Raw genomic sequence first — 1,153,433 nt, 5'->3', positions numbered from 1 at the left:
ACTCATGACTCCTGATGTCTAAGGGTCTTCTAAGGAAGGGCATATTAAGACTGAAGTGTTCTCTTTCCCATTGCTGGGTTATATACTCTTGCACTCAACATATATTTGCTGTAAATTATTTGCTCTAACCTAAGAAGAAAAAAATAGTATAAATATTTAAGCTGTCAATATTAATGAGAATTCAGTTTCATTCTAGATCAATAATGAGGTCTCACCATACTGTCCACAAATACATATAATTTTGAATATTAACAAAATTCATTGCAGCAAATGTTGGCCAGAAGAAATTTTATTTCCTGTTTCAAATCTGACAAAATTGCCTTTAAAATCATCAATTTTCATCTATTGCCAATGTGTGGCAAGGTTGAGTATGTTGCCTGGAGCCATAGCTTATTTATTTGGGTCTGTACTCTAGTTATAGAGTTATTAAAAATGAAAAATGTCAGGGCTGGGAAGATGGCTAAGCAGTTAAAGGTGCTTGCTTACAAAAAATGAAAAAGTGTCTAGAAATGTTTTCATACACACAATTTGTTTATGTTTTTCTAAAATGCTACATAACCATTGATCCCAACACCTTTTGACATTGGCATATGAAATTGTTTGCTTGTGGAGATCATACAGGAAAGAAAGCCTTGCTTTTAGCAACACAAGCCATCTAGATTTTCTTAAAGCTGAGATGTTTACTTTCGGGTCTCTGGACCCTGTATCTGCTAGTGTTTATTTCAGGAAGTTGCAAATAAACGAGTACTGCTTTAGAGGGTCTCCAGGTCTATTTCTCCATTCCTACAAGTCTAGTTGCATTGTTTTAAGGGCAGTTCTTCTGTGTGATAGCAATTGTGTAGGGATGGGACTATTCTGAGCTGTGAGCATTGGGGTTGTGAAAGAACCTACCTGCAAGGGTTCCTGAATAGGTGACTTACCAAGTCAGATTCTCCTTGCATTCACTCTCTGACATAGGCTAGGTGACTAAACTCAGCAGCAGACAAACAACTGAAAAGCTCCTCATTTGCTTCTGAAGATTTTATTATTTTCCATGCTCAGCTTTCTGTGTCCCAGCTCGCTTGCCTGCTTGAAGCAACAGTGTGCTGATGGTGATGAGAGGCCTTTCGAAGCCTCAAGGGAGTTTTTCTTCCACTTGTTTAAATTTTCCTGTCAGAAGCTTTTGGTGTGATGCCGAGAAAGGGTGGGTAAGAGAGTGAAAGAGGCCAGTGTGGACGTTTTGAGTAAAGAAATGCAACAGTGCTGTAAATCATAGAGCCTTGAACTCGGGACTCACTCATGGAGGAGACAGCCTCGTATGTCTTCTGCTTCTGGTGCACTGGTCCACATAAACATTAGTGTAATAAAATCACAGGCCGGGTGTGGTGGCACACACCTTTGATCCCAGCATTTGGGAGGCAGATGTAGAAGGGTCGCCATGAATTCAAGGCCACCCTGAGACTATATAGTGAATTCCGGGTCAGGCTGGGCGAAAGTGAGACCCTACCTTGAAAAAAGAAAAGACTAAAGATGACTAAAACACAGTGTAGAGAGAGATTTCCAAGGAACTCTAGTTTATTTCCATATCCTAATGTATTTTTAAAATTCTTTTTGTTTATTTGTGATGAGAGAGAGAGAGAATGAGAATGGGCACAACCAGGGCCTCTTGCCCCTGCAAACTCCAGACTCATGTGCCACGTTGTGCGTCTGACTTTTTATGTCAGTCACCTTTAACTGCTGAGTCATCTTCCCAGCCCCTCCTGCTGGAGTTTATTTATTTGTGTGCATTATGAATGTGTGTGGGGGGGGTGGGGCGGTCGGGTGAGTGCCACACGCATATGTAGAGGTCAGAGGACAACATCAAGGTGTCTGTCCACTCCTTCCACTTTGTCTGAGACTGAGTGTCTCTTGTCGTGGTCTTGCTTATGTGTGCCACCAGACTGGCCCATGAGCTTCTGCATTCTGCCCCCAATGCCATAGATGCATGGAGATCATAGATGCCTCTTGATACTTTGCTTCACACTTTACCTGGGTGCCAGGGAAGATTGTATTTCAGCTGGCAGGCTTGAACCATAAACCATCTCCCCAGCCTCGTGTGTCTTTTTTTTTTTTTTCCTGATAAATATCATATTAATTTGCTCGGCACTGTCAGGTTTTCCTGTTCGAACCAGGAGATACCTGGGAAAGTGAGACAGTTGCTTAACTGAATTCCGCAAACATGTTTAAAAAGTACAGGGGAGAGTAATTGCTAACATTTTCCAAACAATCTCTTGTAGTCAACAGAAAAGAGAGAGATAGTTTTTGGAATATAAAAGTGTTACTCGAACATTCTATGAATAATAATCACTCTGGAGATATTACAAAATCTGGACTCACTGTCCTTTGCTGGTGGAACTGCAGTATTTTTTATTTATGTACTTATACTTAGTTATAATTTACTCCTTGAATGTCTTAAAAATGATTTGAGATGGTTTACACCAAAACCACAGATAAAAATATCAATTTATTTTGTGTGTGTTTACATGTGTGTAGTATGCATGTTTGTCTGTATGTAGGTATATATGTGTATATGGGTGTGTGTACATGTTATCCCATTTTCACATCAGTTTAATAAAAACATAATAGGTAGATTTTGGAGCTTAGCTAAAATGATTACACTACTAAAATTAAGGTTTATTTTATTCTTTTTGTTAAAAAAAAGATTTTATGGGCTAGAGAGATGGCTTAGCAATTAAATGCTTGCCTGTGAAGCCTAAGGACTCCAGTTTGAGGCTCGATTCCCAAGGACCCATGTTAGCCAGATGCACAAGGGGGCGTATGCATCTGGAGTTCGTTTGCAGTGGCTAGAGGCCCTGGCACACCCATTCTCTCTCTCTCTCTCTCTCTCTCTCTCTCTCTGTCACTCTCAAATAAATAAATAAAACTTTTAAAAAATTAGAAAAAAGATTTTATTTATCTACAAGGAAAGATGGAGACAGAGAATAAGAATGGGCATGCCAGGCAGGCCCTCCATCCACTACAAACTCCAGATGCAGGTGCCACCTTGGGCATCAGGCTTTACATGGGTACTGGGGATTTACCTGAGTTGCTAGGCTCTGCAGCTAAGCACCTTAACCAGTGAGTCATCTCTCCAGCCCCCTAAAATTAAGTTTTCTAATATGAATCATAGCAGTGTATTATGAATTTTTCTCCAGGTAGAAAGATATGTTGGGTCATTCAGAATCACTCCTTAGATTCTCATGATTTTGAGGGGAAAAGGTAGAAATTAACCTAGCAATTATTTGATGTTTTACATTTTCACTAGGCAATCTAATTGAATTTTTGAGGAGGAGCATGGTATGGAAGAGCCCTTGGGTTAATTCAAACCAAAATAGCAGCTTTCTTTCACTCATTTAAAAAATGTTTTTTGTCTATTTGTATTTATCTATTTGAGAACAACAGAGAGAGAGAGAGAGAGAGAGAGAGAGAGAGAGAGAGAGAGAGAGAGAGAGAGAGGCGTACCAGGGCTTCCAGCCACTGCAAACAACTCCAGATATGTGTGCCCTCTTATGCATCTGGCTAACCTGAGTCCTGGGGAACCAAACCTCGAACCAGAGTCCTTAGACTTCACAGGTAAGTGCTTAACTGCTAAACCATCTCTTCAGCCCCACTTGTGTGTTTTTGATTTTGGCACACATTTTAGCATTAGACACAGTGATGTTATCTATAGCAGATTCTCAGGTTTGTGAAATGTCCTGAACTGAGCTTTGGTTCTTCAAGTCATTGGATTCCACCTGGGTCTTTATTTTAGTCAGCTTTCAATTACTGTAACAAAGTAACTGAGAAAATAAAATTAAGAAGAGGAAGGGTATGCTTTGTCTTTGTGCTTTTAGGCCTATTGCAAGTGAGAACATCATGACAGGAGCACTTGGCAGAAGAAACTACTTACCTCACAATAGCCTGGAAATGAGGCTAGGAGAGAGGCAGATGTCCCCTAATCCCCTTCTGGTGAATGTCCCTAGTGACCTGAAATGGAACTCTCAATAGGCTTCTCTTCTTCTGGTACATTCCAAGTACCAATGCCAGGCAGAGGATAAAAAAATAAAAAAGAGCCCTGTCATATGCAATGTATTCAACTGGGCACAGAGCCCAGGTGATTAATTGAACACACTTCCTTTCCATCCTCAAGGTGTTTACAGTTGAGATGAAGAGAGCATACCAACCAAATAAAAATTCCAAGTAAGGAAAAATACAAAATAAACTCGTATATATACCTCATTCACTCACATAATCAAAAGTGTTAACTGGGGGCTGGGGAGATAGCCACGTTGGTAAAGCATGGATAATGCATGTATGAGGGCCTGAGTTCAGCTTCTCAACAGCCATGTACAAAACTGCCAGGCACTGTGGCCAGTGCCTGTTACATCAAATGTACCAGGGGTGACTACAGGCTTCCATGAGACACTGTCTATAAATAAAGTGAAAAGTGATTTAGGAAGTCACCCCACATCAACCTCTGGCCTCCATGCACACTTACACACACATGGGTACCCACACACATGTTTAAGTGCATATACATACGTACACATGAAAAAAAATTAACCATAGATATAGTAGATTGAAGATTTCCTATTCATTGAAGACTTATATGTTTGAATAATGTGCATTTTGTCTCTTTTATTATAAACACAACTTTTTTTTGCAAGGTACCACAGAACCTGTGGCTTAAGACCCATTAGGATGGACTCTGAATTGTTGCTTAAAAAAGTTTGGTTTTACCAACAGATAATCCCTTGATAAGTGAATGAACAACAGAGTGGGATTTGTTTTATCTAAGGGGGGGGGCATTGTTTTATTGGCCAATTGGCAGGTGTTAAATGAAGTCTGGAAAAGACACTAAAGATATAATAATAAAACGTCTAAAAATGCTGCATTTTTATGGAGGTTTCGAAGAACGTTGATTTGTTTGTGAAGTTGTTATGTTAGGGGAGAATCTTCTATCAGAAAGATCACAGCCTGTGGGCATGCACACGTGCCTGCATGCATGTGAGTTTATGGGTGCTGGAGCGGGGAAAATGACAGAAATGGGAAGGCTGTGCCAGCTCTTGAGGAACGCTTGCCATGTGTCAGGCACCCGTCAGACAGATTGTTTTGAATATGGTGGACATTTTTCCTAGAGGATTTTTATTGTGCCAGCATCAGAGCCTGTTCACATAGGACCAGTCAAAATCTTATCCCAGTTTGGTAAAGTGGAAAGCTTTACAAACTATGTGTATAATGGTGGTGGGGGGGACAACTTTTTTTTTTTCCTTTTGAGGATGAGTAATTTGTTCTTTACTATCCTTTTCTTATTAATCAGAACCAGAAATAGAAAATCGAGATATGTGGAGAAAAATAATATTTTCATGGGAACTCATATAATAGAGAGGTTTATTAATGATTTATTTATTTATGAGAGAGGAGAGAGAGAGAGAGAGAGAGAGAGAGAGAGAGAGACTATGAGCACAGGGCCTCCTGCCATTGCAAATGAACTCCAGATGCATGCACCCCCTATGCGTCTGGCTTATGTGGGTACTGGGCAATCAAACCTGGGTCCTTAGGCTTTGCAGGCAAACGCCTTAACCACTAAGCCATCTCTCCAGCCCAAGAGGTCTAGTTTGATCAAAATAACAAAAAATAACAGCTAATGTTTGCTTTATATCCCGAGAGCTTTAATCTTAATGGATTCCTCTCCACACATTGTGTGGAGGTCTGTGACCTCCACTTCACGGACAGGGAGTTGAAGAGGTGGATCTTGGCTTCTGTGCAACTTCCTGAAGCATGCAGGACTCTGAGCCCAGGCACTGCAGTCTGTCTCTCAGAACATCAGCACAGAGGTGATAGTCAGTCTCCTGTTCTTTTTTTTTTTTTTTGAGTTATTTGTTTATTTATTCATTTGAGAGCGATAGACAGAGAAAGAGTGAGTGAGAGAGAGAATGGACACACCAGAGCCTCCAGCCACTGCAAATGAACTCCAGACACATGTGCCACCTTGTTCATCTGGCTTACGTGCTTCCTGGGCAATTGAGCCTCGAACCCGGGTCCTTAGGCTTCCCAAGCAAGTGCTTAACCACTAAGCCATGCCTACAGCCCTTCCTGTTCTTTTTGACTGTTCAAAGTTCAGTCTTCTTTACTTGAACCTCAGTGGATGGGGAGGAAAATCATTGTACCCCAGGTGCTTACAACCAGGGAGTCTGAAGCAGGAAGACTGTGGCTTCTGAAGCACAAGTGTAGGCAGGAATCTACCTAAAATCAGAATCTATAGGGGTCTTCTCTTTACCATTGGTCTCTTCTTTAAGTGGTAAAAAATAACTATCTCTGACTGGGTCCAACCTGTTGAGCATATACGTAATATCTGGAGGTACTGTGATGACTTTCAGTACAAAATCTGCCAGCAGTTGGAAACCTTAACCATACACATTGAACATTTTAGCCAAAATTTGGTTTCATGGCTCAGAAAATGCATCATTGTTGCAAGGGAACGTCTGCAGTATTGTTCATGAGAGTTTTAGAAAATGAATAGACTAATAGGCTTCATTTACACGGTCTTTCTTTTCTTCTTGGTTTTTCGAGGTAGGGTCTCACTCTAGCCCAGGCTGACCTAGAAACTAACTGTCTCAGGGTGGCCTCGAACTCACAGTGATCCTCCTACCTCTGCCTCCCGAGTGCTGGGATTAAAGGCGTGCACCACCACACCTGGCTTACATGGTTGCTTTATGTGCATTGGACACACTTAAAATAAAACAAAAACTTTACTCATTGCTGAATTTTCTACTCAGAACTTTCCACATAAGTAGACATAAATGTTAACTTCCATGAAACGCACCAGCTAAAGCTGTCTAAAGAAGTTGGTAGCTAAATGTAGAACAACCATTGTACATATTGGATTGTTTTTCCCTCCTGCTGTCTTAAAAGATGTGTTTTGAGCACGAAATGTATTTTTATTTTTAAGAAGGATTTGTTTACCCCATATGGTGCCAATGTTACTAAGGTTTATGTGTACCATGGTTACTTATAGTACAGATATCTTGGGAATTCACTTCTATAGAGAACAATGTGTCTGGAGAAAAAAGAAATGAGTGCACTTTGAGTGACGAGTCTTCATTAAGATAAGCCTGGGCTAAATTTTACTCTATGAAGGTAACAGAAGGCTGCTGTGAACAAGCATTGTGTGACCGCTGCAGACTTGTTTGCTAGTCTTAATCTCTCTGGCGAGGATCATTTGCAGCTCACTCAATGCAGAAGCCTGATCTTGGGAAGAGGCAAGCTCACTCTCTGGAACACATCTGAGGAATTTCGTGTTTCCAGCTAGATCATCATTCACTGAAAGCGCAAGGGGGATCTGTGCGTGCACGTTCTTTAGATTAATGGGTAGTGAGGAATCTTTCTTCACCCTTGTGAATCCTTGTAGGAGACATTTGCAGAGAAATGACTGGAGCTGCTCCCCTGTGGGGAGATTAATGTTTTAATATGCAAAAGCAGACAACTTACAATTCCTTTGCTGGCTGGTACTCTGAGCTGCAGTATGAAGGCTTCATTTTCCCCTTAGAGCTCGTCTTCTTGAAAACTTTCATAGAGTTAAACAGAGCCACTACTCCAAAATCATGTGTAGCCTAGACTTGAGGATGCTGATGTGCAGTCACCAAGCAACATGGCTTATATCTTGTGGAGTCAGTATCTACGTGAAGATGTTGAGAGGTTCTGCTCATCCCCAGGGTATTTGAATTTACTGCTTGATTTATGTGGATTAAAGTTGGGAACAGCAAAATGGTGTGAGGCGAGGGAAAGGTATATCCTTAGAACTGCTCAGTTCCTCTCCCAAAATGCCTAGAAGCCAATAACGACAGTAACTTACCGCACAGCCAGCTCTACGAGGTACTGTCTTCTCTCCGGCTGGCCGGGCTGAACCCTACGCAGCTGCAGCCTGAGGGGCTCCTACTGGCCATGGTTCCTTATTTCCTCTGCCTCCTATAAATATATTCAACATTTTCAGTCATTCAAAAGAATCTAACTCTGGACTGGAGGGATGTCTTGGCAATTAACATGCTCGCTTATGAAGCCAAAGGACCCAGGTTTGATTACCCACCCATGTAAGCCAGATGCATGAGGTGGCACATGCTTCTGGGAGTTAGTTTTCAGTGGCTGAAGGTCCTGGCATGCCCATTCTCTCTCTCTCTCTCTGCCTCTTTCTCTCACTGTCAAGTCAATAAAATAAACATTAACGAAAAATAATTAAACTCCCTCTGGTCCATATTTCTCTCCAGCTAGACTCTTTTTCTTCTATGGAAAAACCAAGCATCAAGGCAGAGGTGGTTAACCTTCCTTTATTTCCATTTCATTGAAGTCTAGACTCTATCTCTCCAGATCCAATGAAATGGTTTGTCAAGATCATTGAAAAGGAGACTTTGTATCACATTTCACAATCATTTTTTTTTTTTTTTTTTTTTTTGAGGTAGGGTCTCATTCTAGCCCAGGCTGACCTGGAATTCACTATGGTGTCTCAGGGTGGCCTTGAACTCACTGCAATCCTCCTACCTCTGCCTCCTGAGTGCTGGGATTAAAGGCGTGCGCCACCACGCCTGGCTTCAAGCATTTGTTTTTAATCTTCTCTGTCTGGTACTGTCAGACTGTGTGAGCCATTCCTTTAAAAACTATTTCTTTATGCTAGAAAGATGCCTCAATTGCAAAGCTTAATGACCCAAGTTTAATTCCCTGGTACCCACGTAAAGTCAGGGGTGCATTGATCTGTAGTTTGCAGCATCTGGAGGCCCTGGTTCACCCATTCTCCCTCTCTCCCCCTACCCCCATGTCTCTTTTTGTCTCTCTGTCTCTGCTTGCAAATAACTAAATAAAAATATTTTTAAAATTATTCCTTTGCTTTTCTTTGTAATGAATTCACCTTTTCTTTATTGAGGTGGGATTTCACTCTATTCACTATGTGGTATCATGGTGGCCTCGAACTCACAGTGATCCTTCTACCTCTGCTCCCGAATGCTGGAATTAAAGGCACATGCCACCAAGCCTGGCCCAAATTCTCATTTTCTTAAATTTAATTTTCAAATCTAAAATATAATGCTTCTATATGCCTATCCTATATAAAAAAATTACCCAAACATACCTTTGCCTGTCCCTCCCATTACATTCTTCTTTTTGATCAAATTATGCAGTTTTAGGAACAATTTGGGTAGATTTGACATCTTAGGATGTCAAATATATCTTTGTTTCCATGAATATAATGTGTCTTTCTCTTCTGTAGGATCTTTCAGCAGCCCAGACATTAGTTTCTGTTAAGGTCTTCTATATACCATGTTAGTTCTATTAGACGTCTCTGTCTTACTATATTATTTAAAATGGTGTCTCTTTTAACACCACATGTTCTTATTTCTTAATGGTGTGTGTAAATAGTATTTATTGTGTTGATCTGTTTATCAAGCAGTTTGCTAGATTCATTTATTCTGATACATTTTTTTTTCCCCCTATGGTTTTGCTGTCTCTCTGTGTAATGTTTCCTGGAATGGGAATCTCTTGGTAGGAAGTCCTCTTGGTTTCTGTTTAGTTCAGGCTGCTGGCTGTGGACCTGCTGTTGAGTGACGGAGCAGTGCAGTGCTATCTTGACAGTTTCCTCAGCATTGTGACGATATTACTCCACAATTTTCCACCTTCTGTTGTTCGCCTGGAGAGTTTTGCTGAGAGTCTAGTTGCCATTCCTTTCTAGAGTTCTATCTTTCCTCCCTGGCTATCCACAGGAAGAGGGCCATATCCAGGGCAGCAGAAACAGAGGGGCACAGAGTGCAGGCACGTGGGGAGCAGTGACTTTCTGTCATTTAAAGGTACAGCCAGTCCTGGGCACGTCGCAGGGCATTAGCATCTGCATACTTTTTCTCCTCCCATTGGTCCTTGCTTATGGTCCACATTAGCCTAACCCCATCACAAAGGTCCTATGTCATGACTGATCTGATGGCCCATAGAGACCTGTTGTCCAGGGGAAGAGAGGCTGGTAGAAAAGGAGGAAGAATGAATTTAGAAGATACCTAGAGCATTCTGATTTCTTTTCTTTCCAGGTCTGCCTAATATTTTTTCACTATGCCGGGCTTCTTCAGTTTCGGTCCTAGGGCTCATTTCTGTAGGGCTGATATCTCAGGTGTCACTGTCCTATAGTTTTTGGTGTTTTTTTCCCCCTGATTTTTGCTAACACTGGCTTGGTTTTTCAAGTTTATATGATTTATTTGTAAAAAAAAATTATTTATTTATTTATTTGCAAGGAGAGAGAGAGAGAAAGAGAGAGAGAGAGAGAGAGAGGGAGAGAGGGTAGAGAAGAGAAGAGAAGAGAAGAGAAGAGAAGAGAAGAGAAGAGAAGAGAAAAAGACAGGGAGAATAGGCATACCAGGGCCTCTTGCCACTGTAAATAAATGCCAGATGTATGTGCCATTTTGTGCATCTGGCTTGAAGTGGGCACTGGGGAATTGAACCCAGGCAGTCAGGCTTTGCAGTTAAGCACATTAACCTCTGAGCCATCTCTCCAGTCTCTTTTGTTCCTTAAACATGAGCACATTTTAAGATAAAGTTAGTCTTAAAATTAATTCTTTTTTTAAAAAAATATTTATTTACTTGAGGGAGAAGAGGGAAGGAAGGAGGGAGGGAGAGAGGGATGGGAGAGGCAGATAAAGAATGAGCACGGGCTGGAGAGATGGCTTAGCATTTAAGCGCTTGCCTATGAAGCCTAAGGACCCCGGTTCGAGGCTCGGTTCCCCAGGTCCCACGTTAGCCAGATGCACAAGGGGGCGCACGCGTCTGGAGTTCGTTTGCAGAGGCTGGAAGCCCTGGTGCGCCCATTCTCTCTCTCCCTCTACCTGTCTTTCTCTCTGTATCTGTCTCTCTCAAATAAATAAATAAAAAATTAAAAAAAAAAAAAAAGAATGAGCACGCCTGGGCCTCCAGCCACTGCAAAGGAACTCCAGATGCATGTGCCCCTTGTGTACCTGGCTTATCCACGTTCTGGGGAATCAAACCTGGGTCCTTAGGCTTTGCAGGCAAGTGCCTTAACTGCTAAGCTATCTCTCCAGTTCATTAAAATTAATTCTTTTTATTTATTTATTTATTTATTTATTTATTTAAGAGTGACAGACACAGAGAGAAAGACAGATAGAAGGAGAGAGAGAATGGGCGCGCCAGGGCTTCCAGCCTCTGCAAACGAACTCCAGACGTGTGTGACCCCTTGTGCATCTGGCTAATGTGGGACCTGGGGAACCGAGCCTCGAACCGGGGTCCTTAGGCTTCACAGGCAAGCGCTCAACCGCTAAGCCATCTCTCCAGCCCTAAAGTTAATTCTTAAGGGAGCTGAGGATCCTTTCCTCCATAGAGGATTTATTTTTGGTTTGTACAAGGCATGACCACCTTTGACAGGAAATAGCACTTACACCCCAGACTTATGTACAAGGATTATCATATATACAATTTTTCAGAGACACTTATCAATACTGTTTCCAGCTCAGATAAGTGATGGATGTGAACAGTTTTCCTCATCTGCTTCGGTTGTTGGTAAGTAGACATTTTCCAGCCCACCCTTAATATATTTATCTCTACTGAGTTTCACAGTTCTGTCACCTCTGCACGAGGTCCTAGGGTCTAACAGCTATCCTGCTATGCCTGGACCTGTGCTCCCCATCATCTGACTTGATCGTTTTTGACATTTGTTCTCTCCTCTTTGATTTGTTGTTCATTTTCATTTGCAATTGAGTGATTTTCTTTAGCTACTTGTAATCTCAGCATTGTATATGCTATGGTAATTCTTCTGAAATCTGGGACCTCAGATCACTAGCTCACCTCCTTTTTGACCTCTCCCCCCCACTTCACACCTTCCTTTCTTCTCAGGGTCATTTCTCTGACTGTCCTTCATATCCTTAGTACTTCAGGGTTCTGTCCAGTTCACTTTCCTTACATTGTAAAGTGTTACCTTACAATTGTTCTTATTCCTCAATTAATGGCCTTCAGTAATCTCTGAGTAGGTGTGGGTGTGGATTGTGTTGGGATTTCTTAGTAATATCTCTCTCGTGGTTAGCATAGTATCTAGCTATCAGGGAGAGGTGTGTTTGTATTGAATGAATGAACATCCTATATCTTGATAAAGATGGATTTATTTCACTGTGGATGTGAGAATTTGGAAGTCATGGAATGGTTTGGAACAAAATGCTCCCATTTTATGTCAGTGTCCTGATATTATTGACGCTTTGCTTTAGTAAATCTAGCTTTGGCCTTGCATCTGTCTCTGTTGTTATTCTGTAGAAAAGATTACGTATTTTTACCTTTTCCTTCAAAAATATGTATTTACATATATCTACATGCATCTGTAATTAATGTGGACATGTTGAATTTTAAGCAGCACAGCTAGTGATGGGATTTCTCTCTCTCTCTGTCAATAGGGATGCTATTGAATTTCTTTTGGTGAATTTAAACCAATTATTATTGGCCCTTTTCCAATGAACATTAGGACCTTCTACCTTGTGAGTGACTTTATTAAACTGGACTGTTGGGCTAGAAGACTTAGCTTCAAGTGGAGCAGAAAAAATAAAATTAACTTGCGTTAATATTCGGAGCATGAACCAGCATGAACCAGCAGGATACATGAAAGAGTAGTTTAAGTGTGCAAAGGGAGGGGACTAGGGTGGAATCTGACGTTATTAACACTTCATGACTTGGAGGCTAATGGCACAGGACTGGCTGCAAGGTTCATCCTACAAAGGACAGTTTTGGAGAACAAGCTATGGTTGTGCAGAGGGAGAAAAAAAAAAAATGACATTAAGAATGCTTGGCTTTTCCAAACAGGAGGTGACAGGCCTGGAAGGCAAGTGACTTGGATGAAGTCTGGCAGGGTCTGATCTGTCTTCTGTGAAGAGGCCCGGGAGACAATCGGGGGTAAGGATGACTCTAGGAGAGACAGGGCCTGCAGAAAGACACCAGTCGGCCTGCAGAGAAAGACAGGCTGCTGCCAATTTCAGGATGTGCAACAACAACAACAAAAAGAGCTATTTCCACAACAGTGACAAGCTTCCGAGAGCTTTTTAGAGTGAAAACAGTTATTGTACTTTATCTGGGCCATTTTAAGGAGCTTGCTGGGCCATTCTTTCTTCCTGTATGTTTGAAGCTGGAGAGCTGGGCTTTTGAAGGTAGAAGTGGAGAGGGCGCCCATCAATGTGAATAGAGACAGGCTCATCTGTCTGTGAGTTTCCACCAGGAAGCAATAGTTGAAAAGAACGGTCCCATGGCTAGCTGAGGACACTGCAACCAAACACGAGAATGGTAGCGCTCTCCAGGAGCCCTGACATGTGCAATTTCAAATGCATTGAATGGGAAAGCTTACTTACTGTTTTTTTTTTCTTGTTGGCATTTGACTTTTTTTTTTCCCCCTGTTGAACTACTTACACTTAAAATTAACACAATAGTCATTTTTCCCTTGCTGTAGAACTCCAGAAATGTTTTCTCCTACTTAACTACTTTCGTATTCCTCTGGCCAACTTCTCTCCATCCCTCAGTCTTCCCTGCTCACACTGGTTTTGGGTAAATGCCATTGGTTTCTCAATTTCTGTGATTCAATTTTTTCAGCTTTGTTATCTTAGTGACATCACGGAGTACTTTGTTTTTCTGTGCCTGGCTTACTTCACTGAATATAGCGATGTCTAGTTTTGTCCATATTGCTGCAAATGGGAACATTTCATTCTTCTTTTTTATGGCAGAAAAGTATTCCACTGTGCCTGGATAACCACTGTCACTAATAGAGACTTGGGTCATCTCTGTTTCTTGGCTATTGTGCATTACTGCTACAGTGAACTCGGGGGTGCAGCTGTCTCCTCACTGCAATGATTTACTTTCCTTTGGCTAAACACTCAGTAGTGAAATTACTGGATTATACAATAGCTCTGTCTGTTTTCAAAAAACCACCATTCTAATTACTTAATGGCTGAATTTACACTCTTAAAATTTATTTATTTTTATTCATTTCCAAAGAGAGAGAGAGAGAGAGAGGACAGACACAGAGATAATGGGTGTGCCAGGACCTCCAACCACTGTCAATGAACTCCAGACACATGCCCTACCATGTGCATCTGGCTTATGTGAGTCCTGGGGAATTGAACCTGGGTCCTTTGGCTTTGCAGGCAAATGCCTTAACTGCTAAGCCCTCTCTCTAGCCTTGAATTTATATGTTTAGCCTTAGTGTGCAAGAGTTCTCTTTTCTCTGCTTCCTCACCAGCACCTCTTTATTCTTTGATAACTATTTTGACTGGGATGAAATGTCATCACACTGTGGCTTTGATTTGTGTTTCCTCAATGAGTAATGACAGAAAACACTTTTTTTTTTTTTCATATGCCTGTTGTCCATTTGTATGTCTTCCAATGACAAATGTCTATTTAGGTCTACTGTCAACTTTTCTTTGATTTTTTCAAGATAATTTATTTATTTAGTTGAGAGAAAGAGAGAGGTAGGTAGAGATAGAAAGAGAAAGAGAGAAGGAGGTAGAGGGAGAGAGAATGGGCATGTCAGGGCCTCCAGCCACTGCAAATGAGCTCCAGACACATGTGCCTCTTTGTGTATCTGGCTTATGTGGGTATTGGGGAATTGAACCTGGGTCCTAAGACTTTGCAGGCAAGTGTCTTAACCACTAAGCTATCCCTCCAGCCCCTACTGTCAACTCTTAAAAATGTTGTTATTTATTTATTGAAAGAAAGAGAGCAAGAGGCAGTAACATACACTGAGAAAGGGAAAGAGAGAGTGAGCGAGAGAGAGAGAGATAGAGAGAGAGAATATAGGTATTCCAGGGCCTCTTGCTGCCACAAGTGAACTCCAGATGAAGGTGCTACTTGTGTATCTGGTTTTACACGGGTACTGGGGAATTGAACCTGGGGCCATCAAGCTCTATAAGCATCTCTAAATACTGAACAATATCTCCAGTCACTACTGCCAACTTTTTAATTGGATATTTTTCCTTTACTATTGAGTAATTTGAGTTCCTTATATATTCTGGATATTAATTCCTTGGCAAGAAATATAATTTGTGACAATTTTCTTCCATTCTGTAAATTGTCCCTTCATTCTATTGATTCCTCTGCTGCTCCAAAGTGTGTCGGTTGGATGGAGTCTTTTTATCTATTTTTCTTTCTGTTTCCTGTGCTTTTGAGCTGTTGTCCTTGACAACTCCAATGTCCTGAGGAATATGTTTTATGTTTTGATCTAGTAGTTTCATATTTCAAGGTCTTACACTTAGGTTTTTAATAATTTTAAGTTGATTTTATAATAGTGAGAGGTAGGAGTCTAGTTTTATTATCCCACATGTGGATATCTGATCTTCATGGAATAATTTATTGATAATGCTACCCTTTCTCCAGTGAGGATTCTTAACACCTTTTACAAATATTATTTTGCTATAGATGGCTTGGTCTTTTTCTATCCCAACTCTGTGTCAGAAATTCCATTTGTGTTTGAAGGCCCAACCCAGCTCCATGTGCAAATTTTTCCAACGAACTCTCTCCCAGCTTGCTAGGTGGGTGTACCCTCTAGGTAGTTGTGCAAAGCACTTGTGGTCCTGTTAGAGCGCTCCTTGCATGCTTACTTGCAGTGTAGGTATCAATATATACACCTAACCTTCCCTAATTTTACCAGATTTGCAAGTTTCTTGACTTCAGAGATTCCACTGTAAGATACTTGATAACATATTGTACAGTGTTTAGTATATGATAGGTGTATTTTATTTATATACTCTATTGAAAGTCGGATACAGAAAGGAAATAGGCTTGAAATTCAACTCAACCAAGTAAAATTACAGCAAAATCTTTCACCTATGTGATATGTGTAGTACAAATATTCAGATTTTCTTATTTGAAGTCTGAGGCATAAGTTAGCAACAACATTGGGAGCTATCTCTACTTCCTGGTGATGACAGTTAGACTCAGAACTCATATTAAAGTAATTCTGAGAACCAAATCTCTCTAGCAGTCTGAGGGCCTCTGGAAGTCAAAAGAAAGAAAATAACATATTATATTCATAAAATGCAAATAGCTTGCCCTTTAGAATATGTCAATAGGAATGTGGTTACTAGAAAAGTCTGACATGTACTTTAGCTCATCAAAGGAATGAACACACATGCCCCTGTTGCAGAACAGTTACAGAAAATTGCCCTAGTTCTGCTCCCAGCCCTGGGATGTTTCCTAGTTTATATTGTCTGGCACTAAAATGGAAGTGACTTTAAAGAAAGTTTGCAACACTTTATGAGGAATAAGAGCTCCACATCCAACAAGTCCCATTTTGAACAATTTCCAATTTATGTTATAAAAAATAAGATCGCTTTTCTCTCATTCTAGACATTTTATTAAAGTGTTTTAAAAATCACTTGTGTAAATAATAATGATGTTGAATTCATTGATCAACTATCTTTTGGAGAATGAAGGACTAAACAATGAAAACCCTGTATCTAAATAAAACACTGGGGTAAATGAATCAGATTTACAATTGCTGTGAAAGCTCATAACCAAAGAGACCCAGTCCACTGGGGCCATAGAGAACAAACTCTAGGAGGGGATGACTCATTAAAAACAGACAACAGCTCTTGTAGTTACAATTATGCTTAATTCTCATTTCAGAAGTATTTGTTTATAAAACTTAATAGGTTCATGGAAATATTTAGCAGCTACTCTTAGCCTGCTCTAGAATGTTCTAAAGCCAAGATTGCAGGGCGTGATGGCTCATTCCATACTCTTAACACTTTGGAGGCTGATGCCAGAAGGATCTTGAGTTTGTGGTCAGCTTGGTTTATATAGCAAAACCCTATCTCAAATAAATAAAATAATAACAACAACATTACCAAGAGAGTTTACAAAGAAGAGTGGGTTAGGAAACACAACTAATGATCTGGGCATCTGTGTTAGCCAGGATTCTCTAGGAAATAGCATCACTAGGATCTGTATAGAGATATGAAGAGACTGATTGCAATCAATTAGCTCCCCTGATTAAGGAAGCATAGAGGCTCTGTAACCTGCCATCTGTAAGCTGGAGACTCAGGAAAGACAGGAGTCCAGAGGCCTGAGGCCATGGAGGGCGCCCAGTGTTACCCTCAGAGTTGGAAGGCCAAGGAACCAGGAACTCTGATGTCCTAGCAAAGCTCAATGAGAGAAATGACGACTTTGTCTGTCTCTGCCCCCATGTTCTATATTTGGTCCCCAGTGTGGAATGAAGCCCACCTTTATGTGGGGGGAAGAGTGTGTGCGACCCTACTTTACACACGCTATGGATTCAAATGTGAATCCCTTCAGAAACACTCTTATAAACACCTACACATATGTTTTGTAGCTATCAGGGTATCTCTTGGCCCAGTCTAGTTAACACCAAAATTAACTGCAATGGTTGATTGTCTTTGGGTGATAACGTCTTTGCTTTCTCATGATACACTTCCAGAGCTGGAGGATGGCTTTTCTCTTCATATTCTCTCATTACAAATGGAGCAGCTAAAATTCACCATGTCCCAAAGATAGCATAGACTTCTGTAAGCTAGTTTTGAAAACATTTAGTGACTTACATGATCTGTAAGCAAGCACAAAACACTTTCATAAAATGAATCTATTTCATTTAACTTCATCAAAATTAGTGGAAATTCAGTGTATGCTTTTAAGTTGGTTGTACATTAAAACTGTATCATTGCCTCTAAACCATAGACATATTTAAAGCTGAATAGAGATATTATCCCTTAATTGTTTTTGTTCATGTTTAAAAAAGCCCTACAATATTTGGAAGAAGCATAAATATGTGAAAGAGAAAAAAGGGCACAATGCCATCTCTGTATTGGGCTAGTACAAATTAATCATTAATACTTGGAGGAATAATTTTGAGAAGCTGAGATATGTGTTGCTTTTTGTTTGTTTGTTTTATTTTGAGGTAGGGTCTCTCAGTAGCCCAGAATGACCTGAAATTCACTATGTAGTCTCAAGGTGGCCTCAAACTCACAGCATTCCTTCTGCCTCTGCCTCCTGAGTGCTGGGATTAAAAGTGTACACTGCTACACCTGGCTGTTTGTAGCTGTTTTAAAAAATATTTTATTTATTTATTTATGAGAGAGAAAGAGACAGATAGAAAGAGGGAATGGGCACGCCAGGGGCTCTAGCCACTACATACAAACCCCAGATACATGAGCCCCCTTGTGCATCTGTGAACTAAAGCTACAGAGTTGGTGGAAATTTGGAATACTGCAATAACAATATCTTAATGATAATCAAGTAACCAATAATATCATGTAGGGAATGCGTTTTATGTCTTGCTTATTTTTTTTGTATTATAGTAAGCAACAAAGAAAAAAAATTATTGTCTTCTTAAAAAAGTATAGCCACCTTGCAGTGTCATTTAATTAAAGCAGTGCATGTTTCTAGCATAATGTGTGAAAATAGAAACCTGACTAAAATATAAATCTACCTGCTTCGTGTGAAAGTAGCACATAAATCAAGTAAATAAATTCACTCAAGAGAATTTAGGCTCAAGGGAATATAATAAATGCTATATCTTCAGTGAAGTTTTAAAAATAATATTATTACTTTTAAAAAGTGAACCAAAAATAAGAAAGCAATTGAGCAAGTTCTCAAGTGGCATTACAATTCCTAAGAGAAATAACTGCCCAGACAGAAGCAAGCCTGCATATTGGCAAAATAAATTCACCCCGTTGGCTAATAAAATGCAGGAGACAGATTAAATTCTTAACTGACTATAACCAATATAAAGTTGTGATAGAAAGCACTAGAAGAAGTCTTCTTAAACCCATCACATATGCAAGGCCAACCACATATGACAAACAAGAAATTAAAATTAGAATAAAAGGCGTCCCCTTTAGGTAGATGTGTTGTTGCTTTAAGCTCCCAGAGTCAACCTTTCCATATTAGATGATCAAAAACAAAGAAAAGCAAACCTGCTAAGTACATGCGGTGCACAGGAGCACCGAAGGAGAAGGAAAATTTACGGTGCACTGGCCACTGGCCTCCATTCATTTGAATACAGCCTGCCTGGTTCTTCATTTTCATCCCATCAAAGTAGACAATGAACTTGTCAACTGAAGTAGGAAAGTTCCTATATCTATGCATACGACCTCTTTGTACTTCTAAGAACTTGCTCAAAATCAATTAAATTCTTGTGATTGGAAAGTGAGCCCGTGTTTATTCTAATTTAACCTAATTAAGGCCTTCCATTATTTGTACTTTGAGTTCATAGTCTCACCTGGAAATCAACTCTTTCTTTCTCTTGGTATGTGTAAATGTGCTTAGTGTGCGTGCATATATGTGTGAGTGCAAATGTATGTGTGTGTGCATGTATGTGGAGACCAGCTGTTCTTCTGGGTATCTTTTTTGTTCACTCTCTACCTGATTTCTTGACTTTTACTTGAACCCAAAGTTTGCTGATTCAGCTAGCCTAGCTAGCCAGCTTGTCCTGGAAATCCCATCCCTGCCTTCCAGGTGCTGGAGTTATAGGTAGGCTGCCACACCTGTCTGGCATTTACATGTGTGTAGGTATCCAAGCTTAGGTCATTACATTTGTGTGGCAAGTGTTTTGCCCACTCAGCCATGTCCCGAGCTGTCTTTCTTGTTGAGTTTGTAGGAACAGAGGTGGAATCAGAGCAATGACTTATTAAGGAATGCCCTCCAGGAAGAGGCTACGTGAAGCAGGCAAAGGTTGGGAGAAGAGTCAAGAATGTAGTTTCAGGCAAATTTTACCTATTTGGAAATGTGAGTCTTAGTTTGATCTAGATTCATAGCAGGATGAGAGTCCTGCATAAGCCACACCGTAAACCACAGTACTCTGAAGAGTGTCGGCCAAGGGTACGGCCAGACTGTCGGTCATTGGCAGTGAGGTGTGAGTGTGTGTGCGTGCGTGTGTGCGTGTGCTGGGGTAGCTTTCCTGGTGAGGTGACCCTTAATGGAAGTGGTATCTAGACAAAGTATTGACAAAGCCTCTGCCAACTATTCATTGAATTTTAGTTTTGCCTAATCACTGTGGCCTTCAGAAGTAACATTTCCATACACTTTGCAGGAAAGGGCAAGGATGCAGATGAACTTTTCAACCTAAAAATTAATATTTCACCCAGATTGATGGTTCACTGTAGATTTGGATGGAGTAGTTAAAGAAATCCTCTGGTGGAATTCTTATTTCTTCATCTTCTTAAGTTTCCCTTTGAATCTCCTAGTTCCCATTTCAAACACTCCTGGCTTGTGGGCCATTTCTTGCCCTGTTGCTTGGTGACTCAAATGAGAGCCAGACTCTGTGGTGCTCTCAGTGGGGAACCCGCCTTTACAAGTCAGCTTGAATGAAATAGCTCCAACCTTCTGCAGGCCATTTGATAAGGACAGGATGGGAATGATGAGAGCCCAAAGTGCAGCCCTTTAGGACTCAAAGAGACTCTTGATTTTTCAAAGTGGCATCTTTAACCCGCTAAAGCTAACTGTGACTTTAATCAGTATACGCTCTTTAAACAATTGTTCAACTGCCATCCACCTCAAAGCATATTCCAGGAAGGGGACTCTCTAAATGTTTGAGTTTTACATGTTTTGTATAGAATAGACCACAGAGAAGTGCTAATACATAAAGCAGAATGAAGAACTCTTCACTGGGCAAGACTCGTATTGAGTCTAGGGGAGGCAGGACTCTGAGGTATTGAGCCTATGGTAAGAAGCCAAACTGTCAGTCTTTGCAAGCAAGGGCCTTAACTGTTCAGCCATCTCTCCAGCCCCTCATTCTTTTTTTTTATAGCTGAATAAAATCTGTATACATGTATGTATGATTGTATGTATGTATGTATGTATGTATGCATGCATGTCTATGTATGTGTATTCACACTTCTTATATCTATTCATCTGCTAATAAATATTTGCATTTGTATACTATGGGGCCAGAATCTCATGAACAAATACATTACCAAGAGGGCTAAAATACCTGTGACACTGATGAGTTAAGGAATGTGGAATGGCTGCAGGGCTGGGGAAGTGGCCCAGTGGTTGAGGGCATTTGTTTGTGAAACTGTCAGCCTGGGTTCAAGTCCTCAGTACCCACATAAAGCCAGACACACAAAATGGCACATGTGTTTGGAGTTCACTTACAGCTACAAGAGGCCCCAGTGTGCCCATTCTCTCTCTGCAATGAGTAAATAAAGTGTTTTTAAAAAAGAACATTGTGGGCAGGAGAGAGTGGTTAAGGCAAGTGCCTGAGAAGCCTACGGACCCCTGTTTGACTCTCCAGATCCCATGCAAGCCAGACACACAAAGATGTGAGGCAAGTGCAAGGTCGCACATGCCCACTAGGAGGTGCAGGCATCTGGTGTTTGATTTCAGTGGCTGAGGCCCTGGCATGCCAATTCTCTCTCTCTCCCTCACTCTTTCTAAAACTAAAAACAAAAGACAAAAGGACATTAGTTGCTATTTTGTGTAGACTAGTGATGGGAGGAGACTCTGGTACAGGACCAACTGATCAGTCAGGTGACAGAGCCATGGCTGAGAGATACTCAAAACTGTGTAGGGGCCTAGAAAGATGGGTTTGTGATTAAAGCATTTGCTTGCAAAGCCTAAGGATCCAGGTTCTATTCCCCAGTACCCATGTAAGCCAGATGCACAAAGTGGCACATGCATCTGGAGTACATTGGCAGTGGCTAGAGGCCCTGTTGTGCCCATTCTCTCTTCCTCTATCTGCTTCTTTTTTTTTTATCTCTCAAATAGATAAATAAATAAATATAATATTTGAAATAAACTGTGTAGGAACCCTTATACACTACTGGTGGGGATGCAAATTAGTCCAGTCACCATGGAAAGCAGTATGAATGTTCCTCAACAGCCAAAAATAGATCTGTCATATGATAGAGCTATATCATTTCTGGAATCTAAGTCAACATCCCACAGAAATCCCTGTGCATCCATGTTCATTGGGGTGTCATTTACAGTGGTTGATGTTCTTTAGCAGATGAATAGATATAAGAAGTGTGACTATACATATATAGACAGACAGACAGACAGACATACAGCTTTTATTCAGCTACAAAAAAAATAATGAGGGGCTGGAGAGATGGCTTAGTGGTTAAGGCACTTGCCTGCAAAGCCTAAGAACCCAGATTTGATTCCCTGGTACCCACGTAATCCAGATGCACAAGGTGGCACATGTGTCTGGAGTTTGTTTGCAGTGGCTAGAGGAACTGGTACATTCATTCTCTCTCTGCCTCCCTCTCTCTCTTTCTCAAATAAATAAAAAAGAATGAATTTATGTCATTTTTCAGGGAAATCGATAAAGCTGGAAATCATCATGTTACATGAGATAAACAAGACTCAGAGAGACAAGTAGTGCATCTTTTCCCCTCATATATGAAATCTAGATTTTTTTTTTAAAAGAATGAACTATTTGGAAAGAGAAAGGAGACCAGTGGTTAGTGGAGAGATTTGAGAGAGGGAAGGAAGGATGGATAAGAGAGGGTACTGGAGAGGAATATAACTAAACCTCATGATATACATGTATGAACATGTCATAATCCTTTATCTTGCACCATTAATATATGCTAATTAAGAAGCAAACAAAAAACAAGTATAGGGAGGCTGTGCTCAGTAATAACAGTAATAGCAGAAGTGGGGTGAGGGGGAGGCCCCAGGCAATCATTGAATCATAAAGCCTTTATATGCCAATGAAGAGTTAATAAATTTCTCTTAATTTTGTTGTTGCTGGGAATTGAACTCAGGTTCTGAGCATGTTAAGCATGTCCACTATGCCCCAAGGCCTTGGATTTCTAGTTCAAGACGATACCACACCTGTGCCACCTGAGTGCTTGGATTAAAGACATGTGTCACCAAGCCCGGCTCTCCTTATTCTTTAACATTACCAAGCTTTGGTAACCTTACTATTTTTGACTTCATTTCCCCCCCCTCTCCTGTTTCTTTCCTGTTACTTAAACCTCCCTCAGATCCATTTCGCCCTCCATTTATGAAAAGCTGGGTGGTTCACTTTCTAATTGTAGTGAAAGGAAACCTCAAACCCACCCACGTCAGTGTATCGATGGAGTCCTAATTTCCAGGTACTTTTGTTGTTATGTTTTTGTTTCCTTATGTCCTAGTAGTCATGAAGTGATTTCGATGCTTTTGTTTTCTTAGTCCAAATACATTCAGAATATTCAGTAGCATAATATAATGAAGGGTGAGCTGAGAAATATTAATGTTTAGCACTTAAAACTCTTAGTTCTCCTTGAAAGTGTTTTGTTGCAGGGTCCTGGTTCTAGCTCCATGGTTGATGTGGGTAGGCAAGCCTAGTTTTTGTTTGTTTGTTTGTTTACTTTTGGCCTTTCGAGGTAGGGTCTCACTCTAGCCCAGGCTGACCTGGAACTCACTATGTAGTCTCAGGGTGGCCTTGAATTCATGGCAATCTTTTCCCTACCTTAGCCTCCCAAGTGCAGGGATTAAAGGCGTGAGCTACCACACCCCGCCAAGCCCATTTATTTTTCTTTTTTAGTTTTGTACTCAGTGAATACAGTTGTGTTGGTACCATCGTTAACCTCCTCCACGGGCAGCGTCCTCGTTGGGGATTGTGGGTGGTTCATTGTGGGGTTAGCCATCAATTATGGGGAAGAGACAATGTCTCTGTGCATAATGACTGACATTCTTTCTGCCCACTTTTCCACACATTTCCCTGAGCCATGTTGGGTTCATTTTAGGTCTGCTTCAGTGATGAGGTCTTGGGAGCCTCTGTGTCTCTGGATATCTGGTTTGGTAGGAGTTGTGTGTTCTCTGTGTTGATCTCCTTCACCATCGTGCTGGCCCAGTTTTTAATCAGTTAGTCTTCATTTTGTCCTAGGGACTTGTTTGCCTGAGGCATTTTCATTAGCCTATCACTTACCTGGATTTGCCCCATGGAGAATAGAAGCACTGGATCCATGCAGAGGGGAAAGTCCTGTGCAAGGTCTGATGTCCCTGGATTTCATGGGTAATTTTGCCTTTGCAAATGCCAGAGGAATGGAAAAGGCTGTAGGGCCACTGCTCTCTGGTGTTTTGGGGGCTCATCAGGTCCGTGACTGATAATTTCGTTTCACACATCTTTAGTTTTATGTTCCTTTTTAGCCATGGCTGGCAACCTCAGTAAAAAACAAACAAACATACATTCAAACAAACTTTCACCCTGCAATCAGAATGTCCAACCACCTTGTTAAATGAATGAAGAAAGTGCAAGGTGCAGGATCAGGCTTATAAACAGCACCATCAACAACGAAATAATGAAGTTCCATTGCCACCTTGGTTCTCATCTTAATTGCTTTGAAATTTTTCATCTGAGGCATCGATCTTGATAAGCAGGTCTGGTGAGCTGCGTCTTACAAAGTTCTAGTCAATTGACTCCATTCTTATGGGATCCCTACTTGGTGTCTCGCTCTCTCACTCTCCGTATAGGTTCTGTTTGCGTTGCGTTTCCTGCTGTCATCCTGATGGGCTTGCCTTCATAGGTGACTAGGTTCTTTCCTCTTACTGTTTTTAATCTATTTTCTTTGGTCTGTGTGTTTAGGAGTTTAATTATAATATGCCAAGGAGAGGCCTTTTTTTCTGGTATTGACTCTTTGGTTTTCTAAATGCCTCCTGTATCCGTATTGGCACCTTGTTTTGCTATTTGGTGAAATTGTCTTCTATGATTTTGTTAAAAAAGTATTTGCTAGCCAGGCGTGGTGGTGCATGCCTTTAATCCCAGCACTTGGGAGGCAGAGGTAGGAGGATTATCATGAGTTTGAGGCCACCTTGAGACTATATTGTGAATTCCAGGTCAGCCTGGGCTATAGTGAGATCCTACCTTGAAAAAAAAAAAAAATACTTGCTATGCCTTTAGATTAGAATTATTCTACTTTTTCTATACCCTGAATTCTTATTTATTCTCTTCATAGTGTCCTGAATATCTTGAAATTTCCACTCATACCTTCCTATTAGTTTGTCTTTCTCCTTGTTCAAATGTTCTAGATCTGCTACTACCTTGTCTTCAAGAACTATCTCTAAATGCTACAACAGTAAAAATGGCTAGTGGCCCCATCTCCCCTTTACAAGCTATGTATGGCTGAAACCTCACTCCTGGGCATAAAGACTGAGACATTTTCCCAAGAGGGATACAGCTAGGAAAACAAAGAGAAGATGTGTCTTTCTTTTCTGTCTTAGAGTCAGACTGATCACTTTTCTGACAATGGTTTGTTGCCACAGAAACACTGGTGGTGACACAAATTTAGCAATGTGACTGCATAATAGAAACCTGACCTTTATTTTCTTTACACAGTAGGTAGATGAGATGTACAGTGAAAGGAAAAGGCATTTTGTTTGAGAACAAAGCGAACAAAGTACAAAAGAGGAGATAAATTTGATAACTGTCTATGGAAGAAAACAGGGTTTGTCAGCTGTAGATTTTCATTTAATTTTTAAAGCAGGTCATCTTACATTTTGAATATGCTTCCAAACCCCGTACATGATTCGTATTAAATACAATATATAGGGGAAAAAGCTCATGACATGTAAAGGTGTTTATGGAATTAAGCTAGTGTTTATCAAGCCTCACATATGTAACTTGTCTACATAGATTAAAAATCTAGTGACGGCTGGAGCCTTGCCTGAGACACAGCTTGATGAGGATGTCAGATTGAGTTTTACCACCATGGCTTACACTCAATAGAAACAGTAACCCCAAAGGTAATTGCTTTGTTGAATGGATGACATAATACAATTCTATTTTCATAACACCTGTTAACATATGCTTTTGTTTTAGAATAATTTTGGATTTATAGTAAAACTAAGATAACAGCTTTGATGCAGTCCACCTGATTTCCCTATTAAGAACATCTCATGGTAGAATGGTGTGTTTGCTCGAGGCAGTGAACCAGTGAACCAGTTAAGGTTTTATCTAATTTTCTTTCTCTTTTCCACAATTCATGTCCTACACCACATTATATTTAAGTTGTCATATCTCTGAGGTCTTCATTTGTTTGTGACAGTTTCTCAGACTTTCCTTGCTTTTGACGGGAACTATCTTGAAAAATACTAATAAGATATATTGTTTCTCTATTGGAATGTGATGTTTTCATTTGATTCTTCAGAGATTAGGTGGATTTTTTTTTTTTTTGATGGAGTGAAACTTCAGAAGTAAAAGGCCATTCCCATCACATATTGTGAGTACATTATTAATCCATATGACATAATCCTTAAGCTTAACCTTGGTCACTTGTTGAAGTACTGTTATCAGGCCTTTTATTTATAACAATATAGGCTCAGGGACATTTATCTTATGGGTTACAAGCCAGTACTACTTTATGAAGACATTTTACTCAAATGGTTCCAGACTTTGTCATTGAATAGCTATGTATAGTATTTAGGTTAGCCAAGGTAAATTTAAATAGTTTTATTTTCTTATGAAGATGTTGCGCTTAACATTCAGTCTCTTCTCTAAAAGAAGGGAATTGTATTCTCTCACGTACCCTCCTTCCCTCCCTCCCTCCCTCCCTCCCTTTCTTCCTTCCTTCCTTCCCTTCCTTCCTTCCTTCTTTCCTTCACAAGTCAAGAGATATATAGAAGAGAGACAGGCAGAGGGAATGGGTGCACCAGGGCCTCCAGCCAGTGTAAACGAAGTCTAGATGCATGCATGTGGGCACTGGGGAATCAAACTGGTCATTGGGCTTTGCAGACAAGCACCTTAACTGCTGATCCATCTGTTTAGCCCTCTCCTATACTTTTCAATACTTCTCATCTACTTTTTGTTCTTTTCTTTTTGCATGTGCATTGGTGTAGATGCATTTTTCATATGCATCTTTGTGTGTGTGTGTGGGGGGGATTCAGATATTGCGTGTGACTGGGTGTGCATGTGGAGGCCAAAGGCTGGTGTCAGGTGTTTTCCCCAATCACTCTCCACTTTACTGTGACTGAGTCTCTCATTGAACCAATAGCTTACCACTTCCACTAGCCTAGCTAGCCAGCAAGCTCTAGAGATCCTCATCTTCATCTCTGGAGGACTGGGATTATAGATGCACATAGCCACGTGTGGAATTTCATGTGGGTTCTGGGGATCCAAACTCAGGTTCTCAAACTTGTGTGGCAAGTGCTTTATGTAAGGAACCATCTTCCCAGCCACTCATCCACTTAAAAAATTGTGTGTGTTTGTCAGTGGCCATATCCAATGACCTAAAATCTTTCTACTAATCCCTTGTCCTAAAGATTCCTCTGCCTTGCAGTCATACTACCCTGCTGAGCATGCTCCTGGAGCTCTGCAGGAAACTTGAGTTTCAAACCATCTTATTGTCTCTATCTTTTGCACAATAGTGGGGCAATGCCCTCACAGGGCAAAGATGGCTGTCTGCTCTACCCACTTTACCAGCACTTCTTAAGTCTGCAAACCAATGTGCTTTACGTTTTGCCATACCTAGGGAAAAGTGACTCTTTCTTCCTCCCAGTTTGATGATTTGGAATAGTGTCTTCAGAGTTTGTCTCAAAAAACTGGCATCACCATTTTTAAGGTAGTTATTTTACTGTGTACTAGAGTTTCTATTTAGAATGTAAACACTGCCCAGAGATGCAAAATGTGGCACAATAAAAGGAAGTGAGAGATAAGAGGTGAGTTTTTTCCGTCATTTTGCCTGGTAGTCTATAAGACACAGATATGTTGTAAACCATTGATTTAGTATGCATTTGTTTTGTTGGTGGCACACTGATCTTTTAAAATGAAACTTTAAAATATTTTTGTTTTATTTATTTATTTGAGAGTGACAGACAGAGAGATAGAGATAGAGATAGAGAGAGAGAGAGGCAGAGAAAGAGAGAGAGAGAGAGAGAGAGAGAATGGGCATGCCAGGGCTTCCAGCCACTGCAAACGAACTCCAGACACATGTGCCCCCTTGTGCATCTGGCTAATGTGAGTCCTGCAGAATTGAACCAGGGTCCTTAGGCTTCACAGGCAAGCGCTTAACTGCTAAACCATCTCTCTCCAGCCCAAAATGAAACTTTTTATTAGCTTGGCTCTATAATCTGTGTCACTAGGAAACTTTGCCAACTTATTTTATGTTATACTGTTTATTTCGTTTATTTCTTTATCATTTTATTGCTACAGACAAGGCATAGGGCAGAACCCAATGGCATAACACAAAACACCATTGTATTGCTTAGTATAACAGGGATTAAGAATATGGAGAGTAGAGAAGCATTGTTACACTTGTTAGTGTTTGGCTGTAATGATGTCTACAGGTAAATTGGGCTCTGTTCATCCAAGGATCTTCCCTCCCACCACCCTCCCACCTGTGATGATCTGGAGACACTATCCTGAAATTCATTGGTTTTTCTTCTTTCTTTTATCAGATGAATGGTGAGAGATTACAGAAAAAGTTATTCCAAGAATGTCTAGAATAAAATTAGTATCCATTCTGAAATGATGTGTGTGCATGAAGGGGTTGCAAGGTTAAAAGAGAGATGCTTTTTACCCATCATTGGCCTGGCACGTGACGGGTACTTGCAAGCATCTCCTTCTTGGGTTTAGGCAGGGTTTCTCGAGAACTGGGATGGAGTATGAGAAAAGTAGTCTTTTCAGTGAGAGCCTTTTTAACTTTCACTTTCAGCATTTTTAGGACCCTGAGCACCAGCACGAGGTCTGAGGGGGAGTTGAGGCAAAGCATGTGCCATCAAATACTCGGATTATCATGTTATGAATATAAATTTGATACTGATCGTGGAAAAGTCTCTATTTATTTTTTTCACATTAAAATTGACATGAGATCCTCTACCCCTAACTTGTGACTGTCATGGTATTCCAGGAAAGTATTCTGTACAATTCGTAAGAGGTTGTCTGGTTCATACTACATGTACAAACTGTCCAGTCTGCATCACTGAAGGCGGGATTTCTATGTATTTTGATTCTCTGTGGTCTGAGAGTCTTTACTGCTCAAAATGTATCTTTTTACCCCATTTTGTTATGAATAACTCTGAACAAGACATCAACGAAATAATAAAGGCAACTCTAAGTTTTCCCCCTATGGTAGCCCACATTTTGTTTCTGCTTCTGAAAATGAAGTGGGTATATTCACATCTGCTATTGCATATTTTGTAAGCAAGGCTAACATGCTTGCAAGGGTGAAATCAAGCAGAATTTACTGGAACTTATGAAACATCTATGCTTACTATAAATGTGCAATATTAGTTTTTGACACTTAAAAATGTTGGGTAGGGGTCAAAACAAAGGGCAACATGGCAAAGATCCAGTCCTGAAATCCCAAGCCAGTTACTCGCTGTCATGTATAAAATATCACAGGTGTGTGGGGTTATGCAAACACATAGGTAAAATGCTTCCTGCAGGGTTTGCTGTTGCTGGAATGCAGAATTCACCACAGAACAGTGTAACAAATTATCTTCCTGCCATTAGGTTTTGTACTATCTGAGAGGAGGCAGCACTACATGCTTTTTCCTCATGTATCCAAAGATTTCCTATATTGCCTTATGCTTAGTAGGTTCTCATTAACTTTTGTGGATTGAACTATTGACCAAGGATTCAGGACTGGAAAACCACTTCTGGTTGACCCTGTATTTATCCAATTATTTAATCATTCAGTGGATAATAGTGTGAGTCTACTATGTGCTGGCACTGTGTCCTTTATTTAGGGATACATTGGTAAAAGGGAAAACATAGGACTTAATCCTCATGGAGGAGAAATTAATGGAAGTTAAATGAAAAAAATTGTATGTTAATGACCATATAGCAACATGAATTAATATATGCAGTTTTTGAACAGGGAGATAGCTCAATTGGTAAAGTGCTTGCTTTAGGATCTTGAGGACTTGAGTTTGACTCCCAGAATCGGGTGAAGTGACGAACGTTTGTAACCCCAGCACTGGGGAGGTGGAGACAGGGGATCCCTGGGGCTCACAGGCAGCCAGTCCAGCCTAGCGGTGAGCTTCAGGCCAGTGAGAGACTTCGTTTCAAAAAAGGTGGGTGACATGCTTAAAGATGATGCTCAGTTGTCCTTTTACCTCCACGCGCACTGACAAACAGTTTACCTATATACATGTGAGTTTATCACACACACACACACACACACACACACACACACACACACACTGCAGCACACACATATAAAATGTCTAAATCTTATATATTCCAAAATTAAAAAGTAAGCATCGGACTCAGTATTTGGTTATCTAGGTGACACATATCCTAAGCTTACTTACCAAGTGCTATGAATGATAAATGCACATTATTAACCAGATCCCTCCCAAATTTCCAAATCATTGGTTAATTTTGCATTTTAGGTAGTGCCAGTGTGATAGATTGATGATATATAAATAACTATGACACCCTTTTCTGAGTCATGATATAATCACACTAAACTTGTCAATGACCTCCTAATCAAGTCTTCCCACTGTCAGTATACCCATGCAGTTGTAAGATGGATGTTATGATGCTCTTGGGTCAGGCCAGGAATGCACTTGAGGGTCAGTAATTCCCTCATGGCTAGGACCTAGGAAGATGCTGACTCAGTCTCCTGTAAGCATTAGCTGCACTGGGGATACTGCCCTGAAACCCACACCTCCCCTGCTTGAGCCACATCACTTTCAGGTAGCGACAGCCACTGCCCATGACTCCACTGCATGGTGCCTTCTTGGTGGACTAGGCAGGCAAAAGAGCAACACTGTGCCCAGCTCCATTCTCAAACTTCTGCTCTAGCAATAGCTTTAAGGGGCTCCTATAAGGTGACCAATATAAAATGTCACAATTACATTGAAAGTAGACTGGTATTTTAACAACCAATGCAGAGCATGTCAGTATTGTTTGTATAAAATATTTTTACTTTCCCCCTCTTCATGGGGCTAGTCATTATTTTTATGGTCATACAGAATCCATAGAAACCTTCAGTGTTGTGTAAGAATGACTGATGTGACTACAGTGATGTGCCTCACTCTTGCAGCATTTAAAATCCTGCCTCATTTCCTGTATTGTTATTTTCATTTATTTATTTTGGGGGGAGAGAGAGAGAGAGAGAGAGGAAGAGGGAAAGAGAGAATGGGTGTATCAGGGCCTTCAGCCATTGCAAATGAACTCCAGATGCATGTGTCACTTTGTGCATATAACTAATGTGGGTCCTGGGGGATTGAACTTGAGTCCTTTGGCTTTGCAGGCAAGTGCCTTAACCATCAATCCATCTCTCCAGCCCTCATTTCCTCTCCTTGATCAATATCTTTCTGTAGAAAGCATTGATACTCGATTATTGGCCATCAAGGGTTAAGAGCTGAAGGTCCTAATGCTAGACAGGCTGATTCCTTGGTAGTCATGCATCAATGGTAAGGTGCAAGGCTATACTTATGAGGGTAGAGTCAAACCGTATATAGCTTCACGGGATCTCATGAATGCCAGAGGCTTCAGTCATATAAGTGTGGCCAATTTTTAAATCATGCCCAATCATTGGACTACCACAAGTTTAGTATTTTTTTATAGTTTTGAAATATTAGGTTTCATAACAGGCAAGTGACTATAAGCAAAACCAAACCAGGAGCACAATAAATGATGATCAGAAAAGAACAATTTGAAATCTTGGTCTCAGTAGTGTCTCTACTCCTGAAGATGCTATATTACATTTTGCACTGGAGCTTAGAAACTGAACGTGTTTGGATACATGGGTTTGGTAGAGGGCTTAAGGCAGAACAGGGGGCAATGTAGGACCATGTAAATGTTAGGTCAATTTTGGGTAAATTTTGCTCTTAAAGAATGTAAGTGATAAAAGGAAGCAGCTTCTCTGTTGAAAGTCCCCTCAGATTTTTTCTTCAGGAATGAGTGAATGAGTTTAGTGTGGAAAAAAAAAAAAACTTCACAGAAACCAATAATTCCTCCCTCTGTGAGAAACTTGGTTCATATTTCACTTAGTCTCACGTGGTTGTCATGTTCACTGGCAGCTTTATAAACCTGTTGTTTCTTCGTTAGTGCTCTAGAAGTTCTCATATAACCCAATGAAAGGATCTCACAGTTAAATCTTCTTGCAGACACCTGCTAATGTTACAGTTGTTTGCAGAAACTTTCCAGAAAGTCAAAAAGGAAACAATAAAATAGTAAAATAGCCATAAAGAACCCATGACTATTCACCACTGAAATAGAATTTGCTTATTTTTGTACAATACAATAATTTCATCATCAACATAATGACTAATAGCATATAGCAGGACAGATCTTTAAGGAATCTCATGCTATTTTGGAACATATATTAATTTAACTAAATTTAAGTAATTTAAATAAAGTTAAATAAATATGTCTAATGTGTGTCTTTTGGATTTCCTGGGGAACTTTATGCATCCCAGTGTTAGTTTAAGATTGAAAGAACTTTGATTCTAGAGTTTGAGTTTGAGAAATTTGTTAAAAATATCAAAAGGTTTAGGACACCAGCTGTAATATGAACTTGGTTATTTATTTAATTAATATGACAATGCATTATGAAGGTGTTGCTTTTAAAAAACAGCACTTTTCTAAATTGAGATACTTTTCATGTTGAGAGCTAAAATGAAAGACCAATACACATCTAACTTACTGATTGAAAAAGTAGAATGTAACTTTGGCCAGTTAGTATTATGGAAATCTACAAAATTGATGGCAATATGACTAGGTACCAGTTCATTTTCCGTTATGTGGAGGACACCAAAAGCTTGAAACCTTTTGTTTACATTAGATAAATTATTGAACCAAATGTTTGCATTTCAGTCTTGGCTGCAGATCTCAGTAGAATGAAAAGCAATTATTTTTCTTTCTGTGAACATTAGTCATAAAATGGCACTTTTAAAATTGAGGAGGCTCACTCTGCTTTCATAATAAACACCTGATAAAAGACTGCACAAAGTACAAGTAATTATCTTGTTAAAACACAGAATTATTACTTCTTTAGGCCAGCTACCTAAACAATGAATAAAACCTTCCAGCATTTCCTATTAAGAGCAAATCAATACTAAAAACAACAACAAAAAAACTGTTATAGCACCATTTTTGGCTTTGCATGTGTGCTTTTGCAAGAGCTTAATCTATAAATAATTCCCTTTTTAATTTGACCCTATTTGCTTACACATAAAATGCTTTTAAAGATTTATATTTTCGTGAACCTTTCATGGCTTGCTTAGAGCTTTTGTGACTTGTTTGGATCTTTAATTTTGACCTATTGTTTTTCTTATCATTGTCACCACAGAAGTTTCTCTTCAAGTAAATAAAATTACTTTCTTTTTGCAATTCGCTTTACTAAAAAATATTCTTTACTTATAACTTTCTTTAGAAAACATCTCACTTTCCCCATTATAGTTTCCTTTTTTATTTTTAGTTACCATGTATTAATCCTTAGCAGCTGTGAGAGAGTATCCTGTACATTTACCTACCTACATTTATAATTTCCAGAAATCCATGTGTTTTTGTGCTATAACCCTTGAAAGTTGAAATAGACTTGAAATAGACTCAAGTATACTTAGCCTCTTAAAAATCATGCCAATCAGTATATTAAAGTATATATAAATCATAGATATACTTAAAATTGATGCCTTAGAATGTAACTCATTTAGAAATGACCTAGACATATGATTTATATTTCTTAATTTAGTACAGCTCATCCCTAAAATTTTACCAAGGAGAATGGAGAGATGGCTTAGCAGATGGTTTGATTCTCTGGTACCCGTATAGAGCCAGATACCCAAAGTGGTATATATATCTGGAGTTTGTTTGCATTGGCTAGAAGCCCTGGTGTGTCCATTTTCTCCCTCTCTCTCTCTCTCTCTCTCTCTCTCTCTCTCTCTCTCTCTCTCTCTCCATCCAAATAGATAAATGCAATTATTTTTTATCAAGTGATGGGGCTAGGGTTGTGACTCAGCATAAAGTACATGCCATTCCAGCATTAGGAATAAAACCTGTGCATGGGGGTACACCCCTGTAATTCCAGTGCTGGGGAGGTAGAGGTGGGGAACCTTTTAGGCTTGCTGGTCAGTTAGGCTTGGGGAATTACCAGTTTCTGGTTCAGTGAGAGAGATCTTCTCTCAAAGAACAAGGTAGAGGTTAACTGAGGAAGATACTTGGACTTGACTTTGTGCGTCCATATGCATGGCATGAACATGCGTGCAACTGTACACCTGCACACATGGTGCCCATATGAACATGCTTATATACACATTGTACACATATTCATATGCATGACACATTTTTCCTAGGTCACATAAACTTTGAAAATAATTTAGATTTATTTTACTTAATGTGAACGCTTATATGTGTAAGGTTTGGGAGTGACCAAGACCACGGAGACCACTCCAAGGCAAACATGGAAGCTTTTATTCTGGAAAAACATGAGCTTCTAGGACTGACTCTCAAGAGTGGATTACAGGCAACTTTGAGATTTCAGATAGTGGGCTATATAGAGCTTTTCAGTTGGGAAATGAATCCCTTTGTTCTTCACATTAGCCATTTCACATAGCTAGGGTGTGAGACCAGAACAGTGACCAGGTGGGAGATAAAGGGACAGGAAACCTAGACCTGGGGCATTGTTAGGCAAGGAAGGGATAATGGCTGGTTGGTTTCTTGAGGAATGTGGATGGCCACTTCCTTGTGTCTGTCACCATCCTGCTGTCTTTGGTGACTCCATTTTGTCCTAACAATATGTTCATACCACAGTTTTATACCAAACAGATAATATGAAAACAAATGCCTACCCATAATCATACATGTAGCTGTCATGTACAGTTCACACATACACCCATGTATATGTAATCCTATGGACAAAAAGGCTGATAGCTTTCATATGGTCTTTTAATTTGCTGAATTATAGCTTTTTCCCCCTTAGATATATTCTTATGATTACTACTTTATTTACTTATTTTTCTGTTGCCCCAAATGATCCAGAGAGGTAAGCACTCCCTAAATTTACATTATCAATGCAATACTCTTTGGTGAAACAAGATAAATCATTCACACTTTGAAGAAATGGAACTAAGAACATAGAAAGCACAGGAAAATGGTCACAGGGGAGGCTTATTATGAAATTTTAAGTTGATGTCGTCTCTTCCAGTAAGACTGCCAGGAGAGGGAAACATCCTAGCAAAAGGAAATTTCTTTCATAAGCAGAAATTTCTTTTATTCAAAAAACTTTAAAATAGCCATGTAAAAAAAATATCAGAAAGTCATATTTAAGTCTTTCAGATGAAGCTTGTTTTCTAATTGGTTACTGACTGTAGGGCACAGCCTTTGAAGGAATAGGATGAAATGCCTCATCTCAGCCTGCTTGACTGCAGAGAGTTCTCAGGAAAAGCTTGTCAAGCTTTTCAAAGCTTTTCTTGTTTTACTGTATAAGAGTTTTCAGTCATTTTGGAGGAGAGTCTTGTGAGGAAGATTTCACAGTTCACAGAACTCCATGTCACACTATATTGCCCGCCGTGCAGTCTGAGGAGTTCTCCTCAGAGAAGTGCACTCAGGTGCAGCCTGTGGAAAGAATTTCAGGGCCAGTGAGTATGAAACAACATTAGGTTATATGAATGTAGCAGTCAAATTCATTGCTGGGACAAAACACCTTTTCATAAGCAGCTTATGGGGAAGAAAGTGTTCATTTCAGGCTTACAGTTTTTTAAATATATTTTTATTTATTTATTTGAGAGAGAGAGAGAGAGAGAGAGAGAGGGAGAGAGAGAGGGAGAAAATAGGCACACTAAGACCTCTAGCCACTGCAAATGAACTTCAGACACATATGCAACCATTGCATCTGGCTTACATGGGTTCTGGGGAATTGAACATAGGTCCTTAGGCCTCACAGGAAAATGCCTTAACTGCTTAGCCACCTCTCTAGCCCAGGCTTACAACTTTGAGGAGAAGTTTTATCAATGTGAAGAAAGCATGGCAGCTGGCTCACATCTTCATACACTAGAGAACAGCAAGTGTGAGCTGGTTCTGAACATCCAGGGACTAGACTAAAAAAAACAAAAACAAAACAACACCTCAGGGTCCACCCCCAGTGATGTAACTCCTCCAGCAAGGCTCCATCTCCCAAAGGGTCCATCAGCCGAGAACTAAGTATAAGCTTAATCACAAACACTTGATGCTATAGGAGGACATTTTATATTCAAACTACCAAAATTAAGTAAAGCAAAGCATCCATCCTAAGAGATAGATTTGAATGTGGGTGTTCAAATAGATGTGCTTAACAATAGCTGCATTTGCACACAGAGAGAGATAGAGAGAAGAGACACAGAGAGAGAGGGGGAGAGAGAGAGAGAATGGGTGCACCAGGGCCTCCAGATGCTGCAAATGAACTCCAGGTGCATGCACCATTGTGCATCTGATGTCTTTACACTGGTCCACTGTAGGCAAGTGCCAAAACTTTTCAGCCATCTCTCCAGCCCCTATAGCTAATTTTGAAAGATTAAGTTGTCTACACAAAACACAGCTCTCTTCTCAAAGGACTTTGCTCTGAGTCAAATACAAGTCACCATAGTCTGGTAACATGGATTCAGATTGCCCTGAATGATGTGTTCCAAGATGGGAGCAGTTACATTATCTACTTATAGTCCCAGAATGAAATAAACTAATAAATCAAGACACTTAACAAATACACTGGTGGGGATATCAGGTAGACTATTATAGCAAAACAGGAGAATCGCTCAAGTTTTAGATGCTACTTGGTGACTTTCTTAGTACTTGGAGAAAGCTCTGTTAAAGTTTTACCTACTAATCAGAAGCATGTTAGCTCTGACACACAGGTGGGCAAGGAATGTCAGTTAATGGGGCTAAAGATAGCCCAAGATAATTTTACCAGGCAAACAACCTTGTAGAATTCCCAACACAACTGTGGCATTTGTTTTTAAATTGCAGTTCAGAAAGTAAAAATGCTTTGCTATACTTTTATATTTATCTAAATAATTTTTCTTCCAAAAAATAAGAGTGGCTTATGGAATTCATTGTAAAGGTTTACAGATATGAAAGCAGTGAGGATAAGATAAAGATGTAATTCAAAAAGGTCAAAGGAATTCTTACTACACACAGGTCACAAGGGGATCAAGATGTATTTTAACTATAAGCATAGTTTGTCATCTTGTAACTGAGATTTTTGGAGCAAAGGGAGTATTGTCTTTTGTGTGTGATTTGGTAAGCTGTTTACTCTTAGCCAGCAAGAGACTTAAACCAGATTCCAAGGAGTGATGGTCTCCTTTCCTTTCATGTCCCTTTATTTTAATTAATTAATTAATTAATTAATTAATATTGTTTTGAGGTAGGGTCTCACTCTAGCCCAGGCTGACCTGGAATTCACTCTGTAGTCTTGTGGTGGCCTCGAACTCTTAGTGATCCTCCTACCTCTGCCTCCTGAGTGCTAAGATTAAAGGCATGTGCTCATGTCCCTTTAATGTTCTGTCTTTACATCCTACCTCAATCCTGGTTGTTTTGGTTGTCCTGATGGCCCTCCCTATTCCAGATATGAAATTATTTTCCCCATAAAAAAGGAAATGTATTGTGAGTGTTTTGGAAATCTCTACCAGGAAGATGTATTGCTACACAAGCATAAGGAGGCACAAACCTACTTGGAACAGAATGCTTTGGGACTTGTAAGGGTCATAGGACCATTTGAATGGATTCATTATGATGAGGAGGTGGGTAACTACCAACGATGGGGTTGAGTTCAGAAGTGGCTCTAGCTAGTGTTTGTTAGAGTTGGGTTTGTTCTACATTAATGGACCTTTCAGTTTCTCCTGAAGTCTTGGGAAGGAGAAAAGGAATGACTTTCTGGGAATCCTTGGAGAACCTGCATGGGAGGTAAAGAGATTGTGTTGATGAGGCTGAGGACAGAGAAGAGCAGCCACAGCTTGCTGTCTGGGTCGCCCAAGAATGTCTTGGTTCTATGAGTGGAGTCAAGCCCAGGCCACTGTGGTGAGATGACCACTGGAAAGCATCGAACTGCAGCAGCAGAGGATAGATTGGGAAGAAGTTGGTCTGGAAGTGTTTTAGTCCAGATGTTCCTGCAATCCGAGTTCTGCACTTTTGCACAAGAACAGAAAGGGGAGATGGTGCAGCGAGGCAAGGTGATGGAGGGGGGCGGCGTGAGGGCTTCATGACACAGGTCTATTTTCTTTCCTCCTTTCCGGCAGAACCTCACAGTGCACTTTGCTTGCCTGTAGTTACTGAGCTAGGATCTGAGAAAGAATGCACTTCAGCAGAAAGAACTGGAAGACACAATGGATGGAGATGAGACGAGGGGACAGTTTTAGTGAGCCTATGTAACACAGGGACAGTGTCCTAATTTTTGATCCATTCTTTGGAGGGAGCTGATCTTTTTATTTATTTATTTATTTATTTATTTATTTATTTATTTTGAGTTGTTCTTAAAAGCTTAGAAGTACCATAGAAAATAAATCTTCCACTCTTTGGTTTTAAAACAGCAAACACACAAATTGGAACCAATTTTAGAGTTTCTAAAGATTTCCTCCTTTTGACACATGGGATTTTAAGGTTGTTTTTAGGCAGAGGGTACTGTTTGGCTTGGTACCTGTTGTCAGAGGCATTTACTGCGTTAGGCATGTTGGTGGAGTTTTTATGGGAAGGCTCAGGCTTGGATGAACAATTTTCTGTAATTTAGATGTGACCAAGCCAGGTCAAGTGTGCTGTTTGTGAGGTTTGTTTTTTGTTTTTTTTTTTTTCCCCTCAAAGTATCACCCTTGAGTTGATGTTAGTCTTTTATGGGTTATGGAAATCTAAGTCCTTACAGTAAGTGGGGTGCCGAGGAGACAGGTAGCCAGCGTCCCTGTGTACCTTCTGGCTGAACAAGTGTCCCTAAAATGTTCTTTGATCATAGTCCGCGTGAGCCCTCTGAGCATCAAGACAATCCTCCTGACATTTCCTGATATTTCTTCCGTCAGGCTGTGGTTGCCTAGAGCATCCTATTGGGATAGAAGAAACAATGCCTTTGCTTTTCTTTGAAGTGAGATTTGCTCTCACAGGTTTTTATATATATATATATATATATATAGAGAGAGAGAGAGAGAGAGAGATCAGACTGAAAAGCTTGGTCACAGGCAAAGGTAGATCTAAATCACAAAGAAATAAAAGATAGAGAACAGCAGTGGTAGTTTACAAAAACCCTTACACTAAATCAACAGAAACAAAACCCAGAAGAGTCTTACTGGTAAATATACCTGCCTGCATCAGATACTTGACTGTCTGCAAAGGAAGGAGAAAGCAGTCCCTAGAAGGAATGCAAACAACCTGTTCCCATCCCAGACCCAGATCTTCTCTGAGGGATGGTGGGAAGCAGCACCTGTCTTTTAGATATGGAATTCTACTCCTGTTCATGCTGGAGAAGAGTGAGAAGACAGCTGGCATGAAGTTAAGTCGCCTGCAAAGCACTGGGAGATATGAGATCCTAGAACATAACGGGTTCAGTCTTTGATACGAAAAGCTGAATCTGAGAAGCGTGTCCAGGGATGCAATGAGAACCACTTTGTTGTTATTCATAGCCTCCCAGTCTCTCTCAGAGTCATTCATGGTCATTAAAAACACACCAGCAGGGCTGGAGAGATGGCTTAGCGGTTAAGCGCTTGCCTGTGAAGCCTAAGGACCCCGGTTCGAGGCTCGGTTCCCCAGGTCCCACGTTAGCCAGATGCACAAGGGGGCGCACGCGTCTGGAGTTCGTTTGCAGAGGCTGGAAGCCCTGGCGCGCCCATTCTCTCTCTCCCCCTCTATCTGTCTTTCTCTCTGTGTCTGTCGCTCTCAAATAAATAAATAAATAATTAAAAAAAAAACACACACACCAGCAACCCTACTGAGGAGGGCCCTCAGCAAAATGGGGGCAGGGAGGAGGGAAATAAGGGTACCAAAATATGATCCATACAAAGTACATTCTTAATTCATAAAAACAGCTCAACCGGGCTGGAGAGATGGCTTAGCAGTTAAGCACTTGCCTGTGAAGCCTAAGGACCCCAGTTAGAGGCTCAATTCTCCAGGACCCACGTTAGCCAGATGCACAAGGGGGCGCTCGCATCTGGAGTTCGTTTGTAGTGGCTGGAGGCCCTGGTGCGCCCATTCTCTCTCTCTCTGTGTCTCTCTAACACTTTCCCTGTCTGTCACTCTCAAATAAATAAATAAAAATTAAAAAAAAAAAAAACCCAGCTCAACCTAGAAGACAAATTGAGGCACATCAGGTGTGACTAACAAAGGGTTTATTAGAGTCAAAGTAAGAATAGTCCCTCAAGAAGAAAACATGAGGAAAGTCCAGAATATATTTTTAAGTCACTAGCATAGCCTTCATCTCTTTGGATACACATCATTAGTAAAATCAATGAGAAATGCTTGTCAATCAGTTTATCTTGGTTGAGTGACAATTTGTGTTCAAGCTACTTTTCTTTCTTTTTTAAAAAAATATTTTTATTTATTTATTTGACAGAGAGAAAGAGGGAGGGAAGGAGAGGGAGAGCGAGCGATCCAGGGCCTCTAGCCACTGCAAACGACCTCCAGATGCATGCCCCTTCTTTGTGCATCTGGGTAATGTGGGTCCTGGGAATCGAACCTGGGTCCTTTGGCCTTGCAGGCCAATCAATGCCTCAATTGCTAAGCCATTCCTGCAGCCCCAGGTTACTTTTCCTTATCCTAAGAGAATTAGATGTGAATTAGATGGTGTAAGTAGAGGATATGTATGAAAGCAGCAAGATTTTGGTCTTGGGAAAATTTTTTTAACTTGTTTCTGGGGATTACAGTATGAAGCTGATGGCCTTGCATATGACCAGTCTGCAGGTTAGTCAGTTGTCTGGTAAGATGATAATAAAAGTATCATGAGAATCCTCTTTGTTCCAAAGGAATTGAGTAGGGGTGAGCTGAGATGTACAGTGTTATGATTTGATTGTCTGTATATGGGGGTGGCCCCATAGCTAAAATGGTAATCTCGGTAGATTATAACCATTTTTTATGGTAGTGAGTTATGTGAGTCTATAAATAAATAATGCTGATGGATCAAAGTGTGTTAATTTGGGCATGTGTGTGCCCTGGAGGTGGACGCCAGGGGACAACCTCAAGTGTCAATCCTTGCCTACCTCTTTGTTTGAGACAGGTGTCTTATTAACTGCTGTGGTCTCCAGCCTAGCTGGCCCAGGAGCTCCCAGGGATTCTCTTGTTTCTGCTTCCCATTATGTCATGGGAGTGCTGGCATTACAGATACTCACTACTGCACCTGGCTTTTGTTGGGTTCTGGGGATCCAAGCGCAAATCTTCATGCTTGCATGGCAAGCTTTTTACCCACTGAACCATCTCCCCAGCCCGCTGATGAATTTTCAGTTGATCAAATTTATTTCTTATTTGTAGCCAAATGTATAATTTTAATCACTTATTAATTGTGTAGTTCAGTGACAATAGGTATACAGGCACATTGTTATACAAGTCAGTGATAAATTCTTCAGACCAGGTTCATATTATATCCTATAGCTGTTTAAAAATTTAAAAAAGTATGTATTTATTTGAGAGAGAGTAAAAGACAGAGAGAGAGAGAGAGAGAGAGACAGAGAGAGACAGAGAGAGAATGAGCATTCTAGGGCCTTCCACCACTGCAAACAAACTTGAGACACATGTGCCACCCTGTGCATCTGGCTTATGTGGGTCTTGGGGAATTGAACCTTGGTCCTTAGGCTTCACAGGCAAATGCCTTTACTGCTAAACCATCTCTGCAGCCCTCCTGTAGCTGTTAGATTACTTTCAACATGGAAAAAACCAAACTTTTTCCAGAGTGTCTGGGTATAGCTTGACTGAGTACAGTTAAACCCAGGAAGGTCCAGGTAGGTCAGTGATCAGTCTTATGGAAGACAGGAGAAAAGGAGAAATCTGGATAACTTATGAACACTTCACCACTTTGAAGTAAGTCCTAGTACATAATGTAGGATGCCTGGATAATTCTGCCTTTACATTTGAGCCAGTATTGTAGTCATATGATGACAGGACATTTGTAGTAGTTTATAAATCAAATCTCAGACTATGAATGCCTTTTTAGTAATCCACACTTATGTCAAATGTGGAATACATGGTGTTGCCTTCAGTAGAGGCTCAAGGCAGAACAGGAGGGTTAGACTTCATGAACATATCAATGGTGCTGAATGTCATGTTGATGTGTTAGAGCCCAGAGGAATCTACAGTGCTTATTTTGTTTGCTCATAGCAAAGCATAACATGAACATTAATTACTAGGTATTAAGGCAATGCGCCTAGCCAGGATTAAAATTTAGCAAAGTTATTTAGTCCTCTTAACATCTTTTCTTAAATTACACAGACATAAATGAAGTGTAAAGGAATCTAGTTATGCTTTAGAATAACACATTTTAAATGTTTTTGTTTTAAATTAAAATGTTGACCATTTTCCTTTTGATGCATTTTTAAACATTAAATAAAATTCATTACAAAACAGTTTCATACCCAATATGGTAGCTTATGCTTTAATCACAGCACTGTGGAGGCTGAGGTAAGAGGTTTGCAATGATTTCGAGGCCAGTAAGAACTACACAGGTTGTAACGTGAGATCAGTCTATAGTGAAACCCTGCCTCAACTCCCCCTCCCCAAATGCATCATATTCTGGACTGCAGCACATAATTTATTGATAAAAAGCTTATCTTCTTATAAGATTAAACTTTCCTTCTTTAGGCAAGATTGGGCATATTCAGGGTGGTATGGCCATAGATACTTTCCTTCTTTACTGATTATACTTTAATCCAGGATGACTAATAAAATCACTCATACACAAATAGCTATGAACACAAAACTATTGATAATTCCTTGTTTACTAAGTCATATGAATATTTGATCATTAATTCTTGAATTTTGTATTTTAATACTAACCACCACTAACAGTAAGATAATAAGATCAGCTGCTTAGGTATACTGAATGTTCTTTTATTCTAAAGTCTGTTGAACTTTCAAAATCTTGACTACTTTAAATAATGAGGTTACATAAATAAATATAAAAATATAGAGATTTTTATAAGATATATTATTTATTTATTTTTGAGATAGGCACAGAGGTTGGGAGACAGAGATTGTGTGTGTGTGTGTGTGTGTGTGTGTATGTGTGTGTGTATGAATACATCAAGACTTTTCTATTAGGGAAGTTTCTGCAATAGAGAGCTGACTCTAATTTAGGTGGTAATGGGAGATGATGGGACTCAGTCAGTTAAATATTTGTTGCAAAATATTTTAAGACACCCCCTTGTAATTAATACCTATACATACCCAAGTAAATGTTGACAATCTAAGATAAAACACACCTTATCTTTCACACAATTCTTTCATAAATCTTAGCATACTTAGATAAAATATTATTCCAAGATGATAGGGCATCTTCAGGTAGACTCATTCCTGTAACATTTAATTTTAAGAGAAGAAGTATTATTAGGAAAAGCTTAAATGATAGTATGGACCCTCAGTGGTTATGCAATGTCACTGTGGGCAATTCAGTGTACATGTGGGTGAGTGGATGTATACATGAGCCTTAAGGAAATACAACTCTCATATCTCTGTGGTGACTTTCCAGGGTAGCATCTTCACTGCTAACCAGACGAGCAGTGAATCTGGCCATGTGTTATCCCTGAAGAGAGCAATTTTGACTTCACATTGCTTCAGAATGAAGCCTAGCTTCCGCAGCATGAGCTGCCACCCCATGTTCTCATTCTGATTTTTCTTTCTTGTCAGATGAACTATAGTTTAGCATCAGACTCATCTCCCAACTCCCTCTTGCTTCACACATTTGACACTTTCTTCCTCCTGGAACATTCTTTCCCTTTCTTTTTTCCTTCCTTCCTTCCTTCCTTCCTTCCTTCCTTCTTTATTATTATTATTATTATTATTATTATTATTATTATTATTATTATTACTATTCTAGGTAGGGTCTCACTCTACCCTAGGCTCACCTGGAATTCACTTTGTATTCTCAGGATGGCCTAGAACTCATGGTGATCCTCCTACCTGTGCCTCCCAAGTGCTGGGATTAAAGGCATGTGCCACCACACCCGGCACTTCCTTCCTTCCTTTCTTCCTTCCTTCCTTCCTCTCTCTCTCCTTCTTTCTCCTTTTTTGGTTGTTTTTTCCTTTTTTATAATTGACAACTTCCATAACTACAGACAATAACCCCTGGTAATTCCCTTCCTACCTCCAGTTCCCCCTTTGCAACTCCACTCTCCATCATTTGTTTTTCCCTCTCAATCAGTCTCTGTTTTATTTTGATGTCAGTATCTTTTCTGTTTCTACATTAACAAAACATGCCTTCAAGCTCGATGTGAGAACCACATCATTGGAGAACTTTTTTGAAGACTTTGTTTCATAGGTACTTTTTTACGTGTGTCACATATCTCATGCTAATCCTTGTATTTGGCATCATTGAAGGCGGGCAACCATCTAGCAACCACACAGTACTCAGAGGGTGTTGGATCATGTTAGATCATCTTAGATTGAACTGGCGCTTGCATTCTAACATGTATGTGTGTGCATGTATGTACACAAAGTGCATAATAGCTTAAAACCACATCATGGTCATGTATTAGTGACTGCCATGCATGATTGTTTGTCAGATGTCCATGAAGAGAAGCAAGCACCCTTAGGGAATGACAGGCAAGACAGTACTGGAAAGAAAGGCCATTGGCCCTATTCAAGCTCTGGGCAAACTTCACGTTTGGTTTTTCTTCTTCTAATCACTACCCAACTTTCTCTTAATATATTTCATTCACACATGTTTCAGAGATAAGCATATATGTTTTAATGATGTATTTGGAGAAATAACACATACACATTATGAAATTATGAAAATAAATGTGCATCAAGAAGTCACATTCTCAACCTCACCTCCAATTTTTCCACTTCCCATTGGTCCTAGAGATAAAACAGAGGTTTGTATGCATATATAAGCAATTATATACATGTATCCATATACTCACTTTTACATAGGACATTACACTAGTCCTAACGGGCATTGGGTTCTCATTAGTGTAAGAAGCTGGACAAGGCAAGGGAATTGCTTCCCTCTAGAGGCACTAGAAAGGCCACAGTGCAGGGGCATCTTCATTCTACCCTTGTGAAACTCACTCATACCTCGGCCTCCAGAAAGGTAAAGATAAGAAATTTGTTTTAAGCCACCAATATCCCTTTCATTTGTTATAGCAGCAACAAGAAACCAACACACTGGCTTTTCTGCTTTGCTCTTTAGTCTAGTTGATTCATGTGCTTGTGTTGACACATTATGGTAGGTTTGAAAATATAGATAATAAATACTCCTGCCCTAAATTCATAGAAATTTCAGTTTATATGAATGCATTTCTTACAAATTAACTTTGAGATCACCCTGTTCATTTCCAGGGTAAAAATCTGTTGATACCTGATGGCTATAAGTGAAATTTGTAAATTAACTTAAGGGAAAATGGCCATTTTGTGATAGTTATTTCAGGAATTTTCAATTGCCAGGTTAACTCATGCTCAGATTGCACTTGTAAAGTCATGGTCATTTATTGGAAAAATATTTTCCACATAATTACTATGAGGGTTTAACTGTTATAACTTGGATCTTCATTATATTTTTAGCTATTAATACACATAAACATTGTTTCCATAATTGATTTTATATTCTCCTGCCTCTGTAAATCTCATATTCACTTTGGAAGCTTTTCATTGTAATTTTCACTCGCCTCATCAGAAGTACCGCAGTGTGCGGGGGAGGGGAATACATAAGACTGTATGAAGGGTCGTCTGCATGTCTCATTGTGATGTGGCATTGAGCAGACCCTTGAAGAAGAAGATGGGTTTACTTTGCAACTATTCAGGGAAAATGTCCCAGACAAAGAGCACAATAGTGTAAGTACCACAAGGAAGGAGTGTCGGTGGGTTATTTGAGGATCAGTGGAGGGCCAGTGTGACCTAGCAGAGAATATAGAAGAATAGAAGAAATGCAGCAGCTGCTGGATGACTGAGACCATTGAGGTATAGGTACATAATATGAGTATTTTGGGTTTTAACTGAGTGAAATGACTGGTTTACAGGGTTTCGAGTAGAACAATGACATGATGTGTCCTCAACATTGAATAGACACAATTATTATACTATATGCTATATATTAAATATGTGATATATATATAATGTAGTATTAATAACATTGCAGCATTAAATGGCTTTAGGATAAATATGTTTGTTTACAATACATGACGTGGGCTGGAGAGATGATTTAGCAGTTAAGGCACTTGCCTGCAAAGCCAAAGGACCAAGGTTCGATTCCCCAGGACCCACATAAGCCAGATGCACAAGGGGGCGCATGCAACTGGAGTTCGTTTGCAGTGGCTGGAGGCCATGGCACACCCATTCTCTCTCTCTGTCTCAAATAAATGAATAAAAATATTAAAACATATATACATGGCATAAATTACTGGATTATTTCTAAATTATATTGGCTACTAGTTTTCTCATTGCTAGTCAAACTAAGTTGGACTAGAAGGTTTATGATGGTGTCTTTGTCTGAGTTATCTATATTGAGGATTAATTGCAAGTGTTTTGCTTACTTCATGAAAATAATTGAGAGTTTTTCCTCTTTTTCTGTTTGGCAGTGTTCAAAGAGAATTGACATTTATATACTCTTTATGTTCTTTTTAAAAATGTTTCATTGGAATTCCTCTGAGAAACTAGAGACATATTTCTTATCTCTATTTCAGGGTTAGACCACAAAAGGGAAGTCACTTTAGTGGTATTCTGTGTAGTAAAATTCAAATGTAAAGCAGTAAACAAATTGTTTTCCCTCTTATATGGAAAAATTTCCAAAGAGGGTCCTTGTAGAATTTTTATTTTTATATTAGAAAGAAGGAAACTGAGTGAAAGTGTCTTTACTGACATTTTTATTGAAATCCAACCGATAAAAATTATTTAATGGACACATGTCAACTAATTATTACATGAATATATTATTAAACTGATACTGAATGATTAATTAACTGTTGTCTCATTTTATTGGATAAGACGCTGTAAAGAAGTAGCTTTTGTGTATTCTGTCTTGTATCCTAGTGGCCACTTTCAGTAGCAATACTGTATTCAGGGGTAGTCAAAACTCTTTCTTTCTTATTAGTATTTTCTTTCTTTTTTCTCTTTTCCTTTTAGATTAGGGCTGGAGAGATTGCTTAGTGGTTAAGATACTTGCCTGGGAAGCCAAGGGACCCAGATTCAACTCCTTAGAATCTACATATACCAGGTGCACGTGGTGGCACATATGTCTGGAGTTTGTTTGCAGCAGCTAGAGGCCCTGGTGTGTCCGTTCTCTCTCTCTTTCACATAAATAAATACATATTTAAAAAATTATTTATTTGCATCTATGTGGGAATGCAGATTCTAGGGACCTCTGCCTTGTCAACCAACACCAGAACCTGGGCCGACAGGCTTTGCAAGCAATTGCTTCTAACCACTGAGTGATATGCCCAGCCTAAGCAACAACCTAAAGAGGAGAAGAGAGGGAGGGATAATCTGGGGACCACTAGGCTGTGAGCCCCACACTCAGTGAGACAACTTCATAGCTCTTCAGTGATTTCTGTGCCATTTTGGTCAGTCAGCTGTTTGAAGGAAATGCCAGACACAAGGATCTATTCCTACAGCCTGCCAGTCTTTTCTGAGCTCACCATCTCTAACGGTGATGTGTGTTGCACTTGGCTATTTTAAAATTGCAGAACACCTTAAAAGATCCATGACAGAGGGTATCTTTCAGTCTACCCTGCTCCTTCCTTTAGATTTTTTTTTTTTTTTGCTCTCAGATCATGTGTAGTTTCATAATTACTTAAATAAAAAAAAATTCTGAGAATCCTTTTGCCTCCTGATTTTCTATCAATACTTATACTCAGTTGCTAACTTTGTGATATTTACCTTCTAAATATTAGATCCATTATTTATATCTATCTTGACTAATTTGCTCACACGGTCATTGCAATATCAAAATAGCCCCCAGAATATGAAGCCTAAACAACAGAAATATATATTTTTCACAGCTGGAATTTGGAAGTTCAAGAGTGAGTGAGAGATTTACTTTCTTCTAAGGCTTCTCTCTTTGGATTGTAAATCGCTTTGGGGGAGGCCTTCCTTCAACCTTGTTTTCTGCACTCATAGCCCTAGTGTGACAATTTTGCCTCTTTTTTGTTTTTTATAAGAATACAGATTGGATTAGGGTACAATCTAATGGTCACATGTTAACTAAGTCACTTCCTTAAGGACCCATCTATAAAACCAGGAACCTCTGGAGGTGCTCTGTATGAAGGTTCACTATGTGGATTTGGATAGAGGCCACTCAACTCAGAAAACTGCTACCATTTTGCTTTCTTTTTATTTTATTTTTATTTGAGAGAGACACAGAAGAAGAAAGAGGAGGAGGAAGAGGACATGGAGAAGAGGAGGAAGAGAAGGTGAACAGGAGGAGGAGGAGAGGAGTAGGAGGAAGACGGGGAGGGGAAAAGGAGGGAGAGAAGGAGGAGAAGAAGGAGGAGGCAGAGGAGGAGGAAGAAGAGGAGGAGGAGGAAAATAGAGCATGAGAATGGGTATACCAATACCAATTTTGCCACAGCCAACAAACTACAGATGCATGAACCATGTTGTACATATGCCTTTCCATAGGTACCAGGGAATCAAACCCAGGCTGGTAGGCTTTGCAAGCAAATGCCTTTAATCTCTGAGCCATCTCCGCAGCTCTGCATTCTAGTGTCTTAACTTTGATGCTTATCATCTCCTGTTTTGTCACTCTTTTTAAGTTTAGAAGGATTTTATTATAAAGTTTATAGATAGAATTTAAGAGAGGGAAGTACTGCACAGATATTGCCAAAGTGGAGACAAAAGGGGTTTCTGAAAAATGAAAAAGACCCCCTTTTCCCACTCTTGATCCTATTCTTAGTTCTCTCCTTGTTTTCCAATTGTAGTGTGTGTGTGTGTGTGTGTGTGTGTGTGTGTGTGTGTGTGTGTGTATGTGTGTGTATAATCATGGCACACGGTGTTTAATCTCCAAAGATTTTTTTACTACTTTAATCTGATATGCAAGGTTCTTCATGGTATGTCTCTGGTCGACTTTTCTAGTTCTGTGCAATTTCTCCTCTATTTAATTCCATCCAATCCACTCTCAAGACATACTTGTTTACTTCCAGATCTTCCAGGTGAGCTTCTCTATAGTCTTTGGGTGCTCAGACACCCACTTTCCTTTGTAACTTCCACTGTCTGCTGCTTACAGTGTCCTCCTGGGTCATCACTGCCATTCTGTTACCTTTATTCACTTATTGGAAATGTAGGAAGTTCCACGTGACCTGAAGCAACCATTAGCATTTAACACAAATGTGTGATGCAACAGTCAATATCACCCTACTGATATCCTACTGTGTTTCTAGGGATACGCTAATGGAGATGATACAGCAAGTTCATGCTTTGTTTTCAGAACCTAAAATGTGGATTAAGCTACAGAAATCTTCAGGTTCTTTGCTTTTAGAAACTTGTAAAGGAACAAATCTCTCAGTAAACCTTAAGAAAATCCCATTTTTTTTTCATTTATTTTTTATTTATTTATTTGAGAGCAACAGACAGAGAGAGAAAGAGGGAGAGAGAGAGGGAGAGAGAGAGAGAGAGAGAGGGAGAGAAATGGGCACACCAGGGCCTCCAGCCACTGCAAACGAACTCCAGACGTGTGCGCCCCCTTGTGCATCTGGCTAATGTGGGTCCTGGGGAATCGAGCCTCGAACTGCTGTCCTTAGACTTCATAGGCAAGCATTCAACTGCTAATCCATTTCTCCAGCCCAGAAAATCCCATTTTTTAAACATATCTTTAAAAAACAAGTGTCTGTAATATTTCTAGTGAATCCATCTCTGTTTGATCAGATATGCACCATTACCTGATCTGGACTTCACACGAGCATCATTCAGATGGCAGAAGAGGCATGGCTGCTAAGGGGACCCCTGGAGCAGCCTTGTAAACTAGGGCCTCTGCATCACGGTTGACTCAGAGCCTTGGCTGGCTCCGGCGACTCCACAGTGTTTCACTCGCCATGAGAAGCGAGAACCTGCCTGCGTGTTTGGTGCACACGATGACTCACTTTGAGAAGGTGGTGTTTGCGTTTTCTAAGGTTGCTATATATACATTCAACCTACGTTTTTTTTTCCTGGTTTTCTCACTGGTTTATAAATCAGTTGAATGAAAGTTTACATCAGAAAGCTTGCAGAAGTCAAAGAATCACCCTCTTTTTATTTAAGTTAGAATGCTTTTCCAATTATTGTATTCAAGATGATTTTTTTCCCTATAGTTCAAACTTATTGGATATCTCTCAGGGCCAATATTTTAGTTCTGTAAAGCCAAGCTTTGAAAATAAAAAGAGGCAGGAATTTTTATGCATAAATATTTTATTGTGCCATTATTTACCATTAGAATAATGGAAATACTAAAATACAGTAAGTATTTAATGTAGGATAGACTTAATTAATTCAATAAATAAAACATGTAATGATATTTATGAGGAGGCTTACATGTAGCAGGAATTCTTTTGTTGTAACACTTTCTTTAAAAAAGCTGTGAGCCAATAGATAAGAAATGGAATCAGCCTAGATGCTCATTAACTGATGACTTCATGATGAAGATATGGTATATATACGGAATGGAATTTCATTCAGATGTAAAGAAAAATAAAAATTTCAGGAAAATGGATGGAAGGGGAAAAGATTATTCTGAGTGAGGTTACCCAGGCTCAGAAGAACAAAAATCGCCTATTTCCTCTCTCTTTCATATGCATATCTCAAATTGTAATATTTGAGGATAAGTTAATGAGAGGATGTCAGAAAGTATAGATTCAAGATAGCAGGCCATGAGACAGAAACAAGAAGTGATGAGAAGGGAGGAGGGGGAGTGGGGGACAATAGGAAGCATGTACTATGACAGTGGAAAGGAGGAAAAGGTAGAGGGAGGTCACAAGAGGTGAGGGGCAGATAGAAAAGGGAACAAAATCAAAATTTATTTGAAATCCATCATGATGACGTACACTAATGCAAATACATTTCAAAACCCGTGGATGAACTTGCATATCAAATAGGTCAATGCCTCAAAAATTATGTGTCTACACAGAGTACATTGTAGGATATGTGATGATGTTAAAACTGAATACCTCTGCATTATAGAATTGAAGACTATCAATTCCCCCAGTATACTTTTTCCTATTTTCTGACTTTCCTAACTTTGTTATATGCTATTTTTATCACTCCTAAATTAAAAAAAAATATTATTTATCTGAGAGAGAAAGAAATTCAGAAATAGGCAGATAGAGAGTGAATGAGTGTGCCAGGGCCTCCAGCCACTGCAAACGAACTCCAGACACGTGCACCCCCTTGTGCATCTGGCTTAAGTGGGTTCTGGGGAGTCAAACCTGGGTCCTTTGGCTTTGCAGGCAAACACCTTAACCGCTAAGCCATCCCTACAGCCCAACTCTTAGTTTTAAACAGTGATATGTGAAGAGTTCCTTAAAGAGTAAGAAAATCTATTTCATGTTCATTGTGAAAACAGAATGTAACATATTAGGTGTAGCAGGACTTCAGATTGGCTGTACATGAAAGCTAACAAGGATAAGCAGATGTCTCCTTTCAGAGATGAATTTTATTTTGTGTCTGCGTGTGCATGTGTGCACGGTGTGCATTTGTGTCCATAAGCATAGGAGCACCTGTGTGCAGGTATGCATGCATGCATGCATGTGGTTAGAGCAGAGGTCAATGTCAGATGTCTTCCTTATTCTTTCTTGACCTTGTTATTGAGATAGGTCTTTCCCTGAATGTAGCACTTACTTATCTGGTTAGTTTTGCTAACCAGCTAGCCCTGGATATCTGCCGGTTTCTACCTGTATATTGTTAGGATTACAGGTACCACACCTGGCTTTTACATCGGTACTGGAGATCCGAACAATAACAGATGCTTTACTGACTAAGCCATCTCCCCCAGTCTTCAAACAGTAGATTTTAATCATTTGTAGAATATATTTACCAGAGTTGACCATTTCTTTCCCATAGGTGTGCATTTTTTGTATATGGATAATTAAAAATAGGTGGAAAATTTACCTGACTGTTCAAAATAGATTGAGTTAAATGAGCTTTAGAAAGCAATGTGGATAAAGTAATTCTGAAATTTGTGTGAGAAAACAGACAAGAGATAATAGTCATCACATTTGTAAATGTCAGTTATAAAGCATTATTAATAGGAATTCCTGTGTGTCTTATCTTTCATGATTATTTTCCCAGTGGTATTAGCCATAGTTTTTGAAACTTATCTGTTTGTTTTTTATTTCATTAATCAATTTTTCATTTGAACTACTCATGTTCCACGGGCACATTAGTGAAGTTGAGCAATATTAGCTCATCAAACAACCTGATCCCCACAGTTCCCATTTCATTGTTTTTCAAGACACTTTCACTATTCAGACCATTTCTGAAATTTGGTTCTTCTAGTAGTTTAGGGCTATGATTTTCTCATTTTTACATCCAAATTGTTTCACCAACCTCAACATGATCTCTGCTTGTCATTGTAAAACATGGTAATTTTTTAATTAAAATATTGTATTTATTTACTTGAGAGAGATAGAGAAAGAAGTATATATATGGAGAGAGAAAGAGAGAGAGAGAGATCTCCTAATTGTTCACTTAGTTGAAGGAACACATTAGAGCCTCTCCTCTCCCCTACATGTTTAACAAACTCCACCTTCCAACCTGTGTGTACTGAAATCTGTATATTATCAAGGCAGATGCAATCCACCTTCGGCTTTGAAACCATAACAAATCCTTTCATGCTTTCTCTCTAGGAACATGCTAAAGGTAATGAGCTAGGATTATTTCCTTCTTCCTGGGGCCTAATTACCCCCTTCCCATGCCTCTTCCATCTGTCATTCCAGTCAGATGTGTACTGTTGTTTGGGTATACGCCACTAACTACCTGAACACCTCACCATCTCCGGGGCTGTTCTGTGATATAACATTGCCTTTATGTCTTTATGTTTCTTCTCCCCTTTTTTTTTTTCTTTAGGTTTTTCGAGGTAGGGTCTCACTCTAGTCCAAGTTGACCTGTAATTCACTATGTGGTCTCAGGCTGGCCTCGAACTCCTTGTTATCCTTGTACCTCTGCCTCCCGAGTGCTGGGATTAAAGTCATGTGCAAACACACCTTGGATATGTTTTTGCTTTTTCTTAGTGTTTCTGTTTTTCTCTCCCCTTGTCCCCTTTGGTATTTGTAAAGGAATACATTCCTTTTTGTATATCATTAATCTCATTTGACTTATTTTATAATATTGATGAGAAAATCTGTCATTTTATTTCGTTTTTGAGATTGCTTACTGGCCCAGTGCCTTTCTGCCTTAAGTGAAACCAGTGACTTTGTAGCTAAGATTTCTTTTCACCCTATTCAAGCTTGCCTGTGAAATTCCTTATGTCTTTTCCTTTCTTGATTTTCATGGGTATTTGGATGAGGGCGCCCCAAAACAACTTCCTCAGGGATGTGCTTGTGACATGCCTCTTCCCTGTATATATGAAAATTAATTTATTTGCAAACAGATAATGTAGGTTTAAAATTTTTACCTGTATACTCTGAAGACATTACTCTAATTTTATTTCCCAGCATTCAGTGATGTTAGTAGCAGAATGAGTGTCTTGGCTTTGTTGGTTTTGAACCATTTATGATAATCTCATTTGACATGAAAGTATGAATTTATTTATTTATTTATATTTATTTAGTTAGTTTTTGTTGCCTTGGCTGGAAAATGTACTTGTCTCTCCATTCATGAAAATGTCTGTCCTTACTTTGTGAACTCGATCACACAGAACTTTTATGTGTCTTCCCATTTACCTCAGTTTCTCTTTTCTGGTTTTCTTTGTTCAAGTTCTGGGAAAGTTGCTTTACTAGCTTCTGGATTTCTTCTTGGTGACCATGACCAACACTTATCAAAGCTTTTTATGTCCTCTGGTAGTAGCCTGGACTCTTTTTCTGTTTTAGAGGTGCTATGTTGCAGCAGGAAGGGTTTTGCAGGGCTAAGAGAACAGACATTGGAAGCAAAAAGTCGTGGTGCAAATCACAGCTCAGCCAGTAACTGTGTGGCATCAGCAATGTGGTTTTTTTTGGGGGGGGGCGCGGTGGCAGGGTGTAGCTCAGTGATAGAATGCAATGTCCTACACTGAAAAAGAAGAGAATCTTCCAAGTTTTCAAATTTCGTTTTCTATTGACTCAAATAGGAATATTAGAGAGATTAAAGTAGACTCAGTTTGCAACATTCCCAGGACAGAGAAAATTTTGGGGTCAGGTCTTCACAGGATACATTAGTGCTCCCTCTGTGTGTTCTTAGACATCACTGATAATGAGAATCTCAATTTTGTGAGTTGTTTTCTTCTAAAGTCAGTGAAAATATTTTCACTACTTTTGCCTTTTGTTGTCTAACTTCTAGAAATAGTCATATCTGATAGGTCAGAACTGGACTGGTCATCCAGGTAGGTGGCATGATTCCTTTCTGTTTGTGTACACATTTACCCACTCATACACACAGGCACACGCATATATACATCTACACAAAACACATATAAACCATACATATATATACACATACGCATATACATACATATAAATAAAGTTATACACATACTCACATACGAGCACATACATACATGCACACACATATGTACACTCACACACCTGTTTTCCTCAGCAGGTGTCTCCTGAGCAGAGAGCTTTATGGGAAGCTCCCTGTGCATCAGTGGGTTTTGCACACTGTCCAGCTGTGCTCCAGGGTGAATTAACAGCAAACTTCTGAATCGGATGCCTTATCATTAGCAGAACAGACAGGTGCTGACTTTGTCATCTTTATTTCTGTAAGAATCATCCAGATCTTCAGAGTGAGTATATATAAATACATATACATACACACACATACATGTATGTATATTCTGAATGTAAGAAACTGCTGAGCATAGCCATGTTCCGGAGGGAGCGGGGATCTCCTTGGGCAGTGCTGCTGGGGGAGCCCTCACTTGCCCTCCCTGCTCAGTCTCTGTCTTCTCCCCTCAGCAGTTCTACAGTTTTGCACAAGGCACCTTGGGCTTGTTCCCTCACCGCAGCCTCTCATATTCCATCTCATCCTTACCACATCTCCCAGTGACTTTGCTCTTCTCAGGATTCAAACCATTTGACAGCAGCTCCCATTGATTCCTTTTGATGTCACTCCAGTCGCAGGGCTTTGTGCTGAGTTTTGTCATTTTAATGGTGTTCTTGTCTTTGAACAAATGAGACGCAAACATTTTGTTCTCTCCTTTAACTCAAAGGAGAATCATCTGAGCCTACTTCTTACTCCTTGTTAATTCATTCACTTTACAGCCCATCACTCATGGTACAAGCTCCTCTTGAGTGCATACTAATGTACTTGTCACACAGGGCAAGGTGGCAGGGTAGAGCAATGAGGAGTGCTCCTCTTCTCTGAGCTGCTCACATTGGCGGCACATCAATATTATAATAAGGAACTCTTATGTCTTTACTGTTTCTTCTGTTTCCTCCACTGCTGGGAATTGAACCCAGGGCCTTGCACAGGCCAAGCACACATTGCCGCTGAGCAACACTCCCCGTCTGATCGTTCAGTGATGAGGTGTTTTGCTTTTGGAGGAATGGGCATGAAAGTGGAAACACTGAAAAAAAAAAATTGGAAGCACTGCACATTTCCTTCAAGTAATATTCCGAAGTTGACAATAGTAACATACACTTTGTGAGTTCTTGGGGCAACTATAGGTGTTTTAGAAAGAAAATTTCTAAGGATGGCAGCAATAGGCTATGCAGGGTTTAAGAAATCAGAGACGTGGGACCGAGCGTGGTGGCGCATGCCTTTAATCCCAGCACTCGGGAGGCGGAGGTAGGAGGATTGCTGTGAGTTCGAGGCCACCCTGAGACTCCATAATGAATTCTTGGCCAGCCTGGGTCAGAGTGAGACCCTACCTTGAAAACCCTCGTCAGTAGGGTGCTTGTCTAGCCTGTGTAATTCCTCAGGTTTGATCCCCAGTATGAACCAGACTGTGGCAAGTGCCTGTAATCTAGGTTTTGGGAGGTGGAAGCTTAAAAATTATCCTTGGCAACATAGAATGTTCCAGGCCAGCCTGGGATGCATGAGACCCTATCTCAATAAAAACTGAGTGAAAGCATAATTCATCTACTGATCTAGAATTTCTTGGTTTTGGAGAGCAGTAACAAAGAGCCTGTATATTGGTTTTGGCTACATTGATGGTTACATTGGCCATAACAGATCTGAAATGAACATTTAAAAAGATAACGGTGAAGTATTGTTAGGCACTTACTATGTGCTGTTCTAAGCTCTGTCATATTTTTACTTAGTCCTGTACAGATGCTTCAAACTTATTGAACAAACTGCAGACACAAACATAAAAGGTTACTAGCTCAGGGATATTAAGAGAAACATAAGACAGCATTGTAGTTTTGGTTGAATGTATTACCAAAACAAACAAACAAAAAAAACCCTACCAAAAATTTCTAAAACATATGTGAGGTACGGAGGATAAAAACATGGGAGTGTTTCCCATAGCTCCCACTTGGGAAGAAAGAGAATCTTGGCTGGGATGCTCTGTGGATGCACAGCCCATGACTGTAAGGTTCAGGAGTGACCAAGACCATGGAGACCACTCTGAGGCAAAAATGGAAGTTTCTGTTTGGGGAGGGTGGGCATGAGCTGCCTGGACTGACTCTCAGGAGCGGAACAGTCAATTTGGAATTACAGATAGTGGGCTTTATAGAGCTCTTTATTTGGGGGAAGGTGAGGAAAGGAAATAGCTAGGGTGTGAGAACAGAACAGTGACCAGGTGGGAGGTAAGGGGGCAGGAAACCTAGACCTGGGGCATTGTTAGGCAAGGAAGGGATGATGGCTGGGCAGTTCCCTGAGGAATGTGGATGACCACTTCCTTATGTCTCTGTCGCCCTCCTGCTGTCCTCGGTGACTCCATTTTGTCTTAACCTACCAATGACCATCTCTATCTGTGTGTCCTAGGAGGTAAATAGGTAAATACTATTCTGGAATCATGGTCACCTTCCTTTGCTGTTTCTTCATAGCTGTTGTTGAACAATATTCTGTTTGGGGTTTTATGCATTTGAAGTCATATGAAGGAAGTTGTATGCTTCGGTAATTTGCTCTTTCCCTCAATGTTCTTTCCTGACATTCAACTGTGTTGTTGCATGCAATTGTGGTTCAATTATTTCCATTGTGACACAATGTTCCATACAATGACCATATTGCAATTTGCTTGTCCATTCCACTATTGTATTACATTTCACCATTATGAAGAATAATGAATGAGTTCTCTTGTGAACATTTCTATAATGCATACATATACATGAGTGTGTATTAGTTGAATTATTAGTTACATATATATATATATGTATATATATGTATGTATGTATGTGTATATATATATATATATATATATATATATATATATATATATATATATGTGCTTACACATTACTATACCATGCTAACTGTTTTCCAAATTACACTCCCTGAATCTTTGAGCCTTTTCATTGCTTGTTTGGTAGAAAGGTACCATTTTTCTTATGGGAAAGTTTGCAATTTTCTGATTGAATTGTGTATGTACTTTACATGTTTTCTGTGATATTTTAATATGTGATAAATATCATCTTCCCATTTGTGGTTTAAATTTCCATTTTACATGACACCATCCTGCATGTGTATGCAGTGTATGTGAGGTATGCAATGTGATGTGTGTATGTAGGGTGTATGGGTATGTGTGAGCATATGCATGTGGCCTATACACACATGACGCATGAGGAGGCCATAGGAGAATGCTGGTTCTCCTCTTCTGTCCCTCACCAATATATTTTCTAGAGACAGAGTCTCTCACTGAACCTGGACCTTTCATTTGTGGCGTTCTCTATTTTCCACTATCCACAAGACTGTAGTTATATGCATGCATTATTATGTTTTTTTGTTTAATGGGGCTGCTTTGGAATTGAACTCAGGGTGAATCAAGCCCTCTAAGGTCCTCATGCTTATGTGGCAAGCACTGTTCCCTGCTGATTCATCTCCCTGGTCTCTATAAAAAAATCTCTTGACAGAGAGAACTTTGCGATTTTGATATAATCTACTGTGTTAAGATCTTATTTTACGATTTGTGCTTTTTATATTCAAACTATTGTTCCCCTCCTAGGGAACTTTTTTCCAGTCTTTAAAAAAACTAATTTTATAATTTTACCTATCCCACTTAATTATTTAATCTGCATAGGATTTTATGTGGGATCAGTAGATATCTAACACAATTTTACCCCCATTTTGTCTCAGCTCTTGTTGTAGTCTGCTTTATGTTGCTGGGTTGAACCTCCAGACCAGACGCAGTTTATGGGAGGAAGGGACTTATTTGAAGTTTACAGATCCAGGGGAAGTTCTATAACGGCAGAAGAAGCTGGCCCCCGTTCACAGGTCCCCGCAGAGAGAAAAGCCACCAGCAGCACCACATACAATCCCAGGCCAGGCACCCCAAGCAGAGATCAGTCATTCTGCATATCTTAGGCTGGAATTACAGATCTGCCCCCAGTAACACCTTCTGTAGCCAGGAGGATGGAAATTTCACATTACAACCTTGAATAAGACTCCTGAATCTATTGGGGGACATCCATTCAAACTACCACAGCTTCTTTTACTGAAAAGACAATTTTCTTGTTCTACTGACCTTTGGGTCAAGTCTGTATAAATCTCATTCCCTTATGTCTGGGATTCCTGGTCTAATATACTGTTTCTGTTTGGTTTGTTTATCTACACCATCATTAACCAGAACCTTTTATACTCTATTGATTACTTAAGCATTTATGTGTTGCTGTCTGGCTAGACACATCACTTCTTCATTTTCTTTATTTTTGGTCCTTTAGAAGTTCCTCAGCTATTCTTTGTCATATTAAGGGAATCATGGCTATTCTTGGCCATTTGTTCTGCCAGTAGATACATTTTACAGTGGATGGTGTCAAAAACAAAGGCAGGTAGGTAGATACATATGTAAATAGATAGCAATGGTTGTCTCCACCACTGAAATCAGCGTTTTTTTTTTTTTTTTTTTTTTTTTTTTTTTTGCTATTATTGCATTGATTCTACATATCAATTTGGGTAGAACTTGTATCTATAAAATATATATAATCTCCTAATTCATAAACATGTAATATCTACCTATTTTAGCTTTCATCATTATTTTTGCCATTTTTTTGCATGTGTGGTATGTATGTGTGTGTATGTATGTTCATTTATGTGCAGGCATGCACATGTGGAGACAAGAGGTTGATGTTGGGTGTGTGCCTCAACAGCTGTACACAGCGTCTTTAAAGCAGGATCTTGCAGTGAACCTGAAGCTCGTCAGTTTGGTGAGGCTAGTTAACCAGTAAGCGCCAGGCTTACTCCTGTCTCCAACTCCAGAGCTGGGCTGCGCGGTCGTGTCCAGCATTTTAAAAAAATATTTTATTTTTCTTTATTTGAGAGAGAGGCAGGGAGACAGAGAGGGGGATTGAGAGAGGGAGAGAGAGAGAATGTGCATGTGTGTATGCCAGGGCCTCCAACCACTGCAAATGAACTCTAGACGCATGTGCCCCCTTGTGCATCTGGCTTATGTGGGTACTGGGGAGTTGGACCTAGGTCATTTGGCTTTGCAGGCAAGCACTTTAACCACTAAACCATCTATCTCTCCAGCTCCCCAGCTTCTACATGGCTACTGGGGATTCAAACTTGGGTTTTCATGTTTGTGTGGCGAGCACTTTATCCATTGAGCCATCCCTGTGTCCATCAGTGCTTAATTTAAAAAAAATTTTTTTGTTAATTTTTATTTATTTATTTGAAAGCGACGGACACACACAGAGAGAGGCAGATAGAGAGACAGAGAGAATGGGCGCACCAGGGCCGCCAGCCATTGCAAACAAACTCCAGATGCGTGCCACCCCCTGTGCATCTGGCTAACGTGAGTCCTGGAGAATCAAGCCTCAAACCGGGGTCCTTAGGCTTCACAGGCAAGCGCTTAACTGTTAAGCCATTTCTCCAGCCCAGTGCTTAATGTTTTGAGTGAGGTTTTAACATGTTCAAAAATAAAAGTGTTGCAAATATCTCATTGGATTTATTGCCATGTGTGTATTTTCATGCTTTTTAAAAGTATCTTCTTAATCACCTCTGATGACTCTTTGTGGTGGGTGTTTCGAGATGCAATTGATTTTCATATATTGATTTTGTTTTCAACAACCTTTTAAGAGCACTTTGTTAGTCCTAACAGCAAACACAATGTGCTTAGCTTTGCACTTTCTTTCCTGACTTTGCTCTGGTGGATGTTTGGAATTACAGTTCTCTAGGTGGTTAGCCAGTAGTAATCTTGCCATCCTTTGAGGGCTTGGAAGAAAAGTCTCACAGATATATGCATAGTTGCAGGGCCTTAGCAAGCAGGTATGCTGGGAGCAGCATGTAATTTTGCAACAAATTCTTTTGTTCTCCTGATGCTGGCATAAAAATGTGGCTTGTGCTCACAGTTTTCCTCTGCTGTCCACTCTCTCATTTAGCAACTTTCTATTGCACCTGGGTGCTGGGGACTCAGGACCGGTCCAGTCACTTTCCCTGTCTTCTTGTGATTTCAAGTTTGGTGGGCTTTTTGTTTTGTTTTGTTTTTCAGGTAGGGTCTCGCTCTAGCTTAGGCTGACCTGGAATTCACTATGTAGTCTCGGGGTGGCCTTGAACTCATGGCGCTCCTCCTACCTCTGCCTCCCCAGTGTTGGGATTAAAGACGTGTGCCACCACACCCAGCTTGGTGGGCTTTTTAAGCAGTTTTGTTCCTAGTTAATTTCTTCCATGTGTATGTGTGCATGGCGTATATGTCTCCAACTCCAGAGCTGGGCTGAGGGGTGGTGTCCAGCTTTTTAAAAAAATACTTTATTTTTCTTTATTTAAGAGAGAGAAATTGGCAGGGAGAGAAAGAGAGGGATTGAGAGAGGGAGAGAGAGAGAATGCGCATGTGTGTATGCCAGGGCCTCCAACCACTGCTAACGAAGTCTAGATGCATGTGCCCTTGGAGACATCTGTGTATGTGCTCTTCCATGTGTGGGCTTACTTGTGTACACGTGCCTATAGATGCCAGAGATTGACATCTAGTGTTTCTCTTGAGCACTCTGCATTTTATTTTATTTTTTTCTTAACTGGAGTCTCTAACTTGAACTCAGAGCTCACCAGCTTGGCTAGGCTAGCAATGAGCTTCTCCAGAAATTCCCCTGTATCGACCTCTTAAGTGTGGGGATGATAGACAGCCCCCAAGCACACCTGACTCCTACATGAGTGCTGGGGATCAGAACTCTGGTCCTCACTCCTGATGGCAGTTGCATTGTTCACTAAGTCATCGACCCAGCCTCTGATTACATTTTCAATGCTGCTAAGCATAGTTTATTTTTCTACATGGAATTCTATCTTTCGTAGGCAGTTATATAGCAAAGCATTCTGGGTGGGTGTTTATTATTAGTAGTATTATTATTTTTGGTGTTGAGTATGTTTTACTCTTTGGGCATAAATAAATAAACATGATTATTATCATCCCATCACAGATTATGAGACATATTTTTCCATTTATTTTTTACTTCAGGGCATCTCAGAATGGTCAGAGTTAGAATATTTGCTACTTTTCCAACTCTTGGGTTGAGTTACGAGCGTCTGTTTGGTCACTGGGACGTGAGGGTTAAGATAGGGAACAGACATAGTGCAAGACGTGTCAGTGCACTGAGACTGACCCACACTGACTTTTCCTCTTGTGTGCCTGCAGTATAATGCCTGTCTCATTTTCAGTTCTGAACCCGAGATATACTTGAATTCCACTATGTGTTATTTCCACATTAGCCCTTTGTCTGCAACACGGGTCTCCTCTGGGCGGCTGGAAGGGCCGTTGTGCTGAGGGCGCATCTGTGTTCTCTGCTGAGACCCCTCTCAGAGACTGCCCTGCTCTCATGGCAGTGAGGATGTGCCAAGGATCTGTTAGGTCTTCTGAGCCCATGGTAATGCTTTTTCATTTCCAAAGCAGTGTCTCTGCATGACTTCATCTTCGAGCAGTTTCCACAAGCTTAGAGGAAAAGACCTTAGGGCAATGATTAAATAAATGACCATGAACTCATATGACAGAGACTCATGCAGCACTAACAAACAGGTTCAACAAAATTTTATTATCAGGAGCAAAAATTCATGGCAGAAATACTGAATGAATCAGCAAAACAAACGGGTGCAGTTAGATCTATACTGTCGGTATTCAGTGAGAAGTTAATTGAGAAATAGTTATGTCTTATATTTCTTGTTGTCTCTCTTTAAGTTCTCTAAAGTTCATATGTATTATTCTTCCCATTGTGGGAAATTTTTATTTTATTATTATTTGAGTGCATATGGTATACGTGGTATAGACACGTGTGTGTGTGTGTGTGTGTGTGTGTGTGTGTGTGTGTAGGCTGGGATTGATGCCAATGTCTTCCTCTATCACTCTCCACCTTATTTGTTGATATGGTCTCTCCCTAAACCCAGAGTTACCAAATTTGTTAGTTTAGTCAACTTGACCTGGGGCAGATCTTCTGTCTGGGTACCAGGATTATCGGCATGGAGCAATGAATGTGAACTCACATCCTAATGCTTGTGTGGCAAGCACTTCATTGACTGAGCCATCTCCTGGAGGGAAGTTTTCTTTAAAAATAACTTAAAGTGAGTTTTAATAAAGAAAATGTCATATATTAATGGGGAGAGTGAGTTGTGAGACATGTTAGGGTTAAATAACTTTGATGGTTAAAACGTTAAAATCAACTTTATTCTTTCAAATTTATTTTGTATTTTCTTTGAAGTAGGGTCTCATTCTATCCTTTACTATACAGTCCAGAATGGCCTTGAACTTATGACGATCCTCCTACTTCAGCCTTCTGCCACGTGCTGGGATTAAAGACATGAGCTGCCATATCTAACTTGAAAACAACTTTAACCAATTCTTTCTTGGCCACTGCCCTTGGAAGTTTTTTTTTTTTTTTTCCTGTCAACTATTTTTGGGTGCAGTCGTTGTTGGACGCACCTGGCTGTAATTGGGAGGACAGGGTAGAATGGGAACAGCTAGGTAGGAAATCAGTGTTTGGAAGATGAGCTGAGAGTGGATGGTTTAAAAACAAGTCACTGGATGGGTTAGCAGAGCCTGTGGCACAGCACCTGATTGGAGGGTCATATCTCTGTCAGTAATCATTGATGATCAGATGGATGAAAGGAAGGTTGTTCTCGATCTGTGGGCATGTGGCCCAGGGAGCTGAAGGCTCACAGAACTCTGGCTCTGGAACAGTCACCGAAGGCTGGAAATGAGGCTCAGTGGGAGAGTTTGCTTAGCAGGCATGAGACCTTGGGTTCATCACCAACACTAGGTATGTGTGATGGTGTTGGGAGGGAGGGTAATGGGTGTGGTGGTTTGAATCACATGTAAACCTGTGTTTTGAATGCTTGGTCTCCAGCTGATGGCAAGTTGGGAGGTGGAGTCTTGTTGGAGGAGGAGTGTTGTTGAGGACAGATTTAAGGGTGTTACAGCCGGCTCCCCCTTGCTAGTGTTGGATTCACTCTCTTGCCGCTATTTTTTTACCTGTGGGGAAGAGGTGATGTCCAGCCTCTGCTCATACCATGCCTTCCCTTGCTATCATGAAGCTTCCCCTCAAGACTGGAAGCAAAACTAAAAACTTTTCCTACCATCAGTCTGCTTTTGGTCAGATGTTTTGTCTCAGCAATTTGAAGGTAACTATAACAGCCAACTGAACTGTGGCTCAAGAATGACGAGGAAATTGGAAACCTTGATATAGGCTAATCTGGGGGCTGATGCCTTGGAAGGAAACCCCCCCAACAGTATTGATACAATCCATCCTGAAGTGGGTGGATGCTGGAAGCTGAATCCCACTGTAATTGCTGCTATTTTGATTTCTGACCCTTCAGTGTGAAACCATTTCCTATTTCTGGCAAATCGCCCGTGGAGGATCTTTGCTGAATTGCTGAAATCAAATGACATGAAACAAGCCTTTGAGAACAGCACTATTTAATAGTCCTTTTTATACAATGGCAAATTTCTGAAATGAAGTCGTTAATGCTTTGAAATTAGGCTTTGGTGATAAAACTAGTAAGTCCTGCCCTTTCTTGGGCAATCCGATATTGATTGGATGGCTTCAGTGTTCTGAGTCTCTATTTCTTGTGTATAAAATCACGTTATGTTTTACACTCCCTCCCACACCCCAAAGTCCAGAGTCAAAAGACTATGCCAAAGCAGTTGGTAAGTAGTTTAGAACATTCTCACTTGTGGGCAGGCTTCTAGAGAAGTCCACTGCAGGTTGTGTTGGGCGTTAGGTTTGAACAGGATAAAGCAGTGCCTCACTTTGGATCCTGGACTCCGTATTTCTTCCTTTAAGGTTTCTATGGAGACAGGAAAGTAGAATGCCACCAGAGGCTCATTTGTTTATAACATAAGGAAAAAAAAATTATCTCAACTTAGATAACATGGAAATGTTAGTTTAATATTCAGTCACATTAATTATATCAGGTTTTGTTTCCTAGTTTGTTTATTTTCCCTGTATAAGCTCACTAGTTTTGGAAATATAGCTATTGGAACTTTAGTACCTCTAAATCTACCATTCTCTCTTCCTTCAAAGGTTTCCTCTTTCTCTCTCTCTTCCCATCTCAAGGTCTCACTATATAGCCCAGGTAGCCTCAGGCTTTCTATTTCTATGTGGCCCTGGATGGCCTCAAACTCATGATCCTCCTGCCCTAGTATTAATGCTGCTGTTATAGGTGGGAGCCAGTTTTCTATAATATTTAAGAAATATTCAGCCTTATTATCAGAGAATGCCACTCAACCAGAAACAAAAAACACTCTTATATCAATATGGAAACAGATTTTTGTCTCAGCTTTATCTTTCATAAAAATCTACTTTCTGTTCTTTTATATGGAAAAATTTTAGCTAATGCTTATCCCCACAAAAGACATGCCTCTATAGCACTATGGGCATACCTTGTCTGGCCAGTTGTGTAGTTTGTTGGGTCCACTGGTATTTAAAGTTTTTGAAAATAAAACTCCCTGCATTTGAGAAATATCTTAAGGTCCTTGAAATAAAGGTGAACTATTAAGCCAGCCATGGTGGCACATGCCTTTAATCCCAGTACTCAGGAGGCAGGGGTAGGAGGATTGCCATGAGTTCGAGGCCACCTTGAGATTACATAGTGCATTCCGGGTCAGCCTGAGCTAGAGTGAAACCCTAACTGAAACACACACACACATACACACACACACACACAAGGATGAGCTATTAAAATTCACAGCTTTGGGTATACACGTGTATATGGTGTGTGTTTGTATGGACATATGCTGGTCCATGAAGTTGAGGATTCTCCTGACTCTGTTCCCCATTGTTGGATGTGTGTTGGGATTACAGACACATGTCCTACTATCCGGCATTTTTTGGTGCTGAACTCTGATTGTCAGGTTTGCACAGCAAGACTTTTTAACTGCTGAGCCATATTTACAGCCCTCAAATTAACATTAATTTTTATTTTTAAAAATACTTTTATTTATTTATTTGAGAGGGAGATAAAGGAAGAGGCAGATATATAGAGAGAATGGGCATACCAGGGTGTCCAGCTACTGCAAAAGAACTCCAGAAATATTCACACTCCAGGGCTGGAGAGATAGCATAGCAGTTAAGCGCTTGCCTGTGAAGCCTAAGGACCCCGGTTCGAGGCTTGATTCCCCAGGACCCATGTTAGCCAGATGCACAAGGGGCGCATGAATCTGTAGTTCGTTTGCAGTGGCTGGAGGCCCTGGCAGGCCCATTCTCTCTCTGTCTCTATCTGCCTCTTTCTCTCTCTGTCTGTCACTCTCAAATAAATAAATTTTAAAAAAATAGAAATATTCACACCCCACATTACATTTTGTCGTCATGGCTTCTTAGGTGTCTCTTGACTGTGACATTTTCTTCCTCTCATTTTCAATAACCCTGACAGTTTTTAGGATAACTGGGTGGCTGTTTTGTAGAATGTCCCTCAATTTGGATTTGTCTGAAGTGCTCTCATGATTACATGGGAATGGTGTGGTTTTGGCAGGGAGAAGGAAGAAAACACAGACAAGGTGACATTTTTATCACGTTACGTTCAGGGTGAATGCCATCTCCATGACTGATCGTCACTGACACTGACCTTCGGTCATCAGGCTGAAGTCTTGATTGCCAGCAGTCCTCTCTGTGAAGCTGCACTTTCTCTCTCTCTATCAACATTTTCACTTCTGTTCTTTTGGAAGAAAGTCACTGTGTTCAAGCCATGCTTAGGGGGTAGCGAGGTGGGCTTCACTATGTGTTGTTCCCCTATATTCTTTATTTGGAACATGTCTCTTTTCCCTGATTTATTATTCAACATTACATCACCATAGACTCATAAATACTGTCTTGGGGCAATGTCTGTATGCTGTGTGTATCCTGTGTTTGTATGTGTGTGGCCATGTGTGATGTGTGTGCGCAAGAGTGCATGAAGGCCAGAGGATTGTCTTAGGTGTTCTTAAGGTAAGGCATTGACATTTTTTGGAGACAAGGTCTCTCATTGGCCTGAACCTCACTGATCTAGATTGGCTGGCCAGCATGCTTCATATATCTGCCTGTCCTTCTCAATGCTGGGATTACATGTATGTACCACTATTCCCAGAATTTTGCGTGGGACTTGGGGATTGAACACATGCCCTCATGTTGTCAACCATGCTACCCACTAACAATCCCAGTCTTGTGAATACTTATTTAATGCTCTTGAAGAATTATATATATCTCATAAGATGTATTTTTTTTTATTAAGTAGAGACTTTATATGGACACGTCATGTGTTGGTGCCATCATTTCCCTGCTCCCTGCCCTCACTCCACTGAGGGCCCTCCTTAGTGGGATTGCTGATATTCACCATATAGTTGTAGGTTATGAGTTGTGAGAGCAGCTGTCAGCATCGTGGGGAGGGCTATGTCTCTGGATATTCCTTCACACCCTGTGGCTCTTACAATCTTTCTGCCCCCCTCTTCTGCAAAGTGCATGAGCCATGGTGGGTACGTTTTAGGTCTGTTTCAGTGCTGAGCTCTCAGCAGCTTGTGGATTTCTGCTTTGGTGCATTTTGAGTGTCCTCAGGGTCTGTCTGCATCACCCTGGCCCATGTTGTCAGGCTTGCCTTGGAAGCAGCACATTTGCTCATTGTTTCACCTGGGTCCCGACTGCCGTGTGAGTGGTGGTTCATCTCCTGCTAGGGAGTCAGCTATTTATCCTTATCTTGTTGGTAGGTTATGGTTATCCTAGGTTCTTGCTGTTTTCTGAAAAAGCAAACCAGATTCGCCAATGGACAGTGAGATCAGCATATGTTAAAGGGCATGAGTATGGTTAATTTCGAGTGATTTTGGTGGGCGTAGCCTCATTTTTGGACTAAGGCTAGTGGAGCTTCTCACTGGAGTCCATTATGTTGCCCTCCATAGGGTTCTGACTTGGTTCTTCCTTCCAATTATGTGTTCCTTCCCACTCAGTGGATCTCATAGCCAATCACAGGAGCCATTGGTTGCCTGCCTAGGCTGTGTACCACTATTGCACAGGTGTGTACATCTTGTCAGGTTGGCTGTTTTCATATAGCGCTGCCCCCTGCTAGCTTGAGGTGTTGTTGGCCATTTTCCTTCAGCAGCTCATGTAGTACTTGTCAGCACTATGTGGGCTAACCATCTGAGAACTGGCTTCCTTTCAGATTCAGCTGGATCTCTCAATGTTCTGCATTGGCAGTGTGCATTGTTTTCAGAAAAAGGGTCTTACCTTTCAATGCAAGTGAGTAATCAAGTGCTCGGATAGTCTTCTTTGGGGGACCTCATGGTTTCTCCAATCAATAATTGCTCAGTGTGGATTGTAACCAATTTCTGGAATTGGAAGTTGCAACCCAGAGCCAAATGTTTTAGGGTTAGGCTTTACCTCCCCTTCTCCAGGGCCCTTCTTATCAGACAATCCCTCCATGCCTCTATCGAGGGTTATATCTTTTAGTCCACTGTACAGGAGGAAGGTTTAAATAAACCAATTAATTTTGTATTTGGTTTTATGTGTATCTCCCCACTCCCTCCTGTCCCCCCTGCCCCCCGAGACCCTCTCATCCTTTTTGTCTGTCCTTGAGTTGTCTGACAGGTAAGCCTTCAACTCAAGATGTTCCATTTTAGGAGCCACAGACGAGGGAGTACATGTGGCATTTTTTCTTTCTGTGATTGTGAGTTTACTTAGTATGATCCGTTACAAGTCTGTCATTTTACTACAAATTTCATAATATTTTTGCTTACTGCTAAGTAGAATTCTATTGTGTATATGTAACACATTTTAATTATGCATTTGTCAAGTGTTTGATGAATAGGATATATATATATTTTTAATGTGTGGCTTAATATATAATTCTACCTTTGGCCCAAAGGAGATCTTTTCTTTGGTTCCTGTGCCTTTGGTTTTAGTTTCTGGACATTTTCTTATGTTCTGCTACTATAAGGTGCTTGAGATAGGAAATCTTTTATAGTTGTTGCTCATAGTCACAGAATCTGTCATTTTCTCAGAGCCCAGCTTCCTTTTATTGGAGAAGGATGCGATCATGAATATTGGGTATGTTTGTTTTCATTGAAGTATCATTTTGTTAAACCCTCTCAGTTGACAGACCAAAACAGTGTGTGAACACACTAGCTGTCAGTCTGCCACACACTCACATTTATACCCCTAACAATTTTCATGAACATTAAGCTCCCTTGAGTACTTACTAATGACTCCAGCTTAATCCAATGCTCCCTGAATCCTTCTAGCCCTCTCCTTTTGATTTTCTGTGAATTCCCATTCAAACAGTGAGCATTTTGACTGGCTCCCACCATTTTCCACCTATTTGCTTAATTGCTCATTTCTAATATATTATTATGACTGTGTCAGAGCAGTTCACTTGTTCTCCTGAGAGTGAAACTGTGTCATTTAGATATAGTTCCTATAAGTGACTTCTTTTTGCATTTAGTTTTATAATCACTATTTGGTTTCAAAACCATTTAGGCCAATACCTTTTCTCTATTTCAGTAAGGTTGCATTAGTGATATATTTAGATTTTCTAATGACCATTTACATTACTGTCTTCGATAACCTGAGCCTCTGTAATAATTTATTTAAAAATTTACATACTTGGAAATTCCTTCTTTTAACTGTATGCTACATGGCTTTTAAATACATGCTATTGGTGCTTCAAGCATCTGGAGTTTGTTTGCAGTGGCAAGAGGCCCTGGCATACTCATCTCCCCTATTTCTTATTCCCTCTCTCTTTCCCCTCCCCCAGCTTACAAAATAAATATATCAGTAAATCGACATTTAAAGTGCATGCCATAAATATCATTATGGCATCATAGAGAGTAGTTTAATTGCCAAAAAACCTGCTATGTCTTACCTGTTCCTTTCTCTCTTCCTTCTTAGCTGTAGGCAAACACTGAATTTTAAATGCCTCTGTAATTTTGCCTTTTCCAGAAGGACACATGCTTGGAATCACAGTATGTGACCTTTCAGAATGTCTTCTTTTACTTAGCTAGTTGCAGTTACATATCTGATCACAGCTTGCTTAATGTTTTTTTAAGCAAATATTACTTTGTATGAGTATCCTTTTGTTTAAGTGATTAATTTTAGGATTTTTCTTTTGTTTTCCTAACCAGTACTTTAAATACTATTCATTTGTCGCTAAGTGTGGAGTTATTTATATCTCATACAATTTGATGACTTACTCTCATTTGAATATTTTAATTATTTGTCTTAATTAAACCATGTCAAATTTTATTTAGGAATGTGTTACTTAATTTCCAAATAGTTTGGGATTTTGTATTCCCTTTTCCAAGTTTTTTTTAAAATTATATTTTATTTTATTTTTTATCTTTTCACAATTTTTATTAACATTTTCCATGATTATAAAAAATATCCCATGGTAATACCTTCCCCCCCACATTTTCCCCTTTGAAATTCCATTCTCCATAATATTACCTCCCCATCTTAATCATTCTACTTACATATATACAATACCAACCTATTAAGTACCTTCCTTCCTTCCTTTCTCTTCCCTTTATATCTCCTTTTTAACCTACTACGCAGAAGCCCAATCATCTGTAGCTAGGATCCACATATGAGAGAGGACATGTGGCTCTTGGCTTTCTGGGCCTTGGTTACCTCACTTAGTATAATCCTTTCCAGATCCATCCATTTTTCTGCAAATTTCATAACTTCATTTTTCTTTACTGCTGAGTAGAACTCCATTGTATAAATGTGCCACATCTTCATTATCCACTCATAAGTTGAGGGCCATCTGGGCTGGTTCCATTTCCCAGCTATTATAAATTGAGCAGCAATAAACATGGTTGAGCACGTACTTCTAAGGAAATGAGATGAGTCCTTCGGATATATGCCTAGGAGTGCTATAGCTGGGTCATATGGTAGATCAATCTTCAGCTGTTTTAGGAACCTCCACAGTGATTTCCACAATGGCTGGACAAGATTGCATTCCCACCAGCAGTGTAGAAGGGTTCTTCTTATTCCACATCCAGGCCAACATTTATGACCATTTGTTTTCATGATGGTGGTCAATCTGACAGGAGTGAGATGGAATCTCAATGTAGTTTTAATCTGCATTTCCCTGATGACTAGTGATGTAGAACATTTTTTTAGATGCTTATATGCCATTCGTATTTCTTCCTTTGAGAACTCTCTATTTAGTCCCATAGCCCATTTTTTTGATTGGCTTGTTTGATTCCATATTATTTAACTTTTTGAGTTCTTTGCATATCCTAGATATTAATCCTCTATCAGATATATAGCTGGCGAAGATTTTTTCCCATTCTGTAGGTTGCCTCTTTGCTTTTTTCACTGTGTCCTTTGCAGTGCAAAATCTTTGTAGAAATCAGTAGCCTTCATATATGCTAACAACAAACACACAGAGGATGAAATCAGAGAATCACTCCCATTCACAATTGCATCAAAAAAAAAAAAAAAGTACCTTGGAATAAACCTAACCAAGGAAGTAAAGAATCTCTACAATGAGAACTTTAGAACACTCAAGCGAGAAATTGCAGAAGATGCTAGAAAGTGGAGAAACGTCCCCTGTTCCTGGATTGGAAGAATCAATATTGTGAAAATGGCAATCTTACCAAAAGCAATCTACACATTTAATGCAATCCCTATCAAAATTCCAAAAGCATTCTTCATGGAAATAGAAAAAACAATCCAAAAATTCATTTGGAATCACAAAAAACCTAGAATATCTAAAATAATACTGAGCAACAAAAATAAGACTGGTGGTATCACCATACCTGATTTTAACCTATACTACAGAGCCATAGTAACAAAAACAGCATGGTACTGGCACAAAAACAGACATGTAGATCAGTGGAACAGAATATAGGACCCAGATGTAAGCCCACATAGCTATAGCCACCTGATATTCGATAAAAATGCCCAAAATACTCATAGGAGAAAAGACAGCCTCTTTAGCAAATGGTGTTGGGAAAACTGGATATGTATCTGCAGAAGGATGGAAATGATTCTTCTCTCTCTGCATGCACAAGAATTAAGTCCAAATGGATTAAAGACCTTAACATCAGACCTGAAACTCTGAAACTGCTAGAGGAAAAAGTAGGGGAAACCCTTCAATGTATTGGTCTTGGCAAAGACTTTCTGAATACAACCCCAATTGCTCAGGCAATAAAACCACAGATTAATCACTGGGACCTCTTTTTACTTACTTTGCTATTCTGTTCTTACATGTTGTATGCTTTCCTCATTAAGGTCCTTAATATATGACTCATAATTGTTTTACATTCTCAATTTTATAATTCTAATATCTGGGTCATAAATGAGTCTCATTTTGAAAACTGCTTCATTTACTGGCTGTGTGTTACCTTGTCCTTTTTCATACTGTGGGACCTCTTGTTGGAAGCTGGACATGGTGCACTAGATTGTAGTAGATCAGGTTAACAACCTTTAGTGAGGTGTGTTGTGTTTTTATGATAAAGAACGAGGTTGTATTTACTGTTGGCTACAGCTGTGGGTGCCAGGATGTTACGGTTTCCTTCCTTTTTCTTTTTTTTTCAAGATAGGGTCTTGCTCTAGCCCAGGATGACCTGGAATTCACTATGTAGTCTCATGCTGGCTTGAACTCATGGTCATGCTCCTACCTCTGCCTCCCAAGTAATGGGATTAAAGACCTGGGCTATCATGCCTGGCCTTTCCTTGTTTTCTTTGTTTTGTCTCTTCTGTTGTTATTGGGTTTTCCTGAAAACTCCTGATAAGTACAGCCTGTATATTGTTTCATTTTCAGATATGTCACTATTATACTTTTAAAAATTGTAGAGTTTGAGAACAGGAATGTATCTACTTTGTGCATCTGACTTTACATGGATACTGGGGAATCCAACCGGGCTTATTAGGGTTTGCAGGCAAACATTTTAACCACTGTACAATCTCTTGACTGTGGTCCTGGCATTTTATTAGCTTTAAGTCTTAACATTTATTTCTTCGTTGTTTTGAAATGCCCATATTATTATTATTACTATTAAGGATATTCACCCTCTTGTGCACATAAGAACTATCATATCTAACTCTCTACCCACTGATCAGTGTCTCCTACCTCCCCTTCCATTCTTCCTGCCTGTGATAACTCCAGTCATCATTTCTAAGGGTTCTGCTTTCTTAGATTTCACACATAAGTGAGATGATGTAAGATTTGTTTTCCTGTGTCAAAATATCACATTGTCCTGCACAAATTTGTGCAATTGTTTGTCATTTAAAGATTAAAAAATTCTTATAATTTGTCTCTTGTTCTTTTAAAAAATATTTTATTTATTTATTTAATTACTTATGAGAGAGAGAGAGAGAGGGAGAGAATGGGAGCACCAGGGCCTTAGCCACTGCAAAAGAACTGCAGATTCATGTGCCACCTTGTGCAGCTTTATGTTGGTACTGGGGAATCAAACCTGGGTCCTTTGACTTTGCAGGCAAGTGCCTTAAGTACTGAGATATTTCTCTAGCTTTTTTCTGTTATTCTTTATAGTCCAGTGATTACCTGTCCTTAGCTGTCCTGCACTGCTTCACTGTTTGTTTCTTGGACCCCTCCTTCTAACTGGGGCGAAAGAGGTGGGGGGGATTGGGGAAACATTATTAAACCTTCTTTCCTCTCTAATGCATATTTCTGTCATTTTAATGTTTCGCAGAGCTCACAGAGGATTCTAAATTTCTGTTTACCATAATCCCAGTATGGCAGAATGCAGTCTTAAAAAAATTAATCTTCCAGTAGGGGATACATAAAAATGAAAGTAGGAACTGAAAACTGAGAGGAAAGGGGAAAAGAGGCCAGGCCAATAAACATGGTGTATGTGCAATGCTGTGATACTCTCTATAAGTCCTACCAAAATGGAAGACACCCAGTTGAATTTGAAATGAGGTTACTTTAAAAAAAAAAAAAAAAAAAGGTTAACAAGACAAAAAGAGGGAATACATAATTTCAGCAGAACTAGGGACCAGCAAGTAAAGCAGAGGCCTTCAATTAGTGATTTATTCAATTTAATTTTATTTATTTACTTACATGAGAGAGAGAGATAGAAAGAGGGAGAGAGAAGGACAAAGAGACAAAGAGAAAGAGAGAGAGAGAAGAATATGGGTGTGCCAGGGCCTTCAGCCACTGCAAACGAACTCCAGATGCATGTGCATCTGGCTTACATGGGTCCTGGAGAACTGAACTTGGGTCCTTTGGCTTCACAGGCCTTACCTGCGAAGCTGTCTCTCCAGGCCAAGTAGTGATTTTTTTTTTTTAATTTACAAGATAGTAATTCAGTTTTCATTGTTTGAAGTTTATTTATTCAAGGAAAGTCCATTTTAATGGGGTTTTATTTTATAGTTCTAGCCAACATGTTTGATCTCACAATGGTAATGAGGCACACACCTTAATGAAAGTATACACCCAATTACCAGCATGTACTTCATACTTGCACTTTATTTGGACTAATGACTATCTTAAATGTTTCTGGTGCCATAGACTGTCACTATCTCCTAAGTAGTCTATTCCAGATTGTCCAACCCTGCCCTTATGAGTGGTTTTCCTAGAGCAACTGAAAGCTATCCCCACCTGCTTCTGCCTATGAGGAGTGAAGTCTAGAGGTACAGACAGTGGGTGATGAGGGGGTGACTGCTGCCCATGGGAATGAGCCCAGCACTGGGAAGATGACTCAGCAGCCAAGGAAGGCAGAGTTCATGTTTCCTTCTGATTTGAAGGAAGAAACTCCCCTAGTCCCTAGTCCTCTCTGTGGGAGGAAAGACACACTCCATCAGACTCTCACTTCCTAACAGCTATATGTAAACTGACAAGCAGCTTCACCATGGTCTTGTTGAAAACAGGCCAAGTTTTAAGACTATATTTAAAGAGATGATGCTATGCATGGCTATGGTGCTTTTTTCTTCTTTCTTTCTTTCTTTCTTTCTTTCTTTCTTTCTTTCTTTCTTTCTTTCTTTCTTTCTTTTCTCACAGAATCAGTAATTCGGGATTGATTGCTCCAACCCTCTAAGATCTTGAGATATTCTCTATATTCTCATTAATTTTATACTCACAACCCAAAAAGAAGCAGTCACACGGCTTCTGACACCTTTATGAGAAGTACATTAAGATCAGATGCAGTCTAGACAGAATTGAATTTTGTTTTAAATTGGAAATTCTTTTCCTAGAGTTTATCAATGCCTTGAGTTATTTGTGCTAAATGTATGTGTCCTCAGCAGGTCTGAGCTTCAGCATAGCTGTGTTTTTTTTTTTTTTTCTTTCCTGTTTCCCTTATCCTACTGTAATTTGATTATGTCTTGTTGACATAATCATGTAAGTCTGTCCCTTATCACAATTTCCTGTGACATTAAACATTATATAAACTCTCATTACCACTCTCCTGGGATTTTCTTAAAGGTCAGAGATGAGGGACCTTACTTGATTTTTATCATACGTGAAGGTACATAGATACTTAGCTTTATGGATCTGACATTAATAAACTGTGAAAATAATGTTCGCGATCAAGAAAGATGTGATTCTCTTTAGATTGAACCTGAACTTATTCAAACTGTCACTGGGGTGCCCGGATATGCCAGGCCCTAGTCTTCCTTTGCTGTGAATACAACAAATGGTGGTATTTACTTAATACATATGAGCTCTTTCCGGGGAAGAGCACTGTGGGGTTTGAGCATCTTTTCTCAGACACACTGCAGGTAATTTCTCTGGCTCAACTCCCTTGAAGTTCAGTCTTTTATTCTCTCTGACTAGCCTTTGTGCTTCCTGCCACGTTGACCCTTATCTATTGTGTGCTGTTAACTATCTTCTTGTGGCTTCTTTGAAACCTTACTTTCCTTCTTTTATTCCATCACTTCCCATGTTCATTTGTATCTCATTACTTTCAAAAGTCTAGTTTATTGTCTCTTGGAAGCAAAATGCAGCCTCATGAAATCTTAGATAAAGGATGGACTAACATCTCATGGCTTCAGCTACCATATTTTTTGTTTTACTTTTTTATTTTTTATTTTTTAAGACAGAGAGAGGGAGAGAGAGAGAGAGAGCCTCAGCCACTGCAACTGAACTCTAGACACTTACGGCACCTAGTGGGCCTTGAACTTGCCTCAACTTTGTGCATCTGGCTAATGTGGGATCTGGACAGTGGAACATGGGTCCTTGGGCTTTGCAGGCAAGTGGCTTAACTACTAAGCCATCTCTCTAGCTTGGTCACCATCTCTTATTCTGAGAACATGGAATGTAGGAAAAGAGGGGAAGCATGCCATTCCTATTTTGGTTGGCCTCAGTGGTGACATGTGAGTTCCAACTAATGAATAATGATAGTGAGGATTGATAGAAAACATGGAGGTCCATTTTTGTGATAAATAAAAATATTTAAAAAATCATACCACTAGCATGCCTGTCTCTAACTTTAAAGCCCTCTTTGCCTGTGCTCTTGATGGTTATAAATGCTATAGATTCATATAAGTTCCAAATTCTGTCTAATCTTTAGTCCAGGTTTTTTGTAAAAAATTAATGTCTAGGGACCTTATGCAACTAAAACATTCCACTAGCATTGTCTAGGGTCTTATGGTAGCTTACAAAATACCATTCAACTCACTATAATGAATTCAAGTACAAATTGACATTTAAAAATTGTCTCAGGAAATACAACCCCTGCATTTTATCTCAAAATACCAGGAGCTTTTGGCTATGGTTACATTAGTGACTGAGTTGGAAGGTCTGTAGCAGTCGGCCACATAAAATCAGGGCCCCTGGGTTGAAGAGATGGCTCAGCATTAAAGGTGCTTGCTTACAAAGCCTGAAGGCCTGGATTCAATTCCTCAGTACACATATAAAGCCAGATGCACAAAGTGGGACATGTGTCTGGGGTTTGTTTGCAGTGGCAAGAAGCTCTGGCATACCTACTCTTTTCTTTTCTCTCTCTCCCCTTGCATATAGCTAAATAAAAATACTATGAAAAATATGGCCTGTCTAACTCTACTTGTGCCTATGCAGAGTGATCCCTCTACGTTACATAAAAATATGTGGGCTGCGGAGACGCTGGGCAAGCATCGGGGATCTGTAATTCTCTAGAACCTAACAGAGTTAAGGTTAGGGTTCTCTCTCTCCCCTTGCATACATCCACACTAGTAGCCTATCCACATATGCTACGGATGTTGTGGCATGATCATCTGTAGTCCAAGCATGTCTAAAACAGGATGGGGAGCAAAGTAAGGAGAATCCCTGAAATCTCACAGGCCAGCTAGCCTGGGGTATGAAGCAGTGAATGGCAGCAGATCCTTCTGGGAACAAGGTGGAAAGTGAAGACTAACAGGCATGGTTTCCTCGGACCTTCATGCATGTGCCATATCATGTTCAGCCTTTCTCTTTCTCTCTCTTTCTCTCTCTCTCTCTCTCTCACACACACACACACATAATAAGTTAGTACTTCAGTTTACTTCCTAGCAATTGCATTGTATCTTAAGCTCACTCATGGGAGTAAGCGAGTGTAACATTCTGAATTCATTTTCTATATACATGAACCATTCTCATCCCCCAACCTAGGTCCTATGTTGCCTGCACAAAATTTTACATGCTGGAGTGACCAGCAAGAATCAAATTATAAAAAAGCTACAGATATGAGACAAAAGAAGAAAATAAACATAAGCTTATAATCCTTAGACACTAAGCCTTATGGAATTTGTTTTAAAGTAATGCCACCCAACATGGCAGTGACAGTGTGTCAGACACTTGCCTTGTCAGTGACTAAAGAGACATTTTTCCATCAACTCACCTGCTTTAATTCTTAGGGTCTCCCTACCATCTCCGAAGGTGACATATTATACGAGGAAGTTGTATGATGAGTCACTTCTCTGGATGAGAGTCTGCCATAAGGCTCAGTTTTATTTGGTGGAGGAAATTCTCTGACTGTGGGTAGGTTTATAGGAATATGTTGATAATGTGGCAGGGGTCTACCTATGTTGAATAACCTTGAAATGTTTCACATTTGTGGTACAAACCTTCGTATAACTTGCTTGTATATTTGTTTTTATTATTATTTATTTATTTGAAAGTCAAGGAGAGTGAAAGAGGCAGATAGAGACAGAGAGAATGGGCACACCAGGGCCTCCAGCCACTGCAAACGAACTCCAGACATGTGCGCCCCCTTGTGCATCTGGCTAACGCTAACGTGGGTCCTAGGGAATTGAGCCTTGAACCAGGTCTTTAGGCTTCACAGGCAAGCGCTTAACCACTAAGCCATCTCTCCAGCCTTGCTTGTATTTTAATAAGCAATACAGCAGAAATAAGATCTGAAGACAAGCAACAAGACTCAAATGAAATGATAATTTTTAGCTTTAAATGTAACTAGTATGACTTTAGGGAACTTAAAATGTAATATTGGCTTTGCTGTGTTTCAGGAAGAACAAAAAATAATGAATAAGGGAAGTTGGGTGTCTTGTTATTGCACTATATGCACAAGGTGGTGTATATGTCTAGAGTTTGTTTGCAGTGGCTAGAGGCCCTGGTGTGCCCATTCTCCCCCCCCCCACTCCAATAAATAAATGAAATAAACACCACTTTGTGCATCTGCCTTACATGGGTACTGGGGAATCAAACCTGGGCCCTTAGGCCTCACAGATAAGTGCTTTAATGGCTAAGCTGTCTCTCTAGCCCAGATTAGTTCATTTACTTGGTGGATTCATTTGGATAGTTATGCCCATAGTCCATGAATTAAAGGCTTGGTCCCAGCTTGGCACTGCTGAAAAGTGGCAGAAACTTTAACGGGTGGACCCTGGTGAGAGGTCTTCATTCACTGGGGCTGTGACTTGAAGGGGATCCACTGGGCCTTTCACTTTCTTCCTTCCTTCTTCCTGGCATGTAACTGGGGCTTCTCCCACACGCTCCTGTCTTCTTCCCACAATACTAAAAACCATCAGACAGCTAATTATGGAGTGAAACTTCCAAAACTGTGTGCCCAGATAAGACTTTGTTCTTTTAAAATTAATAGTCTCAGGTACTGAGTTGCTGTATTGGACAGCCGGCTGATACACGTGGTTCTATATACATAAATATGGCCAGACTGGCTAGGAAGCTATGCCAGAGGCATGCCCCAAATAGCACTAAGCTCTTTAAGCCTGACCAAGAGAAAAAGAAATCACTCCAGGATTTACACAGCAATGACTTTCTGCTCTGGAATCAATATATTATTCATGGTGATGCGGCACCTAAAGAGGAAGAATCTTTGCTTGCTGTAATTGCATAAGTCTTTTCTGTGTACCCACCTAGCTAAGAGGCATTGTATTCGTTGCTATTGATGAAGTACCATAACTTTGGTGGCTTAAAACAACACCTACACACTACTTCACGCTTTCTGTTGGCTGGCAACCTGGAACCCAGTGTACCGTGATTGTATGCTGAGGGTGTATTCAAGGCATTCTTTGGCCTCTGTCTTCTCCCTGGAGCTCAGGCTTCTTTCTACCTGTGCTTGAGACTTGGTTGTTGGCAGGACCTGGAGTCTTGGAACTGTCAGGCTGAGTGAGGCCTTCAGTCCCTACAGGTCACCTGCATTTCCTGCATACATGGCTGACTTCATGGGAAGTTCACACACAATTGCTTCCTTAATGCCGGCAGGAGAGTCTGTGAGAATGTTTTCCTCGATTCCTCCCCCATTCCACCAGTCTGCTATTGTTGACTCATAGGAGTGAGCTCACTATTGCTCCATTCTTTAGTTTAAAAGCCAGTCATTGGAAGGAAGGAGTTTGCAAATAATACCTTAACACTAGGCTGGGTGAAGAGTATTGGGGAATCAGTCATTTAGGGTCCGTTTGCTACCTGTAAAGATCTCCTGCTGTAGAAAGTTCTTCCTAATTTACAATATTAGATGCAGCTATGTTATTTGGAATGAGAGGGTCACAATGTGTTATGCAAAACTCAGAGATCTCTAAGCATGTTGCCTGGAAGGCTTCTTGGCATTTTTCTAGCATATTCCACAGTATCTTGAATCTCTCACTACCCAAGAGAGCCAGTGCAAGGGATGGGTCTTGAGGACTGATCACATTCCCAGGAAACGTGTCTCTTTTTCCCAAACTGTTCTCACTATCCTACAAGTACCCATGCACCAAAGACACTGCAGCTTCTGGGGGTAGGATCCAAGACCCCAGTTACCCTGGCTGCAAAAATCTTTCCATTTCAGGAAGGTTGTGGGTGATTATATGCACATTGGGGTTGGGGAAGCCCCACATTATACCACACACATAGAAGCACCGTTTCCTTGGGGTCTGCACCCAACTGGTAATTTTCTTGGTCAGAGTGAGCGGGTAATAGACCTTAGCTCACAGCTGGTAACAGTCTTGACAAGAAACAGTAAGAGCACATCAAACTGCTTTGAATTAATATAACTCTCCAGGGTCAGACAAATTACATCCTTGGGGTACAGAAAGAATTTATAGCTGTGATTAGAGAGGCACTGCCAGTAATCTGAAGAATCACAGGGAGCCAGAGAGGTCCCCCCACCCTGTTTTTTTCAAAGAAAGGAAAGATGAATTCTGAAAATTGCTGGGTAGTGAGGCTGACAGCAATTTCCTACAAAATTCGGTGAGGAATTACTAAACAGGTAACTTGTCAGCTCTAGGAAACAGAAATGGTAATCACCAGGAATCATGCCAAATTAACCTCATTTGTTTTCTTTGTGATACTTTCCCCGGACTTCCAGGCCCAGCGAAAGTAATAGGTATGATAGTTTTGATTTTAGGCATGTCCTTTCATATCTGCTCATGGTATCCCTATAGATCACATGAAGGAATGCAGTGCAGATAACAACGCCCAACCAATTCATGGTTGGGTGCATAACTATCTCCTAAGGGGTGAATCAGAAATATTTGTAGGAAAGATTGAGGAATCGAGGCTCCCTGTGTCGGCCATGAGTTAATAATAGAGGTTGGAGCACTTGGGAATAGTAGGGAAGAAAGGAAGTAAGTTGATCTTGTGCTCTATGGGAACTGATCACAGGATAAATCAGGAAGAAAAGGTAGTTGTGAAGGGAGGGAGAGGCAAGGACAGACTAGAAGGTGTGAAGCTGGGCAGGATCCTGTTCACCTTCTAAGTTTCCAGTTCCAATGAAGCAGTTATCTGACAGAAGAAAGGGGAGTTGAGGGACCTTGACAGCTGCTATGTGCCAGTGAAATCAGTAAGCAGATGCAGAACTCTGGTGGTCAATCTTCTCCCAAAAAACCATGAAGTAAAGGGATTGTGGGAAATGTAGCTCATGTTCCCTCAGATGAGTTGTACACAGTTCAAAGGTAACACAGCCATTAGAACTCCATCCTGGGCCTTGCTCTGCTGACTGGCTTGGTAATACAAATTGTGAATAAGAAACAGGATAAACATCAGGATTCAAAGGAAAATGTCAATAAGCTGACTTCTCATTCCTCAAAAATTGCATTAAATGTGAAAGGTTATTCTTGGCTATAGTCAACCAATTAGCATTTTGGTTTGCAATAGCTCCGTGTCTCCTTTTTTATTTAAAAAAAATATTTTCATAACACTTCTTAAGAACTGCATTACAAAGCTAGATTTTGACTTATTTATATCACCTGCACCAGAATGCACAGTCCACATGGGTAAGGTCATCGCTTGATTTGTTTGCTGCTCAATCCCCAGCTAGAATTGGACAGCACTTGGAAGGTACTCTATAAATATTTATTGGATGGCTATATAGCTAAATTTAGTGAGAGTAAGTGTAACACCATTTATTGTCGCATAAAATATCAACTTTAGAAGTGGAGAATGGAAGCTACCTAAATTAAGAATAATTCATGAGGGAAAATAGATTTGGGGCTTTTGTGAACAGTAAGCACAGAGTGGAAATCAGGGTATTGGAAATTCATGCATATTTTACTCATATTAGTGGGAACAGAGGAAGTGATGTTCATATCAGAAACTGTAAGGAAAGACAAGGATACCACATTTTAATGGATAAAGCACCATTATGTCAACAGGCTAGGAAGAAACATTGCATGATTGTATTAGCTGATGCAGAAAAAGCATCGACAAAATTCAATATTTACATATGATAAAATTTCTCATCATGTTATGAACAGAGGATAACTTGCTCAACTTTGTAGAGAGCATCTATTAAAAAATCCTATAGTTACCATGAAACCTTATCCTGAGAAATGAGGTACATTCTTTTTAAATAATATCAGATAAAAGTCTTCTATCTAAAACACTTACATAAAGAGCTCTTAATATTTAATCTGATCTTTTAGATTTTTGTTAGTACCTTTGCTTGTGTGTTTGTGTTGGAATGAACCTGCAATAATGTGTGTGGAGGTCAGAGGACAACACTGAGGATTGACACTTACTTTCCTGTTTGATTGAGATGGGACCTCTGATTACATATTGCTCAGTCTACCAGGTTATCTGGACCATGAGCTTCTGTAATGCTCTTGTCTTTGCCTCCCATCTCACTGTAGTAAGCCTGGGGTTACACCCACTACTGCATCTGACTGTGGGTCTGAACTTAGGTTATCATGCTCGTAAAACACTGTGCTATTTTCCTAGCCTTTTAATCTGACTTCTCTCTCTCTCTCTCTCTTTCTCTTTGGTTTGGTTTTTCAAGGTAGGGTCTCGTTCTAGCCCAGGCAGACCTGGAACTCAATATGTAGTCTCAGGATGGCCTTGAACTCACAGTGATCTTCCTACCTTTCCCTCCCAAGTGCTGGGATTAAAGGCATGAACCATCATGCCCAGCACTTTTTTTTTTTTAACAGGCCTCACTCCAGCCCAGATTGTACATGACTATAGCCATGACTGGCCTCAAACTCATGGTGACCCTTCCATCTCAGCCTTTTGGATATTGGAATTAAAGGCATGCTATACCATGTCTATCTCTAATCTGACTTTTTGAAAAATGGGTAAAGTCTATGACTAGGCATCTCATTAAAGAAGAATGCATATGGTAAGCAACATAGGATGGTATGCTAAATATATTTTTATTAGAGAATTGCATATTCAAACAGGAATGTGATACTGTCGAGATTCTTATTCAAATGACTAGTATCCAGAATATTCACAACACTAATTGCTGGAAAGGATGCAGAGAACAGTGAGCATCATCAGTGGGCATCATTCACTGCTGGTAGAAATGTAAACATGATATAGCCTTGTTGAAATCCATCGGGAAGTTTCCTACATGGCAAGACATAGTTATAGCATATGACTTAGTGATTTCTCTTGAAGTTATTTATGCAATTGAGTCAAATCATATCCTGCCTTTGGATTTTAAAGCACTTCTCCTCATAATGACTAAAATATTAGAATCAATCTAGATGTCCTTCAATAGGAGAATGGGTAAACAGACTGTGGAAGGACTATATAATGCAACAAAAATAAATAAGTTCTCATTATACTAAAAAACATGGCTAAATTTTAAAGGTAAATCATTGCTAAGTATAGCCAATCTCAAGTGACTATGTATTATTTGTTTCCAATGACATGACATTCTGGAAATGCAAAACTGTAGTGATAATGTTTGTCTGTATGAATCATTGCCAGGTGTCCTGGAGAAGCAGATTAGGGTTGAGTAAGTAGAGCAGAGGAGACATTTTAGGGTGTTGATCAGTTCTATATGTATTCTCCTATAAAGATGGAGACATGGAAAATGTACTGTGAGATACACAGTTGGTCAAAATCCCAGAACTTTGTAATAGCAGTTCATTATAATATATGCAAGCTTAAAATTCACTAGTATGCTTGAAGATTTCTAGGGTAAAATGTAGAATTCTGTTTAGCAATATGATTAAGTTGTATTACTACTGTATTAAACAATGTGAGGTGGAGGGGGTAGATACTAGCTTAAATAATTGTGGAGATGCATTGAGGATGAAACTTCACATGAGCATGAGGCTCACCTGATAAAGCCAGAGGTTGCATGATGAGTTTACCACGAATGTATCCTGGAACTGAACAGTTCAGTCAATGGCTGGTGGATGGTCAAAGAAAGAGTCCTCAGTGTTGGAGTGAGAATTTATAGATAAACAAGAGAGAAGGCTTGAATGAAAGATTCATGTAGTAATGTACTCATGTTTAGTCTAATATGAATGCAGATATTTACCTATGGAAATAATTTCTTTTTGTTTTTAAAAATATTTATTTATTTGTGAGGGGATATATGTATATATATATATATATACATATGTGTGTGTATGTATGTGTATATATATATGACAACACTTCACCAGCTGTGCTAGCTTCCCACATACCAATGTGAGGATGTTTCAAAGAAGTGCAGGAGATAACTAAAAGAAAGTCCAATAACCAAAGATGGAATGAGTTCAGAGACGAAGTCAAGCTATATTAAGTTGTTCCATGTATACCTTGAGCATGTATGGTACGTACATACATGGTAAACACACATATATTCATGGGTATACAGGGATACAATAAGTGATGGAACAAATAAGTGTATGAATGGAGAAAGGCAAATAGCTCCACATAAATGACTTCCAACAATATATACTGGCTGTCCATTGTGAAGGATGGTAGTCATAGCTACCCATTCTTTACACATGGGCTCCGCACAATGACATTCTTCCAGAGAACAGAAAGGAAGGAGGCGGGGATGGGCAGAGTAACTTCACAGTGAGCAACCTGATAAGCGCCATCTCACCAGAACACAGGATGTCATGCTCCTAGTATGCCCTGCTGGTGAGATGTGGTGACAGAGACCCTTTACTCGTGGGTCCCCGCCAACAACTCCAGGCTAATCACAGGAAAACGTTTCAGGGCTATTCTACTTGAAGAACATTCTACAAAATATTTGGCAAGTGTTGCTTGAAGTGTGAAGGCCACCAGAAATAAGGAGAGTCTGAGAAGCTGTCAGAGTGGTCTAGATGGGATCCTGGAGATGAGGTAAGAATGGAAGAAGCCTGATTACAGCATGGACTTTCATTACTAATGATGCATTTCTATAGTAATGTAAGGCATTGACAATAAGGATTACAGCATGGATTTTCGTTACTAATGATGCATTTCTATAGTAATGTAAGGCATTGACAATAAGGCAAACCATGCGTGCACTGAATAAAAATTCTGTATTGTCTTTGGAAATCTTCAAAGCCTGAAATGGTTTTATAATACAGAAAACTTGACTTTATTTTGAAATGACAAACAGTGTTCTGAAGAAAAAACCCATGAGTAACTCTTACAACCAAATTATAAGCACAGGGTTGATTAACAAAAACCTAAACAGATCTTTAAGAGGTGCTTATTGTGAAGCAGTGGTAACTGAAGTGCTCATAATTGCTGCCTTCAAACACCTAGAGGCTGAACGTGAAGGCGTCATGCTCAGGGGGCTGCTTCCAAGCACTGACAGATCTTAACTACGGAGTGGCAGATTTCAACACAGACTAAACAGACCTTTATGGTTACTAGAACTGTCTCACTATGCTTAACCTGCCTTTGGATGGAGGTGGAATGCCTCCTCTCACAGAGCCTTTAGGAAAGGCCAAAGGAATGTCACAGTGAGGAACAGAGGGATGAGAATGAGCCGGAAGGTTTCTTCTCAGATGCTTTGATTGCATGCCTAGAGCCAACTCCACCGTGATTACATTGTACAGGTGGCTCCAGGCAGGCCTCAAAAGTGACTTTCTTTCTTACAACTTCCAGATGGCAAGTTTTTTTTTTTTTTTTTTTCCTGATCATCTTGGAATTACACACTCTGGATTGAAATGGAGAATTAATTATGGAACGTGGTGAGGGATAGATTCAAGAGGAACCTCTGAGAATATATTTATGCATGCACACTCGCCTCCTAAAAAGAGAATGAACACAAAGTTGAAGACTGCAAAGTTAAACACATAAAAATGAACCCCCACTGTGCTTTTAATATTGGATATTATCATGTTGGTTTTAAATGCTATCTGGTATCATGATGCTCAAGGCCAGCTCCAGCAAACAGGAATAATTCTTAGAGGGTAGCAGTGCTATTGTTATCTGTAGGACCAGATGGCTCTAACCCTCTAGAAAATTGGACCCATTTCATTCTCTTCTGGGGAAGCAGAAATAGTAGGGATTTTGGTCACTGCTCTTCTGATGTTCCTGGCAATGTAATGGGTTCTTAGTGATGTGTTTCTATTCTCTCTTTCTCTTAATTTTTAAAAAATATTTTATTTATTTGAGAGAGAGAGAAAGAGAATGAGAATGGGCTTGCCAGGGCCTCAGCCACTACAAATGAATTCTAGATGCATGAGTCACTTTGGGCTTCCATGGCTTATGTGAGTACTGGGGAATCAAACCTAGCTCCTTGGGCTTTGAAGGCAAGTGCATTAACCACTAAGCCATCTCTACATTCCATTTTCTTAATTTTTATTTATTTTATTTTATTTTGTCTTTTGAGGCAAGCCCAACAGACTGGTCTCTTCTTTTTAATGAGAGAGTGGGGGGGAGGGAGGGAGGGAGGAAGAGAGAGGTTGAGAATTGGCATGCCAGGGCCTCCAGCCACTGCAGTTGAACTCTAGACATTTGTGCCACTTTGCATGAATACCTTGCACGCTTTTGTCACATGGTAACTGTGGCTTATGTGGGACCTGGAGAATCAAACATGAGTCCTTAGGGTTTGCAGACAAGCACCTTAGCCACTAAGTCATCTCTCCCGCCCTTATTTATTTATTTTTACATGAATGTACTTTGTATGGACATATCATGTGTTGGTATCATCATTTCCCTTCCTCTCTTCCCCTATTTCACTGAGTGTTCTCTTCAGTGGGATTGCTAGTGTTCCCCATGGGGTTGTGGGTTATGCATTATGAGAGCAGCAGTCATTGGTGGCAAGTGTAGCAGACAGCTTCAGGTTTATTGCGATGAACTTTCAGACCAGGCACAGTTATGTAGGAAGGGACTTATTGAAGCTTACAGATCCAGGGGATGTTCTATAATGATAGAAGAATTTGGCCCCTCTTAAAGGACCAGGCAAAGATAGAAAAAGCCAAAAGCCAAAAGCCACACAGCCCAGCACACTCCAGGAACTCCTGCTAGGCACACTTTGCATATGTTTAGATTGAAATCTCAAACCCACCACCACAATTTAAGATCCACCCAGTGACACTGCCTCTAGGCAGGTGGCTGCAGATCCAAACTACAAGTTAATACAGCACTGAATATATTGGGGGACATATATTCTAACTACCACATTCTGCCCCTGGCCCCCAATAGATTTAAAACAATCACACATTGTAAATTTTATTCAGTCCAATTTTAAAGGTCCCCACAGTCTTGACCAACTTAAGATAGTGAGTCCTGTTAAATCAAACAAGTTAAATAATTTTAACATATAAAGGCATAGAATAAACATTTTCAACTGGCATAAGGCATAGCAAGGAGAGACTAAAACAATGCAAGCTCAACTAACATCAAACTTCTGCAGTTGAGGTCCAATATAACCAGAGCCTGACAGTCTCCAGGTTTTTCAATTTCACCAGTCCAGCTGGGCAGAGTAGCTAGGGAAATCTTCCATCCCAGGCTAACAGCCTCCATGGTAGCCCTTACATAGTCCTGGTATATCCAAAATAACTTCAGGTCTTCATGTAAATCATGGTCCATCTTCAAAAGACTCTTTCAGCCTATTGCCTATCAGAGCCCCAGGACCTGCCTCACGCTGCATCTCAGCAGTGGCTCCTGAAGCTGTGTGCATTTCATGACCACTCCACACCTTTTTCATACTTTCAAAGTCAATACCAGGTGTGTAGGACATAGTCATTTTCTTAAGTCAGGGACCAAATAACTTGTAACCTTGAAAAGCAGGGTCCTTTTCTATTTAACTCATTCCAAAAGAGTCTGTATTTTTTTATGATTTTTTGCTTATTTTTATTTATTTATTTGAGAGGTACAGACATAGAGAGAGAGAGGCAGATAGAGAGAGAGAGAGAGAGAGAGAGAGAATGGGCATGCCAGGGTCTCCAGCCATTGCAAATGAACTTCAGACACATGCACCTCCTTGTGCACCTGGCTAACATGGATCCTGGGAAATTGAGCTTCAAACTGGGGTCCTTAGGCTTCACAGGCAAATGCTTAACCACCAAACCATCTCTCCAGCCCAAGAGTTTGTATTTTTATCATAGTCTTTCCTTAGGCATCTTCTCAATTATTTTAATGTAAAGCAGTTGGGCCATCCTTTTTAAGATTGCTAATGTGTTGGAAATAGCAGATTCAGTAACATAAAACCAGTCTTAGTGTATATAATTTTAACTTGTTTGAGGTTTTCCAACTTCAAATCTTAAATCTCTCACTCCATCATCATTGGCCAAGCACATCAGTCCATTAAAAATTTAACCTTGATTAAATACTCTGGGCCTGGGCAGCAGGGCACAGCCAGCCCTTATGCCAGTAGCCCAGTTCCAACAAAATCCTCTGCAAGTCTTTCCTTTCTCTTATAAAGCTCATAGGCCAAGCCTTGAAGTTCAATACTGTTTGCACTTAGCATTCTCAAACTGTCATCAGAAAAGTCCTAAAACTTGGCTTACCACTCCAGAAGGCATCTTCAGTTGCAAGCACGGAGTCCATGCCTGTACTTCCAAAACAAAGGTTCCAAAACACCAAAATCCACATGGTCAGGTTCATCTAACCCCACTGCTTGTACCAACTTCTGCAGCAGACAGCTTCAGGTTCACTGATATGAACTTTCAGACCAGGTAGAGTTGTGGAGGAAGGGATTTATTGAAGCTTACAGATCCAGGAGAAGTTCTATAATTGTAGACAAAGTTGGCCTCCTCTTAAAGGACCAGGCAAGGAGAGAAAAAGGTAAAAGCCAAAAGCCACATAGTATAGCACACTTCAGGAGCTCCAGTTAGGCACACTTTTCATATCTTTAGATTGAAATCTCAAACCAACCACCACATCTTAAGATCCACCCAGTGACACTGCCTCCAGCCAGGTGGCTGCAGATTCAAACTACAAGTGAATAAAACATTGAATATATTAGGGGCCACATATTCAAACTACTACAGTATGTAATGCCTCTGGGTATGCCCTCCCAGCTTGTGGCTCTTACAATCTTTCTGTCTCCTCTCCCACAAAATTCCCTGAGCCATGGTGGGTGTATTTGAAGTCTACTTCAGTGTCAAGCTCTCAGGAGCTTCTGGATCTCTGCTTTGGGATATATTGAGTATCCTCAGTGGCTCTTTTCTTCACTCTGGAGCAGATTGTCAGGCTCACCAGGGAAGCAGCTTTTATTTCTCCCATACTTATTTCTACTTTGTGATTCCCCTTCTAAAATGTTGAACCTCAGAAGTACAGATAGAAATATAAAATTATTGGATCTTCAGTCATGTCTAGTTCCTAACAAATATATTACACTGACATTGAGATTTTTTTTTCCCTCAAATTATAGCTCTCCCAGTAAAAAGAAACAGTCTTGCCAATATATCTCAGGTCAAGAGTATCCTAGTATACCTAATGTAAGAGAACAGTGTGTGTGTGTGTGTGTGTGTGTGTGTGTGTGTGTGTGTGTGTGTGTACATTAGCATGGCTATATGAGGGTATGATTTAAAACTAATAAGCTGTCTGATTAGAAAGTTCTTCTGTTTTGAAATGTCAGTACTCAAGTATATGGTAAGTAGGAAAATGAATTATTTGGCAATGGTTTGTTTTGTTTCCAAAGGTAACCTTTACTCTGTCTTTTTAGTCTCATGTAGTCACCTGATGGCCATGATTTCACTTATAGATGATGGCGACACTGGATCCAGCATCATCTTGCTTGTACATCCAGAGGTCTGGGATTACAAGTGTGCAATACACTTGTTCCCAGTAATTAGAAATATATTTTTTTAATTACATGACCCCTACCTTTAGATTTTATGTCTACTCTAATGCCATGCTAGCTCTTGGATTTCTTGGCTGATGTTAAATAGGTTCTATTTAACACTGTGGAATATGACAAAGGGGCAGAGCTGTACACAGGTCTGCTGATTTTTTGTTTTCTTGAGAATTTTACACACAGATGTCTCATCTCTTTGATCCATGTCTTTCTTTCCTCTAGTGTAAAAGGAAGCCCTTTCTTTTGACTCTCCAGCATCAGTTTCTAAAAACACTCATGCTGTAGCTTAAAGGTAAAATTTCCGCACATTCTCATGTGGGTCCCCAGCTAGCAGCACAGTTCTGTGAAGTGGTGGAAGCTTCAGAGGGTAGAATCCACTCGGAGGAAGTAGGCCTCCGAGGGCGGGTTCTTAGGGATATCTTGGCCCTGGAAGCTTCCTGTCCTTCTACCTCTTGTCCTCTAAGAACTAAAGTCGCCCCTTTACACACCCCTGCTGACATTATGTTCTGTCCAAGCACGTGGGACCAAACAATCTCCCTGAAACTAGGGGCTGAAATAAATCTCTCCTGTCTTGTTTGTCATTCATTTTGGTCACTAAGACAAGAGAAGTAACAAATTTAGCCTATGTTCTGGATTCGTCACTGACAGCAGTTTCACTGCTGCTTTATGTCTTTAAAATCGTTTTAAAATTTTTTTTACAAACTTTCCTAATTCCGTGTTGCGTTAGACTATCACAAACAATCCACCCGATTCCCCTTGGAGATGTTTAACTTGTGTATGTATTAGTCTCTTTACACAGACTGAAAGCTCCTTTACTGTTGAGGACCAGACTATATTTATTTGTTCATTCATTCCTGGTCCATGATGGTGTTTTGTATTCATGTCTTCATCTCTCTGCTGTGGCCGACACTGGCCTTTTTTAGCACTTTCTGCCTTTATCCACCTGTTATATAAGGGTCACCAGAAATGTTACAGCTTATGTGAAATAGTTTGTTCAGTTGGAATTAATCACATCTTCATTTCCACTTTGCATCACTCTCCTGTGCAGCTCTTATGTTCTTCTGAAATGTATTTCACTACCTTATGCCTCACTCATGGCCCAGAGACACATGCATCTACACTCTTTTTTATCAATTCCTCAAGGACAATCATCTTGTTTCTCCTAGCACTTGACAAGAGGATCTGCTTTACATATTTGCAGAAGCCTCATGAGTGAGAGCTGAATCACACATCCCAGGGCATTCTTAACATACCTTCAAAACCATGAATTTATATCCCCACCGGTACTCTCTCTTATATCTCTCTTGTAGTCATAGATCCAACTGTCCACAAAATCTAGTTGACTTTGTAATTAGAATCTCACACTTAACATGGCCAGAAAACTGTTGATTCTTGATTTTTTTCTCTCCCTTATTAAGCTCTTTACATCTTGGTGAGAGTTGGTGTCAGTTATAACGCTGCATAGGCTGTATCTTAAGATCTTGATTTTTCGTTTCTTCATAGTACACACTAAATTCTTGATCGCACTTTTTAGTTCATTACCTTGAGCCTTGTACATTTTTGCTTTCTCTTTCTGAACACTGGTCCTAACCATTATCATCTCTCACTGGATTCATGTCACCATATTCTTACCTGAGTCATAGAGCCTCCTAATCTAATTGTCCTACCCATGTCATTTTTTCTTTCTTTGTCTTTTTTTTTTGGTTTTTGGAGGCAGAGTCTCATTCTAGTCCAGGCTGACCTGGAATTCACTATGTAGTCTCAGGGTGGCCTTGAACTCACAGTGATCTTCCTACCTTTGCCTCCCGAGTGCTGGGATTAAAGGTGTGCACCACCACACCAGGCTCTCACCTCCTTTCTTGATTCCCTAAATCAGTTCTCCACACAGCAGCCAGAGAAGAAAAAGTTTCTCCAGTGGCCTCTACTGAGAATGAATTCTAAAATATGAGCCACATCAACTAAGGTACGTATAACCTGACCTCTGAATAGTTTTGGGCTGTTTTCCTTTCTCTTTCTGCCATGCTGTACTGATAAGGGTGTAGTCCTGTCCCTCAGAAATCACAAACTAATTTGTTTATTCTGGGGAATGCTGTCCTTGTTGTACTTTCAGGCTGAAATGCCCTTCTTTCAAAGCTTCACGTGACCATCCCTCTGAGTGCTCAGACAGGCTTTCCCTACCACTCTGCTGATGAGCATCTGTATCGGCCACTTAACTTGTTGCTACAACAAAACACTTGCTGCAGACAACTTAAGGAAGGGAGTTTGGCAGTTTGAGGGTACAGTCAGCCCATCACAACAGGGAAGCTACTGCAGCAGGGATGTGAGGCAGCTGTCCGCATTGCACCCATAGTCGAGAAGCAGAGAGAGATGAATCCTGTTACTCAGTTTGCTTGCTCCTTTTTATTTCATCTTGAACCCCAGACTATGGGATGGTGCTACTTACATTCAAGGTGAGTCTGTCTTCTTCATTTAAATTTTAATGAAAACATCCTCATAGACACACCCAGAGATGTGTTTCCATGGTGATTCTAAATGTAGTCAAACTGACAATGAAGATTAGCCATCACAGTATCTTTTGATTCCGTCTTCTTTGTGGCTCTTACTAGGTGTCAGTTGCCTCTGTTAGCTGCATCCTAAGTAGAGGAAACTCTTTGGGGTCTAACACACGGTTTGCCTTAATCTATGCTGCTCTGACTGCACCACTGGCCATTGCCCTCTTATTGTGGGTCAGCCTAGACTCTTAAGTCAGCTGTTTCTTCGCTCATCTCTGACTGCCACAACTGTTTCTTGTGCTTGAATAGGAGCTCCTGGGAAGGAGGAACCACTACCTCTCAGACATCTTGGTACTGAGTAGCACTACCCAGGAGTGAGTTCGTGTGTTTCCCCTTTAATTCATCAACCCTGCTTTCCTCCCTCAGTATTTTTTTTTGAATGGAATTGCTTATTAGTTATAGGAAATTTAAATCCCTATTACAGCCTTTTAAAGCTGAGATTGGAGAATTGATGAAGCCTGTAATTGGTAAAAGAAATTCTGACCTAAGGTACTTGCCTAATGAAAGAACGTGGTAGGAGGGCAGGGGGAATAGTCTCACTTAATAGAGGAGATGAAGATTTGATGCTCAGGGTACCAGTTTATTAGGCAGGGAAATCAAGTATTAATTCACTGAAAAAATGATCTGTCAGAAAAGTTCATCCTCTGTATAAGCTAAGGGACTGGCTTGGGTCTTCTTATGAATTATGGCCCTTTTACTTTTATTAACATCATTAAATCAAGATTTATCTTTATTATAAAATTTTAAGTTATATAACAGTATTATAAACTCAACATTGATATCGGATGAAGGTTGTTGGCTTTATTCCCAACCAAGAAACTATTCCAGGTTCCTTGGCAAACTCTAGTGACAGGGAATGATCTGGAATATGGGCTTGCGGTTATTAGAGTTGGGGAAGGCAGAGGATGAAAAGAGTGGTGGAGTTTGATCAGTGTACTTTGCATGCATGTTTTAAAACATCACCCTGAACCCATTAATGAAGGTAATTAACACACATTTATCAAAAATAAGACAAAGTATAGATAAGCAGTTGTCATTGTTAATCAGCCAAGATGACTTAGTTTATTTTCAATACCCCATTTTCATCTTATAACTCAGGGCATCTTAAACTTTTTCCCACTGAAACCCCTTTTGGCCTAAAAAGTGTTCACATATCTGTATGTATGTAGGTATATAAGTATATAAATCATCATTTATTGGTAATAAATCATAAAGAATTTTGTTTCAAAAAAATTCTATGGCATATGTATAATTTTAACATTTATGGAACATATATTTGCATACTAATGAAATAGATGTCCTTGCTTACTATTCATAAAGAATTAAATCTTGGATGAATATTTAATACTGCAGGGCATAGAGCAGATTCAATATTTTTCAGAGTTGACTGATACTTTGATTTTATCATTGTCAATGCTGAGAGCAGCACTTTCCATAAATACATAGGACAAAATGGTAAAAAAATGTACATCTAGGGCCATCTCAGAAATTGCTTGAAATTCTTTCCTTATCTTAAGCCAGAATTCACTGAAATTTTTTTTAGTGGAATTAGTTAGCAACTCACTCACCAGTCTTTAAAATGAAGCATTATAACGTGACACAGTTCGAAGATATATTAATTTGATACGCGATGATGGAGTGATGTTGAGAAAATATTAAACTAATTTCTATAATTAAATGATTATGCCTCTGTAAGAGCAGAACACTTTGCATGTATAGTTAAGCAGACTGGCATGCAGGGCATACAGTTATCTTGAATCTGAGGTGAAGTGTTTCAGGAAGTGTCTGTTGGTGTGAGGCACGACGGTGTGTGTGGCACCGAGTGTGCATGTTGTGCATTCAGACGAGATTGGGTGTGTTCAGAGTGTATGACTGTAGTCAGTTGTGTGTTCAGAACTCAGGCTGCAGTGCAGTCACGTGACATACACAGGCGCGCAGTGCCAGAAGCACTCCAGATTCATTCATGTGTTGGATTTTTTACAATCATTTTTGGTTATGATGCATTCAGAACCTCTTCAGTGTTGCCAATTTTCTTTTTGGTGACCCTCATATTTAGTCTTGTGACCCTACATGGATTTAAGACTCAGTGCTTGAGAAGCTGAACCACAAATCTCATACCAGATGGAAGGGTAGAGACCAAAGAGCTAAGTTGGTTTTTAATGATTTTCCACTTCTTTTAACTCTCTCGTTCTTCTGGTTTCCTTTTTCTCTGGACAGGTGCTGAGTCCATTGGTGATAACTTCTGATCTCAGAGAAAAATTAGTCTCTTTCTGTTTTGTCCTTCCTCTCAGCACTTAAATGACCTCATTCCTTGGCCCCACACCCATGCTCTCTCACTTTCTTAGTGCCTTTCAGCTAGATTAGTGAAGAAAATCGTAGATTTGTTAAAAGGAATAACGATTCAATGTTGGATTCGGTACTATCTACATGTTCAAAACAAAATTTCCTGGTGAAAAGAGTATCTCAAGAGTAATAAATCGAGACTAGTAGAATTTCAGACATAGCATTTGTATTGTCCCCTTTGTTTTATCAAGCACTCACATGCCATGGCCCCAATGTCTGCCTCAAAGATGACATAATAAATTAGTGGAGTAAGGAATAAAACATATTAGATAACATGTTATATTCTAGCAAAATGCCTCAAGTGTATTTATTATGGCTTATTTTCAGGTTCAGGGCAAGGCGTAGTCCAAGGTTAAACCCTCTCCCCCTCCCCCATGACCTATTCCCTTCTGTGAGGCTGTTTCTTAAAATTTTCAGAACTTCTCAAAATAATGCCACCAACTGAGATCTAAAATGTTCACAACAGCCTATGGGAGACACTTCATATTCATTTTATTTTATTTTTGGTTTTTGAGGCAGGGTATAAGCTAACCTAGAAATCATTCTGTAGCCTAGGCTGGCCTTGAACTCAAGATGATCACCCTACCTCAGCCTCCTGAGCGCTGTGATTAAAGGTGCGTACTACCACACCTGGCTGACACTTCACATTCAAACATAACAGCTCGCCATTGAATTATTTCTGCAAACTGTGTGTTTCCCATCCGTAGCAAAACAGGAATCCTTCTATTATTTCTGTTGCCTGCCAGATGTTGAATTCATTCCAAACAAATGCAAATACTGCTCTTTATCTTTCATGACTATGGCCTGGACCCCTCCTGATGGATCTTTACTTTCTTCTTTTTGCAGGTGTATCTGTGTGTGGCCTGCATGCATATGCAAATGTGTGTTTGTATGTTTGTGGGTAGATATGCTTGTGTGTGTGTGTGTGTGTGTGCCAGATGAGTGTCTTCCTCAGTTTCCCTGTACTTTGTTTGATTTGTCTGTCTGATTTATTTATTTATTTAGTGTGTTTCTGTATGTGCATGTGTTCATGTGTGAGAGAGAGAAGATGCATACATGTCATTGTGTAGGTATAGCAGTCTTTCCATCTTGTTAGATGCAGAATCTTGCTATGTATGTATGTATGTATTTATAAGAGATAAAGAGAGAGAATGGGTGTACCAGGGCACGTAGCCACTGCAAAGGAACTCCGTATGCATGTACCACCATGTGTATCTGGCTTATGTGGGTCCCAAGGAATCGAACCTGAGTCCTTAGGCTTCTCAGGCAAGCACCTTAACTGTTAAAACCATCTCTCCAGCCCAAGAGGCAGGTTCTCTACCACTCTGTTTACCAGGCTAGCTTTCAGGCATCTCCTGTCTCTACCTCCTATTTCAACATAGGCATGCAGGGATTATAGATGCTCATGCTATAAGATTCAGCTTTTATTTGGATTCTGGGGTTTCAAATTCAGCTACTCATATATATTGTATAGCAAGCATGTTACCTACTGAGCTATCTCCCAAGGTCCCTAATTATTCTGTGAGATTTCAGAGCCCTCTGTTGTTGTCTAAAAGCCTTTTCTTGCTTCTCTGACTTCTCTGTGTGTTGCACTTATGTCTTGGAAGGCTCCCCTACATGGAGCCATTCCTATGCCCGTGCCGAGGATGTACAGACATCGTGTCCACTGAGGAACTGGATGGCACAGTGGGTTGCTCCATACTTGGAATATCAAACCAATGTACAACTTTATCATGACCCTTGCTACTTCAATTGACAAATGTTATCTCTGGAAGATTGAAGAGGTTGAAAGCAGAGACCACTCTTCTTTTATTCATTTATTCATTCTATTTTTATGTCACATGGTACCACACTTGACATCTGGTAGATAGAAGATATTAAGAAAATAATAATCAGGGCCTGCATACAATGATCTGTCTCACTCAGGTTTGTTCTGATCCCTTTCCATGAGTTTATTCTGTCTCTATATCGCTTTTACGTACATCACATAGCCAGTAGCCAGTGCTTTCACTGACCTGTGTTACTGTCCTTTCGCTTGACTTTGATTTCAGTCCTTGCTCTGGCAGACAGTTTTGTGGGAGCTCAGTCTCATGCTGAGCAACTCCATTCATTTAAACCATGTGTCAATCTCTTCCTGTCCCTTGCTGTCCCTAAAACTGCAGGAAGTCACTCTGTTTGTGATCCTATCACAAAGTGAAAGGGATTTAGCCGGCTTAGAGAAATCCTCAAGTGTGGGTGGACAAGAGCCGGTGAGTAAATCCTCTGCCTTTCTCCTTTTGGATGGATAATTTTGGGTGCATGTCCCATTTTGCTTAAGACTTTTGTTGTTGTTGTTTTATGTGAAAAGTCTATACACTTTACTAACTACCAGGCTAGCTGTGAATAAATTACCTGGTAAGAGTCCAGGTAGGCTTAAAGTAAATGTTAGAGAGAATAAGTATTTATATTTTATTTGCATCTTAATCTTTTATTATTCTCTATTTGAATATACCATAAGACCTGGGGGTGTCCAAGCTTTTGACACTGCAGCATGACATTGTCATCTCTAAGTGAGTTGGGCCACATTCACAGTGATTTTGGAATGCATGTGACCTGCTTGCCAAATGGTGGGCATGTGTGCTTGGTAAGCTGTAATGGTGAGAGATGTCCACAACTCACTGACGGGCTATGTGCCAGAAAGAGTTTGCCATGAAAATATAAATAAAATTAAAAGTAATAATAAGATGGTGTCATAAGCAATAGGTTTTTATATTATTTCTATCACTGATCTCAGTGTGTATGATTAGGGTGTTTATGTAAAGGTTCTAGGATTCTGGAGTTTTCTGTGAGAGGTCACATTGATTCAACATCTTTATTTCTCTTTCACACGAATGTTCACTTTATTCGCAATAGCCTCTAACTGAAAAGAACCCAAGTGCCCATTATCATATGACCAAATTTTGGAGTATTTATACAATGGAATAGTGCTTAGCAATAAGAGGAAACTATTGTTTATTGTTACATGTTACAGCATAGATTAAATCTCAAGATAATTATGTTGAGTGAAAGAGGCTAAAGAAAAAAAATACTACATGACTATTATTTCATTCTAGAATTCTTTCTTTCTCTCTCTCTCTCTCTCCCTCTTTCACTCTCTCTCTCTCTCTCTCTGTGTGTGTATGTGTGTGTGTGTGTCTCCATGGAAGGTCCCATGCAGTTGGCTGCTACATGAGGCCCTCACCTGTGGTGGCAAGACTGGAACATTAGGTATCCCACTTAATCCCTCTTCCACCTATTCTTTCCCTCCACCCCCCAGGATAGGCTCTCACTCTAGCCCAGGCTGACCTAGAATTCGCTATATAGTCTCAGGTTGGGCTTTGAACTCACAGCAATCCTCCTAACTGCCTTCCAAGTGCTGTGACTTATTTTTATTTATTTATTTATTTTTCTTTTGATTTTACCTCATTTTATTATTATTTTTTATTAAGAACATACTTCATATGGATTCATCTTGTGTTGGTACCATTTTCCCTCCTCGCTGTCCCTGTTCTGCTGGGGGCCCTCCTCAGTGGGGTTGCTATTCCCCACGGGGTTTTGGGCTATACCTTGTGAGAGCAGCATTCAATTATTGGAGGGAGGCAGTGCCCTTGGGTATGTCGTTCTAACCTGTGGCTCTTATAATCTTTCCGCCTCCTCTTCTGCAAAATTCTTTTGAGCCTTGGTGGGTGTGTTTTAAGTCTGTCTCAGTGATGAGCTCCCAGGAGCCTCTAGATGTGTTTGGTGTGTGTTGAGGCTCCTCAGCATCTGTCTTGTTCACCTTCAAGCTGATTGTCAGGCTCACCATGGCAGCAGCACTTTGCTCATCTCTCCACTTCCTCTCTGTTTTCCTTGGGCTTTCACTGAGATGTGAGGGGTGGTTTATCTCCTTGGTTCTCGCTACCTTCTGAAAAAGACAAACAGATTCTCCAAAGGAAAGTGAAGTCAGCATAGGTTAAATTGGATAAGCATTATTAATTTAGGAAGATTTTGATGGGTGTAGCCCCTCTTTTAACCAAAGACTAGTGAGAGTTTGAGATTGGAGACCTTTGGCTCCATAGGATTCTTACATGGTTCCCAGTTCCAGATATGGGTTCCTTTCCAATGAGTAGATCTGTACAAAGGCTGTGTACCGCCATTGCACTGGTAAGTACTTCTTGCCTGCCAGGATGGTCACTTCTGAGTAGCTGAGACCCCTGCTTGCTCACACCATTGTTGGCCACTTTGTCCAGTAGCTCATGCAGTACTTTCCAGCACTAGACAGGCTAACTATGTGGGGATTGGCTCCTTTTTGGATTCTGGCAGGGTCTCTCTCTGTGCTATGTGGGCAGCATATGGTATCTTCCAAAGTAGGGTCTTAACTTTTACCCCAGGTGGGTAATCAAGTGCTTTAACAGGAGCCTATCTTGTTTTGGACTCTGATCCAAGAGCTCAATATAGGTAGCAATGATTTCTGGTACTGGGAGTTACAGGCCAAAGTCAAAAAGTTTTCATCCCACCCTCTACCAGACCCTTCTTTTCAGATGATCCCCCTATAGTATTATTGGGAGTTAAATATTTTAGTCTGCCTTCAAGGAGATAGGTGTCTATGGTACCAGCTCATTTCGGGTTCAGTTTGTGTTTACTTTCTCCAAACCTCCCTTCCCCCTCCCCCAATACCCTTCCATCCTTATTGTCTGGGCCCCAAGTTTCCTAACTGTTATGCCAGTAATTCAAGCTGATCCAGTTTAGGAACCACAGATGAGGGAGACCATGAGGCGCTTGTCTTTCTGTAATTGTGTGTGTTCACTGAGTATGATCTCTTCCCTATTTTCCTACAAATTCCATTGTATCATTTTTACTTACTGTGGAGTAGAATTCCACTGTGTAAATGTACCACAAATTCATTATCTGTATGTTCAGCCCCGGAGGTGTTTCTTTGGTTGAGGATATGTTTAAATATCCAAGGCCTGCTATCATTCTATATGAATTTTGAGATAATATTTTTTATATCTCTGTGAAGAATGATGGTGGAGTTTTTATTAGAATCGCATTAAATCTGCATATTGCTTTTGGTAGAACTGCCATTTTTACAATATTAATTCTGTCTATACATGAGCATGGGAGATTTTTCCATATTCTCATGTCCTCCCCAATTTCTTTCTTTAGTGTTTTAATTTTCATTACATAGGCTGGTTAGTGTTATTCCAAGGTATTTCATTTTCTTTGTGGCTATGGAGAATGGGACAGCTCCACTGATTTCTTTTTCTGTATCTTTGTTCTTTGCATATAGAAAAGCTACTGATTTTAGTGTGTTGATTTTGTATCCTGCCACTTTGCTGAAGGAATTCATCACTTTTAGATGTTTTGAGGTGGAGACTTTCTGGTCACTTATGTATAAGATAATGTCATATGCAAATAGGGCTAACTTGACTTCTCCCTTTCCAATTTGTATCCCTTTTATTTCTGTCTCCTGTCTTATTGGTTGGGCTAGTACTTCTAGTACTATGTTAAAGAGCAGAGGTGAGAGTGGGCATGACTGTGTTGCTCCTGATCTCACTGGGAATTCCTTGAGTCTTTCCTCATTAAGTATTATTTGGGCTTTAGATGCTTTACAAATAGCATTTATTATGTTCAGATATAAGCCCTTCATGCCAGTTTTCACCAGAATTTTGTCAAAGGCCTTTTTTTACATCTATTGAGATGATCATGTAGTTCTTGTGATTAAGTTTATTTATGTGGTTTATATGTTTCTGATTTCCATTTGTTGACCCATCCCTGCATCCCTGGGAGCAATCCTGCTTGATGAAGGTGGATAATGCTTTTGATGTGTTGTTGAATTCAGTTTGCCAGGATTTTGTTCAGGACTTTTGCATGTATGTTCATCAGGGATATAGGCCTATAGTTTTCTTTGCTTGTTATATGTCTGTCTGGCTTTACTATTAAGGTGATGCTAATTTCATAAAAGGAGTGGAGGGGGATTCTTTGTTCTCCATTATCTGAAACAGTTTAATAAAATTGATTTCAGTTCTTCAGTAAATATTTGATAGAATTTGGCTGTGAAGCCATCTGGTCCTGCATTGTTCTTTTGGGGGAGGTTTTTGATTACTATTTCAATCCAGGTAGATATGATAAGTTTGTTTAGGAGATTAATATACTCTGAGTTTAGTTTTAGTAGGTGGTATGTGTGTCGGAATTCATCCATTTCTTCCAGATTATCCAATTATGTGGAGTACAGGCTTTGGAAATATGTCCTGATAATACTTCTAATTTCACTGATGTCAGCTGTGACCTCTCCCTTTTCATTTCTGATTTTGTTAATTTGTGACTTCTCTCTTTTTTTATTTGATCAAATTGGCCAAGTGTTTATCAATCTTGTTTACTTTTTTTCAATGAGCCAGCTGTTTGTTTCATCAATTTTCTTAGTTTCTAATTCATTAATTTCTGCTCTGATCTTGATTATTTCTTTCCATTTGGAGCTCTTAAGGCTGGATTTTCTTATTTTTCCAATGCCTTTAGGTAGATGATTAGCTTATTATTTTGAAGTCTCCATCTTTGTTATGAAGGCACTTATTGCAATGAATTTTCCCTTGAGGACTGCCATCATTGTGTTCCATCAGTTTTAGTAAGTTGTGTTTTACTTATCATTCAATTCTAGAAATTTTGTAATTTCTGTTTTGATTTCTTCCACAATCAATTCATTGGTTAAAAGTGTGTTTTGTTGTTAATTTCTAGCTTTAAAGCATTGGGATCTGGGGCTGGAGAGATGGCTTAGCGGTTAAGCGCTTGCCTGTGAAGCCTAAGGACCCCGGTTCGATGCTCGGTTCCCCAGGTCCCACGTTAGCCAGATGCACAAGGGGGCGCACGCGTCTGGAGTTCGTTTGCAGAGGCTGGAAGCCCTGGCACGCCCATTCTCTCTCTCTCCCTCTATCTGTCTTTCTCTCTGTGTCTGTTGCTCTCAAATAAATAAATAAAAATTAAAAAAAAAAGCATTGGGATCTGATATAATGCAAGAAGTTATGTCAATTTTCCTGAATTTATAGAAGCATGCTTTATAGCATAATGTATGATCTATTTTGGAGAATGTTCCATGGGCTTCTGAGAAGAATGCGTATTCTTTAGAATTGGGGTAAAATGTTCTATAGGTGTCTGTTAGGTCTAGTTGATCTGTGGTGTTGTTGAGCTCTATTATTTCCCTGTTGATTTTCTGCTTGTATGATTTGTCTATTGATGATAGTGGAGTATTGAAGTTTCCAACTATGATGGTGTTGGTATTTATTTATGTTTTGTTATCAAGTAGGTTTTGTTTTATAAACTGTGGTACACCTGTGTTTGGTTCATATAGATTTATGATTGTGATGTCCTCTTATGGGTTCATTCCCTTGTTGGGTAACAAGTGGCCTCCTTTATTCTTTATGATGACTTTTGGTTTGAAGTCTATTTTATCAGGTATTAATATAGCAACACCTTTTTGTTTATTCTTTCTATTTGTTTAGAAAATCATTTTCCATTCTTTCACCCTGAAGAGGTATATGTCTTTACTGGTGAGGTGAGTTTCTTGAAGACAGCAGATAGAAGGGTCCATTTTTCTGCTCCACCCTATTAACTTATGTCTTTTGATGGTAAGCTCAGATCAGCAATATGGAAGTTTATAACTGTGAGGTTCAATTTAATCCCTGCCATGATGGGGTGATTTATGGAGTTTGGTGCTTTATTGGGCATTTTGCTTTTTTGAGTCTTCTCGAGGTTTTTTTTTTTTGTTGTTGTTACTGTGATCTTCTTGTAGGCTATTGAAATTGTTTGTTTGACTCTTTTATGTGGAATGTTCCTTGAAGTATTCTCTGTAGGTTTGGCTTTGTGTTCATATAATCATAGGGCTGACTTTTATCATGGAACGTCTGTCTTTCACTGTCTATTATGAGGGATACTTTCATGAGGTACAGTAGTTTGAGTTGGAGGCCATAGATTTTCAGTCTTTGAAGTCTTCTATTCTGGACCCTTCTGGGTTTCAATGTTTTTATCCAGAAATCTTATGTAATTCTGATGGGATTGTCTTTGTATGCAATGAGTTGTTTCTGACTTGCTGCTTTGAGTGCATTATCTCTCTCTCTCTCTCTCTCTCTCTCTCTCTCTCTCTCTCTCTCTCTCTGTCTTTTGGTCCTGCCTGGTTGGTGTTCTGTGGGCTTCTTGTATCTGGATGGGCCTGTCTTTTACAATATTGGAACATTTTTTCTTCAATAATTTTTTTTTTAATTTTATTTATTTATTTATTTGAGAGCGACAGACACAGAGAGAAAGACAGATAGAGGGAGAGAGAGAGAATGGGCGCGCCAGGGCTTCCAGCCTCTGCAAACGAACTCCAGACGCGTGCGCCCCCTTGTGCATCTGGCTAACATGGGACCTGGGGAACCGAGCCTCGAACCGGGGTCCTTAGGCTTCACAGGCAAGCGCTCAACCACTAAGCCATCTCTCCAGCCCTTCTTCAGTAATTTTGTTGAATATGTTCTCTATGTCTCTGGCCTGGATTTCTTCTCCTTCCGGCTTAACAATGATCTGGATGTTTGATATTTTAGGGTATCCCACAGTTCTCTCTTATTCCATTTGCAGGGTTTTCTGAATTTAGCAAAGGTTTTGGACTCCTGATCAATTTCTTCTGTTTTGTGTTCTAGTTCAGATTTTCTCTCCTCCACATGAGTGACTCTGTTAGTGAGCGGTTCTAGAGAGGGTTCTTTCAAAACATTTATCTATTTATTTATTTAATGGAGAGAGAGAGAGAATGGGCACGCCAGGGCTTCCAGCCACTGCAAACAAACCCTAGATGAATGTGTCCTCTTGTGCATCTGGCTAGCGTGGGTCCTGGGGAGTCGAACCTGGGTCTTTTGGCTTTGCAGACAAATGCCTTGACCACTAAGCCTAGAGGTTTTTAAAAGCTATATTTGATTTTTGTTTTCTGTTTTTTTAAAAAAATGGTTATTCAGTATTTATTCTGCAATGCAAAGGTGACAAACTAAAATATAAAAAGGTTGGTATGGCTTCACATTTGGTTGCAGATCATGCAGCATTGAAAAATGGAAAGGTATGGCTTTATCTCTGACCAGCAGAGCCAAAAAGAAAACTCTTCATTTTCCTTCATCATGGGATACACTGCTCAGGCAATCTAAGTTAACAGACTTGCACTTTCATATAGACACAAGATTAAGTGTACCAGTTAGTTTTCACATTCACAGTATATAAGAAAATGCACATGGAAGGAAAAGTAAAGGGTTAACTTAACAAGGATTTATTCACAGGAATACATGAAAGTAGAGAAAAATAACAGAGCTAAACAAATGAAAATCTTTGCCTCTATGCTGTTAGTGTGGTGTGCTTTCTGCATGGTTATATACTACTAGTGATTTTTATAAAAATTTCAAATTACATGGTAAAAGATCTGTAAAAGACTGCATAAATGTTAGTTGGCACATAAAGACAACTGTAGAAATTGAAACATGATTGCTATATTTCAATGTTTATTCCCATTCAACATACTGCCTCTAAGCTTTCCCTTTTTATGTTCAAAGCATGATCTTAAATATATGTTTAAATTAATCAATGCAACGTAGGGTTCCTACACAGTACTGGTGCATGTTGGTGGCCCTTTCTGTCCTAAATATATTCACACAGGATGCAAATTATAAGATACAGAGTGAAAGTTGGTTTGGATCCTCTTCATTTTATTTGTTTAGCTTTCTTGTTATTTTTCTCTGCTTACATATATTCCTGTGATTTTTTTTTTTTTTTTTTTTTTTGCATCGTGTCCATCTCTTTTTTGAGGTGTGATTTCAGGTTAAGATCTGATTTTCATAATGCTTTCTGGAATTCATTTTTGCATTCAACCATGTCTTCATTTAGCTTAATCAGCTTATTGAGATCCTCTATTAGTTGACTTACCTTCAATTCATTTATCTCTCTTTTGAGGTCTTGATGGTTTTCTTCAATTAAGTTATACCTAGTAACAAAAGCTATATGCTCTAAGAGAAAATTCTGCTCAATTTTATTTAAGTGATTGTTGGTTTTTTGATGATTTGCTTACAGTTCAGTTCAGGGTTCCATAGCTTGTTGTGTTTTCATTTTGGGATTCAACTTCTATTCTTTCTTCTATGTTTTCAATGGAGGCTTCCATTTTGGGACTAGGCATCCTTAGTGGAGATGTCTGTTTTCTTTCTTTTTGGATCATAGTTTACCCATCTCAGGGGGAAAGTCTTATTTGTTAAGGTGGAAGCAAGTATTTGTCCTTGAAGGATCTTTACTGAGTGTTCTCTTTTAAATGTAAACCCAGCTGGAGTAGGATGAGGTTATAACTGCAGAGGCGTAGATTATCGGGGTTGCATGTGCAGAAGCGTATCTAGGGAACTGGAAGGTGGGGAACTAACCAGGACTTCTGGCCTGCTCACTCCTTGCACAAACCCTCCAGGCCCCTGTTAGGTGGGGACCCAGGGACTGGTTAATCAGAAAGCTCAGGGAGATGGAGCAAAATGCCTGCTTCTGCAGCACTCACACAGGTCCCAGGCATCCTATGCCTGCAGCAGTGGTACTGAGGCTGGGGCTGGGAAACTGGGAGATGGGAAAACCAATAGGTACTTCTGACCAAATTACTCTGTGGACACATCTTCTGCCTCAGGGTATCCAGGAGCCGGTCAGTCAGAAAGCCGGAGCAAATGCTTACTTCCATAGCACTCACACAGGATCCAGGCTGCCCTGTGCCAGCAGCATGTGTACCCAGCCAGGAAAATGGGAGGTGGGGAACTAACTGGCACTGGCCTAATCATTCCACACTATACCTTTCTCAATGTCTTTATATCTTTTGGAAGGGAAAACAACATTAGATGAGTTTCTAAAAGGCTGAAAATACTCAACAGACCAACTTCAGATGAACTCGTGTATTTATTAAAAAAAAAAATACAGCCTCTAGTTAACTGGGAAAGAACAGTAGGCTTGACATATCATATTGAATTTTGATCAAACCTGTAGCTTTTGGTTGACAGATTTTCTATACAATTTTTATGAGTTGAAATCTTAGCTTATGAGAGAGAATTGTTGATTGGAAAAGTAGATTTCACTTTATTCTTATTTGTGTGTGTGTGTGTGTGTGTGTGTGTGTATTATGAATAGGCATGGGTATGAGTGTTTTCTGTGTATTGGGTTCAGGTAAGCATGCATGTGTGTGCACCTGCATGTGGATGTCAGATATTAACAGGGAGTATTTTCTTCAGTCACTATACAACTTTCTTTTAAAATATTTTTAAATATTTATTTATTTTATTTATTGAGGCATGAAAGAGAAAGAGAGAGAGGTGCATGCACACACACACACACACACACACACACACACACACACCACCACCACCACCACCAGCACCACTGGCATTGCCACCACCATTCCCAGCTTTTACATGGGTTCTGAGGATCTGAACTCAGTTACTCCTGTTTGCATGGGAAGCACTTTATCCACTGATCCATCTCCTCACTTGCACATAATTCAGTTTTCATCCAGGTTGTATAAATTAAAGGAAAATATTGACACTGAATGGATGTGCTGGTATAGTCTTTCTTTGTGAAATTACCAGTACAATGCCTTAAAATTATTTAGAGTACATTCGCAGTGAATTCTTGTCATCAATTTTATCTTGAATGAATTTTCTCTCAAGTAATTGGGGATGAATTAAGAGATTAACCTATTCTATTTTGTTTGCTTTATTGAGACAAGGTTTCATATAGCCTATGCTGATCTTGAACTTGCTATGTGGTCAAGGAGAATTTGATCTTAAACTTCTGTTCCGATTGCTCGACCTCTGATGTTCTGGGATTATAGATGTGCAACACCATATCCAGTATTGGGAATTGAATTCGATGCTTCGTGCATACTAGTTTAGAACTCTTGTCAACTGAGCCCAAGCCCAAGACTTCTGTGTTTCCTTCATAAGAATTGTCTTCTCTCTGACTATTAAAAATTCCATTACTGGGCTGGAGAGATGGCTTAGCGGTTAAGCGCTTGCCTGTGAAGCCTAAGGACCCCAGTTCGAGGCTCGGTTCCCCAGGTCCCACGTTAGCCAGATGCACAAGGGGGCGCATGCGTCTGGAGTTCGTTTGCAGAGGCTGGAAGCCCTGGCGCGCCCATTCTCTCTCTCTCCCTCTATCTGTCTTTCTCTCTGTGTCTGTCGCTCTCAAATAAATAAATAAAAAATTAAAAAAAAAAATTCCATTACTGCCGGGCGTGGTGGCGCATGCCTTTAATCCCAGCACTCGGGAGGCAGAAGTAGGAGGATTGCCATGAGTTCAAGGCCACCCTAAGATAACAGAGTTAATTCCAGGTTAGCCTGGACCAGAGTGAGACCCTACCTCGAAAACAACAACAACAACAACAAAAAATTCCATTACAACTCTTTCCAAATATAACCAACTGTTTCCAAATGTAGTCCAAGTGGTTGGTCAAATATGACACTCTTGCCATATTTGGAGAAGAAGTATTGATATAATTTGCCACTTACTGTGCCTTCTGTGCCATAGGACTCAAAGGCTACTCAGGGGTGCATGGGTTTTGGGCATTCACTTATTTTATGGCATCACAAACCCAGTCAGTCCTTCAGCTTCACTTTCTCACTCCTGGCTCCCTTCTATATGAACCAGTAGATGTTGTCCCCTGCTGCTCTCTCTGGACCCATGATTAACCACTTGAGCATTGTAACACTTCCATTGCTGTGCTAATCTGCATCTGGGGCACCTGTTCATTAGCTGTGTTTGCCCTCAGAAGCCAAGCTTGGATATGGAAATTGTGCATCATGGCCTCCCCATCTAGATCTGTTCTCACTGTGGCTTGACCTCCTAAGATTCCTGAAACTTTGTATGGACACATCATGAGTTGATACCATCATTTTCCTCCTCCCTGCCCACGCTCCACTGAGGGCACTCCTTAGTGGGATTGCTGGCATTCACGATGGAGTTGTGGGTTATTGGTTGTGAGAGCAGCAGTCAGTCATTGTGGGGCTGGAGCAATGTCTCTGGATATTCTTTCTCACCCTGTGGCTCTTACATCCTTTTGGGCCCCAACTTCTGCAAAATTCCCTGAAGCGTGGTGGGTGTGCTTTAAGTAGTGCTTTAGTATGGAGCTCTCAGCAGCTTCTGGATCTCTGCTTTGGTGCATTTTGAGCGTCCTCAGTGTCTGTCTCGTCACTCTTGTTGTCAGGCTCACTGAACCCTTCAAGCATACAACATTGTTTGCCATTTTCCCCCAGAAGCTCACATAGCACTGTTCAGCACAATACAGCCGAACCATCTGGGGCTTGGCTTCCTTCCAGATTCAGCTAAGTCTCTCCACGTTCTGCACCATTAGCATGCAGTCTCTTTCACAATATGGTCTTACCTTTTGCCTCAGGCAGGTAATAAAATGTTTTGACAGAAGCCTGTTGTGTTTTGGGGACCTTTTAGGTTTCTCCAATCAATAGCTCAACCTGGGTTGCAAACAATTTCTGGTACTAGGAATTACAAGCCAAAGCCATATATTTTAGGGTTAGGTTGCATCCCACTCTTTCTTTCCAGAGCCCTTCTTCCCAGACAATTCATGCCTCCATTGCTTCTATTGAGGGTAATATCCTGGGATTTCTTACTGACATTCTAGATGACTTCAGAAAGAAGTTGCATCACATTGAAAACTTAATTGGTCTCCTGCCCCCAGAGAAGATGGCAAACTCCAAGACAGTCAATTTCATATACCTCTTAATCTCTTTATTTTATGAACTCCATGTTCCCTTTGGCTTTTCTGACCAGGCCCCAGTTCTTGGCCTCAGTTTGAGCCATGTTCTGCCCCAGCCTCTGTGCTCCATGCATTGAAAGGTCTCTGGTTCCTCCTTTCTTCAGGACGGGGCCTGGTCATCATTGATAGTGGAAGATTTGGGAGTGGGAGTGTGGGCCATAAACAGGGCCCCTGGTTAAAGCAAGCCTAAGCTGACAGATATGAAGACCCCAGGCTACTGAGAGATCGCAGCAACCTGAACTGCCAGTCCCATCACAGGGACCGCACAGGCAGGGGAACTCTTCCCCTCACTTCTCAGGGGTCTTAGTGAGCCAGGTTCCTCTCCCCAATTCTTGGAGGTCGCAGTGAGCCTGGACTCCCGGACAAAATCTTGGACCCCAAGATTGGCAGGAAGTAAGGCCACTCCCTTTCCAAGTCAGGGATACCTGGATGGTCAGATAAAACTTAGGCTTTGCCCATAACCCTGTGACCTCGACCAGTTGTCTGGGAAACTTCTTATATGATATCAGCCAGCAACCTTTGCACAGCCTATCCCCCTGGGCCCTATACCTCCCCCCTCATTGCCTAGGTGCTGGGATGTATGTCTCCATATTCTGCTTAGGCATCAGCAAGCAACCTTGTGCATCCAATCCCCTTAGGACTCAGGTCTCTTCCCACTCTCTCACAACTGCTTATAGACCCATTTCCCTGACAAACAAATGAGCTGTTCACCAAGACGGCTTCCTGAAAGTGGTTCTTTCCTCACGCACACTGCTGCTTAAGACCCTGCTCTCCATGGTTGCCTAGATGCCTTCGGGGAACCATGACCTGAGGATCCAGGGACCCACTTGGGAGTAGAGGTGTTTCATAATAATGAAGTCCTCAGAGATGTAGGACACTGTCATCCCCAAGGAACACTTCTGAAGGAATAATGGCTGTTCTGAATTCCGACATGCTCTTAGGGCAGCAGGATCCTCTTCGGTTTTTGTCAAAATAAGATGATTTGGTGTATAGGGTGGGATCTCAGCATCACCATAGTTCAAACTAAGTTGATTTTTTTTTTTTTTTTGGTTTGAAAGTAGCTATAACATCAACAACTTCTTTGATGTCAGCCCAGTATGAGGCTGTGCCAGCTATTTTCTGACAGTTGCCTTGAATTTTTTATTACTACATAAAGTGAGAAATGACCTTTGAGGGTTTCTGTATCTGTTTGATGTTTGCATTTGTTCATATACTTTTTCAAAAACCACTTTGAAAGGGTCAAGAAATGAATCCAATGATTTTAGTGAGAAAAGAACAGTAAATATTCTTTTCTTTTTTTTTTTTTTTGGTTTGTGTATTGTTTTAAAGTACTGATTAAACACAGTTTTTATTTTGGATGTAAATTATATATTTTATTTTATCTTTTTAAAAATATTTTATTTATTCATTTGACAGAGAGGGAAAGAGGGAGATAGAGAAAGGGATAATGGGCGTGCCAGGGCCTCCAGCCACTGAAAATGAACTCCAGATGTGTGCAACCCCTGTGTATCTAGTTAATGTGGGTCCTGAGGAATTGAGCCTCGAACGGGGTCCTCAGGCTTTGCAGGCAAGCACTTAACCGCTAAGCCATCCTTCCAGCCCTTTATTTTTTACCTTATTTTATTGTTTACACATATGTAGTTTTGTCTGATTCAAAAGGGGAAGAGAAAATATCTTGAAAATGTGATAAAAGATTTTTAGGAAAGAAAAACTAGGCAACTCTTATAAATCGTCATAACATCAGCAATTTCTTATAACTCTTTGAACTTAAAATAAAACATCTTAAAAATGAATAAGCTCAAAGAATTTTAAATAGCAGATAGAGCTTTTAAGAGAAGCTATCCATGAATATGTTTGATCATTAATTTAATGACATAATTTTTCTTTCTGCTTCCTTCTTATAAAAGCTTGAATAATTTCATTTGTTTTGACTGTTTACATTGCTTCTTTGCTGACTTTTGTTTTGCTGACTTTGTTTATCTGTTCAAATCTTCTTTACTACAGCAAAATTCATGCTTGTCTTTGGAAAATGCCTTAGTACCAGTAGGGATAAGCATAACAATTGAGCTTTAGTTAAATTGGGTATTGCTGTCCCTTTCAGCTTGCTAATAATGCTGGCCCAATAAGTTGTAGTTGAGCGCTTCCTCATAGTGGCCTTCATTCTTCTTTGAGAAAAGGAACAAGTCCTAAGTGAACCTATGTCCACTTGTATATTCTCATAATACGATAGCGTAAATCTCAGGCATGGCTTCCCATGGTAATCATGTGTCCGTATCTCTGGTGAAACTCTTCCTCCTCTGTCCACCAGGAGGACATGAGGTATTTTGCTATTTGTCACTTGGTGTTACATATTTTTATTCAGGGATAAATCCAATAAAGGGGAAAATAATGTTCATCTATATGGTATCTATTCTAAATCTGTCATCTTTATTTCATAAGTAAAATGTGTTAATAACCTTCATGAAATTATGAAGGCATGTTGATAGTGTTGACAAATTAATGTCATTGGAAAACTTTTTAGAAGGTACTTTATTATAAACATCGAAGGCACATTTACAACAGTACTTATGGTTCAAATAAGATAACGTGCTTGTAAGCAAATAGAAACTGATGTTTAGTGTACTAAAATAATTTCTCCATGATAATTGTTTTGGTCCTTTTTTTGCAAATATAACACAGTTCCTTAGACTGAGTAATTATTGCATTAACAGGAATTTATTTCTCACAGTTATGGGGGCTGGGAAGTCGAAGGTCAAGGTTCTAGCACTTTTGGTGTGTGTGTGGGGGGGGGCTGCTGTCTGCTTCCCAGATGATCTCTTGTTGCTAGAGCCACACCCTAGAAGCTTTTTTTGTTCATGAAGGCTCTGTGCTTCTGAATTAGTCACCTTTAGAGCATTAAATCTCATAATGCCATTCAACTGGCACTTAATTTTCCATGTATGACTTTAAAACATGGAGCACATTCAGACCAGAGCAACGACGTGGCCAGAAGCCAACATTTTATTCTTCGTGTCGCATTCTTTCCCCTGGCTCGTACAACTTCTTCAAATGCATGGCCAAAGCCCGTACTCCCCCTCCTCCGACACAAATGCATCTCATTCTACTTCACTGCTCAACGATCTGAAAGCCGCTCTCCCTGTGTCTCCGAGTAGTAGGCAGCAGTGGATTAAACAGATGTGAGCTGGACAGAGGAATACATAGAAAAATGTGATCTTTCTTTAAAGGCCTTCTTAGAATTGCTATATTCAACCCATCTTTTACTACAGGAGAAGCTCTTGAATTTTCACTCTTTTTTTTTTTAAAAAAAAACTTTATTTTTATTTGTGTATTTGAGAGGGAGAGAGAGGCTGAGAGAGGGAGAGAGAGAATGGGCATGCCAGGGCCTCCAGCCACTTCAAATGACTTATGCGTCCCCTTGTGCATCTGGCTTACGTGGGTCCTGGGGAGTTGAACTGGCATCCTTTGGCTTTGCAGGCAAATGCCTTAACTGCCAAGCCATCTCTCCAGCCTGAATTTCACTCTTGAACACATATGTTTACTTTATAGAATTATGGTGAATCTCAGAGCTATACTGAGAATTTCTCATGAAGGTAATCTATGTTGCTAACGATTAGGTTCTGAACTTTAACAAGCTTCATATGTATGTGTTTGTATGCTGTGTGTTTGGTGGGGGGTGGGCAGATGTGGCTGGAGAAGTGAGGGGGACCTGGCTGTAAGCAGTCTCTACTTCTCCACTCCAGTGTCAATGGAGTGGTCCTCAGAGCACTACAGGATCTAAAAAGCTTCCACGGTTCCAGGGGATGCAGAAGAGAGTCAGGGCACAAAGTAGATGCATATGGTGCATCTGGCTGAACAAATAAGAAAGTGTGAAGGTGCATGCGCACTTGACATAACTTCACAGATGCTCTCTCTGCTTAATAACATTGAGGGCAGTTCTCCCCTAAGCCATGGCCTCGAGTTATGTAATCTACTTTTTTTCCTTTTTTAAATGTAATTATGTTAAGTTTTCTTATTGGACATGTATCAGAAAAGATCAGTTTTGGCTAGCCATAGCGATCTACCCAGCTTGCCTCCTATATTTTGAGGTCTGAAATGGTATATGTTTCCTTCTTGGCTAGGAAGGTATTTTCATATCTTAACTGCAGCAACTGTACTGGTTCATATTTAGTAGACAGACTGGCTTAAATGCCCCAATGTTGCCTTTGAACAGGGAATTATTAATAAAATGCATCAGTGTAATTTTAGATAAACATGGTGCAATCATGATTCCTCTGTCAATGTGTGAAAAATGTAAAAGATTTTAGTCAGCTGGATGGTGACATTCAAGTGATTTTTTTCTAACATGTGTGAGGGCTTTCTTTTAAAAAATTATATATATTATATAAAATTATATATATATATATACACATATATAATATATATATTTATGTATGTATGTGTGTGTGTGTGTATATATATACATATATATACACACACACACACACATATAAAATGGTTGCTCTTTTAGCCCCTCACCCTTGACCCCATTTACTTGGGGCCCTCCTCAGAGAGGTTAAAGACTACAGTGATATCTAATATGAACTTTATAAAAACACAAACTAGAAAATGTTATGACCCAGGAATATGACAAAATATCACTAGGAATACTAATATGGACATATTTTTCACATTTTTCCACATGCAATTGATTGTTTTGTATGAACTTTTATGGTAGTAGTTTAAAGAAATTATGATACACATTTTTTTAAAAATATTTTATTTATTTATTTGAGAGTGACAGAGACAGAGAGAAAGACAGATAGAGGGAGAGAGAGAGAGAATGGGCGTGCCAGGGCTTCCAGCCTCTGCAAACGAACTCCAGATGCGTGCGCCCCCTTGTGCATCTGGCTAACGTGGGACCTGGGGAACTGAGCCTCGAACTGGTGTCCTTAGGCTTCACAGGCGAGCGCTTAACCGTTAAGCCATCTCTCTAGCCCCACATTTTTTTTGTTGTTGTTTTAAACCTGGAAATCAGTATGAAAACATGCCTAAAGGACTTGTCCAAACTCACAGCTTATTTTCTAACTTGCTAACATGGGGCACTCTTGTAGGAGCATCAGGAAGTATATGGATAATGTTGTAGAAGATCACTAGAAATGTTCTTTGGAAAGATCATTAGAAATATAATTTTATAAGATGTGGATACTTTTAAAAAATATTCATTTATTTGAGAGAGGATGGGTGTACCAGGGCCTCCAGCCACTACAAATGAGCTCCAGATGCATATGGCACCTGGTACATATGGCTTACATGGGTCCTGGGAAATCGAGCCTCAAGCTGGTTTCCTGCGGCTTCATAGGCAAGTGCCTAACCACTAAGCCATCCCAATGCGGGTACTTTTTAGTTGACAGAAAAATATATAGTTTTTATACCTTTTATATACTTTTATGTACTTAGGAATCAAAACATATGAGGTTCAAACTGTGTTCTTGAAAATATATTGGAACAGCTGATGCTTTTTGTGGGTCTGCATATACACGTATGTGATAGAAGGTAGAAAAAATAAAATTTTATAAGAAATGATAATACACTTTGGTTTGTACCTTGAGTAAAGACAGTATGCTATGACCTGTGTTCATTTTGTGGGAGACACGGGAAAAATTCTCTTTTTTAATATTTTGTATATAAATATTTTTAGCAGCTTTACTTATATTAGCCACAAGTTGGGAAAACCACACAAACCCATTAGTAGAAAGATAAGTTGTGTTATATTCACAAAATAGAACTAACAGCAATAAATTCAAGCAACCCATTGATGTAAGAAACTACATAGATACATCACAAACAAATACACCAAATAGAAGCCAGGTAAAGGAAAATGCATCATGCTTGAGTCAATTTGTATAAAGTTGTCAAAAAATGAAAGCTAGTCTACAGGGATGGATAGTGGATCAGTGGTTGTTGTGAAAAATAGAAATGAGTAAAGAGATGGATGATGAAAGATACTCTGCAAGAAATCTATGAAGTAACTCCTTCGCTTTAGGTCTTAGTTACTTACTCATTGTTGTGGCCAGATATCTGACAGGAAGTGAGGGGAGAATTCTTGCAGACAAAAACTTGTTAGCTAAATCCTAAAGAACGAGTGCAGCTGGGACAGAGAGTGAAACCTGGAGTGAAGTAAGTGTCCAGGATGTCTCTGGTTGTAGTGGTGGCACCATCCATTGGTGATGGACAAAGGAAGAGCCTTTTAAAGAGACTTTATTCAGGGAACATTTCTTCTTCCCAGATCTACTCCTCAGGGGCTTCATAACAACTTTGTTATAAGACAGTTGCAATCATTAAAATGAGCAGCTTCACTTTTATATTTTTCAATTATCCGTTCTCATTGAGATTCTCTATATGATAATCAACTCATATTTCGAGGGATGAAGCATCACTGAAAGAATTTTCAGCATAATGTGTTGCTCCTTGAGTTGTTTTTACTCCTATTCTTCCTTCTTCTCCTTTTTCTTCCCCTTCCCTACCTCCTCCATTTCCCTCCTCCTTCTTCTCCTTCTTCTCCTCCTTCTCCTCTTTTTCTTTCTTCTTCTCTCCCTCCTCCTCTCCACTCCCTCCTCCTTCTTCTTCTGAATAATTTCTAGTCTGTAATTGACAATGAACACTTTCACAAATATTAGCACCAACATCACATATATGACTGTTCATTCACGTTAACTACCAGCTTACGGTAAAATGATAACCTCTCAGAAAAAAAAAAAAATTATGTTTTCCTTTGTGTTTCTATTGAGTTCTCTGATTTCATCTTTTTCTCTCTATATCCTCTCTGCTAGTTCAAAGGTGCTTTCTTTGTCTTCTCTACCATGACACAGAGGAGATGCTGTGAAGGTGGCTCATTATTGTTTTCTGATGGGATGACATATGGAAAGCATTTCCCAGATTTATTTGTCTGCAGCGTGTTCTCGCCTCCACCTTGCTATCTACTTAATTGGAAATGTAGGTTTCTGTGTATCTGTGATCTTTGACAGCTATGTATTTAGCAACTGTACTAACTTATTTTGATGTGTGGTACTTGTGTGGCTTTAATTATGTGAGGCAAAATTTCTTTCAAAAAATGAGACAACACATAGAAATTCTTTCTTTTTTCTTTTCCCAGAGAGGGCAATTAGAGGACTTTTAATAAATACTTCACCCCTCTCCCATGTCCTGTTCATTCCTTATATGACTAATCAAAGCTAGCTCAATAGTCTTCACATTCATTTTTCTTATTATCTAGGTGTACAGAATTGCTGCAGGATAATAATTATTATCCTTATCATTTATGGTGAACTGGGAATTGAACTGTTGGTTTTGCTCATAACAGTCAAGTGTTTACCACTGATTGAGATTCCCTAGCCCTTATGATACAATTAAAAAATAAAAAACTCAATAAAATATAAAAAAAGAAGATTCAAATTTACCCTGGATAAATCAGTTAACCACATTGTGGCTTAGGTTTCTTCCCTCTATTAGCTTATTTAATCAGATTGTGTTGACTGTCTTTCAAGTGTTCAACGTTGCAGGGGAGTTTAGAAGGAAATTGTAGAATTTGGTAGGAGAAATGAGATACATAAATTGTTACTAGTCAAGCTGTGAGAAGTACTCCTGTTGCTTCCTAGCCTGCTGCGCCCTACTGTGTACTAAATAACTCTATTTTCTCCCTCAAAAAGAGAAATTATTAGGCAAAGCATACTTCACATAGGTAAGCCATAGAAAGTAGAAAATACCAGAATGGTGGTATAAAATGTTGAGACTTTGCAGAATGAAGTTAGGATCATCAGGGATTTGAGGAGGAAGGAAAGAATTAGAACAGTGCTGTAACTGACATCGTGATTAGGAAAATGAGACAAGGAGAAATGATGAGAATTAGAAGGAAAAGCTTTGATGGATGACTTATTGCCAGCAGTTGTTGAGGCTTGTAAGGAAACAATAATTCATTCACTTTAACCTGATTCTAAACTGACTTGAGGGTCACCATGGAAAATGAGGTAAAATTTAGGTAGGGAAAAATAATAAAAACCTTGAATACCAAGCATGGGCCTAATGTTTATTTTGTAGAATTCTTCTGATACATCACTAGATTTATGATGTTGATATGATGTGGTTTCAAGATTTTGTTCTCACTCTTTCTTTGGTGGTACTGCAGATTGAACTCAGGACTTCACATGTTAGGGAAGCACTTTACCACTAAACTATATTCCCAAGATGACCTTTTACTTTTTATTTTGAGAGAAGCTTTCACTGAGTTTCCAAGTCCAGTCTTGACCTACCCTGGTACCTCAGGCAGCTCTTGAATGTGCAATCCTCCTGCCTCAGCTTTTTGAGTTGCTGGGATTACAGACCTGTACCAACAAGCCTGATGTTATTTTGGTACTATTTCCCATTTACTAATTAGATTCTTAAAGTCAAGCCAACTCATAAGAAACTTGATTGTGATAAGCAGTATTGTATTTCTGGGTGGCTGTGAGAATTGGGGGTAGCCAGGGAGACATGATTAGCACACAGTATTTTCTCACTAAGCATTAGTAAGGGCATCAGCCTACAATGTGGACACTCATCGGAGATTGCCAAGATGCTTTGATCTCAGAGTCAAGGTAGCCTCAGAGGTATTCTACCCATCCTCTGTTGAAAGCATGCATTGCTATTACAATCCTTCCAATTTTATTTCATATTATCATCTGGCCTCTGGGTGAACTTGAAGTTATGAGAAAACTTACCATTTTTTTTTTAGAAACAGACATTTTCATTGCTGAACATTCAATGGTTGAAAAGTTTTTTTATATATTGCTTCAGGATGTCTTGTCAGTTCCACACACTAGTTCTCCAGCCCTCTATTTCAGAGCTGTTGAGTGCCAGCCCTTCCCTCACATGTCAGAGCTTAAGTATCCAGCAGAAACATGTGGCTTTCTTTCTGGGGCTCTTCCTCACCCCTCTTATTGTAGGCTGAATATCACCATGTGACAATATCACAAGACTCCTCATTCTCTAATGTGGCTTCCTTTGGTTGCAGCCTGGTGTCTTAATGCTGGGTAAAAGCAAAACTATGGAGACACTGAAAGCTAAGGTAGTAATTGTCAGGGGCTGCGGAGGGACAAAATAAGGGAGGGATATTGAATAGATGTTACACAGTGGACTTTAGGGCTATGAATCTATTCTGTATAACCCATCACCATGCGTATATAAAACCCATTGATTGCACAACCCCTACAGTGAATGTTAATGTAAATTATAAACTTTTGTTGAGAATCATGTGTCAGTGTGAACCTCTGTGGGAACAAAGGCACCATTCCCGTGTAGGCTAAGTGGTATGAACAGATGGTGAGTTCATAAAGACACAATAGCATAATGTTTATGGCACCCATGCAACCTGAGAAGAATTCAGCTCACCAGGGCTCCTTGGTAGATGGTTTCTAAATAGTACACTGCCTTTTCTAGGATGGATATCTGTGAGTTTTTTTTTTTTTTTTCTTAATGGTTTGTATATGTGTATGTGTTAGACATTTTTAGCTGTCATTCTTTACCACATGTGATTTCAAACTCACACGGCTTGTTCAGATAACTGTAAGGTCTCAGTCATTCTAGAGTGTTAAAGTCTGCAGCAGCCATGGGTTCCGATCTTCAGCCTCCCGCCTCTTCTCCAGCGGGTGTTGTGTCATGTTTGACACAGCTCTTCTCGTGACCGGTGCTGTGGATCATCTTTCCTTCCTCAGTTATAACACTGCGCTTGTAGAATTGGAAAGCAGGGAATGCTTCTGGGATGGAAGGCGAGGGAAGAAAGTTTCCTTCCTACCAGCAAAGTGAGCCATCTTGGGAACTCCTGCTATGAATCGATCAAGTGGTGTTGCTGCACTTTAGGGCTGATGATTTGGGGCTGCAAGCATCAGAAATCTCAAGTGAAAATGTCTCACATAAGGAGGGCTTCATTATCTCACATAGGAAGAACTCCAGAGGCAGGGCAGTTCTGAAGTTAGTCCGTTCAGCAGTTTTCTAATGTCATGGGGGTGCCCCTTTTTTCAGTCCCTTGTCCCCAGCATTTCTTGGAGGGCTCACTTCCTCCCTGGCCTCAGAGAGGTGCTGCGGTTTCCTGACGACCCGCAGACACAACCATATTTTGGAGTACAAGAGTTTTACTTCATCTCCTTTTAGAATCTTCTCATTGGATTTTTCTCTTCACCAGAGCTACATCACCTATTCCAGCAGACAGCCACCATCAGCTGGTGCCCTGACAAAAAGGTGGTTCACTCTTGGGGTTTAGAGTAGGCTTGGGATCCAGAGATGGAGGCACCTCCCATGAAGAAACTGAAGGAGGCTTAAATCTGATTAAAATGGAGCTAAAAGAGCAAGCCCTGAAGAACACTGGGAGGAGTGAAGAAAGTGTTTGGTGGGAAATAATTTCTGAGCAAGGAACTGTTCAGTGTTTGTTTTATTGCTAGAGATCAAAACCATTTCTTTGGATAGTGTATTGTTATGTAGTTGAAAATGTTCTCACAAAGCTGGGAGTAGTGTCTTGTTGCTGGAGATCAAACAAACTAACTGTATGAACTGTTCTGCTGACAACGTGTTCAAATTTTTTTATCTCTCTAAAGAAAATTAATTAAAACTTACCTAAAATATGATTTGTGCATAGTCCCAGATTAATCATATACTGATATTTTTTTTTTACTTTATATGGACAAGGACAGACTTTTGGCTCTCAGAATCAACTGTTTCTTTATTTTTCATTTTTTTCCTTCAGTCTCATAATCTTCCAATGACTCTTTTCAAAAGAGTTAAAACTTGAAATAGAAGGTAATGGAAAAATAGGATTCACTGAGAATAATGACAGAGAAAACTACTGGGAAGAGGAAATGTAAGTTTTAATGAGATTAATAATTATGCAAAACTTAAAATTCTGTTTGAAAAATGTCATGTGATGTCAATGTAGGGTCATTGGTAATTAAGCCTGGACAAACATAGAGTCAGGAAACCAAGAGTAGTCAGTGTCCATGTAGAATGTGTCTTAAGACTTTGGGGACTCTGAAATACTCAATTTCTTTCAGAAAGAAAGGCTTAGGGCTGGAGGGATGGCTTAGCGGTTAAGACACTTGCCTGCAAAGCCAAAGGACCCAGGTTCGATTTCCCAGGACCCACGTTAGCCAGATGCACAAGGGGCTGCAAGTGTCTGGAATTTGTTTGCAGTGGCTGGAAGCCCTGGTGCACCTATTCCCTCTCTCTCTCCCTCTTTCTCTGTCAAATAAATGAAAAAATATTTAAAAAATAAGAAAGAGAGGCTCAGCTGAGTGAAAGATGATGACCACTTAACTTGAATACTACCATGCAGAAAAGCCTAGCATGTTCATGAGGATGGATAGAATAGGAATGTATGTCACTCACAGACGAAACTGGAAATAAGTAATCAGAACAAAAGTGCCCATTTATTGTTCTTATAAGTGGAGAACTGACTTGCATTGTTTTTTTTTTTAATCCCTGAAACTGTTTGAGGCAGGTACAATTTCAAGCAGGTAAAATGAAGACTTAGGTAACTATAAGTTGTGGTGTGTCATGCTAACATAAGGTATTTTTAGTTCATGTTTTGTGCAGGTATCAGTCTATTGCTGGCATACTGTTTCTCTTTTCTTCCAAAGTCAGTGGATAAAATCCCATGAGCCACCTTAGCTCAGTGAGAATCACTAAGAAATTTTATCAGATCCTGTCCTCATTACTTCATATTTAATGCATTTATTAAATCAAGTATGAGTTACAAAATGAAAATCATAGCAAAACTTTCTAGAAAAACTGTTGGGGCTGGAAAGATGACTTATCAGTTAAGGAGCTTACCTGCAAAGCCTAAGGGTCTAGCTTTGATTCCCCAGTACCCACATAAGCCAGATGCGCAAGATGGCATACGCACCTGGAGTTTGTTTGCAGTGGCTACAGGCCCTGGTACATCTATTGTCTCCTTCTCTCTCTATTGCCCTTTCTTATAAATAAATAAATAAATAAATAAATAAATAAATAAATAAATTCTAGAAAAACTGTTGAGTAGAAAAAGATATCCCTCTGATACTATGAGATAATAACTTTAGTTTCTTGAAGAAAACAATTTGGTTTTGAAAAGGATACATTTTGCTAAACAAAATATCCTTGTATTTTAAGACTATACATGGCAAAACTCAGAAAAAAGATGGTTTATTATGGTGAGTATGTGTGTGGGCAGGAAGGGGCAATAAGAAAAGAAAAGCAGGTTTTGCAACCCATAGTATTCTTAGGCCATTCACATCCATGCAGTGTTTGGGTCACAAGCAATTATTCTTGTTGTTTGACGCACTCTGGGTCACCATTACTTCAGCCCAAATAAAGTAGCTCATTAGAAAAAGATGTCTTAGAGAACAGCACGACTCATTTACTTGAGAAATTGAATGTGAAAGAAACCCCCAGATAATAATATTTTGAAGTTATTTTTGATTAAAGAAGAGATGCAAGGGAATCGTTAAAGGTATAAAGGGAAATTTAGAATGAAAAATTCAACACTCCCTTTCATTCCAGATCTACTAGCTTGGAAACCAGCACCATTGGCACACATGTCATTAAACATGACCTTATTTGGAATTGTACCATTGCTATTCTTCTGGTTTTTCAGTTTCCAAAGGTGAGAATCAGTCATCAGTGTAATGTCTTGTAGGATTTCCTTCAGAGTTGGAAAGACTTGGGGTGAATATTTGTGAGAAAAGGAAGGCAAGCTGTCCTTAGGGTTTTTCTGTAAAATCACATGTAATAAACATCCTAGCTTTTTTTTTTTTTTTTTTTTTTGTAGCAGTTTGTTTAAACAGAAGTGGATGCTGGTGAAGAGTTCCTAGATATTTTGTTTGTCATAAACATATTGACATAAAGCTCACCATTTTTATCTACAAAAGAGGAAGAACCTACTTAAAATGTTTTATTTCCTTAACGGGAAGCTGGAATCGATGATCATGAAGTATCCACAGTGAAAATGCAATCATAAAAATGAGTTTATGAAAGATTGGAGGCTTATTGCTCCTTTTTGAAAAAACACACATTCCCAAGAGTATCTAGCTCAGAGCAAGCCTGGGATCTGGTCAAAAAGACATTGGGATAAAGGGAATCAAGATACAAATTTGCTCTGAGGGTTTCTCCTGCGTGGACTAGGTCGTATAGCCGCTGGACTGCCCATGACAGGATGGTGATTAGCATGCTGACGGCAAATCAATTTTGGTTTCACTCTAAAGTGAGCATGAACACACAGAAAATCCACCATCAACAAGCGGCTAGCAGGTCACATCGTGTAGGCATAAATAGTTTATGATAATGACAGTGACAGAGACACATTACCTTATGTCTGGTGACTCCCCTGCCCATGTAGAATGATGTGTTCATCCATGAAAAACGTATGGATTCAAGTAAAATTAATGTCATTTTACTAGACCAAGATATAACTGATTACTGTTAGGCCAAACCTGGTGTATGTTCTTATGAAATTATTGTCTTTACTATTCATTTTTGTGTATATTTTTTTTTAAGGCAGGGTCTCACTCTGGCTCAGGCTGACCAGGGACTCACTCTGTAGCCCTATCGTGACCTTGAATTCACCACAATCCTCCTACCTCAGCCTCCGGAGTGCTGGAATTGAAGGCTCGCACCACTATGTCCAACTGTGTAGTCTTTATCTTTCTTAACCATTACATCTCAATAAAATGTTTATTTTTATTCAAACATCCTGGTTTGAACATCTATAGATAAGTCAGAATAAAGATGCTTTTGCATGCCATGAGTCATCGAGTTCTTCTCTTCACAGAGTGTTTTGACCTAGATGATATGTTCCCAGAATCATTTATACTGTTCTGGACAAGATCTATAGATCCTAGCTTAGTTCCTGGCTCAAAAGAGATGTTTAGGAAGCGCTGTTTGGGTTACTAAATTCTGGTAACTATCTGTTAGCACATGCTGTTCTTTCCCTTATTTCTAGCAGGCAGGAAGTTTTGCCTTTCTTCAAAGACCTCTTTGAATGTGTAGGAAAATGTGGTTGACAAAGAAGACACGACTTCTTTCCCTTTTCTAGGGAATTTATAGAGGGCAAGTCTTGGCTGTCAGGCTGTGGGTAACTGATAGTGTAAAATATGATGTTACCTGAAGGATTACACAGGGACTGTAAGACTCCTGCTCCATTCTTGCTGCCTGACAGCTGCATGATCCAATTCTTTCAAGGACAAAAGAAGGGCTCATTAAGTTCAGAATTTCCCCAGCTAGTTGCTTTAAAATCAAATAGGAAAATCATGAAAGGACAAAGCTTCCTTATTCTCCTCCAGCAACCAGCAGGGTGTTCATTTCTAACACATGAAAGATGGATGCTTCTAAGGGTCCTGGGCAGGAATTCGCTGATTCTTGAGTCTTATAGAAGTTTCAGCTGAGAAGGATGTGTACATGTGAAGCCAAGGACACGGGTAGCCCATGGACTGTGCATACGACATTGAACACTGATCTTTAGGAGAATATTGTTGACATAACATCCTTGTGGATCACAATGTCACCTCCCAGGCCTGCTTCCTCCCGTATCCCTGCTCTCCCCATCGAACAGTTTTGCTTTCCTTCAGAGCTGCAAATGGTGTGATTCAGTGATCTTTATGTGACCGACTCCATCCTACAGTTCATCAAATGTCTGTGCACTTAAGCAGGACTTACTAAGAAATTTCAGCTTAGCTGATTCTTGGCTTCTAGGGTTTGTGGTGCTGTTCTTAGGTTGCAAGCCAGGCCCCCTTTGGCTAGTGAAATAGAATTCCCCGGGGCTGGAGAGATGGCTTAGCAGTTAAGCGCTTGCCTATGAAGCCTAAGGACCCCAGTTCGAGGCTCGATTCCCCAGGACCCACGTTAGCCAGATGCACAAGGGGGCGCACGCATCTGGAGTTCGTTTGCAGTGGCTGGAGGCCCTGGCATGCCCATTCTGTCTCTCCCTCTCTATCTCTGCCACTTTCTCTGTCTGTTGCTGTCAAATAAGTAAATGAAAAACAAAAATATTTAAAAAAAAAAAGAAATAGAATTCCCCATCCATAAAAGGTTAAAATACTGAAAGTGGAAACTTGATTTCAGAAACGTGGACATATTCAAGAACAAACAAGTCACTTATTATCAGCCAGTGTCTTTGTATTTTGCCTTTTTATTTTCTTTTTAAAAATATTTTGTTTTTAATTATTTGAGAGAGAAAGAGGGAGGGGAGAGAGAAAAAGAGAGAAGAGAGAGAGAGAAAATGGGCACACCAGGGCCTTCATCCACTGCAAACAGACTCCAGATGCATGTGCCACCTTGTGCATCTGGCTTACTTGGGTCCTGGGGAATTGAACCTCTGGCCTTTAACTTTGCAGACAAGCATCTTAACCACTGAGTCATCTCCCCAGTCCCCTACCTTTTCATTCTCTTATGCTATTCTTTTTTAAAAAATTTTTTTGTTCACTTTTATTTACTTATTTGAGAGTGACAGAGAGAGAGGGAGAGAGAGACAGATAGAGAGAGAATGGGCGCGCCAGGGCTTCCAGCCACTGCAAACGAACTCCAGACGCATGCGCCCCCTGGTGCATCTGGCTAACGTGGGTCCTGGGGAATTGAGCCTCGAACCAGGGTCCTTAGGCTTCACAGGCAAGCGCTTAACCGCTAAGCCATCTCTCCAGCCCTCTTATGCTATTCTTATTGATGAGTGACATAATTTCATGCAGTTCTGTGTATGTAGCATAAGCTGGCCATTTTAGATCACATCCCATCTCAGTATGTCTAGCATTATGTTATTTTTACAACTGTACTCCAAATTTGTTATGTGATCACAGAGTTCCTAAGCCTTTAAAACAATATTTGTAGTTATTTTATGTATAGCATCAACTATTGCCTTTATTTTTATTTATTTGTCAGAGAGAGGGAAGAGGGGAGACTATGCATGTCTAGCCACTGCAAGCAAACTCCAGACACATGTGCCACCAAGTCCATCTTGCTTACATGGGTACTGGGGATCCAACCTGGGTCATTATGCTTCACAGGCAGGTGCCTTTCTTTTTAAAGAATTTCCCTGCTAAGCTCTTTCGTCTAATATTTTGCATTTAGTTTCTGTTTCTGGCTTCTAACAGGATTCACATTAAATTTTCCTGAAGACAATTCTACTTTCACAACCTTCCTTCTCCACTACCTTCTGAAGTCTCCCAGTGCCAGTTGGGATGGGTTTTAAATTGTGTAAGCTGATACCCTACAGCACTCATCGTGTGACTGAATAGTGGCTCAGCATTTACTTCCACTCTGGTCAGCCCCAAATGGGCCTGACCTAAGGACCTGACTCAGTTTGGGCTTCAGCTTAGCACCCTCTTCCTGGTGAAGCCTCTACTTCTGCGTCCCCCTCAGGGCTTCTTCCTTCCTGGCACACTGTCTTAAGATGTGTGAGCCTCTCCTGCCTCCGTAGCTCTGCCCCTGTCCTCACAGCTGTGCCCATGTGGTAAATACCATAAGGTGGTACACTGTACAGATTTCATCTTTTCTCACTATATTCTTCCTGAATTGTAGCCTTAATAGACTCTTATTTGGCCCTTGCAAAGCCCTTCTAAAATGTGTTTCAGGGGCTGCAGAGATGGCTTACCTGTTAAGGCACTTGTCTGACAGTCCTAAGGACTCAGGTTTGGTTCTCCACTACCCAAATAGGCCAAAGGCCCAAAATGGTGCATGTGACTGGAGTTTGTTTGCAGTGGCTAAAAGTCCTGGTATGGCCACTCTCTCTCTCTCCCTGTCTCTCTCTTAAATAAATAAATGAATAAATTGTTTTTTTTTAAATGACTTTCACTTATGCTGGGTACATACAAATACTGTAGCAATTGTAATTTATTTTTTTCCTTTTATGCTTTTGTATTTTCCAAATGTTCCTTACCCAACAGAACATTGCAATGAGTATTCATAAGAATGACAACCATAAAAAAGACCACATCTTTCTACAGTTAGCAATATGCAAAGTACTTTACAGGGCTTTTGTCAGTTGCTTCACCAATAGCCACAGGTGTTGAATAGTATTGTCCCTACTGCACACGTCACTCATCTGAACGTGCTTGAGTGTGTGTCACTCCAAAGCAGGGACTCTTAACCATTAGGATCCCTTCAGTTAGAGTGAAAAAGAGCTGTCGTTGTTTTTTTTTTTTTTTAATATTCTTAACAGCATTAGTCATCTCTCTTAATTTAATACAATTGCAAGTTTATGTATAGTGTATGTCAGCCTTCCTCCAAGTTTTTTGGCAGAAAAGAGTTTGGTCATTCATCTATCTCTATCCATCATTCATTTTTCTGCCTACTCATTTCATCCCACACATTCTTTTAATTTTTATTTTTTAATTGATAACTTCCATAATCGTAAACAATATCCCATGGTAGTTCCCTCCCTCCCCCCACTTTCCCCTTCGAAACGCCACTCTCCATCATATCCCCTTGCCCTCTCAATCAGTCTCTCTTTTATTTTGATGTCATGATGTTTTCCTCCTATTATGATGATCTTGTGTAGGTAGTGTCAGGCACTGTGAGGTCATGGATATCCAGGCCATTTGGTGTCTGGAGGAGCATGTTATAAGGAGTCCTACCCTTCCTTTGGCTCTTAAATTCTTTCCGTCACCTCCTGTGCAACGGACCCTGAGCCTTGGAAGGTGCAATAGAGATTTTTCAGTGCTGAGCACTCCTCTGTCACTTCTTGTCAGCCCCATGGTACCTTCTGAGTCATCCCAAGGTCACTGTCATCTGCAAAGAGAAGGTTCTCTAATCAAAAGTGAGAGTAACATTAATATATGGGTATGAACATTAAGAGAAGTGCTTCCTGAGCAGTTTGGTGGGCACAGTACATACATTTAGCCAGACAGCAGCAGACATTACACCCCTAGGGCTCATGATTACCCCAGTTGTAGGTTTTCAGTATTAGGGATGTATTCCCTCCCATGGAGTGGGCCTTGTTAAATTAGAGGGTGGTTGGTTTCCCCATAATAGATGTGCTACTATTGCACCTGTTGGCTCATTTGGCCTGACTGGCCAAATTTAGGGCTTGTAGTGTCCCCTGTGGAGTATCTTCACTGGTGATTTCTCTCTCTCTCATTGGCCTGCATGCAGCGCCACACATTCTTTTCATTGACTCACATGCCTTCCACTGCTGGTGGAGCTTTTCTTTCTTTGAATCTGGGCAGGAGCATGGACAGCTCCAACTGGAGAAATATGCCAGCTGTGATCGGCAGCTTCCAAAGATATGTTACAAAAAGCACCTGGCTTCTGCTGTTCTCTCTCGGTTTCTCTGTCTCTCTTTCTCAATATGGCCACAATGATGGGAAGGTGGATAAGAGAAAGAGAGGTTTCAGTTTTGAAGTAGAGCAGAGTAAGCAAGCTTTAAAAATGTATTTTATTTATTTATTTATTTGAAGTGGGGAGGCAGAGAGTGAATAGGTGTGCCAGGGCCTCTAGCCACTACAAACAAACTCCAGATGCATGTGCCACCTTGGGCATCTGGTTTACATTGAGTACTTGGGAGTTGAACCTAACTTGGATCCTTCTGCTCTGTAGGTAAGCACTTTAACTGCTAAGCCATCTCCCTAGCCCTATGCCAGGTTTAAGAGAGAAACCAGATACATCACTTCATGAAGGAAATATATATATATATATATAATTTATTTATATTATTTTTATTATTATATATTATTATTTATATTATTTTTATATATAATTTATTTATATATAAATATATATTTATATATATATTATATATATATTCAGGAAACAAAGGAAAAATGAATAAAAATAGACAAAAAAATCAGAAAACACTAAAGGAAGAAAGAGATGGAACAAACTCCCCTTTAAAAAAGTATCCTGGGGCTGAAGTGATTAGCTCAGCCGGAATTGCTTATCCTGCAAGTATGAGGACCTGAGTTTGATGGCCAGTACCCCTGACAGAATGCTAAGTGCGGTGGTGACACTCCCCTGTTATCCCAGCACTGGGCAGGGGAGGTAAAGGTGGAAGGACCCCTGAGGCTCACTGGTCAGCTAGTCTAGCGTAATTGGTAAGTTCCAGGCCAATGAGAGACACTGTTTCACAAAAGGTGAAGGTATTCTAGAGAATTACACCTATGGCTGGCTCATGAACCTGTACACACACAGGTGCACACACATAAACATAAAAAGAAGGTATTTTTTTTTACAACATATTTATGTAGGTAGATCACACATATACTTATTTCATGCATCATAGCAAATTACCAGAGAGGTAGGCGCTGAATACTAAGTTTAAAGAAGGATGCATCCTTTGTGACACTTCATTATTAAATAATTAAAAAAATGACATTATGACAATTATTGAAACTTGTCAGTAGAAATGTTAGTGCTCTGGGGATATGCCTTAATTTCTGTATACCAAAATTAAAAAAAATAAATAGAAAGTTCAAAAATTAAAAATAAATTCTATCAATTTGATAAATATTGTTTCTTAAGCATTTCTCTTTGCTGAGCAGTTGCATTCTTTCTGATTCCCTTTCATCCCAATGCTGCTCAGTGATTTCTAACCTGCAAGGGGCGGTATTTCTTTTTCAGACTGTATGCTATTTATTTACATGCATGCATTGTTACTTAGCTAGAGAAATCTTGCCTTTTATCACTTACTAATTCTCTAAATAGTTTGCAAAGCATTTTCTTCACAAACATAATAGCCCTCTCTTGCAGGTTTATATTTACTCCATTACATTTTAGCGTCTAGTTTCAAAGTATGTTAAATTCCTCTTGTGGCTAATGATTATCCTTTATTTCTTCAATAGTAGACAGCTTCCTTTTCATTCTTAAGTAGGATACAATTTTTTATCTGTTTTGCTATTAAACTTATTTTAATTATCTGATGCTTTGAAATGCATAGCTGTCAAGTTGTGAATTTCAGACTTATATCATTCTTTCCCACACTGACATCTTTATTAACTGTAGCTAAGTAGGGATTCTTTTATCTGTCGTCGTGTGGTTGAAATTTGGAATTTGCTAAGGTTTTATAATTGATTCATTTTTCTTGACTATCTCTTCTAGGTGATTTCATTTTTCTGTGTTAAATACTTTATGACTTCAATAATTTTTAGTTTGCAAGACAGGTTAACAGCTCATAAGGTAAATACATCAGGACCTTAGTACCATTCTAATGAAAATTTGTCTTGCTTATTATTTTAAAAATAGTTGGTGAGCTCCAATGTTTTGTCATACTACCTGAGGAAATGTCTAAGATATGCTGTAAGATGTTTGTTTAAGGATCAATTATATTTCAAGGGAGGGAGAACAGCTGTGTTGAATGTGGGCAGCACTGTCTCATAGGCAAGGGCCTCTTTGGAAAGAGAGAGGAAAAGGAGACAGGCCTGTGGCGCTCTCCCTTTGCTTCCTGTCCGCTGTGAGGCAGTAATCCCATCCTCCACATGCTCCTGAGACCACATCTCTCTTTCCTTAGGCCTAAATTGATAGAGCCAACCCACCATAGACTGAATCTCTGCAATGATGATCAAATGTAAATTCATGAAAAGAAGTCTCTCTCCCTCCCTCCCTCCTTCTCTCTATCTCTCTCTCTGTATATTTCCACTGCAAACAAATGCCTACTTAAGTTTAGGTGGCTGGCTGGGGAATTGAAACTTGCACCTCAGGATTTGCAAGAAAGTGCCTTTCATCATTGAGCCATCTCTCCAGCCCCTTAAATTCAATTTATAAAAACAAACAACAGACAGACAGACATTTATTTTGTTTGCTAGGAGAGAGAGTGAGAGATAGAGAGAGAGAGTGAGAGAGAAGAGAGATGGACAGAATGAGAATGGGCACACCAGGACCCCCAGCCACTGCAAACTCCAGATGCATGTGACCAATTTGTGTCTCTGGCTTTATGCGGGTACTGGGGAATTGGACCAGGGTCATTAGGCATTACAGGCAAGCACCTTAACTGCTGAGTCACCTCTCCAGCCCTTAAATATATTTTTAATTAAAGTTTAAACCTTTTATGCCTTTCCTTTATTATTCTAAATATGTACATACAAGCTTATGTACGTTTTACTTTCTGAAAGTTTAGGAGTATGTTGCATACATTATAGCTCCTTCATTATGAGGCTATGATGATCAATACCTCAGAACAAGAATACTTTATTTGTATAGTGCCTTATCAGATTGAGAAAATTTAGCAGCATTTTGACTTTTATTTAATTTACTGGTGTAATTCTGATTCAGTTATTTATCCCAACCATGTTGTTTAATGCATATTTCCCCTTCAGGAGCAAGATACAATTTGCAATCACTTTACCTGTTTATTCTTCCTCTTGAGACTTTTATTACCCTTTTTTGTTTTATTTTAATGTCAATGACAGCTTTAAAACTAATACAGATGCTCTATTTATAGAATTTCTTGGGGTATGGCTTGTGTTGACACTTTTTTACAACTACCTTAGTTTATGAATGTTGTCTGGCGTATACAATATAAATGAATTTACTACACAAGTCATTTTCTCAGGATATCACATCTACACACATATGATGCTAGATATGTACATTTAATATCAGTATTATTTTGCTGACAGTTTTGATTGTCTGATTTTTCTACTATCAAGAAATAAAACACATTTTGATATTTTGTATTCTTATAATTGGTATCATTATTCCTTTACCTTCCAAGTCGGTGTTTTAAAATTCTCATTTAATTAAAATTCTCCAAACTAGATTTTTATTTTTATCTATATAGCAAATATAATCATAGTCATCATCTCTAGTAGCAGAAACACAAACTCTTCTAATTTCATTATTGCATAATAATAATTTTATTATCTTGAGATAATTTTATTATCTTGAAGTCCAAATATATGGTTTGTAGAATTCATTCCTCTATTTAATATGACCATGTGTCTCAATATATGATTTATTTTTCATTATTATTTTTATCAAACTTTTTTTTATTAGTTTTCTATTCAGCAAATACAGGAAGTTTGGTACCATTATTAAGCTCATCTGTGACCTACCACCTCACCATTGGCCCCTTATTGTTGAGGTGTATGGGTTGTGCATTGTGGAGTTAGCCCACAGTTATTGGTAGGATAAATGTCTCTGCATATCCTGACCCAACATGCGGCTCTGACATTCTTTCTGCCCCCTCTTCTGCAAAATTTCCCTGAGCTATGTTGAGTTCATTTTTGGTCTGCTTCAATGATGAGGTGATGGGGGCCTCTGAGGATCTGGCTCTCTGATTTGGTAGGAGTAGATTTTTCTCTGTGTTGGTCTCCTTCCCCCTTGTGCTGGTATCCGGTTCATCAGGAAGACAGTACCCTTGCTTGTTTTGCCAATTTTCCTTAGTTTCAGCTGGGGCTCTATTGAAGTATGATGGGGTGGCTTTCTCCTTAGGATCTGCATCTATCTGAAAAAGAGAAGCAGATTCTCCAACAGAGAGTAAGTTAGCCCTAGGACAAATGAAATAACCCTTACTTTTTTTTTATAGAGAGTTTAATAGGTGTAGGTCCTCTTGTAGCCCATGATTGATGGTAGCTTGATATTGGAGAGTGGGCTTATGTTTGGATATGGTTTTGACTTGTTTCCCAGCTATGGGTCCCGTACCACTGAGGGGATCAGTTAGCCAAATCAAGAGCAGTTGGCTCCCCACCATGGCTGTGTGCCACTATTGCAATTGTGTGGGCCTCACAACTGGTTACTTGTTCCTAAGTAGGTTAGACTGTGAGTTGTTTGGACAGATATTGGTTATTTCCCCCAGTCGCCCATGTAGCACCTTCTGGCACTAGATACACTGACTGTCTGGGGACTGACTGACTCCTGACTTCCAGCCATGCTGTTCCATTTTATGTGTCAGCTGCATATGGTGTCTTCAGCAATAGGGTCTTACCAGTAACCTTTGGTGGGTCATCAAGTATTCTGACAGAAATCTGTCATTCTTTTAGGAAACCTTGTAGGTTTCTCTGATCAAAAGCTCATTGTGGACGGTAGCCCCATGCTGGTACTGGGAGTTACAGGTCATTTTCCACTAAGAAAATGAAGAAAAAGATAACTAATATAGAAGAGTTAGAGAGGAGAGAGAGACAGAGAGAGAGAGAGGGAGGGAGGGAAGATGTAGAAGATTTAGGTTAGACTTGATCCTACCCTCTCCAGTGTTTTGTGGTTCAGGTCTTTCCTGTAAGGGCCTGGTGAAGGTTCAGCCATTTGGTCTGCTTTTTAAGAAATAGAATTTTATGGTACCATTGCCATTTGGGTCTAAATTAGTGTTTCCCACCCCTTTGATGCCCTTCCCTCCCTCCCTATCCATCCTAGTGTCTAGTCCATGAGATGCTTGCTGGGTATATAAGGTATCTTGGGCAGGTTACCCAACAGACAGAGGCCTAATCTCTAGAATGTACAAAGAACTCAAAAATCTAAACAGTAAGAAGTCAAACACCCCACTCAGAAAATGGGGCAAAGAGCTGAACAGGCTGTTCACAGAGGAGGAAACACAAATGGTAAACACACACTTAAGAAAATGTTCATTGTTGTTTTAATTTGCATTTTTCTGATGAATAGGGATGATGAACATTAAAACAACTATGAGATTCCACCTTACCCCAATAAGAATAGCTCATATCAAAAAATCTAATGAAAATAAATGCTGGCAAGGATGTGGAGAAGTAGGAACACTCATCCACTGTTGGTGGGAATGTAGGGTGGTACAACCACTTTGGAAAGCAATATGGAGACTCCTGAAAAAGCTGACTATAGAGATACCAACAGACCCAGTTATACCCTTACTGGGCATCTACCCTAAAACCTTCAAACCATAGGCCAGAGATATTGGCTCAATCATGTTCGTAGCGGCTCAATTCATAATAGCTAAGAGCTAGAATCAATCCAGATGTCCAACACTAGAAGAATGGATAACTAAGATGTGGTATATCTACACAATGGAATTCTATACAGCAGTAAGAAAAAAATGACACAAAGAAATTTGAGGATAAATGGTTGAACATGGAACAGATCATTCTCAGTGAATTTAGCCAATCACAGAAAAAAAAATCACCACATGGTCTCACTCATCTACAGCACCTAACCTGAATATATGATTTATTTTGAAGAAAGTTCCATAGACACTTGGAAAGATAGTATTTTTTCTACTATACTTTATTTATGCTTAATTATTAATTTAATTCCTCAGAACCCTTTTAATGATTTTTCTTAATTTTCATTGTATATACAATATAGTTTAATAAATTTACAAATAAAAATTTCAATGTTATGTCACATGGTCAAAGAATGTGTTTTAAAGTGATGGTACACAAATCATTTTATGCAAGTATTATGTCAATTTACAAAATGACCCATTTTAAATATTTAAAATTTTAGTAAAATGAAACAAGTGCTTTGAATTTCTTCCTTAATTCCTTGTATAACTTTGCAAGTTATCTTGAATATGCTTTTAGTTTGATTTAAACTGTAGTAAAATAGAATCTAATAATCTCAGGGTTGGCACATACATACTTGAGAAGAGTATGCTTGTTAAGAACAATGTTCATGCTCATTCAAATATGTAACATACTAGTTTATTTCCTGTTGCATCCAGTACTGAGAGAAATGCTTTAGATATGTTTTCCTAAAATGTTTCACAATGATGGTGTGATAAGAAATATATTATTTTGATCTTACAATTTTATCAGCTTGTGTTGTATATTCCAAGATAGTCATGACTTTAGAATTGTTTAGCATTATATTTGCAGTTGAATTGGAATTTTTATCAATGAATAAATACTTCTTTGTGCCCAATACTACTTTTAGTCTTTGTAACACTAATATATATTTTTTAAATTTTGTTTTGTATTTTTATTTATTTATTTGAGAGTGATAGACAGAGAGAGAGAAAGAGGCAGAGAGAGAGAGAGAGTGAATGGACGCACCAGGGCTTCCAGCCACTGCAAACGAACTCCAGACGCGTGCGCCCCCTTGTGCATCTGGCTAACGTGGGTCCTGGGGAATCGAGCCTCCAACCTGGGTTCTTAGGCTTCACAGGCAAGCACTTAACTACTAAGCCATCTCTCCAGCCCTGTAACAGTAATCTTGATTTATTGTCAACATGATTAGATTGAGAGATGCCTAGGATATTACTAAAGCATATGTCTGGTGTGAGGGAGTGTCCAGAGACCATTCAATCATAAGAGCTCTGTCATAGTCCATGGTTTAATCCACTGATGGACCCAAAATTTGAATAGAATACTGGGAGAGGGTAGAGGGCCTGGTCTAATTAGATATATTTGAACGGACCACTGGGAGGTAGTGGAAGGTGTGGTCTAATTAGATACGTTTGAACGGACCACTGGGAGGTAGTGGAAGGTGTGGTCTAATTAGATATATTTGAGTGGACCACTGGGAGGTAGTGGAAGGCGTGGTCTAATTAGATACATTGGGTCTTATCCTTGCCTTTTCCTGTCTAGCTATCATCCATCCAGTAAGCATCCTCATATATCTATTTTCTGGGGTTTTTTGTGTGTGTGTGTGAAAGAAATGGATGGATTTTTACTTATTCCCCTGTATCTACAAACCTATTTTGAAGTGAAATATAAGCAACACATAAAAGTTTTTATTTCTGTTATCATGTTGTACAATTCTTCCTTGTGAGTATCATAATAACGTCATTGAGAACTCTGTGCCATCTCATTTTTTAGATTTTATAATTTTTTAAATCATCAATGAAGTCTCCACACATGTAAAATTCTACAAGTGGGATAGTATATCATGCATACACAGAATTTGCTAACTCCTCCTTCCCCTATTCAATGATACAAGCAGAATTAGAAAATAAAGGTTGGGCTGGAAATATAGCTTAGCTGTTAAAGTGCTTCCTGGTAAAGCCTATGGACCTAGGTTCAATTCCCTAGTACCCATGTAAGCCAGATTCACATGGTGGTGTATGTGTCTGGAGTTCATTTGCAGTAGCTGGAGGCCCTAGTGTGCTCCTCCTCTCCTCTCCTCTCCTCTCCTCTCCTCTCCTCTCCTCTCCTCTCCTCTCCTCTCCTCTCCTCTCCTCTCCTCTCCTCTCCTCTCCTCTCCTCTCCTCTCCTCTCCTCTCCTCTCCTCTCCTCTCCTCCCCTCCCCTCCCCTCCCCTCCCCTCCCCTCCCCTCCCCGCGCTGCCCCTCTCCTCTCCTCTCCTCTCCTCTCCTCTCCCCTTCCCTCCCCTCCCCTCCCTCCCTCCCCCCCCCCCGCGCTGCCCGGCCCAGCGAGGATAACTGTTGGAAGATGCTCTCTGTGAGCTCTTTCTAATCACATGCTGAGACACTGACCTCTCGCTGACCATCAGAGAGCCAGATGGTTTCTATTAATTGTGGCAAAAGCATAGGAACTATGATAAACTAAGGCTCAGGAAAAGTTTGAGTGAAATACATATTAACTGTTCCCTCAGTAATTGATGAGAGCCATGAATAGAGGATCATTTGAATCATTTTTCAAATTGAAAAAAAGAAAAAAACCTTAAAATAAAGACAACAGCTCATGACAGACATTTTCTTCACTGAGGATGCCAAGGTGTTCTGATTAGAAATATTTACATTCCATTGGAAAATATATACCATGGGGAATGGCCTGCTTGCTGGGTGTTGTTTCTTATTTACTGATATGTCTTTTGTTTTATTACTTCTTGTGAGGTTTCCTGTACTCTTTTTTTCTTTGTTAAAATTTTTAAATGTGTATTTGTTTATTCATTTATTTATTTGAGAGAAAGAGATCCAGAATGCACCTTTCATGAACACATGACCTCTATTCATAAATATGACTCATATGCAACCAGTTTCTCAACTGATTGCCCGCAGTGCTGGGTCACGTTCACAAGAGATGCCCGCTCTCCCTGGCGTGGACTCTAATGTCGGTATTAGTAGCTGCCTCCTAATGATTCTGGTGCCCCTTTGCCTGCCAGTAGCAACAAGCTCCTAAAATGCCATATGTAAGGTTGCTCTACACGTGTATATCCCAGTCCTTGGCCAAGAGCTTATAGGGAACTTCTCCTTTGACCCTTCCGCTGGGAGTGGCAGCTTCCTTTGCAGCTTTCTCCCCTCACATATTTCATTCTCTTCGTTTTCCTTGAAACGTCATCTCTGCTTTCTAGGTGCAGCGGGTCCCCATGAAAGAAGCCCACCTCGCCTTCCTAGAGCTGCAAACTTGTCACTGAGGAAATCTCAGGACAACCTTCAGAATTTTCCTCCCATTCATAAGGCACAGTTTTCTGCTCCATTCCTAAAGTGCAGTTTTGTGTACTGGCAAGGCCTATAAGGTTTTATCTTAAACATATCGATCTCATGTATTGTTATTTATTTAGAGAGCATTATTCCAAGATACTACTCTGTGGTAGTCAAAAAATAAAAGTTCCAGGGCTGGGAGATGGCTCAGTAGTTAAAGGCCTGGGTGCAGAGTCTCAGCCACTTTCATGTAAAACTTGATGGGCACTTGTTGACTGTGGCAGAAGACTCTGGTGTGACCATACACACATACACACACACACAAACGCACACAAACACAAATAAATAAATTTTTTAAAAAAGAAATAGAAGTTCCTCAGAGTTTCTTCTTGATTGAGCACTTCATGTCTTTTCTTCTGTCTCTGCTCATGCGTAGTCAATACATTTGATTTCTGTTTTTTTTTTTTTAAGAAGGTACGTTAGTGTCTTTGCTTGCCTATTTAAAATCTAAAATTCATTTGTTTCTATTTTATTCTCAATAGTGACTACTACAGTTTAACTTGATCACCTCCATTTTGACAAGAACTTAGTTACCCTTCTTTTTATTAATTTATTTTTATATTTGAGAGAGGGAGGGAGGGGCTAGAGAAGGAGAAGGGGAGAGAGAGAGAGAGAGACAGAGAGAGAGAATGGGCCTGCCAAGACCTTCAGCCTGCTGAGAACGACTCCAGATGTGCGCTCCCCTTGTCGCACATGTGGGACATTGCGTGCTTGCATCTGGGTAAGTGGGACCTGGAGATTTGAACATGAATTCTTAGGCTTCACAGGCAAACAGCTAACTGCTGAGCCATCTCTCTAGTCCAGTTACCTTGCTTTGATATTAAGAATTGCTATTGGGGCTGGAAAGATGGTTTAAGTGGTTTAGGGTCTTGCTTGCTAAGCCTGATGATGGCCTGCATTTGAATTCCCAGTACTCACGTAAAGCCAGACGCCCAAAGTAGCGCATGCATCTGGAGTTAGTTTGTAGTGGCTAGAGGCCATATCATGTCCATACGCGTACACTATGTCCTTCTCTGTGCTCACAAATTAAAAACATATTGCTATTTTAAATTAGTAACTTGTATTGACTCATATGTTTACTCATTAGTTTTTTAAAAATATATTTTATTTATTTACATGTGAGGAGAGAGGGGTAATGAGGGAATGAGAGAATGAGAATGGGCACACAAGAACCTCTTGCTGCTGCAAATGAATTCCAGACACATGAGCCACTTTGTGCATCTGGATTTACATGGGTACTGGAGAATCAAATCCAGGCCTACAGGCTTTGCAAGCAAGCCCTTTTAACTGCTGAGCTATCTCCCCATCCCCTTATTAGTTTTTCCTTATGTTCACTCCTTTTCATATATTTTTTAAAAAATATTTATTTATTTATTTATTTGAAAGAGCAATAGAGGGAAAGAGGCTGACAGAGAGAGAGAAAGAGAGAGAGAATGGGCATGCCAGGGCCTCCAGCCACTGCAAATGAACTCCAGACGCATGTGCCACCTTGTGCATCTGGCTTACGTGGGTCCTGGGGAATTTAACCATGGTCCTTGGCTTTGCAGGCAAATGTGTTAACTGCTAAGCCATCTCTCCAGCTGCTCCTTTTCATAATTTAAGCACTCAATTCCTTAAAAAAAATTTTTTTTCTTAGGCATGAGTCTTTGCAGTAATGCATGTAAATACACTATATTCACTTTTGTTCTCAAATTATGGTTTGGGAATAGTTTCAAAATTGGTGGCTATTTTTCTCTGCTCTTAGACTGTGTAATTCCAGTCTTCTGCATCCTTTGCTGTTTTGAGAATCTACTGCTGGTCTGTGTGAAATCTGTAAGTAATTGCCTCGAGTCAAGCTCCAGATGAAGACTTGAAGACTGTTAGATTCGATAGCTGAAATCTGAAGGGAAATAAATTAGGAAGGCTGGTTAGCATAATAAAAAAGATAAGGCACTGGTCTAAGATGTGATTTAGCCAGAGAGCAGTCTGCACCCACAAACTCTGCAACTTGAGGGTCCGACAGAAATACCTTCACCCATGGATGCAAGGGCATGGGCCATTGGATCTGTTTATAAATAATATATTGGCCTCTGAATGCCAGAGGAGTATGGAATGTTTTTTACCTTTCTAGTGATTTGCAGGGGGCGGGTGGCCAATGATCAAAACAGAAGAGTGAGCATCCTCTGTCCTGGCAAAGGCACTCTGTTCACAGCCTGAATCAATATGTTCTTTCTGGATACTTTGATGAATTTCTTTATCTTTGGGGATTTGCAGTTTTTGTGGTGTAGGTAGATACAAGTTTCTTTACTCTCTTTTTGGAAAATTTGATTTTTTTGGAACCGGAGTTCAATTATGGAAATGTTTTATCCATTTTCCTCTTTGGGTATTATCTCTCATAATGGTCACACTTTACGCAAGTAAATACTTGCTCTTTTTTTTTTTTTTTTTTTTTCCTCCAGTAGCCTGCTTTACCTAGTTTGAGGACTGGCCCCTGCCTCTGCATTCCCCCTCATCTCTCCTTCAGAAAGACTGATTGCTACTTGTTAGAACTCTCTGTTATGTCCTTCATCAGACATAGGCCTCAGCACCTTGGGTCCCTTTGTTGTATTTTGTGTAACAGTTCGTGTCTGTCTTATGTTAGGGAACTTAAATATGTCCATTTTATGCTGTGTATCTGAGGGTGCAGGGTCTGACCTCCTTCCTAGTCTCATTCCACCGTGTGTTGGTTCTTTGGACTTTCTCTTTGAAAGTGATATTTCCAACATCAAAGGAGAAGTGGAACAAGTTGGAAAGAAGAGGTTCAGTGGAAAGGGGAGGGGCAAGGGTGACCAAAGAAAGTCACAGGAGAGAATTATGTTGAAAATACATTATGTGCAAGAATGACAATTGTCACCAAAAGAAGCACTAGTTCCTTTTAGCTTGTATAATGATAGAATGTGAACTCATGTTAGGGTTATGTAAATATAGGCGACCATGCAAGTTGTGAGATGAGCTTATATATTTGTTTTGAGAGAAATTAATTTTCTTGCTAGTTTTGCTACTTGATAGTTTTCAAGATGTATAATCAGTCTGAAACCAAGCCCCAAATCCAATGGGTAGGAGTTAAGTTTTAGGCATTTTAATTTCCATTTTCTGTACTACTCCAAGCCAAGACAGCATGGATAGTTTTCCCCCTTGTCACTTATCCCCATTGTGTACATTTTTTTAATTGCCCCCTGTAGGAGTTTGAATCTGAAGTATCCACTATAACCTTATGCGTCTGACTGGTCCCCACTGGTGGTGCTGTTTTGGGAATCTGTAGAACCTCTAGGAGGTGCCTGTCTGTCAGCCTTGGGCACGAGGTGTGGGCCCTTAAGAGGCGCAGCCCAAGCTCTGTTTCTGGTCCCACTCTCAGCTTTTAGCTCTAGGGCACCTTTTGGATTTTTGTGTATTCTAAACTCCTACACCTGAGACTTAGGACCTCTCAGAGACATTGATAGAGATCTTCACACAGCAGACCTAAAGCTGGTCTGCTCAACCGCATTGGGTCACGTGTCAGAGTACACAAGCTTTCCAATAGCCAATGCTTCAGACAGCGCTTTGAACCCAACATGTTTATAGGAAGTGAGTCTTTTGTAAGCCCTTGATCATGAATCTAGTAACATTTAGTAATACTGCTGGTAGCAAAGCTGATAGACTCGGTAATAATTTTAATAGACTAGACTTAAAAGACTTAGACTTAAAAAACTAGAATAGACCTAAAAGTGATAAACAGAAACTAGGGAAATAAACCCAGTGGGGGAAGAGTTAAGAAAGCCCTTTAGAAGCAGCCTTCTTAAACTTTAATATGCCTTCAGATCATTAAGTATATTTGACAAATGGAGAATTTGTCTCAGTTAATTTTCTTTTTTTCCTAAGGAGCCCTCAATGGGGGATGGTGCTGCTGCTGTTTTGTAGGCTACTCTGTATATTTTGGTCCTAAACTCTGAGATTTAATTTTTTGTAATGGATTGTAATGGAAGGTTAGAAAACATGTGTCAAATTTATTAAAAACAATTCAAATAAAAAATGTTGGATACCTGTGTTTTGTTTTTAATTTTTATTTACTTATTTGAGAAAGAGGCAGAGAGATAAAGAAAGAGAAAGGAAAAATGGGTACACAAGGGCCTCTAGCTGCTGCAAACAAACTCCAGACACATGTGCCACCTTGTGCATCTAACTTACATGGCTCCTGGGAAATTGAACCTGGGTCCTTGGCTTTGCAGGCAAGCACCTTAAATGCTAAGCCATCTCTGTAGCCCTGTGTTTTAATATAAGTCATATATATATATATATATATATATATATATATATATATATATATGCATATGTATATATATGTATGCATATGTATATGTACACGTACACGTATACGTATATGTATATGTATATATGTCAAATTTTGATAATAAGACATAAGGACAAACTATGTTTATGTTCCATAGTAATAGTTATTCACACAGAAAGAGCAATGATATGTTAGCTTAAGGGCTAGATTGGAGCTTAGCTATCTGCATATAAATGCTGTGCTGCTCATTGGCTGTATAGCTCAGGCCACTTACGATAAATACACTCTAACTCTCTAACTTCAGCTTCCTCCTTCATAGTATGTGTCTTGAAAGGAAGGTTGCTGTTTGAATTAAATGAGCAATACAGCAACTCAGAATAACCTCTGGCTTGGATCTGACATGTCAAATGTTTCTTTCTAATATAAGAATAGCAAGAAGTCACCTTCAAAATTAATCAGATTTTTTTAAATTATTAATTTATTAGAGAGAGAGCGAGAGAGAGAGAGAGAGAGAGAGAGAGAGAGAGAGAGAGAGAGAGAGAGAGAAGGAGAACATGAATGGACATACTAGGGCCTCTTGCTACTGCAAAGGACTCCAGATGCTTGAGCTCCTTGATACATCTGGCTTTACTTGGGTACTGGGAAATTGGAATTGGGCTGTCAGGCATCTCCAACTGCTGACTCACCTCCCCAGCATCCACCTTTTGTGTTCTTTTCATTGGTGGAGCTTGAGCTAGGTATGATTAGAATTCACAGGAGAAAAAGTCTTTCTGATCTGATTGCGTGTAGATAAAGACAAATGTTTAGTTACCATACTTCCTTTGTGCCTGTTTGTATTTCCTATCCAAGATTAAATCTTGAATACTTGCAACTGTAAGACTTTGTTTTGCTTGCATTTTCCTTCTTTGGAATAATTATTTCATTGGCTAATAAGTATGGGATAATTTCACAGCAATACAAATTGCAGCATGTTTAGTATTTGCAAAAAGAATTCACTTCAGAGATGATCACACTGACAACCTGATTCTGTTGCGCCACTAAAATTGTGCAAATGAAAAAAATTGGTGGCTGGAGAGATGGCTTAGTGGTTAAGGCACTTGCCTACAAAGCCAAAGGACCTCAGTTCAATTCCCCAGGACCCATGCAAGCCAATGCACAAGGTGGTGCATGCATCTGGAGTTTGTTTGCAGTGGTTGGAAGCCCTTTTTCTCTTTTCTCTTTCTCTCTCTTTCTCTCACTCTGCCTCTTTCCCTCTCTCAAATAAATAAATACATAACTTCAACATATGTACCCCTAAGTACAATATAAATGTGCTTTAAACTGAGTAGCATGCATTTCATGTTAAATTAAACCCAGAAAACAATGTACAATTAACTTGAGGAAGAATCTTTTAAGTAAAATATATGGGGGCTGGGCTGGAGAGATGGCTGAGCAGTTAAGGGGCTTGCCTGCAAAATCTCATGACCTGAGTTTGATTCCCTAGTGTCCACGAAAAGCCAGATGCACAAGGTGGCTTATGCATCTTGTTTACAGTGGCTGGAGGCCCTGGCGCACCCATTTTGTCTGTCTTCTCTCTATCTCTCTCTGCTTACAAATAAATAAATAAATATTTTAACAAATACATGGAGGGTGGATGTGTAGTTTGGCAGAGTGCTTGCCTAGCATTCACGAGGTCTTAAGTTATATCTTCAGCTACAAATGTATAGGTGAAAAGCAGCTTGTATTCTAGGTAATAGTGCTGTTTCCGGGGCTGTCTTGCATGTTTGATTCTACTGTTGTCAAGCAGGTTGATGCTAATGAAAATCACATGCAGATGGAAATCTTCACTTTTAATTCTTCTTGATGATTTTTACAGCAAGGGCTCATTAAAAATATACTCGTTCTATTTTTATTTTGCATGTATGGTATGTGTGCATGTGTGCATGCATGCTCATATGTTTGTATGTATGTGTGGGGAGCACGTGTACATGTGTGCACATACATACAGAGGTCATCAGAAGGTGTTACTTCTCAGGTATGCTATCCAACTATGTTGAGATAGGGTCACTCATGGACCTAGAATTCACCAGTTAGGCTTCACTAGCTGGCCAGCAAGCCCGAGGGATCCTTTTGTCCTCACCTCCCCAGTGATGCAATGACAGGTGTGGACCATTGCCTGCATTTATGTGGGTTCTGAGGCTCAAACTCAGGTCCTTATGCTTGTAAGGCAGACACATTACTAAATTATCTCACTAGTCCTACCTGGGCCATTTTTTAAAAGAAAGAAATCATTTATTTGATAAAGAAAGAAGGGGAGAGAGAGAGAGAGAGGGAGAGAGAGAGAATATAGGTGTGCCAGGTCCTCCAGCCATTGAAAACTCCAGACTCATGGGACACCTTTTGTATCTGGCTTAAATGGGTACTTAGGAATTGAATCTGGGTCCTTAGGCTTCACAGGCAAGTGCCTTAACCACTAAGCCATCTCTTCAACCTGACTTGTGCATGTTTAATGGCTGGCGACTGATGGGTTGAAATTCCAGTATATTGTACCTATTTTTTGAAGCATAATGGCATATGCATGCACAAAGATCTTAAGTGTACAGCTCAGTAATATGTTATTTATTTATTTGCAAGGGGAGAAAGAGAGAAAGAAAGAGAGAAAGATAAAGAAAGAGAATGGGCGTGGCAGGGCCTTTAGCCACTGCAGACGCAATCCAGATGCCTGCGCCACTTTGTGCATATGGCTTTATGTGGGCACTGGGGAATTGAACCAGGGTCATTAGGCTTTTCAGGCTGCTAAGCCATCCCGTCCCCTCCCCCCACCCGCCTTAATTTGTATTTTAAAGAAACCCAACTGGCAGATGCAGAAGAGAACCTGTTTAGCACTCCAGAAGTAGTTCCCTGGTCTCCTCTAGCTTCTGCAAACTTCACAACTTGTTTTCCATCCTATTTTATATCAGCGGGCTATGCATATACCTTGACATGTACAAGGTTATATCCCATCGACCTCTCCTAAGTTGAAAACGCCCTAAGTTGAGAATAGCTTTCGTGCATCCACCCTATGAAACCGCACAGCTTACAGGACAGTGCACTGTAGAGGATGGGTAGGTTCCTCCCCAGTCCTCATGATCATGCGGCTTACCCAGCATCAGAAGAGAGGATCAGTCATATCACATGTTCCGGAAAGACCAAAGTTCAAAGTAGGGTTTCTACTGCATGCATATTGGGTCCACACTGCTGTAAAGATATAACTTCTGAGCAGCCTCTTCTGTGAATGCCCCCAGCCTTTGCTCTGTGCTTGAAATTTTCTGGTGACCCTTCCCATAAGGACAATGGCAGTTTTATTTCCAAACAGCACCACATGATGTCATGAAGCCTTCTGTATTTTCTTAGAGATCCTTTCTCTAATACAGCCACAGTGGTGGTAATGAAACTCCCAAGGGTTTCCTTACATGAAATTTGAGAAGATATGATTTGGTCCATTACAAAATGCAATGGATTTGTCTTAATTTATTAATCTGTTTCACAAAAATTTGGATTGTTTTATTTGTCCCTATTCTGAAAAGTACTAATATCAGCATTTATGCACATAATTTTTGGCAACCATAGAATGCTTTATTATGGCTTTAAGACTGATACTGGACCTGCCCAGCTATTCAAAGTTTTTATACATACACACTTATATGTATATATGTGGGAAGTGTATAGATATATCCATTTTTTTATTATATACCATCAAACTATTTTTTAAATATTTCTGCCCTGACCAGAAGCATTGCAGTATTATTGTTCCAAAATCTTGCTTATTCTTGATGTGAGATTTCTTGTTTTATAAATTCCGGAGTAAGTTTTTTTTTTTTTTTTGGCATGTAGTGACATCTCATAATTTTAACTTGCATTTAAAAGGACTAAAACAGTTGAGGATCTTTTCACATGTTCTTTGAACATTTGAGTGCCTTCTTTTGCAGTTTCTATTTGCATATCCTGTCTGTTTTTCTACGGACTTTTGCCCTTTTCTGATTGACTTGCAGGAACTCACATTATATGTTCTGAATGTGAGTCATTTGTCTGACATGCGTATTATATTTTTTTTTCACTCTGTGGTTTACTGTTTTGTTCTCTACCTGACATCTTTTGATGAAGGGAGTTTTTAATTTAAATGGAGTCAAGCTTCTTATGGCTTTCCCTGAATGCTACCACTTAAATGGTGCTTTCAAAAATTATTGTCTAGAGGCTGGAGAGATAGCTTAGCAGTTAAGGCACTTGCTACAAAGACTAAGGACCCAGGTTTGATTTTCCAGTATTCATATAAACCAATGCACAAGGTGGGCCATGCATCTAGAATTTGTTTGCAGTGGCTGGAAGCCCTGGCACACCCATTCTCTCTCTGTCTCTCGCAAATAAATAAATAAATAACTTAAAAAATCATTGTGTGTCCCAAAGAGAAAGACATGTTCTTTTAAAGGCTTTCTTGTTTTCTCTTCCACCCCTAGATCTATCAACATCAGGGGGTAAATTTACTTTATTCACTCAAATAGATATCAATTACTGGGCATCATTTTTTAGCAAGAAAGTTTCCTGGGGGATGATACAATTGTAGTTTGTGTGTGGGTCTCTTTCTCTAGACTCTATTTTGTTTACATATACACATATGAATATATAACTTTGCATTAGTTACTCAATGTCTTAATTATAAAAACTTTACAAGAATTTCAAGTTGTTTTTCATTAACATTGACTTGGATAAGCTAACCCTTTGCCTTTCTGAATAAACTTTACCTTGTTAATTTTTATGTAAAAAAAAAGAACAAAAAAAAAAAAAAAACAACTGAGCTGGAGAGATGGTTTAGTTATTAAGGTACTTGCCTGCAAAGCCAAAGGATCCAGGTTTGACTCTCTAGTACTCATGTAAACCATATGTACAAGGTGGCACATATATCTGGAATTCATTTGCAGTGGCTAGAGGCCCTGGTGTGCCCATTCCCTCTCTCTCTCTCTCTTTCCCTCTACCTCTTTCTCTTGCTCTCAAATAAGTAAATAATAAAATTCTTGAAAATGTTTAAAAATAAAACAACTAAAACCACACCACTATGATTTTCACTGTGACTACCCTGTTTGCATCAGCATGTTTGAGGAGCATTGCCATTTTTATATTAGGCCTTTATCTGGTAGACTGTTTGGTAAATGGCTTGACTTTCAGACATTTTTCTTCTGCTGCAATTTCTTCTCCAGTCTTGTGATTTGGAGGTAACAGCCTCATTTCTGGGGCTGGTGGTAGGTGGGACTAAGCTCACTCTTCTATTTAGGGCACTTGAGAACTTAACACCTTCCCTGGATGCTTCCCTTCTTCCATGCCCCCTACCGCTCTGTTAAGTGCTGAGTGAGTGCTGAGTGAATTCTGAGTTTTCTCTATACTATGTCCTGAAAGCTGGGTTGCTAGTCCCAGTTCTCTTGGTATCTTCATGTCATTTTATGTGGGTGTTTAACTTAGAGAAGACAAAAATGAAAGCTTTATATTTGACCACCTCTGATAGCCTTCTTTTTCATCCTCTAGGCTGTGTTAGTTCTCTATCAATCTGGAAAAATACCAAGGCTTTTAAAAACTTTTTAAAAATTTTATTTGCAAGCAGAAAGCGATATAGAGAGGAGACTCAGACAGAGAGGATGGCTATGCCAAGGCCTCCAGTTCCTGAAAACAAACTCCAGATATATATGCCACTTTGTGAATCTGGCTGTATGTGCATACTGGGGAGTTGAACCCAGGTTCCTAGGCTTGCTGAACCAACTCTCCTGACTCCAAATCAGTTGTATTTCAACTTTCAGAAGTTTCAGTGTATGGTTTCTTGGTCATCTTGCTTTGGACCTGTGGCAGAATAGTACTTTATGACAAGAAACATGTTATGGTGTTATGGTGGTCTGTTCACCTCATAATGGTCAGAAAAGTGGAGAGAAAAAGAACAATAGAGTGAGGGAAAGAGAAAGACAGGGAGAGAGAGAGGAAACTGAAGAAGAGGGAGTGAATAGTATCGTCAGACCTCCTTCAAGAACATCCCTTAATAGCCTAAAGTTTCCCTTTAAAGTATTTTTTATTGATTTTCAAGGAGAGAGAAAGAGAGAGAGAGAGATTGAGAGAGAGAGAGAGAGAGAGAGAGAGAGAGAGAGAGAGAGAGAGAGAGAATATGAGTACACAAGAGCCTTTAGCTGCTGCAAACAAACTCTAGATGTATGCACCACTTTGAGCATAAGGTTTTACATGGGTACTGGGAAATCGAACCTGGGTTAGACTTTGCTGGAAAACACCTTAATTGATGAGCTGTCTTTCTAGCCCAAGTCTCCTTTTTTAAAGTTGTCACCACAACCCAGTAGTACTATACCTGGGCTTTTGAGATGCCTTCTAGAGCCAATCTGTCACTAATTCTTGAACCCAAAGAATGAAAATGATATATTTTTCATATCAGTCTTATGTACTACTTGTTTTCAGAATTGAACTTATCAATCCAGTCTTGTATCTCCTACTGTTTTTATAGAAAAGATCATAGTCAAAAATTGTTTTCTCTCTAAGGGAAGGCTGATATTCAAGACTGCTCTGGGTCTAGAATGCTGGCCAGATGTCAGATTCTCAGCTGACTTTTTCTTAGTTTATCTTCTAGCAGTTGTAATTCTCCTGAAGGCATATGCCATGCCTGCCAGAAAGGTGATGCCAAACACAGACAAATGCACAAGAATTTAAATTTCATTTGGATAGATTTCTAAGTAAAAGCTTCCCTGTTAAGTGATCTCTAACCTCTCTCATTTTCTTTTATTTTGCCTGTTTTCAGACATATGCACTTTAAAAATATTTCTATTTTTGGAGAGAGAGAACAAGAATGAGTGGGTCAGGGCCTCTTGCCACTGTTAATAAACTTTGAATCCATATATCACTTTGTGTATCTGGTTTTACATGGGGAATCAAATCTGGCCAGCAGGTTTTGCAAGAAAGCACTTTTAGCCACTGAACTGTTTCTTCAGATCCTAAACAGGAACTACCATAGCAATGTGAATTGAAAGAATTGAAGGAAAGGTCCAGTCTATTGGAGTCCTAGAGCTTTTTTGGTGTGTTAAATATATTTTATTTATTTGAGAGAGAGAAAGATGGAGGGAGGGAAGGAGAGAGAGAGAGAGAGAGAGAGAGAGAGAGAGAGAGAGAGAGAGAGAAAACAGGCATGCCAAACGAACTCCAGATGCATGCTCCCCCTTGTGCATCTGGTTTACATGGGTCCTGGAGAATTGAACCAGGATCCTTTGGCTTTGCAGGCAAGCACCTTAACCAGTGAGCCATCTCTCCAGCCCTCCCCCCCCCCCAACCTTTTTAAGACATCATCTTACTCTAGTCCATGTTGACCAGGAATTCACTCTGTTGTCCTGGGCTGGCCTCAAAATCACAGCAGTCCTCTTACCTCAGCCTCCCAAGTGCTACCTAATAGGTTTTTAAATGTTCATATTTTAAAGTGATCAGTATTTTTTTTTAAAGTGAATACATACCCACAGAAAAAGAGCAAGAGACAGCATCAGTAGACAATGCATGAAGGCAATATAAAACCATAAACACTGGTTATAATCGCTGTCCACTATTACTGAATGATAAAAACCCCAGAACCCAAAGCACCTGGGCAATCATTGTGTGGGGAAGTTGACATTAAGACTTTGACAGGTTGGTCAACTTGGAAGTTTCCAGAAAGTAAGAATTGAGCCACAAACAATGAATAAACATCAAAAGAAACAGAAACAAACAAACATGGAAAACAAAGAACAACGTGGCAGCTATTCAGTACTCCACTTGACAGAGGAGGAAGAATTTAAATTTCATGGAATGTTCACAAAATGAAATAAATTGAGCAGCCAATAGATATGTAATGCTTAGCTGTTCTCCCTGGATATAAGCTTGAATTATAAAAGCAAACTAATAACCATGAGATGTAATATTGTTAAAATTTGACCCCTTAAGGCAACAGGTTCTGAGATACGAATGTGATTTATGAAGTTGACCACCATGAAGAAATACCCTATTACAAAGAAGAGACCTGAGGAGATAACTCTTACCTTCCTAAGAGAAAAGGGTCCTCAGCTCTGGAGATTACAGGATGATTTATTTAGAAAGAACTGGGGTTATCTGTTTCAAGAAGCAGCCCCACTTGGAGGCAGGGTTTGGTTATTCCCTGCCTAGTGGTACCAAGAGGTACTTCAAGAAGATGCACAGGAGAGTTTAATTAGTATGTTGTGAAGCTTGGGGGACAGCGGACACAGTGCCCTGGCTTCTGAGATGTGATAGAGAGGTAGGTGGAGAGCTGAACTGTCTTAGCTGGTTCTTCTGGGGGTTAAGAGTTTCTTCAGGAAGAGACATGGCCATGAGTAGGAAGCTTTGTGACAGTGTATGTTTTTTAATGACTTTGTTTTTTGTTTTTTGTTTTTCGAGGTAGTGTCTCGCTCTAGCCCAGGCTGACCTGGAATTCACTCTGTAGTCTCAGGGTGGCCTTGAACTCACGGCAATCCTCCTACCTCTGCCTCCCGAGTGCTGGGATTAAAGGTGTGCACCACCATGCCCGGCTAATGATTTTTTAAAAAAAACTAGTTTCTTGATGTAATTGGCTTATAGATATGTTTTCTCAAATCATACTTTAGCATTTTTTTTTTTTTTTTTTTGTTGGCCATATGTTTTCTTCAGTGTGTGTGTGAGAGAGATCCTGGTTGGTGCCAGGTGTTTTCTAAAATGGGATTGATTGCCTACCAGGATAGATGGAGGGTTGAGTGCTGGAAGTGAATCTCAGAGCCCATCATGGTGGTTTGGAAGTCTCTTTTCAAAAGAAAAACTAAGCAAAATCAAGAAGAGTATTTGCAGTCGAGCGGTTGAGAGCTCAGAGTACCATCCTGAAATACTATCCAGTACCTTTCCCCTATTTTCCAAAATCCTATCGTGACTGTTTCCTCACTCATCCCAGTTTGATTAACAAATAGGAAAATTAGGTGATACCCAGCGTGTTATGACTAAATTATTCTACCAAGTCTCTCACTGGGATGTAGATTCTCATTGAGGCAGAGTTTTTTTTTTTTTTTTGAAGTAGAAAGTTTCTAATAATAGTAATAATGATGTTGACAATTATATTAGCTAACACTTGTTAGTACCTAGCTAGTGCTTGGCTATCCTTTATATGTTTTTTTTTTTTCTTTTCTCTCAATTTTATTAAACATTTTCCATGATTATAAAAAATATCCCATGGTAATACCCTCCCTTCCCCCCTTTTCCTCTTTGAAATTCCACTCTCCATCACATCCACTCCCCATCTCAGTAAGTCTCCTCTGTATTTGGATGCCATGATCCTTCCCTCCTCTTATGATGGTCTTGTGTAGGTAGGGTCAGGCACTATGAGGTCATGGATATCAAGGGCAAATTTTTGTCTGGAGGGAGCACGATGTAAGGAGTCCAACCCTTCCTCTGGCTCTTACATTCTTTCCGCCACCTCTTCCGCATTAGACCCTGAGCTTTGGAAGGTGTGATCGAGATGTTACTCTGTACTCTAGTTACATCTTTCCAGCACCATGATACCTTCTGAGTTGTCCCAAGGTCACTGCCATCTGAAAAGAGAAGATTCTCTATCCAAAGTGAGAGTAGCATTAATATATGGGTATGCATATGAAGAAGTGCTTACTGGGCAGTTTGATATGCATAGTATATACACGTATCCAGACATCAGCAGATGTTACAACCCTAGGGCTCATGACTATCCCTGTTTTAAGTTTTCAGTATCAGGGATGTATTCTCTCCCTTGGAGCAGGCCTCCAGTCCAACTGGAGGGCAGTTGGTGTCCACCATGACAGCCGTGCCACTATTGCACCCACTGGCTCATTTGGTCTGGCTCGGCAATGACAAGGCTTGCAGTGTCCACTGCTGAGTATCTTCACTGGTGGTATCTCTTTCTCCCATTGAACTACAGGTAGAATGGCTTCTTCCAGCTTTCTGTCAGTTGGTCTGCATGGAGGAGGTTATCAGCTTAGTTCCAGCAGGATTTCTCAGTGGCCTTGCAGACCAAGTATGTGGAGTCTTCAGCAACAGGGTCTTACCATCTATTCCTGGTGGCAAACCAAGGGCCTCGGCAATGACCTATAATGTTTTTGGGGCATCAGGGACCTCCCTGGCCAACAACTCACTGGAAGGTATCCCATCCCTGGCACTGAAAATCTTCTAGCAACAATATATGGCTCCTGAGCGTTCCATTGTCCAAAACTGAAGGATACCATTTGATTTATTTATATCCTCTCCGATTTTGACTAGCCCTTCCTCCACATTTCCTTTACTCAATCTCCTCCCCTGACCTCACTTTGGGCCTTTTCACCCCCATTAATCTATTCTTCTACTTACATATATACAATACCAACCTATTAAGTACCTCCTCCCTTCCCTTCTCTTCCCTTTGTATCTCGTATTTAGCTTACTGGCCTCTGCTACTGAGTTTTTTCCTTCTCACACAGAAGCCCAATCATCTGTAGCTAAACTGAGACCTCCTTATCTCAAAAGAAAAAAAAAAAAAAAGCTGCACTGGGGGATTGTATGGTGAACCACACATCAATAAAGCACAGGTTTTAAGAGCTCTGAGTGGAAGGTCGAAGTGCAGACATCTTGGCTTGCTGAAGAATGTGTGTCTCACTGATTTCCTGATACTGTGTCATTCTTAGTCCACTGACCGAGGAGGCTGCCTTGATGGACTTGACTGCAGCTTCAAACACTTCTTAGGTAAACGAAGGTTGGTGGTGCCACTGTCCACGATGCTCTTGTCATAGATGTACTCCTTGCAATCCATTTTTAGATCTTGTCCATTGATTTCCACACGTACAATGATCACCTCATAATACCACTCCCGCCGGATGGGTGTGTACCAGAGACTGCCTGTGTACAGTGAATGGTCGATACCCCCAATGATCTGGAGGAGACAGTTTAGCCTTTGGTCCCTGATACAGGTCCAAGAAGTAAGGGAAGATTCCTCCTTTGCATAGCAGCCTCTGGTGGTAGCCATGCAGAAAACGTGGGGGGCAGCGTCCACCGCAAAGTTACTGCTTCCTGTGTCCACCAGGACGTTAAGCTTCCGCCTTTCTCACACAGGTTCTCAATTTCAGTTTTCAGGTCCTGCTCCTTTTGCCAAAAACTCCTTCTTTTCTGTCTCTATTTTCTTCTTGGTTTCTTCCCACTTTATGGTCACATCCTGAATAGCCTTGAGTATCTCCAGGAGAAAGTCCTAATGGTCACTGTTCAAAATTGGATTGTGCCGACCGATGTTTAAGTATTGCCAATAGTACCAGGAATGGCATTCTAGCAACCGCTGGATCCAACAGATAGGATCTCGTTTTGCTATGGCTCTGCTTATTATATGGAGGGGATTAATGTTTTCTTTTTTTCTGGTGATTCTTCATTTCTTCTTCTCTCCTTTGCTGAAGTTGCTTCAATTGCGCTTGGAGTTGGTTTTCCACCTGCCTCTGCTTGTCCAGGACTTCTTGGTAACGCTCCTTCAATGGGCTTCTCTCTGTCATCATTTTGTCCTGGGCCTCGGCGCCTCCGGCTATCCGCGCAGGCCGACGCCGACCCCGGCCGCTCCCGTACCTTCCTGCTTCTTGGCGAAGTCGCTCGGCTCACGCCCGAGGGTCGCGTCCCAAGCGCCGGCTGCTTACGGGGTCCCAAAGACGCGGCTCCCAGACACTCACCCTCAACTCCGCCACAGCAGGCTATCCTTTATATGTTTTATGTCACCTAATCCTATCAACTCCATGAAGTAGGGATGATTATCACGCTTACATTACAGATGAGAAAACATACCGAGCTTAATTTTCTTGCTCAAGATTTCACAGCTGGTGAGATGCTGCAGTGATTGCAGCCATGTGATTATGCTTCTAATGTCTGCCATCGCCAATTATTCAATGTTACTTGTAGCTGTTAACATTCCTTCAATCAAATGACTATTGTTAGGGCAAAATTGAAGTTTCTTACATATGTGATAGTCTTTTCTCAAAAGCTATTGCTCAAGTTTGAATTTCTCATTCTCCAATGGGAGCAGTTAGATAATACAATAACACCTTTATAAGTTACTCCTCAAGACCGGCAGATGGGAAGGAAGGGGATAACATGTATTTTCATAACTTCTGACTTCCATAAAGTACTTCCCTCTTTGTTTTTAGCACAGAAAAGTGTTGACAATTCCATTGCATAAGGAAGGGAATCTGCAATTATTTACAGAGTCACTCCACAATAGCTCATCACTTCAGTGGGAAGACTCAGAATTTCATGAATATTTTAAAAGTCTTCTCACTAAATGGTGTGTGTGGGGGGGCGGAGGGTAAGTATAGATCATTGGAAATTCCAGGTCAGTTTGTTGCATCCCTGGTAAATGTTTGTTCCCCACATAGCTTCCATCTTGTATTTTGAAATGAAAAAATTTCTGGTCTAAGTTTTATTCCCATGTGAGAAAAGAAAGTGAAGCAAGGAAAATAGACTGGCTATTTGCCACAGTCACTCACGGTCTCAGCTGCAGGGGAGAGAGGACCTTTGGGGAAACTACTTGGCATTTAAAGCAAATGGTTTCTGAGGCAACTATTGGATGGAGCTGAATATTGTTAAATGATTTTCTTCTGTGATCCTTATTACTAATGAATCTTCTTTAAGAAACATTTAAAGAGTAAAAAGAAGGCCAGGTGTAGTGGTGCATGCTTTTAATCCTAGCAGTTGGGAGGCAGAGGTAGAAGGATTGCTATGAGTTCAAGGCCACCCTGAGACTATGTAGTCTCTAGCCTGGGCTAGAGTGGGACCCTAACTTGAAAAGAGAGAGAGATACTAAGAGAGAGAGAGAGAAAGACACAGAGAGAGAAACGACAAGCTATTTTTATTAATCTTTTCATTTTCCTCTTTGTCCACAGAACCTAAAGAAATGGTATTGCCTGCCAAGAGATCTGTGGTGTTTAATGAAAAACAAGACCAAGGTAATAATACTTAATTGTGACTGATATTGTTATAGTCTGTTAAATACTTGATGCCATTGACTTTCTTTGACAAATGGTTGGAAATATTGAGTGACTTATTAAATGAGTAAATTGTAAATTATGATATGAAAACTAGAGGAAGAATTTATGATGATCTTCATATTTGCATAGTGAACTGTGTTTTTATTTTTGAATTGTGGTTTTTAAATAGATAGTGGCTTATGAGAAAATTGTTGAGAATTGTTAATTTTTGATACTACTTTTTATTTATGCTAATATGTGAACAGGATCCTGAGAGTTTGCATTTTTTAAAAATATAACTAGTTGGCATATATTTATAACTGACAGGCAATAAGAGAATGAAGCTTGTCAGACTATAGTGATGTGAGATTTTCTCTTACTTAAGCATGAGTCAGATAGATTTACATATTATATTTTAAATATGCAAAAATATGTCATTACAAATTTTGAGAAAACCATCAAGTTTTATGAAGACAATCTCATACAAAACACATACTTTCTCTGGAAAGATTGAATTATATCATACAGTTGTTGAATAGCATGCCTGATTATGCTTAACAGATTGCATATTTAGTTGCTAAATTTTCAAATTGCCATGTGATTTATTTACATATGTTGTCCTAAGAATATGAAAACTCATGCAAATATTTTAGTGGCATATCCATGTAAACAAAGTGAGTAGAAATGCAAATGTATAGTATTTATGTATTTTATGAATAAAGCTACTATCTCAATAGATTTTTTTAAAGAAAATTTTCAAAATGGTTGGAATTATGAAAGGATATAGACACATCTATTGAGTGCTGTCCCTTTATACAGTTATACTATATTTATATATATATTTGATATATATGATACTTGATATGTATATATGAGATACTTGAACTGCATTATATGGTACACACTAGTTGGGACTATCTGATTGGATTTTATATTTTACTAATTAATGCACTGCCCAAACACAAAATAATATTGAGATAAATATAGAATTTTTAAAAAGACTTTTTGCTTAATTTTATTTACTTATTTGAGAGTGAGAGAGAGAGAGAGAGAGAGAGAGAGAGAGAGAGAGAGAGAGAATGGACATGTTAAGGTCTCCAGCCACTGCAAACAAACTCCAAATCCATGTGCCACCTTGTGAATCTGGCTAATGTGGGTCCTGGAGAATCGAGCCTCAAACCGGGGTCCTTAGGCTTCATAGGCAAGCGCTTAACCACTAAGCCATCTCTCTTGCCCTATAATTTTTAAATATACTGGAAATCACCAGAAAAATTGTTTCTGATCTTTGATGTACAGTATATCAAAAATCAATTGTTAAAATGCAGTACAAATTAGGAGGCTTCTACTTATTTCTGGCTTTCAGTTCCACCTTCAAAGGAGACATGTAAACCCTTTGAGAAAATGGCCTCTCTCTCCTCCAGGAGATATTTGAATTGTAGCTTATTTGATCCAAGTTTCATTGATAGTAAAATACTAATTCAAACTTAAAAATTTTTAAATCTTTGATGGAGTCAGCTGATGGCTGTCTTTTGATAAAACAATTAACTCTGAGTCCTCAAAGGGGAGAATGATCATAAATGATTCCTAGATGGCATGCAGGAGTGTTGCAGGTGAGCTCATGGTGCAGAGTGGGCTAAGGGAGAACGGTGGAGGGAGGTGAATAGATGAATGCTTGTTGAAGGGGAATCCATAGAAGAAGGCACAGAATAGAAAGAGAAGTGAGCGGTGTGGGAAGAGCCAGGAAGGAGGGTCATAGATTCATGTGTTTCTGGATGACACTTTCAGAGGTACATTCATGTGTACTCTTTTGCTTCTCAGAGGTCTTTACATACCAACATGGTCAATTTCTTAAGTGTTTATTAGGTATTTGCTTGATTTTAGATGTGACAAATTTATTTTGAAATTAATACATGTAAGGAAAAGTTGGGATTTCGAAAGGAAATCCCATTAACATGGCAGTTTTTTTTTTAAACTCATGTATATCATCATAACAATGGCAAGCAGAATATAAAAATTGCAGGATTGATCAGTGAAATGCCATGAATTCCAGTGAAAGTTGGGATTACTGGGCTGGAGAGATGGCTTAGTGGTTAAGGTGTTTGCCTGCAAAGCCAAAGGACCTTGGTTTGATTACCCAGGCTTCACATAATCCAGATGCACAAGGGTGCATGCGTCTGGAGTTCATTTGCAGTAGTAGTTGGAGGCCCTGGTGTGCTCACTCACTCTCCTTCTGTGTGTGTCTACCTCTTTTCCTTTTTCAAAAAAATAAATAAATTATTATTTTTTTTAAGTTATGAATACTTCTAAGGCCCATGAAGAAAAGAATAAAGCTGACTCGCGGGGCTGGAAATAAATTCCACATTTCATATGTGCAGTGCTTTGTGGGGATGTGGTTACAGCATCAGGTCAAGTCGGCTTCCAAACAGTATTTCCACTGCAAATCAGAGAATGTGACTTGAAATAGCTTCATGGGAAGTTGGGTAAAAGGCAATTTTCAAAGAAGAATTTCCATGTGGAGATTATTATAGCTGTAAGATATTTATGTGATTTTTAATGACTGTTTGACTTTCTGATTCTTCTGAGTCTCAGTTTCTGTGAGCTATCATGTTTTTGAAACTTAAAAACAACTCCCAAGACTATAAATGACATTTTCCAGAGACAAATCCTCCTGCTAGTATTGACATTCATCCATCAATTTTCCTCCCATGTCTTACCTTATATATTTCTGTCCTAGCCCACTATGTACTGTAAACATTCCTGTCTTTATTTATGTAGATAACTCCACCTGAATGCCCAGCCTTTTTTCTTTTTTTTTTAGCTTAAAACCTTTCTTTAAGAAATGACCTTCTGAAATCCTCATCAAATTGTAACTCTTCCCTCCCTCACCTGGCACTCATTCACTGAAGTCACTTAGATTCAGTATTGGTCACAATGTCATTGATTTGCACAGATTTAAATATGTGTATATATGCATTTATGTGTGCATACGTAATTTTCTATCACTGTACATGAAAGGGAATAGAATTGATTTTTCTTCAATATAATTATAAGAATAAATGTCTGACATTTGTTTTCTTCACTCCTCTATGTAAATATAAACACATTTTTTAATGACTATGCTCCAGGATTTCCATTAAAGGACTTCTTAATAGGCTGAAATAGTTCTTTGTATTACAAAATGTATAATTTTGCCAGATTTTGTATTAATTAGGATTACTTTGAGAACTTACTCTATTTTTATCACTTATTTTCAATAAGAATAGAAATCCACTGATTTATAAAGACACAGTAGAAACACTCTTTTCACCACAGGGAGATGGCCTAATTCTATCACCCACTGGCTCAGTGCCACTTTGCACATGTCATTGGAGAAAAACCTAACCTGAGTTACTCAACAAAGTCACTTTGGTCTGAGAGGAAAATCATTTCCATATTCCCATATGAGAACAACTACCTATTTCTTATCTTAGGTCAAAATAAACAGAAAAATAAGTTATATAGTAGTTGCCCACTCATTTACTTTAAGAAAATTTTGTTTGTTTTTATTTATTTGAGAGTGGCAGGCAGAGAGAGAAAGAGGCAGATACAGAGCGAATGGGAACACCAGGACCTGCAGCCACTGCAAACAAATTCCAGATGCGTGTGCCACCTTGTGCATCTGGCTTACGTGGGTCCTGGGGAATTGAGCCTCAAACTGGGGTCCTTAGGCTTCACAGGCAAGCACCTAACCACTAAGCCATCTCTGTAGCTCATCATTCACTTATTAATTTACCAACTTTATGTTGCCCTACTTGGTTTACAAGTGCTCGACCTGTAGTGGGGAGGTGCTTCTGGAACTAGAGTCTCCCTTTTTACACAGAAGCACGTAGGCATTTGCACACACATGTGTGCAGTGCATGCATGCATGAATACCCACACATGCAGGCAACATGATCATAGGTGGGTAGAAGTTCTCTCCGGGTGCTCTCTCTTTTTACACTAATTTCAGCCTTGTCCCCTTTCTATCATCATTCATGTGGATGACGGCTAGAGACACTTAAAATACCCCTTAATGCTAGTGTTGCCACTACTGATAGTAGAGATTTATTTATGTGGAGAGAGAGAGAGACAGAGAGAATGAGAATGGGTGTGCCAAGGCCTCTAGCCACTGTAAACAAATTCCAGATGTATGTGCCACTTTGTGAATCTGGCTTTATGTGGGACCTGGAGAATCAAACCCAGGTTGTTAGGCTTTGCAGACAAATGCCTTAACCACTGAATCAAGTCTCCGGCCCTGATGATGGAGTTTTAGGCCATTTTTACGTGTTCATATTTGTGGAGGCCCAGTCTGAAATGGCACACACCCTGCTCTACTGTATGCTCTCTCTAGGAGAGGAAGCTGGAGTGGGATTATGGATCTCTGGGAAGTTCAGATGCAGATCTGTCTGTGGTGGCTGAAGGACATCTTTATGAATTGGGTTGCCATTGCCAATACACAGGAAAGGACCGAGCATCTTGAGGTTATTGGTTCACTAAGGCTTTAGCGGGTGGACTAGTTTTTATTCTTCAGTTTTGCCGCATGAGCATCAAGGGAGTCCCATCATTGAAGATAAAATGTCTGGGCTGAATCAGATAGTTTGTAAAATGGGATTTCCACTGGACTTTACTGACACATTCATGGATATCTGCTTATATTTATATTACGTTTATGTGTATTTCTATATGTTCTCGCTTAAGTGCTTTTAGCCTTTTAAAAGGCACGCCACTAGATGTCAGTAGCAACCTCCCAGGGTGTCTGTGGGAAAAAGAAAAGGTATTATTAGCCTATCTTATCTGAAAAAAGTAAACACTTCGTTTGAAAGTTTAAGACATTTTTGATATGTAAAAAGTAGAATTATTAACATAAAATAGTGTGAAATAATTGTCACGTTAGTTTTTGTTCATATTTTCAAACTTTTATTATTCATTTATTTTTTTGTTTTGTTTTTCTGAGGTAGGGTCTCACTGTAGCCCATGCTGCCCTAGAGCTTATTCTGTTGTTCCAGGCTGGCCGCAAACTCACGGAAATTTCTGATCTCAGTCTCCCGAGTGCTGGGATTTACTGTAAGCATGAGCCACCACACTCAGCCTGTTCATATTTAACATATAACTTTAAAAAATATTTTCAATTATTTGAGAGAGAGAGAGCGAGAGAGAGAGAGAGAGAGCGCGCAGATAGGTATGCCAGGGCCTCTTGCCTGTTAACAAACTCCAGATGCACGCTCTACATTGTGCCTCCGGCTTTTCATGGTGTGGTAGTTAGAATGGATGGCCCCCAATATATTCAAGATTTTATTAAAGTTTATAATTTACATCTGCAGCCACCTGGCTGGAGGAGGTGTCACTGTGGGTGGATCCTGAGGTCCAGCCCTGAGGTGTGTAGTGGGTGGTGGTAGGGGATTTGCAATTTCAGTCTAAAGACACGCAGAGTGCTTGACTTCTGCCTGGAGTTTCCTGAAGTACGCATGCTTGCTTTTTGGTGGTAACTTGTGGATTGTGGCTTTTTCTCTCTCTGCTTGGACTTGTGAAGGGGGCCCAGCTTCTTCTGCCATTATGGAACTTCCCCTGGATCTGTAAGCTTCAATAAATATCCCTTGGTCCATAACTGTGCCTGATTTGGAAGTTCTTTTCAGTGACCTGAGCCTAACCACTACACATGGGCACTGAGGAGTTGAACTCAGGCTGGCGGGCTTTGTAAGCAAATGCCTTTAACCACTGAGCAATCTTGCCAGCCCTTGTTTTATTGTTTTTATCTCTAGTATTCCCTATAGTAATGAAATAGCCTGAAGAATTTTTTTTTGAGTTGAGTCTCTTTTTAGAAGTTGAATTGAGTGCCAGAGCTCTTCATTTCTGTTTGAAAACTCCATGATTCATTTATGTCATTACTGCATAACTACTCCGGCTTTGGTTTTTTTTTGTAATTTTGTTTTGTAGACATGACTTTTGCTGTTACAGACCATCTGAAGATTGCGTAGGATTAATTTTTCAACACTCACATCTGTGTACCCTTATTGTTTGGTAACATCTAATCTTTTTTGTATGTGTTCTTTTATTACACAATTCTCAGAACAATTTGATAAGTACAACAGAGTATTATAGATGCTTGATCACCAATTGACAGAATAATTTACAAATATGAGAAATGGTATGTTCCACAGATTTTATTATGTGCCCTTTTAGCCCTACAAAGGTATATAAAAGGGCTGCGGAAGATGGCTTAGTGGATAAGTCGCTTATTATGCAAGCATGAGGACTGGAGCTCAGATTCCAAGACTCAGCCCCCAAGTAAATGCTGGGTGGATGTGGTGGTTCTCCTGTCATCCCAGAGCTCAAGACAGAGACAGAGGATCCGCAAGACGAGCTGCCTGAATCGACTGTTCCCATCAAGGAGCTCTGGGTTCAAGTGAGAGTCTGTCACAGTAAATCAAGTGGAGAGTGATCAAGGGTATCTGATGTCAACCTCTGGCCTTCACCGCCCCTCCCCCACACGCATTACACACATCTATACACGTGTAGAAAAAGTAGGTAGAATAGCTTATGGATCATTTATAGAAATCAATAGGAAATCATAGTGCTGATAATGTTCAATAGGTACTACTTTTTAATAAATTAGTGACTATCTGGTTAGGTTATTTGCAAGAGGATTCAGTCTAATCTGTTGGCATCAGTTAGGTTTCCATCCTATGGGACTGGGGAGATTGCACAGTGGTTAAAGACACTTGTCTGCAAAGCCTGCTGGCCTGGGTCTCGTTTTCTAGTTCCCAATTGCAGCCTGATGCACAAAGTGATGGAATTTGTTTACTGGGACAGGGGGCCTGGTGCACTCCTACACACACCCTCTCTCTGTGTTTTCTCTCTTTAAATAAATAAAGGTAATTTTTTAAAATATTTTATTTATTTATGAAAGAAGGAGAGAGAGAGAGAGAGAGAGAGAGAGAGAGAGAGAGAGAGAGAAAGACATAAAATGTGCACAACCAGGGCCTCTAGCCAGTGCAAATGAACACCAGATGCATGTGACACCTTGTGCATCTGGCTTATTTGGGTTCTGGGGAATTGATTCTTGGTCCTTAGGCTTCACAGGCAAGTGCTTTAACTGCTAAGCCATCTCTCCACCCTTTAGGAAATACATTTTTTTTGTGGGAGAGCGAGGGGGAGAGAGAACTGGCTGGCCAGAGCCTCTGGCCACCGCAGTCACCCTCCCGATGCATGTGCTGCCTTGTGCGCATGTGCTGCCTTGTGCGCATGTGGGACTTGTGTGTGTGTTGCCTTGTGTGTTTGGCTTATGTGGGTGCTGGCAAGTTGAACATTGGGCCTTAGTCTTTGCAGACGAGCACCTTAACTTCTAAGCCATCTCTCCACCACAGGAAATACTTTTTAAAAAGAATTCCGTCATGGGTGATGGTCTACGTGTTGACCAAATTCCATCAGGTAAGTGAAAATAATAAAAGTAGCGCTGGGGCTGGAGAGATGGCTTAGCGGTTAAGCGCTTGCCTGTGAAGCCTAAGGACCCCGGTTCGAGGCTCGGTTCCCCAGGTCCCACGTTAGCCAGATGCACAAGGGGGCGCACGCGTCTGGAGTTCGTTTGCAGAGGCTGGAAGCCCTGGTGCGCCCATTCTCTCTCTCCCTCTATCTGTCTTTCTCTCTGTGTCTGTCACTCTCAAATAAATAAATAAATAAAAATTAAAAAAAAATAAATAAAAGTAGCGCTGGACTTCTGGTTGAGATGGCAGGGTAGGAACCATGCCCAAGCACCCTAGGGGAGAAAAAGCACCCCCCCCAAAAAATAACCCCAGCAAAATACACTCTTCTACTAAAAAGTGAGGTGTATAAGAAATTATCAACGGAAGCAGAGAAGTAGGAGAGATCCAGAGCACCCAGAGCCCATACAGGCGGGCAGAAGTGGCTCCAGCAGCTGCTGCACCAGGAATGCCAGGCCACAGCTGCCAGGCTCAGCTTGAGGAAAAGCCAGGTGATGTTTCACTCACACTGGAGCTCTTCACAAACTCAAGAAACATGAAGGGAGGATCTCAGCAATCAATGGAAGAGCAACTCCTGAGGTAGAGGATCAGTGGATCAGCAGGAGAACTAGTCAACCATCCACAGCCTCCCCTCCCCCACTGCCAGATCAAGCGCCAGGAAGCACCAGAGATCAGGGAAAGGGAGCTCACAGCACCCAGCACTGGTGGTTCAGCCAGCCTACTTGAACCCTTGCACAGCAAAGAGGGACCCAAGCAGGAGCACAGCAAAACTGAGACCCAAACCATCCCAAAAGGTAACTGGGATTACACCAGAGAACCTTCTCTTTTCAGATAGATGGCAGTGACCTTGGGATGACTCGGAAGGCAACATGGTGCTGGGAAGAAGTGACAGAGGAGTGCTCAGCACTGCAATATCTCCATCACACTTTCTAAGGCTCAGGATCTATTGCAGAGGAGGTGGCAGAAAGAATGTAAGAGCCAAAGGAAGGGTAGGACTCCTTACAATGTGCTCCTCCACACACAAAATGGCCTGGGTATCCGTGACCTCACAACGCCTGACACTACCTACACAAGACCATCATAAGAGGAGGAAAAGATGATGACATCAAAATAAAAGAGAGACTGATTGAGAGAGGGAAGGGACATGATGGAGAGTGGAGTTTCAAAGAGGAAAGTGGAGGGAGGGAGGGAATTGCCATGGGATATTGTTTACAATCATGGAAGTTGTTAATAAAGAATAAATTTTTTTTTTTTAAAGTAGCGCTGTTCCTTGACACGGTGGCTGTTTTCTGTAATTATGTTTACCGCTGATGAACTCATGCTGCAGCTACCTGAGCCATGTAATCACCCCGCCCGGAGAGAGCGTGAAGAGGAAGTGCTGTGAAGAGGAGGGAAGGGAGGCACATTACTGGCCAGATGTTCAGTTTAGGATGGGAGTGCATAGCATTGCCTGGTCCAAAATCATCCAGTTTATAGTTCCCCTACTTCACCTCCTAGAAGAGGTCAGGGCTGGGATCTGACTGGGGCATCTGTCTTCACTGTGTTCATAAGGTCTTTGGCACGGAGAGGCTGCCAATTTTAATCTAAGTCCACAATGAGACACTGACTCTTGTTTCCATATGCATCAGTGCAGTTCTTTTTGTTATAATTTTCATTGAGACAATATGTAGACATCATTATGTGGTATATTGTTGCAGTTCAACGCATGCACATGATGTATAATATTCAAATCAGGTCAACAAGCAATTTCATCTCTCCATTCATTATTTTATGCGCTAGGAATTTCAGACGGAAAGATGTCATCAGTTGTTTTAATCAGTCCTCTCCTCCAGTGCTAAGAAAGGATCAGAAGTGATTCCTTCACTCCAGTGACCACTATTTTGGTGTGTTTTCCATAATTTACTCATTAGCTTCTCCAAATGTGTGAAGACATGTATTATTTGGTTTTGCATATTTGGCCTCTTTTACATGACATAATGTCTCCAGTCCATCCATGTTGTCACAGTGATAGGGCTTTGTTATTTCTTATGACTGGAAAACCTGTGTTTTCTGAATCCATTCATCCACCGAAGGACATTTGGGTTGAGTCTATATTTTGTCTATCGTGAAGAGGGCTGCAATCAACATGGGAGTGGAAACACGCTTTTGATAGAATGACTTCATTTCCTTTGAGTATGTACTTAGTAATGGAATTGCTGGATCATATGGTGGTTCTATTTTTAGTTGTTTTGGAGTGTCTCTATACTGTTTTCCATAATGACTGTATTCATTTACATTCCCTCCTGTAGTATAGGAGTTTCCTTTTCCCTGCATCCTTGCCAGCTCGCGCTGATGTTTTGCCTTTTTTGATGAGAGCCCTTCTGAGTGGGTAAGAGGTTCTCTCGCTGCAGTTGTGATTTACATTCCTCTGCACACACACCAGCATGGCTCTTCTCAGTGTATTCATTGACCAGTGTGTTTACATGAATGAAGTCTCAATACTGAGGAACATGGGGCTCCTTTTAGTATGTTTCATAAAGTCATGTACCACAGCCTGCAGTTTTAAAAGCATTTTACTGTTGGCCACATCCCAAATTTTTCCAACTTCCTCTCCATCCAATTCTATACTCGAATGTTATCTTGTAGCTCATATAAAGGGGTTGACCCCTCCTTACTCATGACTTCTTCATTTTTACCTTGATGACTTTGCATTTCCCATGAAATCCATTTAGAAGTTGACATTTTTCTCTTCCCCAATGTCTTCATTTTGGAGAGAGCAGAATTTTGAAGGGACATGACTTGATAGACAGATATTTTAGGTTCAGCTCTCAGGTGGGTTATGTCTATATGCATTTATGCTTAAGACAGGCCTTGATATACATGCAAATACAAGCTGGCCTGGAAATCATAATCATCCTATTTCAGCCTCCATAGTAGTAGAATTCCATGTGTGAGTCATTGTGTACAGCCTCAGATTATTAGTTCATTGCTGCCTATGTTTAACCGTGTGTTCATCTACATATCTATAACAGAAAAAGCAATATTTAAATAATTGAATTAGCTAAATGTGACTACTGACACTAAGGATTCTTATATCCATACAGTAAGTGCTTAACTACAAAATATTAATTGTAAGACAGTCTTAAAACTCAATTCTATGAAATTTAACCTGCAGATTTATCATTCTTTATATTGTCACCCATTTCATTGATGAATATTTGTTTTTTTTTTAATTTTACTTATTTATTTATTTATTTGAGAGCGACAGACACAGGGAGAAAGACAGATAGAGGGAGAGAGAGAGAATGGATGCACCAGGGCTTCCAGCCTCTGCAAACGAACTCCAGACGCGTGCGCCCCCTTGTGCATCTGGCTAACGTGGGACCTGGGGAACCGAGCCTCGAACTGGGGTCCTTAGGCTTCACAGGCAAGCGCTTAACCACTAAGCCATCTCTCCAGCCCTCATTGATGAATATTTGAAACCACCTGACTATGATGCTCCATAGTTGTCATCTATGCCTTTGAGCCACTTTCTGTATCAATTTCTTCATCTATGAAATAGGACAACAGTACTTGACAGAAACATGTTTAAAGTCACCAGAGATGAGACTAGAAAATAACAACACCAATAGAACTGATCATAGATCTAACTTACATTGCTCCTGTTGTGAGTGGGGCGCTATGTTAAGGGCTTCCCTTGCATTGGCTTGTCACAGTGGCTTGCTTGCCTGTGGTCAGGGATGTGATGAAGCCATGCCCACTGAAGACAGGGATAGTGGGATATTCAAGCACACAAATCGTGTGAAAATGGAAACATAATGAAATTCAAACCAAAAATTATGGCTGGAGATGTTGCTTAGCAGTTATGTTGCTTGCCTGCAAAGCCAAAGGACCCAGGTTCAATTCTCCAGAACCCACATAAATCCAGATGCACAAGGTGGTGCATGCATCTGGAGTTGGTTTGCAGTGGCTAGAGGCCCTGGTGGGCCCATTTTTTTTTTCTCTCTCTCTTTCTCTCTGTCCTTAATAAATAAGTATATAAAAAGAAAAATTAGAATTTGTGATTTGTGGAAACCTATCAGAATTGAGCTGAAAGTTGTGTGGGTTGCTAATGATCAGAGAGAGAACTTAGAGTCAGGCTCTTCACTACTTTCTGCATATGAGCTATATATAACAATATCATTTCCAAGATAACATATTTGACCTTTTCAAATCCGTACTTGGATGTACCTTTGAACATGGAATTACTATTTCTGACAATACCAGGATGCAGAAAAGTACCACTGACCTAATTTTCAACAGATATAGATATTATTAACAACAACAATTAACCATGTCATAAAAATTTTATTATCCATTTTATAAGAAGAAAATTTGAAAACTGATTTAATTGTGATATAATGGCAAGGCATAGCTCAGATGTTAAAATCTATATAGGATATGTAAAGGACTTTGGCAATGTTCTATTAAACATTCTTTTTTTAATCTTCTATTTTCATGACATTGAAAATACAAAGTCTGTTTCTCATATTATACTTTTCTTCCTATTGATAGATTTCTTACCTTTTCTTGTTTAGGTTTTCTTGTTTTGGTTTTTCAAGGTAGGGTCTCACTCTAGCCCAGGTGGACCTGGACTGGAATTCAGTATGTAGTCTCAGGGTGGCCTTGAACTCTTGGCGATCCTTCTACCTCTGCCTCCCAACTGCTGGGATTAAAGGCGTGCACCACCACGCCCAGCTTACCTTTTCTTATAAATATATCAGAATTGCTAAATCTTCAATAAGTTCATATTCATTGTTATTAGTTCTAATGAAGCCATGGTAGGCATCTCATTTTTAATGTTTTCAGTTTTGGAGTTTAGTTTGGAAAAATTTGCTCATTTCAGAAGTACAGTCTGGAGCTGTGTGGTGGTGCATGCCTTTAATCCAAGCACTCAGGAGGCAGAGGTAAGAGGATAGATGTAAGTTTGAGGCCAGCCTAAGACTAATAATTCCAGGTTGGCCCTGGGATAAAGTGAGACACTACCACATTCTGTGTGCAACTGGCAAACCATGGATAATAATATTAATAATAATAATAATAATAATAATAATAATAATGGGAAATATTGACTGACTTACAGTAGGTCCTTTGCAACTGAGATTTCTGCTTCCACACAACCAACTAACTGAGGATCAAAAACAGTTTTTTCATGTTGAGAGAGAGAGAGAGAGGATGTGCACCAGGACCTTCAGCCACTATGAATGAACTCCAGAAACGTGTGCACTAGGGTGTATATTGTGTACTTGTGTCACTGTGCGTCTGGCTTACACGAGACCTGGAGATTCAAACATGAGTTCCTAGGCTTCACTGGCAAGCACCTTAACTGCTAAGCCATCTTCCCAGCCCCCAAAACAGTTTTTTCTTTAAAGAAAGATTGCATCTATACTGACATGGACAGACATTCTCAGTGTTTCCATACAATAGAGTATAGGGACTTTTTACATTGCATTAAGTCATCTGCCATTCAAAATCACAAGACAAAATATGTTTTTCTCTGAAATTCTGGGATATTTATTTACCTATTAGTTTATATGACATTTAAAGTTGTTTTTTGGCTTTTAATTACTTATATGCTACATTTTGATTATATGTACCCCACATTGCCCTCTCTCTTTCCTCTGAGTGTCACTGTTCTCCTTCTTCACGTAGTGGCTACGCCTTAGAAGAGACTGACTCCCCCACATCTGACAGCCTTTAAGTGCCATTAACTCATCAGAAAGGGCAGAGGCCTCCCAAGCCCCTCCCCTGTCCATAACAGAGCGGTGGCTGGCCTTACCTGCCTGGGAGTTCATGGGTGCAGTGGCCTTGTCATGTCTGAACACCAGAGTTTCACAGAACTCTCCATCTCTAGGTCTTAAATTCTTTCCATTATACCTTCTATAATACTCTCTGAGCCCTGGAGGGGATAATGTATATGTTTCATTTAGAGCCAATACTTTAAAAATATAAAATACAAATAGGAGGAAAAAAATAAAGCCAAGAAAAAGAGAGAAAGACTCAAAGAGCAAATTAGACAATGATATGACAGCATCATTTGAGCCACTGTATCTGACTATACTTGAAATTTTATGTTTATAATTTCTTAAGTTATCATAGTTTTGTGCTGTTGTTTTAAAGCTGGACTATGTTTTTTTCTCCTATCACTGGAAACGTAAACAAATTTTATAAGACATGGACTGTTTTACAGACTAAGCACAGCTTGATTTCCAGTCTCCTTGTGCTCCTCTAGAATCTTCTTGATGTCACATCAGCAGATGATAAAGATTTTACATTTCATTTAACCTGGGGGAGGGGGTTATGTCTTGCATAGCAGACATGGTGGTATATGACTTCCAAAGCTATAAGAATATGGAGCCTATCTGAATCTTCAGAAACACTTGTCCTTGAAAACTGAGTATCATTTTGTAAGAAAATTCAGGCCTCACAGAGCAGCTATTTCTAACTGTCTGGCTGACAGTTAAGTCTTTAGCCAGTGTCACCTGCCAGTCATGTGACCAGCAGTCTCCAGTAGTTCCGACTTCTAGTCTTGTGAAAGCCCTGCTAATGATGCAACGGGCAGACACAATTTGCCTTCCTGCGCCCTTTCCCAAAGAAAGATTTATGAATAAAACAAATGTCACCATTTTTAAAATTTATTTTTACTTATTGATTTGAGAAAGAGAGAGATAGAGAAGCACATAGAGAGACAGGGCCTCCAGCCACTGTAAATGAACTCTAGACACAAGAGCCATCTTGTGCATTTGGCTGACATGGATCCTGGGGAATCAGACCCGGGTCTTGGCTCTGCAGGCAACCGCCTTAACAACTGAGCCATCTCTTCAGTCCAAATGTCACTATTTTAAACCATTCACATTTTTGGATAATTTGTTAGGCGGCCATAGGGGGCTGCCACACCAGCAAGACACTCTCATTCCCCCCAGTTTCCTCTTGCTGAACACTTGACAGATCCCGTTCTACACAGTAATGGCCATGCCACTTTGCTCTAAGTTTTGATTTGAATGAAACTATGATTTATTTTGTAGCTGTGGACATTTTGAATCCATAATTGTTTTCTCCTTTGTTTTGTGAGGTTCTAGGATGGAAACGTGGTCAGGAATTCCATGTTACCCCTTCCTTCTATTTCAAACCTGGCAATCCTCTGCTCCCATGTTCCCCTCCCATTAGGGTTGTGGTGTCTAATATGGAAACCTCCAAGCATATGTAATTCTTTAAATGTGTATTGAATTGAAGTTGAATATAATGTTTAATTCCATCCTCCACAGTGGGCACATTAAAGAATTTATTATTTATATGTCATGATTGGCTAATATACTAAACAATGAAACATTTCAGATTTTCCATCATGTCTCTCTTCTACTGAGCTGGGCTTTGGATTGTTATTCACACTTGTACTTTTTTTTTTTGTGGTAGGGTCTCACTCTAGTTCAGGCTGGCCTGGAATTCACTCTGTAGTCTCAAGGTGGCCTTGAAGTAACAGGGATCCTCCTACCTCTGCCTCCTGAGTGTGCTGAGATTGAAGGCGTGCACCACCACACCTGGCTGTTGTACTCTTAAAACAAATAATTTCTTTAGATATTGAGATACGGTAATAAAAAAAGAATTATTTTGACCTTGATCAGAGCTTAAAGGATCTAGCCTCTCTCCTTGATGTGAGCTCCACAAAAGATAAAGATGAGAATCTCTGCTCCAGTGAATAGAGTTATGTTTCACTTAACTTCTCATGGAAAAATAAAATAAAATGTTTTTTGTAGCCTTTCCTAAATTCCTTTCTAGCCCCTGGACATAAGAACAGTGGTTTATTTTCTTGGCTACATTAGTACCCTTTTAAAAATCCTGTCTGACTTTTGGAATAGTGCAATTCTCAAAACTAATGCTAGTAACAAAAGACATCTCTCTGCAAATATTTGGGGGCCTATCCTCATAGCAGAAGGTTCTCCTGAGTACACAGGGCTCCTGTGAACTTGAGAGTGAACTCTGGCTGCACAATGCATATTGCTCCCTTAAAAAAGAAAAAAAAAAGATTAACTTCAAGGCAAAAAGATCTTTATTTTCCCTGGGTGTGAGTTTCCTTGAAAGCTTGTTTATTGATTTTTCATGTAACAACTGAGCTTGCAAACTATAAAATGGGGGAAAAAAGAACAGAGAAATAATATCAGGGATCAACAAGTTTATTCATCAGTGTCACCTCATTTGCAGTCAGCCATCATAGGGCTGTGAAATACAAAGTATAGCGAGCATGCCTCAACCCCAGTTTTTATGATGGAAACCATAGAATTTAAGTGATCAAAAGGGAAAGTAAACGCTTAAACTTTCAAGCAAGGGTACTTTCCCATTAAAAGTGGTTGTTCTTGGATTCATGTCAAGATGCTGAAGGAGGTGGAGCAGAAGAAGATGTGGGTGGTTTGTGCAAGGAGCATAGAAGAGGCTGCACGGGCCTCAGTCTGTCTCTGTACCCAAAAGGCTGCACAAGCACTATTTGTGTAGCCAGATTTTATTTTATTTTTTAATTTTGACCAATGCAATGAGCCTTCCAAGACCCTCAGTCTCTTCCAAATTTTTGGCCCGTATAGGCTCTTTTTTTAAAAATCAGGTAAATTTGAGTAAGGTGAATTTTATATCTTTCTGCTGTTGTTTTATAATGCACCTTAGAATGTGAGTTTTTAAGATACCCTGCTGTAGAGAAACGTACTTCACTTTGCTTAACCCAGAATTTCCAAGCATTAGTGGAACAGAAAGACATTTTGTATTTGAGTGTATATTGTCCTGTGATAGTCACACTCAATAAAGCACACTTTGGGAAACTCAGCTGTAAAGACCAAAGAACTATTTTTTCAAAGGGTTTATTTTTGTACTACAAAAGTTCCCTAGGAAGAAATACACTTAAATACATTAGTATTCACGCAGGTAGATTGACTTTCCCAAGTTAACAGCCACTGAGACCCTGAGGTTAGGAGCATGCCCTCAAGGAAGACTAGGAGATGCTCAAAGGTGGCCAGGCTTATTGGATAGGGACTTTTAGGATATAAAGCTTTGAGAGCTATTGTTGCAGCCAGATTTGCATTGCTGGTAGAAATCTCCCAACCAAGAGCAGCTTATGGGAAAAAGAGGTTTATTTTACCTTACAGGCTCAAGGGGAAGCTCCATGATGGTAGGGAAAATGATGGCATGAGCAAAGGGTGGACATCACCCCCTGACCCACATAAGGTGGACAACAGGAACAGGAGAGTGTGCCAAACACTGGCATGGGGACACTGGTTATAAGACCTATAAGGCCGCCCCCAACAATACACCACCTCCAGGAGACATTAATTCCCAAATCTCCATCAGCTGTGACCTAGCATTCAGAACACCTAAGTTTATAGGGAATACCTGAGTCAAAGCACCACATGTTTCCAGAAAGATCCTGAAAAGCATTAGATTGGAGACTAGATTAGAGATGAATTCTGTCCAGAGAGTGTCCTTCTGAGCAAAGTAGACTTCTCTTACTAATTCTAGTTCCTCATCCTCATTTAGTCTCCCTGGCAAACTTCTTTTATAATACGATCTTCTCACTCATAAAGTTTTACCCTCAGGATTTAGTCAAGTCCAAAATTTTCCACCTCTTAATACGATCAGGCTGGTGCTTAATTTTCACTGTATGAATCTCAGTGTGTACTTGCAGGAACAGCAGTGGCTAAAAGTCCCATTACATTGACAGAAATGCAAACAATTCAAACATTACCATGCATTCTCCCAGCCCTCCCATCAAAGGTGGAAAGATGCACGATTGATGATAGTCATTGGTTGTTTAATAAATGCTATTGGCCTCCTTCTATGGCCCATTAGTTCTAGATGTGAATACAGCGATCTACCAAGCAGGCAGAAATCCCTGCTCTGCTGGATTTTATGCCCTAGTAAGAAAAGAGAAATGGTAAACAAACTAAATAATTGCATAATATTCCAGAAAAGGGCTATGGAGAAAAGTAACCCTGGGAAGGAGCATGGGACCTCCTGTGGCGGAAGTGATGTTGTTCATTTAAATTCTTCACTGAGACGGGGCTGCTGCAGCAAGGTCTTGGAGAAGGTCAAGAGGGTAGTGAATGACTGTGACCAAAGGAACGAGGTGATCGGACTTTTGTTCTATGCCTGCTACCTTGGAGAGCACACACACAAGGGGGAGATGGATCACTGGGACACTGCGGTAATCCAGGCAGGTAATGGTAGTGGATGGATCTAAGGTAGTCATATTGGAGGTCACACATGGCAGAGCTCCATCTCCATGGGTGTGACATTTCAAAGGGGAAAGTTTTTTTCTGCAGAAATGCTAAGATTTCTGGTTCACAGAGTAAGGATCCACAGAACAAAACCCAGAGAGAACCACCAGAGGGACACAGAGAGATTGATTGGGAAGTGGAGCCATGGAGCAAAGGTGAGGCCAGCTATCAGGAGGCAGGAACAATGTCCAGCACTGCATAGAATTCACCTAGGAATGGAGCTGACCGAGGTGTCAAGTCAGAGGACTTGACATATAGAAGGCCATTGGTGGTGTGGTCAAGAGCAATTTCAGCCGGGTTCCTGAAGCAGAAACAGCAGAAGTGAAGAGGTGTAGAAAGAGAATATAGATTGCTCACTCACGAAGCTGATAGGTACAGACTGGTGACTGTTAAAATGTTTTTTTTTTTCTTTTTAAATTACAATTCACAGTGGGATAAACATCTTCTATAGTGATACCCGTTACCCCATATAGGTCAATAATATGTTGTAGAATAAATTATGTGCAGTATATATTGCTATCTTCATTCTCTTTCATATAAAAATAATTTTGAACTCTTCCAGAGTCTTGGCTCATGATATATAAATCATGGTCATACACAGCAATTGTCATAAAGAATCGCCACCCAGAAACACTCCTGTTCTCTCCTGTGTCTGTCACTATCATATCATGGCTCTTCTGTTCAGACATTTACAAACATAATTCCTCCTTTAAATATAGCATTTTAACTCTCTAGCCACAGATCAGTAGCAAAGAACATTTATACTTGTTTTGGTTTAAGAAGACATTGTGCACAGTGTGTGGCAGTGCAGCTCAGTGGTAGAAAGCATTCTTATCTTGCGCAAGGTCCTCTTGGGTCTAATACCCAATACCAGCAATCAAAAAGCAATTTGGTGTGCAGTTAAAGGTAATGGCTGTGTCTGTTGTGTTTGGAGGTAAGTGTTCCCTGCCAAGAAAACAATATGGGCTTTTCTTGATTTTGACTTTATTCTGTCTCTATAATTTGTTATCTGGAGACTTGTGACTTAGGTCAGATGTTTCACTGTGCTGGGAGCTTTAATCATGGTGGAAATTTACAACGATTCCTTCTTGAGTAGGGGCTGGCATATTCTGGGGCTAATAAATGTCAAATAAACAAATGGTATTAAGGAATTTTTTTAAAGTTAGAAATATTAGCCTATGCCAATAAAATTAATAATTGCTTCTCATGCCTCAAATTTGTTAATGCATTAGCAAAGCTATTACAGGATTGAAAACAATGCTAAAAGTAAACGAAGGGTTTCTGAAGCCCTTCTTGGGCAAGAGATCTCCATTTCTTCTTTCTCTTAGGTTCTTCTTCTCTGGGAATTCCATTCAAGATCCAATCAACTGTTTTCCTTCCTTCTCATAAGTCCTATAGCTAATCTAATAAAACTTGTAAACTTAAAAAAATAAATGAGAGCTGGACAGAAGACTGTAGGATTACAGATCAAAGAATGACACTCTTCTCTCTTAAAAGATGTACTGCCAAGCAAACTGAGTGAGCTATCTTTGAAAGTGTGTAGTTACAATTGCAGCACAGTTTGTAGACTTAGTAAGAAGAGGAGATTGTTGACTAAAGGATGATTTCTTTATGACTTTGGGCTTAAGCTCTTGTGCTAAGTACCCAGTGTGTTCTAGAGGATGGTAATGGAGTTTGGAGGACTCACTGAGTAGGTGTAATGAAAGCTTAGGGTGTTGGAAGACATAAGAGATTAGTAATTATCCATCTGCAGCTTCAAATGCTGTCTTTTCTCTTTGGTTTAGAGCTAAGGTCATGAATTGGTAACTCCCAGGAGCCATACAGCTCGTAGATTTTTTTCTTTGCTTCCTTTTATTTTAATAAATCGCATTTTTAAAGGATGAGCTTTCACTGTAAGTTTTAGATTTTTCAGATTTAAAGAGCCAATGAGAAGTTCAAGCAAAATTTCACTGCCACTTAGCAATGTCTTATCCCTTCAGATCACAAGTGAATTTTCTTGTAAACTCAGCCCCTACCACTATACCATACCTACCTTTCTCCCATTATACAATGCACAGTTATTCACATGTGGCTCATGCTACTCTTTAATGGCCCATGTAGGCACAGGAATATGAGATCCTTATTTTAACTTTTGACCTACATGGCTTGTCTTATGTATTCAACCTTTACCTGGAATGATTGGGTCATTGTGGTTTACTGATATCTGTTTGTGTCCCTGGTGATGGAGTCCTGAGTAGAAATTCATGATCAAAACACAGTAGACCATTTATAAACAAACACACCTAGTGAGACAGTAAAGAGAGCACCCATTCTTGTGTTTCAGGCAATTTATCTGCCCCTGTTATTTATTTTTCTTCTGATTAATGGCCCTCAAAAGTCATTAAATACCAAGTGTGGGTCAAAAATTCTGCTTTTGTAAAAAAAATACAAAGATAAACAAGATTCATATTCTTCCCTCTCTTATAGAATTTAAAATCCAGTGGGGAGGCAACAGTGGAAAAGTATGAAAGTTCTGTGCTTTGGACATCCCACAGTGCCCTGAGGACCCATAGCCATAGCAGTGTAGGAAACTTGGAAAGTGGCGTTTCTGAAGACTGGCAAGGAGGTACTGTGAAGTTTGGGGGAAAAAATGAAAGAAAAAGAAGAATGAGAATCGAGACAGAACTAAGACGGTGGCCAAGGCCCGGTCAGAAAAGGATTGTTAATTGATTTGGATTTGATCCCATAAATGACAGGAGCCATTGAATGCCTGTAGCTTGAGGACTGACCTTTGCAGGTTTGCATTCAAAGATATCACTCAGGGTGATATCACTGGGGTGATTGTATACCAAGGAGTAAGGCTGGTATCTGAAAATACTATCTACACAGTACATGGAACATGGAAATATTTGCCAGTATTATGATCAAGCCTTGTTCATATCTCACTTAATTGTTACTAATAGTCCCAGGAGATTGGACTTGATAGTTATCCCAATTTCAACAGAGAAAGCTTGGAGTCATTAATTATTTAAAGTAGCACAATGAAGAATAGATAGGATTCAGTGTTTATCTGAAAACTCAGTACACTAGGATTCAGTATGTGCCTAAAGGACCCAGTCACTACTATCATTAGGATATGTAAGTTGCACACAATAATGAGCATCACTGTGGCTCTTCACATGTGCATGTAACATGCTCAGATCATGCTGGGCTGCCCGAGCACCCCTGAACCTCCAGGTGCTGGAGAGCTTCCCCTCGCCCCAGCCTGGCTGACCTCTCCTCCCACATGAGTCTTTTCCTCCTCCTGCCCTCCACGTGGCAGCAGTTCTTTGCACTCTCTTTTCTTCCCTTTCTAAGTCTCTTATTACATTTTTCTAGACCCACTACATGGGCTGTCAGACCATGTGGGTGTATTCATATTTTTTCCCCTTGGTTCTGTAGTTCTCTCAATAAATATAATAATTTAATAATTATAGATAATATATTCTGATCATCATCACCATTATGCACTCATCCCTCCTCATACCCCCTTATCTTTTTTTTTTCCCACAAACAGAACCCCTTCTATTTTCATGACAGGTGGGTGGTGCATGCCTGTCTTGTCAGCACTTGTCAGCAGAAACAGGAAATCCCTGGGAATCATCGGCTAGCTCATCTACCCAAATCAGTGAGCTCTAGGTTCAGCATGAATCCCAAAGAATAAGGTGGAAAAGTAATTAAAGAAAACGCCCATGTTGACCCCTGGCCTCCCTCTGTGTATCCAAATACACATGCACACCTGTGTGTGTATACAAATACACACACACACCTGTGTGTGTATACAAATACACACACACACACACACACACACACACCTGTGTGTGTATACAAATACACACACACACACACACACACACACACACACACACATACTTCTGTACACATAAAAGAAAAAAACCATGAAAGTAGTAAATTTGAAGGTATTTTTCAAATACTGGGTAGGTGGGTTTTACAGCAAAGACTGGACAATTGCTACCTGTTTGAGATAACAACCTCAACCTTTGATTTGGTAGAAATTAGTGGTCTGTCAATATACTCCAAAGATTTTAGTTGAGAGAATGTTAGGTCATACACAGGGGTGGGAAATAAATGGCTATTACAGAGACAAAAAGCAGCCTAGGGTAATCTGGCTCTGGGTCTGCAACAATGCAAGTCTCCACAATCACGTAGTTCTAATAAATTAATCTGCTTTCTAGACCCTTTGACACAGATGTGTTTCTTCCTTCTCTCCAAGAACTTCAGATTAAAGACCTTACAAAGAAAGTGAGCTCCATTCCATGTCAGACTTTTACCTCACTGCCATGAGTATACGAGTTAGCTCCACGGTTTTCTGCTTGGGCTACACTGCTTCTAAAACTAGACAGGATGTGGCAGTCAGGTTTGCATTGCTAGCAGAAATCACCTGACCAAGAGCAGCTTTTGGGATGAAAAGGGTTTATTTTGGCTTACAGGCTCAAGGGGAAGCTCCATAATGGCAGGGGAAAATGACAACATGAGCAGAGGGTGGACATCAACCCCTGGCCAACATCAGGTGGACAACAGGAGAATGTGCCAACCACTGGCAAGGGAACACTGGCTATAACACCCATAAGCCTTCCACCAATAATGCACTGACTCCAGGAGGTGTTAATTCCCAAATCTCTATCAGCTGGGAGTCTAGCATTCAGAACACCTGAGTTTATGGGGGACCCCTGAATCAGTCCCCCACACAGGATGATCAAATGCTTGCTGTGAAGCTCCAGGAAAGAGAAAACAGAGGGACACAAAGCAGCAAACCCCAGCATGACCTTCTCAAGATCGCACCACATGTTTTCACTGGGAAACATAGAGCAAAAATATTGAACTAAGCCGGGCATGGTGACACACGCCTTTAATCCCAGCATTTGGGAGGCAGAGGTAGGAGGATCGCCATGAGTTTGAGGCCACCCTGAGACTACATAGTGAATTCCAGGTCAGCCTGGGCTAGAGTGAGGCTTTACCTCAAAAAACCAATATATATATATATTGAACTAGGGCATTCCCTAAGTCGCCTGCCTCCCCGAGATGTCTCCGTTTCCTTTTTTGACTCTGAGTCTCACAGAAGCTGGACAAGGCCGCTCACCGCTCCTCTGCCTCAGTTATGTTTTTTCATCCTTGTGGCAGACAAAACACCTACCAGAAGCAGTTTAGAGGAGGGAAGATTTCATTTTGGCTCACAGCTGTGTGACTGGTTACTGGGGGACAATGAGGTGCTGGTGGTGCTGAATGAATGAAGCTAGCTCACATCTCTAAACACCAGGATGCAGAGAGCCCTTGGGCTAGAACTCATGAGCACCACCACACAGTGAGGGATCAACTCTGTCCAGCCAGGTTCCCCCTGGTAGGGTCCACCTAATCCTAAAGCAGCGCCGCCATCCGGGTAGCTAGCGTTCAAACGCAGGAGCCACTGGGGTACGTTTCACCTTCAAACTGCATCTCTGCTATTTGTATGGAACCCATGCTGTTGCCATTAGGCTACCTGAGCTCCAGCAGCATTATCCAGGTGCCATAGGCAGATTAGAGGGACAGTCTGAGTAGAAGTAAGGTTTGGTCCCCGTGCATTCTGTTCTTAAACAGAGAAGCCCCTTTCCGTTTGAACGCTCACTCATTCTGAGGAATATAAACGGTGACTCTCATTCTTTCAGGGATAATGAGACAGGTTGTATGAAATTAAGCTGCCCCAGAGAAAACAAGCTATATACTTATATAGATACAACCGCGAAACCCTAAGCGCAGAACCCTGGTGTTGATTTACTTAATGGGACTCACAGGACACATCACTAAACTAGATTACCTTTGTTTTCCAGCAGCTCATGTTTTCTTTTGCCTCCTTGACAATTTGCTCAAGGCCAGTCCTTCCATCTTTGACTCATAATGACCTCTTAACAGGAAATCTGGCCACAATAGAACTATGTCCTAGCTATTTAATCTAACTAAGTGCAAATTATGTTACTGGTATTGTAAGATATTTACCTTTTTTTTTTTTAAAGAGGAAACTTTTTTTTCATTTTAATTTCATTTAGAATTCTGATACTTGAATCTCAGGTTTTTCTCTTGCAATGGAGCATCTCCGTTTAAAAGGATGAGGAATCACATGTGACACTTTCATGGCATTTCTTGCATTTAAAGTGACCAACTCAGTCTGTAGAGCTTGTGCAGTAGCTGGAGACACTACATTTTTGAAGTGGGGGACATTAAAAATATCTGAAGTGTATTAGCTTAAGAATAGAAGTGGCTTTAAGGGGCTCACAAAGGAGATAGAGATGAGTACCAGGCACAGTGCCAAGGTTTTCCATAAGATCTATGTTTCAATCACCATCGTCTCCCCTCTGTTGGCCAGGGAAACAGAGCTAAGAGGAGTCAGATAACTTGCTCAAAATAACACAGCTAACCAGGTGCTCCTGATTTGGCTTAAAGCCACATCTTGAGCAAGACAAGTGTTCTTTCCAGTTCAAGTATTCTAAATATGCTAGTCTTGCACTCGCAAACATAGACACCAGCACTTCCTCATAAAAATATATCACTGGAGCTTGGGCTGCAGGCGAATGGTGGAGTAGGTACTTAATATGCATGGGGCATTAGATTTAGTCCTCAGCAATAAATAAAATAATAAAATAACAACAACAAAAAACCAAAAGCCAAGAAGCAGACAAAACCCAAAAATCCAACACCCCCCAAATAAAAACAGAGACTTTCTTCAGGTTACCCAAGTTTCTATGGGATGCTATGGAAGTATTATTTTCAGGTATTAATCTTTATCCTAAAACACTATGCTTTAAAAATGTATTATATGGGCTGGAGAGACGGCTTAGCGGTTAAGCGCTTGCCTGTGAAGCCTAAGGACCCCGGTTCGAGGCTCGGTTCCCCAGGTCCCACGTTAGCCAGATGCACAAGGGGGCGCACGCGTCTGGAGTTCGTTTGCAGAGGCTGGAAGCCCTGGCGCACCCATTCTCTCTCTCTCCCTCTATCTGTCTTTCTCTCTCTGTCTGTCGCTCTCAAATAAATAAATAATTTAAAAAAATGTATTATATATTTATTAGCCAGGTGTGGTGGCACACGCCTTTAATCCCAGCACTCGGGAGGCAGAGGTAGCAGGATTGTGGTGAGTTTGAGTCCACCCTGAGACTACTTAATGAATTCCAGGCCAGCCTGGGCCAGAGTGAGACCCTACTTCAAAAAGAATATTTATTTGTAAACACAGACAGAAAGACATAAAGGGAGAGAGACACAGAGAGAATGGGCATGCTGGAGTCACTAGCCACTCTAAATAAACTCCAGATGCATGTGCTGCTTTGTTCAGCATCTGGCTTACGTGGGTACTAAAGAATTGTTCTCTGGCTTTGAGGCATTGCACGCAAGTGCCTTAACCACTAAGCAATCTCTCCAGCCCTACTATAGCTTTTTAGTAGAAGGTGAATCCAAATACAATATCTTTCACTCATTATGCATACAAAAATTATAATTTGGTCATTTTTGAAGTAATAATTTGGATTCACTCTAGTCCAGGCTGACCTGGAATTCACTGTATAGTCTTAGGCTGGCCTTGAACACATGGTGGTCCTCCTACCTCTGCCACCCGAGTGCTGGGATTAAAGGTGTGGACCACCATGCTGGCCCCAAATAGATATTTTTAAAGATGGTCTCAATAATAGGAATTCTGGGAACCATACTTCTGAAATAAACTCTACTTGATACCTATATGGAGACTTTCCCATCTATTAGTGACAGACATTTTGAACCTTCATGTGTAATATTATGAAGCAGCTAAAGCTCACTGAGCCCAGATTTATGAAAACATAGAAAAGACAGGAGATGGCATGTGGAGAATTACAGGTCAGGAATTTTGGGGGTGGGGTTAGGACCACTAACCATTTTCTCAGCTTTCAAGGTTGGCCTGACCTGAATGAGCATCAGTGTGGATGGGAGCCTAATCCTTACCAATAGCTTGGTTTGATTCAGTTTATTTGTTTTGAACTATCCTAATATCTGAGGTACTTTCTGTTTCCATGAAGTCTGAGTAACTGTGGTAGCCCACTGTTGATGTACTGAGGTAGATATTTCTAAGAAAAAGTTTGAAGGTTTGGTACCCACAATAGCTGATTTCCACACTCTCCATAGTGGCTTCTGCTTATCAGTGTAGAAGTGGAAAGCTCTGGTTCTCATGAACTTTAAATATGAGCAGCGATTTGGGGAAAGTCACTGCTATCCAAAATGAGGTCCACAGCATCACATCTATCCATATAAGGACCCTATGAAACAGCGCACAGCCAAGTTAATACCGGGACAAACTCTGCCTTTCTTCCCATGACACTTGTCCCTTTCCTTGACCACTTTGTGCTCGCTGTCACCTTCAAAGTGTTTCTGACAATCCTACCTGTTGGAGTGTGGCTACCTTTGATAGGATTAGATAGATATGTGTGACATTTTTAAAGGATGGCCTGTTTTTGGTTATTTCTCAAATTCTTGGGCTTTCCCACATTATTTTCTCTCTTCCCAAAAGAATGTCTCCTACTGTGCAGAGGCTATGGAAAGCTATCCTCAAACTACTGCTGAAACTGGGTGGGTGTGAGACCCTCTTCTCCTGCATTGGAACGTAGCTCTTGACTCCCTTACCTGCAAGTTTCCTGTATGGGTTCTGTCCATGGCATGCAAACCAGAGAGTGTATACAGTGTGGCCTGTTCTGCGATAATCACTACCTCTATGGAAACCCTTGAACCCAATAGTTCTTCAAAACCATCTTTCTTTCCTCGCACAGATCTGTCTTCCCAATAAAATCATTCGTGTCTTAGTAGCCAGGGCCAGACTGCACTGTTTTCCATCCAGAACACTGACTGATAGATAACCTTAACTACCATATACTGAGTGATATTCAAATCACTTGGATAAAGTGATTTAGATTGTTTCAAATAAAGGTTTCCAATCCTTTAAATATATCATTCAACTGTTTTTGAATAAGATAGTTGTTTGATTGACAACTTGCATGAAAATATAAACTCAAGGCATTTTACACAAAAACACACAATTTTGCAGAAAGGTTATGTGACCTGCTTCTAAGACAAGATTAGAATCTGAGGTAGGAAAGATCAGTAGTATAAAAATATAAAGTCTTAGTCCTATGAAAACAAGTCAGAGCAAAGGACAAAGGAGTAATATGGTGTGCAAATATATGAAGGCTGGCTGCTTTCCTCAACAGATTGTGGTGAGTTTTTTATTTTCTTATTTTTTAAAGAAAGAACTGAAAGGTTAATAAATTTTGCAACCAAAATTTAGAAGAAAGGGAGCGATTCTCTGTTACACTGTGTAAAGGCATGCATGAGTACGCTGCTAAAGAAGCCAGACTGGCTCATCTTTAAATATATGACTGGCTGTGGCATGAATTAAAGACATGGCAGATAAACTCCAAAGATTTATTAATGTAAACTCATTTTCAGCAGAAGGTTTATGGGGAAGAAAAAAACATATAAAACATGCCCAAATAGTTGTTACATTATTTAAAGTAAAATTTGATGCCTTCATTTAAAATACAAAGCTTTTATTGGTATTATACATACCCATGGAAGGATATCAATTTATTTACTGAGTTGAGTCGCCCTCTGTCTTATGATTTTAGAAGTTACTAATTTGTATTGTTACTAGACCAGGCTAAATGTATCCCTTGACCCTTGTATCCTGGGTTAGGTAGAGAGTCCAGTAATTAATAATAATAATAATAATAATAATTATAATTATTAATAACAATTATAATTATTATTAATATTATGTTACTAGAAACATTGCTGACTGGTTAGTTGTGGTCTTAGACTCATGACTACCTCTGGTTATGAATGTTACTGGTGACCATAGAAGTGATGAGTAGAGAGCTTGATCAGAGGTTTCACGAAAGGATGGAAAATAAAATTCACAGATCAGGAGGTTAAGACATATATAAAAGGATAAGTTCATAAAAAAAAGAGAAATTGAGTGATTTCTGTTGGATGAAGTATCTTATGTTTCTTTTTTAAAAAAATAATTAATTTATTATTTATTTGAGATAGAGAGGCAGAGAGAAATAGGCAGAAAAAGTGTGCTGGATATGCCAGGGCCTCCTGCCACTGCAGACACACTCCAGATGTATGTGCTACTTTGTGCATCTGGCTTTTTAGGTGGGTACTGAGGAATCGAACCCAGGAGCATTAGGCTTTGCAAGGAAGGGCCTTTAACCACTGAGCAATCTCTCCAGCCCTTTTTGTTTATTTTTTCAAAGATGGATGAAGTAGCCTTGTCTTTTTCTGGAGGGGGGTCGAGGTGGGGTCTCCCTCTAGCTCAGCTTGACCTGGAATTCATTCTGTAGTCTCAGGGTGGCCCGGAACTCACGGCAATCCTCCTACCTCCGCCTCCCAAGAGCTGGGATTAAAGGTGTGTACTCCCAAGCCCGTCTGAAATAGCCTTTTTATCGTATGAACTAACCAATGGAGAAACGGAAACATTAATAAATGTCTTTTGGAATCAGAAAGAGGGCTTGAGACTGAATGCACAGTGGAAGGGTTGGTTTGAGCTAAAAGCAGATGGAATTCTCTCACAGTTGTACAGCGGGCAGTATACAGAGGTGCTGGCAAAGTTAGAAGAGCATACCTAGGACGTCTCTTCCACAGCTTCTGATTGACGACATTTTCTTAATGGGATAGGAAGTGTACTTAACCACTGAACCATCTCTCCAGCCCTCTTATTGGAATAGGAAGGTTATCAGAGACATAGGGTGGAGAACGGGTCAGACATTTCATGCACAGAAAGGCATTTAGTAGATCTGAAGCATAAGGAAGATTGAATGGGGCAAGACTGAGCAGCATGCCAGACTTCCATGCATGCTGATGACAGAGATCCTGGTTGGACACAGCCATGGACTTTCTTTAAATATATCTTTAAATATTTTATCTAGTACAGAGAACAAAGGAGAGAGGGGGGAGAGAATGGGCGTGCCAGGGCCTCTAGCCACTGCAAACACACTCCAGATGCATGTGCCACCTTGCGCATCTGACTTACATGGGTCCTGAATCCTTTGGCTTCACAGGCAAGTGCCTTAACTGCTATGCCTTCTCTCCAGTCCTGACCTTTTATTGAGACACATTCAACACCACAGGTTGAAAAACAGAGTAGCTTGAGAGCAAGTTTTACTGTTTTACTGAATGTGTTGTTTTTCAGGTTGGGAATGATGACGTGAGTGTTAAGCTCCAAACAGTATGCTGAATCCAGTGAGCAGCCATGATATTTGAGCTGGGTGAGAAGGAAGGTGAGGCAGGAGGCAATGATGTGCGTTGACAAGTGGTGCAATTTACAATGTAGGTGTAAAGGGGTCCACGTGAACCAAAGAGAGCTGAGCTGGGCTGCCAAGAGTCAGAACTGCTGGCTAAGACAATGGCTAAAATGAAGTCAAACGCTTAAGTGCTCAGTGTTATGGTAGGAGCAGGAGGTTAGGGTGGAGAAATTGCTGGCCTACACCCAAGCCTGATTCATGCTCAGCCAATCGACAGTGTTGGCTGGGAGTCAGGTACATTAACACAGGTGTGCCGGGCATGTCACTGTCCCAGACATGGAGGGCTCAGAGAAAGGAGTCAAGTGCAGTCTAGGAGTCCAAGTGGAGACAGTGTCTTCAAGGTTCCCCTTTCCACTCCTCCAAAGAGAGGCTCAGCAGAAGGCCCTTGAGGAAGGCTTTTCTCAGAGTTCCTGACAAGACATCTCACTGCCAAGCTAAGAATGTAGGTGTGTTTAAGAGCCTGGTGGCCCCCAGATGACTGAGAACCTGAGGCCACTTACCGATGGTGTGGCATGGCTGCTGTCTCTGTTTGCCCTGTGATGCCAAGCCATTCTACCTACATACGTTTTGTTCATGTACCTGTCCAAAAGATCACAGTAGATCCACACTAGATCCTGATGCAGTCTGGTGATGGCTTAGCTGCAAGGCTGGGCTACTGAGAGTAGGAAGCGAGATGCTTGCAGTTGAGATACAGTAACAGTTCAGCACTGGTAACAACAAAGTCTAGAATCTGGTAGGAATGAACAGTACTAGGAAGTTGGAAAAAAATGATCGAGAACGGAGGTAAGGTTACGATCACTGTAAAAATCAAAATCTCTGATTTACGACAATGGGGGCAAGAGGCATAGCTCTGTGGTAGTGAACTTAGCATGTGAAAGATCCGGGGTTCACTCTTCAGAGCCAAAAAGAACAAGCAAAATCCAAACCTGAGTAAAATACTTATGGTATATTGCTATAAAGACTTATGTCTTCAGTGATAGTATACTTCAACATTTATCTCAACTATGTGTTTTTCCTATTAAAAAGTAGTTTAGGGGCTGGAGAGATGGCTTAGCAGTTAAGCGCTTGCCTGTGAAGCCTAAGGACCCCGGTTCGAAGCTCGGTTCTCCAGGTCCCTCGTTAGCCAGATGCACAAGGGGGCGCACGTGTCTGGAGTTCGTTTGCAGAGGCTGGAAGCCCTGGCGCGCCCATTCTCTCTCTCTCCCTCTATCTGTCTTTCTCCCTGTGTCTGTTGCTCTCAAATAAATAAATAAATAATGAACAAAATTATTTAAAAAAAAAAGTAGTTTAGGAAAACTTCACTGATTCATATCGATCACAACGATGGATTGCAAGCCTGGTGTGGTGGCACACACCTTTAATCCCAGCAGTTGAAAGGTGGAGGCAGGAGGATCACTATGAGTTCAAGGCCAGCCTGTGACTACATAGTGAATTCCAGGTCAACCTGGGCTAGTGTGACACCCTACCTCAAAAAAAAAAAAAAAAAAAAAAAAAAGACAGTGGAATCCTGTCAGGGACCCCTCTCCTTCCTCCATCTCTTCTTCCCTCCCTCTTTCTACTTTTTATTCCAAGGTGAAAGATCTGTAACTGCATTTTTTTTTGGGGGGGGGGTCAGGCAGGTTTTGCTATCAGTATCCTTTAAATGATGACTTGGTTGCTTCTTGTGGTTTAAATGAATTCATTCTGAATATTCTGTACACAGATTTGAATTTTCACAGCTAGTCTTTATGCCCTGCACTCTGTAATTTCAATCTTGTGTCACTTTCTGAGAAGCCAATATTAGTACAGTAGCTCATTTTGTTTAACTATTCGGTATACTGGGAGTTTGAAATTCTCAAGGAAATTTTTAAAATTCTGAATTTACCTGATAAGGATGGTATTGTTGTAATAAGCTTTCGTCACTTAATTATGTTGAACAAGCCATTACGATACCTCATCTATACCTTGGTTGGGATTGACGGTTTCACCTAATTGAACAGGATTTTTAAGAGAAGATGAACAGAGATAGCCCACTTGGCTTAAATATTCTCTAAGACTATGTTTCTCCTCTTCAATGGTCACACATGTATGCAACGTCTCTTGATCATAATCCTCTCCCATTACTCTGTTTTGTCTCCCCTTCCTCTTCCACTGAACCTTTTCACCTTTCCAACGAGTCCCTCTTCTGTTTTGATGTCCTCCTCCATCATCCATGCAAACACGCTCATGGGACCAGTGTGGTACAGGTGACTTCAGCCCGTCAACAGCAACTTTGTGTGCAGACGACAGCATTTCAAAGCACTGCTTCACACCGTTGGCTCTTACACTCTTTTTGCTCCCCTCACACCTTCTGCCATGTTCCCCAAGCCTTGGTTGGAGTGAAGGAGATGTCTTATTTAAGCACTGAGCAGACAACTGTCATGCCTCAGCACTTTAATAATTTTTGAGTTTTCCCTGGTAGTGACTGTCACCTGTAGAAAGAAGGCTTTTGATGAACAGTGAGAATCCAACTACGATGGACATAAACAGACATTTTGAGGGGGATTTGAGGGATACAGAGTAATGACTTTCCTCTTAGGGCTTATGATCTCTCTGGCCATAGACTTGTAACTAGGCTTTTGCTATCAGGCATAAATTCCCTCCCATGGAGTGTTCTGCAAATGCAGGCAGAGAGCGGTTGTTTACCACCATGTGTACGATTTACTTTCACAATTGAAGCAAGGCTTTTTGCTCATAGCAACTCTGTGAATTTAGGAAGCTTTTCTGGGAGTGAGGTTGATGGCTTTGGTGTAGGATTGACTGAGCTTAGTGAGCGCTATTGGCAGAAGCAGCACAATATTGGGTCTACTATGTGCAGTCACGAATATCTTTCCATAGGACCATCTGAATTTCTCCTTTTCCTGGAGAATATGAGTCGTTTACAAGAGATGAGTTTATGACAACCTAGCTTAGGTGACCTACGTGTGATATCAATAATATGTGAATGGATTATTGTCAGCATTTGAAAAAAAGCTTTTCATTGGGATAATGAGCTATAACTGACATACTTTAAAACTAAAAGTGAAAGTTTGCTAAGTCCCCTACTATGTTTCACTCTCTCTGACTTACATTCCAGGAATAAATGCATACAATGGGGTGTGTGGCCATGCACACTGAGCTCTTATCTACTTCCTTGCTGGGGGAGAGTACTTTTTGAAAATAAGTAAAACATGCAAGGAGAAGTAATATAATAAAGGAATTTTACCACAAAAGGGTGGAACTGTGAACCCGCGCTTTCTTACATACCCTTGGTGTTATCTAACTTGCCCCCTGGCTGGGCTCCTGCCCTGGCTGGTTGGTGAGTCTATTGGAGCAGATTGTGATGCCTGAACAGCACCTCGTTTTGAAATGTGCACAGAATCCCAAAAGTGGTAGCTGATGAAAAGGCAGACGATGGGGGGCTTCAGTGGCACTACAGATGCCAAGATAAGACAGTTTGGGGGGGCGGTCAGCCATGAGGGCAGGTACAAAGGTGGGTAGGTAGGTGGGATGTTTGAATATATGACTCCATAGACTGAGGCTTGAATTTTTGATTCGAGCCCTACTGGGAAAGAGATGTCCCTAGGGGCAGATCTTGGAATTGAGTCTTAATTTGTGTCTGGGGAAAGATCTGAACTCCAGCAGGAAGTTGTGAGAAGGGGAGTCTGAGCTGTGACGGTTCCTGTTTGCTGGCATCGATGCCTGCTCCCCGCGGTCGTTCCTCTCTGTTTGGATCTATGAATCTTTTGCCACTGATGGAACTTCCTCCGAATCCATAAGCTTGAAATAAACCCCTTTCTCTCATAAGCTGTGTCTGGCTGGATGTTTGCCCCTGCAACGTGGAAGTGAGTGCAACAGCAAGTGTTGGGGGAGGCAGATGGTGAGGCCAGGATAGGGAAGAGAAATGTTTATACCACAGAGGCAGGCACTGGCGATGTCTGGCTCTTTTAGCCTTCCTGGCGGCCTGTGGACTGGACATAGCCAGGGCCGTTGGGAAGCAGAGCAGTTGGGGGCACCCACAGGAGACGCTGATGAGATTGGCTTCATCAACCTTTCCTTCATGGAGGGAGAGCCACAAGGCCCACAAGACTCATGAGGGCTTCAGCTGATCTTCAAAAAGGCGCTCCCCTTGCCAAGAGTCCAGCCTCCACTAGATCAGAGGTAAAGAACTGACAGCTGAGTCTACGCTTCTAGGTGGTGCAGCTGTCTGTAAGGTTCCCAGAGGACTTCCTGGTGGTGTCACTGCCTCGGTCACCCAGGCTTCGCCGTTGGCTTGCCACCTGGATTTGGATAGAATCCTTTCTTTAGTCTTGTCAGGACCATCTGGGGTGGAAAAAAAAAAAAAAAAGATTTCTCCTGTCTCTCCAGAAACATCTTGCAACAGGTTAGTAGCTTGTTTTATAATTACCTCCCCTCTTCCCCCACCCCATGAGCTACTAGGCACAGTATAGAATAAGGTTGGTTTCTTCATGAGAATTTCTTACAATATTGTTCAGTGGCTTTTTTTTCTTTCTCTTTCTGGCCTCTTCAGGATGGTATAAATGCCTATCATCTTAGGTTACTCTGTGTTATAGAGGATGAGGGAAGGACAGAGAGGAAAACTTATGACTTAGGATCAGAGTGTGACTTATTTCATCCAGCAGGCTAGTCTTGTCATTGACTTTCTAGACATTAAGCATCACCAATCTGGGTTCCTGCATCTTTTTACTCTCCAAGGACTCCTGTGATGCTCAGTCTTTTCCTGCTCCACCCAAGGGTGATATCTAGTCCTCATAGCCCTTTTTCTGCATGTCTTTGTACTTGACTGTTGACCAGCTCATCAGTGACTAGGTTTGATTCCTTTTGGCCCCACCTGTGCCTGTGATCCAACATTATGATGTGACATTTTCTTCATCGTTGTGCTAGTGATAAATATGTAAGCACTGAGCCCGTGCCTGAGAACAAGGATTTGGTTCCAGATAACTTAGTGCACTGTTGAATAAAACACTGTAGCTGTCTTAACGAACATTATGTAACTGATTTAATATACACTGTGCAGTTTATTAAATCATATCTGTTGGATAGATTTCTGCCTTTGAGACATGCTGGTAGCAACATGATGCATTTTATATTTCTTTTAACCTGTTATTTCCAATCATAGATTTGCACATAGTTTACAAATAAACTACTAATTTTCAGATGATTGCATCATGAAAGTGACAGGTCTATTAGACGTGTGGTTTTTTTTTTTAATGCTTAGAAAAAACACATTAAGAACTAAACCCCATTTAGATGTTTTGACTGGGAAAGATTTTCTTCAGCATTATTCAAACTGAATTCTCTCTATTCATTTATTTGTTTTTTTTAAAAAATTTATTTTTAGGGAAATAATAGCTTTTGAGTTTGGCAGAATTGCCTGTTTGGGGACTTCTGGCTAATGGCACTTGTATTCATCTTCATAGTGCTGTCTAAAAACTGGTCCCATGTGGGTTCTGTCAGTTTCTGGGTGCTTCTTGAACTTCAATTTCAGAAGGTTTTATCTTTGTGCTGTCGTGAAGCAGGGTCATATGTTTTGATAGTCTCCAACATGGAACTTACTTTGTCAAATCGTGCTTTGTACAATGTAATTATAATTTTATAATTGTACCATGTAGGCACAGGTGCTGTTTACAATTAAAAATTTAAAAAGTGAATGTTGGGGCTTTGGGGAGGTTGTTCAGCAGTTACAGGAAGTTGCTTGAAAGCCTGTGGGTGTAGTCATCCTTTCCAACACCCGGGGGGAATTTCAGATGCAAAACAGCACCTTGCCTGTGTGATCTCAATGCACCGGAAGCGATGGCAGGTGGAGCCAGAAGGGTCTGGAGGTTGGCGGGTGAGCTAGACCTGATTGGGCAGTAGCTAAACAAGAGAAACCCTGTCTCAAGAGAAGGTGGAAGGACAGCATGAAGAGCCCAAGGTTGCCATTTCATAGGCACACACATCATAATCATGCCCACATGCCCACAAAAAGAGAGCTAATGTTTCCAGTTGCATCAGTTTGCACAGTGAATTTTACATTTATCCCTGTCTTTATTGATGCTGAAAAAACATTCTTCCCTGCACCACAAACCCTGTTGCTCAATAACATCAGAGAAACAGTGAAATGGAGTATTCTTATATAAGAAAGTAATTTTTTTTCCTAAGCTTTTATTGCTAGTAGAAAATTATTTTCCTGGAAGAATTTAGTTGGTTTTCCTCCCTGTATATATAAACAAAGCATATATATTTTTTCAGGAATTTTAAAAGAAAAAGCCAACTTGGTAAATAATTTTTTATTTATTCATATTTTATTATATTAAGATACAAAACATTCTTTTAATTTTTATGTATTTATTTATTTATTCATTATTAGAGACAGAGAGAAAGAGAGAGAGAGAGAGAGAGAGAGAGAGAAAGAATATGGGTGGATCAGGGCCTCTAACCTTTGCAAATGAACTCCAGACATATGCGCCACCTTGTGCATCTGGCTTAAGTGGGTACTGGGGAATAGAACCTGGGTCCTTAGGCTTCTTAGGAGAGTGCCTTAACTGCCTAGCTATCTCTCTAACCCACAAAAAAGATTTTTAAATGAATTATAAATCTTGTCAACAAATGCCAGGTGGAGAGTTACAAAATAATTGAAGGGAGCATTTTTTATTAGCATTATGTACATTGATCTTGAATATTTACTTCCTTAACAGCATATTCAAAGGAACTATTATGTAAATAAGACCCAATTTAATTTTTCCCATGCTGGTGTTTGAATAGAAATCCCAGGACTATAATGTCACATACTCCATCCCCCATCCCCACAAGGTGTTTTTGTTGTATGTGTGAAGATGCTGTGTTAATCTATGTTGAGAACCCTGGGTTATTTGTTATAGATTCTGAATAGCAGTAGGGGCTGCTTCGGGTCCACCCACCCCATACAAAGACCTGGAGAAGTGAAGAACTTGGCTGGCTACGGTCAGTGACAGAGCCAGACATAGAACCTCAGCCCTTTGTTTCACCTCCTCTTGGGTTTTGGATGGCTCTAATGCACTCCCTGGACAAAGACGTCTTTTTAATCCAGTCAATAACTGAAAGATTTGGGGGTTGAGAAGTAGCTACCTTGCAATCTCTGGCTTTCTGAGTTAGCCCAAGGAAGTACCACGGAGTGAAGGCAGCGGGTTCATCAGGAGGGAAATAGTACGTAGAGGTCATTGTCTGCGTTAGGCATGGCCAGGTACCTAGGACGCTGAGTTTGTATTGCTTCCAAGTCAGGACTGTGGATACATAAATAGTCTCCATTCTATTTCTTATCCCTTCTTTTTTTTGTTTTGAGATAGGGTCTCACTTTAGCTCAGGCTGACCTGAAATTCACTACGTAGTCTCAGGATGCCCTTGAACTCATGCCAATCCTCCTACCTCTGCCTCCCAAATACTGGGATTAAAGGTGTGTGCCACCACGCCTGGCCTATTGCTTATCCATTTTATCGATGTTGCTGAGACACACGAGATACCTTTTTCTTCAGTGGATTTCCTCCCCCTGTTTGATTTTTATAAATGTTTCTCACAGTTTCACCTTACTAAAAATTCAAGTTGTAGAAATTAGTATTCATCTGAGTATTGTTTTTTCCCCCTGGGAACATTCATTTTCCAAACATGGTCCTTGTGTAGTGCGTAGTATTATGAGAAAAAGAAATAAAAAATTAATGTTTGTCCTTATAGACACTTTAGACCCACTGTTATCTCTTCTCAAAATCACATGGAATTGCCCAGGAAAGAAGACATATTCCTTCCATTTCTGAATTCTTTCAGTTGACTTTTGCTAGAAAGACTGGTGGCCATTGTAGCTAACAATGTCACACTGAGCTGTGAGCAGGCTGTGATCTACCCCACAGCGCTGGGCTTGCAGGGGATGGTTCTGAGTGTACCTTCCATCAAGTTTCTAACGCTGAGTCCCACAGGTCAGCTGGGCATGGCACACAAAATCCCTGACGTTAAGGAGATGGAATTCTTTTCAGAATTGGAATGTGCAGAGTAGGAAAAGACAAGTTTCTACGGTTCCCAGGTCTGCTTATCTAAAAATGGCCTCTCGGGACAAGGTGCTTGATGCTGTGGTTTCTGAAGTCCTGGGGCCTTGGGACTCATTTCTCACCCCTCTCTGTGCTCTACAGAGCTGTCACTTTCACATTTCCAGGCATGGAAAGCTGAGTTTTGGGAGCAGGGCTGAAAGTCTAAATTGGCCCTTTTGGAGGAAGAGGAGGTAACTGGCGCTATTACTTCTCTGGTTCTTTTCGCTGGTTCTCCAACAGTTCTCTGCGGGAGAGCTTTGATTTCTTTCAGGATTGTTTCACTGTTAAATTGACACCAAATCCTGAGCACTGTAGGCCCAACATGGTCTTTTTTTTTTTTTTAATTATTTATTTATTTATTTGAGAGTGACAGACACAGGGAGAAAGACAGATAGAGGGAGAGAGAGAGAGTGGGCGCGCCAGGGCTTCCAGCCTCTGCAAACGAACTCCAGACGCGTGCGCCCCCTTGTGCATCTGGCTAACGAGGGACCTGGGGAACCGAGCCTCGAACCGGGGTCCTTAGGCTTCACAGGCAAGCGCTTAACCGCTAAGCCATCTCTCCAGCCCCAACATGGTCTTTTTAAGTGAAGGAAAACTTCTCGACATCCAGGCCTCCCATGCGTGGGTGGTGGAGGCAGAGGCAGGAGGCAGCAAATAGAACCTCCTGAGGCTGGGGAATGGGAGAAGTGGATATGAAAAGGCTTTTACATTTATTTTAAAATGTCTCATCCTTCCCCACAGATGGTTTCCTCACTCTACCTCTAGCAGCATTTTGTTTGAGGTGATTGATACTGTCCCTCGCCTAATAGAACAAATAGAACTTTTGAGACAATTTTCCCCCCCTTACGCTAGGGTCAGACCACTACTGATCACCCTAACACCCGAAGGACACCTTGCGACCTGGGCTGTCAGCAGTGTCTTCGTGCTTTGCAAGACATTCAGGACATCATATTCATGGATCAATACAAGATACCCTATTGTGTCTTGGAAGTGTGTAAAGGAGGACTAGACCCTGACTTAAAAACTTGATGCCCTTTGATGGTGACTGACTGGAACTCTTTCCTTGAAAAAAAATAAAAAAATACTGCTAATCATGCCACTTATTTGTTCAATGTAATTCCAAAACAATGTATGAGTTAGCGCATCACAGAAAAACACTGAGTGTATAAATGCAATTCATTTGGTATTGCAAATAGAAATATCAACCTGTCACAGATCTGTCACCTGTCACAGATGTCACACGTCATCTTCACCTATCATCTATCACCTATCTAACGTCTATTTTTATGAGACAAAATTTGTTTGACCTTTCAAATTGCATGAGTAACTACGTAGTTTCATAGTGAGTGGAGAGGAAAAATATTAATGTTTTAAGGCCTTTGCAGGTGCATATGAACACAAATTTATTTTTTAAAAATTTTTTTGTTTATTTTTAGTTATTTGAGAGTGACAGACAGAGAGAGAAAGAGGGCGATATATAGAGAGAATAGGTGTACAAGGGCTTCCAGCCACTGCAAATGAACTCCAGAAGCATGTGCCCCCTTGTGCATCTGGCTAACGTGGGTCCTGGGGAATTGAGCCTCAAACCGGCATTCTTAGGTTTCACAGGCAAGCACTTAATCGCTAAGCCATCTCTCCAGCCCCACAAATGACGCAGACCATGTTACCACCGCAGCACATGGAAGACAGGTAAGACAAAGATGTGGTCTCTAGTAGCTTATTAACAGGACGACCTTGCATTGTTTACACGGTTGATTCCGATGAGGAAGCGAAACTGTAGAGGGTTATGGAGATAAAATGTGAAACAAAATACTGTTGGGTTAAAAAAAAATTAAGGCATGGAAGAGACAGATGCGTGTAGAAAGGAGTCAGAGCTTCACCTTGGTGTCTGTTCATGGTCCATGAGTCATGGGAGAAAGTGTGGAGGCTGTGCAGCACATAGATGAGATATGTGTTTCTTTCCTGGCAAAGAGGGACAGAGTGGAGCTTAATCAAGATGTTATTGTAGCACAAGGCTTCCATTGGCAGAAAGAGGAACAGATGGATGGTGGAGGAGGGACAAGACTGTATATAAAGACCAGGACAGCACTATCCAGGGGAACGTCAGTGATACTGAAGGAAGATGGAAACATGTTGGTGTACCAGTTATCTTTTGTTAGGACAAAACATCTGACCAGAAGCAACTTATGGCAGAAAAGATTACTTTCAGGCTTAACAGTTTTGAGGCAAAGCTTCGTAATGGTGGAGAACATACCACAGCCATCTCACATAATGTATCAGCATCGGCAGAGAGATGTGCTGTCTAAGCAAGCTACCGCTGAACACACAGTGGGCTAGATTAATCAACCCACTGCCTGCTCCCAGCAACACACGTCCTCCAGCAAGGTTCCACCAGCTGTGACGAATTTTTATCACCAACACCTGAGGCCATAGGGGACATTTTTTGCATTCAAACCATCATAGTTGGATTTACATATGGTCTTCAAGTATCCCAAAATATCCCATGCTACTGACCAGGACCATTTCTTCTATTCCTGATAACTCTAGGAAGGTAACTATAGTGTTTTAAATCTTTTTTTAAATTTTTTGAGAGACACAGAGAGAAAGAAAGAGGCAGATAGAGAGAGTAGGGTTGGGGAGAGAGAATGAGGATGCTAGGGCCTCCAGCCATGGCAAACAAACTCTAGATACTTGTGCTACTTTGTGCATGTGGCCTATGTGGGTACTGGGGAATCAAACCTCGGTCCTTAGGCTTTGCAGGAAAGTGTCTTAGCCACTCAGTGATCTCTTCAGCCTGACTGTGGTGTTTGAAATGTGGAATGCACCGCATACCCCTAAGTGTGCGTGATTAAGCCTCCTCCTTAGTCTTCAGCTGGTGGAGCCTTTGGGAGGCAGATCCTAGCTGGAGGTGGTGTATCCCTGGACTTGGGTCTCGGGATGTTACAGTCTAGCCCACTTGCCAGTGCCGGCTGTTTCTGACAATGACACCACAGCTGTTGTGACAAGATGTGGCACAGGGCAGTCTGTGCTGCCATGTTTTTCCCACCATGATCAACATTCTCCTTAGAACTTTAAGGCAGGGACTGGAGAGATGGCTTAGTGGTTAAGCGCTTGCCTGTGAAGCCTAAGGATCCCGGTTGGAGGCTCGATTCCCCAGGACCCACGTTAGCCAGATGCACAAGGGGGCGCACGCGTCTGGAGTTCGTTAGCAGTGGCTGGAGGTCATGGCCTGCTCATTCTGTCCCTCTCTATATATCTGCCTCTTTCTCTCTCTTTGTCTGTCGCTTTCAAATAAATAAAAATAAACAAAAAAAAATTTAAAAAAAAAAAGAAAAGAACTGTAAGGCAGAACCAACCCCCTTTGTCCTATAAACTGATCTGGTCAGGTGTTTTTTCCCAGGAATGGGAAGGTACCCACTATACCGCAAAAGGGCTCTGGAGGTTTCCAGGTTTCTCATTTACACACTCTTCCTGGCTGTCGTCTTTCTGCTGGGTTTTGCTCTATAAAATTCTCACAACGTCATAGGACCTGAGCTAGATCAAGCCTTCCTTTTTTTTTTTTTTTCTTTCAAGTGTTTTTCTGAGGAGAAACAAATGCATAGGAGGGAGAATGAACAATTTTACCACCCTTGCATCCTTTGAAGTCCCGAATCCTGAAAAGATTAAAGCTGAATATGTCTCCTAACTCAACAAGTCTGGTCAAATTTTGCGTTATGGATTTTTTGTGTGTGTGTGCAAAGCTAATCAGAGTGTCACTTAATTATCTATGGTTATTTTTGCTTGTCCTTGATTTTTTTTCCTTCAATGCTTAATTTTGTGCCTTGTTATTGGAACTATTTTAAGAAACTCTCTGAACAACCCTCTTAGAAAGAATTGAAAATAAGTAAAAATAATCAGAAATCTCTCTAAGCTCACCAGTGCCTTGGAACAATCTTCTCGGTTCTCTGCTGAGTTGGAACACGTGCTTGCTCTTTTCCTGGTGTGTCATGTTCCTGTTCTTTCTGTGATGTTCATATTTAATCCTCAATGCATAGCTCAGTAAAAACATCCTCCATATTATTTATCAGTAGTAAAACCTCATACCATTTTCCATTAGTGGGAAAAATACTTTACAATTTTCCAAATTCCTTTATAACTAAGAACAAGTCTTTGTTTTCACTCCTTATCTCCGGTGATACAGCCATTTTTGCTCTTTAATTATTTTTGGTTTCGATGGCTTGTCTTCTCATCTCTAGAGAGCAGAAGCCATGGGGACACATAATTTTCTCTCGGTTGGGGCTATTTTCTCTTAGTGAAAGTTAATTTTTTTAAAATTATCAATAGCCTAGGAAAATCAAGGATTCATGATGATTATAACTGAAGCTATTTTCCAGGTTTGCTACCAGATCTTTGGAGTAAATTTTATAGTGTAGAGGCTATAAAATGTCTGAGGACAAAGCTTACTCATCAGAGAGTTCACAAAGGGCAACTTGGAGATGGGAAAATTTATGAATATATTGGGGCTTGCTGATCTTTGCTTTGCATTCAGCTGGCGTGCTGCTATTGTTGTGTGTTGAATCACTGACTGGCCTTTCTACCTCTGACCCAATCTTCACTCTAGCCTTCATGAGTAGTCCTCACGACAAGGGTCATGACAGCTCACACAGACTACAGCTGGACTATTGGCCTGGCCTCTGCTTGGGTTTAACCTCTTGGCTGTGGCTGAGTCCACTGCCATATGCCTCTTGTCTTGTTTGGCAGCAATTTTCATTTAACCTAGAATGAGCAGGTTTCTTGCTTTGCCATTTCCTGCCCAAGCTTCTCCTAACTTTAACTGTCTGTAACGATGAACTTAGCAACCGTCATGTACCATGGTAGCCTTTGCATTCTGGTATGCTAGAACATTTTACAAATCTTTAGGATTTTGAGGGTAGAAACTGCCATTCTCATGTCTTTGAAGTATTTCTATTCCTAATTCCTACCTTGTTCTAGAATCTGGACAATTTGTTCAACAGTCTACATTCCTGCTCAGGTTCTGGCCTTTGTGAACCTATCATGCTAGTTATAAAATTCATTAATCAAGTTTTTCAAATTAAAATTTCTTTATAGATCAGGTGTGCTATTTAGTCAATCTTTTGATATTTACTATGTAGCTGGTGATGACTTTCGCTTTTGAGTAGTTGCCATGTTTAGAAGTGAATGAAGAGAGTGGAATTCCAGATGAAGGAAAGTAGACTGAACTAAAAATAGCATTTAATGAAATTGACACCACAGAGATCACTAAAATATGTATTGTACCTTTTTAAAAATATGTTTTATTATTTTCAAGGAGAGAGAGAGAGAGAGAGAGAGAGAGAGAACGACAGAAACAGAAAATGAGAGAAGGAATGGGCATGCCAGGGTCTCCTGCCACTATAAACAGACTCCAGATGCATGTGCCACTTTGTGTATCTGCTTTGCATGGCTATTGGAGATTTGAACCTAAGCCGGCAGACTCTGCAAGCAAGTGCCTCTAACCACTGAGCAATCTCTCCAGCTCATATTTTTTTCACAGCACTTTCTTCATTCGTGAATAGTCTTTGAAAAATTGCTCACTGAAAGTGTCTCCCTTAAAGAAGGGTTGTTTTAAAGTGTATTGGCTTTTTCTCTCCTCTCCTTTGAAGTCAGAGAGTGCCCATAAATGGTAGATATTCAAATATTCTTCTTGAAAAGCTTATGCATTGGCCTGTTTCAGGCTAACATAGGACTGTTGGTGGAAGTCAGCTGCTGTTTATTAAAAGAATATTGCTGTGGTTGTACAACTGGGAAGAAGTGTACGTGAAGCAGTGTTGGGTCTTTCATGTATCAATAATTGTTAGGCCTGCAAATTATTGAAGACATACCCAGGTCTGAATCAGGGAATAATCTCAGAGAAAATAGATATCCATCCACTTTTTGTCAGTGGCTTAAAATACATTTAATTTTCTTTGACTTATATGCTTTTGTTAAACTATAACAGGCATGCTGTGTTCATACTGGGCTTTCAAGACTTTGATTATTATTCTGGCTATATTTTTTGCAGTCTTATGCCAATTTAGTGCAATTATAATTTTGTCAAGTAATTAGAAATGTGGGGGTGCCTTTTTTCTTACACAGGAATAATGTGAACAAGTCATACTTAATAGTTTGGCTCCTCTCTTGAATCTGAAATGGCCAAATGTCAAGATCCTTCTTAAAATGTCTGTGAGCACACAGGGAAATACAATTAAATTTTAATGGCATGTATTAAGTCATAATTAAACCTTTGGCTTTAAAAAATATTTTATTTTTATTTATTTATTTAAGAGACAAAAACAGATAGAAAGAGAGAATGGGTGTGCCAGGGCCTTTAGCCACTGCAAATGAACTCCAGATGCATGTGCCCCCTTGTGCATCTGGCTTATGTGGGTCCTGGGGAACTAAACTGGGGTCTTTAGGCTTTGCAGTCAAATGCCTTAACAGCTAAGCCCTTTCACTAGCCCCCAGCCTTTGGCTTCTCTATGTAAAGCATTTAAACTCTTTTTTTTTTTATCATTCTTTTAAATTCTCAGGCTTCTCTCAGTTTTTTTTAAAAAAATATTTTATTTATGGATTTATTTACTTACACGTAGAAAGAGGGAGAGAGAGAAAGAGAGAGAGACGGAATGAATGCATGGGTGCACTAGGGCCTCCATCTGCTGCAAATAAACTCCAGATGCATATATCACTTTTGTGCATCGGCTTTACTTGGATACTGGGGAATCCAACCTAGGTTTTTTGGCTTTACAGGCAAGCACCTCAATCACTGAGCCATCTCTCCAGCCTGGCTTTTTCCAGTTTTATGGCTGCATATTTATTTGGACTTACCAATAAGGAGTTGTTTGGTCCAAGCAAGAGATGATGTGGGGAGGCAGGAAAGAACTTTTCATGCAAGACCTTACACCATTGACATTGACTGATCTATAATCTGATAATGTTATCATCATTGCTGTCTTTCTATAAACATCTGATCATGTGATCTTAGGAAGTGCAGTCTTTTTGGATCCTGATAACTTAAGGACTTTTCCCATGCAATCTTTTCTTTTCTTTTTCTTGTTCTCTTTTCTCTTCTCTACTTTTTCCTTTTCCAGGAGAGCCATTGAAGAAAGCTGAGATTTTCTACCAAGAATGTCTCATTTTGTATTATTTCATAAATCTAACCCAAACCTTGGCATACCTGTCTGGTCAATCTCTGGGTGACAGTAATTCTTTTTTTTTTAATTTTTATGTATTTATTTGAGAAAGATAAAGAAATGGTGGTGGGGGGGAGAGAGATGCAAATGAACTCCAGATGCGTGTGCCACCTTGTGCATCTGCTTATGTGGGTCCTGGGGAGTCAAACCTGGGTCCTTTGGCTTTGCAGGCAAATGCCTCAACTGCTAAGCCATCTCTCCAGCCCCTGTGATAGCAAGTCTTGCTTCATATGCAAACATGGGTCACAATAGCCACACATTATCCTCCCCACATAATGGATCATGGGCAGTCTGACAATCTTCCCCATTCTCTGTTGCCCTTGCATTTTCCTGGAATGGCAGTCTAATCATTATGTAGTAAAGGTATATTATGCCTCCTGACTCAACCCCAATACCAGTTACTCTGCGGAGCTTTCCAAAGGGTCCCTTTTGCTCCCAAAACACAATGGTCTGTGGTACCTCCTGCTTTTATTACCCCATATTTAATAGATTATACTGACATTTGCTGCTTTGGAGTTGGTCGTTGGTTTGTGGAGATGTTTATGAACTGAGTAAGTGGTCCTCTTAGTTTACAAGTGGCAGAGAGCAATTTTCTCTTCTCTTGACATTTTTCGCTGGTGCCTTCTGTTTGCGCTTCATGTTTTCTCCTCCACGAGGGTGCCCATGGGTGCTTGTCAAGTGTTCTGCATAAATCCTAATGCTCATTCTGTGCACCAATGTCATTGCACAGTTTCATGGTGGGGAGAGTCCTTTCACTCTCTCTGGGACTGGGGTTTATGCCACTTTTACCAAAACAAAACAAACAAACAAAAAAATCTGTTTTAGGCTCTCAATGCATTGCATATAGTTTTATAAAATAACCAGGATCCACCTCTTTGCCACAGAAATACAAATAAAGGATTCTAAAAGGAAAAGGATACCTTTTACTTCCAGATCTACAGAATTTAATTGTATGTGCTTTCTTTATTAAAGATTATCTAGAAGTTCAAGACAGGATGGCTGGAGGACCAACAATAGAAATAGCTTGGATTGCGTTCATCTTCACTTATCTATATATCATCTATCACAAGTGATTAATTCTTCTGAGACCTTCCATTCATCATATATGTATGTGTGCATATGGGCATGTAACATCTAATCCCTGCAATACACTTATTGCCCAAAATGATGTTAATTTACTATAGCAAAAGCTGAATTACAGGCTGGAGAGATTGCTCAGTGGTTAAAGCACTTGCCTACAAAACCCAACAATCCAGGTTCAATTCTCCAGCACCCATGCAAAGCCAGATGCACATGGTGGTGAATGCATCTGGAGTTCGTTTGCAGTGGCTGGGAGACATGGTGCACTCATTCTCTCCCTCTGTATAAATAAATTAATAAGTAAATAAAATATTATTTTAAAAGCTCAATTACTTTTGCATCATGTATTTTTACATACCTTATTGATATTTTATAGACATCAAAGATATTTTCAATTGTTTAAAAAACCTGATATTTTATCCCTCCCTTCATTAATCTCTTCCCATATTCCCTAAGCTTAAAAATTGGTGAAATTTTGGCAGAACACATGATTTGTGAACTTTCTATGAATTAATAGAATTGATTCAATTTAGAGTCTTTTATAAATAGTTCATTAAGACATTCATTATTTCATCTGGCTAACATAAACCATTAGACACTGTCTAAGGCCTTAGGTCTGCAAAGATAGGCCTATCAGCAAAGATGTTCCAAGTGCTCATATGTTATTTTGTAGCCTGTTAAGAAATAGTCCCTTTCTTTGGAGTTTTCAGTGTGGAGCATCCTAAACCTACCAACAAACATTTTTCCAAGACTTTACTTCACAGTCACTCAAGCAAAAATGATGCATATTAGTTGTCTTTTGCTCAAGAAAGCCATCTGGTCTACCACCCAGAGAAGCTAAATTCAACAACCTCAGAAATTTGGAAATATAAAAGTGTATGAATATACCTTAAGTTAAAATTGAATGTTTAAAGAAGCAGATATTTTATCTCTCCCTTTATTAATTTCCTATATTATTTCCTAAGCCAATCTCATCTGCTAAAATGTTCCTTGATGAGGACTGGAGAGATGGCTTGGTAGTAAAGGCACTTGCCTTCAAAGCCAAAGGTCCAAGGTTCGATTCCCCAGGACCCACCTAAGCTAGATGCACAAGATGGTGCATGCATCTGGAATTTGTTTTCAGTGGCTGGAGCTGGGGGCCCTGGCATGCTCATTCTCTCTCTCTCTATCTCTTTCTCTGTCTCCAATAAATAAATAAAAATAAAGTATTCTTTAAAAAGTTCCTTGATAAGCTTAAATTTATCTTAATACTCCCACACACATGATATGAAGCACACATAAGTGGAACAGATGCAGCTATGTCATGTAATCAAGTTACTCTCAACAGCCATGAACAGAAATGCATACAACTCAGCATCGCCATTATCATCCAACATGCCACATACCAGTCAGTATCTGGTGCTCTTCTCAGAGGTTTCCTGGCTTTGGTATATAACAGAAGGGTCTGAGGAAGATCAGGATGCAAGGAAACAAATAATAGCATTCTAAAGTAGGGTACGGTGACTTTTCCCTGTGGTTCAGTAAAACAGGCCTGTCCCCACCGTGCCCTCTTTGACCCTGTTGTGATGGAGGATTTGTGTACAGACAGCAGGTCAGTGGGATCCAATATTCTCATGCCTGCACACACTTTCTTAGCACAATGGTCTACAGCTTCTCACTAAATCATGCGCATAGATGGTGGCCTTGTCAGAATTCTTGAAATTAAAGGACACTTCAGCACCATGCAATGATGTTCAACTGTCTATTGTCATGGAAGAACTGAAGGATTTGTAGGGTGTTCTCGACAGTGCCATGACATGGTGGCAAAGAATGCCAGTGAGTGAGCTGTCACTATGTCTGTGGGAGTGTCTTGTGTTTTGTTAGATCACATGCACAACCCTACCAATGAGCTACTAGGAGCTACACATTTTAGACTGTGCTGTGTTGAACTTCAAAATACCCAGAACTCCCAAATGCTCCAGGGTTAAACTTATTGAAAGTTTGTTTTGTTATGCATAATTTACCAATTTTCTCTTGCTTGCTTTGTGTTATTTTCACTGGAGACCTTTGCAAATGCCATTCTAATATTGGTAGAGGTATAAATTTGATAATGTTTTAAAAAGTCTTAAATCTGCTTTATGACAGTGTTAAGGATAAAGAGGACAGAGAAAATATTAATACTGATACTTCTTATCCCCAAGGAGAGTGGAAATATCAAGTGATGAATTATCAATTTAGCATTGATGGACTTGAGATTTACCTTGAAATGTCTACTTAGGAACAAGGAATATCTAGAACTTAACCTCTGGTTACTGCTCATGACCTGGTATGAGATGGAATGATGATGTTTCCATGAAAGATATGCTTATGCATATTACTTAATTTTTCTAACAAATATTTATTACCCTCTTGCATGGACTAATAGTACATACAATTTGAAGAGAAAACCAATATTGTTTCGGCTGAATATACACAAGAGAATGCTGCTCAAGGAACTTTGTAAAGAAGCCAAGAAAATATTAAATATCTAAACTGTACAAAATTATAAGGCTTTTTGTGATGTCTGATTACTTTCCTTCTAACCTAAAGCTGTCGTAACATACAATTATCATCTTGGACCTTTTCATATGTTATGATTTGCATGAAAATGTAAAATAATATGCATTTATATGTTTTTTACGTTGAGAATCTAGGAGAATTTTATCACCAAAATCTGACTTTTTTAAAGTACATAAGCAAGTACAGTATGATGAGGCTGGTTGGTTACTTCATTTGAAAAATGTTGTGAAAGTGAAAATGAAAATTATATGCTGTTGTACATTAGGATAAATAAAAATACTAAATCAATACTACTGACTTGGTCTTTTCATACTGTATAAAATTAGGGTTCACTTTATTTTTTTTACTATTTATTTATTTATGAGGGACAGGTAGAAAAAGAAGTAGATAGAGAGAGAGAGAGAGTGGGTGTGCCAGGTCCTCCAGCCACTACAGATGAACTCCAGACGCATGTGCCACCTTGTACATCTGGCTTACGTGGGTCCTGGGGAATTGAACCTTGGTCCCAAGGCAAGTCATCTGCCGCTAAGTCATCTCTCCAGCCCCAACTCTCTTAATTATACTGTATTATTGATCTTACCTTATATCCAGCCTAGTAAATTATTGATCCTGCTGGGTAAATTCTTGCAATGTTAACTTTTTGTCTATCACTGAATCCAAGTAAGTTAGATGATAATGAAGTTATGTTTTCTCAGAGGTGATTTGCACAGGGTTGGAGAGAGGGGTCAGCAGTTAAAGGTGCTTGCTTGCAAAGCTTGATGGCCCAGATTTGATTCTCCAGTTCCCTAGTAAAGACAGATGCACAAAGTGCCTCAGGTATCTGGACTTTGTTTGCTTTGTCAGGAGTCCCTGGCATGCCCATGCTAACTGTGTCTTCCTCTTGCTCTATCTCTTAAGTAAATACATAAATAAATTATGAAAAGAATTGATGTGCACAGAGAGTACCAGGGTCACAATGATTATGATCTTCTTGTGGGGCAACCTTTCAGTTCATCTCATTTGTATGACAGTGACATTATTTTCAGCAGGAAATGTTACTGGTGAGTTCATGAGGCTATCTTGATAAAAAACAAAATTCTGTATTTTGTCAGTGACATAATTTAATGACTTTTAATGATGATTATTGTATTTGTGATATAGAGATTCTGTGTAGTAGGTGATATTTTTAATTGATAATGATGACTGTTTTCAAAACAAGACTTTTAAAAATACTTACTTATTTACTACAGAAATGGGAGGGAGAGAGAGAGAGAATGCCCAGGTCTAGGACTTCTGCCTCTATAAATGAACATCAGATACATGCATCACTTCATGCATCTGGCTTTCATTGATACTGAAGAACTAAGCTCTAGCCATCAGGTTTTGCAAGCAAGCACATTAACCACTGAGCTATCTCTCCAGCCTCCTAAGCCAAGCTTAAAATTTGTCGTTTTATTAGAATCCCAGTACCAGGTAGCACTGAGTGTAATTATTATTAGTTTGGCAAAGAGAGGGTTGACGAGAGGCTCTTAACAAGTAACTACATTAAATATTTATTTTGTCAGGAGGAAATTTTTTTTCAAAAACCTAGAGAGCTTGTAAAACTTGATAAAATAAATTTACTTCTTGTAAAATCACTTTCCACTTCATTAAAACATTTGTTTTCAAATGTTTCTACTGTCAGAAAAAGAAGAAAAAAAATTTTTACCACAGGCACTGCTTCAAGGATGAGCTCACACTCAGTTCAAAGGCAAATATGAACCATCTTAAAGGTGTACACTGAAACAAAAGTGACACATTGAGCAGTAAAAGTGGTGGTTTTCCATGCTCTTTCTAGTTGTTTCTACATGGATTTGGGAGGAGTATACGTGATGAAACAGGAAGTGTAGACAGCAATAGCTACAGCCATGTTTCTTAAAGATGGGACATTACAGTGCCACATAATGCAATGTGTTATAATGAATTTTAACTAAATGCAAGACAGACTAAAATGCAGAACTGAAGGGAAATCATCTTTCTTTGCCTTCTGCTTACATATTCCTATTATTGTTTCTTTTTTTCTTTCATCACTAATATTTTTTAATTTCTCTGATCATTATGGATATCCACTCCAGAAAACCCTTCGCTCCTTCCCTCCTTTCCTGTCCCACCTTTCTGACTCAGGTTTCCCCTCCTTCTCTCCTTTATCTGTTTCTTTCTAAATATCTTTATTTATATATAAGAAGAGAAAGAGAGAATATGGGCATGCCAAGGCCTCTTGCTGCTTCAAGTGAACTCCAGACGCATGCACCCCTTTGTGCATCTGGCCTTATGTGGGTACCAGGGAATCAAAACCAGCACGGCAGGCTTTGCAAGCAAGTCTTCTCCTCAGCCCTCTCTCTGTTTCGTGACCTTCTATTACCCAGATGTTTGCTTCATTGTTAAAATTGATGTCACTTTAAAACTGCCTCTTGTTTTAAGCTTTGAACATCTAACTTTTTCTGCCCACTTAACTTCTTTCAGTTTCTCTTTAATTTTATACAGGATTCAAAAGTGGCTAGTTAATCAGCTTCCATTGCAGAGGAGGAGGAAGGGCTGTATTTGTTTTTGAATGTCTTTTATCTGTAGTGAATTACATTGAGAATGTGTTGAAGTCTGGTTTGGCTCAGCACACTTCCCCTGCTTGTTCATTCACCCAGTTGTTCTGGGAGCCCCAGATTTTTGAATCACTTGCTCTGAGCAGGCTACTTTTCCTTTAAGTGATAATAGGCATACCATGTTTATTGTAGGAAAGGATATTGACTTCATGCCTATGGCTCATTAAAAGACTATATAAACTGGTCATAGAGGTATATGCCTTTAATCCCAGCACTCAGGAGGCAGAGGTAGGAGGATTTCTGTGAGTTCAAGACCACCCTGAAACACATGGTGAATTCCAGGTCAGCCTGGACTAGAGTGAGACTCTACCTTGGAAAACCAAAGGGGAAAAAAAAAAAATAAATAAAAAGCCTGTATAGCTCTTGATTAAAAAAAAATGATGAAAACATCAATGTATGTTTTTAACTGCTTAAAGGGCCATAGTAGGTATATATATATATTCTTGCAATGTTAACTTTTTGTCTATCACTGAATCCAAGTAAGTTAGATGATAATGAAGTTATGTTTTCTCAGAGGTGATTTGCACAGGGTTGGATATATATATATATATATATATATATATATATATATATATATATCATATATATATGAAAATGGAGTTTATGCACAATTCCTGATACAACAATATGCTTACATATATTGTTTACATATATTGTTTATAGGCTTAACTAAAAACTAATTAGGTCCAGTTGGTGTTTGCTATATGAATGTACAGCCTTGAAGCAACATGGAGATTGTCCTCAGGAGGATATTCTGACTTTCTTGAATTGTTATCATTTTGTTTTGGGCATACAGAGCCGTCTATGCTATGAGAGCTACCAGAGTATGAAATAGACCCTGGATGAAGGAAGGCCACCATGGCCACCTCAGTTAGCTGGGTTATCTAGAAAACTTCTGAGCCTCTTGCAAGACTTGAGCCCAAATAAGATGCCTGGGGGGTTGGAAATCATAAATTTCTATGAAAATCATAGATGTGAGGACAGCATTTATAGGATTGACAGCCCAACTCTAAAACTATAGTCCATAAACTTACACATTTCTAGTTGAAATAATTAGCTCACAAGTTTTTTTTTTTTTTCTTTCCTTAATCACATCTTGAATTCTTAAGTAGTCCACTGGTAAGTAGTTGAGAAGAGAAGCTTAGATTATACACTTGCCAAGAGCTCTTTCATGCTGGCTAAGAGCCTTTGACGCTACAGGTTTTCTTTGTTTTATTTTATTTTTCATGCTTAGAGATGAATGGTCAGCTATAAATAAAGACTTATGTTATTTAGCAACTGCTATTTTACAGGGGAACTGAATGCCTTTTTAATGTGGAAGCAAACTTAAAACAAATGATCATATTAGTTGAAGCCCTTCCCATGGGGACCTTGGTAGGTAAGAATGACAATAGGATTTGGCATGGCCTAGACAATCTTGGAATGCACTGTAGCTAAGAGGTATTTTGATTTGCTTTCCTGTTGATTTCTTGGCTGAGGTTTCTGGCACAAAGGGAGGAAATCAAATTAATACGAGTATGTGAAACTTTAATATTTTATGTTAAAATGCCATTTTAAAATTAATCTGAAAAAACAAGTTTAGTTTGAATTCCCAAAGGAAAACCTGTAATTAGTTTTATGCATTGGGATGTTACGAGGTCCCAGTCAGAAATCAAAGAGATGAAGGGAGAGGTAGGCTTACATTAGCCAGCTTGCCCATTGCTGAAAAGACCATGGAATGGTTAGGATGGAAACTGCTATTTATCTCTAAACTTTATTACCCACAGCTTTAATGTTTAGATAAGAACACAAAAGCCAGGCATGGTGGTGTGTTCCTTTAATCCCAGCATTTGGGAGGCAGGGGTAGGAGGATTGATCACTGTGAGTTCAAGGCCATCCTGAGACTCCATAATGCATTCGAGGTCAGCCTGGGCTAGGAGACCCTACCTTAAAAAAAAAGAAAAGAAGAGAAAGAAAGAAAGAAAGAAAGAAAGAAAGAAAGAAAGAAAGAACCAACCAACCAACCAACCAAACAAACAAACAAAGAAGACAGTATGCAGGATGTCTGTTTGTTTAAGCATTGAAAATGGAAGGGCTGATGAAGGGTACACAACTCTCTTATTTGCTCACTGCACTGATTCAAGAAGAATTCTGTCTTAGAACAACAAGGATGTGACCATTAGTCCCCACCCGCTGCCTCAGGAAACACTAACTCCTGTGTGGATAACCCTAGGCAATCTCAAGGCCTTTGTGAAGCATTGAGCTCAACTACTCATGGCTCATGCAGGGATATTCACATTAATTAGTATTTCTCTAGCATCCTATAGCAACTATGTTATAATAGCTGCTTTATTCTCATCAAATAAGTTTCAGAAGCAATGCAATACATTGATTCTCATCATTTAAATAACATCAATTAAATTCCATAAATAAAGAGATAAAAATTTAACTTCATAGAATAATGTGTCTTGCTACAGGTAAATGCTGATGTGGTAATTTGCCACTGGATAAAAGCAGCCTCATAGTTTCCAAGATACTCTTAGGGGACTCTGCTAATCCTACCCACTAGGAGTCATGCTTCAAAGGATGTATTAAGTGCCTTGTCAAACCTTTAAATGCTAGATAGATATTTATCTGACTTGATAAAGCATCAAGACCATCCCTCCCATGGAAATTGCATTTAAGCAATAAATAAAGAGGATTAAATCTCTTCCTTACTCCCCATGAACTGCAGTAGTGTCTCTCTGTGGCGTCTTCGGTTGGGGGGCGATGGATAGCTAATTGTGTATCAGTGGTATCTTGAGAGCTAAGTTGAAGTAGATAAAAGGAAATCTATTTTTATTAGCAAGGAAATAACTTCTTCCTTAGATTCTTTTTTGTAGAACAATAGAACAATTCCCTCAGCTTTTCTACTGAAAGGAAATTTTAGGATTAGAGAAGATAAATTAATGTCTCTTGGGAAGATGACTCAGGAATGTTTTATACTATTCTCCATTGCTCAGCTAGAGAAAACAACATAGGTTGAGTGGATAAAGACATTCAACTTGCTAAGTGCTGCGAAGCTATTCTAAGTTTATATCATGGTGCATGTTTAAAATAAAGATATTTAAGAACCCTCCCACCAAAATTCTTTTCAGTTCAAAATACAGATTAAAAATGCATCTCATTTGTAAATGTGTGACATATAAAATTTCCCTTTCCTTAGTCCTTTTTTAAAAAAAAAATGTTTATTTTATTTATTCAGTTGAGAGCAACAGACAGAGAGAAAGAGGCAGAGAGAGAGAGAGAAAGAGAATGTGCGTGCCAGGGCTTCCAGCCCCTGCAAACAAACTCCAGACATGTGCACCCCCTTGTGCATCTGGCGTTAGCCCTTTTTATATCTTCTAAAGTCAAAAGGTTGGACCTCTTTTAGAACATTAGCTTTTATGGAACAACATATTGTAGCATCAATATCCTTGAGAATCAATGTCTTTGAGAGGCAGAAGGAAAGTAAGGGCTACCCAGGGCAACATGTGAAGTATATAATAAGAAAATGAAGCCCAGAGGGGTGATCTTCCAGAGATGACACACACAGTCAGTTGTGTATTGGAAAAAACACACTGTCTGCTGAGCATAAAGCATCAATCCCCACACCCCCCAGGAGGAGATCAAAGATTTGTCACCACTTGGATATTGCCAGACACTAGGAATTAAATACATAGTCTATCAAAGTGGAATTAGTTTCATTGACTGGCAGGCAATAGGCAGGTCTGGAGGCCTGATGCGGGCTGAGTCATTCATGATTACAATCCTATTGATAGGCTACGTAGCCTTGTGGGTTTCGTTTGGTCAGCCACCGTCACAGTATTCTCACATATAGCATCACATTTATTAGCCTCCATATTTATATCCTTCCTAAATAAACTCAGAGTTCCACCATTAGTCAGTGTCAACAAGAAAGAACTCTTTCTTTACATACACCCTTGATTTTAAAAGATACATAGTTTTCTGAAAAAGTAACCACAAATGTTCTGTCCCTACAGAAGGACCCAAGGTATCAACTACCCCAATGGTCTTCTCATCTTCTCCTCATTTTCAGTTATGTGAACTGTCCACTTGTAAGGCAGCCTCTACTGCTCTACCTGCACTGGGTTTACCAGGGTGGTTTGTTTAAATCTGTATGGAATCAGAGCCTTGCATCCCATGCCTTTCTCAGGCTGGGGTGTAACACTGCACTTGTCTACTTACCTTTAACATCTGGTGGAAGAGTTCAAAGTTCAAGTGACTTTTAGGGTGCAGATATGTTGTTCATGGTCCCCTAAAGTCACAGCATCTACTTTTTCAAGATGACGAGGGGCCATGAGTCTGACTTTTGTTAGTAGCCAACATCATTCCTATGGTAATACCCAATAGGATATTTTACCAAACTCTGTTAATACAATTCTACAAACTTATCACATTTTTAATCTATAAATTTTATCTTTAAGAAGCAGCATAGAGGGACTGGAGAGATGGCTTAGCAGTTAAGTTCATGCCTGCAATGTCAAAGGACCCAGGTTTGATTCCCCAGGACCTATGCAAGCCATATGCACAAAGTGGCACATGCATCTAGAGCTCCTTTGCAGGGGCTGAAGGCCTTGGCATGCCCATTTTCTCTCTCTCTCTCTCTCTCTGCATCTATCTATCTATCTGTCTATCATCTATCTATCATCGTGTTCTCTTACATAAATCAAATTAAAAAATGAAAAAAAGAAGCGGTATAGATTTAAGTCTCAAAGTCATGATGTTTACGTATTCATCTATTTATTTATTTTTTGGCATAGTTATTTACTTGAGATGGGGGTGTCTCACTATGTTGTCTGGGCTGGTCTCCATCTCCTGAGTTCAAATGATCCTCCTACTGGAAATATAGACACATGCCCATTCCACAGTACATAATTTTACACCCATGATCATGAAAGAAACCCTAATTTAGTTCAATAGGCTTAAAAAAGCATTAAAGGCTGGGCATGGTGGCACACGCCTTTAATCCCAGCACTTGGGAGGCAGAGGTAGGAGGATCACCTTGAGTTCAAGGCCACTCTGAGACTACATAGAGAATTCTAGGTCAGCCTGGGCTAGAGTGGACCTTGAAAAATTGGAAAACAACAGAACAGAGACAAACAAAAAAGCATTAAAGTAAGATGGGTTTGGGAATAAGAGTGTTAATGGAAGGGGAATAAGAGAGGGTAATTGGGGGAACAAGATTAAAGTGCATTATATACATGCATGAAAGTATCAAAACTGGAAAAAATAAAAATAAAGCAAAACCATTATGAGAAGGGATTGGGAACTTTAGACATGGGCTTTCACATATACTATCAAGAAACACAGATAAGGTGAAAGGAAAGTTCAGTGGGGAAAATAATCTTCAATAATGGATACTTGAAACAGTTAGCTATCAATTTGCAGAAAATATTGGTCTTGAGGTATTCTACATATCACATCCAATATTAACTAAATATGAATCAGAAGTCTAAATGTAAATTTTATACTATGAAAGTTCTAGAATAAAACCTAGGCAAAGTCTTTGTATCTTTGTGAATTATATAAAAGTCCTCTATGATACTGGAAGCATATCTACAAGAAATTCATCTAAAAGTACTGAGATCTTACATATTTTAATTTAGACACACATATATAATTTTATTTGTTGTCCGCGTGTGAATACGTGCATGTTACAGTGTGTGTGTAGGTTAGAGGAGAACTTTGGGCGTTAGTCCTTGCCTCCCACCTTGTTTAAAGCAGGGTCTCCCATTATTGACTGCTGCGATCACCAAAATAGCTTGCTTGTGAGCTTCCAGGAGATTCTACTGTCTCTTTGTCCAATCTCGCTATAAGCATGCTGGAATCACAGGTACCAGTGCCACAGCACCTGGCTCTATTTAAGTAGGTGCTATGTGTCTGAACTCAGGTACTCACACTTGCATGGCAAACTTTTTATTCACTGAGTCGTCCCCCTGCTTTAGAGATCTATATATCAGAAGACACTGCCAGGAAAATAAGAAGCCCAAAATTATATATATATGTATATATGACATCTAGTTGATATGTATTTAAAATTTATCAGGAAATCTCAAAACTCTACTAGGAAATATAACCAAGTACAAAGCAAATTTAAGAGACAGTTTGCCAAAGGGACAGAACATGAAGAAAATGATAATTTTTCAGTCATTAGTTATTAGAGAAAAACAAAAGTTTAAGGAGGATTTTATTTATATTAGTTAGAATATCTAATTGAAAAAAATGATTATATGTGTACTCAGGGCTGGCCCTTATCAGAGCTGCTAGATATCTCAAATATTGCTGGTAGGAGTAAACAACAGAAAGCCATGTTTAAAAACAATTAGCAGGTTTCTTGCAAAGGTAAACATAAAATTGACACAAGCCCCAGAAGTACTTCTTTTAGTTATTTACTTAAGAAAAATTAAAATGTATACTCACAAATAAAATCTGGTATGTGACTATTTGTGACATCCTTTTATAATAGCAAAACCATAACTCAAAAAAATGGTCTTCAATGGGTTGATAAATAATTCGTGGCATATTAACTAAAAACTACCTAGAAACCAAAAGACTACTCATCTATGAAAAAAACACGATATTAAGAAAGAGAACTCAGAGACAAAGCATGTTCTTGCATTTTAGAGGAAACAAATCTCTAAAGACAAAAGATATGCCAGTGGTTTCCATATACTGAGGATGGTGTTGGAGTCAGTTACGAATCAGCATGGGGTTCTGAAATTGTTCTAGGTCTTTATTTGGTGATGGCTACTTGATTATATCCACTTGCCAAAACTCAGAATTGTACACTAAGAGGGTAAGGTTGGCAGTATATAAATTACACTTCAGTAAAATAAAAGTTTTGAAAAGGCCAATGAGACTTTGGCTATGTTCCCTGGTTTGAATAGTTACCATCTGGGAATGTAACTGTTTGATACCTACCGAGTCTAAAGTGGTAACAATGTTGTACACAAATGTCCCAAGTGTCACCAACAGTCATTTATACCACCCCTGCCTCCATCTGTTCATTTCAGAGCCTGACCATTCTCCTCAACTGGAGTTGAAGCAGCATACAACAAAATTGCATCTGTGATGAACTTCAGAGAAGCCCATTGCAATGGGCTTACAGTGTGAGGAGATTTCCAGGAAGAAGATATTCCATGAGAAATACCTGAGGGCAAGAGAAAGTATCATGCCTTTCAGAGTCTGTTTTACTGTTGTGCTAAGTACACAGAGGGCTGTAGTGGGGTAGGGTATGACAAAAAAAAAAAAAAAAACTGGATCACGTGATGATGTGTTGAAAATATTGTATATAATTCTGTGATCCACATGATGGCTTTGAGAGATAAACAGGGTGATGGTTACAGCTGTTCTTTAGGGAGATTGCTAGGCCAGTGGTCCTATGGATGCATTTATATGGCTTAAGGGAAATGGTGGATCTAATGACTCCATAGCATTTGCCTTCCATTATAAAATATTTAGTGTTGGTTTTCCCCCTACATTTATATTCTTTGCTTTTGGTGGTTTTAATGTAATGTGTGTTCCCCATAGATTTGGGTATTTTTGATCAAGCTTCCTACTTAGTCTTCAGCAAATGAAGCCCTGTTAGAGGAGGTGTGTCACTGAAGGCAGATCTCGACTCTAGCCCTACTAGGTGCATGGAGAGCCAGGTGAATCTCTATGTATGCTTCTGGGCGTTGGCTTTTCTGACTCTGTTGTGGATGCTGAAGTGAGCCAGCTTCTCTGGACAGAATAGAGCTGCCCCTGGAGTCTGTAAGTCTGAAATAAACCCTTTCCTCCCATGAGGTGATTTTGGTCAGATGTTTGTCCCAGCAATGAAGAGGTGACTGTACCATTTCCCTATCTGATACTTTAGAAAGAGTAATCTTCCTTGCTGTGAGATTTAAGATGGCTTAGTTCAGCATTGTAGGTATGGCTACATTAAGAGGGCTTAGTTCAGCATTTTAAGTATGGCTACATTAAGAGGGCTTAATTCAGCATTTCAGGTATGGTTACATTAAGGCAGTCTTTCTTTTTTTCTTTCCTGGCACTGACCTTATGCCTAATTATCTAGGCTTCTGGGTTTTTAATTGCACAAGATTCAACCTTGAGTCATCATCTTGGCAGTTATTACCTGGATATTATTATTATCACCAGTCACTTCTACTCAGTCATCTGCTCTGAGCCTTGTTCTTGGACAGAGGGATCCATTGTCACCCTTCATTTTTCATGCCCTGGAAGACATATTCCTCATTACTCATGCATAACCTGCTCTTCCATCCACTTACTAAGTACTGGCCATATGCCAGACTCCTTGCACATAATTTCATAGAATTCCCAGAGCAATCCCTTGGAGGGCTTTTCTCAGATGAGCAAATGGGCTTAGACATGTGACACAACTCACTCTCCTTGACACAATTTCTAAGCTTATATCAGACTAGAAATTCATTGTTTGACCCCCCCAAATCTACTCTCCCAGCCTCTCCACTTTCCAGGTAGCATCTGTACTCAAACAGGCTAATATAGTGTGTTATAGTTATCCAATTTAGTGGTATGTACATGTGAGACCAGAAGGAGGCACAGGATGTAGAGACAGCTTCTCATGTATAGATATCAAAGTACTGTACAAATGGAGTAAGAATGGTAGGTTAAGAAATTAGAATACAGATAAAGAAACAAAGAAATAAATAAACTGGAACGTGCAGGCTGGACATGCAGCAGTCCTAAGAAGGAGGTTGGGTGCTCACAAAGGTCCTGAGATCTTTCCCTTATCATACTGTTTTAGGGACCAGTTTTACTTTTGACCCCTTTTAATGGAAGCTCTTAGTCATTCTTTATACAGACAGCCAGCATTACGACACTTTAGGTGTCCAAGTGTCAGACCAGAATGATTGATCCAGGCTAAGGAAGATAGATGTTGACAAGTGCATGTCACGTTCAATGATTTCCTTTGTTTATGAAGTCTATGCTTAGAAATACAAGTGGGCACTTTGTGTGTTTATTTATAATGTCTGAACTCCAGCAACCATTAACATCTGACAGAGTAGCATGAAGACAGCCTTGGGCAGTGTTGACCTTCCATTCATATAAAAGAGCTTGTTGATCATGCCAGGGACTATCAAGGTTATTAGTCCTCATTAAGGGATGTCAGCAAATTAAAAGGTTGATAGATCACACTTGTCTTCACCCTTTTGTCCCCAAGCCAGTGCTGATGATATCATTGGATATTATTAATGCTTTGTGGTATTCATCGCGCGCGCGCGCGTGCACACACACACACACACACACACACACACACACACACAAAATGTCAATCTCATGGCAAAATGGTTTATTTCTAACAGTTTATTCTTAGAGAAACCTCAAAATGTTAGAGAAAGGAAATTTGTGGGATTTTGTGCTTCATAGTATCACCATTCACTGTGTTTCTGTCTTCATAGTCTATTTTTTTTTGAGTTACCTTTTCACTACTTTTCCAAGTTTATATCATTTACAATACATAATTTGTTTGAATAACCAATACATATTTTATCTTTTTGTTTGAATAGAAAACAACAAAGTTATATATTAGTATCAAATGTGAACTTGAAAATGTTACTTACAATTAATTATCCATGGAAGAAATCACTATATAAATGTTTTGTTTCATTTCTATTTTTTAGATTAAAATATGATTTATTTATTTAGAAAGACAATTCCCTTTTGATTATTCCTAGAGAAGAGATCCTTGTAGTCAGTAAGACAAGAGTGCTATGGTGGACCTCAGGAGGTGAAGGTGGGCTGAAGAGAGAATGACAAACTTGAAGAAATTTTTAAAAAATAGACCAAATATTGAGGAATTGTAAAGAGCAGAAGGAAGTTTGGATGATAGGCACTTCATATTAGTTACAATCATTTCTCTTTTTTATGATGTATATGGCATAATATGGGCTACATGCAACCATGTGAAACTTTTTCCCTTTTATGTTTTGAGACAAGATCTTATCATCAAACCATGTGTGTGTGTGTGTGTGTGTGTGTGTGTGTGTGCATGCGAAGGTTGATGTCATTCACTATCCATCTTATTAAGACAAGATCTTTATTTTATTTTATTTATTTTTATTTGAGAGAGAGAGAGAGAGAAAAATAGGCAGGTAGAAAGATCGAAAATGGGTGCGCCAGGGCTTCCAGCCACTGCAAACTAACTCCAGATGTGCACCCCCTTGTGCATCTGGCTTACATGGGTCCTGGAGAATTGAACCTGGGTCCTTTGGCTTTGCAGGCAAGTGCCTTAACCTCTAAGCCATCTCTCCAGCCCCAAGACAAGATTTTTCATTCATTAGACCCAATATTCACTGATTCAGCTAGGCCAGCCTACCCAGCCTGCAGACCCCAGATATCTTCCTGTTTCTACCTCTTCAGTGCTGATATCATAGGCATGTACTACTGCACTAGGCTCTAGCTGGATACTAAAGATCTAAATGTTGGTGCAGCAGAAATTTACCCACTATTCCATGTCCCCTACCCCCTCAATCATTAGTTTTTTTAAAAAATTATATTTGTTTAAATTATCATTTGTTTAAAATGGAAGTTTATGAGACAAAAGTGATGAAATTTTCATTATTCTCATTGAAAGTAAAAAAAATTGTATTTTGTTTTTCATGATTTCTTGAGCTTTTTGGATAAATTTGTTGCTTTGCAGGTTCTGTTGTTACTTTATTTAACATTTTTATTTATTTATTTTAGAGAGAGAGAAAGAGAGAGATGGACAAAGAGAGAGAGAATAGGCACACTAGGGTCTTCAGCCACAGCAAACAAAGTCCAGAAGCATACACCACCTTATGCATCTGGCTTATGTGGACCCTGGGGAATCAAACTCGGGTCCTTAGGCTTCACAGGAAAGCACCTTATCTGCTAAACCATCTCTCTGGCCCCCTATTTCTTTATATTGATTTGAAATATTAACATCCCATTTCTACTAGTGTGTTTCTATAAAGAAATCCTTAAAAGTTAGGTTTTTGTAAGCTATACATAGCAAGTATAAAATTATTTTAATAATTATTTACTTTCTGTATTAATGTTTCTCAATGAAATGGGGATACACAATTTAACATGTTAGAAATGGCCTAATCACCCACCTTTGGCTCTTGCATTATCTAGTCCTAGCCCAGGAGGGATGGCCCAAGGTTGGGTACAGCCTTAGCAGAACACCAGCCACTTGGCTGCACTGGGAACAGAGATGATGGGGAGAACCAGGGGCCATAGAGCAAGGCAAGTAGCCTGTGTTGGAAGTAGAGACACCTGGGCAGTGTGGGGCCCACCAGCCCAATGCCATCAGATTTCTGGTGTGGATGCTGTGGATATGCTGAGGCTGGATCTCATTGCTCAGTCAAGGTCTTCTGAGCCAAGCCTCTCTTGACCCTTTGGCTTAAGCCCAAAGGGAAGGGGATCTGCAAGGCAGGTGACCCTTCACAGAGATAATCAGGTTAGAGGGCTAGGTGCATGACATTGCTAGTATAAAGCCAAGCCACACCTACTTCCTTAAAGAACACATAACCAAGGCATCTATTTGATGCAGTCAGTCATGTGGGTGTGTGTGTGTGTGCGCGTGTGCATGTGCGTGTGTGTGTGTGTGTGTCTGTGTGTGCATGTAGAGAGCAGATGTCAGTGTTTGATGTCTTTATCATTCATTCTCCACCTTATTTATTGAGATGTGATCTCTCACGGAACTCCTAGCTCACTGATTCAGTTAGTCAAAGTAGGTAGCTCGCCCCCGTGGTTAGGTTCTCTCTGCCTCCTGGGCATTGGGATTGCAGATGCACTGCCCCATGCCCAACATTTATGTGAGTTCTGGGGAACCAAGCTCAGGATCTCATGCTTGTGTAGTAAATGCTTTTCCCACCAAAGCCATCTCCCCTGGCCTTTTCCCATGTTCTTTATCAGAGTGAAAATCTTCACTTACCAAAAGCATACTCTTCAATAGATTTGTCTCAAAATTTGACATCTATGGTGATTGCTCCTATAGAAATTCTTAGAAATTGGGCTGTGGAGAGGGCTTAGTGATTAAAGGCACTTGCTTGCAAAATCTGTCAGCATGGGTTCGATTCCCCAGTACCCATGTAAAACCAGATGCACAAAGTGGTACTGTGTCTGGAATCCATTTACAGTGGCAAGAGACTCTGGCATGTTCATTCTTATTCTCTGTTTCTCTTTCTCTGCTAGAAAATAAACAAATAAAAATATTTTTTAAAGAGATTCTTAGAAACAGATAAAAATAATTAAAATAGTCTTTGTAAATCTCTATCAATTTCTATTGGTAAAATAAATGGTGATTAAAAAGTATTAAATATAGTTAGTTCAGCAAATGAGATAAATTTTTAAAACCACTCAATTAAGTGTTTAAAAAGCTTATTTTCCAAATAACCATGCATCACTTCCATTAAAATGTCAACTTGGTATGTTATTAAATATATCAACCCCTTCATTTGCACCTTTCATTCTACTTCTGGACTTTTCTTTTCTGTATTAAAATGTATTACAAATTTCCTTGTACTTCTAAACCTAATCTGAAAGACAAATGAGATTAATATTGTTTCATTATACTTTAATATAAAGGCCTTTCTGATTATTTTGATAGATTAGCAATTACACTGATTAATATTTCTTAGTGCTTGAGTTTTCAAAGAGGCATTACATCTTTTCCTCTGATTTGACCTTTTAACAGATAAACATGATAGATATTCAACATTTCAAGGAGAAGCAAACAGAGATGAAATAGTGTACCTGATTACTTCTGTTCTAGAAGAATCTGTGTCCTTTGTACCTTTCTTACTGTCACCTTCATCTATATTTCAATGTCTTACAATTTCTCATTTTCTAAGTGAAATGTTTCATTTGTCTTGATAATTTAATTCAGTAAAGGGCCTCCAAACTCACTCCAGTCACTTTTAAACCCTTACTAAGTTGATACTTCAAACATGTACTATGGATTTTGAACTAATTAAGTACCTATTGTTGTTTGAGGAAGGGTCTTGCTATGTAGCCCAGGCTTGGGTAGACTTCCAATCCTTCTGCTTCAACCTCTTGAGTGCTGAGAATATAAGCATGCATGATTGTGCCTGCCATGCTAGGAATTCAAGTAATTCTATATATCAAGTTTTCTGTTACTCTATCCTTGGGGTTATAGTTCGTTACCCACTCTAATTAATAATCACCAAAATTTTCATTTCTCACTTCCTTGAGAGTCCCATGTGTGTTCTTGATTAGTGGGGAGCTATCCTCCACACACAGTCATTTCAGGAACCCAGGGTCTTTCCAGTTTGGTTCCTGCCATCCTCGGGCACTTCTGATGCCTCTTTTCTCTACTTCAAGTCCATCAGGTTTAAAGGATTTAGCATGGAAGTAACACATCTCTTCCCATTCTCCTTACATGGGAAGCTATTTCCATGGGCCGACCTGAATCTAAGGGATGAAGGGAGGAAGTGTATGTGATTGGACAGTTGCTTTCTGGCCTTGGCACCAGGCTCTGAAAGAAAAGAAGCAAATATTTAGTGGACAGCCATCAAGGAAGGCCAAGGAGATTAAATAGATACTGCCTCATTGATAACTTACAAAATGCTCTGCAGTCATAGATCAAGCCCTGTTTAATTCCTCCCACTTTTAACTTTTATAAACTGGTTGTTTTGTTTGTTTATTTTAATTTATTTATTTGAGAGTGACAGAGAGAGAAAGAGGAAGAAAGAGAGAGAGAGAGAGAGAGAGAGAGAGAGAGAGAGAGAGGGAGAGAATGGGCACACCAGGCCCTCCAAACACTGCAAATGAACTCCAGATGCATGCACTACCTTGTGCATCTGGCTTACATGGGTCATGGGGAATTGAGCCTCGAACAGGGGTCCTTAGGCTTCACAGGCAAGTGCTTAACCACTAAGCCATCTCTTCAGCCCTAAACTGGTTATTTTTTTAAATCTAATTTATTTATTTGCAAACAGAGAGATAGAAAGAGAAGAAAGACAGAGAGAATGGGCATGCCAGGGCCTCCTGCCACTGCAAACAAATTCAAGATGCATGGGCCACTTTGTGCATCTGGCTGTACATGGGTACTGGGGAATTAAACCTGGGTTGTTAGGCTTTGCAAGCAAATGCCTAAACTGCTGAGACACCTCTCCAGCCCTTGATTGGTTATTTTTTAAAACCCTGTTTAGTCCAGTTCCTAGCTGATTTCATGGGATCTACTTACTAAGCGCTGACTCAACTCTGCATGTACTGAAAGTTTTAGATGGATTATTTCCTGTAGAGGAAGCACCTCCCTGTGTCTGTAGCTTTGGAGGAATAAACACCCAGCTCCATTTTTTTCCAGTCAGGAGCCGGTGCAAGATAGCTAACCGGGTTGAGTATTTCTGTTTGAAACAACCATCCCAAAGATCTAACAGCATAGCAGCAATATCCAGTAGTGTTTTGTGAATAATTTTTTATACTTGGCAAGAAATGCTAAATTAAGAAGTCCCCCTTGCTTGATTATCACAAAAGATATAATATCACATGTACAAAAACTAAAAATTACCTAATATTGAGATTATAACCTATTTTTTTTTCAAATTCTACCACCTCTTGCTGATAGATTTTTTTTTAACAATTCAATGGTAGGGACCCATACAGTGTTTGATGGAAATTATTTCTGCTGTACTTAAGCTCATTTTCTGTTGTGCTCTTCAGAAAGGATCTGGTTATAATATTTGGCCTGTGAAAATGTGTTTTATTATTGGCCATATGTTTCAATTTTGCTATTGGTAAATTAAAGTCCTTCCTACAATACAGACACAGTTTTACCCTCTTTCTTCAGAGCCAGCTTTGCCTACGTCTTGTGTTTTGGAATCATCCAGAATTCTCTTTATTCTGTAGTTACTGTATATATGGGGTGATATTAGCTTTCTAATGGACAATAAATCTGCTCTTGAAAACCAACAAAAATACAAGATGCTGACAAGAGTAAAGTTAAAAGAGCAGATGGAGTATTGCTTTGCAAGAGTACTCAACTCTTTCATCTGGACTTGAAAAGGAGAAGCGCAAGTAACTGAAGGAAAACCAATTTATGCTTACATTCTGCAGTATATTGCCAGTTTTTATACACATATAATTAAGTGTGTCACTCATTAACTTCACAGAATATTTTTATGTCCTGTTATTTAGCCATAACCTCGCACTGTTAATTATGGAAAATATATGGAAAGGATTCTTTTATCGTTTTAAAAGAAATACAATTCTTTCAGGTGATTTAAAAAACTGGATATAAATGGTACACAGTTAGTTGCAGTTTTCAGATAATGCTCATGTCAAATATTGAAGATGAGCATGAGGTAGTCCTCTCACTTAAATCGGGTTCAGTGAAATCACAGTGTGTTCCACCGCACAGTGTAATCGCCAAGGACAGAAAATGTTACTCTACTCCTCCCTGGAAATGAAAGCTTGCAAAATAAAATGCCAAGAAGTACACAACTGTGGAGATAATGGTGCTCGCCTACTGAGCTGGACCACCGGAAGAGATGATTACCATAAGTATCTTTTTAACCAGGAAAATTGATGCCATCCAGCCATAGTGGATGGATTCCTAGGAGGGATTGTTACTGCTGAGTTTTGAAGAGCATTCAGTTCACATCAGAAATCAGAGTTGGAAAGGAGAAAACTTGAATTCTTGATCAAGTTTTTAACTTGTTTTTACCACATATTGTTGTAAAAGTTGAATGAGACCTTGTCACTGAAATTGACCTATGTGCAAACAAGGTGCAAGAGTCCTTCCCACTATGTGTTTGGAAGCTCCATGAGATCTGTTCCCCTAATGGGACACTGTGATTCCTGATGACCCACAGGGTTATCAGCATGCCACAAAAGAGATAAAAGTTCTTTGGGTTCAGAGTCTGCTTCTATACACACACCAACACACACACCAACACACACACACACACACACACACACACACACGCGCGCGAGCGCGCGCGCGCGCGTGCGCTTTAAGAACCACAATGGCCCAGGTGAATGCTGGCCGCCATAACTTAAAATCATTCTTGTTGGCTTTGCCATGATTGTCATAGTGCCTTCCTTCTTAAAAGGGTTAATGTTAGGCATGTTATGCCAGAGGTTCAAAAGTTGAACTTAATTTTAAACTATTTTACAACATATATGCCTACTGACTAAGATATATTTCAAAGTACAGCAGCAATGATGAAAACAAATCCAGGAGGCCCTGCTCTCCACTGCACCTCTTTTAGATCATGATTTTTCTGTTGCATGAAGTCAAGCATGTTTCTTTTTGTCCCCTCCTTTTCTCTTTTTTTCTTGACTATTGTTCCTTTCCTGCGGTGGTCTTCTATCAATTTGAACACGTGAGTTTTGTCTGTGAGTCTGCATTACTTTAGTTTATATCATTTTTCCCAGTTCCATCAATTTTCCTGAAAATTTCATAACCTCATTTTTCTTTACTACTGAGTGCAGCTCCAAAGTGTGCTTACACCACGTTTTAGTTATCCAGTCATCAGTTGATGGACATCTGGGCTGATTCTTTTTTTCTGGATATTGTGACTAGAATATCAATGAACATAGTCACCACCATGAACGTGGATATTCAAGTATCTTTGGCTTAAAGTAGAGAGTCCTTTGGCTTTATTCCCAGGAATAATATATCTGGTACATATGGTAGTTCAATTTTTAGCTTTTTGAGAAACATTTGTAATGATTCCCATAGTGGCTGCACCAAATAACACCCCTGTTAAAAAGTGAATAAGGGCTCCTCTCTCCCCACATCCTCATCAACATTTGTTTCCATTTGTTTTCTTGATGATAACATTATGACTGTGGTCAGAAAGAGTCTCAAAGTGGTTTTAATTTGCTTTACCCTGATAATTAAGGGTTGTTAAACTTTTTTTTTTTAAGTATCTCTTGGCCATGTGCGTTTCTTATTTTGAGAACTGTCTGTTCTTTCATTGATTTGTTTACTGATTGGAAGTTTTAATTTGTGTAGTAAAAAAAAAGTTATTATAGATATAATTCTCTTGTCTTAGAAATAGCTGGCAATAACCAGGTGTGGTGGGACACGCCTTTAATCCTAGTACTTGGGACACAGAAGTAGGAGGATCACTGTGAGCTCGAGGCCAGTGTGAGACTAAATAGTGGATTCCAGGACAGCCTGTGCTAGCATGAGACTCTATATTGAAAAACTAAACTAAGCTAAACAAGATAAAAAACCCCAACAAACAACAACAACAAAAACTAGCTGCCAAAATTTTCAAGTGTATAGGTTTTCCATTTTCTCTGATGGTGTTTTCCTATGCTGTGAAGGAACTTTTCAGTATTATGTAGCCTTATCTGTTGATTCTTGTTTTATTTTGTTTTTTGAGGTAGGGTCTCACTCTAGTCAAGGCTGACCTGGAATTCACTATGTAGTCTCAGGGTGGCCTCGAACTCACTGTGATCGTCCTACCTCTGCCTCCCAAGTGCAGGGATTAAAGGTGTGCACCACCACACCCATCGCCTGTTGATTCTTGTGACTGTTTTCTGTGTTATTGAAGTGCTACTCAGAAAGTTCTTACCTAAATCAGCTTTAAAAAAAAAATAACTGTTTTATTTTTATTTATTTATTTGAGAGCAAGAAAGAGGGGGTGGGGGGGGGGAGAATGGGTGCGCCAGGGCCTCCAGCCACTGCAAAAGAACTCCAGATGCATGTGCCACCTTGTGCATCTGGCTTACATGGATCCTGTGGAATCAAGTCTCAAACTATGGTCCTTAAGCTTCACAGGCGAGTGCTTAACCACTAAACCATCTCTCCAGCCCAAACATCACCTTTTAATTTCTGTCCATAAAGATAAAGATTTAGTCTCAGATCTTCCTTCACACAAACCATTTCTCCTATTCACAGTGCATCAATCGTTGCAGTCCGTGATGGGATCACCATGTTTACATTGCTTGACGCTGAGTCACATGGTGTGTTACAAGTTCCCTTGCATATAAATACTTAGCTTTTCCTTGGAATTACAAATTATCCTGATTTGGTTTGTTTCTCAAGAGAACCAAAAGCCCTGTCAGTAAGATAGCATATGTAAGGAAAACCATCAGTGGCCTTTCCTCCTTTCCCCTGGAGATGGACTTCTGGAACAGTCTGGACTCTGCTTTCTGAGCTGGTTCATCTCTGCCCCTAAAGGAAGGAGGCCCTGTGTCTTCCTGTCTCATTTTTCAAGAGACCTTACTTCCTTTCTTGTTGTAACCCCTCTTTCGAGGATCTGCTGCCATCTCCTTCTTTTTCTTATTTCATTTATGTTCTCAGTTGAGAAAGCATATTCTTGTCAATGCTCCAACAGATGGACATTTGGGAAGTAAAGTTTTGAATGGTAGAATGTCTAAAAGTGCCCAATAATTTCCCTCATGGTCAATTCTCAGTTTGGCTGGGACTAAACCATTGTTCACAGAATGTTGCAGGTAACTTAGTAACTCTGAGAGGTGTTTCTTCTGGTCATCACAACACTGCCATGGAGAAGTCTGACTCCATGTTGATTTCTGATCTTTTGTCTGTAGGCTGTTTGGTGTGCTGTGTGCTCATCTTTTTGTTCCCAAAACCTTTTGGGGAGACTCTTCTGTTGCTAGCAGCCTAAGAATGTCCTAATGGTTTACTCTATATCTTTGTTAACTCATTGTGCCAGGATATAGGTGTCATCCTGTTTTTAGAGATGTGTTTTTTTGTTTGTTTATGCTTTGCTTATTTTTTAAAAATTCAACCTCACTGTTATATAATTTTCATAAATTATAGCCATACTAAGGATAAAATTCAGTGATTTGTTTTGCTAAACATATGTAACCATGACTACAGACAAATTAAGAGCCAGTTCATAATCCATTAAAGACCCTTCTGTCCCTTTGAGTCATTTGTTTCCCCATCTCTGGCAATAGACCAGCACTGATTAGGTGCCTGTCACTCTAAGATCATTAATGACATCTTTAGTTTTCTTTCTGACTAACCCTGCGACGGGATCTGGTTTTCATTTGAGTCTCAGCCCACGCAGGTGGGCTCATCTCTCTCTTCTTTAAAAAAAGTAATCTTTTCTGATTCTTTTTCCTTCTTATTTCTTTCTGTTTGTCATTAATAAACTGCTCAAGTGAGTCCTATGCCTACAATATGATTTAAAATGTATATCCTTCTTGAAAAGAAAAGCAGAGTAGAAATGGCTTATAGGTAGTGTTCACTTGTGTCTAAAGAAAAAGTTTGAGGGGCTGGAGAGATGGCTTAGGGATTAAGATATTTGCTTGTGAAGCCAAAGGACCCAGGTTCGATTCCCCAGGACCCACATAAACCAGATCCACAAGGGGCACATGAGTCTGGAGTCCATTTGCAGTGGCTGAAGGCCCTGGCACACCCATCCTCTCTCTGTTTGTCTCTCTCTTCTCTCTCTCTCTCTTTCTTTCTCTCCTTGCAAACAAATAAATAAAACTAAAAAGAAACTTTAAAAAGAAAAGAAAAAGTTTGAGAAAGCAGCCTGTGACAGATAGGATAAAGTAATATTGTGACACTAAGTTTTTTATTTTTGTCTTCAAATAAAGACAGTAAACAAAAATCTGTCCTGGATTTTCTGCTCTTAAATTTAACTAAAGATAGTTGGTAATAAAAATCACTTTAATCACCAAAATCTGGTCCCCCAAATCTTACCTTCAATATACTTTTAATTATCCTGTGATGTGATTATGAATCTAACAAGCCCATAATTTTAAATATGTTGAGGAGAAACAATATCATCTGCTGAATTCCTGAGACCAGTTATAAATAATGTTGCAGTAATCATGAAAGAAGTGTGTAAACAGCTGATGTAGCTTCTGGTCACGATTGTCTTGATGTCCTGATCACTTTGGCTCACCTGTGACTCAGATTAAGAACTTCCCTCAGAGCCACATTTACGATTTAGCATTTTCCTGCTTTTCATTTACACTTTTATTATTTTTTTATTATTTTATTTGCAAGCAGAGAGAGACAGAGAAAAGAGAGTGAGAGAAAGAATTCATAGAATGGGTGCTCCAGGGCCTTTAGCCACTGCAAACGAACTTCCTACATATGCACCACCTTGTGCATCTGGCTTGATGTGGTACTGGGTCATCAAACCTGGGTCCTTTGGCTTTGCAAGCAAGTGCTTTAACTGCTGAGCCAACTCTCCAACTCCATTTTTGCTTTCAAATTTGTGAAATTTCACAAAACCTATACACAGCTGGTCACTCAGCGCCCATATGGTGAGCTTTGGAAAGACTGTAGACAAATGAATCTGGGTTGAATGACACACAGTGCTGTGGGAACAGTGAATGCTATCTCAGTACATTTTATCTACAGAAAGTAATTACAGCAAATGCTATAAAGTACATATGAAATTACGTGTCAGCATGCATTTTTCTTTTCCCCAAATAGGATTTTAGGTCTTGGAAACACTAGCACAGTAGCCTCAGTCTCTTCCAAAGGGGACATTCTGACTGGCCAGAGCAGAGGCTAACTGTGGGTCAGGGTCAGTATATAGCAGACGAGGCTGAGAGAACAATTGGGCAAAGGAAAGCCATTATCCCTGTAAGACTTAATATAACATAAAGCCTTCTGTAAACAAGTCCCATCCCATCCTGTATCCAGGATCTTTATTTTTTTACTTCTTTATTTTTTTGAGGTAGGGTCTTGCTCTAGCCCAGGCTGGCTTGGAATTCACTATGTAGTCTCAGGCTGGCCTTAAAGTCATGGTGATTCTCCTACCCCTGTCTCCTGAGTGCTGAGATTAAAGGTGTGCATAGCCACACCTACCTTTCTTTCTTTTTCTTCTTTTTCTAAATTTTAATTATGACCTTTATTTTTGTCATAGTCAAGTTCTCCTTGTTTTGTCTGTTCATGGTTCCATATTGTTTGCTACCCAAGGGTTATGGTTTACTTCACACAATCTCTCATTGCCTAATTATTGTAAAGACTCAATTTAGGGATCAGCTTAGCATGTTGTCTCTCATTCAGACTCATGTACACACACGTGCACACACATGTGCGTATACACACATTCTGGAGTTTCCTTTCAGTCATCTAGCAATATCACTGAAGGAGAGTTTCTGGATTTATCCTTTTGACAGTCATCACTAATCTCATTATACTTATATTCTTACACAAAACTACAATTCGTTAGTTTCTTATCATATTTATCTATCTATATGAATTTATGCTTTGCCACATAAAAGTAGCCTATGAACATTTGCTGAGTGCATGAATGAAAACTGATTTCCTTCCATTTTGAACTCGACTCACCACTCAGCCAGTGTTGACTCACTGACTTTGGGTTTCATAGACAGCAGTTTTAATATATACCCAAGAAATGCCTCATTTCCTGCAGACTTGGGCTGAGGGAAGAAGAGCGAGCCACTGTGTATACTCTTTCACCACCACTACATCCACTTACTGCTTTGGCCTTAGAATAGACCAACATACTTTCAGGTGGAAGATAGTAGATGTTACTTGTCTGATTATTAATTATAGAAAAGAGGAGTAAATCCTGCTTCTGTAAAAACTAATGAGTGAAAGGGGAGAGGGATCATGTGTGTGTGAGAGAGAAGGTGAAGTTTTGCCTCTTATTGTCAGTGTGTAATGTACAGTCATGGGTTATGTCTTAGGGAATAAATGCTGGGTGTCATGTCTTCAGTGATTTATCTGGGCTCCTCCCAGGACACATGACTTGTGCACTTTCTTGTGTTTTATCCCTTGTTTGAGGGGGACTTCTTTGAAAGAATAAACCTGCCACAGAAAGGAAATATATTGTCTCTGTAAAGACACCAAGCATTAGGATTCTGAAATATAGTAGGGCAGCATCTTCTGAAATGCCTGTGACACGAAGCACAGAGAAACATAAAGAACCTGTGTTTGCACTGCATAATCACCTCAGGAAAATGGTGCTTGTAGCAGACCGCTTCAGGTTCGCTGAGATAAACTTCCAGACCAGGCACAGTTATGGAGAAAGGGATATTTATTGAAGCTTACAGATCCAGGGGAAGTTCCATAAATGGCAGAAGAAGCTGGCCTGCCTTCCCAGGACCAAACAGAGAGAGAGAGAGAGAGAGAGAGAGAGAGAGAGAAGCACAAGCCAAAAGGTCAAAAGCCCAGCACACTTGAGGAACTCCAGCTAGGCATACTTTGCATATCTTTAGATTGAAATCTGAAACCCACCACCACACCTTAAGATCCTCCCAATGACACTGCCTCCAAACAGGTGGCTGCAGATGCAAACTGCAAACAAATAAACAGCTGACTATATTGGGGGGCATCTATTCTATTCTAACCACACAGTGCTATAGGAAGTGACACTATCTCGAAGGTGGCACAGTTGGCTGGAGTGCACTGGCATACTGCAGAGGGTCAGGGCTGAAGGGCACATTCTAGCTAACGGTATAGGATTGCTGGGAAGGATCTTCTCCTAGGGGACTGTACATCAAACCATCGCATGGTGTGTAGACTCTCCATCAAACTCTTCCAAGGAAGATCCTTTAACATACCTGGCTATGTAAGGCTACTGTGCAAATGTGAAACACATTGAAGAAACAACTTTGTGGCCATTTTAGCCTAGTTAAAGAATGGAAGAGTTCTGGAGGTATGGCTTAGTAGTTAAGGCATTTGCCTGCAAAGCTAAAGGACCCAGGTTCGATTCCCCAGGGCCCACATTAGCCAGATTCAGAAGGGGGCACATGCATCTTGAGTTCGTTTGCAGTGTGGCTAGAGGCCTTGGCATACTCATTCTCTCTCTCTTTCTATCTCCTCCTCCCTCTTCTCTGTCAAATAAATAAATAAATTTTTTAAAGGATGGAAGAATATTCATCTTATAACATGAAATAATATTTGAAAAAATTCATCAAATGTTAAGACTGCTTAACTTATTTGCCATGTGAGGAACTCGGTGAAAGTCTTCAAATGGGAAAGAGAATATAAGTGAATTCTTTTAAATTGTTTGACATGAAGTTCTTAATAACCATGTCCTTTCATGTATTCATGATTCTGTGCTATGAGGATGGTGTAACTGGATTTTACCTCAGGGTCCCCAGGAGATAACATCTTGCATAGGGGTGCTGAATTCATAACTAGAGCCTAAGGGCACTTTCCAGTTTCTTGTAATTCTTGGCAGAATCAGTTATTTGTGAAGTCCCTTGATTTCTTGCTGTCTATCTCCTGGGGGTGATCTTAGCCCAAGTGCTGGCCACATGGCTCCTTCCATCTTCAGAGCTGGCACTGAAAAATCTCAGGCTAGGTCTGTCTGACTTTAGGAAGGTTCTTGTCATTTTTCAATGATTACCTAATAAAGTCAGATCCATATAGATAATCTTGTGTTTGAATAATTCAAATGTAATTAACTATTTGCCTAATCGTGGGAATGGTAGTCCATCATATTTTATCATATTCATGGTTCCACCCTCATTGAAAAGGAGGAATATAGCTGTGAGAGAAGCATTTATGTTTAAATCAACATTTCCAAGTCGAAATCCAGAGGTTACAGAGAGCTCAACATTAAAGTAGATTTACCACATACCTGTCAAGGCTTGGAGAACATTGAAAAAGAGGGGATGGAAAAATTGTAAGAGCCACAGAGTGAGAAACAGTACCTTGCATGATTGCCCCTGCCCCACAACACAGACTGGCTGATGTACTCATAACCCCGTGGTGAATACCAACAACCCACACTGATGGGGGCCTTCAGTGGGATGGGGACGGGGAGAGGGGATATAAGAGAATAACATTAGGGGAATGGGAGCAACATATGATTTGTTTATACAGTAAAGTTCATAATTAAAAAAAAGAAAAGGAAGTAAACATATAAGGTATGTAACAAAAGGGGATGGGTGTTACTGGAGGACATCCTATAAACATGCCACTTCAGTAGATCTTAGGCTTTGAAAGGAGGCTCTGACAACATGTAAAGGGTAATTCAAAAAGATACAAATAGGGCTGGATAAATGTCTTAGTGGTTAAGGTGCTCATCTGTAAAGCGTATCAACCCAGGTTCAGTTCCCTAGTAACCCACCTAAGCCAGATGCACAAGGTGGCACATGAGTCTAGAGTTTGTGTGCAATGGCTAGAGGCCCTGAAGTTCATTCTGTCTCTCTCTGTGTGTGTGTGTGTCTGCCTGCCTATCTATCTTCCTATTTTTCTCTCTTTCCTCATAAATAAATAAATAAATAAATAAATAAATAAATAAATAAAATATTTTTTAAAGTTACAAATATAGAGCTAGAAATTTCTTCCATGTCACCTCTACTCAAAGGGCTTCCTGGAGTTGGGGCTGAGGAATCACCAAACTGGCAAATCCTCACAAAGGAATGACAGTCACAGTAAGCCTATTACACGCTTACCATCTTGGAATTTGGGGTGGGGATTCAGTAGCCACAACAATGGACAATGCTAGACATCACTGAAACAGGTATAATCAATGGAGAAGGTGCAGATGATGAACTCTTAGTCTGTGACGGAGAGATCTTCAGTAAGTCTATCCGGAGGAAGTAAGGCTGATTCTTCTCAGGAGTCTGTCTGTCCATGTGATTCCAGGTGTGTCAGTCAGAGGGTGGGAAGATCTGAAAGAAGAGGACATTTAAGCACATCATCATCAGAGCCAAAGAGTCCATTTTGGAGGGAATTAACTCTCATTGTCTTAACAGAAGACTTTAAAAATTTCATTGTGGTGCAGGTTGCATTAATGCCTTTCTTTCATTTACTGAACTGGGAGAATTTTGTTGTTGTTGTTTCTTGGTTTTTCAAGGTACAGTCTCACTCTAGCCCAGGATGACCTGGAATTCACTATTTAGTCTCAGGGTGGCCTTGAACTCACGGTGATCCTCCTACCTCTGTCTCCAGAGTGCTGGGACTAAAGGCATGTGACACCATGCTTGGCTAGCCCGGATGAATTGTATAGTATACAAGTTTTATTTCAAGAAAGCTGCTGCAAAACAGAACTGTGGCACAGATACCCAAAACATGGTACACAGCAGAAAGCTCATTTAATTATTTAAATTAACTCATAAATTTGGACATATTTATGAGCTATCATGTGAGGCATGTATGCATGTATATATTGTATAATATACAAATCAATGTAAACCATAATTAGTACCTGTGGTGAAAACATTCAAGGCCTTTCTTCTAGCTTCTTTAAACATAAAACATTATTGTTATATTGGCATCCAGCAGTGCAATAGAACCAGGGATTATTTCTCCCTTCAAATAGTCAATATTTTAATTATCAAAATAAGTGTCTAACACATTGTTAAGAACTGGTGGAGACTTCAATGTTCTACAGAGGCTAAAACCTCTGGTGCCCTGCTTGTCCCTTCTCTTGTCACTGCTGATATTCCTCTTTCTAGCCTCTGGCCTAGCATCCTCTTTTGGCCCAAGGAGCATCTCTGATGGGTTCCTCTCTTCTCCACTCACAGAGTCTCAGCTCTTTTCACGGAAAAACAATTCATTAGCACAATGAGCTAATGAATCTTTGTTTTGCTACCCACACGATGCCCTCGCTTCATTCATCCAGCTGATGTCCTCCTAGAGAAATCAGGAAGCAGAGAGGCAGCTAGGTCCAGAACTCAAGAAAAACAGGGCCAGGGCTTTAAGTTTCCAATGAAAGTTTTCACTTTTCATGAACAGGAAGCGTATTGAAAAGAAATTTCTAACCAGGTATGGTGGCACACATCTTTATTCCCAGCACTTGGGAGACGGAAGTAGGAAGATCACCATGAGTTCGAGTCCACCCTGAGACTACATAGTGAATTCCAGGTCAGCCTGGGCTAGAACAAGACCTGACCTCAACATAACAAAAAGAAAAAAAGAAAAAAGAAATTTCTTGCTTTATTGCATTGTTGAAAGGAAACATTCAACAAAAGCTGACAGTAATGGAAAAAGATTTTATTTATTTCATTAACATTTATATGCCTGGTCACTATGGAGCTTCTTGGGAATTCACAAAAAGTAAAATTCTGTTATAGCAGCAACCAGGAGTGGAGCATATTGTCTGTCTAAGGTTGTTTAAATGTGAATGAGTGATGCTGGAGTTAAGTACCTGGTGGTGCAAATCTGTGATACAAGCTACAAGGGAGACTGAGGCCAAAAGAACACAAATGCAAAGCATGTTTGAGGAATTTAACACTGCACTGTCTCAAAAACACATTTAAAAATTAATGGGTGCAGTTCAATTGATAAAGCACTTGCTCTGCAAGCATGAGGATGAAAGGTCTATCCCAGAACCCACCTAAAAGAAAACAGAACTGGAAACAGGCAGGGTGCTGTGTGCTTATCATCCCTCCACTGGGACTCAGAGATAGGAGGCCTGGGCCTCACAGGCTAGCCAGTCTTACCTCCTTGGCAATTTCCATCCAGGCCATATAAGAGACCCTGTCTCAAAAGAGGTGGGCAGGGCCTGAGGATAACATCTGAGGCGGTCCTCTGGCCTCTACATGCATGCACACATACATACATATGTACTCTCTACATGCACACCCCCCATACAACCACATGCATGATGAATATACGCACACACACACAGACACTCATGCACAAAAGGGAAGGAGGTACATCTCAGTAAGAGAACATTTGCCTAGCATTAATGAAGCTCGGAGATCTATTCCCAACACCAGAAGAGAAAGACAAGAAAGTTACTTAACCTATTTTTATTTTTTTCCTGTTTTTCATATTAGGATAATAATAGCTATTGCCTCTAGTTTTTTTTTTTCCCTGCACACAATTAAGGTATAGTATTAGAGTACTTAGAACAGAGTTTCAGATATGGCGAACATTAAATGTTGTTGCTATATTTTGTGAATACTCCACATAACTCTATAGCATGGTAGGGGGGATTTTTCAATTTATCAGTGAGAAAATAGATTGAGACTTTTTTTTTTTTTAAGTATGTCAAACATCTCAGAAGTGAGAAACAGTGTGAGGTTGCAGTTTGAATTCATTGAGTAACTAGTAAGCAAATTCCTACTCTTCTATCTACTTGCTTTAATGCTTATGTCAGTATTAAATACTGATAATTGACATCTCTTTGAGGGTAATTCTAAGCTAGATATAATTCACATCTATCCTCTGCCGTGTCCAGCGCACAAAGTCTCTATAAATGGTATTATTGACCTCACAATGAACTGTTTAAGGCTGAACTAAATTGATGATTTTTCTAATCCTTAGTGCGTGCATGTAGTTTATCTGACTACTGATGAGTATTCTCACTGGGAGGGCAGTTTTGGTTATTAACAGGGAGAAAAATGCATACTCCGCTCTTACTTCCTTATTTTGCATTGATATGTGATGCCCTTGGGCTCTTGTCTATTCACCTGAGGAATGGGACGGGCACTTAGCAAGGGAAGATTTCCAACTCAGCAGCTCAAGTTCAAGCAGCACCGAGGCTCAGACACGCGCAGCTGGCTTCTGAGGCAGGGCAGGTCAATGTCTTCATTCTTAGATGGAGTCTTCACTCTTTGGAGTCTAGTAAGAGTTTATATAGACACAGGCAGGCCTTGATTGGAACCTGCAAATAAAGGACATGCGCCGGACTTGGTGGCACGTGCCTTTATTCCCAGCACTTGGGAGGCAGAGGTAGGAGGATTGCTGTGAGTTTGAGGCCACCCTGAGACTACAGAGTGAATTCTAGATAAGCTTGGGCTAGAACGAGACTCCCACCTGAAGAGACAAAACAAAATAAATAAAAATTTAAAAATCACATGCAAATAAAGTGGAAGAGTCTATCAGCATGCAAAGGACTTAAAAGGTCCTTCAAAGCAGCCTCCCTTTCCTGTTACCATGGTGACCACCAAGTTACTGAGTGTGACTTTCCAAAAGATACTAGAGCATGGGGCACCAGTGGGGAAGTCCCTTGCTCACCTCCCAGGCATTGCCAACCGCTACCTGGAAAGGGTCCTTGGTTCCCAGTCTGTTCAGGTAGCCTACTGTAGATTAAATAACAGGTGTCAAAGTGGGCATGCACAGAAAGCCATGTAGTTAGTGGTTTGTTTCCAGAGTTTTCTTTGGGGTTGCCTGCTTCTCTCACAATCAGGGCCCTTTTCTTGTCTCAGCAAGCCACCATATAAAATGGCATTAGTGAATAATGGACATGAGTTACAATGTTCCTCCTTTCATTCTTGGTTTCTTTCTGGAAACAACTAAGACGTTATAGCATAAAAAGTTCAAATATACTTGTTAAAAAATAAGATCCTCCCATAGCATTGAAGTTTCTTTTTCTAATTTGCCTTTTGTGGGGTCTATGAATTTTAAACACATGTACAAACTTGTATAACCACAGATAGAATCAGAATACAGTGCAATTTCATTATCCCTGTAAGCTCCCTGAAAGGTTATGTCTAGAGAGGATCTTTAAAAATAAAATGTAAATTTGAACTAAAAGAAATAAAAAAGGTAAAAGAAACAAGCAAATACATTTATTCAAGGTCTTTGACCACTTGTTTACAATGAGGTATTTTTTTTCTCCTTTTTCTAAAATATTTTATATATCTATGAGACAGAGAGAGAGCGAGAGCGAGAGCGAGAGCGAGAGCGAGAGCGAGAGCGAGAGAGAGAGAGAGAGAGAGAGAGAGGCAGACATATATATAGAGAGAATGGGTGTGCCAGGGTCTGTAGACACTGCAAATGAACTTCAGACACATATGCCACCTTGTGTACCTGGCTTACATGAATACTAGGGAATTGAACCTGGGCTTTAGGCTTCACAGGGAAGCACTTTAATGACTTAGCAATCTTTCTATCAGCTTTGTTTCCCTCTTACTGAGTTGAAGGAGATTCCTTATCAATTTTGAATATTAACCTCTTGTTAGGTAGGTTTCAGAACTTTTATACCCTTCCATAGAATGCCTTCTTGTTTGTTTCCTTTGTTGTGTTGACATTTGATACGTTGCTACTTGTCTCTTATGTTTTGTTTTTGTTTGCTGTGTTTTTTTTTTTTCATGATCAAACCGGGTATTTTTTTTTATTAATTAGTTTTATACTCAGCACATACAGTCAATTTGGTACCATTATTAGGTTCATCCATTACCTACCCCCTTCCCTAGGCCCCTCCTTGTTGAGGTATATGGGTCATGCATTCTGGAGTCAGCCCACAGTTATGGGTAGGATAAATGTCTATGATCCAACCTGTGGCTCTGACATTCTTTCTACCCCCTCTTCCTCAAAATTCCCCTGAGCCACGTTGGGTACATTTTTGATGCTTCAGTGATGAGGTGTTGGGGGCCTCTGGGTCTCTGGATCTCTGATTTGGTAGAAGTTGAATTTCTCTGTGTCAATTTACTTCACCCTTGTGCTGTTACCCGGTTCACCAAGAAAATAACATCCTTACTTGTTTCGCCAATTGTTCTTAGTTTTAGCCGAGGCTCTTTTGAGGTATGATGGGGTGGCTCTCTCCTTAGGATCTACATCTATATGAAAAAGAGAAGCAGATTCTCCAATGGAGAGTAAGTTACTACCAGACAAATGAGATAACCCTTACTTTTTTATAGAGAATTTAACAGGTGTAGGCCCTCTTGTAGCCCACGATTGGTGGTGTTAGCTTGATAGTAGAGAGCAGACTTATGTTTGGATATAGTTCTGATCTGTTTCCCAGCTCCAGCTATGGGCCCCGTACCACTGAGGGGATCAGTTAGCCAAATCAAGAGCACACTATTGCACTTGTGTGAGCATCACAACAGGTTATTTGCTGCTAAGTAGGTGAGACCATGAGTTGCTTGGACAGATATTGGTCATTTGACTCCAGTCACCCATCTAGAACCTTCTGTTACTAGATGCTCTGACTGTCTGGGGACTGACTCTCTTCCAGCTTCTAGCCATGCCATTCCATTTTGTATGTCAACCGCATAAAGTGTCTTCAGCAGTAGGCTCTTACCACTAACCTTTGGTGGGTCATCAAGTACTCTGACAGGAATCTGTCATCCTTTTAGGAAACCTTGTTGGTCTCTCTGATCAAAAGCTCATTGTGGATGATAGCCCCATGCTGGTACTGGGAGTTACAGGTCAGTGCCCACTAAGAAAATGAAGAAAAAGAAAACTAATATGCAAGAGATAAAGAGAAGAGAGAGGGAGAGAGTGATTGTAGAGGATTAAGGTCATTCTTCATCACACCCTCTCCAGTGTCTTGTCTTGTTTGCTGTGTTTTGATGCTACATCCAAACCCCATGAATCACAGAGTCATGAAGATTTTCTTAGTTTCGTTATTTGATTTGCATACTTTTGGATTTTATGGTCAAAATTGTGGGAATAAGCTATAAGGACAAACTGTGGAAATGAACTATGAGAATGAATGAAATATGGGAATAAACTAAGGGCCAAGTATGTGGGAATATTTCTGCTGTAACCTACAAATAACTTTTCTGAGATTATTCCTGTGAGCTATTAACTTCCTTACACATAACTTGCACTAAAATAGATCTTAACAATTATGTAATCCACCTGGTTAAAGGAATATGACTAGGTCTCCTCTGCCTCAGTGTACCTTTGGTCTGGACAGCACAGATGACCAATATTGAAAAGCAATGTTTAGTGATGCTGACTGATCTTTAGTTATCCTCTTTGCCCAATTTCTTCAGAGTCCTCGCTAGAGTTGACTCAGAGAAAACATACATGCATAAGAGACTCTGATCAAAACATTTCAAACAATGAGTATAGTAACTAGGGGCCCATAGGCCAGCTGAAGGCAGCAGATGAGTTGAGTGTGATGGCATTTGTGGTCAGAGTGTATGTGTGTTCTGGACCACGGACCACCAGAGTCCAGCAGGTCATAGCCCTAGATGCCTTCCTTTAACAAATGCTTAAGGATCATCCAGTCATAAATTGCTTACCCTTTTACTCATACACTGTACTACTTGTTCACATCTTACTGGTTTTTGGCTGTTCAATAAAAATCCAGTGAGTGCCTGTGTTCAGAAGAAACCACAGCCTCAGTAACACCAGAGCAGCAGTGACTGAAGGTGCAGCAGGATAAACTGAAACTTGTCTTCAGTTTATTTTTTTCCTCAGGCTGCTGAGAGAGGCAGCTAACCCATTCTTGGGCTAGCTATACCAGGAGTTAGCTCTCATACATCTCAGGCTCTGCTTGTAGAAGCTGATTTCCCATTTCTGGATAGGAATGTTCCAGGGGTTAATCCTTCCTAAACTCAGGGCTGTGTCTCCAAAATAGGGCAGAAAGTATTTAATCCACTCTGAGTTCACTTTCGTGTGTAGTGCACCAATGGGATCCGGCTTCACTCTTCTGCTATGCCTATTTAGTTGTGTCCAAGCTTGTAGAAAGAGTTATTCCTTCTTGATTCTTAGAAACTTTGTCTTATCACATATGTGAGCATTTATTTCTACATTGTCTCTTGTCCATGGTCTGTCTTTAGTCCAGGGATGTGTTATAATTGCAGTAGGTTTCCCACACATTTGGAAATAAGGAAATAAGATGCTGCCAACATTATTCATCTTAAGGTTATTGTGACTACTTGAAGTTCCTTTGTATATGTAGATACATATTAACTTTCAAATGGTTTTCTCTGTTCCAACAGAGATTGCCATGGGGATTTTGACAGGTTTTGCATTGAGTCTATAAATCATTTTGAGTGGTATAGACATCTTAACAATATTAATTCTTCCAATATCCATTTTTCAGTGTACCACATTGAAAATATTACTTCATTACGTAAAGTATATGAAATCAAATTTCCTTTAATTCCCTTTAGAGAGTGTGATTTGAATTACCATCCATCACTGTAATGATGCTCTGGCATGTTGCTGCTTAACTCTGATAGTTTGATGTATAAATTGAAATGATTTGGGGTAGTCCATTTCTAAAATAGGACCTACAACATAAGGCATGGCAAGTGATAGGAGAAACTCTAAATTCTGTGCTGTGTTCTCTGTTGCATTGCCTGGAAGTTGAGCTCATGTGACAAATCATGATCAGACAAGATGAGGCGTGCTAAGTGCTGCCTCAGTCCCAGTTTTCTGTAGGATTTGCACTGTAGTTGACTGATGAATAAGGTGATGTAATACGGGCTGTCTTCCCCTCTCATCTGTGCTGGTTCTTCTGAATTCCAGATGTTGTGCTTAAGTGGTAGACACGCAGCCCTTAGAATAACATGAGCTTTCCATTTATTGTTTCACAGACTAAACTTTATGCAATTAGAGACCAAGCCATCACCTCTAATTATATTTCTAAGTCCCATTTTGCCCGAGGGCCATTTAACATCCATATTTGGTATAAAGATCTGTCTGAAAGGTGTTCTTTAGCTGTTGATCATTGTCTCTTGATGCTGTGTTGGTTCTGTCACTAGGAGGGAGGGTTACTCTCTGCCCTAACTACCCCTATTTCCTAGCTGCCGTCTCTGAGGGAATGTGCCCTTCATGAAGGAGAGCATAGATCCACTACGAACATGTGCAAGGTGGCGTGAAGCCATGTCAGCAGTCTTTATCTCTTGATAATCACAGACTGAGTAGAATTTACTTCTTAGTGTCTATTTTTCCTTTTAGTGGAAATGATGGCTGTAGAATAAAGTCTTTTGCAAAGCTGGAAATTCATGACAGTCAAGAAAAGTCGCTGGGTAGGATGAATGACAAGGTCAACAAGGTGAGGCTTCTTCAGCAGAGTGCTAGGGAAACAGAAGGCTCAGCTATCACTCGGCTCTTATCCATTCTCAGTCACCATTACAACTTGGACAAAAAATGAATTTTCATTCACCAAGAGCATTTCTTTAAGTGAGATGCAGTAGAATTATGCATCACATGCCTTGGATATTTGAATACCTGGGCTTGAAATATGCCCATTTGCAAACAATTTGATGATTCATGACCTGTGAGCTTTTATAACTTTATCCAGTTACTGACTAGTATAAAAAGCTCCATGACAGTCAGCTGCGAAACTTATCTGATAGCTACAACTATAAAAAACCACTGGTAATAAAATCTCAATACCTTCTGCATCCCTCAATTATTAATATTTAGAGTTTATGAAGTGATTTGAACTTTTTTTCCCTTGCACTGTGATGAGTAGATATAATCAGAGAATATGAGACTGGTCATAATTTTTGAGACAAGGTTTTTCTCTCTCTCTTGAAGGTCAGAGATTGGGGTAGACTAGCTGGCCAGTGTGTCCCAGGAGATCTCCATTCTTTTCCTTCATATTTCTGGTAGCACAGTCATGTGCCACAGTACAAGACATTTTACATGCTTAGTGGGGATCAAACTCGTGTGTTTGTGGTGTGTGTGCATGTATGTATGCATATTCCAATGTGTGCACACTTGTGGGTGTGAGTGTATGTGTGTGTGCCCATGCATGCAAATGCCAGAAGTCATCATCAAATGTCTTTCTTGAACAATACTCACTTTACTTAATGAGAGTGTCTATAACTTGAACTCTTTAATTTTAGTTTATTTATTTATTTGCAAGCAGGGAGAGGGAGAGAGAAGACAGACAGAGAGAGAGAATGGGCATGAGCCTCTAGCCACTGCAAACAAACTCCAGAGGTATGCGCCCCCTGTGCATCTAGCTTATGTGGGTACTGGGGAATCAAGCCTGGGTCCTTTGGCTTTGCAGGCAAATGCCTTAACTGTTAAGCCATCTCTCCAGCCCTATCACTTGAACTGTTGAACTTGAACATGGATTCAGGTAGTTTAGCTAGTCATCTTGCCTTAAGAATACCCTGTCTCTATCTATCAAGTTCTGGGCTTATAGGTGGGCTCCGCTCCAACCTGGCATTTAAGTGGGTGCTGGAGATTCAAACTCAAATCCTCTTGTGCAGTAAGCACTTTGCTGACTCAGCCATCTCCCCCAGCCTAGTGCCTCTACTTTTTGAGGCTCTAGGAATGAAGCGACCTCTATAATGCCACACAGCAGTTAGGGATACAGCTCATGCGTACATCTTCTGACTCTGAGTGAATATTCTATCCAAATATTTGTAGTACTCAACCAGAGATGTCAGCTGCCAGGTTGCGAGAAATTTGAAACATATCACTTTGTCCTGAGCTTTTATCCCTTTTTTGAAGTGTCCTCCAAAGACTCATGTGTTGAAGTCTTCTTAGTATGCAGTGATGTTTACAGGGAGGGCTTTGGAGAGGTGATTGGATCATGAGAATACTGTCAATACATTAATGCATGGAGGAAATCCAAACTGAAGGGGATCTTAGAAGGTGGGGCAAAACCACAAGTCACTGAGGTCATGTGTTTTTAAGGGACGACTTTGTCACCAGTCTCTACCACTTCTCTGTTTTAGTTTCTGGGCTGTGATGAGATGAACATCCTCCCCGGCCACACACTCCCTCTATCAGTCAGGGTTCTCTAGAGGAACAGAACAAACAGAATGGATACATACTATAAAGGGGGGTTGTTAGATTGGCTTACATAATACAGGATGGGCAGTCCAACAACGGATGTCACAGGTTGGAGGGTCTAAGCACCCAGCAGCTGCCCAGTCCACAAAGCTGAGAGATGGGTATCTCAGCAGTGCCAATGGGGCACTGAAAACCTGGATCTATGCTGGGAGGTGACAAAAGCTGTGTTCTAATGTTATCAAGCAATGGCAGCGACAGGGTGGATGCACTTGCCAACTAGAGTGAAGGCAAGAAGGGGATAAGGACTGTTTTTCCTGAAATCTCTCTCTGTGTAAGCTTTGACCAGATGAGAGTCGCCTAGTCTAGGGGAAAGGTCTTCTCCCTTCAGTTAATTCTTTCTGAAAATCCTCTCACAGAGTTCTGTCTCTTTCTTGATGCCTCATCCAATCAGCTGATAATAGAAATCAACTGTCACACCTTTCATCATGTTACTCGGCCTTGCCTCAGGCCACATGCAATGGGTCCTGTCAGCCATGGTAACCCTATTAAAACTGGGAGTCAAGAGTCAAGATTATTTTTCTCTGTTTTTTTTTTTTTTTTTTTTTTTTTTTTTTAAGAAGAAAGCTGGGGCACCAGGTCTGCATCCTAGAGGTCAGGATCTCAGGATGAGGCCCCAAATTCTTCGGAGTGTCAGCTTTTTTATTTTTATTTATTTAAGAGAGAGAGAGAAAGAGAGAGAGAGAGAGGGAGAGAGAGAGAGAGAGAGAGAGAGAGAATGGGTGTGCCGGGACCTCCAGCAAATGAACTCCAGTCACGTGTGCCCCCGCCTTGTGCATCTGGCTTACATGGGTCCTGGAGAGTTGAGCTGCAAAAGACTTCGCCTGTAAGCCATCTTTCCAACCCTTTCTCTGGTATTTTATCACAGTAACAAAAAGGTTGCCATTACATTATCCTCTGTGTTCTTAGTACATATGTTTATGATATTCTAGTGAAACTGTCACATGTCCCTGAAACTCGCCACATAAAGCTCTGAATAGCCATTCAGAGTTGTATTAACTACAGTAAAAATGTCCATTTTTCCTCAGTCCCCATTAGGCACACTTTAAGTACATCATAGCATAATATGGATAGTGGTTGCTATACCTACCCCCACATATTATACATTTCCATTATGATAGCAGGCTCCTTAGACAGTGCTTTAGTGGAGGGCTATTACATTCCACACTCCTTAGTGGATTATAATTCCATTCTTCTTTTTTAAATAAATACAATTGGGCTTTTATAATTTGTTTATTTTTATTTATTTGAGAGTGACAGACAGAGGGAAAGAGACAGATAGAGAGAGAATGGGTGTGCCAGGGCCTCCAGCCACTGCAAACAAACTCCAGATGCATGTGCCCCCTTGTACATCTGGCTTATGTGGGTCTTGGAGAATTGAGCCTCGAACCGGGGTCCTTAGGTTTCACAGGCAAGCACTCAACCACTAAGCCATCTCTCTAGCTCATAATTCTATTATTGCTGCAGTTGATACTTGGGGGCTTTTGTGAGCAATGGGCAAGCAAACCAGCGATAGCATGAAAATTTAGAAAGCAAGCAGTAGACTCCTCAGGATACATTGTTTTTCCTATCCAAGAGAGAATAAGTGGGTTTGCAATTTGAATAATAAGTGCTACTAAGCAGCTAAATAATTGTGGGGAGTCATCAGCACTGTGGTGATTTATAGAAGATACTCTACATGAGCTTGTTTTTGCAGAAACATTTTGGATCATAATTTTTACAGCACAAAAAGGCTTCTGGGGAAAATGTACTAAGTTCATTTCAGAAACAGGTAGTTGAAGTTTCAAACATGTTGAGTTAACATTGTATCCAATGATGTGAAGTTGAATGCAATATTCTCTTTAGAACAAGGGCAAGAGAAGTGCCTAGAAAAGAGCAGAGGGGAATCCTGGGCATTTATTTTTTTTAGTAAAATCACAATAAGCCACATACAATCATGTATTTATTATTTTATTTTTATTTATTTATTTGAGAGAGAGGGAGATAGAGAAAGAATGGATGTGCCAGGTCCTCCAACCACTACAAACAAACTCTAGATGTGTGCACCCTCTTGTGAATCTGGTTTATGTGGGTCCTGAGGAATTGAACCTGGGTCCTTTGGCTTTGCAAGCAAGTACCTTAATGGCTAAGCCATCCCTCCAGCCCACAATCATGTATTTAAGCCCTTTGCTCTGACTGAGCCCAAAGATTCCGATTCATTAACACGCTGTCATGATGCATTCTGCAGGACGTGGCTAATGAGTTAAGTCATCCTCTCTCCAATTGATAAGCATCCTGGGTAAACTCTGACTCTTTTGGAAACAGCCCCACAGCCTTAATGTTACTTATATTAAGTCACTGCTGGAGCAACACTGGGAGCGTTGAGGGAAGTCTAATCAGAGAGGCAGCCCATGAGCCAATCAGAAAAGTAAGGCAGCAGGTAAATACTTTAAAGAGGAGAAGAACTCTCCACATGGAGTATGAAGAGCAAAAAATTCAGGAAGCAAAATTGGACTTACCCTAATGTATGAGTGTGTCTAAAAGGAGCAGCCTTGAAGACTAGGATTTCTGTGTAGCTTGATGTGGGGTGAGGGTTGGAGAATAGAACTTGAGGAGGCCTGATGGAAGAAGAAAGTATATGTTTGAAATTAGCCACAGTAACATAGGCTGGATAGGTGGGATTAAGCAAGAGAGCACCTTGGAGGCAAGAGCTGTCAGAATGGATGCATTATCAACAGTGGCCTCTGTTGATTCTTGTTTGAAGGGGCCTGCGCAAGTGGGTATCTCAAGATGAGAATTATAGTACATGGTTGGTTAGGGTGAGAATGACAGTGGGCACTTCCATGAGCCAGCACATTAAAAATATTTACTGAGGGCTAGAGAGATGGCTTAGTGGTTAAGCGCTTGCCTGTGAAGCCTAAGGACCCCGGTTCGAGGCTCAGTTCCCCAGGTCCCACGTTAGCCAGATGCACAAGGGGGCGCACGCGTCTGGAGTTCGTTTGCAGTGGCTGGTAGCCCTGGCGCGCCCATTCTCTCTCTATCTCTCTCTCTGCCTCGTTCTCTGTCTGTTGCTCTCAAATAAATAAATAAAAATAAACCAAAAAAAATTTAAAAATTAAAAAAAAATATTTACTGAGTCCTACTAACTTACAGATATTCTTCCAGGGACCAAGAATGCAATACTGAACCAAAGTTTTGCAAAAGTATTAAACATCCTGGGTAGGAGATAATAGGGTACTGAGAAAGGGAAACATAGAAAGAAGGCATAGGAAACATGAACCCAGGGTCTGGAGAGATGACTCAGTAATTAAAGGCACTTGCTTCAAAAATGTGATATCCTGGGTTCAGTTCCCAGTATCCATGTAAAGCAAGGTGCACAAAGTGGTGCATATGTCTGGAATTCATTGGCAGTGGCAGGAAGCCCCGATGCACTAATTCTCTCTCTCTCTCTCTCTCATAAACATATAATATAGAAATATAAACTCTTTGCTATCTTGAATATTGACAGTAAAGAGAGATTTTAATTTTTATTTTTAGACGACTTTATGTGAAAATCATATCTTAATGCTTATTTCTTTTCTATTAGTTTATATTAATTGGACATAGTAATGTGTTTCATCATGGAAGATCCATGCATGCATATGCTGTGATCAGAGCCACGCTTTCTGGTGTCCTTTCTTATTCTCCTCCCCTTTTTATTACATTCACATCTCTAATATTCTCCTCTTACTTCCATGTGTCCCCATAAATGCCACATATGAGAAGAAAACAAACCATCATTTATCCTTGTGAGAGTGGATTATTCTGGTTAACATGAATGTTTCCACTTCTATCTATCTTAATTATGACTGAATAAAAGCTCCGTTGGGGGGCTGGAGAGGTGGCTTAGCAGTTAAAGACTCTTGCTTGCAAAACCTTCCAGTCAGGGTTGAATGTCCCAGTGCTCACATAACGCCAGATGCACAAAGTGGCACAGGCATCTGGAGTTAGTTTGTAGAGGTAGAAGGCATATCCATACTCGTTCATTTTCTCTCTCTGGCAAACAAACAAACAAAAAAGACATTTAAAAACTCTGTTGTGTTGGTTGTTCATGTTATTGTGGTGGTTTGATTCACATGTCTCTCATAAACTTAGATGTTCTGAATGCTAGGTACCTGGCTGATGGAGATTTGGGAAATAATGACTCCTGGAGGGAGTGTATTATTGGGGGAGGGCTTATGGACATTAAAGCCAGTGTCCCCTTGCCATTGTTTGGCACCCTCTCCTGTTGTTATTTTCTAGCTAGTGTTGGCCAGGTGGTGATATACATCCTCTGCTAATGCCATAATTTTCCCCTGCCATCATGGAGCTTTGTCATGCTTGTAAGCCAAAATAACACCTTTTTTTCCCACAAGCTGTTCTTGGTAGGGTAATTTTTTCCAGCAATGTGAACCTGACTGCAATAGTAAGGTTGGTACCAGAGGAATGACATTGTTTATAGACACCTGACCATGTGGCTTTAGCCTTTTGGAGCTGGTTTTCAAGAGGAATGTGGAAGGATTTGAAACACTGGCCTAAGAGATGCCTTGCAGTGCTGTAAGTACAGCTTGCTATACTATTCTGGTTTGAGTTGAAAGACCTGAATGCAGTAAGAACTATGGACTATGAGGTTTGGCTTGTGAGGGTGAGAAAGAGCTTCACCTGGACTGGGATAGAAGCAGTTTGTGTGAGAGGCTTTCTGTTATGATCATGTCCTGAGAACTTGTCCAGGGTTGCTGTGGTGGTTTGATTCAGGTGTCCCCCATAAACCTAGGTGTTCTGAATGCTAGGTTCCCAGCTGATGGATATTTGGGAATTAATGCCTCCTGGAGGGAGTGCATTGTTGGGGGCGGGCTTATGGGCTTTATAGCCAGTTTCCCCTTGCCAGTGTTTGGCACACCCTCCTGTTGCTGTGTTCCATCTTATGTTGGCCAGGGGGTGATGCCCACCCTCTGCTCATGCCATCATTTCCCCCTGCCATCGTGAAGCTTCCCCTCAAGCCTGTAAGCCAAAATAAACCTCTTTTTCCCAGAAGTTACTCTTGGTTGGGTGATTTCTACCAGCAATGCGACCCAGACTGCAACAGTTGCTTTGTGCCGTAATAGACTGGTGTGAACAGAGGGATATGACACAGAAATGAAATCTTTGGGCTGAAACTTCTGCCCATTCAGCTGCAATTATATGAGAGAATACAACCTTTGATATTGGGCCAGCTGACCTGCACTGGGGCAACAGGAAGAATTTAGACTTTTTTGAAGGGACCTGAATGCTTAAAGAGTGTCCTGTTCTTCAAAGTCTGCTTTATTCCCCCTCCCCCAGGTTAACAAATTGATACCCTACTTGTTTTTATGGAGTATAAGAAATGCAGGAAAGAGAGGGTCATTGAATTTGCAACATGGTCTTGTATTTTGGAAATGACCATGGGCAGTGTGAAGTAGGGTTGCTGGATGCCTGCATGGAGACCCATGGGACTGGGAGGATGGATGGTGGGTTGCAGTGGAGACCCAGTGGAGATGCTAGGACCACAAGATAGCTGTTTAGGTGAGCTCCTGGCCCTGGATGAAGTTTTCTAGGACTGTGAGTAGCCTAGCTGGTGGGATGAAATTGAAACTCCAGAGACTTGTTGCTAGTTAGAATTATTGGACTCGAAGACTTGTCACTGGCTAGAGTTGTTGGACTTGGAGCTACAGAGTTTATTGTTTTCCCTGTTTAAATATTTTATTGGTTGACTATTTCTTTGCTATGCCCAATGCCATCTTTTGCAGTGTGAGTCTTTATTCTGTTCCATTATGGTTATTTATTTATTTATTTATTTATTTGAGTGTGACAGAGAGAGAAAGAGACAGAAAGAGAGAGAGAGAGAGAGAGAGAGAGAGAGAGAGTGAGAGAGAGAGGGAGGGAGCCAGGGAGGGAGAGAATGGGCACGCTAGGACTTCCAGCCACTGCAAATGAACTCCAGATGCATGTGCCCCCTTGTGCATCTGGCTGATGTGGGTCCTGGGGAATTGAGCCTTGAACTGGGGTCCTTAGGCTTCACAGGCAAGTGCTTAACCACTTAGCCATCTCTGCAGCCTCCATTATGGGTTTTTGTTTGTTTGTTTGTTTGTTTGTTTGTTTGTTTGTTTTTATTATGGCTCAGTTAAAAGATCTTGGATTATGGGGATATTTGAACAAGATTGGGATTGATAATAATTATAGTGACTTTTAAAGTTGGATGAATGTATTTTTACATCATGTACAGTCATCAATTTATGAGGGCCACTGGTGAAATGTAGTGGGTTATTTCAGTTGTTCACCATAAACTTAGGAGTTCTGAATGCTAGGTTCCTAGTGGATGGAGATTTGAGAATTAATGCCTCCTAGAGGTCTTATAGGCATTATAGCCAGTTTCTCCTTGCCAGTGTTTGGCATACTCTCCTGTTATTGTCCACCAGATGTTGGCTAGGAGGTGATGTCCACCCTCTGCTCATACCATCGATTTCCCCTGCCATTGTGCAGCTTCCGCTTGAATCTATAAGCCAAAATAAAACCATTTTTCCCCATAAGCTGCTCTTGGTCTGGTGATTTCTGCCAGCAATGTGAACCTTACTGCAATAGCTATTCGGTGTGTTTTATCCAAACCCATTATAATGCTGAAGGTGGGATAGTCTCATGGTGGCATGAGAGTCACTGCCCATATTGGCTTTTGCAATACCCAAGATGGTTAATGGAGAAAAGTGCTTGTAATTCTCTGAGAGAACTATGAAAGGATGCCTCTGCCTTCATATCTAGGAAATCGTTACCTACTGGGCAGCACAGCCATCATTTTAGTTAGAAGGTGGTGGGACCTCCACAATTAACTCATTAAAAATAAAAATACCAACTTTTTGAATGCTTGCCTGTGCTCCAAAGATGGGCCCCTAAAATATGTCTTATCGGGACCTGGTTTAATGTTGGCATTGTACCTGAGAAGCACGGGACCAAGGCTTAAGGCTGATGTCCTATGATCACCTTATCATTAGAAGGGCCTTTCACATGAATATAGCAACTCATATAACAAATCAAATTAATTTAGGAACAGGGGGAATTTTCCTTCTTCTTCCCTCAAGCCAGATGTTTGACATGAATCCTCCTTATCTTAATAGGTAATGTGTGTTCTTAAGAATCAATCTAACTCCTGTGCAAATGTGTCTATATCTTCTATGATTATCCTATAGACTAGGAACATGTCCATTAGAAAACAGCAAGAAAATCTAAAGAAAAGAGAAAACATCTTATCAACATTAAACTTGTTCCATACACTGATAACTAGAAAGATACTGAAGGACTTGCTGCTTTTTATTTGGATGAGATTAATAAAACAGAGTTCTGTTTTCTGGAGACCAACAGGTCCTTAACAAACCATTGCTGTTATGAAGCATCTCAGTAGCTAGCATTAGAACTGGAACACTTCACAAAACATCCAGTTCTCTCCACTTTCTCTGTCTCTTTCACACACACACAAATGACACACACAAGCATCACACACATGAACGTAATTTTCTATAAATGCTTTGCATCAACTAAAAAAATCCTAATATGATATCATTTAAATGTGTTCATATATCATTAGTGTGTATTTCAATAGATACTTACCAGTGTACTATATATATTTCATAACATCTGACAAGAATGATCAAGTGAATTACGGAATAACTAATAGGATAGAGATCATGTTAAAATCGGTCTGATTTATTTTTATGTTTTAGTTAAAATGTGTGGGGGAGGGCTAGGGGAAAGGTTCAGTAGATTAAGCACTTGCTGCTGAAGTCTGAGGGATGGAGTTCAGACCTCCTGGGCCCATGTCAATGGGGAAGCTATTGTATGCTTCTGACATCCCAGTACAGAGTCTGGTGGTGCCCAATTAATGAGCAACACCAGACCTTGATGCCAATGATATCAAAGGCAAAGACCAACTCCCAGAAGTTGTCCTCTAACTTGCACACATGTGCTGTGACACGTGTGCATACACTCACACATATGAATGTGCACACACACACACAGATATAAAATATAGAAACATTGCATATATGAACCAGGATATAGTATCTTTCCTTTGCAATCTCGTGTATTTAAAATTGCAAGCGTTATAAAACATAAGGGGAATTATTATTTTTTCTGTTTAAAAAACTTCTTTATTTTTTATTTATTTGAGAGAGAGAGAGAGAGAGAGAGAGAGAGGAATATAGAGAAAGAGAAAATAGGTATGCCAGGGCCTGTAGCCTTTGCAAAGGAACTTCAGATGCATGCTACACCTTGTGCAGCTGGCTTACATGGGTACTGGGGAATTGAACCAAGGTCCTTAGGCTTTGTAGGCAAACAGTAACTGCTGAGCCATATCTCCAGTCTATAAGGAATATTAATTATTAAAGAGGCAGTGTCATGCTCCATTGATTTATTGTTTATATTTTAGGTCTTCTAATTATTCTACTGTCTCTTATATAATATACAACCTCTCATAATGAGAAACAAACAAACTAAAATTAAAATATTTAATCATAACTTTTCTTTGTATCTTGGGAATTTGCCTCTGATTTCCAAGTATCTAAATGATTTATAGATGTGCAACAGATCATTGAGACTGTCACTTTTGGCAGTTCTCGCCTTTATAATTTTTTTTTTAAATTTTTATTTATTTATTTGAGAGCGACAGACACAGAGAGAAAGACAGATAGAGGGAGAGAGAGAGAATGGGCGCTCTAGGGCTTCCAGCCTCTGCAAACGAACTCCAGACGCGTGTGCCCCCTTGTGCATCTGGCTAACGTGGGACCTGGGGAATCGAGCCTCGAACCGGGGTCCTTAGGCTTCTCAGGCAAGCGCTTAACCGCTAAGCCATCTCTCCAGCCCATCTTTATAATTTGATCTGAGCCCAGAATTATCTGATTTTGGTGTCCATTCTCTAATAAACAGAAATATTGCCAGTGGCTTCCTCCTGGAATGTTAGCACTTTCAAGGCCAGAGTGCTGAATGTGAAAAGATTGAAAAATTCCTCTAGGCAAACATTCTCAAGATGTAAAGTATTTGAAGATCTGTATTTGAACAGCTGGGTTTTAATATGATATTTTAAAATTATTCAGTGCTTCTTGATACAGGTTTCAGACTGTGGCTGTATGTTTGCAGAAGGGAGTCAGCTCTCAGCATGCTGGGACTTGACTTGCTGTCATCTGTTTTGGCTCCTAGTATTTAAGGAAAAGCCACAGTGGCTTTAGACACAGATGAATGGCTATTTTGCCACAGTGAATAAAATTGCTAATGAGTTACCGGAGATTCTTAAATGACACTTATCATGGTATTCATTAACTTACCCCAGTGGAAATGAAATGGGAAGATGCTTACAGATAAGAGGGTTTATTTGGCAGTAAGTCTGCTTTTGAAACCTGCTGACAACTACCTCCCAGAGCTTAATGGTATCTCAGAGGGGATTACCTAGTTTGAGATAAAGAGGAGTGAGTACTCAGTGATTCAAGGAGTCATTCAAGTGAAAAATCAATCACCTAGGCATGGGTCATCTAAATCAGCACATTTGTCTCTATGATTTCCTCCATCATTTTCAGGAAAACACAGAACATTTATTGTGAAATATTTAGGAGAGAACTCAGTCAAACCCTATAGCCAATGAGTGGGGCGCACGTGGACTCACAGCTACTCCAGGTTCAGTGTTTGGAATCTGCAGGTCACAGACCTGAAGGCAGGATCTTTGAAGAAATAAAGAACCTCTTCTTTTGGACATTAAAGTAGATAAAACACACAGGAAATCCTGTAAGTTCTGCTCTCAAATAATCCCCAAATTGAAATTCTAGTCTTCTTAGTTGCTTCGTGAAGAACTCTGAACAGGGGATTTATTTTTCTCTGGTGTCATGACCTTTTGGTCATGTCAGGGCTGACGGATACGACACGTGTCTTCCAGCCCTATCACTTGGTTTAACCGTAATTGGTTTAATGAACCATGGCTCTGTGGCTATGGACCTCCATGAGAAAAGATTCTCCTTATGTGGGAGAAACTGTGATGGTACAGTTTTAGAGGCCAGAACAAAAAGAAGGAAACAAGGTTTTTTTGTTTTTTTTCTGTGCCTTTGTGAAGTCTGCAGAGACATGCAAGTGGCCCAGATTTGCCATAAACTCAGCTCCTATTTCACTGGTTTCCCCAAAGCCACTGGTCAGGGCACGTTGGCCATTTTAGCTAAGAGCAGAAAGGTTTATTTGTTAAGAATTGCAGTGGTTTTAAAACCAGTGCAGTTAAAAAATAATTATATCTTAAATAAATCATAAGTGGCTTTATTTATTTAAGCTGAAGTAGAAGGAAAATGGTTTGTTTTGAGCATTTCTGTCGGTCACCCTTTGTTGGATGACAAACTGAACCAACATTGTTCTTCCTCCGACTGGCTCATCATTCAGCTGGTGGTCACCAAGGCTGGCCTCTGCTGGGACCTGAACTTGTTCAAATAAACTTGGTCTCAGAGCAACATTTCAAAGGGAGCTGCTTAGTCTCTTGAGATGTCACTTCCTCCACATGGTATTGGGAACAATATATCACATGACCTGTCCAAATACAAGGGGCCAGACAGAAACTTTCCTTAATTAAATAAATAGAAGAATCACAGTGTAGACAAGCATGGGAATTGTGTATATTAAATGAATATGCATGCACGCATGCGTGTGTGCGTGCGTGCTTGAGTGTGTGTGTGCATGTGCCAGAGCCTCTTGCCATTACAGAGGAGCATTAGACAGACATTTGTGCCACTTCTTGCATCTAGACTAAGAAGTTGACTTGAGAAATGAACTGGGGCTTGCAGCGTTTGCCAGTAACCGTGTTTAACCGCTGCACCATCTTCCCAGCCAAATTGTGGACATTTTGGAAAGACAAAAAACAAAACAAACAAAAAAAAAACAACCTGTCTTAACATTTCAGAACAGGGAGTGGTACATTTATATTAATGCAGATCCTATGGAGAGAGCTGCCCCAACATATCTCAAAAGGGGCCCAACTGAAACTAAGGACAATTGGTGAAACAAGCAAGGGTGATGTTTTCCTGTGAACCAGATACCAGCACAAAGGGGAAGGAGACCAACGCAGAGAAAAATCAACTCCTACCAAATCAGAGAGCCAGAGCCTCAGAGGCCCCCAACACCTCAGCACTGAAGCAGACCAAAAATGAACCCAACATGGTTCAGGGAAATTTTGCGGAAGAGGGGGCGGAAAGAATGTCACAGTCACATGTTGGGTCATGATTTGCAGAGACATTTATCGTACCAATAACTGTGGGCTAACTCCACAATGCACGACCCATTTACATCAACAAGGAGGGTCTAATGGGAGGGGGTAGATCACAGATGAGCCTAAACAATGGTACCAAACTGCCTGTATTTGATGAAAAGAAAACTAATAAATCAAATTTTAAAAAAAAGATTAAAAAAAAGGAGAATGATGCTAATTGATCAAGGTGTAGAGGAACCTGCACATGTGAAGAGTGAGAACAAATGGTTCTCCCAGACAGCTGCTGACTTACTTATCCATTGAGTGCTTGACTCCAGCGTGACCACGCAGACAGGCAACTCTTCCGTCTGACTGCTGGCTCGTTGGCTCATCATAGTTCTGTTTATATCTGTCGGCCTACAGTAATAGTAAGAACTTCCCTGTCCTTCTTGAAATATCAAACTTTAGTGAATGCATTTTGTTTAAATGATGCAACTGCATTATTTTTTTTTTATCCATCATGCCATTACTTAAAATCAAAGGTCATGTTCACTAGCCATTACCAGTCCACATCTTAGTGAGCAGCATGCAGGAGGAGTGTATACATGGTAGACAAATGAGAAGCAGCCAACATCCAGGCCTGCTTTCCCTATCATATTAATTTGTAGCTATGAAGGTTTCTGTTGGTGAGACCCTATGAGAGGCATCAAAGGTCCTTTACCTGAGAGTGAAGTTCAGGAAGAAATAGCAGAGAAAAGAGGTACCACCAATATAACAAAGACTATATATCTAACTCCTACACAATTTAATTAATTATTGGAGAAAAATATACCTAAATATGCACTCTAGTTAAGAAAAATACAACAAAGGAAAAGAATGAAAGTAAAAATTGAGACTTCTTGTAGATTATAGGCAAAGAGAAAACAGAAAAAAAAAAAAAACTTAAGGCATCTTGAAGTAGTCCTTTCTCCATTTACTCTGCTCCCTTTGGCCCTCCATAATTACAGCCTCTCAGTGCATGATGTGACATGTCATTATTCAATGAGATGTCAGAATGAAGTGACCGTGCTCTGACCTCTGATTGCTTGACTTTTAATCTACCTTGGCCTCTCACAGGGCATGTAACTTTGGACAAATGACTTTCTCTTGGGTTGACAATAATAATAGCATCCACCTTAGACGATTTTTGTAAGAAACAGATGAGTTAGAAATAAAGTACTCACTTTTAAAAGGATAAAAGTAAACATCTATAGAGAAAGAGAGAAAATTTTCCTGGCTGTGACAGGTTTTTCTACATCTTTATGTTTCTACATCACTTAGACATGTGAGCTAGACCTTCTTTTTTTTGTGACCTAGGATTCACTATGTAGTTTCAAGCTGGCCATGAATTTATAGTAATCCTCCTACCTCCACCTCCTTAGTGCTGGGATTAAAGGTGTATGCCACCACTCATGGCTTTGTCTAGACATTTGTAAACTGTGTTTCTATTGTGATTTTTCTGGGGCTTTAAAAATATTATTTATTTATTTGAGAGAAAGAGAATGGGCGTGCCAGAGCCTCCATCCACTGTAAACGAACTCCAGATGCATGTGCCCCTTGTGCATCTGACTTACGTGGGTCCTGGAGAGTTGAACCTGGATCCTATGGCTTTGAAGTCAAATGCCTTAATGGCTAAGCCATCTCTTCAGCCCTATTCTGGGACTTTTAACTTGTTTAACATGGTTCCTGTATTCTTTTGGCATGCCTCATCATTTTGTGTGGGGTGTGTGTGTGTGTGTGTGTGTGTGTGTGTGTGTGTGTGTGTTTTAACATAGCTTCCTCTATTTTCAAGCACTTACATGTTGTCATTGAATTTTTCCTACACAGCTAGAAAATCAGCCAGATTTCAATCCTTATCTTGGAAAATGGTGTCAGGAAGCACAAATTGGCATTGCCTGTGCCTTGGTGCTGAGATGTCATTGATTCTGGACCTAGCCTATAGACACAAAATGGAGATATATGTTTTCATATGAATCCATGTTGTATGCATATCTACAAATATTTTCATATGTAACTCTATATAGTATCTATTTGTCTACCTAATAGCTAGCTAGATAATGTGATAATAAGAGTTCATACTGTTAATCCAGCTCCAATCCCTTTGCAGATATATTATTCTAACTTCCTGCTATTGGAAATGTGTCGCTTCTTACTGCCACAGCAAGACACCTGGTTTCTATTATCTGCTATTTATATATTTAAGTTTTTATTTCTAGTACATATTCATAGAAATGTCAGAATTGTTAAGATGAATCATTCTGGTAGGGGTTCTTTATTGACTTGAATGCAGTGTTTATGTGCAGACCTCTGTAGTCTTCTGTATTGTACTATTTTACAAAATTACTTGGTCACTCCTTCTCTCCACCCACTTGGGTTGCTTAACACATTATAAATAGAAATATATGTAAATATGTGTGTGTGTGTGTGTGTGTGTGTGTGATTTACTCTTTATTTGATCCTGAGACTTTTCTATGTACAATTTGATTTGTTAACAAATTTACAGGCAATAAAGTTTAACTTTTGTGCCATAAATGTCTGTGGGTTTTTTATATGTGCATAGAGTAATAATCAATCATAATGGTTTTGCAGAAAATAATTTACTCCTCTGAACATCTCTTGTGTTTTACCTGGTAAGTCTTCCCTTCTTCACTCATTAACTCCTGGTAGTTAAGCTTTGATTATCTCTAAGTTTGATTCATCTAGAATATCATTTGGTCTTTTCATATGGGTTTCTTTCATGTAGTGACAGATCTGATGAGTTATCTACATCTTTCATTTTTCATTTTTGTTGTTGAGTAATAGTTAATTTTATATAACAAATGTACCAAGTTGTTTATACATCTTCCTGCTGAAAGGTATTTTGGTTTCTTCCATCTTGGATGATTATGAATAAAGGGATAACAAACACTGTCAGTTTCTGGGTAAGCACAAGGGGCATATCTATCGGAGACATCTCACTATACATTCCTACTACAATTGGTGTTCCCTTTAGCTTGATATCTATATCTTCCTCTTTTAGCATTGCTATTGGTTTGACAGCCAACACAAATTACATATGTGGAATTAGCTAAGCCTGTAAACCTCTTGGCTAAAGATGCCCAAAAGCCTTTCAAGCCAGTAAAGAAGCAGTTTTAGCCACCTGCAGGTAGTTTTGTTTGGCCATTAGAGGAAGTCCTTTATAGCCCTTGTATATCTTTCCTGTCAGGAAGATCTTCAGAAGGCATCTCACCATTATGTTTTATGGAGTGGAAATCAAGCAGTTTCTATGTCCTCCATATTTTAGAGCCAGGTAACAAACTATTAGTTTTCTTCTCAGTCTTCCATCATCACCACTGCTCAACATAGCAAATGCTTAGGACAGGTCCAGAGCTACACTATGAACTCTCAACCATCAAAGATGGGACCACTTGAGCAAGATCAGAAAGCAATATTGGAATATCATTCAAAATTTAACACAAATATTTATGATCCATATAAAGGTGAATAAATAAATGGGAAGAATAGATAAATCTCACATATAGAAGAATTCCAAATAATTTGTATGGCTGCAATATATAATCCCTACTCCTGAAATGTGTTCTATACACAGTGTCTTCTACAACATGGGAAAGAAAAACACAAAGCGAAACAGTAGAGAAAGCTAATGATAAAGTATTGTTCGTTCATTTGGCCAAGGTCAACTTCAACAGTGATAAGATGTACTGACAATGTGTATTCTCAATGTATTTAAAGAGAATGGCACTTTATCCCACAACTTCCCCTCCAAATCCAATGAGAGACATGAGACAAATGAACTGAGTGATATTCTATGGACTACTTGACTGGTCTTCCCCCCAAATCATCAGAACCTGGGAAAGTTAAAGAAAGTGTCACAGGCAAAAGGAGCTTAGAGAGATATGTGAAATGAAGCTCAGTAGATTGGTTCCTGAATTAGATAAAGCAAAAGAGGCTAAAGACATCTCCATGAAGCCTGAGCCTTAGACAGTAATAATAATGTGTCAATCCTGATTCATTAATTCTAACAAAAGTGCTGGATTAATTGATTTAAAAGGTTAATATCTAGAAGGAACTGGGCATGAGGTATCCAAGAAGTGTTGTTTTTGCTGTTGTTACTATTTTAGAAATTTTTGTATCTATACTTGCTCTAAAATAAAAATGTCTTTAAGGGGCTGGGGAGAGCTCAGGGGTTAAAGATGCTTGCAAACAAAGCTTGCTGGCCCAGATTCAATTCCCTGGGACCTACATAAAGCCAGATGCAAAGGGACGTATGTATCTGGAGTTTGTTTGCAGAGACAAGAAGCTCTGCTTCACCCATGTACTTTCTCTCTCATCACAAATAGATAAATAATTTTATTTTTTTAAAGTTTTTAAACACTCATTGTAAGAGAAAATAAAACCAAACTCTTTTATTCTTCTTCTTCATCCTTTAATCCTGTCAGAAAAGGAGAGTTCAAAACCTCTAGAACAGGAAGGTTCAAGGACAGAATGTCACCTCTATCCTCACTGCATATTCCTGAGATGAGCCCAGGGCTGGAGCTGTGAGGCAAAGAGAAGCTTTAAATTGACTAAGAGATAAAACTTGTGACTCTGATAGGAATAGAACTGTTCAATATGAAGTGATGCTCTCTGGGTTTGAGGGCAGAAAAGGGCATGAACCTTTCTGTAACACTATTCAGAAGAGGAGTCAGGTATCTGAAAGAGTAGGTTCAAGAGCCATTTATGATAGAAACATGGTTTCTGGATTCTACTTTTACAAATATACCCACGTGTTGAACTGCTTAAGTAAGATAATCATCATCACTAAAGTCAACTGAGCTCATCCACATACAAACAGGCCTTTTAGGTCAACAAACTGAGTGAGCCGTGGGTACTGTTTCTGTATCCCACTCACATTGCAAGGACCAGCCGCTTCTGTTTCCATTTTTGTTCAAAGCCCTACAATTGAAAACTGGAAAAACTTCAGGATCATTTGGAATAAGGTGGAGGGAGGTGGCAAGTGGTTGAGTGGGATGGCAGTGTCTTGGTTCTGCATTAGCTCCTTGAAGCTATCCCCAATGGAAAGAGAAGGAAGACTGCACAAACAAGCAACTCCCCTTAGGAGACAGAAGAGTTCCAAAAGGGAGGTTAGGGCTAGGGTCATGTGTACAGTCCATCACAGAATTGAAAAGGACCACTTTTTTTGTGGTATTCCTGGGAAGCCGGCTCTGCCTGAGCTCTTGACTGGCAGCTTCATAAAGCCATGGACATTTTAGCATAGTACAAAAAAGCCTTCTACAACCACTTCCTTCATTCAGGGTGGATGGGGGCTTCCTTTATTTGCAAGCACTGGATATTAAAGTTGTAAGTGTAATCTGGGACTCAAATGCAGAGTGAGGGGCTGGAGAGATAGCTTAGTGGTTAAGTGCTTGTCTGTGACGCCTAAGGACCCTGGTTCGAGGCTTGATTCCCCAGGACCTATGTAAACCAGATGCACAAGGGGACGCATGTATATGGAGTTCATTTGTAGTGGCTGAAGGCCCTGGTGCTCCCATTCTTTCTATTGGCCTCTTTCTCTCTCTCTGTCTGTCACTCTCAAATAAATAAGTAAAAATAAACAATTTTTTTTTAAATGCAGAGTGACTAGTTAAGTCTCTTTTCCAGACTCTTGAAAATAATTGATACAGTCTTGGAGACTTAATTAGGTAGAGAAGGTCTCAAAGTCATTGTGATTTTAGCTTAAAAATAAATGTGACTTCGTTCAGGAGAAATGGACAAGAGTAGTAAGATTGAAGACATACATGCTTTACTTGATGCCTGGAAGTAAGAGGTGGAATAGTATTCCGATGTCCATTTTTGTGATAGAATGGGGCTCAGAGAAGTTCAGATGGCTAAGGTCACACAGCTAATAAACGAGAAAAATGAGATTTGGTCTTAGTAATTTATTCTCTGCATCACAGATGTGAAACCCAATATAAATAGTAATTAATCCCTGGCTAAAAAGCATTGCACATTAGCTACATGTCAGCAAAATGGGTAGTAAGCAAAATGCCAAACTCTTTGTATGTTATGACACAATCATGTGCTCTGTATTAATCAGATTAGCTTTATAGGGCACTTATGTATTGAGTTTGTTCCCTGATTTTTACTTAGCATTCACAGATGGACAAGTGTGAAAAATGCCAAATGATAAAGTTAGCCATACCTGTTGCAAGTTGGCTGGCCTGTGCCCATTTTAAGAAGAGTCTGACTTCACACACACCAAACTTATTATGAAAAGGCTTTTACAAGGGAACTCCTTTATTCTTGAGTCAGACTAAATTGTTTGTAAACTGAGTAAGATATAATAATAAACAGCAACACCCTTTCCTATGTCCTCTAGTTCCATATGACACAAACTTCAATTTGGATTTTTTCTCCTTCCCACCCTCCTCCATACCAATGGGTAGGTATTATTGGATCACATTACTTAAAGATTCTTGGACTCTTGGAGAGCTGTGTTTCTCTCCATCCACTTGAACATGACCCAGGCCAACCAAATAAAATTGCATGTGCTCTCATATATCTTTATGGCTTTGTTTGAAAGCTTTTAATAAGTATAATAGATCCAGTTCCAGGCCTTTAAAAACTAATTTATAATTTTGTTATGTCTGCTTTTTCATAGCCTGTAGCCATCTGTGAGTAGATTTATTTTCTTTGCCATTAGATGATTAGGCTTTCAGCAGATTAGGGAAATCAGTGGAAAAGGTGGATATGACCACTTGGTCTGTAAGAACAAATTGGCAGCATGAGTTGTAATGTGTTTGGGATGAGCAGTAGCCCAAGTATCATGCACACACCAAATTCTTCAATAATGTGGAGGTTGCTCGCTCCCACAGCATACCATTGTAGCATATCTTTTTATGAAGTAGTTTTTTCTTCTGGTATGGTTAGTCTTCTTTCTCTTCATTACAGTTGTGGAAAATTATGGCTCTCCCATAGCAGCCATTACCTCTAGTCATTTGTTGTTGTTGAGGTGGTGGTGGTGGTGGTGGTGGTGTGATGGTATGTGCATGTTCATGGGCTTGAATGAAGAAGGGCTGCTTTGTCACTTCTTACCTTCTACTCTTGTTGTCCACCACTGTCCCCACCAGGCTGGATATCTTAGAGCTTCCAAAGGAGGGGGATTCTCCTATCTCTGCCTTCCCTCTTGCCATAGGCACAGTAGGATTATAGATGTCTGCTACAGCATCTGGATTTGTATGGGCCCTGAGTGAGGATCCAAAGTCAACTGCTCACATTTATTCAGCTACTCATTGCTTAATGAGTCATCTCTCCAGTCCACTAATAATCATTTCTAAGTAACATCCACAGCACCTTTGTCCACCATCCACAGACTCAAGATCAGTTTATAACAATGAACTACCCAAGCGATTAGTCAGATAGGATGTACCTACTGGTGCAATAGTGACATGACTGTCATGCAGGTTAACAATTGCTGTCTGTTCCATGGGAGGGATTTCATTCTGGACACTGAAACCTAGTCAAAAGTATATGGCTGGAAAGGTCATGGTCATGTTCAAGTGGATGGAGAGAAACACAGCTCTCCAAGAGTCCAAGAATCTTTAAGCAGGGAGCTATTACTATTGTTTGGCTAAATGGCTATGTAGTGTGACCAACAAATTCCTTCTAAAAATGTGTGTCTATATCCATAGATTAAAATTGTCCTCACCTATTGTTAGAGAAGCTTAATTTTGCAGATGGTGTTAACTACTGAGGAGTTCAAATCTCACCGAAGGGCTGATAATAAGTAATTCAGGGATGCTCCATGTTAAAGAAAGCATCTATACTGCCACCTTGAAGGCTTGGGGAATGGTGCATAGGAGGGGGAGTAAAGAATGTAAGAGTCAGAGGAGAGGTGGGAGAGTGGCCATTGCATGAACTACAGTGACTGTAATTACTTTCACAAGGCCTGCCCTATACTGGGCCTATCCATATTCTGTCATTGATGATGGAGTAGGGGGTGAGGTCCTCATCCATCCATGAGAAGTTATAGGCAATTAATGATGGCTGGAGAAGCAGGGGGGGTGGATTTTATGTAGTGGTATAACTGCTGGTAGAACCAATGTGCTCTGATAAATAATGCCCCACTGTGCCCACAGAGGAAACCTCAGTGGAGCATACTCACACACAAGAAATAAAAGTGATATTAAAGGAGAAGAGATAATCTGAAGGGATTATGATCAAAATATATTACATGCCTGTATAAAATTGTCAATAAAATAGTTCTTTAAAATAATGAGGGCTTGAGAGATGGCTTAGCAGTTAAGGTGCTTGTTTGTGAAGGCTACAGATCCAGGTGAGATTCCCTAGAGCCCATGTAAACCATATTCACCAAGTGGTGCATGAGTCTGGACTTTGTAGATGCTAGAAGCCATGACACACCCATTTTCCTCACCCCCTCAAATACATAAATAAATAAGAATTTTAAAAATGAAATAAAATGGGTCTGACTATCATCAAATGTAGAACATTTTAAACAATTTACCATTAGGCCATTGAAGGATGGTGGATTATTAGAATTTACTGTTATGGAAAGAATAGGGCTCCTATCTATTTCTTAGTGACCTAAGGTTCCTAGAGAAACACTGCCTGCCAAGTTTGATTATTTTGAAGATAGCACCGTCCATCAATAACCTATTAATCTGATAGTAATGTGGGCAGTCTTTTGCTTGCCCTTGATTTCCAATAGTACTTGGGAAGCTGGCTCTGAGAGATAACTGAAGCACAGGAGTGCTTTGTTTTGTGTAGTATTAAACTTGGAGAAATAGTCCCTTTAGCTCTTTAAAGAATATAAAACACATCCCTATTTTTTTTTAATTTTTTTAAATTTATTTATTTGAGAGTGACAGACACAGAGAGAAAGACAGATAGAGGGAGAGAGAGAGAATGGGCGCGCCAGGGCTTCCAGCCTCTGCAAACGAACTCCAGACGCGTGCGCCCCCTTGTGCATCTGGCTAACGTGGGACCTGGGGAACCGAGCCTCGAACCGGGGTCCTTAGGCTTCACAGGCAAGCACTTAACTGCTAAGCCATCTCTCCAGCCCCACATCCTTATTTTTGTTCTCTCATATTTCATATCCTTTCCTTAAAGAGTCAGTAAGTAAGAGTATTTCTCAAGCCTGATGAGTTTTCACCTTCACTCTTTTCTTTGGAACTGTTCTTTACAACCAAAATAATAATATGTCATTTTTCTGTTCCTTGGAAGTTCATGGTCCAGACTTTTTTTTGAATAAATTTCTTTCAAAAATTTCACAGTTATGAAATGAGATAAGAGTCCTGAATGATTATTTGATCTAAAGATAAATCCTACAATATCATACAATTAAGAAACAGCCTGAGCCTGGTTCAGACTCCCTACAATAAGATGAAGTTTCCCATTGTAACAATTGTATATCAATCTGTCGAATTATGAAAAAGCTCTTTGAATGTAATTTTCCCCAGGAGCTGAAATTGTGTGTGATATGGATTAAGTGATTTTGACCCAGTGTCTTGGACATTGTTGTGAGGGAGAAAGAACTAACATGAGTCTATTCAGTATGTATTTTTGTCCTTATAGGCTATTTGAACACAACAATGGACCATACAAATATATTCTCTGTAACCAGAACTGACATCCTTTTGGAGAGGTGAAATTAACACCTAGGTTATATATAACCTGTAACTTTCAGTCTTCCCCACATTGGCTAGATCTCTTAATTGGAAAATCTTAATCAAGGAAAATTTTGTTAGATTCATATCTTCAGATGCTTACTTAAAGTAGGAAAGTAGCATATTGAGCCTGTTTTATGTTGATTGGTAATATTTTCTGAGCACTGACCTGATATGTACCAGAGAATAAGTGTGTAACATTATATAACTCATGTAGTCCTTGCAGTAGTTCACAAATGCCACAACCCCTTGCTGGTAGTGCAGTTAGGAAGTCCATTCTGTTGTAAACACAGTTAAGTACAGTTGTGAGATTTCAGTCCACGTGTTTCATGCACAGCCTCACCCTTCATACCTTGCACATTTCTCTAACTGCAATGCCCTGTTGGTTAATAATGAGTGTGCCCATAAGAGCTGGCCTCTTTTTAATCCACACATTCACCACTTTCTAGACTCAGTTTTTAGGACTTCAAACACACTAACATGCCTCTTTGTTTGCTTTGGGACTCGGCATATGCTCAAGTCTGTTTATTATGGCTCTCCAGAGAAACAGAACCAATAGAATTATCCCATACTATTCTATATGAAATAAGTTTCCTATTCCCAACTCATTGTCTTCATCATAACATTGATCCCCATTGTTATTGATAGTATGAATGTGTGCATATTTGCTTCTTTTAGTGCCCATCCTGTAATTCCCCAAATTTTTTTCTTCATGAAAATAGAGACCATACAGATTTTGCATTAGGTGATCAATTATATTAAATGAATGAAGGTAGCTGTTGGATGCAATATCGGACATATTAGGTTTATCAAAGTTGATGTTTCTATCTCTCTCTTTGCATGCATGTGTGTCTGTTTTTGGTAAGGACAGAAAGTAGGACATATTTATTTTTCAGTTACAAGAGACCACAGTAACTTTCTGAGAAGTTAAGACTTCTGTGATAATGTAATGGATCACAGTTAAGGTGGACAAATCACTTTAAACAGCTTACAGACAAGTGAGGCTCAAACATAACTGACTGATAAAAGATTTCTCAAAAACAGTTCTTACCAGTGGGTTAAACTATACACCATGCCACATACAAATCATATGTCGAAACATTAACAACTAAAGTCTCAAAATATGCCTGCATTTGCAGATAAGTCTCTAAAAGGAGTTATTCAGGAATGAGCTCATTAGTGAGAGTCCTAGTCTCATTTGAATGAGGTTCTTATATAAGAAGAAGTTTGGGCATGAGACCCAGGAAGTATTTATACAGAGGGATGGCTACTGGAGGGCCATCTGGGTACAAAGGAGTGAGGATTCAGGAGAAGCCAGTTTCTTGATCTTGGACTTCTAGACTCCAGAATGGGAAGAAATTAAATTTCAATTGATTAAACTAATCCATTGACAGTATTTCATCAGACAGGCATAGCAAGCTAATGCAGTGCCTAAGAATTTAGAAATGTAGATGTAGACATCCATAGAATAAGTAGCAAGATAATCACAAAGACAAATTTCATCAATTAAAAAAAAAAAGCTGGGTGTGGTAGCTTGATGGCACACGCCTTTAATTCAAGCCCTCAGGAGGCAGAGTAGGTAGATCACTGTGAGTTCAAGGCCATCCTGAGACTACATAGTGAATTCAAGGTCAGTCTTGGATAGAGCAAGACAGACCTTACCTTGAGAAACCAATATATGTGTATGTTGTATATGTGTATACATATAATGGTTTATTATATATATAAAATCTGTACCATGTTTCATCAGTATCTGCTTAAATGCTCTCTAGGAAGATGAGCCCATGCAGTTTGCTGGTAATATTTTCTATGATGGGGATGGGTGAGGTAGATTCATCAGCTTTTATTGGGTTAATACCTTCATATAATTATGTGCCATTCACAAAATAAATATATTGGGGAGCATAAAGATTTCTTAAAGTAGCTCTCATTGTCTTCAATTCCTGATGTTCACACCCTTCTCTGACCCCCTCCCTTAGAATAAACTTTTTTGAACTAGTAGACTATCGTAGAAGGAATAGGTCATATGGAATGGAATATATGTAATGTTTTGTGATATACAATTATGTTACATGAGGTTATAGCATCCATCTTGCCTGGTATCACCTTTCCTAGATTTGAGAAAGTCACGAAGTCTCCCGAGGAACCCCAAGGGGACTAAAGGCGGCTTCTGTATTCTAAGGGGAGCAACTAGAAGTGAGTGATTTCCTATTAAAGCAATGAAAATCAAACTACAACATTTATCAAGTTTAAACCACTAATCTACACTATGTTCAAAGAACACTAAATTCTAGAGGTGGTCACTAGTATGTACCCATTTTAAAGATAGGAAAAGCTAAACTAATTTGTGTTATGAAATACGAGAAAGCAGGTGTTAGAGAAGCTGACTAACTTCATAGGTTAAATGTCTTTAACAGTACAACCAGCATGATCATAATTTACAGCTCCATAGATTACTTTCTGTTGTCTCTTCCCACCTGGGTTTCCTTTAACAGACATAAAATTTCCTCTAGCCCAAGAATTATAAGGTCACATTACCGTCTGCATAGAAATCACCATGGGGCTAGACACAAGGAATCAATTAATTGCATCCTTTTGTCCTGTTATGTCATGCATATAATATTATATATAATATTATATATAATATGTTACTGAGAATCTTCCCAATGCTATCTTTGGCAATTTCATGTTGATAACGTGAAATTGGTCATTATAGAGATATTTTTTCCTCAGATATAAACCACTGCAGTCAAGGATTGACTTACTACTTTGTCAATTATCTATACCTAAGAAAGTTATGGACAATATGTTAATCATAAAGATTCACTTTGTCTTTAATAATAAAAAACAGTATCATAGTAGAAGCATAGGTATTGGTTGTCATAGGTACAAGAAGAGGCAAAAGTCAGCAGAAATTATCTGATAGATCAATGGATATGTAGACTTTAGTGAGACATTGCATATTTTATTATTTGCAAATCATGTGCCACCTTTGTATTTTGTAAAATGTGCTGTAAGTTTACGCATTAATGTACCTATGTGTAACTCTGAATATACTGTTATTAAGTCACTAGTTTATTTAAGTATGCTTAGTTAAGATGTTTACAAATATAAAGGACCTTTCAGTGGAAGATATGGAACATTCTACTGATGCCGGAAACATATGTTACATAGTTATGTTTGTATTGTTGTTAGCATTTAAAACAGTTTTGGAAAAAATATTTACATTTTAGTTTGTGAGGAGTTAAGGAATAAGAGGGCACAGTGGAAATCTTTGACTGTGACCATAAACCATAAGCTCTGTTTTTGGCTTAAGAGTTTAAATTGAGATAGATGAAGTGAGAAAGAGAAAGAGGAGAGAGAGAGAGAGACAGACATGACACAGAGAAAGAGTGAGAAATGTGAATAATGGTTATGACAGAAATTGGGAGAAAGGGCCCTAAAAGTGACTCATGTGCCTTCCTGTCTCTTAAAAATATTCTCATATACATTTCTTTGTAGGCATTAGAACTTCTGCTTTATAATAATGATCTATAATTATTCTTATTGATGGATTTATGTCATATTTTGATATATTATTCAAATTTGAACTTGTACAAATTAGGAAATTAAGAAACACATCAGGAAACTAAACAAAACAAAACAGTTGGGTATTGTACAAAACTGCTTCTAAGATCTTAGCAGATATATTTCCTGATATCAAAGAAAGAGAGTATTTATTTTTAAAAATCCCATTGAGTTAAAATATAAGGGTGGTTTCTATGCTAAGTTGATATTTCGAAAGAATAAACACTTTTCATCTTTATTATTTTTGCCATTCCTCCACAAGCATGTAGTTCTGATAAATCACACAATTTTTCCTGTTTTATTCACTTCTATATTCCAGAAACAAGTAAATGTTTGGTGCGTATCAGGAACTCAATAAATATTTGTTCAAAATAAATTAGCCCTTGCTGGATATGATAGAAATACAGCTGTGTTGTTACATGTGGACGATTGGAATATTCAGGATAGTGTAATTTGGTGTATTTGCAACAGCTGGGAAAAACCACAGACAAAAACTCAGGCTCTTAAATGTAAGACAGGGGCACACAATTTGGGGTTTTGCATGCATCACCTTCAGATGTTTGGACAATCTTGGGGCCAAGGGTGAAATTGTAGCGATCAATTATTACAAGTTCCATTCATGTGACACAGTACTGAATACGCCATAATTGTACTTGTTCTGGTTTCATGCACCTTTTTGGGAGAATATGCTTATTGAAAAACATATGAGATCAACACAATTAATAGTAGCTAGTGACAGTAATACTTACTAACGCTTCCCAGCATGCTTTCTCCATCCTCAGCACTCTGCACTCATGATGGTATGGTCAGCTAAGACCAACAAAGGCTATGTGAGTTTCCTGTTCTGCTCATATCATCTAACTAAGGAAGACTGTGAGGGTTCAGAAGTGTTCTTATTTTGTTGACATAATTTATGGTAATGGCTTTAAAGTTTCTAAGAGCAACAAATACACCCACACACACACACACACACACATACACACATGGCAGAAAGGCAGTAAGACATGCTGGAGAAAGTTGACAGTTGGTAGAAAACATTGGTTTGGCAAATTATTCTTGGATAGCTCATAGCCCACCCTGTTCTCAATATTTTCAAGTGTTTAAAAAAATAATATGCTTTTAAAATTCCCTTTAGTTTCAGAGAAAATAAGCATCTTGTTTTGATTTTCCTCCTTGAGTACATGGGTATATGTCTACAAAGACTAGGTGTTAAATACTTGGACACCAGCCTGTTGAGCTATTGGGCTAATGAGGAACCTTTCAGAGGTCATTAGGGCCATGCCTTCAAAGGGGAATCATTGGATTCTAGCTCCTCTCTCTCTTTTTCTTTGCTTCTTGGACACCACAAGATAAATCTGATGTGCTCCACCATGACAAACAGTTTCATATGAGGTCCCAAAGCAATGGGTCAACTGACCATGGACTGAAGCCTCTAAAATTGTGAGCCCAGACAAATTTTTTCTTGTTTTTAAGTTGATGATCTCAGTTATTTGTTGCAATTATAGAAACAGACTACACAACTCTTCTTATTTCTATTTTTACTTCTATTCCTTTCCACTTTTATTGGGTGGGGGGCTATTATCATGATTCTGCTACCCTATGGGCCAGCGGAGACTTGGGTCGAAAGGAGAGCCAAATACCACTTCCTCAGCAAAACCACAGTCCACAGAACATTTCTCTTATTTGGCCCTTACAAGAGTTAAAGTTGAGCAAGGGAGATGAATCAGTGGTTAGGGTACTTGTCTGTAAAGCCTAATACATTGGGTTTGATTCCCCAGTATTAATATAAGCCAGATGCACAAAGTGGCACATGCATCTGGAGTTTGTTTGCAGTGGCAAAAGGCCCTGTGTGGCTATTCTCTCTCTCTCTCTCTGTCTCTCTCTCTCTCTCTCTCTCTGACTCTTTCTCTGTATAACATTCTCTCTGTGTGTATCTCTTTCTCTTTCTCGCTCTCACTGTATCTCTTTTTATGTCCAAACAAATGATAAAAAAAGTATTTTTAACTTGAAAATTGTTTCATCCAAATTAAGGATCAATGGTGTTTTTGTTGAATAGGTTGAGAAGCTAACTGATATTTAATGGAACTGTGTTCTAGTTTTAAATAAAGTTATATTTCCTTCTTCCCTCATTCCTTCCTTCTGCTTTCATTCACTCAACCACAAAGTGAGCATTTATCGGGGCCAATACCATAGTGGATCACGATGGGTGTTACCTGCCTTGTATCCAGGGTGCTTTGCAGTTGAAGACAACTGGATACTGTTACACAAAAGGGATTAAACAGCAGGTTGTAATCAGTGCTGCATCAGAAACATGAACTAGTTATTATGAGGAAATGAGGGAACTCATGGTATTCCAAGGGAAGCCTTTATTCAGGAGCTGGTATTTGAATTGAGTCCTGATAATTCTGGAAGGTACTCTGTTGGTAAATTGGTCATTTACTCTCTCCAAAGATGGCACAACCGAAATTGACAAGACAGCAAGATATCTGAGGGGATGATTTTGTTCTCCAAAGCTCTGAGTTAACTTTCTGTGGCCAGGAAAAGGCTGAGAGTATCTGGAGAGACAGCATGCAATCTCAAGAGGGTCTATGTGTAGGGCAGATAAAAATAACTACAGAGTTCTGAAGGGTGAAAGATAATGGTGAGGCGATGCAGGTCTGTGTTGGACCTTAATCATACAGAACGACTGGCAGAATCCAAGTCAGGAAACAGCATGAGGGGGCTGGGGTGGGTTCCAGGGTCCTGTGAAACAATACAGAGGAGGAAGCCAGTTTTTCAAATGAAGTTTGGCAGCAGTTCAAAGCCTATCTTTACTAGAGCGGAAAGGTTATCTGGCAACAGCAAGATATAATGATAGAAATGTATGAGTCCATTTTTTTTTTGTCTTTAATACTATATTGAAGCATTTCATTTTGAAGAAAATACTGGCCTAAGAGTTAAGTTGTTGGGATTAGCATTTCAGATGTACCAGTTTATGACCTTAGTCTGGTCTGTGAATTTACTTGAATGCCTCTTCACTCACTTTTAACAAAAAGCCAGAACAATATAACCTATGAGCTTTCTACAAATATGATCAAGTAAGATGTCATACATGAAGGTAATCTGTGAATTCTAGAATTCTAGTCAGGTAACTGGGAACATAAATACCCAAGGCAGTTTAAGTAGAGAGACATGAGTAAGTTGCCAGTAAAAATGTGCTGAAAAAGAGATTGAAGGCAAGAACTCAGGTGACCATGGTAGTGGTCAAAGCATGGGGACATGTATTGGGGCTCTTTTGGTGCCCATGCTTAAGATAAACTTGTTCAATATGTGATTTAGCATGAGGAATCTACAGTGTACTAATAAACACCCCTCCGTCTCCTCTCTCTTACACACATCCTTTGCACTACAGTAATATTACACAAGACAAAGATAACAGATTGATGTTCATAAAGAATGGAATTTAGGGCTGCAGAAATGGCTTACAGGTTTAAGTGCTTGCCTGTGAAGCCCAAGGGTTCTGGTTCAAGGTTTGATTCCCCAGGACCCACATTAGCCAGATGCACAAGAGGGCACACACGTCTGGAGTTCATTTGCAGTGGCTGGAGGCCCTGGTGTGCCAATTCTCTCTCTTTCTCTTCCTCCCTCTTTCTCTCTGTCTGTCGCTCTCAAATAAATAAATTAAATTAACATTTTTTTTAAAGAATGGAATTTAGGGTTGGAGAAATGATTCAGTGATTAAGGTGTTTTTCTGCAAAGCCTCACAACTTAGATTTCATTTCCCCAATTCTCAAGCAAAGCCAGATGCACAAAGTGACACATGTATCTGGAGTTTACAGTGGCTAGAGCCCCTAGAGTGCCCATATTCTCTGTCTGTATCCCTCTGCTTGCAAATAAATAATCAAATATTTTAAAATTGGAATTTGAAGGCAAGAGGAGGAGAGATAGTCTTTGTTAGTACCATAAGCTTAAAACCAGGTTGAAGGAGATAAATTTTCTCCGTGCCAGTGTATGAGTGATGTGTGAATTTTCATCTGTATGTCAGGGCACTTTGATGCTTTGCCTTAGGAATAAAATTGTCTTCCTCCTACTGTGCTGTTTTGAGGCACGGATAATGACTGCCTGTCCATGACAAAGAGAAGACATAAATGGATGGATGTGAGGCTCTATTGGTTTTCTCATCACTGGGATAAACACTTGATAGGGATAATTTAAGAGTCCTTTCTTGCTTTTTTTTTGGGGGGGGGAGTTCCCAGTTTTGTGGGTCTATCCCATCATGGTAGTGTAGGCATGATCTTTAGAACAGCTTGATGCATGGCATTAGAAGGTCTTATTATTTGAACATAGCTTTCAAAAATATCACCTGAATGAAATATGGGTTTGCATTTTCTTTAAACAATTAGTGTTTCTTTTCATTTCAAGTAATCTGTCTCTGATCAACGTTTTGTCAACCCTTCCCAAAATCCTTGGGATATCATTTTGTTTAGTTCTATGGCTGTTAATAAAGCTTACTTCCTTATTTATTAAGCCAATGCCTTTAATCTGCACATAGGTATGCATGCAGCAACATTGTTTATTACAGGAGATAATTATGATATCCAGGCAGAACTTCACAGAGATATTATGTGTGATAGGAATAGAGTTTATTAATAAACAAAATTACAGAGATTCATACACATTTGTGATTACCTGTAATCATCATTGCCCTTCAAATGTAAGTGTGAATCAGTATATATGAATAATGATTAGTTGACTTCTTTCACTTAAATCCAATGAAAGGTGACAGATTAATGTGATTGTAATAATCATTTCATGATATATATGTATGCCCATACATATATAATATACATGCACATACATACATATACATGCAGGCTAGAGAGCTGGGTTAGTAGTTAAGGCACTTGCATGCGAAAGCTAAGGATCCATGTTTAATTTTCCAGGCCCCACATAAGCCAGACATACAAGATGACTCAAGTGCACAAGGTTGCACATGCATACAAGGTGGCTCACATGTCTGGAGTTTGATTGCAGTGGCTGGCTGGAGGCCCTGGCACACCAATCTCTCTCTCTGTCACTCTCTATCTCATAAAAATTTCCAAAAATTAAAATCTAAATTAAAAAAACAGAGACAGAGGATAAAATAAGCAAACTGGGAACTGAGTGTGTTAAAAAGTTTTCTGAATGTATTGTGAAGTTTCCAGCTGAAGGTCCAAGACACTTTCCCTCTCTTCCTCTCTACCTCCTGCCCCACTTAGTACTCTTCTAAATTTGTAAAATAGTGAAAGTCTGACTGAAGACACCTAGTTCATTGCAGGAGGTGATTGGGGTTAATGAAAAGAAAAGTTCTGATGGGAATCATGTAGACATCTGGAAAGTCATTCTAAGTTGTGATTTTAGGATAAGTGTGAAGGTCTGATGAGGGACTGTAGGTTGTTATTTGATAATGCCTTCCTTTGGGAACACGGAGGAGATAGTGAGCTGTATCAAAGAGAAACTGGGCCTGAGATGAAAGGATATAGGGAGTAAAATGCATTAACAGTAAGGTTGTGCATCTGTAAGTATGGCCTTGGTGGTGAAATCGATGACTAAGAGTTCATCTGAGGTGTTCATGTTTATCATCTTCCCCCTGGATTTGGTCTCCCTCCTTCACCTCCACTGTACTGAGGTCCCTCCTCAGTGGGCTTATTGGTATTCGCTGTTATTGGGTCATGAATGCACAAGTCAGTCTTTGTGGGGGATACAATGCCTGGACACACTCATTTCCACCCTGTGGCTCTCACAATCTTTCAGCCCACCTTTTCCACAGTGTTCTCTGAGCCGTCAAACTGATTATATGTAGAGATGGCAAAATGAGTTAGTCTTTAAAGTTTGCAAATATGTGTTTTATGTTTTAAGTGTGGTTTAAAATGGCTAAATTATAGTGTCTTTCAGGCACCTGTGAAGTTTAGAACTAATGGAGGCCCTCCCTTCACAGAACTGGTAGCTTACTGGGCCCTTACACTACTCAAATAAACTGAAAATTATTTTATTTCTTACATTCAGTGTCTAATTTAACCATGACCCTAAAGTTATGACCCTTTAAGAAATGCTATTCCTATTATACTTCCTAATAAAAAAGCCTGCAGTAAAATATTAATCTTTGTAATGTATTGACATTTTTTTGTGTCTCTGAGAACAAATGGAAAGATCATTCTGTGTTAATTTTCAAATGAGTGTTCAGGGATTTACAAAAGAAGAGGTTGATGTTCTTGGGAAGTGATTGTTTATCAGGAAGTAGCTGTTACTAATGCCTTTGGTAATCAGCTCATTATTTGATATGAAACAAAATACATACAGAAGTAATCTCAGCTTCTTTCTGTATTTTCATGGTCACTGACAAAAGATGGTGACTTTCAAAGTCTCTGTTAGGGTTCTCTGTAGAGACAAAAGATGTGTGCTTTTTATTTATTCTTAGCTTCCCATAATTTGTTTGAGTGAGGGGAGGTTACTTAATGCTTCTTGCTTCTAGCTACTAAACCAAAACAATGAATTCTATTTTGGAGGAGGAAGACAAGAAAAATTATGTTGATTTTATGTCATTATCTATATATTTCCTACCTATAAAAAATTTGTTTGAGAGGTAGAATGTGACTGTGTGTGTGTGTGTGTGTGTGTGTGTGTGTGTGTGTGAATTTGTGAATGTGTGTATGGATAATGGATCTAATCATTCTGTTCTTTACTTTGATATGTATGTATAGTATGTATGGTGTGTGTATGTGTGTGTGTGTGTGGCATACACACAGACAGTTTGGCATGCTGGCTAATAAACAGTGGTAAGTGTATGCCTCCTTGATGGAGAGGGACATGTATAAACATGACAACAGACTTTTTAAAAATAGTTATTTATTTATTTATTATTTGAGAGAGAGAGAGAGAGAGAGAGAGAGAGAGAGAGAGAGAGAGAGAAAGGAAGAGAGGGGGAGAGAGAGAGACAGAGAGAGAGAGAATGGGCACACCAGGGCCTCCATCCACAGCACACTCCAAAAACATATACCACTTTGTGCATCTGTCTTTATGTGGCTACTAGAGAAATGTACCTGGGTCCATAGACTTCACAGGCAAGCACTTCAACTACTAAGCCATCTCTCTAGCCCATACAACAGCCTTTTTAAGCTCCCAAATACCAGGCTTTTTGCAATAATGAATATTTTGTAAATTTATTTGCTAATCAGTTTTTTTTCTGATATCTGTCCCTCATTATGTGATATTTTATTATTCTTACAAACTTATAGTATCCCCCAAATTTCTAAATTTTATTATCTTGATTTTATTCTATATTTTGAACTATTTATTTATTTTTATTTAGTCAGAAGTAGAGAGAAAGGGAGAGGGAGAAAAAGAGAGAAATGGCTGTGTCAGGGCCTCTTGCCCCTGCAACTGAATTCTAGATGCATGTACCACTTTGTGCATCTGGTTTTACTTGGGCACTGAGGAATGGAACCTGGGACCCTGGCCTTGCAAGCAAGCACCCTTAACCTCTTACCCATCTCTCCAGCCCTTGCTCAAGAGTTTAAAAAATATTTATCTATTTATTTTTGTGATTGAGGAAGAGATAGAGAGGGAGCACCCAGGTCTCCAGCCACTGCAAATGAACTCCAGATGCATCTGCCACCATGTGTATCTGGCTTACATATTTACTGGGGAATAGAACCTAGGTCCTTATGCTTTGCAGGCAAGTGCCTTAACCTCTTAAACCATCTCTCCAGTCCCCTTGCACAATATCTTAAAACCTCAATGTGGCAGATGTATAAACTGTATTGCATAAGATGGATGTTAATATTTGCATTTCCATCAGGAAGGAGGCTCAGCTGCAATGGGTCTAAGTCATTATGGCATTGCTTAAAACTTGATACTGTCTCTCCAGAATGGTATGGAAGTGCACAAACAATGACTAGAATTACCCCACACCTTTTCCAAATATGAGTTCAAAATGGAGACAATGAAGACTTCTTCTCTTTCCATCTTGTCATCTTTGGCTATCTAGAATGTTCAAGTGAGAAAATGCATATATGTGTGTCCATTTATAGGCTAAAACACACTCTGGGCTGTGAAAATAGCAAAGTATTTTAAGTGTTTGCCTCACAGTCATGAAGACCTGAGTTCAACCCCAGAACCTCTGTACAGAAAAGCCTATGTACTTATTTTTAACTGCAGTGCTACCTGAAGAGAGACAGGTGGGTCTCTGGGCTCACTGGCCAGCCAGTTTATACTACTTGGTGCAAGTCCCATAATTGACCTTATTTAAAAAAAAAAAAAAATGAAGCCGGGTGTGGTGGCACATGCCTTTAATCCCAGCACTTACAAGGCAGAGGTAGGAGGATTGCCATCAGTTCAAGGCCACCCTGAGACTACATAGTGAATTCCAGGTCAGCCTGGGTACACTGAGACCCTACCTCAAAAAATCCTAAATAAAAAGGACTTCATCTGAGATGAAGACACCCAAGGTTGTCTTCTAATGTCTACACACACATGAATATATATCCACAGAACCCTCACTCACATTTGGCCAAATATGCAAACATACACATTCATATTCAAAAGACGCACTGGTTTATTGAAATCATTCACTATCATGTTCACTCATTTGCCTAAAAAAATTAAGATAAATATAAAATTTAATTTATTTTAAAATTCTAATCTCAGCAAGACTGTTACAATGAAGAAGTCACATTTTCTGACCTCTAAGCATTAATCATTCTTTGCAAGCACAATGCAAATTTATCCATATGCCTATAAAATATTTCCCTGAGCTACTCAATTGTCACCCAATGGAAAGTTTTTAAAAATATGTATTTGAGACTTTTCCAACTGAGAATCAATTTTGCCTCAGTCCTAAGTGCCTGATTTGTATACTGAAGTATATCCTAGCAAGTAATACCATCCACACTAGCTGTTAAATATATCTCAGATTGTCTGTCAGAGTTATTAATAAATTTCTTCTGTTCCCAAAATATCAGTGATGAGAACCTCCAGTTTTAAAAAGAAATTTACTTGTTACTTTTCCAAATTGCTAAATTTGGGGGGGGGGGGAGAAGGAAGTGCCAATGTGATAGAAAAGAAGCTAAAATTTAAACTGACTCATTACGTTAGTTACTGTAAGAGTTAATTGCTATGGAGCTAAAACTTATCTTTGTTAGAGAAGGAAAGACAGTTTAGGCTAAAGCAAAGTTAAGATGGAGGTCATTGTTAGGACGGCCTGACTACAGAAATGATTGATATGCAAATTGCCATGTTTTGTTTGTTCACTTACCCCTCCTCTTGGCTATGAAAACTATAAAATGGAAATAAAATCCCAGCGGGGGCGGGGGCAGAGCTTCTTTGGAGGGCTACCTCAACCTCTTTGCCCACCTGGGTAATAAACTCCTCTAACTTTACTGATACTGGTGTTGGAGTGATCTTTCCAGAAAATTTCTACACCTACTTTTCAGTAATTTTCGGGACTGTTTAAACTATTACATGATGTTAGGGTACAGTGAATATGGCTAATGAATAAAGTCCAATGTTCAGAGCTTTCTCTTGTTTTTCATGTAGCTATTACGTAAACCTTTTTTTTTTTTTTTTTCTTGTGACAGCATTTTGCTGTGTACACTGGCTAGCCTCCGACTCCTGGTTGCCTAGTCTCTTCTTCCTTAGTTCTGTGATCACAGGCATGAACCACCAAGCCTGCACTGCTTAGGAAAATAGGAAGAGACTCCTGCCAGAAAGGTGACTCTTACATGAGTCTTGCATTCAGGTATCTCAGACTTTGGGTGTTGGTGAGTAACAGGAAGTGTTGGAGGTTCAGACCTTAGTGTTAACTGGGAACAAGGTAGAGATGGAAAGAAAAATAACTCAAGACACATAACTTTCATGGTAAGGTCATACTGCTTTCTCTGCCTGTATTATTTTTTTTGGGGGGGGTGGTTCTGAGGTAGAGCCTCACCCTAGCTTGGGCTGATCTGGAATTCACTATGTAGTCTCAGGGTGGCCTTGAACTCATGGCGATCCTCCTACCTCTGCCTCCCAAGCTTACAGTCCCTCCCAGTGCAGCTCTGCAGTGGTCATGCTTTAATTAAGACTCTGCTCAGATCCAAAGCATACGGCTGTTAACAAATCTTCTGGTATACTAGTTTGGAAAATGTGGTTGTCAGGGGCAAGTGAATTTGGGTCATAATTGCAAGAAGGTAGCGTGTGGTTTCCAAGTATCTGAATCAGTTTTATTGTTCATATTGTTATTCCTTTTTGGAAGAATCAATAAGTCAACAGCAATAATGAAGACCCTTCCTTATAGGGCATGATGAACTGTGGATAGGAAGGATTTGAGTGTGTGATTACTTTGGCTGTGGTAACTTAAATCAGACACTATGTCTAGGTCAGACATATATCATTGTATGAGTACTTTTCCCAATATGCATATATCTACTTCACTGTTGTTACAGGATCAGAAAAACATACTTAATTGGAATAAGCTTACTTAGTTCAGTATATATTCATTAAGCTTTCATTGTATTACTAAAATGAATGAGAGTTTTCTCTTTCTATGTACCCTTTCTGTGGAGAAGCTAAGCTGCTCTGCTTTTGTCAGCACTACCACCTTTTGTAATGAAAGGCTAGAGGCTTGGGACTCTGCCCTCAAGAACAGCTTTCCTCACCACCTGCTGGCAACCAAGAATGCCCATTACAGGTAGTGATCAGCAGCTTCATCCCTGGGACCCTCAGTTCACTTCAAGGCTATTTTACCTGTGTTTTGATTAGGTGGGTAACATGGAAGGTCCTCTCCCCAGCCCCAGAGCAGACCCAGGTTATGCTACTGAGGGTGGATTCAAATTTATCCAAAAGATAATCTTTCTCAGAGAACGACTTTCCAGAACACAACATTGCCAATTTCTACAGGGAATTGAGGCGAAATCTAGCTCCTCTAGTTCTGAGATGTAGTAGAAATTAAGTTACATCAACATCTTTGTCACCTACCTGATATTTAATATTTGAATGTACAGGATCAGATACCTGATCTGTAAGATGATCAAACCTTCACATTGGTGATCCTTGAGGGTGATGGGCTCTGACAGTCAGTTGGAATGATTATTGAAATACCTAGGAGGCTTTGAAAAATTGTTCCTGTTTTTGCAAAAAAAAAAAAAAGCCCAATGGAATTTAAATATGAACCTATTCTTTTTTTTAACACATGTTATTTTGCTCAACTGAATTATTTGGTGCCCTTAGAAAATGGTAATTGAAGAGATTTACAGTTTTTTCAAACTCCCCCTTCAGAGAGCCTCAGTAAACTGAGAACTTCATAGGTACTGCAGAACCTTTTGAACTTGGAAGTATTGGGTCTAAATGCTGGTTCTTTCTCTTAATGGCTCTGTAACACCAGACAAGTTACACATCTCTTTAAACGCAGTTTCTTGTCAAATATAAGAATTCCTTTGTGTGATTCTTATTTCCCCAGCTGCTATTTTCTACTTCCTGCTAAAGGCTAGAAATTTCCTTCAAGATGTCTCAATAAGGCCTCAAAATACCTATATCAAACAGAATTCCCTCCACCCTCCTTCCTAAGTGCCCTCTGTCTAGACAGTCATGTACCCTTGTTAAAGAACAGGGATTTTCTTCCCTCTCATCTCCATCTGCTTCCCAGTCAATGAATGAAAATAATTTTGATTATTCTTTATATTATTTTTCTGCTCACCCTCCTCTGCTCCAAGGCTGTGGCCATTACCCTAGTTTAAGATTAGTGGGGCTTTGTGCCTGAAATAGTATCATAATTCCTTCAAGGCATGGTACCATTACAGCTTTCTTTGCCACACCTTTTCTCTGTGTCCCACCCTCAGCTGCCAGTTTAATCTCCTTGGGGCACAGCCCACAGGAATCTCTTTGAGAACTGTTGCAGACGGGTTCACATTGCTGGCAGAAATCACCTGACCAAGGGCAGCTTTTGTGAGAAAAGTGGTTTCTTCCTGCTTATAGACTTGAGGGGAAGCTCCACGATGGCAGGAAAATTGATGGCATGAGCAGAAGATGGAAATCACCCCCTGGCCAACATAAGGTGGACAATAGCAACAGGAGGTTGCCAAACACTGGCAAGGGGACAATGGCTATAATACTCATAAACCTGCCCCCAAGAATACATGAGGCATTAATTCCCAAATCTCTGTCAGCTGGGAACCTAGCATTCAGAACACCTAAGTTTATGGGGGACACCTGAATCAAACCACCACAAGAACTGAATTAAGACCAGACTGAAAGTGCTTCTAACACACATGACTATACCCCAGTGTGTCGAATACTAAATAGACAAGGCTCTCACATTTGCTCCAATTCCTCTGATGTCTCCTCATATTTAAATTCAGTTTTCCTTTTCTGGCAAGGATACCAAAATGTCAGGCTTTGCTTCTCTAAGTTTGGTATCGGAGAGACTTGATGTTCATTCATTCCATTACTGAAAATGCTAACATTTTTCATTCAGTGAAGGAAATGGGTTCCAAGTTTCTCAACTGAAAGTCCACTATGTTTCTTTAGATGTAATAAATATTTTGGAAAATATTTTTAGTGTGTCTAAGAATCTTTTTATTTTATCACAACTTTGCTACCACCTTACATCATTTCTATTGATGATTTTTGCCCAAAGCAATTATTACTGTGGGATTTGACAAACAGTAATTTTCTGTTTTAGTCATACCTTAAGCTATAGATAGCAATTAAAATTTTTATTTGTTTGAAAGAGGGAGAGAGCGATAGAGCGAGAGCAAGAGCGGGAGCAAGAGCAAGAGCAAGAACAAGAAAGTGCAAGAGGGGGGGAGAAATGGACACACCAGGCTTCCTAGCCACTGCAAACAAACACCAGATACATACACCACCTTGTGCATCTGGGTTTACATGGGTACTAGGAAATTGAATCTGAGTCCTTTGGCTTTTCAAACAAGCACCTTAACCATTAAGCAATCTATCTCTCCAGCCCCCAAGTTAAATTTTATAATCAAGGATTCCTCTTTTATTTATTTATCCACTTACTTATATATTCATTCATTTATGTCATTAATAATTAATTATTTATTTATTGGAGAGAAAGAGAGAAGGTGAGAGGGACAGAGAGAGTCACATAGAGAGAATGGGCACACCAGGGTCTCTGGCAACTGCAAACAAACTCCAAATGCATGTGCCACCTTGTGCATCTGGCTCAGTTGGGTCCTGGGGAATCAAACCTGGGTCCTTAGGTTTCACAGGCAAGTGTTTTAGCTGCTAAGCCATCTCCCCAGCCCTGTCTTGTGTCTAATATGCATAGCTTGATGTTTGTCTTGCAAAATCCAACTATAAACTGGATTCTAACTTTCCGCCTAAATTGATATCATTTCATTTATTCTTTAAACCACTTCATCACCAAATATTACTGCTTCTTTTTCAGCTTTGCTTCCTTAGATCTGTTCAATATCCTTGTTTGGATTAACCCCTCATATAAGTTGAAAAACAGATAAGAATAAGTTATTCACTTAATTAGTTGGATTTAGTTAAGTCTTAAAAGGACATTCCCAGATCTAGAAAACTCAGATGCAAGTAAACTAAAGGACATATTGCTAAGAAGGAAGCATTACTTCTGTTTATCTGCACTTCACCTTTCTCTTTCAGGCTTATTGCCTTCAAACTTTGAATTCCTCTCTCCAGTCTGTCGTATCAGTTGACCTATTTTCTTTTCAAAGTAATATTCATCTTCCTGCCTACTAAAGTGACTTTTCACTGCTATGCAGAGCTTTCTGCAAAAAGGGCCAGACATCTTTGGAGCCTGTGCATGGCCCCTTTCTTTCATAGTGAGATTGGAATGCTTTGATCTCAAGGTTGCGTGTTGAATTTTAGCATTCATCATTGGAGTTGGTATCTTCATTTCCTAATGTTCATGCTCAGTCTAGGACTTCAACTATATTAGCATTAAGTTTATTGTATCTCACCAGATTTCCAAAGGAAATATAATAACATCCAATAGCTATAAACAGCATGAGCAGGGAGTATTGCTTGTACATTATTACATAGACATGAGATTTCAATCCTAAGACTCGTCTCTTTCTTTTCTTTACTTTTCTTCCTTCCTTTCTTCTCCACCCTCTTTTTTTCTCCTCCTTCAGTCCTCCTTCTCTTCCTCCATTATATTGCTACTATTTTTGTTTCCTTATGGGTTCTGAATAAAAATCTCAGAAATCCACCTCCTTTATCCCTTTTTCCTTACATACAACAGGGTTTTCTGCAAGCACTGGGAACTGGAAAGCACTGTTTTCATTGAGCAACTGGACTTCTTTCTTGTGTCAGGGGTATTTTGATCACCTATCTTCCCTGCTTCTGGTCATCTTTGGGCCTGTCATTTAATCTTGCCATTCATGAAGGGGGAAAAGCCCTAGAATTCTTTTTTTCTTTTTTTTTTTGATGACCTGGGCTATATGGAACGTAAGTGTATGTTGCAGAACTCAATGCATAAAGCTGGTCCCTTTGATATAGTCTGCGGGTGGAGAGACAGGATTTAGCTGCCAGTAATGAGAATTCGATATGGCTGGAAATTGAACAGAAGCGTCTTTTTATTGAAGGTGCTGAGCCTTATAGTTATCATTCAGTGGCAGAAGTTATTGTTTTTCACATTACTTTTCAACTGCAAATCCTTTCAAAACCTCATAAGAAAATCCCTATCCTTGTACAAACACCAGAAAAAAAAAAAGCCACATAAAGCAAGATGATCTAGTGACCACTGCCCCTGAGTCTTAAGATCTGTCCCATTTTTTTTTTCCTCTGTTAGTGGTCTTGTATTCTTGTTTCTCCATCAGAACTGTTCTTTCATAAAATTGTATTTTTTTCTTTTTCCCCATGAAAAGCTTAAAATTGATGGCGGGGGATAAAAGAACTTTTGACATGTAGAAGTGGGGCTGCCTTGTGGCTGACCCTCATTGTGTCTTCACCAAGCATGGAAGAGGCCCATGGCTGTGACAGAGAATTCTTAGATGATATCTTGAAATCATAGGCTTCCAGTGGTGAGAATTAAATCTTGCCAAAACATTTCATTTTGGTATTAATCACAACAGAGACAACATTGCTTGACAGTTTTCATTTTTGCAAAATTAGAGAAGAACTATGTATTCTTATTTCCTGCTGTTTGATATGACATCATGAGATGTGATGAATCCAGTTGCTGCCACAGTGACTGTAGGCAGAGAGAGGAAGACCACACAACAGCTGATTTATTCTTGTTGGTGACTTTAGAGTATATTAAATCTATGATCATAAGTTAGATGTAAACAATTAAATTGAGACTATTTTTAATGCACGAGGAAGAAGAAGTAGCAGCAATGAAGAGAAATTCAACAGTTTTCTTTTCCTTTTATTTTAGTATGGTTTTAACAGAATGTTTAATTTATATACTGAGAATTTAATGTATTTTAATGTCAGGTTTAGTTAAACTCTGACCATAATTAAACTATATACTGGGTTGTGAGTTCATCTGAAAGTGGCTATAATTACAAATTAAATGTATGTAGAAAGATGGATGATAAATTATAACCAAGTCACAATATTGATACATTGATATAATTTTACAGCTCACATACCTGTGACCATATGAATGTACTTAAAGTTGCTTTGAGAAAGGGAATATTTTGTTATTTTAAGTTTTCAAATATTATAGGCTGTTGATGCAAACATGGGAGGACAGTGGTTCATTTTAAATTTCAATTTATTAAATGCAAGGTATATATTAAAATTAATATTAACAGTTCCCCATATTCTGCAAAAGTAAAACAAACAAAAACAGAGGAGTGAAACATTCTACTCTTTAATACCTTCCCTTCCCTCAGCTGATAACATGTTCCCTGACATTTCATCATCCTCGTATTCATCCTATGACCCTAATCTCCCGACACATGTACTGTGAAGCACTATGTATTATCAAATAAAAAGAAACTATGAATCACCATAACAACCAAGAAAGAGTACTTTAGCCCTCCTTGTTTAAAATCACAAAGGTTTGTGTATTTGAACAATTTATCCCCAGATGGTGGCACTGCTTGGGACATCCCTATGAGGTAGAGTCTTATTAAAGGAAGTGGGTCAGGGGGAGGGTCGTAAGGTTTTATAGCCCGACTTCACATCCTGTAAGGCCTCTGCTTCTTCTTTTCAATATTCTGCTCATTTATTTGGGGTTAGGGGAGAAGCAGATAGAGAATGGGTGTGCTGGGGCCTCTAGCCAATGCAAATGATCTCCAGACACATGTACCATCTTGTGCATTTGGCTTACGTTGATACTGGGGAATTGAACGTGAATGCTCTGGCTTTGCAGGCCAGCACCCTAACCGCTAAGCCACCTCTCCAGCCAGCCCTCTGCTTCCTGACTACGATGTGATGAGCTCTGCTTCATGCTCCTGCCACCAGGCTGCCCCTGCCATGAAACTTCCCCTCAAAAATCTGAGTCAGAACAAACCATTTCCTTCCCTAAGTTGCTTCCGGTGATGTGTTTGCTCATAGCAAGGAGGAAGTAATGAACACAGCACATCAGCATGTATACCAACTGCAAAACTCCAGGTGCCGTGTCACTTGCAATCAGTGTGCATCAGGCACTCTCAGCATCCCCGGTCTCCAGCTCTCCTCACCTGTGGGACACATGGAGCAGTCAGGTTTCTTGGGACCCTTACAATGGCAGGGGTCTATGCGCACGTTAGCCAGGGAACTGAGAGAAGGAGTGAAATCCTAGTGAATCTCCAGCCTCTCTTCACCTGCCAGGCCATGTCAGGGTATGTGCTACTGGCGGGGCAGCTGTAGGAATGTGAAGCTTCCTTTATCAAGGTTCCTGGTTTGTACATAGAGCAGAATTTCTACTGTCATCCAGTGCTTATTGAATATATTTCAAGAGGAGAAATAAAGTTTCTTACACTGATTTCCAGGTGAGTTCATTGGTGGCACCCCCTAGCCTATGGGTGGAACTGTGGACTGGAGTATTTCCACACCTTTATGATTCACAGTGATACATATTAGTAACGACTGCTTGAAAAAATAAGCCTTAGCTCCTCCATAATACTGAGTTTTCACCTTCTTACTTTATGCTATCATAACCAGAGTCATTGCCTTATTTGAGAGAGAGTAATGACAATCATGGTATAATGAGTAGGATACAGACAGACATTGGCTTTGATATCCCAGTGCCTATCAGTACCTTCACAAGACCCTTATAATAAGAGAAAAAGATGATGACATCAAAATAAAAGAGGAACTAATGGAGAGAGGGAGAGGATATGATGGAGAGTGGAGTTGTAAAGGGGAAAATGGGGGAGGGAAGGGAAATATTATGGCTTATTGTCTATAAGTATACCAGTTTTCAATAAAAAACTAAAAAGAAAAAATATTACTAAGAACCCAGCAAAAACTGAAGAGTTAAATGAATTATTACAGTGTCATTGGAAAATGGGTAAGTGTCCTTGAAAAGGGATCAAGGAGATTTGGGGCACCAGGATTGAGCATGGGGCTCTTGCAGGGGTTTAAAGTGACAAGCATAGAGTCTGAGGGATAAAAAGGGTGAGGATGGTTGTTCCTGTTGGCATCAGTGACTCAGACCACTGCCAAGGAAGGAGACCCTTTAATGCAGACAGAGAACTGGGAGTGAGATCTGAACCAACACAAGAGCCACCATGCTTCAGCACATGGTTACTTCCCAGATGCGGAGCTGAAGTCAGTGTTTCAAGTTACTTGTGGCTGTGGGGCCAGGCAAGAACTTAGCTGGACAGTGATAAATTAACCTGAGTGGACACCAAGAAGTCCTGCAAGACCAGCCAATAGACATTATTATGATAGAAACACTACAATTTCCAAAGCACACATGTTCTGGATCTCCATTCCATTTTGCATGGATTGTGAATCACCTCACTTCCATCTTATGTTTCACATCAGGTATTCCATCATCTTAACTGTGAAATCTATCTTACTATGCATTAAATACATACAGTTTTTTGGTGTAGAATCAGAGTTTATGCTTTCTCTACCCATAACTGCAGCCCTGAGTGCATTCACAGAACTTGCTGCTGATACCTGCCCAGGGGTCACCAGCAGGACACATGACTTCTCCAGTCTCAGTTCCCTCTTTATGGAGACCAAGTGTCTGTGTGGTAGTGATAGGTGGTGGGTGGAAGCTGTGTGGATGTCAAGGTTCTGTGTCTCTCCAACTCTTCTAAGCAATTCTCTATCATGAGCCTAATTTTTCACAAGAAGTTCAACTTGGGAACTGAAAGAGTTTTGAAACATTGTTCTCACTCTTTTATCCATATTGATCTTAACATCCAAACCTACAGCTCCAACTTTCATCCATTCTTTAGGATTTCCTCTTCACAACTTCTCAAAATATCCTGTCAGCATCCTACCTCGGAAAGCATCTGGGCTCCCTCCAAGTCTGTCAGCAATCGCATGCCCACTCTGGGAGATGCTTACTCTTGCACAAAGCCATTCTCGGAAGCCCCCTTGAAAGCTTCTGAGGCTAAGCAGCTGGGTGAAAACCTGACTCTGGGCCTGATTATGGAGGTGCTGCTGGGTGCAGGGGTGAGGACCAGTTCTGGGTTAAAACTGTCGTAGGTGATATAACATATTTTCCCCCAAATAATTCTTCAGCAGGAAATTTCTGCATACTATGGCTCTCTTTTCAAAGCAATCTCACCTTAGACTAAACTAATAATGGTCTTTCTTGCTGAGACTGGCTGCTCTTCCTTCTGGGTGACTCTGTTTTAATTATCTATGATGCCTTTGTTCCCAGTGTTCAAGTTTTAGACTTTTCTTGTATGCCTATACTCTGCCTTCATCTTTTGTACTGGCTCAGAGATTAAATTCTCTCATTTTATGGGCTGGAGAGATGGCTTAGCGGTTAAGCGCTTGCCTGTGTAGCCAAAGGACCCCGGTTCGAGGCTCGGTTCCCCAGGTCCCACGTTAGCCAGATGCACAAGGGGGCGCAAGCGTCTGGAGTTCGTTTGCAGAGGCTGGAAGCCCTGGCGCGCCCATTCTCTCTCTCTCCCTCTATCTGTCTTTCTCTCTGTGTCTGTCACTCTCAAATAAATGCATGACTCCTATAAAAATATTAAAAAAAAATTCTCTCATTTTATCCCAAAATTATCTTTAATAATGGTTTCTTTTTTCTTCATTTAAGTGACCCTAATCCCTATCCTAATTGAAAAAAAAAAATAGTAACTCCACTTAAATAAAACATGGATTCCAATCTGGAATCAGGGACCCAGTACTGTTGTGTTCTAGTTACAGGAGGGGTCCCCCCCCCCCAGACACGTGGTAGCACCAGGATAGGCCTGGACCAAGGAAGTTTCTAGGTGGGATTACTTTGGGAACAAGAGACTTGTATGGGCTTTTCTTGGGAATCACACACTGGGCCACGCGTGGTAGATTGGAGGCTGCCTCTGGCTGGCTGAAGATGTGGGTGGTGACGGTTGCTTTGGTGCTTTGGTTTCTAGTTTTGACATAAACAAAGTTCTGAGGTTTGGTTTCTCTGCTGTTTTAATTGCTCTTCTCATTGCCATGGCAAAATTCCCAACAGAAGCAACTTCAGTTAGAAAGGGAATATTTTTTGCTCACGGTTAAAGAGTGTCTATCATGGTAGGGAGGCACGTGAGGTGTCTGGGTTCATTGTATCTGAGGTCAGGAAGGAGACAAAAATGAATTTCTGGTGCTCCATTTTTTTTTCTCCTTTTATCCAGTCCAGCACCCTAGGCAATGTTGCTACCTACATTCAGGGTGCGTCTTCTCTCTTCAACCAAACCTCTCTGGAAAGCACCGTCAAGAAACATACTCAGCATTGCGTTGTCTAGGTAATTCTAAAGTCCATCAAGTTGACAATCAAGATTAAGCATCACAATTACTTACTAATTAAGAAGATAGCCTCATCACATCCTACAACTCCATCTCTATTCCAGTCACCCACAGCTAAGTGGTTTCTTTCTTGTTGAATAAGAATGTGTGTGTGTGTGTGTGTATGTGTGTGTGTGTTTATACTTCTTGTATGCAAAAAATACTTAGTGTTTCCCCCATCAACCTTGAAGTCCTTACCCTATTAAAGTTCACCATATAGTCTACATGAATAAAAATGATGACTTTCAACTATTTAGTGTCAATCAATATAAGAGACTCAGGATCCTGCAGATTCTTCCTGTGGAACCTCACTCAAGGCTGTATCTCCTCTCCACCCCATAGCTGCTGTCTTTATAAGCATCCTTAGTGTTTCTCTCCTGGACTGCTGTTGAACTAGCTGTCTAAATATGATGTCCTTGACAGAGCTTTATCGCCTCCTCACTCTCCTTCCCTGTCTGCCAGAGCACCACTGGGAAAGTCCTATTGGCCAAATGCTGATGGCGTTGGGAACTTTGGCAGGCTCAGCTTCCCTAAATCACCTCACTTATCTCCTTTGGCTTAAAATGGCTAGCAGCTATCCTCTTTCCTAATATTTGAATTCATCATGACTCTTGCTTTTAATCTTCCTCAACTGAGTATGTTAGATTCTCTTCAGCTCCTGGAGAAGTCAGTTACTTTTAGTTACGGATTCCCCACACCCTCCATGCTTTCTGACCACAACTTAGATTTAGTTTATAGGACAGAGATATGTAAAAAGTTCCAGGCAAAACGTTTAGACCATGGCTTTGCAGGAAGATGATAAAGATCTGCTAAGTCTCAGAGGCAGGAGAGAACACAGTGCACTTAGAGTGTCATGCTTCAAAGTCTTTGCTCTTTCTGGTTACTCTTTTTTTTTGTTTGTTTTTATTTTTATTTATTTATTTATTTATTTATTTATTTATTTATTTGAGGGTGACAAGACAGACAAAGTGAAAGAGGCAGAGAGAGAGGGAGAGAGAAAGAGAGAGAGAGAGAGAGAGAGAGAGAGAGAGAGAGAGAGAGAGAGAATGGGTGTGCCAGGACGTCCAGCCACTGGTAATGAACTCCAGATGCATGGGCTACCTTGTGCATCTGGCTTACATGTATCCTGAGGAATTGAGCCTTGAACCAAGATCCTTAGGCTTCACAGGCAAGCACTTACTGGTTACTCATTTTTATTATCATGATATACACATATAGTTGAAAGCAAATTTCTAATAAATAGTACTCTTAATGCATTTCTTCTTCCCCCTTCAGTTAAAATAAAATAAAATTATAACTTGACAAACAAATTCATTTGCAAACCTACTAGAACCCTTAAACATTTTTTTAAGGTTCAGAGTGCAAGGGGTAGTAAGCTATAAGATGGAACCGAAAGAGAAAGGAAGGTAGAATCCACTGGCATCTTGCGTAGTGTGGGATTGTCTGAGAGACACTGCCAGGCTTAAATAGGGGAAACTCATTGAGAGAGACAGGGTTTGCATTACTTTCTTACTAAATGAAGGGAGGAGTGAAGGGCAGGCAATCTTTACTGTCCTCAGTGAGAAATGGTGGTTAGTGGATAAGATGGAAAAGAGGACAGCATAAAGCAATTCTCTAGACAGAACATTTGTAGGATGGAGTCGAAGCTGGAGATCTGTCGGAATGATGATGAAGACACGTGGCTGATTCAATGGCCTCTAATCATTTTTCCACACCGTAGTCTTACGCCCTCTCCTCATGCAACTTGTCAGGTCTAGCAGTCACTGACATTCTCCTGGTCATTTATCAGTCAGAGTTTCTGCCTCGCTGAGTTGTTGTAGTTTATATATCACTTTGTCCATCATAGTGTGTTGCTCTCCTGGCCCACTCTACACAAAATGTCCTCAGTTTCTAGATAAATAAGCAAAAACACTCACACATTTGCACATTTGAAAAAAAAATTGTAATAGGGCTCAGAGATGGAAAGGCTCTACATTACAGAAATACGGTAGAATAGGGCTCATCCCTGACTTTGAACTTGAGATTCAGGTTCCTGCCCTGTATCCCCAACCTCCCTCAATTCTGGGCAAAATCTGAGAAAGTCACAAAAGGACAATATACTTGCTAGTTCCTTCCAATTTTTTTTTTTTAATGTGCTATAATTTGATACTTGACTTCCCCTTGTCAGCCCAGACTCAACTAATGCTTTGAGAAGTCTCTTTGTCATATTGGGTAGCCAACAATGGAGTGTCTTTTCTTAGGAAACACATGGACTAAGCAATGGGGCAGTGGCCTCATCCAGAAAAACTGGATCGTGTCACCATATTTAGGTATCACGCTTATTGAGCAGCCGTTAAACAACAAATGTCCCTTTCAACAAACAACACATGTCCTCCTCATAAAATGACACATGTTACTTCTGGGCAGAGTTGTGTTTCCATGACCTTGGGCCATTCTGTGGTTAGAACATTTGCCTGTGCAATGACATTTTAGTTTGTTTTCAGGCACCAAGCACATGGTTCACCATACCAACTGCAAGGCTACTATGATTACTGTCACTTTACACTTTAAGAGATTGGGATTATGGAACTTTAATTTTGCCCATAGCAACACAGCCAGAGAAGTCTCTGCAGAATTTTTTTTGGCGTCATTGACTCCCTACTCAGACTGTGGGCTTTTGTGAAAACAACAACCACACACACACACACAACCCCTCTTTGTTTTAATATGTGGCTTTTAGTGTCTGTGTTTGGTCCTCTGCATGCTGTAGGACCTCAATAACTGTGTAGCTGGGGTAATTCTCAAAATTAAAGACATGAGAGTAAAATCTCACTTATTGGCAGCAACATGCAACATTCACATATGCATGTAGTCTCTGTGAAAATGAGAGACCATGAGGTAAGTGAGCTAACCCTGAAAATAATTTCCATTCTAAGATAAGCTCCCCTGTGCCAGAGGTCTAACTTTCTTAACTCAAGAAGATTAAAATAAAGATTAAAATACAACTGCCCACTTGAGCCACTCCTTTGTCAGGATTTACTGAGCTCCTGGTTTGCTCATTTGGGGTTCATAGATGCTGACTAAGCACCACATCATGTGAGCCATCTTGTTTGTACCTGGAGAGAATTCCAGTCTGTCTTCTAACCTGTGCAGCCCCCGTCACTTCAGGAACGAGGAGCAAGCGGCATTAGGTAGTCTCACCTGTCCATAATGGAGGGGCGTGATGTCCTCTGAGATGACAAAATCCCGAGCAGAAACTGCTTAGAGCTCCAGGTTCTAGGATGGAGAAGAGAATCAGGACTGCTAAGTGAGCAGTCTTTGCAGGTCTGGACCCTGGTGGGTCTGGAGTAGAAGGAAGCGAGAGAAGCTTGAATCAGAGTGGTAGCCTTGCTTTTGTGGTGTTTTGCATATGTCACCCACACCTTGGAACTCTCCAGCCTCTCATATTAAACAAAGGGCAATTCTTGTGGAAATGAAAAGCTTCATCCTGCTAAAACAACTCAATGCAACCCTACTTTGCCATGCCGTTTCCGCCTGGTCCTCCAGCCTTGGGCTGGTGCCACATTTGCTTACTGACATGGGAACCAAACCATTGAGTAACAAACAGCTCATAAACTTGGAATTAACTTGTCCTGAAACCACAGAGAGTCCAGGGGCAAGTCTTGAGGAGATACTTACCAGCAAGAAGTAAATAAGATGTGTCCACTGCTCAGCCTCCCACCTCCACATTGACACATCATCCTCATTCAGCCCCTCCAGTTGCTACCCAGATCTACATGATAGCCACGTAACCCATCTGAGAAGTAATCTTTTTTCCTGAGCCAGCATATTTGAGGGGTTAGATTTTTTTTAAAAAAGCTGACAACACCCCCATTTGGTATGGTTATTTTCAACTCACAGTAACCCTAGGGTGGGGTAGAAAGAAGGCACAGCCTTTCGGTCACTCCACCTCCCATGGCTCCTTCTGAAGCTGTCCTGGAAGGAATGAAGATATTCTAAAGAGAGGTACGTGTCCCTGCCATGAATTATTAGACTTTTGAAACAATGGACTCTAAAGAACTACATTCTCCCTCGGGATCTCATGCTAGAGGAAGGGAAATGGCTGCAGCTGTTCTGGCTAAGGAAGGAACTTGCCACCAACGAGGAGATATTTCGCAGTTATAACAACCTACTGGACTACCTTGCATGGGCAGACTGGAACCAAGGCATTAACAGATGGGAACACACCTTGACAAGCACAGCTTTATATATATTGCCCTCTATTAAACCCAAGCCTCATGTTAGTGCCTTGAAGACAGTCTTGGAATTTGCTGCATGCATTAATTTGTGGCCACCCACAATAGGTCTCCTTCCCCTGGTCCTTACTGTTACTTGTCTCCTGAGTGGTCTTGTTGAGGATGCAGAGGGCCGCTTTATGGGATCTGACTGCCAGAGCCCCGAACTTGACCCCAAGGAATCCAGTAACACCTCTAGTACCGCTTGCTTCGTCCGGGTTGTTTCCTGCATCCTATGCTCCTTTGTCTTTGAATTGGAAACTCTGCTGACTTCTTCTGAAGGGGGTTGAGAGCAATGAAGCCTTATGGGGCTCTGGATGGGCTTAGAACTAAGTCCCCAAGTCAGTGGCTCTCAAGTTCTTTCTTATGGCTAGCAAAGAATTAACAAGCGTAGGGAAGGCATGGCTATGAATGACTTATATTAAGAGACAGTAGAAGCAAATTGCACAAACTCTTAAGCTGGGAAGCGTGGGAGGGTTCCTGAGCAAGTTCCTATGTGGTGGCTTAGATTGAGTTTCCTTCCTTATTAGCCTTGAAGATGTAAATTAGACACCCAGTTGGAATGAGCCTTATTTCCAAGTTTAAAATGTATGCGGAGGAGCTTGACTGATTGGTCGCCAAGGAGAACAGCACAGACTCAGAAAGAGCCCACCAAGAGGAAAAGTGTCTGGGGAATGTTTTTAAGAGGAAGAACCAGGAATCTGTTCCTGATCATCATGTTGATGAGTCAAGTCTAAGATCAGACTGGAGTTGCCTTCTGTTTTAATGAGGCCAGGTTGCTACCTGTGTCCTTTTGGCCACGAGTCCTAAACTACATACAAAAGGAGGTACCTTGCTCCTAATCTCAGTTAGACTGGGATCTTGCTCTGTAAATTTTAGTTCACTTATTTAAAATTTACATGGGTCTCCTCAGAAGCTAACTAGCAGTGTTCACTCTGTGATCATCTTGGGCTCCCCAGTTCTTCCACGGCTCATCCTGAGGGGACATGTTTATGGGGTGGGAGACAAGCATGGGACACAGCAAGGAGAGGAGGGGACAACTATAGGAAACAGGCAGATGAGCTAGTGAAGATCCTAGGCTGTGATATTGTGAAGTGGGGGGGTTAATTGAAAAGACTGTGGGTAAAAACTTGGGAGGCTTGGGGTGGGTCACTGTGTCCCCTCAATTCTCTTCTCCTTGACATTAGTGTCTTCGTTGGTAACTGAGAAGGCTGGACAAGTGCTGAAGTCTTCTTTAATTCTGACATTCTATAATTGTAAGGGCAGCAGAGAAGACACATTTTTTGACAGTCTCAGAGACATAACTTTATTACAGAAAAGTATAATAATTAATATTCACCATGATAACTTTGGGTCATCACAGAAAATTACACTATGCCCAATGTGCTTTTAAGGAAGGCTTCATAAAGTTTAATACATTTTAGAATGATTTTATGTCACAGTGTTAAATATGTGTATCTATATCTACATTTATGTGTGTGCACCTACAGAAATAGTATATTTGATACTTAAGGAATTTCTTCTGTAATTCTGAAAACATGTCATTTTGAATAACTTACATTTTAAGAATTCTGCAGAGTGGGATATTTATGCATCTAACAAGCATTTGATCAAAATGACTGCTTTATACTAAGATTTTTAACATTAGATAATGTTCCAGGTTAAAGACTTTCAAAGAGTGTTGTGGAAACAATTGTGTGTTTCCCATTTGTATTCTGTATTTTAAGATTTTTATTATCTTGGTCTATTTTTCTCTGCAAGACAGGACCCCTTGAATTAGCTTCTTCTATTAATTTCATTGTTGATCTTATTATTTACATTTTAGGAATCATACTTTTCCTTGGGTGAGCTTTATAGCTTTTAAAAAAATATTTATTTACTTATTAGAGGGGGCAGATATATGTACATATAGAGAAAATGGGTAGGCAAGGGCCTTCAGACACTGCAGAGGAACTCCAGACACATGCAACACTTTTATCTGCCTTTCATGGATACTGGGGAACTGAACATGGGTCCTTAGGATTCACAGGCAAGCACCTTAACAGCTAAACCATCTTCCCAGCCCAAGCTTTTTAGTTTCTCTACTTGGATAGTCATACTTTTTTCTATCACTGACAGAAAAGCTGAAAGCACTCTGTTCACCACTAATGAGTCTCCTACAAGTGCCTTGGAAGCACTGCTCAATAATGACTGTAAGTGAACAACTTGGGTCTTTTACAATTTCAATATTCCAAGTCATTATGATTATGCCATTGGAAGGAAGTTTCAGATATTGCTTATAGCTAACAATTATTCACTCAGGCTTGTCTCTGGCATTACTAGTGACCAGATCTGAAGTCTATTTATCACCATAATTTTGATCCATGCTATTGTAATTCTTAGCATCCAGTTCTCTCCTAGAGAAACCCAATTTTTAAGAGTTCAGAATCTCAAATAAACATTATAGCTATACTTGAATAAAGTTAGGTTGTTGTTACTTGAATATTAGTCTGACTATGGAGTCCCATGATGTTTTACATTCAAGAAAAGGTTAAGAGCCGGGCGTAGTGGCGTACTCTTTTAATCTCAGCACTCGGGGGGCAGAGGTAGGAGGATCGCCGTGAGTTCAAGGCCACCCTGAGACTATGTAGTTACTTCCAGGTCAACCTGGGCCAGGGTGAGACCCTACTTCGAAAACCAGAAACAAACAAACAAACAAAAAAAGAAAAGGTTAAGGCTGGAGTGGCTAAACACACTTGCTTGCAAAGCCTGACCATCCACATTCAACTCCCCAGTACCCAGATAAGCCCAATGCACAACGTGACACATGTATCTTTTGCAGTAGTAAGAGGTCCTAAAGTGTGTGCATACACACACACACACACACACACACACACTTACTCTATCTTTCTGTGTGTCTCTCTTTCTGTGCTTGTAATAAACAAAAATATTGAAAAAGAAAAGTTTAGTGAATTATAATGCCATCTGCAAATTCTACCTCCCAGTAAGAAAATGATGTGCTAGAAAGTGGAGGGATCTATTTTTTCCCAAACTAAATTATACAAGAGACCATCTTCCTTTCAGGCCATGTAAAAACAGTATTTCTTCTGACAGCCAGAGTTTGAGCTCCCCGCCCCCATACACCGTCCCCAGCCAAGTCACTTAACCTTCATGCTCCTTAGTTTTCCTGAGACATAAAGTGGGATATAAACTCAGTGACCTCCGATGGGCCATTTGGCTCATTTGCATTCTGGCTTGCCATAGTCACCCACAGGGTGCAGGGTATATTTCTTTTGCCAAATGTTGCTCATTGGGTTGCAGAAAATTAGTACAGTGATTTGGAATCAGTTTGAAGTATTTAATGTTCAACTGTTGCCCAGGTAATTCTGTAAGCACTTGAGGCTCAGATGCCCCAGAATCCTTCAAGTGCATCTGAGACAGCCCCAGAGCATGACCAAAGAGTAAGGACACGGGCACTATTTAGATAGATGTTTTATTATTAAGAATGGCCTGGCCGGATTCCCTGGGGTTCTCTTAGACTAAAGATATATTGCTTGCACCCAAAATACTGATGTGGGGTAACCTTTCCAAATCTGTAAAATGTAACTGTCTAGCTTTCTGAGAGCTATTTACTGGTGTTAGTTGCCTTGGGAAAGCACAAAAAGCACTGAAATCAGGAGGAAGGGAATAAATAACCATGTGCCTCTGTGTAATGGAAAATGCACGGAGTCAAAAGTATGGTTTTGAAGAACCATGAATTTGATAAATGTGCAAAATAGTAAGTTAACTAAAATTACCTAAGGAAAATGTTTATACGTGTATTTTCCTTCTTTAAAAGGACTATAAACATACTAGTAGTGTTTATAGGGATGGTAAAATACTAGATAATGTCTGAATTCTTTTATATATTTTTATATTTATCCTATGTTGTTAATATTATTCATAAAACATGTATTGCATTTGTAAATAACAATATTAGTTTCAGTGGGAATTTGGTCTCATGGATTGCTTCTTTCGTGTTCTCAGTGGTATATTTAGTTCGAGTTGCATATTTTTGGATAGCTTATCCTTTTTATTAAAATCAGGAAATATTAAGACTCTGAAATATTGTTTGATGATCTCATATTACTAAGCGGTTTTTAAACACTCCTATTTTTCAATATTCATCTTGATGTTTAGAACAGTCTTATTTGGTCTGATATTTTACTTCTCCTAAGTCATACATGGGACATCAGGACAGAGAACATGGGCTTTTGACATGTAACCCCCAGTGCTGAGTAAAGATCCTGGGATCGTGGCTGGAGAGATTGTTCAGTGGTTAAGGTACTTGCCTGCAAAACCTAATGGCCTGGGTTTAATTCCCCAGTACCCACATAAAGCCAGATGCACAAAGTGGTATGGAAGCCCCGGCACCTCTATCTCCCCGTGTCTCTTTCTCTCTCTCTCTCTCTGCTTGCAAATAAATCAATTTTAAAAAAATTCTGGGTAACTCAAAGTGGGAAATGTGCTCCATCTGTGGTATTTTATTCCCTCGTATAAACTTATGAATTAAAGTAACTTGATTTTGAAAGATGAATGGCACTGTTATTTTTCCTAAAATCCGCATCCCCAGTTATCTGAGTGTGCCATCCTCTGTGTCTGCATTATACAGTGCATCTTTTATTCTGTCCAAGACCTGGGAAAGTAGTACATGAAACTTGAATGTAAGGTAAAGAGCTCTTTGAAAGCTAGTGAGGGGTTACGCAGCAATCTACATGAGCATTTTGGATCAGAGCAGGGGCTAGGGGATGGGGTGATGCCCTCTGTTTTGCCTCCATTTCTCATAAGTTATAGTCGATTTTGATTAGAGCATTTGTTTTTGGATCTGCCACAAGCTCCATCATTTTAGTGGGTTATCAGTGACTCTGTGTCTCTCTTACCTTCCATCTGTTGGCATCACAGTGTTACCTACTTCATGGGAATGATGAGAGTGTTATACAAGCTCATAGTATAAGGTACCAGTACAGTGTTTTATATCACAGTAAGTACATAGCACAAACTATTATGGTTGTGGTCACTGTTATTGGCAAGTATAAAAGTGTTGCATAGTAAGTAGTACCACTGCATCTTTATTCATTGTGTCCAGTAGCAATATACATGCTGTTTTTTTTTTTAATTTAATTTATTAGTTTTCTTTTCAGCAAATACAGGCAGTTTGGTACCATTGTTTAGGCTCATCCATGATCTACCCCCTCCCATTGGACCCTCCTTATTGATGTAAATGGGTCATGCATTGTGGAGTTAGCCCACAGTTATTGGTACGATAAATGTCTCTGCATATCATGACCACATGCTCTTTTTCTTGATACTGTTTTGCTCTAATACTCTACATTCATTATCCTTCTCACATTAGTACAGATATGCTTATGTACACGAATGATTTGTTTGTTTAGACAAGCCCAGTGTCAAAGTCTTTCAGATTCAAAATTAGATAAACAATATAAATAACCAAACAAGTATGATTCCTGGAATATAACCAAATAATGCACATGTTTTTGTTTTCTAGTGGTCATGTAAAATAGATTTAGAAGAAGTTTTTCCTACTTACTAGATGAAAACTTCAATAGACCCATTACTCCTAAGTAGTAGGTGGTCATAAGGTCACCAAGTACACAAAACATACTGTCCTAACTCAGAAAATAGGTTGTCTAGTCCAATCTATTAGTCAACACTCAATCTTCATTCTCCTTCTGGGAGCTATTACTTCCAAGCCTACCAGACTCTAACTAGGAAGGCAGGGAAGAAATTCAAGGGCATGACATTTGTTCTTGAGTGATAACGTGTCATCGTCCATAGTTGCCGTACTGTGAGTTGTAGATTTTTTTTACAGGGTTGGAGATTGAATTCAGGACCTTGTACATGCCAGGAAAACTTTCTCCCACTATGCTACATCCTTAGCTCAAGATTCTTGAAAGTTTATTTTTTTATTATTATTCTTTCACTCTCTCTCTCTCTCTCTCACATGAATGTTTCTGCAGTGTTTTCAAAGTCTTTCCAGATGAACACTCCTTTGAGTTGAGAAAAGCATTCCCCCATTCATCCTGAGGTGACCCCTTCATATGGTCTCCTTCCTGTCTCTTTGCCTGTACTTGCTTTGGAAATGAGGTCAGATCATCTCTCTTGATAGAATTTTCAGGAAGAACACAGATCTCCATCCTCTATACTTCTTTTTCAGTTTGCGGGCCCAACTTTCTCTAAAGAAGAGTTCCAAGAAAATTTATCTCCATTAAAAAAATCTACTTCTGGGTGCTGAGCGTGATGGTACGTGCCTTTAATCCCAGCACTTGGGAGGCAGAGGTAGGAGGATTACTGTGAGTTCAAGGCCACCCTGAGACAACATAGTGAATTCCAGGTCAGCTTGGAGTAGTTAGACCCTGCCTCAAAAAAGAAAAAAAAAAATCTTACTTCTGGGCTGGAGAGATGGCTTAGTGGTTAAGCCCTTGCCTGTGAAGCCTAAGAACACTGGTTTGAGGCTCAATTCCCCAGGATCCATGTAAGCCAGTGGCACAAGGTAGTGCATGTGTCTGGAGTTCATTTGCAGGGGCTGGAGACCCTGGCATGCCCATTCTCTCTCTTTCTCTCTCTCTCTTTCTCTGCCTCTTTCTCCCCCTGTCACTCTCAAATGAATAAATAAAAATAAGCATTCTTTTAAAAATTCTACCCTTTTAATATTTATAGTTAATTATTGATTTATTTGTGTATTTATTTATTTATTTGTAAGTGGGGGAAGAAAGAGAGACAGAGAGAGAGAGAAAGAAGAGAAGAGTAGAGAAGAGAAGAGAAGAGGAGACAGAGACAAAGAGAGTATGAGCTCACCTGGCCTACAGCCACTGCAAACAAATTCCAGAGGCATGCACCACTTTGTGCATCTGTCTTTATGTGGGTGCTGGGTAACTGAACCTGGGTCCTTAGGCTTTGAAGGCAACATCCTTAACCACTGAGCAGTCGCTCCAGCCCCTACTTTTGTTTTATACCTTCATGTAGGATGGGCTAACCACAGTCACCCAGAAGGTTCTGGGATTTGTTCTGAAACTTACTTCTGGGTGAGCCTTCTTGCCTGATGTTTATTTCTGTTATCTTCATCATCCTTTATATCATAACACATCATACTTCCAGTAACAGAGAGAAATTTTCATTTCATCTTAATATTCTAGAAGCATCTCAGTGAGTATATAGACCATCTGTTCTATAGAGATTCCAAGTTAAAAAATAACTAAGGCCACATGTATCTTATGCAATTTAAACTTTGGGTAAGAGTTAAAGATTTAAAGAGGAAGAAATGTCATGTAACAAAAGAAAAAAAATGTGACTACAAATCATTAGAGTGACTTTTCCATAAATGCTGACTCTACAGTTGAATTCAATGAAGGAATAAAAATGAACACCTATGCTATAATGAAGTCTACAGACCTCTTAGCCACATGGTTTAAAGGCCTACTAACGTATTTCACTCCATCAGAAAGAAAAATTCCATTTCATTTCCTGTGTATCAGCCACAAATATAATAGATTACAATGCTAATGGGAAATTAATCATATGACAGTGGAAATGAGTTTGCATAAAATTCATTTACTTGAAAATAGAGGCAATCATATTTGTAAAATCTGCAGTTAGCTAAGAAGTGGTACCGAGACAGTACATGAAAACATAGCACAAATACATCCTAAATATAATTGGAAACAGCATTTTTTTGGTGATTGGAACTGAAAGTTTGAAAATGGGGACGGCAGTAATGTAATGTTTTCTCTCAGTATTAAATTCATTTGGATGTAAGTATATTGCAATTGAAGTTGTGAATGTAAACAAGATTCCCTCTAATTCATAAGCATACATTGATAATTTGGGAAATAGATCTATAATTCCCATTAATGTAATATTTGCACCCTAGCATTATGACATTTCCAGAGTGCTTTTTATTCTTAACCTATGATGCTGGAAAGGTATTCTTCTAAGCATGTCAATACTCATGTTTTCTTTCTCTGAGCATCTGTTACTGTTTTTTTAATTATACTACCAAACCAATAGATGCTCATTTTGAACAAGGAAGAGTTATAGTGTTTTCCCTGTATAAAAGATTAATTCATTCAATGAATTGTCATCAGTACCCCAAGCATCTTATTTAATCTTGCTGAGCTGTGTGGGTTAGAAAACAACAACATAGTTATTATTGATTTGGCAAAAAATGTCTTTATTGCTGAATAGAATGCCAAATTTGGGAGGGAAATGACATCTCACATGAAATTGGTTTTTGAGAGGAAAAAAATAGTATCAAAGACTTTTATGTCTGGAAACCAAAGTGCATTTGTATCCCAGGACTTAATTAGATTTTAATCAACAGTACTTGACTCCATCTTCCTGGGATTCTGCATAGCTTCCCAAGTTGCTTCATGTCTCTATATTAGGTAAGAGCAAGTAGGATTAGTTACTGTTTAACAAAAAAAGTGTTTTTTTTTTTTTTTGATCAGACATAAGTCAATGAATCTGCTATTTTTCTTAGATAATTTTCATAGCTTAAAATGAGATGATAAATTTCTGGGAAAGATTGCTATATTCTCCTGTAATGAGAAAGACATTAGCTTTATTATTATATCTTGTTTTATTATTATATCTGGCAGGGCCTAATCAGGAGGTAGGTGTCACATAGTAATTAGCATGGAAAATGTTTGATATACAAATGATCAACTTTAAGAAACAAGGGAGTGACACATAAAAGGATCTTAAGTAATATACGATTCATCCATAGAAAGAGGAAAACTCGAGGATGAGATACTGTGTCTCTCCCATCACCAGAACCAAAACCCCAACCTTGAGAATGCAAAGCAATAGTCTCCTTAACAGAGAAGTTTCCTTGTGCCTTCTAGCCAGAACTTGCTGAAACGTGCTTTTGAAACTTGTAAGAAATTTACCCTTTAGAATGATCTGGGAAATTACTTACAAGGCTGTGTATACTCAGAAGCATTCTTGCCTGGAAGAGCTTCCAGGGAAGCTACTGGATGGTGAGTGATATGAGTTAGTATTCCCTTCTAAAGCCAGTCACTGGAATGACAGCCAGTAACACTTGTACTGGGAATGTTCAAAATTTCCTAAGGTTTAGGATTTGGGCATTGGCAAAGTCACAAACATTGCTGAAGTTAAAGGTGGAGACACTTCATATGCCCTAGGAACTGGGTAGCTAAATCACATATGTGTTAATAGTTCAGTGAATTATGAGTCATTCTGATTTTTCATGCCTCTGAAGCCAGCTGAGAAAGTCCATAGGAATGGGATAGGGGTGGAGGGGTATTTTTACTTAGACGGTATCCTTATGGTACTGTCGACAAGCTTAGCCTCTTCTGCATTGGCAAGGAGAAAAATAAAATCATGTGTCAAGCTGTCAGCTTCTTTTGATGCCAAGCAGGCATTGAAGAGTATACTTGGAACTGTGACGCAATAGCTGATAATGTAAACAGAATTGAAAGTGAAAAAAATGGCTCATCTATGATGTTATGATCCTGAATTAAACTGACTTTGCTCATCAGTAGAAATATGTACCTTGGAACAACCCTCCTGCTCTTGGTCCCCAGTCTTTCCCGAAGTCATACCTACAACCTCTATTCAATTCTAAATTCAGTCGGAAGAGTTTGTGAGAATGCCTGCAGATATTTGGGACCACTAAACATCTTCCTTTTCTCATTATCACAAACTGTCTGGGTTTAAGACTCACAGACATGACTACTCCTACTTGCCTGAATTTCCTTATTTTTTTTTTTTAAATATTTATTTATTTATTTGAGAGAGACAGACACAGAGAGAAAGACAGATAGAGGGAGAGATAGAGAATGGGCGCGCCAGGGCTTCCAGCCTCTGCAAACGAACTCCAGACGTGTGCGCCCCCTTGTGCATCTGGCTAACGTGGGACCTGGGGAACCGAGCCTCGAACCGGGGTCCGTAGGCTTCACAGGCAAGCGCTTAACCGCTAAGCCATCTCTCCAGCCCAAATTTCCTTATTTTTAAGAGTAATGGCAATGGCACCCACCTCATTGTTGTTACTGACCTGATGATAACATGATCTAATTAAAAAGTTAAAGGTTTTTTTTTTAACCATATTTAGGACTTAATGAAAGCTACTGAAATATCTACATTAGTATGAATATTAATTCTCTCTCACTTTTTTTTTTTTTTTTTTGAGGCAGAGTCTCACTCTAACCCAGGCTTGCCTTGAAACTCATTCTGTAGTCCCAGGCTGGCTTCAACTCAGGGTGATCCTCATAACTCTGCCTCCTGAGTGCTGGAATTAAAGGCATGTACCAATATGCCTGGCCTGCATATTAATTCTTAATAGTAATTGCAGCTTTATTGCATTTGCATGAAAGAGATGCTGCTAAAACCGCCACAGGATGCCTATTCATATCATCACAAACAGTGTGATTACTATTTCTGCTTGTCCAACCTAATTCGTAAATCGTCCTTCTTACTATACATGAAATAAAGAAAATAAATGAGAAAAGTAATGAAAACACATTTGCTTGTGTTTAGAGATCAAGTATAGGCATTGTCAATTGTTACTTGTACTATTTGTCTATGTCAAGTTACTTAACACCAATTTTCTCCCTATATAAATGAATCTGTGCATATGTATGATATACCTTGCTATGTGCACACATATACACTCTTATTTAAGTGCATATAATAATGTGATATACATTCATATCTATATATTAAAGCACAATTTGTAGCTTTAGTTAATTTTAATATAAAGGAAAATTTCTTATAGACACATGGACTGCCTCAGGTTCCCCTGAATAGCAAACAAGTATTTCTATGCCTTAATTATGATTGAATTCTAAGATTAAAATGAGTGGCAAATATATGAAAGCAAACTCTAGAATAGGAGCAATGTAAGATCCAGAATCTTGAGTGCTGAGTATTTTCCTTCAACGACACTCTTCACAACTATGATGTCATAGCTGCAGAGAGATACTATTCTCTGTGCCTCCCTATCAGGTCACTGGGTTTCCACAGAATGCCTTCACTGACTCTTTGTATGACAATTTTTTTTTTCTTTTCTTAGAAATTTGATCATCCTTCTCATTAGAATTAGTTTCACCACTGTGAATGAATGGCAGATCTCATTTGTTTTGTTTGGTTTTCATTATTTTTGTGACATTTCCATCTCTGCTTGGGATATTAAAGGTGATGTAGTCATGTAATGTTTTTATTTAATTTATAATCCTCACATGATAATATTTGTGGGATTCTATTCATTCCATCCCATTTACATTAATAGTAACTGAAGGCTGAGACATTGACACATACCTGTTATTCTAGTCTTTGGGGGTGAAAGCAGGTGAATCACGAACTCAAAGCCAGCCAGGGCTACGTGGGGCCTTGCCTCAAAAAACATACAAAGGTTACACAATGGAGCGAAGACTTTCTTTGCAACAAATAATGTTGGACCAACAGCTATAGAGAGGTAAAGTGAATCTCCATGCAGGCCTTACACTTTTTCACAAGATACCTTGAGGAGCTGGGGAGACAGCTCAGTGCCTAAGAGTGCTTTCTGAAAGCATGAGTGTGTGAGAGGCCATGGGACTTCATGAGTTTGATTCCCCAGGACCAATGCACACAGCTGAGCAAGGCCCTGCACGCCTACTTCTCCCGTCTGGTGGTGATGAGAGAGTGGGAAGTTATTATGGTTTGCCAAAAAAAAAAAAAAATGCATGTCTACAATCAGAAGAGACTGCTAGAAAATACACAGATGATGGCTGGAGAGATGAGATGGCTTAGTGGTTAAGGCACTTGCCTGTGAAGCCTAAGGACCCATGTTCAATTCCCCAGCACCCACGTAAACCAGATGCACAAGGTGGCACATGTGTCTGGAGTGCATTTGCAGTGGCTGGAGACCCTGGCATGCCCTCTCTCTCCCTCTGCTCCTCTCTCTCTCTCTCTCTTACCTTCCTCTGTCTCTTTCTTACATAAATAACTAAAATATTTTTCAAAAAAGATACACAGATGAGCGATAGAAAAAGGAGACTCAATGCTCAATGTTATCCTCTGGCTTCTGCATTCCTGCAAGCATATCTCCCCATCCAATTGTGCCATACATACCACCAGCACCTCATATACTACACAAGCAAAAAAAAAAAAAAAAAAGACAACTATAAATAGATTAGAAATTTAAACATAAAGTACAAAACTATAATACTCTGAGGAGATAACATGAGAGAAAACATTTAATTTGGGATTGATGGTGACTTTTAAAAGATAAAACAACAAAGGCATGATCAAATGAAAGGAATTATTAGTAATGATTAGTAAGTTAATTTTTTTTGAAATGAGTCACTTAGGCTCTGAAAAGATAATGTCATGAAGATGAGAAGACAAGCCATAGAATAGGAGAGCATATTTGCTAAAGATAGATCAGAGACAAAAAAAAGTGCTTCCAAAAAACGCAAAGAACTCAACAACAAGAAAATGAAAACTTGACTATTAATAGGTTTAAAGATCTGAACAAGCATTCCATCAAAGAAGATATACAGGTGACAGAGAGAAAATGAGAAAAAAAGTGATTCAATTATTTGTTGTTGGAAAATGACCAACTGAAACAAAAAATAGATATCACTACATGCCTCTATAAATGGCCCAAATTCAAAATACTGGCATTACCAAATGCTGCTGAGGACATCATGAACAGAATCCTCATGTCTCATACATTTGCATATGTGTGTGTGTATGTATGTATGTATGTATATATATATGTATACATACATACATATACACACACACATATAAATGAAATGGTAACTTTCTTTAGATGAGGCATTAGTAGTTGCTTAAAAACACAACATAATATTTACTTGTATATCCACCAATAGTGTTCATCTGTCTTTGCTTGAATGGGAAACTCATATCCACACAAAGACCTACAAATGGTGTTTAGTACAGTTTTGTTAAAAATTACTGAAATGTGGATACAGAAGAATGTCCTTGCACTGGTTAATAATAGTAAAGAGCATGGTGCATCAGACACTGTGTTCTTTTTCAATGACAAAAGGAATGAGCTAGGAAGCTATTGATACGCACAGAGGGTCTCCTATTGAGATTCCCTATCCATACTCATTCTCACATCCCTTTATTTACTTACATGGAGAATACTAAAGAGGAACAGGACATGATGAGAAGTTGGGACAAAAGGTAACATCTAGTATGAAAATGGAAAGGAAGCCATGGTGGAGAGAGGGCACAAAATATGGAATGGGAGAAGGAGGCAAAAGGAAAACAAAGGAGAATAATGAAACCTAGTTCTTTGCTAATTAAAAATTTAAAAATAAGATGCAGAAACTGAAGTGCCTACTATTATATAAAAGAAGCCATGGGAGGCAAAAGTAGGAGGATCACTGAGTTTGAGGCCACTCTGAGACTACACAGTGAATTCCAGGTCAGCCTAGACCAGAGTGAGACCCTACCTAGAACCACCCCCAACCCCACCACATACACACACACACAAATAAAAATAAAAAAACAATAAAAGAAACCAACCTTAAAAGACTATTCACAAACTGTATGTATATACAGTTATATGACATTCTAGAACAAATCGAAACAAAATGATGAAAACATTGAAGAGGTCTGTGTTTTTCAGGGATGAGGATAAGAAAGGGATACACAGGCACAGAACAGAGGATATTTTAGACTTTAAGACTATCCTGGATGATGGCATATTGTGTTAAGATTTATTTATATTCTGTATCTCATTGAGTATTCCAGAGTGAGGTCTGATGTATTCTGTGGACCAAGTGACAATGATGTGTTTGTGTAAGTTCATTGATGGTAACAAATGAAACACCCTGATATAGGATGTCAATATTATGATTACAAGAGCATATATGAGCAGTCCCTTTATGTTCTTTGTTGTTTTGAAACTGAAAGTAAAGACTCTTTGAAAATAAAATTTGTTAATTAAATAACACATATGGGTTGGAGAAATGCCTTAGCAGTTAAGGTGTTTGCCTGCAAAGTCTAAGGACCCAGGTTTGATTCCCCAGAATCCATGTGATCCAGATGTACAAGGTGGCACATACCTCTGGAGTTTGTTTGCAGTGGCTAGAGGCCCTGGCACACCCATTTTCTCTCCCTAAATCTCTCTCTCTCTCTCTCTCTCTCTCTCTCTCTCTCTGTGTGTGTGTGTGTGTGTGTGTGTGTGTGTGTGTGTGTCTCAAATAACTAAATAAATTATTTAAAAATGCAAAAGGCACAGCTCTGCTTGCTTTTGAGTAGAAGGTCTTAGAGTTTTGCAGGGCATGAACATTTCTTTTTAGAATGAAGGCTTGGAGATCATGGGTACCCATTCCTCATTTAATCTCTAATTTGACCCACATAGAAGATGGCTAACGTCACATTTCTTCCTTGTCCATTGTCATGGTCCCAAAGTGCATTTTAGGTTCACATTGAGCAATTTTGACAAGGAAGTAGATCCAACAGTTACCATGAACATTGTAGTTTAGTATTCAGCAATTTTTTAAAATAGAATTTGATGCTTGTTAAAAGTCTTGTATTTTTCTTTATATATTATACGAGTATTTCTGAAAAAAATACTTTCAAATATTCTTATTCACTTTATTATCTCATACCCCATCTCTCTTTGTCACTTTCCTCTTTCTCCAAAGAACCCTGTCTGAAGTAAAAGTAAAACAACAACAGCAAACTTAGAACTATGGAAACAACCATGAGATTTGCTGCAAGACTCAGCGTGCGAAGGCATGACTTAAGGCAAAGGGAAGAGAGAAGTGGTCAGCGTCCTTCTCCTCTTCTCATTCCTCCCTTTTCCCCTCCTCCTCTTCCTCTCTCCTTCTCTTCATACTTCTTTCTTTGCTTCGTCCCCTTACTTCCTCTTTGAAGCTTTCAATATATATGCATGTGTGTATACATATACATATACATATACACATGCATATATATGCATATATATTTATATATATATGCAAATATATATATATTTCCCATGTTGTTCTCAAACTCATGACTCTCGTGAGCTGCCTCACAAGTACTAGAATACAGATATGAGAAACCACCCACAACTTAAGCTGTGTCCTTCACCAAGGCTACTGATCGAGTACTGTGATTGGAATGATGAGCCAACTTAATCATTTGATACCATTAAGGTCAATGACCATAACTTATACAGAGATGATCGGCTGTCAGAATTGAACTCATTGAAGGGTTGATTGACGTAAAACAAATAACTTTTCACTTGTTAAAATTATTCATCAAGTATACTTTACAATATGTTCTGTTTAAGTAGGGAATATTTTTGTTGTTATATTGTCATGTAATCTGCAAAATCAATGCCATCTGGCAGTTGGATGACTTCCCCAGACACTCAGGTATCTGGGTGTAAAACAGCCAGCATCTAGCAGTTGGTATGAGCAGCCTGAAGCAGCTATTTTATTTTCAACCTGGAGATTATTCAAACTTTCAAGATTGAGAAGGAGGGAATAATTCTGTCTACATTTGGTACCTGGGAGCTGTGATTAACAAATGAATGTCTTCTTGGGGTAAGTGGTGGTGGCTGTGGTGGTGTTGTGTGTGCGTGCGTGCGTGTGTGTGTGTGTATGTGAGTGTTTATGTGTGTTTTGTAATTTGTATTTTGCACATAAACCTGGAATCTCCAAAAAGGCAAGGATCCTTTTTTGTTCCTATTTTCTGTTAAATTACAATATTTTATAATTGATCAAATTTCTCATATCTACATTGTCATGAATTCTCTCCCTCCCTGTCTCATCTACTGATTCTTCCCTTCCTCCCTGTTTCTAATTTACATAATTAGTGTTTATTTTCTGGGCAAGAGAATATAAATTCACAACAGTAAAGTTCTTTCTGCAATATCTAAGTTTAAGTAAATAAAAATTAATTAGTTTGTTGAAACAAATCTGAGGTAGTTATTTTTATCTCCTTTCATCCTCTTGCAGGTAAAGTGCAACTGATAGCATTCATCTTGGAAATGCTGGTCTCAAAGTAGTTGTTTGCCAAAATACAAACAAGACAATTCTTAGTGTCCACAAAAGGAAAACTTTTCTGGTTTAACTATAAGTGCCCCATCCCCAGGCTCACATGGTGAATGCCTGATCATTGGGAGGTAGCAGAAACTTTACAGATTGGGGCTTATCTGAGGAGCTAGATTACAATGGACAGGTTGCATTTTATTGCTTTGTAAAATATTTTATTTTATTTTTTATTTGTGAGAGAGTAGAGAATGAGTGTCCAGGGCATACAGCCACGGCAAATGAACTCCAGGCATATGTGGCACCTTGCACATCCGGCTTATGTGGGGGCATGGGACACGGAACCTGGGTCCTTTCTTGAAATTATTTTGAAACAAATATTGCATTTGAAGCTATAAATCCATTTAAAATATTTGTCAATTTCTTTTAAGAAACATTTTAAATGACTTACTAGCAAGCAGAGTGAGAGAGAGGAGAGACAGAGAGAATGGGCATGCCAGGGCCTCTAGCTGCTGCAAACAAACTCCAGAGGCATGTGCTGCCTTGTGCATCTGGCTTTACATGGGCAGTAGTAGAGAATTGAATCCTAGGTCTTTAGGCTTTGTAGGCAAGCCCCTTAATGACTCAATAATCTCTTTTTCCCTATTTATCAATTGCTAAGGGGTTTGGTAAGTATTGCTTTTTTAAAAAAATATGTTTCTACTGAGAAACATCTTAGATGTTGATCTTTAGTCTGATCTCAAGATGTGTACTTTGATTTTCCTTTAAGAACCCTGCCTACCCACTCTCCCACTCTCTTTGGGACCCATTTGTTCCATTAAGTATTACTACCGACAGCAGAACTCTATCATAACCGTCTACTCAGGACTTCACAGCTTTATTTTGAATGTTTGCTGCCAAGTTCTTTATTTGCACTCTGTGCACCAAACTCATTGTCCTGGCTATTAAATACATTTACCTTTCTCGTTCCCCATTTGCTGCCATTTCAGTAAACTTTTGGAACATTATAGTCAAATTGACCAAATGTACTCAGCTAAAGGATGAAATGATGCCTGTGCTGTGTTCATTGGTTTCTTGGTTCCAAATAAGAATCTACTCAAAGAAACGGAGATGAGTCACACCAGGTCTGGGGGAATCCCTGCTTGTCATCAAAGTGTAAATCTCTCCTCATAAGTGTGCACTGGTCAGGATAACCTTGGAGTAGCTCTGGATGAAGAGTGGGAGACAAATGAAGAATTTTATAGATTTCTATAGCCACATTCTTCCCAAGGGAGCTCTACTTGGCCCACATGGATGTGTGCTGAGGGTTGACTGCATATGCTCAAGGCACATGCTGATGACATTTATCATTTCACCGTTTCTCTCTCCATTCTTTGGAAGTCAGTATAACCAAATTCTTGGAGTTGATAAAGAAGTCCAGGGTTGGCAAAGTGACCCATGATCTTAACTTTAAATCTACGTTGAAGCAGTATAATAATAAAAAAATCAAAACGTACTTGAAAATGCCAGAATGATGTATGAATGTATGGTAAATTTTTAACTTTGTTTTAATAAAAATCTATCTTTGAACAACTGAAAGTAGTAAAAGATAATCACTTAACATAAAACCTTCATAGACTTTTAAACTTTAATTTTATTTATTTGCATATTGATGTATGTGTGAGAAAATGAGATGGAGGGAGATGTGGACAGTGAGGGAGAAAGAGTGGGTAGAGGGAGAGAGAGAATATGCATGGACATGCCGGGCCTTCTTTCCACTGTAAGTGAAACTGACACTTAAACCACATTTTTCTGTCTGGTTTACTTGAGAACTAAACCTAGGCCAACAGGTTTTGATAACAAGTTACTATAAGCTACTGAGTCACCTTTTCAGACCCATCATAGGACAAGTACATTCTGTGTGTTCTATAAAATTCATCTTATAGATGTTAATTATTGACTTCTGGGATCTATAAAAGTGTGCACTTTGAACATTAGTTTCAGTTCTGACTTAGAAGTTCATTTGGGTGCCACAATGTGTTTTCTTCACATCAACAGAGGATTTAAAAGAAGATTTAAAATGCCAAGTGTGGGTAGACCCTATACTGGATACTTGAGCCAACACAGAAACCACATGAGGTAAAATGATTACACATTTTAAACTCATTAGCTAAAAGTAATGCCTGCCTATCTATCTATAGTTACTGGTAGCAAGGGAGGCAAGATCATAACAGCATATAATACTAGTATAAGATTAACTCTTCCAAACTTTCATGAAATGGCAAAGAAAATAGAAATACACAAGAACACATAGGCAGAGCTCTTGCTTTTAGAAGTATTTTCAGTATGAATAATTGTATCATTTACTACATTGTATATTAAATTTTATCTTTATGCCTAACATAGTCTCACAGGGTAGGGAGTCATGTTACAAATTATATGTTATGATTTATATGCTCAGTCATTCTTAGGCATGGTCAGCTAGACTTATAATTTAGGACAGATTTCTAGGAAGACACAGTGATTGTGTCAATAAAGGAGGAAATTCTGATGAAAAATGGAATACTTGGACAACTGTAGATGAGATAGAACATAACATATCTTGGAAAGTACATGCTGACCTACTGATATTTATACTTCTATGGAAAGAAACTAGATATTATTGACACTAGTTATGTCCCATATATCAATTCTCTTGAGTAACCTCCACCCTGTGATCAATGGATTCATGAATGGTAGTATGTGATTCAAGTCATCATGCAAGGGACTACACTTTGTTAGAAACTGTGTGGTTCTAGACAATCTTTTTTTTTAATTTTTTTTGTTCATTTTTATTTATTGAGAGTGACAGAGAGAGAGAGAGAGAGAGAGAGAGGGAGAGAGAGAGAGAGAGAGAGAGAGAGAGAAAGAGAAAGAGAAAGAGAGGGAGGGAGATAGGTAGAGAGAGAGAGAATGGGCACGCCAGGGCTTCTAGCCACTGCAAACGAACTCCAGATGTGTGCGCCCCCTTGTGCATCTGACTAACGTGGGTCCTGGGGAATCGAGCCTCGAACTGGGGTCCTTAGGCTTCACGGGCAAGCGCTTAACCGCTAAGCCATCTCTTCAGCCCTAGACATTCTTTATTATGTTTTCCAAAATCAGGGGTCCTCAATGAATCATACCATTACACACATATATGTCAATGTGGAGAAGCAGCATCATGAACATTTATTCCTAAAAATGAAATTTGTAGTGCTTTCACTTCCCATAGTGATGGGTAAACTATATAAAAGCAGAATTTTAGATATGAAAGACGAACTTTAGAGGTGGGAAAAGTGAAATCTAAAAGTAGTTTAAGTAACTTGCCCAGTTGAGCTGGCAGATCCTTACCAGTGGAAGAACAGAAAACCTGGGCTTTGCTTTCTTCTTGGTCTTGGTTATTTTTCTAGTGTGGAGTCAAGTTCATTGATAGGAGCTGGTTCATGGTAATGAGTGAAGTTACCAGACTTATGACTACTCATGCTAGACCCCTTTTGTCTTCCATGTTGCCTTAATTCCTTAAGTTCTTATGGCAGTTATCTGGTAGAGGAGCAGAAGAGCCAGCTTCAGCTCCCACAATGCCAGGGCATACCACTCTGTCTGCAGCTGCCACTTCTTTCTCTTTGCAAAAATAACAATTTTGTTCCTTGGAGTGAAATAAAATCCTAGATTGTAGAAAGGCAGAAAATGATGATGACACAGTCTTTTGTTGGTATTCAGGTGGATGATTATCTCTTGATTTAATGGCCATTTATCTCTCCTCTGAGGAGAAAATTTTCAGTTGGGATTTTTAGAGGCTAAAGCCAGAAATGCTATCTGAATTAGAAAATGGAGGAAAAGAGGACAGTCAATTATGGAGGCATGCACAGACAGGAGATTTAGCAAATCAGTCAGCATTGTTTATGAAAGCATAAAATAAAAATATTTTATGTTTGCCATGAATCAGTTATTATGTTTGGTTCATTTTCATCCTTATAAAGATAATTTGGAAGTTTGGTTTTTTACTATTATTCTATCAATAAATTTACTTCCCCTCAAAATATTGGCCAACTGTGAGAATATTATATAGTCCTGACATGGACTGGTTCTGTAAAATCCTTTCTCTAGTAAGTGCTGACAAATGGAAGGACTAGAACAGTGTCTTTTTATGTAAGGCTCTCTTAGGCCTCTCCTTATGCACCTATGTGCTAAGTTGGGGACATAATGTGTTATAAATACATAAGTACATAGATAGTTAGAAAAAAATACTGTGAAATCTAGTTGTAAATGCTTCAGAGGGAGTTGGACTTAATTTGGGAATCACGAAAGAGTAGGGGCATTTTTGTTGGTGTTGTTGTTTTTATCGATAACCAAAGATTAGAGGTTTGGTCCAAATGCCATGGAAAAAATAAGGATGGTTGATAGTAAAATTCAGAAAATACCCCACATGTATATTATTTATTGATTCCCATAGTAATTAATGTCATCATCCAGGCACTCACAGATGACAGTCAATTTGCATGCTTTGTTCATCTAGTCTTCATGATCTCTTATAATGAGTGGCCTTGTTAGTTGTATACAGATGAGAGAACTGTCATAGCTTGGCTTTCTTTCATTTCTTCTTCTTTTTTAATATATACTTTATTTATTTAAGAGAGGGACAGTGAATGGGCATACCAGATGCATGTGCCGCCATGTGCACCTTGCTTACATGGGTACTGGCAAATCAAATCTGGGTCATTAGTCTTCACAGGCAATTGCCTTAAGTGCTAAGCCATCTTTCCAGCCCCCCTCCTCCTCCTCCTTTTTCTTCTCCTTTTAAAATTATTTAGCTGTTTAGGAGATAGAGGAGTAGAGGGACAGGCAGAGAGAGAGAATGGGCATGCCAGGGCCCCCAGCATGCACTACCTTGGGCATCTGGATTATGTGTGTACTAGAGAATTGGGTCCTTAGACTTTGCAGCTAAGCACTGTAACCACTAAGCCATCTCTCTAGCCCTCTGTTGTTTCTTCTTGATAAAGAAGAACAGCCATGGCAAAGCAAGCTGCTCCCTTGTCCTGTACTACTATGTGCTTTCACAGACACACCCAGGAAGAGTGGAAAGACTTACCATGAGAGTAACACATGGTGATTGCCCAAGTGCAGGCAGAAAGCAGCCCAGAAACTTTGTTTCTATTTAAAGTTGTTGACATTTACTTTGAAAGTGAGCAAAATAGATGATGTCTCCAGTCCTGTGTAGGTGGGGGAATCTGAACTCCTTGTCAGCTATTCTTTCTCTTTGAGTTGTTATTTAACTCAAGGGACATCATCAGATAGCATGCAAAATAATGGCGGTGGGGGGCAGGGACTTCTGTTGAGGCATCAAATGACTCATGAAGTGTCCAGTGTTCGGTAATGCTGAACAAATTGTGTGTAAGCATTGTCATTTGTTCATCCCTCAAGACGATGGCACTCTTTTGGATAATGCATGATGATTGATTTTCTTTTAGGTATTGCTAGTAAAAATGCTACAAAATGAGCTTATGTTAGGAACATAACACACTGTTTCTATTAAAAAAACCATTTTGCTGAATCCTTGAGAAAAGATGTGACAAATGTTCTACTTACACTTAACCTATTATCATACATACATGCAGCTCTCCTTCCTGAGACCATGCTCTTAAAGGGAAACTTAAGTGTAATGTATGAGAAATTTCCATGAATCAAAAGCTTCTGACATTTTACAATCATCACAAACCTTAGTCTCACTGTCTTTTATCTGTCTGATACCACTCATGCTGGTAAAGCAGAACTCCACACACTGAGTAGATGGCAAAGAACAGCACTGCGGGTCTCACAGTCCAGGAAGCAGGATGTCCAACACCTGTTCACAGATGCGTATGTCTGCTGAGTCATTCTTCCTCCAAATGGAACCAGGCTGCTGTAGGAAAGAAGGTGAATAGTAGATCCTGGGCTCCCTACCTTAACCTAATGTCTTTTCAATTTTTCATTCATTTACGTATTTGAGAGAGTGTGTGAGAGAGAAAGAGGCAGATGATAGATAGATAGATAGATAGATAGATAGATAGATAGATAGATAGATGATAGATAGATAGATAGATAGATAGATAGATAGATAGATAGATAGATAGATAGATGATAGATAGAAGACATAGAGAGAGGAGAGAATGGTCAAGCCAGGGCCTCTAGCCACTGCAAAAGAACTCCAAACATTTCCACCACTTTGTGCTCTCTGTTGGTACTGGGTAGTCGAACTCTGGTTCTTAAGCTTGATAGGTAAGCACCTTAACTGTTTAGCCATCTCTCCTGGTATCCTTTTAGAAAAAGGATATTCATTGTATTCATGAATTAATTGCCTCCCAGAGTCCACACTTTAATGCTGCTGCATTTGGAACAAGCTTCAACCAAATTTTGAGTGGACACAGACATTCAAATTACAGCAGCCTTCTAATATAGAATTTAAAGTGCTGTTTAATGACTTTGAAATTTCAAATGTGTATCATTCAAGATGGATGAGGCAATGCTAAAAATAATTTCAGCTTTTTAAGGATTAGATAGCAGAGCATGTTTCCCCATAGGACGCAAGGCCACAGTGAATGGACTGGGGTTCTGGTCTGTGTATTTAAAAGTAAAGCCCCAGCATCAAGGTGCTTGTACTGTCTGCCGCAAAGCCAGTGTGGTGGCACTTGAAAAAGAGCCTTGGAAATGTGTGATAGCTGTTAGGACATTACTCAGAAGTAACAGCTGTTAATTCCGAGGAGATTTCATTAACCTCAGCAAGTTCATGGCCTTCCATTGACAGATTGCAATCCTGCCATGTGTACAGATAGAAAACAAGTATTCGGTGACTTACTACAGTGGCCTTCCTGTAGGGTCCAAAGAGGCAAATGTGTGGTTTAGATTTGGATGTTCCTGAGTATGCGTGTGTGTGTGTGTGTGTGTGTGTGTGTGTGTGTGTGTGTGTGTGTGTGTGTGTGTTGGCAAGCAGAGAGAGAGAGGGAGAGAGAGAGAGAGAGAGAGAGGATAGGCAGAGAGAATGGGTGCACAGGGCCTCCCGCTACTGCAAATAAACACACTGCAGATGTATCCACCATATGCATACACAGAAATCTTCCAAGAAGAATCTCATGGCAATTGCCCCAAGGGCAGGGAGAAAGACTCTATGAAATTTTGTTTCTGTTTAAAGGAAACAAAAAATTCACATGGGCACTGGGGAATCGAACTCAGGTCATTGGGTTTTGCAGGCAAGCTCCTTAACCACTGAGTATATTTCCAGTCCTGTGATTATATTATGTAAGCATTGTTTCATTTGTTTAAGTATTTTGCTAATCAGTAGAGTATTACTTTTTAAAAATGGTTTGTGAACATAATACCAGATAGAAACAGCATGAGGGAGGAAAGATTGCTTTGAGCCAAACAGCTTCAGGTTCCTTGAGATGAACTTCCAGACCAGGCACAGTTATGGAGGAAGGGATATTTAGTGAAGCTTACAGATTCAGGGGAAGTTCCATAATGGCAGAAGAAGCTGGCCTGCCTTCACAGGTCCAAGCAGAGAGAGAGAGAGAAGCACAAGCTAAAAGCCAAAAGCCAAAAGCCAAAAGCCACACAGCACAGCACACTTCAGGAAGTCCAGCTAGTCACACTTTGCATATCTTTAGACTGAAATATCAAACCCATAACCACACCTTAAGATCCATCAGTGACACCGCCTCCAACCAGGTGGCTGCAGATGAAAACTACAAACTAATAAAACACTAAATATTTTGGGGGCCATCTATTCAAACTACTACAGGGCCTATAGTTTTAGCCCATCATGGTGGGGAAGGCATGGTGAGAGAGCTAGTTCATAGAAGTGTGAATGTGTGGTGGCGGCTCTTTACATCATACCAGGCCAGGAAGCAGAGACAGTGTCCTGAAACCAGGAGTCAAATATAGCTTTCAAAAGCCTACCTGCTTCTCCTAGCTATGCTCCATCTTCTAAGGGTCGGCCCCCTTCCAAAAATTTGTTCCCCAGCAGCTGGGGAACAAGTACCTCAAACTTAAGCCTGTGGGAGATGTTTCAGATTCAAGCCACTGCAGATGTTAGGATGAAATTTTATCATAGTTTTGTCCTGCTTCTACTAATTTTTGCCTGAATCTCAGTCCTTTTTTCTTCTTATGGTTTTATGGAGGATGATAGGGTAATTGGAGTGGGGGATTGAGAATGCATGCACACCTCATTGGAAATGTTAGTAATTCTTATGTTCCTGAAGATAGGTCCATTTGGAGTATAAAGTTCATGTTTTTCTGACATTTGACCATTTAAAAACTACTTTAAAAAAATATTGCCAGGCATGGTGGCGTGTGCCTTTAATCCTAGCACTTGGGAGGCAGAGGTTGGGGGATTGTTGTGAGTTTGAGGCCACCCTGACATTATGTAGTGAATTCCAGGTCAGCCTGGGCTAGAGTGAGACCCTACCTTGAAAAACTAAAAAAAAAAATAATTATTATTTTATTTATTTGAGAGAGAGGGAGAGAGAGAGAGAGAGAGAGAGAGAGAGAGAGAGAGAGTGCATCAGGGCCTTCAGCCACTGCAGATGAACTCCAGATGCATGTATCACCTTGTGCATCTGGCTTATGTGGGTCCTTAGGCTTTGCAGGCAAGTACCTTAACTGCTAAGCCATCTCTGCTGTCCTTAAAAAAAAAAAAAAAAAAAACTTTTCTTTTCTTTATTTTTTTAATTTATTTGAGAGTGGGAAAGAGGCTGACAGAGAGAGAAGAAGAGAGAGAGGGAGGGAGAGAATGGGCATGCCAGGGCTTCCAGCCACTGCAAACGAACTCCAGATGCATGTGCTACCTTATGCATATGGCTTACGTGGGTCCTGGGGAGTTGAACTGAGGTCCTTTGGCTTTGGAGGCAAGTGCCTTAACTTCTAAGCCATCTCTTCAGCCCCTCTCCCCCCACCAAATACTTTTGTACAGTAAATCATGTATAACAGTGTTGATTTGCATTTATTAAAAATTATAACAAATGATTAAAGACTTAGTGTATTGACTTTTTAACCAAGTAAAGATCAAATGAACGGATGAAGAACCACACCATAATCTCTCTACAAGAGACCATGCTTATTTAAAAACTGATGTTTTTTAAGATTACTACTGAAGGTAGTATTGATACAAGTGAGAGTTAGTTAGTTCATCTCAAGGTTGAAACAGCATATCTTCAGAATGCATTTTGGACCTTGATCTCCAAACATAAAAGGGAAGATGACACAACTACTTTCCAGACCTGTAGTTTCAGGTGCCATGTTGCTATATTCTTCAATTCACTTATTTTAACTTGAGGCTGTATTCTTGGCATGTATTTCATTTGATTTCTAAGTGCATTAGTTGTTAGCATCTCCATCTCTATTTTAGCATGAATCTACAAAACTGTAATATTTACCCTTGTGGTGTACAGCTGCTAACGTAGAGCAAAATAAAGCTGTAAAGAGTTCTGAAAGCACAGGAGGGAGTCAGTCAGCAGATGAAAGGCCTTTGTGGAAAATTCAAAGACCTGAACTTACCAATGTACTTTTCCCCAAATAACCATTCCCAAATTACAATTTATTATTTAAATTTCTAGGTGTTTATGTTCATCTTTCACTTTTGTTTAAGTATTTTGACTTGTTTCATTTTAATGCTTTGTTTTATTACATATTTTTATTCAGTTTTGTGAATAATTTATATGCATACATTTGCTATTCATAGGAGAGTTACTGAGTGTTTGTGAGCTTGAACTAACAGTGGTCCTCTTGTGGAAGCCTGAGGGCCATTGAGTAATACAGACAGATGGTCATCGAATCATTACATATTAGTTTAAAGTTCCTGTGAACTAGGGAAGTGTGGGAAGATCAGAAGATGTTACAAGGAGCTCTGACCTCATTCAGGTTGAGCTGGGATGCTAGGAAAATGCTCCCTAAAGAAAAGCAGAATTATCAGTGACCTGAAGGATATGGGTTGAGAAAACTTGAAGAGGTGTCTTGGGGGAGTAGTTTGTGCAAAGGACTTGGGTTGGGAAGAACTACAGCTATTCCTGGAAAGAGTGAGGGTAAAGAGAACAGGAAATGCTGGCGGGAGACGATCATGACGCGGGCTTAAGTAGGCACTTAGGTGGTCCTTCATTATTCCATGAACAGTTGGGCACTTTTGAGTTTCTAAGCATCAGAAAAATGCTGTCTAGTGTTTTCCTTGTTTTTATTGTTATATACTTTAATTGTTTAAAGGTAGTTCATTATGATGCTTCCATATGTGCATATGATATATTTTGTTTATATTTACCTAATCCATCACTGTTTCTTTTTTATATATTTTATTTATTTACTTGAGAAAGAAAGAGAGGCTCAGATAGAGAGAAAATGGGTGGTGCATCAGGGCCTCTAGAAACTCTAGGCTCATGTGCCACCCTGCACATCTGGCTTTACATGGGTCCTGGGGAATCCAACCTGGGTGTTGTGGCTTTGCTGGCAGTTGCCTTAACAACTAAGCTATCTTCCCCAGCTCTTCTATCCCTGTTTCTTATTCCTATATCATTTTATTTTGTGCATCCCTGATCATCTCCCTTTATTTTCATATCCCTTGTAACCCCCTTTCCCAGCAGACTGTGATATGGGAGAAAACTGGAGAGAATTTTCTCTGCTAGTGTGGCTTATTTCATTTAATATGCTAATCCACAGATCTATCTGTTTTCCTGCAAATGACGTAGTTTCATTCTCCTTTACAAAACTCTATTCTGCCTACATAATATGTTTCCTCTATCTACTTGTCCATCAGTGGGCACCCTGGCTGAGTCTAAAATTTGCCTGTGATCATGAGCATGCAGGTATTTCAGTTGTATGCTGACTTTCATTCTCAGATAAAAAAATATGTAAATATAGTTAGATAGATAGATATTTTATATATTTATTTGCAAGGAGAGTGAGAATTAGTGAGAGAAAGAGAGAGAGGGAAAGAGAATGCCAGGGCCCCTTACCACTGCCAATGAACTTTCGATGCATGCACCACTTAGTGCATCTGGTGTTATGTGGGTTCTGAGCAATCAAACCTGGGTTGTTAGGCTTTTCAGGCAAATACCTTAAGCATTGATCCATCTCTCCAGATCCTGTCTTGGGTTTTTAACAGTATTTTTTCCTACTGCTCTGTACTGAAAGATGAGAGTTGGGTAGGAGTGAATAAAAATCAAGTTGGAGGGCTGGAGAGATGGTTTAGCGGTTAAGCGCTTGCCTGTGAAGCCTAAGGACCCTGGTTCGAGGTTCGGTTCCCCAGGTCCCACGTTAGCCAGATGCACAAGGGGGCGCACGCGTCTGGAGTTCATTTGCAGTGGCTGGAAGCCCTGGCGCGCCCATTCTCTCTCTCTCTCCCTCTATCTGTCTTTCTCTCTGTGTCTGTCGCTCTCAAATAAATAAATAAATAAAAATTTAAAAAAAATCAAGTTGGAGAATAATGCTGCCATCTGGGCTGGAGATGATTAGACAGACCAAAATGAGTGTTTGGAAGAATAAAGTCAAGAAATGATACTCTAAGAATGAAGAAATAAAATCAACATGGCATTGAATGGAAAATACAAATGTCTGATGTGTGCTCACTTTTTATGACTCTGTGTTTAACACATGGCTTTTAGAAGCAGTGATATTAAAAATATTATTTAAGGCTGGAGAGATGGGGTAGCAGTTAAGTCGCATGCCCGAGAAGCCTAAGGACCCTGGTTCCATTCTCCAGGTCCCACATTAGCCAGATGCACAAGGGGGCACATGTGTCTGGAGTTCGTTTGCAGTGGCTGTTGGCCCTGGCACACACAATTCTCTTTCTCTCTCTCTCTCTCTCCCTCACTCCCTGTGTCTCTAATAAATAAATAAAAATTTAAAAATCTTTTTAAAATATCATTTATAGGGCTGGAGACATGGCTTAATGGTTAAGGCATTTGCCTGCAAAGCCAAAGGACCTAGGTTTTATTTCCCAGGTCCCACATAAGCCACAGATGCACAAGGGGGCGCATGCGTATGGAGTTCGTTTGCAGTTGTTGGAAGCTCTGGCCCTCCCATTCTCTCTCTTTCTCAAATAAATAAATAAAAACTAAACTTAAATAATCATTTATATAAAATATTTTCATGCATTAAAACTAGATGAATGACATATTTATCAGTTATATGTATGTTACTAAATTCTTAAGAAACATTTTGAAAAATAACTGATTTTCAGTTGGCACTAGCAAGTTCTAGTACCTCTTTTTAGAAGCAATTCACTACTATCTGGAACATGGTTCATTTCATGGAATATTTTTCTACTTACTCTGAGACTGTAGAATTGACAGTAAATGTGACCTTCAGACATGCTTGTTAAAGAAATCTACTTGAGAAACTTTACGCCGTTCTGAAGGACGGTGCAGTTTTACTCAAGTGCACATAGATAATAGTAAACCACTTTGTAGTAATGTTGAAGGCTACATCATCAGCTTGGACTCATAAAAGAGAAATTACTTCTTATAGATGCTATACAAGTGTGCACAGGCACCTGCAAGCTCGCACCTGACACCTTCTCTAGCTCTTGATGCGAGATAAGCATGTGTTGCTTACATAAGGTCCACAGATCTTTAGAGTGATAGCCAAAGACTTCCCCAAGCCACAGTATTAATTTCCTCAAAAGATCTACTGAAGTTGATTAAAAAAAAAAAAAAATCCTTCCACAGAAAATTGGAGCAGAGAATCCCTCCCTTCTCTTCCTTTTTTCCCCCTCATTCTATCTCTGTTTCTATTCTTTCCTATACTTAAGATCAAGCATTTTCTCAGTAATAACCCTTTCACCCCCACACGATCTGTCAGTACAGGTATTGACTTGATTTTGCAAACTGTATCCAGTATACAGAAACTTTTCCCCACCTCTTTAAACTTTTAGTCCAACCCAATACTATTACTTCCTTTCTAAGATTTTCCTGTTAACACTTGACTATTTCTTTTAACCTTTTTACCCTGGAATTATATTCTATATCTGTAGCCAGTTACACTTTAAAATATAACTTATTCTAAATGGACCTCTGGCTTCTATTGCAGAGAGAAGGCTGTGTCCTCATTGTATTTGTAAAGATTATGTGACTTTCACTGGCACTCTCTCTGCTGACCTCATCTCCTCTCCCATCCCTTCTCTTGATACACATGTTGGTCTGCTTGTTGCCATTATTTTGCTTTCAGACATGCCATCATGTCCTTTTCAGTTGCAGTTTTCAGTTGTCTACTTAGTGATATTTTCCACATATCTTTGAGGGTTCCTTTACCTTATGTAGATATCATCTCAGAGTCTGATGAGACCAACTTATTTTTATTTATTTTACTTTATTGGTTTTTGTGTGGGTGCACATGTGTATGTGTGGGTAAATACATGTCACAACATGCGTGTGGAGATTAGAGACAAAACTTGGGTGTGGGTCCTTATGTCCGCCTTGTTTGAGACATGGTCTCACTTGTTTGGCCTTTGTGAACACCGTCTACCTAGCCAGTGAATCCTGACTCCTCTTGTTGCCAAAGGCATGTTGAGATTACTGGAGTCTGGATTTATGTGGGGTTTGAGAATCCAAGCTCTAGTTGTTTTGCTTGTGCAAAAAGTGCTTTTAACCACTGAGCGATTCTGAAACCTCCACTTTAAAAAAATAGAACTTTGTAGGTTTTCTTGTGTTTCTGTGTTTTCTTGCCTTATTTTGTTCACTTTCTGCTATATCAAGACAGTCTTAAGTGTAAATAGCATTTTAGTGAGAGGGGGTTGAAGTTTACAAAATCTTCTAGTATGTTTTCATTTTATTATCTTGATTGATTTATTCTCAATCATCAGTAGTTATACCCACTGCTGTAATTGTGCCATCAGAGAAAATACCATCATAGTGGATGAAGACCAAGGATGCAATATTAAATGGAAAGGCAGATGATGTAAGTGTGGAATTTACTTCACAGGATTTCCGTAAAGCATGCTCAGCTCCCACTTTCACAACTGCTGTTCTGCACCATCCCAATCATTGCCGCTGGTTAATTGTATATTGCTTTCCCTAGCATACATGTTTCAACATAGTAAAATTGCCCTTAGAACATGAACTATGTAATTCTCTTTATTTTAAAAAAGGAAAAACTAGTCTTATAAATCATGAAATTTCTCTTGCAGAGTATATTCAACTTAGCAATTCATGACTGTTGTGATCTTACTTCAATATTCTCCATTCACAGTCCAAGAGGATGCATATAAAGGGCATTTTTGACTGTGTTACTTCCCGCTGTTACGTCTTATTTATTTACTTAGTTACTTTTGCACATATATGAATGTTTGTGTGGTGGGCAGCATGCATACCATGACCTCTTGCCATGGCTAACACATTCCAGATGTACATACCGCTTTCACATCTGGATTTATGTGGGTACCAGGGAATTGAACTCAGCAGGTTGGCAGGCCTGGAAAGCAAGAGACTTTAACTGCTGAGCCATCTTCCTAACCTTGCATCATATTTCTCAATGTCAAGGAAGACATTATGAATGAGTTTTGGTGTGTGTGAGTGTGTGAAAGTATTTGTTTTTTTGTATTAATTATAAAACAATATTCTAGTGTGATTTTGAGTATGAAATATATGTTTGATATATGATATAGGTATAATATACTTAGTTATTATATATAACAACTTATTAATATATAGACATAGAAATATCCAAGCATATGCTTCACTAGTATTTTATTAGTGCTATAGTTACTAATACTTGCTTTGACAGAAGATTTATAAAAAATATACACATGAGTGTATATGTGTGCATGAAAAGATTGTATATTACTTTCACCAAGAAAAGCTTATAGCTGGTAGCTTTGTGTGTGCTTTTTTTTCAGGTACATGAAACTCCTACTTATTGTGGTAGATAAAGTAAGCAGCCAAGTGAATTGATTTCATTATATAGGAATATAATTTTTGTATCACAAAAGCAGTGATATTTATGAGAAACATTAAAAATTTCCATCTTTTCTTCACTTATCTTCTAAGTTGTTAAATATGAACCATACAGTAAGAATAAAAGAATTGTTTTACTGGTCTTCTATTTGCATGTATACATACATGCATGCGGTATAGTAATTAAAAAGTAAAAGGAAAAATCAAGAAACACATCAGAATTGTCTTCATATTTGTGATGGTTTGATTCAGGTGTTCCCCCATGAACTTAGGTGTTCTCAATGCTATGTCTCCAGCCGATGGAGATTTGGGAATTAATGCTTTCTGGAGGCAGTATATTGTTGGGGGCAGGCTTATGGGTGTTATAGCCAGTTTCCCCTTGCCAGTGTTTGGCACACACTCCTGTTGCTGTTGTCCACCCTATGTTGGGCAGGGGGTGATGTCCACCCTCTGCTCATGGCATCATTTTCCCTGCCATCATAGAGCTTCCCCTTGAGTCTGTAAGTCAAAATAAAACTCTTTTTTCCACAAGCTGCTCTTGGTTGATTTCTACCAACAACGAGAACCGGACTGCATCAATATTTATAAATAAAAGGGACCTATTTCAAGTTCTGGGAGGCTGGATTTTTCTTTATTGAATGTGGATTCACAGATGTTACAAGCTAGGCACAGCTAGTTTAAAATCCATATAGGATGTTTACAGGCGTCCTTCTACGGAACTGCCGGTCTGCATTACTCATCTCAAGTGCCTATACAGTTGATTCTGGAGATCACAGCTGAGTGGAACTTTTGCAGCTTAGCTCTGAGACTTGGGGAAAGTTTGCACACTGGTCAAGTCTCCAGTGAACACTCCTTATCATTTCATTATTTCCATTTCCATCAAAAAAAAAAACAAAAAACAAAAAACAAAAAAACAACAAAACCCCTGAAAAACATACAGTGAGCAAACAAATCTAAAAGCAGCCAACTATTTTCTGTAGCTGGCCACTGTTTTATTATTTTTTGCACACTTATTGGAAGAAAGATGGAAATTTGTGCTTAAAACCTAAGAACTCTTGCACATTAGAGACACACTATACTGTGCGTAGCGTGTTTGGTTTTGAGTTTGAAAAGGAAAGTTACTAGCTATACATACGTTGATAACTATGTTACATTTAATGGTCAGGGGATCCTATGGTTAAAAGCTGGATTCTAGGCTATCTCTACCTTCATTTATTATTTACAGTGCTCTGTATATGGACATGGTATTTACTGTTAGACAAAACTGTGCCTGACAAATTGCCTTCCTTGAAAGGTCTGTAAGCCCCAAGGAGGAGAACAAAAGAGGAGCAAGACCATGCGAGCAGCCGAGGCTGATTCAAGCTTACAAACTCGACATTGCTTGGCCCAAGTAGGAGGATGGCAATGAGAGCTTGAAAGTTGAGAAATTATTCTGAGATTAGAAAGCTGCCCAGTAAAATAAAACCAACAATTGAAAACAAGTAATGACATCCAAAAAGTAAAATGTGGACCCATCATTTATGCGATGGGCGCCCAACTTCCCTTCCAACATTTCCTTGGATATAACGTTCCCTTGGTTTCTCAAAGGTGCTTCTTACCCTACCACCCAAGGATCCAAGCCAGAGCGCCCTAGCTTGAGTGTGCCGCAGAATCACGTGGGAAGACAACTATGGATTGATGATCTGCACATGAAAACTAATTCCTCAGCAGTGCTGGGGCCTGAAATTTGCTTTTCTAGGAACTTCTTTTTTCTTTTTTCTTGGTGTTTCGAGGTAGGGTCTCCCTCTAGGCCAGGCTGACCTGGAATTCACTGTGGAGTCTCAGGGTAGCCTCAAACTCACGACAATCCTCCTACCTCTGCCTCCCAAATGCTGGGATTAAAGGCATGGGCCACCATGCCCGGGTTCTAGCAACTTCTTGAGAATCATTGCTGCCATCCATTCTGGAACCCTGTTTTGAGAACTTTAATTATTTATTTTTGTTTTCCTGAGCCAACATGTCCCATTCCTCCCACAGTTTATCCTTCAAACGACAGCCTGGAGCAAGCATAATTCCTCAACTTTATGAAGCAAAGACCCAATGCTGTCACTCTTTTCCAGGAATTTCTCTCAGGATTTGTTTGTTTGTTTGTTTCGAGGTAGGGTCTTGCTCTATCTCTATCTGGCCTGAAATTCATTGTGTAGTCTCAGGGTGGCCTCGAACTCACAGTGATTCTCCTACCGCTGCCTCCCAAGTGCTTGGATCAAAGGCATGCTACCACACCAAGCTTTTGGGATGTTTTATATCATCTCAAACTTAGGGCTGAAACCCCTAGCTAAGTAAGGGAAATTCACCACAGTTTTGTTTGCTATAGCAGAAACTGGAGGTAATACAAATATACCCATTCCATTCTTTTTACTTTTAATTTGAGAATAATTTTCTCTCTTTTCACAGTATGACGTTTTTACTGTTAGGTGTCAGTACTGGTTTATACATTGTGCTGAATATAAACGTTAAGAATACAGAGCAAGGGCTGGAGAGATGGCTTAGCGGTTAAGCGCTTGCCTATGAAGCCTAAGGACCCCGGTTCGAGGCTCAGTTCCCCAGGTCCCATGTTAGCCAGATGCACAAGGGGGCGCACGCGTCTGGAGTTCGTTTGCAGAGGCTGGAAGCCCTGGCGCGCCCATCCTCTCTCTCTCCCTCTATCTGTCTTTCTCCCTGTGTCTGTCACTCTCAAATAAATAAATAAATAAATGAACAAAAAAATATTTAAAAAAAGAATACATAGCAAAAACATGAAAACATGCTATTTGTTTAAGTCACTAATTTAATCTGTGTCTACTGTTTTTAAAGAAATGACATTTCTTAACCAGTGAGCATTGTTATAGATAAGAAAAATAAAAATCAAAAAGTGTTAACATCATAATAAGAAGTTAAAATACTGCAGAGATGCACTTCAGTGATTCCAACTACGCTTGAGGCTAATGCAGGATTGGATTACATTGTCTAAAATGAAAAGGGAAAAGGGTAGAGAGAAGGAAGGGACACATTTATTATTCCTTAATTTTGGAGGCAGAGGCAGGAAGATCACCAGTTCTTAGCTACCCTAGGATTTTTACTGAGACCCTGTCTCAAAAATAAAGACAAAAATCATGTGACAAGAGATGTATGTGGTATAAAACACTATAAAGTACAAAGAAATGCCAAATACAGTAATAACAGTGAACAAGGCAAAACAGATTTTATTTTTATTTGTTTTTTATTTTTTTAATTTTTATTTATTTATTTATTTATTTATTTGACAGCGACAGACACAGAGAGAAAGACAGATAGAGGCAGAGAGAGAGAATGGGCGTGCCAGGGCTTCCAGCCTCTGCAAATGAACTCCAGACGCATGCGCCCCCTTGTGCATCTGCCTAACGTGGGACCTGGGGAACCGAGCCTCGAACCGGGGTCCTTAGGCTTCATAGGCAAACGCTTAACCGCTAAGCCATCTCTCCAGCCCGCAAAACAGATTTATCTAGCACTTATATAGCCATGTTACATTCTCTCATTTAAATCTCAAAACAATACAAAAAAGTCTAATCAATATTTATATATGGGAATAATGAGTCCAGTAGGAAGAGTGACTTACTGCAACCACCCAGCTTGTCAGTTGGAGGACAAGATTCTAGTCTGTCATTGTTAAGTAGATAGGATGGATTGGTATTCCAGGTAATTCATCACTTTGAGAGCTTTAAAATAATTTATTTTAAGAAGCAAATGGAACCATATTAGTGTAGCTAGTTATTTTAATGATATAATTCCCCAATTAAAAACTATATCTACATACATTATCATAGTTATATTTTATTAATGTAATGTTGAATAAAGCCAGCAAGTCAAAAAGTGCATAAAATTTTATTTGTGTAAGTTTAAAACCCAAAACTCCTGTTAATTATTTGCTAGTATTTATATATGAACCAAAAAGCATAAACCCATGGACAAGAATACATACAAATTACAGAATGGTGGTAATGTTTGGGGATTGGGAGGGGGATATCCCATTGTTCTCCTCGCCCCCCACCCCCAGATTAAGAAATGTGAACCAAACAGAGTAAATGGTAATGACTGTTAAAGATGCAATTGATTGATATTTTTCTTTTCAATTTTCAGCATTTTTTAAATGATTTTGAGCTTGAAAGTGACAATGTTAACAATGGTTTTAGTGGTTAGAGAAATTTTGGATATTCTGGGTTAATCCAAAATATAGCCATTTTCTTAGCTGTAAAATTTTCAGTCATTAGCATGATAATGGAATTGTGAATTGCCAAGACACTAATATCTTATGAAATATTTCCCAAGCTTATTTGACCAAGGAAGCCTTTCATTTATTTTTTTTTAAATGAAGCATCTATTAACATCTCATAGATATTTTGGGAAATACTGTTATACATCATAGCACTTAATTTTCCCTAGTTGTTTTATGTAATCTAACTTAATTTCCCTGATTATATTTTCTATCTCCTTGATGTCAGGACCTAGGTTTTATTCCTTTTAGCTACTACTCCTTTGATGGTATGTTTGATTTTTATTCTTAGAAATTATTTTGTAGTTCATTATGGTATGTGTGGACCTGTGTTAGGAGGGCTAGTAATAACAGTCCTTCCAGAGTTTAAAGGAGACTAACAAGAACAAAGATCAACATAAGAAATATTATTATTTTTCAAACAAATATACTATGTACCAAAATATCTTTAGAAGTAGAAGATCACACACACACACACACACACACACACACACACTCAATTTTCAGTTTTCCGCATTTTTGAATGCTTTGAGCTTGAAGCTAAGAATGTTAACAATTGTTTCTATAAACACTCACTTCGTTCAAGTATTATGGCACATCTGAGAAATGAGGCATTCATAACATAAAGTCATTGGATACCATCAAGTGCATCAAGTTTCTAAAAAAGTAATTATCAGGGACTTTTTAGAGTAAAAAATAAATAAATCCTTTTGAGATTACATTAAGCATCAATGTAATTCAATTTTTTAAAGTAATCAAGTCATTTAAAGTTTTGTCTTATTATGTGTATCTTAAATTCCTTCTTAAATAAGGATATAATTTTGGCACAACAATAAAATAGAATCAATTAAGCAAAAATGTGTTCACATCATACCTTGTTTTTATTTATGCATTACTGCACATTTGAGACTCTTAGGTCACTTCATGTTAAAGGAGATTGTCCTTTTATTTGTACTCCTATAATACTTTGTAAACATTTTGCAATCCAAGTGTTTCTAGGTCTACTGAAATGCAGCATTGGAAATGGTTTTTAAGTATTTTTATTTATTTATTTGCAAGCACAGAGAGAAGAGAGAGAAAGCATGGGCACACCAGACCCTCTAGCTGCCTCAAATGCACTCCATATGCATGCACCACCCTGTGCATCTAGTTTTACATGGATACTGGGGATTTGAATCTTGGTCTTTAGGCTTTGCAGGCAAGCACCTTAACCACTTAGCAATCTCTCCAGCCAGCTTAAAATAGTTTTTAAGAGTTTTATTTTTCTATGAAAACATTCAGTGGTGCTGGGTAGATGGCTCCGCACTTTAGAACACTTGCTGCTAAAGCAAGAATGACTCCCAAGAAGACACATGAGAAATCTGGGCATGGGCACCCATGTCCTCAACCCCAGTCCATGGGGAGCAGAGGTCAGAGGATTGCTGGGGGCTGCTGATGAAGAGCCACCTTTCCCTCAAGCATTACGTGCATTAGTGATAAAAGAAGTGCGTCCGACAGTCTTCTCTGCCCTTCACACAAATGCACATGGGGCATGCTCATCTCAACACACATGCGAATACACTACACACACACACACACACACACACACATTCTGCAGCTACTCCAAAAGTTCTTAGAGATGAGTTCCATGTTTTAAAGTTTTTAGTTTGAAAATATGGCAATATTTACCATATGTTATAACCTGAAATATTGGTGATGAATCAATTTTTATGTAAAATAGAAGGTAAAATTCCGTGGACCTTTGCTAAAAGTCTTTAGCACTCTTCATATAAAATCTTCATGGCTCATAGTAAAGGTGCACTTAATAACTGCTTGAAATTTTTATCCTTTGAGCAGACTCACATTTGGCCACACACTGCTAGAATTCAGCAATATTCCAGGAACATGCCTCTTTGGTCTGCTTCACGCATGTCACTTCCACATGACAAGTCCACTCTGCCAGTTAATGGGAGTTAATGGCAGAACATTACCACGCTGCTTGTAACTACCTGAGTAATCAGACGATATCACCAAGATTCTGCTTATGTTACTGTAATAAAACAGAATAATCTGTGGTGGTACAAATAAATTAGAGTGTGGGAGTTAATGAAGTGGCATTAATGCACTAAACATGTCTCACTTAGTTTTCTGAATAATTTCTTGGATGAAGACATTTCCCTAAATGAACCTTCGTTGTGTACACAGATGCAATCTTGGGCACATACATTTAAAAAGCATCATCTCTGTAAATGTGCTGTTATCAATAAGTACATATTCTAGGCATTTTGCTGTACTTCTATATAGAGGGCTGATAAGTGGTGTATGGGGAAAGGATATATAGGCAACATAAATCTTATATAGGGTAGAAAATCAAAAAGAAGATGGTTTACAGAATCAACTTAACTATGTTAGAGTGAATTACTCCCCAACTTCGTGGCATATAGTAACAAGTGGATATTATGTCCCTCAGTTTCTGTGTCTCTGGACTTCAGGAGAGGGCTCACTGCATCATTTTTCTTGGGAGTTCTCATGAGGCTGCAGTTCCCTAGGCTGACTTGACCTGGACAGGGTAAGCTGCTACCTTAATCACATGATGATTAGTGGGCACCAGCTCTCTGTAGGAGGGCTAACTACCCAATCACACAGGTCATTCCAGTGAGCTCTCTGAGTGTCCTCTTCACATTGGAACTGGCTTCTTCAAGAATGGCACAAGAAAGCAGCAGGGGCCTCATAAATTTGTGAACTAACTTTGGAACTTGTATACTCTTGCCACAGGAAAATGGTAGATCCCTTAGTTGTCTCTGATTTCTGAGGAAGATAACTGTATGAATATATAAACAGCCAATGAAGTTCCACAGGGAAAGCCACCTTAGAGGTCTGCATTATAAATGGTAAGGAAAAGAAGTGATTAGATATAGATATAGATAGATATAGATATAGATAGATATAGATATACATGTATAATTTGGAATAACTATTATATCTTGATTTTGCTTCTGGGCAATGAATCTCTCAATCACTAAAATTCATTCTAGCCAATTTTGCTAGGTGGGGAACCACAAGTTTATTTGCAAAGAGAGAGAGAGGAAAAAAAAAAAAACAGAGAAAGAGAAAATAGGTACACCAGCCTCTCTAGCCACTGCAAACAAACTCCAGATACAATGTGTCACCTTTTGCACCTGGCTTTACATGGGTACTGGAGAAATGAACTGGAGCCATCAGGCTTTGCAAGCAACCACCTTTACCACTGAGCAATCTCTACAGCCCAAGGCTTTATTTATATTATTTTGTGTAAATGTAAGTCTCAGCTGGGCGTGGTGGTGCACGCCTTTAATCCCAGCACTCGGGAGGCAGAGGTAGGAGGATTGCTGTGAGTTCAAGGCCACCCTGAGACTACATAGTGAATTCCAGGTCAGCCTGGGCTAGAGTGAGACCCTACCTCGAAAAATCGAAAAACTAAAAATAAATAAATAAATAAATAAAATGTAAGTCTCTTTTTATGCCTATAATTTTGCCTCTGTGTCATGCTAATAGAGTTATCACTGCATAGTTGGGAGAGCTCTGTTATCATACTTGAAGATGGTGGCAGATAAGCAGTAGAAACTCAGAGCTCTGACTTTTAGCCTTTGATCATTACTTCTTGAATATCCAACAGTGCTCCCAGAGGGCCTCTAAATACTAATTGCTGAAGTATGTGAATGTAATGTATTCATCTGCAGCCATTGTGCTGTGTAATTGTAGTTCAAAGAGATTCCTGCTCATTGTGTCTATTTGGCTGGGACTTGCATGTGTTGTGACAGTTTCTGATGATGTAACTGTGAGGTTTGTAAGCAAAGAAACCAGGTCATTCACCATGACACCAATTTAGTTTGCAAATATGAAGACATGGCAAAAAGGAAACATATCCTTCCACAGCAAAAGGTAGGTGAGCTGCAGGCATAAAGCTTACATAGCATGAAATGCAGGAGCAGAAGAGAGAAGAGTTGTCCAGACTCTCAGGTAGAGAAAGGGAGAGAGGACTGTTTTTTGTTTTGTTTTGTTTTGCTTTTTTGTTTTTAATAACTCAATATGTCCTCAATATTTCACAGCTACTTCTGTGAAAATAGCCCTCCCCTTTCCTAGGCGGGATGCTACTGTAAGTACTGTGAGCATGTTTTGAAGATGATGTTGAGATTGTCTGAGAAGCCCACTGTCTTTAAGGGACAGACAGTTCTATCCACACACCCAGACAGAAAACAAGGACTGGACGGAAGTGAAAAGGAAGATGTACTCGCCATTTTCCAGAGCTGCGGGCATACAGTTTCCTGCATGTGCTGAAATAACTAGTTCTAGTAAGACAGCGGCCTAAATTGTCAGCCTCAGAACATCACATATGATACATTTGTATATTTGGTTAAGTGCCTAAAACCTCTTAGGCAAGGCTTCAGCAAGAGCATTCAAAGCCCAGAAATCAGCCCTCATCTTGAACAGCTATTACTGCCCTATGGTTTGACATACATGATGCTTTCATAAGTCCACTGACTATTCTTGGAATTTTTTTTTTTAAAAGTGCTATTCTATTTGTGGATCTCAGTTCTTGGTCTCTAACAAGAAACCCAGAAACTAGGCAAGGCGGGGGGAACAACAACAATTTTCACATAGGCAAGTCATGGCAGCTCCATTTAGGCGGAATGTATTTATTTATAGAACTTATATCCCAGACCTGATATGCAGAGGGTGAACAATGAAGAAAATGAGTGTTATGTGGTTTTATTTTCCGGGTCTAGTAGTCATATGTGAACTAGATCAAGAATTCAATGTGCTATTCAGATTCTCGAAATGGTGCATTGAAATCACTTTGACAGAAGAAAAATTTCCTACACTTGTGCTAGGGGTGGGTCATCTCCCAGTGAGAAGTCTGTCAGGGAGACCCCCTGATGCCCTCAGAATAATGCAGGCTATTGCCAAGGCTCCTGACTGTCCACCAGAACAAGATGGTATGACCCTACTGATGAAGACACCATATGCTTCAATCAGAGGACACATAGAATTCAAGCTGGGCCACAACTGGAAACCTTTTTCCCTGCTGGCTAGGCATGGTGCTAGGGAAGAAAACTCAACAGTCTTACACAAAGGTAGAGTCATCCTTCCTGCTATGCCATCATCCAGTTAGGAAAGATGTGCCCACTGGTGTGACTAGTGCAATTGCTCTCTGATCGGATCTAAGGCATGCTCACTGGGAGATTATTTATGCCTGGTTCTGAAAACCACAGTCAAAAGTCTGCGAGTGAGAAGGTCATAGACCCTAGAGGGGGGGAAGCCACTACTATTGTTGGGTGAAATGGATATGCTGTACCCATCAAATTGCCCTCTAAATATTTTTACTAGACTTATGCCCATAGATCGGTGCTGGTCTCAACTTTGGTCAGAGAAGCTTCCTTTTGTAGGTGACAGACAACTGGGGAGACTCAACACTCATTAAAATGCTGAGAATAAGTGACTGTTGAGTGCTCAGCTCTAAAGGAGACATTGCTATCACATACTCCAAGGCTCAGGGAACAATGTGGAAAGGGGGATGGAAAGAATGTGTAAGAGGATGGGGAAGGGCACTTTAGGACACCATCTTTAAGACATGAATTTACCATTACTTCATGATGTCATATTGGCTGTTGTGACTTCCACAAGACCTGCACAAAATTGAGTTCATTAACATTTCAACATGGATGATAGAGGAGGGCAGGAAAAAAAAAAATCCATCAAACTAGAACAGGAAAAGAAGGACTAGATATAAGTAAAAAAGGTCTCGTTGGGGCTGAAGGGATGGCTTAGCGGTTAAGGTGTTTGCCTACAAAGCCAAAGGGCCCAGGTTTGATTCTCCAAGACCCACGTTAGCCATAGATGCATAAGGGGGCGCATGCGTCTGGAATTTGTTTGCAATGGGTGGAGACCCTGGCATGCCCATTCTTTCTTTCTTTCTCTCTCTGCCCCCCCTTTCTCTGTCAAATAAATAAATAAAAATGAAATGAAATAGTTTTTTAGAAAAGAAAGGTCTCATTGGAAGGAGGCATAAAAAAAGTTAATACTAGTGGATCATTATCAAATTACCATATGTGTAAAAATAGTGAATTATCTTCAAAGCCGTAGTCAATAACAAATATGATACAATGTCCCAGTGAGTAAAACAGTAGAAAAATATTCTTAGGAGCAAAGGAAGAAGTTAAGTACCAGAATCTAGCATGGATTGCCATTTGACAGAACTATATGTTTAAATAGAGGGATACTGCCGATCACCAGAAACTTAACAAGGCTCAGCAACCAGGAAAATGCATACCTTGATCCCACTGTTCCCTATGCCTTTAACCTGCAGGCAGTGCCCAATTGAACTAGAAGCTCATTCATGCTATCTGGATAGGCATGAGAGCAAGGTGTAGGAAGTAGACCTGGAGAGTCCTCAAGGAGCTGACCAGAATCATGGTAAACAACTGACATGGTTTATACCAAATTATATTGTTTTTCCTTACTTCCCTGAAACTAAACTCTAAAAAACATAGTGGGGTCTACAACTAGGTCCCTCAGCTGTAATTTTCACTCTAATGTTGACCTTTGGCAACTGACTTTCTCTAGGGCACGTTTGTGTTTGTGAGAAAAGGGTCATGGGCTTACGTTCATAGGTTTGGGATGGGATGAATGGCAAATGTGTCTGGTGCACTTGAACCAGTCCTGGCCCATCTGAAGCATTATGTGGCTTTATATTGTTGGCTTAAATTTGTACTGCATCCCACGGTTTTTGCTGTTTTTTAGGGCAAATATAATGTACAAAGAATTAAATTGAATTCTAGTGGTTAGTGAATATTTTCCAATATCCTGTTGGCATTTAGTTATAACCTAGGATTAAATATACGGGTGTTAATAATTGGAGTAAGATCCTTAAGACTCTCACTTCTGACAAAGAAGACACAGAATATTTTCCTGCACACATGTACAACAACAAGGATTCTTGAGAATTTCTTTTTGTGAAGGAGATCACATACTGAGTTGATTCCATTCCATTATATTCCATCACATTAAATTTGTGATGGAAAAGTTTAGTCAACATTTTCTGCTTCTTCACTGAACAAATACATTGAGGAGCTACATTTTTAATGTGCTTATTGCACAGAAGAGAAGAAGCAGGGATGGATCTTTTACTTGGAATAATGCCTATTCTTGTGATATATTATCTAATTAAGTAATTTCCCAATTAAAAAAAAAAGCATTGAAAATTTCACAGGAACCAAGAAACAGCTATAGTGATGTTTAAAACTGGCATTAAAGGTGGGTGCAATGATGCACACCTTTAATCCCAGCACTTGGGAGACACAGGAAAGGTCACTGTGAGTTCAATGCCAGCCTAGGCTACAGAGTGAGTTCTGAGATAGCTTGGACTAGAGTGAAACCATGCCTCAAAAGAATAAATAAATGAAAGTACTGTCATTAGTACATCACTTTATAGTTTAAAGGGATGTTATGTTACTGATTCATTGGTTTTCAAACTGATTTTAGTCTTGGAACATCACCTCCATGTTTGTATGTATAATATTGCATATATTATATACTCATATGTATATTCAAATATTATACATACATGCAATGTATAAGGAGGATATATTTTTTTTTCTCAAACTCATCTACTCATACAATTTTCCCATCTGTACTAACTCCAATGGATGGGCGCTAGGTTGCATGGTGTGAAGGCTTCTTTATTCTTTCTTTCAGCTTCTTTCTAACTTCCCTCCCTTCCTTGGGTTCAGCACTCAGTTATCCCACTGTCTTTTGGAGTTGTGTTCCAATGCAAAGTTCTGGACCTTAATGTAGTATTCTTTGAACACACAGGTGTAATGTGGACAAAGTCACCTAAGAAGCTGAGCAAAGTGAGAAGTACCAAGGAGGTCCTCTAGCCTTTACTTTTCATGTCTCATGAAGACTGTGGTTGAAACTTGATGTAAAGAAGTAGGCTGTTGAGATTGCTCAGTGGTTAAGGCACTTGCTTTCAAAGCCTGGCAGCCCAAGTTCAATTCTCCCTTACCCATGTAAAACCAGTTGCACAAAGTGACACAGGCATCTGGAGTTCACTTGCAGTAGCAAGAAGCCCTGGCATGCTCATTCTCTTTCTGTCTCTTTCTCTTTCTCTCCCTCTCTCTCTGTTTCTCCTTTGAACGCTTTCTGCTTGCAAATTAAAAGCAAACAAACAAAAACAGTGCTGGCGAGATGGCTTAGCAGTTAAGGTGATTGCCTTTGAAGCCTAAGGTCCCTTGTTTTACTCTCCAAATCTCACATAAACCAGATGCACAAAGATGGTGCAAGTGTCTGGAGTTCAGTTGTGGTGGCCAAGGCCCTGGCATACCAATTCTCTATCTCTCTTTCCTTCTGCTTGGAAAAAAACAAAACAAAACAAAACAAAACTAGGTGACTAGCTATGACTAGCTTAGTGGATCAGGAAATTAGGTTCTCCAAGTCCCTCATCAGATAACTCACCAATGTAAGACTTACTGGATAGGGTTTCATAGGTGACCACAGACCTTCAGGATTATTCAAAGCTTCATGGCTTAGCGAAATTCAATCTTATTTTTTCTAATTACTAAGATCTTTATACATATATTTGAATAATCTCAAGTCATTTGTCTGTACAGGCATGCTTTTTCTGTTTTGATGATGTTTTCACCACCTATTTGTCACAGGTTTCTTACACGCTTGGTGTTCAACTGAGGGCCTATTTTTCCCCATAGGCTCCTAGGGTCTCACTGTGTAATGCAGGTTGACCTCAAAGTCACTATTCTCTTCTCCCTTCTGTACCTCCTAAGTGCTGATAGTGCAATCCTGGATCACCACATCCAGCGATACCCCTAATATGTTGAGTGTGACCTGAGAAACGTTGGTCAGATATTACATTATCATCTGCTCATGGTTCAGGTTCTTGATTATGATACTAAAACACTTGTTCTTACTTGATGATAATTAGCTCTGCTAATTATCAGGAACAATAACAAAAATCCCAAGTTGGGAACATGAAAACCCATTCATTATGCATGTGTGTAAAACTTATTAAACTAAAGTAGAGCACACAGCACAGACTTCACTCAGGTCATTGCCATTCTGGTAAGCTTCTTTGGTGAGAAGCTTAGGTGGAAGGTGATGATGTAAGTTCTCACTGTTCTGAGTGGTGATGTAACAAAGGCACTGGCCTCTACGAGGCTTCCAAGAAAGGGAGAACTCAGATTAGGTGGAGTCGTGAGTCATACAAGAGGATATTCTGATGGCTCGCTCACTCTTTGCCAGTATCTGATGAAGGCACCTGTTTCAGGTAATTGAGTATTTCCAGGAAGGTATCACTATTCTACTCTCCTTACACTCATACGTTTGAGTCTTTCACACAGCTGATCCTCGCATCTTGCTCAAGCGTTCCCAACTTGTTCTGGACCATCCTTCTGACCTTTTGGCCTCCCTAACATGTCTGATATCAAGACAGAATAATTCCTTTTCTTCATTTCTTCCAAACCACAATCATTATCTCATATTGTTTGTTTGGTCTACTAGTGTATGTCCTACTCCATTTATATGTTATCATGTTAGCCTTTAGTGTAATGGTTTTAGGAGTTCTGGTCTTTGGAAGTAGATCAGATCCTAGGGGTAGAGTTCCTGTGAGTGGATTTAGTATTCTTATGAGAAAATCTCCAATGAGAACATGCCTTAGGAAAGAACAAAATATCCTGGCATCTTCATTTTTGACTTCTACCAGCTCCACAACACAAATCATAAGAAATATATTTCTCAATAAATTGCTTAAAGCCTATCTAATTTATAATATTTTTTTATTGCAGACAAAATGGACTGAGATGTTTTCTATGTCCCCTTGTGCATCCTTACTATCTAGAATGGTGTCTAGCACATAGAAATCTGTATTTCCTCAGTAATATTATAACCATTGAAGTGTCCTGTATCATTAATTTCAGCCACATCCTATTTAAAATAGTGTTTATGAACAGTTCTTATTAACATTTTAAAATTTTTTGCATATGCTGTGTCAAAAAAGTTACATTTTCAAAACTACAGAAATATTTAAATTGAGGTGATTGTGATAGGCTATGATTGTGATATTATATGATAACAGAGAAAAGCTTGTAACAATGTTAAAAATATCACCATTGTGGTGAGTTATGAGTAACTTTTTATGTGTAGGGGGGTAGAGGTAGGGTCTCACTCTAGCCCAGGCTGACCTGGAATTCACTATGTAGTTTAGGGTAGTCTCGAACTCATGGAGATCCTCCCACCTCTGCCCCCTGAGTTCTGGGATTAAAGGTGTGCACCACCACGCACGGCTAAGTTATGAATAATGTTTCCTAATTTTCTTTCTGTTTTTTGACATAGGGTCACATTGTACAGCGGAGGTTGGCTTCTAACTTGTCTTTCTGCCTTAGCCTCCAATACTTGCAATTACAGGTGTGTGCTACCACACCTGGGTATGTCCTTTATATATATATCCTTATAGCATAATGAGTACATATTATCTCTATAAGGAAAACACAAAATAATCATGAGCTGAATAATATTCAAAATAGATCAGCAGTTTTCCAACCCACAGTGTTTTCTTTCAGATACCTTTTGAATTATACATTGGAGAATCTACCTTGGGAACTGTGTGAACATTATGATAGTGGTCACAAAGATGATGAAGATTGTAAAAGATAGAAAGAGGGAAGAGAGATAACAAGATGGCTCAGTGGATAAAACATATGACATACAAACGTGAGGACCTGAGTTCAGATCCCTAGAACCCATGCAAACCCTAATGCACTAGTACACACAAGAATGCCAGCATCCCTATGGTTACATGGGTCCTGAGACAGGAGAATCCTGGAAGGTCGTGAATTCGCCAGACAGACATTCACAGTAGTAGACAGCAAGAGATCCTGTCTCAAAATTGGGAGACAGTGGGTTGGAGAAATGGCTTAGTGGTTAAGGTGCTTGCTTGTGAAGCCTAAGGACCCAGGTTTGATTCCCCAGTACCCATATAATGCAGATGCACAAGGTAGTACATATGTGTGGAGTTCATTGGCTGGAGGCCCTAGCCTACCCATTCTCTCTCTCTCTCTCTCTCTCTCTCTCTCTCTCTGCCTCTTTTTCTCTCTCAAATAAACAATATTTTTTAAAAGGCAGAAGGTGTGAAGTGACACCGGAGATTGTCCTCTGACCTCAATATGTGCACCATGGTGTGCTCCACTCATGAACACACACATCTTACATACATGAGCACACACATCATACATACATATATGGGCACATCTTACATACATGAACACACACGTCTTACATACATGAGCACCCACATCATACATACATGAATATGCACATCTTACATACTTGAACACAGATCTTACATACATGTTACATACATAAACACACACACATCTTACATACATGAACACACACATCTTATACACACCCATTAAAAGGGAAAAGAAGAGAAAGTTTTGAGGAGTTGCAGATATAATTGTCTTTTTCTTTCTTCTTTACATTGTTATCAACCTGTAGAAGATAAAAGAGTAAGGTTGCTATTATCAGTTTTGGCCTTCTAGAAATTTAGAAAGGAGCTAGAAATGGCACAGGCCCTCTGGAATCATTAAATGGGCAAATGCTAATTCACCCAAATTTAATATATTGTTAATATTTAATAATATTGTAACCACAGTGTGCACACATTGGGAGCATAGCTGCAACCTGACACATATTAGCCACCTAGGCTTCTATACATCAACCAAAGGGGCATGACTTGGAAGTCAATCAAAGGAGATTGAATGGGGCTGGAGAGATGGCTTAGCAGTTAAGCACTTGCCTGTGAAGCCTAAGGACCCCGGTTCAAGGCTTGATTCCCCAGGACCCACGTTAGCCAGATGTACAAGGGGGTGCACGCATCTGGAGTTCGTTTGCAGTGTCTGGAAGCCCTGGCGCGCCCATTCTCTTTCTCTATCTGCCTCTTTCTCTCTGACTGTCACACTCAAATAAATTATATATATATATATATATATATATATATATATATATATATATATATGTATATATATATATGTATATATTAAAAAGGAGATTGAATGGTTTTGGAAATGGAGCAAGGGGAGGGTGGGTCTTTGTAGTTGTTAACCCAGGGCTTAACATGGCACCATATACCTAAAAGTGGCTTAAATATTTTCAGTTTAAAAAGAAAATCAGTGGAGCTTGAGAGATGGCTTAGCAGTTAAGACACTTGCCTGAGAAGCTGATTCAATTCCCCAGGATCCATGTAAGCCAGATGCACAAGGTGGCACATGTATCTTGAGTTCATTTGCGGTGGCTGGAGGCCCAGGCTCACTCTTTTTTTTCTGTCTCTCTCTCTCTCTATCTGCCCCTTTCTCTTGCTAACAAATAAAATATTTTTAAAAATTAATTAACTGACCATGATATTTGATTACAAGATAAGATGCCAAAAGAATGTTTCTTTCTACATTCTGGTATTATTCTGCTAAAGTTCATTTGGTGTCTTGTCTTGCTTTTACATACTTGTTCTCTTTCACCTATGGTCAACTGAATGGCTTAGCCATATTTTAGTCTTATAAATGATACAGCAAATAGAATTGCCCCAACTTGGACATGCATATGTAGAAAATGCCTCAAAGTTTTAGTGTAGTATTGTAAAAAGATAAAAGTAATTTATTTAAGTAGAAATGGTAAATCACTTTTAATGTTACAGTTAGGAATGAAAACTCAATTATTTTATTCTAGCCATAATTTAAGCATATAACCAACTACCAGTGTTAACTGTTTATTAATTTCCAAACAGAGAGAGATAGAGAGATGAGAGACAGACACAGGGAAAGAATGGGTGTGCTAGGGCCTCCAGCTAATGCCAATGAATTCCAGATGCATGAGTTACTTTGTACATCTGGATTTACAATGTACTGGGAAATTAAACCTGGATTCTTAGGCTTCCCAGGCAAGAGCCTTTAACCATTTAGCTATCTCTCCAGCCATTCTTTTAACTCTTATACAATGGCCTTTGTTATGACAGCTTCCATGTCTCCACTGGTATTAACAAAATACCAAAATTTAGAGCTCAGTCTAGATATTTTGATTTAATTGACAGAAGAACAGTTTGGACATTGGGCTTTTAAAGCACCAAGGATTATTCTCAGTTGTCATCAAAGCTGAAATCACTGATTTAAATTATTAACAAATTATTGACTGGGATGTTAGTACTGTTTTCCAAATAACACTGGCTTTGATTGGCCCAGGATTAACTGGGAACTGGTGCAGATTTCTAGAAAATAACATCACTAGACAGGTCTATAAAGGATTTCTGGATGATAAAAAAAAAATTCCTCTTTTACATGTACTGTCAAACTTATTTTTCCCCTTCCTTTTATGGTTATTGTAAAGATAATTCTGTGGCTTTGCCAGTCTTTCTAATTCACCAATTTTTAAAAGTCTCAGCATCATGTTCTGATCTGCTCCTCATTGAAGTGACACATAAAGTCTCCCTTTCCCAAAGTTCTCTATGGTTGACTATTGCTTTGGGAATTTTCTTGTTTAACTTGGAATTTAGGATGGCAATTGAGAAATGAATATAGAAGAATATTAAACCAGGAAGAACACACTGAGCTCACCAAAATGTACCCAGTGGATCTCATAAAGAGAGAGAAAGATTGAATTTTGTATATAATTCCTCTTTATATTGGAATAGTCAATGAAGCAAGATATTGCTCATTTCCTAGGATTTCAAAAATCCAAGTCACATTTAATGTGGATCTGGCATATCTATCTGAACAAAAATTTGTTTTAGGAAATTTGTCAGTAAGAAATTCATTGCTTTTGATCTTGGTTTAGTCATGGGTTATTGAGTGGAGACTGAATGGGCCTCACACTCTTACTTTGTATTTCCTAATATATTTTTAAAATTTATAAAAGTAGCTCTTGAGAACACTCAAGTACTCTTAGGCTTATTGCTGCCAAGGCATAAGACAAATATAAATTACAGAAGCTCTAAATGTGAGGCAAATGAAAATAAGGCATGATATTTAAGGACTATTGTTCCATATGCAGATTAAGACAAATGCGTTAGAGATCTCCATTATGATCTAAGCCAAAGTCATTTGCATCCAACCTAGATACAACTGATACAATTATCTTAAATTACTCTGTCTCAAAATGAATTGTTAAGTTGAATACAACAGGAAAGGAAAATCTTTTATACTTTGCGTTTGCCATATAAAATAAGATCTATGCACCACACGTGAATTACATTTATTTATTCTGTATTATGACTGTAATAACTGCTTTTTGAGTAAATGAAAAAAAAATAGGGTGGGCTGGAGAGATGGTTTTGCAGTTAAGGTGCTTGCCTGTGAAGCCTAAGGACCCAGGTTCGATTCCCCAGTGCCCACATAAACCCAGATGTACATGGTGGCACATGAGTCTGGAGTTCATTTACAGTGGTTAGAGGCCCTGATGTACCCATTCAATCTCTCTCTCTCTCTTTTTCTCTTGCTCCCTTTCCCTTTCTCTCTCATAAATAAATAAAAATTAAAAAATAAGATAACCTGTTTATGTTGATGTTATGTTGACTGTGGGAGCATCTGCAATTTCCATATTTCTCCCAGGAGTGAAAGAGCTAAGAACCATTACTTTGCATGGAGATACTGAGAGGTGCTGCCATTCTGGGTTGGGTTAATTGTAGTTATTATTTCATAAATAAAATAACAGAGGTGAACTTCTAAATCAGATGATGGCAGAGTGGCAGTTCATTCAACTATATACACTAATTAAGCATCTGATTAGATTCTTACTAGAAAATACCTTAATGCGGATTATGAGTATTTCATGATTCTGTAAGCTCACAAACTGGATTATCCAGTTCTTAGATTCATATAACAATCATGCTGCTGGAAACATTAACTTGGTCTCAAAATAATAAATGATAAACTTAAGAGTTTCATTAGATGCCATTTACTTTCTCATTTATTTAATAGCAACACATTTATTTAATAATATATACATTTCATTTGCTCAAAAAGCAGTTATTAGAATGAATATTTAATAATCAATTCATAGACTATTTTCAACAGATGTTGATGTTACCATGATATCAAGATGATGTGCTACACACTGGGAATAAAAGACAAGCAAGATGCCAACGTTCTAAAGAATCTCACCATGCTAGAGGAAACAGAACATACTTCAGACACCAAGCTGTATGCTAATTTATAGCAACAGGATCACAGAAAGAAAGACTAATTCATCTGGAGATATCGTGAAAGGCAATATGGAAATAGAGTCATGAAAAGTGAGAGTCAGACATTGGAAATGATTTCAAGAGCTAGCAAGATGAGCAATGACAGACAGGGTAGAGGGGAGGAGCTGTAATTGCTTAGGTGATCAGACAATAGAGAAGAGCTACAAATTAAGTTTTTAAGTTTACCCTTTCTCTCTCTCTCTCTCTCTCTGTTATATAAAATAATATAGTCTGTTGAGCTTGCCTCAAAAAGAAAAAGAGAGACAGAGAGAGAGAGAGAGAGAGAGAGAGAGAGAATTGGCATGCCTGGGCCTTCAGCCACTGTAATCAGACTCCAGACAAGTGCACCAGCTTGTGCACATGTGTGACCTTGTGCTTCTGGCTTATTTAGGATCTGGGGAGTACCATATGGGTCCTTAGGCTTTGAAGGCAAGCACCTTAACCCCTAAGCCTTCTCTCTAGTTCATGTTTACTGTTTCTTTTATCATTGTCTGTCAGTAGGTTTGCCTGGGCCATCCTTCCCAGACCCTGGAGAAAATTAGCTTTTATGGAAATAATATTAAAATAGTCTCTGAATATTAGGAATGTCAGTTTATGATATTAAAAATACATTATATAATGTATCCTTCTCCTACACTTGAGTTTAAGGTATCTACCTCCCCATCTTCCAAGCTCAGGACGGACCCAACTCCTAAGAATCCGAGGCGGAAGTTCAGGCATTGCCTCTGTGGTCACTGTTCCCTTGCACTTACATCCTTTTCCCTCCTTAGGTTTGGGATGGGGAAAGAGCACAGAAACAAAGGGGACAAATCTCCCTCAGTCTGATGTTCTTCCAACCTTGCACGTCGGCCTGTGTTTCAGATGCCTCATAGCTGGTCTTTGTGGGGTGGGATATTTCTTGAGCATGGTGTGAAATGAGGAACTGAAGAGCTTGACCCTTCTTCTTCCAGGCCAATAGCTTTTCTACAAAAGCCCCATTACCTAATCTACTTTATATTCATTACATCTATAGCTGGTGATAGGTGGTGAAGGAGGCAAGTCTTGTTTAGATTTATCTCAGCAGGTCTGGGTAGGAGTGTCTGGCACCTCTTTTTAGAATATGTGAACATTTGTCACCTGCTGTTCTCAATTTGAGGACCTCAGCCAAGACTCTTAAGGTGACAGCAGCCTCCTAGTACATCTCCTGTTCCAGTTAAGTTGTAGGATATTTACTGTCTCGAGAATACTTACGTACATTGACAGCCACTTATACTAGATCAACCCTGGATTATGGAGCCAGACACATTTAACATCAAAACAAATTTGGACACATTTAAACTACATTAGTTATTAGTTACTGTATCTTCAAAGTGAGGGAAATATAATATAGCTTTTAATGTTATTCCATATATAGCACAGTGTCTGGCATGTAGTAAATGATCATAAAATGCTAGTCAACTTCTTTCCTATTTGAGTAAGTGTTGAAGAATTGTGTAAATGTGGATTTCCCTTACATGTGGGTGCCTTTACATGGGTTTGGATGCCCAATTTGTGTGCATATATGTATGCATGCATGTAAAAGAGACCTACCTTGTATGTCTTTCCTAAAGAATGCCTTCCACCTTTTATTTTTTGCTTGTGTGTGAGTGTGTGTGTGTGTTGGAGAAGTAGTATTGTCTATTTTGTGGGGCATACATGTTCAGATAAGCATGTACCTTCTAAGCACATGACCCAAATATTAGGTGTCTTCCTGTATTGCTCATCTACATGTTTCCATGAATCTCACACTGAACCCATGTATGTTGTTTATAGTCAAAGTGGCTAACCAATGAGCCCCAGTGATTCTCCAGTCTCTGCTCCCCACTGGCCTGGAGTTACAGGCATGTGTGGCCATGCCAAAGTGTGTACATCATGCTTAAGACTTGAACTCAAGACCACTCAGGCTCTATGAGGCCCTCATGCTCTCACACTCTGAGTCATACCCTTACATTTTTATTTTAAATATTTTATTTATTTATGAGAGAGAGAGAGAGAGAGAGAGAGAGGGAGGGAGGGAGAGAGGAGAGAGACTGGGCATGCCAGGGCCTCTAGCCACTGCAAACAAACTCCAGATGTATGCACCCCCTTGTGCATCTGGCTTATGTGGGTCCTGGAGATCTAACCAGGATCCTTTGGTTTTTCAGGCAACTGCCTTAACTGCTAAGCCATCTCTCCAGGCCTGCCCCTTCCACCTTTTCTGAGGCAGTGTCTCATTGCCCTGGAGCTTGTTAGGCTAGATTGGCTGGCCAGTAAAAACCAAAGATCTACCAGTCTCCACTTCTCCAGTGCTGGGGTTACAATCAAACAGTGCTTTTACATGAACCCTGGAATCAGTCTCAGGTCCTCATGCTTGTGAACTCTAACCGCCCAGCGTGGGATCCCTGCCTATTACTTCCTGCCATTTCCTCAACTCACCAGAGAAACTTTCCTACATCACTGAGGAAACACTTAAAACAACTCACGAATAATCATTTTCTTATTTAACTTTATTATTATTATTATATTTTTTGAGAGACAGATGGAGAGGGAGAGAGATAATGGGAGCCCCTGGGCCTTCAGCTGGTGTGATCTCCAGACACATGCGCTCCTTTGTGGTGCATGTGCAACATTGCATGTTTGCATCACTGCGTCTGGCTACGTGGAACCTGAAGATTGGAACATGAGTTCTTAGGCTTTGCAGGCAAGCACCTTAAACATTAAGTCATCTCTTCAGCCCTCCTTTTTAACTTTGAATAACCTCCATTTATATAGCCAACATGCCATGATCATAATACCCTCCCACACCCTCCATTCTTACCCTTCCCAACACCCTCTGCTGAATTGCTGCTTCTTTCAATTTGTCCTTGTTCTATTTTGATGTTTTCATTTTCCCTCCTATTATGCAGGTCTTGTGTAGGTAGCACCAGCCACTAGGAGGTCATAATGCCACAACTACTTTGTTTCTGGAAGATAGTATTGCAAAGCACTCTTCCCTTCTTTTGTCTCTTGCATTCCTCTTGTTATCTCTTCTGCAATGGTTCCTGAGCCTTAGGGGCTGTGATAGAGATTTCTCATTCAGACTTGATCTTAACCAAAAGGCCAAGAAGTGATGAGATGTCTCATTTAGTGCTGAACACTCTATGGTCTCTACTCAGCACTTAGATGAGTGTCCCCATTAGTCAGTGACAGCTGAAAAGAAACATCTTCTCTAACCAAAAGTGAGAGTAGCAAATAGCATTTCTTAATGATGAAAAGCATATTTACCTATATAATTACATTACCATTTAAAACTGCACATTTTTATTTTTCATTTTTAATGGTCCCTTTTTTGTTGTTGCTCCTTGTTCTCCATCAAACTTGTCATTCTACCCACCTGCACAAGCACAGAAATTTGGTGATTTTGAAAGGTTGGCTTTTCATCTTTTATTTCACATGATACTAGATGTTTATGTATGTTTATGTTATTATAGTTACTTACATGCATGTTTGTAACCATTTGCATCGTAAATATGATGCCATTTCACACACATTTTCTATATCTGTTTGTGTTCAACATTATGGCGTTGAGGTATTTCAGCATCAACTGGTAAACCTCGAACTAGTTCCCTCTAACCGCTGAATTATCTTCTCTTGTGTGATACATCAGCTCTCCTTCAGTGATTCCTCTAAATACAGGCACTCACTCAATGAGGCTTTGTTTTTCTGCTTACTTTTTGTTAAGAACGACACAACACAATAATCATACTATGTGTAAATGCTGATGAGCTTGGACTCATGATGTATTCAAATAGATTTTTCTGACCTCAGAAAATTCATATATTTATATTCCAATACTTGAGCTTGATTCCAAATAATCTGTAGTAGTCTATGCTTCCTGAAGTGTATTAGATATCTTTTCTTCCTACATATTTGATACTGTTATTTGATGTTAAAAATTTTTGGAAGGCTAATAGGTAAAAAGTGACAGTTCATTAACATTTATTTGATGACTGACAAAGTCAAGCATTTTTCCTACTACAAGTTACGATTTCATAGCTCTTTACCTGTTTCTATTGAGTCCTTTATTTCTTATTAATTTGTTTTAAACACCATATTATATAACATGAATAAATTAACTTTTGGCCTATCATTCTCTTCAAAAATGGAGTTTTCTAACTATATCAGTTTTCTACTGACATGTTTGCCTCTAAAACAATTTTCATATAAATATAAACATATATACATTCCTATAGTGGAAATATAATTTAAGATAGTTTTGTTTATTTTAAAGAGATAGAGACTCAGTAGGGGCATGCAAGGGCCTTCTATCACTACAAACAAATTCCACAGATACATGCACCTCTTTGTGCATGAGGCTTTACAAGTGTACTGGGGACTCAAACCTAGACCATCAGGCTTTGAAAGCAAGGGCCTTTAACTATTGATTATCTCTCCAGCCTAAATGTATATATAACTTTGAGACACCTACTTTGTCTAGGTCTTCTTGACCTTAAAATTGCTATTTCTTATTTCTCTTTTATCTTGCTTTAATAAGTATGTAATTGATACAGCATTTGGCTTTTGCAAATGAAAGTAGGTGAGGATAAGCCTGTGTTTTCATCATAGGCAGCTATTTGTTTAATAATCTGTTCCTTCTTTACTAGTCATATATACTAGGGCCTCCCACACTCCTTTGTTTCGCTGACCTGTGATTTCTACAATAGTACATATCAATTTGGTAACAATATATTTGTGCCTCATTACTCTTCCACATGGTTTTATTTGCTATCATATATTTCTTGTAAATCCCAAATTGTTTTGTCAATTGATTCATACTCAAAGATCTTTCTATTTGGTTTAGATATATTTTTTTTAACAACTTTCAACCCAATTGTTTGGTCCTATAAATCCTTCCACTTGAGGCCATGGGGGACATACTACATTCAAATGACCACATACAGTAACGATCCGGACAAACCTCTCATCTCGCAAGCTCTGCAGCCTCTGCTGGCCTCAGAGCAGGGAGACTCACCTGCGTGAGGAGCTGGCTCCCAGTGTTGTTCCTGTGTTTATTAGCTTAGCTTTCTTTGGAACACAGTGGCTTCAAGGGCTAAGTTTATTTTCCAAAGGCCAGTGCACTGGGCTTCCATGAAGTTCCTTTGGCTCTTGTCTCAGTCCTTGCCTTTGGGAATAAAATTTATTGGCCTCTTTACATTGGGATGGACCGACACCACTAGCTTAATGCAGACTTTGTAAAAAAGTTGGAACTTGCTGGCCAGGGATGGGGGGAAGAGATTCTGAGTTTATTTCATTGTGTTTCCAGAATCCTTTGAGTCTCATACTTTTATATGGCAACATAAAGGCACACTGGAGCAGGCAGGGGGAAGCCTGTGGCTCAGTTTGGCATTAGGCACTCCCTGGTTCACAGTGAAAGACTTGTGATAGGCTGAGATCCTTAGATCAGATAAGGGCATGCAAAAGGAAAGTAGGAGAGCACAATAGAACTAGGACTTGAGTAATTCCTCAACACCCTGTGAAGATTAATCGCTCTCTTTGTTCTTTCTTTTTTTTTCTTTTCATTTGTGTTAAAGGGAGGGTACTTAGAGAATTATTGTATTCATAGTTGTGATCTTTCAGAAGTAATGGTCCCTGTGGGGTGAGGATGGAAGCATTCTCAGAACTCTGATTGCATGGTATGTTTCAACTGTCACATATTCCATTTGCTGGCAAAAAAGATTTTCCCATCCCTGCTCAGTGTGTCTAGACAAAAGATAGCTTGTAAATAAAGAGCACCAGATAAAGCAAATTATCTCATAACCTGAATAGCATGGTGAAATCTTAGCTGGATTTCATTCCCTGCCCACAAAGCAGACTGTAGATTGTATACACATTTAAATCAACACAGTTTTAAAATATTCAAAGTTTAACCTTAACTTTTATTTTATTCTCTTGTAAGTTTCCCATTAGATTATTTCTGTCTGCCTTTCTTTCTTCCTTCCTTCTTTCTTTCTTTTTTCTCTCTTTCTTTCTTTCTTTCTTTCTTTCTTTCTTTCTTTCTTTCTTCTTTCTATTTTTTTTCTTATTTTAGGGCTCTAATCCAGGCTGACCTGGAATTCACTATGTCATCTCAGGGTGGCCTCAAACTCTTGGCAATCCTCCTACCACTGCTGGGATTAATGGCATGTGCCACCATACCCGGTTTAGATTATCTTTTAGTCAAGTGAAATGAGATAACTGCAATGTCTTATTCTCTGGTTTTTGTTGTTTTGCATGTATGAGGCCTTTATTAAATATCTTTATATTGCTTTTTGGTAAGTCAAATAAACCAGAGACGTTCCTTCATTGCATTTACACTCCCTAGATAGACTGCACAATTATAATGGAATAGATTGCTTTGCCTTTATTCTTGCAAACCCAAGGCAGATCATAGGAATAACAAAGCACTTTCTGCCTTATCCAACTTCAAAGATCATGATAACCAGTCCTTGGGAGGTTCAGTAAAGTCCTTGCAAATGACTTCTGAAAAAAATGCTTTCAACAATTTGGGGAATTGCAATCCTTTCTGAGAGTCAGAGACTGACTATTAAGAGTTGCAGCCTCTGCATTTGAAAATTCAGGCTTATATTGTGTCTTTAATAATCAAAGAGTAAATTCTAAATGTTATGTTCCAGGCTGAACTAAAATATTTCAAATAGACTTCTCGTTAAATAGGACTTTTAAAATAGTTAGATATTGGGCAATGACATTTAGTGCTCCCACAGAATCAAAGTAATCTTCAAATTTTATGACAGACATACTTATGTTTGGTTTTTTTTTTTTCCTGTTAAATTGCTCTGTGGGAAGTACTATTTTTCATTGGAATAGTGACTCAATTGGTAGATGTTTGCAGATCTGAGCTGGAGTCCTCTGTTGCTTAGGTTGGCATTTGCAAACATTGACTTATTTTCCCTATGTAAGTCAGCCATGAAAAGTTAATATTCAGATGAAAAATAAGTTACAAGATAAAAATAAACTTGCTCTGCCATGATTTCAAGTCCCTTCAATGCCATACAAAATACTTAAATTATGTATGAATAAAATGTGCTTGGACTGCAGTTTTGTGTTTTCATTTGTAATTAAAGACTTTCTGCACCAAAAAAGGCGTATATCACACAACTACAAGAAATCATCTTCTTAAGCATTTCTGAAATGTATTTTCATTTTCCTACATGTCTCTGATCGTCAGTGGGTGGATATGTATTGACAGCAGTTAATACATGTTCATGCTTGGCCTTGTGCCAGGATTATGGAAGGTTTTCAGTACAATGACTAAAGAAGTCAAACTTGTATGGGAATATGAGCATGACTCCTGGAAAATGTACTTGTAAGATAATTTTCAAACAGTGAATGAAATTAAATACTGACTAAGAATTTCAACATCGTTCTTTTTTGAAAGCACAGTGTTCTTCACTGACTTAAATGGACACAACATTGACTATCTTGTGTTTTGGCCATCAAAAAATTTGTCTCAAATACATTTTAGGTTGGGGAAAGATTAAATGCAATTAATGAGCTTGTGGATTTATATTTCTACTTGCAACTCTTGGAACTTCTTTTCTTTTTTTGGTTTTTGGGTAGGGTCTCACTCTAGCTCAGGCTGACCTGGAATTTATTATGTAATATCAAGATGGGCTATTGCTCATGGCAATACTCCTACCTGTGCCTCCCAAGTGCTGGGGTTAAAGGTGTGCACCACCACACACAGCACTCTTGGAATAATATATTTTATTTGAGAGAGAGAAAGAGAGGGAGAAAGAATGGATGCGCCAGGGCCTTCATCCACTGCAAGCGAATTCAAGACGCATGCACTCCCTGTGCACATGGCTTATGTGGATCTTGGAGAATTGAACTGGGTTCCTTTGGTTTTGCAGGCAAATGCCTTAACCACTAAGCCATCTCTCCAGCCCCTTTATTTTTATTTTTTTGTCATTCACACATGTAACTTTAATTATCTTGCAATTTTTTGTTGTTGTTGTTGTTGAAAACACCAGCTATGTGTACATATTAGAGGGGACAATGGTTTTATTGAGTGTTGCTGTGAATATGATTTGCTCATATTGTGTTGCTGGTCACTTTGGTTTCATGTGTTTCTGCCGGTTGCAGTTAGGCTAAGAGTGTGGTGCTTGTCGTTTGTCTTTGTCTGTCACAGCTGCAGCAGTTGGGTGTAACATGAATGATAAAGTATTGGCTACAAAGGCCTGCTTCATATGAGCACGCCAGAGAAGAAGTGGTCATAGATATCCACATGTAGCATTTCACAAGTACCAAAGTAGATATACAAAGCAAGATGACAAAACCAGTCCTTCCCCACAAGTCACAAATTCCTACAAAATGTAAATCTACCACACTCTGATTTTGTAGCTTAAAACTCACTTTACATAGACTTCTTCTTCCAGTTTGCAAGACTGTCTTCCTAAAGTATGAGAGTAGGCAAAAATTGCTCCTAGTGTGTCTTATAGGTACCAGTCTTAATGATATTTCCTATCATTCCATTAAGGTAAAATTATTGATAAGGAATTCATTTTCCTTCCGAAGCTAACACAATTATCTGCTGTAATGGACCAAAGCAGACATATGAATGATTCAAATTCATACTTTGGTATGAGTCATTCGCTCATTGACACAGTTTGACAAACGTGGAGTTAAAATGCAAAGAGATGCTGGAGAGATGGCTTAGCAGTTAAGGCACTTGCTTTCAAAGCCTAAGAACTTATGTTCAAATCCCCAGGTCCTATGGAGCACAGTAACACAAGTGTGTAATGTTGCACATATGCACAAGGGGGTGCACACATCTAGAGCTCATTTGCAGCAAGCTGAAGGTCCTGGAATGCCCCTTCCCTCTCACTCTCTCTCTCTCTCTCTTTGTGTTTCAAAATAAAAATTTTTTAAAAGTTAAAAGGCATGTGCTACCATGCCCTGTCTTTTTAAAAAAAATGTAGAGAACAGAATGTACAGGAATAGACTTGCTGCAAAGACCCTATAGGCAATATATTTAATTTGAGACTTACCTAGAACAGTATCAAAACAATATTATAATAATGAAATGGAAAAATATGACTTCAAATAAAATACTATAGTTAATTATGGACATATGAATGGTAAACCTCAGAAAATGGAGGAAATGGAGATTAGAAACCTCTATCTTGGAAACCTGTTTCACAATGGCTATGGAAGCTGAGCACACAAGTGAGCCTCATGTTCCAGCCACTCTGCCAGCATACAGATCTAAGGAGCATGTATTTATATATTCACAAATATACTTGAATTTTATTTATTTATTTGCAATGCGCAGTTACACACACACACACACACACACACACACACACACACACACACACACACACACAGATTGGGTATGCCAGGTCCTGTATCTACTACAAATGAACTCCAGAAGCATGTGCCACTTTGTGCATCTGGCTTTACATGTGTATTGGGGAACTGAACCTGGGTCATTAGGCATTGCAGGCAAGTGCCTTAACTGATGAGCCATCCGTTCAGCCCAAGACAAATATATTTGCAAGCGTTTGCAAAGTGGTACTATTCATTATAACCTGAAAGTTAAAATTTTAACAAATATGCATTAACAGTTGGATGCACAAATTCATTATCGTCTGACCATGCTGTAGAACGATCCATTAGGATGAGAATGGGTATGAAAAGCTACACAGGGAGAGATAGAAAGAGCAAAAGCCTGTGAGCAGAATTGACCTGCTTAGTGGCTAAATTTAGTATAAATTGTATAAATTCATTTGTTTGAAGTTTAGGATTGGAATATCTGGACTTCTACAACAAAGGAAAATGTAGTAAGTCATCCAAGACCAACAAAACTGCTGGCAGTCTCGGAAATGCTGAATAAATTACAAAAACATCCTTTGTTTTTGTAATTTATTCATAAGGCATAATAAGGCAAACTCTTATTCTAGCCCATGCTGACTTGCAACTTAGTCTGCAGTCCTCACTGGCCTCAAATTTACATTAAACCTCCTACCAACATCTTCTAAGTGCTGGGAGGTATGCATTACTACACCCCACTAAAAATAATATTTTAAAATGATATCAGAAAAGCAGAAGCCAGGGTAGTAGATGAGCTGTTACTTCAAATGGGGTAAATTCTGGAAGTTTCTGCTGCTCACTGGCCTGGGGCTTCTTTTATTTGACATGAAGACTGAGGAACTTAAAAAGAAATCAAAACTTAGCAAAAGAAATAAATGTATGTAAATAGCAGCAATTTGAAACTCATAAACAAAGCAGTGAATGAACATGACAGATAAACTGAAAGTACTGAATTTGAAGGACAAAAGAACACTTTTTTTTTTTTACCAAAAGTATCATATCAAAGTGATATTAAAACAATTACTAGGTGAACATTCCCAGAAAAACAATGAGAGATGATTGTAGCAATAAATAACTTCTTGTCTTATAATGGCCACCCTACACATATGAAGTGCTATCTTACTGTGGTTGTAGAGCATTATGTCATATGCATTATGGGCGTCTGTATGTCATCTGAGAAATGTCTGTTCACATCTGTTTCATATTTTTAAAAATCTTTTATTTATGTATTTGCAAGGAGAGGGATAGAATGAGAAAGAATGGGTATGCCAGGGCCTCCAGCCACTGCAAATGAACTCTGGATACATGTGCCACTTTGTGTTTCTGGTGATATGTGGGTACTGGGGAGTCAAGCCTGGGTTGTTAGGATTTGCAGGCCAGTGCCTTAAATGCTAAGCCATCTCTCCAGCCCCTGTTGCCTGTTGTTAATAGGCTGTTGACTGAAATTGAGTTGTATGAGTTCCTTATCTATTTCACATATTAATTTCTTATCAAAATGCATTTTTCAGGTTTTTTTCTTCCATTCCTCAGCCTGATAATTCACTCTGTTATTTGCTTTAGTGTGCAGACTTTTTGATGTATGCATAGCATGTGTTTATTTTTGTATTTTGGGTCATTGAATGTGTTACCTTTCTCATTACTGTGACAACGTAACTGATAAAAACAACTGAAAGAAGCCAGTGTTTATTTTGGCTAACAGTCTGAGTTTATGTCTGTCATGTTGAGGTAGTCATGGCCATAGGAACACAAGGCAGCTGGTCACATTGTATCCAGTCAGGAAGCAGAGATCAGAGCAGTTGCTGGATTCAATTTTTCCTTTTTATGCACTCCAGGACCCTAGCCCATGTGATGGTGCTGCCCACATTCACAGTCTTCTGACCTCCCTGAAAATGTCTTCACAGTCAGGCCCTGAGGTTTGTCTCACAAGTGATTTTAAATCCAGTCAAATTGACAGGATTAAGCTTTTCAGTCATATCTCAAAAATCTTTGTTTAGGTCATTATCAAGAAACTCTCTTCCTGGTAACAATTCTCTTTTCTTAGGTCTCATATTTAAGGCTATGTTTCTGTGAATGAGGTTAAAGAACAATTTCATTCTTCTGTCTTATATTCTCTTGGTGGGAATATAAATTATTGCAATTATAGAAAGTACTATGGGTGCACATCCTACCCTTAACCAAAATAAATAAGAACCACTTATGATCCAACAAATCCACTTTTGAAAGAAAATGATTATAGTATCTGGTCCCCTCACACCTGAAGAATATATGCTATTTATACAAGAGGAATTCTTAGCATGGAGATACATACACACATTAAAAAATTTGAAAATAAGCCAGGTATGGTGGCTCACACCTTTAATCCCAGAACTTGGAAGGCAGAAATAGGAGGATCACTGTGAGTTTGAGGCCACCCTGAGAACAGAGTGAATTCCAGGTCAGCCTGGGCTAGAGTGAGACCCTACCTCGAAAAACCAAAAAAAAAAAAAAAAAAAAAGGGAGGGAATATATAATATACAAACAGTAATCATTATAAGAATATACTGTTGGGCTGGAGAGATGGCTAAGCAGTTAAGGCACCTTCCTGCAAAGCTTAAAGACCCAGGTTTGACTCTCCAGATCCCACAGAAGCCAGATATACAAAGATGGGGCAATGCAGGGTTGCATGTGCCCACTAGGTGGTGCAAGCCTCTGGAGTTCTATTGCAGTGGCTAACTGACAAGTCAATTCTCTCTTCCTCTTTTTCTCTCTCTTGCTCATTGTCTCTGCCTAAAAAAAAAAACAACAAAAAAAAGTGGGTGGAGAGATGGCTTAGCAGTTAAGTGCTTGCCTGTGAAGCCTAAGGACCCTGGTTTGAGCCTTCCCCAAGACCCACGTAAGCCAAAGCACTAGGTGGTACATGCATCTGGAGTTTATTTGCAATGCCTGGAGGCCCTGATGCGCCCATTCTCTTTCTCTCTGCCTCTTTCTCTCTGTGCCTGTCTGTCACTCTCAAATAAATAAATAAAAATAATAAAAAAATAAATATACTGTTACCAAACTAAAATTAAGGAAAAAAAATCTATCATCTGAAAAAGTAATATTTCATAAGAACATGACAAGAGAAAGAATATATCAAGTGAAGATATACATAATATATTATCTAATTATATATTATATATACATATTGCCTGAAAGCAAAGCTAAAATACATGAAGAAAAAATTGCCAGAACTGAAGAATGAATTCACAAATGTATGTTCAGTCATATTTAATCTTTTAATGTTTAACATCCCCTTTCAATTGGTGGAATTCCTAAGCTAAATAAGTTTATAAATTAAATATTTCAAAACTTAATCTAGAATTAGTAAAACTTAAATTTATATTCAGTATTCCCACCATTGTCACAATGCACACTTCTCAAAGATATATGTAGTATCCACTGGAATAGACCACATTCTGGGACATAGAAGTTCCAGTGGGTTCCAAACTATGGGCATGTTATTAGGTAGTTTACCTGAAAACAGTGTCTCCAGTTGAGTTAAATTAAGAAAAGCATGTCTGAAAAATCACCAATCTTAAGAAATTGTGTAGCACACTTCCTAATAAATCACAAATCAAAGAAGAAATCCCAGGGAAAAATAAAATGCTTTAAAATAACCAAAACAAAACACCGAAGGTAAAATTCAAGAAGTGGAGCAATAGTCATCTATGAGAACCAGGGAACATATTTAACTAAAACAAAGACACACACACTCAAAACTAATGAACTAAGTTTTCACATCAAAACGCTGCAGTGAGGGCTGGAGAGATAGATGGCTTAGTGGTTACAGCTTTTGCCTGTGAAGCCCAAGGACCCATGTTCGACTCTCCAAATCCAACATGAACCAGATGCACAAGGTGATGCACAAGACCAAGGTTGTACATGCACAGAAGATGGTGCACATGTCTGTAATTCAATTGCAGTAGCTTGAAGCCCTGGTATGCAAATTCTCTATCTCTTCTCTTTCTGTCTCTCAGAAAAAAAGCACAAAACAAAACAAAACAAAAAAAAGCTTCAGTGAAGAGTGACTTAAAACCGAAGTAAAAAAATAAGAAAACAATTAGTCCAAGGTAACCAATGAAGTTGAAAAAGATGAAGAAAGCCAAAACATTTTTCAAAAGGTTAATGAAATTGATATGCTTTTAGTACAAATGATCAAGAAAGGGAAAAATAAATAAAAATAGTCAACATTTATTTTGAAAGATAAGATAATGGAACATACTTTAGAAATATTAAGTGGAATAAGATGGAATATTATCAAAAGAAGCAATTAATTTAGAATACAACCCTGTAATTTAGATGAAAATTAGGATTGCCTTAATAGCCACAATTTTCAACCTTGATTAAAAAGACAAACAACATGAGCAGTCCTGTATTTGGCAATTGTCCTGCAGCTGTGATTCATAACCCTCTGGTAGAGGAAACTCCAAGCCAATGTCATTTCACTGATTAGTTTGACCAGACATTTGTTGAAGAAAAAAGCCCAGTATTATCTAAACTTGCATAAAATATGATAGGGATTGACACTTCACAACTGATGTTACCATGGTGCCATAATTTCATAATTCAAGATAAATTGCCAAAGTGCATGCTGTCCTATCTCATAAACAAAGGTCAAAAATTCTTTAAAATTATTGGTAAGTCAATTTCATTATGTATGAAGAAGTTATTGCATCATAAGCATTTGAAGTTAATTCCAGGTTTTTGAGATTTATGCTAACAGTGATATTAATCACACATCCTACCACATCAGCTAAAATAAAAGAGAAACCATATTATCAACTCAATGGATGCACAATGAGAATATGAAAAATCCACAACACCTCATGATATAACATAAAACTAACTGAATTAGAAACCAAGAAGAATTTAATTTCACAATGTACAGATACAAAATCTCAAAAACTCTATGGCTAAATTTTGCTTGTTTGCTTGTTTTTTTGAGGTAGGGTTTCACTATGGCCTAGGCTCGCCTGGAACATACAGAGATCCTCCTACCTCAGCTTCCAGAGTGCTGGGATTAAAGGCATGTGCCACCACACGAGGCCATACAGTAAACATTTTAATAGCATTTTAATGGTGTAATTTTGAATATATTCCATTTATGAATAGGATCAAATTGCCCATTTCTCATTTAACATTGTAGTAGATGTTCTATTCAATGTAAATGTCAAGAAATAAAGGGTGAATTGATTTAAAAAAATACTGAAATGTGTCTTTATTCATAGAAGATATGAGCATGTAGAAAATGTTAACACATATATTATGCAACTACTGAGATAATTGGATGTGGTGAGGTTATAAGAGACAAGACCAATTTTTACAAATCATATATCTCCATATAAGTAATATATTAGAAGATTGTATGCTTCTATGTAAAAGAAGAAATAGTAGGAAATCATTTTAGGTGCACCAATTATAAAATTATCCCATAAGTATATAAAGTTAACTGGGGGCTGCAGAGATGGCTTAGCAACTAAGGCATTTGCCTGTGAAGCTGAAGGACTCAGGTTTGATTTCCCAGTATCCATGTAAGTCAGATGCCTGAGGTGACACATGTGTCTGGAGTTTCTTTGCAGAACCTGGAGGCCCTGGCATGTCCAGTCATTCTCTCTCTGTCTCTTCTTCCTTGCAAATAAATAATGTATTAAAAAAGGAATCTGGGCTGGAGAGATGGCGTAGCGGTTAAGCGCTTGCCTGTGAAGACTAAGGACCCCGGTTCGAGGCTCAGTTCCCCAGGTCCCACGTTAGCCAGATGCACAAGGGGGTGCACGCGTCTGGAGTTCGTTTGCAGAGGCTGGAAGCCCTGACACGCCCATTCTCTCTCTCTCCCTCTACCTGTCTTTCTCTCTGTGTCTGTCGCTCTCAAATAAATAAAATTAAAATATATATATATATTTAAATATTAAAATATTAAAATTAAATAAATATTAAAATATTAAATATTAAAATATATATATATGTATATATATAAAATAAAAAATAAATTAAAAGAAGGAATCTAACTGGATGTTTTGGGTTATTGTGTATCTATGTGTGTATGTACCTGCTCATGTATATGAGGGCACAAATTCTTGTGTACGTGGAGGTCGGAGCACAACATACGATGTTGGTTCTTGTCATCCTCCTTGTGGGAAGCAGGGTCTCTCGCTGCTCAGCGCTGCATTTGCCAGGGTAGCTGTGTCGTGAACTTGTGGGAAATTTTTCTTCCGTTATACTTTGCTCCTAGCCATAAACATTCTGGGATTGCTGATGCCCACTACTGCATCAAACTTCTATCTGAGTTTTGAAGAACCAAACTTGGGTATTCAGGCTTGTAAGGCAAGAATTTTGTCCAATGAATCATCCCCCACAAGCCCCTTTTGAGATATGTTATGAGTATGTACAAAATTTCACTAGCAAAATAATACTGTTTTATTGAAAAAATAATTAAAGGAGATATTGAATCCATATATTCTATGAAAACCAACTTTATTTAAAAAATGTTCCCCTGTAACTGAGGTGTTCTCAGTTTGATATAATCTCAATAAAAACTTTACCAGATTTTTTGGGGGGTAGGAAGAAATTGACTAAAAGTTATATGTAACTGCATAGTACTTAAATAGAGTATCTAGAAAAAAGAACATAGTTGGAGAATTATCTTCACCAATTTGAAGTCATACTGTAGCTGTGTTATAATTCAGACCCTGAGTAGCACACACACACACACACACACACACACACACACACACACACACAAGTGTGTTCAGAAGTAAACATACAGCCAGTGATCCTAAATATGGCACCGAGCATTCATTTATGTCAGGTTTTCACAGTACATGCTTTTGAGGTAATTGCATAAATCTATGTGACGGAATGAATACCAGCTCTTATTCTTACTAGATGAAAGAATGCAAAAGCATGAAATTTTCTAAAGACAACAAAGGCCATTCTCATAAAAAGCCTAAGCTATAAATGAAAGGCTTGTTTTGTTAATAGTTAAAACTACTTCTACTTGAGAGATATAATTTAAAAATAAAATGCAATCCATACATTGTGAATAAAAAATATTCCTAGGAAAATTATTCTAACCAAAATATATATTTGGGGGAAGATTATATAAGCCAAATAAAATTACATGTCACACAATAATGAGATGATACACTTCCCAATAAAATAATAGGGGAAAAGCTTGAATAGCTGTTTCTCAAATGAATATGTAACAATTGAGTGATAAGAATAATTAGGATGCTTTAAATCACTTGTCATCAGCAAAAATCAAAACTACAATTACTGCTGCATGTGGACAGAATGGAACTGAGAGCAGCAGCTTGCAGTTGGGAGCGTGTGCAGTGACTGAAAAGTCTAATACTTGCTTCTGAGATGAGTTTGCATGTTTTAAAAGAGCAGCAGATTATAGAGGTAAAAGCCTCTTTCCTGCCCCTATAGGTTCCAACCTCACCATTCTGATGGATAGAAGGCCTGTATGACTACAGACAGATCTGAGACTTATTATTTTACGGATCTTCACTCCTTAGTCTCTTGCTCATTTAGCCCATGGAGATGGGAATGGGTTTTATATGCCAAGTCTGGAATAAGTGTACATGCCATCTACTTACCCTGTGCCGGGTAGCTCTCTTATACATAAACTGCACAAAAGACTGGGAAGTATCACATAGGTGTATGTGTAAATAATCAGAGAAAAAAATGGCTGGTGAATATCTACTTAGAGTCAGCCTTATCCATATTACTATTTAATAATCAATGGCGATAGTAGGTATTTGTGTCATTTACATACTAGGAAGGGTACTAGGTATATGGTGTTTAACTGCCAGTTCTAGTGATAGCAATAAACATATGTCACCTTGGTCAAGAAACTTCAAAATATAGTAGGATAGGGCACAGTGTTAGACTAAGACATAGCCACATCCCAGATTCTTAACCCAACTGTGTCTAAATGAAGCACTTTGTACAGTGAAGTTTATAAAATAGGAAGCAATTGGAGATGTAAGAGTTTGTGAAGTGCTTTCCCCCAAAGTAGGAGGGCCTGAATTCTATCTCTAGTACCCACATAAAAATGTGGTGCATGATGGTGCCAATCTGTAGTCCCAGTGCTAAGGAGGCAAAGACAGAAGGATTTCTGGAGCTTACCAGACAGACAGTGTACCCTTTCTGAGCTCTGTGCCAAAGAGAGACCCTATCTCAAAGGTTGTACATGGTGTGATAAGGATGACAGCCAAGGTTGTCTTTTGGCCATAAGCATGTGTGCATTGCATGCATGTATATCCCCACACATGCATAAGAACCAATACACATATGCACGTAGAATGGGAAGCTTATTAATATTTTTATTTATTTGTTTGAGAGAGAGGAAAGAAAGAGAGAGAGAGAGAGAAGGAGGGAGAGGGAAGAAGAGGGAGAGAGAATAAGGTGCACCAGGGCCTCCAGTCCTGCCAATGAATTCCAGATGTATGTTGCACTTTGTGTATACAGTGTTTTCTTGGGTACTGGTGAATTGAACCCAGACCAGTATGCTTTGCAATCATCTTTAATCATGAAAGCACTTCTCCAGTCCCTAGTATATTGTCTAGTTTTTAGAGATCTTCTATGAAATATAAAGTATGGTACTTGCTTATACCCATCCCCAATTTATCCTAGAGGTTAGAATGTATCTCTAAATTTTTTTGAACCATGTGAAAAAAAAGTCATTCTTTCTGTCTTGGCTCACAAAGGAGTATTGATTGATGTGATTGATGTGATAGTTGTATAAACTCAGATTTTAGCGAACAGAGTCTTTGCTAAATGAGTGTTGTTGTTTTTGTAGTTTGGAGGTGCAGCTTCTCCATGAAAAACTGAATACCTACAAGTTATTTGGTTTGTATGGGAACATTTACGCTTCCATGGCATGTCCATAAAAGCACTTGAGTGAAGACTGAGAAGCTGCTTAGACTCCCCAGCTTTGTTCTCTCTCGAGCTTCTAGCCTAAGATCAAAGACTCCTTCATCAAAGCAACTTCATATCTCCCTTGAAGTCAGGTTAAAAAATGTATTGCTGGGAAAACTGGAGGCTATGTGCATTCCCTGGAGAGGAACAGTCCAATTTCCTGAAATCTTATACACAGGGAACAAGGAATCTCTGCTTCAGTGGTCAGACATCTTCGTTTCAGTGCCTCCCATGACAAGTTAGCATCCTTATCACTTCAGTTTCTACATCCTTGCATAAATATTTCTTGAACAGAAACCAATATAAATCAAAAATTAGACATAGGATCCCTAACAGCAATTTTTCATGATATCCTAACCAAGAATCTTTACGAAAGATTCTCTCACTCATAAATGACTTATTTCATATAATTTCATGTTAACTGTTATAAATTGAAAGGGTATATTAGTGATATACCACCAGTCTTATTGTAGGGTTTTATTGCTTTAAATATGAGCAACAAGAGATGATGATTGGCCCTTGTGACTTTCAATCCCAAACATAGGCTTTGGTGATGACATAGTTGTTTATGAAATAGACAAATTTTTGCCGGTTGTATGTATATTTACAGAATGTGTTCTGAATTGATGCCAATAAAATACTGATAACTGTATTTTCTCAAAGCATGTTCCCTTGTAGTGATATTTTGAGAATTACTGGGCAAATCAGTGTTAACTGTGTAAGTTATATTGATTTTAAAGTTCATGTTTATGTTGACCTTTTCAACTTCTCATCCGAATTAGTAAAGTTATCACTTTCACTTGGCTGTGTACAGCATCCTCTGTGGTTCATTTATCTGACTAACGTTTTGAATTCTTAGCTCTGTCTGTGCCTTCTAAGGCCTGGAATTTCAGAAACAGAACCCCACACCTAGCTTTTCTGAACCTTTAAAAATTTTAACAGTTCTTCTTAAGATACAGTGGTAAGATTTGTAGGTGGTCACAGGAACATGAATGTTTCCTTATTTTTTTAAATTTCTCATGACACACACATTCCAGTCTTACTCAAACACTTCATTGCTAAGAGCCATGTTCTCAAGAAGTACTTCAAAGATACCCATGTCTCACTCACCCTTTTCCAATCAATTAGCTGTGCAGACTTCCATGGCTACATTATCCTCTTTCTAGCAGCACAGTTTTCCTGGAATATCTCAGTAGCAATAATTACCTTGGTCCTTATTCTATTCAGTGGTCAGAAATCTAAGTCACTCCCTAAAATAGTTCTGGATACCTCCAGCGAGAAGTTCTGAAGTCTACAAATCTGTTCTGATTGTCACTCATTACATTAGCTCAGGCATCTTCCCCAGTTTTTCTGTTCGTATGGCTGCGTTCATCTGTAGAGCTCCAAATTTATCCCAATAACCATACTGGCTCAGTAATGATACACAAAATATTTGGCTCATAGGTTTAAAACTGTCTAATACATAGAGAAACTAGGATGCAAAATTGGAATGCTAAAACTGAATATCAGAAGCCACTTCATCACTTCTGTTTAGGTCCACTCATAGTGTTTCCAGACCCCATGGAGGAAGGCAGTTATCAGAGCAAAAATACTAAGTATCCTGACCTGATATAAACTGATACTATTTTGACTCCATTACCATTTCTAGAATGCTTATATATTTGTGTTTGGACACAATGACAATAAATGAAGGATGCCTGTGAAACCTGAGGACCCTGGTTCGAGACTCGATTCCCCAGGACCCACGTTAGCCAGATGCACAAGGGGGCGCACGCATCTGGAGTTCATTTGTAGTGGCTGGAGGCCCTGGTGTGCCCATTCTCTCTCTCTCACTCTCTCTGACTCTTTCTCTCTCTGTCTGTTGCTCTCAAATAAATAAATAAAAATAAACAAAAAAATTCTTAAAAAGATAAATGAAGGATGCACCATGCTTATGCCCCTTGAATCACTTAGCCACCTTAGTTGTAATAACTTTTGTCATTGACCTGTAGAATGTATTAACTTAAAAACCTTTCTGTACCGCATGCCCCAAAGCCACTCACTCCATTTCTTATTCCATAATATAAATAGCCACATGGCTAATATCTTTCTTCAGAAGTTATGCACTTGTACTATTTAACAAAAATTCCCCAATGATCTAATGCTAACAATCATTTAATTGCTATAATACCTCTAACAAAGGATAAATAGAAGTCAAAGATAAAGCCCAAAGAAATTAAACTTCCAATTTTTTTCCATTGTTTTTTTTTTTTAATTTTTATTTATTTATTTGACAGAAAGGAGAAAGAGCAAGAGAGAGAGAAAGGGAGAGAACGGGCATGCCAGGGCCTCTAGCCACTGCAAATGAACTCCCGACACATGCGCCCCCTTGTGCACCTGGATAAAATGGGTCCTGGAGAATTGAACCAGGAACTTTGCAGGCAAATGCCTTAACCGCTAAGCCATCCCTCCAGCCCTCCATTGGTTTTTTAATTCCTTTCCACTCCTGGTGGAGGTGTCCCTCAAAGAAGAAAATGGAGATCCTGAGTGGAGTGGGAAGTTCCTATCATCTTCACACTCCAGTGAGGCTTGTGTTCTGCCTGATAATTTTTCTTGGGTCCCTTTTCACAGTTTTATAACCTTAGTGGCTTTCAGCACATTTTAAGCAATGGAAATATTTTTTTAAGCTTATGTTTCTCTGAAGCAGAGAATGATGCCTCCTGAAGCACTCTCTGCTGTTCTCTTACACTTTGGAGTGATTCTCAAAGCAGGATTGGACACTTTTCTCAGATTCTTCAATTGACTCATTTCTCCATGTCATGTGGCACCAGGCTATTTGTTGCATCTGAACAGCAAAACTTTTTCATTTTAGTCCAGAAAATTGTTTTCTAACATATTTCCATATTTATTTATTTGAGAGAGAGACACAGAGAGAATGAGTGTGCCAGGGCCTTTAGCCCTTACAAATAAACTCCAAATGCATGCACCACCAAGTGCACCTGGCTTTCATGGGTGAGAAATCAAACCTGGGTTTTAGGCTTCACAGGCAAGCATCTTAAGCAGTAAGCCATCTCTCCAGCCTGCCTATCTATTTATTATCTATCTATCTATGTATCTATCTATGTATCTATCTATGTATGTATGTATGTATGTATGTATGTATGTATGTATCTATCTATCTATCTATCTATCTATCTATCTATCTATCTATCTATCTATTATCATCTATCTATCTTACAGGAGCTTCTAAGGTGAAAGATAGAAAAGCACTCACTCATACATTTATTAAAAGTAACTAATATTTATGTGTTTTACTTATCTTTGACTTCTCCAATTTCATGAATTCTTAGAAGTACATTTTCATAGTCATCATCTGATCTAAGCCCAGCTCAGCTGTATTGCAGCCCCCCCACCTCATTTCCATGTGTAGTCTCCTCAAAATGGGTCATTCTTGTATACTTATGGTTCTGAAAATGTCTTGGGCATATTCCTTTATCGCAATGTTGGCCTCTAAACTGGCTGTCTACAAAACAAACAGAACATTCTCATTTGAAATATAGGCTCATTTCCCAGGTGTGAATATTTCTATTATGACTGACTGCAGGCATACAGTGGTCTGTTGCCAAGTTCAGGTTTGAAAAAAGAGGTGGTCCTTGTTGGACTGGATCAATCATCCCAGCGAAACAGAATTTTGGGAGACCAATGCCAGTCTCCTTATCTAAATATACAACTACAATATGCAATTAATTGTGAGATTTTAGCATGAATCATTAAGTCTTCTTTCCTCAAACAACAACCCAATTTCTGAAATCTCTTTCTAGAGCAATCTAGATTTTCAGGGCATCATTTTCCTGTTGCTCACAATTATGGACACTCTGAGCCTATACCGCAACAGCATTGAGCATCCATGTTGTTGAGGAGACATCGTCTGGTCCCTTCATAACTTTTGGTCCTCTTGTTTTATCCTTGGTGCTTTTAGCCACAGTCACCTTCTCTGATGTGGAAACAAATAAAGTGAAGATGGTGGATTATCCCAGTGCGGGTTTTAAAAGTACCTGAGCCACAGTAAAACTAGCTTCAAAGGTTATATTTTTATGTAATCATTATTTTTAAACATTTATTTATCAGTTGAGAGACAAAGAAGGAGGGAGAGAGAGAGAGACAAGGAGAGAGAGAGAGAGAGATAAGAGCATATGGACACACCAAGGTCTCCTGCCACTTTGGAAAAAACTCACCAGAAACATGTTCCACATTTGTTGTGTATCTGACTTTACCTGGATCCTGGGAATCAAACCCAGACCAACAGATTTTGCAAGCAAGCACCTTGAATGGCTAAGCCATCTTCCCAGTGCCTATATAATTATTTTATTCCGTACTCCTTTAGTTTTAGGTGATACATCTTGGCACACCTTAAAACCCTATTTTTTAGACAATCGGCTGTCATATGTAGGCTTTGTGGGATCATAAATCTTAAGTTCCCTTTGACCAGTGATCCCCAAGTCTTTAACTGGTTTCTTTGCTATGACCTACTGAAAAGAAAATGGCTTGTTTTCTTTAACATTCTTTTGAATGGTAATCTGGAAGATAGCTTTAGGGTAAGCGTTCATACTTACATAATTTTTTCGTTCTTCGGTCTCATTTAAAAGCTTCCTTCTCCTGTGAGTTTGACTTTTCTTGGATTAAAAGACAGATGTTAATGCTTATAACACTTTATGGCATTTGGTTGATCCTAATCACTGCTTGTTCAAGAAGCTATTTGAAAAGGTAAAACTTCAGAGCTATAGGGAATTATCCCACAACTGATATAGCTAGTTGAACTTTAAGTAGAAAAAGAAAAAAAACAAAAGAATAAAAAGAAAAAGAAAGACGTTTTCCCTTATAACAACATTTTTGTTGGCCTTTGTTAGTCATGGTATTAATTTTAATCCTCAATGTACATTTTTCCTGGGCTTATTTCATAGGCAAGCAGATACACATAGACTATGGGATTTTTCTATTTTGATTTAATTTTTTTCTCTACTAATATCTGCATATTGCTGTATGTTTCTTGCTCTAATTTTTATTTCCATTGATTCTTCACTGACATGTGAATATTAAGACCAATGTTATTATGAGGAATAATATATTATGTTCCATGCACAGTTGTCTTTTCTACAACTTTCCATATACTAGGACACACAAAATAGAATAGGTGTGTCTTTCTTTCCTTCTTTCTTTCTTTTGTCCTTTTGTTTGTTTTTCATGGTAGGGTCTTGCTTTAGCCTAGGATGACCTGGAATTCCCTAGGTAGTCTCAGAATGGCCTTTGGTGATCCTCCTACTGCAGCCACCCAAATGCTGGCACTACCACGCCAGGCAAATGTGCCTTTCTTAGTGAGTTGTATCTACTTGTTCTGGGAAATAGATCACAGTCCTACCTAAACATTCCAGTGTTAATCATATGCTTATCAGCTTATGTTTGGGGAATTAAAACAACTGACCTGGATTTTAGCCTGTAATATTTTAGCTCAGATTTGGTGGAATTACTCATCTATTTGTTTTTACCAAAGCCAATGAATCAAACCATCTGGGAGTGATTTAGAAATATAGGATATGGGTCCAAATTATACTGAATCTGTATTCCCCAACTCATCATAGTATTCCATGTTTAAATAACACTAATTTGTATAAGTCTGTAGCACAGTTCACCTATGCACTAAATAAACATTTTAATTCCCTCATATATACCAGGATATATAGTGTGAAGTATCAAAAATGTAAATTTATATGCCAATAAAATGAGCATTAACAACCATGTCATATATAATATGATTCTACATGAAGTAGAGTAGAACATTTTTGCAGAGGTGTGTGAAGGACTTTTGCTGGGAGGCTAGGCTCCAGCAGATAGCAACCTGATGAAGCTATCCGCCTCCACAGAGGAAATGTTCAAGGTCATCAGACATGGTCAACTTTGTGTAGAGAACAAGTGAAGAATTGTGGAAAGGGGAAGATTAGGTAACATCCTGGATGTGCTTCAGGATTGTTTTGTTGTCTGTCATCTATCTACGCAAACAACACCCTTACAAATAAAAAATCTTTGCTGGATCCTTGTCCTCTTTCCTCCCTGAGATGCTTGCTCTGCTCACACATTCTTCTGATGGTCCTCTTTCCTCAGTGATCTCACATGCCACTTTAACCAAGCCTTAATTTGTACTAACCATTCACTTCATGCAATTTTACTGTGCGGTCTAACATTTGGGATGGTTATAGTGGGTGCTGCCTGCCTTGTACCAGTTCAGTTTCATAATATCTTTACTGTATCACATCACCAGAGAGCTGTGTTCCCCTTCCAAGGTATAGAGTATAGGTTCTCAGATGAGCCTTGCCCTCCAGCTGAATTGTATCACACTTCCAGCTCTGGACCTTTAAACACTCACTTTGTGTCCTCTCTTCTGTCTGCTGGCTGTTCATATGATGGTTACTATGTAAACTGATTGTGCTATGTTGGGACCTCTGTCATTCTAAGTAGTTCATAAATCAGAACTACCTCCCCATTTTCTTCCTCCCTTTTTAAAGGCCAAATTAGACTTATGAGTTAATATATTATATGTCTTCATTATCTATTATCAAAAATACATACTACCATATGTTATATAAGAAGGAAATAATGCTTTTTAATGACTGAATTGGGGGAAAAGGTTTCTGGCTAATAAGAGGGCTATATGTCTTGCTCCAATTGATGTTTATATTTTTTCTGTACTTTTTATCATGTGGGAAACATATTTGTAAGTGTGGAATGAATAGATTTGTTGGGTTGCAATAGTCACATTTCTGGAATGACAATCAGAGGAAAAATAATGACAGTAATAATGACTTTTCACTGTAATTTCACTTAACACTTTCCCTGCTCACTGGTTAAAAGGAAATCATAGATAAAAATAAAATGGTATTCACCATCAGTCTACAGTCCATTGAATTTTATTTCACATATCTAATGTCTTAAGGGATCTAACATTTTATTATAAATCAAATTATCAAACTTTAAGCATCTTAATTATCCCTATGACAATTTACAGATCTGCATTTTATGGCATAGTGCTGAACAACAGAACCAGGACTTGGTATGATTATTGTTACCTGCTCCATTTTATGAAGACTTTGCCTTTTGATTCTGGCTATTTATTTCAAGAAAAACAGTAGATTTAAGAACATTTTCCTTTCTGAAATACAAATGCCATCTATATTTTGTACTGGGTTCCAACTTTATTTTTAAAGAATGGTCCAGAGAAAGTTTGTTTGCTTCTGCTGGAGTGGAATAAAAAAGACAGAAGAAACCTTGGCTCTGGTTTGCCAATTCAGTTACCATGTGTGCTTTGCAGCAGCAAGGAACCTTGAGTCCAGCTTCTTAAACTGTGGATTACAATTCCATATGGGGATACCTAACTGAGTGTGTGAGTCCTGAAGGTGCAATGACCAAAAATGAATTAAAAGCCCGGTGAGTAATGAATCCAAGCACTTGCCTGGGTTGAATCTCACAAGTTCAGTGCAGCCTCACTTCTGAACACATAACATTCACTTTACACTACACATGCTGTCAATGAACACTGTCTGAGATTCCTTGGCTCAGATTTGAGATGACTTTATGGTGTGAATTGAAGTGTTTTGCTATACATACAAAGTTGTTTTATTATGGAAATATAATAGGTTAAACTTTTAATGCTCTTCTGTTACCACTCACGTAAGGATCAAATAAGTATGTCTTCAGATTGCATTGTGTTAAGATGCTCGATTTTAAAAATTGATATTTGAGTGGGTTGGGAATAGGATTCAATTGCTTGCCTGGCATGTATAAAGCCTTTGGTTCAAGTCTCCAGGATAACCATAAAACCATCTGTGACAGCTCACACCTCTACTTTCTCCACACTGGGGAGGCAGAAACAGGAGAATGAGGAGTTAAAAGCCATCCTTGGCAACATAGCAAATTTAAGGACAGCCTTGCTACATGAGATCCTACAAAACTGCTGTTTAATGACTTCCATAAATATAATTGAATGAATTTCAGCTTAGGATTGGGACAGAATTTCCAGCAATTTCTATAATAACCTAAATATACTTCTACTCATTTGTACTACATATGTATGCAAAATGAATTTTTAATATTGATGATTATAAACTCAAAATATCAATCAACTCTGAAAACATAAAACATACTCCACATCTCAGTCACATGCAGGATTAAATATTTAGCCAAGATTTTATTTTTTATATAAAAATAAGCCCATCTATCACATAGTATCTAAACTTGCTATATTTAAAAATAAATAGTAAAATTACATGTATACCAAAGATTTTCTGACATAAATTTACAATTTATTTTCAGTAAATTATTTTCACACCCATTATATATACCTATAGACCCAGAAAAGCACAAAAATTGCTTAGGGGAGAAAGGTCACCAGTGGAAAAACTCTAAGAGGCCTTTACCTCAAGAAACCAGGGACTGACTCAAAGCAAAAGGGACAAGAATGTGATGGTCTTTTGAGCTGTGGGGTGGGGAGGCTACATAGTTATAAGGACTGGAATAAATATATAAGTTTGGGGAAAAAATATATATATATAAGTTTGGGGAATAAAGATACAACATGGAGATGTACCTGTTTGGGGGTAGGGGAGAACATTTCAGGAACATATAGTTTTTATCAGTGTTATAGAAACAATTTTTTGGCAGAGCTGGAATTCAAGGTAGTGTCCCCGACATGCCACTGAGCCAAAACCCCAGCTCATGAAGAACAGATACTTCTAAATGAAAAAAAGTGAATGCATTAAACCATTAAAAAACAATATTTGACAATAGTATTCAGCTTTTTAAGGTATGATTGATCCAGAGGGAAGAAAATTATTTTGATTTTGCTTAAAGGAAAACTTTGCCACACTTCTCTAACCTATACATATTGTAAGTGTAAAAAAAGAGAAGTTTCTTATATCTGAGAAAGACAAGCATAGGAGAACCAGCATTTAATGTCACCAAACCTTTGCCTAGTCCTGGAAAAGACACTTAGGTCCTTATTCATCCTATGCCAACTGACAATGTATGTGACCGCCTTAGCAATGTTTTACACCAAAAGCTGTGTCCAGAATTACAGTGCAGGGCTGGAGAGATGGCTTAGTGGTTGAGGTGCTTGCCGGCAATGCCAAAGGAACCAGGTTCAATTCCCCAAGGCCCACGTAGGCCAGATGCACAAGGCGGCACATGTATCTGGAGTTTGTTTGCAGTGGTTGGAAGCCCTGTTGTGCTCATTCTGTCTCTCTCTCTCTTAAGTACATAAGTAGGTCAATAAAATTTTTTTTAAAAAATTACAGTGAAGGGTTGGAGTAATAGCTCAGGGGTTGATGCTCTCGCCTGCAGAGCCTAATGACCCAAGTTCAACTCCCCAATATCCATGTAAGCCAGATGCACATAGTGGAACACGCATCTGGAGTTTGTTTGCAGTGGCTGGAGGCCCTTGTGTTCCCATTCATACTCTTTCCAATCTCTCTGCTTGGAAATAAATAAGAAAAAATATTTAAAAAATATTACCATGCAAGAGGAGAGTTGAATCTTATCGGTCAAGCCTGATTGAGTCACTAAATTCAACTCTAAGTTATACAAAACAATAAAGAAAGAAATACAGCCTAATCTAAACATTAAAAACCCTAATTGATAATATCATTGTAAGTACAATTTCTGAAAAGGAACTCTGTAGCGGTCAAAATATTAAGATATAAACAATCTAATTTGCTTCTTGACATAGTGATTTACTTTGTTCCACATCACTGTAGATGACAATTTGGTCTGCACACAGGGTAAAGGTGATTCGCTTGACAGACAAGTGATTAGACACATTGACATTTTCTCCACAGTGATCTTTGAAGGACCTTTCTAGCCTGACATTCTGAGAGATGTATTTGTTTTTTATCTAATTTTTATAACCTACTAGGAATGCAACTTTTTACCTCTTTAATTTTCCTCATAATAACTCATACATATTTTCCCAAGGATTTGAGAATTATTAAGACTTTTATATGTAAATGTACTAACTCTATGATTTTGTATTCTGTATACCTATTAATCTCAGCTTTAAGCACAGAATATACTCTAGGTTCTTTAGAGGGAAACCATATTAGTTTGAAGACATTCATCAGGTTTACTTATCTAAAGACACTTTTTTTAGAGAGAGAGAGAGAGAGGAGGAGGAGGAGAGATAGAGAATTGGAGTGCCAGGGCCTCAGCCACTGTGATCAAACTCCATATTCTTACACTACCTAGTAAGAATGTGCAACCTTGTGCTTGCCTCATTTTTGTGTGTCTGGCTAATGTGGGATCTGGATAGTAGAACATGGGTCCTTAGGCTTCACAGGCAAATACCTTAACCACAAAATCATCTCTCCAGTCCCTGAAGACACATTTTGAATAGTCAAGTGTCCTGCTGCTTTTTGGAACCCCTGAAAATGTTTTGATTTTAAATCTAGGGCGGAAAGGATTGCTTAGTGGTTAAGGAGCATGCCTGTACAGTCCAAGCTCCCCAGATCCCACAGAAACCATACACAAACACAAAGTGACACACGTGCCTGGAGTTCAGTTGCAATTACTAGAGGTCCTAATTAGCCAATTCTCTCTCTCTCTCCCTCTCTCTCTCCTAAAAAAGGGCTAGTCCATTGGGCTTACTTCAAACAGTATAATTCTAAATCAAAAAGAGTTTTAATTAAAAAATTGTGGTCTGGAGAGATGGCTTAGCGGTTAAGGGCTTGCCTGTGAAGACTAAGGATCCCGGTTCAAGGCTCGGTTCCCCAGGTCCCACATTAGCCAGATGCACAAGGGGGTGCACGCATCTGGAGTGCGTTTGCAGAGGCTGGAGGCCCTGGCGCGCCCATTCTCTCTCTCTCCCTCTATCTGTCTTTCTCTCTGTGTCTGTCACTCTCAAATAAATAAATTAAAAAAAAAAATTGTTACATCACATAATAAAGTCATAAAGCTTGATTGTGTGTGTGTGTGTGTGTGTGTGTGTGTGTGTACTACAGGAGGAGGTCTTTTACTATCATGTACTGATATTAAAAGCAGAAACTTCAGCTTGGAGGACTCCCTCTCTGTAACTCCACCCTCCACCAAACACACATTCCTGTTCCAGGAAGCCCCGCTGGCTGCTTGCTGGCCCTACGCCTACACTGTGGACACAGGCCTGGGGGTTGAACCTCTGCCCTGTTGCCTCTGAGCCCTGGCAGGAGTGTCTCTTCCCAGAATAGACATCCAGATGGCTTCTGTGAGGCATATGTTTCTGAGCTGACACTCTATATGATGACATCAGAGGAAACAAGGCCACAAATTTGCATACTAACTGCAAAAAAATGAAAAAAAAAGAGGAATTTTTGGTACTGACCTTGGTGATCTGTAAAAGATGGAACATTTCCCAGATATAGGTACAATGTTTCAATAGTTTGGTATAGGCAGGCTACCACGAGTTTCCGACCCTCAACAAGCAGATGTTTATCTAAATTTTGCGGTATACACACATTTGTTGCCACTGCAATTGCTAAATGTTTACTATATGAAATATCCTGTTAATACTTTTAAAATTTTAGTTGTTTTGTTTATTATTCAAAGTTAACAGCATTTGGGAGACTTGGGAGATAGCTTCATCAACAAAGTACTTGCATTAAAAGCATGAGGACCTGAATTTGATCCCCAGAACCATTATCAAAAATTCTGGATGTGGGCTGGAGAGACGGCTTAGCAGTTAAGTGCTTGCCTGTGAAGCCTAAGGACCCCGGTCCGAGGCTCAATTCCCCAGGGCCCACGTTAGCCAGATGCACAAGGGGGCGCACGCGTCTGGAGGTCGTTTGCAGTGGCTGGAAGCCCTGTCACGCCCATTCTGCGTCTCTCTCTATCTGCCTCTTTCTCTCTCTGTCTGTCACTCTCAAATAAATGACTAAAAATTTTAAAAATTATTTTTAAAAAATTCTGGATATGATCATGAATTCTTGTAATCTCACAATTTAGAAATTGGGGATAGGTGAATTCCTGGGGTTCACTAACCTGGTTGACAGGTTCCAGACCAGAGAGAGACCCTCAAATAAAGACAGATAGGCCAGTCATAGTGGTACACGCCTTTAATTCCAGTACTTGGGAGGCAATGGTAGGAGGATCACTGTGAGTTCAAGGCCACTGAGATGACATAGTGAATTCCAGGTCAGCCTGGGCTAGAGTGAGATCCAACTTTAAAAAAAAAACAAAAAACAAAAATGATAGTACATGAGGATAAACACCCGAGGTTGTCCTCTGGCCTCCACATACTTGTGACACATGTCACACACATGTACATGCACACATATGTACACCCATAGTCACATGAACATACATACATAAACTTACACATGCACAAAGGTAATAGCATTTTGGGACAGAAAATATTGTTTTCATTTTCTCACTTTACAGATGAGAAAACTCAGTAATTTGTAGAGGAAGGAAAAAGAGGAGCCATGATGGGAATATATGCTGATGCTTACCTGCTACAGTAAACTGTGATCATAACAGAGAAAAGGAATGTTAATACTACCTAGTGCATAATAGTCTACCAAGTTAATATTCACAATTTTTCAAGTGTTTCTACATTGAATATTTAGGCAAATTCTATATTTTCCTATTTAAACCATAGTGCAGAAATGATTTGTGCATACCTTCTCCTCTTTTTTTTGGGGGGGGGATGTTTTAAGAAACAATTTCACATTCCCACACTGTCACCCAGGCTAGCCTGGATGACTACGCATCCATGCATGTCCTGAACTCACTATAACTAACTCCCCTGCTGCTACCATCCAACCGTTAGGTTTAAGATGTGAGCGACCACAAAGGGTTAATTTCTTTTATTTTTCTGTACTTACATAACTTCGTTACATTAGAAACTTAGACTTGCTAAAGAAAAAGGTACAAGCACCATATTTTCTGAGAAACCAATATCACACTTTTGCTTCTATCATCACAAGAAAACAACTTTACTTTTCCATATTTTTGTCCTTCAACAGCACACTTATCACATTCTCCCAAATGCTGGGTGTGGTATCTAGGAGACCATGATGAATGTCTGGCAGAGAGCATCTTGTACTAACCGGATGGGGTGAGGATGCTGTACATGTTCTGGGGAACAGCACGGAGATTTCAATGTTATTATAGAGAATAGTTTTGGAAAAGTGGTGTTCAAAGCAACATCAAAAAACTTCAAGTGTGAATAATTTTTCTTTGTAAGTTCGTTAGATGAAATATGTTGTTCATTGTTTAAGTGGCTATTTCCTTGAGTACTAATGAGGTTCAGCAGATTTCCAGATGGTCAACAAATCATTTGTTGCTTTTCATTGTTGGAGTTGTTTCTGGTTACTTCTCCTTTCGTATTTAGTGTTGTGTAAAACCAGTATTGGTGTTATGCATTTGTAACAAATACTCTAAATTTACTTGTGATTGGTTTCTTTTTTTAAAAAAAATGTATTTATTTACTTGAGAGAGAGAGAAACAGGGGGAGAGAGAGAGAGAGAATGTGCACTTCAGGGCTTTTAGCAACCAACTCCAGACATAAGTACCACCTTGGGCATCTGGCTTATGTGGGTCCTGGGGAGTCTAACTGGGGTCCTTAGGCTTTTCAGGTAAGTCATCACTAAGTCATCTCTCCAGACCTATTCTTGCCTTGTTTTCTTAGTCTAGGCAAACTTTCATAGTCTAACCTGTCAACTATTTGTAGACAACTAAAGGTGTCAGTAATAAACTCGTGCTCTCCAAAATTGTATTTGAGCAACAAACTTCATTTACCTCTATTTTAGTTTGCATTTTATTTGTATATACTCTTATAATACATTTGAAATTGGCATTGATTACTAATAGGACATATTTGATTTTATTTCCAGAATCTAGGCAATTATCACAGCAAATCATAAAAAATTCCTTTTAGTTTCATTCGTTTATTGGTCTCTTTTTATTATTCACTAAATTTTGGTTCCTTTCCATATGTGTTATGGAATCCTTTGCATATTTGTATGAATTTCTACAATATTAAAAGTCCCTATTAATCTTGTGGACATCAAATTCAGTGGGGTGGGATGAGGTGGTATTGTCCCTTACTCAACAGAATAGTTGGGTTGGAAAGATGGGTCAGCAGTTAAGGTGCTTGCATGCAATGCCTAAGAACCCAGGTTCAATTCCCCAGTACCCACATAAAGCCAGATGCACACAGTGGTACAAGCATTTGGAGGTCATTAGGCTCTGGTGCACCCTATTCTCTCTCCCTTTCTCCCTCTCTCTCTCTCTCTCTCTCTCTCTCTCTCTCTCTCTCTCCTTGCAAATAAATAAATATAATACTAAAAAATAAATAAATGGCATAGTCTTTAGCACATGATCAGCATCACATATTTGCTAAATGAAAGAATACATAAAAAGAATGTTTCTGAGATACCTATATTTCCCACTATTATAGCATACTAATCAATTTTAGAGCATTTATACTGTGTTAAATGTTATGTCACAATATTATATTTTATCATAAGAGCAAAGTCTCTTATTAGTATTCATATACAGAATTTTATTTATGACCCAAAACTCATTCTTCACATGAACTTAGAAAATTTTAATGGTCTCTAAAATTATTCTCATTAGAATTTTTACGTGAATTGTGTTGAAATATAAATTAATTTTGTAAGAATAGATATTTTTACTGTAAAGAGTTTCCCACTCACGTATGTGTTAAAGGCCTGATTTCTCTTTACAGCTTTTAATAATTTTCTTTATGGAGTTATTCATAAGCATTTTATTGATTTTGTTTCTATTGCTATAGTAATTCAGGTGATTATTTCTACTGTGGGAAATTTGCATTTTTTTAAATTTTTCCTTTCTATTTAGTGCTGTTACGTAGAAAATTTATTGTTGATAATTTATCTAGAATTCTGGAAATATGCTTGAATTATTTCATGGATTCTAGTAGTAAAATTTTGTAGTTTTTTTGCTCTACAAATGAAGACTGGGCATAATGTCACTGTCAGCTGAATTTTCACTTTACTTTCACAGCATAAGACAGAAATTAGGCTACAATGTAAGATTTTAGAAATTCTCTTTTGGAAATTGAATTTGCACATCTATTTAATAGCCAAGTTATAATAAATGCTTCTATTAACTATGTAGAGATAACTTTTGAGGCAGATAGTTCACTTTGGATCTTATAGGGAAAAATTCTCAGATATCTCAGAACCCACAAGGACCTCCACATTGTAGTATGGTCTCTGCTCGATCTTTTAACTCCAGCCTTTGTTGTAATATCCCCAAACCTCTCAACAGATTGAGGTCTTTGTATGGAGTCACATGGGTGTTTCCAGTCAATGTGAAGCCTGTGATATGCAGCCTTTTATCCAGAACCATTTGAGAAACATGACAGTCTGCTGTGATGTTAGGTGTACCCTCACCATTCCAGGACTCTGGGCCAAAAGGAAGGCTGGCATGTAACTAACACCCTTTTAGGACCATGAAGGGCATGGGCACTAGAACCAAAGTTTTTCACTAATCTGTATTAAAGAAGGTGGAAGACCAAAGAGGGCCAATTCTTTTATTTTATTTGTACTCCATTCTAAGTGATAACAGTAATGTTCAATTTAGTCTCATACCCAGAAGGTATTTATAGAATTTTGCTTTACTTGTTTTAAACAAAAAGTTCATGTCCTAATTAACAAAAATGCTCAATTTGATAGTGTGTTGAAAAGGTGATGGTGAGTGTTAAATGAGGCTCATGGCTTACATTAACTCTGTGTGGTGTTTATTTAAGGGGTCCATGCTCTTCAGTAGGTTTGAGTCAACATAAGATTTTGCTGCATGATAGCAGCTAACAAGTGATGGATTACACCATAATGGGGACAAAACAATCCCCAAAGGATATGGCTCATATAACACAGTTGATCTTTCTGCGTCATAAACCTTTGCCCTTTGGATTTGCACAATTGCCCTGTTTTTATCTGATGTATTTAATAATCACCATGTGAAGAATTTCCCTTTTCTTTTAGTAGCATAAAAAAAAAAAAAACAGCCAAGGGCTTATTTTAACACTATGAACATGTGAAAATACATTAACTTCTGAGCAGCCACAGTATCTTTATAACATAGACTCATCACATTTTTGCATGTAATGAGACCTTAAAATATCCAGAGGGCATATACCCTTTGTTCTGGTAGTGACAGGATGCCGCCATGGGCGACATGTATGGGAGGAAACAAGGCTAAACTCTGGGTATATTTGAAAAAGATAAGGAAGGAATTATACTTATTTTCCAGTGTCAAAATAACACTACTATCTTAGGCATATAATGACCATGACTAACTAAACCAAAGTGTCTCACAAAGTTACCTGAGTAAAAATATAAATAAATAAAAATAAATATAGCAGACATCTGACTACAATTTTTTTTATGGGAAGGAAAGGTTTATTTTGGACTTACATATGCCAAAGAAAGCTCCATTCTGGAATGGATTTCTGGTGGAAAAAGTTGGCTCATCCCAGAATCCATGGAGGGGTGGGGGAGAAAGCACTAACAGCCAGAGCTTAGGGCTCAATACACATCTAGTAGAGCTGGACTAAATATCCAAGAAAGAGGTAAAAGGGATACAAATGGGAAAGGAAGAAGTCAAGTGATGCCTATTTGCAGATGATGTGATCCTATGCAGGAGTGACCCTAAAGTCACTAAAGATGATTAATTCGTTCTGTCAAGTGGCAGGATACAAAGCAACACATAAAAATCAGTAGTCTTGGGCTGGGAAAACGGCTTAGCGGTTAAGCACTCACCTGTGAAGCCTAAGGACCCTGTTTCGAGGCTCGATTCCCCAGGACCCACGTTAGCACAAGGGGGCGCATGCCTCTGGAGTTCCTTTGCAGTGGCTGGAAGTCCTGGCACGCCCATTCTCTCTCTCTCTCTCTCTCTCTCTCTCTCTCTCCTTCTGCCTCTTTCCCTGTCTGTCGCTCTCAAATAAATTTTAAAAAATCAGTAGTCTTTCTTTACGCAAAGGGCAAATATACAAAGAAAGAAATCAATGAGGCTGTCCCATTTTCCATAGTAACAAAAAGTGAAGTACTTTATAATGACCCTAACCAAGAATGTGAAAGACCTATATAATGAAAACATAAAGGAAAAGCTCCAGAAAGAAATTGAGGAGGTCTTGAGAAGATGGAAAGACCTCCCATGCTGCTGGATGGGTAGAATTAATATTGTGAAAATGGCAATTCTACCAAGAGCAATATAGAGATTTAATGCAATATCAATAAAAATTCCAGTATCATTCTTCACAGACATAGAAAAAAAAATGATCTCAAAATACATATGGGATGTCAGGAGGCCTCAGATATCCAAAAATATCCTCAGCAAAAGAAGCACATCTGTGGAGGGATTGCCATACCCCATCTAAAGTTATATTCCAAAGCCAGTGAGAAAAACAGCACAGCACTGGCATAAAAGCATTTCAATTCAAGCGTTCTATTAGTTTTCTATTTTGCATCTGTTTAGCAATCAATGGCCTGCGTTCTCTTTAGTTCATTCAACTAGTTTTTCAGTTGCTTTTTTTCAAAATATGCGGTCTATGGAATGGTGGGATGCCCCATATGATATGGGGAGGGTTAGTGGCCTCTGGTGGGGCCAGAATATCAGCTGTTTGCTTTATCATTCTTCTGCCTGGTCTTGTTTTGAGCTGGAGTTTCTTTACTGTTTCTAGAGCTTGTGGGGCTCAGAGAATTTTAGAATTTTCGAGTATCTGCTCCCCTGCAGGACTGGGGTGACAGAAGTGCGCTGGCATGCCCCGATGTTCATATGGGAATCCAGAGACTTTGACACTGGTGTTCCCAGTGCCCTCAGACCCTCATCCTTGCATAGGAGGTCACACTTCACTGCTGAGCCATCTCTATAACCCCACATTTTCTTTTAATATGAAACATTTCAAACACCCAGTTTTAGAGCCACACTGGATGCATCACAGTACAAAAAATGAGAAGTTGTGAAAAAAATATGGATGTTGTAACTCCAAATTAAATTAGGCCAGCTACGACTTCAAGTTTGCTCTTTGCAACCTAATCTGTCTAGTCTAAGATCCCCTTACTATTAATGCTTTTCACATTCTTGGGTTTGACAAAATGAATCTTTTTTTTTTTTTTTGCTTTTTAGAGGTAGGGTCTCACTCTGGCCCAGGGTGACCTGGAATTCACTATGTAGACTCAGGGTGGCCTTGAACTCACAGTGATCCTCCTACCTCTGCCTCCCGAGTACTCGGATTAAAGGTGTGTGCCACCACACCTGGCTGAATCTATTTTTTTTTTAATTACATCCCTTTTGAGCATAGGCTTTCTGGTCATTATTCCACAAACAATATAGCATATTATTTATAATTGATATAATTATTTATCATTATAGCATACAAACAATATAGTATATTACACAGCACTTATATTGAGTTAGGTCTGATAAATAATCTAGAGAGAATTTAACATATGTGGAGGATGTGCTTCGGTTATATACAAACATGACTATCCTATACAAGTGACTTGAGTGACTGCAAGTTTTAACATCCACAGGGTGTCCTACAACCAGTGACCATGTATATCATTTGAGAGTATTGTAGAATCTAGAGATGGATATGTGATGGAGAGAATCTTACATCTGCATCATGGTCATGGTGGGGGGAAGTTTGCCTGTGAAACAGTTAGGTGGTTAAAGAACAAGTAACTACATTTGAGTCTTTTAATTCTTTCATTAATTTATTCAGGGAGTCTTTTTTTTTTTTTTTTGCATTGTTGCAGATTAAACTCCCATCCTTAGTTCTTGCTTGTTCTTGTCCTTCTTTGACAGATAGGATGAAATCTTTGTAACTGGTAATAAAGATGGAATTCAGAAGTTATTATTCCTTGCACCCAAAATAAAGAAAAGATCCAGGTGGTGGCGTTAAATCCACTTATGGAATGACATATAATAACATAGCATAATGGTAAAATGCCCAAACTCAAATTCTTAAAGTAGCTGTGTAAAACTGACTGAGACACCTGACATTTCTTCCTGATCCTCCTTATGTGTTTAATTCCTTTGAGGGTGGTTGTGTCCCCAAGACCATCCTCATAAGTAAAGACTTGTTAGGAGTACTCCTAAGACCCAAAAGAGCTGGATAATCATAATTATGTCTTATTTTTTTTTAATTATGTCTTATTGAAGTGAAAAGATAGGTGGAAGTCAGTGAAGAGAAAAGATACATGAAGCAAAGTCAAGTGCTGACTTCTAGGTATCTCTTTCTGGGAGAGTCGAATAGGAAAATGCTTAGGGCTGTCAGAAAAAGTATGCAAGATGTGTGCAATGTGATAAACTGGGGATGATCGCTCATACTTTGGTCTGTAGAAGTTTATTCAAGGTTAGTCACGAGTATACACCCACAAATGACTGAACTTAGCTGTCCAGACCCAGCATCTTTTTCCCTCAAGCAACAACAGGTGTGGACTCTAAGTCATCTTTTTAGAATAAACTTCCCTGGGCACCTGGTGCAATGTTCACTAAGGCCTCACACATATACCAACACTTTTCAAGTGTACAAAGGTCATCTCCCAGCAGCCAGTAAAGGCTAGACCTAAAGAGAGGATTTAAGTAATGCAGACCCGTTGAGTTCGGGATCCCTTGGATTTGGGTTATGAAAAAATACATGAGTTCACCCATGCAGTGGAGAACAGTGCCTGGCATAGAACAGTGCCTAGCACATGTGAGCAGGAAATAAGGGTCAATTATCATTCTTGTGCTGAAGCCCTGTGAGCTGAAAGGGGAAGATTAATTGGTATTAGAAATACAAAACAGCTGTGTTCTATGGATGCTTTGACAATCAGGCCCCTAGTTTGTAATCGTGGGCATTAGAAGCATATTAAATAGTACGCTTATGGGTTGCTGCTGTAAGAGAAGTTTTCTGTGGAACGCCAAATTGTAACCCTTTGTTCTTTCATCCTTTGCAGAACCCTGAAGCCAGAGAAACAATAAAGGAACGGAGGTGTTGAAGAATACAGCTTAAGTCAGGTACTGGAGTCATTCTCCGTAATCAACGTGTGATATCTATGTAGACTGACAGTTCATTCAAGCTCACATTATCCCCCTTTTTATGCATTTACTTGAGAGGGAGAGAGAGAGAGAGAAAGAGAGAGAGAGAGAGAAGGAGGGAGGAAGGGAGGGAGAGAGAATGGGTATGCCAAGGCCTCCAGCCACTGCAAACAAACTCCAGACACATGCACCTCCTTATGCATCTGACTTAATTAAATGGGTACCTGATAATCAAACCCAGCTTCTTAGGCTTAGCAGGAAAGTGTCTTACCTTACTAATCCATCTCTCCAGCTCTACATTATCCTTTTTAATGGGCTATTTTACAATAGTGCCAGACTGGTTTCCCTGGATAGGTATGAGTGTATGCTGAAGAGGAATTAATCATGACCTGAAGAGAAGTGAATTGTGTATATGTTGCTTAAACCAAACTCAAGGGGTTCTGAAAGGCAGGTCTAGACAAAAGCATGCATAAATTCACAAATTATCACAATGTATTATGAAGTGACATGTGGAATGAATTTTTGTAATGGAACAATGCAGGGGTAACATGTTCCATCCTTGCCAAGGTGTGCCTTCCAGTGTAAGAAACAGTGAAAAAGGGAACACAAATGTAAGAGTAGATGCTCTAATAAATGCAAAATAAAAATAAAGAAAAACACTGCAGCTTTCTATGTGCAATGATTTGAGAAAGAGGGGAGTCTACTGTGGGATGGTAAATAGCATATATTTCCCTGGAATATATATTTTAAACTAAGATTTGAAGTATATGAATAAAGATGAAGAGGAGGACAAAGGAAGAACAGGAAGAAAGAGCAGGAACAAAAAGAGAAAGAAAAGGAAGAAAACAGAAAAATGAGAGCAAGCCTGTGTAATTTCAGCAGTCACACCGATAGGAACAGAGTCTGCATTGAATACAAAACGAAAGTAAGGATATGGCAAGGTATCTTGGGACAGGCTAAGATTGCCAGTTTCAGCCCATGATATTTCTGTGCTGTGCCCATGTGTCTCCTTCCGTTGTCCCCTAAATGCAGACGGTTTCAAATCTATCACTTCTCCCAACACTACACACTTTGTATCCTCAGGCAGTATTGTATAAATGGGCCATTACTGTGCAGAGAAGTTGTCAATGTGTCCACTGCTTTTGAAAACTAGTTTCGTGAGATGTTCAGTATAATATGGGTTGAGGTAAAAAAAAAAAAAAAAAGAAATGTTTGAAAATTTCTAAAGACTATAAAATTCTCTAGAGTGTTTTGTTTTTGTTTTTGGTTTTTTTTTTTTTTTTTTTTTTGAGAGTGACAGAGAGAGAGAAAGAGGCAGATAGATAGAGAATGGGCGTGCCAGGGCCTCCAGCCACTTTGAACGAACTCCGGATGAGTGCGCCCCCTTGTGCATCTGGCTAAACGTGGGTCCTGGGGAGTTGAGCCTCGAACCAGGGTTCTTAGGCTTCACAGGCAAGCGCTTAACTGCCAAGCCATCTCTCCAGCCCACATTTTTTTTTTTTAAGATGGAGAAATCACATTTATTTATGCAAGCAAGCCAAGAGGAGTTAGCAATCCGATTTCCGGAGCCTGAGCTCTGGTCATTTAGGGTTTATGTGGGCAATTTGAAATTATACTGAGCCCTTTACTATTTTTTCTTCTATGATTAGATAGAAACTTTGTATGGACACATCATATGTTGGTGTCATCATTTGCCAAATTCTCTAGAGTTTTAAGTTCCACTTAACACAGTCTATATCCCAAGACCATCTACGGTAAAAGAGCAGATGAGATATGGAAGAAATTGTGCGTGTGTGTGTGCGCGCGCGCGTGTGTGTGTATACAAATGTATGTATTTTGTGCCTTTATGTTACTTAATATTCCCAAATCTATTTTCATAGGTGAATTGCTTCCAAGATTCTTTTGGGAATATGCAGTTTAAAATATGTACTTTTAATTTATTTGACAGAGGGGGAGAAAGAAAAGAGATTTAGAGAGACAGACAGAGAGGTAGACATACAGAGAGTGAGGCACCAAGGCCTCTTTCTGCTGCAAACGAGTCACAGACACACACACCACTTTGTGTATCTGGATTTATGTGGCTTGTTAATGGGAAATCAAACCCTGACCTGTAGGTTTTGCAAGCAAGTGCCTTTAAGCACTGAGCTATGTCATCAGCCCCAACTATATACTCTTTTTCTCCTGAGACTGGCTTGCTTGTACATAAAGTGACCCTTGGCATGTCTATGCACATTAATCTATTTGAGGTTATAATTCAAGTTGGGAATGAGTTTCTGTTTTTCTCAATGGATTAGCTTTTTCTTCCTTATCAGACTTTTCTTGACTTGAATTACATGGCTAGTTGCTTCAAGTTTCTCATTAAGGTTTGAATATGCAGATATAGCCTTAGGCACCAAAGAGGAGCCAGGATAAGAGCTTAAAATAATTTTTAATATTAGCACTTAGTGATGTTGGTTCTCATGAGTCAACCCAACACAGGAAAGCCACCAAAAATACTTATCCATCTCATCTGAACTGACTCATTCCTTTCCATCAAAAAAATGGTATTCTTTTTACAAAGGTTTCACTGTTTAGGCTCAAAAAATACACTCTGGATGTAAGTGAAGTGATAGGAGGAAATGCCTAGTGTAACATTTTAAAGAATGCCTTATTCAATCTTGGATAAAATGTGGAGATAATGTTTGTGCAGCAATAAAAGTCTCAAGGACTTTTGGCACTATAGTTGATTTATATTTGTACCAAGAGAGATTTTAGCATGCATGCCAGAAAGTTCATTGACTTCTTAAGACAAATTCAGCATCTTTCAATTAAATTGATTATTGCTTAAGAAGAAGAAAATCATGCACAGTTCCCCAAAGTCTTGGTTCATCCCTAGAAAGACAAGACACAGTCACCTTTTAGTTTCTGCTCTCATCATTTCTTTTTCACTTAAAATTTGGAATGTAATTAGAATTATTAATTGAAAGTTAACAAAAGTGAAAAAATCAACATCGACCCATAAAAATAGAGAAAAACAAATAAAAAAATTTCAGGAGTGAGGTAACCTCTGGATAGGTCTCTGACACCCATTGGAACCTCACCATTACCTCTTTCAAAATGAGTTTTCTCAATCATACAATGCCTTTCAATCACTATCATTTTAGAGATTTACTGTACAAACAATGGTCTTAATGTGTGAGCCTGGATTAAACGCAAGGACCTTAACTTTCTGTGTGACCCTGGACACAGTTGTGCTGAATACCCTAGCTGCTTATAAACTTCCTAAAGGGATTTTTAAACCTTATGTTTCAACATCATTTCCATGTGTGTCTCTCTTGACTCATGCAATAATATGTATGTAGTAGTGGATCCAGAGGTTACTCTTGAAAGGAAAGAAAGTGGACTTTCAAAATACATGCTATATCTATAGTCATACCACCCTGAACACTCCTGATCTCATGTGCTCTTGGCAGCTAAGCAGGGCCAGGCCTGGTTAGCACTTGGATATAATCCTAGCAAAGTAGACAATTAAATACACTGAAAGCTATTTACTCGTTCTGTACAGTAGAGGCAAAGACTCAAAAGGAGATTCATCAATGCTTTTGTTCAAATTTGTTTTCTCGTAAGTTTGGATTATTCTATTCAGATTGTAAGGTCTGCTTGACAGGCAATTAACATTCCTGATCCAGCACATAGAATTTTGCATGCTACTATGTATGGCAGGTGCTCAGTTAGGGTTTGGTTCCTGGAGTGACACCTTAGGCTAATAGCACTAGGAAACAGACAACCCCTTTGCCTGGGCAAGAAGCACAAACCTCTAACATCAGAGGAAGATGGGATCGGAGCCCCCCGTCAATGACTCCATTCCATGATAGCCGAACCCTCTCCTGTCACTTTCCAATGCGCTGCCTGCATCATTTTGGCCAATTTGAGATCATTTGCATTCATTTCAATTTTTAGTCTTTTGTCATTGTTTGCATTTCCAATGTGCTCTTTTCTCTTGCCTCTCTCGAGTATTAAACGTTTTTATCATCATTTATTTTAGAGAAAGAAAAAGAGAGAGCAAGTACGTGGGCAAGCCAGGGTGTCCTGCTATTGCAAACAAATTCCAGATACATGCACCACCAACTGCCAGAATCAAGATGGTTCTTGGAAGGACTCTGTTTCTTGCTTAAGAACCAATGTTCTCTGACACCTGCTGCATGCCTTTCTCTATGGTGTAGCCTTGCCTTGAGTTTCCTGTCTGATCTGTGACTTCCATACACACATGAGGCTGAGAACTGTGCCCTCAGAAATGCCCATTCTTCCACTTCCCTGTCTGCCTTCTCAACTCCAGAAGAGCTGTCTTTCACTGATGCTTATTCAGACTGAGACTAAAATCTATCAATTACGTCTTAGGGATTTAAACCCTTGATTTCTTCCTACATGAACAAACATTTATATATAGCAAACATTATATTCTTGTTTGTTTTTCTAGGTAGAGTCTCACCCTAGCCCAGAATGACCTGGAATTCCCTATATAGTCTTAGGGCAGCCTTGAACTAATGGTGATCCTCCACCTCTGCCTCCCAAGTGCTAGGATTAAAGGTGTGTACCACCATGTCCAACATGACTCCCTTGCATTTATTTAAATTGAATTCACACTGGCTAGTATTACAATTAATGAGATAGCATTATGCACTGACCACATCTAAAATATTGTGTTTACCATTTTACCTACAGTAAATTTTACACTTCTTGTTGCAAGGTTTCTTGAGCTCTGACAATTGTACATGGTTGTTAACCACCTTCAGAATCAAGATCAAAGTTGCTTAAATTGTCTCTCAAACCTCCAACTATCCCATTATAGCCAAGCTCCGTTATGTACATACCTCAAACCCTTAGAAATTACTGTACTTATAATTCCTTATTTTTCCATCTGTGCAAATAAAAGGAATCATACAGTACTAGTGTTTTAAAAATATCAATTTGCATGTGCATGAGGGTCTCCTGTTACTGTCAACAAACACCAGATGCTTGTGCAACTTTTTGCATCCAGTTACATGGGTACTTGGTGAATTGAACCCATCCTGCAGGCTTTGCAAGCAAGTACATTTAACTACTGAGCCATCATCCCAGCCACCATATTAGCCTTTCAGTTGCAAAGCTCAATAAGAGTTTATCTTAGAAGTTTTTAGTTTTACATTTTGTGATAGGTGAGCAATATAAGAGTTAGTTGTATAATTGGATTTTGATATAAAGTATGCACCTTCTTGGTATTTTAGTTTTCACTTAGGCATTCAGTTGTAACATTTTAAAGTTATTCTTTTCATTTTTGTGAGTTTATTATTGTGTATTATCTAGTTTTCTATATTTATCATTTTTGTAAAAGTTTTTTTTTTGTTTGTTTGTTTTTGATGTATGGTCTCACCCAAGACCAGGCTGACATGGAATTCACTCTGGAGTCTCAGGGTGGCCTCAAATTCACAGCAATCTTCCCACCTCTGCCTCCCGAGTGCTGGGATTAAAGGCATGCACCACCATGACTGGCCTCCTGTAAAGTTATTTTTTTTATGTTAAATGTTAATTAGTTCGAAGTCTCTAATTTTGTTTTACTTTTTGAAAACTATGTGACTGCTCTTCTTCTTATGTCTGTCCATAGAAATTTAATTATTGTGTTACTCATATCTATAACATCTTATTTGTATATTGGTTGAAATATCATTGAATTTGTAGATCAGTTTGCAGCAACCACATTACTCACCAAGGCATCTCCCTATGCCCTGTATTCAGTAAAGTTTATTTCTAAACTGCTGAGAACTTTTTACTAGGATGAGAATTCAAATATTACACACATTGAGTTTCAACAAATCCACATTTGTACCATTGAAATGTTTGTTCATCTTTTGTTTCCATAGTCTTAACACAGCACATTGGTAGATTCTTAAATGTTGAAGTGGTTTTGCATTTCTGGAATAAATCCTCTGGATATACTTTCTTTAGCCTGTACTTACTGGGTAAATGGATTTTCTAATGGCTAATATTTGGTTATTTATCTTTCTGTGAGTCTAAGTTTATGGAAAACATTGTTTTGTTTATTGTTTTTAGTGTTTTCTACTTTGGCACCATGTTATTTTGATTTCATATAGTTGGAAATGTTATCTCTTTCCTTTTTCCCAGAAGAGTTTATTTGTTCTTGAAATTTTTGGTATGATTTATTAGAGAATTTTCTTCATTAGTTGCACTGATAAAAAATAAATTCATAACTAACAGAATTATTCATGTTATATAGAATTTTAAACAATTATATTTGGTTTATCATTTAAGAAACTGCTAACTTTATAATGTTCAATTTTTCTTCTTAATATTGCTATAGTATTTCCTTTCATTCATATTAATTGCCATGAATTATACTGATGACCTTCTTCCATTATTGATATGATAATCTTTCTTTCTTGGTCAGAGAAGGTGTTTTTAAGCACTTTTTATGGAAAAGATATTGGTTTAATTGACTTTCTCTCTTATTTTAATTTTCAATTGTATTAGTTTCTTATTTCTTATACTCTGATTCATCTATCCACTTTTAATTCAATGTACTCTCCAGTTTTCAAAGAAGGAAATTTAAATTATGTAGTTGAAACTTTTAAAATATAACTACACTTTGTATTCCTATGAATGCTACATTCTACCCAATTGACATAGGGGTATATTGCCTAGTTCTCAAATATTCATATTTTCCAGCCATTTTACTGCACTACTGAATTCTAGATTCATCCAATAATGGTTTGAGAACATACTTTATATGATTGTTGAATTCTTACTAATTTCTTTTCAGACCCATGTCAAAAATGTCAAACAATTCTTAATGCAAAAGCATGAAAAATTCAGAGAAAAATGGAGAATTCATTCTTATATTATTGACTTATCCAAAGTTTAACTTTTTCTACAAAATTATTCATAATCTCTGGGTGTCCTTTTATTTCATTTTGTCGTGGTCAGTAGAAAACATCACCTTTATTTGACTTGGTGCATCTCATTTGTCCCAAAATTTTGCATATATTAATGTGTTTAGTTCTCCCCACAGCGTATTCATTAGTAATTACTGTCTTCCCCATTTACAATGATGTAATTAAGGAATAGTATGGAGAAGAGAATTTCCCAAGGTGCTGTACTGAATGGAAGGGCCAGAACTTTCCTGAACCCATTCTTGGTTTCTTAACTACTGGCTATACTTCTCTTGTTGTACTACTACAATGATATGGGACATGAATGCATACTAAACATAGCACTTAAGGACTATAAAAGGCTTCCAGAATAACAATGGGGAATAGTCAAACAAAGGTACATTTATTACCTTGACAAAGGAACAAAAATTAGTGAAGAGATTATCAGAGTTGTTCACTTTTTATATAGTAAGAAGTGTAGGGAGGGCTGGAGAGATGGCTTAGCAGTTAAGTGCTTGCCTGTGAAGCCTAAGGACCCTGGTTCAAGGCTTGATTCCCCAGGACCCATGTTAGCCAGATGCACAAGGGCGCACATGTGTCTGGAGTTCATTTGCAGTGGCTGGAGGCCCTGGTGGCCCATTCTCTCTCTCTCTTTCTCTCTATTTGCCACTTTCTCTCTGTCAGTCTCAAATAAATAAATAAAAAATAAACATAAAAAATTAGAAATAAATAAATAAAAGGAGTGCAGGGAGGATTGGAGAGATGGCTTCCTGATTAAGACACTTGCCTGCAAAGCCAAAGGACCCAGGTTTGATTCCCCAGGGCTCACATAAAGCCACACACATAAGGTGTCATATGTGTCTAGAGTTTTGCAGGTCCTGGAGAATGTAGCACACCCATTCTTTCTCCCTCTTGCCCCCCTTCAATGCTTTCTCTGTCAAATAAATAAAAATAGAACATATATATTTATATTTAATTTGTAGGGATGAAGTTGCTAAGGAAATGGCTTAGTCAGTAAGTGCTTGCCTTGTAATCATGAGGAACAGAGTTCAATCCTCTGAATTCTCAAGGCATGTTTATAATCCCAGCTCTGAGGAGGTGGAGCTAGGCAGATCTCTGGGGCTTGCTGGCCAGCACATCTAGCCTAGTTGGTGATGGCCAATCCAAAGAGTGATCCTGTCTCAAAAACGGTGAACAGAGGCTAAGCAACAATGCTGGCAGCTGTTCTCTGGCCTCTAAATATGATCATGTACCTATTTGTGCACACACTGTAGTAGACAGCCTCATGCTGCTGGGGTGAACTTCCCAACCAGGCACAGTTATGGAAGAAGAGATTTGTTGAAGGGTACAGATAGAGGGGAAGTTCCATGATGATAAAAGGAGCTGGACACCCTTTTACAGATCCATGCAGAGAGAAAGAAAAGCAACCACCACCAGCACAAGCAAACACACTCCAACTCTGTTACCATGCTTATTTTGGGCTGGAAGTTTCAGGTCCACCTCTAAATGCCTTACGGCTGGACCCCAGGATCCACCCAGTAATACTGTCTCCACCCAGGAGGCTGGAGATCTAAGTTACAAGCTTAAAGAAACTCCAGAATGTATTGGGTGAGATCCATTCAAACTACCACAGAGAGATAGGGGATACAGGTGTGGGGAGGTTCAAAGGCAGGGGTGCAGAGTTGGGTATAATGTTGATTATGCTAATTAAGCATTGAAAACCAGTACTCTGCCTGGGACAGAGAGTGGAAGGAAACTATTCTATTTATAATAATACACTTTATACATAAGTGCTTGTTTACATATATATCATATGAAATATGATATTTCTTCTCCACCTCTTTATACCTAGAATCAAAATGATCATAAAATTGATCATACACCAGCCATCAAGAAAATAGGAAGTTGCCTACATGAGTACTACATTGGAAAAGACATGACACATTGCTTTATTCAGTATTCAGTCATAAAAGCATGATTTTTGGTGGGGGGAGTTCAAGGTAGGGTTTCACTCTAGCCTAGGCTAACCTGGAATTCAGTATGTAGTCTTGGTCTCAGGGTGACCTTGAACTCACACATGATGCTCCTACCTTTACTTCCCAAGTGCTGGGATTAAAAGTATGTGCCACCATGTCATGCAAAAATGATATATTTTCGTATGACTTTGGTACTCATTGTTCCCTGGTGTCTTCATGACAGTCCTTTTTTTCTGATCACAGAAAATCATCCTGTGTTATAGAAAGGGTTTATTAAATATAACAAAGATGTATTGTATGTGCATGACGTATGCCAGACAAATGATACATGAATTTGTTGACAGCAGACATGGAAGCCCAGTGTCACTTGTCACTCACTCATCACCTTTATTCTTTCATTTTTATTTATTTATTTGAGAGATAATAGAAAGAGAGAGAAAGAGAGAATATGGATGGCCCAGGACCTTTAGCCGCTGCAAAGAAACTCTAGACAAATGTGCCACCTTGTGCATCTGGCTTATGTAGGTACTGGGGAGTCAAGCCTGGCTCCTTAGGTTTCGTAGGCAAGTGCCTGAACTGGTAAGCCATCTCTCCTGACCAACCTTGGTTTTTTAAGTAGGTAGTTTTCTCATTGTAGTTACCAGTCAATTCCTTTTTTTGCATGGCGCATTGTTTGTTCTTCATTCTGTTGTTGTATAAATTTACTAAATAAATATTTTAAGATTTGGATTTTATGGTTGGTATGGTGGTATACACATTTGAGAGGAAAGAAACCTGGTGACAAAAAGATTTAAGATAACTTCTCTGCATGCATTAGGCAGCAAGCATAGCTATACCATATTATATTCTTTGTAGATAACCTCAGGCACACTATGAACTTCTTTGGAGAGCTGAAATAAAATTATAATAATCACATATATACATTTATTCTTGCCTGTCATAGTAAAAGGCAGAAGATAAAGTTTTAATTAAAACCATTATCTATCTTACTTTGAAATTTTAAATTTCAAAAGAAAATGAGTCATTCATCATCAGAAACTACAGATAATTTAGTCAATACTAATTTGAACCTGAATGTACCATCATAAGCAATTCAATCAGCTATGTGAATTAATAACTTTCATGATATCTATATTAGAAAGGCCCTGAGGATAGAATCAAAGCCTTGGCTTCAGCTTTGCTCTATTGCAAGAACTCTCTGGTCTCAGATATGGACGTGTGACCATGTTCCCAAGGGAGCTGAGAGACATCCAACATTGCTCAGACTGCACTTCTTCAGCCCTCGTTAATACACAAGGACTGAGAGTGGAAGTGAAGCCAAATTACAATGTTCTCTGTGTGCTTCTACTTCTGAATATAGACTGGGGTGGGCTGCTAGGGGGTCACATTTTTGAAATATGCAGTTGGTTTGGAGAAAAGTATCTGGAAATAAACCCTGTCATCTAAGTGTGGAGAACAAACTCCTATTATTACTTTAGTTTTGTCTCATTTTTATTTTGGCAGATGACAGAGGACATCATTTAAAAATCCTCAAGCATCCAGGACACTGCTATGTAACCTCCACATTCAATTTAAAATCAGCAAACACACAGAAAAAATTTCCCATGTAATAAGCAAAATCAAAAGCTACATTTCGGGTTCCAAGTTTTATGAATTTTTGCTAAAGAGCAAAACCCAGTGTGTCTTGTAAAGCATCTACAGAAGAAAAAAGTTGTCCATGAAATTTCAGACATACATGGAGCTTCCAATGGCTGTTCCTATCCTGTGAAATAACACTTAAGTCACCAAGAGTACCACTCAGTGAAGAGATGACTACAAAACTCAGACAAAGATCTGTTGTCTAATCCCACTAGAGTGCTGGGTATACTTTGGGTCCATTTCTGGGTCTTGATAGTCTCATCTACTATGAGATAATGATCTTGGCTTTCTTCAAGGCTCTTCAATTCTATGTTCCATTGAGCTATTTTATTCTAATACATAAAGATGGTTGGACAGATCACCAGTGCTCAGAGAACATAGACATTAACAGGAACAAACGAACAAAATAAGAAAGAAACATGCATACTTTCATTCTCTGTTAATTTTTCACTGTTGCTGGCAGGACAAACTAGAAATACAAAGACAACCAACTACCAATTACCCACCCCCCAGACTTAATCTCCCCAAATTCCTCAAGGGTTTAGGTTACTGTTGGATAGTATTTCAACTCTTGATTGGGTCTGAGACTCTGAGTTCCTGAGATGAAGGGTTCCTGCTAGATATTGACAGACTCCTAATTCTATTTTGTGGACAGTGGTAGAGGAAGCAACTGACATCTTGGCAGCTGGGAAGCAGAGAGAGAGAGAGAGAGGTGCAGCTTGAGAGAGATAGATTAAGAAAGAGAGGGAGAGAAAGAGAAAATATGAATCATTGTCCTTTTAATGGCATACTACCCCCCCACCCCCCGCAGGGCCTAATCTCACCCCATTGGACTCTATCCTTTAAAGGTTTCAATCACTCCTGATAGTTCAACAAAACCTTTAGCTGATGGGCTTTTGGAGTTATGAATCCAAACCATAGTTGTAAAATTCAAGAATCTGATCAGATCTTGATGAACGTGTTTTTTCTGGACTGCATTGTCCCATGGTTATTTATCCACTGCTTTTACAAGAGCCACCCTCTGCCTATTGAGGGTCTTTCATGGGATGTCCTGAGTGTCCCTAACCTTTAAATATATAATTGCAATTTTTTTTCTAGGCATAACCTAGAATATGTCAATTTATGTCAATTTTCTCAAAGTGAATCCTTTCTTGAAACTATTTTTTATATATGGAGGGAGAGAGAGAGAGAGAAAGACAGTGAAAGACACTAAGCCTCTTGTAGCCTATTCTGGCCATAGACTCACTACATAAACTGGGAATAATCTTGAATTTCTGATTTTCCTGCTTCCACCTCCATTGTTCTGGAATTATAGTTGTTCATCACCATGCGGGCTTTATAAAGTGCTTGGTAACAAACCCAAGTACTATACCAACTAAGTTATATCTTCAGTCATGATACATTTTTTTTTCATTTCATTGCCTTTGAATCAGGTCAAACTGAAAGGCATGCCTCTTATTCAGCATAGAGGTTTAGATGAATAAATTGAATATAATTGTCTACAAACATGGTCATCAGCATAGAAGCCTGCTGTGGCCCATGATAAAGAGAAGCAGGGATGATGAAGGACATACCCCATTCATTGTATTACTGTTCTTATCTTGGCATTAATTACCATTTGGCTATGTTTAGAGACCACCCCCCCAATCCACACCCTATCTAGCAAGTCAGGTGTTGAGAAGGGCTGTGAAGTATTTTAGTCTTGTGGATTATGCCTGGTTTTCTAGCATGAAGTTGGGAGACACTTTTGTGAATGGAGCACACTTAACAGCTTAGCATTAAAGGAGCGAATCGTCAGCACAACAGAGCTTGCATGTCTTCTGTGTTTCTTTTGGGTGGCAGAGGAAATATTAATTCACTCAACACTTCATATCAAAGTACTGTGGAAATAAAAACAAAAGCATAGACATGTAATATCATCTGGATCCTAACACTCCCTGTATTGACCGTAGCCTAAATCGGCCAGGAAATATCTGTAAACAGAGGTCCATTTAGTATTCAAGGGCAGGCAGTTACCCATTGGGTCACATCACTGACACCCTGGGATACCACAGAAACCAAAGACCCCTCCTGTCATTTATCCTTGCTTGCAACATTTCGCCATAGGTTTAGATGACCATGACTCTTCTTGAGCTTTCCAAATATGACATGGAGTTCATGAATCATTCTACCTTTCACTTCTTGGAGAAAGTGTCCTTTCAGTAGTGAGCAGGAGCAAGGTAGGGAGAGAGGTCCAAGGGGATGTCATCTTGCCTGCCCTGGCAGGATTAGAAATGGGTGTGTCTGACCCAGTGTCATCAAGATGGCTGCAAGCACCAGCTCCAGTGACAATTTCCCACCTCTTCAACTTTTCCTGGGCTTAGTACATTTGTTGGCTGGTCCTTCCTGCATTAGCAGCCTCTTGAGCCAACAACCAATCAGGTCTCTGCCTTACACACCAAAGCCTGATGATGAAATTCCTCCTTATTAAATGTTTGGTCCATAGTGTCTCTTGTGATTCCTCACTTGACATTATCGTGTAAGTTTGTCCTCTTCTTGCCTGATAGCCCTACGTTTGTGGCTCCTTTGATAAATTCTTGGCTCTTTCCTTATGTGAGTGAAATCTCCTCTCCCCGTTCCTAGTCATGCTGTGAAGATGAGAAATTTCTTTTTATCAAGCCACTTTTGTTCCTTGTTCTGGGGTGTCTTCCTGCTTTGCTACATGTGTAATTTCTCTGAATCCTTTATGGTTTCTTAGTCTTCTTTGATCCTCTATGTGAGGTGGAACTTTTGGCTTGGGATCTCCTGTTTTGCTTTCCACAAGTTCTACCCCACAAAGAAATTTTATCCCTCTCCCTTCACCCTTCTCTCTCTGGCTGGAAACGAAGAGAATTTGTTTTGCCTTGGGCTTCCCTGCTAGACTTTTCTCTGGAGCCTAACTCTCCCTAAAATAAATCTTATAATTCATAATTTACCCTCCTCTAAGTTTTCACTTTCAATTATTTGTTAACATGGTCAAGGAGCCAAAAGTTGGGGTTCGCATGTCAGGGATCTACTGCATTGTTGTGGAATCTAATCCCTTCCTGGACCCAAAAGATCTGACAGCATTTTATCTCTGTCATAGTGGAACCTGACTGCCTTACAAACACCTGCTACCCTGTTGCCATCTCTCATATAGCATATATCCATTCACTATAGAAATCTGAAAGTGGGCTTATCATTTTCTTAGCTCACAAAAGGTCCCTTGGACTGTGCAACCTCATTTAGGATGACAGATTTTTCCTGTTTTCTGTCTAAACTCATTGTCTTTGCAAACTACTCTACAAGGCATCTTCCTCTGGTCCCTAGGTCCTGACTTCTTTGAGATACTTTGGGATGATTTCAGTATCCATGGAAATATCTTATCAACACCCTTTCATGCATGGTTTCTTTGTCTTATGGATGCTAGTGACTAACCATTCCACTCCATTTCTGCCACCCACTTACTTCATGACTGCACCCTGAGATCCACATTCTAACCAAATATTTTTCTTATCTCCCATTATGTTAACATTTTTCCCTCTTTAACAGCTTCCAAATCTAGTCTAAAGGACCTCTAGTTACCTTATTTGTACAACATTATTGGTTTTACTCTTTTCTCAATGCATCAGCCAGCAAAATTCCAACATTGTGTGAACGACATGTCTCTCTCCAGGCTGGCTGGCACCATGGGAGAGAGTCATAGAGTCAGCCTGGTACCTCCACAATGTGTGGCCACAAACCCCCCCTCACTTGTTTCCCTCCCCAGTGTTCATAAAGACCAGCTCAACACTACTTATATATTTTCTATGGTCCCACACACTTCCTCTTCAGTTCCCCTCAGCATGTGACTTTGCCTTTATTAGTTAAATTCATAATGAATATATAAAACATAATAAAGATGATATAAAGAAAAATTAGGGGGTTGAGAGAGCACTTAGTGATTAAGGATTTTGCATGCAAAGCCAAAGAACCCAGACTTGATTACCCGATATCCACATAAACCAGATATACAAGGTGGCATATGCATCTAGAGTTTGTGTTTGCAGTGACTGGAGGCCCTGATGCAACCTTTCTCTTTCTCTTTCTCTTTCTCTTTCTCTTTCTCTTTCTCTTTCTCTTTCTCTTTCTCTTTCTCTTTCTCTTTCTCTTTCTCTTTCTCTTTCTCTTTCTCTTTCTCTTTCTCTTTCTCTTTCTCTCTCTCTCTCTCTCTTTCTCTCTTTCTCATTTGTCTCTCTCATTTGTCTCTTTCTCTCGCTCATTCAAATAAAGAAATAAAATTAAAAATAAAGAAAATTTAGTACATATTCCATTTCTCTCACTCAGTTTATGAAATCTCTCTGAATGCAGTTGCGGACAACCAAGTTTTCTTCTGATATCACATACCCAGTGCCTCTGCTTCCTCTCAGACAACACCATGATTGTAATGTTTCCCTGTAATTGTGCCTTTTGAGTATGCACCCCAGTCAAAGCAGGTGTTGTTTTATCCATTTTAAATTATGAGTGTTGTTTCACAGTTGAAATATTTCTGCAAATGCCATCTCTTGCTTTCTCTTTCTGCCATTCTCCTTCCTTTATGTCCTCAACATTTTGAAAAGTTTATTTATGTCTCTATTTGAAATGAAGACATTAGTTTTTGCTGTTACATAAAATGAATATATATATATACATATACATATATATATATACATATATTTATCTTCTTTCTATTTATAGACATTTAAAACCTGTTTCAATGTCATTTATTTATTTATTTGACAGAGAAAGAGGTAGGAAGAGAAAGAGAATGGGCATGCCAGGGCCTTGAGCCAATGCAAATGAATTCCAGACATGTGCACCCCTTTGTGCATCTGGCTAACATGGGTCCTGGGGAATCATACCTGGGTCCTTTGGCTTTGTGGGCAAATGCCTTAACTGCTAAGGCATCCCACAAGCCCGGTTTTCAACATTTTGTGATTGGAGGTTGATTAGTTATGACTGTTCTCATAATTGTCTCCCTATTTGCATTTGCCAGTTTCTCTAGAATATGTGCTTGAACATGGAGTTGATTTTCAGTTTTCCCAGATATTATGAAATTACTTCCTACTATGATTAAAGCACATCAGGGTATAAACTTGCTATTGCTCTATGTTTTCATTGCAATTTGAGGTTTGTAATCTAAAATAGTTTCTTGTTGACTATTCACTTAATATCTCATTTTGTCTTCCTGATTGCTAGTGAAATTGAAAATCTCTTATAATATGATTCTTGACAATTTACACCTTATATTTTCAAATTACTTGTTTATGTATTTTTAAACCTTTTTTATTACCCCCTGATTGAATTATTTTCCTTTCTTATACATTTGCTAGTACTATAATACATTCCAGCAACTGGATCTTTGTCAGTTATATTTATTACTTATTTTCTTTATTCTGCTCATTTTAATTTGCATTTTTCTAGTTATAAAATATATGTTTAGGTTATTGAGAGTTATTTCCAACATATACATTTCCAACTAACTATAACTTTTCCTTTAAGCACATTTTAATATGTTGTATGAAGATTTTATTTTGCTCAAATACGTAAACATTTTCCTTGTAACTTTCTTGTTGATCCATAGGCTATTTTGAAATATATTATTTAATTTCCAACTGCTTGGGGATTTTCTAAATATGAACTATCGAGGAATTTCTATTTTAATTTTAGGGTGGTCATAACTGTGCTTGTTAGCATTTCTTTTTGACTTGTTAAAGTTTGCTTCATAATCCAGGATAAAGTGAATATGCCATGTACACTTTGAAAACCAAAATGTATATTCTGCTGTTTAACTAGATTGTTTTCAAAATGCTAATTTGTGAATTTGTTGGTCAGCTTAAACTACCTATTTCCCCACTGGTTATGTGGATATACATCCCATCAGTCAGAAAGAGAAATGTTCATCTCCAGGGATGATTATGAGTCTTCCTATTTTTTCTTTTACTTTTGTCATCTTTTGCTTCATGTATTATGAAGTTCTGTTAGATTCATACACATTTAGGATTATTATGTTTCTTGATTATCAATTGTATAATTAATAATGACCCTAATAATAGGTTAATAATAATATTGGTGGACTTGAAATCCATTTTCTACTGATGATATCTATGTATTCATTCTAGACTTATTTTATAAAATATTTTATTTATCTATCTGTGAGAGAAAAACAGGAAGAGAGAAAGAGAAAGAGTAAGAGAGAGAGGACAAGCCAGGGCCTCCAGCCACTGCAAATGAAAGCTCCAGATGTATGTGCCACCTTGTGCATCTGGCTTATGTGGGTCCTGCAGTATCGAACCTGGGTCTATAAGCTTGGCAGGCAAGTGCTTAATGGCTAAGACATCTCTCCAGGCCTGTTTGTGATTATATTGGATACATTTTTCCATTCCTTAGCTGATAATATATCTATGCCATAATGTTTAGATACAATTGTAAAACATGTAGCCAGATCTTGCATTTTTAACTAAGAAATTATCACATTTTTTTTTAGGTAGGGCCTGATTCTAGTCTAGGCTGACTGCAACTCACTCTGTAACCCTAGGCTGGCCTGGAATTCACAGAGATTCTCCTACCTCAGCCTCATTAGTGCTAAGATCAAGGGCTTGTATCATCCTATCCAACTCTGTTTTTAGTTGGTATGTAGTATGTTATGTAGATTGCCTGTAATGTAATCATTGATATTTTTGAATTAAAATATTTCATTCTTTAGTTTCCATGTATGCTATTTTTATTGTTTTATTTATTTTTATTCATTTATTTGAGAGCGACAGACAGAGAGAGAAACAAGCAAATATATAGAGAGAATGGGTGTGCCAGGGCCTCCAGCCACTTCAAACAAATTCCAGACACATGCACCCCCTTGTGCATCTGGCTTACATGGGTCCTGGGGAATCGAGCCTCGAACCTGGGTCCTTAGGCTTCACAGGCAAGTGCTTAATGGCTAAGCTATCTCTCCTGCCCTTTTATTCTGTTTTCTTGCTTATAGATATTGTACTTTTATTCCATTCTATCTCCATTATTAGCTTATTATATGTTTTTAGTGGTTACCATAGGGAATACCAAATACTCTGTACTTAATCACAGTCAGCTTTCAAATATTTTAGTGATGCAACTATATAATATGCTTTTAGTATAAGAAGATATGACACAATCATTTCATCTTGCTTCCTCATATCCTTTTTTTTGCTAAAGTTACATATTTTAATTTGCTATAAACATGGATTTTCATAGTGTATTTGCTCTAATAATGTTGGCTACATCCAAAATGCCAGTGAGTTTTGTAAATAAAGTCTTTCCACATAGCCATGTGTGATATTAATATTTTATCAAGGGCTGCTTCAGCTGAGTTGAGTGCCTGTAACACAAACTGTAGAATACTCAATATCTTTCCTTTCCTTTTTTTTTTTTTTTCTTTTCTTTTCTTGGCAGTAGTGAAGATCAAACCCAGGGTATTGTACATGTACTAACTGGCCTTTAGGAGAAAATGTTTGCCAACTTCTGCCTTAGGCTATTATTGTTCATAGTCATTAAAAGTAAGAGAAGATAAAATTAACTTTTACTTTCCTTTATGCCATCTACAGAGCTGTTTGTTTCTTTTATAGATTTAAGTAGCTCTCTTATGCCATATTTGAAGAACTTCTTTTAACATTTTTAAGTGCTAATAATGAATTTGTCTTTCATTATTTCTGAATAAAGAGTATTGTTCTTCACTTTTTAGCAATTATTTTTGCTTTGTATATAATGATGGATTGACAGGATTTACTCTTTCAGAACTTTGAAAATGTCACTCCATTGTTTTCTCAATTACATAATTCCTAACAAGAAAGCCATTGCAATTCTTCCTTTGTATTTTTGTGTGGTATACCTATTTACTCTCATTGCTTCATAATTTTCTTCTGTTTAGTTTTCCATGGTTTACAAATGATATGTATAGGAGTGTGTGTGTGTGTGTGTGTGTGTGTGTGTGTGTGTGTATGTGTGTGTGTGTGTGTGTGTGTGTGTGTGTGTGTGTGTTTTGCTTATGGTTTACGGATGTGTATATGTGTCTGCTTGTAGTTTTCTGGGTTTCTTCAATCTGTGTTTGATGTATTTCAATAGTTTTGGAAGTTTCTTAGTTATTAGAGCTTCAGATATTTTCTCTACCCCGTTCTTTCCTCTGAGTCAAACCAGACATACACTTGATGCTATTGCATTATCTCAGCTTCTGGATGCACTGATAATTTTTTTTTTTTTTTTACACTTCATGTCTTAGTTTGGGTCATTTATACTGACAAACTTTCAGTTACTACTTGCTTGGTTGTGATAAATCTACAGATTAGCCTGTCAGAGGCTTCTTCATTTTGTTGCCTTGTTTTACATTTCTAGGTTTTCTATTTGTTGACTTTATTCTTTGTCCCTACTTGCATTTCTTATGAGGAACAGATTGTCAACAAGTTTTATGATTCTTGTTAGAACATTCTCCCAATTCTCTTCTTGATCATCCCAATATCTGGGAAGAAACTGAATGTGGCTTCTTTTGATGATTTCTTTTTTAACATTTTACCTTGAATGTCTTTTCTTGTAACAGCTACCCTCCTCTTCTTCCTCCTTTTCTCTCATGTGTTGTACAGGATACAAGAGACTGGCACATAACTGACATTGAACCTTCTGCTTTTCTTTGCGTGGCATTTAATTTGTGTGTTGGGAAATTGGACTCAGTCTAGTTGGCAGTTTAGCATGATTAATTTTGTTGCAATGACTACCTTCAGTAGATTACTGGCTGCACACTCCTACGCACCTAAGGACTTGGCTCTCCACACTCAACTTCAGGCTTTGCTGGGAATTTCTACTGCACAGAAGTTCACCACTCAGTGTTGTGACTCATCAGGTGGTAGGTAGCTTGATGTCACTCACATCCTGTACTTTGCTAGCCTGAGGGTGAGGGTCAAGGGCACTGTGTTATCTTCTTAGAGCCTGGATGCTCCTTAATTTTAGGTCATAGTAACAGATCAGAATATCTTTAGTCATTCTGACTCAGGAAGATTTCCCACTTGTCTATTTTTCCCATCCCCAATTCCAATGAGTCTTCGCCTATGACCTCATGGACAGAGGATGTGTCGCTTTTGCTCTTAGGGAGGAGGATTCAGGTGGTGGGTGCTGCGTGCTTTTCCTGACATGACTGCTCTCCCCTCCCACAGACATGTGTCACAGAGGGACATGTTTGCCAGACGCCCACTCTGCTCTCAGCCTTTCTCATGAGCATCTGGCTGAGGTCCAAGACAAAGAGCCTGCTGATGAGTGCAGCGTCACCTGGAACTGCGTCAATCAGAAGCCTTATGTTCTCCCACTAGCTCAGAACTGACCACTAACCATTCATTAGATATTCTGACCAAGTTCTAGTGACCAGCTTGTGTGGGCGCAACCATTTCATTTCTTCCTTTCCCTCTCTGCCCCATGGTATCTGTCTTTCCTTAGATTCAGAATCATTGGTTGCCTATTTGTTTTTCTTATTAAAGGATGTTTTTATTTTAGACATTGTTAGCTTTTTCTTGATGTAAGGGTGGGAATGATGCATTTTAAACCTTAGTATGTCTTATAGAAGCTTGAAGGCCCTTCCCTTTTTCCTGTCCCTTTGCTTTCTTGTTGTTATGATTTCTTTCACTTTCAGCTTATTTTTATTTTAAAGGTTAAAATTTACTGATATTTTTACTTATGTCCTTTGCTTTTGAAATTGGATTGAAAAGTCCCACCCCACATATATTAATTAAAAACTGCCTTTTTCTTGACAGGAAATGAGGTCTTGAGGGGATGCACCCCCTAGCTTCAATCCTTACTCTCATCAGATCATGAGTCATTTTCCAGTCATCTCATCCTATTGAGCTCAAATAGATTTTTCATTACTCACAGATCATCTCACTTTCTCCCTAATCTTTAGATTCTCTGTATTCTGGTTCCATCTCTTCATTGTTAAGGTATGCTCACCTTGCCTCATCAGAATATCTATCTATCTACCCAGTGAACCTGTTTACTTGAGACAAGCTGGTTACATGGATGATGACACTTTCCCATCAGTTCCTCTTCAGTTCCCATCGCTGGTTCTTTCATCAAGGTTTACATTTTCTTACCTCCTTAAACATCTTTGTGTCTTATGATCAATTTCTCACTTCTCTCACCACATTATACATTGTTTGACTAGAATATTAGCCGGGGATTTCTACAAATATTTCTCTAGCCTTAATCTCTTTTCTGAGAATCTATACCCAGGTGCATGCAAATGCTTCAAAATATCTTGCCAACCCACATATGAATGATATAAACTAAATATATATACTTGGAATTCACTAAAATTCTTATTCTTTTATTTTCCAGAAAAGTAAGCGATCTATGATTTACTGGGTGTCACCAAGGTTCTTGATTACCCTTACTTCAACTCTGTTATCACATCTAATTCTATCACCTAGCTCTATTGTATTTAATCGCTTCCTCTGATGACTTTAGTCTGTCAGCAGCTCATGTGTCACCTTCTGGAATAAAGAAAGCTGGCTGGAAGAAGCTTCTCATCCAGTTTCAGCTTAGTTTCTTCATGTCCAGCAACTGAAACTTCTGGTGTCTTTATCAGTAGGGACTCACTACATTGTTTTGATGGGAAGCCAAGAGCAATGCAGCAGCCTATATTATTTTAGTTAGCCTCCCTAATCAACAGGTCATTAAGAGGTATATTATCTCTGGGACTGGAATTTATGACTAATAACTTATGGTTTTTGAGAAAAGTTGATCTACCCACATAGGGAACAACTGGGAAAACACTTTTAAAATATTCATATTTTAATTTGCTTGCCAAGAAGTAGATTTCTACGTGGAATATTCATATATACTTAGTTTTACTTAATCCTCCCTTCTCTCTCATCTACATCCACGCCCCTGCCACTAATACCCACCTCCACTTTCATATCCAATGTGTTCCAATATCCCCTCCCCCACAAAAAAAATACCCCTGTCCCTCCTTTCTAGTTTCCTGGCCTTTGCAGACACTCTTACAGTTCAAAGCTAGGATCTGCATATGAGAGAGAACATGCAGCATTTGTGTGTTCTGAGCCTGGATTACCTCACTCAGTATGCCATTTTCCAGGTCTATCCATTGTTTCTTTACAGCTAAATAAAACTCAGTTGTACCACATTATTATAATCCATTCATCATTTGTTAGATATATAGGCTGATTTCATATCCTAACAATCGTGATGAGAAGCAGCAGTAAATGTGGATGAGCAGGTAACAACTCGGAAGTAGAATGCAGAACCTGTAGGGTATAAACCCAGTTGTTCTGTAGCTAGGCCACTTCCCATAGTAGCTCTCTTCCTAGTTTTTTGACCAGCCTCCTTAGTGCTCCCCATAATGGCTATACCAACTTGCATTTCCAACAACATGGATTAAGGGTCCTTCTTTCCCCATACCTTTGCCAACATTTGTTGTCATTTGTTTTTTGATACTAGCCATAGACAGTGGAAAAAATAAATCCTTATGTATATGATCAAATAAAATAATAATAATTTCTTTTGAAATTATGGTTCTATTTCCTAGTTGTCTATGTCTATTTTTGGCACCAATTAATAGCATTTTATTTTCCTGGAATATTAAATTCATCTCCATCTAGATAGTTTCCTTATCATTACCACATGTAACTTATGTAACTTTATGAAAGGAATAATAAAACTATGGCTTGAATAAAAGGGCCGGTATGACTCAGTTACAATCAGCAGATTAACTTTTTTAGATTTTCCTTTTTTTTCTTTTCTTTTCTTTTTTTTTTCTTTATTAGTTATGTACATAGTCAGTGTATAAACAGCCATGTTGGTACCATTTTTAGCTTCCCCCCTGTCCTCCCCCCTCTGCAGAGAACCACCTCATTGGGGAATGTGGATCATGCATTGAGGGGTTACCCATCAGTCATGGGTAAGAGGTGATGTCTCTGTGCATCATGACACAACTTGTGGCTCTAACATTCTTCCTGCCACCTCTTCCGTGAATTTCCCTGAGCCATGTTGAGTTCATTTTAGGTCTACTTCAGTGATGAGGTCTTAAGAGCCTCTGTGTCTCTGGATATCTAGTTTGGTAGGAGCTGAGAGTTCTCTGTGTCTATCTCCTTCACCCTTGTGCTGGTACCAGATTTACCAAGAAAGCAGCACTCTTACTCATTTCCCCAATTACTCTATGGTTTCATCTGAGGCCCTGGTGAAGTGTGATGGGCTGATTCTCTCCTCAGGTTCTGCATCCATCTGAAAAAGAGAAGCAGATTCTTCTACAGAGAATGAACTCAGCACTGGATAAATAGGGTAACTATTGTTATTTTAGAGAGAATTTAATAGGTGTATGCCCTCTTGTAACCCAAGATTGGTGGAAGTTTGATATTGGAGAGAAAACTCATTTTTTGGATATGGTTCTGACTTTGTTTCCTAGTTCCAGCTATGGTTTCCATTCAACTGAGTGGATTCATTAGCCAATTCAAGAGCTGTTGGTTACCCACCATGGCTGTGTACCACTGTTGCACTTGGGTGAGCATCATGTCAGGTTGTTAGCTTAGACCATGAGTTGCTTGGACAGATGTTGGCCATTTTCCCAAGTCACTCAAGTAGCACCTTCTGGCACTAGATGCACTGACTGGTGACTGACTCTCTTCCAGATTCCAGCCATGTCTCTTCATGTTCTGTGCCAACACCATATGATATCTTTGGCAGTAGGGTCTTAACATTAACCTTTTGTGGGTAATCAAGTGCTCTGACCAAAATCTGTCTTCTTTGGGGGAATCTTGTAGGTCTCTCTGATCAACAACTCATTGTGGGTGCTAACCACATCCTGGTACTGGGAGTTACAGGCCTGTGCCAAGGGAAAAGAAGCAAGAAAAAGTTTGGTAATATAAAAGAGGAAGAGAGAAGAGAGAGAAAAATGGGAGAAGATTAAGTTTAGTCTTCATCATACCCTCTCCAGGGCTCTTTGACTCAGGTGTTCCCTCTAAGGATCTGATGAAGGTTCAAACTTTTAGTCTGTCTTCCAGGATATAGGATTTTATGGTACCAGTTCCATTTGGTCCAGTTTTGTGTCCCCCACCACCACCCTTACCCTCCCCTCCTGTCCCACTCTATTGTCTGGTCCTTGAAATGCTTATTAGATATGTCAGCATCTCTGGCAGATTTAGGTTAGGAGCCACAGATGAGTGAAACCATGCGACTATTGTCTTTATGTGATTGGGTAAGTTTCCTGAGAATGATCTGTTCCAAGTTCAACCATTTTTCTTCAAATTTCATTGTTTCACTTTTCCTTACTGCTGTGTAGCATTCCATCATGTAGATATACCACATCTTGTTATGTCAGTTTTTAATGTTATTTCATTTTAACCATTAGATTTTTGTTAGATTTCATATGGAAAAAAAATCCATTACTAAAATTTACAAAGGGTAGGGAAGCCATATCTTATATATAATAAGAATGAATGGCCTGAAGTCCTCTGACTTGTCACATTGTTCCCCATGTTCCATTTCCCCTGCTGTGCTGGCATGCGATGACTCCACTTTACTCAGCTAGCTCCTTTACTAGACCCTTCTGTGAAGTCATTTTTGATTTATTTGAGTCCTCTGATAAATACCTGTTAACTCTTCTTCACAGCTTGAATGACGCACCTTCAAAAAAAACCCTTGTCACATTCTATTTTCATTGTTGGTTTTAAGTTCCCCTCCTCAGATTAACCTCTTTTAAATCTTAAGTCTTTTGGTTTTCCTGTTGGGAAGTCTATTGTTCTTTGACTGATCATCAGGGCTGACTATTTGCTTTTTTATTTATTTTTGAGTTTTTTTTTTATGTAGCCCAGGATGGCCTGGAACTAATTATGTAGTTTGAATTGTCCTCATACTCACGGTAATCCGCCTGCCTCCATCTGGATTACCACTCTCATTTGATTTTCTTATTTTAAATATGTTGAAATTTAAATAATATTCCAGGGATGGAGAGATGGCTTAACAGTTCATGTGCTTGTCTGTGAAACCTAAGGGCCCAGGTTTGATGATTCTCCAGTTCCCTAGGAAACCAGGTGCATAAGGTGGTACATGCATCTGGAGTTCATTTGTAGTGCCTGGAGACCCTGGTGCACCCATTCTCTCTCTCTCCTGCTCTCTTTCTCTCTCTCATTTTCTCTCTCTGCCTGCCTCTCTCAAATAAGTTAATAAATAAGGTAAAGAAAAAAAAATTAATATTTCCTGTGAAACATCTTCTTAAGGAGCGAAACATTTTGATTTTGTGGCAGAAGCAATGGCTTTGACTTTCATGGAAGGGACTTTTTCTTTTACCTCTGTGACTTCATAAGTACCCAGTAGCTAAGAGCAGAAAACAAAACAGAAGTGAAAAACCTTTAGCCTACTGCTGTTTGAAACTGCCTTTGATAAAATAGTCTGAAGCATGCTGAAAAACACTTGATGATTGTAAGAACTCTGCAGGTATCCCCCTTCTCCTGCCTTTCCTTCTGTGAGGAAATGGGTCTCACCTCACCACGTGCCTTTGAGCACATGGAACTCATTACTTCCATGTTCCACCGGCTGATGTTTGCTATTGTTTGCTGAGGCATGATTCCGTGGTGCCTTCATTGCATGGAGTCACCATAAGCTCTTACTTTTAGCCTCTTCTGTGCTTTTCCCTGAGCCTCCTCCCCCAGGCTTTGGAGGACAGGAAAAGCCTACTGAGTTTTGGACAGAACCTCTGACACTTCTTGGCTGTGAAAGCTAATAGTCCAGTATCTGCTATAGTTTTTATTTTTTTATTTTTTTCAGGAATCCTAAGGCAGCCTGTTATATGTTACCTATACTATCTTTCCTAGCCTCCTTTGAGAGCTGGGTTTGTCTATTTCTAGACTAATCCCTTCAAGAGAGGAACAGTGGGAATACTGGGTTCCCTGTGTCCATCTATATGATGGACCTCCTTTCTACTTTTATACCAATACTGTATATTGACACAGGGACAACTTGAATGTGATGTGGATCCCTAAGATTTACAATGAGAGGCAGGACATCAATATGCCATTCACCCATAAGCTTTATCTTCATTTGGAACATTCCTATCTTATCAAGGATAATAATTCTCCCTCTCTTGAAACTGGTCTCATCTCCTACACTTTGTCTACCTCTGACTATAGCTTTATAGAAGTTAAGAGAAGTCAGCCAGGTATATTTCAATGATATAAAATGAGAAATAAAACTTAACACATCTTGTGTTCTCAAATCCAATTGTTTTGTCTTTAGTGCCCTGAAATGATAAATACCAACACCTAGTCTCTATAGACAGCAGTACTATTTTTAGGAATTGCATTGCATCATTTAATATTTATAACTTGTCCTTATTACAACTGTATCTGTTCATTTCTTCTTGCCCTAACCAGAAGCAGCTTATGGAAGTTAAGTCAGTTTACAGTTGGTAGGAAGTTTCATCATGGCAGAAAAGGCATGGGAGGCTGCCTTGGAAAGCTACCATAACCTCCCACTAAAGTCAGGAATCAGAGAGTAACGAGTGCTGCTGCTGAGTTGACTCTCTTCTTTCTATGCAGTGCAGGATCCTGGCCCAAGGAATGGTGTCACCCAAGAGTTAAGGTGGGTCTTCCCACTTGAATTAAACTCATCAAATCTCTTACAGGCATGTCCAGAGGCTAAATTAATCAAAATAATCTCTAGATCCAGCTAGCAATCAATATAGACCATTACAAAAACACCTTCCAATGTAATCACTAAGAAATGTGTTTCCACTTTCCCTCATTTCCCCTTTTGTAATTTTATTACAGTCTTACTTTTTTTTAATCCCTTGTTAAAAACATTTCTCATATATAAAAGTATTATGTTCATATGACCTGTGATAGGAGAATGCTATTTAAAAGTGACATTATGGCTAAGGCCATTCTCCTTAATGCTCTCTCCTGTCTCCTCCCTTTACCTCCAATGCCCTACCTTGACCTGAAGGTGTCATTGATATGCTTGTTACTAATGAGTGACCCCATCACACTGATTGCATCTAATGTTGAACACTTCATACTTTACCCATTCTCATGCAATGCTTCTTGTGTTTTTTATATGTATAGTTAACTTATTCCTGATGGATCTTAATCTTCTTATATGACTTTATGTGCATATTAGATTTCTCATCGTAGTGTGATTTGTAGAAAATAGTAACAAATGTCTACTGCAAATGTTCCATGGGAACTATTTTTATTTTTATTTTCTGTTTATGAAGAGAAAGAGATAGAATGGATGGGCATGATAGGACCTCTTGCCAGTATGCACATCTGACTTTATGTTGGTACTGGGTAATCAAACCGATGGTGGCAGGTTTTGCAAGCAGTACTTTTAACTGCTGAGCCATCTCCTCAGACTGGAGACTATTATTCAATTGAATATAGCTTGAAATGTGGCTAGTGACCATTTTTTCCCCAAAGGAGCAGGAGATAACCAAGAGTATTTTTGGATGGTACAACAGATCCTTTTTCTAATCACCCTTTAGAGTAGGATGGTAGGTATGACATCTGGATTGACTACTCCCTACTCTTATAAGCTGTCTCTTTTAAATATCCCTATGGTATGCAAAATCAACATCTATTCTTGTGTGTTCTTTCCAAACCAGAAAATTTCCAAATGGACACAAAAACAGGAGCCTAGCAATACCATGGGTAAATGCTCTGTTTACTAGATAGAAATTCAGTATGTATTGGGAGCTTTTAACACTGGCCTATCGTGAGTTATGAGGCTTGATAATAAGGATAAAATTTTTAAATATTTTTATTTATTTGCAAGCAGAGGGAGAGAGGTGGTGGGGAGAGGATGAAAATGGGTGTTCCAGGGCCTCTAGCCACTGCAAATGCCATTTGTGCATCTGGTTTTACATGGGTACTGGGGAATCTAACCTGGGTCTTTAGGCTTTACAAGCAAGGGCCTTAAGCCCTGGGCCATCTCTCCAGCCCAATTATCAAATTTTAAATTATTCTTCAGTCCAAGCAAAGAAGAATGAAAATGAATAGAATCTCAGGAGTTGTCACTTAATCCTTTGACATACTTAGTTTCACTTTAAGCTCATGTTTTTAGTGGATAATATACTTAAAATGGGAACATGACAATAAGTATTCATGGACATCTCACTTCAGTCCTTTGTCCTCTCCCAAAATTACGCAAGCACACACACATTCACACACAGGGTCCACATTTTATTTCATTTTTTAAATTTTTTTGTTTATTTTTATTTATTTGAGAGCAACAGACAGAGAGAGAATGAGGGAGAGAGAGAGAGAGAATGGGCACACCAGGGCTTCCAGCCACCACAAATGACCTCCAGATGTATGCAACCCCTTGTGCATCTGGCTAACGTGGGTCCTTCACAGGCATGCGCGTAACCACTAAGCCATCTCTCCAACCCCACATTTTATTTTAATTACATTTATTGTGCCAAATTGCTACTTTGGAAGGTTTTGTTCATATCTCCTATAGGTTTTCTCTCACTTTTAAGATTGATCCATGGGCTGGAAATAAGGCTTATCAGGAAAGAATGCTCTGTCTGTGCAAGTATGAGGGTCAGAAAGGACCCGAGACTGCCCACCTTTGATTCCCCAACAGCATGTGTAAACAGCTGAGCATAGCCACACATATCCGTAACCCTACTGCTGTGGCAAGCAGACATGGGAGAATTGCTGGGTTTTGCAGACAAAGGAAGAAACCCTGAAAGCTCCAAGATTAGAGAGAGATTCCTCTCATGGAGAACATTTGGGCAAGTAAGTGATGGGGGCAGTCACCTGAAATTCTCTGGCATCCACACTGCATAATGGGATGGGAGGCATGTACATCTGCATACATATGTGCGTATACCACATATACACATGCCATATGTCACACATGCAAAAAATAAAAAAAGACTGATCATTATTAAGGGTTGAGTATTCAGTTGATGATATAAGGAAGCTGACAGGTGTTTTTTTGTCCAATGGACACACATGCATAGCAGTCTGCTACTGATATCCCATTTGTCATAAGTTTGGGGGAGAATGCGGTTCAGTGTGCTCATATCTATTTGTCAGAAAAGAATGACAGGGATGGAGCGATGGCTAATGCAGTTGCCTACAAAGCCTAATGACCAGGGTTCAATTTCCTAATGCCCGAGTAAAGCCAGATGCACAAAGTGCGCATAAATCTGGAGTTTGTTTGCAGTTGCTGGAAGTCGTAGCATTCCCATTCTCCCTCTCTTTATCATTTATCTCTCTCTCTCTCTCCATTTTTTCTTCTGTCTCTCTTCTGGAAGATAAAGTTAATTAATTAAAAAAGAATTATAAATATGCTAATCAAAAGGGAATTTAATGAGTACTATTTTTATCCAGAAAATAAATTTGAAATAGATGGGTACTATCAAAATAGTGGCCAAATAGCTCTTTACCTCAGAAAGCATTGCCCTTACTTATACCATTAGGAACCGATAAGTAATTATCAGCAAATTTATTGTAATATTTTCTAAAGATTCAAGATGCTTTCTGAATTTAGATTTTGCCCGATGATTTTAAGAACTTGAGCTGAATATTCAATGAAGACACTTTGTTAAGAACAACAGAAAGTGAGATTGTTGATTTGTGAGGCCCGAGACCACATCAGTATTCCACAGTGAACTCGTTTGCTGCTCTCTCATTAAATAGTGCTGGGTAGACATTTAAAGATTTTTACACATTTTAATTCAGCTGGTAACTTGATTTAGAACAACATTGATTCTTTTTCAATTCATTCTTGGTCATGTACATCATGCTAAGTATCAAAATGAATTTGTAAGTATTTGAGGCTGTCTGTGAAACAAGCTATTAAATTTTGGAGAGGTTTGCTTTCCCCGTGCTACTTTCCATCAATTTGCTCTTGCTTTCATTTCCCCTTGAGCTTTAAGCTTTTCAGAATTATTCATTATTTTCACCATATACTCCAGTTATTAAACAATTAAACCTTTGTCAGGCAGAATAGCAAGAGACTCTATGGATAACAATGAGGTTGGAAACGCCCATGTTCAACCTGTTAGCCTTTCTTTGAGGAAGTGGGGGCATGGCGAATTATCTTTATCTGGTCATGACTAATGTTCTAATAAGGATGGAGTGAGAGATGAGCTTATAGGGTTATTCTAATGGAAGGAGTGAAAGTAATAGTCACCTTCGCAAAAGAGGCAAATCTCTTGACAAGACCTCATTAGCTCTTACTACTACTATACTAGATGCATGTTAAATGAGCAGCACTTGACCTATATGCTGCCTTACAAAATTTCCTTGACAAGGAAGAACGTCCCTTTCAGGATTTAGAAGTTCCTTCTATGACTATCTCTTGATTGTTTGGAAAAACAGCATTTTAAGCTAGAGTTTCTGGTATGTTGCATGGATTGATCTTAAAATATGAGAGGCTAGACAAGGAAGGAAGCTTACTTGAACATAGCTGTAATCTCCACCTACCCATAATTCCTAGCTTTGTACCAAACTCTGAAGTAAATGTAATATTCACTCCTGATATTTCTTATGTGTAGAATTTCAGAGTGGAATACAGACCTTTGGTGTGTGGATACACCAGCATTCAACCAGAAGCCATTGGCATTTGGACAAGAAAACTTGGAAAAGAGAAGGTTGATCATGGAAATCAAAGAGGAAGGCACTTCAGAAGAAGGCCAGCACTTTCTTCCAACAGCTCAGGCAAATGAATCTGATGACACTCGGTTCACAAGTAAGTATGTGTGAGACCTGAACTTAACGCTCTGAAGTTCATGCAGGATTATATAACCTGTATGCATATGCATGCACAGACACGTGGGTTCTAACAAATAGAATACCAAATTGTTTTTCTTTTGTACTATATGCTGCTATGTGTGAGTACATGATATGCCTAAACTCTTTCATCTTAGGTGAGGTAGATGACAGTTCATGATGTGAACAGATATCAAATGGTAAATCAGTGCTTCTGAATATGCACTAAAACATCAATAAATACTTTTGAAGGATGTCTTCCAGACACTAATCCCACTTAAGAACACATTCTATTCGGCACTTGTATATTCTTGTATGGAATTATTTTTTGGAACATAGACATCTTTAAACCTGAAAAGCACTTAAGTTGAAAGCAGTAGTGAAAAATTGTTACCCACAAAGCTTAGAAAAGCATGAGGTTCAGGCACCAGGAGAATGCACTAATTCACATGAACAGAGCAGGCTTAGCGATTTGGCCAAGATTTGCATTTGAACATTAGACTCGGTCTTTGTACTACTCAAGTAATTAAATGCATTAGAACTGTTTATTTTCTCTCATTTGATATTCTAAGGTTTGGGCTTTGTTATTTTAGTACAACCGTGTCTTCTTTGAGGAGATCCCTTTGCTCAATTATTTAATACTGGCAAATATATGCCTAACCTCATTTAAATTTCAGTATAAAAATTATCTTTAGAAACTAGTGTTGGTCAGATGAATTTTCAAGAAACTTGATTATCAGAGCTTACAGTGATGTTAATTATTAGTAATATTTTTAAAAATCCATACTGTTAGGATTTCACACATTCCCACCTAATGATTGTCCTTATAATCTCTCTTGGATAGTCTAAAATTATTAACCATAGCATTGTTAAATGTCAGCAGGAGAGAAAAAAGTGACTACTATGCCAAAGACATTTTAAGTCTGAATAAACAACAGTATTTTTATGCAAAGAGATGGTTTTAAAATATATTACTGATGAAATGCTATTGTATTTACATAGTGCCTGATGAACTAAGCAGCAAAAATTTAAAGAGTATTTTTACATTAATTGTCAAATGGTTTAACTTTCTATACATTTCATGTTTTTTTTTGATTAATTCATTCACCCAATTCTCACCCCTTCCATTTTGGGAATACCTTTTTAAAATTTTTCATTTATTAACTGCAAGGAGAGAGAGAGAAAGAGAGAGAGAGAGAGAGAGAGAGACAGAGCATGCCAGGGTTTCTTGCCACTGTAAACAGACTCCAGATACATGCACTATCTTGTACATCTGGCTTTACATGGGTACTGAGGACTTGAACCTGGGCCTTTAGGGTTTGCAAATAAGTGCTTAAACCACTGAGCTATCTCTCCAGCACCTTTGACTATGTATGGTTATCTGGCACAAGCCTTCACATAAGTCCTTTTGCAACCTGAACATTCCATTCAAACCATTAGACATTTACATTTCCATACCCTTCTTCTCTGACTTACTTCCACTCTGACTTTATCCTCAGTCATTCATCCATGCTGTTTTATTTTTGAAACATCACTAACAAAAGCCATGGAAACCTGGAGCAGAATTTTGGTTTAAGTTACCAGAAGATGACCCATAAGACCGGGGCCATAATAAATTCATCCACTGGACCTTAGCTAGAGACACCCTCTCGTGAGTGATTTTAAGTAAGTTAGAGCAGCTTGAAAGAAAACCCACTTACAATAGTTCTCTGTTGAGGTAGGATCTTTTTAAAGGTTGTACTACCAGCATATTTTCAAAAGCAGACACAGATGAAAAACAGGTTTTCTTTTTGTCTTGACTTACAAAACCAGCAATTCTATTCTCTTTATGGCCATAAAACATGTTCATTTACACCTACTCTACAAAAAATACTGTGTCCTTAGTAGATAACTCACCCAAGCTTACTTATTCTGCTAAGTAATGGTTGTTCAAATTTGTGTAATTAAAACAGTCTACATAGTGTCATGTTACTGATAATGAGGACTTTTTTAAAAACCATAATTTATGCCTGCTCTTTATAGGCATTCAGAAGATTCCCAATGAGCCACAGTTGGAATTCATCCTTGGTAAGCAGTCCCATTTTATTATCAATAAGTAAAACATAAAACTTTGTATAAATCATTTGTTAAGTCATTTGTATCTATATCTATCTATATCATCATCTATATCTATATATCTATCTACCTATATCATATATTTATATCTACATCTATCTACCTAGATATATATGTATATATATATATATATATATATATATATATAGAGAGAGAGAGAGAGAGAGAGAGAGAGAGAGAGAAAGATAGAAATATATGGATCCATACTTTACTTTTATAAGCATTGTTCTATTAAAAACCTCCTTTCAAAAGGTAGATATTCTTTTCTCCAACTTATACGTAAAGAATCTGGGGTGCAGCCAGGCATGGTGGCGTATACCTTTAATCCTAGCACTCAGGAGGCAGAGGTAGGAGGATCGCCGTGAGTTCAAAGCCACCCTGAGGATACAGAGTGAATTCCCAGCCTGGGCTAGAGTCAGACCCTACCTTGAAAAACAAAACAAACAAACAAAAAAGAACCTGTGGTGCTACATAGACCTGCTGTGTCCCAAGGGTGCAGGATTCTGTGGTAATGGAATTTTACTCTCAACTCAGTGAGCTGCCTCAGGATCCCACCTGGGCACTTATGTTAATAAGTCCCTGTATTTTGTTGCAAGTTAACATTGAGGGGAATCTATTTGTCTAATTTTCTACTCTTGGACTAGACACTGGGCACATGCAGTTTCCTTTTGTTTCTTTATGATGTTTATAAAACTTTTGGTCCCTTTCTGTATTACTCAAAAATATCTACTTATTTTTCTTTAGTGAGATTCTGGACAGGTTTTTGGGACTTGAGAATTCAATGTAAACTCTAAGTTGAAAGTTGAGCAAGCTCTTCTAAAGGTCTGTACCATATAGAAGGAAGATCTGTACCAGGCATTGTATGAGCGTGAGCAAAAACTGCATATCCTGTGTGTGCACATTGTGAGATGTATGGGTTCTGAGTTCTTACCCTCTTAGGCATCTACTCAGTGAGTGGAAGGAAGTGTTTTGTACTTGATTCAGGTAGGACTGCAAAATTACAATTGAGAAATCAGTAAGAGTAAGTTGAAGTTTGTCTGAACTATTTAGAAAGGAGCCTTCTATTCTGTTCTTTCCATAATTAGAAATCTTGTAAAAGGGCATCACTATGTTTGCATTGTGTTTTAAGTAATCTTTATGGACTAATTCATATTTAAATTTACATGTAGACAAGACACATTTTTAGTATCAATATATTAATGTATCAATAGAGAAATTTTGTGAAGTTTAGAAAACAAACTTGTGCATATGCCATAATAGTGTTTAACTGGCTTGAAGTCTCAGTCATTTTAGGTACATATGTTTTTGTTAATTATACTGCAAATTTTTCCACTTATAAGTGTCACTTAGGTAGTAATTTTTTATCATTGTTATTTTGAGCATCTTTGTTGCAGGTTTTACTGAAGGTTGCTGTAAGTAAGCCTTTAGATTTTATTTTCTTAGGTACTGAGAAACAAGAATGGTGTCATTTCCTTCTCATTGCTGGGACAAAAGACCTGGGCAAAAGCAGCTGGTGGGAGGAAAGGATTCATTTGGGCTTATAGGGGAAGCTCCATGATGACAGAGGAAACATGGTGTGAGTGGAGTCTGGACATCACTTCTTCTACCGCAGGTGGAAAACAACAGCAAGAGAGTGAGCTGAATTCTCGCAAAGGGGAACTGGCTGTATCACTCCTAAGCCTGCCTCCAGCAACACACCCCCTCCAGCAAGGCTTCACCTCCCAAACTGCCATCAGCAGGAACCAAGCATTCACAACATGTGAGATTATAGGAAAACACCTAATTCAGGACCATAAAAAACCTCAAGAAACAATCATAGTACAACAATAAAACTGTACTCTATAGAGTTTTGTGATGGTGTCAGATATAGAAAGAAGTTTTCAGAAAGGATGCTGAGAACCAAAAGGAGCCCAGCGCACCTCTGACATGTGGTCTGGAACTCTTGCTGTATGATCAAGTGTCTTTTATTTTTTTTTTAATTACTTATTTATTTTGTTATTAGCATACAATGAATTAGGTTTCCTTATGGCACTTTCAAACAATTTATTTTGGTTTATTTTCTTCTTTCTTTCATTGTTTTGAAATAGTTTTTAAGTTTATTTCAGAGATAGGGGAGAAAAGCAGATACAGAGAGAGAATGGGCATACCAGGTTCTCTAGCTATTGCAAATGAACTCCAGATGCATGCACTACTTTGTACCTTTGGCTTATGTGGATCCTAGGGAATTGAACCTAGGTCCTTTGGCTTTGCAGGCAAGCACCTTAACTGCTTAGTCATCATTTCAGCCCTTCTTTTTCATTTTTTAAAAATTTGTTTATTTTTATTTATTTACTTGAGAGCAACATACAGACAGAGTGAGAAAGAAGCAGATAGATAAAGATAAAAATAGGTTTCCCAGGGCCTCCAGCCACTGCAAACAAACTCCAGATGCCTGTTCCACTTTGTGCATCTGCCTTACTTGGGTCCTGGGGAACCGAGCCTCGAACTGGGATCTTTAAACCTCACAGGCAAGCACTTAACCGCTATGCCATCTCCCTAGCCCATCTCTTTCATTTTTAAGAGGAGAAACTCTTAAGCTTTTTTTATGGGCCTTCTGAAAAGTGAAGATTCATTAGACCAATGAAGTACATGTCATGATTAAAGCAAAGCCTTCTTGTTTGCATGGTGGGGTAAGGAGAGTCTGAAGGAAGCAGAAAGCTAGGAGAGGAGGGTGCTGTGAGACATGGCAGCCAGCTCACAAGAGGGAGATGTATGAGCAGGTACTTGCCTTCTCTTTCAATTGAAATAAGTGGTGTTTTCAAAGGCTTGTCGGATATTTGCTAGGAAAGCCTAGTCAGATTCATTGTAAGTTCTGTCACTCATAGTTTTGGTTTTTGTGAGTCAATCATAATCATTCATCATGTTATATTCCCAGTTTAAGGAATTCTCATGTTATTTTTCCTATATGTATTCAAAACACACTCTAAGATGCCTAAAGGTAGAAAACATTATTGTATCAAATGGAAAGAAATGCTTGATGAATGAACACACAATTACTAAAGAGTAATCTAATCTATACAGTATCATATATTTCAGAAGATGCATGCTTCAAGTGGTTAGGCTTTTACTACTTTCCTAAAGTCTCCCACTTGTTTTTTTTTTTTAATTTTTAAAATATTTCTTATCTATTTATTTAATTGCAAGCAGAGAGAGACAGTGAGAATGGGCACTCCAGGACCTACTAGCCACTGCAAGCAAACTCCAGATGCATGTGCTACTTTGTACATCTGGTTTTACGTGGGTATTGGGAAATTGAACATGGGTCGTTTGGCTTTGTAGACAAGCACCTTAACTGCTAAGCCATAACTCCAGCCCCTATCATCCCACTTCATAAAGTCTCTAAACTGTTTTATTAAGGACATCACAGGCAAAGCCTTGTAGGTAGGCTTCAGTATGTGTTTCTGTCCTTTTAATCTCTTGTAGTTGTATTTTTCATTCTAAAATTTCATTGTTGGATATTATACAGTTAACATCTATTCATTTCATAATAAGCAATGAGAACAGTAGCATCTTAAAAAGATTTTGTAATTGTTTAAATCTCTGTGTATTTATTTAATCAGAAGTAAAATAGGCACAAACTCTATGGGGAAAAAAAAAAAAAACAAATAATTTTTGGGATTTTCCCTATCAAACTCCCCCCCCACCCCACCACCCCCGAGGTAGGGTCTCACCCTAGTCAAGGCTGACCTAGAATTCACTATGTAGTCTCAGGATGGCCTTGAACTCATGGCGATCCTCCTACCTCTGCCTCCCAAGTGCTGGGATTAAACGTGTGCACCACCATGCCTGGCTTCTTTTCCCTCTCAAACTTGATGCTTGAGCTGGAGAGATGTCTTAGTGGTTAAGTGTTTGCCTGTGAAGCCTAAGGACCCTGGTTGGAGGCTCGATTCCCCAGGACCCATGTTAGCCAGATGCACAAGGGGGTGCACACATCTGGAGTTCGTTTGCAGTGGCTGGAGGCCCTGGCGCGCCCATTCTCCCTCTCTCTCTATCTGCCTGTTTCTCTCTGTCTGTTGCTCTCAAAAAAAAAAAAAACAACTTGATGCTTAATTTGTTACTCTTTCCCAAGATATTCAAGTAAGTTGAAATGTTCAATATTCTTCCTTGCTTATTCATTTAATTTTAAAAATTATTTTATATATATAATTTTTTATTTATTTGAGAGGCATATGAGAGAGCTAGAAGAAGGAGAGAGAGAGAAATGTACACCAGGGCCTTCAGCCATTGCAAATAAACTCCAGACACATGCACCACCTCAGGCATCTGGCTTATATGGGTGCAGGAGAATCAATCCGGGGTCCTTGAGCTTTTCAGGCAAGTACCTTGACTGCTGAGTCTTCTGTCTAACCATTTTGTTCATTTTCTTTTTATTAGCATAGAAAGAACTAGGTTTCATAACGGTCTTTTCAAACAAATCTTGGGTTTTATAACTCCTTTCCCCTCTTTTCCTTCATCCTCCTCCACTCTTGGGCCCACAGCCTCCTTTCTGCTTCAGTATTACTTGTCTCACTTATTTTCATACAACATTAAAAGCTAAAATCCACATTAAGAGAGAGAATATAATGGTTGGTTTTGTGGGCCTGAGTTACCTCACAGGATATATGTATTTCCAATTCCATCCATTGCTGTGAGCTTCACAACTTCATTTTGCTTTATACCTGAGTAAAATTCCATTGTGTGGAGGTACCACAGGTACATGTATGTACCACATGTGCATCACCCAATCATGAACTGATGGCATCTAGGATGACTCCATTTCCTAGTTATTGTGACTAGAACAGCAACGAACATGGTTGCAAGGATTTCTGTGATAGTATACAGAGCTTTGAACAGGATTCCAATAGCACGGGGAATAGTCAACAAATAGAAGAATCAACAAATAAGACTAAATAAAATTACAAGATTGTTTCTTTTACAGAGAGAGAGAGAGAGAACGGGTGCACCAGGGCCTCCAGCCACTGCAAACTAACTCCAGACATGTGCGCCCCCTTGTGCATCTGGCTAATATGGGTTCTGGGGAATAGAGCCTTGAACTGGGGTCCTTAGGCTTCACAGGCAAGCGCTAAACCACTAAGCCATTTCTCCAGCCCTTTTCTTTTTAAATGAAGGAAACAACCACACTGCTTGTTTAGCCATGACATACTGCTTTGCATAAATTAATTTCCATGGGAACCTGCCTCTCTGTCATCTTCCTGTGCTGTTCTAAGAGCATTGTATCTTGCTGAAGTTTCCCTTTTACATCGTTACTCAAGTAAATACGGTAGGGGATGCTGAGCCAATTGAACAAGTTAATTGGATAAAGATATCTGGATAACCCTAGATGAGTGTGTACTGAAAAAAATGCCTCATGTCCACTGTTAACCATATTTCTAATGGGTGACTGCATCTAAATTAAGTAATTTACCCTAGCAGCTGCAACTTTGTGACCACATTTGTTTTCTTGCTACTTTGTACTGGTACTCTTTATTTCCACAAAGAAAGGCATAATTAAAAACCTAAGTGAACACTGATTTTGTTTATGTTTTAATAAACTTATTTTTATTCAGCCAAGCTGCCACCCAATAAAAGAACCAGTTCTTAAAAATACAGACATATTTCCTTTTTGGAACCATTGTAAAAATGTATAGAGAAGAGCAATTTCAAAAGGGAATGGTAGAAATATGTATAAACTATCTTAAATTTATGCTTAGATTGTTATATACGCTTATATTGTTAATTTTCATGCATCTTCATTTATCACAGCTCTCTCTGGGATGTGGTCATGTACCATCATACATGTTTAGATGTAGTTACCCCTCTTTATTTTGTCACTTGGCTTGCTCCTAATATATCAAACTTGGGAGGGATGAAGAACAACAGGCCACTGTGACTCATCATCAGCTCATGTTGACCAGTCAATAAACAGTTTGTAAGAGTATGTTTTCTTATTGCATACGCATACCATGTAAATTGTAAATAAAGCGAATAGTTAGCATGAGCATTTTTTACATGTGATAATTTTCATTCTTTCTTATGCTCTGCAAAGCCATGTTCATAAAGTTAATTTATATTGCAAAGGTGGATACACAATTGGATCCAATTGGGCAGAAGAAATAAAACATAATGAAAGGTGCATTTTGTATATATCAGCAAGATTTGGGGCTGGTGGGGACATAGAAACTAAACATTAAACCCTTAACAAGTATAGGTCATTTGTGCATCCATTGAGGGACACATAGAGAACAGAGATGTGAAATTAGTCCAGGTTGCATCAACTTCTTTTTTTAAAATATTTTTTTGTTCATTTTTTATTTATTTATTTGAGAGCGACAGACACAGAGAGAAAGACAGATAGAGGGAGAGAGAGAATGGGTGCGCCAGGGCTTCCAGCCTCTGCAAACGAACTCCAGACGCGTGCACCCCCTTGTGCATCTGGCTAACGTGGGACCTGGGGAACTGAGCCTCGAACCGGGGTCCTTAGGCTTCATAGGCAAGCGCTTAACCACTAAGCCATCTCTCCAGCCCTGCATCAACTTCTTGATAGACAGAAAAGCAAGGCAACTGGAAAGGATATGCCCAGAGGAGAGGCATTTTACTGGGGGGAGGTGAGACTGTGTTAGATTTCCACTTCAATGAAGTCTCAAGGCATCCATAGACACTTAAGGCAGGTGTAGAACCAGATGTAGAAATTGTCTCTCCTGAACCATAAGACTCAGGGGACTTTACAAGGATCACTGGATAGAGTATAATAGATCTTTAAACAGCATGTTAGTGTGGTACTTTAGTGAGATAATTGGGGCATCATGACTGTAAATCAGGTCATTGACTTGAACAGACATGAAACCGAGGGGCACATTGTTGTGATCTTGAGGTCAAAAGAGTCACAGAGGACATGGCAGGACAGTGAAGGACCATCAGCTGGGACACTGGAATGCCAAGTCAGAATGAGACACATGGTAGATAGAATCATTGCAAGTTGGTGAGATCATAGTCTCTCTCTCTCAATCTCTCTCTCTCTCTCTCTCTCTCTCTCTCTCTCTGTGTGTGTGTGTGTGTGTGTGTGTTAAGATACATATGCCCCTATGCATACACCATGTGAAGTCCAGGCGAAAATGTTAGCTGTCTGCCTGCATCACTGTCTCACCTAATTTTTCTGACATAGTCTCTCACTGTACCTGGGGATCCCTATTATTTGAGTGGATTGGCTGACCAGGCAATCTCAGGGATCCTCCTATTCTTTCCCCCTCAGTGCTGGGATTACAGGTATGTATGACCCTGTGTTCGCATCACACATGTTCTTAGGTGCTGGACCAATACTCTAGTCCTTCCCAGGTCTCTTCTATACCTCCTAACTTCCCTTCCTTTCCGACTAGCTCAACTCTGAGGAACAGGACTAGACCTGGCAACTGACTGCTTCTGGGACTCAAGAAAGTAAAGGATTTGATGGCAACTTTATTTTGTTTCTGAAACAGGCGGGCTGTGAACTTACTATTTAGCCAATGATGGTCTTGAACTTCTGATGCTTGTGCCTTTAACCCCGGGATTATGTAGAACAATAAAAGGGTGGATTTGAAGAAGTAGAATTCTGCTCTCTGCCCTCAGTCAGCTCACAGAATAGTCACAGGTCCAACTAGTACTCCTGAAACCAACAGAGATCACTCAGGGCGAAGCTGTTCCTTAGCGTCTCTGAGAATACGAAGTATTTTGGGGATAGAGAAAACTAGTATGAGAAGAGCTAGTGGGAACAAACTAAATATAATTTTGAGAGAACAAACAGGCCGGGAGTACCCAGAGGAAAGGCAGAGCCACATTCTTGACTCAGATATGGGCATTGGCAGGTGCTTGGTCCTTGGAGAAAGATGACAATGCCATATGCAGAGCACACATCAGAGACCATTAATGTTTCAGTATGCCTCACCCCATTTAAACATGTAGGTCAGTTTTCTTCCCAGCACTGGGACAAAATCCCTTAAGAAATCAACCTTAAGAAGCAAAGTTTATTTTGTGTCACAGTTGAAAAGGTTTTGGTCTGTGGTCATTTTTACATGTTGCTTTGTTCCTGTGGTAGTGTTACAGGACATCACTGCCCAAGGCTGTAAGAAAGAAACCACTCACCTTATGGTAGCCAAGAAATGAAAATGAAAGAGAAAGAGAGAGGACCAGTGTTATGATATCTCCTTCACAGATAAGCCTCCAATAATCAACTTCTTCCCAAGAAGCTTTGCTGATTACAGATCCCCACCCCCACCCCTATAGCAATACAGGTTATTAAATGGAGCATCTTTTAACACATGGGCCTTTGGTTGTGCACACTTAATCCCAACACTCAGGACACATAGGTAGAAAGATTGCTGTGTGATCCACACCAGCCCTGAGACAACATGGTAAATTCCAGGTAAACCTGGGTTAGAGGAAGACCCAGCATCAAAAACTAAATTAATAAAAAACTACAAAAAACAGGGCTGGAGAGATGGCTTAGTGGTTAAGTGCTTGCCTGTGAAGCCTAAGAAACCCGGTTCGAGGCTGGATTCCCCAGGACCCACGTTAGCCAGAATCACAAGGGGGCACATGTGTCTGGAGTTCTTTGCAGTGACTGGAGGCCCTGGCGCGCCCATTCTCTCTCTTATCTGCCTCTTTCTCTCTCTTTCTCTCTGTCACTCTCAAATAAATGAATAGATGAAAATGAACAAAAATTACAAAAACCAAACAACAACAACAAAAGATCCAAACTATTCTCAAACCTAGATAAGAAGGGGGGATACACCAGTGTTCTTTTCAAATAGGACTCCTGTTTGGTCTGCTTCCTGTTCATTTGGTCATAGAGGTATTTATGAAAAGATTAACTGATCTCATGTGGTTTATAGAAAACTCACTTTACTTTTACTACAAGCCACATCCACCTGTCAAACATAATGTAATTAGATTGACAAGGCAAACTGGGGCTGGAGACATGGCTTAGCAGTTAAGGAACTTGCCTGCAAAGCCAAAGGACCTAGGTTCAATTCCCCAGGGCACATGTAATCTAGGTGCCCATGGTGGCACATTGTCTGGAGATCATTTGCAGCTGCTAGAGGCCCTGATGAACCCATTCTCTCTCTCTCTCCATATATATATGAAATTTGCCTCTCTCTCAAATGAATAAATATAAATATAAGTATTGAGGCCAAGTGGAAGCATTGCTTTCCCTATGGAAGAGGACGACTAACAAAGGCTTGTGCAGTTGCAAAGCTGCTACATACCTGAGTCATGTAAATTAATGCTTAACTTTCAGTCTCGTCACCATCACACAAGCTCCTGGCACAATGACAAGAAGTCCTTTGCTACATTACCCCAAGTGTCATAGTCACTGTAAATCAGGGAGAGTATGCTGTCTGGCTGTCAAGACTTTGTCCGGGAAAGTTCTGGTTCCTCCGTTGGGTCATGCATTTGATTTTGGATTTTATAGAGAGAGCCACTAGATTTCTAGCTATCCAGTCAGGAAAAAAAAAAAAAAAAAGTCAAGGGTTACTCAAAAGTTACCCTGATGCTGAAAAGAAGTGACAGAGGAGTGCCCAGCACTGAAACATCTCTATCATACCCTCCAAGGCTCAGGGCCCACTGTGGAAAAGGCGGTGGACAGAAGATAAGAACCAAAGGAAGGGCACTGCTCCTGACCATGCACTCTCCCAGATACAAAATGGCCGGGGTGTTCATGCTCCCTCTGAGCCTGACGCCACCTACACAAGACCTTCGTTATAGAAGGAAAAGATGATGACACGGAACGAGAGACTCATTGGAAAGGGGTATGGAGATTTGACGGAGGGTGGGTTTGAGAGAAGCAGGATAGGGATGGGGGAGGCAATTACTATGGTTTGTTGCCTGTACTTACAGAAGCTGTCAACGTAAAGTTAAAAAAAAAATAACATTCAAAATTAATATGACTAGTTTTCAGCGCTCAGGCATAATAATATATATAATTGTGCCTAGAATGTCAAGCTACACACACACACACACACACACACACACACACACACACACACACACACAGAACAGTCTCATGGATTAAAAGCCACAGCTTTCACTGATATCAGAGACCTTCATTACTCTGCTTGTCAGGTCTATTCATACTTCTAGATATTGGTTTATATTCTCTCCAAAAACATCTTTAGAATTCCACCCCAGTTTTGTGTTACGTGTGTGAGAGTGGGTACACAGGTGCCGTGGCGGGATTATGGAGCTCAGCCCTGGCCTTTGACCTTGTTGCGAGGCAAAGTCTCTCTCATGTTCTTTGTTCTTCACTGTGCTGATCTCACCAGTTTAGCCCCTCCACAAGCTTCTGAAAACTCACCCGTCTCCACCTCCTATCTCACTGACAGTTAGACTGTGTTAAAAACAAAATAGTCATCCATGGCTTCTGGCTTTGTGTGTGTTCTGGGACCCAAGCTTATGCAGCAAGTGATCTGTGCAGTGAGCCCTCCTCCCAGACCTCATACTGCTTTTGTTTCTCACATTGACTCTTGCTGGCCTGTGCTCTATAAATGACTGTAGAGCTCAGTTATTTTTAATATTCCAACAGGAGAATGATAAATTTCATACTTCTTTCTTATTATTTTCAACTATTAATGCACAACAAGCCACCTGAAAGGCATACCAAGTACAGAAATGTATCTTTCCATTTCATCTAGTGATAAAAGTATGCCTTCACCTTGTTAGATGCAAGATGATCTTCACAATAAGAGAAGCGGCTGCTAGCTAAGCATTACACAAGGCTTGTACACGCTCCGGTCTGTTGCCTCATTATAAATCAATGGCCATTTTCTTATTGTTCTGACATGCCACAGCACAGGTGAGACATCGTCTCCCCCTGAAAGTGATGAAGCTATCATACACAGGATCAGCTGCCTTTGCTTCAACACCCACTGTGCACTTAGCTCTTTACACACAGTGGGCCTAGTATATCTTACCAAAATTCTACCAAATCATTATATAAAGAATGAATGGGCCAGGCTTAGTGGCGCACTCCTTTAATCCCAGCACTCAGGAGGCAGAGGTAGGAGGATCACCATGAGTTCAAGGCCACCCTGAGACTACATAGTGACTTCCAGGTCAGCCTGAGCTAGAGTGAGACACTACCTCAACAAAACAAAAAAGCAACAACAAATGAATGCTTATTGATTCAAATCTTGGATCCATAGCATTCACTTATATACTGTCTTTACAAATAAGGGAATCTTAGCTTTCCAATGGTGGGCTTCCAAAAGATCTTACAGAAGTGGGGTGATCGAATCATTGTCCAAGTTGAGCTTTTTGTGTCCCTGAAGCTCCCACATTTAATCATCAGAGCTCTCCCCTCCTGGTTGATTCCTGCTTACCAGGACGCCCCATTTGATGGTGCTGGTTTAACTATGATACTGTCAGGGCTTTGTAATAAGGGACACTCAGAGGAATGCACCAGTGACTATGGGCATTTGGAGCAAGTAGTGATTAAGGCATGCTGGCATGAGAAACATGGCGTCTTTGAGGAAACTTCACTAGGCTCAGGCTGTGAACAATGAGTGGGATAGCAGATGGTTTAGAAGGAACCTGTGAATTTCATACACGTGATGCAGAAAGCTGCACTGAATGTAAAATCCTAGAATTCATTTTCCAAGGTAAGACATTCAGTGACCTAGTGTTCTCTTACACTTCCTCTTCCTGCTAAGAACCTCACTCTAAAATAAAGTTCTAGAAATCCTCATGCATTAAAAAAAAAATATTTCTTGGGCTGGAGAGATGGCTTAGCAGTTAAGCACTTGCCTGTGAAGCCTAAAGACCCCGGTTTGAGGCTTGGTTCCCCAGATCCCACGTTAGCCAGATGCACAAGGGGGCGCATGCGTCTGGAGTTCGTTTGCAGAGGCTGAAAGCCCTGGCGTGCCCATTCTCTCTCTCTCCCTCTATCTGTCTTTCTCTCTGTGTCTGTTGCTCTCAAATAAATAAATAGAAAATTAAAAAAATGTATTTCTTTATTTTGTGAGAGAGATTGAGAATGGGCACACCAGAGCCCCTAGCCCCTGCAAACAAACTCCAGACATATGCACCACCTTGTGCATCTGGCTTACCTGGGTACTAGGGAATTGAACCTGGGTCCTTAGGTTTTGTAGGCAAATACCTTAATCACTAAGCCATTTCTCCAGCCCACCTCTTGCATTTTTAATAACTATGATCTGTTTATTAGGTCCTTGTTCTTAAATTCTAAATTTATAGTCTTTTGGGATAAGGCTGTGCTTTATTACATGCAAAATATGCATAATTACAAATATGTGCTAAGTGAGAATGTAAAAAGCAATGGCAACCTGTGTTTAATCCACCCAGAGTAAATTTATAGTCTTTAAAGGACTTCTTACTAGTAAATTGTATTAAGACCTCATTAAAAAATTGGATCTTCCTGGCTTTAAGCCTATGTTAGATGAAGCTCATATATGCTCTGGTCATTCTTAGATGGACAGAATGGACCATGTAAGTAAATTTTGTCCTGATAATTAACTAGTTATATAGAGCTTACAAATGTCAGAATCTTCCTAGGGAGTTTTCAAGCTATCTCAGCTTTGATGACAGTGGGTACCTAGTAATGCCAGTGAGGAGATTCCTTTCTGAATAACCATTTACTTAGAACACAATGACAAAATAAACACACCCAAGAGAAGTGGTATTTGGGGGTAAACTTTCTAAAAGTTTTGGGTGTGAATCTAACTTCCTCACATTGAAGTCCTAATCTAGTTACTTATTACCTAGCTGTGTCTTCATAGAAACCCTGCATAATGTCTCTGAATGTCATCTGTGAACGTTTTTAGTCTTAATAGTCTCTGCTTGAGTTTATCTCTCTAGGACACTGTCAATAAATACTTTTTTTCAGCAGGGAGTGCTGGGCCTGCATATTTTTGTGTATAATATTTGTTACCAGTCAGCAAATGTATCTAAATGCCATGAATAAGGCTGCATAATATTTTTGTTCATTTTTATTTATTTATTTGAGAGTGACAGAAAGAGAGAGAGAGAGAGTGAAAGAGAGGCAGATAGAGAGAGAAGGAATGGGCATGCCAGGGCCTCCAGCCACTGTAAACAAACTCCAGATGTGTGCACCCCCCTTTGTGCATCTGGCTAACTTGGGTCTTGGGGAATCAAGCCTTGAGCTGGGGTCCTTAGGCTTTACAGGCAAGTGCTTAACTGCTAAGCCATCTCTCCAGCCCAGGCTGCAAAATTTTTATGTTTTCTCTCCAGTCCTACAATGAGAGCTAAAGATGTTTGTTTGTTTGTTTGTTTTTGTCCTATTTATCAGAACAAGTTCAGGACTTTGCATAATGCTTTGAATGAGGATATAGAGGCATGTGGATTTTAATTCCAAAGTCCATGTCCTTTGTGATAGGTAATTGAAAGTAAGGAAATGAGAGGAAGAAGAGCAGTGAAAGGTTATCTAAGACCTGTATAATTGTGTTTGTGCTGCTGAAATAATTCAAGGTTAAATTGAAAGGAGTAAAGATGAACCAATTAGAGCATTTTAGCAGATCTGTAGTGTGGTGGTGATATATATGAATACCATCCTGACAGTCATATCACCCTGAATGTGCCTGATACTGTCTGATCTCAGGAGCTAAGCAGGGTCTGGTCTAGTTAGTACTTGGATGAGAGACCAGAAACCAGACTCTTATCGCCCTCTTAGCCCCTACCATGGCTGTTTCACTCACCTCAGTTGAGTTGGCATTTTATGTACATATTTTCTTGTATTTATTTCTGTGCAATATATTGTCAGAACATTTAATTAAGGGAAGTCTTTGATCAATTTTACTCCATAGACTTATATTGATTGTCCCACATGGGTTAAACAAATTATTTGTATGAGCTATTCTTGTTGTTCTTTTTCTTACCCTGTAAAATGTTCCACTTCTACCCTTTTTATTTGTGCCTTTCATTCATGGCCAGCACACTTTTTATTTCCCCTTTCTATGTGATTTACCTAATTACTTTCTTCCCTACATTGTCTAATTACTGAGAGCGCTGGTCATTGGAACGGGACTTACATTGGCAGCACCTGTTGCTACTTATGGGTAATTGAGGAATTGGAGCTACCTCAGGGCTTTGTTCATTAAGTGGTTTTGTATCAAATACAATTTAAAGTCACTGAGGTTGTGGGGCATGAGATTCCCTGATGTTGTTGTCTATGTGGTTGAAATTAGTCAGCCAACATTCTTGTTGAGCATATGTCAGCCAACTGTGTCCCAGGCCAGCTGAGAACCATATTGTGAGTCACCTAGCAGTGTGGAAGGAAAGATTAAGGAAAGAGTCTCTATATTTCTGCAATACTGAACTATCTTTCCCCAAATGCTTCTTAGTGAAGCTTTGACCTTTCTGCAATTGGAAAATGTAATACTATTTTCACTTTACAATGGAAGATACAGAGTCTCAGGGAGGTTGGGTGACTTGCCAGCAGTCATATTTGATAGAGAGAAGCCCAGAGGTTTTCATGTGCTCTTACTTTTTCTGTTCCTGCCTCCCTACCAATGTGCTGTTAAGGTGACATAAACCGTTCAAGGTATTCCTAATTCAAAACATGTTCAAACCCAGAATATCACTTTTGTTTTTCTTTGCGTTATATAAAGATCCATGCCTTTAAAAATTTATAGGTATTTTTCAAAAATTTTAACTTTTGTGTGTGTGTGTGTGTGTGTGTGTGTGTGTGTGTGTGTCATGTGGTATATATGTGTGGTGTGAGAATAGTTTATGAATGGATAGTATGTGCATATATGTGTGTGTGTTGTGTTATATGTGTGTGGTGTGAGAATAGTGTATGTATGTATACTATGTGCATGTGTGTATGTGTGTTATATGATATATATTTGTGGTGTGTGAATAGTGTATATATGCATAGTATGTGCACGTGTGTGTGTGTGTGTTTGTGTGTGTGTGTGTGTGTGTGTGTGTGTGCATGCATGCAGATGTGCACATCCCATACACGGGGAAACCAGAAAAGACTGTCTGATGTCCTCTGTTGCTATTTCTGCTTTGTTTCCTTGGAACAGAGGGGTCTTATTTTTCTTACCCCTTAAATGTTCCACTTCCACCCTTTTTATTTGTGCCTTTCATTCATGGCCAACACTTTTTATTTCTCCTTTTTATGTGATTTATCTAATTACTTTCTTCCCTGCATTGTCTAATTACTGAGAGTGCTGGCCATTGAGGAGCAGAGGAACTTGGAGCTGCTATTTTCAGTCAGACAGGCTGGCCAGAATCTTATGTTTCCTCAGTGCCCCTCAGGACTGGGTCTTGAAATCGTTTAAGACATGCATGACCACATCTGGATTTTTAATATGTTTGTTGGGGTTGAATGCAGACCCTTTTGGGCCTTCATGCTTGCTTTGAAAACATTCATATCAGCTGATTCCTCTCCTAAGCCTTACAAAATTTATAACTCATTAAAAAAATATTTTATTTATTTATTGGAGAGAGAGAGAGCTCGCATGCCAAGGCCTTGAGCCACTGCAAACAAACTCTAGAAGCATGTGCCACCTTGTGCATATGGCTTACCAGGGTACTGGGCAATTGAACCTTGCTCCTTAGGTCTTGCAAGCAAGTGCTTTTAACATTAAGCCATCTCTCCAGCCCAGAATTTATAACTCTTGTCTTCACTTTACCACAAAGTATTGCACTCATTTTCAAATGACTTCTGGATGTGTCTGCTGATTTGTGTGTGAGGAATTTCAAGCTCACGGCAGAGCAGCTTTGACATCTGACATACATTCCATTTCTCTCAGATGTTGCATTCTCCTAGCATGCTATGGTTGAGCTCCTGCCTGGACCATTCAAGAGAGCCCTGTGGAGCAGTTGTGATTTTTCTTGTCCCTACTCCTTCCCTTCCTGACACCATCAGCTATAATCTTTTAAAATATAGATGTAGCCGGGTGTAATTATGCACGCCTTTAATCCCAACACTAAGGAGGCACAGGTTGGAGGTTTACCATGAGTTCCAGGCCAGCCTGAGACTACAGAATGAATTTCAGGTCATCCTGAGCTACAGCGAGATCTTCCCTCAAAAATATACAAAGAAATAAGTGTAGAGATGATTTTTTTCATTGTCCGAATTATGTTCCTGCCGCAACATGTGTTCTCTGAGCATATCAAGTGTCTTACTGTGCTCTACCTAGGATTTTGGGAAGCAGGCCATTCTTACTTAACCTTGTACCAGTTGGTCTAATTAGCGTCATATACTTGGTTTTTGTACTGCATTTTATAAACACTGAGCATTGGCTACCTTTCTCAGTCCTACTCAGCTGGTCCCATGGCATGTTTTAGGTCACAGTTATAGGTCAGCTTCTCAGAGAAGCTTATCTTGATAAAATTTGCCCCATAGTCTCGATTTGCTAACCCTGTTTAGGATGGTTGTATTTTTTTTTAGCCTTCTCCCAGCAAACTATAAAGACTATACAATAGGAAATGTGCAATTATGTTTAGTCCCGTGAAACTGTCACTTAGAATCATTCAGGGCACATTTTTAACATATAATAAATTCCCATGAGCTGACTATATACAAGAATTCGAATGCTAAATCCTCATTTATTTCTTCAAACAATAAGGTGATATATTTACAGATGCCTTTGAAAATGTTTTATACTTCTCACTTCTAAATGTTTTGTAAAAGTAATTCACTTACATTTTTTGAGTAAGAGAGATGGCCTAGTGGTTCAGGTGCTTGCCTGCAAAGTCATACAACCCCAGTTCGATTCCTCAGGACCCACATAAGCCAGATACACAAGGTTGCACATGTGTTATGGTGTTTGTTTGCAGTGGTTGAAGGCCCTGGAATGTCCATTCTCTTTCTCTCTCTCTCTCTCTCTCCATATATATATATATGTATATATATATATATATATATATATATATATACATATACACATACATATATATATATATGTATGTATGTATGTATATATATGTATGTATGTATATATATATAGATAGATAGATAGATAGATAGATAGATAGATAGATAGATAGATAGGTGATAGAAGATATAGATAGATATAGATAGATAGATACATAGATATATCTATCTATATCTATGTATCTATATTTATATCCATGTCACCTATATCTATACCTATATATATCTGCCTCTTTCTCTCTTTCTCAAATAAATAAATAAAAATATTTAAGTAGTGCTCTTTAAAAAAATTTTAAAAATAAACATGTTGAGTGAGGGCTGTGAAGATCACCAGTGGATAAAGAACTTATCATGCAAGCATGAGTAAGTATCTAAGTCTGGATTCCCAGAACCCATTCAAAGCCAGAAACACTAGCACAAGAATCTCTGATTACAGTGTTCTTACAATGAAACGGGAGGTGGAGACAGCATGATTCCTGGAAGCGGGCAGGGCAGCTAGCCTGGTGAGGACAGCAGTGATCAATGAGAGAAGCTACCTCAAACAAGGGGGGAGATGAGGACTGACAATCAGAGTTAGCCTCTGACTTCCACACATGCACCATGGCATGCAAACCCACACATAAACACTTGTGCTATCACACAAACACACACACACACACACACACACACACACACACACACGTCATACAAACCCATCAAAAATGCTAAAGTAACAACCATTCATATGTCATTGTTTACAAATTCTATTTAGGAGGAATACATTTTTATTGGCTTTAGGGTTCTTAGAGAATTGACAAAGAGAATTAATTACAGGCTGAGCTCAACACGTTCATCCTAAAACTGAAGTATACCTGACAGAGAAGATCTGAATTAACTGTGTCAGAGTTGATGTTCAAAGGTCTTCCTGGGACTGAAGAGATGGCTCAGCAGTTAAGGCGCTTGCCTGCAAAGCCAAAGGACCTCAGGTTGACTCTCCAGGACCCACGTAGCCAGGTACACAAGGTGGTGAATGAACCTGGAATTCGTTTGCAGTGGCTGGAGGGCCTGGCGCACCTATTCGCTCTCTCCTTCTCTTTCTCTCTCTCTCAAATAAATAAAGAAAAATAAAATAAAATAAAATAAAAAGGCTTCACAGATTACCTTTGAGATCTTTTGAGATGGGGAAGAAAGCAGTCCTCTCACAGAGATACTCTTACTAATCCACATGTACAAATGGTAACAAGAAGAGACATAAGCAACTAAGATCATGAAAACGGATTAGTCAAAAGATTTAACCTTGCATTTGAGCCTGAAACGTGTCCCACTGGAGGAGGCACTAACTGGCCTGTGTTTGAGAGCTGAGTTGTCAACCTGAGAATTTTAAGATTCTAATTCTGCTACTTGCTGACCATGTGACTAAACAATGTTTGATTACTGTTGCTTTGCAGAGAAAGTGATCCAGTTTACCTAAAACGCTAAGAAAGTGGCCAAGTATATGAGGAGTAACTCCATTGGCATTATTCTAATTACCCTCTCTGAAATGATGACTTCTTGTATGTCAATTGTAAATTATACCTTCTATCTTCCCAGGATGTTTGAGCTAAGTATATGAAAGTTAAAAGTATATTTTGAATGTTAAAAATTTCGAACGTATTCCCCCCCCACACACAAACACATATTTTATTTAATTGGATGATTACAAATATTCAGTGAGAATAAGTATAATTATTCCTTTTCAGATGAGGATAATAAGGCCTCACATACATACATAAAAAATACAGTCAGGACTGAAATCTATGACCTTGAGTTGAACTTTTGGCTGTTTAGAGTGCAGAGGAAGTAAGAAATACCAAATACCACCCAACAAAAGGGAGCTCTTATTCTTTTTGGTTTGTTTGTTTTGTTTTATTTAGACAGTGTTCTGCTGTGCATCCCAGACTGGTCCTGGACTCTCAGTCCTCCTGCATAAGACACCAGAGTATTTGGATTATACAGTGCAGGTGTATAATATATAATTTATAAAGGTGTATGTGCCTGGCCCTACCAATTTATATCTCACATAATCTACTGCTTATCTTGGAATAGGCAAGAAATATCTTCCAAATTTATTTTTCTGTTGACATAAGCTATTTCTTGGCTGGGAATTAAAATAAAAAACAGTTATTTATATGAGAGTGAGAGTGAGAGGAAGAGACACTGCAAATGAATTCCAGACACATAACCACCTTGTGCATCTGGCTTACATGGGCCCTGGGGATTCAAAGCTGGGTCCTTAGGCTTTGCAGGCAAGTGCCTTAACTGCTGAACCAGCCTTGCTGGAAATTTTCTTGTGATCCTGGTCTCTCCTAAGTTACAAGTCTGAGATGTTCTCCTTGAAGATCCCAAATATTCTGAGGAAAGATCCTCTGTTTTCTTCAACAATCTCCCTTTGAAGTTGCCTGTTGTGCACTGTTTTCACACATTGGTGGAGTGGGAGTTTTGCTTCAAATAATCAGATCCTTTTCTTGCCCTAAAACTAGCCCATATTTGCCTTCTCACCTACACATCCCTGCTTGTATTTCTTTACATCCTGGATCATTAGTCATTACTGGCTTTACTGACTGTAACATATCAGTAGGAGGCCTCTTTCCTTTCCTGTGAGTCAACATCTTACCACAGGGGATCTGACACCCTCAAAGCTTCATTAGTTAACATTTTGAGATTTTCCTTCATTTGCACAAAATCACATGTGGGCTTAAAGAGTCAAGCAATACAGGGAGTTGTCTTCTTTAAGGTCTTCAGAATTTGTCCAACAAAGAAGGATTGAGATGAAGACAATTAAAATGAAAGGCTAATTATCCTCTTAAACCATCTTTTTTCGATGTTCGTTTCTCTTTCCCTTATTTCCTAATCATTTTTGCATACCTTTGATTCTGTATTTTAATTGTAAAGTACTTGGCAGTTGAATGACTGCAGTTTCATTAATTTTACACATAACTATTGAAAGATACATATATATATATACATATATATACATACATATATAGTAATACAATTCATAATATAACATTAACATTAATATATTCATAATATATATATTGTATATATAATGAAAAAATACAAAAATATTATATTTCATTTCATTTGTAAACAATCCCCCAAAATGCAATGCAAGCCTTGGGCACAATATCCACCGTGTAACTCGTTGAAAACACCTTGGTTTGAGAAGGCTGGCCTGATATAAAATGACTGTTGACTTGATGAAACCCAGACAAATGACTCAGTGTGTTGACGAGCAATCACCCAGACAGGTGCTCCCCAGGCTGCGAGCTACTTCCTGCCCAGACTGGTGGACCTCACAGTCACTGGGAGGACTGCCATCCCCTGAAGGCGGCATTCCAGACTCTGCTTTCTTTCCCCTTCCACAGGTGCCCACGTATCTCCTACACAGCCCTGTGTGGCTTCAGTCAGAACTGAGCCACTTTGTGTCCTTTGGTATTGTCACCTTTCCACCCACTATCCCAGCCTCGTCTTTTGAGTCTGATGTGGGTCAGGGACGCACTCTCTCGCAGTCACCATGGGCTCTGCTGGATCTTGCAGGCGGGGATTCCCCCTGGCTTCTGTGTGAGTGGTAACTGCTTTGGAATGAGTCAGCCCCAGCGAAGGCAAGGGAAGAGTTTTGGTAATGATTCTTCCCCACGCTGCCTTCCTCCTCTTATTTTAGTTCTAACACTGCAGATTTCCATTAACTGCCTGGCAGTATTTCTTGTAGTATTCAGGGGAACCTGCTTTCCTCCTTGGAATAACATTTTCCTCCCTTCTGAAGCAGTGCATATGTTCCTCTCGAAGCAAACATTAGAAGGCTGCGAGCCCTTGCTGTTTCTGAAGCGGAGCGTGGGCTTGGAGCACACACACACACACACACACACACACACACACACACACACACACACACACATGTACGCACACACGCACGCACGCACACGCATGCACGTGCACGCACACATACAGACACAGAGAGAGAGAGAATCTTTGTGCAGCGTTAGGCGGTTCCAGGCCAGGTTGGAGCTTAAAGCACACAATGTGATTTTTCAGAATCTGAAGTGACACGGGTACAGGCTTGTTTTGAATTCAATTGCTGGAGGATGGAATCTTAGCCAGCTAGGTAATACTTAGGAAAACATCACAAAATAGAGTTTTTCTAAGGCCTGATGTGCTCAAAGCCAAGGGAACAGGAGACCAGCTCAAGAATAGGAAGTCTTTGGGTGCTGACAAGAATGATTGGAACAAAATTTGTTCTTTTCATATGCTAATAAGCTGTCTGCTATACAGCTGGCATCTTGTGGCTCCCAGCACAGACAATCCAAGTGTGTTTCCCGAGAGCACCATTGTTCCAGTCAGAAGTTGCAGTGTTTTTTCTTTTTCTTTCCCTCCATGTTAGCCTATGATACTTACATTGAGAGCTGGTTTGAGTATAAAGTGTATTTTGGCATCACATTCCAAATATTATTCCAAATGTTATTCCCCAAATAACAAAACGAGCTTCATTTTCTTGGACATTTTTTTTCCCTCTTAAAGACCGACGCATTTCTATTTACCACACACATAAACCATGGTGACTTATTTTGATATTGTTCAGTTATGTGACAAAGTAATATATTTGATTTCTGGGCACATTTCTGAACAATCTGAATCTAGCCTTTTACACTGAGAAAATCAGTTTTATTATAAGTGAATTGGTTGTAATGGAATTTAGGCGCAGTGATGCACAAATTTCAATGTAGCAAGAATTCTAAAGCAATATTTCTGTTATAACCACTCTTAAATTCCCTCTTGTAAATTATTACCTGTATTCCTCAAGAGCTCTGTCATCTGCTTCTTTCACACCAGCCTCATCCTTTCTCCACATTTTATTTATTCATGAGAACAGGAGAAAAAAAAAATTGGCTAGGCAGCCCAGGGTACCAAGGCCCCCAAAGTGAACTATTTTTACCTTGGCTAATGGCCGGAACTGCTCTTGGGCATATAAGGGGAGTTTGGGGTTTCCTTATCTCTTTCTTGGTTGGAAGATGGTCCACTTTTAAGAAGCACCAATACACATAGCATGGGGGGCTAGACCATCCAGTTCAGCCCTCATCTAGTGAATTCTCATAAAAGACCCTGATCAGAATCAATGGGTGAATTTTCCCAGCTTGTGACCTCTCCTACTTGGGAGTTTCCTGATTTATTTTCCGTAACTGGGTCTTGCCATGTCGGGGGAATGTCCTCTTGTCATACAGGGGTTTTGCTTTCTCTCCTTCTCTTAAGCTCTATAATAAAATCGCTTGAAAACTCACATGCAGTGGTCTGTGGATTTCACTCATGGAAGTGAAGGCAAGAATCTAGAGACCACCAGCTCAGGGGAAGTTTTGTGTAACCACGATCATCTGGCAACCCAACTCTTGAATGCAGCCCAACCAAGAACAGAGAAAGGCTGTGTTGCTCTCAAAGACACTCCAAATTCTCATATTGCTAGTATTATGACATCGAGTCTTAGAACTCTGTTTGTAAAGCTGATTCTTTATTGCGATTACATAGGCATAAAATCTGACTTGCAGAATGCTCCAGAGAAAAGTTAATTCAGAATCAGTATCTTGAGTTATTGGTAAAGTAAAAATAGGGCCTTCATCTTTGTGCCAAACATCCTAATTTACAAGCGTGTATTGACTGATTCTTAAACAATGTGCATATGGATCTCTGGGCCCCAGCCTGCACACTGTTATTCTGACATGAGCTAGAATAAGCCATAGATCTGATCAAAATACTGACTGTACATGGTGGGTATTCCATAAATTATCTTCCTCTCCTCCACCTTCTCTGCATGTTTCATGTGTTGTCTTTGTTTTACTGTATTTATTTGAGACAGGGAAAAAGAGGCAGATAGATAGAGAAAGAGAGAGAAGAGGGAGGGACAGAATGGGGTGCTCCAGAGCCTCTAGCCACTGCAAATAAACTCTAGACCCATGTACCACCATGTGCATCTGGCTTATGTGAGTACTGGGGAATCAAACCTGGGTCCATTGGCTTCACAGGCCAGCATTAAAATACGTAAGTTTTATGTTTGCAATGTAGGGGCAAAAATAACTAACCACTGTTTCAATATGCCAAAGAGATGCTTGTACTCATTAGAATGGCTGGTGGATGTTTGTTTTTATTCCTCTTCCTTTCTTCATTCAGTATCAGGTATGTGTTGATATCTTTCTTTTCAACCTTAAATATTGGCTTGTTTCCCTCTGACCTTCTAGAAACCTAATATTAATATTATTCTTAAGGGTTACATGAAAATTATGCTGCTTATAAATAAGGCACTGGTTTTGAATTAGTGACACTATTTTTTCAACTCAGTGACTAAAACGGGACAATATTTTTTTAAAAAAAGAACGAGAAAAAACATATTTGAATCTCCCCAACCTCCAAACAACCACTTCTATATGCTTATTCTTATTTTTCCACCAACTATTGCTTGTGTTGGCAGCAATGCAGGGTTTACTTGCTCTTTAGAGAAGTGTCTGTTAATTAAAATCTCTATCCAACAGGTCAAGGGAAAATAATATGTTTTTTGTTAAATTTCCATGAAGACTTTGAAAATGGTTACTTAACTAAAGAGAGTAGCTGTCATTCATTAAAAACAATGTGTTCTTGACCCATAGTCTCGGGTCTTATAAATATATGAATGGTGACTTTCATGACCTTGTCTTTCAGAGGGATGAGAGAAACATGTGTTAGAGAGGAAATTTGAGATTACAAGAAGAGAACAAAAAAGGAACAGAACTACATGGGGAAAATTCCAGAAAATAAGCTAGAAGGACTAGAGAGAGAGAGAAGGATGAGAAACTACCTTCACTTAGGTGAAGATTTCAGAGACTAAAGAAGGAACTTGGAGGGATATGTCACTGCCATAAATCAGTTAGGTTGGTTTTGCGACACTTTTTTTTTTTTTTTATGAAATATCTTTAAACTTACCGACAAACGTGAGTAGAGTGTTCCCAGCTGCTTAGGTAATTCTTGTGTAGCTTTTCATATGAGGCAGGGACGTTGTACCTTATGTTATCTGAGTACACACAATTGAGCTCTCATAGAGTGATGCGGAGCCCAGGAACCTGGGAGCACTGCCTTCCAAATCTACTCAGGAGATCTGTGCTGTAGGGAAAAACAAAACCTCATGCTTCAGAAAATTGTTCTCTTCTTGATTGTTCTGAGGGGAAAGATGAACAACAATAACAACAACAACAAACCCATAAAGACAGAGAAAACCTAAAAAATGGAAAAAAAAAACTTTTATGCTAGGCAAGTAATTAGGGAAAAGGGCTATAAGGGTCTTTAAGAGTGCCATATATATTTTCATGTATGATGCAAATTGATTTAATCTAGATGTAATCATTGGTATAGAATCGTAAGTATGAAACCACATAATGGGGTCCGATACTTTATTGGTCTGGAAACATAAGCTAAATTGGCTTGTTGGTTGATTAGTGTAGTCTAATTTTCTGGAGTTCAAGAAGAAAGGATATATATGTGGTGCTTTTAAGAAAGTTGACCAAAGTATAAGAGTACTCATAGTGAATTTAAAAAAATCTGTACTCAGGCTGAAAAAGTCTTTTCTGAATCCTTGGGGACAGGGCTGAGTCTTATCACAATGGTGGTAAGATAAGAATGGCCTTCTGGGGAAGGCTGGAAACTGGTTGGTTATCCTTGTAAAGCCCTATGTACCTGAGGGAACACTTCTGATCAAAAATGCTGGGTGATCTGTCCCAGATCTGCTTCCCCCAAGTGGACATTTATTTCTTCATCTTCTGGCCAAAATAAGTAAAATTTTCACGTTATGGCTTATAGTCATTGTGGTGGTTTGAATAGATGCCCCCCAATATATTCAGTTGCTTGTTTGTAGTTTGCATCTGTAGCACTTCGCTGGAGGTGGTGTCACTGGGTGATCTTAAGGTGTGGTGGTGGGTTTCAGATTTCAATCTAAAGATATGCAAAGTGTACCTAGCTGGAGTTCCTGAAGTGTGCTGTGTGGCTTTTGACCTTTAGGCTTGTACTTCCATCTCTCTGCTTGGTCCGGTGAAGGCAAGCCAGCTGCTTCTGCCATTATGGAACTTTATGGAACTTCCCCTGGATCTGTAAGCTTCAGTAAATCCCTTCTTCCATAACTGTGCCTGGTCTGGAAGTTCATCTCAGTGAACCTGAAGCTGTCTGCTACAGTCATGCTTTCTCATAGGAAAGTGGCTCAAACTAGATTTTTTTTTGGGAAAGCAAAAACACTAAGCTTGCCTCACTAATCTTATCAATATTTTAATGAAAATGAGAACTATTGTGGTGACATAGTAAAATTTATGTGAAACTGTTTTCTTTGTAATGTGCTCTAGTGACTTGTACCTAGACAACATAGATGTGTCTTTAAAATAATAATAATAATAATAATAATAATAATAATAATAATAGCTTTTAAAAAAGAATGCCTCCTGCCTTCTGTATTGTAGCCTTTTCTTACCCTTAACAAACCTGTGTCTCTCTGTTCCATATCCCTAAGAACAGTCCAGAGAGGGTGAAGGATTACACTTTGTACAAAGGTACATCAGGCTGCACTGGAATGTAGCTAGAAGTATTCTGTTTGTGTGCACGTATGTGAGGCACATGTGTGTATGTATAGATGTGTATTTCCATGCACACATGCACAGAAGCCAGTGGAAGATGTCAGCTGTCTTCTTCTATCATGCTTCCATCTTTATATTCTTGAAAGAGTCTCTCACTGAATCTGTAGCTGTCACCATTGCTTTGATGAGACTGGCTGGCTGAGTGGTGAGTCCCAGGGATCCTGGTCTCTGCCTCCCTCAGCACTGGAGTTACAGGCATGTGCTCTTGATGTGGGGGCTGTCGATCAAATGCAGGTCCTAATTCTTGGGCAGCAAGTGCTCTTACCCACTAAGCAGTCTCCCAAGTTTCTGTTTTAATTGTAATTTTAGGACGTGTTGCTAGGTGTGGTAGCACCTACTTAAAATAATCCTAGCACTTGGGAGGTTGAGGCAAGAGGATCTTGAGGCCAGGCTGGGGTAAACAGTGTATGAGAGAGAGAGACAGAAAGAGAGAGAAGAAGGAGGAGGAGAAAAGAGAAGAGAGGAGAGGAGAGGAGAAGAGAGAGGGAGAAAGAAGAGGAGAGAAGAAGAAAAAAGAGGAGAGAAGACAAAGGGAGAGGAGAGGAGAAGAGAGGAGAAGAGAAAAGATATTTTAAGTTTTCCTTTAGTATTCATAGTCTTCTCAGACAGTTTGGAGCGTGCAGAGTGGAGGAGCAAGTCTATAACTGGCACATGTTGGTGGTTTCAGTTGTTAAGATAATGTTCCCTCTGGGCCATTATCCGCTGAATAAAGGAACACTAAACTTCCAGGCTAGATTCTACACATAGTTCCTCAGGCCTAATCCTGGTATCAAACAGTTTTATTTTCAACCAAAAATCCTTTCTTTTGGGCTGGACAGATGGCTTAGTAGTTAAGTTCTTGCCTGTGAAGCGTGAGGACCCCGGTTCAAGGCTCGATTCCCCAGGACCCACGTTAGCCAGATGCACAAGGGGGCGCACATGTCTGGAGTTCATTTGCAATGGACGGAGGCCCTGGCACTCCCATTCTCTCTCTCTCTCTCTCTCTCTCTCCCTCTCTGCCTCTTTCTCTCTGTGTCCACTGCTTTCAAATAAATAAATAAATAAAAATTTTAAAAAGTATTTAAAAATCCTCTCTTTCACCTCTATTATGCTATTCTGCAGGTTATCTACACTATGCTTCAATTTATTTTAATTATTTTTGCCTATGTCCATGGTGTGCATAGGCATATGTGTGTTCATGGGTTTTGGGGTGCATATGTGTGTGTGAGGGTGCACATGCATGTACATGTACCTGATTTTGGATACCAGAGGTTTATGTCTGGTGTCTTTGAGTAACTCTTCATAATATTTTTTCAATATTTATTTATTGATAGAGAGAAAGAGGCAGAGAGACAGAGAGAGAGAGAGAGAGAAACAGAGAGAGAATGGGCACGCCAGGGGCTCTAGCCACTGCAAATGACCTCCAGATACATGTGCCACTTTGTGCTTCTGGCTTATATTAGTTCTGGGCCCTTAAGCTTCACATGCAAGCACATTAACTGCTATGTCATCTCTCCAGCCCAATCTTTTTTTTTTTTTTTTTTTTTTTTTGAGTCAGGGTCTCTTTCTAAACCAAGAGATCACATATTAGGCTACACCAGCTAGTAAGTGAGCCGGAGGAATTTTTTGTCTTCAACTCTCCAATGCTGGGATTATAGTCACATGATAACAGGTACCACAGTTAGATTCTTACAGTGTTACTGGGGATCCAAACTCGGGTATTCAAAACTGCATGAACAAGCACTTTACCTACTAAACCGTCCACCACAGCTCTTATTTAGTTAATTTTAACTATAGAATTGTAGAGATCTGGAAAGTCGCCAAAACAAACCATATAGACACTTTCCTCTTTGTTCTGGAAGAAAGAGGACAAAGTTCAACAGCTTCCACTGATCCGGAATGACAGGAAAATGAAGGCAAGGCAAGAAGAAAAATTGACCCAACCTCAATTTATAAGAGTAAAAGAGTACAATGTTTGAGGTCTTTGCTTCTGTTTTGTCTTAAGAATTTGAAGTACTTAAGTCAAATGTGTAGCAAACAGAATACAAGAATATATCAGAAAGACCATTCACCTTGACCAAGTAGGCTTTATCCCAGAGATGACTTTTTTTTTCTCAAATTTTTATTAACATTTTCCATGATTATAAAAATATCCCATGGTAATACCCTCCTGCCCCACACTTTCCCCTTTGAAATTCCATTCTCCATCATATTCCCTCCCCATCTCAATCATTGTACTTACATACATACAATACCAACCTATTAAGTATCCTCCTCCCTTCCTTTCTCTGCCCTTTATGTCTCCTTTTTAACTTACTGGCCTCTGCTACTGAGTTTTTTCCTTCTCACACAGAAGCCTAATCATCTGTAGCTAGGATCCACATATGAGAGAGAACATGTGGGTCTTGGCTTTCTGGGCCTAGGTTACCTCACTTAGTATAATCCTTTCCAGATCCATCCATTTTTGTACAAATTTCATAACTTTATTTTTCTTTACTGCTGAGTAGAACACCATTGTATAAATGTGCCATATCCTCATTATCCACTCATAAGTTGAGGGACATCTAGGCTGGTTCCATTTCCCAGCTATTATAAATTGAGAAGCAGTAAAAAAGGTTGAGCACATTCTTCTAAGGCAATGAGATGAGTCCTTAGGATATATGTCTAGGAGTGCTATAGCTGGGTCATATGGTAGATCAATCTTTAGCTGTCTTAGGAACCTCCACACTGATTTCCACAATGGCTGGACCAGATTGCATTCCCACCAACAGTGTAGAAGGATTCCTCTTTTTCCACATCCCCGCCAACATTTATGATCATTTGTTTCCATGATGGTGGCCAATCTGACAGGAGTGAGATGGAATCTCAATGTATTTTAATCTGCATTTCCCTGATGACTAGTGACGTAGAACATATTTTTAGATGCTTATATGCCATTCGTATTTCTTCCTTTGAGAACTCTCTATTTAGCTCCATAGCCCATTTTTTTATTGGCTTGTTTGATTCCTTATTAGTTAACTTTTTAAGTTCTTCGTATATCCTAGATATTAATTCTCTATCAGATATATTGCTGGCAAAGATTTTTTCCTATTCTGTAGGTGGCCTCTTTGCTTTATTCACAGTGTCCTTTGCAGTGCAAAATCTGTGTAATTTCATGAGGTCCCAGTGATTAATTTGTGGTTTCATTGCCTGACAATTGGGGCTGTATTCAGAAAGTCTTTGCCAAGACCAATATGTTGAAGGGTTTCCCCTACTTTTTCCTCTAGCAGTTTTAGAGTTTTTGGTCTGATGTTAAGGTCTTTAATCCATTTGGACTTCATTCTTGTGCATGGAGAGATAGAAGGATCTATTTTCATCCTTCTACAGATACATATCCAGTTTTCCCAACACCATTTGCTGAAGAGGCTGCCTTTTCTCCAATGAGTATTTTTGGCATTCTTATCGAATATCAGGTGGCTATAGCTACCTGGACTTACATTTGGGTCCTCTATTCTGTTCCACTGATCTACATGTCTGCTTTTGTGCCAGTACCACACTGTTTTTGTTACTATGGCTCTGTAGTATAGGTTAAAATCAGGTATGGTGATACCACCAGCCTTATTTTGTTGCTCAGTATTATTTTAGATATTCGAGGTTTTTTGTGATTCCAAATGAACTTTTGGATTTTTTTTTCTATTTCTATGAAGAATGCCTTTGGAATTTTGATGGGGATTGCATTAAATGTGTAGGTTGCTTTTGGTAAGATTGCCATTTTCACAATATTGATTCTTCCAGTCCAGGAACAAAGGATGTTTTTCCACTTCCTAGTGTCTTTTGCAATTTCTCGCTTGAGTGTTTCAAAGTTCTCATTGTAGAGATTCTTTATTTCCTTGGTTAGGTTTTTTCCAAGGTACTTTTTTTTTTGATGCAATTGTGAAAGGGGGTGAGTCTCTGATTTCATCCTCTGTGTGTTTGTTGTTAGCATATATGAAGGCTACTGATTTCTGTGATTTATTTTGTATCCTGCTACTTGGCTGTAGGTTTTTATCAGTTCTCTTTTTTTTTTAATATTTTTTATTTATTTGTTTGAGAGTGACAGACACAGAGAGAAAGACAGATAGAGGGAGAGAGGGAGAATGGGCGCGCCAGGGCTTCCAGCCTCTGCAAACGAACTCCAGACGCGTGCGCCCCCTTGTGCATCTGGCTAACGTGGGACCTGGGGAACCGAGCCTCGAACCGGGGTCCTTAGGCTTCACAGGCAAGCGCTTAAACGCTAAGCCATCTCTCCAGCCCGGTTTTTATCAGTTCTAACAGTTTGCTGGTAGAGTCTTTAGGATCCTTTATATATAGAATCATGTCATCTACAAATAATGATAATTTGATCTCTTCCTTTCCAATTTGTATCCCTTTTATGTGTGTCTCTTGCCTTATCGCCATGGCTAAGACTTACAAAACTATATTAAATAAAAGTGGAGACAGTGGACACCTTTGTCTTGTTCCTGATTTTAGTTGAAAAGCTTCCAGCTTTTCCCCAATTAGTAATATGTTGGCTGTAGGCTTGTCATAAATAGCCTTTATTATATTGAGATATGTTCCTTCTATTCCCAGTCTCTGTACTACTTTTATCATGAAGGGATGTTGGATTTGTCAAATGCTTTCTCCATGTCTAATGAGATGATCATATGATTTTTGTCCTTCAATCCATTTATATGATGTATTACATTTATAGATTTGTATATATTGAACCATCCTTGCACCTCTGGGATAAAGCCTACTTGGTCAGGGTGAATGATCTTTCTGATATATTCTTGTATTCTGTTTGCCAATATTTTGTTGAGAATTTTTGCATCTATGTTCATGAGGGAGATTGGTCTGTAATTTTCTTTTCTTTTTTTCTATCTTTGTCTGGTTTTGGTATCAGGGTGATGCTGGCTTCACAGAAGTAGTTTGGTAGAACTCCTTCTTTTTCTATTTCATGGAAAAGGTTAAGAATCAATGGTGTTAGCTTTTCCTTGAAGGTCTGGTAAAATTCAGCATGTATCCATCTAGGCCTGGGCATTTTTTAGTTGAGAGATTTTTGATAACTATTTGAATCTCCAGGCTTGTTATAGGTCTATCTAAGTGATTAAACTCATCTTGATTTAATTTAGGTAGGTCATACAAATCAAGGAACTCATCAATTTCTTTTAGATTTTCATACTTTGTGGAGTATATGCTTTTATAGTATGTCCCTATGATTTTTTGAATTTCTCTGTCATCTGTTGTGATGTTACTTTTTCATCTCTAATTTTATTAATTTGTATCTCTTCTCTCTTTCTTTTGGTCAGATTTGCTAAGGGTTTATTGATCTTGTTTATCCTTTCAAAGAACCAACTCTGTTTCATTTATTCTTTGGATTTTTTTGTTTCTATGTATTAATTTCTGCCCTAATCTTTATTATTTTCCAGTTTACTGATTTTTGGTTTGCCTTGTTCTTCTTTTTCCAAGGCTTTAAGGTGAAGCATTAGGTTGTTTACTTGCAACCTTTCTAATTTCTTAATATAGAAGTTTATTTCATAACAGTGACAAGTATGGTTGGGTGATGGTTATAACACTTTCAGATTTTGAGAACATATTCTTCAGGATTCTTCACTGGCTATTAAATACTCCTCATTGAGATTTTTTTTTTTTTTCTCAAGGCAAGCCCAACAGACAGGTTTCTTTTTATGTATGTGAGAGAGCGAGAGTGTGAAAGGGAGGGAAAGAATTGGTGTGCCAGGGCCTCCAGCCACTGCAATTGAACTCCAGACTTGTGAGCCCTCTTGTGCACATGTACAACCTTGCACACTTGTGTCACTTTTTACATCTGGCCTATGCGGCACCTGGAGAGTTGAACATGGTTTCTTAGGCTTTGCAGGCAAGTGCCTTAACTGCTAAATCATCTCTCTAGCCCCGGATCAAACTTTATAGTGCTCAAGTGAATGGTTTCTCCACGAGGCAATGCGCTCACCTGGTGTTTCCTGCCCCTGTAGGGGTGCAGTTCAGTATGGACATATTTATGATGTTCACAGGATTCACTTTGTGAAATGCAATGTACCATGCACTGGTTTGACATTTATAAAGAAATATTGTCTGTGATAACGACTTTTAAGAGGCTATATGAGTATGACAATGTCAATAAGAAATTATCTTTCATAATAACAACCCACCAAGTTCTGGTAACTATTAGTATAATGCCATTAGTAAACAGTAGTCTTGCATGTAAAATTCCATTCAGAAAAGGCCAGATTTCTTCCTTCCTCTCTCCTGACAGATGAGGCTGTTGAGTAACAGGATTTGTGGCAGTGCCACAGAACCAGAAAGTGAGATATCTGGGGCTACATCTAAGGAATTTCATCTGATGTCAAGGTGTCTCCATACACCTTGCTGATCTAGCCCTGGGGACCAGTAAATGCTATGGACAGTTAGGAAGCCAAGATAGGAGAATGCAATGTAATGATTACTACTATTGCTTCCTGTGCCTATTTTAAACATGGACTATAACAAAGTGCAAAGTGTCCCTGTTCTTCCTTGCTCTGTGCTGGAGTATCTAAAGATCGACACAGGGTACTTAGGTTTGTGGCTGTTCTTATGGGAAGTAAGTCAGCGAGTTTATCTGCTCAAACAGAAGAGCTGCTCACTTCCGGGAACTGACCCCAGCCCACCACCAAGCCTGACAAACCTCAGAAAAGAAGTCACTTATTTAGAGCAAAGGTGTCAAGAGCTCACAAGACAGAGACAAGGCTGCCACCAGCAAGCGGTGACGTGTGTGCTTGAAACTCCAAAGACAAGGTGTGTGTCAACATCATCCAATGTTCACTGTGCGCAGGAAACTAAGAGGAGGCCTAACATCAAACACACCCATAAGACGAGCAAAGGAAGTGATTAAAAAAAAACACCCGAGAACTGTAAAATATAAGTCTAACCTTTTCTTCCAGGGCTATGCTGCCATTACTGACACCTTGCCTTGGCACTTTCTGAAAGTGTACTTCTCTTGGCTTGAACAATAAAGGGCATGGTGGTGGGATATCCAAACACAGATCCATTTTCCAAGAAAGCATGTCAGTATGCTGAGGACAGAAATGAAGCTAGTGGGTTTGATGTATTCAGAGGAATAGGCAATAAATATAATGTCTCAAAAACAACGAAGGTTAAAAACCATGGCAAGTGCCAGGGAAGTGGCTCAGCTGGAGACAGTGTTTTCCACAAGCACAAGGACCTGAGAGATGCCCCGAGTTTGATTCCTAGGAACCACATAAGCAGTTGTGTGTTCCACACATGTCTGGAAGCCCAGTCCCGTGGGGCACAGAGCCCAGAAAATTGCTGGAAGTTCTGTCTCAGGAGAATATGCGGATGACTGACAGATGAGGACTTGAGGAAGTCTCTTACTTCCACATACATGGGAGCCCATCTGTACATATGTGTGCGCACGCGTGCACACACCACCCTCCACATTCTACACACACAAAACACATTGGCTTATTCCCCCCCCCCATATGCTATTTACTAAACTATTTTGCATTGCTTGAGGCAAATGCTGTCAATAAGGATTGCATCAGCAAAAAACAGAATGCCAGAGAGGAGTAAATGGATCCCAAAGTCTAGCAAGAAGTTAAGAATTTTAAATAATTTTCCCAGCATTGCTTAGCTTTTAGATCTGGAGCCCACAGCAGACCTGTTTGATTTCAAAGCTTCTGCTTTTCCTGACTTGTTTTGCATCTATAAATAAGATGATCTGTAAGCAATTGAAAGGTGATAATTGCATGTGTAATTTGCTTGAAAATTTAAGCCTTAGTGTCTTTGTCCTAGGGGAAGAAGGACCTCAAACTGCGGTTATGCAGTTTAAATACACCATCCCGCTCAGTCGGCCTGCTGTGGTCAGGGGTGGGGTGGGATTGATATAAAACTGCACACCCTCACCATGAAACCCATGCTGCTCTTCAGTTTACCCAGCCTGTGGCAACTGCCAGCTTCAAGCATCTCTGATGTGGAGGGGCACTTTGTATCACACTTATTAACCTAACTTCAAGCAGTAAAACTACTATTTCAAACTCAGAGGGGACGGTAGTGGGGTGATCAGACGTTGGACTTGCTTTAAAGGAGTATTTTTTTTTCCTAGTTTTTTTTTTTTTTTTTTTTTTTTTCCTTTTCCTACATTAGGTGAATGATATGTGAGAGTAGAAAATGATTCAAGTAAATATTCAAGTCTGGAACAGGAACCTGGTGTCCCAAGGGAAAACTCTCAGCATCTGTCCCCCACCTCCACCCCCCGGGGGTAAGAATTACCGGGTCCTTATCCCATTTGCTCTCTCCCAGACTTGGCCTGTGGATTACAGGCAGAGGACTTTTTTAACCCATGCCCTGCTTCCTCTTCGCCTGCCTGCGTGAGCTTGCGCCCTGACAGGGTTACCTTACCAGTGCATAGGGGACTGTAGCTGGCCAGCTCTAAAGACCAGGTAGGGAAGGACCAGGAGAGAGTGTTCAGACGCTCCTGTGCTCCTGTCGACAAAGGACAGCCAGGTTCCCTGGCCGTGGCTCACATCAACTTCCTTCTTCTGGGAGCTCGCATGCAAGCCCAAGGGTTAATGACTAATTACAAGGAGGCCCTGAAGTCCCTGAGCGGCATGTGTGCCTAGCCACACGTTGGAGCTGGGATTTCAGAGCGGGCAAGACTTGCTTGGGCTGCAAATGTGGTCACTGGAAATGAACTCTCAATTCAGCTCGGCAGCACGTGACTTCCTATTTCTGTAAGGTACTTCCAAGAGACTTCCTCTGCAAAACCAGCCAGCCCCAGGAGATTTCCTTCAGTGCCCCGACAAGTTTACTTTCGACCCAAACCGCGGGACTTGAAGTTTTCCCTGGGATAGGAACTGAGTTTCTTTTCTTTCTTTTCCCTCTGCTGTTACCAGCTTGCAAGGATCTTGTGGCTCCCGTCCGTGATCGGAAACTGAACACAGTGGTACAGATCTCTGTGATCCACCCCACCGAGCAGAGCCTGACACGATACTCCTGCACCGAAATTGTGGAGGTGAGCGCTTTCTCTCCTTCTCCCCCCTCCCTCCTCTCTCTCTCTCTCTCTCTCTTTCTCTTTCTCTCTCTCTCCATCCTCTTCAGCTCCGTTGTTCACTTTGTTCTGTCATTAAGGAACACATATATGGAGTTATTAAACATATACAGAGTAGCGTAAATGTAACTGGTTCTTTTCATTCAAAGACCTTTAGTTTTCTTCCGCAGACACAAACTTTCCACTTGGAATTCCCAAATAGTGCAAAATAATATATAGGGATTTTTGAATGAAACTAAAGGAGCATATTTATTTTAGGAAAATGTTATAAAAGTACCCATGAATTTTAAGTTCTAAATGTTCAATGTTTTGTTAAGTGTTTTTTTTTCTCTTTTCATTTATTTTAAAAATTTATGTGCAATTTTATTCTGAACGTGGAAACTTTACATTCTCTGGTGTGTGTCTGTGTGTGTGTGTCTTTCAAAGCACAATTTTTTTTTCCAAAGCAAGTTAAGTGATTAAATTGAGAAACTATAATGTTTCCAGGCAAAAGGTGTAAATATTACTCATCCGATGAGAGATTTCCTATTTACATTTATTGTTACTAATATAATATTCAGAGTGTGTCGGGAGGAAATTCATTATAGTGTTGGATCAGTTTCAAAAGGGGAAGTGTTTCCCCTTGGATTATTTCATTCTAATTACACATTCCTCAACCTGCACGGATGAGAGATGCTTGTTTGAACATCTGGGGCTGAGGACAGTGGACTCAAAGCTCCTTGAGCGTCACTAGTTTTTCTTAGACTTGTGAGCTGTGTTTTGGAATAAGAGCTTCTGTGTGAGAACTTGAGCAGTCTGCCCCAGCCATGGCTGTCTTGGAGTTGCCTGCAGCTTGGAGGCAGTGGATGGAATAAATGATTCAAACCTCTCTGGAGTCACTTCTATTATGGGAATGACCCGGATCCTTCAAGTAGCCCTGGATCTGCCCTATGGAAACCTCACATTCCAGATTCCACTACTGGTAGCAAGTGAAGTTAATCCATAGGTGTATTAAAATTAGGCTTCTTTATATAGAAATAACTTGGCAAAAATTGGTTCATTTAATATGAAAAAATGTATTTTTTTTAAAGACATTGCCAAATTTTAAGATGATCTTAAGGTTATTTATAAGTTCCTCTACACCTCTCCCATTTTCCTGAGTGGTAACACATACACATTTATCATGACAGTTATCCTCACAACCATAAACATGGTATATATTGCTCCATTTCAAAAATTTATATTTGAATATGTATTGCTACTTTGGGCTGGTTTCTTCACTGCCTAACCCCAAACTGTAAAACTCATTTTGCTTTTTAAACAAACTTATGAAAGAATGTGTAAGTGAATGAATGAATGAACGAATGAATGACATGTGCTTTTAGAAACTTTCATAGACAAGTGATTTATCTAACTTTTGGAAACATTCCTATATTTGGTTTTGTGTGTGTGTGTGTGTGTGTGTGTGTGTGTGTGTGTGTGTGTATGTGTGTGTCTGTTGTGTGTACAATTCAGTGTTGGATGTATGCTGTTAAAAGAAAAGAATCATTGAAATATCCTTCATTCTGAGCTTTAATTGCATAGGCCCCAACTCATCTAAATATGATGAATATGAGTGTCTTTTATTAGCTTTCAATTTGGTCTGGGGGCAAATACTCATAGCTGAACATCTTAAACCAATCACTCACTCTCAAAGCACGGCTTTCAATTGAATTAGTGAGGGAAAAATGGACAGCATGAGGTGACCAAATGGTTCTGCTTGAGAAAATAGCTTTATTTTAATTTGTCCCCTCAGTATCTTAGATTATCTACATAAATTATAGATCACAGCTCATAAATATCTTTTAAATAGGCTGAAAAATGTCCCCCCAAGAAAGGCTTTGCATAAGGGCGCTATTAAATTGTTTTTCAGAAGTCCTTATTAGCCACTCTGACAGTGACACAAATGCTTGTCTTTCCAACAGCTGTGTCGGTCAGCACTGTGTGTCGGCAGGCCTCGTGGCTCATGACAATTGTTGCTTAGATCTCTCCTCTAATGGAAATATTTCCTAGAAAAACCGACTCGGGCACACTTTCTGCACTCTCATATGTCACGGTATTATTGCCTTTAAATCCAAGTTGTCTGCTGGTGCTTTTTCAGGGAACAAGAGACCCACTGTTTTTGACGGGTGTCACATTCCCATCTGAATACCCCATCTATGAAGAGACCAAAATAAAACTGACAGTCTATGACGTCAAGGACAAGTCTCATGACACTGTAAGTACTTACTCTTTTATTTTTTTTGAGAAAAGGAGGACTGAAATATTTCCAAACCATTGGGCTTTAGATGCCAAGGGCATGATTCTAAAGAGGGTATCTGCACCATGTAGTCTGTGTCTTATGATCATACTCTACAGCATGTTGCTTGATTTCATTTGGCTCATTATCAAGTTGCCAATTGGTCAGGAGCAAAAGCTTCCAGAGCAGATTTTCACTCACTTAGGGAAGGTTCACATGATCTCTTGGTGTATGTGTTTGCTGTTGTTTTAAGCTGAAGGGGAATTATTTTGTGGTAAAAGCAAATGGACCAGATTGAAGAATAACTCACAATTTTATAGGTGCTTTAATTATTTTAAAAGCAGGGGATTGATAAAGTGCTCTCTCTTCCACTTCATTCAGTTGTATACTGTGTAGAAACTATTTCTTTTTTCTTCCTAATGTTACCATCACAGAACCAACAAAGAAATTAAGGGAGTCATTAGGCAGAAGTTCTAACTGGCCTTTTCATACTAAGGCCATGCACAGTTTCTATGGGTGCTTGTCTTGGTTCCTCAGTCTGCCTAATGGTTTGCATTTCTTTTCAAATGAATCATCTCTCCCGATTAGTCAAAGAGGTACCTGGACACTATCTGTGGAGATGCCTCTTATAGCTGCCCTGGTGCCCTGGGCAGGTATAATGCTGCTGGGGAGAGACTGACAAGAGGGTAGCCTGACCCTCTCCCTCAGATTCTTCTTAACAGAATATTGTGTGGTTTCAAGGCACTAGAACAATGGGGAACTTAATCATGAATGGTGAGGTATGAGGGAGGATGGGTTTACATGGGCAGTAGGCCAGAAGGTTTCAGAAGGAATCTTACTGAAATGAAGGAAGTTTTCTGGACCTGAAGAACCACACAGTGTTCCAAATAGCTCTGAACTCTACGCTTACTGAGTCATTTCTGTTTTGTGACCTATGACTCTTTCCTGTATACTAAAGTTAGAAGAAACTTATTTCTACTCAGCACCCCAAAATTTCAGTGCTCTAAAACTGTAGAACAGTTTCCCAGTTGAATGTGTGCCATTTGCATGGAATATAAAAAGCTGTGGTCTTCTGGTGCAACTATTAGGAAGGAAAGTTCTACAGCCAGACTGTCTGGATTTATTTCACTTAGCAGCGTTATGTCTCTGAGAGCTTATTTTGTGTGCCTCTATTTCCCCTTTATATTTTTACCTTACAGATTTTTAAGGATTAAATAAACGGATGTATGCAAACTATATAGAGCCAGTGGCTACAGAGAAATCAGGGATTTCTGGTGGCTATTACAGCTGTTAGTTTGGTGGTTGCCTTATAGTTCCTCACAACAAATACAACTCAAATGAGAGACTGTTAAACAAAATCCTTTTTAAAATTATTTTATTTTTGAGCAAGAGAGAGAGGGAGGGGGGGAAGAGAGAGAGAGAGAGAGAGAGAGAGAGAAAGAATGGGTATGCCAGGGCCTTTCCAATGTGAATGAACTCCATATATGTGCACCCCCTTGTGTGCATGTGTGACATTGCACACTTGCCTCACTGCATCTGGCAATGTGGGACATAGAGATTTGAACATGTGTTCTCTAGGATTTGCAGGCAAGCTCCTTAACCACTAAGCCATCTCTCCAGCCCTATTAAACAAAATCTTTTAGTGTACTTAGTAACATGTTTTTTTCTCGAGTGGTCCTACATTAGTTGTTTCTATTTTGAAAAAAAGGGAGGCAAGAATCTGAGTTAAAACTGCAACTGAAAAAATATGTGAGCTGTGTGTTTTTCTTGATGCAATGTGAGGAAGAGGAGTCCTTAGTGAGTGGCATCTGGACCAGGTCTGGTGGATTATGCACAAAGCCCCTACCATGAATTTATTCTCACCCCCATCCCCCTAAAAAGCCCTTTCTGTTAGAGAAAAAGAAAAATTGAGGAAAAGGAGGGAACGATATTCAGGTGGGAAATAGTGAAATATGTGTGGCTACAGCAGAATCTGGGAAGGGGTACTAGAACTGTGCAGTTAAATAAAATAGTGAGTAGAGGGTAATCCAAATGAGAGGGAAAGCAAGCAGAGACTGCGTGCTCTAATGCTCTGTCGCACACATGGTTAGTTAAATCCTCCGACAGTCCTGAGTGGAGACAGCGCAGGGAACATGAGAAGAGCAGAGGTTCAAAACACTGGGTTGAAAATGTTGCCCCTAAGTGTTTGTAGGTATGAAGCAATTTGAAATATCAGAGTTTGAAATGTGTATTGATTATTTTGGCCATTTCAGTGTTAAAATATTTTAAGAAAAGCAACTTATGGAGAGATTTCTTTTTTAATATTATTTTACATGGAGAGAGAGATGAGAGGAGAGAGGGAGAGAGAAAGAGAGAGAGAGAGAGAATGAATGGGTGCACCAGTGCCTTAGTCACTGCAAACAAACACCAGGCATATGTGCCTTTTTGTGCATCTGGCTTCATATGAGTAAAAAGGAATCAAACTCAGGTCATCAAGTTTTGCAGGCAAGTGCCTTAATCACTGAGCCATCTCTCTAGCCCCAAGGTTTCTTTTTTTAAAAAATTATTTATTTGTTTATTAGAGAAAGAGAGGGAGAGAGACAGAGACAGGGAGAGAGAGAATAAGCATGCCAGGGCATCTAACCACTGCAAACAAACTTCAGATGCATGTGGTACCTTGTGTATTTGGCTTTTTGTAGGTACTGGAGAATCAAACCGGTGCTCTTTGGCTATATGAGTATACACCTAAACTGCTGAGCCATCTCTTCAGCCCTGAGATTTCTTTTTGACCAATTATCAGAGCATCTAATCTATCAGGGTGGGGAAAACACAGCTTTCGGAGCATGCAACATGGAACAGTCACACCTTGGCTGATCAAGAACGAAATAGAGAGAAGGGAAATAGAAGCAGGGCTGGGCTATAACTCTTAAAGACACACCTCTAGGAACTATGCATCCGAGGTACGCTCCTTGTTCAGAATGTTTCCCGAACTCCCAAAACAATGCTGCTTCCTAAGGACAAGGTGTTCAGACACACAAAGCTGTAAGAGACAAAACATGAAGCATCAAAAATATTTCTCTCCAGCTGGATAGATGGCTTAATGGTTAAGCGCTTGCCTTTGAAGCCTAAGGACCCCAGTTCGAGGCTCGCTTTCCCAGGACCCATGTGAGCCAGTTGCACATGGGGGCGTATGCGTCTGGAGTTCTGGAGTTCGTTTGCAGTGGCTGGAGGCCCTGGCGTACCCGTTCTCTCCCTCTATCTCTCTCTCTCTCTCTCTCTCTCTCTCTAACTGCCTCTTTCTTTCTCTGTCATTCTCGAATAAATAAATAAAATAAAAATAAATATTTCTCTCCCCTAGAGCCCCCTTCATTTAAAATGAGCATATGTGCACAGGTAAATATAGCTCATTGATTTTGCTCCTGCCAAGTTTAGTTTTGGAATCTTATCATTTGAAGTTTTTTCAAACTGTCTACCTTGATTATTCATGTTAACATATTAAAGAACTGGATGAACTGGAACCCTCGCTGTGAAATACAAATTTTGCAAGTTGAACATACTTAACAAATGCAATCAGCTTCTACTTACCAAATGCTGTTAATTTAAGAATAACCTCTTCCTTAAAATAGCTAACAATTAGCTCACTGACAGAAGTGTAAACAGAAACACAGCTCATGAATATGCTAATAGGCCCATCCATGCATGTGGTCTTGCATCTTTTTATTTATTTTTTATTTGTTTATATTTTCATTTCTTCCATTTGTCTTTGGGGTGGGGAGAGGAAGAAAGTAGTTCAAAGTACAGGTTGTCATTGTAAACACACAACCTTCGTACTTGAAGATCATGAGACCTTTAAGGGAATAAGGAGTGAGATTCTGAATTTGCATATGCCTTGGAGGATTAGTGAATACTACACAGTTTTCCAAGACAGGTTTAACGATTTAATTCTAGCAAGCTGTTGATCATATTAGACCAACCCCAAATAATCAGCTGTTCTTACTGGTTGAACACTACTTGAGGCAAATAGCTGCTCACTTGCTTGGGCCTTCCCATTGCATGGGGGTATGCAGTCCAGTGAATGTATCCATTTCGCATATTATGTTCGCTTACATAATGCTTGCCTTAGGTGTGTTTTAGAGAGAAGTAGCATTTCTTGTGTGTCCTTATACAGTTATTATGTTGCTAACTAGTTGTTCTTACACTCTTCTGAACAACCAAGACTGATGATCTTGGTGAGTTTAGCCGACACGCAATTAATCATCATAACAGATGAGAGAAGTCTAGAATGACTGGTGTCTCCTCCTATCATATCCTCCATCATTTCCTCCATGGCAGTGTCTCCCTGTGATAGATGCATCAATATAGGGCGCAGGATTGAGGTGCAGTACAGGATGTGTTAGGATGGTTATTAGGATTTCATAACATTTTTATTCTCTCTTATGGGAAAATCACATATTCACAATGGGCCGCCCCAGTATGCAGCTGTTTGGTGGGGATTTAAAGCCTGAAACCTAAACCCATGCCTAAGAGATTAAAGCTGACATCCTGGCAGAGCAGTCAATACACCGGGGTATGTTCTGGTTGAATGGTCAACTTTAAATCCCTGGGAGTCTGAAATATGAACACACGTGTTTTCAGAATGCTATTTACAGTTTTCTGCCTCAAGGAGTCCAGCTGACAACCAGGTTTTCATATTACAGTGGGAACTTCAGAGGGAGGAGGCACTTAGAAGGAATGAATGTCAGTGTTGGATTTGTCTCTCTTTCTCTTCTTCCCATGCATCTCAATGTATTGGAATTTGCTAAGCAAAGTCCTTTCAGCCCTGCTGAGGAAGCCCATCAAATCGGCAAACGTGTGATTGGACTACAACATTGCTTTTGCCTGTGGTTGAAATTTGAATTTCTGCTCTAGTTTGCAGAAGTGCACGTTGACCCTCATTCTTTTTGCTCTGGGGTAAATATATGTTTGCTGCATCCTCCACTGAGCCTGGTCATGGCATGAATCTGGTGTACAGAGATGCTGGATATTCCTCAGGTGAGGATGTGTAACCTAGGGTAATGTTTAAAATGACTAGCCACCCATATGAACCTTGAACCTTGCAGAAATGTGACCTTGTCAAAATTGGATGTGTACTCAGTGCAGCATGTTTCCTATGTGCAAGGTGTTATAGCAGTAGTCCACTTCCCCAGATAGCAGTGCCACATGATTTCCATGGAAAACTCAAACATCAAATACACACACACACACACACACACACACACACACATTATATATATATATCACACGTACATTAAATATGTGTGTGTGAATCTGTACAACAATTTGAAGGGCATTATTATCATGCCCACTTGAAGGATGAAAAAAGTTGTTATTAGGAATATTTCAGGCCATATAAGAAATCCTTTATTTTCTCCAGGCTCTGTTATGGGGCATGCACTATTGACAGGATTTCCTCCACTTTCACCCCCACAATATCATATTGTTGCTTCATCTGATACTGTGAGAACACTCTGCACTTGCAGTTCAAGGTTTAGAAAAAGATTACTATTCCAATATACAGAAAAATCTATACTAAAATTTAAGCAGTTAAGTTAAGGATATTTTGGTAATTACAAATGCCCATATATGTTTTATACTGAACAGGGAAGAGCTGGAGGGATGGCTTAGCAGTTAAGGCACTTACCTGCAAAGTGTAACGACCCAGGTTCGAATCCCCAGGACCCACAAGGTGACAAGGTGGTACATGCATCTGCAGTTTGTTTGCAGTGGCAAAACATCATCTTGATAAGTACATATTGTCTATGTCCATTTACCCCATAAGTGTTGTTTCCACAGTTTGATTTTTATGAGCAGTACAGTGAGCACTGAGGTTCTAGTATCTGTTGGAGATCCTGATTTCAATTCATTTTGGTAAATACCCAGAAATAGGATTGGTGCGTTGTAAACAACTTTTAGTATTTTTTTAAAGAGTGTAGAAAGCATGGTGGTATACCCCTTTAACCCCAGCACTGGGGAGGCAAGTGTAGGAGGATCACTATGAGTTCAAGTCCAGCCTGGAACTACAGAATGAGTTCCAGGTCAGTCTGTCTGGGCTAGAGTGAGACCATATCTAAAAATAAATAAATAAATAAATAAAAAATAAATAAAGTGTAGAAAGCATCTAAAAATCTCTGGATTTCATTTCATTTTGATTTATGCCATCCTCAGTTTTCTGGTGGGTTAACAAAGTTGTGATTTTACATTTGTATGACTTCTCAGTCATGTCCTTGTGACAGCCCACACCGTAACCTCTCTAACACATCTGCATTTCCTTCTCTGTCTCTTTTATTTCCTTTTCTGTACAGTGTCTCTGTCAAGTACCTTTTGCTGCAGGCTGCTCTTGGCATTATTTCCCCATCTCTCTCTCCTAGCATTCCTTTTCTCAGTACCTGTGTCAAGTGCTTGATACTCGAGGCTACTCTTGACGGTCTCACCTTCTCTCTCCTGCTCCTGTGTCCTCTGCGCCGTTCTTATCTACAGACATAGTGCTCACGTTGTCATTCCCTGCAACAATCATGTTTGTAGGGAGAAATACTGCTTCTTTCTACTAGAATGAGAAAAGAACTGTAGTTAGGAACTAAAAATGTCAGGAAAAATAAACTGGCCATGACACTGTAAAACTGCCAGAAGAGAAAGTGGGCAAACATTTATTGGTAAAGTGAGGTATTATTTGTGCATTCTCTAGTCCTAGCACTCGGAACGTAGGGGGGGCGGTCACTGTCAGTTTGGTGAGTGAGTTCAGGTATGAGGCCAGCCTGAGACTACATAATGAATTCCAGGTCAATCTGGGCGAGAAAAGATCCTACCTTGAAAAAACACAAAACAAAAATAAAAACAAAAACTAAGGGCTAACATGTTGGGTCATGATATGCAGAGACATTTATCCTACCCATAACTGTGGGCTAGCTCCACAATGCATGACCCATGTACCTCAACAAGGAGGGGCTAAGGGGAGGGGGTAGGTCACGGAGGAGCCTAATAATGGTACCAAACTCACTATATTTGCTGAATACAAAACTAATTAATAAAAAATTTAAAAAAAGATCAGTCAAAAAAAAAAAAAAAACCTAGGGGCTAGAAAGATGGCTTAGTGGCTAAGGCATTTGCTGGCAAAGCCAAAGAACCCAGGTTCGAATCCCTAGATGCACGAGGTGATACATGTGTCTGGAATTCATCTCCAGTGGCTAGAGGTCCTGGAATGCCCATTCTCTCTCTCTGTGTCTCTATCTGCCTCTTTCTCTGTCTCTCCAATAAATAAAAATAAAAGTTAAAAAATACATTTACTAACTCTCCCTCTTCCAAAGAACAGGCTGTAAGAATAAAAACAACAAACCACATGGCTTCAAACTACAAGGCAGCTTAGGGGAAAGGAGATATTAGAAGGGTAAAGCCACAGCACATGGAATTAGAAAAAGTATTTGCATTCAACATGTTAAATAAGAGAGTAGTATGCCAAATCTGTGAGAGACATAGGCATCTCAAGTAATTAAACAACCCAACATGGCTCAGGGAAATTTTGTGGAAGACAGGGAGGAAAGAATGTCAGAGCCACATGTTGGGTCATGATATGCAGAGACATTTATCCTACCCATAACTGAGGGCTAACTCCAGAATGCATGACCCATATACCTCAACAAGGAGGGGCCAAGTGGAGGGGGTAGGTCACAGATGAGCCTAATAATGGTACCAAACTGACTGTATTTGCTGAATACAAAACTAATTAATAAAAAAATTAAAAAAAGTAATTAAACAAATACCCCAAATAAAATATGGAAAAAGACATAAAATATTTCTCCAGAAATACATGCAAATATCTGAAACACATCCACTAACACTAATTACCAGGGAAATACAAATTTGAAGCACAGTGAGAAACCACTGTTCTCCTGTTAGAATGGTTATTATCGGAAATAGGTAACGTAGAATGTAGAGAAAAGGGAACTTTTCCTTTTGCGGCGATAGGGTAAAATGATACAGACATTATGGAAAACATTGTAGAGATTCCTCAAAATAAAATTTAAAAAAATGAAATTAAAGTGGGAGTGTGGGGGAGATACATGAACAGTTGAAGGTGCTTGCTTGTAGATCCTGTCTCAGTGTCCCAGTCACCCATGTAAAGCTGGATGGGCATCATTTGCAGTAGCATGAGTCCCTGTAACACCCCTCTCTCACACACAAATTAAAAATTAAAATGGAGGGCTGGAGAGATGGATTAGTGGTTAAGCGCTTCCCTGTGAAGCCTAAGGACTCCGGTTCGAGGCTCAATTCCCCAGGACCCACATTAGCCAGATGCACAAGGGGGCGCACGCCTCTGGAGTTTGTTTGCAGTGGCTGATTAGCCAGATGCACAAGGGGGCGCACACCTCTGGAGTTTGTTTGCAGTGGCTGGAGGCCCTGGTGCGCCCATTCTCTCTTTCTATGTGCCTCTTTCTCTCTCTGTCTGTTGCTCTGAAGTAAATAAATAAATATAAAAAAATTAAAATGGAATTACCATATGACGAAACAATCATATTCCTGTGTATATATCCAAAAGAGACAAAACCAGCGTGTTGAAAAGATAATTGTATCCCTTGTTCATCACAGAATTATTCCTCATAGTAAAATATAGTCACAAACTGAACACCCATACGCAGATGAAAAGTTTAAGACACGTGGAATACAACCACAATGGAATATTATTGAACTGTAGAAAAAAAAAGAAAACTCTGTCATTTGTGATAACACGATGAATCTGGAGAACACTACATAAATAAAATGAGTGAGATACAGGCCAACAAAAACACATGATCACACTCATATGTAGAAACTCAGAACAGCAGAACTTACAGTGGAACATGGTGCCAGGACATTTGTTTACAGAGGCCTGGGGCGAATGTAGAAGGGACAGATCTGGCTGAATAGTGACAAGTTTCGAGTAAACAGGAGGAGTAAGTTTTAGTGCTCTGCATATAAAAGTAACAATGCAGTATGTGTTTCAAAACTGCTGAACACGTAGCTTTTACATGTTACAGCCACAAATAATAAACCTGTGAGATTGATATGCTAATTATCTTGATTTAGACATTCCACAACATAAACATGTTTACTTTACATGGTAACCCATAAATATCTTGCTATTATTACTCAGTGAAAACCACTTTTTTTAAAATGAGAAATAATGTGCTAATTGAATAACAAATCTTCTGGCCATTGGAGAATTAGAGGGTTGACTATGAGGGAGCCACATTTTCATTTTGTGAGAACTACTGAAATTGTAACCTTGGTGGTTATTTTTTTTACTATTGATTTTTATTTATTTGAGAAAGAAAAAGAAAGAGAGGCAGATAGCTAAAGTGAGAGAAAAGGGCATACCAGGGCTTTCAGCCACTGTAAATGAACTCCAGACACATGTACCACCTTGTGCATCTGGCTTACGTGGGTCCTGAGGAACAAACCTGTATTCTTTGGCTTTGCAGGCAAACACCTTAACCTCTAAGCCATCTCCCCAGCCCTAGCCTTGGTAATTTGAACCTTGATTTTCTACCTCTGTATAAGTTATAGGAAAATGGCATAAACCAGTTTACAGTTATTATACCTGTAGTTTATCCCTCCCCCCTTTTTTTATTAAATAAAATGTTAGATAAAGTGGCATCCCATTCTGTTTTCAGTGTTAGGCACCTTTATTGCTGTTAATCAGTTGTGGAGAGAAACATTATCTAATCTGTAGTTTTTAAAAGACATATTTTATTTATTTATTTGCAAGCTGAGAGAGACAGAAGAGAGACAGATGGGGAGAATGGGTATGCCAGAGCCTCCAGCCACTGCAAGCTTGATACATGTGGGACTTTGTGCATCTGTCTTCACCTGAATACTGGGGCACTGGGCTTTGCTGGCAAGCACCTTAATCACTGAACAATCACTCCAGCCCTAATTTTTATTTTCATTCATTTATTCAGTCATTCTTTTTTTTAATTACAAAGCTGCATGCTTCCTTAGAGCATTTTCATGCATGCTTAAATTTACTTAACCCTCCATCCACCCTTGCTCTCCTCCGTCTCCCTGTCCTGCACCCCTGCTTAAACACTTCCATCCCTAGTACTCCTTCCTCCCCCACCACATGTGTTCCCTTACCCACCCCACTGCTCTCCCTTGAGGCCCCCATTATCCTCTTTCTTGGCCCCTTTCTGGTTTCCTGGTCTTTATACCTGCTTACTCCCACATAAATAAACTTTAGAAGCTAGGGCCCATATAAGAAAAGGCAGATAGAGTGTATTTCTGAGTCTGGGTTACTACATTTATTTTAATATAATATTTTTTTTTTCCTAATGGAATACTTGCCTATGTTCCTACTCAGCTCTGTCTCCATTGACCATTCAAAAATTGTTTTGGTTTTATTTTCCTCTCTTGTCTACCTTCAGGTAATGGACAGGGTCATTCCGAGGCATCAGGAGAGAATGTTTAGAACAATGGAGGATGCTTTTCTGTGGGTTTTGCATTTAGCCTGCTGTGTCCGAGGTCTGACTCGGTCACGCCTCATAATTCTAATGTGATGGGTGTCTTCCTGAGAAAATGTAGAAATCTCTTTGATCTTTCATCACACGGAATACAATCTTTAGGAGTTACTTTGACCCAGAACCCCACAGCATGCTGATGGTCAACCACATGGCTTTGGGCATGTGAGGCAAATATTGTACCACAGAGCCACATCCCTAGTAGCAGCTGCTCTTTCAAATAACCATTATTGGTTCTGCTCCAGAAATGGCTGTAAAAAACTGGCATATATATATAAAAAAAACCTTTGCCAATATATGGGGAAAAATAAAATGCAGTGTACAATGTATTTTATGAAAGCTAGATATGTTCAATACCAAAGTCTTATGAGTGTTTAAAATCCCATCATTTCAATTAAAATGTAAATACAAAAATTATAAATTAAACAATATTCAGTAGACTTAATCTGTATGGAAAAGATATATATACATGAACCAAGTAGAGTTTTATCTTAGAAAAGCAAGAGTAGCTCAGTATCACTAAATTTAACCAATGCAATTTTTTACACATATATCAAATTTTTATTTATTTATTTACATTTTAACATATTATGCTCTTTCATTGCCTCTCTCTGGTTCCCCTTTCCCTGAGACTCTCCTCTGTGGGGTTGTGGGATTCACTGTGGGGTCATGAAGGCCTCAGTCAGTCCCAATGGGATATTGGGGAGACCATGCCTCTGGGTATTCCCACCCAGTCTGTGATTCTTACAGTCTTCCCATCCCCTCTTCTGCAATGATCCCTGAGCCATGGCAGGCCTGTTGGAAGTCTTATTTAGTGTTGAATTCTTTATAGCCTCTGGATTTCTGCTTTGATAGGTTGTGATTGATCACCTTGTCTGACACCAGCATCCTGGAGCTGGTTGTCAGGTTAGCAGTAAGAACAATGCTCATGGTTCCACTCCCACTGCAAGTTCTCCTGAGTCCTGACAGATGTGGAAGAGGTGACAAGTCTCGAGGTGGGCAATTGGTTATCTTTTTGTCTTTTCGACGGAGCTCAACTCTACTCTGTTTGCTCTGCCTCATGGTGTTGGAAAGCGCTGTGGGGGTGGCTGGAAGACAATAGTCACCAACAGCGTGAATAAGCAGGGTCCCCTGGAGACTAGGAAATCAACCAGCTGGACAAGAAGTACACACTTGTCTCCAGTGGAGAACAGCCTCTGTGGGGACATTGGGCGAGAACTCACATGAGGTTCTGGAAACCAAGTCAGATTCCCATAGTTAGGGAACTCAGACTTCAGGGAGAAGCCCCCACTGTTCTCTGGAGAAGAGTGGGCTTGCACACCAAAAAATCTGTCAAACAACTTTGCGTACCCTCTTGAACCAAAGCCGCTTTGTCTTGGTTGGAGAATCAATGTAATTTTTGTTGTTAGTAACCAAAGCGGAAACCTCAATGCTAAAGAAGCTTTCAGAGGATCTGTGGAGAGAGCTCAGTCAGTAAAGTGTGTACCTTGTAATCATGAAGACCTGAATTTAATCTCCAGAATCCACTCACAATACTGGGAGTGGAGGAGTACATGTTTTTAATCTAGTGCTGGAGAGGCCGCAACAGGTGGATCTCTGGGACTCACTAGTTAGCTAATCTAGTATAATGGGTAAGCTCCAGGCCAACGAGAGACATAATTTCTAAAACCAAAGTGATGGACAACATTTCCTTAATAATAACACCCAATGTTGTTGTCTGTCCTCCATACATGCATGCACACACAAAGGTACACACATGTTCACAAGCATGAGCGTGCACACACACACACACACACACACACACACACACACACACAAAATAAGGACAGAGGCATTTGTTAGTGTGGCTACTCTAAATAGAGAAAGGTAAAAAAGAGTCTAAGAATCGAATAAAAATCTACCCTAACAAGATCAAATGAATATGCCAAACAGTAAAATGAAAAAAAATAATTTCAATGTGGCACTAAACTAACCACTATCATCATCATTATTTGACATTTCCTGGATGCTTTAGGAAATGAAATAAATAGAAAATTATATTATATGTATAAAATCTGAACATAGTAGACAGAAATTTTCTCTATTAATATGATTGAAATACCAAGAAAGTTGAAGAGACTTCAGTAAATAAACATATAATATGATATTTGGTAGGTTTGTTGCAATAAGGTGGTGAAAAAAATATTTATAAATCAATAGCGCCTTAATTTTATAGCTTTAAACATTAAAAAATAATCTCATGGGACAATATTCAATAAGATCCTTACAGATGGGAAAACTTGATTATACTGGAACAAAAGGAATTGTCCAAATTCAATTTAAGAATGTAATGTAATATAATTTTAAATAAAACCCAAATGTTCTTTTTATAATAGGTATATTGGGTATTGGATAAAATTTACTTAAACTTTATGGAGAAAAATCAATAATCAAGAATAGCCCAGGACAGTTAAAAAAAAAAAAAAGTAGTAAGGCCTATCTGCTCAGGCATAAAAGCAGCATGAAAATATTGCAATTAAATTGCTGTGTTTTTTGTCACAGGAATGGTCAAATAAAAAAGGAAGGCAGGGCTGGAGGGATGGCTTAGTGGTTAATGTGTTTGCCTGCAAAACCAAAGCACCCAGGTTTGATTCCAGGACCCAAGTTAGCCAGATGCACACGGGGGTGCACGCATCTGGAGCTTGTCTGCAGTGGTTGGAGGCCCTGGTTTTCCCATTCTCTCTCTCTCCTTCTTTCTCAGTCAAATAAATAAATCAATAAAAACAAAATATTTAAAAAAAAAAACAAGGAAGGTAGCCAGGCATGGTGGCACACACCTTTGATCCCAACCCTTGGGAGACTGAGGTAGGAGGATTGCTATGAGTTGGAGGCCACCCTGAGATTACATAGTGAATTCCAGGTCAGCCTGGGCTAGAGTGAAACCCTACTTGAAAAACAAAAATACACATCGACAACACAAAAGGAAGGCACAGCCTATCCAGAAACAGATTCCAGGATATGTGATAATTAAGTTGTGAGAGGAGCAATCCAGTACAAAGAATGAGGGATGAGGGAGGAAGTGAATGAAAAAGAAAGAGTATGAAATAATAGCACAATAACATGTGTTAATGGATATCCTGGGGGGCGGGGGGGGGGGAGGAAGAAACCTTACTTAAAATGAAGCAAAACAAAATAAGCCACTTAAAAAGATAAGTGTCATTCCCATACTTGCACACAAAGTACATTGTCCTGCAAGGACTGCCTTCTTTTACATTCTGAAGATCAAAACGTCATCTGGGAGGGAGCACTATGAGCATGTGGCAGCCAGGGAGCAGGCTGACAGGTGGGGACAGGGCAGTCAGTGACAACAGCAGCCTTGAAATACCACCAAGGCTAGCTCAGTGCGGGGAGGAACCACCTGTGAGACACCCTGAGTGTATCAAGTGCTTTCTCAATGCGGGCATGAAATACCCAACCAGCAGCAACTGAGGGTAAGAGTTCATTTCAGCTCAAAGTTGTAGAGGGGAGAGGGTATCATGGTAGGGAAACCATAGCACTAGCTGGAAGCCAGAATCATGTCCTCAAACTAACAGAGAAGATGTAGAGAGAGAAGAATGCAGCTGTTCAACCAGCAATCTCCTTTATGTGTATTCCAGGTCCCCAGCCCATAGACTGGTGCCTCCCACAGTTTAGGAGGGTTTTCCTGATTTAATTGGTGTAATTAGGATAATCCCTCATAGACATGCACAGAGGTTAACCTAATCTACATAATCTCTCTCAGGTGATTGTAGGAACTGTCAAGTTCATGAGTAATATAAGCAATCACAAAACCACCAGGACATTCCTTGAATTAAGTAGGAGGGGGTCCATACCTGACTGCAGATGCTCCAGTAGGAAACACACTATCAACATCGTGCGTTATGTCATCATCAGTAACTATAACTCATTCATGGGTCATAGTAGACTTCGGAGGGGAGGGGATATTTATCTGTTAATGCAAATTAAATAATGTGGTAATTGACCAACCTCAGAGATTTGTGAGTGGGATTGGAGCCCTGGAGTGGAACAGTTTATTTCCATTTCCAGTTATTTTCATCAACTCAGAGTTATTTGCCGCCGTCCTCCCTAGTTCTGTTTCTCTGCAGCTGTTGCCATTTGCCTAGTGGCTTAGCCCTGGAGTGTCCGTCTGCCTGGCCACTCCGCTCTCTCTTTCTGTTTCTGAATTTCAGCTCTTTCTGTCACAGTTCTCTGTAAGCTTTCTGTCTGATGGTGTTGAGCCCTTGCATACCCTGAAGCGAGCCTAGGAATGTGTGTCTTGTATTGGATTTCTGTTAACACTTGGTTTTACACAGCTAAAATCAAATGTGTTGCCAAAATGTTCCTTCGGCTTACAAAAGGATCAGCCGCTAGTTATTTTAAAAGGTCCATCTGCTTTGGGTAGGAATAGCTTTTAATTACTGTAAGTTTATATACGCTGCACAGAGGGAACAAAAGGAAATTCTAAAGAAACCTAAGCTTCCCTCAGAGTTACTTGAATGGAATGATAATAACCATGAGTTTGGGGCTGGTATTTAAATCCAGGTGAAAACCATTTCTAAACTCACGGAGGGAAGTTGTGGGCAGACCACTGCAGAAGGTGGTGTCCCATGCTGAAAAGCATTCAGGGGCATCTGTTTCCACATCACAAAGATTTCGCTCCTGCTTTGTCATGAGCCAGGTTGTTTGAATTTCATGGCAGGTAGTCAAGCTGTCTTGTAAGATGGGCTTATTTGGAACTTAATGCTGAGTCAGCTTCTTGTATCATAGTCCTGAGGAATCTGGTGTGTGAATTCACAATATTAGCTTCATACAAACCGTGGTAGTCGTTTTTTATTTTATTTTATTTTTTTAAAAATTTTTTATTTATTATTTGAGAGCGACAGACACAGAAAGACAGATAGAGGGAGAGAGAGAGAATGGGCGCGCCAGGGCTTCCAGCCTCTGCAAACGAACTCCAGACGCGTGCGCCCCCTTGTGCATCTGGCTAACGTGGGACCTGGGGAACCGAGCCTCGAACCGGGGTCCTTAGGCTTCACAGGCAAGCGCTTAACCGCTAAGCCATCTCTCCAGCCCCCGTGGTAGTCGTTTTGAACCATGCTAAAGAGAGCAGCTTTTGCAAGACACTGTAGCAATGCATTGAAGCCAAATGAGGCCTAGACTGATACATGGAATTTTAGGTAATACACTCGTATTTTATAAACTGCCACTTGAGAGTTTTAAAGCTGTGTGTGTGTGTGTGTGTGTGTGTGTGTGTGTGTGTGTGTGTGTGAGTTATGTTTGAACGAAGGTATGTGCATGCCATACAGGTCAGAGGATAACCTTGGGTGTCGTTTTTTGCCTCCTTCCTTGTTCCATCACATGTAAGAGATTACAGCTGCTCCCTGCGTGTCTGGCTGGATGTGGGTTCCACTGTTCTGAACTAAGGTCTTCAAACTTGAATCGCAAGTGCTTTTTCCCAGGTAGCCATCTCACCATTTCCACCACTTGAACATTTTAAAAAGAAGTCCTGGTAGCCCATATTTGTGCAGTGTGTAAGAGCAATCTGAGAAAATACTAATTCAGATAGGACAGACGCATAAGTAATGGTAACTCACCACAGCTCCTACCCTGCCTTCGCTCAGGGTAGTTGAAGCTCATGTTCTGGTGACCACATTTGCTTGTCATTCTCAAATTTCAGCTGAGACGCTGTGAAATGTGTACCTCAGACTGTGTGGGCAGCGGAGCAACAAGAAACCTGGGGCCTTATTTTAGAAACTCTAGTTTGGGGGCTGGAGAGATTGCCTAGTGGTTAAGGAGCTTGGCTGTGAAGACAAAGGACCCAGGTTCAAAACCTCAGTAGCCATGTAAGTCAGATGCACAAGGTGGCACATATGCCTACCATTTGTTCTCAGTGGCTAGAGCTCCTGACATGCCCATTCTTCCCACCCCCTCTCTCTGCTTCTTTCTTTTTCTCATATATATGCACACTTAAACAAAGAAACTCTAGTTTCGTGGTTGTGGATTCACACATACATATGATTTTAAATATGGATGTGTGCATTACTAGTCACAAACTTATGTGTGTTAGGTACGGATTTAAAATTTAAATCTTAAACTCAAGTTCATTTGTAGCTGAAAAAAAGCCAAATAAACAAAACAAAATCAAGATATCCTGAGGGCAATGTTACCTTTCAGCTAACGTAACCCACAGGCAAAGCTTGAAGTTCAGCTACGTTACTTCCCGCTGGTGTCTCAGCATACGTTACGGAGCTGACTCCGCTCTTTTTCAGCATCTGTTTTTTGACCTTGAACTTGAATGATGCAAGCATTAGAAAAAAACACCAAACTGAAAATGAATTATTATATTGTAAGAAGCATTTGCAGACACCTCCTACCACCACCACCAAGATACTAAAGAGCACGGTTTCTAAACACTAAATGCAATCTTCGCTCTCCTAACAGTTTCCCTGTCAACCCCGATGGCGCATTGAGAATTGAGGCTGCAACATTCTAGTTTCCAGGACACAGAGCTCTACTCTCAGATCTGTTGTGGAAAAGTTTTTATTTTTATTTTTATTTATTTATTTTTATTTATTTTTTTTAGGGTATGTGTGTCTTAGTTTGTGCTGCTTAGGATTGGAGACTCCAGTATATTCTCTGTCCTCTTCTAGAAGGAAAATGTATAAAATATATGTAAAATTTCTTTAGAAAATGAAAATTCAATAGTAATATAGCATTGGCAACTTGTACTACAGATATTAACTTTGCACTCAGAGGTTCTTTTTGAATGGCCCTGTGCATTCCCAAGGGATGGTTTGGTAGCGTCAGACTCCACAAGGTTGACTGTGTTCTCAGTAGATCTATCCGTCTGGTGTCTGTGTTCTTTCCACATAATTTGTGGCTGAGTCTATATGGATGTTCCAAGGCTGTGTCACTTGGAAATGGATTAAAAACGATGAAAACGAACCAGTGTTTTTTTTTTCCTTCTATTTTATTATTTCACTAAAACAGATAACTGTGCCTTCTGATACTCTGAGATTCACTTCCTGAGAATTTCTTAAAAAAAAAAAAAAAGAGGGGGAGGGAAACTACAAACCATGGTGATGACTGTAGCCACATGCCCACACTTTCCATTGTAACCGAGTCATCTTGATACCTTTCTCATTTCTGGCCTGTGATAGTTGGCAGTGTGTTGATGGGTCTGTGTCCCGATACCACACCTGAGAGGGAATGAGAGAGAAAAGTACCTTTTCTTTTAGATTCACTCTTCAAATCATGCTTAGACCTGATGGGCCGACCAGCAAGTCACCTTGTCCTTCTTTTCCACTCACCCGACTCTAACATGTGAGCTATCATTCCAGCAGCACCTAATGAAAGGCTTTTATAGGATTCTTCGACCTTGGACATGGCCAAAAGTAAAGAATTCTTTTCTATGTTTTGTACAACCTCCTTTTGATTTCTTTAAAGATGTTGTTTGTTAGAAAAAGAAAAAAAAAAAAGATTAACTGAATGTTTCTTCACCAGTCCAGCCTCATGAAATTCATGAATGTTTAACTAGGTTAAATTGTTTGAAAAAATAATTTCTGCATTCATCTAGGAAAAGTGCATAATTTCCCTGCCCCCACAGGAAAAAAAAAATGTTTTAACCAGTTAGACCCCCAAAAAACATCAAAGAAAAATATAAAAGTAAGATGTAAGGACCATTAGTGAATTGTGCATTCACCAAAGTACAAGTGGTGGTAATTAATGGATGATAGATGAAAGGAGAGGGTAAGCTTATTTTATAGCTATTTTACAACATTTCATCCTGTGTTTTCATTCCACATATCTAATGTTATTTGGCATACTATAAAAACAAAGATCAAATAACTGACATAGTACTTTACAAATTACAAGTAATTTGTACGCATGGGATCACATGGGATTCCTGCAGGGACCCTATTATTTCACTATGTAGAAGGAACTGGAAGCTGAATTTAAATAATTAGCTCGAGGTCATATTGAATTGTAGGTCAGCATACAGCTCTTCTCGTATGGAATCCACTGGGCAATAGGAATTTTCTGTGAACACTATGAAAATACCTAATTGTATTACTCCTTTCAATGTAATGAGGACTTTCAGTTAGCTCACTGTGGAACATAACTAATACTTGCAAATGAGGTCAGGAGTTTTATTTTTGTATACTGAACCTCCTGAGGAAAGGCAAGGGTCTCACTTTTTAAAATATTTTATTTGTTTATTTATATGACAGACAGACAGACCGAGAGAGAGAGAGAGAGAGAGAGAGAGAGAGAGAGAGAGAGAGAGAGAGAGAGAGAGAGAAAGATAATGGGCATATCAGGGCCTCTAGCCATTGCAAACAAATTCCAGACACAAGCACCACCTTGTGCATGTGGCTTATTGTGTACTGGGAAATCACCTGGGTCCTTAGGTTTCATAGGCAAGTGCCTTAACCACTGAGCCATTTCTCCAGCCCCTAGGGGGTTCAGGTTTTAAAGGCTTTGAAGATATCTAGCTTAACTGCCTTGGACAGTGCTTTACTCTGGTAGTCAGTGGATATGAGTACATATGCTAAAATGCTCTAAATAAATGCCTTTTGGCTATTCATTTTAGTCTTGCTAATCCTATATTTTGTTGCTATGTAACTGCTGGGATAATCATAAGAATTCAGTGTCATTGGTCCTGGCTTAGGTTTGAGGCAAGATCCTGTTATAGATGAGCTGACATCTTGAAGGAGATCCTCAGATCTTATCTCTGGTAATGTCAAGATAAGAATAGTGGAGACAGAAACTGCTTTACTTATCTAAATCTAAGTGTAGTTGTTTTCTCAACTGCAAGAATTTGTATTTGCTGTAACATAGTTGACCTGTGTCACAACTTATGAATTCATTTAAATAGTTTTTACTTATTCTCTAAATTACTGCTATAAAGAGTTTATACATGTATACAGGTTTCTTTGGTTTTCATTACGATAAACTTGACATGAAGAAAGAAAAATGTTTGTGTGAAAAAACATCTATGCAAGCATTAGGAAATAGATGCATGGAGTTAAAAGTGACAAGACTTTTATTGTCAAGTGACATTTGTGTAACCGTGGCATAAGTGGTAAGTTCTCCAATTTGATTTTTCTTCACACAGCAAAAATGTTAGGTGTGGTCATTGGCAATATTGGTTCAGATACCCAAAGATCTTATCACAGGGCAGGATTTCTCTCTTTCAACTTTCTTCCTCTAATATTTCGATCTTGGCCCCATTTGCAGGGGTGGGGGAGCACACACAGCCCTGAATTTATGAACTAATCTCTGGAATTTTTCTATCTAGAAGTGGGCAAACTGCTTCTAAATGCAGAGCCTCAGAGGTGAGAGAGCTTACTGGTGATAGCTCCACCACAGGAGTGGGCTAGTTGCCTCTCGCAGCAGCTAGCCTGAGGGGGAAAAAAAAAAAGATTCTGAAGAGAAGTCTGGTTTAAGCCATTAACCTGCTACATCTGCTGCCACTGCTGCTGTGATGTGTTGTTGTGGCTGTGGCTTCCTCTGCATACGGGCACTCATCAACACTTTTATTGAACAGTGAAAAATGAGTAATGTGGATAAGAGGTACGTTGTATGAGCAAAGCGAAAGGGACCTTCAACTTTGGATAAGCCTTGAGCATTTGTTAAAGGAAGGGATTCAGGGCTATGGCCCATTGGACACTGACGATCCAGAGCGCATATACACTCTGATCACAAGAGCAGTCTGGTCACTGACCTCATCTTCAACACTGTTCATTCTGAGTTGAGAGTCCAACCAGACCTCTGAAGAAAGGAGCATAACTTAAGACCAGTCAGTATCTCTAAGCACTGCTTGTTAATATTGGTCATGTTTGGGGCTGGAGAGCTGACTTAGCAGTTAAGTGCTTGCCTGTGAAGCCTAAGGACCCCAGTTCGAGGCTGGATTCCCTAGGACCCACGTTAGCCAGATGCACAAGTGGGTGCACTCACCTGGAGTTCATTTGCAGTGGCTGGAGGCCCTGGTGCGCCCATTCTCTATCTGCCTCTTTCTCTCTCTTCCGTGGCTTTCAAAAAACTAAATAAAAATTTTAAAAAAATTAAAAAAATATTGGTCATGTTTGCTGTTTAGGCCAAAGATACACCACCAAGAGAGAGGAAAGCTAGAGACATTTTTTTAAGCAAGTAAATTACACAGTTGTAAGACTAACTTTAAAGCAAGTTATGAGTAAGGAATTTAGCATCTCACAGCAATCATATCACAAAAGCTATTTGTAAGACCCATATGAAATATTCCAAGTTCTTTCCCATACTTCATCTCCCTAATTCATTCCCATAGTTCATTTCAATGCTTTGTTCTTACGGCTCATCACCACCAACCTCTAGCTCTTATGGTTCCCTCTCCCTGCATTGTTGTAAGATGGACATAACACTTGCAAGGCCTTTTTCTTTTTTGCTTTGTGATCCAGGATATCATGAGGAAAGAAGTCATACCTCACATTTCATTCCTTTTATGAAGAACAAATCCCATCCCACAGACTTTAAGAATCTAATTGGTCAGAATTGTGTACAGTGAGATTTTTCTTTTCTGACTCTGCTAGATGTCAGAAGGGAAGAAAGAAAGAATGAATGAAGAAAGAAAGAAAAGTAAGTTAGGGTTGTTTTTTTGGCTTAGGCAAGTCATCACAAGGTTAAAGATATGGAAAGCACCATTATAAAAGTAACCTTTGAAAATGAAAAATTCAAAACAGAAAAATAGAATGAGAACATAGTTCAAGGCAAGATCTTGGAAAATACCAGTGTATGGAGAATTAGAGATGATCAGTTTCCATTTAAACAAAATTTGTTTGAAATGCTACAAGGCCACCTACTTATTTGTATGCTGATATAGCATATTAAAAAGTTCTTGGAAAAAAAACATGATGAAGCACAATTAATAAAAACAATGGAATGCAGAAGATTGTGAACACTGAATCATGGGTGAGTTTTAAGGTCAAAGAAAAAGGAAGAGCTGCCTAAACCTGCAGAGATATCAGGAAGATGAGTAAATTGTTCTTAGTGATTGGAGATCATTGGCCATTCTGGAATAATGAAGTGCTGGAGAGAAGTCTAGGAGTCAAGAGAAGCCTGGCACGGCAAAGGCTGAGTATCAGAGAGACTTGAGAGGACAGGCTGCGGGTAAGGACAGTAAGGATGCATTGCCTTCATAGGAGTGTGAACACATTTGTACATGTGTTCCTGGCCAACGAATCAAACTGCGCCCAGTCTCTGGGAATCTGCAACAGTGGGCAGGTGCGGATTATAGAACAGAGAACTGGAGGTTCTTAGTCATTTTTTTTTTAGAATAGTCACCTGATTTTCATTATTCAAAGTTCACTTTACAAACTCTCTACTACAATAGTACCCTGCTAAAGTTCCTCTTTTGAATCAAGTCTCAAATGAGAAATAAAATAAGCAAATGCCTACCTTGGAACTAAATCATTTGAAGAACAGGTGGGAATGTTATTGTTTGGAGATTCCAGTGAAAAGGGAATTGTGTTGTTCAAAGATCATCAGTGATATGGCTTCCTTAAGGTACATTGGAGATGAATGCTGTTTAAGTCATGTCTTAGTATTTTTTAAAAAATTTTATTTATTTATTTGAGAGTGACAGACACAGAGAGAAAGACAGATAGAGGGAGAGAGAGAGAATGGGCATGCCAGGGCTTCCAGCCTCTGCAAACGAACTCCAGATGCGTGCGCCCCCTTGTGCATCTGGCTAACGTGGGACCTGGGGAACCGAGCCTCGAACCGGGGTCCTTAGGCTTCACAGGCAAGCACTTAACTGCTAAGCCATCTCTCCAGCCCTATGTCTTAGTATTTTTAATATGACCTGTACAAATTAATTATTTTTACTAATGTGGCCAAAAATAAACATGACAGAAAATTACAGGGAAGAATAGGAAGCTGTTCTTTGTACCAGCTCAGCAATATGGAAAATTACTTCCTTTTATTAAAACCACCTTCTTTATTTTACATCTTTCAAAGTGTTACTTGGAGTTCTTAAATTTTAAGAATAACTTCCAGCATGAAAATGCATCTTTGCTTAGAACAGTAGTCTCTGATATTGGAAAGTTTGTGACTTGATTTACATCCAAGCTCCACTTTTTAGTTCTGTGAGCATGGGCCAGTTACTTTATGTGCTTGCATGTTATTTTATGCATCAATAAAATGGGAGATAGTCAAAATATGTTTATGTAAGGCTAAATAAGATCACAGCTATAAACCTTTCAGGAGAGTGCCTGCCATACAGTTGCTGCTCAAAGCATGATGGTTGCTGTTGCTGTGGATCCTGATATTATTCTATAATCTTCACTTATACTTTGGTACTATAATTGTTCTTGTGAAAGTTTTAATTTGGGGGAGCAAGAGAGATGGCTCAGCAGTTAAGCTGGCCTAATGACCAGGGTTTGAGGTACTTGCCTGAAAGGACTAGTGACCAGGCTTTTATTCCTAAGTACCCACATAAAACCAGGCGCACAAAGTAGCACATACATCTAGAGTTTGTAGTGGCTAGAGGCCCTGGCATGCCCATATCCTCAATCTCTCTCTCTCTCCTTCTCTCTTTCTCCTTGCAAATGAATAAAATAGTTTTTTTTAAGTTTTAATTTTAGTTTAAAAGCCAGATAAAATGCTCACCAAAATTTCATCAAAATAGTTTTTTTTTTTTCTACAGAAATCTTTTAATTGCACATTTATGCTAACATAACGCTGTATATAGTCGCTTTTGAGACCGGATCTCACCATGTTGCACAGGGTGGTCTCAAACCCATGAGTTCAAGTAATGCTCACTTTGCCTTCAGCCTTTTGAGTAGCTGGCCTACAGGCATGTGCCACCATGTTCAACTATCTAGATTTTAAATATATGATCGTCTTCATCCTTATTCCACAACAGAATGTTTCTATGTTATTTTTATTGAGAATTTTAATATAACATAGTGTGGTTTGATTGTAATCCCCCTCCCATGACACTCTCTTGCTCTCTTCCTCACCCACATTTCACTGAATGCCCTCCTCTGTCCAGGTAGTCCTCCCTCTGTTTTGAAGTCTAATTCTTGTTGTCCTCCTCCACCCTGTGTGTCAGATGCTGATTGCTGCAATAGGAAGTGGATCTTGTGGAGGTGTCGTCATCCACTGTGAGGTCGTGAATGCACTGGTTAATCCACGTCCACAGGATAGTGTCCCAAAGTGTTCCTCCTCCCCACCCTTTGGCTCTTACATTCTTTCTATCTCTTCTTTTGCAATGTTCCCTGAGTCTTGAGAGTCGTGATAGAGATATCTCAATCAGTGTTGAGCTTCAGCCTCTTCCTTGTAGCACTTTGGTGAGTTTCGAGTCTGTCTACCACCATCTCCAAAAAGAAGCCTCTCTGGGCAGCAGTGAGATTACTTACGCCACCTCCTCCACAATGTTCCCACAGCAGACTTTCCGCAGTGTATTCAGCGTCATGCACTGTTCTCTAGGCGTTTTGTCTTGTTTATTCTTTACTAGCTCTAATTAGGAGATAGATACCCTTGGGATTATCCTATGTTCTCAATGAGGAGACTGAGACACAAGTAGGGAAAGGAACAGCCTCAAAATCACAAAGCCCTAAGTAGAAGTTCTCAGGTTTAAACCAGGCCACTTCACCCTGGAATCTGTGCTCTTAACCATTATGGTCTGAAATGACTAGAAATAACATGGAAACATTATTAATTGTCCACCTGCCAACTATAGTGTTCTACATGAGGTTGTTTTTTTTTTTTACTTATATATTTTAAGTTACAAAAAGTACATTATTCTGTACAGATTTGAGACTTATTATCTTGGGTTTCAAGAAGCTTAAAAGGTCAAATATCGTTCCTCCATTCATCTTCTCAAGCACTCTCTGATTCATGAAAAGGCACCAATCTATTTGATATAGATGCTGAGATGAAATTTATAACACATGTAATGCTGGCTGGTCAATCAGGTTCTGCCCACGATCCTGTATCACATAGAGTTGGACTTTCAAAATCATAATTGTCAGAGCCTGCAGCTATGTGAGACCTATGCTTGTCCTGGAACAGAGATGGGATGATTCAGTTTAAAACTTTCTATATTTCAAGTCCAGATGGGAAGTGCGCTGCGTGCCCTCATACGTGACTGTATCTGTATTGGATGGTTTAGTAGGCAGGTACAGAGGCCAAATCCTTGATTCAGAGTGTGAGCATCTCACTAAACAACTGGGTAAGATTCTGTGTGTGGTGATGCCAAGGCAGTGGGAATTAGTGTAGAAAAAACATCGGGACAGTCACTTCCAAGATCTGAGGACATTCCTCCCTCATGGAGAGGAAATACTTTGACTCATGACAGCAATGTAGAGGTCCACATCAACCTCGAATTTTGTCCTTGAGAACATGTCCCCTTCCAAGACACACATTCCAACCAGCAGTCAAAAGTGACACTGGACATGCTATCGTCATAGAAATTCATCTCTCTTCCAACCTTGTGGCTATTTCCCAGCACATAACAGATTTTGTGGCTTTTTAAATATATTATTTTTATTTATTTATTTATTTATTTGAGAGAGAGAGAGAGAGAGAGAGAGAGAGAAAGAGAGAGAGAGAGAGAGAGAGAGAGAGAATGGGCACACCAGGACCTCTACCCACTGTAAAAGAACTCCAGAAGCATGTGCCACCATGTGCATCTGGCTTATGTGGGACCCTGGAGAATCTAACCTGGGTCCTTAGGTTTCACAGGCATGCACCTTAAATGCTAAGCCATCTCTCTAGCCCATTTTCTGACGTAAAAAAAAAATATTTATGAGAAAAAGAGAGAGAGAATGAGAATACACATGCCAGTACCTCTAGTCTCTGCAAAATAACTCAAGACACATTTGTCACCTTGTGCATCTGGCTTTATGTGGGTACTGGGGAATCAAACCCAAGATCTTAGGCTTCACAGACAAGCGCCTTAACCACTAATTATCTCTCCAGCCCTGGTTTAGTTTTTCTAATATACATTTGTGTGTGTGTGAGTGTGTGTGCGCATGTGCTGGGGTCACCTGACACTGCAAATGAACGCTTGTTATAGTGGATGGGTAATTGAATCTGGGCCAGCAAGCTTTGCAAGCAAGTGCCTCTAACTACTGAGCAATCATCCAACTCCTTGATTTTCCCATTATTATCTTAATCTTGCCTGATTTCAGTACATAGCATTATATCATATAGATTGATTAAGTGATGAATCATTAAGAGTCTGAACAAGGTTTTATTTGGGTGGTTTATTTTAATTTTTAGACCTCTATACACACTCGATGGGGATTCAGGACAGGAGTTGCTGGTCTCAGTAAAGTGGGTAGCTTTTCAAAGCAAATTCCTGCCCATCGTTCCAGGATGGGAACTATCAGGTAGTCGTTCATTTACTTCTGGAAGGTAGACACTGAGGATGAACTGATTTATGTTTGAGGATTTGTTTCTGTGAACATGTGCCTCTAGTTTCTCAAAGCTTATTTTTAAGCAATTGATCTGTGCTTTACTTTTTTATTTTTATTTTTTTAGTGTGCTAAGAGTTTCCTGGCCTGTGAGAGTCTAGCTGATAGGAATGGAACTTCTTTCCTTTCTGGATCTACTGGAGGAGTAAACTTTCTTTTGGATATAAAGTGAAACTCTCAGCAAGTATTTGGAAAAAAAAAAATCTAAGCACATACACAGCAAAGAGAGAGAAGCAGTCATACAGCTGACATCTAAATGCTGAGATCTGGAGGTGACCATGCCCTGGTCACTCTGGCTACTTTAGGTGTGCTGGTAAATTCAACATTTCTCCACTTTTGCTAGCTTTCTGATTTTTATTTTACTCTTCTTCATTTGTCCAGTTCTTCCTTCTATCACTTTTTGTCACTCTCCCCTTCCTTCCTTTTGGCATCACCTCCTCTCTTTCAGGGAATGTCCTAACTCTTCAGCCTGGGACACCTGCCTCTTCCTGAAGTGGTCTTAGTTTAGCTCAGCAAAATTCCTTTTACTCTCTCCACTTAGAGTCCCATACCTCTGCCTCCCCCCCCAACAGCTTGCTTTCCCTAGATTAGACAACACCCCATCACACCTCTGTTTCTTGGAAGTTACTACGTTTTGATTGATTATCGTTTCTTTTTTTATTTGCCTTTCCTGTTTTGATCCTAGGGTGACACCATTGGAGAGCATCCCTTGGACTCCTTTTACATTCATTTAGGCATCCTTTTCTCCAGTACTATGTTGTTGTACAAGCACAATCTCAGTGACTCCCTTGGGGAACTTAGAACACTTGGTTTCCTTGCGTACAGCCATAGGTGGGTGAGTCACTGTTTTGAGTCACTGTTTATATGCTTCATTGATTCATTGATCTGTGCTCTCAAGGTCCTTCAAACAACATGGTTTTAGAAAGAACAAATCAATGGGATTCATTCTGCTGATTTTTTAAGCATATGTTTATGTCTTTATACATAGAGTTCTATGATTATTACAAAGACCATGAAGGAAAAAGGAATTCACTTTGTATTCTCAGGATGGCCTCTTACTCATGGAGATCCTCCTACTTCTGCCTCCCAAGTGCTGGGATTAAAGGTGTGCGCCACCACGCCCAGCTGTGTTTTGTTCCTTATAACTATTTTATTCATTTTGTTTTATTTTGAGAGAGAGAGAAAGAGGCAGATGAGAGAGAGAGAGAAAGAGAGAGAGAGAGAGAGAGAGAGAGAGAGAGAGAGAGCGATCCAGGGCCTCTAGCCTCTGCAAAGAGTGACTTCCAGATGCTTTTGCAACCTTGTGCAACCAGCTTTATGTCAGTTCTAAGGAATCCAGTCAGGGTCTTCAGGCTTTATAGGTAAGTGCCTTAACCACTGAGCTCTCTCTCCAGACCTTGGTTTTACTCTTTTAAGTTTCCATAGGGCATTTCATATGCTTTTTGTTCGGGTTAATCTTTCCCCAGATACTCTTCTCCCTTTAGTTCTTCCCCACTTAAACCTATTCATGCCAACTGTTTGACCCCTCTTCTGTGACATTATATGTTCTGCTATTCTGTCCTCTTGGGCCGGCCCCCCTTTCCTTCCTCTCATGATTCTTCTTCATTCCCTGACCTCTGCTAACTCTTACCCCAATGCATAGATATCTAAAAGTTTGACGCTAGGATCAACATGTGAAAGAAAACATGTTGTGTTTGACTTTCTGAGCCTGTGCCACCTCATTTATTGTAATATTTTAGAGATCCATTCATTTTCCTACAAATTTCATTTTTTATTTATAGTGTAAATAAAATTTGATTGTGTTTATGTGCCATATCTTCCTTGATATTCATGGGCAGTCTTCGGTACCTTTGGTTCTCTATCCAATATTATACTTTGTTTTCATGTTAGAAGAGGGCTTTGAGACCTTAAAGACTGAATACAAAAGGTCTGGTTTACTGTATTCTAAGTTCCATTTTAACCAACAAGGTGGCTATTTAGTTGGTCTTTCCCTTCCTCTACTCCTACCCATTTTCTCCGCATTTCTGGGTCCCCTGATCCTAGCCTCGGTGACTTTCGCTGTCAGATTTACACAGGCTCTAGCCATTGTGAGATCATGCCAGAGATCAGGTTTTGGGAGGTGAGAGAGATCCTTGAGTTTATAGCCCCACCCCAGGACAAGTGTCAGGAACTCACTGCTCTCCTCTCCTGCCTCGGCCCTCTGGGCAGCTCCACTCCTGGCTCAGTCTGTCAGCGGTTCCCTAGCAAGCCTGGCTTTCTCCCTTATCTCTTCCCAGCCGTGGGTGACGGGATACAGAAATCACTAAGGCTGCGTTCCTCTGACCTTCACCCCTACCCCGTGCCCACTTTCCTGCATCTCTTGCCCTTTCTCTCCTTTGGTAAATGTTCCTTTCCTTTACTTCTTTTTTCAGTGTAAACCATTGTGACTATGCCATGTGTTTCTTATCAGGCTCTGACTGAGAGAGAGCAAATGGGATGTGCCTTTAGCCTACAAATCTGTTGGTATATTTCATTGTATTTTGCTGATGGCGGAACCTTCAAACTTCCACCGTCCTTGTTGACTATTTTTTGTTTATCTTCACCGTTCTGAATTCTGATCAGTCCTAAGCACCTTGCATCCTTCTAGGATCGTCTAAAAAATCCTGCATTTAGTTGAACTAATTTAAGCACACAATATATTTTATTTTCATTGTATCGGGCATCTTATTAAACATTGCATAGATTATTCAGTCACAGTTTGCTTACATAAATGAAAACAGTCAATTACATAATTTGATTTTACCTTATTTTTTCTTTTTCAATGATGTGATTTACTTTAACTATCTTCATGGAAATATTTAATTAATGAATCTCTTAAATTAGAAATAACCGTATCTAATTATATTTTGTTAGAGACATTTATTTTTTGATATTTTGTGTACACTTATGGTTGTTATTTTAGAGCCATGGCAAAGCACTTTAAAAAAAATATTGTCGAATAAAGGTAATTGTAAGTTTCATTTGTATGATAAGATGGAAGGTCCAATAGAATTTAGCCCTAGTGAAGAATAGAATTTATTATTCTTACCAGCATTAATAATTCAGAGAGCAAAACCATTAAAAATTTTATTTGAAAAACAGTAATATATGATATATAATGATATTTTGTGGGATTATGCCTCAGCGAATCTTGGCTACTTTAGTAAGGTGCGTACGTTATCATCAGCTGCTGTGTGAAATGACTAATGGTTGTGCACACACATTGCATTTAATTGGTTTAGCGACATCCCTGAAATAAATGTTCCTTGTAGCGTCAAGTGTGAACCTCTCTGGATTCTCCACTATGCTCTGCTCACAACTAAGTGGAAAAGAAGGAATCTGCAAATTGCAGATGCCGCTGCCAACGATGTTCACTTCTTTGTATTTCTTCCCACCAGTGGTGCTTATGTCTTGTTTATATTGCAGTAAATCATTACTGTGGAGAGGCATAAATAACACTGTCCCTTCCCTGCTAATGCCTGCCCTTCCTCCCCCAAGCTCTTTGTTGATTTTTGCGTCTGTGTTGTATCTAGCTTATTGAGAAGGCTTGGCTCAGTGGGGAACAAACATGAAATGGTTTTATTTTTCTCTAGTCTTTCCACCCCTATGGTGTTATGTCAAATTCCTCTTCCCAGCTGGGTGGCAGATCCTTAGCAACAACCTAGGCAGATTTGACAACTTCCAGGATATTTCCCATTGCTTAAACTCAGTCCACTTAAAATTTGGATTTCCTTTCTTGTACTTAGAACTTTTCTTTCTAACACACTAGACCAGAACACGGGCTCTGTGATCCCCAAGGAGGTTGTGGCTTGTCTGGCTTACCTATTACCTCCACTTGCTAGAGGGTTGCTTGGCTGCCCTTTGGGCATCTTCCCTTGTTTTCATTGTGTGGAGGCATGGGAAGAAAGCAGAGGGAATAAGATGGTTTGCTCTGCTCTCATAGTTGTGTGTAGATCACTGCTCCTCTCCAGACTCTTGATGGCAAGTGGAATAGTTGAGTCATTCAAGAGACCATTTAAGAGTTTGATAGAGGGCCTGAGGGGGAGATGGGCTTTTCTTCTGTGGTTTCCTGAGGCAGATTCTACAAGCATACTTATAGCATCATACTACAGGACCCCTTCACCTAACCAGATTTCCATGGCTGTGGGGTCCTGGTAAAGCAAGTCCTGACCAGTTTTCTTAGCAGTCATGGCTCCCACACTGAATGGGCAAGCTTCACTATAGAGGTCACAGGTCACCACGCTCAGTATTGTCAATTTGCTTTCCCTTATGTCGACCCTGGAAAGATCAGGAATGTCCTACCCAAATGGAAACTGGTAAGATTCTGACATCCTTAAATCCACTAGGCATTCTCTTAGACCCTTTTATTTAGCATGATGGTCAGGGGCTAAGTTTATTTTCTATTAAATGAATTTATGACAAGAATACATGGTTTGGGATCATGTTTCTATGTTATTTTTTCCCACTAATTTTACATTTTTTAAAATATGGAATGCTTTACAAATTTGCATGCCATCCTTGTGCAGGGGCCATGCTAATCTTCTCTGTGTCATTCCAATTTTAGTATATATGCTGCCGAAGTGAGCATTAATTTTTAATTATTTTTAACTTTAATTTATTAGTTTGAGAGGGAGAAAGAGAGAAAGAAGAAAAAAATAGGTGTTCCAGGGTCTCTTGCTGTTGCCCATGAACACCAGACCCAGGCACCACTTTGTGCATCCCAATTTGTGTGAGTACTAAGGAATCAAACCTGAGGTAGCAGGCTTTGTCAGTGAGTACCTGCAATCACTGAGCAATCTCCCCAAACACACCTTTTTTAATTTTTGACACTTTTATAAATGTTTACATAGCATTTTGATCACAGTTCCCCCAAGTGCCCTCCCTCTTACCCCTTTTTTTCACACTAAAATTCTTTTCATTAGATCATCTTTATACTTTTAGGCATTATTTTTGTTTGTTTATTTTTATTGACCTATTGGGTGCAATTAGGGTCACTCGCATGATTATGGGTGGGAGGATATTTACTGGAGAATGTGCAACCCATCAGTGGCTACACCACTAAGGAACATGACTCCTGGCCTAGAGAGAGAGCTTTGTATTTAAGGCACTTGCCTGTGAAGCCTAAAGACCCAGGATTGGTTTCCTAGGACCCAAATAAGCCATATGCACAAGGTGACACATGTGTCTGGAGTTTGTTTGCAGTGGCTGGAGGCCCTGGCACACCCATTTTCTCTTTCTGCCTCTCTCTCTTAATAACTAAAATATTTATGTAAAAAGAACATGCCTCCTACTCACCCAGCAATCATCCCTTTCCACTCCTTATTCTTATTCTGGGAGGTGTGGTGTCTCATGAGTCCCTCCTTCCTCTGTGAAGATGTATTGAAAGGCTTAATTCTTGTGCAGGTAACAGTGTTTGCGGTAAGTTGATGAGTATGATGCCATGCCTTTATCTGACTAGGACAGCATATCAAACTACCTTAACGTATCTATATTTGTTTCCAGAGCTTGGTACTGCTCATAGCCTCGAGGATTTAAATTTCTTTATGCAAAGTACAGAGGTTAAAATGGAGGTGCATAATTATTAAAGTCACCAAAATTAAGCAAATCGTGTGTGCTCAGCTCTAAACATGACACCTAAAACCACACTCTGCCAGGCTCAGGGAACAACGTCATCAGAGAGGAGGTTAAAAGAATATAAGAGCAAGCCAGCCATGGTGGCACACGCCTTTAATCCCAGCACTTGGGACACAGAGGTAGGAAGATTGTCCTGAGTTTGAGGACACCCTGAGACTATATAGTGAATTCTAGGTAAGCCTGGACTAGAATGAACGAACTCCCCCACCAAAATAAAATAAAATAAAATAAAAGAAAAGAAAAGAAAAGAAAGGAATGTAATAGCCAAAGGTTGTGAAGCAGGACTATGGAATGCTGTATTCTAGATATGACATGACCATCACGTTTAGGAACCCACTACTTTTCAAGATAAGTAAGGGAAGTCAGGAGGCAAGAATGACTAAGTCCTTTTCTGATACCTGAGAAAAACTGGCATATAAACAGCCTCTTTTTTTTTAAATTTTTTTTTTTTTTTTAATTTGAGAGCGAGAGCGACAGACACAGAGAGAAAGACAGATCGAGGGAGAGAGAATGGGCGCGCCAGGGCTTCCAGCCTCTGCAAACGAACTCCAGACGCGTGCGCCCCCTTGTGCATTTGGCTAACATGGGACCTGGGGAACCGAGCCTCGAACCGGGGTCCTTAGGCTTCACAGGCAAGCGCTTAACTGCTAAGCCATCTCTCCAGCCCAAAACAGCCTCTTTTTGTTATAGTTCTACTTAACAAAAGCTTGTTGGCTATAACTCTTCTTCTGATCTTAGTGCCACTCTCCAATTTGTAGCAAAAAGAAAGCTACAATTTAAGTTCTGGTTCCTTGTACTTCCATGTTCTGATGGGCAGAGACACCACAGACAGTATAACAGTCAAGTAACCGAGCTGCTCTCTTTTCCTCACCAGCCCCTACCTTCCCTTGCACAGTACTGCCAGGCAGCTCAGCACTATCAGCCCAAAGAGGAAGCAAAGGCTGAGCCTCTGTTCTGGTGTCTGCCTGAGCTCAGGACTCGCTGCATGATGATCTGTCTCGAGGAATGCAGATGAACCTACCTGCTCCTACTTATCTTTCAGGGATGTTGGAAGACAAATGAGATGGTATCTGTGAGCCTTTGGTAGAAGGAATGTGATATATAAATCTAGGGTGACATTATATATGAGACACTACCTCAATCATTCCTCCATGTATTTCAAGAGATGTCTTTGTACTGCTTTAAATGCAATGGAAAGGATTGGTGCAGCCTAAAATTTTGGTTCTTTTCGGCTTTGGGCACAAACTAATGCCATTTCTTTTAAGAAATCAACATCACCTCTTTAGGTTTACTTCCATAACTTAAAAAAAAATGTTCAGCAAAGTAATAACATTTCACCCTCAGAGACATTGGCAGTCAAATAACGCAAGGGGCATGAGAGAAGTATATGCAATGTAGAGAAATTTTAACATAGATTTGAGCAAGACTGTACGTGAATATGTATGCATGTGTACATTATATTAGCTGCCTGTCATTACAGTGAAAGCATTGAGACCATTAACTAATGAAGAAGAGCATGTTACTAAGCTCATAGTTCTAGAAGTTCCAGGTTATTAACCCATTGTTTTGGGCTTCTGGTAAAGCACTTGGTGGTGACAGTGGGCAATGATAGGAAGGGACACGTTTGGAGAAAACTGTTTATAAAATAAGCCAGAGGGCTGGAGAGATGGATTACTGGTTAAGGTGCTTGCCTGCAAAGCCTGAGGACCCAGGTTTAATTCCCCAGAATCCACCTAAGTGAGATGGTGGCGCTTGTATCTAGACTTTGTTTGCAGTGGCTAGACGACCTGGCTCACCCATTTTATCTCTCTCTAATAAATAAATAAGAATGAATAAATTAAAAAAAAAACATAAGCCAGAAAGCAGAGACAGACCTGAGATACTCAGGCCAACAATGACATTTAAAGGCACACCTCTAATCTAAGTATATCCTGTAAGACCACACCTCTTAGAGCCCAACCCCCAGTGTCAGCTCCATCGAGAACAAGCCTTTTAAACATGGATCTTTCTGGGACAGTTGGCGTCCGCTATGATGTGTGCATAAGCTAGTAGAACTATTCTAGCATATAATACTTCTGATACCTTGCTTTTTATATGCATATGTGTCCCTTGTGATAAATGTGTGGCCCAGCTAGAGGGACACTCTTGCAGTTTCTTTAATTAACGTGCACATAGATGACAGCACATTCATGGAAATTCATTTGATCATTTGAAAATCTTCTGCACACACACACCGTGTGTGTAAGTGTATGACCAAACTGCCATAGGTAACTAAAAGTGAATTTTTTTTAAAAATATTTTGTTATTTACTTATTTATTTGATAGGGAAAATGAGAGAGATTGAGAATGGACATGCCAGGGCCTCCAGCCACTGCAAACAAACTCCAGACACATGCGCCTCCTTATGCATCTGGCTTACATGGGTCCTGGGGAATCGAACTTGGGTTTCTTGGCTTTGCAGGCAAATGCCTTAACTGCTAAGCCATTTCTCCAGCCTTAAAACTTAATTCTTCTCTCTGGATTTTTCTAAATCTTGTCTCTGGTGACGGTTAGAGTTAAGTGGGGCCAAAAGGCAGTTGAAATATAGATGGACAACAAGAAGATTAGATGTATTCTGTAATAAATTACTGTTACCTTTCACAAATTGGATAAGCTACATTTTCTTCCAATCTCTCTATGTCACCTCTCTTGTTAAATAGAAAATTGTGTTCTTAGCCTAACAAATGCTTTTCCTTTTTTTTTCCATGAATGCCAAGATTTAGAGAGATGTATGCTTTTAAGAACGTTAAATCTACGCATTCTGAAGATGTTGCTGGAATCTGTGCAGGGAGCACATCCCGTGTCCCTCTTCCCTTCCATCTTGTGGTGTGTGCTTCCAAGTCAGCCACAGTCAAACACAGTTACTCTAATTTCTTTGACCAAGCTGGGCCATCCTGAGGATGGCCAAGGTATGAAGTTAAAGAAGTGAGCCCGTGGGGATGGCACATTTATTTTGCGTCTTATTTATATATTAATAAAATGACTTATTTATATTCCCTCTGCCTCATCTACAACCTTAACTTTCTGGGTGTGGCTTTTGAGTTTCCTCTCTGAAATCTTTATCCCCCCCCACACACACCTCTCGCATCATTCTCTTTTTTGTAAATATTCTTATTTTATTACGCGAGAGAGTGAAAAAGGCAGAAAGAGGAAGAGAGAGGAAGAGAGGGAGAGAACGGACATGCCAGGACCTCCAGCCACTGCAAACGAACCCCAGCCGTGTGCGGCCTCGTGTGCATCTGGCTAATGTGGGTCCTGGGGAACCTAACCTGGGTCCTTTGGCTTTGCAGGCAAGTGCATTAGCTGCTGAGCCATATTTCCAGCCCCCTAGAGTTTTTTCTGTCCTTTGAACTTCTACAGTGTCTGTCTCATGCTTACAGAAGCCAACACGGTTGTTTGGGTCCATGTATTGGCCTTGTCACATTTACAGCTATGTCTCTTCTGTCAGTAACCATTAAAACCTTAAACAAAACGAATGTGTAACCAATGTTTATTGAAGTAATGGATTTATTACGAAATTTATAATATTTATGTCTTATAGGATGCATTGCCTTTTTTCACTTTCTTGCCCACAAATACTTACCTAGTGTCCATACTGTGTGTGGTTACAATAATGACCTACAAATCAAGCAGAAATAGGCATTACAGAAATTACAGAGGGGTCAGAGTGCAACAAACACATGAGAAAATTAGAATTCATAATCAGTGTCATGAGCAAACAGGATTTCTTGGCAGAGAGAATCAGGAAAGAGTCCAGTTTTACATGATGCTCAGCGAGTATCTCTGTGAACAGTGATGGCCAAGTGGAGACTTGTAAGGTGATGCACAACAGAGATGGCATTTTGTAGTGAGCCCTGACTATAAGGAAAGCAAGGGAAATCAACAATCCTGAAATAAGAACCGGTATTTTGGTAGTAGGAAAGAAGTTACAAATTGACAGTATAGACAGGCAGTGCCTCCCCTTTTACCAAAACTAGTCCGAATCCCTTAAGAGATAGTCCTCTTGTTGTGGCAGGTACAGCCCATGCAGGATTCAAAGACATGTTAAGTCAGGCTTATCTGACATGCTAAACCTTTGAATGACTTTAAGTATGGAAAGTATAAATGTGTATTTTTAAAAATATTTTATTTATTAGAGAGAAAGAAAGAGGGAGAGAGAGAGAAAGTGTGGCTTCTAGCCACAGACAACGAACTCCAGATGCATCACCACCTTTTGTGCATCTGGATTTACATTGGTACTGGATGGTTGGGCTGTGCAGGCAAATACCTTAACCACTAAGGAAGCTCTTTAGCCCTATAAATTTGTATCTTTAAGTTTTGCCCATTGGAAAATGGGCTGAATAATGCCATACTTGCATTAGCATGTGAGCAGTGGAATGGTGAACAGAGGCTGGATGTCAGAATTTTGTGGGAGACAGTGGACTAGCCGATGGAGAGAGAGAAATTGATAAGAAACCATAAAGATGACACTCAAGAAGCAAAAAAAGAAAAAAAAATCACATGCACACACACTGTATACTATAGAAGGTTAAAAAGTATCAAGCAGGGGTTAGAAAGATGGATTAGCAGCTAAGGCACCGGCCTGCAAAGACAAGGGACCCAGGTTCGATTCCCCACTTCCCATGTAAAACCAGAGGCACAAGGTGGCACACACATCTGGAGTTTATTTGCAGTGGCTAGATGCCCTGGCATGACCATTCTCACACACACACTCTCTCTTTCTCTGCTGCTTTCCCTCTTTTTCTCTCAAATATGTGAATAAACAAATAAATAAATATGTTTTAAAAAGAAAGTATCAAGCAGATATGCAAACAGTACAAATATTTGCCCTTGCTCAAACCCTGCTACACTCCTATCACGTAAGTAAATTCTTTCAACTGCTTGCATGAGTACTCGAATAGACTTTTTCCACCTTGCGCTTTAGAAAACATAATGACTTTCTCGTGAATTGACATAAGTAAATGGCATTCTATCATTGTAGTCCCCAACATCATCATTTTCAACCGTTATCTAAAATTATGCTCTCTTTCCCTGCAGTGCGCAGGTCTCTGACCTGGATCCTGTGGGATTTGCAGAATTAACATAGACATTATCCCGTCCTCGAAATGACCTAAATTCTTCACAGCTGAGAGAGGGATTTAAGCATTAATCATTTCCAACATGCCATAACTACACTTGGCTTTGCAGTATAAAATACTCCCAAGAAATATGAATTTCTGAAGTGTTTTTTTTTTTTCTTTTTCAGAGTAGTTTTCTGTGAATTTCCCTGGTCTCACATATATTTGCTACTATAGTGATGACTTTGAAACACCTTGCCCATGAAGTCTTTCTATCTGGTGCAAAAGGCCAGGTGGTTTGAGATGACCAGCTTGCTTCTCAGGGCCAAGACAAAGTCCTTAACAACACTGAGAATCACAAATGAGCAAGTGCTGTAAACTGACCCTTTTTCCACACCTGCGGGGTTGGATCCTTCCTTTCCCTTCAGGACAGTGTGCCTTGAAGTGGATGGTCATGAGTACTGGTCACGTGTGCACTCTTTTTACATGAATAATGTCAGATCTCACATAGATGTTGCCAGGAACCAGACCTCAGGAAATCCCAGACTCTCATTCTTCCTCATCAATACTGTCAGCTGTTGAGCTATCTCTCCAGCTACCATGAGCACCATTTTTAAAAATGCGCATGAAAACCAAACCTAGAAAAATGGGATTAAAATTCAGCATGACTGAATAAACTTTGACATGAAATATAATTTCCTGCCCAAAATGGTTATTTCAACTCAACAAAAAGTTATTGAAGAGCATTATGGGATATTAAGATCCTAGCAGCCTGGCAACATTGAACATAAAGCAGGGGAATTAAGCTATACTCTTTAAACTAATATCTCAACATTGTTTAGGGATGGTGGCAAAATAGAGAAAGCATTTGGTATTTTATGAACTTGAGTTTATAATTTTTTGATCAAAAGCTTAAAAATTCTCATTTTCCCTTTGCAGTAATCATTAAGAATAAAAATGTGGAATATTTTAAATTGTTTGTTATTAGCATACAAAGAATTAAGTTTCACTCTGGTGTTTTCAAACATTTTTTTTCTTGCCCCTGTTTTTGCCTACTCTTTCCATCCCCATGTCCTATTATCCACCTTAACCTATGGTCCTTACTCAACTATGAGGAAAAATAAAGTTATGAAATTTGTAGGAAAATAGAAAGAACAAGAATTAGAGTGGTAAAAATTTGAGAAATTCTGGAGAACAAAACTGCAGAAGTGCTCAGATAAGGCAAAAACTGGTAGACTGGTAGGGTTGGAAGTGTAAACTGGTATTACCAATAGTAGTAAACCAATCTTTATTAAACACTTAGATAGCAGTAATAAATAATCATATATATATATATATATATATATATATATATATATATATACACACACACACACACACACACACACACACACACACACACACGCATATTGTTCATGACACCAAAATGTGCATAGATACTATGATTGTAGGAATACCTATTTTTACAAAGGCAGTATGGCAGTGGCCATGTGTGGATATGTTCATGGTACCATTCAGTACCATTCAGGATAGCCAAAGATTGTATGGGTACTTTTTAATAAGAGCTAAGATTTCCCACACAGCCTTTTTTTCAGAGTCAGATTTTCACCAATATTGTTCTTTACTGCCTATTAAAGAAAGTTAAGATAGACTCTTGAGGCTAGTCTCTGAAAGGTTATTTCAAAGTACAATGGGTAATAACGCAAGTGTGGAAGGCATGTCAAGCCCAGCCAATGGAGCAGGATCCTTTGCTGATAGTTTCTGAACTGATGTTCCTAATTCCAGCCAGAAGGACCATTGCAATAAGCATGTCAGAATGCCCACTTAGACATGGATGCTATCTAGAAAGGCAAGATTACTTTCTCAAATTGATTGTTCCAGCAAATAAGTGCTTGCCAGTGGTTTTCAAGCAGCCCTTAAGCGCTATTCATTTGAGACATTGCAATTTTGCTCCTGTGCATATACCCGAGGCATTCCCCCCCCCCCCTCAGGTTTACAGATGCCCAGCCTGGCTACTGGCTAGTTTGATATATACTAGTTACAAGGGCTCGAGTTGGCTCTTATAGTTTGAAGTGTTGATTAGGCAACTGCTTCAACATTATTGGCTACATGTTGGAATCACCTGGGTTCTATGAAAGCACAGATATCTTCTGGTACCTTGGTCTTCACCTCTGGATATTTTTAACTGACACAGCTAGAAAATAGCATACTTCTGATAATTGCCCAAGCAAGTTTCTATGTTCAGCTAATTTGGAAAATTCTTTTCTTAAAAAAGAGGCTACAGGGCTGAAGAGATGGCTTAGCAGTTAAGCAATTGCCTATGAAGTCAAAGGATCCCAGTTCGAGGCTCAATTCTCCAGGACCCACAGTAGCCAGATGCACAAGGTGGCACACGCGTCTGGCACTCATTCTCTCTCTCTCTCTCTCTCTCTCTCTCTCTCTCTCTTTATCTATCTGCTTCTTTCTCTCTGTGTCACTCTCAAATAAATAAATAAAAATGAACAACAAAAAAATTTTTTTAAAAAGAGGCTACATGTAACATACGTACCAATTTTCTTTTTTTTATTATTATTTAGTTATTTATTTGAGAACAACAGACAGAGAGAGAAAGAGGTAGATAGATAAATAGATAGATAGAGAATGGGCACGTCAGGGCCTCCACTCACTGCAAATGAACATCAGACGCATACACCACCTTGTACATCTGGCTTACGTGGATCCTGGAGAACTTAGCCTTGAACCAGAGTCCTTAGGCTTCACAGGCCAGTGCTTAACTGCTAAGCCATCTCTCCAGCCCTGGAAAATTCTTCATGTAGAAAGAAGATCTCCATCAATATAATATTACATGTATATAATATATAATATAATAATATAATATCACATTAATGTGATAGAACTTGGAGGAAATGGCAATAGATTGAGATTGGATTCATCATAGCCTTTGGTGTGGCTGGGAGTGCTTGCTGGGGCAGCAAGGTTGGTTTCCTTTTACAATGTGTGAGTAACTTCTCTTTGCTTCAGTGAATCCTTTAGATGGAGATATGCCATAGTATAAACCCCAAACAGTTCTTGGACAGGTAATCTGGATTTAAAAGAAAAGAAGAAGAAAAGAAAAAACATGGCTGGAAAGATTTCTCAGTGGTTAAGGCACTTCCTTACAAAGCCTAAGACCCCAGGTTCGATTCTCCAGTTCCCACATAAGCCAGATGCACATGGTGGCAAATGTGTCTGGAGTTCTTTTGCAGTGGCTGGAGGCCTTGGTATGCCCATTCTCTGTGTCCATCTGCCTCTTCCTTTCTCACTTTCAAATAAATAAAATATTTAAAAACATAAATAAAAACTATGCCCAGGTAATTGCAATATTACAAATGTTGCCATCACTTTCCCTGAGATCCACTGAAACATTTTTTAAGTATTTATTTTGAGAGAGAGAGAGAGAGAGAGAGAGAGATAAAATAGGTGCATCATGGTCTCTTGCCACTGTAAACAAACTCCAGACACATGTGCCACCTTGTGCATCTGACTTTACATGGGTACTGAGGAATCAAACCCAGGCTACCAGACTTTGCAAGCCAATGCCTTTACCTGCTTAGCCATCTCTCCAGGCCCTGAAAGTGCTTTATATTAGTATAAAATTATAGAAACTCTAAACTCCCATTAAGACATAATGGATATTTGGGCTTGGGGATGTTTAATTTTTATATTTTTATATGGTCTCATTATTAATTCTTGGTCAGATAGATAGCTGGCAGAGGTTTGCCTCCCACTCTGTAGACTGTCTCTTTATGAGGTCTTGTTTCCATGTCTGTCTAAATAAAAGTCCCGTGCATGTTCCATGAAATGCTTACTGTTTTCTTATGGCAGTTTTTTGGTTTTCAGTCATACATTATATTAAGGTCTTTGATCCATTTTGAATTACTTTTCTATAGGGTGAGAAAGAGGGGTCTTATTTCATTCTGTTGAATGTGGATCTCCAGTTTTCACACACCACTTATTGAAGAGGCTGTCTTTTGTCTAATGCATGTTTTTGGCTCCATTATGAAAAAGCCGACTGTGATAGCTATATGGGTTTACTTCTGGGTCCCTGAGTTTGTCTCTTCTCTTTTTATCTCCTCTACTTCATTCCATCCCACTCTACTCTGCTCAGCCATTTTTCATGCCAGGACAATTCTATTTTTCTATTTTTGTTACCATACCTCTGAGGGATAATATGAAATAGAGTATTATAATACTTTAGCATTGTTATTTTCCTTGGATTTCTTTATTTGCTATCTTTTGTATTTTCTTGTGAACTTTAGGATCTTTTTCTTTTCTTTTTCCATGCTGTGAAGAATGTCCCTGGAATTTTGTTGCTTGAATCTATAGATTGCTTTTGGTACTATAGCTACATTTTCAATATTAGTTCTGCTAATTCATGAGCATGGGTCCATCCTCAACTCTCTCTCTCTCTCTCTGTAATATGTATTGGTTTGGTGTGTGTGTGTTTGGCATGTGCATATTTGTGTGTATAGTATACACACATGTGTATGCGAATGCATGCAAGTGTGAAAGGGCATATGTGTAGAGGCCAGGGAGAATGTCCTGTGTTCTCTTCTTTTGATCATCCATGATGTTTCCTTGAGACGGAGTCTCTTACTAAACCTGGAGCTGCTGTTTTTTGGTCACACTGGCTGACTGGTGAGCCCACGTGATTCTCCTGTCTCTGTATAGGCCTGGGCTTGCAGTTGTGCTGTAAACAGTGCTTGGGATGGAACCCAGGTGCTCTTAGGACCTCATATTTATACAGCAAGTGCTTTTCTCTCCTGAGCCATCACCCTTGCCTCTTTTTTTTTTTTTTTTCAATTTCTTTCATGTTTTAAAGTTTTCATCATAGAGCTTATTCTGCTCTACAGTTGGTTAAGGCTATTTTAAGGTTATTGTGGTGTTGTCTCATATTTTCTTTCTTACGTTTTTGTTATTAGTATTTAGAATGGCTACCAACTTTTTTTTTACATTGTTTTGTATCCTGCTTCTTTGGTGAATTTACTTATAAGATCTTGATATGTTTAGTATTTAGTGTATTTTAAGGATAAGATTATAAGATTTACACATAGTATATTTGACTATAGCTTTTTATATACATACCTTATATTTATTTCTCTTGCCTTATTGCTTTGGCTAAGAATTCAAGTGTTATGTTGACTGAGATTACAGAAAGTAGACACCCTTGTCTCTTCCCAATTTTAGAGAAAATGCTTTCAGTTTTTATAACCATTTGTTAAACTGTTGGGTATAGGACAGTATGCCATAGGTAGCTTTAATTATGTTGAGGTATAGTCCCCTGTTATGCATATCCCTTTTGTGAAAGCACTAAATATGAATGAACTCTCAATATAGACTTTAAAAAAGCATTTTAAAGTAGAAACATATAGATGCATTTTTTAAAGAAAAGATAAAACTAGCAAGATGCAGTGCTGCATGCCTTTAATCCCAGCACTTGAGAAACAGAGGCAGGAGGATCATTGTGAGTTTGGGGCCAGTCTGAGACTACACAGTGAGTTCCAGGGCAGCCTGGGCTAGAGTGAGACCCTACCTCGCACCCCCCCCCCCCACTGCGGCAAATACCAAGTCTTGATTGGCCCTGGTTTGTTGTTTGTTTATAAATTTATTTATTTATTTACTTATTTGAGAAAGCAAGAGAGGGAAAGAGGCAGACAGAAAGAGAGACAGAATGGGCACGTCAGGGCCTCCAGCCATCAGAAACGAACCCCAGACACATGTGCCACCTTGTTCATCTGGCTTACATGGGTCCTGGGGAATCGAACTTGGGTCCTTTGGCTTTGCAGGTAAACACCTTAATCGCTAAGCCATCTCTCCAGCTCTTGTTTGTTTCTCAAGGGTCTCCTGCTAACCCAGGCTACCATGGAATTTACTACATAGTCTCAGGGTTGCCTCAAACTCATGGCAATCCTTTTACATCTGTTTCCCAAGTGCTGGGATTAAAAGTACACTATACCACACCCTGTTTCTTCAATTCAATTTAATTAATTAATTAATTTATTAATTAAAATTTTTTTGTTCATTTACTTATTTATTTGAGAGTGACAGACACAGAGAGAAAGGGAGAGAGAGAGAGAGTGAGAGAGAGAGAGAGAGAGAGAGAGAGAGCAAGAATGGATGAGCCAGGGCTTCCAGCACACTGCAAACGAACTCCAGACGCATGTGCCCTGTTGTGCATCTGGCTAATGTGGGTACTAGGGAATTGAACCTGGGTCCTTAGGCTTCTCAGGCAAGCACTCAACTGCTAAGCCATCTCTCCCGCCTCAATTAATTTATTTTTTAAGGTAGTCTCATTCATAGACTGACCTGGAATTCACTCTGTAGCTCCAAGCTGACCTCAACTCACAGTGATTCTCCCACTCTGCGAATGCTAGGATTAAAGACGTGTGCCACCCCTCCAGGCTGAACCACCAGTTTTTCAAATAAAATTCCTTAACAACAACAACAACAACAAATAAGAACAAACAATGTCTACACAGACAGTTGGGGAGTTTGTACAAAATGGATAAGATACATGCTGGGTGGGTATTAAGGCCTGAGATCACATCCCTACCACCTGTGTAAAAAACAAAAAAAAGAAAGAAAGAAAAAGAAAAAGGAAAAGAAAAGAAAATCCAAGCATGGTGGTGCAAAAGGCTGGGGAAATCAAGACAGGAGGAATCCTAGCTAATCTCACCAAATTGGCTGTCTCTAAGTTCAGTTAGAGTCCTTGAGGTGGAGAGCTACTTAGGAAGATATCCAACATTGAATTCTGGCCCTCACAGGCACCTGCATTTACCTACACTCATACTTGTATATGTGTCCATGCTCATAGAAATATGAATGCCCCCACTTGCCAGAAGAAGAGGAAAGGACACACAAAGGCAGGGTGAGGACAGCAGCATTCAGGAAGATGATTCAAGGTGACCTTCAGTTTGAGGCCAGCCTGGGCTACCTTATGAGACCCTTTCTCAAATATACAACAAAGAAATAAGAACATACAAAAGGCTCCAACACCTTTATTTAAATGCTGAGATGATATTAATGTGCAAGGTGAGGTTAATTATGGGTACAGAATGATTAATGTGTTATATTTTATTCTCTGTAGTGGTCTACATGTAAGTAAATTATTCCCAGTTAGAAGATTAAGAATTTATTACAGGCAAAATAATAAGATTTATTATTTAAGAATAAATTCATAAAACATTAATGGTACAAAGGGCTGTGAAAAACAACCCCAGTCTTATTCAAAACTCATATTGTATTCATGAATATGAGAATGTTCCAGAAGAAGATGGGTCATTCTCCATTAACCCTAGATCACATTATTTTTTGTGACTTCTCTGGGGAGAAAAGTAAGGTTTGAATGCCCCTTCAACCATGATGAGATCACTGTATACATGGAGGAACACACATGTTTTTTTTTCTGGTCCTAAGAATCAGATCCATGGCTTTACCCATGCTACAACTGAACCCCATTCCCAGCCCATGATCTGTTTTTTTATTTGCTATCCTCACCCATGAAACATCAATGACAGCCATGCAGGTTTCATTCTGAGGCATGCTCTGGCTCTCAGTGGACAGTAGAGTGGGAACCTGCCACTTAGTTCTGACACTAGCTACTGCAAAGTTAGCACAGAGCAAACAGGTTGACTATTCAGTTCCATGCTCCACCCTCTGCTCCACACCCTCTCATCAGGCCTCTGAGTCCGGATGGGCCCCCAGGTTCCCTAAAACTTCTGTCCCAGTTGGCTACAAAGCAGAGGCACTCACAACCCCTTTTCACATTTGATAATTTGCTCATAGAACCCAAGGGAATTCACAGAACCCTGAAATCCAATTTACTTTCTATTGCTGTTGTATTGTGGAGCTATGAATCCTGAGGTTGACACAGGTTCTGCATTCAGGAGCTTTTGTCCATGGAGTTGAGATGCGTAGTCCCCCCACCCCCCACTGTCCCTTGGATGTATTACAACCTGGAAGCTCTCCAAACCCTGTAGTTCAGGGGTGTGATGAGGCTCTGATGCAGTAGGAAGAATGTGAGGGCTAAGGAGCTGAGAGTTTCAAGCTCTATTAAGCATGTGGTCTTTCTAATGACCATAGTGGCCAGTCCCCATGCCCAAGCCCACAGACTCACATTGTCACAACTAAATTTCAAGGGGGCACTAGAGAAACTCTGTATTGAGAACCAGTGACAAAGACCTACTATTAGGGAGTTGGGGAGGTGATTCAACAGATCAAGGGCTCACTGCACAAGAAGCATGAGGACCTGAGTTTAGAGTCGCAGTGTTCATGTAATACGTCTGATTTGGTAGTGCATGCTTGTCATCCCTGAGCCTGGAGGCAGACCCTTGGGCTGGCTGGCCAACCAGTTTGGCTAAATTGGTGAATTTTAGGTTTAGCTAAAGACCCTGTCTCAAAGAATACAGTGAAAAGTGGATGAGGTAGACCGTTGGTGTTGACCTCTGGCCTCCACAGGCATGGTTTTTCATAGCAAATTTTCGTTCCCTTCCCCCCACTTCTCTCTTCCTCTTCCTTCCTCCCTACCCCTTCCATTCTTCCTCTCCTCTTCCTTCATCCTCTTTGCATCTCTCTCCTTCCTTTCCTCTCTCCCCCCCCATATTCTGTCTTCCTATTCCCCCCTTCCTTTTTAAGCAGCCAAGGCAAACTCTTGCCCAGGCATGAACCATCATACCCTGCTCTAAATTTTCATTTATCCACATTTATAACCTTAATCTCTTCTTTAGATCCCACATTCTCACGTGATGGGATGGTTTCTGTTTTTTATAACACTGTCTACCACGTGTTTCCTCTATTATTTAAAATACCGTCTTCTATCTCTTCCTGCTTCTTTTCATCTGCCCAACATTTCACCCATATCTAGAATATAGTGCAAATATCACCACTTTATACTTTGTCATATCTGGTAATATAATTATCTTTCTTCTTTGGGAACATTGTATGACTTGTCTATACTGTCTAGCCCCTGGCCATTTTATACATTGTAAATAAAATTATTTGAGTTATACCAATTTTATTCCCTTGTCAGTATAAAAAATATATTGGAGGATAAAGCTATACAGTTCATATTTTTATATTCTTAGCATCATCTATCAGAGGATGTGGACTTAACAGACGATGCCTCATGTTGAATCATACTTTCCACTTCTGTTGAGGTTGAGAAAGGACTCAGCAGGAAGAGAGGTGATCCAAGCTCTCCTTATGTACAAAGTAATTTCTCTCCATGAAATTAATTGGCTTATCTGAGGATCAAAGCTTAGACTTCATTAGTCTCGTGCTCTGATAAGCTGAACTGCCTCACAAAGTTTGCGTGATTAAACACTGCCTGCTATATATAGAAGCTTTAGTCTTGCCAGAAACTGGTAACTTCGGAATATCCTCTGTGCTGTAGTGTAACGATTCTCTGGGCAGAAGTAATTGCTTTCCTCCAGGGAAGAAGGTCATGACTTTTTATGGTAGGTGAGGCTATGCGCTCAATAAATAAACTGACCGGATAGAGTTTAGTGTCTGCGAAAGGTTCTCAACTTCTTCCTCACGATTATTAGAGTGAATAAGTACTAAGCTCCAGTTATGGTGCCTAAACATAGCATTGTTATTGCTCCTGGTTGCTGGAATTTAAAATAGTGATGTGAAGGAAAGAAAATCAGTGACTGTTATAAATACATTCTCATTTCTGGGACAAAATACCCCACCCAAAGCAGCTGGTGGGAGGAAAGATTTCATGTTGGCTTACAATCTCGAGGGGCACCTCTTGAGGGCAGGGGAAGGCATGGCACTGAGCAGAGGCTGAACTTCAGCTTGGCCACAGAATTCAAGAACAGCAGCCAGGAGAGTGAGCTGCGCTCTGGAAAGCAGAAGTGATCTTTATTACCCTGAATCCGAAACAACACACCTACCCTGACCACATTTCACCTCCCAAAGTGAAGACCAGGCATTCCAGAACACATGAATTCATGGGGGATGTCTGATTCAAGCCATCACAATGACTTCTAGTGTATTGATTGCCACATCCATATTGTATGGAAATAAGTGTGTGTGGGGGGGGATCTGCATTGTATTAAACCACCTGACTCCTCACTCTACTTTGTATGTGTTTGATCAGATATGCCTCCAAGTACTTTACAGTGTCTCCTCCAAGGGTATGTTTCTCCACCATTAGAACCTGGTCCATCCCTGTGGTGAGCTCAAGTAGAAAGGATGCAAAAGAGATGATAGACTCTGTCTTCTGGGCCTTTAAGTTAAATTCTCCAGGTCATCTTTTTATTCTCCTGGAACACTTGCGTTACAAGTATGAAAGCTCAAAGGGAAGATTACAGGGAGAGAGTGTCCAGATGTCCCATGACTGCAACCCTCCCAGCTGGGGTTCCAGCCATGGGCATGAGGCTAACTTATAACAACGGATCCTAGCCTAGCCACTAGCTCACACAGCAAGTCCTGTGAGTGAGCCAGACAGGAGAAACAGAACTGCCCAGTCAACTCACAGAATCAATTAGGAATCATAAATCATCATTAAGTCACTAAGTATCGAGTTCCTTTTTATGTGGAAATGGAAAACTGGTTCATTAACCACATGGCATCTACCTTTTAACTGGATTTCCTAAACTCTGTAGTGGTGAAATGTGGAATTTCCCATATAGCATATGGATAGCCTCTGAGCTAAGCCCCAGGTGAAGATCCATTCTATGGGGGATTAGGCCTCTCTTATTTCAATTTCCTAATCTGACAAGTTAGGTTATTAGGTTAAACACAATTTAAGATTTTTTTTTGTTGTTGTTGTTATTCTTTTTCCAGTAATTCTGGTTCATTTAAATTGTTGAAGCCTCTGATGGAATTGGAATGTGTGATTCTGATTTTCGTTTTTGTCTTGTATTGAGTTGTTCTGGCCAGATTTTTTCCTTGAGGATTTTAGATACATAAAAGACACAGATGGGAAAGGCGGGGAGCTCCGTGGTGCAGAGGAGGCTTGACAAGACTCTTATTCTATTTTTCTAGTAAAATTCCTTCTCCTTCTACATACGGATGGGTGACACCATCCAAACCCATGCCCAAATTGCTTCTCAGCTGCGGGCAGAAATGCTGTTGGCACAGTCACGAAGATGACTTATACAAGGTGATTGCACACCCTATGTGTCTGTAGGTGTCAGAATCAGTGTGCACATTTGCTGAGCCATGTCCCCAGGCTCTGAGAAGGCTCGTCACACATGGTGCCCAATATGCTAGATTACATTTTGGGCAGATGCGACTTTGCTGTTGAGAGTGTCTATTTAGGTGGTTTGGGGCTGCTCTGTTCCAGGTCTCTGCAGCTGACTGATCATATGCATTTTTCTTGAGTTCTTATATGCTTACTGGATGTTTTAGGTTTTGCTCCGTGACCTTGAGTAGAATATGCCAATTAAATTGCACAGCAGAAAAATTACTTAGGCTGCCAAGAGTTATTGAATGCAATTTCATTTAGAAAGAAATTCCATCGGAAAGAAATTGTTGAAGATGAAAATGCTAAGAATTTTGCAGTCAGAGCCACACAGAAGCCATCTAGTGAGGAAAATGGGATTCAGAAAGCAAAGGGATATACTGAGTCACCAAGTAAGTAATGGAATTCTGTGAAGTTTTAAAATAATCTCTACGTTATTCTTGCATAGTACCAGATGTTAGATAAAGACCTCAAATGCAGAAATATTACGACTAGTCCAACAATCATGCTGGATGTCCCTCTGCATAACATTTAAGCTCAAGGACATGGGCATGGGTGGTTGACAAGATACTAACCAGGTGGCCTTGAGGAAAATTAAGGTGAAGCGCCTGGAGTGCTGCCTAGAGGCCAATAAGTGCACTCGCAACTGTCATGATGGCAATCAAAGAGTATCATGTGTTTTCTATCTTGACAAGTTTCTGATGAATATAGTATTGTGATCTCTGTTTACGATCCTCACAAACATGGACTGATAAATGTAGAATATTCATAGGGCTTGGGAGTTGGCTCCTCAGGTAAAGTCATTGCCATGCATGTGCAAAGACTTATATTCACATGTCAGGGCTTGGTGGGCATGGTCGCCCTCCTAGAAACAGAGCCAGGGGATCCTTGGGGTGAGGAGCTGAATTTGCAAGCTCTTTATTCAAATGAGATTGTCTCAATAAATAAAATATAGGGTCAGTTGAGGAAGATCTTTGACATCAATCTCTGGCCTCAACATGCATGTGTGTGTGTGTGTGTGCACAAGCACACACACACAGACTCAATGCACTTGTGTTTCTACATGCATGGACACAGCACACATGTACACATGTAACACAGATAAATAAATATATTAGTTTTATGAAGTAAAATCGTCATGGTTACTCAGACATTGTTTCTATTGTGGTGGACATTAAAAAATAAGTATTATTTAATAGCTCTTTACTTTGTGATGTGTGCTCCTGGACAACAATTGGATCTCTGTGGTCCAGAGTACAGAAAATCTCCAAAGAGGCCTTATAATATTTAGCTGGAGGACACCATCCGATGCATTTCTAAGAAACTGCATTCATACTTGAATAGTCCACTTGTCCTTGGAGATATCAAAAGTTTCATGTGACTGTTGCAGGAAGTTAATTCCTCCTGCCACAGATTGTTGTCAGCAACAGGCAGAGGCATCTCGGGAGCTGTCATATACCACTTGCTTGTTAGTGACAAATTCTGATAATATTGGAATTAGAAAATCAAGGTGCTGGCATTTTCAAAGTAGTTTAATTAACATAGAAGTAGAGAGAAGTAGAAATGTTTCTCTTTCTTTGGTTTTCTTTTTTTAAACATTTTTATTGACAGCTTCCATAATTATAGATAATATACAATGATAATTCCTCCCCTCCTCCATTTTATCCCTCAAAATTCCACCCTCTATAATATCCCCTTTCCCTCTCAATTAGCCTCTTTTCCTCCTATTATGAGGGTCTTGTGTGGGTAGTGCCAGGCACTGTGAGGTCATGGATATCCAGGCCATTTGGTGTCTGGAAATTGCACTGTAATCATTCCTAACCTTCCTTTAGCTCTTACATGCTTTCTGCCACCTTGTCTGTAATGGCCTTGGAAGGTGTGATAGAGATGTCTCATGCTGAACATTCCTCTGTCACTTCTTCTCACCACTAAACATCCAGCAAACGCAAACAGTCAGAGCTTAAAGTGGCTCTGAACACATCTGAGGGATAAATTTAAGATCAGCCTCCAATCACACCTCGTCCAGCAGGCTGCTTGAGACTTAAATAGGAAGCTTTACCTTAATCAAAAATCCCTGAGGCCATAAGGGGGCGCACGCGTCTGGAGTTTGTTTGCAGAGGCTGGAAGCCCTGGCATGCCCATTCTCTCTCTCTCCCTCTATCTGTCTTTCTCTCTGTGTCTGTTGCTCTCAAATAAATAAATGAAAAATTTAAAAAAAAATTTAAAAAAATCCCTGAGGCAATGGGGGACATGCATTCACATTGAAACCAACACAATCTGAAAATGAACCTGAGGTTTTGTACAAAATATCTGATCTTAAATGGCTATGTTTGTCTCCCTGATACATATATTCTCTATACATGTTTTTTTTTTTAATATTTGATTTATTTATTTGTTGGAGAGGGGGCAGATCGAGAAAGAGCACACAAGAGAGAGAAAGAGAGAATGGGCATGCCAGAGCCTCTAGCCATTGCAGGTGAACCTGAGATGCGTGCACCACCTTTTGCATCTGTCTTACATTGGTACTGGGGAATTGAACCTGAGGTCTTAGGCTTTTCAGGAAAGCCCCTGAACTACTAAGGCATCTCTCCAGCCCTATACATGGATTTCAATTTAACAGGTGGATGTATAAATGGTGCTTTGTTCATTTTACAAATAGAAGCATTGTCTATGGGATCTATACAGGCATTGAAATTTGAATGCTCAGGCCACATTTTAGGTTTTCATCTTATCAATCATGTGGTTCACAAAATGCCAGAGGGTTGATTGTGTTTACTCTGATTGCCCCAAGAAAGTACGTAAACTCACCAGGGCCCAATCAGGAGACTATCCACACCTGTTATTTGATTGTAGCTACATAATATTTATTAGACATAACAATATTGAAGTACCTGAAAGACTTAGAAGAACCCTGGAAATCATCACAAGGTGACAGTGACGTTTACCACATGTAGAGCTTGGGCGATGAGGGGAAATAATAGAGTTCAGACTTTTGGAGGAAAAACACAATGGGGTTGAAACTTCCTCACATCTGGTGAGTGTGGACAGTAACTCTCACTGACAGCCCAGGGCCTACTTGAGAGAGAGCATAGGGCAGGCTGATGACAGTATCTCTGGAAGGTTTGTAACAAGGCTGCAAATGTTGGAAAGCCTGCTAACTGGTTCCAGTTGCTGCCACAAAAAGTAATAGCTGCTCCTGGGGAAAGCTAGCCCTGATGGTGGTGCTTCCAGCAATCTCAGACAGACAGCCATCCCTCAGATTTTCAGCCTTCATTGATAGCTCTGTGTTAAAAAAAAAACAACAAAAAAACCCAAAAACCCAAGGCAGAGCCAGATAAGATAGCAAAGATGTGATCAGGGGAGTGCAGATCTAGCTTTTTGAGTATAGACAGTGTGTCTGAAGCTCACAGGTCTGCACTGAATGTCATCTGTCTGTAAAGTACTCAGAACACAACGAGAGAAACAAAATTTTTGCCCTTTTAAGTCTTGGAAAACAGTGGATTAGATAATCTGAAGTGACTTCCATGCTGCCAAATATATTCCCAAGAGCAGGGTAGTTAGTCAGTGGTTACATCGCACGGGGGCCTTCTCACAGTTGAGGCTCAGTGGCTTATGGGGAATATGCTTATTCTTCAAAAACCAAGTAAGAGTTAAAACATTAATGAGGAAAGAAGTAAACCTAGTAGAGGAAAGTGTGCTGAGAATTTGAATGCCACTGATATTGTTGATGTGTAAGAGAGACTGACTGAGGTTTAAGTTTCTCACATGTTTTGCCAGGGGAAAAAATCCTTGAACAAAAATCAATAGAGATGTAAGCTGGGCATGGTTGTATATACCTTTAAGCCCAGCACTTTGGGAGGATGAAGTAGGAGGATCACCAGGAGTTCAAGAGCAGCCTGGACTAAAGTGAGACCTGATCCAAAAAAAGAAAGAAAGAAAGAAAGAAAGAAAGAAAGAAAGAAAGAAAGAAAGAAAGAAAGAAAGAAAGAAAATCTCACAAACACAAAAGGAAAGATAAACTTAAGAGACATGTTGAGTGTTATATATTCTGTAAAGTGATTAATCTTTATGTCATCTTCTACAAATGGCAGCTGAAATGTGGATACCAATTATTAATCAGGTGGTGTGACAACAATGTTCTCTTCTTACGCTTCCAACATAAGGCAAGGGCATGCCCATAGTCTTTAGGCAGCAGTATACACAGCACCCCTGAAGGCTCCAAGTCTAACCAAACAGCTCACTTTCCATCGTGCAGGCAGTGCTGGGCTCCAGTTCTTCAGCACCGCCTCTCATGGTCATTTTCTTTCTATGGCTTTTTTCTCCTAAGAGCAGCGAGGTCATTTTCATTGTGGCAACATCAGTCTGTGTTCACAGCATGATGCCTTTTTAGAACAAATTGAGTATTTGATTTTCAAAAAAAACCCTTCATCCCTGTCTTATATTAAAGGGAATACAGATACTCTGTGCTCACATGATGATAATTATGGATTTTTTAAAACCTTCTGTGACATATTGATTTGTGGAAGGTCTATACTTATTTGAACACAAGAGTCTTGTTTTGCTCTTTTTTCAAAAAGAAAATACCCTATAGCTGAAAAATAATGAAATGGAGCTGAGGATATAGCTCAGGGGTTTGAGTACTTGCCTAACATGAGGTAGGTGCTGGGTTTGATTCTCAGCACTACAATAATTTTTTTATTGTTATTCATTTGAGAGAAGGAGAGGGAGAGAGAAAGAGAGAGAGAGAGGGAAATGGGATGGGCACACCGGGACCTCCAGCCACTGCAAAAACTCCAGACACATGCACCACGCGCTACTTTGTGCAACTGGTTTACATGGGTCCAGGGGAGTCAAACCTGGGTCCTTTGGCTTTCCAGACAAGCACCTTAACTGCTAAGTCATCCGTACACCCCTCAGCACTATAATTAAAAATAAAGTAATTTGTGAATTCTTAATTCCTTGAGAGGTAGGATGAACATCAGGATGTAATTTTATGGCAAACACTTCTCAATATTAAGTTAGTAGATTTATTCATATTTTCCCTTTTAAAAAAATTTGTTTATTATTTATTTATTTGAGAGTGACAGAGAAAGAGGGAGAGACAGAGAGAGAGAGAATGGGCATGCCAGGGCTTCCAGCCACTGCAAATGAACTCCAGACACATGCGCCCCCTTGTGCATCTGGCTAACATGGGTCCTGGGGAATCGAGCCTCGAACCGGGGTCCTTAGGCTTCACAGGCAAGCGTTTAACTGTTAAGCCATCTCTCCAGCCCCCCCCCTTTTTTTCTTACAAGTTTTCTTCAAAAGTATCTTGTTAATATATAAAGGATCTATGAAATAATTTATTTTTATAAATCATTGATGCTGAGAAAGACCTATGTTTCATATGTATGGAGAAACAATCTTATATCCTTATAAGAAAATGGGGAAACAGATCTATGAGACTCAATCTCTTATGCAATCATACTCTCTAGTTTTGCGCAGTTTGCTGAGAAGCCACATGCCTTTCCTTCTCTAAGAGGACCACTTGGTGCTGTTACTATGAGAAAGCCAGTCTGGCTTCCTAAGAATCTACTAAAGGAAGGTTTGGCAGGCAGTGCAAGAAATAGCATCCTTTTTACATTAGCTCTCATTTTCCCTCTTATCTGGGAAATGATTGGTCAAAGTTCCTTTGATCTCTTGTGTGTCAATTGTGCCTATTCTCCAGAGAGAGAGGCTTGACTGAGAAAGGCTTTGTTCTGTCATGTCAGAGGTTCTCTCTGAATAAAGAAACATCGCTGATAAGTGACTCCAGTTAATTTATTTATACACAGACTGTAAATAAATGGCTATCACCGTGACGATCTTGGCTACTAGACAGAGTATGCAGCTAAAGCTAATAACCAGCCAAATGTAGTGGAAATTTGGCAAAGAAACAGCAAATCTTTCTTTCTGAAGGAGTACTAAAAATCCCTAGAAGACTCACATCTGCTCCGCTGTCTGGTGCTATGAATGCCAGCTTCCTGGGCAGCCCCTTTGGCTCCCTGCACTGAGCAGTGACAAAGTGCTCTCTAGTCACTCTTACCCCTGCCCTGTGGATGTGGGGAGGAGGCTGCAGCGGCGCAGAGGACGGTCAAACTTTGCTCTGTAACCTTTCTGGCTGTAAAGTGGACTCTTTTATGAGGGACATTTTGGAAGTCATTGCTGTGAGTTAAGCCGGTTTTAGTTTGCAAGCCTGGGTGAATGCTACCAAACTCCTCTTCAGAGATTCTCTTATTCTTTATAGCCCAGATCCGTGCTAGCAAGTTGAGGGGATAAATCAAAGAGGATAGAATGTTGGCACAGTGGGTATTTGCCCTGTATGCCTGAGGTCCTAGGTTTGAACCCCGAGTGCTGCAAAGCTACGGAGGAAAGAAGGAAGAAAGGCAGGAAGGGAAAAGAAAAGGAAGAAGGAAAGGAAAAGATGATATACACACTGATTTCTTGCTTCTACTTAATCGTTCTAAGTACTGGGTCAATTGGGGCAGGGTAGCAGGGGGAGAGACTCAAGAATTTGCCTGGTACGGTCTTAATTAATGGGTGATTCATACTCTAAAGTAAACTTTTCCTGAACTGAAATTTTATTCTTAAAGAAGACCACATACACGTGGCGAGTGCCTTAAGTTCATTATGAAAGCAAATATTGTCTTATTGCTTATATTTTGCTGAGATAATTAGTAATGAAACAGTTGCCTTAGGAGCTTATGAAAGTACAGGCTGCCCTGTGACCTCAGGGGAAGAGAAGAGCTAGGGCAGACATCTCTCATACTTTCTCCTCAGAGAATCCTGCTCTCCACATAGAAGAATATTACTCCCAACATGGAGCCCACATTACCTTTGCTTCTGCTGTTCATTTTATCAAAATGTACTGACATGTTGATGCAGGATTTGGGGGTTCAAGATGGGTTCCCCAAGTTTATGAACCCAATTTTGGGTTCTGTTCTTTTTTAAATTTGTTTTTCCAGGTAAGGTCTCCCTTTAGTCCAGGCTGACTTGGAATTCAGTAGATAATTCTCAGGCTGGCCTTGAACTCACAACGATCCTCCTACCTCTGCCTCCCAAATGCTGGGATTAAAGGCGCACTCCACCATACCCACCTCCTGTTCTGTTTTTAACAAAGAATTGATAAAGTTGAACTCAAGAAGAATAAAGTGTGAATTAACAAGTTTATTTATGGGCAAATCATAATTTGTGGGGTTTATTTAAGGGAAATCAGGATCTAGGAAGAAGGCTAAAACAGAGGCATAAGCCTGATGGGACACAGGACACACACTTGTGTGGAAGGTACAGCACTGCCTGTGAGATTCATTTAAGAGAAATTGAGATTTGGAAGGGATAAACACATGGAAAAAAATTTTAGGCATGTGCGTATGGAGATTTAGAAGGAACACCCATAACATCCACCCCATGTTTCCCCATGGAAGAAAGTTAAAAGAGAAAATGGTGGCCACTTAAGGAAGAATAGCAAAGAGAAAATATTCAGATGAGAAGTCACTAGTGGAGAGTGTTATAGCCATGGTTAGAGACATTACGCAGCTAACAGGCTTAGAGTTAAAGAAAGTACCCACATGGTAGATCTGTAGTATATGGGGGAAAATAGGCATTTGGTGAATTCTGAGACTGGAGGAAAACCACCCATGCAATTAAAGTGAAAATTTACCCCAAACTATAAGACAGAGGCAAGCAGAGAATTATTCAGACTAAGAAACAATATTATGCCCCCCACCCCCACCCCTAGCCAAACTCGTGGGTTTCCAAGCAGCACAAGGTAAGGCCAGGAGAATCACAGAGAGAAGAGGGAGAAAGCTGAATGCAGCCTTTATAGTGCTCTATAATGTCTTGTTTCATCAGATTCAGGAATGCAAGGGGAAGGTCTGATCGGTTTGTAGATTTGGAGGGCTGACCCCAGAGGGCAGCACACTTTGGTGGTATGCCAAAGCCTGTGGGCAGCAGAGGGCCAGTTGCAGATGAGTCTTAGGGATGGATCTTGATTTGACACGAGATCCTTATTTGCTGAGGAGGGTTGGCAGGTGGGGTAGCATCTTCTGGTTCTCTTTGGGCCTCAATTTCTAATTAAAACTGCATAAAAGAAGGTAAATCTCTCCCATTTCCCCTTCATTGTTGCAGACACATAAGGTAACTGTGTTTTTTGTTTTGTTTTGCTTTGTTTTAGAATCACCTAGTAGGGTTAGGCTTCTTAAAACTTCAGTTTTCTGTTTACACAACTCTTTCATTCAGATTATTTGAAATTATTGTGACTTGGAATGGGAATATTGAAGCTCAGGGTAAGAATCTTGGGCCTGTTTCTCCCATGCCTTATGAGAGATTGCTTCATCTTTATACTGCCCTTGCTGTTACAGATGCACCCAAGTCTGGAAGAAAATATTCAGCTGGTACAATTATGCCCATCCTCAGACATGTTTTCATATTTCATTTTCAGTCTTCTCTACTTATAATAACAGAGAGGTGTCAAGAAAGTTCACCTGGAATATATTGGCTCAGATATTTTCAATAATGAATCATTTTAATAATGTTTTATTGAAATTTAATATTTTTAATTTTGATTGTTCAAGTTGGAAATTAAGTGAAAATAATAGTGATTTTAGGAAATTTATCTAAGAGTGAAAAGTTAATTTCATTTGACCCTCACCCTCAGGCAGATAATGTCAACATTTACTTGGTTTTCTCCAACCTTCATTTTGTGTGTAAGTCAGATTTCTGCCACCAAGACAAGATGGCTGAAGTAAGTAGTTTAAATAAAGGAAAGTTTTATACTGGTTCATGTTTTGACAGGCTTCAGTTCATGGACAGTTGACTCAGTGGTTTCTTTTCCAGTGGTGAGGGGCACGTCAGTGTGGGAACACACATCAGAACACACATGCACAACTCTTAGTGGCTTTTAAGCAAGAAGAGAGACTAAAAAAAAAAAAACTGATCTATCATAGTCCTATTTGTAGGCACGTGGTGTCTAGTGACCTAAAGACTTCACACTAAACCACACTTCTTGAAGTGCTACCTCTTCATTGCACAAAGCCGAGAAGCAAGCCTTTAACCCGTGGGGTTTTGGAGGACATTCCACATCCGAAGTACAGCAGCCTCGCTGTGCTACTTTGTGGCATAGTGATGAGGTCCAGGTTGATCCCCAGAGCACCGGTCACATCCTACTCTAATGTCTGGGATATATGTAGCACCGCCATCTGAAATAATGAAGTCAGTTTAAACCCGAGTCTTTAGGATTTGTTGTATGTTATCCTTATTAAGCAGATGACTGAAGAATTTTGGTTCCAGTGACTGAAACATGGTAGATATTTAATAGATATTTATTGAATATCTATCAAAAAGTTGAAATACAAATAATTTTTTAGGTTAGCTCTCACTGTGTTAATGTAAATAAAAAATTACTATATGAGTTTATGATGGAATGACATTCATGTGATGAACTCAAATGGAATCAAATATTATAACTACAACTTTTATTAAAATATTAAAGAAGGGGCTGGAGAGATGGCTTAGCAGTTAATAGTGCTTGCCTGTGAAGCCTAAGGACCAGGTTTGATTTCCCAGATTCCTCTCATAAACCAGATGCATGTGGTGGTGCATGTGCCTGGAGTTCACTTACAATGGCTAGAGGTCCTGCTGGCATGCCATTCTCTCTTTTTCTCTCATAAATAAACAAAATAAATAAATTTATAAATAATTCCAAAGTATATTAGAGGATAGTTGGTGCTATATGGTCCAATCTCTAAGAAAAACAACTCTGGGAATCTTTATTTGAAGTAACTATGACCAGTCAGCCATGAGAGGCCCTTGAGTTCGCTTGATGTTTCCGAGCACAGGGAGGGAGATGGGGAGAGCCCACAGAGCTGAGAGCTCAGCTGCCCCTTGCACCAGCTGTATTCAATGATGCCCAAGTTCTCATGGCCTTGAAAGGAAAGAGTATATAGGGAAGGTTAAGGGTAGAGAGAGTCCTATCGGAGGCCACCATCCATGATGAGGTGAGACTATTTAATGCCACAGCTTCTTTGCGGACTTCACATCCCTGTTTGTAACTCCTCACCAATGCTCTTTAAAGAAGCCCATGAAAACTCACTGGTTCACCAGGCAGAACTTTGGTGGAACCCGAGTGTAGTTTGCCATGGGTGCCCTGCCTATGAGGAGCAAGAGCTCAGCTTCTCCCAAGAAAGGAGTTTGACTCTACAGTTGGTTTATCAAGTCATTACCAGACTCTAGTTAACAGATAGGTGTTTGAGTGTGGTTGCAGATGAGGGCTAGGGTTTATACCCACAAAGTGAAAGGAAAATTAAAACAACTGTAGATTGTCCAAAGAAATTTGGGTATCTAATGAAGTCTGGACGAGTTGTGAAGCTGAACATGAGTAAATGGCTGGTTCCATAAGCCCTTCTCTTCTGCCATTGCAAATGCAGGGGACTCTTTACAAAGCTTTATCTGCTCCTTGGACTGTCCTAATTCAATGATTTGGAGCTGCTCTGTGTTCTCCTTTTGTGATTTAAAAATGTAGATTTTGATTGAAGCCAAATATTTTAGTTTTCTCTTGACAGTACTGCCTTGACTTACTTGACATTTGCCTAATTTTTTCTATTTAACTGAGTTTCTGGAGCTGTAATTATATTTAGCAAAATTTATTCTGTTAAAACACCTCTTTTTCATGTTTTAAAATAATCATATTCTTCTGTATTCTTAGCTTTAATATATATTTCCTGGTTATCATAGTTCTCCCAGATGGTATATCTCACCTCCAGTTTACTTGGGTGTCACTTTGGTTTATGAAAGAGATAATTATTCTTTTCTACATCATTATCTACCACTTTTGGGGGTCCCATTTCAGATTCTATCGCTTTGGTATTTTGTATTTAAGTTTTTCCGTTTGATCCTAACTTAATGTTTTCTTGTTACCTGGAATCTCCTTAAATTATGGAATGATGTAAGACAAGAGTCAAAAAGACGAAAAGTGGACAGTAGGGATGACTCAACAGTTAAAGATGCTTGGTTGTAAAGCCTTACACCCTGGGTTTGATACCCCAGTGCCAGATGCACAAAGTGGCATATGCCTCTGGAGTTCATTCATAGTGGTAAGAGGCCCTGGCTTGCTCAGTCTCTCCCTCTCCCTCCCTTTTTCTTTCTCTCTTTATGCCTGCAAATAAATATTTTTTTTTTAATATGAGAAGTGAAATGAAATACAGCTAATGGTCTAGAACACTAATGCTTGGGTTTCATAACTTGGGAGTCCATAGGACAGATCCTCTTGGAAAGGAATAAGAATGCTGTTGATGTTTTAACTCATAAATTTTGAGGCTTCAGTGACCATGACTATTTAAAGGAATTGCCCAGCTCAGCACCACATAAGATGACAAAGTTATATGGAGTAAATTAGAACTACTTTTACTGCTGTGTTTCCCACAATGCTATTTTCTGTTGTTGTACTGCATATATTCATGGCTTAATAAGAAAATATATGCCACCATAAGCAAACTGAGGTGGACTCCTGAGATGGTATCCAAATTTCCACAATCACATAAAAGAAAAAAAAGATTGAGAAGTCATCTGAAGATTACCTTAGTAGGCTAGTTATATACAGAAATGGTGAAATATTGGACAATTAGCATCCCTAAAATCCACATACATATAAATATGTATAAACATATACATATTTATTGTCATTGATTATCCTGGTTCTTTTGATCATTGTTCAAAATTATCAGATGTACATACTATTGTTGTGCTTGGGAATGTAAGATTTAAGTTTATGTAAACAAAAATATCTACCTGTGCTCAGATTCTACATTTTCTAATTAATGTGGCCATGGTTCATATTTTATATCTGCCTTAGTATGTTTTGTGTTACTATAACAAGATCCTTGTGCCTTAATACTTTATAAAGTAAATTCATATAGCTCACAGTTCTAGAAGCCCAGAGCCATGGTTCTACCTTCTGGTCAGCTTCTGGAGAAAGCTTCATGCTGGTCAGTTAGTGGCAGAAAGGGGAAATAGGTGGAGTTGGAAGCATGTGTGGAAATATGGAAGGTTGGTGCCAGGCTCACATGGCAGTCCTCCTCTGTAGAATCAATCAAGTTCCATGAGAGAAAGAATTTGCTCGCTGGAGAAAGCATTAATTCCTCCTAAAGGTCCCATTATCTTCCAGTACTGTTACTTTGGGACCAACCATGAATTTTGGTAGAATTAATTCAATACATTTTATTTCTTTACTGCTTTTTTTTCCCCTTCTATTTCCAATCTAAAAACACATACCTTCAATGATGCAATCTGCTTTTACCCACCCCTGGAAACTTGAAAGCTTCCTGCCATCTCTCTGTGAATGCATGATAGTTATTTTTTTCAAGTATCTTTTATTTTTCACCCCTATCTTTCAAATGCTTTTTGTTTCAACAAAATAACTCACTCTATTTGTGACTTTTCTAGTTGCTGCAACAAAATACCTGACAAGAATCAACTCAAGGGAGGAAGGGTTTCTTTCTGCTCACAGTTCAAGGGGTATAGTCAGTCCACTGTGGTGGAGAGGATGTGGTGGCAGGAACAGGAAGCTGCATCCACAGTCAGGAGAGATGCATGGTAGTTCTCAGCTATGTACTCAACCCCCTTCCCATGGGATGGTAACGCCTGCATTTAGGATAGATCTTCATACCTCAACTACCCAAATCTAGAAGCCCCTTCATAGATATGTCCAGGATTTAGTTTCCATGGTATCTTAAATTCCATAAAGTTTATGAGGTTAACTTTTATACCTATCCACAACTTTTTTTTTTCTAAGTCAGGAATTATTATCTGGTACATTAATATGTTTACTTTCCATCAGTGAGCGCCTCCTTTTTCTGTAGCACAGTTGCCTTTCACATGCTTTGTAATAGAATTAATTAGTTCTAAATGTATCTATTGCTTTCTAGTACCTCTTCTCTGCTAGGGATTGATGTTATATCTTGGAATCCATAAATATTTCCATCAGTGTTTTGGTGTCACACATATCTCCCCAAATATGAAGAAATGTGCTCTGTGAATTTTCATATTACATAGAAATAACAAGGAAAAATAGCTTAGAATAATTTGAGGTGAACTTGTATAGTAACTCTGTACAAATCAAATGAGATAGCAGGTAGCCAAGAGAATGCTGCATCATATTAAGGTTTTCACCTAGAGAAAATACGGCTATCTTCTAAATGAATGACACAAAATGGCAAAAATATGGAAAAGCTGATGGTTTTACACCTTTGTGTTTTATTTTTTAATATATTCATTTATTTAGTTGCAAGGAGATAGACAGAGAGGATGAATGGGTACACCAGGGCCTCTCAAACGAACTCCAGATACATGCACCTTGTGTTTTTGGCTTTATGTAGTTCGGTACTGGAGAACTGAGCCCCCAAATCATTAGCCTTTACAGAGAAGCACCTTAATGGCTGAGCCATCTATCCAGCCCACCTTTGAATTAAAAAAAAAAAAATCAGAATGCTAAGTGGTGAGCTTTTATCACACTGTACAATTTGTCTGTGTTCTTGAATGACTGATGAGTACACAACTGCAAAAGGAGTTACTTTTTTGCTGCATCTTTTCCCAATCGTGTATATTTCCACCTTATAGAAGAAACACAATTATGAACGTGTGGCAGTACTGCTATACTTGGGAACAGGTATGAAGGAAACAAGAGAGCTCACTACATAAATGTCCCATTTTTATGTTGTCCTCTCAGTTATGAACCTCAGATAATGTGGGCTATAGAGAGGGCTTAGTGGTTAAGGTGCTTACCTATGAAGCCTAAGGACCCAGGTTCAATTCCCCAGTACCCACTTTAAGCCAGATGCACAGGTGGCACACGTGTCTCGAGTTCATTTGCAGTGGCTAGAGGCCCTGACATGCCCATTCTCTTTCTGCCTCTTTCTATTTCTCTTTCAAATAAACAAATAAATAAATAAATAAATGCATTAATAAATAATATTTAACTCAGATAATTTGTGTAAGTACTTCTTAAACACTGTAGAGTTCAGTGGGTAAAGTGTATGCTATGCAGGATAAGGACCACAGTTAAGATTTTCAGTACCCACAGACAGATTTTGGGTGTAGTAGCATGTGCCTGTAATCAGAGTGCTGAGGAGGTAGGCAAGGAATCCCTAGGGCTTGCTATTCTAGATGAATCAGTAAAGTCTAGTGTGAGGCTGGAGAAATGGCTTAGCAGTTAAGGCTTTTGCTTTCAAAGCCAAAGGATCCAGGTTCAATTCCCTAGGACCCACGTAAGCCAGATGCACAAGGGGCACATGAATCTGAAGTCCATTTGAGGTGGCTAGAGGCCCTGGTGTATCCATTCTCTCTCTGTATCTCTTCTCTCTCTCTTCTTGCAAATAAATAAAATTTAAAAAATAATCATTTGAAAAAATCTAGTGTGATATGGACCCTTTCTCAAAGAACAATTTTGAAGGTGATTGAGGAAGACCTCAAAGTCCAACTCTAGCCCCATTGTACACAGGCATACCTGTAGTGGCACACACACACACATGCTCACCCACATATGAACATGCATACACACATGTGTGTATATTTTCACACAGATAGAATGAAATTTTATTTAAAATATGTATAGTTGCCACAGCTTCATTATTTACATCTTCCATCTGGCTTGGACACATAGCTGCTTAGGAATATAATGCTTTCTTCCTTTGCAAAGATTTCTCATTTCTGTGTTCATTCCCCTTTAAACATATGCTATTGTTCACAAGATGGGGGGCTATTTTTAGAGAGTATAAATGGAAGAAAACTGATTTATTACCATTATTAGAAAGATAACCAAAGTACGCTCAATACTAAAAGCTGCTAAGTGATGACATCTTGAAAGCAGGGAAACTACCATTGCAAAGAGATGCTATTAAATTTCAGTTTATGACTTAGCAAAAGTGATTATCAATGAGCTGTCTAATGGCCAGAAGTGGTAATATTAAAATCTGTAGTAATGTTAAGTTGAATTTTTGTAGTGCTTTCTCATAGTGTTGCTTCTGGATACCCCTCCTTCCAAATAAGAACACAGAAATTATTTCCATGCTTTTCTTTAAGAGTCAGAGTCAAAAATAACAGTTATGGGCTGGAGAGATGGCTTAGTGGTTAAGGCACATGCCTGTGAAGCCTAAGGACCCAGGTTTGATTCTCCAAGTCCCATATAAGCCAGATGCACATGGTGGCACATGCATCTGAGGTTTGTTTGCTGTGGCTAGAGGCCCTGGTGCACCCATTCTCTCTCTCTCCCTTTTCTCTGTCTCAAATAAATAAAGAAATAAAAATAAATCTTTAAAAAGTAACAGCTATACCAAACTTGTGAATCATTAGTGGCCAAGCTAATACAAATAGCTAACTAATGAACTTCATTATCATAACAGGATATAACTTCTATAAACCACAATATAGGGTAATTTGAAATCAGTACAAAGCCAGGTGTGGTGGTGCATGCCTTTAATCCCAGTACTCGGGAGGCAGAGGTAGGATGATTGCTGTGAGTTTGAGGCTACCCTAAGACTACATAGTGAGATCCAGGTCAGCCTGAGCTAGAGTGATACCCTACCTCTAAAAACAAGAAAACAAAACAAAACAAAAAATCAGTATAAAAAAGATTTTATGGGACTGGAGAGATGGCTCCCTGGGTAAGAGTGCTTGCCTTGTGAGCATAAGAACCTGGGAGGGCCTGGTTGTCACTGAATTCCATTCCTCAGCACCCACAACCCAGCTACATAGCTGGTATGAGCACATGTTTCTGTAATCCAAGTCCTGTGGCAAGCAGATCAGAGAATCATTGGGGCTCGCGGTCAGCCAGTCTGAAAGAAAACTGTAGCTCCGAGTTCTGGGAAAGACTCCCCATCTCAGAGCAACATGTAGATGAGTTATAAAGAGGACATCTGATGTTCCCCTTTGGCCTCTACATGTCCATCCATGGGGTGCACATCTGAACATACCTGTGCATATACCACCCACAGACACACACACACACACACCCCACATTTGGGATGGATTGGAGCTTCTGGTAATTTTTCTGTCAGATCAGCTAACAACTCTGCATATAGAATTCATTATTTTTAAAAAAGTAGGCAAAACTCCAATTTCCCAGTTTAGTGAAAGGCCAATTTATATTAGTTTGATTTATTAAAAACTTTCACGTTTTTTAAGCTTTCACAGGTGTAGGGATTTATGTGAACTCAGAAGCAAAGGATAGTCTCATAATCCATTAGATAAATATCCCGTACCTGTCTGTTCCATCATCTCCAGAACATCAATATCTTTGTCACCATAAAGTATGAAATTCACCTCTTCGAATAGGCTATAAAGTCTACTCCGCTATTGAGAACCCAGTGGAATTTTGCAGGCAGACTATCACTTGAAATGAATCTTGTTTGGGTGGATACATTGCAAAGCATCCCCTTGGCTTCAGAGGAATAAGCTGATAGCACAAAATCATTTTTTCACATCAGTTCCTAGGCCGCTGTCATTCACGTTTCCTCTCCCATGTCTGAACTGACAGGATATAAACACAGTTTTCATATTCTCACTGATAATTTTTCTAATGAAATGGAAGCACAGATGAAATTTTACACTTTTGGGCTAATGATGTTGATTTGTATTTGATATACTTCAAGTGCCAGTCATTCTTTGTTTTGTATTTCTCTACGAGTCATGGGGTTTTCATCCAAATTTTTTATGATAGCATTCACTAATAAAAATGGTTTATAAGACCTCTGGAATGAGGCCACTCACTATGCTAGCTTTAAAAACATCCACATAAGTAATAATCCATTCAGTGTTGGTACTTGCTTTTTATTGGTAATTAAAACGATCTGAAATCAAAATGAGAGTAATAAATAAAGCTCAGTTTCAGAGATTCAGAAAGTAAGCAATCCAGCTTAGCCTGCATGCAAGGAATATGAGGGATTTGGAGCAGAATTTCTCTACAAGATGTAGAGCCTATTCTGAAATTCTTTTGTATTGTGAAAGTGTTTGTATTATAAACTCTGTAATCTTAAGATTTGTTTTCTCTTTACCATGCATAGTTACTAAAGAAAAGTGAGTGCCCAAGAGATGGAAGATAGTAGGAATGCATCTGGAGTTTGTTTGCAGTGGCTAGAGGCCCCAGTGTGCACATTTTCTCTCTCTCTCTCTCTCTCTTTCTGCCTCTCTCGCTCTCTGGCCCTCTTTCTCTCTCTATCTCATAAATAAATAAATGAATAAAATATTCATGTAAAATGCTAATAAAAATTAAAATAAAGAATATAGAGTGAGGCATGGTGATGCATACCTTTAGTCCCAGTACTGGGGAGACAGAGGTAGGAGGATCACTGTGAGTTTAAGGCCAGCCTAGGACTACAGGGTGAGTTCCAGGTCAGCCTTGGCTAGTGTGAGGCTCTATCACAGGGGAAAAAAATAATATGGAGAGGTGTTGCAAGGACAAGGAAAATATACTCACAAGCCAAGCAAGTGGTTCTATTTTTAATTGTTAGGACTGTTTGAAAATCTAGTTATGATGAATTAATTTTGGTAAGTCCTTAGCTAAACAGTATTCTTCTTTGTTTTTCTAAATATTTTATTTATTTATTTATTTGGAGAGAGAGAGAGAGAGAGGGAGAGAGAGAGAGAGAGAGAGAGAGAGAAGGAGGGAGGGAGGATGGGCACACCAGGTATTTTAGCCAAGTTTATTTAGCAAATAAACTCCAGATCTTATGTGGATCTTGCTTTTATGTGGGTACTGGGTATTGAGAAATCAAACCTTGGTCATTAGGCTTTGTAAGCAAGACCTGAAACCACTGAGCCATCTCTCCATCTCTTTTCTTTGGTTTTGATCTTCACTATTAGCACAAAACTCATTTCTTCCTAAGGTGAGTATCTTGTGTTTTTCTCTTAGAGATTTAATTTTCTTGGAGAGTTGCAGTGATATTGTCACTATGAATGACTGAGACTCTTCCAGGAACAAGTTCCTAGAGAGTTTGCACTAAAAACCACGTGGCATTTAATAGTTTCACTATGCTGGGAGGCCCACCATCTCTAGTTTACACGTGAAGAATCTGAGGAATGGAGACACTTGTAATAAAGTACTCAACTCCAACAGCTTTCCATAGTGCATGTTTACTCACTTGCAGTTCCTCAGAGTCAAGACTTGGCCTTAACTGAGTGTTCTGCCCAGGCCATTGAACATGTTGGCCTCTCTGTAGGGGCTGGGAGTTTCCAGCCTTTGGGGTGCTGACTCGGTTCCCAGTGCTATTTATAAGTTCTCTCCCACTGAGCGGGGCTTTTGCCCAGTCAGAGGGCAGTTGATGACTCACAGTGGCTGTGGGCTGCTATTGCACAAGTGTGAGCTCCTTATCCAACCCACAGCACTTTCCAGCACCATGCGTGTTCGTCAGGAGAGGGCAGGCTTTCCTCTCTGCTCCCAGTTGTCTCTCAGCGTCCTGGGATTGCAGCTTGTGGTATCTTCATCAATAGGGTCTTACCTTTTAGCTCTATTGGGTAACCAAGTGCTTGGAAACACAGTACATTGCTTTGGGGACCTCACAGATTTCCTTGGCCAATTGCTCACTCTTAGGGTTAACCTAGTTCTAGTCCTGGGGTTCACAAGCCAGAGCCTATGGTTTTAGGATCAATCTTTCTCTCACCCTGTCTATTTCTGATTAGTAATTCTTTCTGCATTTGATGTGCTTATTTGTGATATAAATGACATCCTTTCACATCTATGGGTTGTAAACAATTTGATTGTCCTGAGGAAGACAATACAGTCCTATGGGTTAGAAATAATAACATCCTTACATATGATTATTCATATTGTTTAATATAATTCTTCCACATTATTAATTATAGTTTTTGGGGGGGATTAACGATTGCTTTTTGTTTTGCATGAAATACAAAATGAGATACTTCATTTTCTAATACTATATCCACACTTGAGAAAATAGGGGTGTTATAAAATGAGAAAGTAGATAAAATTGCATCAAAACCATATCTCACCTTATTTGACGGGAATGACCCCAAAAAGTACAACAAATGAGACAGTTCATTTTGTTAAATTTTTAAATATAATTATTAATAACACATTTCCTATAGATGTATCATGTGTTGGTATTCTCTTTTCCTCATCCCTGTCCCAATTCTGTTGGGGAACCCCCTCAGTGGGGTTGCAGGTATTCCCTGTGGGGTTGTGGCTTATGAGTTGTAGAAGCAGCAGACGGTTATTTTTTTGGGGGGGTAGGGAATGCCTCTGGGCCTGATGTCTCAACTTGTGGCTCTTACAATTTTTCTGCCTCCTCTTCTGAAAAATTCCCTGAGCTGTGGTGGGTGAGTTTAAGTCTACTTCAGTGACGAGCTCTTAGGAGCCTCTGGATCTCTGCTTTGGTAGGTGTTGGGTATCCTCAGGGTCTGTCTCCTTCACCCTGGTGCTGATTGTCAGATTCAGCATGGAAACAGCGCTCTTGTTGTCTCCCTATTCTTCTGTGGATTCAGCTGTGGCTTGGCTGAAGTGCGAGGGGCAGTTTATCTCCTCTGGTCTCACTGCCTTCTGAAAAAGAAGAAGAGATTCTCCAATGGAGAGGGAAACCAGCATAATTAAATGGGATAAGCATTATTAATTTAGGGAGAATCTGAGGTATGTAACCCCTCTTTTAGCCAAAGAATAATGAGAGCTTGACATTGGAAATCATAACCTTGTAAGGAGACAACTTCTGAATGAAATACATAGCTAGGATTCACAATTAACTATATATATATATATATATATATATATATATATATATATATATATATTCTCATTTTGTATTTCATGCAAAACAAAAAGCAATCGTTAATGCCCCCAAAATTATAATAATTAATTAATAATATAATAATTAATAATATAATTAATAATGTGGAAGAATTATATTGAACAATATGAATAAATTGCAAACTGAGTGTGAGAGAGAAAATGGGTACACTAGGTCCTCTTGATGGTGCAAACAAGCTGCAGATACATGTGTCACTTTGTGTGTGAACTGAGCTTGGGATAGTCCAGGCTGGCTTTACATGCCACCACCTTTCACCGTTGAGGCATCTTCTCAGCCCTTCTCAGAAGGCATCATGGTGCTGGAAAGAAGACACCAGAGTGCTCAGTACTGCAATATCTCTATCACACCTTCCAAGGCTCAGGATCGACTGCGGAAGAGGTGGCGGAAAGAATGTAAGAGCCAAAAGAAGGGTAGGGCTCCTTACAACGTGCTCCCCCCAGACACAAAATGACCTGGATATCCATGACCTCACAGTGCCTGACACTACCTGCATAAGACCATCATAAGAGGACTGATTGAGATAGGGAGAGTGGAATTTCAAAGGGGAAAGTGGAGGGAGGGAGGGTATTACCATGGGATATTTTTTATAATCATGGAACTTGTTAATAAAAAAATTAAAGAAAAAAACATAACTTATTACACGAATGTCCACTGTCAGTAGCTAGTGAATTAACAAAGGGATGCAAAGAGTGGTGTGAAGACAGTGGTTTGCACCAGTACCCTGCCTGCTGGCTAGCTGACAGAGGATGAGTTTGTCTATAATCAAGTCCTGGGAGAGCAGACCCATCCTTCTAAAGAGAAGGATCATTGTGTGTTCATTATTTATTACATTTCTAAGGCTACATAATGTGTGTGCTCCTTGCTCATTCTCTGAGCTCTACAGAAAAGAACACTTGTGCTTCTCTGTGCTTTATACATGAGCCCGGACGAGCAGCACTTATAGTAATCTACCTTAATGCTTTGTTTTGCTTTTCTCTTTTTGCACACAAGCATGGCTATTAAGTCTGTATCAGCCAGAGTCCCAATAGGAAACAGATGGCACTTGCAAATTAGAATAATTCCAGGAGGGTTTATTTAAAGGGACTATTGACAAGGTAGAAGAGCAGCGCTGTAGCCTGGTTTAATAATGGCACAGCCATTAGTACTCCTAGGTCTGAGGGAAGCAGGCTGACTTCAGGAAGCACAAAGAGAGAACTGAGCGGGGAATGTCAGTATGGTCAAGGGACACAACCAGCCAGAAGCCACCTAGCAGGAAGGGAGCCACAGGTATGCTATCCTAGCCACAGTGTTCCCTGAGGACACTCCAGTTTCCCCCTCTGGCCCTCAATTTGGGAGCCCAATGGAAAGCCAGGAGACAAGGAAATTCTTTGATGGGTCTACACCCTCCCCTGGACTCTTCCTCCAGGGAAAGAAGGCCAGAAGGAAAAGAGCAGGGTATGGGGACAGGCAGGATAAATAGGGGAGGGTTCAACCATTTGGCACTAGTATCCGTATGAGGAAATTAGAATTTAGAATTGCCAGTTCCTCATGATAGATAAAACAGGCAACACTTTGTTCTTAGGAGGAGTTCAGACCTGGAGAGACACACAAAACTAAATCCAGCCCACTCATTAATAGTAGCACTTTTGCCAAGGGCAACAAACAGATTTCCACACCCAAACTACCTTATTTTCTTTACCAGTTGCCTTTCATCTTAAGCTGGTAGGGAAATTGGGAAGTTATTTTTTCATGTGGCGTTTCATCAAATGATTATTTTTTAGTTAATGTGTTAGATATAGGTCAGGACCTAGCTGTTGAGGGTTTGTAGAAGGGAAAATTTCAGACACATGGAAAATGTTTAAGAACATTTGGAAATCAAACTATAGGAAAACCTGAATTAATATGCCCCAAGTTAAATACGTATGTAATCCAATTATGCATGCATATCTCTCATAGGATATAAAACTGGAGTTAATGATATCAGATACATTTCAAGATATAGCATTCCAAAGGCATGAGGTTATCTACACATGTTTTTCACCATGCCGAAATGTTTTTAAATATGAATGTTCCTTTCAGATGTAGAAAACAGCATAAAGTAGGGCGGAAGAGATGGCTCAGAGGTTAAGGTATTTTCTCCTAAAGCCTGACAGCCTGGGTTCCATTCCTAAGTACTCATGTAAAGCCAGATGCACAAAGTGGTGCATGTATCTAGAATTTGTTTGCAGTAGAAACCAGTGCTGATATTGACAACCATTTCTGTTTCTCTCTTTCTGCTCCCAAATAAATAAATAAAATATATAGTTTTTTTAAGGATTCATATAGAATCACAGGGAAGTTGTAGAGTAGGGAAGACATTTATAAATCATAAATTACAAGGGACTATGAGCAATTAAAAGTATATATTATTTAAAGTCCTTACACATCAACAAAAATAAAAATGAATAACTGTAGGAGGAAGAAAAAGGAGCAAGAGATTTGAACCAGCACTTCATGGAAGAGAAAACTTGAAGACTGAGAAAGTAATTCACAGTCAGCTTCATTAGCAATCAGAGAAATGCTAATTAGCACTATAATAAGAGTCAATCACTCATCAATATTTGCTCCTCCCTCTCCCACAAAAGATCTAACAACTTCAAGTGCTATTAAAGACTTGACACTTTCATATGGTTGGACGGAAAATAAAAAAAAAAAAATATTTTGAAACACAGTGGAAGCCCAAATGAAGATAGGATGGCCAAAGACCCAGTGATCATTTCTCTGGGCCTGCATCTGAGAAAGCCACTTCCATGTGGTCTCCAGGTCCATTGGAGTTCTCATGGCTGGGACAAAACACCTGACCAGAAGGACCTTTTGGGAAGGAAAGGGCTTATTTTGGGCGTATAGTTTCAAGGGGAAGTTTCATCATGGCTGGGAAAAGCTGAGCAGAGCAGGCACCTGGCTCACATCTGTAGTCTCAGAAGTGGAGTTGGACCGAGCTAATAAACCCCAAGGCCTGTCCCTAGTGACACACCTCCTCCAGCAAGGCTCCACCTCCCACACTGCCAGGAGCAGAGGATCAAGGATAAAGTTTGATCACAAACACATGAGGGTATGAGTTTACAGTCATCGCCAAAAGGCCCTTATTAACTTGTGCTGTAATAGCCACTTATTTTTATTATAGTCTAATACATAGATAATGCAGATACCCATCAAGGATAATAAGGGTAAATCCCTACATATAGTCATATAATAAAGTAATACTTGTCAATAAAATAAATGAATCTTTTTTCAATTTTCAATTTTTATTTATTTATTGAGAGCAACAGACAGAGAGAGAAAGAGGCAGATAGAGAGAGAGAGAGAGAGTATGGGCACGCCAAGGCCTCCAGCCACTGCAAACAAACTCGACAGGTGCGCCCGCTTGTGCATCTGGCTAATGTGGGTCCTGGGGAATCAAGCCTCGAACCAGGGTCCTTAGGCTTCACAGGCAAGCTCTTAACCACTAAGCCATCTCTCCAGCCCAAATAAATGAATCTCAACTGCATAAAGCTATGTGGTTTACAAAAAAGTTGGATAAACCATGGAATATATAGAGTATTTACATATTTCACATAAAGTGAAAAAATAAGCAGAAAAAAGCTTATACTTTTTGGCTTCTGGTACATTCTTTTGTGATAATATTCTTAGGAGAAGAAAACATCGCAAAGCTCAACGATTTGCTCTGGTGATGGAAGCTGTGATTGTGTGGTGAAAGGGATTAAAAAGGTTGTTGGCTGAGTTGCACCTTTTCCACAAATTTGAGTTTCATTCTGCTGTCACTTAGTACCTTGTCGTTAAACCACACCTGTGTGATGATGTATTTTCTTTTGTATAAAACTACACTGCTACACTGAACACTTTATTATTTGTTTTTGTGTTTTCTTAAAAAAAATATGTTATTTATTTATTTATTTATTTTGCAAGCAGAGAGAGGTTGAGAGAAGAGAGACAGAGAGAATGGAATGCCAAAACCTCTAGCCACTTCAAATGAACTCCAGATGCATGTTCACTTTGTGTGTATCGGTACTGGGGAATCAAACTTGGGTCCTTAGACTTTGTAGGCAAGCACCTTAATTGTGGAGCTATTTTTCCAGGTCCCTTGTTTTGTTTTATTTTTGAGGTACAGTCTCACTCTCTCACCCAAGCTGACCTGGAATTCACTCCGTGGTCTCAAGCTGGCCTTGAATTGAAAGTGATCCACCTGCCTCTGAGTGCTGGGATTAACGGCTTGTGCAACTATGCCCAGCCCATTGATTATTTTATTTTATCGATTATTTTATTTTATATTTATTTTTTGAGGAAGGGTCTCACTGTAGACCAGGCTGGTCTGGAACTCACTATTTAGCTCAGGTTAGCTCCAACTCATAGCAATACTCCTACCTCAGCTTCCTAAATGTTGGGATGCAAAGTGTGAGCCACCACACCTGGCAGAACACTTTTCAAAGTAAGTTGACCATCCTGCTGTCCATGTTCTGACGCTCCATGATTGATTCTGCCTAGCTGTTCCAAGATCACAGATTGTCTTTTAGTATTTGAGAATTTAAACAGAGGAAACATGAACCTGTAGTAAATATCTGTTAGCCCTCACCAATATTTCTTCCCTTCTGACACTTGGCAAGCAAAGCCATCCTCAAGATCTACATGGGAAGCATTGGGTCATGAGGCATGAAATCATAGCTGGCAAAGAGAAAATTCCCTGGCAGAGCCTGAAGGAACTTGGACTAGAAAAGTCCTAAGACCAGAGCAGAAGTTAGGGGACAAAGGCTCGTGTATTTCAGACAGCTGTTGGGTACCCATTGACTAGATTTTTGTTTTGTTTCTCTTGCTTAGTAAAGAAAATGGGACAAGCGAAGAAGCTCTCATGGAAATGGTCAAATGCCTTTCTTTTTATAACTTCTCCAGCTGCTTTGGGAATTTGTGGATCTTCAGAAAGATTTTTCCCTATTTATTTTCTTTTATTTTTCTCAGGAAGCCAAAGGCAAAACATTAAACCGATTGCTTGAGTGGCAGGCATTATTGCTGGGACGTGGTGGAAGGCAGAAATTCTAAAGGGCTTCAGGATATGGCTTGTCCTAGTGTTGATACACCCTAAAGGGTTGTCTATGCATTCGGTAATTAAAGGCAGGCCACTGACCTATGGAGTGGAAAAAAAAATGTAAACTACATATATAACAGAGTTAAAAAACATGTAAGAAACTTACAACATTAGCACAAAACACCAAATAATCCAACATTAAAATGGACAAAGTCTCCAAGAGGCATTTCTACAATGATGACAGATAAAAGGCCATAAAAAATGTTGGAAAAAGGGCTGGACAGATGGCTTAGCAGTTAACATGCTTGCCTGTGAAACCAAAGGACCCAGGTTTAATTCCTTAGTACCCATGTAAGCCAGAAACACAAAGGGCAGGGGTCGGGGGAGTACATGTGTCTGGAGATCATTGGCAACAGCTAGAGGTTCTGATGCCCATTCTCTCTCTGTATGTCTCCTCTCTCTCGGTGTGTAAATAAATAAATAAATAAATAAAATCAGAAAAGGAGTTCAACTTCAAATAAAGAACTACACATTATAGCCAGAAAGAGGGATCACTTCATACCTATGAGAACCTTTCTTACCAAAAGACACTAGATATCAAATGCTGATAAGGATGTGGGGGAAAAGGAAGGAACCCACTTTGTTTTTGTAATGTAATTTGAAAGCATTAAAGAGGTTCTTCTTTTTTTTTTTTTTTTTTTTTTTTCGAGGTAGGGTCTCACTGTAGCCCAGGCTGACCTGGAACTCACTATGTCGTCTCAGGGTGGCCTCAAACTTATGGTGATTCTCCTACCTCTGCCTCCCGGGTGCCAGGATTAAAGGCATGCACCACCACCATGCCTGGCTTTAAAAAGGTTCAACTCCCCAGGCCCCACATAAGCCAGATGTACAAGGGGGCACATGCATCTGGAGTTCCTTTGCAGTGGTTGGAGGCCATGGCATGCCCATTCTCTCTCTCTCTCTCCCTACCTGCTTATTTCTCTCTCTCTCTCTCTCTAATGAATGAGTAAAAAATAAAACATGTTTTTAAAACCTAGGCATGGTGGTGCATGCCTTTAATCTCAGCACTCAGGAGGTAGAGGTACGAGGATTGCTATGAGTTTGAGGCCACCCTGAGACTACATAGTGAATTCTGGGTCAGTCTGGGCTAGAGTGAAACCCCACCTTGCGGGGGTGGTGGTAGCTGGGCGTGGGGGTGCATGGCTTTAATCAGGAGGCAGAGGTCGGAGGATCTCAGTGAGTTTGAGGCCACCCTGAGACTACATATTGAATTCCAGGTCAGCTTGGGTCATAGTGAGACCCTACCTCGATAAACCAAAAAAAAAAAAAAAAAAAAGAGAGAGAGAGATTACAAAAGGAATTACCACATGATGCAGTAAGTAATCCCACTTCTGATCTGAGCATATGTCTAACAGAAACAAGATCAGTATCCCCATGAAGTATATTACATACACATTGTAATGTTAAACAACAGAGTCAAGAAGTGGAAAAAATAACCTAGATACCATTTAATGGGAGAACAGATAAATAATACACACACACACACACACACACACACACACATTTCACAAGAAAATTGTGTCATCTGCAACCCATGCATAAAGCTTGAGTATATTTTTTCTAACTGAAATAGGTCAGACAGTGAAAGATAAATACTTTTTATGGAAACTCAAAACATCAAACTCATAGAAACAGAGGGAAATGAGCACAATGGATGGCAGGAGTAGAGGAATGTGAGAAATGTTGGTCAAAGGACATACAATTGCAATTATGAGATGAATAAGTTTTGAGGATCTAATGCTTAATATGGTAAAGTTCTATATTGTATATTTGAACTTTATTAAAAGAGAAGACCTTAAATATTGAGGGAAAGATAAGGGATGACAATAGGTTAAGTTGCTTGTTCTCATGATAATTTCCTAACATAATGCATATTAAAACATCATGATGTAAACAGTGTACATTTCAGTTTATATTGTCAAGTATATGTCAGCAAATACCTATGCAAGTGCAGTAGATATAAAAAAGTAAATTTATTGTTAGTAATAAAGACAAGACCATGCAATGAAACTGCACAGTGTTTGTGGAAGGTGTTTTTCATACATATGAAAACCCTACTATGATATAACGCCATAACATTTTAATATGTATCTTCATCTTAAGCAAATATATTGTTATATTTGGCATGTTCTTTTGCGAGACAGAATGGGAAGAAAGGGGTTCTTTGTTCCTTTAGCAAACTCTCCACCATATTGAATGACTGCCTCCCATGTCAGGGTTCTTCGTCTTCTCATGTGCTTAGGGACAACCTGAGGATCTTGGGAAATGCAGATTCCAATTCAGTAATCCTCTGCAGGGCTGGACCAGATTCTGCATTTCCCTCATTTACAAATAATCCTCAAGAAGTCTGTGTTCAAGATAACTTCCACTAAGTGTAAGCCCTTTACACTTGGTACTGAACAATGCACAGTCTCCCCTGCCTCTTACTTTCTCACTTTTTATTTAATTTAATTTATTTATTTTGTTTGGGCAGAGAGAGACACACACACACACACACACACAAAGAGAGAGAGAGAGAGAGAGAGAGAGAGAGAGAGAGAGAGAGAGAGAGAGAGAGAGAATGGATGTGCTAGCGTCCCCCAGCCACTACATACTAACTCCACAAGCATGACCACCTTGTGCATCTGGCTTCCATGACTACTGGAGAATCTAACCTGGATCCTTAGGCTTTGCAGGCAAATGCTGTAACTGCTAAACCATCTGTCTAGTCCTCTTGTATTTTTATGCCCTTTGCTTTTGTCCTCTTTCAAGACAAAATATTGCTGGTTCCACTATTGTGCATGTCTTGTGCAGTTAACAGCGGTCACTGTGACCACCCCCCACCCCATTTCTTCTAAAGAAGAGCCAAGAATAAGCAATCTCATATAGGATTATAACTCCTCTTCCTTTTTTTCTCAATAAAACGGATGCAAGTCCACCTCGTGTCCAGAAGAGTGTTTCAAATCAGTCTTCCTCATCATCTGACTGTGACATTCTTTCTGCCCCCTTCCTTCTCCCTGAGTGTTGAAGGGTATGATAGAGATGTCTCATTTAGTGCGGAGCCCTCAGCAGTGACTTGTCAGCACTTTGATGAGTATCCAGTCTCCCTAGTAAGTTACCACCACCTGCCAAAAGAAGCTTCTCTGACCAAAGGTAAGAGCAGCATTAGAGAGCTGGCATTTCTGACCAGAGCCTGGGTCACTCCAGAACTGCCATCTAAGGACCCTGCTTTGATGGGAGAGACCAGAACGAGGACATATGACATCTGCTAACCAGCTCCCATATGCCCCAGCCTGGCTCTGCGTAGTACTAGGGCTTAGCATTCATTTTGACGGGCTTTTCCCTATTGCCTGCTTCTGTGTTTCTCATATTGCATTATGGTGCATTATTAATTTGTAATCAATAACTAATAATTATGACATATTCCTGTAATTTTGGGAGTTTATAAAGACAAAAGAAAACTTTGAGTCTACGCACAATTTTGTTATGGACTAATTGAGTAAACTGGAACCAGTCATGTAGCCACAAGCCTTGGTTTTCTTAACTTTACATGAAAGTTGTTGGGTTAAATTTGTTCCGAGGACTTGTCTGGCCCCTTTGCTCATAAATGTTGAACCATTTATGGCTGATCCATCCAGCTCTCATTTGCATTTTTGTGACAGAGTATATACTCCTATATTTTCTTTTTTCTTGACATTTCTCAGCAGATGTGTTTTTCTATTTCTTCCTTTCCACTTTAATAATTTTTGCTACTCATTTCCTAAAGTCTATTGAGAAATATTACACTTTGTTTGAAAAATGGAAATCAAGGACCGGAAAGATGACTCAGAGGTTTAAGGCATTTGCCTGTAAAACCTAATGACCTAAGTTTGAATCCTCAGTACCCACATAAAGCTAGATATACAAACTAGTACATGCATATAGAGTTTGCAGTGGCTAGAGACCCTGGTGCACCCATTCTCAATCTCTCTCTCCTTGCAAATAAATAAATAAAAACTGAAACAAAAATAGTATTCAATACTTTTCCATATCATTGTTCTTTTCATGACTATAGATATGTCCTTGGAGGATACTTATTTAATTATTATTATAAAACCTGTTGTAAATGTCTCCTCACAGTGAACCCCCCATTTCTTCTAAAAAAAAAAGCTAAGAATAGACTATCTCATATAGGATTATAATTTTCCTACCTTTCTTTTTCAATAAAGAATGTCCCTGAAACATGCAAATAAAACAAAAAAAACTGTTTTATTATATTACTTGAGTTGGCATAAACTGTAAAATTACAGTAATGAGAGGCAGCTGTACTAAAAGTTAGCTTTTCTTCAGTAGAGAATGTTCTCATCATGGCTAATACACTTAAAAAATCCTCTGCTAAGTTGGAATAAGTTTTCAAAATTCCCATATGGAAGGCTTTCTTAAGGGTTTAGACTCTACCCTAGAAACTCTTGGTTAGGAGCCCATTTATGGACTTGAAACTTCAGTATTTTCAAGTTTTGTGGGACGTTCAGTGTGAGTGATCTAAACACTGATGCAGAACTTGATCCCTGGCCTGCAGAGACCTCAGTCTGATGCTGCAGAGATAGAGAACTTTGAGAATCTTCCAATACTGGCTGCCAGGGCACTTGACGCTGACCCTGAGGCCCAGGGATGTCATGAGACCCATTCTGGTCAGCCAGATTCTTGGTGTGCAAGTGCATCTTTCCCATGACCAAAGTTTCCATTGGTTTTAAAAGAATTCTGCAGCAAAGAACTACTAGGAATAATATTGAATAGTGTCAGCCACCTCTCCTATGAAAATCTATGGTCAAGTGAATATTGACTTAATTGAAATAATATTTTTTTTTTTTTTTGCAGACAGGATATTATCCTCAGTAATTTAAAATGAGAGTGCCAAATGCTAACCACAAGAAACATGCGAAGTGACTTAATTACAAATCATCTTTTGAGATCTAATTACATACTGAGTTTCCCATGGGAGTAGATCCTTGTGCAGACTCCAACCAAGCTCACAGTACACCAGGACCAGCCTGTCTAGCATTCCCACCACATGTCTACAGTGAGGCCATGGTGGTATTCTGGAGCCTGTTAGTATTAGCCCTGGCGAGTTCTTCACCCATAGTTCTTCTGGTCCCAAGGATGCTGATCTTGACTCAGTAGCATAAAATGAATCCAGTAGGAATGTTTACACCACAGAAATCGGTAAACACCATCATAGTTCCTTCCACCTCATCTCCAGCCTCTGAGAGCCAACTGCCTATGATGGCCCTTGAAGGTAAAGTTCCTTTTATCAAAGTTAGACAAAATTCCTTGAATTTCCTTCCCAGTGGCTTCATCAAGTCTGAGAATATTTTTAAATTTATTCCAAGTGACATCATGGAAACATTCATTTGAAGAGGTGAAGGACAGAGCAGTAAACTTTTTGACAGGATGAATTTATGACTATTTTTCTCTTTTCTCTTAGGAATGGACATAGATTATTGAATTTAGTTCAGGGTTAATTTCTTCTAAAATCCAAGGACCCATTAGCCTCAATTTATCCAGCCTCTAAACATTGAGTCAACAGGAATATTAAGTATATAAACCCACTGTAAGCACAAAACATGCATTATACATGACACAGGCATTTTGGCTGTTAATAATTTTAATATTAAGACACTACAATATTAATGCTAATATTAATTTCACATGAATGTTAATGTTTTCACGTGCCAGACAGCGAAATCCTTAAGCATATGAGAAATATTTTCTGCATTTTTATTGTTTGGGAATAAAGGAACAGTTAATTAAATATAGTCAAATACAATGACTTCACTAGGTAAGTTTGTATGTATACACACATGGTGTTCTATGGATGTATGGATGCATCTCTGGTTCTGATTAATGGTTACTTTATTTAAAAAATGCAGGAAAACTTTGATTGGAAAGTGAGCAAAGCCAGTTATAGGCAACTGCTGCTCCAATGAAGTTGAATGCTTCATAATTTTCATTAAAAATCCCAGAGATGGGTCTCAACCTGCACCCTGTCATGCCTGCATGCTTTCCCTATGTAGTAGTAGGGCATTTTCTGGAAAGACATTTGTGTCAAACACTCAAAGGTCTGTTCTTTTCTTTCATATCTACATCACTTTTGGTCACTTGGGTCCCTGAGTCATGTCTTGCTGAGATGGTCCCAGTGCAGAGAAGTAACAATGATGATGGTTGTGATTTACCACTGCTTTGTGTGCCCACCAGAAGAGCCCAGTCCTCTCTTACTCATTAGCTTTCATTGGTCAATATAAGTGTTATTATTACTCAATATATACACTTCTTCTCCGGAATTGAGTTCCGTCGTGTGCCAGGTTAACATGCTTCTGAAGGAGCCTGTATAGTAAGGGATATGCTTTTATTTAATACAGTATAAATGAAGTGAGAATAGCATAGCATTCATTGTTTAGTACAAAAATGATCTAGATAATTATCAGCCCGCAAGTAACTTTGTGACCGGTTGAGCATATAATTACACTCACGGAATTTATGTACTCTTATTTTTTTTTTTTTTTTCTGTCAGTGTCAAAGCACTTCATGCAGGCATTTGAAAACAAATGACTCAGGGGATGTAATGATCAGCCGTCTAAAAACATGCATACCTGGCTGGATGCTGACTGTAGTAAAAGAAGGATAGTTGTAATAGAGTTCTCATTTGTACGTGGCTCCTATTGTGTCTCCTTCCAATCTGGACCTCTCATTGTCTGCTCTGCACATATGGGATGCTATTTTTGGAGCATGAAAAGGATCAGATCATTTGCTGGCTTGAAGCCTGCCAGAGGTTCCTGCTGTGATTATAATATGAACCCTATTGTTACATTAGCCCTTGTCTGTCTTTGAACCTACCTTTCACTTCCTTCATCTTATTCTCTTAGAGTTTCCCATCACTTTGGCCTCAGAACCTTTGCACTTAATGTTATCTTGGCCCCAAACACTATTCTTTATTAGTTATCTCTGAGGCGGTACTTGCTCATTATATGGGATGTAATCAAAGCCATGGGCTCAGAGGATCCCTGCCTCAACAGAGGGCAGAGTACTGTACTATTTCACTTTTTACCTACTTTCTCTATTTTTTTTTAACTTCCATCCCTTCTCGATGCTCAAATGTGGGCCATGTTTCCTTGTTCATGACTATATTCTTTATATTCAGCACTCAGTATGTAGGGCCAACCTACATGCTACAAGCAGATTCAAGGGTTTACTGTGACCCAGAGTGGCTAGAGTATTGAGTACTTGTAACAAACATCACATCTGCCTCTGACAGAGATCCTATATGAGTACCTTCTCAAAATGAGTGATATTGACCCAATACCAAGGCCCATTTGTAACAATGTTTCTCAAACATTGCGTGTCAGGATTGTTTTTGATTCGTAGAACTTACTCAGAGTTGTGAAGGACTTTTGTTTGCCTGTGCCATGTTGGCTATGGAAATTTTCTACATGAGAAAATAAAACTCAGAAAAGTACAAATTGTGAATTCATGTACAGTAACAGACATAAATCTATTATGTTTTCTGTTTTGGAAAACAAAAAGCCTTTGTATTGGGACATGGCATTGTTATATTTTTGCAAATCTCTTTAAAGTTTGATCTTGACCACATCTGCTCTGTGTATCATCTGTTGTGATAACACATGTCTTGTAACCTCTGGAAAATTCACTGTGTTCTCAGGAAAATGAGAGTCAAAAAGGAGAGTATCATATGAGCACTATTATGAAAATGGTTTTGACCTTACATATCCTCCAAGTACATCACACTTGAGCATGCACGCCTGGACCTTGAATAACATATAAATTGCAGAAAGTCAGTACCAGCTGCTATCTACCTGGACTCTTACTGCTCCGTCTGCACCTGCCCTATTATAGGTAATGGAGATTCTGGCTTAATGGATTTGTTTTCCAAAACTTCCACATCCATCTTTTTGAAAAGTTCAAATATTTTTTATGCAGTGTAAACACTGCTATGTCCTTATTGGATTGCCAGGACGAGCCCACAGCACTGAATTTATTTAACATATTCCTCAAGGCAGCATTAAATTAGCCATGGAATTGCTGATGGCCATTCTGCAAGGCTCTATCTTCAAAAAGACATCTGGTCCTATTCCTGTTTGGGATACTTCCATCACAATCCCCTGAAAGGCCAAGAACAGGGGACTTAGCTTCAGTTTCTCCTCATGACATCAGTGTAGTAGGTTTGCACTGTTATCTCAAATCCAAGTTATAGACAACACAGTATTGGGACTGAAAGCATCATCGCTTTAAGGATACAAGCAGACCCAAATTGACATGTTAAGTCCCTGTTCTTGTCACATGCTCTGAGAGAAAAAAAAAATACTTATCTTTGAGTGTTCTTAAAATTTATTTATGAGAGAGAGAGAGAGAGAGAATACCAATTCCTCTAGCCACTGATAACAAACTCAAGATGCATGTGCCACCTTGTACATCTATCTGACTTATGTGTGGGTACTGGGAAATTGAAGCTGGGCCATTAGGCTTTGCAGGCAAGTACCTTAACTGCTAAGCCATTTCTCCAGCCTGGTTTTTATTTTTGTAAGTTGAAAAATAAGTTGTTGTAAAAGAGCACAGCAAAAAAAAATAATTCTGAGTGGCTAGGGATGATCAAGTTAAAGGAATGAGAAAGACTATAGCACCAGCATATTTCAAACCTTCTCTAGGTGATTGTATGTCAATCCTGAAAATCACCAAACTATTAGATGCTCGGGTACATGCCCCACAGTGAAGTAATATAGTGTGATGGTAGAATCGAGTTACTATAATAACCATCCCCTATTCGCATGGAAATGCAGGTGCACTGTGATGGATAGCCACAATTGGTGGTGCCTACATTCCATGCGCATATTCCCCTTTCATTTTCCTGTTCATGGGAAAACAGGCTTCATAGGTGTATTACATGAATCAATCAGTTTTTATTCAAGGCTTCATAATATCATGAGTAGAATAGCTGTAGTCCCAGTTGTAAATGATCTTATAGAATACTGGAGAAATTTCACAGTCATTTTAAAGCTACCTAGAAATTATTTAGGCTTACATTTTTGAGGGGCTAATGGCTTTCAGGAAGTAATAGGTTAATAGACATGTGCTTGTGTTGATATTACTGTTCTCTATCTAATGGCTTGTTCATTAACTCATGACTGTGGTCTTAATTGGGTGCTGTTCATACATAAACAATAGTGTTTTGGTGTCTGGCAGTGTGATCAGCATCTTTTGCTATTCCCTGAGGCTAAGAGATTTTTGGTTTTTAAAACTCTCATTAAGCAACCCTAGGGAAGAGAAGACAGAGTTCTTCCTGGCTCTGAAAATGCACACCACCATGGGTTCTTTGGAAGCAGACTGTCAAAGATGCAACTTACTAATAAAATGATCCTTGACACATAACTCTGATTTTCTTTTAAAATTTATTTATTTACTTATTTGAGAAAGAGAGAGAGAAAGAGAGAGAATGGACATGCCAGGGCCTCTAACAACTGCATGCAAACATACTACAGACACATGCACCGCTTTGTCTATTTGGCTTTATGTGGATAGTGGAGAATCAAACCTGGGTTCTTAAGCTTTGAAGGCTAGTGGTTTAACCACTAAGCCATCTCTCCAGCCCATACTCTGATTTTATTAAACCTAGTTTTCTCATCTGTCTAATGGGCTATAATCATGCAACATAGAACTGAGACAATAACAAGATAAAAACTGAATCTAAGCATCCTTAAAAAAAAATGAACCAAATCCGAATTGCATGCATTGTTTCTGTGCTTTACTTGTGCCTACTATGGGCTTCCAATTTTCTCTTGCTGGGATGGAAAGTTTCCATGGTAGCATAAACTCCATTCAGGTTTAGTCCTAGTATTAATGAATTAGCCTGAATGCCTTTTCAATTTCAGAATGATAGCATAATTATTTTTGTATGCTGAGATCCTGGGCAAGGAGTGGAAGGAAGATGGAGGTAAATGTGGAAGTTTGAGTATTAATGTAGAATACATGAAGACGGGTTGGTACCTATATGTTTTTCACATGTCAGTATTTTAACTTGAGGTTTTGAAAGTTGGTTAGGTTTCTGTCACCTTAAAAATCCCCAACATATGGACTGGAGAAATGGCTCAGTGGTTAAGTCACTTGTCTGCAAAGCCTAATGACCTGGTTTTGATTCCTTAGTACTCACATGGAGCCAGATGTACAAAATAGTTCATACCTCTGGAGTTTGTTTGCAGCAGTTGAAGACCCTGAGGCACCCATTCTCTCTCCCACTCCCTCTTGCTCCATGCAAAACAAATAAAAAATATTTTTTAAACTACTCAACATAACCATTGTATAAAGAGGAAAGATTTGTTTTGGCTTCTTCTTTTAGATGTCTCGGGCCACTGTCAGCCTTTGGTGGTAAGGAAGCAGATCATGGCAGGGTCATAAGATAAAGCTAAACGGTTCTATTCATGAAGAAGAAGTAAAACCAAGAAAAACAAAGGGAGGACAAGGTCCATTATCTCAGGCATACTCTCTGTGACCTAAAAACTTCCCCCTAGGCCTCATCTCAAGTTTCTATCACATCCTGATAGAACCAAACTGTAGACCAAGCCTTTAATAGGCAGACCTGTAGGGGGACTTCAGTTTCAAACTATAAAAGTGAACCAGCAAGAACAGACAACAGTTGCTGACCAATGGATCAGCCATTGTTTTTATTGTCCATGGAGCACATTTTTAAAGTACTATTTATTTATTTGTTCATGAGAGAGAGAGAGAGAAAGAGAGAATGGTTACACCAGTGCCTCCAGTCACTACAAACAAACTCCAGACGTGTGCACCCCCTTGTACATCTGGCTCACGTGGGTCATGGGGAATCGAACCATGGTCCCGAGGCTTCACAGGCAAACGCCTTAACCACTAAGCCATTTCCCCTGCCCCCACAGAGCACATTTTTAAGACCATGTTTTCAGTGCAAAGAATGCTACTATTCCTTATTTCCACCTTTGTAAATTTCTAAACATTCCTGAACACTTAAAAGGACAGTCTTATCTTAACGTGTACAGCTCTTTAGAGTTTTGTCCTTTTTTTCCTTTAGGTAAATGCACAAGGCAGGACCTAGCTCCTGCCCATAGTGAAAGAAAGGTAAGACATTCAGGAGGTTGCTCACTTTCCTAGTTGGTGACCCATCACGATGATCTGGAAGTAAACAGAACAGGAGAATGGTCGGCTTTCATGACAGCTATAGATAGTTCTTTGATCCATGGAAATGAAATCACACATTTAGCAGCTCTTATTTTCAGTGGAACCTGTATCTTTTAGACATGCTCTGGGAAATGAAGGGGATATCTACAGACATGTGTATTGTTCTGTATTCTTTCACCTGCTTGCAATATAACCTGCGATTGTTGGAATGGGAAAGAGAATAAAACGTGGTTAACAGCAGGGAACCTCAGAGTTACGGGACTCTGGAGCCACATTGCATTCTCTATTAACCTGCAGAACCACATGGCTCCTGTGTGGCTGGTAGACTTGAGTATAATGCTGTATTCATAGACAGCAATCAGAAGTCTTAAAGAGCCACCAATTAACGATAAAGGGACCCATGTGACTGGAGAGCTGTGGTGGGAAAATCACTGCCATAGAGAAATAAATGCATGAAATTAGAGTTATCCCAACTCAAACTGTACTTACATTTCTTTTCACAAATATTGCCATCTGTGTTAGAAATCTATAGAATGTTCTTTGTGTGTGTGGTGTAGTCAGATGCAAGTATACTCGTGCACAAATGAGACAGTCAGACGTATGTCTGTCTTTCACTATCACTCTTTTGCTTTACCTTCTTTTATAAATATTTAATTTAATTTATTTATTTGACAGAGAAAAATAGGCAGAGAGAGGGAAAGAGAGAGGGAGCGAATGGGCATGTCAGGGCCTTCAGCCACTACAAACGAACTCCAGACACATGTGCACCTTGTGCATCTGGCTTACATGGGTCCTAGGGAATTGAACCTGGATCCTTTGGCTTTTCAGGTGAGAGCCTTAGTGGCTAAGCCATTTCTTCAGCTCCTTACTTTCTTAAAATAGAGTCTCTCACTAAAGAAGAGCAGGGAGCCCCAGAGATCCTTCTGCCTCTACCCCCTCGGTTCTGGGATTGTAGGTATACCCAGCTCTTCTTTATGTAAAACGTTTTATTTTACTTTTTTGAAAATTTTTAATTGTTAAATATATGTAACATAGATTTTTATCATTCATTTCCAAGCAGGGAGGGAGGGGAAGAGAGAGAGAGAAAATGAGATAGAGCTTTCTTTTTTTTTAATATATTTTTAAAAATTTATTTATTTGAGAGTGACAGACACAGAGAGAAAGACAGATAGAGGGAGAGAGAGAGAATGGGTGCGCCAGGGTTTCCAGCCTCTGCAAACGAACTCCAGACACGTGCGCCCCCTTGTGCTTCTGGCTAACGTGGACCTGGGGAGCTGAGCCTCGAACCAAAGTCCGTAGGCTTCACAGGCAAGCGCTTAACCGCTAAGCCATCTCTCCAGCCCGAGATAGAGCTTTCTTACATTGCCTTCCCTCTTATAATAACTCTTCTTAATTAAAATAAATCTCATAACTTACCCTTCTCTGAGTCCGTGTTTTCCATTCTTTGTAATGGGGATAAGAACTTGAGATTCAAGAGCTACAGGTGTGGGAGTTTTAATCCCAACTTAGCCCTCTCTCCTACATTAAAGAGAAATGAGCAAAGCTTTCGGCGGCTGTGTTGGGTGAATTGTGAAATGGACACTTTAGGGCTCTCAATTGAGTGGCCATATTATCTTTTCTCAGAAGAGATTCCCTGAATGCCACCACTTTGCAGCAGGCTAAAGAATTCGGCACGGCTCGCAAGAAGCAGAGTGGAACTTTGGCAGCTCCACGGTGCTCAGGAAACCAGGGAAGGACAGAAGGCAGGAATGGCAGGAGCAAGAGAGAGCCTGAGTGGATGCTGAAGGACTAAGGGGCATTTCTAGCCTGGCGGGTGTGCACAGAGCTTTCTGGAGCTAAACTTTTGAAAATCAAGGTCAAGGTTTCTCTGTAATTAAAAAAAAAAAAAAAAGCCTCACTTAGGAGGCAGGAAACTCTTGATACATTTGCAGACCAAAGAGGAGTCAGACTTCAGGCTGTTCTCCACTTATGAAATTTGCCCAGGGTTGAGGCTTTGTAGGGTACAATGTGAGAGAGGTACCAGAGAAAAGTTCTCACAGTGCTCTAGGGTCTGTCAAGGCTGAGTAGAAAAGGCTAACACTTAGGCAAATGTCTGGGAAAAGCCACATCACAAACAAATGAATGTCATTCATATCTGCTCAGAACAGGTACCACAGCCTACGTATGTTTACACAACAGAAACTGGCTTTCTCACAGCTCTGGAGTTGGAAGGCCAAGGTCCAGATGCTGGTAGGGTTGGTTTCCTTGAGGCTCGAGGCCTGCTCTTCTTGCCTTGCAAATAGGAGCTCGTGCTGCCCTTTCCCATACCCTTTCTTCTGTACATGAAGAAGTACATGGTCTTCTTTGTGGTAGTACCTTTATTAATATTATTCTTATTATAAGAACAGTCCTGTTGTTATGGAAGACTTGGAGATTTTTGTCAATATGCCAATTTACACAAATGCGCCAATAAATTTGGGGTATTCTGGGTCCTTGTCTTATGAATTTAAATAATTAAACACCATAGACCAGAGGATAAGAGATTTTACTGGATTAAGAGAAGGAAAGAGAAGAAAGTGCAGAGAGCTTCTGCTGTGTAGAAGGCAGGAGGGGTAGAGAGCCCATGGGGGTCTAGGGGTCCCATAGGCCCATCATACTAACACAGGCAGGTTGGGATGAGAAAGGATTATCAAAACAGGAACCTGGACGTTCAGGAGAGATGAAAAGTCATAAAGTGACTATATCCACCTGGTAATACTTTATTTATAATTTTGTGGTGAGCTTTACCGTCAGGCTTGAGTGTGTCTGAGAGAGAGAGAGAGAGAGGGAGGGAGAGAGAGAGAGAGCTGATTGGACTGGACTTAGGAGGCTGGCTCAGGAAGACGTCTATACACCTGACTGGGGCGGTGTGGAGAGCTGATTGAATAAGACTGGATCAGATGCTGAATTCCGGTTCTGATGAAGCAGCCAGGACGTGTGACATCTTTTTGGTTCCCTCTTTGGGCCCATTAACTGGCTACCTGAAAATAAAGCTACCTGACTAATTCCCATCACTATTGGCCTCAGGGGTCTCATTTGACTTTATCAGCTTATTAAAGATCTTATCTTCAAATATGGTCATTCTCTGAGGTACTGAGAGTTAGGACTCCAATGTAGGAATTTAGGAAAAACAATTCATTTAATACTAAATTCTAATAAAGTTCCAGCCTGTCTGACTGGATTGGTTAGCACAACCATCCCTACACATACTGTAAAGCCTATCTATCCAGGTTTGATTCCCCAGCATCTAAGTAAAGCCAGATACACAAAGTGGCTCCGTGCATCTGGAGTTCATTAGTAGTGGCTAGAAGCCCTGGCTCACCAATCCACACCCCTCCCCTCATCCCTCTTCCTCTTCATGCAAATAAGTAAAATAAAGAATAAGTAAATAAATATTTTGAAAATGCTAAATACCTTCATAGTAAAAAAAATCAATCATTCTTTTTTTTTTTTTTTTTTTTTTTTTGGTTTTTTGAGTTAGGGTCTCACTCTGGCTCAGGCTGACCTGGAATTCACTATGTAGTCTCAGAGTGGCCTCGAACTCTCAGCGATCCTCCTACCTCTGCCTCCCGAGTGCTGGGATTAAAGGCGTGCGCCACCACGCCCGGCTTCATCCCATTTCTTTATGTCAAGCTTCAGTATAAATGAGTATCCTCTGCTCTTGCTGGAGACCCATTTCATTCATCAGCCTTTCTCTGACCCAAAGCATCTCAAACATATATGTGAGGATGATGTGGGAAGCTTATTAAAATGCAGACTTATGTGCTATGTCTAAGATAAACATGAGATTCAGTATTTCCTTCCTTCCTCTCAGTTCTTAGGTTTAAACAGTCTAAGGTTCTACCATGGACCTACATCTTTCATGTGAGATGTTAGATTTTAGCAAACTGCTTGGGCGTGGTCTGAAAACCATTCTCTGACCAGCTGCAAGCAAATCAGGTCAGAATGAGTATACACACTCGGGTTTAAGAATAATTGCCTCTGGGGTGTGTGTGCACGTGTGTGTGTGTGTGTGTGTGTGTGTGTGTTTCAAAGGGAACCTTCTTGGTCATCACATGACATCTCTGATATCTTGCATAGGACTTGGTGCTAGCCTAGGTAATATTCCCCATATTTTAGATTAGTAGTTCTATAAAAAGTGGCTGCATATTACACTTCAATAGAGAATAAACTAAAAGATACTAACACTTGGATACTTCCAGATATCTACTTAATTATTTAATTATCTTAGGGTGTAGTTTATGAATTGACATTAAATGAACACAGAAGATATGTTCATCAATTCTAAATTGTTGTCAAGGTTACTTTGGGCATTATGTGTCTCCGAGAGACTCATATGTTAAAGTCCTGGCTGGATATAGGACCTTGTAGAAGGAAGTTAGGTCACCCGGGACGCAGCCTTAAAAGGGACATTAGGACCTTGGCAGCTTCCTTTACCTTTCTTCCATGGCACAGACTGACCTTATGTATTACTGTCGCCTCCTTGATGTCCTGTCCTGCAGCCAGCCCAAAGCAGCAGGGCCAAACAAGCATAGAATGACTCACTGAAACCATGAGCCAAAACAAACCTTTTTCTCCTTTTAAGTTAATAGTCTCTGTTATTTTATTACAGCAACCTAAAGCTAACACATACAGTTAATGACAATTACTTTAGAGTAATACTATTTTGGGTTTTCACTAAAATGACTATAGGCTTTTTTTTTTCTTTTTAATTTTTTTGTTTATTCATTTGAGAGGAACACAGAGAGAGGGAGAAAGAGGCAGAGACAGAGAGAGGGAGAATGGGTTTCCAGGGCCTCCAGCCACTGCAAACGAACTCCAGATGCTTGTGCCCCCTTGTGCATCTGTCTAACGTAGGTCCTGGGGAACTGAGCCTTGAACTGGGGTCCTTAGGCTTCACAGGCAAGTGCTTAACCGCTAAGCCATCTCTCTAGCCCTGTAGGCTTGTTTTGACTCACCTACTTTTTTTTTCTTAAAGTGGGTATGCTTCCAGTAATGAGCAATAAATACTAATAATAGCCCACCTGCAAAAACAAAAAGAAAGAAAGAAAAGAAAAGAAAAGAAAAGAAAAAAAGTAGAATTAAGCTATTCTTGATAGTTAAGTGGTTTTTCTCAGGAATTTTTGGATCATCTGGAGTTTGATAGCAGTTGTCCTTTATATACTGGGGATATGACTTTCATGTCACTACGGTCCACTCCTAATTCCTACTGGATCTTATTCCCAGAGCACTGCTTTTAGTAACAGAACCTTCCACTGTCACCTATGAGCTTGTGTGTTGTTAACAATACCTCTCTCTTCATTTCTGAAATAGTCAGCTACCCAGTTAAGTTTATATTCAAAGGCACTTTCAAATATGCCTCTCAGGGATTCTTGAAATTACATCTTTTTACTGCATAGGGTTTCTCACCCCTCATTCTGAGATCTGTGGTCTCAATTATTCATTGATTATATATATATCATTTTCTCTACCAAAAATAATTAGATGATTGCCCAACCATTATCTCAGAGTCACAGATAGCTTTTTTTTTTAATATTTATTTGAGAGACAGAGAAAGAAGGCGAGAGAGAGAATGGGTGTGCAAGGGCCTCCAATACAATATACAGACACATATGACACCTTGTGTATCTGGCTTACATAGGTACTGGGGCCCAGGTCCTTTGGCTATGCAGCAAGCACCTTAACCAGCTAGGCCATCTGCCCAGCCATCACTGATAGGTTTTTAACAACTGAAGGTTCTTAACAATTTAATGGAAAGTTTGAATTTTAATCATTCCTTCCTTATGGGGAAACACACATGCACACGTGCACGAGTAGTTTTTAGTCTTTAACTCTCTGTAACGCCCAGTGTTTAGAGTAGTGATTGGCTCACCATCAGTGCTTAGTGTCTGCTTGCTGAGCTTGAAACAGGAGAACCAGGGTTTAATATTTGCTGCTTGGCTTTAGCTCCTCCTAGTCATAAACTAAACTTTCATTTAGCATGAATGAGAGCTCTAAATTATATAGTCTGCTGCTATGAATGTAAACATCCAAGCATCTCAGCGTACTGGAAGCTCATTTCTTGATTACTGTGGGAGGGAGAATCTGGAAGTGGACCTCGAGAGTCTCCCCATCATGTACGTTCCTGCATGACTATAATAAGTCATTTTCTCTCATGGTTACAGTATGCTACATGGCCCAGTTTACTACATGAAAATAGTTATGCATCAGGCCCTTGGTACAGATCCAATCATAACACACACACACACACACACACACACACACACACACACACACACAATGCTTAATGTATACATATGCCAAAGCATTATATGATTTTAAAATTATATATATATGTATAATTTCTACATATATATATGTGTGTGTGTGTGTGTGTGTGTGTGTGTATGTATAATTTCTACATTTTATATATCAGTTAAAACAAGTTGAAGAGAAAGGATCTTTTGAGGAGAACCTGACCTACTCAAATAAGCCTGTAGGAGAGAATGCATTCTTCCTGGAGTCAAGGATCTGCACATGAGTACTTGGTACAAAAGGAATTTTCTCCATTTTGATCTTAAGATGGAAGAGGTCACATAGTAAGGAGTGCAGCCTCGTACTCTCTGACAGTTTAAGTTAGCCCTGCTGACAACTGTCTGGAAAATAAGTATCTCTGTTCTAAGCTGCAGAAAATGCAGAAAATGCAGTTCTTAGTCACAGTCTGAGGGAGGCTAGTGGCAGCTTTCTCTAGTGGACTCTCCAAATGAGGGCGTAGTCATTGCCCCCTTGACTTTAGCCTTGTGAATTCTGCAAGAAGACTGAGCCACACCATGCCTGGCATTCTCAGTACAGAGCTGTAAACAAATAAAAGAAAGAACTGGGTGTGTGGTTACTTGTTACAAACCAGCAAAAAATAACACTAATAGACTAAGGCATTATTAGTGATGGTTGGCAGATGTTCTTTCTTTCTCATGGTTATTTGTTGACCTGTTATTTGTTGATCAGTTACTGCCAGAGAGTAGGTGGCTTAACTTCTGGCCATTCAAAGAAGAAAGAGAGGGCTGGGGAGATAGCCTAGTGGTTAAAGTACCTGCCTGTGAAGCCAAAAGACCAAGGTTTGATTCCTCAGGACCCATGTAAGCCAGATACATGAGGTTGTGCATGCATCTGGAGTTCATTTGCAGTGGCTAGAGGCCCTGGCATGCCCATTCTCTGTCTATGTCTATCTGCTACTCTCTCTTTCTCCCCCTCAAATAAATAAATAAAAACATTAACAGAAGAAGATGAAAGAGATAGTGGAGAGGTTATATTAGTCCCACTTCTGGAGACTATAATATGGGATTACCAGACATCACTGATGTATATGCTGAGATGGAGGGGTCTATTTAGAGGTGTATATCTGAATGAAAGGGGTCTTGGGAGACATAATTTCAACTGAGCAGTTTCTTTCCAGAATATTCCTTCTGTAGATGAGGTCTAAATACATTCCCCCACCACAAAAGTATGTTTAAATATTAAGGTAGCTATGAGCCCTGTTCCAAATAGCATAAGTGGCTATGGTGATATTCTAAAACATGAGTTAAAGTACATAGAGAATTAGAACAATGTTTGCCTTGTAAAGTGAAGGCAATGGTCTCCATGTTGCATTCGATTTTAGAGATGTTACGAATGATGAGTACAGAGGAGCTGAGTTCTCTTCTTCTCAGTGATATTCCTCCATACGAGCCCCTGCGTTCCCCCTGTGCCCTGTGTCCAGCTGTGTCTGTATAGAGGAGACTTTTCCTTCCTCATCTACTAGTGCAGAAATATCCCCACCTGAGGTCCAGGACTGTCAGCCCATTCAACTTGACCTTCTCTGATTCTACATCCCCAGCGTAGCTTATTGCCTCATGCTCAGCTTCCCTTCAGTGAAGAGTATAGCTCTGCCCACCCTCTTGACAGCAGTGTCTGTCTCCTCTGTAACAGGGTTGAGCCCTTTAGGGAATTTTCCTCTGTGAGTGTAAGCATGGCACTGCTATGCCCATCCCCTGCAGTGGCATGTTTAGGGCTAGGGGCCATGGAGGATAGCAAGCAGACTCATGGAACCTGATGAGAAAGATAGTATAGCTATCTGCTCTCTGAGTGGGTTTATGTTTCAACATAAACTTAGAAGTATTTTGAACTGTTAGGGTTGATAGAGAAGAAAATTTTATACAAACTTAAGGAATGTTCTAGATGGCGTGTAGAACATGGGCTCCCATGGGGTCACACCTATCACCTGGTCGACCTTGCTTTATTTTGCTAGTTGTAAATGTCTGGACCGAGGAAAGCTGTGAGAACTTTGTGTCATGGGGCCCACATTCTTGGGTTTCAGGAAAAGACAGAGGGGGGCATGGTGAAGACACCCAGGGAGAAAAAGACCAAAAAAGGGAAAATAAATGCCTGAGGAAGGCCAATAGTCCCCAGGAGACGTGACATTATGGTGAACTGAAATATTCCAAATTCCTCGGGAACAGTCTTTGCTTCTCCCCTTCCCCATCCAGATCTGCTCAGACTTCAGTGATGTCAGTGCCTCTTCCCCAGCCTCCCTTATCTCTCTGCAGCTCTCCCTTCCTTCTTTCTTCCCCCATTCTTTGTCTGCCTCGTCTTCTGTCTCATTCCTTTCTCTCTGCTCCTTACTTTCTCTCTCGCTTCCTCCCTGTTAGGGCCCAGGACTATTCCAAGGGCTAAATATTATATAACACATCGACTTAGAGTTTTATTGTTAACCACCTTTTAAAGAACCAATGCAAAGATGAGACATTGGCTTGCAGAGGCTCAGAACTCCCAAGGTGACTTGAGAAGTGTCAGGGTGCTCTGATCCAAAATCTCACCCTGATTTCCTGTTGCCTAGAGTAAATAAAATAAATGGCCAATCACATGACATGACAGATAGTGTTAATATTGGGCCTGATCTATTTCTCCAAGTGTATTCAACTCCAGTCACTTCCTTGCAAGCTCCCTACAGCTCCATCTAAATACAAAATCTTTCCAAACACAGTTGGTCTTTGACAACTCTGCATTACTTGCCTGCTATCTACCAGCCTTCTTGCTTCATCATCCTCTTCCTTGCCTAAAACTACGAGCCACTTTTTAAACTTTTATTTATTTATTTATTTGAGAGAGTTAGAAAGAAAGAGGCAGAGAGAGAGATTATGGGTGCGTCAGGGTCTCCAGCCACTGCAAACAAACTCCAGACACATGTGCCACTTTGTGCATCTGGCTTATGTGGTTCTTGGGGAATCGAATCAAGGTCCTTCGGCTTTGCAGACAAACACCTTAACTGCTAGGCCATCTCTCCAGCTCTGCTAGTAATTTTTTCTTAAACCCAGACCACCTTTTCTGTGAGGTGCTTCTTGATACTCGCAGGCTTATTAGTTACTCTTCAGTCTGAATAATGTTTTACACTTGCTTCATCCTCCAGAAACTGAAGTTCCAAAGAGAAGGAAGGGGCCCTGGGTCACTGGCAAAACTAGTGCTTGCTCCTTAGCTCGTGTTCCCTGCACTGAGGCATGGATATTACCCACGTACCATGACAGCAGTGATGTCGGCTCAAACATTTTGGAAACGTCCATAAATAATATGCCAGCTTAAATATGTATTTCATATGAAAATAATGACTTTTTATTTTTGAGAATTGGCTTACAAAGCTTTACAGTTTCTCTAAATCAGGACCTTTTCTTATGTTATAAGCCTGCCTTGCTATGACATGCAGTGACCAACACACGATTGTTCTGTAAAATAAAAGTGCAAGTGAAGTTCATTATCACTGTCCCATTCCTTTTTCTTTCTCTTCCCTACGTCCTTCATTTTCACACACAAAACCACATACAAATAAGAAGAAAAACTAGTTCATGAGTATGTCTCATTTTCATATATATGACTTTGGGATGGAGAACTTTTTTTCTTCTCTATAGTTTATTAATATTTATAAGGAATAAGGAAAATAATATAAATATGGGGGTTTAATGAGCCATATTGGAAGTGTTAATATTGTAGCTTTGTCAAACATGATATATGTATATATATTCACATGAAATTCATATGAAATATACAATGTGTTAAGCCTCAGTACTTGCTGTCATCTTTTATTTGCAATTGCAAGGATAGCCCCCTTGGAAAATATCCTTTGGCAGTAAATTGAAAACAATGTGCATAAAATGTATAAATGTATTTATATATGGGTGCTGCATATATATATATATATATATATATATATATATATATATATATATATACATATATATATATATATATATACACACACACACATACACATACACACACACTTTCCAGTAAACTATAAGACCGTATTTATGCATACCCTGCATATAGGATATACCCATACCTGCAAGCAATGGCCCACACAGCCCATGATTCACATAATTTACTTATCCTCTGAGGCCAGTGATGGTTCTCATATAATAAGGGCAAACATTGCAATGGAGCCAAAGAACCTTCCTGTAGCTACTAAGTGTCAAAAGCTCTCAACCAATGAACACTCCACCATGTGATTCTGAGCTAAGGATGTTCTATAAATTGTGCTGTTTACTCTGTTGAGATCTCTCCTGTCATTTATTCTGTGCTCTGGTGAGCAATTTGGCATCATAATGATGAAGAAATTGTCTAAGAAATAAGACTGGGTCTGTCATAATGAAACAAAGAATGGGTTTCAAGCTAGAATTTGGAAAAAAAAAAAACACTTTTTGCCATGGCCCATGGCTATTTTCAGAGAAAGAAATGCTATCTTAAAGATACGCAGGCCATAGAAGATGATGGCAGTCTTTTGACGGTGTTAGGGGCATTCCAAGCATCCCTTCTTCCTGGGAGAATTGCCCTGGCATGCCCAGGCATGTCAAGACTTTGAGGGCTTGAAAGTATGACTTACAGAGCTACACTTCGCACAGGACTTTGATAAAATGACCCCCACGAATGTTGTTCCATGAAGATGGATTGGGTTGCCTGTTCCCTGTCCATCCTGCTAAGTAGCCCCTATTCTCAGGGCACAGTTTCCTGTCACTCTGGGTTCACTTAACTGGTTTATCTCATCTTAATTTCAAAGAAAGTCACACTAGAATCAAATGCTTTATTTCATTAAGCTTTAAATAATCTTCATTTTTTTTTTCATTTAAAACATTTTTCTTTTTCCTTAAACAAGCTGAACTCATTAGTTACACATGAGATTCAGACAATCTGGAACGAGGAGGAGTGCCAATTGTTTGCAAAGTCCCTGGTGATTCTCATGGACAGCAGGGTGGAGAATCATTACTCGATGGAAGACAGATTTCTCTTCATTCAAGGGATTCATATTTCCTTTGAGCGTTCACATGGGAAGCTCTCCCAGATGACTGTTTGCTCGACACCTTTGTCCCCCTCCCATGTGAGAATTAGTTTTGAAATTTCAAAATTAATTCAGATGTTAGTGTTCTGTCATTTGGCCCAGAGTGTTCATGTGGGAAGGATCTCCTATAAAGATTGTGGGCTTTGCTGCTCATTCAGAGCATATTTATTGAGCCTGCTTGGCATTACTTCACACTAACTCTATCCTTTCCCTTGAAACTTGAATGAAGGCATCTTTTTGAAGAGATTAAAGTTGATTCACCTAAATCCTGGACAGCTATCTATGATAAGGAGGTGACGGGTGAGGATTGACACTGCTTTGTCTACTTAGAAAGATCAGGAAGTTTTAAAACCGTAAAAGGAGAGTTTTATTGCCGTCCAGTGGGTATCTGGGGCGGACGCCTTCATTACTGATTAACCAAACAACTTGAATTGATACCAGATGAAGAAAGTAGACGCCCCGCTGAGAAGCCTCTGGGGAAGTTTCTCCTCCAAAGTCTCATGGGAAATGTTTGTCTTCCTTCTCCAGGTCCGAACCAGTGTCCTTCCTGAACTCAAGGATCCCCAGCCAGAAGTTGGGGTAAGTAGTTCGTAAATTTCTAAGTGGTATACATGTCATTTGTAAGTTAATCATCTCCTGTGTTCTCTGGCTTCCTGCCTGGCTGGTAGCTGACCGATATCGTGGAGTTAGCAGGGTGTGGCTGTTTGAAGAGACACCATCTCTTGTCTCTTGGAAATGGTTCACTCTCAAATAAGTTTGTGTTCCCTGCAGCTGGCTAGAGATCTCCCTGAAGGTAGATGAATTGTAACTCACAGCCAGGACTCGTGAGCCGCTAGGAAGCATGGATGGGAGATTTGTGGTAGAGGAAGAGGAAGGACAGGGAAGTAGCCAGGAGAATATGGTTTCTTCTGTTTCCTGTCTTGTCAACGGTAGATTGTAGTTCATGCAAGTGTTCAGTGCAGTGTAGAGAGAGCCCACTCAGGTCTCCCTGTTGCATTAGAAACATTGCATGGCATCTCCAGTACCCACGAATGGCAAGTGGAAGCAGGCATGTGGCAGGGTTCTGTTCTCTGCGTAGACAAGGCTGGAGCCTGTGGATAGATACAGCTCGCCAGGCTGAGTCCCCGAGATTTTTGTATTTGGAGAGGTGATGAGTCCATAAGTAAATGGAGTGTAAGTGTTCCCAGGGGTTTAAACATTCCTTCACATGCCTGCCTGGCTTCTTCCAGTGAGCAGAGCATGGTACAAGTGCCATTCATTTGTTTTCTTTGACAGCAGCCACTTCCCAATGTGCCAAGGGAACACTACAGAAACAAGTATGGAAGTGTGAATTGGGTTGACTCAGCAGCTGGCCAGCTGCAGGAGCATCCTCAGGAGAGAGAGGAGATGGCCCTCTCATGCCTCACACAGACATTCGTTTTCCACTCCCTTTAGAGGGGCGTGAGTGATTCTTCTTGGTTTCTTGCCTGCACCACGAACCACGCATGCTGTTCCCACTCCCAGCACTAACCTCTATGGGTCCTCAGACCACATGGCCAGCTGTCCTTTAGTTTCCAAAGGGTTCCCAGCTCAAGGCCTCACAAGCCATGGACACGTGATGCTCTGCTTTCTCTCCCTACTTCATTCCGCCTTGCTGCTTCAGGCTCTAATTCATGCCTCTAGTCCACTACCAGCATCTCCTGTAAACCAGGCCATTTGGCAAGTTCTCATCATACTCCTTACTCTGCCATTGTAATGCCAAAGAGCTCTTGAAATTTGTGACCATCAATATAACTAATATTTTAAAAATATTTTACTTGTTTATTTGAGAGAGGGAGAAGGAGAAGATAGATAAAGAGAGGGAGAGAAAGAGGGAGAGAGAGGCAGAGAGAGAGAGAGGGGGAGAGAGAGAAGAGAAGAGAAGAGAAGAGAAGAGAAGAGAAGAGAAGAGAAGAGAAGAGAAGAGAAGAGAAGAGGACACAGAGAGAGAATGGGCATGCCAGGACCTCCAGCCACTGCAAACGAACTTCACATGTATGTGCCCTTTAGTGCCTCTGGCTTATGTGGGTACTGGGGAATTGAACCTGGGTCCTTATGCTTCACAGGCAATCGCCTTAACTGTTAATCCATCTCTCCAGCCCAACTAACATTACTTTATCAGGGGTTCCACTTACTTATTGAGGCTCAAGGAAGATGAGCTGGCTTAATTTTTCCCCCTTAACTGCCTGCACACCCATGCTGTTCTTGTGATGGCATTCCCCCCCGCCCCCTTTGTGGGAAGCCTCTCTCATATCTTGACCTAATTGTATGAACTTCTCTCTTTCCCCCTCCTCTCACTTGAGTTCTTGGTACTCCATCTCACTTATGTCACACGTATCTTCTTTGAACTTGTCATCTTTGAGCCCCGCTGGCTTCCGGGCTGCTCATGTCTGAGGCTCCAGCCTGGGTACCAAGCCTTACATAGCGCTTTACTTCCTCTCCATGCACAGCCTATGGCAGAGAGAAAGGCATATGGGTGGGGGCGGGGAGGAGGCTGCTGTGTTTGTCGTGGTGAGGATGTGGTTCTCTCTCTGCTGGCTTTTGATGCTTCTCAGACTACCAGTGCCTGGCAGAAGCCTCACCCCGGTGTGACAGGTACTGAAATGCTGGCTGACATGTTCCGTGGAGGACGCGTCTCGCTGCCTCGTCTGGTTTTCACAGTGCTTCTTTTTCTTACCGCAGAGGATGTGGTTCTGGGTCATCTCCTCCTCTGCCTGCCTCCAACACCACACCTCGACTGCCTATTGAAAGGGTTAATAAGGCTGGAGGGTAGGGGTCCTAGAGAGCATTGAATGAGTCACAGAAGTTTCTGGGACATTCTGGCCCTGGAACAGGCTTTAACACAGAAAATTCCTCTGAGTTGTAAATAACTTTCCAGACCACAGCCTGATAAAGGTTGCCTGCTGTACAGAAACCATTGTCCCTGCTGCCTAGGAACCATTGCCCCCAAAATGCAAACAGGTCTATAATTAAGAAGCAGTCATGCCAGACCTAAAAGTCATGTCTAGGAAAGCAAGTCAGCAAGAGACGTAGCCCTGTTTCAGTTGTATTTTCTTCCATCATTCTCTGTCCTGCCTGCCCCTTACATTTAAATAACTAGCTCAGCTGCATCTGAGCAGGACAGATTCAAACCTGTGGCAGAGGCTCACTGTCCTTCATCGTTCATCTGCTTGCTCTCCAGTAAAGAGCAGCCTGCTGGGCTGGAGAGATGGCTTAGTGGTTAAGGCGTTTGCCTGCAAACCCAAAGGATCCCAGTTTGATTCTCCAGGACTCACGTAAGCCAGATGCACAAGGTGGCACATGCATCTTGGAGTTCATTTGCAGTGGCTGGAGGCCCTGGCACACCCATTCTCTCTCTCTCTCAAATAAATAAATAAATACATTAATTAATTAATGGGTTAATTAATTAATTATATTTTAAGAAAGAACGGCCTGCTATTGAGAGTGTATATTCCCTCTCTCTATTTTTACATCACCCTAGTTGGCCTCAGTCCCGACTCTGGCCCAATACCCATCCTAGACAGTCCCATGATGAGGCCCAATGCTTCAGCATATGGCTTCCAGAAACCTAACTTCCGTGCTGTTAGCTGCAACTGAAACTCCTATGAATCGGCTATGCCACATAGAGGACCTGCAGACTACCATACTGGTGTTCCTGTCTCACCGCGGCTATCACTCTCCTGAAACTCCCATAAGCCTTAATGGTATCTTGTACTAGATTTCCCATGGTTCCCGAATGAGAGACAATTTCTACCCACTCACCATACTGCCAAAAATGATATGTTCTCGATGGCAAGACTCCCCGGCCTTTGGCATAGAAGTTTCTTCCTAGGAGAGAATTGGGGAATAGTCTCATCTCTTCAGTAGCACATTTTTTGAAATTTCAATCTCCTCCTATCTTACTCATTAACTGGATGTACTGAGGTTACTAATTGGCCTATTTCTCTAAACTCACTCCTTTGTAAACATCGTAATACAATCCCTGCCTTCAAACAGAGGTATTGCTCTCTGAACTTAAAATGGGTGCATGCATAGACTCACCTATAGTTACCAGTTCAAAATAAGCCTTAGTTGGCATGCTGGGACATGACTATTATACCCATTATGAAGTCGTTCAGCAAACAGACAGACTGACTTAAAAGTAATGGGCTTACTTTTATCAGTCTTGAGCAAACTTTCCAGAGTTGTGACTGCCCTTGGATGGCTAGGTTGTCTGTTTGCCCATTCCTTGAGTCATAAGGAATCATCTATTCTGGACTTGTTACCACCAGACACCATACTCATCACTTTCCTAGCTGGAGAAGTAAGAAGCTCGAACTAGGCCACTACGCTCATCAATTATGAAAAGTATAGACTTTCGGGGGGGGGGGTCACATGGTATGCTGCCACCTCTTCCTCATCCATGGGAAGTCAAGTAGTCACCAAGAGGAGATTCCAGGTACATCCTACTTTAAGAAATTAAAAATGCAATTAAAAGTGAAAATTTTTGCAGACTGGGTATGAGGTAGGTAATTTGGGATGTCTCCATACTCCTAGATGTGATGCCTGCCTAATACTCCTGGCTTTATGGCTAGAAATTAGCATATGTGTGGTATGGGTATTCAGAGAATCAACTGAGCAACAGCACTTGCTATGCAAGCTTGAAGACCTAAGTTTTATCTCTAGCATCCATGTTAAAACAAAACTCTGACCTGGTCATGCATGGTGGTAACCCCAGGCCTGATAGCACCAGACAGGAGAGGATTGCTAGGACTTGCTGGCCAGCCAGCTTGACTGAAGAACAATAACAACAAACCAGTGAACTTCAGGCTCATTAGAAAGACTCATTATTTCAAGGAAATAAGACTGACAAGTCCATGAGGAGGACACTTAGCATCCTCTTGTGACCTCCACCCATGCACACAGGGCATGCACATACACAGACATGTACAATTCTCCTCTCTTGATCTTTCATTGCAAGAGCTGTACTATCGTGGTGTGCTGGCTACTTAAGGTTTTTGAGTCACCATAGAAGAAATGTACATGAAACAAATGGGCGCATAGAGACAATGGCAGTGATATGGGAAATAGACAGCACATTTAAGACACAACAAAACTCAAGTGACGTGGTATGTATTATCATGGAAAACATCTTACGCAGAGAAGAATGAGCCCATATGACAACTCGTCAGCATAGCTTTCTAGCACACTTGGAGTGGAGCATATGTAATTTTGGATAGAGTCAAGTTAGTACACCTTGACGCATGTGAGCTACCATGCATTAATACATGGCCTATCGATCCTCAGATTTTTTTTTTTTTAATTTCAACAGGGTCTGAAACTCAAGTATTTAGTCATGGACAGAGTGCTTACAGAGCCTCTCTCTTTACAACATGCTAAGAGCTGTGGTATGTAAACACTCCAACGTCACTGGAAAACTTTCATTGTGATTCCTTCAAACATGTTCCATGGATTTCTAAGCACATTTAAGCAGAACTCATTGGATGCACCCATGCATTTACTTGATGACTTAGTCAAATAGGTGTCAATTTGTGCTCTTACATGGTTTGATTGATTCATAGAAAATATGTAGTTCTATAAGAGACTTTATCAAAAAGTGATTTTTTTAATGTTTTATATTTTGAGGCTATTCATTAACTCTTCTTTGATTGCCTCCAAACTTTGTTTTCTTGATGATGTCTTTCTTCAATGTTCATAGTCCTTATTGTGGGTAGAAAACCGGGCAACCATATCTGCTGTGGTTGATGACGAACAACACCAAGGCTATGAAAAGGAGCCTGTCCTATAAATATGTATGAGACATCAAATATCAACTTTATGTCAGCTTTAACTCTTCAAAGTCCTTTTAAAATTTTATACAATAGATCCTGCATATAGTTTTATAAGAATGGGTCAGAAAATTACTTACATACTCATTCAACCTTTTTATTTATTTATTTTTTTTTTCCTTTTTGGTCTCAGGGTGGCCTCAATCTCACAGCAGTCCTCCTTCCTCTGCCTCCCGAGTGCTGGGATTAAAGGCTTGCACCACCACGCTCAGCTTCATTCCACCACTTACCTAGAATTTCTGATCCAGAAAAAGTTACCAAAAGGCATGCCACATAATTATTTGCAGATTTTCTAGTAGCCATGCTTTTAAATTGTGAAAGGAAATGGGTAAAATCATTAATGATGTATTTTATTTCACTTTGAATAGGCAGAATATTATTTTTTCAAAATATAATCAGAATAAGATAATGTTATAATTCACAGACACTTTCATGCTTAGTCTTTTAAATCTAGTGGTTATTTTGTTTTTTGAGAAGAACTACACTGGCAGTAGCCACATTCTAGGTGATTTCGCTAGTGGCTTCTCCAGTTGTATCGCGCAGCTCTGGACAGCATTTACGAACACTCAATGTAAGTTGTAGCATAACGGAAGTGTCCTGAGTAAAGGCTTTGAGAAACAAATGTGAGGGACACTTTGACAGTTAGTGGCAGTGTGTCAATTGCATTTTTAATCTTTTAAAGTAGGAAATGTACCCAGAATATCCTCTTGGTGACTGCTTGACTTCTCATGGATATTTTTATTTATTTATTTGAGAGTGACGGACAGAGAGAAGGAGGGAGGGAGAGAGAGAGAGAGAGAGAATGGGTGCGCCAGGGCTTCCAGCCACTGCGAACGAACAAACTCCAGATGCGTGCGCTTCCTTGTGCATTTGGCTAATGTGGGTCCTGGGGAATTGAGCCTCGAACCAGGATCCATAGGTTTCACAGGCAAGTGCTCAACCACTAAGCCATCTCTCCAGCCTGACTTCTTTTACATACATTTTCTTTTGTATTGTGGACATTTTAAGCTACAGTTTCTCTTCCTCTGAATTGGTTTGATTCTTCATCTTCAATACTCTGCCTTTTCCTAAGAATCTAAGGTGGATAGAAGATAATTCCAAGTCACCTGACATGCGAATGGGTTCTCCCAATCAATGTCCAAGGCAGCATTGATGGATTGCTTCCTGTTCCCCTGTCCCTGTCCCCAGGGCTTTGCCTAGATTACTTTTATTCTCCAAACAATGGATATGAAGAATATAGTTACATTAGACAACTGTTTAAAGGGAAAAACAAACAAAGCAATCAAGGCCTGAATAATGGAGTGACTTGTCCAGATGCGGTTAGAAACAAGACTAAACAAGGTCTGAGTAGTGGTACAATTTGTCCAGATGCTCATGGAAACAAGACTACCAGTGCCCATCGCTAGACAAGGAGTCTTCAGCCTGGAAGAAGTCATTTAATTATCCAAATTTCCATGTTTGGCCAATTTGCCCTTCCTAGAGCCACATTTTGAGCTACAACATTAAGGAAGCATTTGTGTTTCTGTTTTTATTCTCTCCCTGATATAAATGGTACCAAAAGAGATATAGAAAGGATTGTCCCATGAGTTATATTTGAAATACAGAAAAGTTCTCTTAAGTTCTGTGATTATGAACACAGTGATGGCAAAGATAAGGTAGGTCTACATAGTTATTCTTTTAGGTTAGATTGTGCGCTGGTTTACTCCCCGCTCCTCCATGAGAACGCAGATCTCAAAGAGGGAAGACTGTATCTCTGTAGCTTATTCTATTACAATATGTCCAGTGAGGAATCACACATGTGGATGAGTGTTTTTTTTAATCTGGGTTTGATGAGGGTCTGACATATACTTAGGTAAAACAATAACAACAAAAAATAAACCTAGAATCTAAGTGTTTAGGCAATTCTATTGTTTGGACTGCAGGATAAAACAATTCTGTATTCTTTTTAAATTTGGGGCTTTTATTAATCAATTTTATCCCAGATGGAATCGACAAATACAGTTAGTTCAAGAAGATGCTTGAGGTGAGATATCTCCCCTCTTGTATAGACTCTATGCTGTCATGGCATTACCAATGTTAATTTTTAACAAGTATTATTTCAATATGCTCTTTTATTATCCTGAGATTAATCCTGGAGTTGGCAGTTGAGGAGAGAATGCTTGCCTCATGGTCCTTGGCCCTGGAATTGTATACTGTCGTAGTACAGCAGTGGCAGGAGGAAGCCAGAGTGCCTGTGTTTCAGACATTGGGCTGGCTGAGCTAAGGACAAGCCAAGGGCCTGCTTCCCGAGGAGCGCCTGATCTGCTGTGCAGGAGGGACGGTCCGAGGCTGCTGTCATCATCACTTGCACTTGCAGCTGCGCCTTATGCTGTGCCGAAAGCTTATGTCCAAAAATACCCTTCCCATTTGTCTCCAGCTGCTGGATTCCAGTTGGGGGCATTTGCTACTTTTGATTTAGAAGGCCACCATAATATGATGTGTATAGTTTATTAATTCTAAAGTCATCCATACTTTCAAAATCATCAAAGTTAAGTAGAAAACAATTAGAAGTTAGGGGCCTTGTCAAATGTATGATCTGTTGAGTTTTCTTTGAGAATGGATAATGGGTAAGAGGTAGGGATTTAAGTTAAAATCCCTGGTAATTGGTGACAAACAAGGTCAGGCATCTATTTTAAGATACAAAATGCTGGGGTGAAATTTACTATTTCAGTATAATATTTATAGTACAGTATTGGTACTTTGCAGTATTGTCTTTACACTGCTGTTTAGGTATCCCACATTTCAATGAATTGCAGTCATTTGTAACTGTGGACTGAACCTAAGTCTACATTTATTAAAATAGCTTGCTTGAGTGTGGTGTGGTTGTATACACATAAAATCCCAAGACTGAGGCAGGAAGATAGTTGTGAATTTACGGCCAGCCTGCATTATTTAGCGAATTCTAGGACAACTTGGGCTACAGAGCAAGACCCTTGAACCAATAAATGAATACCTTTCTTGTCAGTTTGTCTCATATCATTCTTTCGCTCAGTGTTAGTGAATATTTTTTACATGCCTAGTGTGAGCTCAGGGGGAAGAATGCTCAAAAAAATTAAGTTCCTTGTGTAAGTTGAAATGTCAATTGTTTTTGAAGGATCAGAAAAACTTATTTCATATATAATGTGTCAGATAGTCATAAATACTAATGGAGATAAAGCAGACAGGTAAGGAATAGATCCTAGCTGAGAACTGGGAGTATGGGATAAAGAAACCTCTTAGAAAGGTAGACCCTAAGATCATGTATGGGTGGTGGTATAAAAGTGTTCATTGCCTCAGTCTCTGCTCAGCTCTCTGTCCTTTCTGAAAAGCGTTCTCAGCTCTCTGCATGCTAATAACATGGCCCCGGACTTGTTTATTTGCCTTGATTCTTTTTTCATTTCATCATTCTTCATATTCTTAATTTTGCCCAATATATTTCCATGTAATAAAATTATCTCACATTTTTCAGACTTTCATGATTGCGCGAGTGTGCAAGTGCATTGAGTTTCCAGTTAATTAATTAGGTTTATCATTAGTCCATATAGTCATCACCAACTTGAGAACTAAGTCATGTTTTCAGATGTTTGTGCTAAACCATTTTTGAACCAAAGTTAAAGTTTTACAAAGAGGTATAAAAATTCTAAATTTGAATTTTTTTTTCTTCAACAATCACTTAGTGTTTGTAACTGTCTTTTATGTACGGGATGACTTTCCCTTTTCTCCAGAAAAATTTCAATTGGTCTTTAAACTCATTTTTTCACTCACATGTAGTCCGGCATCAGAACTGTGGTGACCCTTCTGGGAGAAGCAATATTGACTTCTTTCACAGGTCATATGCTTCCAGGTAGCAGTGGTAAAGGCCATGATATTAATTTGATATAGATTTTCAAAAATATTTTTAAAATTTATTTTATATTTGCAAGCAGAGAGACAGACCATACACAGACAGACAGACAGATACACACACAGACACACTCTGTTTCTCGCTCTCTGAGAGAGAGAGAGAGAGAGAGAAATTGAGAGAGAGAGAATGAGAATGAGAATGAATACGGGTACACTCAGACCCCTAGCCAATGCAGACAAAGTCCAGATGCATGTTCCACTTTGTCTGAATTTACATGAGTTCTGGGGAATTGTACCCAGGTCATTAGGCTTCACAGTCAAGCGCCCTAATTGCTGAGCCATGTCTCAAGTCCTGATACATATATTTTTTAATTAAGTAGAAACTTTTTATGGACACATCATGTGTTGGTACCATCATTTCCTTCCTCCCTGCTCCCACTCCACTGAGGGCCCTCCTTAGTAGGATTGCTGGTATTCTCCATGGGGTTGTGGGTTATGAGCAGAAGTCAGTCGTTGTGGAGTGTTCCATGTTTTTCTTTATGTTTAATGCTTGACCTTGAGGAAAGAATTAGAAATACTATTGTTATTTGTATCTTAGTATTATGACTTTCAAATCAGAAGATGTAGTGCTATTGAGAGATGCAAGAAGTTTTTCTACATGCTTGTATGGTAGAGGCTCTGTGTATGTGGTGTGCATATGTGTGCCTCACATGCACTCACGTGTGTACCCAGAGAGCATCGAGTGTCCTCCTCTATCACTTTTCCACATCATTGCCTTGAGCCAGAGTCTCGCACTGATCCTGAAGCTGCTAATTTTTGGTCAAACTGGCTGACCAGAAAACCACTGCTGTTCTCTGGTCTCCACCCTTCATGAGGGCGGTGGGCTCTGGCCGTTGAGCTCGGCCTTTCTTAGGCCCTCTTGCTCTCTTGCTAGCAGAGCCATCTGCGAAACCCAGAGACGCAAGGTTTTTATCTTGAGAGAAAACAACCTCATCAGCAACAATGATTTAGAGCTTTTTCTTTACATAAATAAATAAAAAGATAAAGAAAACAGAAAGCAAATATTTGTCAGTAACAATACCCAGAATGAGAAGCTTCACAAGCAATTCTAGAAAATCCAATGGAGGTAATATCATCTGTTTGTATATATTAGAATGAGATTGCCCCATGCTACTTTAGAAATGACAAAGGAAACAAATGCTTTTAAATGTTTCTGTGATGGGGAGAAATATAGCCATTCTATTTATAACTTGAGCAGAGCCCGACATAAAAATAGCTCTGAGAGGCAGATTTTCTCATATCTGGAACAGAGTTCGACTGCCAGGGATTGAAGGAGGTCTAATAATCACAGCCACATCGGTAAATATTGAAATATTGTCTTCTTTTACTCTAGTTTTCTCACTGGGAGGACATTAGAATTAATAGTAAAGTCCTTGATTCTATACTTTGCATCTTGTTATTTTCCGGGCTATCAATCTGTTTTTGACAGAAATGATACATTTCCCCATCTCTCAAACCCACCCCGTTAAATGGCAATCCTGCTGATCATTGTATGCCTGTCAGTGAAATATTTCTGCGATGCCTCGATTCAATATTTTACTCTTCTAAGGACTAATTGTACATAACTGGTATGACAGCATACACATAGAAAGAATCCTAAAAGTTAATGGAAACTCTTTTCTTGTTTTCAGAGGAGCTTCTTGGGTTATGCCAGCTTTAAAGTGGGGGAACTGCTGAAGTCCAGGGAGCAACTGCTGTCACTGAGCCTCAGGTGGGTCTCTTCATTGGTAGAACCATTTTATAGTTCCTAACCTGGGATATCAGTGGATGGCTGGCTACACCCGAGACTCATGGTGCTGTCACAAGTTGAATATTATGTCTCACATGGCTTCAACTTATAGAGAATGAGCAATAATTCACATTTAAATTTGTGTTTCAGGTTGTAAAACTTTATCAGCTTTGTTGGGAGAATAATACTCCATTACAACTGAAGTCATGGCATTATTTGAAAAAAATGTAAACCCACACCATGATTATGCTATTTGCATAATTTTTCTTTTGCCCAAAATTAACTTTTTAAGTGAATAAGTTTTATGAATAAATGATTATTTTTTAATGCTTGAAATGTGTTTGAGGTGATGTGGTAGCTTTATGATAGCAGACTGAGCTAAATTTTGTTGTTATGTTAGCAAAGCCCCAAATGCTGATCATTTAAACAAGATTCACTGACACAGACAGAAGGCCGTAGCTGAGTCTGAGTTCACGTACACTTTAGATTGGTGTGGGAAGTGAGCACATAGTCTTTGGAAGTTGAAAAGTATGGTAACTCTATCAGTATTATCGAGTGGGATGTGTCTTTTTCAATTAGCAGTATGTTTGAGAGCAAGAATTTGTAACCTCAAGGTCTAATAAATCCTATAATCATCTATACATAACAAACACTGCCTTATACAAATTTTTTAGAGTGAGTAGATACAGAAATTGTATAGAAAAGTAATTGTAAAGCATACAAAACTCTCATTGTGATGAAACATAGAGAGCAGCATTTTACAGTTATTTGTCCCCCCCCCCCCAAAGAATCACTTTCAAATGAACTATTTATTTCATTAAAATTCTTTAAGATTTTCCCTTTACTTTATTTCATCAAGGATCCTGTGACTTTTGAGGGCATCTACACACATGACTTTCACTTTTTCTAACTTGGTTGGTAATCCTTACATCACTGCATGCTGATTTAGTAGTATAATATTGTTGTGTAGTTATGCTAATATAATGTTATTCATGGAGAAGAATAAATGTCAGAGAGTTTTCATATAAGAACCATGTTATCCCTAGCTGCCTTTGTGTTTCTAAACATTGTGCGATGATATACATTTTCTAGTAAGACATGTAAAAATCTTTACAGTTTTGTGATGATATCCCCACTAAACTACAATGTCATTATTATTTTCTGTTTGAATTGTAGGAAGGCCACCTATCAAGATTAGCTGTCAATGTCACTAATCCCACACATACTTGCATAACTTTAAGAGCAGACCCTTTGCCTCTCGATTCTGTGTCAAAGACAATAAACATGGAGCTTAATTAGTATTACTGCCAGTCCACATGTTTCCATCATTATGTATTTTAATTCTTTGTTATTTATCAACTATCTCTATGTATCTATTGTCTATCTTGTATTTATCTGTCATTTGTCATGTATTTATTTTATCATGTGGTGTTGACAATGTAGCCCAGGTTGGCATTAAACACCCCACTTATGCCTCAACCAAGTGCAGGATTCAGAGATTTCAGGTGTACTCCTCTGTGCTTGGTTTAGAGGAATCACTATCTTCCTCTTCTTACTGACTTGCTGTCCTTGATAGCAGCATGCTATATAAGAGACAAAGACACTGAAACATAAAGAACCAGAATTCTTGTTTGTTTGCAGACAGGGTCCCATGATTAGTGCTGGCTGTCCTGGAGCTGTCAGGTAAATAAGGATGGCCATGATCTTGCAACAATCCTCCTGTCTCTGGCTCCTGAGTGCTGAGATTTGGAGCTATGTAGTGATATAAAAATATTGAAGCTGGGCATGGTGGCATACACATTTAATCCTAGCACTTGTGAGTTTGAGGCCACCCTGAGACTACATAATGAATTCCAGGTCAGCCAGTGATAGAGCAAGACCCTACCTCAAAAAAAAAAAAAAAAAAAAGAAAGAAATAAAAAGAAAAAGAAGAAACATATTGAGCAGATAGAATATTTAGAAAGAAGAAAAAATAGGAGGGCCAAGTTTAAAAGACCACACTTTGAGTGAGAGATGTCTTAGCCGTTAAGGTGCTTGCCTGCAGTACCAATGAACTCACATTTGATTCCCAAGTACCCACATAAAGCCAGATGCACTAGGTGCTGCATATATCTATAGAGTTCTTATGCAATGGCTGGAGGACCTAATGTATTCATTCTCTCTCTCTCTCTGCCTCTCTCTAATAAATAAAGTAAAATAAATTAAAAAAATACTATGCTTAGAAGAAAAAAAAACTAAACTTTATGAGTAATTAAAACAAATTTCTACTTTTGATTTTGAATTTCTGATTCATTCATTGGATTTTGATTATATATATATAAAACCGAATTCAACAACCAATATTTCTTTTCTAGGAAAATATTAACTTTTAAATGTTCAGATTGTTATTTTCTCCCTTTGTTTGAGACAGGTCTCACTAAGCTGCTCAAGAAGCTGGCCTGTGTGCTCCCTATGTACAAAGGGCTGGCCTTGAACCCGAAGCTTCCCTCTTGTCTTTGCCTTCTAAATTCTGGGATTACACATGTGAGACACCATACCCGGGTATTTTCTCTTTTGTATGACTTGCTGTCTTTGTGGAATTCCTTCCCTATGAACCAGAGAGATTATGAATTTATCATAGTCTCAATTTCCAGCACATGATGTATAGGGCTTTGTTAGTTTTGTTCTGATGTAATTTATCTTTTTTTTTTTTTTTTTTCCCACTGACTACCTCTGCAGTACTGATTTAAAAGAACAGTTGGTCACAGAGTAAGGAACAGTTTTTCTTTTGTTTATATTTCTTTGCACTGATTATTTTGCCTTTTATTCCTTTTGAATTCCAGCTACTGTTCCAAACAATCACATTAAACGTGTTCACGGAAGTAGTGGGCATGATTGTAGGTACTATCCAAGGCTGGTGATGATCATACGTTTATGTGGTTCTTCACTTTTCCATACTCTCATGCCTTTTGGGGGAACTTCTTACTACATAATTCAAACTTCCAGACTCTCAAAGCAGCTTCACAGTGTAGCCTGTTTTAGTGTGACCACAACATCCTGTGTGCTTTGAACTGAGGATCAAATACATTAGAAACTTTTTTTCTGATAGAAAATTTAAAGACACAAGACGAGTGCATGTAACACTTATATTTACACTCAAATCTCATGAGCTATAATAGTGTGCATTGTTTTAAGCTGTAGAGTCAAATTAGTTTGCAAGTATTGGGGAAAAAAGCCTCTAATATATGTATTAGTTCCCACCTCATTATAGTCTAAATACCTTGTTGACTCTTGAGTGTTTCATTGTGCCTGATTGACTTAGTATTTTTACTTATCATTAGCTTTTTAAACATTGTAGTGTATCTACTTTGGTTTGCTACTTCTTTTTTTTTTTTTTTTTTTTTTTATTTTTTGAGGTAGGGTCTCACTCTAGCCCAGGCTGACCTGGAATTCACTATGGAGTTTCAGGATGGCCTTGAACTCACGGTGATCCTCCTACCTCTTGCCTCCCAAGTGCTGGGATTAAAGGCATGCACCACCACTCCCGGTTTATTACTTTATATTTAGTAACTCCTACTTTTTCTGACTTTTTATGTCTTAATTATATATATGTATATATTTTTGGTTAGTTGCTATGTAGTCCTGGCTTCTATACTATAATGTATTCAAGGTACTTTTCTTTTATATTATGTATTATAACTTTAGACACGAAATATTGAAAAACCTCGTTGTGGCAATGATAATAATAACAGCAGTAAGAATGACTTCATCTCTCTGCTCTGTGCTGTGAGTGTATCAGACATCAGGCTCTTTCCTAGCTAGCCGGTGAGGTTATTTCATTCCGTTTTATAAATTAAGTAGAGATTAAAAGCACTTAAGTAATCTGTTCAAAGTTATAATATGATAAGTAGCCACAGAGTTACTTTTTAGGAATAGAAAGCCTGTGATTTCCGTGACCCACCTCTTGGCTTCTTTGACAAGCCAGCTGACACGTAGGACATATGTTACATAATATAAAGGCTGGACAAGGCAGAGACATGGGTCCAGGACCATTTGTTCGTTGTGCCGTATGTGCCTGGTCTTTTCGTAAGTGATGAATAGATGATGAACACACTGTGAGGAACTTGGAAGTGAACGTGTTAGCAAGGATGGTGGAAAGCGAGAACCAGCCTGCTGGATTAAGGTGCTTGGAGATTATAGGAAATTCATGAACTTTGTTCTTATCCCAGAACCATGATACACTCAGCCCTCGAGCATTATTTGCTACAGAAGCTCTTGATAGTCGTATGCTGTACTATCCTTTTATGAAACTTTTGGGACCATACAAGCAGAAATTAGGAGCACTTCAATATTATGTAATGATTTGGTAACATAATTAAAAGTCAAATATATTACTGGGAATATTGCAATCTGTCAAAAGAAAAAAAAATACTAACATTGTTCTTAAATCAGAAGCCACAGAAACAGATCACAGGCCTCACGAAACAATATGAGAGGTAGAGCTTTCTTCCTGTGGAATTCTCAGCAGCGTGGAGTCCTGTTGTTTCAGCTTACCCTTGACTTTGTCAGTAATTCGCTGGTAGCGAGATACTGAGGAGTAAAGTGTGGGTGATGCAAATCTGATCCCTAGAACACCCAATGTCTTCTAATCTCAGTACTGGAGAGGTGAATCTCTGCTGTTCACTGGCTAATAAATCTAGCCTATTTGGTGAACTCAAGGCCAAGGAGATATCATTTAAAAAAATAAGGTGGATTGTGCCTGAGGAAGGACACCCAAGACTGTCCTCTGACATCTGCACTCACCTGCACACATGCATGTGTGTGTGTGTGTGTGTGTGTGTGTGTGTGTGTGTGCGCGCGCAACACACATCAACACACACACACACATAAACACAAACTTGCTCACACAGCAAACACACAAAAAAATTTTAAAAAGTGACAAAATCAATTACTGGCCACCAACACCTCCACCTTAGGTAAGTAACATATTTGTAATTAATTTTACAACAGAGTCATTACAATGAGTGGAAGTGTGGAGGATAAGGGTGGCATATACATAGCTAATTCATACTTTTGTATACGAAGTGCAGTTCAACACTGCGTGTTTGTCTTGGGAAATGAGCAGGTGGGACAACATGGAAACCAACCTTCCCCTCTTCCAAAAGTAATCTTCCATGAGTAATCTCCCATGGGACTCGTGTGGAAGAGAGCTTATCTTCCAGGAGCACCTCCCTCCTGTGAGTGCCGCAGGGGTGGGGGTTATTCCAGGGACTGTGGCAAAAGCCTCTTATTGGCAGCTCTAACACTGACTTGGATTTCAATATACTGAGCACTTTTGTGCTTTGTTTCCTTTAATCTACTAAGAATTTTATTTTCTAATGGGTTAGAGGCTGTTTTTCCTGTTGGTGGATAAATGGACAGAGGATCCAGAGTTTGACTTCTTAAACTCCCACAGCTGGTCCAGTGATTGAAAGAGGTCAAGATTAGGGGAGTATATATTGTCAATTAATAAACTTCCACACAATGTGTATTGATTTCTTACCACCTTAGCATTCAATTATTTTAGAGATCAGAAAGGCCCTTCAACTGATTTCTTGCACCACTTTTATGACAGAAAACGCAAACTCAACATTTCTCCCCATTTTCAGGCAGGTCTAGAATAAGAAAAGTATTCCTACTGTATTGCCATTCCCGCATCATGATCCAGCTAGTCTTCATGGAGTTAAGTACATTAATTTTTTTTGTTGTTTAGGCAAGTCCAACAGACTGCCTTTTTATTTTATATGAGAGAAAGAGAGAGAGAGAGAGAGAGAGAGAGAGAGAGAGAGAGAGAGAGAGAGAATTGGTGTACCAGTGCCTCCTGTCAATGCAATGGAACTCCAGACACGTGTTGACCCTGAGCTTGTGTTCACATTACATCTGGCTTATATGTGGGACCTGGAGAGTCAAACATGAGTCGTTGGGCTTTGCAGGCAAGCACCTTAACCGCTAAGCCTTTCCTCATTTTCCTTTCTCTGTGATACCTATGACAAGAGCTCTTGTCTAACATTGAGCCTTTTTTTTTGAGTCAGGAAGCAGTGGGAAGAATTGAGTTCAAGGTCTCATTCCAGTGCCACCCATATCCCCCAGGCGTGCATTGTGCTCTCTTTAGCACCTGTTAGTGAGGAGCAATGACTGTTCTCCTGGGGTGATTTTGTATAATTAACAAATGCAGTGAGGTTCTGCCTTATATTAGAGAAAAAACACTATTAATATTGTTCTCCTTATGCTAACATTACTAATTCTTTCCAATAGTCTTTTAATTTTTGCTTAGTTTGCTTATATAATTGCTTGAAATATTTTTTTCTTACAGTATCCATAGTTCTCCCAACCTCCTCAGTTACAGAGTTGCTGATTTCACTCTTGATACACAGTAATTTTTTATTATCCAGAAATGTATTTTTACCTGAAACTGTGTTTCTGGTGTTGGTCACTCTGAAATATTGTCTAGCTTATAGCTAGGGAAGTTTTGAACAAGAGACACATAAAGATCAGTACTTTGGTTGAATCAGACAACACACCTGGGAAAAAATAAAACTTGTTTTGAGTAAAAATTTTAGGAACATAACATTGAAATCAAGACCAAAACAAGCATAAATGACACAAAAACTATCATTGCTTCTGAAAGTGTATTGATACGTTTATTGCTGAATATACCAAATACCGAATACAGGTATAAATTCAAGTGACATTTGCCTCTGGCTTTGGCTGTGAAAAGGGGGAAAAAAAAACATTTAAAGGCGAGTAATAGGGGATTTGCTTATAAAATTATGTTCCTGTATGAACCTGTGTTGAAAACCCTGAGTGATATACTCCCTTAATATTATCAGAATGTTGCAACATGAGTCACCTTGCAGTACCTTGAAATTCTACCCATTGGTTGTAACATTAGTGGAAAGTATAACACAGACAGAAATATGAGATTATAAGAAAAAAAGAAATAGGATGGGATTGAAAGACACTCTAAAATGAGAGCTAGGGCTTAGTGGTAATAAATAATAAATAAATAAATAAATAAATAAATAAATAAATAAATAAATAAATAAAAAAAATGAGATATGGCAGAAGAACTGATGGCTCTGAGACTCAGTTTCTCTTCTGTGAGATGGTGTCTACCTCAAGGATTTCTTTGGAGAATCATGTTAATTATGAACATGGCATCTAATCCTTTGGTTTCTCTTTGGAGCTTGTAAAGGTTTCCACCTTCACTAACGTAAAATGCATTGCTGCCTGGCAGACAGTAAATGCTTCATTGGTGCCAATTATTATTTGTGTTATTTTTCTTTATTGGCAGCTTTTCTATTTCTTTTTAGGAGGGGTTTTCAACATACTCTTTACAGATATCTGAAATCATAACTGGCAGAGAGCAGGCGTTTATCTTATACACATGATTAAGAAGATTATTATCAGTGTTGTCATTTTGCATTTCATTGCGCTTTCATTTATTTTATTATCTTATTTTTTCAAGGTAGTGTCTCATTCCAGCCCAGGCTGATGTAGAATTCACTATGTCGTCTCAGGCTGGCCTGGAACTCACAGCAATCCTTCTCCCTCTGCCTCCTGGTTGGTGAAATTAAAGGCATACACCACCGCGCCCTGTAAATTTCAGCTTTCATTTATAACATCAATGTCTCTGCAGTTATACACTCTGGAGTTTGTTTACATTCCTAATTTGTTTGCATGGCTGTAGCTATGACCATGGAAAGCAATTAGCACTCTCTTATTTTGCATTATACACTCATCAGATTGCAAATTGGTTTAGGGGGTCTCAGCAACTGAAGGGACAGCACGTGCTTAGAGTACACTCCAAGAGCTCCTTGGTTTGCACAGAAAAGCCTGACATCCTTCCTCTTTTAAAACACAAATCACATGAAGTTAATATCTGCACACAGAGACCTGCCTACCTGGTAAGAAATCTGAGAGCTAATGTAGCTTTGAAGATAATTTAGGAATGATTAGGTCTGAAAAGAATTCTATTCAGCTTGAAAACTGTGGAATAGAATTTCCTGTATTTACCGAGGCACTTTCATCCTCATTGTCACGTGTGCGCCGGGTGCTTCAGGTGCATTTTCATCAGCTCCTTCCAAGTGGTGCTCCTGTATATGCGCATTCCTTGGGTTACTGGAAGTTATTACGCTGAATTTCATGGTGAAGTATGTTTGAAAAGTTTATATTAAAAAGGAAAGTAAGCCAGGTGTGGAGGTGTACGCCTTTAATACCAGCACTTGGGAGGTGGAGGTAGGAGGTTCGCCATGAGTTTGAGGGCACCCTGAGACTACGCAGTGAATTTCAGTTTAGCTTTGGCTAGAGTGAAACCCTACCTAAAAAAGAAACAAAAGAGAGAGAGAGAGAGAGAGAGAGAGAGAGAGAGAGAGGGGGAGAAAGGAAGAAAGGGAAAGTAAAGCGGGCTTTCTTTCTGTAGGATCTCTCAGAGCCTTCATCAGCCATTAAAAATGCTTTGTGCCTCTAGGAGAATGCGTGTCACAGACAACCTTCTATTGGTTTTGTGCATGTGTTCATGTGTGTGGTGTGTAGGCTATTCATGAATGGATATTCACTTTCATATTTACATATCATTGCTCCATCATGTCACCCCTCCACCCAATTCACCCATCTATTGCCTATAAGCACATAGACTCATGTCAATGAACCATGTGAATATCATACTTTATAAATTCATATAAATCATGTAGTCAAATCTTGCAAAATCAGTGAAAATGAAGGGTCTCTTTTATGACCATTGGTAGATTTTTTAAGCATGGGTAAGTAAGTATATAAATATTTTCACAATTACTTAATAGTTTAACTATCCAAAGGAATGTTACTGCTGAGGAGACCACTTCCTTCCACTTATTTTTCCTTTGTGCTTGTTTTGAGTGTTTGTGTGTGTGTAGAATGTTTGTCATGTGTCTTCATGTGGTTTATTCATGTGTATATGCAGATGTGAATACCCTCTGTGCACATGAATGGAAGCCATTGAAAGATACAAGATTTTTCCTTTATATTATTCTTTGGCTTTATTTCCCTGAGACAGGGTCCCCCAGTGAACCTAAAACTATTAGTTTTTGTCTTGTTTTGTTTTTCAGGTATGCTGACTGACCAGGTCAGGGAATTCTAGTGATACGTTTGTCTCAGTCCCTCACAGGGGTTACAGGGATGCCTGGCCATGCCTAGATTTGGTACATGGGACTGGGGATTGAAGTCCATTTCTCATGATTACACAAAAGTATTCTTGTTCACAATCATCTCCCCATCTCCCTATCCCTTCCTTCCTGCCTTCCTTCTTTCCTTTCTTTCTTCCTTCCTTTCTTCCTTCCTCTTCTCCTCCTCCTCCTCCTTCTTCTTTTGAGGTAGAATCTCTCTGTAGCTTAGGCTGATCTGGAATTCACTGTGCAATCTCACTATGAAGTCTCTGTGACCCTCCTACCTCCACCCCCTGAGTGCTGGATCAAAGGCATATGCTACCACACTCTGCTTCTTTTCTTTCTTGACTAAATGAAGGACTCTTAAATATTGTAAATGTAGCTCAAGCTAGTCTCAGTATAATTCTCAACTTTCTTTTCCTGACATTCTTTTTTGTAACATTACATATATATATATATATATATATATATACAGATATATATATATATACATATATATATATATATATATGTATGTATGTATGTATATTTGAGACAGAGAAAGAGGCAGAGGGAGAGTGATGAGAGAAAGAGAGAATGGTCACTTGGAGCCTGCAGCCATTGCAAACAAACTCCAGATGCATGTGCCCCCTTGTGCATCTGGCTTACATGGGTCCTGGAGAGTTGAACCAGGATCTTTGGTTTTGTAAGCAAACACCTTAAGCCATCTCTCCAACCATTCTGACATTCTTATATAGTTATGTTTTCTCCTTCTTAAAATTTCTAAGTGTTGCCTTCTGTGTACCACCTTTGCCTCTCAATTCATAATGCTTATGACCATGGACATATACTAATACATAAACTCTAGCCAGGAGAGATGGCTTAGTAATTAAGGCACTTGCCTGCAAAGACCAAGGATGCAGGTTCCATTCCTGAGTATCCACATAAGCCAGTTACACAAGGTGGTGCATGTGTCTTGAGTTCGTTTGCTATGGTTGGAGGCCCAGGCACACCCAACTCTTCTCTCTCTCTCTCCCTCTCAAAGAAGTAAATAAATAAATAAATAAAAATGTAAAAAGAAATCTCCAGCCAGGTACAGGAGAATCTTCACCACAGCCAAGTAGAGGCTTGTTTCCACTCTCACTTTTAGGAATGGGACTCTGGACTTTTCCATACTGTTTGCATTGGATTATGGCCATCAGCTACTTTCTTAGTGTGAGGTCAGAATTCTTATATTATTCTGGAATTCCTTTCCTCCATGCCCTGGGGGCTGTTCTAGCCTCAGAGAGCAACAGCAGAGCACAAGGATGTCTGTGCGTTGATTGCACATCTTGGGTTTTCTCTTCTCTGATGTCTACTTGTTATCCCTTACCCAAGACATGTGCTGTGTGGTGTTACTCTTGTCACGAGACTGGTTGGGAAATTGTAAGCTAAGTAGTTAATTAATAGATGCTAATTCCTTTAACTGTTCCAATCTGAGGCCCATCTTTCCATGTTCTAAGCATCTAGCCAACATCCAACTTGATCAGCCTCCATTGACTCCCCAATTCCCTATGACCAATGATCATCTTTTTCCTGTTTTGTTTTTAAGTAAGTGATGCAAGATCATCAGGTATCTTATCATTACCATTCCAGCCAACTGAAGCATAACAGTCACAAGAATGTCACCTGTTTTTTAATATGTGGTGTGTGTGTGTATGTATATATGATAACTAACACACACACACACACACACACACACATCTCTCTCTCTCTCCATATATATATATATATATATATATATATTTATATATATATATATATATATATACATATATATATATATATATATATATATATATATATATATATATACATGCATTATATCTCCTGAGACTACGCAGTGAATTTCAGTTTAGCTTTGGCTAGAGTGAAACCCTACCTAAAAAAGAAACAAAAGAGAGAGAGAGAGAGAGAGAGAGAGAGAGAGAGAGAGAAAGAGAGAAAGGAAGAAAGGGAAAGTAAAGCGGGCTTTCTTTATTCCACAGTTTTCAAGCTGAATAGAATTCTTTTCAGACCTAATCATTCCTAAATTATCTATCTATCTATCTATCTATCTATCTATCTATCTATCTATCTATCTATATATACAGACATTCTCAGGGAGTAAACAGCACATGTTGATACCATCCTTACCCTCATCCCTGACCCCTTCTCTGAAGGGACCCTCCTCATTGGGGATACCAATTATCCCCATTGGGATTGTGGGTCATGCATTGTGGGGGTAGCCATCAGTTAATGGGGAAGAGGCAAAGTTTCTATGAAAAAGTCCCAACTTGTGGCTCTAACAAGCTTTCTGCCCCCTTTTCCACAAATTTTCCTGAGCTAAGTTGGGTTCGTTTTAGGTCTATTTCAGTGTTGGGCTCTTGGGAGCCCCTGTATCTCTGAAGCTCTGATTTGGTAGGGGTTGAATGTTCTCTGTGTCTATCTCCTTCACCCTTGTGCTGATATCATATTCACCAAGAAAGCAGTAGTACTCTTGCTCATTTCCCCAATTACTCTATAGTTTCAGCTGGGGCCCTGGTGAAGTATGATGGACTGATTCTCTCCTCAGGTTCTGTGTCCATCTGAAAAAGAGAAGCAGATTCTCCAACGGAGAGTGAAGTAAGCACCAGATAAATGGAATAACCATTGGTTTAGAGATAATTTAATATATGTAGACCCTCTTGCATCCCAAGGTTGATGAGAGCTTGATATTGGACAGGGAACTCGTTATTTGGATGTGGTTCTGACTTGATTCCCAGCTCCAGCTATGGGTTCCATTCCACTGAGCAGATCTGTTAGCCAATCCAAGAGCGGCTGGTTACCTACCATGGCTGTGTGCCACTATGGCACTTGGGTGAGCATCATGTCAAGTTGTTTGCTAACGAGTGGCTTAGACCTCAAGTTGCTTGGACAGATATTGGCCATTTTTACCCAGTACTTCATGTAGCACCTTCTGGCACTAGACAAGCTAACTGTCTGGGGACTGACTCTCTTCCAGCTTCCAGCCAGGTCACTCCATGTTTCAAACCAACAGCATATAGTGTCTTTGGCAGTAGAGTGTTACCATTAACCTTTGGTGGGTAATCAAGTGCTCTGGCAGAAATCTGTTTTCTTCTGGGAAACCTTGTTGGTCTGTGATCAACAGCTCATTGTAGATGCTAACCATATCCTTGTACTGGGAGTTACAGGCCAGTGCCAAGGGAAAAGAAGGAAGAAAAATAAAGATAATATCAAAGAGAAAGAAGGAAAAGAGAGAGAGAGAGGAGAAAATTAAAGTTAGGCTTCCTCTTACCCTCTCCAGGGCCCTTCCATTCATATGTTCCTTCTAAGGTTCTGATGAGGGGTTCAACCTTTTAGTCTGTCTTCAAGGATACAGGATTTTATGGTACCATAAAGGTGGAAGGTAAGAACCAATGCTTGGTGTTGTCCATCAACCTCTATATGCATAACATAGTACACACATGCTCACACCCAAACACACACACACACACACACACACACACACACACACACACGCAAAACCTCATACATGCAGAATAAGATAATAGGAAGTGAAATGAACAAATCTAACATATTCCTGTAAACATCCTTTGTCATCTTCTTAGGAAAGGCCACGGGAAATAACCTGAATTTGGCTTTATTTTTGTCCTCCTCAATAATTTCTCTCATTGAAAGCAGGTTTAAGAGTTGCAACCTCAGTCTTCACAATGCTTTTCAGTGAGAGTTATGTTTCTCTTATGCAAAATTAAGTTGGAGATTTTCTAGGGACTCACACAGTAAACAGGAGAGGTGTTCTCTGAGGCTCTTGGGTTTGCTTGTTGGGCAAATTGCCCACTAATATGAATTGTATGGTTATAAGTCTTCTGCCAGTGCCAATACGGATGAAATGCTGTGGTGCCCTGGTGCCTTGCCTTTAACAGCACACAAGGATGGGCCTGATGTTACTACATTGGAAGAAGCTGAGGATATATTATTGCTATCAGAAGCTAATTACTTCACTTAAATTCCTCAACCTGTCTAGTCATAGGAATAATACCACTAAGAAAAACTAACATCAATTCCTATGCCAGATTTTTTTTAAAGGATCTCCTTAAACTTAAAAAAAAAATGAAGCCATTTTCTCCCCACTTTTTCTTTCATGCCATCTCCCTGAAACCCCCCCCCCCCCAATTCTTGCAGCTAATTCTATTCAGGTTAATATTGTTCTTGCCAAGTTCATTTGAAGAAATAGACCTGAGACAATGTAAGAAGTAGGAAGGCTCTAGGGAGAGGGAAAAGGTAAGATCACAGAGAACTAGACTTGTGAAATTTATAATGGAATTGTAATATTTTCTTGATGATTATTATGTCTTTGGATCTAAAAATGCTACATGGATGTGAAATGAGGCAGAAAAGATTTCTTTGAGTTTCAGAGTTACACTGAATAAGATAATGGAATATATTTCCATATTTCCTTTCTAAAGCCTTTTCCCCTTTTCACATATTACAGGTCTATTTTCAAAGGTAGATTTACAAACCTTCCGTCCAGAATCTTCCCTTGAAAGAGAGGGCATCAGAAAGGAAGTGGAGGAGTTCCCAAGTTATATTAAGTGTAGTTGATTTTAAGCACAAGCTCCTAAGTAGTGGGGAAGCTGGACGAGAGGCTGAGAGTCTCAGTGTGTTTTAATTACACATGAATACTCATTCTGGGAGAGTTTCCTGTTTAATTTTTGAGTTACACATATTCATGTTGAGCACATAGAGGTGACTCATGAGGTTTTGTGGCAGACTGTAGGATTACCATGTAGGTTAATTTAAAGAATACTTTAGAAACAGAGAACAGAAACACTGGCTGGAGTTCTCAGAACATCTCATAGTTGCTATCTATAATGGGGGATGTGTAGCAGATATTCTATATAATGATATATGCAATGAAGTAGTGCCTGGAACACAACCCATGGTGAATATTAATCACCATTAGTATCATCAGACCCCCCACACACACCGAGTATCTCATAAAACCAAGCCCTGAATTGCCTGCTCTTTATTCAAAACTGAGTATCCAAGCATTCTGGGCTGAATGATGCCTTCTTAGCTTTGGTCATATCCTTCCCTCACTTCTTGTTAGTCTGGTCCAGTGAAAGGCCACTGCCTACCCCATAGAGAAGGTGGCAGTTGAGCAAAAACATGACCAAGAAAAATCACTCTGCTGCTCTCAGCTTTGGGTCACGATGGTGGTTTTAGCGTTTGGATCAAATATCATGGCTAATGCAAACTCCTGAAGGAGTTTGGTGGTACTCAAGGAGCAGTAGAGTGCATTGTGGTAGAAGAGCTGATCAAGCATGAGGGATAAAGAAATGAGTTAAAGAAAGTGATAGGGGTGAAAGCCATTGTTCCTGCTTTCTCCTTTGCTTTCTGTAATTCTTGTGGTAGGCTCCTGAACAGAGATATGGTTCCTTCTGATGTAGGTGGAGATAGAGTGACTGTGGAAGTGTGAGAGTGGAAACAGGGAGTCTGGAATCTAGTATTCAGAGGTAATTTGGAGGAGGACAGATAGGGTATGGACTCACTTCAGAAAAATTGACCAGCAGGATATAGTGATGACATGGGTGTGAGATGAGACAACATAAGTTCAGGGGTTGAGGTCTAGGTACTGAGAATGACTGAAATACTCCTGGGGAGGGAGGGCAACGCTACCAGCCAGCTGACTGTTTCTTACCCTAGTATACAATATATGGGGTACCATTATGGCATATTTAAGCAATTTTGGGCATTTGGTTTTGAATATTATCAGCTTTACATAACCAAAGTTAGTAGGAATGAGCTAATGAAGAAAATACTGAGGCAGTACTCTGAAATATCAAAAAATATTTTACATTAGAGCCAAGAGAAGCACAGTTCTAAGTCAGGAAAAATAATCACCAAAGCTTTAAAATTCACTGATTGAAGGGTATTTTAGAAATGATTTCTTCAGTGCTATCAGTAATACCCTGGAACACATCAATTTATTAAACAATAATAGAATGGAGGTGAGTGAATATAATAAAGTTAAAATCATAGTGGCTGAAATAAAAGCATACTGGAAAAAAAATAATTTGATACTGCAGAACACTTAATCAGAGAGGCTGAAGATGATCCAAGCAATACTGTAGGATTCACACTGTTGTTACTGCTTGGATCCCTTCATTTCTACTGTACCCAGCTTCTGTGCTGTTCAGGACATAATAGCTGTGTTTGGAGGAACTATCACATTGTTTCATTTAAGGTGCATGATATCTTATAAAATAGGCAAAATTATTACATTTTATCCCCATTTTATAGCTGAAAAAGTTAAGCTTAAAATTGTTGCCAGTCACAAAACACTGTATTTTTAGTACACTCCAGTAAAAATATACACACACTACATGGGGGAGAGAGTGATTTGGCCTTAGTCTTTATCTATATCTATTTCATCTATATCTATGTCTATATCTCTATCTCTGTATCATCTATCTATAATATCTCCTGAAGCCCACTCTTATGAATAAATGCTTATCTCCATTATATGCTGCTTCTAGTTTGCAGTGAATTTCTCTGCCATTATTTTATTTATTTATTTGAAAGGAGAGAGAGAGAGTATGAACGAAGGAGACAATGGGCATGCCAGGGTATAGTACCATTGCAAATGAACTCCGGATGCATTCATCACGTTGTGCATCTATCTTTATGTGAGTACTAGGGAATTGAACCCTGGTCATTAGACTTTGAGCCATCTCCCCAACCCTCCTTGCCATTCTTTAGATTGCAAAGCATATGTAGGAGATCTCTTTAAGGTAATAATCTTCCTTATTGTTCATGATGAAGATTTTTCTTTCTGAGTAACTTTTTCACTCATATACTTTTGAGTTTTTGAAAGCAATTAGTGTGACTACATCTATCTTTTTTTTTTTTTTAACATGGTGACAATATCAGTCTCTACTGGGAACAAGTGATAATTGCTTAGTGAAGAAAATAAGTGTTTTTTTTCCACTTCATTCCTTCTTTAGCAGCATTATAATTACTGTGTAGAATTAAGAATTTTAGATAAAAGAAAGCCCCAAATCAGTGACTGTGTCAGAAATGTGGTGTCCCAGAGGTTCTAATAGAGCCATTTCTGATCCTATATTGTCTACTTTTAAGCCTATGAAAGCATGGCCTATAATGGTCATGAATGGACCTTTTGATATCAAGATTTAAGCAAAAGTAGAGCACACTAACAGCAACAAATCCTCATCACCTTCAAATCCTCTGAACGCGTATTCTGTGACTTCTTGAGAACATAACCCATTAATCATTGTGTCTACCTCTTAGGAAGATTTGCATCAATGTCATTAACAGTGAGTTTTAGGTTAGGTTATGGATTTTTTTGCTCAATATGATTGATTTTGATGCTTAATAAAGGAAATAAATGTCTTGTCATCTTCTGAAAATTAGCTCTTATATCTTCTCATGATTCTTTCATTTTATATGATGTCTGTTAATGAGATATGTAATGTCAGGGAAATTAGTATTTTGAAGGATTAAGTCCATGATGGTAGGGAGGGTTGGTGGTGAGAGTGGCTCTGGCTTTGGTGGTAGGAGGGCGAGATAGCTGGTCACATTATAGGTCGTGTATGTCAGGAGATACCGATGCTGTTGTCCTCACATTCCATTTCTATGCATCGTAAATGTAGCTAAGCATGGTTTAGAAACAGAACACAATGAGACAGTGTTTTTATAATTACCCTACTTCACATTCCTACATAACAACAGTTCCTTCATGGACAATCAAAACAAAAGACCTTCCAACCCTCTAGCCACTTAGTCACGATTTTTGTCAAGAGAAGATAATTTTTCAGTAGGGAAATTTGTTATACTGTGATAAAAGAGCTTAATGGAAGGACAGGGACCCAGATTCAGGATTCAAAGTCATAATGTGTTCAAACATACACAGCATCTGAACATGAAATTAAAAAAAAATTCTATGATGGAAGATAATGTGTAATGGCCAATACTAAGTTATATTTTATAGTTTGAGGTTTTGAAAAATTTTATTGACTAAATGGTATCCATTCCAACTCCATAGGTAAGATTTGGAGATTGAAATTTAAGGAGATGATTAGGATTGTGTTATTCGTGAGGATGGGACCTCCTGAGATTTGTGCTCTTATTAGAATGGCCACTGAACTGGCTATCTCTCAACAATGTGAGAACATAGCTAAAAGGCAGCCCTATGTGCGCCAGAAAAGGCTCACACCAGCTCCCAGTTACCCTGGTGCCCTAAACTCAGAGTACCAGCCTTGAAACCTATAAGAAAATAAATTATATAGTTTAAGCCTCAACCATCCAGTTGGTATTGTTGTGTCAACATCAGCCTAACTGAAATAAGAGGTAATAGGTTCTAGAGTTCTTTTAATGCACTTTTCAGATCTTTTTCTTATTTGTGTCACTGTATTTTCTTGTGGCAAGAATCACAATGTAGCATCATTTTATAGCTTCAGAACCAAGAGAGATAGATATAAAGATAGGTAGATTTGAGATAGACACAAACTGCATATAAATGCATACAAACATGAATGTACACACACATACACACATACATATATACACATGCATGCGTACATACATACTATGTGGTGGACTCCAATAAATTGGTTGAGTATAAGTCCTATTTCAAGAGATGCCAGTTAATTTACAGGAAGACAAAAGTTTAAAGGCAACCACACTTGAAACTGTGCAGGAATCCAGGACAAATATACACGCCATAAACCCATATATAGGTTAATGGCTGGTTTACACACACATTGCTTGTGAAGGCACAAAATGGTGCATGAGTTGCTTGTGTGGGTTGCTGTGACAAAATACCTAGCAAACACACCCTATGGATGGAAAGGTTTGTGTATGTATTTATTCTACTGGCTCACAGCTTGTGTCCATCACTACAGGGAAGGGAAGGCATCAGGCATATGAGGCAGCTGGTCACCCCATCTGCAGTCAGGAATCCCAGAGAAATGAATGCTGGGCAGTGCTGTGCCTACACTCTCCTTTTCAGTCCAAGACCCCCAACCCATGGTATGAGACCACTCTTATTCAGGGTGGGGCTTCCATGGACAGTCGAATTTTTTGGGCACACCCTGACTGACACGCCCAGACATGTATTTCCATGGGGATAATAAATCCAGTCAAGTTGACAATAGAGACTACCCCCCCCACCACCACCACAAGGGCCCATGTGTGGCAATCTCTGAAGCTTATACCCGTGAAATCAAAAAGTATGGCTTGAACGATTTTCTATTTGGATGAAACCTTTGCCAGAAATACCATGGAAAACAGAATGCTTAGGGTGGGGAGCTTTGAAGGTAGTTATGTGTGGAAACTAGCCTCACAGGAATGAGTGATTCCCCGGTTACGACTTGGAAAACAAAGAATCCACCATGGAAGTAATTTGCATGCATGCTGTGGCTAAGAACACTGCAGATCACCTGTGTGCCCAAATGTAAGATGATAAAGATGCTTATAAGAAACAGTTCCCTTAACACACAAAGAAAAACGTAACCCAGCACAGAAGAGACCCTAGGGGAAGCTCATGCTTCTGTTCAGACGCTATTGTGACTGTGTGATACTGAAGGATACCTATTCTGAGCTCTAAACATTCACTGAGGTTATACAGTACTATGGGTTTTGAAATCAGAGTATGGAGGAGTGTGTATCAGGACAGCAGGAGAAAAAAAAAAAAGATAAACATTGACTAGATCCAAGGTTAGTTAAAATGTGTGACTCTTTCTCGGAACACATTTCTTTATATTCAAAATTTACAAAAGAGTATACAGTAATGCCTTTGGAATTAAAACTTTTGGTCAAATGACTTGATTTTTGCATATCCTACCCCTTGCTAGAACTTCACTTTGCCAAGTAGCAAAACTTATTCTTTCTTATATATATATAGATTCTTTCTTAGAAATGTGCAAGAGGTGTTAAAGTACTAATATGTTCTCCTATAATCAAACTTGCAAAGGAATGTCTCAAAGGGGTAGGATTCAGAGAAAGAAGTAGAGAAGATTTCTGGGTATTTTATAGCACCTGTGATTTATTTTCACGGATCTTCAATTTCATTTAGCACGAACAAAAGAAACGTACTTTGTCTGTGTAGAAATCTTGAACTTTGTTCTTATTTCTCACTTTTAAAATGAAAAATGATGTTCTGTGGGAATCTTTCTGATTCTGTATAGTGATATCAAGCCATATGTGACCACCAAATTATTGCCACATAGTTCAGGAATAAAAATTGAGATATTGTAGCAGGACAAGTTAAAACCACAAAATAGGTCCCTTCAGCTAGTACAATACTGTGTGCCCCAGCATATTTTGTTAGCGACTTTGAGTCCCTTGATTTTTGCTACAGCATATAGTTTCATTCTCCATTGACTTAGGAGTGCATGGAAGCCTTGAATTCTCTGGCCACCCTTCATCTGCCCAGATGTTCTCTTCCATCTCTCTCTTTGTCCCCCTCCACACTGGCCCTGTAAACTCCTGCTTCCCAAACCCACCATGATGCCTAAGGTCCACCTACACACCTTACTGTCTCCCCATTCATTTCTGTCTCACTGGATACGTCTTTCCCCTGAGTATCTTTCTCCCTGGAGGCTCGCACCTGTAGACTTTCCACATTTCTCAGGTCACCTACATATACTACCCTCTCCTGTCTCAGGGAAATCTCAACTAGTAACACACCATGTATGTACAGCACAGTTTTTTTTTTTTTTTTTTGACTTTTTGGTTCGAGTAACTGGAACTGTATAGATGACATCTTCAATTCCATTGATCTCTCAAGATTTTCTTTTTTAAATTTTTTTCTCTTCTTTTTTTTCTTAATTCTTAAGGTTACTAAAATTTCTCATAGATGCCATTGTTACTCCCGTCTCTCCTATCTCTATTTTAAGCATCCTGTTTTTCAGCTTCCTGCTTTCAAGAATACTCCAATGGGGTTGCTCTCTATTGCTGAATCCCTCTGCTACTGACCTCCTCTCTCCTTCACAGCCCCTCTCCAGTATCCTCTCTCCTGACTCAACTGAGGTCCTGTGTCCATCTCTGGGTAATTTCCTCACACATACCTTCACTTCCTGTACCACTCTTTCCTGTTGAGCAAAACACAATTAACCAGTTGGTTAAAATTAAAACTGTTTGTGTTTAAAACTAATAATAAATCTGGTTAAACCCACCATTGAGCTAACCTCCCCAACATTTGCATCTCTGCATTTGAACAGGCTGTTCCTATGTTCAAAGGTTACATTGAGGAATATGGCCCTTAATTTTATGGTTGCCTTCATGAACAGTTACAGTTCTATTTTATGACCCCATTCCTTCTTTCACTGTCTGGCCCCATGGTTTTATGCTATCTCATTCCTGAAACTAAAATTTTCTCTTGCCTTCATCTTTTTTCAGCTAATTTATCTGGCTTCTGTTTCACTGAGAAGGAGAATCTAACAATTTCCCCTGGTGTACTTACCTGCCTTTTCCCATGCGCTCCTTCTCCCCGTTTAAAGGCAGCTCCTCCACTTGGGATATAGAGAGCACATCTTCACGCTTATCGAAGAACGTTGCTCCAATTATAAAGCACTCCCCCAATATGTCTATTAACATAAAATTTCCATCTATTAAAAGCCAGGCAAGGGCTGGAAGGATGGCTTAATGGTTAAGGCATTTTCCTGCAAAGCCAAAGAACCCTGATTCAATTCTCCAGGACCCATGTAAGCCAGATGCACAAAGTGGCACATGCATCTGGAGTTTGTTTGCAATAGCTGGAGGCCTCGGCGTGCTCTCTCTCTCACTCATAAATAAAAAATGTTTAAAAAAAAAAAACGCCAGGCAAGCCTACACACACATGTAACCTCAGTCCTGCTGAGGAAGGGTTGGAAAGTAGAGGATTATTGTGATACGCTGGTTATCAACTTGACCAAACAAAAACATATAAATAACAACAACAGCAACAAAATCCTGCAGCTCAGGGTTCAGTGAGTGATCATCTCCAAGAAAAATGGTGAAGAGCTAGCAATGGACAGCTAACATTCTCCTGTGGTCTCCACACACATAGAACACTGTAGACAACACACACACACACGAACAATCCAATCTCCTACATCTCCTTTACTCATGCTCCATCTCTTTGTTGCCCTATTTTATAGCAGAAACTTTTATATTTCTCTTGTCTTTCACACCATCTTTCTTGGGCATTCATCCCTGATGCTTTATGTAGGCAGCATGTGTTGTGATCGGCTGCGGCCCCATGTTGCTAAACCCAGTGGCTAATTCTCTGTTCCTCTTACTAGCGTATCTTCACAGTGTATCAATTGCTGACTGTTGAAAGCGTACTCGTCACTTGACATCTGGGATATCAGACCTTTTCCCCTTTGCTACCACTAGTGACTACTCCTTTGTTTCTTTTCCTAATCACTCCTGAAGGCCCTGACTTCTGGATGTTAATGTGTCCTGTGCATTAGTTTCGTGTAAGGAATATTCTTATTTCACTCTTCAGTTCTTCTACTCTCTGTTGTCTTTGAAGATTTCAATAGCATTGATTTTCTCTTCCTTGGGCTGGCAATAAAACCCAGAGCCTTGGGTAAGCTGCATACACATCCTTTTCCTTACCACTTGAATCTGTACTACGGCGATTTCTATATTGGCATCTCCAAAATCACCAGGGTATCTCTTCGTTCTCAACTGATCCATCTAGTTTCTGTTTCCATGAGAAGAAGACTCTGACAATTTTCCACATGCAACTGGCCTGCCTTCCTTCCTGTTGTTGTAGATGCACTTTCACTTCCTGTCAAAAGCAAGTTCCTTCACTTGCTTGGAGTGGTGGCCAGTCCCTTAAACACTTGATTGTCTCATCCACTCAATGTCTGATAACTGACTATCTCAAATTTAAGATCTGCAAAACAGAACTTTCCTTTCTGTCTGTTTTCCACTCCTTTCCCCTGTTTATCTTGACAGCTTTAAATCATTTGTGGATATGCATGCATGTATGTATGTGTATATGTATGTATACATATTCAAGGGTAGGGCATACAGATGTGTGTATGTATGCATGTACGTATGTATGTGTGTATATGTATGTGTGTGTATACATGTTCAAGTCTATGGGCACACAGGTGCATGGGGTGCATGTACACATGTGTACATATGTATGTGTATATGTGTGTATACATGTTCAAGTATAGGGCATACCTATGTGTGGAGTACATGTATGTGTGTGTGAGAGAGAATATGGAGGCTAGAGGTTAATGTCAAGTATCTCTCTCAAACACTCTCCACCTTATTTTTTGAGGTCTCTCATTGAACCTGAAGCTCATTGATTCAGCTAGATAGCTGGCCAGTGAGCCTCAGGATCTTGTCTCTTCCCTCTCATTGCCGAGATTACATGTGTGCACTGCAGTTAGGTGCCCACTGTGGATCTGAACTCGGGTCCTCATGCTTGGAGGACAAGCACTTTTCTTACAGAGCCCACTCCCTAGCCCCTCAAATCCTGTTTATCCTCACAGCTTCTGCATTTCAAGAAATTGCAATTCTCAACTTCCCACTGTTAGGTCCAAACCTCTATTATTTATGAATTCTCTTTCTCTTATGATTCCCATTAATGACAACATCTTATTGGTTCTACTTTCAAAATCAAGCTGGACTTTAACTCATGTCAATTTATCGACATTTCTACCAAGTCATTTTCAGACTCTTCACCCTTGCCCAGATTATTTTTCACATGAAAACCAAGGAGTTACTTCAAAACATATCTCAGTTCAAAATGTTCTACTTTTTTTTTTTTTTAACTTTTCCAGTAAAAAGGGACAAAGCTCCTACCATGACCCATAACTGTAATGAGAGGGAGCATGTTTGGAGGGTCCTTGATATTCCCACCCTCTAGTGGATGTGTTGTGCATCTTCAGTATGGGAGCAACTTAAGCATATAAGAGAACCACAGTGTCCACCAGGTCAGCTTCTCTGCAACAGGGTGAGATAATCTCTCCTACAGCTAATTACAGATAGCCAAGGCACCATGTATAAGACGCCATCTTAACAGACTGGACAGGAAAAGACTCCCATTGTTTCTGGAAAACCAAATGATTATGTTATGAACTGCTATGTTGAGCACCCTTTGGTAGGAATCTGAGAGTAGACTTTTAGTTGAGTATCCTCTACTGATAACTTGCTGGAAAATTGGACTATTGGACTTTGGGCTGGAGAAATGGCTCAATGATTAAAGGTGTTTGTCTGCAAAGCCTGATGGCCTGGTTTCAATTCCCAATACCCACTTAAGCCAGATGCACAGAGCGCCACATGCACGTGCATTTATGCTTGCAATGGCAGGATTCCCTGATGTGCCCATACTCTCATTTTCATATTATCTCTCTCCTTCCCTCTCTCCCTCCTTCTCTCTTTCTCCCCTTACAAATAAACAACAAGTAAAATATTTTTTTAAAAATGGACTTGAAGTCACATATCCAAGAGAATACATTCTATTGATCACACATAGGCAGTTCTTCCCCTATAGACTTCATGTGAAAATAGCATTTTTCAGTTTGTATCTGACTTTAACATTGTTAAACCACATGGTTAGAAGTAGAGGATCTTTGTGTTTCCTCATCCACAAATCCAGTGAGATCACTGAGTGATGAGTTAAGTTGGTAAGTTTGTGGGAAATTGTTAGGAACCATAGAAAATTCACACAATTCTCTCTTATGCTTATAGACCTTTCTTCCTCACCTACTGGTATCTCTGCAAGTCCATGTTTCACTTCAAGGCCCTTGGCCATTCACTTTCTGGAAATCTCTTGCTCCTAGGAAGATGTATGGCTAATTATTTTCTTTTTTTAGATCCCTCTTCAAATAGCATCTTATCAAAAACATTTTTACCAAACACAATATAATGATATAGCTCAACCTAACACCTATTCTGCTACACTGATTCATTTTTCCTCAGTACCCTGACCTTTAGAAATTCCAGGAGGACAGGAATATTTGTTTCTTTCTATATATTCTTGATCATAAAAGAGTGGTGAATAGTACTCGTAAAGTGTATTTGAAAATTCGTGAATATTTTATGTAAAATTTTACCTTCACTTTATATTTTTATGGAGTTTTGGGCATTTAGAGATAATTTTGTGAAAATGTTTCCACATAAAAGGAGAATAAAGGAAATCTCATCCTAAAAACAAGAAGGTTTTGTAATTAAGTCACAGTAGAAGTTAAAACAAATCGAGAAGCAGTTAAGTATAATATAGAAGCTATCAGAACTATCCCATTTCAGAGTACATGACTCCATAATTTAAATCTCAGTGGATTTCTGAGTACATTAAAATTGTCCTTTAATTTTTTTTATTTTATTTATTTATTTATTTATTTATTTGACAGTGACAGACAGACAGAGGAAGAGGAAGAGGCAGAGAGAGAGAGAATGGGCTCACCAGGGCCTCCAGCCACTGTAAACAAACTCCAGATGCATGCGCCCCCTTGTGCATCTGGCTAACGTGGGTCCTGGAGAATCGAGCCTCGAACTAGGGTCCTTAGGCTTCACAGGCAAGCTCTTAACCGCTATGCCATCTCTCCAGCCCAAAATTGTCCTTTAAAATTATGTTCGTTTATTGTTTAATTTTGACATTTTAGTGCTAGCATTTTTAGATATCTGCTTATTCCATCCTACTATTAAAAACTGATACAAAACCTAAAATTACACATACAAGAAAAAAATCTCTAATGAAGCAGTACTCAGCATGGGCTGGGGAGATGGCCCAGTGGGTCATATAATGCAGTCTTACAGTGCAAACGTGAGACCCTATCTTCAGGTCCCATTACTCCTGTAAAAGCCAGATGTGGCTTAATCCCAGCCTTTTGGGGGCAGAGGCAGGAGACTCTCTATGGGTGGCTGGCTAGGTAGTCTAGCTGAACCAGTGATCTCTGGGTTCAGATTGAGATGATTTCTGAAAAGATAAGGTGGAGAGCAAATGAGGAAGGCACCCAACATCAAACTCAGGCCTCCACAAGCATGTGCACACAGAAGCATGCACGCCTGCCCACACATGTGTACCCACTCACATATAAACACATATGCCATCTATGTGCAAAAATACAAACCAAAGAAAATATACAACTCAAAACCTGAATATCAAACATTATATCATAATTAGTACAAATAATTAAATTCTGTACTTCTGCATGTTTTTTACATATGTTACCAGTGTCTAAGAGTATTATGATAAGCTTTGTGACATATGAAAGCCATTCACATACAAAGTTTTGGCTTTGAAAGGGCAAAAAATTCACGTAGATGTTAAGATTATTTACGCCCACCTTAAAGTCTCTATTTTTAAATTTTATCTTTATTTGTTTATGAGAGAGAGAGAGAGAGAGAGAGAGAGAGAGAGAGAGAGAGACAGAAAGAAAATGGGTGTTCCAGGGCCTATAGCCACTGCAAACAAACTCCAGATGCATGTGCCACCTTCTGTATCTGGTGTAAATGGGTACTGGGGAATTGAATCTGGGTCATTAGGCTTCACAAGTAAGTGCCTTAACCACTAGATAATCTCCTCAGCCCTAAAATTTTAATTTCTTTAAAAATGTTCATGTTCTAAACTGGGTATGGGAGCTCACAGCTTTAATTCCAGCACTTAGGAGGCTGAGGGAAAGGATTTATGTGAGTTCAGGAACTTACTGAGGTATGGCCTGAGTTCTGAACCTGTGCTAGATTGAGATCCTACCTAAAATAAATACCCACATCTAATCAAGTTTATCTAGTTATTTGTATATAATTCCATTCTTAAAACCATATCTTTCATCTCTCAATAACCTGTGAGCAATGTGCATCAAGCTTTTGTTCACTCCCAATCTTTCCTTTTATCTAACTCAAAATTGAAAATGTGAAGCACTAAAAAACTGAAATATACCTAATGTATCAGCAGTACTTTATTTTCTATGATCTTCATGTGAGTAATACAGGCAGTGAAGGACCAATTGACTTATACCATAATCCTAGGCTTTGGGTTTGTGTAATTGCTACAGATCTGAGAGCAATTATCCTTTTGTCCATTCTGGTGACATGTTTGTTACTCATTTGAAATTTTTTTTCATTTCATATATGAGATTTCTAATATCCTCAGTTTTTTGTTTTAGAAAACATATGAGAGTAACAAGGTAAATGCCAGAAATTTGATTGGGTTGACATGGAAAAGAATAAAATTTTAAGAAAATGCTTTGTATACTCCCAAACCAGTTTCATATTTTTATTTGCTAATATTTGCTAATATTATAAAAGAATATTACTGACTTATCATATTTATTCAACATCAATATTCAGTAAAATTATTATTAGTGTACTTCTTTACAATGTCATATATTGCAGTATTCCAGTATTGAGGCATGTCTATTTAGTCTGATTTATTTCCTTGGCATGAGTAGTTTTTAGTATAAGAATCTCATGCTTTTGATAAATTTACCCTGAAGAATCTTATTCAAATTAGACTTCATATAAATACTTCTGAAAATGTGTTTTCTAAATGATCATCACCAGATATTTGTGTATTAACCCTTTGTCCTTTGAAAGGACACAGTTTCAGTCTTGCTTCTGTTTTTGGAGCCTTGGTGTGGGCTGGGTCTGTACCTCATTTCTGTCATCCAGGTGAATGTCCTGGAGCCTTTGTGATGATCCACTCAGGAGGTCCCTGACATATATTCTCCATATTAGATTTGTGTAAGGGTTGCTTGGAGTGAGGTCAGGAAGTCATGACACATTTTGATGTCTTCTAACTGAGCTTCTTTTTCTTCATAACCTCTCTGCTCTGCTTCCTGTTTTGTTTGTGTGCTTTTATAATTTCCCATCTAGAAGGGTGGGTTGTATTTGCCCACTGTGTGTGCTACTGGGACCATTTAGCTGGAGAATACAGAGACAAATGATGAAGAGTGTTCATTGCATGCCCTTGCTAGAAATTCTTCCTTTCTCTTAGTGTCCTACAAACATGGGAACGTTCACAGCAACCTGCAAGCCCTGGTTGAAGTCACTTTTATTGATGCCACCATTAGATTTCATGGAGTCTGCAGCTCAAGAGATGGGGGGAAAGAGATTTCCCTTGATTTCTTAAATGTTGAGCCAATACTATAGTCTGGGATCTGTTTACATGAAGGGTCATCTTTGGATTTGGGGCTGTGCTTAGCCTTGGTCAGCGAGGATGATGGCAAGCTCACTGGGGCTGATCAATGGTGTTTAAAATGCTGACTTTAATAAATAGATAAAATTATTTTTTAGAAAAGCGATGGAGAGATTGCTCAGTGGTAAAAATGCTTGCCTGCAAAGCCTGATGGCCTATGTTTGATAACTGAATGCCCACAAAAAGCCAGATGCACAAGGTAGCACATAAATCTGGAGCTCATTTGCAGTTGCTACAGCCCCCCCCCCCCATTCATTGTTTGTCTCTCTTTATCTCTCTCTGCTCACAAATAAATAAATGAGAATATTTATAATGCTGTCCTTCCTTCATATACCCAGTGCCCTTTGTTTTAAAAGTCCTCAAGTACCATAAAGCCCCTTGCATTCTGCCCTGACTCTGTGGCTCATTCACTGTGAAACTTGACAGGAAGATTATTATATTCTTCTAACGAGAATGTAATTTAGGTTGCTTTAAATTCCTGACAAAGGTGTTTCCAAGAAGCTAAACTTGTTTGCTTGCCTTGCTGATAGAATGTTTCTGACCCTCAGTGAAGTAGTTTATCTTTAACACTCACCATTGAAACCAACTTCAAAATATAGTTCATAATTGATCATGAGAGTTATGAGGAAGATACACTTTGCTCTTTGTTATCTGTATTTGTGGAATTTCTTTCATCCTAATTGCATTGTTTTTAGGAGGATTCTAGAAGTACAAAATGCTGATGGTCGTCTTTTCCATGATGTGCCTTTGATGTGTTGTGGGCTAGGCTATATAGCTTGCCAAATAGAAAGTAGCAACAGGAGAATGTGTGAAGTTCTGGCCAGGGTAGCTGGCTAAAATATACTTAAGCTAACCCACAACACACCTCTTCCAGCGGTGCAACCCCTCCCAGATAGCCATCAACATGAGTTTATGGGGGCACACCTGATTGAAATTACCACAAATGCTGAGCTATCTACTAAACTTCTACAGATCCTGGTATACTCCTGCAAAAGATAGGCTGTTTTATTCAGCCTCTCTAAATTGGATTGGGCAATGTCTAAGACTTTTTCATATGGGGAAATAAAATAAGAAAGCAGAAATAGTAAGAGAAACTGGCATGGATGAAATGTGAGAAAAAGATAATAAGAGAAGAGGGAGGCAGGTTATTAAATAATATAAAAGCCATGCAGAAGCTAAAAAGAATATTGTTACTGGTAAGGGATGCATGTAAAAGAAAGTAGGGAGAATGAAGTAACAGGCCTTAATAATTGGTTGGAGGATAATGATTTTAAAAATAAGTAGAAAGAGTATATGTTTGGTTTTAGAATGGTATACTATTGGCATGAATGATTTTGGGTTTGGGGACATGAAGCATTTGGGTCTCAGTTTATAGAATGTAAACTAATGAAAACATGAGAAGAACATAATTTTGAATTGTAGATGAATAAATGTAGTTACAGATGGGAATTTTAAACTGTGATCTTCAAAAAAGAAGAGCTAAGTATCCTGACCCTGGATGGAATTTCTAGAGGTGAGCTTACATAGACAAAAGAGAGTTAAAAAAAAAAAAAAGGATGAAATCTTTGAGTATTTATGTCATGAATATTAAAAATAAAAGTGAAAACTTGTATTCAATTATTATCTTGGAAGACCATGAGGCTTCTGGTGTCTGTGGCTTCCAGGTGCACTCAGTTATCCACGCTTAAACAGACCTCCTACTCACAAGTGCTCTAGGGAAATCTAACAGTGTAATCCTATGAACATCGTCCAGTGCGCTTGTTGACTCACTCCATCTGTTTACATATTCCTTTTGTTTATTCTCCTGTCCGGGGAGGTTTTCATTTCCTCCTTACACATCTAGGTGGTTTAAATGCAAGGCAGCTCTCCTAGCTGCAAATTCCTGTGTGTGGCTCAGTTATTACTGATTGTCCCGAAGACTGGCAGGGCAAATGACGGTTTCCTGCGCATGTTTAGTCATTTGTTAGCGTGCATCTCTGTGACATTTCCAAAAGAGAGGAGTTATTTACCCTTTCCTGTTTAACATTTTCAGAGGTAGTTTCCTTTCCCCCCACCCCTTTGATCTGCTGAAGATGGCTGAATAGGTAGGAGAGCAGCTTAGAGAAGTGTCATTAAATTGTTCTATGTTAAAAGGCTGTTTTGCGTTTCCTGTCCTTTAGTCTTCTGAAAATGTTTGTATGTTTCAGCGTGTGAGATTGAATATTTCATTAGGAAGCATTAGGGGAGTTATTGTAAAGTCAGATTTTTAAGGGCCTTAATCACTAATGCATTATGCATCTGAAAATCTAGGTGAGAAGCCAGTCTAGATTTGTGTTGATGAAATCCTCCCTCCCCACTTCCTCGTCTTCCACATCTTATTGGCATACTTAAATATTTAAGTCTCTCTGATGATGGAAAGAGGAACTTGACGCTGTGATGGAACGGCTGCAGTAGGTATAAACGAGTCATCATTTCTTTCTCTGATGAACCACTGACTTCAACAGTGGTAATGACCCAGTAGCGTACTACATGAAACAGCATGGGTCCTTCACATATATTGAGATAGTTATCACTTCAGCCTCATTGTATTTCCACGCATTTGCTAGGAAGGGACATGAAAATTACTTTTTTTTAAAAAAAAATTTATTTATTTATTTGAGAGCGACAGACACAGAGAGAAAGGCAGATAGAGGGAGAGAGAGAGAATGGGCACTCCAGGGCTTCCAGCCACTGCAAACGAACTCCAGACGCGTGCGCCCCTTTGTGCATCTGGCTAATGTGGGACCTGGGGAACCGAGCCTCGAACCGGGGTCCTTAGGCTTCACAGGCAAGCGCTTAACCACTAAGCCATCTCTCCAGCCCGAAAATTACTTTTTTAAAAAAACAAAATTATACGCAAGCAGAGAAATATAGAAGAGAGACAGAGAGAATGTACTACAAACAGACTCCAGATACATGCATCATGCTATGCATCTGGCTTTACGTAGGTACTGGGGAATCCAACTCAGGTCATTAGGCTCTTCACGCAAGCTCCTTAACCACTGAGCCATCTCTCCAGTCCAGAGATTACTTTCGTACTGTCCATTGTTGAGTATCTTCACTGGTGATTTCTCTCTCTCCCATTGAAGTGCATGCAGTGTGGCTTTTTCCAGCTTTCTGTCAGCTGGTCTACATGGAGGAGGTTTTCAGCTCAGCTCCAGCAGGATTTCTCAGTGAACTTGCAGCCCAAGTATGTGGATTCTTTAGCAATAGGGTCTTGCCATCTATTCCTGGTGGGAGAACAAGGGCCTCAGCAACGGCCCATAATATTTTGGTGGCATCAGGGACTTCCCTGGCCAACAACTCACTGGAAGGTATCCCATCCCTCACACTGAAAATTTTCTAGTAACAATCTATAGCTCCTGTGTGTTCCATTGTCCAAAAAAAGTGGGTTTTCATATGACTTATTTATGTCCTCTTAGATTTTGATTAGCCCTCCCTCCACCTTTCCAATACTCAATCTCGTCCCCTGACCTCACTTAGGCCTTTTCACCCCCATTAATCTGTTCTTCTACTTATGTATATGCAATACCATCCTATTAAATCTTCCCCTCCCTCCTTTTCTATTCCCTTTATATCTCCTTTCTAGCTTCCTGGCCTCTGCTACTGAGTTCTTATTTGGTTCAGTCATAGTTGCTATTCAGTTATTCCCCAGCCTAGTCATGCATTTTCGGGAGAGGAAAGAAGACAGAGAGGTGAGTAGGGGATGAGGAAGAGAGGCTACATCGTACCTGAGATTTTTTTTTCTCACATCCATATCAACCTAGGCTGGCCAAAAGGCCTATGAGTGAGTCACGCAAGTGATAGGGATTGGGATTTAAAATGCTTTTATTATAAATAGCTATGAGAAGCCTGCTCTCCTGTGCAGTAAATGGAAGTGGATAGAATCCAGAGAAAATTGAGTGGCATGTAGCTTATTAATAGCTGGGTTGGAGGTAGAAGTTGTGTTTCTTGATTCCTTATCCCAAACTCTTCAGTACATTTTTATGCAGATATGAAAAATTCCTCATAGTTAAAATCTAATAAAATTTTTGGCATGAGTGATGATTAAGCTATTGTGACTAAAGCTTCCCCAAATGGATGAGGAATAATTGAGTCATCCTTAAGCATTTAAAATGATTTGTTTTTTTCTAAATTGGTATAAAGTTTTTGTGGTGTGTGTGTGTGTGTGTGTGTGTATGTGTGTGTGCGTTTTGCTTTTATTTATTTATTTTTCTTTGAGATAGAGTCTCATTCTTGCCCAGGCTGACCTGGAGCTCACTCTGTAGTTCCAGGCTAGCCTCAAGTTCACAGAGATCCTCCTATCTCTTCCTCCTGAGTATTGGGATTAAAGGCATATGCCACCACACCCACCTAAACTGTTATTGAAAGGACCTTTGACAAATTAAATAATACCTAATTTGTGACTCTGCCAAATAAAGAGATGTGTTGATATCTGTCCTCTGTGAGCTAGACTGTTGCAAAGCATAAAGGAAATAGGAATGCATTTTATGTTTTAGTCCAATAACAGGGTGACCTCTACTTGGACTGTCGTAGGCTCAAGCTTTTAGTTTAGTTCAGGAATTTGTGTTTATGTGTCTCACAGATCTCTTGTGGGGATATGCATTTAGGGAACTCACAGCAGATACCTATCTAACATGATTTAGGTAAAAAATAATACTATCATTCTATAGTGTCACTAGATTAAGAAAGCTCTTTGTTTTGGTCCTAGTCAGGAAATAGGTAGAAGCCTATAGTAGATAAAATAGGCAAAACAAAAGGCAGAGCAAAAGGCAGATAAGTCATTAAACCAATAGGCAGATACCTTTTTATTTTTTATTTTTTTTTTAGGGAGAGTTTTGCTCTAGCCAAGACTGACCTGGAATATTCACTATGTATTTTCAGGCTGGCCTTGATCTCATAGTGATCTTCCTACCTCGGCCTCCCAAGTGCAGATGCTATGAGATCCCATATGCCCTCACTATGGTTCTTTGATATCTACTTCAGTAACAATTCTAGAGAGATTTGAATTAAATATAATTACTGGCCATACCAACTTTGTTCAGGCTGATGCTATGCCAATGCTAAGACTAGGCAGAAGGTACGGGCAAGAAGACAGTCACCTTATATAAGGTACCTTGCTAAGCATCTTACACACCTGATCGCACATGACTCAATCCTCAAACAAAGGATTGATCTGTAAGTAAGACAATCTAAGCTTCCTGGGCCTGTGTGACTTTCCCTACTCCATCCTTGAGTTCACAATCTTAATCAGCATCACCATGGCACATATCAATTTTTTTATACAACCCTGGAAGAGACTGAAAGGTCTACCTACCTCCCCCCCCCCCGAAGTCATTTTTGTTAGAGAGAGAGAGAGAGAGAGAGGGAGGGAGAATGGGTATTCCAGGACCTTCAGCCCGCTGAAAATGAACTAGATGCTTGCGCCTCCTTGTGTGCATGTGTGACATTGCATGCTTGCAACACTATGTCTGGCTACATGGGACCTGGAGATTTGAGCATAAGTTCTTAGGCTTTGAAGGCAAGTGCCTTAACATCTAATCCATCTCTCCAGGCATTTGATGCATTGCGAGCATTAGTCCTGTGACAGAAACCAGAATTCAATATATAATCTTTGCACTTCTAGAAATTAAGCTATAGTCTGCTTAGGCAAAAAGGTTCAAACTGGTATGGAGAGATGGCTTAGCAGTTAAGTCATGTCCCTATGAAGCCTAAGGACCCAGGTTTGATTCCCCAGTACCCACAGAAGCCAGATGCACAGGTGGTCCATGTGTCTGGTATTTATTTGTAGTAGCTGGAGGCCCTGGCATTCCCATTCTATCTACCTCTTTCTCTCTCTCAAAATAGATACATAAATAAAATATTTTTTTAAAGTGCTCAAAACTATTGGGTGTGGCAGCCCACACCTATAATCACAGCACGTAGGAGGCTGAGTCAGGATAATCACAGTGAGCACAAGGCCAGCCTAAACTATGTAGTGACTTCAGAACAGCCTGGACTTCATGAGATCCTGTCTCTGCCCTACCCCTCAATGTTCAAACAATTGCCTTTCAAAGAGAGGGATAACTTTATCACAGGCAATCAATTTGAGGGGGAAAATGATCAGTAAACCTTTAAAAGAAAGGTTCACAGAACCAATAGCCATCATTATCAAAGCCAGTAATTCAAAGTATTCAAGAATTTTATAGATATACACCACATTGTGACTCATAACAAGTTTTTATGACATACTGAAGTGGGGACTGATATTATAAGTGATTTTAAATCATCCCAGATTTGCAGTTAATGTGGTTTCCTACAAGAGCACAGTTCACACTGGTGCCTCTATCTGTCTGCATGTTCTTTGCTGGATGCTGCCATGCATTACTTTCAAATAATGGTGTCAAAATTATAATTTAAACTGTTTTTAAATCACAAAGAAGCATTTTCTTCATGATTTAGTAAGAAATTTTACTATATGGCATAAATTAAATCAAATTTCTTTTCCTATCTGAATCACCTTTCTTTTTGTTATGCAAATATCACTAGGAGCTTTCTAATAGGTTTCCTTTCATGCATTTTAATTTATGTCTTTTATCTTATTAGAAAATAAGCTATGTTCTAGTGACAAAATTATGCATCATCTTCACTGAATTTATTCACTATTTTATTAGTATTTTTGTAAACTATCCCAATTATCCTATTCTTTTCTGACATCTCTTATAATAAAATAGTGATATTTGAAAGTTGGTTGAAACAAGAATAATATTGCTATTGAGATTAAAATTAAAAATGAATTTCAGAAAATGACATACCAATAAAGCCATGGCATTTCATGACCACTGTTATGTAGCCTATTGGGTTTAGGTAGAAGTTGTAGGCTGGGGAGATGACTCAGCAGTTATGAGCACTTCCTGTGTAAGCATGAGTACCTGGGAAAATTACAACCACCGCCAGGCCTGTGGGATGGCACGCTGCCTATATTTCACAAGGCTCATGGAAAGAATATGATGTATCATGGTACTTCCATAATATAATGGCAACACTTTTAGTAGATTTTCCTAATCAGAAAAAAAAAACAAACAATCGGAATGTATGTGTGAAGATTTATTAATTTTACATTTCATTTCCATTATTACTGTCAACCTTAAATATTTCGTGTTGATGAAAATAATGACTGTGAAGTCTTAGGGATAGAGTTAGAATTGTTATTAGATGAAGAAGAGTTGTCTGGTGACCAGTAGACTTGACGAAGATGGGAGCCTGAGGCTGTCACTGTTGCCTTGAAGGATTCCCTTGATTTGGAGCCCCTGCTTCTATGTTTAAGAAATACAACATCCTACTAAATGGACTCTTGGGTCCTGAGTTACCAGTAGCTTCCGTGGGCTTGGCTAGGAGAGAATCTTCTTTAGCTTCTCTCTTGAGAAGGAAAGCCACATTAAGGAAAAGGCACAAAGTCACTTTTTTGAAGCCTGTGGCCCAGCCATAAAATGAATAGGTTCATGTTTAGGTGTACCTGAAAACATAGGCTCACCTTCGCAAGGGAGTCTGTCATCCTACCTCATCAATTCACACTCATTTTAATTTGGGTTAAGAATATACCAAGGATGCTAGCAACATGCTTTGCTGTATGCTAAAGATACCTGTTGTAAACATATAAGCTTCAATAGTGGTAGTTTTCTAAAGTAAAGGCTTCCTGCGTGTGTTATGAGAGAAGATTCTGACCTTGACATTTCGTCGATTTCTGATTGCAGAACGTCAGATGGTGGCAAAGTGGTTGGCACCATAGACGTCAGTGTCGTGACGATGGGGGAGATTGAGGACGGGGAAGCTGACCACATCACAACAGATGGGCAGGGACAAAAGGTAGGATCTCAGTGGGCTCGCTGCACACATAGATTACACATGCTCTCCACTGCCAGGTGTCTGTACCATCAGCACTCTGAGGGGTTTGAAATCTCATTATTCCAAAAGCTAAATGAGGAAATCAGCTCTAGGGGCTGGAGAGATGGCTTAGCAGTTAAGGCGCTTGCCTGCAAAGCCTAAGGAGACAGGTTCAACTCCCCAAAACACATGTAAGCCAGTTGCACATGGTGGTGCATGCATCTGGAGTTCCTTTGCAGTGGTTTGTAAATGTCAAGCATTGGTGAGGTTTTGCCTCAGATCCTCCAAAGGACATTTTCCCCACATTCCAGCCTGATTCCCCTTAGAGTTCACATATGGATTATCTTTTTCCCTATTGTGCAAAATTCTTGATTTTTTATGGAGGAAGCAGAGATACCTAGGAAGTTAAGCAGGACAGCAAGTGTAAGAATAGGCAGGTGTCTTAGAGGTCTTCAAGATGTTTGCTTGCAAAGCCTAAGGACCCAGGTTTGATTGCCTAGAACCCATTTAAGCCAGCTGCACAAGGTGGCTCATGTGTCTGGAGTTCCTTTGTAGTGGCTAGAGGTGCTGGTGTGCCCATTCTCTCTTTATCTATCAGCCAGTCTATCTCATAAATAAATAAATAATAACATTTATAAAAGAAAGAATAGGCAGCTGGCCATTCCTGGTCCCATATCTATACAGCACAACAGCAGAAGCAGCAGCATTTCTCACTTCAGAGTAGCACTGCTTTCCCACACTGAGCTTATTTCTGGCCACTTCTATATCCTCCTCTTGGCTCACCCAGCCCTTGACATCAGCTCATCATTATTATTAGACAGCGAATGTCAAGTGATGCTCTTTTCATGCACAGAGAACTTTCTGCTTAAGACTCCTCTTGCCACAGCCCCATATAATGTTTCTGGGTCAGTAGACTTTAAAAAAAGAAAGAAAAAAAGGATGAAATGGAGCTCTTCTAGAAATAGCAAGTGGCAGTCTCTGTTCACACCTTGCATGAGTCATAAGTTGACAGAGGAGGGAACATGCCAAATATTACTGGCATTGTTTTTTTTTTTTTTTTTTTTCCTGTCTGGAGTTTTAGGAAAGAAATGACCCTTTGCAGTCTTTCTTTGTATTAACTATCAGCTCCCTTGCTAGTCCCTGCATATTTAGGATTGATTAAAGAGCATACAGTCAGGTCCAATATATACATTATCTATAGGAATTATATGGAAATAACTTTATCTCCATGCTCTCCAAAGTGCAGGAAAAAAAATCAGCCAACATGAACATTTTTAATAATTGCATAGGCATGGAGTCTTCTATAGATGTGCTTACCCTAAACTTCGTAAGAAATGTATGCACACAATCTGTTGCTAATGGTGAGTTAGGTCTCAAATAGCTGACATAGGAGAAAAAAAAAAAAAAGGTAATTTAGACAAAGAGGTATCTTAAAATAGCATCGCTCTTCATAGTATTTCTGATTTGAGAAGTACTGTGATTATGGGCTGAGAGTTGCACATGTGTCACTCAGACATAGGTCAAAGACCGGAGCTCCCACCAGTCAACTCGGGACGCTGTAACTAAATACCACAGACTGACCAGCTTAAACAGCAGAAACTAATTTTATTTTTTAATTTTTTATCACTTAATTGTTTATTTATGGAGGCTGGGGTGGGGAGAATGGGTGCACCAGGGCCTCTCACCACTGAAAACGAACTCCAGATGCATGCGCCACCTTGTGCATCTATCTTACGTAGGTGTTGGAAAATCAAACCTGGGACCTTAGGCTTTGCAGGCAAACACCTGAACCACTAAGCCATCTCTCCTTCCCCAGAAACTTCTTTTCTTAAAATTCTGTAGGTGAGGGCTGGAGAGATGGCTTAGCGGTTAAGCGCTTGCCTGTGAAGCCTAAGGACCCCGGTTCGAGGCTCGGTTCCCCAGGTCCCACATTAACCAGATGCACAAAGGGGCACACGCGTCTGGAGTTCATTTGCAGAGGCTGGAAGCCCTGGCACGCCCATTCTCTCTCTCTCCCTCTATCTGTCTTTCTCTCTGTGTCTGTCGCTCTCCAATAAATAAATTTAAAAAAAAAATGTGTAGGTGAGGCATCCTCACTCAATATACCAGACAATTTAGTTTCTGGTGAGGAGAGAATGAACGTTAGTTCATATAATACTACTTTTTGCATATTAAGGGTTATGTGTTATGTTTATACATCTTGAGAAAAACATACATGGTAGAAAATCATAAAGTAAGTATGCTGTTAAGTTGAATTTATTCCAATGTCTTCCCATTGGGATGGAAGCTGTGAAGTAGGAAGGTCTTGCTTTGTAAAATAATAGGGACCTTCTGTTGGGAATCATAAGCTATTTTTGAGTCTAGGGTTACGTCCATGTAGGAAAGAAGTGATTTAGGATAGTGGCTTGATCTCAGTGAATTTCAGATTTGGCCAAAAAGGCTCCATGTAAACGGTCCTGGAAGTTCTGGTGATGGTGCTCTTCTTCTGGACAATAGGATGGCTTAGAGCTATGACTAGTTACTTCATGGAGGGCCATAAGCGCATTGTGAAAGCATTTCCAGACTCAGGTTATTTGATTTGACTTCTCGGTAAATAACCAACCATTAAGCATGCTAGAACAGAACATTGACATGATACATAGATTGTTTATGGAAGATGTTTTAATGGCCTTTTATAAACTGAAGGGAACAGTGAAATATGGAAAATAGGGGAAATAAATAACTTCCAGTATGTCCAGGCCTCAGTGCACACCTCTCCATTGATTTGAGCAGTGCATTTCCAAATCAGCAATGGATAAAGAGAAGAGGACTGTCTGTGATTCTACCCGGGGTGGTCAGAAAAATGATTGAGTACTTTTTCCAAATTTATAAATAATGAGATGAATGTTTTTATAGAACAATAAGTAGTGGAGTAGTAATGTCAAAAGTATCATTGAAACCAATACTTGGAATTACTTGTGGACCTTCTGAATAGGGCACATGCATTCCTTCATTAATGGTGTCCTCAGGGAAGAAATGAGGGGTTAGAAATATGAGTAAGGAGATAAATGTTAGAACAGCTCAAAAATATCCCAAAGAATTCTTAGACAACCTGCTGGTGAGGTGAGCCTGTGGATTCCTCTGAGCAGAGCCTCCAGGAACTGCAAAAGGTTAAGTGCTTCCCTTAAACTGGCCAAAGAGTATTGATAGTAGTTATCTTGTTGCTGGGGGAAAGCACTGAACAAGAACAGCTCATAGCAGGAATGTTTTTCTTTTGGCTTACAGTACAAAAGGGAAGCTTCATGATGGTAGGGGACAGAATGGCATGAACAGAGGCTGGACATCACCTCTTCAACAGCAGGTTGAAAATAGCAAGACCAGTGAGCTGAACTCTGGCGATGCAGTAACACCCCTAACCTGTCCCCAACAACACACCACCTTTAGCAAAGCTCTACCTCCCAAATTGCTATCAGCTGAGGACCAAATATTAAAAACACATGAGTTCATGGGAGACACCTGATTCAAATCAGCACAATCTTCTAGGATTTTCTTTTTAAATTTTAGAGAGAGCAAGAGCGAAAGTGAGAGCGAGAGCGAGTGAGAGAGAGAGAGAGAGAGAGAGAGAGGGAAAGAGAGAGATTTGGCATGTTAGGGCCTCAGCCACTGCAAAAAAACTCCAGATACTTGTGCCACCTAGTGGGCAAGTGCACAACATTTTGTTTATAATTACTTGTTAATATCTGCTATGCTTACTTGCAATATTCACCCTTCCCTTTGATCACAGTACCAGGAAACAGAGGCTGGATGTGTCTATGAAGATTAGTCCTTTATCAGTCTCCTGAGGCCAGTAGAATGAACACTTCCTTCTGTCAGTAGGGATAGAATATTCTGGCTTTTTCTTCAGACATATGGTGATATGCTCTTCTGGGACTTACCATTTTGTCCAGAGAATATTTCGTTTTGCAGATGTCTTGAATCTGTTCCTTCATGGCCTCCACAAGTAGTCTACTGACAACCCTCTTATTGTATGAGCATGGGTTTGTATTGTTTGGTTGGAAACGGAAACATCCTTTTGTTCTATGAAATAAAACATTCAATATACCTTGTCTTTTAATTTCAGAGCTGTCTTACTTAAAATCTAGAAAATGATTTATTGAAAGGAACCTCAGTAAAAGAAATGCAAATACTTTAGGAGGCCAACATGACTTATGGCATAAAGATGGTATCTTTTGTGTATGGGAACAGCTCTTTTTCTTTTCATGTTCTTACATAAGTAGCCTTTATCCAAAACTGAAGTGTATTCTACGCTTATGTAATCTAACATATCACATATATGTGGGAGTATATAGCAAGTTAAACAAGCTTTGTAATGAACATAAGGCTGTAAATGGTTTACAAAATGATTTCTTAAAATCTAAAAAAAAAAAAAAAAAACAACAAAAACCTTCTTGGCCTCATGTTTCTGCAAGCAAAATAAAAGCATTTCATTTCTCATTTTGATTGTTTTCAAATTTTTCACTTTTATTTTTATTCTATTCTTTCCTAGTGTGCACTGGTGTGTGAATGTGCAGCCCCAGAAAGTGTGAACGGGAAAGATAACTTACCTTTTTTGAATGCAGGTATGTAAGTTGGTTTTGGACACATATTAATGTCATTGAATATATATATTTAATGTCCTTTGAATTCAGCACTGAACTTGTACAATATTCTCATAGAATTATTTCTGAGCAGTTGGTAAGCCAGAAGGAGCAGCAGAATGGAACAGTATCTATAATTTTAAGAAAACTTTGTCTATATGATAAAGCAAGGAAATTCTTTCACTGCTGAATTTAGGATTTGGAACAAGAAACTCACAAGACAAACTAAGTAATGACATGTGGAGCTTTTGTTGTAATTCACTTTCTAATCAGGTAATTCAAAAATTAAAGTAAAATCTGTAGGAAAATAATTATAGCCACATTGTGTAGATACATATATATTTATTTATTTCTAGGTGTATATCTCTTTACTGTGTTATCCTAGTGCTATATTTGAATTTCAGCAAAGCACTGAATAATATACTAAGGGAATTTTTGAATAAAATTATGTATTATACAATTAAGATGTCTATAATAATTTTAATGTATAAAACTAGATACCTAATTTAAATGTATGAGGTATGTTGCCTTAGTCAATTTTCTAAGGTGCAAGGGAACTATCATCATCAGCATTTTAAAAATTAATTATACACTTTGTATGGACACACCATATGTTGATACCATCATTTTCCTCCTCTCTGCCCCCATGACCCTGGGGGCTCCCCTCAGTTGGATTTCTGGTATTCACCATGAAGTTGTGGGTCATGAATTGGAGAGTAGCAGTCAATCACTGTGGTGGGGGGCAATGCCTCTGAATATTCTCTCCTAACCTATGGCTTTTACAATATTTTTGCCCCCTCTTCTGCAAAACTCCCTGAGCTGTGGTGGGTATGTTTTACGTGTACTTTACTGTTGAGCTCTCGGGAGGTTCTGGATTTCTGCTTTGGTGTGTGTTGAGTATCCTCAGTGTCTGTCTCCTTCATGCTGGTGCAGGTTGTCAGTCTTACCATGGAAGCAGTGTTCTTGCTCATCTCACCAGTTCCTCTGTGGTTCACCTGGGCCCTGACTGATATGTAATGGATAGTTCATCTTCTGCCAGGGAGTCAGCTATCTGTCCTTGTCTCATTGATGGGATTTGGTTCTCCTCAGATCTTGCAGCCTTCTGAAAAACAAAAGCAGATTCTCCAATGAATAGTGGGCTTGAGTTGCTGGCATACCTGTCAGGCAACTTGAGGGACCATCAATAGGGATGGAAGAGTTCTAATTATCAAAATTTTTACAGATTAAGAAGTTGTTTCAAGTCAGGAAGGTGGCTTAGTAGGTAAGAATGCTTGCTGACCAAGCATGAGAAACTGAATTCAATCCTTGGCACATATGTCAAAAAGAGCTGAGCTTGTCCACACACACCTGGAAACTCACCCTCAGGGAGATAGAGACAGAAGGATTACTGGGGTTTGATAGTTAGCTAGTCTAGTTGATAATGGCATGCTCCAGGATCAGTGAGAGACTCAAGAAAATAACCCGAAGAAAGCAATAGAGGAGGATTCCCAACCGGTTCCTCAGGCCTTAACGCATGTACATGAGTCTGTGTATATGTACCTGAGCACACACATGCTTACCACATATCCACAGGGATATACTGAATACTACATATAGCATACCACACACACATACACAAATACATGCCACACACCAAAAAGAAAACAGAAAAGAAAAAATAAAATTTTGCTTGTCCCACAACTAGTAAATAGAACTGAAACCTGTTTGGATACTAAGACCTTTGCTCCTAAGATCTTGGCTTTTATTAAAAGCCAGTAATGATCAAGTTACTGTCAAAGAAAATAAATGTTGCTTTTTCTTGACTTGCCCTGTTGTACGTTTAAGTAATGATACAGTGGGCATGAGAATCAGATTAATGAGCAATATAGAACCTCAAAGACTTCTTAATATATGGTCTCTAAATTATTTGCAGCTTTTCTCTGTGGGAAGTAGGTCACAGCTAATAATAGAGCGTAGAACAAGGGAAGACGGCCCTCTTGGCTGTGCTTATACACACAGATAAAATCAAATCAAATTTAAGTGAGAAATATGTAAAAAAAATCAATTCTCGTTTATATAGAATGAGTGGTTACACCAAGAAAGAAGAGCTATTTCTCAGCCTGTGACCAAATGACATAGGATTTTTTGGTTGTTTTTATTGAGGATTTAATATGAAGAAGGATGAGCATTAATAGGGATGACAGATCTTCCCAGACAGCTAGACCAACTATACACTGATAAGTTATCAGTGTCCCAATGGAGAAGAGACCATGATAGAACATTTAAAAGTAAATTTGCATCCACTGATACCTGGGTCCAAGAAGTGTCTAACCTTTTCATGCTGTGGCATGATGCTGTCAACTGCAAATATGCTGGGTCTTATTCTTAACTATTTGGGTTACATGTGGCCTCTGTGAGACCTGAGTCATGAAGCCATACTACTTCATTCATACTATCTTGCTACAATTTCCTATTGGTCCATCATAATGAGACAAAGAGAAGAGCCAGAATTGGCAGAGGCATCTGCACCCTGCAGCTCATTTGGTGGAGGGAAAGATACAAAATATTGATTTTCCTCCTTTATGAAGGTGACAGTTTTGTTGTGATCTTCCACTTAGTTCTGAAGGTATTTCTAAATGCTTTTGGGCCTAATTACCTCAATGCATACTTAGGATATTTAAGAATAAAGAAACTATTTCCTTTTATTTCCCTAATATTAGGGAGTATTAGAGTCCAATCAGCAAATGTCATAAAGGTGAGTTATTTATTTATTTATTTATTTATTTATTTATTTATTTATTTATTTAATTCAATGTAAAGTCTCACTCTAGCCCAGGGTGGGTTGCAATTCACTATGTAGTCTCAGAGTGGGCTTGAACTCATAGAAATCCTCCTACCTCTGCCTCCTGAGTGCTGGAATTCAAGCCATGCATCCCCAGGCCAGGCTAAGGTTAGATTAAAAAATAATTACACATAAAATCTCCCAGTTCACTAGTGAAAGTACACTGTGCACATGACACATCTGTGTGACTTTGTTCTGATTGTACCTGTGTTTTTTTATTCTCTTTGTCTGCCTAAACACTGCAGCTTTGGTGGGAATCTTTTCAATTCTTATGTGCTTTCTTTTAATCAATCTGTAGGCAAAGGGAACTATTGACATTCTTCTCAAGGTTTGGCATTACTAATGCATTCTATGGAACATGCCAGTGTGGCATGAGTTATGGAGTCTTCACTGAGTGAGTGGGAGAGAATGTCATATCTCACAGTAGTTCTTCACTCTTCCACTTACATCTCTAGAGGTTTCATTCATAATTCAGAAAATTCACTTATCCATGACAAAAAGCAAAAACTCTTTGCCTGAAGGTCTTATCCTATTCACACGCTGTTAACTTTGCACACCTGTATGTGTTTGTTGGGAATTGAGGGTAGAAGGAATCTTCACAGCACAAGAAAGAGCAGTACGAGCAGAATTTATAGTTCCGTATGAAATATCTATAAGTACCTGAGCTCTAGGGGAAAACAAGCAGGGAACCAGAAGACCCAGCAAGTAACAGATACGTGATGCTCTCACTGTAGTTTGACTTTCTAACTGTGTAGCTCATAAAACAAAGTAGCTAAAGTTGCTGTTTAATAATTTCCTTTCTGTTGAAGCAGATTTGTAGTAAGAAAATTCTTTGCTGTCGAGGGGTGGGGAGAATGAAGAGAAATATAGTTAGTGAAATGTCTCACATGATTATAGTGTTATTCTGCTTAAGAATCCTGAAGAACAGATAGTCTTCTGGAGTGTTCAAGAATGCACACACAGAACTGGTATGGAAACCTAGTTATGCCAGCCAGATGGGTAGCTCTGACCAGCTGTTTGGTCTTTGCCCTATCAGTGGCCAAATTAAAAGGAACAGTTCTGATGTCTTTTTTGGCTATCAAATGTTTGAAGTGGATGTAGCATAGCTTAGTTTTTGTAAAACATCCCAACTTTTTCAAAAAGTTTCATAAGCATCTTCTTTTTAATCCATGGAGTCAAATAAAAACTCTGGCATCTAAAAATGTCTTTTGCAGGACTTGTCAGTTTCATTCATTTTTAAATTCAATTTTTAAATCATTGTCAACAGGCCAATTCTCTATATTTCTTCATTCTCCGTTTTTACTTGGTCAAATTGTAATTCAAATGGAGACTTCCTCCCATTAATCTTTCATATGCCAATTCAGGGGAGCAAATGATTCTGTCACAAAGATTCCTACAATTGTTCTACTTAGAGTGAGTTTCTGACTTTCAGCCAATGTAGGATCTGATGTGGAATCTTCCTGGAATGGATTCATCCTTCTTTTTCTATTTATTAATATTTTTAATTGACACAATTGTAGATATTCCCTTTGTATTGTGTGGCATTTCGGTCTATGTGTGCACACATGCATAATGATTACGTCAGGATAATTGCCACAGCTGTCACTTCAGACATACATCATTTCTTGGTGTCAGGAACATCCCAAATCCTCTCTGCTAACTGTTTTGGAATATTCAGTCACTTATTGTCATCTGTATTTCTCCTATGCAGTTGCACCCTAGATCCATTGACCATGTTCTCTGAACCTCTACGAAAATATCAATAAAGGATAGAAAATGTTGGTTCTTGGAAAAAGTTTCTAAATGCTACATGAGGCTTTTCAGTGAAATTTTCTTTATTGCATTATGTTAAGTGCAACAAATAAAGCACAGAATTCCATTCATCTTGAGCCATGAAATCTTCTTTTATATGCCTTAAAGATGGCTTTTGTGGTATATTTAAGTATATGCTGCCCTTCCTGTTCCTAGAGGACATATCTGACATTGGTGATTTCCAGTTCCATGATACAACTTGTAATCTAACTTAACATGAGGGGATGAACTGCCATCTTACATAAACAACATGCCATTCACCCCCTAGTGAAAGAATTCCTCACGCTTTTCTTCTTAATGAATCTGAGTCTTCTGCTTTGTGGAAGAGACTGAATTATGAGCTACTACAAATGGCATGATGCTTCTTTTCTTTTTTCTTTCTTCCTTTCTTTTTTTTTTTTTTTACATATTTATTTATTTTGTTTTTCTGAGGTAGGGTCTTGTTGTGATCCAGGATCACCTGGAATTCACTATGTAGTCTCAGGGTGGCCTCTAACTCATAGCGATCCTCCTACCTCTGTATCCAGAGTGCTAGGATTTAAGATGTGTGCCACCACACCTGGCCTCCTCCTCTCCTCCTCCTCCTCCTCCTTCTTTTTTGCTCTTTGAGACTATTGTATTTTTTTTTCCTAGTTTGAGTGACCTATAATTCACTCTATAGCCTCACATTTAAAAGAATCCTTCTACCTCACCCACCCCCAAAGTGCTGGGATTGAGGGTATGACCCAATATGCTGACTCTTTTCACTTTTTAACATTATTGCATATATGTTTTATTTTAACAGGCACTAGACTATTGAATATAAATTGAAGTTCATATTGTATAATATTCATCCTTTGTGACTAAACTAAAGCTTCAATCATGTAGAACTTTATCAATAACTTATTGGCAAAATAAAAAAAAATGTTATTAAGGAAATAATAGTTTCTAGTCTTGCTGAATGGATACATTTGAGATTTCAAGTGAAACAGAAAAATACCACCAATTCTCTCATATGGACCTTTTGATAAAAGTGATTCGAAGAGCAAGAGAGAAAAATAAATGCTGATACTGGCAATAATCACCAAGTGCTAAATTTTTGGGGACTTGGAGTTTGGATGTAGATCCAGTTTTGTCACTGATACCTCCTAAAATCCATGGTACCAGATACTGGAGGGTATCCAGGATCAGAATGCAATAGGAACTCACTAAATGTTGACTAATGGCTAGAGACATGTTATTATTTGATTTTATGCTTCAGGTGACATAATTGCTTTGTTATTCTTTCCACAGGAAAGATGCTAAAATTTAATTATTTAGGTTTGGAATGACATAGGTTATTTTCTTTAAAAATCTCCATAATGTCTAACTGCTGTTCTCATAAATCCCACTGAGGAGAGCCCTCAGTGAAATGGAATGGGGGCAGGGAGGAAAGAAATTAGATAGATAGATAGGTAGGTAGATAGATAGATAGATAGATAGATAGATAGATAGATAGATAGATAGATAGATAGTTTCGTGTGTGTATTTGTTTGTGTTTTGTAGAAAGTCTTTCTATGAACCCCAGGCTGGCCTTGCAAATTCTCTTCTCTCTGCCTCTCACATGTAACAATTATAAGCATGCATCACAAATGACTAGCATTTTATTTATGTGGTATTTTATATAATGTCATAGACTTTAACTGTACTTTACCATACCACACAATTGGACTAGATGTTGGGTATGTTCTCCTCACTAACACCTGTAGTCATGACACAGAATACTTTAAGAGTTTGTCAGAATCATCCCTTTCTGTACTCATATTCAGTCCCAAATAATTGTAGTCAAACACGAACTCTCAATTGGTCCTCTTTTTCCTTTTCATTCATATAATACTAAATCTACTGCCTTGTCAAATGTCAGGTGATGTCATTTTATTTTAGGAGCTCTAGTTTTCATTACTAGCCTGAGTCGTTTTTGCTTCTCTGCTTAAATCTATTTATAAAATTTGTGGTCATTTTAGTTTATAATGATGGCCCTGCCTCATGTTTCCTTTAAATGTTCTTTATTTTGAAATTGCATGGTAAATGTTGGTTTTCATTATGACATCTTCACACACATGTGTCGTGTGCTTTACACATTTCAGCCCCATTACCCTTTTGGTCCTCTCTTTCACACCCAATAATCCCAGTCCTCTCCTGAAACAATTCTCTAGTTCTAACTGTTGCTCCTTTCTCCTTACCAAACTTCTGTGTCCTTTACTTTATGTGATGCTATCTATTCCCCTAGGCTTTTTTTTTTTGGCGGGGGGATATCCATATGATTTCATGGCTATGTACTAAGACTTTAGACCGTTATTAAGCTTCAGAGAGGATAGTGAATTTCACAGGCAGTGGAGCCATCTTGCTGATGCCTTTAAGTGCTTTATTTCTGTGTTCTAGTCATGTCCTCTCATCCACTCCCAGTAAATGCAAGGGAGTTTAAGCAATATATGAAGATGATAGCATCCAAAAGTTAACATTCAGTGGAAAAGTGTGAGAAGCCCTTTCAACCACTGTGAGTGTGTCCTTCATCCTGGAACTTCCTTGATGAGGGGCCTTTAGTCAAGTCCTTCAGTGTTGGGGAGTACAGTGCCTGGTGCTCCTGTTACCCACCTCATGTGGAAAGGAATGATGAGCAGCGTCGGAGTTGCAGCATCTAAGCTCGGTTCTGTGGAAAGTTTTCCTTTCTTGACACTGTACCTAATATAGGTGTGCACTAGGAGACCCATGGCGGGGGGGTACATGCAGCTTTTCATTACTGTAACCAAAGATCTGAGGCATTGCATTCATAAAGAGTAAACTTCAGTCAGGCTTACAGTTTTGGGAGTTGTCTGAGATCGATGGTGCCATTGGCTTTGGGCAGCCTGGATAGGGTGGCACATCATGGTGGGAGAATATGGCTGCTTCATTCGCCAAGAAGAAAGAAAATGAGGGAGGAAGAGACTAGAACCAGAGGCCCCCTATTTCCCCTTGGGGGAATATCTCCACAATCCCCATTGACTTGAAAACTTTCCATGATGCTTCACTTCCTAAAATTTCTCTTATCTAGGAAGCCACCATCATAATGACTGAGTATTTAGCACATAGAAAACATTGGCTCTTTAAACTGACAGTTAAGGCACCACTGATATAGCTAGGATGATGGGAGATATGATGAGCAGTGAAGAGGAGAGAGCTGCTGGAAGGAGCCAGGACGGCTTAGCAAAGCTGCTTAGAGGACGCCGCAGCTGAGCTAACTCTAGGGCTGGACCCACTGAAGGCAGGAATAAAAGCGGGCGGATGCTTTGAGTTCCAAGAAATGCCTCAGACATGGGCATACTAGCAAACACATCTGTGAGTGCAGCAGGCTGTAGATCTTCCTTGTTTTGCAGCATGAAAGATGAGCAGACATTTAGCTGTTTTAGTTGTTTCTTTTCCTGAGTTCAGAAGGATGACAGAGGTGAAGAAATTCCTTCCTAGAATCATCCAAGATCTAAATCCAAATCCGTAGACTGTACTTGCCAAGTGTCACCCATTGGAGATGCATATTGCTTTTATGCCTTAGTATAGTGTACGTTTTATGTTTTCTTATTCTTGGCCATAAGCTGGTGGTGGGGGACGAGGATTTAGTGGGTTTGGCTGAATGAGGGAAACAGTGCTTTGTTTAGCTCAGCCTAAACCCTGTTTCCATCCTACATTTTGTTCCCAACTGGAAAGCAGAAACACATATAGGCTTGAGAAAACACCTTGAGAAACGTTACTATAAATGTCTTGGGAATTTAATTTTTGAACAGTTTATGGCGGCATACATTACACTTTTAAATTTTATTTTTTAAATATTCTTTTATTTATTTGACAGAGAGAGAGAAAGAGAGGCAGATACAGATAGATAGAGAGATAATGGGTACATCATAACCCCCTGCCACTGCAAATGAACTCCAGATGCATGCACTTACTACCTTGAGCATCTGGCTTTATGTGGGTACTGGGGAATTGAACTGGGATCCTTCGTCTTTTCAGGCAAGCACCCTAAACTTCACGCCATGTCTCCAGCGCTACCTTACCTTTTAAAAAGCTATTTCTTGGCAATTTTTGGCATTTGTTTTCTAGGATTCTCTCAGGATTTACTTATATTTTTTTCTTAGACCAATACTCAGCATGGTGTTTTTGAGATCTGTGTTTAGGGTTTTCAATTCTTGCCTATTCTTAAGAAAAAAGAAACAGATTCCCTTTCGGATGCATATAAGTCTAATATATTTTCAAGTACAAATGAAGGTGTATCAGTATCTAATTGTATTACAGGGAAATACCCTTAATATTATAATGTAGCATTTAGAGAAGAGGCAATATCTGTACACTCAGCTGAATAATTAAACCATTAAACAACTGCATAATTAAAACTACAGAGTGAATAGATTTTCTACAAGTAGGTTCGGTACATTAGAAGTGTGATTTTTGTAAAGCCCGAAACTATTAAAGTCAGATTCTGTTTAAATATGTAACTTACCACGTCCTGAAAGCAAGGGAATGTGTGAAGACAAGCACAGATGAGATTCCTCTAGGGAAGTACATCAAAGCTCCTTTTGAGGATTCCTTGGACTTAGAATCATAGTTCCAAATTCTTTCTGCAATTATCCCACTGATACCTGTGGTTGATCTTTTGCAGAAACAGAAGAGAGCAAAACATCTCTCATTATTGTGAGTTTATTTTCTCTGCCCTAGGTTGCTTAAGCAGCAGTATCATTTGTGAGATATCTGTCTCACTATTGTTGAACATTTCCTTGACATTTTTACTTTGGTTTATTCAGGATTGTCACATCTGGGTTTTGGCAACTAATGAGTCCTATGAACATGCAGTCAGCAGCTACCTTGTTGAACATTTCTGTTAAAAAAATAATATAGACATTTGAATATAGATGTGTTAAAATGACACCATCTCTCATTCCCTTTCTGCTCTTGTGTTCATAGAAGGACTGGACCTCAAGGGGAATGTATCTGTTGAGATCTGGTATAGTTTAGAATCACCCTCAGTAAGTCATCGAGGATTATGATATGGCTTTTCTCTTTATGGAAACTGTCACATATTTTTTTAAATATGTTATTTATTTACTTATTTATGAGAGAGAGAATGGATGGGTCAGGGTCTCTAGCCACTGCAACTGAACATGTGCCACCATATGCATCTGGCTTCTGTGGGTTCTGGGAAATCAAACCTGGGTCCTTAGGCTTTGTAGGCAAGTGCATTAACCACTAAGCCATCTCTCCAGCCACTGGTCACATATTTCTAGCAATTGTTTCACAAAATGTGTTATTAAAATGGAGATGAGAGTACACTTAGGAGTGTCTTTTCAAAAAAGGTTCATAAATTGTTATGTGAGTCCTGTTAAAGAGATTAGCATACTGCATTGTCCAGAAAGTACCAACAAGTGGTTCAGTGAAGAGAGCACACAGTCATTCGCATGTGTCTGGTCATGTGCACAGCTGTGGTGGCTGTGAAGGATGGTGTAAACTGTCCCTGCTACAGGGGAGAAGCACTTGAAAAGTGGTCAGGAAGAATTCATGGTCTGTGGGCCCTTGTTCAGTATTTGATGCATGGGTGCTACATCTTCTGTTTATATGAGCATGGTTAGGTCTTCCTCAGCAGTGAAAGAATTTTGAGTTAAGATCATCTTGTCTGGTATTTTTGTAATCTTTGAAGAAAAGTGGTATGGTTTTTTTTTTTTTTTTTTTTTTTTGGTTTTTCAAAGTAGGGTCTCACTCTGGTCCAGGCTGACCTGGAATTAACTCTGTTATCTCAGGGTGGCCTTGAACTCATGGCAATCCTCCTACCTCTGCCTCCTGAGTGCTGGGATTAAAGGCGTGCGCCACCACACCTGGCTGGTGTTCAAATTTTGCTCAAAGTGGATCCCATCAAGGGCAAGTCATCTTTCAGTGACAAAATGCCTAAAAAATGAACTAACAGAAAAGATTTGGTGGGGGAGGGGTTGGAGACACTGTCTTTTTTTTTTTTTAAATTTAATTTATTAGTTTTCTTTTCAGTAAATACAGGCAGTTTGGTACCATTATTTAGGCTCATCTGTGATCTACCCCCTCCCATTAGACCCTCCTTGTTATTGAAAATGGGTTGTGCATTGTGGAGTTAGCCCCCAGTTATTAGTATGATAAATGTCTCTGAAAAATGAGGCAGATTATCATGGCAGAAATAGAGTGGTTGATAATGAATGTCAGCTAGGAACAAAAAAAAAGAGGAAAAATGTGTGGAAGACAAGGAGAAATGCAGAGAGAGAGGAAGAGGGAGAGGGAGAGAAAAACAGGCAGTGGCAATGGGGGCCTTGCTATCTTCAAGGACATATCCCTAATAACCACCCTCTAGTTTAACCTACTAAAGTTTTTGCCACCTCCCCACAGTGCCATGAGCTGGCATCCTAGTCTTCAAGTTAAAAGTTTTGGGAACCATTTCATATCTACACATACCATGTATACCTTGAGAAACTTATAAGAGATACTGTTTGATTCTATTGGTGACCTATGGTCTCAGAAGTTCACAGCCTATAGCATGAATGTTAGATAGATGGCACACGAGGCCTCTTTGTGGTATGATTAGCTGGCTGGGTTGTTTTGTTTGTCGTATGATTCTTGCTGTACACATTTCCCTTTAAACCAGTAGTTTTTCTGTCAAGTCTTTAGATGAAGTGTATTTTGTGGTCCGAGGACAGAGTTCCACAGCTCATTAATCAAACTGCCCTTGTTTCCTGCTTAAGCTAATCCAACAGATTTATATTTGGAATGCATGAGAAGCATTGAAATGAAATTGAAACAAAAGGTCAAAAGGTGAAAGACTTGTTTTGGGTTCAATAAAGAAAATACAGAGTTTTAGATTTTCTGACATAATTCAAAATATAGATCATTTAAAAATAATTATTCATATTTAAAGGACAAAATATATATCCAAGGATTCTTTTTAACTATGTCATGGGAGAAACAAGTAGGTATGATTCTGAAAATTATTAAGACATAGCATGTAAAGTGAGTATATATGAAACAAGTCATGGAATATTTTCATATGTTCATCTGGAATATTTTAGACATTTCAGCTATAGAGGTTTTGTTTTTGCCATAAAATTATTCATTCAGATTCCTTATCATAGTGTGTGCTAGAGAATTCATAAGATCGTATCATATATGATTTAACCTGAGTGATACTATATTGAATTCATAATATATTTCTTTCTTTCCAAACTCTTGAGAAATGCTGACAAAAGCAGCAGTAAAATTTTTATATCTTTGAAACACTGTCACTTTAAAAAATGAATGAGATCTTAAAGTTTCATCGACTGGCTATAAGTTTTTCAGATTAAAGAAATACATTGAACTCTCTCTCTCTCTCTCTCTCTCTCTCTCTCTCTCTCTATATATATATCTATATATATATATATATATATATATATATAATGTATATATAAAATCAAATTGATAAAATTTAAGTGATCATGAATATTTTCAAAAGATAATATATATTTCATACAACTGAAGATTTTAAAATGATTACTTTCCCTCAACTTACCAGAAATACACTCATGTTTTCTTGTTACTATTTTTTTTTAATTGAGCCCTCTGTCTAATTCTTGATGGTTAAAGAATACAATATTGGGGAAATGGCTCAGTGGGTAAAGCTCTTGCCATGCAAGAATGAGAACATGAGTTTGGATCTCCTAGCATGCACCCAACGTATATTCAGGTGGGCATGAAAGCTTAGCTACTCTCACAGCACGAGGAGACAGGCACTGAGGATATCTAAGGCAAGGTGAAGAGCTATCACTAGATAAATTGGTTAGCTCTGGGTTCAAGTGAGAGATCCTGTATCATTAAATAAAGTGAGGAGTGAAAACACTTGACATCAACCTCTAGTCTCCATATACATACAAATACTTATGCATACTACACACATATACACCTGAATATAAAGTACATTTAAAAGAGTGGCATACTTGCAATGAAGGCTTCTCATGTGATTGATATATGATAGGTACTCATAACCATACTGTGCAGAGTGTTTTCTTGAGAGTTGAGATGAGAATGTGACAAAATTCAAAGTAAAAATATAATTCTTAGAAATTTAGCTTCACTAAATTGAATTTATGATCATAAAACAAGTAAGAATTCTACCCTAATTATAGGTTTTGTTAATTGAGCCTTGCTTGATGTGCATTTGCTAATTTAACTCTTCCCTTTTTATTTATTCTCCTTACCCAGTATTAAAGAATCCAGTGTATAAATTGTATAGATTCCCCACATCTGACAATAAGTGGATGCGAATCCGTGAGCAGATGTCTGAGAGCATACTCTCTTTTCATATTCCTAAGGAATTACTTTCCCTTCACATTAAGGAAGACTTGTGTAGGTAAGAAAAAAATTAATTCATATTAATCATTTATCATTAATTACATTAATTAATGCAATTTCCTTATGATTTAATTAATGTATAATATATGCTTATGTACAAATGTCTGAAGTTGGCATATTGAAAAATTACAACAGTGGTAATTAGCATAAATAATATCTTATACCCTTGCTAATTATTTATTTTTCTTCAAATATTATGCTAACACTGTCCATTCTGGGGACCTCTAAACTTATGTGGCTACTAATGACTGGTAATATAAGTAATGCAAATTGAGATGTTGAGTAGGCTTACCATGTGCGTGAATCTTGAGTTCGTGGTTTGTATATACACAGATGATTTCATAATGTCTGTGTGTTTATTTTAAGTTTTTAAGTTAAGTATGGCCAATAGAAGTTTTTCTTCCAGTTACATATGTGATTCTGTTTTGTGAGTTTAGCTAGCTACATTTCCTGTACATAGCTTTGTATTGACCCCGTAATAGGATCTTTGAACTATGTCTTTACCTCGTCTTCTTAGGATTACTATCTCTTTAATTCTTATTTGAATTGAAGAAAAGTAGTCCTGGTACATAGAATACTGCTTTGTGGCATAGCTTTTAAGTATTTATCTAAAAACCACTTAAAATGGCTGCTAAAATATGCTATACTAATGAACAGTATTGTTTTACAACAAAATTAAATCAGCTGATATAATAAAGCAAATTTTGTGAGTTTATTGCTTTGTAAGAGTATCTCTAAACCATGACTAATTAAATAATTTGTTTCTCTGCCTTTTAAACAAACATCTAATGATATTAAAAAAGCTGAATACTATATTGTATTAAATACCTTGAAGTCCCTGAATCTCAGATAACTGGCAATTTTTTTTTTCATAGTTAGCATTATAGAATTGCTATAAAGCCTAGCAGTGAGTGAAATATCCTTCACTTGGACTTCTGTTGTATACTGACAGAAATATACATTGTACTTAATGTTATTATGCCCTTCGGTAGATTCTAAAATCCCCAGGCATTCTGAATTTATCTGTGTCAATAATGGCACTAGGAAGCAGGCAGGGAAAACTGAAAAGAATTGGAAAAAATGTTTAGTGTAGGAATAACTGCATGTATACTTTGTATCAAAGCAAGGAGGAAACATCATGAAAACTGAAATTTAGGGAAAATTAGAGAATAATTGATTCATAGCAATCATTCTCTGGAGATGGTGACTGAAAGGAAGATAGAAAAATTGATATTTAGGGTCACAGAGTGGGGAACATTGATCCACAGAAATCAGATGGCAGCACTGAGGTGAACCCAGGCAAAAAGAATCTGTGTCCATGAATCTATTACACAGCTGACAAAGAGCCCCTTCAAGAGTGAGGAAATGTAAACCAAGGACGGTGGTACATATCTACAACTCAAGTGTTCAGGAAGCAGCCATAGGATGATTGTCATGAGTGTTGAGACCACCTTGAGGCAGCCTGGGTTACTTACTATATACTATGTCCAGGGCTACATTGAGAGACCCTGTCTCAATAAAGGAAATCTGGGACTGGAGAGATGGCTTAACAATTAAGGCGCTTACCTGCAAAGCCCAATGTCTGAGGTTCGATTCCCCAGTACCCACTTAAAGTTAGAGGCACAGTGGCACCTAGAGAATCGAATCTTAGGCTTCGTGGGCATATGTCTTAACCACTAAGCCATTTCTCCAGCCCCTACAAATATTTTAATGTATTTTTTAAAAAGGTAATACAAGGAATGAAAAGAAAAAAAAAGTTAATATAAATTCCACACTCTTGCGAAATGAAATTTGATGTTGCCCTCATCTGGAGCTAGTACTGAGCAAGGTAATATATAAATGAAGCAGATTCCCAGGAAGGACAAGCAGGCTTCCATCTTGGTGTTGAGAAGCATTGAGTTTGGCTCATTGTACTCAGGAAAGAGACAATTTGTCCAAATTGTCTGCATGCTAGGCCACTAAACACCAAGGAGCCAAGGAAGCACTTCTTTAGAGTCAGGTTAAAAACTCCTGGAGACAGTAGCTGGTTCCCAGAGGGGTCACAGAGAAGCAAGGGTTCCCCATAGGCAAGTAGAGATTGGAAGTACCAGGAAGAGCATCTCCATCATCACTCAGCTCTCAAACCCAGATGGAGAGTAGTCAGACAAGGCTGATTCAAGACATGATAACCAGGACTTCCTTGTAAATGGCACTGAAACCACTATATCCAACTGAGTTTCAAATTCCCATGAAAATAGGTGATGACACACAACATTTAAAAAAAAAAAAAGAGCACTTTACAAAGCACTGAAATCTATTTGCATACTAATATCCTATTATGCTGTGTACCATACTTATTCACACTAACCTTAGGTTAATAGTTTGAGGGTTAAAAATCTTGGTTGTTGTATAGTATGGACCATTTGTGCTATTTGATGTATATTATGGACCATTTGTGTTATTTCTTACAAATGAATAGCTAGCTAATGAGTGAAGCTGAGGAAGCAAAGAGGGAAAAATGTTCCAGCCCCAGTGTGCTCTAAGCATTCCCTAGGCTGAGCAGCTGTCCTGACGCGTGCCAATTTCTTTTGAAGTCACCGCAGTACTGCCTCAACTCCCATTTTCATTCCATTACTACCCGTGTGTCCCTGTCCATCCATTCATAGACTATTTTGAGAAACAATGAGGAGGGGGCCTGAAGAGATGGCTTAACAGTTCAGGTGCTTGCCTGTGAGCTGTAAGGACCCTGGTTCAATTCCCAAGTACCCAAAATGCACAAGGTAGCACATATGTCTTGGGTTCATTTGCAGTGGCTAGAGGCCCTGGCATGTCCCTCTCTTTTCTCATAAACCAATAAATAAAATATTAAAATAGAAATGATGAGTTGCAAATGGGAGACTATTCAGTACTACATTTTTTTTAATTATTTATTTATTCATTTGAGAGTGACAGACACAGAGAGAAAGACAGATAGAGGGAGAGAGAGAGAATGGGCGCGCCAGGGCTTCCAGCCTCTGCAAACGAACTCCAGACGCGTGCGCCCCCTTGTGCATCTGGCTAACGTGGGACCTGGGGAACCGAGCCTCGAACTGGGGTCCTTAGGCTTCACAGGCAAGCGCTTAACCGCTAAGCCATCTCTCCAGCCCTCAGTACTACATTTTGTTAGTCATAGACTCTTGTAATTTCTGTTGTTTTTTTTTTTCCTTTCTTGTTACATGCAAATACTATCCAGCATCCCATCCTTCCTTGTCTTTCTATATATCTCTGTTTCCATGTGTTCTTGTAGCAAATATTCACTGACATATGCAATAGGCTGTAAGGCTGGTTTGGTGGAGACAAAGGAGTGGTCTCTCCAAATCTAAAGACCAAACGCCAAAGCTTAAAGTGAGATTGTTCAGAGAAGAAAGTCACATTTCAACATTAGGGAACTGAGCTGTTCAAAAACTTGATAGACTGGAAATTGCCTAGGAACAGGGAATACCAAACTGTTCCATTGTTTTTTTCCTATGTGCATCACCCATTGTTAGAGCACATGCTAAAATATTTAACAATAAACCTTTAAATGTCATATAGATGAGAGAAAAAAAAATCATCCTGAAAACTCAAAAGAGAAATTTTAAAAGATCTAGAAATGTTGACTAGCCACCTGAGTGAGGAGATAAGACTATTATAAAAGCAATAGGACAATCCATTAGAAAAGACCCATTTGCCGAGAAAAGGACAAAAAGAAGGCGATGGAAGAGGAAATTGTGAAATTTAAAGTGTATCAGCTGTGTGAAAGCCACAGAGCCAGCAAAAAAGGCATGACACTAGGCCAGGAATGTGGAAGACCCGTATGATAAGCTGTCCCTCGATGCCAAGCCAAGGAACAGGAAGAAAAACGAGGAGGATAGCAGAGACCTTCGATGAGCAGGGCAGAGAGCTGGCAACAGAGAGGTCATTGCAAACATTCTTACAGAATGCAGAAGCTGTAAGGAGAATGTGGCCGAGTGGCCGAGCCGCAGCTTGGCTTACTCCTGCCCATGCTGGAAGCTCGAAGCCAGACAACCGTACGCCTCTCTGTAGAAGTAGATGGCAGGAGCAGTGAAAAAACACCGGCTGCTGTCCAAGAGGAGAAGGTTCTGACCTGCCATTATTATTTAGGGGTGGGTTATGAATATTTTATGGATGTGGGTAACGGAACTGACATACTTTTACATGCAGGAGCTCAGAAAATGTCACCTGCGAAACTTCCTTGAAAAGCCTGCTCGAAGATATATGCTCTCACACGAAGAAAATAATTTAAATGCGGAATTCTATTTATAATATATCATGAAATTATGTCTTAAAATTAATAGATAACAATATAAAAATGAAATTAACAATGTAAGATTAAAGGGTTCTTGAGAGGTGCTTAAAACATTTTTTTCTTTGTGAAGTGATATCCCCAGGAGATAGATATGACTTTACTCTGGAGCCCTTTTCTCAGCAGTATATCCACTACTTTTATTCAGAGCCTAGAAAAGATTTTCCTTGCTCCGTTTGTCTCCGCCCTCCCCATCCCAGAGGCAGATGGCCTCTCTTACTGAGTTGATAAAAGGCACAGGTGTCACTGAGCCTCCATTGCTGAGTGCTTACACGCTCTACAAAATGCCGCATTACCATGCTTTGAAGCCTCCCTGGGAGAATCTATAAATGAAAAGAACTGGGTTTTATCTTAAAAAAAGAAAGTTGGGTAACTTTATGGTATGGTCATTTCTATTATTAAGAAACATGTACAATTGTTTTCTGAATCTTTACAATAAATATTAATTAAATTGCATCTCTATACTTTTGGTGAAGAGTAAAGAACCAATGAGTAGCAGATGTGAACTTCTGCCGTCTCTCTTCATATTCTTTTTCCTTTATAAGACGTATGGGAGACAGATACGTGATAGATAGCAAATGAAATATTAACTCACTTATAACGTATATTGGCAGACAACAGAAACTTTGAAAGGACTAAAGTAAATATTTTCATTTTTGCCAGGCACTTACGGTCTTTGCCTTTAGTAATTAATTGGCTGTGCCGTTGAAGGAAATGACTAATTGCAATTGTGCCCCACGCTGTACTTCACCTCTTCATCACTGAGGTGTGGAAATGAAAGCACATTCATCTCTCCACAGTTATGAAACCTCAGTTTAAAAATTCTAAACCTCACAATAATTGTATTATTTTGCTCCTTATTCCTCTCAGTTTCGAAGGCTTACATAGCCACTGCTCACCGAACTTGGTTGCAGTAGTTGTGATGTCATCAGCACATAAGAGTACTCTCTCATATAAATCTTCCTACTCTGTCAAGGGCATGGATATGGAAAATCAAAAAGCCACAGTGAGCAGCAGCACTCTAATAAACTTGTAGTTCCCTGAATTAGAATCAAGAATTTAGTTGTGGAAACAGTAGTGGTTAAGGAAAATTGTCAGTTTATTGCTAGGAATATACAATCTGAACTGTTTCTGTGTTTGTATATGTGTGTGTGTGCATATGTGTGAGTGGTGTTTGTGTGTGTGTGTGTGTGTGTGTGTGTGTGTGTGTGTGTGTGTGTGTGTGCCAAAAGACAACCTTGGATGCCGTTCCTCAAGCAGCATCCATTTCTTTTGAGTCAAGGTCCCTCATTAACCTTGAACTTGCCATGTAGGCTAGACTGACTGGCCAAAGAGTCCCAGGGTCCTCCTCTTTCTACCTCCCAGTGATGAGATTACTGGCATGTGTTCCCATGGCAAGCTTTTTATGAACTTCGGCCTTTGGAATCAGACTCATGTCATCATTCTTTCATGGCAAGCATTTTTACCAGCTGAGCTATCTCCTCAGTCCTCCAAATTGCTTTTTAAAGACAATATATTAGTGGCCTCATAATATTCTCTGAGGTCAGAAGGAAATCCTGTTAATAACATTGAAGTAGGTTATTACCATTCACATATATGACTTTGCCATATATTTAAGAAAGCGTGTTGGTGAGGCAGCTATTTGCAAGGACCACATGTATCCATGAATTATATCCCATGCATCTATGGTATAAATGAACACTACCTTATTCGTTGCAGCCAATCCCAACAGTGAGTGTCACTGTTGCTGGCAGGGCCATAATGGCCTAGCAGCTGCTTCCACACAACTCACATGCAGCATCCATCCTTCCCAGTGGTGGCCATCACAAAACAGTCCTGCTTTATGTCTCACATGTTAGTGTGACCTTTAGAATCAATGTGAAGTATTTTTTTTATTAAATTTGAAATTGTACATACACAAAGTCTTATGGATATGACAGAGTCTTAAACCTTTGGGGACTCTCTCTGACTGGCCTATGCAGCAGCACAGACTAAGTTCAGAATCAGAAAAATAGCAGCAGGTTGTTTTTTTTTGCCAAGGGGAAGCAAAGCATTTTCGTACTGCTATACATTGAATGTTATATTATGGTTCAGGTTCAGAACATTCACAAGCACAAAGACCAAGACATCACTCACATTCTGTTGACTGTGGTCACAAACAGCTCATGTTATATTTGGTCATTTTCTGACTGCTTGCTTCTGGAGACACAGTTTACAAATAAGATAAAATATATATTTTGAACTTTTGCCATGAAAATAATACATGGCCAATATAAAAGCAGCCAAAATACAGAAAACATGATAAAGAAAAGTAAAATCATTGTAAATTCCCCACAAAGAGGGAATAGGCAGGGTCATTAATTTCTGTACCTACTTTTTACTTCACAATCCTAGAGCTAGAGAGATGGCTTAGCGGAAAACACACTTGCATGCAAATCCTAAGGACCAAGGTTCAATTCCTCAGAACCTACGTAAGCCAGATGCACGTGGTGGCACATGCATCTGGAGTTCATTTACAGTGGCTGAATGCCCTGTGGTGCTCATTCTCTCTCTCTCTCTCTCTCTCTCTCTCTCAAATCCATCAATCAATCAGGTAGTCAATCAATCAATTCTCACAGGGGCGAGCATACTTTATGCCTCTTCAACCATCATTTCTGAGTTGTATTTTAAGATGTAGCGTTGTGTATGTGCTGGAGGAGCGGCAGGGGTGCACTGAGGATGGAGTGATTAGAACTCACACTTGGTAGGCAAACACAACACCACCGTGTCATATTCCCAGTCCATGAGTTACATTTTTAAAATCCGTCTGCCATTATAGTTTTGACATTAAATAAAAGCATAGACTACAAATCAGTTAAAATATTTAATCTTAGTTTAGTTGGACACATTTTAGAGACCAGAAGGCATTATACCAATGTATTAGCAATGCTTGCCTCATCTGGGTTATAGAGTTAAAAATAATAATCAGTTTAACAGCAATATAAAATTAATATGCTAACACCTCTTGCAAGTAATATACACTACTTAGACTTGATAATTAATAGGGCCTTGGCTTCTTTTATTTTAAAGACTGTACTTTTGATTGAATGGAGACAAAATTTAGTTCCCTATCTAGGCGTTTCTCAAATTTTTCATATCCCTGTTTATAGGAAAATCACCATCTTTTAGATTTCCACTTTTCCTCTGCCCTACTTCATGAAAATACATAAGTAGATGATGGATTCAGTTTGTACATACAGCATTGGGGACCAAGGAATTATATTCTTGTGAGTTCTTTCACAGTATGACTTGTCAAAGTCTCTATCTGGCTCTTTAGGTAGTATCTTGGCATCATCTTGAGTATCTGTGTTTCTGACTTTGAAGGTTTCATTGCCTCCCCTGGAAGTTTCTTAGTCCTAATTACACACCTCTAAAAAATGTGAGCTTTACAGCACTTCAGCAAGCCCTTGATGTAGATGCTAGCTATGGGGAGGAAAGGTGACATTCATCCAGCTCCATCATTCCCCATCAGTTCCTCATTATGGCTTAGCATCTATATTGAATAAGGAAGACATCTTGATCAAGGATATACTTCATGCCCTCTTATACATATACCTATATGCTTTATTCAAAAGTATTCTGCACTGCACACATTTTGTAACTGCATTTCCCTACATATTATTAATATTTTCATAACTTCATGGGTGTTTTCTTAAAATATTTTTGTAATAATTTGTTACCATGTAATAAAAAATAAGCTACATTATTGAAAATTTAGCGAATTTTCACTTCTTCCTCAACCTTGTTATCACTTACCAAATTTCCATGGCTCGCCACTACCTTCACTAGGGTAATTAAAGAAATCAAACGTTCATAAGTGCAGCAAAATTAATTTAAAAACTGATATTTTAGAATATTTGCTCTTTACAGTATGGAAGATGGCACTGTCAGAACTTCATCCATATATATGTATACTTTTAGAAGTTTCTTAATATGGTTTATGCATATTTCTTAAAATAATTAATATATTTGACTTTATTATATTTTGTGATTTGTTTTTACACACACACACACACACATATGGCATGTAGATCATATGTATCCCCAAATTATCCTCCTTAATCCTCTCTACACTTGCCATGCTTTTAAAAGAATCTCTAGAGGTTTATCTCTTGCACTTGCACCAAATTATTTTTATCCTTATCTTTTTTTAAAAAAAAATAGACTTTATGTGTGTACTGAATGCTGCTTTTATTTCTATTGTAATGATCTAAATCATGGCATGATTAAAAACTGAAAGGTGGAACTGGCAAATGGCTTAGTGATTAATGTACTTGCCTGCAAAACGAAAGGGCCCAGGTTTGATTCCCCAGTAGCCATCTAATACCAAATACGCAAAGTGGTGCAAGTGTCTGGAATTTGCTAGCAGTGGCTGCATTTTCTCCTTCTCTCTCTCTCTCTCTCTCTCTCTCTCTCTCTCTCTCTCTCTCTCTCTCTCTCTCTCTCTCTCTCTCTCTCTCTCTCTCTCCCCCCACTCTCTCTTCCTCTATCTCTCCCTGTCTTTCCCAATCTATCCATCTCAAATAAATATTATTAAAACCTGAAATATGATTAGCAGATCTTGGATTTTGTACATGTTTCTACATGTATGTTAGCGTTTTTAGTATCTTTCAAATATTTTAAATCATAGTTTTGTTTCATCCTGGTCCAATTTTTATTTAGAAAACTGTTGCTTTTATCTGTTCTTTCATAGGTATTGGTATTTATTTTTTCTTGGCTTCAACATTTTAAATACGTTTTGGGTTTTATATTTACTTAGTTTTCATTGTCACTAACTGTATAACATTTTTTTCAAATATTTGTTTAAGCCCTAAAAAGCAATTGTGCACATACCCAAGTTTGAAAAGCTGTAATCATTTCCACTTAAAGTATCATCTCCATACTTTGGCTGATATTCTCAATGTTCTTCCTCTGTTTTTCTCCTTTTTGCTCCTGAATATTTCAAATATCAAAAGAGTTATATGACAGAAATCCACTGTTAAGCTCTGACAATAAAACATGATAAACAGACTTTGTATTTCTGTACCCACATGCTTCTTGGGACCAGCCTTCCATCTTCCACTGTGGCTGTACTCCCCTGGTCTGCAGTGTCTTGAATGCCACACACCTTCTGGGACTCCATAGCAGGTCTTGTGGCTTCCCCTTATAGGCTGCTTTCCTTATGGCTTGGAGCTAGATAGTATAACTCTTTCATTTTCTTAATCCTATAGCTTTTGCTCATCTTCTGTTCCTCAAATACCTCCATCCAACTACAGACTGAGTATCTCTACTTGTTTTGCTATTAAATCAGATGCATACAGAGGACCTCGCTTCCAAGATTATTCTTTGCTAATGTCTATCTCAAGAAATTAAAGCACTATCTACCCACCCAACAGTAGAGCAAATACAGAATATACCTATTTTTCTTGTCTTACTGGCCTTTATACAAATTCTACATCAAGTATCAGCTTCTAAACCTCCTGTTCCATAGTTTCTCACAAAACCTTGTGATTTTAATAACCTTGCTTGCTCCCTGATCAAATGCTACATAATTTCTTTTTTTTTTTAATGATGGTACAACAGGGTGCTAATGTCTTTTCGGCTTGAAACCTTATTTTATTTCCCATTAGAAGCCATGGGACACGTAGCAGGCTCACACATTCTGATTCAAGATATTTTGAATACAAATTTGTGTTGGGGGTTTCTAGGAAGTCACTTTGACATTTAACTCTTTGAGGAACATACAAGAATTTTATGCTGGACAGAAAAGAGGCAAACTTCTAACATAGTACACAGACTCGTATGTTTTGGAGACATTTAATAAAATTTTTATAATGATTATAGACAAGAGATTCAGTTTGGAAAGCTGAAAAAAACTTCTTTGATCTGGGCTAACTGAAGGTTTAGGGTGTAGAAACTAGGCTATTGTGGATTAATTTAATGGGCAGAAAAATAGAGCAACATGTTAGGAGCATCTAGAAATGTATGCGTATTTGTACATGCTTTCATTCATGTTTATATTGCTTCAAACTGAGTTGAGTGCAGATAAGTTATATAGGTCTTATTAAACAGCCAACATAAAAATTTTACAGTCTGTTTTAATGTTGCCACATATTTTGTTTATGTTAAATAAGTTCTTCAAATTGTGTAGCATTTCAAAATTTTCTAGGTCATAATCCATTGGAAGTATGTTAAATATTATGCAGAATGATATTTTCTATATACTGTAAGCTCTATGCTGGTTAGAGATGTTGCATTAATCTGATGTGACATGCACATGTTTAAATGAGACCCTTGTGGCCATATAGTACATGCCTTATAAAACTGTGTACATTTCCATGTCATAAATGGTGGCTGAAAACCAGCCATTGCACAAAGATATGTAATGGGAAGCCTAGGAATGTTTCACTACAAATGAATTCTATAGTCAATACATATCCCCAGCAAAAATAAAATTTATTTATATCTCTCCTTGTTTTTTTATATTTTACCTTGCTTTCTTACCTCTGTACACAATTTTAACCATTAATTTAATCAATAATAAGGTTAAAAGTTTTCTAGTGTACAGTGTTTAAAGTTTAGAATAAAGTACTTAAAGTTTTGAACAAAGAATAGTTCATAAAAATGAGAGGAAGTCCTTTCTTAAAGTTCATGTTAAGCAGACAAGTATATTTCTTGATATTATGCAGAATAAAATCCAAATAAAATATCCAAAACCAAACCTAATATTTTAGCACATAAAACTGTACTAGATAGCTGGTGAGATGGCTTAGTAGTTAAGCGCTTGCCTGTGAAGCCTAAGGACCCCAGTTTGAGGCTCAATTCCCCAAAACCCATGTTAGCCAGATGCATAAGGGGGCGTACACATCTGGAGTTCTTTTACAGTGGTTGGAGACCCTGGCATGCCCATTCTCTCTCTCTCTCTCTCTCTCTTTGCCTCTTTCTCCCTCTCTCTCTCTCTCTCTCTCTCTCTCTCTCTCTCTCTCTGTCACTCTCAATTAAATAAATAAAAGTAAACAAAAAAACTGTAGTAGAATTTGATAATTTGTAAAATGTAAATATATAGTTGAATCAGCCTCTTCTTTGAGAAAATATTTGAAATTTATCTTAGATATCTTGGACTGAAAAACTTAAAAAGAAGTATGTTTACTTATTTATTTGTGACCAAAGAGAGTGAGAAAGAAGGATTGAGAATAAACCTCCTGCCACTGCAAAAGAACTCCAGATGCATGTGCCACTTTGTGCACCTGGCTTTATGTGGGTCCTGAGGAATGAACCAGTGATAATAACAAGCAAGTACCTCTATCCACTGAGCCATCTCCTCTGCCCATCAATTTGCAAAACATCCATGTAATAGCTTCATATTAATGAAATCAGTTTGTTCATCACTATTTCAAATATCCTTTCTATTTTCACGCTATTTCAGAATAATGAAGAATATATCTATAAAGATCTACATTACACATATGTTTCTTGAACATAAATGCATTATTATAAATAAAAAGGCCAATAATATTCTTCTGTATCCAGCCTTGAAATCATAGTTGTTACACTAGAAATGTATTAGAGAGGCATACCCCACATATTTCCCTAAGTAGTTTTGCAGACTTGAATTGACTCTTAAGTAGTAAAGCTATTCTGAGAAACAGAAGATAAATTAACTCTCTGACGTTGTAACTTATCTTAAAGCATTTTGTCACTATCATTTTAAATGTCCATTTCATTTTACAATGATAGCACTTTATATTTCAAAATATGTATTAAAATTTAAATTAAATCCAGAGCTATTCAGGAAAATTTCATTGTGAAGGCATTCTCATTCATAAAAAAAAAAAAAAAAAAAACCACAGCAGGATTTTGTTACAAAATGATTTTGCCAATCCATCTACTATGATTTGACATTCTAAGATTAAATTTATTTATTTAAATTAAATTATTTTTTCCAAGATGTATTTGCCATTAGGCAAAGCTTGCCTTCTCATGGACTACAAGGAAGTTGTCAATTCCCATTCCTCATCATCTATGTGTTTTCTCTCCCATGGCTGAGACATACGTCTTTGAGGATGTCTGTTTATATTTGCATACTTGGATAAAACAAAGGCACAATGGGATTCTTACTGACTAGAAATACGGATTCATGGGATAGCAATAGGGAGCCTGCTACCCTGCTTGGAGTTCATATAAATCCAATAATCCTGAAATTGATGAATCTCATAGAAGGTGTATACTTTTCTGCCTCTCTGCATATTTGTACTCATCTCTATTTCCCTTGCTTGCTTTCATGGAGAATAATCAAGTCCTAAGAATCCCATCAGGACTCTCCTGTGGTCTCATGCCTGATCACTGTGACTCTTCTGTTCATTTTGTCATGTACTGTTGATGTGCAGCAGCCCATTATTCACGATGCAATGTCTTTGCCCTACCAACTCCTGGCATGGAGGGCAGCTGCTGAGTGCCATTAAGTTCATCATTAATGATTCTTAAAATACTTTAATGAGAGATCCCACAGAGCACTTTGTATCATCAAGCTGGCAATAGAAATATAGGCTTTATTTTACAATTGGGAACTAAAATATCCCCACAGGAAAGAATAAGACAAACCTTATTCAGAAGCATGCATTGTTCTGTTGTGCCTTGATTCTTTTTTAATGTTTATTTAAATATTTATCTGTGAGAGAAAGTGGGAGGGGGGGCATGCCAGGGACTCTAGCCACTGCAAACAGACTCCAGATGGATGAGCCACCATGTGCTCATGTGGCTTATATAGGTACTGGGAAATCTAACCTGGGTCCTTAGGCTTCGCAGGTAAGTGCCTTAACTCCTAAGCCATCTCTCCAGCTCAGTGCCTTGATTCCTATTGGTATTATTTTGTTTGGTTGTTTTTCTTTGCTAAGTGCTAGAAATCCAACCCAAAGCTTTGTACATGTCATACAAGCTCTTTACCACTAGCTACATCCCCAGTCCTATGATGCCCATATTTTTCTTCTTTAAATTATTGAGTATGGTACACAGTGCTGTATACACAATGTCACAGAATTCTAGTTATTATATGTCTGAGCTTGAAAACCATATCTACTAATTGGTATATGATTTGAGTTTGAACAAAATTAATAATTTTTTAAAATTTCCTGAATTTTGGACCATGTGGAGGCATATGTAAGTTGTGTGTGTGTGTGTGTGTGTGTGTGTTTGTGTGTGTGTGTGTGTTTTCATGTGTGGAGGCAAGTATGTTTGTAGGTGTACTTTATGTGTGTGTAGGTCAGAAAATAGCCATGAATTTTGCTCCTCAGTTATGTCATTTACTTCTTCTGAGAGAGAGTCACATTGGCCTGGAACTCACCAGTCAGGCTACCCTGACTGGCCAGCAAGTCCCCATGATACACCTGCCTCTCTCCCCTCAGTGCTGTGAATACAAGTGTGTGCTATCAAGCCTGAAATTTTATGTGAGCATTGGGGATTGAATTTATGTTCTCAATGCAAAGAAGGTAAGCACTTAATCAACTGAGCTTGTTCCACAGCCACTGATCTCTTGTTTATCGTTTAGGTTTATATGATTATTCTATGTCTAACAAGGCTATTGTGTTAAATGGGCAATCACAAGGAACTGGCATTTTACACTGTATGGTTTTGCTATGATTGGGCGTGTGTGTACGTATGCAAGCATATGTGAACAAGGAGCAATACCAGGTTTGAAACAGCTTTCCCATCCCTACTGAGTAACTGTAAACATAGCATGACATGTCTGATTTTTATTTCCTCAATCTGTAAAAAATCTGTAAATCTGTAAAAATATAACTCACATATACACTATTAAGGAAACATATTCAGTCAACACATATGCCTTTATTAACTGGAAAACTATATCAGTATTTATATAAAGAATCATATTATACCTAGCGGTCTGTATGTCTGTCTGTCTCTCTCTCCATATATTTTATTTTATATTATTTTACTTCACATCTCAGAAGAAACTTGGAACTATCTCATATAAAAACTGACTCTACATTTTTATTGAGAATTGTAATATGTGAGTATATTGTGATTTGATTGCGATCCTCTCTCATTACCCACATGATTCCCCACTCCAACACCCCAATTCCAGTGAACCTGCTGTTCATTCCATGTAGTCCCTCTTCTATTTTGATGAGTCATCCTTTATTTTTACTCCCTCTTCATGTATGTCAAAATGCTGATGACCTCGGCACTGTGTAGGGCTGAGGGATGTGGGTAACCTCCACTGTGAGGTCGTGAATACACCAGGATAGCGTTCCAAAATCCTCTAGTCCTACTTCTGGCTCTCCCTCCTCTTTCTCAGGGTTTACTGAGGGAGTGACAGAGATGAAACCTAGCACTGAACTTTCAAGGATCTCTTGTGAAGTCTCCTTTTTGCTTACTAACCTAGCACATACTGCAGACGCAGTCACCGTACTATACTGCATATACTCCAGGGAAAATAGAAGTGTTCTGAGCATGTCTTCTGTCCACAGTGCTCATTGGCTTGGAGCAAAGACTGGTTTTGGAGTAATAGATGAGCCTCTGATTCAGTAGGGCCTATGGACTTCTGTCATATGAAAAGAAGAACATATAAATCTCACTGCTGATACCCCTTTCTAACATATGATAAATACCCAATAATAATATCCTTTTTCCTAAGAAAAAATGAAATTGTTAGTGGAGGAGGCCAGTCTGATTACTTCTGGGGAATAGGATGGTAGTATAGACAGAATAAAAAAAAAATTAAAAAAAAAACATGCTAGGAGCCTGGAGAGATGGTTTAGTCATTAAGATACTTGTCAGCAAAGCTAAAGAACCCAGGTTTGATTCCTCAGTATCCATGTATGCCAGATGCACAAGGTGCAGTTGCTAGAAGCCCTGGTATGCCCATTATTTCTATCTCCTTCTCCCTCCCTTTCTCTGTCTCTCTTAAATAAACAAACAAACAAATAAATAAAATATTAAAAATCATATTAGTGATATTATAGTTGTCTAGGCTAGTGATGCTGGCTTAGACCAAGAAGTGATGGTATGGTAGCAACAGAAATTTTTATGAACTTGAGATGTCTAAGAGCTAAACGGACAGATTAAATATCAAGGATGACTGAAACATTCTTGCCTGTATACCTGCATATGTAAGTCCAAAGAATTAGCATAAGAATAAAGTGTAAGTATAAAGAATCAGTGTAATAATTGGTGAACTATCTAGTGTTACTGCTTAACTGCAGGTTCATCCTATGCTTTGTTGAGGTGGTGTAAGGTTAGAGCCATTTCTCCTAGACTAGAGCTTCTTGAATACTTTCCCTTGTCTATTTGAGAAACTTTTATGCATCTGAGATATATAGGTACATAAAATAAGTATACAAATCAAAAATTTAATGATAAAAACCAGAATCATTTCTTTTTGTAGCCAATAAATCCTCATTTTTGATGACCCACTAAGTGTAATTAGGGTTGATTGAGGCTAGGTGAAGTATTAGTTACTAGAGCATGTACAACCTACCAGTGGGTACTAGTCATTCCACAGAGACCATTAAATTCCAGTAGCTCCTCAGAGCGGGGTGGGATGGGGCCTTCTGTGACCTTCCCTCATCCATGATGCAATGTTGAAGGGCCAAGTATCTCGTAGGTCCTCAACAAATTCAAGTAAATATACCAGGGAAGATCAAGGCAAGCACACAGAGAGAGCAGAGAACCAGCTGCCTCAAGTCCTTTGTTCAAGCATTATTTGAAGAGGGCATGAAAATTATGTTCTGCCCAGGATAAGTGTGAGCCTTGGGAGCAAAGATTGTACTATACCTTCTCTGCCCAAAAGAGGAAGAAACAACCACTTTCCATTCCTGATATTTTTAACTTTTCAGTTATAAAAGACATTTCTGTGTGCCTCAAAGTATGAATATTTGAGATAAGAGATAGTTGACCACATTATTACAAGTGATTCCCTGTAAGATTTTGTTAGCTTTGGGCCAGGAAGACACAGCCTTTCCATCATAACTTTATACTACTAATAACAGGTATTTCTCACTGGAAAACTATTGGCATCTCCTTTAACTTTGTGAAGAGTTGAGGGACACAAGCTGTGCTTCTGATTTTTGTTTTTTTAATGCAAGAAAGTTAGAAAGACGACTGGTGTGCCAGGGCCTCCTGCCACTGCAATCGAGCACTAGACGTGTACATCCCCTCATGCATGTGTGACCTTGTGCACTTGCATTATTGTGTGGCTGGCTTATTTTGGGACCCGGAGAGTCTAATGTGAGCCCTTGGATTTCACAGGCAAGCGTCTTCACCACTAAGCCATTTCTTCAGCCCCCTGATTCATCATTAACCTGAGACCATCAGGAGGAGGCTGGCTGGACAAGAGCTCCTGTTCCACAGTTTGAAGCTGTCTCTTTGACAATCAGCTTCCTGTTTGCCAACTTCTGTCTTTGTCTACCCCAGCACTCAGGCTGTACTTTCAGTATTGCCCTTGCCATGAGAGGCTAGTTAATCTTGTTTAAATGCTTTATAATGAAATAAAAGTCATGAATTTGTTTTCTTAATAACCTGGTTTAGAGTTGATAATTGCCATAACTACCACTGGCTAATAGAGTATATTAGTTCACACAGATATTGAACATTTCCAAAATCATAGACAGTGTTATTAGGACTCATCCAAGAAAAGAAGTAGTTGCATCAATCACATTACAAATAGGGGTGTAATCACATAATACTCTCCTTCCTTCAGGCCTATTCAAATTTGATGTGGAAAATCAAAGGCTGACATGAAAAATTTTACTCTATGTTTGTGCAAGGTAGAAATGTAGTGTTTGGTATGTTTTCTCTCTAGGTTGGATGATTCAAGATACATGCTTGTAGTGTGAGAGGAAAGGAGAAGACAGATTTATTATGTAGATTTCTTAGGGAACAGTCTTCATGTGTGCTTCTCAGCTTCTCATTATGATAACAAAGCACCTGAGTTAAAAAATCTTAAGGCAGGCTGGAGAGATGGCTTAGCAGTTAAGCACTTGCCTGTGAAGCCTAAGGACCCCTGTTTGAAGCTCGATTCCCCTGGACCCATGTTACCCAGGTGCACAAGGGGGCACATGCATCTGGAGTTCGTTTGCAGTGGCTGGAAGCCCTGGTATGCCCATTCTGTCTCTCTCTCTCTATCTGCCTCTTTCTCTGTCTGTCACTCTTAAATAAATAAATAAAAATGGACAGAAAAATTAAAAAAAAATTCTTAAGGCAGGAAAGGGTTATTTGGCACAAAGTTTGAGGATTCAGCCTATGATCACATGACCTTGTTGCTCCAGGTCTGTAACAGCATGCTAAGCCATGTAAGGAGCACATAGCATCTGGAACTTGCTTCCTTCAGGGTGACTAGGAAGCAGAGAGAAAGGAAGGAGCCAGGCTCCTAATGTTGCCTCATAAGAGCATGTGCCCAATGACCTGACTTCCTTCCACTAGACCCCATCTTCTACACATTCCCACTATCCTTCAGTAGCATCACAGGCTGATGACCAAGCATTTAGCACACAGGGCCTGGGGCTGAGTGGGGGGCGGGGGGCGCAGAGAATCTAAGATCCAAATCATTGTAGCATAGGATAGTAGTTTAAAGCATAGGTTTTGAGTTGACTTGTCCTCCACCCCTACAATGTGCCTATGTTGGGGTTTAGGTCTCTAATTAGGGGATAATGTAAAAGAGAAGCCATGAGGTTGGGCCTGGGATCTAATCTGGCTTTCATCCAGGTAAGAAGAAGAAGAAATATAGACTCATAGAAACCAGTAACACCTGTACACAAGGGAACAATAATGAGGAGACATATCACAGTTTCTTTTTTGCAAGCCAAGGAGAGAATGAAACTAAGCAAGTGGTGCTTTGGTCTTGGACTTGGAGTCTTCAGAATTCTGTCAAAGTACATTTCCATTGATCAAACTACCCAGACTATGATAGTTTATTATGGTGAAGCTTACAAACCATTGTCATCTCCATCGGCAGACTACCTAGCATCCCTGCTCTCCCTCTCACCAGGTAGGTGGCTGAATGGTTTGAATGTGAAATGCAACCCATAGGCTTGTAGGTTTAAACACTGGGTCACCAACAAGGTGCCATGGTTTGGGAAGGTGATGGAACGTTTAAGAGTCTCTGTGGAGCTGGGGGTATGACTTAGTGGTTTAAGTGCTTGCCTGCAAAGTCAAAGAACCTACATTCAATTCCCCAGGACCCATGTAAGCCAAATGCACAAGGTGGCACATTCACCTGGAGTTTGTTTGCAGTGATTGGAGGCCCTGGCATACCTATTCTCTTCCTCTCTTTCCCTCTCCTTGCCTCTTTCTCTTGGTCACATAAATAAACATTTTTTTTTTAAAGTAAGAGTCACTATGGATAGGGTTTAATATTTTATAGCTGGATCTACTTCCTGTTCCGTTTCCTGATTGTGGGTTTAACATGACAAGTCATCTTCCCACTTCTGCTGCCATGCCATCCCCACCATAATGGACGATAGTCCTTTGTACTACATGCTATTGAAATAAACTCTTCGTTCCTTCCTTCCTTAAGCAGCTCTTGTCAGGTACTGGCCACAACAATGAGAAAACTAATACAATGGCTGTGGGTGACTACTTAACTTCTCTGGGTCTCCCTTTCCTCATTTGTAGAAGGGTGATGATAGTAATAGCAACATTTCCAACAGGTCAGGAGTGATGAAGGAATGAATATTTGTGGAGTACTCAGAGGAACACCTGGTTCCTGCACTGCATAAATATTTGTTAAACACTTGGGAAATAATATGGCTTTGCCTTACTGATTGACTTTCCAGCAGCCAAGACCACATATCAAGTGCACAAGGGATTATTGGAAGCAGCCCTCTGCAGAGCTCGGCAGGTGTTAGATTTAGAGAGTTGGGTGGGAGATCTCACTCTTCCTTCTGTTCAGGGATTCTTTCTTAGAAGTACTTGCACTCACCAAGAATTCAGATAAAAAGAACAGGACTTAGATCCCCGAGATCTGGATACTCAGCCTGATTCTGTCCTTTGTCAACAGTCACTCCACTTCCACCATCTTCTTCTCATTTGGCTGATCTGTATTGCCTATGGGAACTTCTCATTTGGCTGATCTGTATTGCCTATGGGAACTTCTCATTTGGCTGATCTGTATTGCCTATGGGAACTTTCTAAGATGAGAAAAGCTCCATTCTGATAATATGTTCTCTGTAACATCATATGACAACTATGTGGCTGATAAGTACTTTGTAAGTGCTTAGTACAACTAAATCTCTTATATTTTTTAAAATAATATTTTATTGACTTACAAATCGAGAAAGAGAGAGAGCATCAGGGTCTCTTGTCACTGCAAACGAATTCCAGATGTATGTGTCACTTTGTGCACCTGATTTTACATGGATACTGGGGAATAGAACCCAGCTCATGAGGCTTTTTGAAAGCAAGCTTCTTTAATTTCTAAACCATCCCTCCAGCCCCAAATCTCTTCTTTTTTAAAGTTCCTCCATGGAGCAATGAATTCTGAGAATTGTTTTTGTTTGATTGCTTGATTGTTTGTTGTGTGTATGGATGTGAGGTATACACATAAATGTGCAAATGTGTGTACCTTGTATTCACAAGGCCAAGGAAGATGTTAAGTTTACTCTTCTATTGCCCTTCTATCTTATTTCCTTGAGCCAAAATCTTTCACTACAACCTGGAGCTCCCTCTTTGATTTTGGTTAGACTGGCTAACCAGGGAACCCCAGTAATTCTCCAGTCCACCTGCCTCAGTATTAGGCCTACATGCATATACAGACTTATCTGGCTCTTTACATAAGTGCTGGGGATCAAACTTAGGCTCTTCCATTTTCATAGGAAGCACTTTAACCCACTGACCTATCTCCCAAACCTAGTTCTGGTGATTGTTCTAAGAATCAAATGAGGACATATGTTGTATACCAAGTAAACTCTGATTACCCCCCAAAAGATAAGAAGGAATGCCTTGAAGGGCTTTTGAGATAGATCACCAAATGTGATGTGGGATATCCAGTAAAACCTCTTGAATCTCATCTATCCATGAAACTTCACTGGGCAAAATTCTAGTTCAGATTCAGGTTAAGTGTTTGACTGGGTGGCAGAAAAATCCTTACGGTTTCTAACAGTGTAGATAAGAGCAGTAAAACGACGTTGAGTGCTTGTACATTGCCTTGTTCTACCAGCTTTCCATGACTTCACAGAATGAAGGCCCATAATGACTATATATGGTGATGAGAGAAACCTTCACACCACACAGTGTGCCGTGGCTACAACAGAACAGCAGCGAGCTCTTTAAACTGTTAAAACATAATTGCTGTTCATGTTTTATGACTTAAAAAAAAATCTATCAAGAGCAAGTAAGAAATGACTTACAAGTAAGCACCACTTCACCTTTGTCAGGAATAGCAAATGGACTCTTAGACCGGAACAAGCCATTACTGATTACTCCTCTTTTTTTTCTTTTTTCTTTTCCTAATGCAGTTACCTAAAATGAAATTATAGAACTGGGCTGTTTATCAGACACAAATAGATTCTGTGATTACAACTAAATCCTGTAATAACTGTGTTCCAGTTCTTAGTCTTTGCATATAAATTGAAACCTCATTGAAGGTAGAATAGAATAACCGCTTATTTTAATGTCAAGTAACAGTCAGAGGGAATGACCACTCAGGAGATGCTATCATTTCCAGTGAACTAGTAGCTCATCGATTGTAACATTAACTCCACTGTCACTAATAAAAATGTGTTTGTTAAAGAAATAAGCCTGTAATTTACGACTGTAATTTTTACCCCTGTATTGGGTAGAACATAAGCCTTTTGAATTGTGGGCTGAGCATATGGTTGAACTTGGCATCTAGCTGCACTTTACCCTCTTACAGTTGTCATCTGACCACTTTATAAAATTGAAGCCACCCACTTGTTATTGATGTGGTCTATTCTTCACTATATATTTAGTATTTAATTTTTTCCTACTGGGTACATTTAGATAGGTTTTTTTTAAATGATGTCTTTTGTGGTTCATTTAAGGTCTAATTTTTCTTAACAATTGAAAGCAGCTTGACTGTTAAACTTTCCACCTGTGCATACCCACATGTCATGTTGCCATGTGATAACTACCAAAAGACCCACTTAAGTTGTGTAGCTTTTTTTTTTATTCCACAAATAAAACATGACGTTTTTGGGTAAACTGTGGGAAAATATTTCTATTTATATAAGTATTAGCAATATCAAATAATGTTTTAATGTATTTCTTAATCAGTCATAATCATTGGGATATAAATTTTTATCATACAGTTTGGTCTCACTATTTTCTTATAAATGACTTAACTGGTTTACAAAAATATGTCATAACACAAAATGTTACTTTTCATAAATCTATGAATTTTTGCATACCCAGTTTTTTAAAAAAGTTTTTAAAGTTTTCTAAAGCTTACCATTACAAATTCAACCTTCTGCCAGGTGTGGTGGTGCACACCTTTAATCCCAACACTTGGGAGGCAGAGGTAGGTGGGTTGCTGTTAGTTCAAGGCCACCCTGAGACTCCATAGTGAATTCCAGGACAGCCTGGGCTAGAGTGAGACCCTATCTCACAAAGCAAACAAACAAAAAATTCAACCTTCTAATAAGCTATGTGTTCAAATGTGGAGCTTTGGCCTGCAGAAAATTTCAGTATACAAGACATCATTCTACAGAGAAATTGAACAACTTTACAGTCATTTTTACTTTGGTGATTCAAGAGAGAATTTGTGTAATGAGGAAGGAGAAATAAAAGCCCATGGAAAAGGCTAAACGTTCAATTTTTCATGTTTCCTTCCCATGCCTAGCTACTTATTCAGTTATGGTGAGAGAAATATGAAATAGAATGTCTGCTGAGTTAGTGTATTCATAACAGTTCCCCAGAGGAACAGAACAGTATATGATTATATATATATATAGATATTCTATTGTATACTATATATGATATAATTGTACTTACATAGACATATATGCATACATATATATATATATATATATATATATATATATATTCAGATGTCCTATTGATATGGATTGGGAGCAAGTTAGATTTGTTTTGTAGGTAATCAGCTAAGGATTGGCCCAGAGAAACATAGATGTCACTCGCCCTACCCTGGTGAGAGCTTCAGTCAGGCTCAGCATCATCCAAGATGGCTGGTGGCATCATTAAGCAACAACTTCCTTCTTCTTTCCCAACTTTCAGGTACTTATTCCCACAGTGTATATGGGGAAGGGGCTTCCTGAGTCAGCCATTCTCCTTGAGCCCAACAACTGACCCAGATGCCTTGTATACACTGAGACCTGGCAATGAGATACATTTCAGTTGTGTGCCTATTTCATATCAGTGGACCAGAGTCAAGATTCCATATGTGAATGGGAGAGAATTCTCCCGTCTTTCTCTCCTGGAAGCCATGTTTTGGTGTGGGAGCTTTCTGCTTTTCTTCTCTCCTGTTTCCATTCTCCCTTAATACATTCTCCATAACTTATTCTCCTCAGTGCCTGTTTATTTTTTAATTATTTGATGAATGTGGGCAAGAACTTGAGACTTGAGAGCCCTTGGCTCTAATCTTACCCATAATCCAGTTTTTCTCCTGCATCATTAGAGAAATCCAATACCTCCCAGAGTTCTAATCCTGCAACACTAAATTATACATAAATATATCCATATATATATATATATATATATATATATATATATATATATATATATATATATATATAAATATGTATATATGATTTTCTATAAAGAATTGTCTCATGGGATTATGCCAGTTGACAAGCACCAAGATTGACTTGTTGTGTTGGCCAGGTGGAAAACAGAAGTGTTAATGGTACAATTCTAGTCCCAAGTCCCAAACCTGAGGAACATGAATAGTATAGCTCTGGTGCAAGACAAACAGGCTTGAGACCCAGAAACAGCCCTTTATTTTTCAGTGTGAGTCTGAAGGCAGGAAAAAGCCAGTTTGGCTCAAAGAAAGTCAAATGGGAGAATTCTCATACTTGGAGAAAGCATCTTTCTGATTCTATCCAGGCCTTCATGATTGGATGAGACTAACTCACTCTAAGGTGGGTGATAGTTATTCAAGCTACCAATTCAAATGCTGATCTCATCCAAAAACACTGTCACAGAAACACCTAGGTTAGTGTTAGACCAAATATTTTGGCTACTGTGTCCCAGTCAAGTTGATGCATGTAAAGAACTGATACAGCAATAAATTCCATATGAAAAGATGATTTAAATATCCCCCAAAGGCTTTCCTAATTTATGAAAAGGCCTAAATCAGGTAAAATTAGAGACTTTAACAGTGTGTTACTCCTCCCCTGTATGTGGCACAGAGTTTAGCATTCTTCTTTGGCATTAATCTAGATCTGTCTTTATCTCAAGATTTAGGAAAATATAAATTTCAGTACACATTTTTATCAGTCAGCTGACAAGCCCACATTGAATATTCCACAATGCTAGGGGATTGTGGCAGGAGAGAATAATAAATGTGACCTGTCTCTGCTACTCGTAGGATCAAAGCACCTTTGACCTGTGTTAGAATAGCTTCTCACAGAAGCTGTATTCCCCTTGGTCTTACTACTTTTGTTTCCTTGGCTTTACATCTTAGCAGCAGAAACCATTTTCCACACAAACAGAATTGTGAATGTATGAAATGAAAGCTGTGCATGCAAAGGGTTGGTGGGCGTACAAAGGGGATGAATTTGATGCCTGCCCATTTGTGTAGCAACCTCCTCCTTTGTTCAGTGTCTGCCTCAGTCCTTCTAAGTACAACAGTCCTGGGGCATAAGGAGCAAAAAGTTGCGGTACCATTTATCAATGTAATACTCAGGCCAGTATTTTATACATTTATAAGTGGAGCATAGAAAACATGTCTGTCTGTTTTTCTTTCATGTTCTGAGACTTATCCTATGTTCGATTATTTATCTTCATTTTTTGTGGAGTTTTATCATTTTAATTTCTGTTCGTGCTGCCCAGTGGTCTCTGCTTCAACATGTGGCAGGGCCAGGAGGGTTTTCCGTGTTGTGGGAAGTTCAGAGAGGACCATGTGAACTCAGGAACTTGAACTTGTACTGTTACTGAATAAAAAGGTGGTGGGGACATGTTTCTCTACCATATTTAGACAAGGTAAAACAAAAACAGTCACATGGACAGAAGGTACTTGCATGCCCATTTCCAGGGTTCTGTATGAATACTTCATTGAGTATTAGGAATGATTTACTGTGTATTTGAAGTGTCAAGATCTGTAGAATATAGCCTATAACTCTCGTAGACTTAAGCCATACTTTATAGCTTGTTTGTTGTGTTTGCCTGGTAGTTTTGTTTGGTTTTTGGCAAAGGGAAATGAGAAACATAGCAGTAAGTAGCAACAAGGAATTACTGTAGAAGTGGTCTGAGCTCATTATTATTTTAGTATTTGGTCTTATCATTTTATTTAGTCTGCAGGAAAGATAGGTGGAATGGAGACAGGGTAGGATATTATTTTATTTATTTATTGGCGAGAGAAACAGAGAGAGAAATAAGCAGATACATAGAGAGAATGGAAGTATCAGGGCCTCCAGCCACGGTGAATGAACTACAGATGCATGAACCACCTTGTGCATCTGGCTTATAAGGTGAGGTCCTTAGGCTTTGCAGGCAAGTGCCTTAACCACTAAACCATCTCTCCAGCCTTAGATGATTATTTTAGATCTAACTCAAGGGAGAATGAAGCAGAGTTTGTAAGACTGCATTTAGCAAGGTGGCATATTTTCCAGTGAGGAATACCTGTTATTAGTAGTATAGAGTTATGATGGAAAGGCAGAGCTTTTAGAAGTAGGAACCATTATTAGTATTGTGAGTAAAATGGGTGTGTTTATCATTGAAGAAGGAATATTTGAAAAGTATGTGAGTAAAATGGGTGTGTTTATCATTGAAGAAGGAATATTTGAAAAGTATGTGAATTAAACATGATTGAACTTAATTCATCCTTTATCATTTACTCCAAAAGTTTAAAAAATATGTCACTACTTAATTATTTTCATATTAACAGATTGCTATTTAACATGCAACCACATGCGGAAACTAGACCATAGGCCCCATTGTGTTGGGTACTCTTATGCATTTAAAAATATTTTATCAGATTTCACTTGCCCTTCACGACTATATTCAAAAGTAAATAATCTCATATTATAACTTCTGCTTGATCATGTTTATCATTTTAAAAGTATATTAAAGGCTTGTAAGTATTGTTCTTAAGAGTTTTACAAGGGAGGGTCTATCTCTCTCTAGCTCAGGCTGACCTGGAATTCACTATGTAGTCTCAGGCAGGCCTCAGACTCACAAGTGAGCCTCCTACCTTGGCTGTTCTGAAGATTTTATGTTTGTAAATAGCACTTAATCCAAATGTGTTCATTAAGTGCACTCTATTTTGTTTGAGATTTGTTTTATTGTTTGTTTTATGTTTCTTTTATGGTTTTGAAACCTACTTTAAGACAAAAATACTATATTATAGTCTACAGACCTGTGGTTCTGTAGTTGTTTCTGAGGCTGTTAGCAGTTTGACCGACATTTCTTCATCTGTGAAAGAAACTTTCAGATTATTCTTTAAGCTCCTTTCTTCCAGTGACATTTTGCATGCTTATACATTTTTCCTTATAATAGGAGGGATTTTTTTCTGATTGACAGTATCATGAATTGTTTCATAAGATGTTTGAGAATGAAGGCAGTTACTAATAGCACATGATAGGTTACACTAACGTAGATAGTTGCCCCACCATTCTCATTTTTGGTATAATAATATAATATATTATTATATTATATATATATAATATAATATATTATATAATATAAAAATAATAACAAATAATGGGTAAAATAAGTGGTACAACAAGCACACAGACTTAAAAATAGTCTTTTCACTAATGCATATAAGTTATTATAATGCTTTAAACTGCACTTGTGTCCTACATAATCTTAAGATTTCATCTGATTTACACAGACACCTGTGTATGCGTGCATGTGTGTGTGTGTTGAACAATTAGAAAAGCAGAATGTGTGTTGTGTGAGGCACATTGAAGAGAGACCGTGTAATAGATTGGGATAGTGTTGAAAGTCCTTGGTTACATGGCCAGTGAGTCCTGTGTGGCTACAGGTATCTATGTTGAGAAATGGTGCTCCTGTGTGGGATCTGAGAAAGGCAATAGCTGTTTCAGGATAGGCCTTCAGGGTCCTACCACCTACCAGTGACTCCTGCATGAATAGCCATTGGTGTGCTACTCAGAGAGCCTGAATCCCTGATGGCAGGACATAGTGACTCTTGGACTGGAGCTGTTCTTTGGCAACTGGGTGCTGACTTGATTCTAATGTATGGTATGGGAGTAACACTGTTAAATGACATGGGTCTCAAGTATATACAAAATGTGCTGGCATATGCAATAAAGACACATCACAGTGTCTTATATCACCTACCTTCTCACACTGATGATTCCTTCTCAGCATGCACCTATACTGTCAAAAGAGGCCTATGAGCAGCTCATGGCAGAGGAAAGAACACAGATTGGTATAGGTCAATAGTGAAGGATATCTTCTCAATGACTAGACCAGAAAAAAGTGTACTTTTTCTCTTCCTTTCAAGAGAAAAATTTCTTGATGTACACATACATTTGTCACTGATAATCATTTTTTGCCATGGACCTGGAAGAAATAAGACTGGAAAAGGCTGTGGGGAAAGACATGTGATTGGAATTGTGAGAATGAATGCAATATGTCTTTTGCTTCAAAATCATGCCTATGTAACTATAATTAGTACAGAGAACTCTTAATACAGGTAGACAGTATCTCCTGTCCTGCAGATATCAGCCTGCCACCACTGTTAGCTAACATAGAGTTTATTTAATAGACCTTGAGGAGAATGACCTCAGTGACAGTGACAGGGGGAGATTTATGAAGCCAAAGACAGAGCCTCTCTGTTCAAGGCTACTGTCACTTCCATTAGTTGAATGACAGAAACAAACCATCCATAGGGCAATAGTATGATACTATTCATCTGTACTTCCATGTCCACACAACAGCTGTTTGGTAGAAGCCTAATTGGAAATCAATTAAGTTAGATACTTTCTACTTTGGCAGAGGCAACAATTTGTTTTAAGTGGATTAAAATATAATCCGAATATGTACTTATCTTTCCTCTCACAGGGCTACTGGTGCCAACATCTGACATCTACAGAATACTAACCCAGGGGAATAAGCCCTAAATAATGCTGCCCCAGCAAGTGATATTTGCTGCTGTCCAAGAGGGAATGGCCATGAGCTTTTTATCACCACATGTTCCATCACCCCAAAAAACACAAACATGAAAGATCAGAGGAGTGATACTAACCATGAATAGTTCAGCTATGGTATCAATGTGGGAAAGTGGGGAGAGAGCTTTAGAAGTGAGTGCTGCTTCTAGGGTGAAGTGTGTAAATGTTACATTTACAATGGATAGAAATGCTATCTTCTCCATATAGTTGGGATATATATAAATTTACCATTCTGGGATAAGTTGACCTTTATGTATTCAACTGCTATGACACACTTATAAATTTCTCCCTTCCCTTTATACTCTTAGATGTTGCTAGTCAGAATCCTAGCTCTTGAGGAAGAAAGGGGGGGGGGCTGAGAGGAAGTTCTCATGAAAGATATTCAACAAGAACCCCACCTAAATGGTAGCTGGATTCATTATACCTATAATCTGGTTACTTACTGAGTGTTCCTCATAAGTATAAAATAGCAAAAATGATTAGACATTACTGCAGAGCTGCAATAATATAGGACTGATCAGAGACTTATGAGTCTAATAGGCCGTGTCAAGATATGGATAGAAATCACAGCTTCCAAGGCTGATTAAGAGCAGAGAAACTAAGACTTTAATTACTTATGAGTTAGATCTTTGGAACCCCTACCAAGCAGTAGCTGGGACCAGCTGAAGTACTGATAGGGTTTGGGGAAAATCTAGAGTATGTGATGTGTAAGGCCAGTGATGAATATCTCTTGAGACACTGAGGATCAGCTTGAACAAGGGATATTGTAGTGTGGTGTGCTACCTCTTTAAGTCTTTGGGAAATTACAACTAGTTACCAATTTGAACAATTGTTCTTGTATTCTGTCTAAGAAATATGTGAAGAATTTTGCTTGGTATGCAACTGACATCTGTGAAAATAGTGTGTTTCTGAGTTGTGTGAAGGGGTTATTAGTCCTGCGCCCAGTTTGTGTGCTATGTTCTGTTCTGTCTTAGTCTAAGCACGCTTCCATATTTCCAAGTACTGCCTCATTTGTCACCATATCCTCCCATATCCCTAGTGCCCTCAGTCTCTGTTGAAATGAAGTGTTTGCCATCTCTCCAGTGATGCATACCATGGTAGGACTCTCATTAGTGCATGTACGCATTCAGGTCAGAACCACTCCTTTATATTGCTCCTGTAGTAACTCCCTAGTGGGGACTCATTATACGGCCAGGAGTTCAGAAAGATAATGCCCTATACAATGGATCTTTAATAATGGGATATGACGTATGATAGCTATCAGATAAATGTCTCTTTCTCTATCAATCAAATTCTCCCAAAGTGTAAAGCTTCCACATAACTTTTCAAGGTTGGCTCCTCATGACTAAGCACCCAACCATGTTTTCTTGTGAAGTTCTGCCCAACTCAATAGTGTGTACCTCATACATGTTTTCACATCTCACTGCAAAAGTGTTTTTTTTTTTTTCCTCTATGTGGTGGGTTTGGGACTTCTTGGTGTCAACCCCTCCTTTAAAGAAAAAAAAAAATAGGTCGAGATACAAAGTAAAATGTTATAACTCAGAGGTTATGCTCACTGTGATAAATTAAAACATCATTGAAAATCAATAGCCTGATATTGCTGATTGAAATGTTTGCTGTTAAAATGTCTTCAGTACTCTGTTTTCATGCTGCATTTGAAATTTTCTCAATACAAATCACCATAGATTGTGTTTTATCTCTTTTCATATAAGTACCTTGAGAGTATATCTGTTGGAACAAACAAATTCCATCGAAGTATTTCTCCATATACATTGTGTCATACTGGAGGAGTGTAAAAAAAAGAATTAAATAACATTCTCTACAACTCTCACAGTTTAAGTTCCTTTCCACAGAACACGCAACTTTTCTTATTTCATTTTGCAAACCTTGTCTTAGAAATGTGCATACGTATCAGTATGTACAGGCCAGAGTGAAGTCTCGGCTTCACTGTCATCATTCCTTCCTCCTCAGCATCCTTCCCTTGTAACATTTAATTTTAGTTTAGTTTTTGAACAATTTCATACATGTATATAATGTATCTTGATCTTATGGCCCACCATTAGCCTCTCCTATCTTGTGCCATGAAAACCTTTCATTTCCCCAACCTATCCTCTGCCTTGTCTGTTATTTGTTTGTCTTGTGACCTGTTTTTTCTCGTATGAGCATCTCTAGGAAGTTATGTCCTGGATTATGGGAAAACTACGAGTGACTACACCACGGAAGAACATCATTACTCCCCACCCTCCAGCAACCAGTCTGGGAGAAGTGAGATGTCAGGATTAAATCTCCATCTATGATGTAATGCTGTTAGGCTCAGTTTTGTACAAGAAATCACAACTTCTCATAGTTCATGAGTGTCATGTTGTAGCCAGAAAGCAGCACTGATAGCCCTCCTCTTCAAACTTTAGCTTTTGCATTCTTTCTGTGCCCTTTCCTACCATGTTCCTTGAGTCACGTAGGAGGGTGCTCTGGAGGTCTAGGTTAGCACACAGTAGTCATTTGTTGCCAGTACTTGCATCAGCTATGCATGTCTATGTTAACCTTGCCCACTGTAAAAAGAAACTTCTGAGGCCTCGGCTGACAGCAGTACTCATCTAGGAGCATGAACTGAAATATTTATAAGGTAGTTTGACAACCTCCTTTTTGCAATAGGCTACCTCCTAGGGACTAGGGACACTCTAGTCACGGGCTTTTAATAATGCTTACCCTATCACGCATAGATTTCTTCTTCTGGCGGTTCCATCTTCAAATCAAGCCATAAGGTAGTTACTTACTCCTATAATAGTCATGCCACAGTTGCACCAGTGGCTGATCTCATGTAGCTTGAAACATCTGTGGAACACACAACGTTCACATCTGGGTAAGACTGGTGATGACTTTTCACACCCAGAACCCTTCAGAGTATATTCTTGGACACTATGAAATCTAACAAGGGCAGAAATTTCCCGCTCAGTTCTAGCTTGATTTCTCTGTGTTCTGCCTCAAAAGCATATGGATTCTTCAGCAACAGGGACTTACCATCAAGTTATGGTGTGCAAACAAGAGCAAAGGCAATAACCCTATGTTGCTTAAGGAGCTTCTGTAGCCACTTTGGTTAACCCAGTGGGAGGAATCTCACCCCTCACAGTGGGCTTTCAGATTAATAACCTATGAATTTTAGGAACAGGTTTATATGCCCATGCAGGGGTACCTTTGTTAAAATTCATTTTCTTAATTATATTTATGATTAGGTTGTAAAGTACTAAGTTTCCATGTCTTTAGTTTTGGTTAACCATATAACCACCTCCCCACCAAATCTTCCACTCCTGCTCCTATTACTGCTTAAATCCTAGCTCCACCCATTATTCATTCCTTGAATTGATGTCTTTCATTCTCTCCCCTAAAACCTCTTTTGTCCCCTCTATCCAGAGCCCTTTATAGCTACCTGGCCTCTACAGACACATCCTCCAATTTAAATACACATATGTAAAATTTTGAAGCTAGGATTCACATATAAAAGGGAACATGTGCAATTTGCTGTTCTGAGACTCAGTTGCTCCAGTCAGCATAATATATTCCAGATAAATAGATCAGTGGAATATAATACAGTATCCAAATATAAATCTACACAATAACCACCTAATTTTTGACAAAGATGATGAAAATATTTGTTGGGAAAACATTAGCATCTTCAACATATTGTGCTGGGAATTCATGATATCTACATGGAGAAGAATGAAGCCATTGTCTTTATCCTTCACTCTGCACAAAACTAATTAGCTCCCAGCAGATCAAGGACTACAGAATATTCATTTGAGAGAGGGTGGGGGGAAGGCATAGAGAGAGAATGGGTATGCCCGAGGCTCCAGCCACTACAAATGAACTCCAGATGCATGTGCTACCATGTATATTAGGCTTATGTGGGTACTGGGGAAGTGAACCTGAGTTCTTAGGCTTCACAGACAAGTGCCTTAACTGCTAACCCCTTTCTCTAATCCTTAAAAAGCTTTTGCACAGCAAAAGAAACTGTCAGTTAAATGAGGAGTCAATCTACAGGAAGGGAAAAAAATTATCACCTATGCATCAGTTGGGGGATTAATATCTTAACTATCTAAATAACTCTAAAATCTAAACATAAAGAAAACAACCAATCCAACTATTTTTTTTTAAAAAGGACTTTTGAGCTGAATATATAATTCTTAGAAGAAGTACAAATGACAAACATTTAAAAAGTGTTCAACAACCTTAGTCATCAGGAAAATGTGAATAAATATTACTTTATGATTCCTTCTCACAGAAGAGGCTGTCTTCAAGAAAAGAAATTGTGGTGAGGATTTAGGAAAAGGGGGAACCCATATTCATTTTGGGGGGATGGGTAAAAACTCATGAGACCACTATGGACACCAGTGTGGATTACACTCAAAACACTAAAAATAGAACTACAGCGTGGCTCAGCTATACTAGTCCTGGGCATATATCTAAATACTATGCAGTGATACTTTCATACTCATTTTCATTACTGCTGTATTCATAATAGCTAGGAAATATTATCATCCTAGATGTCTATCAACTGAAGAATTGGTTAATAAAACTACGGCACCTGTACACAATGGAATTTTATTCATCTGTAATGAAGACTGGAATTATGAAGTTTTCCAGAAAGTATGTGGAACCATCACTTCTTTTAATTACTATTTATTTCTAACTAGGATGTAGAGGCGACATACAATATAAACCTGCTAGAAATAAGCAGTAATAGTTATATAATATTGCCATCAAAACTGCATATTGGAAGCAAAGCCTGAAAGTTTACTTATTAAGTTGGTATATAACAATTGTTCTCTATCTCAGAGTTGAACTGCTTGCCCTGATTATACTATTTTTAAATATCTCAAGCTTTTTAGAATCATTTATTCATTTGGTTAATCATTATTTTCTCCTTACTTTGAATACCCTGCTTTTTGATTTCAAAAGACTTGACTCCCTAATGTAACAATCTTCCCTCCACCTTTTGATCATGAACTCTTTTTACTCTCATTTTCTATTGCCTAATTACATTTCCATGAATTGTATCATGAGAGTTAATCTTCAGAAAAGTTGAGAAATGAGAAATGATTGTTGCCCTCAGAGACTTAATGGTCTCTTATGGATGATGTACTGGTACTACATCGTACCCCCCTAAAATCTAAAGCACATCAGGCAGACACACTGGAAACAAATCACATTTGTACCTGCCACTGTGCATTTAACATTCTTACATGTAGAGAAGATTCTACATGTTCTGAATTTATTAGCTTGATATTTAGCATGTTTCATGGCCAAAATGGCAAAAAAAAAAAAAAAGGTTCATTATTTCTGGGTAAATTAACCTCATGAAAATGTTGGTTGGTAAAAGGTTACTGAAATGAAGAGACCTAGCCAAGTAGCATATTAAAACATTTATCACTGTGTGATTTCAAAATGGCTTTCTGATGATCTAAATTAGCTTGGCTAGAGGCTAGAGATTTAGATACAAGTTCATAATTGAAGCCTAAATAGCAGGATTATCTTTCCCTTGATGGAGAAGGAGACAACACCTATGTATGTAGTATGCAAATTGTCTTCTTAGGAGAAGTAAATGCCAAGAAAACTATACCTGAAAATATCATCTGTGGTGGTTTGAATGTGAAATGTCACCCACAGCCTCTTGGGTTTGTAATTAAGCCTCACATTTAATCCCCAGCTGGTGGCACTTTGAGAGGTGGAGCCTTACTGGAGCTGGGGATGGGCTTGGGGGGCATTATAGCTCAGCTTCACCCTTGCCAGTTCTAGCTCACTTTCTTGGTAGATCCTGCCAGCTAATGTGGCAAAATGTGATGCCCAGCCTAATATTTGCTATGCTATGATGAAATTTCCCCTAAAAAGTGTCAGCAAAAATAAACCTTTTCCCCCTATAAACTACTTTGGGTCAGTAGTTTTGTCCCAGTGATGAGAAGGTAACTACTATACCATCTAATTATTGTTCTAAAAAGTCGCAGCTACATTTAAAAATACATTTATTTAATTATTTACATTTATTTATTTGAAAGAGAAAGATGGGGAGGGAGAGAAAGGGGGGGATGAATGAGCATGCCAGGGCCTCCAGCCACTGCAAACAAACTCCAGATGTGTGTGCCCCCTCATGCATCTGGCTAATGTGGGTCCTGGGGAGTTGAGCCTGGGTCCTTTGGGTTTGCAGGCAAATGCCTTCACTGATAATCCATCCCTCCAGGCCCACAGCTACATTTTATACAAGCTGAATTAACCCTTCCTTGTTTCCTTATATGTAGGTCATCTCTGCATGGTCTTTGATAATGAAGCCTATAATTTAGCTATTGTTTATGGTGCAATACTCGTTTTTGGCTTTCTAGCTGACTACTTTCTTTACATAATTAAAGATAGTGAGCCTGCCTGCTTTGAGATTTCAGCAAGTTTTAACTTTTTTCATTTCATGTTTTTTAAAGTTTTTTTTTAAATTTTTGTTTATTTTTATTTATTTATTTGAGAGTGACAGACAGAGAGAGAGAAAGAGGCATATATAGAGTGAGAGGGAGAATGGGCGCACCAAGGCTTCCAACCACTGCAAACGAACTCCAGATGCACGTGCCACCTTGTGCATCTGGCTAACTTGGGTCCTGGGTAATTGAGCCTCGAACTGGGGTCCTTAGGCTTCACAGGCAAGAGCTTAACTGCTAAGCCATCTCTCCAGCCCCTTTCATATGTTTTTTTATTTTGTGTGTGTTTCAAAAATGTGTTTCTTTTGTTAAAAAAAAAATTATTAGTTTTCTTTTCAGCAAATACAGGCAGTTTGGTACCACTGATTAGGCTCATCCATGACCTACCCCCTCCCAATGGCCCCTCCTTGTTGATGTAAATGGGTTGTGCATTGTGGAGTTAGCCCACAGTTAATGGTACGATAAATGTCTCTGCATATCATGATCCAACATGCAGCCTTGACATTCTTTCCGCCCCCTGTTCTGCCAAATTTCCCTGAGCCATGCTGGGTTCATTTTTGGTCTGCTTCAGTACTGAGGTGTTGAGGGCCTCTGAGGCTCTGGCTCTCTGATTTGGTAGAAGTTGACTTTTCTTTGTGTTGGTCTCCTTCCCCTTTGTGCTGGTATCCAGTTCATCAGGAAAACAGCACCCTTGTCTGTTTCGCCAATTTTCCTTAGTTTCAGTCAGGCCCCTTTGAGGTATGTTGGGGCAGCTCTCTCCTTAGGATCTGCATCTATCTGAAAAAGAGAAGCAGATTCTCCAACAGAGAGTAAGTTAGCACCCAGAAAATTGAGATAACACTTACTTTTTTGATAGAGAGTTTATTAGGTGTAGGCCCTCTTGTACCCCATGATTGATGGTAGCTTGATATTGGAGAGAGGGCTTATGTTTGGATATGGTTCTGACTTGTTTTCAAGCACCAGCTATGGGTCCCGTACCACTGAGAGGACCAGTTAGCCAAATCAAGAGTAGTTGGTTCCCCACCATGGCTGTGTGCCACTATTGCACTTGTGTGGGCATCACACCAGGTTATTTGTTGCTAAGTAGGTTGGACTGTGAGTTGCTTGGACAGATATTGGTCATTTCCCCCAGTCACCCATGGAGCACCTCCTGGCACTACACACGCTGACTGTCTGGGGGCTGACTCTCTCCTGGCTTCCAGCCATGCCGTTCTGTTTTACTTCTAGTTCCTGAAAGGCAGACCAAATGGCTGAACCTTCACTAGACCCTTACAGGAAACACCCGAACCTTCCATATGTTTTAAATGTCTTATAGTTTCAATTTTTCATTCTGCTATTTCCTGTTAATCTTGTTGTTGTTGTTATTGTATTTGTTGTTTTGTTTAATGTAAAGCTAAGTTTCCTGTAGGCTATTGGAACATTCTCTTATGAGCTTGGTAAACCTGGCTAACAACTCTGCGGCTAGAGCTTGAAGAGACTGAACAAAAGTAAATAATTTCTACTCCTTTGTATTCTTAACAGAAACCAGGAGCTAAAAGAACTTGGTGAACTTTCTCCACACTGGGACAATCTACGGAAAAATGTCCTGACTCACTGTGATCAAATGGTGAACATGTACCAAGACATTTTGAAAGAACTCAACAACGAAACAGGTATAAAAGCAGCAACTTCACTCACTCAGGCTGAACTGCATTTTGCTGATGTCCTGTGAAACTTGTAATATGCCTTGTAATTGTGATAAGAGAGTCAAAGAGTAAAAAAGGAATTCTAATTATATCATCTTGGCTTCTAAAACAAGGAAAGGAAAACATATTTTATTCATTCTATTATTATGAAAATAATTGAAATACATGTTAAAAAGAAATTGAGCTTCTGTAAAGAACACTCTAAAGATATTTTACCCCCTGAGGTTCCAACAAAAACATTTTTTCAGCACAACAAACACACTTCAAACTTATTTATTTGTTCAGTTGTTAATCATTCTTAATTTTTTTTTTTAAGGGTCCTCTTTTAAATCGAGCAGTAGCAAAGGAGAGAAAACCTTGGAATTTGTTCCAATAAACCTGCACTTGCAGAGAATGTGTGTGCACAGCCCTCATCTGAAAGGTAAAGTGGTTTCTACTTTTGCAAGTCACACATTAGACCACTCGGTGTACTTCTTTTCTTTTTTATTAAGACCATACTTTGGATACATCATATGTTGGTGCCATATTTTCCCTCTTCCCTGCCCCCATTTTGCTAGGCAACTTCCTCAGTGGGGTTGCTGATATTTCCCATGGGTTGTGGGTTATGTGTTGTAGGAACAGCATTCAGATATTGGGGGAGGCAATGCCTCTGTGTATGATGTCCCAAACTGTGGCTCTTACAATCTTTCTGGCGCCCTCTTCTGAGCCTTGGTGGGTGTGTTTTAAGTCTACTTCAATGAAGAACTATTGGGAGTCTCTGGATCTCTGCTTTGGTGTGTTTTGGGTGTCCTCACCATCTGTCTTGTTCACCCTGGTGCTGATTGTCAGGCTCATCATGAAAGCAGCATTCTTGCTCACCTCCCTATTTCCTCTGTGGCCTTGACAAAAATGCGAGGAGTGGTTTATCTCCTCTGGTCTCACTACTCTCTGAAGCAGACAAACAGATCCTCCAACAGAGAGTGAAGTCAACATAGATTAAACAACTTGACTACTGGCAGAATCCGAAAGTTTCCTACTTCCTAGAAGTAGGAAGCTGGTGCTGATTTTCAATAGAAGGAAACTGCATTAGATTTGTTGCCACCTTCTGGGAAATAGTTTGCAAATGTGGCACCTGACTTGAGTTAGAGAAGAAAAGGCTCCCCAGAATAGCATTCATAATCTGACAATACATAGGGGCTCTGGTGAAAGAGAGAGAAACAGGGTGATTATAGTCAGAGGATGTAAAGTGCCAGTTATAGCAGATGGAGAGGCCTTAGAGACATAGTAAACATTATAGGACCTGAATTTACCTTTCTGCATACTTAAAATTAATCTTACAATAGGTAGGGACTTTGGAGAGGGAGAGAAAAACAGGATTATTTTAGAAAAAGGAGGCAAAGAAGTTATACCAGATTGAGGGATTTTAGAAACCTATGAAGCAGTATAGGGCCTGGATGTACCATTTTGCACACTTTAAGTTTTGCTAAAAAGAGATTTTGTACCATGTTCTTATCATACACAAAAGCAAAATCCTCAGTAAAGACCTTGAGAGAGAACTTTTGAAGGCAATGGACAGGTTCATGGCACAACTTACAGTAATGGTGTCCAAGGTGTGTTTTTCCCTCAGACATCATCACACATGTAACAGGTTTTGTGTCCAGAGTACGGTAATGACGTGTATTTAAGAAGAATTAAATAAAACCTCTATTCTGGTTTAGAATTATCTGGGGTTTTATCCAAAAAAATAAGCTCATGGTATTAGATAGTTTTGTATAGTGATCATATATATCCAACCAGCCCATGCGCAAACTGATTTGTGGTTGCCATTATTTTGAGAAAGAAGGTTTATTTATTTGATAACACTTATCAAACACTTAAAATTTTAGTTTAGGTTCTATTCACCACATAATATAAGAAATTGGAGAAGTGAAATAAACTGTGACAGGTGGGACAGGTCATTTAAGGACCCTTACTAAATGTCAACAACTTTAACATTGATAATGCAGAATGTATCCAACAGTCACATACACTCACAATATCATATAGTAATAAAGATGGTAACACACTTAAAGAATATCAACCAATGAATGTTCCTAATAACCCACATAAAAGGCTTTTTTTATAGTACAGTAACATGTATATATGTCTTGAAGAATATTAGACTTGAGTTTGTATTGGAGCTCTACCTCTCTCTCTCTCTCTTTCACATACACACACATGCATATGCACACGTGTGTGCACACACACATATACATATATTGTCTGTTTATGTCATGTAATCCTTCTAAGCCTTAGTGCTATTTCTGATTAATTGATATAGAGTATACAAATATCTGGAATACAGAATAGCTGTTTATTATATCCATGGCCTTTATATCACTAGGATGAAATGGACATCAATTTTATTAGAAACATGAAAATTAGAGAAAAGTGGACTCATTAAAGATAATTAAGTCTAGAGGTCTAGGAAGATTATTCAGTGGTTAAAGGTGCTTGCATGTCTGCCTGGATTACATTCCCAGCCAGCCACAAGATGCCAGATAAAGATTTATTTGCAGTGACAAGGAGCCCTAGTATGCACATGTACATGCATGTGCACACACACAAATAAGTAAAAACAAAATTAAGATAATGAACTTTTAAGCTGGAAAACAGAGTTACAGAAGAGTTAATATACAGAGGAATTTTGGAGAAATTATCTTATACCAATACTTAATGACTTTTGGAAAAATTAATAAGAAAAGAGGATAATAAGAGGATAATTTGGATTACAGCCATTGACAAATGCCAGTGTCTTCACCAATATAGATTACATGTAGCCAAATTGATACAGACTCATATTTAAGTATGCATTAAAATATGTAGTGGGCTAGAGAGATGGCTTAGCAGTTAAGCACTTGCCTGTGAAGTCTAAGAACCCCAGTTTGAGGCTCAATTTCCCAGGACCTACGTAAGCCAGATGTACAAGGTGGCCCATGCATCTGGAGTTTGTTTTCAATAGTTGGAGGCCCTGGCTCTCCTATTCTCTCTCTCTCTCTCTCTTGATCTCTCTTTCTCTCCCTCTTTCATTGTCACTTTCAAATAAATAAATAAACAAAATAAAATAAATCTATCTATCTATCTATCTATCTCATACAATTGTATGAGAGAGAGTAATGATTGTCAATATACTGCCACCAATAAATGTATTGTTGAAGTGATCTACTTCATAATCCCTTCTTGGAAATTAAAAGTATGCTTTGGTATTTTCTAAAATATTATCTGCAAGTTAGGCTACAGTAAAGCCGTTGAAAATATGTTTAACTTCTTACTTGACAAAAACAGTAGGAGGCAAAAGGCAGAAAATTTTAAGTTCAAACAAGCATATCCTAACAACTTTGGTTTTGTATGGATGTCAAGATTTCTGATGGCAACAAAGCACCACAAACTAGGGTGCTTAAATAACCAAGATTTATTTTCCTCCAGTTCTGGAGGCTGTAATGTGAAATGCAGTTGTCAGCAAGGCTAGGGCCCCTGGAGCTCTCAGAAAAGTTGTTTTTTGATGCTCCCTGCTGGGTTCAGCTGCTGCTAATGCCTGGCTTTCCAACTCTGCACTGTGTCTACACCCATCTTCTCATCCCATGTGTGCCTCTCTGTTCAAATTTCTCCTTTAGGACATTGATCGCCTTGGGCCAAGACACACCCTCGAGACTCATTTTCAAATTGATTTTATCTGCCAACGTCCTGATTCCAAACAAGGTTACATTCTGGGATACTTTTCTTAAAGGACACAAGAAATCCCGTAAACAGAAAGATTCTCTCATGAAGTAATGCAGAGAGAAACAAGATTTTAGTGGTGAGATCTAGGACACACCTCATAGAGGAGAGGAGGTTTTACAAGATTATCAACACAAAGACTGGTTTATCTCTTGGAGGCTCTAAGGAGAAAATGTGAGAAAGGACTAAAGGACTGGGTGTCTTAAGAGCCAAGCTAATAGAAAAGATAGTAAATTGTCCTATGTATGGATTATTTTCTACAATGATTCATATATAGCATATATGCATGCTAAAAACATATACAAATATACATATGCATATGTTTATATATGTTGACACAAAAGACACAGCTCTGACCTCAAAAGGGGTTAAGGGATAGTTTATGCTGAGCCACATATGAGTGACCATGACCGAGGAACACAGATTTAGGTTATCCCAAATTCCATGTTCCAACTTATCAATAATTTATGAAGGTTTTATACTTACAGAACCAAAGAAAGTCGTAAGTCAATGCACTTTTCAAATACATTGGCTGAGCATTAGGTAGGCAGGTTATATCAAAGGGTGGGGGGTTCTCCACCATAGGCCCAGATGACAATATTCTTAGCCCTTGGGTGGGTAGAAGCTTGGGGTTTATTCTTGCATTCCAAACAGGAATACACCTAACCAACTGATAATCACCAGGATGTTAGTTCAGACACAGAGGTGGGCAATATATGGCTATTCAGGGGCTAAAGTTCACCCAAGGTAATTTGGCTGTGACTTGCAACATTCCATCACTCTGTGATCACAGGAGCTTTATCAGTCCATTCAGCCTTGCTGGAAATAGGTGAGCCAATTCAACCATTTTCTGGGAACTTTAGTTCATACAATACATGTTAAATGATCAACATTAATTTTTAAATATTTTTTTCTGTTCTTTCTTTTTTTTTCTCAAATTTTATTAACATCTTCCATGATTATAAAAAATATCCCATGGTAATACCCTCCCTCCCCCCACTTTCTCTTTGAAATTCCATTCTCCATCATATCCCCTCTCCATCTCAATCAGTCTCTCTCTTATTTTGATGTCATGATCTTTTCCTCCTCTTATGATGGTCCCAGTCATGGATATCCAGGCCATTTTATATCTGGAGGGAGTTTCAATATATTCTTATGCTTAAAAGTTATTTGAAAATTAAGTTCAGAAAATCTTGGTCATTATGGACTAGTTACATTAGAGGTTGAAAATTTCACCATATTCTGGAAGACTGACCCCTTATCTTCCTTGTCTTTGACCAAGTTATTTGACCTCTTAAGGATATTATTGAGTGAAAAGTTTAAAAACTGTCATAGGCAGGTGTGAACCAAACCTTTAGCTTGTCTATATTACATATGAAACTGACATTAAATTACAGTTAAATTTATTTAAGATTTGTGGCTACTGATATCAATGTTTAGGTGAATTGCAGAGAACAATTTGCAAGATAATGATGGAAGTAAATTTAACTTAGTCTTGTTATTTCATTGGTGAGTTATTTGACTACAGACTATAGTGTTTTTTATAATTCTGATCATTATGAAATTATGACTATCCACCTTTGATTAATTAACTTGCTATATTTGGAGAGTCAGCATTGCAAATAATAGTAGATAGACTCTTCTAATCCAAGGCTAATGTCTAGCTCTCAAAGCATGTGACTGAGCAGAACTAATGTTGTCATGTCACATACTGACAAATGAAATATCCTGCAGTTTAACTTCATGTGCCCTCAGACTTTTAAGTCCATTTTTCATCTTAATTCATTGCTTCAATGTGACAATTAGCATATCCATAACAATAGAGCTATTGGACAGTGATGAGATAACATCATAAATACAGACCTCAAGTATTAGAACCCTCTATGTTGTTCCTCCAGTATACTTCTGTATACTTTATTTTCAACACATATTAGCTGTAAATGCTCTAAAGTATATATTCTCACATTATAATTGTGGCCTGTTTTACTTCTTTTGTATGTTGTACATATACAATAGCAAAGTATCATAAGTTGTCATAAGAAGTAATGAAGTCAAATTGATTTTGTTCAGGGTAGTAATAGTTTAGTGCTACTTTAGGGCTAATAATGGTCTTTATCAGCAACAATATTTAATAATACCATATAGTTTACATGATTTAATTCTTCTATGGAACTGTCTTACTAATATATTACCAATTTGGAATACCAATGCTCTTAATCTTAGATATGTGGCTGTAGTTTTAAATTATGACCCCAGTTCCTTAGGTATCAATGGTTACGGAATCACAGTGCCTGACATACAACTTGTGCTATTGAAAGAGAAAATGAGGGAGAGGGACACCCATGCATGAGTGTGTGCACACACACACACAAACACAGTGGGGTGTCAGGCAGACCAACAGACATCAGGATGAATACAACATCAGCCCATTTAACTGAGTTTTTTAACTGACTTTCCCTTGTGAGTTTAGTTTTGACAATCCAGCAACAACTTTTGCTCTATTAACTGTGAATTTAGAATCAAATATTGGACATTTTGTCAATAGAAAAGAAAATCAGATATGATGATGAAGTGGGCAACAAAAGGAATCTTTTAGGGCTGGAGAGATGGTTAAGGCACTTGCCTGCAAAGCCTAAGGATCAAGGTTCTATTCCCGAGTACCCATGTAAGCCAGATGCTCAAGGTGGCACAGGTGTCTGGGGTTTGTTTTCAGTAGGTAAAGGCTCTGGTGCACCCATTCTCTCTTGTTTGCCTCTCTGTGTCTCTCAAATAAGTAAAAAAATAAAATTAAAAAGTTATTTAAAAATAATCTGTCATGATTTTTAGCTGTTAATTTGGGAATATTTAGTATAAACAAAATACAACACCCCAAACCACCACATAAGTACACACACTCAATGTTTTTTTAAATTTTATTTTTTTAGATATATCAAGCAGGAGTCTGTGAACTGCCATGAAGAGTGCTTTAACTGATGCATGTTTTAATATGTAATAAGGGGAGGTAGGGAGATGGCTCAGCAGTTAAAGGTGTTTGCAAAGCCTGCTAGCCTGGGTTTGATTCCCCACTACCCATGGAAATGACATGTGTATCTGGAATTGCTTTGCAATGGCAAGAGGCTTTGGCATGTCAATAACACATACTCTCCTCTCTCTCCTTAGAAATTAATTAATTAATTAATTAAAAAGTAAAAGGCAACAAAACAAAACTTTTCAACCTTAAAATGTTGCAGCTGGAATCAAGTTTAACACCAGCCATGTTTTGCAATGTAACTGTGCATGTCAGGTAGCCTTCACTTCGGCCCGTCGTTTAATCTGGATGTGAGAGAAGGAAGAAACAGGAGGGGATGTTAGAGTTCCTTTAATGCTTTATGGCAAGAGTTTTGATGTATTGCCCCCTCAGAGAAGCATAATTACCTTCAGATTAGTTCTATAATGATCCCGAATTGCTTGGACTATTTTGAAACAGATTTCTCTTAAAATCCCCAAAGCCTGACGATACATGTCAAATGAATTTCGCAGGCCATTTTGAAGTCTGGAATAATGTTTAACTTGTTCCTTAATATGAGATCAACATACTTACTCTTTCTTCTATGAGCATGTTTAAATAGTAGAAGGAATTTTAATAAGATGTAATATAAAAATAGATTTATCACATTTCTATTATTAGCTGAATTTTAAAAGACTACAAAAGAACTGTATTATGAAATCTCATATAAAACTGGTTTTCTTTAGCTCGATGAGACTCAGTTACTGTATTTCTACTTCCATGTGACATGGAATACTTTGCTATTTTCACAAACCAAAGATATTTTAGAGATATCATAAGAAAAAAATTAAAAAGAAGACACACTTTTTTGAGAATGACAGAAGGACTTTTAACTGTTTTTGTTTAAGTTTTTTTTTTATAAAACATTTCCACCTTGATTTTTATGATTGATTCCTGGTTCCAAAATCTAGAGACTTTTACTATACCCAGGCAACTGAGTGAGAGCTCTTCAAATCATGAAGATACATACTTTGAGAGTATTCTAAACCAGATGTAGTGATGTAGGCTTTTAATCCCAGTCTTTTGAAGGCAAGTAGAAGAATTGCTGTGAATTGGAGACTAACCTGAGGCTACATTATAAATTCCAGACCATCCTGATGTACAGTAATAAATAATAAAAAAATAATAAGGTAAAAAAAATATTAAGGTAAAATGAAAAATAAAAAGATTCTTAAAATACTAATACAAATTCTACCCACAAAATTCTTACTTAGGAGTTTGGATTTTGTGATGGTTCTCTTTATACATCTGTTCTTCCCTAAAAATACAACAACAACAACAACAACAAAAATCAATTGCAATTAATCCTCATTTTAAAGGAATACAAATTTCCCAGTTCTTTAATTGTGTATCTTTCTTCATTAACTAGAGGCTAGAAAATTAACTGTTTCCATAGATCAATCTACTGTTTTGGTAGTAATTGCAAGTGAAATTCAAGGCTGAAGGAACCAAAGCTGCTGTCACATTTATTGGTAACTGTTTATTCTCAAATGACAACTAAAGCCACCAGATGTGCCAGATGTGCAAGGTGGTGCATGTGTCTGGAATTTGTTTGCAATGGTGGGAGGCTCTGGGGTGCCCAGTCTCTCTCTCTTTCTTCCTTTGACAAGGCCTCTTTCTCTTCCTAATAAGAAATAAATTAAAATGCTAAAAAATGCAACTGAAAAATCCCATGACATTCTTAGGTAATCCAGTTTTGATTTCCATAAAACAATATTAGTTTGGAAGTGGAGAGTGGGAGGGGAATGTGGGCAGCCCAAGGTGGCCAGCTCTCGGCTCACCACCCTCCAGAGTGAATGGATCCCAAGGTTACTGTGACAATGGCAGCTTCAGGGAGCCTTCCTGGGACAGCCACCTCCTCCTGGTAATTTAAATGATGAGAATTAATGTGACTGCTGATAACTGTGTACAAATACAGCTTTAATCCCAGGTGTCCCATGCGGAGGACTGTGCTTATAGAATTCCTATGGAAAAGTCTATATTTTATAGAGCAAACATGTAAGTCCCCAGATGGAGTAAAAGTCTATTCAGTATAGTAGACATTGGTAGAAACACTTATGCCCAGCTGGCTTTAGGAATTTCAACAGGACCCTACTGATCAGAAGTCAAGACGGCACCCTGCTGTGGGACATTAAGAAGATGGATTAATGTAAGAGTACTGTGATAGTACAGTAAACAGGACTGCGTTCTTTTAACATGGACTCCATGAAATAAATGATTCTTACATAGCACAACTGGGCAGTGGATTTAACTTGAGACTTTTTATATTATGCATGTTTTTGACATTTGGAGGAGATGGCACAAGCATATTCTGCATTTCTTGCAATTTGATCTGGCCTGATGGAATGTTAATGTCAATAAAATTAATCTAACTTAAAAACAAAACAAACATATTTGTTTTAAAAATATTTAGTGACACTTCTTTTAATTTATAGAGAGTTGGGGTGGGGGTGCATGCCAGGGCCTCTAGCCACTGAAACAAACTCCAGCTGCAACACCATGTGCATCTAGCTTATGTGGGATTTGGGAAATCAAACCTGGGTCCTTTGGATTCAAAGGCAAGCACCTTCACCACTAAACAATCTGTCTATTTTATAGTAACAAATGTGGCAGAAAGTTTTTTGATGTTATTAGGTTATCTAGTTGTAGACAGTGCATTCTTATGTTAGATCATGAAGCAAGGTGACCAGACCCGTAGCTGTAGAGCAAAACTACAGGCTGGAGAGATGTCTTCACTGTTAAAGATACTTGCTTGTGAAGTATGACTACCTGAGTTTGAATCCCCAGTACCCACATAAAGCCAGACCTGCAAAGTGACACCTGCCTCTGGAGCTCATTTACAGGATGCTTGGCAATGCTCATTTTCTCTCTTCCTTTCTTTTTCACTCTTTAAACTAAGTAAAGCAATATTAAAAATGTTGTTTCCTCTGCTGAGGTTCATGTCAGATTTTGGACGTAAGATACAGTAGCTGTCTTGGGTGGTTTCCTTCAGACATTCTCTGCATCTCAGTGTTAAAAGGTGAGAACGTCAAAGAAATCTTTGAAGACCTCAAATGTGTAAAAGGCACTTAAACCCAAACTCTTGAACTTCTACAGAAGATACACATTAAGATTCAAGCTTTGTGAAGGTGGATTCTGAAGCAAATGCAGAGCCCATAAATAACAGAGGAGAGAGAAACACCTTGCTTCTTCAATACTCAGACACAGACATAGTATCTGATAGAAGAGACTTCTTGATATTAATGAGGTGTCACAGTGGAGGTGGGAGGTGGGGAAATCAAAGAAATACCATTAAAAAATTTAGTTAAGGTGTTTATACTTTTGCTTGCTGGCTTCAGATGTATCCCACAAAGATAAAAAATGGATAATGTGTAGGGAATTTTTCTATTTTTTTTTTAACTTCCTGGCATTTTTTTCACATTCAAAAATGAGCATATGACTATTTTTTAAATCCTACTTCTTAATATGTAAATCTTCTGTAGAATTTCATATAACCTGCCTGTTTTTGTTCTGAACTTATTTAATCTTGTTTAGAATGATAATAAAGGATTCATAATGTATAAAAGTGATAATTCCATTAAGTTAATATAAAAGGAGGGGAGAGACATTGCCAATAAAACCTGGAAAAGATTGTTAAACTAACACTGTAAATTTAGGGTAAATTAGTTCCTTATAAGAATATGAACAAATAAGGTTTGGAGAGATAGCTTAATGGTTAAGACATTGGCCTACAAAGCCAAAGGATCCTGATTCGATTCTCTAGGACCCACGTAAGCCAGATGTACAATGGGGCACATGCATCTGGAGTTCATTTGCAGTGGCTGGAGGCCCTGGTGCACCCATTCTCTCTCTCTCTCTCTTTCTCTCTCTCTGTCTCTACCTCTTTCTCTCTCTCAAATAAATAAGTAAGTAAAATATATTTAGATGAATTAAAAATTAAAAAGAATATCAATAAATCATGAAGCTACATTCTTAGGAGTGTTGATCAAGTATGTTCTTTAATGCAAGAGAAAGAAGTTACACAAGCAGTAGTCACCCAGAGAAAATAGAAACTTGGAATGACCATGTAGTTCTGGATTGAAGTGAAAGGCATCAATGTCGACTCAAGTTTTGTTTTTGTTGTCGCTAGGACAGTATACAGTAGGCTCAGTAAATACACATCTGGATATACAGTACCTAATAAGTTTGTGTATAAACCCTGAAAGTTTATAAATCTACTGAAAGGAATGGAAACAAATAACCTTCTTGCACCACAGAGAATCACTAACTCTAAGTGCTTGATTCTTAAGCCCATTTTCTAATTAAAAGACAAGAGTTTTTTATTGGGTATAGGGTTGAGCAGGGGAAATGTATGATGAATTTGAGGTATCTTGTTGCTCCAAAAAGTAGTAAGAACCTTTTTAAAAATGTTAATAACAAAAGAGACATATACAGAAGGTACAGAAAACAAGCTTTGTCCTAATAAAATTGGCACCACTTGAATAAGAGGGTGATGAAAGACAGTGGAAGGTGGAGTCTTCTGGTTTGAAGGAGGCTGAGCAGACATAATGATTGTGTGACAGATAGAATCCTAAACAGGGACAGAGTGTAAAAGTATGCTTTTAGCTTCAATGGTTTGATTTGCTTTTAGTGACCAAGCAAACTGACTCAGAGGGAAATTAGCTTCCCCAGTCCCACACAACTTATAATGGGTAGAACCAAGATCCAAGGTGAGGGACTACCAGTTTAGGGGGCGACTTTCCATAGAAAGCAGTGATTCTCTATTCCTGGGTGAGATGTCAGAGGAACCAGGAGTCAGCTGCTCATAGTCCTCAGGCTACTCACCATGTCAACACAGGTGAGCTAGAAGTAACTGCTGGTTACTTTGTAGTTATCAAGGACTCCTGGCAATGTAGTAGACCAGATGCACTTATGCATTCTGCAAACATCTACAGACAACACAAAAGCCTCTTTCTTAAGCACAGATAAAAATCCCTAGGGTGGGAAATATTTGATTTCTTATTAACCTGCTATTCTGTTATCTTAAGAAAAGGTGATATCCTGTGACTTTCAAAAGGTCATGTGATTGCCATCCCAGTGATCTATAAATGGATTGTTCAGGCTATACCACATTTAGGCTGATTTGAGTTTTATTCTGTTTCTTCTGACCCTCCAATTTTTTGAGTGCTATTGAAGCTTTTCATGCATAAAGCTGTTTTTATTGAAAAAATAATAATTCATATGTATCTGGATTGAACAACTCTGAAGAAACTATTGTGTTTACCTGAGGCCAATAAAATAATTTGCTTCCCAGTAAATGTCATTATAAAAACAACTAATGTGTCAATACCAAAATCAATTGGAAAAGGATCTACTATGGAATTAGGTTTCTCTTGTAAAACATAGTTTAAAAAGAGGGCATTCACTCTACTTCCCTTCTTATGAGGATTCTTTCCATTTGAATGTAAAAATGATGGCATGTTTGCAAGCCCTAAGCTTAACATGTATCAAACTTAATGATTTTCAAGATTGAAAGATTGAATTTCAATTTAAATGTATGGACTATTTACTATAAAAAACATACTATCTGACTAGAAAATAGATCGAGAGCATGTTTGTGTATTCTTTGCATGTCATGGAAGGAATTGCAAAGGTATGCCTTTGAAATTATGTAAAATTTAAAATATACAAGCAGAAAATGACTGGCTTTTTTGATCTATTGTTTTCAGTGTTTGAGTAGTTCTGCCCTTGAGCCAAAATGCATTAATATTTTGGCTCTTCCCTCTGCAAAGTGTGGCTGAACGATTGTTCATTATTGTTGAATTTCAATATGATTGCAAATTAAATGATGCAAAACCCAACAAAACAAAATGCACAAAAGACCAATTAACATGTTATCTCAGTAAGTACATAGAAGAATGAGAGAACATGCTGTTCTATACTATAGCATACAATTAAGATGTAATCATAAATCAGGAAACATTATAACTTGTTTAGTTGCACAGGTGGCTTTTAGAAAGATTGATTTGTTCTTCTTGCCCCCTTGAGAGGAGAGTTCATAGTTATGCCTATAATTTGAAGTAGAATAATTTCTCAAACTTTCCACAGGATTGGAGAAGTTCAGTACAAACAGTATTGAAAGATTAATGTGTGCAAAACACTCATCTCCTTGCCTGTTACCATTCCAGATGCTCTATATGATGTCATTACCGTGGGAGCCCCAGCCGCCCATTTTCAGGGATTTAAGAATGGTGGCCTTCGAAAACTGCTCCATAAATTTGAAACGGAAAGAAGGAAGTAAGTAATGACAGCAGGGAAACACATATTCTGTTATTGAAATTATCTTCTCTTTGAACAATACCATAGACAAGGTTAGTATAACAAAGATTGGTCTACCATAATAAATGGTTCTGAACATCTCCAACCAAAACTTAAATTTGTTGAATTTCTCCAAACTACTTCAGAATAAATTGTAAAGAAAATGTTGGAATGGACTATTTGCTGAGCATGCTGTGTTGGCCTAACATTTTCTCAGAAGCAGTCCTACCAAAAGGTGTCAGTCATGTTTCAGTTGTAGTTGGTTTCATAATACTATTAGAAAATATTAAATAGCAAGCCCTCAATTTTATAAAAGCTTGTTCATGTTTTTCCTAAATAACATTTGTTTTCAATGGTACTCAGAAGTGTAGCAAGTATCTGATTTTGACATAATGCTATTAATTTACCTTTAGTCCTTATGTAAGCATAAAGGAGGAGAAGACAGGTTTCTGCCCATGGGCTCTACTGAAGAGAAGTGTTCCTGATGACCACCTTCTGTGCCATCCACTGGGATGGACATGACATTTTGTGATACCTCCAAAGTGGACATGAGGAATTAAACATGAAATATAAAAGGCAACTATGATAAATGCAGTAGACATTTTTATATAGAGAATCCCAGGCTCAGGAGACAGTTGCAATGTGGAGTTAAATATGTCTATAAAGCTATTTGATGCTGGTCAGGGTCAAAGTGGGCCCTGGAAATGTGCAATCAAAAGAAATCAAAACCCCAGTTAAGCATACATCTGTTCAGAAGGTGAAAATAAGAATATTTATAGTCCATGTGTTCACTTGGAACATTGAGTATCTACTTGTACAAGAATCCATAGTGTACCTAGGTTTTATGTGGGAGCTATGGATTTCTAAACCAAAATAGTAACAAATTCTTTACTTGCAGCATTAGGTTAGAAAGGGAAAGTTACCAATATGACATGTATTTTGCTGTCTTGACTGTTTTTTTCCTAATTTCATCAGGAAGGCTAGAGTCTACCAGAACTTTCACTAAATGAGATTAGTGCTCAAATGCACAATGCTTTCAGTAAGATAAAAAGGTACCATGAGAAAACTAAATACCATTTTTAAGTTCACTAAGAAAAAGCAAGCCTGCAAGAGAAGTTATTTCTTCTTATTTGAGAGAAAGATGAGAGAAATAGGGAGGGAGAGAAAGAGCGAGAGAGAGCGAGAGAGAGGGTGTCAGAACCTCTAGCTGCTGCAAACATACTCCAGATGTGTGCACCACCTTGTGCATCTGGCTTACATGGGTCCTAAGCAATTGAGCCTGGGTCCTTGGGATTTGCAGACAAGTGCCTTAACTGCTAAGCCATCTCTCCAACCTAAATATTTTAATTTCTTGCAGTTTCTCTATGAATTTGGAATAAATTTCAGAACTACTGGCTCACAAATGGCCCTAGTGTCAAATGTCTGCCTAGTGGTTACTCTACTCATGTTCCACTCCAGGACCCACTTCAGATACTCAGGAATATTAGCTTCCCCTAAAATTTCAATCAGAAGATGAAAAAATAATAAAAATCTTAAGGATGATGAAAAAAATTCTGCTGATAGAAATGCTGTAGGCTGTACTTGAGCCTTCAAAAATCACAGCATGTGATAAATGTTGGAGGTGGGGTGGGGGTTCTTCAGGGAATAAAACAACGTCTTAGTTAATACCTGCTTCTATAACAAAAAAATACCAGTGTAAGGAAATTATAAACAGTATTACTGCTCACAATTCAAATGGCTGAAAAAGGCTAAAAATCTAGGATTAAATTTTTTTTAAAAAATTATTTACTTATTTATTTGAGAGCGACAGACACAGAGAGAAAGACAGATAGAGGGAGAGAGAGAGAATGGGCACGCCAAGGCTTCCAGCCTCTGCAAAAGAACTCCAGACGCGTGCGCCCCCTTGTGCATCTGGCTAACGTGGGACCTGGGGAACCGAGCCTCGAACCGGGGTCCTTAGGCATCACAGGCAAGCGCTTAACCGCTACGCCATCTCTCCAGCCCTAAAATTTATTTTTGTACAAAGAAATGAAAGTAGATATTTCATTCTTGTTTTCTATCATGAATAACAGACATTTTATACAAAAGAAAATTAGATTAGCAAATGAGCTGTCTATATTCTATAGTGTAATCACAAACATTTGTTCTACATTCACAGTTAAATTTTGCAATATTTCTGCTACAACGTCAAAAATTTTAAGTTACATAGGATTATTAATTATTGAAATACATAAAATATGTGATATAAATACAATGTTTTTTTCATTTTCAAATAACATATGTATTTGTGTTTATTTGGAAGGCATAACAAATGCGCCAAAGCTAATTTGCTTAAAAATATTGATCACAGGGTCAGTCACTGAAATTCATTGCCTATTCCCTTTCAAGTGAATTTTTTTTTTTTTTGATTTTCCTTTCAGAAAAAGTATGTTCTTCCCATCACATTTTTTCAAACAGTATAATGCAATCACATAGCACAATTTATTTAAGGCCTAATTGAAAAATTCTATCAATACCTTTACTATTTTTTTAACTGTGTGATTGCTAACAGAGCACAACTTTTTAAAAGATGACATAGTTTAAAAAAAAAGAAGAGGAAGAAATAGTTTAATTTTTTGTTGATTAGAAAGTGAATCCATAATGGTATGTTTTCTTCTCCCATCCCCATGGGCTGGTTCCCTGTTGTCTTCTTGTAGCTTCCAGTTCAGTTTATATTTCAGTTTATATTTAACCAGATTCAAAAAATTTCCATCAAACCTATATATAACTTTTCTTCTTTAAAATGACTTACCTACTTTTATAGGGCTCTTTGTCTATCGTGCAGAATCTTCAAGAAGATTTGTCTCTTATGAATAGCTTCAGACAGGGAGAGATGTGTTACAAGGGCTTGACCATACTGTGCAAAGTGAATGACATGACTTGCAAAGCACTGAAGTGGGTATGGGTCTTATGAATGAAGGACGTTGGCTAATTTTCATGTGATCCTAATAAATTTATTTATTTATTTATTTATTCATTTATTTATGAGACACACGGAGAGAGGCAGATAGATAGAATGGACACTCCAGGGCCTCTAGCCACTGCAAATGAACTCCAGACACATTCACCACCTTGTGCATTTTGTGGCTTACATGGGTACTGGGGAATCAAACCTGGGTTCTTAGGCTTTTCAGACAAGCACTTTAATCATTATGCCAACTCTCCATTCCCTAATAAATTTAATATGCTTCTTTTCCCTTCCTGAGTCTCTTGTTAGTTGTACTCAAAGATAAGCTTTGTTTGTAGCATACAAATTCAAAGATTAAAGGAGCATATGTAATTGGAACTCTAACCTTTTCAGGCTGCTTTCCTAGAATAAATAAGCTTTTATACATGGTGTGGTGGTTTGATTCAAATGTGCCCCAAAAATATAGGTGTTCTGAATGCTAAGTTCCAAGCTGATGGAGATTTGGGAATTAATTCCTCCTGGAGGCAGTGTATTGTTGGGGCAGGCTTATGGGTATGATAGCCAGTGTCCTCTTGGCAGTGTTGGGCACACTCTCTTGTTACTATTGTCTACTTTATGCTGGCCAGGGGGTGATGTCCACCCTGTGCTCATGCCATCATTTCTCCTGTTGTCATTGAGCTTCCTCTTGAGTCTGTAAGCTGAAATAAACCATTTTTCCCTGAAGCAACTCTTGGTCAGTTGATTAATGCCAGCAAAGTGAACCTGACTGCAATAGTAATTTTGGTACTGAGGAGTGGTGTCATTTGCTGCTAGACACCTGACTATGTGGCTTTGACGTTTTGGAGCTGACTTTCAAGAAGAATGTGAAAGGATTTGAAACATTGGCCTAAAAGATGCCTTGCAGTGCTATAAGTACAGCTTGTTGGACTCTTCTGGTCAAACTCAGATCTGAATGCAGGAAGAAGTATGGATTGTGAGGTTTGGCTTATGAGGGTGAGAAAGAACTTTACTTTGACTGGGCTAGAAGTAGTCTGTGTGAGAGGCTTGTTGTTATGCCCCTGTCCTGAGAATGTGTGCAGGTTTGCTTTGCGCAGTAATAGACTGGTGTGAACAGAGGGATATGGCACAGAAATGGAATCTTTGGGCTGAAGCTTCTGCCCATTCACCTGCAATTATATGAGAGAATACAACCTTTGAGATTGGGCCAACTGACCTGCACTGGGGCAACAGGAAAAATGTAGACTCTTTTGAATGGTCCTGAGTGCTCAAGGAGTGTCCTGTCCTTCAAAGTCTACTTTATCCCCCCCCCCCCAATTAACAAATTGCCACCCTACCTGGTATTATGGAGCGTAAGAAATGCAGGAAAGAGAGGGTCATTGAATTTGCAACACAGTCTTTTGTTTTGGAACTGGTCATGTGCAGTGTGAAGCAGGTTTGCTGGATGCCTGCATGGAGACCTGATGGAGCTATGAGGATGAACCATGGCTTGCAGTGCAGACCTAGTAGAGATTCCAGGACCATGAGATGGCTGCTAAGAAAAGCTGCCAGCCCCGATGAAGTTTTCCAGGACAGTGAGTAGCCTAACTGGAGGGGTGGAATTGGAACACCAGAGACTTGTTGTTGGTTAGAATTGTCAGTCTGAGAGATTTGTCACAGACTAGAGTTGTTGGACTTGGAGCTACAGAGTTTGATGTTTGTCCTGTTTAAATCTTGCCTTGGTTGCATATTTCTTTGCTATGCTCAATGCCTTCTTTTGCAGTGTGAATGTTTATTCTGTGCTATTATGGGATTTGGGGGGATTTTCTTTTTTTAGTATTATGGCTCAGTTAAATGACTTTGGATTATGGGGATGTTTGAACATCATTAAGATAGATAAAACTATGGGGACTTTTAAAGTTGGAATGAATGCTTTGCATCTTACATCATGAATGTTTATCAGTTTATGGGGGCCAGAGGCAGAATGTGGTAGTTTGATTCAGTTGTTCCCCATAAATTTAGGTATTCTGAATGCTAGAGTACCTGTTCATGGAGATTAGGGAATTAACACCTCTAGGAGGTGGTGTATTTTTGGGGCAGGCTTATGGGTATTATAGCCAGTGTCTTCTTGCCAGTGTTGGGCACATTCTCTTGTTGCTATTGTCTACCTTGTTTCACCAGGTGGTGATGTCCACCCTCTGCTCATGCCATCATTTCCCCCTGCCATTATGGAGCTTTCCTTCAATTTGATAGGCCAAAATAGACCTTTTTTTTTTTTTTTCCAAAATGCCGCTCGGGGTCAGGTTATATCTGCCAGTAATGTGAACCTGACTACAACACGTGGCTAGATGGTTTTCTTTCCAGCATGTAAAAACAAGGTGAGCTTTGAAACAGTTGTTCCTTATAGTTCAAAAACACAATTCATTAGGAGCATTGATTTTGACTTTTCTGAAATTCATTTTTGTGGCTCTTAATGTAGAGCAATGGGAAGCTTGCATACCATTTACAACTAATAGACTACACTCTCTGCATAAATTTGATCCTGACCCACACTTACTGTCTTTGTGACATGAGTCCATGTCCTGTTTAACTTGCTTTTTCTTCTTTTTCCATCATTATTATTATTACTATAAGGTATTTTCACAGTGTATGTACAGCCATGTTGGTGTCAATGTTAGCCCTCTCCCTGCCCTCTCTCCTCCACAGGTACCCTCCTCATTGGGGAATGTGGGTTGTGCATTTTTTGGAATTATTATTGCTAAGGTTGCATTGAAATTTGGGTAAATACTTATACCTGCCTCTGGCACATAGTGAAGGCATGTCAAAATTAGGTAATACTTATGTAAAATATATAAATAATTTTGTATTCATTAAAAGAGTATTTTAATAATTTCCCAACTCAAGATATATAGATTTAGTCTTTCTAAAAGTTGAATTGGTGGCTGGAGAGATGGCTTAGTGGTTAAGGTGCTTGACTATGAAGTGTTTGATTCCCCAGATCACATGTAAGCCAGATGTATAAACATGTGCAACAACCCACATATGCAGAAGGTGGCATATGATTCTGGAGTTTGATTACAGTGAGTGGAGGCCCTGGCATGCCAATTCTCTCTCTCTGTCTCCCTCTCTCTCTCTCTCTCTCTCTCTCTCTCTCTCTCTCTCTCTCTCTCCCTCTCTCTGTCATTCTCTTACTCTTACTCTTATTGTCTCTCATCAAACAGGTCAGTCTATTGGGCTTGCCTCAAAAAAGAAAGTTGAATTGGACTTCATTGATTGGATGTAGCATAATCATCTAATAAACTACTGGTTTAGATTGTGGCTAATTTTTCACATAGCCATTTTATTTGCAAAATACACCCTTATTATTCATACACACATACACACACCTATTGTTTCTTCTGGACATATTCCTGTAGAGGATTCTAGGTGAGCAATAGCTAAATCTCTCTCTCCTTAATATAAATGAAACATTTATTAAAATGACTCTGGAAAGCTTTCTTAAATTTTTTTGGTCATATTTATTAGAGAGAGATAATATGGGTGTGCCTGGATGTCTTGCCCCTGCACACAAACTCTGGATTCATGCTATGTGCTCCACATTGTTCCTCTGCTTTACATGGGTATTAGGGAATGAAACCAAGGCCACAGGGTATGCAAGCAAGTGCAATGCTGAGCCACCTTCTCAGCTCAAATATGGAAATTCTTAACAACTTTACTTCATCTTGGTATTTTTTAAAAGATGAAATGCCGTTTCTACTTTGTTATTTCTCTGGATGTCATCGACATTAATAACAACTTGTGGGCTGAGATAATCTAATCCACAGAAAACTCTCTTCTAGGTATTTAATGCAAAAATCTCTTAAACACAATCCTTCTTCCCAGCCTGGCTTTCATCCAATTCCATCCTTTTTTCCTCATTTTGACTTGAGTGGCATTTCTGAAAGGCAAATATAATATTATGACTTGATAATTTTGAACAATTTTGCTACTTCTTTAGCTATATCTTGCTGGAAGCATAAACTCCAAGGTACTTAATGTACATTAGTCACCCCTTCTTCTCATGGGGTGTGTCACAAAACCTATGAATACCTGGAACCACAGACAGTTCTATAGATCTTCTGCTTTCTTCTGTATACACAAACTTTAGGGTGAAGTTGAGCTTATGACTTGGAACAGAGAGATATCCATAACATAAGTACTAATAAGAGAGAATAGCAGAAGTAATATGCTGTAATAAAACTACCCATGTCTTCATTCATAGTTACTGGGACTCTTACTAGGGAAAGTCATGTGTGCTTGTCCACCAGCACTGAGGTATCTTGACAGGGAAACTGATAAGCAGGATGGCTACTAAGACACATAGGCATCTAGGTATTGACCAGGCCTGCTGTAGGGCAGAGCAGGGTACTATGAGATTCCATCCCACTGCTAAGAATGGCATGCCCAATTTATTCCTTGTTATTTCCAGGATTTTCCATTTGGACTATAGTTTGTCACAAAGATCTGAAACCTTAGAAAGTAAAACTACAGATAAGGGGACAGCTTTGTTGGCTTTCTTCTTTCTAGGACCGAATGTTTAACATAAATAACATAAAGGGATAAGAAACGTTTTAGATCCTGATGTCAGTCTGTCTTCCTTGGCTTCATTGCTTCAGTTTCCATGGTGAGGCACAACTTCATGGGGGCAGGAATATGTAATGAAAGAGACTTTACACTTCACTGGGGAGAGAAAGCAGAGAGTGAGGAAAGAAGTCAAGATCGGCTTTGATGTTCAAAGTTAAGCCTCCAGTGTCCTATTTTCTTTGCCTAGACTTCACTTTCTGAGATTTCAGGAAGGTCAAAAAATAGAGCCATTAGCTAAGGACCAATGACTCAACATATTCCCCTGTTGGGGTATGTTTGACGTTCAAATCCTCACTTGGGTTTCTGTATTCATGCATAGTCTGGCTCTGTCTTTCTTTTTCAGCTTCATATCTCACCATCTTACACTTCAACCCTTCCCTCTTAGCTGTCCTCCACAGGAAGCTGGCCTCACTTCTTCATTAGTTACCACAGTTCTCAGCTTAAAATGTGGGACTGCCTGGACGTCGGCTCCAATTCCGTGGCATGTTTGCTTCAAGCCTCCAGGGTAAAATATGTATCTGGATGGAACTTGTTCTGAAAACATAGACTTTGCTGTCTCGTTTATCCCAGTGTCCCCAGAAACTAGTTTGATATGTGGTTGACACATGAACACCAAGTATATGAGAGGAGGGAAAGAACAAAGTGAAATGATTGCTTGCCATGAGATTAGAGGGCAAAGCAAATCACTGTCTCTCTGAAGAGACTGATGTGGCTGCGCTAGGTAGGAGACATGTAGACCCATCTGTGGAATTGGAGCTATCAACAAACAGACATTTTTGTAAAATGCGTGGTTGGCTTGGAATGCAGCTTTGTGGCAGGTATTGGAGTATTACTGTTGCTTGCACCTCACCGGGAAGGGAGCATATACTGTCATATATTCTGAAAGAAGGAAGGTGACAATTTATATGAAATCAACATAATTATCACCTGACTCATCATTACTAAGGTATGGTGATTTTAATATTAACAATTTGGTGGCATGCATCCAGTAAACTAACCAATAGCTTGGAATATCCAGATTGGAGCAGGAAGCACTGGATAAACTGTGTAATACTTCAGAATTTTGAGAAATGAAGCTATTACTTTAAAATAATTTTATTTTATTTTTATTTATTTATTAGAGAGAAAGAAAAAGAATGGGCACTCCAGGGCCTCTAGCCATTGCGACCAAACACCATAAACATGTGCTACCCATGTGCATCTAGTTTACATGGGCACTGGGGTATTGAACCTGGGTTTTTAGGCTTCTTAGGCAAGCTACAACCACTAAGCCATCTTGTCAGCACACAGTTGTTACTTTAAAGCACAAAACTTGTTCAGTTATAAATGACATTATATACACATCCCTAGAATTTATGATGTCCAACTTGGCAAAGATAACAGTGTCCTAAAAAAGCAAAGCACATGACTAGTTTGAACTGTGAGATTTCAAAGGACCCCTGAGCTTCTCATTCTTGGGTTTCCAGAGCTCCCTCTAGAGAGGGCATATTTCTTTTGATATATTCCTGCATGGTTATAAATTATATTAATAATTTGAAAATGTCTTATTAAGTAAATAAATCATACTCAGGGAAATAATTTGGATTTTATTACATAATTAGACATTTTGATTAAGCACATATTTAGTTATGACTGGATTTGAATACTTATATGCAGAAACACATGGAAGAGAGGGAAAGGAGGGATAGAGGAGAAGAGAAGGTGAGTAAGAAAGGGACCAAAGATAAAGGTAATCCACAGTAAGGTTATTACTTAAAATTATAACTTTATATCTAAAGCACATTATGGGATAAAACATTGCCTTTTGATTATTTAAAAGGATTAACTATGAAACAACTTTCACCATTGAAGGATTTGGATTCTGTCAACTGAAGAAAGACCTGCTCTCAGGACATAGAATGCCATCCTGACTTGCATGCTTTGGACCCAAGGAAGAACTTTTCTCTTCAGGTTAAATACCAAGTGAATTCTAGACTATTTTGATAGCTCCCTATTAGTCTTGCTACTTAACTTTCTTCATTTAAAAGTCAGAAAACAGCAAAAAAACTAGTCTATACCTAAATGCCCTGAAATCTTTGTACTTTTCAGATCTAAAACTTATCTAGAGAGATCCCCGTTTTTATAAAATTATAAGGAAAGTACAAATTTTTAAAATGTTATACAAGGGGCTAGAGAGATATCTCAGTGGTTAAGGTACTTGCCTGCAAAGCCTAAGGACCTGGATTTGATTCCCCAGTACCCAGGTAAAGCCAGATGCACAAGGCAATGTATGCATCTGGAGTTTGTGTGCAGTAGCTAGAGTCCCTGGCATGCTCATTACCCTACTTCTCTCTCTGCCTATTTCTCTCTCTTGCAAATAAATAAATAAATATTTGATGCCATTTATTTTTATTTTACTTATTTTTTCATAATATTTTACAAATTATAAAATATGTTATAAAATATTTTTATTATTTATTTTTATTTTATGTCATGGGAAAAACATATGTCAAAATTATCTAAAATAAGATAAGCAGTATTATTGCAAAATCTATTAAGTGGGGCTTTGTCAAAAACAGACAAGATCTTCCACCAGCCATGAGCTAGCAGAAGAGATTGCACAAAGATGGAAATTACAGGATTGTCTGGATTTTGTGTGTTGTTAGAGTGGGAGATGAGAACCCAGAGGTAGGAGAGAATGCGCCATATGTCTTCCCTGGAACCCTGCACAGTGAGCCCCAGGATGGCGGGATCTTTCCCTGTACCTTGCAATAAACTCCAATACAATACAGCACCCTTGTCAAGTTCGATGTGCAACACAAAATTTATCCCAAATAAGTGAGTGATATTAGCTTCTGAGCTATTGATACATATCAAAGAGAAAAAAAGGTATAGGTGGTCCATCAACTCCATATGGACCTTGATGAGAGGGCAATATAATATAAAATAAATGATTTTATCTGTGTTGTTAAAACATGTGAACTGGCTTCTGGTTAGGGTTAGTGATTTGTACTTTGTATAGTAGTAAAAATAGAAGAAAAGTGAAAGCACTTCTAAGACACAGTCTCATTTTTTCTATCTACATCCCTCCAAAATATACCCCAGGGAATCTATTTTTTTAGGTATATAACCTCATTAAAATAAGACAAAGCTTTCAAAGATGTTCATATATTGTAGTTCATAGCAATAAAATATTAGAAACTTATTGGATAAATAGACTATTACTAGTCACCAAAGTAGAACATTATGCATTAAATTCAGTTGATATGTAGATTTTGACATATATAAAATATATAAGCTACATATATAAATAATATATATATATGTATATATAAATATATAAGCTAAAACTAAAAGAAAACATGAAATTATCATAATCATATCAGAATCATAACTCTAAACATTGACTACATTAGAAAAGTCAATAACTTTGTTGAATAGTACAGATAGTTCTCTTTCTTTATAGAGTTTTGTCTTCTATCTCTTCTTGTTTAATTTCATAATAAGAGAAATGCTTTGGTTAAAAAAAAATCCTTTGCTACATCTTTTTCCAGCAAACATGAAAACTTGGTAAGATGGAGAAAAAAAACCTCTAAACTGTTAAAGTATGTACCAGACAGAGGTGGAATGTGACATCCTGCACACTCCTCCATGGGAGGGTCAGCACCAGCAGGGTGGTGGGGCCACTCCCTTTGCAACTACGCATATTCTTAGAAAGGAGAGTCCAAGTGTGTGAGACCCGCTGAGGAGAGCTCCCACAAACATGTTTCCTCCTTTTTCATCTCTCACACTGACAGCCCTGATGTGGCGTTTACCGAACAGGCCCTCATTACTTTTCTGTATCTCTGGTCTTTAATTCTCCTCAGCTCAAGGACAACAGTCAGTAAATATTTGTTAAAAGTACTATCTGATCATTCCCAAATTCTTTCTTCAGCCTAACCTCTGTTATCAACTGGGATCACAGTCTTGTCTAATGAACATTTCTTAAATTAAAAGACAAGAAATCCAATCTTATTTTCATATGTGTAAGCTGTCCTGACTACAGTATGATTAAGTGGAAGATGTTAAGGTGTTTCCCATATTAGTTATAGCTATATCATTTTCCTCAACACATTTTCTGACAAATTTAAAAGGCTTATTACTGTAGCCAAGAGATGGTTAAACAAAATTAAGGGGACAAACTGTGTGATTATGAAGATATGAGTTTAAATCCTTTTTCTATCTTAAATGCCAGTTGTGTGAGCCAGGTTAAGTTAAGAGCTTTATTTTCCATTGTTGCATTTTCTTTTTCCTGGAGACTTGCCAATATAGAATGATATAGTCCCTGAAAATCATTTAGTATGACTCTCATAGAATGGACCCAGATATTACGTATTATAGGGATACAGAAGCAGATTTGGGTTATTATTGTTCATTGTACAATATAAATTGTTTGCTTTAAAAATATTTGTAAAAATAACTTAATATTTAAAATTGAAAAAGGAACTGGCTCATGAATGTGCCTTCAGCTTCCTTGTACCTCTGAGTTGTGGTATCTTAGGCTGTGAACATTAGCTTTTCTGTTTTTGTTTTTCGAGGTAGGGTCTTGCTCTAGCCAAGGCTGACCTGGAATTCACTACATATTCTCAGAGTATTCTTATTCTTATTCTCAGAGTATTCATATTCTTGAGTGCTGGGATTAAAGGTGTGCACCACAACACCCAGCAACATTAGCTTTTTAAAGGAGATATTTATTGTACTGTAATTTGACCTAAAACTTGATGTCTCATTGGTGTGGAATTCACCAGTTTATTTTTAGTGAATTTAGAGTCTCATAATCATCACAACTGGGTTTTTAGAAATAAAATCCAAGTTTTAAGAAATTAACTCTTATGCCTGGTTGCAGTCAAGGAAACATTTACATATGCACAACATTCTGGAAGGCTTCCTGGGTTTGCCTGCACCCCGTCACTTGATCCAGCACAGCAGTAGATGAGGTGGCAACTTGGCTGGTGGCATCGTGTTGAGTTTATAAGGAATTCAGGGGTCCTGGTTTGGATATTTCCTCACATCTAGGTAAGAAGTTAAGTGTGAAAATACCCAAAGCCAAACTAGATCAAATTAAAACTGAGCTGACCTTTAAAAGGTGGTAAAGGAATTCACAGTAAGCAAATTAAGAGACAAATGAGAACAGGGCATGGAATTCAATAAAAAAACAAGTTAGACTTTGTACCTTGAAAAGTCATATAATTGTACCTAGAATTTGTTATATTACTGAAGAATAGACTGAGGCTATACATACATGCATATATCCATATAACACACACACACAAGTATTCACTGGGTCAGAAATTATAGACAAGGATTTAAAAATTAAGAGTGAGATAGTGGAAGTAACTGTGATCATGGCTAACAAACACAGTTCCTCTGGGGAGAAGTGGAACAGAAATGAATGTGTTCTTTCCACTGAATTGATATCATTTGTCACAGAGAAAATGGTAGAATCAAGCTTTAATCAAAACACTGATTCTAAAGCTTCCATGATTACAAGAGGATATTTTCCTAACAAAAATAGTTAGAAAAATAAACATCAATTTAAATGTAGATCATCTAACTTTCTCAATTATATAAGTGAAGTTTCTAGGGAGTAAACAGAACAGATGTTTTTCTTTTTGTTTTTTTCCTCTATGTCTTACATCTAGCAGACAATACAAAGAATGTATGGATGGAAGCAAAGAGGTATCATTTTACCTTCCACAATTTCATGAAGCAGGTTGTTACATGCTGTGAAGTCAGAAAGGTATATTTAAGTGCTCTAAGGTGTAAATTTTCATTTGTTATCCACATGGTTTTCTTCTCAGTTACAACTGAGCACGTTTCTTTGAGTGTCTCTGGATTCAGAAGTCTAGTTTTTACAACTAGTGTTTGATTTGGGGGCAGAAGAAGAAGTAGAAATTATCCTTAGAGTAATTTTTTTTTTTTTTTGATTCAACTCTGCCACAGATGTAGACAGACAACTCCAGAGCATATTTTCTTTTTCTTAAATTCATTAACTTCCATCCTCTTTTCCTTTTCCCTCCCTCCTTTATTTGTTCCTTCCCATTCTCAACTTACCTATGCATCACCTCTCATCCCCTTTTCCATATCTCCATTCCCTAAGACAGTATCCTGTTGGATTAGGATTAAGATTAGACAGTATCCTGTTGGATTAGGATTAAGATTAGGATTGACAATATTTAGAAAGGGTAGGGAACAGACAGGTGGCAATTGAGTCCCAGGAGGTAGACTTAATAAGAAACTGTATCAGTTGCTTTTCATTTGGGGGGTGGGCAGCATCCCAAGCAGCAGCAGCTTATGGAATCAAGGGCTTTGTTTTCAGCCTCCCATTTCAAGGCCAAGTCTATCATGGTGTGGGTAACATGGAAGGAGCAGACCGCTAGTGTCATATCATCACTTCAGCAGGAAAAAAGTAGAGATAATTGCATGAGGAACCTACCTATAACACCTCTATGCCTTCCCAGAGATTCACTTCCTCCATCAAGAATCTACCTCCCAAGCCTTCCAGAACAGCACCCCCAAGTGAGGATTAAGTATTTAGATGCACAAGTCTGCAGGAGACATTTTACCACCATGAAAGCTAAGAAAGAACCTTTTTATTTCCCCTGCTGTATCCCTGCTTCCTTTGTCCTTCCAGTACTGAGCATGTGACAAAAAAAAAAAAAAAAAAGAAAAAAAGAAAAAAAAATTCTATGTCTTAAAGTGTTACTTATCATTATATAGATAAGTATAAAGAGAGAGGTGACGAGACCAGTTTGTGGGTTGTTGAAACAGCCATGACAGCAGGAAGTGGTGTTGGTTTGTACTAGGATGTTCATAGTGAACCAGAAAAGAAGCAATAGGATTCAGGGCCAGGCGTGGTGGCACATGACTTTAATCCAAGCACTTGGGAGACAGAGGTAGGAGGATCACTGTGAGTTCAAGGCCACCCTGAGACTACAGAGTGAATTCCAGAACTAGAACTAGAGTGATGCCCTGCCTCGAAAAACCAAAAATAAATAAATGAATAAATAAGTAAGTAAGTAATAGGAATCAGGGTTTATTTTGAAGGAAAAGGGAAGTTTTTGAAAAGTTGGGTAAAAGGTAAGAAAGAAAAAAATTTGGTGTCATTATGAAAGAAGTTAGGGACCAGTACATCAGAGCTTGTTGTTGAGAATGGGTAGCTATTGACTGCTCACTCACCATGTTAAGTTACAGATCTCATGTTGAAAGCCTAGATTCAGATGGAGTACAAGGCAGAGGTCCACTGAGGACTCATGGCCACAGATACTGTATAATTAAAAATTTAGTGAGCTCACTTAGGAGAGACATATGGATAAAAATAAGACTGAATTTCAAAGAATGAATCCTAGACCAGAGTGGCACTGGAAGACGAAGCAATAGGCAAGGCCAACATTACTAAAGAAGGCATGTATGAATTTTTGCTTTAATTGTCCTTAGGTTAGCAATGGGAGCTTATGAGTGTGCTATTTTACTGTGTGCTTTCTCTCTCTTGGCATCTCTGAAATAGAACACTGCTAGTTACCACCCATATACACATATGTTAGCACATTGCATATATTTGGCCTTAATTTGTGTTAAATATTATCAGTTAAACTATTCAAATAAGTATTTATCCCAGGATTCAAGTATAGGTGAATACTCTCATTCATTTTCTATTTACTAGCAAAATAATGTGAAGGTAATTGAATTTTCCTCATCTGCAATTTGTTTTCATGACCTATATTTTTTTTTGTGTGGGCAAGGAAACATTTCTCTTTCCCCTGATTTTATCTGATTCATAGTTGATTCAATGTTTGGATTCACCTTAAATCTCAAACCACTGTAAAATGGCGTTTAGTTATACTCTTTCTCAAGGTCATTGAATTGTGGTCTTAACTTTCCCTTTAAGAAGCTATCTCTGTTAAAATATATGCCATATTTAAAGAGTAAGGCACTGAATAGGTGGATAAATCTTATGTATACTTAAATTTATTTTGTGGGTACTGATATTTTTCCATATCATACAATGTCATCCTAGACATGAACATTGGTATTTATAGTGGAAAATCAATCTTTCAGCCTTACTATATAAGATGACAAGTATTAAACACATCATACAGGAACCAATGCCTTCTACATAACTGCTCCAAAGACTTTAGGGAGCCACAGGAGGAACAGCTAGGGTTATTTCTCATGCTTTTGACTGGTTAGAATATGCAGGCCAGTAAGGACAGCATTGGGAGGAAAGAGACGGAAAGATAGTGGAAAATGTTAGAAGGATAAACCTTGGTAGTGAGGAGAAGAGCACCAGAGCAACTTTTGCAGAGTATGAAGGACTAGAAGACTAGTTTTGTAAAAGATATGAAAGACCAATAATCACTTAAGAGGGACTATTATCAATAATTGTGGAGTGTGATCCAGGATTTAGAGGTCATCACAGAGTCAGCACATTGGCAGGAGGTGTGTCTCAAGATGCTTAGCCATTCCCATGAATCAGCATATCTTGAAGACTTATTATACATGCAGAACATACCAGAGCAGAATCTCTTGGCTTTGCAACAAAATCCTTGTCTTTTAAAATAAACATGTAAGCCCTGTCCTTGATCCTTGGTTCACTTTATGCCTGCTAAAATTTGAACACCATTCATCTAGTATAGAGAAAAGAGAATATGAGAATAATTTCTTAGAAATGTATATATTAGAATCAAGGGGAGAATTCTAAGAACATTGTACAGAGCAAGAGACAGGTGGGAAATAAAATGCAAGTAGATAATGTTAACCAATCAAATAATGGGAAACTTCTAAGAAAGAATAACCCCAGTAAAGAAGAAAGGTAATAGAGGCAGAGATCAGAAAGAAAGACAGTATGTACTTAGAAAGAGGGGTAATGTGAACAGAACATGGAGGAGCTCATAGCCTTGAATACTTTAGCTTTCTAAGAAATAATCCATAGGCGGAGACTGCACTTATATACTCATAGGGCCACAACAGGAAGTAGATTTTGGTAACAGAAAATCAGCTCAGTGAAGACGATCACAATGCTGCTAGCACACACTGCTTTCTCTTTTGGGTCTGCAGAGCAGGGGTCCCTCTATTTTCTGCCAGAGTACAAGATACCAAACATCACTCCTACTTTCGTGACAAGTCAGTATATTTGGTAGTCGCTTTCTTTGCAAAAGCAACATGAAATTGTTTGATTTACAAAATACTGGTGTCAAGGAGTAGATTATTATTTTTGTCTTGAAGACTTGTGTCCTAACTACAAAATGAAAGAGAAATAGACAAGCTTTCACTGAAGACTACTATTTTCTTTCTTCTCATTGCAGTGGCTTTTGTTAATTTTCTTTATTTTACTTTTTTTGCTTTAATTAGTTTTGAAATATAAAATAAATACTCAAGGTGTGATTTAACTTTTGACATTTAGCAGTCTGCAAGTAAGAAATGATAGTATCACAGAACAGTAATGTGTATTCTCATGCCCCATACTCTTCCTTGTGTTTCTGAGTATTTCCTGCATATAAGAACAATTTTCTTAATTATTCTGAAAAAATAGATAAAATGCAAGTTATTTATTACCTATTTATAAAATAATGATGATAGATTTTTTTTTGGGGGGGGAGACCTGAGGTGGGCACGAGATTAGAAACATGGGTGGTGTAAATCAAAGTACTTTATTACCATCCTCAAATTTAGGGTGGTGCTGTGGCTTTGGAACCAGGGAATAGGAGGTGAGGAAGAGAGCTGGTATACATATATATGATGTTGTAAGTTGGATTCATGTGCATGTGGTGGATTTTCTGTTTGGAAATCAGTCCAGCGATCTTTAGCAGGAGAGAGGACCTACCTAACATACCTAGGGAGAGGACATGGGTTGTGGGCAGTCATACTACAGGCTGAGGGAGGATAGAGGTTGGAGAGAAAATGGGATAGAGGAATGGAAGAGGGAGACAGAGAAGGCACAGACTTGAGTGGGGAAATTAGGGGCAAACAGACGTTTGCAAGCTGAGGGGAGATCAGGAGAAAATATGCACCTGTGGTAAAGTGGGGGTCAATCAGGAGGAAAAGAGGCTACAGCTGGAAAGGAAGGGAATCTTATGCTCCTTGGGGCCTAGGAGGGGCAGCCAGTAGGGGTTGGCTAGTGGAGGTACAAGCTCAAGGAGCCAGATTGTCTGGTCCCTGCCTGGGTCACGGAGGTAGGGAGACTTGGCCACTTCTTTGAAGAAATATCCCAGTATGGAAGGTGGAGAGAACTCTGAGACTTACAAACAGCATTTCTTAAAATACTTCCAGAACTTCCTTTAAAAATTCAAAAAGAAGAAGAGGGAAAAAATGCCTCCTAGATATTATTTTTTTCCCAAGATAACTTCTAGTTTTTCAAAATGTATGGGGCAGCACAAGCACATGTGTATTCACCCACTCAGGGCACATGCTACAGAACAAAGAACAATATACCAAAACCAGCTGGGTGAACCAATGAGTCAGGTGAGGGGTTGCTTACAGGAGGAATTGGTGACTCAAGGGCAGCTGCTTCGGCAGAGAGTCCACCCCAGCATAGGGGATGAGTCCCAGAAGCTGTGTGTCTGGATCTCACTGCACAATCTGGTAGCAGCTGGGCTGGTTGCAGAGCGTTTTCCTTAGCAGTTGTTCTTTCCCTTTCTACAGCTGTAGGAGAGGTGGGTCTTGTAATCTTTTCTCCAGACTTGTCCACTGCCTGAGTCTCTTCAGCTTCCTTCCTCTCCCCCAAGAGAGAATGCTTCAATTTGGAGGAAACTGCTACATAACACAAAACAAAATGAATTTGGGCAGTTTTAATAATTTACCTGGTAATTGTAAAAGAAATATTTGTTTGATATTCAATATAGGCTGTAACACATTGTGATAAATATTGCTTTGATAGGTACAAAGGGATGTAAGATAGTTTGTGCCAGCCCTATAAACTGGTGCCCTTGCTCCTCTCCTCTGCCAGGTGTTGCCAATTTAGTCCTTTCCCTTCAGGAATGCTGTGCCTGCTTTGTGGTTCCTAATAGAGCTGGTCACATTCCTTTGCATCAGTGGATTTCTCCTCCTATATGTTCTTAATCAGTTCTTAGATGAAGACTGTGAAAGCCAACAATTCTTCAGTTAATAATCAAATTGCGGTTTCTTTTTTTTTTTTAAGCCAGGTGTAGTGGCACATGTTTTTTTTTTTTTTAACTTTTAAAAAAAAATTTATTTATTTATTCGAGAGTGACAGACACAGAGAGAAATAGGCAGAGAGAGAGAGGGAATGGACACGCCAGGGCCTCCAGCCACTGCAAACGAACTCCAGACGTGTGTGCCCCCTTGTGCATCTGGCTAACGTGGGTCCTGGGGAATGGAGCCTCGAACTAGGGTTTAGGCTTCACAGGCAAGCGCTTAACTGCTAAGCCATCTCTCCTGCCCAAATTGCGGTTTCTTAACACACCATATTTATGGCCAACAAGAGTAGTGGTAAAGTCACATCATGGACTTTCTGTACTGTAAATTTGTCTTCTGTTCATAACAGAAAACTGCCCATTTGTCCACTTGGCATGAAGAATATTTTCTCTCCACTGTCCCTGCCCTTGTCCAGTATCATGGAGGGAATATATAGTTCACTAAATACTTGCATTCTTATAGGCTCTTCATGCAAATGAACTCTAATATTACCTACTTCATAGATTGGCTTGGATAATTATCTATGCATTCATGGTGAGGAAGGTCAAAGATTCCCAAGTATCACCCAGCCTAGTAAGTGTCAAGCAAGGATTTATGAGATTAATTTGAATAGAAATATGCCTCCATACTACACTATTTAGCCTGGAGTTCAGTAGTGACTCATTAGTACTAGTAACACATGTAAGTTTTCTCTGATGGTTGAACAGGAACTGGATTTATTTCACCTAGCTTTAAGTTTACATAACATTTCTCAGGATATCCCAGTTCTTATTTGTTCAGTAAGAACTATTTGTAGTTCTGTCTCTCATTAACCATCAGGTACTAAGAGCTGAAAATTCTTTCTGCTTTTTTTTTTTTTCTTTTTGGGTATAACTTGATGCTATCTTTGTTTTTCAGCACTGGATACCAGTTTATTTACTATTCACCTGAAAACACAGCAAAAGCAAAAGAAGTTCTCAGCAACATAAATCAACTAGAACCTCTTGTAGCGAACCATGCAGACCTACTGCTTAATTCTGCAAGCCAGCACTCTGCAGACAGCTTGAAGAATTCGTTAAAGATGCTTTCAGAAAAAGTAAGATCCTAGGAGGGAAACAAAATCTCCCTTCCCCATCGGTGGTGTCTTCTGCGTACATTGCCTTTCAAGATATGGGTAATGTAAAAAAGACTAGGTTAAAAGGAAGCTTCAGATAGTGCCACTAGATTGAACCTACCTCATTCTCTTTGTAGGTCTCACTAAACATGTTATGTTTTCTTTTAAGTAAGACATAAAGCCTGTAATTGGTTAGTATATGTTTCCTTTTTCTTCTGGCTGTTTTAATTTCTTTTGATTATAGCTTTATTAATTAAATTAACAACCTAATTTTTATGCATAGAAAGTTATGCAATTTTATGAAAGTCATTTAATTTGAAGCAGAATTTATTTTGATGTTGATTTCCACTAGTGACTGGGGGGGGGTTCTTTTGCCTTCTACAATATTATCTATTGTGAGAAGTTTCTTAATGCATTTAAAAATATTGGTCAATGTTTCACCAATGGTGACTGAATTAATGAATGTGCAACAAACAGAAGCCATCAGGCTTTAGACAGATGCTCAGTATCCACTTGTATAGCTAATGAGAGTGGCCTTGTGACAGAGAGAACTGCTGATCACAGAGAACCAACCATAGAAGACTGAGTGAGGCAGGTTCCAGCATAATTGTCTGTGTAAAAACAGATGTTTTGGAGTTTAGTACCATTGAGCTCACCTATCACATCTATGTCTTGTAATTTATCTTGGGATACTTGAATAAAATGCCAAAAATACCTGACCAAGATGAATGCCTTTATATAATTCTCGAATAAATCAACAGTGTAGTTCTTTACATCACTGGACAAGTTATCTATAGGATAGAGACATTTATAATTTTTCTTCAGCTATAGTAAATGGCAAGAATGCCTGAACTTATTTAACATTCAAGTAAAATTGTTCATTTTCATATTCTTTCTCAAAATAGAAGACTAGCATGTACTTTCATTAAAAATTAGCTAATTTCTACTAAGAAAGTCAAATGATTTTTCTAAAAAATGAAAAAGGGAAAAACATCAAACTCAAGATTTCCAACTCCTAGAAAGCCAGTGTCCTTCCTTGAGTGTAGATGTGTCTATCTTGACCAGGGAGGAAAATATACACTACAATTTCACAAGTACCTGCTGTATGTCAAGGCAAGCAGCTTCAGGCCTTAAGCAAATTTATACAATCTTTATAATTGTTGAGTACTTCTTACCAAAAGAAAAACACTAAAGCTCTTAAATGAAAGCAAGATACAAAGTCATGATGCTTGAGTGAAACCCAGACATCAGACAAAAGTCAAGGTTCAGTGCCATAATATTAATATAAGCACTTATTTTTATTTTTTTGCCATTTCCTTAGGTACTGTTGCAAAAAATCTTTTTATTCGATATATTCTTTTTTTAAATTTTTTTATTGACAGCTCCCATAATTGTAGACAATAATCCATTGTAATTCCCTCCCTTCCCCACCTTCCCCTTTGAAATGCCACTCTCCATCATATCCCCTCCCCCTCTCAATCAATCTCTCTTTTATTTTGATGTCATGATCTTTTTCTCCTATTATTGTGGTCTTGTGTAAGTAGTGTCAGGCACTGTGAGGACATGGATATCCTGGTCATTTTGTGACTGGAGGAGCACATTGTAAGGAGTCCTCCCCTTCCTTTGGCTCTTACATTCTTCCTGCCACCTCTTCCACAATGGACACTGAGCCTTGGAAGGTGTGATTGAGATATTTCAGTGCTGAGTACTCATCTGTCACTTCTTCTCAGCACCATGGTGCCTTCTGAGTCATACATATTGCATATGTTGTTTAGCAACATGTATGTTTTCTAATAATCAGCAAATATGTATTTAATACTATAAAAGAAAAACTAGAAGATGGCTGCAAAATAATATGTTCATTTCATTCATTCCTTTTTTTTTTAAATTTAGATTTTCAGTTGAGGTAAAGCTTCCCTGGGTTCACTTAAGCAGAAATTTTTAGCAAATAGGACATTGTCACTGCAGCGATTCCAGGAGTATCTATATACCTTCTATGCACTGGACAGGGATGTGTCATTTCATACATCATTTTCAGCTTGCCTCAGTGAAGGGAGTGGGGTTACTTTCTGCTCATTTAATTTAGCACCAAGTTCCAACTTTTCCTCTATGCTTCTACTGAGTGGCTAAACTTTGTCTGAGAGTCTATCTCTTAACTCTTAAAATTGGAGGGTCTTTAAAATTAAGTTTACTTGTCTTCAGTTTAAATGTATAAATTAAGATTTTTGTATACCTTACAAAATGCTGAGTAATTCATGATTTAGAATGAAACATGATCCATGAATTCAGCATGAGAAATTGTTTTAGTAATTACAGGGACTTAATGTAATTTGATATTAGTAACATGTAAAACTTTAAAGGTTTCTTTTTATTTATTTATTTGAGAGAGAGAGAAAGAGGCAGGGAGAGAGAGAGAGAAAATGGGCATGTCAGGGCCTCTAGCCACTGTAAATGAAATCCAGATACATGTGCCCCCTTGTGCAACTGGCTTATGTAGGTCCTGGAGAGTTGAACCGGGATCCTTTGGCTTTGCAGGCAAATGTCTTAACCCCTAAGCCACCCCTCTAGCCCTATGGATTTCTTTTTTTTTGTGTGTGGAGGGGGTTCTTGGGTTGAACTTAAGTTACTGTGGATTAGAAAATAGAATGTATTTTTCCAGTGATAGTACCTGTTTTATTTTCTCAGTGATAGTACCTATTTAAAAAAAAAAAAAACTTAGAGTGACATATTTAAGGACTGGCAAGATTGCAAGGTGGTTATGGCACTTGCCTACGAAGTCTAACAATCCAGGTTCAATTCCCCAGTATCCACTTAAAGCCAGCTGTACAATGTGGTGCATGCATCTGGAGTTTGGTTGCAGTGGCTGGAGGCCATGGTGTGCCCATTCTTTCTGCCAGTCTCTCCTTTCTCTATCTGTCTCTGCTTGCAAATAAATAAATAAATAAATATATATATATATTTATTTAAAAAGATGTATTTAAGTTGTGAACATGTTCTTATGCAGGTAGGCAAAAGGTCACAGGATGAGGCTAATTAACTTTTCATCATTTCATATACCTACTTTTTTTGTTGTTGTTATTGACTTAACCTCAATTCCAAATGTGATATAGTCCTATCTGTGTTCCTCATGTTGTATGTTTGCTCTCTAGTCTTGTTCATATATGTCATATATCATGTATCCCCTCTGACCTACATCTCCCTATTTATTTATTATTTCTCAACTTATGCAGTTAGTATTCCTTAATGATTCTTCTCTAGCAACTCATATGTACAGTAGGTTCAAGAAATATTAGCAATTATGTAGGCTCATATTTAACAACCTAAACATTGTTGACGAAAATTCACTGCTGTTGCCTTGTCTGGCTGGGGCTGGCTAAGGATAGCACAGGGTCCTGGGGAAGAAAGTGTTCAACTATTGAGCGATGGGGGAATGGTGTCTCTGCTCTTAGGGTAGCCCTGACCACTGTGGATCACAGTAATGGGATCATAATCAATGAAAATAGACTCAGAGAGTTGGAAAGCAGGCGCAGGAGGAAAAAGCCAGCTTGCTGCAGGGCATACTTGGGGACATAGCTCAGAAATATGTGTGCCATTAGCCCATCACTTCTTCCATTCCATACTGAGCAATAGATCTTGTTTAGAGAGCCATTATTCTCCTGTTCATCACACAGCCCTACTGAGCACTTAATAGTGCATGATATTACACTTGATGCTTTAAGGTAAATTCTGTACAGACATGGCTCTTAACTTTTACAACCTAGGATTTTAAAAGAATGAGGTTTGATGCTTTTTCAATATTATAATGGTTATATAGTTAAAAGATAAAAATATTAGAGGCTAAACTTACAGTATGTTTAAGAAACACTAGTTCCTAATATGGCCTCAATATCAGAATCTTACACCTTCTGTTGTATTTAAAATATAAATAAAAAGCATTTCACTTAGAAAACAAATATTTTCTTAAAAAACTTTCTCTTTTCTATCATAGCAGTGCCAGGAATCCAATGTTTAAGAAATTGAAGATATATCTAATTACACAGAGGAGAATATTCATTGGGTTGATTACTTAGGTACTGAGGAAAGAACTTTCTAGTCTTGCTCATTTCAACCACCCCTTGGTTTATCTCAGAAACAGTCAAAATGGGAAAATGAAATGCATAGATGTTTTTGGTTGTTGTTGATTGTGGTTTATGGCTGATGAGAGAATATAGTCAGGGCTTAAGGAAAGGAATGTCAGAGTAACTGGCACAGACATAGATTAAATGTCAAGATTAGAATTTGCTTTTTATATCCCTTTCAAATGGTCAATGTTTTATTGGTGAAGTAATATACAATGAACAAAATTTTTGTTGTCTGGTAAATTGGAGGAGGAATTGAGATAAGAATATAGTATAATGTTAAGAATGAGACTGGTATTGTGTGCATAAACACAGAAGGCTTTGTTCATGAGAGAGATGCATGCATTCCCCCACCTTTAGCTACAGGGAAGCTGGACAGCATGGTTCTTAGGCAGTGACAAGCAGGGACCATCAGAAGCTTGAGAGTGACTTCCCCAGCCTTGCCTGCCATGTTTCCTAAGGCATTTTTCAGGCTATAATACAGGAAGTGGAACCTAAATAGCACTTTTTTCCAAGAGGAGATGATAGTAATGAAGGCTTTGGAAGTCTCAGATATCTAGAATTCATAGAAGAGAATATGGAAAGAAGGAAGATTCACACAGAAAGAGCTATGGACACTTACCTATATATGCCTATAAATAAGCTACCTATGAATAAGATATCTTGAGAAATGAATACCATACATAAGTTTATAAAACAATTTCTGTGCACTCAAAGAACTATGAATATTTTACCTTCAGAATAACAGAGTGGAAAGACCTTATAGTAAAAAAGGAGTTGAAGAGTACTTTGAAGGGTATGGGCCTGATAATGGACCTACAAGAATGCTGGGTCATTAATCTACTGATGTAAAGTTTTCCAACAAGACTTGAAAGAAACTCTCTTATTCCAAGTAAGTTAATTTCACATTGTAAAACATAATTTTAAAGGAATATGATAAATTCAAGCAAATAGAAATATGAAATATGGGATTATGACTATAGAGATACCTTGGAGGTTAAGGCATTTGTCTACAAAGCCTAAGGTCCCTGATTCAATTTCCCCAGTACCTACAAAAAGCCAGATGTACAAGGTGGCACATGCATTTGGATTTATTTGCAATGGCAGAAGGCCCTGGCGTGTCCCTTCTCTCTCTATCTGCCTTTTTCTTTCGCTTTCTCTCACTCTCTCTCTCTCAAATAAATAATTAAAATAATTTAAAATATAAAATTAGTATGGAGGGGCTTTATAATAATAATATAAAATATACTTCATATTCTTAAGATATGAGAAAAACATAAAGAGAAGGAGAATGATGCAGCATTAAAAACAGAGTCAAATAGAACTCAGAGAAATACAGAACATAGATTCAGAGTTACAGATATATCTAATATTTTCTCACAAAATTTAGTAATGAACTTGCAAACATAGCCTTAGAAAATACCCAAAGTAAATACAGAGAAAAAACACTGTGAAAACATGAGCAGAACACAAATGACTTAGAGTAAGACCACAAAGCCTTCAGAACATGCATCGAGCCCCCACAGAAAGAGCAAAGAAGCTGATACTCGTTTGCAGAAACCTCACAGTGGCTATCGTTACATGCACAAGACATGCACAATACTGGGCCCATGAACATGTTGTCATGGATGATGGACAAAAAAAGAAAATCAAAATAGAAGATGGACAGGCTGGAAAGAAGAAAGTATTTACTGGAAAGGGATTGGGAGCCAAAGAAAGTAATAGGAAAGAATTATGAACCAAACACATGATGTACAATTTCATGAAAATTGTCAATAAAATTTAAATTTAAATAAAAAATAAGTGATGAAACTAGAAATGCCATAATCTCAATGCCCTCCAAACAGAATAAATTCAGGACAAGAAACTCAGACACATCATCATCAAATAACAAAGAAAGATGAAATTATGAAAAAGAAATATTTACAGAAGAACTTGAATGTAAATGTCAGGAAACTTATTAGACACAATGACAGCCAGGAAAGAACAGTGAATCTTCAGAATAGTGAGCAAAAATGGTGGTGGTGGTACTACTAGTAATTCTATGCTTGGAAAAGATGTAAGTGAAACATAAAACAGTTTCAGACAGACAAAAGCTAGATTTCAACAAACTATAAAGGAACACATGGATGTGAGAAAGAAAATATATCAAAGACTTTTGGATCAACACACAGCATGAAGGATACCAGAAACAGCATATGTTGGATAGAATTTTTTTTAACTTCAGACATTTAATTGCTTGGCTATTATTTTAAACAGTACCAAATAATTATATGGTTCATAACATTAATATATGTATATTTACATCCATACACTGCCATGTCTTTTTTTCAGGGAAATGAAGTACAGGATCTAGGAAAAGACCTCCACCTATGTGATCAAACACCTTTAGTCCAAATGACTCAGGGAATTCTTTAAGCAGAAGATACAATTTTTTTTCTTTTCCTTCTTTCTTTCTTTTTTTTTTTTCTGATGAAAAACTATCATCACAATAGGAGGAAAAAACTCTGATCAGGTAGACATTGAGACATTGATCATTATGTTTTTAACATTTCTCTATAAGAAGTAAACTTAAGAGCCTCCAGTTAAAATGGCAGCATAGGAACCATGCCAAAGCAGCCTAGGGGAGAAAAAGCCAAAGAAAACCCAGCAAAATACACACTTTTACTAGAAAGTGAGTATATGAGAAATTTAAAAAACAGCAGAGACGTAGGAGAGTCGCAGAGCATCCAGAGCCCACACAGGCAGGCCGAAGTAGCTTTGCGGCTCCGGCAGCAGCTCCAGCACCTGAAACAGTGGCTCCAGCAGTGACAGCAGCGGCTCTAGCAGCAGCAGCGGCAGACCCAGCTGCGTCGGCTTCAGCAGTGGACCCAGAAGTGGCAGCTTCAGCAGCAGCAGTGGTGGTTCCAGCAGCAGGGGTGCCCATATGCAGGGCCACAGTTGCCAGGCTCAGTTTGCACCACAGGAAAATCCAGTGTCCAGCTCCAAAAACAGAACAGCAGTCCAGTGACCCAGGCAGCATACTTGACTGAGACCAAAATCATCCATAAAGGTAACTGTTATTTTACCAGGGAAGGGTCTCACTTGGTCACAAGCTGACTTGGAACCCTCAACAGACCAGAAATCTGAACCTCTTTGTTGATAGAGGATCTGGTTGTTACAACACCTACTCTTGCATAAATACTCAGTGCTGTTGTTGATTGAATGTATACAATGTTTAGTTAAATTTTAGAATCTACCTGTATTTTTTTCCAATCAGCCTACTTGAATACTCCCATATCAGGTAAACTCAACCCCTAGGAACACTTTTCTAGATACTCTGAGAGTGTAAGAGCCACACCAAACATCTTAATCTCCTACACTGAAGATATATAATATCAGATCAATTGATACAGCTAAGAATACCTAGCTAGCTAGAAAAATCCAAGCATTAACTTAATCCAAGATGCAAAAATATATACATTATAACTCAAGAAACACCAAAAATCAAGACAATATAAACTCACCAAAAAGTATTAATGCACCACAGATGATCTACAGTGAGAATGAGTTGGAGGAAATGTCTAAGAAAGATTTCAGAAGAATGATGGTAAATATGTTCAAAGAAGTCAAAGAACAAATCAAAAGAAACAAAGAGGAGCTCAAAGAGGAAATCAAAGGAATCAAAGAAGATGCAGGACACCAATTAAATGAAATAAAGAAGGCAATACAAGACAAAAATAAGGAAATATAAATAATAAAGAAAAACCAGTGAAAATTACTAGCTCTGAAGAATACAGTTAATGAAATAAAAAACTCTGTAGAAAATCTCACCAGTAGAATGGATGAAGGAGAGGGCAGAATATCTAAACTAGAAGACCAGGTGGCAAATCTAATACAGCCCAACAAAGAGAAAGATAAACTAATAGAAAAGTATGAATGGGAATTTCAAAATATTTGGAACACTATGAAAAGATCAAGCATAAGAATTCAGGGCATAGTAGAAGGAGAAGAATTTCACTCCAAAGGCATAGTAGGTGTCCTCAACAAAATCATAGAAGAAAACTTCCCCCAAATTGGGAAAGAGGTGCCAATACAGATACAGGAAGCAAGTAGAACACCAGCCAGACAAAACCTGGAAAGAACCTCTCCTCGCCATATTATAACCAAACTACCAAACACACAATCCAAAGAAAAACTATTGAAAGTAGTCAGAGAGAAAAATCAAGTTACCTACAAAAGCAAGCACATCAGGATTACAGCAGATTACTCACCACAAACTTTAAAAGCCAAAAGGGCTTAGAGTGATGTATTCTAAATTCTGAAAGATAAAAACTGTCAACCAAGGTAACTTTATCCTGAAAATCTATCCATTCAAATAGATGGAGAAATAAGGACATTCCATGGCAAAAGCAGGCTAAAGGAGTATTTGAAGACAAAACCAGCTCTACAGGAAATACTTGAAAGAATCCTCCATGCCAAAGACAAGGAAAAGCACACATATAAGGAACCTGGAAAAAACGAGCAAAACTCAAATACTAGTTAACACAAGAGAGCAAAAGTGGAACCGGAACCACAAAAAAAAAAAAAAAAAAAAAAGGCAAACATAAAAAAAAAAAAACACCTTTCAATAATATCACTTAACATAAATGGCCTCAATACCCCAACCAAAAGACATAGGTTTGCAGATTGGGTTAAAAAGCAGGATCCTACAATTTGTTGTCTCCAAGAAACTCACCTGTCTACGAAGTATGGACATTATCTTAGGGTGAAAGTTTAGAAAATGGTGTTTCAAGCAAATGGGCCTAGAAAACAAGCAGGGATTGCTATCCTAATATCTGAAAAGGTAGACTTCAGTCTAACCTTAGTCAAGAAAGATAAGGAAGGTCACTTTATATTGATTAAGGGCACACTCCAACAGGAGGACATTACAATCCTAAACATATATACACCTAACATGGGGGCACCCAAATTCATCAAACAAACACTATTAGAACTAAGGTCACAGATAACACCAAACACAGTGGTAGTGGGTGACTTCAACATCCCACTCTCATCAATTGACAGGTCATCCCAGGAAAAAATAAACAGAGAGGCATCTGGACTGAATGAGGTCATACAACGAATGGACCTAACAGATATATATATACAGGACATTTCATCCAAATGCTGTAGAATATACTTTCTTTTCAGCATCACATGGAGCACTCTCTAAAATAGACCATATATTAGGACACAAACCAAATCTTAAATACAGGAAAATTAAAATAATTCCTTGCATTCTCTCTGACCACAATAGAATCAAACTAGAAATCAATAGCTAGAAAGGCTATAGAGTATACACAAAATCATGGAAACTAAACAATACACTATGAAATGATGAGTGGGTCAATGAAGAAATCAAGAAGGAAGTCAAAAAATTTATAGAGTCAAATGATAATGAGAACACAACATACCAAAATCTATGAGACACAAGGCAGTTCTAAGAGGAAAATTTATAGCCTTAAGTGCCTATATTAAGAAATTAGAAAGGTCGCAAGTAAATAACCTAATGCTGCACCAGAAAGCCTTGGAAAAAGAACAAGGCAAACCAAAAATCAATAGACAGGAAGAAATAACAAAGAATAGGGCAGAAATTAATGAAATAGAAAAAATAAAAGAAAAAAAAAAACAATCCCAAGAATTAATGAAACAAAGACTTGGTTCTTTGAAAGAATAAACAAGATTGATAAACCCTTAGCAAATCTGACCAAAAGAAAGAGAGAAGAGACACAAATTAATAAAGTTAGAGATGGAAAAGATAACATCACAACAGATGTCAGAGAAATTAAAAAAAATCATAGGGACATACTATAAAAGCTTATACTCCACAAAGTATGAAAATCTGATAGAAATGGATGAGTTCCTTGATTTATATGACCTACCAAAATTAAATCATGTTGAGATTAATCACTTAAATAGAACTATAACAAGCATGGAGATCTGAATAGTTATCAATAATCTCCCAACTAAAAAGAGCCCAGGCCCAGAGGGATTCACTGCTGAATTTTACCAGACCTTCAAGGAAGAGCTAACAACATTGCCTCTTAAGCTTTTCCAGGAAATAGAGAAAGAAGGAATTATACCAAACTCCTTCTATGAAGCCAGCATCACCCTGATACCAAAACCAGGCAAAGATAGAACAAAAAAAAAAAAAGAAAATTACAGACCAGTCTCTCTCATGAACATAGATGCAAAAATTCTCAACAAAATATTGGCAAACAGAATACAAGAATATATCAAAAAGATCATTCACCCTGACCAAATAGGTTTTATCCCAGAAATGCAGGGATGGTTCAACATATGCAAATCAATAAATGTAATACAGCATATAAATGGATTGAAGGACAAAAATCACATGATCATCTCATTAGATGCAGAGAAAGCATTTGACAAAATCCAACATCCCTTCATGATAAAAGTCCTACAGAGACTGGGAATAGAAGGAACATATCTCAATATAATAAAGGCTATTTATGACAAGCCTACAGCCAACATTTTACTAAATAGGGAATAACTGGAAGCTTTTCCACTAAAATCAAGAACAACACAAGGGTGTCCACTGTCCCCACTTTTATTTAACATATTTCTGGACGCCTTAGCCATAGCAATAAGGCAAGAAACACACATAAAATGGATACAAATTGTAAAGGAAGAGATCAAGTTATCGTTATTTGCAGATGACATGATACTATACATAAAGGACCCTAAAGACTCTACTAAGAAACTGTTAGAGCTGATAAAAACCTACAGCAATGTAGCAGGATACAAAATAAATACACAGAAATCAGTAGCCTTCATATATCCTAACAACAAACACACAGAGGATGATATCAGAGACTCACCCCCATTCACAATTGCACCAAAAAAAAAAAAAAAACACCTTGGAATAAACCTAATCAAGGAAATAAAGAATCTCTACAATGAGAACTTTAAAATACTCAAGCGAGAAATTGCAGAAGACACTAGGAAGTGGAAAAACATCCCTTGTTCCTGGATTGGAAGAATCAATATTGTGAAAATGGCAATCTTACCAAAAGCAATCTATACATCTAATGCAATCACCATCAAAATTCCGAAGCATTCTTCATAGAAATAGAAAAAAAAATCCAAAAATTCATTTGGAATTACAAAAACCCTCAAATATTTAAAATAATTCTGAGCATTAAAAATAAGACTGGTGGTATCACCATACCTGATTTGAACTTATACTACAGAGCCATTGTAACAAAAACAGTGTGGTACTGGCACAAAAGCAGACATGTAGATTAATCAAACAGAATAGAGGACCCAGACGTAAGTCCAGGTAGCTATAGCCACCTGATATTCGATAAAAATTCCAAAAATTCTCATTGAAGAAAAGACAGCCTCTTCAGCAAATGGTGTTGGGAAAACTGGATATGTATCTGTAGAAAGATGAAAATAGATCCTTCTCTCTCCATGTACAAGAATGAAGTCCAAATGGATTAAAGATCTTAACATCAGACCAGCAACTCTAAAACTGCTAGAGGAAAAAGTAGGGGAAACCCTTCAACATATTGGTCTTGGCAAAGACTTTCTGAATACAACCCCAATGCTCAGGCAATAAAACTACAGATTAATCACTGGGACCTCACGAAATTACAAAGATTTTGCACTGCAAAGGACACTGTGAATAAAGCAAAGAGGCAACCTACAGAATGGAAAAAAACTCTTCACCAGCTATATATCTGACAGAGGATTAATATCTAGGATATTCAAACAACTCAAAAAGTTAACTAATAAGGAATCAAACAAGCCAATAAAAAAATGTGCTATGGAGAGTTCTCAAAGGAAGAAATGTGAATGGCATATACGCATCTAAAAAAAAATGTTCTATGTCACTAGTCCTCAGGGAAATGCAGATTAAAACTACATTGAGATTCCATCTCACTCCTGTCAGATTGGCTACCATCATGAAAACAAATGATCATAAATGTTGGCGGGTATGTGGAAAAAGAGGAACCCTTCTACAATGTTGGTGGGAATTCAATCTGGTCCAGACATTGTGGAAATCAGTGTGGAAGTTCCTAAGACAGCTAAAGATTGATCTACCATATGACTTAGCTTTAGCACTCCTAGGCATATATCCTAAGGACTCATCTCATTTACTTAGAAGTACATGCTCAACCATGTTTATTGCTCCTCAATTTATAATAGCTGGGAAATGGAACCAGCCTAGATGTCCCTCAACTGATGAGTGGATAATGAAGATATGGCACATTTATTCAATGTAGTTCTACTCAGTGGTAAAGAAAAATGAAGTTAAGAAATTTGCCTAAAAATGGAGGGATCTGGAAAAGATTATAGTAAGTGAGGTAACCCAGGCTCAGAAAACCAAGTGCCACATGTTCTCCCTCATATGTGGATCCTAGGTACAGATGATTGAGCTTCTGCGTGAGAAGGAAAAAAACTCAGTAGCAGAGGCCAGTAATTAAAAAGGAGATATAAAGGGAAGAAAAAGGAAGGGAGGAGGGTGCTTAATAGGTTGGTATTGTATATATATAAGTAGAATGATTGAGATGGGGAGGGGATATGATGGAGACTGGAATTTCAAAGGGGAAAGTTGGGGGGGGGAGTGAGGGTATTACCATGGGATATTTTTTATAATCATGGAAAATGTTAATAAAAATTGAGAAAAATAAAAAAGAAGTAAATTTAGTCTCATCTTTGTATATAAGGAACTCATATTAAATATTTTACCAACATTTAAATATGCTATCTGGCATTTTAAAAATAAACAACATCAGCAAAACTACTAAAAAGTAAGTCTATTTCAAAGAGAATGAATTATTTTAATTATCTCTAAGCCCATAAGGGGAGAGTTGCATTTTCAACACAGTATGCAGTAACAATTGGACCACCAGATGCCAAAAAAAAAAGTGAGTTTTTTATTTTCCTCATATATATTAACATTTAACTCAGAATATATTTCATACCTTAATAAATCTAAAATAACAAAACCTTCAGAAAGATAACATAGAAAAATATCATCTTAGAACACAAAAGGCTTGGGTCAAAAGACGATGAAGGAAGAAAAGTTCATGACATCAAAATAAAAGAGAGACTGAGAGTGAGAGAGGATATGATGGAGAATGGAGTTTCAAAGGAGAAAGTGTGGGGAGGGAGGGCATTACCATAGGATATTGATTATAGTCATTGAAATTGTTGTTAATAATAATAAAAGATAAATAAATAAATAAATAAAAAGATGAAAAATGACACATAGAAGACTTTGCTAACATTAAAACTTGCCTACCTAATATTGTTATGAATTGAAGAGGCCAAATAATGGGTTGGGAGTAAATATCTATAAAATATATATCACACAAAGGACTTGCATTAGCATATATAAAGCGTTCAAACAATTTAACAAGACAAACAACTCTGTTAAAAATGAGGAGAAGGGCTTGGAGTATTGGCTTAGCGGTTTGGCCTGCAAAGCCAAATAACAAAGGCTCGATTCCCTAGGATCCACATAAGCCAGATGAACAAAATTGGCTCATGCATCTGGAGTTCATTTTCAGTGGCTGAAATCCCTGGCATGCCCATTCTCCCTCCCTCTCGCTCTATCTTTCTATCTGCCTCTTTCTCCCTCAAATAAATAAATTAAATTCGAAAAATATAAGGAGCAAAACAAATGAAAAGACTCTTCATAACAAAAGATATTTGGCTTCCAGTGGCAGAAAGTTTGGGGAGACTCTATACCTGTCAGTATGACAAGGAAAGAAAGGCAACTGCATAGCACAGGAAAAGCCATATCAACCACATCTGCCAGGGTCCATGAGACATTGCAGAGGAAGCAGTGCGTTAATGTGAACACTGCTCTCACTCCAAGCCTAACAACCTCCTCTATGGAAATGGCAGTAGACACCAAGGAGACTTAAAACTCATCAGAACATAAAATCAGAAGCTACTGAGAGCTCAACACTAAAGGAGACTTATAAGATGCCCACTGAGGCACAGGAAATACTGTGGATGAGGGTACTGGGAAAAATGTAAGATCAACAGGATGGGAAGATGTAGTTAAGGTGTTGTTCCCTAACAGAGACTTACTGATACATTCATGGTCCCACAATGAATAAAGATAACTCCACTGAGGAGAGCCCTCAGGGGTGGGCAAGAGGGAACATAAGAGTCTAACCTGATGGAAATAGTGACCATTTAGGCAGTATGTTCACGCAACAAGCTCCTCAGGTAAAAATAAGATGGATGGATAGGAAATAAACAAATGAGAAGGTTCTCAGCATTAGTTTTGAATGTGGAAATGCAAATGAGATCGTGCTGACCCCCTATTGAAATAGCTACCAAAAGAAGCTTGCTGAGCTGGAGAGATGTCTCAGTGGTTCAGGTGCTTGCTTGCAAAGTCTTAACAGCCTGGGTTGCATTCCACAGTACCCACATAAAGCCAGATGTACAGAGTGATGTATGCATCTGGATTTTGTTTGCAGGGGCTGGAAGTCCTGGTGTGCCCATGTTCTCTCTTCTCTCTCTCTCTTTCTCTCTCAATCTCTCTCTCTCTCTCTATCTATCTATCTATCTATCTATATATATATATATATCGCCCTGCAAATAAATAGGTAAAAATATATTTCTTTTAAGAAAGGCTTGCACATGTGAGGGATGAATGGAGAACTGGAACTCTCCTTGCTGCACTGAGAAGTTCATAAGCTTGTGCACACTTTTCAAATTCACAAGTTTTAGCAATAATTCATGAAGTAAAAGAAATAAACTTGGTTGTCCATGTACCAAAAACCTATTGATTTGCCAAATACAAAGTTTATTCTGAAGGAACTGAGGAGCTGAGTGAGGGAAACTGGATGCATGATGCTGGAAGCTTATCCTGACCATGGTAGACTGGCCAAGTAAGAACAATGCTCTTGGGTTGCTGGGCATCTCCCAGTACCAGTGATGATCCCAGGAGACATTACTAAACGTACCAGTTGTGATCCAATAACTCAGGGCTGGAATCAGGATTCTCTGTTTGAATTCTTTGACCTTTAGATAACATCTTATGGAAAATGAAAGTTGGCATCATAAAAGTAAATCTATTAAGGAGACCGTGGCAAGGGCCCACTGGAATGGAGAAAAGATATTTACTGGAATTGTGTAGATGTAAAGAAAAGGCTCACCTTTGGAATTATTGGAAAGGTTTTGCTAAAAGAAACTAGTGTGGAGTCCAACATGTTGCTGTCACCAAGGATACTCCAGAGATTTTTTTGCATTCCTAGTCACTGGGTAGTAATGGCATTGCTCATGCAGAAGATCTGAGAACCCATTTACAAAGAAATAAACCAAAAACAGCAAAACACTTCAGTTCAAAATGGGATTTTAAGCTCAAAAGCATAAATAGTCACTGGAGGTGTTTCAGAATACGAATAGAGATGAGTTTTAGAGAGTTTGGACATATGATTATTGAGGCTGTGAGGTTAAAGATAACATAGGTTAGATGTCTAATGGAGGAAAAGTGCTTATAAAAAAGTGATTTCAGGCTGGAGAGATGGCTTAGCAGTTAAGGTGCTTCCTGCAAAACCTAAACTCATGTTTGACTCTCCAGGTCTCATGTAAGCCAGATGCACAAGGTGATGCAATCGCAAGGTTGCACATGCACACAAGGTGGTACATGCATCTAAAATTCAATTGCAATGGTTGGAGGCCCAGGCAAGCCAATTTTCTCCTCTCTCTCTCTCTCTCTCTCTCTCTCTCTCTATCTCTCTCTCTCTCTCTCTCTCCTCTCATTCTCTTACATTAAACAAAAAGGCTAGTCTGTTGGGCTTGCCTAAAAAATAATGTGATTTTTCAAGCTCTTGGGTTCCAGCATCAGTGCATCACTTCCCAGGAGAAGTGGTGAATGATGAGTCAAAAAATGAAATTTTCAGGCTAAAGAGATTGTTTAGTGGTTAAAGTGCAAAACCTTATTACCCAGGTTTTATTTCCTAGTTTCCATGTAAGCCAGATGGACAAGGTAGCACATGCATCTGGAGTTCATTTGCAATGGTTAGAGGTCCTTGCATTCCCATTCTCATCTGCCTCTCTCAAATATATAAAAATAAATAAATATTATAAAACAAAACAAAAATTTGAAAAATTCTGTCAAAAAAGAAAAACAGTGAGAGAGTGGGCTTTACAGTTTATAATTTAAGACATTTGCAGGATATCAACGTGGTAATCTTGCACAAACTTGGAAAAGTGGTTACATGATTTCGTCAAGGTTAAGTGTATAATATAAGTTCTCAGATACCAGATAACATACTGGCTGGAAAGCATCATTTACTTTAGTGAATTTTGAGCATATCAGTGTAACAATAGAAGAGCTAAGCACCATGTCTTTATGAAATAGTTAAACATGTTACAATGTCAAAGTAAACAGGATCCTTACCTGTTATATTCATGATCACAGAAACAACATTCAACTACTTATGCATGTTACTTTCATGTGACAGGTGACATTTATCAGAATAACCTTGACAGTTTCTAAGAAGAATGAGATGCAAAATGGAAAAGGACTTTGCTGAATTTGTTGCTAGATCTAGTGAATAAGGATGAACCCATCCTAACAGCTCTTCTTTCATTAATACTCAGAAAACTAGGAAATTCTCTTCAAGCATACCCAAGAGAAGTCACTTCAGTAGGTTCAAATTTGCAGATAATTCTGTATTTTTCTTTGAAGCATAGTAGTAGGGGAATACAAATTTTAAAAATGTCAGTATGTGTAAGAATGGTTCACTTTTAAGATAGCCTTTCTCTCATTTTTTAATCATCAAACAAATGAAATGGGTCATCATTGGGTTAAAAGTTTATTCTACTTTTACTTTTGTGATTAACCTGATATTTTAATGAGCTATTTTATCTGTCCTTATTATAACACTGAGACAGAAAAGGGAAAGGGATTGGAGAACAGTTAATATCCATCTGAGAGTCATGAGCCAACCCTTCCCCAGACTGTAGCTTCCCTAGGATCATCAAAATATGCTGATAGATTGGAATTCAGTTGTAATACTGATTCCCTAAAATTAATATGATGACTCTAAAGCATCTAGACTCTTTACTCATCTGTATTTTTTAAGTTATGCTGGTCAAGAAAATTTAACATTTTTGTCCAGGACACACAGAGCTTATATTGGAATATTTAAGTGTTTCCCATTTAAATGAGACTCTTTACACAGGGTTCTGAAGACCCATAGAGTTTCCAAGGGCTCAGAGAGCTTGTTATCAGTATAGATATAAATTAAATGATCAGCTTGTACTGTGTTTATATAAGATTTTATTGTCTTGTGGTTAGCTGTCCAAAGAAAACTGTGGGTTGTAAAATTGTGAGAATCTACTGCATTATCTATCTTAAGACCTTGCCTTTGGTGGTAAATCAACTCAAATGTGATGTAAATGAATGAAGTGGATTCTCTATATGTACATGCTATGGGAAGAAAGTGATTATAAGCACTGTGGAGGATTTGACTGGGTATGAATAAACATACCTGTGCACAGTAATTATGTGAGCCTTGTAGAGACTGGAGCTGTAGTAGCAGGAATTCAAAGGAGGCAAGCTGTTTTGCTCTAAAAATAAATCAAAAGATTTTTTCATTTTTATCAACAGAGAAATGGTTTGGTTAAGCTGAGTAAGAATAAGTGCACATTTTTTCAACATTTAAATTAATACTGATAGATACAAGTAGGCTGTATAAAAATTATGTAAATAACATGTTTTCCCATTTTCTTATATGTACACTAACTGGTTTGAGTACTATCTAGCCAATTTCTCTATTAGTATTTTTCTATGTCTTCTATTCTCTTAAACACTTCATTATAAGCATTAATAGACAGCCATTATGCCTTTCCAATGCAAGCTGAGTTTTTATTTGGGTTTTTTAATTTACTCAAATTATTTTCCAATCTTTTATGATTCAGTATTTTACATGTATTGTTTTCTTACCTTCAAAGTGACTTCAGTATGACACATACCTTAGTGAAGTGTCCACAGTCCAATAAAATTTAATAGTAAAGATTCCATGGGCAGTTATCATAGGCACCTTAATTGTAATATCTGGTAGGTATGTCAAACACATGAAAGTTGAATTTAGAAAGAAGCACCCAAACATCTAGATTGATGGCAAGGGATGGCTGATATGGAATGAGAGGAATAATTACTGAGCTTATTGGACAACTTGCACTCAGTTTTGTTTATGGTGACAATAAGCACTGTGTGCTAAAGCAGACCATTAGCTTCTTTCATAATTTTCTTGTTTGATTAATAAAAAGGTCAACTTCAAAGTACCATCCAGCTCTATAATGGCATGATATATTGTAAATAACTTACTAAGCACTGATTTTGCAAAAGGGTTAACTGGTTGGCTATAATTTCTGACATCCACACCAGGAAGATATAGAGAAAATTTAGTAGCCATGAGTTAGTCATGACACTGATGGCTGCATATTGAGAGTGCTCTGGGAAACAATTACCTTGAATTACAACAATGGTTATGTCAGCACTCTATCCAAAGATGCTGCATTAACTGGTGATGATATCAGTTGGTATAAAAAATAACACTATTCATTTAAAGATACCCATTTTGCCATATTCCAGAATGAATAAGTTAACAATATGGGTCAGTGGTAACTTTTTTATCTACTCTTTGTAGAGATTGTTAAGATACATGCATGGTAAACTTAGTCTTAACACAGGAAATCATTTGCTGCATGCATCAGTCTATTACTGGGTGAAGCTATTAAGGTTTCATCAGGAATTTGCAAAATACAGCTATAAAGTTCTTTATTGTTGTGAAGCTGTCATGACTACAGTACTTACTAGGTATTTACTGGCTTGTAAAATCTACCATGCCAAGTTTCACCATAACCTCATTAACACTAAGCATTACTGAAAAATTTGGTGAAGGAAGATGAAAATAATATAGAAAATTTTGTTGGGGGTGATGATAATATAGAAAATGAAAATATTTCCATAGGGAAGACTACTGTGTCATCTATACTTTTTGAAAAAAAACTTATATATTTATTTATTTAAGAGAGAGAAAGGGAGAATGGACACAACAAGGCTTTGCGTCACTACAAATGAACTCCAGAAACTGGTACCACCTTTTTCATCTGACTAACATGGGTACATGGGGAATGGAATCTGGGTCCTTAGGATTCACAGGCAAGTGCTATAACCACTGAGCCATCCCCCTACCCTCTCATCTTGACTTTTGTCATCTGTCCATGAAGCTAAAGAAATTTCCAACCTGTTTCTACAACAAAATCTATATTTTCTTTCTGTAGACTACTATTTTGTTTAAAATATAAAATATATGTAGTGGGACCATGTTTTCTTTGAGATGTGCTTAGAATTACTTGGGAGGTGTACCAAATAGTTGTTTTTGAAGTGATTATCCCCAGTGAAATTCATCGCCAGAGACAGGATGTGGAGCTAAAAGAGATGAGGTTGAGGAGACAGATGGTGTTTATAGTTCTTTTAAAACCTCAGCATTAACTTTAAAACAGGAGGACTCCAGGTCTTGGCAGGTTCCCAAAAGCCAAACCATTTCCCATTGATCGGTATGAATCATTTTCCCTCTTTGAGGCCTGGGCTTTTTCCACTATCCACACCACTTAAGTACCAACAAATCTGCAATTGACCTTTTCTCAGCTCTACACTGAGATGCCTACCATTGCGATTCTAATCCTTGTCAATTTCTTTCCAGACGGAGCTTTTTGTACATGCCTTCAAGGATCAGCTGGTGAGGAGTGCACTTTTAGCTCTCTATACAGCGAGGCCAGGAGGGATTCTAACGAAACCACCCTCCCCTAAGGGCAGCACAGAGCAGAGCAGTCCTCAAGACCAACCACCTCCCATGAAGAGGCAGGACTCCATACCACATCATTCCGACTATGATGAGGAAGAGTGGGTAAGTTTTCACATCGTTTGCCCCACACTCATTATCTCTGAGAAGTATAGCAAGGATGAAAAGCTGTGCTTTTCATCAAAAAAAAAAAAATGGAGGCAGGCATGGGGGAACACATTTTTAATCTCAGCACTCAGAGGCAGAGCTAGGAGAATCAATGTGAGTTCTAGGTCACCCTGAGACAACATAATGAATTCCAGGCCAGCTTGGAACAGAGCGGGACTCTACCATGAAAAACCATATATCTATATGTATCCATCATGCAGAGTGTGGATAAATCAGTTACACTCTTCCTCAGAGGTAAATTACTTTTGTATTTTTTTTTGTATTCCTGATCAAATTTATTTGATATAAAACTGTATGCATGTAATCAAGCATATGCCATGAAATCCCAGATGCCTCAACTACAAGATCCCTAATGCATTTCCTTATTTATTCAAAAGGTGTGCAAGATATTAAAATTGTTTCTCAGAAAAAAGTCAAAAATTCTGTGATCAGTACTTGGATGCAACAAGTGTTTCCATTTTACAACCCAGGATTTTATTTCAGGGTTTGCTTCTTAGAACTCACATTGAAATGGCAGAGGACATAAAAATCTCTTAAATCCCACCTGCTTGCAATTTTGTGATTAAACAGTTGTTTTTGCAGGTGCTCCACAGGTTTTGTGCCCTGTGGAAGCATCTGAGGAAAATAGCTAGCAAAGACAGAGACACAAAAGAAGCTGTTGAGGTAAGAGAAACCCCAGTAAGGCAGAACAGGCTGGGAAGAACATGGAGATATGGAGGCTGTATGTTATTGCTGAAGCATTGTGTAGTCATGATGCAAATGTCCTAGGAAGTACTTGCACATTTATATACACACACACATATATGTGTACATGCTCTTTGCTGCATTATATGTTATATAATATAATAAAATAATAAAAAGATGAGTACTGACATTTTAGGTATTGAAGTATTGCATTAACAATCACTTTTCTTGACAGCCTAGAATTTAAAATATTTGTACATGAGTTATTTAATAGACATATGTCTCTCTCACAAGCAATGTAAAGGGTTACAGACATGGCTTAGCGGTTACGGTGCTTGCCTGTGAGGTCTAAGGACTCAGGGTCAACTTCCCAGAACCCACTTAAGCCAGATGCACATGATGGCACATGCATCTGCAGTTCCTTTGCAATGGCTGGGGGCCTTTGTGCAATCTCTCTCTCTCTCTCTCTCTCTCCTACATTAATAAAAAACTAAAATATTTTAAAAACGTAAAAAAAAGAATTAATGTTTGAGGACTCAGGTGATAATACCTGATCTTTCATTTAGCAAAAGTTTTATAGGGAAGACATCACTAGGATCTGTGACTTAAATTCTGAATAAATATTTGTGGTTGCTGATGAAGATTGTATTTACCCCATTAAAGTGCTTTCAAGAGAGCAGATCTAATATTTCTGCCTTTTACCTTCACCCTTTCCATTGCACTCACAGCTCCAAGACGTGTGTGCCTCTTAACCTCGCAGAAGTTCAGTTTTCTAAAATGAAAATAGCACATGTTCTGCTTAGCTTTTAGGATGGTCATGAGATAAGTGACGTACCTATGTGGTGATGCTGCACTGCCTGAACAGGTCTAGACAAATGCATCTATCACTTAGTGTTATTGACATATAGTATATGCTTGTTATATGACTTACTTCAGTGCTATTGATATATATATATATATATATATATATATATATAGAGAGAGAGAGAGAGAGAGAGAGAGAGAGAGAGAGAGAGAGAGAGAGAGAGATACATATATTGTTTTAAAATTTGAATTATATAATCTCATGAGAATCAAATTTATACCTTAGCTCCTCAAGGATAATGAGACTCTGCTTCTCTTCTCTCTCTGTCTCTCACTGTATACATATAGATAGAGATATAGGACAGATGTGTGTGTGTGTGTCACAAAACATGGACTGTGAATTTTTGACAAATTGAAAAGTAATAAAAGCAAGTTATATTTCACTTAAATAAACATAGTGTTAACCGTTTGAAAAAACTGGCAATTACTCTTTTTGTATTAAATCAAGTGAGAATTGTGAAACTGGGCATGTTTTATTTTAATGAGTTTTCTATCACTGTGCTATTTGGTACTTCCCAACAATGTCCACTTCCTCCTCTTATTTAAATTTGCTCCTCTCCTTCTATCCCTCCTTTTTATCTTTTATGTAGATAATTTTTGAGACCTTCAGTCTAGTAGATACCAAAAATGGGAAGGTCACTAGTGTTGGGTACTTTCTTTCTAGAGCTCAGAGCCCAATGTTGATAATTATGCAATGTTGAAACTCAAATGTAGAGAGAGACAGATACTCAAAGACTGGATCTAGTGAGAGAATTTTCTCTAACTTCATTTGAAATTCTGAATTATCTTATGATGGGTAAAGAAGGAAGAGAGTCAGAAACATGCTATGAGGTGAGAACATTAGAAGAGCCCTTTCATTCAGTTCCTGCCTGCCAGATTCTCTGCCCTGCATGCTGGGGACCAATGAGCACACCCTGAGATTTCCAGAACTCCACAACCTAAGTTCTCTAGAAAGATGCACGATTCTTGCAGGGCTGCATTCTGGGTGCTCCAGAGTGCTTTGAGAATGTGTTAGACAAAGTCAGTCTCTGGAAGTCATTCTGGAGATGCAGGGTGAGCAGAAATTAACCAGAAAAGGGGGGATTAGGTGGATTTTTAGATAGGGAAAAGCAATGTAGAGAAGTAATGATGTGTGTGCAAGTGTGTCTGATTATTGTTGATTGCTTGTTTGTTTAAAAATTGGTAAAAAAAAAAATAGCATGTTTCTATTTCTAAGACAATTTGGAATGTAGAGGAGGTAAGGGAGGGAGCTAGGTCCTTACAGGGAAAAGAAGAGTCAGCTCTCCTCTGCAATTCATAGCAGAAGCTCTTTGATCTGCTGAGACACAGGAAGTGTACAAAGTTGTTTGGTGAGGTGGGCTGGAGAAGATGGCTGCTTTCATTCGCCTGCCAAAGGAAATCAGGTGCTGAGAAAAAGCTCAGAAGTAATGGGCAAAGCAAGAAGTTTATGAAATGGGTAGGTGAGCTTTTTCACGTTATTCTCAAGGACAGTATGGCCCATGTGACTGTGAGCCCACCACCTAGGATCATCCTGTCAAGAACACTTTGGTAGTCTTGACAGTTTTAGGATTCATCTTTCTCTTACAAATAATGAAGGGTGATTTCCCAGTCTTTCTTTTTTGATCTCCATGACAAGAAGAGGAAAATATTAGGTCTCATGTCTCCTGTGGTATCACAGGGTATGTCACTTCATAATCTCCTCCTGGACCCAGTGTTTCTTAAAAGCATGGATATAACTTGTCGTGATCTAGGGAGATGGCTCAGTAGTTAAAGGCACTAGCATGCTTACAAAGTCTGCTGGTTTGGGTTTAGTTTGCCATCACCCACATAAGTCTAGAAACACAATGTAATGCATGTATCTGGAGTTCCTTTGCGGGAGGAAGAGGACCTTCCATGTCTATTCTCTCTCTCACACACACAGTCGATCACTCTCTCCCAAATAAATAAATAAACTTGGTTGTTTATTTATTTGAGAGAGAGAAAAATTTGAGGCAGATATATATATAGATATATATGGAGAGAGAGAGAGAGAGAGAGAGAGAGAGAGAGAGAGAGAGAGGAAGAATGGATATGCCAAGGCCTCTAGCTATTGCAAACAAACTCTAGAGGCATGTGTCACCTTTTATCTCTGGTTTATGTGGGTATTGGGGAATAGAACCTGTGTCCCTAGGCTTCACAGGCAAGTGCCTGAACTACTAATCCATCTCTTCACCCCAATAAACATTTTTAAATGAAATGCCTTGTCTGAGCTTACCACAGTTACCAGGAAACTCTCAGAAAAAAAGTTCATTCTAACTCTGTACTAAAACATATTTACTTCTTTTTGCCATTCATAAATATAGGATGATGGTTACTTCATAATTTTCCTTATCAATTTCTTTTTTTCTAGAAATATTCCTATTAGGGGTGGGGAGATGCCTCCATTGGGAAGGCCAAGTGGGATAGTGCAATCCTAGCACTAGGGGGCCACAGACGGGAATATACCTAAGGCTTGCTAGCTAGCTAGTCTACAATGAGTGATCTCCAGGTTCAAGGAGAGACTGGTCAAAAAGTAGGGTGGAGAGTGACTCATACAAACACCCAAGGTTGACTTCGAGTCTCCACATGTACCACAAACACACCTGTCCCCGCACAATACATATAAACATGGACCACACACATACATGCACAGGCAAAAATGAAAATTAAAAAATAAAAAGATTTCTTTGTCAAGAAATACAATAAATCCTTAAACACAGCAGCAATCATAAATAGCCATGTAGGACCAGGCTAGCCTTGAACTCCTGATACTCCTGTCTCTGACTCTTCAGCAATAATATGCCAGAAGTACCAGAGGCTGGGGAAAGCATTTAAGACACTCTCCCGTAGACATGAGGTGTTCAGGACCCATGCATTCATAACCTCTAAGTAGTTGCCATTACCTCCACAAGACTTGCATAGTACTGAGCACAGCAACATTTTAACAAAAATGATGGAAGAGGGCAAAAAGAATGAGATAGCAAATAAGTAGTAGAGCTTGCAGAGAGTTGGAAAGGATTGGAAAGAGTGCTCAGTTTCAGTAGAAGGAAGATGAGGAAGGGAACAAAAGAAACAAATAAATAGCTATTGAACATTGTATTCAAAGACTTATTTAATTCTAATAAGTTGGGTACATCAAAAGAAAATACAACTAATTGAAAGTGCCGTTAGAGAGTGAATTAGAAATATGACTTTGTATATTACTATTTTTAATTAGTTGTTAGAAAAATTTCAGCACTGATTTACAAACATATTCAACTTCTGGAAGAATTTCAGTGTGTAAAATACATGTAATTTGGTTTTTGCAGCATATTACTTAAGTTAACTTAGATTTGTATATAAAATTTTACATTGCTCTATTAAAAAAGTCTTTTACTGAGCTTTCAGTAGTGGCTATAACAATCATTTAATTTTGATAACTGCCCTTAGCATCTTACAACAGATACTTGGGAAGTAAGTAAATGTTGGTAAATTAGTCTTGAGTATCATTTTTAATATACCTAGCAGGCATTCTTTTCTGGCTAAGAGAAACATGTTCTGAAACAGTTCTAATAGCATTTATTTCATTGATAAAAAGTGACAATGAATGAACCTAGATAATATTTTTCTAGTATTTTACTAGATATGGTAGACAGTGAAACTAAAATGAGTAAAAGAAAAATTTTACTAATTAAATGATTAAATGATCTAAAGGTTTATTTTTCTAAAGAGTTGGTAAGCAATTAAAATCCCTAGGAATATTTGGGATTTGATGACAATCTGCACTAGAAAATTGACAAGCATGGCGTTCTTTATCTTTCTGCCGGTAAAGATGACATGCTGCTTCTGTCTCTCTGCATCTCTAGAACAGATGTTTCCAGCAGCTGGGATCCCAAGATTAGTTGTACAGAATATGAAGCATTCCATCCAACCAACTATTAGGATGACCCAGTTTCTGTGGCTTCAGTAATTATGCTATTCTCTGTAACATTGTGGTTTCATTCCAACATTATTATATTGGTGGGCTTGAGGCTAAATCTGCCCATCCTTATTCAAACTAAAAGTAATAAAAAATAAACTTCTCAATTTTATACCCTAATCTATCATACCCAAGCACAAACTAGGAAAACTATTGTTTTTAATTGGTACCATCTTTAACCCATTTTAATTCAAATATTGTTTTCAATCAGGCTACTTCTATATTCAAATTACTCAATTGAGTTCCATTTATATGTTGCACTTATATATAAATCACATTTTAAAGTTTATTCTTGGAGCAAGAAGTTCTGGTGAATTATTGCCCAGTAGGGTAACTATGGATAACAATGTAGAAAAAAAGAAACTGAAAGTTTTCACCATGAAGAAAATAGTTGAGAATATGAATTGCACACATTGCTATAATATATTTGATCTTATTCACCCCAATCACTCTGTTTTAACCCCTTTCCAGATGTTTAGGAGAGAAAGTACTTAACCTGATTTAAACATTATGCAGTTGACGTACATGGAAACAGCACATGACATTCCAATAGTATGCAATTTTTTCATGAGTTAATTCAATACAAATGCTTAAATGATTTATTAACATAAGTAAATAAATAAATTTAGTCTTCATTCCTAAAGAAAATGTGTTGTCCTTTATCATAGTAAATGCATTTATTCACTCTAAAAATGAACAAATATCACAAATTTATAATATTTTTATAATTTTATAGAAAAATTGTGGTACTATTTGCATCAAACATCCTATTGCAAAACTCCATTTATAACATGAAAAACTGTTGCTTTACTCTAACTAGCAGAGATTATGGACTTATTTATTTATTCATTGTTTTTTGAGGAAGAGTCTTGCTCTAGCCCAGGCTGACCTTGAATTCACTGTGTAGACTCAGAATGGCCTGGAACTCATGGTGACCCTCTTACCTCTGCCTCCCAAGTGCTGGGATTAGAGGCATGCACAACCACTACTGGTAGATTGTGCTTTGAAATAAAATATATAATGTACCACTTTCTGAAAAACTTCACGGAAATGCCACTCAGTTCTTTTGACACTATACTTTGTATAATGATGCCTGGGAAAATATAAATGTTTGGTTTGACATGATCATGATCGAGATATATTTCATAATAATTAGATGTGGACATAGACAGTGGAAAGCATTCCTGACAACTGAGGACAGAATATTGCCAGCCAGATGTGAGCATAGGCAACCTGTAGTAATCTGTGTTATGAACTCTTCTTGTCAGCTACCCTGTTCACTTAGAACTTACCACTCGTAGGAAGTTCAGGCTTCACACATAATGTAGAGGTCCCTATGCAAATTTATATTTAAATGAGATTTTGTTCATTTCTTTGATAGACTTGAATTATATTATTTAAAATATTTTTGTTAATTTTTTATTTATTTATTTGAGAGTAACAGAGAGAGAAAGAGGCAGATAGATAGACAGATAGAGAGAGAGAGAGAGAGAGAGAGAGAGAGAGAATGGGCATGCCAGGGCTTCTAGCCACTGCAAATGAACTGAAGACGTGTGCGCCCCCTTAGGCATCTGGCTAACGTGGGTCCTGGAGAATCGTACCTTGAACTGGAGTCCTTAGACTTCACAGGCAAGCACTTAATCACTAAACCATCTCTCTCCAGCACCTTGAATTATATTATTTGAAAAAATTGGCTTGATAATGATAAGAGGAAAATAAATCATCTTCATATATTTTAGAGAAAATTAATTCTTATAGACTGCCTGGTACTAACTATGCTTAATTTTTTTTAAAAATCAACTTCTTATGACTTAGTTACCCACATTAATACTGTGGTCACTAAAATAATACCACTTATTTATAAATTTTTGATGGATATATATATATAGATGTGTGTTCAACTCCAAAATATTATCCTTGCATTTTGTGCATGTGTAGCCTACTTAATGTTGAATCATAATAAGTTGTTTATATTTCCATCTGTTCCATGTGTTCATGAACTTTATAAGCTCCTAAAGGAATATGCAATTATTTGTTCACACATATTCCCACAGCTAGAAAAATACTTATACATAAATGGTTATCATACACTACTGTAGAATAAAATAATTACTTTAGTTAGTTCTTAAATTTTATTAATATTTGCCTTATTTAAAAACGGAATATTTGAATTTCATATAATTATTGACGATGTCCAGTATCTTTATTTACTCAAATTCATTGATTATTTTGAAGACTTTGATTTTCCCTATGAGTGTAAGGTCTCAAATTATTTTCTTCTTTCCTTATTTCTGGTTTACTAGTGTCTTAACTCCAAGATTATTATACTAGCTATCTTCAAATTATTTCCAAATCATTTAATATTTCTCAGGGTTTTAGCTCTATTGTGACCATTAAAATTATCATACAACATGGAAGAAAAATTCAAGATCACTACAGAATATCAGAGAAGCATGAAGATAAGTACATGAGAAATCATTGTTTCAAGAAAATTAGTGACAGTAGTTTCAATTGTACTTGGTTATTTATAAGAAGATTACAAGTTCCTAGTTGCTTGAGACATTTCCAGTAAATAACACCTTGGAAGCAACTGTACTTCTATTGTGGTACCTGTTTTTGTCTTCATCCACAAATTGAAACATATTGTAGGGCTGCCTGGTAAGGGGTCTTTCTAACAATCACTCAACATCAGAATGGATGGGCAAGAGACATGGGAGAATTCTAGCAGTCACTTATATGATAACTGCAGGCAGTTAATCATCTATTTTCATGGTGGAAAAGAAGCATTCCTGAACTTCTCCATTCCATTTCACCTGGGAGAGATGTGCTCTGAATACTTGCCCACTAGTAAAGTCTACAAAAGGCAATTAAGCAAAGTTCATGGCGGTCCATTAAAATGTACAACTGTTCCATTAAAGAAAAGAAAGCCCAAATGAGAACTTTATGTGCATGCATATTCATGAAACCCTGCTATTTCTATATTTCCCCACATGCAGTTAATCCTTTCACCCCCAGTTCCCTGCTTTAGAACACTTAATACAAGTTTTCACATATACTAGGTCAGTGTATTTTTTAGCATTAATGTAGAACAAGGTGATTAGATGGATTTGTCAAGCCAGTAGCTCAACCTGTTCTATTTTTTTTTCTTTTTCACTCTATGTTTTGGTAGAGCTGTTTTATCTCTGTCATTGTAAGGTAATTTTCCTATGGTTTGATGTTGAAATGCAACTATCTCCTTGGAAACACTTTTCTACCTCTTAAAAGGCCTAGTTCAATATCAGATAATTTGATGACTATAAAAACTTGCACATACAGTGACATTTTCCAACTTGTTATTTATAAACACTTCACCTTACTTTCACCTAAGTGTAAGCTTCCATATGATATGGCATTCAGTAGTGTGAAATCAAGACACTATGAGTGGGAGATTGGTACTAGGTTTCACTTGAAGATGCCTGATAAGAACAACTTACAGTTGTGCCTTATTTATTTTCACTCCTAAATACAATTTTTAAATCAGTGAAGAGATGCTGATCAAGAACAAATAATGTGTCCGTGATGCTACAGACACTTACCTGCAACCAACCATGTTGTGAAATTTAAGCAAGATGATTAGCACCTATAAAATATGCAGAGTTTGGGCTGGAGAGATGGCTTAGTGGTTAAGCACTTGCCTGTGAAGCCTAAGGACCCCCGTTCGAGGCTTGATTCCCCAGGTCCCACGTTAGCCAGATGCACAAGGGGGCGCATGCATCTGGAGTTCGTTTGCAGTGGCTGGAAGCCCTGGTGTGCCCATTCTCTCTGTCTACCTGCCTATATCTGTATATCTCTTTCTGAAATAAAAATAAAAAATAAAAAAAAATATGCAGAGTTTTTTTTCAGTTTATCCCAAGAATTCATGTGGCTGTGCCAAATGCAATAATTACAAAGAAATCTGTTCAAAAATCTTATATGATATTTGGAAAGGAGTGTGGAATCATCTGTCCTTTCTTCCCTATTTTATTCGTCTAGTTATTCATCCTTCTTTTATTAATTGCCTGGTAAGAAAGCAGTTGAATCTGAAAATAAAATAATTGATAAATAAGCCATTTATCTCCTAGAATTCTCTCTTTGCATGAAAAGAAAATATTCAAATAGGGAGAGAATAACATGAACACTTCTTGGAGATGGTGAGAATTGAAAGAGAGGCAACTGAGATTGATGTAAAATAAGGAAGGAGTCAGTCCAGACATAGAACTCAGCATGTGGACTGAAGAGATAGCTTAGCAGTTAAGGTGCTTGCCTACAAAGCCTAAAGACCATGTTTGACTCTCCAAGTCCCATGTAAGCCAGACACAAGGTAACAGAAGTATGCAATATCTCACATGGACACTATGTAGCCCATGAGACTGGAATTTTATTATAGTGGCTAGAGGCCCTTGCTCGCCAATTCCCTTTGTCTGTCTTTCTCTCTCACTCTCGCTCCCACTCTGTCTCTTAAATAAATAAATAAATAAATAAATAAATAAATAAATAAATAAATGCCAGTCTGTTGGGCTTGCTTAAAAAAACTCAGTAGGTATTATGACAGAAATATGGAAATATTAGTTCCTCCAAATTTTCTTTTATAACTTTGACATTTTGCACACAGCAAGCATACAGTGGACACTTGACAAGTATGTGTTATTTCACTTCCACAGCATATCTTACTTGTAGTAATATGTTTCTTTGAACTAAGAATAATGAAATGTGATTGGGAGTGGATAAAGTGTGTAGCACTTGTATATTCCTAACTTGTGCCTGACTATGAGATAATTTACAAACATTGGTTGGGGGCAAGGTCCCTATGAGGGGCATATGGAGAGGTCACTACTGGAGAAATAGTAGCTGACTATATGAAGAGATTTGTGTTACCAGGGCCTGAGTCTCAAGATTCGATCAGGAATGAATTTCAAACTCAATGTGGTTGTTAGGACATGAAGGTCAAGAATTTATACACAAGAAACTCTTGAAAATAAAGCAGGAGTATTAATAGGAATGAAAGTCTTTAGGAATCTCATTTAATTCTAATGGATTTCATGGGTCTGAGTGTTTTTAGTACATTGATGTATGTTTGAATGCTATATAGCTTTGGTCATGTTTGCACTAGTTATGCTATAAAATATCTTACATGTAACTTTTTAACCTAATGGTCTGGTTACAGTTAGAAGTAGATGTAAAAAAAAAAAAAAAAAAAAAAAAAAACAACTATCAAATTATTAAAGGAACAAAGTTTCAAACTGTAAAAGAGCTTGGCTAATATTGAACAACTTGTTCACATTCAGGTTAAATATAAGCTGAACCCTCTTTTTGAAGATGATATTGACCTTTTGAACTCACTTATTGCTTCCTATGAAAGCCCCCAGTTATGAATAATGACACCTGGGAAATTATTACTTGAAATGTAGCTATGACACGTCTATTTTGGAACTGCGTATCAGCTGTGGCTAGAATTCACATTCTTGTTAATCAAAAGTTGGCCTTTAAAAAGTTGATCTGCTAAGCATTACTAAACTTTCTTTCTCAAGTTAACTGCTGATACAAAGTGCTCAGGGTTTCTCTTGATGGTAACAAGTTCATGAACATATGGCATGCTGAGTAAGCACTCTGTTACCTATCCTTACAGCTTATTCAGCTAGCGTCAATGTCCCCTGGATACTTGCTGGTGTGGCTGTCACGTTTTTGTCATGATAATGCTGATTTTTTTCCCTCCATGTTAACTTAAACCTTAACTCAAAATAAATACGAACCTAGATCAGCACCTGACTTAGAGCAGACTCAATGTTTCCAGATCCTCACTTGCTTTTTGCCCTCAATGACTAGAAAAAGTTTATCTCCACCTCACCTTCCAAGACAAGGGCTGTTGTGAAGGCAATATAAACATTAAGAACATCTGTTAAACTCAAAGCTCCATCTAATAAATGTTAGGCTGTAACCCACCAACCTTCTAGTTCTTCCTTCATGGCAGGGTAATTGCTGCTATTTCTGGGGAATGGCCTGCCAATTTGTCTCTCTGACAGGGAGTGGTTGTTTTTGAAACCTCTCTGGAGACAGGAGAGCAACTTGGGATTTGGGGTCTGTTCATATCCTGGCCTGAAGAGAAGGCAGAGTGATGGAAGCCCATGAAAGCATAACTCCATCCCTGTGCTTCCTGTATCTTCACACTAACAATACTGAGAGCAGAATGAAACACGTAGTTCATTCCTGCTTTTGTAGCACTCTTGTTAACAAAATTAAGGGAGTTCTTTTGATGGAATCTTGTTTTAGTATGGGATAATATTCTCTCTCTCTCTCTCTCTCTCTTATTTTTTTTTAAGTCTCAGGTAAGAAAACTGTAGTCTTCTTCCTATGAAATGATATTCATCTCTATCAGACCTTTTCTTGGTCCCTTGTCTTCATTCACCTCTATTTAGCTATGGTATAGTATCCTACATGCTGTGGAAACTCAGTGGAAGGGGAGTCTCTGGAGTTAGAAGGAATGAATTTCTAGTTCATGCCTGCCATTTTAATGTTGAGTGGTATTCTCCTACCTGGTATTTTATTTCTCTGAAATCTATTCAATAATATTGTACTCATTTGGTAGGTTTTGAAGGTGAGATTAGCTAATGTGCATATGCTAAATGACTATAGTTACAAGTCTCAGTCTCCTTGGATTGCACAGATAGCTTGCTTCCTCCCTGGTTCTCTTCCTGCCCTCTTTGGCTTTTCCCTTAATTCCCACAAAAGTTGTTCAGGGAAAGGCCCTGTATTAGAAAATGGGGACAGAACTCCCAAATACTTCATGGTCTAGCATTAGAGACATAGACACAAATCAGTGTGTTGGCTCTGCAGTGGCCATGAAAGTGGAGTCAATGAGAAGCAAGGTTCAGAGTTCTCTCATTCCTCCCCAGGGATGAAGAACGGAATTATTCTCTCAGAATACCTTTGTTGCACATACCTCTGAGAAAAGTTTGATTATGCATGAAATGCACATTAGTGAGGTGCAATAAATCACTCACTTTTCACTACTAGGAAATGTCCTCCAAGTTTCTGTGTTTTCTGTTTATCACATAACATTTACTGTACCACTGGTGATCTTGGTCAGTGAATGTGCTTTAGGCTGTGATCCTTGGGTCAGTACCTGTCTCTGTTCACAATAAAATTTACTTTTCTTTTTACCAGTAGGATTTTATACTCTTTGGGATATATAGAGGAATACTATAAAGTCTTATTTTTTATATATTTTATTGTGTTTTAATCATTTTATTTATTTGAGAGAGAGAGAGAAAGAGGAAGATGAGAGAGAAGGGAGTGAGAGAGAGAGTGGACATGCCAAGACCTCTAGCCACTGCAAATGAACTACAGATGCACATGCCAATGTGCCCCCTTGTACATCTGTCTTACATGGGTCCTGGAGAATTGAGGCTGGGTCCTTTGTCTTTGTAGGCAGTCACTTTAACTGCTAAGCCATCTCTCCAGCCCTCAAATTGTATTTTAAATGTCTTTATGTTCAGGTTTTTCAGAGATGTAATTAAGAGTGATTGATTCACTTCTGATATTTCTTTAATAAGAAAGGTAGTAGGAGACATTACTTTTAATCTATGATCAAAATACACAGTTCTTTTCAACATGAGTAACAAGGAATAACAAGGAGTTTAAAATGTACCTCACCTACAAAGTTAGCCTGGAAAACTGAGAAGAATGTGTTTCTCTTTTGTTCCTCAGTACTGAAGTTTACACCCAGATCATCTACAGAGAGCTGCTTTATTTTTCAGTTTAATCACTGTACAGATGTAGTTCAGAACACTCATTGCAAGACAGAGGTCAGGGGCCTGGGAGATGGCTTAGTGGTTAAGGTGCTTCCTTAAAGCTTAAGACCCAGGTTAGGTTCCCCCTTACCCATGTAAAGCTGGATACAGAAGGGGGAACATGCATCTGGAGTTTGTTTGCAATGGCTAGAGACCCTTGTACACCCATTCTCTTTTTTATCTCAAGTAATGAAATAAATGAAAATTTTAAAGAAAAGACAGAGGTCATTATGTCACTGTGGTTGGATGGTAAGCATGCCACCAAGTCCCAAGATTTGTGAAGTCCTACCCTCCAATTATCTACCTTTCTTCCCCAGTGCTTCCTCTTGCATAGGCATGCTTCCTTGACTCAGAGACACCTGCACCTCCTCTTCCCAGACAGCAGGCAGAGGATGACATCACTCACAGATGTGATTAGAGTTTAATTGTCCCTGATGGGGAAGTGCTTTCAGTTCTTTGAAGGAAAGAGCTGTCTCTAGAGGAAAAATTGTTATGATTACTTGTGATTAATAACCCGCTTTGTACCCAAGATTACGGGGTGAAGAGAGGAAAGCCTGACTCATTTAGGAAGGCCAGCAAGGCTGGATATGATCATGCTTAATTGTAATAATTTCCCCAGTCAGTTTCATAGAAATCACAGTACAGTAGTCAGCTTCCACTACACCATGGTGATGTAGGTGGAAGATGCATTATCATTTCAAATTGTATGAGACTCACATTTGTTTTAACATAGCTAGATTATTCAGCTAGCATGCTCTTTACAAGAATCAAATAATCTAAACTCAGCTAGAGTTTTCTCTTCCTGAATTTACCTTATTTAAATTAATTTTTCAAACCAACTTACAGAAAAAAAGCACTTTCAGAAAAGCACAAGCCATTGAGGACATTCTAAAATTGAGGGTTAGTTTTATGTTGAGCACTAGTGACTACGGTGTCTGAAATTATGGTGTTATCTAGAAGGTAGTCACTGAAAGAATTCTCTACAGTATGATGCAAGGAAAGCACTGTAAATGCACTTGATCTCTAGGAGAGAGAAAAAGGGAGAGAGAGAGATATTGCTTACATTAGTGTCTAAGTGATGACCCTAAGTTTTATGAATGTCGGCAAGACTGACTTCCATTCAGGTAACCACATTAAATGTTTTATGTGAAAGTTAATATAAGGATTTGGAAATAGCCCAGTGGGGAAAGTGCCTGTCTTGCAAACTTGAGGATCTGAGTTCAGATCCCTAATACCATGTGAAATATCAGGCATGGTGAAATGTGCCTATAATCCCAGTACTGAAGAGGCAGAGACAAGAATATCACCAGGACTTGCTAGCTAGCTCATCACACCAAGCTCTATGTTCAATGAGAGACCCTGCCCACAATAATAAACTGAAGAGTGATCTGCATTGACTTCTGTCCTCCAAACACATGTACTTGCATGTGTGTGCAGACACACATGAACATGAACATATGTGCATACCAAGCACATCACACATACGTACACATCCAAAAATAAAATATTTATTATAAATCAAATAATTCATTTCCCTGAACAAAAATGGAACTGGGACAAAGGCCTCTTAAGCTTTTTCCTAGAAAATGAATCACACAAACTGACTTTGGGTATAGCCACAGTGCATGGTATGGAGCTGAAGTTCCAAGACCTATTGTGATCAGAAGCACCAGAAGATTTCATCATAATTTTAATCTACAGTGCCTTCCCCCCAGAGGTCCCGAGGGACTTGGTGGAATGCAGAGATCTGATCATTGTGCTGTGGACCACACTCCAAGGATATCTAGGACTAGAGTAGTCAAGGCCATGGAGAGAGAAGAAAAAATGATGGTTGTCAGGACATGGAATGGTGAGGAATTGGGGGTTCATGTGCAAAAGGAATAAAAGTTTAGATTAGACAGATGAAATTATTCTGGAAATGGATGGTGCTAATGTTTAACCAAAAATGTGTGCAACTTTAATGCTACAGGGCTGTACATTTAAAACAATATATTTGATACTGGAGAGCAAGCTTATATTTTGGATATGGTTCTGACTAGACATAGAACACTCAACACCTATCAAGCCAGATATCCAGAGACACAGAGACTCCCATGACCTCATCACTAAAGTAGACTTAAAATGAACCCAGCATAGCTCAGGTAAATTCATAGAAGAGGGGGCCGAAAGATTGTTAGAGTCACATGTTGGGACACTATGCACAGAGACATTGCCTCTTCCCCATAACTGATGGCTAACCCCACAATTCCCCAATGAGGAGGGTCCTGCAGAGGGGGGAGGACAAGGAGGAGGCTAATGATGGTACCAACATGGCTGTATACACACTGTGTATATAACTAATAATAATAAAAAATATTGTTAGAAATAAAAAAATAATAAATTTGGCAAATTCTATGTTAATACAAGAAAAAAGATTTTGTTTGGCCAGAGAGATAGCTCAGTGGTCAAAGGCATTACTTCCAAAACCTGGAGTCCCTAGTTCTACTTCCCAGAACCCATGGAAAACCATATGCAAAATGTGGCATATATGTCTGAAGTAATTTGCAATAACAAGAGAGACCCTCATTTTCTCACTCTCTCTCCTCCTCCTCCTCATTACAAAGAAATTAAAAAAGAGGGATTGTAGAGGTGTCTTAGCAGTTAAGGCACTTGCCTTTGAAGCCTAAGGATCCAGGTTTGATTCCCTAGAAGCCACGAAAGCCAGATGCTCAAGGTGGTGCATGTATCTGAAGTTTATTCACAGTGGCTAGAGGCCCTGCCAAGCTCATTCTCTCTATCTGCCTCTCTCTCAAATAAATAAATTAATATAAAATATTTTAAAAAATTAAAAGGGACAAGAATTGTTAATATATTGTAGCCAGTCTTTAAAAATATTAATCTCTTTGCTTTGATACTGTGTTGATGAAACAGAACCAGAAAGGCAGGTCACAATCTGTACAATTCACAGTGGAGAGTATGTTGGGCTGGAGAGATGGCTTAACAGTTAAGCGCTTGCCTGTGAAGCCTGAGGACCTTGGTTCGAGGCTTGATTCCCCAGGACCCACATTATACAGATGCACAAGGGGGGACACATGCATCTGGAGTTCATTTGCAGTGGCTGGAGGCCCTGGCATGCCCATTCTCACTCTCTCTCTATCTGCCTCTTTCTCTCTCTGTCTGTCGCTCTCAAATAAATAAATAAAAATTTAAAAAACAACAAAGTAGAGTATGTCATCACTTTATGGCAGTGAAAAATTAATAAATTAACTAAAGTATTGCTGACACTTACTTATATTAGGAAAGAATACATTTCTCATAAATCCAGATTCTCTGACTGTGTTAGTTGAGCATATCATGTTAACCACTCAACCTACATTCCCCATGATCTCTCCTCCAACTACCCCTCACAACTGCTTTGAGCTTTTCTTGATTTTTCAATAAAATTTGTAGTGATGCTCACGTTCTTTTCAGGATAGGGTGTGGGCCAGTGTGGGGAAGAGCCTGAACTGCATCATCGCTATGGTAGATAAGCTGATTGAGAGAGACGGCAACAGCGATGGTAGTGGTCGCAGCCAAGATGAAGAAAAGGACCCTTCGCTGGCAGACTCCCTCACACCTCACCCAAGAGGTAAGGAAGCATTTGTTTTGTTTTCAATGCATGAGTAAACAAAATGAGAAAGCCATGGTAAGATGAGGTAGAAACAGAGGAGTCCATAGTGCCTTTGATAGAAGTACTGATGGCAGGTGGATGTTAGGAGTCTGTTTATCAAATTGTATGTTCGTTGTGATTTTAGAACTGCTTGCCATGCTCATTTATTTTTCTTTTTTTACCTGAAAATCTTCATGAAACAACAGTGTTTCCTTTCAGAGTGTCTGACATAATTTAATCCATTTAACACATTGTTCTATGTAGTTTACTAAGAAAACATACATCAGCACTTTTTTAAAAAAATATTTATTTATTTGAGAGTGACAGACAGAGAGAGAAAAAGGCAGATAGAGAAAGAATGACCATGTCAGGGCTTCCAGCCAGTGCAAATGAACTCCAAATGCATGCACCACCTTGTGCACCTGGTTTACGTGGATCTTGAGGAATCGAGCTTTGAACCAGGGTCCTTAGGTGTCACAGGCAAGTGCTTAACTGCTAAGCCATCTCTCCAACTTCACACATCAGCTCTTAACTCTTAAAAACCTTTAGGAATTTTAGGACATGATTTCAGTCCCACGCAGCACCAGAATAGAATACAAGACAATATATATGTTTTGTGAGTTATCCAAAATATCATACAGGAAGATTTGACTGAGAAGATGAAGTCTGTCCAGTCTTCTAAAAGCATGTTATGATGCTAGATTTTCATGCAGGGAGATACCTAAAGACACACCCATGCATATACATGCACGATGAGTGTGTGTGTGTGTGTGTGTATGTATATGTATGTGTAGAGAAGTGGGTGCAGAGGGATACATGGGTATGTTAGCAAGTGAAGATAGATGGTAGATAGATCAATGGGCCATAGATAACAAATACTTTCAATTGTAGATCATATTAGCAGACTCACTAGCAAATATGGTAAAATTTCAACTATAAATGTGTTCCCATAAATGGCATTATAATTTTTGTCATTAATTTGATTGATGTTGACACACACAAAAATGTTACATTTCTTTATGGGTATAGAAAGTGTACTTGGAGTTGGCTTTTACTAGGAATCTGTGTTTGGAGGGAATAAAAGTTACTTTTCCTGTTTGTCTTCTAATATCTGATGTTTATTTTCTTGAAGAGAATGAATCATAACAATATATAAGTGGAGATTTATAAATCTAATATCTTCCTAATTTGTTTTCCTGATTTTCCTCTACTTGCATTTCATCAGGAGTTTAATTGTATAAAACATACATCATTCTTTCTTTGATTGACAGTAGAAGCCTTTCTGAATTATATTTGTGAACAATGGTGTTCTAAAGTTGTCTTACTGTAAATGGCCACTCTTCCTATATTACATGTTCAAGTATGAGAACAGTATGTATGTGTTTTTTTTAATGTCTGAGTCTAATTGGTCTCAGTGCATGTGGAGATATACTTCATTTAATAATATTTCTTTAATTCATTAATGAGTGGGTTCAGCCCTGTAACTTTACATGAATCAAAATGAAAGGGTGTCAAAGGTATGTCATAAAGAAAGAGCCTGTTTCAATTTGCTATAATTGAACATATATTGACCATCAACTATGAGCCAGACCAGCTGTTGTCTGGAAAATGAATTAAGTAAGCACAATATCAAATCGTGTGTTTAGGGATTTTCTAGACTGTATATTTCACAGATAAAGGATACTAGATAGTCCTACATTTTGATTGGCATGCCTCAAATATTGATGAAAATAAATTTCCAAATTTTTTGAAATCATAAAACATACCTATATTATGTTTCATCAGAATATTGTATCTGTATTAAAGCAATACTTTAAAACATAAACATATCTGACATGTCAATAATGCAAGATTGATGCATCACCTTGATTTCATTGTGAGATTTTGTATAGACATACCATAAACCCAAAAATATTTATAGTAATGCAAAACTACCAACTTGATCACTATCATGGATGGTTATATACTCAAGTTACAACATATGCTCTAATTGATTTTAAGTTTTTCTTATTTTTACTTCATTTTCTGCACTTTATCCATTATCTATTCTTTTTCTTAAATTTTATTTATTTATTTATTTGAGAGCGACAGACACAGAGAGAAAGACAGATAGAGGGAGAGAGAGAGAATGGGCGCGCCAGGGCTTCCAGCCACTGCAAACGAACTCCAGATGCGTGCGCCCCCTTGTACATCTGGCTAACGTGGGACCTGGGGAACCGAGCCTCGAACTGGGGTCCTTAGACTTCACAGGCAAGCGCTTAACCGCTAAGCCATCTATCCAGCCCTCCATTATCTATTCTTTTGAATTGTCATAAAAGTTTCTGAATGTCATTATTTAAATGCATTATATGAAACACTACTTTTTAAAAAAATTGTTTAATTTAGGATACAATGTCAAATGATTTCAAAGTTTGTCTGTTTATTAACATTTTATCCATGAGAAAATTCTAAATGAATGCTTTAAGAAGGATATTAATAAATAAAGGAAAACATTAATATTATGTATGTATAATGTCTTGGAAATAAATCAGTGCTTAAGAATATTTAAGTATATTAAAATATATTATAGATGCTGCTTAGCTAGAGTAATATTAATTAGCTAAATTGATTGAAGTATTTTTATTCCTTAAACATACAGCATTCATCTTTAGTTGAGAGGGAAGAAAGTATTTTCAATTTTTATACTGATTTTTGCCACATGAAGTAGCTCAATGGAGAGATCCAAGTATAGCTTTATATCCACCTATAGTCCAAACCATTTCTGAAATTACAGTCCAATAATATTTCTATTTAATTCAGACTTGAATTATTCTGAATTTAGCCAGTGAGTGGTTTGGTTTTCCAACATAAGGCCTAGATTCAGCAAGTTTCTGAAGAATCTTGTTTTGTTTTTGTTTTTATTTTTTTAATTGGGGAAGAACATTTAAATACCAACACCTGTGTTAAAGAAACATTTCTGTGGTTCTTTGTAACAATAGGTACTGTACCAATATCAACAGAGATCCTAAGTACATGCTTCTCAAGCTTAAATATTTCTATGGACTTCAGCCAATCTTGTTCTTTAAATACAATGTTTTAATTTTTGCTATTCTGTAAAATTTGGCATATTAAAATTCATTTAGATATCTCAAATATATAATAAAGAAATACTATTTTTCAATACCTTCATAATTCAATACCTTCACCCTCTAGCTGGTGGAAAAATTACTTAATTTTTTTATGTTATTGCAATTAATTGAGTGATTAATTTGAGTCATGTATTATATTAACAATGCTGCTTGGCATTGTTGCAAAATCATGTTAGTGTTTTGTTTTTACAGATTACATTCTTCATTTATTTTAATCAATCACTGGGGTTTGCATGATGTAATACAGTTTGGATTCCTGTCCTTTGGAATACATTTTTAAATTTTGCAGGGTAAATCAAACACATTAGTATTCCTTTCCCCATTGCCTTTATTTATTTATTTATTTATTTTTTTATCTTGCAGCTACAATCTACATTTGCTTTGGTGGCCTACATAATTTAGCATGGTTAAATAGATGCCTTCTGAAATGTCACTGCACTTAGACATTTTCTAATGTTCCTCTATCATCTGTCCTTACTTCTGTCTCTGAGTTTAATTCCTTTTTTTTTTTTTTTACCTTGTATTACATTAAGAATACCATTTTCATTTGTAGGATTTTTATTTTTTATTTTTTTGTATGGTTTGATTGTTTTTGAACCAAGCTTTTATGATATCACTATTGCTTTATAGATTTCTTTTTATTATGACTAGAAGTAGCACTTGGGAGAAGTCAAACTTTCTCTGTTGTTTTGACATAAATAATGGAATAGTCATTTCAGATGTCCATAGTACGTATGCATGTGAAAATATGTAGCAAACATATTGCTCTTTTATTTCCAGTGCATATTAACACGATTAAGAACATCTGTTCTATGTATTGCACTTTGATTTCATAATTGAGGAAACAAAGATTAAATCAACAAATATTAAAATTTTATATTTTGGGGCTAGAGAGCAGTTAAGGTGCTTGCCTACTAAGCTTAAGGACCCACATTCAGTTTGCCAGTACCAACATAAGGCAGAGGTACATGGTGACACATGCATTTAGAGTTTGTTTCCAATGGTTAGAGGCCCCGCCATGCCCATATTCTCTCTCTTTCTCTCTCTCTCTCTCTTTCCTTCTCTCTCCCTCCCTACCTCTTTCTTTATCTCTCTCAAACAAATAAATAAAAGTAAAATATTTTAAAAATTAGATTTGATGTGAATTTAACATTTATGTAATTAAAACTTCTAAATTATGTCAAGAAGCTTATCTGTGATATCTCTGCCAATTTTCACCTAAACTCATCTCCAGGTATAGAAAAGCATGTATATTTTCTGGTATAGCACAGTCCAGACATCAATCCAAATATATTCCTGCAATTTTTTTATCTATGGGCCCAGATGTAATTCTTTACAATAACTAGAACAAATTTACTTTCTTTTTTCCACATTAAGCCTAACTTGTAACTGAAAATGGATATCATGTTCTTTTAAAATTATCACTTTTGGGGGCCATTTTTCAAAGGAATAGTCTCAAGCATACCCTGTAGTTGCTTTTCTCAGAACCCTTGCTTATTTATCTAGGCTGTCCCCAGAATTAAGCAATGACTGAGCAACCCAAGAGGGTTACCTCCCTACCTGTGGATATTCCTGATATTTATAATATCTAAACTCACATCCTTTATTAGGATAGCCATATTTTACTAGAAATCCTACTGATGTCCATAAAACTTCCTAGACTAAATCAATCTTCCTATTTTTCAAGATCCAAGCAACATTTAAGCACCACTATATGCTAAATATTGTGAAATATTAGCAGTATGAAGAGATTACGATGACTTAGCTCATGCTATAGAAGAGATAAATGTCTACACCTATGATTGGAGTATAAAACACTTTTGAGTACACTCTAATAAATACTTGTTCCTTTCATCTGTCATACCTACTGTCCCACTCAGGCTCATGTTATTCACATTTCATACACATTTCCTTTCCACTCATAGAAGTAACAGATAAAAATGATGTGACAATAGAACTAAGTACAGGTCCTGAGACACTCCATGAACACAAACTGTGTGCATTTGAATGCGCTTGTTAAGTGCTGCCCATTGGGGCTGTCTACACCACCAGCTGTGTGTGCACTCATTTGTATCACTGCGTACTTTAACTTCTCCATCTTTCACAAGTGCCTCATGGTATGCCCTGAAGAAGGGCAAATCACCTATACAATTGGATTTTCCCCCCTAATGTCCCCTACAGTGATGGAGTTCTTGTCAGATAATTGTCATTAATAGCCCCATGCTGCCTTTGTCCTCACAGCTTTGATTCCTCTTTCACAGGAGGGAATGAGTCATGCCAATCACGGATTTCATCCACTTATCACTGTTTGGAATTCATTTCTAGAACATTAATACTCATGGGCTTTCCTGCTTCTTAATTATTTGTCACTTGCAAAGCACATCCCACATTTCCCTTGGGATCTGAGAAGTTGCTATATTTACCACGATTTATCTGTGTTTACCTTCAATTACCATACCTATCTAAAAACTTCCAGGGATTTACCACTATTTTGTCAACAGATTATTAATGCTACAACACCAGTCATCTAAGAAATTCACCACAAATTCTAAATTGGTTCTAGTTCAAGCAGTGGCCAAATCACTCCTCTTTCCCATGTTTTATCTTTGGTTATCCAAATTAGCTGTCTTCCTGGAGGCCTTGAAATGATTAAATAATAGAAAATTAATTGATTAGTGCAATTACACTCAGTTCAGGTACAAAGCCTCTTGGATGAGATGTACTACATTTATTTCAGTTTGAAGAGAAAGAGCAGGTGTTTTCATTTTTCCATGAGATAATTTGTGAGCATTCACCCTGTGCCAGGTATTGCATTCAGAAACATTCAACCAAGGCCTTGTCCTTGCAGTCTGATGGGAGAGGAAGTTCTATTTGAAACTAGATATGCAGTTAGGGATCTCCCAAGGCACTATGTATAAGAGAAAGAACTTAAGACAGCACTGAGTATCATGGCTCATGTCTCTAACCCCAGTACTAAGGAAGCACAGGCAAGAGAAGCATGTGCTACATGTTTAAGGCCAGCCTGGTCTGCACAGTAAATTCAAGGCCAGAAAAGGCTATATCCTAAGACGCTCTGTGAAAGAAAAAAGATTATAAAAATACTTAAGAAGTGAAAGAGATAGTTGAGTGGTATCAATAAATAGATTGAAATTCATGATAATGTTATTATTTGGATTTAATTGATCAGTTAAATCCAGTAGGGATAATAGAACCTGTGCCAGCATGCAGAAGTTTAACTAGGATGTTATATATTCTCTCCTCTCTATGAAGCAGCTCTTCATTATACACCCAGGCAGTTGTAGTTGCCTAGTTGCATGGACAAAAATCTAGACCAGAAGCATTTTATGGGAGTTACAGTTTCAAAAGGAAATTTCACCATGGCAGGGAAAACATGACATGATCACAACAGCAGGGTATTGTATCTTGTCCCATCAGCTGGGAGGATTTATTGGGCTTGGAGCTGAGTTATAGTGCCCTAAATCCTATCCCAGCAACACAGCTCCTCCAGCAAGACTTCACCTCTTCAAGGTCCCACAGCTTTCCCAAACTGCTACCACCTGAGAATCAGCTATTCAATCCATATGAGTCTATGGAGGACACTTCATTCAAACAAACACACTGGCTCCCCACCATCATCCCAGACAATAAAACTTCCATGGCCTCTTTCCTATGAAAAGGTGTGAGAATTGTGCTGGGAATCAGGGTCAGGTTGATGCCTTTGAGATTTAGTCCTCACATGTCCCAGTGGCCAAAGGAGCAAGACTTAAGAGTAAGTGAAAACTGCTGACTGTTGTGAAAGGTGAGCAACACAACCACCAAAGAAGAAAGAGAAATTCTTGTTTACTGCTTTTATAATACAACCCCAGGTTTTTCTTTTTTGTGGAATTATTCCAATTATGCATAAGGACAGTAGACAGGGAGTATGTGTTCTTTTAAAATCCCGGCCTGTCATTTTCACAGTCAAATGTGGATGGATCTAAAATTATAATCTCTTCACATCATTTTCAAATAAATCTTAATTTTTTTTACATGAATGAGCTCAAGTTTTAAAGGGTAAAATTGTTAAAAACACAGTGAAACCTATGTAAAATACATTTCCTGTCCAAGTAAGGCTAGCTCATGGGTGATTCTTTTGAAAGCTCTAAATCTCTGATTTATCATCCATGCTGTTTTAAATGCTATCTTCCCTACTGGATTTGGCACTGTGAGAAAAATATGCCAAATTTTATGTTGTGCTTTCAAATCCCCAGAGCATAATTCAATTCTTGGGAAATAATCAAGGGTGGATGTTGTGGAATAAATACCTCATCACCTTCATCCGCAGCTGCTACCCACCAGAACTATAATAGCTGTTTTTTCTAGAGTTCAATGACTCTTTTCAATATGTGTCTACACATATGAAAGATACCTATTTCCTCAGATTTTTTTTTCCTTCACACTTGTTAATAATTTCAGTGGTGTCATAATACATAACAAGCCTGTTCTATTTTATAAACAAAAAAAATAAGGCACAAAGCCTCATTTTCTTCCAAGGGCTTAAATATTCATTATTACTGAATTCTGTGAATATCTACACAGCAAAAGCCATTGGAACAAAAATATCAGTGGATTAGGCTTTAGAATTAGTGGTGCAAAGCCAAATGTGGTGGCTCACACCTACAATCCCAGCACTTGAAGGGGAGGGGACTGACATAAAAGGATTATCACACATTCAAGACCAGCCGGGGCTACAGAGTGAATTCCACATCGAATTTAGCTAGATTGAGAACCTGCCTCAATCAACAAACAATAACCATAGGTTAGGTGAAAGATCATAAAATAAAATTATTTTATTAATTCATGGTTAATATCAAATGAAAACTGACTTGTCTAACATGATTTTTCCATCAACAAATACTGTTATGTGCAAAAGTATTGCATATGTTCTTTTACTAGAACTGCTGAGAGGACTGTATATATGATTTTAAACCTAGGTTGATTTTTTTTCCTCACTCTTGAAAGGAATACTTCTTTGTGAAAGCAGTTCTTACAGCTTTGATTTCAACCAGCTAAAAATGTTTTATATATTACTCTAACCTGTTGTTCTCCACATTCTATTGTTCTAATTGTACTGTTCTCTGATATGTATTTATGTCTTGAGACAGTAACTTTTTGAATAAAAACAACCTACAAAAAATAATAGTTCAGTAAGTAAAATGACTTTTAAAGAATATTTACAGTTTTAAAAACAATAGGTTAATTAATAAAGATTAACCTATTTTTATTGTGAATGAAGAATTATGATAATATTTACACATTAAGACATTTTAAATGCATTGTTTGTTTGTTTGTTTGTTTGTTTATTGGAGAGAGATACATTGAGAGAGAGAAAGGCAGATAGAAAGAAAGAGGGAATGGTCATGCTAGAGCCTTCAGCCACTGCAAATGCACTCCAGATGCATGTGCCTCTGTGCATCCGGCTTATGTGGGATCTGGGGAATTGATCAGTGGTCCTTAGGCTTCACAGGCAAATGCCTTAACCATTAAGCCATTCCCGCAGTGCTGAACATTAAGACATTTTTGAATGACAAGTCTTATAAAATTCTGTTATATTTTTTTCATGTGGAAAATTGTGTAATGAATTAAGATCTAACAGAGCAACACAATGCAATGGGTTGGAACAGGAGGCAAGTGTATGCTTTGGTATTCACTTGGCTACATACTGTCTCAAGTAATGAAATTCCTTGAATTTCACTTTTTTCTTTTCAGAGTATAAGGATCATCTGAAGTTTTTATAAGACATGTTCAGTTCTAAATCTTTGAGATTGTAAAGGAGATGCTACGGGCTTTTAATCATTCAAAATATTTTATTTGTACATCCACAGTGTACAGAGCACTGTATACTTATTTACATTTTTAGGTGAGTGGGTGTAGTATATGTGTTGTGTGTGTATGCATGTTTTGTGTGGAAGTGCATGCATGCAGGGGCCAGAAGAGTTCTTTAGGTGTCTTCTGCCTTCTTTCTTTGAGAAAGTGTCTCTACTGAACCTGTAACTCATTGTGCTTTAGTCAGACTAGCTGACCAGTAAGCCCCCAAACCATTCTTGATTTTGGCACCTCTCAGCACTGGGAATACAGGCATGTATGACCACACACATCTTTTTGCTTGGATGCTAGGTATTGAATGCAGGTCCTCATGCTTATGTAGCAAGTGTTCTTACATGCTAAGCCATCTCTCCACCCCCACCACAAGCACTACTTTTGAGGCTGAGTAAACATTGCACTTTAGTAATACTGTAGTTCTATAAGAGATATTCAAATAACATGGGAAAAAGGTGTTTTATATAACATATCGATAGTGATAGGTGACATGTGAAAATATAAAATAAAGAGGGCACTTTTTTACTTTTTGTTTCTATTTATTTATTTATTTGAGAGCAACAGACACAGAGAGAAAGAGGAAGAGAGAGAGAGAGAGAATGGGCACACCAGGGCATCCAGCCACTGCAGACAAATTCCAGACTGTGCACCCCCTTGTGTATCTGGCTAACGTAGGTCCTGGGGAATCAAGCCTCGAACCGGGGTCCTTAGGCTTCTCAGGCAAGTGATTAACTGCTAAGCCATCTCGGCTTCTTCAGTGATGTTGAAGGTCAGGAATTGAAATGACAGAGTTGATAGATTTCCTTTAGAAGGTGATGGTTGAGCAAAGACACGGAATATGAATGTGAATGTCTGTCAATGCAGTAACCACAGTGTCTTTTTTCAACCCTCCATGCTGTACAAAATTCAAATAACAGAAGTTATCTAACACAAACCTATTGTTTGTGTCGGGTTGTACAATGATCTATAATTTGTGAAGTTCATTGTTAAATATTCAGCCTGTTTATGGACCAAAGTCCTGAGATTATAACTTAGTTAAAGGGAAATGAGGGCTGAAAACATGACTCAGCAAATAATGTGCTTGCCCATAAAGCCTAATAACCAGTTATTATTGCCCCAATATCCATGGAAAGCCAGATGCACTAAGTGGCACATGTTTTTGGAGTTTGTTTACAGTGGCTAGGGGCCCTCATGTGCCCATTCTCTCTGTGTCTCTCTTCCACCTTCTACCTTTCTTTTTCTCTCCTCTCTCTTTCCATCTCCCCACCTCCCTATCCCTCTTTCTGTTGTGGGCATGGTGGTGTACAACTTTAATCCCAGCACAGGGTAGGAGAATCACCACGAGGACCACCCTGAGACTACATAGTGAATTGCACATGAGCCTGGGCTAGAGAGGGATCCTTCCTTGAATCCCCCCACACACAAAAAAAGCAAATGATACAATAAACCCAAGTAATGACTTTTCTTGGTCCAGCGCAACCTGAATTAAAGACTTTTGTGCTACAACCAATACAGAGATTGTGTAATTAATGGATTTAGTTCCTGGAAATTGTCTTAGCAGAATTTACTGAAAGCTTTCACCTTTGTTCTATGAAATCAGAAGTTTAACCAGGGTACCACTTGATGCATTTCCACTGCTATTTTTTTTTTTCTAAATGTAAGACTGGAAAGTTTTATGACACTGTAGTCTCAGTTTGGCAGGGTTTAAACAAACAATGTTCCTTTGACATGAGAAAAGGTTGCTTTTGTTCTTTTCATGGCCATTTGTCTTGGGCTGAGCAGCATACTGATTTCTTATATATCTAGAAGCTTCCGAGAAACATCACTTACCCTAGTGGACACTACAGTAACTATATTTTAAATATTTTTACTTATTTATTTGCAAGGGTATATGGAGAGGAGATAGAGAGAGACAGAAAGAGAGAGAATGGGCACTCCAGGGCTTCTAGCCACTACAAATGAACTCTAGACACATGTGCCACTGCGTGCATGTGGCTTTATGTGGGTTCTGGGGAATCAAACATGGCTTGCAGGCTTTGCAGGCAAATACCCTGACTGTTGAACCATCTCTCCAGCCCTGATTATGGTTTAAGATATGTCTTTGTCTTTTGTTAGAACACCCTCCTCTGGGAGAGGCAGAGAAAGCTCTGGCATCCACTTGCTACTTCATCACCCACATGAAATCACTTCCATGGCCTCCCTGATGCCCATTATTTGCAGACCTTGCTTCCTCACTCTTTCTGCTCCTGTCTATGCTGTCCTATCCTGTCCCCATTTCTTACCACCCTCTACTTCTTGCTCATAATAGGGTGATTTGCCTAGGCCAAGTTGTTCATTGACAAACCACCTCCATAGCTATATGCTTTACAAGTTGCTTTTCTGGTTGCTTTGACAGAATACTTGTGGAAACTGTAACAGAGGAAGATGATTTTAGCTCATGGGTTCAGTAGTTTTGGTCCATCATGGTAGTGAAGGCATAGAAAACCAGAGCATCTCCTAAGATAGTAGTCAGGAGGCAAAAGCAGGGGGAGAGAGTAACAGAATAATACATACATACATACATACATACACACATGGTAGAGAACAAAAGAGGAGAGGGGAAAAGAATAAATGCTTATTAAGGCTTCTGGTCTTCCCTTCCTTCCATTTGAGCCCCTAGTCATGGGATAGTACTAGGCAGGTGTTCCTCCCTTGGCTAATTGTCTCTGTGAAAGCTCTCATGGTTAGCTAAAATGTGTGGTTCCCTCAATATTCCAAACAATCTAATTAAGTCAGTAATTAAGATTAGCCCTTATAACATCCAATATTTGCTTATATTTTATTTCTACATTTACTGAGTCCTTAAGTCATCTGGGCTATTTCCTGTCTTGCTGATACCCCTATAATACACATTGGTCAGTTTATGACATCTGTTTATGGGACTCAGACCCTGTTACTAGAAAACATGATGTTCATTAATTAAAATATTGCCTGGAGGAGAAGGTATGTCTGTAATCAACCTTTCCTCATTCACACTGATGAATTTTTAAATCATGCTCACATTGTGAAGTTGAACTTGCAAGGCATGAATTTCACTCAGAGGAATATAGAGGTTGTTCTATCTGGGTATATATAGGAAGTTGACTTTTCAAAAGCAAGGAAAATTCTATGAGTAGGGTGACCAATACCTTCCTCCCCCAACAAACAACATATCTTCATTCCTGTTCTAACTGGAGTTCACACATGTTATAAAACCCACATTAAGGGTTTGGTCTCAGGCCATCAGGGGTTTTGTCACCTTCTTTTAATTCTACTCTAATTGTTTGGCCCAACATTTGAACCTCCTTTAAAGTGAATCCTCTGAGCTGGCACCTCTCCTTTTCTTTTTGTTTAATTTTTGGTGATTATGTAATCTTTTAGCTTTCCTTTTGTCTATGTCTAAAGCATAATGGTAGTTATAACAAAAATAACAATGGCTACAAGTTTTGCAAGATTATTTTGAATGAAGAGAGAAGATTAAACACCCAAGAAGAAAATGATTGAGAAAATAAAAATAAGACATACTCTGCCACAGTTGGTTGCTACATGGTTTTTATTTTTCTCCTGTGTATCATAAGAGCCATTGAGCTCAGAGGACATGAACATCCTGCACAGGAAATAGATGGTGTGTGGAGGGGGAGAAGGAGCATGAGCAGTCATTCTTTGAATCCTTTAGCAAGCTTCACTTGAATACATTAGAGAAGCCAGTCAAGGGCTGGAGAGCAGAGATCTGCTTGGATGGCATCCAACTCCTTTCTCAGAGCTCAGGAAAAGCTCAGCTAAGCCACATGCATTTTATGTTTTCCTGAGGAAAAGACTCTGCTTGTTGGTCTCAGGGTTAAGGAGTCTCAGCAAGTTTTTATAGAGACACTGAAACATTCTCTTCACATTTTTCTCTGTCACTGAAAGGGGCCCAAGGGAGAAAACCATATTTCAGTGCCTGCTGGGCCAATGAGCTGTGTAAGGCCCTGATGCAGGGGCAATATTGTGATGCAAGCATCCTTTGCTGCTTAACTTCCAAGAGGAATTGAAAGTGTGTGTGTGTGTGTGTGTGTGTGTGTGTGTGTGTGTGTGTACAGACATGCCTCTGCATGTGTGAAATCTTAGTCAGTTTGAGGAAACTAAACTCAGGAGAGTAGATGTGTTTGCCTTTTGGGATTCATTACTTTCACAATACAAAATGAACACCACCTTTATCCTTGTAGTAAAATGTCTTTTAGTGGAGGACAACATGTAAATGATTGAATATAGAAGGATATATGTGTGAGGGGTACATAACTACCACTAAGACCTGGAATATTTTGTTTTCTCCAAAAACAGTTTTTAAAGAGACATTAATGCTAGGTCTGTTCTGTGAAAATGATATAAAATGTTCACTGGAGCAAAAAGACCATTTATGGCCTGACTTCAAGCTTTATTTGGCCTTTCATATCCCATTGTGTTTATTCTACAACTGGAGATTAATACATTGTGGATATTGTCAGGGGACAAAGCCTATTGCTATTGTGATTTGTATTTGCTGTTACAATTCCCCTGTCCCTAGTGAACTTAGTTGATTATTTTCCTTTTAAAGCACATATCTTGGGCTGGAGCGATGGCTTCATGGTTAAGGTACTTGCTTGCAAAGCCAAAAGACCCAGGTTAGATTCCCCAGGACCCACATAAGACAGATGCACAAGGTGGCACATGCATCTGGAATTTGCTTGCAGTGGCTGGAAACCCTAACACAACCATGCTGTCTCTCCATCTGAAATAAATGCATTTTTTAAAAGGAAATGCAAAAAATTGGAAAAAGCACCTATATTTTATTATTTTTCTCTTTAGCAGCATCTCAAACACTCTTTACTTTGCTTGTACACTTGGAATTTTTTATTCGTAACTATTGTGTTCCTGTAGTTTAGTTCTCCTGTAAATGTAATCATGAAGCATGTAAATACCTTCACATATAAAATACATTGAATTATACTAAGGGTAGACACTGGCATTTTGGTACTACAGGAAGTATGTAACATTCCTCCTCGTGTTGGATTATCCGGGTATTCCTTTTCTTTTCTTCTCCCAGTTTCTCACCCTTATTTAATAAGTAGGATTAGAAATCAGATTCCTCCAGCCATATATCTCTCATTCTGATGTTTAAAAGAAAGTCCAAATTTCCCTCTTTTAAAAACACCTTTACAACCAACAAACAGCTGCATTTGACTTGAATTGTTAGTCTCTTTCAGAGGAAAAATCAACCCTTAAGTTAATTTTATGTTTCTGAAGTAAAAAAAGAAAATCACATTCCTGAAGTTGTGTTTCTGAGTTTCTGACACAGGGAAGTATGATGCAAGGTACTTAAGCAGAAAAAAAAAAAAAAAGTATGTTTTGTGAGAACTAAGGATGCGTGCAAAAAGTGAGTCAGTGACTTGATTGACAAGTCGTTTCACTTCAGCCTTATAAAGCAGCGCCACCTACTGCACAAAAGCTGTATATATGCTTGAGAGAACTGAAGTCTGATCTCTATGCCGCCAAACTGAACAGAATTGGTTTAGGGTATTATCAACATTTTTATTTTTAATGAGAGAAAACAAGAATGTGTGTGTGTGTGTGTGTGTGAGAGAGAGAGAGAGAGAGAGAGAGAGAGAGAGAGAGAGAGAGAGAGAGAGAGAGAGAGAGAGAGAGAGAGGGAATTCTTGTGCCAGGGCCTCCAGCCACTATAATCAAACCCCATATGCATGCATCAACTAGTGCGCATGTGCAACCTTGTGTACTTACAACACCTTGAATATGGCTTTGTAGGACCTAGAGAGTAGAACACGGGCCCTTACGCTTCTCAGGCAAACACCTTAACTGCTAAGCCTTCTCCCTAGCCCAAATTTGTCAACTTTTAACATCTATAGTGGGGTCAATTTACTGGAATTTTCTAGTGTTTTCATCTAGTGTGTGTGGTGGGGGAATTAGTCTATTCTTATTGACAGTAACAATAAATAGTAGAGAATGAGAGAGGGCATATACTTTCATGTAAGCATGAATAATATATAGGAATATAGGCCATTGATTGTTGGTTTTAGTGATGTCATTTATTCTGGAAATCAGTGGCATTCATTCACTTGCCTTGCATATACATCAATGGCATGAAAATTAATCATGAAAATTGAATCATTATTCATTTTTCACCCTAGGCTGCCTATAAGTAGCTTTTTATTAAATAATTGTTAGTGTCTTAAGCCTTCATTGAGTTACCCTTTTACTAATGCTTTTATTCTCATAATGATGCCTTAGCATATGAAACTTATTGAAAAAAAACTGACCACTGGCATTCCTAGTGCATTGTATATGATAACATGCTCTAGGCATTTACAAGATAGTTATTAGTAAATTATATATATTTATTAAGTTGAGGACTACTCATTATCACTTCAGCCATATTTGTCCATTTTATTTAGTCTATTACCCACAACAAAATAATTGGCACATGATTTATTATGATTATTTTTCTTTGTTTTCCATTTTATAGCTTTTCATTGGTTACTGACCTCACTCACAGTGATGGTCACTCTTTTATACTGAGAAGATCATATTATTGCAAATCTGACTTAATTAGTAGTTTTTCAACCTGTACTCATTCATATTAAACTATACTTGTCATTCTAACTTAGGTATCAATGGAATGTCACAAAGTCTAAAAGTTATATCCGACATTTGTCAAATATTACTCTTCAAATAATCTGAAATATAATTTACCTTTGTTTATATGTCATTTTAAGTACATAATCATTTAATTGATACATGTTAAAAATACAGACAGACAAATAGCACAGAAGGCTTCAGTTTTTATTCTGTCTCCATGAAAAGCTATTTCAATGCCTAATGCTGTCAAAACATGACCATACTTCTCATGCCTATATGTTTTTAAAAAAACTTATCATCTTGCTTGTAAATTTACCACTTTCATTATATGTAAGTGTCTGCTGTAAGTTGGACTTATGCTAGGTTGTAGGGATGCAGTGAGACCCTTATCTTGTAGAATAAGCCAGTTTGTGAGTTGTCTGAGGAGATAGGCAAGAAGCTATGGGCATAGCAGAAAAAAACAGAATGGATGTCGGGGGAACCAGGCAGGGGAATCAGGAAAATCAAGGAAGACTGGCATGAGGACAGAGATCCTGAATGATATTTTCAGAGAAGATAAACTATCCACTATCAACTATGTGGAGAAGGAGCATTCTGGGAGAGCAGAGGATATTTTTCAGAGACACTGAGAAAGTGGGGCATAGATAGAGAAATATCTTGTTTATCATTTCACCCAGGATTCACCTGGATTGTGAATGATGGTCTAAGATGGTACTGGACAAGTGGGCCAAGGTCTGATAATAGATAAGGGTTTCATTATTTTAGACTTACTTGGAATGCTATGGCAGTTGATCTAGTATTGTTAGTGTTTTGCGTATGCTAAGTAAGAAACTTGGAGTGAATAATGGAGTGACCACTGAGCTGAGAAGCTTCCATCCTACACTCTGAGTTGCAAATGACTGAAGGAAGGGAGAACATTGTAGGGAGGAATCCTAAGCAAAGCAATGTGGTTATGGAACAAAAGGAACCAGAGCGTCAACATTTGTTGGACTATCATAGGAGAAGGACTAATTTCCTATGAAAACTGAGAGGACTTCAATAAAATTTTGTTTCCAGCATAGAGTTTGATGGCAATAGCCACTAAGGCATAGGCAGTTCCCAGGTTAGAGATGAGTAAAACCAAAAGGAGGTCGATTGTGGTGCTTTAAATGTATCTATATGAAGAGATCCAATGAGACTTGCTATAGACTTTTGGAGTTTCAGGAGAGTCACTGGAACTAAAGATCTTCAAATCCAACTTTTTCTAATCTATACTGGGATGTTTAACGTCACTGGAATTTATGGTCCTATACTAAGACTGTTTTTCATGTATATCATTATTTTTAAACCTCACCCCTGCCACAGAGGACTGGCATGAGCAGTTACATCCCCTCATCCTGACCCTGAAGGAGTGTGTGGGAGAAGTGGTGAGCCGAGCCAGGCAGTCCCTGACGTTCGTGCTGCTCCAGGAACTTGCCTACAGCCTGCCCCAGTGCCTGATGCTGACACTGAGGAGAGACATCGTCTTCAGTCAGGCAGTAGGTGCCCATTGTTGCTTGAACAGAGAAGTGCTTGATTGTTAACCTCCCATCTTTGATGGTGGTAGAGTTCTTCCTTGTGTGCTTTTATTTTTTTAAAGAGGTCCTTTACTTAAATATCAGCACTAATTTTCTTTCTTTCCATAAGAAATATGAGCTGAATATCACATGGGCAGTTGTTGACATCTTAGGTCTCTGAAATGCACATTCATTCTGCTCAATAGGACATGGCGTCTGTGAAGGAGATGGAAACCCACGCTGTTATGATGCCGTGGCATCATCCTACAATGTTGAGAAAGGGATTGACCCCTTGAAATGTGGTTAATGAATAAGAATTTAATAAAAGGAGATCTGTTAACATGTAACTCCTTATTCAGTTTCCCCAAGAATCTCACAGAGGACAGAGTTTTGTGGCAATTTCTTCTTTTGTTTATAAAATAAGTTTACAAGGTAGTAAAGCATGATTGTGGGAGTTGACAAGATCATTTCTATATTATTATTATTATTATTATTAACTTAATGATTGCACTTCAGAGCGTCAGATATGTGCTTCATTCTCATAGCAATATTGGTTAAACTAGCAGAGGTCTTACACCCAGTCGTGATAGAGCTGTGTTTCAAAGCCAGGCTCACAGCAGTATTTATGTATTTTGCTTAGGGTCACCCCTCGTCAAAACTCCAAGATCAGCTCCACTGTGAAGGCTAGGCTGATACTTGGATTTTTTCTCACTTTTCTCTGCTGCCTGGTTGAGTTTTAGAGGTAGACTTCATGGAGAGGAGACAAAGTGCCTCCCATTTTAATTTTTCTATGCAAAGGGAATCTTTTCACCAAAATTCACCATCCCTGTTACAATATTTCTCTAATGGCCCAGTGGCAAAAGGCCCAGTGGCCTGGCATTAAATTCTGCTATATACATGTCATCACTATGATCTTTCGACAACTCTATTAACATGTGCAAATAAAAATAATAAGGTTTGGAAGTAACTTTATGGTTTAATTATTATAAAAAAGTGCACCTACAATTTGAAGACCCAGCCTGACTCATGCCTCATGTACAGAGCATCCCTACATCAAACACCATCAACTTATTGTAACATGTATGTGTAAATTGTAGTAACTGCTTTACACACACTCGATGATTTAAGAAAATATTTTTATTAGTTCTGGACTTAGTATGTAAACAACACATGCTGGTACCATCCTTTCTCTCATCCCTGCTCCTTTTCCACAGGGCTGCACCTTGTTGGGGATGTAGAGGGTCAAGCATTGTGGGGAAGCAGTCAGTTATGGGGCAGAGACAATGTCCCTGTGCATAATGTCCCAACTAGTGGCTTTAACAATCTTTCTGCCCACTTTTCCGCAAATTCCCCGCAGCCATGTTGGTTGTGTTTTAAGTCTACTTCAGTAATAGGCTCTTAGAAGCCTCTGGGTCTGTGCCTTGGTAGGTGTTGAGTGTCCCCAGTGTCTATCTCCTTCACCTTTGTGCTGACATTAGGTTCATTGAGAAAGCAGCACTCTTGCTCATTTCCTCTGTGGTTTTAGCTGGGGCTAGGGTGAAGTGTGATGGGTTGTTTAATCTCTTCAGGGGACACTCCCTTCTGAAAAAAGAGAAGCAGATTCTCCAAAGGATAATGAAGTCAGCATAGATTAGATGGGATAATCATTATTAATATACAGAGAATTTAGTGGGTGTAGACCCTCTTATAGCCTCAGATTTGTGGGAGCTTGATATTGGAAAGAAAAATCATTATCTGGACATGATTCTGACACATTTCTCAGTTCCAGATATGGTTTCCTTTCCACTGAACAGATCGCTTAGCCAATCCAAGAGCAGATGGTTACCCACCAAGACTGTGTGCCACTATTCCACTTGTGTGAGCATCACATCAGGTTGTTTGTTTCCAAGTATCTTAGACCTCTAGTTGCTTGGTCAGATGTTGGCCACTTTCTCCTGGTAGGTCATGTAGCACCTTCCAGCACTAGATGGGCTGTGTGGAGATTGGCTCTCTTTTGGATTCCAATCAGGTCTCTCCATGGTCCATACTAACAGCATATGGGGTCTTCTGCGGTAGGGTCTTACCATTAACCTCTGGTGGGTAATTAAGAAATCTGACAGAAGTGTATCTTGTTTTGGGAGACCTTGTAGGTCTCTCTGATAAATAGCTCATTGTGGGTATTAGCCACATCCTGGTACTGGGAGTTACAGGCCGGTGCCAAGTGAAAAGAAAAAAAAGAAAAAGAAAAAAGAAAGAAAAACACAGGAGAAATTTAAATTTGGGCTTCATCTCACCCTCTCCAGGGCCCTTTGATTCAATTGCTCCACCTAAGGTCCTGTGGAGGATTCAACCATTTAGCCTATCTTCCAGAATATAGGATCTATAGTACCATATTTTTTTTAATTAATTAATTAATTTATTTGAGAGCGACAGACACAGAGAGAAAGACAGATAGAGGGAGAGAGAATGGGCGCGCCAGGGCTTCCAGCCTCTGCAAACGAACTCCAGACGCGTGTGCCCCCTTGTGCATCTGGCTAACGTGGGACCTGGGGAACCGAGCCTCAAACCGGGGTCCTTAGGCTTCACAGGCAAGAGCTTAACCGCTAAGCCATCTCTCCAGCCCTAGTACCATATTTTTATTTTGGGCTCAGTTTTGTGCCCCTCCCAGCCCTTTCCCTTCCCCCAAGCCTTACCTTCCTTATTGTGCAGACCTCGAGATGCCATTCAGGTATGTTAGCAACTCAGGCTGATCCAGGTTAGGAACCACAAATGAGTGAGACCATGCAATGATACTTGATGCTTTTCATAAAAAAATTAAAATTGATTTTTATTTATTTGAGAGTGAGAGACAGAGAGAGAAATGGACAGAGAGACAGAGAGAATGGGCACACCAGTGCCTCCAGCCATTGCAAATGAACTCCAGATGCATGTGCCACCTTGTGCATCTGGCTTATGTGGGTCCTGGGGAATCGAGCCTTAAACCACGGCCCTTAGATTTTACAAACAGGTGCTTAACCACTAAGCAATCTCTTCAACGCCCTACTTGATGATTTTTTTAAATTTTTGTTAGTATTTTCCATAATTATAAAAAAATATCCCATGGTAATTCCCTCCCTCCCTCCCAACACTTTCCCCTTTGAAATTCCATTCTCCATCATATTACCTCCCCATCACAATCATTGTAATTACATATATACAATATCAACCTATTAAGTACCCTTCTCCCTCCCTTTCTCTTCCCTTTATGTCTCCTTTTTAACTTACTGGCCTCTGCTACTAAGTATTTTCATTCTCACGCAGAAGCCCAATCATCTGTAGCTAGGATCCACATATGAGAGAGAACATGTGGCACTTGGCTTTCTGGGCCTGGGTTGCCTCACTTAGTATAATCCTTTCCAGGTCCATCCATTTTTCTGCAAGTTTCATAACTTCATTTTTCTTTACCGCTGAGTAGAACTCCATTGTATAAATGTGCCACATCTTCATTATCCACTCATACTTGATGATTTTTTAATTAAATCTATGATGTCTGAAAAGTCTGAAAATATTTAAAGATTAAATTAGTAATTTTGCTGACTCCAGTTAATGACTTCTATGCTTTTCTTTTTTGTAGCTTGCTGGATTGGTTTGTGGTTTTATCATCAAGTTACATACGAGTCTACATGACCCTGACTTTCTACAACAGCTCCATACGGTGGGGTTGATAGTAGAGTATGAAGGACTCCTGAGTACATACAGTAAGTCTCCTGTTCTTGTTAAGTGCTTTTCATCTTGATAACACGTTAGCTTCTCAGGTATGCACATAAATGAGAAGTAAACCTTTATTGAACCAAATAGCACCTAAATAATTTAAGTTTGCATTCATTCTCCTTGAAACTTTATTTTGTCACATATTATTTTTGGAAAGTGGGATGATACATCACTTCACAGTGGACATCTGAGCAGCCATAACGTACTTTTATTATAATATAAAAGGTTCATTGCCAACATGGATTCAGTGGCTGTACTTTAAAGTCACAATACCCTGTCTAGACTCCCATTTTCCAGAGACTAGCAAAAATAATATTATATTCCCTATTAGGATGTTTATATTGGGTTACATTCAAAATAGCCAACTGGTTATATTGTAGTATGTGAAATATAATGCTGAAATTAATATTGCCTTAATTTATTTTGAAAGATATGATATTCAAAAGATCATTACTAGCATAAGTCATATATATATTATTTCTGTTCTACAACACTAACCTTAAATATTCAGTATGTCCTCAGGTTGCAGTTCTATATTTGACATTTGACAACAAAAAAAGCAAGAATCTGGGTCACTGATTGAATTAGCATTTTGTTATTTCTAGAAACCATTGGCCCTTTCTGTCAATGAAATGATGTCCGCATGACACTTTGTTTTATAAAGGGATTAAAATATATCTTTAACCTCCCAGTAAAAGTGAAACTTCTTCTGCCTTCAAAGGATACATAGATTCCTGAGTCCAGTAAAACAGTTCTTATTTCCTAATGGAAGCCCTCACTCTGTGAGGAAAAGCATGTGGAATGGTTCTGATGCATTCACAATGTCATGTACTAAAAGACTAGAACAAATTCCAGTTGAGAAGAAAAGTAGCAAGTGACATTTTCTGTCCATAGTCTGTTTGTGACAAGGCACCTTTCTCTTGGTTTAGGTGATGAAATTGGAATGCTAGAGGACATGGCTGTTGGCATTTCAGATCTGAAAAAAGTTGCATTTAAAATAATTGAAGCCAAATCTAATGATGTCTTGCCGGTTATAACAGGAAGACGGTGAGTGATGCCCATTTCCTAGCGCCCAGGCTTTCTTAAATACAACGTGTTCTCTCCTGGCCAAGTGGCCTTGGGGAATTCATGTGTGGCTTGGACAGTTTTATTTTGTTCTCTTTTGGTTCTTGGGAAGAAATAAACATAGATTGTATGTCAGGGAGAGGTCTTGAAACCCTTTTGAAGTCTTATCAATGTAAATGATAGCAAGCTTGATTGTGGTAATACTCATGAAATATGAGAAAATTAAAATAACAGCATGCATAAAAAATGCATTTTTTTCTTTACTGCTACCTAGTCTAAAGCTCTGTATGTTTTTACTTTTGTGGGAATCATTCAGCTAATAGCTTCATAATTCTTGAGATGACTTTAAATTCATTGAAAGGCAACAGCATTTTAGGAAAGATATATTCTTATGTTGGGGCATATACCATAATTTTTCTTAATTGTTTTTGACAATTCATTCTCACACAGTGAGATTTCCGAGAAAGGTTTAAATAAATAACTTTGAAGGTTAAAATATGATAGGAAAAATATCAGAAATCATTAAGAAAAACGATAGTGTGTAAAAGAGTATGTTGATGGAAGAATTATATTCTATAATAGGTAGTTTCAATTAGAAGTCCTCCAAATTTCAACCAGTCTGATGTTGGCGCTTGTAAGTGGTGTGTGGTGTTACTTGAAATTCGGAACAATCTCAGATGACAATGAAAACATGAGAATGTGCAAAAGGGAGAAACTTTTCATGCTAGTGAAAGATGGAGAAGTGATATTAAATTTTTTTAAAAAATTCAAAGCAAACTTGTTCTCCTATCTATGATAAACATGATAGTCATTTAAAATTTTGTACGTGAAGGGCGCCTACAGTCACAGCCACATGGTCAGAGTGAAGAAAACTATTTCTTTCATGCAAAAGAAGTATCCCTATGAAAATAAATGTCTCATCTAGATATTAATGCTTCATTTTTATTCATTGAAGCAAAAGGAATAAAATTGTTCCTGTACATACCAGATAAATAGGACCACTCTATATTACTCTGCACTTTTCTCCCAATTCATAAGGATGCTATCAGGCTATTTGCTATGAGCAAAGAGCTAGATAACTCTGAGAAAACTCTAAAAGCCGCATCAAAAGTTAAAGTTGCAGACTGGAAAGATGGCATAGTAGTTAAGGCACTTGCCTGCAAAGCTAATGACCTGAGTTTGATTCCTCAGTTCCCACATAAAGCCAAATATACAAAGTGGTGCATGCATCTAGAGTTCATTTGCAGTGGCTAGGGGCCCTGGCACACCTGTTCTCTCTGTCTATCTCTTTTCTCTCTACCTCTCTATGCTTAAAAGTAAATAAATAAATAAAAATATTTTTTAAAAATGTTTTAAGTTACCAAACAGAGTTGAGTTGTCCTAATATCACAAAGCAGGCACATTTAATCCCCTTTCTTAAAACAATCTTATACCTGAAAAAAAATGATCTGAAACAGTCACCTTAGCTGTAAGGGAATAAATCAAATGCATATAGCAAATTTTATTGCATGAAATTCACAGAATATTAGTACATACTGGATAACAGGGTGGGGGCTGTATGGCATTCTTGCTGAGGGCTGATCCCAGTAATACCACTATGCCAGCCAGGTGAGGGTAACATTAACATGGTTAGCTCACCCTCTTCAGACTTGATCCCATCTGAGAGCAGAAAATGCTCATTTTTATTTTGTTAAGAGCCGGGAACATGCCTTTAATTAATATGTATATTAATTAAATATATATGAATATATAAATTAATATATATGTATATATATATATATATATATATATATATATATATATATATATATACATACACACACACACACACACACACACACACATGAATGAGGAGGGAGAGAGAGAAAGAGAATGGCATGCAAGGGCCTCCAGCCACTACAAATGAACTCCAGATGTGTGTGCCCCTTTGTGCATCTGGCTTATGCGGGTCCTGGAAAGTTGAACCAGAATCCTTTGGCTTTTCAGGCAAATGCCATCTCTCCAGCCAGAAAATGCTCACTGTTGAAAGTGGTCAGGAGTAGGGTTGACTTAGATAACGAGTCCATTCATAGCAACTACAAAGAACAACTAGTGGCAAATTTTACTTGGAGTTCTAAGAATCGTGTATATAATGCATAAGATATTACTAAGAAGCATAAATAACATCCTTTTGGATCCACTTATTAATGGAGAATTAGCCTATTTTCAAGGGTTGGAAGACTATATTATTTCAATGGAAAGGTATCCAAAGAGTGATTCTAGATTTAGCACCATTGTCATCTACAACTCAGTTGTCTTTATTTTGGGGAAAATTGGCAAGATAAACCTAACATTTTTATATATTTTTTTTAATAAAAATTTATTTATTTGAGAGCGACAGACAGAGAGAGAAAGAGGCATAGAGAGAAAGAGAGAATGCGCACGCCAGGGCCTCCAGCCACTGAAAGTGAACTCCAGACACATGTGCCCCCTTGTGCCACTGGCTAACATGAGTCCCGAGGAATCAAGCCTTGAACCGGGGTTCTTAGTCTTCACAGGCAAGCACTTAACTGACCCTAACATTTTTATGTAAACTAAAATAACACAGATTAGTTCCCACCCAGATTTTTGTGAGATACATTAAAAAATGGAAAAACATAATTCTAAGTTTAAAATTTTAGTGAAACTTTAATAAGCAAAACTGTGCATTACCAGTGTAGTGCATGCATACAGGCCAGCAAAGCAGAAGGTAAAATCCAGAAATACATTACTTAGAGTCCATTGATTTCCACAGATGATATCAAAACAATTGAATAGAGAATGGGGAATCTTTTAAAAAATGAGTTAGTTACATACAAAAGGCCTATATTCTTTTCTATATATAAGTATCGTAGTTTCCCTTTGATAATATGTACAAAAATATTGGCCTAAATCTAAGAGTTGAAACCATGGAACTTCTAGGAGAAAATATTTATAATTTGAGATAGAAGCCTAGTTCTTGATAGGACACAAAATCAAGATCTAATAAAGAAAACAAAAATAGGACTTCACCAAAATTATAAATGATTTTGTTGTTTTTTTGAGGTAGAGTCTCGCTCTAGCCCAGGCTGACCTGGAATTCACAATGTACTCTCAGGGTGGCCTCAAAGTCACAGAGATCCTCCTACTTCTGCTTCTTGAGTGCTATGAATAAAGGAGTGCACCACCATGCCTACCAGTAAGCTTTTCAAGCTGAAAGTGTGAAGGTGTTACTCAGTGGTAGACTTCTTATCTATCCTGCTCAAGGCCTTCGGATTCCATCCATGTACACAAAAATCCACATCAGTACATATGCATCAAATGAGTCCACTAAGAGGGCTAGAGAGGTGGCTCAAGGAGCTTGCTTACAAAACCTGATACACAGGGTTGATTCCCCAGTATCCACAAAAAGCCATATGCACAAAATATCACTTGTGTCTAGAGTTTGTTTGCAGCAAGAGGAGGCCACAGCATGCTCATTATCTCACTTCTCTCTCTATCTGTGTAAATACTTTTAAGATATTATAAAATGATTCCACTAAGAAAATGAAAATATAAGGTACAGACAGGGTAAAATGTATACAAATCATTGTAAAGCATTTTTGATAGACTACATTAACAATCATTATATCTCAATAATGAGAACAATAATTTTAAAGTTAACAAATATTTGAATAGTTGTTACCAAATAATAGAAATGATTGTTCTAAGAACCAGAAAATACAGTGAACATTATTAAGCATTAGGAGAACAGAGTGAAAACCACACTCAACATATTAATTTACTCACACTAAAATCATAATCTTCTGCTGGGCACACCTTTAATCCCAGCACTCAGGAGCCAGAGGTAGGAGTATCACTATGAGTTTGAGGCCTCCCTGACTCTATATAATGAATACCAGGTCAGCCTAGGCTAGAGGGAGACCCTATCTGAAAAACAAAAGCAAAACAAAACAAAAATTCAAAAAAGTCAGATAATGACAAATACTGGTAGAGATGCAAAGAAGCTGTGCTTTATGTACACTCAGGTAGGAAGGTTTGTAAATGGTGCCTATCATGGAAATAGTTAAAAGACTTCCTTAAATTTTAAATATAAAGTGACCTTGTGAATCATAGGTATATATCTGAGAGGAAATGAGGCATTTACCTACTAAACTAAATTTCACCAAATGTTCACTGCAAGATTTTTGTTTGTTTGTTTGTTTTTTGAGGTAAGGTCTCACTCTAGCCCAGGCTGACCTGGGATTCACTCTGTAGTCTCAGGCTGGCCTTGAACTCATAACAATCCTCCTACCTCTGCCTCCCAAGTGCTGGGATTAAAGGCGTGCACCACCACGCCCAGCAATTGAAAGATTTTTAATAATAGCCAAATTATAAATAATCCCTTGACTTTTGAATGCATAGAAAAACCATAGTGTGGTATATCTACATGTTACAATAATACTAATAGAAAAGTAATGATACATTCTCCAACATGGATGAGTTCAAAAAGATGTTAATTGAAAACACCAAACAAAAGGATTACATATTATATAAATCTATTTATATGAAAAATGTAGACAAATAAAATCTATGGAGACCTCCTGGAACTGAAAGTATAAGTAGAATTGATATGCATGAAAAATATTTGTTTTTAAAATGTTGGAAATTTTCTGGTTATGGTTGCACAACTCTAAATTGTACTGGTAATGTGTGCATTTAGGCAAGTTGTATCTTAATGAAGCTAAGGAAAAGTTTTCCCAAGGAAATTATATGATGAGTTTACCTTCAGAACAACTTTTAAATGTAGAATGACTCATTGATGTTTCTATATTCTTGAAAGACTTGTGATAAGCAGTAGCATATGTTAGCTGGGCTATTGACAAGGTCACTGAGAATAATTATTAAACAAATTAATGTGTCCATCTACCAACCTAATGGTAGCATCTATGCCTGCTGGAGTTAAGGTATCCCCCAATTATCTTGCTTATAGGGAGAGACTAATATGAGTGAATGATATCTAGTATCTATTGCTGATGTTTTACTAGGAGAAATTAAACAGATTTTCACAGGTACCATTTATTCTGATCGTTTCCCAGGTCCCTTTTCCTAGTAACTCACTATGTACAGTTCTGAAAGTGCATGGATTCTCTCATTTCTAGGCAAAAATTGTGTCTTTACTATACTCACATCGCATTGCATTAGAAAATATCAATTTTTATACTATAAAGCTAGTTATTTTTACTGAACATATTTTGAACATTAAATACCAGGGGGAGAGTTGCTGGTAATTTTCAATGTTCAGTAATTAAACAATTTCATTTCTGATAATGAAAGCCAGGGTGGTTCATTAATAACACTGTATCAGAAATGTTTATGTTAGCTGACTTTTCTCATTGCTGTGACTTGAGAAAAAGCATCCTAAAGGAGGAGAGTGTATTTTGGAAGTGCTGAAAGGTTGTAGTCTATCATGAAGGAGAGTCACGGTGGCAGGTGGCTCTGTTACAACCCAAGCAGAGGCATGGCGTCCCTCTCACCTCTCCAGACCACAGAAAAGAAAGTGGCCCAGGAACTGGGCCAGGCTATGATTCTCAAGATCCACCCTCTAGTGACCTACTTCCTCCTAAAACTGTACCACCAACTGGGGATCAAATATTCAAACACAAGTGTCTCTGGGGAACATATCACATTGACACCATAACAAGACATATTGGTCTATATTACTGGGAAGGCCACCAAAGACTACTTTTCTTATTTGGAGGACTTGTAGGATTTAAAATAAATAAGGGAGAAAATTGAGACTCTCTAGCCCCATGACACTGGGTCTAAAAACAAGAGCTGAAAAGTGCCCCTTTCCAGATGGAGTTGAGACTAATGCAGGTAAATCACACATAAACCTTTTAATTATTTATAAGTAATTTAATAAAGAAACAAGGGTGTCTTACTTGAGTGAATGAACAATAAAAAATAAGCATATAATAGCCAAAAGCCTAAATCCATGTTACCTTCCAGTTTGTATTGGTGGGTTTCCCAGTGAGTCTAAAATAACACAGAGAAATGAAATGAATGATGTTGCTCTTCTGTGTCATTTACCTTTTCAGTGAACACTATGTGGTGGAGGTGAAACTTCCGACCACCATGTTTGAGTCACTCCCTCTGCAGATTAAAGAAGGACAGTTGCTTTATGTCTATCCGGTTCTGTTTAATGTTGGAATCAATGAGCAACAGACTCTGGCTGAGAGGTAAGTTTCATACACAAGATGTTATCCAGCTTTTCTTTCTTCAAATGCATGCTGAGATATGATACACCACATTTCTGCGTGCACACACACAAAAGAAAATATTATCATTTACTTATTTGTAAGAGAGACAGAAAGAGACAGAGTGTGAGCATGGGCTCTCTAAGGCCTCCTGAAACTACAAATGAACTCCAGACACATGCACAACTTTCTGCATCTGGCTTTACATGGGCACTAGGGAATAGAACCCAGGCTGTAAAGCTTAGCAGGCCAGCTCCTTTAACCACTGAACAATCTCCCCAGCTGAAACATTGTCCTTTTTTGTGTTGTTGTTATTGAGGTAGGGTCTTGTTTTAGCCCAGGCTGACATGGAATTCACAATGTAGTCTCAGGGTGGCCTCAAACTCTTGGCAATCCTCCTACCTCTGCCTCCCGAGTGCTAGGATATTAGTGTACACCACCACAGCTGGCAACATTGCCCTTTTAATAAGTACCAAGTAATTTGATAAGGGAAAGAAAACTATTCATACTTAAGGAATCCTACCCCAAATTAAATGTGTCAAAATTGAGAAATATATTGATGTCAACTACAAAGTATTGACTTAATTTATTCATGTTCCCAAATGTGTATGTCAAACTTTAGAATTACAAACACATACAAAAACACCCATACACATAAATACATACACGCACACACACAGAAAGAGAGAGAGAGAGAAATCTCAGTTAATTGTTTTTAATTTTTCTGGACCTAAATGCAGACTATTTCTTCTTCTTCTTTTTTTTTTTTTTTTTTTTTTTTTTTTTTTTACTACAATAGCTATCGTGAGGCAATTGTAACACATCTTTTTGGAATGATTTACTAAGTCAATCACTGATTGTTAAATGATCCTGAGTTGTAAGCAAAAGACATTGATTTGAGTGGGCAGACAGCTCAGGATAAAAACCACAGAAAACCTAGAGAATGAGTAAGTTTTCTAGAACACAATTAGAAAAGATTTTAGAGGCAAAAAAAAAATCAAAGTATTGCCAGATCTGGCTAGTGAAGTTCCACGGGTAAATTTTGGGATAATATGATGATTTGGGCTTTTGAAATGCTTTCCTGTCTACAAGTTACTTTCCTTGTATTTATTGCCTCATGGGTAACAGTTTTACAGTACAAACTATTTCCTATCATAATTCTTATGCATATTTTAGGTCTTTCTTAATGCCTTTTTACTAAATTAAAATGTCTGCTCATGGGTTGGTGAGATGGCTTAGCGGTTAAGCACTCACCTGTGAAGCCTAAGGACCCCAGTTCGAGGCTCGATTCCCCAGGACCCACGTGGGCTAGATGCACAAGGGGGTGCACGCATCTGGAGTTCGTTTGCAGTACCTGGAAGCCCTGGCGTGCCCATTCTTTCTCTTTCTCTCTCTCTCTCTCTGTTTCTCTTTCACTCTCTGTGGCTCTCAAATAAATTGAAAAAAAAAAGTCAGCTGCAATTATGGACTTCTTCAATTTCAATAATGCATCAAATGCTTATTGTCATCTATTACTCTCAAACTATTTTTTTCTCATCTCTCTATTATCCTGGGCAACACAGACTCCCACAACCCTCAACAGCCATTTATCAAGTAGATGACAACACTTTGTATTACTTTAAATTCAAAACTCAGAATATATTTGACTCACTCTATTATATAAGAAATTTTCTATGATAATTAGAAACTTTTGAAAATCAGTATTTTCCAGTTATATACATAATTTTCCAAATTTTGTTTGTTGTAGATAATATCCCTTAATATAAATTAGAGAATTTGGGAAGAGACAGTGTAGTAGACAGCTTCCCATTTGCTGGGATGAACTTCCAGACCAGGCACAGTAATGGAAGAAGTGATATTTTGAAGCTTACAGATCCAGGGGAAGTTTCATAATGGCAGAAGTTAGCCTGCTTTCACAGGTCTAAGTAGAGAGAGAAAAGCACAAGCCAAAAAGCCACATAGCACAGCACACTTCAGGAAATCCAGCTAGGCATACTTGTATATCCTTAGGTTGGAATCTCAAACCCACCACCACACCTGAGAGCTGGACCCTAAGATCCACCCAGTAGACACTGTCTCAATCCAAGTGGCTGCAGGTCCAAACTGCGAGCTAATAAAGCACTAAATCTATTGGAGGCCATATATTCAAACAACCACATTCAGTCCCTGGTCCCCAATATATGTAAAGCCACCACATATTGTAAGTTGTACTTAGTCTAATTTTAAAGGTCCCACAGTCTTAACCAATTTAAGATAGTGAATCCTGTAAAATTAAACAAGTTAAGTATTTTTAGCATATAAAGGCACAAAGTATACATTTTTTTTTTAAATTTTATTTATTTATTTGAGAGCGACAGACACAGAGAGAAAGACAGATAGAGGGAGAGAATGGGTGCGCCAGGGCTTCCAGCCTCTGCAAACAAACTCCAGACGTGTGTGCCCCCTTGTGCATCTGGCTAAATGTGGGACCTGGAGAACCGAGCCTCGAACCGGGGTCCTTAGGCTTCACAGGCAAGCGCTTAACCGCTAAGCCATCTCTCCAGCCCCAAAGTATACATTTTTAACTGGTATAAGACACAACAAGGAAAAACTAGAACAATATAAATTTAACCACACTTAAGCAATCATCAAACTTTTGTAGTTTAAGTTCCATATAACCAGATGCTGACAGTCTCTAGGTTTTCCTATTTCCCCCCTTGAGCTGGGCAGAGTAGCCAGGGAAAACTTCAATCCCAGGCCAACAGTGTGCTCCGTGGTAGTCTTTACACAGTCCTTATCTGCCCAAAACATCTTTAGGTCTCTGTGTAAACCACGGTCCATCTTCCAAAGGTTCTTCAAGCCTATTAGGGCATCACACTCTGCCTGGTGCCACATCTCAGCAGTGGCTTCTGGAACCATGTGCAATTTATGACCACTCCCTGATTTTTTTTTATTTTTGCAAAACTAATACTAGGTGTGTAGGGCTCAGTCATAATCTTAATTCAGGGACAAAATAAATCATGACCTTGCAAAGCAGGTTCCTTTTTCCTTTTTCAGTCAACTCTTTTTCAAAAGAAGTTGAATATATATATATATGTGTGTGTGTGTGTGTGTGTGTGTGTGTGTGTGTGTGTGTGTGTGTGTTGTCTTTTCTCAGGCATCCTCTCTAATGTTTTAATATAAAGCAGTTGGGTCATGTTCTTTAAGATTACTAATGTGTTAACAATAGCAGCTTCAGTAATCTAAAACCAGCCTCAGTGCTTATAATTTTAACTTGTTTGAGGTTTCCAATTTAAAATCTTAAATCTCTCATTCCATTATCTTTAGCCAAGCACATTACTTCATTAGAAATTTAACTTTGACCAAAGTCTCTGTCCTGGGCTTCAGAATGCAGCCAGCCTTTATGCCAGCAGCCCAGTTCCAACAAAGGCCTCTGTAGTCTTTCCTTGCCATTATAGAGCTCACAATTCACTTTCCTCCATATAGCATTTTCAAACTTTCATCAGAATATTTAAAAACTTGGCTTACCACTCCAGAATGTGTCTTCAGTTGTAAGTTCAAAGTCCATGCCTGTTCCTCCAAAACAAAAGTTCCAAAAGACCAAAATACACATGGTCAAATCTATCCCACCCCATTTCTGGTACCAACTTCTGTAGCAGACAGCTTCAGGTTTGCTGAGATGAACTTCCAGACCAAGCACAATTATGGAAGAAGGGATTTATTGAAGCTTATAGATCCAGGGGAAGTTCTATAATGACAGAAGAAGCTGGTCTGCCTCCACAGGACAAACAAACAACACAAGCCAAAAACAAAAACAAAAACAAAAACAAAACACATAGCACAGCACACTTTAGGAACTCCAGTGAGGCACACTTTGTATATCTTTTAATATCTCAAACCTACCACCACACCTGAAGTCTGTACCCTAAGATCCACCCAGTATCACTGTCTCCAGCCTGGTGGCTATAACTCCAAACTACAGACTAATAAAGCACTAAATATATTGGGGGCCATATATTCAAATTACCATGGACAGCATGCTAAATGGTGTCCTCTTTGTTATGATAGCATAGAGAATGTTTTGAGTTTGATTTATTAAATTAGATCCTAGGAGTATGGCATTGGGAGTGATGGAAGGCTTCCTTTGCAAGCATATCAAAAACTAGCTAACACTGTTACTGACTAGTTAACTTCTAAACTACACTAGTTTTATTGTTCATGTCACTGTGTCTATTTCATTTATCAGTCACTTCATTTAAAAAGCACCCTTCTCACATCTCCCATCTCACTTATAAATTAAAAATGTATCTTTTTATACACTGAAGCTGAATCAGAGAGACAGGATGTGAAAATCAGGGAAAATGGCAAAGTAGTGAAAAGTGCTGAGAGAAGCAGTAAGGCTAAGTTTGAATAAGACTGACATCAGCTAATTATTGATCTATTGAACCAATCACTTACTTTCTATTCTCTAATCCTCTCTTTTTTAAACTTTTTGTTTATTTTTCTTTATTTACTTGAGAGTAACAGCCAGACAGAGAAAGAGGGAGGGGGAGAGAGAGAGAGAGAGAGAGGGAATGGGCATACCAGGGCCTCCAGATAATGCAAGTGAATGCCAGATGCATGTGCCACCTTGTGTATCTGGATCATCTGGGGAATTGAGCCTCTAACCAGGGTCCTTAGTCTTCACAGGCAAGCACTTAATGGCTAAGCCATATTTCCAGCCATTTTTCTTTTTCATTTGGAATTTTGCTCTGCTCCAGGTAACAACTACCTATCAGTACTACATAAATACAATTCTCATATTGTTGCATGCTTAACCAAAACTAAAATTAAGTATGTTATATGACCATTCTAAAAGAAATAACTATTGATTCTATTAGTAAGTTTTATTTAACTGGTGTAACAAGAGACCAAAGATTATACAGTTTACAAATAAAAATGATATATTATTAGCATTAAGGAGGCCACAAGGTTCAGGGGACAGGTTCCAGGGTACTGGGTGCTCTTTGGGGCCTCCTTTCACAGCCTGCAAATGGCTGACCTCATCCTTGTTGTGCTCTCCCATCCAGGACCTCTTCTTTGTGAACTTGTCACTTAGGGCAAAGCTCTCTAGTGTCATGTCTTTAAAGGTACTTATCCATGTGGTTCCGAACCTACCCTCATAACATACTTTAACCTAAATATTTCCCTAGAGGCCCCCATCACTACATATAGGCACCCTAGTGGATAGGAATTCAAATTAATTTTTATAGGACTCCCAACCTTTCATCAAAGACATTAATATCACTCCTGTTGATTATATTGTCTGAAAAGTTAGAAGAATCCAGTGAGACTGACTGCCCTGTCAATTTTCCAGAGAGTACATTACTATATCTAAATTGAACTCAGCTTAGATCTTGAATATTGACTCTCCCAGGTGCTTTCCTGGCAAGCTTTGGAGCAAAAGGGAGGAGAGTGGATGACAAGGAACATTGGGTCCAGTCTCTGTCCTATAAGGAAGACAAATCATCAAATACTGTATTGCATGTGACTCGGTAGTCAAAGATGCTGAAGGGACAGAAACAATGCAGGGCAGAATTTAATTCAGAGCTGTGAAATGAATTCCTGAAGGAGGTCTTGCAGTGGAAGAAGCCTCTCATTGGCTCTGAAAATGGAACAGGAATTCATCTAGCCATCAAGGAGAATGATGCATTCTAACTATAGAGGGAGAGCTCCAAGGCTTTAAAATACTGCAGATGAAAGTGAAGGATATAATCCTTTTCCCACATGTCAGCTCGCCTTGCAAGCCTTATGGAGAGTTAGATGTTAAGCTCATGGCAGTGGGCTTTCTTCCTGTATAGAGGTAAGAAGAACTGGAGTTCAGTGAAGTGACATGATAGAATGGATATTAGATTATTTCCCCAGCACTTCACTTGCTGAACAGTGTGCTCTTTGATAAGTAGTTGATATTCACAAATATTTGCTGATTTCGTGAATAGTCTAGGCATGCTAAAATGGAGTGATTCAGAGAAGAAAGCAGGCTGGAGGCAACAATGGTATGTGGAAACCTTCAGGAGAGTAATGGCCTTGCTACATATCATGACTCTGTGGCAAATCAAAAGAAGGGACAGTAAGCATTTAGGATCAATGAACAGTGAGTAAAATAAGAAAAAAAGAAAGTAAATCCAGAGGCTGGCAGGCTGGCTTAGTGGTTATGGTGCTTGCCAGCAAAGCCTAAGGATCTGGATTCTACTCGCCAGTACCCATGCAAAGGCAGATACACAAGGTGGTGCATGAGTCTAGAGTTCAGTAACTGTGTCTCAATGCCCTGGGGTGCCCATATTCATTCTCTCTCTCTCTCTCTCTCTCTCTCTATCTCTATCTCTATCTCTGTCTCTGTCTCTCTCCCCCTATCTCCCCCCTCTTTTTCTCTCTATATCTTTCAAATAAATAAAAATGTATATAAAATGCTAGCTAGATTTTGAAACTGAATTTATGATGGGATGTTGGAACAAGGTTTAGAAATACTCAGGAAGAAGAGGTCCCAGGTTTGGTATATGTTACCTTAGAAGTGGAGTGGGAAGATATACAACTTCAGGTGGTATCTAGAAATATAGATTTGGGGGGGCTGGAGAGGTTTCTCAGAGGTTAATGTATTTATGTGCAAAGGCTGATGGCCCCAGTTCTATTCCAGAAGAAAACAATGATTTAAAAAGAAATATAGATTTGGATGGCAGTACACACCGAAAGCCATTTTTCCTAGCATCCTTCTGTGGAGCGACAAAGGTTTACATTTGAAAATGGGGCATACACAAAGAGAAGACCAACTCTGTGCTATCCAGAAAGCAAAGTTTGTCTTGATGAAAGGACAGCCAAGCACTGGCACAGAACTGTTGAATGTCATGGGCATAAGATACCGACAGGAAGGATGAACGGCTCTCTGAGAGGCTACAGGGCTCTATGTGCACCTGCAGCAGGTGACAGCATGCAAGATGGCATCTAAATAAGCAGCCGGTTCTGGTCTCCTATATCCTTCAGTAAGTTGTCAGGCAGGAAGAGGGAGGATGGGTTGCATAGAGGAGGGGCTGTCAATGCATGCTGAGATGCTGTCCTACAGAGATGGTGTGGGGAAGATTGAGAAAACTTCTAGTACCTCAGTAGTAATCAGTAGTAATAATACATGTGCAAAGAGGATGGTGTTTTGAATATGGCATTTCGTCCAAGAGCACCTTTGTCAATGGTGAGACTATTTTAAAACTATCATGAGTGAGTGGTAGCCAGGGCCAGTAGAGACTGCGCTATGCTTGAAGTCACCAGTGTGTAATGTAGCTTAAAAAAATAAGCAAGACATTTTAAAAGAAAACCCTCTATTGATATCTATTTTAAAAAGACAAGTTTGCCAGTGTTACATTTTGGTGCTATTTTATAACTCATAGCTGCTATATTTTTCCCTATTTTTAGATTTGGAGATGTCTCTTTGCAAGAAAGTATTAATCAAGAAAATTTTGAGCTTGTAAAAGAATATTATTCAATATTTATGGAAAAGATGCCTCCTGATTGTAAGTATATGAATTTCTGAAAACATTAGCAGTGATTTCTTGATTAAAATATCCTGAGGGGAGGTCAGAGGAACGGTGGGTGATTAAAGGAGCACAAGGCAGGGGTGAGGCTGATGTTGAGAATATGTGAAGAGGTAGACTGATTGCCAAGGTGGCATAGCTAGACTCTGCCTCTTCACCTTGATTGCAGTCTCCAAAGTGCCCTACTGCTCATGCCAGGACACTAAATTCAGTGAGGCTGGGAAAGGTCCAGACATCAGAAATATGGAAATAATAGTTGGAAATCTCAATTGTGTCCCATAAAAAAAATCACATAGTTCTTCATCACATGAAATACCTGAGTAATAGTATAGATGTTTTAATTATATCAGTTGCATAGACGTAAGGAGAAGATCAGATAGAATACAAGTTATCCAATGTCATATTAAGTGGTACTCACAAAGGACTAGCTATTGAATGTTCTTATTGCAGTGTTTTATATAAAATATTTCAGAGCATCTCAAATGATAGATATGTCTTTTTCACTTTTGGAAGTTTTTTGCCATTGCTGGTTCTATAGCCCCCCCTCCCAACCTGCCACAATCTCAAGCATATAAATTCATGCAGTACAAATTCAGGGAATTAGGAACTCATCAAGATTGCATCTATATCTATTATAGATATGTGTAATTGCATGTAATGGTGGGAAACTACTGGGTTTTAACAAAGTCAGAAATGTAGTATTTTTTTTAGCCAAAAGCTATAATCAAAGGCAATATTTAACCAATTGCAGGCAGTTTCTCTACTGATTTCCACTCTCATAATGAGTTCGAAGTTGCCTCAGCTGCAAAGCATGTAGATCTTTCCATAGCCTTGTGTTGCTTTCAAAGACTACAATGGCATACATGGGCCCATGTTCAGTCAGAGAATTTTACTTGCTGGTTTTTATATTACAATTGTTATATTCTTCTATGTCCCATCAAATATTTTGTTTTTCCAAAATGAAACTAAGTATGTGGAGAATCTTTAGTGACCAGCAAAGTTAGATTTAAATATGTTCACTTCACTAAAAGTGACTAGAAAGTCTAAAAATATACTTTGAGGCTGGAGAGATGGCTTAGCAGTTAAAGTGCTTGCTAGTGAAGCTGAAAGATGCAGGTCCTATTCCCCAGTTCCCATATAAAGCCAGATGCGCAAGATGGCACATGCGTCTGGTGTTGCTAGAGGCCCTGGTGTGTCCATTCTCTCTTTATTTGTGTCTTTATTTCTTTCTCAAATAAATAAATAAAATAGTTAAAAATAAATGAACTATGCTGTTGAAGTAATTATTTACTTTGCTTTAGATTTTTTTTCCACGTTACTTTTAGTTTGAAAATAATTCTCAAAATTTTTACCAACAACATGATTTCTGTCGATTTTGATCTTGGAAAGCATGTATGGTGCCCACACTAGCAGCATTAGTATTACTTGGGAAATTCTAGGTATCACTAATCCTCAGGTTCCTCTATAGATCTGAAATTTCCCTGAGTCTATGTTTCAATCCTCTAAGTGATTTCTGAGTCATCTGCATTCTGTGACTCATGAGCAGCCATCCTAAAACAAATGGTGTATCATAACATAGGCTGTTGGCAATTTGTGAAGAGATTTCTCAGTAAACTCAAAGCAGTCATGGAACTTGAAAAGGAAAGTTTAGTGTTGACAGAAGTGTTATCTGAGATATAAAATTCAAAGTAATTTTCTATTCAAGAAATTTAAACTATTCATAAGAATAAAAGTTTTAAATTTTCATATAAAACTTCTTATCTTATCATTTAAATAGAATTTTCCATCATTATCTATGGGAATTCACTTTTTAGAAATCCCTGCAGATACCCAAAATCAGTGAATCCTCAGATTCCTTACAGAAAATGGGGTAGCATTTGCATATACCTATGTGAATACTTCTTATTTTTGTTTATTTACTAGAGAGATAGGGTAAAGAGAGAGAGAGAGAGAATGGGCATGCCAGGACTCTATCCACTGCAAAAGAACTCCAGAAGCATGTGTCACCATGTGCATCTGGCATATGTGGGTACTAGGGAAACAAACCTGGGTCCTTAGGCTTCATAGGCAAGTACTTTCACCACTAAGTCATCACTCCAGCCTCTGGACACTTCTGTAAATTATATCTGCTGATAAAAACTCAATCAATCTAATCACAGCATAAATACATATTACAATGTATTGTTTATATGGAATAAGAATACATCCACAAATCCTGTGAAGGTTCAGAACAGTTATATATTTTGCTGATTATTCTTGATCTGTGTTTGGTTGACTCTACAGATGTGAAACCCATTGGTATAGAGAACTGAATATAAATTGTTTTTAGATACTTTGAAATATCTACTTACTCATTGAAAAAGGATGACCTTGTATTAAAACAATTCCATTCCACTATTAATTACCTTAGGAGACTGAATTTTCCCTGCTGTATTTTTCTTCAAATACTTTTTAGGTAAAATGAGCAAACTTTCAGCAGACTGGAACTGTAGCACAATTGTGTTTTCACTCTGTAACAAAAGCAAAAGTCAATCTGGATAAGTATGCCAGTATGTGTGGTGTTCTGCAGAAATATCAGCCCAACAAAGAATTTAGGTTGTGCGGCATTTAAGAAAGACAGATACAAGCTTTCTTTTTAAAAACACATATTTCATTTATTTACTTATTTGAGAGAGAGAGAAGCAGAGAGAGAGAGAGATAGAGAGAGAGAATGGGCACATCAGGGCCTCTAGCCACTGCAAACAAATTCCAGATACATGCACCACCTTGTGCATCTGGCTTATGTGGGTCCTAGGGAATTGAACCTGGGACCTTAGACTTTGCAGGCAAGTGCCTTAATGGCTAAGCCATCTCTCCAGCCCCCATAAGCTTTCTTTGAGCATGATGACAGGTTAAGGCGTTTGCTAAAAAGGAAGGAACTACCATTCTGGGCCTATAATTTATCTATAAGCCATAAAATCAATTATTATTTTTCATAATAAGATCAAGGATTTTATATTAGAGACTAGATCAATTCACCAAGCATGATATCATCTTTTATTAATCCTCTATGAATATGCTGCTTTTTAATTTACAACCGTGTCTTCAAATAATTTACCAGTGTAATATTTGGATTCCATGTAGTTTTCTAGTTAAAATTGTTTTCTTCCCCAAAGATTGTGTTAACCTTAATGGATTCTGCTTACATCAGAGTGAATTTATATATATATAAATATATATGTGTGTGTATATATATACATATATATATATATACATATACATATGTATGTATGTTTTATATGTATGTAGTAGCCATCAAATAGCTCTCAATCTTCACATATATATAATTTAAAATTTATTTATTTGAGAGAGAGAATGGGCACATCAGGCCTCCAGCCACTGCAAATGAACTTCAGATGCATGCACTCCCCTGTGCATTTGACTTACATGGGTCTTGGGGAATAAAATGTTGGTCCTTTGGCTTTGTAGGCAAACACCTTAGCAGCTAAGCCATCTCTCCAGCCCCCAACATATATACAATTTTATGGGGCTGGAGAGATTGCTAAGAGATTGCCTGCAAAGCCAAAGTATCCAGGTTCAATTCCCCAGTACCCACGTAAACCAGATGCACAAAGTGGTGCATGCATCTGGAGTTTATTTGCAGTGGGTTAGGGCTGTGGTACACCCATTTTCTCTCTCAAATAAATAAGCAAAAAAAAAATATTTTTTAAAACATTTTATGGACAGAAAAGTATATTCTTCCCCAAATATTCCTTAAACTCATGATAAATGTAGGCTTAATGGGTAGTCTCACTCAATTCAGAGAAAAAAGGCAGGGGGGAGTTTACTATAGTCTTTGTGATGGTTTATATCGATTGTTAATTTGACAGGACCTTGAATCACCTATGGAACAAGCCTGTGGGAGATTATTTCAAATAGGTGAAAATAGGTTGTTTAGACACCCCTTGACTGTGGGCAGCGCCATCAGTGGGGTGGGGGTCCTGGACTGTATAAAACTTTCTGGTTGAGCTTCAGCATTCTTGGCAGTCTGCCTCCCAATTTTGATGACAGTTGACTACAGCTTCCCACTCAAACCTGACTTGATGAAAATTTTCTCCCAAACTGTAAGCTAAATTAAACACAGGTCTTTCCATGACCTGCTTTGGATTGGGTATTTGTTACAGCAATGAGCGTGTCATTGGCACCGTAGCTGATTTCCTGTTACTGAACATGGACAGGTTAGAACTTAGGAACAAGGAGGAAGATGGAAACTTAAAGTTGTCTGACAACAAAACCATATGCTCTTCCAGTGTGCTTACCTTAGTGATTTAGAGGCTAATCTGTCGTAAAAAAAAAAAAAAAAAAAAAAAATCTCAATTCCATTGGAATAAATATCCCATCAAAGCCGGGCGTGGTGGCGCACGCCTTTAATCCCAGCACTCAGGAGGCAGAGGTAGGAGGATCACTGTGATTTCGAGGCCACCCTGAGACTACATAGTGAATTCCAGGTCAGCCTGAGCCAGAGTGAGACCCTACCTCGAAAAACCAAAACAAATAAATAAATATCCCATCAAATTTAGGTTTTATATCCTCAAACACCCCCACACCCATGCCCACCCATCTTTCTTCTGCCTTTCAAAAGGTCATTAGTGGAATGTTTAGTGGGGCAGGGTGGTTGCCAGGAGTGAAGGACCCTATTCCTGTCACTGCTTAGCTTTCATCTGAAGCAGGAAACATACGTCTGAAAGGGATACCGGCTCCTCAGAGCCATCAGTGACTGCTCTGTGGCTGTGTGGTGGCTTTTTCCTCCTGCTTTTCTCTGAACAGCATCGCAGCCCTCAGGCATCTCCCCCTGCTTGCTGTGACTGTAAGGCATGGCAAATCTTCAGGACCTGTTTCCCCTCAGGCCCTACCTGTGATATCCACTGCTCCCTTTGATCAAGTGGGAAAACTGCACTGTGCAGGTCCTTGTGCTTCCCATTCCCCTGATCTTCCCACTGGGCTCAGTGATGTCAGGCTTCTTTCAAGTCCCCTTTCTTGCATCCCTAAAGCATTATGACTCTTAGCATTTGCATCAGGAATAAAGCGATACAAAAAGCACATCCGAAAACCGCTTTGCACAAATCATTCTGTGTTTAGAAGTCACCGTAAACATCTCCCATGTCTACCAGGAGCTTTAGAAGAAGCTGAGAAGTGCTGTGTTCTTGCCTCCCTAAGAGAAGAGGGAAACGACTGTGATTTTGTCACATCCAAAGGGATTGTTCTTTCTCTAATAATAATCACCATACTTTTTCCCCCTTACACTAAACAAAAAGAGGGATAGGGTGCTGGAGAGATGGCTCAGTGGTTAAGGGGCTTGCCTGCGAAGCCCAAGTACTCAGGTTCAATTCCCCAGTACCCACAGAAGCCAGATGCACAAGGTGGCACATGCCTCTGGAGTTTGTTTGCAGTGGTTAGAAGCCTTGGTGTGACCATTCTCTCTCTCCTTTCCTCCCTCCCTCCCTCTCTCTCTCTCTCTCTCTCACTCTCTCCCTCCCTCCCTTCCTTCCTCTTTCTTTTCTTTCTTTCTTTCTTTCTTTCTTTCTTTCTTTCTTTCTTTCTTTCTTTCTTTCTTTCTTCTTTCTTTCTTTCTTTCTCAAAATAAAATAAATAAACCAGAAAAGGGATGTTGTCACACAGGTCTATTAGAATTCTGCTACTTACCACCTTCTGCATTTGCATAATTAGGGAGGGCACTCTAACATTGTGGGGTAAGAAGTAAAGACAGGCAAGGCTCTTTTAGCTGTTCTAAACTATTTTAAAACTTTTTGACATCCCCATCTTATATGTAGTACTTCATCCAATATAACAATAAGAAATGCATATTAAATTCCTGTTTTAGGAAAAAAAAACCCCTCAGATTGGCAATGGAAGTAAGTTGAATACCATCAAACATTACATTATGTATATACACTTTTTGCTGGAAGCCTCACATCCAATTTAGTGGTGTGAAAATGATATTATGTGTAAAAACTCTGCCAGTCACCAGGGATGACGAAGATGCAGGTGAGTGCCCATACAGCTTGCCATCTGATGACTCAGTGTAATCAAGGGGTGATCTCCATTAACTCTGAACCTCTTTCCAGATGAATTGATGCTATTTTGGAGCAATATGCCTTCACACCATTGAAAAAAATAGGAAAATGGATTATCAATCTAATATTTTATAGAGAATTAATTTTAGATGAATTGTGTGAGGTTTTCTACATGGTTCCTGTAGAAGAGAAGGGATCGTGCATGACAAGGACAGTGTGTCCTAAAGACAAAGAAATGAGGACTAAGGAACTCACCAAACAATGAACAAGTTATTTAAGATGGAGCCAAAGAAAAATTAAATAACATGGATGCCATCCAGAGAATGTGAGGAGAATATCACATGTGTTAATGAACAATGAGGGTCTTATTAAAGGCTGTTAAGGTTGAGGTTTATGAGTCAATGGCAACATTTTATGTAGTAATCTTAAAGCATGAGGTGAAACCACATTATAGTCATTTAAGGAGAGAATACAAGTATTACATCTAGAGAGACAAAGTAAAGTCACACTTTTAGAAAACAAACAGTGAAAACAATGAGAAATTTAAAAACTAGACTAGAAGGAGTAGAGTCAAGTAAGAGGGTTTTTGTTTGTTTGTTTTTTCATCTTTGGTTCTCTTCAGTTTTCTAAATGGCAGGTCAGCACATATAAAGCCAGCTGGAAATTGCAGGGTTTCAGGTATGGTCTGACACGCTCTTGCTGGCAGTTCTGGAGAAAGAGTAGTGGTCAGGTCCTTGGCACCACCAGAAAGCCAAGCAGAAGCCCGAGGGCAGTGGGCTCAGCCTTACTTGTGAGGCACAATGAACAGCAAGTACTTCAGTGGGGCGGGGGGGGGGGGGGAATCAGTACTTGGACTTCTCAAGAAGAAAACTGGCCATGTTTACCTGGGACCCTCAAACACCTAAAGATTTCCAACATAAGATAACTGATAGATTTTCAAGAACCACATTTTGGGAATGGAGGAAGCATTTGCTGCGCTAACTTGAGGATGTGGGTTCGGGTCACCAGCACTCACTTAGAAATGCAGTCATTGTGTCCTGTTCCTGTAATCCTGCACTGTGGAAGTAGAAGCTGGGCTGCCGAGGGCTCACTGGTTAGTGAATCCATCCAAATTGTTAGGCTCTGGCTCAGCAAGATGTCCTTTTTCTTAAAATAAGGTGGGGAGTAACTGAGGAAGACTCCAGATGTTGACCTCTGGCCTCCACATGCACACACACACACACACACACACAACCACACATGCACACACACACGAACACTGAAAACAAAACAAGAAAAGAATCACATTCTGCACGTAAATGGTTTTATAATGATCCATGCGTAGGTTAGAGTTTGTTTTCAGAGTCCTACTGGCTGTTGTTACTTTAGAAGAAAAAACTGTGTAAAGATCAATTCACCTCAATTAATTCACCAGCTTTAACATTCAGATCAATCATGAGTTTTGATCATCAATCATAAAATATATATATTTTTTGTTTCTTTCCTTTTCTTTATGTATTTTTTGTTTATTTTTATTTATTTGAGAGTGACAGAGAGAGCGAGAGAGAGAGAGAGAGAAAGAGAATGGGTGTGCCAGGGCATCCAGCCACTACAAACAAACTCCAGACACATGCGCCCCCTTGTGCATCTGACTAATGTGGGTCCTGGGGAATCAAGCCTCAAACCTGGGTCCTTAGGCTTCACAGCCAAGTGCTTAATCACTAAGCCATCTCTCCAGTCCTCTTTATGTATTTTTTCTTGAGACACAGGGTTTTGCTATATATCTCAAGCTTGGCCCTCCTGCCTCAAACTCTTGACTAATAAGATTATAGATATGTGCCACCTTTATCAGATGAAAAATACTTCTTAAAAATAATTTATAAAAGTTAGGGGTGAAGAGATTGCTTAGCAGTTAAGGTGCTTACCTGTGGAACCTATGGACCCATGTTTGATTCCCCAGTCCCCAAGTTAAGCCAGATGCATAAGGTAGTACATGCACCTATAGATCATGGGCAGTGGCTAGAGGCCCTGGTGTGCCCATTCTTTCTCTCTCTCAAATACATAAAGTAAGTTTTTAAAGTTGAACATACACATTAAGTATTGTAGTGTTTCACTTTACCAAACAGAAGTTTACTTAACTATAATGTTTTCTTTTTGAACATATCATTTTTCTTTTTTTTTTAAAGCTGGTGATTGAAACCATTGCTGTTCTACACTCCAAGTCCCTCAGCGTTTTCTATGTTTAATATTTCAGTTTATGTTAACTCATACAAAAGGCAGGTTACATCTGTATATTGGTTCTCAGAACAAAATTACAAAGAAAATTGGGAAAAGTAAACCTGCAAACTAGAGGACCTTTCAGAAGTAGGTTGAAAGAAAAGTTTTAGTATAAGTACAGGAAAATATATAAAGTTGGATTTTGTCATATGAAAGGATAACAATAAATTATCCCTAATATCTATGGTTTGTCTTTTAAAATATTGGCACCCAGCCATTGAGAATGTGGCAAAACTTTCAAACATAGGATAGAACTCTGTAGTACTCAAAATATTTTTTCCAGAATAACTGTAATAATAATAATGCTATCCCTAATAAAACTATTAGAAGGCTGGAAAGATTTCCCAGTGGTTAAGGCGCTTGCCGGCAAAAGCCTAATGACCCAGGCTAGATTCCCCAGTACCCACATAAAGCCAGATGCACAAAGTGGCACATGCGTCTGAAGTTTGCTTGCAGCAGCTGAAGATATTAATGCCCCCATTCTCTGTCTTTTTGATTGCATATGTGTGTGTGTGTGTGTGTGTGTGTGTGTGTGTGTGTGTGTGTATGTATGTACATATCTATTAGATTTTGTTTCCAACAAGAATGAGAAGAAAGAACTATCATGGGATCATTGCAAATTGCACTGCTTGTAAAAGGTACTCATAAAGGGCTATATACAAGAGCACTGCTGAGAAATGGAAACCTGGCCACATTTACTACTCATGTAATCTTCCAGAATAAAATCAGTCCTAAATTTTGGCAACTTTCTTTAGTAAATTAAATCATTGGACTCTGATGGTGCGAACTGTCTCCCACAGCCTCATGTACTTGTGATTAAGCCTCATAGCCAGTGCCCAGCTGTTGAGCCTTTAGGAGGTGAAGCCCACTGAAGGAGGTGTTTTGCTGGAGGCAGGCCTTGAGGTTTATTAGTCTATCCCTACCTGGTGTTTAGTAGCTACCTCGTCTTGCTGCTCCCACGCTTATGCTTGTGTGTGAAGATGTAAGCTAGTTGCCTGTTTTCTTATGCTTTCCCTACTATAATGCAGCTTACTGCAGAGGTTATGGGCCTGAAATGAACCCTTTCCTTGCATGAGCTGCTTCTGGTCAGGTGTTTTGTCCCAGCAATGAGAGGGTAACTGCCGCAGACTCATACACTATGTAGTGTCATAGAATTGCTATCACACATTACAAGTGCAACGAACGAGGAAAGTACCCAAAGAGCAGAATACAATTCAGGTCCTGGTATGTGGCTAGTGCATATTTAATAGAGAGTTGTGCCACTTTCTGTCTTTATGATGAAGATTAAGGCTACATTACTGGATTTGTCCTTGACTTACTGTTAATACGTAATTCTATGGTCTCTGTCACAGGTTGGCATAAGTACTGGCAGCCCACCTGTGGGAGCCACAGAGACAAGCAATGCTCCATAATACATGTGCATTTCTGAGTACTGCCCACTTGCATACACATGGCATGGAACCATGTGTGTTGATGCTACATGGTGGCACAGCAAAGTGACAAGTTTAAATGTGCTGCTTTTCTATCTTTCTTGCTTTGCTTTCAGAGTCCCTATCTTTTTGTTTATTTGTTTGTTTAGTTTCATTTATTCACTTTAGAGCAACAGACAGAAAGAAGAGAGAAAGAGGCAGATAGATAGAGAGAGAATGGGCTCTCCAGGGCCCCTAACCATTGCAAATGAACTCCAGATGCATGTGCCCCCTTATGCATCTGGCTTACATGGGTCTTGGGGAATTGAACCTTGAACTGGGGTCCTTAGGATTCATAGGCAAGCACTTAACTGCTAAGCCACTCTCCAGCCATCCCTATCTTTTTTCAAAAAAAATAAAAACTTTAATTTTATTTATTTATTTGAAAGAGAGAAAGAAAGAGGCAGAGAAAGGGAGACAGAGAGAATGGGCACGCCAGGGCCTCCAGGCACTGCCAACAAACTCCAGATGCATGTGTCCCCTTGTGCATCTGGCGTACGTGGGTCCTGGGGAGTCGAACTGAGATCCTTTGGCTTTGCAGACAAATGCCTTAACTGATAAGCCATCTCTCTAGCCCCAGATTCCCTATGTCTTTATAAAGTGGTATTTATTCTTAGTCTGGCTCCCAATCTTCATCAAGCTCTAGAAATGACCTGAATTTATCAAATGATAAATTTAGGTGAGGGTAATTAACCAAAATACATAAGCAAATAGAAGTGTGTGTGGGAACATACAAGCACACCCACACTCACACCTGTAGATCATACTACAAAATATATGTAAACAATGTAAGAATTTCTGGTTATCAGAAAGACTTTATATATATATCTATTTTATATATATACAGATATACATATATATATGTATATGTATATGTATATATATATATGAATCTTTAGTCTCATTTTTATTAATGACTAGATTTCTCTAAATCACTCATATTTATATAGAATTCCTCTTCCTGCTCAGAGAGGTTTTCAACATAACAGAGCACTTGGCATCAGAGGATGTAGTTTTATTCTGTTAACAGGTGTAGCTGTGAGTGAAAAACAGATTGCCCTCCTTTTTCTTTCTTTTCCAGATATCTTTTCTCTCTGCTCCTTCTTCAGTATATATAATTTTTAAGCAAATTTTTAGCATATAAGAAGGAATTACTCTGAAAATGAGATCATGTAGAAAAGAGGTACTAAGTTAGATGGGCTATGCTAGATTAACTCACCTTGTGGTAAAATAAAAATAATAATACCAAATCACTAATAGGTATATTCTTCAGACCCCCCAAATTTTAAGAATTTGCAAATGAAAGCATGGAGATTTTCACAACATCTACACTAGTTAATGTGCTGTAGGAACATATATCAGAGGTATTTTCTCCAGGGGACAAAGTTGGGGCCCAGGTAGATCTATATTCTTGGTGGCAACTGTTTCCCATAATCTGAAACCATTGACAGGGAAGTTACTAGAAGGAGCTGGAGCCACCAAGAAAACAATCAGTTCCAGGCACATTGGACATAGGGAGAAACACATGCCTGGTGGCTCTGTTTTTTTTTTTTTTTTTTTTTTTTTCTTCCATTTTACCTCTATCTGTCTCCTCATTGTTCAGACAGTGGCAAGCAGATAGGGAAATGGGCCTTCTTGTGATCAACAGCAAAATTCTATTACCAGCTCTTCTCTTTACCTTTTAACCACACAATGGTAATTTCAAACAAGTCCAGATTAGCAAGGGTGGCTCAGTATTTTTGTGGTTTAACAAGCCTGTTAGGTTACTGTCCTGCAAAATAAGATTTGAGGAATCCTAGCTTGGTCCTGTAAGATGTTATAGTGTTAACTAAGAAATTATAATCTGTCTTTGAATTTCAATCACATGAGTATTAAAGAGTTGAAAATGCCTAAAATTGTTTGGAATACTAAAATTGCTTTTTTTTTAATTTTTTATTTATTTATTTGAGAGCGACAGACACAGAGAGAAAGACAGATAGAGGGAGAGAGAGAGAATGGGCGCGCCAGGGCTTCCAGCCTCTGCAAACGAACTCCAGACGCGTGTGCCCCCTTGTGCATCTGGCTAACGTGGGACCTGGGGAACCGAGCCTCGAACCGGGGTCCTTAGGCATCACAGGCAAGCGCTTAACCGCTAAATCATCTCTCCAGCCCTAAAATTGCTTTTTGACATTCAAAATATTTTATTTATTATTTGAGAGAGAGAGAGGCAGAGATAAAGAAAGAGAGAGAAGGAGTGGGTATGCAGGGCCTCCTGCCATTGCAAACAAAGTCCAGATGCACAGTGCTCTGCCACGTTGTGCATCTTGCTTTACGTGGGTACTGGGGAATTAAGCCATTCCTTTCAATGTGAGAGTACCTTGTCAAAGTATTGAAATTTCTCAAGTCCATAGAGTAACCTTTAACAAACTTGAAAAAATACAAAAAACAGATGAGGATTTTCTGAGGGTGACATAAAGCTATCCTTCTAATAATAAATTAATCTACTATATAACTAGTTCATTTTTAACAGTTTTGTAAATATATCCAAATATATCCATTTTGACATTATGGAGACATTCAAATATACAAATGAAACTCCATCTTCTTAGCCAAATATTGTGCTTATTTTGTTTCAAACACATATGTGTATACACACACACACACACACACACACACACACACACACACATTCAGATGACTGAGGAATTTTTTGCATGTTAGCCATATGTTTTGCCTAGACATACAAAATGTTACAACTTATTGGCAGTATAAGCAAAAACATAACTATAAAGATATAGATATAGATATCACATAATCTTGACACCATCCTTAAAATTGAGGATGGCATCAAGGTTGTACATTTCCCAAGAAAGAGGGGTGAAAGTAGAATTTGAGAATACCTGCTGCCTCCACCAATTTTTCTACTAAATCTGCCTTAGAAAGCCTTGTTCACATGACTTGACTGAAATTGTTTCTTCGTCAGGAATTGTACATTGTGAAATCACTGTTCCCTTCTTTGTCGTCCTCTTGTGTGACCTGGTGTTCTGTCATGGCCATTCATTCCCTTGCTCATCACTTGGGTTCCAAACCTCCAGCCACACTTTTCCCCATCATTGATCCTAATTTCCCATGTTTTTCAGCTCAAGTACTGACTCCTCATTGTTATACAGATCTGACTTGTGAATATTAGTGTCCTAGGCTCAGCTCTTACATGTCTGCTCTGCTCTTTGTGGAGGAAAATCTTTGCTGTGTACATTGTCTATTAACTAGTGATTTTCTTTCTTTCATCTGTGATCCATCTATCTTCCCTGCACTCATATCTCCTGCTAACACATTCAGCTTGGTTTCTGAAAGTCCCTTTAAAGTACTCTTGGGGGCTGGAGAGATGGCTTAGCGGTTAAGCGCTTGCCTGTGAAGCCTAAAAGGACCCCGGTTCGAGGCTCGGTTCCCCAGGTCCCATGTTAGGCAGATGCACAAGGGGGCGCACGCGTCTGGAGTTCGTTTGCAGAGGCTGGAAGCCCTGGCACACCCATTCTCTCTCTCTCCCTCTATCTGTCTTTCTCTCTGTGTCTGTAGCTCTCAAATAAATAAATAAAAACTTTAAAAAAAATGTACTCTTGGTATATTTTTCCTTGGCAATTCTATATCAATTCCAACTTTTTGATTGCATCTGGAGAAATAAATAAAGTCATTCTTGACTATTTTATTTCTTTAAACATTTACCCCACATCTAGTCCATTGGCACAATCTCACTGGCTCTACTTAAAGAATATATGTCACCATTTCTCACCACCTTGATCACTACGTCCTATGTAGACTCTTCTTATCTCCAGCCCTTAATATAATTTTAGCCTCCCTCAGGTCTTTATGCTTTCTTTGTCATCCCCACTTCCCATTCAGCCCATTCTTATCACAGCAGCTCAAGTCACTCTCTAAAGCTGAAAGCTTGGCTGTAGAAACTGCTAAGTGGCTAAGAGCACTTCCTATGCAAGCAAGAGGGCCCAAGAACATCTAAGAGACTGTTTAATTTTTATCCCCAGGACTCACAAGAACAGCTAGGCATGGCCATCATCTGTAACCCCAGTCCTGTAGAAGAGGAAAGGCACAAGAATTGCCAGAGCTCACAATTGGATGGCAAGCTCTGGGATCAGTTAGAAATTTTGGCTCAGCAGATGGAAAAGGTGGTGTACGTATCTGGAGTTCATTTGCAGAGCTGAAGGCCCTGGCCCATTCCCTCTGACTCTGTCTTTCTCTCTTTCTTAAGTAAATAAAAAGAAATTAAAAAAATATTTCTTGTTCAGTAAGAATGGGCAGAAGGCCAGTGGAATGGGCACACAATGTTCCTACTCTGACCACTGCAGACAAGTACACCCCACCACAGGTGAGTGCATGAAGTGTTACGTGAGCACATACATGTGCCACATACATACACCACACCACACACACAAAAGCCAAAACAATGTCTACTCATATATCTCCTCAATTTTTCTTTTTCCGAGAGCCTTCCTTTTCTTTCAAAGTAAAATCCTAAGTTTGTGCAATGTTCTGCCAAGTGTTACAGTCTATCCCATGTTATCCTTTGACCAGTCCATCTTCTCTCCTTCCACTCTGCCCACATAAAGCGTGAGCTGCTTTTTGTAGTTTTAGTACAGCTCTTTTCATGACCTTAAGTGTTTCCACCCCGTGAACACCTTTTAAAGTCTTGACAATAAAGCAGCCTTCGTAACCTTACTCTTTCTCACTCTTAAGATCAAGCTCCCGTTCCCTGCCTTTTGTCGCAGAGGTTCCCATAGTGTCTCTCATCCCTGGAGATAAAGTGTATCCTTCTTGCTTGATAGTTTCTCCCCATGGCATCCTGAGCTCCAGGAAGAATAGCTATCATGTGTTGCCTCTGTATCTATACTCCTGCAAGAATTATCTAGCACACAATTTCTGCTCCATTAACATTTGGTGAGTGTATTATTCAATGGGATGTTTTAAATTACAAAAATCAGAGACTAATAGAAAGCTATTCGATCTTGAGAATAGTCCAACCTAGGCTGTCAAAGAGATTATCTTGGAAATGATATTATCACTTTGTAAGTTCTGAGGTCTATGGCACAGCTGAAAATTTCTTTAGTTAATGGCCAGAAAGTAAAAATTCAGGTTCCTAGGCCATGTATCTCTGTCACAACTACTCATGCCTGCTATTGTGACACAAAAACAAGACACAGATTATACTGGTAACTGAAATGACAGAAACAGAGGACTGATTGGGCTTTAACCATGGTGTACTCACCCTAGTCTAAAGTTTCTAAACCTATTTAGTTGTGTATACATAAGTGCATTTTGGCATTATGGGACCATGAAAGCATCCATTAGCTCTTTACTATCTAAGCACTCCTCAGGATATAATATAAGAAGTACTGACCTAGTTCAACCTTGTCATTGATTATGAGTGACTTGGGTTTCTGCATATCTGGCTAGTGAGACAACAGGGATGAAACTACAGATCTGATGACTCCCAATTGAGTGTTTTCTTCACCATTTCTGTCTAGAAGCATCTCCCTTGAATTTAAAATGTAAGCTTTAAGATATTTAGATATATCCTTTACCGTACTGTTTTTCTGTTTTAAGTTTTGGATTTTTTTAAACTATTTTTGATTCATTGCAGATAAATCTCAGACTTTATTTTTTAACTTATATTTATTTTAAAATTCTTTGTTTGTGTGTATACTGTCAATTGTTCTTAAATCTAAAGTACTCTTTTTTTTCTCTCTTTTTTTAATTTTATTAGTTTTCTGTTCAGCAAATACAGGCAGTTTGGTACCATTATTAGGCTCATCCGTGACCTACCCCCTCCCCATTGGCCCCTTCTTGTTGAGGTATATGGGTCATGCATTGTGGAGTTAGCCCACTGTTATTGGTACAATAAATGTCTCTGCATATCCTGACCCAACATGTGGCTCTGACATTCTTTCCGCCCCCTCTTCCGCAAAATTTCCCTGAGCCATGCTGGGTTCATTTTTGGTCTGCTTCAGTGATGAGGTGTTGGGGGCCTCTGGGGCTCTGGCTCTCTCACTTGGTAGGAGTTGATTTTTCTCTGTGTTGGTCTCCTTCCCCCTTGTGCTGGTATCCGGTTCATCAGGAAAACAGCACCCTTGCTGGTTTCTCCAATTTTCCTTAGTTTCAGCCGGGGCCCTTTTGAGGTATGATGGGGCAGCTCTCTCCTTAGGATCTGCATCTATCTGAAAAAGAGAAGCAGATTCTCCAACGGAGAGTAGGTTAGCTCCAGGAAAAATGAAATAACCCTTACTTTTTTTTTTTTTTTTCAGAGAGAGTTTAATAGGTGTGGGCCCTCTTGTATCCCATGATTGATGGTTGCTTGATATTGGAGAGAGGGCTTATGTTTGGATATGATTCTGACTTGTTTCCCAGCCCCAGCTATTGGTCCCATACCTCTGAGGGGATCAGTTAGCCAAATCAAGAGCAGTTGGTTCCCCACCATGGCTGTGCCACTATTGCATTTGTGTGGGCATCACAACCAGTTATTTGTTACTAAGTAGGTTAGACCATGAGTTGCTTGGACAGGTATTGGTCATTTCCCCCAGTCGCCCATGTAGCACCTTCTGGCACTAGATACACTGACTGTCTGGGGAACGACTCTCTCCTGGCTTCCAGCCATGCCGTTCCATTTTACGTGTCAGCTGCATATGGTGTCTTCAGCAATAGGGTCTTACCACTAACCTTTGGTGGGTCATCAAGTACTCTGACAGCAATCTGCCATTCGTTTAGGAAACCTTGTAGGTTTCTCTGATCAAAAGCTCATTGTGGATGATAGCCCCATGCTGGTACTGGGAGTTACAGGTCAATGTACACTAAGAAAATGTGGAAAAATATAACTAATATACAAGAGTTAGAGAGGAGAGAGGGGGTGGGGAGAGGGAGAGGGAGGGAGGGAAGATGTAGAAGGTTTAGGTTAGACTTGATCCTACCCTCTCCAGTGTCTTGTGGTTCAGGTGTTTCCTGTAAAGGCCTGGTGAAGTTTCAACCATTTGGTCTGCCTTTTAGGAAGTAGATTTTTATGGTGCCATTGCCGTTTGGGTCTAGATTAGTGTTTCCCACCCCTTCAATGCCCTCCCCTCCCTCCCCGTCCATCCTAGTGTCTAGTCCATGAGATGCTTGGTGGGTGTGTAAGGTATCTTGGGTAGACTCAGGTTAGGTGCTGTAGATGAGTGAGACTATGTGGCAATTATCTTTCTATGGTTGGGTGAGTTCACTGAGAATGATCTGTTCCATGTTCAACCATTTTTCCTCAAATTTCTTTGTATCATTTTTTCTTACTGCTGTGTAGAATTCCATTGTGTAGATATACCACATCTTAGTTATCCATTCTTCTAGTAATGGACATCTGGATTGATTCCAGCTCTTAGCTATTACGCATTGAGCTGCTATAAACGTGGTTGAGCAACTCTCTCTGTCCTGTGGTTTGAAGGTTTTAGGGTAGATTTCTAGTAAAGGAATAACTGGGTCTGTTGGTATCTCTATAGTCAGCTTTTTCAGGAGTCTCAATATTGCTTTCCAACGTGGTTGTACCATCCTACATTCCCACCAACAGTAAATGAGTGTTCCTACTTCTCCGAATCCTCGCCAGCATTTATTTTTGTTTGATTTTTTGATGTTTTCTATCCTTATTGGCATTAGGTGGAATCTCATAGTTGTTTTAATTTGCATTTCTCTGATGATTAGGGATGATGAACATTTTCTTAAGTGTGTGTTTGCCATTTGAGTTTCTTGCTCTGTGAATTGCCTTTTCAGCTTTTTGCCCCATTTTGTGAGAGGGGTGTTTGACTTCTTACTGTTTAGATTTTTGAGTTCTTTGTAGATTCTAGAGATTAGGCCTCTATCAGTTGAATAACCCGCAAATATTTTCTCCCATTCTGCAGGTAATCTATTGGCTTTGCTTATTGTATGCTTGTCTGTAAAGAAACTCTTCAGCTTCATGTGATCCCATTGGTTGAGTGACTGTTTAAGATCATGAGCTACTGGGGCTTTGTTCAGGAAGTCTTTTTCCATTCCTATATCATGGAAAGTACTTCCTAAGTTTTCTTCCAGTAGTATTTAAGTTTCTGGTCTTATATTAAGGTCTTTGATCCATTTGCATTTGAGTGTAGTATATGGTAAAATGTGTGGATCAAGTTTCAGTTTCCTGCATGTGGTTATCTAGTTTGTCCAGCACCATTTGTTGAAGATGCTATCTTTTTTCCAGCCTATATTGTTTGGGTCTTTGTCGAATATCAAATAGCTATAGTTGCTTGACCCAAAGCCTTGGTCCTCAAATCTATTCCATTGGTCTATACTCCTGTTTTATGACAGTACCATGCTGTTTTTATTACTATGGCTTTGTAATATAGCTTTAGATCAGGTACAGTGATGCCTCCAGAGGTATTTCTTTTGCTGAGAATATGTTTGGATATGTGAGGCCTTCTGCCTTTCCATATGAAATTTGAGATCATTTTTTCTATCTCTGTGAAGAACACTGTAGGGATTTTAATTGGAATTGCATTAAATCTATATATTGCCTCTGGTAGGATTGTCATCTTCACAATGTTAATTCTGCCTATCCAGGAGCATGGGAGGTCTTTCCATTTTCTCAAGTCCTCCTCAATTTCTTTTTTGTGTGTTTTTATGTTTTCATTGTATAGATCTTTCACTTCCTTGGTTAATGTTATTCCAAGGTATTTTTGTTGTTGTTGTTGCTATTGAAAATGGGACTATTTCCCTTATTTCTTTCTCTATATCTTTGTCATTTGCATACAGAAATGCTACTGATTTTTGTGCATTGTTTTTGTATCCTGCTACTTTGCTATATAAGTTAATCACCTTCAGGAGTTTTGGGATGGAGTCTCACGGGTCTCTTACATATACAATCATGTCATCAGCAAATAGAGCTAACTTAACTTCTTCCTTTCCAAATTGTATCCCTTTTATTTCCTTCTCCTGTCTTATTGCTTGAGCTAGGACTTCCAGTACTATAGTGAAAAGAAGAGGTGAGAGAGGACAACCCTGTCTTGTTCCTGATCTTAATGGGAATTCCTCCAGTCTCTCTCCATTAAGTATTATTTGGGCCTTTGGAGCTTTGTATATTGCCTTTATTATGTTAAGATATGAACCAACCATGCCAATGCTCTCCAATGTTTTGATCATCAAGTGATGTTGTATCTTGGTAAAGGCCTTCTCTGCATATATTGAAATGATCATGTGGTTTTTATGTTTAACCTTGTTTATGTGGTGTATTACATTGACAGATTTCCATATGTTGAACCATCTTGTGTTCCTGGGATAAATCCCACTTGGCCAAGGTAGATAATGCTTTTGATGTGTTGTTGGATTCGGTTTGCGAGTGTTTTGTTCAGTATCTTTGCATCTCAGTTCATTAGGGAAATAGGCTGGTAGTTTTCTTTTCTTGCGGCATCTCTGCCTGGTTTTGGAATTAGGGTGATAGTAACTTCATAAAAGGAGTTCAGTAGCTTTCCCTGTTCTTCAATTGTGTGGTACAGTTTAAGGAAGATTGGTTTGAGTTCTTGCATGTTTGATAGAATTCAGCTGAGAAGCCATCTGGTCCTGGACTCTTTTTTAGGGGAGGTTTTTTATTACTATTTCAATCTCTGTGAGTGTGATGGGTTCATTGAGGTGATTAATCTGCTCTGAGTTTAGCTTTGATAGATGGTATGTATCCAGGAATTTATCCATCTCCTCCACATTATCCAGTTTTGTGGAGTAGAGGTTTTTGAAATAAGTTGTGGTGATTCTCCCAATTTCACCTATGTCTGTTATGATCTCTCCCTTTTCATTTGGAATTTTGTTAATTTGAAGCTTTTCCTTTTTTTGCTTAATCAAATTTTCCAGGGTTTTGTCAATAATGTTTATTGTTTTTTGAAAAGAGCCAGCTCTTTGTTTTGTCAATTGTCTTAATTGTTTCCTTGGTTTCCAGTTCATTAATTTCTGCTCTAATTTTAATTATTTCTTTCCTTCTGGAGCTCTTTTGGTTGGATTTTTCTTGTTTTTCCTGTGCCTTTAGGCGGATGGTTAGGTTATTTATTTGGTACCTTTCTGTCTTTTTTATGAAGGGATTGAGTGCTATGAATTTTACCCTGAGGGCCGCCTTCATTGTGTCCCATAAGTTTTGATATGATGTGTTCTCATTGTCACTCAATTCCAGAAATTTTGCAATTTCATCCACTATCCATTTGTTGTTTGAAAGTGTGCTGTTCAGTTTCCAGGTGCCATTGGGATTCTTGGTGGGTCTTTTGTTGTTGATTTCTAGTAATATAGCATTGTGATCTGATATCATACAGGGAATTGTGTCAGTTTTCCTAAATATGTGGAGGTAGTCTTTGTGACACAGTATATGGTCTATTTTAGAAAATGTTCCATGGGCTGCTGAGAAGAATGTGTAGTCTGTGGATTTGGGATGGAAAGTTCTGTCGATGTCCGTTAGGTCTAAGTGCTCTATGGTTTTGTTGAGCTCTCTTCCCTGTTGAGTTTCTGTTTGCATGATCTGTCTATTACTGATAATGGTATATTGAAGTCCCCAGCTATGATGGTGTTGGTGGTTATTTCTGTTTTATTGTCAAGTAGGTTTGGTTTTATGAACTGTGGTGCCCCTGTGTTTGGTGCATACAAATTTATGATTATAATATCCTCTTGATGGATCATTCCCTTGATGAGTAGGAAGTAGCCTTTGTCTTTTTTGATTATTTTTGGTTTGAAGTCTATTTTATCCAATATTAATATAGCTACACCTGCTTGTTTCTTATTCCCATTTGCTTGGAATATTGTTTTTCACCCCTTTACCCTGAGGATGTGTCTGTCTTTAGTGGTGAGGTGGGTTTCTTGAAGGCAACAGATTGAGGTGTCTAATGTTTTTGATCCATCCTGTTAGCTTTTGTCTTTTGATGGGTGAATTAAGGCCATTAATATTTAGGGTAATGACTGAGATTTGATTTGATCCCTGCCATTTTGTGATGGTAGATGTGTGTTGGTGTTTTCATGGGCTTTGAAGGTTTTTTTTGTGCCTACTCTGGGTTTGGTTGTTGTGATCTGCTTCTTGTAGGCATTTGAGTTTGGTTATTTGTTTCTTGTTTATGGAGAATTTCCTGAAATACTCTCTGTATTTTTGGTTTTGTGTTCATATAATTGTAAATCTGAGTTTTGTCATGGAAAGTTTTTCCTTCCACCATTTATTATAAGGGATACTTTTGCTGGGTAGAGTAGTTTGGGTTTGAATCATAGGTTCTTAGACTTTGGAGAGTTTCACTCCATGTCCTTCTAGCTTTTAGGGTTTCCATTAAGAAGTCTGAAGTAATTCTGATGGGGTTACCTTTGAAAGTGGTGCGCTGTTTTTCCCTAGCTGCTTTTAGGATTTTCTCTTTGGTGTCAATGTTTAGAGTCTTAATAATAATATGTCTTGAAGAGTTTCTCCTTTGGTCCAGTCTGTTTGGAGTTCTGATGGCTTTTTGTATCTTGATGGGCCTTTCTTTTAAGAGACTGGGGAAGTTTTCTTCAATTATTTTGTTAAATAAGTTCTCAATGGCCACTGGGAATTGACCTCTGATGCCTCTGCGGCACTTTGTGGAGCTCATGATTTAGATTCATCAAAACTTACTTAGGCTTGTTCTGCTACAGAATCTATAGGTGCAAACATCATCCAGTTTCTCACTCTTTCCTTCTCACAGAGTCTCTAATCTTCTGCATGTGTATGTCTCCCAACCCAGACTTTGCCACTTGTTGAGTGTAGCCAGCCTCCCAGTGCACTAGCTTCATAAGTCAGCCCTTAATGGCTTGAAATCAAAAGGCATGAATTCAGTTGAAAGCCTCCTTAGGTGAGTCACTTGCTGTTGTGAATGCTTGTATTTCCTTGTCAGCCCAATGAGGATAATTAACACGCATATGCTTTGTACTTCAAAGTACATTCCTCCATTATCCCACTAGGGAAAGGAAGTTCAAGTTCCACTGTCACTATCTGTGACAAAAAGATGTCACATCACATTTGCAAATGCTAGAGAGATGGATAAGATAATGATGGCTGTGCATTTTGAGTTTCTCTAGAAATTATATTTCTCACCTGCACTAACAAATCAATTTATTGAATTCTTTTCTACAGTTTGAACAAATTTACATCTCTCTTCTATTCAACATCCTTTCTTTCTCTGTCTTGGTTTGTATTCTTTCAGATATATGTTAATTTTAATAGATTTTTTTCACATGATCACCAATTCTTGGATAACATTTCCAATAAAAGTATATCTTTTATCTTTTGGAATATCTTTGTCCAGGAGTTCCTGGTAACAACATCATCACAGGCTAAGTTCTTGGTTCCCATAGTGAGGAGTAAGTGAACACTAAAAACTTTGAGACTCATTTGTCATTTGACATGAGTTAATTCCAGGGTATCCTGCGATTCAGTTTCATTATAGTATCATATCCAGTAAACAGACCAACAATTAAAAGTGACTAAAATTTGTTCCAGCCTTTAATTAAATTTCAAAGAAGAACCAAATAACACCATAAGATTTCCTCTTTTCCCTACTTTTCCTACTCCACTCAGCTAGGTAGTATACGACACTTTGAAAAATCACTGTGTGTGTGGGTATGCATGAAGGTATGTGTACATGTGTGCTGTTCATGTGTATGGCTGCACGTGGATATGTGGTGTGCACGCCCATGTGTGTACAGGTGTATGCAAGCCAGAAGACAACCCTGGGTATCTCCCTTAGGAACTGTCCACCTCCTTTGAAACAGAATATCTCATTGGTCAGAGCTCACCAGTTAAATTAGAGTAGCTGGCCAGCAAGTCCCAGTGATACAGGAAGTTCGGGGTTCCCTGAATACCAATAAACCAATAATTTGGGGTACTCCCAGATCCTTGTCTCATGAGTTTGAAGGATAAAATCCACAGACCAGAGGAAAAGATTCAAAAGGATTTTTTAAAATTTATTTTTGAGGTAGGTTCTCACTCTAGCCCAGGCTGACCTGGAATTCACTCTGTAGTCTCAGTATAGCCTTGAACTCATGGCAATTCTCCTATCTCTGCCTCCTGAGTGCTGGGATTAATGGTGTGCACTGCCACACCCGTCTAAGATTTTATTGTACCTTAAAGTTTCTGGAGGAAAGGAGAAGAAAGACTTGAGCCTAGGATATAAAGGAAGGAAGCAAGGGGGACTCTGGCACAAGGTGGCAGAAGGGGGTTTGAAGAGTCCACCTGGAGTCTCAGGTCCGGGTTTTGTTATAGAGAGTGGCTATCTAAGGAAGACAGGTATGCAGGCTTTTTGGAACCCCCTGGATAAGAGTCAGCTTTTGTCAGTTTATTCCTGATGCCAGGAGGATGGGGTTAGGAATTTTGGAATTCTCTAGGAAGGAAATGGAGGGACTCCCTAAGGGGGCAGAGATAAGGACAGAGACAAGCCTTCTGACATTTCTGAACTGTGGTTAAGTGTAATGACCTAGATTTTCTCCGGCACATACAAAGACAATTCCTGCTTTTAGCCAAGAGAAAAATCTTCACTTTGTGACCTGACATCCAATCTCTAGCTGCACAGGACCGGGGTTAAAAGCATATGCCTCCACCCCAGAATTTTTCTTTTGATCAAACTGAGACTCAGTTCCTCATGCTTATAGTGCGATGCTTTATCCACTGGGTTCTCTTCCCAGCTACCCCGCACTGAACACTCACCACTTCTCACTACTTACACTGAACTCTTCCCCAAGCCATATCTGCAAGGCCTTTTGTTTGCCCTCAGTGTCCCTAACTTTGCATCACAAAACTCCAGATATGTAGAAACTTCCATAGAAACCAGGGAGAGTAAGAAGTAATTTTATTAGGTAAGTAAGAGATGCTAATAAATTATTCATTGAATATCAATAAATTAATAATTGATAAATAAAAACATATGAGGGCCTTACCTGCTAAATAAAAGGCCACTTCAGGTTTAAGAAAAGCTATATGAGTAGAATAAAAGGTAGGCTTCATATGCTTATCAGCTCCTTTTCACTGAAGAATTAGGGTGTAGCTTTCTTTGTAATTCTTTCTGAGTTTTACCTTAGGCATGCCTTTCCTAATACCTCAGGAGTTAATTGTACAATTCTGTGTAGTAAAGTGATGCTGAGATTTCACTCTCATCTGTCTTCAGGGAGAACAAAGACCGTGACTATTGAGAGAAGGCTCAGAATTCTCTACCATCTTACTTTTCCTTGATTATAAGTCTTGTAAAGGGGAATTGTTTCCCTGCTTGTTATCAGAAAGAGGAGGGGTATGAAAGACTAAAGAGAAGACCTCTCACCCTGTGCCCCTGCATCTCTGGGCTTCTGTCTAACCATTGTACCTTGTAGCAACATCCTGGCCCTGAGCTAGAAGACAAGCACTGGGATCCCTTTCATAGTTGCATTTCTTCTTGAAGTTTTGAGAAATTCATTCTTATTCCCTTCAATCTTCAACTGTCTATTGTGGGTCACTGGTGTAAAATGCAGGGACTTGGAGGGGGGCTGGGAAAAGAAGAAAATGATCACCCAGCTCCCTTCAGTTAAAGAGCTTCTGTTGCTCAAACACAAGCAAAAGTATCCATCAATTCAACCAGGTTACCCCACACTGAGCTAGCTTTTCATGCACTGCCACCACATAAGACAAGCTTTTTTACACATCCACCTCTCTCTCTGGCACAGTAAGCTATCTCAAGAAACTTCAGTAAGCTAGAATTTGGTTGTTAGAGAGTTGTTTTGCTACAACCCATTTCTCACTCCTTTGTCCTGATTTTGAATTGTTTGGTGATTCTGTCATCAAATGTTGACTGATTTCTAAACATTATTTAAAAGAAAACAGGAAAAAATTAATATGTTAATTCATTCTTCTCACTCAGTATATGCCATTGCTTCTGGTGTGCAACACGGAAAGAGAATCTTAAACCAACTTTATTGCAGAGCTTGGAACATATTTTAATAATTATTTTTTACAGATTTCTTTCTCTGTTGTTCTTGTGATGGGCCATTATATTCATTTAAGAGTAAAACCTGAAAGTATGTCCATTAAAAATATTTAGCTCTAATCACATTGTGATCTTAATATTTGATTTTCTATATTGTCATTCATAAACTATAGATTGGAAATTCAATTTAAATAAAGCTGATTTTAGTGTTACTTTGTCCACTACTGCCTTTCAAGATTCTACTGCCTCTAAAAATCTAGATTATTTAAAATATTGCAATGACTTACACAGTTGTAATTGTCTGCTAGCTAGTACAATCAACTATAATTGTTCTAGAGTTAATTAAAGTATACTTCATATTATAGAACAGTGTTAAACAAAGTGCACTGTGAAAACAGTGTGCTCCATTGTTAATTATTTTTTCCACATTTAGAAGTATAGATCCTTCTAAGTCCATTTTATTTCCATTGCTCTATTTCTGTTTGGCCAGGTTAAAAACTCCCAAGCTTACTACTGACATGACATTGGAAATATTTCTTCTATGTTCCTTGTCTCTGACTTCTCAGGAGTGAAGGAGGGAAAGGGGGAATGATTTGTTGCTAATCCAGTATCTGTGACCTGAGGCAGAAGGAGAACTGACAGGGGTCATTTCAATGTGCAGATAAAGGAGTCATCTGGAGGCTTCAGTATTTATACTCTGATATCTAGGTAGTTTGCTTCAAAGAATGGACTCAGCTGGGCCTGTTGATGGGGTCACTTATACAGGGTCTGTATGTGATGTGGACTTCTTCCAGTATAGCAGATGGGTTCTTATGGGAATACCCCTTGCAAAAGATTTGTGAGAATAGTCATAGCCTGACCTGTATCATTAGGTACTACAAATTCTGCCATACTTTATTAGCCAAGCCCTCCCACATCCAAGGTAAGGGGGAACAGACTAGGAAAAGAATAGCAAAGTATATGGGAAACATATTTTAAAACTATCATTATAGACATGGTTTTTATACTGCTCTCTAGAAGTAATTCATCTTTTTCACTACCTTAGTACAACACATTTACAATATGGCTGGTCAATGTTAACAACATAGTTATTGGGCTGGAGAGATGGCTGAGGAGATAAAGGCATTTTCTTGCAAAACCTGATGGCTTGGGTTTGATTCTCCAGTACTGACATAAAGCCAGGTACACAAAGTGATAGATGGGTCTGAAATTTGTTTGCAGTGGCAGGAGGCCATGGTACACCCATTCTCAGCCTCTCTCTATCTACTAAATAAATAAGCACATTAAAAAAAAAAAAAGAAACACATATGTCCTCATTTATTTACCTTGAATATCCTTGCAAATGAGAGAAACCCTAATCCAAACTAATTTGAATTAGCAAAGTTCATTAACACCTCTAAAAGTCTAGTTGGAAGGCAGGCCTCAAGAGAGGGTTGGATCAGTGACTTACTGTTATGTGGTCTGGTGTCGCACAAGTAAGACCATCAACTCACAGAATGCCGGGTAAGGGCTGATGTATCAGGACTGCACCCTCGAGGTTGGGATCTCTAAGTGCAGCCCCAAACTGCTCTGAGAATCAGCATTTATTGGAGAAAACCACAAGATGTTCGTGGCAAAAAGAGGGTGGGAGTTAAACCACAAATTTACATAAAGTTACTATTAAACAAGGGGGGTTACTACAAAAAAACACACGCAAGGTGTTCATTACATGGGTCTCATAAGCAGAATTGAGGCAAGAAACTTTCTATGCTATGTAATCACAAAGGTATTTAGAAACAGAGAGGTCATGGTACTTTGCACAGAGGGGTCACTCTATTCCTTATGGAGTAGATTCCTGAATCTTTTCCTTTATCTATCTGTCAGAAAGATCAACTTGGGTACACATCTTCATGATGTGTTCCTAAAGGCAAGGCCTGCACTGCAAGGGATGCATGGGAGAATGTCTAACCAGGTCTATTTCGTTCCTCTACATTCCATTTCCACTTACAACCACGAAGATGTGCCTGCCCCTGTTTTGTGGTTGCCTGCCTTAGCATATTCACTTCATTTTTCTGGTCTCCTCCTGACTCCAAGATGGCTGCTGTGACCAATTCCCATGTTCAGCAGAAGGGAGAAAGGCACTTCCCCCACCCCACGCCTGAGCTCACTACAGCAGAATAGCGCAGGTTCTTGCATACCTTTAATGGAATTGTCAAAGCTAGGGCTGAGTAGGGATTGATTTAGATTATGCTCGTATGTGAACTAGTCTTGATTTCAAAGGGTGTGAATTACACATTAATTTCATCATGAGGACACAATTTAGCTCATGTAAACTTGGGTCTGCTACTTAGTAGGGATTGAGTTGAGTGGGTTGGGAAGACAGCTGTAATTTTGCTTTCACTTTAGAAAACTTTCAAAACATTATGCCATCTGACTATGAGAAAAAGAAACTTCTTCCCCCAGCTTCATAAGCTCTATCAACTAAGAGGCCAGGATCCATTCCTCTTCACTGCCCATCACTGCCTGCCTTTAGATGGAGTCAGTATCCTAACCAGGACTCTTGTTAAAGAAACACTATTTGACAAAACACAGAGGAAATAGGAACCAAATGTGTCACTCTGCTAGGCAGTTCTGTTCCACTGGGGCATTGTAGGCAGATACTGGTTTATGAATGTAATGGGCATTTGTAGACATATCTATGGGAGAAGAATTTTACGTGTTTTGGATAAATTCTGATTTATTCCTGAGAAAGTAGGCTTTCTGAAAAGTGTATATATATATATATATATATATATATATATATATATATATATATATATCTTCCTCATTTTTTTAGAACTGACACAGACTTTAATAACTTCTTCTGCCACCACTTTTATTAATTGTTTTCTACTGTGAGTTGATAAAGCATGAGAGGGTAAATATCATCATTTTGCAGCTCAGGAAATAGGGACAAAGGGTTGGGCAACTTGCCTAAGTCCACACAGCAAAACCGGGGGTAAAAGTGATATTGGAAATAATTTTTCCTGGACTCATGGCTCAATGCTTAAAGAGAATTATGAATGTTTCAAACATAAAACAACTAATCATGAATCATAAGACACATTTGGTTACCCATTACCTGGCCTCAGAATTTCTGTAAAAGTAAATATTTGCAGGTAAAGTTAAAGCCTCTTTGGTAACTCCTTTCTATAGCTCCTTCGTTACCACCCCAAATTTTTCATCTGTAATAATTCCCTCCTTTGAGAAATTCAGCACATTGAGTTCAGGGCTTTACATCATCATGCCTTTTTCTCGGAATCCTTCATAAAAGTATACAGTTTTATAAACATAACTCTATTATTGCTATTACTCTGTATAAACTTCCTGTATTTTTTTTACTCTAGTGTGACATCAGCATGTCCCATCATGACATCCCAATAACCTACTGTGACATCACAATAGTTCAAACCTCATCACATTGCCATAGCGTGACATCACAATGCACACTGTGATCTTACAGTGTCCAAACCTTTCATCACAAGGTGCCACTGTGACATTTAAGTACGCCACTGTGAAGTCACAATGCCCCACAGGGCATCACAGCATTATCAATGTCACATCACCATGTGTCACTGTGAACAAGCTGCATCTAAAAGAATCTCCCATATCTCCAGGGTGTGGATCTGCCACTAGCTGACTCACCAGTGCCCTTCGTTTTCTGCCTGATGCTGACTTCCTACTATAGTGAAACAAGGTCTCTGTGATTGCTGCCACCGGCTTATTCAGGGCATGCACATGGTGCAGTATACTCCTCTACAATCTGCACAGCTGTATCCTGTGTCCATGCTTTTTCCACTTTTGCTTCTTGGCCTAAACCATTCCCAGAGGCCCAACACAGTATCTCTGCTAGACACATTTCTGCACCCTCCTTCCTGTTTTCCTAGAATTACACACTCTTTCCATCAGGGCTGGCATTTTTACTGACTTGTCATAAGTGTAGTACACTTTCTTGTACTTAAAAAGGGTTTGGATTTATAGGCTGCCCCACAAGACTGTGGAGTGTGAAGTCTGAACTTTACATCATTATGACTTCAGATGTTTTTCTTCTCTCAGCTCTATACTGTGATCTTCATTGATCCTACAAGGGCTTTGTTCTTTTCAAGCAACTTACATTCCTTTTAACCAATAGAAAAAGGCAGTTTAAAAACATGACATCCCACAATTTAAAGGTGACCAGTCATTACCTAAAGCACCATTTTACTCTGCCTATATAAATATTCACAGAGAGACCAACATATACACATGTGTGCATGCATGCATACATGTACATGCACACACACAATTTCTCTGTTCAATAATGCCAAAGACACAATTCTTGCAATAATTATACCTATGCATAATTTTACTAGGTACTTTTTCTCCTAATTTATGGTTGAAACCAGTTTATCTTCCCATATATCAAGACTAAAAACAGTGATGGTGGACCTTACTGCTCATTTCTCACATGCTATGAGAATAAACTTAAAATGTTATTATAGTTCTTATCTTCCTTGTTTAGCTTCAGAACGCTGGACATGTTTTATAACTGCTTCCATCCCTCCTTTTGTTATCTTTAGGCTATGTTCTGTTAAAATCCCTGTATATCAGAGAGTCCTACCTAACAATGCATTTAAAAATATTTTGATTAATGAATTTATTTTCAAGCAGAGAGAAAGAGAGAGAAGAGAGACAGGCAGAAAGAATGGGCACACCAGGCTGTCCAACCCCTGCAAGTGAACTCAAGGTGCAGGTGCCACCATGTGCGCTGGGCTTTGCATGGCTACTAGGGAATCCAACCCAGCTCGTAAGGCTTTGTGGTCAAGCACCTTAACTGCTGAGCCATCTCACCAGGCCTGTTAGCTTTTATTTATTTATTTATTTATTTATTTATTTATTTATTTATCTATCTTTCTTATGATAATAATCTATACTAACCTAGTAAATATTTGACATCTTAAAATTATATTTTCAAGAATTGGTTCACTACACTCATGCACTTATTTCCTTTACAGAGAGTGTATATCTGAAGAGCATTACACTTTATTCTTTGCTCATGAAGTCCAAGATGATTCATTATTGTTTCAGTGCTCATAACCCCTTTGCCTGACACTTTGCTCTTTTGTAGATATACAACTTGGCATAGTTCCTTGAGATACTTCCTCTATTCTGGGGAGCAGATGTCATGAGCTACTCAGGTGGTTTTGGTAACAAAATAACTGGTACAAATGTAAGAAGTACAAAGTTGTATTACTATTGAAGAAAATATAGATCAGTTTCATGATCTGAATGGGGAATATGTAAGCTATAACTTCTCTGTGGCCAAGTAAACAAGTTGTAATACACAGTTCTCTACCTTCTCTGTTCTTTGCATTATTCAAAGTTCTAAGGAATTCATGGTTGAATTTTTTTTTAAATTATTTATTTATTTATTTGAGAGCGACAGACACAGAGAGAAAGACAGATAGAGGGAGAGAGAGAGAATAGGCGCGCCAGGGCTTCCTAGCCTTTGCAAACGAACTCCAGACGCGTGCGCCCCCTTGTGCATCTGGCTAACGTGGGACCTGGGGAACCGAGCCTCGAACCGGGGTCCTTAGGCCTCACAGGCAAGCGCTTAACCGCTCAGCCATCTCTCCAGCCCTCATGGTTGAATTTTGCAGTACATTTTTGGTATTATGTATGGTTAACTTGACACTCTTCTAGCAAACCATTTCGTTGTCATCATTGAATCCCATCTTTAGTCTCAGGGACATTTGGTTTTAAATTGTTCATTGCCTTGGGCTTTAACAGTTAAATATGGACCATTTATTACTCATGGTTTGGTTAGTAGTATATAGACATGTGAGCAGCTGGCACTCTTTTTTGCTCTCTGTCCAATTATCTCATGATATTAAATGTTGCCTGCCATTTTCTTCATACCTTCATACCTTTGATTCTTGCAGCAATGATCTTCATCCAGGATAAGTTATTTTTGTGTTACAGAAAATTGACAATACCCAGATACATTTTTTGTCATCATAATATGAAGAGTGCTTTCATCTGAATTGAAGAGCTCACAGATGTGGTTAGGCAACCTGTAATAGGCAGTAACACCCCCAGTCCCAATCTGAATCAAAATGTCAACAGTGGCCAGACTGATGAAACTTGGTGTCTATAAACTGACTTCATGTTTTTAAATTAAGTTTCATATTTGATGCTCAATTTAATACATTTCCTTGATCCAGACTAGGTACTCAGTGGTTAAAAAAAAAAAAAGTGGTTATAGCTCATGATATCTAGCTTATGCTTGGCTAAAGGTAGATAGCAGACATTGCCTTCATCAAAAAATGTTCTCCTGGCTGTAGAGCTGGCTCAATGTTTAAGGTGCTTGCCTGAGAAACCTAAGGACTCAGGTTCACTTCTCCAAGTCCCATATAAACCAGATGGACAAGGTGGCACATGCATCTGGAGTTTGTTTGCAGTGGCTAGAGGTCCTGACACACCCATTCTCTCTCTCTCCTTCACCCTCTCTCTGTCATTCATAAATAAATAAGTAAATACCATAAACATCATTCTCCTTATTGATATTATAGTGTTTTCTGGCCAGTTGGGTATTATTACAGTTGCTTAGAATAGGGAAAGCGTAAAAGTGCAGCATTTTTCTAGATCAGGTATAAAACTGCATTGAGATGGGTAAGTATGATGCTCTTCATGTCCACTCTGCTCAAAGGGATCTTTGTTGTTTTGAAAGTTGCATCTTCAAACTTATTGCACAAAATCTACATGGATGGTTTTGTGCTAACATTGTTTTTCTCCTTTGATTTTTCCTTAAGACATTTCACACTTTCAAGAACAAAATGATTTAAAAGGATTACTTGATAATCTCCATCAAAATATCCAAGCCAAAAAAAGGAAGAATGTAGAAATCATGTGGTTGGCAGCTACGGTAAGCAGTCAGTCTCTCTCAGGTCAAATCTTATTTCTGACATTCCATGGTCAGCCAACATTTTCATGTATTTACTATGCAGGGTCTACATTTAAGGTAAGCGGGTATCCTTTTGCATCATGCAGGGGATGTCATTGTCACCCTTATCGTTAGACTTGAGGACAAGGAGAAAAACACAAGGGTCAAGAAAGAATCTTTTTGGTTATACCTACTAACCCCTGGGCTTGTTTGTTACTCTGAATTCAAAATGAAGTACCTGTGATTTTCTTGATATTGCAAAGCATAGGCAATTGTCTCCTGTCTACATGAGCTAGGCTTTTGGTCACAGCTCTAGAAACAAGTGGGTATCAGATTTGTCTGTATTCCAGCTTCAGAAAGGCTTCTGGACATATTGTTCAGTTAATGAGCTTGTAAATGTTGTTAATTTAGATACTGGCAAAGGCCTTATTCTTGATGGATTGCTGTGGGGTAATGAGCTGTGTTTTGTATGGTTCTCTCCCACTTAATGTCACCCTGTAGATGAGAGATCGCCTGCTTTCCTATCCCAGACTTCCAAAGACTTAGGGAAAAATATCTTGCCTGTATGTGTTAAACTCTCCCCTGGAAACTCTGAGACACAACTCACAGGGGATTTATGAATTTTGTTCAAACTTAAAAGCCAAACATCCTTTCTTTAGGAAGGCATCCATTCATCAGAAAAGGCGCTGTAGACCCCTGACGAATGCCAGGTTTGTGATTTCTGCGGCATCGCTCAGAGTTTAGAGTTTGAGATTATCTGTGCTCTCTCAAAGGTTTCAAGACAGAGCCTTTCCTCAGTTGCCAGTGCTTTGACTCTAACACAATATTATTTGCCTCTGGAAAAGGAGAATGGAATTTACCATGAGATGATACAAAATAGTTTAGCAATGTTAAAACTGCTTTGTTTCCTTACATACCTTGCTGAACTGCCAGGGAAAAACAGTGATGGGAACAATATGAAACATTGCTTTCAGCCAGGTCATTTGTACTGGTCCCATTTCACACCATGCCACATTATGGAAGACCGTAATAGCTTTCCCCCTCTGTGTGTATTCTTTGTATCTTCAAAAACCACTGTGCTGGTTAATTCTCGCAAAATTTCACAGTGGTTAGGTCATATGTTATTCTTGTATATCTGACTGATAACATGACAGCATTAAGGTGGTTTGATCATTTCCATGACATCCAACAGCTTGGAAATGAATGGATGTGGCATTATACACATAGTATGAACTTAACAAAATAGATGAATGCTTAGATATGCAAACACAAATATATATTTTCTCTTTGTTTATTCAGTGTTTTCATTTGAATATCTAAAAATTTCCTCATAAATCCATTATGTTTGTAAAGTACTTTAATGAAATATATATACAATCAAATAAGGTTTCTATACCACTTCTGATGGAATGGATGGTTTGTAGCATTTCTTTAGGCTCAAACATCATTTTCAATATCATATTTGCAAATGAAGTGAACTTAATACTCTTAAAGAAAAACCATAGGATTCCTTTTGTCATTTCCACTAAAACCTTCATTTCTGCCTCCCTTTTTCCTTTCTTTAAATCTATTTAATGAAATAATGCTTCTCTTAATGCATTACATTCTAATTAAACACAAAGCTGTGTGGTTTCTTAGTTAATTTAAATAATAAAATGAGAAATTTAAGAAATCAAACGCTAACCAAATATGCTAAATCATGCCTGTATAATTCTGGATTTGTAGAAATGGAGAAATCAAGACCATGCACGTAGTGTTTTTGATGGAAGTGTGCCACCACCATTGATTTTACATTTTAAACACTAGGAGAGGCAGATGGGATAATAATAATACATTTAAGGAATATTAATTCCCTTTAAAAGTATGTATCAATATAGTATATATAGCCATTAGGTCTATGCTATTGCTATGACAATAATTAGCTTTTAAAAAGATGAAATACTATATATTTGAAAGGATTAGAATTTTCTAAGTGAAGAAATATTATGTGGTCAAATAATATGCTCATATTTCTGTAGATGCTTTTTTATTAGAACTAGAAGGTAGCGAATATATGACTTAATAGGTATATATTAATCCTAATTGAAGTATTGAATCACAATTTAGATAGGGTACAGAAATGCTTGGTAAAAACTTACTATTTTCTCCTAAAGTGTGCACTTTTAAGACCTGCTTAATGCCTGATGTGTGTATATATATATATAGTAGTAAGCCTTGTTGATCTCCTTGTTGATTATGTTGATCTCATTTTGCTTTGTGAGTAGCTTGTGTATGTTCATGTTTGGATGCATGTGGCCCAACATGCATGTGTATGGAGATTAAGGGAGGTCATCAGGTACCCTTCTGTATTAATCTTCCTCTTAATACCACATGAGGAAGTCTTTCATTAAACATGGAACTGCCATTTTCCAGTCATGTCAACTGAGCATTAAGTCCCACTAAATTTCCTGTCTCCACTCCCCTCATCCCTGATATAATAGGCACACATGACATGGCCATACCCAGATTTTACAGAGGTATTGGGGGTCAAACTCAGGTCTTCATGCTTATGTAGCAATAACTCTTCCCCAGTAAGACATCTCCCCAACCCTATGTGGATATTAAGTACACACCAATTATTATTGATAATGCTGTAGTTAATTATTAGTATTTCATATCAAAGCCCCTATAACCATAATGGCTGTTTAGAGACTTTTCTCCAACTTAAATTATAATAATAAGAAGAAAGAATTATAAAGGAGCACAAAAAGAGCACAAAAAGATAAGATTTCATCCTTGAACTTAAATAGTCTTATATTTACAGCCCAGTTCTGATCTGTTGTCTACAAGTTATTTTGCTTATTTCAGCATCAGTTTCCTTGTTTTTAAAATGAGAATAATTACAAATTCTTTTAGCGTTTATATGGAGCTCCTTGATAGAGCAGATGTGTATGCAATTTCATAATTTTAATGAGTTCCTCTTAGATATACAATAAATGGTGGTCAGTGTAAATGTTCTTGGTATTGCAGAAAACTTTTCTTATATTATGTGGACTAAACACATAATTAATTACAGAAAAAGTTTCTTGAGTATAAAACAAGACAATGTTAGCTAGTTAAGGCTTAACTCAAGTGTCTAATCCAAGGGCTATGAGGGTTTCTCCATTTTCAATGCAGTTGTTGCTCCTGAACTGTGATCACCATCTATGCAAGTCAGGCGTATTGCATACCATTACTGGTGTGCTGGGTCTATCACTCTGACACAGTGGTAACATCATGCATAAAGTCCACAATAAGTTAAGTCCAACCACTGGACTTTGGGAATTAAAGGTGATGTGTTTACAACTGATGGAGTAGAAGAATTGCCTGAATTTCATAAACGAATCTGAGCCCTAAGTCACAGGGCTTTGCAGAAACTAGAGTGTCTCCAGGCGGCTGATGCAAGGGCAGTAATACGGGAACTATTCCTGTTTCCCTTTCCGTGTTACAGATTTGTCGCAAACTCAACGGCATTCGTTTCACGTGCTGTAAAAGTGCCAAAGACAGGACCTCGATGTCAGTGACACTGGAACAGTGCTCCATCTTGAGGGATGAGCATCATCTTCACAAAGATTTCTTCATCCGAGCTCTGGACTGTATGAGAAGGTATCTCACATGCCGTAAGGTGTTTTTTAATGTTGAGGTCATTTTGTTATGTTCTAAATCATATGTCTTACTAGATGGCTAATCATTTCATCGTTTCATTGTATTTTCATATCTTTAATTTTAAGTATTCCCTCTACTAATTTTAGGCAATTAAAAAAAAACCTGGCCATACATGCATTCGGTGGTATTCAGGGAGAACATATCTCATTAGCTCTTTAGTTTGACTTAAAGGGCTCTGAACAATTCATATGTCACACTTCAAGAGCACATTTTCTTGATATATGTTAATGAATATGTGCCAAATACAACTAAGTCAATATCCACATAAACCCGTGAACATTGCAATTGAGAGATCATCTTTGTATGGCTATCAGGGTCTCTGAGTCAATCACATTCTCCCTAAAATAATGTTCACTTTACCATTGGAGCAGCACAGCCACTGATACTTTATAGGACAGATATAGTTACTCTGCCGACATGACACATAAAATACAGTGCCCCAAGTCATGTCTTGATTCAATTCCACGGTAATTAAATCTGAACTCTGAGCCATAATGAGCAGGGGAAAGTGCTTTATTCACAATGTCTATCAGCAAGGACACATGTTAATTTCAAAGTTTAGCCAATTGTCTCTGAATTACAAGGGGTAGCTCAAAAGCATATGGCAGGCAGTGAGGTCCAGGCTCCTGGGTTCCCATAAGGGCTGCTTCTTGCCTCAGATGCCATTAGCTACACATTCCCTTCCCTACTGCATTCTTCAGTAGAGGTGCCAGTGATTACCTGCACCATTGCCAAGCCTGTCTTTTTCCTCTAATTAGAGGTTTCTGATGTTCTCTATTTCACACCCTTTCATATCTCCTGACATTTTCATTGTTCAGTAGGGTTCTCTCATCATCTTTTTTTTTTTTTTTTTTTTTGGATAACCATTTTGAGGATGTTTTAAAGGCCTGACATGAACATCTCAGCCATATGAAATATGTTTTTTGCTATAAAAATCTTTAAAAAATATCTCTCAGCACTAATGGGGACATTTCTGAATGTGAATACACAGAGAAGGAATACAGTAGTGGCTATGGCTACCACCACAGGGCTTGGGTAGGAGAGCAGGCACTTAGGATATGAGCCAGGGACAACACAAGGCTGAAAGGATTTAACTCACAGATTATCTATCTGGAAAGTGAAATTGTCACTTGTGATTTCAGCTGGCAAAGAGAGTAGACTCCTACATTAGAATGATAATCTTTGAAACAGGTGAGGAAGGACATGTGTGTCATATACATGTTAAACTATGACAAAACATAGTGTAGAGTACATGAGATCAACACAATTGTTATATATAAAACATATTTTTCTCATGGCATAGCATTTATGAAACTTTATTTTTGAGAAGTATACAGAAAAATTAAATCACTAGAAATTTGACGTAGATATAATGATGTCTTTAGTATCCACATCTCTGCTACTCTGGTATTTTCCTTCTTCAATTAAATTTTACAACTGGTACATGTATGTTTAGTTTAGTATATGTAATGGTTATGTAAGAAGGTTTAGATTTATCTGTATGGGACCGTGTGTGTGTGTGTTAAAAAAAATAAGGACATTTTTTTCTAAAAAAAATAAAAAGAGCCTCATTCATTCATTGTCCTCTTTGGGTATTCAATAGTGTAAAAGAAGTTAACAGGTTCACAAATCTGGCAACATAGCATGGGAATTGAGAGTGTGGAATTTGTAATCAGTGTACCTGGTTTGAATTGAGGCTATATATCACTCATCAGCCACAAGCAAGTTAATTTCTCATCACTTCATAGTGTCCTAGGCAATTCTTCTGACTTCCTGGTACCTGAATTTCCTTATTTATTAAATAGTCGTGATGAATTGTGATCATTTCTTAGGCTGATATGATTAAAAGAATTGATAAATTTAAAGTGATTAGAACAATGATTACACAATAAACTAATATTTATGCCAGATAATTTGAAAATGGGCATCAAAGTTAATATTACCATTTTGACATTCCAAGTACCATAACAGCTAGCTAAGTATAACCATTGTAATCTCATGTTTATGACCATGTTGTGACTTAGGGTTAATTCCAGTACCATTTATTAAAACAAGGTGTATTCTGTTTAAGAAAATTCATCTTTAAATGTGCACATGTTTACATACACTATTACAACTATGGAAACATTACATTTATTAGTATATACTGGATAATGTTCTTGTAATTTTTTATGTTAAGATATATCATTGTAGGGTCTTACAAATAATCTTGGAATTTGAACTCAAAAAGTCACCTTAGAAGTTTCTCCTTATATATAAGGTACCTGAGGTCCAGAATGTTTTCATAGTCTGGACACTTATAGAAAACATATGAAACTATACTACACACAGCTCTACTAGATATTGCTTAATACTATTTTATTTTACTTGTATCAAATATTCAGGAACTGCAGTACTATCTGAAATTATCTGGTTATATACTTGATTGCTTAGATGTTAGTTTAAATTGAAATCTTATGAAGCAAAACATGTATATTCAGAAGTTCAGTCACACAGAGCTATGCCCCACCCTAAAACCCTGAAGAGTCAAATATAGTGATGGAATATAAACCTTTTCATTCCAACCCCATCTGCCATGTTAACCAGTAGCTCACACACTGAGCACAGTGTCTGGTCCAGAGTAATTTAATTATCATGGTTGTGTAAATTAAGGAATGCCCATAAATGAATTCACTCTGCAACCGTTTGCTTTTCAGAACCATAATCAACTTTCCTCCATTTAAAAATTCTATTTTTAAGCATGTTACAAAAGTGTGTGTGTGTGTGTGTGTGTGTGTGTGTGTGTGTGTGTGTGTGTGTGTTTTCTCTTAAGCCTTGTCTTCTTGGGCCATCCTGGTGCCACTATGACTTGATAGATGGTCATTGATGGGTAAGAATCCAGGCTCAAACAGAACATTCCATTGAGGCTACCAACTGCTGGTGATGTGCCTGTAGCTGAGGTGGGAGGTCTTACAAACTCAGAAGTATTTTTTCTATCAGGTCCTGTTAAGTGATCCAAGGACTGATGAATACTGAGGCCCCCATGGGTATCTCCCTTTTACAACCTTTGTTGAAGCTCTGGCTACTCTAGGGTTCTGGCCGAGGGGGAGCTTCTATACCAGGGTAACTTCAAGTTGGGCTCTCAGTCAGTGTTTGCTACCAAGAACACAAATGCTTCTGACATGAGCAGGTTACTACCACAGTCCACTACCAAGCCAGTCAGATGCCGTCAGGCAGTGAAACTCAGGGTTACTCCATCAGCACCACCTTGATGGAACTGTACTCAAATGGCCCCGCAGGGACCAGGGCTCTCAATAACCCCAAAGCGAGCACCTTTCTTACCCACACACAACACACACAACACACACACACACACACACGACAATTTCTGATGAATAACTTCTCAAGGTGTTACAAGAATTTATTTGATTACCACAATCCTGAAACGGTGATATTTTGACAAATTTTTCAAGTGTTTGGTTGTGGTAAACAAATAACTTAGCTAAACTCTTCACTCCATGGTCTCAGAAGTCCTACTTTATGGTGTTGACATTCAAATTAATGGCAGAAATGCCTGGAGGGTTTTAACTACTTATGTGTAGACTGATAAGGATTGGCCAGGTCTGAGTTACATGTAGGGATCTCTATTCCCTAAGAATTTAACAAATGTTCTAGAATACAACCCTATATTAAAAACAAGATAAGTGAATAACTTTTACATATATATTTTTAACTAACTGCAACTTGAATGTTTACTTACCCAGTTGCAACTGATTCTATTTTTGAATTGTTCCAACCCAACTGGAGGCTGAACTTTGTTGATATTACCATATTGTTGCTGTTTTCATTCACTTTTATTTTTCTATTATATTGTGTTAATATCCCAGTTTCAAATTATGTATGAATGAGCAAGAAATAGCAATTGAGAAAAATAACAAGTATATCACCTACTGGCATGTTCAAGACCCCTTTCCCAGAATAAACTCTACACTGGTCAGATTTAACTTCTCTCCAGCCACAACTGTATCCCCAGGATTGGGATCAATGTCTCATGCAATAGATTCTCTATAGGTACAGGATGAAGAAATAAATAATTGAGTAAATGATGTATGTTTCTAACATTTCTGGTCCAATCTATTTTCAGATTTCTGCATATATTATTTTTCAATTAAATATAAGAAATTATCATTCAATTTGGATAAGCCAACTGTTCCAGAAGAAGAAAGTTAAGAAAAATTTGATTAAAATTCAAAAATAAACCATCCATAAACACACAATGTAATCTGAATTCACAAGTGGTATAGAATTAAAGAATTTCTTACTCTAAAGCTGAGGAAATAGCTTAGTGGATAGAACGCTTGCCTTGCAATCATGTGAGGGAACTGAGTGTAGATTTTCAGAATCAAATCCAAAACCAGCTGCTATAGCACTAACATCTGTAATCTCAGTGCACCTACAACAAAAAAGTGGCTGTGGAGAATTGTTCCAAAGCTCATGGGCCAGCTAGCCTGTTCAATGCAGCCATGGGCATCAAGAAACCAAAGGTGGGAGTGGCAGTGCACACCTTTAATCCCAGCACTTGGGAGGCAGAGGTAGGAGGATCACAGAGAGTTCAAGGCCACCTTGAGACTACATAGTGAATTACAGGTCAGCCTGAGCTAGAGAGAGACCCTACCTTGGAAAACCAAAAAGAAAAGAAAAAGAAAAAGATAAAGAAAAACCCTACCTCAAAACAAGAGGAAAGTGAGGAGGACCAATATCAGAAGTTGTCCTCTGAGCTCTACACAGGCAACATGAGTGCTCTCCCACATTCAAGCATGAACCTGCACTTGTGGGCATGCATGCGTGCCACCACCATGTCTTCTCAAAGTCCTTCTATTCCTTTGTGTCCAATATAGACGGTCCCCAATGATTTTTAAAAATATTTTTATTTTTATTTATTTATTGAAAGGGGGGGGGGAGAGAGAGAGAGAGAATGGGTACACCAGGGCCTCCAGCCACTGCAAACGAACTCCAGATGCATGTGCTACCATGTTCATCTGGCTCACATGGGTCCTGGGGAATTGAACCTGGACCCTTTGGCTTTGCAGGCAAGCACCTTAAGCACAAAGCCATCCCTACAGCCTGATTTTTACTGATTTTTGACTTTACAATGACATGACGTTTCTGTTTATTCAAGAGAAACTATACTTTGAATTTTGAACTCTGGTCTCTTTCCAAGCTGGTGAGATGTGGTGTGCCATTCTCATGTGAGTCTGTCAGAAGCAGTGACCTGTGGCTTCTAGTCAACAAGGTAGCTGTGATGCTCAGCAAGTTAGGTGCACTTAGTGCATGGTCAGCATTTTCACCTCATAGTAGCTTTACTAGAATTTACCTCCACGTTAGATAGAGGAGCACCTCCCAACATGCTGTGTTTGAGAAAAATGGTGTAATTCAAATCTTCCTCTTTATAGCAGAAGATTAGCAAGGTGACTTGTTAGGTCCAACTTTGTCAGGATCTCTTAGTGGTGGTCATATTGTACAGTGAGAGCAATGATTATCAACCCCCATGTTTGCTACCAATAGAGGGTTACAGACTGTCTCATATAAACCAGTTTCTATTGAAATCAGGAATAAATGTTAATGGCTTTATAAGACTAGAAATCTTATACATGTATCCTTTCTTGAGTTTTGACATATCTGTGTCTAGTCAATTTTACAAAATGGTGGATTAAATGAGTGGCAAGGTGTTGTTAGGTCTGTGGTTTAGGACTTTTTTTTCAAGAGTAGAACACAATGTCAGACCTCAGTATTCAATTGGAATCTCCATCAAGTGCTACAAGCCATCAGGACTCCAGGCATTTTGCAAAAACTCCAGCTTTTATTTGATTACTTGACAATAAGTACCAAATCTTCTAAATATAATTAATTTGACTGTATTTAAACATGTGTCATACTTAACCAAAAATAATTGTGTTGAAAATTTTAAGTGCTACTACAAAATAAATAAAAAGAAAAATGCCACGGGAAGGTTATTTCCCTTAATAAGAACCCTGCTATTATATGTGTCTATAATGTAACCATATGAAAAAAATTCCTAGTTATCTGTCCTTTCTCTAATGCTACAATAATCTTTCAAAAATGTCATTCTCACATGCATCTGGAATTTGTTTGCAATAGCAAGAGGCCCTGGAGAGCCTGTTTTCTCTCTACTTGCAAATAAATTTTTAAAAAAATGTATATATTTTTTGGTTTTAGAGGTAGGGTCTCACTCTAGTTCAGGCTGACCTGGAATTGATTAGGTAGTCTCAGGTGGCCTTGAACTCACGGTGATCTTCCTTCCTCTGCCTCCCGAGTGCTGGGACTAAAGGCATGCACCACCACACCCGGCCAAATAAAAATTTTTTAAATAAAGATTGTTGGCTGGAGAGATGGCTTAGCAGTTAAGCGCTTGCCTCTGAAGCCTAAGGACCCTAGTTCAAGGCTCAATGCCCCAGGACCCATGTTAGCCAGATGCACAAGGGGGCACATGTGTCTAGACTTTGTTTGCAGTGGCTGGAGGCCCTGGAACACCCATTCTCTCTCTCTCTCTGCCTCTTTCTCTCTCTGTTACTCTCAAGTAAATAAATAAAAATATTTTTAAAAAATGTCATTCTATGATAGCTCATAAAATTAAGATACTTGATTTGCCATGAGTTAGGATACCTATGGGTACATTTCAGTAGAGAAAAATCAATGTAAAACCTTAAGGACAGAGGGCTCTAATTGCTTTATAAGTAAATGTTTACTTCCATAAAGGAGAGATTATAGGTTCATTAGTCTTACTGAATTTTATACTCATGTTGAATTCCCTGTTCTCAGCATTGTAGCTAAAAGCTATATCAGAGGAATACATCTTCTAAAGTGTCTTGCCTTAGGAGTCATTGAACCCTTAACTCTTTGATGACATCAACATTGTATTTATAATGACTGAATCCCTGTGGGATTCTCGTTTGAAGTAGAGTAGGTAACTTGTAACTGTAAAGTTTCTTCACTCTTGCCTCTTCTCTCCAGCTTTGCTTTGGGCCACTGCAAAAGTGTCTTGATTGAGATGCTTGGAGTAGGTGGAGGCTACTCATTGTATAGTGACTAAGAGTCCATGTAAGGCGGTGAAATTCTAAGCTCATTATTTCCTTCCAGGAACATCCCCAGTTATCTAGTTCCCTTTTGCCTCCTGACCTCCCAATAGTACTGCAGATGGGCACCAAAACTTTAATACCTGGGCCTGTGAGTGCATTATGAATACTCATTATAGCACTCTGCCCCTGAACTCTAAGATCCACTCCCATTTCATCATGCAGAGCACATTGAGTCCATCTCCAGGAGACCCAAAGAGTCAGGAATTCCAGCGTGACTCAAAACTTCAAGCTCAGTCTTCTCTGAGATTCAAGAATAGCTTAGTTGTGAACTCCCATAAAAAATAAAGAAAACATACATACTTCCAAGATGCAATGGAGAAAGTTAACTAAATATTCTCATTCTTAAAGGAAAGGCTACAAAAGTTATTAGGGGAGGGATCATATGAAAGCAAGATTACAGCCTAACTAGGCAAACATTACATCTTGCTGCTTCGTTGTTGTGGTATCCAGGACATATGACATCATCCTGTGAGCCCAAAGGGGCTTGGGCAGCCTGTCCTTATGGCATTGCCAGCTGTAGTCACTGACTTCTTTTTCAGGTTGGCTCTGACCACTTCTGGAAGCTTCCATCAGCACATAGTTCATGTTGCAGGCATCTCTACCATACTGAGATCTACATTGTATCTTTGCCTTCACTCAACTGCTTCCCATGTCATCCACATGTGAGCCACCATCAGGGCCATTTGACCCTGCCACATATTGCCTGTCCTCCCAGGCTTTGCTTTGAAATCTCAGTACAAGCCTCTATGATTCAATGACTGTTGCATTACGAATGCTTGTGAAGCCAGGCTGCATGTGGGCACTGGTACCTGTGTTAATTGTACCAGGCCTGCCATCTTATTAACTCTCAGGGCAAGAACAAAATGTAGACAAGTCCTTTGCCACAGTGTAGCACAGGTGACCTCTGGTCTCATTCTGAGCACTCACTGTTTGCATCAGAAACCTGATGAAGATGAGAGCATTTTGCACCTGAATTCTATCCAAATTCTGCCTCTTAGCCCTGCCAGAAGTTTCTGTTAATTTGTTCTTAAGACTATAGGTTTCCTTTGCCTCCAAACATTTTCTTTTTTGTATCTTATTATTTGAGAAAGAGAGGGAGAGAGAGAGAGGCAGAGAGAGGGAGAAAGAGAATGGGCACACCAGGGCCTCCAGCCACTACAATGACCTCCTGACGCATGCGCCACCTTGTGCATCTGGCTTATGTGGGTCCTGGGGAATCGCACCAAGGTCCTTTGATGGCTAAGCCATCTCTCCAGCCCTCTCCAAACATTTTCAAATTCTTCCCACATACAATTTCAATGTCAACTGAACCACATTGTTAGGTTTTGTCACAGCAATGCCTCTACTTCTTGGTATAAATTTTCTGTTATCTTTCATCACTGTGACAGAATACCTGAGATAATCAACTTAACAAAGGAAAAGGTCTGGTTGGCTCATTGTCATGGAGGCTTCAGTCCAATATCAGGGGGCCTCTTGCTTTGTGCATCATATCTGGCAGGAGGGGGTGGCACATAAGCCTGTTCATTTCATGGCTGCTGGGAAAAAGAAAGACAGGAAGCTACCAGGTGCTCAATGGCCCCTTCAGGAGCATGACCCCAGTGACCTTCCTTGAACTAGATCCTGCACACCCTTACAGATAAAGTTTTTATTTGATTCATATATATATATATATATATATACATATATATATATATATATATTTGTACATATATATATTATATGTGATACATTTGGCTTTGGGGGGGCACTCAATATCTACATATATCACTTGTTAAATAAGATAGGATAATTTGATACAGGTAATCTCAGGTAGTAGGCAAGGTGTCCTTACTATACAGTGAGAATGACACTGAATGTTCTATATGGAAAAACACTTGTTAATCCCCAAACAGACAAATTGAACTGGGTGAGGCATATACATAGCAACATTGATTCTTAGAATGGTTCAGAGGAGAAAAGCATATATGGTGACATAGGGTAGAGATGTCAGGGTAGTGGTATTTTAAGTTTGGGACTAGAAAATGTTAAACTAGAACTATTTAGATAATTAAGACTAAAATGATACATTCATTTATCAAATTTTTATCCTAATGTCACTTTGTCTTGTCACTTTGAGTAACTTGATTTCTCCCATTTACTTCTTCTTGAGATACATCTTAAAATATAACTTCTATGCTTTGTCCTTTAATGTGCCTATAATATTCCCTCACACAAACAGAACACAGTTTGTTCCCATATTGGATTTTAGATCCTTTTCCTGCTATTATGTTGCAATGTATGGTAATATAAGAGACATCTTTCTTTGAATGTGTGAGCTTTTCTTCATAATATTCATAGCTCATTAATAGAATGGGTTGAAAGTGTTTACATCTTCAATTTTTCTAGATTTTGCCAGGTTACTTTCTAAGATAGTTATACTAATTCATAGTGTATAAACCACACAGGTATATTCTGATTCCTCAATACATCATGACACTTTTACAAAAACGGGGTAAAAGGTGATATTTTGATTTAATTTCTAATTTTTCTACCATACATACAAAGGTAACAATCTGTTAAAATATTGGATGGCTGTCTACATACATACATTTTGTATGTGGGGATTTTGCATACAGTCACAGGTGAAGACATGATTCCAACATTTATAATCCTTTAGTGTACTGTGTTTATGTCAACTAATACAAGAGGGTCTCAGAAGTGGCAGGTTTTTTAAATCTTTTCTTTTTTTTTCATTTGTGTCACTTTTTAAAAAACGAAAGCACAGTGGAATAGGACAATAGTCTCCCTGGGCCTCAGGTGGAGAAATGCAGGATGTTTTGACAGGAGCTGGTGTCAGGACAGGAGGATTTTATCAGCGTGGTAGAAGTCATGGGGGTGTGGGGAGGCAGAGCTCCTCTTCAGACAAGGGAAGGAAACTTCCTGCAGAGACACAAACAAAACCTTGTGGATTAAGATAATAAATGCTTCTGCCCTTGAAAAATATGGAGCGGAAAGCAGTCATAGAAAGGGTTTGTTCTCATTAAAGAAGCCGTAGACGCAGGCAGCCTAGGACGGGAGGATCTGGGCTACAGAGAAGTTTTGCTCATACTTAGAAAGTCTGCTTGTGCCCTAAAAGACTGAGACAAAAGAATTAAGGAAGTGATTCCCATATCTCATTCATTTAGTCATCAAAGATTTTATTTCCTAATGTCCTTGCCCCTACTCCCATTTCCTTGGGGGCCCTCTTGAATGGGGTGATGGTATTCACTGATTCACTATAGGGTCATGAAAGCCTCACGTAGTCCCTACGGGGAAGCAGGAAAACCATACCTCGGCATTCCTATCCACTCTGTGGCTCTTACGATCTGTCTGGCCCCTCTTCCTCAGTGTTCCCTGTGCTTAGGAATGGCAGGCCTATTGGCAGTCCGATTTAACCTTGAGTTCTCTGCAGCCTCTGGATTTTTGGCTTTGATGTGTTTTGATTGATCACCAGGTCTATCAACATCACCCTGGAGCTGGTTGCCGGGCTAGCAGTAAGATCAGCGTTCATGTTACAGCTTCCTCTGCAATTTCTCCTGGGCCCTGGCAGCTGTGGGAGGGGTGGCATGTGTGGTGGGAGGCAGTCATCTGTCTTCTTGTCTTGTCAGTCGATCTTGGTTCTCCTCCATTTTCTTTGCTCTCTGTAAAATAAAACAGATTCTCCAACCATTACTGAAAACAGCTTGGGTTAAGAGGGGTATGCAAAGTTACTTGACAGGTTTTGTTAGTGTACAAGCCCACTCATCTTCTCTGCAGAGTAGTGGGGGCTTCTCTCTAGAGTCTACTGGTTTCCAGACAATGGGATTCTTACTGGTTTCCAGTACCAGTTATGAGTTATTTCCCACTGAGTTGGCCTCATGTCCAATCAGGGAACAGGTAGTTGCCCACAGAGGCTGTGTGCCACAATTGCACCAGTGTGTACTTCTTGTCTGACTGGCTGATTTCATAGTCTGAAGGGTCTCCTGCTTATTCCTGCTGTTGGTGGCTGTTGTCCTCCTGAGGCTCTGGTTGGGATTTCCCGAACTATGAAGGCCCCCAGAAGGGAGCTAGTTTCCCTTTTGGTCCCAGCATGGTGTTCCAGTGTCCTGTGACCACAGCCTGCCGCCACCTAATATGTTTCTTCCCATAAGCACTACCGCTGAGCCTTGTCTTAGATGATCATATCCGTGAATTCTATGCACAGCGTGATATGAGCCTATTACATCAGTTCTCACACATGAAGATAAATCCAGGATGATCCAGTTAGTATTGTGTCAGTCAGTATACCACCTCACAACCCTCACTCCCATTCGGAATGCTGTCTCTGCACCATTGAGGGACTTCAACCCTGTCTGCCTTCAGTTACGCTGGTGGTGCTCCATGCTCCAGCTCAGGAGAACATGCTGCAAGTCTGCACAAGCAGTGTCCAGTGAACACTGAACGGAGAGTCGCGTATTGACAGAAAAACTAACAAAATAATGCAGGCACTCCTCCTGACTAAGAATATCACACATTCCAGAGCGATTCTGATGTCTGGCTGTATATATCTGTACCCAAAGGATAATTGTCAAAGGTCCTGTGTAATTATGCACAATTACACCCCCATTTAGCCATTCAGTGTGCATAGCAGAATTCACAGGCGTGTGAGTGACATCCTGATAGGGATCAAGAACACAATTTCTAAAGCATATCATTTGCAAAATTGGTAGTGTACTAGCTGTAAAAAACCATGTGATATTTTTCCAGCAACACGACATTGTTAGCAGGGGACAACTGCTCTGAGTTCTCTTAAACTTGAATAACGAAGTCAGCTCTGCAGAGAGCAGTATGCCTCAGTATGAAACATGAAACAAGTGTGGAGAGAGCTCGCTTTGGAGTTAGACTGCCTACTCTTCCTATTTCTTAGCAAATTCCAAAAGCCCTTAGATATTTATCTATAAAACTGAAATGACATAGAATAATCGGTATCTAGGGCTAGTACACACATGATGAAGTTAAACTGTTAATGTGCGAATTTCACAGCTTCCCCCATCTCAGCATCTAACATCCTCAGCTGGGCTAAAAGAAATAGTGTTCCCTAAAGTACTCTACTCGTTCCACAGCGAGGGCCAGGAACCCTTGCCTGCCACCGTGGCTGCTACTGGTGCTGTGTGGGGGTGGTTGTTTTTGCTGTTGTTATAAATTGCCTCTTTGACATACAGTCTTCCCATAGAAGTGTTTGTACTAACCTGTACATGGGGTGCCCTCCAACTATACTGGGGAAATGAAAGAAAGTGTCCCTCCAATTATTCATCCAACCAGATGCACTGCTCCTCGGAGTGGTCCCTGGACTTGAAGTGTTGGCCTCACTCATAGCTTAATAAAAATGCATGTTCTCAGGCCTCACCTGGTGGGTGGAAAGTGTGGGAGTTTGAATGAGCTGTACCTGTGATTCTCATGCACAGTTTAGTTTGATTATGACTCCGTAGTGTAGGATGTTGTTATATTTTAACACCAATTGACATATAATCAGAGTATGTTTACTAGACAATGAAATTTGATATTTTAGTACTTTTTGGTACATTCCAATTGGGCAGCCATCACCAGCATAATTTGTCCCTATCTCTTACCCCACAGAGAAATTTCAAATCCCTTGCCCTTGTACCTGTGCTACCAACTCCATAGCTGTGGACAGCCACCTTGTGTGCCTTTTGTGGACCTAATATGCACGGATTGTACACTGGCCTTGGTGAACTGCTTTCTTTCAGCACAGGATTGTCATACATGTGGATAGATACTTTTCATTACCTCAAATGTCTCCTCTTTCTGAATATTCCATGAGTCATTCCCATTCCATTCCTCATGCATTGCACTCCATTAGGTCTGCTTATAACCCTCTTCAGCACAGATGTGAGTGTACAGGTGTGTTCGTAGGGGGCGGTGATATGTAAATATGTGTTCACATTGTTTAAATTTTGTGGTTTTCCTATTAAAAGATGACTGAAAATGCTCAAGGCCTATTCTATTTATCATTGCACATGTTTGGCATTATTTAATGGGATGATTTTTTTGTTCATTTATTTATTTATTTATTTTAGAACGACAGACACAGAAAGGCAGAGAGAGAGAAAGGGGAGAGAATGGGCGCACCAGCGCCTTCAGCCACTGCAAACAAATTCCAGACGTGTGTGCCCCTTTGTGCATCTGGGTCCTGGGGAATCGAGCCTTGAACTGGGGTACTTAGGCTTCACAGGCAAGTGTTCAACTGCTAAGCCATCTCTCCAGCCCGGATGTTTTTTTTTTAATAGTATATCAGCCTTATTCTTCCAGTTTATGATCTTACTCTTGCTGTGTTTTTCTCACATTCCATTCTGGGTATCTTATTGAACATTTTATCCATTTAAATTAAATTAAATTAAAATTTAATTTTAATTTTAATTTTTTTAATTCAAATTTTAATTTAATTTAATTTAATTATTATTTTTTTAAGTAGGACAAAGTACAATTGCTTAAGTAACAGTAAAGTAGCATAATGGATTCTCTCGATCCTATACTCAGAACTCCTCTAAATCAACTTTAAACACTTTGCACTCTAGGTTGGTTTTTGTTACATATTTTTCCCAAACATCAAACAAAATCTAATCTCTTATACTTAAGGATATGTATTTTCTAAATAGTGAATCCACCCAACTATTTGAGGAAATAGAGCCATTATACTTTATGTGCCTTGGGGTTTGCAAACACCTTGGGTGCTCCTTTCCTTTTGCAACTAGAAACACAATAAGTACCATCTTTGTTCAGCTTCTAGTCCATAATTTTATAACATAAATTTACAAATCAAATGTTTATAACACAGAATTTTATTTGATTTTGTGGTAAAGATTGCTTTCTTGAAGAGACCACAGCAAGATACAGATGCACATTAGAGCTGTCAAGAGACATTATTTTTGCCTGAAGAAAAGTAGGAAAATAAATGCCTTCTTCTTCTAGGAACAAACGATTTTTATATATCAGTGTCTGTGGAAATAGATGCATATGCTGAAAACTCCTAGCATCTTTCATCAATGAAAAAAAGAAAAAAAAAACAAAAATCTCATAACTTCTGTAGATGCATGGTACACTTCAATAAGTAGCATATGATCAAAAAGATGACAACTGAAAACTAACTTGAAGCCAAGGTAATTTAGAACTATAAAAACTGGGCCAGATGCCTTACTAAAGGTTCTTAAACATGGAAATATCTTGGTGGGCTAATGGGCTCATCTGAATTTTTTTTTTTTTTTTTTTTTTTTTTTTTTGGTTTTTCAAGGTAGGGTCTTACCTGGGTCTTTGGCCCAAGCTGACCTGGAACTCACTATGTAGTCTCAGGGTGGCCTCGAACTCATGGCAATCTTCCTACCTCTGCCTCCCAGTGCTGGGATTAAAGGTGTGCGCCACCACGCCTAGCTCATTTGAATTTTTTTACAGCTCAATTCAGGGTCACTGGTGTTAATCAGAAAGAGACCTTCACATTTGGACATATACAAACTGAAGATATGCATTTACCTTTCTGTGCATGGATTTGTACTTTTTATATGCCTTAAGATAAATATTTTGTATTTCCCTTAAACTTTAACAATCTCAGTTCATGAAGGCAGCTGTTTAAAAAAAAAAAATTTAAAAAGATGACAACTGAGACATTGGTACAGACCTATGATGACCATGAGACGTTTCCTGGGAGTCTAAATTCCAACTGTGTCTGATAAGTCTTTTCTCTCTCGCATTTGGCTGCCTTCACATAAATTTAACATGTATTTAAATCTATTTATTTACTTACTTATTTATTTATTTGAGAGAGAGAGAGGCAAATACAGAGAGAGAGAGTAAGTAAGGACACTACTGGGCCTCTAGCGACTGCAAAAGAACTCCAGACGCATGTGTCACTTTGTGCGTTTGGCTTTATGTGTGTGCAGGGGAATCAAATCCCAGTCCTGTAAAACCTTGATAATAAGAACTCAGCCTCAAAAGTGGAATTCATATGATCTCTAGACATTATACCCAATTAGAACTTAGTTATAGATCATACTGCCTGCCTGCTGGTAGAATGACTGTTTTTAGAAAATCATCTACCTTTTAATATTTGATAGTCAGTTGTAATGTACTATAATGTAATCCCTAAGATATTTTCCTCAATTAAAATTGAATACCACAGAAGTTGTGGTTTAAGGGCACATTGTAAAGCTGGGCACTGTGGCAACAGCCTGGAGCTACACAGTCAGGTCCAGGACAGCCTGGGCTGAATAATGAGACCCTACCTTGAAAAAGAACCAAAAGAACAAGGGGTTGGAGATGGCACAGCAATTAAGATGCTTGCCTGCAAAGCCAAAGGACCCAAGTTCAATTCCCTAGTACCCACACAAAGCCAGATGCATAAAGTGACACATGTGTCTAGAGTTTGTTTGCAGTGACTGGGGACCCTGGCATGCCCATTCATATTCTAGCTCTAATATATATATATTATATTATATTATATACTATATGAATATGTATTTTATATATATATATATATATATAGAGAGAGAGAGAGAGAGAGAGAGAGAGAGAGACATATTATATGAAAGAGAGAGATTTTATTACAATGAAGTGTTGGAATTAGGCCTTCTTTCTTCAAATCCCTGCTTCTAGGAGCCAAGATTATACATTTGTATTTATATCTTATTCCTGGATCAATAAATTATATAGTCTTTTAAGGATAGCTTTGCCTAACTACATACTAAGTAAAAAAAAAAAAAATGTGGTCATTGTGCTATATACACCTACATAGCAATGTTTCTGCCAGGCTTTCTTGAGATATTTAATATTTAACAATGACATGTGAAATATCCCCTTTCACTTGTTGGTCCTGCATGAAATGATGATTATATATTTCCTATGTTTTAAGAAGTGGAAGTCAAGTTCATGATACAAAAAATATATATATTTCTATGTATTTCTATGCAATGATACAAGTAAACAATAGTTTAAGTCTTTGGATCTAAACATCTGCATAAATAAGCAAACACTATAAATTATTATTTGAAAGATAAATCACACATGACATTGTTTTGGGGTGTCATGAGATAAGTTCACTGTGGAATATACATACAGCATGTATCTAGTCAACTCTGCTTGCACTTAATCCTGGATGAAAGCAGACCATATAATCGTGACCAAACCACTTCTGGAAAGATTAGGTAAATCTGAGGCAGTGAGGGTTAAGGAAAAGACAGTAAAACATGTTGGGAAGCTGTAAAGAGGAGAGTAAGTCCTAAACTGGCTTTATAATCAGTTAGGTAAAATTTTACCCACTTTGATGTTTCCTACTTTTAATTTTTTAAAAGTACTTTATTTTATGTAGTTATGAGAGACAGAGAGAAAGAGAGAATGGGCCTCTAGCCACTACAAACGAACTCCAGATGCATGTGCCACCTTGTGCATTTGTCTTATGTGGGTCCTGGGAAATTAAACCTGGGTCCTTGGTCTTTCAGGCAAGTGCCTTTACTGCTAAGCCTTCTTTCCAGCACCATTTTTTTTTAACTTTTATTTATTGCATTGATTTGGATAGAGTAAATATAAGCATGTCAGGGCCTCCTGCAACTGCAAACAAACTCCAGGCAAGTGCCACATTGTGAGTGTGGCATTATGTGGGTAATGGGGAGTTGAATCCATTCCAACAGCTTTGCAAGAAAGCAGGTTTCACCATTGGGAAATCTCCTCAGCCTGTGAATCTTTTTTTTTTAATTATTTATTTATTTATTTATTTGAGAGTGACAGACAGAGAGAAAGACAGATAGAGAGAAAGAGAGAGAGAATGGGCGAGCCAGGGCTTCCAGCCACTGCAAACAAACTCCCAAATGTGTGCGCCCCCTTGTGCATCTGGCTAACGTGGGACCTGGGGAACCGAGACTTGAACCGGGGTCCTTAGGCTTCACAGGCAAGCGCTTAACCGCTAAGCCATCTCTCCAGCCCCTGTGAATCTTAGTTTTGAAAAGCTAATACTTAATGGAGTCATTTCAACATAATATCCTGGAGACCTGATGTAGGTACATCTTGTCACTTAATTTTAATATGAGTTTTACTTTATCACATTATGAATTCATAGAAAGCTATGACTGCAAGAGAAACTAGAAACTGAAGTCTTATAAACATCCACGTTTAGGAACCCTTATCTCTCCATTAATCCACTGGTTTTCTAGAAAATTCTTAACTCTTTGAAATTTCTCCCTTTATAGCTGGCTAGAGAGTTATAAAACAAAAACATACTTTTCATATTGGTTTTGATCTTAGTCAACCTACTTGTATGCACCACTGCTACTCTTGATTTACTCTTTAGGTTAGGGAAAGCTATGTCAGTGGAAGGCATCTTGCAAAAAATATCTCAAATTGACTTTGTTCAAGAATCATTCTCTTGGGGATGCAGAGGTGGCTTAGTGGTCAAAACACTTGTGTGTGAAGACTAAGGACCCACGTTTGATTCCCCAGAACCCATGTAAGCCAGATGCACAAGGTGAAACATGTGTCTGGAGTTTGTTTGCAGTGGCTAGAGGTCCCAGCACATCCATTTCTCTCTTGCCACTAAATAAATAAAAAAATTTAAAGGAGGAAAAAAAAATAAGGTAACATCTTGAAATTTAAAAATGTCATTCTCAATATCATAAAAATTAATTAATTTAAATAATAATTTAAAAATTACAATTTTTCAGTGTTGTTAAAATTACTACTTACATAAAACAGAATTTCATGGAAGGTTTTGACTTCTGTCCTTCATAGTAGTCCGTTCATGATTGTTAGATGAGTATGATCTGTGAATTCTGTAGGACTTTGAGCATAATATTAAACTAAGAGTGTTGCATCTCAATTGTGTGCCAGTGGGACAGAGAGCAGATTGGACCCTAGTCTCCTTAGAAATAGTTACTGCAAGAGAAATAAGAAATGGAGTAGCACCTGAGAATTAATAGCCTGGTGACCATGCAACAGTTACTGTGCAGCCATTTGTGAGAAAAGGAGACTGCTTCTCCTGAAGTGAGCCTAAGACACTAGGGCACGTCCTCATTTGCAAGTCTGTGTGTCAGTAATAACTGATGAAGATATGCCATCAATATATAAATAACTATTACTCTGTGGGGTTTCCTGTTATTTAATAAGACATACTCTGTTTTAATGAGATCTATTTGGGTTTTTGTTTGTTTGTTTTTAAATAACTAGCTGTGGTAGTTTAACTGTAAAATGTCCCTCAAAACCTCAAGGATTTATAACCAAACACTTAACTCAGTTCCCTACTGATGGATCTGGAAGAATGTAGCGACTGTGTGGAGGAGGTGTTTTGCTGGAGTGAACCTTGGAGTAGATTATTCTAGCCTAGTAGGTGTTCAGAGCCAGTCCAGGCTTGCCTCTCTCTTCCCGTGATGAATATGTGAGCTGGTCACCATGCTTTTCTACCCTGATGAACTTCCTTTCAAAACTATAAGCTTGAAATATACCTTTCCTTCCATAAGATGCTATGGGTCAGGCCATTTATACCAGCAATGTGGAGGTACCTGCTACACTAGCCTACATATTATAGTCCAGATACAGGACAGTTCAGAGTGGACTGTCATGGAGGATCTTGGCTCACATCATGTCTCTACGCATTATCCTTTATCATGGCATGTTCAGCAGGTAAAATATCTTGCTTGCCTTAAAATCAGTAGGGAAGGGAAAACATCGCAAGGAGGAGATGAGGGGGCTACCTGTAGTGGCACCATTTAACTGTGCACAGGAAGTACTCTGAGAGGCCCTAGGAGGGAAGGTAGCTTCTGGAATTCTCTTTCTCTCCCCGTAGTATTTGAGTTGGGTCTTGAGCCATGATGGACTGATAGTAAAAGCTAAAAAAGAAATTAAAACTAAGTCTTAGTTATTATGGATTCTAGAAACATATAATATGTAAAAAAAAGTAAGTCATGGCACAAAAAGGGATTGAATTTCCATGAACTCTTAAGGCATAATTTTGATATAATTTTATCATGAGTAGCTTAAGGGAATAGAATACTACTTGTTCTGGATTTTATACCTTCATCTTTTACCTGTGGGTATATTAGAATTTCCATAATGTTTATTGAAAAGCAAAGTTATTTCTGGTTCTGCCTTATGGGTTTTTATTAACATTCATGCTAGGAGTGACTGGTTTTTTCATTTTAAGTCTGAGACTTGGAATGTACCATCAACTCTGTCATTTGCATGTGGAATACCTATAAAAGGGTTCATCATTTTTAAATCTTAAGTGGAAGTAGGTAAACTCACCTCCTTGCTGGAATGAAGCTCTGTTTTGTTCCCTCCTTCAATCAATAACCAATCCTTTAAAGGATGAATAACCAAAATCTTGTAATTGTCAGACAGTAAAGTTTGATTGTAGGTTAATCTTCTAAAAAAAGTATGATTGAGTTTTAACATCAAATAGGACATGCTAATTTTCAAGTAAATGCCCATTCATTACATGATCATATATTCATAGATTCCTTCTAGTAGGAAAGTTCTTATTACCATGGTACCTACCAGTCTAGAAGGCAGGTGTCTGACATCACAAAGAGCATAAAAAAATTCAAGTGAAAACTTGGTTCCTTAACATTTTTCAACTTTCAATCATGCATCTGATTGACAGGTGAGGGGTAAGAATTCTCTGATCAGAGCTCTAACAATCCCAAGCAACTAGCATTAAAAAAGAGGCTCTGCTGAGTTACAACATGGATCTTCAAGTTGAAGGGGCACCTTAATTTCCTCTTGGCTTAGTATTGCTCCATTTTCCAAAGGTAAATGAAGACAGTACCCTCCACATTATTAACAATGTATCCTGTCTTGACCATGAACATAAAATAGTACTGTTACCAACCCTATGTGAAATTACTTCAAATTTAGCCTTAGAAAATGTTCATTTCCCTGTAAAATGTGTGAGTTTTGAGTACAGATGTTTCTAGCTGTATTTGGCACTTTATTCCTGATCATAATTATTGCTTTTTTTTTTTCCTAAGGGCACGAGATGAGGTTCTCTGGAAATCAAAAGTCCTTGAAACTGACTTTCTTTATCTTTCTATTATTAACATCCTTAGTGAGAGATTTTTGCAGACCATAACACCATCTAATAATGTTTATATTTTCTGTCTCATAAACCATTAGCTCTAATTCCCTAATCAAAATTCTATTTTTTGTTTAATGGCTTGGGTTCTTTTGTTCTACTTAGATAAAAATCACAAGTAGGCAAGGAATAGCTCTTTTAAGACTGGTAATTCTGGACCTTTTAGTGCTAAGGGCTTTGGTTACAAAACCCCTTGAAGCTGGAGTATATAATTCTTTTAACAGCTCCAAGCTCATGTTTCTCAGGTATATGTAAAAGGAAGGATCTGTTAAATGAATGGCCAGCTGACATACAACAGCTACTTTTACTCACAGAAAAACATCAAAAGGTGTGTATAGGAACAACAACAACAAAAAAACCCTTAATGCAAATTTATTCTAAAATTAACATTTTCAATAGCATCTATTAATGTTTAACAAAGCTTAATAGTGTTTAACCACTGCCACAAAGAGGAGAGTTAGAACCCTTTCTCTCAGGTCTTCCAGAGAGCTTAATGTTTTGGAAGAGGAAGATAACATTTAATATATCATCTGTAGTTTCTTTCTTTTCTTTTTTTTTTTTTCATGTAGGGTCTCACTGTAGCCAGGCTGACCTGGGCTAGACTTGAACTCACAGTGATCCACCCACCTCAATCTCCCAAGTGCTAATATTAAAGGCCTGGAAAATACAGGAAAGAGAGAGAGAGAATATGAATGGGTGCACCAGAGTCTCCAGCTTCTGCGAACATACTCCAGATGTATGTCCCACTTTATGCATCTGGATCATGTGGGTACTAGGTAATCTAACTTTGGTTGTTAGGCTTTATAGGCAATCACATTAACCACTGAGCAATCTCTTCAGCCCCTGTATTTTCACTTTTTAAATAAAATTTATTTAAGATAAAACAGTGTTCAGAAAATTTTAAGTATCTTTCATGCAAAGTTATGCATTTTACTCACAGATTATTGAAATGTTGCTTTTGGATTTGCCTCCTTGTTTTACTAAAGGATTGCTCTTAAATTTCACAGAACAAAACTTTCTATATACGAGAAGCATATAATAGAAAATTAATATTTTAATATTAATATTTGTAACTATAGATTCAGAATGACTACTTCATGATTACTAACTCTGTAGGACCAAATATGAGGTATGTAACAAAGTCACCAGTGAAAATTCATTTGAGGCATACAGTGTCCACTGTTTTCACCGCTGATAACTTCTGTCTCCCATAGGGCTGCATGCAGTACAGCTTTTCCCAGATTTCAGATGGCTGGTCTACAGAGAGGTTTTCAGCTCAGCACCAGGTTTCTCAGTGGTGTTACAGCCCAGGCATGGGAAGTGTTCAGCAATAGGGTCTTACTACCCATGCCAAGGGCCTTAGCAAAAACCTGTCATGTTTTGGAGGCAATAGGCATCTCCCTAGCCAATAACTCACTGGAATGTATCCCACCCTGGCACTGAAAATTTTCTAGTAACAATTTATGACTTCCGGATATACTATTATCCAAAGAAGTAGGCTTCCATATGTCTTCTTAAGAATATCTTGAATTTTGAATGACCCTTCCTCAACCCTTCTCTTACTCAATCTCTTCCCCTGGCCTCACTTAGGCCATTCCACTCCTTGTAATCTGTTCTTCTACTTACATATATACAATACCATCCCCTTAAGTCCTTCTTTCTCCTCCCTCCATTATAGACTTTTTCCAGCTTACTGGCCTCTGCTACCAACTTTTTGATTCCAGCTTACACACAAGTCTAAACATTTGTAGCTAGGATCCAGATATGGGAGAGAACATGCAACATTTGGCTTTCTGGGACTGGGTTACCTCACTTAGTGTAATCCTATCCATTTCCCAGAAAATTTTATAATTTCATGTGAAAATTGTATTCTTAAAACTGAGTTGGCTCTGAGTTCCTTGGACTTCTGAATTATTAATTCAAAGAGTAGGACCATGAAATATATCCTGTAATTAATAAGGAAATGCCAATAATCTAGAAGCTTCAAGGCAATAAACTCAGTCTTGTACAAATATGTCATTTAAATAATCTTCAGCTGATTGCTGATTAAGTAAATTGATATTAAAGCACCCATAGAAATTTGGTAGTACAGATTCTTGTGACAGTATTTCCACAGGTATAGAGAGAGACCTTCTATCCCTTTTTATAAACAGTATGTGATAAAGAGGAAATGACCTGTATGCACCTTGTTACATCCATTTTCCTGTACTCACTGTCTAACAATGTCATTATCTGTCTGCAGATGTGTTTAAATTATTGAGGAATACTTGAGACTACCCATCTTCCTCTAGTCACAGCACTTGTTTTAGTAAGAGGTCAAAAGACATTAAAATAATTGTTGCATATACACATTTTAGTAAAGTAGATATGATGATTGAGTCAAACCTCAAGAAAAGAAACAAAAATATAGGACATTGGGGGATTATCTCATTCTTAGATTATTGTGTGTCTATGTGCACATGTGGTGAACTACCACAAACTGTTTTCAGCCCCAGAGGCAATCACTCTCTTTATCTCTGTGAAGAATCTTTCCCTAAGCTTCACAATGCGGATAACAAAACCCATTTCAGTCTCAATTTAAGTTTAATTCCCAGCTGGAACTTTCAATGAGGCTGTAATGAACTTGAACTTGCTGCAATGATTATCTTACACATGCATAGAAGAGTTCCAATAGAGCTGTGGGTATTTCCAGATATGATTGTGAAGGCATTCAGTTCCTTAGAATCAGATAACAAACAGAGGGTCATGGCCTCAGCATATTGCTACACTGAGCAATGGGCAGCCAGCCAGATTTAGGTTTATTTTAGATTTTTGCTCAGAGAGGATAACACAGCAGAATCTTCAAGAATTTCTTTTAAATGACCTGAGAACATTCACTTCAGAAGTTTCCAAATTAATGCATCCAATGTCAGCAATACTATCCAAAGAAAACACATGAAGGCACATTACAACTCTGAAGTGTTTCTAAGAGAGAGCAGATCTCCCCGGTATCCTAAGAATTCCCTGTCACCACTTAGCCTTTACATAAGCTGCTTCCCCTTCTCTGTGCACCCCATTTTATGATTGAAATACTGAAATTCATTCTGGAGACAGTAATGGATGGATATAGGCCAGAATTGAAGTGGGGTTGGAACAAGGCAAACCTCAAGGAAATCTGACAATAGTTCCTAGAGTTATTATCAAAGGGAAAAATAATGGCTTAAGTATCAAGGAATTCCTGGGTTGGGGGTTTTATTATCACATCCCTGATAGAAATTAGGAATTAATGGGCTGGAGAGATGGCTTAGAGGTTAAGCACTTGCCTTTGAAGCCTACAGACCCTTGTTTGAGGCTCAATTCCCTACGACCCACATTAGCCAGATGCACAAGGGGGCACATGTGTCTGGAGTTCATTTGCAGTGGCTGGAGGCTCTGGCATGCCCATATTCTCTCTCTCTCTCTCTCTCTCTCTCTCTCTCTCTCTCTCTCTCTCTCTCTCTCCCTCCTTCTGTCTGTCACTCTCAAATAAAAATAAATTAAAAAAAAAAAGATTTAGGAATTATTCACTCAATACCTTTCCACAATTGCCGAGTAGTGGGTTATTTATGTCTTGTGTAGTTTCTTAAAAATAAACAAGGGAATGCAAGTAAATCCAGGAACATTCCAATGTATTTTATGAGAGGTTTTCTATAACTACATGTGCAATCTTAACTCCCCGCTGTTTGACAATGTAATTATCATGGAGTTTAAAAACATTACTAGATCTAATTTTTCACAGGAAAGTATCAACATCAGCCTTAATATGATGAGTGTCAGAAATATAGAGTTTCTTGGGCTGAAGGGATGGCTTAGCAGTTAAGGCACTTGCCTGGGAAACCTAAGGACCCACATTCAATTCCCCAGAACCCATGTAAGGCAAATGCACAAGGGGGCACACACATCTGGAGTTCTTTGCAGTGGCTGGAGGCCCTGGCATGTCCACCCCCATTTCTCTCTCATTAATAAATAAATAAAATGTATTTTTAAAAATAGAGTTCTTTTGTGCTAATAATGTGGAATTATAGCATCCAGTGAACAATTGTCTTTGTTCTGACCCTGCCAACTTTCCCCTGCTTCCCTGTCTCAACTGCCTTCTAGCAGCCCACCATCTGTGTTCACAATATGTCTCATCTGTCCACTGTCTACTTAAGACAGTGTTCAATGAAAATGTCTACGTGATAATGTTCACTACAAAAGTTCAATGGCCCTTCACGTGATTTCTCTCCCTCTCATACACATTGTTTTTATCTCCACTACACTGTTTCTCCCAACGAACCCACCAGCTTCTTTCTATTAGCCATTGTCCTTAGCACTTGACCCTGTGGCTGCATCCTTCCCCACTTCACCACCAATAGACTACTACATAATTATATAATCTACCCTGAGTGATACTTCTCTTATGGCTCAATGCTAGAGTGAATATTAATTTGTAGACATTGTGAAAGCTCGATATGGATATTGATTTAGGTATCTTTTATTTTGCTTGTGTTTATGTAATGTGGTGTGTGTGTGTGTGTGTGTGTGTGTGTGTGTGTGTGTGTGTACATATGCATGGGCCCTTGCTGCTCCTATGCACTCCCCTGCAGTGACCTAAGTAACACTTTGGTGATGGCTTCATCACTCTTCTTCCATTATTGTTTGAGCAAGAGTCTCTTACTGATACCAGAGCTTGCTGCTTTTTGTGAGCCCTGGAGAGGAAATACATCCCATGAACATTAGGATAATTTGTGTATTGAGATGAGATTTTTACTTATAGGCTTCCTGACATAATGGGACTGGTCATTTTGTCCATGAGAGAAAGTGTCCATGAGAGAAAGTAGGGGGCAGGAACCTATACATAGTACATAGAGTTAGAAATACAGAGTTAGAGCTTATCCAGCACATCACAGAAATGTTGAGATACAGGAGACATTAGGCTTAGAGTCAGGTCAGCTCTGTAGATGAGCGTATCAGTCAAGCCTTGATCAGTTTACATATACACTAGCAATCAGGGAGGGCTCCAAGACAGAGCCCATTCCTCTTGCTCCTTCCTTTACTTCTCTCTTCTGCATAGCAGAATAGATTCTATATGCCACATTCTTATATAAAAAATACTATTTTTTAGACCATGACATCAAAATAAAAGAGAGACTGATTGAGATGGGGAGGGGATATGATGGAGAATGGAATTTCAAAGGGGAAAGTGGAGGGGAGGATATTACCAGGGGGATATTTTTTATAATCATCGAAAACGTTAATAAAAATTGAGAAAAAAATTATTTTTCTTTGGTTGGATAGATGGCTTAGTGGTTAATAATGCTTCACTGCAAAGCCAAAGGACCGATGTCCAAATCCCCAGCACCCGTGTTAGCCAGATGTATAACGTGGCATATGTGTCTGGAGTGTGTTTTTTGTTTGTTTGTTTGTTTGTTTTGGCAGTGGCTGGATGCCCTGGGGTGCCCATTCTCTCTCTTCCTCCCTCCCTAACTGCCTCTCTCTTTCTCTCAAAACATTATTATAACTTAATAGTACTTCATGTAGACTGAGATAAATTATAAGACTGACTGACTCAGTGCTGTGGTCAATGACCAATTATGTTAAACATCAAATAGAAGTAGAGAAGAAATTAGCACTATAACATATAAAAAAGCATGAAAGTATTATTTTAAGTAAATTTTCTCTATTTAACAATTTTTCTTACTTGAACATAATGTGGATTGATCATAATACCCTTTACCATAAATCACTGCCCATCCCCTCTTCCACTCAACTTATTTCCAACTCCAGCTAGACCCTACACTTGGGTGACATTATTTTTTTAATTAAGAGCATACTTTTATTGATAGATCAAGTGTTGATACCATATTTTCCTTCCTCCCTGCTCTCATTCTGCAGGGGGGCCCTCCTCCGTGAGGTTGCTGATATTCCCCATGGGGTTGTGCATTGTGCCTTGTGAGAGCAGCAGTCAATTATTTGGGGGGAGGCAATATCTCTGGGCATGACATCCCAACCTGTGGCTCTTATAATCTTTCCAGTCCCTCTTTGGAAAAATACCCTGAGCCTTTTTGGGTGTGTTTTCAATCTACTTCAGTGATGAGCTCTTTGGAGTCTCTGGGTTTCTGCATTGGTAAGTGTTCAGCATCCACAACATCTGTCTCCTTCACCATGGCACTGATTATAAAGCTCACAGTGGAAGCAGAACTTTTGTTCATCTCCGCACATCCTCTGTGGTTTTGCCTGGGCCTTGCCTGAGATGTGAGGAGTGGTTTATCTCCTCCGGGCACACAACCTTCAGAAAAAGAAAAACAGATTCTCCAACAGAGAGTACAGTCAGCATAGGTTAAATTGGATGAGAACTATTAATTTAGGGATAATTTGATGGATGGATGTAGTCCCTCTTTAAGCCAAAGACTAGTGTGGGATTGACGTTGGAAAGCATAATCTTTGTCTTCATTGGATTCTGACCTGGTTCCTAGTTCCAGATATGGGTTCCTATCTACTAAGCAGAACTCTTAGCCAATCAGAAAGCCATGGTAGCTTAGACTCCTGCTTTTTCACACTATTGTTGGTCACTTTCCCCCAGTAGCTCATATAGTGCTTTCCAGCACTAGACAGGCTCAGTGTCTGAGGACTAGCTCTCTTCTGGATTTCAGCCAGGTCTCTCCGAGTTCTGTGTTGACAGTATATGGTGTTTTCAGCAATAGGGTCTTACCTTTTACCTGTTTGGGGCCCTTGTAGGTCTCTCCATTCAACAGCTCAATGTGGGTAGCACCTATTTCTAGTACTGTGAGTTACAGGTCAGAGCCTTTTTTTTTTTTTTTTTTTAAGATTAGGCTTCATTCCACCCTCTCCATGGTCCTTCTTTTCCAGCACTCTCCCTATATTCTTTTTGAGGCTTATATCTTTTAATCCACCTTCAAGGAGAAAGGTTCCCCTCCCTTTCTCTTCCCTCCCTCAAACCCTTCTACCCTTGTTGTCTGGGCCTCAAGTTGCCTATTTGGTATGCCAGCAACTCAAGTTGATCCAGGTTAGGAACCACAGGTGAGTGAGAACATGTGGCATTTATCTTTCTGTGATTGTGTGTGTTTGCTGAGAATGATCTATTCCAAGTCCAACCATTTTCCTACAGTTTTATCTGTATCATTTTTTTGTCTTACTGCTGAATAGAATTCCTGTGTATATGTACCACCACTTCATTATCCACTGGTAACATTTTTGCCACCTCTATTATCCATATTGAAATGATGATGAACTTACTACTTTAGAGATCTTATGGATCACTTTTGCTAAAATAAAATTTCTGTCCAATATGCCATCAAATCTTACTTCACATTTAAAAAGATTTAAAGTATTGTGATATTAACTGCATACATGCACACACAAATATTTATATAATGATGAATAACAGTAAACTGTTTTTGTTTGGAAGTCAACTCTATGATATACATTTTACAGAGACCATTCTAATTTCCATCCTATACTTTTCAAAGTGTATCAAAATGATAGAAATACTTATGGATTATTACATTATCATTTGTTCAATAAAAACATCAATATAGTAACACTACTAATTGCAGTTACCATTTAAGTATTTTTCAAATACTTAAATACAAGAGACTCACTAAACTACTATAGGTCTGCAAGTCTACTATTTGAGTTTTTGTTTGTTTCTTTCTGGCTTTGTTTTTTTGAGGTAGGGTTTCACTGTAACCCAGGCTGACCTGAAATTCACTATGCAGTCTCAGGGTGGCCTCGAACTCACAGCAATCCTCCTACCTCTGCCTCCCAAGTGCTGAGATTAAAGGCGTATGCCACCACACCTGACTTCTACTTGAGTTTTTGTACACATGTACTTAGCATTCACATTAACTGTAGAAATGATATTATTACCCTTATTTCTTCAATGAGGCAAAGTGAATGTCAGAAAAAAAATAATGTTGTTTGAGTAACATGGATAACAACAAGAATAGACAGGTTCAAACTCTTAGCATTGCCTGACTCTACAGTACATGAGTTTTACCCTGTATTAGAATCACCATATGCACACTGTTATCTACTAGAAATAAACACAGATCTGCATAGAATTACAGTATCCATGAGCTAAAAATGTATATTTTAATCTTCTGCCTTCTTAATAATATTTTTTAGTAGAAAATGTTTTTATCTAATGAGGGAGATAGCTAGATCTTTTGATGAAATATAAAATAGTAAGATATAATCATTTAATTCTTAAAGACAAGTAACTGGGGATTTAAGCTTCCTACTTCTAAATAAGAATACTTCAGGTGACTACTAGATTAACATTGGAATCTCATTTTTAGAAACCCCGTTTTCCCTGATTCCATAATCAACTTCCTAGAAGGTTGTTTTTAATGATCTATTTGCTTCTATTTGGTAAAGGGAATTAAAAGAATAAAAGTGTGTTGGGGTTGGAGCTCATCATATTAATTCTTTATTTGATGAAAAGTCATAAAATCAGCTCCTAATACTCAAGCCACCTCACATGGCTATGATGCAAAAATCTTTAGTTAATTGATTTGTGGTTTGGAGAAATGTGATATGATATTTAACTTAGTTTCAATGGCTCTTGATACTTCTTCTATTAATGTCTTTTTCAACAGGTCGTTTATTAGCTTGGCTATAAAATGAATTCCTGCCCTATTGGCAAAATCACTATTCTATACAGGTACACATTAATGAATGGTTTCCACATACCCACAAATGTCTAATTTTAGCCAGCTATCACTGCTATGCCAAGTTTTAATACCAATCACGTATTTATATGAATAGTTTATTTCTTATGTTTATTCATTTTTATTAAATATAAAACACTGTATGGACACATCATATGTTGGTATCCTAATTTCTCTCCTGCCTGCCCTCATTCCATTGAAGGTCCTCCTCAGTAGGTCAGTGGGATTGCTGGTATTCCCCCTGGGGTTGTGGGTTTTGAATTGTGAAAGCAGCAGTCAGTCATTGTAGGCAGTGGGGGTGGGGTGGTATTTCTTTATTTGCTATCATTCCTCAGAATTTTCTATGCTTATGTAGTCCAAACTTTTGCATGTTTGAATTCCATATTTACTTACTGTCCCATAGCTTCTAACTAACAGTTTACTAAAACGGTGAATCTACAAATCAACAATAATTACATCCTACTAAGAACCCTAGATATATAAAGCAACCTTGTGTTCTATTACTGTTTCTGCACTTGAGTTATGTGCAGGTGCCATTAATGAAAGAAAATTAAATGCATATCTTCTTTATGGGCTTAAGCTTGGGCTTTTCAGGTTCTTACATATTATGCAGTGGAGTTAATAGACTGGCTTGCACTACATAAGCTTAAAAGTTCAACAGCAGCTATCTGCTCCTCAAGTCTGCATGCCTTAGCAGTCCAAGTCTGGCACTGGAGGCCTGAAGTGTTTCTGGAGAACCATAAGCCAAAGAAGCTGGGTTCCAATATATGAGAGCAGAAGATGGTAACACCAGGGCAGAGGCATTCACCAGGGAGAGATAAAGCAAGCAGGGGGAAATGGCTGCTCTTTCTTAGAATCTTTTTAAACATAGGCTGCCTATAGATAAGCTGTCTACTCTGGGAGAAGTATTCCTCCTCAGCTAATCTTTGGAATGTCCTTGCCAACCTGCCCAAGAAGTATCACACTTACTTGATTGGTGAGCAAATCAAGTAGAGACTAAATATCAGTAGAGATTAAATATCACAACTACATTTAGCTTAATTTCACCTAATGATCCCAAGCAGAAAATCAAGCATAAACTTTCTGTAATTTTAGTTCTTATACATATACTTGTGTGCCAAAATAACCAAATTAGCAACCAAAAAACCCTAACAAAGTCAGATTTAACATTATCTATTTGCCAGTACATAACACTTTTGTTATAGTGAAAATGCATGTCACCTCAATTCAGCTTGACTGTTTCATGATCTAAGTGATAATAGGTTTCCCTATTACTTTTCTGGAAAAATTTCTACCAAAAAAACTTTTGTTAACATATACTGCTGTTTTGAGTACATGTGTGCTAGTCATAGCATGATAAATCAGCTTCTCTTGTTTACTCTGCTCATGACAATAGCATGTGAAAGGTAGGCATAATGTATGTAGCCATAATGGCCACGGTGGTCTTTGTTACTCGTTTGTTGCCAGAAAACCTGCCATTGCCTCCTTCAATGTCATTTGTTAGACAACTGTTGATTTTTTTTTTTTCTTATCTGATTTCCTCTTAGCTTAACTATTTCAATCTTGTCATTCTGTCTCTTCTGGTTCCCATTTCTCTACTTGAAACTACCCTGCATAGCATATTTTCTAAGCAAGTGATTATAAGTGCTGAATCATCTTCCAAGGTAGTATAATTTAAACTCATGGACAAGTAATTCTCTACTTAGGGTGATTAGCTATGTTCTCTGAGGTTCCTTTTAAAAAAATATATTTTATTTTATTATTAATTTTTCAAGGAAAAGGAGCAAATAGAATGGGCATGCCAGGGCCACTTGATAGAAAACAAACTCTAGATGCATGTGCCACTTTGTGCATCTTGCTTTATGTGAGTACTGGAGAATTGCATCTGCCTGGCAGACTTTATGAGCAAGTGTCTTTAGCTACTTAACTATTTTCCTAGCCCTTCTCTGTGTTTTCTCACTTGCAAAATTTATCTTTGTACCTATTGTGTGAAATGAAGGGAAGGCTAAATAAGACTATAGGGATAAAGGGATAGGCATTTGTGAAATAATCAATACTCAGTGATAACTCTTATTATTTGTATGAGATCTTTGCTGATGCTTTGTGAATGAGTACCATAGGAGCCATAGAGACGATCTCAGAAAGGCAACTTTCACAGCCTCATCACATAAGAAAAGGAACCCAGACACCTGCAGATTACAGAGGAAGACATCTTACATCTTATGTATGTCTTCATCTCTGCCCCTCCCAGTCCCTTGGCACATTTCTGGAAGGAATCGACCATACATCTCATAATGTATAAAACCTGAGGTGTGAGAGTGTGACTTTTTTTTGTCAAGGATGGAGTGTGAGAGGAGAGCCTGTTTCATTCTGTGGGAGCTGCAGAATGTCATTAATCCAGCTCTGCACACAGCCCCAGCTCTGTGCCCTGTAGACTGCTAATGGGCCCTTATCCTCCCCTGGAGGCCTGAGATTCTTCTTTTGAAAAATACAGAGGCTGGACTACAGGGACTCCAAGAGTCTCTTTCAATACCAGCATTCTGAGGGGGAAGAAAAGCTTTAGGCAATTTAGGAGGGAGGTGAACAGAAAAGAAAAGAAAGGGAATAATACTCCATTTCCAAGCTCAGTATCTGTGCCTTACTCAGTTGGACAAAATGGTCGATACAGAATTTGATTTCTGACTGATGTAGAACAGAGCACACACAAAATGGAGGGGAAAGGAAACTGTGGGGACCTTATTGTTCTCTTGGTGCTACTAGAATCAGACTATTGAAACACTTTTTATTTTAATCAGAAAAGTTAGCTCCATCCAAGCAATTACCACAATTGGCTGGGGTGGGGGGTGACATTATTCTGTCTTCCTGATGGCCATCTGTTTGACAAACATGGTCGTTGCAAGCCCTGGTGCTCCTGCCACAAAGGATGACTCCATTAGAGCCTATGTGAGTATCTGCTTCAGTGTACTTACAGAAGGGCACAGAGAAGGGAAGATAGAATATCTGAGCCAAAATATTGATTCCTGCCTTCCAGTTTATAGTGGATAGCTCTGTCCACAGTTCTCATAAATTAAGTTCTCTAAGATGTTAATTGTCATCTCATCTCTCTCATGTGGTCTTCTATTCATTTCTACTTCTCTTGCTTTACTCCAGAACTGTTTGGTGTATCACATGGCTCCTGAAGGAATCTCTTAATTGTTCCCATTGGCCAACTTCCTTAATCTCTAGCTCACTTCCCACCCCATGACATCGATTTTATTTTCATTTATTTTTGTAATATATTTATTGGTTGTATAATAGGTATTGTATGGCATATATATCTATATCTATATCTATCTATCTATCTATCTATCTATCTATCTATCTATCTATATAGGTAGATAGATAGATAGATAGATAGATAGATAGATAGATAGATAGATAGATAGATATAGTATATGTATATGCACAGTGTCTGAGCATGTGTGTACAAGTGTGTGGATCCCATTCAAATGCATGCAGAAGGCAGAGGAGAATGAAGGATGTTCTCCTCTATTGATCTTCCATACTGTTTTCTAGATACAGGGTTTCTCATTAAACCCAAAGGTACAATTTTCAATCAGACTGTTTGACCAACAATCACAGCAACTCCCCTGTCTCTTCCCCTCCCCTGGGTTATAGGATCACGTGGCCTCACATGCTTCTTACATAGGAAGGTGCTGGATACTCAGGATACACAGACAAGTGCTTCTATTCATGAACCTTCTTCCCAACAATGACCATGGCTCTTTCCATAGAGTAGTTTAAATACTAGAATTTAGACCTCTCTTGTTTCAAAAGGAATCACTTTTTTTCCTACCTTCTCACTACCTCCTTTTCTTATCACTAGAGTAGAGTCAATCTAGGTACTTCACAATTCCCTACATGTGTCTTCAGGTATCCTTGCAAATATGCTCTTTCCTTCTGAGTTGCCTTCAACACTGCTGTACCTCCATTTACCTTTTAGTCACAAGCTCGAGTTGTGTCAGAGCTCCTTACAGGTACCCAGGAATCTACAAGGCTGAAGCCATACCATCCTCTCTTGGTTTGGGTTCTCTTTTCATCTTCTTTGATTATAGGTAATTTTAATTTTAACAGAGCTCTAAAGCATCTTTTATGTTCAACAGATATTATTTTTTTAAGAGTGAACTGTCATTCCAGGTCATTTTAACAAGTTTGTATTTAGTAAGTGAAAAAAGTATAAATTGTTTAATGTCATACTTGTTCTTTCTCATATTTTATCACCATATACTCATTGCAAGAATGATGAATTTTCTCAAGTCATTCATGTGCTTTGACCCATTCAACCCCCATGATATTCTCCTGTGAGGTTATTACATTGATGCTATCTTAGTGCAGACACCTCATCAGCATAGTACACTGCTGTCCAGAACTCATGGACTCAAGAAATCCTCCAGCCTCAGCATTCTGAGTAGCTGGGACCACAGGCATATGCCACCACACCTGGAGACCTCCTCTCCTCCATTACTTTCTCTATCATGTTCTCTCCTCCCCTGTAGTATTTACTCTCTTTGTCCTATCCAGATAGTTGTCATATATGCATATAAATATATATATGTAATATATATGTAAATATGATATAGGTTTCACATATGAGAATAAACATGATAATTATCTTTCTTCATATGGCTTATTTTGTTGAATATAATGATCTCCAGTTACATCCATTTTCTTGAAAGTAATAGAATTATGTCATTATGGATGAATAAAACCCTACTGTGCATATATGCTACATTTTATTTATCTATTTACCTGTCAGTGATCACGTAGGCTGATTCTATAACTTGGCTAGGGTGAACACTTCTGAGGCAAGTAGAGTTAGATTCTGACAATAGTTTGAGGTTTTGAATAGCCTCCATGTTAGTATCCCTGGTGCCTACACTGGATTCCATCCCCACCAGAAATGTTCAAGGATTCCCGCCCATCACCATCTCCACTAGCATTTGTGATTGTTGTTTCTTTAATGTTCACCTTGATTTTGCATTTCCCCAAGGGCTACGGATGTTGAGCATTTTGTCACATATTTATTTGACATTTATACTTCATTTTTTGCAACATTTTTTTGCAAACTTCTTTTTTTCAATAGTCCATATTTGAATAAATAATTGGTGAGGCTTTTGTGATTAATCTTTTAATCCTATAGATATATTTTCGACATTATCCCCTGTGAGATGTGTAACTAGCAAAGATTCCTCCCTCATTATGTAGCCTGTATCTTCACTCTGCTAAACTGTTCCTTTTGCTGTGCAGAAGCATATTAATTTTGTACAATCTCATTTACCCATGCTTGTCATTGTTTACTAAAGCCTTAGACTCCTTTCCTATAAGCAATTACTTTTACCTATACCAGAATGTACTTTCCCTATAGTAGTTTCAAAGTTTAAGGTGTTGCAATAAATCTTTGCCCTGTTTTGAAAAAGACTTTTATAACTGGTAAGGGGAAAGGTTTCATTCTTCTACACATGACTATCCCCATTTAGCAGTACCACTTGTTGAACAGGCTGTCTTTTCTCTGATGTATTGTTTTTTGTTATCTTTCTCAGAAATGAGATGGAACTTTTATTTCTATCCATGTTTCAGTCCTGCCTAGAGCCCTCCTACTTGCTGTGACTAGGCACTGTATCTTTGGGGCACAAAGATCATGATAACACTCGGCTGCTCCAGAGACCTCCTAAAAAATATTGTGTAAGGGGTTTGATCTCATTATCACAGGAGCACGTGTAACATAACTGTATCTTATTCTTAAATATGCTAGTCGAAGTTCTTATTGTAAGGTGTTTATAGGTAAGTCAGAGAAGGAGCTACCCGCACATTTACTTTCCCTGTCTTTGGTGGGTTCTGTGCTGTCCTTCACTGCAGTCGAAGCACACGATTGGTCATTCCCAATTGTGTGTGCCCTTGTCTGGTTCCCATGCCTCTCTCCCCACCACTGTGCCAGCCCCTGGCAAATGCTATCTATTGAAAGTCCATTCAGGGACTGGTGGGATGGCTTAGCAGTTAAGGCGTTTGCCTGCAAAGCCAAAGGACCCACGTTGATTCCCCAGGACCCACGTCAGCCAGGTGCAGGAGGGGTACACTTGTCTGGAGTTTGTTTACAGTGGCTGGAAGCCCTGGCGCGCCCATTCATTCTCTCACACTCTCTTTCTCCCTCTTTGTCTGTCAAATAAATAAATAAATAAATATTTTTTAAAAAAGAAAGTCTAGGGCTGGAGAGTTGGTTTAGCAGTTAAGCACTTGGCTGTGAAGCCGAAGGACCCTGGTTCGAGGCTCGATTCCCCAGGACCCACATTAGCCAGATGCACAAGGGGGTGCACGCATCTGGAGTTCGTTTGCAGTGGCTGGAGACCCTGGTGCACCAGGCCCTCACTGACGCTTCCTCCCTCTGCAAGCAGGGCCACTTGTCAGCATCCCTACTGCTGTAGCCCAAATACTGTTCCCTTGCCCCTGTCCTCACAGAACCGTGTCTTCCTGTATTCTCAACTCCTGTGCTCTTAGTAAGTTTCACTAAGTCCCAACTTTTCCACTTTGACACACCATAAAATCATGCAATATATCATCACAAGTATGTCCTAACAACATGTCACAAACAGCCTCCAGGGAGGAGTCCAGCTGACACACAGATTCCCTCAGGGGGACAAACTTGCTAAGATAGCAATGATTGTGCAGGCTGCTCACACAGCTCATCACCCACAACTAAATGGTGAATATGAGCAATCCCACTAAGGGGGCCCTCAGTGGAGTGGGGGCAGGGAGGAGGGGAATGATGGCACCAACACTTTGTGCATTCATATAAAGCTTCACCTTAAAAAAATAATAATAAAAAGCATAAAGACTGACTATCCACCTGCAGGGAAGTGGAAATATTTTCAGCTCCTCAGCACAAAGAGAGCTAAGCTCTTGAACCTCACTCAAGGAGGAAATTCATCTCATCTCTTATTGAATGACCCCTTAGATTTTCTATATTGTTCTCGGAACTCTTACCACGTTGCATCTACAGTACCAGGGTCCACTAGATGGCTCTAATCATTGTTTCTCAGTAATAGACTCTTACTTCTGGTGAAGCTTCATCTGAAATGGCTGGAGTGGAGTTTGAACCAATCATTAATCATCACCATCCAAACTGTGTGCTTACAAATATTCCCCTTGACCCACTGATTGAGTTATGTTCTTCACAGAATATCAGTGAAGGTTATTTGACCCTGAAATAAATAAAATATTCTTCAGTTCTCCTAGAGTTGTGGGACCTAAGTTGCATTTTGGCCTTGTTGCTTCCAAATGTCAAACATCTAACTGGAAAGTCCAGTGGGTGTGTTTGTAACTCACAGAACCCCAAAGGCTTGAACCGGAGAGATAGATTTAAGATTCATCAGCATAAAATGGCAAAAACAAAAAAGGCAAGATTTTTTGAACTAGAGAAACTAGAAGCTTGGCATGGTGGCCCTTGAGTATAATACTAGAATCTGGGAGGCAGAACCAGGAAGAATGCTCAAAGGTTGAGTTCAGCCTGTGCATGTAGCACATTCCTCCATAGCCCAGGATACACTGAGACTGTGTGTGTGTGTGTGTGTGTGTGTGTGTGTGTGTAATTTAGAAACACAAAGACATCTTGTTGGAGCTCTGTTATAGAGAAAAACACAATTATGTAGTTGTGAGACAATTAGTTGAAAATGCATACCTTTATAATCATGTCTCCAGAAATGTCTTATTGTTATGTCCCCTAGTATAGGGAAGACAGGGTGTTTTGTTGCTTTTTATTTTATTTCTTTAAATAAGTTTCATTTCACATTCAAGCTTGTGTCCATCCAGGTGGGTGAAAGTTATCCCCCCTGTTGTGGGATTGCCTGATGCCACAGACCTCACCTGGCCTTGGAGCTTGGAGCTTGTGTGTCATTAGTCAACTGCTTTCTGATCCTCAGTCCCTACTCCTCAGCTGTCATGAAACCCTCTCATCTCCCTGTACCCAAGTAGAACTCCAGATGTGAACCTTTGGTGAAGCTGACCTTGAACAGAGGTACAGAGCTCGTCTCTTTCTTGTGTGTCCAGCAGTCCTACCTCTAGTGGTCCTCGCTCAGCATGTGCATAGAAGCCTCTACCCCTTGTCTTGCCCTCAGACACCTTGTGTCTGTCTCTCTCTTCTTCCCGCCTTCTTCCCTCTCCGCTATTTTTTCAGCCCTCACACCTACCGTTACTATGCATCAGCCCTCCTAATGGACACTTCATATTTCCTCTGTCATGACAGAGGGAAAATCTATTTAGCTCAGGTGGCTCTTGCTTCCAATGCTCTGAAAATCCTTGGGGCACAGCCTTAAAACCACAACCTCCAAGAACACGAGGAAGAAGGACAACTAGAGAGCAAACCACAAAGAGATACATCAAGTTTATTTTACCATAGCTTAGATATGCTTAAAAATAACTAGCACATTGCCTGCTAGCCTTTTTTTCCATCTAAACAAACTAACTTTAAACATTTCATCACAAGTTTTCTCCTTAGTCCTAATGTCATATTACTTTTGGTGCTGACTCTGAATATTCCCTTTTCTAAAATTTAAAGATCAAAACAGAAATTGGTTCTTAGATAATGATTTGATGGAAAGAATTATCATTTCCCATCATCATAATATCTCATTAATTCTCTTTTACTTTTCAGTTAATTTAGATTTTTAGATTTAAATTTTTATGTTTAATCCCAAGTCACTGTGCTCTATGTACTCTTGAGTTATAATTTTAAGCGTATTTTTCTTTTAAGGCAATGTTTACACACCATACAAAAGCTTGCTGTTTCTGTTTATTAGATATCTTGTTTTTCTAGATACCTATAAAGCTAAAACATCTACATAGTACAAAATGTGATAACGTGAGTATTTGAAGTTTAGAATGATCATGTATGTTTATATTTTAGGTCAACCAATTTCAGAACCCTGAACTAAACTGAAAAAATATTCTCTCTTTTAAAAAATATTCTTATTATTTTCAAAGAGAGAGAGAGAGAGAGAGAGAGAAGAGAGAGAGAGAGAAAGGGAGAGAGAGAATGACAGGAAATGAGTGTACCTGGCCTCTTGTCACATTGTAAATGAACTCCAGATTCATGCATGTACCACTTTGTGGTTGACTTGAGTCCTGAGGAATTGAACCTGAAACATCAGGCTTTGCTAGCAAGTGTTTTTAACTGCTGAGCCTTCTCTTCAACCCCTACCTCCATATCTCTATCTTAGACTGTGTTATAAGGAAAGTGTGAACCAGAAAAAATGGTGTTATCAGGCATCTTTACTTGCTAGGTACAGGCAGAGAAACATTTATTTCCTCAGCTATTGAATATTTAGATGAAACTTGAATAACTTTTAGTATCAGTCTTAAATCTGAAGATCTCTGAACCTATGATTTCTTGGGCCACACTAAAGTCTCTCATTGGGAGCTGAAGAGATTGCTCAGTAATTAAGATGTTTTTCTGCAAAGCCTAATGCCCTGGATTCAGTTCTCTAGTACCCACATAAAGCCAGATGCATAAAATGGTGCATACATCTGGAGTTTGTTTGCAGAGTCTAGAAGCTTTGGCACACCCATTATCTCTGTCTGTCTCTCTTCTATCTCTCTTGGCTTGCAAATAAATAAATAAATGAAATATTTAAAATAAACTTAGAAAATTAAAAGCTCTCATTGGTACCAATCATGTATTATATTCATCTCACACAGATCTGCCTGTTTGAGGTCTGATAAAGTTCAGGAGGTCAGGGCCTGAAATGTGCCACTCTATGACTATTGAGTCCTAATTCACATCTTCTCTATATGATATTGGCTTTAAAATTATGAGTCATAATTTCAAGATGGTTTTCCCAGAGCTCCAGACTTGAAGCAGGTACTTAAAAATGAAATAGTCTCAATTTAGCATGGCAAGAAATCAACTTACTGGTGAGAAGGAATTTTTTTAATTTAGTTTTAATTGCTAGTTTTCCTTTGGGGAGTTTTAAGAGTTATATCAGTGAAAGGAATAAAATATCAAGTAGTAAAACTCTTAATGAATAATTGCCCAGCTAGAAGATTTAACTTCCATTTATTTAGAAGTATGAATGATTGAGAGGCTATATGTGATAGATGACTTGCAACCCAAAATTCAGCACTGTCAGTGAACCAAAATAAAGGAGGAAATAAACAAATATTATCAAGGCATACATGCTGGCTTTTTCAAGGGGTCTCTTCCTCATGTAGACAGTGATGAATTTAAAAGTGAACTATCTCTTTACTTCCTATTTTAGTTGACTGTTTTGATAGGTCATTGAAGCATCGATAATTTTATAACCTTCAGATTCAGTAACTGTCCTTAAGTGTCTGAGAATGTCACATTCCCACTGAAGACAATGCTAGCTATGGCTAATGACCTTGTATTGTTGGGCTACCTCAAAAGGCAGCCATTGGTTTATTATTTCTCATATTTTTTGGTGAATAAATTGCTAATATTATTCCTTGACATTCTGTAAATCAGAGTCCTTAAAAATAAATCCATGCCCATGAAGAAATGGCCAATTGTGCTATTCTTGGCAGGAGCAAGGAGGTGGTATCAAGGCTACCTGTCTGCTCTGTGGCACATCAAGGGCTTCAAACATAAACTCTGTGGCAGCTTGATAAGCCAGGTGGCTTTGAATTCCAGCTGAGTAGCAGGGCAATGATGTGGGAGTCCATCTACCCAGCTTCTCTCTGGTCTTCCTGCACACATGCACACATGTGCATACACACACACACACACACACACACACACAGAGGGCCCCCTGCTATCCCCCTCCATGCTAAACATGTTTGTACCCATGCTTTCAGTGCAGCCCCTCCAGGTTGAATGTAGGAAGAATGAATTTATTTGAAAAAACACCTTCTCTTCATTCACAGAATTGTTCAAATAGAATATAGGCCCATTATTTTCAAGGATGTTATCCAAGTAGATAGTAAAATGGTTGTGGTGGTTTGATTCAGGGGCCCCCGTAACCTTAGGTGTTCTGAATGCTAGGTTCCCAGCTGATGCAGATTTGGGAATTAACACCTCTGGAAAGAGTGTATTGGTGAGGGTGTGCTTATGGGTGCTATGGCAAGTGTCCCTTGCCAGTGTTTGGCACACTCTTGCTGTTGTCCACCTTATGTTGGTCAGGAGGTTATGGCCATTCTTTGCTTATGCCATTGTTTCCCCTGCCATCATGGAGCTTCCCCTCAAGTCTGTAAGCCAAAATAACTCCCCCCCTTTTTTTTTTCCAAAAACTGCTCTTCCTTGGGTGATTTCTGCCAGCAAGGTGAACCTGACTACAACAGTAGTCGACTTGGTTTCTGAGATTATTTCAGATAGTTATGTGTTCTGTTTTAAATAATGTGGCCATTGGAGTGGAACATAACTGATATGTGTGGACATATAAATCATATGGGTAAAATGAATCAGCTCCCATTGGCCCTCTGCTACCTCACTGCACTCCCACTTTTGCGACCCAGGACTTGCAATCTTGTTTTGTATCTTCCCTAGTTAAAAAGTTTCTACCTGCACTGCCAAGATGTACGTATTAGCTAATTCTATCAGTTTTTTCCTCATTGCTAGGACAAAATCCCTTACTAGAAGCAGCTGAAGGAATGAAAGGGTTGGGGAAAATCATACTGGCCAGGAAAGAATTGAAAGGATACCAGTGTGTGCACTGCCATAGGCACATGAAGGAAGAGGAGAGAAAGTTGGGGAGGGAGAGAAAGAGAGGGAGAATAACAGGGAGAGGCAAAGAGAGAGAATGACAAAGGGCTAGATGGGGCTGGACTATAATCCTCAAAGCCCACCCCTAGTGACATATTTCCTCCAGCAAGATTCTTCCTGCCAAAGGTTCTATACCCTTCATGAACAGCACCACTAACTGGAGATTAAGTATTCAAACTCATGATTCTGCAGTGGCCATATTATATTTGAACAACCAACAATTATTATTGAATATATGTCATATGTATACTCTTTTCTAAGCACATGCATACATGTATTCTTGTGCCCTACTTCACAGCATGTGTGTATAGATAGATAGATAGAAGATAGACAGATAAAGATATATAACATAGGTTGTTATTATCACCTTTTTATACATAAGGGAATTAAGATATGACATATTTACAAGGTTGCCCAGGACCACTCAAGTTACATGTGAAAGAAATGCATCCGTGATGGGTCTTGCTGGGTCTCAATTGTTTCTATATCTGCCATATTAGGAATACATGACTTATAGAATATTTGAAGACCTAAAATTTTAAAGAAAGAGGTACCTACTGGAAATTTGGAAGTTCTCATGTAGTCCTTGGTTTCCAGCGAGTGTTTGCTAGAACCACCACTGATATACATGCCTGCCTTAGAAAATTATTCTGAAGGCTACCCAGTGACCATAATATCCTTTCCCACATTTAGGAGTGTGAGGTCCATTGTTGTGGAGTCTCTCCTCCAATTTGTCTGTCTATTCATCCCAATGGCCCACCTCCCTCACCCTCTTCCTTGAATCCCAGGCAGACTGAGCAAGGTTGTGCTAGCACCTTCGCATGTCCCTTTGTCTTCATGCATAAGATACAAGTCTTTTAGATAAAGGCCCCTGTCAGGAATAGCTGACCACAATACGTAAAGTAACTTAGCATTCCTAGGACTTTCTCCCTCTGTATCCTCAGTCTTTGACCACATACCTCCTTGCTCTTGTCTGTTTAAACTCATAGACAATGCTCTCCTGTTGTACTTTCTGCTCTCGTGATACTCATCCATTTCTCTTTCTAAAACTGGAAAATAAACCTTATCAAGGCAGAAGTTGTCCTTCACTGCATTTCCCTTGTACAGAACAGTGGCTGGCTCAAAGTAGATGCTAAATGAAAATGGCTTCAGGAATGAAAAAAATGATTTCTCTTGGATTTATAAACAATTGAAGCATTTCAAATTTAAAAAAAAAAAAAAGCTGAGTGTGGTGGTGCATGCCTTTAATCCCAGCACTCAAGAGGCTGAGATAGGAGGTTCACTGTGAGTTTGAGGCCAGCCTGAGACTACATAATGAATTCCAGGTCAGCGTGGGCTACAGCCAGACCATACCTCAAAAAACAAACAAACATGAATAAAAGAAATTTTATATAAAAAGAAATAATAATATATGCATGGTTGTTTATCTTATATTCAAATGTTTCAGTGCCTATAATTCTGTTGCACATTTTCTATCAAACATGTAGTGGAAAGTTGAAAATGTAATCAAATTATTTATATAATTAACAATATGAGTTACATAATTTTAAAACAACCTCCTTTGTTTGGTAAGCCCTTAGCTTTCTAGGTAATTGAATTTGTCACTGATTATACAACCCTTAGGTCTTAAAGCAATGAAGACAGTATCAGCCCACAGCATAACATTGTTCATTTAGAAGTTTAAACTAATTCTAGTTGTTGTTACAGAAAATTATGCCTGTTGATCCAAATGTGGCCACTGCTATTTTCAGCTTCCGCTCAAATGTCACTCTTACAAAATATTAAGGAACTGTACATGGGTAAGAAAAGGCCATAACTTAGTGACCTTTGTGGAAATTTCCACTGCTTGGTACTTTTCATAAGACAATATGAACCCTTTCTCTCCTTCAAAATGTAGGAGGAGCCAATAGATATTAAACCACTTTTTAACCATTGGATGCAATTGAGATTCTGAATGTATACTTCAGCTGTACCACAATTAGAACTGTTTTTTGTCATACAAAATGCATATGAATATGGAAATTCAACCTCTAGTTTTCTAGTTTAACTGCAATTGGCCTCTTTTTCACAGAAGGACTTCATAGGAGTTAGACTCGTTCCTACCCAAATAAGATTAGTAGGAGACAAAATAATTTATGAGCTGAAACTAACAGAAGGGTGCTGAGTTGGATTTTGTTAAACTAATACCATGGCTGGCAAGGATGACATGTCAGATGTTTCATTCATTTTAAAGACCAACCCATTTTAATAAATCATTTTTACAACCTCAAACACATTGCATAGCTGCAGAAGCAGGAGAGGATATGTTTAATGTGCCAGGCATATCCATTTGCCTCACCACACCCTGTGTTTCATTTCATCTTTATATCATTTCCCAAAGATTATATTTACCAAATTATTTTTTATGAGCTGATCCACAGTTTAATTTTTATTCACAGTCTTGTTTACTAGTTCTATTATGCTTAAAATATTCTCCCTTGTACATTTTGATTCAGACCACATGAATATCATAACATCTCAGTTTTTCTTCCTTCTGGCATAGAAAGCAGAAGGAGATAGCCTTTCTAAGAAGCCCTTTGTCAACTTAACATATTATAAACAAGACACAGAATGCAGTTGGGGATGCTTGGCTTTTGTACAAACTTCTTCCAAAACAGTTGTAATGCATAAGATAATGACATGTTTGTTTTTTTTAAAGTATTTAAGGTTGTACTTCTCTGTTGTGTGAATGCTATACTGTTTTCTTTCTCTCTCCCCTAACTCCTCCCTGTTTAACAGCAGGCAAGCCCAGGGAGCCTTGAATGAATCTGATGATCCTGAAACGGGCTGTCTAACTGATAACAAGCCAACTTCTCGCCACTTCTATCCTGTCGCCTTGCTTCTTGTCAGCTCACACCTGCTCGTGGTGTGGCTCATTCTAAGTCTTGCATTACTATTAGCCAAATACCAATAAGCTTTGTGTTGTATTCCTTTCTTTTCTACCGATGACACTGGACTTTCAATTATGGGGACAATGTTGTAATATTTCTACATTTTCAGATTCACAGAATTTAAAGGGGGAAAAAAAGAAATCAGAAATCTTTGAATTGTGTTTCTGTTAGTTTTTCCTAAAAATCTCAAAAGCAAAAAGTACTATGCATTAAGTGAATTATTTTGCTCTTTTGTTCATGGAAAACCTTTCCCACTGTTAATGTTAACTAACTCAAGAAGAATTTTTCAATTACTTTCTCTGGAATAAGACAACAGAATCCTGAAAGCTTGAAGTTCTGAGCCTCCTCTTCCTTTCCCATTAAATTTATTAAAGAAATTACGACTGACTTTGCACAACAGAGTGAAACCTTGAGTAAACTCCGAGGATGAGGGAGGTTACAGACTTTATTTCCACTGTGCTAATAATGTAGTTGCCGTTGGCTGACAGAAACTTCTGTTTGGTTTCTTAACCTGTTCCTTACCATCTTGTTTCCTTGCTTCTGTGTCAAATAACTTTATGGAAAGAATGGCTATTTATGTTTTGTAATTAAATTAACCTGTTTGTAACTATTGTTTGGGTTGATTTGGCTGTCAGAGCACTTTTCTATTCTTTTTAATGAGGTCTCATCTGTGTCTTGTGCCATTTTTTAGCACCTGTGACTTTTGTACTATTGTGAATGAGTGCTGACTCTTCCTTCACAAAGCTGAGTCTTGGGGCAGGCTATTCAGAAAGCCATTTTCTCTCTTCATTGCACAGCTAACATAATGAAGTCACATAGAGATGAAACTTTCCTTTACAAATCTAGAGGGCCAGACTTAATAAATTAAATGCCTTATTCCTAGAACCTGCATCCTTAGGGCTACATAGAGATTTTAATGTGTTTTAAGAGACTGAGAAATTAATTTGTGGAGAAGTTATATAAGGCAGATATATTTATGAAACTAAAGTGAAGCTGTATTGTGGAACAAATTATATTTAAAGAGTTTATTAAAGGTGAAATATCTGTTAAGAACAATAGAGACTTTCATCATATCTTTCCGAAGGCAATAATGGCATGGGGCCTGGCCTAGGGTTTAATTTTGTAAGATGTATCATCACTGGTGAAACAAAGATGTAGAGTTGAATCTTTGTTATTTTTACTTGGACTGTTGTCCCAACTCTGCATTGAACAAATAAAGCATATTTATTTATTCCATGTTTCATGAAGTTGTACTTTTCCCCCCTCTCACCAGAGAAGGATGCCGCATAGAGAATGTTCTGAAGAATATCAAATGCAGAAAGTATGCGTTCAACGTGCTACAGCTGATGGCTTTCCCCAAGTACTACCGACCTCCAGAAGGGACTTATGGAAAAGCTGACACCTAAATTTACCTACATGTCAATAAACAGGGACACAAATACATTTCACTTGGATGACCTTGACCTTGGTTTTATTCTATATTTTTATTGTTATGAATTTATGAGGGGAGGTGCTCACAGGCGTTTATTCAAATAGGACATTGCTGGAATAGTTGTTAACATATAACTCTGAAAGTAATCCAATTTTAGAGCCTTCCACTCATTGAAATGGAAAATGTTCTGAGAAAAGATAGGTTGTTTGACAGTAGGAGAGGTAACTCAGAAGGTGTTAGTCCCATCTAAGCTGAAGATAAGAGAGGGATTTCATAGTGGGCTACTTTTTAGTTTACATTATAGATATCATTGCAACCTATTCTATTGAGCTTGATAAAATCTGTTTTAATAGCCAATGAACGTAGATAATGATTACCAATGGCCTTAAACCCGAGCAGATCTGTGTGTTTGTAGACATCTTTGTCATCTTGTTATGATGTGAAAGCTTCTTTTAATCATGTAGAAGAACAGTGTGATCCCAACAGTACACAAACATTTCGGAATGAAGAGATCTTTCTAAAAAGTTCTGTGACCTGCATGTGGACATGATAATGAGAATACCTTAATAGGTAAAGCAGGTCAAGGAGCTTGACTTGAAACAGAGCTAACATGCCTATGGCCATGCCACCCTGAATGCACCCTGTCTCATCCGAAGGGGAGTTAACTAACAGCAGCCAGCTTACATTCAGATGAAAAGTCCACCAGCTGACACTTTCTGTAACAAAACTCATGGAAGCAAGAGCAATGCCTTTGAGATGGGCTCTAGCTGTCACTTAATGCCAGATTCTGTTCTTACATAGCTTACAATGTGCAAATAAACCTTGAACTTATATTCAACCATAACTAATGAAATACTACCATGATAACTTTCAGTTAACCTCCATTTAAATTTGTCCTTAGCATAAAATAACTCCATATATAAGTTTTTTTACATGACATGCCAAATTCACAGTTTCCTTAAAGAACATCTTGAATACCACCATTAGTGAAAGAAATGGATAAATTAAAGAATATCTAGCTAGACTTTTGAAGAATCATGGTTAAAATCTTTACTTGGGCTGGAGAGATGACTCAATGGTTAAAGGCACTTTCTTGAGAAGTCTGACCCCAGGCCATCACTAAAAATAAAAATATGTAAATGAAATAAAACCTCTACTTACCTTCTTATTCTTTCTACCTCTCTAGCTTGTGGGTTTATCCCTTCCAAATTGCTGTAAAAAGTATATATGAAAATTAAGGGGAAAGTTTTTTGAAATAGAATTTATCACTAAAATTAAAATTCAGAGTGCAACAATCTTAAACAAGCAAATTTATTCTTTTATATTTATTTTTCTTACCAGTGGAGCATTCCATCCAGAGCACAAGTCTCTGGAAATGCTAGATATTTCTTAGCTGTGACTACATTCAATGGTTGCTTTCTAAGGCTTACCAGCTAATATGATGTTTTCTTACCTAAGAATCCTCTTCAGATAAGGCTTTTAAACACATTTCTAGTTGTGTGCTGAGTTTTTCAAGTTGCTACAAATAAAAGATAACTCTTTAAGCCTTCTCACAGTGGAATTAGCAATTTACTTTTTTAACGAATGACCCTGGGGTAATATTGAAGCAATTGACAGAGTGTAGCTTTTTAAATGAAAATACACTGCATACCCTGGTTTATCCATGGAAAATTATCTTGCTGTTCTTTGTGATACTTACTTCTCTATTTCTGTGGTGAAATACAGATTTTGAATTGTTTTGTTTATTTATTTTTATGATAAGAGAATGTATGGTTATCTTCAATGCCCCACAGAATTTAAAATAAAGAAGTTGAGGTGGCAGAGGTCGTTCAGGGGATGTGAAGTTTGTTTAGTATATTAAGTACTTCTCAGTGCTCCAGGAGACCTTACATGATTTATGCGCCCACAAACATTTGATAAACAAACATTCTTGTATCTATTTTAAGGTGAAGCAAGCACTTAACTCAAGTGTGGAAAACATTTATGCTTTGGGAAACTGACAGTAGGGTTTACCAAGTTTAAAAAACGTCATAGATATTTTCTGTTATATTCTAATGTTGAAACCTTGAATAATAGAGCTTGGTATAATGCAAATGCATATGAATTTTCATTCATTATTAGCACAGAAGTTTATATTTGTGCATCTATTGAGCAGAAGATTTCATCAAGGAAATTCATGTTTTCTAAATATTATGGCTCTTTTCCTAAGGGATAGACCAAACATACTTAGACAAATATTTCACTATTGTTTATCAAGGCTTTCTGAATCAAATAGTAAGTATCTTAAAATACCCCTTGCACAAACAGCAGTTGTCATGGATTTTTATTCCTACTTTTATTTAGAATATTTACCAGCAGCCATATTCATGAAGCACATGTTGAGCTTTTAAAAAAGTGAACCAAGAAAATGATACTTCCAAACAATGTAGATATTTTTCTCTGAAATATGCTCCCTCTGTCATCATCAAATACAGAAAGCATTTCTGGATTGACTATTTACAGAGCCCTAGAAAACCATATTAAAACCTCATAAAGATGTAACTCTGATTCCTGATGGTACAATGGCAAAGGTCTAGTGTATGGACTTTATGAGCACATGTATAAAAATGGAATTGAAGCAGACACACACAGACTCACCAATCCTCATTTTTTTCTCTTCTTGAATATGAACGTTGAGTTATGTCATACACTGCATAAACATCTTTTGGATGCAAGCAGTTTGGCCAGTCTGGTAAACCAGGAGAGCATATCAGCAGCCCAAGCCAGCAGATGGCCTAGCCAAGGGAACCCGTGGCACAGATAGTATGGATACCTGCAGCCTCTTATAATGATAACACATCATCTAACAAACAGTGAAGCCATCCATGAAAGCTAGCACTGAATGTGGGAAACTTTATTTTGACTCTTGAGTTGATATCTTGCATGAGTAAGGCTCAAGATGGACAAGGAAAAATACATCACCATTGGTATAGAGTCATGCTTTTTAAATGCAATCATTCCCTGGGCAAAGGACGACCCTGTGCAAACAGAGGCATTTCCACGGATGCCAAAAGTGACTCTTGATATGTCATAAAGTTGATTATTGAATTTCTAGGATTTTTGTAAGTCAGTTCCAATACACACAGTAATATTTAAATATTAAAATATGAAATCCATCTTATTTAAAGATTACAACCAAAGCTTACAATCTCCCAACTATAACACATGTTGACCTGTCTCTCTGCTTTTGGCTTTGGTTAGCTCTATTGTGTCTTATCTGTGGAGGTGTGATACAGTACTATGAAACTGTGAATCTCTTCCTGACTCCACTTTTAGGAACATTTTGTTGGTATGTTTAAATCAGCCAATACGGAATTATTTATACCACAGAATCTGGAAAATGCCACACACTAGAATATTTGTTTCCTGGAACACCCATTGTTAAACATTTACCAATGCATGACTAAATGCCACTATCACTTTTTTTCCCCAGAAAAGAAAAAATTGTTGGAAGCAGGATAAATTATTCAAATGGTATTAAATGCAACCAGTCCTTTTTTTTTTTTCAGATGCCTATAATTTTATTTCGGGCTTTATCTTCTCTAAATATATAAAACATATTTGGTAATTATATTTTAGTCATAATTAAATTATTAAATTAGAGTTCAAAGAAAGATCAGTGCCATGCCAAAGGGGGATGTTAGCAACCCACCTTGAGTGTAAGCAGTACATAGGACTAAATTCAGTGAAGTATTATCCTAACCTGAGTGTCACTGAAAATGTGTTTCATTATCAATTTCTAATCTTCCAAGATGGGCACCTGGTAAAAGTAGGTAAAACAGTAGCATATTACTCATCCCAGTCTAATGAAAACAGCCCAAATGAAACCCAAACTGTGAGATTAAACAAGTTACACTCTGGCATTAGGCGATAGCAGCACAGATGCTTTGACGGTTTGATTCCCAAGCTATGTAGCACATCATTTTTGTTCCATGCACAGGGCATGTTTTGTAGCCTTTTAAGATATAAATCAACTTTTATCGCATATTTAAAGAACTGGTTGAGAGAAACTGTGATCAGCTGTTAAGGAGGAAAACAAGCATCTTGGACACAAAGCATCCCCAACAGCTAAAAGCTTTAGAAACTATGCACTACTCAAAAGGATAATTAGCTATGAATGTGTGTGGTTGGGAGACAATTTTAGTATGAATTTACATTTATCTACACCAGCTGTAGTCTGCATAAGTTATACCTCCATATTTATGTTTTTTTAACTTTATGAAAGATTCCCAATATCTTCTATCATTTCTTCTTTTGGCATTTGGAAATTACAAGTTTGCACACAAAGAGGTTACACAAAGCAATAACTGTCTTTGAAAATATGAAGATAAAAATCCATGTTTTAAATAAAATATATATCAGGCCAGTTAAGTATGCAGTTGACTAAGGGAAATTTGCACTTTTGTCTTTCTGAGAAATGGTGCACACTAAGTACCCTCAGAATTTTATTTTAAACAAGAGCATAACAACACTTCAGATTTTTTAAAACAATGAATTATGGCTAGCTATTAGTAAAAAGAAAAAAATTATAAGGTAATATCAACTCTAAATCTAGTCATGTTTCCAGAGTTTGGAGTTTTATTCAAGGAAACATATTTAGATATTAAATTAAAAATAAAAGCAACTCACAATTTAGTTCCAAACAGCGAATATCAAGCAAACAAATGTCAAAATATCAGTGACACATTGTGACAAACTATGGTTGTTATTTGTATCTCTTAGTGAAAACAATGGCTAAGAAAGAAGTTACAGCTCTTTTCCAGTGATAGTATTAAATTGTTGACCATATTTGTGAACTCCTTTAAATCATTCTATGTCATGAAAGGGCATGATAATCCAATAATACACCTTCCAGAAAGACATCTTGTATTGTTATTATCAGACACTTGTGACCCACATTTTGTCAAGGTGCTATAAAAATCTATAAAATTATGGTGGCATGTGTACATTACTACCAATGTTCATTTCAAAAGGCAAAGTGCATATACCCATAGCTCTATAGGCACTCATTTCTATGCACACATTTTAGATTTAATTTCTTATTTGAACATTTTATTATCCTATTCAATTAATTTTTAGATTCATGATGTTCATTTTAAAGACTGGCACATTTTATCTTAAACATATATTTTTGACAAACAAGCAATGTGTATTCCTAGGATATGAGCCACAAATAGTTTAGATCTTTTGAGCTTGGCATTTGATGAACTATCACATTTGTTTCATTTTATGTGAATCATATTCATTGTACACCATGTGTATATTTTTGTTGAAATAAATATGATTTTATTTTGTATGTTTCTGTACTTTTCTCCCTAGTGTGCACTCTGTTTCATTTTCATCTGTTTAGCAAGGCTTAAACAACTTAAACATCAAAAGGTAATATAAATATAATTTCCAAAAGAACAGAATAATTTTCTGTTGGAACACTATTGTAATGTACATTCTACATTGATCCTAGACCCATCTAATTTTTCTTAGAAGAGTTCACTTCTCTGGATTGACATCCTATAGAAGAAAGCTCAACTATACATTTAAGATGGATTTGATAAGGAGGAACAAAGTTTCCACACTGATCAATTCCTTTTTGATCAATTTGATCAATTGATCAATTCACCAAATATTGATCTCTGGCATCCAACATATGTAGAATTATTTGAACACAGCAAACTGGTCTTTTATTCCGTATAAACAAGAGCTGATCATTCATAATTCATTATAGCATTTAATAATGGGAGACAAACCCCCACAGCTCTTCAGCTCTTTTTTGAGATTTTGTTGCAGATGAATTAACCAAACGGAGCCCTTCAGCATGTGTCAAGAATGAACTTTTGCCATTTGGAATATTTCAAGGGCATAGCTGTCACTGCAGCAAGAGTGTGCCTCTTCTACGAGGTCATCATAATCAGGTGGGCATAGAATGATAATGTGTCTTTCTGTATCTGAGCAAGAAGGATGCTGGAGACAGACCCAGTGTGAAATTATCCACAGTGAATCAGAACCAATGCTTCCCACCAGAGAACAGGTAGTGGCCTGAAAGAAGTAGTTCTACTGTATAGTCTTAAACATCCATACAAAAGTTCCTTGGTTCTCTTTGTAATATTTTTATTCATTTACATACAAGCAGAGAGAGAATAGGTGCACCTCCCCACCTTTAAACAAACTTCAGACACATAAGCCACTTTTGTGTCTGGTTTTACGTGAGTATTGTGCTATTGAACCTGAGTCATTTGCGCTTTGTAGGCAATCACTGAGAAATCTCTCCAGAACCCAGCTCCTTGGTTCTTATGTAACAATGAACTGCTCAGTCCAAATCAGAATGGTAATGCCAGGCGTGGTGGCACACCCCTTTAATCCCAGCACTCGGGAGGCAGAGGTAGGAGGATTGCTGTGAGTCCGAGGTCACCCTGAGACTCCATAGTGAATTCCAGGTCAGCCTAGGCTAGAGTGAGGCCCTACCTCAAAAAACCAAAATAATAATTTAAAAAAAAAACCATGAGAATGCTATAAGAGACTCAAAAAGATAGTCAAGGGTACTGTTTAGATTTGAGCAGAGTGAATTCGAGAGGGAGTGGATACAATTGGAGCTGGTCTGTTTGTGCCTATTCTGAGCCAATGTAGCCACCGGGGCATGATGATGAGGTCCTGTCCTCTCTGTCCTCTTACCAGTAAGCACCAAGTTCTTCTTTCTCTTGGTGAGTTTTTAGCAAAGGATGTCTCAGAAGCAAATATTTTAATAAACTGTAACTTAAAATAGGAAGAAATGAGGAAAAAAAAAAACTCTTTTGAAAAGTTGAACTTAGCATGGGTAACTAATGAAACCCTTAGTTTCAGAATCAAGAACAGTGATAATAATCACTTGCTTTGTGTCTAGAGCATTCTCCCCACTCTACAATTGGCTATAGACCATCACTTTCTTTGAGATAGCTCACCCCTTCTGACTTTGGGTATGGTGCATACCTATCATCCTCTGTTTCTAAAGGCTCTCATCTCAGCTATTACCTTTCCCTTGTCTCTCCATTTATGGAATTTAGGAATTCCCAGCATCCAAAACTAGTATTCTTTATTTAGTTGGTATAGTTTTTATGCTAAAGATTTATTTATTTGTTTGAGACAGAGAGAGGGAGAGAGCCAGAAAGTGATAATGGGTGCACCAGAGTCTCCAGCCACTGCAAGCGAACTCCAGACACATGCACCACCATGTGCATCTGGCTTAAGTGGGACCTGGAGAATCAAACCTGGGTCCTTAGGCTTTGCAGGCATGCACCTTAACCGCTAAGCCATCTCTCCAGTCTTAGTTGGTTTAGTTTTCATTGAAGTATGTACCTAATATCTGTAAGGATAAAACTGGCACAAGTTTAAATAATGTGTTTCTAAATTAATATGCCTAGATAGAAATCATGGATCCCACTACTTATTAAATGTGGGGATATACGTTATTTAAAGTGTTGATGTCTTCACATCAAAGTCATTATGCTAGATACTCTGGATTTATCCGTGGAAATTATCTTAGTGTTCTTTGTTTATTTCATTCTCCTGTTCTGTGATAAATGTAATATTTGAATTGTTTTATTTATTTAAAGATGGTAGGAAGATTTATGGTTAGATTAAGTATGCCATGTTTGACTTAAGAGGTCCTTGTCTTCTTTAGAAAGGTGTGGAATTAGTTTTGTTTGTGGAAAGGAAAAGAAAATATTATGGTTAAATACCCTTTTACTTTTTTCATATTTTGATCAGGAATATCCTCTAAATTCATATTTATTATCACTCATATCTTGTTGGAAACTTTCCATTCAATTTGTGGCTTGATTGTTCGTGTGGGAAGAACAAAACATGTATAATTTGACGATTACCTGTTTTGTTTTATCTGATTTTTATATAACTATGCAATTCATATCACCTTCTATAAATTTGAGGAAGAGGATATTTTCTAAATTATCTCATGAAGCCAATACTACTCTAATAGAAAAATCAGAGATTACAAGGAGAAAATAATACCATCCAATATCATTTATGAAAAGATTCTAAACAGTTTTAGTAAGTCATGCACAAGTAAGTTTTTTATCATCAGGTATCTTTAGATTCATGGGGATATGAGCCTGCTGACTGGTGATAAGACAAAAAGAATCAAAATATTTTTATACGTAAGACAATAATAGTTAGAAAATTTGATTATCATAGATTAAATATTTATATCTAAATACACTTACTCTACAAATGTGTACATTTTTATATTTTGCTTATATGTGAGAAATAAAGGGAGAGAGAAAAAGAGAGTGGGAGAGAGAAGAAGAGAGGGGGAGAGAGAAGGAGAGAGAAAATGTAGCAGGAACTCTAGCCACTTCAAAGGAACTCCAGATGAATGTGCCAACTTGTGCATCTGGCTTTACATGAGTACTGGGGAATCAAACCTGGGTCCTTAGGCTTTGCAGCCAAGTACCTTAACCATTAAGTAATCCCTCCAGCCTAAATGTATAAATTTTTAATATTTTATATTTATTTATTTATTTGAGAGATAGAAAGACACAGGGAGACAGAAAGAGAGAGAGAGAATGGCCTCTAGCCACTGCAAATGAACTCCAGTCAAATGAGCCACCTTATGCATCTGGCTTACATGGGTCCTGGGGAATTGAACAGAGGTCCTTTGGCTTTGCAGGCAACTACCTTAACTGCTAAGCCATCTCTCCAGCCCCATGTATATATTTTTAAAACTTCTTTTTTAGCAACTTCTATAAATATAGACAAAAAAATATTAAAATTCCATTCTACCATCTCTATTATTTCCCCCCAAATCTACCCTCCGTTGAATCCCTACTTTTTTTGCAATATTGTTTTTACACTCAAAAATCAAACAACGTGATTCTTTGTTTACAAATTAGGAAACAATACAACATTCTCCACAACAAAAGCATTAGCGTTTCACAGGACTCAAACTTTAGTCAAAAGCTATAGTAAAAAAATACAAGGAAATGGGCTGGAGAGATGGCTCAGTGGTTAAGCCCTTGCCTGTGAAACCTAAGGACCCTGGTTCAAGGCTCGATTCCCCAGGACCCATGTTAGCATAAGTGGGCACATGCATCTGGAGTTCGTTTGCAGTGGCTGGAGGCCCTGAGGCGCCCATTCTCTCTCTTTCTGTATATATATCTGCCTTTCTCTGTCTGTCACTCTCAAATAAGTAAACAAAATTCTTTTAAAAATACAGGACAAGGAGGAGCCGGGATGGGGGTAGGACAGGAAGGAAGCTAACAATTGTACCAACTTGACTGTATTCACTGAGTACAAAACTAATTAATAAAAAAAAGTAGAAAAAGAAATGAAAGAAATACAAGGAAAGTAATTTACTAACTCCAAGCATCTTTAAAAATATTTGCAAAGAACATTTTACTCAAAGGGACAAATTAATTCCTTCCCTTTGAGATCAAAATAAGAAAAGGTGTCAATTTTAACACTTCTTGACAATGGATACCAGATAAATCAGGCACGTGAATAAGTAAAGAGCATATAAACTTTAAAGGAAGATTTAAAATTATCTTTATTTGTGGAAAACATAATCATATGTAGAAAATCCAGGCAAATCTACATAAAACATAAAGAGACATATAAGTTCAGCAAAGCTGCAAAACACAAGATAAATTCCACATATAAAATGAGCTATATTTAATATTTTTTTCCAACTAATCAATTAAAGCTAAATAAAAGGTATCATTTACAAGTGTACAAAGGTGAGTCAAAGAACATTGGATTTCTAAACAAGTGATGATGGAGCAATTGTGTACATGCATTTGTGAATAATGACTCTTCAGCAATACTTCAAAACCTCTACAATTAGATGATGAAAAATAAAACATAATGTATAAAATTGTTAAAAAGCAAATGTAGGAGAATATAGTTTTGACATTAGACTAGGCAAAGAAATCTTGGGTATAATATCAAAACACAAACTATAAAATTTAATTGATAACTTGAATCCTATTGCAATTAGAAACTTTTGCTCTATTTTTCACACTATTCAACAATGAAGATGCTAACAGGTCAGTGGTTGCCAAAAATGAGGTAATGACTGAACTAGACTATATCTTCTTGTGATAGTAAATCCCATAATTGATGTAAATTTAATCAATTTTGTTATATTTTTAATTTTTAATTAAATTTTAAATAAAATTAAATGTATATCTTACTGCCATAAAGACATAACATAAATCTAAAACAATCTTAACATTTCAAATGACTTACTATACAAATCTGATTTGACAATTTCTTTTTTTTTTGTAAACATTTTATTTTTATTTATTTATTTGAAAAAAAGAAAGAGGGAGAGAGAGAAAAGGGGAGAGAGAAAATGGGCACACCAGGGCCTCCAGCTACTGCCAATGAACTCCAGATGCATGTGCCACCTTGTCCATCTGGCTTATGTGGGTCCTGAGGAATGGAACCTGGGTCCTTTGCCTTTGCAAGTGAATGCCTTAACTGCTAAGCCATCACTCCAGACCCTTGATTTGACAATTTCATTTGATATAATTAAACTCTCATAGATATACAATAAGATTTTCCAGCATAAATTTTACATATCAGACAAATATTACCATTAAACAAATGCATCTAGTCACTGATATTAAAAATTTATTGAAACACAATGCCATTTCCATGTACATGCATAAGAAAACAGGAAATGCAATTTCAAAAATTATAGAATACTTATAAGCCTAAAAATTCAAATGCAACAGAATTTTACACAGTTAAAAAGCTCAAGGCAAACAATGTGGTAGCACACACCTTTAAACCCAGCACTCTGGAGTCTGAGATAGGGTGATTGCTATGAGTTTAAGGCTACCTTGAGACTACCTAGTGAATTCCAGGTCAGCTTGGGCTAGACTAAGACCTTACCTTGAGAAACAACTAAATCCCTTCACCCCAAAAATCTCAAGGCAGTGGATTATATCAATAAATTGAATTATAAAATCATTTATAAGTACAAGAAGAATATACCATTATCTAGAGTCATATGATACAATATGGTAAGTATCACAACTTTTTCCAATTTGATCTACACAGTCAATGAAATTCTCTAAATTTCAACATATATTTTGCTAAAAAGTGACAAATTGTTTTAAAGTTTATATGCCAACACAAAAAGCTGCCTATAAATGCAGATTAACTTAAATGATAGGAACAAATCTGAGACCTTACACAATAAAGCATAAAGACAATTGTATGAGAGCAAGTGTAAATGGAATGAACATCACAGAGAATTAAAACACAGAAAACCAGTCATATGCAGTCAGTCACCTGATTTGCAAGAAATGTGTCGCTTCAGAGTCTGGAATTTGCAGTGGCTAGAGGCTCTGGCTGCAATGCCCATTTTCTCCTCCTCCTCCTCCTCCTCCTCCTCCTCCTCCTCCTCCTCCTCCTCCTCCTCCTCCTCCTTCTTCTCTCTCTCTCTCTCTCTCTCTCTCTCTCTCTCTCTCTCTCTCTCTCCCTCTCCCTCTATCCTTCTCAATATATAAATAAAAAAAATAATAAAAAATACTGGGATGATAGATATCCAACTTCTATAAGGGAAAAATAACTGCTATTAAAGAACAAGGAACCCAGTAAGACAGGTTCAAAAGAGAGGATGAAGAGTTTATTAGACAAGCATAAGTTGAAGGCATTTCTGAGTACCAGGCCAGCCTCACAAAAAAAGTAAGAGAATTCTTTAAGTAGAAATGAAATTATCTTTATTACTAACATGAAAGCATATCCAATCCAGAATGCTACAATACTGTTTAGCATAATATAAAAGATTATAAGTCAGTACAGCAAATGCTAATTGTTAATAAATGTATAGTATTAAACATAGAAACTGTGGGGCAGGGAAAAGTCTGTAGGTTTTGTATATGAAGATGGTTGAATATAAATAGAAAATACTGAACTATAAGATATTTTATAGCCATGGGTAGCCACAAAGCAGAAAACCATAACAAACCCATGATGGCAAAGAATCAAAACCTAACAGTAGGAACATTTAAAACTCACAAAGATAAACAAGAAAGCAATGAAGTAACAAAAGATCTACAAAACAATCAGAAAAAGAACTATAAAAAATGCATCAGGCAAGTTTCACCAATTATGATTTTTGTATCACTATCACCAAAATGTCTGATAGACACAAAAGAGAAAGCATTTAGTTTGGTCATGTGTTCAGAGGGTTGAATTCCCAGTTGCTTGGCCCCATGTCTCGGGCAGAACATCAGGGTATGATGGAGACCATTCTTCACATCTTGGTGCCACAGAACACCAAAAAAGTAGGAAAATAAGAAGGGGTTATGACAACATATAAACTCATGATCCCAATGATTCTCTTCCTCCAACTAAGTCCTTTTGCCTTGTACCACCTCTCAATTATATCATTGTATTATGAGTCCATCAGGGATCATTCCCTGTATTAGTTCAGAGTCCTCATGGTTCAAATGCCTAAAGATCATCATAGACACACCCAGAGAGTTGTGCTTCACTGATTCCTTGGGTATTTCTCAATCTAACCAAGTTGGCCATCAAAATTAATCATCATACCTGTTGGTGATTGTTTTGAAAGTATGTGAACAAATTCTTTAATCAAAAGATGTAGACTTTCTGTGCAGATGAAGAAAGCCATATATGAATACAAGATGCCCACTGTAGCCATAACGAATCTGGTAGATTGAAAACTAGGAGATGAGAGCTGAAGTTGTATGCATATGGTATTGAATAGAGAACGGGACTACCTGTATTTGCATTAGATAAAATATGTCTCTAGGTGAATACTGTTATTAAAGGAAAAATGTCACTATGCAATGATAAGGGATCAATTTATTAAACGTCATAGTATTATAAAGAAAAATAACCCCTAAATTTTGAAGCCTCTGAATGTATAAAATATCAATGCCTATGAAGGAATAAATAAATACAATGACAATACTGGTAAGAAACTCTAGTGCCTGCATTCAAAAGTGATTAAACCAACTATAAAGAAAATTGATAAGGAATAAATGTGTATTTATTCATAAACACAAGTGCACAATCCTTTCTAGTTTATACAGAACATTTTTCAGGATATGCCATATTTTGGGAAAAAAATGTCTTAACAGAGTCAAGGAGATTGAAATCACATCAAGTACTGTTTCTGACCAAACTGTTACAAAATCAGTAGCAGCCAGAAGTTTGGAAAACACAAATATGTGAAAATTAAACAAAATGCTTGTGAAAATTAAACAACATGCTCTGAACAATCAACTGACGATAATGATAAAATTTAATGGGAAGATTTGAAGCTATCTGATTATAAACAATAATGTGAACACATCTTACCAAAGCAAATTAGATACAGTAAAAATGACTGACAGAAGGCATATTTTAAAGTAATAGCCTACATTAAAAATGAAGAATCTTGGCTGGAGAGATTGCATAGTACTTAAGGAGCTTGCATGTGAAGCCAAAGGACTCAGGTTCAACTCTGCAGAACCCACATAAGAGAAATGCACAGGGTAGTGCATGCATCTGGAGATTGTTTGCAGTGGCTGGAGGCCCTGGTGCTCCCATTCTCTCTCTCCTCTCTCTCTCTCTCCACCTCTTTCTCTCTCTCTTTCTCAAATAAATTAATTTTTTTAAATGAAGAATCTAGATAAACAGCTTAAAATAACATCCCAAGGAACTATAAAAAGAACAAACTAAACTCAAAGGCAACAGAAGGAAGAAAGTAATACAGATCAGAGTAGAAATAAAACATATACAATAGAAAAAGGAATGAAGACTATTAATAAAACCAAGATTATGTAAAAATTAAATAATTGTAATACAGATTAAGACCAAACTAGAACAACAAAGAAGTTGCAGTACCAAAATATGACACCTCAGAAATAAAAAGGATCCTAAGAGATTACTACTACTATCAGAGTTACAAACACAAGAAATTGAACCACTGAACATACCAGCAGCAAACAGATTGAAATAGTAATTTAAAACCCCAGCCTGAAAAGATCAGCTCAGGGAAAACAATTTACATTTGTATTGTACTAAACAGTGAAGAGGAATGAACACTTAGCCTTCTTAAAAGCTCCTAAGGAAAAGAGCTGGAGGGAAAATATCTCAAAATATTTTAAAAATATATTCTATATATTTATTTTGAGAGATAGTAGGGGCAGATATATAGATAGGATGGGCAGTCCAGGACCTCAGATATCCAAATATATTGTCAGCTAAAGAAACACTTCCATTTATGGTGATACCTGATCTCAAGCTATATTACAAAGCCATAGTGACAAAAACAGGATGGTACTGGAATATAAATGGAAACATAAACCAATGGAAAAGAATTGAAGACCCAGACATTATGACAAGCAACTCTAGCTACTTGACCTTTGACAAAGATGCCAATAATGTAGACTGGAGAAAAGACAGCATCTTCAACAAATGGTTTTGGGCAAATTGGGTGACCATATGTAGAAAAATGAAATTATACCACTCATTTTGCCATACACAAAATTCAAGACCAAATTGATTAAAGACCTCACTATAAGACCTGAAACTTCAATTACTGGAAGAAAAAATAGGAAGCACTCTCTACAATATGTGACTAGGAAAAGGCTTCCTGAAAAATATCCCAGTAGCCAAGGAAATTAAACAAGCACTCAATTAATGAGTTCTCATGAAGCCCAAAAGCTTTTGAACATACAAGCATACCATAAGCAGAGCAAATAAACTGCCCATTGAATGGGAGAAAATCTTTGTCAGCTATACCACTGACACAAGCCTAATATCTAGAATTTACAAAAAACTCAAAAAATAAACAATAAAAAACCAAACAACCCACTCCAAAAGTGGGGCAAAGAGCTAAGTAGGCAGTTCTCAGAGGAAGAAATACAAATGGCTAACACACACTTAAGAAATCCCTAATCATTAAGGAAATGTAAATTAAAACAACTGTGAAATTCCACCTTACCCCAGTAAGGATAGCAAACATTAAAATGCCAAATGAAAACAATGTTGGTGAGGCTGTGGAGAAATAGGAACGCTCATTCACTGTTGTTGGTAATGTAAGCTGGTACAACTACTGTGGAAATCAATTTGGAGACTCCTGAAAAAGATGAATATAGAGTTACTAGCAGACCTTGTTATTCCCTTGCTTAGCATTTACCCTAAAAGCTCCACATCTCAGTGCAGAAATATTTGCTCAATTCATAATAGCAAATATCTGGAATCAACCCAGGTGCCCATCATTGGATGAATGGATAACCAACATGTGATATATCTACAGGATGGAATTCTACTCAGCAGTAAGAAAAAAAAAAATGACACATTGAAATTTGTAAAAAAAATAAAAAAGGTTGAAATTGGAACAGATAGTTTTAAGTAAACTCATACAACCACAGAAAGACAATTGTCACATGATCTCACTCATCTGCAGTTCGTAACATAGATCAGCCCAAGTTGCTGACATAAATGAATAGCATCTTGAGGCTTGGACAATAGGTAGGGCTTTGGGGAAGGGAAAAGGTGAGGGAGACACAAAATCTGAACCCATATTGAACTGGTACCATACAATCCTATATTCTGTAACTCAGACTAAAAGGGAGAACCCTCAAGCAGACCTTAGAGGGAGCACCTGAATGGAAGGGCCCTGGTGAGAGTGAGATGAAACCTAACCTCAAATTTCTTCTGATTCTCTTTCTTCTTTGGTTTTTTATGTTTCCTCATCCCATTGGAGCTGGCCTGTATTTCCCTGTACCATGATGTAATCTACATCCACAATGAGCAATTAATCAGAGAGACATAGTAGATCTCCCAAAGCAAACAAGACAGACTTCTGTCAGAGCCCTTGATTAATCACCAGAGGTTAATGGTAAGACCCTACTGCTGAAGAAACCAAAAGCTGTTGTCATGGGCCATGGATAGACCTGGTTGGAATCCAGAGGAGAACCAATCCTCAGATAGAATTAGCCCATCTAGTGTTGGAAGGCACTACTTGAGCTACCAGGGAAAAGTGGCCAACATCTGTCCAAGTAACTCAATATCTAAGCAACTCAGAAGCAAACAACCTGACATGATGCTCACACAAGTGCAATAGTGGCACACAGCCATGGTGGGTAACCAACTGCTTTGGATCAGCTAACAGATCCACTCAGTGGAAAGGAAACTATATCTAGAACTGGAAAAGAAGTCAGAATCATATCCAGATAATGACTCTGCTATTCATTGTCAAGCTCCCACTAACCTTAAACAATGAAAGTGTCTAAACTCTTTTAATCCTCTCTATGTTAATAATGATTGTCCCATTTAACTGGTGCTGACTTCACTCTCTGTTGGAGAATCTGCTTCTCTTTTTCAGATGGGAACTGGACTTGAGGAGATAACAACCCAGCATCCTCCACCCTGGCCCCAGATGAAACCACAGAGAAATTGGGGAAATGAGCAAGAATGCCGCTCTTTTAGCTAAGCTGATATCAGCACGAGAGTGATAGAGGAAGATACTAAGGACACTCAACACGTACCAAACCAGACATCTAGATACTTCTAAGTGCCCATCACTGAAGTAGACTTAAAATGCTCCCAGCATGGCTCAGGAAATTTTGTGGAAGAGGGGGTAGAAAGATTGTAAGAGCCACAAGCTGGGGCATTTTACACAGACATTGCCTCTCCTTCATAACTAGCTGCTGCCCTCATAATGCATAACCCACAATCCACTTGGGGTTGACCTGCAACCCAAATGAGGAAGGCCTCTTCAGAAAAGGGGCAAGGAGGAAGGAAAGATGTTACCAACATGTGATGTTTACATAAAAATGTCCATGTCTAATAATAATAAAAAAGAAAGACAAAAATGAGAAAAGTAGGGCTGGTGAGATGGCTCATGAGTTAAAAACATTTGTTTCTAAGGCCTGATGGCCTGGGTTCCATTCCCCAGTGCCCAGTTGCACAAAGTGACACATGTATGTGAAGTTTGTTCACAGTGGCAGGAGGTGCTGGCATGCCCATGCACACACACTCTCTCCCTCTTTTTCTCTATCATTCTGTCTCACTCAAATAAATAAGTAAGAACATTTGTAAAATGAGAAGTAGCTAAGTAGACATTCCATCAAAGATGGCTAGAAAGTAGGACTTGCTGAAATCACCAATCTTCTGGGATATGAAACAATGCACAGTGAGAAACTGTCTCACACCTGAATGGCTTCCATCAAAATGACAAGAAATAAGTTGGTGGATATGTGGACAGCAAGAAGTCCTTGTTATTCTCTTTACAGATAGTGGTGACAACTGCAAAGACTCAAAACTTGCCAAAGAACTTAGAAATGACAGTGGAGGGTTCAGCATTAAACGAAACATCTCCATCACCCCATCCACGACTGAGGAAAAAGATGTGGAGAACTGCTATGGAACACTGTCTTCTGGATACAAAGTGGTGGTTGTAGTCCTTTCTGATGTCACAGTGATTGTAGCTATATTAACATCACATGAATAATATTGGGCCCATCAACATGTTATCTTGGATGATGGAGGAAGGCAAAAAAAAAAAAAGCAGAGAGATATCAAAACAGAAGACAGAATAAGTGGAGGGTGTTAACTGGAGTGAAGATAGGGATGAGAGACATAGGAGAGTGGTGGGAAAGGATTAAAGCTTATCACCTCCCAATTGACCAAAGTCAATGATCCTGAAATGGAAAAAATGCCCCTGGGATATTAAAAAAGTAATTATAAAAATGATCAGTGACATCAAAGAGGATACAAACCAGCAGAGGAATGAAGTAAGAAAATCAATTCACAACTTTGAGACTATCAGGCTCACAGATGACAAAGTCAGCAACATAGATATGAAATTCAGGAAGGAAATAGTGATTTTATTTTCTAAAGCCATCAGCTCCCATATTATAAATTGCCTATATTAATTTCATATATTCATGTGATTGTAAATTCCTTCTGCTAAGAGGACCATCACTAGCAATGAACCACATAGAACGGATTCAGGAATAGGGAAGAGTATGGTAAGTCAACATAAGAACATCACAGGAAGGTATAGTATGTGATTTAATTATGTACCACAAATTCTTTAATCTTTTCAAAACACTCTATGAAAAGGCAAGAAACAATAGCTGACTCCTTGGCACGAGATGAACCAACCCTTTCACATCAGCCAGGGCCCAGGTGAAACCACAGAAGAACTTATGAGATGAGCAAGAGTGCTGCCTTCATGGTGAGTCTGAAAAACCTGGGCCAGGGTGACGGAGACAGACATTGAAGATACTCAAAAGATACCAAAGTAGAAACCAGAAGCTGCTAAGAGCTCAACAGCAAAGTAGTCTTAAATTTTTCTTTATGTTTCTAAGTGAGATTTTTATTACTCAAATATACCCCTTTGGAAAATACCATTTTTATTCTTAATGCCACACAAAGCTTAGAATTATAACTATTGTTTTCCCCCCAAACTTATTTATATAAATAATTTTAGCAAATTAAATGCTATATTATATGTGAAGATTTCAAGTGGGCTATTTCTCTTTTTAATTCATTTATATATTTTATATTCATTTTATAAGAAATATTTATTTCTTATAAAACACTACATTTAGAAATATCAGAAGTAAAAGGTCAAATATAAATGCATTAGGGATAACCAATAATTAAATATGAATTTCAAATCCCCTGTATATTTACAAAATTAATATTTTGGGGAACTTCTTAAGATATTAGTTCTTAGAATATTCTTTCAAGGCAATAATCTATGAGGATTTTAAATGAGCTTCTATGAATGAAGGTTGGCAATGGAAATTATAACTGTGTTTTAAAACATACTAATGCTCATATTTGCTTTTTCTGCCCTTCCTTTTGTTCTCACATTAATATATTTTCCAGCATAATTTTCCCCATTTAAAGAAGATGAATGTTTAATATTTATAGCAGCATATTTTGAAATATTTTTCTGTAAATTAACTCAAGTGCCACGGATAATGCACACATAACCTTTCAAAATACTCAGAAAAACTTGTAGCAAAGGCTAACAATGTTCCCCATGGGGGAGAAGGAAGCACTGAAGTAATCAAAAGCAAATGAATGTATTAAGTGACATAATCCCTCAGAACCAGAAACCACTAACAGACTATCCAAAATATTTTCAAAATATATGAAGGTGCATAATGAATTTTCAAGAGAAGAAGAACCTACTAGGGGTTTGCAACTGATTTTTCTCACAAATGTTTCTTTAGAGTTAAATTTGAAGATAAAACAGTAGACCATCAGCTTTTCTAGTAGGCTCCTGCTGCTACGTGGTAATATTCCCACTTCCTCCAAATCCAGAGGCAAGGAGTTGAGCAAAGAAAAATTATATGGATAATGTAGTAGTGACTCTCATAGGATTCAACAGGGATGTTAATGCAAACATCAACACCTGATCAGCAACTATTCCATGACTTGTTTCTAATGTTTAAAAATTTAACACACATCAAAAAGTAAATGAATGGAGCCATAAGGCACCATTAATTTTTCAGTACATGGGTGGTGGTTTGAATCTGAAAACTCCTCCATAGATTCGTGTGTTTGACTACTTAATCCCCAGTTAGTAGCTCTATTCAGAAAGGCTATAGAGCATTTAAGAAGTGATGCCTTACAGAAGGAAGTGTGTCCCTGGGTTTGGGCCTTGAAGATATTACAGACCAGCTCTGATTGTTCTGTTTCCCCCATGCTGATGTGAAGATGTGATACAGTTTTTGTGCTCAAGCCTGCATGCCTTCCCTACCTTGATGAAATGTCCCCTTGAAACTTCAAGCTGGCACAAACCCTTCCTTCCATGAGCTGCTTTATCTCAGCAACAAGAAAATAATTGATACAACTTGTATATATTATGTCCTGTTAAATTGGTTTAAACATATCTATATCTACCTGCTCTATCTATATATCTACCTACCATATATGTACCTTTCTATTCTCAATTATTTAATTTTTTTCATAGTGAAAACATTTAAAATCCTGGTTTCTAGCTCTTTTTACAATTTATAATATACAAATTCTCATCCAAAGTCACCCTGCCGTATGATGAGACACAAGAGGCAACCTCCCCCATTTAATTGAAAGTTGTATCCATTGCCCAACATTTCCCATCCTCTACCATGTCCTACATTTCCCTGCCTCTGGTAACCACTATTCTACTCTCGAGCTTCAGCAGTTGAACATCTTTAGATTGTACTTTTTTTTTTAATTTTTTATTTATTTATTTGAGAGTGACAGACACAGACAGAAAGACAGATAGAGGGAGAGAGAGAATGGGCGCGCCAGGGCTTCCAGCCTCTGCAAACGAACTCCAGACGAACTCCCTTGTGCATCTGGCTAACGTGGGACCTGGGGAACCGAGCCTCGAACCGGGGTCCTTAGGCTTCACAGGCAAGCGCTTAACCGCTAAGCCATCTCTCCAGCCCTAGATTGTACTTATGTATGAGATAATTTGGCACTTCTCTTTCTGCATTTGGTCTCCAGTTGTATCTATGTTGTCACAGATGACAGAAACTCACTATGGCTGAAAAATAGTTTTTTGTTTACATGTGCCACAATTTCTTTCATTTTCTGTCCATTAGTTCAAGGACACATACATTATTTCAGTTTCTGATTTTGGGAGTACTGCTGCAAGAAACAGAACTGTGCATGAGTCCCTTACACATGCTGATGGCATTTCACACAGCACTTCTATTTTTTTTTAAATATTCTGAGGAACCTGAATACTGTTTTCTATAAAGACAGAACTGGCTTACAGTCCCACTGATGGCATGCAAATATTCCCTATTTAACATTTTGGTAAGCAATGAGTATTATTTACCTTTTTTTTTGTCATTAAGTAACCATTCTTACTAAAATTAGATGATATTTCATTATGGTTTTGGCTTCCATTTCCCTGCTGACAGCTAAAAGTGACTGAGCATTTATTCATGTGTGCTTTGTCCATTTATAAGTCTTCCTTAAGAAGTCTATTTATTAAAAATGTTGGGTTGGGGAGATTACTCTGCAACTAAGGCACTTGCCTGCAAAGCCTTGTGGCCTGTGTTTGATTCCCCAGTACTCATATGAGTCAAATGCACAAAGTGGCACATGCATCTCGAGTTTGTTTATAGTGGCAGGAGGCTCTGGCATTGCAGTTCTCTCTCTCTCTCTCTCTTTCTCCGAGTTCTCTGCTTATAAATAAAAATAAAATATTAAAAAATACATCACTGGGTTTGGTGACACACCCCATTAATCCCAGCACTTAGGAGGCAGAGGTAGAGGATCCCTGTGAGTTCAAGGCTATCCTGAGACTACATAGTGAATTCTAGGTCAGCCAGGGCTAGAGCAAGACCCTACTTCCAAAGAAGTCCATATTTAATTGTGAGTTGTTTTTGCTATTAAGTTCTTTGAATTCCTTATGTATTTTGTCTGATGTGCCAGTTTCTTCCTGTCTTAAGCTTAGCACGTTACTGGTATGAATGTTTCTTGTGTGGGCCAAGGTTTTAGTACCATGCAACCATGCTTGTCTATTTCTCCCTTTCTTTCCTATGCCTCAGTGACTTTTTATTGATCTGAATTATGTTTAATTAGCAAAGGCTTTTTGAGAAATAAGACATGTGACAAAATATTTTCTTCAGCAGGATACCGGCCAACACTGTTAATGGTCAATAAGGAAATGACATGCTTTTATCAGATGTGTGCTGAATATCACACTGTTATTATCAAAGAAATTACTTTAAATAATGAGGTTTATAGTGTACATATAAAATACATTTTTTTTTTTCCTGGGAATTTTGTGTTTTGGGTCTTAGAACTTGAATCAATGTAAAATTAAACAGTTTAATGTTGAGTGCTATAATAGAATGACCCCTTCTCTGCATTTATTTTCCCCACAGATGTGGTGAACTGTGAAAATTGATTTAGGACTACTTAACTGTGGTGGTAAATTGTTCTTTGAAGTCCTATTTTGCCTCTAACTGTTCTTTGTCCTCTGTGTAATTTAAAGGCAAACACATTAGAGAATTGAATCTCACAGACAAACATAACATAATTAGATTAATTCTTATATTGCTTTATGTTAGTCCCATGTCAAAAGATACTGTATCTATTGTTTAGTTGTTATTTTTAAAACATGTTAATGGAGTCAGTAGTGTTTGGCTAAAATATACACAAAGGAGTGATTCATTTTCTTGGAAGAACAAATCTGTTTTAAATCTCTGGACCCCTTGGATGAAATGCTACTAGATGTATTACATTTTTTTTTTCAAATTAATTTTCAGGTGAACTATATCTCAATCTACTATGTAAAACTGTTTCTAATTTTTCAGCTTTCTTGTAATACAAATCAAGGGAATAGTCTCAACTTAGCTCTACCAAATAACTAGAAATATCATGAAGAAGACACTTCTCAACAGAAGAAATTCAAATATTCAACTAGTTGGTGAAAAAAATAATGTCAGCTTCATCAGCCATCAGGGAAATGCAAGTCAAAAGCACAATGTGAATTTGTCTTGCCCCCATTCATTATAAAGTTTACTATCAAAAAGAAAAACACAAAAAAGTGGTGTCAAGAATGCAGGGCAAAGAGTTCTCTCCTTCCCTGGGAGTGGGTGTATATATTAGCAATGCCTATTGGGAGAACAGTGAAAAGGTTTCTTAAGGAATGAGAAGTTGAATTACAATAAGTTCCAGCTCTCTCACTTCTAGATAAATACTAAGAGAGATGAGTCAGCATATCAAAGAGGCATATAAACAGTGTTCTCTGCTGCATGGTTCACGGTAGCTATGAGATGGAACCAACCTAATTGTCCATTCACAGATGGATGAATAAAGAACATTTGGTATATGAGTACAAGGCAATACTATTTGGTCCCCCAAAAGAATGGTATCTCCTATCATTTACGGAAAAAATGAATGGAACTAGTACACATTAGGAAAGTTTGAAGGCTTTAAATACAATGTATTCATAGAGAGATAAGAGTATGAATTGCTCAGATTGAATCAGGAACTATTATATACATATATTTTAATAAGTACCAATAAATATGGACAATCATTAAATGTGCATTAATTTTTGTGTATTAGTAGGAATGCTAACTTCACTGATTTGGTAATTCCACATTATATACATGTATCAAATTATCTCCCTGTGCCCCATAAATTTGCATCATTAAAATAATTTAGTAAATTAAAGATGCCTAGTATCCCAAAGATATATACCTCTGTTGCATATAGGATTTTTCTTACTAAGAGGTTATTTTTATCTGAGCCAATATGTTTTTTTTCTTTTTCTTCTAACTTGCCCTTATATTACTAAGTCATAACTTACAACCAGATGATGTGCTTATGTGCAATTTTCAGATTTATCCTATTTACAACTGGGATCATCCAGTAAATGAAAGAACTTCACCAGAAAATAAACTCTAATCAATTCAAAATTACCTTTTATTTACCTCATTTGCCAAGTAGAAAGGACTGGTTACTATTTGTATTTTGCACATCAATAGACCAAATAGGCAGAGTGGAATCTGTGGTTCCTTGTGTGAGAATAGCCTAGAGAGGAGCCCATATTGACCAACTCACCATGGCATGCTGTGCATTACAGTTCTCACATGTTACTTGTTTGGCTTCATGGTCCCAAATGTCCCAGTGAGAAGCTGTAGCTCATTACTACCATGCAAATCTGAGCATGCCTTCCTGGAAAACATGTATCAGGGAGCTGACGTGAATATTACACTTGGCAGTCGATGAGACCAAGAAGCGTTTCTCTTTAACTAATGGAAGTTTGGGGCTTACTTCGAAATAAATTTAGATACTCAAGCTGATCTCCAAGTTGATGCAGTTCACTTCAACAAATTCTACTGAATATGTGCTGTGTACCAGGTACTGTGCTGGGAGCTGGATCCCAGAGAAAGCAGGATGAGCTCATTGTCCCATGGGGACCCAGACAGGGCCAGTGTAATTTTCATGTTATTAGTGTTCTTTGGATTATGAAGGAAGGGCATTCTGTTGTTACTTAAGAGGAAAACGGGATACAAGAAATGTTTGCTAGAAGATGTTAAAATTGAATTCTGGAAGTTATAAAGAGATTAGTAGGAGAATTGACAGAAAACTCTCCCAGCTCCAAGATTTGCCAGATAGATGATTTGGGGTAAAATGCACTCGATGTTGACTGATAGTTGTTTAGACATAAATATTGTTGGGCCCTGAAAGGCCCGGGTGTGAGGCCTAGTGGAACTTCCTGAGCCTGGCTACAGTTTGGTGATCTGCCCCAGACTCAGCAAGTCGCCTAATGGCTTCTGGCCTGCTGCTTCTGCGCAGGATTTGGGATTATCATTTCAATAGTCACAGTTTACTATTGGCCCTTACCTCTTCCCCCATCCTAAAATCCCCACCTTCATCCCCAACATGATATAGGCAACTGTTTGTAACAATAAAGCGAGTTCCCGTGAGTTCCTGCTTCCACAAAACTCCTGACTCAGTGTGGTTTTTCTCCGGTGACTCGGAGAAGTTAAGTCTTCTGACTTTCACCCTTCTCCTCAATCCCTTGGGGGGAACCAGCTGGCCTGGTCCTTCCTCAGCACTACCTGCCCTCCAGGGAGGAGCCCGGCAAATATGATTAATATAAGTGTATATGCATATATGATATCTAAATATATAAGTATATCTATTTTAGATGATATATAAATATTACATAAATATATATTCAGGTAATATATTCAGATAATATATATTTAGATAATATATGTGAGTGAGCCATATATATTTATATTCCTTTTACCAAGAAGGAAATAGAACATAGAAATCTATCATAGAATATAGAAAAGTAGCTGTTTTGGGTATTCCCAATTTACCATGCCTTTTAAAGTTTTCCATCAGCTAACTTACACTTGATCTTAAATTTCAGAAAAAGTTTAATTCCAAAAATGAAAACAACATATCTGTTTTTTCCTTATGAGATCTCTAAAAGGACAGTGGAAAGATTTGCCTGTACAGTTAAACATGTAGTCATGTGTGTGTGAAGAGACACGTCCCAAATGATAGAACTTAATTTACATCAAGCTCATTAAATCAAATCAATTTCACAGACAGTTGGTTAAGAGCTTAATTCTATTTGATCTTTTACCTGGTAAGTTTTATTTCCCACAGTGTTTCCTTGAAATTTATTTTTAACATTTTATTAGTTTGACATCATGATCAAATAAAGTAACATCTTTGTGCAGATAAGAGAATAATTAAACTTACATACTGACCTCTATAGTTGCATAATCTAATAAAGTTAAAAATACAGTCTAGTATGAAGTTGGAGGATGTTCAATTGTGGGTAGATTCCAAGAGTGTACAGAACATAATAGTAAGAAGGAAGAATCTATATAGAATCTATTTTTTTTCTCCAAAATAGACACTTTAGGTGGGAAAACCAGCTGTTGTTATATTCTGGCATTTTGCTATAGTTTACCTCATCTAACTTTTAGGACAATTTTGAGAAGAGTCATAAAAAAAAATTGAACCATCTATTTTCAACCATAAAATTGAAACCAGGTTTTTTATTCCATATGCTGTGTTTAATATTTTTAAATTATTTACTTATTTAGGTAAGAGGAAGAGAAAGAGGCAGGTAGAAAGAATGGGTGCACTAGGTCCTTTAGCCTCTGCAAATGAACCCCAGGTACAAAAGGTGGCCTCTGAATCTGGGTATAAAGGCTTCACAGGCAAGTGCCTTAACCACTAAGCCATCTCTCCAGCCAAGTTTTTCATTTTATAACTCACTCTTACTCTCCACTATGAAGGGTAAATAGCAGTCAAAGGTGACTGTAGGAAATAAGATTTATTAAGAAAAACAAGATTTTGAGATAAATAGGAGCTACTTTAATTTTAAAGAAACTAGTGTTGAAGTTGAGATGTGCACTTATTGTAAATGTAGTCAACATCAACTTTGTACTAAATACTTTCTGGAAATTATTCAGTCCTCAAAACAAATGTTTCATATAGCTATCAACTGGCAAGAAATTACAAACTTTACCTTCAAGCCTGACTCCAGAGCCTTCTTTGCAAACAAAAAAAAAAAAAAAAAAAGCCATGCAGTTTTGGAACAATGCTAGAAATGACATAACACAATATATGTAAGTGGGAAAATTCAAAGTTACATATTGTTCTTTTGTTTCATTTAGCTTGTATTTTCTCAACCTTCCCTTTTGTGTAGAAATTAGAATTCATCAATATAAACTGTTACATTCATTAATACCTCATATCTGATCTATTGTCTGGGCCATGGTCTATGAATATCTTTTAATATAATATCTGCATTTAGGAATGAGTCATTAGATTTTTAGAACATTTTAGAAACATTTTTCTTCAAATAGAGAATATGTCTTCAGTTAATATTTTCATCAAATATGTAGACCAGAGGGTCTCTTTGATAAGAATCCATCTCATATTTTTTGAGGCCGTTCCACCAATCTTGGACACTTTGAAGGGAAATTACCAAGTGTTGGATGCTTATTTTGTGTTCAGATCTGTGTGGGGCCATTGTTCTAAGGGAATAAGTTGGTTTTGGACCATTTAGGGGCCAGGCTCTACTAGGCAGATGTAAATACCTTTAGGCAGCTTGGAAACCTCTCCATATCTCCACAGACTTATATTTAAAAAAAAGTTCAAATGCATCCAAAAATTAGCCCAGAGGGGGTAGAGCTCAGTAGTAAAGCTTTTAACTGCAAAAGCCAGCCAAGGAAAAATATAAGAACACCCTTCCAGACTTGGAGCAATCCCTCCTGGTATTGTGAAGGTAATAACAATAGGCCAGGCATGGTGTCTCAAGCCAGAATTCCCAGTCCCAAGAAGACAGAAGCAGGAGGCCAACATGGCTGCACCATGAGAAGCTGTCTCAAAGAAAACAAAGGCTGTAATAATGAAGGGCTAATAAGGGCCCCAGGTGACAATAGAGGTGATGGTCATAACAACATGAAGCTGACCATTTGTCTAGTACTAAGTAAATTCGTTCAGCTACAGATGTCAGATTCTCTGAGAAATATTATTAATTTGCCAAAGTTAGAAATATCAGAGACATTTGAGAAGATAGATCTCTACTCCTTAACTGTCAAAGGGAAAATCTAGTATTAGACTGAATTCCTTCACACTTGAGACACATAGGAAGTCAGCATGAAACAGCCAAAGAATCTTCTCTCGCCAAAGATAATTTCTTGGGTGTTCTGACAGTAATTTGAGGCATTATTTTACCTTACCATATAACTTGAGTTATGTGGCCCAAGATAGGTGGAAATCACTGACCAAAGCCCGAGCATTTAGGAATAAGATCATGGAGTCATTTTCATGGTGAGGAAAGAAAGAAAGGCTTGTCCAGATCTTAGAATCCCCTTGTGTAACCTGCTCTACATTTCCATTTATCCATAGGTGTTTATAACCCATTTCTCCAAAGAAAGATAATATCATATGCCTATTACATAAATTAAGAATAATGTTGGAGAGACATGGAGAGGTGAAACTTACAATGGCTACAAATAGAAGATATTTTTTAATGTTTATTTTACCTCCAAGGACATATTTGTGTGTGTTAGTTAATATAGTATTTTTTTTGGGGGGGGGGGAGAAAGACAAAGGGAGTGGGGAAGTCTGGCATGCCAGGGCCTCCAGCCACTAAAATCAAGCTCCAGATGTGTGTGTCATCTCATGCATCTGGATTATGTGTGATGTGGGGAATGGAACATGGGTCCTTAGGCTTTCCAAGCAAGTGTATTAATCTCTAAGCCATCTTTCCAGCCTTATGTAGTCTCGTATTTATTTATTTAATAAGAATTTATGGGCTGGAGAGATGGCTTAGCGGTTAAGCGCTTGCCTGTGAAGCCTAAGGACCCCGGTTCGAGGCTCAGTTCCCCAGGTCCCACGTTAGCCAGATGCACAAGGGGGCGCACGCATCTGGAATTCGTCTGCAGAGGCTAGAAGCCCTGGCGTGCCCGTTCTCAATCTCTCTCTCTGTCCGTCTCTTTCTCTCTCTGTCACTGTCAAATAAATAAATAAATAATGAACAAAAAAAATTAAAAAAAAAGAATTTATAAGATTTGTATAGCTTACAAGATTAAATTATTTATTTATGACATCTTACAAAATATGTTACTCCTTAGTAATATAAAAAAAGAATTTAACATAATTCTATGATTGTTAAAATCTTTTTAAATTAAATTTTATTATTGATTTATTACTTTTTTTTCACAATTTTTATTAACATTTTCCATGATTATAAAAAATATCCCATGGTAATACCCTCCCCTCCCCCCGCATTTTCCCCTTTGAAATTCCATTCTCCATCATATTACCTCCCCATCTCAATTATTCTACTTACATGTATATAAAAACAACCTATTCAGTACCCTCCTACCTTCCTTTCTCTTCCTTTTATATCTCCTTTTTAACTTACTGGTCTCTGCTACTAAGTATTTTCCTTCTCATGCAGAAGCCCAATCATCTGTAGCTAGGATCCACATATGAGGGAGAACATGTGGCTCTTGGCTTTTTAGGCCTGGGTTACCTCATTTAGTATAATCCTTTCCAGATCCATCCATTTTTTTGGCAAATTTCATAACTTCATTTTTCTTTACTGCTGAGTAGAACTCCATTGTATAAATGTGCCACATCTTCATTATCCACTCATCAGTTGAGGGACATCTGGGCTGGTTCCATTTCCCAGCTATTATAAATTGAGCACCAATAAACATGGTTGTGCATGTACTTCTAAGGAAATGAGATGAATCCTTAGGATATATGCCTAGGAGTGCTATAGCTGGGTCATATGGTAGATCAATCTTTAGCTGTCTTAGGAACTTCCACACTGTTTTCCACAATGGCTGGACCAGATTGTATTCCCACCAGCAGTGTAGGATTCCTCTTTTTCCACATCCCCGCCAGCATTTATGATCATTTGTTTTCATGGTGGTAGCCAATCTGACAGGAGTGAGATGGAATCTCAATGTAGTTTTACTCTGCATTTCCCTGATGACTAGTGACGTAGAACATTTTTTAGATGCTTATATGCCATTCATATTTCTTCCTTTGAGAATGCTCTATTTAGCTCCAGAGCCCATTTTTTGATTGGCTTGTTTGATTCCTTATTATTTAACTTTTTGAGTTCTTTGTATATCCTAGTTATTAAGCGTCTATCACGTACATAGCTGGCAAAGAGTTTTTTCCCGTTCTGTATGTTGCCTCTTTGCTTTATTCACTGTGTCCTTTGCAGTGCAAAATCTTTGTAATTTCATGAGGTCCCAGTAATTAATCTGTGGTTTAATTGCCTGAGCAATTAGGGTTGTATTCAGAAAGTCTTTGCCAAGACCAATATGTTGAAGGGTTTTCCCTACTTTTCCCTCTAGCAGTTTCAGAGTTTCAGGTCTGATGTTAAGGTCTTTAATCCATTTGGACTTGTTCTTGTGCATGGAGAGATAGAAGGATCTGTTTTCATCCTTCTACAGATACATATCCAGTTTTCCCAACACCATTTGCTGAAGGGGCTGTCTTTTCTCCAATAAGTATTCTTGGTATTTTTATCAAATATCTGGTGGCTATAGCTACCTGGACTTACATCTGGGTCCTCTATTCTGTTCCACTGATCTACATGTCTGTTTTTGTGCCAGTACCATGCTGTTTTTGTTACTATGGCTCTGTAGTATAAGTTCAAATCAGATATGGTGATACCACCAGCTTTATTTTTGTTACTCAGTATTATTTTAGATATTTGAAGTTTTTTGTGATTCCAAATGAATTTTTTGATTGTTTTTTCTATTTCCATGAAGAGTGTCTTTGAAATTTTAATAGGGATTGCATTAAATATGTAGATTGCTTTTGGTAAGATTGGCCATTTTCACAATATTTATTCTTCCAATCCAGGAACAAGGGATTTTTTTCCACTTTCTAGCGTCTTCTGCAATTTATCGCTTGAGAGTTTTAAAGTTCTCGTTGTAGAGATTCTTTACTTCCTTGATTAGGTTTATTCCAAGGTACTTTATTTTTATTTATTTTTTATTTTTTGTTTTTTGAGGTAGGGTCTCACTCTAGCCCAGGCTGACCTGGAATTCACTATGGAGTCTCAGGGTGGCCTCAAACTCACAGCAATCCTCCTACCTCTGCCTCCTGAGTGCTGGGATTAAAGGCGTATGCCACCATGCCTGGCTACATTATTATTAATTTTTTTGATGCAATTGTGAATGGGAGTGATTCTCTGATTTCATCCTCTGTGTATTTGTTGTTAGCATATATGAAGGCTACTGGTTTCTGTGTATTTATTTTGTATCCTGCTACATGGCTGTAGGTTTTTATCAGCTCTAACAGTTTGCTAGTAGAGTCTTTAGGGTCCTTTATGTTTAGAATCATGTCATCTGCAAATAATGATAACTTGATTTCTTCCTTTCCAATTTGTATCCCTTTTATGTGTGTCTCTTGCTTTATTGCTATGGCTAAGACTTCCAAAACTATATTAAATAGAAGTGGGGACAGTGGACACCCTTGTCTTGTTCCTGATTGGAAAAGCTTCCAGTTTTTCCCCATTTAGTAATATGTTGGCTGTAGGCTTGTCATAAATAGCTTTTATTATATTGAGATATGTTCTTTCTATTCCCAGTCTCTGTAGGACTTTTATCATGAAGGGATGTTGAATTTTGTCGAACACTTTCTCTGCATCTAATGAGATGATTATGTGATTTTTGTCCTTCAACCCATTTATATAATGCATTACATTTAATGATTTGCATATATTGAACCATCCCTGCATCTCTGGGATAAAGCCTACTTGGTCAAGTTGAATGATCTTTCTGATATTTTCTTGTATTCTGTTTGCCAATATTTTGTTGAGAATTTTTGCATCTATGTTCATGAGAGAGATTGGTCTGTAATTTTCTTTTTTTGTTCTATCTTTGCCTGGTTTTGGTATCAGGGTGATGCTGGCTTCATAGAAAGAATTTGGTAGAATTCCTTCTTTTTCTATTTCCTGGAAAAGTTTAAGAAGCAATGGTGTTAGCTCTTCCTTGAAGGTCTGGTAAAATTCAGCAGCAAATCCATCTGGGCCTGGGCTCCTTTTAGTTGGGAGATTATTGATAAATGTTTGGACCTTCGTGCTTATTATAGGTCTATTTAAGTGATTAATCTCATTTTGCTTTAATTTAGTTAGTTCATATAAATCAAGGAAATCATTCATTTCTTTCAGGTTTTTATACTTGGTGGAGTATATGCTTTTATAGTATTTCCCTATGATTTTTTGAATGTCTCTGAAATATGTTGTGATGTTACCTTTTTCATCTCTGATTTTATTAATTTGTGTCTCTTCTCTCTTTCTTTTGGTTAGATTTGCTAAGGGTTTATCAATCTTGTTTTTCCTTTCAAAGAACCAACTCTTTGTTTCATTAATTCTTTGGATTGTTCTTTTTGTTTCTATTTTATTAATTTCTGCCCTAATCGTTATTATTTCTTCCTGTCTACTGATTTTTGGTTTGCCTTGTTCTTCTTTTTCCAAAGCTTTTGGGTGAAGCATTAGGTCATTTACTTGCGGCCTTTCTAATTTCTTAGTATAGGCACTTGAAGCTGTAAATTTACCTCTTAGAACTGCCTTCATTGTGTCCCAGAGATTTTGGTATGTTGTGTTCTCATTATCATTTGACTCTATACATTTTTTGATTTCCTTCTTGATTTCTTCATTGACCCATTCATCATTTAGTAGTGTATTGTTTAGTTTCCATGATTTTGTGTATGCTCTATATCTTTTATTGCTATTTATTTGCATTTTAATTCCATTGTGGTCAGATAGAGTGCAAGGAAGTATTTCAATTTTCCTGAATTTGTTAAGATTTGTTTTGTGTCCTAATAAATGGTCTATTTTAGAGAATGTTCTATGTGCTGCTGAAGACAAAACCAGCTCTGTAGAAAATACTTGAAAGAATACTCCATGCTAATGAAAAAGAAAAGCACACATATAAGGAACCAGGAAAAAACAAACAATCCTCAAATACTAGTTAACACAAGACAGCAAAGGTAAAACCAGAAGAACTACAAAAAAAAAAAATGGCAAAAATGAACACATACCTTTCAATAATATCTCTTAATATCAATGGCCTGAGTACCCCAACCAAAGCACATAGGTTTGCAGACTGGGTTAAAAAGCAGGATCCTACAATTTGTTGTCTCCAAGAATCTCACCTTTCTACAAAGGATAGACATTATCTTAGGGTGAAAGGTTGGAAAACGATGTTTAAAGCAAATGGGCCTAGAAAACAAACAGGGGTTGCTATCCTAATATTTGTCAAGGTAGACTTCAGTCCAATGTTAGTCAAGAAAGATAAGGAAAGTCACTTTATATTGATTAAGGGCACACTCCAACAGGAGACATTACAATCCTAAACATATATGCACCTAACACAGGGGCTCCCAAATTCATCTAGCAAACATTATTTGAAATAAGGTCACAGATAACACCAAACACAGTGGTGGTGGGTGATTTTAATACACCACTCTCATCAATTGGCAGGTCATCCCAGGAAAAAAATAAACAGAGAGGCATCTGGACTAAATGAGGTCATAGAAGGAATGGGCCTAACAGATATATACAGGACATTTCATTCAAATGCTGCTGAATATACATTCTTTTTTTTTTTTTTTTTTGAGGTAGGTTCTCTCTCTAGCCCACTCTGACCTAAAATTATTCTAAGGCTGGCCTCAGACTCACAGTGATCCTCCTACATTGGCCTCCTGAGTGCTGGGATTAAATACATGCACACACCAGCAGAGGCCATGGCTTCTAACTGCTGCAAATGAACTCCAAATGATGGTGCCAATTTGTGCATCAGACTTTACATGGATACTGGGGAGTTGAACTGGAATGGTCAGGCTTTGTAGGCAAGTGCCTTAACCACTGAGCAAACATTTTTAGAAAGGTTCTGCTCTTATGTCCCCTCCCCCACCCATTCTCCTGGCCTCCTTTTCAGTGCTTCTTGTTCACCGGGTCCTCAGTCAGTCTGTAGTGCCACATTTTTACCAAACCACTACCTAACAGTCCCTGGACCACTCCTAGAGCATTGACTTATGCAATATTATTCAAATGCAAAATATATATTTTGTACTCCAAAAGAATATTGAGGATTTGGAGAGCATTTAAAATCTTAATATATTTCTTATTTACTAAGCTATTCCTTGGGTTATTTCAAAGTCGGTCTAAATTCTTGAGTTGTATAGCTGTAACATTTTAATTTCAGAGTAAATAACATTGGCTTTGTCCTAAAAATTAAAATAGAGTTAAAACTTTAGTTTATTTTGTCACTGCACTTAATTGAATGTCTCAATTTCAAATATAAATATATATGAAAATGAAATTTGGCATGATGGAGACTTACAATCAAATTGCAGCCTTTCCACTTATTGTGTAAACTTAAATCTTCTCAGGGCAAGAATTCACCTTTTTATCTGATAAATAAGGGTGATAAGTTGTATGTCCTATCATAACTGTGGTAATTAAATTAAATGACAAATACCATATACTAGGTATATAAGAGTGGTCACTAAATAGGAATTACTATATTTATTATCATGAGGAGGGTTTGAAAATAAGTGACTATCAATGTTTTCGTTTAACGGGGGCCAGAGTGGAATCCCTTGTTCCCATCACAGTGTTCTTTGCTCTGAGTGTGGGGTGTCAATATCAGATAAAGGGAAGTTACACCGAGTAGCAGTTCAGGCTCTGACTGAGGGTGTCCATGTTCTCACCTTCTCCTTTGTTGCCTCTGACCTGACGACCTCCTTCATAAAAATAGTATAAACGATGCTGGAGGGAGGGCACGGCAGCTCAAGGTGCTTGCTTGTGAAGCCCACAGCCCAAGTTTAATTCCCCAGTACCCACGTAAAGCCAGATGCACAAAGTGGCACAAATGTCTGGAGTTCATTTGCAGCAACAGGAGACCCTGGCATGTCCACTTTATAAATAAATAAATAAACATTAAAAACTATAATTGCTCATTAGCATTTTGCCTGCCAGAACTATGATACAACCATAGCAACAACAGTAAAGGTAGTATAAGAAATGAGGGCTTTTGGGGCTGGAGAGATGGCTTAGCGGTTAAGCTCTTGCCTGTGAAGCCTAAGGACCCCGGATCGAGGCTCGGTTCCCCAGGTCCCACGTTAGCCAGATGCACAAGGGGGCGCCCGCCTCTGGAGTTCGTTTGCAGTGGCTGGAAGCCCTGGCGCACCCACTCTCTCTCTCTCCCTCTATCTGTCTTTCTCTCTGTGTCTGTCCCTCTCAATTAAATAAATTAAAAAAAAAAAAAAAGAACTGAGGGCTTTTTCTATTGTGCTATGTGGTTTTATTTATTCTATTTTGTTCTTTTTCACTGAGCACAGAAAATGAAAGGTATGCCCTAACCTCAAAGTTTTGAGTCCCCATTCCCTCACTTAATAATCAGATCAATAACCCAAGTCTCTGCTCTGAGAGCAGAAGAAAACCGCCCCTCCGAGTGTCCCTTCTTACAGACAGTTCTCCAATACTCTTAGAGTGAAAGACAGCAAACAAAACTGTTAGCCTATTGATTTACCAGCAGGGCTTAAAGGGCCATGTCTAACAACAGTTTGCTTTAAAAGGCTGTAATCATCTCATGAGGATGTGCACGGCCTGGTCTGTTGAAACCAGTTTTGTTTCTTCCAAGAGGGCACATTTGCTACAGATTCTCATTAGCTTGATGAAAAATATGTTGGCTTCAGGGTTTTGTTTTAACTGCATTTGGAAACTGCTGCCAGTAAGTGTTAGTACAATACAGTTATGAAAGTCATTGTGGATGAGAAAAAATACACTATCTACACTATAATTTATGAAAAATTACATGCCTGGGATGTGGAGCAGCTGGGTTCTAGATCAGCTACGATTATTTTAAAATTGATATTTATTTTTCTTATAAATGAAGTAATAATTGAATTTGACAGCAGAATGGAAATGTATTTTTTTCTATGTGAATTTTTATGGATGTAATGAAAAATAAACAAGAAGAACGCTATCTTTATTCATCCCTAATCTGTACCCAGGGAGCTGAGAATAAGTTTTCCATTTTATGAAATTGTTTATAGTGGTCAGATCTTTCTTGGAATTACTCCCTGTGTAATACTTAGACTTGTAGAGACCAGAGTACAAAGGGAAGTGGGATTCCTAAATTTTTCTGCTACAATCTGCTAGCTGCAGTTTGTGTGTTACTCCTAACGGTATGCACTCTCAGGAACGATCTTCAGCATCACCACTCTGCTCACATTCATGCTTGGGCCTCAAATATTCAAAATGCTCTTCCACTTTCAAAATACCTATTAGCCAGTTGTGGTTGCACAAAACTTTAACCCCAGCACTTGGGAAGCAGACATAGGAGGATTGCCATGAGTTCGCGGCCATCCTGAGACTACATAGTGAGTCCCAGGCCAACCTGTGCTAGAGTAAGATCCTACCTCAAAAAAAAAAAAAAAAAAAAAAAAAAAAAAAAAAAGGATAAATAAAGTACCTATTGGGTTGGTGAGTGCAGCATTTGGTGAGCTATCACCAAGTCCCTGTAAATAGCATGAAGCCATGCACAAAGGCACCAGAACGTCACAACATGTGACCAGTTCTTACTCGCATGGATGGCTGTAAACATCCTCATATAAAGGAGTGTGAAGAAACTGCTTCCACTTACATGCTTCTGTCATCTGCTTGATTTTCAAATCCTTATTCGTCTGAATTTTCCAGACAAGAAAATAAATGTACTTCCATGCCTTATGCAGAGGTTCACAGTGATTTTTTTTATTTTAGGTCTCATTCTCTAGCTTATTTTTATAAATACTTTTATTCACTTATTTGAAAGCAGAGGGAGACAGACAGCCAGCCAGAATGGGTCTACCACAGCCTCTAGCCACTTCAAAAGAATTCCAGATGCATGTGCCACATGGGTTGTGGGGATTAGAATCTGGATTCTAAGGTTATACAGGCAAGCACCATAACCACTGAGGCATCCCTCCAACCTCTAGCTTCTCTTTGTATCTTCTAATTCCTACAAACCAGAAGTTAGAACTATTCTTTCTGGGAAAACATATGTAAGTGATGATGGAGAACACATCAAATAACATCAAAAAGAGCATTTCTGGCTGGCCAAATGTTAATGTTACTAAGATTATTAAACATTTCAATAACTGATTAACAAACTGAATGTTTTATTGAAAATAATTTCTCTCCCTTTGTCAGCTAGAGATATTCAGAAAGAGAGCATATGTGTAGATGGTTCTTCCCCCATCCATTTTGGTGATAATCTTTACCTCAATCAATAGTATCTTCAGAGATTTCAGAATTAGGGCTGGGGAGATGGCTCAGCAGTTAAAGCCACTTGATTGTAAAGCCTGAAGGCCCAGGTTCAATACCCATGTACAGCCACTTTGTGCATGTATATCTGTAGTTTATTTGCAGAGGCAGGAATGAATATATATGGGGACACACACACACACACACACACACACACACACACACACACATATATATCTCCCAGAATTGTAATTATCTAGTCTTGCAATTTCTTCTACATTTATTTGGACTTTTCATGCATCATGCTTTGAACACCTAGTAAAATTCCTATGGACTCCATCCCACTGAACCCATTACCACCCTGAGCACAGTTTCAAAACAATATCATAACACCTACTGATGCACATGCTGATATTTGATTGGCTGTGAGTCCCTGATTTCGTTATTGTGCTTTACACCTGGTTAAGTATTCCATATTAACTCCCATTACTTCATTTCTATACCAGCCCAATTTAATCAACGCATGCACTATACAATGCTTCCATTACAATTCAATGATTGCTCTTATTGGATAATCCTGGGCCAAAACTCTAGAGAAGTGCATCTCAAACACAAAATACTATAGCCATTTAATGAATGTGGTAACTTATTAAGATACACATTGTTGTTATAGACATGCCTGATGTAAGGATTGACTTTTCCCTAATTATCTGTCAACACATGTGGCTCACACATTTGTTTCTAGAGTTCAGATCTTGTTTTTGGCTTTCTAATGTATGATAAATTTATGTTTCTATTTCTTAATATATTTAGTTTTTCAACATATATAATAATATATATATAATTATTTAATAATATATATATTACAATAGACTGTTATATATTTACCATAATAGACTTTTAAAAGTACTTTAAAGCATATATTAACATAAAATTGTAAAGTGAATATTACCATCTCTGTAGTTCACTTGTTAGTCAAATAATCAAATAAAAACATGTTAACATGGGCTAGAGAGATTACTTGGTGGCTAAAGATTCTTGCTTGCAAAGCCTGATTTGATCCTCCAATAACCACGTAAAGCCAGACACACAAAGTAGCTTATGTGTCTGGTATCTGTTTGCAGTAGCTGGAGGCCCTGGTGCACCCATTCTGTCCCTCCCCCCATCTTTCTCTCCTTGCTTCTTGCTTTCCAATGATAAAAACAAATATTTTTTTAAAAAATATATTTATTTGAGAGTGACAGGTAGAAAGTGAAAGAGGCAGATAGAGAGAGAGAGGGAGAATGGGCATGCCAGGGCCTCCGGCCACTGCAAACGAACTCCAGACGCATGCACCCCCTTGTTCATCTGGCTAATGTGGGTCCTGGGGAATCGAGCCTCGAACCGGGGTCTTTAGGCCTCACAGGTAAGTGCTTAGCCGCTAAGCAATCTCTCCAGCCCCAAAACAAATATTTTTAACCCATGATAACTTATGCAATACTTAAGATATTTCACTAATTTCCAGGCAAATATTTTTATGATGATTTTTTATGACAACCTAATGATTTTCAATTGTATAAAAGTTTTAAAGTACTAATACATTCTTAAGTGTCAATTTTGGATGCATATGCCATAGATTTTTTTCATTTACACTGAAGTGTTCAACAGGGTTATCCAGAGTTAATAAAAGATATTTATGCATAATAAATATTGGCCTTTTAATAAATTTTCCCTTAATTTTAACTTCTAAAATTATACAATCACAAAAAAGCAACCTCAGTTTTCTTAGCTCCATGTCTAGTGATTTTCATGAAATTATCTTGTTGAAATCATCTTTTCATAATTCTTTCTTAACTTTTTCTAAAAAGGCAAAACATGAAATCAGAGAATAAAACTAGCCTGTGTGGCTACATGCATTGTAAAGACTAAAACAACTAAAGCTTTGACAGGAAATGGTCTCTTCCCATAAGGCCACAGCAGACAAATGTTAAGCAGTAATTGGTGTTTCCAGAGCACTTTTGTCAAATGTCAGACAAGATAGCATGCTTTCCGCAAGAAGCTGCCTTTCTTCTTGGGAAGAGTTTAATTATCTAAATGAGTTAGGCATCAAGTCAGGAGCTGAGAGAATAGCCTGTCACAACTTGTCAGAACAAAAAATTGAAGAAAATAAGTAAATAGAGATGATTTTGAAAATATCTCAAGCATCGATAGTTTCACAACTTATTTTGAAGACCAAGGTGATTACAGGCTCCAGTGGAAATGAAAAGCACGCACAAGTGCTTCCATGTTTTTGATTTAAAGAGAACTACAAGATGACGAAAATGTATCTCATTCATTTCCCTATTTAAATACTGATTTCTCAATTCCCATTCTGTTTCCACTGGCCAGAAGGCATGGCTAACATGCCAACTTCAACAAGTGACATAACAAAATACTACCCAAATCATAAAGTATAAATTTGGGGCTAGGTTTTATCTGAGGATTTTGAAATATTTAATATCAAAGTATATTTATTCAATAAAAATGAATATTAAATTTAAATGTTACTGATTGCAAGCATTGAGGGAGTAATTATATCTATAAATAATGTCACTACTTCCTGAGAAAGTACTAATGAGATTGGATATTTAAAAAAAATAATCAGAACTCAGAGAGTATGCTATTTAAAGGAAAAAATCTTTTAAAAAACTAGCCACCTGTTTGTTTTTTTTTAAGGAGAGTGTAAGAATCATTTACCAGTTTAAGAGGGAGTATATCTAAGATTTTTGCAGGAGCAAATAAAATGGAGGTCATTTATTGCAGAAGTTTAGATTAATTCTCAATCTAAACTTGCACATAGCTCTTGTTATCTGTAGTTCATTTAACCATCTAGAGACATACTGATGTTTTAGGGAAAGTAAGAATTGTGCATGTGTCGTCACGGTTTACACTGGAATTAATGGAACGAGAGATGGCTCTAAAGGGTGCTTGCTTGTAAAGCCTACCAGTCTGGGTTTGATTCTCCACTACATAAAGCCAGATTCACATAATGGCACATGCATCTGAAGTTCACTTGTCATGGCAAGAGGCCCTGAAGTGCCAATTCTTTCTCGCTCCTCTCTGCCTCTCGTCAATAAAACGTTTTTTAAAGGAAAAAGCAAAATTTTGAACAACTTTCGGTTACTAAAAGTACAGGAAATCTAAAAAAAAACAAAACTGCAAGAATGGTGGAAGCAAACCAGAAAGATTTGTAAATAACTTCATATGAAGAGAGCAGGGAATACATTTTTTTCACTCCATCATAGAAGCAATGCAATTTTCTCTTCATTCCATCTTTGTGCTCATGTGGACAAATGAGCCACTGACCAGATTAGTATTTGCAAAGAATGACTGAATTGTGACAGTTCTTGTGTTGATTTTGCCACCTGAAAGTGTGAAAATCTCACCAACATTCACAGCTGGAGAAGACAGATGTTTGGAAAACCAAATGAATGCAAACATATCCCATTATGTTTTCTTATGTGACTTGTAGCCAATAATTTAAATCATAACTAATTGGCATAATGTTCTTTTAATTTCATAATTTCTGTGCTTAGTGTTAAAATATATTTCTGCAGTAAGGAGCAAGCTATGGTGACATATGCCTGTAATTTCAGCATTTGGTAGGTAGAAGCAAGAGTATCACTAATTCAGGGCCAAGCTGGACTACACAATAAGACCTTATCTCCACAATAATTACAAAACCATACATGCATATGTATTATTATAAACACACCCATAGCATTTTGATCATTGTCAGTGCCTGACTGAACATCATGACTCTTCTGAACCGTGGTCAGGTGTGTTGTCCATTGTACCACTGGCCCAGTGGTTGCACTATGTATTTTTAGTACTGAAAGTCTGATATAAACTACATGTTATGAATCTTAAAATTTATTTTTGAGAATAACCAATGAGTTTGACAGTCTAAAATTATATCTGTAAACGTTTAATAATGTAAAATCTTAATCCTGCTCTTTCCCTTTTGGTGAAGACTATATTAGAGAAAAGCCATGTTGGGCTGGGGATATGGCTTAGCAGTTAAAGGTACTTGCTTGCAATCCGGCTGGGCCAGATTCCAATGCCCAGTATCCATGTAAAACCAGATAAACACAGCAGCACATGCATCTCGAGTTTATTTACAGTGACAAAGGCCTGGGAGCGATCAGACTCTCCCTCCCTCCTTCTTCTCTCTCTCTTTCCTCACAAACACGTAAAAATATTTTTTTTAATATTTTTTGTTCATTATTTATTTATTTATTTGAGAGCTACAGATCCAGAGAGAAAGACAGACAGAGGGGGAGAGAGAGAGAATGGGCGCGCCAGGACTTCCAGCCTCTACAAACGAACTCCAGACGCGTGCGCCCCCTTGTGCATCTGGCTAACGTGGGTCCTGGGGAATCGAGCCTCGAACCGGGGCCCTTAGGCTTCACAGGCAAGTGCTTAACCACTAGCCATCTCTCCAGCCCAAAAATATTTTTAAAAAGGAAAACCACACTTATTTCTTTATATACCCTACAGCAATATAGTATATTAGTTTTTGACAGTATCTTTCTGTCAAGCTCTGGCTGCTCTTGAACACGTGAACCTCCTGCTCTTGCCTCTATTTCCCAAATTCCCAAGTGCCGAGATTAAAGGCCTGTTCCAGCTTCATTTTTTTTTATTCCTTTTGAGAGTGGTCAAATTTCAATCTACTGCTCATTTTACATGTTACCTTTTTTAAAAATTTTGAGTTTTGTGAGTTCCTTGTATATTTTGTCTATCATTCCTTGTCAGAGACAGATATGTCCTTTGCAAACATTTCTCCTACCTTGTAGGTGGTTTTCTGGGAAGAAGCTTCATAGCTTGATGTTATCCCACTGGCCCTTTGTTATTACTTTTTAAAATTTTGTTTCTTGTGCTTTTGGAATCTTGCCCCAAAATCCTTGTCCACTATAATGCCCTGAAGTATTTGCCTAATGTTTTGGTCTGTAGTTCATACATTCAGATCTCACAGTCAGCCTTTAATCCAGTCTGATTTTATTTTTGTAACTGCTAAGAGGCAGGAATCTCTTTCTATTCTTCTACATGTGGCTACCCCATTCATTAAAAAGATAGTCCTTTCTAAAATGTGCACTTTTAGTATCTCTGTGAAAAATCAGTTGGCAATGGATATAGGGGTCTACTTCTAATATCCCTATTCAGACCCATTAGTGTATGCAGGGGTTGTTCTTTATGCCAATATTGCAATACTGTCTCTTGCGCTCACTCACTCGTGCTCTCTCACACTCTCTCTCTCTTTAATTACCATAACTTTGGAGTATAGTGTGAAATCAAATCAGATAGAGTAATGCTTTTTTATTTACTCTTCTTGCTCAAGACAGCTTTGGCTATTGAAGAGTTTATGTAGGTCCATACAAAAGCTAGAGTTTGTTTTTTCTAGGACTATGAGGAATGCCATTGTTATTTTAATAGGAATTGCATTGATTCTGTAGACTGCTTTGGCACATGTGGACATTTATTTTTTTTTATTAGTCATGTATATACTCAGTGTGAAAACAGCATATATTGGTACCATCCTTAGCCTCACCATGCCCTCTGCCCTCCAAAGGGACCTTCCACATTGGGGATGTCATGGGGATAGTGGATCGTGCATTGTGAGGGTAGTGATCAGTTATGGGGAAGAGGCAATGTCTCTATGAATAATGTCCCAACTTGTGGCTCTAACAATCTTTCTGCCTCCTCTTCTGCAAATTTCCCTGAGCCATGTTGGATCTATTTTAAGTCTATTTCAGTTATGAGGGCTTGAGAGACTCTGCATCTCTGGACCTCTGACTTGGTAGGAGTTGAGTGTCCTTCATTGTTTATCTTCATCTTTGTGCTGGTACCAGGTTCATCATGAAAGCAGCACTCTTGCTCATTTCCCCAATTACTCTATGGTTTCAGCTGAGGCCCTGATGAAGTGCGATGAGCTGATTCTTTACTCAGGTCTGCATCTATCTGAAAAAGAGAAGCAAATTCTCCAGTGGAGAGTGAAGTCAGCACTGGATAAATGGGATAACCATTATTAGTTTAGAGAAAGTTTAATAGGTGTAGGCCCTCTTGTAGCCCAAGATTGGTGGGAGCTTGATATTGGAGAGTTAACTTATTTTTTGGATATGATTCTGACTTGTTTCCCAATTCCAGCTATGGGCTCTGTTCCATTGAGCAATTAGCCAATTCAAGAGCAGTTGGTTACCCACCATGGCTGTGTGCTGCTATTGCACTTGGGTGAGCATCATGTCAGGTTATTTGCTGCTGAGTAGCTTAGACCATGAATTGCTTGGATATATGTTCCCCCCGTTGCTCATGTAGTACCTCTGGCACTAGATAAGCTAACTGTTTGGGGACTGACTCTCTTCCAGATTCCGGCAAGGTCTCTCCCTGTTACATACCAACAGCATATAAGTATCATCTTGGCAGTAGGTTCTTACATCTAACCTTTGGTGAGTAATCAAGTGCTCTGACAGAAGTCTGTCTTCTTACATGTGGACATTTTAATAATATTTATTCTTCTAATCCATCAACTGGGTTGCATTCCCATATCTTTGTGTCACTACAATTTCTTTTACAACATTCTATACTTTTCATTGTAGAAATCTTCTATCTCTTTAGTCAAATTTATTTCTAGCTATGTATTGCCATAGCCATTGTGAATGAATTTGCTTTTATTCATTCCATCTTCAGATATATAACTTTTGGCATATGGCAATGCTACTGGATTTTGTGTATCCATGGGATATGCTGCTATCCTGCTGAATTAGTTTGGTCTAGTATTTTTTGTAGAGTATTTGGAGTTTTCTATATATAAGATGCATTATCTGGAAATAGGGACATTCTGACTTCTTCCTTTCCTATTTAGATGTACTTTCTCATCTTAACCACTCATGCTCAGACACCTAGTACTATACTAAACAGCTGAGGAAACTGAGGAGGGCATCAACTTTTCCAGCCTCTTAAGTAAAATCCCTTAGCTTTTGCATATTCAATATTTCTAGATGTTGACTGGATTTATATAGCCTTTGTACATAATTTGAGTTGTTTCAGAGTTTTTATTATAAAAGGTTATTGAATTTTATTAACTGTTCTTTATGAGTCTGTTAGTCTGAATGGTGTTTTCCAAATGACTACTGGTGTGACTGTGTAGTCTTTGCCCCTGATTCTGTTGATATAATGTATCAGGCTTCTCTTTGCATCGATGTTCTTCAAGAATATTGGCTTCTGGGCTGGAGAGATGGCTTAGCGGTTAAGCGCTTGCCTGTGAAGCCTAATGATCCCAGTTGGAGGCTCAATTCCCCAGGACCCATGTTAGCCAGATGCACAAGGGAGCGCACACGTCTGGAGTTAGTTTGCAGTGGCTGGAAGCCCTGGCATGCCCATTCTCTCTCTCTCTCTCTCTCTCTCTCTCTCTCTCTCTCTCTCTCTCTCTCTGCCTCTTTCTTTCTCTGTCTGTTGCTCTCAAATAAGTAAATAAAAATAAACAAATTATAAAAAAGAATATTGGCTTCTAGGTTCCTTTTATTTTCCTTATATGGTTTTGGCATCAGCATTTTTGATGAATAATCTCCTCCTCATTTTTGGCACACTTAAGAATAGGTGATAATGCTTCTTAAAGTGTTTGGTAGAATTCAGCAGTGAAACCATCTGGTCCTGGACTTTCCTTTGGTAAAAGACTTTAGTCTCTGATTAGGTTTGGTTCTGCTCTGGTCAGGTTGTCTGTTTCCTGTAATTCAACCTTATTGAGATGTACATGTCCAGAACTTCCTCTATGTTCCATGTTATTGAATTTGTTTGTGTATAGTTGTCCATAATAATCTCTAAAGATCCTTTGTGTAAGTGTACTATCAGCTGTGATGTCTTCCTTTTGACCTCTTATTTTATATATTTTCATCTCTCATTTTCATAGCCTTGCTAAGGATTTATCAATATTGCTTATCTTTCCAAAAAAAAAAAAAAGCTTGTGTCATTGAGAATGTGGAAAAAATGGGGGGGGGGAGCACACTGATGTTAGAAATGTAAATTGGTAAAGATATTGTAGAGAACAGTATGGAGTTTCCTCAAAATATTGAAAACAGGGCTGGAGAGATGAACCATCAATTAAAAAGTTGCTTGCAAAGCCTAACAACCCAGGTTCAATTCCCCAGTACCCACTTATAGCCAGATGCACAAAGAGGTGCATGTGTTCTGGAGTCAGTTTGCAAAGGCTAGAGGCTCTGGCCATACCATTCTGTCTCTCTCTCTGTCTCTCTCTTACTCTTTTTCTGCTTCCAATAAATAAACCACTTATTTGATTACTTATTTTTAACTTGTTACTTATTTGTTCCTTAATTAATATCTTATTAATTCATCCATTTTATAGTGTTATTGAGCATATATAGTATAGATATTGTACAGTACATTGACATTGTAATAAACATTATGACCTTAGCCTGGAGAGATAGCTCAACAGTTTAAATGCATTTGCTTGCAAAGCCTGAGGGCCCAGGTTCAATTTCCCAGTTCCCACATAAAGCCAAATACACAAAGTGCAGCATACATTTGGAGTTATTTGCAGCAGCATGAGGCCCTGGAGTGACCATCCATTGTCTCTTTCTTTCTCAAATAAATAAAAATATATTTTATATAAATTATGCTACTATCGAAGACATGATCTTGATTTACTAAAAAAAAAGAAAAAGTATTTATTTATATGTATATGTGCCTATGTTTTTAAACTTGAAAATTGGTAAAATGACTAGAAACATTGAGCAATGAGAGATGCCACACTATAAGAGCAAACTGCCAGAAAAAAAATGAAGAAAACTTTTTATGCAGCCTTACACCTTCGAGTCCAGGCAGGGAACTTGACATTGGAGCTCTGTAGACATTACACTAGGCAAGATGGGTGTTACTTGATGTCGGCTTTTAGCTGTTGAACCCATAAATAGTCCACAAGCACTAGTGATTACATCATTTTGACTAGTCACTGAAACTTGTGCTTCTGACCCCTGGTGACTTTCAGTAGAAAGAGGGTCAAAGCAGCACAGATGGCCTCAGAATACAGACTGCTGAGGTCTGACCTTGAATTTGTTGCGCAAGGCAAGGGCCTCAACAAAGGCAGTTTCTTTGGCAGGTGCTAAGGCCTGAGGCTCCAGGCTGGTGTAGCTTATTACAATGCAAGCACAACCTGGCCTGGTGGACTATTGCATGCATGTGTACATTAGTCAGCACAGTTATATATCAGCCCCGGACACCAGGGAGCTCCTGAATGCACTTCCTCGGGGGGCAGTAAGTGGTTCATCATTCTGCATCCAGAACTGCAGCTGAGGCTTTAGGATACCTGACCTTTAATGATGTGTCCGATCCAAAGGCTTGAGCGTAAAAAATACTTGCACAGGTTGGCATGAGTTTAAGATGATAATTATGGTAAGCTGGGCATGCGGGTATCACAGTCATCAAGAAATTTATGGGATGGAAACGATAGGAACTGTGTACACTTTAGAGGACCATGTGACCGAGGAATTGGCCCTGGCTGGGAACACCTGCCTGCACAGCCTCTGAGCAGTGTCAGCCCCGAAACCTTGTTAAGGCAATTTTTCAGATGCTCTGCCCTGAAATGCTTTTCTAGAGGCCGGATACTTTTAGGCAATACAATTCCACTTGGAGAGCCAAAGAAAGGGCACTGTTGTGTATCAGCGTGAAAGTGCCTGTTCAAATAAACGCCATGGATTCAGTACTATTCAGTGGAACTCATCTGCAGGGTTGAAGTGCTCAAAAAAGCAACAGAAGTCAAGAGGTTTAGAATAAGATGGGTTAGAAAGAATATATTCACAGCGGCCTGGTGAATAGATCGTTGACTTCACAAAGAACGATGAAAACGTGGTCTCAGTACTGCCCTCTGTTCGAAGAGACATGGTGAAAGCATCTACGTTCCTCTCCACGCATCCATTCCTGGGATGATCACACCTCATCCTTAAATTAAAGGGATTTAAAATCATCTAGGGTTATACCTCTCAGGGTGTTTATGGGAGGCATTCCCACAGAAAGGCTTAAGGGAAGAGGAAAGATAGATGACAACATACCATGGGCTGAGTTAGTAGATTAAAGACAAGGGGAAAAAACATGAAAGTTACCTGAGTATCAGGTAAGTCTCTACTTTCTGAATGCAAATGTGGTGTCATCAACTGCCTCACAAACCTTCCATTTAGCCATGATGCACTGTGTCATTTCAAAGCATGAGTGAAAACAGAGCCCTCTTTCCTTAAGTTGCTTTTGTCAAGTACTTTGCCGAAGCATTGGGGAAAGTAGACAGTCCCCAGAAATGGTGCATACATAGTGACCAACTGTAGGAGCTGTTGGGGTTCCCACCAACTGTCATTGCAGGTTGTGGATTCTGGCATGGCAATTAGACTCCATGCTCAGCTGCTCAGGGTTTTAACTGTCTTCCATTCTCCATTGTTCCTGGGACAACAGTAAGAGATCCTTGAACCCAAGTACACACTGGGCTTTGATTATTAACATGGGTCAATGCTCCAGACGCGAGGAGTTTTATATCCCAATTTTGGTGAGTGTATGGGTGAGAGGAACCTTTTACATCTATCTTAGTGTCTTGTTCATGTAAGAATGATGAGTCTGAATGCACAGTTAAGAATTTCTGAGCCATAGAAAATACACCACCTCCCTGAAGCTGCCATCACTAGAGGAACTCAACTCTGCCCAGGATTGGTGAGCTCCTCCACCTGAGCTAAGCGGCATAAACAAATGAGAAGGAGCTAGAGAGCTGACTCAGTAGTTAAAGATGCTTGCTTGTAAGCCTAGAATCCCAGTGGCCCAGGTTTGATTCACCAGTACCCAAGTAAAGCCAGATAAACAAAATGGTGCATGTGTCTGAAGTTCACTGCAGTAGCAAGAAGGCCCTAGTGTTCCCATACTCGCTGTCTATCTGTCCACCTCTTTGTGTCTCACTCTCAAATAAATAAAATTAACTTTAAAGCACAGGAATGGTGACTTTAGGACTCTAACTTATTTTTTTTTCTAACTTATTTTTAAAAGTAAGGAGAATGTAATTTTGGACTTTTTTGGATTTGGCTTGTAATAGTATTTTTTGAATTTTAATATCTAGAAATTTGATATTGGCAATTAGTTTAGGTATAAAATTATGGCAACTTCACTTATCTAATTCATAAATTGAAGGTCTCTATGCCTTTTATGATTGGCATATAAGACTGCTGCCATATAATCTTATTGCCAAACTTGTGATATCCTTTATACAGATAATTTGATTCAAAAATTAGAAGAGGTACGTTCTTGAGAACTTAATTTTTAATAAGTTGAATTTCTGAGACATCATATATACTTATATATACATCTATATTTCATGATGCTACATGTAATTATATATGTACATATATGTATATATTAACCTCAAGTATATGTAAACTTGCACAACCTGAACAGTGCATGTTCATCTCAGATTTAATTTTTCTACTCTTTTTTAAAATTAATTAATTTGCATGGGGGAGCAGAGGGCTTTTCTTGCTATTAATTGTTTCTCCAGATAGGGGAGTGAGCAAGTGGTCTTCAGGCCCTGAATTATCTGTGCCTGGGTGGATAAGTCTGAATAATTCTGATTCCTTTTTAAATTTCTCTAAGAGCAGAGAGTGCATAGAGAAGAGCATTGGCATGCCAGGGCCTAATTACCACTGCAAAAGAATTCCAGACACCTGCACCATGTTGTACATTTGGCTCTACATGGGTACTTGGTAATTGAACTGGGCAGCAGACTTTGCAAGCATGCTCTGTGAACCACTGAGCCATCTCTGCAGCCCAAGTCTAATTCTTGACCTTACTTAGCAAACCCTGACATGTTCACAAAAAAAGCTGTCTTCTCCAAAATAGTCCTTTTCAATAGTAATTCCACTTTGAAAGCCGCCTTCTTCTACTCTCAACTGAAGTCCCAGAAATATGGCTGTCATTATTTAATTTTGCTCAGAGACTGAAACTGTATATGCTTGTCAACTTGATGGGATTTAAAAATACCATGCAAACAAATATCTGGCTCTACCTATGAGGGGTTTTCTAAATTAGGTTAAATGAGGTGGTAAGAACCACCCAAACTATGGGCTGCATCATTCCATTGGCTGGAGGTCCTGGGCTGTATAAAGAGAAGAAAATGAACTGGGTCTAGCATTCATCTATTTCTTCTTTGTGCCTATGGAGTAAATGTGACCAGTTGCTTCAAGTTCTTGCTAGGATGCCTTTTTCACAATGACGGACCACATCCCTTTAAAAGGTAAGCCAGTACTGAAGAGATGCCTTAGCAATTAAACCACTTGCCTGCAAAGCCAAAGAACCCAGGTCCATTTCCCCAGAACTCACATAAATCCAGCTGCACAAGGTGGCGCATGTGTCTGGAGTTTGTTTGCTGAGGATGAAGGCCCTGGCACATCCATCCTCTCTATCTCTCTCTGTCTTTCTCTGCCTCTTCCTCTCTCCCTGCCTCTTTCTCTCTCTCTAAAGTAAATTTTATAAAAGAAGTAAAATGTAAGCCACAGTAAAGCCTTCATCCTCAAGTTGTTGTTTGGTCAGGTATTCTATCACAGGAAGGGGGAAAGTAATACTGTGACAAGCATTCTGATGCATTAGTATATGTGTGTATGTAAAAGAGTATATATAGTAAACAAATGTGTGTTTAAATACACCATACATGCACAAAAATGTATATTTGTGTGTACATCAATGTGTGCCATAAGTACACTTCTATATGATAAGCACAAATATTTCAAATATGATATATAATCCACATACATATATGTACCTATGTATATACATACACAAATTTATACCAGTCCATGTGAACTATGTCCATCTTACCTGGACTGTGATCTTACCAATGTTACTTTTCATTACCCATTCCTATATTTTCCACTATTTCTTATATATATAGTCATTAGACAAAACGTTAGTGTGAAAGTGGCCAAAAAGTTTTCTCCATCACTTGTGCCAGGTTCCTTCGTCTTTCCCTGCATTACCTCTTTCTTTTTCAAAAGATGTCCTTCAAAACTAAAGAGAACTCATCTTGATGTACTGTCATTGTCTCATTTATCTGGTCATTTCCCGAAGTATCTCCAAGGCATACTTGAGAAGAACATTCATGTCTTCGTTCAAGGTGGTTAACCTGTGCACATACCAGTAACCATACACTAAACCCTCAAATGTACATTGATGTTAAGATTCTACCTGGGGAGGCTGGGGAGATGGCTCAGCAGTTAATGGCACCTGCTTGCAAAGTCTGTCATCTTAGGGTTCAATTCCTTAGCACCCCATGTAAAGGTGAATTGCACCAGTTGCAGCTGCAAGACTCTGGTGTTCCCATACTTCCTTACTTCCTCCTTCTTTTCCCTTTCTTTCCTTTCTTCCTTTATTTATTCTCATTCCCTCTCTCTCTCTCACTCTTTGTCTCTTTCACTCTCCTGTACACACACATACACAAATAAATAATTTTTAAAAAAATTATAGAAAAGATTCTACCTGATAAATACTATTTCCAGACACTTCATCAGAATAATTAGAGAAAATAAGGATAAATAACAATGCATAGATACATGCAATGAGGCAATTCCACACAATGGTCATACAACCACTCAGTAGGATAATTATGGAATGCCTTAAACTAAAATTGTGTCCCTTCTAGCAGCTGCCTTAGACCTGGTTCTTGTGAACTGGTGAAGTATTTCTGTTGTAAAAGAAAATGAGAATGTATGTGAAATCAAGTCCAAGCAACATGATTACAGATTCTTTTTGTGAGACTGAGATGTGTTTAACATTTCCTCAGAGACCAGCACAACATTTCATGCCAAATCAACGAATCCTTTTAGTTTGTCCCACCAGAGAATATAGGATGCCACTGCGGATGAAAAGCCTTCAAACCTGTTTTCAGTTTGAGAGAACCTCAGGCACCACAGCGGGATGATGTGATCAGATCTCTGTGAGTACCTTCCAGCAGCTGACACCAGCCTCAGGTTAGTAGACGGAGATGGTAATATCTCCTGGAGACTGGAAGAACTAATTCTGATTTCCTTACAAAAATTCAGGTTCAGTTGAATCACTGGGCTGCTGTACATCCAGTAGCTTAAACACTCTTACGGTGATTCTGATATGTAAACAAGGCTGAGAACAAACTACCTGAGTGTCTTTCATATCTATATGTATTTCTGACATAAAACAATCTGCTCAAGTGAAATCATACAACTTTTCCCACCACCTGTCTGAAGTCATAATGGAAACATCTCTTCCCCCTAGGGCTTCCTTCCCAATTAACTGGTACTCACTGTGCCTCCCATGAAAAGTTTAAAAGTTCATTTTGTTGTGACAGATGGCTACCTTCTCTGTAGATATGAAAGAATTGTGAACAGTATGTTAAATATTAGGGAAAAAATGCTTGAGGATGAAGATTTTTGTTTTGTGGTTTTTGTTTTCTTTCTCATGTAAAATAGCTGCACAGTCTCTTGTCTGTAATGGTTGGTTTTAGAATGCTGTTACAGGAAAGGCATAATGTCAAAGAGCTGTGTAAATTACAAAAGCTGTATAGAGGATAACTGTATTTGATAATCCAAAGTCCCATACTAGTTACTTGGCACACAGAAAAGGTTTAGTATGTAAGAATGTATAGAATGTATACTGATTCTTCTGTTACTACATCTGCCCCAGGATTCATTGCACAGAGACTGGGAACTACAGTTCTGTGCTTTCAACACATAGCAGTTCATTCTGCATGCACTACCCCTTTCGAGCTGTTAATTCTCACAGTATCTCAGGCGTCTGGTGGTACAGAGTAATAGACATTTGTCCTGACAATTGCTTCTGGATTCTGGAGCTACTCAGGCATTGGAACTCGGGTTTTTGTTCTCAGTACTACTGATGAATCTCTCATTGACATGGATCAGCATTTATGTTTGACCCGAGAGCAGTAAAGTGATACTCAACCTGAAAGTAGCCAGTCCTTAGCCATCCTTTCTAACTATAAAGCATGTCAGTAATGTTACATTTCCCATTGGCCATAAGGGAGTGAGTGAACTATCAGAGCAGTCATTTTGTTGATGAAATATACCATATTGTTGAGTAAAATACTGCTGTGGGAAGTTAAATAAACCTGTAGTGTGTTGAATAAGCCTACGGCTTGAAAGAGGCTTTCTCATTACTGGAAAGAGCTGATCATATCTATAATGATATGAAAACAAGGACAAAATTGTCATAAGAAGAATTTGAAAGCAGAGAAAATGGCCTTCCTTCAAATGCACATTCATTATGGCCATATGGGTGTGTATCCCTGCAATACCCCTTTTTATTCTGATGCTGTGTTTCTAGCAAACACTGCATACCTACTTTTGAGTAACATATAATTTGCATGTAAATCAATAGTTACTGACCTGTAATTCTTAATTCCAGGATATTTTAGAATAGAATGCAGAAAATAACTATATAATTAATGTTATTTTCTATATACCTAATAATGTATGTATATATATATATATATATATATATATATATATATATATATATACACACACACACATATATATATACACACACATACATTATTATATATATAATATGTATATAATATATATATATATATATATATATATATATATATACATACATATATACATATATGGTATACTTAAAATAGCTATATACTTAATTTTATTTTCATAAATGGCCTAATTGAGTAATATGCATCCCTGTACTTCCTATGACTCCATAGTTAATTTTTACATTCAATTTAGAAATCCCAAAAAAACCCTCTTTTTCAAGCCAAATTGTTACTATCTCATTTTCCACTCACTACAGCACCGTGAAGTTGTTCTGAGCTAAAAACAAAAAACAAAAAAAAAAAACCTTAGGTTAATCTAGTTTCCTTCTTACTTTTGCTCTTTTGTATTAGTGTTTATTATGTGGGCCCTAAACACATAGGAGTCATAAGACTGATCTAAAATTGCAATAATTTGGAAATATGCAGAAGCCCTTGTAATATGGTATTCACCTGGGGGTGTCTACATATGGTGTTTTAGCAATAAGTAAGTAAAAGCTGTGCTGTGGGGAAGAGGCAACCAGGATTCTGCTGCTTTGAATGTCTAATAAGGCCATTATAGGAAAATGGCATGCAAGATTCTCAAAAACAAGTAAAACTATCAACATCATATGGCTGATCCAATCATCCCACTTTTGAGTATAGATAGGTACAAATATATATATATATGAAATAGTATCTCAAAGAGCCAGTTTTGTATCCTCATGCTCATTGCAGCACTATTCACAATAAACAAGATTTTGAAACAATTTAATTGATTAATTGATGCATCAATGGATGGATACATAAAGAAAATGTGCCATATATATATATACTATTTTATATACATACATACATATATACATATATAATAGTATTAATATATATTTCCTCCCAAATACTATATATATATTTTTTAAGCTGAATATAACATTCCATATTTTTTAAGATAAAATCTTGCCAGTTTTGACAACATGGATGAACCAGTAGTGTGTTATAAGCCAGGTACAGACAAACATCATCTCATGTATAGACCCTGAAAGGGTTTGAGCTCACAAAAACAGAGAATAAAATGATGGCTGGTAGTCCTGAGAGCTTAAAAGGTTAATCCATATTGTCATTATCTTTATCTATCAAAGAATTGCAAATCAAAACTATGTGGGGATTCCATTTCACCCCAGTCAGAAGAGCAAACAAGCAAATGCTGTTAAGGGGGATGAAGAGGAAACCTTCCATACATTTCTAGTTGGAATATAAACTATGCATCTACTATGGAAATCATTATAGAAATTTCTGAAAAATACTAAAAATAGGACAACCATATGATCTAGCTCTTTTCGCTCCTGGGCTCATATACAAAAGAACTGAAGTTAACGTATGACAGAGATGCACAACAAGTTACCTCATGTTATTGTGGGATGATTCCCAAGACAAAATGATTTTATCAGCCTAGGTGCCAATTAGTAGATGAACTGATAAATAAAATTTAGTATCTATACACAATGAAGTCTTACTCAAAGAGAAAGAAGAGCTAAATATTATCATTTATAGTAAAATGAGTGAAGGCTTATAATTTTCATAATCAAATTATCACTGCATATGTTCTAATATGGGGAATCTATACATACTTTGACAATATATGAAAGTAGAAGAGCTCTGGTGAACACATTCTCTCTCTCCTTGTGAATGATTAAATAAAAGATTTAAAAAATTATTTTAAAAAAGTGAAAGTAGAAGAGCACCATGTTGGGAGAAGGACAGCAGTGAAAAGTGCTAAGGAGATTAGAGAAGGTGATGAGGGTTACTCTGATGAAGTTCGATTTTGTACACACATAAAGGAAAATATGAGACCCATGTTTTTACAATGTAAGCAGGCTACAAAAAATTAAGACAATTAGAATATATTTATAAACTCTTATCTCAATCAGATTTATATCTGTGCTTATTCTTACTCAGTTTTTGTCAAATCTTACTGTTGAAGAAACTATTAGGCCACCCTTCCATTTGGAAAGGGAAAGGAAGGTGATACTTGCTCTCTTGTCTTTCACTTCACCTCCCTTTGGCCCATATTAGTGATTTGCTTAACTGGTAATTTGGGAAGAACAAACTACTCTCTGTTCCTCTTGGAAACAAGCCTGCTCATAAGGTCCCTTCTGTTCCTTTCTTCCACAGATGTCCCCTCTGGGTGTTTGCTCTGGTCCAGTTGCCAAAGTAGACAATCCTGTTAAGCTGTCACATGTCATGAGTCTCACTTGGCTCCCATCCAGCCTCCAGCTTAGCCTTCATTCACAGGGACACTGATATCCTGACCTCTGCTGCTTTTCTCCTCCAACCACTCAGAACTCGGATAAAGTGAAAAATTAAAAATAATGGCTTATTAGAAAATGGGGAGCTGGAGAGATGGCTCAGGGGTTAAGGTGCTTGCCTGCAAAGTCAAAGGACCAATGTTTGATTCCCCAGGACCCACATAAGCTAGATACCCAAGGTGGCACATGCATCTGGAGTTTGTTTGCAGCAACTGAAGGCCCTGGAATGTCCATTCTCTCTCTCTCCATACCTCTTTCTCTCTCAGATAAAATTAAATTATATTAAAATCAATTAAAGATAAAGAAGGAAAGAAAATTGCCTTAATATTTGATTAAAAAATAACCTTCAACCTATAGTCCAGTTGCTTCTTCAAACAACTTGAAAATCACCTCAAGACTGAGTGAATTTAAAACAATTTAAGCCAGATTTGAAGCAATAGACACTCCTGTAATTCCAGAATTTAGGAGGATCAGGCAGGAAAACCATGAGCTTGAGGACCACTTGGGCCACATGAAGGGTGCATTGTCTTGAGGCCAACCTGGGCTATGTAAGTGTTTTTTTTTTTTTAATAAAATTTTTTAATAAAATTGTCATACAAAGCTGAAATTTCTCATCAATCTCATGGTAATTAAACTCTGACTGAACACTGATTATCATTTCATTTAACTTATCATAATATATTCAACAAATCTGAGGGTAGATTTTGTTTGTGAAATTATCTGCTTTTATTCCATCTATAATTTAAAGTAAATTCTGTCAGTCTAAATTTTAAGTACAGCATAGACTGTACTTCCACATAGGGATGGAGCAATCAGTAAAATACTTGGCCCACAGTATGAGGACCTGAGTTTGGACTCCACTGGTTGTCATGGCATTCCTCATAAACTTAGCTGTTCTGAATGCTGGATCCCCAGCTGGTGGCAATTTGGGAATTGGGCGTGGAGGCAGTATGTTGTTGGAGGCGGGCTTAGGGGTGTAATGGCCAGCTTCCCTTTGCCAGTGTTTGGCACACTCTCCTGCTGTTATTGTCCACTTAATGTTTGCCAAGGGGTGATGTCCATCCTCTGCTCAGGCCATGCTTTCCCCTACCATCATGGAGCTTCCCCTTGAGTCTATAAGCCAGAACAAACCCTGTCCCCTCACAAGCTGCTTTAGGGATGAGTGCTTTCTGCTGACAATGCAAAGTTGACTGCAACCCTGTGTATAACATTGTGTGCCTGGGATTCCAATGCCTCTGGAGACAGAGATATGCAAATCACTTGGGCAAGCTGACCAGCTTCACTAACGGTCTCCAAGCTTAGAGCTAAGTTTCCTCTATCTCCCTTTCCACCCATAGGCATGGCTGGGTACAAAAGCCAGACCACAGCATAGGTACCTGGGGTTTTTTATGACTCAGAAGGTATCATAGTGCTGGAAAGAAGTGACTGGAGTACTGAGTAACATCTCGATCACACCTTCCAAGGCTCAGGGTCTAATGCGGAAGAGGTGGTGGAACGAATGTAAGAGCGAAAGGAAAGGTAGAACTCTATACAACATGCTCCCTCCAGACATAAAATGCCCTGGATATCCATGACCTCACAATGCCTGACACTACCTACACAAGACCATCATAAGAGGAAGAAAAGATCATGACATCAAAATAAAAGAGAGACTGATTGAGATGGGGAGGGGATATGATGGAGAATGGAATTCCAAAGGGGAAAGTGTGTGGGGGGGTATTACCATGCAATACTTTTTATAATCATGGAAAATGTTAATAAAAATTTTAAAAAATATATATTTATTAGAGAGACAGAGAGAGAGAGAATGGGTGTGCACCAATGCCACTAGCCACTGCAAATGAACTCAAAATGCATGTACTACCATGTGTTTCTGGTTTACATGGGACTTGAAGAATTGAATCTGGGTCCTTAGGCTTCACAGGCATGTGTCTTAACCACTAAGTGATCTCTCCAGCCCAGTACTTTAGTTTTGAACATGGGTACTCATGCTTGCATTGCAAGTGGTTTATCTACTGAGCCATCTGGACATCCCTTCTTTTCCTTATTTTAAACCAGGCCTTTCTTTGAGATCTTTACACCATTTACAGAGGTGTGGGCTCACACTCCAGAAGTGGTCTCTCTGAGACTCTCAGTGAAATCCCAAGGAAATCAAGCTTCTATATCTGGATTGAAGGAGTCAGTGAATGTGAATTGAAACAAAAGGAAATTGATTGAGTGCACAAGCATGCTCTCTTGCCATATGAATTTTATTGAAATCAAGGTGCTGTACAATTTTTAGTAGAGATACCATTTCCTGAAATGAAGAGCTCTTTTTTATCGCTTTTATTATGAGCAAGGTGAAATGTCTTCTGACAAATACATATTTAACAATACATGACAAGTGTTATCTCTTATTGTGTGCTAGTGATGTCACTTCATGATGGCCCGACATCATAAACTTCATTGCACATGTCAATATGGGAAATTGACTTCTCAGTAAAGAAAGTTAAACTAAGACCCTAATTTTGAAGAAATAACATGAAGACTGAAATAGCACATGCTTAACAGAAATTAAATTTTGGACACTGAAAACCTAGTTCCTCATAAAGTAATAGCTCTTGAGACATAAAAATGCCAGTAGAACACACAAACACACACACACACACAGAAAGAGAGGGGGGAGGAGGAGGATTTAGATAAAAATAGAGATGCATATTGGTATACATACATGTACATAATTTCTAAGCACAAACATGTCTAAGGTATGATAATCCTACTTTATAGTTGCTAAAAATTAGAATTTGGAATTGTTTAATTCTTGTCAAAATTCACTCCTTTATTGTTGAGCTCTCAGCAGCCTCTGATTTTCTGCTTTGATGAGTCTTAAGTCTCCTCAGCATCTACCGCCATCCCCCTAGAGGAGGTTCACAGGCTGGCAGTGACAGCAGCCCTCATACAGAATCTGCCACTTCCTCTGTAATGTTTCCTAGACCCTGGCAGATGTGATAAAGATGACTCATCTCATCCTAGGCAGTCAGGAAGCATTAAAGAAGGGGCAAGACAATTATAAGGGCCACAGAGTAGAAAAGACTATAGTGAGACATTGTATGTGCTCCCACCACCACCACCAGAGGCTGAGTTGTGTATTTGTGGTCTCACATTGCATGCCAACAACCCTACTGTGGAGGGCCCTAAGTGGACTGGGGTATAAGAAAGAGGATATGAGTATAAGCCAGTGAGAAAATGAATAATATGCAATATGTTACAAAGTAGATAGCTAATCTTTTTTAAATGGTAAAGCTTAAACCAGGATTTACATACAAAACCATCTGACTTCAAGACTTTTCAACAGTTTGCCTTTTACCATCCACAGTGGTAGACACCAGTCATATTGGAAATGTGACTTGTCCAAAGTGATGTTTTGAAGAGTTAGTAGAAAAGAGAAAAGCATCCCAGTAATCATTTGTACATTAACTACATACTAAAATAATAGTATTTGCATTAAATAAAATATGTTTTAAAATTAATTCCATTGTATTCATGTCATTTGGAAAGCCTAAGTTGCTCACATAACTGATAGGAATCTTGAGGCCTGGACAATAGGGAGGGTAGGACTTGAAGAGAGAAGAAGGGGAGGAAGGAAAACACAAAACTGAACCCAAATTGAATTGGAACCATTGAAACCTATATCCTAGAAGACAGACCAAAAGACCCTAGGGGGAGCACCAGAAAAGAAGGGCCCTGGGTAGGATGAGATGAAACTTAACCTTAAATTTCTTCTGTTTCTTTTTTCTTTTCTCCTTGGCCTCTGCTGGCCTCTAACTTCCAGTACCAGGATGTGGTTAACAACCACAATGAGCTGTTTATCAAAGAGACCTACAAGGTCTCCCAAAACAAGACAGACTTCTGTCAGAGCACTTGATTATCCACCAGAGGCTAATGGTGAGACCTTAATGCTCAAAACACCATATGCTGCTGGCATGGATCATGGAGAGACCTGGCTGCAATCTGGAAGCGTCCCCAGGAAGCCCTTCTAGTGCTAGAAGATGCTACTTGAACTAGCGAGGGAAAGTGGCCAACATCTGTCTGAGCAACTCAAAGTCTAGACGACTCAGAAGTAACCAAACTAACGTGAGGAACACACAGTGCAACAGCGGCACACAGCATGGTGGGTAAACCAACTGATCTTGGATGGAGTAACATATCCACCCAGTGAAAAAGAAACCATATCTGGAACTGGGAAACAAGTCAGAATCATATCCAGATAACAATTTTGCCTTCCAATATCAAGCTCCCACTGATCTTGGGCTATAAGAAGGACTACACTCATTAATCTCTCTAAATTAACAATGCTTATCCCATTTAACCAATGATGACTTCACTCTCTGTTGAAGACTCTGCTTCTCTTTTTCAGATGGCAGTGAGATTTGAGGACATAAATGACCCATCGCACTTCAGCCCAGCCCCAGCTGAAACCACAGAGGAACTGGTGAAATGAGCAAGAGTGCTGCTTTCTTGATGAACCTGATATCAGCACGAGGGTGAAGGAGATAGACACTGAGGACATTCAACACCTACTAAAGCAGAGATCCAGAGGCTCCTAAAAGCCCATCACTGAAGTAGACTTAAAATGTACCAAACATGGCTCTGGAAATTTTGCAGAAGAGGGTTACAGGAAGAGTGTTAGAGCTACAAGTTGGCACATTACATACAGAGACATTGCCTCTCCCCCACAACTGATAGCTGTCCTCACAATACTTGACCCACAATCCCCATGAGGATGACCTGCATACCCAGCAAGGAGGGCCCCTGTAGAAAATGGGCAGTAATGAGGGAAAGGATGGTACAAATATGTTTTGTTTACATATTAATTAGGTCCATAACTAATAAAAAATCAATTTAAAACAAGCAAACAAAAGAGACTAGAAAAATCTCAAATAACCTGCTGTCTTCTGTAGCTCATATCGTATTTCTTTGGACAGTGTTGCTGAACGGCAGTGTCACCTTGATGGATAAAGATAATCCTCAGAAGGATTAGTTTCTGGAGACATTTATTGAAATTAAGAATTTCCTTTTAATAATATCAGTTAGGGATAGCCTTTTAATTAACTCAGAGTGAAAATTAACTTAGTAAATCAAGTTATTGCTTTTTAAATTACCCCAAGGCAAGAATCTAGGTTATTATTTGCCAAAGTTCATTTCTAAATAATCTTCTTCATATTAGTAAATTCAATTCTATTTAAAAAAAAATGATGACATGCAGAACTTCTTAACAAAAGAAATAAGAAAGACAAAGAAAAAGGTAGCGCCCACTGATGGAGAAATAGTCCAAGACCCATGGTAGTTTCCTTCCAGTAAACTTGTAGCCACGTGTTCCATGACATTCCGTTGTTCTTAAAGGAATATTAATAAGGCTAGAAGCTCGGGAATCACTCTCGTTTGCTCTCCTGTCTTCTCACCCCTGGCTGACCTAGTTCCACTCTCCCACTTCTCCCTCCTTGCACTGGCCTAGTCCAAGCTGGATCTTCTCTCACCCAGACCATTGAAATGGGGAGGATTTGTTTCCTGCCTCTTCCCTGACCCTCTTACAGTCCTTCTCCCCTCTTCACATAGTCCAGTGGCTCCTGTTTATTTCAAATCCTCATCCCGTCCTTTTATCTTGCTCTTAGTACTTAGTACTTCTGCTCCAGAGCAGAAACACTACCACACTTGTGGCCCCAGGGCATTTGTCCTACCTATGTCCTCTAAGGTTTGTTTCTCCAGTTCTTTCAAGGCTGGCACCTTCCCATTCCCAAGTTTCAGGTTAAATATTAGCCCTTACCTGGTTTGGTGATGTCTCTTAGAGCAATAGCTACTCTGAAAAACAAGACATCAAGACCCCTTGTGTTAGCTTGGGCACCTTAGTGACCCTGTGTATTAAAAAAAAAAAGAAAAAAGAAAAAAAAAGCAGAGCAGGGTGGCACAGGCCTAGGAAGCACCAGCGCTAGGAAGGCTGAGGTAGAAGGATCACTGTGGATTGAAGTCAGTCTGACCTAACATGAATTCCACAGTCAGCCTATGCTAGAATTAGATTCTGCATCAAAAGAAGAAGAGGAGGAGGAGGAAGAAGAAAAAGAAGAGGAGCTCTAAGTGGGGGAAGAAGAGGAAAAGGGAAGAAAGGGGAAGAGGAAAAGGAGGAGGACAGGAGGAAGAGGAAGAAGAAAAGAAAAAGAAAAAGAAAAAAAGAAAAAGGAAAAATCTCCCAATGCTAGAGGGATTGCTTAGTGGTTAAGGCACTGCCTGTGAAGCCTAAGAATGCTTGTTCAAATCTCCAGGTCCCAGTCCAACCAGATGTAAAAGTGATGCAAGTGTGCAATGTAGCACAAGCGCACAAGGGGGCGCACACATCTGGAGCTCATTCAAAGTGGCTGAAAAACCTTGGTGCGCCCATTCTCTCTATCTCTCTGCCTCTCTCTACCTCTTTCTCCCTCTCCCTGTCTCTCTCTCAAAAAAAAAAAAAAAGAAAAAAAAGAAAAAAAAGAAAAAGCCAAAGGGATAGCTTAGTAGCTGAGGCGTTTTCCTCCAAAGCCAAAGGACCCAGATTCAATTCTCCAGGACTCACATGAGCCAGATGCACAAGGGAGCACATGCATCTGGAGTTCATTTGCAGTGGCTGGAGGCCCTGGCTCACCCATTCTCTCCTTCTCCATTTTTCTCTGTCAAATAAATAAAAACAAAATATTAAAAAATCAACTCCCATGGACACACAGCTCAGCTTTGGTCTTTTTATGTGGCCCAGTGGATTTTTCACTTCCTGTGCAGTTCAAGATTACCATCCTGCCTCACCATCAGGATGCTGGTACCACAGCTATGTATGTACCCCACACCTAGCTTTGCCCTGTCTTCCCTGATTTATCCAAACCTGAATGTATCTGTTTGATATAGACAAGAATCTTGCCTTTTCCCTGCTGAGGATGTCGTTAGTTGAGTAGCGTTCTTATCTAACAATGACCCGACTGAATTCTTGACCAGCACATAAGCTGGGTGTGGTGTTGCACGCCCGAAATCTAAGCACTAGGACGGAGACCAGGAAGCAAGAGGATACATGCATCGTAACTCTCGGGTACAGGGTGGGGTTGAGGCCAGCCTGGGATATAGGAGAACTTATCTCCAAAGGAAAAAAAAAGAAAACATTCTTATCTTTCTTATTCAGTCCTTTATCCACTGAACTCACAAGTATGAGTACTATTATTTGACTGCCATTGTTGAATGAAGGAATGAGTGAGGAACACTTTTTCTTCACTCAGTCACTGTGGTGGTTTGATTCAGGTGTTCCCCAATTACTCAGGTTTTCTGAATGCGAGGTTCCCAGCTGTTGGAGATTTGGGAATTAATGCCGCTTGGAGGCAGTGTATTGTTGGGGGCTGGCTTATGGGTGTTATAGCCAGTTTCCCCATGCCAATGTTTGGCACACTATCCTGTTGCTATTGTCCACCTAATTTGGCCGGGGTGGGGGGGCATGTTGATGTCCACCCTCTGCTCATGCTATCATTTTCCACTGCTATTTTGGAGCTTCCCCCTCAAGTCTGTAAGCCAACATATACCTACCCCCCCCAAAAGAGAAGCTGCTATTGGTTGGGTGATTTCTGCCAGCAATGAGAACCTGACTGCAACAGTCACTTTAGCAGTCCCCAGTAAACTCCTAAATGTTCACTGGATTTTCACCAGAATTAAGAAAAGTTAGATCAGGCAGCTGGGTAAGTTGCCCTGAGATGGAGTTTCTGGGCTTCTGTAGGACTGGACTCCCCTACCTGACATGCAAGGCTCAAGTGAAAATTGGCCTGCTCAAAGTCACACAGCTAGTAAGCTTAGAAACTTCTTAGATGGAGTAGACAGTGAGTGTGACTGGGCCCTTGAAAGTAAAGTGACAGGAAAATCTGCATTTGCTGTGGGTCAAAGTATGATCTGGATTTTTATCTCTTGTCTAGCTCCCTAGACCTGTTTTTCCATAAGCAACTTGGGTCTCTCCTGGGAGGGAAGTCTTTACACTCTGTTTGGCTGAGCTTAGAACCCAGAACTTGCCTAGCAGCTTCCTGAGACAGCCTGTAGCCCTAACCAATCAGTTGTCCCTCTGGCTCACCTGAGCTGGAAGGCAAAGGGAGGTTGTGCTCTCTGAGCTGCCTGACCTGCTTGGGGACCTCCAGATTTTCGCTAGTCTCCCCTTGGCTTGGCTCAGGCCCAGCCAGGCAGAGCCAAGGGAGAGCCTTCCCCGCACTCAGCCCTTATTCTCCACATGGGCATTTGACCCACCTACAGCTCCCCACATGGCAGCAGCTCTTTGGGCTTTCTTTTCTGTCTTTTCTTTCCACAGTTTTTCCATGTCCTCCACATGGGATCTCTAGCCACATGGGTGCCTTTCCCTGGCTCTGTACTGCACCCATGAAATATAATAATTTTGGGGATGGAAGGATGGTTTAGTAGTTAAGGTGTTTGCCTGCAAGGCCAAAGTAGGTTTGATTGCCCAGGACCCATGTTAGCCACATACACAAAGGGGGGCGCACACATCTGGAGTTTGTTTGCAGTGGCTGGAGGCCCTGGTGTACCCATTCTCATTTCTCTCTCTCTCTCTCCCTCTTTATCTGTCAAATACATAAATAAATTTACATAAATACAATAATTTAATAGTTATCCTTCTCAGTCTATTCAACTCTTGATTAAAAATTAGACACAAACCTAGGGTTTAGGGCTGAAGGACTTTTCTGAACCTTAACCACCCTGTTACACTTCTAACTCTGGAAGTTATGTATTCTGGGTATATGGAATCAGTGAACTTGGTTTTATCTTTAAAATATATTTTTTCACGTATTTAAATGAAAGAGAGAGAGAGAGAGAGAGAGAGAGAGAGAGAGAGAGAGAGAGAAAGAGAGAGAATGTGTGTTTGTGCACATGAGTGAGGGAGAATGAGTACGGGCACACCAGGGCCTCCTGCCCCTGCCTACTCCAGTCACACGCACCATGTATATCTGCTTTACAGAGGGCCATAAGGTTTTGCAATGAAGCATCTTCAACCACTGATCCATCTCTCAAGCCTGTCTTTCCTTTCCAATACCTTCCTTTTTCATAAGTATTATTGATAATACCCCTGAAGTAAAAAAAGAAGTCAAGTTTAAACGGTGAGGATATAGCTTAAATTGTAGTAATATTATCCAAGGAAAGTTTAGCTGCAAATAAAAAACAGTGGATCTTATCTGGACTAGGACTTATTTTTCATAGTTCCTCTCATAGAAGCCACATCATAGTGATTCTTAAGGACTCAAGTACTTTGCAAGGATCAGCTCATATGACAATAGAGGTTCAGTGATGTGTGCAGGGAAAAATTCCAGAGAGATGCGAGTCTATCCGAAATCCTTCTCCCCAATCTCATTTCTTGGATTTACACAACAGATAAAAGTTGCAACCAGCACAATATTCTTCAAGGAACCTACTCGATGCTGGACTAGTGCCTTTGGACTGGAACGGAAAGTGAGGAGACATATGCAGAGTGGCATATTGGTCTGACATGCTCTACAGGGAGAGTTAAACCCTCTTCCATTAGCCCCATCTTAAATTTAATGGCACGTGTAACATGCACATCATTGCCTGGTGATCTGGAAAATTGAGGGGATGACAGTTTCCTTGCTGCATGTTAAACATGACTAAGCTAATGATGCCGTTGAAGAAGGTACACTTGGGAGCTGTGGCAAGCTCTTGTCTCACACTCACCAGCAGTGTGACCTCCAAGGAGTGCCTCATGGCCTCTGAGCCTCTGAGCTTTTACCTGCAAAACAAAGGTGCTGACACAGTCTCACACCATACTACTGCTCACGTATACAAGGGATTCACAGCCAACATTTCTTAAGTTTGACCATACTTCCATTTTCTAATCTCTCTCTCTCTCTCTCTCTCCTTAATAAAATCCTACTCTAGAAATCAAAGACTGTAATGCTCTTTAGAAAAATGTATAACTAAAGAGACAGTATACTTCTTCATTTAGCGTTGAGGAGGAAAACTTAGAAACTAGAGTACTTTTAGGGACATTTTCTGAACAAGTTAATACACTTAAAACAAACAAACAAACCAACCAGACTTTCCCTGTAGCCCAGGCTGATGTGGAACTCATTCTGTAGCCCAGGGTAGCCTCAGCTTCACAGTGGTTCTCCGATCTCAGTCTCCACAGTGCTGGGGTTAAAGGTGTCTTCCACCATGTCTGGGCCCTCTTGTCAATGTTTATCGAGAATTTTCAGATGAGAATTTACTGTAATTTGGTCATAATCTCCTCCAGTTCATTATTCTTCTGTTCCCCTCTCCCTACACGTTTCACTTTCCACATCCCCTACCCTCTCCAGCTTAGTCTGTCTTCTAGTTTTATGTTGCCTTTTCGTTTTCTTGTTTTCTTGGGCTCTTTTTTTACCCTCCTCCACCATCTATATTGAAATATTGAGGGGTTCACAATTGTCCAGGTTGTGAAGAAGTAAAGACAGCCACTCTGAACCTCATGAGTGTTTCATGCTGGAAGACAGTGTCCCAAAATATTCCTCAGCACTTACATTCTTTCTGCACACACTTTCCACAGCGTTCTCGAAGCCCTAAGTGGCATGCAAGAAATGACTCATTTAGTGCTAAGCACTCAACAACCAAACTTGAGTCTTCCAAGTGTCAATCACTTTTTTCAAAAAAGATCTCTGGAAAACAGTGAGAACAACACTAACCTGTAGGCATAAATACTACATAAAATTTTGGGGGGCAATTTGGTGAGTGAGTATATCATATACCTTTAGTCAAACACCATACCCCCCCGCACCCCTCTAAGGAAAATGAACTGCTCTAGGCTTTTGACTAGCGTTTAACTACCAGGCATGGATTCCCTCTGGTATGGTAACCTTCAAATTCAGATAGCCATTGAGCACCTCCCTAACAACTATATCACTACTGCACCAGTAAATATATCTTGCTAGACTGGTTGGATGTGTAGCAAGCAGGGAAGATCCACCGTTGGATAAGACCGCCGACTTTTTTCCCCAGAGCAGAGTGCATAGCACTTTCCTACACCATGACAGCTTGCCAGCAGGGAGGAGGCTTCCAACTCAGTTCCAGTTTTAGTATTCAGAGCCTTTGCCACTGGCGGTGTTTTGTGCAGTAAAGGCTTACAAGATACTTCTGGTAGGCAACCAATAGCCTTGGCAATAGCCTGTATTATTGTGAAGTACTCAGGGTCTGCATGACCCACATCTTACTCAGAGGCATCCCACTGCTGGCACTGGGGTTTCTTACTACAACAACTAACAATGTCAGTGAGCAATGCTGGCAATCTCCACAGGGAGTTTTACCTAAACTCTCCTCTCTCTCTCTCTCTCTCTCTCTCTCTCTCTCTCTCTCTCTCTCTCTCTTCCCTTCAGTCTTCTTTACCCTTTGCACTCCCAGTACTCTCTTCCTGTACTTACATGTCTACTATTTCTTCCTCCTGCCATACTTCCTGGGCCTCTTTTCTGGTTTTCTGGATTCTACTATCTGTTACTGTAAAAACTGAGGTTTTGAAGTTAGGATCCACATGTGAGGGAGAACATGTGGTGCTTCTCTTTCTGACTTCCGGATTACATCAGTATAACCTTTGTCTACATCTGTCCGTTTTCCAGCAAATTTCCCAGTTTCACTTTTCTTTATGACTAAGCAGCACTCCACTGTGTAACTATGCCAAAGCATCCGCATTGATTCACCGGTGGTTGTGTATCTGGGATGATTCCGTTCCCTCGCTCTTGGGAACAGAGCAGCAATGAAAAATAGATGAGCAAGTATTTCTCTAGTGAAGTGTAAGCTTCATGCTCAGTCTTTTCTAATTTCTCTGTGGGGGATTGTTTTCAAGTGACGTGAGCTCCTCAATGGATTTTCTAATGCATAGCATTTAGAATGTAGTAGCCCAAACCATTTTGTTACTCAGAGATCCATCCTCCATATTGTATCTCAGATCTAGCCTACATGTCATTTCCCCAGATACCAGATAGATAAATAGACAGAGAGATAATAGATAGATGATAGATAGAATGGACAGCCAAGTGCTTGTTAAGTAAGCTTTGTATAGACTTTCCTCCTCCAAATGAAAGTCTGTGTGCATTTATGGCCATAGTACATGCAGATGAGGTAATGAGAACAGGAACTCTTTCCTTGTTGCACAAGTGTGATGTGTGAAGAGGCTGACAGGTCTGAAATGAAGGAAGACTATAAGCCCAAGGGAGTTAGCTAAATCTTCAGTGAGTCACTTTCTGTAATGAGGATATTTTTGTCATTCCAAAAGCACAAGCAGGCAGTGCACAGCCATCACTAGAATGGAAGTTTGCACATGGCACACAGGAAGAGGTTAGAAGTTCCTCATTTTGCCTACAAATAGACTCCTCCTCATGGGGTATTTTTGCATTTCTCAACAGTCCATGATGTGACCACTTAGCAGAGGATCAAGGTCTCAGAGCAACACTTACTCCTCATGATCTTTCTGGTTTACACTGAAGAGTCACTAGACCAGTGATAACTAAGGGTGGTTAGGTTTGAGACTGATATGTCTTCTCCTTTCAGTGCAGTCCCTGGTTCTTACAATGTTTCTGGTACCCATATCTTTGCAAACTAGGGTCTCCTCACCAGATCCAACCACAACTGTGACCCTTCAATAGGTATTTCTGTGTCCCTTTTTGCCACACATTAGCTAGTGAGAACAAACGGAATTCACTGAGGCCCTTGATTGCCATCAAATGGCAGCCTCTAGCTACCTGTTTCCATATCACCTGAAGTCACCACAGCTAACCTCCTGGCACAGCACACCTACCTCTCCACTATTAGCAAGTGAGATAGAAAGCACACTCTCCAGTTGACCCCATCTATAATTTGTGGTTGTTTTAAAATCAAACCCCTAACTGTAGGCTCAAGAGATATAGGAACAGAGGGGGATGCTGGTCAATAATTCACAAGATGACCTTCCTTTGTGAAGTATATCTTTTTTTTTCTCATCTCTACATATCCTTTTGCTGTAGACATTGAGCAATATGGTGCCACATGCCTGTGATCTTACACTCCAGGAGCTGAGGCAAGTCCAACACCAAGAATACCCTAGGCAACATATCAAGATACTGTCACAACTTTTTAAACATTTTCTTTATTTATCTTAGAGAGAGAGAGAAAGAATGGGCATGCCAAGGCCTCTAGCCACTGCAAATGAATTCCAGACACGGACACCACTTTGTGCATCTGGCTTTATGTGGGTACTGGGGAATCGAACCTGGGTGCTTTGACTTTGCAGGCAAGCACCTTAACCACTAAGCAATCTCTTCAGCCCCAATTTTATATTATTTTTTTCAAAAGAGGGAAAAGAGATGGAGGATGGGGGGGGAAGGAAGGAAAGGTGGGGAGGGCAGGGGAGGAGAGGAGAAAGAGAAGGGAGAGAAGGAAGAGGAGAGGAAAGAAAAAGGCATGAAGGAGAAGGAGAGAAAAAAGGAAGGGAGGTACTAGAAGGAGGGGAAACAAGGAGAGGAAGGAGGTTGATATGAAGGGGGAGATAGCAAAGAAGGAATAGATTGGGGAGTCCCTTTTATGGCCAACAATTAAAGACTCAATACTTAAGTGAAGTGTCATCAGTTGGAAGTCACATAAAAATAACATCTCCATTACACACTTAAGGATAAAAGACAAATCATCATATTTACAACAAATATTCTACTGATTGAAGTTACATTTTGTATTTTTATGAGTAAAATGATATATTTTTATCAAATAAGATAAAATTTCCACCTTGTTAATTTTGACTATATCTTAAATGTTCAAATGCAGAATATTTTAATATACAATATGAGAAGTATTTTAAAATTATATTTTGAAAGCAACTTTTCAGCATATCTACAATGTATTTTTATGTGGTTTGGGCTAAAAAAATGAAACTATCATTTTCTAAATTATATCCTACTATCTCCAATCAGTTGATGAATAGCCCTCTCTAATAGTCATTGATGTATCTCTTATCAAAATGAAATTATAAGGACTTATAAAATTGTCTAGTTTTTTTTAATGAGCTGTTGATATTTTACCAGTATTATACAGTTTTTGTATATTTGAAAGTGTTTCGTGACATTAATCTTATTTCTCAGATTGTTTGGCTCATTCGTTGCTCCAAATGGATCTTGAGTTAAACTCTAAGTAAATGTAGCTAAAACTTGTCATTAATATCATTAACCCCAACTATTATTTTGGCAACTTTACTGTTTGGAAACTCGTTTTGCTTTAAAAAATATGATGTCTCTCTCTGCCTACATTTATTAAATTTGAGCTTTATGCAGTTATGTCATATAGTCCTGATAATACTTAATTCCAAACCATTCATATTCTTAAACTTTAAAGGCAATTCACATTTTATTTTCAATTGACTATGACTTACATATAGCTATTTACCTATCAAAGTATTCTTATGTGCCTCTCTTTTTAAACAAGTTCCAATTCTACCTTTACTTCAAAGTAACAAATTGTGTGTAGCCATAATAATTTTCTTGCCACTCTCTTATTTCACATTCTTATTTCATTTTCACATATTTTAGAAGAATTTCAAAATAGCTTTATAACTAGGAGTTAAATTCAATAGACTCAAGGACAAACATCACATGATCATCTTAACACATGCCGAAAAAGCCTTTGACAAAATAGAACACCCCTTCATAATAAAAGTACTAGAGCGGTTATAGATTGAAGAAAGACATCTCAACATAATAAAGGCTAATAATGCCAAAACTATAGCCAAAATCATGCTAAATGGAGAAAAAACTTGAAACATTTCCATTAGATTAGGAATAAGACAAGAGTGTCCACTCTTTCCATACCCATAGTACTTGAAGTCTTAGTCACAGTGATAAAACAAAAGAAAGAAAGAAATGGAATACCAGTAGGAAAGGAAGAAGTCAAAATATTCTTATTTGCAGATAATATGCTTCTGTATATAAAGGATCCTGAAGACTCAACCAAGAAACTCATAGGGTTGATTAACATTATCAGCAAAAGGGCAGGATACAAAATTGACATACAAAACTCTAGAGCCTTCTTATATGCCAATAACAAACTGCTGAGAAAGAAATCAGAGAAACATTCCCACTCACAATAGCCAGAAAATTTACAAATACCTTGGAATATGAAAAATTAAAAATATTTTAGACTATCCTCAACCAGAAGTGAAATAATACTACAATTACAACCTTCTGAAGAAATTGAAGAAGACCAGAAGATGGGAAGATCCCTTATGCTCATGTGCACCACACACATACATCCACATCAACATGTGCACACACAAATAAATAAAGCATGTCAAAGTCACCTTATTTCGGGCCTGATTTGTACTTTGCCTCGTGTTAAGAAGAGTGGAGCCCTCCTGGTTTAGTCTCTTCAGAATACCATATCAGAGCACCAGATACACTGGATGTAATGAAATGTATTCCTCATTGTTCCAGAAGACTGCGATCTAAGATCAAGGTTCTGGCATGGTAAATTGTATTCGTTCAAAAACCTCTTCTCTTGTCATGCAGGTGACTTCCCACTACCTTTATGCTCAAATGACCTCTGTGTGCTGAGGAAGAGAGACACTGCTACCCCTGCCTCCTTATTTCCATAAGGCTACCAGTCCTTTGGGATGAGGGCCCAATCCATGGCCCTGCTAAATCTGAACTACCTCCTCTGACTCTACTTTAAATATAGTTGCATTGATATTAGGGTTTCAAAATATGAATATTTAATGGACATAACTCAGCCCATACCTGACCCATAATTTGTAAAAGTCAATTGTGGTGTCTTTCTCTAGCAGATGTCAGATTGTTAAAAAAAAAAAAAAAAGACTAATCATTTTTCTAAATGTTGGAATTTGTGTGGGAAAAGGTTACTTGAAAAATGAACTCAATATCAAATAATAATAAAACTATCCATTTTCTTAATAAACTGAAATAAGTCAAGTTTACTTAAAGACAAGGAGAACAGAAGTAAATACATCACATATGGTTTACGGTCTAAAAATTTTATGAAAGTAAGACAATAGGTGAAATGCATTGATACTTTTGATATTTGTTTTGTAATGCTGACTTGTAAAACTGCCAGCCAGGCACTCTAACAGGAAAGCCCTAATTCTATACCCCAGATTACAAAGATGAATTAATTTTATAGGAGATCTCTTCTGGGAAAATGTCCAGAGCCAAGAACTGGTTCTGATTGGAAGAACAATGACATGGTCATAAAGTATCTTAGACTGAGTAAGGGACACTTGCACCATTATGCAAAAGTAAAGTAAAAAAAAAAAATAATAAGTGTTATTTCAACCAATCATAGAAGCATCAAATATCTTGTTTCATTTTGTAGTAAAATTAATTTTAAAAAAAAAAACTTTAGTTTCCTGTGTTAAGTAAATTCTACCTCTGATTCACTCTTAAGTTGGACCAATCCACATTCTCATTTGTTATTCATAATTAGATTTTGGTCATTGACAAATGGATGCTAAGAATTCTGTTGCATTTTTTTTCTCTTTCTATGTACTTATATCTAGTCTTTCATTTGTTGTCAGCTTTAATTTGGCTACAAAAATGAGGAATGAGCAGACATTTGATGTAAAATCCAGAGTTACAGATTAGAGTATGATCCTCCATGATGCCCTACCCAGATGTTGATCCTGACTCTCTTGGGATGCCAAAATTATTCTAGTTTCTAAGTTTGGACTTTTCTCCATTTAATCTGAACATGAAGCATGTATGTGAATTATGTGAACTGTGTGTGGACAGAGGAATTTTATATGGTGGATTCTGATCCCCTAATTTCATACTGAAGTTGTTCAACATGAAGCACAGACTTAACGTTTTTACCATCAAACTTTGCTGTTGAAAATGTGAACATTTTTCTCTTAAGCCTCAATTTTGTTTTGACCACAGTCTAAAGTGGTGATTGGCACATATTGGTTGGAAAAACACCTGAGAACAAATGGTTTTAAGATCACTTTAAATCACCCAAGTTGGAAAAGCAAGCTTGTTAAACAAAGACATTCAGGCAAATGCCCGCTCAAAATAGACTTAGTCCGCCTGATAATGACTCCGCTAAATGATATCTCTAAAAAAGCCACAACATTCACCGTGCTTAATTTACCTCAGTCGCTTTCAAGAATAAACTCCCTTGTGCTGAGTTTATGGAATGTGGAAGGTAAATAGTCCTTGGGGAGCATCTTGCAAGTTGTTATAAGAAACACATATCATTTTAAACTAAACCTTCAGCATCTGTTTCAGCCTCTGATTACAAATGATGAAACTGACAATAATTCACATGTACTCCATAAAAAGGAAAGGTGGTAATTACGGAAGATGGGTAATCTTTATTCAATGCAAAGTACATCTGTTGTTTTCTTTTGTACCTGGTTATCTAGAAAAAAATGTCCCTTTCCCACAATAAAGAAGGGTTTCTTATGACCTATGTAGTGGTTGATTAGAAAGTACAAAGTTAAAAAATATGGACAAATTCATGCATCCTACTTTTACATAAAATGTGTTATCTCATCTTCATTAATGTAGAATGAGTGTTTCTATAAATGGAGTTATAAGGAGCTTACATTAGAGTATAAAACACTTTTTTCACAGAGTACATGGTGTGCTGATGTACAGAGAAGAAAAATACTGTGAAGCAAGGGATTTGTGAAGCAAGGGATAAACGTGTACAAGTTATGGACAGGGTAGAATGCATAAATTCTGAAGGCCGTATGCACTGTGCTATTTCCCTATCCTTTTTATATACAAAGAGAGGTTGATTTTGGATAAGATGTACCAGTTCAATATGAATTCTTGCAAGAAACAGTTCATCTTGATACCATGAAAATCAAAGTTTCTTTTCTCTTTCATTTTCTTTCTTTTTTTTTGGGCATTGAACCTAGGATATTCACATTTGGTAAAGGCCCAAACCATACCACTCATAGTCTTTATTTATTTTTGGTTACAGGGTCTCACTAAATTTCCCAAGCTGCCTCAGAAAGTTGTACTCTTTCTGCCTTAATCTTTTTTGCATAGCCACCTTGCAGATGTATCCACCGTACCTTGCCAGAAATGATAGTTTTGTAAGAGTCTGCTTAAAGTGGAAATTAAGAATAATTTCTTACTTTATAAATGTCCCAGGTGAATTATGAGCCGATTTCATTAATTTCTGTGTTGAGGAAAACTAAGTATTAGTTATTAAGATTAATCAATTATAACTATAATAAGAAACATTGTATTGGTACTGACTGGCTTCAGGAGAATGCTTTTCAAGGTTATTTCCCTGTTGCTAGGTGACTCTTCACAATAGAATGATAATCCTACCCTACACTTCAAATTTAAAAGTATGTCAGTATATACTTTTAATAACATCATGCAAGAGTTGCATTCTGGGTCTTTTCCTGAAAACCTGGATCTCAGTGGAAGGAAATAATACGAGGATAGCATTGAACACTTTTTTGCTTAACCCATTGTTATGGTTTGAATGTAAATTCTCCTAAATAGTTCCTTGCGAATGAACACCTGGTGCCCAGCTAGTGGTGTTTGGTAAGGCTGTGAAATCTTTAGGAGATGGAGTCCTGCTAAAGAAGCATCACTGGATTAGGTCTTGTGGTTTTATAGCCTGGCCCACTTCCTATTCTTTTTTTTTTTCTTCCTCCATGCTTGTGGATTTAAGGTGAACAGCCAGTCTTCTGCTGCCATACCTTCAAACCCAAGTAAATCAATCTTTCCTCCCTCCCCCTTCCCTTCCTCTTTACTTTCATTCCTCTCTTCCTTCTTTCAGGTATTTGAGCACAGCAATGAGTAAAGAATCTGATACACTCATGCCTCACATCAAGAAAATTGTGTGGAACTCCAAACAATTCAAGTTCTGTTTCTCGCTTTTTAAGCAAGAAATGAAAACAAGATTCCATTCCAACAAGACATGCGTACACTGTTACGAGAAGTCAACAAATAACCTAAGGAAACCTATTCTTACAAGCCTGCTGCTTGCAGATGTTTTAAGTAAGTGATGGTTTATACTGATTGTCACATAGACACAGGACCTAGGCGTCCCTAGTCACGGCACACAGAATCAACTGTGAGGGATTGTTTTGACGAGGTTAATTGAAGAGTGGAGTCCTCGACTGTATGAAAGGACGTCCCTAACTGAGCATAAGCATTCATCACTGCCCTCTGGTTCCTCACTGTGGACTGACTGGGAACAGAGGCCTCAAGCTCCCGCCACCATGCCTTTTTGGCTGTGGTGGACTGGAACCTGGAACTATAAGCTGAAATAAACTCTACTTCCCATAAACTGATTATTTTAGGGTTGTTTTTGTTTTTTTTTAAGGGTCTCACTCTAGCCCAGGCTGACCTGGAATTCACTCTGTAGTCGCAGGGTGGCCTCAAACTAACAGCGATCCTCCTACCTCTGCCTCCCAAGTGCTGAGATTAAAGGTGTATGCCACCATTCCTGGCTTTTTTTTTTTTTGATTTGTGTGTGTGTGTGTGTGTGTGTGTGTGTGTGTGTGTGTCTTAGCAAGGTGAAGAGATAATGGATACAGAGAACACTTCTCCTTATACATGAACTATAATCGCTCCCATTTTAGTATCAAGAAAATCTCTGCATTAACTGGAGATAGAATTTTTTTGTTGTTGTTGTTTTGTTTTCCTTTCTGGAAGTTGTGCCTCACCTGGACAATGATGTATGTTGTGGTTTGAACATGAAATGTTCCCTATAGGCTCATGTATTTGAATACAAGAGCCCCAGCAGGTGAAACTGTTTGGGTGGGGGGGGAGGTTGGCTGGAGGAAGTAAGTCACTGGATACAGGCCTTGAGGTTTCAGAGCTCAGCTCCACTTTCTGTTTTCTCTCTCTGCTTCCTGACTGTGAATGCAATGTGACCACTTAGCCTCTTACTGCTGCTGCCGTCCCTCCTTGGTAGACGTGGAGCTGTAAACTGGAATAGCCCTTCCTGTCTTAAGCTGCTTCTTGTCAGGTGTTCGACTGTGGGAATGAGGAAAGTCACAATCAATGTGTATCTCAGTAGCTCCTGTTAGACCATGTGGTGCTACATCCCTATCTACTTACAGGAAAGGGCTTCACTGCTGCATGATGAACATTACTCTGGCTGCATTTATACATCCTTCCTACATTTTTCTCTGCAATTATTTCCACATTAGATATCATTTTGTTATGGTGCCTATATATTAATAATTTACCATGGCTATCTTTCAAGAAAAAGATCAGACCAAATACATCCACACAGAGTCTACTACCATTCAGGCTAAAGATCTGGGCTTTAATTCTATGGCATTGACAAACCATCAACCTGCTTTTTTGTTTTTAATAGAAAGAGATTGATATAGTCAGGATTGCACTATGGGACTAGTGAGTTTTCTCAGTGGTTAATGCACTTGCTTGCAAAGCCTGATGGCCAGGGCTTGTTCCCTAGTGCCCACATAAAACCAGACACAGAGGGTGGTGCATGCATCTGGTGCTTAACTGTAGTAACAAGGTGTCTGGCCATACCCCCTCCACACACACACACACACACAAACACACAAACACACACACACACACACACACACACACACACATGCAAATAAACCTAGTAATAATCCCCTTACCAATCCTTCCTTTGTGTTCACCAAGTTATCTCTGTGGATGACATCCAGGAATCTGCTTTTCACATCACATTCTTTTTTTTTGTACCTGAGCATGGTAACTATTGGAAGAGTCCTGAGCTACATTAGAAGAGACCCTTTCCCAACGCTGAGAAAACAATAACTAGGGCTCTGGAAACATGACAGAGAAACCTAGAAAGACATCACATTTGAGAGAGAGAGCATGAAAGTTCTAAAGAAATTGTCACACCAAATTCTTAGCCTACTGGAATAAATATCTAGGTCTGTATAAGTTCTTGACATCCTGGGGATATGTCTACTGAGAAATAGCACGAGAGACATCTGGAAGGAAGCCATTTAGTGGTAGCTCGGAGCTTCTCCTTCCCTTCCCCTCTAGGCTGGATCTTCTGCCTTTAAATCTGGAGGTGCATCAGAAATGGATATTTGCCAGAAGCTTTAGGATATGAAAGATTGAACCTTTCTGACAAGCATCAGCTCCCAGAAGATTTGTCTCCACAAGAAGCAATTTGTCGGGATCAGCATTTGACTCAACCAAGTTTTGCCCAAGAAGCTAGAGGGCATGCCCCAAGCAGGGATGACTGGATTGTCTGCTTATCAGCCTTGGATGTTAGAGTGATAAAAGCAGAATTCTGAAAGGACTTGCAAACTTCAGGCCAAGAAGATGTTCATGTAGGAATAACTCAGGAGACTGAAATTCAAATGGTGGAAGTTTAGAGGCCAAATTTATTTCCGCCAGGCCTACAGAGAGACCCTAAGAATACTCTGTGGCAGTGACAGGCATATTAGCAATGATATTTTCTATTTTCCCCAGGTGTTCATTCAAAAAAAAAAAAAAAAAGATGACTGAAGTTTGAGTTACATATAAGACAAGTTTCAAAGTTGCCCTTTCTTTTTTATATGTGCTGCTTATTTGTCAGGATTTGTGACACAATCAGCCTCACTTTAATACTTCTATAGATTGAAGAAATAGCTTTGTCTTCATCTATCTGAAAAGCCTTAAACTTGTGATAGACTTGGGAGGGATCAATAGGCAGAAGATAGGATATTTAGGGCAGTGAAAATATTCCTTGTGCTCATTTGATATTATCAGGGAGGATGCATGTGAAAGGATTTTCCTAAATGCATAGAATGTGTGCTAGGAAGAGTGAAGGCTAGTAGTGAAATCTAGGGGCTTTGTGATTATGATGTGTAAATGTCGGTTTATCAGGGCAGCAAAGATCCCATTCCATGAGAAATGATGAAAGCCAGTGAGGCCATATGTCCAAGAGTACTTTTCTATCATTTTACCTGCAAATCTAATATTTTCCTTCAAAGGTATATTTTTTAAGACACAACAAACTCAACTTTGACTTCTCCAAAAGAGAATTATGATGAAAACAGAGAAGGTAGTTGGGAAAGGAACACTTGTTGAAACCCAAGAACTATCTCAGATTTGACAAATTAGTTCATCATCTTTCCTTTTATCTGTATTTTCATAAGGGTGAAATATTAACTTGCAAACATACAAAAGTTAAGTAGACATGGCTCAATAGTTAAGAGTGGCTGGTTGCATAGGCATGATGGCCTCTTGGGCCAAAATATAGCAAATTCAACTCCCCAGCACCCACACAAAAAGCTGGGGATAGTCATATAACCCCGTCTGTGGGAGGATGGACTGGTGGAGTCAGGATAATTGTTGGGGATTCACTGAGAACAGCAGCTCTGTATTGAGAAAGAAACCTTGTCAGAAGGAAATATGTGGCTGAGCTATGCAGATAGACTATAACAAAATGACACCTAATGCTCTCAGGCTTCCACATGTATGTGCAAGGGATGCACATCTGCACACATGTGCATATGCTACACATTACACATACTACACAGGTACACACACATATACACACCCAGAAAAGTAGATATCAAAAACTTTTGACACCTATTAGTTTATTTTTTTTGTTACCCAGATCTAGTGGTAGGGAGTGGGGATAGGGAGAGTCTACATATAAAAATAATTAGTGCTGACTAATAGGTATAAATGGCAGGATGTAACCTACATTGAGCTAGGAAAGGATAGAAGTGCCAGAAAGATGAAGTGATTGCCCTTGTACTAGTCTGGCACAGGGGAATGGGCAGTGCCCTGCTCATGTCCCAAGTGTCAGCCAGCTGATGGAGGGTGCCTTCCCCATGGTTAAGACTCAGAAAATTCTTTCTTCTAATTACCTACCATTTCTCCAACCTTTATATAAGAGGCAGGCCAACTAAGAGAGCTCGGAACTCATTTCCTTCAGGATATATGCCCAAAGATACTTTTAATTATTTCCTACATTTCTAGAAGTGACATCAACTTCCCAAGAGGTAAAGACTATCCTGTAGATGGTAAAATTTCTGATTATTCAAAGTGAAGACTTTATAAGTAAAGAGGACAAAAGGTTTTTAATCCCAGGAAATTTTTAGTTCCAAACAGAGTTCCTAACTGAGATTCTTTTCCTTCTTGCCAAGGATCTTTGAATTTTTGAAGCCTATTTACTGATACTCAATAACTTTCTAGTTTTTTTTCTTACTTGTTCACTTTGGTCAATGATTATAATTCAACAATGCACAAAAGTAAACAGGGAAAGTCTCTGGGTGATTTTCTTACTTATTTTGTGGTTTTGTTTAATTGTATTTAATTTTTTGCTATTTCAATTGTACAGATTTGTAGGCTGATAATTTTGCTGTAGGGTACCATGTGATAATTTAATGCATATGAATAGAGTATATAATTATCAAATGAGGGTAGCTAATATTTCCATCTAATTAAACATTTTCCAAAGTTTTGATTCCTGTGTATGGGATATAGTGTGATATTTTGATGTAATCTATGGATCAAATCAGTGTAATTAACACTTCCCTCTCTTCACTATTACTTTGTGTTTGATGTCTCCAGACTGCCTCCTTTCAGTTACTTGTAAAACGTGTAATAGGTCATTACAAATAATAACAACAATACTACCTCACACTTTGAAGATTATCTTTTAATTGTTTCTTTACAAGTATGTTGCACTTATTCTAGTTGATGCCTTTGTTCTCTAGTTCAGTGGTTCTCAACCTTTAGAGTGTATTCAATGACCTGGAGAGTTTTTCAAATGCACCCACTGCTATGTCTCTGACTTAGTATGTTTGGGACAGGGCTGGAAAATGTCCACTTCCAACAAAAGTTTTAGGTAATGCATATGCTCCACCGTTTGGGCCTCAAGACATCCATATACAAAGCTAACCAGATGCATTCCCAGAAAGAAAGTCATGTCACTGACAAATGCTGTTTGATGCAAACTGTTAAAAGATATCACAATATCCATACTTACCTTTAATGTCAGTATCACAGAGCTACCAAAATATGACGCATCTTTTCTTTGATGGTAACAAAAAGGTTTTCTGTCAATAACTGGTTAGGTCCATTAAGCAAAGGCTCCTTGCCAAATTACATTTGAAAAGCAAGCTTTTGCTACATATATTCAGTGTGAAAATTCAAACCTATGGTCAAAGAACGAAAAGAACAGAAAAGTAGAGAGATTTCAGCCTTGCCAATGTTCAAAACCTGTGTGCCTGGAGGAAATGCAAGGGTCTATGGCCCTATAAAATTGCTTTCACCTGAAAACTTGCCTATTTCCCAAGCTGCCATGTTATGCAATAAATCATTTTGTAAGGAGGTTAGCACTGCTTGGAAACATGCTAAGAAAAGATACCAGATTAATCAAAATTTAATTATATCCTTCAGCTACCATAAGTTTTCGTGTTATTTTGTACTTGATTAGATCTTGAGTTCAAGTTTAAGACTCCAGTGATTTAGAACATTTCTCATAGGGAGGAGGCAAGTCAAGAAGTGCATTTCCATCAGAGTAAAAAGAATGTGTTTGTGAAACAATTCTGTCCAATCCAGGTCCTGGCATTCCACGTGGATAGCTGGACAGAGACAGAAAGTGAACACAAAAATGGAAACAGACATGCTTGGCTAGAGGGGGCAAAATTTTATTCCTTCCAGATGCCCTTCTTCCCTTTAGGAAAAAGGTGAGGTTTGGAACATCAAGTACATTTTAATATCTTAAGGCAAATATCTGCATACTGTTCTGACAGGAAAAAAAAAAAAAAAAGGAGAGAGTGACCTAAATGCTCCTGGAGTATCTAAGAACACCTGTCCCATAGGCTGTAGCCACACATATTCACAGAGCAGCCCTATGTGTGAGACAATCAGTATTTCCTTTTTACAAAGTCTGAGCCTCCGCAGGATAATGACTGCCTAGAAAGACGTGCTAAAGGAGTAGCTTAAATTTATCTCTACTGGCTATGCATCCCAAGTTCCTCCTTTTGTCCCTCGTCTCTAAAATCTACTGAAAACTCCATCTTTTTTCCCTGGAAGAAGTAGGGATGAGTTGTTGAAGCATAGTACTGCTCAGCAGCCACCTGGACCCCTCCCCCTTCCCAGGTACAGAATCCCTGTACATGCTGTGATTTCTGTAGGACTTGCATTAAATCCCTTTTCCACACTGACATTTTCTCTTTGACTTTGACATTACTCTGTGACACAAGCAAGATGTTTTCTTTGTTCAAGTATTAGCAATGTAAAATACAACATGTAAATGACATTCACACGATTCTTAAAGTTCTTTTTACTCTCTTGGTAAGAAATTGCAAGAGAACTTTTAAAAAATACTTGTAACTCTAAGTACAAAACTAAAACAAGAAAACCTTGAAGTTGGTGAACATTTAAATATCATAAGTCTATTTATTTAAAAACTAACATCAACTAATCCTATAAAGAAAGACAAAAATTATTTCATTGAGAATGGTAAACACCAAGGATGTCTGTTATTACCACTGACTTGGAGATTATAAGAAATGAAATCCAGGTTATTTTTTAATATATTAACAATGAAAAAGAAAAAAAAAAACAGGGCCTGGAGTGATGGATTAGTAGGTAAGGTACTTGCCTATGAAGCCTAATGACTCAGGTTAGATTCCCTAGGACCCATGTAAGCCAGATGCACTAGATAGCTCATCCCTCTAGGGTTTGTTTGCAGTGGCTGGTGGTCCTGATACACCCATTCTCTCTCTTCCTCACTCTCATAAATAAACAAAATTAGTAATCCGGACCCAAACGGCAATGGTACCATAAAATTCTACTTCCTAAAAGACAGACCAAATGGCTGAACCTTCACTAGACCCTTACAGGAAACACCTGAACCACAAGACACTGGAGAAGGTAGGATCAAGACTGACCTAAATCTCCTACATCTTCCCTCCCTCCCTCTCCCCCTCTCCCCTCTATCTCTCTTCTCTCTAACTCTTGTATATTAGTTATCTTTTTCCTCAATTTCTTAGTGGACACTGACCTGTAACCCCCACTTCCAGCTTAGGCCTACCATCCACAATGAGCTTTTGGTCAGAGAAACCTACAAGGTTTCCCAAAACAATGACAGACTTCTGTCAGAATACTTGATGACCCACCAAAGGCCCGTGGTAAGACCCTATTGCTGAAGACTCCATACGCAGCTGACGCATAAAATGGAATGAAATGGCTGGAAGCTAGGAGAGAGTCAGTCCCCAGACAGTCAGCGTGTCTAGTGCCAGAAGGTGCTACATGGGCGACTGGGGGAAACGACCAAGATCTGTCCAAGCAACGCATTGTGTAACCTAATTAGCAACAAATAACCTGATATGATGCCCACACAAGTGCAATAGTGGTACACAGCCATGGTGAGGAACAAATTGCTCTTGATTTGGCTAACTGATCCACTCAGTGGTACTAGACCCATAGCTGGAGCTGGGAAACAAATCAGAACCATACCCAAACACAAGCCCACTCTACAATATCAAGCTACCATCAATCACTGGGTATAAGAAGGCCTACTCCTATCATATTGTCTATCAAAAAAGTGTTATCTCAATTCTCCAGGTGCTAACTTACTCTCTGTTGGAGAATCTGCTTCTCTTTTCCAGATAGATGCAGATCCTAAGAAGAGAGCTGCCCCCAACATACCTCAAAAGGGGCCCAACTGAAACTAAGGACAACTGGTGAAACAAGCAAGGGTGATGTTTTCCTGTGAACCAGATACCAGCACAAAGGGGAAGGAGACCAACACAGAGAAAACTCAACTCCTACCAAATCAGAGAGCCAGAGCCTCAGAGGCCCCCAACACCTCAGCACTGAAGCAGACCAAAATTGAACCCAACATGGCTCAGGGAAATTTTGCAGAAGAGGGGGTGGAAAGAATATCAGAGTCACATGTTGGGTCATGATTTGCAGAGACATTTATCATACCAATAACTGGGGGCTAACTCCACAACGCACGACCCATTTTCATCAACAAGGAGGGTCCAATGGGAGGGGGTAGGTCACAGATGAGCCTAAACAATGGTACCAAACTGCCTGTATTTACTGAAAAGAAAACTAATAAATTAAATTAAAAAAAATAACAAAAAAGAAAAATATCAAATTTATTGTTGTTTACCAAAAATGATAAGGTTATTTCCTTAAAATAACTGCTGCTAACATGTTTTGCCAAAATGAAAGAAAGTAAAGTTGAGTATTTTTATCACATATGTAAAATGATCCCATATAGACTTAAGACTTAAGCCATTAGTATAAACCCAAGCAGGGTAAAGGAAGAAAATTTGATATATGAAGAAACTGGCTGTGGATTAATATCTAGAAATGAAGGCTATAGTTGTCTACTTGAATCTACTTATGAAAGTCTTAATGTAACCTGACATCTCATCCAGGGCTAAAAGCATCCAAGACCCCCAAAGAATTAAAAGACATGAGAGAAAAGACGCCATGAAGTGAAGTTTATGTGTTGATGTAACTATTCATGCTTATTCAATGTGCTGATTGTCTCTGAATAAAGAATCAAAATAAATAAGCAGTCTTGTCACATACAATTCACCAATACTCAGAATATAGACTTAGTTAAGTAAAAATAAATATGTAAAAGATAGTGCCTTATATTTACATTATTTATATGTATTTATGCAAAGGAAAATTATGGACAAAACTTGTTAATATTAATTAGTTTGTGGTGATTGGGGTATAAATTACAGTTGCTCTGTTATGTACTTACAAACTTTTGTTTTGAAATCATTTCAGTCTGCCATATAATTGTTATTTGTCATAATAGTAACATTATTTTAATCTGAAAAATGGAAAACAAAATATATGGATTCAGAAGCTAAGTAATATATTGAGGAATTTAATGCTCAAAATGTCAGCAGCATAACAAAACTCACAAAATTACTCCGCAAAAGAAAGTACTGGGAAATTGAGCACCTATCCACTTTATTATTAAACTTGTCATGATGAAAACCTACAGCAGTGAGTAACTGTGTCTGCCCTTACCTCCATCCTGCTTTGTATCATATTCCTATAGCCAAAGGCAGCTGCTGATTAGTAAAGAAAGACAGCAAGTAAAAAGGGTTACCCACCTCATACCTTCCTTCTCCATTAACTCTTTTTTTAATATCTATTTGCAGAGAGAAAGAAAGAGGGAGAGAGAGAGAGAGAGAATGGGTGTGCCAAGGCTTTTAGCCACTGCAAACAAACTGCAAATGCTTTTGCCCCCTTGTGCATCTGGCTTACATGGGTACTGGGTAATTGAACCTGGGTCCTTTGGCTTCACAGGCAAGTGCCTTAACTGCTAAGCCATCTCTCCAGCCCATCTGCATTAACTCTTGCTTAAAGGAAGCTCAGACCAAGAGAGATGAAAAAGCTTTATATGAGACAGGCTTTGGATTTTTAATTAACTTATCCAATCAACAAATATTTATTGAACATTACTAGCCACTGTTTTATATTCAAAGAATAAAGTCATTGAACACACACACATAGGCCTATATAGAAAAAGAAAAATATTCTTGCCCTAGAGGGACTTGCTATTGATTGAAGGCAAAGAAATAAAATAAAATAAAATTGCATTACTTATTTGAAGGCAACAAAAATGTGGCAAATAATGTACGGCATGCTGGGGTGGATGAGAGTTGACGCTATAAAAAGTTACTCAAGAGTGATAACATCTGAGTAAAGACTTGATAGAATATGATTGTTACACCAGCAGACTTCCTTGCACCTTTTAAAAAACAACGTGATTCTCCCATCTAAAAATGGTTGGGAAAGGTAGGAAATTTATTTGAGCTTTAATCAAAGGCAGAAAAGACTATCCCCTGTATTGAATTCAGTAATGACTAGCAAGAAAAAAAATAAAGTATTCCACTGAGTAAAAGCTGGCTCACTTTAATAAAGTGATTATATATAATTTAGGGATGAGTGTATTCCAACCCAACTCCTACAACTGCCAAGAGCCTATATACTTAAAATATACTTGTTTGAGTTTTCAGTTATACTCAAAGGAAACACACACACACACACACACACACACACACACACACACACACACCCCTCTACTTGCAGATTCTGATCTAAACAACTCAGTAGCTTTGTCTACAGCCCTTCTCAAAACCGAGCTCTTTTATTGTCCAAGAATAGTTCTGCAATTTTCAGGAGGGTGGCATGGCCATTATTTGAGCTAAGAGTGTAGCTCGTCTTGCCGTTTATAGATAAGAGTGCACTTTTCAGCGTGGATGCCTGGAGGAGTGATTTTCTATAAATTTATTGTGTTCCTAAAGGTCAGAACTTTTTTTCCTGCTTCCTTGAGATGTATAGCATCAGTTTTATGAGATGGGTGCCTCGCTTCATATTCATAATTCATTAGTTCATCAAATGAATTAAAAAGTGAATTTTTTTTCTGTTCCTTGCCATTTGGTTAATATGAAATATTAATATATTCAATAAGTAGAAAATAAAATGCTAGTTTTTGCAATCTTGTAATTCAGTCAACAGATAAATGTCTTAGATAAATAATGTTATAGTTTCTGAAGTGGGTATGTTGAAGAGGAGACCTCCAAGGCAAATTTTTATTTCAGGATCTACAATTTTATACATGGATAATTTGCCTGTCTTTATAGCTAGGATGTAAGCCCTGTAAGTGCTACATCTGCTTGTGTTTACTGCTGCTTCTTAGAGGACAAAATAAAGGAGTGAATCAGAATATCTCATCATGGATCATGTACAACAGATAAAACATGTTTTTTTTTTTTGCAATTGAGTGCATCCAGCTTGGCATCCCTATTGCCATCTAGAGTTCTAACTCTCAATATTGCCTAAAGGAGACCTTATCTCGAAAAACCAAATCATATATATATGGAACTCCCAAAGGTAACCCTAGCTAGTTTTCCCTACATAGATTCCCACTGCATTAAAAGTAGATAAATGTATTCAAGTGGTATATGGTACTTTGTAACTAAATCTTGAGTTCTGAAATGTGTCTGACTCTTTGATAATAGCTTAAGAGAAACTATGTATGTACTTGCTTGAAAGAACCTTTGTTCTAAGGAATCTCTGGCCCTTGCTCTGGCCACATTGCAAGATCCATTTGGTCTTACATCAGGACCATGCTTCAGTCAGTATGTCACCTTAGAAAACTGCACTCTGCAGTTAGGGGAATTTCTCACATATGGGGATGGAGTAGTTGCCTAATGGCATAACTCTTTTTTATGTACGGTGTGTGACATTTGCACATACCCTAGACATTTTTAAATGTTAAATGTATCAATCCATGAATGAATGTCATTACAGGGACCTATGACTTAACCTAACTAACCTTACACAACCTCTGCACTTCCTAGCCAAATTCTACTCTTGCTTCAACCTTGATTGCATGTCTCCTGCTCCAGGAAATATATGTCCTTCCTCCTTTCTTACAGATTGATTTGCATGGCCTACCTGGTGTTTCATGCTAAAACCAGAGAGATGGCTTAGTTGTTAGGCTTTTGCCTGCGAAGCCTAAAAACTCAGATTCAGTTCCTCAGGTCCCACGTAAGCCAGATGCACAAGGTGGTGCATGTGTGGAGCTCTTTTGCAGTGGTTGGAGGGCCTGGAGTGCCCATTCTCTCTATGTGCCTCCTTCTCTCAAATAAATAAAATAAAATATTAAAAAAATAAAACCACAATGCCATTGTTTCTCTTAACCAAAAATTGTGGATACTGTCTTACCTCAATGTCTTCACCCTGTTTAGCTGATGTCCTTAGCAGCATCTCATTTATTTTACACTCATCTTCTTCAAGAATATTTTCCCCTGTGATGGTCAATTTGACTTCATTTAGATTTACCATGGAAAAATACCTATGGAATATGTCTATGAGGATGTTTCTAGATAGATTTTACTGATGAGGAAAGACCCACCTTAAGTGTGGCTGGAATCATTCTGTGGCCTGGGGGTCTGGACTGACTGAGAAGGAGAAAGTAAGTAGAAAGTCAGCATTAATCTCTCATTTGAAAGGCAGACACACTGATCTGCTGCCCTACGCTCCTGATGCCATGCCTTCCTGCCATGATGGAATGGTTCCTCAAACTGTCAGCCAAAATGAACTCTTTCTTAAATTGCTTTTGCCAGGTGCAGTGGAGCACAACCTTTAAACCCAGCACTCAGGAGGCTGAGGTAGGAGGATTGCTATGAGTTCAAAGCTAGCCTGAGACTATAGAGTGAGTTCCAGGTCAGCCTCAGCTAGAATGAGACCCTACCTCAAAAAGAATTGTCTTCGTTGAGTATTTTTGTCATAAGAAAAGTAACTAATACTCTCCCATAAAGTCTTACTGCACTACACTACTTAAAAATTACAATCTGGTTTCAATCAACTGTGTCCCTTATTTATTAACACTCCTACAAGTAATTCATATTATATGTATGTATGTATGTATGTATGTATGTATGTATGTATATATATATATATATATATATATATATGTATGTGTGTGTGTGTGTGTGTGTGTGTGTGTGTGTGTATGATTTATTATATTTTATTTATTTGAAAGCAGAGAGATACTGTGAGATAGAAAGAGACAGGGAAAGTGTAGGTGCGCCAGGGCTTTTAGCCACTGCAAATGAACTCTAGATCCAGGTACCGTCCTATGTTTCTGCCTTATGTGGGGACTGGGGAATTGAACCCAGGTTGTTAGGCTTTGCAGGTGAGCACCTTAACAACTGAGCCATCTCTCCGGCCCTTCTTAAATTTTTCTATCATAGAATTTATTAACTTCTAATATCTGGTTCTTGATATTTATTTATAACATTTGTCATTAATTACTTTTTATGAGAATGGCACATTTTCCTGATTTGGTTGCAGATATATTCCAAGTGCCTCAAATAGAACATGAACAGTAATAAGCAGTCCAAACAACTTTCCTTTGACTGAATAAAGCTTACAAAATAAACATAATTTTAGCTTTCTATAATTATGCTTAATTATAGAAACCACACTTTAAAAAAATATTTATTAATTTATTTGCAAGCAGGAACAGAGAGAGAGAGAGAGAGAGAGAGAGAGAGAGAGAGAGAAATGAGTATACCAGGGTCTCTAGCCACTGCAAATGAAGTCCAGATTCATGTTCCACTCTGGGCACCTATGGCTTTATGTGAGTACTGGGGAATCAAACCTGGGTCCTTAGGGCTCATAGATAAGTCTGTTAACCACTTAGCCATCTCTACAGCCCCTTTATTTTGCTTTTAAGAATTAGAAGGATGCCTTATTTTTCTTTACATATGCAATATGAATTCAGTCATTGGTATCAACCACCTATGGTATTAACAAATTGCTTTAAAATTTAAAGCCTTAAAGCAATATTTGCTTATTCCTTATGAGTCCTTGGGTCAGGGGCATGGTTCTTTCATTCTCATCTCGTTTTATAGCCTTAGTTGGCTAAAGGTTGAACGACTGATGTTGTCTGTGTTCCATTGTGTTTTGGGGGATGAAGTTGGTCGAGCTAGCAGACTGGTATGATCCACACTGACTCACATCTTTCATGAGGTTAACATGGTCTTGCTCATAAGCAGGTACACAAGGTTTCTTGAAGTCTATATTATGAACTACTAACTTCATTTCTACGAGTACATTTGGTTAACTAGCACAATTGACAAGGCCATTGCAGTTTCCAGTGTGGGAGAAATATCCTCTATCTCTTGATGGGGGTTACTGCAAAGCTACCTTATATAGAGGTTTGGTACATGGGGAAGAATTATGGCAACATTTTTCTAAATAATTTAATGTATTAGGAAAGCAAAACCCATTTGTCATATGAACTAATACCATAAATGGAATCATTATATGCTTATCCTGTTTCTGTGTTGTGTTTTATAGTCATTAGTTTGTTGTGTTCACTAAAAACCACTCAAGTAGATAATATTAATTGTATCTACATTTTTCTAGGACTTAAGAAATAAGAGGTGTGCTAAGTGAATGGGGAAGATAAATTAGAAAAAAAATTTTTTCTGTTGGGGTGATTGGAGAAGTTGGATAAATATTATAGGAAACAGTTAAAACATTGCCCACTACTGTGCTCATACAGTTTAGATTTTGGAAGTAGAATGAGCAATGTTTCCTTAGTGTGTCTAGCCATAAACTTGTCCTAGGAGTCCAACTTAGATATACAGAAGCCTGGGCTGTATGCCAGCCATTTCAAATGAGAGGCTTTGGGAAAAACCCAGGGTTCTGTTTTAAACAAGCACTTAGGTGGCTTGGTCACCCATAATTTTTCCCACTGAGCTAGGACACTTTCACTCTAAACAATCTCAGACTATTTTAAACAGGGGAGAACATTCACTCCCTGATTTTCTACTGTATACAGGAAACAGTGACCTGACATGAACTTCTAGTATGCCAGCCATCACTCTTCCTGGGTCAGATTCAACATATCACTTAACTTATGTATGAATGCATTTCCCTACAGATAAATATATGTCATTGTATAAGTCAACTTTCCACTGCTATGTCAAAATATCAGAGGGAAATCATATATGGGAGATAAGATTTATCTTGGATCATGGCCCGTGGCGAGTTGGCTCCACTGGTCGTTGGTGTCATAGAACATCATGGTATGAGTGCATGGCAAGGGAAGGCTGTTCAACTCACGGAGCCCAGCAGCTTGCAAAGAGCCACTTGCAGCTGGCCCCACCTCCTACACCCCATCACTTTTCAATAGCCCTTTAAATTACAAACACTTCAATGGGTGAGTCCCCCAATAAGGTCAAAGGCCTGAGATCGAATGACTTCACAATAGCCACACCTTTGAATATTGCCACACTGGAGAACAAGCCCTTAGCACTTGTGATATTTGGGGACATTTCAGGTATAAACCGCACACTCAAATACATACACATAAAAATATAGACATACCTTGCATGTGTACATGACCCCAGTGGTGGAAGATGATTTCTAAAATTTTCATATGATATGGAGCAGGAAACTTATTGAATAGCAATGTCAACATTCAGATGGTCATAATCAGTTTCACACCATGAAAGGCACCAATTAGATAGAAAATAAAGAAGTCTACCGGAGTCTAGGTTTAACACATATTGAAACTAATGGAAATTCAAGCAATAAATCATTCTTTCATCATATGGAAAGATGCCTGTTCTTTGGAGAGTTCAAGCACCTTACTCACTGATGAAATGATAGTATCCTGAGGGAGGCAGAGGCTGGAAGAAGAAGATAGGCCTTGCAGGATCCTTTGCTGAGCTGCTCAGAGCCCATGGGTACCTGTTATTGTCCGTAACAATCTGTGCCTTCACCACATTTCATCCTTCTTCAGTGAGACAAAAACCACTGACAAATTAAACCCATAGTGAGTGAATTCTAACAGAGTTCTCTGGGTGCTTGGTGATCAGTTGTCTCTGTCATCCTGTGCTGTCTACTCTTTGTCATACGCTGGTATTCAACCTACTGTGGCAGCAGAGCCCATAGTTTAGAGCACCCCCTTGTCCTAACTCCCCTTACCCGAGGGACCCTCCTCTGTGCGCTGATGGTAATCACTGTGGGGTTGTGAAGGCCTCAATCAGTCTTTAAGGGGTAGGGGGCACCATAATTGTTTAAACTTGCTAATTTTATTGTATTGAAACTTTGTCATTACACAGTGATACTCTATCATCCATAAGTATTTTCTATATTAACGTCATTTTATCTGGTATGAGAAGAGGTGCATAAACTTTTGTGCCTTTACTTAAACTTACATACTTTGTTCTCATACTGATGCAGGTTGTTAGAGTTCAGGCTGTATCCCCCAAATTTATGAATCCCAAGTTTGGGTTCTATCCTACCTTTAACAAAGAATTGATAAAGATGGACTCAAGAAAGATAAATTATAGAGTATTGAGCTTATTGGAGAGGAATCACAAATTGTGCAGTTTGGTTAAGGAGGATTGGGCTATAGCCAAAAAAGCTAAAGCAGAGTCACAAACATGTGGTAAGTAGAAAACAACCTCTCATATGGAAAACACTGCATAGTCCATAAGTTTAAGAGAAAATGATGGTTTTTAAAAAATTTATTTCTTTGAGAGTGACAGAGAGAGAAAGAGGCAGATAGATAGATAGAGAATGGGCACTCCAGGGCCTCTAGCCACTGCAAATGAACTCCAGAGGTGTGTGCCCCTTGTGCATCTGGCTAACGTGGGTCCTGGGGAATGTAGCCTCAAACTGGGGTCCTTAGGCTTGACAGGCAAGCGCTTAACTGCTAAGCAATCTCTCCAGCCCGAAAATGAGGATTTTAAGGAAAGATTGGAATAGAGCAGCAAGCATATGAAAGATAGTTTATAAAGTTCACCTAAGAGAATTGAGGCTTTCAAAGAAAGACTGGAGTAGAGGCTCAAGTACACGGAGGATAGAATTTAGGAGCATGTGTAAGGAGATTTAGAAGGAACAGCCATGGCATCTGCTTCTCCATGGAAGAAAATTGGAAGAGCAAATTGTGATAACTTAAGGAAGAATACAAGAGAGAAAAATATCAAAAGAGCTACCCAGACATTTAGAGGAGAATTGAGTAGTGAAGAGAGTCATACTCATGGTTACCCTGAGTTTAAAGAAATTACAGAGGTAGCAGGCACGGTGTTAGTGAGAGCACCCACATGGTAGAGCCAGAGTGTAAGAGAAATGCCCATGTTACCACTGATTAGGGACCAGAGGAAAATCATGCATATGATCAAAGTGAGAAGTTACCCCAAACGATAAAGCAGAGGCAAGCAGAAAAGTTCCTACAGACCAAGAATAGAATCATGCTCTCCCCTTTGCCAAGGCAGCATGGCGGAGGGGGAAGCTGAACTCATGTCTATCCAACCAGAGATGGTGGAGAATCCAGAGAGAGCTTCCCAAAGAAGAAACAGATGATACAGGAAAAAGATGAGAGCCTTTGTATGCACAGGAAAGACCCAGTTGGTTTGTAGATTTGGAGGGTGGATACCAGAGGCAGCATATATGGGTAGCCCATCTGGATAGTATGCTAGAATGTGAGCCGCAGGAGGCACTGAAGGTTAGTCTCAATCGGACAAAAATTCTATTTCTGCTAAGAATTTTATTCTTGGGCCAGGGCAAAGTGACATGCGGGGTTGTGTGCCCTGGTTCTCTTTGGGTCTCAATTTCTAACTGAAACTGTATAAAGGGAGTTAATTTTCTTCTAACTTTCTTTGATGCTATGCATTTAAATCTTGTTTACTTATCCATTCGGGATAGATTGTTTAAGCCCTTAATATTTATGGTAATTATTGATGAATTTGTATCTGTCTCTATTGTTTGCATTTATTATTTCAAATTTGTTTTGTCTCATTAAGTACATTTTATTTTTTAATTTATAGGTTTTTTGGGTTTTTTTTAAATGACAAGAACATTAACAAGATCCCATGAACTTCTATGCTGGTGATCCACAAACTCCCCATTCACACAAAGACTGATATTCTCTAGTCACTTACTTCTGAGTATTACTATATTTTTTCCTCTTTTCCTTCTGCCCAAACCTATTTAAAACAGAACAGTTTCTTCATAATTTTTTATCATTCTTTATCATAAAATAATACCTGGGTTTGCCTTTTATTCATGTACTTCTTCAAAACTGTTTTTCAAGTTTTAATGTGGTGGTTGTCTAAGGTAAAAGATTTTTATCCTGCCTCTATCTTTTAATAATAACTGTTAGGAAATATTTTTGAATTTTTTTATCTCTCTCTCTGTATATCTCTCACACATGTGTTCTCTCTCTTTTGCATGGTTAAGCATTTCTGGGTAAAGAATGCTGAAATGTGATAAACCTTTATTTAAAGTTTTTATTTTATTTAAATTATATCTGAATTAGATGTGAAAGCCCTCCATGTGATTTAGCTTCCTGGAGGAAAGTGACCACATTTCAAGTGGAAATGAAATCCAAAACACTATTATACAAATTAGGTTTGACGTCCCACCAAAGCCCAATGTGTTAAAGGTATTGTCACAGGAAACATTCTTGGAAGGGGTGGAGTATTAAGAGGTGAGGCCTAGTGGGAGGGCCTTACAAGATTAGTGGCATGTCCTACAGAAATTACAGTAACACAGTCCCTTTCACATTTTGTTTGTTCCCTGGCTTGAGATTGGAGTGGCTTTGCTCGGCCACACACACCTGCAATGATGTGCTCCCTTACCATAGGCTCAGTCGTGAAATGGAATCTCTCAACTGCAGCATGAAATAGAACTTGGTTCTACTTATCACCTCAGGTACTTTATGATAATGGTGGGAAATGAGCCATACACATTCCAAGGGTTGTAAACTGTATGATTGTATTAGCTTTCACCTAGAGAGATTTACTTACAAACTATGCAAAGATTCCTTTCTTTTATTTCTTTTCTTTTGTTCCTTTTGGAGGCTAGGTCTCACTCTAGCACAGGCAGACCTAGAACTCCCTCTGAGCCCCACGCTTGCCTGGGACTCATAATGATCCCACTACCTCAGCCTCCCAAATTCTGGTATTAAAGGTGTACCCCACCATGCCCTGCTTCCCTTATTTATTATCTTCTCAAGAAAATTTTTACTTTACAGAGATAAGGTTCTTCTCCTTCTGTAGGAAGAAAGGGTGGTAGGTGATCAAATAAACCAAACTCCCAATTTTGTAATTTCAGTGTTCTTCTCAGCAAAGATCTCCATATGCTCAGGTTGACGCCTGACCTTGACCCCCACTGCAAAGCCTGTGGAGTATAACTTGCCGGGGCATGGACATTGAGAGCCTTCTGGTGATAACACTCTTCTGGGCTCCTGAATGCTCATGCATGACTTCAGAACAAAACTAAATCATTATAGACTTACCAAGTGTTGGCTATATAAAACATTTTAGACTTTGGCCTTTTTGCCCAAATTTTGAAAAAATATTTTATGTTCTTCTCTTATCTATTTCTTTCCATTGAAAAAAAATGTTGTCATTAGTTCAATTCTTCATGTGTCCTTCATCTGTGATGTGGTGTTACTGTCACCTTTTAAAATTTGTTTACTGTTGACTCACCATTTTAGTGCAGCTAGGAATGATATTTTTCTTTTAATTCTCTTGGTGTGAGATTTTTTTCTTTAAGATTACTTTTGTTTTTATTTATTTATTTGAGTAAAAAAGGGAATATAATGGGGTATTAGGGCATCCAGGAAAGTCCTTGAATCCCAAATCCTAGGTTCCTTTCTAATTTCAATCAAAGAATTGAATTAAAAAAAAAAAGACTGAGAAGGGTAATTATTGAATTACTATATTTATTGAGGGAATACAGGGCCAAGAAAATGGACCCACGTGGCTAGAGATCTCATGTGGAAGACCTGAAAACAATAAAACACAAAAAGCAAAAGAGAGAAAATAAAGTTCAAGGAACTCCTGCCATGTGGAGATCTGGAGACCATAAAGGAACCCATGTGGAGAGTGAGGGAGCCCTGTCGTCTGGGCCTGGGCTGGGCCAGGGCCTGGGCATGTGCCAAGCCAGCTCAGGCCCAGCTGAGGGGAAAACTCACCCATAGCTGAAAATCCCCAAGTGGTCCAAGAGCCTGCCCTCCCCTTGCAAAGTGATTTATAACTTTATAGTGGTGGGAAGTCTCCTAGTTCAGGTGAATCAGAGAGACAAGTGGCTGGTTAGGGCTGGGGTTGTCTCAGAGGAGGCCAGCCCCAACACCAAATTCTGGGGGTTGAACTTGACCAACTATAATTTGTAAATGCTATGAAAGTTCTCCCTCCCAGGAGGGGTCCTGGTTGCTTGTGAAGAAACATGTCTAGGGATCTAGGCAAGAAATAAGAAATAATTCATTTCTAACAAGTACAAACTTTCCTGCCTATTTTACCTTCAGGGGTCCAATCACCCTAACTGTCCCCTCCTCTTAGGCAGATGGGGTGGGGGAGGGGGCAAGGTGGAAAATGTGTGTGCCAGGGCCTCTAGCCATGTCAACTCCAGTCACATGTGCCACCTGGTGCATCAGACTTAGGTGGGTCCTGGAGAGCTAAACCTGGGTCCTTTGGCTTTGCAGGCAAGTGCCTTGACTGCTAATCCATCTCTCTAGCCTTCAGTGTAAGATTTTTTGTATTCTGTATATTCTTTGAAATTTCTCTCTTTATGATGCTATTTGAAATGTGTAATTTATTTTTTTGTTCCTAATGTAGCTTTATTTAAAGTTGCATTGGGTATGTTTCATGTTATGAACATTATCCCCTTTTTTATTTTTGTATGCTAGTCAAATTTGTATTCTTAGTACCTTTGTTTTAGGATTTTTACTCTAGGTGAATCTTTAGTATAGTATGCTGGTTTTTAAAAAACATTTGGACTCCTCAAATGTCTTATTTTTTGGTCTTCTGAGCTCACATACCAAAAAGTTACTTGCTACCTACACTGTCAAGCCATACTTACATAGAGAGCCCCAGAGAACAGAAGATAAAACAATTTTTTTAAAAGACACTTCTACTTCCCCAGAATAATTCTTTCATTTCATAGGGAGAGATGTACCTGGAGAGACTCTTTAAATTATAATTCACCAGTCCTTAGAGAACCTGGGAGAGTGTTAGTGAACAACTGCCTAAAATTACCTTTTGCCATTTTAAAATCTGACCCTTACAGTTTTGAGGCTTCTTATTTGATATGAATTTACTTCTGATGATGGCCATATTAGAGCTCTAAGAAGCAGCAGGTATGAAGGACGGGCACTGTCTTGCCCTAAGTAATATAAAGGGAGAACCGAGAAACATAAGCAGCATCCTAACAGTTTCTTCATCTTTTGTCCTCCCACAGGGGACACCCATGGTTCTCTTCCTCAGGTAAAGGCCATATCCCTACATAAAGGGTTCTAAGCAATCTCTATCACACCAGGACTTTTCAAATTACTTCCAGCATTTCTCATTTCTTTACTGTTGATGTTTTGTGTTTCCTTTCTAGTTGCTCTGGCATTGATCTGAGAAAAGAAAGCCAGTAGTTATGAGGGTTTGACATTTTTAGACAGAACCTGGAACTACAATGCTATCCAAATGTGCAGTATTGCTCTATGCCTTTTTGAACTTTCAAAGTTTGATATATTACTCATTTTCATGCAGTTGTACGAAGTAATGGAGATTGGAATTATCTGTGGTTCCAGTTCCCTTTAATGGTATTGTTTTGTAGAACTACATTGGAATATCACAACCAGGACATTGACTTCCATACAGTTAAGACAGTGAACTTTTCCCTCACTACAAATATCCCTCCAGGTGGTCATTTAGTACACTCAGTTCCCTGCCATCACCATATATTGATAACTCTTGGTAACACTGTCTATGTTCCCCTGCGCTGTAGTTTTACCATTTTGAGAATGTTAAGTAAATGAAATCATAGAGTGTATTTAGGGGACTAGATTCACTTTCACATTCATCAGAGTTCTCTGGAGATTCATCTAGACTGTTATACATGTCAATAATCCATCCCAATGTGTTGCTAAAAGGGGTTACAAGCTATAGATGTACAACAAGTTGTTTAAGCATTCACCCCCTGAAGAACACCTGGCTGCTCCCAGACCTCAGTTACTACAAAAGGAGTTGCTGTCAGCTTTCGTGTGCAGGCTCTTCCAGGAATGTAGGTTTTCATTTGCCTTCAGTGGATGCCCTGAAGTACATTTTCTGAGGTGTGTGGTAATTGCGTATATGAGTTTTCAAGAAACTTCCAAATTTTCCATGGTTACTGTATTGCTTTACACCCTCATGATATACAAATGATCCAGTCTCTCCACATCCCAAGCACGTAGTAGAGTCACTGTTTTCTATTGCAGCCATAGTGCAAGTATTTGGTCATCTTGCTGTGGTTTTAATTCACATTTTGCTAGTTGTCAATGATATTGTAGAACTTCATGTTCTTTATGCCATCTGTTCTGTTTGGCAAAATGTCTCTTCATGACTTCTGCCCATTTTCAACTTATTTAATTCTTCACAGTTGAATTGTGATTTATGTGACATATTTACCTATGAATACAGTATTTAGAATATACTTATAATTATGTATATATGCATATGCCAGCTATGGGAAGACAAATATCACAATAGCCCAGTTACATAAAGTAACAAAACTACTTAAAATAGCAAAAATTGTTAACTAGAAGCTGAGGAGGGAAAGATAGAAGATACTAATATATAGGCATCAAAGTTTAATCAAACAACCTACATAAGCTCTAGAGATGTGCTGGGTCACATTATACTTAAAGTCAACAATAATGTTTTTAAGCCCTAAAAATATGTGTATTTAAATCTAATCTGAAATGTTACTGGAGTTATTGGAGAGGGACTTTTGGGGAGTGATTAAGTCACAAGGAAGGGGTCCTCTACACTGGGATTTGTACCATTATTAAAGTAGGCTGGTCCTTTTCTACCAGGCAAGGATATAGCAGAAGTTGGCAGTTGCAACTTAGAAGCCTTTCACCAGAACCCCACCATACTAAAACCCATATCTCCAAGTTTTAGAGTCCAGAACTGTAAGAAGTAAATATATATATATATATATATATATATATATATATATATATGGTTGATATTGTCATCAGCACCTCCTATGTCATACAGCCACAGATAATCCTAGAAAAAGCAGATGCACTAAGACACCACAAGAAATAATAAAACATATAAGTTCATGCAAAATAATATTTATTAAGGGTCCAGAAATATGTACAGAGCATACCTCCCTAGTGGGTAGTCCATCTCTCCTCTACCATTTGGCATTGAGTTCTTGGCCAACTTGCCTGTTCCTATAGATTTCAATTTCTTCTGATACAATCAATCACACCTACCAAACAGATGTGCTCTGAGTAATTGATGAGGATGTCCCTCTCTTCTGTGTCTTTGTGTACATGATTAAGACCCACACTCTGTAAAGTTACAGGCTATTTTTTTTTTAATCTGGAAGGGGCATAAATAATTCTGTCCATTATCTGATATTATACATATGATATTACACATGTGCACCAAGGTTATGGCTTTCTTGCCCTATTCAACATTAATGGCTTTTCTTCCCCACTTAGAAAACATTTCTGCATGTCTTTCTCTATTGTCTATGTAAACTTTTGTGCTGTAAGTTCTCCATGGGCCAGCTTTGCCTACAATTTACCTCTTTTACAGTGATGCACCAGAGAGAATACACTGTTTTGATGACTCATTTTTCCCCACAACCTCCTTTTCGGGTCTTTGTTTGTGGTCACATGAACAAGTTTAGTTGTGGTTCTGGTGTTGCACAAGCCTTTAAGTAATTCTCCACTAGTGGTAATAGTATTTGGAGACCTAGTTTGGTAATCACTGTTGGAATGTTGACCATCTGTTCTTTAAGGGTGAGAGACTACAGGAAATTTGATTCATTATCTTTGATTTGTAAGTGCTTCAGATATCCATGACAACCGACATAATCACCAGAAGATCACATGGGACTCTGAGGACCTTAATTATACTCAGAGTCAGGTTTTATGAGAGTGAAGAGACATCAAACAGAATAAACAAGGAATAAACACTCAGAGGAAGGGCTGGAAGGCTCAAAACATTACTTTCGAAATTCTCCCTCAGAGGAGTGCTTAAAACAAGTTGCTTTTGCAAGCAACAGACTGCAGTAGCATGTTTCTCCCCAGGAAATCTGCTCCTAACAGGGTAGAGTTTCCCTTGGAAGTTGGTCAAGCAGATACTCCCCACCTCTGCTAACATCCACAATTACCAAAACGCCAGACTCCCAGAAGGAAATTAGGTGTTCATCATAAATTAAAGGGTCTGTGCAAACAATTGAGCTAGTCTGACACTGTAGGGCCCTGTGCTCCAAGCAAGCCAAACAGATTTATAGATTAGCCATGAAAGGACCATTTCAAGGGTTTGATTTCCTAGGGGTCAGTCAAGGCCAGACAAGCAGACCCTTCTAGAGAAATGTGAAAATTGAGAATCACTGGCACTGCTATATTAACTTTTTTTTTTTCAACATAGTATGTTTCCCTATTTGTACACTTAGCTCAATTAAAAAATACTCCATGCCTACTGGATATGTTCTTGGAGAGTTGGGCTTTAGGGTCTAAATCAGATTCTATGTCCTATTAACATATATATATATATATATATATATATATATATATATATATATATAATTTATTTATTTGAGAGAGAGAAAGAAGGAGAGAGAGAGGAAGAATGGTCATGCCAGGGCCTCCAGGCACTGAAAACTACAGATGGATGTGCCCACTTTGTGCATCTGGCTTACATGGGTCCTAGAGAGTTGAACCAGGATCCTTTGGCTTTGCAGACAAACACCTTAACCATTAAGCAATCTCTCCAGCCCCCCACCATTAGCTTTTAACCCATGTTTTCTGCTGTGAACTTAATTATATTTGCTCAAAATGCATTGTGTGTCACCCTAAAAAAATCAAAAATCCCAAGTTAAATATAGTGTTTGATTGATATGAAAATTAATTAATAATCATTAGATGTATAGTTTCTATGTATCAAGGAATACTGAGAAATCATGCAAAGTATAATTTTAATTTTAAATGTTTGATATATATGTGTATGTGTGTGTGTGTGTGTGTGTGTGTGTTTGTGTGTGTATATATATAAATGAGCATCTTTATTTTTACAAGTATGAAATGGACAAGTAGTATAAGACATTTGTTTAATGTGCACCAACAAGTTCCTCTAATGTTCCAAAATACTCCTGTGTTTCTTTTTATTTACTTGCATGTCTATTTTGTTTTGAGAAAAAGAGCTAAGTATTTTGATTACAAGTTGCAAACCGGCCTGGAGAGTTTGCTCAGTGGTTAAAGTGTTTGCCTGCAAACCCTAACGACCTGAGTTTGATTCACCAGTACCACATAAAGCAGGCCATGCATTTGGAACTTGTTTGCATTGGATAGAGGCTCTGGCCTGCCCATTTACCTCTGCTTCTCCCTCTCTCTCTTCTCTGTCACTCTCTATATATGACTTTTCTCTGTCCTTCTCTGCTTGCAAGTAAAATAAAATGAAAAAGAAAGTTGCAAACTAATGTGAATGGATAGCATTATCTGTAAAAAAAAATAATGATAATGGCAAATAAATATAATTGTATATGCTGGGTCATTAGATGTTTTTCAAAGAAGGTTTCCATCTGATAGTATGTGAGCGTGTTCACAAATATAGAAGATGGTTGTGAATGATGAAATTTCAGTAAATATAGGAAGTCATTTAAGTTGTGAAAAAAATAAAATTTCATTGTCTGAGAGTTCACCAAGAAAGGGAGTGTCCAAAATGAAGCATTAAAATGGTCTGAACCTATTTTGATGAACTTCTCCATAAGACAGAAAATAAAGGGGCTGTGAACCCTCATTACCAGAGATTAATTCAAAGCAATACCAGAACATGGGCTTTCTAACTGCTATAAAGAAAACTAGTGTTGGAGTACTGAACTCCGCTGAACAAGAAATAATAGAATATTACTCCTTAATTGTTATATAGTTACCCTGACATCAGAAATGAAAATCACTTTGGGACACGTTCCTTTCTTTGCAATGCTCTTGAGATTAAAAACAATAGTTACTCATAAAAGAACTTATGTCTCTTATAATTAAGTTACCTTTGGCTCTGTCTATTTTAAGACATTCTCTAAACATTGTGATTAATAGGCAGGCCACAACCATATATTTTCCCTAGGGATGTAGAATCTTCCCTTGATCAAATATCTAATCTCCATTGTAAATCTTTTCATGTTGCCCTCCTAAGACCAAATCCTATATTCAGAAAAGATATATTTTTCAAGACAACACAAAGAAGTCCCCTTTCACCTTACTCAAGCAAGAGAACTACTAATAATTAATTCATTTCATATGCTCAGCATTTCTTTATTTGTTCAGCACTGTGTGAGCAAGAAGCTTCTTAAGGAGACCTGAACTCTCCCTGATTCAGTTTTGTATATTAAAATGCAATGCATCCAAGGAAGTTTCAGAGAATACAGACAGGAATGGAAAGCTCCAGGACTGAGGCAACGTCCTCACACTAGTCTTACCACTAATATTGACATAACCTTTACAATGAAAAATGAAGTCAAAGCAAGATGCATTACAACCCAATTTTATTTCTATTGAATCTGATAATGTGTGTCAATAAAGTCATCATCACCATTTAAGCTTATTATCAAGAGATCGTTTCCCACTCTTGTTTTTTGTTTTTTTCTCAATTTTTATTAATACTTTCCATAATTATAAAAAATATCCCATGGTAGTACCCTCCCACCCCACCCCACTTTCCCCTTTGAAATTCCATTCTCCATCATATCCCCTCCCCATCTCAATCAGTCTCTCTTTTATATTTATGTCATGATCTTTTCCTCCTCTTATGATTGTCTTGTGTAGGTAGTGTCAAGCACTGTGAGGTTATGGATATCCAGGCCATTTTGTGTCTGGAGGAGCACTTTGCAAGGAGTCTTACCCTTTCCCTGGCTCTTACATTCTTTCTGCCACCTCTTCCGCATTAGAGCCTGAGCCTTGGAAGGTGTGATTGAGATGTTACTCAGTACTCCAATCACTTCTTTCCAGCACTATGATACCTTCTGAGTTGTCCCAAGGTCACTGCCATCTGAAAAGAGAAGATTCTCTACCCAAAGTGAAAGTAGCATTAATATAAGGGTATGAACATTAAGAAAAGTGCTTACTGGGCAGTTTGATAAGCATAGTATATACATTTAGCCAGACATCAGCAGATGTTACATCCCTAGGGCTCATGACTACCATGACTACCCCTGTTTTAAGTTTTCAGTATCAGGGATGTATTCCCTTCCTTGGAGCAGGCCTCCAGTCCAATTGGAGGGAAGTTGGTTTCCACCATGATAGACGTGCCTCTATTGCACCCATTGGCTCACTTGGCCTGGCTGGCCAATTATAAGGCTTGCAATGTCCACTGTTGAGTATCTTCACCTGGTGGTATCTCTTTCTCCCATTGAATGGCATGTAGAATGGCTTTTTACAGCTTTCTGTCTGCTGGTCTACATGGAGGAGATTATCAGCTCAGTTCCAGCAGGATTTCTCAGTGGCTCTGCAGTACAAGTATGTGGAGTCTTCAGAAATAGGGTCCTACCATCTCTTCCTGGTCCCACTCCTGTTTTTTCCTAAAGACCTATCATAAACTAGTTTAGAAACTTATTCTTCAAGAAAGAAACAGTTTTAGGAAGTTATGTCAAACTCTGTGTTCATTGCTGATGCTTAAAGACACCAACTTTCAGTATATGTTTCTAAGGAGGAAGCACAAACAAAACAATGTCATGTTCACAAAGAAAATCTGTTCAGAATTATCCCCAAAATGTCATGAAAACATAAAAGATGACTGGTTACCTTTTCAAGTTCAACTTGCATTATCCATTAGGCAACCTAAAAATTGCTTCTCGGTGATACATTTATCTCAGCTTACTCTACATGATTACACATCTATGCTATGGACCATCCTTTATTTACTGTAACAACAGCTTAACTGGAGTTTTCTTATTCAAATTCACATGGTGGCTCCTGACCAGAAAGGTTTCTAGTATATGGCTCTGTAGGGCAGTATTTGGTTTTGTCCATGAAATTTGTTGAAATGTTTTTATAGCTTATCCAGTGCTTTCTGAGTTAGGGTCACCAGTATATTCTTCATTAATGAGTTCAGTATATTTTTATGCATTGCATGTTTACATAACTTATAAATTTAAGTTTTTTTGCAAATTATACTTTGACATTTAATAAATCTGCCAAAGCTAAGAATTCAGACTAACTCAGAAGTACTATATTTGCTATTTAAGTACCATATAGTTACTGTGTGAGATGCACAGCATTGATGAGTTTGTATTCACATTAAGTAAATACATAGGGACTTCTTCATTTAAGTGGCCAAGCAGAGTGCTCACTGACACTGCTTGGATTTAGACAAAGGCAAGTGTCTGTGAGCATTTTTTCCAATGTCCTTGCCACGTGACTCACCTCAACACTTCATTGCCAGCCACACAATAATCAAATAAACAATTCCACAACGTCCACTTGACTACATTCTCTGCAAACACTGCTTTCGCCCTCTCCATGAAGAGCCCTGGTGCTACTTTTGCTTCTTTATGCTTCTTTGCCCTTCCAGATGTTCAAAACTCAGCTCACAGCTATGAGTCAACAAACTCTTTCTACGACCTATTAATGAAGTCATAGGCTGTGATAGTCCTAATCCTATGCCTCTGCATTATTATCCAGTTGTAATATTGCAGTTATTTTTGTGTGCTTTCTCATTGATGAAGAAAGTTGACATATCCAGTGACTGAATGAAATTTGTTCTCCTTCAAGAAATTGATTAAATTGAATTAATGCTTTCTTTTCCCAAGCACTCTATGTTTGCGAAAGTTTGGCTGATTATATTATCAGACATGCTACCTTATGACCACTATTAAATTTTTGTCTTTAATTTTTTAAATGTTTTGTGGCTATTTAGAACAAAGTGTTCCCTCCTTTTTCCTTCAATGAAATTCTTGTAACTATTAAATCAGGTTAATCCAGGGGATTATTTGGGTTCCTTGTGATATCTCTTTACATGCATCTATCATACCTTCACTGTATCCTCCCTGCCTCCATCACCTCCTACCTTCTCTTTTCTTTCTCTCTCTCTTCTGGGAACCATTCCCCTTGCCTGTATGATAATTTATTTTTGTGAGGTAGTGTCTCACTCTAACCCAGGCTGACTTAAAATTCACCCTGTAGCCCAGTATGATTTTTTTTTAATTTTTATTAACATTTTCCATGATTATAAAATATATCCCATGGTAATTCCCTCCCTCCCCACCCCCACACTTTCCCGTTTGAAATTCCATTCTCAATCATATTACCTCCCCATTACAATCATTGTAATTACATATATACAATATCAACCTATTAAGTATCTTCCTCCCTTCCTTTCTCCACCCTTTATGTCTCCTTTTCAACTTACTGGCCTCTGCTACTAAGTATTTTCATTCTCACACAGAAGCCCAGTCATCTGTAGCTAGGATCCCCATATGAGGGAGAACATGTGGCGCTTGGCTTTCTGGGCCTGGGTTACCTGACTTAGTATAATACTTTCCAGGTCCATCCATTTTTCTGCAAATTTCATAACTTCATTTTTCTTTACCGCTGAGTAGAACTCCATTGTATAAATGTACCACATCTTCATTATCCACTCATCTGTTGAGGGACATCTAGGCTGGTTCCATTTCCCAGCTATTATAAATTGAGCAGCAATAAACATGGTTGAGCATGTACTTCTAAGGAAATGAGATGAGTCCTTTGGATATATGCCCAGGAGTGCTATATCTGGGTCATATGGTAGATCAATCTCTAGCTGCTTTAGGAACCTCCACACTGTTTTCCACAATGGCTGGACCAGATTGCATTCCCACCAGCAGTGCAGAAGGGTTCCTTTTTTTCCACATCCCCGTCAACATTTATGATCATTTGTTTTCATGATGGTGGCCAATCTGACAGGAGTGAGATGGAATCTCAATGTAGTTTTAATCTGCATTTCCCTGATGACTAGTGACGTAGAACATTTTTTTAGGTGCTTATATGCCATTCGTATTTCTTCCTTTGAGAACTCTCTATTTAGCTCCTTAGCCCATTTTTTGATTGGCCTGTTTGATTCCTTATTAGTTAACTTTTTGAGTTCTTTGTATATCCTAGATATTAATCCTCTATCAGATATATAGCTGGCGAAGATTTTTTCCCATTCTGTAGGTTGCCTCTTTGCTTTTTTCACTGTGTCCTTTGCGGTGCAAAATCTTTGTAATTTCATTAGGTCCCAGTGGTTAATCTGTGGTTTTATTGCCTGAGCAATTGGTGTTGTATTCAGAAAGTCTTTGCCAAGACCAATATGTTGAAGGGTTTCCCCTACTTTTTCCTCTAGCAGTTTCAAAGTTTCCGGTCTGATGTTAAGGTCTTTAATCCATTTGGACTTAATTCTTGTGCATGGCGAGAGAGAAGAATCTATTTTCATCCTTCTGCAGATATTTATCCAGTTTTCAAAACACCATTTGCTGAAGAGGCTGTCTCTTCTCCAATGAGTATTTTTGGCATTTTTATCGAATATCAGGTGGCTATAGCTACTTGGGCTTACATCTGGGTCCTCTATTCTGTTCCACTGATCTACATGTCTGTTTTTGTGCCAGTACCATGCTGTTTTTGTTACTATGGCTCTGTAGTATAGGTTAAAATCAGGTATGGTGATACCACCAGCCTCTTTTTTGTTGCTCAGTATTATTTTAGATATTCGAGGTTTTTTATGATTCCAAATGAATTTTTGGATTGTTTTTTCTATTTCCATGAAGAAAGCCTTTGGAATTTTGATAGGGATTGCATTAAATATGTAGATTGCTTTAGGTAAGATTGCCATTTTCACGATATTGATTCTTCCAAGCCAGGAACAAGGGATGTTTCTCCACTTTCTAGTGTCTTCTGCAATTTCTCGCTTGAGTGTCTTAAAGTTCTCATTGTATAGATTCTTTACTTCCTTAGTTAGGTTTATTCCAAGGTATTTTATTTTTTTTGATGCAATTGTGAATGGGAGTGATTCTCTGATTTCATCCTCTGTGTGTTTGTTGTTAGCATATACGAAGGCTACTGATTTCTGTGTATTTATTTTGTATCCTGCTACATTGCTGTAGGTTTTGATCAGCTCTAACAGCTTGCTAGTAGAGTCTTTAGGGTCCTTTATGTATAGAATCATGTCATCTGCAAATAATGATAACTTGATTTCTTCCTTTCCAATTTGTATCCCTTTTATGTGTGTCTCTTGCCTTATTGCTATGGCTAAGACTTCCAAAACTATATTAAATAGAAGTGGAGACAGTGGACACCCTTGTCTTGTTCCTGATTTTAGTGGAAAAGCTTCCAGTTTTTCCCCATTTAGTAATATGTTGGCTGTAGGCTTGTCATAAATAGCCTTTATTATATTGAGATATGTTCCTTCTATTCCCAGTCTCTGTAGGACTTTTATCATGAAGGGATGTTGGATTTTGTCAAATGCTTTCTCTGCATCTAATGAGATGATCATGTGATTTTTGTCCTTCAACCCATTTATGTAATGTATTACATTTATAGATTTGCGTATGTTGAACCATCCCTGCATCTCTGGGATAAAGCCTACTTGGTCAGGGTGAATGATCTTTTTGATATACTCTTGTATTCTGTTTGCCAATATTTTGTTGAGAATTTTTGCATCTATGTTCATGAGGGAGATTGGTCTGTAATTTTCTTTTTTTGTTCTATCTTTGCCTGGTTTTGGTATCAGGGTGATGCTGGCCTCATAGAAGGAGTTTGGTATGATTCCTTCTTTTTCTATTTCCTGGAAAAGCTTAAGAAGCAATGGTGTTAGCTCTTCCTTGAAAGTCTGGTAAAATTCAGCAGTGAATCCATCCGGGCCTGGGCTTTTTTTAGTTGGGAGATTATTGATAACTGCTCGGATCTCCATGTTTGTTATAGGTCTATTTAAGTGATTAATCTCATTTTGATTTAATTTAGGTAGGTCATATAGATCAAGGAAATCATCCATTTCTTTCAGATTTTCATACTTTGTGGAGTATATGCTTTTATAGTATGTCCCTATAATTTTTTCAATTTCTCTGGAATCTGTTGTGATGTTACCTTGTTCATCTCTGATTTTATTAATTTGTGTCTCTTCTCTCTTTCTTTTGGTCAGATTTGCTAAGGGTTTATCAATCTTGTTTATCCTTTCAAAGAACCAACTCTTTGTTTCATTAATTCTTTGGATTGTTCTTTTTGTTTCTATTTCATTAATTTCTGCCCTAATCTTTATTATTTCTTCCCGTCTACTACTTTTTGGTTTGCCTTGTTCTTCTTTTTCCAAGGCTTTAAGGCGAAGCATTAGGTCATTTACTTGCGACCTTTCTAATTTCTTAATATAGGCACTTAAGGCTATAAATTTACCTCTTAGAACTGCCTTCATTGTGTCCCAGAGATTTTGGTATGTTGTGTTCTCATTATCATTTGACTCTATAAATTTTTTGATTTCCTTTTTGATTTCTTCATTGACCCACTCATCATTTAGTAGTGTATTGTTTAGTTTCCATGATTTTGTGTATGCTCTATAGCCTTTCTTGCTACTGATTTGTAGTTTAATTCCATTGTGGTCAGATAGAATGCAAGGAATTATTTCAATTTTCCTGAATTTGTTAAGATTTGCTTTGTGTCCTAATATATGGTCTATTTTAGAGAATGTTCCATGTGCTGCTGAAAAGAATGTATATTCTGCAGCCTTTGGATGAAATGTCCTGTATATATCTGTTAGGTCCATTCCTTCTATGACCTCATTTAGTCCAGATGCCTCTCTGTTTATTCTTTCCCTGGATGACCTGTCAATTGATGAGAGTGGGGTGTTAAAGTCACCCACCACCACCGTGTTTGGTGTTATCTGTGACCTTAGTTCTAATAGTGTTTGTTTGACGAATTTGGGAGCCCCCATATTAGGTACATATATGTTTAGGATTGTAATGTCCTCCTGTTGTAGTGTGCCCTTAATCAATATAAAGTGACCTTCCTTATCTTTTTTGACTAACTTCGGACTAAAGTTCACCCTGTCTGATATTAGGATAGCAACCCCTGCTTGTTTTCTAGGCCCATTTGCTTGAAACACCGTCTTCCAACCTTTCACCCTAAGATAATGTCTATCCTTTGTAGAAAGGTGAGTTTCTTGAAGACAACAAATTGTAGGATCCTGCTTTTTAACCCAGTCTGCAAATCTATGTCTTTTCGTTGGGGCATTGAGACCGTTGATATTAAGAGATATTATTGAAAGGTGTGTATTTATGTTTGCCATTTGTGTGTGTGTGTGTGTGTGTGTGTTACTTGTTCTACCTGTGCTCTCTTCTGTTAACTGGTATTTGAGTATGGCTGGTTTTTTCTAGGTTCCTTATATGTGTGCTTTTCCTTTTGTTCAGCATGGAGGATTCTATCAAGTATTTTCTGTAGAGCTGGTTTTGTCTTCAGATATTCCTTTAACCTGCTTTTGTCATGGAATGTCTTTATTTCTCCATCTATTTGGATGGATAACTTTGCAGGATAAAGTAACCTTGGTTGACAGTTGTTATCTTTCAGAACTTGGAATATATCACTCCAGGCCCTTCTGGCTTTAAAAGTTTGTGTTGAATAATCTGCTGTAATCCTGATGGGCTTGCTTTTGTATGTAACTTGATTTTTCTCTCTAACTGCTTTCAATATTTTTTCTTTGGTGTGTGTGTTTGGAAGTTTGAGTATAATGTGGCGAGGAGAGGTTCTTTCTGGGTTTTGTCTGGCTGGGGTTCTAAAGGCTTCCTGTATCTGTATTGGCACCTCTTTCCCAATTTGGGGAAAATTTTCCTCTATGATTTTGTTGAAGATGCCTACTATGCCTCTGGAGTGGAATTCTTCTCCTTCTACTATGCCCTGAATTCTTATATTGGATCTTTTCATAGTGTCCCAAATATCTTGAAATTCCCACTCATACTTTTCTATAAGTTTGTCTTTCTCTTTGTTGGACTGCATTAGGTCTGCCACCTGATCTTCTAGCTTAGATATTCTGTCCTCTCCCTCATCCATCCTACTGGTGAGATTTTCTACAGAGTTTTTTATTTCATTAACTGTGTTCTTCATTGCTAGTAATTCTGACTGGTTTTTCTTTATTATTTCTATTTCTCTATTTATGTCTTGTATTGCCTTCTTTATTTCATTAAATTGGTGTCCTGCCTCTTCTTTGATTCCTTTGATTTCCTCTTTGATTTCCTCTTTGATTTCTTCTTTGATTGTTTTCATGTGTTCTTTGACCTCTTTGAACATATTTATAATTATTCTTTTGAACTCTTTCTCAGGCATTTCCTCTAACTCTTTCTCACTGGAGGACATTTCTGATGCATTAATACTTTTAGGTGGATTTATATCGTCTTGCTTTTTAGTGTTTCTTGTGTTATAATGTATATATTTTTGCATCTTGGATTAAGTTAATGCTTGGATTTTCTAGCTAGCTGTGTATTCTTAGCTGTATCAATTGATTTGATGTAATATATTTTCAGGGTAGGACCTTAAGGTATTAGGTGTGGCTCTTAAGACTCTCAGAGTATCTACAAAGATGTTCTTAGGGGTTGAGTTTCCCTGCTATAGGAGTATTCAAGCAGGCTGAGTGGAATAATATACTGGTAGATTCTAAAATTTAACTAAACACTGTACCCATTCCATCAAAAACAGCCCCGAGTATGTCTGCAAGAGTAGTTATTATAATGACCAGATCCTCTATCAACAAAGAGGTTTAGATTTCTGGTCTGTTGAGGTATCCAAGTCAGCTTGTGACCAAGTGAGACCCTTCCCTGGTGCAATCCCAGTTACCTTGGGTGATTGTGGTCTCAGTCAAGTTGCTGCCTGGGTCGTCGGGCTGCTGTTCTGATTTCTGGAGCTGGGCACTTGCTTTTCCTACGGGGCAAACTGAGTCGCTGCTGCCGCCTCTGCAGCTGTTGTAGCTGCCACCCCTGGAGCCCCCACCGCTGCTGAAGCTGCCGTTGCCGTGTCCACCGCTGCTGCTCACCCTGAAGCCTCTCCTGGGTCCGCTGCTGCTGGGGCCACTGGTACCGCTGCTGGAGCCGCTGAAGTTGCTGCCGAATTCTGCTCCTGCTTGGGTCCCGCCGTCAGCCCAAGTTGGCGTGGCCGGGTCCCGGGCCGCTGCTGTGTTCGCTGGAGCTGGGTTCAGGCGGCGGGGGAGGGGAGGGAGTCGCGGCTGCTCTGGTTGTATCGCTTCTCCACGTGTGCTTTTACCTCGCGGTCTGCTCCTCCCTCCGTTGCTCGCTGCCGCTCTCCCCTCACGTTTCCCGAGTTGCGGAGAGCGCGGTGTGAGGGGAAAATCCCGCACCTGGCTTGTCCTGCGGCTCGAGCCGAGAGTCCGGCGGTTTTCTGCCGCTCCGCGGTTGCGGCGGGTAGCCGAGCCGCCCCGGAGCCGCTGTTCCCGCCTGTGCAGGCTCTGGATGCTCTATAACTCTTCCACTTCTCCGCTGCCGCCTCAACTTCCTATACACCTCACTTTTTAGTAAAAGTGTGTATTTTGCTGAGTTTTTTTTGGTCTTTCCCCCCCCAGGCTGCTTTGGCGTGGTACCTACGCCGCCATCTTAACCGGAAGTCTAGCCCAGTATGATTTTGAACTCACAATCATACTCTTATCTTAGCTTCTCACATCCTGGACTTAAAGGCATGTGACATAATGCCCAGGTACAATTTCTCAAATTGCACATAAATACCAGAACATTTTCTAAGTTTTTTTTAAAAATTTATTTTATTTGAGAGAGAGAGAGAAAGAGAGGCAGATAGAGAGAAAGAGAGAATGGGCACCCCAGGGCCTTCTGACACTCCAGATGCATGTGCCACCTTGTGTATCCGGCCTATGTGAGACCTGGGGAATCAACCTGGGTCCTTTGGCTTTGCAGACAGGTGCCTTAAAAGCTAAGCCATCTCTCCAGCCCCAGAATATTTATTTTTAATATTTTATTTATTTATTACTGGAGAGAGATAAGGAGACAGAGAGAGGGAGGGAAAGAGTATGTCAGGGCCCCTAGCCACTTCAAACAAACTCTGGAGACGTGTTTGCCTTGTGCATCGGGCTTTACATGGGTACTGGGGAATCAAACCTGGGTCCTTTGACTTTGCCAGCAAGTACCTTAACCACTAAGCCATCTCTCCAGCCCAAGAATATTCTTTGTTTATTTCTTGTGTACAGGTACATAGTCCTGGCTGTGGGATCAGTTTTAGCAGTGGTGTCTTGAAACACAGTAATGTATCTTCTTGCTTCCTGTAACCTCAACTTCCCTGTTGGATGCAACCTAGGAAAAGTTAAACCTCTGCTTCAAGTCTGTAAATGAATTTTCTTCTGTGTTCCACACTAATATTAGGCTCAACTTCATTTCAGATTAGAAGCAGGTATTTTGGGCTAATGGATGTCACGAGTATGAGGTCCAGCTGTCATTGCTGTTGTGCTTTTCTGGACAACAGTTGTTTTCCCCTGCAGCTCATTGCTCATTATATCTCTAAGTGGTATATGTACATTCATTAATATACCTATAGTTTGTATTGCTATAGTCCACCTTCTGATACATTTTGAATAATTTTGAGGGGCTGAGGAAATGGCTCAGTGGATAAAGTACTTTCCAGGCAAGCATGACGACCTGATTTCGAATAAATAGCACTCATGTGAAGTGCCAGGCATAGTGATACACACCTGTCATTCCAGCATTGGGTAGGTGGAAACAAATGTATCCTAAGGCTTACCAGGCAGCAAGCCTAGTCAATTCTAGTCTAGGTTCAGTGAGAGCCTCTGTTTCAAATCCTAAACTGGCAAGTAACTGAGGAGAACACTTGACATTGACCCCTGGCCTCCACATTCACCTGCACATATGTGCATGCACACAGGTGTGCCCCCACACATACAAATATGCACACACACATACACACACATGCACACACACACACACACGTAAAGGATTATGAGGTCATAGATAAGAGAACAAGAGTTAAAACCTTTTCAATCTTTTAAATATCTTTCTAGATTAGTCTTTCATCCTTCATATTCCTCCAATACTGCTTTTAGCAAAATCTCCAGCTTCTTGTGACAGACAAGATCCAAGATCCAACTTGTCATTTCCCCTCTACCTGTCCTGAGCAGCCAGCAGCTTCTGCCAAAGCTGACCTTCTCCTGCTCTTCATTTTAGAGGCCTCCCCCTGTTTCCATCTCATTAGCTCAGCTTCTGCCCATATCCTCCTTCCAGGGTTACTTCAATGCCCAGAGTCATAGCTACCTCCTTATCTAGCACATTCAACATCCTGGTCTTAAATGTCCAAATTGTCATCTTCTAACTGGTTGTGTAGTTGATGCCTTTTTCATTGTTAACCTCTCAGGACAACACCTATTCCAGTTCAGATTGTCCCTATAGAAAACTATCCCTGTGTTGGCATTCACTTCATCTCTTTATTCTTCAAGAAGCTAATTTTAGGTATTAAGTTAAAGTCTCCAGTGGTTTGTCTATCACTATTTTCTCTTGTTCTGGAACATTAAGTAAGAACAAATAACTGTCACTCTCATCTGAAGATGGCTAATGACAGTGTATTTTTTTTATTAACGTTAAGCCTTATTATTGTGGTTTGAATCAGATATCCACCATAAAGTCATGTGTTTTAAAAAAATTTCATCCTCAACTGGTGTCGATTTTGGAGGTGGAGCCTTGTTGGAGGAGGTGTGTTGTTAGGGATGGGCTCTGGGGATTGATAGTCATTTCTTCCTTGTCAGAACTCAGTTCACTCTTCTACTGATGTTTTCTACCTACTGTAACAAGATTTTGATGTTCAGCATCAGCTTGTGCTATGGATTCACCTGCCACTATGAAGCTTCCCTTTAAGACTATAAGGCAAAATAAACCCTGTACTCTCAGTAGCTGCATTTAGTCAGGTGTTTTGTCCCAGCAACACAAAGGTAGCTGCAACTCTTATGTATATGTGTGTGTGTGTGTGTGTATACATATTTATATTTGGTATTAAAAACCTTCAAGTTTTTCTGATGTTCTTCATAAACCTTCTTTCTCTGAACATGAAAGTTTGATTTTACATTTACAAAAGGTATTCACATGTGAACAAAATACCAAAGCATGCCCCTAGAATATCACACACTACCATTCTGATAACAAGACCTATTTTTCTAATTGTGACACTAATGATCATTGTGTGAAAATGACCCCAATTGCTCTAAGAGCATAGAATTTAATTCTCAACCTTCAATGCACTAAAATCATAAAATCTCAGAGTTTGAAGGCACCTTAAAATTAGATAGTTCAATGTTGACCAGTTGAATTGGACAGATTAAGTGATTCTGTCAGTTTGTTCCATGCTGACATAAAGGAAAGTGACAACTGGAAAGGGATGTCACATGAAGTGCCCATCTTTGGGGAACAGCTATGATGACCTGGACTGTCCTTCTGAGCTTTGTCCTGTCTGATAGCAGAGAGAAAAATTTGAGCAACAATTCACCATATCTTATATTGCTGTCAGCAGGATCTTTCTTTTCCTCTTTATTCCAACCAACAGTGAAGTTCCTCTTAGAAATATCAGGCATCCATGCCACAACAGAAGAAAAATACTATAGTTGCTACAGAGAACACACACACATTTTTTGGGTGGTGAATTATACATAGCTTTTAAACACACATCTCCTATAAATTCTCTTGATAAATAATGTAACCTATGTCACTTTTGAAAACAGTTATTTATTTCTTTCCATGTGTGTATATACATGTGCCAGGATCTCTTGCAGTTAAAAATACACACATCTACCTTTCCACGGGGGGGGGGGGGGGGTTAGGAACTGAACACTGGCTATCAGGCTTTGTGAGAAAGTACATTTAACCACTGACCCATCTCTCAGATGCCCATCTCACTTTTGAAGACAACAAGGGAGATTGCACAGGTGATATATGTTCAAGTTTGCATTGCATAACTTATGTGATGATGATGATGATGAATCTTGTGTTTAGGTCCCTTCAAATAATGTTCTCAGTGCTGTCCCATGGGAGTCTGGCAGTGTTCCCAGTCCTCAGATGAAGGATTGACCACATTTATTCCCATGTTACAGATGAGGAAATACATACACGGAATATTAGAAACCTTCTGCAGGATCAGTGATTCAAATGATGGCTTATGTAAACAGGTGGAATATCTAACTTCTGTAACACTTTGATTATTGGTTCATTCACTAACTAGCTACTTCTTCACTTAAGAACCTTTTCTTTATCAAACACTGGAGTTGTTCTATACCTAAATATCTTATGTCTCTAAAAAGACAGATATTTCCCCCAAGTGAATTTCCTTTTGAATTAAAAAAAACTATTTATTTACTTATTATTATTCATTTACAGAGAAAGCTAGAGAGAAGAGAGACAAACAGAGAGAATGGAAGCCCTCGTGTCTCTAGCCACTGCGGACAAAGTCCAGAGGCAAATGCCACTTTGTGCCTCTGGTTTTAAGTGGGTAATGGGGATGGGAATCCAGGGTTGTTATGCTTTGCAGACAAGTATTTAACTTATGATCCATCTCTCTAGCCCTTTTAAATTTATTTTATTGCAATCTAATTGTTTACCTGTTGTTGACACAGGAACTCGTGATGTTCAGCTGGACCAGAGCTTGCCATGGAGCTGAGGTTGACCTTTGCTCCTGATCCTCCAACCTTCCCCTCCCAACTTAGAGGATCCGAGATATTTGGCATCTCATCTGTACACTTTTCTTTTAAAACTCAACTTAATTTGAAGGCGATTAGATGTTGTATTCGTGACCTTCTTGCTATAATGCATCACAGCAGGGAAGATATGGCAGCATGAGCTGGAAGCAGCTCCCAGCTGGTCCACAGTGAGGAAATGGAGAAGAATAAATGCTGGTACCCAGCCATCTCTCTGCTTTTTATACATTCCAGGACCCAAGCCCATGGAATGGTGATGCCCCCAGTTAGGGTATGTCTTCCTATGCCAGTTAATCCAATCAAGATAACCCCTCAAAGATGACTCTAGATCCTGTAAAGATGACAGTCAGTATAAACCATCACAGATGTACTTGAAATTAATTAGGATAATATAGAATTTTTACCTATACCATATCCCTTTAACACCGTAGCTTAACATAGCATATAATATACTTGACATGATCAGGCCCATATTAGATTTCACCTTGATTTTCACTATTACTTTCTCATTGTCCAACTTTTCAAACCATGAACAGATAGGTTTTTGTAAATCTAACTCTGATTTTCTTAATATGATATTAACTGTTTCAAAAACAGGCAATTTCTTTGTTTAACAACAACAAAATAATGTGGCTTTCTCATGAATTTGTTATTGTCTAGAATGCAATGAATATATTTACTCATTCTTTCCCCCTTCTAGTCCTCAAATTCCCATGGTTCATCCAAAGTGAATAATGTAGATTCTGTCTCACTGTTCCAAACTTGTGTGCTCACTTTATCACATTAAAAGTATCCACAGGGTGTGGTGGCACACACCTTTAATATCAGCACTTGAGAGACTGAGGTAGGAGGATTGCTGTGAGCTCAAGGACACCCTGAGACTATGTAGTGAATTCCAGGTCATGCTGGGCTAGAGTGAGACCCTACCTCAAAAAAAACCAATAAATAAATAAATAAGTATCCTTTTAGCACTCAACCACTGTTGGTGGGAATGTAAACTTGTATAACCACTATGGAAATCAATTTGTAGATTCCTGAAAATGATGAACACAGAGCTACCAATAGACCCAGTTATTCCCTTTCTGGTCATCTTTCCTAAGTGCTTCATACATCAACAGATATTTGCTCAACCATGCTTATAGCTGCTCAGTTCATTATAGCTAAGAACTGGAATCAACCCATATGTCCATCATTGGATAAATAGATAATGAAGTTATGGTACATTTACACAATGGAATTGTACTTAGCACTAAGAACAAAAAAAATGATACAATGAATTTTTTTTTTAAAAAATGGACAGACTTGGAGCAGATCATACTTGGTGAACTCACACAATCACAGAAAGACAAATGCTACATGGTGTCACTTATCTGCGGTTCCTAACCTGGACCTGTTAGAGTTGCCAACACACCGTATAGAAAACCCAAAGCCCAGACAATAGGAATGGAAGGGTTAGGAGGTAGGGGAAAGGGAAGAGGAAAACAAACACAAAATTAAATCCAAAATGAGTGGATACTATAGAAACCTTTATCCTTGGAGATAGCCTAAAAGATATAACCCTCAAAAGAAGTAAAGGGGGAGCACAGAAAAAGAAGGGCCTTGGTGAGGATGGGATGAAGTCTAAGCTAAAAAGAATTGCTTTTCTGTCTCTGACATGTTAACTCCCAATACCAGAGATTGGTTGCAACTCACATTGAGCTGTTGATTGGACAGATCTACAAAGTCCCCAAATCAAGACAACATTCTGTTCAAGCACTTGATTATCCACCTGAGGCACAAGCTAAGATCCTATTGCTGAAGAAACCATCTGCTGCTGACACAGACCATGGAGAGACCTGGCTGGAATTCAGAAGAAAGCCAGTCCACAGACAGCCTTTCAAGTGCTGGAAAGCTCTACATGAGCTACGAGGGGAAACTTGGCAACAAAGTTCTGAACAACCAGAGCTCTTAGCTACTCAGAAGCAAACCACCTGACAGGATGTAAATGCCAGTGCAATAGTGGCACACAGCCTCAGTCGGTAACCAATAGCTTTTGTATTGGCTAAGAGATTCACTCAGTGTAAAGGAACTCATTTCAGGAATTAGCAAACAGATCAAAATCCTACGGAGACAAAGATTATTTTCTCCAGTGTCAAGCTCTCACTAGTCTTTGGCTAAAAGAGGGATTACATACATCAAAGTCTCCCTTAATTAATAACGCTTATCCCATTTAAGCTATGCTGACTTCACTCTTCACTGGAGAATCTGTTATTCTTTTTCAGAAGGTAATAAGACCCAAGAAGATAAACAACCCCTCACACTTCAGTCAAGCCACAGGTGAATCCACAGAGGAACCGGGGAGATGAGCAAGAGTGCTGCTTCTATGTTGAACCAGATAATCAGCACCAGGGTGAAGGAGACAGAACCTGAGGATTCTCAACACCTACCAAAGCAGAGATCCAGAGACTCCCAAGAGTTCATCACTGAAGTAGACTTAAAACTCACCCAAGGCTCAGAGGATTTTGCAGAAGAGGGGGCAGAAAGATTGTAAGAGCCACAGGTTGAGACGTCATGCCCAAAGGCATTCCTTCCCCCCCAAAAAAATAACTGACTGCTGCTTCCACAATGCATAAATCACAACCCGATGGGGAATACCTGCAACCCCACGGAGGAGTGTCCACAGCGGAATGAGGGTAGGGATGAGGAAAAAGAGGGTACCAACACGTGATATATTCATATGAAAGATGTTGTTAATAATAATAAACATTTTTAAAAATAATCCTTTTGTGGGTTGGAGAGATTTTTTTTTTTTTTCAGTTAAGTCGCTTGGACACAGGTTTGATTCCCCAGTACCCACCTAAAGCCAAATGCACAAGTTGGAGTGAGCGTTTGGAGTTCATTTGCAGTGGCTAGAGGCACTGGCATGACCATTCTCTTCTCTCTCTCTCTCTCTTTCTCTCTATCAAATAAATAAATCTTTTTTTAAAGGCATCCTTTCACTTTTAAATATCTTTTTAAATTTTATTTATTTATTTGAGAGCGACAGACACAGAGAGAAAGACAGATAGAGGGAGAGAGAGAGAGAATGGGCGCGCCAGGGCTTCCAGCCTCTGCAAACGAACTCCAGATGCGTGCACCCCCTTGTGCATCTGGCTAATGTGGGACCTGGGGAACCAAGCCTCAAACCGGGGTCCTTAGGCTTCATAGGCAAGCGCTTAACCGCTAAGCCATCTCTCCAGCCCACTTTTAAATATTTTTGTCACTGAACATCTTCTCAAATTCTCCCTGGAACATGGAATCTTTCTATCCTCTACCTTTCATCCTTACATGGAACTCCAATTCTCTTTGGAAGCCCATAAAACCAGTTACAACTCTGAAGTTACAATACTCTTTCCAATTTCCATTGTATGTTTACTGTTACCTGCCTTTTCTTCAACTACCAATTGTACTCCCTTGAGAGCAGAGACTGGGTAGCATTCATCTTCATTCTAAATATTTAGTACTCTTCATAAAAATATGTATATATATAAATGTGTAAGCGTATGTTTTACCATCTTTTCTGCTTCAGCTATATATATTGTGCATTTGGAATGGGAGATAAGCAAAGAGAGTCTCTGAAGCTAAAAGAAGTTTTCTAATTTTACTTTAGGAGTGAAGCCTGATCATTTCACAAAGAGTTAACTACCAGGCTCTGATCATGAGCACTAATACCAGCTCATGAAGGTGGAGTATCAACCTCAAGAATCTCATCCCCTAGCAAACCCATATGCCAGGTGTGCCCAAGGTAGGTCTGGAGACCATCACTTAAGTCGATAATTGCCCATAATGAGGTTGCTAGACGTTTGTTGTTTGTTTCAAGACTAGCACTGCCAGCCCTGGCTAATTCATTAAGAAGCTGTCCTCTCAGGTGTTTCATAATGAGAAAGTGTCTTAATGCCAATAAACTCATGTGATTGATGCTAGAATGCAGAGCTCTGGTGGCCTGAGGAGCCATTTGGCCAAGGTTCACACTTGTGTGCTTTGGGAAATTCAGTGATGCCTGGAAATGTAACTCCAAAGTGGAAAAGTAAACAGGTACAAAAAGTTGACCACACTAAGTTAATACTCCACGGCCTTTCCATGGCTTCAGGGAATGCAGTGTCTTTGGTCCCCTTAACAAATGTGAGTTTGTGGGCCCACTTTGTTTTGGACTTTTTAATGGAAATATCTGTGGGCTATTTTCAGTTGGAAAATGTCTGATGTTTAGAAAAAAAAAGTGAAGCCAAGAAAATTTGGTTTTCTTTTTCTTTTGTCATCTTGAGTTTGTGTCTATAGGTTGAATTTTTTCTTTTTCTTGGATAAGAAGTATGGTATTAATGAAATTTGTCATATTTTGTTTTGTTTTACTTTTGTCTTTTTAAACTTTTTGGTGGTTATTAATCTTTGAACACTGACACAAAGGAGAAACTTTTGACCCTGTAGTTTAAGTAAGCCCAGGTGGGAAAAAAAAAAAAAAACAACTTTTCTGCCATTATTAAATTCATGAGAGCCTTTAGATTCTTTTCGTTCATTATTTTTTTCATTCTCATTGCATTCATTTATACAATTGGCCATTAATCTAAATTATGTTTTTGTGCCAGGCATATACAGAGATGAATTGAGTTCTTAACCCACAAGAAAATTATAAACTACAAGAAAAATCTACAAGAACCCATGTAAAGAAACAAATGTGATATGTGATATGGGTTCTCTGATGTAAGTAATTATTGAGGAGAGAGAGGGTTTAAAGGAAGTATGCATCCATTTTACCCACATAGGAGTTAGAATGTCTTCACAGAGAGAAAGTGACACATGACACATACATTGATACTTAAAACCAAAAAAAAAAAAAAAAAAAAATGTTCCTTGAGCAAACCATACACAAAGTTCATTCTAGGTTGATGTCAACAGGACACATTGAAGATGTCACTTGTCATAAAGTATAAAAATGTAGGAGGACCTGATGATGGTAAACCCAGATCACACATGCCTAATGAAATTCAGTCAATCACTCTTGAGAGAAACCTTAAATTCACTTCAGTTTGCTCCTGTCTTTCACTTTCCTAATCTCATGGTGGCGCCATGAATTGGTGAATTGGCCACTGTACCCCAAATGCACTCAAGATTGTCCACATGGCTCCGTTCTTCGCTTCCTATTTCTTTGGTTAAACAATATATGCTTATTAGAAGCCCGTTATGAGTCTTAGCCAGCATCTTTTTTCCCCTGTTCCACGTGATCACAACCCTTCTGGATTACAAACTATGATGGTGTTGTGGGAAACTGTTTTAAAAAAATTATTTTATTAATTGATAATATGCTTTGCATGGACACATCAAGTGTTGGTACCGTCATTTTCCTGCTCTGCGCCTCTAGTCCTCTGAGGGACCACCTAGGTGGGATTGCTGGTAAACCCCAGCAAACCAGGGACTGTGGATTACGTGTTTTGAGAGCAGAAGTCAGTCATTGGGTGTGTAGTTGGGGGGAGGATGTCTCTGGGATGCCCTCCGGACCTGTGGCTCTTACACTCTTTTCACCTCCTCAGCAAAATTCCCTGAGCCACGGTGGGTGTGTTTTAAGTGTGGGAAACCTTTGAGTTCCCTGGGAAAACCTAAATACTTCTTCACCCCAACTAGGGCACAGCCCACACACCAAAGCTCGATGGCATCAAAAACCAGTTTGGGTGAACTAGGGAGTTTATCGGGGTTACTTCCAAGAGCACGGATGACTCAAAGCGGCTGTGCCACGGAAAAGCCCACAGCAGCATGGTTGGTGACTCCTAGAAGCTGAGTCGGTGGAATCACTTCACAGTCTGTCCGTAGACAGCTGGCAGGAGAGTCTCAAGCATGCTACATGCCTTGCAGGCAGCTCAGCCAGTGTCTCTCCTGAGCAATTCCTTTCCCTTTACACATCTTTATAACAGGACTGTTTGCCCAGACTTGCTTTTCTGAGTCTCTTGAGCTTCCATCCTTCCTCCATCCCCAGGAGGGAATTGTTTCAACTTGGAGGAAATTGCTATACTATACAAAAGACATCTCTGGTTGTCCTGACCCTCATTTTGACAGGATTTGGAATCACCATGGTAAACAAGCTACTTGGCATGTCTCTTAGGGGTTTTCTAGATTAGGCTATTTGAGGTGGAAAGACCTACCCTAACTGTATTTATTCAATTACTCTTAAGAGTAAACTTGCCTGGCATGGTGGTACACGCCTTTAATCCCAGCACTTGGGAGGCAGAAATAGGTGGATTGCCATGAGTTCGAGGCCACCCTGAGACTACATAGTGAGTTCCAGGTCAGCCTGTACTAGAGTGAGACCCTACCTTAAAAAAAAAACAACAAAAAAAGGGTAACCTCAATATCATTCCATGGGTGGGGGTCCTTGTTTAATAAACATGGGAGAGCCGGCCAAGGACCAGCATTGATCGCTCTGCTTCCTCCCTATCGGCTGAATGTGACCAGCTGCCTCAAACTCCTGTTGCCAAGCCTTCCCTGCCATGACAAACCGTACCCTTGAACTGTAAGCTGAAGCAAACCCTTCTGTCCTTAAGTTGCCTCTTGGCAGGTATTTAGTCACAGCAGCAAATAAAGTAACTAAGACACAGGCCTAACAAAGTCGTTGACCTCACCACCATCACATAACCTTTGACCACATGGTGCCATTCCTTAGTGTAGCAGGTGCTATATTTCCAAATATGTTGGTAGGAAATTTTCAGAATGATCTCATATCTAAGGAGTTTCCATACCTGAACAGGTGACAACGGCCCTGTCTACCTGTCCCACCTGCTTTCAGTTTGTTTTTGTGGCCATATCTCATTTCTTATTTGCTCCAATTCTATTATCTAGGGACATTTTTTTTGTTTGTTTGTTTTCCAAATGGTTATCCCTGTAATATTGGATTTATGAAGTTTTAGAAGAAATAGATTAATCTATACCTTAGTGACATTGTCCTTCAGTATTAGCAGCAAAAATCCCAAGCTGGCATTATTAAAGTATTATTGGACACCAGAAGAAAGGCCTACATTATGTGAATAGTCATTCTCTTCAGTGTAAATGTGACAATGCATTTGTACTACATTCTAAGAAAATGCCTGGGTGAGTTTTGACAAAGTGCAGTCAATCTAAACATATAGACTATACATCCCAGGGTCAGAGCAGTACTCATTGAAGGGAAGAAATCACAGACATAGGTTTTCAGAGAAGCCAGGCTCAATGGGAGGTCCCGGTGCTTCCTGGTATGGAGAACCATCATAGTCAGGACAAAGTATTCAGGGGAAACACGGCTTCAAACCCCAAGATATGAGGGACGATGCTCTGCATTCCAAACAGTGGTTTTTCAATCTGACGATTCCTTATGTGGGACATGTTAATTAATTACTCTGGAGTGAATTGAGAAGAAATGTATTTATTTATTTATTCTACCCTAACCATCTGTCTGTCACACCTATGATTTCCTCAAAGGATAATAGCTGGCAAGTATGTCTTCCTTTGATTAAGTGTCTCCCACAATGTCCCAGGCACAGCCTCTACACCCTATACTCACATAATGCCTTTCCTTCTTGTCATTCCTGAGCCCTGTGCTTTGTATTATGTCATTCCACTTTATAGCATCAAGACAAGACTCCAAAAATAAACAATGTGGCCTAAGTTATATCATATGATTACCAAACTGATTTGGTATCTGGCTCTAAACCCCAAGTTTATATTCATATTGATTCTAGTTAATAAGCTTAATAGAACTATGTTTTGCAAAACGTTGGTTGTAAAACATCATACTTTTTTATCTACACTGGAAACTCTCTGTTCTCACCCTGGAGGAAAGAGTCCAGAGAAGATAGAACATTGATTCTGGTGCTAAGTTAGCCAGCACTGATAAGCAAGGTGTGTACACACCAAAGAGTCTGCTCAGCAGACCACCTCCTGTCCTCAGGTATCCTGAGCATACCTGCCCAGAATTAGAGAATAATTGTGTAGAGTTGTTCCTAGGAGAAGTTTCAATTGCCCACACTCACCCATCATCTTCTTTGTGTCCTTCTTGATCTGACATTTACTCAGTCATTCCACTGTACTTAAATTTTGCTAAAACTTTAATTAATATTTGTGCTCATCCAAAGAGTTTCTAAAAGATTTTGACATACTCTAATGAAATATTTAATATAAGAACTTAAAGGTATACTTTATTTTTAATATCAGACACTATAAAAGAGACCCTGAGAGGATTATAGTTTTGGATATTAAAATTCTTCTTTTTAATAGAATGTTTAGAATATTTCATTTCTTCTTTTTGATATTTTATGTTTATTTATTTGTGTGAGAGGGAAAGAGGCAGAGAGAGAGAAGGGAAGAGAATGGGCACTTCAGGGCTTCCAGCCACTGAAAACAATCTCCAGATGCATGTACTACCTTGTGCATCTAGCTAACATGGGTCCTGGAGAAATGAACCCAGGTCTTTTGGCTTTTCAAGCAAGCACCTTAACCACTAAGCCATATCTCCAGTCTGAATGTTTCATTTTTATGTCTCAGATAATAAAGCTCAAAGTGCTTCTTCTGTGAAAATATCTCAGAGGCAGAGGATGTAGCCAGTCAATATGGTGGTGCCCAAAGTCTTGTGTTAGAGTCCCAGTACCACTTGCAGCCAAAAGGAGTGGCATAGACCTGTATAGTACCAGCAATGGGAAGTTGGAAGCAGAAGGATGGGAAGTTCAAGGTCATCCTTGGATACAATAGAGAGTTCAAGGACACCTAGGCTATATGAAACCAGTCTCAGAAAATGGGGGAGGGGGGGGGGAGAGAAGAACTCTAGATCACAACAGTGTGGAACTCCAGAAACTAGAAGTACTTCTAAGGAAATGATCCTTCTATTAAAGTGCTTCCTTACAATGAAAACTGTTGCAACACCCAGTTTCAGCAGAATGCAACACACTGCTATGAAAACAACTAGCTTAAAGACAGAATCAATAACAATGGCTTCCTTCAAATTGACAGTTCACATTGCATCTTCCTCAGAATTCATAATGCTACTTGAGGGTTTTTTTTTTTTTTGGAGGTTATCAAATAGGTAAATACAACTTGAGAATTTTATTTTAATTCTAGATGAGAGTGGGAGTGAGATAGTTTTTGATTACATCTCATTTGTTAAGGGGACTCCACGTCCATCCTCAGGTTGTATTACGCATTAGAATGACACATAGGACCCAGCAGAGAGTTACACTCAGAGCTCTGATTTATTACCACAGAAATATACAAAGCAAAATGAGCAAAGGCTGAGCCCCCTAGGACCATATCTGGACTTCCAAGGTCCTCCATCTAGTGGACAATACCCAAGTTCACCAAAGACACATGTGAAATGTTGTCTACTACCAGGGCAGCACATTAAAGCTCTGGTTTCCACAGTTTCTACCAGGAGGTGGTCATGTTGGCTTTCTCTGTTGACGTGTACCAACTCCCCTCCCCACTTCCAAAAAAAGGTATTTGGGATAAGTGACACTGCTTGTTCAAATACTTTAAAGACAGAGAGACCCTCTTAGTAGATGGAGAAAAGTTAGAAACCCTCCCCAAGTCTACAGATCCTGACATCCTCCTAAGGCCAGCCATGCTTACAAGCATTTCTATCTTGTCTTGTGAAGGAGGGGAGTCTTGGTCTCACCATGATCACACGACTGGCTTCAAAGTTGTGAAAGCACTCACAGGCCTGGTGGCCCACACAGTTGCCCAAGCAGAACCCAGATGATACACAGAAATTTTTAGACAAGAGGAGAAAACAATAAATAGCAGGCTGCTCAAAGAAGCACCTTGATAGTGATGATCAGTGAGTAGTTTGCTAGGAAGAGGCCTAGGGTTCTACTAAGCCATGGCAATTTCACAAGGCCTTGGAATATAGGACTGTTCTTAATAATGAGAGCTTGAAAGTAAAGGGCACTGACCTTTTTCAAGTGCATTGCTCTCAGACATAAAAATTAATATTAAGAGATTCAGATCACAGTGCTAGTGGCATTTGGCATGAAATTACCCATCTCCTTATCATGACCAGAGTGGGTCATTTTTTTTTTTCTGTTCCTTGGGAGGGACACTGGGCACATCTTGCTTTGCTATGCATCTTACTGCCGCCCCCCCCCTTCTGCTCCCACAAAGCTCATGTTCCAAGATCAGCAAGGATAAATTCCAACTGGCCAACCTCGGGTTCTGGGCTCAGGGACAATGGCAGCTAATTTAGTGCTTCCTTATGACAAGATAACGCTGCTTCTCATGGGTATGAAATGGTAATCAGTTCCCTAGTGAAATATCAAGACGGTGGAAATCATAGAACTGGAAAATAAGTTTGGCTTTTGGAGGCTAAATTTTGTACTTCTTCTGTAAACCCTAAAAGTATATTCAAGGCTTCGATTAGGAGTCAGCAGGGAGGGGGAGGGGGGAAGAAAGGATGCCTGTAATTACCACAGTGACAGTTTTCCATTTGTCCCTAGGGGCCCCAGCTTAAGAAGAAGAAAATGGGCAACAATTTGCTAATTGTTCTGAAGTGTTCCACACAGGTCTGATTTTTCACTAAGGAACACAGTTAAATTCACTGAAATATTCTCTCTGACACAACTGCATCCCCATGGAGAGCAGACGAAGCCAGGAGAAAAGACTTCATGAATTTTGGCAAATTGTTCTTATCATCTCCCTTTTTGACTTATGAGCTTTGGGGAAAAAAGCCAAAGACAGTTTTGAAAAAAAACAAATTAAAACACATGGGTAGATAGCTTCTCAAGTACTTGATGGAGACTTGAATCTTGATATTTTAGACAGAAACCCTAAAGCTATTGAAGTTATCTTGTTTTGTTTTTCATGTCAAGAAATTAAATCATAAATAATAGACTATAAAGAGGGCTTAGGGGTTAGGGACACTTGCCTGTAAACCTGCCAGCCAGAGTGCAACTGCCCAGCACCCTGCAAAGCCGGATGCAAAGTGGCAACCCAACATGCCAATGTCAATGGGACGTGGCACAAGATTAATCATGGGCCAAATAGAATGGAATACACACAACACAAGACACATCAAGGAAAGTGGGAGGAGAGAATGCATAGGCAGAGGATGTCCTCAGCCCCACACAGACACACAATGGCAAACATGAGACACATATGCATCATGTACATATACACACATCATACACATGCACACACATCATAATACACATGCATCCACATCACATACACACACATAACATATAAGCATCATACACATTCGTACACATTATATATATATATATATATATGTATCATATACATACAAACACATCATTGACATGCATATTATATATATACACACACAGCATACATATATGTGTATGTGTGTGTATGTATACATAAATAGATACACATGCCCTTACACACACATACATACACATCTCTCACATACACACTCTCACATTAAAAGTAAAAATTAAAAAGATAATAAATGTCAGGCTTTATGTAGCTCTCCTACAATTTTAAAATTCTCACTTGCTTACATATCACCATAACGCTACAAAATTAAATAACCTTCCAGGAATGTACATTAGTTTATTGTTTTAAAGATGCAACTTCTAAAGGGAATGCATTTACCTATGACCAGATACCTAGGTGGGCCTCATTTCAAGACCTTTTAAGTTTTCCTTCAGAGCCTCAGCCTTCCTTCACAGTGTTCCTAAGACATACAACCATGCTATCCACAATGAGTTTGCTGTAAAAGAAATCCTTAAATTCTTATGCCTGTGTTCGTTACCTTATACACGTGAAGTAGGCCTATGGAGAACCATAATACTCACTTGGCTTAAGTTTTCTGAAACCATTATGAGGCAATATTTTGAATTTTATTGAAGACTTGCACTCACTCCTTTCTGATTGTTGCTGTATACAAAGATTATAAAGCCTGAAGCACAGAGGAGCATGAATTTAGTCACTCTGTATTAAACTGTGGTGTTGGAACTCATGTGCAGGACTAAATGATTCAGACAGCTTTTGCCTTCGGAGACAATAAACAAAGGGCATTGAAAAACTGGGAGAGACAGCTGGGTGACAGTGAAAACTCAGGCCCAATGCGCGCACTTTGACCAGACTGAACGAGACAGAGCTGGGCCTCACCAGCTCTCTACAATTTTCAGCAGAAAATTGTGCAGACTGGCAGCAGTCTCGACGCTTACTTACACTCCTTCACCCGCTAAGCCTCTCACTGGGATCCAAAGGTTAGACTTCATCTTGCACCTTGTCCAAATGTGAGTCTCATTCAGAGTTCTCAGGGCTAAGGCTTACTCTGTATTGGCAGATGATCCCATTTTTCTGTTCTTGAAAATGGAGGTCAAGAAGACATATTGACAAGCTTTTACTCGGTGGAGGAAGGTGTTATAATTTAAACTGAACGGTGGATCCTTTTGCATTGATCAACACAACCTGGCTAGAAAAACTTTGTATGTTGTCACTTTCATCATGAGAGGTAAAGATAAAAGTATTATAACAATTATTCAAATACTTTGTCACTTGACCTTTGTAGGGAGAAATTAGCCAGGGAAGGATGATCGCTAATCCTGCTGGCATACACAGGGTTTCCGTTGGGGGAGGGGTTAAGTTAAGGTCTATTTCCAATATTCCAATAGATGGGACCTGAGAAGGAACCAGAGGTCAGTTTTCAATCAAGGCTGGCTGTGTAACAAATAACAGTTGTAGGGACAAACAGCGAGGATGAACTAAAGAACAAATTGTGGGAACAAACTTGAAGAATGAAACATGGGAATGAACTATGGGAAAGAACTGTGGGAATATTTCTAATGGATCTTACAAATAACTTTTCTGAGATTATTACTGTAAACTGTTAAACTCCTTACTTGCAACCTGCCATAAAGTTAACCATGTAATTGCCTGCATAAAGCCGTGGGACCGGGTCTCCCCTGCCTCAGCGTACCTTTCTCTTGAACAGCACAGATGACCAATATTGACAAGCAGTGTTGAGAGGTGCCATCTGCCATCAGGCTCTGCTCTCTGCTCAAATTCCTCAGCTGCCCCTCAACTCAGAGCAAACATACAAGTCTAATACGTGCTGACAATCGCACTGGGATAACAAGACCAGGAATTATGGGCCTGCGGATCTGTGCTGTGATGGCTTACAGGGTGCAGTGTGACACTCCTGTGATCAGAGTGGCCTGTGTGTTCTACATCAGCAGAGTCCTGAATGTCACAGCCCTAAGTCCCTTCCTCTACCAAATGGTTAGGGATTATCCAAAGTCAAAAGTTCCGTACCCTTTGCTCAACTTGTTCACTTACTTTGGTTTTTGTCCATTCAATAAAAATTCCATTGAGGGGCTGGAGAGATGGCTTAGTGGCTAAGGAGCTAGCCTGCAAATCCAAAGGACCCAGGTTCGATTCCCCCATACCCATGTAAAGCCAGATGCACATGATGGCACATGCGTCTGGAGTTTGTTTGCAGTGGCTGGGATGCACCATATTCTCTCTCTCTCTCTCTCTCTAGTAAGTAAATAAAAATAAAATAAAATAATGGCAGTGAGTACCTATGTGCTGAGGAAGCCAGAGCCACAATAAGATCAAAGCCCCAGTGATGGCAGATGCAGCAGATTTACTAGTGGCTTAAACTACACTTCTTCAGTTTCATTTTTCCTCAGACTTGTTGCAAGAGGCAACTGGTCCACTGCTAGGCTGGGTATACTGGGAGTTAGCTCTCCCACTTCTCATGTTCTGCTGCTAGAAGCAGTTTGCTCACTTTTGGTTATGAAACTTCCAGAAGTTACTCTTATCGAAATTCAGGGCCTTATATAGGGCGGGGAATCAGTGCAAAGAGAAAACTGAGGTCCCCTTGTTGAAAACTTAAGAACTTTACAGCAATAACAACAAAGCAAAAGGTGTGGGACTCTTGGCATGTAAAGCCTATGGGCCTGCACAGGTGGCCCACTCCTGTGTAGCCCCAGTTACAGCATCAGCCACTGGCATCCTTGGAGCCAATCTTCCTCTCCCAGCTTAGCATTTGTGATAGGGCCTGCCTCCACATACTTTATGGTAATCTCAATTTCAGGCCAGGTCTTTCTCTTTTCTATAACCTGGTGATTATTAGACAGGAATGCCAATTCAAACAAATATTGAAGACATGTCTATTGTTTAAAATAGAGTAGAAGGGCAAGGCATGGAGCTCAGTCAGTATAGAACCTGCCTAACTTAGACAAAACCCTGGGTTTGACCCATAGCACCAAATAAAACTAGCATGATGGAACAGGCTTGTAAGTGGAGGCAGGAGGATCACAAGTTCAAGGTCAATCTGGACTACATAGTAAGTCTGAGGCCAGCATGGACTACGTGAGACATGCTCAGAAGAAAAAAAAATGTATAGGGGCTGGATGGAGAGATGGCTTAGCAGTTAAGCGCTTGCCTATGAAACCTAAGGACCTGGGTTTGAGTCTCAATTCCCCAGGACCCACGTAAGCCAGATGCACAAGGGGGCGCATGCATCTGGAGTTTGTTTGCAGCGGCTGGAGGCCCTGGTGTGCCCATTCTCGCCCCTTCCCGGCTCTCTGTCTCTTTCTTTCTCTGTCTGTCACAGTCAAATGAATAAATAAAAACAAACAAATTTTTTAAAAAGATATCAAACTGGGCTGGAAAGATGGCTTAGCAGATAAGTGCTTGCCTATGAAGCCTAAGAACCCCAGTTTGAGGCTCAGTTCTTCAGGATCCACGTTAGCCAGATGCACAAGGGGGCTGGGGTTTGTTTGCAGTGGCTGGAGGCCCTAAAGCTCTCATTCTCTCCCTCTCTTGCTCTTTCTCTCTCTTTCCCTCTTTCTCTGTCACACTCAAATAAATAAATAAAAATAAGCAAAAAATATGCCAAAAAATTAAAAAGTTATAAAACAAATGGAGATTTTTAAATTATTTTTCCATTCATAGAAGACTTGCCATTTTTTACTTATGTATTGGAACAGGTGAAAAGAATATGAGATAAAATGGGCATCACATGCCCACAGAACAGGACCACTGGAGGCCTAATGCAGGGTACATTAGAAAGTTATTTACCTATCTCCATATACTGCAGCCCTTGCCCCCAGGACACAAAAAGCCTGAAGCACCTTTGGCATCTCTGCAGTGAACTTTCCTGTGAGACCCAAGAGCCCAGTATGTGTGAATTCACTGAATCATGCCAGTATTGCCTTGCCTATCTTTGTTAGTGTTGTGAACAAGGAGACAGGCTTTTTTTTTTTTTTTTTTCAGTATTTCCACCAACTAACCAATTTATATAATTCAGACAACTCCTCCTGTATCTAATTGTTTGGTCAGGTCTTCAGTTTGTTAGGGATCAGACACACATAACCACATGCAAACATTAAGTGCCTGTAATTGTGGTGGTCAGGAGCCAAGTTCATCTCTCAGACAGCTGGTTGAAATTGGTGCTCTGCCCATATCTCTTGAGTGTGTTTGTGCTCCCTAGTATAGTTCAGATTAGCCACACGAGTCATACTTGAATAAGTAATTCAGTATTTTCAACTCCTCTTGCTTTCAAGAATCTAATCAAACCAGGAATAATAAATTCTGCTTGACACATTGATGAAGATTTAGGAGGAAACCACTGAGAAAGGCAATTGAGCTTTATGCAGCGGCTCGGAGTTCAACGACCCTCATCTCTTATATAAGAACACTGGCAGTCAAATTTGTTCTTGTACTTCTCAAAAATGCAATTAGAATGTAGGTAGATGTATATGAAAGGAGATGAGACTATTTATAAAAGTTTTAGAATAAATATCCTTGGGTGAGGAGATTGGCCTAGTGGCAAGAATCTAATACGTAAGCAAAAGTTTTTGGACAACTCATGCTCTCAGGGAACTTTTCATATTTTTTTTTTTAATTTTCAACTAAGGGGAACTTAAGGAAATGAAAAATTTGAAAAGAAATGTTAGGAAGTAGATCAGCAAAACCTGATTTGCTTTCCACTGTAATGGCATTATTCCATTTTGCATTAAAGAACACTATATATGATGTGAAGATTATGCCAAGTGCCCTATAAAGGCAGGCAGACCTTGAAACAGTCATCTCTGACTGGCTTCCAATGGTGCTTAGAATGACACAAGCAGAGATATGCTGAGAAGTGCAATGTCAGCAGAGGTCCTGGAACTGGTTGTCTGAAGAACAGGGAGAGTTGAGCCCCATCTCCAAAGAAAATTCACCAATTCTCTACTGATGGACTACACTGAGAACATGAAATGATCATAACTGTGTCTCCCCCTTGATCAAAGAGGTTCCTATCATCTATCATCTCTCTCTCTCTCTCTCTCTCTCTCTCTCTCTCTCTCTCTCTCTCTCTCTCTCTCTCTCACACACACACACACACACACACACACACACACACACATACACATGCCATAAATGTATGTGCTTTCTGTGTCTGTATGTGTTGACTGTGCTGGTTGGGTTTATGGGGTTGTATAGGGGACCATGAGTTCCAAGACACTTTGGGGACCATTGCCTTTTCTGTCTTGCTTGGGAAGGCCATGAGTGAGGCATCTGTCTCTGGACACATCCAAACAGAAAGGACTCAATCTCCCTTGTGGAAAGGCTGCCAAGAGGTTGTACCCATGAGGCACTTCATGGCCAGAAGACTCTGGAAGCAGGAATTCCAGGAAATGTCAGCCCTCGAGACCAGAACTCCAGGAAATGTATAGTGACTATTGACATTGTCACAAAAGGTCCCCCCAAAGGGCAAGTGGATGACATGCCTCATCACCGTGGTGGGTTTTTATACATTTCTGAGTAATGATGGAGAGGGATTTAGGTCCGTTACAATGGAGGACAGATCATCAGTGTGCTAGGCCTACGGTGTTTTTTAGAAAAATGAATAAACAAGAGTACAGATCCTAAAAAAAATAAATAAATGTATGTGTATATTCACCACCGTGATTGTACCATTTGAGAAAAATCAGTAAAAAGGGTTTTGAACATACACTAATGGGCTAGAGAGATGGCTCAGCAGTTAAGGGACTTGACTGCAAAGCCTAACAACTAAGGTTTTATTCTCCAGTGCCCACATAAAGCCAGATGCGCAAGGTGGCGCATGTATCCGAAGTTCCTTTGCAGAGGCTAGAAGGCCTGGTGTGACCCATACTGTCTGTCTGTCTCTTTTTCTCCCTCTCTCTCTCTCTCTTTGCCTCTCTCTGCTTGTAAATAAATAAATAAATAGTATTTTGGAAAAAACCCACACTGATATTCAGCAAAACATCCACAAGTGAAGTCCAATTCTCACTTTTATAAGATTTATGCTGATCTATATCCCTGTTGTTTTATACAGTTAAATGTCAGAGGTTTAACCAGATATAGCAGGTTTGATCTCATAAGCTAAATCTATGACAGTGACTTCCTAGTTGTCATGTGGAGAAGATCTGTGTGGTGCTGTCTTGTACCAACAAAAACAACAACAAAATATTATGTTGATTTATTAGTGATAAATACTATATGATAAATAATCTAGGAACCCAGTTCTACTACTGTTGTTATCACTTAATGTCCAAGCATTGCACCATGTTCAACCCCAAATAATCAATTTACTATGAACTCAGGGAGGGTTAAAGAAGTTGCCAGGTTGACCTTTATTTCCTACACCCAGCCCTCAGCAGACCTGTAATTACATATGCTGGAATGGGTAAAGATGTGGAGAATTTCCTACTCATATTACTTTTTAAAAAAATTATTTTACTTTATTTTTTTGTTGTGGGTGGAGGAGAAAGAATTGGTATGCTGGGACCTCAGCTACCACAGTTGAACATCAGACATTTGTGACACTTAGTGGGCATGGATGACCTTGCACTTGTCTCACCTTTATGTGTCTGGCTTACATGGGATCTGGAGAGTGAAACATGGGTCGTTACACTTCCCAGGCAAGTGCCTTCACTGCTAAGTCGTCTATCCAGCCCATAGATCACTTTTCTGGATGCGACAACCTTGAGTTTGGCTTATATTCATCCAGCTTTACTCTTGCCCTTCCTTCAGGAAACTTTAGGCCTTGCCACTCACTCATTCCAACCCTGTCAATATAAATGGCCCTCTCTATATCAACATCAGTTGCATTATAGCATTTCTATGTTCTAGAGTGATGGCTTAGTGGTTAAGAAGCTAATCTGTGAAGCCTAAGGGCCTAGGTTCAATTCCCCAGTACCCACATAAGCCAGCTACACAAGAAGGCTCATGCATCTGGAGTTCATTTCTAGTAGCTAGAGGCTCTAACATGCCCTTTCTCTTTCTCTCTCTTTCTCATATATCTGCCTTTCTCTCTCTCCCTTTCTTAAATAAATAAATCAAAAAGCTATTAAAAAAGAAAAATGTGGGCTAGAGAGATGGCTTAGTGGTTAAGCAGTTGCCTGTGAAGCCTAAGGACCCTGGTTCGAGGCTTGATTCCCCAGGACGCACATTAGCCAGATGCACAAGGGGGCGCACCAGTCTGGAGTTCATTTGCAATAGCTGGAAGCCCTGGTGCACCCATTCTCTCTCTCTATCTGTCTCTCTCTCTCTCTGTGTGTCTGTCACTCCCAAATAAATAAATAAAAATAAACAAATAATTAAAAAAAAAAAGAAAAATATGCTAGGTCATGACAAGGTCATCCCATACTACTTCAGTTCTAATAACTATGATACCATAACATTGAAAAAGCTCATTAACAAAGCACACTTATTTTAAGGGATATTTACAATTTATCTACTTTAGGTATCAATTTACTTAAATATTCATGAGCACCATGAGATAGGCTTTAAACTTTGTTTCTCCCTGCTTAATTGTTCAATCTATAAATGCCTCAAGTAATGAAACCAAAGGAGAGGAAAAGCTTTGTCTCTTCATGACTTGGGCAGGTGTACATGAGGTACACTGAAGAAAACAAATGAAATGTGTCACTTTGGCCCATGTGTGACAGACAGACAAAGGAGTAACCTCACCAAATTGCACAGAGTGTGACTTAATGATCCATTTTTTTAGACAGCAGCAGGATATTTTCCTGTTAGGATTTTAAAGCCTACTCTTCCTTTTTTTGGTGAATGATTTTTGTTTCATTCCTGTCTTATTATTTCAGCTCACTGCAGATACTTCTAAAATCCTTTCAATAGGATTGAATTTCATTCTGCTTCTGATGAACCCCTCTGAGAATCAAAAAATTTAAAAAGAATCAAATAGTAAATTCTGTAGGTTTGGTGTCAGTTAACATTTTTTGACTTACAGCCACTGCTTAGAGATTCAAAAGAACCACACAGGTTCAAGAAGAAAGGATTTAGTCCATTTTGTTTCCATTAAAATAGAGTAGAAATAATAACTTTTACAGGAAAAATGTCCCAAAATTTGCGTTCATTTTTTATAATGTACTCTTGGTATTTCCATTTATCTATCCATAATCCTTTGATAAAATCTTCATTCAGCGTTAGATCTGTAACATTTTAGGCCACACCAATAGGCATTTTTTTAGGGGGTAGAGGGATTGCTTAGCAGTTAAGGAACTTGCCTGCCAAAGGACCAGGTTCGCTTCCCCAGTACCCATGTAAGCCATAAGCACAAAGTGGTGCATGTGTCAGAAGTTCATTTACAGTGACTAGAGGCCCTGACATTCCCATTCTTTCCCCTCTCTCTGTCTTTCTCTCTCTTTCACTGCAACCCCCTCTCTCTAATAAGTAAATAAAAATAAAACATTTTTAAATAGACATTTTTTAAATTTAATTTTCATCACAAGACTTTAACTGATAAACATGTTAGGATCCACTGTTGAAATTCACAGTTGTTTGGTTCAATTTACTGGGAAAAGTTTAAAATAGAAGGAGAAGTATGTCTACAGTCTGTGCTGAAAGAGGCAACCAGCGAATTCATTACGTCTCAGATGAGACTGAAAGTTTTGTCTTTGACACGTACGGTAATCTATCACACCGATAACTAGCTTAAAATAAAGAGCCCAAATGTCTATTTCAGCTAACACCATTATCCACAACCTCTACGTAGTTCAAAGGGATAAATGGTAAGGTGAATGTTTTAACCTTGCTCTACAGTTGTTGGGAGAGGTTGGTAAGAGTCTGTTAGTTTTTCTCCTCTGAGTGAAAGAGCACCTCACTCCCCTCCGTATCTTTAGGATCACAGGTCCAAGCCACCATGCCTAGCCTGTGCATGTGTGCTAGGGATCTGATCGCAGGCCCTCAGGCTGGTGCAGCCAGTATCGTACTGACTGAGCCGTCTCATAGCCCTAAGTCCTTGCGCTCTTAACTCATCATGGTCACTTGCCCTGAGTTCTCTGCAACTCACATTTCCTTGTGAAGGACTTGACACAGCCACTTCTGTTTAAACCTCGACAAACCTTTTTCACATGGACATTCTGCTTGCTTCCAATTCTAAGAGAAGCAGAGTTCCCACCTGCTGCCTCCAGTAGCTCATATGGCATCCTGTGCCCAGCACCTACCCTCTCCACCTCTACACAGTCCTTGTCCACACTATGCAATCCTCCTGTGCAAAAGCCAGAGCTAAGATGATCGGCCCTTCTCCAGTTTACTTTATATTTATTTTATTCTCCTTCTGAGAGTATTTGGCAGTAAAATTAAGAACTCCGTTTGAAAGAAAGTGTATGTGTTACAAAGCATCCGTTGCCACAGTACTGTAGTATTCCCAGGCTTTATAGATGCATCCAAGGCTAATGACCCAGCTACTGGATCACTCTCGAGGCTGTCTCGTGGTTTGAATGGGATGGTTTTTTCCCAATATGAGCTCTCTCCCTCTTCATAAAATCATGAAACAAAGTTCTAAAATTTCCCTGGTGGCCATCAGATGTCCCAGTGAACCATCAATGAACCTTCCCATGCAATAGGTCTCACAGGCCTCAAGTATTTCAAAGTTCTTTGTTGCCTGCATGTCAGTGTATATCAGTTACAGAACAGTTTTTGCACCTTGACTGAGATGTAATAATTCTGCTGTTTATATCAGTAAGATGATGGGAAGGGAATGCTAAATCCCTTTTGTACCATGGAGACACTGACTTGAAACAAGATACAGAACAATGTCCTTTGTGAAAAAAATCTGGTGAGTCATCAAGAGGCTTCTGTATGCCAGGCAAGCTTGAGACCAGCCTCTTCAGGGCTATTAAGTGTTTCTGGTAGTGCAATGGAAAAAAAAAAAAATCTAACCATACATTGTGTATAAGAGGGTCACTTGAGATTTAAAGGCATGCATACATTGGAAAAGAAATAGCAGAAGGTGCCATTCTATGCACACAGTAATTACAGAAGAGGAGCTAAATATAAAATCAACTTCACAAGGAGCCGCGAGGGGTGGATTGACTGTATATTCACACTCGAGAAACTAAGGCAGGTAGATTACTAGTTCAAGGCCAGCCAGGACTACCCAGAGAGATCCTATTTCAAAAACAATACATAGCAATAAAACATTGCAAGATTAAAAATGTATTGCATAGAAATGAATAAGAAAATTCATCAGGAAGAGATAACAATTATAAGTGTATATGTACTTGACATCAAATCAAGTGAATCTAACTTGATAAAGCAGAAATGATATACGTAAAGAGGAAAAGAGAACATCATAATGCGAGAAGAGTTCAATATCTGCTTTCAACAATAGGTGGACCATCTTAACAGATGTTCAATAAAGAAACTAAAGATTTCAAGAAAAAAAGAAAACAAAATATTCATAATAGACATATATAGGTTATTCCATTGGATAGATGAAGTCAGATTATTTTGAAATACAAAGAGAATATTTGCTATGAAAGAGGATTACTAACCCACTAATCCAGTCTTAACATACTTGAGAAGACCAAAATCATTCCAGGTCTCTTTTCAGACCACCATGGAATAAAAATAAAAATTAATAACAGAAAGAAACAAAAATGGGACTGGAGAGATGGCTTAGTGGTTAAGACGCTTGTCTGTGAAGCCAAAGGACCCAGGTTTGATTCCCCAGGACCCACGTAAGCCAGATGCACAAAGGGGCACATGCATCTGGAGTTCATGTGTAATGACTGGAAGCCCTGACGCAGCCCCCTCTCTCCTTGCAAATAAAGTTTAAAAAAAAAAAAACAAAAATTAACATGGGTATGGAAATTAAAGCACACATACCTTAACAAGTAAAGAATCAGATAACAAATCAAAGGAGTAACTGAAAATGGTATTTTATTTATAATATTTATAATAAAATGTATTTTATTTATTCATTTGAGAGAGAGAAAGCAGGAGAAAGAGAGAGAGAGAGAGAATGGGCTCACCAGGACCTCCAGCCACTGTAAATGAACTCCAGACACATGCACCCCTCGTGCATCTGGCTTATGTGGGTCCTAGAGAATCAAACTGAGATCCTTTGGCTATGCAGGCAAACATCTTAACTGCTAAGCCATCTCTCCAGTCCCATTTTTGCAAACAGAACTGAAATTGCAACTGTGAAAACTACTAAGATGAGGTAAAAGCGGATTCAAGGGAGAAAGCTGAAGGAGGTCAGTGCGTACACTAAACACTATGTTCTCAAGTAAGCAGTAACTTCATAACTCAGTGAACTAGAAAAAGAATAAGATAAACCCAAAATTATGAGGTGGGAGTATTACATATTGGAGTAGAAGTAAATACAACAGAGAATAGAAGGGAATAGGGAAAAAAGTCAATGGAATTGAGAGTTGTTTTTTGAAATCCACACTAAAATTAACAAACACAGGCTACAAACTAAGGAAAAAAATGAAGACTCAAGTAAATAAATAAAGCTATATGAAAGAGAAAAGATTGGGCTGGAGAGATGGCTTAGCGGTTAAGCACTTGCCTGTGAAGCTTAAGGACCCCGGGTCGAGGCTCGACTCCCCAGGACCCACATTAGCCAGATGCACAAGGGGGCACATGGGTCTGGAATTCATTTGCAGTGGCTGAAGGCCCTGGCAAACTCATTCTCTCTCCCTCTCTCTATCTGCCTCTTTCTCTGTCTGTCGCTCTCAAATAAATAAAAAATATTTTTTTAAAGTTAAAAAAAAATAAAGAGAAAAGTTTGCAGCAGGTGCCTCAGAAACAAAATTGGGCATGGTGGCACACACCTTTAATTGCAACACTCGGGAGGCAGAGATAGGAGGATCACTGTGAGTGTGAGGCTAGCCTGAGACTGCATTGTGAATGCCAGACCAGCCTGGGCAAGGGGAAAAAAAAAAGGAGAAGGAGGAGGAAAAGAAGAAAAAAGAAGACTGTGGGAACAATTATATGCCAAAAAACAACTGCAAAGAAAAAGATAAAGCCTGAGATGCAAATGATCTAATAGAAATGATGTTGAGTAGAAAGTGTTGGTGAGCATCTTGATGTGTTCCTGAGCTTCAGAAAAGATTTGAGGTTCTCACAACTGGGGGTGTGGTTAGCTTTCCTATATTATGTGAAGTTAATAGCCTACTTTTGTTTTGTTGAGTTTTTTTTAAATACAAAGTATGCCAACCTTTGTCCATATTGTCTACATCTATTTGAGATGATCATATGATTTTGTCATCTATTTTGTTAACGTGGAATATGGTAGTGATTGATTTTCACATGCTAAACTATTCTTGCATGCAAGGAATAGATTCCACTTAGCCACAGTTTATAAGTTCTTTAATGTATTAAATTTGGTTCACTCAATTAAGGAATTTCCCATCTGAATCTATCAAGGCTATTGGCCTGTAGTTTCAATATAGCTTTCTATCCATGCAATGCTGAACTCATAAAATAAGCTTGAAAATAGTACTCCATTTTAAATTTCCTAGGAGAGTTTGAGAAGACTGACAGGAATTTTTACTTAGATGTCTGGTAGAATTCTCCAGAGAACCCACAGGTCCAAGACTTACAATCCCTAGGGGGCTTTTAATTAATGATTCAATATCTGTACCAGCTATCGATGTGTTCACACTTTCAAATTCTTTAGGATTCAGCCTTGTTGCTAATTTTGTTCACATTTTACATTTGTGTTCCTGTGGCTTATGCATGTTGCCTGAAGCACACAGCTGCTCACAGGCATTCACAAGTGGCACATCCAGGTCCATCTGGATCTGAAGGCCAAGTTCTTCTATCATGGTGGCATGTCCCATTAGGGCCAGTCCAGGGCTGTGATATCTTTGAAACATAAAAAGAAATTATCTTGAATAATTTAGGCATACTGCACTAAATAGCAGTGGACTGCAAAGAAGTTATTCTCTGTCTTGTAAAATAAATGAAGATCATCCCATTTGGTGTTCATCTACCTTTAATATGTTTCCACCATTTGCCGGTCTCTTTTTCAGAAAAGAGACCAGACAGCAGGCTGTCTTGAAAGACAACAAAATCTGGCCAGAATTTTATAACAATATTCATTTTCATGATCGCTTTCTGTTTTTGGCAAATGACACTGGCTTTTCAAATACAGTTGTGACAATAATATAAATTTCCTTTAAAATTATTCAAATTGCAGTAGGAGATCAATGTTAAAAATGTGTTTTGTAAGTAATAGTACACCTGCTGTGTAGAATACCAAAATCATGATGATGAAATGTGGATAGTTCATTTAGGAGGATTAAAAAGTCATACTGGGCTGGGCATGGTAGCACACACCTTTAATCCCAGCACTTGGGATGCAGAGGTAGGAGGATCGCCATGAGTTTGAGGCCACCTTGAAACTCCATAGTGAATTCCAGGCCAGCCTGAGCTAGAGTGAGACCCTACCTTGGAAAACCAAAAAATAAAAAGATGAAACAAAATAAAATCTCCTTAGAATAAAAGTCATACCTGGGCTAGAGCAATCACTCAGCAGTTAATGCACTTTCCAGTAAAGCATCAGAACCTGGGTTCAATTCCCCAGTACCCATGTGAAGCCAGACGCGTAAAGCAGTGCATGCATGTGGAGTTCGTTTGCATCAGCTGGAGGTCCTGGAATACCCATTCTTTCTCTCTCTCTCTCTCTCTCTCTCTCTCTCTCTCTCTCTCTCTCTCTCTCTTTCTCTCTGCTTGTAAATAAATAAATAAAATATTTAAAATGTCATATCCAAGTAATTTTTGTTTTCATGGTATTATCAGATACGCAGTGGTCCTGTACAATGAGCAGCTCATGTTTTCAGTGACCTTCCTTCCCCCTAGGCTTGCTCAGATCAGAGTAGGAGCAGCCTTGCATACCAAATGAAGACTAAAATCCTAAGGAAGAAGGCAACCTGACAGGTTCCCCTAGACTATCATGGCTATTCTAGAAAGGAGGGTCCTTGTTAAGTTCCCCTAAACTATCATGGCTCCTCTGGGAATGCGATGTAGTTGTCCTGGTTCCCCACCGGTACTGTCCACTGTACCAAGCTATTTCTGTCACATATGTAGCCACAGGGCATCCATCCATCTACACACTTATCATTCCAGGAGCTGGAAACAAGCAAGCAAATATCTCTCAAATTCAGACAGAGAATAAGGCATTATACCCTAAGGCATTAATCATGTCCTAGGTAATAACTTAACTATACTTTTATGTCCCTAGAGTAATAGCTAGGTGTTTTCCTTGGGAAAATAGAGAACAGTCACTAAAATAATTTCTATACATTTAATTATCTTTTAAAATCACAGTTGAAAAAAAAGGACATATTATAAAATACAGGCATGAAGCTGTGCATGGAGTTGCCTGTCTTTAATCATAGCTGCTGAGGAGGCCAAAGGATGAAGAATGTGAGTTCAAGGCCAGTCTGGGAAATTCGATGAGACAATGTCTCAAAATAAAGTTTAACAAAGGTCTGGGAGGCTGTTAACTCAGTAGTAGAACATTTACCTAAGTATGAGTTCAATTTATATTCCTTTAAGAAAGAAGCTAACTAAAAAAAAATATAGCAATTTGAACAGCATCCTGGCCTAAGGACAGTAATACAGATAAATGGAATAGACGAGAGGGCTCAGACATAAATCCAAGCATATACACTGAAATAATCATCAATAAGGATGCAAGGCTACACAATAGGGATTATCGTTTTAAACAAATGTTAAGGGGAAGCCAGACATCCATAGAGAAACAAGTTTCAGAAGAGTAAAACTGAACTCTTATTTTATGCTAAACACAAAAAATCAACTCAAAATGTGCTAAACACTTAAGTGTAAGACCTTCAACTTGAAAACTTCTACAATAAAACATAGGAGAAAGTTTCATAATATAGGTCTTGGCAAGTGCTCCTTTTTAATTGTTTCCTTTTGCTTTTGGTAGTGCTGGGGATCGAACCCAGGGCTTTGCCCTTGTGGGCAAAACTCTGCCATGGAGCTACTGTCTTAACTCTCATGGTATACAAAGAAGCAAGCAGGGAAGTATGAATGTGCCAGCATTCCGAGGCATGTGCCCAATGGCCAGCTCTCTTCTGCTAAGGAAGCCAACAGCACCACAGGATGACAGCCAGTGCCTTTTGGCATGGGCCTTAGTGTGCTGCCAAACTTTCACATTGACTCTGTACTAAACTGAGTTGTGAACTCCCTGTTACAATTCCATCTTGAAGTACTAAGCATTCCCCCACAGATGACAGGTGACTGTATTGGAGTAGAACTTTTAAGGACTTGACAAATATTAATTGAAGTCATGAGGTTAGGGCCTATGTGTAGTGGGATTTGAGCCCTTATAAGAAGAGGTGAAAGTAAGCTTGTTCTTATCTCTCTGGGTTGCACAAGAAACCAGCATGTGGACACATGGCATGGAGCACCAATCATGCTTTGTTTTGTCACCTGACCTTGAACTTCTAGCCTCCAGAAATAAGACAAAACATATAGCTGCTATTATAACCACTGTGATGGTTAATTTAATTTCGATTCACCTAAAACATTTAATCATATTTGTGAGTGTGTCTGTGAGGGTGTTTCCAGAGAGCATTCGCTAGGCGAGAAAGACTTACTCTGAGTGCACATCCCCTGAGCTACAGAACTCCAGGAAGCAGAAAGAGAAAAAGCAAGCTGAACAATGGCAGATCTCCCTGCTTTCTGGCCCTTCATAATGTGAGCTTCTGCTCTCTATTGCATGCTCCTGCTGCCCTGATGTTCTTCTCAAGTGCCAGCTTCCCCCCTTCCTCGGCCTCCTGATCCACTATGATGTGAACAGCCTCGACCACATACTTCCACTATCAAGAGCTGAGCCAGTAAACTATGCATTCCCTGCCACGTTGTACTGAAGCCTGCCGAACCTGCAAGCTAAGCAACATAAATCTTTCCTACCTTAACTGGTTTCTGTAAAATACTGTGGTCACAATGAGGCAAACGTAACTCCAACAATCAACCATTATCCTGAGCTAACTATTTTAAGTAGACAGTTTTCATTTGACAGATGAATAAACTGTAGAGATCTGTTGCATAAAAATATACATATAGCTAGAAATACTGCAGTTAAGCATACATTAAGAGCATAGATCTTATTCCCTGTGCTTGATAATGACAATCATTAAAAGGTGGTGGTATTCCATATATTTTGTATGGTAGCTGTAGGTATCCTCGTGTTGTTGGCCAAATATCTGACTAAAAGAAGCTCATGGGAATAAAGGGCATATTTTGGCTTAAAGTCTTGAAGGCAAGCTCCATGGTAGCAGGAAAAAGATGATAGACCAGAGGCTGGACACTGCATTTTGCCATAGCAGGTGGAAGACAGCAGCAGAAGTGAGCTGGACTCTGGCAAGAGGAAGTTGGACATAATACCCTGTTGCTGTCAGGTTCACACTGCTGGCAGAAATCACTCGACCAAGAGCAGCTTTGGGGGTGGGGGAAAGGGGGCTTATTTTGGCTTACAGACTTGATGGGAAGCTCCATAATGGTAGGGGAAAATGATGGCATGAGCAGAGGGTGGACATCACCCCCTGGCCAACATCATGTTGACCATAGCAACAGGAAACTGTGCCAAACACTGGCAAGGGGAAACTGGATATAATACCCATACTCCTGCCCTAACACAATACACTGCCACCAGGAGGCTTTAATTTCCAATTTCCATTAGCTGGGGAACCAAACATCTAGAACACCTAAGTGTATGGGGGATACCTGAATCAAACTACCGCACACCCCTAAGCCTGCCCCCAGAAACACACCTCCTTCAGCAAGGCTCCACCTCTCAAATTATCACCAGCTGATAACCAAGCATTCACAATACATGAGTCTATGGGGAACGTGTAATTGAAATTACCATAATACTTACAGTGTGATGCCTCATATTGGCCAGTGTTCTCTTTTTTTTGTTTATTTTTATTTATTTACTTGAAAGTGACACAAAGAGGCAGATAGATAGCGATAGAGAGAGAGAGAAAGAGAATGAATGGGTGTGCCAGGGCCTCTAGATGTGTGAGCCCCCTTGTGCATCTGGCTAATGTGGGTCCTGGGGAAACAAGCCTCGAACTGGGGTCCTTAGGCTTTACAGGCAAGCGCTTAACTGCTAAGCCATCTTTCTAGCCCCATTGTTCTCTTTTTTAAGCCCATGTCTTCTTCCTATGCACAATTTCCCAAGTCTTATTCCTTCAGTTGAACCCAGGTTTTGTCTTTCTAACTTTTAAAGTTAATGTGAAGAAATAATAAAAGCGCATGGTATAAAATCTAGGCGCTACGAAAGGAGCATTTAATGTTGTATTACTTACTTTGATGTAACTGGGAAAATACAACTGATAGAAACAACATATGGATGGATAAATATATCGGAGTCTTGAATCCAGAGAATCACAGTCTATCATAAAGTAAAAGGCATAGAGGACTGGCTTTCTCTGTGCTGGTGGGAGATTTTGGCAGCAATGTCTTACTTTACAGTGTGCCGAGAGTAAGAGAGAGTGGCCAAAATAGGATCCAATAACTTTTTTTGTTTGTTTCGTTGTTTCTTTATTGAGGTAGGATCTCACTCTAGTCCCGGCTGACCTGTAGCCTCAGGGTGGCCTCGAACTCATGGTGATCCACCTAGCTCTCCCTCCCAAGTGCTGGGATTAAAGGCGTGTGCCACCACGCCTGGCAGGAGCCAATAACTTTTAAAGACCTATTTCTCATGATTTGTTTCTTCCAGCTAGAAGTCTTAAAGACTCTACCACTCCCCAGAACAGAGCCTCTAGCTGTGGCACTCGCTTCCAGTCAGGAGCCTCCGGGTCACATTTCAGAGTCAAGCCCAGAAAGTGAAATCTCCCGATACCTTTCAACTCCATCACCCAGCTGGAAGCTATCTTCTACCACATTTCCTCGTTTTATATCCTTCCAGATAGGACCTCAGCATGCAAATGTGTGCATTCATACAAGGATATTTACTTTTAGCATTGTTTTATACCATTCGCTTTTGTTTTATTTTTAACTAAAAAACTGTGTCATGGAGAACCTTTCATATAGACACACACCAGCTATACCTAATTAGTCTTGATATCCATAATGAAAAAAGTCATGATTTTACTGAACAAGTTATGAATACACATAATTTGCAGATTAAACTGTGGGACCATCTGCAGATCTACCGTTTACTATCTCCATTTCTCTGTGCAAAATGGTTCAGCTACCTGTGCCTCAGTTTCCCCATGAAAGGGAAATATTCAATATGCTTCATAGTTTATTTGGCAAGAAAGTAAATGAGTCTTTATGTAGAAAACACTTAAATGGCACCTGATGCAAAGTAAACATTGAACATGGTTGTCAATCCCTTATCTAGACTTCTATGTATTATGTGTAGGTTGATTTCAATATTTTGATTTTACAATTAATATTTTTAACATTTTATTTATTTATTAGAGAGATAGAAACAGAGGCAGGTAGAAAGAGAATGGGAATGCCAAGGCCTCCAGCCACTGCAAACAACCTCCAGACACATGTGCCACCTTGAGCATCTGACTTTAGCTAGGTTCTGGGGAATCAAACCTGTGTCCTTAGGCTTTGCATGCAAGTACCTCAACTGCTAAACCATCTCTCCAGCCCCTACAAATAATGTTTTAATAAATACTTATATGTAAAGTCTTTGTCTCCATGTGGCATGCAAGAATAACTATGGAATAATTTCTGAAAGTAGAAATTTCTGGCTCAAATGGAACATGCATTTTATATATCTTTGCATATTGCCAAGTCACTCTCCATTGAGTCTGACATAATTTATTCTCTCCTAACAGTGATAAGAAAGTGCCTCTCTCCTCATACCATTGCCAGAATGACAGTTAAAAAATGATACTGTAACACAATTCTAATTTCAATTATCTTTTCACTTTAAGCTTCTTCCTAGATGTTGAAGAGGTTTTCGGTAGCTCTCTCTCTCTCTTGTTGCAGCAAATTGTTCCCATCCTCTGGATTATTCATACAAACAGCACAGGAGGACACCGCCCTCCTCTCCTACTAGACTGGGGTTCACACCATGCCTTCTATTTTTACATGGACAGACAGGCCTTTACCATGAAACCTGGATGGTGCCCTGGATATGACTATAAGCCTGACCTGCATCCTGAACTGAAGATGGAATTGGAACCTCGGCTTCAAGCTTGGTGTGAGCTTTGTCCTGTGCTTGGAAGGCACAAGCCTCGGGCTCTTGGTCATGTCACAAGCATGCTTTCCGAGCCGGGCATGGGTGAGGTAGGCAAGACCATCAAGCTTATGGCTAACATGCTTGAAGATTGGTGGCTTATCCTTCTTGGGTTTCACTAGAACCTTGACTGCCTTTCCAATGTACTGATGTCTTTGAGATTATTTGTCTGCATCTGTCATGGTTCTTGTGGTTCTTTGTAAATTGCATAGTCCTTGCAAACTTGGGGTCTACTGTCTTGAGAGCTACATACCTTTAGGATAAGGATTTATTGGCACCATCTCTGTGACATCTTCAGGTTATATTATGTATGGTATGGTCCTTAGGCTTGTTCCTATCTGCACAATAATACACACATAGGATCAGAGGAACCCATTTCTTTCTTACTTTTTCAAAGATAATCCATTTTCTATCACTTTATATACCCTTCATTATTTCTTTACTTAATTTGTGTGTGTGTGTGTGTGTGTGTGTGTGTGTAGTATGCATGTTCAGAGTCTGGGTGGATATGTGTTTGCAGTACCCATGGGTGAAGGTGAAGTTGATATTGGGTTTCTGCATCAATTACTTTCCATTTTATTTTTTGAGTGTCTCTCCTGAACCCTGATCTCACCAATTTATCTATACTATCCAGCCAGAAACTCCCAGGAATACTATTGAACCCGACTCCAAAATACCAAGATTATAGGAATGAGCCACTGTGCCCAGCTATCACATGGGTGCTGGGATTCTAAATTCAAGTCCTCATACTTGTACAGGGATGGGCAACTAGTGAATAATGTATAAAAAAACTTTACTTCCTATTAAAATTACAAACACAACAAAAAAACCCAAAATATTTAGTGTCTGCCCTGTGAGGTTACCACTCACCTGCTGATAATGACATTAACTTTTCTTCACTCAGAATTCTTGTTGTTCCTGCAGAATTACCTTCTCACTTCTATTTTCACATTGTCCTCCTGGGACACTTGCAGACCATAATCTTGATCTTCCTGAGAACTCCCTGCTGTTCTCCAATTCTTTGAGTGTGATGACATGATCTTCATGCTATTCAAGCTTAGCATATAATTTATTAACCATACAAAGATAGTCTTTACAATAAAAGAGGCATTTTTTTTTGCAGGTACTATTCCATGGCAGTAGTTGCAAACAAGTTTTATCCCAAGCCAATCAGAACCTATATTCACTATAATCAAATTCTTCCACCATTCTCTTTCAATTGTTTTAGTCCTTCTCTGAATACCCCGGGCTTTCCTTTTACTAGCTTACTACTCTCCTTTTCACTATTTTGTTGAGTTACACTGTGCTGAAATGAGGGAAGGAGTAGAATGCTTTCACCTCTGTGCCCTTCTACCTTACTGCACCTGAAAACAAGCATGTCATTTGGATAGTTCTGGATCATTCTAATAATGACTTTAAAAATATCAAATGACTTTAATCCCAGCACTTGGGAGGCAGAGGTCACAGACTGCCATGAGTTCAAGGCCATCCTAAGACTACAAAGTGAATTCCAGCTCAGCCTGGACCAGAGAAAGACCCTACCTCGAAAAAACAAGAAAAAGAAAATATCACATGGCATAAGTGATCTAATAAAGTGACCCAGTAGCTGATGGGATGTGACTTCTTGAAGGCAGGTTTTCAAGGTGTCTCTAGAAGCTCAAAATAACTGCATCTTTGCAACAGAATATGGTATATTTAATGTCAAGACTTCTGAAGACCCAGATCTTATCTGGTGATTCCCCATCTCTAAAATACTCCACCCAGGGCTGGAGAGATGGCTTAGTGGTTAAGCTCTTGCCTGTGAAGCCTAAGGACCCCGGTTTGAGGCTCGATTTCCCCAGGACCCACATTAACCAGATGCACAAGGGGGCACATGCATCTGGAGTTAGTTTGCAATGGCTAGAGGCCCTGGTGTGCCCATTCTCTCCCTCCCTCCCTCTCTCTCTCTCTCTCTCTCTCTCTCTCTCTCTCTCCCTCTCTCTCTCCCTCCTTCCCTCCCTCCCTCCCTCCCTCCCTCTCTCTCTCTCTCTGTCTCTTTCTCTGTCTGTCACTTTCAAATAAATAAATAAACATATAAACATAAAACAAAAAAAAAATAAAAAGTACTCCACCCAGATATCATCTTGTGATTCACCATCTCTAAAATACTCTACCAGTTAACAATTTTTGAACTAAAACCTGCATGAGACTCAGGCTGTACCCAGACAGTGAGACAGTGTGCCTCTGGCATGTGACACTGGGGACACAGAGCCCTTGTGAGGAGGCTGCCTGTCAGCCCTACAGGCCTGTGGGCCATAGCTGCGATTTTTATCAAGACTGGATTTGGACCGTATCATTCATGCTCTGCCTGGTCTCTTTCATATCCACATGTAAGCCTGGCTTCTAGGAATAACCCTGTGTTCTTCATGTAACTAATAAAAAGGATTTCTTTTGTGTGTGTGGCTACAAGCTGAAATGTATGATATAACAACTGTGTGTGTGGTACAGAAATTCAGAAGACTGAAAGAGATTCGCCTCTACAAATAAGCTTTATGAAAGACTTCTTGCTACAGACTAGTTTTCTCATGCTAATAAAATCCTCCAGAGATCCATCTAAAAACAGTAGAGGGCAACCAATAGAGAGATAGGAAATAACTTCGAATGCACAGTTGATTATTGCAGGATAAAAGGCTATGTTCTTCTGTATTGTGCTATAAATTAGAAACTTTTGTTTTTTGGTGAACCAGTGAGTTTTGGGGGTTATTTCCAGAGCAGGGTAAGGGGTTGCTTACAGGAGCAATTGATGGTTCAAATAGCCACACCATGAGAAATTTCATCCCATCCTGCATGACGACCTTCCCATAGCTACTTCCACTCAAAGGCAGTTGAATCACCAGAAACCCACCTCAGCTTACGTGACGACTCATGGAAGCTGCATCTCTGGAGTGCAATGCACTTCTTGCAGGTAGCTCCATTGGAGAATCACTCCTGTAAGTCTTACTTACTCATATGTAGTGAGAGCATCCTATACATCAAATGCATGAATTTGTTATCAGATCAAGTAAATATCTAGAAATGTGGGAGCTGAGAGGGAGTTTATTTGAAAAGACTGGCAATTAGCACATAGAGTAATAAGCAATGAAGCTGTTGAGAAGCCAGGGAAGAAGAAAAAAAAATGACTCTGAAATCCAAATAGGAATGTGTGATGGTTAGTCTTGAGTGCCAACTTGACAGAATTTAGAATCACCTGGGAGACTTACCTCTGGACATGTCTGGGTAGGCATTTCCACAGAAGTTTAACTGAGATGGGCAAACACACTAAATGTGGGAAATACCATCCAATGGTGTGTGGTCCAGGGCTAAATAAAAAGAGGAAAACAGATGAAACATCAGCATTCACCTCCCTCTGCTTCCTAGCTATGGATACAATGTTAGCATAAGCCTCAAGTTCCTTATGCCATGCTTTTCCACTATAATGGACTATATCCCTTCAAACTGCAAACTGTGAGTCAAACAAAGCCCTTTTCGTCCTTATGTCGCTATTGGATATTTTCTCACTGGCATAAGAAAAGTAGCTCATCCAAAAGATAAAGAGATTGGGAGTAAAATTAAATCAGATAAAGAGAATGTGTTCATATAAGGAATGTAGGTTAAAGGTAGAAATATGGGGGTGTTCCCTGAAGCATCTAACTGCTCATTGCTGAGACCAAATACTCAAACAGTAACAGCATATGAAAGGAAAGGAATTGTTTCAGCCTAGTTGGCGGCGAGGGCAGCAATGTTTCATTATGGCAAGAAAAGTCTGGGGAGCACTAAGTAGGGCTGAAGTATGACACTGTAAGACCCGTCCCCAATGACGCATTTCCTCTAGGAAGGTTCTACCCCAAACAGCTCCACAGCCTTCCCAAACAGTACCACAAACTGATGGCAGAGTATTCAAACACATGATTTATGGAACACATCTGGTACTCAAACCTCCATCTTCCCCTTTATGAAGAGACTAATGTGTATTTACTAAATTGTCTGAAAACATAAATTTACCACATGGGACTCAACAAGGTCACAATGTGTAAATAACTCTTTAGAGTTTTTCAAACAGGAGCTTGTACAAATTCAGCCTGCCTGACAATTTTCCAGTGAAAGAAGGCACGCTGCTGGTTCCTGGGCCCAAGCACCTCCTCCCTGTTCTTCCTTCTCCATCACCAATGCACACAGATCTTCTAATCCCCCTCTTGTTCTCGTTCTCTCATTTCCAGTCCTTTCTACCAGTACTCCCCTCATTGACCAGCCACAGTCCTACCAGTGTCTGGTTCTAAAACCAGCAGTGATTTCTCTAAGCATTTGCTTTTTCATCCTACCTAAAGGCTGAATGCTTTCAGAAATTGTTAAAAAAAAAATTCAACTATGAATAATTCTCAAGCAATGCCAATAGTGTATGAAAGCATTTTTATAATCTTTAGATTTTATTAATGAGGACCCTGACAAAGACACAGAGAATGTTCTACAAGTCAGGGAAAAAAATGTGACATGAATGCCAAGGCTGACCTTGATGTTTACAGCTCTTCCATTAGAACAGTGTTTTCTTATCTCTTGGACTACTAACATAAGACCATTTTGCTAAGACATAAGACTCCTCAGTGATTCTCTGGAGGAAGGTGGGGTTTTCCATACAATAATTCCACTGCACAGCTGAACCATCCAGAAGTATGCACTTGATTAAATTCTAACCTATCTCAATCAAAATAGAAAATGAGAGGTAGAATTGATTGCATGGCAAGGATGTTCCAGAGATGATGAAATAACATAGGACTAAAACTGCATGCCAAAGGATGAATTCAGCAAGCTCAGGGAGTTGAGAATATACATTCCAATGATAGGACAGACCTTTCCTGGCTCCTGAGAGATTATTTCAAATCCCACAAAAGATCTTGCCTGGTTAGTGCCTGTGCATCATTGTATCCCTGGGGACCTTAACCCACAAGAGAGCTTTTGCTAATTAAGTGATTTGATTTATTTTTACATGTCGATTTGAACTCTAGGGTGAGTACCTGAAGTCAGAGTTCAGCATAATGGGTATTCCACTTTGTGTCAATGACCTCTTTAAAACCCTGGATTCCAAGGCTCTAGTGAGTGCTCACTATCATTGCAGATCGTGTCTGGGAGATCTAAGTGCTGTCTGGACAAGCTAACAAAGAAGGCCTCATCTCTCCTGCACTCTGCCCTGTGCATCTCCTTGCATTGCTAGTTTCATTCCATATCTCTTCATTGTGGCAAAAGTTAGCTAGGAATGCACCAGTCTTTCTGAGTTATTAAGAGTCCTTCTGAAAAAAAAAATCATTGAAGTTAAGGGTGGTCTTGAGGACCTCCAGCATAGCTCTTCTCATTCAAATTACCCAATGGATGGTACAATTACAGTCATCAGAAAATGCATATTGTTGCTTTAAATTTTGCCACTTGCTGTCTATTGAGCCTTCCAGCACTCTATGAAGAGAACATTAGTCCCGGGTTTATTAAGATATTTTTATTAGTGAATAAGAATTAACAAGTAATGGGTTTGAGGAAAAGAAAAAATAAGGACTATCATATAATTTCTGAGAGTTGGGGATCACAGAGGGCTTAGCTGTGTGGTTCTGGCTTCCTGTTTCTTGTAAGATCCAGTCACCACAGACATGGCTGTCTCTTCCTGTGAAGCCATGATTGCAATCCAAGGCTCTGCCTCTGAGAAGACAGCCTTCAACCAGCGCTTAGATGGTATTCTCTTCTCTCTCACAGATTCAGCTTTTCACCTTCAAGTCTTCCCCACAGAATTATCTGGGTTCCCTAAGGTGAACACTTGGTAGACCAAGAGAAGCACATTAGTTACTTTTCTTATGCTATGACCAAACACCTGACAACAAGCAATTAAGGGAGCAAGGGTTTATTCTGATTTACAGCTTGAGAAAGGATAAGGTCTATTATGGAAACAATGGAATTGTAGAGGCAGCAGGAGTGTGAGGCAGTTAATCACATTGCACTGGCACTGAGGAAGCAGAGAGCAGACAGGAAGTGTGGCTAGACTATATGACCTCCTTCAGGGAGGGACCACTTTTTAAAGGTCATGTGAACTTCCCAAATAATGCCACCAGCTGAGGAGCAGGTACTCAAGCACAGGAACCTATAGAGACCATTTCAAATTCCAGCAGGAAGCAGCGAATCCATCCACCTCTCTTGCCTATCATGCACACAGAGGAGTTCCTCAGTTCCTTCTGTTTTCAACTATGTTGTTTGGGCTCTCATAAACAATCCTTTTCTGAACCTCACTAACAAAACAGAGCATACCTTCCTTACTTGCTTGGTTGCATTTTTTTTCTTAGGTTCTGTTTTGCCAAACGAAAAGTAATGATTTTAATTTTGATGAACATTTGCTTCACTAAGATAAAATGTATGCGGATGAACAATGTATGTTTTCACTGCTTTGTGCCCTTTTGCTCATACTTCAACATTTGCTTCAATGTCAAGTAGACTAATCCAGCAGCAATAACAATACACATAGCAGCATGTTAATGGAGAGAGTGACAAACAGACACAGTTATGTCTGAGTTGTGCACACACACCCGGCTGGGCACAATCGTAAGATGTTTTGGGTTCTATGATTAAAAGAATTAGTTCAAATTTTTAAAGTATGCAAGTCTAACTATCTCAGAGTCAGTGAAATTCTATTACTGTTCAAGTGTTACTACAACCACAGGTGTCTGGGAGACATGCTTGTTCATTTCGAGGTGCAAATCAGTCTAGCCATAATCAAGTCAGGTCTCTTTCACCCCACAATGTACCCTCAGGCAATGCATTTATTAAATGTTGGAAACTCCCAAGAATAATTGAGAAATCAATTCAGAATACAGATGTCCCCCCATCTATAACTTTTCAATTTTCCAATGCTATGAAAACAATAGGCCCATTTGGCACAAACCCTAGTTTGAATTTTGAATAGGAATATGTTCCCAGGCTAATGACATGTAGTTTCTTACTGTTGCCATACCATTATCAGCAGCTAGGCACAGCCCCCAGTGATCAGCCATACTGATGTGATGGGAAACTGCCGGAATCCACAGTGCGCTATGTCTCAAAGCTGCTTGAGAGGTAGTGTAGGTGTAAGAAATGCATTCTTGACTCACAATACTTTGAATTCACAATGGGTTTATCTGGATGCAGCCCATCATAAGTCCAGCAGCATCACTTCTAAGCCTGATGTCCACCCAAAAGCCACTCATCCATCAGAGTGGCTTATAACAGCATGAGACAGACATCCACAGAGAGCCTGACAGATCTTATTTAGGTTAAGAAAAACACAGAAACAGTTGTCTTTGCAAAGCAAGGACTTGTGTTTCTCAGGTAGTGCTGATTTCAGGAAATGTGAGTGAACTCTCAGGTACAAGTTTGGAAGGCTTTCTGAGAATTACTGTAGTAAGAGGGGCTAAGAGATGAATGTCGTGTGTGGTTATATCACTTTGATAGAGTCACAACATTTAAGAGACATCTTTCATTTATTCTACAATCACTTGTGTGTTCCTCAGCTGCATGCATTTTAGACACAAATTATAAAAGTTTTCTATTTGCTTCCGTAACTAATTACAAGTTAAGTGGCCTAAAGCAGCAGGTCTTAATTAATCTTACAATTCATGAGATCAGAAGTCTGGCACAAATAGGATTGTGCTAAAATCAAGGTGTCAGCAAGGCCTCACTTCCTGTTCGTGACTCTAGGAGGTAATTGACTTTCTTCTCTTTGTAAGCTTCTAGAGGTCACCTACATAGCATACTGTCTCCCCTCCCCCCAAGGCTGGTAAAATTGCATGCATCTATGCTTTTCTTCTGTAGTTAGTCCTACATGCCTCGCAACTGCCCTCTGCCCCACCTTGACTTTTAAGTAGCTTTTGCTGGCACTGGTCATACCCATATAATTCAGAATGTATATTAAAGGTCAACCATTCTATCTGAAATCTTAATTCACTTTTGCTGTGTCAACTAATATAGTCACAGGTTCAGGAACTAAATGTGGGTGTCTTTGAGGTAGCATTATTCTGCCTAATTTCTTTTGATCGCATCATTACATTTGTAAAGGGATTCTATTGACTTATCTTAGAACAGTAAAAATCTTAGGGCTGGAGAGATGGCTTAGCGGTTAAGGAGCTGGTGAAGACTAAAGACTCATGTTCGATTGCTCTCCATATCCCATGAAAGCCAGACTCACAAAGGTGACGCAAGGACAAGGTTGCACATGCACACTAGGTGGCCTAAGCCTCTGGAGTTCAATTGTAATTGCTAGGGCCCTGGAGCACCAATTCTCTTTCTTTCTCTAAAAAAGGAAACAAAATTTTAGGCTCATTTATTCAACAAATTGTATTTTTAGTAGTTACCACTTAAGATCAAAGCTTAAAATGTATAAAACTCTAGCCTCACAATCATGAGGACCAGAGTTTAGATTTCCAACACCCACATAAATGCAGAGTGGGTATGACAGCTGCCTGTAATGCTCTTGAGGCTGATACAAGGGATCCTGCTGGTTAGATAGACCAGATGAATTAACAAAGTGTCTGACTAAGTGAGAGACTCTGCCTGAGTAAATAAATTATAGAGCAATAGGGCTGTAAATATGGCTTGGCATGAAGAGCCTAACAACCAGAGTTGGATTCCTCAGCACCCACATAAAGCCAGATGCACAAAGTGGCAAATATATCTGGAGTTTATTTGCAGCGGCTGCAGTCCCTGGCATGGTCATTACCTCTGTCTGTCTCCCTTCTCTCTAACTTTCTCTGCTTGCAAATAAATAAATGAAAATATTAGCTGGGCCTGGAAGCTCATGTCTTTAATCCCAGCACGCTGGAGGCAGAAGTAGGAGGATTGCCATGAGCTCAAGGCTATCCTGAGACTACATAATGAATTCCAGGTCAGCTTGGGCTAGAGTGAGACCTTGACAAACCAATATATATATGTGTGTGTGTGTGTGTATATGTATATATATATATATATACATATATATGTATATATACACACACATATATATATGTACATATATGTGTATACACACACACACACACTTGTGTGTGTATGAAATTAAAATGTTATAGAGCAATCAAGGAAGCCATTCAATGTCAATACTGGCCTCAATGAACATGTGTACATATACACATTCACCCCCCCTCCCAACACACATGCACCAAAAAACATGAAGCTCCTTCCTTGCTATGCATGATTTCAGGTAAGTAGCATGACCTCACTGAATCACAGGCCTCTGCTCCTAGCAAAGGGGTGATGTTACCTTCCTACTCACATGAAGAGCTACAATGTACAGGTGATGATATGCATAATATATATTGGAGTATTTCATTATCTTTGCTACCTAACAATAGATTGATTAGTAATAATGTTGATCATAATTAAAATGTTCCCATTTGAGTACCAGCTTCTTATAGAAGAGCTCCAAAACATAATATATTATGAGTTAAAGGCTTGCAAGAAAATATCTTCTGCACTGTCAAAGGAGGAATGATTGCCTGGCAGTCTTTCCTTTGTAAGTAAAATGCTTTCTGAAGGTGCTAAGGCTCCTGGAGTCCCCAGGACTTCTCGTCTTCAGAAGACCTGGTTTAAAATAGACTTTGTGGATTACAGATGTAAACTGGGTGACAGCGAGGATTGGCCACATCTTTCTGCAGATGGGAACTTTTCTTTTTCTTTCCTCTACCTACAATTACATCATGAAAGAAAAAAATAACTGTTGCTTATTTAGGGGAGAAGATGCACACAGGTGGGCCGGGGCCTCTGGTCCTCTATTTAAGGGCACACTTTCATTTTCAATGCAATTAGCTGTTTAATTGAGCATCCAAATTTAGCAGTGCATTTGCATGTGCAATTAATTATGATTTAAAAGCACTCTGTGTTAGTGGTTTCTTTTCCATTATCTACAAATGTAATTACTGAAGGATGGATTGAGTTTGGAAATCATTTGGGAAAACTTTTTTTTTTTTTTCTTTTTTCATCCCGGAAGACCAATGTTGTAAGTGTCAACGGTGCAATTAGAAGGATAAAACTGAAAAAAAAAAGGGACAGGTTTGGAAGGAGGAGCTGTCAGAGCAGGTCAGAATTGCTAATTTGAGTATATGGTAATATTTGTCTTGCTTTCTGGAATTAATTCAAATTATAGTTACCATATTATTTCATTCAGGCAGAACGGAGATAAACCCTGGATGTGCAAAACTGCATTTTAAAGGAGAAAAGTCACATTAACAAATTCTGAGAGGAGACAATAATCTAAATAACCTTTTATAAACCACAAAATATGTATTCAGCCTAGAGGAATTTGCAGAGTTTTCTTGATTAGAGAAACTTTTACAGAATTACTTAAAGCACAGGATGAGAGGACTAGGAAGAAGATTCAGTAGGTAAAATGCCTGGTGGGTAAGAATGAAGACCTGAATTCTGGTCCCAGAACCCAACAGAATGCCAAATAATCCCAGGACAGGATAAGTAGAGACAGAGATTCCCGACGCTCCCTGGCTACCTAGTCTAGCTGAATCCATAGTGGAGCGCTAGGTTCAAAGAATATGTCAGAGAAGGGCAAATAAGACAACTGATGGCCAATCTTGTCTTTCATATGTGTGTGCAGGCCCACACACATGCACCAACACACATAAACATGTCAACCCATACAAACATGTTTCTACAGAGGCACACACACCACAGACCTATACACATGCAAAAAAAAAAAAAAAAAAAAAAGAAAGAAAGAAAGGAAAAAGAAAAGAAAAGAAAGAAAGAAATTGACATGCCATTCGAATATGGACCAGCTTTAAATTAACTAAGGAAAGATTGAGAACACAGACATTGGAGAGAATATAAACATTTTGAGGGGATGGAGAGACTACTCAATGGGTAAACAGCTTGCCGCTCACATGCAAGCTTGAGGACCAGAACTCGGATCCCCAGCACTAATGAAATGCTGTGGGAAGCAGACCTTGTCTATAATCCCAGCATGCATATGACAAGAGTGGAGGCAGGAACCTCTTAGACCAGTTAGTGTGGTGAATGCAGAGCAAGAGAGCCTTCTACAAAGAGGATGAAAGGTGAAGACCAACGCCCAACATTATCCTCCGACTTCCACTAGCATGTCATGGTGCCCATGAGTGACCACATGTGCATGTACACACACACACACACAAACACACACAGCATTTAAAAGAAAAGCATTTTGAATACCACTCTGTATCATTTTCATTAGAGATAGGTGAGAAAATTGTGGAAAATCATTAAGCCTTTGTTAACTTTAGATTTCTCCCAACTGAATGTTCATTCAAGAAAGAAGTTCTAGAGCAATTGTACTCCTAATTTGCCTGATGTCCTGACTCCAAGGAACACAGACACGGAAGGTTGGAGGGCTAATTGCTGGAGATGCAAACATGGTTGAAGAGAGCCAGGCTTGCTGAAAGCCACTGGAAGAAAATTATCATCAAGAAAAAAAAAGGACACTTTAGAAAGGAAACAAAGAAAGGTTTGGAAGACAGTGGGAAAGAAATGCCATCTGTTACTTATTATTTCATTAAACTTTAATTGTGTAAATGTTTTTAAAATAAACTAAATTAATTAAGAATTTTAAAATTGTGTATTACATCATTACTTACTTACTTATTAAAATTAAACAAAAATAGCTGGGTAAGGTGGTGCATGCTCCTAATCACAGTGGTTGGGAAGCTTACAAGCACAGTACCAGCCTGGGCTATTGAGTGAAGTAATAGTTTAAAAAATCCTAAAGCTATGCAAACAAAACTTAAACAAAACAAAACAGCTTGTTTAAAATAATATATATATATACATATATATGTGTGTATATATATATGTATATATATATATATATATATGTTTGTATATATATACTGTCAACTCTGAATTTTGAACAATGTTTGTATAATAACATCACTGTTTACTTGCATTTGATTTTCTCTTTGAATACAGTTTTAAAAGTTGAAATTCAGATTGTTTCCCCTTGAACCTCAAATTCCTGCTATGAATTATTTTTTAATGCAATCAATAGCATGTCTGAAATATTTTTAAATAGTTCAAGTTGGTGTACAGATGAATTTTCACACACAAAAAATGTTATGACTGTATCTTGAACTTTGAAAATGTATTTTCAATATATCCAATGGCCATCATTTTGCTGTCTCTTGGTAAAGGAAGTATGAAATCAACTGACAAGGGAAGCTTCCTCTATGGATAGCAGAACTTAACTGAATTACAGACTCTTCTTACTGTAACGCCTTCCTCATTAGGAAAATAACTGCTTGACTGTTCAATCATTTCATTTGTATTTACAGTTTCCAGAAGTTGACATTATAACAGGAACAATCTTTGCTGTATACGTTTAAAAACTCCTGTGCTGTTCGTTTTCTGGAAATGTTGAAAAAGTATACATAGAATGGATGAATCTATGGTTTTATTTTTATTTATTTTATTTTTCAACATACCACTTATTTTGTTGGAATTATCTGAGACAGTATTTTGATCTCATAATGCTTTTGTTAAACATTTACAACAGGAAGCCATTTGAATTCAATAAATCCTGGTCATCATACTGTTCAAAATAACATTAAGAGTTTACATTGACAAATTAGCTTAAATTAAAATTATTAGTATAAATATTAAAATAATTTAAACTCTCTCACATCAGCACTTCAGATGTACCGCACACAATATTAGTAAACAGATATGACACATTGCTTATCTAATCATTTCTGAGCATCTATGTTTTCCTGCTTTCAACTTTTTTGAAAAAAATATTTTATATTTGTTTACTTATTTGCAAGCAGAGAGAGATAGAAAGAAGAGACAGACAGAGAAAACGGGTGTGTCAGGGCCCCCAGCCACAGTAAACTAACTCCAGATGCATGTTCCACCTTGTGTATCTGGATTTATGTGGGTACTGGGAACCCAGGTTGTTAGGCTTTGCAGGCAAGCATCTTAACTGCTGAGCCACCTCTCCAGTCTTACTTTCAGCTTTTATGTACAATAATGTAATAACAATCCTTCACACAAATATATGGACATATTTTGGTAACTATTTGAACTGCCAACTCAGCTGATGTACATTTTGATTTTTGACAGGTATTAGAAATGCACATTACATTATATCAATTACTCACCCATCACCAGGAGGGTCTGAGAAGACTGACTGATTTCTCAGCACAAAGAGCAATACATTACCAGTATTTAAAAATGATTCCCAAGCTAATGACAAAATTGTGTTTTAATTGGCATTTTTATTAAATTGGTATTCTATTTCAGTCCATGCTGGTCCAGACTATCTATGTAACACAAGCTTGCTTGGAACTCATTATCCCCCTGCCTTTGCATTCTGAATGATTAGAAGCCATCATGAATATATCCCCCAAGTGCTGGGATTCCAGGCATGCACCATCCCACCCAACAATATTTTCATCACTTTTGATGTTGAGTGTGTTCCCACAGTTTGATTTTTAACACTTTGGTTCCTTTGTTATGCCTAGCTCGTTGTACTGGTTTTAATTATATATTTTTTCTTTCTGTTCATTTTACACGTCCTTTCCTATTGCTTATTTTTAAAAAAATATGTTGATATTGTGCCTTTCATCAGCAGTCCTGTTTGCTTGATGATTTCCTATTCTGGTTTGGTCTCGATTGGGTTTGCTGATGTGTTCTGCTCAGCAGTGCTGATGTATCTCTGGCATTATGTTCTATGAACTCCTTGTTCAGAGGAATTATTTAAGGTCTAAAGAAAGGAAACTTTTTCTAAAAGGGATTTGGTTAGGTGTTACAAGGTGCCCTGATGGTGGTACTTAACTAAGGGCAATCTTAAACCAAGCTCAAGACTTTAGTCTCCTTTTTGTCCTGTAGAATGTAGCCATTGGCTTGCAGTTGAGTTACTGTTTGCTTTCAGTTGCTAATAACTTATTTTGGGAAGTCGCTGGACTAGAATGTGCATTCCACTCCTTCTCTTGTGTAGGAAAATGTATCTAATGTCTCCTCTACTCCCCTTGTCCTCTAGAGATCTAGAAAGAAAGTACAAAACGACATCTGGGCTCTGCTCAACTTTTCAGAACACTTGCTTTGCTTACTTACTGTTGGTAATTCCTTGCTTGGTTGTCAATTATTTGATGCCTTTAAAAAAAATTCTTAGGTTAATTTATTCAGTAATTTTAGTTTTAAATCCTGTGAGATTTGTCTGAATAATTTGGTCACACTTTTTCTTCATTGCAAGTACTCTGCCCGAGGGAAGTGATAATTTCTGCTTTTTAGAGTTTTGTTGAAATTAAAATAAATCAATTTATTGTTAGTTTTTTTGTTTTCTATATAATAAATGCATTTAGGGGAATGAAACTGTTATTTCTTTGTTTCTAGTGATTTGCCTATGTTAATTTAAATAGGAATTTATTAATAGTAATTTTTTTGAGGTAGTCTCACTCTAGCACAGGCTGACCTGGAACTCACTCTGTAGTGCCAGGCTGGCCTCAAGCTCACAGCAATCCTCCTACCTCTGCCTCCACCGGAGTGTTGGGATTACAGGCATACATGACCATGCCTGGCCAGTAATACACTTTTAACCTGATCTTTTAAAAATGATTGTCTTTTAAGATGCCATTGTTTATACTTTAATGACTACCTCTACTTTTTCATTGCTCAAATTATTTTTATTAATTATCATAAATCATATGATTTGGGGCTTTTTAGAATTTTTTCTGCTTTTTGTCCATTATTTAAGCAATTTTTGTATCTGTTGCCTAAAGGGTTTGTGTTCACTGAGACACAAGTTTCCTTTCTCTGAAGTTGAAGACAGGCTTATGTTCTTATATATGGATTTATCTTATAAATATTTATCCAATAAGATGATATGCTACTTTATGTCCTGCACTACAAAGAAAGAAGAAATAACAAAAGTGTCAATATCCTTTTCCTCAATATAATTAACACTCTATTTGTAAGATGACTAATTGTGACAGTTAAGGTGTTGTCAACTTGATCTGTTTAGTAATCCACAGAAATCCCTTTCAAGGTTGCTTCCAGGAAGGATTACCTGAAGTCCTTCCCCCCAGAGTGAGCCCCTCTCCCAGAGCAGGCATCCCTCTCAGAGGGGGACTTGATATAAGGAAGCTCTGGGTGCAAAGAGCCCCTTCCTTCTTCCCACTCAGCTGTTGGAGCTGCTCGCTCCCTTCCAGCCTGGATTGAAGACCAGCACAGACTGAAGACTAGTGTCAACTGAAGACCCACGTGGATCGAAACCCAGCAGCTCCTCAGGAAGCCTCCAGGCCTTTAGTGTGGGATAGGGACTGCTGAGGCATCTGGCCACTTGGACTGGGCAGCTACCAGGTTCCTTGTATTCTTGGGCCTTCAACTGCTATTAGATTACCCTGTAAGCTAATCCAATAAATTCCATTTTTAATACCATTCATTCTAGCAGTTCTGTTCCTCTAGAGAACCCTGTCTAATACAGATTGTGGTACCAGGAGTGGTTCTAGAGAAACATAATTGTAAGGATGGAGTTCTCTAGTGGGCTTGGTGCTGTCTGAGGTTGGCTCTCCAACTTCAGTTCTACTAAAGGCCCTACTGGTGATAAGGAGAACACTTTTACTGGTAATAAGGAGGGCACTAATAATGTGTGGAGTGAACTATTTAAAGAAGTCGGTGAGATAGATGTATTTGGTGATCCTGAGTCATGCCTTGTGAAGAGCAAGGAATTTAGTGACTCTGTATTTAAAACATTTGAGAAAGAGTAGGACAAATAATGATGCTGGCTTTTTGCTTCTAGCATCTATGGACAAACTATTGAGGGAACAATCGAAGCTTAGAAAGGAAAATCCCAAGCTTACGACCCATGTACATGATCTGAAGGTTTCTGAAGGAGAGCCTCCTCTCTAGCCAGAACAAGGCTCAAATTGCAGACAACCAAACCCAAGCTCTTATTGTAAGATTGGCTAATTTGCAATGTAAACACTAATTCCAGCTTCACCAGTTATCAGAAGTTAAAGTGAGGGCACTGACTGGGAAAGAGTGGGATCCTGTGACTTGGGATAGGAAGACCTCGAAGAATGTGGGGACATTGAACTCTCATATTCTGAGGAAGTTGTTTTGCATGAAATGTGACCTCCCCTCCCTTATCAGCAATTGTATTCTCACCTCCACACCCTGAAGTATTGCCCTCCCCACCCTTGCCTAAGGGAATTAATCCCTCTTTGTCTGAGGAATCAGGAGGAGGTGCTGATGCTTAGCACCACACATGATGAAAAATACTGTGGTGCAAAGGGTTATTATTATTAGGTGTTATAAATATTATATATTATACACATAATAAATTATAAATTGTTATTATTATTACTATTGTTATTATATTTTGGCTATTCTCAGTTTCTCAGGAAGAATTTTGCGTGCATATGTATGTGTGGGGTTGTCTTTCCACCATGTGTGCACATTCACATGTAGATGAGCATGCACATGTGTATGGAGAGCAGATGTTGACTTCAGGGATCCTTCTCAGTTGATCTCTACCTTCCACCTTATTTGGTTTTGCTTGCTTGTTTGTGTGATGTGTGTGTGTGTGTGTGTGTGTGTGTGTGTGTGTGTGTGTGTGTCCTTGTAGTGCCCTGGGCACTCACCCGCAGTAGAGGTCAGCTATTTGCCTGTGGTTCCTACAGTGGAATATCAGGTGTCCCACTTTATCACTCTCCCTCCTGGTCTTGTTTTGGAGCAGGAGTCTCCTTTCCTTGATTCTGAAGCTTAAGGGGATCCAAAGATTCTGAGATCCTGCTCCCCTGTGGCACTGGGGTAACTGATATATATGACCAGGAGCAACTGTCTTATGTGGGATTTGAGGTAAGGCAGTCTCACAAGCTCTCAGGCCTTCACGTTTGCACAAGGAAAACACTTAGCCACCAAGCCATCTCTCTGTCCCTCCACTATAATCTTGAGTCTCTCATTAAGCCTAGAGTTCACTAATTCAACTAGAAGAGCTAGCCAATAAGCACTAGGGATCTGCTTATGTCTACTTCCCAAGAGCTGGGATTGTAGGAACACCATCATACCCAGCATGACACTCAGTACTTTACAAGGTTACTGAGACTCCAAATTCAGGTCCTCATGTTTGCACAAGCATTTTGATCACCAAGCCGTCTCCTCTATCCCCAGGAAGATATTTTGAAGATGTTTTTAAGGGACTAATCAATGTAAATTTTACATGTTTCAAAAAAGGAATAAATTAAAGATCTAGTTACAAGAAAAGCTGTACTGATAGCTCATTGGCCATCAGTGTGTTTGCTACTCCAGAAGTTAAATGATGCTGGACATGATGGTGCACGCCTTTAATCCCAGCACTTGGGAGGCAGAGGTAGGAGGATTGCTGTGAAGGCCACCCTGACAGTACAGACTGAATCCCAGGTCATCCTGGGCTAGAATGAGACCCTACCTAGAAAACCAAAAAGAAAAAAGTTAAATAATAACCTGACTGATAGAACTGTATTCTGCTGTACTGCATAGAGCTTTGGCATTATTGTCACTAGTTAAGTCCTTGTGCACATACTCAAACTAGTGTCAACAAACTAGTGACAAGTGCAGGTGCGCAGTCTCCAACTTTTTGTTATGTAAGAGAACGACAAAATATGGAAAGATGCTGACATTCCGTGCACATATGGCACCATGTGTGAAACAACACTTAGTTTGTAACACATAGGGAAACGTTGTCTTTGATAAACCTGAAGATGTGCCAGAGACTTGCTACTCAACAAACTTGTTTTACGTTAAAAATAATCTTGGGCTGGGAAGATGGCTCAGTGTTTAAAGGTGCTTGCTTTCAAAGCCTGCCAACCCAACTTCAATTTATTTATTTATCTTTTTCTCTGTGTATGTCAGGGCCTCTTGCCACCAGAAATGAACACCAGATGCTTGTACCACTTTATGCAGCTGGCTTACTGGAGTGGGTTGGGAACTGTACCCAGACTGGTAGACTTTGCATCTTCCCAGATCCTATTAAGTGATTTACTGTGATATGTCATATCCTTGCTGAGCATCATGTCTTCAGGAATAGAATGCCTCTTTTCATGATACTGATGGACGATTTGGGAGTTCAAGAGTGCCCCAAATTTATGAACTCCAATTACGGGGTCCTGTACTATTTTTAACAAAGAATTGGTAAAAATGGACTCACAAAGAATAAAAATGGATTATTAATTCTATCTAGTGAAGAATCACAAATTGTGAGGCTTAAGGGAAACTGGGATCTAGGAAGAAGGCTAGAACCAAGTCATAAGCACGTGGAAAGTAGGAAGCGTGTATTCATGTGAAAAACACAGCATAGTTCATGGGATTCATTTAAGAGAAATGGAGGTCTCTAGGGAAAGACTGGAGTGGAGCCACAAGCATCTGGAAGATGGAACCTAGGTGCTTACGTCAGAACACACATGGCGTCTGCAAATGAAAGAAATTTAAGAGGGAAAATGGTGGTGTCTTAAGACAGAATAGAAGAGGGAAAATATCAAAGCAGAAACCAAGAAATTCAGAAGAGAAATGAATAGTAAACTGAATTGTACCCATGGTTACCCAGAGTTAGAGAATGCACCAACATGGTAGATCTAGAATATAAGAGAAATATGCTTGTAGTAGATTCAGAGACCAGAGAAAGATCATACATGTAATTAAAGTGAGAAGTTACCCCAAAGTGTAAAGCAGAGGCAAGCAGAAAAAACTAGCCAGACCAAGAAGCAATATTCTGCTTTCCCTATGTGGGGGAATTCAGACTCATTGTATCCCTATGACCAGAGCAAGGAGAGGCAGAGAGAGAAAAAGAGAGCTGGGAACAACCATTGTAGTTGATTGAAAATATATTCTTTCATCACAGTTAGGCATGAAAAGGGGAAGAGCCAACTGGTTTGTAGATTTGAATGGCAGGCTCCAGGGCCAGCCCACCAGGGTAGGGTAGGCATCTCATCTCAGTAGCATGCTAGACTGAGGGCAGGGGGAGGAGTGTTGATAAAGGAGGGGGGGGGGCATCAGCTGTTGCAGATGAGTCTAGATCAAACACAAACTCCATTCCTGAGTTTCATTTATGCCAAGGTGGGTTGACATGTGGGATGGCATCTCCTGGTTCTTCCTTTTGGATTTCTGTTCCTAAGTGAAAACTGTCTAAAAGAACGTAGCTTTCTCTGATTTATCCTTCAATACGCTTTCAGGATTTAAAGAGTCCTTGTGGCAGTGCCTAGCACTAAGTTGGTTCTCAGCATATGTTCTTTCCTTCTTACAGCTCTGCATATTGCTACAAAGCGAGCCAAATATGTCATAAGGAAGAAAGAGACAAAGATATTTTTCTTTCATCACATCCTAGAGTGGTTTGGTATGGAATCACTATCTCCAATGTCTTCCCAAACTTATAGTAAATCACAAATGCATCTCTATTAGTTCACTGCCCTTCACTATCTTACTTAAATTGGGTTAAAACTTTAATTTTCTAAAACAAATGAAGTGTGCATCTGCAAATTGAAAAAAATCCATACCTTAATAAAATATATTTCATTTGGATGTTCTTTCATTTCCTCTTTACTCTCCAAAGACCTCGTAGAATGTAGCTAAATTGGAATTCTTAATTGTAAGTAGCCATTTGGAATTGCTTAATCAATGCTGACTTTCAACTAAATGCATAGACAAACTGTATTATCACAGCTACTTTCCAAATGAATTCGTAAGTATGTATGTCTCAGCATGTCATGCAATTTTCTTTTTGACTTCTCTAGATAATGCCAATTAAACTGATGAGATGAAGAGCTAAGTACCTTAAATATATAGTCGCATTTTCTTAGGAGGACCAGGGAATTTGTTCCTGGCCAAATGTCTACCCCTAGATGTGTTCATTTTCCACATAGTCTCTGGAAAGCTTCATATGGCATTGAAAGTGTGAAGATACTATGTGTGGCAGTTTGAATGCATGTCCTCCAGTAGACTCAGATATTTTATTAATGCCTGTAACTTAGATGTCTAGCTAGAAAAGGTGTCCCTTGGGGGGGCGGCATATTCTGGGGTTCAGCCCTAAGATGTGTTTAGGGGAAGATCTGTTTTCCAATTAAAGGTATGCAGAGCAGTCTGAGCTAGACCTGGGTCCCTGCTGCATGCTGCTGGTTTTGTGCTTGCTTGTGGTGCTGGCTGTCTGGTGGTGTCTCTGCTTAGATGGATGAATGGGAGCCGGCTTCTTCCACCATTGAGGGAACTGCCCCTTGGATCTGTAAGCTTGAAATAAATCTCTTCCTCCCACAAAATGGGTCTGTTTAGAAGTTCATCTCAGCAATGTAAAGCAGACTACAATACTATGATTCTAGGTAATCATATGTCAATAATAAACAAATTATAGGTTTTTTAATAAAGCATTTGGATGCTGTCCTAAGTAAGTAACAGGAAAGAAAAGCTTTCTCTAATTTCCTAATGATTTCAGCTCCCCACCAGGGTAGTTGCTTCTGCCTAGGTCACATGTTGAATGGGGCTATTTTAGTTGGGTTAGGTTCCCCTGTGTGTGTTTACCTGAATAAAAATGAATATGATATATTTTTCCACTCGGTTGTGTTTTTCTTTATAAAAATAAATCCTTATACAGCATACTAAACACTTAATGTTGAGCCATTATTGGGATGTACATATTTATAGCTAAGAAGCTTATTTACTTAACTTCTGTTGTAGGATTAATAAAAACACATTCCCTAAGATTTTTAGTTGGCAATCAATTTTTTATAAATTATTTACACCTTATAAATTTTTGGCTTTTTAAGGTAGTACCCAAATCAAATTCCTGTCAACATTTTTTATAATTTTTTTAATTAAATTACACTTATTAGTCATTCAAATAAACATCTTTGAAGATAACTGTCAAAGTTATTTTTCTTTTCTGGAATTGTTTAATTGTTTTCAACTTTGTCTGAATCATTCCAATTTCTTTTGCTTTAAAAATATTTATTTATTTGACAGAGAAAGAGGGATAGATAGAGAGAAAGAGAGAATGGGCATATCAGGGCATCCAGCCATTGCAAACAAACTCCACATGCACGCACCCCCTTGTGCATCTGGATAATGTGGGTCCAGGGAAGTCATACGTGGGTCCTTTGGCTTTGCAGGCAAATGCCTTAACCCCTAAACCATCCCTCCAGCCCTTCTTTAGCTTTTTGATGGAACTGTCTCTCTAGCTTACATGTTTGCCCGGTGTACTTTTATTCCAATTTTCCCTTCTCTTCTTGGGCTTTTTCCTTTGTTTGAACCAACTGCTGCTTCAGCTTTTTAATCATATTATCTTTCTCCTGATTTTGCTTCTTCAGGCAGCTTAATACAGATATTATAACGTTTTATATTTTGTAATTCTATTTATTTATACTTTGCCAGTTTTCCGGAGGTATCATGATACTCCTTCCTAGAGAGTTCTGTGACTTCCAACATGGCCTCCCGGAAGGAAACACTGGCTTTGGCCACTCAACTACAGAGTCATCTTGTTTGATTATCTTCTTCTTGTTTTTGTCTTTGACTTTGTTCGACTTTCCTTCTGTCCTTTGTTGCATCTTAACCTCTTCTTGTAGGAGTCCCATGGTGGAGTTAGATGAAAAATCCCAGTGATGGGCTGGGGCATCTCCCAATTAGCTGTTAATTAGAGAAGCCCAAAATATTACATAAAAGGATTGGGCAGGTAGCTCAGTTGCTGAAGTGTTTGCCTTGTTCTATGCAAGTTTTAAGACCTGAATTTCATCCCCAGGACCCACATAAGAAAGGTAGGCATCATGGCATGTGTTTATAATTCCAGCACTGTGCAGGCAGAAACAGGTGGCTGTCTAGCCAGCCAGTCTAGCCGAATTTGTGAGCTCCAAAACAATGAGAGACCTTGTCTGGAAAGAAAATAGGTGAACTGTGTTCCTGAAAAATGACACCCAAAGTTGTCTACAGCCTCCACATGCATACACACACATATGCACACACACTTGTACAAACATGTACACATACGACCACCACTACCAGATATATGATAGATAGATAGATAGATAGATAGATAGATAGATAGATAGATAGATAGATAGATGATAGATAGATGGATGGATGGATGGATGGATGAGACTCACACAAACAAGCTTTGGATCATGGATAGTATCTGGCCTCCCAAGGTTAATGCACAGAAAGTATGATTCCCAAGTTGTAGATATTGGGAGGTACTGTGTACCTTCAAGAAGTGGGGCTTAATCAGATGCTTTTAGGACACTGGAACATGTGTAAAGGAGGGTGGTGGGACCCCATCTCTCAGTTGCCTCTGCTGCTTTCTTGTGGTGTGACTACTTCTGTGGCATGTACCATCTTATGTTCCCATCAGAAGAGAATGTTCTGTCCAATTATGGATTTATTTGTTTCTTCAGTGTTTGGATCAAGCCAAGAACCTTGTGAGAGGGAATCAGGTAGCTTTGTTACATAGGTTAGGGTGACTGGGCCACTGGAAGTAAAAAAAAAAACAGGAATGTCTTTGGTCTTGCCCTCAGAGCCTATGCTCTGCTAGAGATCAGAGAGGAATCTGGCTTCTCCTTGTCACTTGCCTAAAGGAGTTCCCTAGGCCTGTTTTCCCACACCTAAGCCCATCCTGGGTGGGAGGTCTCTTTTCCTAGAATTCAAATCTAGGCCTGGAATTGTGGTTGGTCAATCTTAGACCCCAGAGGTCTCTTCCTGAGCCATCCTCTAACCCTGACTAATCTGCTGTCTCTCTGGCTCACCTGAGCCAGAAGTTGAAACCCACCACCATAACATTATAAATAGATGCATAAGAGAGGAAAAACCTCTCTCATGGCAACCTTTTCATCACTCCTGCACCTCCAGGTTCTGGTAACTCTCCCCTCCTTTCAGCCAAGCTTGACTTTTCTCTACCCCCTCCTGTCTTCCACATGGCAGGAGCTTGCTGTAATTACTCCTTGTTGTGTCTCTAAATCTCTTTTCACATGTTTTCTCTTGGCCCACAAGGGCTCTCAGACCATGGCAGTGTATCAATTTTCCTTCCCTTGGTTTTGTTCTTCCCTAAATAAATATAATAATTTAATAAGTACCCTTCTCCCAATTCTTTGGTTAAATACAAACACAAGCTCAGGGTTTGGGGGTTCAAAGATTCTCCTGGACTTCCCACAGACCCGTCTTATGTTCCCATTAGAGGTTAAGAGAATGCTCTGTCACATCTTGGATTTATTTGTTTGGATTTGCCTAGATCAAGCCAAGAAACTTAGGTATTCCACGTGTGGTGGTTTTAATGTAAAATGCCCCCATATCCTCATGCGCTTGTGACTAAGCCTTGGTCTCCAGTGGAGCCCTTAGGAGCAGGTGCTTTGCTGCAGGAAAGGTGTCACTGCAGGGAGATGCTGGGACTGTATAATCCAGACCCCTTTGCCAGTGCTGGGCAGTTCACTCTTCCTGACACCGTGACAAGATATGACACCTTGGCTATCTGCGCTTCCATGCTTTGCTGGCCTGTTGAAACATCCCCTCAAAACTATAATACCAAACATACCCTTTCCTCCCATAAACTGTTTCTGGTCTGGTGTTTGATCCCCAAACAAGAGGGTAACAGCTATGCTAATCATGTGCTCTACCACTAGACTCTTCCTATCCCCCAATCTTGGTTTTAAGCCTCCAAACTGTCAGAAGATATATATTTTCTCTTTTAAATGCCTTGGATATTTTGTTGTGGTGTTGACACACTAAGGAGTTCAGAAGATTAGAAGCTTTATTCAGATGACATACACCAGATAGCACCTACAGATGGAAGGTGAGAAGGGTCATGATCAGGTTTCATTTTTCCCCTTGAACTGCTGTGAAACTTATGCCTCAAGATGGACAATTCTATTCTCATACCAGTCATTTCTTGGCACTGTTTTCACATGTCCTGTGGTCGTTGGTTAAAAGTATCAAGACAGTCAATGAAGGTTGCAAGAAAGAAAAACAAAAAGGAAAAAGGCTAGGAATAAATTTGGGGACTTTCTGGCATTTGTATTTTGGTTCTTATAGACAGTAAGGAAGAGAAAGTGCCTCTTGTTACATACATAGTCTCATCTATATTTTTCTCCTTTTTGATCCATGGAAACATGCAAATTTATCTTTTCCAAGTAACATGTCTACATTTTCACAATATTGAAAACCATGATTATTTTTCATTTACAACACACAAAACTTTTTATTTCAATCTCTCTATAAGGAAACCATTGTTTAGTTCATTTGTAAGGGGTTTTCTCTGGCTTTTGTTTACAAGCATTGGGGTTTTTTGCATATTATGCAATGCACATTCAATTCTTCCTTAAAAATGTTGCAAGTATCTTGAAGTTTTCAATTTGACTTTTTTGACTATAAGCAAGCATATTTATTCAAAGGTTTGGGGATTATAAAATTGTGGTCATATTAAAACATGACTTTAAAAGAATATATATATTTTTTTATTTTTTGTTTTTTTGAGGGAGGGTCTCACTCTAGCCCAGGCTGACCTGGAATTCACTATGGAGTCTCAGGGTGGCCTCGAACTCATGGCGATCCTCCTACCTCTGCCTTCCGAGTGCTGGGATTAAAGGCGTGTGCCACCATGCCCAGTTAAAAGTATATGTTGAAATGAAATGTTTGTACACAGAAAACATTGGATTCTCTATGTATAGTAATGATTATGAAACCCACACTTGTCACAGTTTGAGTATTACTATGAGGATGGAATTATTTTAAAGCTTACAGTAATGATTGAAATATAACTGGCTAATCCTTTTCATAGTGTACCATTATTAATACAAAGGAAATAGTCATTGCATTGTAAGAGCTCAAATATATAAATAGCACCTTGTTTTGAGTATTGTCCCTCTTTATTTCATCATTATTCTGAGAAAAAAATATTACTTATAGTGTGGAAAAATGTAGGTAAAAGTTAATTAATTACTAGTATTCTCAAAAGTCATATTTTTTGGAATTATCTCTTCATTTTGGAAACAAAAATCTGAGAGAAAATAGTTTGGTAAATTATAAGCTTCTTATAGCTACTGAGAGGCATGTTTCTGTTATGTGTGCATCTGTGATTAATTTATAACATAAGGAATTAAATTATTTAATCATTAGTTATTCCATTTTATATTATACTCCAGGGCAGTCATGTCTGACATTAATGGTGGGATTAGCATTTTAACAAAGTCCAATAATTGTTAAATTGAATAATCTCCTCTTCTTAATAATTTGATCTCCTCCAGCCCAAATATTCACTTTACTCCCTTAATATCACCCACAAGAGGCTGACCATTTTTATGTCTGCTACAAAAGAGTGTGTTGACATGTGTCTGCTGGAAGTGGAGATTGAAGCTGACTTTGGTAACTGTATAGTATCCCTCACAACAGAGAAGGAAACTATTTGCTAAACCAACAATATAGAGTAGACTTTTATCCTGACAACTTATTACCAGGCAGGTTCTGCTCTCTTTTCCCATTGGCTATGGTCTGGACCTCTTCTAGCCATATTTCTTATTTTTTACATTAATTTTTTTATTTTGTTGTATGCTTGTGTATGTGAGTGTGCGTTTTGTCAGTGCACATGCCACAGCTCATGTGTGGAGGTCACAGTGCAATGTCTAGGTGTCTTTGTGTGACCTTCTTTGTGATCATTTCTTCATTTTGTAAACATACTGCAAAGGAACATCAGACTAGTCAGTTGACCCAACTGCTTCCAATTCTCCTAAAGCTTCCCGTGTATGTCAGTACGTCACCTTGTATCTGGATTTGAGTCTTAGGGAATGGAACCTTGGCTGGAAGATTGTGTATTGCAGTGATTTGATGGGACACAACACCTAAAAAGAAGCAGCTTATGTGATGAAGGTAATTATTTTAGCTTCCAGTTTCAAGGGGAGTCTTTGTCACAGAAGAGAAAGCATAACATGAGAAAGAGCAGAGGATGGTCGTCATCCGAGAGTTCTAGCTCACACTAGCTACCTGGACTAATAAACTCCAAGGTCCAGTCCCAGTGACACACTGCTCCCAGCTAGTAAGTCTCCATCTCCCAAAGTCTCCACTGCTTGGGGATTCGGTATGAAGCTTAATCACAAACAAATGAGGCAATGGGGTGGGGGGCGTTTCACATTCAAATTACCACACATTGCCAGCAAGTGCCTCTAACCACGTAACCATCTCCCAAGTCTTCTTCTAATCCATATTTCTATAGAAGAGAGTGAAGCATGCTATTACTGCCATGGAGGAATGTCTTGAATGGCCTAGAAAAGGCTAGAGACTGATGGGTATATATCTGGTTAATTTGCCCTCAGGGAAAATGCAACCACTTGGGTCTCATGTAATTGTGATAATTAAAAATTAAAATGGTGTTTTATGTTGATTTCTTTTTAAGCAAGGACATTTTCCTGTCCAATATAGAATTGTACATTCTTTTTGCCTATTTATGTTACTAAGGCCCACTTGTTTGTGGTCCAGTTTTATTGAGTTATGATTCTGAACAGAGGAGGAAGGAATCAGAATCTTCTATTTCATTGTAAGGTATTGGTTATGTGACTACTAACATTAAAATAAATTGCAGCTCAGTACTTTAAAACTAAAGCATAGTAAATAATGCTATCAATGCAATGTGTTTATATCTAGACCTTCAAACAAAGTTTTAAGATCTATCTTGGCTTTAGTGATAAATGGCATTTCTAGTTTATTACCTGCTGGCCACTACAAAAAGAACAACAGACAAATGAAGTTACAGAAGAAAGGAAGGACAGACGAAAGAGATAACAGGAGGGAGAGAGGGCGGGTATAATTCCTATCAAAAAAAAAAAAGACGGGATAGAGAGATGGCTTAGTGGTTAAGCACTTGCCTGTGAAGCCTAAGGACCCCGGTTTGAGGCTCGATTCCCTAAGACCCACGTTAGCTAGATGCACAGATGCACGCATCTGGAGTTCATTTGCAGTGGCTGGAGGCCCTGGCGTGCCCACTCTTTCTCTCTCTCTCTGCCTCTTTCTCTCTGTCTGTCGCTCTCAAATAAATTTTTTAAAAAGTAAAAAAAAAAAAAAAAACACATAAAGACACATCTATGTTGAAAATTCTACAAGGCTAATTAATTATAACTTCATAATTGTGGAGAGTTGAAATGCTACAAATTCAAAGCCAAATTATCTTGGACTATCTTGAGTCTCTTTAATAGCCACTCATTGTCCATGTGTATCTGACCTAACATCCTTGTTACTTTTGGAATGTACTAACACAAGCTACTAGTTACCATCGATCTAAAACTCAAAAATATCTTCAGGGAGTATGTAGTGGACAGCTTCAGGTTCACTGAGATGAACTTCCAGACCAGGCACAGTTAGGGAGGAAGGGACATTTATTGAAGCCTACAGATCCAGGGGAAGAAGGCAGAAGAAGCTCACCTGCCTTCACAGGACCAGGAAGAGAGAGAGAAGCACAAGCCAAAAAGCCAAAAGCCACAGCACACCTTAGGAATTCCTGCTAGGCACACTTTGCATATCTTTAGATTGAAATCTGAAATCCACCACCACCTTAAGATCCACCCAGTGATACTACTCCAGCCAGGTGGCTGCAGATGCAAACTACAAACAAATAAAAAACTGAATAGATTGGGGGCCATCTATTCAAACCACCACAGAGTAGCTAGCACCTATAGTGGAGGTTTGTTCTTCCCCTTTGCTGTAACACATCTATGTAATGTGTGTACCAATATATTTGAATAAAACAATCCAATTTTTAGATTAGGGGGGTCCTAGTACCTATTTTAAATTTTCAAAATAAAACCTTAATTTTGGAGTTTCTATCTTTTAATTCTAAGATTCTACATCTGTCACCCCTCCCAAAATATGCCAAAGATGTTGAAAAATAATATTAAATGAGTGCAGTCAATTCAAATACTTGGATTGCTGTTGATGCAATGTTGGAGTCTTGAGAGGGAATAGAACTCTATGAAGATGCCAGAGACCCCCAGGCCCTTGAACACCAACCTGAAGTCCTTGTCCAATTTATCAAAGAATAGAAAATGTGGACTCAGAGGACAGGTAAATCATGGTTATAAGATATACTTTGGCAAGAATCACGATTAAGATGGAAGGTAAGCAGGAATGCCCAGGCCAAAAGGAATTTTTCTCCTTCCCAGTCATACTAGGAAGGGAAAGGGGAAGCTGTGAAGATCCCTTCACAGAGGGAAAAGTCTCCTTCTGGAAAGAAACCTCTGAGGAAGGGGGGGTCACACATGTGTAAAAGAGAGCAGAAAAATACCCCCCAGAAGCAAGAAAGCACCTTGGCAAAAATACCCCCCCCCCTCAGAGAGATAGAGAAAGATCTCCTTCACATAGGGGCTAAAAGAACAAAAGAGGGGTCACAGGACCAAGAGGCGCACGTGGATCACACCCACTTGTATCAATAAAATAGAATGGGCCTCATCATCAGACTCAGAAGGACCAGATTGGTTGGTGGGCACAAGAAGGCTGAACCAGGAAAGGCCAGTACACAGGTGTCCTAAGCCCTTGGAAAAGGTGAGGAAGAAGTTTGTAGCTAATGCTGAGGTGGCCTTAGAAGGTTGTTGCTTATAGCCATCTTGGATGAGACTGAATCAGAAGAAAGTTCTAATCTTGCCACAGCAGGCAAAGTGGCACCCATGCTTTTGTGGGCCAGCCTAGAGCCAACTACCATATCAGTAAAAAAGCTATCTTGCTCCTAATCCACATCACTGTGCTGATATTGATATTAAAAGTGTCGATATACAACAAATTAAAAGTTCTAGGAAGTCCTGTGATATACTCAAGAGTTTTGCCTAACTCTGATTTTATTAACTCTTGGTAAGGATATTCAAAGATTTTCTTGTTAACTACTTTAATGAAAATTATACAAAAATAATCAGTTTACACTAACAATAATAATATTTTATTGCTTAAAAACCCAGAGTAGGAATCTAATTAAATGAAATTCCAAGGTGTTCATTGAGATAATTAATTAATATTGAAAAATACTATAGTATATTTATATTTTGTGAGAAGTAAATGCACTTCAGTAAAAAATGATTTTTATTGAAGTCTCATTTTCCTTAATGTTTGTAAGACAGGGAATAAGATTTAGCTATGCCCAGAAAGAAATCTATGGAATCTTGATTTCTCACAATTATGGCTTCTTGTAGATAGAATCCTTATAACTAATAATATTTGGTACAAGGTGAAAGAATGATTCTATTGCAAAGGAATTTTAAATGATATTCTGTTGCCTACTTTCTTTTGTAATTTGACTATAATTTTAACTTTCCTGAAACTGAGATCTAGTGTAATACCAAAATAATAGGACAAATAAAATCACTAGTCACAAATAACAATTTTAAAAGTCTAGACATTAAGACTCGAGAGATTCTTGTTGGTTAAGGCACTTGCCTGTGAAACCTAAGAACCTGGGTTCAACTCCCTAGAACCCACATAAGACAATGCATATGGTACCACATGTATACAGAGTTTGTTTCCAGTGGCTAGAGGCTGAGCATTCCCATTGTTTCTTTCTATCATCCATCTATCTATCTATCTATCTATCTATCTATCTATCTATCTATCTATCATCTATCTCTTTCTCTATAATAGTAAATACACTTCTTCTAAAAAGTCTACATATAAAACATTAATATTTATTCCTAAAATTAGAACTAGTCATTCCACACGATACTATAGCTATAGAATCAAACTGGACTGAAAACCTAGAATGAGAAGATAATAAATTCCTTCAAATACTACAAATAGAAAAACAATTTAATAGAGCACAAATAATTATAGACTCAGGGGCAATCATAAAATCTGTCTAGTTGGAAATTTTTTTAATTTCTTAAAATTTCCTGTTTTCCTCAGCTGCTATCTTTACTTCTGTAGGCTATACTGTGTTGCTGATTATTTTAACCTCAGGTATAATTCCTCTAGTATATTCCACATATAAATGTTATATTGGAGACTGAGGATAGAAAATCCCAGGTGAAACCAGACCTTCATGGTAGTAGCTAGTACAATTGATATGATCCAGGGATTTGTCCCTTAATGGTTTTACTGCAATGGGGAAATTGGGGCTCTGGGGTGCTTTCTGGAACCTCAAGCCCTGAGTTCATATCTGCAAACTAATCAAATAATTGGGAATTTTAGATTCAAAGAGCTCCTGACATGTGGGGAGCTGGAGGAGATTTTTTAAAATATGCAGAGAGTATGGGCTAGGGGCCTCTCACAGCAAGGCCTGGGCTAGCGCCTAGGCCAAGCCACCTCCCAGCTTAGCCTGCTAAGGTCTAGGCCGAACTCCTCAGGCATATCTGGGAGTTCCCAAGTGATCAGAGGGCAAGAGCCTGCCTTCCCTTTGAAAAGGTATTTATAGTCTTAGGGTGGTGGCTGTCCTTTGGCCCAGAGGAACCCAAGGGCCAGCTGGTTGATTAGGTCTAGAGGCTGTCTCAGGAAGAGATAATCTTAGTTTGACCAACCACAATGTTTAAATCTTATGAAAGTCCTACCTCCCAGGAGGGGACCTGGCCATTTGTGAAAGTTATAAGAAAAGAAGTTCTAAAATCAACAAATGATAAGATCTATATGTATATTCTGGGTATAAGTCAAGTCTAGTCTACTTTTTTATAAAAAGGTTCTTTCAAAAAGCCATTTGAGGACAATTTAAAAAAAAAAAAACTTAAAAGGTAATATTAAAAGTCTTAGGGTAAGGACAATGAAAGTTTTCATTATAAGATGAACTAAGGAAGATAAACTGGACAGGAAACTCAAAGTTGAATGTTAAATGTTTGCTGAAAAAAATTGTTACAGAGTGGTTTCATAGATTGTAAGGTAAAAGTATGTAGATGAAGGTATGAGTAAGCACAAACAGAAGGTTAGAGACAAAGTTGATTAACTAAACCTTAAAGTATTTGATCAGATAACAGACTTCTTGAGATATAAAATGACCATTAGCCTAGGGTTTACATCAGATGAACAAAGAATGGTCCTGGCTAGTAGCATGTTGCTATGGCATTCAGATTGTAAATTTCAAACGTTAACTCATTAATGTTCATCTGCTCATGATAATGGTTGTCAAAGGCTGACTTTACAATACTCAACCAAGTTAGCTTTGTTCCTCATTTTGCCAACCTTTTAACTAAATCATAAAAGTGGCTCATTAGTATTTAATTCTCTCCTAAGGTTATTATAGCTAAAACCTTGCCTCAAAAAAAAAAAACAAAGCAAGACAAAACAAAATCTCACAAAGTAATTATTTACTCTCTTTTCCTATTTTATAAGGTAAATAGACCACATTTATAGACACTGGACAGCATTTATCTGTCACACACTTAGAGACTACTTACTTCATGATGAACAGTAAAAGAAAATTCTGAACAAAGTTATGTTGCGGTTTAAGATGCAATGCCTCTATTCCTCCAATAATCAGTCTTAATACTTTAGTTTTAACTTATGTCATTACTGAGCAAGTTTACCAAAGTGCCACAGGCAGAATTCTAGAGTTGGTTGAGGTTTGAGTAGCTATAGATTGTGTCATGAAATTTTGTGTAAGTTTGGATTCACCACAGTTCTATAAAATTGATTTGGAGGAGATTGAAAATATTTCTTTCTGCCTTAGCAGCTAAAAGTGCTTGGTTGTGCTCGCTTCGGCAGCACATATACTAAAATTGGAACGATACAGAGAAGATTAGCATGGCCCCTGCGCAAGGATGACACGCAAATTCGTGAAGCGTTCCATATTTTTTCAAATAAATAAATAAAAATTTTAAAAAAATAAAATAAAATAAAAGTGCTTGGTTGCAAAGCCAGATGGCCTGAGTTTGATTCCCCAGTACCCATACAAAGCTTGCATTTGGAGATTGCTTGCAGTGGCAAGTGACCCCAGCATGCCCATTTCCTCTCTTCTCCATGAGATTTGTCTCCATTTTTCATTAGATCAGAACAGTTCAGTCCAGTTCCTCTATTTTTCTTGTATGTTAGATATAGCTGAATTAATTCAGGAAGTGACTTACAGATTGGGTGGACATCTTATTTAGCTTTTAAAAGAGCTAAATCTCCTCATAAGAAAAAAAATATAATAAAATATTGAATAAAGTTATCCCAATTCTGATGAGCTTTACAGATTGTAAAGTTTTTCATGTCTTCATATTTAGCCAAAAAGTGTTACTACATAATATAGATTTGTTGTTTATTTTGAATTCTGTTAGCAGATCTTTTGTTCATTGTTTACTCTCTGTAGTCTCATGTGCCTTAAATATGTGAACTCTAGTCTTTGATACTATCAGACTTTTCCAGATATCAGAATAATGTAATTTGATTTACCCAAAGTCTATGATGTATAGCTGTCCATAAGCAAAACTGTTCAGCTGAACTAATCAGTAGTAATAGAATATAAAAGAAAATGAAAACTTTTAGATCTTATGATTTATTTGCTTAACATTAATTTGGCCAGTAAGATCACTGAAAAACCTTGAAAATTGCCTAAAGTTTTTCTTAATGAGTTTTTTCTCTTGGAAAATGTAAAGGCTAGGGCAATTTTTATTTATTTACTTCTTTGAGGAAGGAGGCCTCACTGTAGCCCAATATAAACTGGAATTGACTCTGTAGTCCCAGGTTGACCTCAAACTCAGAGTGATCCTACATCTCCCTCCCAAGTGCTGAGATTAAAGGCATGCACTGGCCAAAAATGTGTAATTTTAAGATGGTTCCTATCTTGTTCATACTGGCTTTACTGGGTGGTTATCACTGAGCTTATAATCCAAGTTTATAAAAAGTGACTTACCCAGTGTGACTTTGTTCTTAAGAAAACTGATGAAGCTCCCCATGTCTTAGGAAATCTACTACATACAAACAATGTTAGTATGGTTTGTCTAAGCTTTATACATTCTAACAGTCATAAATATTTCTTTATGTTAAGCTATAAAATTGTTCAATGGTTAAAGGTACTTGCTTAAGAAATTACTTTGTGTCTGTCAAAATGTCTATGTATGCTTAAAATCAGGCTAGTTTAGCTCTACAATGACCAGACTTGATTTTATTCTTAAGCTATGTATAATCAGTCACAGTCAAGGTTTTACTTAAGTAATTGTGTCATTTCTAGTATTGCAAATTCATTGCTTATAGATATATTGATGCTTAAGACACATTTCCTGCTCTAGAAAATTAATCTTATACTCTGCTCTTCCACTTCCAGTTTGGTATGGGGGGTGGGGGTTAATTGGTACCTGCATAGGTATACAGATTAGCCAAAGTTATTTTCAAACACAGATACCAAGTATTTGTACTGTCTTGTCTTTTCCTGACATACAATTTCTTGATTAAATGAATTGGCTTAAAGTTATTGATAAAATAATTGGTAAAATATTATTTTCAATGCTACTAAAATGTTCTGCCTGTACTTATAACAGACAGATACTTAAATATAAAATGTGTATGTTTTTTCTATGTTCCAGACAGCTTACACTTGTCACCTGACAACCAAAAACTTAAATGCTAATCAGAAAGATTTTAAACTATTGTGTCATTCTCTGACCAAATCTGCTTTTCTAACCAGCTGTGTTCTGCACCTTTAGAATTGAATCTATTTTGCTAATCAGATATGTACAGTCTCTCTGAGTGATTAATACCCATAGATAGAAAGTAAAGTCAATTGGAAACATTGGAGTTAAAAGGATAACCAATATTTTAGAGAAGATGGGACACTTGCTAACCTCTAGCCTCTGGTAAGTCACCTGTCTTCTTGATCAGAGAGGCTGTAATGACCCAGAGATGAATTCCAACTCAGTGTATCTGCAACAAGAGAGTCACCTTGGAGGAAAATCAGTCCTTTAGGCTTCCCAAAAGAGGGAGAGACACTTGGTCAGCACAGCCTTGTCTTATCCTAGCAGATGACAATGCTGAGAGTCACAGAACTCTTCACAGTTCCCTAAAAGACTCTACTACAGAGCCATTGACCTCAAAATATATAGTTAATTTTGACAGCATGCATGGTCTTAATCACCCAGTAAGAAAATATATCTATAAAATATAACTAAAATATAAACAAATATGTAGACTAGTAGGCTCCCCTGATGCTGGCTTACAATACTAAACTCTAACATTAACTCATACCTTCTCCTCTGCCTGTCCCTGATTAGTCAGCCACTGATGCCTTTAAATAAAAAAAAAATCCAAAAACTGTCCCCACTGGTAATGTTTACCTGATAGTTATTGATTTGCACTAGACTAATCTCTCCTTGACATATCATATTAAGGAAGGAATATCACTAAAGACAGATCTCAGACTCCTATCCTGACATGAAAAAGCAATTTAGAGTTCTAGCTGTTTGTACTTGCTGATGTGGGTGGTGCTGGTTGTCGGAAGGTGTCTCTTTGCTCAGATTTACAGAGGCAAACCAGATTTGCCTTCCATTAATGGTGCTCTCTTTACATTTGTAACACAAGGGGACCTACGTACCCTTAGGGAATTGGGCCCATACCCATCAGCCAAGGGGTATAAATTCGTCACACCAGAGTCCAGAAGATAGTGTCCTTAGCCAATTGTAGCAGCTAACAAGTCACCCAAAGGGCCCCCTCCAAATCAAGGTTCTGAGGACCCCTGGCCCTGACAAGGAGAGTACAGCCCTACTCTAGTCACTCTGGAAGCTGACTAGACTATGCGAAGCAGGAGCTTGAGGAATTCAAAATGGACATGACTCTGCCTGGTTGGGAAAGTTACATGTTAAAACATAAAGGATTATGACTGGGAGGAGGAGGAAAATGCAATATAAAAGCTGAAAGCTGGACTGATGTACTAAGTCACTGTAACAGTTAACTGCTAAGGAGCTGTCAGTAGCTGAAGGAATCCCAAAGAGAACTGTCTAGGGAGAACCCAGAGGGATAATAAGAGGGAAGGACAGTTTAAGACTGAAATAGAATACAGTAGAGCTCATAGTTAGGATGACCCAACTAATTGATTGATATGCATGTTGGTTCATAGGTATATTTTGAAAAGATGTTTTGCATCATATAGACTGCACAAGTCAACAGTCATGCCCTGCTTCTGTAAACCAGCTGCTCATTTGCTTGTATGAAAATTTATTTTATTTTTGGTCACCCTGGTTCACCACTCTGATTACTACCATCTCTGCACCCACAGTTCTGTTACTTTTAGGATAGATTGTAGGTCCCCACATTTTAAATTCTATATTCAGATTTATCCAGCAGAGAATTTTCTCAGTAAAATTAATGGTTCTCAGGACCAAGTGTGATGCTATGGTAACTGATGAGTCTAAGATTTGACTTAGTTACTAAAACTGGTGGGGACTGAAACAACCTCTGGTGAACAGAACTGAGGGAATCCCTCTTAGGCCACTCAGCAATCTTGACATTCTCAAGGAGCCATAGAAGATTAAAGATTAGCACAGAGCAGTAACTACAAGAATGTAGATACGGTCCCACAAGACGTCTGGTGTTTGCTCTCACTGTGCCGTCAAGATGTCCTGATATTTGGTATCTGCTTCATACCTGGTGTTAACTACAAAAATTCTGCTTTTGTAATCATACTTGCTTGCTTGCTCTTGCTAAAGACAACTGTGTGTGGAGGGGGTGGCTGGTGGTTTTTCAGACCACTAAAGGAACATGATTTTTGCCTTTAAAACCTTACTATAAAAGTAGGATGGGGTTGTTCTCCTCCTTGCTGTGAGGGGACAGATGCTTAACAGCTTAATAAAGACCCTCCTTTTTAAAAATTTATTCAGGTGGTCTTCTATACTTTTCTGTTATGCGACTCACTACACCAGTTCATATCTTCTGTTGATTAAAGAATCAAAACAAGCAGGAAAAAGTACAAGATTCAATCAAAGCAAGAGTTTATTTAAAGTTAAAGAGGTACAGAAAGAAAGACCTCAGGAGAGGAGGGGATCTGGAAACCGGACTCTGCAGACCCAATGGGAGCCAGGCTTTCATTAAGAGTGGGGGCGGGGAGGGGGTCTCCCAGCCCCTTGCCTGATTGGTCAGATTGAATGAAGATGAGAACACGGTGACTTTGAGCGCAGTAGGTCTCAGACTTGTCTGGGCAAACCTACCAAAAGAGATAGCAGGAGGGAAAATTCACCCAGGCAAAGACCTAGGAAGTAAGAAGCCCTCACTGCCATCTTGGGGCACACCAGTGAAAAAAAAAAAAAAAAAAGAAAAGAAAAAGAAAAGTTATTTTCCTAGGGGCTCCACTACTCGACCTATGCACGTAGTAGAGGATAATACCTAACTCCTGAGGTCCCTCAGTGACTTCTTTGAGGTTCTTGTTCTATAATTACAAATTATTCATAAAGCTGTCGGTATCAGAACATGTTCCTGGGGCAACCTGGATCTCTGGGACTGAAACCATGGTCACTCACAAGGAAGGAGGACAGAAGAAGGCCAACTTCTTTAAACCGTTTCAGTTAGAGATTACAGTTCAAACGGAACCAAGAAATGCTACCCCACACTTCACCATATCAATTTCATCAAGACTAATTCACATTGGCACCTGCTGCCCAGTCTGACACACTACCTAGACAGAAGCCCTGGATGGGCTGGCCCAGGGATCCACGCTCTAAATTCTCCAACCAATCCGGTCTTCCTTTGCCTATAAATGTTCCTGTCTTTTTCCTGAAGTGGGCTCAGCCTAGCTCTGCGCTTGCTTCTCCGCTCAGCCTGCCCATACCTCTCTTCTTTGCTAGAACCACATGGATGCCCCTGAGCCTGGCTGGGTGGGGGAGGAGGGGGCGAACACAAGACTGTTTCTTGGTTTGGATGTCTTTTCTGTTTGTCTCTACTTTATAATTTGGGGTCACTTTTCTCTTTGATTACATGCATGATTTTCCTCTGGTTTCTGAATCTACCATGTCAGGGTTCTTCCAAGTTTTCCACACACAAGCTCCTAGCGTCTACTCTCCATGTGCCAGAGGCTTTTACTCTAATGTCTCTTTAAAAACCTCAACTTCGGGCTGGAGAGATGGCTTAGTGGTTAAGCGCTTGCCTGTGAAGCCTAAGGACCCCGGTTCGAGGCTCGATTCCCCAGGTCCTACGTTAGCCAGAAGACGCACAAGGGGGCGAACGCATCTGGAGTTCACTTGCAGTGGCCAGAAGCCCTGGCGCGCCCATTCTCTCTCTCTCTTTCCCTCTATCTATCTTTCGCTCTGTGTCTGTCACTCTCAAATAAATAAATAAATAATGGACAAAAAATATTTTTAAAAAAACCCTCAATTTCTCTTAAGTCCCCAAACTTGTGGCTCTACTCCAGTTTTCCCACCCAATAAAAAAAAACATCAGTTGCTCTTAATCAAACGTTATACACTATGCAGTGTTTCCATGTGGCAGCGTTTTTCCATGTGACAGCATGCTTCCTTCCTGTCTCTCACATGTTTATGACTGGTCTAGCCTGCCTTCCTAGATCTCAATCTTCCTTACATGCACCCCACAACTTGTGATCTCTCCCTGAAGTTGAGCCCATAATTTGTCATTTTTATCTTCAATAAACTTAATAATTCATAATTTATCTTTCTTGAGTCCATCTTTATTAATTCTTTACTAAAGGTAGGACAGAGCCTAAAACTTGGGATTCATAAGTTCTGGGAGACACTCTCCTGAACTCCAAAATCCTGCATCAATATTTGGCTCAAGAAAAACTACTTATCATTCCCTTTGAGAATTTTGTTTTATGTGGACATTCACAAACACAAGTCTCTCTTTTTCCCCTCTTGACTTTTCCAAGTAGGAACAGACCACTTCATCAGGCAGCTGTTCAATGTTCTATGAAAGAAGAAGACACGGGTTCAATTATCCCTCAGACAGAGGCAGAATCTCTGGAATTTAAACAGAATCCCAATTTCCAAGTATTCTATGTCTACTCTTGCACATCTGCCTTCATTCCCTCTGCAGTTTAGTGTACTGTCAGCCAAAATGACCTCACCCACATCTGAATCAGATGTGAGGCTGAGATCAGGGACATTCTAAATTTCTTTTCAGGGTAGGGAGGTTTGACAGTAAACAGTAGTAGCATTTAGAAAAATAAACTTTGTTCCAGGCATGATTAATACATGTAGCCAAAGACCGCATTAGAGCAACTTTAGAGTTCACCTGAGTGTTTCAGGCTAATGAAGAATGGAGTTGCTTGGAAATTTCTGTGAAATGTATCTTCTCCTTCAAAAGTCCATTATGCTTAGAAGTTAACAGCCTAAAACTGTTGCAAATTTCAAGCTGTTTGCTCAGTCTTGAAGCTTTGTGATGCAGATTAATCCCATGGAGTCTGCCTCTGCTCCCATTGTTTTCTTTATTAGGAAGCAAAGATTCCCATATGTTTCCATGTAAGACAGAATGACTCAGCCATTCTATATGTAATGCACCCTTGGATGGCTCCTTTAGATTTTATATGCTGGTACAAGAAGCACAGCACTCAACTGTGACACCATCTGTTGATGAAATGACGGGGATGGCCTTGGAGACAGAGTTTTATGTTCTGGCTGAAATATGCAGAAAATCAGAATCGGTTCAATGCCATTATTTGCCAATATTTCCCAAATGGACTCTTGGCTCCTGCATCAAATCAAATCAAACAATAAAAGTGTTGTGAGCACATGGATCAATATAGAAATCAAGAATAAGTTGTCTACCCCTTAGTCCTCCTCAGCAGCTAATAACATACTTAGAAGAAGTCATAGCGGCTGCTGAAAGGGAGAATTATATGACAGTACTTTCACTTTTTCTGAAGATGAGGCATGTCGAGTTTACCTGTTGCTGTGTTTTGTTTTGTTTGTTTGTTTGTTTTCTCTGAAGACTATCCTGTCTCTTTAGTACATGAAGGGCAACGTTGCCTGAGGCACCTAATCTAAAAGAGATTCAAAATATTGACCCAGAAAGTTAGTATGGGAAAACTTTGCTTATCAATCTTCATATTAATACCTAATTTTGTATTTTCTTTATTAAGTCAAAAGTTTAATTCTTCCTTTTAAATTTTTATTTATTTATTTTATTTATTGGAGAGAGAAAGACAGAAGATAGAGAGGGAGAGAATAGGCATGCCTGGGCCTTCAACAGGTCCAAACGAACTCTAAATGCATGTACCACCTTGTGCATCTGGTTTATGTGGGTCCTGAGGAATCAAACCTGGGTCCTTTGGCTTTGCAGGCAAGTGCCTTAACTGCTAAACCATCTCTCCAGACCTAAAGAAGTTTAATAATTACTACTCTCTAAACAGTTTTTATGACTCTCCATCTCTGTACTAATTTCATTTTTTTAGTCCCAGCAGTTACAGTAGCATCATGGAAAAAGATTAATAATTAATCATCCACAACCAAGGTCTCTCTCCTTTAACCACAACCTATTAAAAAAAATTGTCTGAACTGGTATCAAAACATTGTGCTGAGAAAGCTAAATAGATTTTTAACTTTACTCAAGATGATGTATTTATTCAAGATTTCTTCCCTGTGTATGTAAGAAGGGGTAAGATCTGATTGGTTCATGGACTCAAGGGCCTGATCCAGGAAAGCTCAAGAGATTAAATTCAAATATACTGAAACAAAGGGCTTTGGACTTTTAAGAATATGAATATGCTATAGCATTTTTTCATATTAATTAACTGTATCAATGAATACCTTGGGGGTTAATTTAATTAGAGTCCTACTATGTGTTTTTAAGGTATAAAACATGATCATTGTCATTAGAAGCTGATTTTTTAATAATGTGCATGAAAATATCTAAGAAAATATTTGGATATCCCTCCCAAGATTTAATATAGTCATAGTTAGGAACAATTGGCAGAATGGCATCTGCTTCCTCCATCTTTGGCTTTTTGCCCTTGACTGACTACCTGTATGAAAGCTACTCACTGCTGTTTATCCTTTACTTAGATATCACTTCTCCACAGCCTGGGCTTCTACCCATAGACTCTTACCATGACATTATGGCTGGAATTGAGGGTCTAGAGCCAAGAAGTGTGTTGGCTTACTGCCACTGTAACAGTATTTGATGCAGCCAATGTGCAAAGAGAAGGGGTTTTACCTTTGACATAGTTTGGGAGGCTGTATTGAATGGTGGTCATTCCAGTTGTTTGGGGGGACTGTGTTGACACAGCGCCACAGGGCAAAGAAGAAATGGAAAAGCAAACATGCTCACTTTGTGCTCAGGAAGTGGAAAAGAAAGAGGAAGAGGAGGGGAAATGTGGGTTCCTGGGTCATTTGGGGCTGGCTGCAATTCCCCTGAAGGTGCCCAGGAACTGTGGTGAGCACGAAAGAATCACTCTTGGGAGACAGTGTCTGTGAACAGCTCAGTTTAATCAATAGGGAACTGGGCTTATAAGCAGTTGAGGGTCCTAAGGGGATTGGATGAACAAGGTTTTTTGCTGATGCCTAATTAGCATATGGGGACATACATTCCAGCACGTAGGCAATGGTAAAGGGAATGTATATGGTACAGGGGGATGGGCTTTGCAAAAGTGCTTGCTGATACCATATAAGGAGTTTCCTAGGCAACTGGCCAAAGGCCACAGGATTATGGGCAAAAATTTAGTCTTATCTGAATGTCCAGGTAACCTATGGTTAAAGAGGGAGTGGCCGTACTTCCTCCTGATCTCGGGGTCTGAGATTTTGTCTGGGGGCCCAGGCTCACTGCAACCCCCAAGAGTGGGGGGAGGATCCTGGATCATTGCAATCCCACACCCAAGCATGGTGGAGGAGCTCCCCTGCCTGTTGGGTCCCTGAGATATGACCAGCCAAGCGGTTCAGGCTGATGTGATTTCTCCATGTCCTGGGGCCTTCCTGCCAGACAGCTTAGGTTTGCTTTAACCCAGGGCCCTGCCTATGTCCAACAGGGAAAGTTCTCCATTGTCTCTTTTAAGGTCACACCTTCAATGACCCATATGCCTCCCCTAGGCCTCTTCCAGTTTCCACTGTAGAAGAAAGGAATCTTCCTAAAATTCAGTCAAGCAAAAGGGATAGTTAAGGCTATCTTGGTTACTGGTATCAGAAAGACATTCTACAATAAAATATTCCTATTATTGTGTGAAATAAAATCAAAATGTCTCATTTGTCTTGTAAAACATTTTAACCACCTGACATCCTTAAACCACTTTCCCATGGCACCCTGCTTCAGATATATTTGAGAATGCACATATTTCTTTTTTTTTGAAATATTTTATTTATTTGTTTATTTGAGAGAGGGGGAAAAGGGAAGATAAAGAAGGAGAAATGGGTACACCAGAGCCCCTAGCCACTGCAAACTCCAGAGGCATGTGCCATCTTGGGTATCTGGCTTACATGGGTCCTGTTAACTGCACCTGGGTCGTATGGCTTTGTAGGCAAGCACCTTATCCACAAAGCCAATCCTCCAACCCCAAGAATGTGCATATTTCTAAATTCAGCATCTGCTTTCCTAGCTCTGTGCCTACATGCCAACACGCATTCATTCTTTCTATTGGACAAACATTTTCTTCTCTTTTTTCTTTTGCCTACAAACTTCATGACTTCTGGGTTACCCCTCCTAGAAGCCTACCCCAGTAAAAACGTCTTTCATTAACCATATTGCATTACATTACCTAATTTTAACATCAGCTTATAAAACTGTGTCACAAATGGATGTTCTTGGGTCTCAAAGGGTTTGACAAGAATGGTTATAAGTTTTTTTTTTGTTGTTGTTGTTATCATCTTTCTAGTACCCAGCATAGTCAGTTACTTTGAGCATGCATCATAGTTTTCAACTAAGTTAAAGATTAAGAAAGGGTTTTAAATGTCACAAGAACATGGATACAAAATCCAGAGGAAGCATATTGGCATTCATCAATGTCATTCTCTGGGTATGTCAATACAAAGTCAATACATTGAAATTCTTTTCATGTAATATTTGACATAATAAGGCAGCAACTAACCTGTACCATTCATGTCAATCCATGAAGTTATGCAATCAACTTGCTATAAACTATAAGAATCATTCTTTTTTAATCATTTATTTATTTACAGAAAGAGAGAGAGAAAATGTGCATGCCAGGGTCTCTAGGCACTGCAAACAAACTCCAGATGCAGTTTTTATGCATCTGGCTTATGTGGGTACTGGGTAATTGAACACAGGTCATTAGGTTCTGGGAAGCAAGTGCCTTAACAGCTGACCCTTCTATCCAGCCCTCATTCTTTTTTATGTATAAAACTTGACCCTCAGATACCACCTTAATGCACTGATAATCTAAAAAATGAGTTTCTTGGATGACCAATCTTGCTTTGGCCCAGATAAACTTTATTCTCACATTCATTCTTGTCTTTGAGTTGACATGATGCAGCTTTTTGAGAAATATATACAGGGACTTACAAATAGAGCTCTAAATTACTCTTAATGGGAGTAAATTACCATCTTTTGAGTAAAGATTTTTCTAAAAAATAATAATCACATGTAATATGGAATAAAGAATATGATTAAGCCAATTTTTCAAAATCCTGTAATAAGTTATTTTTCATGTGATTTTTTTTTTAAATTAGCTCATAATTTTAAGCACAAATGTTTAAATGAAGACCTTCCAAGGACAATACTGACTTAGGTAAATAAGATTGATATACTTACAAAAAAAAAAAAACATTGGGCTGGACAGATGGCTAAGCTCTTAAGGCATTTACCTGCAAAGCCAAATGACCTATGTTTGCTTCCCCCAGTAACCAACTAAGCCAGACGCACAAGGTGACACATGTGTGTAGAGTTTGTTTTCAGTGGCTAGAGGCCTTGGCATGCCCATTCTCTCTCAAACAAGTAAATAAAATATTTTTTTAATTGGAAAGAAAACAAGTACTAATGCTCTATTGGCTTCTGGGAAGCACCTCTAACTAGGGCTGAATTTTGTGAGTACTGAGGACATAGAAAATATATATGAGATAATATTGTAGAGTATTTCCCATGTTTAAGGCATCAAGATACATAAGGAGAAAGTTCCCTGGCTTAAGCTGTATAACACATTTCTAGCACTATGAAACTATGTTTTTTTTTTTGTAATAATCATTCCATTACTCAGTCTTGCAATGTGCAGTCACCTCCCAACTAGGCTTCTTTATACTTGCTAGTGAATGAATCCCATTCATTGTCTGTTCCTTCAATTTAATGTTAGGCTCATATCTGTGAAAATGAATTATTTCATTCCCTGGGACTCTGGCAGAATAAGAAGACATATCTTAAAAAATTCATTCAAAAGTAACTGAAAGAGGCAGAGAGAGAGAATGGGCATGCCAGGGCCTCCAACTACTGCAAATGAACTCAAGATGCATGTGCCCCCTTGTGCACCTTGCTTACATAGATCCTGGAGAGTCGAACTGGTATCCTCTTGCTGTGCAGGCAAATGTCGTAACCTCTATACCATCTCTCCAGTCCCCAAACTGGAATTTCTTAATATTCATGACCTGTAATCTTTATATACCTACTGAGATGAGATAAACATTTTGAATATAACTGTATAGAACAATGAGATTTAAAGCTGTACTTAATAAGCCCCCAAAGGGGCTGGAGAGATGGCTTAGCAGTTAAGGTACATGCTTGCGAAGCCTAAGGTCCAGGTTCAATTCTCCAGGTCCCACATAAATCAGCTGTACAAAGTAACCATGGCACTATATATAAACACTTGTGGCTATAAAACTTATGTCCCTGAAATCGTTTTAGTTGGTGCAGAGTAGATCCCCATTGTGGCTATGATTTGTGTTTCTCTGATAACTAATGATGAGCAATGTTCTTTCTTATGTTTACAAGTCATCTGTGCATCTTCTGTTATGCTATAGCTGTCAAGTATTTTGCCTACTGGCTAATATTAATATTGTTGCGTGATGAGTTACTTTATGTGTTTTTTGGAGAAAATCCTTTGTCAATATTAGTGTTGGGAATATTTTCTCCAGCCTGAAGTTTGCCAATTTATTTTATTAATACTAAAGTTTCATGAGCACAAGTTTTAGTTTCGATGAATTTTGGTTGTCAACTTTTTCTTGGACAGTTAATTCTTTTTGAGTCAGCTTAAAAACCTTAGTTCATGGGCTGGAGAGATGGCTTAGTACTTGTCTGTGAAGCCTAAGGACCCCAGTTCAAGGTTCAACTCCTAAGGACCCATGTAAGCCAAATGCACAAGGTGGTACATGCATCTGGAGTTTGTTTGCAGGAGCTGGAGGCCCTAGTGCACCCATTCTCTCTCTCTCTCGCTCTCTCTCAAATAAATAAATAAAAATTTTTTTTAAAAAAAAAAACCTTAGTTCAACACAGGAAATTAAATGTTATCATCTGCTAGAAGTTTCACCATTCTACCCTTAGGTTGAAGCCTATAATGCATCTCAGATCACCTTTTACTTATAACGTGAGATGTCCATTCCTTGATAAAAAAGAATATCTGAAATTTTAAGCACTATTTGTTGAAAAGATTTTGGATTCTCCATTTAATTGCTTGGATTTCCATGTTTAAAGCCTTTTGATTTCATGTGAGTAATTCTATTACCATGTTCTTTGGATGACTGAAAGCTACTCCCTCATCTCCAGTATAAAGCTCAGGGTGCCCAAAGAGGTTTTTCTCTACTTTCCTCCTTAGCCTCAACACATCTTTAACTAAGGGGATAATGTCTCTCAGAGTAGGTGATGGCTTGCATGTGGATAGCCGCCATCACCACTACAATCAACTTCTTCTGTAGAGTTCTCATGAAGTGTGTCAGAAGTATCTTCCTCCATACATCATAGTTAAGCAGTGTATTTGTTCCATTTCTCAGTGCTCTGACAAAATACCTGGCAAAAGCTGGAGAAGATGGCTTAGTGGTTAAGGTGTTTTCTTGCAAAGCCAAAGGACCCAGGTTCAATTCCCTCCACGTAAGCCAGTTGCACAAAGAGGCACATGCTTCTGAAGTTCGTTTGCAATGGCTGGAGGCTCTGGCATGTTCTCTCTCTCTCTCTCTCTCCCTCTTTCTCTCTGTCTCTCAAATAAATAAATAAAATATATTTACAAAAACACCTGGCAAAAGCAACTTAAAGATGAAAGATTTTATTGTGACTCATGTTTTGAAGGAATATAGCTCTTGACGGGACAGCAGCAGGTGTTTAAATCCATACTGTGCTTGAGCCTCAGAATGGCCTTATTTTAATGACTCTTTACCTCATCTCAAATCCTAGGCTAATGCTGTCTTATGTCCAGTGTCAGTCCTAGAATTTGAGAAGGCCCTTTCAGCAATTAGAGTGAAGCAAGCCTGAGTGTGTTTGGACCTTAGAAGGTTTTCAAAGTTCTTTTGTCTTGATGTCCATCTTTCTGGGAAGACCCAGGGAAGATCTGTTTCTAAAATGGTCAAAAGTGCTGAATACTCCTAGATAATAAATGCTCAAGGATCTTCGGTACTTGTACCAGTATAGTCAGTTAAAAGAAAAAAAAAAAAAAGAAAGAAATCCTTAAAAGTTTACCTGTTGTTTTTCTATCATGTCTGGCAGCTTTCTCTTCCCCTGCTATAGTACTGAAGATTAAAATACCTGTTAGTTCCATCTGACTAACACAATCTCAAACATTATATTCTATGAAAATGTGATATTAAACAGTATAACTGCTGAGCTATGCGGAATCACTCTTATTGATATCACTTGAGATGGCATGCATTAAAACAAGTAACAAAAGTGAAAACATGACAATTCTTTCCCAGAACACATGGTAGAATTGGTTCATCAGTTATCAACATCAACATAGTCACCAAAGTCAAATGCTGAATGCTGAATTAACCACAAAAACATGATATTAATATATTGATAAGAGCCAAGGAGTGGGGCAGAATCAAGGGCAAATGATGGGATCCAATTCTCATCTACCAAAGAAGATAATCAATGGAAAATATCCAGAAGTAAAAAAAAAAATCAAAAAGAGAAATATGAGCTCAGAATTCAGATGTGACCAATGGGACAAAGACTCGCACATGTAGTGAAGTTCTTGGTAGTGGTCATTGATTGACAAGTAAGCTCAGGAAGAGAACCTTCTCCAGGGAGATGGTAGTGGACACTAAGGAGAAGCAAAACACATCATCACAGAAAATAAGAAGCTGATGAGAGTTCAGCACTAAAGCAGACTTCTAACATCACCCGCCCCATGGCTCAGTGAATGCTACAGAAGACATGACAGAAATGTTGGGAGAGCCATGGGGTGGGAAATATATTATGAGGCACTGTTCTGCTCCACAGGACCTGACTGGTGCCTCCATGACCCTTTGGTGACTATTGAAACTGTGCTGAAGAGGGCTCTTAGGGGAATGGGAGTGGTAGACAGGGAACGTAAGATGATAATCCAAGGGAATATGACCACCTTGCAATATGTTCATACATTAAAGATTTCAATAAAATTTTTACAAAATAAAAGTCTTCTATATAATGTATTTTGATTAAAAAATTAAGCCATAAGAACTGGAGAGATAGTTCAATGGTTAAGGCTCTCACCTGCAAAGCCTAATGACCTGTACCTAGGCAAACCAGATGCACAAAGTCATGCAAGCATCTAGAGTTCACTTGCAGGGACTGGAATCCCTGGTGTACCCATTCTCTTCCCCCACCTCTCTCTCTCTCTCTCTCTCTCTCTCTCTCTCTCTCTTTGTCTCTCTGCTCTCTCTCTCTCTCTCTTTCTCTCTCTGCTTGAAAATAAATAAATAAAATTATTTTTTAAAAAGCATGTTTAATAGAGCAAAATACTGAAAACTAAACAAGTAGATGTAATTTGAAAAGCAATTCTCTACTCCTCCAGTAGGAAGAGGTGAAAAATACTAACCCTACTATGTATTATGACAAGAGTCATATGTTTTATTATTGTTTTAATGTGTACTATCTCAAATAATTTTGATAAGAGAAGAATGACGTCAGTTCAGCTCAGCAGCCATGTTTTCTAATATTACATTTTTCACTGAATAGAACTGTTGGGAGGTTGTGTCTATGTTCTGTAGACCATTACAAAGTTATCTTTTCTCCCTGATGCACTTTGTGCTGAAATATAATTTCTCAATTTTGAATAAGAGTGAGCTTTTAGCACTTTCATTTTGAGGAAGGGAGGGAAAGCCATCTGCAGGAAGAAAACTGTCTCATGAATACGCTGAAACATGCTTTATTTTGTAATACCAGCTCCAAGTTTAGATAATCACAAGAAACAGATTGCTCCAAATAAATGGTCTCCTTCTGCTAATACACTGTACAGGAAAAACACCATTAAGAGCAACATGTCACAGGAAAATAAGTCTTAATGTTTACTGAAAACCGCACAGGCTGGAGGAGGGGCCAGCCTAATTGTGTTTACTGGAAAAGGGCACTAAATGGACTACAGAAATGAGCAAAGCAAAAAGGTGGGAGAGTTTTATTCTATAGAGATTTACTTGGAGTGTTCTGCTTGTCAACTTGTTGCAAATTAGCGTTTCTCCCCATCTCAAAATATAAGATCCAAGAGATTGACACCAGATTTCTTTTCCAAAAAACAATAATATTTTAAAATAAAAGTTTGCATTTTTACTGGATGACCTAGAAAGTCTTTTAAAACAGACAAATGCTTTTTGAGCCAGCACCTTAAACTACAATACCTCAAGACAAAAGAGAATAGATAAGCTATTGAATTCCTCCCCCCCACCCCACTTCTTCCTATTAGAGGAATGGAGATTTGCTTAGCAATTAGACCCACTTGTTTAGTGTTCTGGATTTGCCAAACTAATTTAAATGCTATTTTTCTACATACTGGCTCTACATTTTCTTTCTTTGGGTCATGCACACATGTCTGCAAGGGGAGATGCCTCAGGATTGAAGCACTGTGAGAAGCAATGACCACGTGGGAATTTCTTTCTGAGAAGAGTTAATACCTTTTTCTTAAAGTGTACATTCTTCAGGGTAAGAAATTAATATCTTTAAGTACTTATATGTTCCTTCAAGTCATATGGCATTATTAAATGAAAACCCTGGGACATTTTTCCCATTTAAAATACAAAAGAGTGAAGATTAACCACAATCTATGAAAATAGTTTCCAGTTCTCTAGACAATTTGGTTCACTTGAGACCAAAGCAGAATGAATGTCTTACTCTTATATACATATTAGCTCTCTCAGAGCAAAGGTGTTTTAGAATTGTTATCTCCCTTCTAAATTTATGGATCTGAATCCTCATGACAATCATATAAACAAGCCTACAAGATGTTGCAGTTTACAAGTGTAAAAGATTTATGACCATCTTTATGACTATCCTCAACCAGAACCTTCTGTATAGACACCCTAAGTAAGAGGCCAGCTCCTTTGCACCAGTGAATCTGAACGAACAAAGAAAGGAGGACTCCAATGGTGAGTGAATTCTAGGGACAGAGGATGGCACATGGGTCTCTGTGAGAGGAGCAGAGCCAGTGCCACACGTAGGGTACCATAATGATTTATCTTAATTGTCAACTTGACAGGACCTAGAATCACCTATGAGGGATCATACAGTTTAAGTCAGCCTCTGTGTAAGTCCATTGAGGGATTCTCTTGATTAGTTTAATTAAGCCAAGAAGACCCACAGTCACTGTGGGTGACATCATTCCATGCACGTTATATAACAAGAAGAGCTGGCTGAGCAGCAGCACTCATTACTCTCTGCTTCCTCACTGTGTGGAATATGACCAGCAGCTTCCAGCTCCTGCCAGAATGCCTTCCCCACAATGATGGATTGAAACCTGAAAACTGCCTCTCTTAAACTGATTTTTATCAGGCATTTTGTCCCAGAAATGAGAAGCTGGCTAATACAGTTACCCTTCTTGCAGTTGCAAAGTCATACTCATTCACTAGGTTTGCATAACCCTGTGGCCTCTTTTATCTTGTTCCATTTAGGGTCAACACTTAGTACCTCCGACACATTCATTAAAGCCTCTTGTAGTCATATGAAATCTATAAATATATTCATAATACACTCACGGCCTCTTACAAAATCACTTTGTGAAACTATTTTCTGCGGAGTAAAACTTTCTTCTTTTCTTCCTCATCTACTCCTTTTCCACACATTCACTGTTTAGTGTCACGAACACTATCACAATGTTCTAAGTCTATTGAAACATTGAGAATAACAGAAGGGTCAAGGAAAAAAGGATTGAGAGAGTGCAGAAAAGGAAAAGCATCTATGAGGGGAAAACAACCATTTAAAACTGAGAGACTATATTTACAGGGATCATTTCTATAGTACTTTTTAATGCAATTAATTAACCTTTTGAGAAACGAATTTAAAAGTTACTACATTTTGCACCTCAAATCAACCAAGAGTGCAAATCATCCCCAAACCAAAATGGAACCAAAAACATACCCGAAGGAGTGATACATGGGCTTAAAATGGAGCTGATCATTTTAAGATCATTGTAAAGGCCAGAATCATAAGGAGAGCACCACGGGTTTGACCACTGCCCGATGGGCATTGGCACCTCCAGCCAAAGACTGGGGACATAGCTAGTGAGGCAGCACTTGCATGACATGCCTGCATTTCATTCTTAATCAAAGTCAATAACATACTCAGTCTGTGCCATGCTGATATTCCCTTTGAAGAATGTGTCCGTGTCCGTGTCCGTGTCCGTGTCCGTGTCCGTGTGTGTGTGTGTGTGTGTGTGTGTGTGTGTGTGTCTGTAGAGATACTCTGGGGTTCACTCTTAAGGAGGGGAAACAAACAGAATGATAGAGAAATGCAGAACTGGTTGTTTAATACTTCCTAGTATTTAACACATCTCCTTCCCACCCCCTCTTTCTTTCACAAACACTAACCCACTGGAATGAGCAAAGGACATGACCTAGGATAGGGTGTTATGTAGCACTTCGTATCTCCTACTCCATAACCTCTGAATTTCAGCTCACTTACTCACCAAAGGAAATGTACTCAAGGGAGAGAACTGCATTTTTATCTTCCCTTTCACTCAGTCTCACTTGCAATCAAATCATAGGACACTGAGGGTAACTAGTAGAGAGAAGGCCAGACAGATGAGATAAGGCCATCAGGCTAAGACATACAGAAACTGAGGGTTCTTGAGGTGTAATGCAGCAGGGTTTCATGAAACATACAAATCTGACCTCTCATCTCATGGAAAGGTCTTCACTGTTAGTAGACAGGTTCCTGTGACTCTTGTGGTGAGTGGGAAGCTGGAGAGTCATGTGTAGAAAGGCCATGAGTCTCTCTTCCAAAACTTCATTAACATGCCTGTGGGGGAAAAGCAGAAATATGAGTAAAGGAGCAAGCTTTCCATCAAAGTTAATTTGGTCTGAAAAATACCGTATTCAAGCCTGGCATTGTCGTGCATGCCTTTAATTAACCCCAGTACTTGAGAGGCAGATGTCAGAGGATTGCCAATGAGTTCAAGGCCAGTCTGGAGCTGCAGACTGAGTCCTGATTAGCCTGGACTAGAGTGAGACATTGCCTTCAAAATATTCATATCTCTTGACAGAGAGGCATGAATATTAAAGAAATAATTGAAAGTATGTAAAAATATTTACTTCGTAGATATGGCAAAAGATATAATTTATAAATGAAAGTATAAAATCACTATTGAACAACAGAAATTTAGAAAATTTAGTAAAAGAGTGTTAATTTTAGGAACTGTGGTAGTTATATGGCTTCTAAAATGAGGTTCGAAATAAATGAGTAAACTATCTTATACATTTTGTATTTGAAAATACACTCCCAAAAGAATGTGAAATTATTTGAAAAGCTATTCAGTGATTATTTTTAAGTGATAGCTCTGTGTGGACCTCATTTATTTTTCCTTCATGTAATACTGAACTAACTAATTTTCTCATCATAAACATGTAGAGATTATATGAGTTCAGGAGAATTTAAGGAAAGACAACGAATAAGTTGACTATAATGATTTGCCACAACCATGTTCCAGCAACTCACTAAATGGCTCCAAAAGCTTGGTTTGAACTAGTTGGTCAAAAGCTTGGCTTGGGGCTGGAGAGATGGCTTAGCGGTTAAGCGCTTGCCTGTGAAGCCTAAGGACCCCGGTTCGAGGCTCGGTTCCCCAGGTCCCACGTTAGCCAGATGCACAAGGGGGCGCACGCATCTGGAGTTCGTTTGCAGAGGCTGGAAGCCCTGGCGCGCCTATTCTCTCTCTCTCCCTCTATCTGTCTTTCTCTCTGTGTCTGTCACTCTCAAATAAATAAATAAAAATTAAAAAAAAAATAAAAAAAAAAGCTTGGCTTGGACAATTACCTTCTCATCGCTAGGACAAAAATCCCTGACCAGAAACAACTTATCAAAGAAAGAGCTCATTTTTGGCATGTGGTTTTGAGCAAGAGTTCTATTATGTCTGGGAAAGCGAGGTACTAGCAGGAGGTTGTCTCATAGCGTCGCATATCAACAGCGGAAAGTAAGTAGTCTAAGTACCAGCTTGGGGCTGGGCTATCTTACTCCAAAGCCCACCCGCAGTGACACACCTCCACAAAGTTCTGCCTTCCTAAATTCTCCACGACTTTCCCACGTTGTCTCCAGATGAGGTGTTCAAAACGCATGAGCCTATGGGGTACATGTCATCTAAACCAACACAGACATCTTATTGTAGATTGTTATGTATCTCTCTAAAATATGTTTTTTTTCTAATTTTATTTAATTTTTCCCCTTTGCACCCTGTATAATTCAATAGCACCTTCAAATGAGCTGAGACTGGAGATTTGCAGACTCATCTATGTGTTTATCCCATCACAGGAAGAATAAATGCAGGCCTTCCTTGTGCTCTGAGGATGAGTAAAACCACAACAAAAATATTTTCTCTGAGACCAATTTACCTCATTTTGGGAAACAAATTACACCTTTGTTAAATAATCCTGTCATACTCACAGGTGATACAAAAAAGCAGGTCAGTATTTTTCTTTAAAAAAAGTTTTTTTGTTCATTCTTATTTATTTATTTGATAGTGACACACACACACACACACAGAGAGAGAGAGAGAGAGAGAGAGAGAGAGAGAGAGAGAGAGAGAGAGAGGGGCAGAGAGAGAATGGGCTGGGTGCACCAGGGCTTCCAGCCCCTGCAAACGAATTCCAGACGCGTGGATTTAGATGATCTGCTCCTACAAGGATGGCAGACTCCTGGAGAAGGTGCCTCTTATTTACTTTGCTTGAGTGAATGGAATTTGATTGTTTCCAAAGGAAGGACTGGTACAGCTAATGACGTTATAGGACTAGAGTTTTACGGAAAGAGAGATGAAGTCAGTAAGTGGGGCTGTTGACAGGAAAAGTTTTAGTATTCACAATAAATTGCTATTCAGTTTCAAAGACAAAAATCCACAAAGGCAAATATAAATTTTGTAATTGTCTCTGTAATTTAAGTCTTCATAAGCCTTCTATATTTTTCCTTATGAATTCACATTATGGGCTACTCTAGTGGGACTCGGGGCTACCGCAGTTTCTGTTTTGCCATTTCCAGGTAGGGTTGTCCTCAAGCAAGCCCTTTTTTGCATGTTTACTCATCGGAGTTATTGCAAATTGTTCTCAAGCATCACTCTCCAGCTGTGCAATAACACCCCGTAAACCAGAATAAAGATTTCAAGATGATCTGACCCTTTGTGCAGAAAAGATGGGGAGATGTATGTAGTACGAAAAGAAATAAAGGAGACAGAGAGAGGTGGAAAGTGATGTGAGGGACCGGTGGACTCTGCTTTCTCCTTTGAGATGGGAATATGAGCACCCCAGAGTATGTTTGGGCTAGAATTCTGGAATCTATTCTCCTCTTACTCTATGGCCTTGCCTTTCAGGGGTTGTACAGGGAGATGGTGGCAAGGATCAGGGTGTTACATCAATATTAAAGTCAGGCAGGTGTGACAAGACCTTTGATTACAAACATCCTCTCCCATTGATAAACAGTGAGCAAAGCTGAGCACTTTACAAACAGCAGAGTGACCTCAAATTGTCATTTGAATCTTTCAGAAGTGTCTATCACAAAGAATCTAAGCCACTTTCAGAGACTACAAGAAACATCCCGAGTCTTGCCCTTCTGGTAATTCTTTCCAGAACAAACAGCTTTTACCCAAAAAGCCAAAAGAATTCCCTAGTAGATAGCTGAGGACCAATTTCTGGGGACAGTACCCTCCTTTTCAAATAGGACTCATCATCTTTGTTGGGCTAATTTCTCCATGTGTGGTTGCTGAGGCATTAAAGCAAAATCATCCAAAGTAACAATTTTGTTTCTAAGATATTTAGGGAAACAGCTGCACAGAAAAGATCAAATTATCTGGCTTGAAAGAAAGAGATAATGGGAAGAAAATGAGAGATAATTTTGTTGAGGTTCTAATAGAGGACAATCCGTGAGTCATTTATGGTCAAGATCATAAAAGCTCTTCTCCAGTGTGGCCTAGAAAGAGGGAATGGAGCCCTGAGAAGAGTCTTTTCTCCTCCCTCTGTAAGATGAGAATGGTTGAAATGGTCACAAGGAAGGAAGATGGTTCCCAGGAAGGCATGGTGAAAGAGTTAAAAAAAAAAAAAAATCCAGGGTTCCAAGTAAAGGTAATGAATGTCCTTTTCCACCCACATTTTGTGTAAACTTTTACTCACCCTTCAAATTCCTCTTGTCTTCTTCAAGGTCCATGTTCTCACCCCCATTAGGCACCGTACAAGCCTCTCTGAATAGATCCATAGCTTATTTCTGTCTTATACCTTGTTGGACAAAGCAGAGACGTTCATTCACATTCATCCTCTACTACTGAGTGACATGTACCTTGGAGAGCTGGGTTTCTGTTGTCATGGACTGGAAGTTCTAGTTTGAACAGGAGGAAAACTATCAAACAGGGAAAATAATGACAGCAAAACGATGACTACAGAAAATGAAAAATTTCCAAAATAGATGCATAATAAATCAGGGATTCTCAATGGAGACATCCATAGTATGATGTTAGAAATGGAAATGACTGTTCCTACCCTCTCTCTAGGTCCTTTGAAACAGAAGTCTGGGCTTGAGGTCCAGGTATCTGAGTTCTAAGTCTTCACATGGAATCCAGTTTACACTACAGCCTGTGAAACCTTGCAATAGACCAAGGAGACCTGACAAAACAGGTGCCTTAGGGGCTAGAAAGATGGCTTAGTGGTTAAATCACTTGCCTGAAAAGCCAATGGGCCCAGGTTCAATTCTTCACAACCCATGTAAGCCAGATGCACAAGATGGTGAATGAGTCTGGAGTTTGTTCACACTGGCTGGAGGCCATGGCACACCCATTCTCTCTCTCCCACTCTCCCTTTCTCTCTCTCTCCCTCTCCCTCCCCCTCTCCTCTCTCTCAAATTAATTTTAAAAAAGAGGTGTCAGAATGTGGTGAGGTGCTTGAAGGCAGCAGGAGGAAACGGGGCAGAGTCCGTTCCACACACCCTCTCGCCACAGCCTCTTGTCCTGTGGCCCCTTCAAGTGTGACTTTGCCCCCTTACTCTCTACTACGTCCTCCTTGAGTGCTGGGCAATGCAGTCTCATCAAGAGTTATGACATTCGACAAGTCATATTATTGATGTATTTGCAAAGAATCTCCAATGGTAAGATACCCCGAAGATCGTACAATCATTATCAAACTTTGTTACTTGTGAAATAGATTCTGTGCCGTTAAGACCATTAAGCTCAACCAACCCACCAGTATAATTCTTGTTTAATTCTCTCATTACCACCTAACTGTGTTCATGTCAGTAACACATCCCCGCCCTAGCGACGGTTTCTGGAGACTTCAATTACATTCGGATTCAAAGATTACTCTGCTGCCCCAGTTGAGAACTCAGCTCACTAGTGCACCAGCAACACTGCTGCCATCCCATGGCACACAACATGTGTGTCTTGGCCTTACCAATGCAATATTTCAGTTATTACAACAATAATCATGTAATCATGTGTTCCTTTTAAATTTTTTTAATTTACTTATTTTTGTGCGTGTGTGTGTGTGTGAGAGGGGGGGGGGAAATAGGGCACCAGGGCGTCTTGCCACTGCAAACAATTCTACATACATGTACCCACAACTTTGTACATCTGGCTTTATGTAGGTACTGGGGAATCAAACCCAGGCTATCAGGACAAGCAAGGGTTAAAGGCAAGTGAATGCCTTTAATGACTTAGCCATCTCCAATGACTTGGCCCCATGTTTTTTTTGTTTTTTTTTTTTTTAAGGGTGCATTCTTGAAGGTTTGCTCTTCAGAAGGTCTCTTTGAAGTTTATTTTGATGTTTATTTTATCATACCTTACTGCCAATAGACAACCACATGTGTGTTAAGGATGTCACTTTTTCAGTCTGGTATCCATCACTAATGCCTGTGACTGCCAGGGCAAGCTCCCAGAAAACATATATTGTCTCTGGTGTGCTTGCTGGCTCAGGGACACTGTGAGAAGGAAGTTCTTTTTTGTAGTTAATGCAAGTTACAGTGCCTGTCTTTGTAGCTCTGTGATTTGAAGTAGCATTCTATTAAAGGTGTTCCTGACATCAACAGGATTAGGTGGTAATGGGTGAATTAAACAAGAATTATGCTAGGCTGGTCACCTTGAGCCTAATAGCCTTGAAGAAGAGCATAACATCCATTCTTCTCTCCATTTTTCTACACTGTGATCTATTCAAGCAAGCAGCAACTTTAAGAACAGAAAAAAAATATAAATCAGAGCTACTGTTTCCTGTCACATTTGTTTACTTACTACATCTGCTCAGATTTTGCCAATGATGAGAATTGGATAGTAGGTCAAATTAATGTAAGATCCACACTACCTGTGACCTTAATGCTTTCCTAATTACAAAAAACATAGGGAGGAAATTGCCCTGCCTTTGTGACCTAATGATGAAGACATGAAGTCCTTCCTTAGCAAGGACAATGAAGCAAATGTCAGGAAGAGTAACCATGCCATATTCCAAGGCATCCAGTTCCCCTGCTTTCCTGGCAAAGAATTGTAAAGATGGCTTAGCACTTAAGGCACTTGCCAGAAAAGCCAAAGAAGCCAGGTTTGATTCCCCAGTACCCACATCAAGCCAGGTGCACAAGGTGGCCCATGCATCTAGAGTTCGTTTCCAGTGGCTAGAGGCCCTAGTGTGCCTATTTTCCATGTGCCTCTTTCTTTTTCTCTTTCTCTCTCTCAAGTAAACAAATGAAATACGTTTTCAAAGGAGAATTGGAATGCAGTGCAGGCTATTTGGGTTATAGTTGTAATGCAAGGCAGCCTTCATTTATATGATTATTTACGAATGTGAGAAGGACACGATGAGGCGCACTGAGGGAAATACGAATCAACAATTAACATGAGCACTGCAAAGTTATACTTTGCAATTTTAACAGGGCACATTCTGTACTTTTCACTGCAGTGAGACAGGCAAAACTTAGTAGACAGAATAGTTTTTAAAATGAGTGAGACATGGGCTGGAGAGATCGCTTACTGGTTAAGGCTCTTGCCTGCAAAACCAAAGGATTCGGGCTCAATTCCCGAGGACTCACATAATCCAGATATACAAGGTGATGCATATGTCTGAAGTTCATTTGCAGCAGGGCTGACATCCCTGGCATACCCATTCTCTCTCTCTCTCTCTGTGTGTCTCTTTCTCTCTGTCTCTCTCTCAAATAAATAAAATATTTTTCAAAAAATTTGAAAACTGAGTGGGAAAGAGCATAGAAGCAAGGGAGCAGTCTATTAACTGTAGAACATGGCAATCAATATTACTAGTACAAGTAAGTGTTGATGTTGTAGTAGGTGTGAGAAGGGACAATGGTCAGGTTTGCTTAAAGACAGTATTCTCCTGGACACCTGGCCTATATGAAAAGAGAGAAAGAGGGAGCGAGAGGGAGAGAGAAGGGCTGGAGAGATGGCTTAGTGGTTGAGGCACTTGCCAGCAAATCAAAGGACCCAGGTTCAATTCCCCAGTACCCATGTAAAGGAGATGCACAAGGTGGGGCATGTGTCTGGAATTCTGTCCGCAATGGCCAGGGCAATGGATAGAGGCTCCAACCAGCCGATTCTTTCTTTCTCTCTCTCTCTCAATAAATAAATAAATAAACAAACAAAGGAATAAAGAAGTAAAATATTTACCACAGAAAATCATAGCACATAGCCAGTTTCTTCTGGAAGTTTACTGATGAACTTTGATGAGTAGAAAAGGCTAGCACTATAGTTCTATGTGGAACCAGAAAGTGTTAGAAAGGAGAAAACTCTTCCAGGAAAATACTGGGCATACAGGGCAAGACATTGTGTGTGTGTGTGTGTGTGTGTGGTTTTTTTTTTTTTGTTTTTTTTTTCAATCTAAGGCTGTCCTGTTATGCTAACTCTAAGTTCTACATACAGAATCATCTCACTAAAGTAAAAGGAAATCAAAATGTGCTTCAGGGAAAATAATTTTAAAAAACTTATTCAGTGCCAACGCTTTACCAAGAACTACAGTTGTCATCTAATTACAAAGAGAATATGGTCTCTAGTCAACAACACCATTAGTACTTTGTTAAACACTGGAAAATGAGTTTAGAGTGGTTAAGTGACATGCCCCACATAAGGTGGCTAAGACCTCACCAACTTCCATGTTTCTCTGGATGGCATCCATGTAGTTATGACCGTGGCTGCCTGGGATGTCTAAGCCAAGTAGCCGCTGTTATGAAACTTCCTGACCCCTTGTTGCTCAGAGTGTGACCTCGGAACACGCTAGCTGCACCCTGCCTCCAGGGAGGTGTTAAAGAAGATCGTGAGATCTCACAGGATTCTAAGATTCAAGCACGTGTGCAAGTGTCACAAGTACAACCCTGCTAGACCCTGTGGCTCAACAGAAAGGGTTAGAAATTCCTGGAGGCATTCTTGAACTCTTTGGACTCACGGAAAACCTCCAAGAACCTCATGCAAACTACTGATAGACACACTCCTGAAAAGGATGTAGGCACGCTGCTAGGCACATTTATATTTATTTGAGATTTTTACCAAGGTATGGATGGTATTGTTCTGGTCTACTGTAGGTTTTAGCACGGCTTTTCTGATTAAAAATCTCATTGCTGGGCTGGAGAGATGGTTTAGTGGTTAAGCGCTCGCCTGTGAAGCCTAAGGACCCCGGTTCGAGGCTCGGTTCCCCAGGTCCCACGTTAGCCAGATGCACAAGGGGGCGCACGTGTCTGGAGTTCGTTTGCAGAGGCTGGAAGCCCTGGCGCGCCCATTCTCTCTCTTTCCCTCTATCTGTCTTTCTCTCTGTGTCTGTCGCTCTCAAATAAATAAAAATTAAAAAAAAAATCTCATTGCTTTTTAATTTTATTGCTTACTTACTATCAATACTCCTAGAAAAGAAATCATTATCAATGTATATATGTGGTATTGATATGAGTGGCATAGGTTAAAATAATTTTAAATATTTATAATAATTGTTAGTGAGCTACAGAATTAGAAAATAATATAAGCTTATAAGTTCCAGTGTTTATGGATTATAAAAGCACAGCTATTACTTACATTTAAGTAATAATTTAGATTTTTATTAAAAATCTGATAAAATACTTTCTGTGAGTAATTTACCCATTAATTAATCTGAAACAGCTGGAAAATGCAATTTAGATTACAAAATCATAACATTTACATAATATTTTATTTATTTTCTTTAGATTTAAATCAGCTACTAAATTTAAAAGTTAAAGTGGGCTGGAGAGATGGCTTAGTACCTTAATGGTACTTGCCTGTAAATCCTAAGGACCCAGATTTGATTACTCAATACCTAGGTTAGCCATATGCATAAAGTGGCATGTGCTTCTGGAGTTCCTCTGCTGTCTCTGGAGGCCCTGGCATGCCCATTCTCTCTCTCTCAGTCTCTTTCTTTTCTTCCCCCCACTAAATAAGTATTTCTTAATAAACTGTTTCAAGAATGGTTCCAATTTGGGAATGTCTAAACTATTACATCTCAAAATTACTCTCCTTTTCACTGTTTTAAATATAATTATGTACAAATCAAAATCCAAGGAGTCACAGAGAATGGTAAAATCAAATGATAACCAGAGAAGATAAAATGATACCAGCTGTGTCCACAGCTGTTCAGAAAAAACCTAACTCTCTAGATGTCACTGTCACTTGCCTCCACAAGGGTTGAAAACCTAGCCTATAAGTGAGACTTCCAAATCAACTTCTGTGTAAGGAACAATGTTACTAAAGGATACATTAATGATAGGTGCTTAAAAATGGACCACCCGAGCACCTACTTAAAGCTCAGGCTGGCAGAATTTTGGTCTCTTTTTATTATTGTTTATAAATCTTCTACAGACAGTGTGCCTCCTTGCCTTCAGCACCTGGGACTTACGTCACTGACCCTTAAAAACACAGCTCACAGACATTGCTTCCCTCGAGCGCAGTTAATGGTTGTTTTTGGAAATAAAGATGACTGAGAAGTGAAATGACTACTTAGGGAAACGTCAACACTGCTGAGAAACAGTATCCACGTGGAAAGCATGTTCTTACAATCAGGAACATCTGAGGCCCAATGAGATGCTTCAGAGAGGAGATAAGACTGTGTCATGAGGACAGAGACAAGCCCTTCCTAGGTCAGCAGGTGGAAAGTGTTCTACTGTGTTGTGAAAGGGTCTCCTTACCAAAGAAAACAATCTTGTCATATTTATATATGTATGTATGTATGTATATGTATATGTATATATATGTATGTATGTATATGTATGTGTGTGTATGTATGTATATATATATAGAGAGAGAGAGAATGGGCATATATATATATATATATATATATATATATATATATATATATATATACATACATACATACATACACATGGGATAGAGAGAATTGGGCATGCCAGGGACTTCAACCACTGCAAAAGAACTCCAGATGCATGTGCCACCATGTGCATCTGGCTTACATGGGTCCTAAGGAATGGAACCTGGGTCCTTGGGCTTCAAAGGCATGTGCCTTAACCGCTGAGCAATCTCTCCAACCCAGAAAACAATCTTTTCCACAACGCCTCCATCGTGTGTCAAAAACACCACACAACTGAGAGCAGGGAACAATATCTCTGTGGCCATTTGGATGAAGCCAGTGGATGCTGGGGTCTGTTTCTGGGTGTCAGACTCACAGGTGGAGCCCAGAATAAACAGGGCCAAATGATCACCAAAGACAATGTTCGCTGATAAGCATCTGGCCTTACATTGGCTGTTTTGAATTGAGTTCTTCCAGGACAGTGTGACAGGTCTGTGGTATTCATTCTCTAACAAACTACGGGGAACCAAGACCTGCTATTATATTGAAAAGAATGGAAATTGTTTTCAGATGAAATGTTTGAACCAATGCTATTAATAATGTTGTGTACAGCAGCTGCCTTTATTTATTCATAAATCCAGCACAAACATCTTCCTTGTCGGAAGGAGAGGATTTTCTTTTACTATAAAAAAGATAATTAATTCAGGCTGGATAAACTTAATGGTACATTTGCCATCTGGGCAAAAGCAAATAAAACACCAGAATAGAATTATGTGAAGAAAAAAACCACATGAAAATACAGACGAAAAATTCATGCTTAAACTTTATTTTGATTTCTTGAATAACAAATAATTTCCACCCCAAGTATTATGCTCATGTTTATTTCAGAAGACATACAAGAGGCAATAGGGCATAAATAAATGCACAGCTGATTTCAAACAAAATTTCTGGTGATTTCTTGCTTCATTTTTTAAAAATATTTTTACACATCAGTGACAAAAGTGAACTATTTCTGAGTTTCTGCTTCTCTTCTCTTCTATGCCCAAGAGAGACAAACACTCTCACCAAATAAAATAACAGATACAATACCTCGTGAGCTTTAAAGAATCATGAAAGTGTAACAGGTCCATTATTATCACAGAGCTTCCTTAGAGAGGAGGGTTTACAGACATATTGGGGGATCCTGACTTTTAAGTCAGCCCTGGAAACTGCAGCTGGCTTATGAGTCCAATCTTTAAAGCCTTTGGAAAGAGTGATGCTTGCCATGTCAAACTACACTGGCATTTGACCTGCGGGCTTCCTGCTGCCTTGTATCCAAAGACATTGCTTCTTTCTTAGTTTTCCCCACACCCACTGCCATTCAGTTCCCCTGTGTCTTTACCTTGCAGCTGAACCCTGATGATAGGCCATATAATTGCACTGCCACAGCTTTCCCTCCCTACCCAGCCGCCTCTTGCCTCTTCCCATTTTCCATTTTCACCATGAGCGGGTGCTAAAACCATGCTCTTGTGACTGACTTCTTCCTCTACTCTATTTGTCTTGATGGGGATAAGTGGCCTCATTTACATCCAACAGTTCTTAGCAAGATGTGTGGACCAGACACCTATTCCGATTGCAGAGCCCTGTGCTGCATTCCACACGAATTAACCCTCCTGATGTCAGACGCTCATACTGCACATGTTATGAGTAGGGGTGTAGATAGTGAACGGTTGTTTGCTCATGTGGCCCTCCACTGTTGCAAGGAATTCATTAAATGATTCCGTCGATGAAGCTTATGGAAACTGTGGTTTTTTGAAAGAATTATATGCATCTGAGGTTTTTCATTTAAGGAGCTTTTGATGTCATCTTGTGGTGGCTTAAATGTAAATGCCTTCCCATAGCCTCAGATAGTGTTGATTAAGATTGAGCTTCCAAATCAAGTCACTGGAAGGTGGAGCCCTGTTGGAGGAGGTGTGTCACCAGAGATGGAGCTTGGGTGGAGTCCAGCGTTAAGGTGTGTTTGAGATAGCCTGAACTCTGCCTGGTTTATTTTGTTTGTTGTTGTTGTTGTTGTTGTTGTTGTTGTTATTGTTGTTCTCTCTCTCTCTGCTGTGGGCATATGATGCACTGAGCCAGCCTCTTCTGCCACAATGAAGCTTCCTCTGGAATCTTTCAGCCTAAAATAAACTCTTTATTCCCATCAGCTGCTTCTGGTCAGGGATTTATCCCCACAATGAGAAAGGAACTGCCACATAGCTCCAAAACAGGAGAAATGATACCTCCACATGTTAGAACATGAGACTCATTTCTTCTAGGATACATAGCGTTATCTTTGTGGAGCCTGTGACACGGGTGATACTTGCCTTAACAGCTTTGCCTGTCAACCTTTCTCTATCCCTGGCATTCTTTGTTCTCTTTCATTACAGGAACGTCCTACTGCCCATCCAGACTGAAGTGCTGGAGGTCGGCTTTTCCATTCTACTCTTTGCTTCGACCTAGTTCATTCCTAGATGAGATCAGCTAGCATTTTCTCCAAGAAGTATTCTCTGATATCCTCAATGAATGAAGCCCTCCCTGGTCAACTTCATAGAATTGATGACAGTGGATAAGCAGGCAGATGATGACTTTGATAATATCACTCTCCTGCTAGACCGGAAGCTCCATGAGGGCTGACACTGTGCTCTTCTTATTCGCAGAACCTCGTTTAATATTCTCCACAAGGCACTTTTCGATAAAGAAGGCTTTGACAAAACTGATGTACTGACACTATGAGTGAACAAAACAAAGGGCGGGATAACTAAGAGGAAGGCAGAATACTTGGATGGTGATGTTATATTCTAATAGGACAATATCTCCAAGGAACTGACAGTTTGCAAAAGCTAAATGCCAAGTTTTCAATTCTGCCTGTTTAACAATTGCCTCTACTAGTTACCTTGTTCCAAAATTCAGAGACTAGAGACGTAACACATATAAAAGTGTGACAGATGCTTGCTTGGCTTTTCTTCTGTGTTGTCATTACCTGTGGAGCATATGACTGGGGGTCGCGATGCAGCTAAACAGCATGCATAATAAATTCCTTCGTGAGGTCACAATTCAGTCACTCAACACATACGGAAACATTGACACAAATCTCAGTGGAAACGGCATTTCCTCTGGGTAAAATATTTATATATTGTGCGCATATGTTGAGCATGATATGCCCGTGAGTGCAGGCAGATTACACTTAGCCTGGTGTAAGACAACAGGAAGAGGAATACGTTCTTTATGATTTCTTCTTCTGCGGGGACAGAGGGGAGGGAACTACCACATCACTTGATTTTTGTCTAGTGCGTGTTGGTTTGACTTTATGAGTTATTGACTTTGATGGCCATCAAGAGTGTAACATATAAGCTGCTCTTTACAACTATGGCAACAGCAGCAAAACAAAGCAGTTAGACTGATTCACTCATCTAAGACAAAGAATGAGCTTATATAAATCTGAACTTGTAATTGCATTATAAAATTCTCTGGGCATACAAATTATGTACTAGTTTCCCATGTATTTCCACATCTGGTGCCTTCTGGTCCCTTTTGTTTATTGCCAGGGAGAATATAGAGATAATATTCCCTTATACATCTTTTCTTTGCCTGAAATTAAGGAAGTACAGGGAATGTAATTCATCATTATGTTGTTGGATTATCAACATGATTTGTATTAGGCCTACCTCTACCATTGGAGGCTAAATGTATTACTTTGTGCTTCCTTCACTCTATATAATATATGGCAAATGTTTTTTAGCACTTAGGATAGTAAGTGATATGTAAACACAGTATCTCCCAGACAAATAACATTGTGAGGGTCATTTGTGCAGTGCAAGAAGGGTTAGACTTTAAAATATAAATGAAGGATTGATTTTGTTAAATGTGTGAGTAAGCAAAACAAAACAAATTTTAGATTGCTGAACCTGGTAACCTTTTTCTTATGTTAACTAATAGACTTAAAAAATATTTATTTCTTTTATTTATTTGAGATGGAGAGGGAGGTAGGGATGAACATATCAGGGCCAGTAGCTGCTGCAAACAAACTCCAGATGCATGTGCAACCTTGTGCTTCTTGCTTATGTGTGTCCTGAGAAATAGAACCTTGGTCCTTTCACTTTGCAGGTAAGCATGTTAACTGCTAAACCATCTCTCCAGTCTATTTTTATTTATTTTATTAAACAAACTATATATCTATGCTTGAGGTCTTTTAAAATCAACTGAACTGACCCAGGTGTAATAATATTTCAGAAGCATTCTAATTTTGAGCATCAGAACAGTCCACATCTTGTCATGTGTTTCTATAAATACAATGTTCATTACAAAAAGTTATTGGTAATACAACTGTCATTATGATTTCCATTCTATCATCCTAACAAACACTGGAGGAGGACTAACCTTCCTTGAAGAATTAGATTGAAAACTTAGTGTTAAAGTGGTGCATTTTTCTTATTCTCTAATAATAGAAATGTTAAGAGGGCTTGATAATTTTAAGTAGTGTGACAAACATGATGAGAATTATAAGAAATTATAAACAATTATTTTTTTTGTCAGCCAACATGGGGCTCAACAAATCAATAGGGTCCACAAACATGGCAAAAGGAATTGTGGAAATGAAATGCCCCTGATTGGGAAAACATGAAGCAGCAATACCACGACCATTACTTTTCTTAGCTTCCTTTCGCACTTCAGTGAAGCCTTATCATTATTACCCGTGCTTAAGATGGCACCTTAACTTGTTCTCAATAATGCCGTTTTTGATAATTGGATTGCAAAGTGAACTAGGCCCCCCTTTTGCCTTGGTAGGCAGCGCTTCCCCTGAGTTCTGTACTGAACAGAGCTGCTGAAAAGGCAGGCAGTGAGGGATTCCGCAAATAGGGAGAACCAGCAGAGCAGACCACTGACCCACAGCTCTGCTCATGCCCTGCCCTTGCCACATAATGGGACTCTCACTCTCAAACGAACACCCCGTCAACGCCATCTCAATTGATAAAACGGCACACGATTTTATTCAACATTTTAACATATATTACAAATATGTACGATTGCAACAATAAATTAAAAATAAGTAAATGAACAAATGAAAGTCTGAGAACAGTTTATAGGGACTGGTAACTTCAAGATATTTAACTATCTTCATTTGTAGGAGGGCATGTGATACAAACTCCTCTTCTCCTTCTTGCTAGGCAGACTTGGTCTGGCAGCACATTGGAAATGCACTGACCTGCTGCCTCTGAACAGCGGGGAAGGCAGTTGATGGTAATTGACACACAGCGGAGCATCGATGGCACGACAATCAAGTGTTGATGAACATTTGCACAATGTGTATAAAACTCTGCAAAAATTCATTAATGTTTTTTTCCTCTAGCTCCTCACATTCCTTGCATCCAGTTTCTGTTATATTCTGCCAGATAAGAAGAAAAAATCAGATTGGCATGTGGAGTGCATTTCTTTCCTGAGCACATCACATTATTTGAAGTGTATGGCATGGTCTTCAGTCATGACAAAAACTGGCAGATTAACTTTAAATTAGGGATAACTATGCAAAAGGAGAATTGGGAGGTTTGACACTGGCAAGGGAGGGTATTTTTCCTATAATGGATTAAGGTAAAAAAGCACAAGGCATGTCCCCTCTACCATGTTCTTCCTGGTTAGAGGTATTCAGTACGGTCTTATCATCTAGCATAAGACCCATGCCTCCCTGACTGATCCCCAGCCACAGTGATCTATTCCTTGCCTATTTCCTCTACCTTTCCCCTGGCTGCCTTGAAGGGCATGCCCTTGGGACACAGAGCAATCTCCTGCATTTTAGCTCCATGAGGAGCACAGCTGTGAGATGTTTTCCTGCCTTTGTTTTTTTTCTCTTTGTGACATGCCTCTTTGTTAGCTGTTGCCATTAACAGTTAACATTGTGCAAGATGTGTGTGTGTGTGTGTGTGTGTGTGTGTGTGTGTGTGTGTGTGTGTTTTCTTTTAAACAAATACCCTAAACTTCTGAGCTCCTGGGGCTCAGCTAAATGACCCATTTCCACATCCCAGAATTATTTTCTAAAACTTTTGCATAGCACCTCATGTATTATAATATTACATACCATGGAACTACAGGCTTGTTTTTATATTACTATTGTCTAAGGACTCTATATACTTTTGTTTCCCTAGCATTAAGCCCAAGGCTTGATAAGTAATAGCTACCCAGCTCTTATTGGTTGATCTCAACCATTCAGATGAGCAACACCAAGCATCATAATTCAAACCCAGCCTCGTGGAGAACTAGAATATCCCAAGTGCAGCTATCATAAGTAAACACTTTAGAGTTCATCTTATCTCTAAAGGCTGTGCCAGCAAAATCAAAATTAAATTTTGTATCCATTAAGCACTTCGAATTCAGATTCACCAATGTTTATCAAGCACTCACTGTATGCCAGGCACTGCCACATTCTGTTTACCATTGCCTAGTTCATCCTGAAAATGATCATGTCAGAGATGAAGGCAAGGATAGCAAGTGACTCATCCCTGTTGACAGCCAACTGAAATTTTTCATGTCCAAGTCTCCTGACCGTGCAGTTCTGCCCATTCACTCCAGTACTTATGCCAAACTGTCACCATGGCGACATCAAAGTAAGCATTAAAGAAGTCAGCATTGATATTGTCAAGAGTTTTCTGTTGCACTGTTCACCAACGGCAATCAGATAGTGCAGGTGTATTTAAACCATGGATAGATTCACTTCATAAACACACTGACTGATGAACAAATGTAAAAAGTGCATGTTCTGGGAGTTGCAATAAAAACACTTTAAGGATCGCCAACATTTAAATGCCTGTGCTTTGGTGCAACATTCTCATGGGAACAGATGATGCCTGAAAAGTAAAATATATAGTGTCAGTGTGTTTGATGTACAGAGTTAGGGAACCGGTTGTGTGGACAAGGGACTACAGAGGTAAATAGGTGATGTCACTGAGCAGGTGACATGCAAACACCCCAAACAACCTGGTGTTTGAAAATGGGAAGCCGAAGTGTCTGAGGAACCCACTCCAGGTCAGTTTGTCTCAGTCTGTCAGCCTGATCATACTCTCTGAGTATCCTCAATGCGCTCTCCCTCACATTATGTCCATGTCAGCTTATTAGTCAAGCTGTCTCTAAATGAGCACCTCATCCTCTCCACAAGTCTTCCTTATTGTCACTGGACATATTAAATAACTGTCATATTTATTTGCTTATTGGTTGACTAAACATTGCTTCCTCCCTCCTTAAGAGCATGTGTGTTTTTTCATACTGTATCTTGCCCAATACCAAAAGGTATTTACTAAATGAACTAATTTGACCTGATTTTCTCTATTGATAAAGACTTGCTTTGTGTAGAACTTGCTTCATCCACTATTGTTTTACCATGCAAACCATGATTCTTTTTATTTTAGGCTTTCAGTAAAATTCATCCAAGCCCATCTCCAGACTACCATGGGAGTCAATAGTATTTGCTCCCTTGGAACTATTTTCTATGCATATTACCTGGGACCTTCCAAATTATACTAAAATTCTTTTCTCGTTGTTCTTGTTTGAGAACTATACTATAGCCCAGCCTGGCCTCAAACTCACAAATGAGTGCTGAGATTAAAGGTGTGCATCGCCACATCCAGTTTGATATTCAAATTCTTAACATTTTTATTATTATCTTTTTTCAGCATTTAACTTTTCGGGAGAAAAATGGATAGATTATTGAAAAAAAGTGAGAGCTCATTTTACTAGTTGTCCCAACTGGAACACGCAGTTCAAACTCTCTGTGCCCCGAGTTCTGCAGCGTTCAAATGTAAATAAAGATCACTACATCTGAAAGAGTCAGAGAAATGAGGAGAACTAATTCAAAGATTTACTTTGAGGATTAAATGATTTCTCCATCCAAAGCATGAAGAGCAGTATGTGGCATAGAGCAATATCCCAATAAATGTGAGCTACTGTACTGATGTTAAACACTTCACTAGATTGATATCTATCCTCTGCACCTGCATGTCTGATTTTCCAATACGACTGCAGCCACTAAAACACACTGCCTGGCATTACTTGGCCTGTGTCTGTTTATTAAATAAATCAAGGAGCAGTTTAGGGTTGTGTGTGTGCCAGTAACAGTGCCACTCTTGGATGGCATTCCGCTGGAATTGAGTTGTCTCCTGAGTGCCCCATAGGAGGTGGCCAAAACCGTCCAACGATGCTGGTCATGCTCCTGGCTAACTCACCCCATTAGAAGATAAACTGTGATTTGCGATGAGGATCAGGTTTTCCACTGTTTGGTTAATGTGGTTGTCACCGGACTCATGTAAAATAACTCGCAATTCCAGGAGAAAGCACTTCATCGCGGTTACTTTGCAACTGGGCTAAAAGTAAGAGTTACAGAGACATGCTTTTGTGCCATTATTCATGTTCACATTGATGTGATTTTGGTTTTTAAATTATCAGTATGGATCAGTTATGAGGTATGCAATGCCCTTAAAAAAACTTTCCATAAGAAGCAGCTTGAAATCAAAACCAAAACAGACCAAGTAAAAAATAAGAATTTGGTACTATTGTACAGCAGAAAGAAGATAAACATGGGAAACATGGGTGTAATGGACTCCAGTTTCTCACTGAGCATATTTCCCCTGTGTTCTGAAAACCTCAGTATTGACAGAACATTTGCAAGAAGCTTTAGGATTAGATTTTATTTGACATTTTAAACATTGGCATCTGGTAGTCATGTTATCACTGCTGGTTCCAAAGTTTCAGAGGCAGAGAGGAATCCAAGAAATGTAAGTACAAATTCAAAGCAGAAAGAGTGGTTATTCATTGAAGATAGTCCAAGTTAGAAAGGGACATTTAACATAGCAAGAAATACATTTCCTGCAAGTTATTTTTCAGAATCCTTAAAAAGAAAGGAGACATTGAGTGGGGATTTAAACACAGTATGCCTGACATTTTGTCTCCAATGCCTGACCCAGTGCCTGGGTCCTTGCTGGACTGAATGGAAGTGGACGGAGCTCAGGACAGAAAGATTGGTCTTGTCACATTAGAAATAATAAAGCAGAGGTCTACTGGCTTCTAAAGTAGCACTGGTAGAAAATGCCTGAGTCTATGTGGCTAAATTTAAGTTTCAATCTCAAATTATTTCCACAGCTAATAAATTGCCAGATTATCATCTTGCAGGAAAGCCATGTGTGGTGTGCATCAGTTTGAACATGGATGTATGTCCCCCATAGACTGAGGTATTTTTTATTAAGCTTACAACTTGAACCTCCAGAATTCAAAGCCCTGCTGGAGGAGGTGTCACTGGGGGTAGGGATCTTGTAGTCCATCTCTAAGGTATATAAGGAGCTAGTTTGAGCTTTGGCTGTTTGTTGGCCGTGGGTGGTGTCTCTTTGCTATGAATCTAAAAAAGGATGCCAGCTTCTTCTTTCATTTGGTAGAGTGTTTTCCCTGGATTGTCAGACTGAAATTAACCCTTCCTGCCCATAAGCTGCTTTGGGTTGGATGTTTGTCTCAATGCAAAGCTACCTGCAATACTACCTCAGGACCATGGCTTTTGGGAGTTCATTGACTGCTGTCTGCTTAGAAGAAGGAAACACAACGTAAACCATTTTGGAGCCTGAGGAGGGAGTGAGGTGTCCCTCATGCTCCAGCCTCCCTCCCGTGATCGACAGACATCCTGTTTTTCTAGCTTCGTGTTGTCCTCTATGCAATGCCAACAAAGTATGAGCAGGGACAAACCTTCCTCTTTAGAGGGTTTCTAATTGAGGACACTGTTTTCAACACACAGTAGAGTTTGCTTTTGATGTAGTGAAATTAGAGCTTCAATCCTGAGTTTTAGTGGTAATGAGAGGGAAAGAAGAAAATGGCATGAGCAAAATCCCATTAGCCCTTCAACACATGTACTCGAGAACCAAGCTCACATCATTATAAATTGCAGTGAGTTCTATGGATTAAGTTTTACTTCTCATAAAAAGGAGAGTGCTTTTCTTACAATGCTGAAACTCACTAAAATACGAAACATAGAGTCCTTAAGTAATTTGTAGGAAATGCGATTAGAGATGGTGATATAGTACACCATATGGGGGACTATGTCAAGATTGAATCAGCTAACCAGATTCCAGCATCTAATCTCATCATGATCTAACTGCATGACAAAAAAAATGTATGATAGATTTTGCTTGACATTGATTTAAAGAACTTTTTGACATTTTTGATTTGGCACCATTACAAAAAGAGCATTTAAGTAGCTTGCTGCCCCAAGGTTCACCAACTCAGTGTTCATTTTAAAAATTTACTAATCAAATATTAAGATAACTCACCATAAGTTGGCTTTGATAATTATTTCTATTTCAGTGGAGTTATGAAAATATTATTTAATAACTAGAAACTTGTAACTTTAAAAAACACATACTTACATGAACATTGCTTTCAGTGTATAAAGTAGCATCCATATGTATAGACTGAGGAAAAATTACATAATACAAAGAATGACACATTGCTGTAAGTATAATCATAAGTTACTAAAACAGTAAATTTATATATTTATACTCATATTTTTATTATGTGATGATTGCAGATTTGTGCAATGAAAGAGTAAATACAGAGCAATCCTTTATGCTTTTCCCCAAGCTTCCACAGTCAACAACCACCGCAGTTAAGATGTAAAATATTCCGATCACCACACAGCTTCTGTCACTCTTTTCTACCTCTCCACTCGTTCTCTCACCTGTCCTGTGAACCACTGGCAATCTCTATTCTGCCATCCATTCCTATGACTTTGTCATTTTGGGAATGTAAGAGAAATTGAATGACACAGTGTATACTATTTTGAGCTGTACAAATAAAAAAATAATCTATTGTAAGGCTAGAGAGAGAGCTCAGTGATAAAGGTGCTTGTCTGCAAAGCCTAAGGACCCAGGTTTGATGCCCAAGTACTCACGTAAAGCCAGATGCACAAAGTGGTGCATACATCTGGAGTTTGTTGGCAGTGGCTAGAGGCCCTGGAATGTCCACACTCATAGTCTCTCTTTCCTTCTCCCTCTCTCTCTCTCCTTGGAAATAAATAAATAATATTGGAAACTTTGCTGAAGAGGGGGCAGAATGATTGTAAGAGCCACAGGGAGGGAGGGAATATCCAGAGGCATTCCTCCCACACAATGACTGACTGCTGCTTTCACACCTCATATCCCACAAGCCCCTGGGGAATACCAGCAATCCTACTGAGGAGAGCCCTCAGTGGAATGGGGGCAGGGAGGAGGAAAGTGATGGTACCAACACATGATGCGTCCATACAGTTTTCTACTTAATAACACAATAAATGAGCAAAATAATTCTATTATATGGACGTACCAAAATTGAAGACTTATTTTTATCATAGCGTATAATACTTTGGACCTCCAATTAGATTGTTGATAGTATCACTTAAGTGTTCCTTTTCATTGTCCTATAATATAACATGATAAAATATACCACAGTTTAAGTATTCGCCTTTTGAGGCACATTTGAGTGTTTTCTATGTAGGTGCCATTATAAATAAAACTCTGAGAAATGTGTGTGTTTATTTTGTATAAATATGTTTTTACCTATCTGGGGTATATGTCCCAGAATATATGTTGGAACCTATGGCTAAAACAAGGTTTCTTGTATAGAAAGCTGCCAAACTAGTTGACAGACTGGCCATGCCATTTTAAAGTACCATCAGCCATGCATTTGTGACCAAGCTTTTCCACCTCCCTGGCCAGCCTCATCAGCTGTTCATCTATTTGTGCTTTACTTACTTCGTCATGTTTTAATCATCACCTCTGCTTCCTTAAGTTTGGACACTGCTGTAAATACAGAATGCTAAGTCACTGGGCATTAGGTTGTATTTTCATTTTTTATACTTTTTCCCCAAAAACAGCTTGGGATACTTCATAATTCTTCTTTCCAACATGTAGGCTTTTTAAAACAAAATAGTATTTATTTATTTAATTGAGAGAGGAGGACATAGAGAGAGAATGGGAATTCCAGGGCCTCTAGCCATTGCAAACGAACTCCAGATGCATGTATGACTTTGTGCACTTGCCTTCCATGAGTACAGGGAATTGAACCTGGGTCCTTTGGCTTTGCCAGCAAGTGTCTTAACCTCTAAGCCATTTCTGTACCCAGAAGCAGGCTTTTTATTTACATTAATTTTTATTATTTGATATTTTTTTCTTGTTTTACTGATTTGATTAAACTTTTGTTTCCAATCCCAGGGGAAAACTGTCTTTGGCTCCCCATTATGTATAATCATTCTGGGTGGTTTTTTCATGTGTGTGTGCACTTTAAAAAATTATTTATTTGCAAGGAGAGAAAGAAATAGAACCTGAGCCTCCAGCTGCTGTAAATGAACTCCAGATGCATGCACCACTTTGTTCATCTGGCTTTGCATGAGTACCGAGGAATCCAACTCTGGTCATTAGGCTTTGCAAGCAAATGCTTTAACCACTGAGCAAGCTCTCCAGCCCTGTGTATTTCTTTTTAATCAAGTAAAAGAAGTTGCCCTCTCTTTCTGCCCTGCCAAGAAATTCTATCTGGAATGAAGTGTTGAACCACTTTTCCAGGGCTGCCATAATAAACTCCCACAAACTGGATGGAGTGCATAACATAGATCTACTTCCTCTAGAGGCCACAGATTCAAATTGGGGAGATAGTACTGTCTTTGGTGTACAGATGGCTCTCTTGTTTTTATGTCATCAGGTAGTCTTCCCCTGTTGGCAGCTCTATTCTATCTTCCTCTTCTGCTGAGGACACCAGCCAGTTTTATCCTTGATATTAATGATTTGTTTCTTTTCTCTTCTCACTTACTAAACATATGTCAATGCTGTGTTTTGTTTTTTTTTTTTCTCAAACTGTACATTATGTTTCCTTGATTTTTGCTATTGTTTTCCAAATTTCATTTCTGTTTGTTTTGGTCTTTAGGCATATTATTTCTTTCCTTCTACTTATGTTGTGTTCATTTTGGCATTTTTCTTATTTCTTTAAAAGGCAACTTAGATTACTGATTTGATATTTGATTATTTTCCTCTTTCCTAATGTATTCATGTGATATTTTTAAAATTTCCCATCCAGTGTTTCTTTAGCTGCTCATTACATGACTTGAGTTGCTCAATTTACATGTTATTCTACTTCTTTTTTTTCATGACCCTTAAGAATTACTCTTTGATACATGGATTATTCAAAAGTATGCTTAAACTTCAAGTGATTATGGATTTTCTCTATTGTACTTGTTCTTAATTTTCAGTTGGATTTCCAGTCCATTATGATCTCAAAATATTATATGCATTAAGTTCTGACAAATTTTTGGAAGTGGATTTTTTGGCCAAGGAAGGATGCATTTAGTCTTGAGAACTATTCCATCAATATCTTTCTTAAATGTGCATTCTGTTGTTGTAGGGTAGAAGGCTTCTATGTATTAAATTAAATAATTTTGGCTGATACTGCCATTTTTTTTCTCTATCTTTTCTGTTTTTTTTTTTCTAGTAGTTTTGATGTTTATTGAGGAGGTGTCCTCAGCCATAATTGCAGATTTGTCTGTTTCACCTTTCACTCCTAGTGAATACTTCTTATTATTCAGTGTGTGTGTGTGTGTGTGTGTGTGTGAGAGAGAGAGAGAGAGAGAGAGAGAGAGAGAGTAGCAGTAGTAGTAGTTGGGATGTGGTATGTGCATGGTGTCTGTGTGTGTGTGTGCATATGTGTAGCAATACTAGTAGATGAGATGTATGGGGGGTGTATCTATGTGGGGGGGATGTCATGTCTGTATGGTGTATGTGTGTGGTGTTTGCACTTATGTGTGAAGATTCAGTGTACTGTGTGTGCACTGAGGTCAAAGGAGAATATTGCATGTTCCTCTCTATTTCTCATCCATTTATTTCCCTTCAGATGCCATCTCCTCAGTGATTACGTAGCTTGCCAAATTCATAAACCCCATCAAGTTCCTGGTCCCTGCTCCTCCATAGGACTGAGGTTATAGATGTGTATGGTCATGCCTAGCGACTTACATAGGTTCTGGGGATTCGAACTCAGTGGTCTCAGACCCTTTCAGGCCATTATGCTTGCACAGAAAACACTCTGAAGTGCTGAGCCATCTCTCTAGCCTTCCTCTTATTTTTTGCATCATGAAATTTAATGTGCTTTTGCTTGGTGCATGTAGATTAAGGATCAATACTTTTCTTCTGGGGACAAAGTGCACCTGTCCAAGATATCATTTGAAGTATGATTTCGGCTTTCTATTGTCTGCTGGTTCTGTTAGGCCATCTGGTTTCTGTAGGCAGGAGAAAACTATCTCTAAACCATAGGAAAGACATCTCTTGTTAGTGTCAAAGCCACTCTGGGTCCACTGCCACATGTCACTGAGTAAACTGTTTTCTCCAAATAGAGAAAGGAGTATCTGACCTATGAAAGCTAGAACTCTTTAGGCAAGGTCACTTATAAATTAAATTTTAAAGATAATGAGAATCTGAAATCAATATGGAACTTTTCTTCTGAGACATTACAAAGTCCATAGATTTCCACAAAACATAACTATTTCAAAAGAGATTTCATTAATGCCAATAAAAATGAGAGAGAGAGAGAGAGAGAGAGAGAGAGAGAGAGAGAGAGAGAGAGATCGTGCTCATTATATCTTCTTTTCTGTGGAGAAAAGGGTACTCACTTGAATAAGAGATTCAATTGTTTTCAGGTCACTTATTACATCATTCCAGTTGGCCTCTGTTTTCGGCAGACCTGTACTGATACAGCTGAAAGAAAACCACAGAGTCAAGCAATATGGGGAAGCATAATATTGTCTTATTGAACACTAGACAAGCACTTAAGATTTTTTAAAACTGTGACCAGTGAAAAGGTTAGTATTATCCCTTCTCTGCACATTCAACAGCCTTATAGATGAACTAAAACGTCAACTATGGAATACAACCTGATGCTTCAAGCTAGCTCAAAGGTTATCCAGTCTCAAAGATCAGAGGAAAACCAGTTGGTAGTACATTTTGTAAGTAACCTGGTACAATTTGTCACAAGGAAACACAGTGTCTGAGCTGTGGTAGTGCTCAGTCACTGTTCTTGAATGGATTATTATTTTCTTTAAGTAGAGCCCCGTAGGTGAAAAATCTTAAGCAGTAACTATTTTCTTAGGACAACTCTGAGAGTCCATGTTCCTGTAATGGTGTTCAGGCTATGCACACAAGAGCTTTCTTCATATGCACTGCAGACTACCTCAGTAAGGAAGAACCAGCATATATTCGTTTTGGAAACAAATTTAGTTTAATATCCAGACAAAGACACTTATCTTGATCAGTGACTGTGGGGTAATTCTTAGAATTTCCAGAAACACAGTCATTCTCAGATAGTTCTTGTACAAAGTATGACAATTAGAGCCCAAATATCAAATAAGCAGATTTACCCTCACCACAAGGGCATCCAGAGAGGAAAGGTAAGCTGGGATTCAGTCTTTTTAGCAATAAATAGGGTACCTTTGGTGCATATTTAGTTCCAACTAAGTAAAGAAATATGTTACTAGGCATGGAAAACTATTGTTTATGAGGCTAACAGAAGACAGAATAAAGAAACAAATATTTTACACATAATAGGCATAAGAAAACAAGCTCCATGTCAGAGAGAGATAACAAACAGTAGAAATGCATCTTAAATAACTACATTTTGTCTGTATAAACCAGGCAGGATGTTGATAAATGGGATACCTTCTGCTTTAGTTTCATAGAAAGAAGCTTAATTTTTTTTTTTTGGATGAAGGATTACTCATCAGAAATATCATCAGGATATGAAAATGCTGAGTAGCTATCATCAAGTCTCTTAATCATCTTATAGTCTCCCACCTCTCCCACCAACACAGCGTGGACCTCCATAGTCTCCCACCTCCCCCACCAACACAGTGTGGACCTCCATAGAACCCTATCTATTTCACCAAACAGTGTGGGCCTCCATAGTGTTCTGCCTATCCTTCCTAAACAATAGACCTCCATAGTCTCCTACCTAGGCTACTCACACACCATGAACCACCTCCATAGTCTCCTAGCTACCCCACCCACACAGTGACTTTCATAGGACAGACATTAAGGCACTCCCATTATGGCCATTTACATGATTATATTTGTGAGTACAGAAGAAATTACCCCAAAATGAAGACTTGTATGCCAGCCTCGGTTAAAAAATGACTGTTTAGAAGTAAACACAGGATGGAAGTACTGTTCATATATGATTTCTGAAAAAGGCAAGATAAAAAAAAATACCTTCAGCTCAAAACATGTAAAATCACATTTTATTGTCCAGAAATGTAAAGTTAACATTATTTCACAATCAATGTTATTTATCAGAAATAGTAAAACTATAATTTATCTTATCTGTGTTGTTTTGTTTTTTTCCTAATCTCCAATTCTGTGCCTGTGCACAAAATTCTCCAATACTGTTTCTTCAGATATAGGTCAAAGATAAATTAATAAAGTTTACATTAATGATTGATACAAATACTCATTCTTCCATTTGACTTTTTCTTTTATCACTGAATTCCTCTGAGACTTTGCTCTTCTTTAGTAGGCCCAGGTGCTTTATAAAGTACAGATGAGTAACACAATGTAATATCAGTATACTAGTTGTAAGTTAATTTCATGAATCTATATGAAAATAAAAACATACTATTATCATGTAGAAAAACTGGAAAAAAATTGACCAAAATGCTGTTTTCATTCATAAGAGCCCTTATGTACATTTTTTTCTTGCTAATGTAGAAAGATAATTTATCTTAGAAGTTCCCAGTTTTGATACTTTTGCCTGACTCTTTTGTTTTGCCAAAGCTTTTATATTTTCAGAAAGCAGACTGAGCTGCCACCTCCACCACTCAGGGTCTGCACTGCATTTAGTTTCTACTGCAAAGATGCATAATGCCCTGACCCTGCTCTCAAAGACTACACAATTCATGGATAGAGGCACATCCGGAGAACAAAACAGAGTGTGATAAGTGAAATGATTAATTTACAATGACATCCAGATCATAGCAAGATTGTTAATCTTGTTTTCAAGCACCTATGTTACTTATTTCAAAATAAGGAAAATGCTCATATGAACAGGCATCTGTGACATCTTCCAGTATGTTTGCAGGATAATCATATAACTTATTATGAAGTATCTGAGAAAAAAAATATTTTTAAGAAAAGCAATATGCTATTTTCATCTACTTTTTCCTTACCAAAATTCTCATTACTTAATGCCCAGGTAAATCCTTAAGTATTGAAGAAGAGCTGCTATTTGGAAGGGTCTCCAGCAGCCATCCATCGAGAGGAACTCCTAGAACACAGTCTGGGGTAAAGGATGATCCATTAGGAGCATAAGTGGGCAAGCTGGGAAGAAAGGAAGGGAACTGATATTTATTTAAAAATAGACTTTTTTGGGGGGGGTGTGGAGAAATGGCTTAGCAGCTAAGATGCTTGCCTGCAAAGCCTACGAACCCAGGTTCGATTCTCCAGGGCCCACGCAAGCCTGTTGCACAAGGTGGCACATGTATCTGGAGGCATTTGCAGCTTGAGGCCTTGATGTGCCCATACTCTTTCTCTCTCTGCCCCTCTATCTCTAATAGGTAAAATAAAATATAAAAACATATTTTTGTTGGGTACTCTATGAGTTCCTGAATATGCATCACATTCACTCACAATACTGCTGGAGATAAGGAGAGCAGCATCCGGGTCATCTGCTCCAGCTCCTCAGCAATGACATGACAGGCAGCACTTGGGAGCAGGCTGGCCTGGTTATAAAGAATGACACCTTTTCTCCTGTTATCTTCCTGGTCTGTCAAAGTTCAGAGCAGTGTTGGTGAGAATCGGGTGCATCAAATACCTAGAATCATATAACTGCTGACTAATCATGTAATGAACCATAGCAGTAGCTACTTAGAATAGACATCTCACAGTCTTTGAGGTAATTAATTTAGAAATTGTTTGAGGATCTAAATAACCCAGATTTATTTTCTTTTCTACTTGACAGTACGGAAAAATGTCATGATAACATTCCTGCATTCAACTCAATTTCATTAAAATATTCATAACCAAATATATATAAGATATAATAAATCTGCTATCTTTTTAAAAACAAAGCATATCAATTGATCTCATATATAGATTAAAATCTGTGGCATACCACAGTATCAATACTCAATGCAATTTTCATTAGCTAGAGCAACTAAATTATCGTTTTCAGAATTATACATATATATGGTTGCTGCAAAAGTCAAACTTTTAGAAAAAAAATCTATCCATGCATTAAACAATACAGCATAAGGCTACATGATTGGAGATTTTTTCCACAATAATATATTAAAATTAAATTCCCCCATTAAATATCATCTAAGTGACTCATTAGTTTGTTTACATAAAGAAGTTAAGTTTCTGTCATAAATAATTTCATTTCATATTCATTCTATTTATCCACATTATGTTACTTCTTCAAATTTCTTATAGGTTCATGATTCTCTTTGTAATTTTATCCAATGCCTCTAATCTTCCCTGTGTTTTTAATCGCTGTATCCCAAATTCTACATTGTTCAAAAACTGCCACTTATTAACTTGGGAGTAAGTATGCTAACAATGATATAATTTTTAAATTTTTCCCATAAAGCCTTAGAAAAATACTTTATTAAATAACATGATTTCACACTTAGATTCTTCTAACAGTTATCCCAATGGAGTTTTCTCTGCCTTATCTAAGTACACCCTACTACATATGGAGAAGAGTAAGTACTTTACCCAGAATGCTCCAGAATAGACTGCAGTTGCCAATCATGAAGAAATGCAATAGGAAATGTCTTCAGATGCTTCTACCAAAATACAGATCCTGTAATCCAGAGTGGAAACAAGGAGCAGGTTACAGCTTTGATTGAAACTTGGAAAAATACTTTCACATGGCTTGCTGAGCAGAGAGTGAAGAATCTGGCATTTACACACAGTTTTGTAAGCCTGCACATCCCTCAGTTCAGTGGACAAGTAGCTTTCCTAGAATTCACAAATGTGGGAGCATGCTGAGAAAGAAATCAGGAGAAAAATTCCATTCTCTTAGGAATAAATTTAGCCATGGAGGCGAACGATGTCTACAATGAAAACTTTAAAACAATAAAGAAATGTGGGATGATGCCAAAATAACTGCCAGTCTTATGAATCAGAAGAACAAAAGTATATTTAAAAAATGGCTTCATAGGCCTGGAAAGAGGACTTAGCAGTTAAGGTGCTTGTCTGCAAAGCCAAAGCACCCAGGTTTGACTCCCCAGGACCCACATAAGCCAGATGCACAAAGTGGTACATGCATCTGGAGTCCGTTTGCAGTGGCTGGATGCCCTGGATTGCTCATTCTCCACCCCATTCTCTTTCCCTCCTTTCGTTATTCTCTCTCATATAAATAAATAAATACATAATGTTTCTAAAAAGAAAATGCTACGTTGCTGAAAGCAATGAATATACTATCACCATGAAAATCACAATCACATTCTTTATAGAAATAGAGGAAAAATAATCCTAAAATTCACATGAGTAAAGGTATCAAATAAGCTGAGGGATCCTGTGCAAAAAAGAATAATGCTGGAGATATCAGAACATTTGATTGCAAATTATTTTATACAGCCATTATAACAAAAACAGCATGGTACTGCCACAAAAGAAATACATACACCAGGGGAGTAGAAGAGCAAAACCTTAATCCACACAGCTATAAACACTTAATTTCCCACAGATTCAAAAGCATATATCAGAGAAAAAACAGTCTGTTCATCAAATGGTTCTGGGAAAAGTTGACACCACATGTAGATGAATAAAATGAAATCCCTATTTCTCATCATATATAATAGCCAGTTCAAATGGGTTAAAATGTTAGTGTAAGACCCAAGACTCTGAATCTGCCAGAGGATATAGGTACAGTAGAGGACTTTCTGACTCCCAAGGCTCAAAATAATAGAAAGAATAGATAAATGAGAATGCTTAAACTTTTGCACAACAAAGGAAACCACCAAGTGAGATAGATCACATGCTAGAAGAAAGTCTGTTTTAGGTGTGGCATTAGTGTCTAGAATATATAAAGAAACCTCCAAATTAGACACCACAAAAACCAAATAACCCAATCAATAATTGGGCAAATTAAATATAGCCTCAAGTAATGAAGTAAAGTGGGTAATAAATGTATGAAAGAAATCTTATATATCATTAGCCTTCAGATTAACTAAATCAGAATTATGGTGAGGGCTGGAAAGATGGCTCAGTAGTAAGGACATTTGCCTGCAGAGACTAGGCCCACGGGGTTTGATTTCCCTGCACTACATAAAACCACATGCACAAAGTGGCACATGCAGCTGGAGTTCATTTGCAGTGGCTAGAGGCCCTGTCATGCCCATTCTCTCTCCCCTTGCAAATAAATATTAAATATGATATTTAAAAAATAAAAGAAAGATTCCACTTATTAAGAGTGGGTATAATTAAGAAAACAAACGACAAATGCTGATTGGGGCGTATGGATAGGAAACAGTCATCAGCTGCTGGTGGGAGTTTAGCATATCATTGACACTGCTGAAATCCATGTGGCAGTTACTCACTAAACCAAAAAATTAAAAACTTAATCCAGATCTACAACTTTTGAGGATACACCCAAAGGAATTTAAGTCATACCATATGGCTACCCACACATTTTTGTTTATTGGTTAGAAAATTTTATTTATTTTTATTTATTTATTTTTTTAATTTATTTTTATTTTATTGATTTATTTATTATGGCCAGAGAGGGGGAAGAGAGAGAGAGAGAGAGACGGAGAGAGGGAGGAAGAGAGAGGGAGAGAGAAAATGGGTGCTCCAGGGCCTCCAGTCACTGCAAATAAACTCCGGATGCATGTGCCACCATGTGCATCTGATTTACATGGGACCTGGAGAATCGAATCTGGGTCCCTAGGCTTCGCAGGCATGAGTCTTAACTGCTAAGCCATCTGTCCAACCCAAAGTTACCCATTCTTCATAGTGATTCAAATAACATGTCCTCCAGGAAGACCTGTGAAAAAGAACAGAATGTCACGGGTAGATCTTTATGTTACTCCCTTAGAAAAACTCTGAAACCACTTGCTCTTCTCTGCTTTCTACTTGCTGGATAGGCAACAGTTCCCATTGAATCCTCTAACTATTCCAGGCTGCCTATCACTTGCAGGTTACAGTGTGGCATGAACACTGAAGTGTCATGCACTATCTTATCACCTGTGATCAGTGAACTAAAAAAAGAAAGCATGGCTTATAAGACTAAAGTTAGCACTCGTTCCCAGACAAAGAACAAAAGGAAGACAGAGAAAAGGTTAAGTGAGCTTCATTGAAGTAAAAGAAAGTTAAGTAGGCTTTTAAAAGGGCAGGGCAGGTATGCTGGAAAAACCCAGTTGCCTCCAGTCAAGTTCGAGGGTTTTATTGTAGGTGAGAGTGACTCAGGCTTCGGGTGCAAACACTCACCACAGGCAAAACCAAGCTCTGCTTTTTTGGCCGTTCACATTCATGATTAACATAGGAAATGCTGCTGGAAGCAGAAGTTATTCACCTGCACTGTGTGGAATGTGATGGCAAAAACACGCGTGGAAGGCCTGCTTTGCCCACTCAGGTCTAGTGCCACTTGCAGAAGGTTACATTGCAGCTGTTTACACCTCATGAGAGATGGGCATATGCATGGCCCGAGAATGAGGCTGTGTGTTTTAGAGAGAAATAGGCTAAGCAAATCTCATGCTACTGGTTCACATCCTCTGACAGTCACGACTGAGAAAATATCAAATGATATTTTATTGCTGTTGGTTTGTTACCTTTCTGGTCAGTCGGAAGCTACTTAAGGGTTTTCCATTATTTAATGAAAGAAGAGAGCTGGTTTATCTTTTCACTTTTCAGTGATTTCTGAGTCTTTTCTGTTGATTTTCCTCATTCCCTGCCCAACCTGCACTCCCTCCATGATTGTTTACCTGACTTTCAGCAGTTCATAGTCCCTAGTCACCTCACTAGTGAATTCATGTGGTCACTTTCCTCCTCAAATTCCTGAAACCACCTTCCACTATCACTCTCTGTTCATAACACTTTGTCCTAATTTATTGAGAAAACTGTAGTAATGCTTGTGAGCTTCCTCCTACTGGCTCTCCCTACTTGTTTGCTGGCCCATACTATGCCCAGTGTTCTCAAAATTATAACTCTGTCCTTACTTTGTTCTGTGTTTTTCCTTTCATATTCCATTCGTTACTATTTTAAAAATGTATAATTAGGGACTAGGGAGAAGACTCAAGATTTAAAGTGCTTGCTTACAAAGTCTGCCATCCCAGATTCGATTTCCCATTTACCTACATAAAGCCAAATGCATAAAGTAGTGCATACAACTGGAGCATGTTTGTAGCAGCAAGAGATCTTGGTGTGCCTATTTCTATACACACTCTCTCCAAATGAGTTAACAGCTAAATGAAAAAATGAAATATATAATTAACTTACATATGTTTTCTTTGTTGAATCTTTCCCCATAAAATGAAGGTTCTTAATCCTTGATGGAGCCCACGGTCATACAAAAATGTTTATCTCATAACAAGTTTTCAACATATGTTTGCTAAGTGAATCTAAGAAATTAAAAATAAATGAAGAGATCCAGGCATGATGGCACACACCTTTAGTTGCAACACTCAGGAGGCCAAGTAAGAGTATCGCTATGGGTAGAATGAGACTCTATTTAAAAAATAAATAAATATTTGAGAGAGGGCTTATGTTTGGATGGGCTACAAGAGGGCCTACACATGGGCTGGAGAGATGGCTTAGCAGTTAAGCACTTGCCTGTGAAGCCTAAGGACCCCGGTTCGAGGCTCGGTTCCCCAGGTCCCACGTTAGCCAGATGCAAAAGGGGGCGCATGCATCTGGAGTTCGTTTGCAGAGGCTGGAAGCCCTGGCATGCCCATTCTCTCTCTCCCTCTATCTGTCTTTCTCTCTGTGTCTGTCGCTCTCAAATAAATAAATAATTTTTTTAAAAAAGAGGGCCTACACGTATTAAACTCTTTATATATAAGAAAAGGAAGGGTTATTTCATTTGTCCTGGAGCTAACTTACTCTCCATTGGAGAATCTGCTTCTCTTTTTCAGATAGATGCAGATCCTAAGGAGAGAGCCACCCCATCATACCTCAAAAGGGCCCTGGCTGAAACTAAGGAAAATTGGCAAAACAAGCAAGGGGGCTGTTTGCCTGATGAACCAGATACCAGCACAAGGGGGAAGGAGACCAACACAGAGAAAAATCAACGCCAACCAAATCAGAGAGCCAGAGCCCCAGAAGCCCCCAACACCTCATCACTGAAGCAGACCAAAAATGAACCCAACATGGCTCAGGGAAATTTTGCGGAAGAGGGGGTGGAAAGAATGTCAGAGCCACATGTTAGGTCAGGATATGCAGAGACATTTATCGTACCAATAACTGTGGGCTAACTCCACAATGCACAACCCATATACCTCAACAAGGAGGGGCCAATGGGGAGGGGTAGGGCACGGATGAGCCTACTAATGGTACCAAACTGCCTGTATTTGCTGAATAGAAAACTAATAAAAATAAATAAATAAATAAATAAACAAACACAAAAATAGATAAATACTATCCCATTACTTCCATTAGCACAACCTGGTGAATCAAGCCTTTCACACATAGGTCTTTGGGAGACATTTAAGATCCAAAATATAGAAACCTATTTTGTGGAAGAAGTAGAGTTTTAGTACCTGTCACAAGCATGTATAAGACCTGCTTTTAAACTCTTTGAGAGGGACATCATTGTATTACTCATACGTATGCAAATTATTCTGTAGTAACCTGCACTTCTCAACCACAGAATTAGTGAAAAAATTTCCATGTCCCTTCCCATGCTTAACGGGATTAGGAGGTCAAATGATGTTGACTATATCTTTGGTGTTTATCTGAAGCATGTGTTTTAATTCTCACAGCTTCTGTCTCTTCACTGTAACATAAGAGTAATATATTTCTCCCATAAAGATATTGTTAGGATTTAATGGTATAGCATTTGTGAAATAATTTTGTAAACCTAAAGTGTCCAGTAAGCAATATTTCTTCTAACTGACATTATTGTCAATAATAATAATTATTCTTTAGTTAACCTCTAGACTTGCTCCCCACTAAAAAAAGAAATCTTTTACTCCCTCAAGTAGTTTTGGTCCACAAGAATTATGTACACACCTGCAGGGAGTAGTGAGTCATTTTCTTTTATTTAAAAAAAAATTATGTATTTATTTGAGAGAAAGAGAAAACCACTGGGCTTGCCAGGACCTCTATCCACAGCAAATGAACTCCAGACACATGCACCATCTGGCTTATGTGGATATTCAGAAATTGAACCTGTGTGCTTTGGGCTTTGCGGGCAAGTGCCTTAACTGCTAAGGCATCTCTCAAGCCCAAGTCATTTTCCTAACAATATATGAAAATAGTAGTAGATAACAGTGGACAAACAAAAGGAGAAAGTGGAAACAGTTTTCTACAATGGGTCAGATAATAAGTATTTGAGGCTTTGCAAGTTTGGGGGCCTTGGTCATAATACCTTCTGATAGCCACTGTAATGAAAGCAGCCATAGATGACACATAGATGAATAGTTTTGGCTATTCTCCAATTCAGTTTTATTTGTCAGAACAGGTGGCTGGTGCCTTTCACTCACCAGCCACCTGGTTTGATAAACAAACACTCAGTTTGCTGATAACCACTGTTTCCTATAAACCTCTTAATCAGGTAATTTACACATAACCAAGAAAGTAGTCTCTTTAAATGTCTCACATCTTGCTGTCACTGATTTATGGGAACTTTTACAGTAATTTCTTTCAAGATACTTTCCATGGACTATGATATGAAAGTTTCAACTAACTTTCCTCCCATATAATCTACATTCAATATTAAGATTGAACATGAGCCATTATCAACTAACATTTCCAGGGTTTATCAGTAATTTTCAAAAAACAGTTCCCACAAATAAGAAAATTGGCATTTCATTATCTTATAAAGCAATGGAACTCACTAATAGGCCTTACTATGATTTCACTGTGACTTGACCTTCAAAGGTTCATACATTAGAAGCATGAACTACAACTTGGGTGCATCAGTTGCTTTCTCATTGCTGTGAACAAATACCTGACCAGAAGCAGTGTATGGACGACAAAGGGTCTAATTCTGCTTACAGTTCCACATGGCAGACTACTTCATGATGGGGATGGCAAGGCAGTCATGAGCAGAAAGCTTATGTCACCTCTTCACATCAATAAGGAGGAAGTAGGGAATTGGAGAATTGCAAGCAGGACTGAGCTGAAACACCTCAAGGGCCACTTCCAGTAATACACTTCCTCCAGCAGGGCTCCACTTCTTAAAGGTTCCATAATCTTCCCAAGTGGCACCACTACATGGGGATTAAGCTTTCAAACAAATGAATTGATGGGGGAATTTTATATGCAAACTGCTATGGTGGTATTATTAAAAGATGTTGGAGGAGTTAAAGGATTGCTTGGGGGCTAAGGCACTTGCTTGCAAAGCTGAGGACCAGGCTTGATTCCCTAGTACCCACCTAAGCCAGATGTACATGGTGGTGCATGTGTCTGGAGTTCATTTGCAGTGGGTAGAGGTCCTGGCATACCCACTCTCTTGCTATTGGTCTCTTTCTCTCTCAAATAAATAAATAAAAATGAAATGCTTTTTTAAATTATGGTGGAATATTTAAGCAGTGGGGCCTAAATAAAAGGGGTTATATAATTTTGCACATGCACTTGGAAGGGATTAATACTATTCTGGAGAGACCCCAGTTTATTCTTGTGGGAGTAAGTTATCATAAATGAATAAGTGTGGCTTCTGAGTCTCTTGGTATATAGTTACATATGATCTCTACATTCTTAAAATACCATTTCACCTAAAATAATTAATTATAATCTAATATATATTATATTTAACATAAAAGTTATAATATATATTATATATAAACACATATATTATATAAATGAACTAACAAAGTTATTAAAACATGACCAATTACTCAATTATGTTAATTTGATCATTGATTTGTTCAAACTAGAATTCAGTTAAATATATTTATACATTTGTATAATATAACTTCAAAGTACATAGCCAATAAAATTTTAGCTACCTTAGTTGCCATAACCACCCCAGAATTATTAACTAAACATATAAAGGTAGTTTACATACATTATATATACACATATACATCTCTATGTGTACACACACGCAAACACATATATAACAGAAGGTAGATACTATAGGTATTTAAACTGGACTCTAGTAATAGTTCTATAAATCTTTATGCTACTTAGAAGATACTCAAAAGAATTCTAAGGTGCAACTATTATAAGTATATTCAAGAAACATAATGAGGTCATGGTCAGATGGTTGAATGAAATGAAAAGTAACAAAAAGAACTCAATAGATTTCTTAAATAAATGGAAGAGAATCAACAAAACAACTCAATCTACAGCAGAGTGAACTCAAAGAAGACATGATCAAATTCATGAATGAATTGCATTAGAATTCAAAAAGGGATGGAAACATTGAAGAAAAATCTTAAAAGGCTCCCAGAAAACCTCACCAACAGAATAGATCATGTGGAGGACAGACTCTAAGGGCTTTGTTTTAAAATATATGTATATATATGTTTTGAGAGAGACAGAGAATGGGCACATCATAGCCTCTTGTCACTACATACACACTCCAAATGTGTGCATTACTTTGTAAGTCTGTGTTTATGTGGGTACTGGGGAAATGAACAAACAAGGCTGACAGGGTTTATAAGCAAGTGCCTTTAACTGCTGAGCCATTTCTCCAGCTTCCATCAGGGCTTTAGATCAAGACACAAAAAATAGATTCAGAAAACAAAACCAATGACAAGTTCAAAAGATAAAGAATGTAGGAACCGAACATGAGAGAAATGTGTGGCACCTTCAAAAGACTGACTTTCAAATCATGGTCATAAGATAAGGGAAAGGTTTACAGGCCAAGGACATACAGAACATCTTCAATAAATTCACAGGAGAAAAATCATCCAAATGTTATGAAAGGCACATCCAGGTACGGAAGACACACAGAACACCAAATAGACAGGAGCAAAGAAGAAATTCTTCATGTGCCATTTAATTAAAACACTAGACACAGAAAAATAGAGTTCTAAAAACTGCAAGAGAAAAAACAGCTCATCACTTACAAAGGTAACCTCATCATAATTGCATCTGACTTTTCAATGGAAACTCAACAACAGAAAGGGTTTAATGGAGTTATTTTGAATTTTGAACAAAAACACATGGCTTCCAATTTAAACTATAATAGAGGATGAAAGGAAAACTTTCCATATAGAGAATATTGCATGGAATACTTTGCACTGAAAAGAATAAACATACTCAAAGGCCAAAGGAGGGGAAAAAACACTAAATAAAATATTATCAGATGTGAAAGCAAATTGAGATCAAGAAAATTCCAGACTCCTCAAAGTCTTCAACTTGACAGTGATTAACTCAATCTCTCAATTATATCAACTCTGAATATCAATGAACTCAACTCCCTAAGATGGGTTAACGGATTGAATCAGAGACCTGGGTCTATTCTTCTGCTGTCTTCAAGAAACCCACCTTACCAACACATATAGATACAACCTTAGGGTAAGAGCATAGAAAAGGATATTCCAAGCAAATAGAAATACGAACAACAGCCATGGCTATAGTAATACCTGACAAAACAGATTGTAAACCAAAGTAATCAAAAGATATAAAGAAGGCCTCTTTGTACTCATCAAGGGAATATTTCAATAAGAGGATAATGCAATCATAAAGATATGTGCACCAAGCACAGGAGCACCAAATTTTATAAAGCAAAACATACTAGACAATGCATCATACAAAAATCTCAACATAACAATAGGTAAAATTAATACACCACTATCATCAATACAGAGATCATCTAAGCAGAATATAAATAGAGAAACAATGAAACTAAACACCATAAATCAAATGGATTTAACAGACACCTAACAGAACATTCCATCTAAACTCTACAGAGCACATAACTCTTGTAGCAGCTCATGGAACAGCCTATAAAATAGATCATATATTAGGACATAAAGCAAGTCTCCAAAAATTTAAGAACACTGACATAACTCCCTGTATTATATCTGACTATAATGCAATAAAGCTAGAATTAACACCAAGAGAAACAATAAAAACTACACACTTCCTGTAGATTGAACAACATAGAGTTGAACAGTGGATAGGTCATTGAGGAAATCAAAAAGGAGATCAAAATTTCTGAGAACTGAATGGCAATGAAAACTCAACATATCAAATCTTGTGAGAAACAGTGAAGATCGTCTGAAGAGGGAAGTTTATAGCTCTAAATCCCTAAGTTACAAAAATAGGGAGATTTCAAATAGACAATGTTCCTTCTGAAGGCTTTGGATAAATAAGAACAATTTAAACTGAAAAGCACCAGATATAAAACTTCTCACTAGTCTTTGGCTAAAAGAGGGGTTATGTACATTAAATTCTTCCTAGATTAATAATGTGTATCCCATTTAAACTATGCTGACTTCACTCTGCATTGGAGAATCTGTTCTTCATTCTCAGAAGGAAGCAAGACTAGAGGAGATAAACTACCCCTCACACTTCAGCCAAGCCACTGCAGCTACAGAGGAACGGGGAGACGAGCAAGAGTGCTGCTTCCATGCTGAACCTGATAGTCAGCACAGGGTGAAGGAGACGGACACTGAAGATACTCAACACCTACCAAAGCAGAGATCCAGATGCTTCTAAGAACTCATCAATGAAGTAGACTTAAAATTCACCAAACATGGCTCAGGGAATTTTGTGAAAGAGGGGGCAGAAAGATTGTAAGAGCCATGGTAAGACATCATGCCCAGAGACATCCCCCACCCCCAATAACTGACTGCTGTTCCTACAATGCATAAACCAAAAACCAATAGGGAATACTTGCAACCCCAATAAGGAGGGACCCCAATGAAAAAGAGGGTGGCAACACATGATGTATCCATATAAAACATGTTGTTAAGAATAACAATATTTTGGGCTGGAGAGGTGGCTTAGCGGTTAAACGCTTGCCTGTGAAGCCTAAGGACCCCGGTTCGAGGCTCGGTTCCCCAGGTCCCACGTTAACCAGATGCACAAGGGGGCGCACGCGTCTGGAGTTCGTTTGCAGAGGCTGGAAGCCCTGGCGCGCCCATTCTCTTTCTCTCCCTCTATCTGTCCTTCTCTCTGTGTCTGTCACTCTCAAATAAATAAAAATTTATAAAAAAAATACTTATAAAAAAAGAATAACAATATTTAAAAGATTTCAAAAATCATATATCAAAAAAAAGTCCAAAATATTAAATATCAGGGCAGAAATAAATGAATTAGAAATGAACAAAACAATTTTCAAAAAAATAATGAAGAAAGAGCTGGTTCCTTGAAAAAATAAATAAGGTCGGGCATGGTGGGCACACCTTTAATCCCAGCACTTGGGAGGCAGAGGTAGGAGGATGGCCAGGAGTTCGAGGCCACCCTGAGAGTACAGAGTGAATTCCAGGTCTGCCTGAACTAGAGTGAAACCCTACCTCAAAACAAACAAACAAAAAAAGAAAAAGAAAAAAATAAATAATATTGGTAAACCTCTGTCTAGGCTGATCAAAAGAAAAAAGGGAATAGTCTAATGAAAAAGATGTTACAATAGAGACAAATGAAATTGAGAAAATAATTAGGACATATTTCTAAAACCTAGTCTACCAAACTGAAAAATCTGGAAGACATGGATCAATTTCTTGACTTTTAAAGCTAAGCATTAAAGAGATAAATTACCACAAGGTGTGGTAGTGCACATCTTTAATCCCACTCCCAGGAGGCAGAGGTAGGAAGATCACGATGTGTTTGAGGCCAATCTGAGACTACCTACATAGAGAATTCCACGTCAGTCTGTGTTAGAGGAAGACCCTACCTTGAAAAGAAAGAGAAAGAGATAAATGACCTAAATAGAGTTATAAAATCTTTTTCCCTATTTTTATTTACCTATTTATTTGTAAGCAGAGAGAGACAGAAGGAGAAGAGAGAGAGTGGAGGGGAGCACACCAGGGATTCCACTGCAAATGAACTCCAGTTGCATACGCCACTTTGTGCATTTAGCTTTACATCGGTACTAGGGAATTGGACCCAGGTCATTAGCCTGAAAGTGCTTTAACTGATGAGCCATCTACCCAGCCCTAGAATTATGACATCCAATGAGATTAAAGGAGTGATTAAAAGCGTCCCCCCCCAAAAAAAAAAAAAAACTGTAGGCCCAGATTTGCTGCTTGCTTTTTTTTTTTTTTTTTTTTTGAGGTAGGGTTTCACTCTAGTCCAGCCTGACCTGGAATTCACTATTTAATTTCAGGGTGGCCTTGAACTCATGGTGATCCCCTACCTCTGCCTCCCAAGTTCGGGGATTAAAGGTTTGTGCCACCATGCCCAGCTCACTGCCAATTTTAACCAAGTTTTTGTAGCAGAACTACACCACTGATTCTCTAGTTGTTTCACAAAACTGAAAAGGAGGAAGTGCTCCCTGATTCCTACTATGAAGCCCTCATTACAGTAATATCAAAACTAGACAGAGACACAACAAGAAAAGAATATTATATACCAATATCCCTGAATTTAGAAGCAAAACTTCTCAAATAAAAGTCTTGCAAATCAAATCCAAGAACACTTTAAACTTATCATCCACCTTGATCAAGTAAGTTTTATCCTAGGGAATACAGGGATGGTTCAGTTTATGTAAATCAATAAATGTAACACACCATATAAATAGACTTAAGGACAAAAATCACATGATCATTTCAAAAGATGCAGAAAAAGCTTTTGACAAAATACAACATTGCTTCATGTTTAAAACGCTGGACAGTATGGGGTGGAGGGATTATATCTCAACATAGTGAAGGCTATATTCAACAGACCTAAAGCCCATATTCTACCAAATGGGGACAATCTTAAAGCATTCCTACTAAGGTGTGGAACAAGACAGGAATGTCCACGCTCCTCAGTGCTGAGTCATAACACTTGAAGTCTTAGCTCCAGCAATAAGACAAGAGAAACAAAAGGGATGCAAATTGGTAAGGAAGACCTCAAGCTAGCCTTTTTTGTAGATAATATGATCCTATACTTAAATGACCTAAAATACTCCACCAGAAAACTCCTAGAGGTGATTAATTCCTCAAACAACATGGTAGAACATGAAACCAACACACAAAAACCAATAGCCTTTGTATTTACCAATGACAAACATATAAAGAGATTGGGCAGTTTTTAAACCTGCTTCTTTCATTCACTTACAAATTAACCAACTATTTACTGGACATCTATTCATTGTCATTCACTTTCATTCTGAAGATAAAGGATTGAAAATAGCTAAAAGGACAACAAATACATATGGCAGTAATCGATCAATCACCAGTCAATGGAAGGTGTACTTAACTACTTAGGGGAAATGAAAATAGAGTAAATGGGAAAGCAAATGTTTTACATAAATTGGGCAAGAAAAATTGCATTAATAAGATGTCATTAAACTTAAACAAGACTGTGGACTTGGCTCAGTGGATCACATGCTTGCTATGTTGGTGTAAGTGCCTGAGTTTGCACTCCCAAAACCCACAAAAAGCCACGGTGCCTATGTCAAGAAGGGATATGCAGGCAGAGGATCTATCAGAAGCTCATGATCCAGCTAACTTGGCAAATGGAGCAGTGAATAATGAGAGACTCTGTTTCAAAGGACTAACACCCAAAAGTTGTCTTCTGACACACACACACACACACACACACACACACACACACACACACACACACCCCGAGAGCACTAAAATTAAGCACAGACCTGAAATAGCCATAGCAAACTGTAACTGAGGCATTGGCTGTCTAGGTACAAGAAGAAAACTCTGTAATATTGTTGAGGAGAGTTTGGTGTCAATGGCAAGGGGGCTGACTCAGGAGAACAGCGAAAGGAAGGGAGGTCGGTTACGGCAAAGTAGAGAAGGGGCCAGAGAGTATGCAATCAAGCGAGGACCTGTGATTCAACTGGGAAACCATGCGAAGCAAGTGAAGCACCAATTGCCTTATATTTTGCAGGCCTATGCAGGTTGTCATGTTGACAAGGGCACTTTTGTCACTAGCAGCACCATGTGGTATCCATTGTGCCACAAAGCCACATTTTTGTAGGCATTTTGTAGGCAAGCATTGCCACAGGGAGGCTGGTAGGAAGGCTGCTCTAATAACCGAGGGGAGAGAGCTGTATCTTTAGAAGTGCGAGGCTTGCTGTTGCACTGGAGACCAATTGTGAATGACAGGCATGGTGGATGACTCTGAACACGCTGGTGAGGGACGCTGGAAGGAAGCGTAACCACATATTTAGACAACGGAGGGTGTGAAAGGAGCAGCCCTATAGGAGTTGTCAGACTCTCAGTTTGGAAAATATTGTTTGATGCTTGTTATAGGTCTAGCTTTATCAAGATGCTGGAAAGTGAGTAGGGATTTGGGGTAGCTCCAGGCTGCAGATATGAATGTGGGAAGCACTTGCCTATGGTTGATTTGAAGGTCAGGAGTCAGGATGAGATCAAGAGGAAGAGGAAGATGGGGAGAAAGCTGGAGGACCAAGCCTTATTCTCATCAATTCCTTCACCCTTAGTCTCTCATGATCTAAAATACAAGTGTGTTGCCACTGATCTGCAATCACTCCACAACCTTGCCTCCACTTTCACAGAACCGCATGATTAAAAATATAACTCTGGGCCAGGTGTGGTGGTGCATGCCTTTAATCCCAGCACTCGAGAGGGAGAGGTAGGAGAATTGCTGAGAGTTCAAGGCCACCCTGAGACTACATAGTGAATTCCATGTCAGCCTGTGCTAGAGTGAGACCCTACTTTGGAAAAAAATAAATCCTGGTCAAGTCCACCCCGGTGCCTATTTTGACCTAATCCCTGTGTGAAACAGTGGCTAGAGAAATAGCGCCATGCTGAATGGTGAAACTCTTGTTCATTCATGACCTCTGACAGCAGGAGAATCATCCCTACCTGCCTCACATCCAGCTGTGTAGAAGTCAATTTTCTAGAATACTATCACCCCCTTCTCTTTCTCAAAACAGTACTTTCTCCGTCCTCACACAGAATACATTATTCACTTCTATTTTTTAAACAATGGTATTTATTTATTTGAGAGAAAGAGAGACAGAAATAGGCAGGGAAAGAGAGAGCATGGGTACACCAGGGCTTCCAGCCACTGCAAACAAACTCCAGACTTGTGCACACCGCCGTGTGCGTCTGGCTTGAATGGGTCCTGGGGAATAGAACCTGGGTCCTTTGGCTTTGCATGCAAGCACCTTAACCACTAAGCAATCTCTCCAGCCCATTATTCACTTTTTGTTTCACTGAAATAACAGGCCCCATCAGATGACTCCACCTTCCACTTACTTGTGTATCTCCATGTGTCATTTCCCCCTCTTAACCATGGATAAACCAGCCCTTGTCTGAGGTGAAACCACCCACTTATACACTAGAGCCTGTTCTTATCAAGCTTATTGCTCCAACAATTGAATCAATTATGCCGCACCTCACTAAATTTTATGACTCTATAGGATTATTCATCTCAGTGAGAGCTGTATACTATCATTTCTCATATCACAGACAGGAAAAAAAAAAAGCTTTCCACATATTAACTGCCTCCATATGCTGCCTGAGTTGCCCATTTTCTGTATAATAAAAATATAGTTATAAATTGTCTATATGTGCTACCCCCAACTCATGTTCAGACAAAATTTCTTTCTTTCCAAAATAGCCTCTAAAATATAACATTTGCTCAGTCAGTAATTAATTAATCAATTCAGTAATTAATTTGCACTTCTGTAATTAATAAAATCATCTTGGGAATTTGATAAACATAGGATGTATTTAAATAATTTAATCTCACTATCTAGAGTACCTTGCACATAAGGTGAATTTAATAAATATTTACTGCATAAATGAGTCATAATTCATCAATTTTCCCAGAAACAACCATGACAGTATTGATAATAGAGCAAGGATAAAATGAATAAGTATAAAGGATCCAGGAACGTATTGGTTTTATTCATTTCTGCTTAGCAGACATTTATTATTTCATATACATCTGGCGCTAGGGTCACAAAAGCAAATCACTACATTTTCTTTCCTTTAGGACATTATAGAAAAATGACACATACTTTCATTACAGAATTATACGATTTTTAGTTTAAAGAAAATATTCTACAGATGAGAAAAATAAATTAAATTAGAAGATGATTAAAGTTAGCCAGGCAATGAATGGCCAAAATGGCTTCTAGACAGAGCGGAAATGATGGGCCAAGGTATATGGTGACTAGAACCTGTTTATCTTATGGTTTGTACTATCAGGATAGTGAATGGTGCCATTATTTGACATAAGAAACAAGTCTAGTTTGAGAGAGATGACCCATTTGATACTGGCCAAGTTAACTTTGGAGGCCATTCGCATATCAAAGGAAAGGTTCTGGCATGTAGATGAATATAAAAGTTAGAAGATGATACAACATAAGGCAATGGCCCAAAACCACGAGTTGAGGAGAGGTGAAGCCAGAGGACATGTAAAAACAACATGGCAGAGAGAAAGAGAAGATGCACACACTTTAGCCTCTCTTCAGAGGATGGCTTCAGGGAAAGGTTCCTCCTGGTGGATTCAGGTTATGGGTCATGGCTAATATGATCATTCATCAAGCAATTACAGCATTCTTGTGTACCCTGGTAATGCACTTCTTTGAAAGTAAGCAGCATTTTTTTAATTTTAATTTTGACGTTTCCAAAATAGAATCACATATTCTGAATGCTCTCTATCCTCATTTCCAGAAAAGGTGTTATTAATGAGATTATGTTTCTTTAATAATTGAGGGTTTTTAAGGTCTCTGAGACTCATTTTTGCACATGAAGTACACTGGAATACGCCTTCGGGATTACTATGTAGGGGAGAGGGGAAGATGGCTAAATTATGCAGAGGCAAAAGAAAGAAAGTCGCCCATGCTGTCATTATAGCATGGCTCTGTAGAGCTCTGAAGTTGTCTTAAGTTGGGGCCAGGGTCTTCCATACTTCTAGTCAAGGTACACTGGAGGAAGGTGGTTCTGCAGGAGTACGTGTGACACTGAAGAAGAAGAGGTTATCCTACAGAGGACTGACATATGAAGTACAGGCTAGTATGAGCTATTGGGATAATGTAGGCAGCATTCCTGAAGGGGTCGGTGACTATGGAGTCTTATCTACTAAAAGTAAAATTCAAGAAGGAAGAGAATAAGACATGATTATCTCAATGTGATCTAACCTTAATAAGATCATGATGTATTAAACATTAATTTCCTCTGACATGACCCAATTCATAGTCCCCTTTAGTACAAGATTGGGCTATCTGGAATCCGGCAATTTGGAATAAAGTGGGCAAATAATTATTCTGGGTAGAGGGTCCGCAAGATTAAAAAAGAAGTTGCTGTAGAATGCTTGGCTGGATAAGTAGTTAAAAATGCAAGAATGAGATGTTAAGGATAAACATGAGCTTACTGAGCCATTAGGCAGATTCTTAATGGTGGAGATTTGAGCAATGCTCTCTTGCCATGCCTACAGTAAGGAAGCAATGACCCGGTTTGCAGTGGAAATGGGGAAGGTGTCCCAGCCTGTGCATATCTTTTAGCTCCCCAGTCACTCTGAGTCAACAGCAGGTACTGTTGTCAGGTAGGCCACCAGCATTTCCTTCAATCCATCCATACTCAAGGAGAGCCTGACCCCAGCTGGCCTGGCTGCACTGCTAAGCATACAAGCACAGGGCTTCGAAGTCACTATCTCCTAGACTCATGGCTACTTTAAACCACTCTCCGCCCCATTTCACACACAGCAACACCTGCCCAAATGGTGGGGATGGGGAGTCAATAGGGAGGTGGCCAGATGCAGACACTGCTGTTACCCAAAAGCTGGAATTCTCTGTGACTTTCTTCTAAACAGGACTGTTTGATCCAGAAGCCAGAGGAAGTTAAAATGCAGCACGTCTAACAATGCATTACAAAGATGAGTGAATATTTTCTGACCTATCAACCATTAAAAAAATAATAATAATCCATGCACTTTTCTAGAGATTTAAAAAAATATTTTATTTTTAGTTATTTGACAGACAGACAGAGAAACAGGGAGAGAATGGGCACAGGAGGGCATCTAGGCACTGTAAACAAACTTTAGATGTATGGGCCACCATGTGCATCTGGCTTTACATGGGTGCTGGGGAATTGAACCTGGGTCCTTAGGCTTTGTAGGCAAGGGCCTTAGCTGGTAAGCCCTGGAGAAATGTTTTTAATCACTGATGTACAAAGGTTTTAAAAAATTCACTTACATATGAAATAGGGAAACTGATTGTACACATCTAAAAATGTAAAGAAAATGAAGTATTTCCAAGACAAGCCAAGAGGCTTCATAATATGGTTTTGTACTGAATTGGATATGTTTCAGGATTTTCATTTCTGGCATTTGTGTTTGCTTTTACCATTCACCTCTAAACACACCTCCAGGGCTGGAGAGACTGCTCAGCAGTTAAAGGTGCTTGCTTACAAAGCTTAATGACCTGGGTTCAATTCCCCAGGACCCATGTAAAGTCAATGCACAAAGTGGTGTAAAAACGTGTTCGTTTGCAGAGGCAGGAGGCCTGGGCATGTCTATACTGGTTCCCTCTATCTGTCTCTTTCTTTCTCTCTCTGGAATAAATAAATAAAAAATATTTTAAAATGTGTTTTTAGGAAACCCCTAAAACGTTTTCCTAATAACAAATTTCATAGTCCTCTCTAGGGATTCATTTTCCTAGAGATAGCCTCAACATGATAAAATTTTGAGATTCCATATACCCAATCATCCTTTCCTGACCTGAGAGGCATGCTCCCAAGCAACTCAGACAGATCCAGCCTCCTCACTCCCTGCCTAATCTTGTCTTTTACTATTGCACCATCTCTAAAAATAAATGAATAAAGCTAATCATCACCACTTTGGGTTCAGTTTTATAGTGAGGATAAAATAAACACTCAACTGCAAATTCAACATACTAACTGGCTAAAAATATGCATGCTATAAACATTTATGATGATGAAAAGCACTAGGCACCTATAACACAGAAGCATCTTGATACATACTAGTTGAGTGATTGTGAATACACTGCTACATGGGTAATAACTTAATAATTTTAAATGAATACTGTTGCAAACAAAGAAAGATTTTTAAAAAAGAGTTGTTTTTAGTTATTTATTACAGACAGAGATGCGGAAAGTAAGACAGAGAGAGAGTGAGAATGGGTGTGTCAGGGCCTCTAGCCACTGCAAATGAACTACAGATGCATGTGCCCACACGTGCATCTGGCTTATGTGGGACATGAAGAATCAAACCTGGGTCCTCAGGGCTTAGAAGCAAGCAGTTTAGCCACTAATCCATCCCTTCAGCCCAAAGAAAGCTTTTGATTCAGTTGGCAACTGAGAAATAGTGAATAAATTTAAATAGGCAGAAGGAAGATTTCCAAGTTAATATTGAACCTGACTGAGTCCTAGTATGAGAAACTCTACATTGTGTCACTGGATGAAAAGGCACTTAAGGAAGTCGAAAAGTATGCACTTGTGAATAGGGAATTTGAAGCCAGGCTGCCTGTGACCTTCAAAGCCAAATTAAAAGATCTGATTTGATATGTTAGGCAATTGAAAAACCATCATAGATTCCTTGAACAGTGATGTTATACAACAACTTAATCGACAGAGATTAAATGTGGATTTGCAGAGAAAACCTACATATTTTTAACATCGACTAGCATAAAAATTCAGAGCAAATATTTAGTTATTAGGAATACTATGACTCTGATATGATAAACAGACCTTTTCTTCATCTACAATTCCTGGTCAGCTGTGGCAATTCTATTTGCAAGATAGAAAAGACTCTCCAAGAATGACAATTTATACTTGATTGCATGTTGACATTACATGTGAACCATTAACTCATTAGGTATAGTTGAGATCCTAGCATGAAATCTCTCAGTATCTCCAACACATTTGATCAACACAAAAGTCCTCCTGGATGGCATCATTATTGTTACTGTTGCCTCCACAAGAGTATTTTTAAATATCTACTTCATTAGCTATTCATATTTTTTCTGCAATCTGGCTTGCCTACTGAAACTAGACATGACTTAATCTCTGTATAAGTCAGTATGTTTGGCTACAGTTCCCTTTAGAATCTCACCACAGAATAATGTGGAAAATGCTCCCCCAAAAGACTTGGAACATTCTTTCTCCTAGATAAATATCCATTACACCTGTTCATCAGCTCTCTTTTTAACAGCTCTTACAATAAGTAAATGAGAAAGTAAATTTTGAGGTACTATCCCAACACTCACAATTTGATATATATAGGGTTGAATTAAAAATATCTATGATACCATATCCTACAAATACTCAAGTTTTTTACACAAAATGGTACAGTACTTTCCTGGGACCTGTACACATATATTTTAATCATCTCTACATTACTTGCCATACCTAATGTGGTCCAAATTCAGGGGCAATAGCTTTAATAATTATTTTAGGGAATAATGACAAAGAAAAAAAATCTGTATAAAGAATCTTTATATAGCACAGATGGAATTTTTCCACATATTTCTGAACCATGCTGGTTAAACAACAATCTAGGAAAATGCTACCTACCTATGAACAAGTTGAAAGTAAGCCAGAAGTTATTAAAGTACTTATTCTGAGTTCCCACAGTACAGGTATGTAAATAGTCAAGAAGAGAGACCAGGGCTGGAGAAATGGCTTAATGGTTAAGGTACTTGCCTGCAAAGACTAATGACCAGAATTTAATTCTCTAGAACACATATAAACCCAATGCACAAGGTGGCGCATGCATCTGGAGCTCATCTGGAGCAGCTGGAGGCCCCAGTGTACCCATTCTCTTATCATCTCTTTTCTCTCTGTGTCTCTTCTTGAAAATATATAAGAACTTTTTTAAATAAAGAAGAGACACCAACTCTACTCTACTTTAACAACTGTTTATTATACCATAATTTCTGTGACTCTCTCCTACCATTCCACAGCTTTCCAAAGATGGCTTCCGCTCTGCAGGAGAACAAAATAAACAGATCCCCTGTCCTTATGGAACTTACATATATTTAATGGGACTTTATACTGTGTACATATGCCATTGACCTGCAGCCACAGAAACAAGGTATCTCCAATAAACATATTCTATCCATGAATTTATAATTAAAATCGCTTTAACCCAAAACTTGATGAGGAAAATGTATCTCTTGACAAAATTTTATTTGTGCAATTTTATAATCAGTATTTTCTACAGTGAGACTTATCAAAGAGAATTGAGACTTGAGCCAGGTGTGGTGGTGCACACCTTTAATCCCAGCACTCAGGAGGCAGAGGTGGGAGGATCACCTTGAGTTCGAGGCCACCCTGAGACTACATAGTGAATTCCAGGTCAGCCTGGGCTAAAGTGAGACCTTACCTCAAAAATCCAAAAAAATAAAAATAAAAAATAAAAAGAGAGAGAGAATTGAGACTTACCCATTATTGACATTTTCCTAGTTCTTACATTTTTAAAAATTATTTATTTATTTATTTATTTATTTATTTATTTATTTATTTATTTATTTTGGAGGGAGAGAGAAAGAGGCAGAGAGAAAGAGAAAGATAAAAAGAAAGAGAGAATGGGCATGCCAGGGCCTCTGGCCATTGCAAATGAACTCCAGATGCCTGCTCCACCCTGTATATCTGGCTTACATTGGTACTAGGAAATCAAATCAGGGTCCTAGGCTTCACAGGCAAATGCCTTAACCAGTAAGCCATCTCTCCAACCCCATCGTATTCACATTTTTAAACAAAACTGTATCATCCTTTAAGAACAGATGTATATATGCAGACAGCAAATCAGGATAGTGGTTTATTAACTGCTGGTATATTACAGTAACCACTGTTACCATTAAACAGAAGTTTGGGAAAGAATACAGCACAGCAAAAAGTATTTTTATTAGTACACTTGTTTGTATAGTACAGCAGTTCACTTGTTCTCATGATGATCTTTCAAAACTTTGAACAACTTTCTAGGAAAAAAAAAAATCTCATACCAGAAGATATTACTTCAATAAATTTGTGAATTATATTGAAGCCCATTGTCAGCATAGTACCAACATAAAGTGATGATGCCTGGCCAGAGGAACAACAAAATGGGTTGTTAAATGTCAGGAAAGCATAAGCAACCAATGGAGCATTAATAGCTCATTAGTTAAACTAATTAGTGACTTAAATTCAATACCTGAAGAAATGTTACACATTATTAACTGAAAAATATAAGTTTCATTGTACAGTTAAAAGGCTATGGAAAGTAATTGCCCATGGGAGAAAAAAAATATTTGCTGTTTCCAGTAGAAATAGATAAGGCAATGAAAAAATCTTTAAAAATCTTATTATTTTAACTCCCTCAACCACACAGTATTGTGTTAGAACTGAATATTTACATCAAGCAGGCAACATGAGCAGAAAAGATAAAAGAAAATTCTCTTCTCAGTTATAGTCTTTCAGTATCAGGTCTACCAGGAGAAATGAAGAATATACTATCCTGTCTGGACCACCACTTACTTGGAAAGTTAAAAGGCAATCTTTTTATAGTAGATTTAAACACTGAGTAACATGTTTTCAGGCAAAGTAAAAGATTACTTAGGTTTTTATTTTCCTTTAAAAATGTTTCTTCTCTTTTTCACTCAGGTTAACTAAACATGCCGATTCAAATGTCAAAGCTGAAAGGAATAGAATCATGTTTCATGGTATAACAAGAATTCATCATAAGAACCCAAAAGTGTTTTGAAGAAAAAAGAAAAATGTCTATCCGTGAGGGACAAACACTCTGTCAGACACAGAACTATAGGAAGAATCAGGTGTGTACTGGCTTGACTATCACAGTCAAGGTGCCATGGTCACAAGCTATAAAGGGAGAACATAGAGTTGTATTAACAGAGAATGAGCATTAAAACATGTTCATGACAGTAAAATTACCCTAGCCCAAAAAAACCAGAAGATATTTATTGAGGAACCCTTGGTGAGGAGCACTTCTAAGAATCTATATCTGGGGTAGTAAAAGGAGTGACTTGTTGAACTTACATGGTTTTTGGTTTATGTCATTGCAAGTGTTCAAGGAAAACACCCAAAGGGCTGGGCTTTAGTGCACAGCAAGAGTGACTTGAACAAAATTACAGAGTCTGCATGGGAGGCAGTGAGAAAGATAGTCTAAGAAAAGACAGTCCTAATATAAAGGATATGTCCAAGTACCTAAGGCAAACACAGCTCTGAACTAAAACTAATCCTCGGGTGCTGAGCTTTTAATAGCAAGCAGATGACAACACATAAAGACAATTTCCGATGGAATTTTATGGAAGTTCACTTTATAGCCAAGACATAAAGCCATCTCCAGCAAGGAAACTTTACAACAAGGTTATCCATCAGGTGTTTGACAGAATCAGAACCATCTAAGAAGTCTCTGATATTTGAACAAAAGAAATGAAAACAGGGACACAATATTCACTCCCCAGAATGGAGCTCATAGATGGGGAGAGAGCTCATTTCTGGACATGGTATTGATGCCATTTCCTTCTTTGCCTCTCACATACACTGTCACACTCTCCCTCCAGCTACAATAAAGCATTGCTATCAAGTTAGGAAATCAACACATTGGCTTTCAAAGCACATGGATGAGGTAGTTTCCCCTAGCAGAATCCTACGGCTTTATGAAGCCGCGTACTGACACAATGACAACGGGAAAAGAAAATAAAACCCAAAGGAAAACAGATCAACAGCTGTTTCCCCTCACACTAAGGCACCATTGCAAATATATGGCAGCAGAGGTACTAGCAGAGTCAACGCTCTTTCTCTTCTTTCCAGGCAGAATGACAATGTGCGTAGATTTGTTCTGTTTTGGTTGTTATTTTCCTAACTTTATTACCAAGAAAATCTTTCCCTATGTGCATGTTACCCATAATATCCTCCCTCACAGAGACAGAAGTTATAGCTTAGCTCCCATTTCTAATTTTATTGTTCATTTAATTTTCTTTAACACTTTAAAACATCATGTGAAGGCTTTGCCTTGTCAAAACGGAGCTATCCATTTTTGTCAGAGCCCATCAAAATGACAGCAAAAACATTCATTACAATATATTTCACAGAAAAATGTAAGACTAACTTTCTCAAGACAATGTGTACCCACACTGGCCATAATTTACACTCATGCTTAGTGTTTAATATTTTGGTAATTTCTCTTGGGTAACTTGAGTATCTTACTTAAAATGCAACTGTGGGGCTGGAGAGATGGCTTAGCGGTTAAGCGCTTGCCCGTGAAGCCTAAGGACCCTGGTTCGAGGCTCAGTTCCCCAGGTCCCACGTTAGCCAGATGCACAAGGGGGCGCATGCATCTGGAGTTCGTTTGCAGAGGCTGGAAGTCCTGGCGCGCCCATTCTCTCTCTCTCTCCCTCTATCTGTCTTTCTCTCTGTGTCTGTCGCTCTCAAATAAATAAATAAATAAATAATTTTAAAAAAAGCAACTGTGCATAAATTGTGACAAAATAAAGATAATTTGGGTTAAACAAATAAAAAAATGAATACATATTTGAAAAGACAAGTGTCTTGTAATAATTTTATTGCCTAAAAAATTCTTTTATCAAGCCTCTAGCACACTCCAGTAGGCTTTACATAACATTCACACATCTATCTGCAAGTTTTTCACATTTTTCTATGAGACTTAGAAAAGGTTTTATATCATTTTGATTATTATTTCAATGTTTCTAGCAACTGGCATATGGACTCTAAACATGGCCTAAATGGTGTCTGTAGCATTTAAAATAATGTACTGGAACCATACATATTTGTAATTGGATACAGTGAAGATCAGGGATACCTAATGACTTCTCCCAAGATCATTATCACGTAAACTGGCACACTGCTCCCAATAAAATAGAGCAAGTTATAGACTGTGAGGCTCACTGTGGCATAGTAATGACAAGGAAAGGAACAAATCCTTGTCACTGTCTTCAGGGAACAGTCAAATATGATTCATAAGTTGTTAATAAATAACACAATGATTCTCTCCAAACAGGTTATACTGGACAGCCCAATTGCATAGACTGTATGTTTGCTTCTGTTATGTCAGATCCACAGAATTTCTCTTATCTGAATTTTCTTTTGTGATGTACATAAGATGACTTTTTTCTTCATGAATATTTATGTGATCTATAGTTTAATAGAAGCATTTCATGATCAAAGATATAATACTTTGCTATGGTTATTATTTTGTTGTTGTTTTTTGAAACAGGGTTTCATTCTGTAGGTCAAACTAGCTTGAAACTCATTATGAAACTTTAATCCATGTCAATCCCCCTGCTTAAGACACTCAAGTATTAGAATTACTAGCATAAGCCACTGTACCCAGCAAGGATATATGTTTTCTATATTTTTTCTTTTACCTTGCTATGAGAATAATAATCATTTGACTCAATTGCCCCTGACAAAATATTGAAATTAGTAGAAAAAGTATGATATTGTTGGGAATCTGAACACAATGGCTAGTTAACCAATTTCTTTCAGTGTGTTCACAAGACAAAAGGGAGAAACGTAGTAACCAAAGGTCATAATAATGTAGGGCAAGCTGAACTAATAAACATGAGTGTAAAACATAAAAATAAGTGGAGCATAACAAAACCTAATTTATGTGACCCTGAGCCATCTGGATCTCCTGCTTCATGGGACCAGACAGAGTTAAATCTGTGCTAGATTCCTCTAAGGAAGGGATTTTTATAGCAGTATGTGGGACTAACAGTCTGACTATACAACATTCTGGCTGGTTTCCACAATACCCGCAGATAAAAATCAAGCTCTCTGATAAATGCAGTACAGGGACAAAACTATAGAGTTCACATAATGCAGGCTCATCCTCATATCTGACAGTTTCTTGTGGTGAGCAGAACCGAATCTATCCCAGCAAACAGGCTATTGGGCAATACACATATGTGACAGTATCACTCTTGTGTACACAGCGAGATCACACCTGACATTGCCTGATGATACTGGGCTGAAGAGGTGGCTTAATGGTTTAGGTGCTTGCCTGTTCAGCCTAAGGACACATGTTTGACTCTCCAGATCCCACTTATGCCAGGCACACAAGGTGACACAAGCATGCATGGTCCACATGCACACAATGTGGCACATATGTCTGGAGTTCTATTGCAGTGGCTGAAGGCCCTGGAACACAATTCTTTCTCTCTCTCTCTCTCTCTCTCTCTCTGTCTCTCTCTCTCTCTCTCCTCCTCTTGCTATCTCTCCTAAGAAGAATTACAAGAAAAAAATGGGGATTTTACTGAGATATGGGGACCTAAAGAAATCACATGAGTCTTTAAGAGCAGAGGACATTTTCTGACTAGTGGCAGAAAGGAGCTACTGAAGTCACAAGAAGAACTTACACATACACAGCACCATACGATGTGGCAGCATTGGCTGCTAGCAATGATAAGAAGGCTTTGTTGATAGCCAGTGAGTGAGAACACAGAGACCTGAATCTTAAACCAACACAACTGCATTTTTTCGATAAACCTTAATAATGTTGGCAATGAATTCTTTACAGAATCTCCAAATATAAGCTTGCTTGCCTAACAACCGTGATTTCTACCATGAGTGGAAGATCCACTTGAGCCTACATGGACTTCAGATCTTTGCATCTGTAATATTCTTAATGGTGTTATTTTAAGCCGCTGGGCTTTTGATTTATTATACAGCAATCAAAAAGTAATATGTAGGGCAATTTATTTAACTTCTAGACCTGCTGTAAGACAGATATAATAATAACACAAGCCACAAGTGATTATAGAAAGCAGCAATAAGATTATTACATGTGGAATGTGCCTAACACAGTATTTAGCATATAGTAAGAATTTAAGGTACAATTGTGACCTTTTAACTTTCTGCAAACTTCAGTTTCTAACATGTTTCATAAATTAGCTATTCTGAAACTCTTTGATAAAACTATTACACTGTGTTACTTATTATGTCTGGGGTAACTTGTATCTTAAATACACTTATGGATTGTGTGAATTAAAGTTTATTGGATATCAATAATAAAGAAATAAAATGATACCACAAGGCCCATGTTTAAATCAGTCTGTAATCTATATTGACAACCTATCTATAATATACTTTAGTTGACTATAAACAAATAATCACAAGCAAAGCCATCCAAATATGTATTCCGCAATTATATTGTAAACAAATAAAAGCTACAAATGATCTGGTTTTAGTTCATTATTGTAATACATATCAGCTGAATAGTTATATGAAACCTCTAGAAATAGAAATCTAACTGCAACTCTAGCTAAACTTTCTAAATGTAAGCACCCAGGAAGAAAAATAAAATGTTTTGTGAATACTCATTTTGCTTACATTGTTTGGCCAGCCATAATTCATAGTTGTAAAAGTATAGACATAGGTTAAATGTAAAAGGCAAATCAATAGTCACATTAGAATATTAGGTGTAAGATAAGAACATAGAACATTTGTCTTTGGAAGGAATGAAACATACAATGAGAGTGAAATCTCAGATATGGATTTAGAATGTAAAGTTTGATAGGTAAGCAATACGTGGGGGGACAAAAAGAAATAATATACTACAGAATGTGAACTGACATACACAGCAGAAAGAAGAAGCAGATGTAGTCAAAAGATGAGCATGCCGCATCAGAACACATTGACGACAACAGGACAATGGGAGTGACTTTTATTTTTCTTTAGAGAGGTATCCCAGCACGTAAGCCAAGCTGGCCCTCAATCTCACTATACAGCCAATGATGTTCCCAAATTTCCAATCCTGCTTCCTCCTGTGCTGAAATTACAGGCTTGTGGCACCACACCCTGCTTACAGGGTGCTGGGGATCAAAGTCAGGGCTTCAGGCAAGCTATATAAGCACTTTATTATCATCTAGACTTATAGGGGAAGGAATAAAGGCTACTTAGGTAGCGATTAATAAATACATTTGCTAAATCATGAGCCTCTGCCTTGGTTGATGCAGTTTTAAGGAGGTGATATATTACTTCATTAGGTATGGCTATCTGATTGTGGTGTCATTGGATTTCTTTATTATTGACATCCAGTAAACTTTAGTTCATACAATCCATAGTCATGATTTAGCTTTAGTAAATATATGATATAGAAATCTATTTTTGGAAGGAAGGATGGATGGATAAATGAATTTGCTTTTTTTCTGTACTATTATAAATATTGATGCAACCGTGATGTACACAGTGCCTGAACACCTGTTTCTCTTCTTTCCATGCTAATTATTTCAGTTATTTTCACTTGAGATAGTTTCTAGATGGGTGATATCCCTGGTGTCGTTTTCTCTTTCCCAAGTAAAAATCAACTTATCGATATTTCTCTCAAACACTTCTGGTGTGAGGACAGCTTAAATTATCTAAAAGTACTTTTTGTGATGTGTCATTAGCATGTATCTGTATGAAAATGATATATTGTAGATTTTAGAAGCTTATGCGAAATAAGATACCCTAAAAGAAACAAAAATAATTTCGAGTGCTTGGGAAATGGCTCAGGGATTAAGAAAGCTTGCATTAGCTCTCTCACCAGAGACTGCCAAGTTCCACTCCCCACAAGCCACATGAAAGCCTGAATATGATCGTGCACCTCTAAGGGCCTAGAGTCATTGAGGCTCATTGACTGACAGCAGCTCTGCTCCACGTTGAGGAAGAAACCTGGCCTCAAAGAAATGTGAGAATTGAGAGAACACCTGACATTCTTGTCTGGCCTCCACATGCATGGCCATTCGTCACACACATCAACATCTGCATGTAATACACACACAGTCCACACCACACATGTACTCTACACATACACACAGGAGCAAGAGAAAAGAACTAAAAAACAAAATTTAAAAAGAGTTAAATCTCTCTAGAAATCTGTTGCAAAATGCAAATTGTCTTGGTTAAACTTGTAATCAATAAAAGTCTGTTAGTAAAATATACTTAAACCCTAATGATCTACTTAAGAGATTAAATGGACTCATTAATTATGGCTGGTTTAAGAGGTTTCTTCTAATTGTACCATTGATTTTGGTTAATTTGCAAAGAATTCCAGAACTTAGATTGTTCTTATTTAAATTCTACCTATAATATAGTTACTTTGATCAATTTAAAATATTTATGTAAGGGCTGGAGAAATGGCTTAACAGTTAAGGCACTTGCCTGTGAAGCCTAAGGACTCATGTTCAACTCTCCAGATCCCACAAAAGCCAGATGAACAGTGACACAAGCACACAAGGTTGCTCATGTGCACAAGGGGGCGCCACATCTGGAGTTTGACTGCAATGGCTGGAAGCCCTCATGCACCAATTCTCTCTCTCTCACTTTTTCTGTCTCTCTCTGTGTCTTGTATCAGAAAAAGCAGTCTGTTGGACTTGCCTCAAAAAAAATTGTATATACATATATATATAATCACCTTCTATTCTCATAGTAGCCTAAGTATCCCATTTTGTTGGTGCCAACAGCAATGTCTCTATATCCTTCCTGCTTTGATTATATGGTGTGCTTTCCTAATGGGCTAAGATGTCCCGTGGGTTATTACTGTGCTTCTAAATTCTAATGGACTTTCAAAGCCCTACTTAATCAGACACATGTACTTCTAATTTCATTTTCCACTTAGTTTCCAAGAGGAAGTCATTTGTCCCCCCTCACTTTGGCTAGGTGTATTACCTCACCATATTCTGTTTATATGCAGCACCTTCGCATATAGAAATGAGCAATTTTTTGCTATCAGTAATAACAAATAGTAGCTAAAGAAATATCAGGTGCTGACTACTGCTCTTCATTCAATATTCTTGGCTGCTTTTTCTTATTCTTTTTCTTCTTGTTTTGTTTGTTTGTTTGGTTTGGTTTTTCAAGGTAGGGTTTCACTCTAGCCTAGGCCAATCTGGTATTCCCAAGGTCGTCTCAGGTGGGCCTTGAACTCACAGCAATCCTCCTACTTCTTCCTCCCAAGTGCTGGAATTAAAGGCGGGTATTATCACACTGACCTTAACTTTTCATTTATTGCTAATTTTTGTGTTAAAACAATTTTGTAAGAAAGGCATTACTATAGACATTTTTAGAGATGACAAACCTGAGTGACAAAAAAAAAAAAAAAAAAAAAAAAAACACTGCATAGCTTATTTCAAAGTTATCCAGTTAGTGACTGCCCCAGAACAAGAAGCCAGGCAACCTGGTTTTCATCCATGTGCGGTATGTGTGAGTGTGTGTTCATGTTTTTATGTGTCTAGATACATGTGTGTTTGTGCATATACACATGAGTACATGGCATATGGAGGCCAGAGGCTAACATCAGATGTCTTGCTCAATGGCTCTCCACATTACTTATCAAGACAGGGTCCTCAGTTGAACCTAGAGCTCACCAATTGGGCTAGAAAAGCTAGCCAGCAAGCCTGTGGGACCCTCCTGTCTCTGTCTCTCAAGTATTGGGATTACAGGCACCTGCCACCATGACCATTAACTGTATGCCCAGTATTTTGTGTGTGTTCTGAGGATTCAAACTGAGAATCTCACGCTTGCACAGTAAGCACTTTACCACTGAGCTATTTCCAAAGCCCACATCCATGGTCCTTTTAGGATTAACCAATGTCACCTCCCATGTGAAAAAAAAAAATGATAGTAATAGTGCCCAAGGATATAGTCTTGAAAGTGAAACTTGCTCTATGGCTAATTTCTTCCATATAAAGAAGACACATATTGCCTTTCCTAACATGGGGTTTCCTCAGGAAGGAAGATGAGGTAATGCAGGCTGGTGTTTCAGAGGGGAAGATGGAGCAGTATTGAGAGAAAGAAACAGAAATCTGTCTATCTGAACTAACTTCTTCTTTCAGAAAGTCTTTCCAAGGGAGTGGGAATGAGTGTGCATTCTTTTTTCTTAAAAAAAAAAATTTAGATAATCTTATCGATGAACACATTGCCTAAGAGTACAACAACTAGGTTATACTCAACCAATTCCACTGAGGGCCCTCCTCAGTGAGGTTATTGGTATTCACTGTGGAGTCATGAATGTGCCAGTCAGTCTCTGGGACAGGGAATAATTCCTCACCTGTGTCTCTCACAATCTTTCTACCTCCCCTCTTCTACAATGTTCCCTCAGCCTTGGAGGGCTAGTTATACATCCTCCTTTAGTGTTGAGCTCTCAGCAGCCTCTGGTTTTCTGCTGCTATGAGTTTTGAGTATCCTCAGTGTCTACCACCATCTCCCTAGAGGAGGTTTGCAGGCTGGCAGTGTGAGCAGCACTCATTTAATCCACCATTTCTTCTGTAATGCAGAACCCGTAATAGGAATGACTCATCATGTGATACTCGGTTGGCTTTCTTTTCTTGTCATACTCATGGGTCTAGGGTTTCCCTATATTCTCTGCTATCTGGGCTTCGGGCAGCCTAATTGGTGCCTGTGACTAGGGAGTATGATCAGCTTGTGAGTTCTATTCTGGTGGGAAACACAAGCAGTCAGGCAGAGAGTGGCATGAGACCCAAATGGGGTTGATGCCGAACCTGAGTGGTCATTCTGACAGTGAGCTTGGAATGTTCTCTCCCCAAAAGACCAACAATAAGGATAGTCACAGTCCAGAAGGAGCCAAATGTGACAGTCTAGCCAAAGTGACGGTTAACCAAACAGAAACTACTGAGCTCACATATCCAGCCCTCCTCTCTGGAAGGAACCCAGAAATTTCTGCAAAAGTTCTCACAAAGTCAATGGAAGGTAGCTCAGCAGAGGTAGCATAGTAACTACAGTGACAAGGTAGCATATGGGAAGTGGAACTGGCCATGTCAGAGGTAGCCCAGCAACACAGCCTCAGGAGGGACACTGAATCTCAGAAGAGCTGCAGAATCTTTCTAGAGAAAGTCCTTCCATTCTAAAGAAATCATCTCCCAACAAGGGTGTGTATATATTCCAAGTATGAGGCATTAACACAGAATCAGTGGTATAACACCTGCTAATAAAATTGTAAGAGAGAATGGAATTTCAAAGGGGAAAGTGTGGGGGGAGGCAGAGGTATTACCATGGGTTATTTTTTATAATTATGGAAAATGTTAATGAAAATTTAAAAAATAATAAAATTGTAAGAGAGTTAACTTCAAAATAATACAATATGTATTAAGAAGGGAAAACTATATCGTGTTTGTTTTTCAATGCTCAATTTATCCTTCTGATAGCAGTGACAGTTGACAAAACTTAATGACCTATAGAAATGTTGACATTAGATTAGAGTTCCTCTGAACATAAAAATAATTTACAACAGAAAATTCACATGGGAAGATTAGATAAATATGCTCACTAAGGTACATGATTATGCTAAGCATCATGGTCACAAGTATCCATGCAGTTAGGATTAATTCCCATAGTTTGACCAAGTGTTCTGTGCATTATAGCAGTAAGACAAAAATGAACATATGTTATCCTCCATTAAAAGAACACAAACAGAGTTAGAGAAATGGCTCAGTGGTTAAGGGACTTGCTTGCAAACCCTAAGGACTCAAGGTTGATTCCTTAGTAACCATATGAACCCAGATGCACAAAGCAGCACATGTGTTTGAGGTTGTTTGCAGTGGCTAGAGGTCCTGGCACATTCACTTTTTTTCTCACACACACATACTCTCTCTACTTCCCCTCTCTCTCTCTGCTAAAAAAATAAAATATTTTGAAAATGATATCAAACAATTAAGAGAAACCCAAGGAGTTTCAAAAACTTAGTATTCAATTCAACTCCACCCTTCCTTCCTATAACTGAATAAACAGGAATTTCAAAGACAGAAGACAGGCTTATTCAATGATTTTGCTGAGTGGATGAGCAAATCCATTTCTCAAGGTGAAGGTAAAGAGAATGGAAAACAGTAGGTTTAGTTAAACCAGAGGTGCTCAAATGTAGATGGATGGGTGATCATTATAAGATCATTATAAGATGAGACACTACACAGATTACAAGGAAACTCACTCATGGTCTCCAGTGTAAATTGTCTCATGAGAGGGGGGAAAGCATGCTATTATCTCAACAAAAATGTTATCATTTATTACACATCTTTTGCACCCCAAGTGTCCTGGAAAATATATTAGGACAATGGATCCCATGTCATTCCCAGAACTCCTGAGACAGAAATGATGTGCCACTTACATTTTACAAATGAAACTAAATATAAGAAGCTTGCCCAAGGTTGTGGTAGAAACCTGCGGTGTAGTAAAACTGGCTCTAAACTCCTCTCAGCTCAATTTTGTAAACACTAAATCCATAGTGGTCTAAGAAAGTACAGTTACTACTGTTCAAAAGGAGAAATAATGGCAATAATTTCTATAATCACAGAATTAGCAAACCTAGGCAAATACCTGGGATATCACAAGGCTATAGGACCAGGTTCTATAAAATGTTTGGGACAAGTTCAATAATTAAAAAATTAAATAGCAATAACTTTCATATTTATCATTCTGTATCATAGCACTATGCAGGGGCAATATCTAATTAACATTAATCATAAAATTACACAATAATATTATCATGTAAACTTAAAAAAAACTATTTGAAAAAATATATTGGCAGTTAAATAATTGAAGAAACAGACTTTATTCCTGGACATATTGCTATACACCATACACCAAACACTACATATTAGAAAGATAAGGTTTTCTCAAAGTATTTTTTAAACAATTTTTTTGCGTATTTTTATTTATTTATGAGTGACAAGGGAGAAAGAGACAGAGAGAGATAGAAAGAATGGGCGCATCATGGCCCTCCAGCCACTGCAAACGAACTCTAGACTCATAAACCCCCTTGTGCATCTGGCTTATGTGAGTGCTGGGGAATCAAGCCTTGAGCCAGAATCCTTAAGCTTCACAGGCAAGCACTTAACTGCTAAGCCATCTCTCCAGCCCTTCCCAAAGTATTTTCTAAGAAATGAAATTGAAAGGAAAGTTGACATACACAAGCTAACAAAGTGAAAATGCTTCTATGCTCCTTAAGTACATGCAGAAAAATCTACCACTTGAAACACTTTGTATCATAAAAAATAAAATAAAAATAAAAATAAACTAGATCAGTAGATTGTAAAATTTTACACAAAATGACAAGTGTGGCTTGCCAATGTGAAAGCTTACATAGGTGATTCAATAAATCACGGTAACACTGACTCTTGAAGCAAGCCAATGAGAGTAATTATTTAGCCAAGAGTCCATGAAACAAAGTGAAGATCAAACAATACTCAGGGCTGGAGATGTGGTTCAGCAGTTAAGGCACTTACTTGCCTGTGAAACTTAATGACCTGGGTTTGACTTCCCAGTACCCACATTAAGCCAGATGCACAAAGTAACCCATGCACCTAGAGCTCCTTTGCAGTGGCTAGAGGCCCTGGTATGACCCATACTGGCTCTCTCTCTCCCTGTCTCTCTCTCTCTCTCTCTCTCTCTTTCTCTATATATATCTCTGCTGGTGAATAAACAAATAAAACAACAAATAAAAAAGTTATCCAACAATGCGAGTGAGTTTTTGGTTTCTGAATAGTGATACAAAATAATAGTTTTAATGTCTTATCATGCAAAGAATTAGGTTTCATTATGGTGTTTTCAAACTTTTATTGTTTCCCTTCCTTACTTCCCTTCCCTTTGAATTCCCCCACCTCACCAACTTTGCCTTCTTTTTTTATGTTTTTATTTATTTGTTTGAGAGCAACAGACAGAGAAAGAGGAAGAGAAAGAGAGGGAATTGGCACGCCAGGGCTTCCAGCCACTCTGCCTTCTTTTTACTGTCATACTGTGTATTTTCTTACGTTCTTTCCCCCTTTCTCCTTGCCACTTGTTTCCTACTTGTGACCCTCCATCTCATTTCATAGTCCATATTCACTCCCACATCCCTATATTTACATACATGCAAACCTCAAAGTTAAGATTCACATATAAGAAGGAACATGTGACTTCTGTCTTTCTGGGCTTGGGTTACTTCATTAAATAGACATTTTTTCCCAATTCTATCTACTTTCACACAAATTTAACAAGTTCCTTTTTTCACAGTTGAGTAAAACTCCATTGTGCATGTCGTCTCAACAAAGAAAGCTAAAATAAAATTAGGTTCTGCCATAATAATTACCAATAATAAAATGGTAACATAAATAGACATTATAAAGTAAAATAAGCATGCTAAAATACAGGTTATTAACATACGGAAGAATTGCACAATTTAGTCTGAAAATTACATATATGTCTAAATATAAATAAATTGAAGCAACAGTCTCAAAATAAGAAAATACAAGTAGCAAATGAATACATTATAGAACTCAATTTCTGTGATATTTGAGTAATGTAATTCTTCACTTTACAAAGTTGTTCACAGGTTACAAATTTGCATTCTATTATATTTTTCTACAAGGGTAAAATATAGATGACATTGAAAAACAAACAATTCTTGTGGGGGCATGCATGCCTATAATCTGAGCACTTGAATGCCTGATGCAGGAGGATTAGCACATCAAGGCCAGCTGCCATTAAGTAGCCACTTTGAGGCTAGCCTGGCTACATGAGGTGTTGCTTAAAACAAGGAAGAGGAGGAAGACATAAAACGTGCTCATACAAATCATGCCCTAAATTCCTGGCCCAGTCCCCTACACTCTCCTCTGCTCTGGTGTCTTTTAGATACTGTCCATCCCAGATAATCCTCTTATGAAATGCAAACAAATTTATAATATAAATACTTATGCTTCCTCACTTCTTTAAATAAAATAAAACAAATAAAATAAACTAAGCAAGGGACATTTTATGTGCATTTGAATACCTTTTTATGAGCTGGATTGTTGTTTGTATTTCTTTCTGTGCAAAACATCCATTCATTTTCTTTGCCTGCTGCTCAACTGGTTTGGGCTATGCCATCCTCATCCAGATCTTAACAATTTCTGTCAGAGAGAAAAGCCCTCCTGATATTTTGCCTAGTTCATTATCCTCATTTTCAATTTCCCCACATTGTTTTCCCCCAGGCAGTTTTTCGGATGAGTCAAATTTTATGCATTTTTTTTTCTTATTCCTGTTTTAGATGTTGAAGTTGAGTCATGGTTCGAACTTTTTGTTGTTGTTGTTGGATTCTTTTGGAGTTTCTGAGTAGTTAGAAAACATCAGGGTTTTTATTTAATTTCATGTATATATCATAAGGGGTGAGAGATTTGCATCATCACCTTATTTGTACTTTTAGCAGACTTGTGGGCTGCAGAGATGGCTTAGATGTTAAAGCACTTGCCTGTGAAGCCTAAGGAAGGAAGCAGGTTCAATTCCCCAGTATCCAAGTAAGCTAGATGCACATGGTGGCACATGCATCTGGAGTTCATTTACAGTGGGTAGAGGTCCTGGCTTGCCCATTCTCATTCATATTCTCCCTCTCTCTCTCTCTCTCTCTCTCTCTCTCTCTCTCTCTCTCTCTCTCTCTCTCTCCAAATCAAACAAATATTTAAGAAAAGAAATTGTAGACCTATGTCTAGCATTTTGCCATTATTTTTGGGCATTCTGTTTGCACTAAAATTATGTCTATATGTGTGTTCATGTGCAGGCCACAAAAAATGATTAACTTCATTAAGCTGTCAGTAGGATTTCTGTTTGTTTGTTTGTCTTTATTTTCCAAGGTAGGCTCTGGCTCTACTCCAGACTGACCAAGAATTTCATAAGGCTAAACTGAAAATCATAGCCCTCCTCCTACCTCAGGCTCAGCCTCCTAAGTGCTGGGATGAAAGGCATGTGTCTTCATGCCTGGATGTCAGTCATTTTTAAACCTCTACAATGACTTGAATTTTCAGCTAAGTTTTCAGTATCAATAGACATTAATATCTGTTGTTTTTTTCCTTAAGATCCATTGGTATGATGGAATATTCTTAATACATTAATAGTTTTTTACTCTTAAGGTGAAGCATTCTTGGAAGCATACTTCCAAATAATGATGAGATTCTTCCTGGTAATAATTTACTGAAGAGTTTTTACATTGATGTTCATAAATGAAATCAGAGTTATTTTGTTCTTATGACACTCTAATAGAACTTAATTATCAATGACATTCTTACTTCATGAAAATAATTTAAAGAAAGTTTGTATCCCATAAATTGGTTTGACTCCCACTGGAATTATTTCTCTGTAAAACGATTACTAGATCAGTTGTAATATACAAAAGATACATGTTGTCATATGTAGTTAAAAACTAAAGTCGGGGATACAAACTAAGAAGATGCATGCTGTGATATTTAGTTAACAACAGCACAACAATAGTAATAAACAACTTATGTAGAATAAGAGAATGGTACAAATTTGACCCAAATAAAGGCAAGAAAGGACAAAAAGGCTACCAAAAAGAACTGAATTAACCAAGAAGAAAGGTCAGATGACAGAAACGCAATTGTATCAGTAATTATGCTAAATAAAAACTATGTTAAATGTAAAACACTTACATTTACATCGAGCTTTAAAAAAACACATAAAATGAAGTTGCATGCAATTTATAAAACCACCTGCAACATAAAAACAAAGAAAGGCTGAACATAAACAGAAAGTATAAATATATACCATGCACACACTAAATGAAATGACTATGGGTATCGCCATTGTATTAATATCAAAATAGACTTCAAGTCAAGTATCCTTACTAGGAAAGACAGAAAGGGGGCACTATCATACACATGGAGAGCTCACCATACTGGGGGTCATCATAGCCCCAAATCCATCTGTCTACTAAAAAAAAAAAAATCACAGCTATACATTTTATAAAACAAAACTGACAGAATTATAAGAAGGAAAAATAGACACATTCACCATCATTCAGTGCAGGGAAGACAAGCAGAGCTGTACAAATGTACACAGATCCGCAAAAGTCCACCTTAAGAGGTCACCCGCTTGCAGAGAGAAGCAAGCACGCATTGTGTACGTATACGGGCCAGAGCTGAGTGAGCCACACACTGCGAACCTGTCCACTTGTCCGTGGGAGGAAAAAGATGACGCACTCAGGTGTCTGATCACCTGCTGGGATGTACCCGGTGACGATTTCTGTCACGTACTTCATCGCTGGAAGCTGCCACCAGGTAACACATCCTTTCTTTCCCATACATTCCTCTCCTTGAAAGATGAGCATTTGCAGATCTACCACCTATGAAAGCCAAAGATCTTTCTCTGCTGCTCCCAGCGATGGTTTCTGCTCCAGTTCACTTCTTACTCTGCAGGGCTGTTTCCTCGTGAACCATTTACCGTATGTGTTCAGGTTAGCTTCCGTGCTTCCATCCCTCCTGCTCTTCCTTCATGGGCTAGTTGCTTGGCCTACGAATGATACGTTTTAGATTTCATTGTCTTTGGATTTCCTGTGGAGCTATTTGTGGGCCAAAGTCCCAGAACCAACCTGATCAGCCTCTCTGTGGTGTCTAGGAAGAGATTTACATGTGGCATCAACCTTGTCCTCACTCTTTCTCATAGAACTGGAACAGGATGTCAAATGTCAGTTGTGGGAAAGAGGCAATGTCACCAAGACTCATATAATGATAATGAAGGTAATTTTGTTCTTATTTATATGGATTAGGAGCAAAGTAGCTTTTTTATTTTATTTTTATTTTAAATTTACTAGAGAGAGAGAGAGAATGAGAATGGGACCTTCAGCCCCAGTACCTTCAGCCACTACAATCGGACTCCACACACACACGCACTACCTTGTGCATCTGGCTTACATGGGACCTGGGGAATTGAACCTGGGTTCTTTGGCTTTGCAGACAAGCACCTAACCATTAAGCCATCTATCCGGCACCAAAGTAGCTTTTTAATCTAGGTAATCAAATAGGGACAGGCCACTCTGTTCTGGCAGGATTAGAACTCCAATTTGATCCAGGCTTTTCCTGGGCTTAGCACCTTGGGCTGGCCCTTCCTGAGTCAGTATTGCCCTTAGGCATCCATCAACCAATCAGGGTCCTTCCTCCAAACCTGAACCTCATAATGAGCTTTGTTTTAATTGAATGTCATAATACAAAACTCATACAAATAGACTTTAGACACACGTATGAGTGAGAGTTTTCCTCAGACTTTTCCCCATGTGAGAGGGATTTTCCTGGGTTTTTCCCTCTCCCTTCCCAGCACACTTGGCAGTTTTTATGCTTTTTCTTCTCTCCTGTTTCCACCCTACTCGAATAAATCCTTCATAACCTACTTTCAGTATCTATGTTTTTCAATTCTATGATAAACTTGGGAAGGTAGCTTTTTAAGCAGTTAGAATGGCCCCTGGAAATACAAAGGCAGGGACACATGCCCTTGAAATCTGCCCTTGCCAGAGATCAAAGGGCAATCTGACTTCTTATCTCTTGCCTAGTTCCCTAGACCTGTCTTCCTAAACCTGGACCCCTCCATAGGACAGAGTTCTCTTTTTACCAGAATTCAAAGCTAATCCTGACATTGTGGTTGTTCAAGCCTGAATTGGAGAACTTCCCATCATGTCTAGCCTCTTCATGAGCAAGCCTCTAGCCCACACCAGTCAGCTCTCTCTGGCTCTCCTGAGCCAGAAGATGAATCCCACCGCAATCAGGTTATAAATTGATGTATGCCAAGGGACAAGCGTCTCCCTTGGCTGCACATTCATCGCTGGTGAACCTCCAGGTTCTGGTGAACTGCCCCACGACCTCTGCTCCCCCGTGGGTGCTCTCCCCCCTCTTGCCCCCCACATGGCAGGAGCTCTTTGTCGTTTCTTTTCCTTCCTCTCTAACTCTCTTGTCTACCTTTCTTCCAGGCCCACCACGTGGACTCTCAGACCTCTCTGGTGCATTCATTTTCCTTCCCTTTGTTAATTACATTTCTGGTGGGATCTGAGAGGTTGTTTCTGGAGATAAATAGTTTGTAGGTGAGTGAATGAGGTGGGGAAGAATCCCTAACAAGCTGGGGTCCCAGATGAAGCACAAAAGAGGAGGTAGTCTTTGTTCCTGTTCTTCCTTCCCGAGCAACTTCTGCTGTTGCCTGAGGCCATCCGACTCCAGCATCATTAGCCATGGACTGTGACTAACACCCCTGGCTCCTGAAAGCCACTGCCTTTGCCCATGAACTGGGTGGGCTGCAGCGCTGGTTCCACCTGCTGAGGATTCAAGCTTCTTGGACGAAGCAGCTTCCCGATTCCTTCGCTCCATAGCATGCAGAAGGTCACTGTGGGACTTTGCAGCCTCTGGGATTGTCGGGATCAATCAAATAAATCCTCTTTTATAATTATATATTCTTTGAGTTCTGTTTCTCTGGAAAAGCCCTGACTAATACACCCTCCAACGACATTTTCCTCACAAAAAGCCAGAAATCTGGACAAAGATTTATCCAAAAGTGCATTCAATTGAGTATTATTTTAATACCAAACTAAAGTTATGAAGTTAATGATGGATTTTAATACATTTAAAATTGGATTACTATGTGCATTAAAATAATATTTACTTATGTAATGCCACCGGGAAATGTCACAATTTACTGTTAAGCAAACAAAGCCAAAAGGCAAAATTTTCCATCTTTTTTTTTTTTATTGTTGTTGACCTTGAAGATGCAGTAAGCCATGAAAGAATCATACAAGTGACCTCTTAGTAATTGTGTAACAAGAGATATCTTCCCCATTTCACCCATCTCTGTAGTTTTCACTCTTGCTATAATGAACACATATTATTTGGCTAATCAGAAATGAGTAAGAAGCACAATTGAAAGCTGCAACCAAATTGAATGAAGGATGAGGGCTCAGGTCCACCCAAGCCCGCAGAAAACTAAAAATGGTAAGGCTTTGGAGAGCTCCCGATTAACATACATGTAAACATACACATACCATGTAAACAGAGTCTGCTCTCTGCGTACATCCAGTCTCCGGATGTAAAAACAAAGGTCACGATCAACACTGCTGGTGAAATTTAGCCTAAACAAGATGTCATGGCAGCTAGGCTTCTTTCCTACAGAGCTCATTAAGCTTCCTCAGTGATTGTCCAAAATCAAATACAAGCTTCTTTATGTTTAGGAGAGATCCTGTCCAAATTGTGCCTTTCTGGGTCCCCATTAACTGTTAACAGCAAGGGTCACTCAGGAACAAATTTCATTTGATTGCCTGCTTTTAAGATGCAAATTGAAAGAGGTACTTGAGGTTTCTAATTCCACTGGGTCTGGATTCAGCCCTCCCTCACATCAGACAGGAAAAGCTATCACTGGCCATCATAAGATAATGAATTCAATTGTCTTAATTTTTTAGGTATTCCAACAAAGGAAGCCAAAACTTTAAAAAAGGGGGAATTGAAAGAAATTCATATACCCAAGATCAGAAAGAATGTGACACTTTTCTTGTCTTCACAAGACTTATTGACTATTGGAATAGTAAAGAATAAGTCCTGTTTAAATGTCTTCTGTCCTTCAAGTATGATTTCACTCAAAGAACATTCCCCTAATGTTTATCATAATGGACATTTTTTTAAAAATTCTGGCTATTCATTTTCATTATTATCTCATAGTAACAAGATAATTCCGAGTTATACTGCTTTTTACTAACAAATGCCCCAAGTTCTGTAACTTAACATCCAAAATGCCTCCCTGCCTTTTCCTTGGGCCCTCAATATAGCAACCTCTAATATGTATCCATGCAAAAGACTACCAGTAATTTGTTTTCTTAGTTCAGGGAATTTGAAACAAAATTTCTAGGAAACAGAGCAATTTCAAAGAAGCCCAGGAAGTTAAGGAGCCAAGGACATGTTCTTCACACTTTTCTTTCAAATTTTATTTCCTTTATATTTTTCCTGCAAGAAAAATGACTAAGCAAGACAAGAATTACATTCCCCCCCCCATAAGATTCCTGTAGAGTTTCAATTCCATAAACCCTTTGTCCCTGCTAAACTTGATCTATCCATGTATTACAGAACTTTATCTGAAGGAGTGAAGACAATGAACACTGAGAGGAAAAGTGAAGTGTATGTGTTTACTAGGGCATGGATTTCCACACCTCTGGATTTATTTGGCCTAGCTCTTGAGGTTAAACTTAATTTGACATTATTCTTTTTTCAACAGTCTCAGTTACTCATTAAAGAATCTAACCAATGCTATTCTCTGATTTTCTTACCTTAGAAAACTCATTGAAAAGCTGCATAGTGGAATTACATTTGTTCTGAAAAAGGACGTGATACATCTACTACCTTAACGTTACATAGAAACAGAACAGAACATGCAGACTTAGAACTGGGAAAGCGTGTCCACAGGTTCAACCTCACTTGATACCAGCATTTGGAAATGAAACCCTATCATGCATGTTGAAGTCTATGTTCCAGCAACTTGACAATGTTATCTAGCTGGGAAAAAGATCATTTACAGCAGAAAGCCCAAATATTCCTACCTGACTCTCTTTAGGGAAAAAAAGAATTGTCCCCTCTGTTAGTTATGTGCAATAATCTCTGTCCTATGAAAAGCTTTAAATTCTGTGTAGTAAAGGACATTTTCTTTCTCTAAAAGATGTTCATTTTTCTTAAAATGCTGAATTTAGATAACTTCATCTGGTTTGTGGCATCTTGCCTATTGTTCGTTACATTGCTACATAATAATGTCTCTATCGCATGGTGCAATTTTCAAAATTTTGCTTACGTGACTTCCTGTAGGCTGGCTATCTGCTGACAGGGGCTTCTGTGCTCGAAGGGACATCACCAGCAGGGACCAAGAAGGGACATTGCTTCAAAGAGCCAAATGGCCACGTGTCAGAATGGAATCTGTAGGAGCGAAAGGCCAGAATAAACAGATCAAAAATTAGTTAGAGGCTGACATTTACATGCTCAGATTTTTGGCTAGTTATGTACCTGAAAATGCTACAAAGGAGAGGAAGGCTCATAGGAGAAAAACATCAAAGGTTGAGTTGAACTTTTTGTTTAGACTTTTTCTAATATCTTCACAGTTCCCCATGGTGTAATTTATATCCATGTAAAAGTTTACAAACTGTAATGAAACATACAATTGTCTAGTGAAATGATTTTTATTACACCACAAAGTAACTCCAAGCAAATATGCTGCTGTCAAATGTTATTTGTGGTCTAGATATCAAATTATTAAGTCCAATAAAAGATGGTGAAGATACATTATAAGCAGCCATTCTAAGAGATAATTAAGAGTAAAACACACTAATATGTATAACATCAGACTTCAAAGTCGATCTGATTCCAAGGCGAGTATACTATTAGAAAAGTGTAAACTCGCCTACCTCCAATTTTTCTAAAAATAGAAAGCAAATTAGTTCAATGTATACCATTTAAGAGTCAAATAGTATAACTCACATTGTATAAAATAGAGAATTAATTTATTAATTAGATGTTAAATTGGGTTCATTTCAGAACTACTGATGATATAGAGAATATTTATATATTAATAGTTGTAATAACATTTTAGATAATCTTGCCCTGATCATGACTGAGGTAGTAAAAATTTAATACAATTGTAACTCCAAAAGGTTTTGGTGTTCTTTATGCATGCCTAAAGCTTGATATTTTCCTGAAATATGTGGTGAAATATTTCCTCACAAGTTGCTGTGTATAGGGATCAGTACTAGATGTTCTAGTAACTGGTTTTAGTACTTCAGAAACTAAAATGTGCAAATAACTAAGTAGGTATCTGCTTTCAAAGGAGACAGAAAAATGCCCTTTGTGTAATCAGTGGGCAAGGAAATTAGGTCTCTGGGTCTGAGGCAGATGAGGGTCTGGGGAAGGATGACAGAAGGTGACAGCCAAGCTTCTCAGAGAATGTGCCTAACAGAGCCACGCTCTTTGAAGAAGCTCAGAAGCCAAAAGAGTGGAGAGATGGCTGGGGGAACAGCTCAGTGGTTAAAGGTGCTGGCTTGCAAAGCCTGATGGCCTGGGTTCAATTCCCCAGTACCCATGTGGAGCCAGATGCACAAAGTGGAGAGTGCGTCTGGAGCTCATTCGCAGAGGCATCCAGAGAAAGCAAAAGGCCTTGTTCTCTGTGGCTGCTACTCTTATGTTTTGTTCCTCCCCTTCTTCTCCTTCTTTCATTCTTCCTACTCCTCCCTTCTCTTTTTTCTACTCTTCCTCCTATTCCTCTTCTTCTTTCTCTCCTTTCCTGTCCCTCTCCCCTTTTTGTCTTTCTCACTCTCTTCCTTCTGCGTGAGAGTACATCATAAGAAGATAGCCATCTTCAAGGCTTTAGCAAAGGAAGCCTCACCAGAAATAGCTGGCTTCTTGTTCCTGAAGCTGTTCACCTCCAAAACTGGACTGTACAAAATATGGTAGTCTGTGATAGTGGCCACAGCTCGCTAGTACGGAGAGCTATCCCTGCCCCCGGATGGATATCGTATCAGCTAGTATAAGTGATCTGTCCTTAAACCTTCCTGTCAGAAGGCAAAGCTATGATGGAGAGAAGTGTAAGTTTTGTTTTAAGTGTTTATCTCAGGAAAGCTGGATGGATTTCCCTCAAATCAAAACTGGATCCCTTACCAGAGGAGTAAGGTGATCAGATATGACAGACTTTGAGAACAAGGGAAGGAACCAAGTGGACAGAAAGAAATTCAACTCACCACCCCCAGAGGGCCAGTGCAGAGATCATAAGTACGTAGACATGCCACTGTCCTCGAGGTCACCCTTCCCCAAGTACGTTGATCCTCCTAGAGAGAAGACATCAGTCTCTTAGCTTCGAAGGAAAACAGCTAACTACAGAAGATAGCGCGGGAGAAATCTGTCCCTTTGGCCCCATCCATCTTTTCAACCTGTAAACTTCCAATAGCTAGAACCAGAAGGTGGCTAAAAGGCATGCAAATTGGAGGTTGTGCCCTCCTTTTCCTATTGATCCCAAAGGTCTAACTTGAGTTGGGAGAACATTGATATGAGTTTATCGAAATGAGACTTGGGCTGGAGATATGGCTTAGCAATTATGGCGCTTGCCTCTGAAGACAACGGAACCAGGTTTGATTCTCCATGTTCCACATATGCCAGGTGCACAAGGTGGCACATGTGTCTGGAGTCCGTCTGCAGTGGCTAGAAGCCCTGGTTTGTCTATTTTCTCTCTCTCTCTCTCTTTTTCTGCCTGTCTGTCTCTCTCAAATAAATAATTAAAAATTAAATACAATATTTAAAAAATATGAGACTCAAATAAATAAAGTGGCTCCTCCCTATCCACAGAGCATTGTTTCCAAGATCCCACATGGATCCTGGAAATCCAAGGATCCTCAAGTCACTTGTATAAAATGGAATAGACTTGCATTCAACATATGTATTCTCCTGCATACTTGAAATTATCTCCATATTATTTGCAACATCCAATATAAGGTAAGTGCTATGTTACAGTGACATTGTATTGTTTAGGGTACAATGACAAGTAAAGAAGTATCTACATGATGAGTATAGAAGCAACCATCACTGGTCGACCCATGTGATGCACCCAAGGTGATTATTTCTACAGGTGAGGAAACTATGGATACAGAAAGCTAGAGCTAACGGTAATCAAAAATGACAGAGCACAGCCAGACATGGTGGTGCATGCCTTTAATCCCAGCACCCAGCATACAGAGGTAGAAGCATTGCTGTGAGTTCAAGGTCACCTGAGACTAGTTAGTGAATTCCAGGTCAGCCTGGGCTACAGTGAGACTGTACCTTAAAAAAACAAAACAAACAACAACAACAACAAAAAAGAGCACCATATGATCTATCTGACCTTTTTCAGAGTGATAGCTACAAATGCATTAGGAGGATAAGAGTTCCAGAAAATCTCAGAGCTAGCGTAAATGGGCCTTAATTACCTCATCCTAAGGAGGGAAACAAAAGGGCCTTTGTTCAGAAAAGATTGTTATGTTGTACATATTGCAGAAAAGTTATTATGTTGTTTGCTTCCACTCTTTATTGTCTAGCTTATTACCTGTGAAGTTTCATTTTAACAATCCCTTTTTTGATCTGTTACTTTTCAAAAGAATAAGTAAAGTAATAATGATCTGTGTTGAAAGAACATATTACTAATGGTTTTGAGAAAAAAAGTGACTTCATATCAATTTAAGAACTTCTTTTTCTCCTTTGTATTTTCTCCTCATTATGGTTGTATAACTGCCAATTTTTTGATAAACTTGGACAAAGACCCAAGGCTTGGGAGTAATGAGCCTATGGGGTTCTAAGTCTACAGTCCAAACTCTTCCTCTCTCCCACATCATTGTGGAGACCAAAATTATCCAGTTATTGAGTCATGGAACTTTTTCTTTTCCATATCTGGTACATTTGATAAGATTTGTGTTGGGAATATCCTTCTGAAAACATAAATGAAGATCGCCAGATCATGTTACAATCTAGCTATTGAAATTTCTCATGAACTTTTCCTATAACAAAATGGTAGAAACAACCTAAAATCCATCAATAAGGGATTGATTAAATAAATTGTGTTATGATGGGCTGATTATTCATCCATGCAAAAGAAAAAGAGATCCATTTAATACTAGTATAAAACTGTCAAGGTGTGTTTTTAAGCATAAACAATGTTTCCTCAGCAGTATGCTTTTTTAAAAAATTTTTTAGCAGTATGTTTTTTAAAAGTGGAAGTATTAGATATTTATGTATAATTTTCCTATGTGCAGTGTGTTTGTCAGAGAATGCACTAGAAAATAATAACTCTGGGTATACCTATAGAAGGAAATTGCAAAATAATTTATACCCATTGAAGTATAAGCCATGGAATTTTATCTATCTAAAGATTAAATATGAAAACAAACATTACAATATTAGACAGTGGGTATTTCAACACTTTTTAAATAATATATGTAAAGGCAAAGAAAATTGCAATATCTTCTATAAAGTTACCTTGACTAAGAGGGATTTAATGACAGATGCCATACCTCATTCATTAAGCATGCCCAAAACCTGGCATAGTATCCCATCCAAAGGAACCAGCAAAAATTTTCAGTTGACTCTTACTGCTTCCAAAATAGTAACAATTTTTTTTTTGTTGTTGTTGTTTTGTTTTTGGATTTTCGAGCTAAATTCTCACTCTGGCTCAGGCTGACCTGGAATTCACTATGTAGTCTCAGGGTGGCCTTGAACTCTCGGCAATCCTCCTAGCTCTGCCTCCTGAGTACTGGGATTAAAGGCGTACGCCACCACACCCAGCAGTAACAAATTTGTAACAGATTTTTGTGTGTGTGTGAAAACAAAAACAACCCTCTAGAAATCAAAGAAGACTATACCTTCTATAAGTATGTTTATTTGATCTTTTCGTTTCCTTTTATTTGCCTATATTCTGCAACATGTTGTAAGTAGCCAGAGATGAATGTTTGCATACAGTGATCTTGATGTCCGTGTGTCTAGTTAAACTGCTTTAAGTCAAATAAACTGAAACCAGAGATTCACTTCCTCACTTGAGCCAACCACATTTCAAGGGATGAAAAGCCACATGTAATTAGTGGCTGGATGTTGGGTAAGCAGGAATAAAATGGTTTCATCCCTGGGGAGGGGGCTGTTGGGTACCACTGATCTATGTGACGCACAGAACTTGCCTTCAGAGTGCTCTGGGTTTGAAGTCTGACAGCCACTAACTAGACATAAGATTTTTGCAAGTTAATTAGTTTCTCAGGGCCTACATTCTTTTCATGTGTGCAATGAAAAAAAAAAGGCAATACCCACCTCACAAGGTCATTGTAAAATGTAAGGAACTCATTCATGCAGGTTGCATAAAACAGTCCTTGACACACAGTGGACACTCAAAACCATTATCTCTTGATGAAAAATTATTCCCACTGTGAAGGTAACACCTCAGCATAAGCCAGTCATGTCATCCCTCACAACCCGGCTATCATTACCCTCCCACAGGACTGACAAGAAAAGAGGGGGCCATTAATATCCACATAATCTAGTTCGGTGCTATTAAACTACCAATTTTCAATGACTACAGCCCATAGTAATTCTTGCCCCAGTAAAGTCTTGCCATAAGAAAAATGTCACCTGAACGAAACATATACTAGGGAAGTGGTTGATTGACATTCTGGTATACGCTGCTTATGGAACCCAAGATGAAGAGGAAATCATTTTGTATATTATGGGTTGCAACATTAGAAGGTATTCCTGTGGATAGGATTTTAAAATTCTACCCAGAAGAACGCTGCCAAATATTTGCAGGAAAGAGGGCAAGTGTAGCCCAGCAGAACTCAAGAGTCAGTTCAGGTAAGATTTTTAAAGGTAGTGAAGCTGAGATAGATTTTAAGGGACACCAAAAACCCAGTGGGGCTGAAGAGATGGATGAGCAGTTAAGGTGCTTACCTATAAAGCCTAAAGACCCGATTTGATTCTCCAGTACCAACACGCAAGGTGGTGCACAAGAATGGAGTTCGTTTGCAGTGGCTGGAGGTCCTGGTGTACCCATTCTTTCTGTCTGTCTCTCTTCTCCCTATCTCTCCCTGCTTGCAAATAAATAAAGAAAAATCTTTTTTATATATTTTTGTTTATTTATTTCAGAAAGTAAGAGAGAGATAGAGAGAATGGGCATGCCAGGGCCTCCAGTCTCTGCAAACAAGCAACAGATGCGTGCACCCCCTTGTGAATCTACCTAACTTGGGTCCTGGAGAATCAAACCTGGGTCCTTGGGCTTTTTAGGCAAGCACCTTAATTGCTAAGCCATCCCTCCAGCCCAAGAAAAATCTTTTTTAAAAAACATAGTGTTGGAAGAGCTGTAGGTGGGAAAGAATGATAAGGAATCACAGCAATTAAAGGAATAGGACAGAAGGGAAGGAAAACCTGAGAGCACTGCATCTTCAAGAATAAATGTTTTCTTTCAACTCAATAAGCCAAGACCTACCTTGTAGATGCCAGCCTAAATCTAGCTAGGCTTGAATTTAGTATTTGCAAGTTTGGAACCCCTTTATTCTTTTATAAAATATCTTCATATCATAGTGATGATTACACATTATATGTCATTTTAAACTTTAGAAATATATGTGTATATATATATATATATATATTTCTAAAAAATATATATATATATTTTAGAAATATATGTGGAAGGCTTGGGGAGATGAGTCAGCGACAAAAAGTATTTTACTTTCAAAGTCTCCAGTGTGGACTTGATTCCCCAACACACTCAAGTAAAGCCAGAAGCACAAAGTGTTGCAAGCACTTGGTGTTAGTTTGCAGCAAGTGATAAGAGACCCTGACACACATACATGCATGCATACATATAAATAACTTTTAAAAATAGAAATACATGTGCAAAGCTCTTTTAAATACTTTCAGAACTTTCACTTGCAGTTAAAGATGACACACACCCCCAAACTTGAAATTCACAAAAAAGTTCCCAGGTATGCATCTAAAATGGTTGCTCTTTTCATCCATACTTTCCGTTATTTATATAAAAAGTGAATATAAAATTCTTCTTCACCATAAAAAAATCAGTCAATCATCACTAAACAATTTTCCAGTACTGCCATTATAGATAATTGTTTAACTATTACAATGCACACTGTGATTTATAACAGTCATAAAGGCACCAATCTCTGTGTGATCGCTCAGCATTGCCACGGAAGATGTACCTCATCTGTTGTCTCAGGAAATACCATATGACAATTGTAATGATGTATTTTTTCCTATTACCTGCTGATAATATCCTATCAGTGGAAATGACAGCTTAATGATATAGCACATCTCCTGCTGGCAAATAACTAGATTCAAACATTTCTATAGCTTCCCACTAAGCCCTTGCAGAAGTGATGTGATCGCCACAACCATCAGACATCACCAGGTTAAGTAAAGCAATCTAGGACCAAGCTGACATTTTATTAATTACTGATGCACATTTGATCACATCATCCCTTGGTCCCAATTCTGTCTACAGATACTCTCACCAGCACTAGCCTCTATTGTCCCAGCCATCAATTTTCCATGCTGATCAGACCTCAGACATCTCCCATTCCAAACACTTGACTTTTTTTTTTTAAATGAAAGGCATAAAGCATCGTTCATTGCATCTCTGAATCACCAGGGTGGCCACAAAATTACTGCGGTATTCCTAAATGTCTGATTTTTTTTTTTTTTTTTTTTAAGCAGTGTGTGTCAGGCTCCTTCTTGATGAGTCAACGAAGCTCCTCACGGCAAACCATCAGTGCTCAGAGAACTACATAGAGCCAGGCTGTTAAAATTAAGAAAGTTTATTTGGCCATTAGCAGGGTTTGAACTGCTGAGTTGTTCCAGAATGAGCCTCATGGCCCGGCGGCTGCTACACTTCCTCTTCCTCAGCAGCGCAGCAGACCTTGTTCACTCTAGTGATCATCTGAGACAGACCATCTGTCCATGGGAGAGGGGACTTGGCGGTAGACCTTTCTTCTCCTTCAATGACCTCATTAACTAGTCTCATTTAAGTACTGGTTATCATCTGTACAATTATTAATCTAGAAAATAGCATCAAATTCCTACTGTGGGTTTCCATTCTTCTTTCTAAATTCTTATTTTCATGTTTCTATGCTTGATATCAGTTCTCTCATGCTCATCAGCTTTAGTGGAAAGAAAATGGGCTTTCCAGATGACGTTAAATACCACCACGTACCCTGTGGGAGCACATGCTTGTTACATGCCAATGTTTTAACCCATTCCACAAAATGTGCTCCACATAGGATTCTGAAGGAGGCTATAGTTTGTTTTGTTCTCTAAGACATCTGGTTCTTCTACAGTTTACCTTTATTTTGTTATTTTATTTATTTATTTATTTTACTGTTTTTTTCTTTTGAGTGGGGCACTGAAGGATATAACAGATAGTGGATAATTTGTTTCCTTTCATTAGGAAAATCTCTAAATAAAGAAGCTTGCACTACTAAGTGACAAATTTACTAAAAAAAAAAATCTATATCTATATCATCTATATCTATATCTATATCTATATCTATCTATATCTATATCTATCTATATCTATCTATCTATCTATATATATATAGATATTTAACAGATATGTAGGGGGTTATTGTTTGGAAACAATCAATTCCTGCAAAGTCCTCAGGCAAGGAAGGCTTGATTTCCGATGAAAACAGTGTTCAGGTGTGGAACTTCAGGAGAAGCATTTGGATCAGGAGGACCCTGCTTTCAGAAATAGGTTACTCCATTAATGGATTCAAGATATTAACAAATCATTGGGAATTGTGGAAAGCGGGTCTTAGCTAGGGGAAGTGGAAGGATCCTTTTATGTCTCCGACTTCTTCCTGTTCTGTTCTTTAGTTCCTAAGCTGCCATGTGGTGAACAGCTCTATTCCAATCTACACTTTGCAAAGTTCTTTGCTCTATTTCAGCACAGGCATGAAAACAATGCAGTTCCCAATCTTGGACATTATCCTCTGAAACTCTGAGTCAAAATCCTTTCTCCTATTAAACAGTTTGCCTCAGCTGTTTACCATAGTAACAAAAAAATTAGCACATAGTCTGGGAAGATGGCTCATTGCTTAAAGATGCTTGCTTATAAAGCCCCCAAAACCCAGGTTAAGTTCCTCAATACTCATATAAAGCCAGGTGCGCAAAGTAGTGCATGCATCTGGAGTTCATTTGCAGTGGGAGGAATCCCTGGTATACCTATTCACTCTTTTTTTCCCTCTCTCTTTCTCTCTTTTACTTTCTGTTAAATAAATAAATAAACAAGCATATTTTTAAAATTAGCATGGTCTGGGCTAGAGACGTGGCTCAGCAGTTAAGGCACTTGCCTGCAAAACCTAAGGACCCATGACTCTCCAGTTCTCTACATGTACAAGGTGCCACATGTGTCTGGAGTTTGTTTGCAGTGGCTAGAGATCCTGGTGAGGCCATTCTCTTTCGCTATCTGCTTCTCTCTCTCTCTCTCTCATAAATAAATAAATTATTTTAAAATAAAAATTATCATAGTCTTATAGAATATATATCACATCTAAGTTAGACTATGACTTACAAAATTAAATTATCTCCATATAGGCATTGAGCATAGTTTCTACGTGAACATCAATTGGTATATCCCCACTACTAGCTGATATCACAAACATTATGCACTCTCTTTGAAGGTGCTGTGCAAACAAAGGAGGAGTTTACCATCATCTTTTTTTTTTTACTATACTCATATTCAGCTTACCACTTTTCCATTCCATTTATTATTAAAATGCTATAATTTCCAAAAATTGTTGCTCACATAACAATGCAATTGAAGACTCTGATGACATTTGGAATCTCACTAAACTCAACAGAACCATGGAATTGACCACAAGCCAAGAAACTTGGATGCTGGTCTTGGTTCTGCCTTTGAACATCTACGTGACCTCAATGAGGTGTGTCTCTAACACTCAGCTACATTATTTTAAAAATAAGATTAAAATGAGGTAAGTCCCTTCCAGAGCCTTAGTACCACACAGAATGATCACATTTGATATCTTGGCACATACTTACTCTATTCATGTTTTGTTCTTCCTCAGGATCACCAGATCTCACAACCTTAGAATTAGCTCTAATCATCTCAAATTTCCATAAGAGAAAGTTCACAGGTATGAAATGGGTTACACAATGAAGCAAAATTGGTGGCTAACAGTATATGTTGCTTTCCCATTTTAATTGCAAAGATTTCACTGATTGAACAGGAATGTCTACATTATGCCACTTCTCCATTTTAAAACCAGTTCCAAGATGGATCTAACTTATCCCCAATATCTGGTATTACAATATGTTTGAGGCTTGCAACTCTACATTGGTTAGTCATTTGCAAAGGGAAATTAGTAGTATAATTTGAGTTCTTCATTTTATATATTAGAATTAGCTGTCTTATAGCACTACTACCATAAACATGCTACAACATTGCGCTTGTTTAAATGGATGTCCCCCAGTAGATACAAGAATTTATTAAAGCTTATAATTTAGATCTGTAGCACCCTGGCTGGAGGGGTATCACTGTGGGTGGATCCTAGAGTCCAGCCCAAGGGCATATCTGAATTCTAACCTAAGATGTGCAAAGTGCCAGAGATCTGCATGGGTTCCTGAAGTGAGCTTGCTTGTGTTAAAATGCTGTGGCCTTTGGCTTTTCTCCCTGCAATGACCAGTGAAAGAAGGCCAGCTTCTTCTGCCATTATGGAAATTCCCCTTGATCTATAAGCTTCAATAAATCCTTTTTTCTTTCCATAAACTATGTCTGGTCTGAAGAATTACCCCAGCAGTATGAGGCCAGCTGCTATAGACATTATGCTGCTCTACATGATTTCCAAGTAGCTACTTTTGGGATGAATACCAGTAACTGCTCCAGAGATATTCTCTTCATTCTAACTTGCTGTCGATCAGGTAGTCCTCTTCTACCTGGAAGGAATGGGAAGATGGAAGTTTCACAGTCTCCTTCCATCCTTTGGCTAAGACTCCACAGTCATGTTTGCACCATTTGGCACACTGTAAGTATTCCATCAAAATGTACCAATACTGTCATCTTTGTCTTCAGCAGTTCTATTTAAGATTGTACTGATGCATTGATCCTGGTCACCTGGCAAAAACTGAAAGAATATTTGGAGGGCTGAAGAAATGGCTGAACAGTTCAGGCGTTTGTCTGCAAAGCCTAATGACCTTGGTTTGATTCCCCAGTATCCATGTAAAGCCAAATTCACTAAATGGTGCATGCATCTGGAGTTTGTTTTTAGTGGCTAGAGGCCCTGGCATGCCCATTTCTCTCTCTCTCTCTCTCTCTCTCTCTCTCTCTCTCTCTCTCTCTCTTTCTCTCTCTCTCTCTCTGTGCCCCCTTGAAAGTAAATAAAATATTTTTTAAAAGAATATTTTCCTGCATTCTTATGCCAGTACCATGCTGTTTTTATTACTATGACTTTGTAATATAGTTTTAGATCAGGTTTCTGATGCCTCCAAAGGTATTTCTCTTGCTGAGGATATGCTTGGATATCTGAGGCCTTCTGCTAGGAGGAGGGGTTAGGACATGGATGAGCCAAACAATGGCACCAACTTGACTGTACTCACTGAGTACAAAACTAATTATTAAAAAAGAAAATAAGAAAAAAGAATATTTTCACCTTTTTGTATTCAACTTTAAGATTTAACGTAGCTATTTTTCAGGCATAAAGTCCTCTAATTTTGGAGAACACTGGTGTGAGTAACTATAAGAACAAACTGTGAAAATGAACTGGAAATATTTCTTATGGACTTTACAAACAACTTTTCTGAGATCACTGCTGTGAGATGCTGAATTCCTAACTTGTAACTTGCTCAAGCGTTAATATTACAACCATGCAATCTGCCCACTTGAAGCAATATGAGTAGGTTTGCTGTGCTTTGGTGTACCTTTGGCCTGAACAGCACGGAATGATCAATGTGATTGATAGGCAAAGCTTAGAGATGTTGACTGATCGTAAAGAAAAGCTCTTTGCCCAGTTTCCACAGTGTCCTGAATGAACCTCATCTCAGAGCACACACACCTGCCTAAGGAATGTTGACCACAGTGTTGAAAACAACAAGGTCGGTAACTCTGGGCCCACAGATCTGTGGAGGGCAGCAGAGGGGTTTAGCCGGACTGCTCTTGTGATCAGAGTGTGTGTGTGTTCTGGGGTCAGCAGAGCCCAGTGGGTCATAAACCTAAATCACTTCCTTTAACAAAACGCTTAAGATTTATCCAAAGTTGGAATTCCTTCCCCTTTCATTGTACTGGCTTTAGGATGTTCAGTAAAACTGACAAGGAGTGCAGAGGAAGCCAGAGCCACGGGACATCAGAACAGCAAAGACAGCAGACATGGCACATTTACTAATGGCTTAAAGGAAACCTATTCAGCTACTTCTGTCCTCAGGCTGCTGCTAAAAGCAGTTTTCCCACCCCCCCGGGTAGAAACTTCAAAGGTTAAATATATTTAGCAGGCTTTGCTCATAGAAGCAGTTTGCCTACTTCTGGATAGGAAAACTCTAGGACTTAGTCTTTTATATTTTTAATTATTATTTACTTATTTGAAAGAGAGAAACAAAAAGAGGCAGATAGAGAGAATGGGGCCACCAGGGCCTTTAGCCACTATAAACAAATTCCAGATGCATGTGCCGCCATGTGCATCTGGCTCATGTGGATACTGGGGAAATGAACCTGCATCCTTAGACTGACAGGCAAGCACCTTAACTGCTAAGCCATCTCTCCAGCCCCAAAGGTAGTCTTTTAAATTCAGGGCTATGCCCCCAAAACAAGGCAAATTCCATTCATTCCTATTCCCCAAAGAGCTTTGTGTTGGGTTTTTTCCCCACTACTAAAAGTACAAAGAAACTCTCTGGTACACAGTCATCCATATCGCCCTCAAACATTTCACTACAGAGAGTCTGCTCATGCTATGGAAGGTTGCATGGGTTATTGTCCTATTGTGTTTTGTTATGCTACCTAAAGATTAATTTAGTATTTAAATTTTTTTATTAAAAAGATCTGTCTGGCCACCTTATGGAACTCCCTTGTATGTCTTAGTGGATTGCTGTTTTATATAGCTTTCATTTATAAATAATACTAATTTTATCTCCTCTCTTTAATATGCTTGTTACTAGTGGTTACCAATGAGGACAACTTGCAAGGCAGTCACCTCGATGTGAAGAATTCAGGCTCTATTACACAGGGGGCCCATATTCAGAGAATCCAAAAAGTTGGGCACATTAAGGGGAGATCAGAGTTCGAACTCCTCTTCCCCCACTTGCTAATTGTAAGGCTTGAGCACATCACCTCACTGCTTGATGCTTTGGTTTACACATTGGAAAATTAACTGTCATGACTTGGGAAAGCTTACTTAAGGTAAACTGTTCAGCATTATGGGGGAGATTAAATACTAATTATTGAAATATTTACTGAATGAAGTCTTGGAGATTTATAGAACTACTCCCAGAGCAAGCATTTGCAGAGAACACTGGAGCAGATATTCCTCAAAAGGAAGAGCCAGAATCATGTCAGGAGGAGGAGATTCTAGGTGAATTAGTGCACCTCTAATAAAGGCAGCATGTCCTACTGGCAAGCTATGGAAGAAAACATGGTGGATTTAGAGGGCCATCATTCAACACAAGGGACACTCAACTCTTCATATACAAGTATTGGTTGCTCTGCTAGATAATAAGTCCCTGAAGATGGTTGCTTCTTCATATTTCTCACAACACCTGGTAGAGAGTTTGCAATATCCAAAAGGATGATAAAACATGCACTGTTGTTAAATAGAATCTCTGGTTTGCACCACATTTTCCAAGGCTAAAATCCTGGGCTTGAAATCCATATTTCATAAATTATAGCAGGAGAGATTTTAAAAGGCCAAAATTTGTATGACAAGTACTTTAATGCCATGTCAAATAAACTATCAGAGTAACCATGTCTCATGTTTAGGAATTTCTTTTTTTAATTGTTTTGTAATGTATTTAATGTATATTGATCATATTCATCCCAATACCTTTTCTTCTCCCTCTCCCCCTCTGTTGAATGCTTTCTGCTCCCCTTTAGTTTACCTTCCCCTTCCATATGTCATTTTTTTATGGCCCCCTTTTTTATGTGTGTGACTTTAATTATGGTTGCCTACATGAGTACAAAGGAAGTATGATTATTTTCTGAAACATGAACACCTTAGCAGGGACTACACTGCTGAAGAAAACGTCTTATTTCCTCCCTAAGCAACCATTAACTGCCAATAGCTCCTCAGGGAAGGTGGAGCCTTTAGAAACCCTCCCTTACCTGAGACAGAATGTTGACAGTGCACAGTCTCCTGAAGGACTTGGGCAGAAAACCACAGCTGCCCTGAGTTCGTAAATACAAGGAGGGGCCATGTCAATTCCAGAAGGCAGGATTCTAAACACTGCCCCTCTTTCCCCGGCTTTTAACTCCTCTTCCTTGATTTTACTGACACTTGGTGGGGGGTGATATAGAAGTCTCCTTTCCAATAGAACATTCAATCATCATTAATTCTTAGCTCTTTGACCAGATCAATGTTTCTCCCATAACCAATGCCAATTGAAGAAAAAACAAAAAAAAAGTTTCTTGGATGAAAGCTGAGAACAGCACTAATCTATCGGAATAAATGCAAAAAATTAGCAAGCAGTTTGATAGACATAACATGTCTGCTTATCAAAACAACAGTAGTAGCTTTCCCACGAGGGTCTATGACTTCGCCAGCCTTGGGATTCAGCCCAGATTTACAGTACTAGACATGAGTTCCCCACTGAAGAGTAGGCTTCAAATCCAGTCAGAAAGCGGGTAGTTACCCCCATGACAGTCATTCAAGTATTGCAACAGTGGGGACATCTTATCTGGCAGGTCAGTAGTATAGCATGCCGGGTTGTCCATAGCTGAGTTGAATTGTTCATTACTTTTCTCCCCCAAGCAGTCTGCGCAGAACCTTCTGGCACTATGAAATCTCAATTTCTTCACAAGCAGCAAGAACTAGGATATGCTTTATAAGAGTAGAATCTAAAAGTATAAAATGTAGATTTTTTTTAAATCTGCTATTTGAGATCAGATTTTGAAGTGACACAATATGCCATAATAATGTTAGAGCTACATATTTAATGTCTCGGATTCTCAGTAGAAAAGGCACTAAATAAATTACATGCCAACAAGACATCCATTTTCATAAGCATGTCTCACCTTTTTGTGCTATTAAAATCATCATTTCTAAAATAATTGGCAAATAGAATTAAGAAAGCAAAAGGACTTTGATGGAATTTAAAGAGCAGGGTGTGTCAGGTTTCAATTTCCTTTCATTTGCCACAGCTTTTGCTGTGGAATTGTAGAACTTACCCACTATGCAATCAAAATGGCACAGAATAAGAAACAGCCCTAGTTTAATTTTGTCCTGTTTTTTCTTTAGATCTAAAAAATTCTCCTAATAATAAATTCTCCTAATAATAAATACATAAGGAAAGCTTATTTCCCTTCCTAACCCTGAAAATAAGAGAAATGTTGGGAAGAAGTTCCCCAAAGCCACATGATATGATTGAGAAAAACTTGGTTTGAATCAAATCCAGACAAACACCTTTTCTCAGACCTTTATTTTGGCAACAAGAATAGGATAAGATTGGGAGGCAAGATAACAGGCCTTCAAGGATGCACCATTTCCTACCTCCACGCCTTCTTACTCCACTATCACAGCTTTCACCATGCTGTGTACCACACTGATCCTTACATGGAGGAAAGGTTGCATGAAGATACAATATATCACACACTGCTAGAGAAGTGCTTATCAAGTGGCAAGGACACAAAAGAAGGCTCTGTTTCCAGGAGCAAGAGAGGAAAGTGGGTTAAAGTAGTTTTTCATGGAAAACTTCATATAGGCAGTGACTGTTTAAAAGTGGACATGGGGGCTGGAGAGATGGCTTAGCCGTTAAGCGCTTGCCTGTGAAGCCTAAGGACCCCGGTTCGAGACTCGGTTCCCCAGGTCCCAAATTAGCCAGATGCACAAGGGGGCACACGCGTCTGGAGTTCGTTTGCAGAGGCTGGAAGCCCTGGTGCGCCCATTCTCTCTCTCTTCCTCTATCTGTCTTTCTCTCTGTGTCTGTCGCTCTCAAATAAATAAATAAAAAATAAAAATAAAAAAAATAAAAGTGGACATGGAAGAATAAGAATACGGTGACTATAAAACCCCTTGAGTATGTGAAGCCTAATCATTTTTAGAGACCTTCACCATGCATCCCTTCTGTTGCAGTACCTAGCTTAGTGACAGTCCATCAAGCCAACCATTGTGTGTGACCTCGCATCCTGTATGCATGCGACTGCTTCCTGCAGACGCAGTCTCACATGGAACTCAATCAGTAATTCGCTCCATAACTCACAAACTGAGACCTGTGTAAATAGTTCACCCAATTGCTAGCCCAGTGTTCCTAATAGCATACAAGAGATTTTCAATTGCATAATTCGCTTTTATCTCAATCTTAAGATTTCAAAATCAATTTCTTCCTTTCTCATAACCCAACCCTGTGTTTTAACTATAGCCAATGTCAGCTCCTGGTATCATTACTTTTTTTTTTTTTTTTTTTTTTGTCTCTTCTGATTAAAACCTTGAGGTCTTCTAATTCAAATCTGAACTTACTGGGTCAAGGCAGGTCAAGTGCATAGAAAAGAGCATATACATTTTAGGTATCCAAAATTGCTAATTGCTGAAGCAAATTATTCAACAGATAAATTAAATATATTAATAAATTAGATGTTCCCTTAAAATAGCTTTTGTTTCTTTTCCTGTTAGTTTTTTGTTTGTTTTGGTTAGTTTGTTAGTTTGGGGGGAGGAATCTAATTTATAGGGATCTATAATACAGCCCAGACTGTCCTTGAACACATGATTCTCCTGTCTCTGTTTTCCAAGTGGTAAAAAGGCAGTAGTGGTCTACTATGTTGCTTCCCTAGTTTTTTTTTTTTTTTTAAGTTTTTAGAATATTTTATTTACTTATGAGAGAGAGAGAAAGAGAAGCAGATAGTGAGAGAATGAGTACTTCAGGGCTACAGCCACTGCAAATGAACTCCAGACCCATGCTACCTTATGCATCTGGCTTTACTTGGATCCTGGGGAATTGAACTGGGGTCCTTTGGCTTCGCAGACAAGCACTTTATATGCTGCACCATCTCTCTAGATCAGTTTGCCTAGAATTAACAATTCTTCTTTCCTTAGCAGCCACCCGTCTGTTCACTCATGCACTTAGCAAACATTTATTAAGAGACTACATATTGCAAAACTGACAGAATCGACAGATGATGGGGATAACGGCAACACAGGGAATGACAAGCATACTTTTCCTCTGTAGTTCATATTCGAACACAGAAGAGACTTGTTCATTAGCGAATAAATACAACACGCACACACACACACACACACACTCACACTCGGCTACAATCTCTTGTCTGAGAATCAAGAAGGCTCGGAAAACTCAAAGTTTCTTTTTACCTCATCTGTTCACCCAGCCTGAGTTAGGTATACAACGCTTTGTAAGTTAGATTTATTTCACTTTTTTTGGGGGGGGGAGGGGGGAATCTGAAGAAGCTTTATTGCTATATTCCATAGTAAAGGCATCATTTACCTTTCAAAAATTTCAAAAGGAAAAAATAATAATAAACTGCAGTGCCAAAAGCCATGAGGTCCTATAAGCTTAAGATAAAGCCTGACAAATCTGGTCCTGTGTCAGCAACACAGGGAAGATGGAGTGAAAAGTGACCTGTCAGGCATGGAATTTGAAGAAAGGCAGATGGAGCCTCCTTGCAAAGAGGGTATCTGAGGCAAGCTCTGAAGCAGATAAGGGCCAATGAGCTACAATCTGAGATAAGAAAATTCTAGCCAGAGAGAAGAACAAGTTCAAAGGCCCTTAGGCAAGGACATAACAGTTGGGTTGATGAAAAAAGAAGCTGCTGTCTGCGTAAGTCAGTGACCCAAGGAAAAGGGAAGAGGTCACATACTAAGGATACAAATTGCTAGTGACCTGATTACCGTAACTCAGTATGACACGGAAGGGAGTAAAGAGAGATGGCCAACAAGGGCTTAGAGCAGTGGAGTGAATGATCTGACTATTGTATTTTTTAAAACATTTTTATTTATTTATTTGAGAGCCATAGGCAGAGAGAGAGAGAGAGAGAGAGAGAGAGAGAATGGGCACACCAGGTCCTCTAGCTACTGCAAATGAATTCCAGACGTGTGCGCCCCCTTGTGCATCTGGCTAATGTGGGTCCTGGGGAATCAAGCCTTGAACCAAGGTCCTCAGTCATCACAGGCAAGTGCTTAACCACTAAGCCATCTCTCCAGCCCCTAAGTATTGTATTTATAAGACCACACTTGTGACAGATAATCTCCAAAACCAACTAACATGAAACAATGGTTTCCTGTCCATAAACATCCATGGCTCTCTACTTCTGAAAATGACCTTTGGCTTCACTTAGCTGCCTTTGATGAAGAATAGAAAGAGAAAAAGATAAAGAAGGTTGAAAGCTGGGTGTGGTGGTCCATGCTTATGACTCCAGCACTACAGAGGGAGAGGAAGAAAGATCATGCTTCAACATCATAGACTGCATGGAGAATTCCAGAACACCCTGAGCTACATGAAACTCTATCTCAAAAAGAAAGAAAGAAGAAAGAAAGAAAGAAAAGAAAGAAAGAAAGAAAGAAAGAAAGAAAGAAAGAAAGAAAGAAAGAAAGAAAGAAAGGAAGGAAAAGAAGAAAGGAAGGAAGAAAGAAAGAAAGAGAAGAAAGAATGAGAGAAGAAAGAAAGAAAGAAGGAAGAAAGGAGGAAAGAAAGAAAAAGACTGGCTTAGGTTAGAAACAAAACTAACGCTTGTTGCTTGTCTCAAAAGCAGTAAGGTGTCAAAGAAACAAGTGGTCTTAGGGCAAAAATCTACTATGAGATTCACTAATACAGTGTGTTCTTGGGTTACAGATCAAACCGCATGAGTATTTGAAAAATTCTCATTAATACTTGGAAAACTTTTAAAGTGGTGCCTTACAGATCTTGTCAGCCAGTCAAAGGGACTCCACAGCCCTTCAGAGCTTCTACACAATTCTGACTTACAGACTAAGTCAAAAGGGGCCAGGCACAGGAGTTTTATGGGTATCTCTTTTAACTAATGGGAAAGGGGGTGGGGGGGAACTTGATAAAACTCAAAGGAAGTCCCCTAGGTTTTAAAGAGATCTGAACTTAAAAGCAAGAACCAAACTGCCAGCAGCTAAACAAAAGAGAATGTACAAAAGGTCTCTAACTCTAAAAGCAGAAAGCAGGCTGCTGGATTGCAAACCTAAGATTCTTAATGACAGCAAAGGAAGAATCAGAGGAGGGGCCCAAAGTCCAAAGGGTGAAGTTGAAAGGTCTGAAGAGCCAGCCATTCTCCGGAAGCATGCTTCAGCCTTAACCTGGGGCACTTCTTACTGCAGAGCATAGGGGGCTAGGGACACACTTGCGCCTGCCTAGACTCTGAGTTGCTCTAAATCACAACGACTGCATGCCTCCTATGTGCTTATTTTATTTTACTTTTAAATTTAAATATATATATATATATTTGAGGTAGAGACTCACTTTAGCCCAGGCTGACCTGGAATTCACTATGTAGTCTCAGAGTGGCCTTGAACTCATGGTGATCCTCCTATCTCTGCCTCCTGAGTGCTGGAATTAAAGGCATGTGCCACCATGCCTGGCTCCTCTTTATATATATATATATATATATTTATATATTTATATATTTATATATTTATATATTTATATATTTATATATTTATATATTTATATATAATATATTATATCTATTATATATATTACATATTATATATTATATAATAATATATTATATTTATTATATTATATATATTATATAATTATTATATATATTAATTATATTTTTTTTATTTGTTTATAAACACAGAGAGAGAGAAGAGAGACAGACAGAGAGAATGGACATGCTAGGGGCTCTACCTGGTGCAAATAAACTCCAGACGCATGTGTCACTTTGTGCCTCTGGCTCTATTTAGGTACTGGGGAATTGCATCCAGGTTATTAGGCATTGCAGGCAAGCGCCTTAACCACTGAGCCATCTGTCCAGCCCTTCCATTTTATTTTTTAAGCCAGAGTCTTGCACTGAACCTGCAGCTCACCAGTTTGCCCAGATGAGCTAGACAGCAAACCCTGGGCTCCTTCTGCCTCTGCTTTCACGGTGCTCAGCTCATGGTCAGGTACCATCATGTCCAGCTTTTAGGTGGGTGTCGGGGATCCAAACCCAGGTCTTCGTGCTTGTGTGGCAAGTGCTTTCGTGACAGAGCCATCTCTCCAGTGATTTTTAATGCTTTTCTTGAGTCAGAGTCTCACTTAGCCCATGCTGCCTGAGAACTTGCTATGTATCCTAGGCGGGGTCCTGCCTCCATCTCCCATATACTGGGTTTGCAAGTGTGTGCCATCACACCCAGTTTATGTGGTGCTTGGAAGATAATTAAAGGCTTCATGTATGCTGGGTATACACTTTACTCACTGAACTACACCTCCAATCCCTTTCATTTTTTCTAACTTTAAATGGCATTGTCTGTTGCTATTATCCTATATTGGTCATGCCACAGCATGTTGGCATCAGAGGAAAGTCACAGATAGCTTGTCTTCTCACCTCAGTGGCTTCAGCCCTCAAAAACCAAATGGCACCAAGGAAACTTTATTCATAACTAGATGTGTAATTCAGGGACTTTAAGTCTGAGCCATATAAAATAGTGGGATAAGCCAAGGGTGGACCAAAGTCCATTGTTGCTATTATTTAGACATTGAGTGACCTTCAAGAGTCCATATGTTAAATCCTGTGATGTTACTGGGAGATGGAAAGTCCTGTATATAGGTTCTATATATATAGGAGGCAAGATGTTATTGGAGAGGGTTAGGTCATTGGTGGTGAGTCCTTGAAGAAGACATTGGTACCCTGGGCCTGCTATGTCACCTCCCTCCCTCCCTCTCTCTCTCTCTCCCTCTCTCTCTCTCTCTCTCTCTCTCTCTGTCTCTTTCTCTCTTCATTAATTCCTGCCTTCCACAAGATGAGCAATTTCTTCTTCTGAATGCTCACACACAATCACAGGCCCAATAGCAAGAGGATCAACCTACAATAGATGCCTTCAGACTTGTGAGCCAAATTTAAGTCTTTCCTTCTTTTTGTTTTGGTGCTGAGGACTGAACCCAGGGCATCGCATTGGCTAGGCAATCGGTCATGCATTGTGTTAAATCCCCAACCCCCCAAGTCTTAATTTCTCATAAACTGATCATCTGAGGTATTTCATCACAGTTAAGGAACGCTAACATGAGCATCACTTAAGAAGTCCAGTTACTTGAGACTAATATGAGGTAAATAAGTTCAAGTCAATCATTTGGAAAGAACATTTAGAGAGGATAACTAGCCAGCTTACACTTAGTTGAGGTGTCCAACATAGTAATGTGGATGTCTTGGGTGTTTCAATCTCAGCAGCCCAGGAGAAGCCAAGTAGCCCAGAGTTCAGAATCATGGCAAATAATAAATTGTTCCTTTAGTTTATTTTAAGAAACTGAGTTCTGCCCTTTTTTGCTTTTTTTGTTTTTTTGGCTGTTGCTTCAAATTCAAATAAATGAAACCATGTGGCTACTGGTCTTGGATTGTTCCTCGAAGGAGGTGGAGGCAAACAGAGCAGCTAAGAAACCAGCTTTCAGCAACACTGTGCCATGCGACCGTGGTTGGTACCCAAGCGGCAGCAGTGACCGTAGGGAGAATAGGACATAGGCAGGGTAGATCTGAAAACATACCTAAATAATTTGGTGGCAGAGTCAATGTATTTAAGGTTGCTATTAATCAGGTCCTTGTACACCACCTAACTCTATGGTAAATTTTAAAGAACTCATTTGGGATGACACTGCCCCATTATAAAAACAAAGGGGAAGTTGTCAGGCACTGCCAGGCATAGGCTGGAGCATTCAGAAGAGGGCCTGAGCTTCCAGGAATGGCTATGGACCCTCAGGCAACAGGAGGCCACTCCCTCTCCAATCCCAGCACACCTAAACCTAGGCTCCGTCCATAGCCCTGTGACCTTTGGCCAGTTGCCTAGGAAATTCCTTATCAGCCCTCACACAGCCCATCCTCCTGAGACCCTAGATCACCTGACCCTACCCTCTGACCTCTGCATTGCCTATGTGCTAGAATGAATTTCCTCATATGCTAATTAGGCATCAGAAATAAACTTGGTAAAGCCAATCCCCTTAGGACCCTTCCCCCACCCTCAGATGCTTATAAACCCATTTCACTGACAGAGAGGCGTTCAACTTTCTCCCAGGAGTGCTTCTCTCATCAAGTGCTCAGCCACCCCGGGGTTGCCTGGATGTCTTCGGGTGGGGGTTGGGGACCTCTGCCGCCCCCCAGAGCAAGAATCCAGGAACCCACAAATGTAGGCATGACAATAAGACATGTCAAGGGCAACTCAAAATGACTTATCAATCAGTTTTATTCACCCAACTTCAGGAAGGGAATTTCCAGCAAGTAAGAGAGAGAGGGCTGTTGGACAGTTAAGCTATGGAGTAATGTTGGCAGTTCCCTGAGTATCAAGCATCTAATCAGAAGTGTTGAATAGACTTTGGATATGAGTCTGGAGTTCGCTGAGGAGGTCATGGCTGGAGACATGAATTTATGAATCATTAGTCCATAGAAGCATTAAATACCATGAGAACAGATGAGATCACCAAGAAAGGAGTCTAGGCAGAGAAAACGCCTAAGGACCACGATCTCAGACTGATAACTACAGGTTGAAACATAAACAACAAGTAAAAGGAAAGGAAATAGTTTGCAGCAAAGCAAAAGGCAAACAAGCCGGCTAGGGGTGGGGCTCAGAAAAGGGCTCTTTGGGAGAGAACTAAGAACTAACCGCCGGAATTAACAACATGAAGCTTCCTGGTATCTTTGAGAGGGGAACTTTTAATGGAGTAAAGGGGCTGACATCCTGGCTACTTCAAAAGAGAATAAGAATAAAGAAATTCCAGACCTATAATATGGTTAATTTTGATTTTTTTTCCTATAAAATATGAGCAGAATTACCAGGTGATAGTGGAGAAAGAGCAAGAGAAGAAATACCATGAGACTATTTTTTTGTTAACAGAAGAAATTAGAGCATGGATATATGATAATAGGAAAGGTCCATTAGAGAAAGAGAGATGATGGGTATGAAGAATTACAAGAGCTATGTTCTTGAGCAGATAATGGAAAGAAACTCCATTTCTGAATTAGCTAGATGGATTTCCAGCTGTTTTTCTTAGCTCCAATTTGTATTTTTCTTCAATAAATTCTACCTCAAGCCAATTTCCAGAAACACAGTTCTTTATATTACATTAGTTCAACCTTTTTTTTTTTTTCTCTCACTGCTTTTTTCTCCTAACTTCTTCACATATCTGCATAGCTGTCAGACTGTGGAGCGATGTGGTTGACTTTCATCAATGTCAATACAAACCTTACAAATGAGCCCCATTGCTACACACAAAGGACATACTAACCCATCATCTTCATTCAACATGCAGGCGTGGAGGTAGACATGAACAGTCTGAATGTACAGCCATTCAAACTCCCATTAGGAATACAGACAGCAGTACAGGGATTCCTAAGAGTTAGAAAACCATGCCAATAGCTATAGAAAGTGGGCATTTGAGCAGATCCTGTGAAGGGTGGCAAGGAATGTCGACCAGATGTAGAAGATAGGCAGTATGACGGAAACTGGAGATAGAAGAGATGAGGTCACATAGCCTATTTAGGGCTGTAACAACTCCTTCCATGGCTATCCAGAGGGTCTCTATAGCAGCCAAACCAGGTTCCTGCCCAGAAAGCCATGGCTACCCAGAAGCCCCTGGGGAGTGGAAATTAGGCAGAAGTAAATCAGACAAAGAGCTCACTGGGTACCCCACCATTTTGCAAGGGGGAGATGGGCACAGAGTTCTAAAGGTACCAGAGTCCACATTCACTGCCTGTCCAGGAGCCCTATTTTATCAGTGTCATGCCTGATGTGTTTGAGCCAAGCAGATTTCTAGTAACTTCTCCTTTCCCACTTCCGCTTTTCTAATTACCCTTATCCTGCTTTCCAAAGGCACATCCCTCTCCCATCTAGTGTCTTACCATGGGCATTGCTTCAGCAGGCCATCGCATAGAGGGGCCGTTTGCAAACCTCATAGAAGGGAAACCTTTGATCAAAGCATTGACATGAAGCATGTCTACTACTATGCTACTGGTTTCCACATAGTCAGAGCCTAACTCATCAAAAGTTTGTAAGCTATTTGTTAACCATATACTAACAGCATTGAAAATAACATAAACAAGAATAATTTTGAACCATGAAGGTCATTAATTATGAAGTTATATTTCGATTTTTATATTCTTATTTTTACTGTAGAGGAGTAAGAAGAAGACAAATGTGAAAAAAATGATTATAAAATTTCAGTGAAAGAAAGATTATTTGAACCTTTTAGAAGTAGCTATTCACAATGCATGCAAGGTCTACTTCATACTGCAAGTTTTAGTTAGGGGACCTTATTTGTTCTTTCTTTGTATCTCATGTTGATAAGGAGACATATCCAACAAGTGACCTACAGACTCTATCCTCTTCCACCTCTGAGAATTTTCAGTTTCCATTCCTTTATTAGGCAAAGACAAAATAATTTCTGCCATGCTTCTAATGTCATATGCTGGAAGAATGACGCAGTTGGAGAAAATAAGAGTTTTGCAGTCTACTCTGACTTTGAGGCTTAAAAAAAAAATAGTTTGTGTGTAGTTTTTTTTTTTTTATCCCCGCAATAGAATAATATAGTGAAAAACAGTTATCCATAAAAATAAATACTCCACTTGTCGAATGTATAGAAATGTATTGTTGAATTGAACTGAGCTTCATGACCTCTGGTTTCCCAGTTCAAACACTGAATAACTTAGGGAAAAAAATAACCTTAAAATAGCATTGCTTAGCATGAAGCAAAGTGATAACAGCACCAGATGGCCTCAAATATTAGCCACTTTCTGTTTCATGGCAGTAATATCAACATTTAATTTTCATTACAATATATGTTGAGCTTTCCCTAGAAACAAAACATGATATTTAAAAAAAAGGAACCTTAACTTTGGAATCAGAATCAGTCTCAGCAGGGTCTCACTAGCTAGGTCCTAGTCCACCTAAAACTGCATATAGCATGCTATTTTAGTTTTATTTCTCACTTTTTTGTACAGGAGAATAAATGTGTACTGATTGTAAGACTTTAATGTGATCATGCCAATAAAATGCCAACATGGTGCCTAAAACAGTAGAGGCTTCCTTTGGTAGCTTTGATTACATTAGATTCGTTTGAAATTTGTTGTTGTTGTTGTTTTTTGAGGAGGGTCTCACTCTAGTTCAGGCTGACCTGGAATTCACTATGTAGTTTCAGGGTGGCCTTGAACCCATGGCAATCCTCCTACCTCCGCCTCCCAAGTGCTGGGATTAAAGGTGTGTGCCACCATGCCCAGCTGGATGGTATTTTTAATAACAATACCTTGGACTTCACTATTTCTGTCAGGGGTGTTTGGTTACCTCTGTTTTCACCATTCAATATAATTTGAAAATAGTTTTTTTAAAAAGCCCATTGTCTGGTCATAGCTGCTAACATGCATATATATGAAGATATATAAGAATATATAGACTGTAAAGATATTTGTATGCATGCATATGCACTTTTTTAATATTTTATTTGTTTGAAAGAGAAACAGACAGATGAGAGAGAGAGAGAGAATCAGTGAACCAGAGTCTGTAGCTGTTGCTAAAGAACTCCAGATATATGTGCTAACTGGTGCATCTGGTTTATGTAGGTACTGGGGAATTGACCCTGGGTCTTTAGGCTTTGGAAGCTAGTGCCTTAACAGCTAAGGCATCATTCCAGCCCCATATGTATACACTTGATCTTAGTTAATTGTTAAAACTCAACACCAAATCATTATTAGTTAATTGCATACCACTTGTCTCTAAAATCACAACTTTTATCTCACATCCTTAAGAATTTTTCCACTTAACCAATTCCAAAAAATAGCATTAAGCATTTAGGTAATGCACAATCTCAATAGCTCCATGCAGTTAGCATAATCAAGTCAATCTAAGAGCTAATGTTGAGCCTAAGAAAGAAGTTGGCTTCTTGACAACTTTACAGTCATAAAACTTTCTGAAGGGGCTTCTCACAGAATTAACTCTTCCATTTCCAGTAGTGATGTGATTGGAAATTCTGCTTTGATCTCTCCATGAATCCTTGCTCTTTCTTTAGAGAGGTGGATTGATAGGTAGATAGATACAGAAATATAACTCAATCCAGATTTGCCTATTAATCATTCTCGATAACAAAAACTAACATAAATCAAACAATTATTTTCCTTCAACAACCATAAAATACATTTCTGTAAGGAAAAAAACCATATAGATATTGCATGAGTACTGTGCCATTAAAAAACTTTAAATATAAGCCAGGTGTAGTGGAGCATGCCTTTAATCCCAGCACTCAGGAGACAGAGGTAGGCGGATCACTGTGAGTTTGAGGCCACCCTGAGAATACAGAGTGAATTCCAGATCATCTTGGGCTGCAGTACGACCCTTCCTCAGAAAACCAAAAAGAAAAAAACAATCTTTAAATATAGAATTAATAATGCCAAATACACAAGTACCACACAAATGTTAAATTGACCAAAACAATAACAACAAAAACAGTATCATTTTGATACTGCTTCAAAATCAAACAGTGATTAATGCTATCAAATTGTAGGGGCTACTTCAATGGGAATAATAATTTCATCCTTCATAACACCTGGAATGTCTGGGTTAAAAATCCAGCTCTAGGGCTGGAGAGATAGCTTAACGGTTAAGCACTTGCCTGTGAAGCCTAAAGACCCCAATTCAAGGCTAGATTCTCCAGGGCCCACGTCTGCCAGATGAACAAGGGGGCGCACGTGTCTGGAGTTCGTTTGCAGTGGCCAGAGGCCGTGGTGCACCAATTTTGTCTCTCTTGCTATCTGCCTCTTTCTCTTTCTCTCTGTCCATCGCTTTCAAATAAATAAAAATATAAACAATTTTTTTTAATTTAGCTCTACCCTCTTTATCCCTTTTACCTTAAAAAAATTATTTTATTAGTGTACACCTCCATGTCTTCAGCTGCCATCTGTACTTTCTACCACTTAAGTTTATTATGAGGATTTGTGTGGGGGGGGTGGTGTGCACATGTGTATGTGTGATGTGCACATGTGTATGGGTGGCCACACACCACAGTTCAAGCATGAAGATATGAGTTGACAGCCTTGGGGTGTTTGTCCTCTCACTTCTGCATAAAACACCATGGTCTCCCTGACTGTTATTTTTATTATTATTTCTGCTGTATGTGAGCTTTCCTTGGCTCTCCTTCCATTGGCATAGGAGAATAGGGATCCCAGAGACATATGTCACTTTACATATGGCTTTACCTGGCTGCTAAGGAACTGAACTTGGGCCAGCAGGCTTATAAGCAGGCACTTTTTTTTTTTTTCAAGGTAGGGTCTCACTCTGGTCCAGGCTGACCTGGAATTAACTCTGTCATCTCAGGGTGGCCATTGAACTCATGGAAATCCTCCTACCTTTGCCTCCCGAGTGCAGGGATTAAAGGCGTGTGCCACCACGCCCAGCTTAAGCAGGCAGTTTGAACTACACAGCCATCACCCCAGACCTCATTATGAGGCCTTTTAAAAAAATAAAAGCATACTTAGAGCAATGCTGGGAACATTAGGATTTAAGTTGTTGGCTCTTACTCATATTACTGTCAAAAATTCAGAGTATGGACCTCAAGAGAGTATTCTGAATAATTAACTAGCTTTCAGAAGAAAAGTTACATAATAAATAAAAACATAAAAGTCTAGGAGAAATGGGAAGAAAAGGAATTTTCTATATTCTAAATCTTTTAAAAACTTTTGGGTCAGAGACCCATTTATAAAGCTGATTAGTTATGAGTATTTTTCTTAATAAAATTCATGTATATACAAAGTGCCCCAGATCTCTTATGACAGTTTTTCTGAAATTGATCAGAGGCACCAAACCTGAGCAAGAGAACCTCCTAAAAAACAAAAAATACCATTGGTTTCTAACTCTATTTCAAAATATTTAAAGTCATTGTTTTTCACCCCACCCTCAAAGTTGGTTTCTGCATATTTATTTTATTGACTAACATCCTATCTTGCAATATAGCCATTGAAATTTACTACAATTGATGGGCTTAAAAAAGAAGCACCATGTTTTTGTTTTTGTTCTTTCTCCAAACCCACCAACAATCTGCTAAAAAACTCCAACCGAAAGGACAGCATCTCATCACATTCTGGAGACAGAAGACAATGGGAATCCCCTGCCTGTCAGAGGATCCGAACCCCTGTGAAAGTAACCTCCCTGCCAAGTTGCAAAACTCATCAAAAGGGCAGGAGGAGCCCTCCAAAGTTCAGCTGCAAGCTCTCAAGTGAGAAAAAGACATGTGATTCAAATAAAAGACAATAAAGCACGATCATAACCCATCGTGGAACTTTCTGCCACCTCTTCACATTAAGTAAAACTTTAACTTCTCTTTCACTTTAAAAATATCAAATGTCCATTGCTTTGTCTCCAGTTGTTTATATGTGTTGCTGTCCTTTCCTTTATACCTCTTCCCTCTCTGCCATGCCACTGCACTGCTCTTTAGTAAATGAGTTTGGAATATACTGTGAGCTATATATATGTTAGTGATGGTGGTCTACTAAATGAATTTAAATTTTAGTGTGTCCTATATATTGGTGGCCATGACCCATCAGCCTCCACACAGCAAGAGGAGATGGTCACAAATCCAAACTCGAGTTCTCAGCTAAATCAATAAGGCCTGGGTCCTTACATGTCATAGAGGAAGTGACTATCATTTCACCATCCATGCCCCTATTGCCAGTATGACGGCATTACCAAGAGGGTTTTAAATATCTAATAGAAAATGGTCCCTTTGCTTCCAGTCCCAGCTGTTGAACATTAATTGTGAGCATCATTTAGGAATCACTTCCCTTTAAACATATTTTGATGTTAACAATTTCAAATGCATGAAATCACATCACCTCAAGTGCATCGCATACTCTCGCTGGCTGCATTGGAAGTTCAATGCATACTTGGGGCGGGGGACGAGGGTGAGCTGAATTTTCACTTAATGCCTGCTGGAGTAAGGATTTTATGTCCATTCCATACGGTTCTCGCTCATTTCTTCCACGCTGTTCTAATATCCCAGCTCCTGTTTGATTGAGATATATTGATGTGTGCAGAGTAGGCGTTAATTACAGACCCAGGCCTGGCTGCCAAGCAGTGATTATTCCTGCAAATGTCTCTGCCTATGAGAAGACTCTTCCCCATCCAAGAAGAGCTAGTGAGTGATTTGATTTGGCCAAGATAAGAGATAGAAACCAGGAGAGCACACTGCCTTTCGCCAGAAGGGGCAGGAAGGTCTAAGAGCAGGAAAGCTGCGGGTACCTTTCTTGATGTTTCTGACTGAGTTCGATTCAATGCAGCAGGTGAGCTCTCTCCGAGCTATGGGAGGATCGAAGTCTTCTCTGCAGTCCGCGACTAGGCGGGAGTCACCAGCACAGTCTGGCCACCCGCTAGCCACTGAGCGCGCCCTGCACCCTGGACAGGCTCTCTGCACCTTGCGCCTTGCGCCCGGGAGGGGATGTCGAGGAGAAGCAAGAGAGAGAGAGGGAGAGAGAGAGACTGAAAGGCGGGGATTGAGGGGGGCTCTGCACCCGGTGGTGACACCAAAGCATTGAAGTCCCGCTCAGTAGGGCGGGGCGGCCGGTGGCGACAGCCACGGGTGGGTGAGCAGAGCCAGCGCTGGGAGGGGCCCCAGAGGCGACCGCTGTCGGGGAAAATTCCATTGCCTTATCCATCCACCAGCACCGCCCCGCGCGTCCCGAAGAAGCAGAGAGGCCAAGTTCGGTACCTCCACGGAGTCCTGGCTACATGCGGGATGGGAAGCGGGGCTGCAGCAGGCGCGAGTGGTCCAGGCGCCAGGGGCTTCGATGCCGCGGCCCGAGCAGTCCTGGGAGGTCCCAGGCCAGCGAAAAGGAAAGCGAAAGGGAAATTGCAGAAGCCGGGACAGGATCGACACCCAGCTGCGGGAGGGGCAGGGCGCAGCGGGTTCCCAGAGACACGGTTGCCCCAGGTGCCCTCATGTTTCTGCCGCTGCCAGGCCTCCCCGGGGCGAGCAGAACCCGAAGGGCGACCTGGAGTGCCCAGTCTTACATCACCTGCAGGCCTCTGCCTTTGTGTCCTGGGACACCTGGAGAGAAATAAGTCACAAGGAATTGCCCCCGGAGTCCACAGGCCACGTTCATTGAGCAGCATTGGCAAGGGAGGTTGGAGCCCAAAGCTCTGGGCGGGTTTTTAACAGGAACCCAACCCCTTGGACCGAGGCACAGGCTGGAAGAAGGAAGTTTGAGAAACAGTAGCGAGGGGACACCCCAGGACAGATTGGTCCAAGGCGATTGGCAGGACCTTAAACTTGGAGGATGTGAACCTCCCTTGGGCCATTTCTCCAGGGTAATTTGTAGTTCAGTGTTTAAAAAAAAAAAAAAAAAATCACATCTTGTTCAAAGGCGCAGTGAGGGGTGGTTATTGCAGTATTTTCAAGTTGGAAGACAGCACTGAGTGTTCTGAGTGCCCAGTCCGCCGGCTCACATGTGAAAGCACCTTGGAGAACATAACATGCGTGTGAACGACTGGAAATTCCCAGAGGCTTGAGCTTCCCAAAGCTACTCACTGTTCCAGCCCACAGAAAATAAAGCTCTTTAGAGCTTAGTTGATAAATTAGCTATATTCTCTTTGTATTTCACGAAAATAATAAGATGAACATATTAGAATACTAACTGCGCCGAATTTCACATAAAATCAGTTACTTATGAGAAGTTGGAGTTTCTTTTGAACAGCTTACTTTGCCCAGTATTGCTTTACCTTTGAAATAGTAGCCAAGTGACTTTTGCAAACAATCATTTACAAACGTTAGTTACAATCAAGTTTTTTTTTTTTAATTACAACGATTTAAAATTTTATCTTCGTTGGAAATTATATGGAAAGAAATGCAGAAATCACTCTTTTCTGTGCAGAACAATCAAATGTTAGCTTCTCTTGAGATGCTAACGGATTTCAAACCGAATCACCTTTCCAGGGCCATATATTGAAGTTCTCCTTTGCACCATGAGCGGGCATCGTGACAAGCTTGCCGCTGTGTTGAATTGCACTGCAAGGCTGTAGCAGCTGTGAAAGTCCCAACCAATGGGAATTTCAAATGGGGACAATAAGCTCTGTATCTTGAACCTCCACTTGAACCACTAAAGAGCTTCTGTACTCCTGGCAAGGTGAATTCCTCTCATGCCTCCTTTGGCAACCTTATTATTCTGTGCCATGCAGCTGGTGGAAGAAAGAGAGTCACCCAATAAGATGCCTCAGGAGCCAGACTGGGCAGCACCCAGCAGAGCCAGATGCGGACACTGGTTCTGCTCCTCTTGTTCTCTTCAGGAGCACTATAAACAGCTGCTCTCAGCTGAAACTCATTAACCCTGGACTCCAAACCTCGTATCTGAAAGGCGTCCATCCATGCCTGACAAATGCATTTTTAACATATCGCAGCCACAGCCATGGATTCAACGTTTTGAGCTATTAGAGAATTTTCACCATACTTATGAAACCGAAGGGTACCTTCTTCACAGACAAAGCTTTCAAGAACAATCTAAGTACATAAAATTAATAAAAAGTGGCCCGTGACAATTGATCTAGTTTATAATTTAGTAAATTCTATGTAAAGATGCTTGATGATATAAAGAACATTTATTCAGATTACTGACAAAAATGACATAGTAATAGTGAAATAGAAAATTGTCATATATATGTTATTTGTGAGGAGAAACATAAAAAAAGAAAGAGAGGGAATGGACAAGCCAGGACTTCTTACCACTGCAAACAAACTCCAGATGCATGTGGTACTTGGTGTGTCTGGCTTTAAGTGAGCACTGAGGGAGGAATAGATCCTAGTCCAATAGGTTTTACATGCAAGTTTCTTTAACATATCCCCAGTCCCAGAAAGTAATTATATGCATAGGGCTCACTTTGCTATCTTACTTGTCTCCTTAAAAAAATAGGTCAAATTTGTTTTCTTTATAATTACAGACACAAAGGAATTGTTGAACTGCTTATGAATGCCTGAAATTCAAGGAAATTGACTTCATGGTATAATGTGTTTTGTTGCATTCTACTCAAACAGAAATTTCTAATATATGCAGCTTGTACTTTCAGTTGCCACAGGCTGTTTGGCAAGACATTAAAAATTATTCATACCAATGAGTAAGTAAATTCCACTACATAAATTAAAAGCAGAGACCAAGATTGATGAAATAATCTGAAACTGCCGTAAGATAATTAATACAATTATAGTGTGAGAAGAAATAAAAATTAAGTAAACCTTACAGAAGTGACTAATAAAAATCACTTTAACTCAGAGGATGCATTTTAATATATGATTATTTTCCAAAGACAATGTTTGCCAATTGAATTGTAGTCCTTCAAATAAATCACTAGGAACATGTTCTGGCTTATGTCTGCAACACCAGCACTTTGCTAAGCAGAAAATTTACTATGAGATTAAGACCTGCCTGGGCTACAGTGATATCCTATGACAAGTAACAAAATAATGATAATATAAAATAGTTATGACAACTATTTCTTCTATAACTTTTGAGACAACATGGAAAAAGTTCAGTGTTAGCTCAGGTAATTTAGTGTCTACAGTCCATGACTATGGCCTTATTTTATGGCCCTTCAAAGACTAAAGTCACAAGCCCTGTGCAAGTTGGTCCTCTGATCTTTGGAAACTGGCCTGCCTGAAAATCTTCAAGTTTCCGCTAAGGGCAGTGAAAGGCTGACTGTCACAAGAAACCAGATCAGACCAGATCAGTAAAGCTAGTTCAGGTTTATTGGCATAGCTCAGTCGAGGTTCACTGGTCCCAAGATGTGAGGCCAGAGAAGTCACATCAGGGACCTAAGGTTCAGGTCTTTTAAGGGGGTGGGGGGTGGGGGGAGATGACATGTTAGCTACTAACCAGGGCCAGGCTGAGGAAAGTAACTATTTCAAGGATGGCAGAAAGCAGAGGTCTCCTTATAAGGTCCCAACTAGGGAGGGTTACCAACCATTGGCTGGCAGGGGAGTCTTGAAACTGCTGGTCCCAATCATGCCCAGGAATGTGGGTGATAGGGTTATTGGAGGGCATGGCCATCAAGTTAGGTCCTTTGTTCTGAGTGCAGTTCTGCCTAACATTCTGACCTTTTTGTGGATATGGGTGCTGACACAAGTCCTGGCTACTTCAAGCTGCTTGGGGACGACTTGGGGGTGGGGGTGCAAGGAGGAAGAGTCAGAAATTGGCAGGTGTGTGCTCAAAGGAATATACGAGGGTAAGAGCATCTGGTTGAAGGCCACCCTGTAAACTTCCCAGAGGTGCTCCTGGAGGAAGTGGAGGAGGAAAGGGTCTATAAGAAAAAAAAAATCATTATTAATAAACTCATTGGGCTGGAGAGGTGGCTTAGCAGTTAAGCGCTTGCCTGTAAAGCTTAAGGACCCAGGTTCAAGGCTCAACTCCTCAGGACCCACTTTAGCTAGATGCATAAGGGGGCGCACGCATCTGGAGTTTGTCTGCAGTGGCTGGAGGCCCTGGCGTGCCCATTCTCTCTCTCTCTCTCTCTCTCTCTCTCTCTCTCTCCCTGCCTCTTTCTCTGTCTGTCACTCTCAAATAAATAAATAAAAATAATTAAAAAAATAAACTCATAAGTGGGGTGAGCTAGGGTAGAGTCGTGGATTGCCACCAGCTCAGGGAGGATGCCTGGTTAATGAAGTGACGTTTGAGGTCTCCATCAGGCCCGATTCATTTATATAGTAGCAGCATTCTTCCCTGAGGAAGAGACACTTTCCCCCTTTCTTGCGGTCAGTAGGTCTAGAGCCCTCCTGTTTTGTAGAGTTGCCTGTGCCAGCAACGACAGCTGGAGCTGCAGGGATTGTATGGCCATTGCGCTGGTCTCCATTGCTTCTGTGGGCCTTCCATTTAGGTCAGTCAGCTCTTGGGCTGCCATCAGGCTGTGCCCTAGGCTACCTCCCGCCAGCCCTGATGCTGTGATTAATGTAACTAAGCTTACTCCAACCAGTACAGCCAGTGTCGTTCCTGGTCCTGTTTTTATTTATTTTATTTTATTTTATTTTATTTTATTTTATTTTATTTTATTTTATTTTATTTTATTTTGTATCAATTAGGAGGCACTTGAATAGTGTCAATAATATAATTTTTTAAACTTTATTTATTTATTTATTTGAGAGCGACAGACACAGAGAGAAAGACAGATAGAGGAAGAGAGAGAGAATGGGCGCGCCAGGGCTTCCAGCCTCTGCAAACGAACTCCAGATGCGTGCACCCCTTGTGCATCTGGCTAACGTGGGACCTGGGGAACCGAGCCTCGAACCGGGGTCCTTAGGCTTCACAGGCAAGCGCTTCACCGCTAAGCCATCTCTCCAGCCCAATAATATAATTTTAATTCTTCCTTAGTATAGACTGTTAGGCTAAGGATCAACCTGATTGGGATGAATGGGGACTTTCCCCTGGGGAGAAGTGCAACAGTAAAGTGACGAATTGCAAAGGAATAATATCCCCGGAGGTAAAGACAAGTCTGAAACAAGGTTATGGGTTTGTGTGGCAGGGGGATATTGTATCCCTGCTGGAGCCCAGCATTCAGAGATATTGAGGTATGGGGGTATTAACAGAGAAGAGGAAAGGGGATGTCTTAGGCAATTATCTGTAGGGGTAACTGAATGGCTAATAGCCTTTCCTGATAACTAAAGAGAATTAAATAGTGAATAGCTATCCCTAAAGTTTGTGGGCAATAAAGAAGTTTGGCCTCCTTACCTGATTGTTGTATTCCCCTTAGTCTAGATGGCTTTGAAAGACCAGCCACCATCTAACTATCCTTCCTTAGACATTTCTGGCTGAAGAAGCCTATTCTGAAAAAGAACACAAACAGCTACACTTTTCTTATCAACTACAGCTGGTAGAGTCTGTTTTTATTAGGATCCTCCTTACAAACTTGCACCGTAGCCTGGCTTCAGCCTTCATCCCATGGGAAAGCTGAGGCCCTTGTTGTTTTTTCTAATAAACAGTCTATCTGTAGAGATCAAGTGCAGTGTTTCTTTTTTTTTCTTTTTCTTACAGTAACACAGGTCTTTGGCAGGCCCTTGGAGTGCCTAACAAAGAAAACACATTGTGGAGTTAAGAGAAGTGCCGTTCTGTAAGAGTGCCAGGGACATGGACAGGATCGTTTCCAAGAGTAATGGAGGGAAGAGCCGAGGCGCTGTGAGGATAGCGAAGTACTCTGGCCAGTCTGATTGATGACTGCCAAAGTGTTGTGAGCCCTGGACTGTTGAAGAGTTTTGACTATTTTGATGTTATTCCTCCCATGAGACCCAAGAAAGAGAGGAGGAAGGTGGATTATGGTGGATACGGCAGAGGAGGGGCTGAGGGCCATTAAAGGGAATGAGGGGAAGGGATAGGAGAAAGGGGAAGGAGCCATAAAGGCCTTGAGAGCTTGGAAGAGAGGCTGTGGCTGAGGGAGGCGAAGGAGATATAGGGGAAGGGGAACTGGAGCAGGAGGTGGTGAAGGAGGGGTGGAAAGGGAGGAAAGAATGGGGTGGTGGTAAGTGAGGGAGGAAAAAGGGAAGGCTGGGAACCACTGGGAGGGCAGCGTGTTCCAGGAGTTCAGTTAGTGCTGAAGACTCGGGCTGGAGATTTGAGTCTTATGGATCTGATTGGTTCATAGGCTTGTTTATTTTGGCTAGGAGACCCTGAGCCATGGAACATTGGCTACAGAAAGAAGGACCAGAGTGTAGTTTCCAAAGAGCCTGAACAAAAGGGACCTCAGACCACTTGCCCGTGCAGTGACAAAAGTTTGGTAAATCATGGAGGACAATAAAATCTAAAGTGCCCTCTGGAGGCCAGTGTGAGCGGCTGTTGAGTTTGTAAAAAAGGCCTTTTCTTTCTTTTTTTTTGTTTTTGTTTTTGTTTTTGTTTTTAAGAAAAGAAAATCAGGCATTTAGGTTTATTGATTTGAGAGAGCTCCAATTTGGATATGTTTTATAACAGACAGCCCAGAGGTGACTGGGGTTCAAGATTTGATTAGGAGTTGGCCATTTTAAAGCCAAGGTCAGAGGCTCTGAGCTGGAGGGCCAGAGAACAGAGTGAGGTATCACCCACAATGGCCTGGACCAAACACAGTGAGAGAGAGAGAGTGGGTAATCCTACAGGCAGATGTCTCCCATTGCCTTAGGGTACCTAGCTGCCTGGCAGCATTGAAAAATGGAAGGGCATGTCCTGGTACAGCCAAGACTTCAGAAGGGGCCCCTGGAGGAGGAGGCTAAAAAGTAGGCAACTTATCATGAATCAGAAGGTGACAGCTCGGGTCAGGTCCACAGCCAGAGGAGGAGCAGCTGCCACAGTCGACTTGGGGCCTGCCTCACTGGGACTGGGGTCTCACCTCCTCCCAGGTTTCGGCACCAGTTGAAAGTCTTGACCAACGCAAGGAACCAGATCAGACCAGATCAGTAAAGCTAGTTCAGGTTTATTGGCACAGCTCTTGGGGGAGGATCACTGTTCCCAAGATGTGAGGCCAGAGAAGCTGCATCCAGGACCTGAGGTGCCGGTCTTTTAAGGGGGAGCATGGAGGAGATGGTGCTAGCTAGGAACCAGGGGCAGGCTGAGGAAAGTAAGTATTTCAAGGATGTGAGAAAGCAGAGGTTTCCTAATAATGTCCCAACTGGAGAGGGAAACCAGCCATTGGCTGGCAGGGGAGTCTTGAAACCTCTGGTTATGATCTCATTCAGAAATGTGGGTGATGGGGTTATTGGAAGGCATGGTCATCATGTTAGGTCCTTTGTCCTGGGCACAGTCCCACCTAACAGGCAGTGTTCTTGAAATGTAGCCCAACCTCAAGACTGCTCCCACCTCCATTATATTATTATATTTATATTATTATGTTATGCTCTTTTATACCCTTGTCCCTGCTTCTGTTTCCTTTGTGGGCCCTCCTCAGTGGGGTTATGGTATTCACTGTGAGGACATAAAAGCCTTAGTCAGTCCCAATGGGGTAAAAAGGGATGTGCCTCAGGGTATTCCTACCCACTGTGGGGCTCTTGCGACCTTTCTTACCCCTCTTCCACAATGTTCCTTAACCATGGCAGACCTGTTGGCAGTCTGATTTAGTGTTGAGTTCTCTGTTGCCTCTGGATTCCTGCTGTGATAAATTTTGATTAATCACTGCATCTGTCACCATCTCCCTGGAGCTGGTTGTCAGGCTAGCCGTTATGGCAGTAGTCATGTCACTGCTTCCCCTGCAATTTCTCCAGGACTCTGATAGATATAGTACAAGTGGTGTGTCTTATGGTGGGCAGTTGGCTATCTTCTTGTCTTATTAATGGATCGTGGTTCTATGTTTTCTCTACCATTTGTAAAATAAAACATATTTTTTGGTCTGGAGAGATGGCTTAGTGGTTAAGTGCTTGCCTGTGAAGCCTAAGGACCCCTGTTCGAGGCTCAGTTCCCCAGGTCCCACGTTAGCCAGATGCACAAGGGGGTGCACGCGTCTGGAGTTCATTGGCAGAGGCTGGAAGCCCTGGCGCGCCCATTCTCTTTCTCTCCCTCTATCTGTCTTTCTCTCTGTGTCTGTCGCTCTCAAATAAATAAATAAATAAAATTTTAAAAAAAAAACATATTTTTCAACCAAGAGTGAGAGCAGCATAAGTTAAAGGAGATATTCAAAATTATTTGAGAGGCCTTTTGGTATGAAAGCCCACTCTTTTCCCAGAAAGCAGTGGGGGCTTCTCTCTGAAGTCGGTGACTTTTCTGACTGTGGGATTCTGACTTGGTTTCCAGTACCAGAAAAGGTGGCTTTCCACAAAGTCTGTGTGCCACTATTGCACAAATGTGTACGTTTTGTCTGGCTGCTTGATTTCATAGTCTGCAGGGCCTCCTGCTTATTCATGTTGTTGGTGACCATTGTCCTCTGGTGGCATCTGTAGATCTTTTCAGCACTTATGAGGGCTAGCCAAGAGGAAGTTAGTTTCCTTTTTGGTTCCAGCATGGTACTCCAATGTTTTGTAACCATGGCCTGTGGTGCCTTCAGCAGCAAGGACTTATCCTTTAGCTTTGGTATGTAACCAAGTGTCTTGGCAATGGCCTGCATTGTTGCGGGGACCTCATGGGTCTCTGTGGCCAGCAGCTCACTGTGGGGAGCAGCAAAATTGCAGATCTGGAATTTACCTGCCAAAAGCTATGGTTTTAATGTTAAGCTTTTTCCACCTTCAGTCCCTCTTCTCCTTTTTTAACTGGTGGCTATGTTTTTTAGAATGCTAGCCAAAAGGAGGGTTTCTATGGAACTGATTCATGTTGTCTTCATTTTCTTTAATTTTTTCTCCACCTTGCTTATCTCCTACCTCCCTAAGCCCCTCTCATCCTTCTCCAATATGTCAAGTAACTCCACCCTTCCTCTCTCCCTATTGCTGACGCCTGCTTTGAACACTTTAATTTTGTCAAAGTACAAGCTTCCATTTTGGGCCATAACCTCAAGGTTGCTTTCACCTCTATTTTGGACATCCCAACAGTAGAAGAATACACTTGCTCAGCAAATTATTTTAGTTTTCAAGTTTCTGGAGTGGTTATTTTTCAGAGGTCCAGCTGGTCGCTATAACTTCCATACATCTTACATGGATGTCATATGAGAGCACATTATTAAGGCATATAATGTAAATTATTATTTTTGGCATTTCAAGGACAAATTGCAAAAGAACGTTTTACCTTTTGTCACATATATTTGCTGATACATGATAGTGAATGCACATGAAATCATTATGTGACTTAATATATACTTTTTTTATTAAAAATAACATAACAAGAGGTTTTTAAGTAAACTCAATAACAATAATGTGTCTTTGTCAATAAAACTAAACTAGCATTGATTTTAATGCTATGAGTAACAAATAGTAGGCCTCCAATAAATGCCTACTGAATTTATTTTTGTAAAAATTAGTTTTTCCTATCATTTTAAAACATTAAGTTCTTGCTGAAATGCTAATATGAAAAGTTAAAGATACATGTGCATGCTAGTATTCAGGTATATACATATATTCACATATTGCATATTTGTATATATGTACATAATATTTGGAAATATGGATAAATTTGAAATTTACATAGCTTCATTGGCTCCACCATCCAATCACACCAGTGCCACCTGCTTTCTTCTTTGACACTTAAAAGCAATGAATCTATTTGATCATTAACTGAAACCTCTGAAACAGTGAATCAAAATAAATCCTTTTTCTTTGTATGTTTTTCCCTCAGATACTTATCACAATAACATTTGTTTCATTTATTATATCAGTCTTTGATGCATATTTCAGATTACAAAATTACCATCTATTTAACACATTTCAGAAATTATGCTCATGTTCATAGCTACCTATTTGTGCATTGTCTGTATCTAAATGTATCATATAACTTTTATCCACTTCTTAAGGGTAGTGGATTACTTACTATCTATGATTAACATGTAGATTTATCCAAATTGTGGTTTTACTAATGTCTATAGAAGATTTAAATAATTTCTAATAATATACCAAAGTCATTTTGCAATAATTCTTTGTATTCCTTTTTCATTATTTGACAAATGTATGCTTTTTGTTATTGCTATGTTTAAAGGTTATTTTTTGGTTAAGGTGGTTATTTTACTGCATCAAGCTTAATGTTCCCAAATGAATGCCTCCTGACATGCAGTATCATAACTACTATGACTCTAAAACTATCCGTTACAATCACACCACTGCCTTAGATGTGATCTCACTTTGGGTCTCAATGGAAGGAAGCCAAATCTGTTGAATCTGTAAGTAGGGAAGACATACATTAATTTATTTTTGCTAATTTATCCTTGATGTTACTCACCCTTTATATTCCAAAATATCCAACATTGTAGGTGTAAGGAAGATCAGTGTTTTATAATTTCCAAAAGTGTGTTTTGACAATTTTCAAATTAAACAGGCCTATGAACAAACCCAATATAAGAAGAAATCACAGAAGAGATTATAAAACACTTGGAATGAAGGCATAATGGAGACAGCATATAAAATGTGAGTCATGCTCACATAATTCTTAGAAAATTATAGTTATAAAGACCTACATGTGGCCAGAGAGATGGCTTCGTAGTTAAAGTGCTTGCCTGCAATACCTAAGGACCTGGATTCAATTCCCCATGTAAGCCAGTTGCACATGGTGGCATATATGTCTGGAGTTCATTTGCAGTGACTATAGGCCCTAACTTGCCCATTCTCTTTCTTTCTATCATGAAAAATAAAGTAAAATAAATAATATTTTTAAGAAGCTTATATAACAATGACTGTGCAAGTGTTAACAATGACAGTTCAGGTCCCTGGAGCCCATTTAAAAGCAACACGATGTAACATGTATCAGCCCCTCCACATCAAGAAAGGAGGGGGACAGGAGAATCCTGGAAGCTCCAGGACCAGCTATCCTGGCGTGTGCATCAATGAACAGCAACATACAAGGAGATCTTGCCTCCATCTGGGAGAAGCTGAGGACTAGCACCAGCAGTGACCTCTGGCTTCCACATGCATGCCATGGAAAGCATGCACCCGCACTCACACACTAAAGCTCATACACTCATGTGTTACAGAAAAAGAGACATAATCTTCAAAAAAAGATCAGGGCTGGAGAGATGGCTTAGTGGTTAAGCACTTGCATGTGAAGCCAAAGGATCCCAGTTCGAGGCTCGATTTCCAGGACCTACTTTAGCCAGATGCACAAGGGGGCACATGCGTCTGGAGTTCGTTTGCAGTGGCTGGAAGCCCTAGTGAGCACCCCCCCTCTACCTCCCTCTGCCTCTTTCTCTCTGTCTGTCGCTCTCAAATAAATAAATAAAATTAACAACAAAAAGAATTTTTATAAAGATCAAAATTAATAGCATAAGATTTCAACTAAGAACAAAAAAGGAAAATATGCACACAGTAAATAAAAGCAAACAATCACAATAAAGGCTGAAACAGAGAGGAAAATCAACAAAACAAAACATTGATTGGAAAATGTCAATACAACCCACAAATCTTTATCTGTATTCATAAAATAAAAACAGGAGAAAAATCTTAGTATTATTTGAGTAGCAAAGATTTCTTGACCATGACTCAAAAAGTATTAATCATGAAATAGAATAAGTGATATAATTAGACTTTGTCAAAATACATTTTTTTCCTCTCTGTGTAATCTCAAAAAATGACTACCAATGTATTAAAGGTTCTACAGTATCCTTCAATGAGAACAAATCGTATCAGGAATAGTGGAACATGACTTTAATCCCAGCACTCAAGAGGCAGAGGTCAGAGGATCACTGTGAGTTCAAGGTCATCATGAGACTACATAGTGAATTCTACATCAGCCTGGGCTAAAGAGAGATGCTACCTAGAAAAATCTAAAAACCCTATGGATTGTTTGTAACCAGGGTTTGGTGACTCACATATTGTCTATTACCCAATGCCATTAAGAATGGCAACTGGAGCTGGAGAGATGGCTTAGCTGCTAAGGTGCTTGCCTATTAAGCCAAAAGATACAGGTTTGATTCTTCAGGACAGGTGCACAAGGTGACACATGCATGTGGATTTCATTTATAGTAGCTAACGGCCCTGGAACACCTATTCTCTCTAATAAATAAATAAATATTAAAAAGAAGAATAGCAATTGCTTGGGCTGAGAATTGGCTCAGCTGTTAATTAGCTTGCCCACAAATCCTAACAACCAAGTTTCCTTTCCCAGTACCCATATAAATCCAGATGCACAAAGTGGTGTATGCATCTGGAGTTTGTTTACATTGGCTGGAGACCCCATTCTCTCTGACTTTCCCTCCACTTGTATGTATGTATGTGTGTGTATACACACACACACACACACACACACACACACACACACACACAATTGCTGCTGAGGAGGGCTTGATGAAAAAGGAGACCTTTGCACATTATTGGCACAAATGTAAATTATTGCAGCCAGTATAAACATCAGAACATAGCTTTGTTAAAAAACTTAAAATAGGGCTGAAGAGATGGCTTAGTGGTTAAGGTACATGCCTGCATAGCCTAAGGACCCAGGTTCAATTCTCCAGGTCCCACATAAGCCAGATGCACATGGTGGCGCATGTGTCTGGAGTTCATTTGCAGTGGCTGGAAGCCCTGGCATATCCATTCTCTGTCTCTGTCTCTCTCTCTTCCTCTCTGTCTCTAATAACTAAATAAAAATAAACGTTAAAAATCTTAAAATAGGGCTGGAGAGATGGCTTAGTGGTTAAGGCATTTGCCTGCAAAGCTAAAAGACCCAGGTTCTATTTCTCAGTACCCATGTAAGCCAGATGCAGGTGGTGCATATATCTGGAGTTTGTTTGCAGTGGTTGGAGGCTCTGGCACACCCATTTCATCTTTCTTTTTCTAACTTCCCTCTCTCTTTCTCTCTCAAATAAATAAATAAAAATAAATATTTAAAAAATCTTAAAATAGTTAACATATGATCCAACATGCTCACTTCTGGGGATATGTGCAAAGGGAATGAACTTAGTCTGTAAGAGATGTATCCATACATCTATATGGATTGTCACATTGATGACAGTATCTCCACAACCCATCAACCAATATCCATCTACTGATTATTTATTTTAATAAAAGATATGTGGTACAAACATAAAGGAATACTAGTCAGCCTTCACGAAAGGATGGAAATCTTGTCACTTGCAACAACAGCAACAATAGACTCCACTCAGTGAAATAAACCAGACAAAGAAAGATAAATGTTACATGGTGTCATTTGTGTGGGGGATCCACAAAGTGAATTGTTGGGAGCTGCACGTGGTCTTTGCTTCACACAAAGGCATCATTTAACATACGGCCTAGGTGAGGAAGGCGCCAGACACAGGGGCATTTCCATATGGCCCTGGTGAAGCTGACCTTGGGCACTGAGGCATTGTCGAGAAAGTTTTATCTTCTGTATCTAAGCTTGTGTCTGCCTGAATAAACCTGAGCCTTGATCAGAACTTGTCTCGGCTCCATTCCTTGTGTTCTTGTCTCAGATTCATTCCCACTCAAAGTTGATCCTGGGCACTAGGTTACAATTTGATGGAAAAAAGAATATCTGATATTCTAGTAGAGAAAGGAGAGTGTCTATAGATGAAAATGGACTATTTACATTAAAAAAAAGAATTGATACTGGTTTGAGTATGTAGATATGTTTAATGTGATTTAAGCATTACCCTGCATACACATCTTTCAAATATTACATGGTTAACATGCGTTATTAATATGTGTCAGCTAATAATGAAATAGTAGGTTGGAGAGATGGCTCCATGGATATAGCGTTTGCCTGCAAAGCCTCAAGACCAGAGTTCAATTCCTCAGTACCCATGTGAGGACCTAAGCAGTGCAGGCATGTGGTGTTTGTTTGCAGTGTCAGGAAGCCCTGGCTTGCCCATACTCTGTCTGCCTCTCTCCTCTCTCTCTCTTTCTCTAGCAAATAAGCAAATTTAAAAAATGAAATATTGGGCTGGAGAGATGGCTTAGCAGTTAAGCGCTTGCCTGTGAAGCCTAAGGACCCCAGTTCCAGGCTTGATTCTCCAGGTCCCACGTTAGCCAGATGCACAAAGGGCGCATGCGTCTGGATTTCGTTTGCAGTGGCTGGAGGCCCTGGCGTGCCCATTCTCTCTCTCTCTCTCTCTCTCTCTCTCTCTCTCTCTCTCTCTCTCTCTCTGCCTCTTTCTCTCTCTATCACTCTCAAATAAATAAATAAAAAATGAATAAAAAAAATTTAAAAAAATGAAATATTGAGCCAGGCATGGAGGTGCATGGTGGCACACCTCTATAATTTCAGCATTTAGGAGATTAAGGCGAGGGAATTACAAATTCCAGGACAGTCTGCGATTGATAGTTAACCCTGCATTAAGAAACAAAACAGTGTGTTAATTTAACAAAAATAAAACTGTTTGCAAAGTGAGAAAAGCTTATGGATACCAACATTTTTATAATGGAAGTGTTTGTTAATAAGTAGTGTATTAGTCACATTCTTTTAAAGAAGTTAGCATTCTCAAGTAGTTGCAACAAAAAGGCAAATTGTAGGTATATGTAATATAGCATTTGAGCTCTTAACCAAACAGCCCAGAAAATGTACAATATTTCCAAAAGATACACTGAAATATTTGCTTTTGTTGTATAAAATCAGAAATTCACACAAACACTGTGTGCCATTTCTGTGAAAAATGGTTTCCAATGTGGAAGAGTGGCATTTTTATTCTTTTTCAAACATGAATTAGAGATGAGGCTATTGAGCACACAAAAGAAATTCTTAGGTTTGCTAAGTTGGCTTTTGTGTTAAAATACAGTGAGAATAGAAAATGCTAAAAGTAGTGGTGCATGGAATTTGAAAACACTTTCATTCCCCCATAAATAATTAAACTTTAAACGGAGGTATGACAGGTATGTTAAAAATCTTGTTTATTTTGAACAGCCTCCCTACATGCATACTCATAAGTCTGCCCTTAAAAATCTCTACCTGCTTGCTTTTATAACTAAGCTGAGTTTGAGGAGATCAATGGAATAGCAACGGTATATCCCAAAGTACAGTTATCAAATCATCCTCTCAGTAGCATTTTTGATTGCTAACCCTGTATTCTGAGTCTGCCACATACCACAAACTATACATAATTGCATAAGGCATTCCCCCTTCCTTCACAAAGAAGCAACATATTAAATGATTGTAGCCACAAAAAAGCATAATGTACTCTGGTTGCCTTGTAGATTTAATGTTCCTGCAAAAACAAGCAACAAAAACAGCTTTTGGACAACACCATACAAAATATTTTCTGACTTTTTAAATCATGATTACTTTTGACTACTAGTTGGGTACTTAAATTGGCTAGCTCTTTGACTATGACTGTTCAGTGTGAATTTCAACCAAAAATTATGATCATTCTTATATAACCAAAACTTATGGAAAAGAAACTATAATTAAAGGCTTAAGGATGGGGAGATTGCTCAGTGGTTAAGGCACTTGCCAGCAAAGCCTTAGGGACCTCATTTGATTCCCCAGTACCCACAAAATAAAACCATATGCACAAGGTGGAACATGTATCTGGAGTTTGTTTACAGTGTTGAAAGGCCCCGGCATGCCCATTCTCTCTCTCTCTGTCTTCCTTCTCTCTCTCTTCCCCCTCTCTTTCTCTTTCAAATAAATAAAGGCTTAAAGATTAATCCATGTCAGCAAATACCTGAATCATATAAGCTGATCTTGCAGAGTCAGATGCATTAAGGAAGGCAGGGTGCTGTGGTATCAGCACGAAGCAATGTGGAAAATGTCGACTTGTGTAACAGTCTCATGTGGGTCTGGAAATCCCCATTCTTTCCTAATGTTATGGGAGCTCATTAAGGATGGGCCCATGTATTATTAGTAATTACTATACACTCATTCCCACCCAATGGACTCAGAGTTTTATATGCCTCATTATTAATTCCAAAACCAAACTACATATAAGAATTGTCACCTTTAATTTATATTTATATAAAGAAAAACAGAGATTTGGATAACATGCCAAAAAATTATAACCCAAAGATTGCATTACTTTCTTTTAATTTTGCATGACAGACAGACACACACACACACACACACACACCTATATCTATACATATATATGCTCACACATATATTGTACATTCATATATTTGTATACTAACATTCAATAATATTTTACTAAATTTTGGGGTACATTAGCAGACCTATGCATGACAGGAGCATTAAATAATTAAGCACTATTTCCATAATGTTGCTTTGCGTGTCAATACAACACAGATTTTTATATACTTTGTTGGAGGCTGAATCAACTACTAATGATAGAAAAAGCCATCCAATTAAATGATTCTGTGATATAACTTCAAAATTTCCATAGTGCATTCAGCCTCAAAACTGAATTATTTGTTTTAAGTACTGTGAATATGAATCAAAAGATCATGTCTATATCTAAACTTTCTATAAAAGTTTCCAAAGCAAAAGCAATCATAGATTTTATTTGGTAGCCTTTTAAGAATGAATATAGAAAGATATGATAAAGTACTATTTTGGCCTAAAAGGAGAAATAGACATCAAATGTCAAGTTTACAAACTGAAAGCCAATCATAGCTGTACCTTAAGGAAATACCCAGAAATCTGTTCTTAGTCTGCCCCTTAGTACACCACCCATTAGCTGATCTACCGGTTTTCATTTTTCATTTTATTTTTATTTTTATTTTTTTATTTTTTTTTATTTGAGAGTGACAGAGAGAGAGGGAGAGAAAGAGACAGATAGAAAGGGAATGGGCGCACTAGGGCTTCCAGCCACTGCAAACGAACTCCAGATGCATGAGCCCCCTGTGCATCTGGCTAACATGGGTCCTGGGGAATCAAGCCTCAAACCACAGTCCTTAGGCTTCTCAGGCCAGCGCTTAACCGATAAGCCATCTCTCTAGCCCTGGTTTTCATTTTTCTTTGTTACAGAATTGTGTTATTCTAAAGACCACATCGTTTTTCTGTCTTCCCCTCTTGTCCCTTAAGGTGCAAAATTTTGTTTGACATAGGAAGTAATTGATCCCCTTTTTTACAACACTTTGGCACATCAAGCAAAATACTAAATATAAATAATTAAATAAATAAAGCCCATCTTGGGAAGTTTCACAAGCAAGACTGTTATCTTCAATTTGTGTTCATCTTTGTTCAGAATAAGTCCGTGGTATTTGAGCTCACTTGCATGCATCGGTTGTCAAGTTATTTCCAGAATATATCCGTTCCTCATTGGATAGTAAAGGTATATTTTCAGAATATAATATAGTATATGCATTTACCACTTAACCTATTACCAGTCCACTTCACCTATCATTTGGCATCTTTCAAAATCCAAACTTAAAGTGGACTACAATATTTTAATTAAACAACCTTCTTAAGCTGGATATTTACAAATTGTAATTTTGTGATGTTATAGACATCATAGTAATCATTTTTAAGCACATATTTGATATATACCTGACTACTATTCAGATGCCATCACAGCAGGTTCTCACAAGTATCTCAATATTACTAACTCTCATAAAACCAACTCTAAATGTACAGCATTCTAATTAAATTAGAAGGTTTTATTTTTAGCAGTGAGTAATCATGCCATCTGTATAAATTATACTTCATAATACTTTCATAATTATTATTCAGTTGGATGTGCTCTTAGAATAATTTTAGGTAAATTTTGATCCCTTGCTTCTTTATTTTATTGAGAATGATTCTGGTATTTTAACCTTATATGTGTATATGTTTGTGAATTAGAAATGTATTCTTTACTATATGAAAGAAACTATTGGTAAGATATTTACTACAGAGATATTTAGTTATTTATTATCTTTAAGGCAGAACTGATTATAACAAAATTTCTTTGGTTTATGAAAAAATGTAATCTAATGTAAAACTATACATGGGATTTGTTTAATCCTTATTAATATCATTTATTCTTTTGCAATTTTGATTTAAAAACTATTTTGTCCTTAGATAAATACTTTTCATTCATTAATTATATTAGTATATGTGTCTCTTTTCTCATTCAATCTGTATATAAGATGCATATGTAATATTTTGTGCTTTTATTTGACATATAAAGTTTTAACATTTTTATTTGCATTAATATTTTGTCTACTATAAATGCAAAATGACTCCTTTTGCCCAAAGTAAATTAACTTGAAATTTACCTGTCTTGATATTATGATTTAACAGCCATACCTCCGACAAGATTTTGGTATCTAGAATCTACAAAGAACTCAAAAACCTAAACAATAAAAATATATATATATATATATCAAGCACTCCACTCAAAAAAATAAAAAAGGCAGGGAATTGAAGAGAGTTCTCAAGGGAAGAAATATGAATGTCCATTAAACACCTAAAGAGACTATATCTCTAATCATCAGGAAAACCATATACACAATGGAATTCTACTCAGTGGTGAGGAAAACTGAAAGAATCAAATTTGTAGGAAAATGGGGGGAGTTGAAAAAAAAATCATAGTAACCTAGGTTACACAGGCTCAGAAAGACAAATGCTGCATGCATTCTCTCACCAGGGATCAACTAGAGATGAGTGCAAATGGTGCTAGGAATGTGGGCATAAAACTATAACAAAGGGCTGGAGGGATGGCTTAGCAATTGAGGCACATGCCTGCGAAGCCTAAGGACCCAGGTTCCATTCTCCAGGTCCCACATAAGCCAGATGCACATGGTGGTGCACACATCTTGAGTTTGTTTGCAGTGGCTGGAAGCCTTGGCATGCCTGTTCTCAATCTCTCGCTCTCCTTCTCTCTCTGACTCTGACAACTACACAATAATAACATCTTTTTTAAAAAAACTAGAATGAGAGCAGGAGAAAGAAGAAATAGAGAGAGAAAAGAGGAGGAATTACCTGACAGATTAGGGAAGGAATAAAATATCAAAGTATCAGGAGTGGGGAGAGTTTGGAAAGGTAAGTGATAAGGTGGGTAGAGAGGGAACTATACAAAAGATAGAATAAGTTCCACGAAACCCCTCATTCTCACTAGCATTCCACAGGATATAACCACCAATAAAGGGGGAAGGGGGACAATCTGGACAGAAAGTAGGAAAAGCTTAACCTTAAAAACCATGGAATCTTGCTGGTAAATTCCAGGCCAAGAATTGGGTTATCCCTCACAATGAACTGTTAACCAAAGAGACCCATGAGGTCCCCCAAACAGTGTAGACCATTGCCAAAACATTGATTACCTTTCAGAGCTGTAAGGCAAGGCCATATTGCTGAAGACAGGTTTCACTCACAGGACACTGGAACACCGTGCTGGAATTGAAAGGGATCACAGGATGTGCCACCACTACCACAGCTGCTGGGGCTGAGGGGAATTACGGAGGAAGCGGTGACGTGAATACTGCTCTTACTGCTAGCCTGACAACCAGCTCTAGAGTGATGACGTCAGATATGGTGATCCATCAAAATCTATCAAAGCAGAAATCCACAACCTACGGAGAACTAAACACGAAGTCAGACTGCCAACAGGCCAATCATGGCTCAAGGAACATTGCAGAAGACAGCACAGAAAGACTAGGAGAGCCACAGGGTGGGCAGGAATACCCGGAGACACAATCCCCCACTCTACTGCTAACCTACAGGGACTAACTAAGGCCTTTATGCCCCAGGGTGGTACCATGATACCATGAGTGGAGGGCCCACAGAGTGGTGATGATCTGAGCAAGGAGATTGAAGAATATAATCTGTTATATTATATGTAACATATTTTTTTTAAAGGAGCCTAAAAATAAAAGTAAATAAAAACAGGAAGTATTTACACTCTTAAAATGGAAAAACCCCTCGGTTAAAACTACAGCTATGTAACCTTCTGCAGGCAATATGTGCTGGGCTAGATTTCTTTTTGCGTAATAGAGGAAATAATGTTCCCTTGATAGACTATTCCATGTTGCCTGTGATAGCTTCCATCCTTTACCTCTTGGCCCATTTCTTCCTTATAGTTCTTCCTTTTTTTTCTCCTCCTCTCTCCCCACAATCACACTCAGTTTCTATAACAAGAATAAGGACACTGTGTGAGGGCACATGGGCATCATTATGTGACAGTCACTCCGCTGAGAAATTGTTTTTGCTTTGTGTTGGTCCATGATGGATGTAGAGAGATGGGAGGGGCAATCTCCCTTCAAAGTGCATTGAGAGAGCAAAGATGGATGTAATGCACAGAACTCATGGATTTTAGACTTTAGAGAGACTATACAGATTCCTCATAGGAAGGTAACACTTTACCCCAAGGTATACAGAGACTGTTCCCTTTGATCTCATATCAATGGCTTTATTCATTCTGGTTCAACACTATAGCTATTGCTTTTCAGTTTCCTCTGGTGAGGTTTATTCATTTATTTTCCTGTCCTGCAGTGTTTTCTGTCTGCTCCTCTGAGGAGGTCACAGCAGTTTTGTGGGATTCGACAGCCTTTGCCTTACAAGATCTGTGTGGTTTCGCGCTCTCCTTGGCCGGTAACTAGCTGTTTCCTGCTCTTGGCTATGAACCTTTGCCATCCACCAAAGTCAGTGTTGATAGAAATAATACTGATCAAGAGTATTGTTTGGTTAATTCACATTGCATTGCCACAAAAGTAGAGAAGCGAATACTAATTCTACTCCTTCTGAAGTTCATGTAGTTGCTATGACATGAATAAAAGATATATTAGAGTAACCTTTAAATCACCTCTTGAAACAAGGCACAACAATTAGAAATGCTTTGCCCACTGAAAAGAGTGAAAAGAACTAGCCTAACAAGTTTTCTCTTTCCATCTTAGATAAGTATCTGTAGCATTTCTATTTTTTCTTCCCTTCTTCTCCCAATGCGCTCTACTTTTTGCAGGGGAAGGAAGGATGCTACAGTTTTCAAGAACTGCATTGCTAATATAGAGAAAGAAAAAAAACTGTCTGATAGACCTAGGTGGGAAACCTTCAGAAATTATTAATAGGTGAATGAGAAAAGCTAGAAAAATTTAATAAGATTATATTCCTTATTATTTATTCTGATGAAGAAAATGTTATACTAATACAATTCCTTTAGTGTGTGTGTATGTGTGTGTGTGTGTGTGTGTGTGTGTGTGTGTGTGTGTGTGTACAGATCAGAGGTCAACTTCACAAGTTATACCTTATGAACTAAAGACAGGGACTCTTATTGGCCAGCAGCTAAACAACTAGGCTAAAGTGGCTGACCAGAAAGACCCAGGCATCCTCCTGTTTTGATCTCCCAAATGCTAGGATTACATCATGCCCATCTTATTCTTGTGGGATCTGGAAATCAAACTCAGTTCTTCATGTTTGTGCAGCAAGCACTTTACTAACTATCACCCCATGACTACATGTAACATTTATTAAAATCAATCCCATATATAAGCCAGTTAGTTAATTTTATTAACTAAAATTCACAGTGTTAGAGCCAGGCTAGGTGGCTGTTGCCTGAAAGAATTGGGTGGCCAGTGTAAGAGGCTTGTTGTGAGCTTCAGGCCTGTCGGGTATACACAAGGGAATTCTAGGTGAGATGATTTTTCAATAAAGAGAGGGCAAGTAAGCAAACAAACAAAAACAAGTGTTTAAAACATGATAGTAGGATGGTTCAAGATAGGAGGGCCACACCATCTGCTAATCTCTAGAAAACTGGAGACATACAAAATATAGTTTGTGAATGATACTTCTGGAAATAAAAAATAATGCATCTATATTCTTTGAAAATGCCCTATGCTGTTAAATAGGGCAGAACTTACTCAAAATATGATGGTACTTATTTAGATTGATTTATATGTATTTAAGTCTCAATATCTTAATTCAAATTTCTTGAAATGAGCTCTTTCATTTGGTTATAAAAAATCTCATCATAGTATAAAATGTTTCTTTAGGCCTAATTAATTGAAAACATTCTCATTTTAATTTATTTTTTAACTTTTTTGTTTATTTTTATTTATTTATTTGATAGTGACAGACACAGAGAGAAAGAGGCAGATATGGAGAGAAGAGAGAGTTTAGTGTGCCAGGGACTCCAGCCACTGCACACAAACTCCAGACGCATGCGCCCCCTTGTGCATCTGGCTAACGTGGGTCCTGGGGAACCGAGCCTCAAACCAGGGTCCTTAGGCTTCGCAGGTAAGGGCTTAACTGCTAAGCCATCTCTCCAGCCCAAACATTCTCATTTTAATAGGAAACATTCACAGAGCCTTTGCAATATGCTAGATACCTGGTCAGAAAGTGGGCATGTATTTTCTCATCTCACAATATTACAGAGAGTTCTGGAGAACACTATTTGCATTTTAGGTTTAATGCAAATGAGGTTTAAAGATTTACATGTCTTGCTACTCTCCACAGAGTGACACAGATATTGTGTCACTTCAAATCATTTTCTGTTCTCTATATTGCCTTCAGTAGTTTTCATTGTGAAGAATACAGATTTTTTTTAAAAAAATGTGATAGTTCCCATAAATCTGCTTGCTATGAATAGAATAATTTGTGTGGAAGAATCTTCCTTCAAGATAGGCTAGTTACAGCCTGCAGACTATTCAGTCCTATTGTCCCCACACCATGAGCCATGGAGCCTACTCTGTCGCTATAAACTTGCAGAGATGAGTGAGATGAATGTTTAAAACTTGCAAAGGAAATACACTCTTATCTGAGGGCCATCAGCTGCTTGAGCTACTAGTTCAAGACAATTCTGTTTCAACTTTAGATCATGTTAAATTCCAGGAGATAACTTTGCTAGCTTTGTGAAAAGTGTTATGCTTCCAAGATTAACATGATTAGAAGAAGGCAACTGTCAGGTAATTGACGTGGAATGAGTTTGGTCATTATTTTACCTGATGTAAATGTTTTTGAGGTTGTATTGCTGAAGGAGTGCACAATGACCCTTAAAGACTGGCTTTGATCCTTTAGAAATGACAAGTGAAGATTTTTGTTTGACATTATTTGTATTCACCAGATGTGGTGGCACAAGCTTTTAATCCCAGCACTTAGGCAAACTAAGGCAGGAGGATCTCTGTGAGTTCAAGGCCAGCATGAGTCTACATAGTGAATTCCAGGTCAGCCTGTGCTACAGTGAGACCCTACCTCAAAAAAAATAAAATAAAATAAAATAAATGTATTCTTCTGTCAAAGGGTGACTGCAGTTTTGTTTGTGCTTTGTTTTGTTGTGAGGTGGGGTTGCACTCTATAGCCCAGACTGACCTATAATTCATGCTGTAGCTCAGGCTGGCTTTGAACTCACAGCAGATCCTCCTATTCCATCCAAACTCTTGAATGCTGGGATTAAGTGAGCAGTTTATTTGCATGAGCCACTCTGCCCAGCTTGAGACTAAGTTATGAAGTCATAAGTGCCTATTAAATTATCTGAGCCAAACTGCTTTAGAAATTAACTGTAAGCTTCTTATTATGCTCTGGAATTGTTATGAAAAATATAGCTGAGGAATGGGGGATACCAGGAGCAGCGCGAATTAAATACAGGGCCACATGGCTCTAATGCCAGCATTGTGGAGGCTGAGGCAGGCGGGACAAATTTTGATTTCATGCTGGCTTGTGTAGTGACTCAAGTCTACCTTGGGAGAGAGAGTATTCCAGACCAACCTCAGCATACAGTGAGTGAGAGGCTGTCTCAAGTACACACACACTCCCAAACATGGAATCTCTTATCTCCTACAATATTTCAAACAAGAAGTAGTGCCCTTAAATATATTACACATGAGAAAGATGTATAACACAAAGACAGAATGAACTTAAAACATGCCAAAAGCAAATGAAGGAGTTAAGAACCCTCCAATCATGATTTCATTTAATATTATGAAATAGGGCATATAGCCAAGCTTCTGTGGGCTTCTTTTCTATTTGTGTGTGTATACATGTGTAGCACACATATATGTGTTTGTATGCATGTTTATAAAAGTGTGTAGATTTTTATCATATGTTTATCATGTTTGCATAATTGCTGAACTAATTCACATCCCCATTAACAGTATATGAGGCTTCTCCACATCCTCACCAGAATTATTACCTTTAGTCTTCCTGATAATTGTGAAGCATGGTGACTTCTCAGCATTTCCTGATCTTGAGGGATGCTGAGTACCTCTTCCTAGAACTGGTGGTTGTTTATATATCTTATCATATGGGTTTGCATGTGTATACATGCATATGGAGGCAAGAGGTGGACATTAATTGTCTCTTTCTATTGCTCTTCACATCACTGATTGAGACAAGAGCTCTCAGTGAACCACAGATTCAGTTAGCAAATTAGCCAGCTTGCCCTGGGGACACATCTGCCCTTTCTCTCAAGCATTAGGATTAGAGGTGTACAGCACTTGACCTGGCATCTATGTGGATACTAGAGATCCAAACTCAGGTCCCCACAGGTCCTTGCACATGTGCAGAAAATGCTTTTCTAACTGAGCCGTCTCTCAAGGACTTTGTGCACTTCTTAAGCTTATACTGTCCGTAATTACTCAGCTCAGCCCCAGATCATTTCAGTCTTCTCTTCAAGAAAAATCTTGGACTTTTAAAAAATCTCTTATTTGGTCCTAAATCCTATGGACAAAGGGAATGGAAAATACATTCCTATAAAGATATTATAAATTTCCTTTTATATGTAAGTCAATGGTGAGTGTGTGCATGTGTGGTGTGTGTGTGTTTGCAATTGTCATTTAATTTCTAATAGTTGTTAAACATTGGTGTTTCTTAAATACTTGTGAGCAACTATATGAAAATCAAACACTAATCACAGGGCTGAAGAGATAGCATAGTGTTTAAGCACTTGTCTGTGAAGCCTAAGGACCCAGGTTCAATTCTTCAGGACTCACAAAAGCCAGATGTACAAGGTGGTGCATGCGTCTGGAGTTCTTCTTCAGTGGCTAGAGGCCCTGATGCACCTGTGCTTTCCCTCCCTCCCACCCTCTCTCTCTCAAATCAATAAATAAATAAATAAAATATTGAAAACCACTCATAAAAGACTTTTTAATGAAGATGCATGTGATAATAAAACTCAATCTTACTGTTAACTAATACATATTAAGTTGATTTCAACATTTACAGTTTTAGTTTTCTTAGCCTTACCTGACTGTATGTCCACATCTTTTAAAAGTTAGGTAATTTTCACAGTAGTGTGCATTTTGTTAACCATTTAACTGTGGTTGACTATACAAAAATTCAAAGTAATCATAAGCATAGAATGGACTGTATAACTACCTTCGAGAAAACTTTGTATTTACCACCCAGATGCTTTTCTTCTTCTAAAGTCACCCTGCCTCCCTTGTGGTCAGATCTTTTCATTGTTCTAAGCAATAAAAATTCATACAGACTGGAGTATATGTGTGTGGAATTATGCTGTCATTTAAACAACTTGTTTCAACCCAGTCCTCAGTCTCGATCATATTTTCCGTCCTTATTTGATTTTTTTGGGGTACATGATACATTTTATTTAGACATTCATTTGCTGCTGGTCTTTGAAATTGTTTCCATATATTATTGGCTTTTGTGACCAGTACAATCCTGATCATGAGAATGTACATGTCTCTTAAACATACTGCTTTCAAGTTCTTTGACGATATATCCAGATGTGGGATTGCTGGAGCTTATGCTGGTACTATTTTGAATATTCTAAGGAAGATTCTTTCTGTTTTGCATAATTGCTGCACTAATTCACATCCCCATTAATGGTATATGAGGCTTCTCCACATCTCATCAGCATTATTACCTTTAGTCTTCCTGATGATTGTGAAGCATGGTGACTTCTCAGCATTTCCTGATCTTGAGGGATGCTGAGTAACTCTTCCTAGACCTGGTGGTTGTTTATATATCTTCTGTTGAGAATTGACTTCTTAGACTTACTGTCCATCTTTTCATCAGAGTATTTATTGGTAAGCTATTGAGTTGGGTTCCTTATGATAACAATCCACAGTCTTTCCATGCAGCTACATCTGAACTTGAAGTCCTTTTGACTCTCAAATTCAAGAGATATATAATCAAGCCTGGCATCTCACTCTGAAACTTTGGAAGCCTTTTATGCAGACATATATGGATTCTTTACATTAATATAATGTGGATTTATTACACAATATCTCATCTCTTTGTTTTGTCATGGTTTGATTGGATTTGTTTTTTGTTTGTTTGTTCATTTGTTTTTTTGAGATAGGATCACCCTATATATCCCAGGCTAGTCTGGGACTCATTATGTAGTCCAGGCTAGCAGCAAACTCACAACAATCCTTCTGCATAAGCCTCCCAAATTCTGAGATTACAGGCATGAGTGACAAAGCCTGGCTTTACCCAAACTCTTAATGATTCTTTCATCACATTATTTCAAGGTTGTTTTTTATTTAAACATTTCCTTGATGTTTCGTTAATCCTTCATATAACATCATTATATATCCTTGTGTACATATATGTGAGGAATATTATTAGATACATTCTGACTTCTATAGCCATAAACTAGTCATGAGGCAGCTGGAGTTTCACATAACTTAAAGAATATAGTGGTGCTGGAGACGATGGCTTAGTGGTTAAGACATTTGCTTGCAAAGCAAAAGGACCCAGGTTCAATTCCCCAGGTCCCATGTAAGGCAGATGCACAAGGTGATGCATGCGTCTGGAGTTTGTTTGCAGTGGCTGAAGGCCCTGGCACACCCATTCTCCCTCTCTTTCTTTCTCTCTCTCTCTCTCTTTCTATCAAATAAATAAATAAAATATATAGAAATATATATAGAATATATATAATATATATATAGAAATATATAGAAAAAATATGGTGCATTATATTTCTTCTATGTCTCTTCCTGTGTGGAGTCCACTTGTATATCAACATCTCATTTCTTTACATTGCTAACTATTATCCTGTCCTGTAAAGTAGCAGAATGTTGGCGGGCATTATCTTCCACATTCATCCTATTATGAATAATGTTACAGCGGCTCAGCTCTTCTTGGTGGATGTACACGTGAAGAACTGAGAGAAATCTAGAATGTTGTCATTTAGGACTTAGCAGAAGCTTCCCTGGAATAGTTTCCTGGATTCTAGCAGAAGACGTCAGGTTGCTGAGTCAGAAGCCGAGCACATGTTGATCTTCACGGTACAGCAAACACATGCAGATCTGCACCCATTTCCTGCTCCCTAACACGTGTGGGGTGAAAATAGTGGCCCAGATGGGTGACATGCTTGCAGCGTCAAGTGCCCATCAAGACATCCTGAACTTATGCCATCTGCATTTTCTTTGGAATAACCGAAGAAAACATGCCTAAACTTTATTGAAGAGGAAAATACACTTTGGGGATTTTTGTTGTTGTTTCACACAGAATGGAGACATGGTTTCCATATAGTAAGAATTTTTTGCTGTTTTTGTTGTTAACAACATACTCATAAGGGGAATTTCTGAATCTAGTAAAACAGGCAAATGCTTGTGACCTGATATTGAAAAGGGCTGCCTGAGCCAAATGTCAAAGACTTTTTTTTTATATTATACTCTTTATTACTTAGTTTTGTACTCAGTGAATACAGTCAGGTTGGTACCATTGTTAGCCTCCTCCATGTTCTATCCCCAAAGCCCCTCCTTGTTGAGGTATATGGGTCATGCATTGTGGGGTTAGCCCACAGTTATGGGTAGGAGAAATGTCTCTGTGTATCATGACCCAATTTGTGGCTCTGACATTCTTTCTGCCCCCTGTTCCACAAAATTTCCATGAACCATGTTGGGTTCATTTTGGGTCTGCTTCAGTCATGAGGTGTTGGGAGCCTCTGGGTCTCTGGGTATCTGGTTTGGTAGGAGTTGATTGTTCTCTGTGTCGATCTCCTTCACCCCTGTGCTGGTAACAGGCTCACCAAGAAAACAGCACCCTTGCTTGTTTCGCCAATTATTCTTAGTTTCAGCTGGGGCCCTTTTGAGAAATGATGGGGAGGCTCTCTCCTTAGGATCTGCATCTATCTGAAAAAGAGAAGCAGATTCTGCAACAGAGAGTAAAGTTAGAACCAGATAAATGGGATAACCATTATTTTGTAGAGAGAATATAATAGGTGTAGGCCCTCTTGTAGCCCACGATTGGTGGTAGCTTGATAATGGAGAGTGGGCCTATTTTTGGATATGGTTCTGACTTGTTTCCCAGCTCCAACTATGTTCCGCTGAATGTATCAGTTAGCCAAATCAAGAGCGGTTGGTTTCCCACCATGGCTGTGCACCACTATTGCACTTGTGTAAACATCACATCATCAGACAGTTGACATCACAGGATGTACCAGTGCCCTCCACACTGGGCAGACAGGAAGAACAGGGATTCACAGTTGACCAAGAGCAGAAGTTCCAGGTGGAACCAGGACCTGGAAAGAATACCTCAAGAATAATTTATACATTGATGCATGCTGAGTATAGCCTACAGACTAAAAATACTTGAGTTGAATCTAGCCCTCCAAGCATGGGGATGTCTCATGCATTCATGAATTTTAGCTCCACAAATCCAAGGTTATTAAAATAAAGAGTGCAGGAAACTCCCTGCTTGTGTCTGGAATGGGAAAGAAAAGGCTATTTTTAGGTATGCCCAGAATATTTTATACTCTTTCACAAAGGTCTGTCCTGAAGGGAAAATATTTTACCAGAGCTTATAAACATGGGCCTTGTCTGAACTGAACCAAGCTGGGGAAGGTGCAGTGTGCATTTCCAGTCCTCCCTGACCCTTATGTCTGAAGCTGGGGGAACAAGGAAACAGCATAAACAATAGCCAAGAGGCTCATTCCAACTGGAAACCTGAGACTAACTATGGGATTGTAGGCTGCTCTCTCACCCTGGCATCTTGTGCCAGCCCAGTGGATCTCGTAGACAATCACAGAACTACGAACACAGCAGGCGGAATCGCAAGGCTCAGGTTCGTATGGCGTCTTCATGGAAATCCAAAGCCAAAAGGGGAAATCGATACAAGGACACTAGGAAAGTTATTCACACTTTCAGCTCTAGTGGCCAGCAAACACGACAGTTCTACACACGATATAGACATCCAACCTCACAAGGTACCACGCGGTACATGCGTGCAGGATGCCACTAAAGGGGAACGTGCTGGGGGAGGGCAGTGGACGTCGTGGTGGAACGAGGGGACTCTCCTATATTTGCTACAACTACTTTTTTCCTACAATTTAAAAATGCTTGAAAAATAAATGATTTTTTTTCTTAAATAATTCATTTAAATATTTTACTTGAGAGACAGGGAGAGAGGAGAGAGAGAGAAAGACAATAAACGGGCAGGCTAGGGCATCCTGCCACTGCAAACTCCATATATGTGCCACCTTGTGCATCTGGCTTATGGGTACTGAGGAACTGGGCCGATGTCCTTAGGGTTCTCACTCAAGCACCTTAACCACTAAGCCATCACTTCAGCCCAAGTGACTCTTTAAGGCTCTAAATTTTCTGCCTGTTCCCTTGATGTGCATGGCAGGCAGAAATATGGTACCTGTAGAAAATGGTTCTAATAATATAAATCCTGTTGTTATGCCATATTGGGTTCTGGTTAATTTTCTCATGAGTATTTGACCAATATGTGCTATAGCAAAATACACTCACCTAATACAACATAGCATTAAGTCTATTGACAATCAGGATGAGCTTGACTTACAGGATACCTTCAACCTTATCTCCTGCCTTCCTGGATTCACCCAAGCCATCTGAATAAACCCCATGTATAGCTTTAAAAGCCAGGGACCTCTTAATATTTTTGCAATGCACTTGGACCAGATACAGTTGGGATGTATTAGCAATTATATGAACTCTGTCTTAGTCTCTAAGGAGGAAGCCTAGGGCAATGCTGTCATCTGTAATAGCCTTGGCCACTGGACTGAGACTGATCTGAATGCCTGCCAGGTCTGAAGATGTGCCATCGATTACTTCAGCTGAAGTCAGATACCAACATTATACAACGTGGAACTGGATAATCCCCCACTGTAGGGAAAATTAACTAGTCAGCTTCCCCTTACACAGTTCCTTTCAGTAACTAGAAACAGTCTCATTTTGATAATGTCTCTGGCATCATCTTCAAGGTAAGTGTGGTCCACTGTGATGTTTCTGTAAGTATTCCACAGACATCATTTGAATTGACTTGAAGTTCCAAGTCATATGGTTTGCAGGAGGGGACAAAGTTGATGCGTGGTTTCTTCATACAAAGTGCCATTTCAGGAGCACAGGTGAGATATGGAAAAGGGTGGGAATTCTCCAACCGGGACCCACATGAGAGGAGAAAGTGTAGAGTGCCACACAAGTGCTCTGTCTGCTGGATGGCAGGCCTCGTGGTTTCCTGCTCAGATCAAATGATCAAGGGTGGTTCGTGGTTGGGAGGAACTGTTTAAGGGAAGTCCACCCAACGAAGGCTGTGTATATATAACATACGAGGGTGGTGTCTGTGCATATGGTGGATAAGAAGGGTGGCAGGGAGGATAGGCTGATGTGAGGACCAGAGGTGTGATCATAGTTGGAGGCTCCAGGACGAGTCCCTTCTGTTGCTGGTACTCTTTAACTTAAGCTGAGAGAGGACTGTAGTGAAATGACAACCAGAACCACCCATTAGGAGTCGGTAGACCATTTCATCCATTACTACGGCACGGTGGCAAAGTTGCATCCTTTCCCTTCAAGGAGCAAGTGCCGAGACGAATTCTGAAAGGTAGATATCAATAGTCCATCGCTCTCCACCGCATGCCGAGCGAGCATTCTACCAACTGAACTGCATCCTCAGCCCTCCCTCCCTTTTTCATTTTGATCCTGACTCAGGAAGGTGCAAAGAGGAGACAAAGCCCATCAAGTACCTAGATCACTACGCCTTGCTGAGTGACCATCGTGGTAAGAAGTGTGCCCTTTCTAGCAGGTGGTTCACGAAGTCAAAAGCGCCATGCAGACTTGTTTCAAGGAGCTCAAAGCCGGTTCCAGACTTAGTGGAGAAGACTGAAGGAGCAACACTGTATCTAACCTGAAAAGGTGTCTGTACAGCACTAGGCATCACTGACAGCTTGGGCAAATTCAAAGGTTTAATGTACTAAGTCTAGAAACAGCAGGGGAGTATTTGTGTGGTGGGGGGCTTCCCAACTGCAAGGCAAAATGGGCAACATTTGGCAGTTATGAGTCTGGTAGGGGCACCTGTATCAAAATCCTGGTGTCCTTGAATTTGTTCCTAGTCTGTGATGATGGACATGATGTCATTTGTAGGATGATACCAAATAAGGCAGTTCCGGTAGTAATCAGAGCAGAGAACCCTCTGTTCTTAGATTGACTGGCCATAATATCATTGGATAGCAAGCCTTTCCCATGGGTATGGACATATTAATTAGTAATTTAAATGACCTTCATTTCCATATCTCATGGCACCTACAACGAGTGCCTTTAACCCACAAGTCTTTACTTTTCCAAGTGGGAGACCAAGTCGCCCAAACACCAACAAAATTCAAAGCATCAGTAAAAGTATAGTGAGGCTCTCAGAGGAGAATATTGGGTTTAGCCACTAGAATAATCCCTGAGTGTTCCTACTATGCAAAATAACGAGTTTGGTTTGGGTCCTGCATAGCTTAGACTGAGAACTAGATGTGGCTTTGATCCATAGGACACTGTTCTGTCTCAGCTTTGCCAAGTCATACGTGAACAAGGTTGAAACATTTGGAGGAATCTACTTGAAAATCCAGGCTGCAGTAGGGTGGCGGGTTAAAGTTTCTTCTGATGACATGGCTGTCACTTATTCTTGATGGTCAAAAGCCAATTAAAAAAAATATATTTAACTTTTAATTAGAATACAGAGATAGAAGTATTATTTATTCTCATATTTTCAAATACAGCCTACTTTAGTTGATTCTAATCCCTGTTCCTCTCCCTAAAATATCCCTTTCCCCCCACCGCCCAGTTTTCTTCCATCTTCGGGCTGCACATCACAAGTGTCCTGTTGCAATGCCCTCAAACTTCCTTCCACTCGTGTCCTCATGCTTGCTCTTGGTTGCCCTGCTACCTTTATAGATTTACTACATTTGCACTCCTTTATATACATACTTATAGGTATTGTAGACCGGGGCCATATATCCAGGAGAACATGTGGTTTTGGCCTTTCTGAGTTTGGGTCATTAAATATACTTGTTTCCAAGTCTATCCATTTTCCTGAAAATTTCATGTGCTTATTCTTTCATACTGCTGAACAAAATTCTATATGTACAAAAGAGTAAAAAAAAAAAAAAAAAGAATAAACACCAAGAAATAAAACTGGCAATCATTAATCTTGAATATATCATATCCATTTACAAAATAAGGCTTTATGTGCCCTTCTTACTCTGTATATTATAGAGTCTAAACCACTCCACACTAAAAATATCAGGCCAGCAATTTACAAGTTGTCCTTGAGTTTTATGTTTATTTTTTAATTAAAACCCCTAAACAAACAAATAACCAGATGAGATTGAATCCAAACATCAATATACTCTTCCTGGCAGTAGCTGTGACCCTTTCCTAGAGTCTCCAGTAGACAAAAATCATCGTGCAAAGAGTCTTATAGCTCAAAAGAGTAACTAGAGTTATGTTCCTTGAAGATATTATATTAGCCTTGTTTATACATCTGGTTTCCCTTGTTGAATAACTCTTCATATTAAGTACTTTATTTTACTTATTTACTTTTTAGAGAAGGGGCAGGTAGAAGGAGAGATGGAGAGAGAATGGGCGAGAGAGAGAATGGGCATGCGAGGGCCTCCAACTATAGAATAAACTCCAGATGCTTGTGCTACCTTGTGCATCTGGCTTACAAGGACACCAGGGAATCAACTCTGGATCCTCAAGCTGCATAGCAAGCACCTTAACCACTATGCAATCTCTCCAGCCCCATAACTCCTTTTTGATACTCCTATAAATATCATCAAGAAGCAGTAATGGTTTTTCTATAGCCATTATTAATCCATATGTCCTCTTAGATCAATAATCCATGTGAACCCTTCCTAAATTCTCCCAGTGAATTTAAGCAACTTTGTCCCCCAAGAGTTTGGAATAATAAGTTGAATACCAATATCCAACACAGCAGTAGCAACAATAATGAAAGACATGGAATAAAGACCCACAGAAATTTCTTGTTTCTTACAATTCTTACGAAGATGTCTGCAATTCACAATGAAATAGAAATGTTGTATCTAAACTGTAACCTCCATTTTTGGTCATATTTTCTATTAACACACAGAACTAATCATTAACCAGTGACCTGCCATAATAACGTCAAAATTTTTAGAATGACTTTACTTCCCTTTTCCTCCATTATTGCCTACTCCCAGTATCTGCTGAAAATACTAGAAAGTTTATATTCTTCTATTGCTTTTAAAGAACCATTATTTTTTTCAATAATCTCCCAAAGCCTGCTGGTTATATTGTCAACTACGCACTTCACTGCACTATAGATTTTACTATTTTTTTTACGTTGTGTAATTTCATCCCCTTTGGCCTAGATTCAATGTTATTAACCCATACTTACAAAAATAATGTTTTTTGGGGTACTCATATCTCCCAGTCACATGAAATCCAGACAACTTGGTTATGTCATTTTTCTAACCAAGTGCATATATAAACTCTTATACTACTATATCTACACTGTTTGACAAAATAACATTATCTCAATAAACTTTTATTAAAGTATCTTTTATGCCCATGACATTGCACAGCATGAAGGAGTCCAAGATGAAGATGTGTATGTGGCCCACGGCTTGTTTGGAAGTCACGGGGCTCTTGAAATAGCCTCAAAGGTGTTAAGAGAGATAAATTCAGGATCCAGTGTTTACAAACATTAATGATGACAAAACGAGTCTGGACTGATATCCTATGGCACAGCTTGCTAGCTCAGCTGAGGCAAACTATATTCAGTTTAAAAAGGAAGAGATGGCAAAATTTATCCCATGAAGCAGGAGCTATGAATTCAAAGACTCAGAAGCTAAGCAGAATGTAACAGATACTGGCTTTCCTAAGTTATGTGTTTGATGTAGCATATACTATAAGACACTCGCATGTGTGCGTGTGTTACACATACATAACAAACTTGAAAGGTATGCTTACCAGAAATTATTCTGAAATACTAAAATAATTTTCAAATAATAAGATTATGACTTATCTGTGATCTAGTTTAGCCACTGCTCATGAGTTTTGCAACCCCTTTGTTTGATAAGAAACATTGTCAAACATGATATCAGGATTTTTCAGCTCATTCACGTGACTACAGGCAGATCACTAAAGTTTGATGACACCCAGTGGTCTCATCCAGAGTCTCTTGTAGCTCTAAAAGTCTACAGATAGCGTGGTAAAGATAACATAACTTTAAACCTAAAACCACAGTATGTTGTGGGTGTTACAGGCAGCAAGCAAAAGCAGCAATATGTGATGACAAAAGTCAAGGCACAATCACTTCATTTCTTTTGACATTTTGATGGCATTTACTTTTTCCTTGATAACACCTTATTTGAGGGAAGCAATTCTTCATACTAGAACACCTTCCTAAATTCAGGAACTGTTTTCTTCATTTTGGTCAATTTCATGGGCATGTCACCAATGTTATATAAACAGTAGGTAACCACAATTCACTGTCAAAGTAAATGAAATTTAAATGAATACACATCAAATTTTTGAAGACAAAACTTCATGTATCTTTAAATATTCTTGGGCAAATGAGGTTTCAGAAAACAATGATTTCAGTTAATAAACCATGACAATGGAAACTAATAAAAAACAAACAAGATCATGCAAATACTGGTTTACTTTCCTCATAATCAAATATGTTGAATTGACCAAAAAACAATAACAACAACAAAAAATATAACATGCCATACTTTCTTTAACCTGTGTTTTCTCCTCCTCCTCCTTATTATTATTATCATTATTGCAATTTACATAGTTCTATTTCAATGTGTAAGACTAATGTTGCCTTAATGAAAGACTGCATTCTTGGTATTTTTAGTTAAGCTTGCCCTGTGCTCCCATAATGCACTGCTCCAACCAGCTCATTGACCTGGACATGTAGCTAGTGCAATGAGTAGTGATAAAAAGTCAACATGAAGATTTCCTGTCAGGTCACGTTTTGCACTGGGTTGCTTTGGA

General features: G+C 38.9%; 2 protein-coding genes, 1 long non-coding RNA gene and 2 other non-coding genes across 14 annotated transcripts; 2 read left to right on the top strand and 3 right to left on the bottom strand.

Moving 5' to 3' along the window:
* Window positions 1-151,008: 151,008 nt before the first annotated feature.
* Window positions 151,009-151,336, bottom strand: LOC123453715. The gene is made up of 2 exons (XR_006632934.1): window positions 151,210-151,336; window positions 151,009-151,148 (listed from the first exon to the last, which is right to left on the bottom strand). It is a non-coding gene; the product is annotated as an uncharacterized LOC123453715 (long non-coding RNA).
* A 172,476-nt stretch (window positions 151,337-323,812) lies between these two features.
* Inpp4b (inositol polyphosphate-4-phosphatase type II B) lies at window positions 323,813-831,004 on the top strand. The gene is made up of 25 exons (XM_004655836.3): window positions 323,813-323,843; window positions 374,822-374,882; window positions 404,963-405,156; window positions 407,199-407,243; window positions 441,737-441,855; window positions 444,011-444,127; window positions 540,088-540,138; window positions 550,958-551,037; window positions 586,134-586,245; window positions 590,789-590,861; window positions 603,745-603,892; window positions 639,501-639,631; window positions 639,981-640,085; window positions 652,613-652,721; window positions 672,358-672,535; window positions 692,403-692,606; window positions 709,449-709,605; window positions 726,585-726,757; window positions 730,368-730,491; window positions 731,434-731,551; window positions 737,647-737,787; window positions 745,225-745,322; window positions 776,870-776,982; window positions 780,470-780,624; window positions 825,562-831,004. The coding sequence occupies exons 3-25, from the start codon at window positions 405,066-405,068 to the stop codon at window positions 825,692-825,694; spliced, it is 2,775 nt and encodes a 924-aa protein (XP_004655893.2). The 5' UTR covers window positions 323,813-323,843; window positions 374,822-374,882; window positions 404,963-405,065; the 3' UTR covers window positions 825,695-831,004.
* Window positions 474,629-474,735, bottom strand: LOC123453828. Its single transcript, XR_006633006.1, has one exon. It is a non-coding gene; the product is annotated as a U6 spliceosomal RNA (small nuclear RNA).
* Window positions 831,005-1,000,142: 169,138 nt separating the features above from the next.
* Window positions 1,000,143-1,000,249, top strand: LOC123453798. The gene has a single exon (XR_006632976.1). It is a non-coding gene; the product is annotated as a U6 spliceosomal RNA (small nuclear RNA).
* A 32,838-nt stretch (window positions 1,000,250-1,033,087) lies between these two features.
* On the bottom strand, window positions 1,033,088-1,119,023 carry Il15 (interleukin 15). Of its 10 annotated transcripts, XM_045131521.1 has the most exons (13): window positions 1,118,915-1,119,007; window positions 1,118,613-1,118,711; window positions 1,118,147-1,118,325; window positions 1,090,799-1,090,885; window positions 1,088,866-1,088,987; window positions 1,046,867-1,046,954; window positions 1,045,778-1,045,913; window positions 1,045,318-1,045,427; window positions 1,044,248-1,044,336; window positions 1,042,774-1,042,858; window positions 1,038,515-1,038,559; window positions 1,036,334-1,036,471; window positions 1,033,088-1,033,509 (listed from the first exon to the last, which is right to left on the bottom strand). In XM_045131521.1, exons 8-13 carry the CDS (start codon window positions 1,045,327-1,045,329, stop codon window positions 1,033,402-1,033,404), a joined length of 477 nt encoding a protein of 158 aa, XP_044987456.1. In that variant the 5' UTR covers window positions 1,045,330-1,045,427; window positions 1,045,778-1,045,913; window positions 1,046,867-1,046,954; window positions 1,088,866-1,088,987; window positions 1,090,799-1,090,885; window positions 1,118,147-1,118,325; window positions 1,118,613-1,118,711; window positions 1,118,915-1,119,007; the 3' UTR covers window positions 1,033,088-1,033,401. The 10 variants fall into 10 exon arrangements, with proteins under 10 accessions (XP_044987456.1, XP_044987458.1, XP_044987459.1 ...); XM_045131523.1 differs by lacking the exons at window positions 1,118,147-1,118,325; window positions 1,118,613-1,118,711 and having other exon boundaries at window positions 1,118,920-1,118,971; XM_045131524.1 differs by lacking the exons at window positions 1,090,799-1,090,885; window positions 1,118,613-1,118,711; window positions 1,118,915-1,119,007 and adding an exon at window positions 1,112,767-1,112,815 and having other exon boundaries at window positions 1,118,147-1,118,404.
* Window positions 1,119,024-1,153,433: the final 34,410 nt, after the last annotated feature.

The sequence above is a fragment of the Jaculus jaculus genome, chromosome 12 (genome assembly GCF_020740685.1).
Source record: "Jaculus jaculus isolate mJacJac1 chromosome 12, mJacJac1.mat.Y.cur, whole genome shotgun sequence".
Classification (NCBI taxonomy): Eukaryota; Metazoa; Chordata; class Mammalia; order Rodentia; family Dipodidae; genus Jaculus; species Jaculus jaculus.
This window is presented reverse-complemented; position numbering and strand designations above follow the sequence as displayed.

Bases quoted from the DNA above. Each gene is read 5' to 3' on its own strand.
- Inpp4b (XM_004655836.3), top strand. From the start codon at position 405,066: ATGGAAATCAAAGAGGAAGGCACTTCAGAAGAAGGCCAGCACTTTCTT. The intron at 652,722-672,357 runs GTAAGTAATGAC...TTTGTTTTTCAG, and splicing joins TTTGAAACGGAAAGAAGGAA to CACTGGATACCAGTTTATTT. The intron at 731,552-737,646 runs GTGAGTGATGCC...TTACCTTTTCAG, and splicing joins CCGGTTATAACAGGAAGACG to TGAACACTATGTGGTGGAGG.
- Il15 (XM_045131526.1), bottom strand. The intron at 1,042,859-1,044,247 runs GTAATTTCTTCT...GTTTTCTTTCAG, and splicing joins ATACAAGTCTTCATTTTGGG to CTGTATCAGTACAGGTCTGC. The intron at 1,038,560-1,042,773 runs GTGAGTACCCTT...ATTTTTCCTCAG, and splicing joins CAATTGAATCTCTTATTCAA to TCTATACATATGGATGCTAC.